Source organism: Ischnura elegans, chromosome 7, assembly GCF_921293095.1.
Source record: "Ischnura elegans chromosome 7, ioIscEleg1.1, whole genome shotgun sequence".
Taxonomy (NCBI): domain Eukaryota; kingdom Metazoa; phylum Arthropoda; class Insecta; order Odonata; family Coenagrionidae; genus Ischnura; species Ischnura elegans.
Window position 1 is genome coordinate 15,845,906 of NC_060252.1, and position 1,044,505 is coordinate 16,890,410.

Here is a 1,044,505-nt window from a genome sequence, read left to right on the forward strand (position 1 = left end):
TTCTTTCCCTCACAAAAGATCCCATCCCAAGAGAAGAAAGGAGTGGGGTGTATAGACTAAAATGTGAATGCAACGGCCAAACGGGGCGACAATTTCAAGAACGGGTGAAAGAACACCAAGCCTGCCTGAGAAATAAAAAGACTACTTCACAATTTGCCACACATTTGTTAGATAACAATCATCAAAGTGATTTTGTTTTTGAAGTGCTTCATAATAAACCTAAAGGATCTAGATTAGACGCTTAGGAACAGATGGAAATTTTGTAGCACGTACGTTCCAATGACAACATTGTAAATGAATTTTTGTATGACTCCAACTCCCCTCTTTTAAGCCTCCCACTCCTAAATTCCTGGGCTAATGACATGACGAATTCTTTGGCCTCTCTCTCACCTGAACCATCCCCCCTCCACCTGCCATGCCCTCCCTAAGGGAGCCTCCTCCCCCTAACTTCTTTCATACCATATGACCAAGTTTTTCCCCCTCCCTCCTCTATGTTGACCAATCCATTCAACCTAGTTACCTTCCTCCCTCCCCCTCCTGGCCTGGTATAAAAGGATGTGATGGACCTCTGTAGAGTTCACCTGATGATGACGTCTAACGTTGAAACCATGGTCGTGAATAAATATTAATGTGAAAGCACAAAGTTCTTCTTTTTAATTTAATGGTCCATAATTGATAAAAATATTTATTTTTAGTCAATCTGTCATGAGTTGTTGGTATCATTGGTCTAAGCTACTCAACTGAGAGAAAACCAAATAATTTCCCTTATTTCTTTATTGAACAGAAAAATATTACATTTGATAAGCCTAAAATTAAGAGAAATATGATAATAACTGCTATTAATTTTATGCTACTAGAGTACACAATACTGATAATTTTCAAGATATACCTCATGAATACCCAGAATGAAGCCTAAGATAATAAATTCGGTTTTCCATTTACAGACACACGTTTTTGAATGGTTAGCTTAAGTATTTTACAATTGACCCATCCATATTAAACCGAAATCACCACGCACATTTGCTATGTTATATAAATGGTAGAAAACTTATGTATATTCATACCAATTTATTCACAGAAATTCATCAACATCAAAATTTTAAGAACCTTACCCATTAACAAACAATAGTCTACCAATTCAGATCTTCCTCTGCAAGGCATTAATCAAATCATAGGGACTTGGATATCAGATCTTTTACCCTGGTGTAAACTACAAAAATCTAAGCATACAATACCGATATCCCTTTGGGTTAATATTCGTTTCACTACGTAGTAAAACTACAGCAACCACAAATTCAAGGCTTTATACATATCCGCACAGCAATTCACTAATGAAATTTTACACAAACTACTAATTTGATAGCCTTTATACTGAAACATTCCAAATTTTCAATTTAAAATTCAGTTCAAATGACACTTTGACCAATTAAAGCCAGAAATTTTTTTCTAGAAGCTCAAAAATTCCTGAGTCTGTACTTTGTACATGATTTTCAAAACATTAGCTTCAGCTTTAAATGATTTTTGCCACATTCATTTTACCGAAGAAAATCAACGAGCCAGCCCCTCTCCTTTGCCACTCTAGAAGGATGTCTTTGAGGGCTTTGAGGGAGGGATATAAATCCCATGAGTAGAATTAATAATTCCTCAAAATATAGAAATAGTAAGATTCCGGAAGACATACAGTCAAATGCCACCTAAATTATCAATTAAGTACCTACATATTCATTTAGGTCTGATTTTTTTAATACCAAGATAAAAATTAGGCACTCAAGTCAACAAGAAAATGCATGTATTTAACATTGGTGGATCCAGGACCAAATCCTTGGAAGGGGGAGTAAAATGTGTGGATATGCGCCAAAAATTGACATTTGGGACAGCGGAGTGCATTGCATTTTCCTCGACTTTCAGGCAAGTTGCCCCTTTATCTCACTCTTTAAATAGATCCAGGCACAGATGTAATTGCAGATAAAGCATTATCAAGTATGTACAAAACAGTTGAAAAATTAAAATAATAATGTTAGCTTCAATTTAAAAACAAAAGTTATTTAAGCCCTGGAATTAAAAAGTCATTGCTTGACTGCAGATCAAAGGGTAGGTACAGGGTTCAAATCCTGGGTGAGGTCTTCAGACACCCCCAGAGAAAATCCTCAAAGTGCAAGATGGCCCATGGAAAAGATCTGCCCTCCCTACCCTGAATGCGTGAAATTCATATGGCTGCGGCTGTCGGGGGTGAGCTCTACCCTCACCTATCCAAACCAACCTTAGGGTTGAATCCATGAGTGAGTGCACAAACAAATCACGAAATATCAATAAATTAAAAGTTTTCCATGCTAAAGCCAACACCAAACTGATTATGGTTTCTTAGATCAGACAGTATAAACCTTTTGGTTCACAAAATTTTACAACTGGAGCTAATAATTGAAATCTTCAAGTATGTTTTATGAAGGTGATTTCAAGTCCTAACAGACATAGGTAACAAGGTCATAGCGGGAGAAGCACTGGATTATTGATTGCCGAGTTCTGCTTAAACTGGAGACTTTCTCTACAAATAATACCTAATGTTCTCATACATGATTACATGTCTACAATGGCAATTATGCTGGAGACCACACAGCTCATGGGGAAAGGGATTTCCCCCATTTGTATGAGTGAATTAACAAACTAACAACTTTACTCAGAGTGCTAAGTTTTTGGAGTGATAAATTCACATATTCACACCAATAAAACTAACTTATGGTTAGAAACCATGAGTTAGGAAATACTTATCAATTCCTCTAGCTTCATTTTGATTCTAAACAATCAAGAAAGAAATAATAAGTGGAACTGTGCATGTTTCCAACTATACTGAAATAAATAGAAGAAATACATCACTATGAAAAGGCTAGTGGATAGGAGAAAGGAATGGAGAGCTGTGTCAAACCAATCAAAAGATGACTGAAATAAATATGGGTTCCCATCATTTGCCCCATATTTTATTTCTTAAACGGACAATGCAATATCGGAAGATCTCGGACGACATTCATATGGAAATTAATCTAATAAATCAAGTGTATGCTTGCATTGTAAGTTTAATGAAACAACACATGGTCTTTAACCGCTGGAAACCTATGAATGAGAATATTAATACACACATAATATTTCTTTTGTTGAACAATTGATGAATGATAAATTTTATTGATAATATTTGATCAATTTTATTTTTGATTAATAACTTTCATTTGAAGCCAAAATGTTGCCTTTAGTTGAATAATTTACGAAACTGTATGAACAGATGGCACACTCAATCATACTTGATGGAGAGGGCTGCATGAAATTAAGTTGTTCAATTATTTCCACTCAGAAACTTTCCTGAAGATGCTAGGTCAATGCACTGCTAAACATGCCATCATACAACAGTAAAAAAAGGAAGAGTATTTCTAATAAAGCCAGTGGCGGATACATATAGAGGGTGCAGGTGGCAGCCCCCCCCTTTCCCCAGGTTGCTGAACATTGCAGAACCAAAATTGTAACTTTTTTTATATTATAAGATATTATTGTCTTGTATATACTTATAATCAGTTGGAATAAAAATATCTTAAACTTTGCATGTAACTTTATTTTTATTACGATAAAAGTATAGGTAGCTCAAAATATCTTTTGCACCCCCTTCCCCCCATTAGTTTTTCTGTATCCACTACTGAATAACGCTAGATTTTGTATTTCTTTGTAATTATGTACTAAGTAATTGCACAACAAATAACCCTCTCCAAGTGAAACCCTACATCAATTTTGTTCAGGCAATAGCTTTAATGAGCTTGATAAATTCGACTTTTAATTTACAGTTTAGGAAATTTCAAATCACTTAGATGCAGAGCTTCAATTGTCCATTGCTCACTGTACCACTCTTAGGATTAGCCACCTTTCACTTCTCGAGTCTCTAAACCACCTCAAAAAATTAGTTTTTCAATGGAATGGGTGCAAGTGATTGCAGAGAAATTATGACACAAACAGTAAAATTTACCAAGAGTATGGTCATGATCATATATTTTGCATCTTTTTAATTGTATGTTTAGGTTTTCCCCTATTCTCACATAGATAATTTAAAATTAAGCTTGGTAAATGAAAAAAAAACTAAAGAACATTCCACACAGTTTTATCTATTTAATCAATTTCGATAGCTTAGCATCATTTATATGGAGCCAACTGGAAACTGCTGGCTCCCCCACCAAAATGGAAACATGTAATATGTACTAATTTGAGCTAAACCATAAAATATTTCCAACTCACCAAAATCAATCCCTAAATAGCAATTATTTTATGCAGCCATTACTTTCTTCCAAGTAGTCATATGAAAGCATGTACTTTTTTTCAAACCAAAATTTACTTTTCACAGCAAGCTACAGGGGTGATGAGCCCATTTCCCACTTGCCCTGTTAATTATGACCTTAGCATGCATTCAGCAGATTTTTGGCATAAAAATAACAGAACACAATAGGAAAAATATCCTAAGTGACCTCAGTAATAAAGCTTAACGAGGGCAACTGTGGGCATTGAAAGGCTTTTCATGATACTTGGTTCAGGTTGGTCTTCACCCATCTCATTTCACTATGCAGCAGTTTTGTTCAATTTTCATTGACTGAGATCCGAGACAGTAGAACTGAAATGGTTTGTGTAACTCAAAAGAGACACACTGTTAAGACATACCTAATTGATAAGAATAATTTACGCCTGGAATTCGAGCCTTATTATCATATACCATGACATCTTTGGGTTATACATTAGGCATTCAACATATTCAAGTCTCACATGGATTAACCAGAACAGTGCCTTATCCAGATGAAATAAGTTTTCATAATATTACATGACAACCATGTTTCATTGCTGTCATCATTACTTGGTTTTATAAACACAAATGAGACAGAAAAGACACCGAACTATGAAAATCCCTGGGGAAGGATTACAATGAGACAAGAAGATTCTTGAAGGAGCATTCCACTAAGAAGAGCTGTTGCAAAGGCTATATTTTTCTTACATTGACGGCAAGTACATATTACCAACTAAGAAAAGAGATGAGTAAATATTTAAAATCAAGTTCAACCAATCTTGGCATTACATAGTTCCACAAGTTTCACTCACATTGAACCAACCTATTCTGAATGCATCTACTACTCATCCTTGAAAATACTAGATTAATTTAGAGACCTAAATAGTTTTTGTTTTAATTTCATAATAATTTACCAAACATACTGGAAAATTTCCATACATCATTTATAAGAAAAATATCATCCATATACATATAGTACACAAAATACATTCTCCCCTTGCCATTCATTCTTTCTGAGAACACAGCATTGAGGATTTGTGATAAAAATAAAGGTGAACATGAGAATTCATACCGAATAATTATGAGATTTTGTACAAAATTATGCATGAATAGTGAAAATGTGAGAAAGACACTCCTCATGCTAACAGATAGTTAATACAACATGATTACATGACAACATGATCAAGCATATCAAATGATTTGTCTGAATTTAAATTATGACCAGTCTGACAAAACTTACCTGATTATATTAGTCAAGAGTTCTTTTTGTCCACTATCCCAGTACATGGCTATGGCTACAGCCGTCAGAGAGGGCACTCAAAATGCTCTGACAACATCTATTTACTGTTTTGGAAAGTAAATTGATGTACTCCACAGAATCTTTCACATATTCAGACTTTTAATTTATTTCGACAGTGATCTATTTTTTCCCTTTTGCATGGCATCATTGTGATGCCACCTGCCTCCGAACGCATGCACGGTCCACCACTGTGCAACACACTCTCTGACAATCTAACAAAAGAGATCCTTTTTAATAATGAATACTTTAAAGCCGCACAAATGAACAATGACCCAGTAACATTCCAAACAAGTTTAAGCATATGAGATGGATAAACTGACAAAAGCAAGAACATTTGATGCCCGATGGAAAGACAAAACAACTGGAAAAATTGAAAAGGTTGAAAGTGGTTAATGAAGTGCTTATGCTCAGCAAGAGTTTTAGAATGCTCACGACCCCTGATATGTAAGTGACTACAGGAAGCCTTCACTAGTGTTCACCAAAAAATATAAAAAATTACAAACACAGTTTCTAGATAAAATGCTATTTCAGCAAAAAATCTAAAATTAAAAATGATTTAGATTTTCATTTAAGAAATAAGTTTAACATTGTACGGAGCATTTGATAAACATTGTTTTCTTGAGTGAAATATATTGCAACTAAGTATTACTAAAGAAGTGTGATCAACCTTTTCAAAATCTTTTACTGCACAACACATCTTTATGTTTAAACATTATAATCATTTGGCAAAGGCACCACATTTTCGTGAGAGTTCAGTTTCATTTCTGTTTACATGATTGTGACACAGTCTACAAGGAGATGTTAATTACACTCTGATAACAGTTTGTACAATTAACTACAACTACAAGTATGAATATTGTTGAAATAAACTGTAGTTATGAATGCTATTCATGAAAATTCAGTGCCTCTGTCAATTTGCACCACATAATGATATGTAAACATGAAATCCAGTAAGCAATAAAAGTTTTGGAATCAATTACCATGCATTCTTAAGATCTTAGAAGTACTTAAAAATTCATTTATTTCGACATATATGTACTTCTTTCCTTTAGAATGGCATCAAAGCCATGCCAACTGCATCGGAATCCATTCTTGTTTACACTCTCTGAAAATGTAACGAATAAGACCCCTTTTTAAATAACTAAGATTTTTATGCCTCAATAATGAAAACCCACCTTGCAATTGTAAATCACAAACAAAGCAAGTTAAATTACGAGAGGGCTAATAAGTCAGAAACAAAAACAATTGATGTTTCCCGGAAGGACAAGGCAATTGGATAAACTGCAACAATTAAAAGTGGTCCATGAAAAACAAAATAATCACATGCGAACAAAAAGCAACAACTTGGGCAAACTGTAATTTTGAAAGTTTTGAGTATTTTTGATGTAATGAGCCAAAAAAATGGACAAGAATTAATGATGAAGTACATATTTATCAATGGTCATCTCATTGGGGAACATGAGAAATACATGCATCTGTTAGTCTTACAAGCTAGCATCAAAAATCTTTAATCCGATATGCCAAGGCAATCAACTTTTCATGCCATGCCACCAGAAAAAAGATAATCCATGCAAGACTGGGATGACATACCATAATACACAAGTATTTCCAAATAAGCAGAGTCAACAACACCAAAAATACAGTATTCAAAGGATTATGAATATATTAACACACACCCAACAGAAAAGATAACATTGCATTAAAGTGCGGGAAAATAAATGACAATCATTATAAGAAATCTAGATTCGAGAATGTCCTTCAACACAGCTGCACAGAATTGAACTCCATAATTACCATCAAATTTATCGTTACACAGAAATTAAATTGACACTAAATACTACATCTTCTTATGACGGTAATGAATCAGGTACATAAAACCACTTACACATGGAAATTCAAGCATTTAAATGTAAAAAAAATGTTTTATGTAACATCTTTAGAAGCATTCAATGTTTGACATCATCAAAGTGCATCACAGAGAAACAATTGGCAGTTGATATAAAATATAATGGCAAAGGGAAAATTGAAATACTATAATCTTGAAATCTCTTGATTACATTAGCTCATAATAAGAAGGCATGCTAACTGATGGAGACCACCATGAATAATATATGATAAAAATGGAACTAAAAAAAATGATCAACAAATAACATAACTTCAATCAAAGCACTGGACTTTTTGTTCTCAGATAATAAGATTAGTAATGCTCTACCAATTCATTATGTAAACTTAAATAAATTTATATACATCCATCAATAATTTAGCATAAAAATACAGCATCATCTGATTGGATCATGTGCTTCATTTTAATGGGTATATTTTCAAAAACACCTATAAAATTATATCACAGGTTGCAATGGCATTAAAAGGGTTAGATAAAATAGGTAGGTACCAGGCCATAGCATAACACAAAATAGGTCAATATACTTGTTTTCTTTAGCTTAACATTTATAAAATTTTAGCATAGTCAAATAACTATTACCTTCGCATAGACTGGAGAAGTACTACACAAGCTTTTTATCTTACATATCTTTGAAAAATCTATGTATACATATATCCTTTGTATAAATTATTATATAATAAGCTTTTTTTAGTTGACCAGATTATATCGTCTACAAGTAATAATACAGGGTAAGCACTACATACCACCACATTTTAACTGTTGGTTGCCAATCACCAAATCTAATACAGAAATGCAGACTCCATATTAAAAGTAATAGGGCTCTGTATAAAAGAAAAACAATAAATACTTTTGAGCTACATGATACTGAACTGCTAATTACCCCTCTATTTAATCTACTCTTTCTTCATAGTCTCCCTTTGACAAATGTGCAAAACATGAAAAAATCAGTTTACACACCTTCGATTTTATAAGTGATCTTCCCCAGAATGTTCTTGATATTACAACTTAAAACATGGTTATCATACTCACTTTTATCCTTGAAACGTTGGCCACATTCCTTACACTTTGATATGCTTCCCTTCATATGGTACTTCCATATGTGCAACTTAAGGGGATACTTTCGCATGTAGGGTGAATTACATGCATTGCATATAAAAACATTTTTACTGCATTTCAAAATATGTTTCTTGTACTGTACTTTTTTCAAATAAGCTTTATCACAGCCATCACACTTATAAGTGCGGTTACCATGCTGATTAGAAACATGGAGAATTAGCTCATTTCTCCCCTCAAACCGTTCAAAACAAAAGTTACATGCATATCTCCGGTTGGGAAAATGTGAACGAACGTGATCACGTGTTGCTTCCTTCCCTTTGAAGACATTCTTGCAAACAGGACACTGGTAAATGCCACACCAAGTGAGGTGCTTCTGAAAGCGTTTTAAGCCCGATATGTTTTTCTTGCACTTAATACAATAAATTACTTTTACTTCACATTCACCACTGCTGAGATGACTGGTCAATGATGCTTCATCTGCAAATTCCTTGCCACACTCATCACACTTGGGCACGGTCTCGACACCAACAGAGAAGTTATTCACTGGCGCCGCCGCTGGCACTGTGGATGACATTCTGGAGGCAAAGTTCACCTGGCTAATTCCGTCAGGAGTCAGCACCTTCAGAAATGGGAAAACAGCTCTAGAAATGAATTATTTTCTTTTGAAATCACAAAATAAATGATGTAAGCTTCAGCCAAAAAGAATTCCATAGGATTTAACGCAGCAACTACACAGGCTCAGTTGCTACAAGACATGAAGATGTATGGCCAGTGGTGGCAGGTAGTGATATTCTTGCATTATTTAGAGAGCACATTAGAACGGCAACATGAGGAAATTAATAATTTGAAAACTTAAAGGTCAATGCATAAACTGCATCACAGGCATTTCAATTTCACAAACATTTTGGATTCCAGTAACATTGAAGACAGGGTCAACATTGAAAAATATTATCTCTGATGGAATCTGAATTAATTAACAATTACATACGTCATCTAAAACTATTAAGAGAGCAGAGTTAATACATATCATGATAATGACATGCTATCTAGTCACATCATCATTGGGAGGAAAAAAAAGAATTAATTCAATAACGATAATGAACTATGTATACATTTTAATCTAAATGATTGCATTTATATGTATGGGGCATTCTTATTGAATTTACTATTGGTTTCTCACTGAAGGTGGTAAAGAGGAAATGAGGAATTACTGAGTACGCATATGCCTTATCAAAACAAAAGAAAAAAATACATAAAAACCATAATCAAAACTAAAACTTAAGCATGGTAAAATTGAGTTTGAGATAAATAACAAAAAACAGCAAAAACCATTACTGTAAAAGAAAGAGAAAAAACTCGCATTGAAAGTCGCATTTAAACTTGCATTCCTGATAAATTAAGTTCAGTTCATCTAAATTTCCATCATGTATTTCTATTTACCTGACTATAAATAAACCCTTGAGTTCCCACAAATGGCTTGGCAGCCACCTTTTCCTGATCGACAGCAGTGCTGATACTTTTTACCAAACTGATCTGTTCTGCTTGTATTCTTGGAATTGCCAACTGCTCTGTGCAAGTGGCTAATAATGTCGAATCCACCGGTTCATATTTGTAAATCAATTCACCAATATTCAAATTACTTCTTGCACTCCCATCTAACTTGATGCATGGCTGTAGGGCATTAGCAGAAGACTGAAATTAAATAAACAATATTTATTAATTATACTATTTCTTTCATAACTATACACTATGTAATGCTGAAATTTTATACAAAAGAAAAAATCAAAAAGACTGATGAAGAAGGTTTCACAATTACGAGGTGATCACATTTTTATGAAGTACATATGAACACCCAAAATCAAGCAACAGTAAGGCTATGTATGTATTCAGTATCACTGTATTAGATCCCAATCCTTGATATTATGTGATAATAAATGACAAACATTACACTCCCAATTTGATAACCAACTACTTAATATAGAGTCTCTAGAAAATTTTTTTGCTTGAAATGCATCAATTTAACCAAGATTTGAGGTATGATTATGCATGGGACATAAGCATATAAGGTGGTGGGGGAATTGCTTCCTCTAGAACCAGGCATTTGAGCATCAGTAATAAAAAGAATCATATGATGAGGAGTATAAATTAGAGATGTGCAAATAGTATCCGCAAATACTCGAATACCTCGATTACAATAAAGTATTCGATATTCAAGGTCTCGAATAATTATGCTAAAGGTACACTCTCGAATACTTTGAATTTTGCACTGTATACTGTCGCACACTGTTGTTGGTAGTTGACTCAGAAAATTGTAAAGAACTCTAGTCGTTTAGTGCATACAGCGCTTGAGGACTGTCCATTACTTACTTTAAGGATAAACAATACCCTGCCTGAGGTCTGATGTATATTGACAAGTGTCTTCAGGAGTTCATCGGTTATTTTAAAACACTCTTTGTTAAGATGGTGAAATAAAAACTTACAATGGTAAGCTACTTTAAAAAATTACTATTTTTTCAGAAATTACAGATCCCCCCCCCCCCCCCTTCTTAATCTGCCACAGCACGTACCTGTCTGAGAGTGATACTATTTTAATGATGGCAGCTAAATGCTGAAACATATGGGTAATTTTTAATCAAATTTATTGTATCAGTCAATATTTTCAATAATTCATTAAATTATTTTAGCTTGTAATAAATTAAAGTTTCTTAGAGTATATATTGAACAAAATATAAAGTGGGATGTTCATGTGTCATATTTATGTAAAAAATTGAACTCAGTATTTTATATATTGTCTGTTTTAAAACATACTGTAAGCCTTGACGAACTGAAAACATTGTACTATGGTCTTTTCTATTCTAGAATTTCATACGGGATTATATTGTGGGGAACTCCCTCCTCATTAAATACTGTATTTTTAATACAAAAGAAGCTATTATAAGAATGATTTGTCGTAAACCTTTTCGTGCTCACTGTCGGCCTCTTTTTCAGTCACAAAAAATTTTAACTCTGCCTTCATTATTTATTTATTATTCCGTACTGTATGTAAGAAAGCATGAAGCTGATTTTATCTCAAATAAGAACTTCCATAACTATGAGACAAAAAGGTGTAATGATGATGTGCTGTCATCTACTCTTGCCATGTATTCTAAAGGACCTCGTCATACGTATGTAAAATTGTACAACCACCTACCACAATTTATAAAAAAAAGAAAAAACAATGGCTGTATTCAAGAATTTAGTCTATAATTATCTATTGTGTTACTGTTTTTATAATGTAAATGACTACTTAAAACATCAGCAATGATTGTGTATGTCTTGCTAGTATTGATATGTTTTTTTTTTTTTTTTTTGACGTGCCTTATATACTTGGAGCTTGCCTACAATGCATCCCTTGGGCGAATAAAAGTTAATATTGTTATTATTAATTTAAACATGGGCTATTTAATTTTTTAATCACTATGATACATTTTTTAAGGTACAAAAGCTTTGTCAAACAAATTGTGATGGATTTTCTGACATCAGCGCATGTGGTTTTCAATTAATGCTAAAATTATAAAAACTAAAAAAAATGTACTATTTTCTCAAACAAATATCCTGACTTCAATACGAAAATATCAACATATATATGTCAAGGTGGGTGTATGTAAATGGATATATTAAATAAACCACCTAAACTAAATTAAATAGAAGACAAATCTCCTTGACTTGATTATTTTTGGAAGATAAAATGTGCCTAACAACTGCTTTTGGGAGTAGAAGGACACCACAAATAGATAAAATAAATTCTTACCACATACTCCACAATACAGGAATCGTTGGAATTCACGTCGGTCTCATTGCCACCAGTTTTTGGTGGAACAGATTCATTTTTCACCAAAGTAATCTTAGGAACTTCAATTTCTGGTTTTGGTATCCGCTCAAGGACATACATTGGGGCCTTGGAATTCTGGCCATGCGCCTGGAAAACTGCTATGTCCTCCGTCTCTGCATTGCACACTGCCTCCCCCTTAATCTCAGCTCCCATCAATACTTCAACTTGGGGAATAATATTTCCTCTGGTAGCATTAAATACACTGGATCCATCGTTAGTCCAGAAGACTTGTGTGCTTGGTGAAGCTTTTAAGTTTGCTAAACCTTCTACACAAATCTCCTCCGCCTGGGAATTAGTACCAACTTCCGCAGTAGCAAGTCCAAATACCTTTTCTTTATCACTTGTTTCTTGGATATTATAGGAATAACACCAGTTGGAAGTCCAGTATTTTGGCTGCAAATTGAATTAGCGCAAAGAAGTTAAACTTTTCACAAAGTTATGCATTTTGAAACATATATGCATGAAATTTGCAATAAAGTAAACTATTCATTTACAACGGCATACTTCAGAAGTTGTAAGAAACTATTGTGACAAAACTTGGGTACAGAATACACCAATTTTTGTAATATCAATAATAACTTAAGTAATAAATAAATAGTAAAAAAGTGATAACTTAAGAGACAGAATGCAAATGCACTCTGCAAAAATTTCAACTGACCTTAGATATATCATTACAATAATTACCAAAAATTGCATTTATAATTAGATTATTACAGTAAAGATACTTAAAAAAAATGTTTCTTCAGTAAAATCATTAATGTAAAAGTCAAAGTTGATAACCCAGCCAGCACAAGAGACATGTTCGCTTGGAGAAAGTATGATGATTTTAGGGATAGTGAGTCTTCTTCAAGCTTTCTTTGTGGCATCATCAAAGACAGAGGTGAGAGTAGAAAAGGAAATGATTAAAAAACAGTAATGGAATTGATTAAATGAAATGTTGTGAGGAGTGTTCCCGTTGCCTTAGCTATGCAATGGAGTTTGCAGTAGCCAGTCATGCTTAAGGTATTGTGCGAGTTTCATTCACTGAACGCATTGATCACTGCAATATTATCGCCTCCATATTATTAAGACAGACAAATCTATCACTGGTTATACAGAAAATTCTTCAATTTTTGTTATGTTTCCACTATCGCCCAATCGTGTCCATTTCAAAGATATATTTGCTGAGGAATCATGCAGCATGGCAAATATACCTTCCATTTCTTGAAAGAATCAGTAAAAAAATGGCACATATGTCACACCATGTGCTGGCTGGGTAGCTTTAATAAGAGAATTACTGAATTAAAAATACACAAAAAACTCAGAATAAAGATCAATTTAAATGAAATAAGTAGCACTCACATTGATTCCATTCTTTTGAGCGATTGCATACTGCAGTTTATGCTTTGATTCTAAGCAAATGCATTTAAAACGCTTGAATTCAATAACTTTATTCAAACACTGACTACAAATAATTTCTGGGAAGCCATCATCCTTAAAAACCTGAAAGAAACAAAGTAGGTGAACGGTTGCATGCCATGTCAAATAATAAAATTTTTTTCTGTAATTTAACACACTTCACTGAAGAGGAAGAAAGAGGGTTTCAAGGCTAAAAAAGTGTACTTTTCCAAGGCAAGGTTTTACAGCTGCTATTAATCTATACAGATGTGGGATGCTTCTGTTTTAGTCATGTAATTGTCACTATTCAAGCAATTCTAAGCTAACCAAGCAACCTCCTCATATATGTGGCTTACTTGGACCACAGTGAACATGATTAGGGCACATTTGGCTGAAAAAATATTATCATCGATAATTAATGACCAAAAGATATACAGTGGTATGCAAGGGTGAGTTGTTTTAGTCCTTTTAAGAGCCATGAAGCCACATTTAGCCGCAAAAAAAGTTACATTTATTTGTTTGGTAATCCAGGCTACACCCTGTGACATACCAAACTTTTATTTAAAAAAGACTTATTTTAAAACCACCCCTAATACACACCTTCATACATTGTAAGAGATAATGGATCATCAGCTACTAAACGATGATCTTCGACACTGGAGGCAGTTATACATTTTCTGATGATGCTATGATTTTTCATTGTTCTGTATGTGTATTTTAATAATTGACTTTCAAAAATGTTTATTACTTCTTTTACAACAATTTCGTGTAGCTTAGTCAATGAACGTAGAAAAAGGCCAAACAGTAGAAAAAATTCATGTAGTTATGCAATATTTGTGAAGTGGTAGGTCCTTATGAGCCAACTATGAAAAGCCCTGATGGGTAGGAAGAGAGGGGAGAGGGAACATCAACATAACTGATTGGTCCAACACCCACAGCATTTCACTTATTTTCCTGACAATCCCAAGAGAAAATAACAAGTCAGAATTACTAGGATTTTTAAGATGCTTTTTTTTAAGGTCTCACTTGATGAATAAATCCAAAACCCTTATCTCCAACAAAACAAGGTTACAGTTTAACTTGATATAATTTGCTACATTAAAGGCCACTTACATTTTTCCTGCAGGAATGATAGTTTAAATGTTAGAGAGGATGTAGAGTTTGTAAAAAATCATATTTCTATAAGACTCAACATTTAATGTTAAATTAGCAGAAAAATAATTCAACTAGAGTAATTATTGCAAAAGAAACCAGTACAGGTGGCTAAAGAGCGTACTTTCCGTTAATGCAAGGGGTGTTACACAGGAGAAAACAAAATATTTGTCTAAAAGCAACACAAGCAGGTGAAATATAGTGGAATGACATCCTGTACGTATGAAAAGAATAGAGAGATGGCACTTTTCCAGAGCTTTATTGAGAGTACGACGCGCTTCGACCGTTAGGTCATTATCAAGTACAATGAGGATTAGTTGGTCACGGAGCTGTATTTATACAGAACGGACGGATGGCAGGTGGAAGGGGAAGTTTAGGAAGGGTATGTGTCATTGGGTGGTGCGCTTTCGGAAATGTACGGCAAGGAGTGGGGAATGTCCAAAAAATATCTCTATTCTTTTGATACTTATAAAATATTTGTCCTCAGTGGAATTAGTTTACTTCTTTATAGTGAGCAGTTCACAGTGACTCATTAAAGGTTTACTCCCACCTAGTCCATGATTTTCTCCTACATTTGGTATTTATTGAATATCATTGTTTAAAGTTGCCTTTATACTTGGAACTGCGGTGCTATTAGCTTGAAAATTCTGCCTTGTGGCATTTTATTTTGGATTGCATGGGCCAACTTGATCTTATTGAGGTAAGATAGCTAACTCTGTGTGAGCATGACTTCTCAAATTCAGCAATCTTATATTATTAAGCAAGCCATTCTTTTGATTTCTCAATGTCTGGACCAGTAATGAAATTCTCATGGCTTGATCTCATGGAGAAGGGGCCCCTGTGGCAAAATACTAATCCAACTAAGTATACACCTTTTCAGGCAAAAGAGTATTACCAATGCCAAAGATCTTGCAATATACTACAACTACTAAGGTAATGATCATCTTTCAAGCTTCTTTGTTGGTGATATATCAAAGTAAACTTTGAAAGAAAGAATGTTTTTGAGCCCCTATTTGCGCAGGTCTTTAACCTATATCTGATTGGTCTAACAACTACAGAATTTCACTTATTTTCCTGACAATCCCAAGAGAAAATAACAAGTCAGCATTATTTGGATCAGTAGATATAAGGTGATTCCCATACTTGGGATCAGTGGCGTAACTAGGATTATGGTTAGGGGGAATAGGGGACTTAAGGGGGACCCCCCTCCCAGGCAACAGGGGAGATTCAGGGAAATTTTTTGACAAAAATGACATGCCTGGAAATACATTTAACATCATTTTGGCACTTAAAAATGTGGGTGTCATTCATAATTCTGTGGGAAATCATCATAACAGGGAAAAAATTAGTATACCATAAAATTCTCTGATGTTTTGGGGGACTCTATCCCCTCCCTCCTCCCCCCATATGGGGGGGGGGAGAAGAGGGGAGAGGGGGAAAGGGAGGGGATAGAGTCCCCCAACTATATATATATAGTTACTTCACTGCTTGGGAAAATTCAGCTGGAACAACGATTGGAAAGTGACAGAGAGGTTGTATCTCAAGGAGTAAGTTTGTTATTGACTATACAGAATTATAAAGAAAGAGGAAAAAGCATTAAAAGAATAATGTCAATAGACCTACAAGCATTCGAATGATTTGGCTCACATATATGGAGTTATATACTCATATTGGGCTTCTTCATCCAATTTTTAAGAAGTCAATCTGACTCCATGCACTGAACTAACATTCATAATATTTCCCATTTTTACTCTTACTTTAATTACTTCAGTTGACCTGCTGCAACTTCCCAATTTAAAATAAAATGCTAAATAATACGCTGCACGATTCGAGTAGATGGAAGTGTAACTTATACATTAATTTCAGGAGCTTAGTGTCCCTGGGTGAAGGGTACTTCCCCTGCAAAAGGTCTATCAATAAACCAAAGGCTTCAATAGACGTTATCACACGAATTGCAATTACAATATGCTGTTAATCAAGAGAATAACAACGGAATATCTTCTATCGCTGATCTTTATGTAACACCCTGATTAAATACTGATTGTGTTCAATAAGCCAATGTAATTATCCATAAACTATATTGTAAATAGGCTAATGAAATTGTACAATTTCACCGATGAAATATGGGATATAATATACAATTATGTATTCAACATAATTCCCTGAAATAAGATCTCAAACGACATTTACATTAAGGAAAAGAAAGATGATTCCACACATATCAACTTTCACATTTTAATCACATGCAATTGATACACTTTTTAGAGCGAAAATACATGTACGCACATCCAGTTGCAGTATCTCATTGATGACTTCTGCTGCACGAAATCCGTGAACTCCATTCGCTTCGAAAATATCTACGTAAGAATTGCTCTTCCCCAAACACAATCGACATGAATTGAACATCTCAGTGACATTCATGCTTAACAATGACCAACTTTAAACTTCATTACAAATACAACACACGCATACTCCAAAAAACGCAAAACAATCACAACACTTTCCACTTTCTTTCATTGACAATACGTGCGCTGCATGCGTTTGCTTTTTTTCTGTTGCGGGTGTTGCCATGTAATAAGTGCGGGAATTTGATTTGCCGAAATGGGAAATCATTACGCTGTTCCAATATCAATACGGATGGATCATGTGATTTAGCCGACAAACTTCAGTGAGGATACTTTAACTATTATTTTTCGAACATGAAAACCTAATTACAGTGCGAAATCATAATCCTTCGCTATGTCTAGAGATCGTAAGAATTAACCTTGAAGTCACCTTCAAATGACAGGAAAAACTCTCCTAAAATTTTTCGAAGACAACCGTGTTATAAAACGTAATGGAGAGATAGATTAGTTTTCATGTATTGGAAAATCTATACTTTGCATATTCTTCCCCTAAGGTATCGAAACGAAGGCTAAATAAAATATACAGTACATATAGGGAAATACATGGAAAAACAGCCTGTATCTTTCAGTAGATTCTTTTGGTGACTGGATATGTGGATAGAAAAATGGAAAAGACAAGCATCAGGTGAACATGCATCAGTGGAAGCGATAATATGAGTCAGTGGCGCAGCGAGGGTGGTGTTCCACATCCTCTGCAGACACCCCAGTGTTTTGCACCTGAAACCCCCCCTAGCCTTAAGTCCTCATCTCTGCGCCCCTGACATGAATAGCATGTGAAAATCATTCCCACGAGTGAAAACTGTGGAATGTTCTTATAGAAATATAATACCCATTGATACTTGGACACATAAAGCTCTGAGCCCTTGGATATTAGGGTGAGGATTCCAGAATTTGACGTTGAGGGGTAGGGCACACCTATATGTATTCAGAATAAAAGTGAAGTTTTGACAAACTTAAGTTACTATTTTATTCCAAATAGACTGATAATAACTTCCAGGAAAAGGTGAACTTGGGTCCATTGTAGCACTAGACGATAACAATCAGAAGGTATAGTCAACATAGACTTCATTGAGAATGAATCCTTCCCTTAAAAGTACCCCCGCTACAAATGAACCCCCTCATTATTTTTTCCAGCCAACAGCCTTGCATCCTAGCAACATAAAGAGACATAAAACATACATTAACCCTTTCCTGCCGGAGCCTACAAGAGGAAAACATTTTCCGTGCTATGTGTAGCATAATAATATTTTAAACCTCTCTATGGGGAGCTCTTATTTGGGGAGGAGTTGCTCTGGTATTTTTCTTCCTTCGATTTGGGACCCAACTCACAATCAGTGGGATGCCTGGCCCAGACTAGACCCTTCAGGATTAAATTTAACCCTATCTCAGCACAAGTCTTCTATAATATTTTTATATCTTATTTTAACTCTGCATTCCCGCCCCGAAAAATCATGCTAAAGCAAGCAAATTATCAATCGAAAATCTACTCACCTGAGCTCAAAGCAATGTCACAGCATGTTCGCACTCTCCACTCTCAATACAAATTCAACAATCCTAATCTACGCCAAACGTATCTTATGGCCAGAAAAGAGTTTAAAACCCTCCTTTCTCATCATAGAAGATTGCATGTGGAAAATTACATCAACAACTCTTCAAATGTAGTTAAATCATCTTGGAAAGTAATTAGTAACTTAACGAATGCCTCCTCCCATAAAACCCACCCCTCATCCATGAACTTCAATGGCCAGACTTTCACCAACCCTGAAAAAATTGCAGACATGTTCAACTCTTATTTCTGCAACATTGCTTCACAACTTGATGCAAATACCCCCTCTCCCAGTGAATTTCATTGTCACCCCTCACTTCACACAATGTTCCTCTCTCCAACTGTTCCTTCCGAGATTGTACAGACTATAAATTCTTTTAATAACTCTTATTCTGCAGGGCTTGATGATATCCCTATGCCCATACTAAAAGCGGCATCTAATGTCATTGCTACACCATTGGCTGAGATAGTAAACTCTTCCTTTTCTTCAGGCCAGTTCCCATCTACCATCAAACATTCGCGCGTAATCCCTGTGTACAAAAAAGGCTCAAACAGCAAAGCAGATAACTATAGACCCATATCAATCTTATCTGTTTTCTCAAAGCTGTTTGAAAAAGTGTTCCTCAAGCGATTGCACAACTATTTAACTACTTGTAACTTACTTCATGAAAACCAGCATGGCTTTAGGGCTGGAAAATCTACTAACTCGGCCTCGTTTGAGCTGATAAATAATATCCTACAGGGCCTCAATGATAAACTAGTCACAGTGGGAATCTTCTTTGATCTCACCAAGGCCTTTGACTTGATCGACCACAACATTCTGCAAAATAAGGTAAATGCTCTTGGTATCACTGGTCCAGTCCAGGATTGGATTATGTCATACCTAAGAGATAGGCATCAAACAGTATGCTATCAATGCAGTAGCACCAACTCAAGTATCAAATCAATCCCCATGAAATCCACAAGGGGAGTGCCTCAAGGATCCCTCCTTGGCCCTATACTTTTCCTGCTCTACATCAACGATCTCCCTACTCATTTGTCTCATTCTAAAATCACTCTCTACGCGGATGACACCTCGACCATCATTACTGCAAATAATGCTCAAAATATTGTTGACCGGACTAACCTCACAATCAATGAAATGCATCAATGGTGTAAAAGGAACAAACTGATAGTTAACAACCAGAAAACTGTCTTCCTCCAATTCCTACATAAAAACTCCTTCAAAAAGGATCTTATCCCTCACATAGACAAAATCTCACAATCCTCTGATGTTGACACCACAAAGTTCCTTGGACTTCAAATCTCCACCAATCTGGATTGGGCACCTCACGTACAGGTCGTACTAAAAAAAATCTCCGTGGGTATATTTATGATTAGAAGGTTGTATCCGATTGTATCAATGGATACTTTAAAAATGGTATACTTCGCGAAAATTCATTCCCATATCTCTTATGGCATTCTGTTTTGGGGAAACTCACCTGCAGCAAAAAGAGCCTTTTCAGCCCAAAAACAAGCCATTAAAGCTATGTACCATGTCCCTATTTGCACTCCCGGTAAAATCTTCTTTGCTAAATCTAAAATCCTCACCCTCCCTTCTTTATATATCCTTACATGTGCCTGTTTTGTCAAAGCTAACCCTTCCCATTTTCTTCAAAACTCTACCTACCATGATCACCTCACCCGTTCTAGAAATAACATCCATTCCAACCAATATTCCAGCTCTCTCTGCCTAAAAGGTCCCTACCACTCTGCCTCGATCCTATACAATAAAGTTCCCGATGAAATAAAAAATTGCAAATCACCTTCCGAATTCAAAAGGAGACTAAAGAGCCTCCTAGCTGAAAAATGCTATTACAGTATTAATGAATACCTGGAGGATGCATTATAAAGGAAATTTTCTAGATGGCAACTTGAATGCCTATAATTTTCCATACTTTCTGTTAGTATGTTTATAACCCTCTCAGCTCTGTTTCTAATGTTTTGTACATATAGTGAAATGATTATCTTGAGAATTCCCAAGAACCTGGAAAATTTTCAATCATGTACATATGTATGTTGGTATCTCATATTCAATCATGTATGTATGCTGATATCTCATATTGACTTTAGCCTTGCAGATGTATAATTTGCCAATGGTGAAATAAATTTATTATTATTATTATTATTAAGTCCACAATCAACTTATTGCATTACCTGCGTTTTTTTCAAGCCAAATACATATTGCTTTTGTTTTTCTATAATTTACTCTTCTATACACAAGGGTGGATCCAGGATTTTTTTCAAGGGGACACAATGGTTTGACAGGTCTTCTCATATTTGAGATTAAAAACAAAGTATAATAATTACTGTAGTAGAAAATTTTCCCTTTATTTTGATATAAAAGTTATCAATATTAAATTAAATGATTGAGGCTCCGTAATCCACAAAATAAAACGAGCATAATGAAATGAAATATTTAAAATCTTGTCCATTTTTTAAACGTCTGGGGGGGCACTTGCCCTCGTGCCCCCCTAACCACCTGAATCCACCTATGTCTATAAGAATACATAACATTCTTTTAAGCACTGGAGTTTTAAACGGATTTATAGTGTTGATAATAACAAAGTTAGTGAGTACGAGGTACGATTACCAAATATTTTTAATGAAATACCTTATAACTTTTCCCCTACAAATGGAAAGTTTTCATTCATACAAGTACTAAACTAAGGATAAAGCATACCCAAATTATTTTGGACACCATCCCCTGCGTAACTCCGGCCAGATCGCCGCAAAATAACTGCAAATGGGATTTGATAATGTATTTCATGATAAACGCGACAAAATGCATATTATAAATCTTACATAAAAATATACCACATACCTGAAATGATCCGTTGGGGTAAAACCTCAAAGCAATCAGCAGCTTTAAAATATCCAGAATCGGCAAACCACGGTTGCTTAAACGATCACTCATCACAGAGGGTAATATCACGTCAGTCACGGTTCACTTAGAAAAACGATACCTCTGGAGGATTTCCGCTTCTGATTAATACTCAGTGGGATTCTGCCTATCCCTTATGTGCATTCTTCCAACATAAATATACGGCTCTTCCATCACGTACCTAGCAAATTCCGCATCCATGTTATTGCAATGGTTGTTTACATCATTGTTACTACAGACTTCACTTTTTTTGTTCTTTTTATACATTTCCTTATTAGAGGCATATATGATGAAATGAATAAACATTGCCAGGTTGAAAAAGCGTAATTTTAATTACATTTTGATCGCATACTGTGAGATGTGTCTAAAAAAATGCCAAAATCCGGAGGTGATCGATGGATTCCACCATATTTGGCCTTGGAACCATTCCTACAATTTAGCAGGGTGGTCTGGACTATGCTCAAAATAGTAGGGAGAGAATGAGTATGCTCATAGATAGAGTTGGTCCTACAAAGGAAGAGGAACTTTTCAAAAACACTTAAATGGTTGACTTCCCCTAGCAACGTGTCACACATGAAGAGTCGTTCCTCTAGGAACGTCTTAGAATACGGCCCTAAGACTCTAAATCCAGATATCCATTGTTAGCAATACTAAAATTTTGTTTAAAAATTGCTTATGCATAGAACAGAATGAAGAATTCATTTCAAAGTATTAAAAATTGGAATATGCAACCAAATGTTTCTTTGCAAAAACCATTGACTATGTAACAACTTCACTATTGATTCCTGCAGTGAGGAGAATCAGAAAGGAGTGGGAGGGTCGGGCCCTATTGCCAAGGAGTGGCCCCAAGTTCTTGATAAGCTGGGTCTCAGGCTTGGGCCTCAATGCATCTGACCATTGCTAACTCAGCAGTCACTTCCCTTCCCCACAGCCAGCTACAGCAGACATTTGCACTGAAAAATCCATACCAGCTATACCCAATATTACGTCTTCTGCATATGAAAATGCTCATCAGCTCTACCCAACATTCAGCGTGAAAGCGATAAGGAGGAAAGAGTCAGTATTATTATTTTTTAATTACATGGAGGATGAGAGAGGCAGGGGATTTGTAACAGCACAGTGGCAGATCCAGGATAGGGACAAGGGCGGGGGCTAAGTATAGGGTAACCTCCCAGCAGTAGTGGGGGTCCGAACAAAATTTCCATTCTATCTAGTGTGAATTGGATACCCAAGGGGGGCGGGGGCTAGAGCTCCCTTAGCCTACACCATAGATCCGCCTCTGTAACAGCATACAATTTATCTATGAGAAAGTGGCAACTCAGGCTGTGTAGGCAACTACTTTTGGGAATATTTCATGAGTAAGCATTTGATTTCTGCTTCCAAGGAATTTAGCTGTGAAATGCCTGCTTATTGACAGCATATGCTACAAAATCACACTGTTATACCTTACTTCTGGTAGTACGAATGGTTTGAACATTTTGCCATCTCACCCGCAGGCTTCATCACCTCAGCACTCAATGGATGTCATGTTAGCTCCTGCCAATGACGGACTCCAGACCGAAGTGTGACAATTTACAATTGGTACAAGGGGGTAAGAAAGACTAGATCCCTGCAAGTGGTTGTGAAAACAAACACATCGTGTTCGCACCTGTGAGAAGTTGAGGAAGAGAGAGACCATAATCCGAATGCTCTGTGCCGTATTTCAAAGTTCTCCGACTGCCACGAATAGCTCAGAGAGTTGAATGCCGGTAGCAGGTTTTAGTGGTATGCAACCCGCATTTACCCACCCACGATTCTTTCCCTGGCGAAAATTTTTGAGTAAAATCATGTAATAAGTTACATATACCAGGATTAAGTTTTGGAAGGTAAGAACTACGCCTTTTTTGTTGTACAAAGTTGAGGGTATCCCTATTCATTGGGGGATTAGGGGTCTAAGCCGCCTCAGAAGTAGCCCTTGCTGCCTCTTCCATGCAGGGTTCATCGCAGCTTTCAAAGTCACTTTTTCCTGAGTCAACAAAATGTTGAAAATATCCACAAATCTCAAAGAAAAATGTTGGCGAGCACAAACACTTTTTGAAAGTATTCAAAAAGTAATATCCGATAATACAAATCCCAAATAGCACAAAAATGGTGCCACAATGATCAATGGTGAACCTTGAAAAATCTAAAAAAAAAACAAAATGTAATTTCAAAAATTACAGAAAAACATATTAAGTTGAAATCAGAAACGGAGCTCATTACATGATGGCTAGAAACCAACTGCAGAGTGGAAAAAAGGAAGCAAGTCTAAAGGGATGTATTTACATTATGAACATTCATATTCAAAAATACTTTTATTTTCTAGAAAGCGATATCAGTTACCTATTGTCCGCTTGCATTACTGTTATGTTGCCCAGAGAGACAGACGTTATGCAATTTAAAAATGCTATTGTCACCAAGGCTCAAATGGGCAAGAAACTCTACCTTAGGGGTTTCATTGATACTTTTGGGCTTTACATTGGGCTTTGAGCTATCACTTAAAGAGAATAAATATGGTGGGCAATTTGCTGACAATGGGCCAAAGTTCATATCTTAGTACAAACATAAAAGAATTTGTAGCTATTGTGAAGACTCATGCACATCGGAGGCAGAAAGTTATGTAAGCACTCACTTAGTCTCTCCACACACACAGTGATTCAGCCCATAAGGTGATATGGATAAGTAAGAGTAGACCTCACCCCAGACTAAGCCATAGGCATGCGAATATCACACATTTGGGCCATTTCCTTTCCCTGGGTCACATTTCACTTCGAGGGTTTTTGTTCTGAAGGCTTTACCCACGACTTGAAACCAGGGCCTTCCAGTCAGAAGTAAAGCTCTCTACCCACTAGGCTACCTACTAAAGAGTCCATCATGGACCAATTAAAGATGATAAATATTGGGGAAGGTGTTCAATCTACATACATATAAACAAAAGTGCACACAAGAGTTTCTATACTTAATTATCTGCTCGTCCTTCCCTCTTAACAAAACTTGGGTAATGAAATCAGTTTAGGATGCTTTTAACCGACTATTCTGCAAATGCCGAAATAAATTGCATTATTCGGTTATAAATATGTACATACATAGTTGTTTCTGAGTAAGCAAGTATTGATGGCAATAAAGGTTATTATACCAGTGTAAACTATTCCAAAGCTGTTAATTAGAAATTCCAAATAGGCCTAGAGGCCCCTCGCTCAAAATTAAATGATGTACCAGGACCCTAACCTGGTAGACACACCTCTACATATAACCACTCCATAAAAAACCAGAATGACGAGCAAAAATACCAAGGAATTAATAACTAAATATGGGGCTACCAAGCTATTTCATTCTGAAAACACAAATAATTCTAAAACAGCACACAGGTTTTTATTTTTCCAAGGTAAACATTCCAGAACTTCCACAAATGCTACAACACTGTCAGATTTCTTGCCAAAAAGTAAATTATCAAGACAAATTTTCACTGACAATATAACCTAATGTTGATTAACATTTATAGAAATAAAAAGAGAAAATTCATATCTCACAAATAAAATTTTTTGATGTAGGCATTGGTAGCTTTTCGTTATACATACTATATGCAAAGAAACCTAAATTGAGGAAAAACTCCTCAAATGGCTCAATACAATAAGAAACAATAATTTAAAGCTCATTCCGTCTTTACAAAAAACCAAACTGGTTTCAGAGTGCTAATAATAAAAATGATAATAACAGAAATGTGAAAAACCATAACAACCTTAAAACAAGGGTATAATACTTAATTAAAGTTGATGCTATTCATTATCTTTTAAGGGGCTGATATGTTTACATTTAGGAAGCAGGCCATGTATTCATTTTCTTTTCAAGATAAATGTAATAAACACAGTGAATTACCACCATGGTAATCTCAGATAAAAACAAATGCATTCTATACAGCAGTGAAATAATTTAAATCTATGATGCATGTTCCCTTTTCAAGCCCTAACATATGAAATTAATTCTGCATTTTTGCAAAAAAAAATTTATAAAATATTAATTCATAATTAACAATCAAATCCTTATGTACACTGTTAAAACAAGCAAAAATATTCTTCGGAATACACAAGAACAATGCTAATACAGAGAGCAATGAATGGTTTCTTCAATCTAAAAGAAATAATAAGCACATGGAGATGATGGCTTGTCTCACTTCACAGAAAGAATATGGCACAAAATTTTTCACACTTCAGCTCACGGAACAATCAACTTCACCTTCACGAGGAAAGCAATCTTTGAGACACGTAGCCACAGCTCTCATCAAGTACGTCATCGTCCCAAAGCTGCCACTGGGTGCACTGTCATAGAAATGTTGACAAATGTACGCCGCTCCACCACATAGCAGCCCTCCTGATGGAGTTGTTTCCCGCTGAGGCTTGGCACAGCATAAAGTAGCATCTCCATCTACCCGCACCTGATATTATTCCGTAAATCAAAGCAAATTATAATAACTACTAGTGAAAAAGTTATTTGAAGTCCATCATCATAAAAAAATTGCACTCTCTGTTATTACCAATTTGTTAACTAATTTTACTTCATTGTCAATTTTGAGAGAGATTGAACAATCAAGGGACATGTATTTTTCTATCTTTCAACCTGCTGCCTAGTTTTCAAGCTATTGCTAGTGAAAAATTGATGGACTTAATCCTTTCATAGATAGGATGATGATGTCACAAGCCAATGCTGCACAGTTAACCATTTCTCAGTTTCTCCTCAGCTTTGCGCATGGGCCATGCATGGTTTGTTGTTGCCTATATTCTTGTAGGCAATTCCCTCCCTTAATGAAAAGTTCTCCCTGAATGAGCAAATGAAACGGTATGAAACAAACTCTAATGACGTCACAAAGTCATGAAAAGTGGGCAGCAACTTTCACATTTTCTTATTTTATTATTGCAAAAGAATAGCCTAATAGGGAAGACTGTTTTTTCTTTCTGAATTTTCTTTCCCATCTATCAACCAAATGAATGAAATGCATTAAGATTCAATCTCTCAAACTTTTAAGAGGGGCTTGAAACCTTCATCACACCTTGCCTTGATCTTTTGGACTGAAAATTTCAATCTACTTAAAAGCACATTTATTTCTCTACCAATGATAGTTCTGATTTTCCTCACATTTCCCTGATAACCATGCATTTTGCCATATAAAAATTGAAAGCTCAACTATGCATGCATTTATTTCATAAAATTTAAGAAGAATTAGTTTTTAATAGCAATGCGTGAGGTGAATGTGATACATATTAGCGTGGTGAATTTTGTGATAGTTTATTTCGAAAGGCACTTCCCTCGGATGTGACCCCATGGTGGGCCATGCCTAGGTTCATCTCCTATCCACTCCCTAGTGGTGGTACTGCACTCGGTGGCCTTCAACCAATGAGAACAGGTAGGGGGAAGTCAAATAACGTGGAGCAGCCACCGTTCCAGCCAATTGCAGTGTGGGAGTATCCTTGAAACCAATCACTGCAAGGTTCTCCCAGCACAGTGCCGCTAGAATGTGATGCATGCCCACTGCCGAGTCTACGTCAACGCTAATTTCTGATAAATCTTTCAGACTGAGGCCAGTATCGGATGGAGCCACCTGGTGGAACCAATCCCAATTTTTTTCAACTTAAAATGCCAAACTCCATTCTTGATTGACCTCAGCAGCGGGATCATGTAACACACTGCCAGGCAGATTCCTTCCATTTAACCGATGAGCTGAGTAGTGGATGGTCAGCCATTTTGCCTGGTGCCATCCAGTCTAGCCAGAGAGTGACACAATAGTGAGTCACCACTAAGTTGCCGTAGCTCCACCTTAGTTACCATCTATGTATATAATGGGCACGCTAAGCTCTAAGGCTAAAGTTACTCGTTTTTCCATGTGACAAAATCAGCAAGTCAAAGAAAAATAGGAAAGTTGCAGTCGCACGGAGTGTAAGTGGGATAAGACCAATCAGTGGGTAATATCGTCGCAAGCATGACAATAAAGAAATTATCAAAGTATATGTTCAGCAAAAGTGAACAGATACCTAAACATTTTATAAATTAAGGCAAACAGACCAGAGAGAGTAACTTAAATCACATTAAGAAATACATACCTGATCATCAAGGAATATACGGTTGGCATGATGAACCAATTGCTCCACAGGCAGTATTCCACTTCCAAGCTGTGAGGCTGCATTATGTTCATCCACAATAGTCAACACCATCAAAGCTTCAACAATGAGCTGTCTATACTCTGGCTGTGGGATGGTATTGAGGACTGCTTCAACAGCAAGAGCAAACTTCAACTCACCCGGAGTCATCTGAAGATGCATTACAGATCAATGAATCACTCTCATAACATAACAGGGAGTAACTAATTAATGTGAAACTACTTTTTACTAACATATCTGCAGTAAGAAAACCTTTGAATTTCAATTCTTGCATAATTTTGGCATCGTTATTAATCAATCAAATCTCAGTAACATGCAGTGATACATTATGTCATAAAAGACAACTTGATTACAAGGAAAGTGTACCACTGATCAGATTCAAGTATCTGTTAACATATGTCAACTCCATAAACACAAAATGGAAACATACTTACCTCTTGTATGAGATTCTGAGGCAAAAGTCTACCTTCTATGGCTAATCCTTGGCACTGAAAACCATCAAAAAATGATAATTTATTGCAATTACAAATTCTAAACTACTTAAGCAGTGAACAGGTAAGATTCCCATGCCCTTTGGCAAGAAATAGATTTTACCATCTACATAAATCTATCCTTCCAAAAAAAAATCTATTCAACTTTAACAGAGAACAGTGCCATTGAGGAGAAACTATGTCAAAGAATTGGACATTGGATTCGACTTCAAAATGAGAAAAATATCACTCGTTTCAAACCGAACACAAGAATTTCGCGAGAAAAAGTAGCTAAGTATGCAGAGCAATAAAAATGAAAATAATATCCACTTCTAATTTAAAGTTGTGAATCTTCATTTTTACCAAGCAACAGAAGTGCAATATTGACCACTTAACCCAGTGTTCTTTGATACCCAAAAATGAGCCACTGAGGGCCCTTCACCATCTACTCTTGGAGCACACTGAAGTGATTTACAAGGCCACATCCCATTCAGAGCATATGGGGTAGACCTTTGTCAAAATTTTCCTGTTTCTTAAGAATAAAAAAATATTTTCCTGTAAAAATATTAAAACTGCATGTCTACTGGTGACCAAATCTTGAGACTTGATCTTGAGATTTATCTCAGAATGTATCCATTTGAGACTAGCCTAAGCCACCAAAAGGTCTCCGAGACTCCAGTCTCGGGTATTTATCTCAACAACGTGCATAGTGAAGAAAAATTACTGAAAATTATGCTGCTAAAAGTATTCTTAAGGCCAATTTACATGGTACATTAGCCCGTGCAAGTTGATGCCTAAATGTATTACATAATATGTGAATGAACGCAAAAATGCAATGTGTAACCACCCAACTTTTGCACATGAATGAAAAGAAAATAGAAACTGTTCTAGTTTGATCATGTATTTTTACATGTTCTGTTCTGGCCCACAGGCATTACTCATGCATTCACAAATTAACTTGTACATGTTAATATATCATGTAAATGGCCTTAAGACCCAAGACTAGTTTCAGAAAAACAAAATTCACTCAATCTTGAGACTTTTAGTTTCCAGTAGACACATAGCTTAAGGGAAAAGTTTTAAATATGAAAGAGAGGCAATGTTGACCAGGGTCTACTTCATTTAATCAGAAACTTTCAAGATGATAGCATAAGTCTTAATACAGTAATCTGCTCCAAAAAGGACTGGTCAAGCAGGTACGCATACTCTTACGATAAGATTTCCTGTATGGCTCTGAGGCCATTAAGATCACTTCCTACCTTAAATTGAACTTGTTTTGATAAAACCAGCAACTAAAGCTATTAATCCTGCTATCCAAAAATATTTCAGCTTCATGAACTATGGAAGGGTCACTATGTTCACAGAAAAAAAATTTGAAAAGAACTGATAAAATATTCCTCGTAAGAATGCACCAGAAAGCGGATTGCAGCAGTGAGAGATGAAATGAAGCATAAATAAATCCCACCTTGATTGGGATGATACAAAATGCAAAACTGAATGAAATATACTCAAATGAACCAGCCTCAAATACATGAATTATGGTCTTCAATTATCCGTCACAAGCCAGGATTTAATGTTGCAGAGAGCTCTGCTGGCTTAGACAGTTATAAAATAAAAAGTAATAGTTTTCACTTAAGTATTCACTGCTAGATATTTTCACTACATTAAAAACTGCAATACAGCTAACAGATTGAACAAAATTTCAATGTATCAGTCAGCATTTTCACATAATATTTTCTAATTTTTTGCTGCCTAAAACAGTTACACATGGAATATGTGAAGAAGGATTTGAAAGAGAAGACACATAGGTGTGAAAATATTAGCTGATTGGAGAATTGAGTGGAGAGCTGGGTCAAACCCATCTTAGGAATTGTTGACCAGTGATGATGATGAAAACACTTATATAGTTTTGACTGCTGAACTCAGATCTTTTGGGGTTAATCCATTGACACCATCACAACTGATAAAAATATCTGTATTATGTAATAGCACATTGTAGGAACAGAGCTACGTAGAATCCCATGATGATATCCCAGTATGTATTTAACTAGGGATGAGTCGATTCCACTTTTTTTCGATTCCGATTCCAATTTCGATTCCTTCAAATCGATTCCCGATTCTCGATTCCGATTCCATCGATTCTTATTCCTTCTAACAGGTGGGAATTTGATATATCTGTAGCATTGCTGTCATTAAAATTTAAGAATTGAATAGAATAAAATAACTAGGAATGGACGGATCCAGGATTTTTGGAGCCAGATCTTTCGAAACGGATATTTTCGAATCCAAATGCATTTTCAAATTCCTACCATTAAACAAAGTCATTATTCAAGTTTATTGTGGGTGCATACAATCAATGGAATGCTTTTTAGATTTTCATACACATTTTAATATTTTTATAAATTAAAAATTATTTTATGGGCTTTCAAGTTGTTTTTTAAAAACATCTTTACATACTCAGGGCCTAAACTGATACGCTTGGGTTTGGAAATGAAAATAGGAAAATTCTTAGGATGAACCACTGACCAGTGGCGTAGCGTGAGGACCCCCCAAAATATAAAAACACAATTACTTTCCTTCATAAAAGGAAACAAAATATTTAAAAATCATGAATTTACAAATGAAAAAAAGAATCTTTGAAAAGTGAAGTATTTTCCATTATTGAGGGCGTTAAAATTAGTTTGAAACCCTCTCCTTTGTACCCTGTTGTTTAAAAATTTCCCCCCCTGGTTTTGGATCCCCCCTCAACAAAATTCTTGGCTACCCCCCTGCCATCGACTGAATTCAAATTTTCCTCACTCACGTTTCCCACGAATTTTACTTTCTCATCGCATACGGACTTGTGTTTCATCCGAAAATGCTTCAGTATTGTGAGGTGGATTTAGCACATCCTCGCGATAATTTACGCCACAGTGCGTAATTTTATAAAAAAAACCGGGCACTAAATAATGGGTTTTAAACTAATTTTAACACTTTTTATGATCGAAAAACTTAATTTGTTAAAGAAAATTTTTGTTAATTCCTGATTTTTCGTTATTTTGTTTTCTTTTGCGAAGGACAATAACTGTGTTTTTATATTTCGGGGGGTGGGGTCCGGACCCTCCCCATGGCTACGCCACTGGGAAGGAGCGTGTAAAGGAGAGGTGGAGAGAAAGAAGCACGCTCCCTCCGTATTTCAAACAACGAGGCTACAAATGAGGGAGTTGGACGAAGAAGTTAGATCTTGCTTCAGTGACGTCGTTGCCTTCAAAGCGAAGTGCGCTACGTGGTATATGTAGTTGGCGTTTCCAATCCGTCTCTAATTGTTTGAGGGGTTAATGCTGCGCTCGTTTCATTGAAAATTATGCTGTTTTGAAAATGTTGCATATCAGTGAAGTGTAATTGTAGATAGAAAACTGAGTGGCAATCAATTAGAGCTGAAAAATAAACATAAATATCGTCAGGAATGCGTCTCGTTTGGTCTCATTCTTTTTTAAATCTCGTGCATATCATCTAATTGTCGAAGCTATCAAGATATCTTCGGGCCCAGAAAGTCGCTCTCCTAGCATTTGTCGTCTAGAAACGGAGAATTGAAGCTGGAAGGCCAAAAAAGGTCAGTTGGTGAGACGAGTTAGGGATGAAACACGCTTCAATTGTTTTCATGTGATTTGATATTCTCCTTAGAGGACAATGATTTTTGGTCCGTGTGATTTCGGATACGAGCAAAAACAACAGAGGCACGGGCTGGTGGACGGCCGAGGCTGGTTTTCTGAAATCTGCGACGTAGTTACTTTTGACGTGGTTATTATCCTACGGCGCTGAGATTCCTCCGATGATTGTTCAATCTCTTGGGAAGAGTCACACTATGTGCCAGACGTATTTTGCCTTTTTTATTTTCTGGCTTGAAAATCCTGACCACGGCTGAAATTCTACTCGCAACCTCTGCGAGAGCTTTCAAACAAAACGGTTCATGAGTAGGACAAGAATCGCATGCAACGACGCATTCGGAGAGAGAATCGGAACTCTTTCCACCCTGATGGGGCGTTGCATTCACTGAAGCTATTATTTAAAATTTCGGATCCAGATCCGATGTCTTCCGCGACTTTGGATCCGATGTATCCGATGAAGGGCAATATCCGCGGATATTTGGATCCGAGGTATCCGATCCGACCATCCCTAAAAATAACAATAGCCGCGGTGGCTACATTCTCGTTTGGCCGCGGTGGTAAACAAATAATGTAGCGTTCATTGCGTCCATACATACCAGAGCAGCCTGGCGGGTGCGCCGTGGCGGCCGAACGCAACCTGTCGAGTCCGCCCGGAGGCCGCGGCGGCTTATGCCAAGCAAGTATCAACTTCCTCAAGGGTTGCATTGATGAAACTGGGCTATACAAACGCGAATGTGTCTAATTTTTTATTATTGACGCAGACGCGTGCTAGTCTCAAAAAGTTACGTATATAAAAAACCCGCTCTCAGCGCGTATTTATAAGAAACTTTTTTCACAGGAAAACTCGCTCTCTGCACGTTTTTATTATCATCAGACTTCAAATATCATTCGAAAATAAAAAAAATATATTTCGATCTATTATACTTTAAAATTGGTGGTCGAGATGAATTCTCCGAATGTGATTCATCGCAATACTTTGATTTGCCGTGACCAGCGGCTAATAAAAGAACGGAAAACGCATGCATTGCTTCCCGATCCCGAGGTTTCCAATTTTTTTTCTCTTAGAGTTGCTCATGATCATGCACCATTTCAGGGTTCGTCGGTTTGTCGCTCTTGCCGACATTTTCACGTTTCCGAGGCCGCTTAGGTATGTTCGTCGCAGCACCCGCGAGCCGGGCGTATTCTCCGCGCGGGCAAGGCTGACACCGCGGCCGCTTGGGTGTGTAGCGGCCTTTATGCCCCAAACTTATAGTCTATGCTCAAAACATTTATCTTCCTGGAATCGATGGAATCGGAATCGACTTTAGGCGATCGATTCTCGATTCCGATTCCGTGCCCGAGAATCGGTGGAATCGAGAATCGACATTTGGAATCGACTCATCCCTATATTTAACCCTTCACCACAGCAAGCACTATAAGTGACAAAATCAGGAAGCTCAATCTGACATGCTCAAACAACAATATTGAAAGAGGGAAACATGATTCCAACAGAGCTTCACTAATACCACCTATTTGAACTTATTTAGATGGAAATATAACTTGCTAAACAACCATAAGAAACTTAGCTGTCAAAGCAAAGTTGATTTCTATATGAATTCATACTGATAAAATATGGATACTACTTAAAAAAAAGAAAAAAGTATTTTTTTCCAGCACACACTAATCTTAATCCCCTTATTTGCATCGAGGTGTATTACATTTTACAAGGAAGTAGCTCTACTAAACTTGATAAGATACAATAGGCTTTAGTCGAGAAGTAGAGCAAGCTTTTGCAGCATAACTGACATGCTTTCACAATCTCATTACTCACCTTTTCAAGAACATTCCAGACTCTGGGATAAAATCCCCTGGGCACCCTATTAAGGGCCCCATCCAACCGTCTCCTCCGCAACCACTGCCCTTGCCTCTCACCACCTTCACCAATAGTCTCCGTTTCTTCAGTGCCTTTATTTACTCCTAATAGGCTGCCAATTTGGCTTCTCTGGAAATTAATATCAGAAATATGAATGGAAAATTCAAAAAAAGAGATTAAATGGATATTTAATGTATATCAAACAGCTGACGATGCCCACCACTTGGCATATTACCAGAATCAGAGTAAAAAATTAATTTCAACACACAAGGACAATAAATTGAAATTAGAAGATATTTAAAGCAATCCACCAATTTCCTTTTTGATGCAAGATAAATATGTATACCAATTAAAATTTGATGGTAAAAAGGAATTGCCAATATTGATTTGAGTAAATTTTGAATAATTTACGAAGTTCATGAGTTCAATACAGGAGAGAAGCAATGAAATTTAGTCTAAAATAATTATTGGGTAAGTACCAAGGTGTCATGTTTTTCCATTATTTTCTTGGAGTGAATTTAAATATCAAGAAAATGATGCCACTGGTTATCAATTTATTCTAGTCAGTTCTTATAATCTGTCCGAATCTTTGCCTCAAAGTTTAAAATTTAAACTAGAAAAATTATTTTTTTTCTTCATTTTTTTGGCCAAAGTGACCTTATTTCTATATGATGGGCATCAATATCAATGAATAATAGCATTTAAACCCCAATTCAATACATAATTAAATAAAAATAAACATCAATTAAATATATGCATACTTTCATCCATTTGAAGACTCACAATGCTACTCCAATGTTATTATCGTAGGCATTAAGCAACACAACATATTTGACATTAATTGATATTAACACATAGATATCAACTGATTTGGATAAAAATAACATCTATAATATCAATATCGGTAGGAAACCCTTCACGGTTGTGCATTGCAATCCACTTTGAGAAAAAAGGTGAAAATGTTGCACTCTGCTCATCGCATAACTCAGGGTCTAAACCAATAAGATACTTTAACAACCTAAAAACTAGTACTTGAATAAAAGCATTACTTACCTTACTCACTTTACTTGATTTACTACTTATGATTGAGAAATTTCCACGGCCAACTGAAAAGGCATGAAGAAGCCATCAATATCCACCATAAGAACTTAAAAATGAAGCCCAATATAAGTACAATGGCATGTACACCCCATTCTGGCCATTCCAGCGAGATTGCCATACACCTCTTCAACTCAAAAGTCATATTATAACCCAGGAAACTTTTAACAACACAAAAGTAGTTATAGAAGGCATATCAGATTGTGTTTATGTAAATTTCAAAATAACAACAACTACAGATAGTTCTAAATTGACCAACGAATACTTTACCACTGCTAAGAGCAAATTCCTTTCCACTCATTATGTGATGCAGGAGATTCTTCATTTCAAAGGGTGAGAGATTAAGCAGATGCTCTGACGCCTCCTCCCCAGTGCATTTCAATGATCGTGACAACTCAGTTGCCATAACCTAAATAAATAAAACCAAAAACTCAAATGTTTTTATGCCAAGTAGCATCATATCAGAAAAATCTATTGCAGATGATTTCTCTGGCTAAGAAGCTGATATAATCATCGAGAGACAAGTAACAAGAAGATTCCTCACTTCTAAGGATAGATCTTCAATAAACAAAATAAATCATATAAATCCATGATATATTTTCCACACTATGCTAAATGAAAGAGAAAAAATACAGGTATTTTTAGAACTTGATGTTACCTGAATAATTAATCCAACCCTTAAACGTAACATTTCATGGAAGAGTTGTGGTTCAGTACGAATGAACATCGCTAAGTAGACAAGCAACTCCTGTAAAAAGGATAAAAGATGATCAGACAGGTAAAACAAACCAGAGACCATTCACTGATACCTAAATCCACAATTGGCTTCAATAAATATGTGCATTTTCAAAGGAATAACAGGCTTGTCCCTGGCTGAAATCAGTAGTGGCCTAGTTAAAAATATGTAATGTAATGAAGTCAAACTACATTAGCCTGCACGAATTCCCCTATATTCTTAAGGTTAGATAAATATGTGCACACAATAAAGGTGAGAGTTAAGCAGTTTAGCTTCAACTCTAGCAGATAAGGAGAGGGGCATACCTGAGTTAACATGGCAGTACTTTCATCATCACCATATGCACCATGAATCAAAGTTCGCAAATCAGCTTCCGGTAAAGGAGCAGTGATTGCATGTTCATGCATAGGAGGCATACCCACAGTCACTTGTTTCTGACGAACTAACAAATCTGTAACAGCTTTGGCTAAATCTTCAACCCGCTTGCCAAGCGTACCTGTAATAAGAATTTGAATATCAGGGCTATTAAAACTGAATCATTCACCAGTCACCTGTAGCATTTTTCCCACACATGAGTTCCCAAAAAATCTTAGCCAAATTGGTGCATTCTATACTTCATACCTTATACCTAGAATAACACATGAACATAGATGAATTGTTACAGTATTTACATACCTTGAGGCCTTAAATTATCCCTGCTATTGCCAACTGAGTTTTCATACTTTGCTCACACTGCTTCATTTACTTAGAATAACATAATGAAACTTTTTCCAAGTTTTCACATACATCAAAGCTAAATGGCTGGCTATTAAGAGTCCTTTTAGATCGATCATAGAAATGATTTATGCAGTCTAAATTTAAGAAGAGGTTAAGTTATGCATAACAAAACTTGATTTAATCTAACACCATAGACCGTATCCTTAAAATCAACTCAATGATTTCAATTATTCCACACCTTCCGATGCTAACAATTTTTAATCGTCAAGCAGAGATTAGAAGACTGACTATTGAAGGACAATCTTTATTTTTGAAAATTATGCCAATGATAGCGGTCATTAACTCAAGCATATATCCTAAAATTTAAACTGTATAAAAATGATTAGTAATAAAGCTATCCACCCAAACGCATTTATTGCTATGCTGCTATATAGATAGCGTATCAAGTTTTACTTCAGCACACAAGGTCATGACAATAGTCCTAACAAAACAGGGTCTGAAAAACCAGGTCTCAGTTTTTAATCAAATTTTGCAGTGTTGTAGCCCATTCGGAGCTATCCACGAATCACTCCCTCATATGAGATTATGAAACCAATAGCTTAAACAAAAAATGCAGTTAAACATTTTCAGGTCAAACATATTCCGTCAGAAATGATCCCCTTTCAAGTGGGAGCGGTAGTCCTGTGGTTACAGTGTTTGCCTCTTATCTGGAGGCCCTAGGTTTGATTTTCGCATGTGGCACTTTTTTTCATAATTCGTCTTTTCTTTTCATTTTACAAAACCCTGCTGATCATCATTCGCAAATGCTTTGTTGTGCGACTCAGAAATAACGTAGTTGAAACTTGGCTTCCGTGCAAAAAAATGGGAAAACATCTGATGCTGCTGCATTGCAGAAAAAGATTTCCGCAGAAAAATAAAATTTTCAGAGGAAAATCATGGAAATAATGATGAGTAGCTGGCTTTTGTAAAATGAAAAGTAGACACAAATTATGAAAAAAAGTGCCACATGCGAGAATCAAACCTAGGACCTCCGGATTGTAGGTGGACACCGTAACCACCAGACTACCTCTCCCACTTGAAGGCAGTCTATTTCTATGGGAATACATATATTAGACCTGTAAATGCTTAACTGCGTTTTTTGTTAAAACTATTGGTTATATAACCCCATATTGGGGGTGATTTGTGGACAGCTCCTGATGGACTACAGCACTACAAAGTTTGATTAAAATCTAAGACCCAGTTTCGGACACTCTCCTAATAAGAGATTAAAACTGAAAGCTGAAGTATGAAGATGAACTATAGATTACAATCATTGGCTCCCTGCATTTACTCATGATCAAGCAGAGTAAGTTACCAAGCATTGGATGGACCAAAAATGGTTTCCTTCTCAGACATACTCATATGATACTTTCAGATAGGCAACAAGCATAAACAAGAGTAAATTTTAAGAACCAACTAAGTAAAATACACAATATTTATTTTCCCTAAAACAATGAAGGACTTGAATAAATACTAGGCTTTACTTCTTTCGAGAATTTCCTTTTTTATTGAAAACGACAGGTGTCCTAACGCCCCTGCCACACACCTATTGAGGTGGCTTGTGTTGTAAAATGTAGATTTAGTTTTATTCACACTGAACACTGTTTTTTCACACTGAACTACATATTTCCAAACAACATTTGCACAATGGTAATATCATTATGCAACACATTTTTAATTTGGCAGGCTTTAACATGGAAAACAATTATTATTCAACAACAGAATCAGAGATTTGAAAAGTTTTTAACTCCTTGTGAGACAAGGCACTTGCACTTTAATTACCTGCAGTGTGCCTGACAAGTCCCCAAAGCTTTTGCTGGCATGCCTTCTCGTAGAGCACCTTGAGCAGTTCCTTCACTGTTACTGGCTTCCCTCCTTCCCCAACAATTCCTTAAATAAAATAAAAAATGACATAAATAATGAATACCAACGCACAGTACAAACCATTAGACCCTTTCAATTATGCATCCATGGAAAACTGTGTAATGAATAAGGATGTTGGTCCTAATTTATTGCCAGTTCTGATTTCAGTTCAGTTCCTATCAACAGTTCCTAGACCTTGTTTATAATCAACTGCTTCATATTCAATGCTTAATCTTCAACTCGATGATTTTTATTGGGATATAAGAAAATGCAAGAAAGAACATGTTAAGTTTTGTCACACGGGATTTAATTCATGAGATATGTACCCTAGAAAAATTTTATAGTTGGGTTATGTCCAAATTATTTCAGTACTGATTCTTTTTGGCTTCAGTTCTGATTGACAAGTTCAGGTGGAGTTGGGAATCAGAAGATTCTCATGAATCCACAGAGAAACAGAGAAATCCAATCCTTTAATAGAGAATTAACCAATTCTTATTTTGAGATGGGGCCTGGAATAAAATACTCAATTTAAACAATGGATTAAAAATTAACTCATCACTAAAAATGGCAAAGATGAGGATTAAAAGAAAAAGTTTTGATGATTTTTCATACCAGTAATGTCAATATAGGTTTTTTTTCAACTATAATATAATTCCATAATTTCTAGTGTAATTCCAATGGACATGTTAAATGAAATTGAGAGGTGACATTATTTTTTTCAGATTTAAATCTGAGCAGGTATTCAGATTATGTGTAAAAAAGAGAAATGCGCATGCTGATGTGTGATGCAATCTGGAACAGCAGTAAGCATATCATTCAAAACTGATTATGAGAGAACTGAATTCTTGAAACTAATTGAAATCACTAATGTACACATGCATTTGGTTTGGTTGCAAATTTTGTGCTTATGGAGAACCTTTAATTGAGGACAGGAATGATTCACAATGGAATAAACAACAATGAACAATACATGGCCAATAAACAGTAGAGAAATGGTGACATGCTCAGCATGAGTTGTAACATCAACTTTTTTTTACAGAAGTGTTAAAGCCATCGATTTTTAGCAATGAAGAACTCTGCGAAAGATTGTTGCGGGGAAAACTATGGGTCTCTTAACACTTTCAAACTCTAAAAATCATCATTAAAATTAAATCAAAGAAGTGCCCATTCCCAGGCTTTTCAAAAAATAAGCAAAAATATTAACGAGATGCTTCTCTTCACCCATCCAATCCTTTGCGACAGATCCAACTACATAATGCATTCATAAGTATCACAGGAAAATCTAAATAATGTAGAACATACCAGTGTCAAAGCTGAGCCCTTGTGTGTCAACAAGGTACTGAAGAATATCTCCTTGCTCTTCCAGATTCTCTGTTTCTCTCAGCATCGTCAATAGCTCCTCTACTTCTGTATCAGCATATTGTGTTTCAGAGTGGCTTCTACAATACCAAAATTAAAAATATAAATTAATATCAAAACACACCAATTTGAAAAACATCTGGTTAGACAATAGAAATAAGCCGTCCAGTTAGCAAAGTTATCACAAGGCCATTATTGACAAAGTGAAATGGTCACTAATTTGAGAAACAACTGCCGAATAACCGATGGTAATTCTTTGTTAAAACTTTCGCAGGTGCTCGTCATGTTGAATAAAAACTTTTGGGCTATGTGGCCGCGTCAATTCTTGGATGGCCCCAACAAGGCCAAGGGATTCTGATGGATCCCTTGAGAAAGCGACCAGCATCGGTCGGGAAATGTCGGGGGCACCCAAGAATTGACACGACGACATTGCCCAAAAGTTTTTATTCAAAATAACCGATGGTAAACTGAGACACTTGTAAGTGCACTCAAAGAACAAAAACTCAGCAAAGGAAAAATTATGTCTCTTGACCTGGGCTTGAACCAAAATCCCCAGAATTTGAGCTTAGTGCCTAGTGACCTTAGCTTTTGAGTTTCATGTCCGCATCTAGGCAAATGATTTTTCTTCTGCAGAATTTTTAGCTTAAAAATGGTTAATTTTGTCAATGATTGAACATTTAATAATTCACAGATTTAATCATAAACAAATATATTAGCCACTTAAAATGGAAAATTTCATTTGATTTCCTTGAGAAAAAACATGTTATATACTCATATATAAATATGTAACACAAAAAATAAAGAAAAACATACATAAATGAACATGAAAATGAAATCCCTTGAGTGAATGTTAAAAATATGTAAATGAGTTTTTTTCTGTCCATGCAACAAAAATACTGTGATTCATTGAACTACAAAGAGTGGACATGCCGGGATTATTGCATATGAGTTCACACAGATTTGGATACAGGCTTGCACATTCAGTTCCCTTTCAACAGTACAACCACAAAACACATAATCACATAGATTAATAGTTAATAACATCTCTGTATTGCACATCTAAAACCACATTGATGAATGAAATAGTGCTAGTATTTATACAGGGAAAAATTGGTGATATATAACTATGAGGGCTGACTAAAAATTTCAGCTTCGAGACAAAAACACCACAAAAAAATACAGAGATATGTTGGGGATAAAAATTGACAACAATTAGAAGAACCCTTCTCGCTGAATTTTTGTTACTGATCTGAATGTGTTTTAGCAAAGACTGAATGTTTTACATAACAACAGGCCACAGGAGAGCATTGGAAATACGATGAATCAGGCTTGATGCTTCAGTTTAACATCAACTCTATAGTCAAGTAATATGAAATATGTAGTGACATGGTTTAGAGAGAGGACTTCTGATCTATTTACTAGAGATTACTATTAAATATTCAGAGTAGTCAACGTATGCCAACACAAGCATTTTAGATGAAATATGGACTTTCTAAGATAGAGAATTTTAAAAGCTTCCAAGTAGGTAAATAAAAAGAGATGGAAATTAAAGTCTACAGTGGGGTCGATTTATGATGGCCAAACACAAGGCCTAAAAGACTATGTAAACAAAAGATGACATGAATCTATTGAAGAATGGATTGTAGGGAATTATATGGAGGACAAACAGTGAAGGTCGTACGTTACTGGTTTCACCACTTAATGTTATTTGGTTAGACAGTTCCAACTTTAAACTCTCTGAATCTAAGTTCTCAATAGTACTTTAAAACCTGAATTTTAGACGAGGTAGCCTGCCACAAAAAATTTAACTGAAAGTACCCTTGTTCGTGACTATCAGCAGATTATTGGCTCAAGTATCAAACGAAAAGAAGAAATTTAGCAGTCAGTAAATTAATGCTTGACAAAAAAGAGAATACATTTAGTCCACTAACAATGACAGGTTTCTCCTCTGCTATCTTGAGGTTGACCACTAGAAGTGATCAAATCCAAAAATTGATGGAGATTTTTTCCAAACTGTATAACTAAAGTGCTTCATGAGAACAATCATTATAACTTCAGGGTAAGGTCAGATAAACTTCAAATAGCTCTGCTCATCCATTTGTAACAAAACTCATGAGGACTCTTAAGTCACATACATATTAGATACTGAATACAAATGAAATAACTGATGAGCCAGGATGACTATCAAAATAGAACAAAGTCAATGCCATTAAAGATTCAATAAATGCTCTCATTCCTAGGTGAGAAATGAAGAGATGAAACAAAATAGAACTAAACCAGAGAAGTTAAACATGGAGTTCAAATAAATTCAGAGTAAAGACTATGCACTGTGGTTCAAAGCTAAATTAAGGTCCCAAAAGTAAACTAAACACAGTTAAAGTTTTGCACCACTGGAATCATAAAATTTATCTTCAAATGGTTTAGTTTCCACCCAAAACATAAGTTGGTTGCTTAGCTAGCAGTTGCATTGACTATTAAGGTTTACCATATCTTGGTCTTGGGGTCAAAACAATTGTATTTTTTCCCATCCACACTTTATTTAGGGCTTAAAATTAACTGTAGACTGAGGAGAGTTTTAGAGAGTTACATTCTGGGACTGTCGATTCATTCTGAAGCACAAATTAACTACCTGATGAATAGAATGTTTTGTCAGGTTGAAACCATAAGTTCATTTAATATTTTTGTTTTGCTTTGGGATGAAGGGAATGAAGGGAAGGGAAAAGAATTTCATTTGGAGTGTCATCCCTGCCAAGGAGGGATAGGGCAAGAAAAAAGTGTATCATTAGCCCTTGGTACCTGGCCAATCCCAATACAGAAAAACCTCTTTACATAATAAACCTCCATACTTCATATCACCTCTACGGTCCCGTCAGATTTACATGTAAACTTATAGGCAAACCTCTTTGTAGTGAACCTCTTTATCTTGTAAAACCTCCACTTATCATACCAAGGAGACACCCCTGAGACGGCCTAACTACCTCCACAAATCATACCGAGACAACTAGAGACCATTAATGCAGCCGCGATTACGTACATGGAATGACATTTTCGGCAATAAATGTTTCACGCCTATTTTTTTTCTTTTACACCTATAATATGCCCTAATTTTCACATTAATCATTAGTTGAGGCCATTATGCTCCATATGAGAGCATGCCTAAAAATAAATAAGAAAAAAGGTATCCAACTATCATAATCATTTTAAGTGACTGTCGAATTAAGAGAGATCTCATTGTTTTCTCTCGTATCATGGTAAAAATCATGCGATAGTGCTCGCTTTCTGTAATTATTAAATTATAAATACATGTTTACTAATGCATGCATGATTGTATAAACACATAAATATAATGGTTTATAATTTATTATCAGTAATGCATATCATTTCCAAATGATATGAAAAAATGGTGCCTATCACTAAAACCTCTCTATAGTGAACCTCCATACACCAAATTGTCCAAATTTTGGTCCCGTCCATTACGATGTAAAGAGGTTTTAAGGTATTTCCTTTCCTCCCCCAATTGTGTCAACTACATGATATGTTAAATATTTAAATTTATTAAAAATACTCCCAGAAAATAAGCTCTCAAGTTTCCAAGCCAGTTCAAAGAAAAGAGAGTGAATTTTACTCCTATCAGTAACAGGAAAAGGAGAAAGAATCTTTTAACAGAAAAGCTTTAAAGAGCTTCTCTAATTGTTTTCCAACCGACTCTATATAAAGGCTTTAAACCATGTGATATGTGCCATAAAAAGTTTTGGTTAGAGGACAATGAAAGCGATTTATAATTAACAACCAAAACCCACATAATAATTAAACATATTTAAATTTTAATTAAACTGAATTGCAGAGCTATTGAAAAGGGGCAATGGCAGATAAATGAAAGAATATATCATAAATTAATAGCAACAATAAAATACATTTACTATGGCCAAAATAACATAATTAGGTGCATGAATCACTTTCACTGGCATAGCAAAGCTCGCTAAATAAATAAAAATGAAGTGTAACTTCGCATTACACTACTATCAGGCTTCAAGGATAAAAAATAAATATGAAGAAATTGGTGAAATAGGTAGCTATTTCCCATTAAAATACAGATTAAAACTTGTTACTTTAAAAATATTTTGTTAAGCATTTCCTCGATGTTTTCTTAATGGGACCGTGTAAATTTGCAGCGGTTGACATTTTTTTATTTAAAAAAATCTTAATATCTCATAAAAAACACTTTTGCAGGATACCTCTTACATGTAGAAAGCCCAATATACACATGCATTAATAATGTGATATCAATTAATACAAAATTAATCACAAAATCCCATTAAAATAGTCATTCTCACACTGTTAGCGAGGAACATATAAGGGCAAATATTCTACTAATGCTGCTTTGCAAGCAGATATCAGGGATGGTTCCTTAAATAGCTACTAGTTAAGAACATCTAATCAGAACAATGAGAATAAGTGTTGGTAGAGCTCAGGTGCAACAGGTCAGCGATAAGAATTTAAAACACAGATGGCCTTGAGTGACCAAAAAAATGCTAATGGCCACATGTGGAAATTTGGTGTTGAAGAGAAACTAAATGGCTATCTTTGATGTTCTAAGCCACTTACAGACATTCAAATACCAAAAGCCTTCAGTGACTGCTACATATCATCATGGATATTCTACGACTACAAAATAAAGTATCCTCTTTTTCATTCTTTCAGACCAAAAAAATACGAAAATTAAAAGAAAATGAAATTATAAATCCTAGTACTTTCTAATACAACACATTTCTTGGGCACTAAAAATTCAGAGATGTTGGGTAAAAATAAATGGCAATGTTTCTCTTCAGTGCATACATGTAGCAAAATGACGGGACTCTCATTATCATTGCAACCATCTATGGAAAAATCTTTGGATCATTCTCCTCGTAGAATAGTCTACCATTCCCTCGAGAACAATACATTTGGTTTTGCGGGTGGTAGCCGATGTTGACTAAAAGATGGTGTCGGGGGTTCTCCGTCCTTCCATCCCCTTCCACTCCTACCTCTATCCCTGCTGGGCATCGGTGGGCTCTTTATTACTGCGCTTCCTACTTTTTTCCATCCTCTGTCCTCCTTTTCTCAAGGTTCGGCAAATTTGACTTATGGACCTGGCCTCAGGAGTGTATCCCCACCGGCCCAACCTGAATTTGTGTTGCCAATGGCATTGAAGCTGTATTTCATACCTCACAGTATGTAAAATACATATATAGGCTTAAATAAAACTTAAAAAGGAGATATTTTGGTACTAACTTGGATTCTGTAGTACAAAAAGACAAATATGATGAGGATAGTGAAAAAAATGATCATAAGAGTACAACACCTACGATTCCCATAACACTTCCCTACTATCGCAGCTGGAGCACCAGCTCTCTGGCTCTCCAAGAGCATCCATTCTTGCTTCTCATCCCACGACCTCCATAGCTTGAGGCCATCAGCAGACCACTTTTCAAGTTCACGGAAATGTATCCCACCAGTCCACTCATTTTCCATACCTACCAGCTTAACTACATCCAACTTCCACTACATATTACCAAGACCATCCCCCAACCCTCTCATTCTTATTATACGGAGGAGTAAAATGTATGTAACTGATGCTATCTCAACAATTAAAAAAATCATGACCATGAGTTGAAATTAGATTTTGTTGAAAAAATGCCATTAAGGCAACTCATACCTCCCACTCTGGTGTATTTTTTTGAGATGGAGTATCTGATAAAACTATGTCCTGGACTCAAAATTTGAATCTCAGAGTTCTTTCACCCTCACCTAAAATGTTTGCTGGCATAAAACAGTCTAAGAGTATGAATATGAATACCATTGGAAATATGTGAAACTGAATAAAAGGTTATAAGCATTAATGGTACTTTTTAAATACCATTAATTCAAACAGTGCTATATGTGAGATAGTTGAAAAATATAATGTTGAAAACTAAGTTCCTTGAGTGTAAAAATATATACATCTCTCTGTTGTACACTTTGGCTAAAATATTTTCATGATGCACAGTTAATTAGGCCATGATGAAATGAAAATCACTAGCTATCAATCATATTTCTGAGGCTAATGCAATTTTTAGTGGAATAAAAACAAGAAGACGATTAATGTGATTTAGGCAGCCTACAAAGGGATAAACCACATATTGAAGAATAACATTTGAAATGGGATTAAAAGGCTTCAAAAATTGATCAATAAGTATTTTAAATTGATTGGTAAATATAACCCTGAAGAGCAGGAGAAGAAAATAAAGAGAAACGCTGGCCTCGAAGAGAGGTTGTGGTAAATGACCAGTTTTCGCTCAAAATGACCCATAGGCAATATCCATCCTTAAAGGTATGTATAACATCCATTTGAAAACTACCAGCAATGACAAAATTTTCTTTCTATATTAGCATTGTATGAGTAAGTACACATAAAGTTACTACAGAAAAAACAAACATTCAATCATAAATTAAAAGTTAAATTTGATTTTGAACATGACATACGGGTGAGAATGACCCATCCCATCTTCCTAGTGTTACGGATAGGAGAGGTAATGTTTGAACTTAAAGGTTTCCTTTAACTTTAACAGTTTACCACAGAATCCAATGAAGGCAATTAATAAAAGTTAAGCCATGTGCCATCAGAAAAAAAAGTTCATCCAAGAACTGTGATAGTTAACCCTGTTACCCAAATTTTGATCACTGAAGGCCAGTTTATAGAAAAAAGTTAATGATAAATTATCCATAAAGGGCACTTGGCATGAGATTCCAGTATTGATACAAAAATGGTGGCATACATAAAAATCAAGAGTGAAACCTGATGAAATTATCACAAAAGTTAGCATGGGGTTTGGTTGATTTTTATTGAATAGGAAAATTAGTGTTAAAACTTTGGAAAGTGCAGTGTTGTGTTCATCCTTTTTGTGTACTTAGCAACCATGTTTTGAAAGTTCAAACCATGAATTTTACAATAGTGGATTCTCAAGTGGGCCTTTAAATGTGTTGTCAATCACCGCGCATTAAAATGGGTTCACAAAAATTGCCACTTGCATCACTGATGGACTAATTGATCAGAGTTTCATGGGGAAAAAAGGTTAAACCAGCAGTTCTAACATATTCCCTGCCATGGACTTTTAGATGCCATTGCGCCAACATTTTTTTCATTTTTCTTTTGTTTTAATACTTGAATCCTATCCATTTGAGTTTTCGTGTGCATTCGGCTACGCACGCCGCGCTGTTCATGTCAAATAAGCGTCGCCAAAGTAGCTGTGACCAATGGCGTGCTATGAGCGGCCAAAATAAAGGCTCATTCTTTGGTCACAATGACCGAAGCGGCGTGAAGACGAGGCACATGTTTTGGTCATTATGACCGAAGCGGCGCTGAACGTGTTAACCGAAATTTACATGCATGCTGATGTGATCTATCAAATTCATGAAAGCTCAATGCTATTCCTTGCAATTACAAACCTGAGACCGCAAAATATTGAAAAAAAGTGTTTCGCATTGCACTCATCACCATGCCACAGACATTTTTGAAAATGTATCATAATGCGACTGAAGTGGCAACAGAAATCAACCTTCTGTGGCATGGAATTGGGCCTCCTCTATGCAGTCTCCTTGGTTCAAACCATGAATCATGGAAGAAGACACACTTCTGAATGAAAAATAATGCAGATATATGTAATACAGAAATGAGAAGTAAACTCCGGTAAATAAATTGATAAGGCTAAGAAACAGCTCAACTCAATTTCAACACCTTGTGTGCAGCAGTTTGCTCTCATAGTTCTGCAGAGGAATGATAGATGACATCTGGTCCATGCTAATTTTTTCTAAGAACACCCCAAAGTTCAGAAGCCGATTATTGGTTGATCCTACTTCATATTGCTAATTTATTCTATAAACTGGCCTTAAGCTGATTACATGAACGTTTTCATACTTTATCTGGCTGCATCTTGCTACTAGACACAAAAAAAACCAGCCGATTTTCAGCTGATTTCCGATTTCATAATATATTTATTGCTCTTCATACAACAGTTCCAATATGTTTTTGACTTTAATGAGAGAAGCTGAACATTGCTCATATCTTCTACTACATAAGCTCACCTGGAAACTGAAGAATCCATCCCAAAATGTAATGATGTCATGGTTATTCAGATGACCGTGATAGTGTTCCATCTGAGATGGCATCAAGCAGTGGGGGGGGGGGTTTGGGGAATAAAACCCCCCCAGAGCTCAGAGAAATTTAATCCATTTCACATAATTGGATTAATATTACTTACAGAATGGTGTAAATATTAATAAAATATCCCTCAGAAGGCCGCAAAACTCACCATTTTGAACCATTTATATGAAATTTTTTCTAGGGGAGGCTTCCGCACCTCCCGCTTACTCTGGCGGGTATTCCTCACCCTCAGATATCCCAGTGTTTTTCACCTAAAACCCCCCCCTAGCCTTAATTCCTAGCTGCGCCCCTGGCATCAAGGATCCTGAACCTCAAAGCAAACATTCACAACACCAAGTATGTCTGAGGGCACAACCTAAATCTGTTTATCCTAATTCATTGACAATCTCAAGTTTTTCTATGGATGAAAACTTTTAAGTCAGCCCTTGCATCAATCCTAACTCACAGAGCCACTGATGAATACCAAGGATAAAAAATGCTATCAATGTCAGGTGAATGGTAAATTATCAATTATTAAGCAATGCATTTGCAGTATATTTCCCAACATATGGCCACCCTGATCCCAAGGTCATGAGATACCAACAATAAAATATTACAATCGGCAATCACTACATTTTAGGTTGAAGCACTACAATTAATGTACAAGGCATGTTTGGACTTCACTGCAACCACCCAACCTCAGCACAACAACCAGGAGCTTGGCTTAGTAAGAACATGGGCACTCTTTACTATTAATCCCAATTATATACGCTACAGAAGAGAAGAACAATGCATTCTAGGCAGTGGAGTGTACTTAATGACAAGCTTGGCAGTTATAAGACACATGCTTGGCTTTGAGACATATCCCAACAGTGTAAGCCCAAGGTTCCACTGAAGTCCAACATGAGTAATCCTGACCTGTGTCTTATACTATGCATTCCGTGAATCTGCTTCCAGATGGCTGGGAGGTCATCTGGGGAGGGACTGCGAGGGACACTTTGCCCTTTAACGCTGGGTCTTTGGTGCGTGGGGGATTGTCCTCGGGAAGAGGGAGGGATGGGGGAGAGAGGGGAGGGGGTGAGGGAGGCACTCGAGCTGCCGGGAATGAGTAAAGGGCCAACCACAGAAACTCGCCTCTCCTCTCCTTGGAGTCCGAGCGTGTCCGCTGCAACAAATGAGAGAGAATGGGGGAATTAGGCAACAATAGAAGGCACACTGGAACAGCATGAGATACAGAAGAATTCACTGGAGTCTGGCTCAACCTACGCCATTATTATGGGAATGATAATGACTAAGTAATTTTCCACACAATGCTATTTTCACCCAGACAGTTTTGACACTGACAGTAGCATTATCAAGGTACAACTACTTGGTCACGGTTATTACAAGAGAGTTAAACCCTTAATAATGACAGAGTATGCATCTAAACAGGTTGGTTTAAATAAAAGTGGTGTGGAAAATAATTATGTCAACATTACTCCCATCATCACTACAAAATATGAAATGCAAGAGAAACCACAGGGAATACCAAGCGTCAACTTCTTTGCCCTGAATTAAATGGCTTCAGAAAAATTCTTTTTGAGAGGAAGATACAATAGAAAAAATTGAATTGTGAGAAATGGGATTGACGTGTGTATACTGCACACCAAGAAATCAAGTACTGTTTTAAGGAGAAAGGATTAGAGAAGTTGGTAGAATACTTTGACAAGTGTTTAAAAAAAACTCAAAACTATGCAGAAAAGTAGTAGAAGATATGCTCTTCCATTGGCTAACAGAATTTTGTTTCTAAAAAATTATTTACCATGTTTTTAATTCAAAACTGTACTTACTTTCTCGATATGCCTTGTACAAATGTTGTCAACAAAATAGCAAACAAGGAAAAACTGTGCACTGAGTGGATCTTCCAAGATAATTCAATGACTTGTAAGACTTTCAGCGATGAAGGCTAAATACTTATTCAAGAAACAGTATTCTATGAATGTGACATTTATATTTTGGTGGTAATTTATTACCTCAATGATTGGAAAATCTGAATAAGAACAAATTTATGCATGCTAATTAAATTGAAGCACAAAAGAATTTAACACATTTATTGACCTTTGAAATATAAACAGAAGGCTAGCTTTAAATTCAAATTAGTAAAAAAAAAACTGAAAATCAAACTTCAAGACCTAGTAAGCAAACCACATCTCCAGGGATGATAACATCATGTAATTTCCATAACAAGGCCAAGGACATATATCTATATAAATAAGATAACCATATCAAAACATTCATATATGTAATAAGACATCTTATGAGGTTAAATTAAACCACAAGCCATACCCTCGGAAAAATCTTTCTAAAGGCCTGTTTACACGGTACATTAACACGTACGGGTTAATGTCTAAATGTATGAATGCGAGAATGAACGCCAAAATGCACCGTGTAACCACCCAGCTTGTGCGAATGCATGCACAGAAAATAGAACCTGTTCTAATTTGGTTCATGCATTCGCCCATGTTCCGTTCTGGTCCACAAAAATCATTCACACAAACGTAAATTAACTCGTACATGTTAATGTATCGTGTAAACAGGCCTTAAGGAACTGCAAATAGAACGGTATTGGCAGAAAATCGAGTGAACAGACAATGGCATGAATGCTTGATAATTTCATGACAGATATTAACTCATTTAAAACTTTAATAAGTTCCCAAATAAGATGAAAAATAGTATCATGCAAAGAGTTCCTTCTAAAATGCCAGGAAATAATGAAAGAGAGAAAAAAATGGAAGATTAATGATGGTGTAACTAGATAATACATAAGAGAAAAAAATAGAGCATACAAAAATACTGACTATATACGTGGAAACAAAAATTTCAGAGGGGGAATGAATTTTAAGTTATTCATAGAAAAATTTCGAATAAGAATTTTATTGGTTGATTGCTGCACCAACATTAAAACAATTTATCTAGAAAAATATATGAAATCTTTGATTCTTTTGCAATCCTGAATTGCATTATTATCATTTTGAAAGCCAATACCCAACTGCAAGGCAATATATATAGGCATGCAATGAATCATAGGTTTAAGAAACTAAGTTAAGAAAGTCAAAATACAAAGGGTGGTATTTAGAGGAGCCACGCAGAAAAGATGAAATACATATATGAAACACAGCAATCATGTAAATCTGCCAGCCACAGAACAGAGCGACTTTGAGAAGCATGGAATGAATAAATATTCAACCAACATGGATTGGCCATTTTAACGGAAATAATGACATCATTTTCTTCTGATAATAATCAGGGTACTCCTTGAATCTGTTACTCAACCAAAACTTGGACAAAATTGACTGATTCTGGTGCAAATGGATTTATTTAAAGCCAAACATACCACACCTGTCCACACTCAATTAAAAGGAAATCAAGGAATAAAAGACGTCAAGTAAATATTTGACGTAAATAAGTTTCTGGATTCAAAAAATGAAATCAGAGATTGCATGTCCTTTTCTCAGCTAATATAAGGAGAAATTTTCCATGTTATTGAAGTCTTATTTTTCACGACTTTCCCCTGGATTGATTTCACTGTTAATGTCAATGGACTGGTAAAGTCATGACGTCACAGATCACTAGTCATCTGTTTATTATACAAACAATCCTTTATGACCTATTTGAAAGCTTAAAGAGACAGATTCGTCATTCTTCCTATCTCACCAGCAGAGTTCTTGGCATAATAGTTGACTGAAATGGTAACAACTTTCAGTTGTGATAAGTTAGAATTTATTTTTTTTAAATTGCTTAGGGCAGAAACTTCTGTAATTCAAATTTGTATGGAAAAAAGTAGGCCACCTCCTAAGCAACTGGCTGTCATGACGGCAGTCTTTAACAGTAGCTTGCAAAGGATCTGTGAAAGTGGCTGTTTCTCACAAGTTTTCTCATATTATCTACATTACAAAAATACTTTATGGTGGCATGACAGAAAATTAAGTGATGCTATTAAAGTTGGAAAATTTTTGTCACATTCCAGGGTGACTTTGAGGTATTACACACATTTGAAATGGAAGAAAAAAAGTCAAATTATTGCTATCATTTGAATCATAATCAAGTATAAAAAAATAAGTGAAATATGGTAAAAATACGGATAAAATAGATTTTGGTGCATGGATTCATTTTCAAAAGAGAAGTTTAAAAATTTTTCGATTAATTTATAAATTCCTTCAAAACCGTATACTTAGGCCCGTATTCTTAGTCGACTACGTATCTGTCCCTACATGCATTTTTCAGTCGACCCTACATAATTCCATTATCAAGTTCTCAGAAATGACGTGGATGATGGCACAGCACCAGTTTTCCACTCTGGTTGCGTAATGAGACCTAACTATGAAACTAAGAAAAGATGTCTGATAACTTTCAGGCATATTGTTAGGGCAATGGCTCAAGGTAAATAAACAATTAGTGTCGTCTGCTAGGTCGTGTTGGTTTATTAATTATTGCTACAAAAACTCTCATATGAAGCCAAAAGTAGAATAATATTGTCTTTAAATTCCTTCAAAAGCGGCATGTATAAGATAGTGATAAGTACGGGCAAATATGATCATTGACGTGAGAACTTACGTTGCATCATCAAGGTTCGTCATTTGCTTTTACCTCCCGTAATTAAGTTTATTATGAGGCAAATAGTGGCATGAAAATATGTTTTCTATGACTGTACGTAAACGATATAGGTTTCTCAAAAGCGTACCAAGTGTCAAATGTGAAAAATATTAATGTATATCCGTAGAAACAAGGTGATGTATACCACTATATTGTACTTATTATACTTCAGCCAATTTTTTATTTATTTCACTTGATGGGTATAATGTGGTAGTATTATTACCTATCTGCTGTGTTAATGTACATTTTAAAGTGGTTCACGTGAGCTCATCTTCCTTAATATCCATTGTAACATAGAGTCTTTAATCGAAGTGATCAGCAGATGAAATTTGGTCACCATGTTTTTGTAGGGTGTAGGGCTGGTTCGGGTACCCTACAATAAGTAGGGCCTGTTTAGTTCCAAAAATGGCCATATGTAGGGCTTGATGTGGCATATGTAGGGCAAGATAGGTTTATGTAGGAGCTGATGACGTATCCAGAGTCGGTTGGCCCTACAGGCTCGACTAAATATACAGGCCTTAGCATTCTTTCCAATTTTTGCCACATAATTTTTCTTATTTCACATTATCGTACGACCCAGATTACAGGGTTATTTACTAATTGGATATTTTTATTGAAGTAAAAAAGCAACGAAATGTGGAAAGTGGCTTTTTTAATACTAATTCAACTTCAGCTACTTTATTTGGAGAAGAGATGGCTTGGAAAAAATAATTCCCTTTTTGTTCAAAAACTATCAGACTCACATAATATTATCCAATTTAAGAATGGACAATTTTTAAAAGACAGCACCAAATGTCACTGATGTACAGAGTAAGAGATTCAAGAGCAAATAAATATGGCAAAAACCTTGAGATTGTGAACCTCAACACACTTAATTGACAAAATTGTGGTGGTCCCTTTCATTGCAACGTAAATAGGTTTTACTGAAATAATAAAGAGATTCCTATAAAACCCACTTACAATAAAAAAAACAGAAATGCTTAAAGAAAATTAATAAGATAGGATAATTTTCTTGTGAAATAACTGCATTCAGCGTGCAATATAATCAATCAGTCTAATAATAAAATGAACTAAAAGAATCAATACCATTCATTGATTTAACAGCATAAAATGGTATTAGGAAAAATATAAATACATACATCCTGGATTACAAATGTGAAATAATCCTTTTGCATGCATGTACAAACAAATTACTTATGCCATGGCACTATATAACATCTATTAAATACATTTATGAACCCAGGATTGGAGTATATGAATGGAGGTTCAAAGAACAATGTTTACCCTGATTATTGAAAAATATCAAAAAGTCAAAGATTAATAAACAGAAGATAATCATCAGAAGCATCCCTGGGTTTGGTATCACCAAGAGTTGTAAATCATGATGCCATGATTAGGGAGGAATTATTATATGTGCACACCAAAATACAGTACCATTTTGTGTTCAACACAATCTAAGACAGTGTTCATACCACCTTCCCATTTTTAATTTTCCAGACATTTACATAATTTCCAATCTGAATTTTTAAAATTTTCCCGACTTTTATATCAATTGCAAAGCATTCATATGCAGGGATTTAATGATAAAAATATGGTGTCGTGAAATTTGGTCAATCGGCAGCAGTGGTAGCAGAAATAAAGTTGAGCAACCTTAGGTCAGTGCTACCCTGAGATATCCACCCAGCAAGGCAACAAAATGCCCACCTTGCCTCTAAAATGCAGCAATGCCTCTGGAGTTTTCCCCTCACCATAACCTAATTTCCTTGACTCTTCCAGGATTTTCCTGATCCATATGAACCTTGAGAGATAACTACTTTACTACCCCAACAATAAATTGCCATCACAGGGCTGAAGAAATACAAAATTCATAGACTGAAATTGAACTATAGATATGTATATTTTGGATGTTGGTGTGACCCACGGCTACCCACAACCCTAAGCACCTCAGTGCCATTACTAAAGGTGACAACGATGTTACCTTTACTCCAAAAAATACATATTAATTATAGCAAAATCATATCATTAAAAACCACCTACATACTTAAGTCACTACCTGAGATTTGACACCATTCAGAAATGTTCCCACACACAGGAATCGTTTTATGTGAAGCTATTTCAGACTTCATTAATAATTGCATACAATAACATATATAGTTATGTACAAAAATTTTCACTTTTCTACAGTATCAAAAATGAAACCGTAATCTTTTTACACCTCATGCAATACCAAGTATGAGGCTAGACAATTTTTTAAGAAAAAAGACACATGAATCACATGAGGGTCTCCTTTACAAGTTGTGGCATCAACATTGGCAACGCAAATTGTATGAACTGAATTAGTGACGAAAAATTACTTGCCAAAATAAGTTAGAAATAGAATCCACAGCACATATTAAGTTCTCCCTGGATGGAATTATAATTGATAATTATTGCATTCCAAAAATTAAGACATATGTATACCCTTTCAATCTCAGAAGCCCTTTTGCAAAGGGTAGGTAAAGCCACAGCAACAAATTTTAAGCATTATAGAAAATTGATAGAAATGAAAATCAATTCCTCACGTTCCACGGCAATGGAGCGAGTCTTCTTGATGGCTCCTTTGACGGACATCCTACGGCGAGGGGCATTAGATCCACGAATGGATGGCTTTCCCAGGAGATGAGTCTTTGGTGCTAGCGACTTCAAGAGGTGCTCCTCCAAATACTTAGACACTTGAGGATTCAACTCTGAAGAAAAAGAGACGAAAACACACAATTATAGATTTCAAACACAAAGGAACAACATGCATCTTCAACTGAAATACAATTTCTAATTCAAATTGTTAAAGGACAGAGTGAGTTCATGCAGTGTATGGCCGAATTTCTAACGGAAATATAAACAAAATGCATCTTTTGAGTAATAAATAAAATATGCACCTCAATATTAGATATTGATTCAATATCACAAACAAAAATGGGACAGCCATGATTAAAATTCATAACTTTGACAGCATAATAATAAATGCCTAGTACAGCTGAAGGTGATTAAAACACCATAAAAAGTGCATCCCCATAAAGTGAATCCTTGAACACACCAGGTAGATCACTCACTGAGTTGGATAGAACACAATTCAGAAGACGCATTCCACAGATTTTCAGGAATAAAAAATTATAAAATATTTTTCAAACAAGTTTCTAAATCCATCTTACCCATTCCTATCTTACCAAAACTGACCCTGCCCACTTAATGCTGGCATTAGTACAAATGTAAGAAAAAGATAAATGTACAACCATGAAATACGATTTTGGCTTACCACTTGCTCAGTTGCAAGTCAAGACTAAAGGCTGGTTTAAAAGTTATGGCCACTAATTATCTAAGTAATTAAATTATCTAAGTAATAAAAAGGTATAAACATTCACAAAATTTACCTTTTCAGTATTCTAGATATAAAGCCATTCTAACAACTAAAATTAATCAAAGGCTAACTCCAGAGAACAAAGATTCATAGTCTACAAGCTGAATAACACCGAAACATTTTGAGGTGAATAAAAAGAAGTTTCAGTGCTCATAGGTTTGAAATATATAAGTTTAAAAATAATAGTTTAAACGTCCTAAATGCTTTTATTAACATCTATTCTGGAAAGTTTTATGAATATCTCTTACTCAGCTTAATTATTGACTGCCACAATTTCTTCCTTTAGGAGATTGCAATCACCACCATCAAATTATAAGTTGCTAGATTAATTCCACAAAACAACAAAAGGAAAATAAAAAAAATGCAGATCTCGAGTTGTATTAGCATATTAGGTGTTGAAATTCCTCTCCCATATCCAAGTGGCTCATGTCCTCAGTTATGGCATACACCTCAAAGCACCGGTTGAACATTGAAGTATTAGTCAAAAATGAGAACCTGACCTGGGATAGGAGAAACTTCCAGAGAAATTTCTGCAAAAAGATACCACTAAAATTACAGATGCAAACCTTTTGCCATGCAGCCATTCTTGAACTTAAAGTACCTAAAAGCAGCTAAACTAAACATAAGCAAAATATAAAAATATGCAAATGCTTCAACAGTAATTTTCATTACCTATTACTTATATTAATTCAGTGGAAGCCCAGTAAAGCGAGTATGGCATAATGCGAGAACCACGTTATAGCAAGGCCAAAAAGTTCCCTTCAAAGTACATGCTTGGTAATATGACAGATGTCTCTCAAGAGCTATGAACCGCTGAGCAAACATTAACTAAAGTGGAAACTCATTTCAGTGAATATAGATTGTAGCAGGAATCGCGTGATAACGAGTGTACCTTCAAAAGGCCCATGACTAACTGAAAAAGTATGGATAGAGTTAAGCCAAGGAGTCCATGCCATGCAATGTACTCCGTAATGCGAGGCATATCTGTTTAGAGCAGTGCACAGATATTAATGTAGAAAGTCGTCGAGGTCACTCATTTTACCGCTGACGGCAGAAAAAAGAACTCTGAAAAGAGGTTTATTTAGCCAGCCAATAAAGGTTTTACGCAGGAAATAAATGTCAAAATATGACGGAGACATAGCATTCTGGTGAAACTCAATATCCTCACAGCTGAGTTTCTCGGAAGTTGATGCAGTATTTTTTTCCTAAAACATACATCAAATTACAATTTATTAGTTAGGCTAAAAATCTCTATTATCACAGTCACAGACGAAGGGATATATTTTCTCAGGATATTTGGTTTCTCCCTGCTAGCAATTCAAATTCATCTGCTCATCTCGTGAGAAATTCCAAAGATGGACTGAAAATAATTGAAGAAGAAAATCCGGTGGAGAAGCACGTGTATTTTGCAAAACGCCTCGGATTGTCCACTAGCACTTGACAGTAGGAGTGGGGGTAAAGCGAGCTACCTGCTGAAAATAAGAAGTTGCATGAAGCCGAGTTCAGATGGGCGTGCCGCTGAAATGGCGTTTGGTAGATAAGAATGTATACATCTGAGAGAAATCCATCTTAGCAATGTAAATGCCGAGATGGCATGCAATCATTTTTGTGCAGTATGGTGTGTCCCCTTAGGATATATGAAAGAGATGTTAGTTGAATCAACTATATGCCCAAACTGTTACCATTAAATAAAATATTCCATTTATCGGCTAAATTCCTGTTTGAATCCTTTAAAGGAAATCACAATTACTTGCAAAAATCCTGGGTTTCCTGCTGTGTAGGCAACCTAGTCAAACATTCCCGCATTCATCGTTTTTTTCGTCCATCCCCTTGAAAAACAATAGATCGAGGTTCCACTGTATACCTTTTTATGTATACATTTATCAAGGGAAATAGAAGAAGAAACGTAGGTTTGATATGCTTTGCGCAGTTCTAGTATTCGAGGTATTCAAATATTCAAGCAATGATTTAATATTCGAATTCGATATTCGAGTTCGAGAAATCTGCTATTCGACCCATCTCTACAAATGAGCACCCGAAATAGTTTTGGGGATTTTGTGCACTCGTTAAACCAAGCTCTCACTGTTATTACTACTAAATTATTTACTAATTCACTAAGTGTGAACAAATTTTTCTGGATTTCGAACATTATATGTAGTGCATGTAAGAGGATGTGATAACCCACATAAAAGAGAACAATCTACACATTGAGAAGCAGCATTACAAAGGTCTAAGAATATTACACTAACAGAGGAATATTGTAGGCATACACTTATGTATATGATATATATTGTACCAGATATGACATGCAGTACACAAGTTTATATATGAAGCAATGCACCAACGAAGTACATATTGGAATCACTTATACTATGGGCTACTTGCTTATTTCATCTTTGGACTGTTTCGTGACTTTCCACCAGTGTAGCAGTTCTCCCACATACAGACCACCTGATATAGGTTGTAAATTAAAGGACAAAAAAAGGGATTCTATTACTGAGCCAAAGAAATTCACAAAAGCTTTAGACCATGGCAATTTTATCCCACTCTTTGGCTTTTGTGCATGAAATATGAACTTCCTGAAAGGTATGACTAATAAATGAAGGGACGATTAGTTGTGAATGATGGAGGAATGACCTGTGAATGATGAAGTTTTACACCAATGATGAGGTAGAAAGGTTTGGTCAACATCAAGCACCCCGGATTGAAATACCCCAAAGAGCTCAGAGAAGACTGCCTAGGTGCCTTAAATCTAATTCTAACAAGATGCTGTTCTAGGTATGCTTTCTGCCACTCCCCATGTTACAAGTTTTCCAAAAACAAAACATCTTGGAATTTCAAAGTTAGGGCATGGAAATATTTGAAATTTTAAAGAACTAGTGTGAAGGAAACAAATCCCATAAAATGGGTTCTAGGAATTATTCTACAAAATTATACTGAGAGAGATCTTCCTAACCCATCAACTATATATCCGTTAGAGTCAAGAACAGTAAGTCTCTCCGGCTAATACAAGTAGCCCGTGTTATAGAAGCATAAATGGAATAAGTTATTCAATAAGTACTCACTGTCAGGAAGTCCTTCTTCTTGACTACCAAGAAAGCTAAGATTTGTAATACAGGAAGTGTTGAGAAAATCCCCCAGGTTACCAAGAGTTACCCTGAAAAAAATGAAATAATTTTGTTACTGACAGAAAGTGGTAACCCTCATTAAACTTAAACCAAGGAATTTTAAACCAATGGTAACTCAACAGAAATGATACACAGCAGAGCTGCAACATTCATGCAAACATGGACATAATAAAATATTGTAATTATGAACTGTTTTCTGCTTTCCAATCAAAATTTATACGCAAAAGAATCAGGAAGCTTTATTAACATGAAATTTTACACATAAGAAGAAGTCAGTAGTCAGTTTTCACAACAATCATGGATTGTTACATTTGCTGTAAATTTTCTTTAACTGTCATCCCAAATTCAATCGAATTTTGTAATTCAATGTCTTGAAAAGTACAATTAAAGAGCACTGTTGGCAATTAATGGATTACATGAAGTCAATCCACCAATATTGCCATTGAACTTTGGTACATCTATGGTTTTGAGGACCCTTGAGCATCAACAAAGGAAGGGATTGGGCTGTAGAAGAAGCAGAGAGCATGGTCATTTATAACACCTGCATTTCAAAGGAAAGTTGGTAAGAATTATCTCATAAAATATTGGTATGGCAGTCTAGGGAAACTCTTTTCCTCTAATGTATATCTCATATGTAAGTTCAAGAAACAAGAATGCAGAGAATGGCAACGACTGGAGAGGAGGGTGTGCTGGGGAAGAAACTTGGAATGCTAAATTTCACCTGCACACCACAGGCAGAAGGTCCAAGCAATGATGGCAAGTCCATTTTTAATAATATCAACTATCTCCAAAAGCTTCCTCAGTCAAGAATGCATTTTTTAATCTTTGTTTTGCACTTCATAGGGGCAGGAACTTGATTTTAGTCAATGTCAAAGTTTTTTCAATGCCTGTCAGAGATCAATAGGGTGGTTTCCTATTATTTTTTTATCGCCTATGTCGAAAGATTATTACTCCTAGTATTAGTATTTCACGCTTTTACATTTTTATATGACGATATCTATTTTTTGCGATTAAATGAAAAGTGAAAATTTTCGAATAGCGAAAACGCGACGGGTAAGTATGAATGCCTGGAAAAACTCCGTGTGACGTTGTTCTGGTTCCCGCTGCCGCAACTGAGGTGACTTTGGGGCGAAGCTCTGAGCGCTGATACGACACAGGATGCTAGCAGGTAGCTGAGTACCATGCTCGCTGGTAGCGCTTGGCTTAAATAAGGATTATTAATTCCTTATCAAATGAAGAACTTTCCGACCTTAGCCAGTTTTAATAGGTGATTATTAAGACATGTTTCCCTGAGCTCTGTGCCTCATGCATGCATTGATAATCTCAGACAATGTAAATCTCCTGACTACTCGTATAGCATCTAGGTCCCCGTGATGTCACGTGGAGTGGCATTGCATGGGCGCCAATCTGGCCTTTTTCAAATGAGGCTAAAATTGACCCTTGCTAATTGTCTAAACCAGTATTTCTAAAAACAAATAATTTGTATATTATGAATACACTAATGGTGGGTAACGAATCGCAATCGATGCCTTTCGTTTTCTTTGATGAAGGAAACTACCCTATTAGCGACACTCCGGATGGAAGTCAGCAAGCTGCCACCATTGAAATCTACAGTGATCTACACAGACGTATAGTGCCTGTGGGTGCTCTGGATAGGAAGGTAAAGGGGAGGGAGCAACCTCTAGTGAGATGTTTGCAGAAATTCACTCGAAGATGCCAAAAAAAAGAATTCTGAGCTTCAGACATGAGTTTAGTAATCAGATACAGTTGATGACTTTTCTGACAAAAAATCTCATTCAATCCTTGAGCCATCCCAGGGTTTGTAACCACAGAAACCTAATAAAGGAAGAAGACTGCCTGCCTGCCAGGCTGTCTCGCAACGCAATGAAGTAGTGACCTAGCCGCTTGCGAGGTAGGACATCTGGCATCGCAAGCACGGGTTCACCATAAAAATAGACAAGTTTTCTGAATTTATTGTCACAAAGTTTGAAGCACAGAAACGGAAAAAGTAATGGAATTATCCAGAGGGCATAAGCGTGTCCAAACGATCTTAAGGGGGAGCAAAAGTAGCCTTGAAAACCAAAGCAATCCAGTATAAATTTTAATCTATAATCCTAAAAAATTAGGAGATAAGAAATAGGAAGGCATAAACTATAACTTATTAAGTGTAGGTGGTTAACTGTCACACCCTCAATTCTGTAAGTTCTACCAAAGTATAGGCTTCTATACTATACAAGTAAAACCTGAAAATACCAAGGCCCAATGAACCAAGAGACTTCATTTATAAAGGAGGTACTCCTAAGCACTCTAGGATACCATAGAAAAAATAGCAAGCACGGCTATGCGAATGAATAGGCTCTTTTAACTATCTGCACTCTGCTTGCTCAGGAGCTAGAATAGGAGTTACAGCCTTCTCTACCCACTCACAGTTGGTGTTGCTTATCAGCCCAATTACTTTGAGTCTGAATAAATGGAAATGGCAAACAAGCAGGGCTCAACACAAGAGGAATGTACGGAGAGTAAATGGTGATTTAGGAGCCAAGAACAAAGTTAATCCAGTTAGAAACAGGTAGTGATCATCTCCATTGTTCTGAGCCCACAATTATAGCAGTTGAAAACATCTAAAAAGGATTGGCTGTTTCAGCAGACTATAAGGCAAGTGTTCTGATTAGAATGTTTAAACAAGGACATTTTTCAGAATCTATAATTCATTTCTATGCAGATTCAAGCATTCGTTTACCACAGTGAAGTTGAAGAATGTGATCGCACTTCCTTCATGCCCGATGAATTCAACAATAAAGACAATTAAAAAAGCGTACAAGCCTACGCAAGAGGAAATTTAGAATGTGCTTGGTGTTCTAAGCCTAATAACAGTGAATTACGCAGTGACTCTTATCGCTCTAATACATATAATATAATAAGGAAAACAGATGTGTAGGAAGGCGGCTATAAATGTCATTAAAAATACAATCGCATCCCAAATACAATTGGGTATCACCAATGAATACAAAGGCTGGTAAGCAACTATCTTTGATAAAAATAGCATTTTTATGCATTATGGTAGGACGATGAGGGACGATGATGAGGTAGGAGGGTGATGGGACATCTTTATCTTCGAAATCGATAAAACGTGTTCTCAAAGAGCAATTGATAACTTCAAAACATTTCAATCACAATTAATTAGTTAATGAGAGGAATGCATTCAACCCTAATGCGTTCCATGGACTTCATGGAAACAATTATACAGCCTAACTTGAACTGAAAATTCAGTACCAACAGAATTTCATGTGAATCAGAGTTAGTTTTCACGTGAATCACTATAGGCTAAATTGAAGACACAGAAGAAATCCATTTCTGTTAGATAAGTTACACAAAAAGCCAATTACAATAAGTTACGAAGGAATATGAATCACAACCAACTAACATATGCAACACTTACATCCTTTAATAAAATTTAAAAGATACATACTAACCATTAAACACAAGTGACCTTAACCATAGAATGCTTGTTATAATAATTTACCAATTGGTAAACACCATTAAAAAAAAAACTTGGTTGATTTTTGTTAGCTTAATGAAATGAACTTCACAATTTATGTGAACTACATATAATCCTAATTTTATGACAAATATTGAAATGTAAATGCAACAGAGCGCAGTTCATTTAACATGCATTTTCCATCTTTAGAATATTAAATTTCAAACAGGAATTGCGTTACAAAATAACAGCATGAACAAGGATATCATCAAAATTTGGTGTAATTATACCTAACAAATTCCAATAATAACCCCCCTCAGAAGTACAAATTTCCATGCACTACCTCATGATTATCTCAGTGGACAATCATTAATCATACATCCTTCAATTCAAGCATTCACCAAACTGTTCATACACCTCTGAACAGTGAAATGGGAAATGAAGGGCCACATGCAAGCATTGTATCATGCTATACCAATAATCCTGAATGTTGATCAATTACATAATAATAAGCAATACAAATTGTCTCTGACAAGAGCTACCATGTTTTTCATAATACCATGCAGGAAGTTACTATTCTCAGCCATTTTAATAATACTTTAAGGATGGAGAGGGCTATTTTCAATTAGACATGGCCACCAGCATAGCAAAAACTTGACGGCGGCAGTGTATGGGTGAATTCATAGGGGTGAGTGGCACGAGCTGGTGTTCATGCCAATTGTCTCTATGGTGCGAATTGGTCAACAACGGTTAAAAATTGTGTTACAAGGATTAATAAATGGAGAGCACGTATCAAATATTGAGTACATATTTATTTTAGTACTGAGTATAATCTAGAATATATATAATCTATTTTCAACTGTCTACGTGGTGGTGCTGTGACATGGACTGGTTTTCAGTGTTGGCGACAAGGAAGCGCCCATCTCTATTTTCTATACACCTTGTCCAAAATCAAATTTAACTACCCATTTTTTATCCTATTTTTTAGAAATTTTGTGACTTTCCATGTCTTTACTGATATTATACAAATGTAGAAAGAAAATTTTTGAGATCTTAATAGGATATAAAAGTTAATTAAGATTTGGCAAAAACCTCACGGGAAACACAAGCCTACCTCCTCGCTTCACCCTGTCTAAATCCTTGAATATCATTATACCCATACTGCAGATTTTGAGAACCCTTTTAACTTCATGAAATAAAATGATTTATACATGAATATGCAACTCAATTTTTAGACAATGATCATTAGTTTTCAGCTGTAAGGCCTGTGGAGAAATTGGAAGTGGGCTGGCTAAGGTATTCCAATGGAATACCATTAATTAATAACAGTTAATTTATATAAAATGAATACCTTTCTTTACTGAGAATATATAGATTAAGCCTTTTTGGTAGTTTATACTGAAAAAACTTGAGATACAAAGAAAAAAATAAGCCATTTAAAGCTAGAAAACCTTGTGAAAATGACATACACTCATCCTCATAGTTAGTGAAAAACTCCCATACTCCTAATTTTATATACGCAGTAAACTCACTCGAGGGTCAGAAATCATGCAAGCAGCTAGAGTTATAACACTTTATATCTACCTGGTTCCATTAATATAACCACTTTTAAGTTTCTTCATTGTGGTTATCATCGCAGCTGGTATATTGCCCTGGTCTGAAATAGGAGATTAACATAAAAAATGTTAGCAATGAATACGATAAATGAAAAGTTTTTCAAAAAATTCCATGATAACATGCATAAAATTAACCAGCAAGATTTTTAGGCTGTAAAATGTGAACTGTATAAAGATGCTAGCAAAAGCATTCTTGGTGTGAAAAATCATGATCCCAGTCTTACCTAGCATTTGATCTGAATGGATTGCGATGGTGACAGTTGGTCGCCCAAGCATTTGATGCCAGTTGATAGTAAGAAACGCCAGGTCATCCATGAAATTGTTTGCCAGAAGTTCCTCATCATTAACAGTGTAGTTACCCGTCATATCAAAACTCTAAAAGGATGTGAGGTTAGTAGGGAGAAAGGTAGCAGACATAGGTTGAGAACCCATTAAGGAATCTTTTCCTCCAAACACACTCGTGAAAATTAAAACATGCACTTCCAGTGAAACCATTGCTCTGAATACCAAGCATTTAATTTACCACCTTGGTACCATTGTAATCCATGTTAGCATATTAAAGCTCAATTGTCTTCCTTTGTTCTACTTTTTTCTTATTTATCATAATAATGACCAACTAAGAACAGTCTAACAGCACCCAATGAATTCTTATTTCAAACACACTACTCGAGTGGTCCTCTTATTCTCCAGTGGGCCCATTCATGCCAAAATTGACATCCTGAATAGCCCATAAGCCTTAAACCCAGTATTTGTTAAGATACCACTCCAGATTTTATGAGTGTGACTACATATATGTTGAGCTTTCACATATTATAAAGCCCATCTTCCACTGGAACTATGACTACAAGCAGGATGGTTATCAGGGAATGAGGAAGTTCAAATTTGGAAATTTGATTTGAATGGATTTATCACATTTTGTATTGACATTAGCCCTTCTTTTCATCACAACCTTCAAGTTTCTATAAAATGCAAACAAAGAATTTCATATTTCATCACTCATTCCTCATTGGATGGTCATTTTGGAGTGACCATTTAATTAGGGCGTGTGGCTAACATGATGAAAAAAATGACACGAGTCTTCCCAGACCTAAATGAAACAAACAAAACATCCCAAATCCATTGAATACAAGGGTGAGAAAAACAGAGGTTTGAGAAGATCTCATCCACAGAAGTTTGCTCTCAAATACGAAAAATGGAGTTAAAAAAAAGGGTCTAGAGTTCCATGCACAGGGAGCATACAAGCTATCTAATTTTGAAAAAGATAGGGTGATGCAAATGAGTTTAAAGTGATATGAATAAAAATTGGCTTTCAAGGATCAATGCTAAGGCTATTCGACATTGGATAGGATGAGCAGAATGAATAGGCACTTAGAAAAAGGGTGAATGGTGAAAGCAAATAACCTGATTTATCAGTCTCATTTCTTAAAATGTCTTACATCTTAACATGTGAAATTTTCACACAGAGAGGACAAAATACCACATGTGAAAACTAGCATAGCATTACCAATTCATCGAACAATTACATTCATCAACTAATGGCCCATCATAATGGATCTGGAATGGGTATGTCCATGACACTTCAACAAAAAGGTCAACGATTTTGAAATGCATAGATGCTAAGAATTCATAAAACTTGAAAGATAAATCCAATACAAGTAGAGCAAAGGAAGCTTGTTTCTTGTCTATTAATTTCCCAAATACATCCAAATAATATGTAACCATTAATAAAATTCAAGTTTGACCAAAGGTTTCACAAATATTCAAGAGATTCATTTATTTAGACAGAAATATTAGAACAATCACAATCAATCCTCACGTTGTGACAAAAATACAATTACTCAGTAACCAGGAAATCAAAGAACTTCCAAAATTTAAAACAGCAATAACATGGAAATAATAATAGTACGAGCTAGTGACAATAAAATATCGTACAAGTAAAACACAGAAAAACTCATTTTTAATGTGACAATAGTAGTATCACATTCAAGTTTGAGGAAAGAAGGCCAAGAAAAAATTAAATCAACAATTTTTTTAAGAATTATTAATTGACATGAAACAATGACATTTTAAAATGAACACATGTAAACATAGAGGTTAACAAAGCTTCATTAAGTTGATAGCTCCATCCAATTATCAGTCTGGTAGACATTGCTCCATAATAATAAGCTTAATTAGCAGCTATCAACTCAATGTAGACTGCAGTTCCATCACTTAAAAATATCATTAAAAAAATTGAACGGGCATCATAAAATTAGTCATGACAAAGTTTCCAAGAATTTTAATTCAAGTGTTTGCATGAAGCAATTGAGAGGAAACAGAAAAGAAATTAGAGTAATCGCAACCTGATATAATGATGTTACGTACAGGTTGATTTTTCATCTTGGGTATAGAAATTGAACCAAATCTTCTTACCTTGGAGAAATTTCTGGTGCATGGATATAGAGCCACAGCAGAATTCATTCTTACATATTAAAATGCTGTATCAAAATGAATTGGTTTTATTCAAAAGTTATGCAATTAAATAGAATTAATTTTTTAAAAGCCCATATTGAAACAAATGTATTATTAGATATTGTAAACTGCAATGCAACATAAAACATTCCATAGTCATTAAGCTTTAGTGAGATCATTTATATATTCGCATTAAAAAACATGAAGACTCAATGAAAACCAAAAGCTGAAAAATGCCATAAATCTGAATACAAAGGTTTAAAGAAAGATATTGAAATATATTTTTGCCACAAAATGAGAACTGATGTTATTACTTGCCACATTTCATGACTTGTATGCTTGTTAATGAACTAGTAACGTCATGCATTAATCACCCATAATAATGGCAGATTAACCTTAATTCCAGCCATAACCAAGCAGAAAATACAGAGAAATTTCATCTGATACACCGTCACTAATCTCTAATATCCCAATAAGCAAATGTATATACATTGAATAGAACTTATGGGACAAGCAAGAAGATTTGACAGCAAAGAGAATCTTCTGCCCTAATTTACTACTAAATACAACAGGTATATTTAGAGATGATAAAATTTTAGTAAATTTAATGATCAAATACTAACAATCAGCACATGTTCTCCGTCAAATCAAACTCAGATACTACATAAGTTTGCAGAAAATGGTTCAACAACCACTCTACCTTTATTTCAACCATTTAAAAAAAATCAGTCGGACTTTAAAAAATTATAACCATCTATTGCTTTAAACCCTGGGAAAATGGACATGAACTCTCATTCTCAACAATGCTAAGCATAAAAACTGGAAATTTTTGCAAAGAACTAGTGCATACCTAAGTCCAATGGATTTATATTACCTTTCGATAAAAAAAAATAATTTCAGGGATTGGGACAGCAAATCCTACAGAGGTTAAATTCCTAACAAATTAAAAAAAAATCAATAAGAAGATATTTCATTGAAATCAAATGTATTTACAATAACAATAAATAAAGGGTTTGAAATAAATTTGAGTTACCGGACGAGGTAATCTTCCACAACTTTTTTGATTGCTCGAGCTAAGCATAAGGCCCAAGTGAGTGATTAAAAGAAATTACCATGGATATTTAAAAAACCTTAGAAAAACTCAGCCAGCATTTTTTTGTATAAAATTAGCTGTCACGAGACATCTTGGTTTTTAATAAGAAATTAGGAACACCACAGAGTATTTCTATATGTAAATACTACAAAAAACTACATCTGTATCTATAGATACCAAAGGGAAAAAAGCACCATACCAAAACAGCTATGCAAATATTAAACATAAATTTCTATATACACAGTACTTCAACCCAAAGGTTGGTTTGGACAGCTGAGGATAAAGCTCACCCCAGACCAAATCACAGGCATGATAATTTCATGCAGTCAGGGAAGGGGGGCCAGTTCTCATTCAGGGGACACCATCCACTTAGAGAATATTGGTTGAGGGAGTCCGAATGCAAATCAGCATTTTGCTTGGCCCCAAGTTATTCTTTTAAACTGGTTTTAAGATTTTAAAGGAACACTACTATGGAATTGCAGATGAGGGCATCAACACCTTTGAAACTGTGTTGAAAGGGTTCTGCGGAAATACCATACACCGTATACAGGCATCCCCTGAGTTACGCATGTCTCGACTTACGTAAATCCGTACTTACGTAAGTGATAACCGTATTTCAAATGATTACGTTAATTTTCGAATGCGAGTGCGAAGAAGTAGATATTCGCTCGTACAACCTATTGTAGAAAAAATATCGAATAATTATCGAGTTTTTTACGTGCTAAAAATAACAAAGTGACCCATTTATGTCATTTCTCGAAGGAATTTTCATTAATTTCTGTAGAAAAATCGCTTATAAATCCCATGTCAGCAATCAACGTGAAAATATGCAGTTCCAGCGATGGATGTGGTAGTGCTCATTCCTGTACGATACAACTTGTTATACAGCATGCACACCCGAACTCAGACTTTCGACTATTTAAAAATTGTATCCAAAGTTTGGACATTTCTATCTGTGGAATTAAAAGAAAATGAAGTTCAAGCAGAAATCTTTATTGCGGAAAAGAATTGTTTAGTACCCACGTAACGGCATTGAAATTTTGAGTGTTGGCAATGAACGCCGCGAAAAAGTTAAGAAAAATTTGACACACGATATTAATTGCGTAATTGTTTACATGTTTCTGGCAGAAAATTTTATTAAGCTGCATTTTCTCGTTCTCTCATATTGTGTGCAACTGTAAATCAATATTGCGTCATTGAAAGCTTTTCCCCCCTAACTTAGTTGCACGCTAATGACGGAGTTGGCTGAATAAAAGCTCACTTTTAATTAGCTTTGTGCTTTGGAAATACTCCTCGATGTTTCCAGCGAAGTAAATATTCAAATGATGATATTTTCACGTTATTTTATTGAGATATGAGATAATGAAAGTATGTATCCATGCGTGAAAGATTGAGTGTATGTGCGTGTGAATGTATCTAAGAATATAGTAATTTACTGGTATTTTTTTGTATGTTATTTGCTCGTAATCCTAGACACTCCTCCTACGTGTATTAACTGTGACAGTGAAACCACCACATTCATAAATCAACGTAATACATAAAAGGCAGAAGATATAATGATTATAGGTAAGTAGACGATGCATTATTTGGGCCCTTAGATCGCAGTAAAACATAATGAATCAATTTAAGTATTCAGTATATTAATGTAGCGTTGAGATACCGTACTTTCCCGAATCCACGCGATCAGTCAACTCTGGGAATAATATTACGCATTTTGATTGGCAATGCTCGAGATGCAACTCTCAGACTATATTAACGTTTATCGATTTTGTACCTAATGACGTGAGAATACGCGGTAGAGTTCATGAATATCGCAGTGAATTGAATGAAACTTCACTGAGAATTTACCGCGCATTTCTCCGCTGATAATTTCGCTGCGCCGATTGCAATCTCTGAAGCACTAACGCAAAGGTTCGACTTACGTAAATTTCGACTTACACAGAGTCTGCCGGAACGCATCTCTTACGTAACTCGGGGGATGCCTGTATGTCCCTTTTTTTCCAAAAATGCCCAATGTAAAAGTAAAGGGGGGGGGGACAATATTCAAACACATTTTTTTTTAATTTTCCCGAAACTGAAGCCTCAAAATCAGGGGGAGGGGGGGACTATACTCAGAGGGGAACTATATTTGGAGAAATACGGTAATTATCGTGATCGCGAAGTAACTACATAATTGAAGCATTGGTACTTATCTAGGGTGTTAAGGATATTTGTAGGAAAAATTTTATTCAAAAACCATAATTAAACAATATTGATGAATTACGAACTATAATCATAATATAATGATGAAAATAAAGAATGAGACCAATATCACACTGGGATCACAACATTTTTTTTGTAAAAGCCACAAATCTATGTGATTTAGATTAGCATATGTAATTATGAACTTATTCTTTGGCATGCTGTAGTGTTATAACACAGAAACTTTCAAAATTTAATGTTTAAAGTGTAAGCAATTAGATAAAAAAGTGACTAACCACATATATAAGTCAGTCTTTTAGCAGAAGATGCAATAAGCATGCTATAGGTATACCTTTCAATAGCCTCAACCAAGAACTGCACCCTTCATGGCATTCAACGTAGCTGAACGAGCAACAAGGAAAATAAAGCACAACACAATAGCCAAAAGTAAAGTCAGAAAAAAGCTCAGACAACTCATTGCTTTGTAGCAAAAGCTGTTATGCATATTCATTTTATACAAAAATACCGACACCAGCAACTCACGTGAATATGAGCACAAAGAAAAATTATGATATCCTAAATTATAAGAAAATTTCACTGTTGCCTAGATACTAATTTTATCATAATTTCCCATCAGCTGGCATTATAAATGATATACACAATAAAAATATTTAAGTCACAGCTATATTTGGCTTTAAGAAAAATAATTAATTTGTCTCCTAACCCTCATAACAGGAGGTGGGCAGGCTAAAGCATGTTGTACTAAACAGCAGTAATTATTACTATATAGTAGCAGTCCATTATAATGATAGAAATATGGACCATGGAAAATTGATCATGTAAAGAGTACTGCATTTTGACTTTGAAAAATAAACATAGAGGGAATGAAAAACTGCCTAAACATTCACTTATTTTAATGCACTGTGAAAACAGACTCATAAAATAGACAATAATAAGATATTCCACTAAGACAATATGCACAACCAAATTAGGTTGAAATTTTCACTATCCACCGCAAAAGTAACTGAAATTTCAATAAGCGAGTTGTTACAAAGAAAAAAAATTATGAAGGAGGGCAACTTCATTTATGAGATATCCACACTGCTAAGATTAAGGAAGAATTCGCACCTTCCTATTCAATCATTATGTACCACTCCCTATCATGCAAATTATATCAGTGCAAGTGAAGCAGTGCACCACCTATAATTCAGCAATACTATCATAAATAATTTTGCACAATTAACCTCACTTAAAAGTGTACTCCATACCAAAATAGGCTTCAACCTGACAAAACAAGTCAAAAATACGAAGTTGAGTGCACCGGTAATTAGTTTCAATTCATATAGAAATCATCACTTAGAAATATCAAGTTCCACTGATATTTCTACGAGCTTAGATTTCATTAGGTATGAAAATTAGTGAAAATCAGATAATACATAATCTACAATATAATTTGATAGTAGCATTAAAAGAAAATAAGAGCTGAAATAGTTTTTCCATTCAAAAACCAGAAGTTGTTATGGTGTTTTCAGTGATCAGGTCATAGCAAATACCTCGAAGTCCCAAAAACATAAAAGATCAGTGATTACATATTAATAAAGAGAAAGTTTTAGAATTCATTGGAATAACACAGGAGAAATGTTTTTAAGGCAGATAGTGATGTTCTATTAAAGCAAAAAGTACTAAATAGAATCAAATTACACAATGTGAAATTATGAAACCCTTCCATAAATGATATTAGTCCAATGTAAAGAAAATTATACCTAGATGAATACTCTTCACTGCCATTACAACCAGGGGCCTTCCTAACATGTTCTGCCAGCTTGATTTCAGAAAATTAATTTCACTCTTGAATATGTCTATCATCAGCTCATAGTCAGAAGCAATGTAGAATCGTTGCAAGTCGGTTAGCTAAAGAAAAAGATGGCATAATAACATCCAAGCAACAGCAAACAATGGCAGGCAAAAAATTAAATCAAAGATAATAACAAAAGTAATCCTCTCCTGTTGAATGGTAATTATTTTCAAATGAATGAAAAGGAAACACATGAAATCATAGCAGTATGCAAACCAAAATGGCAATTTTTACAAAAGGATGATGCTTTGATTTATCAATTCAAATATGTAATCATGAATTGGTAGCACATGTTCAGTCATAACAAGACTTTTATAAAATTCATCAGCACACTCTTTCTTCGCACTACTTTCCATTTAATAAGCCCAAATTAAAGGAGAGAATAAAGCTATAATCTGAGCATAAATTACATTAAAAAACAGCTGCCTGAATAATGAAGAAACTAAAAATTCAAATCCCAACTCCAAACACAAAAGAGAACTTGAACACTACAAAATAAACAACTAGAAGCCCACAGTCATTTTGCTTTTCCAAGGATCAAAGTCACTATTGCATTCCATCCATTGAAATAAAAATGTCAACAGAAGCTACATATATGTGCTAGAAGGTGAACTTTGTAATGGCCACATTAATGTAAGACTGTCATGGACATAATTGAGTCGAAAACCTAATGCTTTAGCTTCATTACAACCCTTTAATTCTCTGACCATGTGATGAGTACAGTGAGTCCTCGTTCTACGTCACCCCGTTTAACGTCATTTCGCGATAACGTCACGAAAATTTTGAGACCGTCATTCGTTTATCGCACCTTCGCTTCGCGGTAACATCAAGGCCTTTAAATTTCGCGCGAGAAAAAAAACGCGAAGCGGTGTTGAATTGTTCGTTTTGTGGGCGGTAATACAGTCAGTCTAAACGAAGTGTAAGACGGTGTGTTTATTGTTAATTGCGATTACGGTTTTAGCAAATTTTCTGCAAAACAAATTCTTAGGTAGGTGCGCAAGGTTTTACTTGACATAATGGTTTTCAGGAACCTAAAAAGTGATTTCAAGGAATTTTTCCGTGTAGAACTCTCGAGTTTTTGTCGTCACTTTTTTGCCGTGTTCACAATAATTTTGGTTCCTGTTAACTGCGACGATGTTTCAGCGATGATGATGCCCAGGCGATGCTCGCCCGGGCGACCACCATAGCGAAGCCGAAAAGCAAATGCAGGAAGATACAAAAATGGAGAAGGATTTACGTCAGTGCTGCTATTGTCGTCGATGAAGACAGGATCTCGTATTTATGCCATAGCTTGGCATTCCCATCGTAAAAAATTATGATACGCTAAAATTTTTTCGCGTAGGAATTGTGAGGTCTAGGAGCCGATATTCACTTTTTACATTGTTTCTTATGGGATATTATGTTTCGATTAACATCATTTCGTTTATCGTCACATTATTCAGGTACGGTAAGTGACGTTAAACGAGGACTCACTGTATTTATTAAAAGAGGTAAATAAGGAAAAGTGGACAAAAAGCTCGAAAATTTTACTATATTAATTCTCAGACAAAAAGCAAAGCCACTCGGAGTCCTCCTTATCAGTAAGTTTCTCCCACTTAAAATAGGCATAGCTGAAGGAAGCAGAGAAGCAAAAAATATACAGTGAAACCTCTATTTTACACTTTTGAATGGACCACTTACAAAAAGTGCAAAATTGAGGAAATTGTAAAATAGAGTATCATTGTTTACAGACGGTATTGTTTGGGACCTGATAAAAAGTGTGCAAAATCAGGGAAAATGTAAAATGGGGGAATGTGAAATCGAGGTTTCACTGTATGTACCTCCCTTCTTAATATATGTACATACTTGATATTTTGATGAAAATTAAGAGTGAATAAAGCACATTGGGCTCATATAAAATTTACCTTGACAATACTAATACAAATAAATTACTATGACAGTCGTGCATATTCATCTTTTGCCTTCATCTTATTCATCCTTGCCTTTGATGGTTGATAACCATTATTTGTTTCCCTTGAGAGGACTGGCAGGAAGCAAAAGGTTTAGGGGATTCAGAGCAATACTATTACATATGTACTTTCAAAAATTGGACATGGTTCGAATAAGTTTACCTGCCAATCATTTCAGCATCATTTCTTTTGGGAATTGGTTATGGTACAGGTTACAATCTTACGAACCTGAGGATCTGAGAAGTGAACTGACCTATTGATTAGGGATGATGACAGAATTTTGATATAAATACTATCTAATTTGCGAGAGAACTCTTCATGCAAGCCATGCATGTATGTGCCCTTCACAAATGGTGATGTTCACAAACAATACTTTCAACAGGAGAGGATTGGAAATGAAACCCATTCCATTCAAATATTACAAAAATTGGCCTCATTAGTGCTGCCAAGAAAATACGTAAAGACAAACAAACAGGCCTACAACCAAAACAATGGGCTACTCATCCACTCTTCGCTAGGCTAACTCAATTATCACACCACTAATGCAGCATAGTCTGAAATTTCTTTTTGAATATACTGGCACCTCAATCTTTAGATAAAATATCGCAATTATTTAATAATTTTCAAAGGGTGAAATTACCACTGATAAAATTCTTGGAAAAATGGTGGCAAACACAAAGCAGACCTCTTCAAAGGGCAAGTAAGCAGTCAGAAACACAAACTGACAAAATCTGTTTTACATTATCATTTTGTGGCTTCTCTCATTTGTAAGTATGTATCACCACATATGAATACAATTATCTTTTACTCTTCTAAAATCTATTGGTTAGGACATTCCTTGCTAGAGTCCATAGAATTTTGGCAATCAGATGGTTCTCTACTAACACACATAACACTCTCCTGAAAATGTGTTCAAGAATTGAAATCTACCATGAAGTGACATGTTCATTCGGATATTTCTTACCAAGAAATCAAATATGCCGAGTCTAACCTTGTTTCTCATTAACATAACCAAAATTAAGAAACTAAAAGTGAGGACCCAAATTGTTGTCTTAATATTCGACCTGAACAGCCTTCACTACCAGCATATGCTGGGAAAGCATCAGATCTTACTGTTAAGTTAATACTCTACTAAAGACATACAGCTTACTTCTGATTATCCGGGCTAATGATGGTGGCAGGTGGCACGAATACCTAACCTGAAAACACGAGTAATCCAAACTTTCACTGTAATTTCTTGTAATTTTCATTATTTAGGCAAATCAAGCTATCAATATTAACTACGCACATTGTTATTTTAGATCGCTTTCCGTAATAATTTACAGCTTCCTTTTCCCGACAGCGATTTTACTTGAGTTCCTTTTGCTTCATAAAATACCTGGTTTACGAAAAACCGCGCACCCGCCTCTGAAAGATCATGGATTCAGAAAATTGGTTGGCATGAATGCTTCAAAATTGCTGTGCGATATCGGAAACTAAACTCTCGGGCACCACGCTACGTAGTCGTATTCTGTGCAAGTTGCCCAGTATGCAACTGCTGTGGGACACGGTTTCGTGATCACTGAATGCAATCATGCACCATGATGTTTATATAACATGAGCACGGAGCTTCCGTGAAGGTAAATGTCACGCGATCATCCCATTGCAAAAATTTGAAGTCCATATTAATGCCACGGATATCATAAGTTAATTGCAAAGGGACAAACTTCAAATCTTCCAAATATTTTCAATATTTGATAATTTGGACTAAAGCATTAAAACAAACTTTGAAATTATGGAAAACCTACCCCATATGTAGAAAAATTAAATAAGTGGGAATGGTAGATGTGGGATTTTAAACAAAGAAAATATGTATATATTTTTGGGAAACCTAGTGACCAACAACATAAGCAAAGAAATATTATATCAAATGCATTTTATAAATTCGAATACCCTACAGCAACGTTTTGCTCTACTCATTCATTTATAAGCAACTTCCACTTGGTGAAGCCTGAAATGATCAACTTTGCTTCCCTCTTATCCTCTACCCTGGCCACAGACCAGTGCATAACCACACAAAAATATTAGCAACATTTTTACAGATTGAAGCATAATTTAAGTGCTTTCTTAGAAAATAGAGGTTTAGCTTATAGAGTAATGAAACTTGTCTTTCATATTCAAGAATTTTAAGTGTGCTGATTGTACGCAGACAATGCCCAAGGGCTGAGGTATGGTTGGTGTTTGCAACACAAAATTCTTCTCTCACTTGAATGAAATTAAATAAAAAAAGACAGCATACTGATGGAAATAGAAAAATAAAAAATTATTTATTGTAAAACTAAATGCTACAATTATTCTGCAGTCCACTTCAAGAGTGATGGATATTCCATTCAGAGGAAAAATTAGAAAAAAACATTAAAAACTTAAATATTTACCACAGTACACCCATGTCTCGTATAGCGCAATTTCGATTAGCGCAATTTCGATATAGCGCAAATACGTTCCTCGGGGAAACATTGCAACGCAGTGTAGCCTAATAAAAACTCTTAAACGCTCTCGTGATACAAACAAAATTTCTATCATTTTACGCATATTAATATTATTGCTTGCCTCAAAGCATCTTTTTTGTTTATATATTAATCGAAATCTATTGCTGTGCAATGGCCAAAAGTATTCCTCGTCATTGGGTCCAGATAGCCGGCTTACCGAAGTAATTTATCTTGTCTCCTTAACAGAATGATAATAAATAATTTAGATCGTTAATTAAGCGTGAGGCTAGTGGAAATGATTTTTTTTCAGCAATACGGTTTGAGACGTATTTTTGCCGTCATAGGTTATCGGGCGATTGACTTCCAGGTAGAGCGTCTACGCCGTCTACGCTGAAGCCTTCAAGGTCATCGGTATTCACGGGGGAGAAATGGAGCGGTGGCCGAGTTGCGCATGAATAGCATCAACACATAAAAGGGTCCGCTATAGAGTCTCAAACACAATGGCTTCGTTCCCTCCCCGCAGTCTTAGGCCTTCTGCGTCTCAGGAATACAGTTCAGCAGTGGAAGGTGATTTAGATAGAGCCATACAGAGTAAAAACCAAGAGAATATGGCAAAAAATAGGAATGCGTGTAGAAAAATCAAGAATTTATCAATAAAAACTATAAACCTAGAAGAGGAATTGAAAGAGGTCAATTGCTTTGAAAATGGAGAGCGTCAAAGCAATATTGCGCGGAAGTTTAAACGTACGATGCCTTATTAAGAACAAAGACGAAGTTAAAACATCAGTGACCTCAGCCGCACCAACTTCAACCAAGCGGTCTACACATACGGAAAGTTCATAGAGAATCAGTACAAAAAGACTGGAGTGGTAATCGCTCAGAGACATTTAGTGAAAACTCCGGTTGGTTCCAGCATTTAAACGGCAAGCAGGTATTTTCAGTGCGGCGATATCAGGTGAATATGCAAATGTTGATAGCGCAGTCACCGCAACATTTTCTGATGAACTCCAAGCTGTGATTGAAAGTGGCTCCTTTCCCCCTCAACCAGTTTTTAGTGTTGACGAGACGATATTGTTTTGGAAAAGAATGCAATCTCGTTCATTCATTTTCAGGGAAGGAAAACCTGGGTCAGGTTTCAAGGCATTTAAAGACTGTTTCACGTAGCTGCTAATGACTCGGAGGACTTCAAATTAAAATGATTTATCATTCATAAACTCCGCTAGCTATGAAATGGCATTCGAAGTAGCATTTTCCTGTCATTTTGATGAGCGACAAAAGGGCCTGGGTGACACAATAGTTGTTTTTAGACTAGTTTGAAAAATCGTCAATTGCCGGCAACGCATTACGATCCCCTGAGATAGCAGATGTTAGCCCACCCGCACGACAGGAGGGAATTTCAAAAGCACGTAAGAATTTTTTTTAACGTGAATAAAAGTCTTTGAATGCGTGCATACTATCTTTAAAGATGTTTTAAACTATAAATATTTATAGAAATAATGTTTTCTAAGGCTTTTTATGGGAATATAGATGTTTTAGAGGAAATTCAATACCCAAGACCTATCCTACCAGGAACGCATCCCTATCTTCCCAATGATAAAACGCTCTCGTATAACGCAAATTCGTATAGCGCAAAGACCCCGAGGAACGCATCCCTTGCGCTATACGAGACATGGGTGTATTGGAAAAAGATAATTACTACACGATGAATGTAAATTTATGAACAATTAACCTTCCCACTCATATTTAAGGCTAGATTTTCTCATTTTCCTTTGTGGATCCGCATAATCACAAAAAGTTAAACTATGACAAAACAAATGCCAAATGAAATCCATTTTTTGGAATTTTAAGATTTATACACATCTAATGCAATTGGAATGCATTTCCATTAAATTTTAAAAAATGAAAAAAAATTATGTTGCTTTTCTGTCTTGTCTTTCACTATTTAGATTTTAGAAGCCAGAAACTTAATGACTTTGTTTCGTTTATCTCTCCTTATACCTTAAATCAACAAATTTCACCAGCTAGGAATAAAAATATCATCATATAAGCATTGAAAGAAATGTCAGTAAACCTTACCTGAGGAGTAAAGGCAAAGATTCGATCTTGTAAAGAATAGAGTTTACTAGTGCTGAGAATACCAACGTCTTTTGATCTTCTCCCAGTCAAACCAAGCTTTTCATTACGACCTGAAATAAAATCACAAATAAACAAGTAAAAATTTTTAAAATGCAATAAAAACATGTTCAGTTCAAAAAAGTTCTAGGCACTAGGAAAGACTTCACATAGAGAAGACTCCAGACATATACTCCAGGCTATTCTATATTTCATCTCATTTTTACCAACAAAATTTTCCATTGCAATAAAAGTTTCTTGAAACAAGGGATGGGACAATTACCAAAAGCATGAGTGACAATGTACACACTTACCCTGTCCATAAACATAAATTTCATTTTCTAAATTGACCTGGAGGCAATTAGTATTTCATTTTAACAATGAATTATAATACATAAAGAATATACGAGTAAGATTATTTCCAAAAATATAACTTAAATTAGGCACTCAAAAATTTATGGTGAGTATACTGCCAAAAATAGTTTCTTGGCACCAGAAGAATAATAAGAAGCCCATATACAACTTCAAAGGAAGCAATTAAATAAAATATTGAAAGCAAGCATTGGTACAAGATAAGTAACGTCTCTATTCTAATTAGGTGAGAGAATAACTAATATCATTAATTGTAGGATTTAATCATTGTTTATAAGCATCAATATACTCTTACCTAAGTATGTATACAAATGACTCAAAACGCGTGCTGGTTGGACTTCTATTGGGGCAACTTCTGCAATAGTTTGAACCTAGAAATAATAATTGAAATAAAAACAGTTTAAATTTTTTCTCAATTCAGTTCAAGACGGACAAAGTCTCACTAGAACAAAACACAGAGTGATAAGAATCAAATGCACATAGAAAAACCAATTAGAAATGAATGTTGGAAAATACATAGTGATAATTTTATGGGAAATAACTCCCAGTGGAAACAACATGAGAAATTTAAAAAAAAATGTAAACCTAGCTTAACATGAGAGATAAGCCCCAAAAAATTTGAGTAAAGTAAATTTCATGTTATGTGAGTGGTATACTGTGGGTGGTATACTTTACACTTAGGACCCCCTTGGACTTAGACTGACATATCTGGGGTTGCCCAATGGTAAAGGAAACACATAATCAATTTTTCACCTCCTTTCAAGGATAGCTCAAATATCACAATAAAAAAAAGTCTTGAATATTTTCTGATATTCCAGGAAAATAATTTTGAAGCATGCTGATTATATATTTTTTAATAAATGTGAGCTCTTACCCAGTTATGAAGTAAACTGACAAGATAAGTGAATGAGATGGAGAAGTTACAGGGTTTATCTGGCTAATTTTCCACTGTTTCCATCTTTATTTAGTTTCAGGACCAGCAATGGAAATATAATCAGCACAAATATTAGAACAGAAGATTCTCCAGTCTTCTAGATGTGTCATCACCCTCCATTAATTTACATACGTTTACAAAATCCAACACTCGTACTGACGACAGGGTGATTCGAATTTTTTTGGGGGAAATAAGCTTCACTTGCGGCATAAAAACAAAATTTTAACTCATGATGACATAATCTATAAAATTCACTAATTTTCTAAGCTATTTCAATAGCATTTACTACATTGCAAATACTGAGACTTATTGGAATGCACTGCAGTCATCCCCATGCAGTGAACTTATTGAAACCCAATTTAAACACACCCAAAGCGGCAACATAAATCAAGCTCCTATGGGATGCACTGGGGCCTGCTTCATGTCCCTTGATCGATAGAATACTCCATCTCGCGGAATTAGCTTACAAAGCAAGAACTAAAGAAAGAACCTTAAAAACTAAAGAAAGAAGTGATCTATAGTTACATGGAAATCATGCTGCTGAAGTTTCTCCCTAACATAGTTGTCTTCAGCTAATATGACCACTTGAACAACAACATCAGGTTTTTTCTCAGAGCAAAGACGCCTGTTTAATGGATCAAGTTCTCCAGCTGCTAAAAATCCCTGAAAAGAGAAGGAAATAAACATTAAGGAAAGAGGATATATAAACACAACAGTTATAAAATAAATGTGTACAGTAGGTATCTTTATTAAAAAGATACGAGCGGGCTTCCCCCTCTCTTTTCAATACAGGTCCACAGAGGGATAGGCGCATTTCTAATTTTAAAATGTAGAAAAAAAAGGCAGGGTCTTATGTATAAATTTAATTGGAATGTTCATGTACAAATTGAGGTCAGAGGACCTCTTTAAACACAACATTGGAAGTAATTACAATATCCTCTGTTAAGCGCACATGATGACTCATACTTACGTATCAACAGGAGACTTGAATGTGGAATCAGCCACATTTTGATAAAAGTTATTTAAAGAATGCGAGTTATTGTTGCAAATGAACAAATGTATCAGTTTGTGCGCCGCTAACGTCAGGAATATTTACCGGTTTTTGTTTTTTGTTTTGTTTTTTTTTTAATTATTTAAAAACCAATTCTAGGAAACAATAGCAATATTTAGGAAGTAAGATATGCCGTCACATGTTCTCTGATAAATTCTGTGCATTTTGGTACCTCATTTGTAGAGTTTGGTTGCGTATAAGTTGAGAAAAAGGTATCTATACAGTAGAAATAATATAGGAGATTCATTCATTGCAAATGGTCCAAGACAAGCAAACATTAACTAAAATATATTACGTGACAGAATTCCAAAAGTAAATGCACCAACAAGCATGGTTTAAGGTAATGAGCAAAATAAAAAATACATTAATTTACCTCTTGCAATAATTTTCCGATTATATATAAGGATTGGGCCCATAAAAATGGACAACGGCCAACGACATGTCTATCCTGGCTTCCTGGTTCCGCTTTCTCAGCATTGGCTTTAGCAATTGGCACAGCATACAATTCAGGTACTAATCTCATTCCACCATCTTCTTGGCGCACCATTATCTAACAGAGTTAGAGAAAAAAATCAAGAAACACGAATACCAAGTCCAGTGGTGCACAAACTTTTGTAAAATTGAAATAAACAATCTATATTGCATGAAGAACCTCAACTTGCACAATAAGAGTTCACTTATGAAGTTTTCTCAGGCCTTACGCCAGGTCAATGAGTTTATAAACACCAATATTTCTGGGCTCAGTTTGCCATCACCTTGAGGGCACAAAATGACATTTTTCTAACACTTCAATTCAGTTTTTTAATCAATGCTGTTGTATTTGCTGACTGTTACTACCCGTGTATAGCAAGTAAGAGACGACTTTATTAATTAGATAAGGAAATTATAAAATAATAACTGTGTGAGACAGTTTCATTGAAGAGGGGTTTTCTACAATACCATTACAACTGAAAGGCATAACAATACACCAAAACAGGATTACTTTAAGGTACAGATTGAGGCATAAGGCTGTTATGACGGAGCCATGCAGCTCCCTTAAGAAAAGAAAAAAATAAATACAGCACAATACCAAAGTTCACTTCCCTCACATTTCACACCATCTACTCTGTTCATTGAAGGAATACGCTTTTATAAGGACCTCACAAAATGAATGAAACGAATAAAAGAGTTCACAAAGCCAGCAAAGCTAAGGTGGCATGTCAGAGAGGTTGAGTTAGCATATTTGAAATTGGAGAAATAAAGCCCAGCAGTAAAATGGAAAATTCAGTAGTCCACTGGCCTGAAATCAAGTTCCAGAAGTTTGACTGAAGACTTCAACAAAGTTTCCACAAATAATGAGCAATGCCACACTATAAACCATGCAATTTAGAAAGGAAATGGTTGAGCAATTAATCTTAAAGAAATATCACATATGTCTTAAATAAATCCCATGGCAAGGCTGGACACAACATTCATAGAGAAGCAATCATCACCAATCACACATTTCTAAACACAATAATTTTCGACTGATACTTTCTCACATTTCTAACATTTTTCGAAAAACTTTGAACACATGACATCCCACAAAATAATGAGCCAATTACATAGCAGCAAATTATATAGCAATAAAAAATAAAAAATTATAAAAAATACACATTACCTCTTCTAAACTTTCCGTGTATTCTTCCACAGCTTCCTTATTTCCACTAAAACAATAATCAAGTATCAAGTAGCAGAAAAAGAGGGGCCATTCACATTCAATATTTTCAAACATTCGCAACTCCCATGGTTCATAGTAAAGGCGATTAGGATCCTAGAAACACACAAAAAGAATAGATTAGTCGAGTCAATTTCATGAGCACAAACCCCAATCAATTACACGGCATTGTAGATAGTGCATAAGACGGAATGAGAAAATACAAACCTCTTTGGGAGTTTTATAGCCATCTCTTAAGAAACGCTTGCATCCATAACGACCCTGAAGCCTGTCCACTATAGAGGCTCGGGTCAATCGGATTAATTCTGGATCATCAACAGCAAATGCTGGAAAGCTTATCACAGATAGTAAACCACTGTCTAATTCCTTGGAATTCGATTCTCGAGGAAGCATTGACTAGAATAAAAGATAGAGGTGAGAAATTTGAAATTAGCATTTAAGTATAAATACATCAAATAACAATAAGTATTCACCTTAAAGGGTAATATGTGAGATGCTTTGATTGGAATTTACTATACATGCTATATCAATGAGCACTACCAACATTAATTATTTCCAAATGGCTTATTTATCTAATTTTTAAAAAATTACAACAGTGATTGGGTTTGAAAAATAAGGAGACCCATCTTGTTGAGTTTTTCTTTACACCACCGACTTCCTTGGCCATTTGCAATGAAAAATCAACGGCCTTGGCCTATTTTCAGATAATACCTCACATATACATGCCAAGTGGTTCACTGGTTCTCAACTATTCATCTGCCTTGCATGATTCATTGTTTTTCATACTCCTGTGAGAAATTCCTTCCCTCAATGAAAGGTTCTCCCTGAATGGGTACATGAACCAAAACTCTAATGATGCCTCCAACTCAGAAATTTGGGTGGTCACTTTTGGGTTTTTCCTTTTTAACTTGCAATAGAATGGCTCATTACTAGTGATGGGTCGGTTCGATTCCTCGATTCTTCGATTCTCGGCCAAGAACCGGAATCGAAAACGAGTACTTGCCAAGGCGAAAAATCGATTCCGATTCCAGTAGTACTTCAAACAACAAAATAAACGACCGCGTTTCCAACAGTCATTTGAATTTTCGCGCCACGTAATCGTAATAACAAAACACATATCTTCTTGGGATGTGCGAGTACTCAAAAATTCAGGTCGATCGAGTAGTTAGTACTCGACTCGAGCGTTTCGAGTCGCATTACGAATGTTGAGTCGAGTAGTTAAGGTTACAGTGCTTTCGAGGCTAGTAAGTCCAGCAATCTGCCGACAGGAAGCGCTATCATGAAACTCATGTGATAATGCAGTTTTTAAGGTGGTTTGAGCGAGATAGTTCCGAAGTCAAAAAAGCGATTAAATTTTAATAAAATTTACAATTATAAACAGTTATTAAGGCGTTTGACACAATTTCACAATATTTTATGCGGAAAATCTTCGTTTGCGTTACTTATTTTTCTCAGTTATGAACGAACTTTACGTAATTTAAACTTAATCTTGACTTATTTTCAAAGGTACCAACGGTAAATTTAGTAATATCTTACTAAGTTTTCCTAGTATAGTTTTGCCTTAACTCCGACTTGGGGTACGGATTACTGGAATTTTAAATGTTAAAACGTAAAGATGTAATGATTACTCATATTAGAAAACAATTTCGAAGCATTTTATCGAAAGAAATTACATATGCCCAAGAGACGCTCGACTTGGCAACAACGTGAAATTTCTTAGGTTGGTGACACCAGTGACACTTTCAACTAGCCTGGGAACCCGGGAATTCAGAAAAACACGTGACTAGCTGGAAGTAGCTTGAATCGTAGGAAGGGTGCAGAGATTTCGGTGTTGAAATATTTTTGAGAGTCGAGTATTTCTCTAATTTTTTAGTGAGATACGCAAGTATTTCAGCCTTCTCTGCTTTTACGATGAAGCCATCCAGGAGTAAAGACGGAAGGTTTGTGCGGAAGAAGGAGTTTGAGAAGAGGCAGAAAGCTTCTTCCCGGGCGAAGGTGAAGAGGGAATCGTCGCCCAAAATTGAAGCGAATCCACGTTTCACGTTGGAGGGTCGGCGAATCGTGGACGTAAATCTGTTGGCTAAGCAGATGAACTGCGATTCCTGCCTAAAACCTCTTTCCTTTGCAAATATTGAAGGCGAGTTGCGGCGTGGATTAGCTTCCATTTGGACGGTGCGCTGCTCTTTTTGTGAGCAATTGAAAAAAGTTGCTACATCTACGGCAGTGCATTGTGCAAAGTCCTCGTACGCTCAGTACGCAGTGAATTGTAAGGCCGCCATAGGTAAGTGCTCGAGTAAATACCTTAATTCATATTTGGGAATAGAAGAAGTTGATTAGCTGAAAATATATTTTTGTTCCATTTTCAGCTTGCGTCGTGTCAGGTGTTGGGCACGAGCAAATGAATAGGGTTTTGGCAACCCTAAATATTCCGCCTGTCGCTAATTCCACTTGGAAAAGGTACGAGCGATCTGTGGGGCCTGCGGTTGAAGAGACGGCGCGAGAGTCGTGCCAGAAGGCTGTGGAGGAGGAGAAGCTTCTCACTTTGACCTCAACACCGTAAGTTTCATCGTATCAGTTTATTTATGATTATGCTGTTCATATTAGTGTTTTTAGTCCAGCGAAACCAAAATAGAATGTTCATTTTTCAAAAATGTGCCTCTTGTGGTCTCATTTGGTTCTGTCATAGTACTTGGGAATATTTCGGCGGTGTGATTTTTATTTCAATGTACATTACCTTCCAAGAACATTACCAGTAGTGGTCACGTCCAATATATGAACTACAATTGAGGAACTTCAGTGGCTTCTTTTATGATTACTATGTTCAAGTGTAATTTTACCTTTGCTTCACATTATTATTATCACTGTCCTTCGGTATTACTTGTTATCGGTTACTAAGGATGAGGCCATAGTTGAATAAGTGGCTGTTGACTGGAGGGGCTTTTCATCTCAAATCAGGCAGATAGTGCAAAAATCATGTCAGGTGACCATCACTGATTTTCCTAAAAGTTATGTGTGTGAAAGCAGTATCCTTATGATGAAAAATGATCACTTTCTAAGATCTGAACTGAACCATTATAAAGTTATTAACCTTTGAACAATGCAGGGTCAGGCCTCAGGGTAATAAATAAAGAAATACATACCTGCTGAATACAAAGGAACCATGGTTAATGAAATCGTGGTAAATCTTTAATTTTAAATAAAATGCATTCATGCACATTCTGGCATAACTTACAAGTGCCACTGCTTGATTGATCATGGTGATATGCTATCAGGTGATTTGGTTAGAAGTCTATATAACATACATTTTCAATTATAGTATCCATGTCTTAAGCATTTCAGCAATTAAAGACAAACTAATTTCTTCCTGCTTATTATTCCTTAGTCATTGTTCGTTAAAGAGGTCAAAGTAATCAGCACAGCCAATTTACTGGTATGGAACATTGGGTACTTTCAACTGGAAACCTAGGTTAGTTTCCTCTAATGCTCATGCTCAGTGTCTCAACTATTGTTCTATGTAATACTTATTCATTCAAGACTTTCAATGCTTTTAGCGGATCAAAAACTTTCTTGATTACTTAAAGGCATTAACTGACTCCTCCAACAGCTGGGATGGAAAACAGCAGAAAAGGAATGTTTTTCCTATTGTCAATTTTTTTAAAGTCAAGGCTGGATATCCCAAGCACAAACCCTTCTTCATTTCAAATTCCTTATTAAACATTATTGCAAGAAAATGTTCCTATTTGTCGGCATCATCTCCCTGTTGTTCTTGATGCTGCAGTCCTGATTGTGATTGCTTTCTTGAATTTATTATAATTACAACCTGTTTCACTATGGTGATTAATGCTTTTGTTAGACTAACGAGTTCCAAAGTAGCAGAATGTATTTTGGTGTTATAATAACCAATGATAGAGTATAAAAGTCTTACACATAACCAATATTCCTTTCTAATGTTGAATCAGTAACATCATAAGTGAAGTAGATTACCTTCATTGTCATTATACTATTTCCATTCCTTAGTAACAATTCTACCCAGTCACAGAATTCTGAATGTAGTTCTTTGGCTAATATGTGGCATCTCATTCAGTCTACATAATTTATTTCAGTGCCACGACTCTGAGTGAAGAGTCTCCTATGCATGGCAGTGATGGGGCTGAGGTAGATATCATTGCCTCTTATGACTATGGGTGGCAGAAGAGAGGCAATGGGCGGTCATATGACAGTAAATCTGGTTGGTTTCATTATATTTTCTGAGAAATAAATTATGTATTATTTGTCCCTCTATATTAACGATTAAAATTTCTTTTTGCATTTGCAGGGCATGGATCTGTCATTGGATACCGCTCCAAAAAAGTTCTTGCATTTGACGTGTGTACCACTACCTGTGCAATGTGTAGTCAGGGGCATGACAAGAACGATCACGACTGCCGAAAAAATTGGAGTGGCAGCTCCAAAGCTATGGAGCCATATACTGCAGCAAAATTAATATCCTGCAATGAAGATTTTTTGACTGCTGGTGTTCGAGTGACAACTCTCATAGGAGATGGTGACTCCTCAACGCTGGCAGCTGTACAAAGGGAGTCGCAGCACTCTGTACAGAAATGGGCTGATATCAACCATACTAAGAAGCGTTTCTCTTCTTGGCTATATCGAGCTTCTGCAAGTCATCGGCAGCTCTTGGGCAGAAATGTTATACCATATTTGAAGAGATGTTTCTCATATGCTGTGGACCAAAACAGGGGAGATGAAGAGGGAACAAGAAGGGCAATCATTAATATTGCCAATCATGCTTTTGGGGATCACCAAGGGTGTGGAGAGTGGTGTAAAGGGGACACTGACAATTACTCTCACAAAAGTTTGCCCCGTGGGAAACCACTTGAAGGGCGTGCCCTTAAATCAGCCCTAGAAAAGATATTGGAAAGCTTTGCAGCAGAATCTAGTAAAATTGCTCCTGGTGGTTCTTCACAGGCAAATGAGTCTTTCAACCAAATGGTAGCAATAAGGGCTCCTAAGAACCGCCACTATGGTTCATCTGCTGCCTTGAATATAAGAGTGGCTGCTGCTGCCTGCCAGAAGAATTTAGGCCCCAAACATGTTATTGGCATAAACAGGAAGCTGGACCTCTCCCCTGGTAGTCTCACTAAGTCCTATTCCAGCAGAATGGAAGAGAAAATAAAGGCCAAAGTAAGGAGGCAAGTAACAGTCCCTGTGAAGCGACGTAGGTTGTTTCTGAAATCATTGCAGAAGCAAAAGATATCATCACATGAAAGTAGAGAGGGAATATGTTACCAATCTGCTATGGAAGCTGATCTAGGCTGTGCTTTATTAGAGGAGACGACAAGAGAATTGCCACCACCTCTAAATGAGGTGACATTTGTAATTGTGGACATTGAGACCACTGGATTTGCCTCCACTGCAGATATTGTGCAGCTTGCATGTAAAAGTGGGCAATGTGAATTTAATTATTACATGATGCCCAGCAAAACATTTCATCCAATTGCAGCAGAGAAGACAGGGTTAAGGGTTGTTAATGGAGAACTTTTCCTATACAACCAGAGAGTTGAAACAACCCCTCCAAGGGTTGTTGGTGAGAAATTCATCAGTTTCTTATCCAGTTTTGAGTCAAGGGTGGTGTTAGTTGGGCACAACATTGTCCGATTTGATGCTCCTCGCATTTTATCATGCCTGCAGAAGTTGGACCTGAGCGACGATCTTTTGAAAAGTGTGTATGGGGTTACTGACTCATTGAAGCTCATTAGTCAGGGTAGTTGCAGAAAACTTGAAGAGCTTGCATCAGTATACCTGCAAGGGGAGGAATGGCAACGAATAAAGAGTGGAACCCATAATGCAATGATTGATTGCCAATTACTAGATGGACTCATAAGACATTTTGAGATAAGTAATGAAGTACTCCTTACTAATTCTTTATCTTTACAGGAACTGAATAACAGGAAATTGCAAGCTGTAAGGAAGGCGCAGAAGGTGGCAACATTACAAACCCTAGGGAGAGTTATTTCAAGCTCAATGATTTCCAAAATGGCCACAGCTGGTATTGATTTGGAGAAGCTGGTGGAAATATTCAATATATCTGGTACTGAGGGAATTAGATTACTCTTAGGTGAGAGTATCAATGGGAAGCCACGAGTTACGACCAGAAGGAGAATAATTCAGGCTATTAGTGAACACCTAGAGGAGTTGAGAAAGCTTGAATAAAAAGGGTAAGACTGGCATTATCTTATGCTTAATGTGTAGCATAATTTAAATGTATATGGTAGAAATGGTTGTAACATAAAGTCTAATAGAGATTTTTAAAAACTTTTTTCAGATTCCCCCCACATCGTCTGGTTTGTGATGACAGATGTCTCCCCAGTGTTTAAACCAGTATCTTCAGGTTTACTGTATGGGTATTAAGGTTTGCCTGATATAACATTGGGCAATCTATCCATGTATTTCTTTTGGGTGATTCTCTTTTATTCTGGTTAATGCATCAACGCCTTTGGGTAAGATTGACTCTAGATATTTCCTCCTGAATTGTTAGTGGGATTTTGTCCATAGGTCTGATCAATGTCTTTGCACACTTTGATGGGCAAGAAAATTATGCTATTCCATTGTTACAAGGGTAGCAAGGATTTCATTGGTAATTCATGGTACCCTGACATTACCATTGCTCAATTTTGAGCATTTCTCCCGGAGTTTAGCCCACGGAGTAAGTTTTGTGAGTGATTGTGTGTTTGAGTGATTGTGTGGGTGAGTGATGTGTGTTGTTATTACTATGAGTGATTGTGTGTTGTTATTACAATGAGTGGTTGTGTGTTTGTTTACTCAACGGAAGCAGCCTTAGTTAGGCCCCCAAACCCTTACAAAGGTTCCTTCAGAGTTGAGCGAGTGATTGTGAAGGGTTTCCGGTGGAGAGGCTGGGGTTTGGTCACTGCTGAGAATCTTCCCATTCCAGCATACCAACACAGTATTTTGTTTGTACCTGCGATGAGGTCCCCTCCTGTGAGAGCTGTCACTCAAAAAATCTTCATCGCAGGATATTAATTTTGCTGCAGTATGTGGCTCCATAGCTTTTGAGCTGCCACTCCAATGTTTTTGACAGCCAGGATGGCCCTTTTTTGCTTCTGTCTACACATGGCATAGGTAGGGCTGAATACTAACAAAGAAATTATTCTTTGTCTTATTAACCTCTGCCCATTTCTGCAGAATGTACTGTGTCACCCTGAACAGAATTTTTGTAACTGAATTAATGGACAAAATCCCACTAGGCTGGAATTCTGAGGAAACAGTCATCACAAACTAGATTGAAACTTGGAGCACATACGTGGTGGGAGGACTCCATATTAATAATGAAAGACACTTAGTTTCTTCCACAGGTTAAATTTTTTTCTATTTTATTACCAGTTTCATCTATAATATCATTATCAAATACTAATGGTGTAGTAGCTGAAACCGGTAATAAAATAGAAAAAAGATTTTTATTAGCCTGTTGAAGAAACAAAGTATCTTTCATTATTAAATATTATTTTTTTCTGTTTCTTGACCTTATTTAATATATAATATGGTTTTTCCTGGAGTATAGGTCATATATACAAAAGTTAGCAGCCAACGTTTCGATTTATTTTCTTAAATCATCTTCAGGGCTATGTTAGAAAAATTGTGAAACAGTATAAAATACAGAGAGTAAGACTAATAAGACTTATTCTCTGTATTTTATACTGCTTCACAATTTTTCTAACATAGCCCTGAAGATGATTTAAGAAAATAAATCGAAACGTTGTTGGCTGCTAACTTTTGTATAAATGACCTATACTCCAGGAAAAATCATATTTCATTATTAATCACATGCTAGCTTGAATAATAAAATTGTTGAAAAATATCTCATGGAGAGAAGCAAAGTATGTAGTAGCCAATTTAATGTATCTTGTGAGCCCTGGCTATCCTATCTTATGTTCTTGGCCAACACTTTGTGAAAATGAAATGTATATTGCTAAATTTATGTGACATTGTATGTAGAGTGGTTTTCTAAAAAATATTTTGTAATTTTTGTTATGTAATAATAATGAATATGTATACCAAGAGTGTAGTCATATTTCACTTTCTGTCTACTTCCTTCCTACGCACCCAAAATTGGTAACTAAGTGCATACATTTCCAAAATAGGGCCTTGAGATGAAAAGCAGAACGTTGAAATCGTATCCAGTTTAACTAAAGGTAAGGGGGCACTACAATAGGCATAGAGATGAATGGCAAGCTTAATTTAGAATAGTTTTATGATCATGGTGGATATTTTAGCTTTGACTTAGTATTTTTGTAATGATGTAAGCAAAAGTATATTTGGTGTGAAGTTCTTGTTCCTAAGGGATTGTTGTAAGGAAATTGCAAGATGAACATCCTTTGAGACCCCATAATACTATTAATGGTAGATTAATTTATACGTCGGTTATGCGTTATCTAAAGATTGGATTCATTGAATTGTTGGTAGTGAATTCAGCATTCATGACGTGAAAGTCTACAGTTATTGGAGCAAGAACTTCCCATCGGGGCAAGTCTTGTAATTTTGCACTACGTGGAAGGAAAGTTATTTAAAGTCGATGCCAAGCAATGCTAATATTTCGGAGGGCTGGTTATACATTAATTTTTTAGAAAGGTTCCTCAATTTCGGTTAAGGCAACAAGTTTAGTAGGTTTTATGCATTGTAAGATGAATTCTGATTTCCCTGGGGGAGATGATTCAAAAACATTTTTCCGTATACGTAATGTGCTGTTGTTTAACTTGCGTGTAAACGCATGACTACATTCGTATCTCGCTAATAATTATGTCCGTTCATTTTCATGTAAGGTTCGGACTGCGTTGGCTTAAATATATGAAAATTACCTGAAGATAACAACCTGCTCACGGTGTTCAATAGGTTTCCCGCACGGCTCATACCTGTAAGATGGTTTGAACCACTCGCTTTCGTCACAGATGGCAAGTTCATTAATGCGGATGGAGAATCTTACTTTGACAATTAAATACGCAGAAAACTGAAGTGTGCGTCAAATCGGTTACATCCTTCCACCAAATCATATTTATATACACATAAGAAATCTCTTCACTCGAAGTTTACAGCAACCCAAATAGTATCAGGAATCGCGAATCTCATGATTCACTTCCAAATGTCCACCACGAAGTAGTTTTTGTACATGGAATTTACTGCGACAATATGGAAAATCAGTAAACTAAACTCGTACGCAATCAATTATCTCCATTTATGTTTATTTCTGGTATGCTGTCGTCTGCGATCATGTTTGCTTACATTTAATCTTATGCGGCGTTGCCAAACCGAATCTTTCGGCATCCGGTCGTCTGCAGGAAATGCCTGTTCGACGAAAAGTTTTTTTCAAATATTTTAATTATACTACCGGTGACCTATGAATTTAATGTGACCAAAAATTCATAAATGAAGTTAACTACACTCAGTTAGTTTTTTGTCGATTTCTATGTACGAGAAATAATTCTATTTAAATAAATTCTGCCGTCGAAGCGCATGCCTCCCATCTATGCCATGTAAATCAGCTTCTCTTTACTCACAAATATCTCTGAATTTAGCCCGGTAAGGGGTGTATATTATGATATCATTGGAAAGAGCAAGACTTTTTCTTTGCATTGAGATAGAAATCTCAGAATTCTATAATGATTGATTTTTCGCTCAAACTACCTTAAAGCCGATAAGTCATTCTAATGCCTTGGCCTGGTAGTTTCAGCTTGCCGAATACACTATAGTTGTCGACGTGGGCGCCGAATACCTTTACGCCAGCCGCGGCGGCCGATCGTCTTCCTACCCGGAGCACACTGGTCTGAAATCGGAAAAAGCTGGAATAAAGTCCAAAATGACCTTTTTGGGGATAGAGACTTGAAACTCAGCATAAATACTCATACATCATTACCAAATATTGCTTTATATGCCATTTCACATAAATACGAACCTTTAGTGAGATACAGAGGCCCAAGCATGACCAATTTTTCAATGCCACGCGAGATATCGTTTTTCCTCAAAAAATCTTTGAATTTATCCAAGTGGTTTTGCGTTGGTGTGAGTTTTATGGAATATAAAACGCAATATTCCTTTGATCTGGTGCTTTGCCTATACTTTCAATGACTTTCGAAGATTTTGGCTCTCATCTGTCGGGTTTTACAACGCAAAATGGCCGACCCGTTTTTCACGTGAAATTTGACATAAAGTAGACATTATCTTTCGTTTACGAAAAATATAACTCGGAAAATTTGTACCACAATATAAAGTAGAGATTTATAAAGAGTACTAATAAGAAATCTTGAAAAAAAAGTTTGCGACGAAGGAAATAAGAGCGATTTTTCAATCGCGCGTCAAGGCTGAGCTACACGTTGCGGAACTTTAAGGCTCGGTAACTGAGGCCGATTTTTCAAGTTTTTTAAAACATTAGTCTTGAAAATCGTCATTTAAAGCATAGATAATCGTCTTTATAGACTTAAAACACTAAACTGAGGATGTTAAAAAGGATTATATATAGATCGACTTGACAATTTAGCGCATTACTCGAGTGAAAATACTAAGGATTGGGTATTTTTTGGAACCATCCCACGCATAAGAAATATGCCTCGGGTATTGAAGTAAAGTGAAGAGATTAAGTCAGCATGCTTAAGAGAGAGAAAAAAGAACTATTTCCGTGAAAGGCAACAACCGATACCCTTTTTCCTTTTCCACCTTCGCCGAGGTGAGTCGCGCGGTAGGGGGAGTTTTCACACCACAAGGCTCTTTTAGCCTTTTTTATTACTGCGACCGTCCGATGTGATATTCATTTGTAGCGTTTAGTTTCTTTATTGAACTTAAAAAAAGCAAGAGATTTTAAGGTTGATTAAATGACGTGAGAAGTATAGCATTTTTTTTGGCTCTACAAAACTAAAGTTTAGTTCTATAGTTGTTCGCTTCGACCACTTGAATTCCATGAAGATTCAAGATCCAAAAAATCGTTGATATAATTTTTAATAAAAATTCCAAAGTCTCCGAAATCTTGCAATTTTGGTGGGAAAGTACTTGCCCAATAACACACATGTGTAGCAAAAGGCAATTTTCAGGCAGGCAGTAATACTGTAACATGGAGACGTCAAAACCTGCTGGCTGAGCATGTAGAATAATTGGTTTTTCTGCTTGAGAATTTGAAAGGGCCAAATATTACATGATTCATATACGTAGTATGTAATCTTTATTACAGCTATGAAAATTTCTGTACTCAGGTATGTTCTGTTTTGAAATTAAGCTATTAAATTTTAATTACATAGTGATTATTTGAAAGATGCTTTTGTCAACTGACTCTTTCACAGAGTAATATTTTTAGAAGTGGTTTTCTTGTTGCCTGGAATTAAGTGATATTTTTCTTGGAGCCTATGGCATCAGAATCGATGGAATCGGTATCGGTAGAACCGGAATCGAAATGTCAGAATCGGAATCGATAAAATTTTGGAATCGACCCATCACTACTCATTACTTATCTCTTTCTTCGTCCAATTTCTTTTAATATACATATTACATTGCAGAGCTGATTGAAATACCCCATTATCCACATACGTAGGATAGGTGTGCTATATAAGATGAATGGGATTTAAACGAAAAGTTAGTTTACATCACCAGTCCATACTGTTGCACAGAACATACTCAAAAGACCTGAGGGGAACTATTTACCTCCAAAACAGCTTGACACTTCTGAGCTTCATCGGCAAGAACATGTATGACAGAGGACGGTCCACCCCGAGCACCAAAGAGATCAAGCTCATTCATTGCTTCCAGAGCAGCCTTAGCCATTCCAATGGAGCTTGCATTCAGTTCTGGAAGACCATGGTTTGTTTTATCTCCACGTTCCCATATACCATAATCCTGCAGAGGAAGCCAAACAAATCCTATAATTTCCAATGGGTATGATACATACAACAAGTAGAGTTATGGATGCAAAATAATTACTTACAGGGGTACAATAAGCTGATTCAATATAGAAAACGAGGTTCTGGACAAATGACACCTCATCCAAGCTAAAAATGATTTGCAGACCTAAAAGATAAGAGAATAATGAATCATTTCAATGGCATTATGAGATGTCATTATAAGATATGCATAAAATTATTATTTAAAAGGGAAAATAGAAACAGAAAATAAACTTAGAATATGTCCACGAATCTCCTGAACTATACCCAATCTAGGATTTTTATTAAACCTGGCTGACCAAAATCTTCTTGACCTTGTGATTTGAATGATTAATATGTATATGTATTTGACATTTTTCACTCTTCCAAAAGAATGGCAATTAGAAGTTCCCTAATATAGCTTTTTTAAGATTTATTTTCCAGTAGAAATCAATAACTACATTCTAACCTGCTCATTTCCCTAACAATGATATATAAAATAAATAAGCATGAAAACTTGTCTGAATAATTTAACTCGATCCATTTCCTGTTATTTCAAATAGGCATCCTTAAATGACTAACGAAAAACGATGCATGTATTATCAAATAACATAATCTAACAAAACCATACATCTAGTATTTTTGCTTACACTTCTACAGATATGGTTATAACATGAAACAAATATTCCAGTATTTTAAGGAAATGCACACGATAAAAATATTGACCCCAAAAAAACATTGACAATTTTACAAGAATTATTGGCCTATTCCCTGCCTCAGGGAATCTAGTCCAATGATGGATCCGGGGAAAAGAGAAATTTACCCCTAAAGCCAAAATAATAAGTTTTTTGCCAGAGATAATAATTAAACACTTTGAAACCAAATGCCTTCTGCTGATAAGACGCTGTATTTACTACCATGTGGATGCCTTCTATAAGGAACAAAAAAATAATAGAAACACATATTTAGTCATACAGTGCAGAAATAAAACTACATTTAACACCAATATGCCGCAGAGGATTTATGGAGGCTGGAATGGCTATAGCCCCCCTAATTGGATGGAAGCTAACACTAGAAAATAATGGAAACTTTTGAAGAGAAACACTGCACTAACTTCCAAAACTCTAAGTCCCACATTTAATCAATACAGTGAGTAATAATTTGAAGAGAGTTCTATTTGGTAAAAATAAAAGGCATTTGGTTAAATCATCAGAAACATTCAAGAGCCTTGGTGCTAACCTGTGGCCATGACTGTAGCCAGAAAATTCTTTTGGGAGGAGTTCATGTGGAAGAGGAATGCATTTTGAGGGTGGGAGGTTCATTTGGGGAGAGTGTAGCTTAGGCCATATGTATATGCCAAATATTTCGATGGTTTGAATCCCAGGCTCGCTTAGGCTTTGCCTCTCTTTTAGAAGGGGACTAAAATTGGAAAGGATTGAGGCAAGGGTCAGACCCTTTTTTGTTTTTTTACATATTTTGTCGAGGAATAACTATAAATAAGATTTAAGTCATCACGAATTTTTCCATTGGGATTATAATTTGTATCTTAGTATTTATTTTTTTTCATTTGTCAATGCAATAACCATGACAAATCCACTTGGGTCACCATGGGTCAGAAAAATTTGGAATGGGAGAATCTCGTAGTGTAATTGGGGTAGTGCCAGATACCACTGCCAAAAACTAGGATTTACCATTGCTATAGAATGGGAGAACCAGAAACATAGACTTTGGCAGTAAAAATCATTAGCATCAGAGGCTTTCGGGAGCAGCTGGGTATTACTCTTAGTCCAGCAAGCTTTTGCAGCCATTGCAGGTCGCATAATCAGGTGATGAATAGCATCATCTATTCATCGCCTGATGACACAACCTGCAATGGGAAAGCTTCCTTGATAAATTGTGATAAACAGCTTCCCGAAAGCCAATGATACTAAAAGGAGAACCAACCAAGGACAAGGAATCAAGGGGTGGAGAAGAAATGATCGCAGATGATATTACAATCACCACAAGCAATGATGAAGGCTTAGGGGTCTCAATGACCAAAATTGAAAAAGGGTTTTTAGCAATACAACATGTGAGTAAATAGGAAGAATACCAAGATGTTTATTTACAGAAGAGAAAAAACTGTGGCTGACATTTGCCTCAAAGATGACAGATCGGAGCAAGTGGAGTCATTTGCCCATCTTGAAAGTGCCATTACCTGCGAGAGTACAAGCACGACAGATATCAAGCATTGCATAGCCCAAGCTAAGGTGGCATTCATGGCAAAGAGGCTGCTACTATGCTCGAAGAGAAGCAGTAGCGGATACAGAAAAAACTCGAGGGGTGCAAAAGATATCTTGAGTTACCTTTACTTTTAACCTAATAAAAAAATAATCAAGTTTGATTGAAATCCTAATTCAATATAATCAAAATTTTAATTAAATTTATTACACACACATACACGACGATGCCATCGTATGAAATAAAAAAGTTTATAATTGTGGTACTGCAATGGCAATATGGGCCGGCCCACCAGGGGGGGGGGGGGGGCACGCGCCCCCCATCTGTATTCGCCACTCTTCAGAAGCTGGGGGCCATAGGGAAAAATATATCAGCAAAGAATATATGCTCTCAAGACATGGTGCTACAGAAGGACGCTGAACATGAAATGGACTCTCAGGGAGATAAATGAGGAGGTATAGAGAAGAAATGGAGGAGAAAGGACTCTATGGACCACTGAATGCAAAAGATGAACACCGTGCATTGGCCATGTAAAGAGACAAGGTAGTTAGGTGGGAAACGTAATAAAAGGAAAATTTGACGGAAAAGTCCCAATGTGAAGAACAAGGGCCACATACCTTGGACAGCTGAAGAAGGATATGGGGAAAAAGAGCCTCTGGGAGGTATAAGAACTAGATGGAGGGCTGCAGTATTCTGAACTTAGGATTTCATTGCTATGTAAAGCAGTAGCTTAACTATTTGGGGAGGGATGAGGGGATAGATCCCCCCCCCCCAAAGCCACAGAGAATATAATAGTATACTAATGTTTTCCCTGCTTCAATGATTTCCCGGAGAATTATGAGTAAAACCCAAATTTCAAAAGCCAAAATGATGTAAAATACACTTCCAGGCATGTCATTTTTCAAATATTTTCCTGTTGCCTGGGAGGAGGGATCGCCCCCTCAGACCCCTCCATCCCACCAAAGCATATAAGGTAAATGCACCAATGCCTGACCCATTAAGGTTTTTTCCTTGCATTTATATCCCTACAGGAACAATTTCAATTCATGTTCAATTCATTTTAAAATTAGTAATAGGTTTGATACTTCTTCTTTAAGACTGCGTTTTTGTTGAACGTGTAAATTTAAAAAATATATTATTTTTACTTTTTACAAAATGGGCTTGAAATGCTCCTATTCCTGACCCTCAAAATTCTCGGTGCTCTTAAACCTGACCCCTGATGTTCTTGTAGCTGACCCTTTGGTTATTTTCCTGGAAAGCTATTGCTAAAAAAATGTAATTCACTTTACACTTAGGTTACAGGTATTAAAAATAATTAACACACATTATCAAAGGTAAAGATATATATATTTTGACTCTCTAAGCTTCAAAGTTATATATGAGTGATGATATTTACTTAAAGTTCTTTATTAGACAGTTTAGCTTTGAATTGCTTCACTTCAGGGACTAAACAAACACCCCTAGAATTTACAGCTGAGGGAGGGTTTATCTTACCTAAAACACTATTATTATCATACCAAATCACATCCTTTTTCTCTGGCCAACGCCAACCTGATGGCCCACTCATAGTCATTACTGAGATGAGGCATTCTTGGCCATATTTTGTTTTCCTTTTCTCTAGTATCTGTCCCGGGAAAAGTTCTTCTTCATACTCAGTAATTACATAATCATTAATGTTTAATGAATTGTTTGAGTCGTTGTTGATGTCACTTGATGTGTCATTCCTGTGATCTGCACTCGCAGGCATATCATGATTTGACGAACTAGCATTAGCACTGATAGAATCAAAAATCACCTTTGACTTTGAGCTTTGATTTGACTTGCATTTTACACTCTTTTCTTTTTGTAGCACTTTTTCGTTTGCTTTCACCTGTTTGAGTTTTTTTCTTTCTTCTTTCAAATTGGCTCTCTTCTCATTTTCTTCTCTCTTCTTTTTATGGTAGTCTTGCCACTGTAGAGATGTCACGACTGAAGGGATCTTTTCAGTTTTTCTTTTTTTCGTCACCTGTACTTTTGGTTCTGGCCAAAAAAGAGCTCTTTTGAAGGGCGAAGGAATACATTCTTTATCTTTATCAGGAGTAGAATGTATATTAGTTCCTCCTGGAATAGCAGAACATGTGTCAACATTTTGACCTGGAGTCAGAACTGGGTCATTGTCAAGTACCAGTGTTATCCTGGAGACTTGGGTAGTTGTTGACTGTGACGGCTCATTATTATCAGGCTCAGAGACAGCATCTTGAAGGTCAATTAGTTTCACTGGTTCTTCAAAGGGTTGAATTTCAAGATAGCACTTCCCTGGCTGCAGTTTATTACCCACTTCTTTAACTGATGACCCAATATTTCTTATAGATATATCGGAAAAATACTGTTCTTCAGTCCTTTCTGTGTGATTTAATTGACTATGAACCTGAAGATTCATTTCCTTCCAAACCTGGAAAAGAGAGGTATCACATAAAGGTCCAGTCCATTGTTTTCCTTCTGGGACAGACTTGAATAGTTCCAGTGTAGGTTTCTCAATGAATCTCTCTAAAAACAGAAAATGTTCTTCATTTTTTTTTCTGAAGACTGTGATTATCAGGATTTGTATATGCCTTAGGTGGAGAAATGTTCTTCTCAGTGATGCTGTCAGCAAAGGTTGAATCCCAAGGGTATAGTCCACATTTACGGAAGCCACTTTGTAAAACATTGGGCAGTACTTTCTCCATTATTGCTTTGTTCAAAAGAGGAGCGAAATTTTGTCTTTTCAATACCTGGGATTGATTTTCCAATCTCCACGACAAAACATGCTCCTTCCAACCAGCTTTGAGTGTCCTAAAAACTGCCACATCCATTGGTTGTAATAAATGAGTGGCATTTGCTAGAAGTGCCACCAAAATTATGCCTACACTCTTGCAAAATTCACTCAGATGATAGGACAAGTGGGAGCTGTGCCCATCAACAAATATAATTATCGGGAACTCCACATTGTCTTTGGCCCATGGGTAGAACACGTTTGCAATGTAACTGTAAAAAGTGTCACTAGTCATCCATCCACTGTCAGAGCAACCAACACCCCAGTCCTTTGGAATACTGCTGGAAATTTCTGCAGGGATTCGTTTATATTGGTATAGCACCATTGGAGGTGCAAGAAATCCAGCTGCATTTCCAGCTAATAAAACCGTTAGGCATTCTTTCTCATCATTATTTACAATGTTATATATGGTCTTGTCACCTCTTTTTGCCAGAACTTTAGCACCTTTAGGATTCAAAAAAAAGGCAGATTCATCCATATTAAAAATTCTGTCCGGATGTTTCAGTATGTCTTCATTGCCTGATTTTTCCAGGTAATCCCTAACCTCCCCGAACCAACTTTTAACTTTCACCGCTGTAACATCACTTCGGCTCCTTGTAAGATTTTGTGAAACACGAAGGCTAATATTTGGGTGGCGTTTTAAAAACCCCTCATACCACTTACGACCAGGGTGTTCATTTTTAAATTCCTTTCTCAATTCACGAGCAAGTCTGGCCACACTGGCTAAAAAATTTTCTTTTGAAACTGGGAATCCAGCTTTGGCCATGTCAAGGACCCACGTAACCAGCACCTTCTCCTCTTCTTTTGAAAGTAAAGTATTTGGCCCCATCCTCCTTTTTTCTGGGTAAACACCCTTTACTTTGTAGAGCAAGGTTGTTTTAGGCACTTTGAATTGCCTTGCTGCTGTCTTGATGCCCATTCCTCCTTTCACTGCCGAGATTGCTGCTACCATGTCATCCTCAGGATATTTTAAAATTTTGGATTTAGGAGTAGCCATTTCTCTACCAAATAAGGTTGAAAAGGTGTCAAGACTTTATATTTAACCTTACTTAAAATTAAACCTATTAATACTGGTCAATTATTTATCACAAAGCTAAACTCAACTCAAGGGTCAGGTAAAGGTGCAGCAAAATACCACCATGTCCCAATGGTTGACCCGGGGGGTCAGCCATTAGTTCTCATTGAGTAATCAATTTCATATTAATTTTGAAGGCTTAATTGCCTTTTTAGGCTTCATTGCACACAAAAACAGAAAAATTTGGATTGCACCTAATCCTGACATTGGGGTCAGCTACTAGTGCATGCAGTTTAGTTTTGGTACATAAAGCTGACACCCCCTAAGTAAGAGGTAAATTAGCTCTTTGAAGTTAAAAAGTGATCTAACTCCATTACAAAAACTCCCAAAAATCTATTGAAACAATAAACTTGCAAATAGTACACAAATAATCTCAGTAAAATTCTTATAAAGACTAGCTTACCTCTTATCAGAATTCTTTACAAATGGCCTCAAATTTCATAGAAGTTGTAGTCACCACTGAAAATGAGCAACTGCCAAGGAACTATTGACTCTGTTGCCAAATCAACTGTGTTTGCAACAAAGTAACATCTTTATGATTAGTTATGTGGGTGAAGGTTACAATGTAAGTGCCCTAGGTTCTTCTTATTACTAAGTAAGGAAATGGGGGTCAGCTACTGGTTCAGGGTCAGGCATTGGTACATTTACCTTATGTACCTAGTTACGCCACTGATGTAAAGTAATGCTTGGGTAAATTTTTCCATTTTTTCCGACACTTTTGGATACATCCTCTTAACACGAACTATATGGAGGAAGTCATACCATAACAAAAAAAAACTGGCGACACTAGGACAGAATGGGTAGGTCGTACTTAAGACGTACTTACCAGAAGCTGTCATCTGCGCCAGGATCAGAAGATACAACGACACTGCATCGAGCTGAAGATGACCCCATTCGGCATCGCCAACAACAGTCTGGCCAGTAATTGAACTGAATTTTGCATGAATGGCATCGAGAGGATGCTGGCTGACTTTGAACCGTTCAACTTTGTCACGCTGCTGCATCATGGCCATCAGGAGTCCGCGCATAAGTTTGACACAACTCTGAAAAGTTAATTAAATTGAAGCTACTGAATTACTAACAAAATTCCTAATTCTAAATAGATAACCTACTCAGGATCGATTCGGGAATTACTTCGACAACACTTAAGACCTCTTGTTCGCTGCTGCTAAGAACTAAATAATTACCTGCTCCAGTTCATACATCTTAGCTCTATCTTCATCCATATCGGCAATCTTTTTGTAGGCCATTGAGAGACCCCAAACTGCCAGAATACAGTAAACATTGTCTCGCACCCAAGCATGATTGTTTTCTGGACTAGCAGGAAACAGCCCCGTAACGGGATGCTAAAACAAACGCAGAATGGGCTTGAAGCTATTGAAACTCATGAAATTGAATTTCAGAAACATAAAAAAACAACCCTTACCTGGTGGCTCATAATTAACCTATGGACAATCCGTTGATAATAATCCAGGCGAACGCCTGAATTACTTCTGCTCCTCATCTTTAGTGCTGTATCACTTCACTTCACGGAAATATATCATCAAATCTCATATGCACTGATTGAATATTTACACATATCGGTATAAGAAACAGCTCCAGCTCACACTCAAGTCTCCGCAAGGACAAACATCGCAGACAGAGGTTAAACAGCTCCCTCCCAGGACATCATCAAGGAGACTGGAGAAAATTTTATGCGCAGTCGCTTTTCGAATGTCAATCGGTCGATCCTTAGACCATTTAAGTAAGTAGACCTGCCACTCGGGCGGAGCGCTGTGGCCAACATCGCACGGCGTGGAAGTGAGTGGGATGAGGGAGCGTGACGTCACGGTTGGGACCGCAGACGATATTCCGTATGCGCGCTTGAGATATTTTAACGCTCATCCGCTGCAAAGTCGCTGAAAAGCGACGATATTGGGCACGCAAAATGATTGTACTCTTAATAAATATATTTTTACGATGAACCAAGGCATTATAGCCTTGACTGTGCGCAAAAAGCTAAATAAATCAAGATAAAGGGAGAAGCGATCGTATTAAATAAATTGATTAAGAATGTCATATGTATCTAAACATGGGCGTACCCAGGGAAGGGCAGGGGGAGCAGCTGTCCCCCCTAGAAGCAAAAATCGCAAAAGTCTTTAAGAAAAATCAGTACTGAATTGAAACGAAAGTATTCAACAAATTTTCTTCAAACCAACGAAAAATGATATGTATTAGTATAAGTTAAGTAACTGAAATAAAACTATTTTTTCAATGAAATAATCTCATAAACTAATAAAGCGCTGTTATAATGTTCTTTTAATGTTGTTTTCATTCATCTTTTCCATGCTTAAATGTCTCAACTTTGCTTGCCCCCCCCCTCCTAGATCATGGCTTCCCCCCTGGACCATGGCTTTCCTCCCCCTAGACCATGGCTTCACCCCCTCTAGGTAAAAAACAGGGGTTCTGGAAAGTATCACGTAATTTTTTCCGCAAAAACCAGTTTATTGCGACCTCGGTAATCTTCAATAAAAATAATTAAACAAATCGTTTTATTTATGAACCCAATACAATGAAGCCTAGATCAACGTATTTACACTGAAAATACGCATTTTGAAAAATCCTACGTGAGATTAGAAAGAAGGCGTGGAGCAAAATCCCACGATATCTCACATAGGATGAAGGGAGGGGTCCATAAAAAGGCAAAATTATTTTAGAAATAATACTTATTACAAGAAGATTAACCTAACGGTGACATTCCTAGAAAATGAATATTAAGACTGTCCCAACGGTCGTGTGTCATTTTTGACCTGTAATTTTAGTAACTTTGCATCGAGCAATATTCATGAAAATTGGCACACTTATGGGGAAAGGTCCTAAGTTTTGTTGAGTTAAAATTTTAATTTGCCTTATGTGGTTTTAATGTAAAAAATCGAGATTGAAAAATGTCTGAATTTCATTGACCAAAATGTCAATTCTTGGGTTTTCGGACACAAGAAACCCGAAAAAAAAACACTTTCATTTACGAAAATTCAACCGTTGACCCAGTAAGGTCACCGTTAAGGTCATAAGGGTGGCAAAAAGAATAGCATACCAACAAAGGTGTCGATCCATGGATTTTATAGGGCACCCAAGTCATTGGTATTGTCCAAATACCCGTATTATTCACTAATTGACCTCCAAGGTAAATACGGAGGTCAAAGGCCATAGAGGTAAACGTCCGGCCATCGTGACACCCAGGTTTCGAACCATATGTTTTGAAGGGTGCCAAAGTCGATTTTTCAGTTAATAGATCCGTATTGTTGATTTTTTGACCACCGAGGTCTCAATGGGGGTCAAAGGTCATAGAGTTAAATGTCTGGCCATCATGACAACCAACGTGTCAAACCATAGGTTTTGAAGGGTGCCAAAGTCGGTTACGCAGTTCATTCATCCGTACAACAATTTATTTTGACCTCCGAAAGTCATAATGGGTCCAAAGTCATAGAGATTTTAGTCGACCGCTTTGACTTTCTGACCGCTTTTGATTCAGATATTTTAAACTTCATTCGCTACTTCGATTACCAAAATTTTATCACCCTCAATAACTTCAATTTTAAAAAAAGGTGATTGATTGTTTTTAAACTCTAGCTAAATTTGAGGATTCTTTTTCAAAACTCTATTCTACAATTCTAGGACATTAAGCCTGATATAGAAAGTAGGAATTCATGGTGTGGTATAATTTAAAAATTCTATCTACAGCTGACGAAAGAGGTAACTAGCGCGTTTTACAGTAACCAAGTATTTTCTTATACATGCGACTTTCTCAGTTTCAAAAAATTCTTTCAACATTTGAAGACGCACAGTGTAATGTAGAAATAGAAATATATTTTAATTCTTCGTTAAAACTTTCGCGGGTGCTCGTCATGTTGAATTAAAACTTTTGGGCTATGTCGCCGCGTCAGATTTTGGGTGGCCCCAACGTTTCCCGACCGATGCTGGTCGCTTTCTCAAGGGAATCTGAAAGGGATTCCCTTGAGAAAGCGACCAGCATCGGTCGGGAAACGTTGGGGCCACCCAAAATCTGACGCGGCGACATAGCCCAAAAGTTTTAATTCAACATATATTTTAATGACAATATTTTCCACATCTGCGGGCAACAAAACAGCAGCTGTTTGAACGGCGTTGTGTATCATGTACGCTGCAAAACCGATTTAAAACTTGTGATGTACAGGCCTTAGATCTGAAGGAATGACCATGAAAAATGGCATGGAAAGACATCCTTCTGCTGATGCAAGTTTTTTTTCTTCGTTTTTATTATAAATTTCTGTATTTTGGAGGAAGATGCAGAAGTATTTAAATATCTTTTATGCTCTTGCGTCTCCAAGTGCTTCGAAATATCATTCCTACTGCCGTGAAAAATAGAAAATTACCCGTTACATTTCACACATTAGACAAAGTAATCGCTCCTGGATTTTTTTTAATAAAATGAGATTCACTTCTTATATGATCTTTGAATTTGCATCCTCTTTTGTTACGCATTATGACAAAAATCTAAAAAATAAAATCATGTCATAAATAGTTTAAAAAAATTTCATTGAAAACTCGGTAAGTACATACGTACAAAATTGCAAGAATATATTTATTAAGTTATTCAATGAAATAAATATAATTGATTGTTTTAAAGCAAATTTATCTTTAAAATTATTTTAATCCAATCCTCTCTTTCTTTCTTATTATAAATATGTTAATAGGTATTATTTATTCCCAGAATTTTCCGTAGCGTACGTAAATCGTAGGTGTCACTTGCAAAGCCGGCGCTTGACCTTTTTCCACCATCACAAAATATAAATAACACGAGAGCTGTCTGCTAAGTAAAAAATTATGCATTTATGAAATATCTAAATTACTTACCTAAATAATATGAATTCTGATGCGAAGGCGTTGCCGCGTTACTTCGTGGACGACCGGAAAATTCTTTACACTATGACCCTTTTCCTCTCTAAAATTCCCCCCGTTTACAACTTTTGTGCAAGATTTCATGTTTTTATAACGATGTTCCGAATGATGCTAGATCGCTAACGAGATAAGAAAAAAATCTGCGTAAGTTTACAAAGGGCTTTGTCTTCATTTTACTGCCACAATATTTTTTCGTCGCTGCCAATGCCGAAAAATGCCACTGTTCATTAATTGTAAGTTCACCAATCCAACCATGGCTGAGAGAATACTTCTCGTACATAGCGCAATATATATTAGTACTTTTAATTGAAAAATCGCGAAGAAAATGGTCAGAATACCGCAGTGATACAATGAATCCCCATTCGTAGCCATGCGCTACGACCATGAGCGTCCCAACCGTGACGTCACGTCGCTTTAAAAGTGGGTGGGGAAGGAAGGGAGCGGAGGGGAGATGTTGGCCACACGGCGAGACATGGGTAGGGGTGGGGAATGGCGGGTCTAGTTCTTATATGGTCTAAGGGTCGATCGGTCTTAAATAACAAATCACGATTGAAATTGCGTAAAGGCGGCATTCAATGCATGTAAATAATTCAAAATGTTACAGTTACACGAGTTGTTTATGGAATGCGCTGAAAAGTATTCGGATAGATGTGCAATTGCATGGGATGATAGTTCATCAATTACGATTTTTAAGTACTGTGAACTCCGAAGTGCTATTGAAAACGTTCTTCATGAACTTCTCTCATTAAACGCGGAGTATGAATATGTTGGTTTACAACTGGACTCGCTCTTACTTTTCCCAGCATTAGTATTGGGGTACTGAGCAAATTTTTTAAATTATCTTCTTTTCATGGATTTAAGCTTTGTTTTACTCATTTTCCTTCGTGATAGGCGTCTCCAGGGTTATTAATAATTCACACTTCTATTGCAGAATCATGTGTTCGAAATGTGCATATGTTGTGCTGAATATGAAAAACGGTTCCGAATCGCATATGCAGTTATTGGACAAATTAAAAGTACGGATCCTATTAACTGATAATATTAGGCAAAATCTGAAGGATTGGATTGTGCTGAGACAGTTACTTATTCAAAATAAATACGTCTCGGTCTTGCGCCGTAATGTGCCTGACGTTGACTCCTTCTGCAAAGACAATTATTCCATGGCTTATGCTATTCAAACATCTGGGACCACTGGGACACCAAAAGTCGTTCGAGTGCCTCACTGTTGCATTGTGCCAAATATTCTCCAGCTCAGGTTTTTTTTCTATTTCTTCTTTAACAGTTAAAACATAAGTGGGTAGGAGAACTGACCCTGTATTACATTAGCACTCTTAATATATAACGAATTCTTTTTGCAAGTTAGAAATATATCTCAGAACATTAATGAAAATAGCTTAATTATTTGTGAAATACATAGTTACCTTGAAGATGTTTTCACATGCATACATTCTCAATTGTTTTCTTTGCAAACAATTGAGAATGTCTGCACTTTCTCTGTCATTTTGTGTTGTCCTTTTTTGATGTCCATTTTTTATCCACAAGTGCTACTTCAAGCTATTTATAGTTTTAATGATTAACATTTTCTTTGGATTCACTCATTTTCTTTCTATTCCTTTCAATTTTCAGTATGCATTACAGTGATAATTTAAACTTAATCTAATATCATATGTATACACTTGTACTAAAACTTATATTACTTTACATAACTTCATATGTTTACAGAGTCTTGCCTGACATGTCTATGTGATTCATGAATTTTTTAATAGTCATTTTCTTGCAGGTAGTGGAATATTTGTAGTGTTTATGTAATTATCGTACAATATGGTGACTTGAGATGTAACCTCTCTGCTGGTCTTATCACCTGGGGTCATAAGGTGTCATCTACTCTGAAAGCATTACAATTCAGGGGGTTTGCTTGGCCATTTGCCAATTCCTTATGGAACGTTAAGATTAATTCAAGGATACGCAGTTGGTGACAAAGAGCAAAATTTATAAAATGTAGAGTTAGATTGTGAGTATAACTCTTCATACTAACGATCAGATTGATTTCGTAGCAAGACCAGCCCCTTGAACATAATATTAAAGCCCTACTATATTTTCTGGTCCGACAGAAGTGATAAATTAAGAGAGATATTTTTTCAAATGGATAGATGTGCGAATTCCTTTTTCCCCTAACCATAAAGGACTTTAATAAAGGACATTCGTACAGTCCGGCTGCTGAGAGTTGTCCGTAGACAGCTAGAAGGGGTAGGGGGCAAGGTTGCCAGGTAAGAAAGGGAAACGCCCACATCACATGTAAACAAAAGAGTTCCGCCAACAAAGCAGCCAGAAGGGACGACGAGCATGAAGGATCCGAAGGAAGAATCCTTTGTTTTGGCGATTCGCAGAAAGGGCTTGTTTTGGTGGTTCAGGCTTGTTTCAGTGCTTCATATGCATGTGACAAAGTTGCATGACTAGGCAAGGGTGTGAGGTGCATTTGGGGACAGCGATTGGTTGCAAACCATGTTGGCGTAGGGTTCTCCACCCCTCCTTTTAAAGTGCCATCGGACAACTCTCGCCGGCTGGACTGTAATTTCGTTGGAGCGTTTCCTTTTAATGTGCAAATGGCTGGTGTCCTATCACCCCCTGCCACACACCTCTTACGCAGATTGCGGTGTAGTGTAGATGTAGATTTATAGCAAGGAATGCATTTATCTTTTAATCAGGATTTCTCATGAAATCATAGCCCTCTGGAAATTTTCATTTTCTGTCAGCGATGGCATCAGACTTGCCTCTGCAGACATCAGTTAATGAACTTATCTTCATTCTTATGCTGGTTGATATCAGCCTAAATACATCTTTATGTCGTGAGTTTAGTGTATAACTTTGTCTGATTCCTGCTCTGAAATGCTGAGTGAATTCTTAAACTGTTTTACTTGCTGACAATTAGGCTGGTATCTGATGACTTAAAAATGTCTGTGCTGGTATTTAATTTTATTTCCTCAATTTTTTCTTCTTTCAAATATTTATACTTCCCTAGTACCGAATGGAAGAATGCCATGCACCAAATCCATTGAATTTTATTATTATCCTGCTTCTTATACCACATGTTATGCAGGTAGTTCTGATTAATTCCTGCTCATAAAGAAATGTGTATATATTAATGAAGAAAATGGCAATTATATGAAAGAAAAGAAAAGAAATACTTTCATAGGAACAGTGGTGACAATAGGAATATGCTTTAGGGAGGGATGGTGGCCTGGGGGAGCGACCCCCCCAGCGGGAAACGGGAAAAATTCTGAAAAATGACATGCCTGGAAATACATTGTTCATCATTTTGGGACTTCAAATTTAGGTATCACTCGTAATTCCACGGTAAATCATCACAACAGGGAAAACATTAACATTATAATATATAAAATATGTCTTAGGCTTTGGGGGGATATAACCCCCTCATAGTTACGCCACTGCATAGGACTAGAGGGAAAATGCAATGGATGAAAAATTTATTGGATGCTCAATGTCTATCTAATGGAAAAAAGAGCAACGAATAATAGCAATGTGGTTTATTCACAATGATTAGTTTGCATGATTTTATACTAGTTATGTAATGTGGTGCTGCATTTTATCATTTTCCATGCGCTTTCTTCATAATGATGAGAGAGTACATCATGGTGATGCTGCTTTAATTAGAATTTTAACAGTTGATTTTGGTACTAAATCATTAATACATTGATTTTATCTTTGTATGTTTGCTTTATAATGAAAAACTGCTGGACTTTTCTTTTGACGTGTTCAGAAAATGCTGTTACCTTATTTTTAAGAAGTACATTTTTCATTTTCCAGGAAGTAATGCTTTCTTAAAACGAATTGTCCAAAACATAGATGCTCATCAGGTGGAGGAATGCAAGCAAATAATAGATGTAGCATCCTTTTTCTATCATAAATATGACTAGAATTTTGTACATGTTTTCTTGATTTTCTACGTCTTGAATCACTGGTTATTATGATTGCAATTTCTTGCACATTTCCTGTTTGTTTGGGGAGTGACATTCCCCTGAGCCACTCCACATTTCACCATTTTGTCACTTTGTACATGATGATGCATGTGTTGATCTTAAATAATTAAAGAAAATCTTAGATGACAAACTTTTCCGGAATCATATTTTTGATTTGTATTACTATTTCAGGAATACTCTTGGAATGGGACCCAGTGATACAGTGTTTTTATCATCACCCATTACTTTTGATCCCAGTGTTGTGGAAACTTTCATTACTCTTACATCTGGTGCATGCCTGCTTATTACTCCAGAATGCATTCGGACAGCTCCTGGACCACACCTCTTTCAGTTTCTGTTCAGGAGGCCGAGACCCTGTGCTCCAGTATCTGTACTTTCTCTCACTCCGTCGTACGCTGCTTGCCTTCTCGGTAGTGATCAGTCAACTGCAAATACCATCAGTGAAGGGAATCAACTCTTGAAAGTTTTATGTCTTGGTGGAGAGCCATGCCCTTCAATCGAGATCTTGGAAAAGTGGACGGCCAAGTTTGGGAGAGGAACAAAAGTGTTTTCCCTTTATGGAATCACTGAAGTGTCCTGTTGGGCCTCCATTGCAGAGGTCTTGTTAGATAAAGAGTCTAAAAATCTGGTTAAGCGCAGAGCTTCTCATGAAACTGATTTAGCCTTGGAAACGGAATCGAAGAAAAAGATGTTAAAATTAGATGAGTATAAAGTGATGAGTTTAGGCACAGTTAATGAGTCACTATTAACTGAAAATATTTGTGAAAGAGGAGTCTTATCGAGTGATCCAGTGGATAGTGTTTTGAAAAGTAATGTGCAATCTGATAACCAGCCCGTAAAGGTTAAGGAAAAGTCAAAGCCAATTACTGTTGATTTCATCCCTAAGGTTTCTTTGGGTACACCAATGGAGCAAACGATTTTGGAAGTCAGGAATTGTAGTGGTCACGCTATTCATGATGGTGAAGGGGAACTTTATATTGGTATGCATTATGTCTGTATGAACATAATTTTAGTTCTTTCTTTGATCTGTGATGTCCTCTTTACCACCTTGATTACTTCACATACAGTTACAACAGTTGCTGCTCATTTTGGATCTTTATGATGCAACTACATACCATAGATTTTCTTATAGTACATCTTAAAGGAATGAGAATACATAGAAATTAAAGATGTGCTGGTTGCCCTTTTTTGTTGATTCTGATTGCAATTGAGCTCCTGAAATCTGTTCTTGGTTCTGTTTGTTTGTCAATTTTTTATTTTCAATGCTTAATTTTCAGAAACTATTAAGGCCGTTATGCATGGTGAATGATCATAAGATCATTCACAGGATCATGCAAGCAAAATAGAACATGTTCTAATTTTCACTGCATGATCATGTGCATGACGGTTCATTCATAAATTTTTCCATTATACATGGTGAATGATTTCATTCTCATGATCATGCAGCATGATCATTGGCCGTGTGTAGCGGCATTTATGATTCTTGTTGCCTAGTTATAAAAGCCGCCTAATACAAGTTATCTCTTGAGGGACTTATTCCATGATTTCACTCTCGTGTAAATTATGCTTGAGAAACTTTTTCACTCTAAAAGATTTTTTTCTTCTTTTATTTCTACCAATTATTTTGGTAATGATTTCTTTTAGCTTTCGTTCTGACTCTGGTTATTAGTTGAAGAACCAAGAAGCCAAACCAACCCATTCCTATTAGAAATTCCAGTGTGTGGGAAGTGCCTAGCTTGATGCTTTACATGTATACTTGTAGAAAATATGTTGTTTGTTTTAAATTTCTGTTGGGCTAAAATAATTTTACGTATTTTATAAATACCCTTTTATTTTTTTTTTTACATTCTAGGGAGTGACTCACGAGTGTGTTTGCTGGACAATGAAGCAGTTGGTACTTTAAGGAAAGGTGGTTTGACTTACAGAGCAACAGGGGACATTGTTTACGTACAGAGTCGTGGCAGTGATTCAAACTCATCTTTGAAAATTTTTTATAAAAGGCGCAAGGACGGAGCTGTCAAAAGATTTGGGCAGTGGATCTTAATTCGATCCGTTGAATCGTCGGCAGTTGCATTTGTGTGGAAATATGGTGCAGAATCAATATCTGTTGAATCTGCCTGCTGCGTTTGGTGTTGCAAGGAAGATCTCAGGTAAATCCAATAGGAATCATGTATAATAAACCCTGTGTGTGAGGAAATCATGAGAACAATAAAAATGGTGACTTTGACTGCTTTCCATTCGCCTTAGGTGCACTATGCACTTTGTAAGAGAGCAGCGCACATGCCTTCCATTCATGTCAGAGCTAGTGCAGTAGGTAGGGCAGTAGCGCAGCCATGATTTTGAAATGTGGGGTTTACGGTAGAACTTGGCGCTCTTCCATGGTGCATGGAAAACTCCCCAGGGCACAGGGGAGTCCAGGAAATTTTTGGGAATTTTGATATTGAAAACGTTAGCTTTAGGACTCAAAAGCAGTAATTTTGTACGAGTATTTATTAAAATATATTTTTGGTACCTCTTTCAAAGGCTCAATTGGGATTGTAACCCCATGGCTACACCACTGGGGTAGGGCACTTCAAATAATTTTGACTTTTCATACATAAGCAATTCAATACACAAAAGCTTTTCAGGTCTTTAAACACCACACCTACCATTTCACCACTATCCATAATTTCCTTCCATTAGAGTAGCACTTACTGACGAGCACTTTCGCAGCTATAGCCTATTTGCCAACCAGATTGATATACTGTTAAGATATTATGTTTAACAATGAACTCCATCAATTGAACATACTATTTTTTCCACAAGTCTAGCACTTAACTTATTTATGATATGAAATTCCTCCATATTCTTATTCCCTGGTACTTTTATAATTGGAATTATATTAGATGTTTTCCCTTTACTTGGAGCTATCCCTGTTTCCAATGATGTATTTACTGTGTTAATTAAATAATATCCAATAACATCAAAATGTAATTTCAAAAAGCTATCATGTACCTCATCAAGACTTCCTTTGTCGAGCATAGCGTCAATTATTTTATTGAAATAACTCCTATCTGATAGTATGAAGTTAAAAAATTTTTTATGTTAAGTATTTAATTTTAAAAAGTTTTATGTTTTAGTAGTGCTCAAAGTATACTAATTCTTTAATGATCTCTTTAATTGTTGTATTCCGAAATAATTAAATGCCTTGGGGTAATTCATTACTGAAAAATATATTCGCATATAAACACATATGAATTGCTGAAAGGGTTATGACATCTGTCAAAAACAGATGTTTTCTGGAAACTGGATTGTGAGCATCTGAGAATGCTGACACTCAAGCTCCAAACATTTTTTTAATCAATTAGTAAGGAAGTGTTCTTTGCATTAACTCTTTTTTGACCACAAAAATTGATGAATTACTCCTTTTCTTTTTACAAGTAAAAAGTGTTTCTTAAAAGTATATATTTTAATCAGATTTTCATGAACTTTCATTTCCTCTTTCCATTTCAAACTACTATTTAAGTTTATTCTTCATAGTACTAATTTATTATTCCTTGAACGAGTGACGTTAGGGCAAAATTATCAGTGCCAGAACGCACCTCCCTTATCTTTTTTTAAGAAGTGAAATATTACTGTGTTTGTTCTTTTATTACAAGTTATTATTTAAATTTTATTACAATTTTTTTGTTTTTGTTACCAATGTATATATATTAGTAAATTTGAGGCAGCAAAATTGTTAAAAATGTTATTTGACTATTATGTCTTTTGTTAACCAGTGCCAGAATGGCATTCTGGCACAATGACACCTCTGCGTTGGACATATAACAGTATTGCATATCATCAAGTTGTAAAATAATGGAGCTGAAGATGTTTACATATTCACTTTGCAAAAAATGCCTATGGTATTTACAATTTTCCAAGTTTAATCTTGTTAAAGTTAATGAGAAAAAGGTCCCTTAACACAGGTCCCTATCGTGAAATTTGCCGTTTCTTCCCAGTGGGCGTCAATTTTCGTAAAAATTAAATCGATCCAATCATGTTAAAATTAATGCACACTTCTTTGGTATAGTTGAAAATGATGAATTGCTATAAATTTTGTAAAACCTATGCACCGATATTTAGTAATTAATTAATTAATCCCCTTTTGCGTATGCAACCACACATTACACATTTTATTTTCTTCTGTATTTATTTATTGTCACCTAAAATACCTTCAAAATGTGCAAAATGGATACAATGAAATAATTTATACACTTACTCTTATTATAAGCCCAGAATGCAATTTTTAGCTATTAATTAATCCCCTTTTGCATATGCAACAACGTATTACACGTTTTATTTTCTTCGATATTTATTTACTGTCACGTAAATACCTTCAAAGTGAACAAATAAGACGTGCTTTTAGATATGAAAACGATGAAATAATTTATTTACTCTTCTTATAAGCCCAGAATGAAAGCATTCAGTTACAAGAAACGGAAAAAATTCGGTATTTCATAGTTTTTTTGCAACTGTTTCGAATTTATCTTCTGAGCCTTCATTACACTCTTTCTATTTCGCTGTGATGCCTTGCTTCGGTTTTATTGCTTTGGGAACAAAATGCAGCGGGAGGAAATCATACATCTCGTTCATGCTGTCATTGTTAGAGGTTCTATGCTTTCAGAAAGTCGCGAAAATGATTATCTCCAAAAGAACCGGGAAAACCTCTACCTTTGTGACGCTGGCGACCGACCGCTCAGTCCGTAGCACCCGATACAAAACAATGGCTTTCCCCTTCTCTCGCCTTTCGGGGTGGACGTTCCATGGGATTTCGTAGAGACTCAAGACGGGCCTAACCGCACTTGTCCGGCGCTTAGAAAAGGCTAGGGCTGACGATATTCCGCACCCAACACAATGGTAGGGTATTTAGTTTGAGGTGAACATACCTCCGTACATATTTTTAAGCTGTCAGTTTTTAAGTGGTGCTCATAGGGAATGAAAAGTAAGAGAGAAGTAAAATACATGAGCTTCACTGATCACCATCTTCTTTGAGGTGGGGTCTACTTTTTTGAGATTGGGCATGACTTTGAGTTGCCACCTACGCATGATATTTAAGGGGTTTAAAAGTAGCTGTAAAAACCCAAATGATGTGCAGTGCAATTTTAACTGTAATCCTCATAACCCAAGATAATGACTAGGCAAAAGATATAACTTATGTATCATAGGTGGTAAATGCTCATGCCTCCAATACCTCAGCTCTGTAATCATTCATTTAATTCTCTTAGTGTTCTCCTTCTTCCCTGGGTATTGGGGAGAAATGCGGAGGGTATTTACATAAAATGTAGCAACTAGGAAGAAAAACAATACAAAGCTATTTTATTACATATTGTAACCCCACGGCGCGGGGCACATTCGGGGGAAGGGGAGATTGGAGGGCAAAAGGGGAGGTCAGAGGTGTAGCGGGGATATTCTGTGCACCTGGGGCGAGGGAATGGGATTTTGGGAAAGGGTAGGAGGGGAAGTTTAGGGGTGATGAGACCTGAGACAGGAGCTTTCGGATAAAGAAAGCCGTTCGACTGCGTAGTTCGCTCAACATAAATTTAATGAGTTTAAATATGATCATTTACAAATACAAGCAAATCAATGGCAAAAGTAACAATTAACTTCTTCTCCTTGAATTCAATGAAATACAACGCATAATTCACTATGCTGCACAACAGAAAAATTTCAGTCTTTAACCTAAACCCAAAAAAAAAATCACGCTACACGTTTTCACATTCATAACCCATACAAAAACCACAAGAAAAGGGGACCAATAAATAAAAAACAAAAAGAAACGGGGGAATGGAAATATGAAACAACGAAATAGATATTGCACTGAAATTCACACGGTAATGGGGTAGTACTGTCCTCTTCTCTATTTGTGCGGGGGGGAAATTTTACAAACGTTTATAATGAATTCTCTTCTTGACTTGGTGAAGTGGGAATTTTCTTCTGTTCCTTGAGGGGGGGGGGGAAGAATGGGATTTCGTGGCTTTTTCTCTTACAGTTTGTTGAATTTTCGGGGCTCTCGATCTGCTGATCGTGGCGATTCCGTTCCGCGGCGTAGGCTGCTCTGCGTCAACTCCGGCAGGTTCACGAGTGGGATATGGCCTCTCTGCGACAGTTGGGAGATCCTTTCATCAGCACCACGAGTCTACCTTGCAACTCCTACTCGTATTGGGCACCCTCTCTCTCTCTCGGGATCTCTCCACCAACTTTTTTCTCTGCCTCCCCAAACTCCGCCTACTCTTGGGAGCGTTTTTTGTTGCTTGGAATCGCCAAAAAAGAAAATCATCTAAGCCCTTTTTCCTCCGGTGCACCACGTTATATAGCCAATGAGGGGAGGAAACACCAGGGAGGGAGGGGTCAGGGGAAAAAAAAGGATGATGCACTTGGGGCTGGACGGTCACTTCACCAAGGACACGAGGGGGGGGGGGGGAAACCACGCTCTTCTTCTTCTTCGTCTTAAGAGTTCGACTTGCACACACTTTAGGGGGGGGGGGGGGAAAGCATTACACATTGTGGGGAGGAAAATAGGGAAACATCAAATGGGGACTCAATGATTCATGACACTCACGCACACATTCACACGGACACATATCAAAAGAAAAAAAAAAACGGCCTTCCTTTACCTCGCACTCCCGTCTCATGCGCCACTATGTAAGCGGGCAGAATGCACCGGTTACAATATCCATAGGCATTTTTTAATTATTGAGGTTAAACTGATTAATATTGACAAAATATTTTTAAGTTTACTGAAATAAAATATATCAATGTAATAAGTTATAGCAAATTAAATAATAGAGATGTTTTGCCGAACGGATAGATATGGTAATTCGTTTTTCCCCCGAACCATAAAGGGCATAAATGCTAGTCCTAATTTTCTTTGAGTACTTCCTGTTTATGTAAGAACGGCTGGTGTCGCAACAACCCCTGCTACACCTTTTAGGTGGCTTGCGGGGTATTATGTAGATGTAGATGAAATAACGTACTATGTAAGAGCCCGGGCTATTGGCCCGCCGCACTTTTTGCCCGATTTGCAAAAGCTGATATATCGGCCTGCTGCTCTAAAAGGATTAAGGGACAAGTTAATCAGGGAGCACTCATTATCAGTTTTCAAACTCATGCAAAAAATTACTTAACACACCCATGGTAGCCAATGTGATGTGTAGCTAGTAACAGTGATATAAGGTGGTTGTCTTGCAAGTGGTGTGTTGACCCCAGTTAGTAATTTTTTTTGCTCAGAATGAAGAATCCCTTTCTGGGTTGTGGCTTTTGTCCTGATATATCCATGGATCTCTCAACTGCTCCAATCAGTAATCCTTCAGTGCAGTTTCTGTCTTCTAAATTTCCTTTGCCCTCATGATTGCCTGCCATATCTGCCTTAGCATTTTTCTCTAGCAAGAGCTATTCACTGCGTTGACCTTCTCAGTTAGAAATTGTTGGGAAAAGCTACTGCCTTTTAAGTAGATTTGCAGCTGATACAGGAAAGTATTGCTTATATATGTCGATATAAAAGGGTCGCATTGGCCATAAAATATGTTTTTGGAAGTTGGAAGTGCAGATGAATTATTTTGCTGTAGTTGAATTAGTTAAGAATCCACAGGCTAACTCAGCTTCATTATATAATATTTGAACCTTGTCAATCTCATTATTTTTTTTTTAGCTTGAAAGAGAATTGCCTACTTTACTGTTGCTTATTATTATATTGGGTTTCTTCGTGTTTCTATGTCAGGCATTGCAGTTGACTACGGCAAAAACAACTGTTAGTGACTAAGGTTATCTTTCCCTGTTATAGTTTGATTTTGAATGGGCTATAAACTGTGTGGCAGTGGCTGTAGCCTCATATCAAACACGACAAAATCTCAATTTTCCTTAATCTTATACATTTCCTTATTTTTTTATGAATTATAAAAAGTATTCATCTTGGGGATTGTTCCAGGATGGAATAGAAATGAAAAGAAGGCTAGAAAGGTTGTAATAGGTATCAAGATACCTCAATGTGTTGTACTTAGCCTCCATTGTCATGCACCCAGCATTTACTGAAGATGTAAGGGTTAAATTGCTAAAATTCCAAAGGCAGATGATAGTTTATGAAGAGATGTGAATCTGGAGGTTGTAATTAAAATTCAAGTTTTGCCCTGTGAGGATTTTGTAAGTAAAAATATGTATTAAAAACAACAGATTAATTTTCAAGTAACACAAGATTTTTGGTCACAATAGAGAATTCATCCTGTATTGTTAGAAAATCTGAGATACGCAGAGCAAGTTCTCTCGGCAAAAGCCAAAACTCAGGCATATACAGTGCAACCTCGATATAACGACACCCCACGGTTCACTAATAAACATTCGCTATAGCGAATTGTCGCTTTACCGGAGGTGGAGCAAATAATAGCCAATATACCTGTTGCGAACAGATATACAGGAACAGGAGTAGTGCGGCGACAGATAAACATCTATGCGATAAACGTAAGCATAAATCCAGACGAAAGGCGATGTTTTTCTGCATCCCTAAATTTCCTTACTCAAATGACGACTAACTATTCAAACAATTTATATGCGCCGCACTGAATAAAAATCATGCAAAGCATTGTTTCGTCAATCATTATATTTATCGAACGACAGTTTACCACATAAATTTGAGACTGAGCACTCCATTAACTTCATTTCTAACAGATCGCTAGCAATTATTGAGGTTAAGGAGTCTTGATGAAAGTCTTTCGGCGGTGAAACCCTCGCTATTGCGAGAGCCAACACCGAAAGGGTCTCGTAAAAACGAATTTTTTAACACGCTCATTATAGGGTCAATTGACGGTGCATCGGCTATATCTCGTAATAGCGGGGGTGTCGCTATAGCCCGCACTCGCTTTAACGAGGTTCCACTGTATGTATTAATACCCTGTAGAGTGGCCTCATAAGGTCAGGGCTTTTTGCGAGTGTACTATGGCCATTCTTCTGAAAAATGCCAAAGGAACCTCAAATATATTGGTAGATGATACGAAAAAAATTTGAGAATCATAGTCTATTGTTGAAGTTGGCTAATATGTTCAGAATTATGCAAAGGAATTGATGAATCATGACTCATGATTACTTTTCAGGGGGAAACTGGGACTCTTTGTCAAACCTTCGAACAAAAAAGTTTTTCTTGAAGATGAACATGTTAAGAAGAAATTTATTGAAAATTTAGCATCTCAGCTTACCAGGGTGTTACCATCTAACTCATGGCCTGATGTCATTCTTCTACTTGATGACCTTCCTCTGACTGACCATGGTAATATTTCATGATATGTTATAAACTGATTATATTTTGCTATGAATGTGTTGGGATGCTCAAATTTAATGTAGGTTTGCCTGTGATGTTGTTTATGAAATGGTTACATTTCAGTGAGATTTTGGTAAGTGAAAAAAATTTTTACTCCTGAGGGGCATTATTTTTCCTGGGTTTAGAAATGTGGAGAGAGAATAAAGAGAGGGTATGATCTATGATATGAGAACTGAGTGAAATCATAGATGAGACCAGCCGAAGCCATCAGCCATATTATATCTTGCTTCAGAAAATAATTCATTCTAATGAAATAGCCAATGTACTTCTTCCTGAAATATTTCTAATCAAAGATGCAAAACCCAACTGAATTTTGCCCTGTAGTGGTGGATTAAGGGCAGGGGGTGGCTGCCCCTCTGTATTTTCTGGAAATATTGAAAAAAATGGCAAGAGAGAGGCGAACTGTCTTTAAAACTTTTTTAAGATGGCTCTCCAATGAAAGTTTCTTCACCAGGTTAACAAACTATGCTTAATAATAATAAATGAGTATTGAAAGGCTACTTGCCAGAAATTTGTAAGCATAACAGACCTCAAACACATTTTTGCCAAGAGATATTGCATGCCACCAAGCCATTTGGAAAGTAGTGAACTACCCACCTCCCAAAAACCTACCTAAATTTACCACTGTTGCCATGTTACTTATGATTGAGTGATGCCAGTAAATTGTACATCTAACTCTTTGAAAATTCTGTGATATTGTTGCGTACCTGAGTAGCGACAACAATTAAGGGTATGATGCGTAGCTCAAATAGACGGGAATCTCATACTGCAGGGGCAGTCATCATAAAGAAATACACACCCATTCTTAAGTAAAGTCCATTTAATGACAATTATTGGAAATACATATTGAATGAGGTTTGGCTCACTCGTCAAAATACATCTTGAGAAGGTTACTAGACGGAGATTGGCGTAGGCGAAGGTGTTTCAGGGGTGGCTTGCTGATGATGGCTTATATGACAATATGTGTCATTATCTTTTCCAGTACGGTTGATAGGCTGCAGCTAGCCCTGTCTGTGGTATAATTTGAATGTCATACCATACATAGTACTGTTGTGATTCTTTAGTAATGCTATGAATGTCCATAAAAATATCATTTTTTAAATGTTCTCATTTAAGTTTGTATCTAAATAATGTGTATTATTTTTTCAGGAAAGGTTGATAGGAGACATTTATTAGGGAGGCTAAGGAATTTTTATAACGAAGTTATAACCAGCGGCAGAAAAATTTCAAAGGAACCTGATGAGTTGCTGGTTAATTTTAAAACTTTATGGATGAAGTATTTGATGATGACATGTGAACCATCCCCATCCGATAAGTTTCTCTTGAGTGGTGGTGATTCATTACTAGCTCTTCGGCTCATTGCAGAACTTGAAGAATGTATGAATTGTGTCATGCCACCCATGCTTCTTGTAAAATTAATAAATGGGACTTTCGAAGAAGCCTGTTGTTGCATTGAAATGTCAGAATTAAGTGAAGAGGTACAGGGAGCTGCTAGCAGTTCATTCACTGAAGCTGAAATAGTTCACGCCGTAAGTCTTACCTGCAGATTTTTAGTCATAACAGCTTAAACCAATTTGGTAAACTAGGTATTTTATTTTGGTGATTTCAATTCTTTGGTTCTGACGTCCAGTGCTTCCGGAGGTTTTAACTCGAATCGGAACTATAGAAAATGAGATTCATAACCAAAATAGTGTGTGGGAAATCCACTTGAGAACTTCTTTACATTTCATTTACATTTATCCAACTACTTGTGATTTACTTTGAAATGTAATATAAAGTCATCAAAGGATATTGAGAATCAAGCAATGAAAATAAAACATTTAGAACTGGAGCTGTAACTGGGCCAGAGGACCGATCCTAGGAACTAAACCTCAATGGGAATCAATGAGTAAATGGAACTGACCCATCCTTAATTTTGTTATTATTATAATTATTAATTAATGATTTTGAATTTTATGTTTTACTATTTTATTATAATTTTTATGATAATGGCATTGAGTGTAGAGCTGCATCAAAACTATTTTAAGATTTTAAACCAGTGTTGACATTGATTGCCAGTGATGACACATGTAGTGGTGACGTCGTCTAGGGTGGACTTCAAAATCATGAACATCACCACCATAAGTTGTAATTTTAGTGCCATGGTAGCCTTATGTAAAAATTAATAATGGACTGATCCCGCCTCACAATGAGCATATGGGATGGGAGCTTATCCACCCCCACCCTGCAATGAGGATCTATATCGATGGCTAAGTTCTAACAACACGTAGGTATCTCAAATTCGGCCAGTTTGAGACATAAATTTTATCTTAAAGAAAGTGTAATAACATTAAAAAAATAAAACACAAGCAAAAAACAACAGTTAGCAAATGAATGCCTCTTTTTCAGTTTTATGAACTTTTCGTTTTTAATTTCATTGCACAAGTAAAAAAAATAATAGTATTTTTGCACTCCTGAAAAGTTGCTATTTTTGAGATACCTGTTGTTAGAACTTAGCCATTGATATGCAGTGCTGAAATGACCCGTACCCATCCTTCTAGGTGGTGCATAATGCATATCCTCCTAGAGTTAAAAAAAAAAAAACATTCAACTATTATTTTTTCCTGAATAGTTTATAGAATTGTTATGACTTAATTTTTTTTGGTCATTTATAGGTAGATACAGTTGACAGTGGTGGTTATGAAGAGGAAAATGTAAAATCCAAAGAAAATATTTATCATTGCTCTGAATATACACGTGGCAAAGTGCTGAGAGTAAAGCCATCTCTCAGGAAAGTTCCCACTCTCCTCAAAGCGGGAGAGACTCCTGTGGTAGCCGAGAGGTGGAAGTATGATTTATTGAAGTGTGTGGATGCCTCTCCTGTTGTGCTACAGTATGCAGAGTGAGTTTGATTGATTTGCATACTTTAGCTTGTTAAATCTGCTCGCATAATATGCATCATAAATTTATTTTAAATTAAGTTAAAATTCGAAATTTTTTCTGAGCCATTCCCTTAAAAATGTTGCAGACCATGAAATTGTTATCAAGGATTTCTAGCAACTTAATTATTTTCTTTAACTGGAGGGGAAATGTGGAAAAATTTTTGCAGTTTTCAACCCCACAATTTATGGCTTTGTGAGAAAATGGTTGTATAAAAAGTATAGGTAGCTCAAAATATCTTTTACTGGCTGAATGTCTCACATAGAAGTTTTTTATGGCCATTAGCACATTGAATGCTGATCAGGTGGCTGTCATTTATCATCTGCTAGTGGCTATCCTGCAGTGAATATCAATTTCCATCAATGCTGGCTTTTTTTCTTAATGCAATGGGCAATGTGTTATAGCTCGTCCTTCATCAAACTAATTTCAACAGAGGGTTGGTTCTTGGAAATGATCAATTTGTACATGACCATGGAATAAAATGTTCAGTAGGCCTCCATGCCTTACAGTGTGTACTTGAAGGATACAAAGTGGAGATAAAATCTCCACTGATATTAATACAACATATTAGCATTCTCTCAAAAGCGGTGAATAGCATAAATATGTATATGAGTTTATTTCCAGAGTGAAGGATCTCATTTACCCATGGCCAGTCATAAATTGGTTTGACTGGGAGTTATCTGAAGTTTGGCTGATCAAACTTTAAGGAGCTTTGGTTGAGGGCATCAAACACCAAAGTCAAAGAAGAGAGAAAGATGGAATGCACGTCTGTATTTCTGGTATTTAAGTGTATTTTGACGGTTTAAGGTCTGTACCTATTTTTTGGCCAAAAAGCCAAACTCTTTGACAAAGTGATGATAAAAATTTTTGTTGCAACACGAGTCGGTCAGAGAATCAGGATAGATAACAAAGCACTTCCTAAGTGTGAGAAGAGAGTGGTGGTGCCTTTGGCTTTTTTTTCACTCATTATTGTCTTTATTCACCCACATCTTCGGTCCCCTCTTTGGTGCCGTTTCTCCAGCAAGGAGAAAGTTTTCATGAATCTTATATGTATATATAAAATGTACGAAAAAGGCTACTTGGGCTTCCAGCCGGGTGGTCTCCCTCCATTCCGCCGACGTTTCGGAACTAGTCTGTGTTCCGAAACGTCGGCAGAATGGAGAGAGACCACCCGGCTGGAAGCCTGAATAGCCTTTTTCGAATATATTCACCGGGAAAGCATCAGATCTTATATAATATGTACTTCCAATTCACTTCCACGTTGGATGTAGTATACTTTATGTGCAGAATAATAATAATGATAATGCTTTATTTGCCATGATAGATCAGATACATAATTAAACATAACCGATATATGGCACGTCAGAAAAAAGAGGAATTTAGATACATATTACATGGATTAAAAAAAATAAATGTTAAAAACACAGGCAAGTTTACATATGTGGTAAAAACTGTACATGGAAATAGAAATACTTTAAGACTCGATAGAGTCATCACTCATAAATTCATTTACAGAGTAATTCATTTTTTCCAGTAAAAAGTCTTTACCTCGAGGAGACTGGCACTTTGCATATTTTTCAATTTCTTAGGTAATTTACTGTAAATTCTGATTCCCATTTCATTTGGGCCACATTTCAACCTTTCGGTTCTTATACAGAAACAATGCAGGTCATTTTTCCTTCTTGTGTTATAAGAATGGATATCAGAATTAGTGGAGAACTGAATCAGGTTTTTTATAACATGTAAAATAAGCTGGAATAAGTATATGCAGGGGAGTGGGAGGATTTTTAAGAAATGGAAAATGGGCTTGGAGGGCTATTTAATTTGATGGAAAGTAATGATTCTTATAATTCGTTTTTACAATTTGAAAATTTCACCAAGGTGATGGGATGCACCCCAGAACAGTATGCTTTGTAGCGCCCTAGTGTGAAATTCTGCATAATAGAGTTGTAAAAGAACTTCAATGCCTAATTGGCTCTCTGAGTATATAGTGAGGCCTAATTTGAACTCAGTGAAGAGGCAGATATGGGCCATCACTCACTCCACAGTGCAGCTATGACGCTGATAATTTGGATCTCAGGTATTTTTTTCACACACTTATGTTGTTTGTATACTATTTCAGTTCAAAATGCATAGTTGTGGTCGGGTCTCATTCTGGTATTGTGGCAGCTGTCAACCTTGAAAATGGAGAGGAAATTTTTCGCTGTGTGCTGCCAGATAGAATTGAATCTTCTGTGTGCTCTACTCCATGTGGAAAGTTTCTTTTTGTGGGTAAGTTGGTTTCACCCGCTTATCCATCTGTGGCTGTTCACAAATTCAACCTTATTCCTACTAGCTATCATCAAGTTTTTTGTAAAAAGTTGAATTGGAAAATAAGAAATGATAATGAATGAAAACCTCTGTCAACAAAATTTTTTATCCGTAAATCTAATCATCAAATTCATTTTAATCATTTGCTTAGGAAAGAGTAATCAAGTAAAGATGCATGTGAATTACAGCTTGTGTGTATTTTCTTTTGGAGAAAACATGTCCCTCTTTCTTAACTGGTCGCACAGTGTCTGTTTTAGTGATGTAAAACTCCTTTAAAACATAAACTCTGATCTTCAAATGTTCGGAGTAACAATTGAGAAACTACTGAGGTAAGATTTTCATATTTGAGATGCAGTCAAATGTTGAATATGGTCTACTGAAAATACACTGGTAAGTTCAAGATGATAGCTTAAGTCTTGAGCGACTACGGAAAAGATCAGACAAATGTAAGGTATGAGTCTTCTTAAAAATGTAATTGGAATAACTTTGTATCAAATGAACAAATAACTAAATTACCATGTATGTCTGAATATAGTCCCCCTTTTTTTCCAAAAATGCCTGTGGTAAAAGTAAAGGGGGGGGGGGGCTATATTCAAACGCATTTTTTTAATTTTTCCCGAAACTGAAGCCTCAAAATTAGGGGGGGGGGACTATATTCGGAGAAATACGGTATTTGTCATGTGTACAATTTTCCTAATAGTGGCTTATTTGCAGGGACGCCGACTTACAAAAAATATTGGGGGGGCCCAAACCGGGGATCTTTCCCCAGGAAATTTTATAAGTAGTGAGTTTTAAGTTTTTTAAGCATTTTAGAAGAGTTATATGATCAGCATAATAACACTGAGAACTCGAATCGCGATATCTGGACACTCCGGGGAAAATCGACAAGCCTGACACTTCTTTCCTTACACCCATAGCAAATTTTTGAGGGGGCTCGGGCCCCCCCAGGCCCCATGGAGTCGGCGCCACTGCTTATTTGTGAGTAAAATTCTGGAGTAACAGAAGGTATTCTTTAAATAATTTCCAGGCTGTTATGATCACAATTTATACTGCATTGGCATGCCAGAAGGAAAAGTTTTGTGGTCATTTGGAGCTGAAGAAATGGTGAAGAGTTCTCCTTTAATAGTGAATGCTGGCACATGTGTAGCGTTTGGTTCATACAGTGGCTCTATGTACTGTATTAATTTCAAGGTATTATAATTAGTATCTCAAAATGTCTTTAAAATGTGCATTTGCAATACATTTAGTTGATAAATACATGTATCATATGATGAATATATATAATCTTATAATTTCTCTTTTAGGGTCATTTGATTTGGAAAGTTAAACTCCATTCTGGTTCCATATATTCATCTCCTACTTTATACCAAGGCTCCCCTGATTTATCTGAAGGAGATGAAAATAGAAAATATTCATTGGAAGACTCCTCATCATCAACTACCTCCCAAGGAATTGTACTTTGTGCCTCACTCAGTGGAATGTGTGCTGGTCTTACTGAAAGAGATGGCAGAATTTTGTGGAAGAATAGCCTAGACGCACCTATCTTTGCATCACCTTTGGTTTATGGTCATTATGCTGTGTTTTCTTCTGTAAAGGGAATGGTGATCTGCTTTTCAGCAAAATTTGGGGAAAAGGTTTGTGATCTTTGCTTTTTAGGTTCACTAGGAAAGGCTATTTTCCTATGTGTGAGTGTGCACTGTTGAGTTGCTTGAAAGCCAGAATAACTGTTTCCGAGAAAACTCTAGTTTAATCCACGTTAATGTCCTAAGCTTCAGAATTTTCAGAGGAAGGCCTATTTGGGTGTAGTCAGTGGCGTAACTGTGGGGGAGATATGAGGGGATAGACCCCCCCCCCCCCCAAAGCCTCAGACAAATTTAAAAAATTTTTAAAACCATAGTCTTGTGTTGACTTATAATAACTGCATCTGCGTAATGTTAACTTTTAAGCGCCAAAATGATGATGAACTCTCATCCAGGCATGTCATTTTTCAAATATTTTCCGGGACCCCTTTTGCCTCAGGGGGGGAGGGATCACCACCCCAGGCCATGCCATCCCCCCCATAGCATATGTCTAGTTAGGTCAGTGTGTGCAGTAATGCAAAATACACCAAAATGCCATGTTTAAAATGGCTTTAATTTCTGAAAAAAAAGAGATCAATCCATCCTTGAGAATAGGCATTAAAAGACTGCTGTATGTATTTACTTTTTAGGTTTGGAGTTTTCAAGCTGGTGGGAATGTGTTTTCATCTTTTACGACTGTAGTAGTTGGCAGTGAGAGGCTGATAGTATTTGGTTGCCATGACCATTACGTGTACTGTTTAAGCAGTGATGGAGTTCCGGTATGGAAAAAGGAAGTGCACTCGCCTGTGTTTGCGACCCCATTTGAGTTTCCTGTGAAGTTTCAAGTTGCTTCAAATGAAGAAGGTGGTGCGGTGGCTGACGTTATGACTCAGTTACTGGCAGTTTGTTCTACTGCCGGTCACCTCTACATCCTTGACTGTCGAAATGGGACTATGATAGCTGATGTGAAAGTTCATGGTGAGATATTCTCTTCCCCAGCTGTTTTATGCAATCAAATTGTATTTGGATGTCGCAATAACTTTTTATATTGCTTCACAATATCGTAAATTCTGTGTTTATCATTAGCGTATCTGCAAAGAGGATCTCATCATATCATCATGACAATAATGATATTTCTCTGTGATTGTTTGTTGTATTATTTTTTGTTAATACTATTGTTCTCATTGTTATTGTTTAAATTCAATTTTTGCATTTGTTTTAAAAGACTATTGTTACAGGTCATCTACCAGTGAAGGAGAGTTTTTGATGCCACTCAATTCTATTGTTCAGCTCGGTATGACTTACAAATTAGTAATTAGTAATTGTTAGTAATTTTATTAATGAGGCTACAAAGGATCTCTTTTGCAACTTTTCCATTTCATCTCACTTCATCTGGTTCAATGAAATGAAAATTTTGGCTCAATTATCAAAATAATACAAGAATTTTTGTGTTTCCGTGCTCCCCGCCTTGTGGTCTCCCCCTAGTGCACTCCATCTCCCGGCGGTCCCTAGTGCCCTGCCCCAGGGACTCGCGTGGCGTCCCTGGTGATTCTGGGTTTCTCTTTGGGCAACTACGTTTATTTCTGCGCTTGTGTTCCTTGTGGAAGCACTTAGCTTTCCTCATCCTTCTTGCTGGTGATGTTAATATTAATCCAGGTCCGGTGTGCAATATGTACTACCAGAACACGAGGAGCATTCTAAACAAACTCTTGGACCTCGCCGCTCACATCAGTGAACTCTCCTCTTTCCAAGTGATTGCACTTACCGAAACATGGCTAAGTGAAAAAGTTTCTGACTATGAGTTGAACTTCGCTTCCTCTCATCAAATTTTCCGACGAGATTGACCCTCTCGTGGTGGGGGCATGCTTTTGGCTATTGATGCAAATTTACCTGCAATTCGGCAGATGGATCTAGAACTAAACTGTGAAATAGTGTGGACAGAAATTCAATTTAATCGTGCAAAAAACTGTGGTCGGAAATTATTCATTGGTTGCTTTTATCGCCCACCCAATAGTGCCCTATCCGTCCTTGAGGAGTGCTTTGCCTTGGTTCTCCATGTCCGCTCGCTTTGTGATGTGCTCTTATTTGGGGACTTCAATCTATCTATTCAGTGGACATCCCGCACCGATGGTCGCACCGCCACCCCCGCTGATGACTTTTTCATTCATCATTTTATCCATGGGCTAGGGCTTGAGCAGTGCAACTCCTTTCCCACCAGAAATCTGGCAACACTGGATATAGTGCTATCGTCCTTCCAACTTCCCTCAATTACTGTTGGGAGAAACCATAGAGCTAGAGCTCTATGGGAGAAACATTTTTACATCTGACCACGAGTCGCTCGAGTGCTCCCTTGTTCTCCCCCTCCCCCCACTGTCGCATTCATCCCAGCCCCCCAGGGTCCTCAGAGCATGGAACAAAGCCGCTTGGCCAGAGCTTAACCATGCACTTTCACTTCTTCCTTGGGCCCTCCTGGAGGAAGGGTCTCTCGAAGACGGCACGGAAGTCTTTTATGACCTTCTCCATGCTGCCATTGAGGATTTTGTCCCTGTTCGCCGTCTATCCAAAAAAAGACCCATCTGGCATTCCCCGGAGACAACACTTGCCCTGAGAAATAAACTCAAGGCTTGGAAGTATTGGAAGAAACACCCTAGCCCCCTGTCCCGCGCCTTGTTCATTACGCTACGGCGCCATGCAAGCTTCCTCATTCGACGAGACTACAAAAACCCACATACAAGAAATTTCTGTCGGAATTCGTGACAATCCGAAACGATTCTGGACCCTCATTAATGCTAGAAGAAAGTCACACAGAATCCCTGCCTCTGTGTCTTGCAATGGAATGATTTCTTATCGTGATGAGCGCGTAGGGGTGTTCAATGAGTATTTTTGTGCAAACTTTAACTCTGCCACTCCAACACTCCCTCTCCCGAAGCTTCAACCCGTATGCCACCAGTCCCTTTCATCCATCTCCACCGATCCTAAAGAAATTCTGTCCTTTCTAACTGCACTGCCCTCCTCGAAGGCCACGGGTTCCAACAATATCTCCCTCCCTCTTTCTCTCTTGCACCGCCAACACCCTTTGCATCCCTATATCCATCTTCTTCCATAGGTTCTTCTCCGTTGGTGCGTTCCCTGAACAATGGAAGAGCACAAATGTCACACCAATTTTAAAATCTGGCCCCAAAGGATTCGTTGAAAATTATCGTCCGATTTCCATTCTACCTGTTCTGTCCATTATTTTTGAGAGAATCATACATAGTCGTCTTCTTCACTTCTCCCTCCCCTACATTTCCCCCCATCAGCATGGTTTCCTTCCCGGCAGGTCGTGTCTCTCTAACCTTGCGGTACTGCACCACCATATAACCAACTCTTCCGAGTCTAACTCACAGCTCGATGTTTGCTACGTTGACTTCTCCAAAGCCTTTGACACCGTTAACCATACATTACTGATACATAAACTTAAACACCGTTACAATATACATTCAAAGTTTCTATCTCTGATCAACAGCTTCCTCAGTTCACGTTACCAATGGGTATTGATTGACGACATCTCATCCTCATACTTACGAGTTAAATCTGGTGTACCGCAGGGTAGCGTCCTCGGTCCCCTCCCTTTCGCACTCTTCATAGACGATATTACTGATAGTATTAGCCCTTTTGGATGCAATGTTCTGCTGTACGCGGACGATTGCAAGATTTTCAAAAAGGTGGATTGCCCCACCGACTCACATTCCCTTCAATCTGCACTCAATTTTATCTCCGAATGGTGCTCTACTTGGCTGATGCGGGTCAATCCCTCTATATCGGCGATCATGACATTCACTTTAAAAAACAATCCCCTGAAACACTCTTACAGCCTTTTAAATAAGCATATCCCTCTTGTAACCTCCCACTGCGACCTAGGTGTGATCTTTGGTGATAAGTTAAAATTTCAGGATCATATTTCAGCGATTGTGAAGAGAGCAATGGCCGTTGTTGGTATGCTATATCGACTAACAGACCTTCACAACCCTACCGCTTTAAGAACAGTTTTTTTCAGATGTATTCTCCCCATACTAGAATACTGTTCACCAGTTTGGTCTACCGCCTGCCCCACTACTCTAAACTTGCTCAACCGTCCTGTAAACTTCTTTCTTGCAGTAGCCCGCCATCGAATCCCCACACTCAGACATTACGCCCGTGACGCTATCCTTTCCACTCTCAGGATATCTAACATAACAAGCCGCTGTGTCTTATCTGACCTCATGTTTCTGCATAGAATCTTTAGCGGTTCTCTACGGACAAACGAAATTCCCCCTCTTTTCCGTTTTCATATTCCTCCTCGCCCCTTACGAAATAACTCTCTGCTTCACATTCCGCGATTCCATCTCTCCATCTCTCAACGCTCTCTGTTCTACCGAATCCCCTCCTTGTTTAATTCCTTAGCTTCAAAAATCCCTTCCCTGAACCTATTTTCCTCTGCCCCTAATTACAAAGCCACCTTAAAATGCCATCTGAATAATTCACCATTGTCTAATCCAGCGTTTCCCTAACTTTTTCTTTCCACGACCCATTTTAGCCCATTCATTTTAGCCGCGACCCCTTAAAAATGGTTGTCTAAGTTTAAGTACATAGTTCACCATATTATTTGTATACATCTCGCGACCCCTTTCCTAACGGCTCGCGACCCCGCTGGGGGTCGCAACCCCCATTTTGGGAACCGCTGGTCTAATCAATAGTTCCCTTTCCTCGGTTTAAAAATTTTGTTTTCTGTTAGTTTTTATTTATTGTGCTATTGTATGTTATCTTTAGGTATTATTTATTTAAGGAACAGCCAATGTGCCAGCCTTTGTGCCGTTTTTGGTGATGAAATAAAAAAATAAATAAAAAATGGGATTGTGTTGTGAAGGAAGTCATCATAATTGGGGCACAAAAGAAACATTTCTATTTTTACTTAGCCTTCCACAGTTAATGATTGATTTGATAATGTTTTCTGAGCTGTCATCATGTTTTTCATTTGTCTTCAGACAGCAAAAAACTTAGTGATAACCAGGAAAACATGATCCCAAAATTTCCATGGAGACAAAGGTTTTTCAATCATCAACCCATTTTAAAATAATGAAAAGTCAATGGAGTGCTCCTGATTCTAGATTGAGAGACTGCCTAAAAGCCATTCCACCTTGGAGACCAATCGCATGGCACCTGTCCTGCAGGTGAGGTGTGGCATTTTTTAGTGTACCCCCTCTCCAGAAATTCCTCCGAATTCCTCCGAACTTATCCGCAGAACTTCTCCCGCTAAGGACTTTTCGCACTAAGGTTTTTCACGCAAAGGATTTGCGACTCAAAGGCTCGGAGACTCTAAGTCTCGGAACTCTTGTCTCCGAACTCTGCCCTCCAAAATCTGCCAACCGAATCTGCCAACCAAATCAGCCAACCGAACCAGCCATATGTGGAGATCAAGACTTATATAGGTATTACGGCGGAGGAACACCTACTCCTTGGCAATCAAGGGGAAGTGGGTGCTGAGGCATAAGAATGCAGTGTGGAGTGAGAAGTATTCCACTTGTCCTATCACGATTCTCTCTCCCTCCAACACGTCATCCCACTATGTCTCTCCCCTCCATGAATTCCAATGACTTGCCTCTACCAGCAATCACCCCACTTGGTTATGTCTCCAACCCAGAAGATAGAGGAGGGAAAATCCGGCAGTACGTGGTTCTCCCCCAACCCCGGCTTGTGCGGATGATCTATTACCCCATTGAAGAGCCGCATTTTTATATTGATCTCTTCAGGCTTCAAGAAATTGAATCCTACTGAAGGTTAAAAAACCTTGACTCAGTCAAAGTTAGATATGCACTTTTCAATCATGATTTGAATGATCAATCATTTAAATTTTGGACGTTCAAATCACTGTTAGGGTGGTTTCCTATTATTTTTTTATTGCCTCAATCAAAAGATTATTACTTCTGGAGTACGCATTTCACACTTTTAGATTTTTAAATGACGATATCTATTTTTCACGATAAAATGAAAAGTGAAAAATTTAAAGCGCAGGAAAATGCGACAGGTAGTATGAATGCTGGGAAAAGCCCGTGTGACATCATTCTGGTTCCTGCTGCCGCAAAGTGAGGTGACTTTGGGGCTAGGACATGTGCGCCGCTGCGATGCAGGCTGCTAGCAGGTAGCGCTTGGCTTAAATAAGGATTATTAATACCTAATCAAACGAAGGAAACTTTCCGATCATAGGCAATTTTAATAGGTGATTATGAAGAAATGTTTCCCTGAGCTCTGTGCCTCTTGCATGCATTGGTAATCTTAGACGATGTAAAACTCCTATCTACTCATTTAGAAACTAGGTCCCTGTGACGTCACCTGGAGTGGCATCGCATGGGCGCCAATCTGGCCTTTTTCAAATGCGGTTAAAATTGTCCATTGCCATTCGTCTAAACTGGGATTTCAAAAGCCAAATAATTTGTATATTATGAATACACTAATGGTGGGTAACGAATCGCAATCAATGCCTTTCGATTTCTTTGATGAAATAAACTACCCTATTGTATTTTGTAGTTACTTTTATTAAAAAGTGGGTTTGTATTATTTCAGTTATAAAGGATAATGGTTCATGAAATTCTTTACTCCACAAGATGCACGCTAAAATAAACCACCAGCGAAATACTCAGCCTCATTCCTTATATGATATTATGTGAAGAAAGTGAATTAATGAGCTATGAAATTAGTGGGAGAGCGTGCAGACAATTACCCATATGTGAGGATATCTTAAGCATATTGAAGAGTATCATTCTGATCAAATGATACAAAGATGAGTTGAGGGGTGACTCAATGCTTGATTATTTTAACCTTTGCATTTTCCTGCCATCATTTGGTTGGCTATGAGTGGATTATGAGTGGAAAAATAAAAAAATAAATCTCTTTAAAACAAAGTAAACTTGTTCCAGTTCTACCTCCCAGACGAAATTCTTATTTAGTGCAAATTTCAATCAGAGTTCTGGAGTAATTTCTAACCTAGCTCATAGCACACTTTAGGAACTCTCTTTCAATTCAATCCTCACAATTGTTTTATAAGAAATGGTCATCGGAAGATTTTGGATTTGAAGACAAATGTTGCTGAAAAAACCATAGACTTGCAATAATCATGAGCATTCTTGTGGAAACCGTGGAGAAAGAAAACAGTTTTGTACATAATAACTAACGGAAAATAATGCATGCCTGTACTTAGAATTTAAATTATGAATTGTATTTATTACCTTTGTATTGCTACTAGAATTTGTTTAAATGATTTGAATTTTTGTTAAACCTAAAGGAATTAATTTCTATTGAAATGTATAAAAGTTAATATTTTAACAATAAACCATGCATTTAGAAATAGCTGATGGTGGCCATGGGCCATGATGGGGACTTACGAGGCGATAATTCTAAACCAGTAGCCAAGGAAATGATTGGCAACCCCACTGGCAATGAGTCAGTTCCAAAGCTGAAGAAAAGTTTACCTGTGCAAAAAGAAGACTTGAAGAGAGCTCTGTGCAGGAGGAGGAAAAAATTTGTTGCAGATCCTGTGTTTAGGCAGTTTTTCACGTTTTATGACACTGACATGAAAGGATTGAATGCTCTAGCTTGCAGTGGCATGAGGAAGCTATAAGGAAGAGGTTAGGCAAAGGAAGAATTGCTTAATAACCAAATTTTTTGGACATATATTTACGGGAATACACATGTGGAATATTACAATACTGAGATATGCAAATAAGTTTGAATAGACAAAATAATTATCTATCCTGTTTTATTCATTCAAGTTACTAGGTCTCTGAAACTGACATAATAGGAGGCCAACTGAAGAAGAAGTGAAAATGATTCATCCAGGCCTTTTGAGATGTCCCTAATACTGGAATATGTCTCTGAGGTCCTCTGCCTACCAGTGGTGCAGCGAGGGGGATTCTGGGGGATAAACCCAGATAAACCCCCCCCCCCAGAGCTCAGAGATATTTTTAAGTTTAATCCGTTTTACTTAATTGGATTGATATTACTAATTGAATAGTGTAAGGATTAATAAAATATCCCTCAGAAAGCCATAAAACTCACCATTTATCTTAAAACTCCGCAATTTATTAATCTCGCACCTACCACTTATCCTGGTGGGTATTCCATACCTCCACACACACCGGTATTAGTTGCTCCTAAATCCCCCCACCCCCGGCCCAGCTTTAATTCCTAGCTGCGTCCCTGCTGCATACATCCTCAAACTTGGTAGGAAGGTGAAACTGGCTATAGTTGTATCAAGTATGCTTTGCCTCTTATCTCCTGCAAGAATATATTGGTGAGCTGCACATTGATAGCTTTTTGTTACCTATTTCTTCTTATGAGATCATGTCTATTACATATATATTTGTGTGAGCTGAGATCATTATTTTGCTTGTATTAACTGATGCACATGACCCTTCAAAGAAGCTGCTGGCCACACTTGACCAAGATTCCCTCATTCTACCTGTGTGCCTGATTTATTTCCTCAGAGTTCTAACACCAACCCAGGGTTCATTCAGAAGTTCGTACATTCCAATCTTTTTTGAAAACTGCTCTGGAGCCACATGGCCCAAAATCAATTGGATGAGTGTTACACATGGGTTCAAAAAAGTGCTGAGTCTTTCCTCGTTCAATATCTTCAAACTTAATTGGCTACGATTACTCTCTAAAAGTCTACACTGCTTTTACATCTCCCTACATAATAAAATATACGAGGAATTAAATGTAATGCAAAAATCACTTGTGGACTAACTGTAAAACTAAGAATACATTATCTTCCCACAAAACATCCTTAAAATTATATTTGAATTTTTCAGCTAATAGTTAGTACACCAAAAGAAATTCTCAGTTTACCCTCTTCCTCCTTATCCCAGCCCTTTTCTCTTAACTCCATCATCCCTTCCCCCACCCTCTCACCTCAATCCCAGCTCAACAGTGTGCTTCTACTTTGCCCATGACGGTATACCAGGGGAGGAGAGTATCTATGTTTTTATGATTGTAGCCATTTAAATTTTCAAGTTGGATCTCCATGGTGTTTCTCCATTTGAGTCACCGCTTTTGGGCATTCTTCTGTGTTGTGTTGTCCATAGGTGACGACAGTTTCTCCAGCCATCCTGCTGGCGTTTTCAGGTCAGACTCCATCCGGAAAGAAAAAGAACATCTTGCCAAGGTGCTTCATCAAAATAAATGTCTACAAGAAAGAGACGGTCCTAAGAAGGACCTTATGGAGTGACAACAAAGGAAATATATCTACAGAAGATTCATCATGAGAGAAACCCGCAGCATATGCTGCCGTTCCCTATGTGGCAGGAACCATGGAGAGAATCACCAGAATTCTGGGCAAAATAATGTGAACAAGTGACCCTCTGCCTAAGCCTAAGGACAAGATCTCACGCATACTGTACGAGTGAGTGCATCCACTGCAATGCTCATGTGGTTAATATTACGTTAGACGGACTGGACGATTATCAAAACCAGGATAAGGGGACATGAATGTGCCACAGAGAAGAAGCACTTCTGCCTTTCTGCCGTCTCAGAGCATGTGTGGTCGGAACCTGGCCACTCGTGCCTTCGGTAAGGCTAAAGTCTTGTGTAATGAAATAACTAAGCATCCTGAGAACTGCAACAGAGAAGATGGCTACAGAGTAGCCAACACAAAGGGTCTTCAAAATCAATGACTAATCAGAGCCCACCTGAGAATCAACCAATCAGAACCGACCTCAGATTCCCAGAGACGGCCAAATTTATGCATTGCTATGTCTGACCTGAAGATGTCAGCAGGATTGCTGGAGAAACTGTTATCATCTATGGACAACACGGTGGAAGAATGCCCAAAAGCCGTGACTCATATAGCCATTTAAATATTCCTTTCCTGAGACACATTTTCTGGAGCAATTAAGGTAAAATGTGGTGCATTACATCACATCAATGCACATTGACAGTAAGTGTCACTGCCTAACCTGAGTTTTGTGTGCTGGATTTTTTTTGTTTGATTCTGGTACTGAATAATCCCAAGAACTAATTTCTTTATTAGAGGGTGAGTTGTTCGTTTTGTACCGGAATGGAAACTCTCCTCCTCTGTGTTGTACAGCTGCTTGCATGGAGCCATATGTATGCCTCTACAGAGCCTCAGAGCATTACTCAACTTCAAAGTTTTGGGTACAAGAGACCGCGTGGTCATATATAAGACTCAACTTAGGCAGTCATGAGGAGCAATCTAGGCAGCTATAAGGCCGTGTGTGAGTTTACATAAGAGCAGCTACACAAAATCATGAAAGATCCAATTTGAAGACTCCTCACCCAGCTATGTCGGTAGTTACTCAGGTAAGTGGAGTCCATGCCGGCAGGCATGGCAATATTGGAGATCAACAGGGAAGTTAATTGGATCATTCATGTCTGTAATATTCATATTCAGTGTTCCGAGGGAAAAATCGAATAAAAATTATTATTCACTATATATAATTTCTTGAAAGATTACATATTGTAGAATATATTGTGAAATGAAATTAAAGGCTTCAAATCGTGAAAAGTTGACATAGAAGCAAAAGGCATTATATTTGGTATTTCGAATTTCCCTCCGAGGAAGCAAAGAACAGTCAATATTTAAAAAAGATAAATGCATCAGGATTAAGTGCTAAATAAAACTATAAATCTTGAAAGAGGGTATAAGACAGTGCATATGTATTCCATTCTTTTATTCGAACTTTTCCGGAATATTTCTTGGTGAAATACTTTCGGAGTTTATTTGTTTTCACCTCGCGCAAGTGCAAGAGTTCTCCGCCAGAGGTATCAGCATCGACTGTTGTTGGTAAAGTCGACAGTTGTCGTTCAGTTACGTTCGGGGAAACGTGTGTCTGGCGAGTATTCGTGGAGTTTTTATATTATCGTGTTTTGTTTATGAATACTCTGTGTTTGTGAAAAGTATTAATGGCGAAGACGTTAAATGTTGCGTCTTTAGTTCTTTGTGTGAGTAATGAAGAAGGTGAGTGAAGTTGAATTATAAACATGCATCATGTCCGTTGACTTCAATGTTTTGACTGTGAAAGTATTGTTTTTATTTTGTTTCGGGACTGAAATACATTTTCATGTAATAATATAACAATTAAAACTATGTAAACGTTACTTGCATCTAATTTAAAAGACTCACATAACTCAAGTACTTCTTCAATTTCCATTTTTACGGCGGGAAAACTTCAAACCTGACTTTCAAGTTTTGATATTTTGTTCGAAAGACGTGCGTATTGACTTTCATTTACTATTAGCGCTATATGTTCACCATTTTCTTTGAAGTGGAGTTTATGGAACTCTACTTTCGGAAGAGCCAGTGGAGTCCGCCTTCGGTGGTGTGGCGGAAATGCTGCTCCTGTTTTTACCTGCCAATTGTATGATTGCATTTATGTCTTACATGTGATAATGTATTGCATTTATGTGTTACAGATGATCAATGATGATGTCAGGGAGTGGAGAGAAGACATCCGAGTGTGCCACCTACTTGTTTCCTGTGACCACGGTCGCAAATCCTCCCGGGGATGGAACTGTTTCAAGTCCTCCGGATACTGTTCGGAAATGCGATGCTATCATGGTGGCATCGTCTTCGCACGAAGCCCTCCCTGTGTCCGCTCGTTCGTTGGATGGTCCAGCATCGGTTACAGAGGTGGCACATACCCCCATTCGCCCTCACACTGCTGCCTTACCAGTGTCGACAAGCAACAGCCTTCCCCGAAACATTCCTCACGGTCGGGGACACATTCGAAGTGCAAGTCACGGATCTCAGTCATCTTCGGCGGCAAGCAGCCTTCTTACCTACGGTGACCAAAGTATTACTGTGCCGGTGATACCTTCCTCGTCACTCCCTTCAGCTAGCAGCCTCAGCAGGCCGTCGTCGGCCCTTAAAAAAGGGCATCAGAGAGCCCTCTCCCATGGCAGTAGTAGTACTTGTACCGGTGGAATTCTCCAGCGAGGACGCCTGGCTGGATCCCGCACGGATTTCATCCTTCCCCCTGGTCATCGAGATGACCTCCCGCCATCCGCAACGTCGTCAGGCAGGCAATTCCCTCGTCATCTCCGACAGCCATCCCGTGGATCCGAGTCGTTGTTTCCCCACGGTGGAGGACACTCGAGGCAAGCCTCGCGTTCCGAGTCGATTTACACCCTCAGACAGACAAGCAATGCGGGACTTTTCGCGTCCGTGCCTTTCTTGACCACCCTGTGGAATGGTGGTAGCATCCTCTTCTGGCGGAGGTGGCGAGGAAGTCAGGCACCTACGTCTGCCGATGCTACCATCGCTTCGGTGGAGACTGGCGCTTTGCCTCCCGCCTCCAGTGGTGTGCCTTCTGGTCTAGCCGGAGCCTCAGGGAGTTCTCAGGATGCTGGCTCTGCGAATACTGGAAAGAGATCTTCGCGGCGCCGCACGGTGGTGCCGAACCACCTCGTCTCGCCGGACACCCCCGTCAAAAGACATCCCAATCGTGCTTTCCCGACGAACAGGATCAGGACCACTAAATATACTCTTCTGTCGTTCCTGCCGAAGAATCTCTTCGAGCAGTTTCATAGGATGGCCAATTTATATTTTCTGTTCATTGTGCTTCTCAACTGGTTTCCCGCTATTAACGCATTCGGCAAGGAAGTGGCCATGATCCCTGTTGCGTTCGTTCTTGGTGTCACTGCGATCAAGGATATGTTTGAGGACCGCCGTCGACACGCTAGTGACAAGAGGATCAACAATTCAACTTGCAGGGTGTACAAAAGGTAAGATTCCTCTCATGTGATACTTCTTATTGTACTGCGTTCGATTCTAACGCTGTCCAAGGCACGTTTTAATTGATTTTCCCAAGGACTTACCTATTCATTACTTAGAGAGAAACGCTGACATTAAAGTATCCCAACGCCACTGCGATCCGAATGTTGTGAATTTTTTTCTGTAATTTCAGGGGGCTATGCATCACATTTATTCCCCCCTCTCCGGTTTCTCCTTCTCAAACTCCTGAGAATTTTGTTGGAGCGTTTTTTTTTATATTATTTCGAGTAAAGTGAGTTGATATGTCGTACCTATATTCGTTTTGACATATTTTATTTTAGATTCCCCAAACTCCTTCATCTAATGAGCACTTTTCTGCGTGCTTTCTCTATAACGAATCGACCTTATGAAGGAATACTCCGTAAGTATTGTTCGTAATAATGGCTATCGCTCTCACTTACCCCAGTACCTTCACGTCCTCTGAGAAGTAGTTCAAATTTCTGCGCTGTCTTATTTGAATATCCGTGAGATGGCTGGTTACAGTTATTATCATACAATCACTTCGCCGCCGTGGGTCAGCCGTGTCTTTTCTTTCCGACCGTTATCCTCCACCTCCTGCACTCACGGAGAGAATTTTTAATGAGCTCAAAGAGAAGGGTCGTCCACTGACGTAATAAGTGCTCCCTAATTCCTTTTTTTTGCTGCGAATCATCTTTCCATAGGCGTACACGTTTCTTGTGCGTTAGTTTACTACTTCCCTAGGCTTCTTCAGATTTACGATCTCATCTTGTTTGAAAATAATGACGGGAAAATTTTGATGTTTCCGGGTATAAATTACCAATTCCTACAGGCACCTGTTGGAATTCTCAGTTTCGGATTCTCGAAAAGTTAAGGCGTTGTATAATGTGTTGGAATTTTTGGAGTTCCAATGAGACGATAAATTGTTCCCAACATTACGGACATTACTTATATCTCTACTTGAAGTTTGTTCGATTATGACTCTAAAAATTGTCATCTAACTCAATCCTGTGGGACCATTCTCTCAATATTTCAAACATTGGTCATAGTTTGTCTTATACTTAAAATGTCGTATGCCCGTTAAGTGATGATACATTTGAAGAGATCATGAAACGAATGCATGTAGTGTTTTTCTGATGGAAAGGGCTTCTTATGCATTAAAAATGTATTTTCACAGTGGCCACAGGCGGTTTTTTGTTTAAGTATCCTCCGTTTTATTTACTGAGTAGAATTGAATTCCATGTGGGACTATGATGATGGACGCAACCATTTGCTAGACCATTTGTCCAATTCCCATTTTGATTTCCTATTAACTAACTTCTGACGAGTAGAGAATTTCATCGTGAGAACTTCGTAGCTCTAGGCACTCACCCGGAGATTTTAACTATGGATCCTTCGGTCGCTGGGTCCTACTTGATGCCGCCTACTCAGTTGATGTTTGGTGCGCGAATCTTCTGCTGTCGTGGCTTCGCATCCGATTTCCGGGTAGTATAAAGCATGCATTTATTTTCTATTAATTCCGATTGACTTTTTCAATTTCCTTCTTTGTTCCCGAATTTCCTTGATTAAATTAGTATTATTCCCTATTTGTCAGGCATTTTCCTCCACCCTTTTGAGAATAACATTTACTTCCTTGCAAAAAATGACTGCGAGGAAAATGCTCGAATTATTGAGGAATCCGACATGAGTATATCTCGTGAGCGCTTGTCTGCAAGATATCTGATTTCCATTTTTCGTTAGCTTGCGTCTTACTACCTTTCTCCTCCTCAAAATTCCTCACGAAATACTTTTGAGCTCTCTTTAGGGGCACCCGTGAAAGAATTCCATTCCGAGATACGTGTCGTCGCGTCTCGATCGACGAATTTATGGGATGAACTTGCAAGACGATCAGTCATCATCTTCTCCTAACAACCTCAAAGGTGTTTGACGAGTGTATGGATTTTCAGCAATAGCAATACGCCACATGTTTACTTCACCTTCTCATGTGATAAAAAAACAGGTCAGCCGATGCGTGTCTCCTGAAAATGCTGATTTAGAATCCCTCTCTTCTTATGCGGCGAATTTATATGTTAAAGAATCCCACTAACCTGTGTTTCGTTTTTTTTATGTTAACGGTTTCCCGGACGCAAGTATTGCGAGCCTCGCACAATTCTTTTGACGTGGCGGAGAAAGAGGTCAACGTCGGCCTCACTTCACTCTCCGTTGAAATTATGGTAACGGTCTGATGCAAATGATGCTGATATTCCAAGTGAGCGTATTCCAAACGAATCTCCAGTGACCCAGTTTGTTATATTATTGCATGATCGAACAGCATGTAGGCCATTTGTTGGGGGAATGCTTAGAGCATCTAAGAGATCTCCTAGTTACTCTAAGCATTCCCATACGTTCTGGAGATACCATGTGGTTCATGATCATCCAGTTCGGTGAAGCAGAAATTTATGTGATTAACTATGATTTCCTGCTCTGATCTAGTTTACACAAGAAACTGTTGTGTAATCTTCAGTTCAGCGAAAAAATTATTTCCCGCAAAAAATTGTCAAATGAAAGCATATAACTTATGATATAAGCATTGGCGCTAGTGTTGTATAAAACTATTAGCGTGACACTGAATTTTCTCCTCCACTGGCGTTATATTCGATTCGCTTCTCTGCCGCCTACGAGATTATGTAAAGCAGCGCTCATGGCCGAGAACACGGTGAAGATCACTATGTCGATTTCTAAATGTAGTGACATAATCTCTTGTAAAGTCACGGCTTCGCATTTTAGTGGTTGTTTATGTTTTCCTCTATTCAAATAGCTTCTTACTTATCCCTCGGGGCCCAAGCATCTTGGGGATTTTAATGGTGGGAATCTTCAGGGTTGCCTTATAGCGAATACAATGCCTATTTGGAGGAAGTGGGATTTTGCAAATGGATAAATTTTACGCTTTTAATGATCTCCAATGAGCCAGGTAAAGTTATTTTTCCTTTCATGCACATGATACGCTGCGATTTACCTCTAGGGTGTATGTCGGGGGGTTTGTATTTCTCCTCAGCTGTGTGCTATCACTATTGCACGTACAATTCCGCGGCTCAGGTTTGTCATCAAGCAGCATTTCACAATTATTCCGCTCCCTATTACCGTACTTAGTCCCAGATTATGGCGATCATGAATAGCGAAGTCCAAAAACAAACAACTAAGTAATTAGACTGTGATACGAAATGCCATTTTTATGTCGTTGTGGATTCTGTGGACGTATTTTATTACTCTCAGGAAGAAGGAGTTGTTGAATCTCGGTTCTTAACAGCCTCGCGTTGTTCTCGGCGTTTTATTTCCTCGCGTTGTGTCGGCAGATTTCGAGGAGGAATAAGTTCTAAATTTTGATTCTCCAATCCGATTCCGCGGGGCAGTCGTGGATTGTTGTGTTTGGCTGCGGCGCGGTGGACTACCAGTCGCCTCGTAAATGGACCTCGGTTGCCTCACCCGTCTCGGACTGCGAAGAAACCGGTTTGGGGCCACGATAGCTGACGCTGCCGTTTCTTCCGGCTGCTCTCTTGATTCTCGAAACCTGCCAACCCATCTGCCTCCCTCGCCTCTATCTTTCCCGAAGTTGGATTGCGACTCTGCTCGAGAGACTACTGTTCAATTCCTCCTAATATGTAGATGAGGAGTTTTTCGCTAATCATTGACACCAGCGTTCAGTGTGTGCTGTTACGTTCTGCGTTTGATTCCATCTTGTCTTACTCCCGGGAAATATAATTTTATTATTGAACTTTCGGATTATATTATGCCAGCTGTATCCAACGTCATGGTCGTTGCCAGAGAAGAAATGCGGGGGGGGGGGGGGGGGGGTTTGAGGAGGAAGTGTTCTCTTGATGGGGTTCATTTGTAGGTGGTACATCGAAGACCATTTCACTACGAAATTTCAGGAGGAAGGGGGAACCAATATGAACCCTTAGATCCCATTGGAAAACTTTTGATCGAAGCTTTTCTAATCTTTTTGCCTGGTTGTGGCGTCACAACTTTTTTCATCTATTTGGGGTCGATGACTTTGCTCAGTTCTTTTGGTAGTAATTTGGGTGTTTGCCGGAAGTAGGGAGGAAAATTTAGTGTGTATGAAGTCCTCTCATTCTTTGTTTTTCAGTACAAGTTCTGATGATATTTTTGTCTCCAAGACGTCCACACGATAGTCCTCATGGGTTTAATGGATGAAAGCGTTTGCTTTGCAGCGCGTCAAAAAAGGCTATGTGATCTACTATAAATTTGTGAGAATTTTCCGAATGAAAATAATTTTTTTTTGAAAATGGTGAATATTATATTCAAGTTTCATTTTATCGTGTTAATTCATTGGGACGTGTGGTATTTCTCCTGAATTTAATATTGCCGCATGCGATAATGTGAGTATTTTCCTTTCTTCCGTTGTACTTAGGTTTTATTATTGAACTCCACGAAGGATTATACCAAATGGCGGGAGGTCTCCTTCCGCGGTGCCATTTGTAGACGATCACTGGGAGAAGTTTCACGGTAAATCCCGGGGTGCGAAGGAAGTTTGTTAGGTCTTCGGGAGCGACTGTGATTCGGTTTCTCCGGTTGCCTCATCCACGAAGTCCCGCCGACGCGTTGTTGCTACGATCAGAGGGTTGGAAAGTCTGGGAGGAATTTTGATTTTACTATCACAATTGGATTCGACGTGACCCCATGTGTTTTTCCTCGTGGAGTTTTTGCTATGTTATAATGAGTCGGCTCGCTTCTTGCGATTCCCAGAGGGCGCAGTAGTGCTTTTGCGTTGAAAACTTTGGCTTATGTAAAGAATGAGAGTTCCTTATTAATGTTCTGATGGTGACAGAAGTTTTAATTTTGATTTCATTTTATATTTTTAATGGCGAATGCCTTTTTGACTTTTTTGGCGAAGAAAGCCAAATGCGTGAGTGTTTGCGAAAATAGGGCGAATACGTTATTATTCGCGAATCCAAGTTTTTAACTGAGAAGTAAAATAATTATATCGTCGTAAAACTAATTTAATAATATGAGTTAGAGATTAACACATCGTTTTTAATGTTATTCATGTAATCCATTTGTACGTAATTAAGAAAATTTATCGTTGCTATAAATATTAAAGCGGAAAGAAACTGCGTGATGCGGTATGCACACCCACTCATTCATCCAATGTGTCCAAGCCTGTATCCCCCTCCTTCTTGCTCATTTTTTCGTGTGATAGACGTACGGTCAATTTAGACTGCACGCTTATTTATTCATTTAATTATGTAGTTGTTTTATGGCCGGTTAATTAATGTTTTTTTAACGTGCAAAAGCTTGAAAAAATCGTCTTGGTTTAATGTAATCTCCGAAATTTAAGATTTTAATTTTAATGTTATGTCATTCATTAAAATGGCAGTTGGACACCGTGACATACGGTTATATCGAAACTCTCTCTGTTAGTGGTTTTTATTTGAAGGAAACTTTGTGGATGTGTAGTGGATGTACGCACGATTTTCACCGAAAAAAAAACAGGTTTGCGATTTTTTCCTCCTCCCGTTTCCATGCCGTTTAATTTGAAGCGGGCGAGAGAGGGGGTTGTTGATAAGGACGCGTGTGTCCCCCCCACGCTGGTGCAGGGGCATCCCCTCCAGTCGTGACTCGCCTCCCCCCTTAGTGGTTGAGAGTCCCTTGATTTTTCTCCACTCCGTTTCTGCATCCTCAGTGCCGTTTCTCCCTCTCGGCCGTGGTTGCTATGCCGTCCGTAGAAGGAAGTCTCACGATCGATGGTACGCGCGAGCACAAAAGGGTTGAATGGAAAGAGTGGAGGGTTGGTTGCAAGAGTCGGTTGGCTACATGAGCGCGCGGCGGGGAGGTTGGAGACTGCTCGTTGAGGGGGATGGGTGGGTGGCAGGTGATGCGGGGGTGAGGTGAGCATTGTTGAAGAGTGGTGCTCGAAACGTCCGCAAGGGGGAGGTGTTTTTTATCCGCACCCAGCAACACCCACGGGTGGTTTTTCGTGTGCTCGTGAAAACGCACGATTTTTACTCCATTCATCGTCTTTAACTGTCAACAATCCTTACATTCAATAGAAATTTCTGGTGTAACTTGGTGGAATTTATACTTTCTGTGTTGAACCAAGGAGAAAAACTTTGTACCCTTTCACAGGATTATTAAATTTTCATTGGTTTCGTCGAACAATCGACATCTGATGAAGCCATGGTCGTGAGATAAAGTAATCCTGCGAGAGTGTGCAAAGTCTTTTCTTGTAGTTTCAAAATGAATCCTGAGAATTTTATTACACAGAATCCACTCAATTCTCCAATCAGCTATCAATTCCCAATTATTCTAGCCTTTCACCCGAAGGTATTTTTTATAATACACATCCTTCATTACCTGTTCTATCTATTTTACACGAGTTCTTCCTTACGTTGTTTCCATGTATCTGTCCCTCGACGATCGCCTTCGTTTGTCCGTCACGCTTCAAAATGTGGACCATTAAGTCTCCCGCCTTTCTACTGTTATTGTTTATAATGCCCTTGGAACCACCTATGGGGTGTGAAAACGTGAGTATATAAGTTCGATAACGGGAAGGTTCAGAAATTTATTCTTCCCGTGAATGATAAAACACCATTACAGACTTCTCTGCGAAGTAAAAATTGGTCTTCTGTTTTACAGTTTAGAACTAAGTTATTTCTTTGCTATTATCGTGAAATAATATGCCATATAGGACTAAATAATCGATGGGTATATAGCATTATTGCAGGCCCTAAGTGTGTGATTTATGCTCCTCGGGGCCAAAATGCTTTCTTAGGCAGCAGAATAATTAGTGTTTCCTTGGTGAAAGCTAACCCATGCCACGTAGTTGCACGTCCATTTTTGGGAGCTACCCACATGTTGGTGGGTGCATGTTGGGGAAAAGTACCCCCTGCCCTACACCCTAAAGGTGGCTCGCTGTGCTTCATCTAGATGTAGAGAGTTCCCATTATTTCCCCTCGAAATCCAAATACGGGCGTCGTGATTCTTTTCTCTCCCAATTCTTTCTTTCCTCTTTCCTTTATTTTTTTTCTCTCCGGGAGACGCATTAGCGTAATTGGGTGCTGTTCACGATGTCTCGCTGACGTCCGAGATGTTGCTATTTGAGCTTTAGTTGCCTTATCGTGTCTAAGACTATTGAAGGTTTGTGAGGGATGGACCGCTTGTCTCATGGTTTAGAAAATTGTCTTTGGCGAAATGTTCTCATATTTTAATACTGAGGTGTCATATGAGTCTTGAATACATTTCTTAGCTACTGGTTAGGTCTTTCCTCCTTCCGTCGACGATCGTAAGATTTTCCTACTTTGAAGTATTAAGTTTTCTGTGGGGATCTTTCTGCGGACGAGCTCAAGCATGTGGTCTAGTTTTGGACTTCATGGAGTATTTCGTTTTTGATTGTCCCGAACGGACATTCTCCGATTCATCGCATATGCTTACAATAAGTTCCCGAAAACATGCATTTTTCGACCTGTCTTACTGCGTAGGGTTTTATTTGGTATGGCTTATCAGTCGGTGTGTAGTAATAAATATCATGTATTGTGGAATCAAGGGTAACCCGTTTTCAGATCTTTGCCGTACTCACTATCTTTTGGTTTTCTTATACTCTTCATATTCCTTATTCATGGCATGGGTGCTGCGCAATATACGGGCAGCATATCGTTCCAGCATTTAAGCAGGTGGTGAATCTTGTGTTTTGGAATAACGTATTCACTAAGCGGCTCGGATTGCTGTGAGCCATTTTTCACGGCGTAGTCCCAGAATTCGGCTTTTGAATTGTCTTCTGGGCCGATGTCAGATCCAACTGCCTGGATTCGTATCTGTGCATTTTCGCTCCCGACTGTGTCAGCTGCCCCTCTTCTTCCCCTCACTTTGAATGTGAATCCGTCGTGCAACAGGTCACCAGTCGATGGAAGGTTATTTTTAGCATTGCTCTTGTGGATAAAGGTTTCGACGTGCTCCTATATCCCGTGTCGGAGTGTAGGCATTCTGAGAGCATGTCAGATTTTAAGGCCGTAGGCCAGCCGCATTGCTCAATGAATTTTTCATATGTTCAACTTAAATTTTCGCAATTAATTAAGTGGCGGTCAGCGCGTAGTCGCTAAACTTTGCGTATCCCGCAATAGGATAGTTTCCTTCATCAAAGAAAACGAAAGGCATTGATGGTGATTTGTTACCCACCATTAGTGTATTCATAATATACAAATTATTTGGTTTTAGAAAACCCAGTTTAGGCGAATGGCAATGATCAATTTTTCTCCTCATTTGAATAAGGCCAGATTGGCGCCCATGCGATGCCACTCGACGTGACGTCACAGGGACCTAGTTTCTATACGAGTAGATAGGAGTTTTATATCGTCTGAGATTACCAATGCATGCATGAGGCACAATGCTAAGGGAAACATGTCTTAATTATCACCTATTAAAACTGGCTATGGTCGGAAAGTTTCCTTCGTTTGATAAGGTATTAATAATTGTTTTTTAAGCCAAGCGCTACCTACTAGCAGGGTACTCTACCTCACTTTGCGACAGCGGGAACCAGAATGACGTCACACGGGCTTTTCCCGGCATTCATACTTTGCCGTCGCGTTTTCGCGCGCTTGAAAATTTTCACTTTTCATTTAATTGCGAAAAATAGATATCATCATTTAAAAATCTAAAAGTGTGAAATGCGAACTCCAGGAGTAATAATCTTTCGATTTAGGCAATAAAAAAATGAAAGGAAACCACCCTATTATAAGCAACGCGCCGCATTCTCCCTGTGATACGCGATTTTTTTACTCAAGAGTGGGCCTCTCGCTGCAGTTTATGGTTAGTTTAACGAAAAGTCTTGTGGTTGCAATATTGGTACGTGTCGATTGTGCTTGAGCATTATTTTGTTTACATTTTCAGTAAAATATATAATTTTGTCTGCTTTATAAAATACCTATTTGGACAGTCGCTGTTCACAATTACTTCCTTCGAATTAATGTTTTGCATTTTTTTTAATGCTGTTCAATCGTAGTGCCACTTTAATTTTTCCGTACAGTCCTCTGGTTTTCCATATTTCCTGGTCTTTGTTATACCTTTTATAATTTCCCTGTTTTTGTTTTTTTTCTTGGAATTCATTTCCATCCCATTTCCTTACCTTTTCAGCTGCGATTCGTTAATTGTTTCTAAACTTAAGTCTTTATTTTTGACGACATTTTTCCTTGTTCTGATTATGCGTTACGTTGTATAGGATTCCTCAAGCATAAATATCCCTTCATAGTGGAGTCGATGATGCCAAGGTTCACGCTGTGGTTATCGTGGGAGAGAGAGGGATGCTTCCTTCCACATCCGTCGTCGCCTCTCGTGAACTTTTGGCTCGTGCTTTTTCTTGCTCATTCAGACGTGAACGACTCCCGTTACCCGGAGAGCTTGCATCGCGGCAGTCCCTCACCTCCAAGTAGCTTGAACTCGGTCCGTTACAGGTGGCTGCCAGTGAGGATAAGTCATGTGTCTTCACGTACTTCCTTTAAATGCATATTTTCCCTACCTGGGGGAAACAAAATCTTTATAGCTTATGGTCTGCCCAGAATCTTTATCTGCGTATGTAAAAAATGAATTGAATAGGTTACTCGTGACTATTAAATTCACCAATGTTCTACCTTACACTACGAAAATTAATATACTTGCCTCCCGGTGCGAAATATTGCCTTTATTAATTGAGTCTTTATTTTGATTTTGTTGTATTTGTGGCATTAGTGGAGGTACTTCTTACCAATTGAGGGAATGACAGTGGCCCTAATCTAAGCAGCTGCTTTCTGCAGTCTACGTTTAACGGAGCTTTATTTGGTACAAAGGAGGATAAATAAAATGGCTATTGCGATCGGATTTTTAGGGGTTTGACATTTTATGAGCAAGTAATCAATGTCTTTATTTCATGCAGTCTTTGAGGTACGCGTGCGTTTCCGCTCTCATCGTTGCCTTAGAATAATTAAGGGCAAAATAGTCTCAAGAGTGATTCAACGGTGCTGTTCGTGGAGCCGTCATGTTCGTGCGGTGGCGATTAAGGTGATGAGGTGTCCCGTTTGCGACGCGCTGATCCACTTCCACTCTGTGCTACTATAATAATCTCTCCGGAAATGGGTATGGCTTGTCAGTTTCATGGCGACAAACCTCGGCCACCCTCCCACTTCTGCCGATCCCTTCTCTTTGCCCTCGTTTTCCATTTCTCTTCCCATTCGCTTTCATCTTGCGCTCTGCGAATGTGATGAAGTGTCAATGAGCGATTGGCCTGCTTTCGACGTTCATCTCCATTCACCTTCGTCTCTTTGGTAATCTGAGATGCAAGGGTTGCTCCGTTAACATATAATGCGGTCAGTAATTTTTACTTCTTAGTTGGTACCACTTTTCGATTTTATTGTTTCTACTGGCATGAAAATTTCTGGAAGAGCGGGTGTTTTATTTTTATTTGTCATTGTGTCTGTATTTAGACTTATTTTATGAGATAAAAACTTTTATAATTTGTATCCCTCCGAGTAATTTTTTGTGCTTGCCTTGCCTAATCTTCGCAAGTTTGGGTTCAGGTTGTTCGTCCCCCATGTTTGCGTTCGATTTAGCATTTTCAAAAAAAATAAATACCCCCGCATCAACGGAAGTGGAATCAAATTAAGTCCGAAAGCGTTTTATTGTCCTGTAGTCTAATTTTCCTTCTCGCTGCTGGCGTTTTATGAGGGGGAATGTGTTCGATTAAAAAATAAATATCTAAATATGCAGTTCTCCCCTTTCCGTATTAATTTATGGCCGTGATATTTTTAAAATGGCGTTTTTTTCTAATTAAATTTTCACTCTACTTCTTTTGGTCTTTTTGGCCCGTGCGGAGAGGAGCTAATTAGTCTCCTTTTTATGCCCTCTGCAATCTTGGAATGCATTGCGATGGCATCAAGCGAGGGAAAGTAGTGCTCATTTGTTTGAAATTAGCGCTTGGCGGCGGCCTTCCTCTCGCTTCCCTGCCTTGGCGCACGCCGCCCGTCGCTATGGCGACCGCGTGAGAGGGCGCGAATTGTTAGCGCCCACCTCGATTGGGGTCAATGGGTTGTCATTCGTCTCTGGCCCTCGTTTATCCTCTAACTCCCATTTGCCGAAGACCTCATCATCGATGGATGAGAGGGGAGAATTCTGCTCCAGGGATCGCCTCTTACTCTCCCCGAGTGTGTTTTCATCCTCGGGAGACGTTTTGACATCTCCATGTATCACAATCTTGGAATTTTGTCTAAGTGGCTCAAAATAGTTCGCATAAGAACTAGAGAAATGGATTTGGTCGTGTTGGTCGAGACTTGTGTGGCATCTTGAAGGGATGATGTGTTTAATTTATGGGTGGCATGGGATCTTTCCTTTGAATTTCGGATTCAACTGTCGAGAACGGGGTAGTTGATAGATGCCATAAGTAATTTACGACTTTTATTTTATAGAGGCGTGAACAATCCCGTCTTTCTTTATTTGGGTTGTGCCGTAGTTTGGTTGAAATGTAGAACAGCTCTGTTCCCGAAACCTCAATATTTGCTCGGTGAATTTGTTCCTAAAAATATTGATATAAGATCCCAGCAAGTACAGTGTCAGTGTTGGCATACCTACCGTTTTAATATCATAGTCAAGTGATAGCATTTCATGATTGTTGTTTCCTATGGTCGTTTTTGTGCGTTGCTTAAAATTTTTTATTTTCTTTCCAAAATTAATTCGAATGCAGTTTCATATCACTTACTCATGTGGCTTGCCGTCTCACTCGTTTAATTTGTTGCCTCTCTCTTTTGTTACGCTTCCATTTCATTCGTGGAGTACTATTCTCAGAGTCACGAATGGTGTGACCCAATTCTTTTAAAAAATAATCCAACTATTTTGCTGTTTCCCTTCACGATTTAAGCGGCAGTAATCGTGCTGAGAAACAATTAGTGCTTGATTATGAATGACTATGGTGCTAATATCTTCCATCGAGCATTTGAAAAATAGGTAATTGTGCTCGCCACCATTCCTGTCAGAAGTAAATTTAAAAAATCACTCGCTGTGATTCAATCTTGCGGTAGCCTTTTTCTCGCGTTACTCAGCGGGCTGTTATTGCGAATACGTGCATAGTGTGATGATAACATTGCATCTGCCATTGTCAACCTGTTATCGATGGATTACAATGGAGTTACTACAGTTAAACGACATGCCTTTGTCGCATGGTGATCGATTGAGCCACGATGAACTCCTCAGGTGTCGAGTATGATTTGTATGCAGGTGGTGATTGATGACGTCTAATTTCCCCGTACCATTAAAAGGCCCTTCTAAGACTCACCACAGTTCGTTTACGGCATGGATCTCTTGTCTTTATTCTTCTCGCCTGTTGTGAGAATGCAGGTCACGATCGTTTTTCTGTATCGCGTTGAGAGACATTGTGTGTCGATTATCAATTTTTAATTGTGTCTGTGCGTTATGGGTGCGCCGTTGTATAAAATTTTTGCTCTCCGTGCTGCTTTTCAGTGGCGTGCACTACTTGATTTTTCAGTGCTGTAATGTTAGCCAAAACATTAAGACACAGCCGGAGGCAATTCACGCCGTGAATGGCTTGAGGCTATTTTAATCATCGATATAGTTGTTTTGGCGGTTGTTTTCTCCAAGGATAGTCCCATTACCTATATCTAGGTGCCATTAGGCTTTAGAATCCTAGCCATATGAGATTTAGATGACAGGTCCGGAAACTCGTCGAAGAGACTGCTTCTGCGGCGTATTTATGGAGATGTAGTTTTTTTTGGCAGAATTATCGACGGCAATATTGCAAAATATTCAGAGAACGTAGTATGCGCTTTTCCGTTACATGACCTTGCATTGTTCGCTTTCTATTTTATAACTAGTCAATGAGTAGTTCATAATGCCGAAATGGAGCCGATTAATTTCGCTGTCGTATGTCCGGAGGTATTTCGCGACCCGTCTACCTTAAGTAAAATTATACTAGATGTTCTTAGGGAAATAATTAAGCATCTGATGATTGTCTACCTCGAAAGTTGGAGGGTATTTGAATTGAAGCCCGTTAAAGTTCTTTCCGTCGGGCGCCGGGGAGCATATGCAATCGCCAAACATCTACATGCTATCCTGCGAACTACCGCAAGGGCGCAAATAGGAGAGAGAGGGATACATACCTACCAAATGAAGGAAAGGATTTGGAAGATAAGAAATGACGAGAAGAACATTTTTGACTTTTATTTATTTATGGGTGCCTTTTTATGTAGCATAGTTTGAGTGGTAGGGGTTAGGGTTTAGTTACGGGTTTGGGGGTACGATAGTGTATGTTTTTATTTTGTTTCAAGAACCTTTTCCATGGGAGTATTTTATTGTTGCGAGAGTAACTGTTATACGTGTTCCCCTGAAAATTGCTTTGCGTAAGAAGTTCGAAAATAAATATTGGCAAATGTCTTGCGTCTTCACTTCTCATTTCATAAATATCCTCGTGATAAAATCATTCGTGATAAAAACATTCGATTGAATTATAATATTTTTTCGCTTTCTAAATCCTGTTTATCTTCCGGGCTACTGCAGTTGAAATTAATACAGCTTAGCATCTTTTACAGAATTTTTACTGTCGTGCATGTGGCTTGCTTTTTCATTATGAAAACCATGTAGTGATTACAGCGATACTTAGTGGAAATCCATTGTCACAGAAAAGTGAATTAACTTTGCAAATTTTATGTCCTTACAATGATATTTATAATAACAATAAAAGTACATTTTTTCGTGTTTTCTCGGTACAATACGTGTAGAAAGTTTCATTGCCTGGAATTCATCTGGGTCTACAAATTTACTTTCGGGAAACGGTGAGCATTCGTTATTATAATTACTTAATTGAGTGTAATTTTGAGAATTTTAATTTCTTTTTTGTACTTGCCTATTAAGGTGTCAACTTAAATAGTCAACTGAAATTCTTCGTCTCGACTCCTGCCTTTCTTCGCCTAGGTCGGAAGCATTTAATTATTCTGTGTATGCTTTAAGTTTTATTTTCTTCAAAATTGGAGTTCCCCAAGGACAAGAGTGGCACCATCAAGTTTGTTTGTGTTATACGTAGGAATTTTAGTTTCGCACCTGCAGTCCTAGATGTGATTCCCTTTGCTGGACTCGCGTGGATTTTCCCCTGGAGGGGGTCCCCTCCACAGATGAGCAGTGCGCGCGCGGCATCGACCCTCCCGGCCGTGATTGGGCCGTGCATTCGCGCGCGCGTGTCCTGCCACCTGTTGTGCCCCCCCCCCTTTTCCATTCTCCCCGATGTCCCGGAATGGCCGCTTACGTCACGCCCCGCAATGACCTCATATCTTGCCTTTCTCTCGCCCTCTCAACCTCCCCGCTGCGTTTTTATTCATCGAACTTTTATCCTCTTCTTTAGGAGCAGCATTTTATTAAGCTCAAAATACGGAGTTTCCACAGCTTCTCGAATAAATTAAATAATACTTGTGTTTGGGGTAATGGATTCAATTGCTCACCACACTGGGTAGTAATGCACGAAATTTTGCTTTCTGTAGGGTATTATAATCATAGAAACCTGAGAATTCGATAATTATACGAACAAATTATTAATTTTAATAAATTAGAGATCCCAATGATTATATCTTTATATAATTGTATTAAAATAGTTGATGACTCTGTTTCAAACTAGTAGGATTGCTGCAATTCCATTATTTTTTAAATATTTTTATGGTTCTGTAGGGGTTTTTTTATCCCCCTTATCCTCTCCATTCTTACGCCACTGACTGAAAGTATAATGTAGATTTTGAGGACTCCCTGACTTCCCCTCCCCCCCTCCGCCCCGCTCTCCTTTTGTGATGGACGCGTGGCCGCAGATATCCGTTGCCCACGCCCTCCGCGACCTCGCGATTCGTCACCGCCCGGGGCCAGTTGCCACGCGAACACTGCTTTTGCCGACGCCCGCCATTCCGCCTTCGATTCCCTTTTGGGTGGTGCACCGCGGTGCCCACCTTCACATTTTTGGCATTTGATTACACTGGACAGCCAAAACTTTTCGCCTGAAATCAAAACAAAATAGACCAATTTTTACGTATTTTTTTTAGCGCGAAATCGAACAGTTGCCATGAAAAATCTGTGCCACGCGCAATTTTCCAATCTTTTGAAACGCCCAACGCTCACTGTCCACTCTCCATGTTGTCACTTTTGCACCTCGACGAGCGTTACGTCACTGCTAGGCCGTACGGAAAGCGTCACGCGGATGTTAAACAAATGAAGCTGGTGTCTGGCACGTACTCGGAGGCAGCGCGTTTGGCTAAGATTGCTTGAGCAATTGAGAACATCATATCAGTACCCCAATATACTTCCAGGAAACGATAAATTAAGAGAGATATTTTGCCGAACGGATAAGTAGAGGATTTCCTTTTTCTCGCGGACAAAAACGGCCTTAACTAAATGCTAGGCGTAAATTCCTTAGAACATTTAATTTTTGTTCGTTAAGGGCTAGTGTCATAACACCTCTGCCTACTGAGGCGGCTTGCGGGGTAGTGTGAAGGCGTAGATTCGCTGTTTGGCCATGTCACTACATAATCTGATTGGCGTCTGGGACGAAGTTGCCCCTCCAGTGGCCGTGAACCACAACGGAAACTGAGCTCTTAGCCGTTTTTACGGTTTTAATTACGCTGGACGGCCAAAAAGTTTCGTCTGAAATCAAAATGAAATAGATCAATTTTAATGTATTTTTTGGCGCTGAATCAAAAAGTGGCCTTGAATAAGCTCTGCCACGTGAAGTTTTCAAAATTTTGAAACATCCTCTGTTTTAAAAGGAATGCTCGAAGTGGGCATCAATTACCGCAATGTAGATTTAAATAGATCTGTTTTCCTTAGTTTTCTGTATCCTCCGTACCGTGATATTTAAAAATGGGTGTAGTAAAGTATTGGAGTGATGAATCTATTTTATTCAATTAGCCTCGGTTATACCCCATCGTAGAAATGTCACTACATCCTAGATGTCTAAAATCAATAGATGAAAAACCTAGATAATGTACCTTGGTGGCATCCCTGTTCATGCTTAGCTCTTACTTCCCCACCTTCCGTGATTTGGAGATGTTCACGCGCGTGGCAAATTTTAAGTTTTTTTTTATACAGAGATGGATGCCGTGATGGCAGCCTATGTCGTTTGTGGGATGGCAGGTGCCTGCCGATTTACTGTATTTTTATTCGTGTTGCAAAATCTCCGTCGACCAATGTTTTCATCGTTCGAGCGAAGGAATCATGTTGATGGTTTCAATGGTGGAACGGTTTAATTTCAATGACAATTACTAAGCTGCACTCTCGCTTACATTTGACGTAATGGCGGCTTCCTATCCGTCTGTGGTTACCAATGATGCGCGGCTGTTGCGTCTCGAGCGGGATGAGTGAGGGGTTATCGGCAAAAATTATGGCGTGATTCCCAGTCCGGTTCAGACACTTGTTTTCTCTCTTGCAAGGTCGGTCACTTTATTTTCGCTGCAGTCAGTATGACAAGAATTCATTGGCGCGTGCTACTCCCTCTCCTCGACGTTTGATCATGCCTGACTTCGCAAGCAACTGTCGTCGATTCGTAATTCATTTGGCCCTTCCCCCAACGTACCGTCAGCGTTTAACTACCATTCCTAACACAGTTCTTCTATGATTTCTTTTCATTTTTGGTCGTGTATACTACCTACGACAATATATATTCTCTTGGCATTGATTTCGCTACTAGTATTTTCGTCTGCATTAGCGATAGCGACGGACATTCAAAGCTTTTGAATTATAATTGATGTTTTCTATTGAGATTTTTTTCCTTCGTGTGGTTTTACGCGTCAGAATTGATAGGTTATTATTCATCTTGGATATTCATAATTGGCAACAGTAGATTCCTGTTGATATAATTTGTCTCCGTAATGGTGCGAAGTTGTTTTTCGGTATGATATAATTCTTATCCTTTACTATTTATGAGCTTAACTTTGGTACAGTTCTTATTTCTATTTTTCTGGTGTTTATGAAGGTTTTGCAACTCCCAATAATTCAGAAGTTCTACGTTGCGTAAGGTAAAGGACGGTGATGCGAGCAGTCATTAAATAATATTCTATTTACGTCTTACTTTAAGAGGCTTTATGTTGAAGAGGTCATCTTGGGTCGTCCGCTATAATACGTATTTCCTTTCTCTACTAAGCTTTTGGCGCGCGAGTCGTGCTCTATTATCAGCATGGATCGCCTTTAAATCAAATCGACTCGATGAGAGAGTATTAGAGGGAATACTCTTCGTATCTAGCGCTAGTGTGTGAATCATGCCTAATGCGGTTTTTGGGTCGTGCATATGCATTGAATTATTGTTCTCTGTGGCGAGGAGCGCTTTCTATTAAAATAAGAGCGGTTCTTTCTACACCTTGCCCTCCGAGTGTGGCCGTTCCCCTCGCTTGCTGGGTTTCTGAAGCGTAATCTGTGAAACCCGTGGCGCCAACGCCTTACTCTCGAAAAGAGGCTACATTTTAAACCCTGTCGCTCTTATTGTGAGATTTTTTTACGGCCGGAAGGAGGCACGAGAGCGGATGACAGAAGGAGACAAATTTCGTGGCCTCAAACTTGGAGGCCGTTGCCCCTCGGGATATTCATAATTCTAATAGCGTGTATTATAACGTCCGTTACCTCTGCTGCATTATATATTACGCAAGCCCAGTTTAAGCTACTTGGGAAATTCCTCTGCCGAATTTCTCCACACCGTTACGACTGTATTCTTTGTGCGAGCATTCCACAGAGGAAAAATCATTCGCCTTGACCGGGATTCGAACCCGGATCCCTCGATTTCCGGCCGAGTGCTTTAGCCAGTTAAGCTACCGAGGCGTCATCCTCCCCTGTGGAAATTTTTGGACTGTGCCAGAGAAGGTTGTATGGACTGCTGAGCATATTATGCGACTAGCAGTCCCAAGTCGTGCGCATGGTGCCACAGCCATTTTTCGCACAATTTGTGCATTGCGGATGACACCGTAGAAATGATCACCGTGGCTAGTCCCGGTATACTTAAAAATGACTGTAATCTTCGCATAAATGAAACGATGTCGGATCAGTAATGTATGTATCAAGATTTAAATGTCATTACGAGGAATCCAAGCAGAACTTGGCGATAAACAGACGAGTGAGCGCTTGAGCGAATTAATTATTTTGTATCGCAAGTGCGGATGCAATATGAGTTATATCCATGTTCTATGTAATTTGAGAATAAAGTCTTTTTTTTATTAATACCGTGTACTCTCGTTTGAAATACATTCTCTACCCTACTCTAACGCTCTTGATAACAATGCACTCACTTTCTTGATTTCTCTATCGCTCGAAGAAGTGCGTACGTGAATAAATAATATAAATGACTCACAGGCAGGGGATCGCACCAGGGTAAATATTGCACGAGGGCGTAATAAAATCTATCTAATCTAACAAATCATCATATTCATCTGGTAAATTTCAGGAGAAATATTTTTTGCAAAATATTTTTCAAATTATGCAAGTAGTTAGTTTCTTTGCATTAGGACCCTCGGTGAGTTGGAAAGCTTATTACAAATGTCTTTTATGACCGTAGCTGGTGATGATTTTTACTTTCGAAGTTCGGTTACTCTGTGTCTCTCGTTCTTTCCATATTCTTTCCCCCCTAATTTTTTTCTAACCCTTAATAGCCTTGTCGTTTCACTCTCTGTCGCAATTTTTTTGTCTCGCCTTAAGGCCCCTACTACGAGCCACTTATGTTTGCCTTTTCCTAAGTGTATTACATTCTTCATTGTGCGGAAGAGGAGCGTTCCCTATATTTGCGAGAGCCAGGGCCATGTAGAATCATGCTTTTTGTTTTTTTTGCCACTCCCATGGCTGTATCTCATCATGCAGTATGTTGAATGTCCTTTCAAGGAAGTATTCCATTGTTAACCCTATCCTAAATATTTATGACCCATACATGGGCCCGTGTCGTGCGTGAGTCGGCATGGTGGAAGGTGTTTAGTGGTGCGGGTGAATCCCATCTTCCGTGATGGACACCTGTTGCGTGCGCCTCCTGCGATACTACTTCTTTTCGTCGCCAAGCGGCGGCACGGCACGGGAGGGGAATTGCTGGTGGGAGGGGAAGAAGGGAAACCCCCACCCCCCCTCCGTCGCCGTCAAAATGCAAACACCTTTCTCGTGCCGGAAGTCGTTTTGCTCTTGTTTTCGCTTCTCCACCCCCGCATTCCACCTCGGTCGACCGCAGCCACTTCCGCCGTGTCTGCCAAGGGTCGCTGTCGTCTGACCAGCTGAGATTCTCCCTCATGAATTAAAAGTGGAGAAATTCATGCCATCGTAAACACCAGACTCGGATGTTTCGTTTACACCTTCCGGCGAAGTTTAGGCAATGGGAGAATACGAAATGACTGCTTCTTGACTTGTCTATCGGAGTGAAAATGTCAGGGCCATTTTCCAGAACCTGACTCAACCTCTCAGTCTTCACTCTACTTCGGTGGTTCAGGTATCGTACTCAACGGAGTTTGAGTTCTATTTTAGATACTAAAGTTCGACTCAACTCCCTTTTAGTCACCAAGGGGACTGCATTAAAGGAGGCGTTTCGCGCGCATTTTATTCGGCGGTGCTACGAGGCAGCCGTATCTCGTTCAATGTGACTTTCGCCAGTAACCGTAGTGGAAGAGGTATTTTTTAGTTGACAGTCGTCGCACATGCGTGAAATGTGTAGTTTTTAAAATGATTTATTGGCTCACGTGCCGTGTATTTCCTACTGAAAAGTGGGTACAGATGACTGATTTCGCCGCGAGTGGCGATTTGAAATTGATTTAATGCGTGTGAAGCGACAATTTCAGCGGCGGACTACCTCTAATGTAATTTTAGTGGTGACAACGTTCAGTTAGCATTACTGGAGTGCAACTTCACACTTGGGAATATTTTTACGATGAATGTTTCATTTCAAAAGCGTGAGACGACGGCAGCGGACATTTTAGAATTTTTCAATTTTTAGTTGAGTTTGGACTAGACTTAATCAGTCGTTAAGTATGAAATCTGACCGAGCTTTCGGAATTGAGTAAGTTTTCCTGTCACTAATTTGCAAACGAGTCGAGTTTGATTGATGATCAGGACTTGAGTTCATCTCTGGAAGACAGCCCTTAGTCTATGTGTAACCTATGCCGGCCACGCGTGGCATTTGTTATGGGTTGAGGTGCTTCTTTAATCGATTGCAATTCACTTACACTTACTGGTTAAGAAAACAAATCATCGCTCGTTTTACCGGATTTGCGTTACTTCGTCGAATGATAATGTTTAGGAAGAATGGGTGATTTGTTATTCCTCACGTTTCCCTCATGGGAGTTATTATTTTTACCCATCATATATTGATACTTGCACTCAGGTGCCTGTGGGGTCCCAATTGCCACTAAAGTTAACCCTAAATTAAGTAAGTATATCCCAAAAGAATCCATGAATGCCGCGATAGAAAAACTATTTACGGATTATTACTAATTGGCTTATTATTTCGTAATAAGGGTATGAAATCAAATAAGCTGTCACTCTGCCACACGTTGGACGAGGTTTTAAATTGCATTGAAGTCATTTCTATTTTATAACGTCTGGAAATGACGTAAAATTCAGATGTAAAAACGAAACGTTTCTGTGGAAAATTTCTATTTTACTCATCTATTGGAAAATTACATGTTCACTTATCCACGATATTTAGAGAGTAAAAGTTCCAACCTCTCGACCGTGATGTTTTGTTTTATTTACTTTGGCTTCGTCGACCATACGTTTGTGGTAAATTAGCTTTCCACCCTCGATTCGCTCGTTGATTTGGACTCCGCTCCGTTCGCCACAATCGAGTTCGCATCGTGTCGCTTAGGCGTGGTGCGGATGTTGTAGTTATCGGCGCTGGCACCTGGTGTCGCGGTATCCGTGACGTTGCCCTGCACGCTTCCCCGCCCTCAGTCACGCTGCACGGCCCGGGCCCACAACCCGATATCCACCTGGTGACAGTTTCTGGAGCGTAAACTACGCTCGCAGGTCTGGGGCGGTGATCTTTATGGCCACCTGCCCAATCTGAATGCTTTCCCGTAAACACCTCCAGCTGAGTGGACTGGAGTGCGCCATGGACTGGAAGGTTTGCTCGTCTTCTCCTCCAATGGAATCTGACCTTTATTGTGGAGCATGGATGATTTGGTTGAGGACCTTTGATACTTGATGAGCTTCATTGGGCTCGATGGAGGACCTCCCTCCACCCATGCCGTTCTAATCCATCGACTGTGGTTATGGCCTCAGAGTAAATGTAAACAAGAAAGATATTTTCCTTTTGTGCGTACGACCAAGATTGAAATTGAAAAATCCCAGATCTCGTGATGTCACTCCTATCCCTAGGACCCTTCAGTGACGAAAGAAATCGCTGTTTGTCTGATTCCGACTATAGATCTAGTTTAAATGTTGTTTATTTTGATATACATTTTTATTACCTGTAAATTGTACTCCCACGATGAAATTGAGTGATCAGAATTTTAATTTAATCTACTCAAAGGTGTCTAACTTACTCCATTTTCTGTTATAACATGCATGCTAGAGGTTTTCAATTTATCCTTAGGTTTTGCCCTCTACGCAGCCACCGTGAGAAGTGCGCTTACATATTAATCATGAGTTGAGATGAATAATTGCCTGAGTAGGTCGAAAAATAGTTCATTACTGACTGAGCTATTAATTGCGAATATAGTTCACTCCTGAATATTGTAAGTTTTCAGTGTACAAGCGATACTTGGCTATGTTACTCTTCAAAACATTGCTCCGATCTAGAACTTTCACCGATTTTTAATGCATTAATTGCAAGAACCTTGTAAATCTAGGGAAATTTTAAAGTAAGTCAATATAATAACTTTATTTGAAAATAAAATAATTTGTTCTTGAACATTAATAAATGTAAATTTCGCGTAAATGATATTTTTTAGGAAAGAAAATAATTTATGTACCGATCCTGCGCCTCACCTCTATTGTGTCAATATGTATATGAAGATTTTGTATAGTGCATCGATACATTAAGTGTCTGCTCCCGCACCTATATCTCCGAGGTTAACTTTTACGTATTGGTAACTGGAATCATTCAATCAACATTATTGGGGCGCACCGTTTCGGAGTAGGCTTTCGGCTTTGATTCGTCATCACAGTGGGAATCTCCTCGGTCGAAATTGACTCGGTGCTAAGCCCGCCACGATCTTCGCATGGCAATCACTCATTTATTCCTCGGCCATATATATATCCTCATCGCACTATTAATACGCTTGCGGGCGTGAGATGTGAAAGGATGCCGAAAACATACTCCCTACAAGAGCGCCCATCTACCCCAGACGTACACCTGGCCCTCTCGGCAGCGAGTCTTCATCTCTACGGATAGCAGCATGTACTCGTTTGGCATTCCAACTTCGTCCCCTCTGCTCCACCCGCGCCCGACCCCCATCCGGGCGATTTAATTGGTGCGACGCGTGAGTTACGGCCTATAAAAAAGTAATTTGTTTTCGGTCGGTGCTGGTCCACTTAACTGGGGCCATCATTTCGCTTTCATCCTCCCTGCCTCTGGGTCTTTATCGCCAGAAACCAGACGTACTACGGCACTCCGTGCGATGTGCTACCCCTCACCTAATGCACCCTCTTTTTTTTCCCTCTCGGCAGTTTATCGGAAGTAGTGAGGCTGGAATTCCTCGTGTGGGGATAGGAGGGGACTGGATTTATTGAGCATGATGGGATCGTAGGGCCGTGAGGGAGCATTGCTGTTTCCTGTGGTCCAAATGGTTGAATGTCGTGATTGAGCGTGGGATCCTCTCGGGCCCTGGATTTTGCTATTTTCTCGCATGTACGATAGTATTGTTTAATCTAGCTACTTTAGGCCAATGAAGAAATTGAATTGAGATATGAAGGGGTATACTCACCGTTTTGCAATTGTTTCCCGTTATCCTGAAGTTTGAGCGAACACGTCAATAATTTTATTTTTATCTACATTAAAAGCTGGCAGTGTTTCATCATATCATAAAATCTAGGGGCTCCAAAATCTTCGGCTCTAGAGCCATGGCGGGAAGTCGCCATGATATTATTCTTATGCTTACCTCTGCATGTGGCGAATTCATCTTTTTATTTGAGTTCCCAATTTAAAAAGTTTCGCGGTGAGTCACCGTTGTCCTCTTACTTGTTCCCGTGACCCACTCTGCCACTTTGCTGAGTCGTGTGCCCTCTTCTCTTTTCCGGCCTTGCTTGAGGACAGTCAGCAAAACTATCGAATGTCCAGTGAAAGTTTCAAGGAAGTGCCGTGTTCGTGAAGGGACCCATTGGTGCCTTGGATTACATTTGCGCGTCGCGAGCGTTGTTCGAATTCTCAGGTGACGTTTCTGGAGCGTCGCGCAGGCTTTCATAATTATATATGTCATGCTGTGTTGGAGACTCTATTAAAGGCATTGCAGCTTCATGGTGCTAGTTAAATGATAGCAGTATTCATTTTTGTATTGTAAATAAGGAAAAACTCTTCATAAGGTTTTTTTCCTTGGTGTAAATTTATTTTTAGTCGTTGGAATACGGACTTGGTCAACGGATGCAGATGTGTCGCTTACAGCGGCACTTTGAAGAATTGACTGCGATAAAATGTACTTTTAAAAATGACTTCTCCGTTTGTGTGATCGTTATTTGATGAGGCATCTGGCTATTACCTTCTTCAGAATTTTCTTTTATCGCCGTGTCATCTATGTCCACTCGAATTTTTCGAATGGCTTTCCTTGGCGAAGCCAGACATTATCGTAACGTGCTGTGGGACAAACATTTATCACCGGAGAGTTCGTTTTTGTAGCTCTACCAGTCCGCCTAAATATCATTAGCCAACTTCCGTGCGGCCACAATAGACTAGATACGCTGTCGTTTCCCGTTCTGCTTTTATGAAGCAGGAAATTGGTTCTGATGTAACTCGCCGGGAGAAATCTGCTGCGGCGACAGTCGAGCATTTCTTTCTCCAAATCGAAATGAGTCGCTCCATTTCCTTTGCCAAACCTCATGCGTGTCTGCTTGTATTTGCCACATTTGCGTAGCACAGTATCTTTCTTTCTAAGTCGGAGTGCTCACATTCGATTCTACGCTTCACAGTCACAGATCAATGCTCTATTTCTGGAACTACTCTAAAATATTTTTTTTATTATTTAGTGTTTTAAATCCTATGAGTTATAACTTTAAATATGGAAGGGTAATTTGAGTGAGTTTCTATTAAAGCGATTGCTTGCTTGTCTGTGGAATTTTTTCACTTATGTAAGATGAGATACGTATGAGATGTATACTTTGTGCTGTGAATATTGCTGAGCAGCACCACGATTAAATTAAATACTTGGCACATAAATGTGGATACTTAGGAAATTTTGCAATTAAAATGTCCACTAGTTCATCCTAGGATTAAAAATAATTCAATGTCGGTCATATGTTGGTCTCGATGGGGTTTTTCAACCCCCACTCCCCCAATCCTGGCTATGTCCTTGTTTTAAACCTGGCGAAGTGAACCATGAAATTTCAAGTATTTTACGTTACTGAAAAGAAGCAATTAGGTAAATGTTCATTTTGAAATCAGTCGAAGCCTTAGACTTGAAGAAGACGTATTTTGTGTTAAAACACTACCTTTTGACCTCAAGTCCATACAACATTAGAGAATATGGAGGCTATGCATTAGGATGGTCCTTGAAGTTTTCTAATTTCTTTTAGGATGGCCCCTAGAATTGCTCCATTTGGTGAATGATATAACAACTACTTCAGGAACTAGCCTTGTAGTCGAATGAAATGGTATAATGAAGTCGATACTGATATAAAATGGTCGGGCATAAACCCCGGCCTTATAGATTATGTTCATGTGTCAGGCCTTAGGAAGATTGCACGAGGTTATATGGTTGGGTTTAGACATCATTTCACCTCCCCTCTTCATGGGAAAAGGTTTGAGGACACTATCCCTCTGGTTCAATATTGGATTCGTGATTTTCCCATCTGAGAGATAGCCGTTGCTTTCCACTCCTTTTTGTTCCTTAGACGACTCCCGATTTCCCCAGCCGTTGCTCTAATTACCCGCTTAGCCAAAGGTGGAGCCATGGAGGGAGAAAGAGGCCTGCTCTCAGTGCCACTAAATTGCTTCTCTCCGCGGCTCAGTTGCCGAAAAGTTCCGCTGAATGAGCCGCGTTGTCGCCGCTCCTCGGGGAAGCAATCATTCCTGGCGAATCCATCGTGGGATGGGCGGTGTGGAGATTGCTGCCCACGATTAGTCCACACAACTCCCGCTCTACTGATCTTTTTTTCGGAACGTCTTGCGTGGGCCAGTACATAGATCTACTGACAGCGGGAAATTTAACCGTTGAAGTTAAGAGAATATACACTTGGAGCAGTGGCGAAAACTATGGGGGGACGAGGGGAATAGATCCCCCCCCCCCAAAGCCTCAGAGGAATAAAAAAGTTATTTAAAACTATTGTTTAGTTTTGACGCTTAATAACTACGTCTGCTTAAAGTTAGAGATCATTTATTAATATCATGGCAGTGATACGGGTCACTGAATACCGACCGGTGACTAAGGAGCCAGGTACATTTAGGACCCCACGTTGCATGGGGGGTCGCCCCTGCCCAGACCACTCTATCCCCCCAAAGCATATTCCTAGTTACGCCGCTGACTTGGAGTATGCTTCCCTAAGGGTGTGAGGCTTGGACAATTACAGCAGCGGAGAAATCAAGGATAGAGGCTTTCGAATATTGATGAGGATCAAATAGACCGACCGAATCAGTAGTGAGAAAGTCCTAAAAATTGGGAGAGAAGAGAAGTCTCGTGAAAACCATGATTATAAGTATGAACCGCCTAATCATCCATATCTTGAGACATGATTTAAAGGTCGGGGGTGGAGGGGGTAGACTCTCCCCCTTAATGTGTGGAAAAATTGAAAATATGGTAATTTTAAAGATGCCTTTCCATTGGCAGTGTTTATAAGAATGAACCACCTAATCGGTCATATCTTGAGACATGATTTAAAGGTCGGGGGTGAAGGGGGGTAGACTCTCCCCCCTAATATGTGGAAAAATTGAAAGTATAGTAATTTTTAATATGCTTTGCCAATGGAAGTTTGTATTTCACAAGCTTAGCAAACGGTGCAGAAAAATAATTTATGAATATCCTAAAGCCACTAGTCGACGCTCATCAGACCTTAGGCTTATTATCGCTGATAGGTATTGCATACGACCAAGGGTCCGCGGAAAGTAAAGAACCGCTCCCTTTCCCCAAAACAACGACAAGTGTAACCTTGCCCGCAAGTGTACATGAAGTGGTGAAATTCCTCCGGTCACACCGGTGAAGGTAACTGGTTCTTCATCTGTGTGACTTACCATTCTCATTTCATTTGATCAATCAGTCATATGAATCATAATTTAATGGATCTAGGATAGATTAGCCCATCGTCCAGTGTCTTACGATGTTAATTATTGGACACAATATCACGTTTTACTCTAACCAGGGGCTTCGTTAAATACCCTATACTCTTCAAGATAGCAGTCTTATCTTCACTCCGTCACTGATATTCATTATGAGGCAATCTTGAGGACTCTGCCTTCAAGTGAATAAAAGAAAGAAAGACTGTGCGTATCACTATCGATTCAACCTCTTAATTCCGTACTCTCTCCCTTGTTTACTCCTTTCTTTCAAAATTTTAAGCACTTAATCTTTTGGTACTTTTATCCCTTGGTAAGTGCATTCTTGAAACACCGTGCATTCCTCTCCCGTAGTCTGGTACAGCATCTATTCCAGTCGTGCTTATTTTCGGTTCGACTCCCTCCATCGTACGGAAGACTGAGGGGTGCTCACCGGTTTACTTTTTATTTCCCGTTTCCTTCGAGGAGTCCTGTGAGAGTGGATATTTATTTTCAATGGCCCTCCTCCGCGATGTAGTTGCGGCGATGCCATTGAGATTGCTTACCGCCAGAGGCCCTTCCTTCGCCGCATTTGATTCGCCATGCTCCGTGGCTCCAAAGTTTACATCCGCCCGGACTTCTCGGCGCGAGAGAAGATTATTAATATCTAGGGGAGCGGAAACTGGAGCTGTGAGCGTTGCTTGCTGAAACTTCTCAGTGTTCTCTATTGTGAGAATAGCTTTCGTCTGTTATTTGCATTTCGTGTGCATCCGGTCGTCACAGAGAAAGTTGCGCACGTGCCGTTGAGCTTTTCTATGTGGTACGCGAGATTCTGCACATCAAGAGACTCAGGAAGACCGGCCGCGATAAAGGATCTTTATTAATAATGTGCGCACTAATAAGAATTGTGAATAAATATACTTTTCTCACCCTCGAAATTTTTCTCGAATATAAAGTGATGATAGTAAATAAAATTCATGTGATTCAATGATTATATTTTCAGTTGTCTATACTCATTCTACGAATTTGAATAAAATGTATTGCCATTTTCTATGAGCTGTCTTGTCTTGATTTTAACGAATTGCAACATTTTGCTACAATTCTGAAGTAATATAGTTGTGGTTTTATGTGTTATTTGAACGTCATTAATCACCTTGAACTGTTTCTGAAACGAATCATGAACTGTTTCTTTGTGGCGATAATATTTTGATTCTAGCTGTCATCCTACATTTTTTCTGTACGCAAAAAGTGGTGTCATGAATACCTGTTTAAAGTTTGGATTTTAAGTAGATTTCCAAAAATATTTAGCTGGAAATGCATATTTTTTTAATCTTTAGTAGATTATGTACAGAGTGAATAGTTTCTATTCAATGTCTCTTGAAAATGACATTAACTTCGTTTGCAGGTGGAACGCTATCAATTCAAAGGTTAAAACGGCAAGAAAAGCTGATCATAAGCTCTCAGGTGGCGAGGATAGTCACCCGTAAAACTTGTGCTTTTAATTATGACTCTTGGTAATACGATGTTATGAACGAACTCCGGGAACACTTGGATGTAAAAAATTTTCGCGTGAAATGGCGTGCTATTAGTCTTTGGAAATTTTTAGGCTGATGGATTGGTTGATCTACAAGCGCTATATGGCGTGCTTATTCGAAAATCAAAGTTAGTGTAATGAATTTTGACTTGGCATTTGCATGGACCGCGATGCAATGCTCAGTTCCGCTTGGAATAGAGAAATATCTGGTCACATTTTGCTATTTTTCGAGGCTACCTACTTTATTTCTCTGTTTAGATCGCGCTCTCTTATGGCTGTCGTGGAGATAGCGTCAACGGGTTATATTTTTCCCAGAAGGTTGAGCGACTAATGCAGGTGCTATTAAGTCCTTGATACGCAGTGCTCGCCTTTTACGTGTCAAATGTTTTTAATGAGGGACACTCGTTTTTCCTGTTCCTTGCTGTACTCTTTTAATTTGGAAATCATAAAGGAGCGTGTGCGTTTATGGGAAAGTGCTCGAATTTTGTCTTAAATGTAAACAGAGTATGGTGCAGGTTGTTTGATAGGCAAAATCGAATGTCCTCTATAGCCAAACATATATTTCCATTTAAAATACCGAATTGGTGTTTGTAATCTTACAGAACTCAAATAGGAGTGATAGCAGTTATAATATAGCCTTCTAAAGTGGAGGCTTACTTAGCTGCGCCCTTGCAATACAACGGCAGTCTCGAGTGCACTCTCAGGCTGGCCTAAGCCGACTGGTGCATTCCCTGTCCCTGTCACTGTTATTAATGTTAGCATCAGGAATCTTACCTCACCCTTGCAATTGTTCGGAAAAGAATTCATTTTTTTGATCTATGCCCTATTTCCGGGGTCCTTGGACTTCTGTGCGTCGTTGCCTGCCCTTGACCCATGTCGGTGCGTCTATCGATTGATTTACGCGTGCTACTCATCGTCGGTTTCTGTGAAAAATTGATGCGAGCGGGCGAAGGTTTGGGCCCTGGAAATGACGGTCGCGATCAGTGTATTCCCCCATGTGTATACAGGCGGAGGGCCTCTTGGTGTATTGTGGAATCCGCGTCGCACAGTGGTGACTATGCACTCGTGCTTTCTCCACTCACGGCACTACTCCTACTGTTTTCCCGCCGTGAAAGAATTAAGCAACCAGGTCGCGTCCCTTAGCCTAACTGTAACGGCAAGTTATTGCGAAAAAAGGTGCCTATTAAATTTTTTACTGGATTTTCCATGGTTGAAAACTGTATGGTGGACTTTGCCTTGAAAGAGTAAGTCAGAATATAAAATTATATTTAATACTTCAGTGCGGAGCGAATATTACATAGCGGAAAAATACCTTGTTTTCTATGATTGCAGTCATTTTGCCGATGCTTTTTCCTCTCTGGAATTTTTGCAGATTGTGTTTGCTTGCAGGTGAAGACAGGCCCCATGTGAGTTCGATATTATTTAATTAACATCACTATCATTGAAGTAAGACAATAATCGTATGGTGTATATAACCCAGTTTGAGTGAAAAATCGATTTATTTTGACGAAATGACCTGCCGGTCGCACTTCTGCATGGGTATTGTCGGGTTTTATGGAGACTGTTTCAAGTTTGCTCTCTCGTGTGACAGACTGGCAAATAGACGTGAGGTGGGAAATTCTCTCTCATCTGTTGCAGATGTCTGTTGAGAAATGTAGTGCTCAATCTAAGATCTGTAGTGTGTTACACTACCTTTTTGACCTGTGCTTTCTCTGTTCCGCATTGCGTTTTGTGTTTGTTTTCTTCCTTCCCTACTTTTCCAGGTGTCGGAGTGATTTGGAGGACGGGGGTTGACTTAAAACTTCGTATTCTAGTTTACCAAGAACTCTCCGATGATTTTGATTTCCCTTGTAACTTCTTTGCTTTGATTCTTTCGATAGATTAAACTCACTTCACGTGACGAGATTATTCGCCAACCTGTTGATTTGGCCATTTCCTTCTAAATCGTGGAACATAACATCGTTTTTCCCTCAAAAGACTCTTTGTCACATGTTTAATTTTCGTTGTCACTCCTTTCGCGTAAGTATTTTCTCTGTAGATGAGGATGTTGTTTACCTTAATCAAAGCAATCTTCTCAATAACACTTTACTCAGATATTATATTATCTCAGGAGTGGCATAATAGGTCGAGATTAATTCTCTCTCAAGTTTAATTGGCTTATTATATTCTCGTACTTCGTTTTTATATTTTATTATGTCCGAGATGTAGTCTCGTCATTTCTGATGATCTGGAGGTTTATCTTGATTGAAGTGCTCGCTTTCTTGGGGTGGTCCAGTTGCAGCTGATAATTTCCCGAGAGTTCCCACGAACTCTCCTGTCATCTCTCTCAGGTATCTCTTGTGTTTCAATTAAACGTATTCAGGTCTGAGATTGCAAGAGATGCTTTGTGCTTCTTAGTCGTCTTTTCATTGCCTTGGTTTAACTCGGGAATATCTTGATCGATTCGTTTTGGTGATAAGTGCTTTTATATTGCTAAAGAAAATGAAAGACTCAAAGTAATCTTTCCGCGTGATATTGACTATTTTTAAGCTTCTCTTTGAACGATGGATAAGAGATTTAGTTCCTTACAAATTGCGTTTGTTTCGTTAAAATGTGTGTTGTGCCTGTGTCCTATTCACATGTATTGGAAAAATACAGAGATGTGAAATCGCCTTTTTTTTTGGTGCCGCCATACCTGTCTTTTTGTGGCTCTTGCTTTTTGTACTTCACACCGCGTAGACTGCTTTCGTTCCATTCATGTCAGGATCTATTTTTTTCGATATACATTGATGCTTATTTGTGTAGTAACATGCTATCTTGGAATGGGTCAGGCCAATCCTGCCGCTATTTAAGTGTTTCCCTAATATTTTATACACTTGCAACTCTTTTAAGTTGTTATACCCACGTTTAATTTGTGCTCGATAATTTAGTTGGGTCATTCTTCCACAATCGTACAAAATTATGTCCATGAAAAAACCAAAACTGGCTAATCAAAAATAAATTGGCATATTATTTGATGTACCCTTTTATTAATTTTAGTGACAAATTAGCAAATAAAAAAATTATATTCCCCAAATTTAATGCCCATATACCATGATTCGTCATGTCCGTGGACAGTCTCCCACATAAATTTTCGAAGAGGTGTTTATTGTATTAACGACTTTTACTAAATAATTTATTATTAAATCTACGATTGAAAAAGCTACAACTATATAAATATTCCAAAATAGTATTTTTGGGGTGCTTTTATCTCATAATATTTATCATAGAATAAAGGAAAACATTTGTTCTACCGAAAAAAGCAATGTCCGTGGACACACCGGAAAAAGGGGGAATTATTCATAGGATATGGTGGCAGCCCTGAACAACCAGTGTGTAGAGAAAGATATTGTCAATTATTGGGTTGTTTGAGTGGATACTTGCTTTAGTGAATGTTTTAACGCTGGAAGAAAAATTTTGGTTCCGTTTTTTTTAAAGAGCCAAAATCATCAATCATGTCCGTGGACAGGAAAAAATTAGTAAAAGTAAATTCTAATTACAATTGAGATATCTTTTGCAGCTATAAAATGCGAGTTCAATGTAGTAAGGACAGTGCCCTGACTTATTGTAAGTCCCAACTATAGCTTAATTTAGAGGAAATCGTCCTGTCCGTGGACATCATGTCCGTGAACATTATGTCCGTGGACGTCATGTCCGTGGACATTGTGGTCGTGAAATCTGCAGTCCATGGACATGACAAATGGTAACGGACATGATGATACCTACACTATGACTAGTTGTAGAATGTCCTATGACAAATTAAAAAAATATTCTCATGAGTAAACACACAATTCCATTTCTGCTATGTCCATGGACATATATATCATGTCCGTAGACAGTACAAAAGTAAAAATAAAAAGTGTTAATATTACTAACGATCTCTGCCACATGCGTCATAAGATTGTATGATAGACAAACTGTTATTACATAATTTTGGTTCTCAATAAACATATTTTTTTCCAAATTTTGCCTGTAGAAAATGTACGTTTTTTTTTGGTGATTGACCCCGTTATAGGGTCATCGAGTTTACCGTTTCAATACCCTTATAAATCTTCAAGGTTTCTTTTGACTGCCTATTAAGAAGGGAAATACACGACCGTCGGGTGGCCAATCGAGCTCCAATTTTCCGATTCGGTAGTTCATGGCTATTAATTCTATATGACGAAGCGAGACGACGCACCTCCCGTAAATTTTTTGAGAAAAAAGCAACCAAATATCATAGAACTGCAGGAACAAGTGACTTAGTACGCAGTCATACGTACGGGTGCAAACTTGGCCCGGGTGGAAGTTCGCTCTGAGAAAATGGCTTGGTGGTGTAACTGACTAACACACCTGACCGGCAATCGGGAGATCCGGGTTCGCATCCCGGCTAAGTCAAATATTTTTTCATGGCGAACTTCATCCGTTGGTGTATTTAAATATCATAGAAATTACGTTGCAATACATGGCCTCTGTTGAATGCCATTTCCAATATGTGAGCGTGTAATTATTATAAATTATTATGTTATCTCTTCCTTTGTGGACCTTGTTAAATTTTTCACTCGCTTATGAACTCGAAAGAATTCTTGTATGCCCTGGGAAGACCGACAAGAATTTGGACGGATGCTTGGTTTGTTCTGGCTTTTCAGGACGTGAGTCTTATTTCTTGATATTATTGTACAATGCACTGCTGTTGGAAAGGTCAAGTAGTGGATCTCCTGTTACGTGCATATTCTACTTGGTCTCGTGATCGTTCTTATTATGTAAGTATGCTTCCTTCTTTGGATTGTTACGTAATACGAAACATTAAAAACCAGCGTTTGTATGGTGGAATGTTCTAAAGGTCTTCCAAAAGTGACATTGCCGTAATGCTGGATAAAATGTCAGGATCCGTGCCAGGATATCGCCAGAGTGACCTTAACGGGTGGGGCTATTCCTGCTGTCGTTTACGCCGAGCGGACTTTTTGGCCCTTCGTAGTGCACCGTAGTGTGGATCGTGTGTGATGGCATTTGATACGCTGGCGTCATCGAGTACCCAATGGCCATTATTCACTTTTAAATCTTTATCTCATTTGCGCTTGCTGATACCATGTGACTTGGGAGGGTGGTGCGCTATCACACCCCTGATTCAAAATAAAACAAAATTAGGAAATGATCATACCTACCACTTTTGTTATTTGAATATGGAAAATTGTATTTAGAAAAGGAAAGCATTGCACATATAAGCAACTTAAGAGTACTTTTGAACAAAACTACCATCATTCTACTGTTTAAACATATCTTCATCGGCACACCTGGCAAGATAATGCCCAAGGGGCGACTGTGTAAGTACGCCCCTGACAATTTTTCTACCTGCGCGTATGACCTATGCCCAGGTTGATTTACATTGTTTTTATGTGGTGGCCACGAATTTAAGCGGGAATATTTTTTTATTTGTAATCGCTGATGCGCATTTCTGAAGATCGAAGTAAGCTGTTCATTCGTTCTCCGGAATTAACGAGCTCTCCATAAAGTCTAATCCGTTTCCTGTGGTGTGGTTGAGGTATTAGGATTTAAAAAAAATTCCGTTCAGAAATTAACTTTATTGAAAATTTATCTTCAACCAATTCCCGGCCTCGGTGGCGGCGGGGTAACGTCTGCCTGCCTGCCAACCTTAATTAATCTCAACCTGCCAAACAAGAGATCGTGGGTTCGAGTCCCGCCTGGGTAGGTTTCTCCTGTCCAGGGCATGGTTGTTCTTGTACGTCTACTTGTTAAATTTGTTAAATACCCCGATGTAAAATGGCCAATATGAGCTGTATTCGGTGGTAGGAGAATAAAAAAAAAAAATTCTGCTTCAACAATTATGCGAGCATCCGGGAATGAGTTCGATTTACAATAAAGGATTCTTCTCTCTCGATTTATTGCCAACCACTGCGCATTTAAATGAGTTTACAAAAGTCGTCACTCGCATCGCTTACGGGTAGAGCCATCCGAATTTCACGGAGAAAGAAGCTATTACTGCAGGCTAACCAAGATCTATATTCGTGGCGATATAATCTGTCAAGTTCATGACTTATCAATGTAACAACCCACGGTTGTAAATATTGAGAATTAATGGACTCATCGCCGCGCTGCGGGGACATTTGAAAACCGATTAAAAGGTAATTCACCGTGTCCGGCGATATCGGGTGGAAATAATTTATATCCATGAGAAAAAACTAAAATGGTAACCTTCCACACAATTTTATTTACTAAAGTACCGACCCGGTTTCGACACGTAGTGTCATTATCAAGGTGCCAATTTGGATTTCCAAGTTCTATATATACCGTCCAGCAAGAAAAAGGTGGGGTGGGAAGGATAGCAAGGGAGGGGGGAGACAGTTTGACTAAAAAGATGCGTAATAGGGAAGGTCTTTGAAGGAGGGGGGGGGGGCTAGGGAATACGTAAAGGCAGTGAATCGGGGATGTAGGACAGACTGGGAGGAGATTTAAAGATCGAGTGATTGAACACAGGAACAGTTTTATCAATAATATCATCTTTTTAGTCAAAATGTCTCCCCCCTCCCTTGCTATCCTTCCCACCCCACCTTTCTCTTGCTGGACGGTATATAAAAAACTTGGAAAGCCAAATTGGTACCTTGATAATGACATTACGTGTCGAAACTGGGTCGGTACTTTAGTAAATGAAATTGTGTGGAAGGTTACCATTTTAATTTTTTGTTCTCATCGATTAAAAGGTGCCCAAATTTGCAACATATATCTATGTTCTGCGGGGCGGAGTGGGGCCTCCTCTGAGAAGTCCTCATGTATATTTCGCCTTCGCTCGCACTCACTTTCCCTCGTCCGATTCCTCGGAAGGATGAACGCCGCTCGGTCGGCCGCGGACCTCAGACTCATCATCCCGTATCCAATTAAAAGCCCACTGCTCACCCACCCCTCCCCTCCCTCTCCGCTTCCCCCTTCCACTCCCTTCAAACCCATCGCCGCTACCATAGTGCCCGCTGGAAGTACGAGTGTGCCAAATGTACCCAAGGCCAGAACCCTGATAGGCACACGGGTACACGTTCTGGAATATCCATGTAATCCTATAGGTACCAAGTAACCAGTCGAATACATGAGGAAGCCGCGGTATTCTCCTAGACTCCCGTTTTATATTTTTTAGTAATCTTTGGATTAACGAATAAAAAATCATCGGTTAAAATAAGTCGTTTTAATGCAGCCTATTCAGCCTTTAATCTTAGAAGCGCTAATGTTTGACTGTTAACGAATTTGGATTCGAAAGAGTACCCTTTACTGGAAAGCTCGAATGATTTCTTTACTGTCGCATAATTTTCAGTTGTCTTCCTAGAATGGGAACTAAGACTAGGGAAGTAAGTCATAGAGGTGATGTGGCTATCCCTGAAAACTATCCTAGAGAAAGTCTACCGATAACTAACTAAAAAACGTAGCTATATCGTGAAAACTACCTCGTGTTTTAACATTTAATTTACTCAGTTTCTTATTCAAAAAGTAATTTATATTCACGAGTTTATTTCTTCACTGTTCAGCTTTAATCGTTTGTTTTTCTGTTTTTTTTCCCCAACTACCTATGTCACGAAGGTATTTTAGTATTAACCACAGGTCTGGGGATATATGTCTGCTCATCTGGGTATTATTATCTGGGTATTATTATCTATGCGAATACGTGGTTACTATTGCACTTGCCTATCATTCAAGTAACCAATACACTTACCGTGGAATTTGTATGCTCGTATAGTATTTATACCCTGATACATTTGTGGGCACGCTCGCACTCATCGGAGGAACACAATAGTGCCATCGGCATACAGACGAGTGCATGATTACCCCTGTACTTTCCTGTCATTCAAGTATCCTTTAAAGTTCTGTAGGAATTTCTATGCTCGCATAGGTATTTGCACCCTGATAAATACTTGGGTTCTCTGGTACTTCACAGGGAGCCTGGCTCACTCAACCTTTGAGATCGAATTACAAAAATGGTTTATTTTCAATTAAATGTTTTTAGTCACGTACGATACGGTACGAGTCCTCGAATACAATAAAAATTTATAATCTAGATATCTTGCAAAATTAAAAAAAAAATGCAGAAATACCTCCAGAACTGTATTGGATGCTTGAATGAAAGACAAATACAAGAGTAACCACGTTTCGTTTTGGTAGGAATGCCGAGACGAGCAGACAAATATCTCCAGACCTGTTCTTAATAGTAAAAGACCTCCGTGACATACTTGTACTTTATGAGTACTTGAGTACCATCGGAAGCGCACGAGCACCTATACTCGAGTACATGAGTACGTTCCGCTTTATCTTCGTTCTCCTCCGAAGCACCCGTCGCCGCAGTGTCTCGCTCGAAGCCCTCCAAGCGCTCGTGACCCGCTGGCTCGCGCAATTCCCGGCGCCTTCCCCCTCCTTCACCCCCCCCTCTCGGCCCCATCCCTTCCCCTACCCTCCTTCTTCCTCCCCCTACTCACTTGTTTCCTTCGCTCTCACTCCGCCAGAGATCTTCAGGTTGTGAGTCCTGTAATGCAACAGCCGCGAGGAAGAGAATCCGCAGTGACCTGCGGAAATGGAGGATGGTTTGAATGCAATGAAAATGTAGAAAGGGCATCAAGACTCGAGATTGATTGAACTTTTTAAAAGCATAATTAAATTTGGAGTTGAATTAAACAGTTATTAAGCATAGTTAAATTTAAAATGCTTATATTAGCGCTTTAAGGGAGGACGCAAACGTCAATGACGTTTAAAGGGTTGAAGAAGCATGGGGGAAGTGAAATTGTTCGTCTGTTCTCCCGCTGCAATTTTAGGACGCATGAGATGTATCCTTTTTGAATCTCTGGGGTATCCCTATTAATCAAGCTGTATGTAGATTAGCCGATCGCAGTTGTAATCTCCAAGGAGCCCCAGCGGAAAAAGGCATTTTGTGAATTATGCAAGATGTCTAGATTGCCGAATAGTTCTTAACGAATTCGAGCACTGGTACCATATCGTATGTGACTAAAAAAATAATAGAAAATAAATCAATTTTGCAAATTGATCTCAAATGATGAATGAGCCAGACTCTCTGTACTAGTGTAACCAATTTATGTAGGATTGTGTGTTCCTGCTCGGTAGTGGAAGGGGTATCGCAAGTTCTCACTTATTGATTCACTTTTCAGAGGTTAGGCTTGAAATACAAAGAGGGAGATATGTAGGACAAATCGCTTCCAACGAACAGTCAGCCAGAGGTTTAGCTGAAATAAGTGGTAGCTAAATCGATACCTGCATAAACGCTCAACAATCGCCCATCGAATAAAATCCGCTCATCTAGTAGCCCTAGTAGTAATAGATGAGCGGATTTCAATCGGTGGGCGATTGCTGAGCGTTTATGCAGTGGAGGTATCGAAATGCAAGATTTTGTTGATGGCTGTCATTATTTTTTCTCGTTGTGATTGCCGAACTATGCTTTGATTTATTGACGTTTGGAATCGAAAATAGGATGAAAAGAACTTGATATTGTTGATTTGTGCTAGTTGTTTTTCTTATCAAAATTCCTTCGTTCGTCATTTTCATGCCCAATCATATTCCGTGTTCTTCAGTGATTCGGGATTCTCGGAAGAATGGTAGCGTATTAGTTATTTCCACCGAATTAGCGACTAGGACTCCGGAAAATGATAAATGTGTAATATCGTGAGCATTTCCAAAAATTCTCTTCTTATAGTATTTCATAAATGACAACCAATTGCATAAACCTTTTATGCTCTATTTTCTTGAGGATACTCTAAATATCCGTATGCGTACACATCCTCTAAGGACTGTAAATTTTTACGTACAATGTTTATTAATTCTATAATATGTGTGTTTATGACAGAAAAAACTAGGTGCAACTTGACGTAGATAAAGTGATAAAAATGAAACTTAGGCTTCTCTCTGGACTTATTTTTGAGATGTGAATGGCGTGATTGAAGTTAAATCACGCAAGTTAGATGAAAATGGCGCGGCGATCGGCTCGGAGAGGCCAGAGGAAGTATTAAATTGAAGATATAAGGATTGGATTGTCTTCGTTATGTGCGTCTTAACCCATTATAACCCAGTGTTGCTTCTTAGTAACATTAAAAGTATGTACATTTTCAGATGTATAGACGAAAGACTTTCTTTCGTCTATACAGCTGAAGAGAAAGAGGTTCTTTTGTGCAGTAAAGTTTAATGGCGAAATATGTAGCTGCGACAATAATTATGAATGAGTAGAAAATTTTTGTATTTAGAAAATGAGAAGTATTGAAATTTAATTTCTCCCAGAAACAGTTGTGGGTTAGAAATGGTTAATTATACTCGGAGATCAATGGAGTTCGCCTCTGATAGCAAAATTTCTTAAATAACCTAGGCGATTATTAATTGTCTTGAATGGCATAGTCGCCATCGTACCTCCTTAATAACCGGTGATGCAAACCTGAGGATGTTTTTGTGATGCTGGGAACTGTGTGGTTTCCCTCGCATTTCGCTGAACAATGAAGCTGGCGCCCTTGCCCGAGGGCGGATGGGTTCGCCAATCCGCCTCCCTGACGAACAAAGGGTCGCCCAACCCCTCCTCAGCTTCAGCTCCACGGTCTGGCAGGCCTTGCTCCCTCATCTCATAGGCGGAAGGGAGGGAGATGACGGAGCGCAAAGGGAGAGCTTCATCTTCGGAATCATCCTTTCCTTCCTCGTGACGATGATACGCCGTCGTGAGCACCATCTTACTCCATCCCTCTCTCCATCCGAATCATCATGCTGGTCCCCGACTCAATCGCCCTATACGAGTCGCGCATGCGCTTCACGTAAAAATACCGTTTATATAGTTCACTTTTCTCTTCTGCTAATCCTTACTGTACTGTGATAAGCACGCTTTCAATTTATATTGGAACGTAGCCCAGATCGAACTCTCGTGCTCACGTTCAATTTTTGTGGACGTATTCCAGACATGTGATGGAAATTTATAGATTCGCCATGTATTCCTCATGACTGCGGAATTCGTCTGCTACAAACGTTGGATTTCCTTTGCTGAAAATAAATAATTTATAGACTATTCTTCTAGCTTCATGGAAAATTTAAGGATATCCCGTCCATATTAGCCTCCAATTATTGCGTTGGGTTGACGGAGATAGTGCTGATAGTGTTCAAACGGAGAATATGATCGCAGTCCTGCGTCGCGAACCGAGGGAATGGTCCGCAATATACGGATTCTTTCGTAGTGGTTTCTATTTTCCTCCTTGCTTTCATTTCTCTACGTAAGAAATTCACTTAAATTCAAAGGCTGCGTTAGCTTCTAATAAGAACTAATCGGATTATTCGGGGCAAGATGAATATTAACCTGTTTCCTTTGCCATCAATTCCGTCCTGAGATGAAAATCAACGTGTATTAGCATGTGCTCTTTTTTCATTGCAATTTTTGCCTTTGAAAAAGAGTTAATAATTACATTTTGTTGATGGTATGCGAAAAAAATGACCACAGTTGTAACTATTCCACGGTTTTATTCTTGGAAATGGGAAAATATAACCTCTGAGGAAACCTAGCTTTTAACTAATTTGGCAAATCGCCATCATTTTTCAGCAAAATAAACCCAAGAGGAATATACGAATGCGTGGAATATACGAATGCGTGGAATATACGAATGCGTGGAATATACGAATGCGTGGAATATACGAATGCGTGGAATATACGAATGCGTGGAATATACGAAGTGATTTTTGCCATGACGACAAAAATCACTTCGTATATTCCACGCAATGAAAACTTAACTTCTAAACCAGATTTTGTTCGATTGCGGAGCTATCATTTTCAGGGTGCCTTGCAATCGAAACAGGTGGAAGAATTAATGTTTTTATTGTATGGAATATACTTTTAAATGTTTCCGCCATGTTTGAAACAAAAGGAAGATATTTCAGAGTTGTAAAAGTAGAATTTGCTCAAGGCCTTAGCAAAACACCGAGGCGAAAGTTGGGTGAAGGGTGTTGCGATCGAACAGAAAGTGGTGGCTCCACATTTGAGGTGAAGCCTTACACTGCCTGAATTCCCCCCCCCCACCTGTGTTACCCCCACAACAACAACTCCCGGCTCTAGGTACACGCATTGTTTTCTCTCAAGCTGGGGTTTCGAAAAATATTCTTGGATGTGATTTTTTATTACCTTTTTTTACTGCTCCATATGGGCCATGAATTGGTGGCATTATGACGCTGATTACGTTTTAACAAATATAATGACGTGAATCTTTTATTCTGTTCGAGAAATTGAAATTTAGGGTAAGAATATTTTTTCTATTCTCTCGTCTCTTGTCAGTCCTCGCTGTCTCACCAAGTGATTGATGGCGCCCTATCCGATCGGCGCCGCTTAATCACCGTACCTCACTCAGTCCGCCTCTCCTGTATCGCATGTTACCCGTCTGGGCTTAATGCATCAAACATTCTGCCGGCTACCTTTCTCCTTCATAATTTCCTTATGGATATGCGAGGAAACCTTCCTTCTCGAACACCGCCTCCATTAATTCCTTAAAAATTGAAGCTTCCCAGCTTAAGGAAAGTAGTGGTTCATGTACTCACTGTAATTGTTATTGCAATTTAAGAATAGAGTAGGCATGATAAGGAGGCTTAAGGTGTATTTGAAAAGAATAGGAATGACAAGGGGATCGTTGTGTTAGAGTTCAAAGAAAAGATTCGGATCTGGAGCCTAGAATCGGTCCTACAGGCCGATTTGGAAGGAGTGTGCGAACAGAATGGAGATTTTTAAAAGAATTAGAGGTGAAATGTACGGAGAGGACTAGAAACGAGGACGTTCGTCTTATTTATGAAAAAAATAAAATTAATTTTGGTCTACCATTGACCCCCTTGTTTCAAATAAATCGAAAAAAGAGCAATTTGTAATTAAATCCTCTGCTTCAGTATTTCAATCAACATTTTCTGATTTAACCATAGCAATTTATTCTTACTGCGTTCAGAGTTTAACTGCTTCAACTTTGCTCATATCTCGAATCAAGACCTTAATCGATTCGTATTCTTTTCGTAGTAGCTGTCTACTGGGACGTGTCACGCTTAACAGTTGACCGCTGTGGCAGTCAGCCCCTACGCGTAAACCCAGCTTCGTACGCCGGCGTTAGTGTCAACTTTCGCCACTGTTCTGCGATCATCCATCTATCTTTTCATTCCATCCTCTTTTTTGCACCTCCTTCCTTTTATTCTCCTCTTCCCATCCCCACTCCCTTTGGTTTTCCGCTCCGCCTTCCATTATCCTGCCTTCTCCAGGTGGTTGTGGTGGCCTTTCTTACGTCATTCCCTCTTTTGGTGATGCCGCCATGTTTTCCCGTGGTTTGCTATCCTCCCTTCATTCCCTCTCCCCATGGAGGCTGCGGTCCACTCTTTTCAAGTCGCTCGAAAGTTCCTCAATATTTCCCCTACTATTTGTTATGCGAGTAATCCGAAGTTTCGAATGCAATTTGTGCTTGGTAAATGCTGAAGATGCAATTTTACACAAGTTGAAACCAAAATTACTTCACTTTGCATTAAAAGCCGTCGTGGTATTTCGTAAAAGAATAAAAAGACGCTCAGCGCTGTCACTAAGTATATATTTGAGAGGATGTGGGGAATGCAATTACGGAGAAGGACGCAGGTAGTTGTTTCAGGGTTAATCCAGCGGAATTCAATTCATTAAAGGTTAATGCCGATTTTTCACAAATACTAAAAATTTCACTTCACTACCGATTAAAATATTTTCTTCTTGAGGGTAGAGACCGTCTGTTTTTGTAAATGGGCTTGATGTGTAACTTTTGAACGTCACAATGGATAGGGTGAATATATTTAATGATTTTGCCACATTTAAACCATGTGTGCCCGATAATAATTACTGTATAACTGGTTTTGCTGGAGCACTAAGTGATGGAGTAAAGAAAATTCTTTCTGCAGGTATTCGTGAGTTAGTGAAAAAGTTCAATCCGGGAATCTGCTCCTACGTACTGAGAAGTACCTGATCATGGTGGGTCTTTAGGGTCGTTGTAATTTGCTGAGGCTAACTTATTTGCGGACATCTATAATAACCCATGATTAAATTGACATCGTAGCTATGCATGATGCGACGAATGCTGAAATTATGTGGTTAACAGTTTTAAACTTTTCCCTTGTACCAATTAGGCTGGATGCTTATTTCATGAGCTCCTGGAATGTCGTCTCTCGTCAGCCAAATTTTTTGTAGCGTTCACAAAGTTATTTGTGTCGAGGAAATGGTGAAGGAAGAAGGAATTTTTAACTGGCTCTAATCGATGGCAGAAAATCGTTTTCTATTTTTAAAACCGAACTTCTCGTTTCCTTGTTATCCCTCTGTGAATAAAAAAGCAGAAGTCAATTTTAGATCGCGTATTGATTATTGATGGAACGCTTTCATCGATATCCCATTCTCCAGACCATTTTTCTCTTATCGCTCGACGTATCCTCGGAACTAGTGTAAAAGTAACATTATTTCTCAGAAAAATGTCTGGCACACGTCGGTGAGTTGCAGTCTGGCTAGAAGATTTTCATTTTTTCTTTCTCTCAGGTGTTAATTGAGGGAAATTGGTGGAAATTTGTGTCGTATGGCATGGTTTGAGTCGCCGATATGGCTCTGCTTTCTCCTTGTGAGACCCACCCGACCCAAGCCGTAACCTATCCCAACTTCGTCGCCGTCCGCCCTGCGTCATCCAAACGTCAACACCCTCAACTCGATTCCGGCCTGCGCTGTAATAATAACCGCCGCCGCGCCTTTGTCTTGATTCCGATCTTGCGTGTTCCAGTCTTCAGGTTTGTCATCTTTCATCCAATCTGTGTTGCGTTCCCTGGTTTATTTCCGTCTTGTACCCAGGAGCTAAAAATGTCTACCGTACAGATCAGTACGATTTTAGAAACTGTGTTTTAGACAGTAAAACCACTGTCCCTGTCTTTTCATCTATGGTATATGGTAGCCGATTTGAAAAATTATCCATACCCCTCAATTGTTTTCATAATGTCCCCATACTGTATGGCTTACTACAGGGACACGGGGTTTTACTAATTTATATTCTTTGAAAACTTGACTGATGGTTGTTAATTTTTATCAAATTCGTGTACTTACCTGGTTCCCTGATTCGGTAGATCACATATTTGGCGCAGGATATTCCCATTAGTAAACATTTCCTGTAGCCACTCGTTTATCGGCTTGAAAGATGTATGCTCGGCATTCATGTATTAATTACACCTCTATCAGTATTTCTAGGTTATTTAATTATCTCGGAAGGAGTTTGAGCTAGGCTCAATAATCCGGGAAAGGAGCTCTTTGCCTTTTTTATGATCTAGAGTTATTCGATACTGTTGTGGTTCTTCTCATTGAGTTATGTTCATGCGCTTGTATGTTTTATGTTCTCATGTGTTAAAATTATAGTTTGAAACTATATTGCCATGCTTGGAAAACCAATTATTGCCAAAATTCACGACTGCCATGCTGGTTTACTCGCTTATTGTTAGATGCTTAAATTACTTATTCAAAATAGTTGCGCGTTACAGTCTTCCAGTCAAGGCATAAAATTGTACTATTATAAATGACTAAAAATAGTATTGTCGTCATCATGAGCCTCTTACAATTCTTATATGGATATCGCGGAGTTGATGCAAAGACGGATTGATGCTAGAGTCTACCTCGAAGACAACTTGATTGATCAAAGTCTGTGATACAGATGTCAAACTGCCGAAGTTTTTGAGGGTACTGCCGACGCGTCAAATGTTATTGTGAAACATATAGTTTAAAATAATCAACATGTATCAGTAGTGAAGTATTCTCCTTTTCAAAAATATTAATTAAAAGAAAGAGATGTTCTCGTAACACAGCGCCACGAATTGATTTGGATTTTATTAAGTAGCCACTAATTTCTTCAAATGAAAGGCGCGGATCAGTTTTTTGGCAAAATATTATTAAATCCATGTTTAGGAGCCCTTAGAATAACATTTGGCAAGATTTCGCTGCTCTTTGTGTAAAATATAGAAATACGATTTTTATCCGCTGTTTTATTTCGATTTCAGTCCACTCTGCGACGCATTGGTGCTCTATGCCAGTTTCGTATTGCCCAATTGCAGTCGTCTCTTTCGTCTCTCGACTCTTCTTTCGGCGATCTAGCCCCGTTCTTCGTCCGATCCGCCCCCCCTCGTGCTGTTTGCGAGGTTTCGCCGTCCCAGAAAGGCACGGTCGCCCTGTATCACTACCTCGCTGAAGCCTTTGATGGGCGCGCGTGGGTGACATCCTCGTGACCGCGTTCTTCGATACCTTGGTGCCGGTCACTCCGCCTGGAGCGCGGGCGGAGAGACGGAAGATCGCCTCTCGCGTGACTCCCGACGCTCTCGAGTGAAACAAACCGCTGCCTGCTGCCACCCCTCCGTCCATTACCCTCTCCGACTGAGATCAGGTCCATCCCAAGGTCGCGGCGGCGTGGGAGGGTGGTCTCCCCAACTCTCCAACCCGCTCTCTTCCCGGCCTCTCTTCCCCGTCCACGTGTTCTCTTTCCTCCCTTCGTGAGGAGGCATCCATCGCTTCACTCGGCGACATCCATATCTGCCCCTTCCTACCTGTTTGTCCTCTTCTTCCTTATCGTCCCTCTCCTCCCTCGTCCTCATCTCGCGCCGGCCGCAGTTATGGCACTCGTATTTCACGCCGGACGGCATGGATTCGAGCCGTCAGCAGACCTTGGCTTTGCCATGTCAATCCGTTTCCCGGGACTACTCGTGAAGTGAGCCAGTGTATTTCAGGAAGAGGATATGGTTGAACTGCATCCATGATGTTATTTTTACATATTTTCATGGATAATAACATTATTTCGTGACAAATGAAGTTATGAACAGTTAAAGAAAGATATGAAAGAGATTAAATGCATAGGTGTGGAAAGATTAGGTGATAGGAGAATTGAGTGTAGAGCTGCGTCAAACCAATCTTAGGATTGTTCTCCAGTGATGATGATGATTAGACCGTATTTAAACCGTCCACGAATAGACCAAGCATCTAAATCAAATTGGTGAAATCGAATGATTTTTTTTGTTTCTCTATTGTCTACTCGTTATAAGAATAGAACCTGGTAGAACTTGTCTGGGATCTCATAATTATTGTTAGCAAACGTTGCTAGTTTGGTGGATTTTTTCTAGCCCTAAACGGTTGGCTCATGTCGTCTATGTTACGTGTATGGCGATCGCTTTGGCTGGTTTCCTGTCGTTGCGTGATGGCCGCGTGGAGCCAAGATGGACGGACGGCGCACTTTAAGGAGATGAATGCCCCGCCATCGTCTATTGCACCCGCCGTCGGGCGTTTCTTGAACCGTGGACGCGCGAGGGACGGGAGAAGAGAGGCAGTCTTGCTTGCTCCGCTGCTTTCCTCAATTGCCATTGCAGCAGCCATGAGGCCTCTCTTGTGCCGTCGCCGTTAACGCAGCAGTTAAATTTGAAAGGGAGGCATTAAGGTGGGGAAACAGCTATAAACCTTCAATTGTGAGAGGGTTTCTTGCTTCGAATATTTCCGATGAGAATGGCCTTTCTCCTTAGCTTTTTTCTTAGCTGTCTTCTCAAATCAGGAATATTCGGTGGGAAGCATTCGTAAATTTCCTCCCTCCTGTATTGTAGAATCGCGTAAAGTATTTTTTTTCTTCCAAATTTTGTATTATAGCTTATGCGTAATGATTTAATGTAATTTTACTTTTATTCCATTACTCGGGTAGTGGAACGGAGGCTATTTACATAAGTTTGAGGGAAGGCCGTTTTTCGGTCTTTATCAATTAACTTCCTTTTCAAATGACGGAAAAGTTATTCGGTGAATTCTGAAGGAGGGACTGAAAATAAGGTTTTACGAAATTCCATACGCGCAAATGGATACGGGGTAGAAGTAAGGAGGGCTTCTAACGGAATTGAAGTATCTATCTCTAACTTCGGTGTCAATGGCTTACCACCAAATTCCCTCTCTTCCGCAGAGCCACAGACTTCGGGGTTTGGATGTGCACTCCGACCCGAGGTGCATAGTCCCACCGGATGACTCCGTTCTCATATGAGTGTAGATATTTGAGTTGGCAAGGTTTGATTTTCTAAAATTCCTCAGTTTATTTCCGTTTTCCTAGGAATACCAATCGCTCCTCCTCTACCGGTGTTATTTAGTTTTTTCCTGACTTCTTACTAATTTTAAACCTATCCTTCATCTTGAAATAAACATTGAATCACAACTGACTCACAGCGTCGATATTTTCTTGAAATGAAGAGTTCACTCTTTTCAACATTTGCTTATATCGAGTACTTATTAAAGTTTCAATTTATAAAATATGGAGGTGAAATAACGAACACTACTAACACACATGGGTCTAATTTACATAATTTGAAAGTTACAATTTTATACAATAAGTTTTAAGCCAGTAGCGCGTCAGGAAATTAGACCAGTCGAGCGGGAATGATTCATATCTTAAATTGTGATTTTGAAATTCGTGATAAATTAGGAATTTAATTGAATTGAATATTATGACGGTGTTTGGGGACTCTTCTTTAACTTTCTCTCTCACTTTTTACCGTCTTCAGCACATTTTATTTGTCGAGAAACATGCGATATTGGTTTTGTGTTGTTTTAACTCCAATATTCTATTTTATCCAATGTAATGGCTTCACTTCGTCTGATGGTTATGTTCGATAGCGGCAGATTTCGTTTGGGAAACGATCTGAATGAGACCAAATTGTTTCTGGCCCTCTCTCTCTCTCTCACTCGGGTCAATTTCGATAAGTCTTGAAATGTCGGAGAACGGATGCTCTCAGTAAAGCAGTTGTTTTTCTTTTGACTTTATCAGCTCTTAGGAAAGCCTTGTCGATTGTTAGCCTTGACAGCCGACAACGGATGCGATTGTATGAAATCATTCACATTCCATGTCGTGGAGTAGCGAGAATGAGCGAATGACAAGTTTTCAATTTTGTGGCGGAAGTAATTGTCGGCTGGAACTGGAAAATATCTCGCGTTAAAACATGGATGATTAGTTATAAGAGAAATCAAATCGAACTCTTTCAGATTAACCCGTATTCGGAAATATTGAAAAAATAATGAATTAATAGGGTTTTCATGGAGTTTTGTGTGCCGATTTAGACAAGTGATTGCATATCCCGGTTAATTTCTTAATTTTGTCCTTACCCACTGAAGAAATTGCTGATAGACTTAGCGAGGAAGTAATTTTTCTATATTTTGGTTTTAACTTTTGAAATCGCCTCCTTTTTGAATCCCAAACGGTACAAAAAATTAAGTCCGGCTCAACTCAACAGTAGAAATTGATTGAAAGAAAAAAAGTGAAGGATAAGTTTTTGGAGGAACGCCAAGGGATACGTACTTGAGGCAGATTAGGGAGAACGTGAAGAAGAGAAACATGAGAAACTGAAGGAACTGTCTTGGGATAGGTAGAAATGGAGGACTTATGTATAACAATCTTAGGATGGCAATCAACATTAATGGCTCACTCGAAAAGCATTGCATTCGGTGCGTGGTGGCCTTCAAACGTGCGAAGTGAAAATAGGTGAGGGTAAAGGAGTCGAGGCTGTGCATTGCGCATTTCTCATGACACTCAGTATTGCACTACATACAATTAATTAATGAACTTCATTAATGAACATTCCCATTGTGTATCGACGATGTCTGAAAGTAACTTAATCGTCCGCTTGTCTCAGGTTGAAGGCCGGGTCCCGCGGAATAATTTTTTCTCATCAGTGTGATTGAAAGCGGGTCTTTCCATACCTTTCCTTCGTATACAGTTTTCTCTGGTTCTCTAATTACCTTAATCTGATCTCATTGAGCGTAATGCGTTACTTTTGCCCCGGAAGAGGTGGAATACGAGATACCGCATGGATGAAACTGTTTTACACGAAATGTCCTGAAACAAACTTATTATAATAAAATAGATCCTCTTTGAAATGACCCACCTATTCATTTTATGTAGTTCGAGTTCGACGGCGTAGTTTGCCGCTATTGAAATTTATTTGCATTTTAGTCGCCACGTCGTGCTAACTTCTCGACTCCTCACACTGAGGTGGTACTCTTTTAATGTCTACCTTCTAGTGTCACCCCTTGAGGATTAAACAGGAGTACCTTTCAGTTGGATTCTCCTAGATTGGTGGGCCAACCCCTAGTCTCTACTCAGAGGGCAAGGAAGCATTGAGCCAATACTTTTAACGGCATTCTGTGACGTCCCAATAATTTCATCGCAACTTATTTTCTTTTAGCTATTTTTTAAATAAAAATTTCCTCAAATAAAAACTCCTATTTTCTTTATGTCCCCTTTGGAACTAGCAGAACCTCCCTCGCTGCGCCACTGGATTGTCCTACTCTCCTCCGAACCCCTCGCACTTTTTTTTCCTCCGTACTTCATTTTTGCTCACTCCCCCAACGTTACCAATACTCCCGTTGCTAAATGAAATTATGTGTGTTATGGAAAACAAAACTTGGAGGCATGGCTAATCGGATTCTCTGTGTGCACGAAGCGTGCTCTCGTCCCGTGGCTTGCAGTCGTCTGCAACAGTCCACTTGCACTTGCTCTTGGCTGTCACTTCACGTGGGGGTGCATCACGCAGGGGTTTGCGCCGCGGCCATCCACGTGATGCGCCACCCGTTCGATCCCTTGGCCTTGGGCTATTACTCCGTCCGAATGAACTGATGAAATGAAGGGATATTGCGGCTGAAAGGAAACGGATCCTAGATATCCGGCCAAGGTTTCTTCGCGCCTAGCCTTCATGGGAGAGTTTCTCATTGTGCGAGCTACATTTGAAGTTTCAAGTGAATTTTTCACGCTGCCGTGGGGAAATTGAATGTAATCCATGCCTCATGATCGCCTGTAGGTTACTTGCGGTCCCACTTTTTTGTCAATGTAGCCGGCGATCGGGAAGTGGCGATTTATTTGGGTTAAGTTAGCTTGCGCTTTTAATATGAACTGCCTTAGGTATTAAAGGAAGTTTCAGAGATTTCTTTTACGAATCGAACGGGAATGGTGTGGTTTATGTTGCTCTTTCAGATTACACTAAAAATTGTCTCGTGGCTAAGATTGAGAAAAGCAATTTTGAAAAGTAGTTTCATTTTTTTTGAACGATAATCTCTTTTAGGGTTTCAGGATCAGTTACTCGCCGGGGAATAAATTACGTATCTGTTCGAAATTAATAGTTCCTAAACAAAATGTATGAGAGGGATTTTCTTGCAGAAATTTGCTTATTCTTTGCTTGCTTGCTTGCAGAAATGTTCTTACCACAAGACGTGATTTTGGCTAAGTAATCTATTTTGTCGATACTAGCGGACTATTCTCGTATCTTCTTGGTATGCTTTAGTGGTGATATCCTAGAGATGTTGGAATATCGTGGAAGGCTTATTTCTTTTGTCTCCGATAGATTTCGCATGAACAACAATGTCAATATTGTCTTTAATACCAAATAAGTTTAACAGATTCAGGCTTCAATTGGTGGAAGTTAGACATATTTAAATAAATAAAAGATCGTAGCACTTTTCCACAAATTTTTTACTGCGTACAACACGTTTCGGCTTACTGAGCCATCATCTTGTACCATATACCATTTTAATGGCATTTAAATCTACTGTTTATTTTAATAAACGATGAGAAAAGTAACGACTTTCATTTTGGATTTATCCCGAAGCTAATCTGGTACCAAGTCCTCTTGTGGAAAACTAGCCGAGTCATTTTTAGGCACGAGAACGTGCGATTGATTAGGGACGCTGAAAGAAATTCTGTATGTCTTGCTATGATATACTATCTTGGGTGCGTGCACTGTTTGTGAGCACACGTGTAACACTAACAGCCGCTATCCCGTGTGACACTAACGTCACCTGCTCCAGTTCATCAAAAAACCTCTCCCACTTCTTAGATATCGAGAAGCTTCTCTTGCGTGCCTTTGTTTGCCATTTCCTCTCTCAATTCTCGCCCACTTAAATGCATTTCTATGGAATTAAGAGTCCCCACCTTCCCCCTCCTGCGATCTCTATTTACCTTCCGTTGTGGTTGTGCTGGTGGTTCCTCGTAGATTATGCTTTTAGCGCATATTATGACGGTCTGTTTAAGTTCTGTGGTGTCTGTGAAAGAAACATGTCTGCTAGGCCTGTGTTTAAGTTCACAAGTTCTATTTTAAGTGGTGTTGCCGTATGAACTTTTGGTACACCGGAATGCTTTTAAGGCTCACACCACAGTTTTTGTGGCAAGAAGCGTTTCCTGAGGAGAGGCGCTATCATCAAAGGCCTCGAATTCTCATCTCAAGTTCTTGGAAACTCATTTCCATCGACATTTCTAAGTGGTTGGTATTTCAACAATGTCTCTTAAGTTATATGTGGTGGATTTAATGCATTTCAAATGTACAAGTTGTTCACTCTCTCGTGAGCGATTCCGTTCCTTAATGAGTGGTTCTCCCTGAACGAGTTAATGAACCGGTACTCGCAAGTGACGTCACCAACTCGTGGAAAGTGGGCGGCCGCTAACCCGCTTTCTTATTGTAAACCTTCGGGATATTGGCTGAGTGATTAAGATATTTTTCATCGTAACTTATCATTCCCTTCCAGCTATCGAGCTCTTAATGAACATCTACATAACACCCTGCGAGCCCCCTGTACAGTGTTTGGCAGGGGGTGATTGATCACCAGCATGCAGCATGCAAGAGGATTCCCACATGCACAACTCACTGTCATAAAAATCTTACTTATACTAAGAAATTATACTTCCACATTCATGCAAAGTCAAAACGTACCAACTAATCGTGAAGGCAATATGTCTATGAATTTAGATCACTCATAACATGTTAGAAGTGCGATTTCGGATCTCAGTGAACGACCCCCTCAAGGTGGCGATGGATTTCCGGGGAATTTCTTACAATTGGAAGCCTGTAGCCTACGGGGAACTGCAGAGCTGGGCGTTGAGAAGGGATCCCTTGTTCCGCGGCGGAAGGCCTCTCGCCTTGCCCACGTGGTGCGTGTCCACTTCCTGTGCTTACCCCTCCCAGCTCCTCGTAGAGATCTACCATGGATCTACTATCTGATATTTTCTAGTAAGGTGGTTCTATCGGCCGTCCTCCACCTCTGCTGAATTCCGTACAGATAAAATCTTGGCCAAAAATTTTAGCCATGGTGGAGGGACCTTGCGATATGCAGTTTAGGATAATGTTCTCGCAGGAAATTGTTATCATGTCATCAATGATTATCGACGCGACTACTATTTCATGGTTATTTTCATTGGAATTACCGCCAGAAAAAAATCAGCTGAAGATACCGTTAGATATTCAAACATAAAAGTCCGCCTAATCAAAGTATATTCTCATGTCATGAAACCTCATCAATACCCATCGACATCCTAGTCATTTGTATCCACGTTCTTCAAGGTGTACATGTCATTCGAGAAGGATATCAGCCCGATGGATTTTAATTAGGGTACGTGTTACAAGTAGGGATGGCAATCAAACTAAACAAAAGTCAAAACCAGAAAATTTCAATAGTTTCGTTCCCAGAAGCGAATGTAGAAACTAAACGAAAAATATTAATCCCGTGGAGCTAAACTCTGGGTCGAAACGAAATCGGAGTCAAAACTCGAACAGTTTAGTTCCGATCCACAAACCGAGTGAGAAGTATGGTTGAAGTAGAGGTTCGGCCTTCCGCCTTTAGATCCAAGGGGATATTTTTACCACGTACAGGAGAACGGTGAACGCAAACTGGCCATTCTATCTTTGAGCTCAATGTGTTAACCTCTCTATATTCTTTCATGAAATTGCTCGAAACTATTCCCTAATATACCCTTCCACTCAACTTCTGGGATCGAAACTTAACTATGTGCTGCGGAGTTTCGATTAATTCAGTTTCGTTCCTGGGAGTAAAGTTTCGTCCCAGGTCGAAAGTACACTCCTTGGTGATTTTAATTTCGTTTGAGAACGAAACTAAACCTAGGCCTCGTATTTTCGTTTCCCTACGGGTCGAAACGAAACATTTTCGTTTCGTTTCACTTGCCATCCCAGGTTTCAAGCGGTTATTATCGATCGCATTTCACAAATTCACCAAGAAGTGTTCTTCGGGTACATGTAGTATTTTTTATGATTGAAGACGCAGTATAATCTACAAAAATTGATGTTCTATTTCGTGTGAATTTAATTTATTTACTGTGCTTCGTGTTGGCGATGATGCCTGGTTGCATAGAGTAGGCCAAATTCCATCCCATAGAAGGTTAATTTCTGTTGCCACTTCCGTCGCATTTTATTCGGTTTTCAATAGTGTCAGCGGAGCGGTGATGAGTGCAATGGGATCCTCTTTTTCCCAATATTTTGCATTATAATGTTTGTAATTGCGAGTAATAGCATTGAAAACTTATGGATCTGATATATCACATCATCATGTATATAAATTTCTGGTTATACCTTACTAACACTAGTTATACCTTATTTCCCCGTGAAACTCTGATCGCTTCGTCAGCGACGCGAGTGGCGACTTTAGTAAACCTGTTTAAATGCGCGGTGGGTTGCAGCACATCTTATTTTGCAACATTCGTGATGTCGACTCTGGCGCCAGTGAATTTTGGGTTTTCCGGGCGTGATTGATTGCTCCACGATTGGTTTTAAGGGGGGCGGGGTTGTGGCCCATCCGGGTCTCGGCTCGACAGCCGCCGGCCGCTGCTTTGACCGCCAAACCGCTTCGCCTCGTCCTTTCGGGTGTCCCTGGCGTTGACCCACTTGTCGCCGTCCTCTCTGCTGCACTCTTTGCCTGGTTTGTATCGCTTGGGTCTGCTTTCAATGCCACCACGCCCCTCCTTCGCACTCCGCGCCTAGCTGTGTCGACGTGATCCTCACCTGAGTTCCACTCACCTGATGTGACGGCTTTTCTCTTAGTATTCACTAGCCCGTTTATATTCTTGGTGCAACTGAATTTCCGTCTTATGTCATCAGTATCTCCTGCACTCGGATTATCACTCAAACGGCTTGAAGCAAATGATCAAGGCCATACTGAAAAATGACTTATGTAACGTTAAACTCGTTACGTCAACGCTTTTTACGTCCAATATACGTAAAGAATAAGCGGTGTATGCCCTACAACAGGAACACTGATGGCATTTGTTGTCTGGGAGTAACTCAATTCTTTCTAACAATGGAAGTGAGAATGGTACTTGTAAAAATGGTACTTTATAATTGGATTATGCTTTCCATGCGTGGCAAAATGTTTTATCAAGACAAAATGACGTAAGTAGTTTCGTTTGTTTTTCACTGAGAAAGATCTCACGTAAGCACTACCGTTTATTTTGTGGCAAACGGCATATTAAATTTCCCTCCAATTCACCAGCACCAATTTTGGACTGGTTGTAATTTATAGTTAGTTTTGCGGAGTGTGAAATTCGCAGTTAACCAGTGCTTACATGTAAGGTCGCAAGTTAAAGTAACTTTTATTCTGGGCTACTTTGCTATTATATACCTTTGAAATATTTTCAATTTACGGTTACGGCTGAATCAATATCCGGTTATCGCCAACCAGACAATAAAACTGGCCCTTACTATACGCTACGCATAGACTATTCGTCAGCTATAAGAGACTCTACTCTATAGAGTTGGCCTCTTTTCTAGGAACGAAAATTGGAAGTTAATATGTTTTCAAGGTGTAACGCATCGGTCGCCACATCATTACACTGGACGTAACTTTTTGTTACTTCGCAGTTGAGAAGTTGAGAAATTCACTTCGTAGTTCAGAACAGAATTTTTGAATCCGCGAAACTCGACTGGGCGTATTTATGCATTGAGCATTGGCTTACATTATCTGAATTCTAGCCAATTGCCAATAACATATCATGCAATGCTTGTCTAAAGTTGAGAAAACTTTAGAAAGCCCTGTAAAATAGATTTTATGATCATTGGGCGATCTAAACTGTGATGGTCATGGTTACACTAAGCGAAGTTAAGAAGTTTACGAGGATAACGGCTGTATGTCGATGGTTTATTTGGTGAATAGAAAAATTTTTTTCTTGCGAATCTCACAACACGCTAGAGGCGTGCTTAGGAGACCACCTCGTCGAAACACTCGAACCTGGGACATCTGGTTTGGATGGCGAATGTTTCGTGCGGCCGCGTGGGCGGGCTGGGGCGACGGGGCAGGCAGGAGGAGATGGAGAGGACGGCTCCCCCTTCCACCCCTCTATTCAGACCTCACGATTTCCCTTCCTCCAGTTCCCCCAACACTCTCCGACCTCCCCCTCTTGAGGCCCGCATGTGTGCTCCGCGCGCCGCGGGGAGAAAGGGGAGTGTTTCGCAACGTTCTTTCGTCCAGCCGAGGGAAAGTGAAGCCGCCGAGCGCTCTTCGCTTTTTTTCCTCAAATCCGTCGTGTTCATTTTTTCCGTCGGCCGTGCTCGCCGTGCTCGGCCGCGCGTTCGCGGATCTTCGCGTAGCGGAGGGTGAAGGCGAAGGAGAGCGAAAAAAAACGCGGTATTATTCTGAAGAAAGGTTTGCCTGGAGCTAGTTGGAGTTGTACTCTCCCGTACTCACCGTAGGAGACACCACTTGTTGGGTGGCAGGCAGCACTTCTTCTCGAGAAAGAGCAGAGTCATTTAGTCAAAAGGAACTCGTGACAAAAGGGTGCTTCGAGAGTTATTTTTTACTTACTTACGTATCTGCGGATTTCGCGTCGGGGGAAAGCCTTCGTATCCTCTGGTGTGATCCTCTTTATGAGCGGTTCCGTGAAGAGATGATCCATCTCCCGCTCTTTCTCAGGGTTTGAAATAAATATAGTTACGTATTCGTCAGGTTCTCGCATTCCGTGTTTAGTGTCAAGGTCAAACTAGTTCTTGCGGTTGGTTCGTAAATCCACCTTTCAGAATAAATTAAAATGGGGATAAATCGAGGATTATTGCATCCAAATTGAAAATAAACTTATGATTACTATTAGCATAATTGCTGTTGTAATTTTAAGAATGCTTTCATTTTTCATGGCGAGAATTCGCACGATTTTTGATAGGACTGTGCAAGTAACGTAAATATTACTTTGCATACTTGATTTTTTTAACTCGCTACTATCTATATTAGTTAATCTGTGCAATTATTCATGAATTCCTTTACTTGTCCGCAATGGTTTCAAAGTTGCATTTTTTGGATTTTAGGAAAAATCTTGCATATTTTTTAAAAGTAGTATGAACGCTTAGTATGTGAAGTCGCTGCTGGTCTTTTTATCTTACACAGCTTGCGTTGCTCGCTTGTGAGATTTTTCTTATCGCTGCTGTGACATTGTTATCAAGTATGGGTGGGATGTCATGTCGAGAGGGGCGCGGCGCCCGTAAGTGTGGCTATGCGTGGTGGGTGGCGTGCTTCCTTGTGAAATGCAGCCGACCCTCGTTCCGAGCACGCGTCCCTCTTGGGCGCGTGTGCGGGCCCGAAATGCGCCGCAGAAATCTCTCCATCTCTCCTTTGGTGGTCCTCTTCCTTCATCTCCACACACTTCCGCGTCGACCGCCCTGCAGCACGCACCTGACCTTGTGTCCTCACCGCTCGCTGAACGTCGTACTAAAGGCGTCAGACCGTTTATTTTTAATAGTCCATTTTGTGAACGTCGCATGTACGACACAAATTAATGACATGCCGTTTAAGTGTCCACTTTAATACTGACCATATTTTCAACTGATTTCAGTCATGATCAAGGTCTGAAATGAAATTATTGTGAACCGTGATCGATATTTGGTAAATGTAATCAGAATAATTGATGTGCCAGTCCCGATGGCGGCGGTATTAAGTCCTCGCCTGCCATACCGATTGTCTCTCTTCAATGGCTTAGAGAACTTTGTTTGTAACAAGATATCTTCGGGCACAGAACATGAGTATATATGCAGCACGAAATGCCCTAAATTCATCGCCACGAATGATTGCCGCCGCGCCGCTGCTTCGTTATATCATACACACATGTAAATGTGACAGCGTTTTTCGCGTATTTTATTTGTATATAACTTTGAAATTCGACATGAAAGCAAAGAAATGTGTATTACGAGCCAGTCGTCCTGTGGAAGAGAGATAGAAAGATAACTTCAACCACTGACACGCCAAAAAATCCTTTCTATACGAATGTAATTGGTCGCCCCCTGCCAAACACCCTAGTGGTGGCTCGCACGATATTATGTAGATGTAGATTAATGTATTCCAAGAATTTGGTTTTATAACTCAACTTTCATTATGATACCCCTTCTTGCCTTCTTTTCTCCTCAATACTGCATCTATCCACTTAACCTCAAAGCGTACTATCGTTAAATAATAAGGCTAGCTTATAAATTTTGTCTCCTGACTGGCCGCACCGTCCTGATCTGCACTCTCGGCGCAATGGGCAGCAAACTTCAAACGAAACGTCATGGAAGCAGGGCGTAGGTATGAGAGAATCAGCGATCAACTGAACGCACCCACTTCATGAAGGGATAGTTTGCTTTGGTTATAGGAACGTTCGTGACCACGAATAGCAGGTTGAGTGACAAAGCTCACTCTTCTTACTCCGGCGTAGAAGATGAATGAGAGTATTGTTTAAAAATACGACCGTCAGCGTTGAAGACGTCGTCATGAGAATTTTAACCGTAGGTACCGTATACTTGCGCGTGACTCCATCGCGAATGCATTCGAAGAGTCCATCAATGGTGGAGTATTGCTTCGTTGATACTAAAAAGGCACTAAAGCGACACTAGAGGGGCTATGCTAATTTCTGTAATTGGTCGAGTGTGAGTGTTGCAAGTACCCGTCTCAAGTGCTCCCATTATACGAAAAGCGAAACTTCGCGCGCCTGGTTTCGCCATTAGCCAATGTAAATGTGCGGGAATAATGGAAAGTTGTTGCTAGTTACCATTGAGTGGACCCTCAATATGTGGTCACTGTGGGACAGAATTTCTTAGGAAGAAATCGATGCGAAGGTGACAGTTTAAATCATTTACATAGAGACACGGAAAAATTAATGCAATATTCGTTTCTTTGGACGTATCTTCCTTTTCTTCGCATACGCATGGTGTGACGAAGATTTCATCAGCGTTATCTTCTGGAAGTACTTAATCTACTCAAAGAACTCAATCAAATTTTAAATTTTCTGATTCCACTAAATTCTGTTTTAATGTTCTGCTCGAAACTCTTCTGCTTTCCGTTTCAATCCTTTCTCTTTTACTCATTCCTTTCTGTCCAAAATGTTTTTTTAATGCTCCGTTGCTCATAAGATATTAATAAGTTGAAAATTATCAAAGAGTTTTGAAATTTAAATTTTCAAAACTTTGAGTGTGTTCTTACTCAAGACAAATGCAAACGAAAACTTATGAATTCAATAGAATGTTTAATTTTAAATGAAAATTTCGGTTAAAGCGCAGAAAAGTTTATTACCCTGTGCGATTCGGATTGCTCTACTGTTAGCGACGCGAGTGGCGGCTTTTATAAACACGTTCAAGTGTGCGTTGGGTGACAGGATACTTAATGGCCTACTGGGGAATCCTCCATTGTAATAATCGTGGTGTTGAGTTCAGTGGTCGCTTCTCCCTTCGTTTTGCATCCATTGGCGATGGATCGAATGTCGTCGACTCTGCGGTATATCGATCATCGGCAGTGACCGTCGTGGACGTCCTGGGCGGGTGCCTTATCAGACCCCGACGTCCTTTCATTATCACGTTACGCAGCTCACCGGGATGGATGTAACTGTCTTGCGGTCGTGGCGTGGGTTACTTTCGCTTCCTCCTTATTCGTCTTTCCTTGTCTCCCTCAACATCAAGTGGTACATATACATCTATATATTGCGCCGCAGGCTGCCTCAATAGGCGTGTGTCGTTGACCAATAAGAAGGAAATTCGCTTACGAAGTTCCGCCTAGCATTTACTGAAGTCTTCGGGGGAAAATCCATTACCTATCCATTCGGTAAAATATCTCTCTTAATTTATCATTCTTTCAGACCTGGAAATGTAGTGGGCTTCTAATTTGATGTTCTCCGTGTCGCTTTAAAAGATAAATTCCCAGCCCTAATTCGTTTAACATCTATGAATGCTTTCTATGCGGCCGTAGCAGTTATTGACGAATTTCCTTGGTATTTTATTTACTTAACGGATAAGTCTTTCTGCGCTGGATGCCACTGTGCTTTCTGCATATTCAACGTCTTGCCGGACGAGTGCGAAAAAGCACCTCTCTTTTTTTTCATTCGAAAATCTTCACAACACGCTTGACAAATCCGAGCTTCTTCAGGAATCTGCCGCTAACATTTCTTATTTGAGTTTCCTACGATAAATTCGAAGTAATCCTAACTCCCAGAGGTGCAGATGCGCGTATGTTACGGTGTGGCCGCCTGCAAAAAAAAAAACTAATAACTGTCGTGGTTTTACAAGTGCGGCCGGCAGTCCTCGCATCATTCCTTCTCTCTCTGTATGGGAATCTGTCAACCCCCGCTTTGATATATGAACGGAAAAATGCAGAGAACCGTTGATATATCTACCCGGAACTCGTCAAGGCTTGACCCAGGCGTATCTTTAACGGTTTCGGCCGGTAACATTAATCTGCTCTCCTCGACCTTTTCATGCACGACCAGTCTCTATAATGGAGGTCGTGGAATATCATCATGACTTCATTCAGTCTTTCGGAGAGGCAAAGTTCTCATCCTTGGTTTTCTTTTTATTCATCCATCCATTTTATTAAGCATTTTAACTGCTGCTCCAAGAATTTTTCTCTTACGTAATTATTCCCCGTCTCTCATCTTCCTGCCAGAATTGACCTTTTCCCGATTTGACTCCATTAGCTGGATTATCGTCGTTCACCATTATGGGATCTCCTCCCATCCTTTCTTGCGATTGGTTACATAATTGGCAATGAAGTAATGGTTTTCTTCATAAATTGATACTGCCATTCATTTAGAGTTGTTCTCGGATGGAATTTTATTAATTTCACATGGGATATGCATTTTCTCCGAATAAACTGGTGGTCTCCGGGGTGTTTTGCATTTTATTTTTTATGTTATCATCCCGATGGAGAAAAATCGCTCTAATTCTATATTTGGTAGTTATTAGTGGTGGAAATTTAGTCGTCCATTTGACCTGGATTGACAATATCGGTAATCCATAATCCTCTTCTTCTGACTGTGGTCGAGGTGGACCTCCTTATACCGTGGATTACTTTTCGATATTAGGTTATTTATTATGAATCTGGTTTAGGAGGTGTTAACTATCATTAAGTAGCAGTTGTGGTGACTTCTAGATCCTATTTTCGTGCGGTGGATTTTTTCTGTGAAAAAATGTTCTCACTATATTCGCTCTCTTCTCGTCTGTCCCGATAACACTACCTGAATCTCAATAATGTGGACCATAGCTTAAATCAGTGAGTTATGATGAATCGATGATTTGGAGATTTTAATAGGCTTTTAGTTATTGCAGGTGGCATTTATTTATATGATGCATCAGATTAGATCTTGCAGTCGTACCGGCTAGGGAAACTTAGTCGTATGAATAAGGTTTTTGTAGATGTAATAATATTCACTAAGCATGGAGAGTATTTTATATAATTAGACAATGTTAAGAAGCATGAATGAAAAACTTCAAGATTTTGTGTTCACTTTTGAAACTACTAAGCGGAGTGTCCAGTACTGGACGTATTTTTATCCAGCCAAACTACCCTGGAGCCGGTATCTTCAGTGCTTGAACCATAGATGAACACATTGCCTATTAACGTAGGAGGGATTTGAGTATTATGCGTCGGGATTTTTCTGTAGGGCCGTGATGAGTTCATATTTGCTCCCCGATTCAGTTTGGAGCCAATACTGGCTCTTAGGCAAATGATAATAATGAGTTGCATATGAGGTCATACGGAAGGCACTCTTTGGTTTCCTTCAGTGTTGGCTAAAACAATCTCACTAATTCATTGTTGTGTGTCAACAGTCTTTTGCCATCCGCTTGTGACAAACACGTGCACATTCTTTGCAGAGGCCGGTGGGGGATGAGTCATGCTGTATATCTTTATTGCTTTCTTGCGTCAGTCCGTTGACAGTTAGATCACGTGCCCGGCAACCTTTTCCTTTCCATCTCATTATCTTAGGAATCGGGGACATAGAGGAGACGGCGGGGAATAGCTATCTCCTTATCCAAACATAGTCGTGGACTTTCCCGTCCTCTGAGATTCCCGTAGCACACTCCAGCTGATGTTTCCTACCTTCGCTAATGAACTCTCTTTGCGTAGGCGTGCATGAGTAAAAATGAAGCGGTTTTCAAGGTCAGCAGAGGTATGTCGAAACTTTTAATGCGAAAGCGTGGGGCTCGGGTTGTTGTGGTGGCTGGAGAGTTGGCTTCCCACCCCGTGGACCCGGGTTCGAATGGTGGAGATTTATCAGAGACTGCCCGATCTCTGCTTGAGTGTTAAGCAGAGGGCATTTCAGGTTCAGTGCCACGTCTTTAGCATGGAACGTCAAGCCTTGGCCCCCGTGGAACCTTTCGTTAAGACTAATGCCGGCGCCGGGTTTCTCCCCACCCAACCTTCCTTACCCTTGCGTCATGGCGTAAATGACATGAGCTGTCGGTCGCATTCTCCAAGTACCCTACCACGAATATCATGAAATAGGGTCCTCAAGTCAGCGTCTAAATGTGTTGTCACTTGTCACCCACCGCGCATTTAAATGGGTTTACAAAAGTCGCCACTCGCGTCGCTGATGGACAAATTGATCCGAGTTTCACGGGGAATTAAGATATAATTGGAGGTGATAACCGAAATTGATATACATGATGATGCGATCAATTAAATTCATAACTTTTTCACTTATATTCGTCGCAATCGCAAAAATTATAACGCAAATGTCGCAAAAAGGGGATCGCATTGCACTCATCACCGCGCCGCGGACTTTTTTGAAAACCGATTAAAATGCGACCCAAGTGGCAACAGAAATCAGCCTCCTATGCGATGGCATTGAGCCTCCTCTATGCAGTCCCCTTGCACCCTACCTTACTGAGTGCGCACGGCTCAAACGAAGCCCATGCACTGGTTATCCCGTCGAGAAGGATAGTTCGCCGTAGAAGCCTACAGTATATCTCTGAATGATTGTCGTCGCTCGCCGGAAGACAAAAAAATATGTGTACGACAAATGGTTGAGCTCAATGAGTCTAAGGGGTGGACGGATTTGTTTTTTTTTTTTAGGGTAATTGATGCTTAAGTTTGTTTGCTATCAAAATGTTTTACTGTATGAGTTAACTGATTAACTCTGTATTTTTCTGCTACATCCGAGAGTAATATTGATTGAGGTCTCTTTGCTTACTTAGCGAATTAATTTTTTGCGACGCGTCCTTGGCGTGTGTGCCTTTCATCTTGTCCGTAAAACATTTAGGAAATGTCCAAATTTTGATTCCTCATAAGTGGATAGGAATATTTGTCGGCCTTGGGGATTAAGTCTTCGCCTGCCAAGCTGAAGGTCGTGGGTTATAGCTCCACCTGGGTAAAATCCACCTATCCTGGTGTGGTTGATTTAAAATATGTTGTCCAAATATATTATAATAATGGTAATTGAGGGCACCTATGATCTTCATATACATTATTATTTAATATGATACCTTTGACTCATGAGGTTTGTGTGTTTCAAATGACATTTTGGACCGCAAGGTTTCTGAAATAAAGTTACGTTTATTGAATTCATAGTTTTTTAATATTCTATTTTTTATGTGTATTTTCTTATCTCTCGGTGTTGTTATTCATCAAATGTTTTTTCTACTACTCTTGAGTTTGACCATAATATTTACTTTTCTCTCTTCTTTACCTCTTTTTTATTATAAAATCATGTGAGGCCAACGTGTCGTAGCTTCATTGTTCCATTGTCAAGGATTTCAGTAAAAGCTTTGTGTATGGTTCCAGTTGAACAATTTACTTAGTGCGGGGTATGTTATATGAGATTATAAATGTTATTTCGAGCAGACTCTGCGGCTTTGAATAGTTTTCGTTGTCGGCGAAGGTACGGTGAACTCCTCTAGTTTCAAGTTCCGTTCACGACAACTTGGCATGACTGAGGAGTTGGACAATTGAAGAGAGCGGCTAGTGGTTCCAAGCAACTTGAGTGGACGTAACTCGAATTATATTGGTTGCTAGTTGGACAAAGGGGCCTATACATCTCTTGTAAGTAGGTACCGAGTAGCAAAGAAAATAATGGATACCTATCGGCAGCCATGAACTATACTAAGTTATCTAAATTTATTTCCACGATTTATACGTGGTCTAAGGTTTGATTGATGGAATATTTCATTTATTGGTCTGGTAGGTGATATAAGTAAAGTTACGCCGAGTTAAGTTATCACGGCGTCGCGTGCTGAGTTGCTCGCGTTCTATCGCTCCCGGGACATGTCACGCGGCACGTGCACTATAATGCTTGTCAGTGATAATTATCTTGCTCCTCTTGGGAGGAGAGTGTTTTGGGTGAATATTTTGGGCTGCTGTGAACTTGAGACTTGTTTTCGCTCTTCGACGTTCGCCAGTTGATCACCACACGTTCCGGTCGCGTCGCTATCTCGGCCTTGAAGTCGCTGATTGTATGCGGGGTTGCCCTCGGTTGTCGTTCCTATCCGTGGAGGAATGATTGCGGGAGCACAGGTGCTAGCTAGCCCCGCTGAAAGCCTTTGTTAATAAAAAAATAATCGTTCTCACATAATATCTCCCAGGTCCGATAGAAGCGATAAATTAAGAGAGATGTTTTGCCGAACGAATAGGCATGGGAATTCGCTTTCCCCCCGAACCATAAAGGACTTTAATAAACGCTAGTCCCAACTTCGTTAGAGCACTTCATTTTTTTTCTTTTTTAGCTGTAAACGGCTGGTGTCCTAACACCCCCAGCCACATGCCTTTTAGGCGGCTTGCGGGGTATTATGTAGATGTAGATGTAGAATATGTGATATTTGGAGATATTAAGCCATGAAGCAAGTTTCTCTCTTGGTTTTCCTGCGAAAGTTGTATTAATAGTGAGGTATAATCGTAAATCTAGTGAGTTCTAGGTAGCCTAGTGAGTAGAGCCTTAGGCTGCTGTTCATGAGGTCCCTGGTTGTAATCCCGGTTGAAGCCCTTGGACAGCCTGAAACAAAATCCTCGAAGTGCTAGGTGGTCCAGGGGAAGGAAATGGCCCCCCGACTCTCAGTGTGAAATTTACTCCTCTATGGTTTTTGTCCCCATAGGTGAGCCACATTTGCCTGTGTGTCCGGGTCGAGCTATTTCCTCACCTATTGAAATCAACCTTAGGGTTAAATGACTGAGTGTTTTTTTTTAATGTCATATTAGTCTGTTTTTATCAATCGCACTTGGATCGAGATGCATTTACTTTTCGTTTATCTTCCCCTGTCCCGGGACATATATACCGGTATTTTTGGCCTAAATTTAATGTTTTCTGGCTAATTAGATCTTAAAACACAACATTGGCGATTTCTGTGAATCATACTTCTGTATGATCATACTTCTGTATGATTCACATCGGTCAGGAACCACCAACTAGTTGCAATGACGACATTTCACTTATGAGTGGAGCGTGAAAATATTCAAACGTCGATGTATTGTATACCATAAGCCAGGACCGAGGAGGTTATTTTTATGTTTGATTCCTTTTGGCAGTAAGTATTTCAAGTGTCCTATCGTAACCTTAGGTGCCGATTTCAAAAGGCTTGGCTCATTTTAATATTTTATTTTATTGAAAATTTCCACGCACAGCATAATTGCCAATTTACCGTGGCCCAGTAGCAAAACACATGCATAAAATATAACAAAAATAGTCGGAGCAATCGGTGAGAAAATATATAAGAGGTGATGCTGTTTATTATTAGCGAGGTGAAATAGAGCTAGGTTTGTCAAGACGTTCTATAGGATAGGGTCAACATTAGAAGAAAGGAAAATGAGAGGTGAGGGTAGGCGGAAAAATAGTGAGCGTTGAATGAGTAATTATTTGGGGGTTATTGATTATGTGGAAGAGCGAGTGGGTGTGCCTAGGGCGGGGGGAGGGGTGCTCAAAATTTTTGACGAGGAAGAAATTCAGGACTTCATTCAGAGTATGATAGATTAGAGTATATTTCAGATTAATTTTAAGTCACTCTTTAGGCGTAGAAAAGGAATATTGTGAGTGGAGAGAAGTGAGATTGGTGTTCTTGTGTTAGACACTCCATATTTCACTACACTTGTAAAGAAGTTGGTTATAGATTTAAAGGCAGCGAGATTTGGCGGAACTGATATCGCCCAAATATGAGATCATTGTGTTTTCACGGGAAGGAGAGTTGTTGAAAAATGACTACGAAGAGCATGTGAATCTTTAATGTATGAGTATCAGTGTAGCAGGCCTAAGAGGGACCTGGCTTTAGATTTAACCGTTTGGATGTGCTCGGAGCAAATAGTACCTGCGTATTTTCCCAAAACTTACGTCATTGCATCATTTCCATGATGGAAAGAGTGAGGTAGGGATTTTGGATATGGCGACTCGTAGGATTGAGTTTTTCGAAGTGCTCTGTCGTATTTGATGTGGGAAGGAAGAAAAAGGCCTTAGGATAGAGCCGTGATATCCTTGAAATGTTTTTCCCTGGCAACAGGAGTGGCAGGCGAAGGAAGGGATTCGCGAATTGTAGTCCCTCGGAGAATTCGTTTCCTCATCCGCGTTTTATGGTTTCGGCGCGTTGATCGCATGGAAATTTCCGATACTCTCTCGAGAGTCGTTGGAGAGAAAGAGAAATCGAAACCGGTGGTTTGTCCCACTTTGCATTATAAGATTGCGTCCCTCACTCAATCCTCTTGAATGGAATTATGTGAGCGCTTCCTCATTTTTTCGGAGCGAAGTGTTTTATCACTACCGTGGCGCGTTAATTACGCATTTTTTATTTGAAATATGCAATTTTATGCAATGCGAGCTGTAACTGTGAAGTTTCAGAATAAATGTGGAATGGAGAGAAAGGAGCAACCTACTTTGAAGTAAAAAATGAATATCCCGGATAAATTCATGAAGCATAGTAACGAGCCTTGCGGCTGCTCAGTAATTATATTCTACTGATATGCATTTTTGCGATTCAGCTCATTCTATTGATTCAGTGAAATTCGATTTTACCTATTAGTGTATATTATATTTATTATATGTATTTTATTATTTATTGTATATTATATGTCTTATATATTTCACCTATTAGTGTGCATTACTGTATATTGCTGAAAAAGCTTTAAACGCTCATTGGCGCTAATAATGGCTTTTTCTTCGCGTAGTAATTGGAAATTTTGACTGGGGCGTCGAGGACGAACAAAGTAATGAGGGTATTGAAGTTAGTTTTTCTCTTGATGAGTCGAGCATGATATTCTCCCCTCCATATTTAATTTCGCCTCTGTATGATGCTTTGATTTCAATTTAAGTTACCATGTTGTAAATGTCTTATAATGGCTTGACGAGTTCCCACTTACTTAATGGTCTGAGTGTTGCGTACAATATATCATATTTTTAATTTGGTAATTTCAATGCCATTGGCCATGTCAATAATGTTCTTTCATTTTCTTTTCAGGTAAGAGTGATGTCTCTCTAGTGGTTGAGAATTCCCTCTTCTGGGAAGTTGGCAAAATCTGTGAGTATTAACTAAGGGTTTCCTCAAGATTGAAGTCGGGTTTTTGTATTGCGATGAAGAAAAAAATTAAGAAATCCATTTCCACCGCTGAAATATTTTTTTTACGAGCAGAAACCGTGAAGGTGATCCTCTGCAGTTTTTTAATACTCGCTGTTGCAAACTTATAGGTGCGATTTCACATGTTGAGTGTCACTCAACATTTTGCGTTAGCTGTATTCAATTTCCTGCGGGAAAATTAGTTCGAATGCAATGAAAAATTGTTTTAGCAGTTTTATTTGTGCACGTGTAAATCTTCTGTTTTGATTCAGTAAGTAAGTAAGAGCCCGTGATATTGTCTTCTAGCCCCGTTCGAGTGATATCTAGTATTTCGTGAAGAAAATATACAAAGCAATTTTAGGCACTTTCCATGAAAATTGCGCCTCAAGTTGCCATTTTTAAAATTGCCATTAGGATATTCAATTTATCTATCCTTCAATGAATGCGGAAAAAATGTTCGTCTGGTCAAGACTCCTTGTAGGTACCTCTGAAAAATGGAGAAGTTTTTTCCCAGTAAATCATATGGTTGTGACAGATGCTGTGCTCGGCTAATACTGACTGTCCTCATCGAAGGCGTCTGTTATGTTCTCTTAACCTGCAATGCGGTTCGCCTCTCTAAGATAAGATTGGCCGAATTAACATAGTATGGTGTGTATTCCTGGAGTTGCAGTCCAATGTATTCCTTCGCCTTCATTAAAATCTTACTCGGTGTAAGACCCGAGAAATCTTCACTTTCATGTCCGCATCTCCGCAAAATAAAAAAAACGGCGATACCGCTGCGTGGAAAGAATTGGAAGGGGGGTGGGAGGGTTGGGTCCGCAGCCGATGTGCCGAGTTGACGAGCCGCGCTTCAATAACACGGCTGCTCCTCGAAATGGATATTGACACTCGCCGAGATATTGAAAATGTCGCGACCATTGATATGCCGTCAAAATCTCCTGCATGTGGCATTTTATTCGGGTTGCGCCCCCGCCGTTATTTTGATGGCTCTGGCGGTGGGAAGGGATGTGGCCTCATCACTCACAGCTATGGTGCCGCGCCTTGGGCGCGGCGCCGGTATCTTGGTGTGCGGTCATGTGGAAGCTCCCCCGCCCCTCTTCAGTATACCTATTCGCCCATCCTCCCAAATATCTGCCTGAATTGGTCTCGAGCTTTTTGTCGAGGCGTTTAGGCATGAAAAGAGGTCTCTCATGTACCTTAAAGTATGTTAGTGCCATAGTTATTGATAGTAAAATCTAAAAAAATGTACCAACCTCTCGCCAGTTTTACCTTTTATATCTTTGAAGGAAGAGTTCTTAAAAATTCCTATCAATATCTGCGCGATTCACTGTGAATCACCTGTTTAGTGTTTGGCAGAGTGTGAATATTTCTCGTCAACATAACATTTCTTAGTTACTTGGTTTTCGGTTGGTAAAATACTCGGCTGCTTGATGTGAAAGTTTCGAGAATTAACTTTCTCAACCATGCTTTTCAAACTTTTCTCGTATCATAAATACTCTTGAAAAACACCTTTTTCTTTTTGAGGGTGTTCAGGTTTTATCTATGTTGAAGTGTTTAAGCGCGTGGTGGAATACTTGTATAGAGAGAGTTTAGTTACTCATTACGCTCATGATGATAGGTCGAATTTTTTCCGTTTTGTGAACCCATCTTACTTTCCGCTTGACCTCCAGGGCAAACAGGTTTATTTCAGTGGTGGCAAGTGCCATGAGGGAACTTCAGTGATATACGGTGAAAGTTTTTGGAGAAGGTTTTGTTCCGCACTAGGAGATATGCATGCACGGTGATCTTGCAATGCTTTTAGAGGTTTCGTTTCAGTCATCAGTCAGAGTCTCTCATTTGTAAACTTTCGCATTTGATTTGCAAGGGACGTGCATTAAATGTTTATCCGATAATTTTATCGAGCTGTAATCACGAGCGATGAAATGAAATATTTGCCCCAGTCTCAGAGAAAATATATAAAAAAATTGCTACGAGCGAACAGAAAGCGTCACTCAGCTTTTAGGCGAATGGGAGCCCTAGAGATTCGAAGGCTACGGCTTGTGGGGTAGTGTGTTGATGGATATATGAGCAAGAGAGTCGGTATCAGCTGTCCAGTTGCTGAGAACTGAGGAGTATTGATACCATGGAACTTCGAAGTAATGCCAGTATTAATGTGAAAACATTTTCGCATTCAAAGTATGATAGAAATCCGTGAGTATTGTGATATTTAGTGATTTTTCCCCGTATTCTTCCGCGTTTATCCATTTTGTAGGACAATATTTCGCCAACGTTCCAGTTGGCTTCCTCAGGTCCATCTTCAGTGGACTGAAGGGGTGAAATCACTAGGACAATATTTCGCCAACGTTCCAGTTGGCTTCCTCAGGTCCATCTTCAGTGGACTGAAGTGGTGAAATCACTGAAGATGGACCTGAGGAAGCCAACTGGAACGTTGGCGAAATATTGTCCTACAAAATGGATAAACGCTGAAGAATACCCGGAAAAATCACTAAATATCATCATAATCTCCGCGGAAGCCTACTTGAAAAATCCGTGAGTATTGAATGTTATGGGACAAAATAATTTTCGCTTGAAACATTCAAACTCCCTGCTCCAATGAAAATAATTTTATTTGGGGAATCAGCCAATCAGGGTTCTCCGCGTCACGTAAAGGTCGGAAGGGGAGTGAGTGATCACGTGACTTCGGGGCCTTTCTTATTCAATCTTGGTTGCGTGAGCAGAAGCCAAAAAACGATCTTTTCTCTCCTCTCTCTCGGGTACGCCCTCGCAGATCCCAGTCGAGCTGCATTCACCCTGCGAATGGCCTACATATGGTTTTTTCATCCTGTTTTCTAGAAATGGCATGAATATTTTTTTTTCGTGTGGAGATTTTCACAGCTTCTTTTATCAATGTTGGTGGTTGTTTTCGGGAATTGCTGCGTAGGTAATATTTTCACACTCAACGTTTCACTCCTTCTACTGGGAGCGTTATCAAGAGAATGGACGGGAAACCGTTCTAGTCCCGAGCTTACGTATGTTTCTTGAACCCGCGGCGAGTTTATGCGGCTGAGGTTGGGCTGTACGCCTCCAGCCCTGGGCATAAAATAATGTTCAACGCTACACGGGTATTGGCGAAGACGGAAGAATATCACCCGCGTCTTATACGTGAATCCGTCGAGATAGCGAAAAGGCCAAACAACTTCAATAGGGAGGATAGATATAAACTCAGCCGCATATGGAGAGGGTTCCTGGCCCAATATAATGACCAACGGCTATCGCCTTCCGTGAAAATTCAAAATCGGGTCAACAATGGGTTAACGAAACATATATAAGCTCGGGACGAGAACGGTTTCCCTCCCATTCTCTTGATAACGCTCCCAGTAGGAGGAGTGAATTCCCGAAAACAACCACCAACATTGGCCTGAATCTTCTTAGATAGGTGTGAAGGAGGTGTAGCTCTGATGCCGAATATGCGTCGCACATTGTCTCACTTATGACTGCGAATCTCTGCTCGTTTGGTGTAGCTAATCGAAGATTTCGTGCAACGGCCACCCAATATAGTTACATACCCAGCAGAACTTTCGGGGGAGAGAGGGCTACATTTTGGGGGGTTCATTCGGAGGTGATGCTGCGGCCTTGGTTTCGTGATCTTCTGTTGCCAGTATTGCAGTTATATGTCAATTTAGAACAATCATTATTTACATTTCTCCTAGGTGGTTCAATAGATCTGTAAATCGGAAAATAGACACTGGTATTATCATCGTGTTTTTTTATGCTAGCTAAAATACGTGCTTTATGTCTCCTTCATTATTGAATAAGACTTGGTGTATGGGAGGTAGCTCCGAGGGAATAGCGAATTTTCTTCTGGCGTTCTCATTTTACAATTTCTCTGTATGCTCCATTATTTATTTTATTGTAGGCCGTGCTTGCTCGGAGTAGATTGTTGTTTAGGTTTCCCACGACCAACAATCACGTGAACCACTTTTCGTCTGTGAAATGGGTGCCCCTACAGTGAGTAATTGATAATTATTCCCGTCAATACACCTCTTAGGGTCATTGGGACTCGTAATGCTTTCTACCTCCAGAAGTTTGTTGCCTCAAGGAGAGGTAAATAAGTATCTATTTTAAAATTACTTTGGAATTCAACAGACCACCTGCGAAAATGCGTCTATGAGACCATGTTGACCATCCGTAAACATAAGTAGATGGGGTAACCAACAACGTGACTCTGGAGTAGTTGTACTATGGATCGTGAAAGTATCGCAGCAAATGGTGTAGCAATCCAATCGCTATCGTTGAAAATCCAACGTCTTCTCTCGTAATGTTATTACTCCTAGGTCTCGTTGCGACAACGGGAGTAACGCGCAAGAATGTTAACGGTAGGATTATTGAATGTAGTCAATCGACTTACCAGTGCTTTAATAAAGATGAAGCAATTTGTTTGTCACCAAAATACTCTCTCCAGCTCACTTATGAATATCCCACGACGGGTTTTCAAGAAGTTTTTTTTACAAAGCATGGTAACATAGTAAGGAGGACATTACATTACTTTTCAATCAAAGAATGGGGCATGGCACTCCTAATAAATATTTAATTTTTACATAATTTTTATTCCTTATCGAGTCGAGACAAACACGGCATTAGGATGTTTATGTAGTACAAGTATCATTATTTTCTCTTACGGTTGTATTTAAAGTACCTCTCAATGTTAGTTCTGAATCTAAAATAATGTAGATTTACTCTGACTTCTTCATCAGTCCCATTAACCGAGGGAAATATAAATAACATTTCTCCCTTGTGAAAGTACACTACACTCCTTGGCTACCAAGCCGTTGATACACCTGTTGATACAAGATTGTAAGTACCCTGAAATGAAGTTGCCATTAGATGCGCAGCTACCTATCTTGTGTTACGAGTACCATGATTTAGGGTACTGAGAGCTTATTTTTTCATGTTTTATTTAAACTTTATTTCTTATTTTCTTTTTCTTTAGCTGTGGACGTCAGGGATCTAGGTCATGTGGAATTAAGGCGTTCGAATTTCGATTTCTTCATACTATTGGACTTGGAATAACGTACAGCAATTGAGGAAATAATAAATGGTCCACAGGATTAAGTGGCCCAACTCCATTTGTAAGGAAATTGCTTTGATCTATTATTATTTGGAGGCGTCCATTTATCACGTGAGGTGATTTTGGCGATTTTTAGACCCTTTGTGAGATATCGTGAGATTTGGCTCAACCCCCTTTCTCTAATCTCACGAGAGATAGTTCAAAATGCGTATTATAAGTGTAAATCCGTAAATCTATGCTTCATTTCGTTAGATTTGTTAAAAGAAAAACAATTTAATTGTTTTTATTCAAGATTACTTAAGGCTAGTATTCAAGATTACTAATATCGTAGCCGAGAATCGTATTTTACACTGTTTCTGGCTGAAAAAATAACGTTATACTTGGCAGGACCCCCATTTCACCCTCATGAGATTAGGTGAGAATCGGTTTGACCCCCCTTCCCTTCCTTAACGCCTCACGTAATTAATAGATGCCCCCTCAATTGAGTTTCGGTCAGCGGTCGGCATTTAATGTGCACCTTAGCCTGTTTGTTGTCCCGGCTTGCGGGTACGTGACTAAATTGCGCGGTGGATATACGAGAATTGTCGCGTTAGTGGCGAGTTGGTACGCATCCGAAAAGGAGACGGGGGCAGCCCACTTGGTCATCACATGAACATCACAGGCGCGCTCTCCTCCTCTGTAGGGCTTCTTCCTTTAGGGCTCTCACAGTGGGACACCCACTGATTCCCTCCCTGCAAGTGTTCACGTGCTCCTCATACAACGCATGGCGCCTCTGTTATCATGTTGACGTCAACGAACTGTTTTTTAAAGATCCGATTAGCGTTAAGTCGAGAGCGAATTTGCGGGTGAACGGGTCGAAAAAGCAGCATGTTGAGTTTCCACCGTTCCGTATTCTTCCTGTGGGGTGAGGGGTGCCTTGTTTTTCGCCGATGGGCCCCCTGTGTTTTAGTCTATCTCTCTTGCGTCACATCCATGATGCTCGCCTCTTTCGTCACTCTCAGCTGTCCCTTACGCGTCCTACGCACACCCCTGCCCTGTGATGAGGACACCGAGGCCCTGTTGTAGACCTTTGAATGTGGACACCCTTAGGAAAAACATGGAGCGTTTGGTACATTTTTTTCAGTGCTAACTTTTCGTTTTTATGTTACTAACTAGTAGTTTCATTTGCATTTTAGCATATTGGCACCTATATGGCATAACTATTTTGCGTGTTGGCGATGTAGGTTAAAAAGTGCACGTTTTTTTACTGAAATTAATACAGAATATTTGGTTGTAAACCTTTTCGGAATCATCCACGCATGCGCACAACTAACAAAAGGTCACTGGGGAAAATTTGCTTTGTGCGAGATTTGATCTTGGATCTCTCGAACTCCCGCCGAATGCTCTTATTGCTAAGTCTCCATGCCTTGCGTATTCTAAAAATATGGATTCACTTGAAAGTAGGCACTTCATTTTTGCGCTGCGATTTTCGTAAGGAGGGGTTAGTCTATATTTCCGAATGATAACGACCATATTCCGAGAACTAGGGAAGCTTCAAACGAACATTTAGATGAGTTAACCATTTACTACCATTTGCTATTTGCTCCAGGCAAACTTAATTAGAGAAAATTCCCGGTGGTACATTTCTTGAGTCGGTCGTCCAACTATCCTCATGTAGGTATATGTTGTGGATGGCGTCAACATAAAGGCGACAGATGAAGTGAACTATCTGGGAGTTTCGATAACTTCGAACTTATTGCGGAGAATATATTTGTGGCAGAGCCCTGAAGCAGCTAGAATTCGTCAAGCGTGCTTTTCGGATGAAATGGTGATAGAGAAGGTACTATTTCGTGCTTTTTCCTCCGGCGACACCTTGAATATGCTGCAAGCATATGAGATCCAGCAAGGAGAGGCATAATCCGTGAAATTGATAAAATACAAACAAAAGATGCGAGATTCATCAAAAAACTGCTACGGGCTTACATGAAGCGCTACACAGAAGTCAAACGAATTAGGCTGGGAACCGCTAGTGACACGGAAGCTGCGCGTTAGACTTAAATGGCATGAGCAACTAAGAGTTACACGGAGAACATTATATTTGAGCCCTACTTTATTTCTAGGTCCGGCAGAAACAAAAAATTAAGAGAGATATTTTTCAGAAGAAATTGGTATAAGAATTCATTTTCCCCCAACCATTAAAGGACTTAAATAAATGCTAAGCGTCATTTCCTTTTCTTTTTGTAAACGGCTGGCGTCCTAACACTCCCCGCCACGTCTATTGAGCCGGCTTGCGGGGTAGTCCGTAGATGTAGGTATCTCTAGCGGTGAAAATTGCCAATCGGGCCTCGCGCCTCCCCAATTCATACTTTTGCACGTCCCCCACTTTGCCTCCGCCTTCCTGGGGAAGTCTTTTTTCCGTCACCCTCCCAATACGTGGGTGAGCCTTTGAAATTCGCGAGCGTTGATCAATGGCTGCTGTTTTTAGAGGGGGGTAGTGCTTGGCTTTTTGCGAGTGGCCCTTTTGGAAACGGGGCCACCGCCGTCCGCCCAAGGTGGCGCTGTCGCGAGGAGGGGATGGGAACACCTGCGCCCCCGCGATCCCCCCCCCTCTACCCCTTCACCGCAACACGTGCTCTCGGAGCCTTGCGGACGCATGATCGAAAATTCCTCTCCCCATCGGCTCCAAATTCAGCCTATATACTCTTGGAGAGTTGGCTCGGCTGTCCACGTACTTCGAGGAAAGTCTTTTGCCATTTGCGGGAAGATTGCGCAATCGATGCCTCATGCCCTCTCGTTACGTTCTCGGTGAAGTCGGCGGATTGCATCGGTTTGCTCCCACTTCCCTTGAATGGCAGTAGGACGATTTCATACCATGGATCTTGTATTCACTATTACCGGTATCGCAAATTTTATAAACGTTTGAGAGGAGTCTTTGAGGATATCCCCTGGAATAATCAAGGATTTGGTATTAGCCTCGTAGATCACAAGTAAATGTTTTTCAACATAATTTATTTCGTTTTATTTATACTACGGAATTTTTTCCAAATGATTATCTTTCCATATCTCTCCTACAAGTCCCCTCATAACTCCTTGGCAGCCCAGCGTACACGAGTTGCGTGTCTTCAAATACAATCCCATTAGCACATCAAACACTCCAATATAGGAAGAGCTTCTGTTCAGATGCCATATAGATATTATAAATACCCGATTGTGGCATACTTGGATGAATTTGCCATTCCAGCAAATACTTAGCGTTTCCCTTAAATAAGACTTCTTGTACATTTATGATTGGCGTTGGAGCAAGCTCAACTTCTCATTTAGTCATTTAGATATTCGCTCCTTAGCCATGGCTGAATTCGCCGATTCTCATGGTAAAACTCCCCTCTTGCGAGCTTTCAAGAGAGTGCGCAAAAAATGTATGCACCGTGTAAAATTGCCGGACTGTGCGATATCCTTCCTTTTCATGCTTGACGGGTCCCGGTGGCAGTTGCACAGTTTCCGCGAAGGACGCTCGCGAATGTCCGCCCGCTTCGGCGATATTGTCGATGTCCCCTGTGGATGTAACTGAGGAATGAAAGTTTTCTCGCGTGACCTTACACGTGCCTCTGAGTTAATATAAACGGAGCTCTCAAGGTGGCTGAGCATTTGCGTAAGAAGAGGGCTTACATTCAAATCTCCAACCTCGGTGTTATTATGTTTACGTAGTGTAAATTAAAACTACTATCAGTTTTCCATTTACGCCTTTATTCACACCACCGGTTTCAATGCATGTATTTTGTATTATCGTCAGCATTTCAACGAAACCGGTCGTGTGATTAAAAGTATTTATGGAAAATTGCCAGTTATTTTTAGTTTACAGTATATTTGAACTTCACCAGATTAAGTCTGAAGCCATTGTCCAAGCTAAATGTCAATAAATTAAATAGTAAATAAATTAGTCAATAAATTAAACGCTTATATAGTTATATTAAAATCATGGTACCTTTCCATATTTGTAAGTGTTAAATTTTGTCGAAATGAAATGTTTAAATCAGAATACCGAAACAATAATTAAGCAAACGCTATCTTCGTAAGGAGCCTGTAAGCGGTCTCTCTACACTTGGAGCGGTCGTATGGTTAGGGGTTGGGTTCATGTGATCTGGCTTATTTCCATTTCAATCTTGGTCGCCATGAGACTACGTAGAGGAGACACGAGTCTGTCCCGGTGAAGCTTGATTTTTGTCGCCACTTTATGTTAGTCGGTTTTCAAAGATATTCACTGCGCGGCGATGGTTACAAAGCGACCCATTTAATATTAATAATTGAAATCGCGAGAAACATCATAGAAGTTGATGAATTTCATCGATCTCATCATGGAAAATATAAATTTTGGTTAACAACCCTAATCATACCTTATTTTTTCATGGAATACGTGGACACCTTGCCTGACAGCGACGCGAGTGGCGGCTTTTGTAAACCCCTGTAATGCGCATTAGGGGCCAGCACATTCAGTGTCCAACTGTAGAATCATCTATTTTAATATTCGTTCTTGGACATAAGTATAAAAGGATAAAGCCGCTGATGATTAGATGTATTCTGAGACCCCTTCTTCGTCCATTCACAGTCTTAACTACTCCATGCATGGCGGCTGTCTTGCACTCGTGTCTCTCGTCACAAGCTGCTTTTCTGCAATGCTCTTTAGCAAGACCTTACCCTCCTATTCGCTTCTTTGCGATGAGGTAGATTTGGCTCTCTTTTAGTGTAATTCTTTTGAAGGCTTCCGTAGGATAATGTAAATGAAGATGTACCTCTTCCTGACTTTACTCAGTGACCTGAAGAAGCCCATTTCAATGTCGGCGAAACTGTCGTATGGAAGAAATATGGACCGACGCGGAGTCAAGCCCGGAAAAGATGGATCTTCATGCTTTAAGCTCCTTCATCGATTCACCAATGGTCGCATTCAGGCAGGACTTGCAGTGGCTAAGTCTCCGAATTTTTCCTAAACGTTTCGTCTCAATTTAGACGAATCACTACACTGTAACTGAAATTTTATATGTTTTTCGAGTTCCTGGCCCAGATTGTATTAGTTCTTCCTGGATTATAAAATTCTAGGCAATTCCGGGTAGGGCCTCAGATCTCTGTGTTTAATATATTAGACAAATATTGGGGATGAAATATTTTGGAATCAATTCCTTCACCTGATTAATAATGAAAGACACTTTGTTTATTCCACAAGCTTATAAAAATTTATATTTTATGACCGGTTTCGGCTATTACACCATTATCAAATACTGTGTATCAAATACCGGTGTAATAGCCGAAACCGATCATAAAATATAAATTTTTAGAAACTTGTGGAAGAAACAAAGTGTCTTTCATTATTAATATGAAGCCCTTCCACCACGTACGTGCTTCAAGTTTCGATTTAATTTTTTCCCTTCGCCCGAATTTTTAAGGTTATGTTAAGATTTAAAAAAAATGGTAATGGGCTCTGTAAACGGCACATATTATCGTAATAATGATTACTTTTGATTATAGTTGTGTGTTTATGGATAGGCTTCACGTTTTCACTTACTGCGACTAACGCAAGGATTCAGTTTCGTCCCTGGCGAAAGGGAACGAATTATTTGCAAAAATTATTCTTGGCACACACACGCTAATTCGTTCGCGTTCCGCGCCTGAATTGACCTCATTCGCTGGTGACGGTCGTTTATTCCTTAATTTTCTAATCTACGCGAGCCTCCGCTAAGTTGACATTATCTGATAAGTGTTCTGAGTCGGTCCGCTTTCCTTGGAGCGCTCTTCCGTCGAGAAAACGACAGATTATGGGCGATAGAGTGTTCTGAAATAGCAAAAAGTTGGCCAGGAATTATCATTACCTCAACTAACGTGGAGCGTTTTCATCGTGGTTTTTTTGAGCCGCTGGTTATGCCATGAATATGAAGTTGAAAATGTTTATTTTAAAAATCTCCGATGAAAATTAGTAAAATATTTATATGAAAGAAAGTCATTCGCCAGATTTAGGGATTATTTATTTGAAAAGTAAAGTTTTTTTAAATATTGTGTGTGTGAAATTCGCGTTAAATTCATTAATCTTCGATTACTTCATTAATATTTATATCTAATTTGTCTCCTGAAGTGCGGCGGATGTAATGGTAGCGTCTTTAATAGCATATTATTGGCGAAAGGTTGTATTTCCTAGCATATTTCTCGCGATGCGCCCATGGCTCCACGGTGATGCTTTATTGGTGAAGGTAGTTAGTTATTTGTAAGGGACAACCAACAGCTTAGGTCATTTGTGTCGTGAGGGAAAGGTAAGGGCAGAAAGGTGGAGAGAAAGCCAACGTCGGCATTAGCGTACTCTTGACGGTAGGCGCCAACATGTCCACCGTTTTATGCCCCATGCGACAGGCGCAGCGCTGAACTTGAAGTGTCTTCCACAAAACACTTGAGCAGGGATCGGGGGAGAGGAGGGGTGTTTCCTGAAAAATCTATGCCACTGCCATGGTGTAAAATCTTGTCTGCGGGTGTAGACCAACACTTCTGACCTTTCTGACATAACATGATGTGTCAAAGAATCACGTTTTTTTTTTCAAACGCCTGAAACACTTTTTTTTTCACTTTTTTCTTGCTAAGGTATACGTATGAATGTTGAGTTTAAAAAAATATATTAACAATTAGGTGCAATAAAAACGATAATTTTACTAGTGAAATCCATGCTCTGAATTTTGATTACGATTCCTAAATGAAACAATGTCATTAATATAATAAAACCAGAAATGCCAAATGATAAGTTATTTAAAAATAATGCACTTCATTCTTGAAATAAATTCTAACTATACTTGCATCTTTTACACACTAGAAATTGCATCAGCTCTCAAAAATTTAATCTTTGCTGATCTATTTATTTCTTATAACTTCACACAAATTTTACTTTTATGGTATAAGAAAAAAACCTTGACACAAATTTTGACATTTTTTGCGTGGTAATATTTAGTGTTATTTATTTAGAATTAAATTCAAAGGTAGTCTTCTATATATAAGCGAGAAAATAAACCCCCTCGTTGTTCGCTGAACATTTGTGAGGTGAAACCAAAGTCTGTTACGAGAATAGAATGTGACATTTTCGGTGTGGGATTTGCACCAATCGTTTTGCCGTGGTCTTTTAGGAGAGGAACGTGCCGTTTTGCGTGGAAAATAGCCGTGGATGATTACGGAAACACCGGAAGCACGCAGTGATGCGGACTATTGGCTGTATGTCCCAATGTTAAGCATGTCACGCAGAAAAGGTAGGCTTAGTAACCCAGCCCATTGTGTGATGATTAACGGTTTAAAACGTAACCGTGCAAGTCAGTATTGGTGATATTTACGCGCCATAGTTTTTGCAATTACTAAATAAATGTACTCTAAGCTTTTGACTTCTCTGGTGTGCCTCACTCATTCAGCGTTTTATCCTGAAGGTTGGTTTGGATAGGAGAGGATTAAACTCACCTCGCTCTAAGTTACAGGTATGTTAATTTCACTGATTCAGGATAGAAGGGTCTCAAATGAAAAGGAAAGTCCTCAAACTCCAGTGATCCCGCACCACGCCAGTGGATGGCATTGAAATTCTCCGTCAAAAATGTCGAATGGAAATATTTTTTCTAGTTATTATTGTCATTGAATTGAGGACTAAAAGACACAGGTATTAGATTTATAGTATAATCTATTTTAAGGCTTTCGTTTAATCCTTGCCTCGCTTAGGCAATGATAACATCGACATTATTGGAAATCCTAGTGTTTCTAACCAGCCACAGGTATCAGCTTCGTATAAGCCACGTTGAGAGCACTCTGTTTATATTAATCCTGCGGTGTGTATGGGAACGTTTTACTTGCTGTTGCTGATTCCGGGCGTTTTCGCGAATGTTAATGATATGCGCAAAAAGCGGCTCCCCCATTAGGGAGGTGGTGGTTTTTGTGGGGGAGGGGAGGGTGGGACGGGAGCATTTGGGGGTGGTGTGCGCCAGCTGGAAGTGATGTCGGTGTGCTCCATTCGGGCGGGCCTCTTTTCACGAGATATCGATCTTTCGATACAGTAAAACCCGTTTGTTCCTCTCCGTTGGCACACGGTATCGCCCACCTCCTTGCGTCGTCCACTCGCTTCGTCATGGAAACCGTGTCAAGGTCCGAAGCGTGCGCGCGACACCCCTCCGCCCCTTGTGTATTTGCAATTGATGGAGTCTCTCGCCCTTTCACTTTCTACACACCCCCTCTTGCTTCAACCGAGGAGGTTGCTCGGCGAAAAGATGTGGACAACGTATTCGTGAGAAATTCAAAATGCCTCCTCATCATTATTATCCACAGAATGTCGCATGCAAAAATGGAAATTCCTTAATATCTATTGCAAATTGCTCTTAAAATCCCCAAAAATTCTACCGGATATTATTTTTATACGCTTGTTAGTGCGTTGAGAAAATGTTGGTTGAAACTATTTTGCAAACATTGTTTCAACGCAAAACTGATACTCGGTGTGTATCGTAGCGTGACGTTCATATAAAAAATGCGACTTGGATACCAAAGTAGTGGTAAATATTACGGCCAGTCGAGCTATTAGTGAATAAATGCCCGAACGAAAGTGAATAAAAAACCTTTTATTTGAATGTAAATGACCCTGATTTGAAAATTGTTGAAAAATAGCGTTAGAGACAAAATTTCAATAGCTAATCTTCTTTGATGTCATAATTATTGTAGTTTTCAACATCTATTGGCATTACAATCGAGATTAGTTGTTTTGAAATACTAATCACGAAAACATGGAAGTAATTGTTTCGAATCTCCCTCCAAAAGGAGAATGGGGAGATTTTCGGATGAAAAATTAAATCGTAGGTGCTATTTCGCGCTCGTCCGGGAACATCTTGAATTTGCAGCGAACGTATGGGATCCGATACAGAAAGACGTCAACTTAATTAAATACCAAGGAAAGCTGCGTGATTCGTCAAAAAACTGCTTCGGACGTACAGAAAACGTTACTCAGACGTTGAACGAGTTAGGCTGGGAACCGCTGGAGAGTCGGAGTTTGTGCGCTAGGCTAAGATTGCTTGAGAAATTGAGAATAGATATCTTTCGGAGCGATACGGAGAACATCATATGAGAACATCACCATATATTCAGGTCCGATGGAAACAATAAATTAAGAGAGATTTTTCAGAACGGATTGGTATAGGAATTCGTTTTCCCCAAGAACAACAAAGGATTTCAGTAAATGCTAGGCTTAATTTCGTTAGAGAATTTCCATCTTATTTCCTAACATTCCCCGCCACGCGCCTTCGAAAAGCCTTCTCATAATTATGCATTATTGGAACGGCTTGCGGGGTGATATGTAGATGTAGGAGTGATTGAAGGAAAGACTAACTCCCCTTCTCCACACTCGAATTAGCCGTCGAAGCTTCGCCACCCACCCTCGTGAGGTGAACCCTCGTGTTCATTAATCATCCCACCTTCTCACCATATGCTCTCCTATTCTAAGGCTCGTGGTTGTATCATTTTTCACCCGCTCTCGTCCATTGGTCTTCCCGACACAGGCACGAATTCCCCGTGGCCTTGGCTCCCCTTTCGAAGTCGGCGCCAAATCTCCCGTCGACGCACGCCGTCTCTCTCTCTCTCTCTTTGAATGTGCCTCTTGGGACGTCTTATCCCTCGCATTGAAGCCGTCGAGTGCAGTAATGGAAGAAGTAGGACGCCGCCGCCGACTGCATCGCGAGATGTGAGCCAGCTGATCGCGGAGATGGCTTCAATTGTTCTCCTCGTCACGACCTTGTAAACTCGCTCGCATTGGCGTCGAAATGCTTGCTCTTTTGCGGTATACCGGTTGGTTATTTATAACTGTCTCTCAGAAAGAGTCGGCGATGTTATTATTCGTCTTGCAATTGGGACAAGGGGCAGAATTGATTCCACGAACTAATAGACGTGGATGTTCGAAACAAAATGTCTTCGGCACTGTAGTAACTGGATGAAAAACTGAATTCATATATGTATGGATTCCCAAAAAAACGCAGTTTAATTGATCGATTTTAAATACTAACACGCTTCATACTTTTGACACGCTTCTTTTTTATATCGCAATATTACTTCAATAACTATTGTCAACAGACCGTGTACATCTAATTTTAATCATCAGTATCACGTTGGAGAATTAAGCATGGCAGTTAAGGTTTGTAAACTTTGTGCTTTGTAGATTCTTTGAACAGAAAATTATGCTTATAAGTCAGTGCCGACTCCTTAATTACCAACTACCGCAGTGGGCGTTAAGTGAAAAAAATTGTATCGAAATAAATAGTATTCTTTATTCGACCCTGTACACTGGTATATCTTATTAATTAATGCTGCCGCTTTTACTCGAACCATCTTCATTATTTCTCATCACGCTCAAAACTCATGGTTTTCACTTTATCTTCAATCAAAATATTCGAACGTAATTTGTTTTTTTTTTCTCCATTTATATCGGCTATATCTATTCCCTATGGAACTACTGTCTATCCACTTTCAACCACAAAATTTTTCATTATATCTTAACTTTTACCTGTATGCCTGTGTTTCCGATGCCGGGAGCCCAAACAAAGAGTCCAAATTTGGATGAAATACGTGGCCGCTTACGATTAGCCCAGTCAGTTTGCGTCTGAGTGTGAAGGAGGAGATCCATTCGAACTCGCTTGCTGGGATTCGGTTGCGTGTCGCTTCCGCGTTGCGTAGGGTTCGTGATGTAACAGTTATCTCAAAAGGATTCCCCGACGCTCCTTTGGCTTCTCCCGCTTTGGTGACTCTAGCCGGGTAATCTCCCTCCACTGGTACACAAAGGCGGGCGCTTGGAAATGATTCTCACGTTATGGAGTTTTTTATCATGCGTATTACTGTAAATTTCATTCCTGGTGCACGGGAGAATATGTCATAGACCATTGTGAATGAGTGGATGACTTCCGGTGATCGCGTCGCGGAATTTAGGAGGACTTGAGTCATTTCCCAAAAGAAAAGAAATGGTCAGCTGTGGCCTTCACTTCCTACGTGGCAGTGAACTTAAAAAGATATTTCAAAACGGAAATTTGGCCCTAAACTTGGTATGCTCGATTTTTGAAAATAGAGGGCGTTTAATATTGTAGCTGTACATCCACATCTGGTTATAAGAAACACTTCAATACTCGTCTGTGACTTTTGGAAAAGTGTTACCTTCCGTACTGAGGTGGCCCTGGGAATTAATCAAACCCCTTGTAATGACGTTATAATTTAAGGGTGAAAGAAGAAATGGTAATGCAAAAGGCAGAGAAGTAGCGAAGAAACGATGACCCGCTTGGCAATGGAGTTTGTGACGTCATCAACTTATCTGCGAAAGGGAAGAAACCCGATCTAAAGCATAAACTACCAGCAATAGGTCCTAAAAATTTCTTATGGGACTTCAAAGTTACCAATTAGTGTCGCATCACAAGTTACATGGCAAAGTACATAGGGGTCCCCGGCTCTTACCTTGCGAGCTCAACGCCAATATCTTTGTACATTTTAACTCTGTACTTATCGATCAGTGTAATCTTCGCGGTGAGAATTCTGAGTGAATATAGTTATGGGATGCCAATTTTAAAAGTTCGTTTTCCGCTCTCTGCGCGTGGTAATCAGCTTTCCGCCCACTGCTCTTGAGGAAGTGAAGCAGCGGAATTTGGCTTTAGAAAAGAAACATTATGTGATCCGTGGTTGATATATCCCTTGAGGAATGTGCGTAATTGTGCAATTTTTCCAAGCGCCCATGGGCCACGGTTAAGGGCGATAAGGAAGAACCGTGGAGAGGGAAAGAAAACAGGACAGAAACACGCAAAAAGAATTTTCTCTCGAAAACAGGTTTTTCGCACTACCAGGCATTTATGTTTAAGAGGGATTGGCATGAAATCATGGCGCGTCATTCATGGAGGGTAGAGGAAAAAAAGGGAATTTCGTAAAAAAAGGAAATTTCATAAAAATTGCCGTATTGAATTTTTTCGAAATTTAGCATATGAAAAATAATGTATGAAATAACCTCTTGTAGTAACGTAATGAAATTAAAAATTCACAATGTTACTAAACATTGTGAATTTGTTATTGCTAATGCTCATCAACTTTCACGGCTAAAGTCTTGAATTTGTGACCGTTAACGATACAAAATGTCGCAAGAGCCCTACGACGCCTACAGGGTAAGGAGAGGGTAGGAAGGGAAGGGGATTGGACGCCGTCATCAACGTGACGCGTGCTACTACTAGTGAAATTGCTGAACCTAAAGATATAGGAGATAATTATACGAGGAAGAATAATCTACTGTCTGTAAAAAAAGCAAGATACCCTAGTTTGAATCTGAACGAAGCAATCAATTTCAGTGCAAAAAAGCACACGAAAGAAAATTTGTTTCTACGTTGGATTATTTAGTTAAAAAAATCTTCGGCTCCGTAGTATTTCCTGTAATTAATTTTTCTCAAAAAAATACCCATTTTTGTACGTAAAATCAAGTTGCTTGACTTTGAGCGCTTGATATTCCCGCAGTTTTCGTTCCAGTAACTTTTATAATTTTATAGGAAGCCAGATCTAGTATTAATTATTGGACATTTTTCTCTAGATTTTGCTCCCAGGGATGGTTGGCTGGCCATAACAACCGGGAAAAACCCTTGTGTTTTTTCCTGCTTCGCGGTCCTTGACCTCTGCATCCTTTCCCTTCGCCCTGACGGCATGGATGGCTCCCGTTATTGCTTATAATTGCGCGCTCTCATTCAAATGTCCGTTTCCCATTTGCCCCCTCGGGCCACGCCCCCCTGCGGGGCCCCCATCGCTCGGGGCCCACCTGCTCTCCCCCTCCTCCATTCCCCATTGAGCACCTTACCACTCTTCTTCCTCTTCTGCGTGCCCGTTTGCCGCCTTGGAATTTTCCATCGCTCTCGAGAACACCGTCGCTGCACAACTGCCTCGTTAGCGCGGGTTAGCTTGTGGTCATGCACTCCCTACGTGCCTACGAGCTTAGGTGATCAAATATAGGCATTGAGAGGATGGGGCAATGCCGATGCATTGGTTATGAATATCTGTGAAAGCTGGATGCTTAATTTCTAAGGTAGCTTTGGCAGGTTGCCTTTATGAGGACTTGGCAAGTTTTGTCTTTTCATGAATGTGGGAGTATATTTTGTTAGTAATCGTAACATTTTTATGACCGTGTAGTGTGCATGTGGGAATCCTCTTACATGGTGCATACTGGTGATTTATCACCCTCTGCCAAACACCCTAGAAAGGGCTTGCAGGATATTATGTGGATAGTTTATCTGTTCAATGAGATGATAAGTTGAAATATCCCATTAGGAACCGCACACGTCTTAATATCTTACTTACCTTCTTTGCTAAACACTCTCAGGGACACATGTCGATTTGGTGGAATAGTTCAACCATCAGCGCATTAAAGGACTTTTTCCTTATTTATAATATCTTCCGTTTTACAATCCGAGGCTAACTTCTGAAGCTATTAGCGGCGAACAATCAGCGGCAACCCTTTCGCAGATGTTGATGACGTAACCCACTCATGCCAAGTGGGACACCGTTTCTTCACTACTCCTCCGCCTTTTGGATGCCCCTCGTGCCGATCGTTGTTGCCCAATGCTCTTGCAAGCGATTCCAGTCATCCATGAAATGTTCTCCCTTTACGAAAAATGAATAAGGATCGATGAAGATTTTTTTCGTTGTTACTTCTATTTTCCTTCTATTTACCATTCAGTCTTGCGATTTGGGGTCTGAGCGAACGACCCCATTATTGGGTCGATAAAATAATGTCCTCATTCCCTCCTGAATAAACGGCAACGAATTGAATTTTTTTAATGTCTTGTAGTTTGGTATCAAAAGTACATTCGGCTTACGCATAATTCCTCGCATAGGTGCTATTCTTTTGCCTATATTTTTGTGACTTTTGTCCTGAGTGCTGGAGAACTGTTCACAGTGTGCTATTGAGAGAGCGACTCAAGAGAGTCGGCCCAGATGGTGTGTCTTTTGGTGAGCGAAGGGTGCTTAATGAAAACAGCGCTGGGGCCTCTCGAAGCGTGCCTCCTCGGCTGTCTTTCACGCGTGCGATGAGGAGGCCCAAATCGCAGCTGCGGCGCCCTCTCCATTCCTTCCGACTCTTTCCGCCAGTCGATACGAAGAATTGCGCACTTAGGGGTGCTTTGAAGAGTTGGTATGCGCGCGCGCCTGGACCATTGTAGTGGCGTCATCTCCCTCAGGGTGCCGAACTCGCACCCTCGCTCCTCCACCCCCTTGCTGCGCTGTTCGAACGTAAAAGTGCGTGTCAATGTCAAGGACCTATCGGCAGAAGATAGCTTAGTGTTGCATTAATAGTAAAATGCGTGAAGGCGCATTGATGCTGCGATCTTGGTATTCCTTAATGTTTTGGTCGTGTTACGTGTGTAAGAATTCCGCTGTCATCTTGAAAATTTAAGGGTGTATGCCTCAGAAGTAAACTGCCCTCATATATACTCATTTGTGTTATAAAATATTCCGTCGACCATTTATTTCATTTTCTCTCAAGTCATTTGTATTGTGGCATGAAATTAATTAAATGCAGTTTTTAATTTGATTCACTATATTGATTGTTGTGGTTTTTCTGATTGTAGATTTAATCTATGTAATTTTTGATTGGTACAAATTTGTTAGGCTTAGGATTTCTTTAGGCTGAATTGTGGCCTCAGAGATTTTCGGGGAATCAGTACCGAAACCTCAAAATAATGCCTATCGCTTTAAGAAAAGGTGTTTCCTAAGAAAAGTGGTCGTTTAATAAAACATTTTCTTCATATAAAGAGAAGTCACGTTGCTGTTTTTATTAAAAAAGGTTCTTCCCCTCTTAATTCATCTCTTATCTAAAGAAAGGTTTCCCGTCTGATTGGATCTTACACTCTTCAACGAACAGCTTTAAGGTACTTAATGTACAGACCTCACATTTTTAGGATATTATCCTCGTGCGATAAACCCACGGAAAAAATCATTCGCCTTGAAATCATTGGCCTTCCCTGTGGATTTTTCGCACAATATGTTTATTGCGGGTGACACCCGTAAAAGTTATTACCGTGGCTAGTCCTGGTATGCTTAAAATCATATTATCCTCGTCCCTAGTATAGATACCCCTGTGGTAAAATTTTTGCCAGAAATAATTGTTGTTGGTTTAAACACCAATTGCATTAATTTTTCGATACCCATCAGATAAGCATTGAACTCTAAAGAAATTTTTATTGTGCCATTCACACCCAACTTATTGGTTAAAAGTTTCTGTCATTAGACACAAAAAGGAGTTGATTAATAACTCCTCTGTTAAAATCTGAATTTGCGTCGTTATATTTATGTATCCATAATTTTAGTTCCATATTTATCGATTTTATACCATTGCAGCGATAGAATGTGTAACAACCAAGCCTAAGTATGAATTCATAGCAAATACAAAAGCGAATTTATTACATTTAAAGAAACTGTACGTAGTGACCCACTGCTTTAATATTTTTTCTTTATAACCCGTTAAAATTCAACTGATACTTTTTTTTCTGGTCCGTAATATTTTTTTCTCCTCCTCATCTCTTCTCCTTCTTTATCATTAGAAGTGTTAGCGTTTGGATAGACGCTGGTCAATTTTCATTCCGTTCGTCTCCGACTGAGGCATGGCTGTGGCCATTGTCACCTTTGCGTTGTTGAATCGGAGGGTTGGAAATGCAATCTCTCTCTCTTTCGTTCCATCTTAACGTGTAATCCCATCCTTCCCCCTCCACCGTTTCCCGGGGCTCTTGCCCAAATTGATGTGCGTGATGAAAAAGGGGAGGGAATGTCATCATGGGGCTGATCGGCATAATAAGGGCCGCACACATTACGACCCTCTCGCCTCCATTGCTGGTGCGTCTGGCGGTGTGGTTTGCTCACTGACTGCGTCGCACGAGTGTTCCGGAATAAGGAGTTGAATATGTACGAGGAGCATTTCTGAAAAGTCACATTGGTTTTGGCTATTTTATTCCTATGCGAAAAGTGAGTGCCTTTTGGGTTTTTTGGGTGCTTTAGCGAACATCACTAATTCATTGATCGATTCAGACGTCGATTCCGCGGGATGGGTTTGAATTGGTGAAGATAAGAAGCTCATCCTAGACTAAGCCACAAATGTGTTAACTATTTATTCGGCTGGAAACCCGTGAATATTCGTAGTCACTACGCATGTTGGGAAGTGGAATCACGATGTATAGAAAGTTATAGGTGAGGATAATGCTCTTGCCAGACGAAACCTCAGGTATGTTAACTTCTTTATTCGGCAGTAAACCCCTGGAAAGTTGTCACTATACATATTTTGGGAGTGGTGTCACGATGCATGAAAAGTGTCGAAAAAAACATGGAAATACATTTCCGAACTTGTTATGTATTTTCTGGTCATTTCTTCTTACCCCTAAGTTGTTCCGTAGCTTCTTCGGTAATTATAAAATATTGAATGTGGTTTTGGATTATGCGACCATTTTTTGAATGAAAGAGCGTGAGTTTCACGCTGCATGGCTGTTTTTCCTTCAGGCTTATTCAATCTCTCTCGCTTTATATTTACATTAATTCAATATGTTCAACTTTGTGGAACTGTCACAGTTTAATTTTAAAATTACGTCAGAATGTTAATATTTTACAGAAATGTCTTGGGAAATTTTTAGACAAAATTGTAACAGTCGAGGGAAAAGACTCAATGACGACGTAATCGGGCTGGATATAACTGCTGTGTTTTTCGGCGATGAAATTTATTTCCCTAGTCTGTGATTGCCTTTCCTTTACTCTCTTTTTATATACTTTGGAAAATGGTAGAGCAGGGTTGATGGATTCCAAGTATTTTGAATAGAAGGATCAGCCGAGTGTTTTTCATTTTGGTGCTGTAAATAAGTTGTAGAAAAGAACTGTTGAGTTAAGAAAAAGAAACGGGGGACATACGGGATTATACATTATTTGTTTCACTTATATTTCATATTTTTCACTTCTTTTCACGTTTTTTAAATTAAATGACAATTTCTGCTGCCGAATAATTTTTTCAATGTAATACAAAGTCTTTGGTTATGTAAGAATATTTATTATTATTATTTAAGAAAGGGTATGAATCTAGTTAAGGGTAGATTTGATGAGTTGCATTGCGGAAAGAATTATTGGGAAATATTTAAATCGAAAAAAAATCTGATTCAAATTAAGAGAAAACATTCAATTAAAAAATTCAATTTAAATAAAAAATCATTTATAAATTTAAAATATATTGAAATAAAAAGTCCGTTTTAAGTAAAAATTCCGATGTAAATTATTAAATCTAAGGATTTGATTTCGTTGTGGAAAAAATACAAAAATGTGTTTTATTTTTAAATCACTATGTTTATCAAACCTGGGATGGAGCCACCCTCAGCGTGTCAGGTGACCGACAAAACTGGAAAAATCGGGAATTGTGTGTGAATTTTTAGCCTCTGGAATTATATTTGAATTTTATGCTCTAACCTGGAATTTTAAAAACCTTTATTTCAAATCCATTTCACTTAAAATTTTGCTGATTCAACACCCATTTTTTGGCCTAAAATGTTTTTGTCGTAATTTAAAGTGCAAAAGCTTAGTTCAATTTTTACAGCCGCGCTGAAACGTGGAATGCCAGATAAGACAACAGAATCGAAATGTGGAGCAATCTTGTCTGCAGTAAGATTCATTTAATTTTTTTATTGAAGGCGATTTTATGTAAATGTATGCTTTACTATGTATTGACTACATTCTTATTTGCACTTCATAAAAAACATAAATTTATCTATATAACTCTTATAATTACGACGAATATCTTGAGGTACCAAGTTAGACATTCATAAATAGATGATTCAAGTGTGATATTTCTTTTACTAAGTGTGAGTCGTTGAATTACGGTCGGTTAATAATACATAAATATAATATTACTTTAAATTATTACGGAGGCTTCCGCGGTTAGTTGATTGGTGATGGTTTTCCGGGTCCAGATCTGCAAATCATTTGGACCCGAAGACGGGAGCTGGAACGCGCCCGAAAATGTCGTCCGCAAAACATATATCAACGCGGTGTAAACCCGGAAAACCATCACCAATAATATTATTTTATTTATGTACATTTTATTTAGTATTAAAGTAATGTTGGTTGTTTAAATTTTTATCTATCGCAGTAATCACGTAAGATTAACTTGAAATTTTGTGAAATTTCCCAGGAAAACTTGGAATTATGCATGAATTTTTCTGCTTTGATTAGCGGGACACCCTCTTTCCGCACTCTCTGCCTCTAGCGAGCGTGTGTTTGTAGATGGGGAAGGATGGTGTTACGAAATCGCTGACTCGATGGCTGTGAGGCGAGGATGAATGGAGGGTGGGAATTGGAGGGAACGTCGAGACGTCGGCTGGCGGCTTTTCCACATCGCAGGAATGTGTGGCCGGCTGAGTGCGTGGCCCGGCGACAATATCGTGGCGAAAAAAATAAAACAAAATTCCGCTCGTCGTCGTTAAAAATCGCGCTTGCGCTCGTCGCGCTAAGTGTGCGTGGGGCTGAACGATGAGTCAGCGCTGCTGGGGCGAAGTCCCTTGATGCCCAACCCTCCCCTCCCCTCTTCCATGCGATGTTACGTTGGCGTTTTCCATTTCAAAGTGATTCACTTGTATCTCTTCTCCATATTTTTTGTCGACTTAGTTATCAACGCAATTGCGTCAATTTTAATATAACATCTGTTAAGTGCTAAGTTCTCATGATAGGAAGTTATATTATCTTTAAAGTGCAGATATAACGACGTTATGATGACCGCTCCGAAGGCGCGTATGCAAATGCTGTCCCGGTGAGCCCAGTGACTCATCCCATCCAGCCAGTTTATTTAGCAAATGATCGTCGCGCATTTGCTTGCGTTGTCGGTGTTTTTTGTGGTTTGTGTGAAAAAGGAAACCTACATTTAACAACTTGACATTTTAACCACAGATTTTTTACATGAATTAAAAAAATTGCAAAAATCATAGTTATTGTTATTATTTTTGAATTACGAGTACGAAAAAGCAATGAAAAAGTATTTTCTCTTTTGTATACATTAAATTTTCTTTTTTTGCTATTCAATTAGAAATCATATTATCAGTAAATTTTTTGTGCCATTTTTAATACAACAAACGTATGATAAGGAGGTAAACACTGAAGGACAGACTCATAGAAAAGTGCGCATGAATTCACCAGTTTTACCGGAAGTTAGTGATCCTGGAGAAATTAGAGGTGTGGACAGAAGTCTTAAGAGGAGGAATGGTGCAAAGATTTTTCTAGAGCTATAAAGTTTTGCATCGGTAGCCAGCACCCTGACCATCACCTTACGCGATCCCTGTTTTTTTGCTTTTGCTCAAATCCATTTTCTCCGGTGGAATTCATATTCAATTTAAGTTCGAACGTGTAAAGGGTGAAAAGGACGGAATGGTGGAACCTTCTCTTTCGTTATAGGTTTAGCGCCCACCTCGACGCAGACCGCCTGAGCTTCGACTGCGGGGAGGGTTTAATTCGGCAGCGTCAGCCCCTTCTTTCGGAGACAAACAGTACAAGTGTTTTCCTCTCAGTTTGTGGTTGTGGGGTGGGATGGAGTGGGAGGAGGCTGTACAGTGTGGAGCATTCATTCATGAGGCGTGTGAGGGTCCTTGGTCATGGGAAGAGGGAATGAAGGGGAGTGGGGGATAATCGTAGCCCGGATGTTGTGTTGCAGCGGTTGAGACGTCGACGATGAGAGCCATTGCGATAATGGTGTTGTTGATAGTGCATCGAGGAGAAGCAAGTTACTTAGGTAAATTATATTACCAGTGCTCCTATTACACCACGCTGAAATTCCCTTTTCAGTGGTCGAATTTGGAATTGCGTTTTATTTTAATCTGCCGCTTGAACGGCAGTGAAATCCCAATTAATTCCAAATGCGAAAATTTTTATATACATCTACATCTACACAATACCCTGCGAGCCACCTCTAGGGTGTTTGGCAGGGGGTGATCAATCACCAGCATGCAGCATGCATTTGGACTCCTACATGCACACCACACCGTCCAAAAAACGTCCCGTATACTAACAAACTATACTACTATATGGTGTTAGAAACAATAATTGAATTAAGAAACATGCATTAATTTTTACTTATGTTAGTAGGCTACACTACAAGTCCTGCAATCTATTTACGAGTTCTATTGCTGCCGTTATAATCTCTTATTGATCGTGGAAAAAATGACATTCGGAATCTGTCTGTTCTACAATCTATCTCTCTTATTTTATTTATATGATCTGATCTTCCGTAGTATGTTGGCGTCCGTAAGATATGGTCAGTCAAGACACTTCGTCAGAAAAGACACTGCTCTTGAATTTATCTAAAAGGTTAAGTCTATTTTTCAATCTACGGTCCGACAGAGATTCCCATCCGAGTTTATCTAAGAGATCAGTTACACTAACAAGACTATCGTAACGACCTTTCACATACCTGGCAGCTCTTCTTTGCACGCGTTCTAACTCTGTTATAAAGCCTTTTTCATGAGGGTCCCAAACACTGGCAGCGTCGTATATACGAGGTGTCTTAGTATTTCTAACAGCATGTTTGGGGTGTTCTAACTTTATTGGCAGATTGCCATCATGAGTTGAAGGTAATTTTTTCCTTCGCAAGGATGTGGAAGTGTAAATTGTTTGTATGCATACCATTTTTATGTCCGTGTGGTGTGCATGTGGTAATCGTTGGGCATGCTGGTGATTAATCATCCCTGCCAAACACTCGAGAGGTGGCTCGCAGGGCATTATGTAAATGTGTTTTTGAATCGTTCGATTTCGGTTCGGGTACGGAATAATTCCGAACACTCATTATTTTATTGTTGGGTAGGGCCTTGGTGACTTTGATCTCAATCGATTGAAGAACCCCAATGAATAAGGACTATTTCCTAAAACACTTCGTAGACCTCTCTACGAGATTCTGATTCTTTAATTTTCCTGTTAATTTAATGATGGTGAATAAAATTCGAGCAATAAACTCATATAAACTAAAGATAAATTGAAAAAAATATTCACCTCCATGACATGTGCATGCTAAAATAAAATACTTGGGATAGTTTAGTGATCTGCGCAATGATCCTGTGAGACATCGGTTCTTTATTTGTTTCCTTCTTCAGGGGAGTTTTGTTCCTGTGGAAATCAAAGTAAAAGTGATGGGTATTGGGACGAAGAGCTGGGGTGGATAAAGGGTTGGCGGCCACGTGATTAAGCGAGAAATAGAAAACATAGTAGTACTTTAAATGGGCCTCCAATACTGGTTTTTATTTCACCGCCTCAGAAACAATGCTTAAGGTAGTTTGAGCGAAAAATCAATCATCATAGAATTCTATGATTTTTATCTCATTGTAAAGAAAAAGTCTTGATCTTTCCAGTGATATCATAATATACACCCCTTACCGGGCTAAATTCAGAGATATTTGTGAGCAAAGAGAAGCTGATTTACATGGCATAGATAGGAGCCATGCGCTTTGGCGACAGAATTTATTTAAAAAGAATTATTTCCCGTTTATAGAAATCGACAAAAAACTAACTGAGTGTAGTAAACTTTATTTATGAATTTTTGGTTGCATTAAAATTATAGGTCACCGGTAGTATAATTAAAATATAAAAGAAAAACTTTTCGTCGAACAGGCATTTCCTGCAGACGACCGGATGCCGGAAGATTCGGCTTGGCAACGCTGCTTTAGAATTAAACGTAAACAAACATGATCGCATACGACAGCATACAAGGAATAAGCATTACTGGATATAATTGATTGCGTAAGAGTTTAGTGTACTGACTTTCCATATTGTCGCAGTAAATTCCAAGTACAAAAATTACTTCGTGGTGGACATTGGGAAGTGAAATATGAGATTCGCGATTCCTAATACTATTTGGGTTTCTGTAAACTTCGAATAAAGAGATTTCTTATGTGTACGTAAATATTATTTGGCATGCTTTGGGAGGAAAGATATTACCGATTTTACGCATACTAAAGGTGTCTGCATATTTACTTTCACAAGTACGATTCTCCATCCGCATTAATGAACTTGCTATTTGTGGTGAAATCGAGTGGCTCAAACCATCTTTTAGGTATGAGCCGTGCGTGAAACCTATTGAACAACGTTAACAGGTAGTTATTGACAGGTACTTTTCATATTTAAGTCAACGCAGTCCGAACCTTACATAAACGAAGGATTCAAAGCGAGATATTATGAGTGTAGTCATGCGTTTACACTTAAGTCAAACAACACATTTCGTTTATGGTAAAATTCTGTCGAATCATCTCCCTTTTGGAAATCAGAATTCATCCCACAATGCATAAAACCTACTAAATCTTGTTGCCTAAACCGAATTTGAGGAAACCTTTCGAAAAAATGAATGTAGAACCAGCCCTCCGAATATATTAACATTGGCCGACATCGATTTTAAATTACCTATCTTTTCTTCCACGTAATGCAAAATTACAAGATTGCTCTGTTGGAAAGTTCTTGCTCCAGTAACTGTAGATTTCCACGTCATGAATGCAGAGCTGACTACTAACCACGAAGCAATCAAATGAATCTAATCTTTAGATAGAACGTAACCGAAGTATAAATTAATCTTCCAATAATAGTCATATTGAGTCTAAAAGGAAGTGCATCTTGCCATTTCCTTACAACAATCCCTTAGGAACAAGAAATTCACACCAAATGGACTTCTGCTTACATCATTACAGAGATACTAAAAGCTAAAGAATCGCAATATTGAGCTTCAACTACTAAAATCTCCATAACACTATTCTAAATGAAGCTTGCCATTCACCTTTATGCCTACTGCAATACCCCCTTACCTTTAGTTAAACTGGATACAATTTCAATATTCTGCTTTTCATCTCAAGGCCCTATTCTGGAAATATATGCACATAGCTACCAACTTAGGGTTTGTAGGAAGGAATCAGACAAAAAAATGATATATTACTACACTTCTGGTATGCATATTTCTTATTAATACATAACAAAAATTACAAAATATTTACAGAAAAGCACTCTACAATGTTACATAAATGCAGCAATACACATTTCAGTTTCACTCAGTGTTGGCTAAGAACATAAAAAGGAGAGCCAGGGCTCCCAAGAGACATTAAATTGGCTACTATATACTTTATTTGTTTGTATATGAGGTATTTCTCTGCTGTCTTATCACTCTAACTTGCTTGTGATAATGTTCCCTCATATTTCCAACATAGTAGTGGGATTTTTTCCTTAAAATCAGTGTTAAAAAAATACACTTCAGGCATTCACAGTAAATTTTGAAGAAATGGGCAGAGGCTAGTCTTAAAAAGAAACATTTCTTTGCTAGCATTCAACACTGCATATGCCCCACTCCAGCAGAATAGAAGAAAAAATGAAGGCTACAGTAAGGAGGCAAGTTACAGTCCCTGTGAACCAACTTTGGTTGTTCCCGAAGTCATTGTAAGAGCAAAAGATATAATACGAAAGGGAATATGTTACCAATGTTAGCTATGTAAGCTGATCTTGATTGTGATTAACTTCAGGAGCCAATAGCATTGTACATGGAGACCACCAGATTTGCCTTAACCTTATTTCTACATAATATGGAAAAGCTGGTGGACATTTTCAGGTTAATTTTATATATAAAGATATTTATATACATAGAGTGGAACACAATGTCCTTCAGTAATTAGATGGCAATTAGTTAAACAGTACTTTAAAATAACTTTCACCGATGCAAATATAATAAAATCCTTGCTACCCTTGTAACAACAATCCCTTGGGAGGGACAGCATAATTTTCTTGCCAATCAAGGTGCGCAAAGAAATTGATCAGCCCTATTGACAAAATCCCACTAACAATACAGGAGGGAGTTTCTAAAGAGTCATTCTCACTCAAAGGCGTTGACGCATTAACCAGTATACAAGATAATCACCCAAAAGAAAAAATGGAAAAATTGCCCAATATTATGTCACGCAAACCTTTAGACCCTTGCAGCAAACCTGAAGATACTAGTTAAAATACTCAGGAGACACCTGTTACCACAAGCCAGAGGACGTGGGGAGAATCTTAAAGAAGCTAAAAAATCTCTAATAGACTTTACAGTATGACCATTTCTACTATGTACATTTACAACCATGCTATACATAAGGCATAAGATAATTTATCAGTCTACTCTTTAAGTTTTCTCAACTCCTCAAAATATTTACTAATAGCCTCAATAGACTTGTGAAACTCTATTCTCCTTTGGATGGTAACATGGGGCTTACCATTGATACTCTCTCACATGTGTACTTAATCTTATTCCCTCAGTTCCACATTTACTGAGCCAGCTGTAGCCACCACCAGTATTTCCACCAGCTTCTCCATATTAATGCCAGCTGTAGCCATTTGGGAAATCATTAAGCTTGAAATAACACTCCACAGGGTTTGTAACATTGCCACCTTCTGTGTCTTCTACACATTGCACAGATAGTGCTGCATACATAATACGCAAGTAATTTTTTGGAGTGGTAATCAATGACAGACCAATGCCCTGTAAATGTAAAAAGAAAGACATTTTAACTGTTAACATAATAAAGAGGAACAATTTATACATAATTTATTTCCCAGAAAATATGATGGAATTTACCAGGTTTACTGTCATATGATTACCCATTGCCTTTCTTCTGCCATCCATAATCATAAGAGGCAATGATATCTACCTCAGCTCCATCATTGCATTGCATAGGAGACTCTTCACTGGGAGTCATGCCACTGAAATAAATTATGTACACTGAATGAGGGGCCACATATTAATTAGCCAATGCACTGCACTTAGATTTCTGTGACTGGGTGGAATTAAAACTAAGGAATAGAAATAGTATGATAACATTGGAGGTAATCTACCGCTTAACTTATGATATTCTTGATTCAACATTAGGGAGGACATTGTATATGTGTCAGACACTTATACCCTGTCATTGGTTAATGTGACACAAATACATTTTGCCACTTTGGAACTCATTAGCATAACAAAAACATTAATCAGTATGTATAATGAAGTCTTACTAAAATTATAAATTGCAATATTTCCACTGAGTTTTATTATGACAAAACGCATTTCATTGCTACAAACAACATTATCAAGTGTTGTTGTCATAATAAAACTCAGTGGAAATGTTGCAATGTCTTTTAAATTGTACTAATATTAAAAACTTCCACCATATTGTGCCCAACATCATACCAGATATAGTGAAGTAGGTTGTAATTATGATAAATGTAGGAAAGCAACCACAATCAGGACAGAACCATCAAGAACAACAGGGAGATGATGTCGATGGATAGGAACATTTTCCTGCAATATTATTTCCACTAGTAAAATATGATTATATGCAATTCTTTTAGAAATATAAGTTCAATGTGATCATTAACATTCACTCAATGCAACATTAGGAATTTGAAATGAATAAGGGTTTGCAAATAGTATGTCCAGCCTTGACTTTTAAAAAATTAACGACAGAGAAAACATTTCTTCACATTGCATAAAAAAATAAGTTGAGAGAGAAGGATGAGCATCATAAGTGGAAAGGGTATGGCCACGGAAACAAAGCTGATTGAATTATAACTAATACTCCTCTTCTGGCAAGCACATGCAAATAGCTGTTAGAGGAGACAGGTAATCCCTTTAAGAAATCAAGAAAAGTTATTGATCCACGAAGAATATTGAAAGTCTTAGATAAATAAGTAGCATGTAAAATTATGGCATAGAATAATAGTTGCAACACTGAGCACACCAGTAAAAGGGCTGTGCTGAGTACTTTACCTCTTTAAGAAACAATGACTAAGGAATGATAATCAAGGAGAAATTAGATTGTCTTCAATTGCTGAATAAATACTTAAGATAAGTATACTGTAGTTGAAAATATATGTTAGATAGACTTCTAATCCTATGACCTGATAACAGATCACCATAATTAATCAACTTATAATCCACATTAACACAATCCAGCAGTTATTGATTTTCTATGTTAAAAACAGTAAATCTGTGGTAATTCTCTGGTTCTAAATATCAAACACTTTATATAGCTCACATCACCAAATTCCAGTCAACAGTCACTTAATCAATTATGGTTTCATCCAAAGGAACCAATAACAAATTACATTGAAGGACAATAAAAAATTAAATGAAACTTAATTTAAAATTACACTTGAACAAAGTAATCATCAAAAAAATTAAAGCCTCTGCATTTACTAAATTTTAGTTTATATATTGGACCTACTACTGGTAATGTTCATGGAATGCAATGTACATGGAAATAAAAAGCACACCGACTGAATATTTCCAAGAGATATGAAAGAACGTAATGCAACCACAAAGCACATTAAAAAAAATGAATTAACATTCACATTGGGTTTCGGGGGACCAATAACGCTACTACTTATAGTCTCATTTTTTTACTGATGCGGTGAAACTTACGGTGTTAAGGCCAAAGTGAGAAGCTTCTCCACCTCCACAGCTTCCGTACTCGATTGCATCTTCAACCTTTGACCCCACAGATCGCTCCTACCTTTTCCAAGTGGAATTGGCGACAGACGGAATAATTAGGGTTGCCAAAACCCGATTCATTTGCTCATTCCCAACACATGACAGGACGCACACTATAAATGAAACAAAAATTTATTTTCAGCTAATAACATACTTCCATTCTTAAATTCGCAATGAGGTATTTACTAGAACACTTACCTATATTCACTGAACGTTCGAGAAGAACTCTTCTGTCCCTTCGTAAATTCCTTCTTCCGCACAAACCGCCCCGCTTTACTAGTGGATGGCTTCATCGTTGAAGCAGAGAAGGCTGAAAAACTGGCATATTTCACTAAAAAGTTAGAGAAATACTCGACTTTCTAAAGTATATTTCAACACCGAAATCTCTGCACTCCTGTAACGCTTCAAGCCATTCACTTGTTTCTCTGAGAGTCGCACCAACCTAAGAAATTTGACGTTGTTGCCAAGTCGAACGTCTCTAGACATATGTCATTTCTTGCGATACAATGCTTTAAAATTGCTTTCTAATATAAGTAACTCTTATAGTTTTATATTTGAACATTTCAGATGCCAGGATATCGTACTCCAAGTCGGGATTAAGTCCATACTATATTAAGGAAACTTATTATTATATTACTAAAAGTACGGTTGGTACCTTTGGTAATAAGTCAAGATAGAGTTTAAAATACGTATATTTTGTTCATTACCGAGAAAAATAAGCAACTGAAGCAAATATTTTCCCAACAAAAAATTATAAAATTGTATCAAAAACCTTAACAACTCTTGATATTTGTAAATTTTGAGAAGATTCAGTCGCTGTTGTGACTACGGATCTATCTCGCTCAAACTACCTTAAAGAAAATTGGAGGATATTCACAAGCCACGTGTCCAAGCAGACACATCGTCGCGGAAAAGTATTGAGGTATTGTATGCCACCAAGGCGCTGAGGAAAGGAGTGAATTGCCGCCCCCCATCAAACTCGACCTTAATCCGCCCCTGTGGTTTACGAGTCATCGAGAGGTCATTGGTGTGTGGATTTAGCAGAAAGGAGTCTCCTCAAGGGTCTCCGTGGATGGGGGTGGCGAAGGGGCGGTCTTTTAATAGTCCCTCCGAGGAGAGGTGGTTGATTTCTCGAGTGTGGAAGATTCTCTCGATGAGGAAGACTCGCGCGCGAGTGCTTTGTAAAATGTTCTCGGGTTAGGACGCCAAGTGAAGTGACGCTGTTGAAGACCGGGGGGCAACAACCCCCACTCGATACGTCCCTGCTCACCCTCTATTTTGAGGAATAAAACGAATGACCTTTGACTCACTGAACCAATGCACCAATCACTTAACCATCCCACGTACATATTTTATTTTATCACGCTGATTTCGCGTAGGTAATCTTTTTTCATAATGTTGTTGTCGTGTTGGCCCTCAGCAGACTCACCCGATACCAATCCAGAGAACGTTTTACAAATATTGTTCGCCTGGAAAGCGGACGATCTTTTACGAGGGAGCTTGTTGGCTGCTCTTCGTCGGCTGTTTCCGCTCTCGGCAGAGCACCGAGAGCCGCCTTCCATCCTTCCTTCCCGTGGCGGTGGCCTCCCTCTCCTCCTGAGATTGATCGGCGCAATGCCCCCTCTTCTAGCTTCCGCATCGTGATCTTCGAGTGGTCGCTCTCTCGGCTTGATGCCACATGGTGCCTCTACGCTGATGCCTCGCTCGGATCTCAGACTTTAGGTCGCTCCGAGGCGGAGATTTTGTAAACTCACCCTCATGGCTAATTTCTTTTCCCTTGTGATCGGAATACATCGATACTTCCACTGTACAAACGCTCAACAATCGTCCACTGAATCAAATACGCTCATCTAGTAGACCTTGTAGTACTAGATGAGCGGATTCGATTCGGTGGGCGATTTTTGAGCGTTTGTGCTGTGCAGGTATCGACATATTTAGTTCTACTAAAGCGATGTTTTATACGGCGACATTTTTCTTATTTCTGGGTTTCATGATTTTGTATCAAAGTATTCTACCGGTTAAGGTAGGTTGATATTGAATATTGAGACTACCCTCCAAAATTGAAGTTCCTTCTTCAATTCACTATTAGGCCTACTTCCTATCATTACATCTATAAATCCTATCCTCTTCCTCCATCTCCTCTGCTTGCATAACATTCTACCCTCGAACGCGGTTTTCAGCAGCCCATCCCTGCTCACTGCTCGATCCACCCAAATCCTCTCTCTCCTCCGTATCTGGTCTAGAAGTTTTCTCTCTTCGCCCAGAATGTCTACAAAAGATGCTTCCTAGCACTTGATCATTCCATTTCCTCGCAGAGTACGTGGGCCCCTCCATTCTTCTCCATATCTCGAACGCTTCCAGCCTATTCTTGACCTCCTCCTTCAGTGTCTACGTTTCCTCACCGTGGAGCTCCACACTCCAGATTTGTCTTCACAGCTATTTCTCTAACTCTTACGTAACAATTCTCCCATCAATTTTATCGTAGGGTTAAACTTAAGTTAGATTTTGATCGGAAAGGTTTTGAAAGATTCCAGTTCTGAAACAATAATATGTATACGTATTTGAAAATATTCTAAAATATCCATGATTTGTTTTACTTTTTTTTCTAAAGACGTTCTTTGACAATTCATGGTTTCATGTCATCAATTGTGTCATCATCGTTCATCAAATCCACGATGTTCATACAGGTAGAACTTTAAACGAATGAGTTTACATCCGTTCTGGATTTCAATAGTGCCTCGCAAAGTATTAAATGCTCTTACGTGTCTAATATTCATCGTCAAATCTGAAGTAATGTGATACTTTTGTCAGAAGGTGTGTTATATTCTTATGAAACAGTTAGAGGTATCGAATTTTCGAAAATTGCGAAAGTAAATAAAGTTTTTTTTCTGTAGCTAATGGTGATCTGGACTGAATAGAATTGTAATACATACACTTCAGGCATAGGATGTGGGCAGAATTTCAACTTTGGATGCGAATATTGTTGAAATGAACTGTAATTTTTATTGCTATGATTCGGTATCTCTGCAAAGTGTGTGAAGTAAGCCCCTCGTAGTAGGCACCTTGACCCCGAGACCACTGTGTAATTTTCTTATTGTCTGGAGTCGCTTATGGCCGCTGCGGTTATAAAATCGGGAGATATAAGAGAATTAGCTGACAGTGCATGGGTGGTTGGAATCTGTCGATGAGGGCATTTTTAATTCAGTCGCCGGAAAAATGTACCGTGGAAATTTCTCATTTTTCGATTCACTTCCTGCCTTAGAGACAAAAGCACGCAAAAAATAGCATGCCTTTAGGAGGAATAGGAAATAATGTCGGCGGAGAGACGTTCTGCCCGCTTTTTCGATTCTTATGATTTTGCCTCCATTCTTTTGAGATAATTTTCACCATCTACGTTCGATGCGTTGGGATCATTCGTTAGTCTATTCCGATGCTAATTAAATTGAGCATATTGATCTGGGAGCTAACATTTTTGGCGATTTCCCTATTTTGAAGATGTTTTGGAAAATGGCTAATCCCGGTAACTTTCATTTTTGCTATGGTAAATATAATTAACTTTTAATTTTTTCGGCTCGTTAACATTATGACACCTATTTTCGGCTTTTGAACATTGTTTATCACAAAATACTGTAGCCTTCAGCAAAATGCTGAAAATAACAATTGCAGGCCTGTTGGATCACCTTACCTGTGTTGATTTCGAAGATGCACGACAATCGGCGAAGTAATATAAATATTTGTTTCAAGTTGGTTTTGGGTGATACCTTTAAATCGGTATGATTATCCTTCGCGATTAATTAGGTCTTGGTGCAATTATGTACGTACTAATATTTCAGTGGAAGTAAGAATTCCCATCAATTTTTACTCCCTGTGTTCAGTATCTCATTATGATATCATAAATTTTGTTGTTATTGTCTATCTTTCAAAGCATGTTTTCTTGTGTTGATGTTAACTAGTTTAAACTCACAAATATAAGCTGTAATATTCATCCTGGTTCTTTTTTTCTTGCAGGTTAGTATGCTGTTCAACTGCAATCGATCGACAATCTGTGAGTTATATAACTGGTGGCTTTGCATCAATGGCAATCAATTGGCAAGTACTCCGTGACTAATTTAGAAACTGAAATTTTTGAATAGTGCATGCTATTATTTGTTAAAAATGAAATTATTTTATTTCCATTAGTTTTTTAACTGAGGTATTACTTTTATTTTCTTCGAATTCAGAGCCTTTATTTTACATGTTTTTTTTTTGCTCGGTTTATATTTACGGTGGTCTATGCAAAGTTTTTACTGCCACTATTTCATGAGGTGAAAATCAGCGATTATGTAAAGGTCGTACTTATATTCTTAGCCCTTAATCTGTGCCGAAGGAATTATCACGAAAATTACCACGATCTTAGTTTCTGAAGCCTTACGAAGTATGTCAGTGTTTTGAAAATAATCCTCGCGTTTATCTCTTTAGTTTGTGATATTTGTAGCGCTTGCTGTTCGCATCTTTGTACAAATTCAATTTGTGTGTGGTGTATCGTCACTTTGTTTTGTTGTCAACAGCGACACAAATCAACCGTTGGAATTGTGTGCTTTTGACGTCCAAAGGTTGGGGATATATTCTCTTTGGTGGTGGAAATAGAGCCAATAGTCTCTTGATGTACCAACCTATATCCTGGACGGCTGTTGGACTTCGGACTCTCTCATCTTTCCTAGATGCGTTTTCAAAAGATCTGTAAACACACATTCGTATTATACGTATTATTAGACCATGGTAGTTTTTGACGTTGTCGATAATACAGAACGTGTATTATTAAGCCTTAATTGACGTATTACATAAAAATCTTACTCTATTACGTTTTTAGTTTTTACCGAATGAATGTTGTGGCCTCATTATGTGTGTATTAAGCCTCAGTGTAGTATAATAGAGGGAATGGTGGTAGCCTAGACAGTGGAGCGTTAGGCTGCTGATCGAAGAATGCGGATTTCAATTCCGTGTGGAGTCCCGGCCCTCCCAAAAAAGTCCTTCCAGTGCAAGATTGGCTACGGGTTGAACTTGCCCCCCCCTCCCCTACCCTTAATGTTTGAAATTTACATCCCTGCCTCCAAGTTGGTAATTTCTATCCTCACATATTCTAACCAGCCTTCGAGTTGAATCACTGTTCGGTGGGTTTTTTTCTAGCAAGGACGAAACTCAATATCCTCGTTTATTCACATGTTTTTACACTTACACTTTTTTACACTACACTGAGGTAAATTTAGCTTTGTTTACTGTGTTTTTTTTGTTTTTATTATTTTTAAATCGTACCTATATGCCTATATTGTTATAGTTTGACTGCATTTAATTTCATGATGAACTTGCCGTCCTCGGTGGCGGCGGGGTTAAGTCCTCGCCGGTCAAACCGAAGGATGCGGGTTTGAGTCCCGCCTGGGTAGGCTGTCCCTACCCTAGCTGTGTGTATTAGTCTTTGTTTCATGCTTTTTCCTCCGATGTAAAAGGCCTTAAACGAGCTGTTTTCGGGGCGATGAAAATAAATAAATAAATTGACAGTGTACACATAATTCGCCGGGAAAGCATCAAATCATATTATGCCCTCATTACTTTAAGTATCGACTAATAATGAAAAAATAGCCTATCCTCTCATTAATATTTTAGGGATTGTTTTTCTAAATGCGTAAAAATAATCTCATGGCAACGCTCGGTTGTGTGTCTAGGTAAGTAAGCAATGATGACGATATTAGTGTTGTTTTCATAAAACTGAAACAATTTGGATTATAATAATATAAGGTCATGAAGAAAATAGAAATCTTTTTGGTACGCCTTCCTAATTTTTAAGTTCGTACATGAAAATAGCGCTTTAATTACCTCAAACTTGTGAAAAATGTTAACTATCGGGCTTTTGCTGGAAAATCTGCGATGTGTGCGCTGTAGTGTTTATATTTTTTTTGACTCGAATAGTCTTATGTGTGAGAGAATTCTATTTTTATTAATTCACGCGAAAATTAAGAATTGTTTATTTCTCCGTCTTTTAGTGGTCTTCATGTCTGGCAATCTAGGTTCAGTGTGAGGTTCTGTTTTGGCTTTATTATTGCTTGATGAAAGGAATTGGGAGCATATAATCAAGTGCTCATGACTAGTTTTTTTTTTCAATTTTAGTTCTTAAAAAGATGTCGTAGAATGTATTATCGGTAGCAATGTAAACTTAAGACATATGTTAAATTTTACATCTAAGACAGTTGTGTAAGGCCTGTAAATTAGAAACTTTAAAAGTTGATTTATTTATTTGCCTTTATTTGAGGCATTTATTTACATTCTTCTTTAATTCGCTCTGGAATGCGCTTTCCATCATGGTGCTGTTGTAAGATTAATAATTTTTATTGGATTTGTTTATTGCTGCCTTGCGTCGCGAAGCGTCGTTATCTATTGATGCGCATGTACTTATGTTTTCTTGATAATATTTTATCCTTTTTTAAAATCAGTCCTCCTTGTTTGGTGAGTGCGTCCAATCGTTGGATTTGTATTGAAAAACCTGTCTCCTTTAAGGTTGGTTCTTTTTCGCCCGAAATGTCGTGCCCTTTTGCCCATTCCCCTTTGTCATATCACGGAAATTCCGCCTCACCTTTGCCGTGAAGACCCGCTATTACCTTTGGCCGGGAGCCTCATTTAAAGACATTTTGCAGGGGTGGGTGTTCTCATGTTCCACTCGGTATACTCTTCCGGTATTATTTTATTCCATAAGAACCCTCCTTTTCCATGAAATTGAGAACCGTGATCAAAGGTCACTTGCCTCCCGCATATTCACACCGTGCAGCACGTAACAATGGGCGGCTTTTTCTCATTCAAGGATGAAGAATACAGCATTTATTTATGCCTGTGAATTATTTATACTCAACCTAGGTTTATACGTGGATTTATTTCATCATCTGACCACCGGACATCTGATGATGACGCGAAGCCACGTCGCAACTCCGGTTAGGTGTAATTAATTCAGTCGTATCATCGTTGTCATTAAATAGTACGAAAATTTCCTTCCTCAGCGACGTGTTTTACTGATTCCCCTTTAACTGTGCAACCTTCACAATTATGCGCGTGAATTCAGAACAAACCTGTCAGTAGCCATTCACAAAATTTTTTTTGCATCCTCTAAGGCTGGAAATTATTTCGTTAACTTCGCAAAAGGAATTGTTATTCATTTTCGCCAGGAGTTGAGCGGAAAACTAAAGCTAAAACCACATTCTGCGGGTTTACAGTTGTCTTAACTTTTTATTCGGGTAAAATATAATGCCCCATAAGGATACTGTAAGGCATGTTAGTTTTTTCACTGTTTTCTGACGTTTACTCAGGGTGTAGATATATTATCGATTACTTCAATTGTGCTTATCGTGGAGTTGAGAGCGTCATGGCTTGCCTAATTGATCTTCAATATCTCACCATAAGGAAGTAACTCTCGGAATTGCTAGAGAAAAATGTGGCTGGGTGAAAGTACGACTGGTATTAATTTTGACAGGTTAATTTAATGCGTTAGTTGTCTGCTGCTATTTTCGCGCTCTTACTCGGATATTAGTTTATCGGTGAAGGTCAGACTTTCGGAAATGCGTTTAATTGCATATAATTGCAGTTTTCCGAATTAAAAACCGTAACAGAATTTGTAGTAACCATCGTAGTAACATATTTGATGAAATCTTTCTTATGATGCTTGTTTAACTTTTTATGGTGACTCAATGCATAGTAGTACTTTAAGATAATATCTTTCGCTGGTTTCACAGTCAGTGTCGTCCTGAGGATTGGCATTAGAATTTCATGGGACACATCTTTTCTTATCTATCCAGCAGAGTCGGACGGATATCATTTGAGAGAAATGGTCACTGCTCTTACAAAACCTTGTGGCCATTCACCTGTATTGTGCTTAATACCAACAAAATCCATTGTTAAGTGATGGTAGATACCCTCTCCTCTTTTACCCCATGGAACCATGGCGACACCCGTATTAAATTATGCATCTTAATGATTACATGTAGAAGTTATAAAGTTATTTTACTTATCATGGCAGCCTTAAAATAAGCATGATGAAGCTTTGGAGATGATTTAAAAAGCTTCTATATTCTCTATTTGTCCTTTGCCTAATCGCTATCTTCTAGTCCGTGTGGATCTTTGTTGTCGCTTCCTGCAGAGTAAGGCGAGCATGTGACAGACTTTGGATGCGATCTTTGTGATTCACGTCGAGCACTCGCAAACACCGTGTTATTTCTCGTGTGGAGGGAGCCAGCAGACCGAGGCGGCGCGTTGTTTTCTTTCGATAAGCGAAGCCTCTGTCCCTCATCGATTGCGGCCACCGGTCCTCGCTTGTTTTCCTCATATCACTCGCTACAGTCTCGACTCCTGTCCACCCGATCATCTCATCCCTTTCCCTATCATCCAACGTTGCCGTCTGGGCAACTGGCTCGGTAGCATTTATCCTAACAGGTGATACAGATTTTGAATCCATTAAATTAATTTTCTGCCTCCTCGCGTCTGATTATTATTTTTATTAGTACAAGTGGTCCACTGATAAGGTTTACATGACTCTGCATACTAGAAGTCTTAGCAATTTATTCCTCAGCAGAGCCAGCAATAAATTGCCTCGAGAATCTAAGAACCTGGATAGTATAAGTGGTCTGCGCAGTGTACCGGAAATCCATAAGTCCAAGGCTGAATTCCCGGTCCGTGGGAATTTTATCCCACGGCACTTCTTGTGAATCGGCACAGTAATTTTTAATAAAAATCCATTCGTCCCTATTACGACGTTGAGTTGTAAAAAAAGTCCTTCAGTTCGGCATAAAGACTTAACCCTCCTTGAGTACCATTCTTTCCATCAAGGTTTTCTTCATCTTCTCTCCCCGCATTACACCCTCTATCCACACCCTCTGCCTGCTATTTATCTCCTCTACCAGTCCTCTTTGGTCACCTACCATGTCTAGAGCTTCGTCATTCCCTTTTTGTCCCTCTCCATCCCCTCTCTTTCAATCTCTTTCGTTCTATAATCTGGATCATTGAGGAATAGTAGAGCATCTTTTTCCCAAGTTACACGTCTCCAAAGGTTGTAGCCGCTAGCGATTCCTTGTGTTACTTCGGGTTTGGACCGTCCATCATAGCGTGCTTCACTGCTTGCATCCGATTAGGCTTGTTCATCGCCCTCTCTTAACCCTTAGGCTGCGGGAACGTTTTTAAAATTCATGGGAATATTTATGCGTATAATAATACAGAGACCTCGTCAAAGGACCGAATAATTTCTACAAGGAAGATCGGTATCCGCTTGTCAGCGGGTGTTAAAGAATAATCCCGCGAAAATTTGAGGAAGTTTCCTGATTGGCCGAGGGAAGTAATCATGGTTGGATCCCTAAAATACCCTGTTTAAAAGAAGGGCCACGAAGCTTCTTGCCATCTTTTACGCGCTAGCAGGAATGGTGATGAAAATTTGGTGAATTTTTGGCTACAAAATTGGATGGAGCCCGAAAATGTTGACGTCATCCATTCAAGGCCGCGGATACCTGTGAACGAATAAAATTATGCCACCGCCTCTATTCTCTCCATTACCACCGCCCCTCTGCCTTTACCCTGCACTCGGTCATGTCTATTTGAAAGGAATCCTTTCTTTGCACGTCTCAGAAGAAGTGAAAACACGTACCAACTCCTGAGTGTAATCAGTGAGCCCCCATATGTAGGTATATTCTACCTTGACTTTTATGAAGAGCTGGAAAGCGTTTGTTTACGCCTCGGAAGCAATATAGGTGTGGTGCGGGAGGAGGTTTATACGCCGCGGTTGCTCGCTTTCATAATCGTGAACCTTCTGTCGTCGTCGACGCTCTTCTCATTTAATAGGAATTCTTCCCCTCAAATTTCATTCCTCTCTTTTCCTTGAAAGTTATAGCTATCGCTTTAGTTTTGTAATAGCCGACTGTACTAGAAAGATCTCTGACGTTGATCGCCGACTATAAGCCACTGGTTCTTGCTATATTATCCAAAATCTATTAATTTCGGTTCATTTTTTCATGTCACACTACATTATTCGCCCTCTCTGCTTTAAAGGAAAATAATAGAATTTGTATGGCGACATCTAAGCCTCGTTTAATTTGCTATACCGCCCGAGCCGATGTTGGAGTGCCGTTATTTAAACTCATTTTAATTCCCTCCCCCAACAATTTATGCCTACACGAAACTGTTTTTAGCTATTAAGCGGAAATTGATGAATTCTTAGTTTGCGTATCTTCACATAAACTGGCCTTGGTTGATCTAATATGTATTACTTGATCTTTAACGCCTTCTCTTGCGGTAAGGATTGAATATTCTAATGAATAATGCGTATTAAACTTTATATTAGTTGTCTTCGTATTGATCCAGCTACACACATACAACGTATCCAGTCCTTGCCTAGATTCCTTACTTGTACTACATTGCTTTCACGCCATTCGTAATCTTCTGGGCTAAGTGTGTTCGTCATCAGAGAAGCGTCGATAAAAGTTATCAGCCGGCAGTCTCCCGGAAAGAAAAATGTAACTCTCAATGATGATGGCTTTCTCTCTTATCTTGTATGTTACACACTGCCTACTTTGAGACCATTAAGGCCATTATGGACCTTTGTTAGTTTTAAAAATTTTATCCAAGCAAAGCTCGGTATCCCTCGTAATATTTTCACTATCCTTAGAAGATAGGATTAGTCTAACTGAAGGCTTGTTTGGTTTGGTGGGGGTAGAGCTAATGTCGGACTTAGTCGCTGAAGTTAAATTCACATACTCAGGGAAAGGGAAGGGGGAATTCCTTTCCGTGGGCCTACTGCACTTCGAGGATTTTTGTTTGGGCTTTTACTACTACGCTCCCAAAATATAGGAGTGTGTCGTGAAAAAACTTACATTTTGAAATAAATTTAAATCAGTTACTAGACGATAATAAACGGCTATAACAGTTGTATTTTTTTGTAAAATGTGTATAAAATTTTACGAATGATGAGAAAGTTTGAGTATTAGTTGTTTTGCCAGTTGATTGGATGTACTAAAGTGTTGCATTCATTTGGTGAAAACAAATGGAAGATATTGGCTATCTACATCAGGTAGACCATGGACTGAAGTTATTCGTCTCAGCGGTTTTTAGCTTCGTTTCGGCTGGACCAAGTTGAAGAATTGGCTATGCGTCGAAGGACTCAGTTTCTATGTTTTTTTTCCATATCAACCTAAAACCACCCTCCTGAATATTAATTTGGCTTCTCATAACCTTTCTTTAGACTCTGATTGTAATTCCTCTTTGATTTTTTGTATTGTGTAATCTTACCGCTTGTGGCGAGGCCGAATGTCGAGGTATCTGCGCCCCTAATTAGCGAACTGCTACTTATATCAACCAAATAAAAATTATTATGGTAAGGTAATCGAAAGGGAAACGTAAGCCTTACTTGAACGGTATACGAGGCCAAAATGATAAGGCAAGGATGTGTAGTCAACATATGGCGGCTTGGCTTATAATTTGTTTGAAAATTCAGAGTTCAAATTCATGAGTTGCAGTTCGTTTACGCATTAAAAATTATTTCAGCATTCAAAAATAATTTCTTCTTCAGTTAAGTGAAAAGTTGAAGGATCCAGAAATATTGTGATGATAGTATTTTTTGGGCGGGACATTGAGGTATATTGTTTATCAATTGATATTCCAATGCATGACGAATAATTTAACTCGTTTTTTATCTTCAATGCTGCGATTTGAATCTTAAATTAAGTAGTGACTTTATGAAAAAAACATTGTAAGTAAGAATTTTTTTTGGACAATGAGCTGTGACTACCCATTAAAGTCGAGTAGTTTGTTATGAAAATGTAAAATACATGCTACTCTCGTTGTTAACGCAAAACTCATGTGACGTCCTTGACTTAAAAAACAATTGGTGCATATTGCAACCTAGGGAACGATATTATTAGTAGGCAGCCTCAATTACCATTTCTGTGCTGCAGTGTCTTTCCAGGAGTTGCAATTATATCTCGGGTAATCCAATTTACGGGGACAAAGTAAGAACGGACGCATTAACTTTGAAACGAGCAGAAGTTGGCCATTGACGACAAGGGCGCATCGTATCGCTTGTTCGTCGCACCGGGATGCTTGCGTGGGGATAGGCTGAAGTCATAGCTTATTATTGGCTCCAGATTATTTTCCCCTCTTTGATCGCTTCGAAAATTCCCTTCCGTAGTTCCCATTTTGACGTGGATGGTGACGTCACGCTTTATTTTGCTCCCGGCAGAACCCTTAAGTTTGGACTGTTTGTTTAGAACGAATCCAAATTGACATAACGTTAGTGATCCGCCGCTCTTATGGGGTCCGAAATCCAAGTACCCGAATTCGTAATTCAGTACAGGTAATAGGTTTATGAAAGGGAAAGATAAGTGAAGACGAGGAAAATCTTCCACTTTCAGCCACTTTCTCGTAAGTTTAAAGGAACCAAAGAACGCTAAAGTTACTGCCCACTTTTCATGAGTTGGTGACGTCATTACAGTTCTGGTTCATGGACTCATTCTTGGAGAAATATTTATAGAGGAAATTAAATGGATGGATCACTTGAGTATATGTGACAGCGAACCTTGCTAGGCCCATAAACAAGGGCGAAATTGGCAAAGCCTTTTTTATGCCACGAATAATTAGAGATGTAGATGACCGATTGAAAGAAAGAAAAAAAATACGAGTCTATTTGATTCACGACGTTTGTTTGGAAATATTTGGATTCAAGTATTTCACTTGCGTAAGGTTGTTAGCGCTTTGTTTTATCGAGTGGTATGGCTAATAATAAAAGTTGGTTGGCGAGCCCTTTCCGGTTACGAACGCGAATGTATTCCATTCAGTGCCCGAGATCCTAGCTTCAACATGTCAACATGTTTGGCTGGAGTTCACTCTTCAAGTCGCTCGAGTGGAAATGTTTGGTAAACTATGGAGAACCATATCATGGAGGGAAATCTTTCGAGGATACAGTTTTGACTTTACGTCTCGCTTCGCCTGACTCCTTCATAGTTTTGCTACGGGAAATAGAGTCTTAAGAGAGCATGTTATGATAGGAATGACTCTTTTGGGCCCGTATCTTGTACTTTTTCTTCAAATAGGATCAGGAACTGATTTTTGTTGCGAGAGGAAGTCCTCTCTCTGATTTCGATTTTGGTTAAAAAATTCTGGAATATCTTCTGGCTCTTTTGGAAATTTTTCTTCTGCATAGGAAAATAGTACACTTACTATTGGATTTTAAGCATTCGTTCATGCGATAATGATACAAGGTGCGCCATGGAATGAGCCTCGATTAAAAATACGTATATATCCACCGAAGTGTATTATATTCTGAGATACAATTAGTTAATTAATTCGCTAAAATAAGTCAGAATAAGCTATGTGATGCAATGGGCGCTTCTATTGTATCTGGTACAAAAGTTCCAATCACAATATCCACTTACTAAATTGCGTTCTCCCTAATTTTTATTTTTAGCATAGAAGGAAAATGTGTGTGAGAGTAGCCTTTTTTTAATCAGTTCACCCAAAAAGTTTGAAATCGCTGCTTATTTTGAATTGCCTAGTCACCGAGGATCAGCGGTGGTTGGTTGTTTTCTGAACTTGAGCTATCAGCAGTCTAATCTAACAAAATGCTGTTATCGTTAACACCTCATAACACCTTGCTTAATATTTATTGTTTTTTTTGACAACTCGGGCCTATTCCAGTTTGCTTTGCTTTCAGATATCTCATCACGTAAACTATTTTCAGCTTTTTCCCCAGGCAATTGAATTTAACCTTCATAACTCGCGCTCCTCGCTTACCGCCAAGAAAACATTCTAATCGTATGGATTTCCCGTCCTCTTGGCTTCTGCATTAATAAAATTATTAGATACTACTCATGAGGTGTAGGTCTAATGTCATAAAATTCAGTTTGACTACGTTTTGGTTATATACTGCTATTCCTCAGGTCTTGAAATGAAATAATGTGTGCTTATGAAAAACGATTCATGTTAATTCTGATTTTGTAATATCACTTTTTTCGCCTTCCATTTCATAATATTTCATTTTAAGTCCAGAGGACGAACAATAAATGTTCGAAACGTTGGCGAACTGAAGTTTTTAATTGCTGACTTACACCTGAAGAGTAATATCCAAAAATGTATTCAAAGCGCAGTTGAAGCGTGCATTAATTTATTTAGCAGGACATTAATACGTTGTGCATTTAAAAAAACTTGACCATGGGATTCGACTTATATCTGAAGGAAAGCCTTTACTGAATCCTGTTTTGAAGTCGTTTGGTTCGCGCGAATTACTGGCTTAGTGTGTCATTTGTTATAGTTTCTTTTGTCCTCCGATCGAGTGGGTGGCTTATCTTTTGCTTTGACTTTTATCGTGCCGTTTCGTTCTTCAGTGACAAGTGTGACCTTCTGAGAGATACGGGTTAATTAACTCTGCTTCCTGGAGGTCGTGCTTGTTCGTAAATGCGAAGTTCAAAGAGTATGCGTGGCTGTATATGGCGATGTGGCAGTTGTGTTACCTGAAAGGGCATTAGGAATTTTTCGGATAGGAGCTTGGTGATCTCTCAGAAGGGTGAATGCGTATCCTCGATCATGTGGTCATTAGAGTTTAGCTAGTAGTTGTTCTATTCATAGGTATAAATTTATTTACCTCTTTATAATATCAAGATAGAGGGCGATACATAATTTCAGAGATATCTTGTATTCTAATTTTTCATACGATGATAGAATACCCATATTGATATCAGTCGCACGTCTGTGTTTTTAAAGCCATTGTTTAACGGAAGAGATACGAACATAGGCGCTACTTTAGTAGTCGTTTCTGTGTCATAATTTTTAAAATACTGAAAACTTCATGAAATTCTCGTTAAAATGTATCTGAGACAAAAAATATCTCATCTGGTACCTCAATTATTATAATTTTGGTTTAGTCGTAGATAAGGTTGGACCTTAACGGCGGAATAACCCTTCTGCGTGTGAGTGGCACATATTCTGGCCAGCTCCCTTCCCTGTGTCAATTAAGCCCTGGAATCCATAAAAGCTATTTGGATTGTTTTCCGGTTTCTCGGGGGCTAATACTATCAGGTGGTCATAATTACCCACACATCTTAGCTTAAATGTATTTGCAGAAATATCTCCTGAATTTTTTTGCGTCCCTCGTAGCCATGCCAATTCGAACGTCTGGGCCGCAGGTGTGAAAAGTTACTGGTTTTTGTGTCCCCTCGGAATCCGTAAGGTAATCGGGACTTGAACCCGGAACTGTCGAATGAGTGTCAGCCACTCAAGTCCGTGCGTGAACAGCATTCTTTTGTTACCTGCCTCTATAAAGGTTTTGAGAGGAACGGGAAAAAATGAAACTTCGTAAGGTCGTTAAATGTCCTGGAGTGTGAAATCACGTAACTGTCTTCGCATTTCTGTTACTTCGGCCGTAGCAGTAGGCTGGTGATGAAGTTCTGTTATGAAGGTGACAGGAAAAAGTACTTGATAGGTGAAGGACTTAAGGTTTTTCTGTTGTGTTGATGTAAGAAAAAATTCTTGGATTTTCTACCGTCTACCATAAATGCAGAGAATCGGCGTTTCGAGAGTTAATTCTGCCATCGTCGTAACTGTTTAATGTGCAGTCAAGCTAAGTCAGTAAATGTTTATTTCCGAATGTGCCAGTGTACATCAATAGTAAGGTAGAATTTTATACTTATACGCAGGACAGTACCCCTTTATTAGAACCATTTATCTTCAGGGCTTCTCATGAAGTTGTGATTGAGTGATACATTTTGTTTTTGAGCATAAAGCAGACGTAGTATAAATTATTATAATCTTGAACACTTTTCTTCTGAGTTGGCTTATGATCTGGCATGCGCGCGAGAAGTTAGGGAAGCCGGTAACACCCCGCGTTAACTAGTTTTAGCCAGCATAAGTGGCTTTGAAAGTATACGTATAAATCAGCGATAGCTTGGCATTTCCTGGTGCTCCTCTCAGTTTTAACCTCTATATATTCATTGAAGATCCTTCCGTAGTAATTTTTGGTGCGTCGTAGTATCTTCGTTTATTTTAAGTCGATCTAATGTCCAAGATTCAGACAAGTTTCTGCTAAGGCGGATTTAATTAGAAAGCATGTGGGCTATGGACTTGAGCCGTGGAAATACCATTGCCCTACGTGAGTTTGACCGGGCGGGAAGCCCGAGAACTCTTCTTACATGGCTGGATGTTTTCTCATGTGATTTTACTCGTGAATGGAATGAGTGGGCGGTCAGTGCGATGTGCCTACGAGATAACGCCGTTGTTGTGTTAGTGTCGCTCTTCCCCTTGTCTCCCCACCCATCAAGTACCTTTCCTCGTATATAATTTCTCATCTCTTCCTCAACCGTTACTCGTCGTACAGTGCGTATTTTCACTCGTGCATATTTTTTTAAAATTCCGCATCTGCGTTCCACGCACAGTAACGCTGACATTCTCTTCTTGGACTTCCTGCTTTGCAGTGGATCCGTTGAGTAGTATTTCTTGATTGAAACTTTCGCGGCTTATGATGACAAAATTGACCTGCTCAAATTACATTCCAACTTAACGTTGAAACATTGTTGAGCAACTATCTACAGATGAAATTGGCATCCGGATGTATGCCGTGTCATGCACTAAGAGATTTGGTCCTGACCCCCCTACTGGTCACTTTATTCGTGGGAAATGATATTACTTGGTGATGCTGGATTTTATTTATTTCATGTACGCTGCCATTTATTTATGATATTAATCGAAGTGAGAATCCCCAAGTGACATCATTTTCCTTGAATGAGTGACTAGCATTGGGTCTCGAAACATAAGACCTCAATAGAACAATATAAACAAGAAGCTCAATAATTTTCGAAGGTTAAGTTGGACGGTAATATGATTTTTCGATTTTCAATAATGGGAAAATTATGGCTGAAGGTATCATTCAGTAGACCACGCGGTCGTGTGTGACGTCTTGGCATCGTCATTTACGGGGCTGCGATTCAATTTTTTTCTCTTATAAAATACTGGCGGCAATACCCGGGGTACATATTATCCCAATTTCAATTGCTAAAATCAATCATTTTATATCTTTTAGTTCTTCCGTATAGCCTTGGAATGTAAAATCATTTTAACACAAACCACAAAACACAATTTAACAAAAATAATTTTCAGCATTGCTTATGTTCTGCTTATGCTTTGAACTGAGGCATGAAACGATATCAGTGTCCTTCTTACCGTTAGTGCTTTTAATGGAAAAATGAATCGAGTTTATGAGTTTCTTGCAATTGTTTAGCATATTTAGTTGACACTATAAATATTGCTTATAAAGTGAATGTGTTATTTCCACATGTTCATCTATTAATTGTCGATTTACCAGAGTTTCGTTGCCAAGTCTGAAATAACGTCGTGAACTCGTCGCCATTTCGTCGCTTGAACTTCTTTTACCCGTAATCGCACCTTGGCGTGCATCACCGCTGTGCAGATGTTGCAGCAGCTGCCTCCCGTGATCTCTCCGAGGGGTTGGTTCGGAATGTGGCCTCATCTCGCCTCCATGGTGTCAACCTTCACGCGTTCGGCCGTGCCGGGCGGCGGAAGGGCTCGTTCTTTGAATCACATGCCATTCATCTATATAAAAAGCAATCAGTCACTTATCATTGGGAATTTCTCTTTGGCTGCATAGCGTCTCTGGAGAGATCATGAAATTTTTTTTCTTACAACAGCTTTTTCCGTGTAAGAGCTAGTTCCGATAGTTAAAATTGATGTATGCTATTTAGGGGTCGTACTTACCCTACCTTATCTTACAACTATAATCCTTGCCTACGTAAATGGCAAGTTCAATTAAGTATCGCTTTTGATTTTCAAACCAAAGTTCCCAGCTTAAAAGCTGTCTCAAGGATTTTCACGAAAAATTTATTTCAGGAACATAAATTCACTGTGAGAGTGTAGAGACTGTAAGTGATCACTTTTAATTGCACACGAGTCATGGCATTTTGAATTTGATGAATAATGCTGAGCAATGGGGATGTGGGATGGGTTTAAAGCACATTTCGGTCGGCGGTGCTTGGGTTTATGTGGAGGTTGATGATCTCAGAGGTTAAGCAGTAGTTCATTATCCCTATTTGCCAATGAGTCCGGAAATGTTCATAGGGCTGTTTTTAATTTAGTCAGTATTTGTGCTATCCTTAAATCTTTTCTATTATTTTGGTTTCGGATGAACCGCGGCGCGCCGTTTATCTACATAGGTGCTGGGCTGGGCAGCATTTCAAATACAAGTATTTTAAAATATGTATTTGAAATACATATGTAATTCGTATTGGGTATTTCAAGTACACGACCTGCATGTATCTTGTATTTTCTCTTTCAAATACAGATTTTGATATTTTCCCATTCTAAAATAAAAAATACATTTACAAAATACTTTTTAAGTAGCTCTGATAACACCTGTGTAACATTATACTTCAGAGATTACTTCGTTTATGTTAGAATCGTTTTCTTCATGTTTGCAACCATCCATAACATGCCAATGCAGGTTGTATTTTTTTGAAAGATCTCTTAGTTTCCGTACAAATGTATTTTGTATTTTAAAAGATATTAAAAATACTATTTTCTGTTCGATTTTCAAATATTCAAGTAAAAGGTATTCTGCATTTCAAATGCATTTTGAACGGTATTGTGTATTTTTAAAAATAGTCCCCGGCCTCTATTGTGCCCATGCATAGGTGTGATTTATGGTCCTCCCGTTAACTCTTATTTACATGTTTTCCTCCGATATTGCATGTAGATGTCTCGTTGATGAGCACAAATTCTGAGTATAACCAGGCAAGTGTCGTTGGTTAGTACACATTTGACCTTCATGAGCTGCCGGGCTAATAAGGATCAGTAAATAATCGTTCAAGCATCTGAGTTGTTTTCGTTATGTGGGACCTTCTTAAAACGCATCATAAAATGAAGCTAACTGATAATAATTTTACAGCCTTGCTTGAGCCTGTGACCATATGCATATTGAATAATACCGCTGTTTATTGTTGTTAGGCGTCGGGTTCAGTTTTATTGGGTCATCATATAAAGTAATCAACTTGAATAGACGATGAATTTCGGTTAGCATATGGATTAAATTTTAATCCGGTCAGTTTATTTTGCGTTATGTCTCTCTTTTTGATATAAAATTGCGAATGATCGTGTATTAATGTTGGCTTGCGTTGACTTTTGGAATCGTATGAGATGATAGCATTCCTTTAATTGGCTTTATAATTTTATATATCCTCAAAAGTTAAATTTTTTGTTTGGCATTGGATATCTTATCTTCTTTCTAAGTCCTTAGGTTCACAAAGGAATCAGTTTAGCTGTCATTCATAGAAATTTTTTCAATTTGTATTTTTTTCTAAAGATTGTTGACCTTATCATGTACCAACCGTTCTGTGATGTTCATCTTCGCAGAAATGTCACAGACACGAAAGACTGAAGGCTTTCCGGGTGAGTTAGTTGGAAGCCTGACAGTTTCATACAAGTCACGGATATGGTTCAAAGATTTGTTATTCCCCGCCATTGAGTATAGAATGAAAAAAAAATATTTCCCCCATAAAACGGGAATTTACTAATTACTTAATTATCTAAAATCATTAATATTCTTATTAAATTGTCTAATTAAAATTAAAAAGTGATATAGTGGGATTTAACTGCCTCTAATATCAGAACACAGTATTAATAATGAAAAACACTTTGTTACTTCCACAAAATTCACAGTTTACAGCCGAAACCGGTAATAAAATATAAACTGTGAATTTTGTGGAAGTAACAAAGTGTTTTTCATTATTAATATGGAGCCCTTCCACCACGTAAAAGCTTCAAGTTTCGATTTAATCAGAATACAGCTTTAGAGGCAGAATAGGCGCATGCAATATCATGGTTAAGTTAGTGAACCAGTGTTTCAGAGGGAGCCTTTTTCACTGAGGAGGAAAGAATCCGTATTTAATTTATTTTCTGAATTTGAGGAATTTATGGAATCGATATTCATTTCCCCGCCTTTACATACTTCTCTGAACCATTTTTACGCCAGCAATCTGAGTAAGGAAAATTGCCATTTTTGTCTTCTGCGAACGCGGACAAGCTCATAATGGAAATCCCCGAACTCACGTGTTCCCCCGCCGCTGTCCCATTCGATAGCAATGCTTTTTAGAAGGGGTGAGTTATTTGGCGTGAAAATTTTTATTACGACTGTGATTAACATAAAGTAAAGATCTCTGACTTTGAATGAATTCTATTTCGTCAGGTTTCTCTTAAATGTATTTAATATTTTCCTTTAAAGCCAGCGTTTAACTATTTATTGATACTCTTACTAGAGCTATTAGAAATAACGCAACGCATCATTATAAATGAAAGGAATCTTGCAAGTTCCACTACAAAACTTCATGCACTAAAGAGCGTGTTTCGATGATTTCACACCATTTGAAGAAAAAAATGAAAGTGATGTAAAAGCTTCGAAACGCGTCCTGCAGTGATTAAAGTTTTGCAGTGGAACTTGCAAGACCCCTTTCATCTATGATGGATCGGTTCCGCCGAATCTCTCACCTGAAACTACCAGTTTCATTACTCTTTCCACCTAAGAAAAATTAAGGTGGTCACATTAGAAAGCACGTACTCATACAAATTTATATACATGAGTACATAAATATCGTTTTGAACGAGCCTTGTACGTAAAATGTAGGGTTGCATTTAATATGAGCTAAAATAATTAAATTTTTGTGATTAAAATATTAGACCAAACCTTTGATAGGATTATGAGAAGATTCATCATCATCTTTAGTCAACAATCCGAAGATTGGTTTAACGCAGCTCTCCATTCCTCTCTGCTATCTTCTAGCCTTTTCATAGCGACGTATTTCTTCTATTTTACATCCTTTATAATCTGTTCTATGTAACTCATTCGGGACCGTCCCTTGCCCTTCTTCCTATCCACTAGTCCTTTTGCCATTGTTTTCATCAGGCCATTAATATGAGTAATATTTTTAACTCAGCTGGTTTCAATGTTATCGTCAGCTTTTGCCTACTTCTTAAACTCGCTATGTTTATGCATACTGTTCGAGACTTCCCACCGCCGAGTGGGACGGATAGGACGACCTCTTCTCGAAGCCGAGGAATCCCGCCTCCCTTTGCTTGTCCACTCCTCGTGAAATGTTAATTCGTCGCTCCTCCCAGCGCCCCTTCTCGTGATGGTGCCTTTTTGCCTTCCCACCGCAGCAACGGGGGACAAACAATGAATTTGTTTTGCCCGCCCGCATACCCATCTCCCTGTCGGCGCCCTTCTTCTTCAAGGAGTCCCTTCGGCGGGGGCGTGGCTGCTCCCTCGTGGCTGCCTCTTGAATATTTCAGCGAGTCCGTCCTGAGACACGCTCTCTTTCTCCAAACAGTGAAATCATCAGCCGCCTCCCATGTTTCTTTAATCAGGGATACCCCTGCCCGTTAGTGTTGATCACTGGAATTGTTGGCTTGACCCAATTGTTTCCCCTTAATTTTTTGGCGAAATAATTATTATTTTCTTTGCCGAAATTAGGCGCTTAGTCAACAGCAATTCAGTTGGATTATCCTGATTTCATGCCCCACCCATGTTGTTATTTCTCGCCGCTGACGATTGTTTGCAGGCCACCGATTTCACCTGTTCATTTGATGGTTTGTAGTATTCCTCGTCGGTTATTATGGGATTCATCCAATTTTAACCGAAATTGTTATTGTTGTTTATTTTCTGAACGTAATTGCAATTTAGGAAGTACTTAAGTTTTCATGTGCATAATGTTTTTCCTTGCATCTTTTTTTTCTCGCAATTGCATTAGGAAAATGTGAATGAGACGAAATTCTTCATGTTGCGTAGTGATAGGCTTAAAAATAACTTTTTTCTGCTTGTTTGTAGTATTCTTGTGTTATTCCTCTCTGCATTTGATTGCCTTTAACGAGATGGCTAATTGTCTTCTCCGCGAGTAGTATTTCGTGTGGGCGTCGTGCATGCTGGCTTGTCTTTTGATTAGTGAACTGTCTCGTTAATGCGGAGGATTGCGGTTCCCGCATGTGTTTTATGACGTTTGCACGACTGCTTTTTATTGGTTATGTGGGCGAAATATGAAGCAGTCTATTTAATCCTTTGGATCGAGTGAGAGTCGTATAAAATATGAATTAGGTAATGCATACTTAATCATTGTGATCTTATCTTTATTCGTGACATACACTTTTAATTTTTATGTATTAGTCCAGTCACGTAGGTTCGTGCGATATTGACCTTTTTTACTTATTTTTCATCCAAATGGTTTTCGTGATTTGTGTGGCAGCTGTCGAACTTGGGTATGTGGGCTGGGCGGGTGAATGGCATTAGGACTTAAATTCGTTTAATGATAAATTTCCATTCATGACTGTGAGATAAGCAACGAGGAGCATGCCATCGGGAGTTGTTTTCGGTTTTCTGAGAAAGTATTAATTTTTCTCTAATTCTCGATTTCCCGCTTTTGATGGTTCCCTTTTACCTTTATCAAATATGAATATCCAGCTGATTTCTTCGCCTTTCTGTCTGCGCCGTTAATCGATTGGCTTGGTAAGTGTTGGTCATAATTCACCCTAATTCACATGCGACGCCCGGGTTCCTGCATTGTTATTTCTTTGACCGTCTGGCTCTTTCATTTTCGAGCCGCTTGCACTCAGTTCTGTACAGGGCCTGCACGACTGCGTAAAATTCGTTGAGATCGTTTTCTGTGTTCATGGACCGTTCGCAGTCGTTGTCCTTTTAGAACCAAATACACACCGACAAATATGTCTGGATGGTGCATGTGATGATGGGCATACAATATTTTCTTCATGCAATATTTGAATGTGAAGTGGTCACTGAGCGTGCTCTTTTATATAGTGCGGGGGAAAGAGTTTATCGATCAATGGTATTAAGGAAGCGACTGAAAGGCCGTGTCTGTTCATGCTTGCCGAATCTAGAATCGCGTGGACAGTTTTCTCAATCTTATTTGTATGGCTTCTAGTTTTTAAAATGGTTATTTTTCGCAGTTTTATGCTTACGTTAGCATAACGAAGAACGTACGAGATCGTTCTTAGCTTGACGTGATGGAACTTCGATATCCTTGATCAAATATAAAAAACAAATGGTAATTTCCACACTTTGACAAATAATTCCACTACCAGCCATGCTTTCGCAACTGTCATTTTCAAGGTCAAAATGACATAAGAGTGTCGAAGCCATGGTCAGTAGTGGAGTTATTTATTGAAGTGTGGTAATAACCGGTGTTTTAAAATCGATCAACGAAGATAGCTATAGGTCTGATTTATTCGGAAAAATCTCTGAAATGATCGATTTTTTAATTTTTTAAATGTGGTGTGGGCTTTTTGATCATTAAAAGAAATGCGCCAGTGTTTTTTTACTTTGATTTTTTATATACTCCTTTTGCCTGCTAAACGTACTTAAGTGCTAGTGAGAGAGTGAATTTGATTAGTCTTTCTTGAGGTGAATTCTGAGAGGCAACTTACCGATCCGTCACGGAGTACGGCAGTTTAATCAATACGAAAGGAGTAAGTGAGCTACATTTGAATGTCACTGGGTAAATGGAGACGAACAGAGATTCGATCGAAGGGAATACTTTTGCCGCACTTAATAGGGTGGTTTCCTATTATTTTTTTATTGCCTTAATCGAAAGATTATTACTCCTGAAGTGCGCATTTCACGCTCTTAGATTTTCGAATAACGATATCTATTGTTCGCGATTAAATGAAAAGTGAAAAATTTCAAGCGCGCGAAAACGCGACGGCTAAGTAGGAATGATGGGAAAAGTCCGTGTGACGTATTTCTGGTTCCAGCTGTCGGCGTGTGAGGTGACCTTGGGGCGAGGCTTGAGCGCTGATACGACGTAGGCTGCTAGCAGGTAGCTGACATGAGTACCCTGCTAGCAGGTAGCGCTTGGTTTAAATAAGGATTATTATTCCCCGATCAAACGAATGAAACTTTCCGAACTTAGGTATTTTTAATGTGTGATTATTATGAGATGTTTCCCTGAGCTCTGTGCCTCAGGCATGCATTGGTAATCTCAGACCATGTAAAACTCCTATCTACTCGTATAGAAATTAGGTCCCTGTGACGTCACGTGGAATGGAGTCGCATGGGCGCCAATCTGGCCTTTTTCAAATGAGGTTAAAATTGACCATTGCCATTCGTCTAAACTGGGATTTCTAAAACCAAATAATTTGTATATTATGAATACACTAATGGTGGGTAACGGATCACAATCAATGCATTTCGTTTTCTTTGATGAAGGAAACTACCCTATTCATATGCGCGGAAGGTAAATGGAGCCGAAGTGTCGTAGATATTGATGTCAAGTTGTGACCCAACGTTTTTTCGTAACTTTAATTGTTGCGTGTCTGTCTGCCACGGTGGAATTTTGCAATCGCTTTTAAACTAACCTCCGGGTAAGGTAGAACTCAAAGATCAATTATCGAAGACAAATCTTGTTTTAAATGGGTTGCGCTCAATCTGATCAATATTTATCAAATTTTCAACGAAATAAAATGAAAATTCTAGTTGGCGGATTAGTTACAAATAATTGACTCTAAATTAATAGTGACGCTGCTGTCGGAAAACTCCGCAGAAATTCGGAAACCTAGAATGTGGTACATGCACGTACATATGTTATTTTAAGTTTGCAAAATAATTAAGATTGTTTTATTACATCGTATATTTTTGATAATTAATAAAATTTGTTTTTTATAGTTACATCATGCACTTTGTCTTCAGAAAATATTTATAAATCGTTTGAAAATTCACTCACTTAAAAATGAAAGAAAACCTGTATCATGTAAAAAATATAGTTGAAGTACTTGCATTTGAAAACGTATTTTATGATATCATTTCACTTGTTGACTTGTTTCTTTGCATTCGAAATCGATCGACTTTGAATCAAAGTGATTAGACAACTTTTTATGGTAAAATATTGGTTTTTAACTGATTTATTCCTATTTACTATGAAAGTAAGTTTTTTCAAAGATAATTTTCTCTATTCATTGTCATGATTAAAATCGGAATTAAAAAATCTGGTTCATCGTTTTGCCGTTAGTATCTATTAGCATGGATCAGATTTGGTCCAATCAGAATTCTTGTCGAGAAATCGTATGAAGTTACTTATTCATGGTCGATCAATTTTTGTGATTAGGAGGGCTAGCCGGGCTTGAGGTATTTTTTTCCGGTGAGCGTTGGATTTTCATGCAGTGGAATATTTTCCGAGCGTTAGAGGATTATTTGCTCTACTCAAGACGTATCTACTCTAGGTATACATCATCCATTTCGGAATCGCGACTTCGCTTGCCATTCTCGTAAGTACTCGGGATGGAATGTAAGTGATAACGACGATTGCTGGCGGTGGTTATAGAGAATTTGTATAATGTCATAGTTAAGATTCAATAAATTTTCTCGGGTCGTCCACCGGGTCTGGGCGTCCATTTTGGCGGACGTTTCGATCGTCGATTTGACAAGAGTCACTTGACCCGCGGGGGCAACTGTGCTGTATAAGACGGATGATTTCCGGGTACTAAATTCATCTCGCCTTGAAAATGATTCTCGAGTCGAGCATCGAAACGTCGGGCCAAATGGAAGCCTTATTCCGGTAGACGAACTGAGAAAACTTCTTGAAGTAGATGCTCTGGGAAAGCAACAAATCCTACTTGGGTGAAATAAGGTTCGCGGAGATAAACGAGAGCTAAATTTGGGATGCCGTCCTACTCTCTACCCAAACCGTCCGATTGGTCCTATATATGACAATAATTGTGATTGGGGTACCCAGACTCTACCGATGAATTTTCTGAATGAAATGTGCGTGAAACCTCTTCATGAAAAAAGTAACTTATTAAGCAGTCACGCGAACGGGTGCAAAGTATATACACCTAGGACTGAAGTCACCATGAGCAATTCGTTTGGCTTTGCCGGAATTCCAGCCAAGCCGCGTCCAACACGTTATCGTCATCAGAGAATGAACATAATAACGAGGAATATGTCGGACCCCGAAACGTTGGAGGAAATTGACACTCTAAACCGGCGGGAAACCGTAGAAAATCTAAATCAGTCTATTCTCCGGAAAAACACCAGACCTTTCTTCTACGGTGACGCTCTCCGCGACACTTGAAAAATGTTTTCTCTTAATTGCTCAAGCAGTTTAAACCTAGCTCGTAGCCCTGCGAGTCTCTTGCAGCTCCCAGTCTAAATCGTGTAAGATCTTTGTGACGCTTTCTGCTCGCTCATAGCAGTTTTTGATGAACCACGCAGCCTCCCACTGTATTTTATTCTTCTTTTTTTATTCTGCGTCAAAATTTCACGATTTGATTCGGCCCTTTTATGCCTTCCACTATAGTGATTCATGAGGCCGTAGAGCTCCGGCCCCGGTGCGTGTGATTAGGGACAGGGGCAGCCGTGACGCATTTCTCACTAAACAAAACACCCCCGCCCCCCCCTGTCGTCCTCAGCCGTGTCCTCGCGGGCCGCTCACTCGATCAATCACTCGGACGCCTCGGAAGAGGATGGGGCGGAATGTCACCCCCTACTCTCCGCGAGGTCATCCTTTGAGAGGCATGAGTGATCTCCATCTTTTAGCATTATTACTATCAACTAGACTGCCTCATTACATTTTTCTGCAGTCTTTATGATCTTTATGTTGAAATTAAAGGAAAGGGCTAATAAAGAGCCTGATCTGGATTGGAGCTCTTTGTGTGGAAGTTGAAGAAGGATGAATAGGGAAAACTCGTTCGAAATGTGGGTTTGGAGGAGGATGGAGAAGAGGAAGTGGACAGAGGGTAAGAGGAATGACTAAGTGTTAGAAGTAGTGGGCGAGGAGAGAAAGCTTCTAGATAAGATACGGGGTAAACAGGTTTGGTTTGATGAAAATTTTCTCGGGTTTGAAGTTTGAGCTAGTACTGTGCGGAGAGGGGATGTTGAAAACGTAATGGGGGTGAAGTAAAGATGGAGGATCATCATGAGAAGGGAGACGACCGGAGAAATTCCCAAATACTTCAACGGGAGAATGCCGTAACAATTATAAATTATATATTTTGTGCTTGGGCATGTTTTTATTGTAATTGAATTCCGTTTTTTGCAAACAAATTTTGTGTTGTTGTGCGTTTGGGTTTGTGGTGGCACAAAGGGTTGGGTGTTCCTCTGCTCATCGAATGATCCCGCGTTTAAGCGCCGGGTGAAGTCTGTGGACATCCGCACATGAAAACATTCTGTGTACTAAGTGGCCCAGGTAAAGCGAGCGAAGTGATCTTGATCGATTTAAATGTAAACCTCCCTAAACTCTTCGTACCATTGGCTGCGTCGTTGGTGGATACGTGAGATGAGTGAAGTGCCAAAATATTGACTGCGATAAAGTTGTTCCTCCAAATGTTTAATTAATTACTTGCACCAATCAAAATATTTTACCGGGAAGACGAGTAGTTACTTGCAATTTATAATTACTACGAAATCATCAAATCTCTGGTTATTTAAAATTTGAAAATCGATAATTTAGTGTTCCTGGAAAAATGTTCTGGTATTTTTCACATAGTGATAGATTCGCCGCGTTTAATTGGACCTCAAAACGTAACTTAAATATATTGAGCACCAAGCGCGAATTAGGGATTCCAGGTTCGTTATCATGGGTGAAGCAAATGATTTAAATTTTTAAAATGTTAACTATTTGCCTGAATTGCTGGTGGAAACGCTTCGCTGGCTAGTCCACGGTTTATTCCTTACAATGGAGGTATGGCTTAAATTACTTAACCTATGGCTTGATTAGTAAACCACTGGCACCAATCAAAATGTTTTACCTGGGAGACACGTAGTTAAAGTTACCTGTAACAAATAATTACCACGTATTAATGAAATCGATAATATCTTAAATTTGAAAAATAATTGTTATAATTTTTAAACGAAAGTATGATTTGAGGTACTTATAAAATTGATAGATGTACATAAAGTGGTAACTACCTTCAGATAACACCTAATGGCAAGCAACAGCTACATTTTTAGTTCTAACCACCGAAATGGAAAAAAACGTATGTAGTATTTTTTAACGGGAAGCTAACTAATAATTGCATAACAGTCGATTTCCCTTAAATTTTTTTCGCTTTAATTTTCCCCATCCTTGGGTGTTCCGCTTTCCAACATTCGGGTTTCCGAGCGCACCACCATTCGCTGTGGTGGCGAAGCCGGACGCCAATCGTCGTGGTTAGTTCCCAAATTACCTTCGCGAGCGCTGGCATCGCGGGAGGAAGCAATAGGGTATGAGATGGGAACTTGAAATTAGCCCAGTTAATGAAAAAGGGTGGAGGGTCATATTCGGGAATGGGCTCCAGCCAATGTCATTTCCTCTGCCTCCGAATTGCAGAGCGTCATTGGGTCGCAGGAATCCTAATTTCGTCTGAAATTAGCCGCTTGCCTATCTCGAGCCGCTCACAATTAGTGGAAAGGCTGGTGACTAGAAAATTCTAGTAGTATGTTAATACGCGTGGCCTACCTTCGTGCGTCGCTTTTTTTTTAACGTGCTGGACAGATTGCATTACCGGTTTGCTACCATTGCATATTTTATGGATCAGTTCTCGAAACGAACAATTCTTATTATGGTTCGAAAATAGTTCTACCTTTCCTCATGCCCCGCACTGTTTGTGAAGGAGGGTTAAGAGGGGCGTGGGCCGCCTTCCCCCCTAATTTCTGTAACTATTTGAAGAAATGTTTTTGGTGGCTCTCCAATAAATGAATATTTTCATTCCAACAGCTTGACAAACATTGACGAACATCTAATTAAAAATAATTGACGAATATCTAAATGCCACTTGCCACATGTCAGACATCAGGCGCGTTATAGCTGAGGATTATTTCATACCTCCAAGGCGTCGCAGAAAGTAATGAATCGCGAGTGCGAAGGTTATTTGGGAAATGTTGGTTTTAAAATATGAAACTAATGCGGACTTAGAATATTGTGCCGCCTATACGAACCGTGAAATCCGAATGTAGTACTGGGAGTGAACTCTCATCGAGGCAGCGATTCGAATGGAAGAAGACTAATGGCCGCACACTCGGATGCCTTTGACGCAATCAGTGTACTCATTCTGTCACGCGTGATCTTAAATAAACTTGGACTAAAAGATCTTCGCTCTAACAAAAATGTTTACCCTTCTTACCAGTTGTAAGTGACGTCGCTTTTTGTTTGTAGCCCGAAAGCGCGGAGTAATATAGCCCTAAGCTTCCTTATCGTTGCACCATATGTAGTATCTCAATTAATCTGTGTTATGAGTCACGGTAGGTGTGCGTTTGTCGTGAATACGATTTATGTGAAGCCACGTTTGCTTTCTTGCTCACCACCGCCATGATTTGGTGCTGTCTATTCCGGCCAGTGGAATTAGCCGTAATGGTAGGCAGTCGTTATTAGGCGTGGACAGGGTTTTCAACAGCTATTTCGCTCATCATCTCGGTAAGGCGCCAGATGAAATGGACGCCATGTCATGGAACGGTGGTTTTATAGCCGTTGGCTCGGACAGCCTCTGATGCGAATTATAAGTTTGGAATCAACAAGTCGGCTTGAAACTACCGAGCTTGACTTCTAGTTCTTCCAGATGTTTCTGGTGTTGGGTACCAGGGCCGGACTGGCCCGCCGGCCCATCGGCCGTGGGCCGGTGCGCCCTTAGAACAACGTGGTCTAAGGGTGCGCCCTTAGAAAAATGTGTTCCTGCGCCCGCAAGGCGCAAGTACGTCTTTTCTAAAAGGTGCTCCAGTCAAAAAAAAACCCAACACTTGTATACAAAAACAACTTATACTGATAATACAGTAACTAAGACGACAGCGACATGCTATGATTGCAATGACACGCTGCGCCATTGCTAAGGTTTGCGCGTTACGAGACAACGTTGACAGCTGTGGCGGCGCTGAATGCAGACCTATGATGCAGAAGACATGGCGCCAAACGAGAGGCGAGTGTTCTTCGAGTTTTTCCAGCGGCTATTAGGGATTGCTCGGTAGGGTGTTGCCTATTTTTTATATTTTCTCTGATTTTTAATTTCTACCTCTTAAAATATGCTCTGGGGTGCAGAATGGATATCCTAAAAATTTCAGCTCAATTTTTTAACATTTAGAGGTCGCTCAAAGAGCATAAATGCAATAACATTAAATTTTCCCGATTTTTTGAAGTAACATCATTTACAGGGGTAACGCACGATTTTGCAGATCTTTAGAGACAAAATTCGCTCCATTTTAACGTCCGCTCAACAGTTTCCCAGGAATACAATACTTTTCCGCGAGCTACAGCAGCGCGTTACACCCCTGACCAACAAGTTTCAACAGGTGATGCGGCCTGCGAGCTGGTCGCTCGCAGGCCGCATCACCTGTTGAAAATAAGTAGTTGGATGAAGCAGAGTATCAAATGGGCGTACCGCTGAAATGGCGTTTGGTAGATAAGAATGGATACATCAGACAGAAATCCATCGTTGCAGTGTAAATGCTTGACGGCATGAAATCTTTTTTCGCGAGGTGGTGTGTCCCCTTAGAATATTTGAAAGAGATGTTAGTTGAATGGACTATATGCCCAATTGTTTCTATAAAATTAAAATATTCTATTAATCAGCTTAATTCCTGTTCGAATCCTTTAAAGGAAATTAAAATCACTCCCCAAAATCTAGAGTTTCCTGCTGCATAGGCAACTGAGTAAAAAATTCTCGCATTCTTCGTTTAGTATTCGAGATATTCGAAATTCGAGGTATTCGAGCAATGATTTAATATTAGAATTCGATATTCGAGTTTGAGAAATCTGCTTTTCGACCCATCTCTATATTTTGATTTACTTGATTTTGGTAATATCCATTAATTTGTTTTAAGATTACTTCTGACTACACAAGAAACTTCAATAATTATGTATTGCCGATATTTGGCCTTAGACCTTCACTCCCACATTCGTGTCACCGTCAATAATTTATGGAGGACTGATCCACAAAACTAGACATATTTCTTAAAAGCGATTATTGAGGACATTTTCGCATACATACATTTCTTTTTTAGGGCACAATGGAAGGAGAAAGGCCAAAGAAATAAAGAAAATCAGGAAATGAATACAGAAAAGAAAAATACGATAGACAAAGGGAAAAATTTGCTCAAAATTTGCCAAAGATAACCACTTTTTATGGTCATGGTTTACAGCCAAGTTATTCTTCCAACGCTGATGAAGAATCTGGGAGGACTATCGAAAACTTAAAAAAAATCTCATGTTCAGAACATTCCGTGGCGGAGGATGACCCGGGGAGTGATATTCAAGTGGATTTGTTAGTTTCCGAAGTGAAAGTAGTACAGCCAAGTGAACCGGCAGCAGCGACAGACAAAACAGACAATGAAGTTTCACTGACAGTACAAAGTCAAACAAATGAAGAGTTAATGTTGGACAATGAAAATGACAAGTACTATAAAAAGCCAAATCGGACAGACTTGGACATTGCTTCGTTTTTCCAGTTTCATCCTGTTTAGTGTGACAGAAACGCCAAACGACTGCCTTTTAGTGAAAGCATTTTCACGGTAGATATTGATGGCGAAAAATTTAAACGCAGCTGGCTTACTTACAACACTAGTTCAAAAAAGTTGTTTTGCAGTATATGCTTAGTTTTTACAGATTATTCATCAGTTTTCTGCCAGGGGTTTGACCGTTACAGACATTTGACACAAACTGTACTTGAACATGAGGCTTCAATATCGCACAAAGAATCAGTTAAGGCTAAGGTGGCGCATGACAGGGGATCGACCATCGACAAGCAAATTTTTGAAAAACAGCTTGCAAAAAGACAAAAAGAAGTATTTGATCGAAGGCAAGTGGTGTCTGCTATTATAGATGTTATAAAACTTATTGGAAAACAAGGCCTTGCTTATAGGGCATCAGAAGAAAGTGCCCATTCCCTTGATAACCATTCATTGAACCATGGAAATTTTTTAGATATAATCCTTCTTCTCTGCAATTATGACAGAAACTTAGAAAATCACGTGCAAAAAATCATTCAAACGAGTAAAGCTGCGTTAAAATCAGCAGACGATGATATTTCTAAAGCCAGAGGAAGGGGAGGCCAGGTGACATTTCTGAGTAAAACCACCGTTAATAAAATAATGAGCATTATAAAATGTTTGATCAAATCAATTATCACTCATGAAGTAAAGCAAGCTATGGCGTACTCTGTTTTAATGGACTCAACTACAGATGTCTCTGGTTTTGACCAATGTGTCATTGTTTTACGATACGTGTTGGGAACGGAAGTAGAAGAAAGAATTATTGGCTTACAGAACGTGCAGTCGTCGTCAACAGGAGAAAGTTTATTCAAGACATTTACCGAAGTAATCAGGGAAGCAGGACTTGATATCAACAACTGCATTGCCAACTCATTTGATGGAGCTGCAAAGATGAGTGGTCAATATAAGGGCGTTTCAGCCAGGCTGCAAGAGCAGATCCCACACCACATTCATACGTGGTGTTATTCCCATTCCCTAAACTTGGTTATGGTAGACACATCACAAGTTGTGACGGCTTCGATTTCGTTTTTTGGTTTACTGCAGCAAACTCAAGTGTTTGTAAGGGAATCTCACAAGAGACTAGATATTTATTTGGAGCAACATCCAAGTTATAGGTTGGGTGCTATTGGTGCAACTAGATGGAGATCAAAGAGTGACGCCACTTCCAAGATCTTTGGCTATTTCCATAACTGGATGAAATTGGCGGAAGATGAAGGAAAACAACCTAAAACTGTGTACATAGAGTTGATCATTTCTCTTTCTATCGTGGCAAATACCCAAGAATTCAGTTCCAAAACAAGAAATGAAGCAGTCTTCTTCAAAAGTTTTTGTCGTTTGAAAGAATCCTAACTGCTATGATGTTCTTGATTATTTTCAAATCAACAACTTTGTCGGACTATCTTCAAACAAAACATTTAGATTATGCACAGGCTTGGAATTTGATTTCATCAGCTCAAGACAGTCTTAAGAGAATAAGAGAAGAGTTTTCAGGCATTGTCCATGCTGCAAAAAACTTTGTCAAGTTCATGTCAAAAAGTCTGATTAATAAAATCGAAGAAAATCCAATTTTGGATCAATATTCCAACAACATCAGCATAGAGAGTGAATTGCCAGCCAGAAGACAGAAAAAACGGAAAAAAATGCCAGATGAAACAAGTGATGAGGTCGTAGAAACTCCATTCAGCAGTGAAGAGAGTTTTAAAGTTAATGTGTTCTATGTGGTTGTTGACCAAATCAACGCCAGTATGGAAGCAAGGTTTTCTGATCAAAATCGGGTTTATCAAGATCTTTCATGCTTTGATCCTGTAAGATTCTCTGAGTTAAGAACAAATGGAATACCAGAACATGCATTGGAAAAAATATGCTCTGTGATCCCCAACATTGACAAAGGCAAGCTCCAGGAAGAACTGGAATCATTTATTGAGCAATGGCCAATCTTTAATATGAATTTACAAGATCACTTTCAGAAAGACTCCAGTGACATTGATGTGAATTTAAGTTCTAAATCAGAAGATGAAGATGAAGAAATAATTTGGTTTAAAAGCAACAACAAATGCCACTCCTGTATTAAATGTGCATACAAGATATTTTATCAGTACAATATGTACTCATTAATGTATCCGCAACTCCATAAGGCTTACAAGTTCCTTTTAACAATACCGATGACCCAAGTGAGCTGCGAACGTGCATTTTCAAAGCTCAAGCTCATAAAATCGAGAATTCGTTCATCCATGAGCAATGAGAATTTGGAAGCTCTCCTCTTGATGCAGTCGGAACGAGAATTAGTCACAAAGATAAGCAGTGAAAAAATTATAGATGAACTCTGTTTCCGAAGCAAGGAAATGAAGCGCCTACTCTCCTTCTGATAATTAAAGTGGGCTCCAAAAAAGTGGCCTTCACAATAATTAGTGATAACTTCAGTTTTCAGAGGCTGTTTTGTATTTATACAAAGATATGTTTCATTTTGTATTAGTTTTATTTCATAAAACAGTTGAATACGTCTCTTGTTTCATGTACGATTTGGATTGCATAAATGTATACATAAATAAAACCCATTTATAGCCTTAATCTTACTTACAAGTTTTATCTTTTCCATTATTCAAACATTGTAAATAGTGGCTGTAGTGTAATTTGTAATATTAATAATGAATATCTTTGAAAATATTAAAATATAAAATATTTAGAATATATCCATGTTAAGTAGAAGCCAATTACACATGATCATTTGGAGTATTCGCTTGTTAAATTAGCGTACCTTCTATCGCATACGTTGCTGTAATAGTTAAATAACTTTTTTGAAACCATTGCAAAAAAATACCCTATTTTTTCAAAGCAATATCCCACAGCCCTACCCTCGGACTGCGCCCTTTCTTAAGTTGAAGGCAGCGCCCTTTTAGAGGTCCCAGTCCGGCCCTGTTGGGTACTTCCGCTATATTGCGTTAGATACCGAAATAGAGAGGCTTCTTTCAGTCAAATACTATGTTCTTTGCGAATAATAATTTACTTTTGCAATTGTGTGCTAACATGCCACGCATAAATAGGTGCAAGTATTTAATGAGGGAACAACGGCTGTCATCTAGCGCTTACGTTGAGATGGCAAATTTGTGGATATATCTAGCTTTTATTTTTTTCTGAATGAGATGGTCTTTATAATAATAATGTAAGCAAGTTAAAATATTATTTCATAGCCTGTATTTATTACATTGTGTGTGCTGTAAATTTTTTTATCCCTGTTGATATTTATGCAGTGAATCTGGGGTGGTGGTTTTCCATGCGATATCGGAATTGTTGGCATTGTTTTGAATGCGGAGTTGAAATCTCATGTGTTCTTCTATTGAGTATGTTGGAAGATATAGCATTAGTAGTTGATATATCTGTTTACATACGCTTTTGCGCGTCTAGCTTAAGAATTTACTCTCTCTTTTGGCGCGTGAATTGAAGGACAACGATAGTTAAGAACTGCAGTCAGCTGTGATGTTAGTCTTCATAGAGATGGCGAAGTACCTACTACTGATTATTTCCATCACTTCAACTCCATATTGTGGTAAAAATCTTTATTTTCATGGGAAGGTCCTCCTGGAGGTCAAAATAGCGGTATTTACTCTTCACTTGGCTTAGTTTGTATCTTGACCTGCTCCATAAAATGAAAAACTTATTGTACTTTCATCTGGTTTATTAATATTCGTATCAATGCGTTTCGACGCTTAGCGTCATCATCAGGTCAAATAAAAATATGCAACAAGTGAGTACCGCCGTAGCTGCTACGCTGTTATATCAGGTCCAGAGGAGTATCAGGCCTCAGTGGGTTAAAGTCCTCACCTGCGATATCGAAGGTCGCGGGTTCGAGTTCCACCTTGTCCCTATCCAGGACATGGATGCTAGTGATAGTCCTACGTTGGTATTCGGTAGATTACCCTGCCATAAAGGCCTTAAATGCCCTGTTTTTGGGGCGATGAAGATAAATAAAAAGAAATAAAATATCTTTAGCGTCATTCTCTTTTGTGGTTGTGCGTGTTGGTTTCCATCGCGGCGGTTTCTCGATTATTTCAACCGCAGTAGTTTCCTCTTCTCGAGCGTGAGGCAGGGTCCTCAAACTTGTCCGCCTGTCCTTTACCTTAGTTGAAGGCTACATTTCCGTGACAGTGATGTCATCCGCACTACACCGCCCTGGAATATGTACTCCGCCTACTCGTGTCGGCTTCTCCACGCCAACGGCGCGTGGAAATTAGGTGTACGAGTTTTGTCAGAGATGGCAGAATTTTTTCCTGCGCCGAAATATTTTTGATGCTTTTAGAAGTTATGATAGTGAATTGACTTGTCGTTTATTATGCTCTTTCTGTTTATGATACCCAATCCATTAATTTTATATCTAGGTTTTAAATAACACGAGAATCCAATTTTTAGAATGCAAGCAGCAAGTGAAGTCGAATTAAGCATCTTACAATTTCATCACTTCAGTTCATAAGGATTCACGATTTTGCCTGTTGAGCCTCAGAAAGACCCTCCTATCACTAATGAAAAACTTAATTTTTTTTTGCATTGCCCTATCACATTGTCTACTAAACGTTATCGTCTACAGTTTTGTCCTGTGGTTACTTCGATGGTTAATTACACTACTTTAATGACAGTGAGGTGGTTTGTTTTAAGTCTTCAAGAAGATAACAGTGGATTTTGCTTGAAATGCAAGCAGCTTATTCGGGATCAAATAAAAGAACATGATACAGGATCAAAGACATTCAGCAGCCATGTGTGCGGAGTAATTAATTTCGATCTATAAGGCTAATAAAGATGTCACTTGGAAATGATGTAGCAATAATTGTTTTTGCATTCATGATACCATTGGTATTAAGTTATTGTGGCTCTTAAGTCAGATTTAAAAGTTATATAGTTTATTCAGCCCTTTATGGCTACGAGGTACACAATTATTGAAAAAATTGGTGCATGCTTATAAAATAGATTTTGTGTTGATAAAGGCGTGATACGAAAAGCGTGATTGCATACCAATCCTGATTAAAATAATATGATTATACATCATGCTACCATCGCGGTTAGTAGTAAGTTTTATTTATTTATTTTAATTTTGCGTTTTCCCAATAACCCAGGGAAAGCATTAAAAAAAACTTATTACAAAACAATTTACTAAAGATATACCAAAAAAACGTAAAAATAAGTTATTAACACACTGTTACATTGAACTATTACAATAATCTTCAAAGAAAATATTAAATAAAATTTAGCAATGCATGCTTTGCAGGTTACAAAGACATATTATTCTTAATTATGATATTTATCTGAGATGCAAATACATTTTTATCCCATGATAAATTAACTGTTTACATATAGTATTGTAATCCCTACATATTCTTATTTGGGGATAGTTGCAACAATATTTTGATTTCGTAAACGGAATGAGGAAAGTTTGCTGGTGTCTTTGGTTGTATTGCGGAGCATAAAAATTTAATTTCTGGAGAATATCTCCGTCTTTTCCATATTTTACTATTCCATATAAAAAAATTAAGTCCTATACTCTTCCACCTTGCATTAATTGACACAATTCCATAAAAATTTAACAAATTTTTATATGATATATGATTTTTGTTTATTGGGTATACTTTATACTCCCTATAGAAAATAACTCTAAAAAATCACTTTTGTATCCGTTCCATCAAGTCCATGTATTTCTTTACAAAAGGTTACCACACTGTAGCCCCATATTCATAATTTGATCTTATTAGGGTATTATATAATATAAACATTGCTTTTCTATTTTGAAAACCAATTGTACTTCCGATGATAAAGCCTAATGTCCTATATACAGTTTTCACGAAGTTTTCAACTTGCGGTATGGAAGTGAATTTTTCATCCAAAGTTACTCCTAAGTCTTTACTCTTACTTTCTTTCTTTAACATAGTTCCACCCATAGTATAGCAATGATCATAATGTCTTTTCTTCCTAGTATACATAATCTTATAGCACTTATCCGTATTTAATGTTAATTGATTCAATTTTCTCCATTTATACAAATTACCAATGTCTTTCTGTAGAAGAATACAGTCCTGTATTTGGTTTATCTTCATGAATATCTTTACATCATCAGCGTACATTAAACAATTGGCATGCATTATATATTCAGGTAAATCATTTATAAAAATTGGAACAACAATGGTCCTAGATTTGATCCTTGTGGTACACTTGAAGTGGCCTCATACATTTCAGATCTACTCCCTTTAAAGACAACTTAATGTTTTCTATTGTTGCTGCAATTGAAGTCAAATAAGATTACGGAAAGTTTATAACACCGCGGTTTAGTGAAGCAGCGAGAAAAGTAGCGATGTAAAAATTGTTAGTATTTTACGCTCCCTTAGGCCGCTTTCTGTAATACGATTTTTCGATGTGACTGGTCCACGGATCACGGCGAACAATAGGCACTACCTGGAGGCGGTCTTTCGACGCTTTTTTTTACATCAGGCGAAAAATGTTGGAGTACAGGATTTGTTTTAGTAGAGGCTTCACGAGCTTCCAAGAGGAGAATGGTAAGTGTGAGCTCCAACGTTTCGATGGCGTTGTCTGCCATTCACATCGGGGTTGATCTTAGCAGATTTCGCCGTTGAAGCGTTGGTGCCCGCAAACACCTCCCAGTTGGCAAGCTTTGAAGGCACACTCAACACAATATGCCGGAAAAACGTAATTTTTCAGCTTTTTTTTTACACAATACGCCGAAAAAACTTATAATTTTTAGTTTTTTTTTCAATGCCCTATCTCATTGCTCAATTAACGTTATCGCCCACAAACGCAATTGACCGGATTGAAATCCGTGAATACTTCATTCTCTCACTGCTCGGAGAAAAATTACGATGATTCAAGATTTGTACTTCCCATTGCGCAGTCACAGGAGGCCTTACGGGGCGCATCTCCTCCGGGTCTCAGCTTTGGCTTCTGAGGATGCGGAGGGAGTAGGGTTACCCCGTTGGCGTTCCGGCCGTTTCCCTTCAGCTCTACTCCCCCCCCCCTCTATGCGATTTCAGGGTTTGCGGCGTGCCTAGTTTCAAGGCGAGGGTCGAGGGTGACGCCCACTCACCGAGGAGGGTTGTTGCTGCTTGGCGTTTGCACTTGAGGGTTGGTGAAGTCATACGACGCGCTCGTATGTGGTATATACCCCGTGCAAAGGGATTATTGAAACCATGAGGATGCTCTCCCCTTTTGAATGGAATTTATTCTCTTCTACTTGTCGGTGGTAATTTTTGGGTTTTCGCGGAATGGCGATGGTTAACCTTTGGATAGAAAGCGCATTCCTCAAGAGCTAACGGTGTAAGTATTGCAGGAAATTGGGCCGTTCTTTTCCCTCATTTAAGTGTTGATGTAGAGTGTTTGTCCCTCCTTATTCAAATTCTTTTCCAATATCACTAGTTTTGCCATGCTTGTTTGCATCTCAAATATATTAATAATAGACTATTTTTCATATAAATCCTTTTAAACCAGATATCCTATTTCATATTTTACCCCAAACAGTTATCTGTGACATAAAGCTAGTTAGTGCATAAAGAGGAAATAAATACTTTTGTTGTAATGCTACTTAATTGCCGTAATGATTTAGGATAAGCAACTTATTTCTTAGAGTAGTAGTTTCTTTTTAGAGAATTTCTTAGTAGAATTTTATTTGACTCGTGGAAATATCATTCCTGGAAGCTTAGGTCCTGCCTAAACTCTTATTTACAAATGTTCTTAAAATGGAGGCCAATTAATTCCAGTTGTTTGCATAGAAGCAGGCTTTTTCCGAGGCTGTCACGTTGTGTGTTTTGAAAGAAAATAAATAATTGTTTTTCACCGTGTGTGTGTGTGTGTGTGTGCATGAACTATGAATGCCAAGTATAATGATTTTTTATATTTATTTCAGGTAAGGGGTGGTCGAACCTGCTTTCTTCGGCTACGGGAAGAATGAGTAAGCTCATAATGTGTCCATTTTTAGTTTGCAATTACTCTCTTATCGTGTCGTGAGACGGAGTGGTATTGAAGGACAGCATGTGCTACTTTTCAGTTGTACCATTGCCCTTACGCAATCCTCGGATACTTTCAATATTACGCCGCCAACTGCGTCTACCCCTCCCGTTAGTGCGTATTTGCGTGGGTATTTCAAGGGCAGTTGGATCATCCGACTCGCTATGACTTTCTAGGCAACACTCGAGTGGAGGAAATTACGTGAGATCAAGGTGATTGAGGTTCTGTGCAGGAATAGGTACAGCAGGAGGTAGAACCGATTACATTCCTAGCGGATAAGTTGAAGTGTTATAAATAAAATCCTATTTTACCTATGTTAAAGTCAGCAATGGCTGTTAAAATGGTTCATGTGTGATGAATATTTAAATTCCTGGGTGTCGAAATTCTATAAAATATAGTGACCCAGGCGTAATGAACAGAAAAAGTTTCTCGTCAAAGACAATTGACCGTCAAAATTACCTTCGCAGCGTCGGAAAACTTCGGATACGTTGTGGTTTGATCGATATGGACGTACGTAGCGATAAATCTTGCTTAATACCGTGCATTATTCGTATTTTCATATCACGCCTTTATATTTGTGTGTTTCTTGTTTTATACTTCTGTATTGGCAGAGTTTCTTTTGTATTTCATAACTGCTGATTCCCGGTGTAAATACTTTTTATTACTTGCAGTGTATTAGTGTCCTGAAGTTCCTCAATTATTCCTCGAGGTACTCCGTAGTCACTGAGAAAGTAGTTTACTTCGAAGTTCAAGTCAAAGTGACCCATCCCATAAATGCACCTACATCATTCGTTTCATTTCTTAGGGTGGTAATGCAATGGATTCAATTTGCATCACTCATTAAATTACACCTCACTATATCTTACGTTGATTCGGACGAAATCAACGAGACAACATCATGGTTTTCGAATGACTTTCTTTTATTATCACTGCAATCAGCGTTATCGTAAATACTTATAAATGGGGGCCCAATGAGTTCGTGATATATCTGCATATGAGTCGCTATCCACCGTCGGTAGTTAAGTCCTCTGCAGGTGTTTGGAGGACTCGGTGAGGTAGCAATTGAAATTCATGGATTTCCAACACGATTTGCTCTTGGAGCACGGAGGCAGTGGGAGGGTGTACGTGGCGATAACTCGATTCGTGCGTAATCAATCTCTTCCCACGCCCCAAGGCCCCTTTTTCACACGCTTTCTCGCCACGGTGTCGTGGCTTCACATCGAAGTCTACCGATGATTTTCGGGCGAATATTCAATTGTTTTCGTGTATGTCTATTCCGTCTCCCTGCAGGACCAGTCCCATAATATGCCATTTTGGTTCGCTCTGTGGTTCTCCTCGATATTTTCCAAAAATGGGATCGCGAAAGGGATTTTCGAGTACATTGTTTTACACCTGTGCTATGAAAAGGAAACTTTTCAATTTACGGCGTTTCGTCTGCCATCCAAAACTCCGCACTACCACTATTTCTCGCGCCACCATGGATATGTATGCACCATTATCTAGTACGATATGAGGTTTATCCCTAAACTTCTGCTGACTACTGCGTTATGTTACACGCATACCTTCATATCTCCGTGCTGTGGTCATAACGAGGTCCAATTTTTCTAGCTACTGATTTTTCTTCTCATAATATACTGGCCTAAGCTCCAATTGAGGCACTAAAGAGAATGGCCGTGATGGAGTTTGGAATTAAATGATGCTATGTCCTTTGTTTTAAAACTTTTATTTGTGTTTCTGATTGCTTTATCGATAGAAGATATTCAAAGATATAAGTTTTTGCGGCATATTGTACAATGTATGAGTGCTAACATTCCTTTGAATATCGGTAATCCTCGGTTTTCGGTGGACTGTTTATTTCTCTGAGGAAGAACTGCGGTAATTCCTTTCGTCTTTGTAATCATAATTTTCGCTTCATTATCTTTCCCCACCTAGATTAGCAAAACGAATCGTAACCAATCGGGAATTTAACTCATTTATATTATGGTGTTGTAAAGCTATTGTTGCAAATGAACCTACTACGGGGTTTGTGCATCGTTTAGCGGGGTAGGGTATGTCCTATCTTTCAACATATCCAGCTCTTACAATCCGGGTAAGAAGATGATTAGCCTTCGAAAATATACGGCAAATATGTGTATTTTGTCACTATTTTCACCCACTATGTTTCCAAATCTGGGAATATTTGAGATTGCGTATATTTCGTGGTGAAGAGTGCTAGTAATCAGCTTGAAAATACTTTGCGGATGAAGTTTTCAGCCGGTGAGAGAATCCATCTTGTCTGTCAGGTTCAGTAATCATCCTCTTGTTGGTGCTCTAAATACCTGTTTCATTCGATGTACATCCGATATTTTCATTCCCTATAGACGAGGAACGTGACGAATCTCGAAAAGGTGGCCCAGATGGATGGTGTCACCCGGCTGGTAAGCCGAGAGAACAGCCATTTATTTCGCCGTGAAAACACCAGATCTTTCATCACAATTTTTTCTTACTGTTCATGAATTCATTTCGAAAGGTGCGCTCCGTGACCCTTGACTGTGACTTCAGCCCCAGTTGTAATAGTCTTGGCATTCCTCTTTCATAATCCTGGGGCATTGTTGACACCGCTACGTGGTTGTAAGGACCTGCTACCCCCCTCCTATTGTGTGGATCGACGGGTCTCTTGTTTCACGGTCCCTTGGGCCGTCTTGGAGCGGGTCGCGGCCCCTCGTGCATTGCGCTGAAATGCGCGGGCGACCACTCTTTATTTAGGGGAGCGTCCGGCGCGGAACGGGGCAGAATAATTTGCAAAGCGCCGCGATGTGGGTCAAGCGTGGCGGGGAGAAAAAAATGTATGGGCGACGCAGTGCGTCGTATCAGAGAGGAGTATGCACGTACTTACTATAGGTTGGGGAGTAATGTGTGCCTGTGGGCCTCTTTCATTGCTGTGCGCACCTGACGGAACGTAACCGTTTGTTTGGTCGCGGCTTAAGATCTTTCCTAGGGCGAAGGCCGTTCCGCGCTTAGTGGGCCACAGTGCAACACCCTGCCTTGCTCTTTCAGGTTGGCTCCTGGCAGTTCAGAGCGCTCGTGGCCCATAATAAATTGTAAAAGATACGAATCACCTGCAGCTTCCGTAAAAATATGATTTGTGAATGTAAAACGGTGAGCGTTAGCGAAAGAAAACGGCCCAATTTTGTATGGTGTGCAGATCGGAAAGTAAATACTTATTACATTTCCATCGATTACTAAAATACTGCGTTGTTGCAAAAAAAAACGTGTAGCAACCAGAAAAATAACCTAACATTCAGTTTCTGAGCGCATAGTGAAGTAGTTTTAATACAAAAATAGTTTGCATCCCATCACCATCAGGCTTGAATGAAAGAAAATTCACTAACTCTTGGTTAACTATGTGGTATTCCATTATTTCCTGGATATAGACAGTTACTTATACCACTTATTTTATAAGAGCGCGACCCGGAAAAGCGCGCTCTTATAAAATAAGTGGTATAAGTAACTGTCTATATCCAGGAAATTGAATAAAAGAGCTTCAACATGAGGTACTTTTTTAAAGTCGAATGTGTGGTATTTGAGATATCGAGATGTGGTCTTCAAATTCGGGTGTCAGAATTTTGCACCGCCAATTCCAAAGCATGAATAAAAGCCTTATCATGTGACCGAGGCATGTGCGTCCTAACATTTGAATAAATTCACATAAATTGAATCTCCCGCCTCCCACTCCTTCCAACTTGGAGTTCCCTCTTCAATTCACCAATTGGCCCTCCCCCTTCATTCAATTCACCCCATTTCTGCACTGTAAAGCAGTGCCCTCCAGATCAGATTTTAACATCAAAATTATGAAATTTAAAATGATTTGACTCCTATTGATTACGGTTCTATCTATTTTACTGAATTTAATTCATGCCCAGTTGTTTGCATAACTGTCAGACGTCTTTTTTCTCATGTTGAAATTGGCCTCGATATTTTCGAAGTTAATCACTTTTTCCGAAATGATTTTATTCATATTAGTTTGCAGAAATGGCAGAATTGTTTGTTGTACGTGGTTCGATTTAACTTTGCGGTATCTTTTTCTAGGATTACGGGTTTTCGTGTTTTCATTTTTTTTGCATTGTTAAACCGTATCATTTTTTGGTTATATTTTGGTCAAAGCTTTACGTCGCCCGTTCTCGAATTCAATTTCCAGTCATTCATGAAGAATTTATTTGCATTAACAAATATTTTTGTTATGTAAACCGGCCTGAAATATGCTGCGCATGCGGAATATAATGCTTTATTGCAGGGCGTCTTCCGTGCACTTGACTTCCCTGTGCGTGAGAGCATCCAACTCCCTCTCTGCTTCCCCTCTCCTCGCGGTCGCTCAAAATGCACGTCGCGGATCCCTCGCCCTCTTCGAGTGCAGTCGAATGGGGACCGGGATCGTGACCTCGGAGTCGAATGGAAGGAGTTGGCGAAGGAGCTCGTTCAATGTCCTCGGCAGCCATGAGGACGTGTTTAGGAATTCCTCTCGTGGCGAAGTGAGGCAACCCTCATGGACGTAGATGCCAACGTCCAACCACCCACCCACCCATCTGGCGGCCATCAAGGTGTCAGTGTTGAAGAACCTGAAGAATTTCCGCCGCCGCAACCCCTCACTATATAAACCTGGACATTTTGTGCAAATATGGCCTTGAAAAATTAAATTCTCTTAAAATGTTAAAGTTTTAGGGGCTGAAATTTCATATCTTCTTCGATCATTTCCAAAATAGCTGAAATTCAGCAAATATCTCTAAATTCGTGAATTCTCAATTTCCTATGAAAATCAGCAAGTCTCTGAACTTGCTAAAATTCAGAAGAATGTTCATCAAGCCCTCGTCGTGAAAGTTTTCGGTTTTATTGATTCCATTGCACACCCGAAAGATATGAGTAGGAAGTTGCAGACACCGAAAATTAGTCCACGCCACGCATTTATTCTCATTATTTACCATATTATACTTTCAATTGTGAGGAATATATATATGTATATATTGAAAAATTGTGAGTTCATTGGAACGCATTATCACGAATAAAAGTTTCGGTTAAAATACTGAAATATAGGTAATTTCTCCGTGACATTCGGTTCGCTTTGGCTGTCAGCAACACGAGTGGCGACTTTTTTTACAGACTGTAATGCGTGTTAGGTGTCAACATATCTAGAGGCCGACTGGAGATTCCTCTATTGTTATATCAGTGGCCACAGTTGTGGACCACTCATATTTTTCCTTCCCAGACTATTATAAAATAGCGGTGACGACGAAGGCTTGTTTACGAACTATTCCCTACCGATGCGAGCCTCTCACCCATGTGGCGGCTGCCAGGATGGTTGAGTGCGTCTGTCCCTCCCTCGTGTATCAATGCGAGGGCGAGCAGATAGTGGCTTGTTTTGTTGCGATGCCAGTGAGGCCTCGGGGCGCCCATTTCAAACATGCGCGCAATTGCGACCGCGAATCGTATCGATCCTCGATCGGAAGCCGAGCGGATGGCGCGTTTCATTTTTTTGACTGGTCGAGCGAAAAAACGGGGCGTTTTGTTTGTCCTCTGGGAGCATCATTACTGCGTAAGAGGGAAGGTCGATTTCACGAAGATATCACTTTGAGTGCTGATGCGTATAGGTATCTTCCGGAATATTTTCTCTTAAAAGAACGTATCATTCCCGCAGGACGGGTCGTATTTTTTATTCTTAATTTATTATATTCTTATTCATAATTATAGTCATATTCCTATTAAATTAATCGTTTAAAACAGACGCTATCACCTTGAAATGTTAATGGGTATGAAGAAGGGACCCCTGGCGTTTTTCGTCAAGATCAGGCCAATACCGACGCTGGGTTTACCTTCTCCCTGCTTTTTGTTTCCTACCCGAATTCGCGTATGACTTAATGGTGCCCATCACCCCAAGTTGAGCGGTTGTTTTTCTTGGCGGAAAACTCGCCTAAAAATCCTGTCATCCGGAAATTTCTAAGGATTTTATGGTAAATCCTTATCATAATGTCACCCCGCAATTTTTGCGTGGATAACTTTTTTTATGTTTTATATGCCGCTAAATATTGCCGAAGGTCAACTATATGTAAAGTTTGAATATATTGCATAAGTTTTCAACAAGAATACGCCTCAGAAAAATCGAAAAATATGATGAATGATGCACTCTCACCTGATCTGTAAATCACCACCTTGAAATGGATCCCTAATAGAGCTGTGTCGTTCATAAATAAATCGTTCAGAATTAGCAATTCAATGGAATTAACCGAGTGTATTGAATCTGAAGAAATCGTTCATAATGAACATTATCGTTCATAGTGAAGGATGAATGTGTTGGTGGGGTAAAGTCCTCGCATGCCTATCCGCCGGTCGCGGGTTCGAATCCCGCCTGGGTAGGTGATCCCTAACCAGGGCATGGATGTTTGTGTTGTGCGTTGTTGATGTTGAAAAACCCGTTATAAAGGCCGCAATGTGCTGTTTACGGGGAAATGGGAAATAAATATATAGAAATAAAAAAAATAAAAAATAAGAATCCAAATCCAGTTGAGTTGGTTGCAGTTGTTAGCCGAATGAGCCTAGCATTACTCGTTCATAATGAACGATTCGGATTCAAAATGTAGCAGATATGGGTTTTGTGAGAACCTGGGACTACTCTGGGAACTAGAGGCCTGTTTTCTTCATTGAAAAGCCGTTGGGATTTTGGATGCCAATCGCTTTGTTCATAATGATCGATTAGAAGAATCGAGTAATCGTTATGAATCAAAGCACGTGAACCGAGTCATAAACATGACCGTAACTCATAGCCATAATCCCTGACACGCGATCGTGACGGTGGATTCAACCAAGAAATCCCTCCAAAGTGCCCAAGTGCCACATGTCATGCGTCGCCTTTTCCTACATGCCCGAGTCCTTGAATCGCGGTTTGTCACACCCTCCCTGTGGTAGATAAGACACTCCCCTCGCCGCCGCCTCGCAAGTGCACTTGCCCTCAAGCACACTACGTCTCCCTTTCTCGCGCCCTTCTATTTGTTATGCTCTCCTCCCCATTCCCGTGACTCAGCCGTGATTCACGAGCGTGTATTCGTGCGATTGAGTGGCGCTCAGTGGGCTTAAATCGAAAAATGTTGGCCAAAAATCATATCGTCCATATTTGTGTAAGTAGCTCGATGAAATCTTTCCTACTCGGCCGGCCTCGGCGGCGGCGGTGTAAGTCCTCCTCTGCCAAGCAAGAGGTCTTGGGATTTTAAAAATAATAATAAACTATTCTTTTTTAGGCTATATAACATGAATCTATTGACAATTTTCTCACAAATTGTCCGAGGGAGTTTTTTGAAACAAATTCGCGGAGACTGAAAAATATGAAAAAAATCAACTATTCGAACCGCCTGAGTAGAGAGGGAAAATTTTACTTAAATTATTAGTTTGCAATAAAAAAGTAAGTAGTTTATCATACAATTTAATTATTCAAACACAAAGGTAATATATGGAATGCATGCAATTATTTTCAAACGTTATTAATTACATAGTTAATTAATAATTAAACGTTGTGTCAACATTTTTTTCTATTAGAACACACATAAGAAATCACCTCGCAAACATTTCATATTTTGAAAAATGCACTTGAAAACATAGACCATAAAATTATTTATGAACCATAATAAATTAACATAAATGTTTGAACCATAAGAAAGCATAAAGAATAAATTCACCAGCCCTCTATTACTATCATCATATTCCCAATCGTCGCTGTCCTCATCTGAAGGTGGCCCCTCCTATTCAAGTAAGTTTCGTATTTCCTTTGAAAGTGCCCACTTTTCGTTAGTGCCCTGAAAATTTCAACATGATATGGTAAGTTATAAAAAAGCTGTGCATCGCGGAATAAATTGAAATACCTCGGATTGAGAAGGAGTGAATCGTTGTTGTCAAATGAGATGAGTTGCTGATATTTTATCTTAAGATCATAATAATTATTATCAATCGTCAGATTTTACCACCAATATTTCACTCTTTCATTGAAGCGTCCTCGGGGATAAGTATAGCTACATTGCAATGAAACCAAATTAATTAAAATTTATACTTAATTCCAGTATTGAAATAAAAATAAGAATTTTTATAAATGCTTTACGTAATATTTTTCATGAGTATTATTTTATTATGCAATTACTTGTGTTATTTAATTAATTTTGTTTCATTACAGTATTGTTGCACTTGGCCCCGCGGATGCTTCAATGAAATAGGGAAACGTCGGTCGTATAGGTTGACGAATAATTTATAATCTAAAGACCAAGCCGCAATAGCTCATCCCCAACGTTAATGAAGACAAATTTGGCGAAAAGCTGTAGTATAGTTATCTTGCAATGATAATGTTTTTGGAAACTTACGTGTGAGCAATTAAAATCATTTGAAATCCAATGGAGGACTTGTTACCCCGTTCAGTCCTCGGAAGAGTTTCATTGCATTCGCTGCTTAAACTCCTTCGCGGAATGGCGCCCGCCTCCCAGTTATAGTCTAGTGTTTGTTTTGGACCCGCGCCCACCAGGAACCGATTCGGAGCGCCTCTCTTCTTTTGTTCTTTCTCTCGCACTTCGCCCCGCCCCTCGGCCTTGTCTCCTCTCTCCCCCCTCCCTCCCTCAGATCTCGACGAGAGTCGTGTCGAAATGCAACATCTGTTGCATTCGCTTTGGGAGGCTTCCCCGCTTCTCTCACTCGAGTTGCTCCTCTGTCGTCGCGAGGCGGGAGAAAGAGAGAAATGGATCGAGTGCCGAAATGTCACATTTCTTCGCTGTCCCGCTCCTTCCCTATCCTTCCCGGCACATCCTCCTTCCGCGCATCTGCCGGAGATCGCTATGAGGAAATCCCTCGGGAGACTCCCAAGGCATTCACCTCCGAAAAGGGAAGGGACTGGCAAATGCTACGCAGGGCTCTTGATGTTTCTGGACGAGAGTGCGTGACGCCATACATTTCCCTTTCTTTTTAAGGTTGAAAAGTTACGATGTTTCTCTATCGATATTGGGAACACTATAGACAACGGTACGAAACATGGGAATAAGCAGTCTAAAAATGTTTAATATATAGCGAAAGTCAATATTACGTGATAAAAACTTTCGTTGTACACACTAACCTATCTTCTCTTTTCGCGACACGTATTATCCGTTTACCTCTTGTGTGTGGTTTCAGCAATTTAGATTTCGGTGAAGCGAATTGGAAAAGTCGGGAGTTGGAGATTGAGGATTTCTATAAGCATTTTCATTCAGAGAACATATCTTTCGTTGTGTCTAGGTGTAACTAAATCATGGTCGCCGTGTTCCTTGTTTCAGTCCTCCTCCAGCGTGTACATTTTTCTGTGCGGTCGCTTGTCCAACACTCGAGGAGCAGTGAGCTCATTACCATAATAAATCTTCCTTCAATTTTTCTATTTAATTTCCCTTAAATTTCCGTCCAAGGCAGCTTATGAAGCAATCGTCTCTCTGAATCTGGGACAGTGACTGCGGCCATGTATCTATCTGTGGTGCTTGTTGAGTATACCAATGATTCTACGATATGCCTATAATGAGGTTCAATAATTGATCAAACATTTTAAAGCATTTTACTGTGACTTAAAAATGCTTACGAGGATGTATATTGTATAATTAGTTCCTTGTCATTTTTGTTTACAGTCAAATATGAAATAGAAGTTTTCTATGATTCACCATCGTTCATTCGCTTCCTTAGTGCAACCCGGAAATTGCAATTCCGGAAGTGAACTCATGAGGGCGGTCGGGATGTCTGAGGCGGGGTTAGAGCAACGCTTATGACGAAAAGTGAACTGTGGCGATGTTTTTGGATGGATCGCAGTTGTGGGTGGATGCGCTTGGGGTTGGGGGCGTTTAGGGGTTGAGAAACGGGATGAGCGCTGCCAAACCCAATTCATCCTTTCCCGCCGAACGGGCGATAAAACCGTCGCTGCGTGGTGTGCCAACATTCTGCTCGCGTGGAAATAAACTTCATTTTTACTAAGAGGCCAGTGTATCCGTGGGAGGAAGTTGAAGCGAATCTCGCGTTAGGTTCTTTTCCTGCTGTCGAGGTGATGTGTGCCAAAGTCTCCTGGAAGGCCTTCTCCCTCTTTCTCCACCCAGGCTCGCTCGCTTGCATTCTCGCCTTTGATTCCATTCTGAATGAGGTGTTGACGCATGCTAATTAGACTCAATGGATCTGCGCTTGCTTTCTGTGTAGGCCAATGAAATTTAGTTACCTTTTGAGAATTGTATTTATATCATGCATATTTTGGATGCCATTGCATTGTCGTGGATTACCGCAGCTCAGCAGAGAATAAGGAATCATCCCTTGATTCCATTCCAGATGAGGCGTTTACTAATTGGAATAAAAATCATTGAATTGAGCGCTTTATTTTTTAGCTGATTGAAATTAAATTGCATTTTGAGAAAAACGTCCCCGTGACCAAAATGATACCCATTTAGCGCATGACGTCTCTGGAGTGCAATTCGATACGAATGGTTAACGAAAATATAAATATATAAACAAATACATATGGGCGTCTTGAAAATTGGCACTGAAGTTGCTGATGAAAACTCAGACAATTTAGTTTGTAAAAGTTAGAATGGCGTCTAGGGCCATGTGTACAATATTAAGGACGACTGTATGATATGTATTTAATTGGGTAACGTTGTTAGTTATTTGAAAACGAACCGTGGAACTGAAGTCAAAATCTGTTATTTGAACGAGATTAAAGCTACTGGGGCTCGAACTTACAGTAAAAATATGGTTGGAAAAATGTTTTCATTGACAAGGGATTTCGGGTCGAATTTTGATTTTTGGCGTCCAAAAACATTATAAGTATATTTACGATAAGTTTTCATGGAATTAACATAAGTTTATTTGTTTTGAATCGCTAATTCGCTGCGGATAGGTCATAAGTGTTAGGGGTTAGATGGAAGATGGGACTTTCTAGTCCCAATCTCGCCCAATAAAGACGTTCATTATTATTATTATAAGTAAAATAATATTGTTTCTCTTGATACTGCATATTGGATTGGATCATCTCCCTCCGATCGGCTCTATCGCAACAGCCTGCGGATGTCTTGCAGCATTGCTTACTTTCGGCCCAGCCGGAGGGCCCTCGTCGCTTGGATCCAAATATTGCTGTTTCTTTGGGGCCGTAATTGGGGTGGAAGCGTGGTGGGGTGAAGCAAGTGGGGCAGCTCTTTCCTTTCACTCACTCCCGCCCACGGCGGAAGTGTGTTTGTGCATTGAGGATCTTCTATAATCTTCCACGTCAAACTACTACTCTAATTACGTGCTGATGATGCTGTATTTTATCCTCTCCGCGTTCACAATCAACATGATAACGTTCTTCTAATACTTTTATTTTCCTACCAATTGTATGTACGTTTTGTTAACTTTATACTATGCGAACAAAATTTCGGGTTTAATCACGGAGTGAGTGTTTTAGTTTATTAGCGTCGTCAAGATTCACTTTTTCGCTTTAATTATAATGGACCGATAATAGCATATATGAGCGAAATATGTTTTAACCAACCGTGGCAAAAATTACTCGAATTACCAAAAATCGTAAACAAATACAAGCAATTGATTATATAATCAGAATTGCTATCTTTTTGAAGCTCTCTTCGGAGTTACCCGGAAGCGTATGGTGTGCACTCTTGGAGTTTTTATCATGCAGACCTCATTTCATCGTTGTTATGAGTAAAAAATTACTTTAAGAATTGAAGGCAAAAATAACCCCAAATTTGGCCTTTGATGTCAAAGTCTCACTTTTATCTTGTCCGTTCCTTTCATATGGGGTCGCTGTTATAATTAGCACGGAGTCGCACCTTGAGGCATGCCATTTAGGGGTGTACCTAGTCTTCTCTTACATTAGGCCCGTGGACCTTTTGCTTAAAAGCCAAATTCTCTCCCAATAAAACATTAGTCAGAGGGAGGGAAGAGTAAACAGCACGCCTCATTGGCGATTCAGACTATCATTAAGGATCTCAAATTCCATAAAAGTCAACCGCTAAAGCGATAGATTTAATCTCATCACATCGGTGTGGCTTATTGGGAGAGAATTTGGCTTTTTTCAAAATTAAATTTATCGGTTGAGCGGTTGACTTTTATGGAATTTGAGATCCTTAATGATAGTCTGAATCGCCAATGAGGCGTGCTGTTTATGTGTTATGTCTTCGCACGGATACACCCTCAGAGTTCCCTATACTCCCCTGGAATTTCAGAGTATTGGCCATCATCATCAACTGGTTCTCTGCCTACTGACAGGTCCCAAACACCAATGTCGTCTACACCTCCTCCTCTCCAAGGTCTCCTCTTTGTTTTGAGACTCAACTTATAGGTTTAATCTCATCACATTGGTGTGGCTTATTAGGAGAGAATTTGACTTTTAAGCGAAAGGTCCACGGACTTCATCTCAGAAGAAGAAGGCTGAAGCTGGCAGACGCTGTGAGGTTAGAAAGAAGGATTAAGAAAAACTAAGAGGGGGAAGAATATTGGTATACAGTGGAATTATTTGCTACCGATCCTTTGTTAATAGAAAAAGAAGTTTCGGTGCATGTACTCATTTAGAGTGTCATTCTGGGTTCATAGTTAAGTTTATCGAGTTTTAAAATTCATACAGTTGGTGACTCGAACCATGTCTTACGTATAAATACCGGGTATAGGTCCAAATGATTTTCAAGGCATTTGACTCCAAAGTTCTGATTTTAGTAACCTTGCTGAATAACTTATAGAGTATGAAGCATTACCATGTATCCTCTTTGGCATTAGTAGTTTCAGTAGCATTAGTATTAGTGGCTTTCTAGTTTGTTCATTCTCGGATATTGTCGAGAAGTCGGCAGTGCTTCAATTTTTATGTGTGACTTATGTGGACAAAAGAGACGAGGATACGAACTTCGTACGGTGGCGTACAGTTTTTTTTTCAATGTACGTGACCAATACCATTGATGAATCGCTATTAATTCATCCGACTGTATCTGCAGCCTCGCGAGGGCATTGAATTGATCGTATTCTCCTCCCGTTTCGCGTGCGATCGTATTTACAGAAGAGCTAAGAGATAATCCGTCGCGTTCCTATCGTCGGAGCGTGAGAAGACCCTTAGTAAATCACTCTCAAGCCGGCCGCACTGCGTGACCTGGTTCGCTAATTGCTCGCTGCGTGCACTTTTTCATTCGCTTTCATTCCGCGCGGCCTTTTATAGACGGGCGTTTATGTCTTCCCTCTGAGCGACAATCGGCGAAAGTGCCGCCGCTCTTCCCGCCCCGAGGTTTGGTTAATTTTATCCCTTGGGTGGGACGGACTCGGGGGAAATCCCTCGGACCCTTGCATCCGTGCCGCGTCCAGCGTGGTCAGAATCATGTCCTGCTCTCGTTTCCACGATCAATCGATCGGTATCGATTTTCAATTTTTGCTCGTAGGAGACCAGGGTCAGGTACATTTAACTCTCCGGCAGTAATTTGCACCCAATATCTACCGCATGCTCGCATGTTCTTCTCCTCTGTAAAACGGTTATTTAAATTTGCCGATGATTTTATGCGTCATGGGAGGCATCAGAGGGCTTTTCATAGATTTATAATAATAACATAAAAAATAATATGAATGTATGCTAGATTAAGTCGACAAAATACGATTTTAATTTGAATAATTCTATACTTACTGGAATATATATATTCCCTTTGGGTAGTAGTTCCGATTTGGAGATTAACTAAAACTCAATACACTGAAGACCTTTTATTTCGTTGATCACAAAAATCACCACGTGTGCGTACAATTTTTTCGTAATTACCCTAATGCTTCGGCAATTATCAAAATTAATAGTACTCTATGCTTTCTTGAGTTCTGTGTTTATTCGTGTCTCACCAGGCCATGGACGTCGTCGCTCGCGAAGTACTGCGCTTTGAACTATTTTTTATTTGGAGGGCAATTAGAAAATTCTTGAAGCTAAATCAAAGCTGCAATTTGGATGGCCGAAAACATCCTTACTAAAATTGTCCTACCTGCCTAAACTAGTCATGAGACCCTGAGAGATATCTTTGAGGGCATTGTGCGATCATTGAGGGATGAATTCTATCATTTGTTTATATGAAGATCATCGATTATTTAGGTTTTGGCTAAATTCATGAGTTATTTGAAAGAATATTAACGCTATTGCTGATAATAATTATGCAAAAAAGTCTTAAGTTCAATCGATTCAGGCATAAAATAGTGGAATTTCGTCGTATTAAAATAAAGAATAATTTCACTCTTCCGCAATTATTTTAATGTGCAACAAAAAGTCTGTATAGACATTCCGTACTTTTTATTCGTTTAGCATGACGTACTTCCCCAACAGCCTCTCGGCAGAGACACCGTGAATTGCACCCTATGCCGTAACTCTTCGGACTTGGAGGACAAAGATTTTATGATTCCCTGCGTAAAATTGTGTTATGGTCCTCCACTAGCTAGAGTAGTTAGAGAAGAAAAACCGTTTGTTTTTATTGGGCTAATAATATTTCCTAAACCAAGAGTTTTACGGCGGATTTAAAGTTCTTCCTAGGAAACTTTTTCATGACTTGAAAGAGGTAGATTACGCGTAACGTTGAAATTCATTGCCAATTTACCGAATATTTTACTTCTTGAAATACCATAGGAACTAGTTGCGTTTGTCGGACCTTTTAATACTGCTGATTATTTATTTAATGTTTAACTTCTTAATTTCTTAGATATTGGCAATACCATGAACACTGTTTTATAATGTTCTGTGGAGCATGGAGTTACGACATTACGATGAAATTACAGTACAATTGATGAATCGATATATGAAAGATCGGATGAAGGAAAAACTGCAATTCCGTAACGTCGTCTGATTGAAATTTTTTTCTCTAATAGACTCGAGCCCAGTGATATTTATGCACTACCACAACATAGAGGCCAAGAGAGGGCTATTGATTTCATTTCAGTTAGTGTGCTATGGAACTCACTGGATTCAACATTCACTCAAAGTTCAAAGTTCGCATCCATTTACACGCATTTGTCATGGGTCATTTCTATGCTTGACCCATGCCATGAGGCCCCTTTTTGGCTTTTTTATCCCTGTAGCGAACGCCTTTTTTCTGACTGGGATGCGTGAATTTAGAAGGTGCGTCTCTTTTCATGCTTCATTTCTCACGAGCTTTTGATGCGCGCATTTTCTCCGTCTTAGCATCAAATTCAGCTGCATCTCTATAAATTGGCAAAATTCATAAAAAAGTCAATTTTTCTGCTAATTCAATCTCCAGTTTACCCCATCCGTTGAAGTCACTTACGCCCGACGTCATTCCAAGCTTTAACTGCAACAAGTCCTAGTGAAAGCTGGATAAATATGTCTTTTTCGACAAGCTATCTATGGTCAACCAGACCCCTATTCTGATAAATTTATTTCTAATTCAAGCTATAAACTATCGTATTGGATGATTTGTATGCTTGACTTTTGCTGTGTGGCCCCTATACTTATTTTTGGCGCTACATCGTGGGCCTCTTTGTCTCTATAGTGGAGTGGTATGCGTGCGTTCAGAAGGTCCATTTCTGTACGTCCAAATCCTCTCTCTCGAGTGGATTTCATTCGTGGCTGCTATTTATGTGTTTCCGCTCAATCTGCTCCTCGCTTTCTAGCGTCCGAAGCATCGCACTTGACTATTTTAAGATCAGGGGCGTTGAGGTCTTTGTGGAGAAAGTCTTTCGGAAGCATCTCTGACGCGGAAGAATGCACCCGCCGCCGCCGCCAGTGGACATGGCGCCTCTGCTCTTCGCGAAGCGGGGACCAATCGGGCTGGTGGCGCCACCGTGGTTTCTCCGCTCGACGAAGCGACACAACACCGAAATGGGAGCGGTTCGCATCTCTCCGAATGCCATCGTCCACGCTGGATGACGCCGTTGTAGCAGCAACCTAATCGTTTGAAACTGCGCGCCTGAGTAGTGCGTTTAGCGATGCGAGGAAGCGTTCGATCTTAGCCTGCAATCTGACCATTGATTGCACTCATTGTGGGGAAAGTTTGATCGTTGTTTGATGTACCGCTATTAATAAGTCAGGCAATGCTCACCTAGGAGGGCATTAAATATTTCTCTATTACTTATTCTGAATGCTGCGTATTTTTTCTATTTTTAGCATCGAAGTCACGTGCAATTTTCAGTAAATTGGGATTGTAGAAATTTTCCTGCGTTGGTAATGTCCGATTAACTCTATTAAGTAAAGTCAATTAGAGTTTAATTTATTCCTATCTTGAACTTAAGCCAGTCATAGTGAAAGTTAATAGCAAAAAGTTTCGACCACACCTACGGTCAGTTAGACGCCGATTCTAATAATTTTATTTTTTTCGTTAGACTAATTTTTTCGGTGAAATCCGACCAGATTTATACCGCTAGTCGTTAAACTCGATGTCAATCTGTTTTCTGTAAAAAACGCGGGAATTTTCACGAATTAAAAATAGAAAAGCTTGGAGTTTCTTGAATCACATGTAGCCGAGAAATCGTGTGGCGTTCAGCTTGGCCAGGACATCTATATCTGAAGTATATTTATAGAGATGGAAGTGACGATTCGCCAAGTTAAGTAAATATTAAGCGCTAAGTGATTCAGTATGAAATTTCAGGTTACGTCATGTAATAATTGTATTTGAATGTCAGGTGAATTTTTCATCAAAATTGAAAGAAACTGCAGCTGACTTATATCGAAAAAAAAAATTCTAATCGTGTTGATTAATCTGTGGGGTTTGAAAATCTTGTCTGGTGCCGAAGGAGGTAACGCAGGGTGACTTTGTTTGGGCCATTGACGGAGAGGACAACCCAGTTTATGAGATGTGAGTTAGGAAGTCACATGCTTGCTAATATCTGAAAAAAATTACCATACCCTTTTTTTGTTATTCTATGTGCAAATAATGCTTTAGTACCATTGTGTAAAACTAACTAGCCTTAGGTATTTCAGTTGGGTAATGAGTAGTTTTTATAGTATCTTTTGCTTAGTCCGTGGCGAAATATTGGAATTTCGCTGGCTAGTAATGAAATGAGTTAGGAATTATTAATCAAACTGTCAAGATTGTACCTTCCAGTAGTTTTCATAGCGGATTCAGTAATGGTTTCCCCGAAGCAGTTTGTTTATCCACCGTAGTCATCACCCGAGGATATGAAGTCTTATCTTATCTGAATTCTATACTGTAAAGCGGCTGCAGGTGTTAAATTAATACAAATGGCAAGCGACACTTAAAAGTTGATTGAGTATTCGTGACTTGTTATCGCTCCATCACCGCAGGCATATGGTAATCAAACGGAATGCTCAATCGTGATTGTGTGGCATTTTATGCCACATTCACTGTATTGGGGATGAGATTCCACTGAAGGTAATGCAATGGATCCGAGGAGTTACAAGGTGCAGAAAATTCCAAAACATAGCGCTTGTTATGGCCATCTCCATCGGGGTATGGATAGTGTGCCAGATTCTAACTCGATTTGGTGTGTAATTGACTCTTTTTAGACCTTAAGTCAACTTTTAATGAGCTGGACCATTTCAGCGGAGGGCAGGAAAACCTGGACTGGGTCTTAAGACCCCTCATTTTTGTGAAATACTAGCGGGAAGTTGTATCTTTTACCGGCCTGTGCCTTCCTCTTTAATCATTTTCGTTTAGTAATTTTACAATCCTTGGTCTTTGCATTTTGGCGAGCTATCCTTTGGATTTCCCTTCTGTTTAAATTTTATTTGCAGTATAGCTGTATCTCTTCGGATTTCAAAAAGTAGGCCAATTGAGTAAAAAATGTTTGCAGTTACCCATGGCCGTTAGTAGCAGCTGCTTCCCATGACCTCTCATTACTCGGTAATATTCACGCAGTTACGTTCAAGTTTATGATCCTTTTACGACACCAGACTGCATGCTTTACGTCAATTCTGACCCTTTCGGGGATCTCGTTTGGTTTCCTCGTAATTTGATTCACATAGTAACTCTTAGAGGATCAACATATATATCACAGAGAAAAATAATTATCTTAATAATAATAAATCTTAGTGGATCAATATATACTCAGAGAAAAATAATTATCAGCGATATTTATTATTTTCTGCCATAAAATACTTTTATGAGAAAGATATTTGCTTTCAAGACAGGTGAAGTAGCCATGACCGCATCATTAGGCCATATTTCTTAATGCGTAATAACAGATTATGTTTGTGTGATTGTCAATATCCATGCTCTTTATCTTCTTCTGTCATGAAAAGCAAATAATATCATAGTTTTTCTGTCCTTGCTCACTTGGAAAGCTTAGTATGCTAGAGATTTATTTCGCGTTATTTTATGTAGTCGATCATCAATATTGAATCGCATTAGCCTAACTGTCGAATAAATTTATATCTACCTCTAGTAGCCATCCCTGAAGAGTGTATTTTATAGCCATCAAAGCTGCAATTAACTGTCTTTCTATGTGTGTATTTATTGTATTTTTATCGCGACTTATGGTCAGGGGAAACTTACAGAAAAAGTCGAGGTTGTCCACCCACTGATGGCGGTTAAAATTGTTTCTTGTAGTTCAACTCCTTGATTACCCTTCGTTTCCTATATAATCTCGGCGAACTCAGATAGCAGTCCTCTTATTAAATGGGTAGAGATCCTCAATTTCTTACCCCAGGGCTAAATTAAAGGACATATTTGTTATGGCCTCGGGAAAACATCCATAGTCTTGGTTTCTATGTATTCCTTGGGCGTGTCTTTGCCTCCGAAGCTTCGTGAATAATTCAGAAGATGCTTTCCTCATCCGTCCCGGTTGATACTGGAATATACTGCTTCGCTAAGTTAATCAGTGGCGGTCGGCATGGCTTCGCTATAATCTCTTGCTCCTCTCCGAGTCTTGGGGGGGACCTCACTTAATTCTGAAATTTGTCTCAATTCTGGGGGTGTTGGCGGATTTTCGCAGTCGCTTCTATCTTTCTCGGGGGCCACTATGTATCTTCCTCCTTCGCCACTCGCTTTGAGTGCGGCCAGAATTCCTCGTCGTAAATAACCGAGCCGTCTCTCTTGAGAGCCCCTCTGCTTGCTCTCCGCATGATTTACCGCCGCGTGCTTCGACCGGGGACGCGTCGCGGGGGCGTGGCATTATCACGCGCGTACATTTAAACGTGACCCATATCGAAATTTGTTCGTTGAAACTTCGTTGATGAAAGTTGGTCGTCATGTGCTCGGTGTCATTGTTGCCGCGAAATAATTTGCGGCCGTGTTCAGTCAGGGGTCGGCCACCTGCGGGCCGCTCACGTCCTCAATCAAGTTAACATGTTAATGTTTAGTGCATTTCTTTATGCTGTTAGTGTGTTGTTATAGTTGTGTTTGTGGGAAACTTAACTCTAAACATACTTCATTTTAATACAATATTAGTACCAGTTAATACAATTTTTTTCCATTACATTTACTAGTTCATTTTAATTTTATTTCTCATTTGTTGTGTTGTAGGCATATCTCTTCATTTTAAAGTCTTTATTTCTTTTTTTACCTGTTTTATTTTTTCTTTTGATTGTTTAATAATTTTTTCCTCATTTGCTGACTATTATTGAACAATTTTAATCACTAAAACTAGAAGGAGATTCTAGGTCTGAAAGGCATAGGATAGGCTCCTAAGTATGAGTGTAACTCAATAGGGCAGTTCTCATGCTGTGGGAACACTTAAATCGTATTATCATAAATCTCTAATTACAGATAGTTTTAATTGACCCCCGAGCCAGGACTTAAGTTCTCTAGGTCTGATGAAATCATTCATTTAATGGATTTTATTGGCAACAAGGACATCTGATACGTATTATGATTTATTTTGGATTTCGGAGGAGGATACAGTGTGAGTTTTTCTCAAAGTTTTATAGTTTTTTGGCGTATTTTTTTGGCATGGGCAAATATCTGCGGCCATAAAGGAGTTTTGGCATTATTATATTGGAATATTGTCGAGATGGCCTCATAGGAGTCCATTCGAGCAATTTTCCAAAAATCCTTTACATGAACATCGCTTTCCAGGGATATTCCGTCCGGCAGGCACTGTGGGCATGTTTAGTGGAATGATGCAATGGGCACAGTTCAGTGCGTGAGGTGTTTCTTTCACGTTTCCTTAATGGTCAGTGTTCCCCTTGAATACCAATTATTTGCGTACCTTGAATTCCAACTATATGTGTAACCTTTTGTACGCTGACGATTCTCGTTGATTTCGTTAATAATTATCTAACGATGTCTTGCATTGCACGTGATACGTGTAGCAGTCGGTTGCTTTTTTTACATTAAGAAATTCACCGTCTCCTGAGGATTTGCGAGCGCTCTAATCCCGCGGTGTGGCCTGCGAGCAAATAGATTTTCTCGTCAAGCGGCGGACATCGATCAAAGGCTGCACCGGGGTTAAAAAATTTATAAGTCCACCGGAGAGACTGCCAATCGGACTCCTTCCCATTCCTCCATCGACCGGATCAGTAGACTTCCAGTTCCCACAACGGATGACCCAAGAGGTTAGCTATGGTGTATGCAGTACGTGATTACGTGATTCCTGCAAACTAGTCGGAATATTGAAGTATTAGTTACATGAAGGCTCATTCATGAATTCGTTATTCATTATCTATGAACGTGTTAGAAACCCACTTTACAAGATACAATAGGTAGTGTAATCGAGTAACTCAGTTACATGGAACAAATTAAATTCAATTATTCGTTCAATTATTGTACCTTTCATGGTCGTTTATGCGGTCGGTTAGGCAGAATCACAGCTGTAGAATGCGTCTTGCATTTACTTCCCTAACATCAATTACGTCGTAATTTTAAAGAACATCGAATCCAAGGGTACGAAATACCCTGCTGTTGTCAATCCTTCCTCGATGTATAAATGCATTATTTTCCTCGTAATGTTTGAAGGGTACTGACATCAAATTATGTTAATTCTTTCACATTTTTTACCCCTCCAATCATTTTCCGATGGTACCTCATTCATCTTTAAAACTTTGGTTCTCGAAGTAATGAAAACACTTAAAATGAGTGACGAAAGCCATAATGTTATTTGTTGACCCTTCAACCTGGAGCCCGTGCGGCGTACTCATCTGGCATCATTTTTCTTCTTCATGGCTGTGGATGTGTCACTCGTTGGCGGTGGACAAATAAGAACTCTTATGGGAATGTTTCCGTGTCTCCAAAGATGGTGAAACGTCGAGATGGTTTTTCAGTGTGAACTAACTATCATTGTCTGTAGTCGGTCGTGCTGAGAATATATGCTCACACTTATTGAGGTAAAGGTCACATCAATGCCGGTGACGCAATTGTGCTCCAGAGAAGTGCAAATGTTTGCCTTTACTTTTCTCCATCGGCCGGTATATCATCTTGCCAGGTCTTTGTAGAGCGACGGCGAGGCTATAAAGGAGGAGGAACCAGTCCGTCCCGTCGAAGCTTCACTGTGTTTGGCACTTTGCGTGTTCAGAAATGTCCGCAATGAGGTAGAGTCAGAGTCCTCTAGTATTACCTTATGAAAAGTTAAAAGCGTAAGAGTAGTGTTTAGAGAGCGATCCATTTATCCACAATATTTACTACAGGATATTTAATGTCGAGGGGAATAGTATTGAAAAGTCATAAATTATATGTGTCACATCATCACGAATATGATTTTCGGTTCATTGCCTAATTTATTTATAGCTTATGTCTCCGTGAATATAATCTACATTTACTTAATATCCTGGAAGCAACAAAAAAGGCGTGTGGCAGGGGGTGTTCGGAGCTGTTTACATAAAAAAGAAAAGGCTCAAACAAATTACAACTTTGTATTCGTGATCTACATCTACATAATACCCTGCCAGCCAGCTCTAGGGTGTTTTGCGGGGGGTGACCAATCACCAACATGCAACATGCAAGAGGACCGCCACATTCTTGCACACCGCACGGTCATAGAAAATTTTGCACCTACTCGCAAAATATACACGCACATTCATAAGAAAAAAAGCATGTGAATGGTTAATAATTCCTACAGCGAATACATGATACATGGTGATAACTATGGAAAAATAACATGCAATGAGTTATCCTAGCGAGTGACGCCATTAATCCTATAAATTGAAGCTAGGTTGCTATCCTTAACAGTACGAGGGAATAATGAAATTTCAAATCTCTTTGTTTTGCATTCTGTTTATTTTATTTTCTTCTCATTATCACGTCTACCATAGTACGACGTTAAACGATAGATATGATTCACGTCGTCGGAGAAAATATCTTCTTCGAATTTACTAAGTAAATTAAGCCTATACTTCGATTTAATGATGTGATCTATCAAGTTAAAAGCTTTTCAGAAATATTGCTCACGATTGCAAGTGCTGTATTACGAAATAATGAGAGTAAATGGATCGCTATGCACTTATCGCACCGCTGCGGACATCTTTGAAACTGATGATCAACAAAGTTCGAGCTTCAACTGGACGGACTAGTGCCTCCTTTATGCAGTCCCCTTGATTCTTACTCACAAGTTCTGCTTAGAAGGGAGCCGCGCCGCGAATGTAGTTTGCCGAATGGCTCTCGTGTCGAGAAGTGAGTCGTGGGCCGAGCGAACGGTACTCGCTGAAGTCACGACCGCGTTCGTTCCTCCCTCGGACTTCGCAAGGCAGGAGGGTACGGGAGAGAGAGAGAGAGGCCGGCGGGTTGGCACCCCTCCCCTCCCCCGGATGCTGCGCCCCCTTGTCGTTCTACTCCTTTGGGTCCCTTTCGAGCGCTGCTGACCTTCGTAACACTACGCCTCCCCTTTTCCAGTAGCCTCCATTCTCCTTGAGAGGTTGTTTAGAGCCGTTTCAGGCTTAATCTGGTAGAATGCTTAAAGATTACTAGCTTACAAGTTTTTGCGGTAATTTTCCACGAATATTTTTAATTTATCTCACCTGTTTCAATACATTTTGACTTATCATCAGGTGACTTCTTCTCAAAACGTTTTGTTTAAATACTCTGGAGGGGGAAAAAGGGGAGGGGAGAGACTGAGGGGAAAAGGGGGGGTGGTAGAAGGAGGGGGAGGTATGTGGGGGGTGAGTAAAGGACGACCAATGTGTCTGGGATGAATAAGAAGGGTGGAGATATCATTATAGGGTTCAAAACAGACTCAGTGTAAACTAACTCAGGGAACGAAGAGTTGGAAGAAGTCACCCGGAGATAATACAAAATTTATTGAAGCCGTTCGTGAAGTAAAATTGAAGTACTTACGGAAAATTGAGTGTAATTAAGTAAGACTCTGTTAATAACTCTAATCATACTAATACTCGTATAAATAATGTGCTGTTTGAGTGAGAGAGTAGATGCTGGTTCTCCTCAGAAAGAAATTGAAGTTTTTCTACCTTAGAGCTGTTTTAGTTTTCTCGAGAAGATTATTATGATTTTCAAATAGACTACGGTGAAGTTATTGCATCGATAATTCGGCTTACATCCTTGTTGAAAAAAAGTTGACTTACGATACTTATCATTTACGAAACGAACAATTTTTCGTGAAGTTTTTCAGTTGTAAGGATGATAGTATTGTCTATCGATAGATTATAAAAAAATATTTCTACTGTCACACTCTAAATTGATTTCGTTGTTGATGCGCGAATTTTGCTTTGAGTGAAGCAATTGTTATCATTAGTTTGTTTCATAATAAGGCGAATTATGTATAATTAACTTCTAGTTAACGGAGTTTAAATATGTCGTTGTATTCGGGGTGAATTTTCGTTTTTTGCATGATCTTAGGTTTTCCCGGCGTATCAGGTGCAGAAAAGTTTCTCGGGTTTTCCACCGGTTGATGTTTTCCATTGGATTCTTAAGGCCTGTTTACACGATACATTAACACGTACGAGTTAATGTACGTTTGCGTGAATGATTTTGGTGGACCGGAACGGAGCATGTACGAATGCATGAACCAAATTAGAACAGGTTCTATTATCTGTGCATGCATTCGCACAAGTTGGGTGGTTACACGGTGCATTTTGGCGTTCATTCTCGCGTTCATACATTTAGACATTAACCCGTACGTGTTAATGTACCGTGTAAACAGGCCTTTACTTATTTTTCGCTCGGTCTTCACCAAATCATTCACCTTTTTGGTGTAGTATACTTTCTGTTGCATTTAAAATTGGTGCTAACGTGAACTGTATGGCAGTCGCCAGTATTGTCATTAGAACAATTTATGTGTTGTCTTGTGTTGCCGATACGGAGGTACACGTATCAACAGTTTTCGTTCGACATTGGGACGGCAGATGCCGCCCTCATAAATTTAAGAGACCATTCATTGATTTCTCGCAATGGGAGGTATTTCATTCTTTTTTTACTCATTCTCATTCATTTTTTGCCATTCGATGTTTGGGCGCGTATGTCAACTTACTTTGTTTCTGTCTGCGTGATGGGAAATTACAGAATTTGAAGTACACTATCTACTAAGTCTTGGACGTCCCACTTAGAAAGAATGCGGTGGATTATGACGGAATGGGTGAATTATTTTCAAGGCTCTTCCTTACTTGATGCGCTATGTACAAGCGTGTGTGTTCTTGCTTCGTTGATGATACCTTTAGGATATTCTTTCTGTAAACATACACACTCATATCGCGAATATTCATCCTTGTGCAACTCCAGGGTCGCTTCTTTGAGAGCCGAGAATATCTATTATTGACTATGACTCCTATGACTATGACTATGACCTTATTGACTATGACTCCTATGCCTCCAAATATTTACCAACTTGCACAGTCGTTTCTCAATTTTTATTTTAAGCATGTGACGTGCTTTTATAATGAAAGTCGTGAATATTAACGGAAGATTGTTTTTTTCGAAGACCTTTCTTCTATTTGACTATGTTTTTACAACGTGATATGTTTAAAATGCTGCGATAATTATTTAATTTATAAAATTGCATCAATTATCTGCCTTATCCTCTATCCTGGTATCTATGTAGTAAATATCTGCCTTGGCGTCTTGAAATTCGTAAATATTTAATTTACTGCTGTTAATACATAAATGTTCCCTTTACCTCGGGCCTTTTAGTTTGTGGCAGCGATGCTCGAATTCGAGTGATGAGAATGCAGGGTGTCTAGTTTGCCTGATTCATTGTGCTATTTGTTCTTATCTTTGTGTTGCTACCATAATTGACGCTCGGAAAAAGCAATCCATTAATCTTAAGTCCTTTCAGTCCTCTGAATGTTGGGGCTGATTAACCATTGGTGGCGGGACGGGTATTGATTTATTACCTCAATATCCTAGCAAGAATTGCTCCGTTAGCGTATCTCACGTTGTGCATCTCTGGACGCCGCCGCGACAGTCCTTCAAGCAAGTTATAATTACAATTTTTAGAGCAGTTTTTTCCTCACCAAAATATTTTTTCCCAGGTCGAACTACCATTTTCGTGGTTTATTCGTCAATTCTTGAATAAGCGTTGTCTCTATTGAGTCACATTTTTTTCTAGGAATTTGAATATATTTCCAAGTTGTGCTCATCATTGTTTCAGCTTTAATTTTTCTTTTTTTTTTCTTTATCTTATCTTTCTGTTAGCGTAATATTTTTTAATGTGTGTGATCGGCAACGCCAGAGTAGGTATTCGCATAGTAATGACAGAATCGATAGTTTGAATGGTATAATTCCTGAAACCTTTCCACAAGTTTCAATGACCACGCTAACGTTTGTGGAAGAGTGCCACCAGTGTTTCATAAATGAGTTCTAATGAATTTCTCTCTCCTCATAGCGTCATCGTATTATGGATTGTAGTGATGACTTGGTTAGGGACTTTAACGTTGGGCCAGGAAGAAACTATCAATTACGCTGATGTAACATCCAGTTTTTAATAACGTTTAAAAGGCGAGACCGTCTTCATTTTGCTAAGGACTCAAGGAAAATAACACTTAATGCTTGATGGCGTTGGACCTGCTAATTGTGGTGTTGCAAACGTGACGAAGTTAACGAGAATTTTCCACTGTATAAGGCCCGTTGATAAGTGCAGCATAATTCATTTTAGCTCTCGAGGGAGATTCTATTCTGAATGATAATAATGCAGCCTCCGTTAGAGTGTCGGGGTTCTGAATCCGCTGCGTGTGCCATCTGCGCGTCTCCCCAGGCATTCGTCGCTCCGAGCAGATCTCGCACAGTTTGGGTTACACCGGGTCATGTCCGTTAGCTCGACTACTTTTTGAAGAACCGCTGCTGCCGTTGGCGGCGCCCCCACCCTACTTTGCCCCCCTCCACCCAACCTCACACCCAATGACTCTCGGGGCTCGCGAATGCCTTCATTTTTTTTCTTGTCCGCCTTCGCGCGTTGAAATTTTCATGCAATCGCCAATGGCCACGATGTCTCGCGGACCCCGTTACATTAGCGCTACGCTACAGTATGGATGAGTCACGCGTTCGATCCAGTCCTACCTTGTTTCTCACTTCGGTGACTCGTGGAGGATCACATTTTTCTTTTTAAGTTTCAAAAGGCTTGCGGGCGACGGGTGCTGGGCCTAAAGTGGACCTTAATTCTTCTTCCGTCTTCCTTTTCTGTTCTTTTCCATTTGCAGGTTGAATACATTATAATGCGTGAAACGAGGACGTAGAAAGATGAAAAATGTAACGGTATTTGTGCGCAAATAACATTTTGCGGGAAATGCGAATCCTTCGTAAATCAGTAGCTGTAGCGCTTGATCGTTTGTTTTTGCTAAATCCTTTTATTGGATAATGGTTTTTCTAAAAAAGCCAACGTTGGTTAGGACGTAAGTTTTAATGTTTACGCAGGAAATGGGGCCACTTAACTTTTTGAGGGGAATGGTAATCCCTGTTACTTATCTACTTTGCCTATGTTTCAATATTTGAAGTCCTGTATTGATCTTTGACGCAATTTATATATACTGATAAAATGAGTAAAGGTTTGAATGCAGGAGCCAATATTTATTATATTTTTGTTATTTCCGTATGGATATTCTAGCAGGGATATTTGGATATTATTCTAGAGAGTGGCTGTAAGCCGTACATTTCCTACCTTCGTAAACTTATGGTCATTTAAGCCACGTATTTCCATTGATATTGCCATAAATTATATTAATTTGTTATGTTCATTCCAACTGTTCCTCCGTGCTTACACTCTAACCAACACCAGATGTGGTTGAAAATTTTGTAGCTCTCAGCTCCTGTCCTTGAGTAATGGCCTTCCCGGATGCTCATATCCCACTCTTAATGCCAAATTTCGCGCTCCAATGCTAAGGGTGACTTGAGATGGTTTACCACAAGGAATTACCGTCTAGAGTTCTGAGTTGGTGAGTGTCATCGTTTTTCGGCGATTGAACTAGACTTTCCCGTGCCTGTAGCTCGAGACGCGACTGCCCGATGTTTCCCCGAGCTAACCTTTTGGCCTGTCCTAATTTGGTGTTTTGTTTCCGTCGCTCGTCGATGGCTGCAGAGGGCGTGGAGGCTGCTGCCATGGCGGAGGGCGAGTCAAACTACCGTTGCGTGAGGGATCCCGGGGGGGCGTGTGCTTTTTTGCGGACGACTCTAGTTTCTTTTCCTTTCCGTTCTCACCGGAAGCACTCTTCTTCTTCGTCTCTGTCGCACGGAAAGGTAATCGCGGCAGAGATATCATCTTGCCAGAATTGCTTGCTTATGGAATCCCACGACACATGTAGCTGCTAGTAACTTATTTGCTTGAAAAAATATTATTTTCCTTAAAGACATTTGCGATTTTTGCTTCTAGGGGGGTCAGCTTCCCCCTTCTGCCCCTCGCTGGGTACGCCCATGATTAGTTATATAAAGCAAACTTTAAGTGGCTGCAAACCCTAAACCTAAAAAGTTATGTGTTTTTCTCATTTTTTCTATGGTGGGAGGAATTGAGTTTGTTTGGATATTGTGTATTTCGTTTGAAAACTTTATTTCCGCTAGGTTAACCTCTCATATTGAAGAAGACGCGGTAGGATTTTAATTAAAATTGTATGTAAGTATATAATGTATTACTTCCGCAGAAATAACCCATTCAGTCATAACGTCCTTTAAATGTATATCAACTTTAGGGTACTCTTACTGCCTAAGTGTGCCTGCCTAAGTGTAGCCGTCCATATTAATGGGCCTAGAAAACGGGATTTACCGTGCGAAAAAATAAAAAAAAACGAATTATGTACACTCAGCAATGTGTGAGGTAAAATTGCAAAAAAAAGAATTTTTACTAACGGGGAGAAAGAAATGTCTGGCTGAAAGGGTTGAGCTTTGGGTTTCAATGTTTCGCTCAGAATTTGTCTACTGCGCTGCCATCTTGAGCGCGCTGTTTATATTCGCTCTGAGCATGCATGGGCGGTGACCTTTGAATAAGATCATTAGGAGTTCGCATCCGGGAATGGCGTACGGCACTCGTGCTAGCGGATCGTTCCTCCTTGCGTAGTCCCCACGTGGTGAACCGTTATTCTCTCCAGCCCGATGCTCCGCTCGTGTGCGGATGGCAGACGCTCGAATTGAGAATATCGAGACTATGCCACGCTCCCTATTGACCCTTAATTAAAAAAAAAGCCCCCCATCCCGGCCGGAATCCACTTATGATATTATCCGAAATACATTTCCTGGATGGTAACTAAGTGAATTTATCTGGTTATGGGTTAGTTTTTTTGCCACCGCGGATCTGGTCATATGGTCCAGTTCGGTTGCAGGGATTTCTTCCGCGTTGCTTTAAAGTTAAACGGCAGTTTCGTCGGTGTTATAGCGGGCGTCTTAAGGTTTGGACTTTTGTCCTTTATTAAGAAAAACTGGCGTCTGAAAATGAAACGAATCGGAAGAAATCCCGGGGTCCAGGCTGCACTATTCTCTGGCTATGTTTTGCTGAAAACACGATTGTCGACGGTTTATGCCGGATATATCGTGATTTTTCCCTGATGTTTCCTCGGCGTTTTGGACATAAGTCAAAACATGCGCTCTTATATTCTATGCTGTGCACTTATTGGTATGTATGTAGTCTTGTAAAGAGTTTTCAAACTAAAATAGAGGTTCAATCGCTGATAGTATTGCTTTTCGAACGTTGCAATTTACGCAGAGGTAGTGTGCACACTTAATGCAACTGAGGCATTCGTATTTTCTTCAATGGCATATAGTTATAGGTAAGGGCCGTTTTACACAGGGCACGCCGTTTAGCAATCTGACGTATGAACGAAGGCGCAATAAAAATTGCATCGTGTTAAGCGGGGTATTGCGTGAACACACGCGAGAATGCGTGGATGCGAGACGGCAAGTAGCCCCTGCTCTAATTCCGAGCTCGCAGTCTCGCAATTTCAACGAATGTTTTCACTGCTAACATGCGTAATGACGTGCCCCGTGTAAAACGGCCTTAAGGGTTAATTGGAGGAATAAAATATCCACCCCCGAGGGTGGCAGCGTCGATTGTAATGCTTGTTGACGTGCACTCTAAGTATGTACAATATTTCGCGTCAATGGTTTGATTTTCTAAGAATTCGGAGGTGAAAAGCTTCAATGACTCGACTGATACTTGGCATTCATTCTCTGGTATCTGTATACGGCATATCGCGGACACTTGCCCTCGACGGCCGTGCTGTTTTTAGCGCTGGTCGAGCGCGCGCGACGTCTGTCACTTGACCCGTCGCCGACCTGCTCGCTGCATTGGCAGCTGCGTAGACCAATCCATTTCAATCTGCGTCCCTGACGGAGTGTCCAGCTGCGAATACTGAAAAATCCCATCGACCTGCATATCCTCTCCTTTTCTCTGCTTCAATATCGTGTTGATTGGATTCCACAGCTGGTTCCTGTCTCATGGAATGTTACTATCCTTTTTTATTTTGTGTCTTAATTTTTCACTGGCGAAGAAATCGATATTATTTCTGAAAAAAAACTGAAGGTACAGCATGTTTGGGCATTAAGAACGGTTGTGTGTTAATATCTGCCTTCAAAATATTTTTCCTGTAAAATTTTTATTTATTTATTTAAATTTTACGGTCTTTAATGTGATGCTTGCATACGTCTCAACCATTAATAATGTGGGTTGTCATTAGTCACTTTTAATTTAATAGTGACCGTGTCCCTCCTTTATCTCCATTGGCGTTATTAATTCAAAAGTTATACGTACTCCTGATATAATGCCATTCTGACTCTTGTATGTGGAGGTTTGTTCCTGCATCGCATTCAATCGTTTCGAGTGAAATAAATAAGCATTTTAAGGGGCAGAACATGATTTTCTCTTCTACTTGTAAGTGGAGTTCTCTTTTTAGGGTTAGAGAGTGAATACCTACCTCTCGGAATTTAGGTCGTTTTACGGTCCTTCACGAATGAGAAATGCGTTGGCTAAGGGAGGCGAAGTGGAGGAAGTTGAAGCAATACGAAATATCCATTTGATAAATTGTCTCTGAAATTTTGAATGAACCGGTATGAATGAGAAGGTATGGGACCGGAAGGTATGGGAAGGTAAGTTAAGGAACCGGTATGTGTGTTGAATTAAGCGCTTCACCGAACGGAATTTGATTGAATCTTTCCTAGCTACGATGCGAGGACTCCCAGCTGGGAAAACAACAGGTTCTTCCGGTACCCATCTGGGTCGGTTCTCCTGTCTTTCGCTTCCTTTGTGAGGCCTGGTACAAAACGGCATTCTTTGTTGGTGAGATTCCGAGATACCTTAGATACGAGGAGGAAGTTTCCACGACAATTATCAATGCGTTCTTAATGTTTGGAAGACTGTTTTTAACGTTCATTTTTTTTAAAGTCACCGTGGAAAGTCATTTGAAAATTTAAGTTGATTATTCTCCTGGGTATAATTAGATGAGGCGGACTTTTGCGAATAGTTAACTAACCATTGGCTTATGTTAATTGTTTGCGAGCGGAAGTGAAGTTGGATGAAATTGTGGCTGCATGCTAATGTCCAACCTTTCATGTATTAATGGATCCATCCCAATTCATCACTATATGTGTATAATGCATGAGTTCCACTGAAAGGTAGTTTAATTTCGTCATTTATATTTCGTACGGATAGTGTATATTATTTTCTATTGAAATAAGACTGCGTATATCAATTACAAAAGGCGATTTTGGCAAATTTTCGACCCCCGTCCTGTTGGTGTGATGTCGTTAGGTTTGGCCGGAACACCTTCCCCCTCTACTTCGCTTGAGGATTTTCTAAATGAGTGTAAATACGTTGTGGTAGCTGTTATTGAGTGCGTTGGATTTGTTTAAAGTGCGCAATTTATTACTACTATTATTATTACTTATTTTTATTTAAGACTAATTAACACAATTAAGAACGATTAGTCTCGCATTTAAGGCTATGGAGATCATAGATTAGAATCATAGTGCGAAAGCGAGCAATAAAATACTTTGAAAAAATTCTGGAAATATAAAACTTTCTTGCGAATAAAACGTGATAGTTTAGACATTCCCGCTCCCCTGTACAGGATTGGATGATATTTCGTAAACGCCTCACGTAATTAATTGACGCCCTTTAAGTTCGTAATCAACTATTGATCATTTTATCAAATTACCTGCGGTTAGAAGAAAGCTATATAATGTTTAAAAAAAAAAGAGTTCGGTTCATTTGGTTTAAAAAACGGATTTCAATGTGAAAGAAGATTACTGTAGCCGTAAATATTTTCATTTGACACTACAATATAATTATTTACTCATATAAACTGCGCTATGGATACTACGCGAATCGTGTCATATGATTCTCTTTCGCTTGCACGTTGTATTTTACATGTTTATTAGTGGATTGTTTTTGAGTGAATCATGTTTTATCTATCTAGAATTATGTAACTTTGTGATGGAGCATACAGTTTGAGGCAAGATGTTTATCGCTATTCGTGGGAAATTCAAATTGCTTAAGTTCCGTGTGGGAAACAAATTATGCCCGTGTGAACAGTTACGCATGCTTAATTAAAAAACGTTACGTGAAGTAATTAACTCTTCCTAATGCTTTTAATCGGTCCGCGTAGTGAATTAATTCTCAAGTTGACCTGGTTAGCGTTGCCTTAGCAATAGCGTCCCAAATGTTATGCAACATTTATTGGGAAAATCAGTGCCCCGTGAATATTTTGGCGTTACAGTCCAAATATGTGAAGGAGGGTGGTCACAAAAAAATCAATGCTCAATTTTTTCCTGAGCACCTCCCTAAAAGTTGCCAAATGACCTAAAAATGGTATTGACAAAGTTTAAACTCGGTATGATAGCGGTGTAAGGTTAGCACTTGCCTCATTAATGGTAAAGTTTGAAAAATACATTTTTCTGCGAATTTCTGCGCAAATTGAAGTTTTTCATCCGTAAAACAAAAGCATTTGTCGTTGAAACTTAACTCGTATCCCATTAAATATTAAAATATATTGTTTTTAAGTTTCGTTCAGTGCATGTTTTAGATAAAACTGGCAGCATTGTGCCGAAAGAGGCTCTTGGATACGAAAAGTGCCTATTTTTATTGCGTATTGACATTTCGGTTCATTATTTCATAGCATTCATCTCCACGAATAATTATTTGAGCGTGGCTCTGTCAGCGTGGGATATTGGAAAATTCGACTCCTTCGATTACTTTCATCAATCTAGAACCTTAATTAAATCTCAAATCGTCGGAAACATTGATCCTTCAGCATTTGGGGAATTTCAAATCAAGGGACACGAAGCGTTATAATTATTTCAGTTTAATAATAAATTCGTTGGCGTACGTCCCACTCTGAGCCGCGAAATATTAAAGAGAGTAAATTCAATTTCTTCGAAATATTGTGATATTGTTTTGTAACTGAAGTTTATCGACCGTGAATGTGCCATACTTGGCATAATTATATGGCCATCGTCGAGGTAATTGAGAAGTAGAGTGGTCATAAATTAATAAACTTATCATCTCGATATAAATAAAGCTTAATTTTTTTAAATGCTGGATATGTGATATGTAATGCTGGATTTTTAGTAATAAGAAATCGTAGTTAATAGTTTAGAATTAGGCGATAATTATCGTACCAGCGTTCGCATAATTATTGCAGCCCAGAATGCGAAAACATATGTGCGAAACGTTGGTGAGGATCGATTTATTTTAATTTTTACCTGGTCTCAAGTTAACAACAAAGATACATTATTAATTATAATTTCCTCTGTTAAATGTTTTTAGTAAGCCATGCTGAGAATGCTTTGTTCTAATCCTTCATTTTTTCTGCTTGTATGTTCAGAATTGTTCTCTTAGAACACAGCCGCTGTCGGTTTTTCTCGATATTTCTCTTGACGGATGGGAGTTTTTTTTTTTAACTCCTCTGGCTGGTCATTTCGGCCAAAACGCGTATTATGAAAAAGTCCACTCTTGTTAATGCCTGCTCTCGGCTTTTATGCGACGAGAGTGAGTTTTTTTTTATTCCGTCGCGTGTCGCTCCCTTTCATCCCGCACGCCCCTCCAGCGGATCCTGGTTGTCGAGTGAATCACGGGGCATTTGCCTCGCACGCGTCATCCCCGCCGAGGTCACTCGCAGAGGGCGTGGATAAAAGGCCCCCTTCCCCAGCACCCCCCAACCCACGCTACATTTTTGGATGCATACCTGCATGATCAGTGAATTTTCTTTATCTTTGTATTTATTTCTGCTGCTTTTCCTCTAGTTATTCAGCGTGACCATTTTACCGCTGGAGACTTGCGGAGGCTGCGTGTTAGGCTTGGATAGCATGAGCAATTACTAGCAGATTTCTTTCAGAGCAACATAGATCGTACGTAATCTTAGAGCCACGTTATATTTTCAAGGAAATATGGAATTGTAGAAATACTTTGCGGAACGGATGGGTGTAGGAATTCGTTTTGCCACCGAACGATGAACGACTTAAATAAATGCTAGTTCGAATTTAGCTGAGGCAATTATATTATTCATAGCCAAATTTTTTCTTTGTTTCCTTTTAATAGTTCATAATATAGGCGGCTTGGGGAGTAACATGAAGATACGTAAATGTAGACGAACGGATGGGATGTAATAATGTTTGCGTTTTTTATGGTTGCCAATCATTTGTCATACAGACTTGATTCTGCCTATTTTCAGTGCTAATTATTGTAGTTTCTCCGTTAAGGCTGTTATTGTTGAATTATGGAAAATAATGTTATTGTAATACAAAAGCCTGCTGTGTTACCATAATTACCATAATGGTCATTAATATCCTTACTGTACGCTGTAGAACTTTCATCCCAACTCTCTGACCCACCCCTCCCTCCATTGAAAATGTGTTCGAGGACATGCATTCCTACATAATATACGTAAGGGTGTGCATTTGAAATGTGCGCGCACATCTTACAATCAGATATGCCGTGGAATGTTGGTCTGGGGGATATGTATCGCCTGTGTTTGTCCTCGCGTATCCATGGAGATGGCCACTCTTCACCTTCAGCTGTTTCCTCCCCCACCTCCTCCACCCCATTATGTTCTAGGTTTTTTCGCCGCCGCCTCCGTTTTCGGGGGCCTCATCATTCTTCCACGTCGTCCGTGTTATTTTATTCATCGCGATGAGGCCTTCTGCTGTTTTCTTTCGTTCCCTCGTGCCGATTCTCACGAACCGACGCGATCATTCCGTTGCATAATTGCTTCCGCTGGTTGATGCAGTTCATATTGTCTTTGGCATTGCGTTCTCCTTCATGACCTGGTGGACTCTTTCTGCTGCACGTACGTGTGTTTAAAGTCTGTGCATTATTAGTTTTGATTTATCTCCTTTTCCGGATTCCTGCATGGAGAAAGAAAAGTATACGTAAGTGAGTGTGGAGGAAGCTTTCAAGAGGGATCAATCAGGAAAAAGAAGTGAATGAAATGCTTCTAGGAGCTGTCGAAACTTACCCGTCGTCCTGCGAGCTTTTTTAATCGTCCTATGCCCAAGTGGTGTTGGAGAGATTATTGTTTTATGTCCATCTCGGCTGATGGTCTGAAGTATATGATATTTAGGACTCTATCTTCGTGTGTGCCTGTCGTCATGTAAAGTGCTCGATCGAGACCTGAGGTTGACATTTGGCTGAAGTGCCATCGTAAGAATTTATGTCAACTTGTCTCCATAATAATAATAGTCTATCATTATCAGAGATGATTTTTCGCTTTTTATTAATCGATTTTTTAATAACGAAATTATGGGCACAACTTTTTCACTTCGTGATTAATATTGACAGACTTAGGTCTAAGTAATAAATATTTAGTAAATGGCGTGGATGGATTAATGAATTTTCCAATCATTTGACTAAAATGTCACCTGCGGCTTCAGAAAGATAATTATGAAGTGATGGGCATCAAATGTCAGTCAGCCTCGAGTTCTAAGAACTCACAAATATGAATAGAAAAATTTATTTATTTAAATCTAATTATATTTTCCCTCTCATGTGGTCTTGCTACGCATTTTCCATGTAGTTATCTGTATGGAAATTTCCAAATATTGTCGTATTCTTCTTTTAAGGCTCGATTGCCTTAGCATTGAAATAATTACTCACCCCTCCATCCACTGCAGTGGCGTGCAGACGAAGGAAGGAGTGATGTGGAGATGAACGCACTTACTAATTTATTTTAAGTCTCGCGCACCCAAGCTTTAGCGTCAAGGAACATCTCACTAGTGTTACCTATCATTTATCCTGATTTATTCAGACGTTATACCCTTTTTGGGTGTACTTTTTTGTCTAACTAGTAGTACTGTGAGTGATATTTCGTGGTGGAATTGTAGCAACTGGCGCATCTCCGAATTTTCTTTCTGTGAGTCATTTTCTTTCCATTTTTTAGTGACGTGAGTTGATTTATCTTGAGAGGGAGGTGAGCTGCATGTTCAGTGTGGTTCGAGCATTGTACTTCCCGTAATAGTGCACGTAGGTCGTCTAACAACTCATGCATTTTCCACGACAGACCATTTCTCTCCGTCCTTGTGTTTTTTTCCTCTTCCAAAATTTATCTCAATGGATGCGCGTGTCGATTTGAAATTCCCTCGATCACGGCGTGCTCACCACGACTTGTGTGAATTACCCCCGCGCGGGGAAACACTCATATCCTTCAGCCATCGAAGTAAACGCGATCGACCTTCAGAACGAAGAAATTTATGATCTTAAATTGTCAAGTTCCGCGCGCCGGGCGTTGAAAGAGCCTGTTCACTGAGATGCCCCCGGAGAGGGGCTTGGGCTTGATAGTGTTCCATCCTGGAAGGACTCCTGGAATTGTTTTCTTTTGCGGGTTTTCTGGCTGAAAAGTAAATGCGATCGGAATTGGATGAGGTCATTGTAGATCAAGTGCAAAGAGGCGTAGTATCGGTAGTCCTACTGACCTTTCTGCGGATCCCTGGCTTCGTTTTTTAAGCTGGCTACTTGGGAATAATTGATGGGCTCAGAACAGGTCGCTCTTCGGGAAATTAGATCGGGTTTGCTCTCACGAGGTCGTCTCAAAGGGCACCCTTCATGGCCACCGTCAGTGTCGCTCTCTGGTGGCTCGCTGCTGCACTCTAAATCTTATTTTCTTTCGTATGTTCGTTTCCTCCTTAAATTTTTAGTTAGTTCTAGTAGTCACGATTTATCAGCAATAATTTCGTTTACAGGACCCCTAAAATTGATGGTTGAAGTTAAGCATTGTAATTTATTATAAAATAAAAACTTGAATACTTTCAGGAAAAATATCATTATTTGAAGGTTTAGCAGAGTGACAAAACTGGGCAAACAAAATCCAAGTTTTTAATTGTATGTGAAAAGGCTAAGATTTACTTCGGCCATCGTTCAACGATGTTACACGAATCGTTTCACGAAGTTACGTCGCTAACCATTAGTTATTACCCTCAAAAATATTGGCGACAGTGATTAGGACTTGAAGGTAACGCCTATATTTAGCTATTATTGCAGGTACTTACTTCGCTATTGGCCTCCTCTAGTGAACTTTTAAATATATTTCTTTAGCGAATCTTTCTTCGTTGAACTAGCGTATTAAACCACGTTTCGCTATAACTTCTGCTACCTTCGTCGTTTTCTTTTCAAATTCAGTTGGTTTAAATGTCGTTTTCGTTGTCCTCGTTGCCTTGTTAATAAGAGTCAGCTTCCTTTGTTTCCGGAATACATATTTTAAATTTGCATAACGGATTCACTCTAATTGAACACGGAATGGATCCCGAATATTCAATTTATGGCGTTGCTTTCATTACTGGAGCATTAAGAAGATCTTTCATCATTACGAATTCCGCGTTCCCCTTTCTTCTCCTCGTGTATGTAAATGAACGTACAAAAGGAAAAAGTAATATTTTCCCCATTCATTCCCGATCTGAGCCATGAGTCAGTGGGAAGGCGCTCCCATTAATCCCAAAGTAATAAAGTTACACGATTTACGCAATAAATTTGATTTTTAATGTGAAATGAAATTTTCATGTGTGTTTTTCTTTATTTAATTGATGTGGAAAATCCTATAGATGAGAGAATACTGTACAAAGTAGGATTATTTTTCGGCCAACTTAGTCGTAAATTAGTTATTCCGAATGATGCAGGGAAATGCTTTCCGTTATTAGTATAGTCCTGTGTATTTCGTTTCTCGTTTGCCAATCGCCTTTGTACAGAAGTCACAGGGAGCCTTGCTCTAATGACCTAATGGGTCAAAATTGGCTAATTAGTTTTTTCTTCTTATCTTGACCTCGTTTAAACATGGATGATTGATGATTACATTTGACGTATATTCCAAGAATTGTTTTATCATCAAAATTTGTTGCAGTTATCAAGTTTTGCACCTTTTTATTAATAGAAAAATTATTTTAGTGCTGTGAAATGGGGATAATTTTTAATCCGTGAATGCGAATCTGGTGGCGAAATTCCTTATTCATGCCTGACGCAGAAGGTCACCTATGGAAATATTGTCTCAATGGGCTGATTCGCGAGCTCTGCAGGTGCGTGATTACTACCTCGGTCCCCCTTCTGTATGTTAACCAGACTGGCATGCTCCTCTGCTCTGGAAAAATAGTCTTCGTCGAAGCTTCATTTTTTCATTCCACGGGAAAGCCTTATTAGAAACCTGGATTGTTAGTGACTCGCCTGAAGCTTAATGTCACTTTTTATCGCATCAAACTCTTCTTTTATTTTGCGATGTGCATTGGTTAACTCTTTAAGTATTTCTATAACCTTGTGAGATTAATAGGTGAATCTGAGTTTAGATATGTCCCTGGTTGAGCTGACCTGAGAAATGTGGTGACCTAATGGTTGGAGCGTGTAGCTTCTGACTGAAAGTTACCGGGTTCAAATCCCGGGTGAAGCCTTCGAACCCTACCAGCAAAATTTCTTGGTGTGCGAGTTGGTTCAAGAAAGAAACTGCCCACCCTACCCCGTACGTGGGTTATTCTCATGAAGAGGCTTTACATTCCGATATCTATATGAACCCTGGTATTGATTCATAGATTCGGTGAAATTGCCCCGAATTTTCAAATTTCACTGGTGAGCACGTAAATAATAATCGTCAAGGAGAGCTTATCCGTTCAACTTTCCTTAATTTTGAAACCTTAGGGGTTAAAATTGATTCAGTTCTCTATTGAAAATCGTTTCATTGCACGTGAGCGCAGCGTGATGGCGGAAGATGATATTCTAGGCTGTGCGGCGGACGAGAGAATTAAGGGATCAAAGTCTCACGTGACGTGCTCACGTCTATCCGGTGCATTAGCCCCATGCATCCCATAGATAGGGGAGCTTATCTTCTACGTGGGAGGAGGCTTTGATCGGGGATCGTCGCTGCCCGTTTATCTCGTGCTAATAATTTACGCCTTCGCCGCTGTCACCACCGCCCGCTGCCACCATCGCAGCCATGCGCTTCTACCGTCGTCTTTTGTTTTGACCCTTTGCCGCCGTCATCTAGGGGACTCCCATTCTCGGCCTTTGTCATGCTGTACCCACTCGCCCCTTAGTCCCCTTTCATTGGCTTCCTCTGCAACTGGTGGTGCGCGCATTTTATGCCAAACTTGAACCTTTTCAACTGTCAGTAGCTGATTTTACTCTTACCTATGTCTACGAAGAATTTAATGCAGGGTCATCATTTTTTTCTTTCATCGCAAAATTGTGCACGGATTGAAATGCAAGATTTCTTATCTTCTATAATTTTTTTATTGTTTCAAAATTGTGAAATGATAGTTTTGCTAGTCGTCATATTTTCTTCGTAAATAATAGGTCATTGAAATATTTATCTGATATTTGATACCCAGCCGTATATAGTCGAGTGCACTTTGCGGCAGTTCTTAATAGCGTCTGCAATTTTTATTTTTCCCATTTTTCTATAGATGTGGCATCTTAATTCTTTGGGAAGTTTTATTGTTTTAGGTGCTATTATTGAATTTGTAGTTAATACGCAGTGTTGTGATAGAGGCTTCTAAGTGTTTCATTTCTGCAATGTCTCTCATAATTATTGGTGGTTTTCTCCCAAAAGCGAATAAAATGTCCCACGGAAAGAAATTTTGGAATCAATAAGGGACGTAAGACCTTGAAGAGACTATATTCCTATGTGACTGTTACAGACTGGTTTTCAATGAGAGAGTTGGAAAACACCTTTTCCATTGCTTGATGCCAAGCACTACATTTAACACCCCCACTCACTCGCATGGGGCCGTGAATGTTGTCAGTATTGATGGCTTAGTTCAGCAATTTTTCGCGACCATTACCGACGAATATTATGGAAATTGGAAATATATTTGAGTGTCATCGAACATTTGTCAGTCTAGCTTGAAATTTCGGCGGCTATTAGATGAAAAGAGTTCCGTTGTACTTTTGTGATTCTGCCTTTTGGGTGCTATAATCAATCAATACTTATCGGTAATCCAGTCATGAGGAGAGTTGAAAAAGTAATGACGTGAGGGTAGTATTGGATAAAAGGTATAGAAATTGAAGGAGGCGAACTAGTTTTCTGAATCTGTTCCTCTACGGATTCGAAGGAATTTCACCCTTTAATGATTGAGTTAACGACCTGCTTCTAAATCGCAGTATCGTTTCAAAATGATAAATGGAGTGAGCGAAGGAAGGGTGCTAGAATTGGTGCATGTGGTTTGTGGGGGGATGTTTCGGGGCGAATGGGACTGTAATGGGCTGAGTGATTTTCGTTTTCTTTGCATATGAAAAGCATTGGATTTAATGGTTACAGCCCTGAGTGGTTTAGATAAATAAACATTGATATGTTATACATATCATTTTAAAGTGAATTCGTATAAAAATATTCACCTTTTTGGTTATGTTGTCTGTACGGTTTTGTTCCTCCTTACACAAAGGGTATTTACGTTGTATGATTTGTCGACAGTTTTACTTCCCTAATGTATCTAGCGTGGTCCATTGTTAGATTTCGTGCTTCTACACAGCAAGTCGACACGCTCTGTACATTATAAACTTCTGTTTAACAAGAAAGCCAAAAAGAAAATTTGCGTCAAAAAATTTCGTCCCGTATTTATGAAAGGTGTCCTTGGTGATGAGGAGGGAGTATTAAAATCACGCATTCTAGAAAAAACAAGATGGATAGATTTTTAACTGATGTAAAATTATTTTGTTCGATTTTCATGCGACGTGCAAGTTGAACAAAAGAAGTTCGCACTGCAGGTGCATAGAAAGATCCGCTTAGATATTTTATTAGAGAATTAAATATAAAGATTTAAATGAACGATTAAAAAAGAAGAAAACAAAAATGAAGTTCTTAACAAAAGAATGCTCTATTGCTATATAAATAATTTTTAATATCTATATGCATCATCAACTGCCACCTTTCACCATCAAAATATAGCATAAAGTCCACCATTTTTAGTGTCACAATACCCGGCTAGGGAGATGCGTATGCAAATGAGAGAAATGGGTTCCCGCCCCTTCGTGGTAATTGAATACATAGTCTGTATTTACCCCTTGGTATTTGGAGCCGCACCTCGCGTGGTCGCCGGGGGCCTCTTTGTCTTTGTCCACATTTAGAAGCCGCCCTCATCGCAGCCCCATTCCGCACCACCGACCGTCTTTTTTTTCTTCTCTCGCGCTCAATCGCGCCCATTTCCCTCTCCCTTTTGCCACGCCGACACACTCTGAGGATGTACTTTTTTACTGCAGCGGCATCTTTTGGTGTGTAGGGGTTGGTTTTCACGGACTCAACTCTGAAGTAAATTGCCGGCAAAAGAATGATGCAAATGAGTTTTCCGCGAGGAGTGGAATCCTTTATCTGTATCTTGAATCTGTGGATAGGGATGTGATTTCGTAAACTTGTATCGTGTCTCCCTCCGAGTGAGTAACTCCGTCTCCGTCGACGTTTCGACCACCGACTTGGTAATATGGCGGTCTATCGATGCCTTCCTGAAGTAATTTTTCTGGAAGATGGTAATGCAAAGGCGTTTTCCGCGCTCACAAGAATAGCATAAATAGGGATTAAGGTTGGTAGCTAAGCAGTATCTGGAAACAGATACCTCAAGAAGATCCAGGAGGGATGGAAAGTTCGACCCACCGACCAAGCAGAAGGCACGTGATTCCCGACAGAGATATATAAGACGGAAAAGTCAGCAAATCGGGCTACGGAAGTCCTGAGGATCATTATCTAGTTGGTAATCGAAACGTTTACGTAGATGAAGTTTCTCACGCGGTGAGAGACCGGAGAATGTTCTTAAATTATTCTATTCATTCTTTGCCTACCATACTCGTTTCTCCACCGAGCTTTCAATGGATCACGGCATTTTTTCAGAAACTGATTGGTGATATATTCGCTAAACTGGACCGTATAAAGAATTTATTTTTAGTTTTGTCTACCATTCTGAAGATGGCGTTTGGATACAATACTTAACTGACTCCACTTCCACGATTTCAAATGGTTTAGCTTAATATTCTTATGCCGCGTCGAAATCACGGAAGCTTTGAGACTTAAAATACTCGTTCGTGTCAGTGCAAACGTGTGTGAATCATATCGTGGTGTTGGCTAAGCATATGGAAGATGAAAGGGCGGTTCCTTTGCGCTTAAAAGAGTCCATAACGTTTGAACTCCCGTGGCCTCCTAAGATCCAATCTCGTTTGCTTTTAGCGTCCTATTTTGATCGTCTCTCGGTTGCCTTAGTTCGCGAATATTGAGATTGCGTGTTCATTTGGGACGAAAAGGTTGCCGTAGGATTGTGGGCGTCTCTTTGATGAAGCAGGCATAGGAGCAACGATAACATTCGTATGTATGTAGAGAGCGTAACTTTCTTAACATTGTGCTTCTGCGGCTAATCTGCTTTAATTACGTTTTGTACGTCTTAGCTTGAATGGTCGAAATCCAGAAACTGCTCGTTATATGTTCTTTCGAATTCATCTTCGTCTGTGCAGTTTTATTGACGTTACTTATTTCCTCCTCGATTGATTAATGCCGCCAATTATCTGTTAAGTATTTTAGCGTGATGTTTTTTTAGCGTGCCCTCCATTGGCTTGATAGTATTTTTGCGCTGCTTCCAACATCAAATGACATTGGTGGATTTAATATTCATCTTACTCGGTGTACTTTGCTTATAGATACAAGAAATGGTTGAATTCATAATTCATGTAGCTATTTCAAAGTAGCTTTCAATTTGACCTATCCATAGGCTGTTTGTGCTCCTCTCTGGATTTGACTTTTTAAGTACATTTCATCCTTGAGTGATTTGTGTTGAGCCATTCTCAAGGGCCATCTGTTTACTCAAACCTGGAACACAATTCATTGATAGAACGCGGTAGATGGAAGGGAAAGAGGAGTAACGACGAGAAAAAAATCTTCCCCTCTAGCCTTCATTCTCTCGTAAGTTTAAATTAAGGAAACGCCATGGCTTCCGCCCTTATTGTCATGAGTTGGGGACGCCTTTCCAGTTCAGATTCATAAACTCGTCTCGGGAGAACTTTCATTGTTGGAAGGAATCGTTAGAAGAGTATAAACAATAGTGAACCATGCGAGACCTGCATAAGACCGAGTAGTAGCGAAGAAGCGGCGTCCTGCTGCGAAGTTGTTAAGGCTGTCGATTTTTATATCGCGAATAGCTCGCGACGGTGGCGAGGAATCGAGAAACGGTTAAATCTGAATTCATCTCCTTCTCTGCGGTGTAATTGCCATTGTTTATTTCTTCGATTTTTCTATGCCGTGAATTATCTGTTGAATATATAGTGTGTGATTTTTAAAGTGTGCCCTCCATTGCCTTGATAATTAATGTTTCCTTTTTGGGTTCATTACCCTGAGATTGGTTCTTAAAATCTTTTTTCGCTGCTTTTAATGTCGAGTGACTTTGTTGCATTTATGGTGGAATTTATTCTCATCTTTCTTGTTGTGTTTCGCTTCTGAATGCAAGAAGTGATTGGCCTCAATATTCATGTAGATTTCCAACGGTCTTTTTTTTTTGAATTTTTGACGGGCCGAATGCGCATCATGAACGAAATCGAACGTGGCTGTCGGGCATTGGCCCATTGTGTAGGTGATGCAACGGCATTCCCGACCATTTAACGGGAAAATCGTGTCCTCGCAACGTGCTACAATTTCGTTCCGGCCTTCCTGAATCGCTAACCGTGATAATGGCTCCAATTGACGCTCTCGTGGAGAAATACCCCTTTCGTCGAGGGCCGTGACGTAATGTCCTCACTTCAGCCTGTAAGATGGCCGGGTGACGAATCGGCTCTTTCCAAGCACTGCAGAAAATTGTCAATTTAATTCCCAAGACTGGCTTTGTACACGGTTTGCTCTGCGTACCCATGATAAAAGAATTTTCCTTTGCGTTTGAGGCTCATGCACTAAAATTTTTCCTAGAAGAAAGATAAGTTTAATTTCTTTTGGCATCGTTGGATATGTGAATGTTATTTTTTAATGATTATAATGAAAATGTAAAATAAAGTATTTCATCAGTATACTGTAATTCTCCAACCCGTTGAATAAGTACTTGTCTGTACATCTTGAGATTTTTGATGCAATGAAAGGCCATTGAAGCTTGCGCTAGCAAAATGGATTTGCTTATTTTATACAATGACGTTTATTTTCTACTTCCTCTGAGAATTACCATCCCTTGAAGCTTAGCTTGCGTATAACTGAAGTTCTTGCTTTTGTTTTGTATTATGGTGATTTTTAAACGCTTGAACTAAATGTGTATTAATGTAATTGCCATTTTCAGTTTATATGTATTTATTTAATAACCTATCCTCAACCCATTGATAGCTTTTGATTTGTAGTGCAAGAGATATATTTTTTTAGGGTGTCCTTGACGTCGCTTTGAAAGCTCATTCATTTTTATTGGCTCGAAATCGGTCTTCTAAAAATAATAAGTTGCGAAATATTTTTTTCTATGAGGGGCTTTTTTACGTTATAAATTCTGAAATGCTGTCAATTTTCCCAAAGTATTATTTTATTCAGGATACACTACCCTGTTCAATCACAACCAGCATCGTAAGTATCACTTTGGAACTCTTGAGAATGTTCCTTCTTTATCCTCAGTCCGCTAGATGGCTCTCAGTGGGTAAGACCGAGAGAACTTGCGTCACTTTTTCTCTTCATTATCCGCATTCACATACATTTTCCCAACCTACCGTTCTTCCACTTTCCCACCATTTCTCACGTGTCTAACGTAATGCATGTGAAGTATGGCGACCGAGAAAACTTAACTCCCGCTTTTCTCATTGCCAGCCCGCATATGTAGGTCAAGAATTGTCACATTCATTGGCTGTAAGTTTATTTGTTCATTTGAGGATCTAAGCAGGCCATTTATTGCGAAATTCTCCGCAAATTTGATGCTAAATTTGAGTAAAATTTAAATGTTGTTGTAAATGCATATTTTTCTCTCGCGATATAATGTGCTCAGTTTCTAGAGTCGATGGTCTGAATACAGCGAAGTTAGAGGAGGAAATTTGGATTTATTGATGGAGTGCTAGAGAATAAGTCTTATTGTGAATTGAAGAGACAAGGAACAAGCTGAGATGATTCGCAAAATTATCCATGTGAACCGGCCGTTTCGGGAAGAACTTTTGGGGATTTTTCAAAGCATAGAAATAATTTTGGTTGTAACTTTTGGTGTTCCTAAGTTGGACGGTCGTAAGTCGTGTCTTTATGTAACTTGCCTGTTACAAGAAGGAATGATTTCGATGAATCTAACCAGAGTCTTTCTGAGCTCTGACGTCCGCGCACATCACTACTTAACTTAGGTAACTTTTCGGTGCATGTAGTGGAGTATAATTTATTACTTTTTTTAAATTTATTATTAATTACTTTTTTTTACTTCACAGATGAGAATTATCCGCTGGCTCGCATATTCGTCGCGAGTGTTATCAATCTTTCTCCGTCCTCATCGATTGTTGCTCCCCCCTGGTGTCGACTGCGTCGCGAGTAATGGCTCGGATGGGTGCATGTTGGAATTAATTGGTGCGCCCGTCCGCGGGAACACGTCTGCTGCCTCGATGACGGCCTCGCAGATTGAGTTGACTCAGGATCCCACGAGAGTGCCCTTGGGGGCTTATCGCGTCACGTGACCCACTGCACGTTGATCCCCTCTCCCCCCCACCATCGAACAGGACCGCTGACGCCGAGGATGTCCATGGGGATTCCATCAATCTGTTTCCCGCTTCAATATCCCAATCGTCCCCATCACAGCCCTCCACTCTGCAAACACACATACGAGGAATCCCTGAAAACAATCTCTTATCCCCCACATCCTCTCCTCGAAGAATGTTGGTGAACATCCCCCTCACCATCTCCTCGATACTACGGCAAAGGTAGATGTGCCTTTCAGTAATTTCGGGCTCAACTATTTGGAAGTTGAATTTCACAAACTTGGTTTATTTTCCAAGTACGACTGGTTCGACACATAGGTGTTATGACCAAATCCTGAGATTATTCATATTGTTTATTAATTCATACCATTGACAAAATGTGCAATCCATCTACTATCATAAGAAAAAATGCATGGAAAAATGTGTAATCTTTGTGGATGATGATAACACCTATATTTCGGAGTATATTTTGTAGAGGAAATAAATTTGTGGGAGGAAATCGCGTTAACGTTTCATTTGTCACCTCTTTTTCCCGTTCCCGAAAAATCAATGTTTTTCATGTAAAAATAAGGAAATATTTCCAAATATGAAAAGGCTAGTTAGAGGAATATTTGCGAGTTTTTAGAACAAAAGATAGAGTTATTTTTCTTATTTTTTTTCTTTATAATCAAGCATAACGGTAATCGTTACACTTAATTTAATATTGACAGGCCTAGCATTCGGCAGTCCAGTGCCTTTTTTTTAGGGTTTGCTGCTGTGTTTCATCATGAGGAATAACGACTTTTATAGAGTTCCTCCTGAGACGATGTATTATGTATGTTTTTGAAAATTGCAATGAGATGATTGAGCAAATTCTGGCCATCTCTTTCTTACGTCCGGGAGAGATGGCCATATGGTTTGGAGATAGTGAATAGGGATACGTTAACACATGTTGAGCTTATAAGAAATAAGCCTTGCTCGCAAATTTAACATAATGATTTATTCTTATGTGAATGAAACTTCCTTTCCCCATTATCCATCACTCAAATATAAAAGGAAAATTAGTCTCGAGCGTGTGGTCTTGTCAAACTGTTGCACTATTGTTGTTACGATCTATATTTTAATGTCCCTCTCTCTTTAACGCATATGTATTTTGGCACACACTGTCTTGAAATAATCCACATACTTTTGCATGACGTCTTTACTGATAATTTTTGTTATTTAACGGAGTTCCAATTTATCCTGGCCCATTTAACGCCAAGATTCATGCACTTCAACGTCAGTTTTTCCATGAGGAATGAAAATTTGTTGAAAGAGGTCACTGTAAATTTATGCGTGGGTCCATGGTGTATTTATATGGAATAATCGGTAAAAAAAGGAAGGAAATGCATAGCGTCAATTAAGTGAATGTACACCGCGCCTGTAACTTTAAAAGTCCATGGAATTAGTTTACACATTTAAAAAAAAAGTTTTATTCATCTCAGCATTTGAGTGGTAATTACTTAGTTCATTATTATATTAGTTCCATTTCCAATCCCTGGCATATGCTACTTCTTTATCTTTTAGGTGCTTTTATTTTTACAGGCTCTTTTTATCTTTACTTTTTTCTTATTTCGACAGTCTTTAACGATGCTACTCAATTTACTTTGTGTTGTGACAATACGTCTGCTTGTAGTAATCAGTGGATTCCATCAGAGCGTCATCGAATTATCGCGATGCTTTTTCGGTTAAACTGTGTGCCAAATTGAAATCGAGTGGGCAACCTGCGGAATGAACCCGCCGGGGGTAATGCGCTCAGTTTCCGCCGTCCTGGGCTCCCCCGCGACCTCCTGACCTCCTCCTCCTCTCCCTTCCCTCCTCTCCCCCTCGCCCCCCTCGCTGCGGGGGCCTCATTTACGTGGGGGTGGGGTGATTGGTCCGAATGAGCGGGGGCGGGAGGAAAGGTCGATAATCCACTCTCGAGAACGGCGCGCAGGAGTGGTCGGGAAACGCGATCTATGCTGGACGAAAAGAAGTCAAGTTTCCAAACAAAAGTTTCACTCTGTAGCGGAGCGTACATCCGGACGCACTAAAGCCAGAGTATAACGTTGCGGATAGGAAAATATATATTCAATTTGCATATCATCCAATTAGCGAAACTCAGAACTATTCATATATACATACGGTGGTGCGTGGTGAATATGAGTTTTTGTAATTCGTTGTTTCGTGCGTGACGTGGCGTGCCACTTCGAAACCTAGGTCGTTCAGCCTAAAGTTTTGTGGAATTATAAAGTTGTTTTTTTTGCATTTCATTACGAGTTCTCTCGTATTGACATTTGCTATTAAATATTTGCTCGTATGTTGTTAAATGTACATCTTTTTGCACTTTCGTTTGCATGAATCATTCGATATGTATTAAATATGGAATACGATGAAATATCCATATGTTTGTATATCTATGAATACGTGTATTGATATTTTACCCTCCTTGTGATGTAAACAAAAATGACTGGAAACGAGACCGCGTTGGAAGTAGTATTGGTGGATAATCCATATCTTTATACTCTGCGTCGGATTTGATCGAATGTCAGTGGTAAATGACATTCGATCATGACATATTTTCGAAAAATGTCTATAAATATATCATAATGTTGATTCAAAGGATAATTTATAATATTTACAAGTTAACACAAACCTTCAACAGGAAAAACCAATAACACATTCAGTGCTCGAGAAAAGATACACGACCTTCTTTTAGAATGTAGTTATGAAAATATATGTACAATTAACCTTTTCTTGTATTGTTATTACTTAACCGCTGTTCCTTGTATTTTTATACATAAATGTCCAATAATTTCTTTCAATATCATTGAGATTTTTGGTTTTAATAATAAACTATGTTGAGCATGCTGTATATTGGAATTATGTAAAGCCAGTGGGCTACTTTTGAAATTTTTGATTCCTGTTTGATGGAAAATATCCATTATAACAATTGAGTATTTTCTTTCTTCGCTTAAGGATGATGGGTATTCAATTCCAGTACAACTACGGCACCATGAAAGAATTATTCTCTCTGATGGTAATCAAATTGTATTTTATAAAACGTGCAAATGATGCGTGGGTAACTAATTTTTATCTTGTTTGTTTGGTCCTGAATTTGAAGCACGACGAGCGTTCACCCTCCGCGGGTGATTGGACAAACATTCCTCAATCTCCCTCTTCATCTTTCGGGATAATAAGAAGCGGGGAATGGGGCAAAGTGAGCTCCCCTATCTTCATTTGTTCACTCCCCCGCAAGGAGTGCTTCTCTGGAATAACGGCGGCGGCGCTCCGTCTCCGTGTTGATATTCATCCGCGTCAGCATCAATGTGGTTAAGCATTCGTTTTTTTCCCCTCTATTATCTCTGACGCGGCTATTTTCTTCGCCGAACGCCTCGCTCCATGATTGGCCCTTCTCTCCTGGAATAACTTGATACTCGTGTTTTGTCATTAATTGGGATTAGATGGTATTGAGTTGGAGGTTTTTCTTCTCTTGACTTCGATGATTCAAAGTGTTTTTCAGGTGGTGATATTCTCGATTGCGTTTGAGTCCCATTGAAGGCGGAAGAAATATTCATCTTTTGGGGCAACACGTTTTATCTCGGCCGTTCCATCCGCCTCTAATTAATTGGAATATTAATGAGCCCCGTTTGTGAAGAGGATGCTTTGATCGTGCCATGTAATCTGGGATTTCTACTCGATATGACTGGGAGCAGTAGTCTAAATTGTGCGATAAAATAGGCAGCTTATTGAATGACCGCGCTCGGAATTCAATAATGTTCTCGTGAATTAGCTTTCAAATGACGTTGTGGCACTGTTCTCATTGTGGTTTCCTTTGGTCGTGGAGAGAGTCAGTCGTCTTATGACCTGAATATGCATAAGCTAGCCTGCATCAAAAGCAAAATCCTCCTCATTACTTTTTTAGTATTAAATGAAGCAGGTTATAAAAATTTCAATTGTCACACCAGGCTTGCGAATATTAATGGAGATATTAAAATATATATGGGGGTCACAAGGGCATGGAGTTTATTCAAATTTCATTCATGCGTATTTTGGGCCGTTAATGCCAACAGGTTGTCATATTTTTTGGTGAATGCTTTTTCGATTTCAGGCGCTAAGTGAGGTTGGAGACTTTTAAAGGGGATGTGTTGCTTAAAAGTCTCAAACAAATAAAATTTGATGGAATTTGTCCGAATCATCTGCGAAGGTAGTGGCCAACTTGCGTATTCATGTTTTAACCGTCGTTGGAGAGCTCAAATTAGCGATTGTTTGTTATGAACATGAGAGGCTAAATATAGTTAATAGTATTTACGCATGAAAATTTATTTTGCTGGAGTTGGCTTCTCGTTCAATCACGATTTTATTCCCGTACATGGAACTGGGTTGATGCGGTTTTTCCATCGCATTGGCTTGTATGGGTTTCGCTTAATTCGTCAATGATTGATTGAGAACATTCTGCTGCAGGACGCTGTTCGTCGAATGGGACATTTAGAGACGCTCCATCCCGCTCAACCGGTCTGTCATCCTGACGCATTGCTTGTTTAAAAATTACGCTGTCGTATATAAATACCCAGATTATGTGAAAAACACCTATGTGAGCATTTGGTTGTGTCCCAAATGCGAAAGTTATGACCCATTGTTTTATCATTTGTGAAGCGAAAGACTGGACATTTTTGACAAAGGTACACCCTTACATAGCTTGGACTTCTCGTTATGATAGCTTGAGTTTTAAGCAATGAAAGCGTCAAGAAAACAAAATATAAAAATTAATTTAAAAAACAATGTTTTCATTGCGAACTAAAAAGAATTCATGTAAATTTTTGTTCTTTCAATTTTTCAATGAACTTTGATGCAAACAAATTTATTGTTATGACTCTCTATCATTCTGTTTCTTTAGATTATCGCAGCGCCGCCATCGGATTTTGGTGGCCTTTTTGTGAACTAATCTCCATATAAGTCTGAATAACAATCTAGATACAGTTAAAAACGTAATAAAAGTGCTAGAATATTGCATTGCCATCTGCTTCTGAGTTATCCTGAAAATTTCAGCTTGTTTGCTAATCAGAAAGTGGGTTTATATTGAGTGGTAAGATTTGGCCCAGACAAGAAACAAAAAAGCGAGTTTATAAAAATGTGCAAAATCCATTCAATTGAGCCGGAGTGATGCGTCTTCTTAAGCTGTATTACCTATTGGAGATTACATTTGAGAGCAGGTGAACTACGGCACCGGGTTTCCCTCCATTTGCCCTCATTGGGGCACAAATGGCAGCAGCTGCCGTTCGCCTCCTTCAAATGACCAACTAAACCGCCCGAACATCCGAGAAGCTGTTAAAAGTTCTTGCCGCCCTTCTCAGTATAGGCCAATAAAATGTATTGGTCGAGTGCTCATCGCCTGTCTTCTACGGCGTTAACCCTTCTCAAGCGAGTTATGATGCTCCACTAAAAAATTCCGGGTCGCTCTCGCAACGGATTGATCTTCTTATTTCATCCAATAGAAAAGAGATGGGGGCGTTAATGGTGTGCATATGATGGCGACGCAGTCGTGGGTTAACTTCCGCCCTGCATCTCTCCGTAGCGTATGCATTGAGGCCTGTTTACAGAATAAATAGCTGTAACTTTACCGCACAGAGCACTGAGATTCGAGTACGCGCACTTCAATGGCGGCGTCCGTAGCAAACGTGGGCGCGAAGCCGGGTGAAATCACTGCGAAAGTCAGCGTGGGGTTTTTTTCCATTTCGAATTGCGACGGGGAAACTAGCGTGAATATTTGGGACGCGCTTTGTCGTTCACAATTTTTGCATGCGCTTTGCAGCAGTGTTATGTTAGTTCCAACCAGTCGTAACCGTGAATTGTGGAAGGAGACACCTAGGAATTAAAAAATGTGGACTTAATATGGAACAGGGGACTGCATAGAGGTGGCCCAATTTCATCCCATAGAAGGCTGATTTCTGTTGCCGCTACGGTCGCATTTTATTCGGTTTTCAAAAATGTCCGCGGCGCGGTGCAATTCGATCCAATTTTTTCCAATATTTCGCGGTAAAATAATTGTAATAGTGAGGAGTAGAATTAAAAAGTTATGAATTTGATAGATGACAATCATCATGCTCAAAAATTTCGGTAAGCACTCCTAGTTATACCTTATATCCACGTGAAACTAGGATCAATTTGTCCGTCAGCGACGCGAGTGGCGACTTCAGTAAACCCGTTTAAATGCGCGGTGGCTGACAACACATTTAGAGGCTATCGTGATGATCCTCTTTTGTAGTATTTTTGAATATGGAACTGAAGATGTAAGCTTCGAAAAGAACACGATGCGGCTGAGAAACTGCTCAACTCAATTTCAATGCGTCATGCACGAAACTTGAAAATTTGTTTTTAATTTTCTCGACTTACGTCGCACAGTGGGCTGAAATCGAAAAAAGCTGGCCAAAAATCATATCTTCCATATTTTTATAATTAGCTCGACGAAATTTTTCCTACTATTCATATTTGGGTTATATAACATGAATATAAAGACTTTTTGCCGAAAAATTGATCCTGGGAAATTTTTTAAACAAATTCGCGGAGACGAAAAAAAAGCAAAAATCGACTATTTGGACGGCTTCAGTTAAGAGGGAACTTTTAATTGAAATTAATAGTTAGGAATAAAAAAGTAAGTAGTTTACCATGAAATTTAGTAATTTAAATAAAAATGTTCATACAAAATACATAAATTATTTTTTTAAACATTATTAATGATTTAGTCAACTAATTTTGCGTTAACACTTTGAAAGGACACACATAAGAAATCACCTAGCAAAAAATTTATACCATAAACCAAAATGCCACATAAAATTATTTATGAACCATAATATATTAACATAAATATATAAAACATAGGAAAACATTAGGGATAAATTTACCAGCCCACTACCAGTTTCACCGGATTCCCAGCCGTCACTGTCCTCATCAGAAGTTGGCTCCTCTAATACAAGTAAGTTTCGTATATCGTTTGAAACATTTCTTTTAGCATATGTACCTACATACATAACTATTGGATATTAGATAATCCGAAGTAAGGAGGAGCCTTCGGAAAAGATCTCCCATTTCTTCTAACTGCAAAATTTTTCGCGTGTGGTGCGCTCCGAATCTTTTGATATCTTTGTGGACAGATTCCAAAGCCCTCCTAAGAAAATTGGCCAATTGGAAGCACTGCTACCTTGGCAAGTGATGCTGCATGAAACTGCATTTTGTGCACCGTGGGAGACATGTAGTATCACGGATACATATCCACAAAAAGGGATGCAGTTTCTGAGCAGTACTCGCTGAAATTGGCGTAATCTATCTCAAGTCCAGATGTCAGAGCTTTTAAAATAAAGGCAAACCTTGAGATGAGTTCCTCGCTAATGCCTATTTAAAAAGGAAAAAAAGTCCTCACCAAATCCTTCTTCCAAAAAATTTTAAATATTCATAACAAATTTTGGAATTAATAAATAAAAATCTATATAATATGACTTTTTGATGGTAAACATACCGGTAATTTCTGATGTTAGCTTAGGTTCAGAAAATACGTCGGGCTGTGTTCCCATCATTAGTCGTGCCTTGACCATGCTTTGACAAGGAGTCTCAAGAAGAGATTCATGCATATCTGTTGGGAGCGGTATATCCTTCTCTAAACAACATCGAAATTTTACTACAAACCTGACACTGGTTCTCTTGCATTCTTTCCATATCTGGATATACCCATTGAAAACGTATTTATCCATGACATTCTTCAACATTTCCTTTGTCTTCTCGTCTTTCCCCAATTTTAACTTATCTGAAAGATATTGAAGGGCCAATTCACGTTTTGAAGACAACGAATTTCCACTTTAATTAACAATAACGTCATGTATTTCTTTGCAGGTTACTTTCATGCGCTCCATTTTCTCTCATCCGAAATATTAACAATCTAAATCACCGCGTAAGGAATGCGAAATTAGAACATATTTCCCTAAACAATACACACGATCACAGAGATATTTTACTTGGAAAACGTACCTTTTTATCGTTCCGAGATATCCTTCACTAGTGGTACTTAGTTCGGCCTCAACGCTGAAATGTCACGATATAGGGGAAAAAATCCTCGCTCTTCGCTTCCATAGCACAAGCACACACATTCTTTCGCACTCACGAAGACAAAATGACTAATTTTCTCGGTAAAATTGTGGAAGAGAATAGTTTTCAACCAATTGGAGAGAAGCATTTGTGGAAAACCCCGTGCGAAGGGAAGCGATCCTCAACAGTGCAATAACTCTTTCATAGATCGAGGCAATAAAGCAATAAGCGGCATTTCTACAAAGGGACAGTTATGAAACGAGTACAGAACTTCTTTAACGCCAGATAAGAATCATAACACGGTGGTTGGGTTTTCAGGCACAATAGGGATTAACGTGGTCGGCAGGGTAGTGCCCGCCGCCACTGTGCGGGCGGCGCTCCGCCACACGTGTGCCCTTTCCAGTGTCTGAGCTGATGGGAGTTATAAAAGGTCTAGAAGAGTACGGATAGCAGAATATGCAAGTGTGTAGTGTTAAGAACTGGGCTTTCCAAGAATTAATATATAATTCTTTGCAGCCGCCCGCTTCCCGGGACAAGAATCTGACTTGCCGGCGCAATCGTTGAGTCCATTATATGACTTATGAAGGAAATCGTAATGTGCCCTTGGAAAAATTGGAACAATAAGACTAACATGGCATGCTAAATGTATACAGAGTATATAAGAGTAGACAACTCTAATTTCGCCTCACTTTTGGCGAATTATCGTCGACTACAGCTAAGTCTGAACAAAGGTTAGCATCTAACCACCGCGTCGGGCGGTTGGACATTCATGCACGGAACTTGATGGGAGAGGCGGGGTGGCAAATTGGGGCAGGATTTTTCAATTGATAACTAAAGTTGACACTTCATTTTATAACATGGTGCTAAACACTTCGTGAAGCAAAGTGAAAAACATCAAGTTTTTCTCTACATTATGCTAAGAATACGTGAAAAATAGGACATTTTAATTGTTTAAATAAAACTTATAAATATTATCGCTAGAATTAAAACTTTCACTACAATGGATTGTAAAAATGTCAATTTCTATTATGTAATGATTTAAATTTAGGCATTTTTAAACATAACGCAACAGTAGAAAAAAACTTCCGTCAATTTTTTCAAAAAATGGGGAAAAAATTTTGCGATCATTTTTCATTAAATTGACAGATGTCTCCTGCTTTAAAAAAATTAGTTATAAATAAAATTATTTCAGTAATGTGGTCAATGATCATTCTATAATTTGAAAATATATTAGTTTTTTCCAAATTAAAAAGTGAAAAAAATCATTTTTGGCCAGCTTTTTTCGATTTCAGCCCACTGTGCGTCGTTAGTTAATTCTAGAACTTATGGCACTAACGGTTGTCGGAGGAAACGAGTTCAAGCTCAAACCATGTATTCAGAATGAAAATTAGAAATCGAAGAATTTAATCCGTATTAGCTTTTTGGCAGAGATATCCTCAAGGGCCCACCCACTTTGTATCATGATTAACCACTAAAAAGTTAGAAATAAAAATAAAATAAGAACGGGTTGTAAAAAAAACACGCTTTTCCTTAAAATATTATAAAATGGTCTTAAAGGTTAAAAAAGCAGCTTTTCATGCTGTAATAATGCTTAGGTGCCAATCCTTACTCAACTATAAGGCTTTTCCACACTCCTTTATAATAATCCTAAATAAGTACCCGCGCTTTCTTCTCCGAGCGACGAAAAGCGTATTTTTTAATTCTTGTGCATTTTATACTCTTTATGGAAAAAGCGTGTTTTTTCCAAATCTTTTTTATGCCATTTTTTCTAAGAAGACCCAAAGCTGTGAACTTAATTTTTTCAGGAATCCTTATTTATATATTTTTTGCCATTAGTTGACGCAGGAACCTTTAATCAGACCATTCGGGAGTGGAAGTAGAATGGAGGGCGTGTGTCGCTGATACCATGGGGATGAGTTGCCTCCGCTCTTTTGCGAGAATGCTTCCTGGAAAGAAAGTCTTCCATCTCGTCTCGTTCTTTACGGCGTCTTTACGTCGGGACCGTAAAGACGATCTCCTCGAGGGTTGAAATTCGCCTCGTGTTTACATTCCGCCAAGGAAATGGCTCTGTCGAAGATTTGGACTGTTCCCATGTTTGCTGTTGAAGGGGTAAGCTTCAGGTCCATCTCAGATGTAATTTTGCCGTGCACTCAACCAAGCACACTCATTATAGATGACGAGAGTTCGTAACTTCTGGTTAATTTGGCGGAAAAGTTTTGGCAACATAAACTTCTGTCCATTATCATGGTAAGCGAAATTAATATTTGTACTGTGGATATTTTTCATTTGTTACTATATTTCTCTTTATATTCCTCGGAATTCCTTAATTATAATTTATACCGTTGGATTCAATTCATCGTAAGTGGTAGCAAAATGAATTTGAGAACAAAAAGTGATTTTACGTAAAATATTTCGGGTGTTAAATTGAATTTTATTTTCCACCATTGGTAAATGTTGTTGAAACTTAAAAGGTCATGATTTAATTGCTATACCTGCGTGTTATTTGAAATTTTGCGATGTTTGTCCCTTTCCGCCCCATCACCTTTCATTATCCATCTAATTTTCTTAATGGGTACTTGAGAAATTTTCTTTCATATTTAACTGCAAAGGCCTCACATTATTTTTCCTGGAAATGTTCCTTTCATTTTAAAAGGTGAGGATTTTAATGAAGAAGAATTAATGGTCCTGAGAAAGGATTTTTCGAACGTTTTCCGCTTGTTTTTTAACTGGCGTCGCTAAAAGGAAGCTACGCCAGGATACATGCACACAACAAATTTTCCTAGTGGCTGAATGTAATTAGTGGAAAAGCAATGGGACAAGGCGAATAGTTGAGTGATAATTGGATGATTACGTTGCCCTATTTCGCTTGTAAATTTTAGGGCGTTAAATTGATGTTACAACGGGATATTTTTGGTGTTTGTTCTAAATCCATGGAATTACGGCATTCTATTTGTCAGAAAAATTTGTGTAGGTGATTGACACGTTTAAAAACGATATAATGGAAATATTTTAAAACATATAGCCTTTAGGATGATGTGTAAAATATTTGCTGTAAACTTTTGAGACATTTAGGTTTTGAATATGCATCAAAAGTTAAAATATATATGTGGAAATTGTGAAAAATATTTAATTCAATTACCTCAATGGAAATCCACAAAGCATCAGCCTCCACTATAGATTTCGCTATAGTTGGGTCTCGTCCTGAGGGCAGAGGTGAGGACTGCTCTGAAATGGACTTATGAAACGTCGGCATTATGGATGTTGGGGATGTTATACGCGAAGACCTGTGGACTCACAGTCCTAAATCTTTGGTGTAAAACGATACTTTAAAAAAATTCATCTCTTCACCTTGAGCATATTATTTCACTGCAGGAGTATGAGGGAGTGGAGGAAATCTCTAATTGGAATAAGTTTTAGACTCCACGACTGATTCCACATTCACTGCGCAATTAATGTGTCTAAAAATCTCTCATTTATCTTGAACGTATCCACTTGAAGCGCACCTTCGAGGAGATATTTAGATTTCGAATGAATTCAATCGATTCGGCTTTTACTTTGTGAAAATCCATGTTGAAATGAAATTAGGTACACAACCCTGGTAACTTCTCACTGGAAAATTATTTATTGGTACGACGCGTTTCGGCGCTAAGGCGTCATTCTCAAGTACCTCCAACGCGTCGTACCAATAAATAATTTTCCAGTGAAAAGTTACCGGGTTTGTGTATTTTCATTTCTAGATTTCGAATCTTTATCAGGGTGATAAAACGCACCTCCATTGTCGCAACAATACCTGCTGTCTCCCTAAAGTTTGTCCTTATCCGCCCTCATTGTTTCATTTTGCCTCCCTTAGAACCCCTATAATGTTACCCAGTGGAATTCTCTCGTGGGTGCTTCCCGAATATGAAATATTTTGCATCCGCTGCACTTGCCATCTATGCAGATCGTTGTGCTGCCTTCAGACTGCTGATCTTTATTCGCCGAGAGTCCTTTGTGTTGTGCTTTTGCGCGGGTAAGCTTTTCTTGTGAAAGCGACGTGCATAATCCCGTCCGCCCCTTGCAATTGGTTCGTTCACCTCTCCTTTCGCTCGCTCCTCTATAACTCTTTAATTTTTGCCTCTCCCTTCATTTTTTTTACTTTTCCCGCGTCAGCCCTTTCGAAGCCTCTCTTCCCGAATCTCCTGAATTCATTATGTGCTGCGAACGGCGCGGCGTGCGCTAAGTGACTCTGCGGCCTGAGACTCCGTTTTCCCGGCGTGAAATTTTTACGCGTCCTTTTCTTCCCGTGTCCTCGCACTTTTTCATTTTACCATGTAAGCAATTCATGCGGAGGAAAGGATGAGCGTTCGATTTAACTATAACGCTTGGTACTTTTTAGTCTTTCATCTACGTCTACGTACTACTCCTCGTGCCGCCTCAAGTGGCGGGGCACGTTAAGACACCAGCCGTTTACAAACGAAAAAGAAATACTCTTACGAAGCTCCGCATAGCATTTATCAAAGTACTTTATTGTTCTTGGGGAAAACGAATTCCTATACCTATTCGTGGGGCAAAACATTTCTCTTAATTTATTGTTTCTCTTGGACCGGGAAATATAATGGGGTTTTAATATTACGTTATCCGTTCTCTTTACTGCTGACGGCTTTTGTTCAGGTTCAGTCGGTGAAAGGATGTTAGTTGCGGTGATGCTAAACGAATTGTGTCCTCAGCTGCAAAGTAGACTTGGCAACCTTTTCCCAGTGCTATTCGTTGTATGCCGAAATCGTTGTTTGATTCGAAAAATATATATAACGAGCGTGCTGCGCCCGCTCCCAATGGGGTTCCCCCACTCTTTTCAATGCAGGTCTACAGAGGGATAGGCGCGTTTCTAATTTTAAAATGTAGAAAAAAAAGGCAGGGTCTTATGTACAAATTTAATTGGAATGTTCCTGTACAAATTGAACTCAGAGGACCTCTTAAAACACAACATTGGAAGTAATTACACTATCCTCTGTTAAACACACATGATGACTCATACTTACGTAGCAACAGGAGACTTGAATGTGGAATAAGCCACATTTTGGTAAAAGTTATTTAAAGAATGCGAGATATTGTTGCAAATGAAAAAATGTATCAGTTTGTGCGCCTTTAACGTCAGGAATATTTACCGTTTTTTTTAAATTATTTGAAAACAAATTTTAGGAAACAATAGCAATATTTAGGAAGTAAGATATGAATTATTTTACTCCGTTACGTTGGCCATTTATTTCAAAAGGATAACGGATAAAAGAAAGGATAAGGATAAAGGCTTTTTTTTATAAGGATAAGGTCGTATTTTGTTCAAATAATTCATCATCATCATTAATCCTAATGACTTAGAGGTCCATTTAAAAATTGCGTTGTTAATATTTTAGTTGTTTTCTTCCCGTGAGGTAAACAGCTATTAGCATTTAAAAAAATTTATGCGACCCTGACCGTGAGAGTTAATTTCACTGGACTGTAATTTCTTGAAAAATCTAATTCTAATCTTATGTTGTTCCATGAGTTAACTAAAACATTGCCTCTATTTTTATCGTAGCTCACCATTATTATGCAGAAAATTACAAATGTATTCTTAAGTGGAAGATGAGGTCAGTACCATACTAAACTCTTTATGTTTAATATCTGTAGCTTCAGATGTGGGACTTTATTTACTTTAATCTTGTATGCCAAGCCATATGTATGAAGCGGCCCATTTAAATTACTCAAAGGTACAGCTGCTGCCGTTCGTACATTCCTGTTCTGCTTTGATTTTAGCGTATTTCATTTTCACGAGTTTTGTAAAAAGCTCATTTTTAGCGGAGTCCCTAAAGCAATTTCCCCCTCTGCTATGAAATCAACATTACGAGGACAAGTGGATGGCATAGTTACGGTAATTCAAAACATAGTTTTTGTCGGTAGATAACCAAGTTGGAAGTTCAGGCACGCGTTGGATTTGCAGAGAGCTTTTTAACGCGATTTCGTGATGGCAGTTGAATTCACTTTGCCGTGACATTTTTGTTATATTACCTTGGGGATTTCTCGTTCCCAGTTGTTTACCCTCACTGAATTCTATGTCCTCTCAGTCGAGAGCGAGTGAATCAAACGGTCATTAAACGAATGCTTTCCGTGATACTTTCATGATGGGCGCGTGCCTCCTTTTCGTGTCGCCCTCTCCAAAGTAGTTCATAATTGATTCGCCATGACTACGACCGTGGCCTCAACTCGTGCATTTTTCATCCGCATGCACCGCATTATGATCACGCCATCCGGTTCCTAGTGATTTCCTTACCCGCACTGCGATTTTAAGTCCCCCGTGTTGCGTCGCAGGTTATCGCGTTTTCCATTCTCATCGTCGGGACTCTTTCGATTGCTATTTAGTATCCCTTCAATCTCTTCAGCGTCTGAGAACGGTGTTAACTTATCCTTAAGGGGTTACTCGACAGCGGCTGAAGCATAACGGTGGGAAAGAAACAACAACGATTTGTCCTATATTTTTAAATGAATTTTTTTTTTAATTGGCGTATTTATACGCATATAAGTGTACAATGTTGAATAGTTTTAATCTTATTCTGTCTAATGTCTATAAAGTCAGTAGTCAACATAAACATCAATGAAAAATTTCGAAACATCTTTAAGAATTTTAAATGAAGTAGCTCTACAATTATAAATGACCTTATAAATGCTGTTTCCATTCGACGATAAAGGAGTAATATTTGCATCTATTAGTTATTCTAAGTATGGGAATGGAAAATCTTGATGGTCTGTAGCAATGCTTATTGGCGTGGCAGTGGGCTCTCTTAACTATCCAACGTTGGCGATTTATCTGCGGTGAATTAAATATGATATCCTTGGGTATTTGAAGCTCTTATTGAATTTATTTCCGGAACTTAATATTTTACTGCTGTAAGTGTTTCGGTGCAAGAAAAGAAATTTCTTTAACGCTGTATGGCCTTTGGCATATTAGGCACCCGTTTTCGAATTCTCGGTAAGTCACGATTTACACGTTGTAAAAGCGTATTTTAGGTTTCCCTTCGTCAGTAATGTGACTGGCTAACGTTGTTTATTGAGACAATGGACGAAATATTAATGACGCGTGGCTTCCAGTAATTTATAGAAAAAGAACACTATCCCGAATGCTTAAGGTCCACCCTTCCATAATCTGGCTTTGCGACCTGAGCGAGATTTTCATTACTGATGAGGTCTTCGTCGAAGGAGGAGGAACTTAGGCCAGTTTTATAATTTACGCGCGGAAACCTAAAAATTACTCTTTAGCATGTGGACAACAACTGCGAAAGTTTTAATGCTATTCACACTTTGCTTTTTCCTTTCCGGTGACGCGTTCTACTCGTGCGTGGAAGATTGTAATGGAAAGGAAACTGGGAGGCAATGGGAATGATTAATACTTTGCATCCGGCTGTCGAGCAACGGTTGTCCGAGTTTGATTTTCAAATCAGCGATGGGCGATTGGGATTGATCAATCGCGTGAATAGTCTTATAAAGGTTTTAAAAGGAATATTTGCATATTTGTTACGGAGCTTAGTTCGGAGCGATGATGTTTACTATTCGAATAAGCCTCGTAAATGTACTCCAATAAGTTTTTCGATGGAAGTTTCTTTAGCTGTATTCAGTTTTGGTGTAGTAAGTTAGAGTAAAGTAAGAGTAAGTAAGTTAAGAGTATTACTCATGCGTTTTCGAATTCTCGGTAAGTCACGATTCACACATTGTAAAAGAGTATTTTTAGGTTTCCCCTCGCCCGTTACAAAACTGGCCGACGTTTTTATTGTGAGACTGGAGAAAAGATTAGTGGCACGTGGCTTCCAGTGTTACCTATAATGATAAAGAACACTATCCGTAACACTTTGGCTATTCAAAGTTTTTTCTCTCACTCAGCAATTCAACCTTAACGTTGATATGGATGTGTTAGGGTAGAGCTCACCGCGGACTAAGCCACATACATGTAATATGAATAGATTCAGGGTAGTGGAGGCCAGTTCAATTCCCTGGGCCACCTCACACTCGGAGGATTTTTGTTTTGGGAGTGTCCGAAGGCTTCGTTTTTTGGACACGAGACCCTTCGATCGGCAAACGAGCGAGTTTTTTTTAATGACAATTGTGATATTCCGCGAAGTTGGGCTGGAAATAGTTTAACTTGTTGTTTTATTTCATTTGGAAGTGTGATTATGTATCCGATTGGCTCTGTTGCCGCCCGAAGGATAGTAATCGATGAGCGATGTTAAGTGGGGCGAATTCATGGAAAACAAGCACGCGGGGTTTCCCTTGACTCATCCGTTCTGTGAGCAAAGGTGTGAGTGCGAATGCTCTTAGGGAACTCCCCCGCCCCGTGTTGGGAATCCTTGGAAAATCTCCCTGAACTTCGTAAACATCTAAATCAACTTCGCAGACCTACCATTACATTGTTTTCGAAGTTGCTTGCACAATAGTGTATACTTTTGGAGAAATACGATTTGCTTAACCCTGTAATGACCCTAATGTACAAAAATGGTGATTTAGTGCGGTTATTTATTGCTGGTATATATATTTTTTCCTCAACAACTAACGGTGCAATCGTGAAGCACGGTTTTTTCCTATTCTCCCTTTCGAACACCGGGAAACGATTATTTTTCATCGTGACATAGTTAAAAGAAGTTATTTGGGTCCTACGAAAGTAAATACATTCAGCTCTCTGTGGTCTCCTGGTTTTAAATATTTTCTCCTCTCTTGTTGAGAATTGTAAAATTAGGGTTAAATGGATCAAAAAGAGACCGTGTTAATAATCCAAATCACGGATAAAATGGAATATGACAATAATTTGTGGGTTAGACAACATATTCGACTTCCGTATTTTAGTTTTATGGTCAGTAATTTTTGCGATGAAATTTTCGTGTTGAAATTTCCTGTAGCTCTCACGACTTTAAAGAATATAAATTATTCTTTCTCGGATCTAAGAGTAACTCTTTATCATAACGTCGTGGCGTATATTCTAGTCTGTGGCATAAGCCTTGCGGATAAGGAAGAACTTATTTTTTCTCGGCGCTTGCATCATTGCTGTTTTAACTCCGTGTGTATAGTTTGATGCAGCAGTATAGAGATAAGAAGCTGCCTCCTCAGCCGCTGTGCGTCGTGGAAACGGAAATTCGTGATTTTATGAGGCGCGAGAGTGTTTATCTGGGCGTGACTCGTGAGGCAGTGGAGGGTGGTCGCGTCACAGAGCGCGTGCAGTTCTCTGTACGCCTTGGTGTGCGTAGGAAACCGCGAGTGATGCTCGCTTTCGGGAGATAGCGCGTTCGCTTTACGCTCCCTTCAGCCAAAGTTCCCTAGATTCCCACGCGCGGCGCTGCTGAAGCCTTGTTCGCAACGGCGCGGAACTTTGCGGAACTATGGAGTTGAAAACTCAATAAGAGCTTCTTCTATTTAAAAAAAAACTTTAACCGACTTAATTAGACTCAAGGTGGTTGTTAGTTGAGGAAAGCTGAAAATTCTTCTGAAATTATTTAGTAGCAAAGATGATATTTATGTCTATTAAGAGGTAACGAACTTTGTTAGTCCTCTGAAATCATTTCCCGATTGATGGGACATTTTTGTTGTGATCGAAAAAAATTGTCATTATTGGTCTGGTTCTTAACAAGTCAAGTTACGCCAAGTTAATTTGTTTTGAGGGGGATATAACGGTGTCTTTTTATTCCCACATGCTGTTGACGTGGTCTGGGGGAAAGAGATAGAAGAGACCCATAGAAGCTTTGGACTTAAGACTCGTCTTAATCGGCTTTCAAAAATATCCGCAGCACAGCGATGATTGGAGAGCGATGCATTATATACCGGGTGTCCCATTTATCTTGACCACCCGAAATAACTTTTTGTCCGGATGCAAATTCAAAAATGTGTCAAGCAAATGTTCATTAGCCGTCAGGGGTGAACAGTTATGAATCTATAGTTATATACCGGGTGTCCCATTTATCTTGACCACCCGAAATAATTTTTGTCCGGATGCAAATTCAAAAATGTGTCAAGCAAATGTTCATTAGCCGTCAGGGGGACATTAATCAGCATGACTGTCTTCCTTCAACGGACGATGGTTGACTGAATGGCTGGTGTGCATTTTACTATGTTTTCATTTGTTCGCTGTCAACGTCAGCAAGTGGAGTAGTTCCAATACCCGCCAACCTGCACTAAGCGCTAGTGAGACAGTCATTTTTCATAACACTGTGCTTATGTTAATCGTCCACTGTGCTACATTTTTGAGTAAGTCTTTAGGAGAGGAAATGAATTGCCGAATAAAAAATATGGGGTGCCATTAAAAAAAGACATATCGCCGTTCATATCTTTGTAAATAACAAATCTACAAGAAAGGCAATCATGGTGATTTATGTCTCCCTGACGGCTAATGGACATTTTTTTGACACATTTTTGAATTTAAATCTGGACAAAAAGTTATTTCGGGTGGTCCAGATAAATGGGACACCCTGTATATTCCATATCTCTCCTGATCTTGAAATTATCCATAGTTGGTAATTCCAGGATTATTTAATATTTTTTCATTGCTGTGATGATGATGCTACGATGAATTATTTCATAACATCGTGTTATCTTAAGAATTCAGTAGTTGAGAAATGTTTGACGTAATCACTGCCTGCCTTGCCATGTTTAAATAACATATGTATATTTGTGTACTTTGTTGCAAGTAAATAATGCACTTTCTTTCTATTTTCAGGTGAGGTAAACCACGAGCCATCGCTAGCGATTAAGAGATTACTTTGCAGATGAGTTATCAAAATCCGTGAGTAAAATCTGGCATATTTGCTTCAATGGAGAGGTAAGAATTAAGATGTTGCTATATATTAAAATTATTCTTTTTTCTGCTCTTTAATATCAGTGATATTTAAAAAGTATTGTATAAGCTTATAAGATTTTCCTAAGCGTAATTTTTATTTCTCTTCTTTTTTACTTTTTAAACTTGTTTTTCAATCGTGAAGAAGCTTAGTAAATACAAATTTTCGCGGAGACTAGGATTATTTAGACGTCTGATAGCCGAAGTTGGCCAATAGCAAAGATTATATTTGTCTACGGCATTGTGCTTTCGTGGATTAGCGAATTCTCCTCAGTCATATGTAGACGAGAGTATAGTGTGCATGGAACACATTTTCCACTTCTCATCTTTTGAGGAGTGTCCTTTTTCAATAATATAATTGCAGGTAGAGGCACTAGGATAAGTGAAAGCCCCAGATGTCCTACGGACTGCTACAGAAGAGAGGAGGAGGAGAGGATCATTTTTGACTCCAATTGTTTAACTAAAATTAAAGCGAGGTTTCTTTTGACGGACGTTTTGTTTTCTTGCAATTTCCTGCAATTATTTTTTTCTGTGATTAAAGCTTCAAACTTGAGTGGCTTTCATTTTGAAACGAGCAGGCGCATGTTAAGTCATATAGGAGTCGTTATAAAAGTGAAGGAAAATAATCATTTAAACTATATCGCAGTAGACTGACCGTATTTGATGACATTTTCCCGTATAAAAAAAACATTTTTAACCATCTGTTTCAAACTAGTTAGCTAGTGTAACTTTCTAATTTCATCAATGAACACAGACGATCACCATATACAAGGCACTTTTGGCAGATCTATATATGTCTGTTATACTAGTTCGAAAACGATCCTTGCAAGGCCTCCTTTCTTACTTCATCGAATCCTATTTACGGTTTATTGCTCATGAGAAAAGTTCCAATTTCTCCGATATATTGGTGAAATGACTACTGGTGTAAATTGTCTTGATGTTATGTTTACGTGGTAAAAATATTTCCCGCACTAAGTGTCATTATGTGTTATTATTATAAGTCACCGGAGAGCTTTATTTAATATGGGGGCCTATAAGGTCGATTAGCGTTCAATTTTTAAGTGAGAATCCTATCTTTCATTGTCGTTTTATAATACTTGCGGGGTAAAAATCGTTAGTAATTACAAATAATGCCAAAACGTATGTGAAACAATCGGCTAATTTATTAAGACATCGAAGAGGACGCATTCATTGCTTTGAGTCGGTGTGGTGAAGGGATCCCATGGCGTCTTTAATGCGACCATAGCATCAAGTTTTTACGCAGGGTAGGTACGTGCGCATCTTATTCGCCTTCTTTTCCTTCCACCATATCCAGGTTTCGAGGCCTTCTATTCTTCTTATCCTCATCTCCTCCTCTTGGTCATTGTCTGTTAGCCTTTATAAGAGTCACGCACCGTACATAAAACGCAAATGCGTAACTCCCCGTCTGTCTCACCCTTGCTTACCAATGGACCCTGGATGGAAGTGCTCGTGATCCCGTGGATGTTAATGACCAAGCCCGTGACTGAGACCTTTATCGTGTCGTATTCAACTTAGAGAAACAATAGGAGGGAAGCGATCCCATTATCCTGGTCTCGCCATTGTCTTTCTAACCAGCATCTGTTTGGTGAACGTTGTGCCTCTCCTTTGAGCTTTCTGGACTTCCCTGGGTGACGATCCGAATCTTACTTATAGTAATCTGAGGCTAGTTTTTCTCGACTGCGTATTTGAAGAGGAGCTACTATAACACTTATTCCGTTGCAATTACAACTTTAAAATCCTCGGTATGAAACTAGAACAATGTGTAAAGCATTCAAGGAGGCTCTTAGGTGATAGAGAATCTCTTTTCGCCTGCGGTTTGTGGGTTACTGGTTAATTGTTTTTATATTTCTTATCGGAATAAATATCATTATTAGTTTTTATGAAGAATGCCAATAAAGTTGTAAACGAATCCCCTATTTTATTAAGACATCAAAGAACATGCATTTATTGCTTTGAGTGGGAAAGGGTCAGGGGACCCGGTATTTAATGCTACCATAGCATTAACTTTTTACGCAAGGGGCCTCCCCCTCAGTGTGCCTTCCATTCCGTTTATTAAGTCATCTGTGATTTATGGAGACTACTGCGACCTACTGAGGCAGCGCTTCGCTCACGAGAGAAGGCCTGCTTTTTTCTATCTCACGGCTGAAAGGGCGCTTTATTCAATCTCAATGCAAAAACGTTAACTGAGGGGTTGAGAAGCCAAGGGGTACAACTTGTGGAGCTATGTACAGAAATTGATGGAATAAATATCCAAAAACGTGGTGGCCATGGGATACGAGTGAGTCTATGTTCTATGCCTACATCGAGTGGAAAATCAAATGCACTGATAAATTTCGAGTCCATCTCGTTTGTTTCCTTTACTAATTTCATTTCCTCACTCTGTTTATGAAAAATATCACATGTACCTCCTCAACTGAGGTTGCGATTATAATTTTTGACTCCCAACTATTTGACTAAAAATGCAAGATTTCCGTTGATGCATGTATTAAATGCAATTCGTACAATTATTCTTGAATGTGGTGCAAGCTTCAAACTCGAGTCGCTGTCATTTTGAAACGGGCAGACTCTCGCCAAGTCAGATAGATAGAAGTCGTTAAATAAGTACAGGAAATACATTTTTCGGGACAGCTTCGTGACACTCGAATTAAATGAGGCACAAGCCAATCTGTACCAATACAGATATTTAATTCAACTATTTTACTGCGGATTAAAACTATGTTGCACAGGATAAATAGTAGGAGTGTCCATACGTAATTAGTTCAAATTTAGGCGAGTATTCCTCCAGTTGAGTGGAATTGAGCATCTGGATTTTCATCTTTGGGGCGGAAAACATTTGTTATGGTTAATTTTTTCATGATGGGGATTTGGTTTAGTTAATAAATACTTAGTGGGGTGATGCGCAGTACGTTCTGATCCATACCCTTCCAGTTCTTGCGTGAGCAATGCATTATTAATAATGTTTGAAAACAAGGCCATTTGCATGATTAATGTTGCATTGCTCTAAGTAATGAAATTAAAATTTTATAGCCGGTTGTTTTGGCGATAAATACTGTGGTAGTATCAGCAAGATAACAAAAAGGTCTCTCATTCACCGTGGTCACTCTTTTGGGCGTTCTTCCTCCCTTGTTGGTCTGCTTTGGCGTTGCGTCCGTGTTCACTGAGTAATGAAAATGTACATTTCATGTGTACAGCACAGGAAAACCAAAAATGTTTACCGCTATAGGTGCTCAGAGCATATGTTTTTTTTCGTTTATTATCTCTGGAATTGATCAGGCGGTTTTCTTCTGTTTCTAATTGAACGGGCTATTTCTACCAATACGCTACAGCTTCCACATCTCATCTGCCAATTTGAATCTGTCCTTTTTATTGGCTGATTTTCAGGCTCTCTTATCTGTGTTAACCTTTCACGGTATTATCCTAGATTTTTTTTCCTGAAAATCCAGCCCGTTTCATATTTCGCTCGTTGTATTATTTGTTTGGGCAGTGGTAATCCTTGCTAAGCCATCGGGGCGGCGTCGGTATCTCTCTAACGGAGATGGTAATCTGGAAAATACGATTTTTTTTCCTTTTTCACTGTGAGCGGAAGGGAAGCATTAGGTGTATATATAGTTATGTTTCGATATGGAACTTCATTCACTCATCATCATCATATTAGAGGTATTATTTGAACGTCATAGTAAGAAATACATAAAGATAAAATAGGAAGCGCTGTATTGAAGAATTATCGCAGGCTTTCCCGGCGTATAGAATCGAAGGCCGTGGAAGGTTACTCGGGAATTCCACCGGTAGAACCTGACCTGGTGGAATCTGGAGAAACCATCCAGCGCTGTGTTGGTTTCGCGGCCGTGGACAAATTCAAAAATCTTATCAATTACAGCAATTTTTTTACTCCCACAGAAATTGCTGTGAGAACAAAACCAGTTGGACGTTTAGTGCTAGTACGGGGAACCTTATACTTTAATACCGCCTATCTACATGTACGTACCAGCCCGCCAGTCGCCTCATTAGGCGTGTAGTGCAGGGTGTTAGGACACCAGCCGTTGACAAAAAGAAAGGAAATCACGCGAACAAAATTACGACTAGCATTTATTGAAGTCTTTTATGGTTCGGGGGAAAAACGAAAGCCTACACCTATCCGTTCGGCAAATTATCTCTTGATTTATCGTTTCTGTCGGACCTGGAAATTGAGTGGGGCTCTAATATGATGTTCTATTGTTGTACTTTAGTAAAATATGCTATTGAAGTACGAAAGCGTCCGGGGCGTCCATTAATTACGTGAGGTGATTTTGGCGATATTTGGACCCGCCCTCCCCCGTAGCGAGATATCGTGAGATTTGGCTTGACCCCCTCCTCCTCCCTATAATCTCACGTAAGATTGTTCAAAATTCGTATTTTCAGTTTGAATACCTTAATCTTTACTCCATTGCGTTAGATTTATTAAAATAACCAATTTGTGTAATTATTGTTGTTAAAATTAGCGAAGACTAGTGTATTAGATTATTAATATCCTTGTCTGAAGTCACATTTTACACTGTTTATGTGGAAAAATTGCGTGATACTTGCCAGGACCCCCGGTCTCCCCCACGTGAGATTGGGTGAGAGTCGGCTTGACTCTCTCATCGCGTAATTAATGGAGGCCCCAAAAAATGATTGTTTTGCATTGAAGACGGAAACAGTATCTCAAAAGGTCCTTAGTAAATACTATATAGTGCGAGTGCGACGGTTGGGCCATGGTTTTGTATTTCCCCCGCGTGCTAATCGGACTGCAGCGGGTGGTAGGGCTGTGGGGCTTCGTCACGGGGGGCGGTCGTCGTGCTTTGTGGCTGCGCGTGCCCGTGGCACTTGGTCGCAGGAAATATGGGGCCCGCATTTCTCTTCAACTTCCTTCCTTCCTGTTAGGGCGTTGTCCAGAATGGGTGTCATTGTGCAAACGATATTGTATCTCATTTTTCTCTGGCTAGCTCATTTAATCACCGCACATGTGGGATGGAATAAGCTTTAAAATTTATTCTCCTCAGAGGAAAAAGAATATTTAGAAGTGGAAATGAATTACTTGTGGAAATTAACCATTGTTTAATAATTCACCAATTCGTTAGGATTCCTGTAGATTAAGGCCGACACAAATCTTTTTGGAGTAAATGTTTCAATGACCAGTTTTAAGAACGATACGTATGTATTCAATGTAGTTGAGACATTCACGTGCTGCAGTAAACACAAAAAATGTGTTGCAATAACTCATTAAGTTTGTAAACTGTCACAAAACTTATCGTTCCGCGTGCGCGTGGTTAAATAAGTTATGTTTTCCACAATTTTGTGGGACTCATAGCTATTGAACCAACGGCGGAAGTTTCTTACCACCAATTATGAGTCGTATCGGTATTTTTATGTACGTACCGCAAATTATTCTACCCACGCTATCACTGCACATGTATTATAATAAATGAGGATAACCCATAAACGTGGCTCTTGCTGCTATTTCACCTTTTGCTATAAAAAAAATAGAATGCCATTGCTAATTCTGCGACGTATTCTGCTTCGTCTCTATCGGAAACGTTGAAGTCCACTCATGCCTGCCTGCATGACGTGTATCGTATTGTAGCAGATGAGAAGTATTGCGTTACTTTCCTCCCTCGAGGCGCAGCTACTTGTATCGCAAGAGTACACTTCCGGCTTCCCCTCTCCCTGTTTGTGTCACGCTCTCGGGCAGGGTATTTCGACCTCGGGAGGTTAATCTCCAGCAATCCGGTGTACTGGCCACGGAATTTTTTACCCTGCATACTCTGAATGTACTGAGTTTTGGGGAGGATAAAGGGATTGGGTGTTCCGTGATATGGACGAGGAATCCTCCGAAGGGATAGGAGAGGTTAGGAAGACTCGGGAAGTAATCTTCGGAGCAGAGCGAGTGAGATATCCTCTTTCCGGAAGAGGGAAAGGACGAACACGGCCGCCTTCTCGGATGGCACGTATTCGCTTCCCACGCACGCGCATACGGATATAGTGGTGATGTGAAAAATAAACCAAGAACCCCAGAGTTCTGCATGAAATTCGCCTTGGAAAAAGATGGGTTGATAGTGAGTCTGGTTACATGCCTGACCGGCAATTGGTAGATTCGGGTTCGGATCCCGGGGAAGCCAAATGATATTTTTGTTGGTGAAAATTCTTCGTCAGGGGAAAGAGGTGTATAAAAACTTACAGTTATTACAAAAAAATGTGGATTGAGAAGGAAAGAAATGATCCTCCTCGTTGCCTTCCAGTTTCGTAGTGTGCTCTGCTTGAAACCTTCCCTCGGGTATTTTTTTTATAAAGCGTGTTACCACTGATACGGATGTGAAGACATTTTTTAAATGATGTCGGTCCCTTTCGGAGGTTTCCATCTCTTTCCGAATGCCGCCTCGCTCTCTCGCCAGGATCGCAATCTTGAGCGAGCATGTGTCGGCAAGGGGTGCCGTTTTGATTGAGATAGCGCGTTCCTCGCTGGGGAATTGATCGCAGGGCAGAGGAGCAGTTTCTTCGCCCGTTATCCTATCGATTCCACGGGGATGGAAATCACGGAAATCGTGGCACTGCCTCGCTCACTAGCATGGAGTCCCAATTCGTTGGACCGCGGAAACGGACCTGAAGCACGCGAGACAACTGATCGACGTCCGCTCAAGATTATGGCCTGGCTCTTGTGCTTGTAAAGTTACATTTTTGGGCAGAGGTGCAGAGTTACCGAAGTTTTAATGGATGAAATGATTACTTTAACGCTGTGCAGGTAATAATATAGCAGGGAATAACGCTATCACATTCGTTTCGTATTTTAAGGTCCCTATGTCGTTCAAATGTCAGAGTTCAAGCGTAGAATAAGTCTTACTCTGTGGTTCAAGCATCTTATAAGCGAGGAAGGAGGGAGTACTACATGTTCACGATCTTGGATTTTCTGTGCTTCTTGAATGTAGTTCGTTTCATAAAAGTCGTTTCGTGCAACTGGTAGAAATATGGTACGTTACTGGGCCAATGCTATCGATTGAAATGATTATTAAAATGTCTATTTTAAGTTAAGGGAAACACGATTGCTCTGACCAAACTTGAACTTGAATCTAAAAATAATATCTTACTAAAATTTCGAAAGATATTTCAAGAAACCATCATAGGTTTGAAAGGAGTGTATGATGGATCCTCGGAATGCACAACGGAAATGTCAATTTTTATAAAATAAAAACCGCCCTAGTACTCGATACATTGGTGTGGTTGCGTAAAGCAATAAATCTGCTGGAAGCTTCTTCCATTTCCGACAGGAAGCTGTATTATATCACTTAAACGTAGGAGTTTTAGTTCGCTTTTGAATTGAGTGTGATATATTATGTTTGATCATGAGAGTACTATTTAAGAATGATATGCTGACACGTTATTTATTCTTATTGGGTTTTATCACTTTGTGACTCACCGGATTCTGTGGTAGGTGCTAGTACGTGCAAAGTCTGTTACTTTTTTTTACACGCGTGAAAAAATGTTTTTTCAATACAATTAAAAAATTTAAATAGCCTTTTTTGATGTGGTTAATCTTGTAAAGACTCAGTGCACAAAATTTTTCGCTGACGCATAAGATAATTGTGCCCAACTGGAGAGTCTCATCTTTGAATGAACTATCTGCTTGTCTTGTTTCTTTCATGTATAAACTGTAAAAATCGTTTTCCTTTAAGGAAAAAATAGATTTACTTCGTGCCATTATCTTCAGTGATTCCTTTCCTCCGTACATTTTAGCCATGTTCCTTTTTCAGATCTATGCAGAATAAATTTTAAAAAGCCCGGGATGCTATTTAGACCAAGTTAAACTCTGGAGTAAATGGATTTTTCACGATGAATGATCCAATGAATTGAATTAATCGCCCTCTTGGATGAAAAATTCTCATTAGTATCCTGAGGAAAATGAAGTGTTTGAATGAAAATGCTCGACTGTAGTCTCTTCGCTATTTTGGATTAGATTTTTCTCTTCTTTCTGTGATGAAGGCTTCTCTGTTATGGCGCAGCTATGATTTTAAGTAATCGTTATCGTCGTTCTTAGCGGATGTTATTTTGCACCATGATGCTGCGGAAGGAAGAAGAGGAAATACTCCATACGCTCGAGATGTTGGACTGGAGGAGAAGTAAGAAGAGACAGACAGAACAAGGAATAAGGGAGAGCCCAATGTGATAGTTGAGGAGAGGATCATTTTGGATGAATTGCGGAGAAGCAGCTGGTGGAAAGAACTAATGCTAGAAGGGCAGGCGATTGTGAAATTAATGTAGGGAAGAATATTATGTAGGCGAAATGGGGAGGAAGAAAGTAGAATTAATGGATATATTTAAATGGAATAGGCGTTATTGTAAATTAGAGAAGGAAGTTAAATGTAGAACGTGGGACAAGCGGATGTGTTTTGCAAAATTTTACATGTAAACTTATCTCTACCGGTGTAATACTTAATTAAATAGTTAATAGTGTGTTGGGTGCAGCAACAATGGGATAGAGAGCTCAAATCTTCTTGTGCTTCTAATTTTCTCCTCCAAATGTTTCTCAATGATTGTTTGAAAAATGTTCTTAAAATATAACTGTGATGCTCATTTTCTTGAAAGAAATGAGAATTTAAATCTTCATTCTGCTGCTAATATTCTCTTTCGGTTGAAAATCAGTGATTGTTTTTAAATTTTGCTTAAACTATAACTGTGATGTACATTTTCTTTAAAGAAAGGGACGAAAAATCAGTTGCTTGCGGCTGACCGTGCTGTGAGATTACTTTTTCCCTCCAAATGGTGAGACGATGATTGGTCCTCGTTGATTGTCATCGTGAAAATAATGTATATTGTAATATAAACCATTTTAATTACGTTGTTTCATGGCACTGACCGAGTGATGTTAAGTTACTCTCTAGCTCGGAAGAGGGAATTTCTTGCATTGCCTCTCCGTCTCTTCCTTCTTTCATTTATGTCTTCTTATTGATCCTCGGGGAGCAAAGTTGACGGCGAGGGAAACCTTCCTCCAGCCCTGGCGCCGAACGGTGCGAGAAACAAATCAAGTTGATTGAATAAGAAAGCTTGACCCGGGCGCATATCAATCAGGGGTGCTTTGTTTACCAATCTTTTCTGTTGACTGCTATCAGCCTTCTTTGGGTATAAATCGGGCTTATAGTTGATTCATCAGGAGAATAAATGTTTGCTTTTGGCTTCCCAGCATCTTAGACCCAGAATTTTGGACCATTTCAACTACGGTGTTCTCATAATGTCCGAGCACGGTATCTTCTTGCACTGCGGGTTTCAAAATTATCCAGTCCTCTTTTGGGTTTTGGTTTCCGTCAAGCTGTGGGAGCAATTGATTTCTGTGAATAGAATGTATGAAAGCTGATACCTTTGGTAATAATTTTCTCACAGTTGTTTTGGCCAAACGCTGACTTAGAATAAAACATCATTTTTCCTAATTGTTTTAATTAAAATATAACTTGTCTGCTGTTATTTCTATTGCAATGCAATGTGAAAATTGAAATTTAGCTTCAAGTGCACATTATGCCCTTCCGGTTTTATAGGTGACTTGACCTGCTGCTACCGGTTGTTTTGTTGTACTGTTCAGTGCTCTGAAAGTGATCTATTTGAATGCATGGCAGAATCTGAGGTCTTACTTTTTCGTCTATCGTATAACCTATTGTTTATCTTTTGAGGATGGACAGGAGTTACGTTATTGTAGTGTTTCCTTGCACTCTTAAGAGGAGTGTGTGGAGGACCATATTTTTACATTGATATGTACCTTTTTATGTATATTTTTAATTATGCTCGTAAGCGATGGACTCATACTTATATTGGTAGTACCCGGAAATGTTATTTTCTTCTACCATTTACTCAATGTGCTTCAGAAATACCTGCAAGCTCTCAAAACGTGATCCCATTGTAAGTGTTAACGATTGAGATCCATAAGTTATGAAGGCCGCCAGAAATTGCTTCGAGGTTCGCATGCAGTTGGCTGCCCGCCTCTGACTCCTGAAGGACTCCGTGCCACAATCCTCCTACGCGATAGTGTTAACCTTTGACTGCGTGAAGTAAGCATCCAGTCAGGGGATATGGGGGCTATAGCTCCCCCCTGAGGTGTCCAAACTACACTAGATAAAATGGTCATCTTGTTCGGACCCTCACTACTGCTGGGAAGTCACCCCCATGCCCTCCGCTTGTTCCTATCCTAGATCCTTGGCGAAGCGAGAGGGAGGGGGTCCGAACCCCCCCCCTCCCCCCGAAATATCAATCATAACACAAGTGACTTTGATTTATAAAAGAAGACAAAATATTTAAAACATCACGAATTTACAGAAGTTTTTTCGATTATGAAAAGTGTTAAAATTGGTTTAAAACCCTCTTCTTAGTACCCTGTTTTTAAAAAATTTCCCCCTCTGATTTTGGACCCTCCCCGAACAAAAATCCTGGCTACGCCACTACCTGGATCCTCCACTGCATCAGGCTAATGGTTACATGTTCTCCACTTTTGGTAAAGACACTTTTTCAAGATTGCATGCGTCTTCTTTCCTCATCATGGACCTTAGATATTTTTGTTATGGTTCATTCCCCTACGCTTAAGGCGACACTTGGCGTTTTGGTGGCGGTCCTTCCCTTGCCCATCAGCCACGTTCCATCTCCGTCTATCTCCTCCTCCTTATCTCCGACTCCTTCTTGCCTTCTCCATCTTCCTCCGTCTTTGCCTCCATTGTTCGCCTGCCCTCTGGAGGTCATCGTGCTCAATCGATTGTCTCCTCCTGTTCGTGGCGATGCATCGTGTGCGACTGTGATTTTTCCGAGCCTGGGTGTTTGTTTATACAGTGGAACCTCAGTTGAACGACCTTCAGCCGTAGGACTCTCGATTGTACGACGTAAGTGGGTTTTCCCGGCGTAAATGCATGCATTTCTATGGGAAGTCACTCTCAATTGCACGACCTTCAGTCGTAAAATTTTCCCAATTGTACGACGCAAAAAGCCTAACCTCTCTAATCTATTTACCAGTGAATCAATCTTAGTTGTACGACGCCGCGAATTTGCTGACTGAAATTCCGCCCGTCCGATGGAGTAGGCCTACGCTGAGCTGTCTCAAGTATCATTTCAAATCAGCAGTCTTTAATCGTCTGTTATTTTAAGGAACCTAGTCTCACCTTTATGTTTTAATTAAATCCATAATGTTATGTAATTATATTTAACACTTACTGATTTAGACTGGAAGATACTAATTTTGCGAATAGATATGGTTGGTATATTTTATGAATTGCGCGGAAAAATCACACGAACTATGCTTCTTTTATTTAAGTGTTATTTATGCTCACATGACGAAGGGACACAGAAAAGACTCTTAACTATCTTGCATTGACGTATCTCGTTTAGATTCCTTGCCTCCTTCGAAATCGCGATGGTTTTTGATACTCCACTAATTTCTTCTTTCTTCTTCACGTTGCTATTGCAGTAGGTGAGAGATGAAAGGAGGAACCTCTTCTACGAGCGTGGAAAAATCGAATTCAGTCGACGAGTTTTATTTTGAGTATTTTAAGGTATACCGCGGATACGATATGGTTATGTGTTTGGCCGTCTAGATTTGGGTCGGAAGAGGGGAGGTAAGATGAACGTAGAGTGAATAAAGAGGTCGGATGCAGAAAATTCAAAGGCTCAAGGGAAGCAATATTGGCTCTTAGGGTGCTCATAGAAAAGAGAATCGAAAAGAATAAGCCCACATTCGTTGCGTTAGCGGACTTATCACTACTTTGTGTCTATAGATTACCTCCATCATCATCAGCTGTCAACAATCCTAATATTTTTGTTGGATGCGGTTTCCACGCAGTTGCCGTTAATCTTTTCACACATACTTAGTTATTATCACGCCCTTCAGTACCTGTTCTATGCATTGTTTTTGAGACCTTTCTTTGCTGTTCTTACCATCTCTTTGTCCCTCGACGATTGTATTTATAATGCCAGTGAGTCTCACGATGTAGCAGATTTAGTTTTCCCGTCTTTGACGCGAGGTTTTCCTGAGACTTTTATCCCTCTATTCTAAGCACTTCCTCATTAGACTTGTTTGTGGCAGGTTTTAACTTTATGAAACTCCATACTAGGCGAAAATTTCAACTTTGTGGCGGCAAAAGATTTTTAATGGCCAGATCAAGGAAATGGCCGGAAATCGTTTGAAACCAGTGTCGGTAAGTAAACATCTGTGAAACGTCACAACGTTGACATTTTAATCCTTCTCATTACTAGTTTATTTCTTTTGCTTTTCATCATTCTTCTTCTCCTTTTATGTTGTTGAAATAAAGTTTTTCTTGGCTCCTGCGGTGGTCATTCTTTATCTTGCACGATCTAAGCAGGGTGGCAGCCGCGACCACTGGTCACTTGATTGAGGCAATTTGCGCCCCTCTTTCTATCGCTCGTTGGGCTCTATCGCCTCTCCCTTGCTCCCTCCAACATCCTCTTGCCCTGTAGTCTTCTTTTATGGCCTCTTTTCTCCAGAAGACCGCTTGCGGCAGACGTCTTCAGCCAGAATCGCACGACCGTTTTATCGTCCTTTTTTTTTGGGATATCTCCGATCGTAATAAAAATGATCGGCTGCTTGAGGCGTATCATTTCAGAGTTGACTTCAGTTATGAGGAACCCTATCCCTTTTTTCAGCAATGAGCGCGTCCTTTTCTCTGCCTTAGAAAATGCCATGTAGCCAACCGAAAACAGCGTTTGTGACGCTACTTTTGCTATGGAGGGCTGAGAGTCGTAAGCATCGGACGTATGATCTAGGGATATCTTATTATATTAAAAGAAATTGTGGATGATCTTCATAAGATATGACAAGGTCGTGCCAAATGTATTACGGTTGCATTATGAAGTGGTGGAATGTAGGTATACTCGTGATGGAGAACCACTTTTAAGATGGCCATTATTCATTTTTCTCTGAATGAGTATTTTGGGACGGTGGTCGTATTTCGCCCCTTATAACCAATAATTTATCTAAAAAAAAGGGTATTTGAATTTCTTTTTACGAAAGTAGAGTTAGAGAAGAGATTCAAATATTATTTCGAATCCGCATGGATCCAAATCGAAATCATGGAATAGAGATTTGAATGCCAGTCACGTAGATTGAGTGTACCTTTTGTTGGTGGAGAATTTATGATTGATATTGAAATATCAGACTCGGCTCCTGCCGAATTGATATTTGTATATCTGTCATGGGGAAGGACTTAAATATCAGACTCTTGTCTGTATCTTTTTTCTACCTCCCAAAAATGCCAGCGGAAGTGACTTGGCAAATCTATCTATATCCTTCCCTTCTGCTATTTCATTGATCTCCATGTTCATTCTAATTCGCCATCTCTCTCCATCTCTAATGGGGTCGTAGATTCTCCTCATGATCTTTTCATTCCTCAAAATACACATGTTGTATTCTTTTTCTCGGGTATCCTTGGCCCATTTTAGCCCGCCTTTGTATGCACTCACGCAAGCAGGCGCACAATTTTCGCTCGCGGTGTAGGACTTGCCTTTTTTCGGGAACCCACCCTCTCCATCCCAATGTGCCCCACTTTGCGACCCCGTGGCCTAAATCCTGGCGGCGAGGGTCCCTCTCCCTCCCCCCTAGTACCTTTCGCCCCCTACGCACCCCTTTTGGGGGGGTGGAGGGGTCAGCGCAGTGCGTCGTGCGCATCCAATGCCCCCTTTTCCGCCAGCTGCGCGTGTTATCGTTACCCTGGAGAGGCGAATCCCTTTTCCCCTCCCCTTTCCGCGAATCCACAGGTCTCCATGGCAACGCCTAAGTTACAGCATCCGCCGACAGGGATCCGAATTGTGATCCCCGAAGAGGAGGTGGATTTGGCGCGCGAAATCGTGGGCGGCGTTGCCCCTGCTAATGTTTGGCCGAGTTTTCTTTTTTTTTATTATCGAGTTCTCATCCCTCTCGCGCAGACGTCATCACCTTGGAAGTCGCCTCTGAGCCTTTTGTTGGAGAGAGAAATGACCAAGTATTGACTTTATGCCAGGGATGTGGCTTTTCGAATGCGAGTGAGTTATTTTCGACCTGTTGTGCATGTGCTCTCACCGTATGGTTACCATGGGCATCTCCATCGGGGTAAATAAATATAGTGATGGCTTTGTCTATTCCACGCAGCTCCATTTGGCACAACCTCAATCGGTTTCAAGAGTATCATGCCAATGTTTCAATGTGTTAAGGCTGCTGGTTCTAATTCCAACTTCGTGTTGCGTGGATTTTTGTTATTTTATTTATATTTTATGAAAAAAAATGGGCTGCACTATCACAGTGCCATTAAAAATAAAGTCAGACCTATTTTTACTTTACCAGAGATTACCGAGGGATGTAAAGACTTCAGATTCTATCGAGTGTATATGATTGAGATGCAATCGAAATCAGGAATATAATCAGGGATATACTGATATGAAAATACCAGTCGTGAGAGATCTGTATACCTACGAGTGATGGAGAATGCACCATATATTGTAAAATACAAGATTCTGTTCTTGCTGGATCGAATTGAGTAATTTATGGAAAAGTGGATCGAAGGGTTTCTCAGCGGGTTTTCCACGTTTTGCCCCCGGTAAGGGGCTGAGGTTGCTTACTATAGTTTCGGGTGATCTTATAGGCCGGTGAACCCCCGAAAATCTCCTGTTGCATGGTTAAGGAAGCTGCTGCGATTGATTACTTTAGTTAACGTTTCAGGCGATCTTATAGCCCGGTGCATCACCCAAAATTTTTCTGATGCATGATTAATTTTTATTTGAAATGATGGTGTTTAAAGCAAGATTTATTCTGGATGAAAAATTGTTGGATCAGTATCTCTTAATACAGATTTGATGGTAGAAAAGGGTTGTAATTCGAAATAGATGCCCATTTCCATCATCAAAGGCCAGTTAATATAGTTTTAGCCATCCAAAGACAGTAAAGATTCGTTTGAAATCGAAGATAAAGTTTTTCAAGATAATTTTGAAACATTTTCCGAGGATGATGGCTGCAAATGTTAATAATTATTTGACAGATATTATAAAATCTGATCGTATGCTGTCAATTTCATAATTTTGAAATTCAATCGAATCATTTGAAAAGTTCGGCTCTCTTTTAACCTTTACTACTTCTTTTTCAATAACGGAGCAGTAACAATTTTCGATGTACCTTGAAAGCACTGGCTGCTCCGAAACAAAGCTTTCTATGATCAGATACTAAGTACACTACATATTTGGGCATTGTTTTGCTTGTATGCGGATATTGCATATATGCATGTATTCGCATTTGAAGTGAATATTGTATTTCATTTCTTTTTAGCGCCCTTTCACGTTGAAGAATACTCATTTGAATTTAACCCTTAGCTACACGAGCCCGCGAGGATAGCGCCAGTGCTCGCCTGTGGCTTTTTTGCCGCGCTTTAATATTCTTGGTTTTCCTAAATATAAATTAAAATTTTAGGGTATTTCAACGATTTTGGATAAATTCTAATCATTAAAATCACTTCAAGTATTTTTATCCTTCATTTATAAACAAAAATAAAGCCTATTAATATGCAAATTTCTTTATAAATACTTTGAATGATTTTTCTTATGGAATTGCAGTCAATAATGTTCTTGGTCGAGGAAAAAGTACAGAAATAGGATGCCAAAGTGTGCCGCCAGTGATCTATATGCAGTAAACGCACTATTTCGAATTTTCGAAAATCCCCAATTAGCGTGTAACTAAGAGTTAAAGTTGTTCTCTGTGGAGACAAATCGAATTAAAAAAATTTTCTCACTCTATGTCACTTTAATCATTGTAATTTCACAATTAATGTTGCAAATCTTTTCCTTAAAAGCCAGATGACTTATATGGTATCCACTTTTTGCGTGCTCTAATTTTCTTACGTAGTGGTTGTTGTAAACAAACTCTAAATTGGATTGAACAAATGGCAGATGTAGCTTACTTATAACTTTAGCTCATAAGGAATATTTTTTCTTGCTTCCTAATATATGAGGATGGCTTTATTATTAATAATTGTTGATTTTCGCTTGTATTTCTCGCTTTGTTTTCTCGCTGGTAGGAACGAATTTTCATCTTTTCGCTCCAAACTCTGCCCGAGTGGAGTCCAGTTTTCTGGAATTTTGACAACCGACTTTCCATGAATCACGTGATTTATGTTCGCGCATCTTTGCATAGAGATATAAAGCATCATTGGCGCTTAAAATCGCCGTTTCGCGCGAGGCGTAAGGCGTAATACAATACGTAATCGATTTTCCTACCATTATTCACTTCTTGTCAGGATATGAATGGACCGTAATTCTCAAATGACTTGTCATTTCCGTCTTCCATCTTTCATTCTGCGGCCCCCTTCTCCCGGAATGAATGCGACTTCCATCGTCCCTCGTCGTGCTGCTCCAAATCGTAATCCATTCCAATTTGCCTCTTTCACTCTCTTTGAAAACCACGAGAGAACGATTCGCATGTTTTCACTGCAAAGGTACTGGGCAGAACAATACAAGTTTCTGATGATGCTTAGCTCAATTTCAACCAATCTCTGTTTGACCATGTAAAATCATAGCCGAAAATAATGCAAAAAGTTCTAATAATTGTATGGTAATGTATGAACCAATCAGCAGCAAGTGTCCCAGCTACATGTATAATAAAATAATCTATGATGTTAATAAAAAGAAAAGAGATTGACAAGGAACACAGAGGTTCTCTTACTCCCGCATTTCTGCATATTTGTGTATGTCATTTCGGTATCTATTAATTCTTGTTGGATGTGCAATTCATAAGTGGAGGAAAGAACGTCTTCTGTAAATTTAAATCCGTTGAAGAAGTAGATAAACAGTCGCTTTTTGTAATACACACAATGTTCTTATACTAAGCACTATTTTTGTGTTTGTACTCAGGCCTTACAGTGAATTAAAGAAGGCAGTGCTGGAAGGAAATGGAGGCTCCCAGATCACTTCTTGAATACTCCATGCAAACCTACCTTAATCGGTAGAATACTATATAATAACTCATTCAGACTATTCTCATTAATGTTGCTATTCTTCTGTTTATTTCACCATTTAAACTTTTCAAGGGACGGCATTTACAAGAACTGTAATAAATATATATCCATATGTGTATTAACCTGGAAATATTATTGTTATAAATACTATTTTTGTGTTTGTGTTAATTTAAAATGAGAATGTCGATGTGTGTCTTTTTACGTTAGTATGTAAGCGTTCCAAGGGTCCCCATGTCCTCAAACTGAAATAAATGTATTATTCTGTTCTATAATATTCATATAGTTGTGTGTGTATTTGGTGGAGGTAGACGAACTTCATTTGATGGATATGTAAAGGTGACTTCAAGCTAGGCGCAGCTGTCCACTTTTCATTATCAGTGACACCAATAGCTTCCCATTGATTTGCCTTCTTGTCAGCCTGCGTGACGCCAACGGGTGGACGTCCTTTAAGTGGCGTAACATAGCACGGAAGGGAACCCTTTAAAGGCTGAGTGCCCTAAATAAATGCGAGTGGGGTACGGGAAAGAGAAGAATACAGCGAGAATGTGTGCTTGCCGTCAATATTGTATGTGCTTCTCACGAGGAAAAGCAGATTCATCAGCTTAGGCAAAATATTATCTCGGTAGGTTAAAGAGAGTGGTGCGTTCTGTCCTGAAATCAATTCAACCATTTCTTTGTTAAATCGTTGTTTTTCTTTAAATACTTCGATGGAAACCTGTGTAATGTACCCCTTGGTCAGATACTTCACCAGAACTATGCTTCGGGGTAGCTTGGGTGTTGTGCGTGTTTGTACTATGCTAAAATAATTTGTTGTCGATTCGCTCACACGAAAAGTATGCTAACTTTGTTTCCTAGCTCGAATTGGCTTAAGATTTGGAGGAAAAATCTTTCTGTTTATAGCTTAAGCATTTGCGTTTGTGGCTTAACTGTGCCGATTGAAGCCGTGGCTCGTCCGTATTTAATGTCTGTAAACCTATTTTGGAGCATTATTCTATTTTTTTCTGAGCTCATGGGTCTCGCTCTATTTTCTTGATAATGCCATATTTGAAGAGGAAAATTAATCAACTCTTTGTAATTTTCCACTTCGGTGGGGAAATGAAATAAGAGTGTGGAAAATTGCTAAGTGCTGCTTCATTAACTTCTTCCTTGAAGTAAACCCACATACCATTGGTCTTAATACCATCGTTTGCAATGTGGCCTTGGCGGCATATTTGGCATATCTTTCCCGGGCGGCTAAAACCTGCCTGTATTTATTGTTTGACTAAATATAAATAATTTATAACGATTTACACCCTGTCACTCTTTTATTAAAGAGTGTTAATTTTTAAAGTTAGAATTAGCGAACACTTTTTATATATTCTCATTTTAAAATTAGCAAGGGTTGTTGTATGTTTCCTGATCGGCAACGGTAAATTTCGAAACCAAACTCCTTAACATTTGAAGAAAGATTTGCTGCTTTCCCGGCGAATAAATTGCGCGAAGAATTCTCGGAATCGCCACCGGGTCAGGGGCTGCATTAGTACCGACGTTTCGATGTCCAACTCGACCATAGCCTAAAGTCTTATAGCCCTAAGTAAGATGGCCGAGTCGGACATCGGAACCTCGGCAGCAGTACAATTCCTGCCGCGGTGGCGATCCCGAGAACTCTTCACGAAATCCTTAACATTTGCTAAAATGTTAAGGATTTATTTTCTAAAAATAGAAGAAGTTAATTAGGCCTACCTAAAAATTGATGGAAGGTTATTTTACGCAGAAATCTGAAAAATAAAGCACTATTGTGAGCACTATGCGTTTTTTAATGATGAGGACTCGAGTTTCAGAGCTCAACATAATTTTCAAGGTTTTTTCCCCGAAGTATGCAATTTAAAATTGCGTTTTTATATGAAGATTAACAAATTCCACAGAATATCGCCTGAAAAGATTTCTGAAACTCGGAAAACGTTTAAATTTTGCTTCTCTCTTTTTCGCAATCGAGACCTCTATGCTCCGCTACGCTGGTCAACCACTTCATTATTGTGCTTTATATTCCCATCCCCTCTCGTTTTCGGAAGCTTTCACTCGGTTCGCCAGCGTCAGTTTCCAAGTCCCACCTCAGTGTGCACTTGGGTGTCATCATTTGAAGGGCCGGCACTTGTCATTCGGGCATCCGTTGCACAAATGCCCTTTGGCACACGCTGAGTGATTCGTCGCGTTGGCTCGAAGAGAATTCCTGCCGTCAATATTTTATTAACTCTCGTAACTTGGATCAATGATTGCGTTCCAATTATTGTGGAGTAGTAATAAGAAAGCATCCAATCGACTAAAATGGTCGAATGTTACTGGAACTTATTTTGCTATTCTATTCTGGATAGCAATTCCGGATAGGTCCTTTAACGAAGTTACTATGCTTTGTCAACGTTTAGGACTTCAACCTCAGGGCTTAGAATCAATGGAAGGATACTTAATTCATTTTTTTTATTTTGACAACCAAGTTGTTGTCATTATTATTTTCAGAATTAACACCATTAAAGTCTTCGCAATTTTTAGAAGCATGTCTTGAAGGGCCAGGAAAAATGCATTATGTACCCATCCATTAACTCTAAGCCATGAGGATGGAACATTAAATTGAAGTTCGAAACCCTGGCAAAGAATAATACTTCATAAGAGGACCGATACTCACCATCCGGATTGATGTTTTATGCAAGAGGACAAAATCAAGAAGGGCAGATTTTTCCAGTCCGTTAAATTTTATTTACGTGTATTATTTCTGTCATAACCTTGCTTATCCTTTTTTTTAAAGTTTTATTGCCCAAATGAGACCGTGAATATTCCGAATGCCAATTTTAATGAACGGAATTGAATGCAAATATTTTAAACCTTTAAAATGTAGGTGTGCTATAGGTGGTCCATATATATCATAAATGTGTGGGAATAACCACGTTACTCTGGCAAAATTAATGTAACAAAATATTTCAGTTTAACACCTGAGACAGCGCTAATTTCCGCGCTATTTTTTTTAAATATCGCCGTCATTGACGTATGGGTACCGGTATTCACGCAAATTACTTCCTATGAATATTTAATTGCTATTTTTTTCTAGAAACCTGCTTCAAGTGGGTGAAAGTTTAGCCGCGGTGGTTTGTTAGTCGTTGGTAATCGAGCTTCGTCAATCATACCGTCTTTTCCGTACGTTGAGAACATTGTTTCAAGGAGGTCACTGCAGTATTCTCTCTAGGACACTGTGTGTGCTTTCCCAGTATTTTATTTTCCCACGCTAAACTTTCCTTCCGCTTGAAACTGCGGAACTCCCTGGGACCTTTGTTGTGCGGCGCGAAGTGTTTCCCCCCGGCCACCCGCCTTGCCCCCGATTCGCACTTGTCTACCCCTCCCCCACCTGCCCTTGTCCTTGTCCACCTGCGCCCTCTCCGGAGAGGGGTCCATATTGCTTTCCCTCGTGGAAAAGGGTCAACGCCTCACCACGCCGAATCGTCTCCTCTCTTCTCTATGCTGCCGACGAAATGCAACGACCATTCGCAGCATGACTTTCGCTTGTCATGTTTATATACGTCCTGGTCAAGGGGACTGCATACAGGAGGCAACTGACCCTCTAGTTGATGCTTGATTTTTTTGCTTCTTTGGGCACATTTTAATCGGTTTTCAAACATTTCAATTTCAATTCATTTATTATCGTTGGTCCACGAGGTCTTTTACGGTAATATTACTGTACAGGAAAAAATATGACAATAATTTTGCCGAGGAAAGTGATTGCGAGGAAGTGCTGCTATGTCAACAGGAAACTCTTGTTACCCAACGGATAAGTGTATAATAACAAGAAAAAAGAAAAAAACAAAGAAAAAACACTTTTATGTGCACATATACACATTTGTTCCCCGAATGTGTATACCTGGGAGTTTAGTTGTTCAAAATGCCCACACATATGAAACATGTTGGTGACAATATTTTTATTTTTTTAAACGATATGTTTATGGTTTACAGTAAAACGTAATACTAGCAGAAAATGCCCACAGCGCGGCGTTGAGTTGAGAGCGATACATTCATTCTCAAGAAAAACTATATAATACTCGCTATATAATATTTTCAATCGTGAGAATCGCTTTGAAGAGATGTGAATTCAATAGCTTTCCTATAAATTTCGGTTGGAGTCCGTGAAAAATTAAATTTCATTCACACGATTGGTCTCAATTTATTTTGTATTGTCGCCAGGACCCGACCATTTATCACCAGGCGTTAATACAAAAGTATTAAAACCGATAGTGTAAAGAAATTTATGTGTTTTGGAAAAATGCTTTGTAAGTTTTAACTTACCAATAATTTAGAATTCCACCAGATCAAACCTAAATCAACTCTCTATGTCAGTGAACACATCGAGAATGTGAGGGACTCATTAAAAACTTACATTATCTTCTTGAAAATATTGCAGTTTATTGAGCAGAACTTGGTTAGCATTTGCTTGCTCCTTATGTATAAAAAAGTGCATGGGAGAATATATCTTTGCAAAATTTTCAAATTTGGCACCTGGATTTCTAAAGTTTCGACTTCCAATCAATATTTATATTTGCACATTTTCTCTTCCATTGAATACGATTTAGCTAAGTTACCGTGAAGTCACCGAAACAGACTGTTCGTGGAGGAGGACCGCATCCTCGGCATAATACCAGGACTCCTTAACTTTCGCAAATAAAAATGCTCGTTGCCTCATATATTTTGCATTTTTGCACGAGTTTTTGTGTTCGTCGCCTTATGGAAAAATTTCCGCGATATTGAATGGTGACTAGACCTTACTACCATTACCAAATACTGGCGATAATGAGATCGTGAAACTTTGCGTTCACGAAAATCAAGGGGCCCTTCCCTATTACTCGTAAGGAGCACTCGAATTTTCAAATTCCTCCCATTTTTATTAATTTTTACTATTCAAAAAGAGCTGTTACGGCCTTTAATTGACTATAAAACGTATGATATGAAGACTTAACGAATATAGTCTAAAAAATAACTTGAAAAGATAAAAACAAAGATTCAGTAGAAGATGGCTTTTCTAAGCTGCCTCTTGAATGATCCTAAGGGCATGGAGAGTCCCGGGAAGGGTAGGTAGACGAAATGCTGTTGAAAAAGGTTGGAAATCTGAAAAAAGCGACCTCTGGGGGAGAGAGAGACGCAATTCGGGCAATTGTTGTAGTCGAAGTGGTTCTAGGAACGGCGGCAGTGGCTTAGCGAGGGAAGGGGTCCGGATCCCCCCGAAATATAAAAGCACACTTACTTTGCATCACAAAAGAAAACCAAATAATGAAAAATCGTGAATTTACGAAAGATTTATTTGAAAAATGAAGTGTTTTCGATTGTGAAAAGTGTTAAAATTACTTTAAAACCTTCTACTTTGTACCCTGTTTCTCAAAAAATGTCCCCCCTGGTTTCCCCCCCCCCCCCCCGAACAAAATTCCTGGCTACGCTACTGAACGGCGGGGATGGGAATGTAGAGTGAAAAGAACGGGAGTATTTCTGAGGATCGGCACTTACCATTTGAGGCAGTGAAAATGAAATAAATTTTACCAAATATTCCTGCGAGTGCATAGTGGGGCCAATTGTAGGGCAGACGTTTTTTCGGAGTGAGAAGAATTACGGAGGTGTGGAACGCGATGTCCGACATCTGAAATGAAAAAAATAATAGGGCATTCAAAAATGTTGAGATTGGAGTGATAGGCAGAGGAGTAGATAGTGGAGCAGTATTCCAGGATTAATCACAAGAAGAGTAAGGTAATACGGTTTTTGTAAACCATCGCGAGCGAGGAATGTGAGACTCCAGATAAAAGTAGGTGGGGAAAAACTTGAGCTGGTAGAGCAATTCAACTATTTAGGCAGTACGTTAGAGGAAAACGGACACAGTAGCAAGGACATCAGGAAGCGAATTGCACTAGCAAAGGAGGCGTTCATGAACAGGAAGGAGCTTCTGAGAGGTTCGCTATGTAAGAGTTTAAAGAAAATGTTAGTGAAGAGTTTGATCTGGGGTAGTAGCTCTCTACGGTGCGGAAACGTAGACACTGAGGAAAGAAGACTAGAGAAGATTGGGGGCATTCGAGATGTGGGTATGGAGAAGAATGGAGAAGGTGAAACGGACGGAGAGGAAAAGGAACGACGAAGTGCTGGATATGGTTGGCGAGGAGAGGCAGCTTTTAGATGAGATACGGAGGAGACAGAAGGTATGGACGGGAGGAGTACTTAGCGGGAAGGGGATGTTGGAAATGGCGTTAGAGGGTAGAATGTTTGGGAAACGAGGGAGGGGAAGGAAAGGAATAGGGTTTTTAGATAGGCTGAAAGGGAGTATGCCTTACAGTGAATTGAAGAAGGCAGTGCTGGAAGAAAAGGGAGGCTCCCAGATCACTTCTTGAATACTCCACGGAAACCTACCTTAATCGGTAGAATACTATAATAATAATAACTCCAGGATTGGGAGGTCGCCGGTGAAAATAGCTTTCATGGCAACAGAGCGGCGACAGTAGTGAATCTATAAAGAACTCCCACGACTGACATGGCATCTGATTTTATTTTATTGAGGTGCGGAACGAAAGAGAGTTAAGTGAGAAACATGAATTTCCGCGGCCATTCTTCTTGAAAAAGAATTCTAAAGCATTTTTTGTGTGGGTGAGTGATGCATCGGAATCGCAGCAGAAAGAACAATCGGTCGATGCATAGTCGGACAGCCGTACCTTCGACGCCTCAGCAAGTCGGAAGTGCCACCTGCTTTTCTTATGCAATCCCTCACGCATTTTTTCCCACGCGATTCCTTTTTCTGCACAATTGCCGATACATATACCGGTTCTGCGTCGTGCGAATCGCGGTGGATTTTCACTTATGGCAGCGTGCTCAGGCATTAATTTTGCCGAGGAAAGTGATTGTGAGGAAGTGCTGCTCTGTCGACAGGAAATTCTTGTTACCAACCGGATTGTCGCACGTAGTGTGTCTCTCTGTGAAGGGTGCTATCTTCCATAATGACGGAATTCTGCGGTTTATGACTCGGGGGTTGCTCTTTCTTATATGATCAGGCACGTAGCCTGGGGGGGCTTCAGCACCCAAATTATTTTCCTTTGTGGCAACTGCCCGCGATACATCTCCTTAGGAGACAACGCGCACAGTGACGTCTGTCTTTCTCTGAACTACTAAAAGTCGGAGGCTGGCGTGTGGATCTTAGATATGAAATGTGCTCAAAATGTTTAATATTAACTTCTGTTGTTAGAACCCTAAAGTTCAAAAGTTTTCGAAGAATCAAGCGGGCTTCGGAGACAAGTGCCAAAGGAGAGCAAGCCACATTAGCTAAGACCGTTTCGGTAAAAAATAAATGATGACTTTGAATGCCAGCTTTATAAAAACGAAATGCATGATTATTTTCTGAAATTTATGGTTTTCCAATAAGTGGTAATTGACTGTAATCTATAGAAATATGCCTATTACAGAAGGATATACATTTATACATGAGGGAATACTCGGGTAAAACTCGGGTAGACGAGCCACGGAGGCCATGGTGAAGAAAGAAAAGAAACATCTTTACATAGTTTTGAATTGTGGACGTTTAGAATCATGGGAAAAAAGAGTCGGAAACGAAGAAGTGTTTATCAATATTAGGAGCAGTGATGACTGTTGAGAAAAATTACTATGTATTAGGAAAGATGTATGGTCAGGGTATCGATTAAGACGGAATTGTTCCCAAGCGAGTCTCATCGAAGGAAAAATCATTAAGTGGAAGCAAATCGAGTAGAATGATTTCAGGCGTGGTGGTAGGAAAACTCTATGAGCAGATGAAAAATGGTGTTGAGAGGATGAGGAAGGCTGGAGAACCAGTTGTCTCCTTGGGACAATTATATTTCGTCGAAATCGAGGCAAAATATTTTCGCGCAATCGAATGTTTATTTTCGTGTTATATTATGCACGTACTTCGATCACGCCCTTTTAGCGAGAAAATAGGCAGTCACTGATATGGCCCAAATTAGGTAAATCGTCATTATTTGCTTGCAAAATGAATTCTTTGAATCCGCAGTGTGGTAGTGCATGCAACCAATTTAGAGATATTTCAACCTATGTGAAAATAGAATTCCACTAATACGTTCTCGCATTTGACGGCACATCTGAGTGAATACAGCGGATAAAAACACGCGAAATAGATAGTTTTTTTTAAAGCATTAGGAGAGTAAAATAATAAGGCATTTATATAATTGAAATGGAAAGAATAGGCATGGACGGTAATTGTCCCGATGTCCTTCGAGGGTGATATTTCCGCCCCCGTTGTCTTTTGCTTTGATGTTTTTTTTTCGTTTCGTGTAGAAATATTTTCTCACCGTCGACTATTCTTCTCACGGTCTTCGCCTTCGCGTGTACAGTCGTTTTTTTTCATGGGTTCGGGGGTGCACTTCCGCTCATATCAAGGGTCATAATGCACGGGGCCCTCTCGCCACCGTGCATTCTCACGCCTTCACATTTTTACGCAATCCTGTTACGAAATGGCGTAGTAGGCGCTTTACGGAGTGAACCGCGTGACGTCCCTGATCGGACACTTCATTTGCACGCATTGTTGTGGAGCCCGAGGGGATTGGGGAACAGTCCCTGCTAGTGGCTCACTTAATTTTCGCACTACATTGCTACGGGTAATATAAACAAGCATATTTTTCTTCCGAGCATTGCCAGAAATTTGTTTCGAGGGATGCTTGGGTGGTATGCGAGTTGTCTGTACTGTTATTTTATTTTCAATTCGAAAAAAATTTCATTAAATCACTTTTATGTTTCGTTTGAATTGTGCTGAAAGTTGTGATTGGCCTTCCCTACTTTGCCCTTGGGTGTCCAGGGATGGATTACGGTCGTATTTTGGGAATTAAATATTTGCTCCCACGGATATACCGCTTCTGCGTATACATATGTATTTTGTTACAACCCTTAATACTTAATTATGATTTTATGAAATATTTAGTCCGAATACTGCATGTGACTCATTTAAGTAGACCCCCTCTGTAACAGACTTGCCCTAATAGAAGCTTCTCATGGCCGCATATATTTCATTACTTTCCGCGTCGCCTTGGTGGTAATTGGTATTCAATGATTCTGAGCGAAAATGCATCTGTGGTCTGATATGCGTAGTAAGCTTCTTTTCGATACTCATCATATTTTTTAACATTGTTTTTTAAGCTGGGTAAATAAAAACTTTCTAAGGAGAGCTACCTTGAAGATTGCCATATTTTATTTTTCTAGAAATTTCGGGTGACTATCAACCAACCCCCTCCTATTAATCCGTCACTGCTGGTTTTGAAGATATGAGAAGCTTTTTTTTTAATAAATAAAACAGTGTAGCACTTTTCCGCAATTTTGTTTGCTGCGTACAACGCGTCACGGCTCACAGAGCCATCATCTGGTACAAGACACTGAAAAAGATTTGAAAATCACATTCATACCTTTGAGAATGGGGGTTGGGTAGGATTTGACAAGTTTGAAGAAGGGGGTGGGAATAGACCTACAGAGTGGAGACAGTAGGAGGGGTAGGTTAGAAAGAGAGGCCGCGTGTCGTTCGAATTGCTCTAAAACATCAAGTCTTCTGCCCTTACTTTCGAAGTTTAGAACTTCAGGATGAAAATGACAACAATGAAAAGTCTGTAGTAAGTGTTTGGCGAGAAGTGACGTTTCATTTCCATTTTTCCAGCAATTGTGAACTTTCCACAATTAAATGAACTGCAGTTTCAAATGGCTATAGTGTAAATACTGTTACAAAATCCTTCAGATAAAGTTGTAAACGCGATCCCCTTCCCGAAAACAAATGGCCGAATTCTCTTTTAACCCACGCCTTAACCCCAATATCCACAGGGTTTTTCCGTCCGCCCACCCTCTTTCCGCATTATGTTGACCATTTTCTTCTGCTGGCAATCCCTTCCCGGTACCCCTGCTAATTCTCACTCCTCAGCTACCCTAAAGGGACTCCCCCCCCCCCCGCCTCCTTTGCTACTTACTCCTGCCTCTCCAATTCGAACGACGCGCGGCATCTCTTTTTACCCTACCCCTCCGTTTTTACTCTTCTCCTCCCCCCCCCCGTTTTCTGTGGTTCTTCCCACGTGTCGTTATTCTACAGTCATGACTAGAGTCATCCTTCCACCATGGGTTCCCCAAACCCCTTAGTTGTATCATTTCCAACTGCCTCCACTCTGAATGCCTGTTCCCACTCCCTTCTTCAAACTTGTCATACTTTCCCCAACCCCCCTTTCTCAAAGGTATAAAAGTGATTTTCAAATGTTTTGCAGTGTGTTGTACCAGATGATGGCTCTGTGAGCCGAAACGCGTTGTACACAGTAAAAAAATATGTGGAAAAATGCTACAATCTTTTATTTATTTAAATGTGTCTAACTTCCACCAATTGAAGCCTGAATATGTAACTTATATAAGAGGCTCTTTTGTTGGTTGCCTCAGGGAAAGAAATTCGAAATTAAACTAATATATCTTTTAAAGTGATTGATTGTTAATGAATATGTATCAAATGGGATAATGTTTTTAAATGCTTAAATCATTTTCTCTTCGATTTTTGCAGTGACCAACAACAGTATAAACGGGTGCTGTGGAAAGATGTGAGAGTTGGGGACCTGGTCCATCTTTCCAACAATGAAATGGTCCCTGCGGACATCCTCCTGCTTCGGTCTAGTGATCCCCAAGGTGCCTGCTTCCTGGACACTTGCAACCTGGATGGCGAAACAAATCTTAAGCAGAGGGTGGTTGTTCGTGGATTTGCAGAGAAGGTATAGCTCCCCATCTACTCTGTCACACTTATGTATTTTTAGGGGACTTTTTGCTCTGGATATTATTACTCATTTTATTGTTCCCACTTTTTCATGTACCAATTGTACTCCACGCTCCTATTTACATTTGCCATCAGTCATTTTAACGTTTTTGTGTTACCAGCACAATTATTTATGCTCATCCTCTGCAATTGAAGGCAAATTGATTACCTTAGAGACCTGATGACAACCTAGTCGAGGGGCCCCTGAAGGCAAAATCACCCCTTAAAAATGTGAAAGAATAAGACTTCTACTTGAGTGTTTTTTTTTTTAGAATTCAAACTAAGCAATTCAATAAAAAAGTTTAAGTTGTAGTGTTTTCACTTCGTCTGATGTCTCTGTAAACATGTCCACAGCTGTATTCATGTAAACCTTAAAAACTGAGTCTTTCAATGCCTAAAAATATCTGTAAATTTTCTTGAGACAAAGAGCTGCAACTGGGCTGTTAGTATCTTCTGTTTAAAGAACGCGTGCTCACAAGATACTCAGGTGCACAGGATGTTCAGCAAAACTGCATCATACAGGTACAGACCTAGGGCCCTTGGAGGGTGGGGGGGGGGCCTTGTCAGGGATTCGTACCTGCCTGCCCTGAGCAGTCTGCCCCTGATTGTACATTTATTTAGTACCTCTTCTGATTTTCTGGTTAAAATTTCTGTTCCTGGAGTTCTTATCCCTTATAGGAATGGATAATTAATTTTAAAAAATATTTTGAAATATCCATAACCCTCAAGTTGGAAAAAAATTCTTTGAAAAAACCGGAAAAACAAAAAATCCATAAAAAATCATAATATGAATGTAATATTGTTGATTTTTAGGAAAAAATCTATTCTAATTAAGTCTAATTCACCTAGAATGATGCTCAAAAAGCCACATGAAGGATTAGATACCAAAATGTCACTAATTGTATGCTATGTATATTTATTTTATTGCTTTAGTGATAATTGGTTGAGTTTCCTGTTTTAAACCCTGAAAGTAAATATGTACATAAGAAACCTCATAATTCAGTGATAATTTTGTGCAATATTTAGACTGAATAATGCATTAGACTTATTTAAGTAAACCACTCTGTAATATTCATGCTCTGATGTAAGTTTCTTATGACAACATTGAAAGGCGTGGGGGGGGACTTGATAGTACCTACATATGTATTCATTGTTAGAAATTGTGTTGTTATAGTCATAGAATTATGCATTCTTTATTTTACTGTATCCTCATAAAGTGAACCAGTATTAGCTTTGTCCACTCAGACATCCAGTGACACTTGGCATTGCCTAGCTTATTAGCAACTTGCATGTCTAGTGAAATTTGACCGTTGCAATTTTCCATTGAAGGTATTTAAAAATTTAATTCGGAGTGGACTACTGGTATATGGGCAGCCTAATTCTGAGAGAAATGGGTTAATGTATTTGGATTTTTATGTTTCCTGTCATCACTTATTGTTAGTTTAGTTGTATTTTTTACACTTTTAAATATTTCATGATGATTTTTACTGGCCTTAGATCTATACAGTACTAATACATAGTTCCAATATACATAGTTATTATTGTTTTCATTACAGCAAAGTAGTTTCCAACCGGACAAATTTCAGAGTGTTGTTGAGGTGGATGGCCCAACGACACGGATATACCGCTTCCATGGAGAAATAGTTCACCCGTCTGGGGAGCGGGTTGCTGTTTCAACAGAGAACCTTTTGCTGCGGGAATGTTGCCTCAAGAATACTGATTTTGTGGAGGGCATTGTGGTTTATGCTGGTAAATATTTCATTTCAATTGTAAGCCTAGCATTTTTACCCACTATTTTTTTCATGGATAGGTAATTATTCATTATAAACAATTAAAAAGGTATAGTACTTTTTCAAACAATTTAATTTAGATGACCAGTTTCGTCGCAGAGGTGACATATTCAGGTACAGAAATCGTTATTTTTGTTCTTATTTTGTTGTTTATTTGGTTGCTATTACGCATTGGTAGGGGAGGGTTGCGTTGGGGTTGGAGCTTTACTCAACTTCAGGGTAATTTCACCAGTGGTTTACAAAAATATTCTCATTTGCTAAAATTCCATTCCGGATGTGCTTTCTTATCTCCAACTCCTCCAAGCAGTACATCCTTCTTCCCTTTTTCTCAACGTGGAGAATATCCGGAACAAAATCGCTCCTGTGGTCACTCTCCCATAGGTGCTCCACGAAATGCGATTTGTCTATCTCCCAGTTTCTTAAATGTCTTTTGTGTTCCTCTGTTCTTACTCAAAACGAACGTCCGGTCTGGCCTATGTAACAGGTCTCACAGTCACTGCACTTGAGTCTGTAAATGCCACCTCTATCATTAATGTCAATAATGCGTAATAGCAACCAAATAAACAACAAAATAACTATAGAAATAACGATTTCTGTACCTGAAGATGTCGCCTCTGCAATGAAACCGGTCGTCTTAATTGAATTGTGTGAAAAAGTGCCATACCTTGATAATTGTTTACAATGGATTTTCATAAAGTTAAGCCTGAAACAATCGAGTTTAATTATTCATTAGTTTCACACAGTATGGAGTGAGCAGAATGGGCTTGGTCACCAAATTTCCTTATATGTGCTGTTGGTTGTGATAGAGCTGGAAAAATGAAGAGACTTATTTTTACGTTTTTCAATCTGACCCTTGCTTCAGGAGCTACTTGGAGCAAAGTAGCATTGTGCAGATTGCATGGAATCCTGGAGGCTAAATTAGAATTTTGAGCATTTTAGCCAAATGTTACAAAATAACCACGAATTATAGTCCGCTCTGTATCTTTTCATTGTCACCTGAAAGTGCTTAAAGAGTGCAAAAATTATCAAGGATTATTCATTTGCCTTGCCCTGGACTGTAAACTCTTGAAGTTAGTATTTTTTTCTGGAAACAGATGGCAGTCCCATCTTTTTTGGAGAATAAAGGAGTTTTGGCTGTTTTTAATCACCGCGTTTATGTACTTTATCAATGGAAGGCACATTGTGAGGTACCCCTTTTATTTTTGGAATGTTTTTTCATCATACTTTTCCTTATTTGGTATTTTTGAAAAAAATTCAATGAAAGTTATTGCTTCTTTATCTCATGCATAAATGTATGAAGACTTTTATGAATATGTAAAACTCTTATGGTTTTTTATGTAAGCAAGCATGAGATTTTAATGTTGCTATTGATGTATCTATATGTACATCGAACATAATGTGGTAGAATTCATTGGATTTTTGAGCTTGGGATACTAAAGTATATCTAAAGTGTATCTACATAGTCCTGATCTTAGATAATACTGATCAAGAGATGGAATCTCTTGCGTTGTAAATTGATGTTTATATTAGGCGGAAAAAAATTGTTAGAAGTAGTAATATCCTTGTGATTCTTTGTGATTTGAAATACCTCGCCTTTGGCAAGAAAAATAAATTCTGCTTGTTGGGTTGAACATCACCTAAAACTGTGCCAATCTGTATATTTGCCCATAATAGAAAGAGAGTTCATTGTTTACCCAAAGTAGAAAGAACATTCACTAGGTACATATAGAGAATGAACAAAGTTGAGGAAATGTATTCTTTAACAACATCAAACCAAATTTCATGAGTGTAAACTAGTCAGTTGTGCTAAATCCATGTGTGTTCTATTTATCGTGCAGGTCATGAATCCAAGGCAATGCTCAACAATGGAGGGCCTCGTTATAAGAGGTCTTCGTTAGAGAGGCAAATGAACGTGGATGTTGTGTGGTGTGTCGTCATACTTTTGGTGCTGTGCATTGTTGGTGCTGTTGGGTGCAAGTTGTGGCTTAGTTCGTACGATGACCAGCCATTCTCGGTACCTTTCATACCCTATACTAGTAATCCAGCCATTGAGGGAGTATTGGCCTTTTGGACTTTTATTATCATATTGCAGGTGAGGATTACTTCCGCATTACATCTATTCTCACTGTTCACATTTGTTGACGAGCATCATATGCATTGCCTTTAATTTTAAAAACTTATTTCATGCATTGTGTTAATTATTTTTTTCTTCTTATCATGACCTCGTTTTATACATGTTAAAATATTTCCTATTGTAACATTTATTTATGTTAAATATTGTACATATCTTTGTTATCTTTGTATTTTATATTGTTATTATATTTTTTCTTTCATAGCCCTGATGATGGTTTTAAATAAATGGAAACGTTGGCTATAACTTGTTTGTGCATAACATACATTGACCTAAACTCCAGGAAATGTTTTAACATGCATTGTGTTCTGAAAATTATCGATTTCTTTGTGTTGAAAACCTAATCCAGATGCGTGCATGATTTATTTCAATGTTACTTGTCATTATCTCCTGAAAAGTATCTGTAACTCTGTTGTGGTTTAAACTAGACACTGTATGCAATTGTAAATAGAATTCATACTTCTGGAGCATGGTCATGTTTAATAAAAGACTTAATGAATAAGTTTCAGTTCAAATAATTTGAATACGCAATACCTTTATTTATTATTATTTAATCGCTACTGTGGGGTCAAGGAGTAAATAATTCATAATAAGATGCATTTTTGTTTTTGATGTAAACTTTGAGCTACTTAATTGTAGATCTATGTCACTCTTATTCTGTACTAGAAAATTCTTTGTTTGTGGTGAACTTTCCTGTGATTAATTCTCCCTATCTTCCAGGTGATGATACCTCTCTCCCTTTATGTGACTCTGGAAATGACTAAACTAATCCAAGTCTACCATATTCACCATGATGTTGAACTTTATGATCGGAAGACCAATAAAAGAATTGAATGCAGGGCATTGAACATCCCGGAAGAATTGGGGCAGGTCAGGACAATTGAAAATATTTTCATCCTTCGGAATTGATGCAACTAAGTTTCATGGAACTATAATTAACTCCATGGTCAAACTAACTGGCTATTGTGCTATTATTCTTGTTTGTGTCGTATGCCATGTGCCACTGACATTTACAAATGCACTTCATTGTATTTCTGAGGCAGTTGGTAAAAGAAACATTTTGTGTTACAGTCTTCATGTAACTGCTTCAGTTAGTGGATTTGGATTGATGAGATCTTATCTTGCAATAGATAACAGCAATTCGATGAATTAAGTATACCGGGTGATCACTTTTACGGGAGTCACCCACAATGCACAAATTATGCGAAATATCCACAGGGAAAAAATCATTCCCGGTCAAGGCGAATGATTTTTTCTCTTTGGATATTTCACACTGCAATTCTATGGTTTAAAATTTCATTTTTGTATCCAAGCCTCTTTCTCTTCCTTTCTAACTCACTCTTTGAATATGGTGCTGAGAGTCATGCTTTACTTTTTTTCAGATACAATACTTGTTCTCTGATAAAACTGGAACCTTGACCGAGAACAAGATGATATTTCAGAGGTGTACTGTGGGGGGTGTGGACTACAGTCACACATCTACAAATAGTTCGGAAGTAAGTTTTCCACAAATCCTCTGCTTAATAGTTAGTAAATGTTACCTTCTGGTTTAAAAAGTAATATCAAGTACATATCTGATTTATAAAAAAAACAAGAACCTCTTGTCCTGCTTTCCTCAAATTACACTTATTGTCAACTTATAAAATATTTTTCTGCTCTGCAGTTATAGTATTCAATTATTCTGTAGAATATGTGCTAGACTTATAAAAGTTATGCTTTTGAAAATGGCCTCTTTATTCTGTCACTTTTTTTTCCTCGCATTTAAGCATTTTTTATCATACTAATACATAGGTAAATTATATTGTATCATATTTGTGAAAAAACAGCTACAGTGGAACCTCTTTAAAGCGAGTACGGGCTATAGCGACACCCCCGCTATTACGAGAGATAGCCGATGCACCGTCATTTGACCATATAATAAGCATGTCAAAAATTCGTCATAACGAGCCCCTTTTGGTGTTGGCTCTCGCCATAGCGAGGGTTTCACCGCCGGAAAAACTTACATCAAGACTCCTTTATCTCTGGAATTGCTAGCGATCTGTTAGAAATGAAGTTAATGGAGTGCTCAGTCTCAAATTTATGTGGTAAACTTTCGTTTGATAAATAAGTAGTTAATTTTGGTGAAAATATTGTTGCATTAGCATTCGCGAATACTTGATCTTCTTTCGTTCCTCGGGCGGCAGAAAGCAGTCGGCAACATACCCGCACGTCCGTGAGTTGCGTGAATAGAAAGCATTTGATGGCAGACACCATGGCCAAAAAAACACCAAACACATCTAAGCGAGAAAATAAAAAAAGGAGTACCTAATATGATAGTGTCGAAATTAATTTATCTTCCTATTCGCTCTTCACAATTAAAAAAAAACAAAAGTGCCCAAGGAATGCAGACTATGTAGAGTTATAAGGAGCTTTGTTCGGGTGGTTTTGCCCACTCAAATCTGCGTGAACTTCTGAGAAAGGGGCTACGCCTAAGCCTAAAGCTGAGTATTTCAGGGATAGATTGCCAATCGAGAATTTCAAGAGTGGGGAAGGTTGATTATACTAATGCAAAGCACCAAAGCCTTATCTCCCCTCATAATTGCTGGTGATGCCTGCGGTGTAAACTCGGAGTCGGGGAAGAAAGGACTCCGATCATAAGTTGCGGTTTCACAAGGGTGAACTATTCGCGTCAGTGGTCGGAGTCGTACTGGTGCTCTCTTCTGTCACGTGGGTAGCCGAGCATCCCCTGGTGGCCGCTGGAAGAACTCACAGAACAACTGTCTCTCGTTTGCAGTGCTGTGGTAAACTAGGTGTATTATTTTAAATACGTGGCGAGCGTAACACTCAAAAAGGAACTTTTTTTAACAACGGCAATTTTAATCACATCATTTTTCAAGCTTAGCAAACTTTTTACCGTAGATAATGAAGATATTACATTATCTGATAGAAAAAGTCTTCCAAGGCAGGAACGTTATACAACCTTCCACCGTTTTCGACTGCAGTAACAAATGCAATACGTTATTTCACTTCACTGCCGCTTAACGTACAGGAACAATAAATGTACACCAATAGAAACATATGAGGCATTAAATAACAGCGATATGGTTTTACCATTAAATTTTTGAATTTTCAGTGGAAATTACCAAAATAATAGAATGATTACGTAAATGCACTAATTAAGTGCATAGAAAAATGGCTTCGTCGGTTGTGCATTGGCATAATGATCAACAAAACAATCCTTTGCATGATTTTTATTCAGTGCGGCGCTTATAAATGGTTTGAATAGTTAGTCGTTGTTTGAGTGAAAAATGGAATTAAAGGAAAGGAAATTAAGTGATGCAAAAAAAAATTGCCTTTCGTCTGGATTTATGATTACGTTTATCGGATAGAAATGTATCTGTCGCTGCACGACTCCTGTTCCTGTGTAACTGCTCGCAACAGGTATATTGGCTATTATTTGCTCCACCTCCGGTAAAGCGACAATTCGCTATAGCAAGTGTTTATTAGTGCACCGTGGGGTGTCGTTTTATCGAGGTTGTACTGTAATTGTTTCATGTTTATATGTGATGGAGCATAGTTTTTAAATTCTAGAACTCAAATGAAATACTTAAGATAAAGTCAGGATTAAAGTAGAATGATTGTTGGTTTCTATGATCAGATGAGGGCAAAAGCCTCCATATGTAGAGGTAATTCTTGAGGCCAGGGCTGAATTGGTTGGTTACCTATGGGGACTAGGGGCAATATGGTCAAAGGGCCCGAAGTTACAAGTGCCTCCCTTAAAATAATTGAAAGGAAATATTTAGGCGAGAATTTTTCAATTTTAACTAACCATTTCAATTTACAATCGACAGTGAAAGTGCGTTCAGTTCTTATGATGCCTGTTGAAACATGTCCACAATTATATTCTTGTGTTGCCTATCATGAAAGCTAACAGACTTTCTACGAATGAAAATTTCTCAAAATCTTCTCGAGACATATGCAACTGGGAATTTACTATTTTGAATTTAAAAAAAACTCCCTCTCTCAAGATAGTCTAATTCACGAGATGGTCAGCACAAAAGCATTTTACAAGTTGCCGGCCTCGGTGGCGGCGGGGTAAAGTCCTCGCCTGCCAAACCATAGGTCGTGGGTTTGAGTCCCACCTGGGTAAGTTGCCCTTATCCAGGGCATGGATGATTGTGAACGCTTGATAGTTAAATGTTATCAACCCCAATGTAAAGGCCGAACAGTGCTGTTTTCGGTGGTGTGTGAAATAGATAAAAATAAATAAATAAAAATTACGTCCCTGGATTCTTGAGGGATGGGAGGCCTTGGCGAGTATTCGTACTCACCCACCCTGGCTAATCTGCCCCTGCTTGTGCCATACCACCACCATCGATAGTATCATAAGTCAGAAATCCTAAGATTGGTTTGATGAAGCTCTTTATTCTGATCTCCTAACTGCTAGCAATTTCATACTTATATCTTCTCTTTTACATCTTAATAACCTGACGTATGTAATTCATTCGGGGCCATCCCTTTCTTCCCTTCCCCACCTCCATCTACGATTTTTCTCATTTGGCCATCATGCCTCATAATGTGGCCAACTGAGGTTTCCCCCTTTCTCCTTAAGGTTACCGAAAGGAGTAGAGGCATACCACCATCTTTAATTAGTCAGCCCTCCCATTTAAATTCAATTTTTTTTTCATTTTCACCTCACAGAAAAGGAGACCTGGGAGTCCCACTCCAATTGTTGCCAACACAAAGCTGAAGGAGGAGTTGGCGTGGGAGGCATGGCAAGCTGGTGCCGGGGCATTTCCCTCGGATGTGCGCGGAGGTCGCTTGGCACCACCACCGACTCGTGTTCGGGAGTTCCTTACTCTCATGGCTGTTTGCAACACCGTTGTTGTCACTCACCACCCTCATGTTGATGAGGTATGCATTGATCTCTGTCATAATGCCTTAGTGCTTTTTTGATGCTTTTACTCCTCAACTTGTATTCACTGAAAAATATTTGACCTCGGTTGGTACATATTTGTTTTCCCTGTATTTAAGCATGTGTGCTGTTTTTAAGTCAAGGACTCGCCCTTTAGTAGAAATCCCCAAAGCAGATTCGTTTTTGGACGCAAAAATATTCATGGAAAGTGCTTAAAATATTGTATTGTATGATATTGTTTATTCCTTGAATGTTCAGATTTTCAAAGAGGCTATTCAAGATTACAATTATTTACCTTTTAAGCAGTTTTAGCATCATCATTGCTTTGGAGGGTTTAGTAATGTGCTAGTGGTTGCTTACTTATTGCCAGATTTGCCATAAGCTTTATTTATGCCCTCCTACAGTGGTGTCATTGGAAAAAACTTATGTGTAAACTTGATGATTGTCAAGTACATACACAATATTAGTAAAATGCTTCCAGTTTGAGTTTTTACTTGGTCATTTTATGTGTTCATGTTTTAAGATCATTTGCAGAAGCCTTCTTTTCCTCTTTGCTCATGCACAGCTGGGATATAAGTTTAGTCATTGGACTACGTTTATTCTAGCAATTTTTTTATTATTTATAGTAGAAGGCAAAAATTCTTATTGACCTCAAAGAGCATAGTTTTAAAATGAATATACCATTGCAGTTAAAGTTAAGCTATTCTAAGAAATTCTATGATCGGGTGCTAATTCATTAAAATTCTTCCCATCCCTTAGTTTTTAATTCTATATCCTCTTTTTTAATTCTTGTATTGTGGGGCAAATGTGCTTGCTCTCTCTCAAAAATTACAATTATGAAATGGGCATTCATTGCTTCTTTTTTAAAACGTTGTTTATTTCTCTCTTTCTTTTAGATGAATGCCAGTGGTGTCATTGAGCCAAAACCTAAAGAAAGTGCTGTGAAAGATCAGATGGAAAAATCCAAATTTTTTTGGTGGCGACAAGGAAATGTCCCTCGAGTGAGGAAGCGAAGTACATCTGCATCTGGCCATGGTCGAAGCACCCCTCACGATGCAACGCTTGAAGGGAAATTGCCCCTCTCGTCACCAACTCCATCTGGGGCGGCGTCCACGCCATCGCCCTCTTCGGTATCGGCCAACACTCTCTCCGACAGCAAATACTCGCGTCTGGACGAGTCGCGCTCGGTGACCCCTTCCCCTCCCCCTGGAAGTGGCGCCAGGCCCAGGCACCTGGAATTCTTGCCTCCCTCCACCAATGTATCCAGGCCCTTGTCCCCCATCCAGTCGTCGAGTGAAACTGCCACTCCTGAAGAGTCACCAGCACCTCCGAGGCTGTCACGGAGTGGAGGCTCAGACTCGGTGACCCTCCTGCGTGTGCCTGGGAAGCGCAGCGGTGCATCGAAAGAAGTTGAGGATGGGAGGGAGGATGACACAGATGAGTCTGAAGATCAAAGCAGGGTGCTATCCAAGGTAATGCTCTCAACAGCACTCAAATAACTGAAGGCTAACTGGCAAGTTCATTCGCTCCTAATTAAATGATGTATATCAAAGGCACATCTGCACAGGCCTGGCATTAGAGCGGGGCAGAGAGGGCATGCGTCTTTGGCGGCAGATTTCAGGGGGTTGCAAAATTTGAAAAGTTTATTTTTTTTAAGTTATTTAATGTTTATTAAGGCCTGGTTACACGGTACATGAGAATGTACAAGAAAATGTGAGAATGTCTGAATCTCAGAATGAACGCGAAAATGCACCGTGTAACCACGCAAAATGTAAGAATGTATGAATTTCTGAACGCCTGCTCTAATTTCATTCAGACAATCATACAATTTGAACTCAGAGTCACCTGGTGGCAGACTACGAAAACGACACATTCATTTCATCTGGCTTGTATAGGCGACTTCTTTGTTTACGTATGGCCCCGATAGTTATTTCGATTTGATATGATCTTGCTTGACTTGGATATCTCACTGATTGGATATGGGTAGCGAAAGAATGGAACACAAGAAAAGGGGATGGGTAAAAGGAAGGATCAGATGGAAAGGCGCTGAATGTATGAACCGCGAGAATTGTCCAAGATTGAGATCCAAATGATCGTTAAAAGGTCATAAAAAAAGCATGTGATAGGCAAAGAAATAAGATTCAAGTTCTATTTACGCTGTATTTACTCAAGTTCCTGTTTTTGAATCGAGGCCGACTGCAAAACGAGTCGAAATTTTAGGTGTTGCGTTGACATGCTGCGAACGTTATGGGCATCGCAGTAATAAGTATTGAATTTACCTTGCCATAAGCCTCATATTTCTCGTGTATTCCTGTAGCGTGCGCCGATTCACAGGAGAAGGATGGAGAGAAATCACGACACACTCGCTTTCAAGTCTAAAATTCAACTGCCTTTATTATGTCCTGTTAATTATATCACACGGCTTAAGGGCACGAGAAATTTTGAAAATGTGCTCACTGCAATCAAAAACTCAAGCAAAAAAAATATGGTTTTCACACGTTTTTCTATTGAAGGTCCATGCTGCAATATACTTACTGCATTAAGCAAATGATATAGGTGTGTAACGTAGATCACAATCTGCAATCAACTTATTTAAATTTAATTTTTCCAAAGCCCCCCAAACAATCGCCTTTATTTATTTCAACAACGCCTTGGCAACCCAATATATTCACAATCCGAAGTTTGACGTTAAAGCAGCAATTAAATTCACCAAATTTGCGTTTGAGTCCCTACATAGACAGTTTTTCTATCCACTTCCTCAGTCTGTCATCAGTGGATTCCAGGCCGTGATGTAACGCACGCATGCTCCATCACGTGTTTTCAAACAGTCGATGAAGATTATTTTTAAAGACTCATATCTCAGCTATAAAGCATTATTCATCCGCGAAATTTTCGGCAAGTACATTTGAGGTAAGGATCTTATTATTCTAGTACTTTTAAAAAAGTTTGCATGTTCCCCATCGGTTTATATTTGAAGTTGAAATAATTTGTTGCGCATTTAAAAATGTACGAAAAAATGTACCGTGTAACCACCTACTCGTGGATCTTGTCCATGAGAATGTACAAGAATCTGTTCAGAAAACCATTCAGAAAAATGTACAGAATCTTGTACATTCTAATGTACCGTGTAACCAGGCCTTTAGTGACAGTTATTTATTTTTCTAATTAAATGATTTAACAATAATTAATAATTTATAGATTACTTTACTCTTTTTGGCTGTTGAAGGTTGTGATACTGATTTTATTATGGTTTTCATTGCATGTGGTACATAATATTAGATTAACATAATTATCACATACCGTCTAAATTTACATATATTTTAAATTTTGTGTGGTGTTTTATTGTTGTGAACACCCAATTAATTTTTTTATTTAACTCTATTTATCTCTTTTATCTAAAAGGGATGGCCAGGGAATGGAGATAATTTAGCTGCTGGTTTGGGCATAAGAGGCAAATCTGCTCCAGTTGCTAGTTCACCTTCACATTCAGTCTATGAAGACGTTCGACCCATTTATGAGGCTGAGAGTCCAGATGAGCTGGCCTTAGTCAATGCAGCATATGCCTATGGCTGCAGACTCTTGCATAGGACAATCAAAACAGCCACTATATCTCTGCCAGGTATTTCTTTTTTTTTTACCGGTCGTGCTGAGAGAAATTCTTCTTCTACATTTCTAAATTTTCTTGTGGATGACCCTTTTCCATGCTTTTTTGTTTATTTCCAGGTGAGGGAGTGCTGGAATTGGAAGTGTTGAAAGTCCTTCCTTTTGACTCTTCCCGGAAGTGTATGTCTGTTGTCCTGAGGCATCCAAATACGAGAGAGATATTTCTGTACTGCAAAGGCGCTGATTCTGCCATCATTAGTCAATTAGCTCGCACTGGTAAGTTAACTGCCATTGTTGGAAAGTAGTGAAACTTTTTGTGCATTACCGCATTCAGCTAAGTCCTACTAATATATATTTTTTAAACAAAATAGTACAGTTGAGCTCATCTAATCCAGAATTTCCTAATCTAGGAACCAACCCGTACTCTGGCAATATTTCCAAGGTGTGCTTCTGGGAAGCATGATTTTGCTGAATAATTGCATCCGTCTTGTCCTGCTGAAACTGTTTACCATAATCAAAAACAATTCTCCCTGTTGCATCTGTCGACTTTGGGACTCACGGTTATGTGTATAACACTTAATTGCCTAGTCAGAAACTGCCACATGTGCCTCTAATGCAATACAGAGATGACTTGACTTATCCAGGCGGGACTTGGCCCCACCGTGCGGGCTGTAAGCTTTGCATGCTGCAAAGTAGACGGGAGACTGAAATGAGCATCAGAATACTTTTTAAATATGTTCTCGTTATTACGTCTTGTAAAATTGATCGTAGGATTGTTATAAAGTACTCTACAACAAATATCTGTACTGGTATAGTTGAAGATGCAGCAACGCGTGGCATATTTTGGGTTGATATCTCAGTGCCGAGATGTGAGTGTCATGTTATAGAAATGGGGGGTAGGAGATGGAGCAGTAGAAGTGGTGAGAGTCTGTTTGAGACCCTTGCAAAGAAACACTTTTTCCAGTGGCGAGAATCTCCCCAATCAGCTCTAGATGAATCGATGGGTTTTGATTGCAGTTGAAGCACCTACGCGGTGACGAGCATTGATGGAGTTGGTGATGCAGATAGCAGACAGCTCATTGAATTATATTAAACTCAGCATGTATGGATTGCAAGGACTTTTAACACTCTAAAATGTGTTTTTTACTCTATTTTTTGGCTTATGACATTTCATATTTGATATCTTGGGATACATTCATATATGCATGTTATTTGCATTCTATTCACTCTGCTGTTTTGCATTAATACCGAATGATTGAATGTGGCTGATTGTAAGTATAGAAAAAATTACTTTGTTATTCATTGTAAATTCTGCAAGGTGAAGATATTTAAATTTCATCTCATGTTGTTCTAACTTATCGAATTCCCTCGTAAAAACATCGCAGATTCCGTAATTGTACTGGTTACTGCCACAGTAATCCAAAATCCCAAATCGGGCATCACTCAAGTCCCGACTGCCGGATTGGGGCTGCTCAACTGTAGTTAAAATATCTATTAATATATCCGATTCTGTTTTTTTTATTAACTATGTGTTATTTTTGTGTCTGATTAATTTGGGATGCATAAATTTTGTCCTGTTTAGTTTTGATAATTGAGAAATTATTAATTAGTTTAATTTTATATTAATTACTTATAATTAATTTTAGTTTCATTGGTTGAACTTGCTACCGCTTTATACATAATATAGATAAGATGTGAATGTGTAGCTTGATTACTAGAAACTCTCATGTTTGTTTAATGTTACAGATAACCCATGGATGCAGCAGACAATAATGAAAACACAGCAGCACTTGAATGGCTATGCAAGAAATGGGCTCCGAGTTTTGATGATGGGAAGGAGGTCACTCTCCGAAGTCGAGTACAACGAATGGCTGAAGGCACACCATGAGGTGGAACGTGAGACTGAAAACAGGGAACGTAAGATCCGAGACTCTTACAGCAGGCTGGAGTGCAATCTTACTCTCTTAGGTATGATTTTAATCACCTGATCAGTAAATGTATGCAACAAAAGTCTTGAGTGCGTTTCTTATGAGGAGTAGAGTTTCTAGATGTGCCGAATGCAATTGAAAACTCCTTATCTAGAGTAATAGAGTTTCTTCAGAAGGAGTTTCCAATTGCATTTGACATAATAATTAATTGTATGAAACTTTTATATGCCTATTTCGGAGAAACAAGGTATAAAGCTATGGAAATTAGTTCACTATGCAATGTATGTGTTGGCTACTGCAAAAAAATGGAGCCACTTGGAGCAATTGATAGAGCAGATGCAAAACTTAATGAGCATACCTATGTTACTGTTTAAATATGATTTTTATATGAATGTCGTAAGCATGAAGTATTTTCATGTGCAACTCAGTCTTATTACAGGTACTTTTTAAATTGCTCTTAGAATATTTTCTATTCATGTACATATTTTCAGTTGTACATGATCATCGTGTTTTTATCCACTTCACTGATTTTTTTCATCCAGTTTCATGGTATTGCTTTTTTTTTTACTCTTAGAGGGATTTTCAAAGTCTTGTATAATTCTCTACTGTTGCAGGTGCTACTGGTATAGAAGATAGATTACAAGATGGTGTTCCAGAAACAATATCAGCCCTTATTCGAGCTGGAATTGTTGTGTGGGTCTTGACTGGTGATAAACCAGAGACGGCTGTGAACGTCGCCTACTCTGCTCGTCTCTTCTCTCCACAAATGCGGATTTTGAAGCTAACGGCTCACTCGAGGGAAGGGGCATCGGCGATGATTGCAGTGTACCTGGCGGAGATCCAGAGGGAAGCCTCTGGTGGAGTTCTGCTCGATGGCATGTCGGTAGATGATGTCACAGGCAACTCCGAAGGCCTCACTAGGCCGACTGCTGTCCACTTACAGCAGAGGGCCCTGGTAGTGGATGGAAAGACTCTCACGTGAGTAAACTTTTTGAGCCATTTAGTTAAAAGCATCAAGTAGCAGGTCTTTCACATAATAAAATTAAGTTTCTTATTAGCTGACTTCGCATTGTCATTGGGGAATTCGTGAATTCTGAAAGAATCAGATGTTTCATTAACTATATGATTTCTACCATTGGTGATTGATTTCTTTCTAGAGATAATGTCAGTTCCCTTCTTTATTACAACTTGTATGAGGTACTGTTATTTTCTGAATAACTTTTGCTTGGGGCATGTGAAAACAAGGCTTCTCCACATTAATAATAATAATTAATTTATTTTTATGAGACCCTGACCCATGAGAAATTAACTGTGCATAGCTCTTAACTATTCAGAATTGATCCATGCATAAAAACGAAGGAAAAGAATACAAATTGAAACAAATGCACTCTGTGCGGACCGACGATACAGTGGAGACTACCCAATATAACAATTATCGATACCTCCACTGTACCAGCACTCAACAATCGCCCACTGAATCAAATCCACTCTTCTGGGAGCCCAACAATACCCATGCGCTCAGTTGGCAGTAGCCAGAGCACAAATGCTCACCTCTGAAGATAGGATAATTGGAGGTGAGCGTTTATACTCTGATTACTGCCGGCTGAGCACATGAGTATTGTCGGGCTCCTAGAAGAGCGGATTTGATTCAGTGGATGATTATTGAGCACTTGTGCAGTTGAGGTATTGTTATGTCACTATGACACTTTCCTTTGTTAGTAGTTTATTCTTTAGTCTGTATTCATGCCCTAACTCTTGACCTGATTAAAGATGTTCATTAGTGCATGATAACAGAGATTGAGTTATTTTAAATCATTCTTTTTTTAATGATAGCAATCTTTTAAAATCACATATGTATATAGTTGCTTTACATGATTTTGAAAATTTTATTGAGTGCTTGAAAAATAAAATGGAGAAATTATCATGAATTTGAATTCTTGATAGGTTGAATTTTGAAATGTTGCTTACAATATGTTTTTTTTTTGTTGATCAGTTAATTTACTTTTGGCACCTTTTTTCACTATAGCTTGTCAATGCTATATCATGACTCTCTATATTTTCAGGTATATATTGCCTAAACATTGCAATTTAGTTCGACCTTTCCTGGAACTCACCCGATATTGTTCGTCTGTGCTCTGCTGCCGAGTTACGCCACTTCAGAAGTCTTATATTGTTAGGGTTGTTAAAGAAGAACTGAATATGCGTACTCTTGCAATTGGTAAGCTTGTATCATAGTATTTATTTGGCTTATTTATCATGAAATGGCTTAACAATACCAATCTACACATCTAAATTTGATAATCACTGTGTATTTTATTCTTTATTCCTGTACGTTACTTATACTTCTCGTGCTTCTCTGTAGGAAGTCTTTTTTATGAAGTATTTACATAAACATGAACAGTACATGTACCATAATATTTTACTTATTGATCACATTTGGTGGACTTTTTTATCTCTTGAGTTTTGGACCAAAATGGCCAGTTTGGTCAATTTGTTCGTCTGCTGACATTTTGACAAACTTATTTCTTCTTTGAGGGTATTTGTCGAACCAAAAATTTGTGTGGAAAATTTTAATATTTTATGATGAAATTAAAATTTAAATGTTAAATTATTATTATTAATTAAAATTATTATTTTTTTAAATTAAAATATGCGTAAATGACAGAGCTAAGTAAAGTTAATTTTTTGTTGCACAAAATATTTACTAATAACAATAAGCCTTGAAAATTTAAACTATATTAACGAACAGGACAAAGCAACCTTTGAACCCTCAAGCATGTTAAAGTAAAAGATTAGAATGTACTCAAAAGAGCATAGCAATTAGGTATAAATTCATGGAAATCAATGTAGAAAGAATAGTAACCATGCTAAATATTTTAACCAAGATGATGATAGCTATGACACCTATTAAAAATGTTTGTCATATTTTACCTGTAACTAAGGTAATTTAAATTTTAAAGGTTTTTTTGTTACTTGCTTATTTTTTTGCTTCAAAAAATCATTCCAAAACCGTTTTACTTGGTGTTATTATTTCAATTGCTGAATCATGTTTTTTTTTCTTAATACACATATTTATGCTGTTATTTGTAATTTTTGGTCATGATAATTAGCGCTGAAAAAGGAAATAAATTTGCTTTAAAGTTGGCAGAAGAATAAATGGACTACATAAATATTCATTTTGAACCAAATCATGAGAGAAAGACAAGAATAAGTATACATACCTTTTATCCTCCACTATTCTTTTCTTACCAAGTTTATCTAGGTAGATGTAGCTAGTATCATCTTATAAACCATCTAGTTTTTGATGATGGCATTTTTTTTCTCTAGGTGATGGAGCAAATGATGTTTCTATGATTCAGGCGGCTGATGTTGGGATAGGGATCTCTGGGCAGGAGGGAATGCAGGCCGTGATGGCCTCGGACTTTGCCATCTCTAGGTTTCGTTTCCTAGAACGTGCTCTTTTGGTGCATGGACACTGGTGCTACGATCGTCTTTCAAGAATGGTTCTTTACTTCTTTTACAAGAACGCTGTAAGTTCACACATTGTCTATAATCATAAATCCCTCCTTTTTAATGACCTTGTTGGTTGCATGGATGTATCTGTATTTACTTGGATTGTCATAAATTTTCTTATTTTTTCAGACTTTCGTCTTTCTCATTTTTTGGTTTCAACTTTACTGTGGATTTTCTGGATCTGTTATGATTGATCAGATGTACCTGCTATTGTACAATTTACTCTTCACCTCTCTTCCACCAATTGCTGTTGGTAAGTGGATTGTCTTTTTATTTCACAGGCATGGTGGTGTTTGGAGTGATTGAGAGGATGAAGTCTCTTTTGTAGTTTCCGACTCACCCTTGAAATCTGTACATAATCCTAAGAACCCAATATCACTTGCCTTAAGGGGGGAAACATTTTCCAGGGAGAAACTCTCCCACCTCAAGCACGGATTCCCCCAGAACTCCTAGAGGACGAGTGGTCCTGGGGTGGTCCCTATCTATTAAATTCCCTGGCTACATCCATTGTTGTGCAATGAAGTTTTTTTATGTGGAATAACTAATCATCAGTGATTGTCATTTCCTTCATGCTATTTATATGCTTTCTCCGTATTTTTTTGACTTAAATATTTGTTTTGCTTGGGAATAATATCGTCCAATTCTTCCTTTGCTGTGATATTTTAGGTGCATATGATCGGGATGCACCTGACGACCTTCTGTTAAGCCATAAAGCGTTGTATCGTCAAGGGCGGTTGGGATTGGTTTACCAGACTCACTCTTTCTGGGCAACCATGGCTGATTCCTTGTACCAGAGCATTGTGATTTTCTTTGTTACGGAGGCAGTAAGTATCCATTTACACTTCACTCTGTGAAATTTTTCCTAGCGAATTTTTTTATTAGAACCTTTTTTATCTGTTGTTCTATTATCATTTCATTTGATACATTAAATAAGTATGACTTCCCTAGCCGGCTCCCCAAAAATCTCCCATACCCCGCCTTTTCTTTATGAACCAAAGTAAAAGTCTTCACTAAAATGTTTATGAATTTCTGTCTATTTTGATTATCTCTTAGGGTATTCCCCTTATGTGGAAAGAGAATCAAAGCTTTGCTCTATTTTAATTCTGAGAAGAGGTCCATTCATCTTTTCACTAAATGATGGTGGGAGTTATTTTTTATGTGTTTATGCATAGCAAGTGCTCAGATCTTAATGAGAATGAAATTTATTATATGTTTCATTCGGTGATCGTGTAATAAACAAATCATTTAAATAAGGCCTCTGGCTACAACCTCATTTCCTTTTGAATTATCAGCGTCAGGCATTAAATCATTTAAGTTTCATATCCACTATTGGATTAATAGCATTATCTGAAATTTTTTATTTTAAGGTTTGATATCTTACTTTCCTATGTGTGTAAAGTTTATTGTGAGTGCTATGTCAACTTTTAGAATGTGCATTTGATATAATGGAAAATTAAAGTTTTAAGATATCATTTTGATTTTATTACAGTGGTTAAATGGTGTAATTTTATTGCTACAAGTGATTTGGCTTTGATCTTTTAGGCTTATCATGACACAGATGTTGGCATCTGGGAATTTGGGACCACTATAACTACCTCGTGCATGTTTGTAATGCTATTGCATGTAGCAGTTGAAACCAGGTCATGGGTAAGTAAATATTTTAAATGTATGATAATATGTTAGAAATATTATTGCAGTAGTATATATTCACCTCAAAATAAATACCTGAAAACAGTTGTGAGGAAAAATATTGAAAGTCTGGTCAAGCTTTTGTTAAATTTAGATGGCATGATCTGTATGAGTGCAGGCTTTTAAGACTATTTAAAGATAAATTGTGTGCATAGAATTTCATGACACTTTATAAACCTAAGGATGAAGATTATAAATGATAATTTGTGTTTTATAATTTATTGTTTTCCTGAGCTTGGAGTAAATTTATGTTTCTCTTTCAGACTGTGATCCACTTCTTATTCATCATGGCCTCAATTATTGCCTTCTACATATTTTCAATCATTTATAACACCCTTTGTATTCAGTGTTTTGGACTGCCGAGCAATTATTGGGTCATTGTTAAAACAATGGGATCTGTAGTTTATTGGGCAGTGATAATTTTGTCATCTGTCCTTGCATTGCTTCCAAGGTAAAGTTGTAATCATTGTTTTTATAAGTTAAGTATCTTGTTAGCTATCTAGATTTTGGGTGTGGTCTTATCTGGGCCATATAGGTGAACAAGTTGTGTAGTTTTTTTGTCTCAAAATTTAAAAGAAAAAATGTTCAATTCATTAAGGCCATCAAATCCATTGATTATGACTTGAAAATTGGAGTTGAAAGAATTAGGTATGTTTGTTTCAAGAATAATGTTTGTGTTCTGAAATGAATTTAGCAAATGCTTTCACCCGTTGGGCAAGCTAAAGATGATGGTGGCTAAATTTTGTGCTGTTGTTGTACTAGTTCAACTAGATAAAAAAATTGAGGAAGATTGATACTTTTTAGTTAATATTTACTATTAATTGTAGTTACTTGCAATGAATCATGTGTGGGTAGAGGCACTGAATTTTTATGAACAGTAATTATGAGTACAATTTATTGAAATATTATTCATTCCCATAATTGTTAGAAAATGTACAAACCATGCCTTCAGAGTAAGCATAGCCTTTCCAAGTAGTCTATAGTATGACCATGTAAACGCAGTTTGTTTAACTGAACTGTGAAGTTTTTTTCTAATTGCAAAGTTCGGTGTCTCTATTTATGGGTCTTCCCTTGTTCTTTTCCTGTATTCACAAATGGAAATGCATGATAAAAGGGCATGTGTTGGCAATGGAATCCAGTTTGGATTGCTCGTATCGAGATGAGCATGGTGCATAATTTCTCTTCTCAGGTTTGTGGTGAAAGGTTTGAAGGGGACGCTGTTTCCGAGTGATGTGATGGTGGCGCTGCAGGAGAGGAGACGCGAGGAAGAGCTTTTGCTGGCCGGGCGGGATCGTTTGGGCGACGACGGGGAGCGTACGTTCACGGGAGACAGCTCGGGGGAGACTGTTGGCAGAGGTGAGAGGAGCTTGTTTGTGTCGTGGACTCGGGGCTCCACTGCTCCCTCTGTGTTCAGGTGAGTTGGCAGCAAAACTTCAGATCTCCATCTCCAGGTTGTTGGCCTTCTTACTTCTCATTACATTCCTCACTCATCCTTAATCTAAAGACTACTGCTTCGAGGTTCAGGCTTCCTGACCGTCATTCAGAGAAAGAAACTCATGAAGTGTATGTAAATAGGATTTTATGGGATTAGTTCGGTTCTTGAAACATGGTTTTTCACTTCTAGCCATGCTAATGATGGAGACGAAATATGGATTTATGCTAGAATAGCAAATACAGCTCTATAGAGACTGGCAAATTGGTTATCCTCTCTGATCTCTGGTGGAACCTTGCTGACTACTTTTCCGTCATCATAATTTACTGGGGAATCTACAAAAGCCTGCCTCTTCAGGCACTATTATTTTTATTTGATTTCCATACACGATGTGAGTGTAACTAAATTGCCTAATTTCTATTTTTTTATGCATCACTCATGGGTTAAAGTTCATGGAAGTTATACAGAGGCAGTTTGAACTGTAGCATCAATGGAAATTTTTATGAGGGCATTAAATCTGGTTTTGATGTTTCTGAGTCAACTTCATTCTGTGGAATCTTGTTAACTGTGGAGGTCTATTGAAGGAAGCACATATTTTATGTTGCATTTAGATGGTGTAAGAATGAAGATTCAACTCTCAATCAACCAAAGAAGGTTTTTTTTTTTAATATTAAGCCTTGCCATGTAGACTTTTAATGAATTTCTTAAGCTTTAATGACCTCATTTTTAAGCTATTCTTAGCCTTATTAAAAATCCATATTTATTTCCAATATAGATGAATCTTTGATGGTATTTAGAGGAAGATAGTTTCTATAGTTATGGACTGGCCCTATATTGTACATGATATCTTTTTAAAATGCTTCTTTAAAGAGCTACTTTACATGATGTTTTAGCCCTCATAATACCCAAAATCTGGACGGAGAACTTGAAGACTGCTGTTAGCTTCCTGATGGAAAAAAACTGGCTGTAATTGGGTGAATTGAGATGATTTATGTGTAGCTTGCTGGGGCGCTTTGTGATGGCATGACTTGCTTTGTAATGCAACTCCTTTGAGTACATATGGGAAACACTGTACATTCCAGGGATATATTTATGTTGGTGATGGACAGCGGCTATGGTAGTCTAGAATTTCACTATGAAATGGAATTATGTGTGCACTTATCTTGTGCATTGTATCATTTTCTGAATGCTTATCAAGCCTTTACGAATGATAGAGGGGAGTCTGTGATCAGAAAATATATTTCTGACAGATTTCATTTTTTAATCGGTGAATATTAATTTAACTCTCTTCATTATTGGTATTTGCATGAATGTGCATGCTTAGCTCAGACTTGATTCATATTTTTTATGAAAATGGTCACTGTATATTAGCTTTCTTCTATATTTTTGTCTTTTTCTTTATTTAGCATTTTCTTCTACATTCCACTCTATGTATTTTGGATAAACTTTCATTCAAATATGTTTTATTCTTAATAGTCATCTAGTTTTGAGGAATAGTGTGTATTTCTTTCTCTTCATCTCTGAAAAATTTTGCTTTACCTTAAAATATATTACTGGATGAATTTGCCCTAATCTTTTATATGTTGTCTGATGAATTGCCTTTTGCATAGTTCTTTCATTTCATTATGACAGCTGTGTGGTTGGTAAGAACCCAAGAATAATGGCTGCTCTCTCTTAACTTTGACATTTAAATTTTTTACTCTGCTGAGATATCAGCTGAACCGTTATGAAAATTGTCCACAGAAATTGATTCTTGCTTCCAATTTGGAGGGTATATTAATATATTTTTTATTCTTGGGAGACTTACTTCGTAAGTTAAATATTTATTCATGAAGGTTTTTACAATAATACACTTTCTTGGCTGCCAGCAAAGCCATGCTTTGTGTTGAAGTTGTTTCATTTCATCTGCTCCTAACAGTCAGAAAAAAATTTATCTCACGTCTCAAGAGCCCTAAAAATTCCAAATTTATTGTGAAGGCAGAAATATTTTTTTCATCGTCTTGTATTATGGTGTATGGTAGTGGTATTATTTGTGATGAAAATATTTGGAATGTTTATTTTATGCATTGACAAATTTGTCATTGCTTTCAGTAGATTTATTGAAGTTCCATTTTTATATTCTCCCTATTTATTTATTCATCATTCATCCTCCATGATTTACATAATATATATTACTACATAGTTTGAAAAAAAAGGATTTCTTTTCAAGTGAGCAGTTACAGTGTCTCGATGTTTTCATTTAAGTTGGCCCTTTCTCTCTCTGTGGAACTGCTTGTAATGGAGAATCGAGTCAGGTTAACAGCAACTTCAGTCAGTGAAACTTGGTATGAAATTCGAGGAATCAAGCGAGATGGAGTGGAATTGATTCATAATGAAAGATGATTTGCAATTTTCCACAAAAATAAATTTAATCCGACCCGAGTTTCAATGTCACTACATCATTTTCAAGGTACAAATGGTGGTAAGTGCAGTTAATTTATACATAGGCTATTCTGCACTTCTTTCTTTCTTCATTTTTCATTACGAATCAATTCCACTCCATCTCGCTTGATTCCTCGAATTTTATACGTAACGCTAGCATAGCAGTACCAGCGAAACTCTATCTCAAATTGAGTGTTAAGTGCAGAATGCATCAAAGAAAATTCAATGCATTGGCAGCTGAAGAAGTGTGTTACTTATCTTTACAAGGAAAATAACTTTTATTTGAAGGTGTTTTATCCCAGTTTCAGATGTAAATATGTCTATTTTACTGCATTAGTTATTTTGCAGTAGTTTATTTTTTATCATATTTATAGCATTTAATTTTGTCCATGAAATTCATTTCTTTTGAGCATATTTTTACCCACAGTTTTACATATAAACCGTTATGTGTACTCATGCATGTTTTATATGAAAGGGTTATTTTCATAATAAAAGGAGCATTATTTCTTATCTAATTTTCTCTTTACCTTTGAAGAGCTGGGGATAAGCATCTCGATCATAATTTCATTAATTTTGCTACATACTTAGGCATCAAAGAAGTGAATAATCATGAAAACCATGTATTGAGAGATGAGTTCTATGGATATTCCACTGTGGAAAAATCATATTTTTTTGCTACAAATCCAATCTGAATCTTTCAAATATGCACCAGTTGTTCTGCATATTAAAGCAGCGAGGCATCATCTTCTTTTGGGGAGTTTGGATGGCTTTAGACGACAAGATGGCTTATGCTGCCAGTCAAACAATGCCACAAGGCATCCTGTTGGTGCATGTAGTGCTACAGTCGTGAGACTAAAGCCAGAACTCTGAATGCTAGGGTGCCCGTTGTAGGCATTATTCAAGGAAAATCGGTGGTGTAGCCAGCAGTGTTCCTTTGCTGAGTTGCCTGCAGGTGTTCTCAGTGTGGGAAAATTCCACACAGGAATGTTGAACTCTTGGAGTGAATATGGAAGATTTGAGGTCGAATCCCACTCAAGGAAAATTATTTTTCCTCTGTGGAGTATTTGTAAAGACACATATCAATGTCATGCTTGGATTTCAGTTATTTAGACATTGATGGTAGACATTATTCAAGGAATAACCATGGATTAGCCAGTGTTGTCCCTTAACGTATGTAGTTGCCTACAAATGCACTAGTCCGAAAATTCCTCAGAGGAAAAAATTAATGCCTGGTATGCATATAGGAGATCTCAGTTCTAATCTCTGTCAATTTGTTTCCTTCAAACAGTGAGGAATAGATCTAGTGTCCCCTTATCAAAACTGCAGGTTATTGGAACTGAAATTATGGAAAAATCAATCACTCAAATGTTGGGCGACATTATTTTATGCTCACAAATTTGGTGCTCTTTTTTTTTAGAGAAAAGTTTTAGTACAGAAAATTCTATTGGGCAGAGGATTTTTTAAAAGTGTATGATCCAATGTAGAAATAAATGGTCTCTTGAATGCTTTATATGGCACTGGAATTGGTTGCTTCATTTGGACAACATAGCTACTCAAACTCATTGTCAGATTATTAGCTTTAATTAACCAGGAAGGACTTTATTAACTTCGGAACCAGGAAGTTAGATCTTGAAGTTAAATAACACTCACTCATAAGATACTTAGATTCAAGGGATGGTCAGCACAAATGTATTCAACAGGCAGAGGCCCTGGACCCTCACGAGGCCTAGGGCTGTGGTAGGGATTCCCACATTCCTTCCCTGACCAGTCCGCCCCCCGAGTCTACGAGATCACAGAATCCCATTTCATAGAGTCCTGATAGTATATGTATGTGTTTTTTGCATGTTGATAATCGCTGATGCTAATGCCTCAGCAGCTCCTTTATTTCCATGTCTGTTGTGTGTTGCTTTGTGGACTGGGAAAATTTCATTTGGAGTTAGTCCAATGTTTGTTTGGCTTAAAGGTTGTCTTCCGCATGCTGATATGCTTTGTTTTATGTGTAGTATTGTACTTACTCATTCCCGTACGTTTTTTGAACATGAATCTTTTTCTCTCTCTGGATGACATCTAGGACTGGGGGAAGGGTCCTTGGAGGAAAGAGCGTAGCAGAGGGAGAAGTTCCAGTGGGTGATGGCGGAGCAATGGCCCTAACAGCAGTTGGTTGAGCAACAGCCATGCGTCCAAGGAAGTGTCTCAAACATATCATTTCCATTCACTGTGAATTTGATGACCAGTCAATGGCATGATTCATAGTTCAATGTCTGGAGGAAGTTGCAACAATAAGCAATTATGTACGCCGATGTGCCAAGATTTTCAAAATTACAGAAAAAAAACTGTTGTCGAAAGAAAATTTGATCTAAGCAAAAGGGCTGAAAGGTAAAGGAGCAAAGGTCATAAGGGTTGTAATGATAGTAGTACTTGTTAATTTGTACATATGAAATTCTCTCGCCCTTTGCCCCTCTCCTTGGAGGTAGTTGCCATTCTGTGCCTAATTGGGAGGAAGGAGGAGGAAGATATTGGCTGTGATTAGAGCTCTTTTGTGGTTGTAGTTCCTCCCTGGACATCCCAAGAAATGGTTGGCCGGGAATGTTTGCTGTATAGTTTTAATTTATTTTAATCCAGCCATCACGCACAAGCTGCTGGGTTTCTTGTGGAGAGAATATGGTCACAGTGCGCTGAAGTGGCTTCATCGGGAGTGAAAATATATGTGTGTGTGATAGAAGTATATTTTCGTAAACAGTCAAGAGTAAGTGTTTGTGTGGACGTTAGTTATGCTTGTCTGCGTGTTTGCATGTATGTGTTTAGTGGACTAGATTTTTGGACCAAGGAAGGCATCCACTCTGTGTGTCCATGTTCATTACTTTAACCCAGTGCATTTTTTAGGCACATCTAATCCTCCATTTGACTTTTCATGCTGGTTGCGTCATATTAAATTATGCTTCGTCTGTTTCGTGGCTACTTGATATTCAGGATATCCTCTCAAACTAAACCCTGTTCATATTAAATTAAATTTGAATTTGTTCCCTGTTTTAAATTGGAAGAGGTGTGTAGTAATCTGAAGGTGTACTTAAATGATTATCTTCTACAGTTTGTGTTCCAATGCTTTATGAGTGCTTCAGGAATCCCATAGTCTCTTCTAATTTCATGGAATTGGGACAGAAATGTATTTTTTGAAAATAGTTAATTTCAGCTCGACAGTTTCATCCAAATTCATGTAGTGAAGGCTCTCTGAATTTTTAAGAACATCTCTTGCACTGTTAATTATATTTAAACCCATGTTTGGAATATCACTACCATGTGTTCAAAATGGTTGATGCTGTGAATAATTGAATACTTCTTTAGGTCACTATAATTTTTTGTGGAATGAAAATGCTTTGTGTTCAATTCGGGAACAGCTTTGATTGCCTCAAATTATCACATTTGTTTCATTATTTTCAAGCTATCTATTCTAAATTTTATCAAAAATTGCTTTAAATGTGTGCTTGAATTTTTACTAATCAGTAATTATCTAAACCATTCCATTTATTTTTGATAGCTTTAGTTTCAAGATTTACCAATAGTGTTTACATAATTATGTGCTATTCGTTCTTAATGCATTCCATCAGAAAAAAATTCAATTCTGAAAATTTCCGAGAAAATGTAGCTTTAAGTAAATCCAAAGAGTGTGGTCAAAGTTATTAGCATAAATCTGCCATCTTTTCACATTCATTTTCCAGTATGTACATATCTCTGTTTTAGCCATTGTGCAATTGGCAGACTGTAATCGTTATTAAATGATCCAGATAGGAAGCTGTGATGTACATCATGCAGTTACCTTCGGTGAAGATGAAATATTTTTCTTGTTGTCATATTTCCAGTTGGGAAGTAATTCTGATTCAATGAATTAATAAACCATGTGGAGTCAAAGGGTGATGACAAACAAAGTTTGATTTTGATGGATGGTGATGTGGATATTTGGCAGATTTTTATGAGTCCGCAATTTAATCCGCTTGAAACAAGATATCATTTTTTACTAGCATATTTATTTACTGTAGAATGTGAGTATGCTAGACTAATCCATGTTGATAGTAAGAAATAACTTATGAACAAAGTGTCATATAAAATGTATCTTTCTGGAATTTAACCATGCATGTCTGTGCCATTTTGTTTTCTTATACTGGTACTATCCAGGTAAAGGTGATCCTGGGAAAAATGACCTAATTTTTATGTTTGTTTTTGCTTTCACATTGTGTGAGACGATGTGGAAGAGGGGCTTTTAATTACTGACAATATTCACCAAAGATTCAGAGAAGAAATGAGAGTTCTCAAGTTTTTTAGTTACATGCATACAGAATGTCAACATGGTACGAATATTTTAGCCATGGATGCTGGTCTGAATTATCATTGTGAAAGCATTCATGGGCTAAAATTTTCCACTACTAATATTTATTTACCCCTAAGAAGTGAACATCTTCAGTATTGAGTACCATTTGGAAATATTAAGTTTTGAAATAGACTATGTATTTGAAATTTTTAGAGTTGTTTTTAAAGGAGATTACCAGTCTTTTGTTGATCACTGACATGAATGCTGCAATATTGTTGTCGGAAAGTGATTCATCGTATTGTTATGTGAAAGTTATCGATTCGAAAGTTAGCTTCCTGCAATGAAGCCATCTGACTTTTTTTTTAAGTTTTCGCTATCTGATTTTTAAATTTCTCTCTCAGAAATATTTCAGAATGTGGTATTCCTTTATAAAATAGGGTGTGTGCATATTGCTTATGTATCTTGTATCAGGATTCATCAGTAATTGTTACATGCATTTTTTCACTTCACAGTATATAGTCCTCTTAATTTGAATATTATCTTGTTATAGCATCAGGTTTTCAGGAATCATATTTCCTTGAGTCAAGCTGTACTCAATTGTTTTTCAGCATGGTTTTCATGATTTGATTGATGGTGATGTGCATTTGAAAGGCATCCTATTGATGTAAAAAGTGCTTAATGTATATTCGCTGGATTGTGGAATCAAGATGGAGGAAAGTGCCTCCACAGTGTGCATTTGCCTAAACCTCATTGACAAAATGAGTGCTTCAGGGATCAAAGCGTGTGAGACCAATGGTGGTTGATTGGTCAAACATGCCAAGTGATTGGGGCCACAGTGTCTTGCCCATTAAAAAGTTGCCTTATGAACTCTAATGAAAATGTTTAGGAATGTCATTTATTTATAATAAAGTGGTTTTCAGAGAATGAAGTATTTTATTGCACTAATGAAAAATTTAACTATGCCCAAATTTTTTTATGAGGCACCGGCTATCATGAAGTTGTAGTATATTATCTCTGAAGTTATTATTATTATACTTAAGAGAAAGGAATAAAAGGAGTTCTGGGTTAAGAGTTGATCAGGTTATGGAGAGAGTAAGTGTCCTATACGGACATATGAGCAGTGGCTGCTGGTGCAGAAAATGAGCACTGTGCTAACCTCTTCTTCTTTTCACCTTGATCCCCAAAATGAAATATGGGAAAATGTGAAATTTACTCACTCCATTACAAGCAGCAGAACACACTCAATGCTCACATCTTTAACATAATCGATTACACAAAAAATAATGCAGCACTTGCTCCATAGTGTGATCATTTGTACTAGATACCAGAGTAGAGATAGCAGAGCAATTAACTGGCTGCACATAAACTTCCGGTGTAACCAAGTTTGGCAAATGCTGTTATTCTGTAGTCAAAGGGAAAAATGGTTTCTTCTGGTGATACTGGAGGGGTAGCACAAAGGGCGGATTTAGAATTTTTTCCGGAGGGTGGGGGAGCTCCAGGGTCTGACTGCCGAATGGTCTTCTAATATTTAGGATTAAAAAATACATGCAACAATTACTATATATACTCAACTATATTTTTCTGAGGCTTTAGGGGGATGCATCCCCTCACTCCCCCCCCACCCCCATAGTTACGCCACTGGTGGGGTGTATTTAAGGGGTTCCAGCCCCCCTCCCACAATGAGGATATTAACAGTTAAATAACTAACATAGCAGTGGCATAGCCAAGAATTTCATTTGGGGGGGGGGGGGGTCCAAAACCAGGGCAGGAAATTTTTGGAAAACAGGGTACTAACTAATGGGTTTTGAACTAATGTTAACACTTTTCAGAATCGAAAAAACTTACCATGTTAAAGAAATATTATGTAAATTCATGATTTTTCAATATTTGATTTTATTTTATGAAGGAAAATAATTGTGTTTCTATATTTCGGGGGAATACATGTTACAGTGGCGTAGCCAGGGGGGTCCGGACCCCACGGACCCCCCTAGCTACGCCACTGTAACATAGCAGTCTTAATTGTTTAATTAATCATGCGCGAGGAAATGACCGCGATATGCAATGATACTCCGCCCCCCTAACATAAGACTAAACTCCGCCCATCCATGGCAGTACTCATAGGCGGATCCAGGGGGGGGCACGGGGGCACGTGCCCCCCCCAGACCCTCAAAAATATGCAAGATTTTTAATACGGTCCCATTATCATTGCATTCGTTTTGTATTGCGAGGTATCCTTGTGCCCCACCCAGAACAAAATCCTGGATACGGCCTTGCTTGTGCCCCTCCCAGAAAAAAATCCTGGATCCGCCCCTGGCAGTACTCACCCATTACTTCCGAGGGAGACGTTTTGACACCCATCGTCGTGGGACCCATTCGACTTCTCCTGCTGACGTCGCTCGGAAGCCTTACTCGGAGCAGACGACGATTCCCTGCGCGCTTTCCGTCGCTCTCTTGTCCATCCGCTCGGCTACCAAACAATCTGCCACGCAACGCGAGGAGCAGTGAACTCTCACGTAGACATAATAGGAGAGGAACTCGAGGCTCGAGAGGAACGTCGTTTTCATTGCGAGCCCGAGATGCAGCGGAGTATCTAGGAAGTCGCATCGCGTGGAATCACTCAGAGCGGTGACGAAGAAAATCACCACGGAAGCAAGTTCAGATCAACCAAAACTCCGGCATAACTGCTCAAATTCATCTGAGCGAAAAACCCAGGGAATTTTACAACACCATCAATATCTACTTGGATTTGGAGCTCAGTTTCATCGGCGACTTGTAAGCCACTTCACGAGCACCTCAAGGATAGCACGGAAAACATCCGTGAGCCAATTCTGCGTTTTTCGCTTCACCCAACTCGAGACCACCTATCGTCTTCGCGAGCTGATTGACCGAGACGGCCCTGCTAAACCGACTTACGCTCGCCGGCGAACGTCAAATGCAATTGGCGGGGTGACGACATCGCAAGGCGAACTTCAGGGAACCGTGACGTCTGATGCGGAGGCCTTTACCTGGCCGAAGGCTGAGCTCCTCCCGCCGAAGGCAGCTGGGCGCTTTCTGAATGGGGCGAGACTGCATACATTGTACTCAGAGTGGCGCGAACAGAAATTGCGCCTGAGGAGCTGCTTGTATTCAAGGTAACCCCACGCATAGGCGACAGATAAGAGGGTAACCATTTTGTGGCAAAATAGTAATAGCAAGAAAAATGTAACTTTGGAATTATCAAAAATTGGGATGAGTCGATTCCACGTATTTTTCGATTCCGATTACGATTCCGATTCTTTAAAATCAACTCCCAATTCTCGATTTCGATTCTATCGATTCTTATTCATACTGGCAGGTAGAATATTGATTTGTCTGTATTATTGCTGTCATTAAAGTAGAAGAATTTAACGGAATAAAATAACAAAGACAGTTAAGTGACCCAAAACGTATATTTATTAAAAATAGCATATTGTTAGTAAATATAACAAAAAATAGAATTCGTTTCTAACAATATATATGCTCAGCCGTAGTAAAGTAACAAGCACAAACTATTTCAGGCATAAATAGTTAACTTTAGTATGTACAATGCACAATGGTTAAGATGTGTGGTGGCCTTTATACCCCAAACTTAAAGTCTATGTTCAAATTATTCATCTTCCTGGAATCGGAATCGACTTTAGGCGATCAACTATCGATTGCGACAATCGGTGGAAGCGAAAATTGACATTGGGAATCGACTCATCCCTTGTTAAAGATTTATTTGATGTAGCCTAAATCAGCATACTATTGATGAGTTATACTCTAGTTACACGCGATCACCACAGATGTACTGGGCTAAGGACATTGCAAGTCGGTATGGGGAAAAATTACGTAAGATGTCGTAGACTTGAGTACCACTTCGAGAGCAAAACATTTACCGAAAGTTTTGTGATGCAAATGGATAGATGGGGAAAGATACACTCGATTAGACTGTTAAATTATTCTCGGAAAATTGTCAAGATCTACGGATATCGAAGGGAGTATTAAGTCTGAAAAGTTTAAAATTCCTCAACATGCTTTTTCAATTGAATTGCATAACTCTTTGATTGTTTTTTTTCAGGAGTCTTGGGTTTATTGAAGTGACAGGATGACTCTTTAACATTCTTAGATTAATCATGAGCACTCAAACTTCTGATCTAAGCGATGGTTATCGAATATTGTAACAACTTTGTGTTGTCAATATCCGAATGAAAATTTCTACATTAATTGTAGTGTGTATTACTACAACTCTTGGGTAGGATAAAAACCAATGAAGGATAGTTGACTAAATAACAGTCCAAACTTATTGCACCGAGGACTTCCGAGAAATTCCCAAAAGGAGCATTGCATTAATATGAAACCTGAATATCTTATTAAGAGGATGCACCACCTCTTCTCAAAAGGTTGTATTTTGTCATTTTTATTGAAGTTATACTTGCTTAAAAAAGTATGCTATTGACACGATTTATCAGGGCTGAATGGATCCTTGTCAGAGTTAGCGTGTGCCTCAAATATAAATATTTAAATCTGAGATGGTACCTTGGTAAAATCTTCAATTTTGAGTTGCAGGATAACGTTAACTAGGGTCTACTTTGTATAAAAATTTCTTTGAAAATCTTTACTAGTTATGCTATTCGAAAAAAAGACCAGTCGATCGGGAATTATGCGTCATCTTGAGCTATTACAAGGGAATTAAGTAACTTTATTTATGCAGGTTTTCTCGTTTCTCTTCAAACCAAAAGAAGATCTTTCGCTTGATGTTCCATTTCATAATTTTAAAGTCCTTCCGTAAACCGAAAGCGATTATCTTCCTTATTATTTCTTCACGAATGTTGATTTTTCCAATCATCCTTGCAAGGCTTGGATACATTTTCGTTTGACGGGATCTCCTTGGGTAAGGAATATGCGGTAAAATAAATACCTTTTTTCGCAGTAGCATTTTTATTATCATCATTGAGTTGTTTTTACAATATATTTTTCAAGAAAAACTTGATATCAATTACGTACACTGGTCAGATTTTAATAGTACATTCTCTGGGCAAACAGCATTGCATTTTTTCGTTACATTAATGAAAAGTGATGTGTACAAGATATCTCAGGAGATTTCAAGATAGATTTTTACGTGGAGAGACATTACTCACGAAGGCAACTCATCGGTGTTTCTTAGAAGTCAAACATTGCATGTCTTAAGACCTCCACATATTGTTTTTAAGGAGAATTAGCTACATAGAAAAATTATTTACAAATGTACTTTTTCCTGGTAATTGCCATTATTCAAAGATTGGAGGACACATGTTATGGAGAGGGGTCTACTTAATAAAGTCTACACGTTCCGTTGAATATATCTTGATTCAAAAAGGCTTCGTCTTTTTTTCAAAATTAGAACGGATGTTTAATCACCTGGGTTTTTTTCACGAGTGAAAAATCCCTGCCAGAGAAGGATTGTTGGAAGGTTACTTCATTATAAATTGATCTCAAGAAGGGGATACCCATATTAAAAAGTAATAATTGCCTATTGTTATTGTCTTTTTATTAATAAACTACAAGGTTCTACACCCTTATCCTCTTTTTAACACCTCAGTCTTAGCAAACACAAAAATATAAGTCATTTTTTGTGTGTGAGAATATATATCATCCACGAGCAACAAGGGAGTTTCATATACTTTGTAATTGGTAATAATGGTTTTAGAGCCTGAAAAAACGTATACAAAAAATTGACGTCTTCATGGTCACTGAATTTGGCGATGGACTGTGTAAAAACACTTAAAACAATCGGAATGTATATATATTATGTAAATCATCAGTTCACAGGAAAGAGAGTAATCTTGTATTTGTGCCAGCGTCAATGGGCTATCGTCATAGAGTCGGTGGAAGAGCACCATTTGAGTTGCCAACGGAGGATAAAAGCTTTACTTCTTCAAAATATGTGCGTATGCGTTTGATTGTCTGGCGAGAGAACTCATCTCGAGCCAGGGATTATCTCTTTTCGTAATTCATAAATTTGACAGGCTGGATCTTCGAACAGAAATTGGCGGTCTTTATAACGACACTGTCTTATTCTAGGATTGGCGTAAAACAATAAAGCCTGAGAAATAAAAATGTCGATAACTCTAATTTAACGTTGAATTTAAGAGGTAGGAATAGTGACTGTAAATTATAATTTTACTCAAATCCTAGAATCCATGTAATTTCCCATCTGGAAGTAAAATTTGCTAGGTGTGATATCATTGAATCCATATTCGTGCATAATAAATTAGTTAATAGGAACATTTTTCGGTTTGCTGACTATACTGTCGGAATTTAAAAATAGAATTTAAGTTTAGAATAAATTAGGATTTTTACTGCTTATGAAGGAAAAAAATGATGCTGCAAAAAAGTCATATCTTTTCCATTTAACAGAAACTCCCTAAATTTTATTCCGAGGGTTGTAGTGCCAGAAATAAGTTACAACGTGGAAACTATGTAACTTATAGTGCAATTGAACATTTTGTTACGCCAAAATAATCTTCTTATAAAACCATTTGGGTCCTTAATGATGCATATCATTGGAAGACTCATGTTGTAAACTTTATCTTTTGGCTGCTGCTTTGCTGTTTCACTGCGTATAAAATATAATCGTGAAATCTAACTTATCTAACTTACTTATCTAACTCTTAAACAAGAATTCATCAAACAAATATTTGAATCTCAATTGATGAGTTGAAAAAAATTGTTTATTCTCCTCATATGAAAACATAGGTTTCATTGTTACTCAGTTTATGATCTGGAATATACATATTTTTAAGAACCGACGGATAAATTGGGATATATTTGTACATAGCGAATTAAAAATGTCGAATCATCGATAACTAACGTTTTATTAGCTTTGAAAATAGAGGAAACAGCATAGGTATAGCATCCGTTTAGGTAATTGTATCCGTGTAATAGGTAATTATCCGTTTAGGTAATTTAGCAGTCGCGAAGTTAAAGTTCTCCCAATTTAACTCTCAAAACTTGAGAAACCTTTTCCTTCTGAAAAGAAAGTCATGAAATTAGTTGAAGAAATTGCTTCCGGCTAAAATACTAGAAGACATCACCCTCAATTCATTTGATTACAAAATATTACATGAACGACGAAGTGAGCCATTTAAATATGGCATTTAAGCTATAAAATTAACAACAAAAAATCAATCTGAAAAATTTCGGTTGCCAATTTAATTTAGTATTGATACCTGATTGTAATTGATAGATGTCGTACTTCAGCGTTATAACAATCAAGTTGGATATGGATTACTGAAAGTGCCATTAACTCCAGTATCAAATATTTTGTCATAGTACAGTATATTAAAGTTTTAATTGAAAGGGAAAATTTTTGGAGGGAATCCGAAGGAGTCATATTTAAATAATAATTGAGTAATACCGAAGGATAGAGGGGAAGAAATGCTATTTAAAATATACAAAAACAGCTTCCAAAGAGGGAGAAATTTTTTCAGAGTAACCTATAGGGTCCCCTGAGGTAAATGCAGTACCCTGTGGCTGCTTAGTTTGCACCTTGAGTGAAAGTCACATAGACCTCGGCTGCAGTGGTGACATCTAGCGACTGACACGCGAGACCCCCCTTTTTAGACGACGCTCGGCGAAAAAGTTTCGACATTCATGCCCCCTCCGAAATGAGAGAATAAAGAAAGATATTTGGATACTGAATGGATCACATTTGTTTTTTTTAGGTATTATGTATGTACACATAAGTTTAACATTTCACGTGTAAATATGTTTTGTTTATATGTAAGTATAACATGTATGCGGGAACAAGCGAGCAACACGACACGCTTTTACACGTTTTCCATTTATTTTGGTCCTCGAGAAATAGATTTAGAGCTTTTAATCCTCCGTCCGCCCCCCAGATACTTGATATAACTTGGCAGTGCGACGCTGCGCGCAACCGTTCCCATTTGATCCGCCCGATTCACTTTTCCGAAAGTTCGCAATCCGCTCCCCCAACAAATAGGAGACCTCTTATGTATGTATGTATTTATATATATGCTTTCATGTGTATACACATCTTTTAAACCCTTTTAAATCCATTTGCCTAACTACTTGCGCAGCGCGTGCCACATGGCTATCGGTTTCCTTAGGGAGGACAGCATTTGCGACCAATGGGATAGCGCCTTCCCAGTCGCCTGGGAACCGACGATCACGTGACCCACGGACCGCGCTGCACCGCGACCCACGCCTCCCTCAACCGCGATGTCGCTGCTGTCGGCCACCGTCACCCTCAGTTGGATGGTCTGCAGGTAGATGGAAGAAGCAGCGGCGACAGCAAATCCATCGACGTAACGGGAAGAAAAAGAGAGGAAAAAAAACATGAGACAAAGTGACACACTAATAATATAAGAGATGAAAGCAGACCAGCGATATCTCTGATGTGCAAGCGATATGGAATTTTGCTACTCCACAGAAATATATGTCTTTAATGTGGTTTTATAGATAAATTTTTGTCATACGCTGCCACTGATGATTCATGATATTTTATCCGAGTTTTTAATTTATTAAAATGTGTCAATTCCGTGTTTCATGATGGATGCCATGTGTATTTTTCATACTGTTTATTATTTCTTAGAATGCAAACATAATGTGCCACCTGAAAATAGTCAATTTGCACGGAGCCAAGTAATAATAAAATCGTGATATATTATATTTTAAAAGGAATTGAATCAGCTTTTTTGAAATCATATCGAGGCTAGCTACGATATCATCGTATTACTGTTACACGAAATTTAAGGCGATATTTCAATAAAAGCAATGGTGGCGAGCGTGACTTCGTGGAACTCCATTATCGTAGGAGTTGAAGGAATAAAAACTTTTACTTTTTCCACATGGTGATTTCTTTTGTTCGACCATGGTTTCGGTCGTGCGTAAAATTTTCAAGGCGTCACTTCGAAAATATTACGTTGTGACGAAACCATGGTCGCAAAAGAAAAATTTCACGTGGAAAAAGCAAAGTTTTTATTCCTTCAACTCCTACGATTATTCAATCTTCCGAGGCATGTTAAGGATGCTCACTCAAATCATTCTAATCTAGTAAATGAGACGAGTTCAGCTTTAACAGGTACCGACAAAGTTTCAATCCAATTGAACGAATTGAGCCTCACTCGAGCACGTGGGCCGACGGAAGCCACAACAATGGACGCGTTCGCAGCGTTCCGAGAGCACGTGCGCCGAATGTCCGCGACAAAAAGGCGAAGCGAAAACAGCGGACTTTCCCCTTCTCTCCTCCGGGAGATGCAAATGAAGGAGCAGCCGCTCCTCTTGTGTCGCTTCGATACGAATCCGAGCAACCACTCGGAGCGAAGGAACCCTCGAGTTTGCCTCTCACTCCCAACTGACCGCGCGCCCGTTGGCCACCATTTTGTCGACGGAAACATGACGCGCATTTTATATTTACGACTGTGACACGAACGATAAATATTATATTGCTCAGTCACTCAGTGATTCAAACCGAAGGTTGGTTAAGATAGGTGATGGTAGAGCTCACCCCAGACTTAGTCACAGGAGTGTATATATCGCGCATTCAAGATAGTGGGGGGACAGTTTCCTCATTCACTCATTCGGTCATTCAGTGATTCAAACGGAATTTTGGTTTAAAAACGTGAGGTTAGAGCTCACCGCAGACGTAGCCACAGGCATGGGCCTACCCAGCAAGGGGCAGTGGGAGCAAAAATCGACCTCGATCGAAAAACCCCCCTAGAAGCAAAAATCGCAAAAGTCTTTAAGCAAAATCAGTACTGAATTGAAACGAAAGTATTCAAAAAATTGTCTTTAAACCCACGAAAAATGATATGCATTAGCATAAGATATGTAACAAAAAAAAAACTATTTTTTCAAGGAAAGACTCTCATAAACTAATGCCACAACTTGGTTTGCCCATCCCCCCCCCCCTTAGACCATGGCCTGCCCCTCCCTAGTTATGATCCTGGGTTCGCCCTTGGCCACAGGCGTAAATATCACAAATATTTTTTCTACAACTGTGACCCAAACGATACGAACGATAAATATACTAATGCTCAGTCACTCGGCGATTCAAAACTAAGGATGGCTTTGGTAGGTGAGGGAAGAGCTCTGTGAAGAAATCCTCTGGAACAACTTCCTGGTTGCTTAGAGGAGAAAAAAAGTCAGGACATAAACATGACCGCTGTATTCTTGTTTTGGTCTCTTCGCACCAGGGGGCAGTCGCGGCGTGCTTTGAGCCTCTCACTCGTCCATCTCTTCTTCCCCTCGAGAGAGACGTGATTGTCAAAGAAGGAAAAATCGATTCGATTCGATCTGCGGCGGCCATTGTCTCCACCTCCAATGATGAGGATGCCTGCAGGGGGCTCTGACTGAGTGCAGCTACGCCCTCCCGTCGCGTCGTCGTGGGCAGAAATATCGGCCGATAGCGGGGCAGAGGGAGGCGAAAAGAGTGGAGTAGCGTACTGCACACGTCTCGAATGCTCTCCAGTTCGAGTGCGAACGCATACAGGGAAACCTCCCGTACTCATTGAGTATGTGAAGATTTAAATAATTCAATCGATGCATATTGAAGTTGTTGAGGCCTTTTGCCTTTTTGGAATTCCATTTTATGTTAGGGAGAATAAAAAAAAACTTTGCTTTCTACAATTTAACCTTGATCGTCGACTATTTTCGATACAATATATCACTTTCAAGACTAGTCTCTAGTCACAGTTTCGACGCACTGTATTATTTTCAAGACTAGTGATGAGAGACTAGTCTTGAAAATAAAAAGAGATACAGTGTATCGAAACTAGTTGATGATTGATGGTCAAGTTGTAGAAACCAAAGTTTATTCGTTTACTAACTTAATTTAACCGATGCAATTTCAATCAACTTGAGTAGCTACTCACCTGACGGGAAACCTTCTCTTAAAGAAGTTCAGCTACATCGGGCTACATAGAAGCAATTGTTACGGCCTATACTTTGTGAAATTATTATCGTTCATAGTCCGAGAAATACTTTTGCATAGTATCCACCGGAAACCCCAATTTTTTCTGAAGTTCTCCATCATTATTCGAATCACGACTTAATTCTCCTTGTGCAACTGAAGCTCTGTTACACGAGCGAATTTTCTCTGCAAGAGGGATATGGCGGACGGTTACCGCAGGATGTTCCATGAAGGTGTTTGGTGGGTTCTCAGGAAGTTTAGGGGGGGGCGAGTGGAATCGAATGAGGGGTCAGTGAGGGACTGATCCGGAATGCGTCATTTAGGGGGATGCCTCGACATCCCTTTCCCTCTCATCCAAAGGGCCTCTTATCTCTCTGTCGGTTGGCATTACCTCTCCTCGATGGCATCTACATATAATGGCGTGGAATCATAAGAGAGCGCATCAGCGACAAGTGGATTCATTCACAAAGACGCGAAGTCGCAGTTCTTAAAAAAGAATTTGTTTAATGGAAGGGGAAGATGAACTGCGACGAAAAATTATTTTAATTTTTTAAAAATCACTTAGGGTGGAGAAAAATTATGTCCCGAAGTTTTAACCCTGGATGGCTGATGCCAGTAGAAACCAAAACTACCAATGCTGTTCCGGTAAAAAACGGACAATTTTTAAACTACAGAAACTTTGAGCCAAGCACTCCAATTGGCTGCGAGTTTGCCCTGTTGATGGATGCTCTGTACAACTCATTTCGAAGACTTCATTGGACTTCGAAGGCTCTACCTGCGTTTGCCTTTGCCTTCGTCCAAAGCACTCGTCATCAGGGCAAACTCGCAGCCAATCGGAGCGCTTGGCTTAAAGTTTCTGTAATTTAAAATGGAGCGTTTTCTACTTGAACAGCACTGGTGATTTTGGTTCCTACTGGCATCAGCTATCCATACAGCTTTCGTGGCATAATATTTCTCCGCCCTGTATTTATTTTTCCACTGCTTCGAAAAGAGCTCTTGACGGTCTTAGCAAGGGGTTTAAATGCTAATAATAAAGAATAGAGACACCAATGCACTAGATAGGAGCCACCTAACCAGGCGGCAATCGAATACGCGACCTTCGGATTGGCAGGGGCAGTGGCGTAGCGAGGGTGGGGGTGTCCGGACCCTCCCCCCCCCCCCCCAAATATTGATGCCTCCTCTGCACCAACACTCAACAATCGCCCACCGAATCAAATCCAGTCATCTAATACTACTAGGGATACTAGATGAGCGGATTTGATTTGGTGGGCGATTGTTGAGCGTTTGTGAAGAGGAGGTATCGATATAAAAGCGCACTTACTTTGCATCAAAAAAGAAAACCATATATTGAAAAATCATGAATTTAGAAAAGATTTATTTGGAATATGAAGTTTTTTTTTCGATTATGAAAAGTGTTAAAATTAGTTTAAAACCCTCTACTAAGTACCCTGTTTTTCAAAAATTTTCCTTCCTGGTTTTGGATCCCGCTGAACAAAATTCCTGGCTACGCTACTGGACAGGGGTGGATTTAACCCCACTGCCTCCGTGGCGATGTGCGGCTAGTTAACGTAAAAGAGTATATGTTATGTACTCATGTATACTCTTTTATGTTGCGACGTTTGTCATTGCTCACGCGGTAGCGACCGCTGTTTCTGTTCACTATGTTTTCTTCCACCAATGTTAGAGAACAGAACTCTCGCGGAATTGAGTTGGTGACGAGCTGGAGGAGGCGGGGAGTCAGTCTGTCGCCGCGAGGCCAAGTGAGTACCTCCTGATCAGTGCATTCTTCGGTTCGGTGGAAAGTATCCGATTTTTGGTTATTTTATGTTTCTCCCCACGTGTCCCGATGATGAGGATAGCCGTCGGGAGGTTGTGAGGACGATCCCGGCCTAACCTGAGAGAACTCCTACTTCCTTTAAGAATTGATTACCAAAAAAAGAATCCACATTCCCTCCTTTCCCTAGTATGGGCGGAAACTTATCCCTTTTACATTTACTGGGGCCCAACCAATTCTCATTCTCGTTCGACATGGACCCAACTCCGTTGAGCATAAAGCAAACGTTATACAATGTCTGTCAGCCATTCTATGCTATTGTTGCCGCCCACTTTTGATGAGTTGGTGACGCCATCGGAGTTCTGGTTCATTTACTAAACAGGGACTAGCCTTTCATTGAAGGAAGGAATTACTCATAAGAATGCAGGCAATCACGAATGACGGGAGGCGCATTCCGAGGAGTAAGTGAGAAGTGGTAACGCTCACGGAATAAGGTCGTGACGTCATCAACTCGCCTGCAAATGGGTTTAGTAGACCGTCGATTTTTCACCGCAAAAGGCTCCAATAGAAAGTGACGGATATAAAATCGGAAATATAAGGATCTCTTTATTTTTACCACTCTATCCCAATGGCCAGAAACAAAAAAATTAGAACGGTCCCATCCATATGCGGAGTTAGGAGGACGAGGGGGGCACGTGTCCCCCCAGACGCTTAAAAAAATAGACAAGACTTTTAATACGGTTATCACTACGTTCGTTTCGAGAAATCGATTCATCCAAAAAACGATTTCTCGAAAAATCGATTTTGATCGTCATTTTTCCATCGCTAAACCCGACCTGACGAGTGAATGTGGCCCTTGATCGCTCATTGCATGATGGGATCCCTTGGTTGGTGCCCACGAAGCACAAAGAGTGGTGCTCGGGTGGTGGTGCCAGGGAGGGGAATGGGAGTTGGTCGCGGTTCCCTTGAAACGCCTTTTCAAATCTTTCTCCCTTCTTCTCCGTCCTCCAATCCATCCGTTTCACAATACCACTCCAGCTCACCCTTCCCACTCCCTCTGCCACTCTCATCCAACTTCATCACACTGCCACTCAAACTTATAGGAGAGTTCACACCAAACAAAGTGCACCACTCTAAATTAATTAGTATTTTAGCCTTTCACTGTTTAAACAGTTTTTATTATTTCAAATACTGCTTTCTCCTCATGAGAATTTGAACTCTACCAGAAATATACATTTTATCGAGTAATTAAGTTACTAGTATTTAACTCTTTTAACATAAAATATTCTCTTCATACAGCCTTCTTAAAATTCTGTTATTACTATATACTATCACGTCCGGAAAAATCATATTTCGTACAATTAAATTGCAAGCTCTGCAAATAGATTAGATACAATAAAAATATCTTGCGTTCTCGCATTTAGTGTTGTTGGTTGTGTTGACTGTGCACATTGCTTAAATTTTTTCCTAAAATGGATAGTGTTTAAAGGGTCATGGATGCCTATACTGGCCTCAGTAGGGAATCCACTGGGTGGCATATTATTCTTGCAGGCGGAAATGGAGATAGCAGGTTCGATTTCCGCTTTTGTAGAACGGAATCAAGGCATGGTGTATGTGATTAACATCTAGGTATTGAGTTCCCATTAATTTGCGTATCCTGTAAGCGGCATTATTATATTGCGTACAATAAGTTTCAATTTTCGCATCCTTATTACTACTACAAGCCAGTGTTCTCATACCTACAAATTTATTAGAAATACGAAGGTCAATTTTTAAATGAAAGCAAGGTCCTACCAGATGCAAAATCGAGATGGGGTTTGGTAGGCAGCCGGCTGAGCCTGAATTTAATCGGTGATTAGTCGTTGAGAATAGCTGTACCGGCCGTATTAGCTCACTGGTTTCCGATGACTCCGTCAGAGCGCGGGCTCATTTCCTACCGCTCCGCAAAAAGGCAGTGTGCGGTATGACTCGTAATCAGCCGATCGACTATGTTCAGGTACGGAAGCAATTTCACGGGACTGTAATTAAGGTAATGACTCGATTGAAAGAGGTACAGGAAGGATGATGACGACTCAGATTACGAACTATAATACCGTATATTACTGAAATACTGATAATAAAAATAAAACTTATAGACTGAATCAGTCATAGCGCCAGCGCCGTAGCGACGGAATTGACAGTAATATCAGGGTATCCGGAGTATCGGTGTCCGAGTTTGCAGGACTTTAGTGTGACGAGTGTGCTGCGCCCGCTCTCAGCGGGCTTCTCCCGCTATTTTCAATGCAGGTCCACAGAGGGATAGGCGCGTTTCTAATTTTAAAATGTAGAAAATAAGGCAGGGTCTTATGTACAAATTTAATTGGAATGTTCATGTACAAATTGAGGTCAGAGGACCTCTTTAAACACAGCATTGGAAGTAATTACACTATCCTCTGCTAAACGCACATGATGACTCATACTTACGTATCAACAGGAGACTTGAATGTGGAATCAGCCGCATTTTGATAAAACTTATTTAAAGAATGCGAGATATTGTTGCAAATGAAAAAATGTATCAGTTTGTGCGCCGTTAACGTCAGGAATATTTACAGGTTTTTTTTTGTTTTTTAATTATTTAAAAACCAATTTTAGGAAACAATAGCAATATTTAGGAAGTAAGATATGCCGTTGCATGTTCTCTGACAAATTCTGTGCATTTTGGTACCTCATTAGTAGAGTTTGGTTGCGTATAAGTTGAGAAAAAGGTATCTATACAGTAGAAATAATATAGAAGATAGTGGGTGTCTCACCTGGAGTGCGTGCGCCGGCACGCTGAAGATCATGGCTTCATTGAAGATGGGACTCCGCTCTCCTTTTCTCGCCGTCGTCCGCTTTTTGTGCACTTTCTTGCCGCGCTGCAGCAGGTACACCTGCCGAGGAAGGACCATCAATATCAGTCGGAGCTCTTTACCGAAAGTTCCCATAAAAGAAATACATTTTTGACTATTTAAACGAGGGCTTATGTCATTCAATACGTCTTTGCATTGGTATTATAGAAGTGTCTATAGTATTCTAGAAGATTCTACTACTAGGAAGGGTGTGTCAGGAATTAAAGGAAATCGATCATTTAATATATTTGCTCGTCCTTTAGGGTATGAGTTTGGCTTTGTAAGCAAGGAGTTTGAGGCAGTAAGCAAAAGCCATAGTGTGGCGTATAGTATATAAATTTGACTGTTAAATAAGAATGAAATCCTGAAAAGGATAAAGGATACGAATAATATTTTCATCTAATCATTTGATGAAGTGCTGAGTTTTTAAACGAGGGCTCCGGGTTGAAATCCACGGTGAAACCTTCGTTAACCCACAAATGATAATCCTTGAAGGGCCAGGGGGGCACAGGGAAAGAAACTATCCCACCCTACCTTTCCCCAGAAGGGCCAGACCCGTAATTTTGACGAGTAACATCTACTAACTTAATCATATTGCCTGGAGTTTTTTCTATCGTCTTCATTTTTTCTGGCTTTTATTTATTTTTTATGGTACGTAATCTGTTGAAAAACAGTTTAACTTTTTCTCATAGAAATAGATTTATACTACATGTCTACTTTAAAAGACAGCAAAACCAGTCAAAATAACGGGGTGAGCGTTTCTCTTTTGTTAGTAACGGCAACGCATGTCTTATTCAGAAAATCACTACACTGTGTTACGTCTGACCATTTTGAGACTTTAATGCAGCTTTACATTCCTAATTACATTTTTAATGGAAATAAGCAGCATGTCTACCGTAATGAGTGGCGTGAGGTAGGCCAGGACAGGGGAGCGAAGTGACCTCGATTGATTTAAAACTTAAACTGTAAGATGATTTGAAAAAAGTATTCAGTTGTACAGATATGTAAAGGAAATGTTTATATTTAGTGAAGTTACGCATTAATTTTAACGCAGACTTAGAAATATTTAAAATAATAATTACCAGTCAATATCAGGGGTAATGGTCCTTCTAAGTAACCATACGACGCCGGTCCTTCTAGTATTAACACTGAACGGTGTGACATTACGCTAATTAGTCTGGGATGAGTTTTATCCTCAGCTATCCCAACGATACATATAGTTTTATCAATATATGATTTACATGCACTGTGTAATCTCCTAAAGAGGGTACATCACTCTCACTCCACTGTTTTTTTCATGACGTACTTTAAAACTAATGCGAATATATTGGAATTTACATAACATACGTAGATGATCCCCATAATCATTGGCCAGTATATTAATTATGAAATTTTTATCCCCTTTTTTCTCGTGGGAAATATTTTTGCATTTCAGTTACTGGATATTATTGACCAGGATTCGCCCTGTACGCTCTGACAATATGAAGATGATAGCTGATATTTTAACCATGTTAATGCCGCGGGCAGGTATGTCGGTTTTTTCTTCGAAAAGTGCCGCGAGCCTAAATACCGTCTTTGGGGTTGTAAATTATTCAAAATTGTTCTGATTAACTCTTCAATAAAATCAAGATTCATTATATCCTAAAAATGACAAAGCTGAAATTTTTTCTTGAAGGTGCTACCCTGAATTTAAATATCGTCATTTATCGCCAGTGTCATTCCATGTTTTTGGCACTGAGATGGTTTAACAAGTTATACACAACGAAAATGAAAGAATACAACCAGTCAAGCGTTAGTGATGCGTTTTCATAATTCCTCTGATTGAGTGAGAAGGGCGGGCCCACCTTGACGAAGGGGTCTCCGGCGTGTGGCGTGGAGAAGCGGAGGTTCCTGGCCTTGACGACGACCACGGTCAGCCGCTCGGCCGTTGGCAGGTAACTCAACGAGAACATCACCTCGCCGAACTCGGTGCCTCGCTGTTGATTAGATCACCATGGAACGAGAAATAAAGAGAAAAATTAAAGAGTTTGCTTAGAAATACCTTACACTGTGAAAAAATGGATAATAAAACCGGGTGAAACGAAATCATAAACCAAGAAGTGAAGAAGATGCTGTATATTTATTATTATATATTATTTAGAAACATCATAATTCAACCATAGTTACACGAAGAGAGAAATAAAAATTTTATTTGATATATTTGAAGTTACTCTTGGTTAAATTTTTTTTCTATTATAGTATCCTATTTTTTGAGGAGAAAGCCAAGATAAAGAGTAGTTTAAAGTTTATAAAAACTGAGGTGAAGATGCGTTTTATCTTTTGGCGTTGGTATGGGGAAAAAGATAATTTAGGTATGGCTTTTATTTTGATTATCAAAGGTCAATAGAAAGCTTCAGGTACCTTAATGTAAGCTCTTAGAATTCCTCAAATGTGACTGCTATTTTAGGTCGTTAATAGATATGTCAGAGAGAGCGTTCTTTCTTTATGTTCATTTATTTGGATATCCTCGATAAAGACTGGTAATTTATAAATGGATTGCCTCTCGTTCATGGGAGACTTCATGTGGAGGTATTTTTAGCTTGTGTGGTAGCTCAGTAGCAGTTAATTAAATCCGTAAATGGAAGAAGAAAAATTGTTTGAATGAGTATGCATGGAGAAAAAGTGCGGCAACTGAGGCCAGTCGTATGGTTTAGGTCACACAGGACCACTTCCAAATATACAGCGTTTCCCCGAAAAATATATCGTTCTTTCAAATATAAAAATTTTTTTATCGAAAAAATAAAAAAGTTATTTTTTTAGTTAAATAATGCTGTGGCAATCTGTGAGAAGTAATTTCAATGTAAAACAAGTTTGAATTCCAATTTTAATAACTTATGGATTTAAAGACTAAAAAAAATGAAATTGAAATCAATCATTCCCTGCTGAAAAGAATATGGTTGTTATATCATGAATGATAGTCATTTATTTAATGGAGAGAATTCATTTTCTGAATTAAATTAGAGCTTAAAATAAATATTTTAATACGATGGAAGGATATTTTTGTAAAAAATATTCACCAAAAGATATACATTTTGTATAATTTATAATACATGTTGTTTTATGTTCACCAGACGACAATACAAAATGTAGCATTATCTTATAGATATTTACCTGAATGTAATGAAAAATCTATCGAAACCCGTCGTGAATTAAAACTAAATTTGTTTAGGAATATTTTCTATTACCTACCTTTTAATTTTATCTTATATACTTAAGTTCCTTCAGGTTAAGTCTAAAGTAAGTCCTTATAATAAGGGTAAAGGGTGACTTTGATAGCGATCTTGCCTACCATGGCAAAGTGAATCGGTAAGCTACTCTAATTACCGAGAGACTTCAATGAGTTGTGGCCTCAAAGTATTTACCTCATCACCTCCCTCTCATCTGTGTTAGAATGGCTCTGAGATCCAGCGGACGATTCTGCGTAGAGATGAGATATGATAGAGTTTGCGTGGGGATGAGATTGGCAGTGGCGTGCCCTCTATTGAATCTGCGTCCGTCGTCCGCACCTGCTTCGCTACGCACTTGTCTCTCGCCGGTCGATATCCTCGCTCACTATATTTCATCCACCTCCCGCCCCATTCGACCGATCAATTAACGTGTGCCGGCGCCATTCAATCCGTGATGCGTCACGATGCCCGATAGACGCTGACTTCGCGTGCAGGGTTGAGGTCAGCCGTGATCACACCCACCACTTTGATCACCGTTGGTCATATCACCCCCTCATAATTTTAGCAAAATATTTGATCAAAATGTGATTCCATTGATGAAATAATGGTGCAATGTCAGAAGTTTTTACATGACGAATCTTTCGAAGAGTGTTTTTTATTGCTATTATGCTACGTTTACGCTAACTTCGCCTGTTTATTGTTTCGTGAATGAAATATCGTGCTAAAGGAAATATAACCCGCATAATATTAATGTCCAGCTAAGAAAAGATTTACTGTACTTCCTCCCATTGAAATTTTGTATATCAGTCATTGAATTAACTGGTAACCGAGGTAGTATTTCGGAATCAAGTGGCTGGGAAGTCGCAATCTAAATTATCATAATTTGTTTTGTATCCTACAGTATATGCAGCACACAGAGTGCTTTTGTAAACCGGGTTGCAGATATTTCAAGGTTTAAAGTCGGGTGAAGGAATTATGAGCTCGGGAAAGACAAGTAGATCCAGAGAAACGGAGCTGTAGAGTGATGGAATACCATCAAAGTGCCCCTATTTCACATCTCGGGAAAATATCTTGGATACTCTTAAAAACAATCCTACAAAAACTAGGTGGCCCTGAGAAGGGATTTGTTACCCCTACCCTGATTATGTGAATTTCACGCGCCTGTGTTCTACCTAGGTGTGAACTCTTTCCTCCTATATCCAAACCAACACTTGCTATGAATCACTGAGAGAAAGAATGTTTTTCATCGTAACATATCTGTTTAAGAAAAAAAATATATAATCGTGCAAACGCGGTAGTTCGCCTAGGTATTTCGTCATTTAATAAATATATTCACTCAGCGTTTTGTGTGTGCGTTATTTTTTTATTTTCGCTAACATTTAAATATAACGTTCCAGCTGCGTTTTGGTCTGATATTCCTTCAATGCTTACATAGCGACGTGAGGGGGCGTGAAATGAAATTTCATTATGGTGATATTGACGAAGAAAACACTTTACTCTAATAGGTTCTACATACTGAAACACCTGGGAATTTATATTACGATTTTCAAACACTTGCCAATGCACACGAAAAAAATATAAGAAGAAATGAGAAACTTGTGATAACTCTCTGCCGGACAGTCAATCTCAATAAATAATTCATTGCTGTCACATGCCGCGAATAGAATTATGCTGATGGAACGCTACCTACTCCACCCTTACTCACTTCTTTCCAAAGAAAACTACACATTAAATACTTATCGAAGCACAACAGCCATGTAAAATCTAATTTGATCCAGCCTTGATTCCTTAAATACCTCCTTTTGTTCTGTTACTCATTGCTGATATACTCGAGGTATTTGTTCTATTTTGTGTATATTTTCTTACACGTTAGCTCGTTTTCAGTAGGTTTCTGTAGGTTTTTTGCAACTTTCCTCCGTAGTTCAGTTGATTTCCTGCAATGATTCTTTCCGGAAAGAATGCTTAAATCAAATCCTATGGTTAAAAAAAACATTTTCGTATTTTTCCACTCATCATTTTTATTCTATAAATAAAACTATACCAGTCGATTTCTTTCTTTTTTATTCTCTACATCAGATTATTTATTTCACAATTGATAATTTCAATTTTACTAAACAGTGTTTGATATTTTTTCCAAGCACAAGCTTAATTGACGATGGCAATCTGTTTGAATATTTATTATTCCTTTAATAACGAGGGGTTAGATGGGAGAAAGGATTTCATCGTCTAATTCCCGCCCGAATAAAGGCATTTCATTATTACTGTTATCATCTATTTACGTGCATGGCATGAGGTCGTTCTAGCAGTGCCTGCCAGGAAAGGGGATTTAGGCGTAGGGTAGGGTGGGCGTTATGGCCTGTGGATTTATTGCCCTCCCCCCTACCTCCCTCCCTGCCAAACGCGCACTCTCCGGAATCCAAATCCGGCCTCGTGCAGAGCGGAGAAATTAAGTCGGCCTGCCCACCACTTTTGCCCCCTGTGGGACGCTGGCGGGGGAGAAATTTAATCATCCCGTGACTCGATGGGAGCGGCTTCATCAAAGGCGCTCGTCATCTAGTGTGGTGGGTGATGCTTAACTTTAATATGACGAACAATCATTAATACTTGTTATTATTACGTTGTATCTCTTTAGTTGGAATATTTAATGAAATAGGGGACCGAATTGGTGTGGTGGCTAGAGTGTTGGCTTCCCACCCGGCGTTCTCGGGTTCAAATCCCGGCAGTAGCAGAGAATTTTCAGAGACTGCCCGATCCCTGCTTGAATGTTGTGTGGAGGACATTTCAAGCGCAACACTCCGTCCGTCGGATGGGACGTTAAGCCGTGGTCCCCTTGTTGCCTTTCGTTAAGAGCAGGCTAATGCCGACGCCGGGTTTCTCTCCACCCTTCCTTCCATACCCTTCCCTCATGGTGCAAATGACCTCAGCTGTCGGTCGCCTCCTCCAAATACCATACCGTACCTTTAATGAAATGAAGAAAGATACGTTGCTTTCTCTTAGATTGGACTGCACAAATTTATCTCAGGTTTCCAACCAGGTGGGAGACCAATGGCTGGGTGAGACAAATTAACTCTACGTTTCCATGCAGGCTTCTGCGGAGATTTAGTAGGCGTTAGGACGGCTATCTCCTCGCCGGCGCGTGGAAACGGGTCTTCAAGGTTTTCGACCAATCAGAGAACACCTCCACGAAAAAGGCGCCAAACAGGGTGGATAAATAGGAGACCAAATTCTGCATCGGAACTTCAGTGGACCTGAGGAAGCCAACTGATAAATTTGCGAAATATTGTCCAGAAAAATGGAAAACCGCGGAAAGAAACCCGAAAGAATCGCTACCTACAAATTAATCGGACTTTTTGAGGTACGTCACATTGCTCGTCCTCGGAAAATGATATTGTTCTCATTACGTTAAAATAAATTCCTCTCGGGTTTTCATCCGAGTTAGAGAATGCTCCTTCAGGTTCTTTAACCTGATAATATCATCGGCCGTGGATAAGGAATGTAGCGGACCTCAAAACGTTGGACCAGATGGATTATCTTATACGGCTGGTAACCTGAGGGACCTCCCTTTTTATGTAAAATGGAATTGATGCTTTCTCATAATTACAATGTAACTTGAGAGGGTGGATTTTGCATATGCTTTGATTCCAAACTATCTTGCCTGTATAAGATTTTCTTCATGAAAATTCAAATAATTAAAGAAAAATGGATTGATTTTGTCGGCTTCGGTGACGGCGGGGATAAGTCCTCACCTACCATACCGAAGGTCGCGGGTTCGAGACCCACCTGGATAAGTTGCCCATTCCAGGACATGGGCATGTGTGATCGTCTGTTGTCGATTGTTTAAACTCCTGATGTAAAGGCCATTTTGCTGTTTTCGGGGGTAATTGAAATAAATAAGAAATAAATAATGGAAATAATGAAATGTAAACGGTTTGTAATAAAGTTATATTTGTTTCCAGAATCTTTTATGATAAATTCACAAAATAAAAAAAAACTATATTCCTCCTGAAAAAATGTTTCTCTAACACTTCATCTCAAATTTTTTTTCGATGTCGATTGGACTAAAATACTTAAAAGGACTCTTTATTGGCTCAAATACTGCATTTTAATCCGTTCAGCTTGTTGACCATGATTCTGCTAATCTCTTACGCTAATAATTTTGTAGTTTACACAAACGATATGGAAAACCTTGCATGCAAAAAAGGAACATTCTTCATGATAGTATTTCACTATCAGAAATATTTTTTTTGTTGCATAGGTATACTGAGGTACTATGTTGCCCTGAAGAGTTAATCTGGTGGATTTATTCAGTCAAGATTTCCTTAATAGAAGAGGTAGAAGGCAGAATTTCAACCAGGGATCGGCTTAAGGTTTAATCACGCTTGCCAAGGTCAGTGTGTTCGAGGATTTCCCTCCAATCGCAAGGAAAAGGTGACAGTCGGAGCAAATATCTTCCATTTAAGATCCGCAGAGTTTACAAGCCTGAATAGGTATAAAATGCAGGGAGTAGGATATATGCTGCGTGGTAGGGTAAATAAAAGTTGTTTCCAGTTTCAAGAATTAAAAAGTCTTATCTTATCCGCGTGACATTTTATAAAATTTTAAATCATAGAATTTTACTTGGATTGGCCATTTTGGAACATTGGAAGATTCTATGGGTATAACGGTAACTGTGAATATAACCGAAAAATATTCTCAAACGGAAGTGATTCATCCAATTCAATGCATTCTATAATAAAAATACCATTAATAAATTCTTTGAGTTCAGTGTAAAATTTTCCATCGAGTTCAAGAAAGTCTGTGAAACCTGAAAAAATCGGTCGTCGTGCGGTGGAGAATTGCAATTCTTATGATATGAAAAACATCAAAATCTGTTATTTTTGGCATCAAGTTCTTACTAAATCTCAATTTATTACTCAAAACCAGCATTAAAAAGTAAGAATTCTTCAATAGCGATTGAATTTTTACTTTCAAAGTGATTTACATATCTGTCAAAACTGAGAGTAAGATTTGATATCAGTCGCTAAAAATAAGCCAAAATGAGGTGGTTTATTCGGACTCGAAATCGCTATTCATTGAAAGAAACCATGACATCAGGAAAAGACATGTTAAGACGGGAAAATGTCTTCCCAATTACTAGATCATTCCTCTAAATTTTTAATTATAAACTGTGACAGTTGCCACCCACTACTCACGAGTTGGTGACGTCAATAGAATTTAGTTTTCTTGTCTCTATCGTGAAGAGCCTATCTGTAAAGGACAGAAACAATTTACAAGAGCGTAAAGGACCATCAACCAAGCCAAGTCCATGCAAAGGGCTGACGAGTAGTTTTTGAGAAGCGACGTCGCTTTCAGAATGAGTTTTTGACGTAATCAACTAATATGCGAGAGGGTTAAGGCCGTCAAAAAGCTGGAGAAGTAGGCCACGGATTGACAAGCAAAAAAATACTTGTGTTGTTATTTTTCAAACACTGCTACAATCGTAAAATAAAAAATAAAAAGCAAATCCATTATGGTAAACATTATTTCATCAACTTCAAATTGTACCCTGTGGCATTAAGTCGGCAAATCAAGAAACGTAGTAATAGCTCCAGCGAAGGAACCTTGTGGAAAAGTCTGTGGTTGTAATCAGGTAGGAGATGCTTCCTATTAAAAAAAAAAGAAAAAGTCCCTTTTAGATGAACCCCTGTGACTTGACTTTCTATTAGCGGCGGGCCTCCGTGAAATGGGGGACGTGGGCAGCGTCAAATAGGGCAGTGCGAGAGTGCGCTGCTGGAGGGATGGCCAAGTGTGGGCGAAAGCGATAAATTCCAGAAGGGCCACCCTGGTCGAACTTGGGATTAAAAATACCTTTCCTCCACCAGGCGGCGTGGGCGTCTAGCTGGAGGCCGTCTCAAGCAGTCCCTCACTTTTTCTCTCCCTACTAAGACGTTCCTTCGGAGATGAGGAGGTTTTTTTTCTTGCCCGACTCGTCAATCAGGAGCGTACTTAAGGCCCATACTGCGAGCAGTTTCCCTTCATTTTTCTCTTCATCATAATCCGTCTCTCAGTCTTATTGCCTTGGCATGTAACTCCGGTAGGAGGGAGTTAAACACCTTGTATGAATGCATACCTCTCTCCTGGAATTAATTCAAAATATGATACCATAATTGCTCTCTTTTGACTTCCAATCACAGCATTGTGATTTTAATTCTTTATTTTGGAATTATCATCTAGAAACCCCTCTATTAGACAGAATCCTCTGTGGATACTTTTCCTGCTCACATTGAAAATTTTAAGGCAGGGTTGTAGTGGGGCTACGTTAAGCTAAAAATACAGAAGAAAACATCGTTTACGTTGTCGTAGACAGGAACCTAGGTTCCTTAAATTTTCATTTATTACTTTCACTTGGTATTCTTGTTTTGTGGAAGTTTTTGAAAGGAATATATTTGTAGCCAGCTTGCTACCTTTGGGTAGGTCAATAAAAGATCGTCTTAGTTCCCTGAAATATCTAAAAAGTCATTTTTTAATTACGAAATATATAAACAGAGAATTTCCTCAATTGAACTGATTGAATATTTCTATGAAATAAGGCCATCCATAATGATTATCATAGTTTGTTGGCCGTGAATAAAATTGATAAGGTAAGTACCCTCGGAAACTTGGAAATGTTAGTTATACTTGTTGAAGTTGGAGCTGCTCTATAACCAGGGAATCCTCTGTGTTCATATCATTTGCTCCGTATGTAATTAAACTTACATGATAAAATATTTTTAGAATAATGGTATTTAAATCGTAGAAAATAATTATGGCCCTAAAAATTCACCCGATAATTGATCGTAAACATACTTTTAGCAAAATAAAACGTTGCTCAAAACATAAACTTAGTTGGAATGGCGAATTGCATATTCTGACTGAAATATATCAGCCGACCATCTCATCGGTATAACCATTTAATATGGTCTTGCTGTCTTTAAATGCTTTAAGCACTCACTCTCTGCAGGAAACCAAAGATTTTTGTTCAGGTAACGGCCGAGCTAAATAATTTTTCATATTCTCGCATTTCATCTGTCATTCCTCCTTGGTAATTAATTCTATGTAACCGATTCAAGGTATTCCTTTGCCTTTTCTTCCGATTCATTTGCTCACCGATAGTTTTTTTCACCGAGCAATTTATCCTAATGATGGAACTTATTTAGCTGTCCCGTTAACTTCTTAGAAAATTACTATTTCCTGCTACTTTTATGCTAGTACTTTCTCTTTATTCACTAGATATATGTCCATTATTTTTTAATAGAACCTTATTTCGAATTCCTGAACTCTTCTCTGCTGACGTCAGTGCCCATGAATCGATTACATAATATGATGAAATGACATAACAAGATGATGGAATATTTCCTAGATGCAAGATACGGAGAACTGTTTTCTTACCTCTATACTCATATTCCCAACCGTAAGTAGAAATTCCTCTTGCAGGATATACAATTTTTTTCACTGTGCACTTCTATAGGTTTATTTTTTCTTGCTCCGTCAATCGCTTCCTAGTACTGCGCGGGAAAATGTCTGATGTGGATGTTTTCTTGCCATTTCAATTGGAGATGGATATTGAAACGGAATCGATGAACATTCCCGCCGAGAGAGTATGCAAATAGCGCAGCGTATTTCGAAACGTGGCCCTGAAATTGGGTTATATCAGAATTGGATATTTTTTTCCGGCAGTGGAAGGAAGCAGTCACTTGTCTCCGCATCTCGTTTGCCGGGATTTTCAGCGGTTGACGTAGAGATTCTCGCCGTCAATCATCCGGCGGAACATTTTAGGAACACGGGAGTTTCCGATAAAAACTTATGCTGTAACCGACTCCCGAAATTCCCAAAATTTAATGGGTAGGAGGAACAATTTCGCTCACAGAGGTCTATTTAACTCACAGTTGACTATTTCCCTTCGAAATAATTTGTTAGGATAGGTAATCCTACTGAGCTTTATGAGTACAGAAGTAATGGGGTCCGACTGTATTTCGTGATATGACTTTTTAAAGAAACGAGAAAAGTTTTTAGGTTACTAAAAAATACTCATTTTAACACAACCTATCTGAATTTAGAGCTAAGCAGTCATTTTGATCGTTAACCTTGGAAATGACTTCTTGATATTAAGCACATATTGGTCCTTTTAATAAAAGCTGCTTTTTAAGTAAGAAAGGCAGTAGCAGTGAATCATAAAAAGAATTCATCGCAACATTTCGTAAGCACACATATAATTTATAAAACTTTTCACTGCTTACGGAAATCGAATTTCATTACAATAATACAGATATGTGGGTTTATGCGGGTGGAATATGTCTTTTATTTAAGAAAAAAAAATTTGAATAGGTAATATGATACCCAAAGTGTTTCGCAAATTATGATGATGAGATGTAGAGACACCCGCTTTCAAATATATAAATAAAAAATACCGCATATTATTTTAATTGAAAATACAAAGGTTTTTTTATCAGGTGAAAATTCGCCCGCTTCAAAGATCGACTTCAACCTTGTCAGTAGGTTAAAGACATTCATCAATCATCATCACCATGGGTCAACAATCTCAAGATTAGAATTTTTCCTCTAAAATCTATTTTTAGCCTTTTTAAAAATGTTTTTGTATTTCTTTTCATCGTAGAATTTCCCTTCACGATTATTGGAGGCATTTATTTGTCGTTCTTCATTTCCTCTTATGCTCTCGGATGATTGTCCGCGTGAGAAATCCCTTGTGAAGACGCGTTACTCCGACCGTAGCGAGCGTATTTTCTGGTTGCGACACGTATTAAGAGTTTCAAACGTAAGTTATCACATTGAAAATTTTCAGGCTTTAAAGAGTAGACTCTTTCCTACATTTTTACCTTTCACCAATGCATAAATATTCCTGATTATGAAATACTGAAGAGTAATTTTAAAGGTGAGAAATTTGACAATACTGGAAAATGGACATATAATCACTCTGAATATTTCAATATGATAGCTCAAGTTTTACTAAAGTAAAACATCTCGTGCATGAAGAGGCTAGAGCAGGAGTGATACGTTGTTCCGTCAACTTGTCAGAATTTTCAGAAGTAAATCAGGTATCGCACTCGCTAGATCCATCTATTCAATCTCTTATGTTCTTATGGAGCACTATGTTTTCATAGCTTCCACCAGTAACCTCTCTGCTGCTATCAACATCAATACCTCACTTCCATAAGGAAACATGTTGCATGTATGTAATTACATGCTTTGTCGATGAAGAATAAATTGATCTTCGAAACATAAGTCATGATGGAACTTCTGAATCGTTTGGCATCCCGAGATTATTATCAAGTTATTTCTCCGGAGAAGTAAGAGATATTTGTTGCAAGAAATAAAGAATTTTGAAAAAAAATAATGTTTTCCAATTGCGGTATTTAATTCTGCAAAATATAGGCGAAAATGACAGCAAGGTATTCAAGAACTCAGATGGAACATAGCCTGAAAGAACTATTCTGTGGCATAAAATGCGTAGATCTAAAAGTGATGGACTGCAATTTTTCCAGACTAAAGTTTATTGAAAAACTGAAAAAATCGACCTAGATTTAGATTTTATTGCGTCATTTTCAAGCCTCGAAAGAAGAAATAAATGCTTTTTCAAAATTCAACATGTACCAATCACTTGAGCTATCGAATTCTTAGGCTTAATCGCAAAATGTCGTTGAAAATGAGTCCAGAAAAAACTAGGTTTCTATGTTAATACATCATCTTCAAGCCTTGATGTATCCCAAGTCTTCAAGATTTCGATGTAGTAACAGCGACACCTAGGTCGGAATAAATAATATTATTTATTTTACAATTGTGGAAAAATGCAAGTGTATCCCTCAATATTCTTTGGAAAAATCGCACATTGTAAGAGCATTCAGTGGAGTAAGTATTTATTTCTCGTGATGATTGATATTGAGTGCAAAATACGCAATGGGGACGCATTGGTTTCATGAACGGCCACCAGGGTCGATAGGGACGTAGTGTCATTAAAGACGACGGCTTAGCGCTCGGACGTGACCGAGTTTACGGGAGACACGCGCGCACGCAGCCACGGGTGAGGGCGCCACTTTTCGCACGTTCCTACGGCCGCCATTGGAACCAGCGGTGTAGGTGAGTCGCATTTCGAAGGACCCGAACCAAGCCAAAACAGTCTCCAATGGCGTTTGTACCCTTCAACGTGGATGTCTCACTACTCCCACCTTCAGAACTGTTGGATCGCTCGTAGGTTTCTCCAGTTATCTTTTTATATGCATCAAAAGTGAAATTCGCTATGAAAAATATCATTTATTTTCATATTCAAGTATACCGGGACTAGCCACGGTGATAACTTTTACGAAGTCACCCGCAATGCACAAATTGTGCGAAAAATCCGCAGAGGAAATATCATTTGCCTTGACCGGGATTCGAACCCGGATCCATTGATTTCCGCCCGAGTGCTTTATCCAGTTAAGTTACCGAGTATAGCTGTGCTTGTCCGTCAGAGCCCACAAATTCAGTAGTTTAACTGGCTAAAGAACACGGACGGAAATTGAGGGATCCGTGTTCGAATCCCAGTCAAGGCGAATGATTCTTCCTCTGCGGATTTTTCGCATTTATTTTCGCCGAGATTCGATTCTGAATTTCCTTATTGCGGGTCAGCTATGCTAACAGTTACAACACCAAGCCATTTTCTCCCAAGGTCAGATTAGGTTACCCTAAAAAGGTGTCAGCGTCTCAAGTACACGTTTTTGGCTTAAGGGACAGATGTTTTTCCTCAGCCAAAATCGAAGAAAAAATTTTCATGCTGTCTTAGGTCATATACTTGATCCTAGAGCTATGATTGCATTGAGAATGAATATATTTTTAATTTTATTAAACTTTTTTGCGCAGTGATCCTCATAAATTAGTCTGGAGACAGTAAAAAAACATAACGGTGTTGTTGTCATTAGGAATGTAGTGTTATTCATGTTTTCATTCCGTATAAACAACGAGGGGACAATTTGTATGCGTGTCGTCACAACAAACTGCATTGCTATGAGGTGCTATCAATTATTCAAGAAATTGAAACACTATTAATCATGTGACCAATGGCTAATGAGTTAATTTCATAGAAGCGTGGCATGGTGATCGAAAAATCTCGGCAAATTAGTTGATTGGTTGGATCTAGTTGTTGACTTAATGATTATTGTAGCGCAAGTTATGAGTGAAAATAAACTTGATTTTTTTTCCGAACTTTTTTCGACACAGTCGGTGTCTATCGTTACTGATCATTACCACCTAAAACATTTTATGAAGTGAATCCTCAAGGAAAGTAAAAAAAATCTCTCTGTACCAGATATCCATGCTTACAAAAAATTCTGCGCATTCAAATCAAAACATTTGGTCCTATTAACACGGATGTGCAGTAAGGGTCTCGTCATAGAGACCAGCAATGTTTGAAATGAATGGTTTTCATATTGTGACAAAAATATTTTAAGTGCGATCGTAATCTACATTTTATTTACTGACAGTTAATTAAGTTAAGACAACATGTAAGTTTTTCGTTAATGAAGGTGGCATTCGTCACCATCATTCGGTGGAGTTAGCTGCGTGTTGTTGTTTGGATAAAGTTTTGGGTGGGAAAGATTTTGGTTAATGAAAAAGGTACGTGTTAAATATTTAATTGATGTGATGATTAGTCACTCTTTTATAATCTCTCATGTGACTACAGCTGTGGCCTGATTTGATCCTTGAACCTGACCTGTCTGTGAAAAATTTCATTATCTCCTGGCAACTAATGAGGTTGAGATCTCAGAGGAAGTATAAACAAGGGCAGTTTAAAGGATTTTGTGTATGCAGCAGAGATTGAGAAGAGAGGTGTTATATCTTTGAGGCACGTGTAAAAAAATCTTTCTTTAAAATCAGGATGACGTCATATAAGTAATAATATCATTTGGCAAATTCCTGATATTTCTCTAAAACATAGAAATGAGATTTTTCAGAAGCTTTGTTCCGGTTTTTAGATCGAATTTTGAAAATAAAATAATGATTGAAATATAGCTTGTATTAGAGTGTATTAGAATTTTTGGTATCGATAGATATTTTATTTCTTATCGATAGAATCAATTATAGTGAGTTATTTTTTAAGCAATATCCTTACCTCTTAGCATTTTCGCCGCGGAAGTTACCGACCTTAAGGTACCTAACCATATCAATTTTCGGTAACGGTCGAGTGTTATCGAATGACCAATTTTTGTCGGATTTTCACCAAATTTAGGAATATCCCTTATTTAACATTCTAAGCAATAAGATATTTAAGTAAGCGCTGTGAGTTCATTAAGTTAAGTACATATGCACCATTAATTTAATTGTAGGGGAAGCGCTTTCGTCCATTTCTACTTACTATTGCTGAGAAAGTGAAGTAGGTGGAAGATCCTAAAATTTGCGAAAATCGGACAAAAATTGGCCATTAGATAAAACTCGACTATTACCGAAAATTGATTAGGTTACCTTAAGGCAGTACTGTTGTTGGGCCGGTACGACGTACCCCCTAAAATCAAAACTCGTTATAATCCTACCGGTTGAAATACCTCCGCGGCCGGATGTATAATGCATGTTCAGCTGTTGGAATTTTTGGTGAGTACCGCCTAAATTGTTTATCCAACTACAACACTACCTTAGGGTCGGTAAATTCCGCGGCGAAAATGCTGAAAGGTAATGATATTGATTAAAAATTAACCCATTATTATCGATTCTATTAAATAAAATAGGTATCTATTGATATAAAAAATTCTAAAACACTTTAGCTTTAGCTATATTTCATTTATTATATCATTCATATTAGTAATCCAATTTTATAGAGACGAGCGTGCTGCGCCCGCTCCCAGCGTGCTGCGCCCGCTCCCAGCGGGCTTCCCCCGCTCTTTTCAATGAAGGTCCACAGAGGGTAGAGGCGCGTTTCTAATTTTAAAATGTAGAAAAAAAGGCAGGGTCTTATGTACAAATTTAATTGGAATGTTTATGTACAAATTGAGGTGAGAAGACCTCTTTAAACACAACATTGGAAGTAATTACACTATCCTCTGTTAAACGCACATGATGACTCATACTTACGTATCAACAGGAGACTTGAATGTGGAATCAGCCGCATTTTGATAAAAGTTATTTAAAGAATGCGAGATATTGTTGAAAATGAACAAATGTATCAGCTTGTGCGCCGTTAACGTCAGGAATATTTACAGTTTTTTTTGTTTTTGTTTTTTTAAATTATTTAAAAACAAATTTTTGGAAACAATAGCAATATTTAAGAAGTAAGATATGCCGTCGCATGTTCTCTGATAAAGTCTGTGCATTTTGGTATCTCATTTGTAGAGTTTGGTTGCGTATAAGTTGAGAAAAAGGTATCTATGCAGTAGAAATAATATAGAAGATGGAGGTAATCGGGTGCTCAAAGTCACATGTCGTCATGCATTTATTCGCGTTTATGAGATACTTCAATGAAACTTTTTGTGATGGCTGATGTTTCGCAAGGGTTTCCTACTGACGCTGAAGCTATCAGAACTGCCCTTGCTATCACTGCTATCTTGTTTGTCGACCGGCCATGACTACCGATGGTCATCATGGGGAGTAGTCGGAGTAAGAGGCGCTTTTAGAACGGCAACTGTTTTACGGGCCATTCCCAGGAGATGCCTTCTGGACTACGGACCTCTCGATCTAATAATGTTCCAACACCTTCGAACATTACCGTGAAAAAAACAGTGACCCTTTTTACTCATTAGGTCAGTAGAATAAAAACTTTGTCGTAACTTTGTTCAAAATTAGCGCTATACAAAACGCTTGCTATCCTCCTGGAAAATAGTTGACCCAGAAATGTAGAGGAAGCCGAGGATTGGTTCTCTCTGAGAGGTGCAAATTAAGGTTTTGTTAAGACGCTGCTTTTAAATTGACTCCAAGAGTATCGTATTATCAAAGCGAAAAATAGTACGGAAAGAATTGAGAGGAAAAATAAATTGATAACATATGCGTTCCCGTCTTTTGCTATTGAAACGTTGATTCCCCTGGGAGTTTGTTTTGAAATGTCCTATTAGCTTTTTGTATCCGATCTAACAGTTACTTCCGTCATTTATGAGTGCGAGCAATAATAAGTTATGGAGATAAAACGCTACAAAAACTCGTTTTCAATTGCAATAAATCTCGAAGTATCTGCCGTGAAAAGGCTGTACATAGCGTTTTTAAAGAATATTGCATTCAGTTTATTGCATTAAAAGACTAACCGGAAACATTTCATACTTTTTATACACCAACTTAGTTGGAAAAGGACTATTATCTTGACGCTCTTGTATCGAATGTGTTCAGTTATTTCAGGTCTACCGATGTTATTTTCAGGGAGAATATTATATTTTAATTTTGATGGGCTATCATTGAGTGATTTATTTATCGTCTCATCTATTACCACTTCATCTAGCAATAAATTTGAAATTGTATCAAAAATTTCAAACAGTAGTTTCAATGCTTCTATTTTATTCTGTGTTTCCAAATTTATGAATTTTAATTGCATATCTACATGCAAAATTTTTAAAGGAGATCAACCCTGAAAAGATGTCCTCTCAAGATGCACTGAATGTTATAATCACTAATTCAAAACCAACACACGGTGTTATTCTGCAAGAAAGCGCCTGCTGGTTAGGAAAAAATAACATGTTAGACACATATTACTTCTGCAGGTGTAGGTTGCTATCGTTACTGAAGTCCAAATCACAAGATGTTTGACTTTGTATCAATCCGAATATACTAGCAAGTATCTTTGGACTAGTATAAGACGAATTATCGTGCAATTCAGAATTAACGTGCTGGAAATTTCGAATTATTGATAGAATTCTAGCGAGTTCTCATCATTGGTGCGGTCATGGAGCGTTTTCGAAGACGACAATAATCAGGCTAACTACTCAAGAACGGCCTCTAACGGAGAAGATAATTAGCGCTCATAGTCGCGTGAATGCCTTTGGTACTATCGGTACAATTGAAAAAAACGATGTTCATTTTATTTTTACGCGGAGATGACCGTTGGAGGTACGTCGTAAAATGTCATCACTTGTAATCAAGTTAACTTGATTATTGGCGCTTTCCAACATGGCCTTACTTTTATACTTGCTCTCAGTGGGACCAAGAGTGGGGACTCGAACTTAATCTGAGCAAATGCACGGCGGTACATTTCTTGTGAAGGTCGTGGGTCATCGATAGTCGTCGGAAGTTTCTGAGAGAGACTCGGAGGCTACGCGCTAGGCTTAGATTGCTTGATCAATTGAAAATAGATATCTTTCATAGTGACATGGAGAACATCATATTAGAAACCCACTATATTTACAGGTCTGATAGAAACAGTGGCGCCGCCTCCATGGCGCCTGAGGGGGTCAATGCCCCCTCAAAAATTCGTAATGGGTGTGAGGAAATAATGTGCCAGGCTTATCGATTTTCTTTGAAATGTCCAGATATCGAGATCCGAGTTATCAGGGTTCTAATGTTGATCATATGACTCTTCTAAAATGCTTAAAAAACTTAAAACTCACTACTTACAAAATTTCCCGAGGCAAGATCCCCGGTTTGGGCCCCACCAATATTTTTTTGTGAGTCGGCATCCCTGGATAGAAACCATAGATTAAGGTACATATTTTACCGAACAAATAGGAAAGAGAATTCGTCTTTCCCCCGCACGATAAATGACGTTAATAAATTCTAGGAGTTATTTCGTTTGAGCATTTCCTTTTTATGTGTAACTGCTGGTGTCCCAACACCCCCCACCATACTACCCTATTGAGGTAGCTTACGGGGTAGTATGTAGATGTAGGTGTACCTGAATCGCAAGATATTTTGACAAGGTTTCTTTGGGTTAGCTGTTACATTACCTAGGAAGCATTAAGATTTGTTTGACGCAGTACTCCATTCCGCTCTCCCGTCTGCTAACCTCTTCATAGTGACGTATTTCTTCTCTTTTGCATCCTTTATAAGCTGTCTTACGTTACTTGGTGCCGTCCCTTGCCCTTCTTCCCTTCCACCTGTCCTGAAATTGTCTTCATCAGGCCATCATACCTCATAAATACGGCCAACTTAGTTGTCCCGTATTCTTCTCAAGGTCATAAGAAGAAAATAAAAACATTAAAATTGCCTTCAATATGTTCTGTATGAAAAAGCTTTTTATACGACATAACAGCTACGATAAAGAAACCTTTTTGGAGTATCATGCGGTTCAGGTACATCTACGTGCTATCCAAAAAGGCGTCTCCATAGGGGTTTCAAGGCGGGGATGTTGGAACGCCGGACGTTAGCAAAAAAAAAGAAGGCGAAAAAATGGATGACTGGGTCCCACCTCGCATGTACTAAAGTCCCTCTTATTGTTCGGCGGAAAAAAGAATTCCTATATTTCACACCTGACCGTACGGTAAAATATCTCTCAACTACTATCGCTTCTGTCGGGCATGGACATTTAGGGGGGATCTATTATGGTGTTTCCCGTGTCTCTATGAAAAATATCCATTCTCAATTGCTCAAGCAATAGGAGTCTGACTCGTAGCCTCCGAGTCTCTTATGGCTTCCGACCTATTTCGTATGAAAGCTGTGTAACACTTTTGTTTGTAACGTAGCAGTTTTTGAGGGAACGCGCGGCGTTCCTCAAGTGTTTCAGTGACGCATTCCAAATGTCGCTGCGTATTCAAGATGTGGTCTGACGAGTGCTCTTTCTTCATCCGAAAACCTTCCCACTAACGCCTGCGGAATCCTCTGGTCCTGGAAATCCTTCACTCGTTAGATCTTCATAATCGTCTGAGGTCAAGTTTCGAGTGATGTTCATGCTCTAGTCGGCAGCCACGATGGGCGTTCCAATCTGGGGGGAAATGATAGGGAGAAATGGCCTTCTGAGCATGAGAAGACACGAAAGTGAATGCTTGGTGCGAACGTGATGGAAGAGAGAGATAGGAATCCGGGGAAGACGGGTTTGGGGATGAAAGGTCTGTCCATTAATGCGGTGAAAGGATGAACTAAAAGGGGCTATATTAGTTAGGGAAGCCTTCGATAGAGGGCGGGCCGAAGAGAGGACGAGGAGAAAGGTTGATAATAAAGGAGGGGGGCGTGGACGGAAGCGGAATGCTGGGAAGGAAGATGGCGTGTGTGGGGGTACGGGGAGAATTGGCCCTTTGCGAGTGGAGAGATTGGGAGACGATGAAAATTCCATTCATCTGGTGGTCAGCGTTACAGCCAGGTGCGGCATTGAAGGGGAAGAAGCAAATTTAATCGGCAGAGAATGCTTTGTGCCAGATAAAGACTTTTAGGATCGAGTGCTCAACGGCGAAATACTGACATATCACGTCCGGTATAGTAGAGACTGAAGGAAGTCTTCACTGTAGCAAAGTGGATTAATATGGTCCGTGATTTTGCAAATCATTTGAATGTGGGAATACTTCTCGGGTTTCTCACCGGGTTAGGTTTTCGATAACCGGCGTTTTGATGCTCGACTCGCTCTTCCACATTAGGGCAAATGAGTTCGAGAGGCGAGCGTAGAAACGTCGGCTATAGAAAATCTGAACCGGTGGAGAACACGATAAGAATTCGTGCCACTAGTGTTATTAGTGCCGCATCGAGGAAGTCTAAGGACCTTGACAACGACCTCCGACTCATGTAGTGATGTAAATTAGAACATATTCTGCATTGATGTGAATTTCATTTATTTTCTCCATTTTCCAAAACTAGACTCCTGCATACCTTTGCGAATTATTCATCCCCCACAAGAGAGTTTCTGCGATGTCCTCCGGATCTAATTCTGACCCCCTTCCTCCAGCCCGCAACAATATATATTTCTACTGGTGCGAAGGCTTCCGCGGTGCACTGGTGATGTAGGCTGCATTTTCCGGGTTTCACCGCTTCGTAGTTGCGTTGGGGACAACAGTTTCTCCTGCATTCCAGCAGGCGTCTTCAGGTCGAAGTCGAAGTCACCTGAAGACGCCTGCTGGAATGCAGGAGAAACTGTTGTCACCAACGCAACCACGACGCGGTGAAACCTGGAAAATGCAGCCTACAGATATTTCTACTCCCTTCAACTTACCGTCTCAAGATTCTGGAATTCCCTACCGATAAACATAAATTCATCATAATCCCTTCAGTTTTAAAGAAAGATCATTCTATCATTTGAGGCCTGACATCGCTATTTTTCTTTTTTGGTGTTGTCAAAACTTTCTATTTTTATGAGTGTTCGCTACGATGTCGTAAACCTTAAAACTTATCTATTTTGTTAAACTGACATTGAATATTTTGTTGTTCTGTCATCAAAACATTTTATTCTTGTAAGAGCTCGTTATGATTTCTTTAAAACTTAAAAAATATATTTTTTGTATCACTGATATTGAATATTTTCTTAAGTTAATATTTTTTCTGAGCGGAACACGGTACGTAATTTCTTTTCTTTACTCTTACAGGTTATACTAGAGCATTAATAAACATCCATTCATTCATTCAATTTAATTTATTTGCGTCTTTGGAAAAGTATCAATTACATTCATCACTAATGTTACTAAGTGGGGGAGCATGGTTGTCCAGCTTATAAGGCGTTGGGATACTGAGCGAAGGGGCCCATTTTAATCCCAATTCAGGCCTTTGGACCAAGCCAATTGAGACCAAATATAATGAATCATGATAGCGATGCAATCAGCCTATAGTGCTTGAAAAAGTCATATAAAAGATGACGTTATTAACTAATGCTAATAATTTGCTACATTCTTCAATCTTCCGTATATATGATTTTTACATATTATGATTTACATATTTTCTTAGACTAGCATTTTTTAAATACCATGTGATGGAACAGTTTCAATTAAATATTTGCCGTGAATTACGAACTCTTTCAGATCCCTTCCTCGAAAATTTGTCGAGAATTATGCTTTTAACGAAGCCTATTTCTGGCCTGAGTAACACATACAAGGGCATTTTGGCTGAACTTTTTCGCTAATAGAGCCATTTTTCAGTAAATGAGCTTTTCATCGACATTGTTTCATAAAAATAAAATTTAAGGAGGAATTTCATTAGTTACCTGACATATTGATGTATTATAATATAGTCATATTTTGTACTAGTAATAAGCAGAGTGGGCAAAATTGTTAATTTTCAGCGCCAGAATGACGTGGTTGAAAGAGGAACGATAGTGAAGGTGTAGACTCAACAAATATTTCCGTGAGAATCCATGGACCTGAATAGCACAATTCTGTAGTAATATCACAGCCTCTGTCGCTGGTTAAGGCAAAATTTATTCCTGTTAAATATGTTAAGGTTGACTTATCGTCATTATTTTCGCTTCAATAGTGTATAGATCGCAATAGTTGCCAAAATTCTACCCCAAATCCCATTCATAATGTTGTTGCCTAAAGCTGTTTTCATGACAATTTAACTAGAGATCACTTGGCGTAAATATGGTATCGAAATATCAAAAGAGCTTCCGTCTGTTCACAACAGCTCAAAATGGCACACTTGCACATTGGTACTAATGATAGTCTATTGTTAGTCTCTCAAAATCAATTTCAAAATTGCTGCACAGTATGTGATGTGATTGACGAAACATATCATCGATTTGTGTGGAGTTTTGTTAAGTTGCGGAGAAGTTAAGTTGCGCCAAATTACGCCGTTATGAGCGGTTATAATTAGAAATTAACTTTTCAAATTTTCATACCAAATACCTCAAATTGAAATTTCAGTGATAAGATACTCCCATTTTTTACTCCAGCAGTCATGGGGAAAAACATAGGCGATGTAATTTCAAGGTGCTTTCCCGGAAATACGTTGCAAAAAAGAGAAGGATGAATCCACCGCTGGAATAAGCCCACTCGTATGCCGTAGCCCGCAGTTTTTCGTCTCATCGAGCGAGCTGAATGCCGCTCGTTTAAGTGCTTTCCGGCTGCCCCCTGAGTGGAGACTAGTGTTCCCCTGGAAACCCGCACCACCAGCATACGAAAATGAGACCCTTCAGTCTCCGGACAGCGTCCCTTGAGGTCAACGCTTTTAACTCCGAGCAGGGAGGGTGAAGTCACTGCGGTGAAGGATTCGCCAGAAAAAATTACAATTTCCTCGTGAGTTATGACGCGGAAGTTAATAGAAAATCAAATAACACGAGCGTATTGCTATGACTAATTCACTTGCTGCTCAAGTCATCTACTCTATCTTTATGTACATACTACCTCGCAAACCTCTTTAATAGGCGTATGGCGGGTGATGTGAGAACGCTAACCGTTAAAAATTTAAATGGAAATGGCCATTACGATGTTTCACCAAGAAATTATTAAAGTCCATTATTATCCGGGGGAAAAAAGAATTATTATAAATATTCGTTCGGCAAAATATCTATCGTTTCTGTCGGTCCTCGAAAAATAGTGGCGTACTAATATGACGTTCTCCCCGTCTCTCTGAAAGACATCTATTCTTAATAGGGTAGTTTCCTTCATCAAAGAAAACGAAAGGCATTGATTGCGATTCGTTACCCACCATTAGTATATTCATAATATACAAATTATTTCGTTTTAGGAATCCCAGTTCAGACGAATGGCAATGGTCAATTTTAACCGCATTTGAAAAAGGCCAAATTGGCGCCCATGCGATGCCAATCCACGTGACGTAACAGAGACGTAGTTTCTATGCGAGTAGATAGGAGATTTACATTGACTGAGATTACCAATGCATGAGGCACAGAACTCGGGGGAACATGTCTTTATAATCATCTATTAAAACTGGCTAAGGTCGGGAAGTTTCCTTCGATTGATAGGGTAATAATAATCCTTATTTAAGCCAAGCGCTACCTGCTAGCAGGGTACTCTGCTACCTGCTAGCATCCTGCATCATATCAGCGCTCAAAGCCTCGCCCCAAGGTCACCTCACACGCCGACCGCGGGAATCAGAATGACGTCACACGGAGTTTTCCCAGCATTCATACTTAGCCGTCGCGTTTTCGCGCGCTTGAAATTTTTCATTTTTCATTTAATCGCTAAAGATAGATATCGCAATTTAAAAATCTAAAAGCGTGAAATACGTACTCCAGGAGTAATGCCTTTAATGAATATTGCCAATTTTCTTCCGTGCTGTATGGGGTGAGGCATGTTTGATGGGCATCTTTTCCATGTATACCCTATTACTCCTTTTACTGAATCAGTTTTAAATAACCGTTAAGTTCACATATATTTTATGTTGGCGAATGCTTTGCCACTGGCAAATATCCTTCACTCGTTGTGTACCGGGGTATTAGAGCGCAGAGAAACGACGTACCGAGGTGCATGTATTGAGATTGATGATATGAGCCAATTTGGGCGAATTGCATTTGGTATAAAAATGGTTAAAAAGCTAATGCTTAAAATATAAATTTACCTAATCAAACATTACGATTCCCCCATTCATAATAAGTAACGAACAACAACCGGAAACGTACTGCCAAATAACTATGGTATGCTTTAAAATCCGTGCGCAGCGTGTTAAGGTGACACGATGGGTACTATGAAGCTGATAACTTAGTTTCTTGAAGCATTGGCTATTTTGCTAGATTGTAAAATTTTTATGCTTATTTCAAAACTGCTGTCAGTTTCCTAAAATCAATTCAAGCTTTGTTTACACAGCTTATCTGAAGGCGACCCCGTTTTCTATTCACTCAATGAAGGTACCATGGCTCTCTTACTATTCGAGTGAGCCTCCTTTGACTGCTTAGAGATTCCACAGGGTAGAAGTAATAGGTCAAGTGACGCGGACTTTGCTATTCATTTGAATATGAGTTTGCGTGTTCAGGCAATGAATGCAGCTTCTTACAGAGAAAATGTTTCGTAAGTAGGTTTCCCGTTCATGTCTGTAAGCAAGTAGTGGAAAGTTTTATTTTTTATTCACATACGTAATTATTTTCTTCCTTGCAGATCATCCCAATGAGGAGTACGTCGCATCGTAAGTTATTTGGTGGAACTGATTATTTTTGGAATGCATATGGCAAATCCTTCATTTCTAGTCAAAGCCTATTCAATCCAATAAGTGCATGAGTCAGACAATTATATTTTACGTGCCTTAATGTGAAAATCGCTGACAAAAAAAACCTTTCGGCTCCTCACTAGGCATGGAGGGATGGATAAACCATGTTATGATTTTAATTGAGTTATTATTAATTAAATATTTAGTTAATTTGAAATATTCTCAGAGAATTCTCGTCGATGTAGAGTCGCTTTCCTTTGTGTGACTCGGAGATTTTGTGGCTGTAAATAGAGGCAGGAGGTGGGGTGTTGTAGAGTAGACCTGATTAATTTTGGAATACAAATGGAAAATCCATCATTCCCAGTCAAAAGCTTGTTTAATATATAATAATTAAATTAGTCCGAAAAATCTATTTCACATGCTTTCCTGAGAAAATTGCCGAAAAAATCTTGGGATCGTCATTTTGCATGCAAGGATGGTGACTCCAAATTTTAGCTTTATTCGAGTTTTTATTATAAATATAGTTAAACATTCGAAGAGAGTTGATGTTGACTCGCTTTCGCACGAGTGAAGCGGAGATTTCGCGGCTCTGTGTGAAGGTAGGGGGGTGTTGTAGATAGTGTGGTGTTAGCCTCCTGAATGAGATGACATTCCCGCCTTATTGCCTTCTTCTTTACGACTGGTGCTTGGGACGAGGGGCGCATGAAACAGGCAAGAGTGACGCGAGGCTGCCGAGGGCTTTATGTGAGACACGTGTGGCGTGGGCACTCCCGGGTAACTTGTTGCCAAAGGGTTTAAGTGTTGATCTCATGGGGTTTAAAGGGTGTTGGATGTGACGTCGGGGATGTGGATTTTCCTTCTATTCTGATAACTAGGGGACTGAGAGGTTGCCTTTCCAACACTTACTCCGTGAGGCCACAACGATGTTCAACGTGCTGAAGCATCCACTTTATTTAACTCATTCTCCAGCTCAATTTTATGCAACCACATTACGATCTTTGGAAATTATTTAACTCAGCGATGTTTCAAGGAAGCGTTTTTTATTTATTGGCTTAGATTTTTAACCCTTACGAGCCATTATTAAAATCTGGATAACCTAGGCCGGTAGAAAAAAACTTTCTGTGGAGCATTACTAAGTGAATTTGTTTCCAAATATCCATTTTACTTCCTAAGTTACGACTTTGTTGGGGAGTGAAACCATTAGTATGGACAGGCATAAGTGCCCAAACCTGTTTTTCGGATAAAATTATTTGAAAAATAGCAAAGTCATTGTTGATTCCATCATCACAGCTGAATTCCTCGATGCTGAGCCAGAAACGGTTAAATATTCGTTTCTTTCTTTGAAGGAATATAAAATTACTCTAGCTTTATTTGAGGGGGCGAACTGTAAACTAGCAGATATTTTAAAGATAAAATTCATGATTAAAAAATGAAGACGGAGTAGCTCCAGAAATGTTTCAAAACCATCGACATCGTCACTCTGCTATCATTAATTTTTATCGTTTTTATCCTATTTATGCCGTTTTATCTCTCTAAGACAAGTAATTTTAATGAATAATTCAATCGCAGGTGGTTAAACGAGGCGTGGCTTACGTCGCTTAAGTACATATTATCCTGTGCTTCGAACTTCCGTAAGACCCATATTTTATTCCATAATTAGTCATCACATACAGACCGTTTTTTCAGGATATGATCTCTATTTTAGACCTTTTTCCCGAGAGATGAAGTTCCCGTGTTTCCATATCTATTACGTAAATTAAAAAAGCATAGAATAAAAAGAAAAATAATAGATGAAGTGCTTCAGTTGGGGTAATGAGAGTGAAGTTTTGAGTAAAACTCTGGGAACTCACCTATCTCCCTTATTTCCGTAGCGAATGTGCAATCTGTACATTATTTTTAACCTGGAATACCTTCATATTTATTGTAAAAATTAACCGACCTATCTATCATTTGACCGTAACATTTCAAAAGAAATACACGAACGGTAACAAAGAAGAAAATGCAATAAAAAATGCATTGATTTTTTTAAAATTGCGAAGCAGTGTTGGCCGTATGATCTAGAATGAGAATAGGTGTAATTGATGAAATTAATCAATCATTTTGAAAAATGTCCTTTGGGGGCAAAAAGTCGAAGGAGCTTGGTGCGCTTCAAAATGGATGGGAAGATGGAAGGTGTCCCCGGGTGGCGGTGTGAGGAAATTGGATAGCCTCGTAATAGATGGGCTCGGAGAGCTAATGGAGCTGACAAATGGCCTATTAATTAAACTACCAGCTCCTCATTTGAGGAAGGTCGATCTCAGGACGGACGAAGAAAGAATGCTCCATTTGCTAGTTCATTCATCAGTTTTAAAGGTGTATGTATGTATGTAAGTAGGTACCCGGAAATTGTGTGACCCATGGAGACAATGTATCGTTATTTCTTCTCAAAAATCGTAACTCGTGCGTCGCTAAGTGCAAAAGTGGATCCCGGATTTATTTCTGGAGGGGGTACAAAGGTCTGACAGGCAAATAGTCCTCTCATATTAGGGATTATGAGCAAAATATAGCAATTAATCTACGAAGTATACCTTATATTTTAATGTAAAAGTTATTAATAAGAAAACATTAATAAGTTGTATATATATGAAGGACATTTTTCTTTTTCTTATGTTTCCTTTGTAAACCTTATTGTTTTATTATTATTAACTAGCGATCAATAACGGATAAATCAGTAAAGATTATTTTCATCCTTGCATTCATCATTATAATTGATTGAATACTAGCAGAAATTAAGATTTCTGCTAGTCTCTTAATGATTTTCTGACTTTCGTGTCATACCATCCCTGATCGCTACCTTATTTTTTCACTTTACTAGAGACATAACTTTTGATATCTGAATTTATATGCGAAAGAAAAGCTTTTCAGGTACCCTTTACATATAGCTCTACTTTCGATTACAAAAAACAAAACGAATGTAGTGATAACCGGACCGTATTAAAAATATTGTTTTTTTAAGCATCTGGGGAGTGACGTGCTTCCTTGCCCCCCCCCCTAAATTCGCCTATGGCTGAATGTATGATTTCTCGATTTTTTTAGACCATAGGCTATTCTATTTGGTGGATGAAACACATTACTTAGCTCGAATATTACGTAAATTTGAACTTCACATGAGATATTAGACAGTTAGGACGGAATACCTTCAGAATGATAAAATCTTGAAATATCTTGCTTTGAATTAATCGGTTATTTTTTGTAAAATATTGGCAGATTCACAAAGATTCACCGCTGGCTTTGTTAGACTTACTTGTTTGAACTCAGATTTAGATGTTTTACAGTGAATCAAATACCTTAATTGTTACATCAGTTAGGCTGGCAAATCCAGTAGCAAAGCTGCGCCTGTAAATGCCGCTATTCATAAAAAATAATCGCAGAATCAAATAAAAATGTTCAAGATTTTATAGAACTCTAAGATAGGAGGTCAAAGTGAGATTTAATTCTCTCTCAAGAATATTGAAGTAATCCCAAGCATTTATATCTCCCATTAATGCTTTTTTTGCTCAACGTGATTAGTAATTTGGCCCACATTCTGCAGCTAAAGAGAAAATTGGACCATTACTTGTCATATTAATGGATTGTGTAAATTTTTGTCCGAACGCGTGAAGAAATCAGTCTCATTTGAAAGAACCACTCGGTGAATTTTGTCTCCGAGAAAACAGTCTGCAAGCGACATTGTCTGTTTCTATCCAATTAGAATAAAATAGTATGAAAATATTTGTTAGTAAAGTGCCAATGGCACTAATAAATTTTTCGAAATGCGTGATGAAATAATGTTTACTGACGTGAATTCTTTCTTTCAGGCAGGTGTCACCATCAGCCGCTGCGTGTGTCTTTGATTATTTTTTTCATTCACGTCGCTCGAAGAATGGTAGTGGGAATGACACATTAGCCCGCTGTGAAGTAGATGTGACGTCACAATGCAGCTCCAAGTAAGTAAACCAGTGTTTTCTCAATTAATTTCACATGCCTGTGTTTTTCTCTGACGGATGTTTTTTCAATCCATAAAAAGTAGACATTTGAAAATGGTGATACCTACTTCATTATGTTATTAAAAATTCCTATATAATTCACACCTTTCAGCTGTTTAAAAATACCTGTAGCCTTCTTGTTCGTTTAATGCAGTCTTAGTTTCTCTCGTTGCATATTCCAATTCATTAAATATTTTGCTATTCCTGCTTTTTTATCATCCTTTTCTCTTCGATTGTTCAATAATGATGGATTTGTCTTTAAGGGATCAATGAACAGTCTCACATAAGCCGTATTTTTAATTTAAGAGGAGATTTTACGTATTCTTCAATAAAAACTGTTGTTGTAATGTTTTATAAATTAAAATTTTATTTATGAGTGTCATTACAAAATTATTTTTCTCACTTAAATTACTTCTATGGAATTTTCAAGTAAGAACTTATTTAAGAATTAATTTTTGACTCATTCCAGTGAGATGGGTCGGAGTGGTTCGATATTCACGGTCATCACAGAAGCAACTTAAATTAGTATAATATTTAAACTGACCTTGTATCAAATTCTGGATGATTGTTTTTAGAGAGAAAATGACGAATATTTTAGCTCCAACAACTTCCTCTCTCGGAACATTTTGGTGGCAGTGTGAAAAAAGACAAAATAATCGGAGCTATCTTATAATTGGCTAACGCATGGTGATCTTCATTTACACAGCATCCTTTGTATGAAACTAATGAGGTTTAATTTATTTTGTGGGTTATTTCATTTGTTCTTTGATGTTTGTAACGTCATATATTTAATATAAATTTTTAAGTATCCTATTTTTCCATTTGTTCTTTGATGTTTGTAACGTAATCTATTTAATATAAATTTTTAACTATTCTATTTATTTATTTAAATGGATTAATATTCGTTAAATTAAATAAATGAAATTCTCTGAACTTCGTCATTTTTGCTATCAATCTAATGAAAGGCTCTTTTATTAAGATTGAGCCAGCCACTACCAGAGTGATAGCTTCGGGCATTGAATACACACTTATCGCGAGTTTCACATATTTATAAATGATTGTGTTCGTGTTTATCTCTGTAAATACAGGTGACATGTGTAGTGGACCTATTTCACTAAGTCCCTAAGTAGGAATGTACTATAGGATTAATTCACCCACTCACTCACAACTCGCGCTCAAATAGAAGTGTTATGGGCAGGGTTATAATTGCTCCAGACGCTTAAGTGTGTCTAAACTAAAAAGATGAAGAGCTAGTTTGTGAGGCGATGGGGATTCGACTAAGCCTTTATTAAATCACTTGATTGTTCCAGAGGGAATAACGAATAGGGTAGTTTCCTTCATCAAAGAAAACGAAATGCATTGATTGCGATTCCTTACCCACCATTAGTGTATTAATAATAAACAAATTATTTGGTTTGAGAAATCCCAGTTTTAACGAATGGTAATGATCAATTTTAACACCATTTGAAAAAGGCCAAATTGCAGCCCATGCGATGCCACTCCACGTGGCATCACAGGGACCTAGTTTCTTTACGAGTAGATAGGAGTTTTACATTGTCTGAGATTACCAATGCTTGCATGAGGCACAGAGCTCAGGGGAACATCTCATGATAATCTCCCATTAAAATTACCTAAGTTCGGAAAGTTTCCTTCGTTTGATAGGGTAATAATAATCCTTATTTAAGCCAAGCGCTACCTGCTAGCAGGGTACTCTGCTACCTGCTGGCAGCCTGCGTCGTATCAGCGCTCAAAGCCTCGCTCTAAGGTCACCTCTCACGCCGACAGAAATACGTCACATGAACTTTCCCCAGCATTCCTACTTAGCCGTCGCGTTTTCGCGCTCTTGAAAATTTTCACTTTTCGTTTAATCGCAAAAAATATATATTGTCATTCGAAAATCTAAGGGCGTGAAATGCGTACTCCAGGAATAATAATCTTTCGATTCAGGCAATAAAAAAATAATAGGAAGCCACCCTATTCCTCCACCCATCATTTCGTCAGTCTCTCTCTTCCCCTCTTATTCTTCATCGTATTTTTGTGAATGTTAACGTATATATTAGGTTAAATAAATAAGATGATAAATAAGTGATTGGACTTCAGTCCAGCATTTATTAAAGCCTTAATAATTCGAAGGAAGAATGAATTCTCACACCTAATTACTCTGAAAATAATCTCTCTCACCTTTTATTCTTCTCCATAATGCTGCAATGAGAGGAAGCGTCGAAACTTCGCAAAATAAAAGCAGAATCTCAGAGTCCAGTTGATCTATTTATGCTTACATGAATTAAAGACTTCATGGAAATGATAATCATACTCTGAAGGCATAGTTTTTACGTTTTATTACAATTATGGGTACAATAAAAAAAATAAATTGTGGTTCAAATCACTATTTGCAAAAATTCGGTACCCCTAGAGTGGGAACTAAGGACGCAACGTTCCTCCATCTTTTTTGAGAGCGGAAAGTGGAGGAGGTAGGTGTGCTCTAGGAAGTGATGAGCGGAAGGCCGAAATGACACCATTCCGACGAGAGCCTCAAATAATTTCATTCCGCATTGTTAGACCTCTTCCCTCGAGTCTGGAGCACACAAGGGCTTTCAGTGCAGTCCACTTTTCTGCTTCTCACCCGCTACCAACCCCCTGCCTCACAATTCCTCCCCCATTCTCCACCCCCTGCCTCTCATATTCCTCCCCCCTTACACCCTCCCCCCTCAGCCCCATCGCTGCATTTTTCGATCCACTCAAGGGTCCAACCGCCTCATATCATCTCTCGGGCCACAGAGGGGGGTGGGATGCCTTCCAACTTCCCAACCCCTCCTCCCTCATTCCGATCTCTCGGCCGATTCCTCCTCCTTGCTGCTCCGAGAGAGCCTTTAAGATCCCACGGGAAGAACCTCTCTCTCTCTCTCTCTTTCTCACCATTCAATTTGAAATCTCCTTGCCCACGTCATCGCCTTCACACAATCTCTCTCTCTTTTTTTCTATCTTCACGTCTTTCTCCACCCGCCATTCCTTGCTCTCACTATAATTTTTTATAGCTTCATGTGATTCCGTATCCCCTGTCAAGCACTCTAAATAAATTTGTTCTTATTTATCGGTTGGATTGTTGGTTATTTTAATGCTACGACATTGTTGAATGTTTTTCTTTGAAGATTGCAGTTTTATTACGTTTCCTCTGTCACTTAGTTTTAAATTTCTGGTTCCATTAGAACCATGGAAAATGAAACTTAAGTGCACAGCTGCTTCATTTGACGATTCTATTTATCCTAGAATTGTACCTCAGGAATGAAAAGATTAATTGCGTCTGCTTTCATTTCTTGCTTTACGTAGAAACGTTACTCCTGTGCATATTGCAACAACGAATCATTGAATTATTTTTTTAAGACTTGATATTTTATTTTCGGTTAAAGGAAGATCTTAAGGCAATCTAAAGGTCAATTGTTTTTGATGAAACGTTTCAATAATTTTTTTTCTGATATTAGGTGATTATTTAAAATTTTCAGTATTGTAAAAGTGTCTCTATTGACAATAGATAATCAGATAATTGTTTATTGCAGGTAATATATTTCCATTCGTAGTCATAAATAATTTTAATAAGGTAATTTAAAATATAGCCTTTTGGTAAAAAAAATTATGCAAAATACAGTTGATATATAATTTGAAGTTTTTATTAATAAAAAATATAGCCTTTTGGTACAAATACTTAAATGTAAAATACAGTTGATATATAATTTGAAGTTTTTAGTTATAAAAGACTTCAAATTATAATATTCATTATAATTTGTTATTTTCTTGTAATTATGGAAAAACTATTCGTGATAGAAGAAACTTCTGTTTGCTGCGTTATCACCGTGTGATTTAATTCAGAATGTAACAGAAAACTGTGGAGTAAAAGATAATAGTTCCCATATAAAAATTGTTTAGTAAAATAGGATCATCGTGTATCCCTTAGGTAGTATTGGCAAACGACTCGTGCAGTAGAAGAATCGTAGGAAGTTACAGAATATTCTGGTTGAAGATTGTTCAATTTAACTACAGGTAAAAGTTTATCCGCCATCACTTAAAATTCCTGAATTTCCCTTTGCCAAGGAGCGATGAAATCTTCTGGAAGCTCTCTTGTTAGCCTATTGGTGAATTAATTTAACTTTCTATCTCATCTTTGCAATTCAAAGGGAGCGAACTTTTGCCTTTTTTTATTTTTGCTTATTTTCTGCTGATATTTTCTCATTATATTAGCTAATTTTTGGCTTATTCAGATTTGCTGTTGAATGCAAGAAGAATGCATGCTAATTTTTACTTCTTTTATAAATTGTGACGTTCAACAGCCATATGAAGTAAGAGTAATACGAGCACAAAATCGTAGATAAATGTGGGCATATACATGCATGGATATGTCGGTGAGATCATTCGTGTGTTCTGTTCTTGCGCCACCCCTGGAAAAGCTCCTCTGCTGTACAGTCGCCACTTCTCCCTCGGCCGCCCCTGTTCCATTTTTCACTTGCCGGCGACGGCATGTGCTCCTCCTCCTCCTCGTGGAGAGAAGAGAGAGAGAGAGTCCTCCTCATAGCATCCATCTCTTCGGCCTTTACTCTCTTGCGCATAAAGGGGAAAGCACGGCTGTTCCTCCCCACACTCTTCCTCTCCCTCCCCGAGACATCCTTTATATGTATGAATGCCCCCTTCCTTACCTCCTACCGCCCGTGTGTCTTCCCTTCAGAGCAGTCGAATGGAGAAGGCCCTTTCCCTCGACGTAACGTCATTTGACTCGGGTGAACGATAGTGCCAGCTAGGGGGAAGAAGAGATGATGTAGAGAGGAAGGAAAGAATTGGCCGAGGGGGATGATGCAAGTATGAGCCATTTTCATAAATACTACATTACATTAGGCTCTAAATTTAAGCTCTGATCTCCCTTCATTTGCACTCGTCTCACAAAGAGTAGTCTATTACCCTGGAAAATGCTGCGTGGTAGTCTACAAGTATTTTATATAGCATTACTAGAGTAAGCAATCCCTGGCCCTTTGAAACTTGCAAAACCTCTGGTTGGCGAACTTAAGTGATTTTTCTAAGAAAACCACGTTCTTTCTAACCTATGTGATTGTGTCTATGTCTATGGTCCGCAGTGGAGTTACATATTTAAGTGTAGTAAATTACCATTTGCTATTTATATTTTATCATGGAAAAAACGAATTGCAACCTATGCATGAATGGCGCGATATAGGTGATTATGACTTCGACTTTCCAAGTTGAATGAAATTCAAGAACACAAATAAGGGGAAAAGAAGATAAATATTCATATTTAGGCGCTGGTACCCAAAACTGCTGAGGGTGGAATACATTTCCAGAAACCTTTCTCAGATAAAGTCCACTGATAATCAGTTGACAATGGATGAATGAAAAGGAATGAAATTATATTTCATGAGATGATAGCCCTTAATGCATATTGAACTGAAGCTGAAAAGTTAATATTGCTGTATAGAAATATGCTGGAAAGAGAAAAAAAAACAGTATCATATAAGCCATGTCATCTGCCGAATCATGATGCTTAGCGTTTCCTTCTTAGATTTGAATCAAACGTCTTCATGACCAACAGATAATCTACGTCTACACACTACTCCTCACGCCTGCAAAAAAGGCGTGAGGCAGCGGGTGTTAGGACACCAGCCGTTTACTTATAATAAGCAAATGCTCAAACAAAATTACGACTAGTAATTAATAAAGTCCTTTATGGTTCGGGATAAAAACGAATTCCCATATCTGTCCGTTCGGCAAAATATCTCTCTCTTAATTTATCCATTCTGTCGGACCTGGAAAAATAGTGGGGTTCCGATCTCCGTGTCGCTCTGAAAGACATCTATTCTCAATAGGGTGGTTTCCTATTATTTTTTATTGCCTAAATCGAAAGATTATTACTCCTGGAGTACGTATTTCACGCTTTTAGATTTTTATATGACGATATTTATTTTTCGCGATTAAATGAAAAGTGAAAAATTTCAAGAGCGCGAAAACGCGACGCGTAAGTAGGAATGTCGGGAAAAACTCCGCGTGACGTCGTTCTGCTTCCCGCTGCCACAAGTGAGGTGACCTTAGGGCGAGGCTCTGAGCGCTGATACGACGCAGGATGCTAGCAGGTAGCTGAGTACCATGCTAGCTGGTAGCGCTTGGCTTAAATAAGGATTATTAATACCACATCAAACGAAGAAAACTTTCCGACCTTAGCCAGTTTTAATAGGTGATTATTAAGACATGTTTCCCTGAGCTCTGTGCTCATGCATGCATTGGTAACCTCAGACGATGTAAAACTCCTATCCTATTGTGTAAACTAGGTCCCTGTGACGTCACGTGGAGTGGCATCGCATGGGAGCCAATCTGGCCTTTTCAAATGAGGATAAAATTGGCCCTTGCCATTCGTCTAAACCGGTATTTCTAAAACCAAATAATTTGTATATTATGAATGCACTAATGGTGGGTAAGGAATCGAAATCACTGCATTTCGTTTTCTTTGATGAAGGAAACTACCCTATTATCGTGAACTTGAATTATTGACACCTAGTCTTCTGTACTTGGCCAAAAATAAAAAAAAGATTTACATTTGACTAAATCCCACAACATTGCCGTGCACTCTCCATTCCCCTACTCTCGAGTCCCCCAGTCCGCGATTCACTTTGTCGCTCATTATTGGCTTAGCAACCGTCAACAATGAAAGTGATGATCCCCGTTCCCGCCAAGTGTGAGGATTGAGCAGTAATCCGATTTTTCCTTGCAAGGAAGTTACCGCCATTGGAGATTTATCAGCAACTGACTGAACTTTATGGTGAAGAGTGTATGTCCTCCCAGCTCGTCCGCAAATGTTGCAGGGCTTTTGCTGAGGGTCGCACGGAAGTTCACGATGACGAACGGAGTGGAAGACCGCCGGTTTTGGATTGTCCAGAAGATCAACAGTGAGCTGCTCAAAGATCGGAAGGTCACTGTCCATCAACTTGTTGAACGCATTCCTGAAGCTTGCCACGGCACAATTGAAAGAATTTTAACAGAAACGTTAGGTTATTGCAAGATGTGTGCTTGCTGAGTCCCCCGTATGCTGACTGACGGACACATGCAGCAACGCCTTGACTGTGCTCGCAAATTTCTTCAACAATTTTAGGGGGGGGGGGGGAGTTGTTGGTCTCTATCGTCACCGTAGATGATGCGTGGGTATTTCATTATACCCCTGAATATTCTTAGGTGGCAAACGCTTCAAGAGGGACGATGAAGTCCGAGCAGAGGTCGCACACTTCCTCAACGGGTTGGCGGGAGACTTCTTAAACTTAGGGATAGAAAAGCTGTACCACTGTCTTTAAAAGTGCGTCGAAAAAATGGAGACTACGTTGAAAAATAATCAAAAGTGTAAGCTTTTCAACGATGTGAAAATTTATATAAATAAACAAAGTTTTGCATTTGTAAAAAATATGGGAACCTTACTTTTGGTACAACCCTCGTATTTGAAGAGGTAAAGTTTTCCCCTAATGAGGACAGTTAAATTAGGTCGCATTTTAGAATTTACTACGCATTGAATAATTATACTTCGGAGTTAGAGTTTATATAAAAGGCAAAAACCTAAATTTTAGTTTAGGACTGTCACGCCGTCAAATGGAAACTAAAGCGAGAAAATATCTGCGAAGAAACAGGTTGCGCTTTGTTGCCGTTCATTAGCTAAAAATTTAATGAGCCAAGAGCATACAAAAATACCCTGAATGGCAAAGAACTGCTTTTGGCCGAGAATTGGTTGAATCTGGGTGAAACGGAGCACACCGACTCTGTGTGAGAGAGAGAAAAAGACAAAATCCCCTGGGTAACTTTCTCCGCCTTCGCTTTCATTTGAAATGTACCCACGGAGACTTCGTTGTCTTTTTTTTTCATCGGCATCGCTGCGTCTGCGGCACATTCCCATCTCAAAATGCGGAATCATCCATTCTCTTTTTTTCGTCACCACGCGAACTCATCGTGCAACCTAACTACCGTCGCTACAGAGTAAAGATACGCTTCTCTCTTTTTTCATATTTTTTCCAGTCATTGTCCTCTTGTTATTCCTGTTGACTTGTTTTTGGCTGCTCCGAATCGCCTGCTAAGTTTAGTGAGCTAACCGCTTTATAATTTAACTGATAACTTCAGGCTTTACTTTGTGAAACCTCTCCATACTGGAAATAAAGAAATAAAACTTTGTAAGGTTCACCATTATTTTAATATGGGCACGACCCGGGTTTCGTAACGTGGTGATAACCTGAAGATGTAACCACGCACAGTGGACTAGAATCGAAAAAAGCTGGCCAAAACCTCAAAATCGATTTTTTTGAGCTAGGAAGTTGAAACTTCGCATACATATTCTCAAATAAATTGTGCATGACTTTCCAGATTATTTCTTTCCCGTGTATTCACGTTAACAATATATGTGAGGTCAAAGTTGAACAAATTTAGCGAAAAACGACCATCCTCGATTTTTTCTTAAAATTGCCGACTTTATCTTCGTGCAGTGGTTTCATGAACAGTTCTATCGGCAAAACTGTTATATGTACCATCTTAATTGACACTTCTTCTTCTTTCATTTGAAGGGTTTTTAATGATTTTATTTAATCAATAACCATAGATATATAATAAAATGGCGGTTATGTACAATTTATTTGAGAACATGAATGCGAAGTTTCAACTTCCTTGCTAAAAAAAAAAATCGATTTTGAGGTTTTGGCCAGTTTTTTTAGATTCTAGCCCACTGTGCCACGTTACGAAACCCGGGTCGTGCCCATATTAAAATGATAGTGAACCTTACAAAGTTTTATTTCCAAAAGAAAAAGAAGAAAGATTATTGCTGGTTGATTGCAATTAACCTTTGCAATGTACTGAATGATTTTCCATTCCTTATTGTAATTCTGTACACTGACCTGAAGATGTAACCACGTTACAAAACCCGGGTCGTGCCCATATTAAAATAATAGTGAACATTACAAAGTTTTATTTCTTTATTTCCGCTTTATAATTATAAGATAGATGAGATAAGCAGCTTACAGAATAAGAAATTCTCTCACCGCTTTTATGTTTTCTTTATTAATTGTCCTCTTCCTATGCCTGTTGATATTTATAGTTCTGAAGAATCATTTATTTATTTTGGGAAGGCAATCAATTTCAATTTTTAGATGGATATAACAAACTGCTAACAATATTTTAGTGGTCTCTTGATTTTATGGTATCTCTATCGCATTTTTATCCAAGAATGGAATTTTTGAGTGGAAATCATCTATCAAATACTAGCATTAAACCTAAGCCTCATTTCATAGGGCTTTCCAATCGAGATGATGGAGATGTTAAGAAAATATTCCAAAAATATATTTATTAGCTCACATTTTGGGGCAATATTTTCTTCGTCGTATGGAATGTGACAATTTGTATACCTGAAGATTACGAAAACGACGATCTTATTTGAACTCTTCGCCCACTTTCTAATACGTCCTGCACTTCTTGAAAAATGGACTGTGTTTGGTTACCTCACTTTTGATCACCCAGCAACCACAATTTTAACAAACTTAAAACATGTGAACACGTTCTCAAAGTTCATCTATTTTAACGATATATTGGTTTATTTAAACTTTATCAACATTTTCACATAATGAATGTAACCTATTAGATGATAGCGGAAAGAAATTCATGAAAAATTCTTTAAAATGCAATTGGTGAGATTTCCCTTTAAACCCTTGTATATGGAAGTCTTTTTTTATGTTCTAAAGTGATGTGTACACGAAAATTTTCCAGTCCATTCTCATTTTTGGATGTTTACATTTATCAATTTGAAATCTTATTTTCATTTGGAAATAATCTTACACACGAAAGTGATCTGTATACAATTCACCGATGCAGCCAACCTTGGAGATACTTGGTTTGCACTCGCCGGGGTTATTATGCCTTTTCTCTAGCAGTTGTTTCTGATGAGTTGTGGAAGGCACGGTAGCACTGGAACTTAAGAAGGTTGTAAGTTTGATGAAATCAGGTTGAGCCATAGAATTGATTAAACTTTTCCATTATCTGTATCATCATCAGCCGACAATCCTAAGATTGGTTTGACGCAGCTCTCCATTCTTCTTTCGTATTCCCTATTCTTGTTTTAGCGATGTATTTCTACTTTTTCATTCTTTATAACTCATCCTATGTAACTTATTTGGGGCCGTCCTATGCCCATCTTCCCTTCCACCTGTCCTTCTGCGATCTTTTTCATTAGACCATAATGTGGCCAACTAAGGGCCGGTTTTATAATGTCTGGTTAAACTGGAGTTTAAGCTAAGCGTCGGTTAAGTCCCAAAATTCTGTTTTATAATCGATGGTTAAGTCAAATCTGAGCGTTAAAGTGGTAGTCAAGCTAAACCATGGATTTCCCTTGGGTAAAAGGTTAACGTGAAGTTTAAATTGTTGAAAATGGCGGATGTTTTGAAATGCTTAAGTACCCTACGATAATATACGGAAGAAATAATCGACCAAGCGCAGCATCCTCCGTTTTTATCCGTGTCTACGATATCAGCATTCAATTTCCAATATTTTTAGCACCATACTAGCAATTTAATAAGTGAAATATTTCCATAAGACCGGTGATATATCCGGAACGGACCACTGTTTTCATGCTATTAGACGTATTCTACGGTATACGCTACGAAATCCTTACAAACATCTCAAGTTTGATAATAATCACCATCCAATAAATAATATTGTCTATTCTATGGACTGCAGTCGGAGATCGTGTGCGAAACCCCTGAAAATGTTGAAGTTATGCAATATTTGTGCCGGTGTAGGAGTTTGTTATGATTTGTGCCAGCCAAGTGAGTTGATGAAAAATATTAGAATTACATATCGGAGAGAAAGAAGAAGGTGTTACAGGAGTGTAGGTATAGAAATCTGTTATTACCTGGTTTTGCTGACTTCATCAACGAATTTAAAATGTGTCGGTGTTTACAAAGACAGTTTGAATTAGAAGAACAGCCAAGTTTCGTATTTGGCAATCGAAAGAGAGAAAAAGATCGTACTTACTGATTGTATTCTGATTTACTAGCATGTGATATCACTATAGAATTTATAATTAATTGTGAGGATATATGTTATGAGGTGAAAGTATTTTCGTATTTCCTTTTCCAAAAGATATGTTTGTCAAAGTACTACAAAAAAAATTGTAGGTAAGTCCATTAACAATATCTGGTGTACGGCTTGGTATTTCTTGGAGATAAATATGTAGGAATAAGTGAGGCAAGTGAAAGATTGCGTGTAAAAGAAAGGATTTTGCACGTTTCGTACGTAATGTATACAAGATACTGTTTGAGTTTTCTTTGGAAGCGGAGAAAGGCAAATTGATGAAACCAATACAGCTCGTGTGGGTAAAAAAGTAAGAATGACTGATTTGCTCATAAGATGGTATGACATATTAATGAATTTGTTAGGCAAATGAGCCTTCAGAGTGTGGAGTTTACTAATTATTGTACTTTTTGTGACTAAAGTAATGACCTCTCATCCTTTTGATAGAAAAAGATTTGGAAAGGCACCTTAAACAAGAAAAGTCTTCTCCTCTAATGTGTAGCCTTCAACGAAAAAAAATGCGACTTAATTGCCTAAGTGCAGTTCGTAGCCAAACATAGGTTATGTACTATTACAACCTCCTAGCAAATTATCTACCATCAAAAGTAGCTTCAGAGCTATAGAATCAGTGGTGCATCTGCCATCAAAAGTAGCTTCAGAGCCATAGTGGTGCCCATCTAGATACCTCATGTTAAAATATAAGAGTGCCAATTTGGTTACCAATACTTATCTTATTTCAGGTTTGAATATTTTAATATAGTGAAAGTAAAGAATTCGATACTTTATCCTGAAAAGGTTTGATTTTATTCCACACATTTGAGCCTTAATTCAAGGAGAGAATTTGGACCCTTGCACCTGAAGACTCATGGAACATCAAAGCCAGATTAATCAAAGAAATATTATTTTAAGGTTCTTAAGCATTGACTGCTAAGGGAATATATTTATTGAGGTTCTCAAGCATAGTCTGCTAAGGGAATGTTTGAAACAATCAGAGTCAGTTTTATTACAATATTGAGCCAGCTGGGCTACTCTTGCTTGCAATTGGGGAAAGCTGTTGTCTGTGTACATATGTATTTGCTCATGAGGTTGAATTTACAGGAAATGACTGCATTCACCACCATTACATTCATTATTTTCCATGCTTATCAGTAACTACTGAAATTTTTTCATCGATAAGCTCTTTCAAAGTATCTTGTATGATATTGAGCAAGATATGGTGAAGTTCTGCATATTAGTAAAATTAGACATTGCAGTATTTCCACTGAGTTTTATTATAATAAAATCAGTGGAAATATTGCAATGTCTAATTTTACCAATAACTCTTTCAAAGTCTTAAGTGGGATCCTTGGTATGGTTTCTTCCTAAAATATTAACCCTTACTACTACTTGTCAACGTTTAACTAACTAATATGTTTAATAAGTCTTCAAAGGATAAGTGAAGACATATTCCTATAACAGCCAATTTATATCACATATCTGGTACACTTGTTAGTTTCTTGGGATGTCAATCCCATATGTAGCTTTTATTAATTTTTTCATGCTCCATCCATTGAACTGTCACTAATGAGTACATACGTTCAAAAAATCTATTAGGTATAATATCATCAACACTTATAATAATGCATGACTAGATATCTCATTCCATTACTTACTGTTAGAAGTGATCTACTCATTAAGGTTGACATAGTTTTTTTGTAACATACATGGTTATTCCATTTATTCCAGAACCATTGTCTCCCTGCCCTTGCTTGTTACTCAAAATCCTTACCTTAATCACTGTTGTCAGCATTTCAAGCTTGATATACACTTCATCTACATCATTTATATCTAATTCATCTCCTGCAATTATTCCCTCACCTCACTTATCAGGTCTAGCTAGCACTTCCTTTTCCTGTCAATATTATCTATACATTCCTGTATACCTCTATTCTTATCCTCCTTCTGGGTCAAAAATACCAGTTCCATAGCAAACCTTACTCCATATATCTTAACCGGACTTCTATTTGCACTTTGGTACTGTGATTTTCCCTTTAATTCTCCTCTTTTTATTTATTCCAAGGATTATCTCTGTCTCATCTGTCTCGCTCCGATCTGCATCACTAGAGATATGTTTTAACATGCATAGCTGCAAACATATGTAATGAGAAACAGTATGTTCATGTCACAAAGGCAAATTTTCTTAATAGATTTGTGAAAGTGGAGTGGATGTAAGGGAAATTGCTTATATAATCACTTCATAAATAGAACATGGTACGATAAAAGTCGGTGAGGAAGTCATATTATTGCATTTATGATAATGGAAGCACATACATTAATTATAAGTGAGTGATGTCAGTGTGGTGCATTCAGAGATTACTTGGTACAGCATTCAAAAGGATTACCCCAGAAGTAGGTAGTAAAAAAAATTACTTACTGTGACAACATGTAACAACATAATTCCATTGAAAACCCATATCCCAAAAAGACAGTTGCAATGAAGGAGTCATCATGATGGAATCCTTATGCTTTGCATTTGATACAAATAAATTCTTTAAATGCTATATAAATAACAGTATATTTGTACAGTGACGGATACATGGGGGGGGGGGGGGGGGGCTAAGGAGGGTTTCCAATTTGCTCCCCTTGGGTATCATCCACTTTACACTAGATAGAATGGTGGTTTATTTCCAACCTCCACTACAGCTGGAATTTTAACTTCACCTAGCCCAACCCCCTTGTCCCTATCCTGGATCCACTACTGTCTTTGTATAATTTAGTACTCTGCTAAATATTTAAAACATGTTCAATGAAAGCTTCATATTTTGTGGGCTGAGAATAAAAGAAAATATCTATCACATGTATAGTATGTATAGTATTCATAAACACCACTGAGAGTTGAAATTTAATGATTTCATTCTGATTAGATATGTTTTTTGACAGATTTTATATAAATTGAACCCAGCAACTTTAATATCTTTGCACCCCATCTCTTTTCCTTAAATCTTAAATACAATACAAGCCTTTGCTGTTGATTAGATATGAAGTTAGTTATGTTAGCACTTAAAACTTATTCTTACACAAGGTTTGCAAAAATAGTATTAACATAAAGAATAGATCCCCCATCCCAAGCTATGAGCCAAAAAGAGTTGCAATATTTGTTACAGATGCATATTTTTATAACAACATGCAGCCTACTTGTAAAGTATGAAAGGTTTGCTGCAAACTGTACATTTATTTAATAATTGGATAGCAGGAGCCCTTGAAGTAACTGTGGTAGGGTTATGCATAAGTTATTCAAACTTTATTCATTCTTCTCTAATTATAATTTTTGACTGTGAAGCTATGTTCATAATCAGTGATTTCTGAACATCCATTCAATTTAAAATGGCAACGAATACATTCTCAATGGCATTACCATAAAGACTCACAGTCATCCCTATTACAATATCAACTACACTATTGACAGCCAGTATCAAAATATGTTTCACTTTATACTTCAATGGTAAGGGCTACTTGGTGTCATGCAATAGATTTTGGTATCTCTAATGAAGAAATTTAAACTTAGTTCTGTCCCTTATTGAAAATTTATTTGCCAGAGATTATGGATTTCATGAAACATATTGCTTCTTAACAATATATGTATATATATAATCATAAAAAAGATGAGATCATTTAAAGTTATGAAATATCTGCTGCTAGCTGACAATTATATGGCTCAATTCTTTTCGTGTCTGAAACACGAGTGGCACATGGCTCCTCATTGTGAAAATTTTAATAAAACTGAAAATGCTCTATAAAAACACAAAAATCATCAAAGGAATTACCATGAATTGATCATAACAATGACATCATTGTGACAGAAGCCTCGTTATCGTTTTAATGAACACTGATGAATTTTTCTATTAGACGGTGGTTGGTTATAAATTCTGTTATTTAAATTATGGCCATGGTGAGTACTTTGAAAACGGGAAAGGCTTTGATTATTCACAACTTGCAGGCTGTTCCTAATTCCGTAGGGAACGCAGAGATGATAATAAATTAGCGTAGGGGCCATACTAACGCTAAGAAGATATATCTTACTGCAAAAGTATGATTAAAATTTATCGTCATTATGATTAAATTGTAGCCTCAAAATGTTCCTAAAATCGCTCTGGTGGCGTACTCAATAGAAAACCATTTCAATTGGTTTCACAAATGAGAATCTTCGTTCTCGAATAATAAGCACAAACAAGGTTAATCTACCACTATTTCTTGCAGAGGGACTCCACCTTGATTCAATCCATTAACAAATAATAATTCATTATCTCCGTGTAATTTATGGTTTACACAATTAACACTTGTACTTGCCAAATATTCACAGATCGAGGCGAGTATTTTTATTTTAACGACACACTGATGATTGACCATAAGATCGTCAACGATTAAAACCGAAAATATTGGCGTCATCTTCGTTTTCAAAGCTAACCATCACTTCAAAACAAACGTAAACCACTCTCCAACTCGATTTTTTTCAATTTTGACTTTCGTCTGTTTCACTTTTCGCGATCAATTGTTGGCATGAGAATTACAGTAGCTGCGCTTTCCTCTCGTTAAAGTTCCCATCAGCCAACCGGCGGTAGGATTTGCTTTATAAAACACAACCTCTCGTTAAACTCCACGTTACCGTAATCTCCACGTCAACTTAACGTGAGGTTTAACCAGACATTATAAAACCGGCCCTAAGTTTTCTACTTTTCTCATTAAGGTTTTTAGAAGAGTTCAATTTTCTCTCACTCCTCTCTTTCTCATTATTAACTCGCTCAATCCATATAATTTTCATCATTATTCGGTAGCTCTAACTTTTTCATAGGTATTAAATAAGTAGTATTCTTGGAAAACAATTACGATTTTAATATGATTCTTTGGTCACTGATTTTCTAGTATAATTAAACAGGGCTCTCTACTATAGAAGGAATCAAAATAATAATGGAAGTAATACTTTCGGGGAAGTTTTAAACGATAAGTTGACGCAATTTTCTTGAAGGCAAGTAATTAGGTAGGTTTGGAATGTGGTGCCAGGGAACCTCTCAGATTAAATCCTATCATTCCTCCTCGGAGCGTTTTTAATTCTGAAAAATTCAATATCGCGGAAAATTCCGTTCTTAGGTTCTGGGAATGCAATTTTCCTGTCTTCAAAGGTATGTTGTCTCCAAACTTTTCGATTTTCGAAGAGTTTCATCGCCGTTCCTCAACCACAGAACAAAACTTCTCCATCGATTGTGCGATGAGCTTGGATATACTGGATACGTTATGAGATTTATAGGAAGCCAACGTAAGATTTGGAAACTTGTCACCAGTGCATAACATGAAATAAAGTTTTAAATAACTACATGTTTTTATGAAATTCTGTTCAATCCTCATTCACGTTGGCATTGAGTAGCATGTATCAGAAACGCTTTAAAAATAACTTTCATGAGTAAAATACATTTTTTAAATATATTTATCAAAATCACTGTATAAGATACATTTTCATCCCGAATATAAATTTTCTAATAATAATTTGTGGCATACCACAAATGTGATAGTTTAGAATTGAATTGATATCATATTGTGAGGTGTGTATTTAAGTGTTTCTCTACATCATTTTGTGAATAATCCTTTTATTGCCCTCTAGGCGATAGGAATTGCTTAAAATCTTTGGCATTGACTTTGTTAGGCGATCAGATACAACTTACTCCTAAATGCTAGACCGTCTAAATCCCGGAGTTTATCATGAATAATACATTAATATTACCCGAAGTGCAAAGGATTGAATAACTTCAAACATATATATAATTTAAAATCCGAGAATAATTCACATTTTACTTAAACGGGCTAAGAAGTATATTGCATCAGTTTTGTCTTGAATTTAAAGCCAAAGTTTTGAAATGTATACATGGAAAAAATATACTGGCAAGTTTTTGAGAATCATGAAAATCACGAGGGCATTTTACAGGAAAGAAATAAAGCAGAAATAAATAGAATAAATAAAAATTAAACCTCTTTAGCTCACAAGATTCTTCAGCTAAACCATGTAGAAATTAATCATTGCCTTGCAGAATAAATGAGATCATACTTTTCACTAGAAATTTTTGAATACTTTGTGAAAATTTCGTGAATTATGCTTAAATTGAATTAAAAATGAAAAAAAAATATTGACGATCAATGGAATATATTATATGCTCATTGTTTTTTATTTCTACCAGGGGGAGGAGTTATTGATAGTTGGATAGTTTATAATTTTAATTAAAAATGGCGATAATGATAATTTTTAATAAAAAAATTGCTAGGCTAATATTTCCCAATGGTAATCATAATCTTTATGGAATGCACAATTTAGAGTTTTTCCTTACACTTGGCCATAATAATGCTTAACAGACATAAATGTTTTTTTTATCAAATCTTCTCGGATTTGGCACCAGGTAATGCTGTTAAAGGCCAAGGTTTCGATGAGAAACTCCCTCATCGTCATCAGGACTGAGACTGTCTCACTGACATTTAATTCAATTAAAAATGTGTTTCCCTTGGGCAGGTTTCCAATTAGATCACTAACTGATGATCTCAAGACTGGCTACCAAAGAGTTGCCTCAAGAATGGAAGCACCCGTATTTTTGCATGAGCCAAAACTCTTAAAAAAATAAAACCACTGCATTAGTCCAAGTGGAGGCAGAAAACGGATGACATAGTTTCCCGTAAGTTTTTATTCGCGACGGATTCGTGCGGAAGCCCCTGACTGTATTCCCATTTTCCTTCCTTTTTTTTGTTCTCTCTTTTCGCGTGCCGCCGCCGCCTGCCGTGACACCCTTTCCTTGGGGGGAATTCCTCCTTCGATCCGCCATAGCGGTTGACCTTTGCCCGGAATTAATGAGAGAAGGGTCGCTCTCGACACGAGAACTGTCCCCCTTACGTCCAACTGTGTCACTCCTGCACTCACACACATACAAACGCCCTCTCACTCTAATTAAAAACAAAACATCGCCGCTAACCTACAGCGTCCAGCTGTGAGAAAAGTAGGTAAAAAAATAGTATTGTCTTTCCTTATCCTCTATATTATTTCTACGGCATAGATACCTTTTTCTCAACTTATACGCAACCAAACTCTACAAATGAAGTACCAAAATGCACAGAATTTATCAGAGAACATGCGACGGCATATCTTACTTTCTAAATATTGCTATTGTTTCCTAAAATTGGTTTTTAAATAAAAAAATAAAAATAAAATATAAAACAAAAAACCGGTAAATATTCCTGACGTTAACGGCGCACAAACTGATACATTTGTTCATTTGCAACAATATCTCGCATTATTTAAATAACGTTTATCAAAATGCGGCTGATTCCACATTCAAGTCTCCTGTTGATAAGTAAGTATGACTCATCATGTGCGTTTAACAGAGGATAGCGTAATTACTTCCAATGTTGTGTTTAAAGAGGTCCTCTGACCTCAATTTGTACATGAACATTCCAATTAAATTTGTACATAAGACCCTGCCTTTTTTTCTACATTTTAAAATTAGAAACGCGCCTATCCCTCTGTGGACCTGCATTGAAAAGAGCGGCGGAAGCCCTCTGGGAGCGGGCGCAGCACGCGCGTAGCCATTTAATTTTGCATCGCATCAATGAGCTACTGCTTTAGAGAAGTACGTGGTAGGAGTAACTCATAAAGTTTACGAGATTAATTAGATAGTTAACTTAAATAGTACTTAGGAAATGAAATACCTAATCTGAATTTGATTTAGAGAAAGAGTATATAGAGGGTATAGGAAGCGTGAATCTTTCCAGAGATTTTTTCAAATAATAATGATTGCCTTTATTTGCATATACAACTTGGTCCTTCAGAGCCATAAGGCATGTCAGAAAGTTCCATTTATATTTAAGGTATATTAAAAACCAAACTAGGAGAAATTAACATTATACTTATAAATACGGCCAAACGTTCTGTTCTGTTGGCCGCTACAACCCTCTCATTTCCTGAGATTGTCATACCCATATAGTTTGAGGTGTGGGGCACACAAAAATGGGGGATCGCAATTTACGAAAGCCCTTAGGATATGTACCGATAGGCAATGTTTATCGGGCTTCATCAAAACTACAGTCTCGCTATACATAACTCCTGAAATTAACTGGAATATAGGAGGCGTGGTTAGGACCGTTGATTACAATGCTTGGCTGCCTTCATCGGCGGTCTTTTGCGCCTCGTTCGCCGCTGAGCCCCACTTTGTTTTCATTTGGCGTGTCACCCTCGTCTTCCTCTCAAGCCAGCACGTCCTGGTCTTGTGTCCCATGGGATTTATTCCCAACGCGATCCTTCTCCTTCCATGTGTGATGCAATCAAGAATGGCCGAGGCATGAATAGGAGGAATATGTCTAAAAAGAAATGAATAATTTATTGGTCGGCGATCAGTGTAGCATGGGGACAAACTTCTCTGCAAATGAATCGATGAATCGCAAGCGATAGTAAGAGCATTTATTGTTATTTAGTTCCTTTAAATGGCTGTTGGAATAATATTTATAAATTATTTTCATTTACGAATTATTCAATAATTTTTCACTCTCCTTCAATGTCATGTCTATTTCAGTAACGGTTTCATAACACGGTTTTTCATCTTGGGGCATAATTAGGCATCCAAAAATTTGTCAACGTCACAGACTGCTTAAAAATTTCCGACATATACAAAAAATGCTAGAAGTATCATAACTGAATTATGCATTTAAAGATATAAAACATAATAGTGAAATAAATAAAGATAATATTTGTAAATTAGAAGTTACGTGCAATGCTAATAAAATACTTTATAAATTGACAAAGATTTTAATTAGCAACCAGTTTTTATGCGTCTTGGATTAAATCCAGGTTTGAAGTAATGTGAAGATAATGCAAAATGCGTTGAAACCGAGTCATCAATTAAAAATTAAAGTATTCGTGGAAAATTACAAGTTACCTTTAATTTACTTACGCTTTAGAATTCCACTTGAATAGTACTGAATAAAACTATCTTTATGAATAAAGAGATTTATAGAGTATATAAAATACGCGTGCATACATCGCTGGAAAAGGATGCTCTGTTGATCCTTTCGTCGCGTGAGAATCCCTTCCAACGCGACACATCTCCTTCAAGGACGTCCATCGACCCTTTCCCGCTCCTGCATTCTCCCTGGCTCGTAATCACGCCAGAATCCCCGCCGGAAGTTGCTGTGCCGCCCTCCGATCTCCTATTTTACGACGAGCGTCGAAAGGCATTGGCAGTTAATAACCCAGATTGTCGCATCAATTCGGTGCATCGCGATGATCGCTGTCGTTCGCGCTCAGAATGAAATCCATCTCCTATTCTCGGAAATTAATCCGACGCCGCGCCGGGACGCATCGCTGCATATCGTTCCAATCATGCTACAAGCATACGAGAAAGCATTTGCATCTAATTCAAACGTCAGGTATGCACAAATAAAGATGTTTCTGGTCAAACTATATTATGTTGGCACTATTAAGTAAAAGCCTTACGAATCTGTTGGCAACATTTACTATACCACGATGTTTCTTCGAAGAACCCTGACATGTTAATGTGGACTTTAAGGAGAGGTTAGACGCACAATAGTTTTTATCTATTGTTTGGAAAGTTCTTCTCAAAAATATCGGATATAAAATTTAAACACGGCCTGCTGCCCGACTGGCAATAGGTGGAGTGGCTGAGTAAGTGGTTACTTATGTGAAAATATTCGTTATTTTTCAGAAACTCTGTCAGTCATTATTTCCAAGCTTAATATGTTGCATAAATTTTATTAAAATATGATTACTTGAAGCAATATTTATTGCATATTGGAGAGCACATTGTTGATATCAACTAAAATTTTTATTTAGCTGTTTCTCTGCCTTCCCTGCTGCTAATTCTTACATACCGTAAAGTAGGATTTGGCATGGAAAAATTATCATTTGAGAGAGAAAATTAATTGCAATGTGGGTAAATTAGATTTCATTTAATTAAATTTAATAAAACGGGGAAAACATTGTTACGCATGAAAAGATTGATGATTTGCAATAATTTTCTTTGGGATGCCGATAAATCATTCTATTAAAAAATTCCATATAATCATTACTATAGAAATCAAAGATTTCGATTTAAGGGCAAATTTTGCCCTCTCACTCAAGGGAAGTCGCTTAAAAAGATATGAAATGGGATGAGGGATTATTAAAAAATAGACCTCCCCTTTGAAGTGCCTTATAGCCACCTTATCTTGATGACGATAGGTCGTATCCAAGCCTTATCTTATTCAACAGAAGTTCCTTCTGCGGCCAATATCTGACTCCACCCCTTTGATTACCTTCATCAAGGAGTTTCGACGAACTGCTCAAGATTATCCCTTTAGTTTAAGATCGTCCTTCTCGTTAATCTAATTCTACACTTTCGCGGTAACCCTTCTTTTCTTCATTCTGTACACTTAGGAAAACATTTTTCCTGCCGTTTGAGCATTTCTTAAGTGAAAAAATGAGTTTTTAGCAATAATATATCTTTTATCAAGGTCATTTAAGGGTGCCTAAACCCGCATTAATTATCAAAAATGAAATATAAAATGGTGAATTTTATTCAGAATTTTATCGAGAGGATTTTGGTGTTAAAGTTTGACCATCTAAAAGTATAAATACGGTTATATTTTTACTAAATACGTTATCAAGTTTCAATGCATGATTCGCCTCAATTGTGTGATTAAATTTGCAGTCCTCCAAGTCATTTCTCATTTTTTTTACCATTTTCAAAATTCACAAGTCTCCAACTATTTTCTCTCTCAAGGCTTGCATTGTTCGATGGCCTTCAATTAATTTTTGTTTTAGGAATTCGACTTTCGTACTTTAACAGGTATCCCATCCGATCTTTTGTATTTAATCATTGTATTTGACAGGAATTCATTCTTTGACGGCGGTACCATACTTGGTAGCTGAGAAACATTCATATATTACGTCGATAGTGAACGAATATACCTTATTATTTCCAAATAATTGCTAAAACTTCTCGCGCCTGAACTTAAAGCCACCGAGTGCGTCCACCGGGTTGCGGATGGTGGGTCGACCTTTTTATATAGTGGTTAGCTGCGAGATAAGCGAGTTCTCTCGTCGAATAAGCAGTCGTGGGAAAAAGGCGGCCATGTTTTGAGGGGGTATTGGGCTACCCCTGGGTAAAGTAGACCATTTAAATGATACCGAAACCAGTGAAGATACCGTGACTTGGCGACTGGGGGCCGCCAATAATTATGCCTCTCATCACCCGGGGGAGAGGGCAGCAGCTCTTCTTCATATGTACGAAGGTGGAGACCATACCGGTCGGTACAGCGAAACACATCTCACTACGGGTGTGGTAACATTTACTTTAACGGCTGTAGTACTGCGACGTGGAAGGCAAGGGGAAACCACCACATTATCATCCCGAGGAGTCGCAGCTACTCCACTCAATTTATATTATGACATAATGGAATTCTCTCACGTAAAATATTCTGGAGGTAAACTAGTCCCCTATTCGGATCTCCGGGCGGGGACTACTACAACGGGGAGAGGGTACATGGTCAAAAATGCTAAAACTTAGAGATAGCTCAGGTTCATTCACGTTAAAAATGTTGCTTTGGATTCAAAGTGGGTAGGAGCGTGAAGGAGAGGGCATTCACGGCGTCGGTGTGCCTGACTTCAATGGAGAGATGGGAAAAAGCGCGTCGCTCGTGAGCCCACGTCTTCTCTCGGAGATTCCCCGAAGAACGGCTGCATTACTTATGTATGAGAGGAGGACTTGTAGCGCTCTGCTATTTCGGATCGCATGCTGAGACCATTAAAAGGCCACTCCCACGCTTGACGTCACTCACTCGCGGCTATGCGCGCGCTCGAGGTAACATTCGGTTGCGATCCTAGGGTAATATTTATCTTTGCAGAGACCAGTACGAAACTGCGGCATCTATGAGCATCTATCTTACAATTTCAATACAAGTATAGTTATTGAAGTTGTAAATCATCTACGAAATCTTTGAAACTAGAAAAATTAACAATTTTATTTCCTGTTAAAATATTTCTTGGAGTGTAGGTCAACGTATGTTATGCAAAAACGTTATAGCCAACGTATCTGTTTATTTTAAACCATCATCAGGGCTTAACTTTGTACATATTTATTGAATATCAAATATGAATTCGAATATGAAATTGAATATCAATAAATATGTACAAAGGTAAGCCCTGATGATGGTTTAAAATAGACAGAAACGTTGGCTATAACTTTTTTGCATAACATACGTACGACCTACACTCCAAGAAATATTTAACGTGAATTAAACGAGGTCAAGATAAGGCAAAAAAATAATTTTATTTCCATTATGTCACGAAAGAGTTAAAATCTTGATTATCAGTTCCTGATTATACGCTCAGAACTCTTCATAAAATCCTTGAAATATCCTCGTCATCATTGGGGCCATCTCGTCCTTTTCCATCAAGGACCGGAAGATAGGGTTAATGCTGAAAGGACCCTCAGCTTCCTTAGACCTTGGGAACTTATGTGTTTACGTTGGGCAGTGTAGATAAGATATCTTGTGCGTATCGAGGCCATTGCGCGTGTGACGGCTGGCAGTGAATATGCATTCAGAAATGATATATTTATTATTCACTTTACGCAACCTTACATAAGGAGATCAGAGGATTACCGACAAACGGTTTTTATATTAGCACGGACTGAAAAAAACCATTCCGTTGTAGTTCTTCCTTATTAGCTAAACAAATTATGCATCATGATTTCAGAACACTGGAGATATTACATATATGCTGCATTGGAAAAAGTAATATTTAATAGTTTTTAATTAACACGGTGCGACTTAGTGAACTTAAATTCATACTTACTATAAACTCTATATAAAAATGAATTACGTTCACTTAAAAATACTTAGAATTTCGAAATTTGAAAGGTATGAAATTAATATAAATCGTTGAAAGGACATCCTCAAATATATCAGAAGCAAATGGGGACCTTCATAATAAATATTAAAAGAAGCGGAATAAATATTGTTATCAAATGAGAAAACACCGAGATCTCCGTGGTCGGTCCACAATGTGTTAAAGCGTGAAAAATAAGTTTATAAATAAAATCCATTTACATTTAATTGAGGCTGCCATTAATAAGGCCAAGGGCCACACGATGTGTGCGAGTGAAGAAGAAATAATTGAAAGAAAGAGAAATACCCAAGAAGTCGTCTATATACTCGCGAGTCTTCATCGCCGTTCTCACTTCAACTGTTTCATATGTCTTCACTTCTCCCTCATCCCTTCCGTGATACCCCTCCACTCAAATCCCCCCTCCACAAAATCCTCTTCCTCGCCATTCCTCCCAACCATCCCATCAATTCATGGCCGTCATGGGAGAGAAAAATCCTCCACCATACTCCTGAAACCCTTTTCATATCCCCTCCTCACACCCCCCACTCTCCTCCTCCTCCTTCCGTATCCCTTAAACTGACTATACCATTCATTGTCTTCTCTCCTGCGCTTGTCGCGAAACTTTTAAGGCGGCCGTCTTACTACGAAACCATATTTCTTGGGCGCAAATGGTAGAGAACTGTCAAGCAGAAAACGGAAATTTTGAAGGAATCCTTCCTGCACAAAGGAGTGAAATGGCCTACGTGAAGAAATTCCTAAGATCTTCCCTGCTAATATTAGTAATTTCAAGTATAAGTGTTCCTCGATTTATAAAAATATAATGGTTTACAAAAACATTAAAATAAAATCCAATTCCACTTTTACACAACTATATTAATATTCATATTCTCATGCACCCTGATGTCTTGTACTCCGTGAGCTGAAACGCATCGTACGCATGTAAAAAATTGTGGAATAGTGCAATTACATATTATTTCAATACGTCGAACTTCCACTGAATGACGCCTCAATCGGTTGAATTTACTCTGGAGACATTAATTCACCGAACACGACGAAATATTAATTTCGATAACTTCCGAACTGAGGTAATTCACGTGCCAGTTTCTTTGAAAAAGCAATTATTTCAAAGTTGCGTTTTTTCCATTCTCTTGACCGCAATTTTAAATGTTGTTTTGCGTCTTGGAGTGTAGGCCTTAGAGAATAAGATGTAAAACATTTGGACCACGTTTCGGTATATTTTTATGGCTTCTTCAGGACAATGAATGAATATGATTACCTTAATTTTTTTAACACATTGCATTTTTCAATTCACTACTAGCTGGTAAATATACATGACACTGAACAGCGCCTACGACAAAGTGATATGTATCACTGAATGCTTTTATATATATGCTATATTTTATATCTTAATTGCATGTGTTATATTTGTGTATACTTTGTACCTCATTGACTATGTTGTATTTTACAAATAACACGACTTTAGCTTTCACTCAGTAGGTTTTCGCAGGTTTTTCACGCCCCCCCTTCTTGTGTGGGCGTTTTCCTGCAGTGGGTTTTTTTGCTGAAGGATACTACACCCTCATCCTCATGTTTTTCCCACAAACAGAAATCTTTTTTCCATAAAATTTTCACATACAGTTGTTCATATTTTTGACATTTCACAAATATTGTATATCCTTTGTATTGTAAACGTTTGTCTGTTGTTTTTTTAATATGTTTGCGCTGACGCTCTCGAGGGGTTCGGTGGAAAAGGGGACCACTTAGTCTCAACCTCGCCCGAATAAAGGCATTTTATTATTATTATTATGATACATTAAGGCCTGAAATATTATTTTAACGATTTATGTGCAAAAATCAAAAAAATAAAAAGAATGCAATAATACTTGCATTAATTAAAAAGAAGAGAGAAGAATTTTGAAATAACTTTTTTGTAATACTGTGATAAAATTTCATGCCTTTTTGTTACAAATTGATGTAAGTTGTCATATTCATTGATAGCCCTTAATAAGTTATAAAAATATGCCGAATCGTCGACCAAAAATTCTGCATTTAATTCTAAAAGACTCTTCTGTACTCTAAGACACAATGATTTCATTCACTGGATTGAGGGTTGATTTCGCGCATTCCACCATTTTCGAGCAGGGGCGAGGGGGGATGTTCTAAGGATTCTGAGGAAGCCCTTTCGGATGCTCTCTTCCCACCTCGCCCTGCAGGACCTTTCCGCTCCAATTTCCCGAGAGTTTTTTCCCTCTCTAATCAGTCACTCACTCCTCCTCCGCCCCCCCAATCTCTTTCGTTCTCGCCTCCTCCAGCACCCGCGGGACGCCAATCCCTTTCTAAGCTCCACACCCTCTTCAACAATATCCTCTCTCTCTCTCTCTCTCTCTCCCAACTCTTGCGAATCTCCTTTTCTTTTATCGCCGCGAGGGCTTCTCTCTCGCATCTACGTGCCTAACGCACATACTCCACTAACGCACGCATTTACCACTAAGGAATAGAGTTGAATACATATTTTTACAATGGTGACAACTTTTCGATTGATGCTTTGCCTAACCGAAGTTATTGCATCGGTGGAGGTGCCGAATAAATTTAACCTAATTTTTGGATTATCGTTGTATGATCTCTCAGATACGTTTTTTTCATTTTTAGAATTTAACCCCTCCCAAGCTGACGTATTTGCAATATATATAGTATGTAGTGTGTTCGCGTAAAAACTACTTTGAATGGTATACAATATTTTAAATGGAAAAAACCATGCTTTTCAGCGGATCCTAATGCTAGGTTGCACTATACCTTTGCATAAATAAGTTAAAAAAAAACTAAATGCTATATTTAGTCGTGCATGTTATCAAAAATAAACTTTTAATTCAGTCCTACATTATATCATTCCATTCATCGTATGAACATAATTGAAAACGTATGCGCCCAAAACTCATGCGTAAGAAAATGGTTACCATGATTATTTTTTGCTTAACATTAACTGATTCCAAAATGCCTCAAATTCTCTCGATTATACGTAGGAAAAAATTGTATTCAGCATTAAAGTACCCACGCATTGAACGATGAATTAAAATATTAAGCTTTTGTAGCTTACATCAGGACATACAACTTCGGAAGCCGTAATCTAATTAACTTTTGATCAATGGTCGTTTTAGAGGGCGCTGATATAGCTTTTTTTATACATAAATACTACTGATTTGGTTTCCAAGAATAGTTGTACATCTATGCCTCTTGCTTAATATAACCCGTGAAGGACCTAGTATGTATTTGGCCTAGACATTGTTGACGTAGGTACCTAAGGTTTTTTTCCAGAATTAAGCTATAATCTTGAACATTTGTTGGTATATACTGTAAACCCTTCTAGGAAATCAATTGTATCCCAACGTGAAAAATTTCTTATCAAAGTGGCTGTGAAAAATGGCTTCATTTTCTCCGGCAAGCATTTGCTATTAAAAAACATTTTATGGCATGATTTATAAGCATTTATGAAAATCGCTGAGCTACTGCTTACTTACATCTGAATTGATTCTTTATATTTCTTGTATTAGTACTCATTTTTTACTGCAGAAACAGATTCACGCCTGAAGCCTTTGCAAACCTCCAAACACAACCCTCACACTTCAACGTGGCCCAAGGAAAGGAAATGGACCCCTGCCGTGAGTAAGTGGGGTCCTTACAGCAGTGGATTAGTCTAGTTAGAGCCTTACCCTAAACAATCCTTAATAACAATCGAAATGAATCGCTGGGTTAGTGATGCGATGTAAAGAATGAAATTTTACGATGCAGTTAATATTAAACTAGAGAAAAATATGAGGAATATGAATGAATAGAGGAGAAAATTTCAATTTTCTCCCCTCCGTGGATAAACTTCTCCAATTTAGGCAACACAGAATTCATGAATCCGAAACGATAATCAGTTTGAAGATTTATTGCAACCTAATCCTTAATTAAAAATCGTAATTACTCACTTTGTAAAACTTATTTCCATTTATTATATCCAAATTATTTTACACTTGTCTTAAATATTTTATTTTCTTCAGTTTAGGTTTTACGATACAGTTCACCAATTGAGGTATCTTTAGGCATGCACAAAATTTATTTGTGTCGGAAATTGATGCCATTGTTCATGATAAATCGCAAACTTTTCAGACATTTTTTGCGATCAAAAGTCATTCCAGTGAGAAAGAAAAGAAACTCATGAATATATCATTATCTGTGTAAATTAACGCTGAAAAAAATGCGACAGTTTTCTGTATATATTTAGATTAAATCTTTTTGATCAGAGATTTATACATTCACATTGATCTTTATCATAAAATTATTACTACATATTTATATTTAAGGGGATATTTAATTTAAAATATTTCTGTAATTTACTGTCCCTGAGCTACGGTAGTAATTAATAATGATTAGTTAATTGTTGCTCGTAATCGAATCAGCAAGTTGTTGAAACTCAAGGTGCTCATGTAATAAGCTATTAGCAACGTAGAAAAGCGTAAAATTAAATAAAAGTTGGGGATTTCTCATAGATATATTAGGGAAATATTTTTTAAGAAATTTTGCGTTAAAATATAGTGTCCATTTGCGCTATTATCTACGTAAGTAATGTTTTTAGAATTATATTTTAGTTAATTGCCGTTGAAGAATCATTTTTAATTTTTTGGTTCGTATAGCGTGCACTACGCAAGTTTGAGTTGCAGCTAGCCAATTCTTATCTATTCACCTTATTAAGAACTTATTGAAGAAATTGGATCTCATGAGTACTTTTTATCACTGAAAAATAGTAAAATCCCCCATAAAATTTCTATATGATATATATTTGGGAACTTAAGCATTTACTGCATAAAACCTTAGCGTCTATTTGCGCTATTATCGACCGCAAGAAATATTTTTAGAAATGTATGCCAACTGCCATTGAATAATCATTTTTAATCGTTTGGCTGGGATGGCATGCATTACGCAAGATTGTGTTATAGCTAGAATGTTTGAGTGAATATAAAAGTAATGCTATTTAACGATTTTTATCCTGGTTTCACCATATTTGTTACATTATCCAATGTCCTCGCCTCTCCCGTTTCACTTCTCTCCTGTGCTTTCTGCCTCTTTTCCATTCTCCAATCCGCTCTCCTCCTCTTCGACCTTTTCCCTCTCCCTTGATCTTCTTTCCCTGGCCCCCACGGCACTAACTCCCCCAACCCTTCTGGGGAAGGTGGAGGAAAATGGAGAAGAGATATCTGCACCCCCTACGAGGAAAAACTTATTTAAAAAGGAAACACCCTTTCGCACGAAATCGAGAATTTCCCGAGAAATTGGATGGCAAAATATTTCGTGATCACGAAGGTGGTCTATTAAAGCCGAAAGATCCGTTTAAAACAACCTAACATGGTGTTGCTGGGCTTATTACGCTGAAAAGAAAAATATAAAAACTCCAGCTTATTTAAAATTGAATTTAAAGAAGTTGGATAATATTTCTCACTATCGATAGGAATTGCTTATTCATCTTCCCGGCTGTTACCTAGAATCAAGAGAAAACTGACATTTGCGCGATGAAATAATACACCATATCGAGAAATTTTTTTTTTAATTTATTTAAATTTTGTTTGTAAAAGCAGTTGGTCTTCATATGAAATTAATTAAGCCTATAGCTTTGCAAAGTCAATCTGCTGTTATAATCGTGGTATCAATATGTAGATGAAAGGAGAGAGCATTATATAGCCTATAATATCATTGATGTGATGAAATGAAAGGACCCCACTCCTGATCGCAATTTTTGACACCGACTACAAACGATAACGATCGCCTCGGAAACGTACGCACGAATTTCACCGACTACAAAGATACTAATCAATGTAATACTTATCTCTTAGGTGAATATTGTATTTTAAGTTGTATTTTTATTCTACAGGGTAGAACAAAACATTTAAAGTATACTTCAGCAAACGTCTAATATGGATGTGAAGAAATCATCTACCTCTATTTAATCGATTCGGTTAGAATAGTGTAATACTTGAAAGTTTTTGGGATGAGAATCGTCTTTTAAGGAAAACTAATGAGTGGATTCACAGCTTCTACTATGAGCATAGTGGCCGTTTCTGTAAGCTTGTTGTCTGTTTCTAGTTTGTAATGTGTATGTACGTATTTGTTTACATGAACCCTTGTTGCCAGACTGCCAGAGTTACGACAGTTTTTGGTTGACTTTCAGGGAACTAATTTGCTCCCTCTCAAGATCTCTCTGGGTAGCTACAAATAAATGTGTATATGTATGTGTGTGTTCATTATTGTCTAAGTTAAAACTTACATTTTTGTGTAATTAGTAATGAATATTTTACATTTTTATATATATATCTACTACTTGTTAGCCTAGCAATAATCTCCATAATGCCTTATTTTTGTTAAAATGCCTTTTATTAAGATGTATAACATTTCCTGTATTTTCCATTTTTTGCTCTCATAGGTTTTACCTAGAGCATAATAAAAATATTCTATTGTACCCTGCCGCCGGGCAGTCGTTGTGTTTCTCTCACATAACGCAGTTCTCTCTCTCTTATTTTATGAACCGATTCCCCAATGCCACATGCGTTGAAGTTTTGGTGATAAAAATCGTAAGTACAACGAATGAGTGGATAGAGACAAAATCCTCCGTGAAACGCTGCGCGAAAAAATTGAGATAACTACTCACCAAGAAAACATATGTTCCTAAAATTAAGATTCCGATTTCTGAAACAATCTGGAAACTTCGGAATTAGCCTCTCCAGTATGAGTGTCTCCACTATAATATAATAATAAACATTCGGCTCTAAAATGTATAAGCCCCTAAAATTATGATTGCGATATCTGAAACCAAAGGCGGATCTGGAGGGAGAGGGCACAAGGACCAGAAAAGCAAACCGTCTCCTCATATTTGTGAAAAAAACCATACAACATTATACGAAATATTCTCTTTATGTAGTAGTGGTATTTTTGTTTTAGGGTTCCTCGACAACTAAGGTCCTTTGCACCACCGGCAAATCTATAAAATCAAAATTTTAAAAGATACATTAAAAAGGAATTTAACATTCATAAAAATAAAAGGGGTAGTCAGATGATAAAAAGGTTGGAATTTAAACACTATTAATTAGCCCAGTCTCCATTAAAAACTTGATGACTCGGCTGATACTATCAGGGTCGTCTCCTAGGATGTGCCCTAGGTCTCCCCCGATGTTCAGCCGATGGCGCACAGAACGGTATTTCTCACACTCCGTCAGGAGATGTCTCACAGTAATGGGAGAGTCGCAATCATCACATATTCTCTTTATTTTAATGTGAAAGTTATTAATATGAAATTAAGTGATTGAGGCCCCTTAATACGCGGAAAACTAACGTAATATTATCGCCTGATGATGGGACCTGCAATGGCCGCGAAAGCTTGCGCATGACAACGCGCAATATGCAGCTGCAGACGAAATATGCAGACAAAAGTCGTCGACAACAATTAACGCAATATTAACCGTATTAAAAATCTTCTCTATTAGTTAAGCGCTGCGGGGTCGAGGGGGCACATACCCCCGTTGCCCCTCAGATGCAAGTTGGGCCCGGGAAAGAACCCTGGGGTTATACACAAGTCGATTCATAACCCTGATCAAGGTATAAAAATACACCGAAACACTGGCCAACATTTTTATATTTAAATTTTAAAGACTCCAAGTTACTGATCAACGAGAAGAAATTGAGGTCAATATAAGGGAGAAAAAACTCAAATTATCTAATAGATGCAGTTAATGTTAAACAAGAGAAAAACACGAGGAATATATCTCGATAGAAGGATAATTTTCTACTGATATGCGCTCAGAAGAATGGAGGGATAATCTTTTCCAATTTAGAATATACAGAAATATTTGATGAATCCGATACCATAGTCAGTTTGAAGATTTACGTCTTTCCCCGAGGCAGTGGTTTAAACGTGTAAATCTTCACCGTGTTTAGTGGCCTAAGCATTATTAGCAAGTGGATAGGAGCGTACTGCAGCACACGCGATTAGGTAGCAATAAAGATTACCCGGATAGTTAATTATAAGGTTTAAAACACACGGAAAAAAAAGTTTAGTTAGAACAATCGAATTCTGATGAAATTTATCAAACTTTTGGGTTCATATGGCACATTAAAAAATTCAGTAATTATTACCAAACCAGTTTGATAAATTCTATCAAACTGATTTGGTAATTGTTACCGAAATGGCTACAGCAGTTCGATAAAAACTATCAAAATCGAAAGGGTAATAAAATCGACGTAGCGTGCACACGTGAAAGATTTTCAACCCAGAAAACACTATTATGATTGAAAATAATAAAATTAGGAGTTTGGAGTAAGTTTCTGCAAAAAATATACAAAAAAAAAGTGGAAAAATAACAAGCCTGCATGTAGCATTGAACGTAGGCCTTCCGCGTGGTAGCAACGGACTCTAACAACTAGTCTAAATCGGTTGTCATAATAATTGCTAACTTAAACGCTATAATATATTATTATTGTAACTATTTAACCTTTGTTTTGAAATGTGAATAAGGTGTGACTACAGTTTCGCTTTGTATACTTATGAGGATTACTTGATGCACACAATTGCATTACGTAGTTACTCCATATGAATATCTAGTGCAGATGCGCAAGAAAACTTTATTTGCAGGCTTATTACATCGATGTAGAGATGGCTCTAACGTGTTGGGTGATATCCTTAGCATGGATTGGGTCTAGTATCACGGCTTTTATCACATGTTATTAAACATGATCGCGAATGATTATACCTCAGGAATACCTCTAATTAAAGTTTTAATGTGTCGAAATACACAAACATCTCCTTACAGCTTTAATATCTATGATAACATGCGATTCAATCAATGTCTTTGATTCACCAGCTAACGGGTAGTATTGCAATTTAAAGCAGGAAAAAACAGAAAAATGAACGTAAGCAAAATTAAAACGTTATCGCCATCACAAATAATGAAAACAAAATCATTTCTACCAACTTATCTTTTATGTAAGGCCTGTTTAAGAATCTTTCAACTGCAAATGTGCATTGGTATAAACATAAGAGGAACGATAGACCGTTCGATAGATTACGAAACACTTGGTAAATTCTATCAAACAAAATTTGCATAGCAATGTAGAGTTTGATAATTTTTACCAAACAAGCAATCACCTTCGTAAAATTAATCATAACTTCGATACAAGTTATCAAACTCAGAATCGTATTGAATTAATTCGGTTATTTTTACGAAACTCTTCCGTACAATTGACCAAATTATGCAATACCAAAATGTTTGATGAAATATATCAAGAGCTCACGCTAGCGTTTGGTAAAATAAATCAAGTGCTTAATAATTTGCATCAAAGTTTAAGTATATTTAACAAAAATACTCCCTATCACGCCAGTTCGATAGTTTTAATCAAATCTTTTTTTTCCGTGCAGACAAGCTCGCACTATAGGACTACTTCATAGGAATATAAATTGAATGGTTAGGACATAAAATGACTAATGTTTTCCATGAGACAGCAGTGACATAAATATCTCATTATCAGTAACATCTGTAAGAGTAAGAACTTATTTCTGACGGCATAAATACCATACGTAGAGGATGTATCCACCTTGTACCGCTCCTTGCTTTGGAATAATTCCTATCGCAAATTCCCTATTTCGTTTAGCCTAATTTTACCAAACCCGCATATGTCTGAGAAAATCTGGATGCTGCGGAATTCACCTCTCCCGTATGAGTGACTCCACTTTATGATGAGGCTGTTTTGTGTGTGTGTGCGCTTTTAACGACAGAGCATTACATTCGTAAATTATGTCTGCCGAGCGGGCCAGTGGTTGGTGGCCGCGTTCACCCATGTTTCTTCTCTTTTGACATGAAATCCCGACTCGCTCTCTCTCTCTCTCACGTGGGGGGGGGATGTTGGACGTCGCGTCAGCCTCGTTGACACTTCATTTCCCCTTTCCGCTCTTGACAAAGCGGACTCGAGCGCAGCGCCTCTGCCGGACGTTTGCCTCCTCTCTACCTTGTTGTTGCCTCTTCCCATCATCTCATCTCATGCGGGCGGGCGGTTGCTTCCTCCTCCCTACAGTAATTCCTCTCGAGAACAAATTGATCTTTCCCCTACTAGAGGCCGAAATTACCGAAATAAAAAACTCGTGTGCTACAAATGCAGGGGTAAGTCGAATTCCAGAATATGTAAGTTAGCTCCTTAAGGCCGCTACACACGGTGAATGATCATGCGAATGGAATCATTCGCGCTGTCATCATTCACGGGATCATGCGAGCAAAAATAGGACAATGTAATAATTTTCATGGAATGATCACGCGCATGACAGTTCATTCGCGAATTTTTCCGTTATACCCAGCGAAGCATTCCATTCGCATGATCATTCACCGTGTTTAGCGGCCTTTAGAGTAAGCATCATTAGCGAGCGGATAGTCACGTACTGCAGCATACGGGATTAGGTAGCAATAAAGATTATCCGGATCGTTAATTATGAGGTTTTAAAAAGACAAGATCGCTCTGAAGGACTACTACATAGGACGTAAATGGAATGGATAGGACATAAAATGATTACTATTTTCCATGAGACAGGAGTGGCATAAATATCTTATTATCAGTAACATCTGTTAGACTAAGATCCTATGTCTGACGGTATGTATAATTCATCGGGTCTAATTCGGCCCATTTTAAAAATCCACGCGCTTGACATTAATAACCCTCTTCAGTAAAACGACGACCCATCATGTACATTACGTGGCGTGGGGAAATACAATATCAATCAGCCCTGGAGGAAAGATCATGCACATACCAAAATGAAATGCAATGTATGTATATTATAATATTTTAGAAAAAAGTTGCAATAAATGAGAAATTGAAGGTAACTAATATCTATCGTAATATTTGTAGCCAATATTTGTTGTAAAATTAGTGGGTTTGTAAGATATACCATGTATATTTTGAACCTTTGGTGTCATTATACCACCGGTGATTATCGGGAAATTATCGTAATCAAATTAATTTCATTTGGCCATCTTTACCTCTCACCGCTGTATAAATTTTTCCACTCCAATAGAACTGTAAGTTATAACTTCGAAGTATACATTGAACTAAGTTTCTTATTAAAAAATTTTCGTTCCCTTGTATAGACCAGACGATTGTAAGAGCTAGTGGTTGGCTTTTAATGAAATCCATTCTTGTATCTTAACCGTTTATCTAGCTTACAAAATTTTATTTGCGATGAATTTATCTAATGCATACAGCCCCTCTAAATTGATTAGATATTATTGTTAAGCGTGCAAATATAAAGAAAACGGGCCCGAATGAGATCCGATCAAAGATAAATACCGTCAAAAATCGGATATCACTCTTACAGATGCTACTACTGTGCAAATTGTTTATTACGGCCTCAGCCAAAACGTCAGCACGGATGTAACGCCATTCGCTCCCTATTACCGCCAAACTTGATGTGCTTGATAAAACAAACCGAGATAAACAACAGAAAGGTTTTGGTTTAAACAAAATTTTTAAGCCAAAACCTCGCATCTAACGTCAACAAAATCCGGCTCCAAGCAACAAAGTCACCATGGTAAAAATTGCTAAAATGGTTGACGTTGCAGAAAAATACTTCGTTTTGATGACTTTTTTTGCATAAAATTTAAATAGCACAAGGTCATTACTCATAATTTTTTTGTATTTACACCAAAAATCTCATTAAAGTATGTTATTTCATGAAAAATCGTCACTTTTTATTTCTCCTGTGCTATTGATTAATTAGTTAAATAACCGTATTATAGCGTCACTCTGATTTAGCGTCAATAATTTAGTGGTCCCTTAAATGACGTCATAACAAGTTGTACTGTAATCATTAATTATGATACCATTGCAGTCTCATGCAAATAAATAATAATTATTATGTTCAAGCCATTAATTTTATGCCGTATGTAATAGTCCTTCAGTGCGACTTTTAAAACCTTAAATTTGATTCTCCGGATAAGATTTATTGCTACCTAGTCATGCATGCTTTAGTACTTATTTTTCTGCATGAAAGGAGAATAGCGCATTGATAAAAAAAATACGATTTCACTCAATGAGGCTTAAAACGAAGAATACCAATGTATTTGCTTATTTTGGAATGATTTATGCGTGTTCATTTTTCATGAAACTGTGGATTAAAAAGTGACCATGACAATCTGCATTGATTTATCGAGCGTCTACATTTTTTAGAGCTAAATTATTCATTCGATGGAATTTGATTAGACGTGACATTTTTGATTCTCATCAGCTGAAGATATGAGAGATGTTGGGAACTCACGAAGCGATTGGGAATTGGGTTGTTTCAGCCGAAGCCAATTCTTATTTATTAACCGTAAAAATAGTTCTTCAAGAAATTGGATCTCACAAGTACTTACATTTTATCAATGAAAAATAATAAAACCCCAATAAAATGTCTGAATAATCTATATTTGCGAAATTTGTGAATTATCTGAAAAAAAGTCTGTCAATGCCTGTAGTTGCGTTTGCTTCCGTTGAGGCATATATATATTTATAAAGTCCTACGATGTTTTTATGCTAGAAGTGGCAACTCTAAAATATTTCAGTCCCTGCCTTCTTCCTTTACCCAGCGTAAAATAAGTGTGCCCTCACCACAACCAAATTTGACTTTGTTTAAAAAATGTTTTTTGTACGTAGGAACAAAGGTTTTTAATTTGTTACCCCAATCATGCTTTAATTCAAAGTCTTTGAAAAGTTTTTGCAAAGTGCACATTCTTGGCTTCTCACTAAAGAAAGTGTAGAACAAATATTGTTATAAAATATTGAAGTAAATGAAATATAAATACTACTTTAGTTGATTTTTTCATGTACGCACTTAAGCTTTGTTAGTATAGATTATCAAGGTAATACAAAATGAGCTACGTTATATGTAAAGCATAATGTATTATTATTTTGGATAGTAGCCTCAAACAGGTTATCCTTCGCGGCTACGTAACATTACTCAATTTTGCTATTGTCATGTAATATATGTGTGGAGTAATAAAATTATTTATTATTATTATTATTAATGCCTCGAGGTGCCCAATAAATGGCGTCTTATATGACATTAAACCGTTGAAATGAATGGAAAATTCGGCCGTAATGAATTTCTAACGGACGTTATAGTCAATTATTTATTTTATATTTCAGCTAATAGTAGAATAGAATGGTGCTGGATTGATTTTGTGATGTTGCTGTCTATCCGTTAAAGTGAGGAAGGACGATGAATGTCGATGACAGCGGGGATAGGCGTTGTCTGTCGGCGATGGAACGGGTATCGGTGCCTTTTCTGGGGGTTTGAAGGGTTGCTTCTAGTCCCCATTCCCCCATCTCCCCTTTCGGTCCTCAATGGTAGCTTTTATTCGGACGGCTGGCGAGGGGAGATTGGTTGCCATGCGACGCGGCACGTCAAGCTGTTTGGTGTTGAGTGTGGGTGACTTGGTTTGGGGTTGCACCTCCCACTCCCCCTCCCCCTCGTGACGTACGCAAATGGCGCCAATCAGCCATAAAACGAACGAAATTTCCGCGGGATGGGAATGTGTCCTCCGGGGTGAGTGAGGCCTCCATTACGGGCCGGCTTTTTACGTCCTCAACCCAGGTGGCGGCGTCAACCGCTTCTCCTCTCTCTGGGGATACTTAACTGCTGTGAACATTTTATGGCTTATATTACACCCCCGACACTCGCTTTCTTTTAAGGGTCAAAAAGAAGACGAGATTCTGTATCCTAACTGTCGGTTGATATGTGAGTAGAAAAAAATAAGAAATTGGTTTATAAATCATTTATTGCCATAAACGTGAGCAAAAGAAGCGATTTAAATTTGAGAGATTCTGTATCCTAACTGCCGATTTATGTGAGAAGAGAAATAAGAAATTGGTTTGTATATCATTTATTGCCAATTAACAATAAAAGAAACGATTTAAATTTGATACACTCGATTAAAGGCGATTGGTTTTGCATCAAAACTGAATTCCTTTCAGAGGTTTAATTGCAGTAGTTTTTCATCTTTCATTTGGAAGAGGCTATCAAAATTTTGGGCCAATTATACCACGAGGAAAAGGGTAGAGAAACAGAGGGAATAGAAACTCGGCGTCGACATTAGCATGCTCTTTACGACCCGCACCAAGGGGACTATGGCTCAACGTCCCATCCGACGGACAGGGTGTTGTGCTTGAAATGCTCTCCACATAGGACTCATGCTGGAATCAAGCATTCTATAAAGTAATCTTTGCCACCGCCGGTATTTGAACGCGGAACCACAGTGTGGGATGCTAACAATGAGGCCGCCACCCAAATTCGATCCTTTCTAATCTTTCAAATTGAGAAACTACTGATAAGGAGAATTCGATGTAACGTATAGTCTTAGTGTCTTTCCTAACAATAAATGCAGCACTAAATGGTGGGAAATAATTCATTTATCAATTAAACATTTTCACAGAGCTTAGCTGAAAGGAATTTGGTGTCCGAAACTTCGAGGAGGAAGACGCTCTGAGGGGGTGGGCGAGGGCCTTATTTATTGGAGTCCGACCCGTCCAGCATGGCGGTATAGCGGTAGAGAACCCTGAACGGCACGCCCTCATAAAAGAGGAAGACCCTCTTGCATTTGGTATGCGATCTCACTAAAATCCCTTCATCCAAGTCAAGGAGAAATGACCAATCGATGTTTTAGTTATTTTATGGAATTTCGTGCTGTATTGCTTGATGGGAGGCTCGCTAAGACTACAGTATCTATCCTTAGCTGTGGTGTCACAATTGGAAAGATAATACGATATCTTTTAAATTAACCAATAAATAACGCGAAACCAATCACTTGTGAGTGCATTTTTTCTTTGCTTTTGCTTCAGCTCTGCCAATATTAATATGAACCAATTTCCCAATTTTCTACTCTCTTCAACCGACGGTAAGGATACAAATCTTGTCATGCATAACCTTTTAAAAGGTGACCGTAGTAATGGATAATCTTCAAAATACTATCAACTTAAACTATGATGGATGTGAAGCGACATATTACTTGTAAATGTAGGGGGGATTCTATACTACCTTTGACCAAGTAGAAAAATGGGATTATGGGATTTTATGTGGTTTATTATCGAGTGATTTGACGATAAATTGCTTAAATGTTCAAAAAAATCATTTAAAAAGTTATTCCTGCTTAGTTTTCATATTTTAAGAGGTTTCCTTCAGAATTTCTTCCTTTCTAATATGTTCTTCCTGTTTTATTAGAGGCATTTGGATGAGGGCTCTTCACAGGCTGTCATTATCTTACGCGCTTCCTATCCAGGAATGCGATAATCATTCTAGGTTACTAGTTGAGCAGAAATTTGGCCATTAATACCTAGCACCTACATATGAAACCACATGTAGCGCGTCATCTTATGGAGTGAGAATATTGAGTTAGTGAATTGGGATTGCCAGTTTAATTTATCTGCTATAATATATGCTAATTTATTATGCTATCCAAATTTATATTTGTAACACTTAGAGGATCTTAGTTTTACATCGAAATATGATCGAGGTCGTGTGTGGACGTAAGGGCAAATAACGCTCTTAGTAGAGAATCTAAACTTGATTGAACTGATTTGAGTCCCGTCTTATCTATACATATATGCTTGTAATATGATTTTCACATTGAAAAGCACCAGCTTCTTTAGCCTTTTTTTTTTAGCCCAAAAATGATTTTTTACTAACATCTTACTGATTGACAAAATATTATTTTTCCAAATCGCGGGTAGAAACCATAATTTTGACAATTTTGAACCAACGTCCTTCGGTTTTACGTTTAAATTTATCGAATAGCATTTTTTTAAAATCTCATTTGAAGCCGTGGCAGACATTTTACAGAATTTGGAATGACTTCATTTTCAATTTCAGAGTAAGGCCGCAGACTAATCGCAGCTTTCAGTTTCGATTTCATTTAGCTCTTTGCGCTTTGAGATGTAAATTTTCTAAAGTTGCTAACGGCTTCCGGGTGCAGCTGCGTGTGATGAGACATTCATCGCCCGATGATGCGCCCTGTAATGGACGTGGAAGCTTGCACGACAGAGCGCAACACGCAGCTGCGCCCGGAAGCCGTTTGCAACGATGCCTCTCGCTGCGAAAACCTACGTTCAAAGCTAAATTTTCTAAAGATTTAACTTCGCATTTTTCTGGAAAATGATGCTAAATTTATGCCTGAGTGGAAGTCGAAGTTTTCTTTCACCAAATACCTCTTAGTTTAAAGACTCTCACCTTATACCATCAGCCTCGGTATAATTGCCCTAGGAATCAAAGAACATGGATAGCGTAGTGGTCTGCGCAGTGGCCCGGTAAGACAAAGGTCCGTGGTTCGATTCCCAGTCCAGAGAAACTTTTTCTCATGGCAATTCTTGTTAAGCTCTCACCTAATTTCAATCAATTGGCTATGCACAGTAACCTCACGCCATTTGCAGCGAATTTGGGATTTTATAAAATTCAAGGAATTGTAACAACAGTAGCAGTTGCATCGAATTTTGAACAAATTGAGATGGGTATTAAAAACAGCGCTTAGAGAAATCAGTCATCAATCATTTCGCTAATCATTTTGCCATGCATGTGCGCATTAATTTCGTAACTTGGATCTAAAATGAAATTCAAAGAGCGCATAGAGGTAGGGTAACAGCAAATGCACGTGTACTAAATCACTGCAATGAGTTTGTTGCTGCACGTGCGCAGAGTGAGTTCAAGTTTGCCCTGGGGTGATTGAGTGACCTACGGCTGGTGGCGCGGCGTTGTCTGTTGCGGCGGCCTCCCTCGGCGATGCTGCTATTTGCCCTCCGACGCGCTCTACTTTGGCTCCCAAAAGGTGAGAATGGAGCTGCCATTAATTATCTGAGATGTGGAGAGCTATTATCTTGGAGATCCAATACCGTAATTGGTGCGCGGAGGGTAGTTCAACAGCAATTATCTGCGCACAAAACAAAGCATTAAAGGTTATCGATTATTCGTGTTGCATGGTATTTCATCACCTTTTGAAAATATAGTATCTCAGTAAGGTTTCCCAGTCAGTTCTCTAATTAAGGAATTAAATGGTTATCGGAAAATGCATATCAAGCATTAGACCTTTATCAGTTTCAAGGTAAATTGTGACATCACGGCGAACCTGAAATAAATACAATTTCAAAGGCTGTGAATCCGCATTTTGTCGGGAAATGATGCCAGATTTCTCCTTGTGAGGATAATACAGAGAATGAAAGATGTAAACATAACTCGAAGTTCGTTTTCAACAAAAACCTTTCCATTAAAGCAACTAACTAATTTTAATATTTAAGCTACAGAAATTTATTTTAAAAATTCCTAAACTCGATGTTTGAGAAATGTTTGGCATTAAAAACAATTTGTCAGGTTGAACAGTTGAGAATGGGGTGCTCTCATAAAATTAAAAAGGTATTTTTTTTACATATCTAGATAAGTAAATCAAATTTATTAACGTATGCGAAATATGACTTCATAATTCTCAATACTCTTGTTGCTAGAGAGCTTCAAAGTTCGCAAAAATTACTAAATTCTTCCGCGCTACAAGAACGCCCTGTGACGTCAGAATGCGAGTAAGCAGACTCGCTCCTTGGTTATAACAAAACAGTAACGACGATAACAAACATCTACGATGATACTGATTCATAACTTAAACGGTGTGTGTAAACAGTTGTGAATAGTTAAATATTTTTACAGTGCGTGTATTGCGCAATGGTTGACTCCGACTTCGAAAAGACGCATTTTGGGAACATTCTGAAGGTAGATTAATTTAGTAATTTTCTAATACTGTGGAAATCGCCGTAGATAAGGATGATGAAAAAGTAATAAGCGCTATTTGTCAAGACTGTGCTGCATCTTCCAGTATGCATACATTCTTTAAACCTGTCAATTATTCGGGATAAATATTTCACATGGCTGATGATAAAATTGACATATAAAAAAATAAATTGTACAGAGAGATACAAATAGTCTACTCTCTACTGACATCACGTAAACGTATTGTTTACTGGGCTCTGACGTCAGGATCAGCCAACATGGCGATGGGTCGTTTGAAGCGCAAGATTAATATACAATTTTCAAATTGGAATTTTACGAACAATACACAGGTTAGAGAAGAACTGCTTTCATTATAATTTTCAGCACGAAGGATATTTTTTTATCGCATAATCATCCATTTTCAGTGGAATTCCCCATTGGCAACATAGGAGAGTTGAAGTTACTGACATCACGTCTGTATAAAAACTTTTGTAGTTAGTACTTGTTTGACCTGCAGGGGAGCCTGCGAAACTTAATAAATAGTGTACACCTTTAATAGCCTAATTTTTAAAATTAATTTGGCCTGAAGTTATTTAAAACTCCGACAAGAAAATATTTTCCCTTTGCTCATTGATTCGAATGATGTATTTTAATTTTACCCTCTTTTTCCCTTGCTTGAACTTTCACCTGCTTGTGTAACCAAACAAATTCTCACACAATCGCATTACAATCTTAAGCTTCTATCAAACTCTCACAGAGTTTTCTTCATATAAGGCTAACTTAAACACAAAATATGGAAAAATATGTATTTAAACATTAAAATTCGTGATATCTCAGATATAAAATAACTGCCCCCGAGAAAAACGAGGATAAATATTAAAAGCTAAGAAAAATACATGTGTACGAGAGTATACTCCGGATAGCCCGAAAAATTCAAGATGTATGCCTCTTAAGTAATATGCCGCAATGAAAAACTGGTATAGCGGGAATGATGCGACCTATTAAATGTTATCAATGAGCGAACTAGACCATCGAAATTAATGAACACATACCATCACAATTATGCCTGAATGACGCGATCATTTTTCATATAAGTTCATGAATGGATATTATAGATCAAATAGGGTGGTTTCCTATTATTTTTTTGCCTAAATCGAAAGGTTATTACTCCTGGAGTGCGAATTTCACGTTCTTAGATTTTCGAATGACTTATCTATTTTTCGCGATTAAACGAAAAGTGAAAATTTTCAAGCGCGCTAAAACGCGACGGCAAAGTAGGAATGATGGGAAAAATCCGTGTGACGTATTTCTGGTTCCAGTTGTTGGCGTGTGAGGTGACCTTGGTGCGAGGCTTGAGCGCTGATATGACGCAGGCTGCTAGCAGGTAGCTTAGTACCCTTCTAGCAGGTAGCGCTTGGCTTAAATAAGGGTTTTTATTACCCTATCAAACGAAGGAAACTTTCCGAACTTAGGTATATTTAATGTGTGGTTATTAAGAGATGCTTCCTTGAGCTCTGTGCCTCATGCATGCATTAGTAATCTCAGGCAATGTAAAACTCCTCGTACAGAAATGTAAATCTACTCGTACAGAAACATTAGGTCCCTGTGACGTCACGTGGAGTGGAATCGCATGGACGCCAATCTGGCCTTTTTCAAATGAGGTTAAAATTGACCGTTGCCATTCGTCTAAACTGGGATTTCTAGAACCAAATAATTAGTATATTATGAATAGGTACACTAATGGTGGGTAAGGAATCACAATCAATGCATTTCGTTTTCTTTGATGAAGGAAACTACCCTATTATGGCTCTCTGGCGTTATCATTTTCAGGGATGGCAGCAATCATGGGGGTTATCATCCCTATTTACATTACTTCTCGTCGTCCCTTTTTCCATCCCTGACAACGCACGTAAAATAATGAAGCTGTCAATTAGAACCCAAAACCGAACGCATATTGTGGCGGTGCCATCGAACTTTATGATAACGACCGTAGTATATGTTTGGGATGAATCGATCTCCTGAAGTCGATTCATCGATTCCAGGAAGATAAATATTTTGAAAAAAGGCTTTAAGCGTGGGGCATAAAGGCCGCCGCACACCTGACCTATTGTGTACTGTACCTACATCATAAAGTTGTCAAGGTAAATTTAGGTCAGAAACAGTTGACGTGTTTATTATTTTATTACAGCTGAGGATGTGTTACGTTAAAACTAATTCGCTATATTTTATGAATATGTTAAACTTTTTCGGCCACTTTGTTTTCTTAGATATTCTATTCCATTCAATTCTTAAATTTTAATGACAGCCATGCTACCGACAAATAAATATCCCACCTGTTAGTATAAATAAGAATCGATGGAATCGAGAATATATTTGAAAGAATCGGAATTGGAATCGAAAAAGTGGAATCGACTAAACGTCGCCTAAAATGAACGTGCGATATAAAATATGATGGCGAAAGCAATCACTTTCCCTGTCATTTAAAAAGCATGGCTGAAATGATTTCTAGACTTTTACGTGAAAAATGATAGCGTGATTAGGATTTACGTTAAGGGTGGACTTCGTTGTCAGTTCCACTCGAGATGTGACGAATAAGTTTGCCTTCTACAACCGGCTCTACTGGACTCGCTTTTCTATCTTCCCGATTCCAAGTACCTATAAGTTGGCTCTCTGTTCAAAACCTTCAGTCTCTCCAAATCAGATCCCCCCAATCCTTCCCTTTCAACCTCACCACCTCTAGGCAGGTACATATATATATATATATATATAAATAGTTCAAGTATATATATATAGTATAGGTAGTATGTTTTTTTTATCCCGTCTCAATCCCTCGCGAAGTCATCCAACTCGGGATCAGACTTAATTATTGGGCCAAATTATTCACCAATCTTTGCCCCTTTCATTCATCGCCTCTGACCCCACTTCTTATATTCTGCCTCAATTTTCCCTTCTTTTTCAACCCCCACCCCTACCACCCCTCCTCTCTCCTCCCTCGCCCCTCTTCCAATCTTCCTCTCCACGCCCAACCGCTCCCCTCACAATTTCCATCTCGGCATCCAATATACACAACCATCCAACGCCACCGCACCCCATTTCGCGACCGTCCGCTCCTCTCCCGCTGTCGCTTTTTATTTCAGTCTTTGCCAGAAGCAGTGGTTTAACGTGGAGGGAGCATCCGCTGCTTCCTTGAGGCAGCAAAATTCCCGTCGAAAATTCCCTATTTTGGTTGGCATAATTTAACAAAAAATTTACAGATAATTTCTTTTCGTTGCACCGAAGCAGGCATTTTAAGAAAATATTAACGATAATTTAAGAATAATCTTGGGTAAGAAAACTGCTAATTGTTCATAAATCTAATTATTTTAATTATTTTTATATTTCAAAACATGTTAATATCTATGTATAATATTTTAACACTTAATAAACTTTAAAACGTGGTGCACATGTAAGATTACATTCGCTTTCGGTAGGAGACAAATGTGATACATATTGGCCATCAATTTTTAATATTATAATCTCACATGAGCACCACTTTTTTCGCTTTTGACATCTGAAATGTTCGTCTAAAATTTATTTTACTCTCTCATCTATCATATTTGAAATTCTCAATAATTCAAAAGACCGTAGGCAGTTCTTTTCTTCTTGTTATAAACGTGGTTTTTATAGAAATTTTATTTTTATTCTTAAATATTATTATAAACTCGATTTGTTGTTTGTCATCTTGTACGGGTCAAGTCTTGCAATTCAATTATAATCAACTTTCCGATTTGCTAACAAGTGGAAATTCTCACGATAACTCAGAACCAGATGAGAATGCAGCATTTAAAGAGTTATATTATAATGTACTGCAGCTCAGTTGTTATCAAGAAATTGAAATTAAGCATGAAGACTAGATAAAAAAAATTACCACCAAAATCCGATGGCGGCGCTGCAATCATTTAAAGGGACGAGAATGATATTGAGTCATGATAATAAAGTTGTTTAAAACGAAGTTCATTGAAAAATTGATCGAAGAAAAACTTTTAAGTTTGCCATTAAACTTTTTTGTAAAAATTTATTTATATTTTGTATTATTACATTCCTACCCTCCAGTTGGCTCTGCCTCCTTAACTCTTTGTGTCGCCTCTCGTCAAAAAGTCCTCGCGGAAAGGAGTGGAAATGTATTCGAGGAAATAAAATGGACTCTGATGGCACACCGCTCTTCTCAATCTGCGTGAGCCTTCCTCCTCTTCTTGGTCCCATATTCATCACACCCACTCCTTCGCCTCCCCTCCCCTTGGCCCCTTTCATCTCTAACCCCCACCACTCTTTATTCCCGACGCCACTCCGTAATTAAGAGGCGAGGGATGAGAGAATTGGATACCAACGAAGGAGAGAGAGAGAGAGAATCTCTAGACGCGGGCACGTCGTTTCCCTCGACCGACGACTGGAGATCCCGAAAAACCTGTCGCACACATAGAGGTTAAAGTTTCCGGAGGCGCAAGCGGCACCGTCTTTTTTTTTTTTAAGCAATCAAAGTAAAAGACATTTTGATTGCGTCATGCCGCGAAGCATTTCTGAAATTTGCGAGCATTTGCGGTTGGAAACTGAAAAAAATAGGTTTCTCCCTCACTCCACCTCGAAGTCATTCGACCCTTTTGCAAACTATTTCCATGTAGCTATTACTCATATCATTTTACATATATATTTAATAAATTTCTTGAATAATTTAATTTCTGTAAGGTGAAAGTTTAAAAAAAATTACATCTATCATGACATGATGGAGTTTAAATTCCTTATACAGTAGCTTCTAATTTGAAGACTGTGACAATATATTTTTCGAAAAAGAGAAATAATTCAATGCAAGGGTTAAAAAAATTGAAACGTAAGACATAAGTAAATTCAACGATGCATTTTATATTTGATGTAAATTGTATGTCTAAATAATGTTATGATTTGGTCATCTACGTTGCTATTTTAAGGTAGGCGTATCTACAAGTTCGCTTCCAGGAAAATGCTTTGCAAACAGCTAGAACTTGATCATTCATTTCTGTTACTTAGAGGTTTTGGATTGTTATTTCGATCACATACATTTTTCACCAAATATGATCGTTAGAAATTCAAACATAGTATTTTTACGGTATTGCACACTATAGTGTGTGTTGATGGAAAGACTGAAAAACAGTGGCGAAGACAATTACAGATGCGCGAAAATCAAGGTATTTCCGATTTCTTTTTTGAAGATCTGTTTTTATGATACGTAGGTGAGATAGTTTTCTGGTACTTTTTAATACATACAACTTGCCGAAGGGAAGAGTTAGTTCATGGAATGAGTTCTTTTATCCGATTGTCTTAATTTTTCCACGTTACGAACGTGTATTTTAATCCTTAAAATTTCGGATCACAGCCCCTAGTATAAGTCAGTTGGCCTCGGTGGCTGCGGGTCCCGCCGTGGTAGGTTTCCCGGGTCCAGGGCATGGTTGTTTGTGCACGTTTACTTGTTACATTTGTTGAACACCCCGGTGTAAAATGGTCAATAAGAGCTGTATCCGGTGGTTCAAGAATAAAATAAAAATGAAATAAATAAAATTTTATGCAAATGCTTGAAGTTCAGCTGTCTACCTTTTTTTGCGGCGATAGTAAGCTATTGGGCTTGTTGCCGGATTATCTGGACAACTCATGAATTTATTGACGAAGTTTAAAGTTTATCTAGAAGAATTATATATATGGTTTTACGATGGGTGACAATGATCAACAAATATTGAGCGTATGCAACCCGCGTGCCTCCCAAAATGTCTGCCTGGGGTGGAGCGCGCTCGTTCCTGGTGCGATATCCCGGGAACCAAAGGACAGAAATGAAAGACATTTGAGGCGATGCGCTAAAAATGTCTAAAGAGTCGTTGTATGAAACAGAAAAGTGATTGAATAATCCTAGAGTGACGTCACCTTCAGTTATGTCCGATAATACCCCAACAAATACCAGAATATAAAAGCTTTAAGTGCGACGCGTCACATTTTCCCGGTATCCGATTGCAAAAATAATTTGCAAGATTTATTTTCTCACCAAATGGAACTGAACTGGGGGGCGCCCCAAAAGAAATTCGAAAACTTTAAAAATAAGGACCACCCTAATATTACAATCCTCAAAATAAATTCATAAAAACGATTGTCTCGGCATCAACTTCTATCGGAGAGACACTTTTTAGGTAGTTAGTGGTAGAGAATAGACAAACGCTTAGTGCTAAACAATTTGTGGGGCTTCTATAAAGTATTGGATGCTTTGTTTTAGTCATAATCAGTACTTATTGATTTTGAGTCTTTACTAATGAGGAACGACACGTAGATGACCTTAGTATGAATTACGGAGTATTTAAGTGAACCCACCGAAGTATTGTATTATTTTCTGGCACAGATACTTTTGCATCTCGTCTTAATTTTCTTAGGTAAGAAATTAATAATTTATCTCAATTATATTGTGCCGCTTGGTGCAGATTGCTGCTAACGTCTTTTTGTTTCAGCATCAGGTGTATTACAGAGTCGCTCTGCAGCTTGTAATAATGCTAATGAGGAGACTTACACCTTAAGATGCGCGTATGGGCTACACCATGTGCCACATGTCAATATCAAAATAATTATCAACTTCCCTGATTCAACTCTAATCATAACATTGTTTAAATACCCAACGGTGAATTGGGCATCTTGTAATTTATGTAGTTTTGTCAAAGTACTTACCAAACGGCAAATATATATGCCGGCATTTATAAATTTTCTTTGTTATTTTCAATGTTTATAAGTAATAAGTAGGACATTTAGTTACAATATGTTGGTCATTTGTGCAAATCCAGGAAAACGTCTTTTGTATTGGCATCAGTCGTATCGCCGAGTCGCTTTCCAGCTCTTCAGAGTGCTAAAAGAGTCTTAGATTACTCAGCAGCAGGGAGTATTTTTTTCCGCGGCGCCATCTCGTTTCAACGTGGGCGGTTACTGACCCACCGCAGTAGGTACCAACTCTCATTCACCGCGGAAGCTGCCCCTTCCCTCGGCGCGACTTTGACGTAATAGCCTGACGACCTCTTCTCCTGAGAGACTCTCATATTTTTATATTGCCTCAGCTTTCGGGCAGGTCTCCACTTCTCCTCGACATCTTGTGGGTCAATTCACTTCCACTCCGCCTCTGCTTTTAACGCCTGCGACTTTTTTAAGGCGACGACACACGCCTTCTTTCCCTTGAGTGAGCGCTCGCGATGCATTGGCTTCACAAGTCTCCGCAGAGTGCTTATCATTAAAGACCTAAAAAAAAACAACCTTTCGAGAAGACTATACGTCTACTCTGAGGTGATTTAAAATCATAAGAACCTCTTGAATTCATATTCAGTGACACCTTTCTTTTCTCCACGATTACCGTAAAGATATTGCCATCATTCTGAATAAATATTGTTTTATTCATAGCTGATCACTTCCGAACGTAAATTTTGTAATTGAGGGACTGAGAAGCCAAGGGGGGCAAGTGATTTTTTTCTAAGCAGGGTAAGGTATAGAAATTAGGAAAAGAAAATCAACGAGATCAACTGGATTTTTAGTAGTGTCTTTGATTTTCCACTCGATGTCAACTCAGGACAAAGACTCACTCTTATCCCTTGGAAACAAAGTTTTTCTATATATCTTCTATCAATTTCTGTATCTAACTATGTTTTTAGGTGAAATTACTTGTACCCCTTCGCTTCTCACCCTTCTCATATGTTTTAAGTGGTCCGTAATGATTTTGAGCAATGGAATATACTGTTTCCAACAATGGATTGAGCCACGACACAATGTTGAGCCTTGCGGGCTTTCGCCATTCACCAGGCGCGGACCCATTCCGCCTTATGACTTTGTTTTAACTGTGAGGTTTCCATGTCTTCAACACCACGTTCCGAGGAAGACTCACGAAGACAAAACTTCACTCCCGTCTACGGAGTAATAACTAGTAATGAGTTGGTTCTACTTTTTTTAATTCCGATTCTTATTTCGAATCTTTTAATCAATTCCGATTCGATAGGTTCTTATTCACACTAACAGGTGGGGTATTGGTTTATCTGCATCATTTGTGTCATTAAATTTTAAGAACTGAATGGAATGAAATAAAAAAGGCAGTTAAGTGGCCGAAAAATATATTGATTAATAATAGCGAATTAGTATCACAGTAATATATTCTCAGCTCTAGTAAAATAATAAACAGCTGTTTCATTCATAAATTGTTCACTTAACAATGTACAGAACACAATGGCTCAAGTGCGTGGCAGCCTTTATGCCCCAAGTTTTTAGTCGACTTATATTCAACATAATTATCTTCCTGAAATCGATAGAATTGAGAATCGACTTTAGACTATCGATTCTCGATTCAAATTCCGTGCTAGAGAATCGGTAGAATCGACAATTGGCAATTGGAATCAACTCATCCTGTGGCGCCGACTCCATGGGGCCTGAGGGGGCCCGAGCCCTCTCAAAAATTCGTTATGGGTAAGAGGAAAAAATGTGTCAGGCTAGCCGATTTTCCCCTGAGTGTCCAGACATCGATATTCGATTTATCAGGGCTCTAATGTTTATCATATGACTCTTCTAAAATGCTTAAAAAACTTAAAACTCACTACTTATAAAATTTCCCGGGGAATGATCCCCGGTTAGGGCCCCCCCAATATTTTTGTAAGTCGGCATCCCTGAACTCATTCCTAGATAAAATTAAAGAAAACCCAAAACCGAAAGTACTGTGGCACCGCCAACAGTTGGCGTGGTTCAACTTGGCCAATTCAAAAAAGGCAGCCTAACAATAGATCCTAATGTTCATATGCTGCAGCCCACTATTTTTCCTTATCTTAAGCTAGTTATTTACCTCCCTGAGGCACATCTTCCCCGTATCCTTCTTGCTCTGCCCTACGTACTTGTTCTTCCCCTGAGGAATTTTCCATTCCATTATGTTTCCCACGTAACTGCTGTGTCTCATAAAGTGGTCAGTCCACCGTGATCTTATTTGACATTCAGTGATACGTTACTTAATACATACTTACATTATTATGTACAAATTATTTGATCTGTTTTTTTTTAAATATTTATCACGTGGAAAAAAATTGGGGAGTGTAGGTGGCTCGCTTGTGTGCGTATCGTAGGGTCTTGAGTTCCAACCCCCGAAGAAGCTTTTGGGCACTGCAGAACGAATTTCTCAAAGTTCGGGGTTGCTCAGAGAAAGAAGTTACGTACCCTAGGGTAAAGTGAAAGTAAAAAAAATTCGTCATATCGTTGCTGATGACATACTTACTGTCGTCACGATCACATACACTGCTAAATATTCTCATTATTCTAACAAAACGTACACACAGTCATTTCTATAAATTAATCTAATTGAACAGTTTAGCTCCTTCAGTCAGATATATTTTCTCCTTTTTGGCGAATGTTATTCTGTCGCTATTGAACTTTAATGCCGGTCTCATGAACATTTATGCTAAGAGGTTTGGCTATTTCTCACATAATAAATTTCCCCTATAGATAGTGTACATTCTAATAGGCATAGGTAGATTTCGGGGGTGGGGGTCACGGGGGCAACTTGCCCCCCCCAGACCCTTAAAAAATATGCAAGATTTTTAATACCATTTTCATAATTTCATTATCATTGCGTTCGTTTTGTAATATGAGGTATGCTTGTGCCCCCCCAGAACAAAACCCTGGATACAGCCTTGCTTGTGTCCCCACCCCAGAAAGAAATCCTGGATCCGCCCCTGCTAATGGACATTGTGACTTAAAGAGTTAGAAATATTTCCCACGTGATGAAACATAGGGGAGTGTGCTAGGGATGTAGGCATAGCGCTTACGTGCTGACAGAAGGATCCTGGGTTAACATCGCGGATGAAGCTTTCGGGCAATCTCAAGCAAAGTGCGGTGTGACTCAGGAAAAGGAACTTGCCCCATATCCTAAACACGTGATAAGGTGGCCTCGAAGAGTCTCATCGAGATGGCGACTGTAATGTTTCGATGACTAGGCTTTATTTGCTGAGAATTATTCTCACCAACGAATTTTCTTATCACAATTTATATTGAACTAATTTTTATTCGAAAGAAGTTTATGCAAAAATCAAACGTTGTTGTTTGCAGTCGAGCAGTCTCGATAAAAGACTATTGTATTTTGGTCGAAAATGTGCATCTGTTCTCGGAAATCTTGAGTATTTTATTAACATCTCTTTAAAGGCTGAATTCCACCTGCTCATCCGTAATCTCTTCCATTGATTTGGGCTTCTATTTGTGGATGTGGACAAAATCAGTGAAAAAATGGCTGTTTTCCTCGTTGATGCGGGTTATAGAGTTTTGAAAAGATTGGGGGAATATCGTACCGGTAACATCTGATGAAGAAGGAAATTGCCAATACCATTACAATAGTGCAAGCGCTGGTTTAGAATTGCATACGAATCCGTGGCGTAACTAGGAATACGCTTTGGGGGGGGGGATGAGTTGGCCTCGGGGGGAGGGGGATAAGATGTCCTGGGGCGGAAAACTTTTTGAAAAATAACATGAAGTACATTTCTGAATTAAACTAATCAAAACTTAATCATAAAGACACGTTAAAATATTTGAAATATGTATTATAAAGTGCGATAGCATTGATTTGTCGGTGAGTATATGGAAATTCTACAAATCGAGAACTGAACAAGTATATGTTATTGCTGTTTGACCTTTTCAGTTTTCAATGAAATTGGATTCAATCCGCCATTCTGAATAAACATACTCATTCATATTGGTCATGTGACTTATATCCACATATTATAACTCCGCCGTTACCACAATCTCAGGCTAAATTAGTCAACTCACCCCCTGAGCATAGATGATAACTGTATAATAGTTTGTATGGTGAATAAATATTATTCTATATTTATTATATGCTATTCATTGTTTGAAGCTTACAGTTACCACTTGGAAATTTTTACTGTGCGTAGAGTTCTTTACCATAAAAATATTAAAGGTAAAAGTTAATTTGAGCATATAGCATGCACCTTGAATATTTAATGTCATCTTGAATTTTTTTAGCTTTATGTATTAAATATTAAACTAGGAATCCGTCGGGACTGATCAAGCGGGAGTGATGTCTCCTCTCAAGTATTATCGATCGATCATTCTCTTTGTGTCAGCTTATCCGTCCGTTCTTGCTTTCTCGTCCACTCTGGCCCACTGAAGATTCTGCCCTGAGGCCCTGTGCCATGTTCGAGAAAGGGCTTTTATTTTGATCCCTTCTTACCACTTCTAGTAGGTCGATGCCTTATAAAAATGTATACCGAATCATCGGAAACCGATAAGTTTAAAGTATCACGATTATGTGTAAAGTATGTTTCTAAAAATATACCGGTTTAGTGGTATATTTGAACTGATGGCATGGTATATATTTTATAGACCACTAGTTTTTCAGGGATTCACTATCTCCACGTATCTGCTATTGTTTCCTTCGTCATATAATTCCAAATATGCTAGAAACCAAATCAAAACGCATTGAGGGAAGAGTCGGAACAAACTGATTTAATTTCCGTCAGTTGGGAGAGTACGTAGGCTTCTTTATTCTTTTTGAATTAGGCGAGTGACATATTTAATACAACTGAATATTATCGTAACTCTCCGTCTTGGAGGCATGGGTGTCGTATAGATGCAAGGGAGTATGGATAAGGGCATTTTCGATTTGTATTCAGATTATGATAATTGCTCTTTTCGCAGCCAATGGAACGAGCAACTAAATACCAAACGACTGTTTGGTGCTTGTAAATATTTTGGTTTTTCTTTGCCAGCTAATTCTATCACGAAATGATACTAAGGACTAAATAATTTGACTCTGTGAAATATTTCTTGACATACTTTTTGTTTCTTGATTAAATTCATGTCACAACTCAGAACGATTGAAATTTTGTGCATTTTATTTGTGAATTTTCACTAAATATGATGTGGTATGTTTTTGTACGTATAACAGTGAGCTATTTGTTAAATTTTAATAATAATAAAATTTAATATAATTATCCACGAACTGTAACTTCTGTTAATTTGTTTGCATTTTTTGTTTATGGCTTATGTGTTCCTACAGTGACCATAAAAAATTTCTGGATGCCGAGGAATTGATGAAATTGTCAAAATTATCACGGCCCATAAGTTGTCAATTGATAAAACTTTTGGATTAACTCACGTAAATAAAATTGGGTCGATCCGCTCTAACTACCTCTCACCTGAAGAATTCCCCGGTAGAGAGGTAGAAACGTTGACTTATCATCCACCAGACGCGGGGTAACCCAAAATGTTTATCAATTATCGTAGTATTCTTCTTAAATGACTCTTCCTCAGAACATAGATGAATTATCATCATTAAAGTGAGGTAAACATCATCATCGCACTGATAGAATACCACCTTGGAAGTCGCATAAAGAATTATGACTAGAAGGAGCGTTTGGAATATGAAATATCAGCCCGGGGAAAGTAGAAACCTTCACCAAACCTCTCAGGGGGCGCGGTGCTTTGGACGGGGGGAGTAGGGAAGGGTGAGGGGTGAGGGAACGGATGACCTTTTAGGGATGGGGCCTCTCCTCTCCATGCGAGGGGGTTATCAAATGGGGAGAAGGGTGGAAGGGGTAGATGGTCTGAATGGATGGGTTCGGGATCCGGAATTGGCAATTGCCTTTTATATCCGCCTCCTGTAATTGTTCCCCGCGCCTATAAATAGCCGGTCGGTTCGTCGACAGGCGGCGGGCACTCGCGGGGTAAAGTTCGGGGAGTGGGATATGTCAGTTTGGCTGAGCCGCCTCTCATGAATAGCGCCCAATAGTCGTTCGACGAAAGGGTCTGTAGGAAAAAAGTACAAGCCAAGATACAACCTGATTTCAGTGCGCGCATAGTGTTTGCCCTTTCTACATCACCTCTCCATGGCGTGGTGACTAATGGCTTCCTTAACTGGAGTTGTAATACTTTATTTTGCTGCATAAGTAATAAAAATCCTCGGTCGAACATTCGTGAAGGTTAGAAACCTCATTAGAAAAAACATGAAACTAGTGTATCTGTAATAATTGAACGAGTCGGTTCAAAATTGTGCCATCATTTCCAGTGTTCTGAGATATTCACATTTTAAAGTTTGTTAGAATCTATAAATTTTTGTTATTATTCAACAATCAATGTCAACACATCGGTATTTAACCTATGAATTTAAATGTTAAATCATATAATGAATTTAATTCTAGGTAAACTAATATGGCTCCTGTCTTTTTAATGTCAATCCAGTACGGCCAAAATGATGGGTGGCACTATTTTAACCCGACTACTTCAATTGAATATTTTCGGTAAATTTCGAGGGTAAATATGAGAAAAGTGTGCCTCTAAAATTTAAACTTTTGGGGCACATTATGGTGTGGTAAGGTTAAATACCAATTACTCATTCAAATTTTGGCGACAGCCGTTATGGAAGCATCATATACTTTTTATATGTGTTCTCTTTATTTTTACGTCCTTTGGCGATTAAAAAAATGTTTGTTTGCCAGAATAAGAGCAATATTCTGTTACAATTTATTCTGCGATTATCAACTGCATTGAGGCAGCTGAACGATCTTTTATGTCGTTATGATGCTGATAAGGAAGGTCGATAAACAATGCTCCGTCTCGATATTTGATTACGCTTTGCAATACATATTAGCTGGTAATGATAGGAAAATATGATTCTACTATCAAACATATATGTTATCTCACGCGTAGCGTGGCAGAGTTGCAGTTGATATCACCGAAAATGACAGTGTCATTTATATTTTATCGTAACTGACTTCATTGATTAACCCGACGAAGGCTAGTTATAATGAAGTGTGCGATCAAACGTACGACAATCGATGACTAATACTTCACTAGCTATTCGCTTGCAAATGTTCTTTCTTTGAATTGAGTGCGAGAAAAAATGTAAAAATTCTCACATTGAAAATGCACATTCGAAAAGTTGTAATTTGAAATTCAAATACATGAAAATCAAAGAAACAGTAGAGATTGAGGAGAAGTTAATTTCGGTTAGAGGAAAAGCCCAAGTAAGGCAATATAGTGGATTCACCAGTAAATCAATATTTGCAGCTGTGTCTTCAGTTTTTCCTCAGTTGCAAAAAAATCTCACTCCCTTGTTTGGGAATGAAGCAAAATTTGAGTAAATCTCCGAAGTAAGGAGAAGAAAAAGGGGAGACGTGGCACTAATTTTCGGACGCAATCAAATCCAGCTGCGCTTAATCCTTCAAAGAGATGCCCGCCTCAATCCCTCCGTATCCTGTTTTATTTCCCCTAAATCCGTCGTATTTTTATTCCTCTCTCGCCTCTATTTCTTCCACTGTATCTGCCTCCTTCTCGTATTCCTAAATATCGTTTCACGCTCTTTATGCATCCACCTGGATTCTCCAGCATATCAGGAACAGATAGGAAGATCATAAAAAACGGTGAATTGCAGACGGAAATGCTTGACCACATAATTATGACTGAATTCCACTAATATACTATAATAATGAGTCAGGAGGATAAATTTATGACAAAATCAATGCACCACGATGCCCTTACATACTTTTATCTGTAAATGTAAAAGTTTGAACAGCGTACTAAAGTGAAAAAGTGGGGGATATAATACTAATAATGCGGAAAGAGCATTTGGGAAACAAACCAATAAATACGTGAAAGAGAAATATGGAAATAAGTTTTTAAATAATAAAACCTGAAGCACCTAATCTTGAAAAAATCTCCCTCTAAATGCAAACTCTCTTGTTCGTGCGTAACAAAAGCTTTTGGGTTTCATCCTTTGCCAATCCATCCGTTTCCCGTCCTCCAATTCTATATCATTGTTCCTGGTTTTTACTCAAGCTGTCTCGACTTCTTTGAAGGGCCGTAATCGGTTATTTGACCGTACTGAAGTGGGACATTTTTGACCAACCTCGACCGCAACCTTTTCATGATAACCTGAAGTATTGAGTTTTTCTCTACCATCGTTTTTTCCATTAGCGAAGGTGCAAACTGTGAACGTCATACATCCATGAGTATTTATATTTTTTCATGGCGGTATTTAAACGTTCTTCGATGTCCTAACAAGAACATATTTTTATTTAATTACAACGCTCAGCATATAATTTTAGTTGCTTCAAATTGGAAACCTTTTCTTCCACAACTTTTTGCATAATACCTATTCGTATGCATCATAATATAATTTATTTCACTATTTCATTCACAATCGGCGTGTGTGTCCATAAATATGTGGATGTCTATACCAAGTTTACACTCTTGCATCACTAGAAAGTTAAGCCGAAACACATTCATCTCCAATGAAAAACCTTTGTCTGAGGGATTTGATTTCGGAATGGTAAGCCTAAACTTTTCAAGATGCCAATTTGTCGCCGTGTATATTTTAGTAGTATCCATGAGCTCGATTTCTATAGATCCGGTTTCCGTAAATATTTAAACCCTAGTATCCCCATCAAAGTCGTGGATGACGTTTCCGCTTGGGTATCGACCATCCTCGAGCTACTTGATGTGATCATGGCATTTGACAGAGCCATTTATATCATCGCAATAAAAAGGAGGGACACTTTATTACTAGGTTTTCGGTAAACCGAATAATTTCCCATGCTCATCGTGGTTAATATGATGTGAAAGATTTTCTAGAAAACTTTAAAATTGCTGACAATAACTTAATTTATAGTAATCATATAAACGTGAAAGAGTTAATGCTTGTTTAAAATTATTTAAGCGCCGTAATTCGATTTAACAATGCCATAAACTCATAAATATATCTAAGAATTGGCCCATAGCAAGATATGCAGTTTCAGATTCATTTAAAATAACGGAAGTCCTCTAGAATGTATATTAAAAGTAATACGCGATATGAGCTGTAATTGATAGAATATTATTACATCAGCCTGGATCATAGTAAATAAAGTTAGATTAAACGGGGCTTAATAGTCATGGTCAGCGATGAAACAAGACTTCCCGCAAGGGTACGTTTTCATCCTATCTGTTCCCTTTGATCATACTGGTGAGAGAAAAGAACAATGCAAATATATGTTACACGTGGACAAATGAGAATGCATCTTTACCGATGAGTGAAAGATCTGAGTGAAGCCGTCAAAGGAGCCCAATGAGATTGCATCATCTCGCCCATGCAATCTTGGACTCCTTTCAAAGTCTTTCCCTGGAACTCCCTCCCATAAACTATCCTATTCCTTCTTCTCCTTCCATCCCAAAGGCTCCCTCGGCGGCGCAGGGGAGCAACCAACGAGGGAAGGATAATGGGGATCGCAGAAACCTTTTTTCAGGTGCTTGCTCTCGTTATCGATTGCACGGTGGAGGTTTCCGAGGAGCAAAGGGTTCCCTCCTCGGCGACGAACGGCCGACGACGGGTTGAAGGTCCAGCCCCACCCTCCCTCTCGAAAGCATTTGGGCAAAGTGAAGGAGACGAATAATAGGTGTACATATATATATGTATGTACACGTTGTTGCTCGCCAAATTGCCCCTGGGGCCTTACGAAAGAGGTACAAAAGGACAGCGTCAAAGCGAAAAGGGCAGAGAGAAAGAGAGGAGAGGAGGGAGACAGAGCGAAGATCGTGGAATGTTGGTTGATGGATTATTGTATTTCATTTTATCAGAGATTTTGCTCCGAAAGAAAAAGCTCTGAAGCTCTCCTCCCCAGTCCGGTAGCTTTCATTCTATCTGAACTAGGAGGTTTTAGAGTGTACCTTAAGCTGTAGTGAAACTCGAAAGATTCTTATTATGGGGCGATATAAACTCCCGACCTGTACACGCATTTGCGCGCAGAATTTTCTCTGGGGTCGTGTAAGAGGTTAGGAGGTACAAAAGGATAGCGTGAAAAGGCAACGGTGCAGGAAAAGAAAGGAGAAGAGGGATATTGAGCAGAGATTGCGGAATGTAAATCGATGGATTATTTCATTATTTTTGGCAGATATTGCTTCAGAAGAAGGTAAGCAGAATTTTTTGTCTCCTTCTTCCTTCTATCACTTTTATACACTCCTTCCTAAAACATTTTCATTATAAATCGTTATTTGTTTCCTCATTGGCCGTTATCTTAGGTCATTCATCACAAAGGTTTCTAATTAGAGAGATAAGGCCAAAAAGGTAAGAAACCTGTGCATTTTATGGTACAAAAATGTACGTAATGTTGCGCACAGAATTTCCCTCTGGGCCATATGAACAGAAAGGTACACAGGGATCAAGTGGAAAAGAGGAAGGGAGGAGGAAGAGGGAGCTGGGAAGCATTTGAGGAATGTGGATTGATACCAGGGGTGTGTCCAGAACATAACGGGAATTTTTTAATTTCGTGGGATAGGAGTTTGCAGTGTCCGATTTCCAAATTTTTTATTATGTTAGCATAGATGCCCCTGAGGTATGATAAAATTTTCAGCTATACTCATTTTTCATTATGTACGTACGTATTACGTACATACGTGGCAGCCTTTAAGGTTAATCATATTTTAGATTTTTCATGGTATAATCATCGAAAACACGCCCACATCAGAGAGGGAGGGAACTAGAGCATAGATTACGGAGAGTAGATAGATGGATTTTTACATCTTTTTTTATTACAATCACAGACTGTGCTGAGAATTACTTCCTATAGACACCTTTTTATCTTTCCTATCATTAGGTCACTTTAATTCTTGCCTTTAGGTCGCCGCCTGAGTTTGTAACTCAATCATCACACAGTTCTGTAATTTAGAGATATGAGAATCACGAAGAAATGAAACCTGTGCACGTGGCTGCACAAAAAATGTACGTCATTGCCCGCACCATTGCCCCCTGGATATTATAAAGAGGGGATTTGACAAAGAATAGGGTGAAAAGGAATGGAAAAACGAAAAGAAATTGGAAGATGCAGTTTGACCGAAGATAGAAGAATGTGGATTGATGGATTTTTCCCAAAATAATTTTTGTCACAGTCAGAGATTGCGCTGCGTAAGAATAAGTTCTTAATCGAATCATTCTGATACCCCTCTTCATTTGATCACTTTTTTCTATCCAATTATAAAGCTGTCCTAATATTTATATAATGAGAAATGCCTGCTAAAAGAGGCCATTTAAGAAAGGTGAGGTCAGTGTAAGTGCGGGAGTTTTAATCAAAATATTCTCAAGTGGAAAGGAAAGCTTGGGAATATATTCATAGGAAAGCTTGGGAATAAAATCTAGAGTAACCGTAACTTAATCTTAACATTCAGGCTTCTGTCCTATCAAAGTAGGAAATTTGATTGTGGTGGAACTCCTGACTTTGCACTTGCTGCTACTCATAAAGATATAGATAATGTTAAAGTATTTCATAAAGTGCCAAAGAAAGTTATAATGAAGATATATCCCGGTTGCCGCCATCCAACACATACTTCTGATGAGAAGAGTAATTTAAAGCAGTATATTTGTGATCAAGGAGGAAAACGAATGATACCTGAACAATATTTTGGGTGTTTGAGAGGTGATTCAAGTGATTATGATAATCCTTACTCAGCTGTAATTGTACAAATCAGATATCGTAAAACATTGTATACTCGTTATACCTTGAGTTCACGTGTACAAACTAATCCATCTCCTGTAAAACCCCCAGGTGCAAATAAAATTCCTGCATAATGAATAGTGTTCATTATTCACCCATGGCTGTACATCAACTTACAAGAGAAGAAATGCAGCGGTGTTTAGATTTATTAAGATACCTCACCAGTAAGTACGTCACGGAAAATAAAATTGAGGAGTTTTTTTTCCCTTTGCGGTGGTGGCCACAGTACATTAAAAATATTATTTTTTGTAAAAGAATGAATTATTATGAAAGAATGTTAGTTGTTGCATTTTTTGTTGGCAATGGATTGTCTTTGCCAGTTTTCGTAATCATAACAGGCACACAGTATTAGAAGATTAAGAAGTTTGCTTTTCTCAGAATCCAAAGGAAGCTTAGTGCACTATCTGACATCATTTTGAGGAAAACATATAGAGGCGCATGACCTTTTAGGCATATTCCGAGCTGCCACGGGTAAATACAATGAAGTTCACTGGAGCATGAGTGAAAAAAAAACTTTAAAGAATTGAGAAAGTCTAATAAAAACTGACGATGCTTATTATCAGTGATATATGTACTGAAAACTTGTTTCTTCGTTTTTACCAGAAAAATAACTACCAGCTCAAGCGCTACCGCCTTCCCTCTCACTAGAAACTGAGAGATATTACTATGTATAAATTTATCTTTCCTCTGCGAAACTCACTTCAAGAAATTCTGATGAATTCCGTTACGGGCGTTATTTTAACCCTAATTTCTTCTTTGAAATTCTTTGAAAAGTTATGTTTGAATTGCTCTTACTTACAAAACGCACACTTAAAATAAATAATTGAAAGTTCAAGTATTATATTTCTGAATGTGTAATTTGTCATTTCTTATTTCACCGAAAAAAGTTACTCGAATATTTTTTGCCTTTTTCTTGGCTAATTTGTGGTGGGTTTCTAATGAATAAAACATAATAACCTCAGAAAAGTGGTAGGGTTGGCTTTAAATGCTGTTGGGCGTCGTGGGTACTCAAGCCATGGGTTTTGCAGTTACTTCACCTATTCAGATATGAAAATAAAGGGCTAAGAAAATAATAATAATAAAAATCGAAATATCTGGTAATGCGAAACGAGAGCATGGGATATCAATTTAAAATATATATTTATGCGTGAAACTGATACCGGGAGAGGCTATATGCATAATAGCAGGGGATAAGTCATAGAAAGATTAATTGGACGGCAGTAAAAAAGAAGGATATCTATTGGAATGAGAAATTAATCTAGTGAAAAGGAAAATGTGTCTAATATGCTGGGTAGAAATTAATGCAGGAAAAAAACGATATAGAATATCCCTTCTGTATATAGCTATCTCAATAGGCGGGGTGCGAGGAGTCTCATGTTCTATGTCCTTCATTGGTCGGGGGAAAACCTATTCCTTTGCCAATACGATCAGCAAAGTTATTTTATCGTTTCTGTCAGGCCGAGGGAAATAGTAGGTTATGAAATGATATTCTCCGTTTCTCTATGAAACATTACGTACTTATTCGCTCAAGCAGTACCAGAATAGCACGCAGCTGTGGTAAGATTTGGTGGAAATGGGCTTTTATGTCTGCATTTAATTAGTAAGTGCATACTTTGAAAATTTTGACACGGTAATGTGCGGTAAAGTCTGCACAGCGAACATTTTTTTCTCGATTTTTAAGGGACAGACAAAGAAACACGAGTATATATTTGGGTTTGTTCTATTTGAGAGAAATAGTTCTCCATTAGTATTCGGGATTAAGCATGGCCATCCACGCTGCGTGCATCCTTGTCACCACCCTGAATATTGATGGAGAGTCACCGCCTCTCCGATGACCTGCTTCACGTGCACATCGCTTTTATTGATCGACTTCTCGCGACAAGCCGTTAACCGCTCAATCCGCCAAACCACCGTGATTGCTTGTTATGTTTTGAGTGTAAACACTCGCGATCAGAAACGAGAGTCGCGTGATGCGCAAGGGAGGGGGAGGGGGAATTATCGGAGGAGGGGAAGGCATCCGTAACCAGTGAGTAGACGACCGCTTTACTTGCCGCGCTATCCATCGGCCGATTTGAGAACCAACCGACTGCCACCATCCTTAAGAATATCTCCACAAAAAGTGTTCGACATTGTATTTCATGCAGAATATATATCTCCTGATTTTGAATGCATTTTAAGTTAAAAAGTATAATGATATAATACTTGGCTGTGGGTCAGGAATGTTTTGAACGACATGAAGCTTTTTTACAATCGCTAATTATTCAATTTTATCGATGGATGAAGTATCTCTTTCATTTCACCCTTTTAATATTATGATGGAGTTCAAAAATAATATCCATAGTGTTAGCATTTAAAAATGGAATCGAAACATACCACTAATACACACCAAACTAAATAACAAACAACAAAGCATGAGAACCATATTAAAAGCGGCGTCCAATTCGACTTAATACGAAGGATTTTCAGCTTTCTTTTAATTACAATTGCTTATTTATTTTCCACTGGATTTCGTTCCTAAAAAATTTTCTTTTAACTTCATGTGTTAACTCTACAAAATTTATTCGAGCTGAGTGTGGAATATTTTCTTGGTCCAGAGGGTAACTGTTCACATCGCCCGAATATTGCTCTTTAATTATCAGGAGTTGTATTTCTTTGTCTAAGAAAATGTGATAGAAAAAATCTCTTTTGAAGGAAAAACACAAAGTTATACCTGTCTTTGGAATCAGTTAGTGTGAAACACTGTGTACTCAGCTGTCTAACTTATCAATGGCAACTAAATAAATGCGTAGTTAATTTAATGTGAACTTCGTCATGAATTATTGAAAAATTTATCTACATTCTGTTTGAATGTATGGATACATGTATTTTAAATATTTTAGTTCCACATGTTTTATATTTTGCTTAAGAACGCTTTTTATTGGAATGAGCAGTACGTCGTGGCACATGAATCAGCGGATGCAGCGAAAGCATTTTAAGGTGAAAGAGATTGAATTTATGCCTTTCCATGGAGACGAAGTTATCCAATACGTAAATCACTTATTTAACTAATGAAAATAACTTGAAGAGTCAAAACTACCCTTATAGTCTATAATTATGTCGACAAAAGGAAATTAAGTCTCCAGATAGAGAAAAGCCGGATTTTTTTCTAGTCTTTGGGCAAAATTTGATGCTTACCTTTCCTGATTAACCAAACAAATATTGTTGAGTTTAAAAATGAGTACCTGATATAAGCTTAGTCTTGTGGGTAAAGTGCTTGTCCAATGATCTTAGGGTCCCGAGCTCGAGCTTTGGATGAAACCTACGGATAACTGAAAAATTCCAGTCATGTGTGATAACGGAGATTCGTAGTGGCTGATGACCTTTTTTTGAGATTGGGAAACAATACCCCCAGTATGAGCTCAAAATATGTCTCTATCTAGGATAATAGCTGCAAATAATGAGTATATAGACGGGAAGTAATGTTGTGACAATTATATATGGTACTATGGAAAACTCATAATAATTGTGGACCATAATCAAATGAAAATGGTCCATACATCATTCGTAGCTTTCGTGCGTTTATAAATATTGGAAGGGAATTGTAATAAAATTTCGGTCCCTTTGTATTTGCGAAAGTGGGATTGAATCTTCCTTCAAATCTTACTCTATCGGGAAAGGCAAGGGTGCATTCACCTAAATGCATGCAGACTCACGTTTTGGAATGATTTTGACGCATGATAACGACAAAAATTAATTCTCGATAGGGTCCCTTTTCAAAGTAAGCATTTAAAATATCTTGCCCATGCATTTCCATGAATGCCAAAGCAGACAGTTTTCGATTGACATTCAATTCCTGATTTATTAAAAAGGCTCACTGAGACCCGTCGCACGTTCTCATTTCACGGGCACGATTTCCAGGAATAAGCACGTTCGTTCGTATTTCCCATATTGTATGCGTATTTCGTTGATGGGGAAAAGAAAAATTGGTATCATGAGTGAAGGATATTTCATATACATATATTTAATATATGATACTAAAGATGAAAGAAAAAGCAGTCATTGAAATACAGGGAATTCTATGAAAAGAAGAATCTAGTTAAAGTTGATAGTCAAGCATAGATGTACGGAAAAAAATCATCAGATCTACGTATTAAGTATCTCTACGGCAGCTAGGCGGAGAATTAGCTGTGAATATTGTGAGTAGTGCCAATCATTTTCTGTGCAGACATTTATAAGGAAACAATAATGCACATGAATTACAAAATATATTTTAAAAAATAAGGGAGCAGTATTGTGTGAATTTCAAAGTGAAATTTTATAGTAGGTACTTGACCTTTTTTCATACAAAAAACTCCATGCCGCAAATTTCTTCAAATCTTTATTTATTCTATTTTCAACAAATATATTCTTAAATTCTCTCATCATGCGTCATTTAAAGTCCTATGATTGGTTTGATCTCTCCACTCAATATCCTCTTCGACTCTTTAAATTATCTCAATTCTCCTACCTTTAAGCAACTACATAATTCTTGGGTCTTACATTTTTCACCACCAATCTATGCACCTCATCGTTGATCTACCCCTGGTTTTCTTCTCTTCCACCTATCCACCTGCGATAATGTTCAATACTACGATAATACTATTTAAAGTAAAGGGGACTAATATTTAAAAATAGTTGATCTCCGTGTCTTATGATGTGGCCTATTAAATTGCCCGTCTTCTGTCCAAGGATTACGAAAGATTTCTTTACTCTCTCACTCTTCTAATAACTTCCGCATTTCCCACGCGATCTATCCGTTTTATCTCCATAATTTCTCTTTGCTAACTACTGAAAAAAATCTATTTACGGAGGTTTCAAAAATAGACAAGAAATTTATAGAACTTAAAAAAGAAGACAAGTTGACAAAATTCGTAAATTTTGCAATCTGTAAACAAACGACAATAACTCTACTTTTATATAAACAGGGAAAATTGAAGATAAGTAGTTGCTCTTTGCTAAGTTTTAATAAATTTGTTATAAACTACTGTAAAGCTCCGTGAATTGGCAAGCTCCCAGCATCTCTTCATGCGTATGCCAACTTGAAAGACCTCGAAGTTGGGTTGAATGGTGTGTTGCCATACATATTTTATCAATATATATTTCGTATTTTAAAGCCGTATGCATTTAAGGATGTTAGTGAGGTTAGCTACAGGGTTGCATAGGATGTACGTGAGCAAGATGTTCTAAGTTGAGTTAGCTTTCGGGGACCGAGGGGAACACGACACACGCTACTGATATGGCTTATGCACCTGCTGATACGGGGGCCGTCGTGGACTTTAGTATCTCTGTTTGATAAGCCAGATGTCGCTTCCGTACACGTGTATTAATCCTCCAGGCATTGGAGAAACCTTAGTTATTAATATCTTCCTCGCAACTAGGCTTTTGTTGAATTATTGATCTCTTGAACACATCTATCTACTTTAGCGAGCGGCATTGAATGTTATGATGGTGACGTACACTGAAACCCAAGATTTCATTTCATGAAAATAATTTGTAAATGGAAAAGTAAGTTGCGACGAAAGAAATTTTGAAGATTTACCGATCCCCGCTTGAGTGCTTTTTGCAGGGCACTTTAAAGTACAGCACTAAGTCCGTCAAATGGGACGCTAAAACGTGTTCTATTGGCGCCTTGCATTAAGAGCAGGCTAATGCCTACGCCGGGTTTTTCTCCTCTCATTCCTCATTGCCAAAATGACCTCAGTTTTCGGCCACCGCCTTCAAATACTATGCCGTACTATACAGGAATGTTTTGTCGCGTGTATCTCAAAACGTAGGCGGCGGATAAAAATCGGAATAATATGAGTCTCTTCTCTATCACAGTGTAAAATAAAACTTAAAATAAGGCCCTTGAAACCTCTTGTTTACCCTTGATCTTCAGAACATGACCTTTTATGGGGTGGGGGTTGAAAAGTTAAAAAATGAATAAATATTTATCTATTTTCAATAGATTTTTCCGAATAACGAGCGTTAAATTCGAAACTCTTTTTCCTTACTTGAAGCATGAAACCACAAGGTAGTTTCTACTAAGTTGGGACGATTTGAGAAATTTTAATTGGTTAAAACGCTATCCTGGTTGGAACGTCCTCCCGAATACATTGTGGGCCAAAAATGTGGATGTTTGCTATTTTTATTACCTAGCGGCAATATTTAGCCTAAAAGTGATTTTGGCGGCCGATACGTTATCGAACGCCATTATAACAGAAAATTTATCATACTTTACAAAATTCTACTCAATATATTTCCAAATACCTCTTTCTAATCCACTGCAATGCAACATTATCAAGACAGAACACATAGTTACTGTTTTAGGAGGTCTTTTTTTTTTATTATTCGTGAGAGGTCGAGTGGAGAATTTAAGAGGGTAATTTCACCCTAACTCACCAGTTAATTACTTTAATAAAATAAAATAAATTAAAAACATTAAAGCTCGTCGGGGTTAAAGGCGGAGCCTCTGTTTATTCAATTCAGCTTCTACCACTATTTTGTGGTTGAATAACAGCAGTGGTTTTAATGTGAGGTATTTTCTTCAAGTTCATCTCCGTTTGCCGGCAGGATGATCGTCTGCTGCACGGCGGATGGAGAATTGACGCACACTGGAAGTGGAACTAGGGAGAGGGAGTATAGGACGAATGATTTGCTCCATCCATCGATAGTTCATCCGGAATATCTACGCTCGCTGTGAAAAGAGTGAACTTGGATTGAAATATAGCGGTCGATGTTTGGTACTGGAAATAATTACGCCTTCCTAGTTACAAACAGTGCGTGCGTAGATTGAAGTATTTCTATAGCTTTCTTTACAGGTGGCTATCCGTCTTTGCTTCATTTTTAAGGGTTTCGTTAGCAAAAAACATTCTTATCCCTCATAATTTTTGTTTCATGTTTCTTTCTGTTTCATAGATACGGGAAAAGGAAAGCATAGGTAGTTTTTGCAGAGAGTTGGCCCTGAAAAAATGAAAGGGTTTGCAAGTTTGATTTTTGGCCAAATTTTTGGTATCTTGCAAATATATTGGCTATGATCTATATAATACGCTAAATCTAGTAAAATTTTCGGGTAATTTTTCCGTGGCAACTGTAAAAAAACTGTAGTGTTGTAGTAATGTAATAGTGATGTAATTAAATTTTTCGTGCCCACTTTTTTTTTTGCTCTTTTTTGAATGAAACTGCACCTAACATATGTACCTAAGGTTGATCTCTTCCCAGCTATCGGAAATCCTTCATTCACAAGGTGATCCTCGGGATAAGTGTTCGGGATATGGGGTTCCTGATTGCTTTCCGGAGAGACATCTATTATCAACTTAAGGCTGGATGGCGATATTTGGTGGAAGTTGGTGACAGGAAACATGCTAAAAGATACACTGAGTATGTTCAAAAAAAGTTTAATTGACCGACCTAGGTCTCGACATGTCCTTTGAAAATGACATGGTCTATATGTCAAAACCTGGGTCGGTCAATTAAAATTTTGTGGAACATACAACTCAGTGTATCTTTAGTATGTTTAATCTGCAAAAGAATGACTGATGCCGAAGGTGAGAGTTTGTTTTGTTAAATGGTTTTGCCACAAATGAAAAATATTTTACAGTAGCAATGGATATTATTCTCTCCATAAAAGGTACATACTTATTTCTTGATAGCTTAGAAGGAAAGTTTTTTATTATTACCTTAGTGTATACGGTATGCATTAGAATGGTGCTTTGTAATGAATTGGTAGGGCTTTCAGGGCTTAGAGTTCTGGCTTGGTGAACAAGGCAGCTGTCTGCATTCGTAAAGCCGTTCACAATAATCAATGTATTGAATCACTCTTGCATACCACGAGTTAATGGGGAAGCGTGTACGGACTGTATAACTCCGTCGATTTTTTTATTAATATTTTAAACAGCTTTGCGCTCTTAAAAAAATAAAGGACATGAATATTTATTATGGGATTAATTTCTTTCGTGGAATTTTTTAGACGCACGTTAAAATGTATTATTTCGCTTCGGGACGCCTGTTCGGACAGAATAAATAATTATTTTAATGGAGTATTCTTTGAGGGATTCAAGAGTCAGAGGAGGGTACCAGATACTCTTAAGAGTGGCTGTTGACGTGTGAACAAGGCCATATATTTAAAGGTACCTTAAGATGCATGATAATCATTCTCCACCCTCAAATGAGTTTAAATGAACATTTACTTCCACACTAGCATAATCTCCTGCGAGCCTCTTCAAGTACGTTTTGTAGATGGTGAGTTCTCGTTAGTATGGCATTCCCCAGATACACTCTTCATGGTTTAAAAAAGGTATCACACGATTCATGCGGATAATGCAAGCTTTGAATAAGAATTCATTGCTCCAGACCTGAACGTTAAAAAATAACCCTGTTTTTCAAATAGGGGGTTGTTGTTGAATGTAAGGATATTGATTTTTGAAGAGCTTTAACTTTCTTGTAGGTTTTCAGTATTTTAAAATTGAAATTAGAAGTACATCGAAATAACATTATCTGAGAATAAATTTAAAACATCCTATATGATTTTCCACATGCTACAGAAGAGTGATATGGATCAAATGAATCGACCGAGTAAGTAATGAGGAAGTCCTCAGAAGAGTAGGAGAGAAGAAAAGCCTCATGAAAACCTTGCCAAGAACACGGAATAATCTTATTGGTTATATCTTGAGACATAATGACCTGATGAAGACAATCGTCGAGGGGAGATGGCAAGAACGGAAAAGGAAGACCTCGAACAAAATATATGGAAGAGGTGGAGAATGATGTGGGAGAGAAAAAATACACAGGTGTGAAAAGATTAGCTGATAGAAGAATTGAGTGGAAAGCTGTGTCAAACCAATCCAAGGATTATTTTCCAGTGATGATGATGATGATTTCCCAAGCATTAAATTTAAGTGGAGTGCAATGCTCTAAGGTTTTTTTTCTGATCTACCGGCTTGACGACGATGATATTCACAATAATTGCAGTTGGAAAAAACCTAACGAATCTCAGGACATTGAAACGGAAATTAAAGTACCTGGATAGCTTAGTAGCCTGCGCAGTGGCCCGTAGAAAGCCATAGGCCCGTGGTTCGATTCACGGTCCAGGGCTAATATATTATTTCCGAAGACGATCAGGGGTGTGAACTCTTTCAATCGGTGAGAAGGTATTGTATACAATATGTTGCACGATGTCGGGGAAGTTCTTAATATTATTTAAATTAGACATTGCAACATTCCCATAGGATTTATTCGAACACGACGAGTTTCGTTGTCACAACACTTGTTGCACTTGATGATGTTGTTATTACTGTTGGGACACGAGATTGTATCTTATAAAATGAAGTAACTCAATCCCGATGTAAGTAAATATATTAGATACAGATTGACATGTGGGCGGTATGGTGGCAATCGGACAAGTAACAAACCACAGCAACACACAGCAACACCTCGTTCAAGTCTTTGTGCAAACAACGCCACTCAGTGGCAGACCAATCAATCAGCGGCCCGCCACGGCGCCCATTGTGAACCTACTTAACAATAACTACGAAATAATTTTGCTGTAACAACCGTTTCATCGTTACAACAGCGAAGTGCAACAACAAGTGTTGCAACTTCGAAACGCGTCATTCTCGAATAAATCGTGAGGAAATATTGCAATTTCTAATTTAACTAATACGGTGGGAGGGTGTGGTCAATCCATTGTATTGAGCTCAGTGCCTACGGTCTGTAATCTAGTTTCTCCAGTCTGTCGTGGAAAAGAGCGTCTCCTTGCGTATCAACGCATCCTTGGCTGCAGCGGGCACGCAGTGCAGAGGTTTGTCGAGCAACAGGAGAGAGGGGAGGGAGCGGAGGAGAATTTTCGAGGGGGGTGGGGTGTGCGATAGATAAGCGCGATAGAGCGGAGTGTTTTCGGGGAGGGGGGCGGCGGGGGGTAAGGAGCCGAAAACGACGTCGTCGCCGCGTCTACTCGACACGATGTCGTCTGGCGCCTCCGCATGTTTTGGAGGGGGCTTGGCCGATCGGGGAAAGTGGAAAGGATACAAGGGGATAGAGGTCATGGACACAAGATATCAGTGGCGGATCCAGGATGGGGACAACGGGGTATCGGTGGGGAGCCTGAGGGGTAACCTCCCAGCAGTAGCGGGGGTCCAGGAGGTTACGAAAATTTTGAGAATTTCGGGGCTTGTGACAGAACTTTGTGAATAAATGTTTGTTTGAAAAGCTTAATTCTTGGGAAAATTAGAAATGGGACAACTATAGGTGCGTTTACACTGAGTAGCATGCTATTTAAAACAAGTTACATGTCAAATGCTTTACGTAATAGTTACAAATCCAACGACAAGTTTTCGTTTCCCACACGAAGCGAGTAACCAAAAACTTGTTGCATAACACGATATTTTGCTTTATAACACAATGCTACATGTAACATATCACACGAATTTGTAACTTTTTCGAAAAACATATTATATTTAACTTGTTTTATATAACAAGTTACATAGTGTAAACGCACCTATAGTTGTCCCATTTCTAATTTTACCAAGAATTAAGCTTTTCAAACAAACCTTTATTCACATTTTTTAGTAATTCTGTAACCGATGTTAAGTATCTGTAATGCATTAAACTGCGTTTACACCGAGTAAAATGTTATACAAACGTGTAAGAGTTACGAAGTTACAAATCCGTGTTGGGGGCAAAAGTGTCTGACAGGTCTTCTCGTATTTGAGATCAAAATACAGCTATTACTAAAACAGCGATTACTGTAGAAAATATTCTCTTTATTTTGATATGAAAGTTATTGTATTAAATTAAATGATCGAGGATCCGTAATACACAAAATAAACGAACGTAATGATAACCGCATTAAAAATCTTGTCTATTTTGTAAGCGTCTTGGGCGGGGGGACATTCCCCTTAAATCCGCCCTACGGTATAGTCACTGATTCTGATGTCTTCAGGTCGAAGGTACTTTCTGGGTTTCTCTTGGTCTCATTCAGTCCTCCTTAACGACTTTATTCGTTATTCTGATCGCTTGTTGGTTGCCTCTTTAATCGCCCTCTTGGTGGAATGGTATTTGGAGGAGGCGGCAGACTGCTGAGGACATTCACGCCGTATGAAAGGAAGGGTGGAGAGAAACCCGGCGTCTGCATTATACTCTGTTCATTTTATCTCTGCGGGTGATCTGGTGTGGCCAAAGCAATAGGAGATGAGGGGAGGGAAAGTTTCTCGACATGTGACTTTGCCTTTGCCAATCAGCAAACAGTAGGCGTGGCCTCAGTGAGCCGCTCTCAGACCTCCGCCGAGTGAACGTCGTGAATCTGCTCGCGGAGCAGTGTTGCCAAACCTCACGCGTTCTCCATGTATGTGACTAAGTATGCCTTCCACCAAACGGTGCCTCATTCAACGCGGTAGCTGACAATGTCATGGGCTTCTTTGAAAGGATTAACCCCAATGCCTTCCGAATGAGTAGGTATATTGTCTCGGCGCCGGGGACAAAATACCTGTGGCCACAAATTACTCACACGTTTTCAATGACAAAGTAGGGAGGCTATGTGCATTTGGCAACGGGATGTTCGCTCCTTCTCTCTTTCTCGGTACTAACCCTCTATTATAAGCGAAAACATCCGATAGTGTCCGGAATCTCACGAAAGCTCACTCGCAGATATAAGTGAACAGACTAAAGCCTCCTCTTCACGAAAGGCGCCAAGGGTAACACGGCTTAATGTCCCATCCAACGGACGAATCGCCCACACTAACATACCAGTAATCCGAAGCCCTTGTTCACGCATGTAGTCGCAACATTGCAATTCTTTAAAAAATCCATGCATACGTCTCAATTATTGATAACTTATTTTCAGAGAAAACATTAATTCTTGAGTGTTGCGCTTGAATTCCCTTCACCCAGCATTCTAACAGGGATCGGGCAGTCTGAAAATTTTATGACACCGCCTTGATTTGAACCCAAGCCCACGGGGTGGGAAGACAACACTCCCTAGCGCCCTCTTAACGATTGATGGAGATGATACCCCTATACTCAGTATGGTTTATTTTGTATTTTGGCGATCTCATTTGCTTAATTTTCCCCAGATTAATTTAGGTAAATAAAACAAATAACTGAGACCGTGAATAAAAAAATAAAAAAGAACATAAAATGGATTGTCTGTGACTATTTTTTCCTGTTGATGTAATGTTTTACATGCTCATGTAATTCACAGAAATTTTCCATTAAGAAAAACTAAAGAGCTACTACGACATGTCCCTCCAAAACATTAAATTTATCTTGCATAGAGGAGTTTGCTTGATGAATGAGGTCGAGAATGTTCCGGAATCCATTTAAAAGAGTAAATAAAGGCTTTTCCTTTCCACTCTTTGCTCGCTTAATCCTCATCTTCTCTTTTTTTCCACTCCAGAATTAGAAGGAAAAACTGACGTGTTTATTCACTCCCACGAGATTGGAATTAAAGGAAATATAAAAATCTAACAACTACGTCTGCTACAAAAGTTATTAATTTCAAAGCCTGAGGTATAGATTTTAACGTTGGTCCCTAGCATTTTGAATAAACGATTACTCCGTTGTTAAACGTTTTCCGTTTGTTATGCGTCTAATTAAAAAATATAAATTGATAGGTATTTAAAAAAATTACCGATCGAATATATTTTTATTCAAAGGTAAATTTAAGTTTTTGAAATCTACAATAGGTTGGTAATTTCGCTAAGCAGGAAGCAATGGTGCCAAAGAAAAGATTGTGTGCATTCATTTTTAAGTAAATTGCTTGAAATTTCTCAAAGCATGGACTTCAATGCAAAATAAAATTGATGGTATTGTCCTCAGAAATTTCAATGAACTGAGTTGGTTATTGCATACTATTAAGACATTTTCAGGGCCATTGAACATGCCTAAATAGCGGGATATATCCAATTTGGTTAATTAAAATTTGTATTCGGGTTCTGCCAAGTAATTAAAGTTCATATTAAACCGTTCCACCTTTGTATTTCGCAATTATACTATTAGTTATGAGAGTTCCTATATTATAATACTGAATCCTCACACGTTTTGCTCATGATTATTCACCGCTCCACGTCGTAACTCATATTTCCGTTCGCTTCCCCACGTGAGCCAAGTTAATCGGTGAGAAACGGTGGAGTTGAAATATTGGTAGAAGATGTGACTTCAGCAATAGAGCCTGCGAGTTATAGAAATAGAAAATTAAGCTTGGTGGGCCGCGTAACTATTTTATATCATCATCGTCACCCGGACTTGTGTCTCCGTTCTCGTGTAAACCTGAGCATAAAATTTCATTCAAGAATAACCGAAGAAAACACCTATAACGACCGTGAAAATCGTAAGAATAAGCGTGGCGTAAAATGCAGCGCAGTATAAATCACGAAAAATATGTGTTCACCACATATTAATGCCAGAGTATACGGACTCAGTTAAAAATCTCTGAAATTAAGTTTAAATAAATGACAAATATCATATAACTAGGTGATAGCATTTTTATCCCATCGAAATACGTACTACCCCGCAAGCCGACTAAAGAGGCGTGTAACAGTGAGGAGTGTTTGGGCACCAGCCGTTTACAAATAAAAAGGATATTCTGAAACGAAATTACGACTATCATTCATTAAATTTCGTAATTGTGGAGGGGAAAAACAAATTCTCAAACCTACTCATTCGGTAAAGTATCTCTATTCATTTATGGCTTCTGTCGGACCTGGGAATATAGTGTGGCTCTAATATGATCTTCTCCGTGTCGCTCTGAAGGATATCTATTCTCGATTTCTCAAGCAGTCTAAGCCTAGCGCGCAGCCTCCGAGTCTCCAGCGACTCCCAATATTCCTATAGCGTTAGCATGAAGGTAAATTAACTTTAAGTTGTATTTTCCAAGAGAAATGAAAAACGTCGACCTTTAGAACCCCTTTCTCCTGTCATGTTTGCAAGCTTGTATCTCTGTAATGACTTATTGATATGACAATTGAAATTCGTGTCATTAATTGTCAACTATGTCTGAATTTTATTACGAAGTTTCAGGGTCATACCTCGAAAATGTCATTTAATAATCTTTTCCTCTTTTTTTCGATTTCGGCCCACTGTGTGACGCCATGAAATGATTTTTCTTACGTGTTTTTCCTCCCTTTTCAAATTTCAGCACCCTCACATTCCCTTTAAGTCACCCTTTTCACGAGACCCCTCCCATTCCTCACCCCGTGCACAAACCCCTCCTTGCTCCCGTCCTATATTTTTCCACCGCGCTGCCTGTCCTAATAGTTCCATCTCTCCACCCGAGTCCTTCTCCTCTCCCTTTACCCTGATGAGACAAGTTCTGCTTTGATGGACAAGTGGGTCGCGTAGGATGGGTGCGAAGGGAGGGAGGGGGTTGGAAAGAGGGTGGGGAGGAGAGATGCGTGAGGCCTGCTGCGCACTCTTGGGACCCCACCGAACGAAAAGGGTGGTTTCCTATTTTTTTTATTGCCTAAATCGAAAAATTATTACTACTCCTGGAGTACGCATTTCACGCTCTTAGATTTTTAAATGACGATATCTATTTTTCGCGATTAAACGAAAAGTGAAAATTTTCAAGCGCGCGAAAACGTGACGGCTAATTAGGAATGTTAGGAAAAGCCCGTGTGACGTATTTATGGTTCCAGCTGTCGCCGTGTGAGGTGACCTTGGAGCGAGGCTTTGAGCGCTGATACGATGCAGGCTGCTAGCAGGTAGCAGAGTACCCTTCTAGCAGGTAGCGCTTGAGTTAAGTAAGGATTATTATTACCCTATCAAACGAAGGAAACTTTCCGACCTTGGGCAATCTTAATAGGTCATAATTAAGAGATGTTTTCCTAAGCTCTGTGCCTCATGCGTGCATTGGTAATCTCAGACGACGTAAAACTGCTATCTACTCTTATAGAAACTAGGTCCCTGTGACGTCACGTGGAGTGGAATCGCATGGGCGCCAATCTGGCCTTTTTCAAATGAGATTAAAATTGACCATTAAAATTCGTTTTAACTGAGATTTCTAAAACCAAATAATTTGTATTAAAAATAACTCATATTCGGGTGTATGCCGCGTGTCGTAGTGGAGATTGCCCCGACGTTTCGCGACCAACTTCTGGTCACTTTTTCAAGGGAATAATGTTGGGATTGGTTTTTGCTGCCTTTTTATATATTTCAGGTGGGAGGGACCAGCAGTCGGTCGCGATACGTCGGGGCAATCTCCACTACGACACGCGGCATACGCCCGAATGTAAGTTATTTTTAATCATCATGAGCCGCGAAAGCTTCAATTAACAAATAATTTGTATATTATGAATACACTAATGGTGGGTAAGGAATCGCAATCAATGCATTTTGTTTTCTTTGATGAAGGAAACTACCCTATTGGAGTCACCCCGCCCGCCCCTCGGCGTAAAGTGGCCGGAGGGGTCACTCCCACAGAATTTCGAAGCTACAGAAGCTCACCTGCATGAAAAAAAGGTAGGGCATACAAGTAACTAGTTCCCACCTGGGTATATGTTCGCAGATATTTTTTTAAGGGGGAAAAACTTATTTTATTGTCATTGGCTTTCATAGAAGGTCACCGTATTGACTTTATTTATTTAACACACTGTATACGGGTCCTTTCAATTCAAAGCTTCGGTCCCCTTCTGTTTCTAAGCCCGCCATCTGTCTCCGCGTCTTCTGCTAGACCCTGCAATTGTGCCCAAGGTCTCAGTGTGTCTTTCGCCGTGATCGGATACGCGTCGTTTGCTAGTAGAAGATTTTTTTCCTCGAAACTGCATGCGATATTATTACAAAAAAAGTAGTGCCGCATGTCGGTGTGTTTTGATAATTTTTTCAGCATTGAGTGTGTTAGTGAATTATTCTACCGTTTAAGGTAAGTTTCCATGAGTACTTATGAAGTACTCAGGCAGTATCCTCTGGACTTCATTGACTTCACTCTTCAATTCATAAAGAGGTCTACTCCCTTTCATTCTACCTAAAATCCTATTCTCTTTCTCCCTCTTTCTCGTTAACCAAATATTCTCCCAACTAACACTGTTTTCAACATCCCCTCCTCGCTAAGTACTCGCTCCATCCATACCATCTGTCTTCTCCGTATCTTATCCAGAAGCTGCATCTCCTCACCATCCATGTCCAGCACTTCGTCGTTCTCTTCCTTTCCGTCGTCCATTCTTCTCCACACTTCGTTTTAACAGTTTCGATTAAAACTTCGACTTAAAGTATAATCATCAAAAACAAAACGTCCAAGTTTTAGCATTAAGCTGCTGAAAAAGCGCTTTGTATTTTCCAATTATTGAAACCGTACTCAACACACAGCCGAGAGCTGACATAAATTTGATTTTTTGAGTGGATTTTAATTGGACTCCAAATTTCACTAATACATTACGGAATGAGACACTCTATAGGCAAATCGGTTTCTTCATTGATTTTGTAGGATCTTTATAATTCCCTGTGACAAATATTGTACCTCGGAAGCCATTTTGACTACATAAAAGTATGTACATCCATGCTATTCCCTGAGAGTAAAAAAAGAGCTTACCTAGTTGCACAGATAGGATACATGCTAACATATGATTAAGTGGTATATAAATTACTTCAGCTTAAATAATTTGCGTGGAATTCTGAATGAGGAAGTATTAGATTATTAACTGATGTCGGATGCAGATGCCAATAATGTGAAATGCCACTCTGGGATATCCGCACGTTCATAGTGCGTAACTCAGCAGGGCCGGTTATTCCCGTCTCCCAGGGCGACGGGCGCTTAAAACTGTTCTTCGGATTGCGGCTGAGGAAACGGCGTGGGGTTAAGTGGCTGGATGATCGTTTGGCAGCCATTGTGAGAGAGAAAAAGGGCGATGATGAACACCCGGGATAAAATCCAGCGATGTCTCTGGAGCGCCGATGTGAGTAAGGCCGGCGTATCGATTTGGTGCAGCCCAAGATCAGCGGAATACTCAACAACTAAGGACAAAACTATCGTGTAAAGAAGCATCGCATTAAACTATATCAGAATTAAAAAAGTTGACGGGACGTGATATGACTAAATAACTAACACTTCCATAAATTTTAATCGTCATTTTGAAACTCAATACCGGTTTGAAACGTAAACTCATTTTCAAGGTCAGTAAATATTGTGAAGAATATGAAAAAGTGTGTTTTTTACTCGGCTGGGTATGGTTTCACTCAGTGCAATGACATCGCAGTGGATTGTTACCCTCGTACGGGGAAGCTTCAGTCTAGAAAAATCTTTGTAGATATAAGTACACTGATTTGGTATGTAGAGACGAGACGGGACGAGCTAACATACTTCAAAACAGGACAAATTTTGTAAATTTATTATATTCTTCGTTATTTTGGGGGATGAAATTTTTGAGTGGTTTTTGAGAAAAATATCTTTATGATAACAAGTTAGCGCAAATAAATATATGCCAATTGAAATGTGAACCTGAAAACAAACTCCTTCTAAATTTTGGCAATAAATTCGCAAATAAGGTTTCAATATGCCACCCCCACATTTTCTTCATGCTTTCAAACATTTGACGATGAGAAGCCACGCTTGTGATTTCACTCGAGATACATATCCGAGTCTTGAGCGAAAACCTACAACATCCGAGATTAAGGATTTCATGTAACAACGGGAAATTTCTGAAATCTCGCCTCTACAAAACAGTGTATGCAAGCTACCTTTATTTCAAATTGTTTTCCTCCGCGCCAGTTCATTGTTCTGCGAGCGTTTTCACTCATAATTTCCTTCGAGTCGTTGGCTCTTACCGGAAGGGAGGTAGCTGGGAGCACGGCTGAGCTTCCCCAGCCACAGGAACTGCTCTCCAGCACGAAATAAATACGGGAAAATACGCTAAAATATCCATTGTGTTGATATTTTTTCTCTCCAGTAATCTCTGCATTAATCCAAGACGTTTCTGGTCTTGAGTTTTGGTCTTATTCAACAAAATCGAAGTCTCAGTGTCAGTAATTTGAAATAAAGAGCGCATAACATGTAACATATGTTTGTTAAATTTGATCTTTTCATGAGTAATCGCATGTTAATACTCACAAGGTACTTTATTCATTTGAGGGTTCGTTTGAAAAAAAAATCCACGTTAGTTTGTACATTTAATACAGAAAAAGTGTTTTCTAATGAGATGAATTATGCTCGGGCTTCCAACCCTGTCAAGTCTTAAGTTTAAGATATATCCAGTTAAAGTTAAAGATTTATAGTTGAAGGGGGGTGGGGTGAAGAATATGATGAAATAATAGAGGGGAAGAGAGCGGAGGATGAAGCACGAAAAATAATTAGGCAAGAATCAATTGTACAGATAAATAAATTGCCGGGTTTACGTCACGTTACAAGAAATTAAAGCGAGGAAGGGGGAGACGTGGGGTGCGGTATACATTTTTGGGGAAAGGGTGGGACATTTATGATGCAGTTAAGGGGTTTTTTACGTATTTGAAATTTTAAGTATTTTTAAACATTTTAAACATTTTCTTATGACCAGCTAATGTAAGCTGCAGCGAACGCTAAGCATAGAAAGAACTGGGACAAAAGCCTTGGCTGTTTTGAAAATATCTTGTAAGAGGGATGAAAAAAGGACAACCGAGTACGTGCCGTAGAAGCTTGATTCATGCTGCCAATTCGTAAATATAAGTTTTCAAAAATTTCCCGACCACAGCATTGGGGGCAGGACGATTAATTTATTTTCACTATTTTCATGAAAGTATTTTAACTCGCAAGGAAAAAAATTGAAAATTTATGAATTCGATGCATTGAATCTTCACTTACAGAATTTTAGCTTTACAGCACTAACTATAGATTACATCCCAGTGAAATTTAGATCGTCAGCCGTCTGAGCCGTGAGGGGTGACTTTAGTGAACCTAACCTCAAAATATGGCTAAAAATATTTTCCACTAAGAGATTAGTTTAAGGTGCAAACGTAGATGTGCTATATTTAAATCTTCATTTAAAAAAACACAGTTGAAACATGAAAGATAGGTATTCCATGGTCAATTTAGTAACTTTGCTTGAAAATCACACCGCTTTTTTAAAAACACTTTTGATAAAATTTTCTCCTTTGAGCGACTTTTGGGATAAAATTTTGAAAAAGTCATTATTATTAGTTTTCTTTATCCAATTACCTGCTGTTATCCTACTCGTATATGTGAATGATTTTATTACAATAGGTACAATATAAAAAAAAATTAAACGAGATATTCGCTGCTTATCTAGAGAAAAGTTAACTTCAGCAAATGGAGAATGACATTTGTTGATATTGTGGTCAATTTAAGAATTGGATTAAGCGAAGTAAAGTTTTTAAGATTCATTAAAAATAATGAAAATATTTTTTTCGGGAAATAAAATCAATTATTTACTTCTTTGTGTGCTTATAGAAATTACTGAAGCAATTAATTAACACCCAAAATTGTTAATATGCTATTCGTCTTCTTTTATCTTTTACCTTGAATTGAAATTTCTACAGTTTCGTAGTTCTTTTCAATATTGCTATGTGAGTGAATCAGAGGTGGCTACGGTAAAAGTAGGTATGTGAATAACTTCGAAAAAGGCTATTCGGGCTTCCAGCCGGGTGGTCTCCCTCCATTCTGCCGACGTTTCGGAACACGAGTCGGGTTCCATCATTAGGGCTATTATGATGGACAACGTCGGCAGAATGGAAGAACACCACCCGGCTGGAAGCCCGAATAGCCTTTTTCGAATATATTCGCCGGGAAAGCATCAGATTTTACTTCGTGTGATTAACTTCTTTTTATTTGACATTTCGCTGTTCATAATGATATGGATGTGAAGTCTCCACATGTTTATTGAGCATATCCTTATCGCTATAAATATACAAAACAACAGAAAAAATGATTATGAATTTGGAATTTTGGCCTGGTTTTGAGGTCGTTCACTTTGCGTTGTAGGTTACAGAGTATGTAGCTGTTTTCCGAAGAATTCATCTATTTTAATGTTCGTGTATGAAAATTTCCTTCTTGCTTTCCTGCCATTCCATCCCGTTCCGTTCCGCCGTCCACGTGGAGCGCCTGCAGCGCCGGCGCTTAACGACACATCCGGCATTTTTCAAGGTCACGGTTGGGGAATATCGAATTTTTCCGCCGGCCATCATAGGTTTAAACGCACTCGCGGCACCCTTGCCTCCGCGGGCGCCAGTTCGAATCAATGCCATGCGAAAGAGTTAATCGCTAAAAACGATATTTGTTGAAAATTTTCATACAAAGCAGCCAATGGGTACACGTGTTTAGTATCGTAAATTCGGCCTAAAACATTCATCGCATATTAAAGCGGGTTTCCGAAAAACTGGCCGAATCTGACCGCAAGTAAAACAATAAAAAATCGTGAAAAAACATTTCGACTCTCAAAAAGTACAGCGTTATTATTTTAGAGTATATTTTAATATTGCTGAATTAATTTTAATCCTAACAATATTATAATTTTTTAATTTATTAAATATTTTATCACCGGTAATAATTTTTGGTGTCATGAATAAGAGCAGGGGTTGAACGTAATATAATTTTACCGACTTTTTAATAGTGATTGACAGGCGTTATAGTATCGATTTCGTATAAATTGAGACAGACAATAAAGGTAATGAAATAGGTTTTGACATTAGCACTAAAATTTGATTAATATGCTAAAAATCGTCTTCATCTTGGTCTTAACTTTCTTTTGCTTCGTGGTTTTTACAATATTGCTACGAGAGTTAATCCCAAGTGACTACGGTAGAAATTGGATTTTCTTTCTACATGATTTACATTTTTCCATTTGAGATTAACTAAATCATGAGTCTGAGGAACAAATCCTTGCCACTACAAATGCTCAAAACATCAGAGAAAAACCTAAGAATTTGGAATTTTGGCCTGGTTTGAGGTAGCTCATTATATGCCGAGGGTTGAAGCATCTATTCGTGACATTACTTGTAAGGTAATGAAAATGATAGCTTAAATTCTAAGCAAAGAATACTATAAGAAAGCAGACTGTTCGAAGGGGCGTGATGCATCTTCTTATGTCCGACCTCTGGGTCGGGTGACCGACAGAACTAGCCGAAACGATAATGTAACACGCATTTCTATTGCAGTCACGGTGGCTACCAGAGATGAACTCATTTATAATGATTAAATGAAACTCACACAATTGTTTTTGAGAACGCCATGCTCTTTCGTAATTTCCCAGTTAAAAGTAAATTCTATAGAGAATTTCTTTGATGGAAAATTTAGAATGCCATTAGATATATGCAAAACAGAATATTAGATCTATTTGAAGATGGTTTTGCGAACAATTTGGCATTGTTGCCTAAAATTGTTCCCTCAACTCTAGCCGCGAAAGCAAAAGGGAGCATAAGGCGGCTTTTCGGTCGAGACGTGTGACCATATTACAGCTAAAATAATTTATTCCACGAAAACGGTGTCTAGGACAAAAAACAAAGTGAAATTTGTCCCTAAATCTTTATGTTTCATTATTATTTAATCGTATCACCGGTTTTTGTTTTCGATTTGAGATAGTTGATTGTTAGTGCGTTTACGGATCTCAAGCGGCCTCTAAGAGTTGAACAGTCGACCTGATTTTTTTTGGATATTTTTTCTGTGCATTGCTCGAAGGGATCCATGATCGGGATGAGGGGGGGGGATTTGGGGCACTCGTCTATATATATGTCTCGTCTCGTGTATATGTTCCACAACCGAGCAAAATTACCAATTGATCAAGTGTAAATTGGATACCCAATGGGGATTTTAGCTCCCCTTAGCCCTTCTCTGGATCCGCCACTGATAAATGGTACATTTTAATAGTTTGAAATCGATAATTACAGAGAAATAAATAGAAGCCACACCACAGAGAGCAGTACACAGAAACCATCCCACTGTCTTGGTATCTGGCATTGTAGCCCCGGTTCTTGAAAGCGGGGAATATTTTAAGGGAAAGTTTCGGGTGACGGAGAGTGAGCGGAGGGCCAGAAGAATAGGAGGGATGATTGCGATGCCTCCTCCCTCTTCCCACCCGCGGCTGGTCCATTATTCGCCCACGCGTCCGAATATGAAGCGAGGGACACCCACGCTTCCGCTATGCGGGGATCCGGACGAGATTTAATTAATCGACACCGGAGAGAGTAGTTAGGGACGGAATCTCGTCAAAATAACAATATGGACCGCATGGCCATCTCGGAATGCGCGCTCAATCGAAACGAATCGGCGTTTTAAAATGAATTCCATATGACAGTCCGATTTATATTCGTTCTCTTGACGTTCACAGCAACTTAAATTAGCGCAGCTTGACTCATTAGATCGGTGTATGAATTTCATATGACAATTGGATTTACAAGTGTTCTATTAAGCCCGGTTGACTACAACTTAACTTAGTGAAGATTGGCTTATGAGGTCGGTAAATGAAGATGTATATGCTTTCCCTTAAGCTCCGTTCACAACAACTTAACTTAGCGCAACTTAGCTTATTAGTACGGTAGATGAATTCCATATGACATTCGGATTTACATGCCTTCTCTTTAGCCCCATTCACGAAAGCTTTTCTTAGCTCAGCTTAACTTATAAGATCAGTAAATGAATTCCATATGATATTCGCTTTTAAATACGTCCTCTTCACACCAGTTTACAGCCATTCAAACTAGCGCAGCACGGCTTATCAGATCAGAAGATGATATAATCCTTAGATCACTGAAAAATTCGCTCATCAATAGTGAATTCCGTTTAAAAAGGCCAATCATAGTTGTTATGATTCTGGATAGACAGAACTATCTCCCTTACTATCGCTTGGTATTTGAAAAGAAGTCGAGCTTTTCTTAACTAATGATTTCCTAAAGTCGAGTTACGCCATTTTAAGTTGTTTTTCAACCAACATACGCTCAATTTCAGTTTTCAAATCCATATTTACGTCACGTAGAGTTGCTTTCAACAAGTCTTTAGACCTCCACAGGATAAATTTTCAGCATTATATTTCCAAATTTATTTTTCCCTGCACAAGATATTTTAATTCTGCTATATTCCATGGATGCGCTTCAATAGTTTTAAATTTATGACTAAAAGATTTCTTTAGAATTAAAAATGGCCTAAAATAGATTTTTTGTTTTATCCATGCAATAGAAATACATAATTCCGTATTTTTAAAGATTATTTTAGGAGGGGAGAAAAATGGTCTTAAACCAGCAATTTCAAATTATTGTACATAAGCATATTTTTCCTTTAATTGCACATATAATTCGTGTGCCTAACGCCTCTAATATTAACAATTTTTAAAGTATTTTAAGTTTTAAACAATAAAAAAAGGGTAATCTAAATTTCATCTGTGAGAAGACACAAATTTGGCATTTGCTTGTAGCATCTAAATGAAAAGAAGAATTAAATAGAGGTAAAATCGATTGGTTTCCTTGGAAAATGAATTTAAACTTCCGGTTAAGTTTGAAATTATCAATCAATTTCGAATCGCGTGTTTAGTCAGCCGCAAATGAGATCACACGATATCGTGTCCTTCATGTTACTTAGGATGCCAATGCCATCAAACTTCAACCACTCCATTCAGTCAACATTTTATCTCATGATCACATTCAACTGCGGAATCTGGCCATGGTTTTCAATATCACGATATCATAAAATCTTCAAATTTAGTTGGTATCTTTGCTCATAAGAATTTATGCTGGCCGTTTTATTTTTGTTGTTAAACTTTCGTCGAAGCACTTCACTAAGGAATGTGCGTAATATTGGATTCTTCTTTCAGGTAAATAGGGGAGGCATAAAACAGTTTTATGTCCGGAAGAAAAGCCGTAAATCTCAAAGCTTATTAAACCTAAAAAAAAGGCGAATAACCGCGAAAGAAAAGCCTAGGATTTACCTCAAATCGACTTTTATGGCCGGAATGAAATTTATCGCAACGCAAGATTATAATTGTAGGCAAAAAGGATTTTATAAACGAGGTTATACCGGAAAAATCTCAACTGCTATATTTTGAATTTTATGGAAGGCAAAAGAAGCCAGTTATATAGAGTGGTTACTTGAGTATAAGTGCTCACTGACTCACTCTGTGAATCAACGCAAAGTTTGGTTTGGATGGGTGAGGATACAGCCATCCTGGACTAAGCCATAGGTGCGTGAATTTCGCAGATTCAGAGTTTTTTCACCCCCAAATTGTATCCTCATAAAGCGAAGGAACTGGTCTCCCTATCCTCACCTACCAAAATTAAGCTCCGGGTTAATTACTTGGTGAGTAAAATATAACAACATTTACCCCTGGAAATATTCTGGCAATATCCTGAAAGCGTGATTTATTTACTTTATCTCAATTATCCCGAAAACAGCGCAGCGTTAACTGCCCTGGGCTATCAACTAGATTCCACGCTCCACTTAACCCATTATAACCCAATTTTGCTGGAAAGCAACATTAAAAATGTATAAATTTTCAGCACTATTCAGGAAAGATTTAAACTACGTGTTCTTTGGTGCTGTAAAGATTAATGGCGAAATATGTAGCTGCCACAATAATTATGATTTAGCAAAAATATTCGCATATTTAAAATGAGAAATCTTAAAAGTTAATTTCTCCCAGAGGCAGCTATGGGTTAGAAAGGGTTAAGAATTTTAGTGTGGTAGCCTAGCACTGGGCTGCTGATCGACCGTTTCTGGCGTCAAATCCCGGGTGCAGCCCTCAGACACCCGCAAATGATATCCTCGTAGTGCGAAGGAACTGGTCTGCATGCGTGAAATGCCTATGCTGCACGCCTATGGCTTAGTTCAGGGTGAGTTCTATCCCCACCTACAATAACTAAACTCCGGATTCATTACTCAGTGAGTAAAATCTAACAGTATTTACCCCTGGAAATATTCTGGCAATATCCTGAAAACCTGATTTATTTATTTATCGCAATTACCCCGAAAATGGCGCAATGAGGCCTTTACATCGGGAGTTAAAACGATCAACAACAGACGATCACACACACCCATGTCCTGGAATGGGCAACCTATCCAGGCGGGACTCGAATCCGCTAACTTCGGTATGGTAGACGAGGACTTATCCCCGCCGCCACCGAGGCCGACGTGAACATAATTAATTTACTGAAAAAGCGGTATCAAACTCCGCTTCTAGTGGATGTAAACGTTAAAATTCTCCTTCAATGGAGCATAACCTCATTCCCGCATGGTTTCTGTCAACTATTTTATTGGCATTTTCCGCATAAATATCAACGCTACCGTAGCGGACCACTTCTCCTGAACGTGTCGCTTCATCGGAATCTTTCCGAGACGTCACCTGCATTATCGGAAATCGACTATGCCTCTCAAGCGCGGATTCCGACGGAGAACCACGCCAATATATTGTGTATCGCATATTTGGGAGCATGCCGTATGAGTCCCAGAGACACGCCACTGAACTGGAAGCTCCTGTGTTGCGAGGCGGTTCGCATCTATCTGTGTACATTATCGACACATGCCATGCCTAGAATTTTATTCCGATGATCCGCAGTAGGGTAGATTTCCGTATTCCGCCCGCGTTGTCATTTTTATGGCAACGTTTCTCCTACTGTGTTCTACGCTTCTTCAGGCCAGGCGGAAGTAGAGAGCGCTTCTAGGTTGTCTGATATTTATGGGGTAACGCCAGACTGATTGTGAGAGACGCACGCTGGTTGTGATTGGTCACCTATCCGCTAACATGGGCTCGGGGGAAGTCTTTCTGGGATCTAGAAACACGCGTTGAGCTGGAAAGGGTGTAGCCATCTTCCCGATACATGTTGTTATTTCCATCGCTTAGCTGATTTAGCTTTAGCTGATTATTAGCTTGAGATATATCGTTTTTCACCGGCCAGGAAGTATCTTCAATGATTTCATGACCCGGCTCTGAAAAGATTTGTTGAGCAATTGCTGAGTTCTGTTCTTGTCTATTCTTAAAACGTATCACAAAAATGAAAACACGGCCGTATTCCGGAAATCTGCCCCACTGCGAACCTGAACGCAGCGAAAACTTACATTAAAAAATTTGTCCGATGATATTCGTGAGCGTGGTAGCCTAGTGGATAGAGCACTTGGCTGTTGACTGTAGGGTCCAAGGAAGGCATGATATAAATTATGGACGTGAGTCAACAGAGCAGACGGGAAATTAGTAGAAAATGAGGGCTATTAAGAGTAATCAAGAACGACAGAGCATGAGGCGTGCTTCAAAATGGGCACGGACAGCCATCCCGTTTCGGAAAAAACGACCATATACACAAAGTGAATTAAAACACAAAAACTACTATTATCAAAAGGTTCGCATTCCTAAAAAGGTGATAAATTAATAGGGAATTTTTTCGCTGAACGGAGAAGTATGTGGATTCATTTTTCACCTAGAAAAATAAATGAATGTATTAATGCTAGGCGTAAACTCGACAGAGAATTTCCTTCTTGTTTGAAAACGGCTGGTGTCGTAACACCCCTAGCTACACGCCTACGGAGACGGCTGGCGAGTTAGTGTGTAGATGTAGGTGTCAGGTGAACCGAAATACTGGTTTCGTAGTCAATTATTTCCTACTTTTATCGGCGTTCGGATATTCCTTCGGAAATCTCTGCCTGTCTGGTCCCGTACAACGTCGCCATGGATCCCGGAACAAGGAAATGCAGGCAACTTTCCCCGAGGCAATATCGCCACTTCCCCCTCCCCTCCTCACCTGTTGCTCCCTTCTCCCCCTCCCTCCATCCTCCCCCACCCCTTTCGGCTGCAAAACTCCGTAACCTGGTGACCAACGCGGAGCTGTCATTGATTCAATCTCGCATCACGCCCGTCGCCTCTCGCTACTCCCTCGCTCGATTCAAAGTGACTCGAAGCGGATGATAGAATCAGATCACGCTGCGTGGCTGTCAGATATATCGGGCCCGCCTATGTCCTCTGTGCGAGTTAAGGGTGGTTTCTCGTGAAAGAAATTATTTGCTAAAGTTTTTTAGCCGAATAGCCGAATAGAGATGACGCAACATACATATTTTTCAGCATTAAAACGATATACTACACGGATATACTACACCACAAGCCACCTCATCTGGCGTGTGGAGGGGATGTAAGTACACCAGCCGTTGAAAAATGAAAGGGAACCACTCTCGATTTAATTCATAGGTAAATATATCAATATAATACTTAATTTAACTTAACCCTTAGTTACACGATAAGCGAGGATTTTGCCGAATTTTTCGAAAATTCGAAATAGCATGTTTACGCATATGGATCACTGTTGGCACACTTTGGTATTCTATTTATGTACTTTTTCCTCGACCAAGAACATTATCGTTTGCAATTCCTTAAGAAAAATTATTCAAAGTATATATCAAGAAATTTGCATACAAATATGCTTTATTTTTGGTCATAAATGAAGGATAAAAATATTTCAAGTTATTTTAATTAATAGAACTTAACCAAATGCGTTAAAATACCCTAAAATTTTAATGTAAATTTAGGAAAACCAAAAATATTAAAGTGCGGCAGAGAAGCCGCAAGCGTGCACTGGCGCTATCCTCGCAAGCGCGTGTAGCGAAGGGTTAAAAGCGTGCAGCAGAAAATTCTTCCCGGGATTTCACCCGGGTAATCTCCTCAATGTCCATCGCCGCCAACTTTTCGATGAAATCCTTTTCCATCGACACTAGGGCCGATGATGCCAGTCTTGGTACCAGATTTGCATATCCTCGGTGATAATGTTGGGTCGATTCTGATTGATGGAGACCGACTTCTCTTACCCGCCATTTTCAAGATCAGGTTCCATGCCCTAATTAAGCTGAACCTTTCCTCTATTGAGTTGTTTCTGGGATGCCCATATTTGGATTGCCTCCTCGGTTAGACGACCCCAGTAACCCATGGAGTGGTCGAGAATTTTGGTTTCTTCCCAATGTGTGGCGTGTTCGAGGCTGATTGCATGCTCCGCGACTGCCGATTTTGATGGTTGGCAACGTCGGAGATTAAAGCGTGTTGGTTATGCTTTAAGGCATTAATATGTGTTTCAATTCAGAAGAAAAGCTTAGAAACCACATACTCTCTCGTCGCTTTTTAACTTTCACGTATTAAATGTGTTATTGTGGTAGAGTAATGGTTAGAGCGCTTGGTTTCTGAAAACTGAGTCTCTGGTACACGGGGATGCTTTTGGGAAATCCCAAAACATAAGAAGTCTCGAAGTGTAAGGTAGTATGGGAAAAAGAACCGGCACCATACCCTGGATTTCGTATTCCATACGCTTATGTCTTTTTCATCAGAATTGATGTTACCCATCCAAAGAACCCACGAGTTTAATCATAAAGCAAGGTAGTTATGGAAGTTTTACTCGGCTAGTTAGTGTTTGGAATACGAGCTATGTCAATTGTAACCTCACAACGGGAGTTTCAACATTAGCAATTTACAGCACACAATGCAAAAATTTTTAGTGAGTGTGGTAGATTTGACTATTATCATTATACAAACTAAATAAAGAATATCAATATGTCGAAATATTAATAATGATGCCTCTGATCTTGTGATCATTGCTGTATATTTACATTCAGTTTCATCGCAGTCACATATATTATGTTTGCCGGGGAGTGTAAGACACCATTGCTCAGAATGACAAAATGTCCAACGCATCCATGCCTTGGACCTACCGAGACGAAATCCCTGAACCTCGGTCTACCTACCAAGATGGGACTCGAACCCACGACCTCCACTTTGGCAGGAGAGGACTTAACCCCGACGCCGCCGAAGCAGGCAAGATAATAGTAGAAGTTAATGGATCCGAAGTTGTCGGGAAGCGTAGGTTATTTGCAGTTTTACATTTGTGTTTAGACTAAGCTAATATTGGCATAAGTATCTGCTTTAAATCCATAGATGTATTAGAATCCGAAGTCAATGGAAATCGAAAGACCTCGAACGGAAGTTATGTCAAACATGGTTAGTTCTTTATGAAATGAGTGAGGGTACAGTGCAATTGGTTGTTATAGCATTAAAGTGAATTTCGGCCTTTTCTGTTTGAAGGTGCGCAAATTTTACATATCTCCACGTAGGAAGTTGTGCTTGAAGCACTCACCGTGCTTCTGAAATGTAGGTCGCGCGATTTTAAGGTCGATCGATAAACATTTCACATTGTTACGCCCAAAGTAGAAGTTTTCCGTTAGAACCTGTGATTTTACTGTATCGCTTGATTTCCTAAAAGAAGTGTTAGGATGAAATGGTGAGGCTTCCCTAACAAATATTGCTATCTCGTCACCAATCGTTCAAAAATCATTGCAAGGACTAATGGCTATGACTTTAGCCGCCCTATCAAGCAAGGACACTATATGAATACCGAAACATTTTTCTTGAAAAAGTCCTTCGCCTTGATAGGGATTCGAACGAAAAAAAAACTCAAAGAAAATCTGCATATGCTTATTTTGTGATACTTTTGACTTAATGGAAAATTACTTAGACCGACTTCAAGTAATATACTGATTTTTTATTTAATAAGCAATCTGAACTGAAAATTAATTTTCTTTTCTGCAAATTGATTTTCTGTAAACAATTCACTCTTTATAGCCTATTATATATCTAAAAATTAAATTCATTCCTCTTATGATGGTAATGTTTATTTACTATGAGGATGAAAAGGAAAACGTACTCTCAGTTTTTTGTTTAGGTCAACCGTAGGCCATATGTAACTTAAACGTAAGCTCTTTGTCCCTATTTCAATTTTTATTGGATAACGCATCACCTATGCTTAGCTACGACATCGAACCTGGATATAATTTTGTTGTTTAAAAGAAGGTTTTTCCACATAAATTTTAAATTACTCTCGAAAATTCAGCATAGATTATTATTAAGCTATCATTGATCAAAGTTTGCATGTGTCGTATTGGAATGCACATGGAATTATTGGATCAGATTGTTCCCTAAATTTTTACGATAAATTAACCTTCTGGGTCATGGCATTTGGAATACAATACATTGAAGTTCTAATTTTGTATCACTTTCCTAAGTGAAATATCGTTATTGCAACTAGTTAAGTGCTTCCCGATAGAACACTGCATCATACATAAGTATGATTCAAAGAAATCGCTAATGTTGTTATTTAAAATTTAATTTACCAGAAAACATGGAATTCAGTCAACAAATAACGGTAGATTTGTCACGGAAATTGGGAGGTTAAAAATTTATATCGCCTTAGTTAATTTCTTTATTCCTAAGTTGTCCAAAAAACTTATTAGTAGTAGAGTATAATGAAAGCGAACCATTTCGTCCTAGCAGAAGGGCCATTAGTTTTATTCCAGGAACGTGGGTGCCTTCTTCTGCCCTCATATATTCGAACACTTGGGCTTTATTTGTACCTTACCTGAGAACCCGTGTCCGTGAGGGTCAGCCACGTCGTTACGGGCTGTCTCCTGGCGGTGACGTCACTCAGCCTAAGCTCTGCCTCGCCAATAAGCGTGTTGGAGTAGCGATCGCTGGCGTAGACGTAGAACTGTAGAGATCGCGTCTCGACAGCCGTACCGTCTACCACAAACAGGAACTTCTCCTTGTACGTTGGACAGCTCGATCGGCGATAAACCTGCGGATAGAGCGAAAGAGAAATCAATGACTGGGTACAAAGTGATTATCCATGAATAAAGTGACTTTAAATTCAGCAATGAAAAAGTGTTTTCCTGAAAAAGGGAGACCCCCACTTGATTTCGATGGTGATCCAGGTTCGATCCAAGGCAAATTATTTTCCCTCTGCGAATTTTTCATTATTCATGAGCCTTTGCGGATGACTCCTTTTAGATACGCCGATGGCAGTTTCGTAGCTACATCTTAAATAACAATATGTAACAGTCATTTCAAATTAGGAAAGAAGCAATGTCGTATAGTATTGGATGCAGCATCTATGGTCAGCCACTTCTAGGGCAGGGGAACATTTAAATCAGAGTTGAGTAGATTCCGTATGAATTATGCACATGAATATATGTTTGCTTAGTATGAATAAAAAGAACTAATTGTTGTAGTAACCAGCTACTACCTTGCAAGGTCATTTTAGACTTCAGACATGAACATTTTAGATTTATTTGAGATTAAATTGTATTTTTACGGCTTTTTATCGACTGAGAAGTCTCCCACTTTCCCGATGGATTCATGAGGATATCGATTATTTATGAACGCAAGGAGGAGTGTCCCGTCACGGCCTCAAGTCGAGGAGTAAATTATTTAATACCTCGTCTGACTTTCTCCGTCCGCATGACGACTTGAAACAGAGAAAGTGCCGAGCAGTCGGCACCTTCACCGCTTCAAGTAGTGCTGCTTGAAATTACTGCTTGCTCTCTGGTTGCATTCACCTAGCAAATTCCTCGTAAAGACTTTATGACCCAAGGGAGTCACTTCATTGCGTTACGCGACTTGAAATTTCATTTCTGGAATACCAACGCATCTAAGCTCGCGGAATATCTCCTTTCTCGAGGATAGTTTACATTTTAGTCCTTTCCCTCTTCATTCCTGAGCTATATATGCTTTTATATTCGATTAATTCAATGTGCTTGTTGACTTCTACATTTACATCTACATAATACCCTGCTAGCCACCTCTAGGGTGTTTGGCAGGGGGTGATCAATCACCAGCATGCAGCATGCATTTGGACTCCCACATGCACACCACACCGTCCAAGAAATGTCCCGTATAATAACAAACTATACTACTATGCTGTTATGCTGTTAGAAATAGAATATAGAATAGAAATTCAGAAACATGCATTAAGTTTTACATAGGTTAGTAGGCTACACTACAAGTCATGCAATCTATTTACGAGTTCTATTGCTGCCGTTATAATCTCTTATTGATCGTGGAAAAAATGACATTCGGAATCTGTCTGTTCTGCAATCTATCTCTCTTATTTTATTTATATGATCTGATCTTCCGTAGTACGTTGGCGTCCGCAAGATATGGTTAACTTCGTCAGAAAAGACACTGCTCTTGAATTTATCTAAAAGGTTTAGTATATTTTTCAATCTACGGTCCGACAGAGATTTCCATCCGAGTTTATCTAAGAGGCCAGTTACACTAACAAGACTATCGTAACGACCTTTCACATACCTGGCAGCTCTTCTTTGCACGCGTTCTAACTCTGTTATTAAGCCTTTTTCATGAGGGTCCCAAACACTGGCAGCGTATTCCAGATGTGGCCTAACGAGGGAAAAGTAGCTAATTTCTCTCACTTTGTCGTCGTACTTTCCTAATATTCTATTAACAAAACCCATTTTACGATTAGCTTGACCGGTTATTTCTCGAACATGTTTATTCCACGATAGATCATTATTGAGTCTAACCCCTAGATATTTCACGGATTCAACTGCCTTTAACTGAGTGCCCCCAATGATATAGTTACGCTGTAGGGAGTTATTCTTCTTCCAGAAATTCATTACGACGTATTTTTCCAAATTTAATTCCAACTGCCAAGCATCGCACCAAGCTTGGATAGCAGCAAGGTCATTCGTTAGTTCATCTATATCTTTGCTGGAACGGATTTCTCTGTAAACTACTGCGTCGTCTGCAAATAATCGTAACTTACTCTGCACTACTTCGCCAATGTCGTTTATATAAAGAAGGAATAGGAGTGGGCCAATGACACTACCCTGAGGAACGCCAGAAGTGACTCTAACCTCATTGGAGACTGCACCGTCTAATACTACTCTTTAGACGCGGTCGCTCAAAAATTCTCTAATCCAGGAAATGACATCTTCGTCTAGACCATAAGATTTCAGTTTTATTATTAACTTTCCGTGGGGTGCTTTATCAAATGCCTTTTTGAAATCAAGAAAAATCGCGTCTACTGGAATGTTGTCTTCCCCGGAGACTAAAATATCGTGGGCGAAAAGCGCTAACTGAGTTTCGCACGATCTGCTTTTCCTGAATCCATGTTGATTTCCCATTAATAAGTTTTGCGCGTCTAGATGTTTCATTACCGAGCTGACTACGATGTGTTCAAGGACTTTGCAAGAGATGGACGTTAAAGATATCGGCCTGTAATTAGATGGCTGTTCCTTGTCTCCACTTTAAAATATTGGCGTTACATTAGCGATTTTCCAGTCATTAGGTACTTCGTGTTGCTTGATGGATTTACTGAATATTAACTGCTTGTAGGGGGCAATTTCTGAGGCTAGTTCTTTATATACGCGAGAAGGGATTTCGTCTGGACCAGGTGATTTATTTGGACTAAGCGATTTCAATATATTTTCTATTCCGAGCGTACTAATGTCAATAGCTGGCATCTTATGTATACAGGGATTGTCATCGGTCTCGGGTGAGTTTTCGGAAGGCTCCGTGAACACGCTCTTAAAGTAGGAATTTAATAAATTGGCTTTATCGTAACTGCTTGTCAACACATCTCCATTGTCGTTTCTCAGCGAACATACGGTAGATCGTTTACCTTGAACTTCCCTAACATATGACCAAAATGCTTTTGGGTTATCCTGTAACTGCTCTACTAGTGTTTTCTTTTAAAATTCGTGAACGCATTCCTGAACGCTTCCTTCGTGGCGGCTTTAGTCATCCTATATTTTTTAATTATTAGCTCGCGTTCATTAGCGGATAAATCCGTGCTGACTTTTTTCATTTTAGCATGACACGCTCTCTGTCGCCTCAATGATTTTCTCACTTCCGCGTCGTACCATCTCGGTTCGCTGCCTTCTTTTACTATTTTACTAGGGATGTAGCTATTCATTCCCGAAGTTACGAGCGAAAGAAAAGCTTTCCAAGTATTCTCTACATTTAACTTTAATACTGATTCTTGAAACTCGGGGAAAGCATTTTTCAGATGACTCTTAAACCCATCAAAATCAGCTCTTTTAAATATGAAAACTTTACGCTCTTTTTTAAAGTTTACAGCGGTATTTAGAGAAAACTTTGCAGTTACTACCCTATGGTCACTTATTCCTTCGACAGTGCCAACGTTTATTACCTGATGTGGTATATTTGTCGCTAATAAATCAAGAATATTTTCTCCTCTGTTGGGTGCGGATGCTATTTGAAACAATGAATTAGATGTAAAAGTGTGTAATAAAGCCTCGCAGATCATTTTATCCCTCCCACCAGGAATGAAGCTATAAGTCTCCCAATCTATAGAAGGTACGTTGAAATCTCCACCCACAATCAAGTTTCTTTCAGGATACTTGGATGCTACGCTGTTTATTTGATTTTGAAAATCCAACATTGACGTTACATCTGAGTTAGGTGGTCTGTAATACGAACATAATAAAATAGTTTTGAATTTTGGACATTTAATTAAACACCACACAGATTCAACGCTGGTCTCAGTTACGGTTATCGCTTGGCTGGCGATTGAATTCTTTACAGCTATAAAAACTCCGCCCCCAACTCGATTAATTCTATCTATCCGATTAACAGTGAACGATTTTGGGAAGATCTCATTGTCTGAATCATCATCTGTTAGCCAACTTTCTGTTCCAAAAATGACCTTACACTTCGTACTATGAATTAAATGGTGGAATTCAGGAATCTTATTTCTTAAACTACGGTAATTAACCACAGCCACGATTAAAACTTCGGAAGTAGTATTATTGCGATTCGGGAATAATTCTGATTTGCTTTTGTCGAATAGACTTTCATTATCTGAGGCCATTGGAATTTGTCCCATGAAGTACAGGAAAGATTTTGACTTTAAAAGTTGCTAATATGCTTGTATCTACAGAATGATTTTATTGGCACTGCTAGTTTCGAATTTAAATTGTACACCTGTATTTACTGATGCCTTATCATCTACACTTTTTTTTACTTTTTTGCTTTAATTTTTGCATTTATCCTACTTTTAAACGCATCCAGTAGAGGACTTGCCATTGGCTCCTGCTCAATGATATTGCCGAAGTTAGGCCCGTTAAATGCCTTAAAATGTCTAATTATGTTTTCCCTCCATCTCTTTAGGGTTTTCGTGGAACTTCTGTGATTCCCTTCTATTTTCAGCGCTCATCATACGCTACATGTAATCAATAAACGTTACATCCTCCAGAAGTAAGAAAATTAAAGATTCCATTATTTTTTATTCTGCCGCAATTATTGCCATTTGTTACCAATCTGGATAGAGTTACTTAAGATGTACGTACCTTTTACGTACCGTACGTAAGAGAGACATTTTCTATTCCTTTAATGTAAACATTCCAAGAGCTGTGCGAAAACTCTAATTATGATCGCTATTTCTATGTATGCAAATTTATCCTGCTAGCAATATATCTAACTTTGAGAACTGCAAGTCACAACTTCTCTATTTTCCCTTGATATTATAAAGTATTTGACTATAATGAATTATGTCAGTGTTATGAAGTAACTTTTACCCATTTGTAGCGAATATAAAATTCGTATTACAGCATCAGGCTAAAATATTTTTGTATGATCATTGATTTTGATTTTTATAATTCATCAACTGTGGAAATATTTGAGTAGAAGCTATTCTAATAACTCAGAACTTATAAACCTAGAAAATTAACACAAAACTAAAAAATCGCAGGGTTCTTCCAAACAGCTTTTTAAGCTATGAATGCAAAGTTGATGGTCCTTGACATTATTCATGCTCAACGGTCTCCATTCCTGTGATATTTTTCGAAATAACGCAAAGTTTATATTTTATTCTCAATTATCATTCAGCACATGTTTTCATCTGAGGGCTCGAACTTTCATGCGGGCATCAAGTGTCACGCAGCGGGATGTTTCATGAGGGCTCACCCTGGTTTGCATGTGGCTGGTCTTGTCCGGGAGCAGGAGCACTCGGACGTATGTGTCGGAGGCGGGGCTGACGCCGTCCGTCCCCCGCAGGTCCTTGGCCTCCAGCACGCTCACGATCAGGTCCCCACCGCCCCCGGACTCCCCTCCGCCCCCCGTCCCGCCCCCGCCCGCGCTCGAGATGGTCCCTGCACTGCCTCCGCCGCCCCCAACATAGCACATGCCCCTACAGAGACAACAAGACAATTAATTCAATTCAATTAAATTATTATCGCGGGTCCATGAGATAATTTACAAGTGCAGAACAATTCAGTAAAAGTCATTTGACAAAGGTTCAAAGAAAAAAAAACACTACATCAAGACTCAATAAATGCAAAAAATAGAGAAAAAAACTAAAAACAAAATATAAACCTATACAAGCATATACATACAATTGCATCCCGAATGCGGATACCCGGGTGTCTAGCCACACAATATTTTCAAACATTTTAAATACATTTGGAACAGTATCATAATTTATTCAAATAAAAATATTCAGGTGTAACAGAAAAACGAAGGACCAATAGAAAATTATATCATGAATACGGAATATATTCTCCCCTCATCACATCCGTACTCAATCACGCACATATATAACACGAACATACATATAAGACACAATCGAATATAAAACATGTAACTTCTCTACCCCGCATGAGCCAAAGGTTGAACCAAGGTTTGAACTAGGAATGAATCGATGTGAAATGTGGATTCTCGATGCCAACGATTCTCGGGCACGGAATCGGAATCGAGAATCGATCGCCTAAAGTTGATTCCAGGAAGATAAATATCTTGAAAATAGACTACAAGCTTTTGGCGTAAAGGCCGCCACACCTGAGCCAATGTGCATTGTACATCATTCTGTTAACAATTTATGCCTTAAAACGTTAAAATGTAAATAATATAAAAAATCTGAGGATATATTACTATAATACTAATTCTCTATTTTTAATAAACATGCTTTTTTGGCCACTAAATTGTCTTTGTTATTACATTCTATTTTAATAAATTCATAAAGGTTAATGGCTGCAATAATGCAGACGAACCAATATCTCAGCTGTTAGTATGAATAAGAATCGATGGAGTTGGAATTGAGAATCGATTTGAAGGAATCAAAATTAGAATCGGAATCGAACAAAGTGGAATCTAGTCATCCCTACTTTGAACTGAACAATTATAAAATCATATGCCTTGGTCTACAGGTTTAGGTCGGTTTACATAGAAAACTTTGTAGATCACCCGGCCTGTCTCTCCTCTCAATCTAGACTGCCATCTTCAATTTCCAGTCAGACTTACTTTCTTCAGTGTGAAATCGTTTCAGGCTTGACGTGGTGGAAATACGATATATGCATGATAAAATATGAGCACCATTAGTAATTTGTACTCTTCATTATATAACTGCGCTATCGACCATTGTTTCGGCACTCTATGTTACTCTATGTCGACCTTGAAATTGACATATAGTGACTAAACCATTGTCGCTAGAGTGGTAGTTACGTATTACAACGTGGAAATTACTATTGGTATTAATATTTTATCATGATTACTTCTTTTCGTTTTATCAATAAATTCTCTTCCTTATACTCCGAAGCTCACCGAACATTCTTCTTTCTAACACTGTTTTTAGTATCCTGTTGTCACTCATTACTCGCTCTGACCAAACCCTCTGTCTCCTCCGAAGTCTCATCCTAACTATGAGCAGTTTTACATTGTTCTCTTCCTCTCCGTTCACTTCACCCTGTCTATTATTCTATACACCCAAATCATGGGAAAATAAGACATTTTTCTTGGCTGTTTTCACCTTCGTTGAGCAGAGATAACAGCCAAGTGTTCTGTTCATTCAGGGAAACGGCAGAGGATTAGCTAGCGGCGTACGGAGTCATCTGTGTGTTCACAGCAGGTACAATCATTTTCCCTTATGTCAGGTTATTAGCGCATTCCGCCATCGTTTTCGATATATCGCTGTATTTTTTATAGACTCACTAATGTAAATCATTTTACTAACCAACGAAGAACATTGCCTAACTGAGACAGCTAGACGCACAGCAGATATCATGTGATAATCGTCCATTTTTGTTGACTTGAATCATTTTAGATATGCAGGGATTCCAACTTATGATTTTGCTTATTCAAGGAAATTACCAGTCAGTTACCTTTTACCGAGTCGTCTGCAAGTTCAAAGTAGATGCTTAAATTCTAAGCAGAAACAATATTTACTAATAGGTAAAATAAATAAATAGGCCCTAAGGTACAGTAACCTGGATAAAATTATGTTGGAATTGCAACTCGGCCCCAGTTGGCTTTTTTTCTACTGATTTAAAGTTATTGAAGATTCGCGATAAGCTGTTTGATATAAATGATGGAATGCAATCGGACATTCATCACGCCTCTTACAGAAGTGGAATGGAGTTTTTCACTGACAGCCGAATGTCAATTCATTAAAAGAAATCGGTAGATGCAAGGGAAAGATAAGTCACAGCTAGAAAAAAATCCTGATTTATCCATTCTCTCATAATTTGATACTTAAAAACTCAAAAGTTGACGCTCATTTTTCATGAGTTGGTGACGTCAATTGTTAGGATTCTTAAAATTGCTTAGGGAGAAAACCGCTCATTGAGGGATGAAATCACTCAGAAGATTGTGAGAAAAAAGCAAGCCACGTGACAACGACGCGCGAAGCCGAGGAGTAGCGGAGAAGCCACGAAGCGCTCGGCAGGAGTTAATGACGTCATCAACTGAAATATTTAAGGACGTTGAGTTTTCACTGCGAACAGCTCCGGATGTAGGCGGAGGTTCTAAAAACGTAAAATAGGAGTCTCTATATTTTTCAAACCCTATCAGAATCGTCATCAAAAGGAAATGGGCGAAGGAGCCCTTTGCTGCAGATTATGTGTCCCAGTACATACGGTCTCTCTCATATTCTCCCCGCGTGATCTTATGTGGCTGTTCCTCTTCAGAATACCAGGCCTCGATTAAAGTAATCTTATTCTCTTCTATATCTTCTTTCCCTCAGATTCTTGAAATATTTGATACCAAAGATACTTTATTTATTCTTTATGGCGCCGTATTCCATTGTGGATTCGAAAGAAAATGAAAATTCCAAGGTAAAGTTAGATTATCCAAGAAATTTCTCATATACCTTCACTGCTGAATGTGGAAAAATGCGAATAAAACAATGCGAGAGAAAAAAATATAGATTTTTAATTCCTGAGATTCTATCAACAGTATTCATGCGACGAATTCCAATTTTTTAAATTTTTTTTCAGACCTCTTTTGCTTTTTTCTGATGGATTCTTTTTATAAATAAAATTAAGCGTATAATTTATATTTTTTGGAAGCTGCATATCTTTCAATGAGGAACAGCGAGGTATTTTGATCAAAGACTTAAGTTCCAAATCATTTAACGAATAAAATATTTCGCTAAAATCAAAGCTCATTACTTACAATTATTGTGTCCTGTATATAAATTTTAAGTATTACAAAATAAAACTATTTATTTTACTATCACCCTTTATCTCGATGATTTTTTGACGGTGTATCGATGTGGTACCTCCAGACAGTGGCGTAGCGAGGAGGGGGACCAGGGGATCCGGACCCCCCCCCCGAAATATAAAAACACTGTTACAATACTACATAAAGGAAATCAAAATATTGATGAATTTACTGAAGATTTCTTTGGCAAATTAAGTTTTTTCGATTATTAAAAGTATTAAAATTAGTTTTAAACCCTCTACTTAGCACTCTGTAATTCCAAAATTTTCCCCTCTCGTTTTGGACCCCCCCCCCCCAACGGAACTTCTGGTTATGCCACTGCCTCCAGACACCATCATGTGGAATGTCTTAATTTCTAAGCCTTGGCAAAGTAAATCAAACGATTTATAGCCTTTAAGTATGATTATGGATCTGTTCAAAATAGGACTACCAAAATTAAGGTTTCAATATTTCAATCTACTCGGTAAATATAATTTGGAGAGCTAGGTTTCCTAGGGGTATAGCATTGGGTTAATAAACGAAGGGGGGCATGACGATAGGAATGAACCACTGCAATTCCACTAGTGAATTTAATGAAAGAACTTAACGAAAGCGAGGAACACCTAAATTTTGACTGGGTGCTTCAACACGATGAATCTGGATTGACTTACCGATCTAGGTATGTTGTGCTACCTCTTTGACATTTCGACCTGTTGACTATTACATTGGGTTATTTAGACAAGGTTTACCGATAGCCGGTGTACCGTTGTTTCTTAAAATTTTTATAAGAGAAAATATTTTATGGTTGAAATAATCTCGAAGTGAGCGTGTTATTAATTGCTGTCATAAATTATTATTGGGGTAGAGGTTCATCTTAGTTTTTTTTCCTATGGGGTCACTGAGTCGAAGGAATGTTATGCTTCAATTATTTCGTGTATTCCTGATATTTTATGGGCGCAGAAGATATTTTATTGCGGCGGAAGTTGATGAGGGCAATTCATTTCGAAGACGGGCAAGAAGAATTCCGTGAAAGGAATCAGAACTCATTGAACGATCCTGCAGATGATCTCACAGAGAACAAAAGGGAAGCGAAAAGACTAGCTCGTGATTGCACCGGGAGATGGCCTGCGCTCTCAGCCCTGCAGGCGATTAATTGGAACACCACACCCGAACGAGCAATGGAAAGAAAAAGCTGAGGGCCGACGGCCGTGAGTCACCAACTGTGTGACCACCTAGTTGGTGCAGTGCCAACTTGGGGACGCCTTCGTTTGGAAAAATAAATACTGAGAGCCAGATTGGAATGTTCCAGAAGTTTAAAGATTATATTATACTATTCCGAGTTAGCCGTTGTTTCAGATTTATTCTGTTTCATTAAATTTATTTCTCGCATTCATCAGTAGTATTTTTAAAATAATGGTAAATAAGATGTAAAAATAAAGGAGAAGGGAAGGCGGAGAATAATGGAAATTACAATTCCTGAATTCGTTTCGAAATTTATTAGCCTATATACAGCGACTTTATTTTTTGATTTTTCATATTTTGATAACAAACTTTTTCATTTATCATATACTAATTTAAATTATTTTGTGGTTAAATTTATCACAAAATATTTTTTTAACTTCTGTTATCATTTTATTTTTGGTTTAATTTTTTAACGTGCTCATCTGTATTTTTAACAGGGAGCGGATCTGGCGAGAAAAATGTCCATATATGCGTTCCAAATTATACTGTGTAATAATTTTGATTTCATAAAATTTTATTTTTTGGTGGAATGGGTTATTTACGGGCTATTGTTATTTTTTGCGCTATCATTAAATTACATGAACTCAATTTTATGATATTTTATTTTGCTTCTCAGATGGCTCAAACTGCATGAAAAATCGCGAAATTAACTCACTATTTAATTTGTTGTTAGTCGATATCTAATGATAGGAATACATATTAATTACTTTACAGCCATCCTTACAGCGAAATATCTCTATTAAATGCCCGGGGCAGGCTTATTCTACAGGTCGCTCCTATTTCGTTCATTTTGGCTACCCTCTCTGCAACCATTTGTTTCAAAAGATCATCAATATAATTTTGTCTTATAATTTACTCTGTTTATTCATAAAAATTTGCCAATCGCAATGAAAACTAGAAAATGAATTCCTAAAAATTACGCCACAATGTCTTTTAACGACCTATTATTACAAATAGAGTAAAAAGTTTTAAATCAATCTATTCACTACTTTTAGATTTACTTATCGTAATTCCAGTTATTTTAGGAGATTTTATTGTGACAATATCCTCAATCATAGAATAATTAATATGAGAAATGAATTGGGTTGATTGAGTACATCCGAGGGATGGAAATCTTGTTATCTACCCTCCATCAGCATGTTGAAGATAGCTAGAAAGTTCCCCCACCATAAAAATTCCATACTAATATCTGACGAAAACCTGTTTTGATGTTATAATTTATAAGACAGAGATGAGCATAATACCTCAAAAAGGAAGGGTTGTTTTTGGCTGTTATCAGCCTGCAGGGTTAAGTTATCAACTATTAACTAAGCTCTCTGCAAGTTAACAATTCTGATTTCAGTTCTCCAAATGAATGCCTGGTTTTATTTCTCAAAAAATATTGTTTCAACTTCTTTTTATTTTATTTTTCGCTAATTTTTTGAACGTACTCATCTGTATTTTTATTAGAGAGCGGATCAGGTGATATAATTGATCATACGTCCAATGTCCAATCGTCCGCTAGATGGCACAGGTCCAGTATCAAGTGAGAAATTTTCCAAGTGTAAGTGACCATTGTTAAATTTCCAGTGTCAGTGAAGGAGAAGATGAAAGACAGGTTAATAGAGAGTGCGTGCGACACACACTAAATCAAGGAATAACTAAACCTGACCGATGAATAACACTTGGGATAAGTCCGATTAGGCAAAAAAATAATAAATTCATTCATTATTTATTTATTTCTTGATATTTTTGGTTGTACATCTATTTTTTGAGTGTTAAATTAAAAAAAATTATTCTTTGATTTTTTCTTTTGCACATTTATTATAATTTTGCAGTATTTTCTATGCTTAGAACTTTCCGGCTACCTTCAATATCCCAATGTCGAGGATGCAAATTAAAGTTGTAATATCACAGCCGAATGATTTATTTTCATATCGTTTTATTTTACAGCTAGTTATTTTCTTGAATTTATCCTTTTATGTTGGAGGCTTGATGAGACTAGTGCATCTCAGACGTAAGTTAGAGTTATTCTTCAACATTCAACACCAGCGATTCTTTATTAAATATAATGAAAGACAGTTTTGCTGTGGTAACACTATGCTAATAGTTTTTTTTCAAAACGGGATTTGAACACTGGAAAACGTGAGATAATTGATTTATTCTATTGAGTCAATATATGTCACTTGCATTGCTTATTCTTAGACGACGTTTGAAAGACTTCGTGAAGAGTCCTCAGGTCTGTGAGGACGACGGCCTAGCCTCACAGCCCTGAGGACGATGGCCGAGTCGGACATCGAAACGTCGACATTTAAGCAGTTCCTGACCCGATCCCAAGAACTCTTCACGAAGTCTAGTCTAAGTCGAAGTCCAGGAAAGCAGTAAACCTTTCTTGATGTTTGAAAGAGCTAACCATTTTCGAACACTCTATTCGTCATTTATGAAGACACTTGACTTTTATGAGTTGCTAATTTCATGAAGGAATTTCATCCATTTTCGGGGAATGACGTAAAGTTTGGAACACCAAACGATTCTACCATTCTATGAATCCACCTGATGTGAGATTACTCCACTTTACATGCAAGGTCATTTAAAAGAGTTCGGGTTATTCGAGAAAGGAAGCCACGCCCTTACTAATACAGCTTACTCTTATTTTTCGATCTCTATTGGGCAGGATTTTATTTGAGAAATTAATATTATTATACCAAATCAGAATTATTGATTTGATCGTAAAATGTTTTTAATCAGCGGTTGTCACGATTACGTCTATAAATCCATACACATTGAAATGTGGCCAAAAATCGAGAACTCTTGTGTATGATAAATCTCATGGATTTGTCTGACCAAGCGTATTGATCTTTGGGATTAAATGAACAAAGTTATCGTCCTAGCGTCCGATGACCCTCCTCAGCTGCAAAAAACATCTGACGTTACCGTTTCTCATGGATTTTTAAAGCAAACATGGAGAAAAAATGCGGTAAAAGCTTGGATGCTGACTATAAGTAGGCTACAGATGTGACTTATTAAAACAATGGGGCACTTTTAGCTTGATAAGAGACAGTATCATTACCGGCAGGCTATTTTTCTTGGTTGAAAAATAAAAGGCTACCTCCCAGAGAGTAGTGCAATGATTAATGGGACGATAAAAGCCAGTTCTCCACCAGAAAGGGGGAAAAAAAGACGAAAATGGGCGGAGAAGGGACGATGCCATTTGTATGGTTTCGGAGAGACCAAAGACCTCTCTCCGAGACTAGCTTCTTGCATTCAAAGCTGCTGACGTAAGCTTTTTTATTAGTGTATTTTGATTTTAGCAAGGATACAGTCTCGATACATCTAAAGACTAAAGGGTCTCATCGGCCTTTCTTCTTGTAATTGATTTCAATGCCATTAGAATGATAAATGATAAAATGTTCCTGAAGTTTAGGCCAATTGATGCAAAAGTGTTTTGCCTACGTTTCCGTTTAATTTAAACCACCCTCAGGGCTTTGAATGAAAAAATTATTAAACATTAAATTAAATATTAATGATTATGCATTAATGATTAAAAAATGCCAGAAATTGAGAATCTAAGTAAAATTTATTTATATCTAATAAATGGAAATTGATGGTAACTAAGTAACTTAGTCACTATAAATGAACAATCCTGTGAAAATAAGGTATGTCATAATTCTTGTGCCTTCAATTTTTTATTTTTTGACTATATTATTGTAAACAAATATTGCCTGTAACCTTTTACTTATGTATCAATATTGTACAATAATGTTTTTCATTTAAGGCCCTGAGGATGGTTTAAAATAAACTGAAACGTAGGCAAATCTCTTTTGCATTATTTGGCCTAAACTCCAAGAACTTAAGATCATTTATAAATAAAGGCCAAGGCAAGAAGAAAAAAATAGAATGATAGTTTCTTCTAGATAGGTGACTTCATTATAATATGACATGATAAGGCATTAGTGAAAACGGCCGTAGCATCTGAGGTTATTATTCTGGGGATATAATTATCCTTTCTTTTTTCTATATTAATTAACAAAATTTTAAGCGTAATTTGACGAAATTGATATTTTGTAATGTTCCAATCAAAAGTTAATAAAAAGGTCCTTCAAATTTGAAAATTTTTCTTTGCAAATTTAAGTATTCCGGGATTAGCCACGGTGATAACTTCACGGAGTCAACCGAAATGCACAAATTGAGCCAACATTCCACAAATTCCATTTCATAAGTGGATTGTTCGTATTTTTGTGGAAATTATAGGTGAATTTTTAAGTAGTCAGTAATATGTGCTTTCCATGGTTAGCAATGAAAAGGTAGGAAATCACTTCAATATAATTGGCTCTAATATTTTCATGATTTTGCCTGATCATTTTGCTCTACAACTCGTATGTTGAGCAATGCACAACTTACGTTTAATATGAGGCACAAGCCATTTCAGCCTAATTACTAGCTATCTAAGGAGCTGGCCCTTTTTGGATCACGATTTCGAGTGCCATCAAGAGCCACTCTGAACTAGACTGTCGTCCGAAATCGTTAAGGAACTAGCGACGGAGTCCACGCAGGCGGAATACAAATTTTTATTCACCGTTTTTGAGGCATTCATGCCAAGAGTCAGCGACTGCAATGAATGGAGAAATTCAGGCCAAAAGCTTATTATATACAGGACGAATCTACATATTTGTGAAGGAATTTTATATTTTGGTTGAGAAAATATCCAATATGTGAGCCCAGTTGAAAACCATGTCCATCAACTAAATTAACACAGCGAAAACTACCTTTTCATTTTATGATGAAATCTTCAATTCCAAGGTTTTTAACGGATGCAAATCATACGCTATTGCAACAAATTCTCAGGATGTTAATTGTTCATAAATAAAATGTCAAATAAGTTTGTCTTTCCATCGTGATTCTGGAGATAGAGACGACGGAGTCTCGAGTCAGTTGCAATGCAAATGGCATGCATTCTTTGGATTTTGGAGATAGTTATTTTTTACCAAGTTTTATTATACTCGCTATGTTGTTTGTCCTTCCCGTAAAATTCTTGCGACTCAAATTTTGAACACTTCCTAGAACTAGAGCACTGAAATTTTCAGGATAGCTCATAACTGCATTACAATGCAATATTCTTACACTTTTGCCACGATTGGAACAGTGCCTAGAGTAATATTCAGAAATAAAAATTTAATATGGAGTTCTATAAAGGGCCACTTAAATCCAATGGAGGCGCTGCAATCGCAAGAGCTGCAATAAAGTATTGGTTTGTAAAGCGTTAAGTACCTGTATATTTTATCTGTGGTTTATCTTTAGCAGAAACCTGCAATTTATCATTCCTTTTATGCCTTGCTCTGAAAATTGTTCATTGCTACGTGGAATTTCCGACTTCGTATATAACTTCTGTCGTCTCTATGTTCCAATTTCAATCAACAATTGAATAAACAAACGTGTACCACAAACATTCTATTTCAAACATAAGGAAGAAGTTAACAAATTTAATTTAGAGATGAAAAGATGCTAAACAAAAGAGAAAGTGAGGAACTGCATAATAATATATTGAGTTAAGACATCGATGTCAAGACATTAGACAAGGTAGGTTGACACGATAAATAGTTTAATAAGAATATTTTGGTCAGATTAAAGCTCTCAATTCGATATGTTTTAATTAGTATTGAGATAACAAATGCAGCGTATGATGATTCTTTTACGATACAAAACTCTTGATAGCTCTTTATGAAACTGTTGCATTAGCTCCTTATTTCTTTTGTCGATTTAAACCAATGGAAAATTATAAAATAAACTTCTAATTTTAAAGTCAGATTCATGATTAATGATTGATTAATCATTAATAATTTTGATTAATCACGGTGAAAATAATTGACCAGGGATTAATTTTTTTCGAATTAAATGTATTCTTACAAAACATCGTGTAATCCTCTAGCTTTCCAATAGCAGTCTCATAAGCCGCAGGCAGTAATTTGTTGCTGCATATCTACTCCGTTTTATAATATTTTATCTAAAGCATGGCACGTTTGAATGAATAATGGCTGTATTAGCCTCAAGGAAAATAGCTATTATGGCATTACTATGTATGTATAACATTTCATACAAATTTTCACTCAGAGTCAAAATTTATTGGCGATGAAATGGTTAAATTAATGAAAATGATTTATAGTAATACTTAAGGAATTATTTATTTGATTTTTCTAAGCTAAAGTTATGTTAGTCATTGATTTACTTTTTTTAATTTCGTTCAACCTCTATCTGCATGTCCAGATAGAAACGATTTTCAAAACCATTTTTTAATGCCGCGCAATCTCTCAATGTCGCTACTAGCTATTCACTGAACATATCAAGGATAAGACCACTGAAAATAAAAATGAGAAAAATACTATTGCGGTTACTACTAGGCTACATATGGTCCAATGGTGCATGCATTGTATCCCATTGTTCAGGAGCTCCGTGGGTATACTTACTAGATTCAGCTTAACAAGGCCTTTGCCTGCTGATAGTGAGGAAACCATTTGTGAGGAAATGTATCGTATACCTGAGTTGGATCCTCTTTGTTTACCAATCGAATTTCATTGATTACATGAATGGAGTATACTCGTGAATGTAGACAGCGCCTGCAGAGTGGAGATTAGTGAACTAATGTAAAAGGTTAATGGATGGGCAGCAGAGTCGATGAGAAGCTATTCCGGGCGCCTGCCCTTGCTTTCCTCCCATTTACTGCGCAGAGTGGATAGCTCAACAATAGCCACACATGGCTACACGCACTGAATACCACCCTCGCGATTTGCATCGCTACCCACTCAGAGCTTGGAAGTGACCCGTTAACTGATGCCTGCTTACAACATAAATGAGGTCAAGGCTTAACAAAAAAAGGCATGAGAATTAGTGTCGCTATTTTTAAAGCTTAATATGGGATTGGAAAAATGGATGAATTCCAATGACAATAAATTTAATATGAATAAATTAAGACGACAAGTACATCAAAACTGTTTTTCTTCCCTCTAACATATTCCTCATTTGGTGGAATGTCGTGTGTCTGTTGATTTGAGCGTTTCGTGAACGGCTACGCTAAAAGTCACGGCCATAACTAAACTTCGAACGTACTACACTCGCACCGACTCTCGTGGATATTTACCTCGAGCGGTCTAAGTGTGCGGCTCGAGGGACCTTACGTGACACAACTTTTGATTGGATGGGTTGAAATCGGCAAATATGACTATACGATGGATATGTTTTGGATGGAGCGAGTACTGAGCTAGAAGAGAATGTTAAAAACAGTGTTAGAGGGAATAATTTAAGGTTAGCGAGGCACGGGAAGGAAAATAATTTATACAATAGTTTTTGTAGACAGAATGAAAGGGAGTAGATCTCATTGTGAACTGAAGAGGGAAGTTCAAGTTGGGAGAAGAGAATAATGGGATGATCGGAAAAATGCTCGATGAAAACCTCTCTGAACCGGTAGAATACTTTAATAGTATGTCAACGGTAATTTAATCGATCTCTTTAAGAATTATAATTTAATCGGTATAATTTAGAAACTGGAATGAGTTATTCATTATGTTTTTCATACTTCCATGAATAATTAGGTCGCTTTGAATAATATATAAGCAAATGCAACACAAAGTCTTATACCCATGCAAATGTCGTGTATCGAAAATAACCTAGCATTTTGCACAATGATGAGCTGTAATCTAATGTGCTTAACTTAATGAATTTCGCATGCATCAAATTACCCATAGCATACCCCATGTGTATCAAAACTTTATTTTCCTCATCACTAGAATGTAGGGGCATTTAATCATAAGTATTTTTATAAATTTCTATTTGTCAACCATAGTATAGTGTCTATACCTGTTAATATATTGAATAACGCGGAAAAAAATGCTTTATAGAATCCGCTACGAAATATTTAATTCGAAGTACATATCACATAATAGATAGTCCTTAATTACGTATGTCATTTCAAGTTGAATTAGGACAACCCGGTAACTTTCTGATATAAGGGTCATGCATTTATCATTTAATGCAGCGTAACTAATTTATAAAAACGAGAAAAAAACCGTGGAAGTTTAGGTATCGTATTAAGTAAATTGGGAATGCTTCAATTGAATCAATGCGAATTGAGGACGCTCGGCGCAAGTGGATGGCAGGCACAAACACTGACTGACTGGCCGAGAAGGAAGGGAAACGAGGAGCAGTTCCTTCCTTTCCGCACGTGATGCATCCTGGGAATTGTGGTCGAGCACGAGAAGGTCCCAGATGAGTACCAGAGAAGGGGGGAAGAGTAAAAGGATGGCGGCTTCATGAAGAGTTGGGGGTCCGAGAACGGAGCCTTGGGGTACCAATCGTTCCTAAGAGTTTGGAGGGGGGGGGAGTAAGGAGGGGGGACGAGGGGTACGGAGGGGCGTGGCTGTATGAAGAAAGCCTTGATCAAATGGAAAACGTCCCTCTTCAAAAGAACCGTTCTCTTCAGAACCCCTCAACTCATCCTCCGCCAAACCCTTGGAGAGCGGAATGGAGGCATACAAGAAGCATCTCTATTCCCTCCTCCTTTTCCCTTGAACCCCCCGTGGCGACGAAGGCGACCTATTACTTCCAGTCCACGGCAGAGGAGAAGGAGGAGGAAAAAAATAAGACGGTTGGGAACGATGTGGAGGAGGAAGAAAGAAAAAAAAGAAGGCATTCACGTGCGTCCGTAGGATGTGACCCAGTACGGTGAGGGGCTCTAATACACCGACCGATCGGAAATGACCGAGGGGCGTCAAAAGGAAGTGAGTGGTGCGCGATATGTGAAGAGGTGGAGCAAGTAGACTACATGGAAGAGGATCCAGTCCCTCCTGGAGAAGTTTTGTTTCGTTTATATATCTGATTTATTTGCCCTCTCAATGAATTATTTTGTAAATATGTGCAGAATCACTCAGTCAGTGATTCACCCGAAGGTTGGTTTGAATATACATACATTTCCTCATTGCTGGAATATAGGAAAATTTAATTGCAAGTATATATACAAATTTATATTTCTCAACCATAGTAATAGTGGCTTTTTCATGTGAAAATATTGTATAAAGCGGAAAAGATTGTTTTCAACAAGCCACAAGAATATATTTAATGCTTGATGCATGAGAAGGAATAAAAGGTACTGAATTAAGTATATCAATTCAAGTTGATTCAAGTATATCAATGAATGTATACTTATCCATTTGGTGAGGGTGGAGCTCACTTAGAACTAAGCTACAGGCGTGTAAATTTCACAAATTCGGCAAAGGGGGACTAACTGCATACCCTGGGCTATCTATTACTTTGAGCATTTTATATGGAGATGTCTGAAGACTTCAACTGGAATTTGAAACCGGGACTCCTCGATCAGCATCCAAACTCTCCCTGCTAGACTGCTATGCACCCATGGTTAGAATATATAGTTATTACTATCTATGAAGCTTCGTTTGGGTGAATTGAGCAGTGTCTGAGAAATCAGCGTGTAAATCAGTGGTACTGTTTTCCAAAATTTCTGTTTTTAAAATTTTTTGAACGAGATAATGAATTTTTGACAATAAATACAATACCTATGTAGAAATAAATTTCCTTTGTGACTTCTCTCCTAGCAATAGATGAATTAGTTACCGAGATAAAAGACTTGAAACTCAGCTATCTCGAAATTTTGTAGGGAAAACAGTTCAATCGATTTTCAAAAATGTCCGTAGCGCTGAGTGTAAACTGTAGAGCGATTAATTTACTCTCAATATTTGGTATACATACTATTTTCGATCACGACGATTAGTATTGAAAACATTGAATTTTATACATCACGCTATCGCAAACGAAAGTTGCGGTTAGGAGCCCTAATTATAACTTATTTCACCATGAAATTCGGGTCACTTTGCCCGTCAGCGACGCGAGTGCTGATTTTTGTAAACCCTTTTAAAAGCGCGATGGGTGACGACATATACACTAGCGAAGAGGAGAATCCTCTTTTGAAATATTCGTGGGGTAGAGTATAGTGTGGAGTAGGGTGGTAGCGGCTCATGTAACAGGATTTCCCGCGGCGATCCAATGATTGTGTAGTCGATCGGTGCAAGAGGGAGGTGATTCGATAATGGACGCGAGGGAATACGTGTTCGCGCTGTGTCGATCGACTTTGAAGGGAGATGAAAAAATGAGAGGCGCATGAGGCGTAAAAAAGTTCGCTCCGAGAGTTTCCTCCGACCCAGTTGAGAAGTATTTGCGGCGTTTCTGTTTTCTTTTACTCCAGGTGGCTATAACCCCTCACAATTCATAAGGGAGCTATTTTAGGTAGCCGAGAATGAAAGAGAATTAAAGGAAATACGGGACGGAGAAAAAAGTTAAACCTACTGGGGAGATAATGGAACTTTTTTTGGTGTAATTGGGAACAAAAAGGGAAGGAGTAATTATTACTAATATTTTTAGTGCTGGTGAAAATAAACTAAAGAAATAAATGTCAGGCAATAATGCTGGTTTGGGCTTACTGAGCGTTGTTAAAGGTGGTCATATCTGGTAAACATAAGTTGAATCTTGAATACAAACATCTATCAAATTGATCATTCATACAATTTCTTTTTGGAAGCAATGGGTAATACACATTTAGAGCACATGAAAATATTTCGAAATTTGAAAAATTTAAATTGTCCGTCTGTTAATAATCCATAACATAAAATCTTTGTGTAAACCTTGACCTCAAGAAGAATATAATGTTTATCTATCGTTATCTTACATATAGGGTGTTTATAAATGATTACCGGGGGTTTAACGCTTTATAATATTTATCACATTATACTTATAGTTATAAATTATGTGTCAAATGAAAGAGCAGCTCAAACAGTTTTGTGTTTTAGCAACAATGCACATGTACGTGAAATGTTTCCACCGTGATCCGCTAGAAAGCGGTAATAGCAAATATGGCGACTAGTGAACAGAAAGCGTTTTGTGTTTTAAAGTTTGCAAAGACTGAATCTGTGCAACGTGCGTTCCGCATTAAAAAATAAAAAAGTAATCACCTGGTCAATAAACTCTTTTTAGAACCAGTGATTCTAAGAAATGTTGGGCTTATCACGCTCAGAAAAGAAAGTAAAATTAATTAGTTCCGCAATTATTTTCACTATCAACGCTTTTGTCAAACAGAAATTACTCTTCAAAAAAGGCTATTCGGGCTTCCAGCCGGGTGGTCTCCCTCCATTCTGCCCAGAATGGAGGGAGACCACCCGGCTGGAAGCCCGAATAGCCTTTTTTGAACATATTCGCCGGGAAAGCATCAGATTTTACTTCAGAAATTACTCTTGTTTAAGTTGAAGCGTGCCATCATTAGTTCATTAAAACTTCGTACTTTCTCTTGTCTTAATTGTGAATTATGAAGCAGATTTAAGAACATAAAGTACGTATAATAAGCACCTATAATTTCCATGAAATTTTGGACCGTAAAAGGTGGCAAATTTTTAGTTTTAAATTTTATTTTAAAATGCTGCATCTCAACTCGCACGATTCAATTGAACTACCATGGACACTTTGCCTAACAACCAAAGATAGGAAAGAAGGGAGAAGAAACCAAGCCAAATATGGAAGTTGATGAAATTGTGTGGTGTGAGGGGAAATAGGGTATAATATCGAAAATTAGGTAAACTTATGTGAAATATTGGAGTGGGAACGGGCACTATATAGATCAGAAACGAAAACCATTGGCAAAAAATTGTCAGAAAATTATTTTCTTGGATTTTTGGGATATCCCACTAAAGTCAAGTGATTTCTCCTCTTTGGAATGTTCTCATCCTTAACGCTTGTCTCGGGATGATGTAGTGAATTTATTGAAAAAGGCGAGAAAAGGGAAAGAAATTTTTTTTTTGGAAATGGGTAGGAAATAATGATATTGGATGAAAACTAGCATAAGGATTTACAACTGGTCCAACATCGTCGATGAAGCCAAGGCTCCACATGGTTACCACCATAGATTATGACCATCCCTTTTTTACCAGCAGACCTTTATCCAAGCATCCTTAATGTTGATTCCAACGCTATAATCAATGGAAGTAATTGCGGAGGGTGAAGGAGTCAACGTGTACTATAACGGAGTCATCCGCATGTGCAAATGAAGTGCGAAGTATTGACTGGAGAAAAATCATTTTCCTGAACCGGTATGTGAACCTTCATCTCAAAAATTATCAAAAATTCTTCTTCCAAAAATTATATTATTCCTCTATGGAGCTAAATACGAAAAACCAAACTCTAATACCGAAAAGTTTATGTGGAGGAATAGTTTCTTTGGCAACTTAACCGGTAAAACACCTTGAGCTATTTCAGGATATGTATGTCAAGGAATATCATTTTTCCACCGTGGAATATCGATACCTCCACTGCGTAGACACTCAACAATCGCTCACCGAATCAAATCCGCTCACCTAGTACCATAAGGGCTATCTAGATGAGCGGATTTGATTCGTTGAGCGATTGTTGAGCGTTTACGCAGTGAAGGTATCGATATGTGCACTTTTAACGCCAGTATTTGCGAATCCAAACGAAGCGCATGACACCTGTCACCTAAACATCGAAGTTCTGGAAAGGTAATCACGTGGAAAAAGCGGTTTGATGGAGAGATTTTTTAACGGTGTTCGGGAATACTGCGTTCACTTTCTGTCAATTTTTATGAAAAGGTTTCCAAGAAATATGCTTTTGTCAAGTGATTTCGACTGAAAGAAATTACTATCGATAATCTTACATCTAAATGGCACTCGGTACGCGAGCACTTTCAAGGATCATCCATGGACATAAATAACATTTTTACAACATTCCGAACCAGATTTCCAGGTAATTTATCATTAGATATAGCATCGAAGATGGCATCCTTCGCTGACAAGGTGGGGAATTAAAGCGCATTAAGTTGCCTAACGAATTTAACTGTTTGTATCGCATACCCATCGAAAGGTACTCCTAGTGATTCTACGGCTACTGACCAACATTATTTATTTTAAAATTTCAATGACTCCCATTATCAAGTTCATCACTTACTTGTAATAAAATAAAACACCGGTCGTCTAAGCGTATGGCCTAAATAAGGCCGTTGGGGTGAGCGCTTAAGAACGAGACAAATAATGAGAGAGAGAGTAGCACGAGTGGTTGGGGATTGGAACACTCTCTCACCTGTCGTACTCGATGCCGACGCAGAGGAAGCCGGTGACCTGCGGCTCTCCCGGAGCGCCAACCTCGAGGTCCGAGAGGTCGACGGACGTATCGGAGCAGACAGAGTCGAAGGAGGCGGCGCGCAGGAGGGGCGGGGGCAGCTCCGGGGGCAGATCGGGGGCCTCCGACTGCATGCGAAGCACCTCCTGCATCAGTTCCCGCGGGGGCGGCTCCGGCACGGGCGGAGGCGGCGATTCCTCCTCTTCCATGCTCTGCTGCAGCAGTCTCGGGGGCGGAGGGATCGGGGGCGGGGTCGGGGGTGGAGGGCCCGTGGGGGGCGGAGGCAGTGGAGGGGCGGAGGGCGGCGGGGGCAGCGGAGGGGCGGATGGCGCCCAGGAGGCGAAGGTGAGCACGGAGGCGGTGGTGGTGAAGTTGGGGGCCGGTGGCCTCGGGGGCGGCGGTGGCGGCGGGGGCGAGGTCGGGGGCGGCGGAGAGGTGGAGGAGGCGGTGGAGGATGCGGAGGGCAGCTGGGAGCGCTTGGGGGCGGGGGCGGGCCTCAGCGGCTGTGGGGGGATGGAGGCGGGGGCGATGGAGGCGGGAGGCGGCGAGGCCCCCGGGGGCGGTGGAGACCACGGGTTGGGTCCTCCGCCGCCGCACGCGCTCGTCTCGGCCAGCACGACGCGGAAGTCACGGTCGACGGGGTCGAAGCGCTGGAAGCTACCCGCGGCCACGTCCAGCCGGATGTCCGAATCGGAGGTGATCTGTAGGAATAAGAGTGGAGAGTGTGTTTAGCAAGGTCTCACTGATAAGATGCCCTCATCTACGATCTAACGATTTGATCGTTGGATCATTCTTCCTCATAGAATAATCCTCCAAGATCGTTAGAATATTAATTGCGTATGCTTGGTTTCGCTAATAGTAGGACCCGCCCGCCTTTGTGACGGTGCGGGATTTCTCGTCCCTTCCCTATCCCCTCCCAGGAGGCGTCGTTGGGCTCCCATGGCGGCGGCGCCTCCTTCCTTGTTCCTTCCCGTCCTTCCCCTTCTGGGTGCAGAGGAAAAAAGCTCGCGCTTATAGTCCCTGCCCCAGGAGTGTAACCGGCGAGCCCGCCCTGGAGTCTCGTTTCCACTGCCCTCATCTACGGAAAATCGTAGGGTTTTTCTTCCCTCTAGGAAACTCTTTCCTTCCCGTAGAAAAATTAAATTATGGTTTCGCTAATAGTGGCCCACGTCGCCCTAATCACGGCGTGGGGTATCTCTATCCAACCCTACCCTTCCAACCCTATCATCAACCCGTAGGCGACGGTGGACTCCCTATCGCGGCGGTCCTTCTTTCCTATTGTTCCTTCCTCTCTAAACCCCTCACCAGGATGAATAGTGGTGAATAAGACTCGGACATCGTTCCTGGGTCTGTTGGTTGTACTCTTTCAAGGGCCCACCCCTGGTATGGTGTCCCGAGAAGGCGACATGATAGGCCTTTTACGCCTTGAAGCTAGAGTATATTATGAATGGTGGAAAGTAACCCGGTGTCAGTACTGGCCTGCTTTTAATGAAATTTTAATAATTTCATCATAAATAATTTAATGAGCGAGGAGACAACGACTTAGCGTCCCTTACGACGGACGGAGTGTTGAACTTGGGTTGTTCTTCGCACAGCACTCAATCTTAGATACTGTACCTATCTATTTGAATAATCTCTTCCAACGTGGGATTTGATCCATCCCTATGGGATGTCAAGCTAACAATCAAATCACCGCACAAACCTGATCCCCAGCAATTTATGGTGAAATATTCATACATACTCAGAAGTATTAATCCTGTACGCGAAATGGCTTTGAGGAAGGAAATTTGTCTCCTTTCTTGTACGTGTAATGTTCATAAGTTGATTAGTCAGGGTTTGCTCTACCATCACCCATTCATTCCAAAATTTAGATTGAATTTGTTACATTATACGTATTAGGGGTGAGTCAATAGCCGTTATTAAAGATCATACAGCTCCTAATGGGTTTTTTTACAACGGAGGATTATTATTTTCTCATTTCGACGAATTCCGGGCAAAAAAACGTCAAAATTAGCTGTATCGTTGCGTAAGCTAAAGAATAGAAGCAACTAATTCATTGGAGACTTCAATGTCTGACGATACGCCAAGACTGATAAGGTTGAAGTTTCGTATAAATGGTTAAATGAATGCATGCAGTTGATCGCTACCGTTCTTTGATGATCTTATCGCGGTGAAAATACTAAGTATTGGCTGCTACATAAATTAGTGAGTAAGAATCGATGACTATCCCGCTTTGTATTCACAAATAAATTCATTACAATATTTGTCAGCGCCGTTACAATTATGCGAATTAGATTTATTGGAATATCGATTTGAGCATTAAAAAAATACTCTTGCCAACTGAGGTGCTGATCCGGCGAATTTCAGTTTTCATTGAGTAGTTAAGTCTTCCCGTATCTTCCTTTATGGGTGTTATTCGCCATGAAATGTGATATCAGTCCAGATAGAAATTACCAGACATTAAAAAAGAACCTAGCGTAACAAAGCCGTCACGCGCTCCAATTATACCTGTGGCTTCCACAGCCGAATGTGATGCATTTATCGCATTATCACTCCGATTGCTTTTGTTCCTTTCAATGGAAAATGCCGAGTGACAAAGCACACCATCGTAAATTTTCCAATGATCAATATCGGGCAGAGAATTTTGCAGTGACCACAGTCCATATCATAAAAAAACTATCTCAGCATGAACAGTAAAGCCATTTTTAAAGACCCAAAAAATTCTTTACTCTTAATTTTATATTCTGCTGTTAAAAAAAAATGGTCAATTTATTTCATCAGGCTAATGCATTTGATCTATTTTCGATTCTTCCCGGTATTTTTGTTTTTCTAGTTTCGACTACTGAATAATAGAGTAATAAGTAAACATGCTCCTATAACAGCAATTATAATTGCGGATTTATTTGTGCACTAATTTCATACACAAAGAACTTGTGACGGATATATAGAGGAATTTCAGACTTTTTTTTCAGCGGATTTCTCCCTCTGATATCCGTATCAATTGGCAATTTTCAGAGTATCCTTTAATGGCATAATCGAGTGTATCTTTCCCTAATTTGAAATCCGTTTGAAACATTGAAATAATTTGAATTTGAAACACGAACCTTCAGATAAATGCACTGCTCTCGAAGTGATATCAGTCTATACAAAGACTGCCAGAACACTTCTTAAATACTTCATGAAAACCCTCCTTTGCCGGTAAAATAGTTAAATAATTAATTCCCATTACGCTTTGCAAATGTACCGTGGCAAAAGTTTTTCGCGAGGTATGGGACGTGGGCTATTTTTTATAACGTTTTTAAAACTCGCTTTGTTGTTAACCATCTTGTCCGGGTCAAATCTTGCAACTCAATTTTAAACCGCTCTCCGATTAGCTATCAATCTGAAGTTTTCAGGATAACTCAGAACTAGATGCCAATGAAACAGTCTATCATTTAAATTATGATTTAAATTGTATCTCGATTTTTATACAAAATTTATAATTAAATATAGAGGTTTGCTCAAAAAACGACCACCAAAAGCCGAAAGCGGCGCTTCGGTCATATGAAAAAACGAGAATGATAGGGTCATAACAACAAATTTTTCTAGGTGAAAACATACTGAAGATACAAAATACAGAAAAATGCAGTTACTTACATGTTAATTGACCAAGCATTACATGAAACAAGTACTTTGTACGCAATCAAGCACGCGGGTGCAAAGTTAAAAATGTTTTCATGGTGAACTTAATCCTTAAATGTGTTTAATTGTAAGTGTAAATATAAATTAAGCGTTACGAGCGTGCTAGGCCCGCTCCCAGCGGGCTTCCCCCGCTCTTTTTAATGCAGGCCCACAGAGGGATAGGCGCGTTTCTAATTTTAAAATGTAGAAAAAAAGGCAGGGCCTTATGTACAAATTTAATTGGAATGTTCATGTACAAATTTAGGTGAGAGGACCTCTTTAAATACAACATTGGAAGTAATTACACTATCCTCTGTTAATACTTGTTTAGCTTTTTCCTTAATATTTACAAAAATATTTGGAAAAGATCTTACCCTAGAGAATTCCACATAAAGTTGGCCATGAGAGAATACAGTGTCAGGCATGAATAAGCCAGCTCTTTGCAAAGTCTGACCCTGAGCCTTGTTAATAGTCATCGCATAGGAAACCTTAATGGGAAATTGTCTGCGAGTCAAATTAAAAGGCATGGTGGGATCCGACGGCGTTAACTGTATTCTTGGGATGAGGACAATCTTGCCGGAATCGATTATTATTTTTTTTAATCAATTATTTTTTTAAAATTTTTAAAAACCAATTTTAGGGAACAATAGTAATATTTAGAAAGTAAGACATGCCGTCGCATGTTCTCTGATAAATTCTGTGCATTTTGGTACCTCATTTGTAGAGTTTGGTTGCGTACAAGTTGAGAAAAAGATATCTATACAGTAGAAATAATAAAGAGGATAGAGGAAGATGCACCCAAAGTTTTTCATTGTATATGAAGCAATTAATTTGGAGACTCTGACAGGTTCATAGAAAATTTACTGCGTTCTTTTTGGTCGCTATAAAAAAGTTGTTTTTTATAATAATTAATTTTTATTTTGTATTATTACAATGGTTGAAAAAGGCGTCAGAGGGTAGAATGCTAGGTAAACGAGGGAGAGGAAGGAAGAGAATAGGATTTTTAGATAGATTGAAAGGTAGTAGGTCTTACAGTGAATTGAAGAGGGAAGTGCTTGAAGGAAAGGGAGATCCCCAGAATGCTTCTCAAGGTAGTTAGAGTGCCTCGATAAAAGTGACAAGAATTTGATGAAACTCTGGTCAAACATTCTTCGAAAGATGCAATTTCAATGATCCAAAGAAAAAAGGATTTCCATGTGCCGTTTTTGAGATATTTGACGGTAAAATTTGGATAATGTAACATGGGCTATTATGGAGAAATATGGTTTTTTGGTTCTATCGAAGCATTTTTTTTTTAGACGGCTCTCATTAAAAGCAAAATGCTGTGGAAAATCTAAATATGAACGAGAAAGCAAAAGCTGATGATAAAATAAGCAGGATATTTGTGAAAAAATGCCTTAAACTGGCAAGATCGCATGATACCAACGTCAACAGTAAACAAATATAGTTTCCTGACTTACACATACGTTTTACATATTAACTCTTGTTTATAAATAAAAAAATTATTTCGGATTCACTTCTTAGGTTGTGAATATTTAGTCAAGGCGTGTCGTCAGCCGTTTAGAGAGATAAGGTTCGAAGCAGTGTTGGAACTAATGAAGTTAACTACTGTAAATACATTTAAAAAATCATTCTTGACGTTTGAATCATGGTGAGGTGCAAAATTGCACTCACAATGCATTCCCAATTGTTTTCTTTTGTTTAATTTCTTTTGGCGACTCTTTTGCGTGAATAATAGGTAGCCAGAGTACATCACTTGACTTCAGCCGATGTAGCTCTAAGTCCATGTACTCCATGGAAGCCTACCTTAAACGGTTGAATACAAGGAGGTTGTGAATATCTGGAGGGGGCACCACTGGTTTTGAGCGTGGAGCGAAGTGTGGCCGGAATAGGGGTGCTTGGGTAGAACAAGCCACGCCCATTTTGACCAAAACATTGACAATCACAAAAGGGTATTATAAGGGTAATCTTGTGAAATTTTTTATCATACCTCGTTAATACATTAAAATAACCGATGGAACACACAATGCAAACCTTATTTATTACTTCATTGGTAGGCTTCGCGAATTTATGACTCAAACATCTTTTCCCAAGGGAAAAATTATTATCAACCACAACGGTTACGTTATACAACCAGCTCAGCTGAAAATAAAAGTTAAAGAGAGTAAACTAGTCATTCATCTATACACCGATGGCTAAGTTCTAACCTCACGTATCTAAAAAATATAAACTTTTCGGCAGAGCTAAAAACGATTAATTGTTTTTTTAATTTTATATAATTTTAATTGAAATTAAAAACCAAAAATACATATAACTGAAAAAGAATAATACGTTTGCAAACAAAGAGTTTTTTTTTGCTTGAAGTGAATTTTATTGTTTATTAACAGTATTAGCGGTATTGACTCGGAGCGGCTAAATTTTGAGAGGCGTGTTGTTAGAACTTATCCATCGATATATATGTAGGCATTGAATTTTATTGTAGCCAACGAAAATTAGCAATTACAGGTATAAAGTATATCCCCACCAGCAGAGTGGCTAACAGACACAGACTTCGTACATTAATAGAAGTATGGCGAATGATGGGAAAAATCGGATTGCAATCACCGGCAAAATACTATACTCTGTTTATTTTATCTCTGCGGGTGAGCTCGTGTGGCCAAAGTAAATAGAGGTGATGGGAAGGAAAGTTTCTCAGCATGCGACTTTACCTTTGCCAATCAAAAAACAGTAAGCGTGGCCTCAGTGAGTCCCTCTCAGACTTCCGCCGAGTGAACATCGTGAAACTGCTCTTGGAGCAGGGTTGCCACACCTCACGCGTTCTCCTTGCATGTGACTAAGTAAGCCTTCCACGGGCTTCTGTGAGAGGATTATCCCCAATGCCTTCCAAATGAGTAGGTATATTGTCTCGGGGCAAAATACCTGTGGCCGCCTTTGACTCACGTTTTCAGTAACAAAGTAAGACGGCTATGTACATTTGGCAACGTTATGTTCGCTCCTCCTCTCTCTCTCTCGGTACTACCCCTCCTCTATCAGCGAAGCCATCCGAGAGGCTCTCACGAAAGCTCACCCGCAGACATAAAGTGAATAGACTATAATGATTATGGTAACATTTTTCACTTAATGTTGTTCATTTTCAAACTTAGCCTCCTCAAAATAACAGTCGGAAACTAAGTCCAAAAATTGTCAAACGAGGATGGCGGAACTTTGACCACGCCAAAAACTCGTAAGCAGCGCCTCCAGATATTCACATTTTCCTTGGTTGAATACTTTAATAAAACAACATTACAAGGCGCAATTGGGAGCGTTGGACTCACCAGGTAGCCGTTGGCGCTGTAGTGTCCGGCGCCGGCGCGCGTCAATCCGACCTTCTCCTCGCGGGAGGAGAGCAGCCAGGCGGTGGAGTGGGGCCAGATGAGCCAGAGGCATCGGCAGCAGGCGACGGCCGCGATGAGCGCCACGGCGACGCACAGGGCCCCCAGGGCCAGGCCCACCGCCACCTGGGCGCCCATCTCGCTGGGGCCCCAGCCCTCCTCCTCCTCCACCGCCCCCCGAACACCTATCTCGCCCCCGGCCGGGGGCTGCTCCGAAGCCGCCCACCTCACTTCGCCCCCACCGCCTCTCCTGCACAGGCAAAAAAAGACAGGAAAGGATTATCATTATAGTCTAAGATTTTAGCTTCAATAAGGAGCACAACATGAAACCAGTGGTTTTGTATGCAGTTCACCAATATTACAAAAGAGGATCCTCAAGTCGGACTCACTTTCTTTTTTTAACCACCTGAGATTAGCACAAATGATAAAAAAATATAAATAAAGTTACACGGATAGTAAAACTTATCTATAGTCTACACTAAAACTCATGAACCCCATTATTGTAGTCAGTAAGGTAAAGTAAGTGCGCGAGAGATCCTACATTTTGTGCTTCGAAATTGATAGGCGTTTTTTTCCACCTGAAACATAATACTAATGGGAATTAAGTGGATAGCATTTGGTTTGTGATCCACAAATTAGGCTGATCTCACTTTCAAACTGAACAACCTGTCATCAAACTTAGTTAGCAAAATTCTTATCAAAATAAGATGCCATTAAATTTAATTCTTCAAAGTAGTTTGATAAAATCAGGTATTACAGGCTTTACCGAAGATTTAATCTTATTTTCAGATATGCGCCACGTTCTTTCAGCTTTTAAAAGCAATTTATCGAGCGCACATGGACATTTTGAAAGCAATTAGAACTCACTAGGGGCTAAAATTTCGACGTGATTTTTTTTTAATGATGGGAGAGTCATGAAGGTTGCAAATGGCTGTGTATTTTAGCGAATAGCCCCAGTATACGGATTGACATGGAGGTAGAAGTCGTTATCGGAAATGAAAGTCTCGAGAGACTGGGAAATCCTCTTTCCTTTCTTAAGTGAGGGATTAAGGGAAAAATCGGTCTCCCGAAAGTTAAAAGGCTTATATAAAGGCCTCTTTTTCCCTCCCACACTCATTTCAAAATTCTCTCGCTCATATTTTCGAGAATATCTCCTTGTCCCCCTATCTCTCTGCGTAACACGCGAAGTCCCTTTCACAGACGGCTTCATTAGGCATCTTTTTCTACTCAATTCAAGGCAATTCTCTCTATTTGCCCGATTTCGACTTCTTTGAATCTGCTTGTCTTTATTCCAATACCATTATTGCCTTTGCTACTTGTTTGAGTCCTGATCGATGTTATTGGGGGTAGTGACAATAAAATATTTTTATCTCTGTTTCCTCTGACAAATGGGATAATGATTCTTTAAATACAAATTTTTAAGAGTCTAAGGTATTCATATTTATTCGGAATCTAATTATTGTAATTTCTTTTTATTTGTCATGTGCATCATTTTAGGATAAAAAGTAAATTACTTAGAATATCACGGCTAGCATCATAATTTCCAAAACCCTCATATGGAGACGTCATTCAAATGAAAAACCTTATGCACACTCACTAAAATATTGATTTTTGTCGTAGGAATGAATGGTTTATCATATTTTTAAAATCCTAGATTGAGGTTTTTCCCCTCTTCTGTCTTATTTCTGGGAGGTAATTGGATACAGTGGTCGTAAGCTTGATGATATGTGTGAAATGTATGATGAGAACTAAAACGGGAATGGAGGTTACTACGAGTTATGGAGTTACTACTCGTGTAGGGTTAATGATGAAGGAATTCATTGTTAAGTGTCCAATTTTATCACCATTTCCCATGCCAACCATGTTTGACCAGATTTCAACAGTGAATGTTCTTTTACAAGGCCATGGAAGGAAAAAGCCAGTATTTTTGTTTTTATCTTCGATTTTCTTTGAGTATTACTTTTGGAACAATATATTGTTAGCTAGCTATCATTACTCTGTACCAAAATTTCCAGCCCTCGAAATTCAAATTATCATTGATTTTAACCTGACTCTGTTCATTTTTTTTTACAAATTAACCATTAATTTTTATATTTCGACTGTAGTACCCTCATGAAAACGATATCGAATTATATTAAAGTTATCAGTCATGCCTTATCCACGTATTTCCTAATCAAAATCATGCTCAATTAACTTATTATGATTGGAATCTGATAGGTACTCATTAATGCCGGCGATTTTACATATATTTCCAATATTCCATACTTTGGGATCATTTCTCTCAGTCCAAACCCGGTTCTGAGATTCAGCGTATTTTACTTAATAGAATGAATAATATTCTTGTAATTTTGTTGATTTCGACTGATTTGGTAGGGTCAAATGCGCATATGAATTTATTAATGCTCTAGGAGCCAGCGGAATTGAAAACTTAAGTAAAATATACCCATTGCATAATACTAATATCAGGATTACATGCTGTTTATTGGGATCGTAAGGAATAGCAATGTATTTAAGATTGCAGGGGGAAAACTTGTTGAGCAGTGTAGGTTACCTGATTTAGCAGCGGAAGCTAAGAAGAAGAAATACCCCCTGAGTTGAGAAATATTTCCCTAGTAGCTCTACGGGGAAAGGATATCTATTCACGTCGTAAGAAAATGTGAGGTTGTCACTTTTTACAGCGAACCCACGATTTCGTCGGTTTTCCAAATTCACGATTTTCCTGGGAAGAACTCCCTCATGCGCAGTCGGTTTTGTACGCCACCACATACCATGTTCTTGCTCACTGTCTAGTGGATACAATTCTATTTCCTTCGGGGGAAAATGCGAGGAAAGGATACCTGTAGTGGCGCAAAAAAGAATATCCTTGGCCGCGGCAGGGAAGCTTTTAAAGGCGATATCTCCGGACTTCCATTTGCGAGGAGAACCTCCCAACTCACTCATCAATAACGGAAGATTTGCAGAGGAGAGGCAGGGAAAGGATATTAATTCCTTCATTGTGAAAGAGGCAGAAGATTCGCTCTTTGAAAGTCATCGGATTGAATAATGAAATGGTCCTTTTGCCATGACTAATTTGACGCATTTTATGCAAATTCGATTCTTCTAATTTTCAAATCTTCCCTATCTCGCAATACAGTTGGTAGTCCTTCATTACATTTCAGTGACGTTTAAATGTTTGTAGAGTAAGGTATGTACAACTTGAAGGAATTCCGGGTCATTTAAAAGCATTGTATGTTTCGGATGAGTAACTTCATGTAGATTTAAAATGTGGCATATTGATTTTGGCTTGCACATGATTCTGCCTAGACAAGTTATACATCAACGTGACACCCAGATTTTTAACGCAATTTGAATATGATATTTCGGTGTCACCAACTGTTATTTTTGGTATAGCGTCTATATTTACATTTCTGAGTAGATTTGAGGTACCAAGTACAATTGATTTAGTTTTGTTAGAGTTAAGAACGAAGTCGTTACCAACAGCCCATGAGCTGATGGCTTTAACATAGCCGTGACACAGTGAAGATGAGCCTAATCCGATGTATTAGCAATAGAGTCCTTGACTGCTTGTTTTTGCCCGCTTAGGTATGAGTGGAAACAATTAAGCGCTGCGCAAGAAAAAATAAGGTTTTTTCATATTGTGGAGAATTCGGGCATGATTCAAAAGACCGAAAGCATTTGTCAAGGCAATTTGGATTATAATAGTGTTAATTTGTTGATCAATTGCATTATGGATGTCTTCCGTGGCTTTTAGTAGGGCTGAATCCGTGGAGAAATTTTTCCGGAAGCCAGATTGGTAAGTGAGTGGGTTACAGGATATAAAGAAGAAGATTTTCCTCCACATGAAGAGAAATTGGATGTAAAGTCATGAAATAATATTAGAGCGCCTGCTGTCAAAATCAAGTGCTCAAAGGAGATGTTTAGATGCATGGTGAAAAGGGATTAATTTTTGGTCACCACTAATGGCCTAATTACTGCTTATTTTAAATTAACAATGAAAGTAATTATCAGTGTTTTATGTTCCTCAAATATTCTCTCGAATTTTTTCGGAATTAAATTTACGGCTAAGACTGTTTCTGTGGTGAATATCGACGCCACTGCAAAAAAATGTGGAGGACGAGCATTTAACTTTGCGGACAAGAACTATGTTATTGATAGAAATAAATATTAGATTGAAATATGCAAGGATTTTTGGGGATTTAGTTAGTATAATTATAATAAAATTATATAATTGGTATAATTTCTTTAATTTTGGAATAAAAAACTGATGTGGCTATATAATATAAAAATAGAATATAGAAGATTTTTTGGAAGAATTTTTAATTTTAACATTATTCCATAATATCCCTTCGTTTACACGTTCTGCTGGCAGAAAATAAATGAAAGTACTATAAGCGGTTTTGAAAGAGTTTATATTAAAATACCTATGGGGAAAAACTGCATCTATACCCCGAAAACATTTGAAGAATTAACAAAAACGAAAACAGGGTAAAATTTATTTATTAAAATTTGCCAGCAGTCCAATTTTGTGTATTGGAGCAGGAGATCATTTTTCTGCAGTTATCTTTGCATATATCATTGCAGTATTGGTGACATTTTACTGCGCCTGAAAGTAAGCTAGTAAAAAACCACTCAATGGTTTTAATAAAAGTTACGATCGCGTCGTCCGATTTTTTCACTAAAACATATGTAGATAACCGTAATGCCGCCAATTAGAAAATAATTCTCGAACTAAGTCTGATTTGTCATTTAATGATCTAGTTCTATTTTTACCTATCATGAATTAAAAAAATTAAATTACCACTATAAGCGGACAGAGTTTGTTTTTTCATCACTATTTATAGGGAAAATTGAAGAAACTGAAAGAAACCGTAGTAACTGATAAATCGGGGTCAAAGTAATTTTATATTATAGTCACAGGCTGACTTATTGAATACCAGCAGGGTATAATTTTTTGCTTTTAAATTTTGCAAGCATAAGTGCAGTATCGGTGGCAATTTATTCTGCCTGGATTTTTAACAGTTCATCCATGAATCCGAATGCGACTTGCGAGGCAACCCTTCAATCTCCTTTCATCTCGAATATAACACAAGGAGGAAGACAAAAAAACATAGGACCTGCAAAACTGGAAGCATTGCTTGCTAATAATCATGATTAAAGTGAACGAAATTAGAAATTAAAATTTTCTTTTGAGCCTGATTTATTGATAAAGAGCGGGAGACAATTTTAATGCAGTCGTTTGTGCATAAATTAGTGCTGTCTCAGCGAAATTATACCGTGCCCGGGAATATTTCCGTGCAAAAAATTACTCGATGAGTTTATTGTATTGCATTGCATCTCGATTGCATCCTTCAGCTAGTGGTCTAAGCTAATGAACATATTCCTATAACAAATAACATATTCGTAACTATTGAATTTCAAAACTCCTCTCAAAATTGCTCATAAAGCGTTTTTTCTGATTTTCCTTCGAGAAAAATCCAAACATTTGCTTAGGTAAGCGGACAAAACATGGCATGCAGTCCTTACCTTCTTATTTATCCTATTCTTTTGGCCAAAGAAGAAGTTTCTACACACAGTAATTCGTTAGTTTTCAATAAATAATTAAACGTTAAAAATATCAACGTAAAAATGGAAAAATGAAGATTATAAGAATATCTCATAAAACTCAAAAGTCGGAAAAGGAGGCAGATTATATTTTGTTTGAGTCTTAGTTTATCGAATTTGCGCTGGAAATAATTTTTTATGCAGTCATACTTGCAAGCATCTCTCATTCTCGGAATAATTTTACTTTTCTTGGCACACAGACGATATTCTAAGAAATTAGATATATGTATGTATGGTAAACCTAAACAATTTTTAAGGTTTTCATACGTTTTTCAGGATGGGAAGGGGAATTTCGAAAATTACTAGTTTTTGTTTTCGTTAAAAATTATTATATAGGTAACTGATATTAATAAATATATTTTTGTAAATTACAGGTTATAGTGAGTTTTATTCTTGCTGAATAATCATTTTATTTTATATACCATTTTTGCTTTCCTAAAAGGAAAATTTTGTAGTATAAGATATTGTTTGTTAAGTTAGCTTAGATACAGTAAATTATATAGATTCGGTTTAATTCGTGCCAGCATCAGCGGTTATACGATTGAGTCAAAAGTTAATTCATTCACCCATGAATTCGATCTTTCGAGGTACCTCTCCTCTTAAAATTGGCCGGAGGAGCGGCGGCAGTTTGCGAGTTTGAAATATCGTCCGCGCGATCGACCCGTTGGATTTCCATTAAATACAAAACATCCGCGGCGCGGAGCAGGAGGAGAAGACGGCTTTAAGAGAGAGGAGGCATTTTGTTGGCAGGGCCCTCTCTCCGTCGTACTGCACTGCAGTGAATTCCTGGGTCATGACCACGGCGACACACACGCGCCCGAGCCAACGCCGCGGGATCCGGGCTAGCCCCACGGCCGATGCAAGACCCACTGACACAATGCCACATGGAACGCGGATTTCCGATTCATTTATTCAACGTTCGCACACGAACGGTGGAAAAGTTTTCGACTGAAACGTCGGGGCAGAAGTGGAGAGCATGGCCCGGACGGAAACCCGGGAAGAATTGAAGCAGTTATTAAAAGCTCGATTAAGAAGGAAAATCCTCAAAAATAAGCATAAAATAAAACATAAAATCCTCATAAGAAACCTTCCGAAGCCCGAGGAGAATTAGAAATCGCATCGGTTCACCTGGATAACAACCTCCCGTAACCGGAGCTCTCCGTACGAAACATCTCCGAGTTCGATGGAAATGTAGTCGATGGAAAGGTAGGAATAAATTTTATCTATAATTATGAGAGGAAAAAAAATTAAGAATCGACCCAAAAAACAAAAAATCAGGGTAAACTGGTGTTTATTTTTCAGATTTCTTGGATGAATATCTATTAATATACCACTTATTTTTTTAATGAAGCCAAAATGGTTTTGATGAAGTAATAACCGTATTCAGGTGTAAATTATTAGCCTTGATACAGGAAAATGGAATATCTTAAAGGAGCAGGATTGATGAATCTGGTCATTGATCAGCTAATAATTTACACCTGAATACGATGATTATTCATTGAAATCCAGGCTATTTTATTTAAAAGAGAAGGGATACAAGAATTAGATGCTCATCCTAAAATAGAAATCCAAATATTTCCTAAAATAGAATCCCATACAAACCTTAAAATGGTATACCACATTGTTACAAACTGCATTATTGATGTGGAGAATTAGCTTTCATGCATTCATTTGTGCATTGTCAATGCAATCGCGGTGAAAGTTTAGTTCTACGATTATTGACCGCTAAGACCGCATGTGGACGATTTTTGACCGTTCATCCATGAATTCAAACGTACGAGGTAATTCTCCATTACCTTTTCTTCTAAAAATTTCCCCAAGGAGAACGAAATTGCGTTAAGGCCCTGAAAATTTTGAAGCATTGCCTGTAAAAATTGTGGTGCAAGTAAATTAATAATTAGTGTACAGCCGGACTTATTGAATCGGACCTGGAGATATTAGAGGAGTATTTTGCAGGCTGATCCGATCGCTATCTCGAGAAATATTCATCGCCTTAGTGCACCGGGTAAACATAAAATCCTTCTTGCCGTGAGTTAATTATTGGCGTATTATTTACTTAATTGAGCTTCTAATTGCCTCCTTCCGTAGTGCGCATGATCGGAGTATGTCTCTTCCCTGTATAGGATGCAAGGATTTGCATCATGGTAACGAATTCCCTGTGATCTTACAACGTAATTGTCTGTTTCGATATAGCACTGCCGTATTTCTTTCGAGCATCAACTCACAGCTGAAGTAGATAACATTACGGCGCCAACGATGTGCTGACGTTAAGATTAGCTCAAAAATATTCTATATTGAATGCAGATCTACAACATGCATAGGAAACATACATATCTTCAATTCTCTGGAGTATACATTTTCTACAAGGCACGAATAAAATCAATAAAGGAATTCATTTTAATAAATGTTGGGCGGAACTTCGTGAGAGCATTTCTTTTTTATTTGTAAACGGCTGGTGTATCTACACTTCCCACCACACGCATATAGAGGCGGCTTGCGGGGTAGTAAGTAGTTGTTGATGAAACATGAATTGCAGAAAATGGTTGAGCAATTTTCTTCCATCGTCGTCCTTATCAATATATCATAAAACAACTAAATAAAAAATTTAATGACAATATCTCCCATTTTTGTCTGTTTGCATTCAAATAAATGTATTTGAAAGTAATTCTTAACTTTCACCATGTGGTATTCGCCGGAATATTAGATCTTTATGATGTAAGCTGTTACCCAATAGGATTCCGTAAGCGAGGGTGTAAATATGACAGTGCCCTAATCCCCTGAAGTAATTTCTTGAAAAAGCTTCCCTCGTCCGATCCAAGTGTCGGATTGGAAAGTAATGTAAAGTATGGTAAAGTAAATAAAAGTAAATATCAAAGTAATGTAAAGTAAAATATGGTCATCCCGCTTCGCGCACTTGAGCGCGACATTTAGGTTGTGCTGAGGCTTTAGTATATTTTCACGCGTTAGGGTCTCGCCGATTCCGCACGAATATTTCATCGAGATTTATGGCCATATATTCTTAAACTAAGTTTCAACGATATCTCTCGCGGAGACTCCTGAATGTAAATTGAATAAAATATTTTACGCTAAGTGGTTATGTTAATTTCTTTCTGCAAATCGTCAACATTAGGAGAGAAAAGCCAAGGGAGTAGGGACGTCATGGTACCCCCTAAAAATCAGAATTTGTGGCGCAATTTGTAATGGACCTTACCCGATTGGCAAATCCCTCGCCTTGCATTACCAGTTTATACACATTTTTCAAGTAAATTTTTCCCATGATTTTGCTGGACACCTGCTGTTTATAACCAGAATTATCATTCACTACCGACAACTATTCAAAATTCTGGAATTATTTTGATTTGGGTTTCTGCAGAATTCAGTATATAGGTTATTTTTTCATGCATACTTGATGACTACTTAATAACTCAACTCATGGCTCTTATTTAGGCTAATTCAGATATTGTATGTATTCGTATTCATCATCACCGATTAAAATTGCTCAGATTGGTTTGACGCAGCTCTCCATTATCCTATCAGCTAATATTTTATTTTCCCTTTTTATTCCCCTTTCACCCTTTATCACTTCATTTTTAGATATTACAGTCGATGATATCTATATTTACTCTTCAAAACGTGAGCTGGTACCAATGGTAATCGGCAAAAATTGCTAGCAATGTAACTATGAATGGTCTTTACCTTTGGAGATCAGATAAAATATAATTCTATTCATCGATTTGGCAGAATTCTTTGCTCCTCATTATGAAAAGAAATCGTTCCTTCACACGCTAATTGAAAGTTCAGCGAGGATAATAATGATGGGGTTATTCGTGCTTGGAGGTATTTGTGAAAGAGAATGCTTGGAGTAGTAAACCTGTTCTATAAAATACTTAGAATTTCTCAGCTGGCAGAAAATATGGCCACTTGGGGCCATTGGGCGACAGCGGCTCCAGTAAAATTAATGCGGTGTTATTGATTATTGGGGCGGTAAATGCTTGAGAGTGAAGAGCATCGAGGCAACAGATAAAATATAACTGTTCGATGAAAAGGGAGGAGGCCGCATTCCATGAGGCTGAACGGCCATAAAGATTCGACAAATTTACGATCAATACGGTCGGGAATAGGGACTTTTTTCCCTTTTTATTGCGAAATTGTTTTTTTTTCCTCCCTCCAAATTTCACAGATGCGATTATTTCGGTTTCATTCACCGCAAATAATTTGCATTGAGTTTTTTTAAACTTAATAACTCAACTCATGGCTCTTATTTAGGCTAATTCAGATATTGTATGTACTCGTATTCATCATCACCGATTAAAATTGCTCAGATTGGTTTGACGCAGCTCTCCATTATCCTATCAGCTAATATTTTCACGCCCACCTATTTTACCATGTTTTCTCTTTCACATCCTTTTTTAACTGTTCCACGTATTTTATTCGAGGTCTTCCTTTTCCATTCTTGCCATCCACTTGTCCCTCGACGAATGTCTTCATCAGACCATCATGTCTCAAAATGTGGCCTAAAAGATTGTTCCATCTTCTTATCAAGGTGAGTAATGAGGCACACGTTTTCACCTTTCGGAAGCATCTTGATTTCTTTGATTGATCACCTTTGATTTCTCCGCTGCTGTCATTGTCTATGTCTCACTTCCGCAGAGAAGTATGGTATGTACTAGTAATAACTTTTGTTGCTTATACCTTTTAATTGAGAATATTTTCAATCCCTACTTAATACACTTGACCTTCATGGAAACCCCTTTTTAGTATCCCTTTTTTCTCACTTTAAATTCACATTAGCAATTAGTGAAGTAAACCAACAACCTTTGCATTAAATGAAAAATCATACACACTGAAGTAAAGAAGGGAAGAATTGAGATACATAAAAATCAATATTTGTTTAGAAGTGCCTGGTAGACAAATTATTTTCTAGCCCTTTAAGCACCAGCCGAGGAGAGGGGTATGTGTGAAGAATGCTTCGGGACGATATATCGGTTGGGTTTTAAAACAAATTTCGAAATTAAATATTACTCCCACGTAGTATAGAACACATAAAAACATCGGTGAACTCTTATTGGCAACGCAGGTATGTGAAGGGAAATTAAAAAATAGCTTCATCACTTCAATTATAAAATTTTAATGAAATTCTGATTCAGTCTTTATCACTTCATCTAAATAATTTCAAAAGGCTTGCACTCTTGACATCTTTGCACTCTTGATAAAAAGACAGTGAGTGAAATACTTCTTGAGGTTACAGTTTGATTAGATGCAAAGACAAAAGCCTCGAAGGCCTTTTAGTTACGCAAAATCCACGCTGTGGAGATTTTAGATTTTATGATTGAACTTCAATGGAAAGAAATATCTTTATCGCTAGCCAAGTAAACCAGTCTCACCAATTATAATCTAGAATTAGCAATTCTATTTGAATTGGCATATTTACCACCCTATTACCTGCTGTGACTTCTTGGCTCAAAACAGACAAAATGAAACTGTCGGCAAACGTGGCTTTCCAAGAAGCAAAACTTGAGGCAGTTTTGGGGTAAAAAACCCAAAATATCAATGAAAAATGGATTATATTCCAGTAAATGTAATGTCAGTGATGGAAATTTCAACGAGTAATTTTTCCGTTGTCTGTAAGCACGTGAACATAATATTAATATTGCAGGGTAAATGTGCGCGCTTACTTGCATTCTCATACTCGTATGCTTCGTAGGAAGCGGACACCTAAGGCCTTTCTTGCCTCCCGCCCCCTGCATATGGTGGCGCCGTGCAATTTAGTGACGACGACGTGAGTGGGGGTAAATCTGAATGCAATGGAGCTAGAGATGACGGGTGGTATGGCCGAGGGAGAGGGATCTTTTGCATGAATATCCGTTGAATAAACGTGATATGTGGAAAGGAGATAAGTGTGAACGATTCCTTAACTCCCCTCCTTGCGTTCTCTCTTGTCGAACCCCGCAGTCAACTATTGCAGTTCTAACCATAATTTCATCATTTATTCTTCAATAACCACACACTACTCATATTTCTTATTCCTCTGTGAATATTGTAACATCACAACGAAACTAACAGGGGAATAAGCATTAAATACCAGCATTTTCAATATAAATTTGTTTATACTTGATTATTCAATTCGTAACAAGTGTTTATTCCAATAGCTATGGCAGCTTATAGCATCCACAGAGCTTCCCCATCTCTAACGTGGTACAAGAGATCATGTAAGGGAAACCACCGTCATTGAACTATTTGAATACCTATGGGATAGCTATAGCTATTGTAATAGCAGTTTTTACTATTTGGGTAAGGTACTCACCATCTCTGCTTTATATTACAAAGATGAATACCAAGGAAAAAGGTAAAACATTATGTATGTTGACTTTATACTTAACATACTTCTAAAAATTTGACATCGCTTGTTATTATGTCCTAAAAATCGTACAGAATGCGCGTGAGAGCGGGAAAGATAAAGTGGAGGTAGGCATTAACATACAGTGGCCAATCATAATATCATTTCATCTTTTTTTCCTTATCATTATCAAATTTCAGGTTACGATAAAAAAAATAATAAGGCTTCATAATTAAAAGCGAGTTCATTTTTCATTAATAACTTAAGCTCGCATTATTATTTTGCCGTGAGCAGCTTAACGTCAACAAAATATTCATTAAGGGGATAATTTTTCTTCCTTCTTTGAAGGCTTTAGATTAACACCTTTAAATTAATTTCAGCCTCTATAATAGAATTAAATTTGGGTGTAAAATATTTTTCGACTCAAAAATTAGTCATTCGATTAGTTGTTTTTTCCACTCTTGTGCTCTTTTAAATTATTAAACTCGTATTACGAATTAAATTCGGTTATATGGTTGAAAATCGATAAAAGTATATTCATTAATGGGTAAAGTAAACACGAAAATATCTCCGTTTTTTGTGTACGCATCAATGGGCAATTGAAGTACAATAGGTTTTTAATGGTGGACTGCATGAAGAACTTCCAAGGCCAAGGGTTACCGACCGCTGACAATGAAACGCTGAACTTCTTATACCTTACATTAGTAGCAACTGAGTGAGTATAAGTGTAGGTACAAAAATAAAATGAATGCCTGGGAGATGCTAGCCGCAGTTCAACTAACTAATCGGCCAACTATTGTGCTATTCCCCTTGCATCGCTCTGGAGCTGAAATTAGTAGCTGTATCATAAATGAGTGAATGCATAAGTTTTTCCAAGCCGTAGTCACTGTGTAGCAAAGAATGTATTTTTTAATGCACCTATATCGTGTTTATCATGTGAAAGAGTTAATTACGATTTATTTTTATTGGGTTGTATTATCCAATCTCTTTTGTCAGACCTTTTTTGTCGAAGAAGATCTTTGTTGGTTAGATTGGCACACGTTACTAAATTGTATGGTAAAAAGTGAGCATATTTTAAGATTAAACGGTTTTTATGCATTTTTTTGTCCTAAGTTTCAATGTAAGTTGACTCTAGAAAAATTCTTGTTATGCAATGATTATTCATGATTCTCATTCAAAACAGGAAAGTAATTAAGAGATATTGGCAACACCTGGAGTGGGAATCGTGCCTGAAAATTTCGGCTTTACGTGGTATATATGAGTCTATAATTGCTGCAGAAAGAACTTGAGAACCACTTAGCCTGTGCATTGTTTTTTTCCTCAATTGAACCGGCCGAACGATACTAACGGCACCACTGAATCCATGGAGCTCAAGTATTGGTAAGCAGAGAGTTTCATATTTTTGTCTGTAACCATGTAATTAGGTATTAGTATTATAGGTCACAAATTCGCAGTAAAAAGGAACTTAAATTGCTTCCAGGCCTTCATGCTTCGGTACTTTTTACATTGCTCCACCAATTCTTTTCTTGGGGTCCCAGGACTGTGTCATCTTCAAGTGACAGCAAACAGGGGGTTTAATTTGAAAAAAATCTGGCCTAAACATAAAAAACCTTTTAACCAGCTAGAAAGTTGAAACTTCGAGAAAAATTCTCGAATAATTTTGTAAAGTTTCTATACTACATTTATTTATTCTATGCATGCATCTTAAGAATTCATTTTGAACATAGTTGAACAAATTTCGCGCAAATCCTTCGATATTTTCCGTAAATTTTCAATTGTAATCTGTTGATGAAGTATGTTCATGAAAAATATATCATTGTATTTCTATATAGAGTGATTTCTTTATCTTCCATTTGGTGGTTTTTAAAATGTTTTGAATCAATATTCACCATAGATATATATAAAAATCGGGAGGCTTGTTTTCACCCAATTACTTTAAAAATACTTACAGAAAAATTAGATAGGGCCGCCAAGTGACTTATATTACGACATTTTTAATAAGCATCTAGATTGCTCCAGCGCAGCGGCTTAACTGTGGTGCTCCAGTGGATAATAGAAATCAGCAAGTTTCGCAATGGTGTCAGTAACTCTTTTAATACAATATGCTATTTTCACTAATAGGATTCACTGAGAAAGTGATTCTGAATTATCTATTGGCCCAAAGTATGCAAATCGGTGGTTTTTCGCGTTTTCTTTCCTCTTCCAGCGAATTATTCCAAAGTGGACTTGCTGGGAACCACGTCTTACAACTTATGCGATATGCATGTGCACCATGATTTTTGCTAACTATCGTGCGGATGTTCTTGAGAACGATAGTAATGGGAACGTGGTTTCCTCTTACGATCACACGAATGATTGTGACCACAATAGAAATGGCATTGGTGCGTAAATATTTCCGATGGAGTTCGTAGGAATGATCGTAGGCACGATAGTAATGCGAATTTGTCGTCGTAAGTCCTTGCGCCTTGTACGTCTTCTCATCCTCCTCCGTGGCGCCGTTAGCATCTTTGGAGAGGCTGATGTCACCTTCTTTTGTTTACTTTCGTCGTCTCGCTTCGCGTCGCTCCGTTCAATTACACCACCCTGTGCAAATACCCACTCTGGCCTCGATTCCTATCACGATTTCGCGTCTCAGTGTCGCTCGAGTTAATTTGCTACAAAACACGCCGCTTTCACGCGGGTTAGTGAAGAGAAAAAAACGGTAACCTCTTAGCTCATGATCTATAAATCTATGCATGTAAAAGAGGATGTCTGTTTGTCTGTCCGCTATGCGTTTTCATACGGCTGCTCGGATTGCGACCAAAGTTGACACATAGGTGCATTTCATGCTCGCAAACCCCGTGGTGATACTTTCGGTTGCGTCCAACGCGTCCTTCATGACGTTTTCTCCTTACCATTTGTTACGTCACATCATACAGCTTCTGTGGTTTGACATCCTGCCGAGTAGGCACACCCCTTGACACTATCAAAGGGATGGCATAACTCAAAGGATTCTACACTTAACTATTAATCCTCTTTGTGCGGACCAATTTGATTGAGTCCACTCCACAACTGGTACGCTTTTTCTCCATTTTCACCATTGCGTCAATCCTCTCATAATTCTTTGGAAGGTTGGCTGGGGGACACGGGTGGCACTCGGTGGTAGCCACTTCCTCGTGGTGAGTTCTGGGTAGTTTCTTCACGAAACTAGCAGAGAGCTTCTTAGTGAAATGCTTGGTGTTCAGGTTCTGTTCTTTCTCAGCCTTGGCTAATTTCTTGTTGAAAATAGCTCCACAGGTACGTTATTCGTCATTATGATTGATGTTAATTTAAAATAGTTTACTTTATTATTACTTTTTGTGGGATTATTTACTACCATATGGTGACTTATTTACTAAAAACTTAAATTCAATGGAAATAAATATTAGTTTACCTGCGATTTCGCTCCCAAAATGGAATTTTCGAAACGTAGGCAAAAATGAGTTGTGTTGTGCGGGTGGTCTATACTCTAACTTTGTTGTTAATTCATAGACATTGTTTGAACCATAGATTTTGTCAAATAAACTTCCAATTTCATTTCTATAAACTATAAACATGTATGCACTCTTTAATATACATTATCCTGTACTTTCATAAAATTCGTCTTCAGAGCCGTTTGATTCTGAAATCAGCCTGATTTTTCGCAAAATTTTAAACTTTAGAGCTCGGGCGGCAGTGGTTAATATCAACCGATTTGAAAAAAAAATTGTATGCGACATCCTTATATCATTTCGCAACTTTCCCGCACGGGGAAAATTTGATCAGGAAAAAAAACCTTTTTTCGACCCACCCTAATGATCAATGCTGTGGAGCGGGGTATAAGCTGATTCCGTGGTGCGCGGTATACGGGAATCGTTTATACCATTGTTTGCAGTTACATATGTTTCTTGGTTTGTTCTTGGACCTAAAAATCCATCTATGTGACCATGAATTCCAAGTTCCAAGTTTCGTCCTTCTCTGGGTACCGTCCTTCCCGAGCAACGCCGGATGGCTTATTAGGTATTAGATAGATAAAAAAATATATATTGCTCAGGAAATATTCCATAAGAACAAAAATAACATTAATTTGCATAAATAAATTACATTTTGCCAGCAAATTACATTAAATACAATATAAATTATTACAATGATAAATGACTACAATGATATTCCATTTCATGACATAACCGACCATAGCAAATGCATGAAATATAGAAAAAATCGGCAAATTGAGCTATTTTCCAAGCCGGATTTTATACAAATACAAACAAAAAGTCACATATTCTTAACTAAGAAAAGAAAAACAAAAAATACGCCACAGCAAAAAATGAACCATAATAACCAGAACGGAAATTACAAAAAATTAGAGATTGAAGAAAATTTTCACATCAGTTGGTATCTCATTCAAAATCCGACAAGTGGCAATGAGAAAAGATTTACTGTAAACAGTAGTGCGATGCCCAGGGAAATAGCCGAAGTCCCCTTGGCGCCTTTCGTTAAGAGCAGGCTGATGCCGACGCCGGGTTTCTCTCCACCCTTCCATCCATACCCTACCCTCATGGCGCAAATGACCTCAGCTGTCGGTAGCCTCCTCCAAATACCATACCAATCTATTAATGCCCTACGAGCCTACGGAATTGAAAGCCTTAGTTAAAAATTACCTATTGTATAATAGCACTAATATCAGACTTACATGCTGTTTATTGGGTTCGTAAGAAATAGCACTGTATTCAAGATTCTGTGGGAAAAGCTTGTTGAGCAGTGTAAGTTATCTGGTTTAGCGGCGGAAGCTAAGAAGAAGAAATACCCCCTAAGTTGAGAAATATTTCCCCAGTGGCTCTGCGGGGAAAGGATATCTATTCCCGTCGTAAGAAAATTTGAGGTTGTCACTTTTTACAGCGAACCCACGATTGTATTTTCGCCGGTTTTCCAAATTCATGATTTTCCTGGGAAGAACTCCCTCATGCGCAGTCGGTTTTGTACGCCACCTCATACCATGTTCTTGCTCACTGTCTAGTGGATACAATTCTATTTCCTTCGGGGGAAAATGTGAGGAAAGGATACCTGTAGCGGCGCAAAAAAGAATATTAATAAGAATTTATGATCTTTCCTTCCTATGTGGCAGGATGAGTCCGGCTTTTGACCGATTTCTTTCCAACCCCGTACTTTAGTAAAGGCTTTGTACACCCCTCATAACATATTTATGGCTCTTCTCACTTTTAGAGGTTTCCATCCTAAACACCTTAGCATAGCTGTTTCACACTTTCCCCCTTCTATGCTTCCCTAGAGTATACCTGTCTGCCTTTCACTGAACTTTTTCAAGCTTTAAAGATTCATGTTTACTATGGGGATCCCATACCGAAGTAGTATATTCTAGTGCAGGCCGAACCATTGTCATGCAGGCCATTTCTTTGGTTTCTTTTTTACTCTCTCATTTATTTCTCATGACCCAATGCAGAGTTTTAAATGAGAGCACGTACTATTTCGGCTGATTGTTATAAATAATGTCATCCAGTGTTGATATTTATTAAATTAAAAGGCAAGATTTAATAAACCTTGTAAATTACAATATAGAACTTCTCAAAGGGATTCGCTTGATATATTTAGTATGGACTCAGTCTCAATCCAATTCGCTGTTTGCATAGCAGCAGTGTTCTTTGCGTTTTATTTTTATACTGTTGTAACAGTAATGGCATGTAAAAGCTTTAATTAGTTTCCAGACGTATCCTTTTAGAGATGATTTACTTTGAAGTCCTCGAAAGTTATGAGCTCTTTTGAAGTCTACTTTTTCACCCACCCAAACAGAGGCACCACTCGAATGAAATCGGAAAGGGAGGAATCTCATGACGATAGAATAAGATTGTTGAAGCTCTCTTTATACGCCGTCAAATTATTTTTTTTCTTAGTGCTCTCACCGTTTTTGCCCTGCCTTTAGTGATCCTCTTGGATTGTTTGCGCAAGCCCTAAAAAAGATTCCCTCCAGTTTCCTTTACACCTCCTTTGATGCTCAAAATGGAAAATGAGCGTGTTTCTTTGTGTGGATATGTGTTTTCCTATTTTTTAGGCTTTGTTGTAACGATGTAAAGATACGAGAAGGTCAACAATGTCGTCACCAAGTAAAGAAAGGTAAATTATGTAAACTTACGGAGGAGCACATGTATATTCGATTGGCCCCCAAAGACTCAAACAAAAGCACACCCTTCAAAGAAGATCTGGTAGGAATCGAATATTAGATATTGGTAGGAATTGGATATTACAATTTATAAATTGGCGTTACTACTGGCTAAAGAAGAAATTAATTTTTGTAAAGTTTTGGGAAGTCGGTTATGAATCTTTGCAAATAAATTCGCACTGATGAGGTCTACGCATCAAAGCACATTTGCTGGGAATTGGTTGAAGATTTAAGACTTATGTGTTTATTTTTGGCATTAAAGTTTCAACATCGGTGTTTCCATTGGATATAAATTGAAATGATTTCGTAAGTGTCGGAAATCGGTAGGAAACTTTTCAAATAAATAGTTATTAGTGATTAATATTATAATTATTTACCTTACCTTCGTAACTTAACTTCCACGTATGTGATTATTCTTGAATTTAAATTCAGAGATTTCATAGTGTCTATTTTTAAGCAAGTCTTAATTTGCGTTTTTTGCATCGCTACATACAGGTGCGACATTAAGATATTGAAAAAAGGAATAAAAACACCCAGCGGTGGTCTATTCGCCGACGTACCAGTAAAATGAATTTCCCTCCTACACTGAGAGTTTTTTACATTTACAGATGCGGCTTATAATGTGGTGAGCATTACCTTCACATATCCAGTCGGGGCTTTGTGTTAAAGAATAATGTTGACAAATAATGGTATACACGGAGAAAAATTGAGGTTAAAAGTAATTAGAATTCCTGTATTTGCTTCCAAAACCAGCAATAAAGTTTTTTTAACGGAGTACATGGTTGAATGGAAATATTATTTCGAAGATGTGTTATTCCGGAGGCAATTTTGGGTTGCTGTGTAACTTTAAGGCTCATAATTTGATTTCCCTGGTAATTTCGGTAATACTCGGCGCTACGTGTTCTTGGTCCCTTGTGTACTTCGTAGAGGGATCGCAATTGTGCTGATTGGAGCGCGCGGCTGGCTAAAGTGCTGTGAAATGCGGGTGGCGCGAATCTGAAACAAGAGCGGTCTTATGCGAGAGTCACCGCGAGTATGAGAAAAAAAATAATTGAGATTTTATTTATTAAGAGCTTAGTGTAGTAGTAACACTTATGTGAGTAAACTTTTTTTCTTGGTGAAGGAGAAAATGTGAAAAAGGAACTTATAAAAAGCCCTAATGATCAAGTTAGCTTTATTTCATTAATTAATTCAAGTTATCAAGTGATGGCGTATAACAGCGATCTCAAATAGCAATTTACGAATTAACTCAGGTGGGGGAGACATCTAACGGTCATCGACTAATTAATGATTTCATTGCTATGGATACCTTTGGAAATTCGATGATCGAATTTTTAACCAGACGATGGCCGCCAGATATCTCCCCCGTTGGAGCAAATACGTAAATTGTCAAATGAGATCATTGTACATCATGGGAACTCGAAGTGAAGTTAATTGATTACTGTCGCTCTTGAACACGCCCTAAATATTAAACGTAATATTAATTGTTCAATAGTGTGGCAAAGTTAAGTGCTTGGTCTCTTCCATTACAGGAAAACGTTAATGGGAATATAGGGTTTTTCTCGTCATTTATGCATAGGATGACAAGCATATTTCATTATAATAACTCCTTCACAAATGAGGACTTGCTTATATTTTCTCCTTTGATGTTGACAATCATATTTCATTCAGATTGAGACTCGTACAGAATCAAAACTTGGAAATCATTATTTCCATTGCTCGCAATTACCCGAATCTTCCATTCCATTCATGTAAATGCATTCTTTTCCACAGGTTTCAACCTTTCCCCAGCACCGCTTTTCCGCTTTCCACACTCTCTCTTTCATTTCCCTGATGATTACCCAGCATTCCATTTCGCGCACTTTCCATTATTTCCACCCCAAATGGGTCTCTCCTCTCCTCTCTTTTTTTGCACTCTCTCTCACACACTATACTTCGTTTCACTTTCCTCCCATGTTTTCCCGTTTTTTTTTCGTCTCTTTCACCTTCCTCTTCCTCCACACATATGCCTCCTCCTCAGCCCTGCATCCCACACTCTCATCTTTTATTCATTTCCCTTTTTTCGCGGACCTTAAATCTTCCTCTTCCTCTCTGTCTGTCTCTCTCTCCGTCCCTTCAACGTTCGCCTCCGTCCTGCCCTCATTGCTTTTTTCCTCTCCAACTACCAACGCGCCCACCTCCCGTTCCGACGCAACCGCGCTCATACTTCTCTCTTTGGCTCAAAATAATCTCTCCCAGGCTCTGGGCCAAACGCGGAATCTCCAGCGGTCATGAGCGGAAGATTAAACTAATAAAAATAATGCGATTTAATTGGTAACGCGGAAGAATACCTCGAGGTTGAAAGTGGGACGGAAATTGCCGGCGAAAATAATTATTAGCGCTCTGTTTTCGGAGCGTTTTTACGCCAGAATTAAGACCATTAAATGAATTTTAAGGGTTTAAATCATAAAATAATGCAACAATGTAGGGTATAGGATTAGTAAATTAATTGAAAAATTCGGAGAAATCACAAATACTAAACGTAATTCTCTGACGTGTTAGTCATGAGTCCTTGCGTCATTATATTTAGAGGGCAGAAAGCCGGAGGTATATTTTCCGGTGAATACCAAGCAAAAATTCTAATAATATGTCAAATCATATTTGATACGAATCACAAAGTATCTTTCCTCTAATGTCCCATGAAGTATACGAACGGGCAATTGAATTTTAAGAGGAGATGAGTATTTAATTTAGTAACCTTAGATTAAACAGAACACAAATTAAAAAATCAAAATCAGTGATTAGTAATCAGTATGAATGGCAAATACTTATATCTGGTGACGAATAGCGATTAATGAGGTCTGTCTATACAATAATGGTTTATCTTGGGTTTGACGGTAGAAAGATTTGCCGAATGGAAGTAGCTTCGGTTCAGATATGAGCGGAAAGAGAAAATATCATGCGATTGCTATGACATTGAGACAAATAAGTGAATGGAAAAGTGATATTCTGCACTAGGATTTTCCCTTGTTTTGGAGTAAAAGCGTCTCGCAAGAAGTATGCAATTCTCCTTTAACGACGCATGACTACTGCCCGACTGGGTCGTGTTATGTCTCACTTTTATGTCGTATTTCTCGCTTGAAACTTAAACTATCGTCTTTAAATTTTATGCTACATATAAAGTTAACTTTTTTCAACATTGAACCCTATCTTAAGTATTAAAAAATTGCCTGCGAGAAAATGGGCAGTCAAAATGTTCACATTATGTCATGAGGAAAATTTGACATGAAGCAACTTCATATATTACCCTGAAACTTTCCAATATGATAGCCCTATTTTTCATCAATTAATAAGTTTAAAGAAATTACCAATCGAGGTCGAGTGATGCATTATCTTTACGCCGAAAATATCTAAGTCATTACCTAGATACTAGGAATTCTTCCTTGCTGATTGCAAATAAGCATTTCAACTAGCTATGGCTATGCATGCCGGTGAACGTACTTCAAACTGTAACATGAAGGAGTAGGGTGGTCACAAGCAAAATGGTAAAATATTTTCTTTGTAATATCTCATCTGGATCCCCCAAAAATTGCCTAATTGTTTAAACATTGTATTGACAAAGTTTCAAATAAATATGTGAACGTCAACCCCTTGCCTCATTCAGGGTAATTGTTTGGAAAAATTATGATTTTTAGCAAAAATATTAAGTTTTTCCTTCTCAAAATTCATTCACAGTTACTTCACAGAGTCTCTACTTCTTTAAATAATTTGATGATTTGTAAATAGTAAACTAACTGGCGCTTTAAAATGATTTTCGCCACGCAATTTTGTAAATATCAAGTAGTGTCAAGTGTTTTCTATAAGTACGACGCGGCGCCTCGTGGTCTCTGCATAGCCTCTCCATAGCCTCTGCATGCTTTGCTTACATGGCTAGGTACCAAATCCATCAACAAATATTTTTCGAACAAAGGTATGGCAAATTGTTTGAGTAACCTCCTCGAAAAATGCGTGAGATGAGATCGAATTCTTAGTCCCCCGGAAGAGTAAGAGAAAGGCCGCGTTCTTGTCAATCCATTCCCACGGTCCTTATCACTTTCACTTTCGACGTCGCACTCTTTATAAGCAGAAGAGTGGAAAAAAACTTCTGTCCTTGATATATATCCACCCTGTCTCTGTTTTCACGGAAAAAGTTATTTTTCCTCTGCATTCATTCGCACTGGTTAATAAAAGCTCTTTTTCTCCTTTAATCAAAGTAAACAATGTTTTTGTTATTAGAGCTGGTGCATATGATTATCAAATTCAGCTGTTAACAAAAAAATTCAATGCTAAATATCATTACGATGTTTGAGCTCCAGGGAAACTAAACACGTAAGGTCATTCTCGCTGGTAAAAAATTGATTAATTGAAGCAGAGGGAAGGATTGTTATTGAGAAAGCGAGATGGGGAAGTAGGAGAGATAACTTCTCTGAAATGAAGAGCAATAACCTCTGAGGCGAACTTAAGGGAGATATAGAACCCCGTAAGAAATGACCCAGGAGAGGTGGAGGATCGCCTACTATGTGAAACTGCTTCATTATGGTTGACAATCCCTAATGTGAATTATAGTGCGAGCATTATTTTTATTAGATATTTTGGTGCAATTTTAGAAGTGGAATTCATTTTGAGGCAAATGGAATATCTGAATTAACCCTTTTGAGTATGAGCTACTGCGTCCAGTTATGTTTATATTATTTTTTTACATTATCATTTCCATGCAAATCAATTCAAAAAATTATCGGTTATCTCGTTAACTTTATCCTATCCTGTTGATTGCTTTTTGAATTAGAGCAAATTATTTATTTTTTATGCTAAAAATTTTATTGATAAAATAGGGAATTGTGCAATATTTCCGAAAATTTATTGTGTGGAAATATTTACCAGTGTTTATTTTAATCAAAGTCGAAAATTTCCGTCACATTTTGCCTCAAATGAAAAAAATTGAGTCATATTTAAAAAAATATATATGAACAAATACATTTATTTGTAGAAGGCTTTGCTTCTTCATGAAATAAAGAATTGTGGATGCATTAATACTGCTGTTATTTTTAAATAGCAAATGACCGAGTGAAGAGATGACTTTGCCAGTTCACTTGAGGGCTTCATTAAGAATATAACGCTTTTTAAAGCATGAAATATTTTCCTGAATTATGAAAGTTATATGCTTCGAACATTAATATGTGTTCCTCTTCTATTTTCTCTTACGTCACGTTTATTAAAAGGAGAATGATATCATCGTGAAAACTTAACTACTCCTGGTTCGTTCTGGCTGCACCTACTTCTTTATATTGCCCCGGAAATAGCAATTGGGAGATTTCATAGTAATGATACAAACAGCTACAGTAATTTTCCTCAGTATTTTATTTGCTCAACTGATTTATATGTTTGCACAACATTATCAAGAACTAGTCAACGATCGATCTGATCCGAGTTCAAATTCCGGTTGCGCCAAATGACTTTTTTCGTGGTAAATTTTGATAGGTGGTGATCATGCACCATTCGTCAATATGCAAAAGCACCTCGAAAGATGTGCAAAATCGATATGGACGTTACGGTACGGCAGTTCCCACAAAATATATCCCTCGCATTGGACACATTAGCGGCTACAAAAGCACCTATTCAGGTAGCTTAAATACCCACAGAAGGCAATTAATGGAATAAAGATCACTCATGTAAATTTCTATCAAAAGAAGAGGAAAGCTCTGGGATTAAAGCAATGTAAATTACACAAAGATATTTGAAATATACATTTTCAGTTATAATAACGAGTGTAGCAGCCAATTCAGTTTATTGCGAAATAGTCCGTATCGCTGATCAGTCACTCACTTTGAAACAATTATTTTAAGTTTTTTTTTTCTTTTCTTGAAGTCTATATTTAATATTAAATCAGTTTCTTGATATGTAGGTATTGAAAGATTGAAATACGATTTTGCCAACATTTCTGTTTTTAATCCTTCAACAGAGCTTGAAATGAAAATGGATATATAATTTTGATCTATAAGCAAAACAAAAAGAGGGTTCTAGCAAATACTATCGGCGAGTGCAGTAGGACAAAAATTGTTTGCGCTAATAATTTAGCCTGTTCATTTTATTGAAATTTGCAAAAAATCCTCATTTTCCAGATGTTTGAAGTAAAGTATGCCGGAATTGAGTCAACTGTATATAGTCTTAAAGCATTTGTTCATTTTTGGTTTTACAATGCAACTGTTAATTTTAGACAAATATATTGATACGTCTTATATAAGCAAGTATTATAGTTGGATTAATAGAAATGGTGATGTGCTAGTGATGGTGGGCGAGGCGGGAAAAATTCTAGATTTGATACGGAAGAGAGAGCGACTACCGAGTGGAGAGAGGATGTTAAAAACCGTGATGGAGCCAAGAGTGTAAGGTGAGCGAGGGAGGGGGAGGAAGAGAATAGGATTTAAGAGGGAATAAAAGGCGGTCGGCCGTGTTGTGATTTTGAAGAGGAAAGTCCATGATGGGAAGGGAGACGGCTGCCATAATTCTCACCGCTCCATGCTAACTTCCCTTAACCGTAAAATACTTCAATGATAGCAATTGATATGGTTTCAGGGGTAATGATAAGGATTTTTTCCTTTATGAAAATTAATAACAATTGTGAATTTCACATTATGGATTTTAATTAAAATATTACGAGGTGAAATAAATGAATTTTAATTGCCACACCGCGAGGGTGAAAATAAAAGTTAAACGGTGACAGGCGTAATGCCAAAAGATTTTTTTCTTTGTGAAATTAAATAAAACTTGTAAATTTCATGTAATGAATCTTAATTGCAACACAATGAGGGTTGAAACACCTTGAATCATCGTCAATTTGAATGAAGATGAGCAGGTATCCTGAAGTTAACACCTACTAAGTATTGGAAGCCGGATTGGCTTATAACTAAAATTTATGAAGTGAAATTCGCATGTTTTATTTATTTCCACCGGCATCAATAATAATTTTAATCAGAATTGAAATTGAAAAACGCATTAGTAAAAGGCAAAATACAACTCCATAATTATTTTCAATGGGAGACGAGATGCTGCGTTGTCATTGGTGAAGCATCATTTTTGAAAAGCATCCGGTAGTTTTCTCCGCTGGGATCTATAATTTCCGCTCTTGATGATGATTTATAGGGGGGGCAAGTGGTCCGATGCTCCAGGGTGAGGCAGTTGGCTAACAATTCCTTCGCACTCTGCAAGTTCCTCCCTCAGCTGCCCTCGTTCCCGCGTACACAGGCCCACATCTCTCCAGTGAAACTTCCGCTGTGCCTCCCGGATCGAATGCGAATTTCGCTTTAGTCACGCAACCTCTATATCTCCGGATCGGACGTGACTCTAACCCTGTCCTTAAGAGAAGATCATGGCCTATTTCACCCAACAGCTACATCATTTTCTTTTTTGGAAACTAATTACATTTCGCCACCGTTATCGTGGTGATATGCGTTAAAGTTTGAAGTAACCACAGCGCCAAGTTTGAAATAAACCCATCTTTTCACCAGTGAAGTTATCAACGGACAATTATTCTCTTATAGTTCTCTTACGTGGATGCTAGCTGTGAAGTAATTTTATGCCATCTCAAGTCCAGCATTCCTTGTTGCACAAAATCGTTTGAAATCTATCAGCCCGTATAAGTCTCTAAGACATGAAAAATTTCTATTCTTTTATTCGGAGACCTAGCTACTTGAAACTTATTTCTGTATATATTAAACTACTTTTTATTACCTTTTAACGATCATTTGGATCTCAACTCCGGCCGAATGGAGAAAAAATCTAAGTTCTGCTAGGCAGTTTACTAAGTAAATGCATAAGATAGAATTTCAGCTAGCAATGGATCTATTTAATTTTACTGGGTGAAAAATAAATAAATAAATATTGAAAGTCGTTCATAATATAATTTTTATTTATGGCATAATTATTTGCCTGTTTGCTCCCACTACACGCATCGCGGTAATGACGAAGCATTCACTGTTTTTCAGGAAATCAGCCGCCGCAAGGCAGTCGAACAAAGGTAAACTGTCGTTTTGTGCCTTCTTATATTTCTTTTAGGGCAATTTTGTTATTATTTCTTACTCCCAAATCATCGAACCTTGCTTCTATTGGCCATTTTATCTCGGGTTATTCAACAAATTTAACAATTAAACGTACACGAACAACCATGGCCGGGAAGGGGAAACCTACCCAGGCGGGACTCGAAGCCGCGACCTCTCGTTTGGCGGGCGAGGACTTTACCCCGCCGTCACGGAGGCTGGCATTGGTTTTTAGACGAAGTACTACAAAGCTCGACGCTGATTGTTTACTTCGATCCCTTCCGATCGAGGATCTAATCCCTTATCAGAGTAAATGGTGTAACCTGCGATGACGTCAGAAGGCATTTCAGGCCACGTGGCTTCAAGCGATATTCCAGAACTTTTAATTAGCATCAAATGACGTTTATGGAGTACTAGGAAAGTTATGGTTTTTATATTTGGACTCTTGAGAAAATTTCCAATTCACTAAGACTTAGTAGTATGAGGAGCAAATTTCATGCATGTTCTCCGTTGCTTTTCAATCAGTACTTTTCAAGTAGGTATGCGATATTTAAGACCACTCTAACTGTGCTTCGGGTGCTATTGCTACCTATGGCATCTTTTTTTTCGGCAGAGCGCTGGATGGAAAGGGTACATCGGCGAGATTCGAACCCGGCCCATCAAGTGCTGGGGCAACGACTCCTACATCATGAAAATACATGTATTACGTATTGCAATATATATTGGACCCAACTCACGAGCCTCACGTATTAACGATTCGGATGTGTACACGTAAGCATGTATTTCCCAGCTGACTGCCTCTACCTTGTGGGGTCTTTTACCCCTTCCCTCTCCTCTCTCTTGCACCCCCTCATTCCCCCACTCCACTCCCACTCTCCCCTCCTCCAATTCCTCCCTACCTCCCGAACAACTATCTTTCCGAAGGCTGTTTGCGACTCCTCCCATCAGAGCTACTGCAGTTCGAAACTACACATTCATTCTGCTAGCATCGCCATGCCATCGCCATGTACGAGATGGAGGGGTAATTTCAGTCGGTTTCAAACTTAGCACAGCGCGATGGCGTAGTGGTTAGCGCATATGTAAGACCACGAATGTTCCGAAAGAGGATCCTTAGGTCGGCCTCTAAAAGTGCTGTCTAAAAGTACATTACTTCAAGGTGCAAATTCTTTAACGAAAAAAGACACAAATGCTCAACAGCAACCATTTCTGGAAACCTAGATGGGCAGAATAGGGAAAAGGTAATCAGGACGAGAAACTTCATGACAGCTATCATTCAATGTTTGTCTTAGCTGAGAGGACATTTGCAATGACAAGCAGCTGAAGATTTTTAATAAATCACAAATAAAGTTGCAAGATGAAGTGTGATTGGGGTAATACTCTATAAATTTAGTGAAAAATTGAATGTTTTTTTTTGTGCCAAAAATCCCCAGAGAAAACATCATTCGCCTTGACTGAGATTCGAACCCGGATTCCTTGATCTCCGGCCGAGGCTTTGGCCAGTTAAGTTTCCGAGGCGTCATTCTCCCCTGTGGAATTCTCCGTTCTCCCCTCCGATTCGGGTTCGAATCCCGGTCAAGGCGAATGGTTTTTTTCTGAGGATTTCGCGCACAATAGGGTGGTTTCCTGTTATTTTTTATTTTCTAAATCGAAAGATTATTATCCCTGGAGTAAGCATTTAACGCTTTTAGATTTTAGAATGCCGATATCTATTTTTCGCGATTAAACGAAAAGTGAAAATTTTCAAGCGCGCGAAAATGCGACGGCTAAGTAGGAATGATGGGAAAAGTTCGTGTGACGTATTTCTGGTTCCAGCTATCGGCGTGTGAGGTGACCTTGAGGCGAGACTTGAGCGCTGATATGACGCAGGCTGCTAGCAGGTAGCTGAGTACCCTGCTAGCAGGTAGCGTTGGCTTAAATAAGGATTATTATTCCCCTATCAAACGAAGGAAACTTTCCGAACTTAGGCAGTTTTAATAGGTGATAATTAAGAAATGTTTCCCTGAGCTCTGTGCCTCATGCATGCATTAGTAATCTCATACAATGTAAAATGCCTATCTAGTCGTATAGAAACTAGGACCCTGTGACGTCACGTGGAGTGGCATCGCATGAGCGCCAATGTGGCCTTTTTCAAATGAGGTTAAAATTGACCGTTGCCATTCGTCTAAACTGGGATTTCTAAAACCAAATGATATGTCCATTATGAATACACAAACGGTGGGTAAGGAATCGCAATCAATGCCTTTCATTTTCTTTGATGAAGGAAACTACCCTATTGTGCATTGCGAGTGACTCCCGTAAAGTTGTCACTGTGTCTTGTCCTGGTATACTTAAATTTGAATGGTTTTTGTTGTCATTTTCATTGGTAACGCTACAGGATGAATGATTGGAACAGCGACTGGTATATGACAGTTAATACATTGGAATTATTAATGCATCAATAGCGCATTAGTGCGCATTACTACAAACCTACACAAAAAAAAGCTGCTAGCTTCACTTCAACTGATTTCGGCACCTTTCGACCGCCCTCCCAGCTGAAGTAGCCCACTTTCAGACAAACTGAGTCGTTAATTCGGGAATGCTCTCAGGCCATTCGGCGCCTAACTTCATCTGGCGTCTGCATTAGCGCGAGCTGTACTTTGGGCGGGAGAGTGGTCAATAACAGACAGCCTCCGATCCTCATCACAGATTGAAGCCTCACTCAGCAATCAATCTCTGCGGCACGGCGGACAGTGAGCCGCGCTGACAAACCTACCAAAATTCACTCCCGCGACTACGGCATGAATTTAAATCAGTGAATGTGATTCCACTCTAACTCTATGATTATGAAGTTGCATGCCTTCCTCTCGAACAGTCTTTTTTGATGACGGATTATTATAGCATACAACTTATGCCTTCAAAGCACAAGTAGTTTCAGTTGATGTTGTAGGTTCCTATGAAACACTTTATTCCCTACACGACGCTTCTCGATGCTTGTAGTGTATTATACTGTAGTGTATCATGTATACGAGGTGTGTTCAAAAAGTATCGCGAATTTTGCATTTTTCGCGGGTTACGTATAATCGAATTTCGATTTTTTTGTGGCGTTATGTTGGTACTCATGTCTGTCACTTATGCCGACAAGCTCGGCCATTTTGAATGTTTACTTAATTGTTGACAGCTGCTTTGCTTGCACGTGTTTTGGATCGTCTTCGATTTTTACCATGGATCAAAGAACCTGTATCAAAGTTTGTGTGAAAAACGAAATTAAGTGCGCGGATGCATTCCGAATGTTGACTGTGGCATACGGAGAAGCTACCTTGGACCGAAGCAACGTTTATCGGTGGTAAAAAATGTTCTCAGAAGGCCGAGAAGATGTGAACGACGAAGAGCGTGCCGGACGCCCGAGCACTTCAACAACAGACGAAAAAATTAATGAAGTGGAGAAAATGGTATTGGCCAATCGTCGAATCACCGTTAGAGAAGTTGCTGAGGACCTAAACATATCGATTGGCTCGTGCCGTTCGATTTTTATCAATGATTTGGGCATGAGACGGGTCGGTTTGGGTTGGGTTGGGTTGGGTTTGGGTCCGCGACGACCCAAATTTGCTGCAGAGGGTCATAACTGGTGACGAATCGTGGGTTTATGGTTATGACGTGGAAACCAAAGCTCAATCATCTCAATGGAAGCTGCCGCACGAACCAAGACCGAAAAAAGCGCGCCAAGTTCGGTCGAATGTGAAAGTTTTGCTGACAGTTTTCTTCGATTGCAGGGGCGTGGTGCATCATGAGTTCTTGCCACAGGGTAGAACGGTCAATAAGGAATATTACCTGCAAGTTATGCGCAATTTGCGCGAAGCAATCCGCCAGAAACGCCCGGATTTTTGGAAGAACAAAAATTGGCTTTGGCACCACGATAACGCCCCTGCTCACACATCGTTGCTTGTGCGCGACTTTTTGGCCAAAAACAACACACTAATGATGCCGCAGCCACCGTATTCCCCAGATCTGGCCCCCTGTGACTTTTTCTTGTTCCCTAAACTGAAGAGACCCATGAAAGGACGACATTACGCTACGATTGACGAGATAAAGACGGCATCGAAGGAGGAGCTGAACAAGATAAAAAAAATGATTTTTTGAAGTGCTTCGAAGATTGGAAAAACCGTTGGCATAAGTGTATAATATCTCATGGGGATTACTTTGAAGGGGACAAAATAGATATTCATGAATATATAAATAATTTTTGAAAAAACACAAAAGTCGCGATATTTTTTGAACACACCTCGTAAATATTTAGGGCAAGCAAGGTTAACCCTGTTCAACGTTTGATTGCATCTCAAATATTAAATAATTACACCAGAGAAAATATTTTATATAGGATATTTCTTTATTTATTGTTCCTGTAGCCATATGAAATTATGTTCTTAAAAACTTTTACAAATGTCTAAATGATGAATCCAAAGTTATTTTTTAAATTCAATTTTTTCTAAGTTCTGATAGTTCTAAAGTTCTGAAGACTAATGATTCATGAATGGGTTGTTTCCATTTTTCCAAAAGTTTTTGCTTGTGAACTACTTCAATATGAAATTCATAAACAGTATACTTCAATATTAAGAGTATGAAGGGCAAGAGCTAATTTTCATTTCAACGATGAACTGCTAAAACATCATTTCCCCAGAAATGCACGTCATTTCATTCGCGCATTCCCAGGAATCGGTTTTTCTTTGCAAACGGCATTAAAGAATTCAAAGGCGTCCGCCGTGTTTCCGCTTTAAGAAGGCATGAAACAGCCTCTCCAGAAGTTATTTCATTCATCCACGTGCATTTTTTCTCCTCCTTGTCGCGTTGAAGTGTGCCGTGACGAAAATTCTCCCCGGCCTCTCGTCTCGTGCCGCCGGCGGAGTCGAGTGCGCCGCGCGGCCATCTTTAAATCTGGCCGACAACACTAGACGGACCCTTGAAGGATCTCGAGTCAAGTGAAGTGGATGGGAGGAGGTAGTGGACCAACACTCTCTCACCATCGCAGCGGAAGGAAAGTGCGACTGCTTGTGTCACCGGAATGTTTTTCAGAACAAGACAAGTTTAAACATAGCCAAGCACACACAAGTATAGTATTTCCGGATACAGAGTAAGTTTTGACGAAATATATGTTAGTATCTGCTCATCTCACACTTCGATAATTTTATTAATAAGGTCAACTGTTTTGGCTACACGTTAGAGGAAAATGAAAGCAGCAAGGAAGAGAAGAGTATGGGAAAAAATAGGCGTTTATAAATAGAAAAGAGCTAATGAAAGCATCTTTACATGATAAAGTTAAGAAAGCACTAGGTTATTCTGGAGTGTAGTGGTTGACGACGTATAAACGTGTAACATGGAGAAAAAAATCAAAATGTTTCTACATACTTCTCATTCTTGTATTTACATCCAGAAATTCTCCGCATTGAAAATAAAGGCACAAGGCTAGACATTTTAGGGCAATTTGAAATTATAAAAACTTATATGAATATGCTCATCAACGAACATGTTTTTGTCACTCACTCTCCTCTCCTGAAGATCCTCTTCCCGAAAAAAATGGTCAAATTCCTACTTCTCCACTGTTTAAACCACTCCAATCTCCACGGGTGCTTTTTCCGGTCCATCCATCCAATTCCTCCGTCTTGTATCGACCATTTTATTTCGTCTGTAATTCCTTCCCCGAATTCCTTCTCATTCCATCCTCACTCCTTTCTAAGCTACCCTTTCGAGGACTCCTCTCCCCCACCTCCTCGCCTTCTACTCCCACCTTTCCATACCTATTGACATTCGTGCCTTTCTTTCACCCTGCCATTCCATTCCTCTCTCTTCCTTGGGCGTTCCCGTTTCCATGGTTTTTTTCCCCGGTGTCGTTCTTCTACTGCTATCACTAGAGTCCCCTTCTCCTGATTTTTCCATATCTCTTAATTTGTCTGTTTTCTCACCGTCTTTCCACTGTTGTAGATCATGAGAATATCATACTTTTGCCTTAGATACAGACGTACAACTGGGAAAAGTGAGAAAACGTACCGCTATAGAGATACGGAAAAACTGTAAACAGTCACTTTGATTTTTTCTGTATCTGTTTAGCTGTATGTTTTGTTACAGTCTCCTATATATTTCTGTGACCCATTTTCTTCCTCAAACTCATCATATCCTGCCCAAACTCTTCCTCAAATGAAATGTGGCTTTCTCGTGTGCTGTGATGTCTTGTACCAAATGACGGCTCTGATAGCCGAAACGCGTCGTATGCATTAAAATAGTTGTGAAATGGTGCAACTACTTTTATTTCAATATGGAGGAAAATATAAAGTCGGCGCAATGGAAGAGGAACGACGAAGTTATTGGCATGGTGGGGAGAAGAGGAAACATGTAAAGGAGATACCGAGGAGACAAAGGATTAGGATGGAGAGACAACTAAGAGGGGAGAAGATGTTTGGGGGAAGAATGATAGGTAGGGATTGAAGGGGAAGGAAGAGAATGGGGTTTATTGGTTGGTTGATAGGGTGTAAATCTTACTAGGTATTGAAGAGGGAAGTTAAATTTGGGGATGGGGGTGTATCGGTCCTGGGACAAGCGGCTTGATTCCCAAAATGCTACATGTAAACGCACTTTAATCGATATAATACGTATAATAAACTAATCTAACCGAGGGAAATGCTTATAAAACTACTTTTACGCGAAATTTTCCTAGTGATAAACATTTTCAATTAAGCGACCTGGGTTTCAATTTGTAATGTGTCATTTAAAGTCCAGTCTAGCAGGTGAAAGCGGGTGAATTGGCTGATAATTACTTGTAGAATGTTACAGAGCATCATTTTATGCAGAGACATACTCTACCTCTGCGGTGTCTGCTGAAATATGTGAACGCCGATGATGGCATTATATTACACTTCTATTACAATCTCGAGTAGAAAAATTAAAGTGCAAACGAGAAATGGGATAATACTCTTTTAATGTTTTAATGGAAATAAGTACCCTTTATTTTTACAAATTATTCGATGAAAATACAAAGAACTGTACCAGCTGTAAAGGATCTTTGAATAAATTATGGAGGAAAAACACCTAGTGCATGAGAAAATTGAGACATAACCTGACAAATTCTCCTTTGTGAGATTTGGAAGCTCATTACTTTTACTATTTGTTATATTTCAAAATTGAGGAGTACCTTTAAAATTGGAACATTCAAAGGTGCATGAATAGTTTCTAAATAGATCTAATGATAAAATATTCTCTCTTTGATAAATAAATTTTATTCGGAAGCATACATTTCAGTTTTGAAGCCTGGTTTTATTTCATACACTTATAGTAGAGAGTCATCAGAGAGGTTATTCTTTCCTTCGATATATATGACTACAGTGAATGCGAGACATTTTCAGTGTGCCATGACTTTAGATTTGTTACCATACACCCCTTGTCAAAACAGCGCGCATAAAGCACGTAAAAATGCAAGTCTATTCTCGAGCTGAATACTCGTGATTGAGAAAAAGTTGGGCTTTAGAAATGAAGTCTCTCTAGCCTTTGATCAAATTAATGAATTTTGTTCTCTCGGCTCGCCGGACTTAAAGGCATTTATTAGACTCCCACGTGGGAAGCATGTCAAGTGCCTTTGGAAACTGAGGTAAAAAAGAAAATATAATAAGCTGTTTGTTTACATTGACATAAAACGAGAAAACTCAATTCCTGTGAAAACAGCTTTAGTGGAGTGTATATTTGAATTAATTCTCATTTATTTCCCAAATGATTCATTACAAATTGCAAGCTTCTCTTTCTAATAAATATTTATAACTCATCAAGCCATCAATGAATCATTCTTTTGTTTCCCGTCCGAGTTTTATAATTCCTAATTCCATTATATCTCAAATATTAAATTAATTTTTCTTTACGTTCCATGCCAACATTCAAAGGTGCTTTAAATTATGAGATTCTGGCAGAAACACTGCTACGAATGACAATTAAACTGATATTATTGGTCAAAAATCGAAAGCGAGAGATTAACTCAGTGTTTTTCTTTCAAAAGATGTTAATAGCCTGAGTAAATATGACATATTTATTGAGAGTGCACCCTTGCTGGAGCACGTGGTAGAATATGAAATGAATTTTAGAAAACAACAAAGGGTCACTTCGATGATATCTTCTTCTTCACTCTATGATATTATTTTATGTTTTTTTTATTTAAAATTAAACATTTTGGCACTGCCTTTGTGACTCGCAGAAATATACACGAACAGGAAAAGCGTTGTCAACAGCGGATCGTATGTATTTTGCACGCACGTAGATGTTCACTTCGTTTTTTCCATCAATACTGCAGCCGATCGTAGACCAAGATATTTTATATAATCTCACGATGAAAGAATTATATTTTTCTTCTCATTTAATTGAAGAAGTTCCTTAAAAATGCCCCGCATTTGTAGTAAAACAGCTATTTTTATGATAAATGGTACATGTTGCTTATCTTAAGTTCAAATGTAGCCTATATTTTAAAGAGACTTCAGACAGTCTCTAGAGAAGACAGTCTATGTTCATGCTTAGAAGTTACATCCACTACAGCAATTATATCATAAAATAAAAAATTAGAAATTATGGCCAAAGCAAATTGAGAGGTTGTCTTGATATACTTGAAAAAGCACCCCGGGTTTCATAGCATCGTTGCATCGTAAGGTGACAAAGTTAACATGTAACCATGTTATTAAAACCCGATCGTGCTCTTTAAATTATGCTAGGGAACTTCTCAAAGTTGTTCTTTCAATTTCCACAGTGGAAAATTGAGAGATTACCTTCATCAAAATTTGAATGTCCTTTCGCTGCGTGAGAGTGCGCTGCCAACATAATCACTAAGGGCTCCCTTTCAGATCGTCTGTTTAAAGTGCCCTCGGGATATTTGGAGGGCTGAGAGGGACATCAGACGCATATCGTCCCTCGAGAGACTCAGCCCTTCCGCCTCCCCTGTCGTCTGGGGACGGATTTCCTCAGGATATGGGTGCATTCAAAGGGGCCGTTTGGGCCGTGTCCACCAACGGAGGGAGGTAATCGATGTAAGGGAACGAGACGGCTGCTGCCCAAAGCGATCATATGTCTATGGATAGAGTATCAAAAGGCGAGGCAATATTCTGTGCCGGTTTGACTGAGATATCTATACGAAATGGGTAAAAATTACTAGCCAAATGCCTTAAATCATTAAAAAAATTGTGCATCATGCTGCCTAGTTCTTGAAAAAAAATGCATTTAACCTAACTTCCTATTGAAACATCTTTGAAGTATGAATTTACAGAGTATTTGTAGTTACTTAAGGTATTTTGTGTAAAGAAATTTTTATTGGAATATTTCAGTTAAATATATTCGTCTCTCTTCTCTATGTACCTACTGTATTAGCCGAGAAATGAACTTTCAGATATATTTCTGGCAGTATCTTTCCTCCTCCTTATTTATTTTTACGTAGGTTTCTACGGAGAAGTTCACGATGGCTGTAAGATTCTAGGTTCTTCAGTTGCGATTGTTGTTTATGATTTACAACAGTCTCGAAAGCCATCCTGCTTTCGTCTCCAGGTCGAAGGTTAGAAGTTTTGATATCATTACATAATTAGAGACCATGGCTACCCAATCAGCAACATGTGAAAGAGAGTGCTGACCAATCAACGCTCAGCGGAAGGACGGTCAGTGAAAAATCAGCGCTGAATAATCAAGTCTTCTCTCCTGCGACCTGAAGACAAGAGATGGCTTACGAAACTGATGTCACTCACAGCATTCGCGGATGGAGAACCCGGAATATAAAAGTCATCGCCTTCTATTTTTTTTACACTATGTACTTCGTCGTCACTGGAAACTTTTTTAAATCTAAAATATTTTCAGAGGGAAAAATATATGAACTCAAAAGACCAGGGCTAGAAACAAAGTGATTCAGGATGTGCAAAGCAAATATATCCAAAGACTTTTTTTTTGCTGCAGCAACATTATGGAGACACATTTCTTCAAGTTACAAATGCAGCATGTTCCGCAATGTTCACTGATATGTTCTAAAAGCGGCGAAAAAATTAACCCGGCACTAACGTAGTCAAATAGCCCTTAAAGGTGAAACATCTCCCTTAAAAAGTATAAAAAACATGATTTAAATGAGTTTTCTATCGAACCAAATTCGAACAAAAAACTTCAATTTACAATTTAAACGAACGGTGTTTTCAGTGGATAATGATCTGCTGCTTTCTCGGTGAATATACTGAATAAGGCTTTCTCGACTTTCCAGCTGAGTGTGAGTGACTATTTTCTTCAACGCTTCGAGATCCAACACGTTCCTCGTCATCAGGGAATGAATCCCATGACCGTAAAGAGAGAGTTTGGTGCAAAAATTTACCAAAAAAAATCCTCAAACTTGTAATTCGTTGCGATTACGTCCAGCAAATTTCATGCTAACTTTATACATCTTGCTTTCGAACTACAGTGTTCTTGCTATAATATTAAATATTACTTTTCCCTTGCTCTTTTCTCGACCCAAACTCTCGACTGTCTTTTTATCTTTCACTCTTTGCTTGCTGCCATCACTGTTAACCTCTCGGCCCACCCCTGAATACCTTGCCATGACTATCCGCCTTGGGGAGTCCCCTAATGAATAAATTTGTGACTTATAAAGTGACTGCTTTCGGTAAAGAAAAATAAAAAAATTATAACTCGAGTAAAGAGTGTCATTATTTGATTCCAAAATTTTCCACTTCAATGTTGTCCTTGTAAGTACATTTCTTGCGTTGTCTGACACCTTTTGGTCTATTAAATGCGGAATACCTACCAAATTAACAGATGCAGGTAGTATTTGCTTCTTAGTTGTTCTTCTAACGGTATATCTTCTGCTTTTCTTCTTATGGAATATCGTGGGAAAACAGGAGCCTTCCACAACTCATAACCTTTAATATGTCACCTACAAAACCTACGACCAAATTGTCACGCGCTTACCAAATAATATAGCAAAAACTCGGGTCGGAAAACAGAGAGATTCGAGAAATTCAGACATCAGCCATGGAAAAGTTAAAACCAGATTGTAAAGAAACATCGGTAAGTTCATTATTTCTTCTTCTGCTCCCATTGAATTTGATTCTGATTATCAAGGTAGTACATTTAACATTATGAGGTGGCAATCAATCTTTGAAACCGTTGCCGTATATCTGATAATATGTCTAAAAAATTAAAGGTCTTTGTGATGACCTGGGTCTAAAAATTGAGACCTGGATAAATTACTGCTGTACTGAAAGTAGATGTATACCTATCTTTGAACAATATCGTTGTGTCGTTTTTTCAAAAAGAAAATATTTTTAGTACGTTTGCCGGACATGATGTATCGTCAGTGTATACCATAGTCTTGTATTCAAGTAGGTGTAACATATTTTGCAAGAATTTTTATGGCGTACATACAATTCATTTCGTTATTCATTTTTTCCGGTGTGTGCTATTTTCTCTTTAATACGCGGTCACCTTTAAAGAGTAACAAAGGTAAGGAAATATTTTAAATCCCCCGCGGGGCTTTTTCTAAATGAGCCCGAGCAGCTACTTGGGACGACGCCGCTTGATCGCACTCTGTGTTCGGGTAATTTGGGCTTTTTGTCGATGTAGCGGTAGTGAAAAAGCACGCTTAATTGTGCGTGTTTTGAAGACCTAATTTACGTATTCACTGAGGAAAACAGTGGCCTATGTGCAGCCAAATGAAGGTTTTTATTCGGCATAATATCGTGGAAAGACTATAATTAAGACATAAGAGATGAAATTTTTTTAATGAGACGGCGATATCGCACTTTTTACGATTTTCGAGAATTTTGGCATCAATTAATATTGGTAGTGTTTTATTCCACGACAAAGTTCTTCATATGAGCGTGTCAACATATGAAAAGCCTCATTCCTAGCAGGTATTTTGTTGCATTGAAAGTATTTGTGAGAAAAAGTGTAATATTTTTAAAATGGCTTTCAAAGTGTTTAAATCTAAAGTGTTCTACATCGATAAAGAACTTAATGGCATTTCTGATACATTGAAATATCTAGGGAATGAAAATAACCATTACAAAATAGATGCGCATCCATCGTCGTAGATATGCGCTGAAAGAGCTGCTTCGTCTGGGCTAGTTCATTTCCTCGCAAACATTCCCGTACCCGGGACTCGAATATTTCTATCATCCTACGTGACGCAATGGAAAATCCGAATACGTTTATTTGCTTTCATACTATTTCAGCTACACTTAATACAACCTTAAAGTAGTGATAACAGTGGAAGTAGCGTAGTAAAATATAATTATGCTACCCTCTAATTAAATCAGTGCAAATTCATTTGTTGCATTAAAATGTTAAGAATTCATCTTTATTTCTTATACATGCAAAATAATTGGAATAAATTAGTTAACAATCAGTTGATATTGCTCAGCCTGCCTATTGAAATCAGAGTGAAATTTCACTCGCTATCAGAAGCCTAGATGTCAATCCACTAAGCTGTCACGTACATCCAATTTGAGATAAAATAGTACAATATTTTCATTGAGGAATTATTCATAGTGTTTCCCACCTACTTGTTTGTCCTTTTATAAGATTTGCCTAGTAATCGTGGAGGCTATTGTGTAGCAATTCTTGGAAGCTGCTACAAATTTTTATTAGAGCGTCATAAACAATCATGCATTTTATTTAAAAAAGTGATAATGTCAAAGCAGGCGTCATGAAACCTTTATGATCCCTTAGTTTTTAAAATACAGATTGTAATATAACTCGGGTCTCCGATGAGGGTGATGGTGATGATCGTGTTTTACAATACACCGTCTACACACTACATTTTTATGTATTTTCTTCGTATTTTAAGTGCGTGTTTATAAGAACTAAGCAGGTCGTGGTCAAATATGTGATAATAACTCATTAGTGTTTCTAGTATTCGAAGCAAAAAATTAAAGAGAACAATAAAAACCATATATCTACGAAAAATTCAAGAAATATGTCGTGCGAAAAATGAAAATAAAGTTTTTCAAAATTCTATCAGCATCGGTGTCAAACTGGGTTATGAAATAATCTTCGAACAAATATGATGCTCACCTCTGCAATTCATGTTTAATGCAAATGATTTTTTTATTTAGTTACGGCAAGGAGTTTGAAATTGTATTCGAAGTATGCTGAATAAGTAGGGAAAAAGGAGGAAGATTATATAATTTTCAAATAAAATTACACGGGCATAGGAATTATTGTGAATTGAAGAGGGAAATTCGATGTGGAAGAAATCACTGTAGAGACTAAATCTCTAACCAAAAGTTTTGGGGACGATATAATTCCCTGAATTAAGCCTTGATATTGTTGAAATAAGCAAAGATTATAATTATATATATTATTTTGCATTCATAGCATACATTTTGATCGCTTCTCATCGCAGAGGGAAACATTTCCTGCATTTAAGGAACCAGTTCCGTCGCAGTGGACTAACTTTTAAGCAATAAGTTTTTTGAGCATAAATTCATTCGTCTTGAATATTCGTAGAATAAATGAAATGAAAATATTCTAATTTTTTCAGTAAATTAATGAAAATTCCTAAATAATTTTAGATGATAGTTGATGACAATAGTTATGCTTTAAGTATTGTTATATTCATAAATAAACTCTTTAAACACTCTAAGTTAATTGAGATAGGGATATGAAATATTTGTATAGAACCTTAAAGTGAGGAGTTCCGTGGGTGGTGACTTTTAAATTTGTCATCAGCTCGCCCTCTAGGTTAGATAGTTGATTGCATTCAATCGCTGAAATGTTTGAAAAATTGAATTAAAGCCGTTGGCCTTCCTAATCAATACCGTTTCACGCAGGCTTTCTGAGCGAGTGACTTCAATCCTGAAGTTGATTGGTTTGATGGAGAAGGGGGATGAAAAAACAATATGCATCAGATTTGAAAAGCATAGGTACAGCGGATGTATTAAAATTTTTATCTATCAGGAAAAATTACATTCTTCTTCAATTTAGTTTCATTTCAATATCACGACATATAGGAGTTTTTATAGATGCTTATTGGATGGCATATCGCGATATTTTCCACGCAACGATTTGTTCTGTTTAATATACAGCAATTTATTATCGTGATTTTTTTGGAATTATATTTAGATATTTTCATCAGGCTGCTCAATATCGTCAATACTCAAAACTCAGTATCGGATTCCCAATATATTAAAATACCGCGACATTTTTCGAAATTTCGAAGTCTCTACGAAGCCCACAATTCCCCAACTGCCACTTCATCTCCTCACTCCCTTAGCTAACCTCTAGCCACTTGAACACCTTCAAAGCCCCTATAACCTGTCACTACATCCACAACCGCGTCACCTCCCTGAATATGTATATAGCGTATCGTCGGTAATGCGTACCAATCTTTCAATTATTTGCTTCTTTCAATTCGTCATAAGAAATCGGATTAAATCATTTTCTTCGGCGATCCACTTGGAAAAAAACTCGAACACACCAAATAAAACGCAACATACATAACTATCATGAAAATAATTAATGAAATTAATACATGAAAACAATTGCAGCATGTCTTTCTTATAATACTTTTTGGAATTTTCTTATCAATTACCTTGATTCATCATCTCATGGCGGAACCATGGTCCATTTGAAAAAAATATTTTTTAGAAAAAATTCAAATTTTACAGAATGATTCCGACATCTCTTTCCATTATGGATTTTCACAATGTCATGCGCGGAACATTTACTTATGTTCGCCGTAATCACAGGCGAAAAAATGGCAACCCAGCATGCATTTATATAAACACAACAATGCCGTAAATATATTAACGTAAATTAATATGCCTTACGTACCATTATTGCTGTCGTTCACCGTGATTTTTTCCCTTTGACACAACCATGATATATTTTAAAAATAGATCTTCATTAGTTACAAACAATATTTGCAGCATGATTTGAAAAGTTCCAATGATTACGGATTTCCATGGAGTCACGCCCGCAACAATTACTAACGTGCATTTGCCTTCATAAGATAAAATAGAAAAGGAATGGGAAAATGACAAAGATCCCGTGTGAGGAATTTTCGTGTTGGGAGACGCGTAGGATTTAAAAGCGGCTTCAATTCCAGCGGTGTTTGGTGGCAATTTGTTTTCCACGATCTGCTCCACAGATCGCCGCTGTCAAATTGTACGATTAATAGAGAGTCATTCGCGTTATTACCTGCGTCCTCATCGCATCGGGCTTCATTTTCAACCGATTTCTAGTTTTTCGTCAGGTTCCGACACGCAAGCACTGAATAATGATGATTTAACGTGGCCACGATTCAGGGAATTGCAAAATCAATGGACTGTGAATGCAAAAGATAGATGAGGTGATTCATCTGAAAGGTTTTATCAAGTGCTCTGAAAGATTACCCTGAAAGATGTTTGCATTGTGCATGAGATACCATTGGACGTTTAATGCAGACGGGAAGGAGGTTAAAAATTTGAATAAAAAATTATCATGAAATCTTTAATGAGTACATTTTACTTTTTTCTAAAGCCCGCTAACATGCGTAAAAACATAGATCATTCAGTCAAGTTAACGATTTCAATTTAGCACAGTAGTGGCTAAGATATAAACATAAGTCTCCTAATTTAGATTATGTTTTATGCTCACCTTTAGTCCAGCAAAATGACTAATGAAGTTCCTTATTCGTTATAAAAAGTGCTATACGTCTCCTTCCATCTTCAATTGCCGAACACAAAAAAATTGATAATTGGACATTTTTTCGTACGATATATTCTCTTCAATTTTTTTCATGTGATTGTCAAGAAGTGACAACTTGCGATGCAATAACCATGTCATTTTTTTCGATATTTGCATGAAAGCACTGACCCAAAGGTTCTATAAAAAATGGTAAACTGGAAAAGAAAGATGAATTGAGGTAAACAAAAACACTTTCCTCATTCATCTACTTTCATTATAGTTAAAAACATAAAAACGCGAAAGTTACCGTCCGCTTTTCATAAGCTAGTGGTGACATTAGAGCTTCGGTTCAATAGCTTGCAGAGAGAACCGTCTGTGAAAGGAGGGAATCGTTCGCAAAAGTTAAAACAACAACGGACCACGTGAGGACGATGCGCGAGGTCATGGAGTTGTTAAGACGCCGCAAATAATTGATGTCTTTTATCTCGATCACGAGGAGAAGATTAGGGAATTAGATTGCAAAACCGATAGATTTAAGATGCCGTTTTTTCCGCGTATGATAAGGAACCATAATACTTTTGATAGTTTAGCTCAAGGATAGCTTAATAACTTAATATGTATATTTATAGGTAAAAACTAATTATCTGCGTGATTTTTTTTGTCATGTTGTAACTCGTATATGAATCACTTAAAACTTTAAAGTTGTGTTTTTCTAATATTAAACAATCATTTTATTTATATGTTGTAAGCGCAACACTCGGTCCGTCGGATGGGACGTTAAGCCGTGGTCCCCTTGGCGCCTTTCGTAAAGATCAGGCTAATGCCGGCGCCGGGTTTCTCTCCACCCTTCCTTCCATAGCCTTCCCTCATGGCGCAAAAGACCTCAGCTCAAATGGCGCAAAAGGCCTCCTCCAAATACCATACGTATGTTGTATGCTTGCGTCTTGCGCTCTCCTATAGTCTATTCACTTTATGTCTGCGGGTGAGATTTCGTGAGAGCCCGAACACTCTCGGATGGTTTCGCTGATAGGGGAGGGGTAGTACCGAGAGAGAGAGGAGGAGCGAACATAACGTTGCCAAATGTACATTGCCGCTCTACTTTGTCACTGAAAACGTGTGAGTCATAGGTGGCCACAGGTATTTTGACCCCGGCGCGCCGAGGTCAAAATACCATTTGGAAGGCATTGGGGACAATCCTTTCACAGAAGCCCATGACATTATCACTACCGCGCTGAATAAGGCACCGTTGGTGAAAGGCATACTTAGTCACATACAAGGAGAACGCATAAGGTTTGGCAACACTGCTCCACGAGCAGATTCACGATGTTCACTCGGCGGAGGTCTGAGAGCGACTCACTGAGGCCACGCATACTGTTTGCTGATTGGCTAAGGCAAAGTCACGTGTCGAGAAATATTCCCTCCCCTCATATAAACCTGATTAAGCCACACCAGCTCACCCGCAGAGATAAAAATTAACAGAGTATAGTTTCTGGTTTGACCGCGTGTCCATGCCCTGAGTGTTTGGTCTGTGCGCGGCAAGCGCGTTTCTGATTAAAGCTAGGTGCATACTTGGAAAGCAACGCGTGCCTGGGGTGGAAATACCCCGTGCCACTCCCCCTGGTGGTGGCTCGAATAATACCCCTTAGATGCAGATTTAGATCTGTGCTATCTGCAGGTATAACAGCTTCTGGGGGCGGAATGAGGTCCGAGATTTGCCCACTCTTTACATAAAGCCACACCAATCCAGAACTGCCGGGCGTTTCCATTCAAAAACGTTCATGGACCTGTGAAAATTGCGGGGTCACCATCATGGATTTCTTTAAAAAATATGTATGTTATAAACCTATAGTTAAGATTTATAAATTCGCCATTTGTATTTTCTAAGATAATATTTCACAAAAGTTACGGTCATTTAAAATAACACCTAAAATGGCCGTTTTGAGATCCCGAGGAAAACTGTCAGTTTTCAAACGTTTATAATTTGGACAATAATTAGACTAGAACGCTAATAACTTTTTTTGTAGCCGAAAATCAATTTGTTATCTCTTTTAGGTAATATTATTGAAAATTTTTTAACTTAAATTAGATTCGTAACATGAAAGCTCCAGTTTTTTAAAGATCAGAGTGTTGTTCCAACTTTGCCATTTTATTTTGCAGTAATGAAGTGTGGTACGAAAACAAAAAAATCCTTTTATGAAATATTTAGATAGAAAATGGTCATAATGTAGCCAATATAATGATGTAATATGTATTTATTTTTGTATTGTATTATAGTATATATAATAGTTCTTAATTTGTGAAATGTTATTGCATCGTGATGATATAGGTATGTCCTTGAAATATGAAAAACCATCATATCCGCACAAATAAAAGGAGCCATATCTAAAAATAAAAATCTTTAAAATGTACTAAAACTGGCTAATATATACCAACAATTGTGGACATTCATCAAGGAATTCAGTGGGCAATATTTTTGTCGTTAATATTTTTTGTGATTTTCTGTTTGCATGCAACACGCGTCAGTCCACTCAGCACATTGCGACTTATTAGTATGGTATTTGGAACTTTACTCAAAAGTTTAATCTGAAACTCTATGAAATCACTCTTATAATAGGTCTATAACATATATTTTTTGGACAGAAATCTAATATGGTACCCAGAACCGCTTGCATGATTTTGAATGGAAACACCCTCATATGCCTGTGACAGTCCACTCATGTCCTAGCAGAATCTCTTCATCTCCCTCTAATTCTCACGGTGCCAAAAAAAACACAGTCGTTAGGCGCACTCGTACGCGCTGGTTTGGAGTATCGTACGTGCGGGTAGAGACGTGACGGTGGCGCTCTCAGCGGGAAGAGTATGAGGTGCAACAGCGGGAGCGGGAGGCAGCTATTGGGGCCCCGCCACATGGGAGGATTGAAAGCGAAAAAAAAGCTGTGGAGGTGTTGGTCATGATATTTCATTGTTGCACAGATATTCTCTGTTGGTAAGTCTACCTTCTACCTTTAACATCTTTCACCTTTCCCATCAGCTCAAATCTTGGCGGTGGCAGAGGGTTTTCATGGGCATGCCCCATTCCTGATCTTTAAAGGAAACTTCCAGAACAGCACAGCGGACGTTGGGTCGTGGTCTCCTTGGCATCATTCGTTATGAACCGGGTAGTACCGACAGTGGCGCAATGAGGGGGGGGGTTTGGGGGATAAAACTCCCCCCCCCAGAACTCGGAGAAATTTTAAAATTCAATCCAATTTACTTAATTGGATAAATATTACTTATAGAATAGTAATATATCTATCTATATATATAAAAGAAAGTCAAAATCGTGTTAGTTAGAACACTTATAACTCGAGCACGGCTGCACCGATTTTAATGGTATTAGGTTCTTTGGATTCGTCTCAGCCCCGGATAACATATAGGATATTAAAAAAGGATAATATCACAAAAAAATTCATCTCTTTCTTAGTGATATGCTTTTAGGAGTTGGTAATGCAACAACAATTGATAAGTCGGTCAAAACTACAAATTAAATTATTTGTTTTGTTTGTACCAATTCAATAACTGAACTTCGTAGCAATATAACGTTATAATTACTGAATATATTCAAAATATTGAAATTGCATTAAAAAAATTAAATTCGAGCTAATTGTAAGCCCAGCTCGAGTTGACTCTTCACTACCGTGTTTGTAAACAAATTTCCAAGCAATTGTTGACAAACGGTAATGCCCGTGTTCCTGTCAAGGAATTGAGCAGTTTGATGTCACTTCATCGGAATGTTTGCAAATTAGTTCCATCGGAAGGTGAGCTCATCAACAAAGTGTTCCAGAGTATGATTGATCACCACAAAAACCAAAAATGGTTGATTGAGCGAACAATTTCGACGGCCTAGAACGAAGATGTGGATTACTCAAACTAGGTAAATCAGGATCAAATAGTTGGTACTCTGCATGAATTCAAATCTTTTGACTGTGTAACAAACGAAGACGAAATCACTAACTATCTATCTGAATATTTTAAGTCCTTGGACGTACCTGGCTTAGCAAGGCACGATTTACAGCTATATATAGGCTCTGTGTTAATGATCTTTCGAAACCTAAACCAACCATAACTATCCAACTGAACGCGTTTGGTGATTTAAAAAAGATGATAATGAATGTGATTCACGCGACTTTACTCAAAGGAAAACTCAGAGATGAGAAGGTTCTCATTCCGAAGATTCCATGATCCCAACTTATATGCCCTTTTGATTAAGTATTCAATTTCCAATTCGTGTTGCATTCGTGATAACGATTAACAAATCGCATGGTCAGTCTTTCAGTTTTTGTGATGTTTGTGCTCAAGTGCTAATGAAAACCATGATTTTCTCATGGTCAATGAAACGTGGTATCTTAACGAGTCGGTAAACCATCCGCTGTATTTCTTCCTTCACTTCAAGAGCGCAGCTAGGAATTAAGGATAGGGGGGTTTTAGGCGCAGCTAATGCTACGGGTCTGTAGGGTATAGAAAACTCGCTAAGGTAAGCGAGAGGTGTGGAGGCCATCCAGACATTTTTTAAGATAAATGGTTCAAAATAGAGGGTTTTGCGGCTGTGTGAATAGTTAAATATGTTTTGTTTGTTACTCATCCGTCCCCCTAATATTAGGAGCAAAAGTTTTAATAAAAATTTCTCTGAGCTCTGAAGTTTTGACCCCCAAAAACGTCCCCCTCGCTGCGTCACTGCTTCGCTTCGCTATATTTATTTAGCTTCATCCGCTTTATCTTGCGCCTAATAACAAAATAAAAACTGTTGTTTATCATAAGGTGCTTGACGCAAGACATTAAATCCGAATGTGTAGGGCACACCGTGGTGCGTTTACGCATGCAGCACGTTTACGCAGTGCATTTTTTCCAAACAGAGATACTATAACTGGCGCGCCTAAAGTCATTTGATACGAATGCTGCTTCATAGGGGCTTTTCTTAGACGATTTTTAGCATCAGTCAAGCGTCGGTCTAGCGTTGTGTTAACCTACCCCATGAACGGGCCGAGTTTACGCAACGAACTTGGACCTAAAAACATTTTTTTACGGTTAAAAACACAAATAGCCAACAACTGAATCCGTATAATTTTTATTTCATTAACTGCTTTATAAAACCACAATGCCCAAAATTTCTTAAGCTAAAACGTAAGAAAATTCATTGAAAAAAATCCGCGTAAATGTGCACCGATCACCCCTAAGTAGATTCAATAAAGAAAATGTCTTTCTGACAAGCAATTTTGATACTCATTTACGTAGTTTTATTGAATTTGTATCCTTATTTTATTATAATAAATCAAACATGATCATAAACGATACAGCCGCTCTTGATTTATAAATGGTGTAACTAAACTGCAAGTTCATAGATTGTTAGGCGGTACGAAGTTCACCGGGTCAGGCAGTAATTAGTAAAATATCCCTCAGAAAGCCGTAAAACTCACCCTTTTGAACCATTTATCTTAAAACTTTTCTGGGGTAGGGCACCCACACCTCCCGTATTCCATACCTCCCAATGTTAATCACACTAAAACCCCCCCTAACCTTAATTCCTAGATACGCGCCTGAGTACCGACCCCAGTTTTCTCTCTGGTCATCCTTCCCTAATCGTATAAATGGACTCAGTTATCGGTCACCTCCATCAAATACCATATCTACCTTAGCTTTACTCTCAGTTCCTTACCCTTATCATACATTTCGCCTCCCCTAGTCTGCAGATCTTCCGTATTTGAGGCAGGCGAATGCAACAGATCCCATGACGCGATTTGCGTTGCATGCGCACACTCTCTATCGAATCCACACAAAGCTCAAATGTCGCTTGCCGTGGGCGAGACAGTATTACGATGTTATTTTTTGGATCACCCGTGCACAACAGCGTGTCGATGGTCGTTTCGTATGAGCGCTTAGCTGAATGAAACCGCTTTCGGTGGACGACTAGAATGCATCAGCATGAGTTCTCAATAATTTGGTTTGATCCAAGCCTCCATTTCGTTCCTTTATCCGTTAACCATTTAATATTAGCGTATTTCTTCACGTTTACATCCTTGATAACCTTTCTCCTTCTCTTTCTCATCCTTTGTAACTCATTCTGAGCTTTCCTTACCTATTTTCGTTTCCACTTGTCTTTCAACGATTGCCTTCATCAGACCATCGTGTCACATGGAGTAGGCAATTAAGTTGTCGCGTCTCAATCTTACGAAATTTATTACGAAATTCTTTTCTCATACACTCTTACAGCTCCCTTATCACTCATTCGGACAATCCATTTTATCTTCATAATTCTTCCGTAGCACCACATTTCTAGCGATTACAATATTTATACAATTCACCGTGATATAAAAATAGTCTTCCGTTTGACAGTGTCGTTAGTTATTTTAGTAATTAAAGTCACCAAAAAATATGTCCAGTCGAAATAAATGGTCAAATTGTAGGTTGCTTATATAGCGTACCCTAAGTTTATCATGTATATAAGTCTTGGTAGAAGTAGTAGCGCGCCATGGCGTAAATAGTTGAATGAAACGCATATGCTTGGTTAGAGCTATTTCCTGCCATGCAATTTCACGTGCAATTGAGGTAGCGCCTGCATGTAGTTGAGTGCGTATTGTGGAGAAACACTTAACCCCTGCCATACATCCTTGAGGTCGCTCTTCGGGCATCATGTAGATGTTGATGTAGATCAATATGGCTGAGCGGTAATGGCTCCATTTGGAAACTGCGGCACATTTTTTAAATGTTTTTTTTAACCACGTGCGCGCGGCTCGTCTTCCTCGGACTGCGATTCCGAGCGCTCCTTCCCAGCTCACCTTTCTCTTGTGCCGTCAGCTGGCATCCAGAGTAACATTTGGGACGAGGGAGAACTCTAGCGGAAAGAGATAGAGGCGGGGCTAAGGACTGGCTTTTTTTTAAGGGACTGGGTCCGTATCATAGGATTATCTGACCTTTTATGTGCGATTTGAGCGAGAAATAAGAGTGTATCGTAGTTTTTGTCATCTCAGTCCGCCGACCCCCGTGGCGGCTCGGTAAACGCTTCTCCATCCTAACCAAAGGTCGCGGGTTCGAGTTACATCTGGGTAGGTTGCTTTATAAAGGGCATGGATATGCCTTTACATGATCCTCCATATTTAGCTTGCTATACTCCAATGTATAAGGCTAATGTATTTCTCTTTTCGCTGGAATTGAATTAACTGCGTACTGAGTGCAGATTAAAGCACCTTAATGACATGAAGCGTATCGACGTCCACGTCCTCTATGGGTTCGATTCCTATATGAGGCCATCAAACACCCTGAACAAAATGCCTCGCGACGTGAGATGGTACAGCACAGGGGTTTCCAAACTGCAGCCCGCGAGGCCATCTCATTTAGCGCATGGCGAGCAAATTATCTAAGAAAAAAGTTTCGGAAGTTTACCAGACCTTCCTCGCTTACGTAGCCGATACGTTTTTTTTAGAATTTGATTAAATTAATTAATTTATTGAACACATGATCAAAAACTACATCAATGTTTTGATTCTTTCTCATCTGTATCTCTAATGTGTGTATTTGGCTGTCTAACTTCTGTCTGATATCTTTTATGTGTGCAATTAATTGATTTTTTAGGCTTGATTTGAAGAATGAGGAAATAAATTTTTTTCAATTCATTATTTATGGTCCTCAGGCTGAAAAGTTTGGAAGTTCTATGTAAAAGAACTGGCTCTTGTACTATAGTGCGTCCATCCAAACCAATCTCCGAGTTGAAACGCTGAGCGAGTGGGTGAGGTTTGAAGAAGCAAAGAAGCTCGGACCGTGGATTGAAAAATAGACTAAACCTTTAAAGATAAATTCAAGAGAAGTGTCTTTTCTAACGAAGTTAACCATATCTTACGGACGCAAACATACTAAGGAAGATCAGGTCATATAAATAAAATAAGAGAGATAGATTGTAGAACAGACAGATTCAGAATGTCGTTTTTTCCACGATCAATAAGAGATTATCACGGCAGCGATAGAACTCATAAATAGATTGCATGACTTATAGTGTAGCCAACTAACCTATGTCAAACTAATTGCATGTTTCTTAATTTTATTATCATTTCTAACAGCATTTGGTAGTATAATTTGTTAGTATACGTGACGTTTTTTGGACGGTGTGGTGTGCATGTGGGAGTCCAATTGCATGCTGCATGCTGGTGATTGATCACTCCCTGCCAAACACCCTAGAGGTGGCTCGCAGGGTATTATATAGATGTAGATGTAGATATGGCAAGTCACCGTCATATCGCTCTTCTGCATTCATAGGGCTTATTTTATCAGGTCGTGAGTGGCGCAATTTACGAGGTACGAAATGGCAAAAAAATTTGCATTAGGTCTTTTAAAACTGAAAGCAAAATCATTTCACAGCATTGAAATACTTTGAATTCGAGATGAATATCTTATGAATATTTCGAGTATACTCAACACCAAAGCACTCTATACAATCCCATAATATGAGTATGCATGAGATTCCAAAAACGGCCTCCTCCAATGAAAGCAGAAAAAATAAGTCTTCAGCAAGATACAATTGTGTGAAGTAATATATTCTCTAACCTCTACCTCATGCGTGGGATAATATAAAAAGTTGAGGGTAAATAATGTTCACTCGTCTTAACATTCCATGAGCTGTTATTATGCGGCGCTTAAAATCTTAAAAAAAACTGAAACAAGAATTCCTTCAAGTCTAATGGAGTCATAATTCTTTTTTCCAACTTGTTTACTTGCATCGCTACTTATCCTTTTGTAGAATCTCAATGATTGATGAACGTCTGTAGTACACGAAATAAAATACGTACGGCCTGATTTGAGGAAGTAATAGTTCAGAGCCGCCTTGTATCGGGATGCATGACGCAAGTTCCGAAATTGAGAAAAAATGGGAAAATGGCAATTGCTTTTGAGATTTGAAGTAGAAGGAATCAATATTATTAATATCCTAACAAATTTACCCGTTTAAATGAGCTATATATGCATTGTAAGCAAATGGTGATAAATTGATGAAAAATGTATGTTTTTTTCGCCTAATATTTTACAGTTAACGATACGAAAGGTCCGCCAGGCAAGGTTTTCCTCACGGCGCGGCGCTTCAAGAGGCGGTGGAGTTCTGCAGCACTGTGGGAAGTTTTCCGTGAGAGCAGCAGAATACTGGAGGTGAGCCAAGGTTGGGGCGGGAGGCAATGTTAAATAGTGAGTTCTTTTTATCTTTGCAAGTGTGTGCGGTTGAGAGAAGAAGTAATTTTGCATGAATGATCTACTTTCCATTAAATCTTACTTTGTATGCTTGTTAATACCATAATATTTGCAGCTTCTCGATACTTTTTATGCATCGAAAACATTCTACCGAGGATCGTTTTCAAATTTTCGTTTAATACAGGTCATTTATACGTAATATAATCTCCATCAGGACTCGAAATCAAATGTTAATTCTGAGTAAATGCACTATAATCATTAGGGATTGCCAGGCTTGGCAATAAACTTTCTTTTTATTCAATATAGCATATTAAAATTCCTCGTTGTAGCTTTGCGCTCGTTTGGGAAATTGGAGAGGCCTTTTTGCATAAATTACGCATTTCTTATGTACTAATGTTAATTGAATGTGCCTGTCGACAACATTTTTTACTGTTATTTGTCCAAAGCAAACGATCAATTGAACACTAAATTTAAAAAGTAAAGTTCAATATACCTAACTCCGTCTCCAGCTGGATATAATGTGAAAATTTAGTTCTAACTTAGTCGATTTTGGAAGGAATGCGTCATCATTATTGGAAATGATCACCTTGGCATTAGCAAAAAAATAAAAAATATATTTCAAAAATATTTTTGCAAGCAACTTTTCGAACTAGTGTTAATCCGTTGCTTCCTGTCCATAGAACTGATGTTTCCTCCGTATATACAAAGGAGTGACCTCATTTAAAATTTCAGCACGCGTTCGCTGTGATCGTTCCACTAAATACAGAGCCCTATTTATCTATTCGCTCATCGACGATGAATAGCTAATGCGACACCATCGAGGTGGCTAAAGTATAACTTTAATTCATCGTAGCAGGTACTCAATGCTGTTGAAATAATCTACTTTCATGAGGTAAAAATACCATCGCTGTACAACGAGGCAACAAAACCTTTTGCTAAGCTACCGAGAGAACTAATGAATCTCTGATGACCTGTTCGTGACAGTGATTATCGCCAAGGGCTGCATTTTGCGTCCTTCACGAAATTGCCCTTCGTCCCCTCGTGAAGCGGTCGGTGAGTAACGCTAATCCACAGAGATCACTTGCTTTTGATGGTAATTGACTCCAACGCTGCTTCATCACAGTAATTAAATGCAACCTTAAATTAAGTGTGCTATAACGGTCAATAGACAGCATTGACTTCAATTTTTTTATATTGAAACAGCAATGATTTTTTTAAAGTCATGCAACTCACTAAAATGACGCATAATAAATGGAGAGGTGAAGCAAAATAAAATAAAATGCTATAATTTTCTTCTGCACTCTTTCTATAAATATCTTATGCAGTTACTTTTCAGTTTTGGCCGCTTAAAAAAATCATGTTTTCGGACAAAACTTGGCAATTTTAATTCGCACAATGAGTACTGTTAGTTCGTTTATTATAAGAATAGGAAATGTTTGACCTATCGGTCAACTAAAAATAAATTAAGCCAAATGTTTGTTTTTTTGTGGGATAACTTTAAAAGCATTTGTTCATATTTCATATTGTTTCCTTATGTCATGGCATTGCTGTTGAAAATTAAAAATTAAATCTCACTCTGGAAATGAAAAATGAATTTATATATTGTTAACAAAAACTCAGAAATGTCTTTATTGAAGTTAAACACTTAATCTTCTATATTATTTCTACTGCATAGATACCATTTTCTCAACTTTTACGCAACAAACTCTACGAATGAGGTGCCAAAATGCTCAGAATTTATCAGAGAACATGTGACGGCATATCTTACTTCCTAAATATTGCTATTGTTTCTTAAAATTGGTTTTTAAATAATAAAAAAAAAACAAAAAAAAACAAAAACCGGTAAATATTCCTGACGTTAACGGCGCACAAACTGATACATTAGTTCATTTGCAACAATATCTCGCATTTTTTAAACAACTTTTATCAAAATGCGGCTGATTCCACGTTCAAGTCTCCTATTGATACGTAAGTATGAGTCATCATGTGCATTTAACAGAGGATAGTGTAATTACTTCCAATGTCGTGTTTAAAGAGGTTCTCTGACCTCAATTTGTACATGAAAATTCAAATTAAATTTGTACATAAGACCCTGCCTTTTTTTTCTACATTTCACAATTAGAAACGCGCCTATCCCTCTGTGGACCTGCATTGAAAAGAGCGGGGGAAGCCCGCTGGGAGCGGGCGCAGCACGCTCGTAATTAATTAATATGGTTGACGTATATATCAATAAACAATTAATGCGAGAAATCGATGAAGAGCGCCCTAAAATGAGGAGGATGCAGGGAAAATGATGCATTATATTTCAAAGAAAATATTTTAGAAAGCCAAATATCACATTTTAATTATTTCCAAAAATAGGATATTTTATATGAGCCTTGAGAATGTGTTTAGTAGCAATTATGTGGTAGAACAGTATTAACCACATATACTCCTGCAAGAGTATAAATATTCAAATTTTCAAGAAATTATACTGTAAATCCAAGCAGGAACGGATGCAACAAATGAAATCGAACTATCCCCAATCCTAAGATCTTGCAAACGCATGGGCTCTCTCTGATGTTTGAAAAAAGAAGTTATCTACATATTTTAATGACATCTTTGCCAAAAATATATGTTGAATATGGAGCCCGAAGATTCATTCAATACGATAAGAGATCTCCCTCCATTCATATTTGACCTTTTAATGGACATTTGCATAGTACAGGCATTAAATGTGGAAAATGTAAAATAAATGAAAGATCAATATGAAGATGCTGATTCGTCTTAATTTTTCAAATTACTATTTTTGGGAAAATAATCTCATAAATATAGTCAAACGCGTCTTTTAAAAAACATGTATTCCCGAAACAGGCAGCTTGAAAATGAAGGAAGTGATCAAAGATGCATTACCCAATAGCTCTGCTCTTAAGTCCTACGAATGTGGCCTCTTCTTCTCCAAGTACGTGATTTGGCTATATGTAATGCACTTACTTTTTTTTAAGTCCCTGACTGTTGTAGCAGAGTCAGCGGTGCGGGCGAGGATGCTTTAAAATATTGCCGAGTCGGGGTTCAAAGAAACTCGGAATGGGCCATTTAGCAGAGAGGGATGGTTTTATGTGATGCGAGCGAGAGGGAAGTCCTAAAACTTAACATCAGATAGTCGTAAAAATTGTTGGGTCTATACATTCAAGGCGTGCTCCTTGGTGCTATTTTCACCTCAGTAAAAGGAAAGAAATGGATCGCTCTCTTCGAAAAAGGTATTTCCACCACGTCTCGCGACGTGGTCACACAGTGGAATTCCTTTTGCCGTTCCGTAATGGCTCGTTTGCAGTTTTCGCTGCTACTAAGAGATTCAAAAATATACGTTATGTACACATTTTGTGTACGCATATCGGTTATCACTTGTGAAGCTCTTCCATCACGAATTTTAATTATATATAGAAAAAAAATAGAAATATAAAGGGTACATTACGCAACTTTTTCGTAGAAAATGATTCCAAAATTGCGCTTTTTCAACTTAAATTCAGCATTATTCTTCAATCTAGCATTATTGTTTGCCGTCAGCAGCGAAATTATTATCATTTACCTAGAGCACTGATTTTCCAATAACTAAGGCTACTTATATCTAACTAACTATCTTATATCTCTCGAAAATACTTTCCAAGGCCTTGGTTGCTTTGTTCAGGTTGTTATATACTCACACATTACATCATATTTTTGCCTTGACGAAATTTATTCAATTGTTGTGAGTGGAAAGCTGCTCACGCAAAAATGAGTGTCTCCTTAAAAACCCGTTGAAAATTTTCTGATTTCTTAGTGCAATACCTATCCCTCATATAATGCCGTATGAAATAGTTTCAGGGTTGAAGTGGTAGAAATACGATATTTCCATTGTAAGGTAAAACAAAAATTAGTAACTCCCATAATTTTATGTACAACTCCACAACCGACCATGGTTTGGACATTCCATGTCAATGGAGGTATTTCATCTTCATTTACTGCATCAAAATCCCGCCTTTTTATCAAAAATTAGTAGATCACAATGAGATTAGCATCCTCTGTCATTTTTATGTGCCAGTAGCCGTGCAAGCAATGGGTGATGGCACGGTTTTCAAGGCATGTGGGGCAAATTGCCTTAAAGGGTGAGGAAATTCATAAATAAAAATTTGGTTAACATCAAATTGAATTTAAAAATTGTTAAAACATTAGCTTTTGAAATCAGGGGATTTTTTGGAACCCCACATAGCATCAATTACTTCTAGGGTGACTAGGGTGCGGAAGGCTTTGGAGATTGTTGCCTACCCCCGAAATGTATTGTGGCCTTTTTGTACGACTGCCCTTGATACATCTGCCGAGGAGGCCACTAATCAAGGGGCACCTCTCCTCAGACTGTCAATTTTTCGATACAGTAGAACTTCATAATGTCCGAAACCGAGCCACTTTTAAGTAACGTATCGATAATTCTAGCCAAAACGTTGAAAGTTTTTGCAAAAAAATCATGTGGATATCGGGAGTATCCGCTGTGGAACTGAGCCATATTAGATAATGCCGTTTAGTTAAAAACTGAAAAAGACTAGGCTTCGGCACTATGCAAAGGAAATGTATACATTATTTAATTATGGATATCCGATGCAGAGCATTGAGAGCCAGGATAGATAACCCACATACCACCAAAATCTAGCCACCAGCCTGATTTGCATCAAAATAGTCGCACTTTCACGACGTGATCATCAGCTCAATGTTCAACTCAGCGTGCGATAAACGGATTGAACGTTATTCTATCGACTATGCAGTGCGACCACGTCCCGGTGAGTGTGTTCGGAGCAGTCGTAGGAATTCTCATATTCCTTCACGGCTCGCACAAAGTCGGCTCAAGAGACGACTGGAAGGCGTCCGTGACTGCTTCGTGGACCAAAGCTATTATTCCGGGAACCAGTGATGCGTGGCGGCGAACGCCTTCTTGCTCTTTGGGGATCATGAAAACCTTTCTCCTTGATATAAATGGAAACGGTTCCCAACTCACTTCACTCCATCCCAACCGAATACTTTCTCTCTCTCTCTTTCCTTCGCTACATCCTCTCTCTATCTCAACTCCTATCATCTTTCTTCCCTCAAACCCGCGAGCAAAATATACGAATCAAGCTAGAGACAGGAGCAGGAGCCGCTGGAGACTCGGAGCCTATGCGTTAGGCTAAGATTGCGGAATACATCAAAACCCTTTTTCAACCGGTTGAGTTTTTTAAACAATGGTAAATAAACTAAAAATAAACTGGTGGAATGGCTGGATAAAAAATGGATAATAAACTGGTGGAATATAAAAAAACCTCTTGATAATGACCTGAAAAGGTTGAAACCGTTTGACTTTTTCAAATAAATACTTTGTGGAATAAAAAAAACTCTTGAAAATGTCCCGATGCCGGTTGAATTTTTAGTAGATACTGTGTAGAATGCTACAAAGTTTACTTTTTAATCTATTTTGGGAGGTATTTTGCCGTCCTTGAAACAGTGTCTGCTCAACGTCCCTCCTCCTCCCTTGTCTCTTTCGTTGGCGTCCTACTTCTTCTCCTCCACCTCATCCCCAACTTCCTCTGTCCGGATTCCGGGCGCCGGCGCCACCTTTCTTGTGCAGACAACACACGCACCCCCTTTAACCGCCGATTGTAACCCTCCGAGGGCCTTTCCACGAACCCTTTTCCCACTTCACACACCCTCTCTGCCTTTCGAGAACACCCCCTGCCACTCATTCCTTCTCTCTTCCATTCCTCTTCCATTCCAGCACGTACATTTTCTCCCTGCCTTTTCATCGCCTTTCTTTTCCTCCTCCTCTTCCTTCCATCTCTTTTTTCCCCCTATTCTCGCGTTTCACCACTTTGTTACAGGTATGCTCTTTCTCCTACACACTCACTTGCTAGAAACGAGCACTACGGATTCTAAAGGGGGGGGATTCTAAGGGATAAAAGGGGGAGAACTTCATTCACTGTAATGACGTGTCGCAGCTCTCGTAAAACAAATTTGTTGTGCTGCTTAAGAGGGGAAGTAAACCTCACAACTTTCAACCTTGTGTTGGAGGTGTTTTTTCCCTTCAATTCGCTAAAGTGGGCCACGTTGTGGCCGAAACATACGTCTTCGACGCATATCCTCGTCTACGCTCTTACCTGAGTCAAGATTATCCGAGAGGTTGGGCCTTTGAGTGTGTTGTTTGAGTGCTAGTGTGAGTGACTGGTCTGTGTTCGTCCTTAGTGGAAGATGTGGTTGGTAATATCCTGAAATATTTACCGGGGATTCCTTTAAAACCTCGTGAGGGATACCGTTTATCTTGGAATCTTTTTTGGGATTCGTACATCCTCGCGAAGGATTGCTGTTAGGATTGTATGTGTGTGTGGCTGATTGTGGTCTCTGGCGTGGATTAATTTCCCGTTAACCACCGCAGAGGGTGTTCTGGTTGAGAGGTTGCGGTAGGTCCCTGACGTGGTTCCCGTTAAACTAACGAAACAAATTTGTTTGACGAGAGTTGCGACACATTTTTACGTCTAGTGGAGTCTCCCCCTTTATCTTATGAAACATGGCGTTGACATTGATCGGAGAATCTCTATTTCCGTTCGCGAGCGAGAGTCTTTGTAGTCTGTTCCTTTAAACATTTTAAAATACCGTGGATTAGTACGTAGCCATCCGCTAGCGTATTCGGGCGAGTGTTGCATGCGGTATATTCTCGGTGGAATATTTCGTTTTTCCAGATAAAACTTGAAACAAATGGTCTTCAGACCATAAGCAAAATTGGTCTTTCTAAAAAATCTTGAAACTGAGAAGTTACCCTCTTTTTACTCATATATTCTTTGTGGCCCTAAAGATTAACTTTATCATCTAAAGATTAACTTTATCATCATCTTTTATTCTCAATCGTATTATGTCTACGTATGTTGTGAAATATTCCAGGCAATAATATGATGCAAATGCGGTAAATATTTGCTAAATAATTTATCAATATAAGCTATAACTACTGTTCAATGATTACAGTTTTTTGTATATTTATTATCCTCTTGCTCAACTTGCTCGCAACTTGCTCAATCCCCTTATATCATGCGAAATAAAAAAAAGATTTTGAAAATTACGCACTTTTTCCTGAAACAGTATACAATGGACTAAAAAGTATAAAATAAGCTTTTCCTTACTCGGAGAGCATAGCGTTGGTGCTGAGAAAGTTTATTAGCAATGATCACAGAAGATTTTTTGTACGTAAGTAACGACGAGATTCAGCAAATTTATTCGCGGTATTTTCCCCACGCACAAGTCCAGCAGTTGGTGTGTAAGTACTCCATCTCAAAAGCGGGAGTGATTGTGAGTTGAAGACGCGCGAAGGGGACTATTAGCACATCATACTAGAGAGAGCGTGCGATGAACACTAATTTTCGTAAAATGATGGACGATTAACGATCGACACGCGTTATTAATATTGACACCTAATCACCACCCAGATGGGTATATTCTCCAAGGGATTAAAAGCTCGTTTTTTACATTTCCGTGAATGTCATACTGTATTTGGAAAAAGCCTGTTTTTCACTTTATAATTTTATTTTCATTTCTACTTTTTAGTGGTAAATCATATAAACGAATAAACCAGAACTGTCAAAGATGAAGTTAAAATTTATAATTATTACCATTTATCGAGAAAGTTTAAAACTAATTTTCTACATAGAAATGATAGATTAGAAGGAACTATGGAGTAAAATTTCAAATGCCTCCTCATTGAATACTACATTGTAATAAGGAGCAAGCAAATGTGCAAAATGTAAACAGTGGAAAGTGGATTAAAAATCAATCATAAGATTTCATTGATGGAACAGACAAACAGACACACAAAGCAAGCTAAGAAAAAAAGCGCGTAAAAAATATAACATAGGCAATCCAACTTAACATTATTTCTTTATATTATTAGTTGACATAATTCACAGTGTCCGGCGATATCTGGTGGAAATGTTTCATATCCATAAGAATAAAATAAGATGATAAACTTCCACACAATTTTATTTACAAAGTACCGACCCGGTTTCGACACTTGATAATGACACTACGTGTCGAAACCGGGTCGGTACTTTGTAAATATAATTGTGTGGAAGTTTACCATCTTATTTTATTATTAGTTGAGTTTTTTAAATATACCTTCAGGCAGGATCTTGAAGTTGAATAAGACCGAAACTTGCATAAATATAATTTAATATTGATAATTTAAGGCTCACTCCTCTTTTTGTATCTGCTTTATCGTTTAAAATGTAATTTAACTTGTTTTATCTATGAATGTCCTTCATACTTTTCATAATCTTAAACTTGAGTCAAACTTATTTCAAAGTCAAATAAAGAGCCAAAAAAAATCTTCTTCCAAGGATTCAAAGGACTTTTCCGTGCTCTAGTTACAAGGAGAAAACTTGGGTCAAGTAACTCGTCCTTCGGATGGGACGTTGATCTCTCCCACTCCCAGTCGATTGTGAAGGGTCTACCGGCACCTTCATTCCTGAATGCGATGTGGAAATGGTTATGATTTTTTTTGCATGGTCCTCCGGATTCGTCAACTATAGAGTGCATCTACTGCCCCTAGAGACCCACGGCACTCCATTTTGATAAATGATTTTCAATATTTTGTGAACGACTTAATGAAAAAATGAAATTTATGCTGGGGTAAAATAGACCTCAGCATAATTTTCAAGTCATCCAAATTAGCTTGAAGGTTTCTAAAATAAGAATTCATTTTGGGATTAATGCTTCTTTAACGGTTGCAATTTTTTTATCTTTTTTTGAGCGCAAAGATTAATTAATGTATTGACGGCTACCTCATTTACCATTACAGTTAAGTAAAAATGATTTGCCTTGTTATTGGCGTTTATTTCAATACTTTCCAGGCTATTGCTTTATGCTTACGCCGTGATTATTGCGCTATTTATTTTTCTTTCAACTAATCCTCGGAGTCACATGCAGCAATGACCATACACAATGCCCAGTATTCAATTATTAATATTCTGGAATCTATTTTTTATTATTCACTTGTTTTCGTTTTCAGCGACCAGTCTTCCATAAGCCCCTGAATGGAGGCGCTTCAGTCGTACCACCTTGTGCTCGACACCTGACCGAGGCGTTAGTTTTGATCTGACGTCTTATCGATGTACTTATCTCCATGTGGACAATTAACGTTGACTTCGCTCCTAGTAACCACACCGCTCATCTGGCAGCCATGTGAAAACAGCTCTATCACCGCCGCTGCACCGGCTTTGTCCGGCTGCTAGCTGCCCCTACGAGAATCTTATTGTGTCCTGAAAGTGCTCTGAGTTTCTCTATTGTTGTATTGTGATATTACCCTCAATTGAATGTGGTATCATAACGAACCACATCCCGTCCACTTAATTCTCTAAATGCCCCACACATATACAGGCCGTAGTTAATTTATTAAAATCTGAGTATTTTAATACATTTTAAAGCATCAATAGATAGTGATATCAGAACCAACTGTGACGTTATCACGTCTGCGTGACGATTTCATTCAATCGATTCTTTTCTCGCTAAAGCGCAGCCATTCAGAATAGGGGAATTGAAAAAAAAATGTAAAATCGATAAAAGGTCACGGCGGAATGGGCTGAACGACTGCTCGCAGGAGTAGTAACGTGAGATTGAAGACATGGATACCGAGACGTAGTACACAGATAAAACCCGTGTGGAAAGAAAAAAAAGGAAAATAGGATGGCTTTTAACTCTTAGGAGACTAAAAATTTTGGAGGAAGAGAATAGAAATGGAAGAAGTACGTGCGGTGTTGAAATTAAACTAACCACAGATAAAAGTCAGGAATCGAGTGGTTGGGTGAAATTAAAAAAAGAAATATTAAAAATGTTCACATTAATGTGTCCCTGAAATGCCCTTACTAGGTTATCAATTACACAGCAGAAATCGCCAGCGCAAAGAATTGTGGTGATTTTGACATCTTTTAACAATTTACCTCTATTTTTACTACACTTAGGCGGGCAATGCAGTTCAAAGTGACAGGTTAACAGTGTTTAACCTTGTATTAACGCTCTTAATGGGTAGTACGCAAATCATTAAATATTTTCATTCTATAAATCCATTTTCAATGCGTAGGAAAATAGATCATCCTTCTTTTTTTATGAACTATGTCTAACAAGATTTTTTTGCCGAAAAATGTACTTGCCTGAAATTATTTTGCCCTAGGAACCCGACTTAATCGGCAATTAACTTACACATGGGAAGTGTTTATTGCTTCAGCTCAAATTTGTGTTCATCGCACGCGCTGTAAACAACTAAAAGATCAAGTATCAATAAGGGAAGGACGTTAAAAATTAAACAAATTTCAATTATGTCACCATGATATTCATTAAGAGCTCATCCATCTTTGTATATATCATGAAAAATGAGAAATAGCGCGTCTGTCAAGCTTCCTTCATTATAGATGTCTGAATTAAGCTTGTAAAAATAAATCCTTACTTAAGATATGACTCATTTTGTGAGTCCTCTCAAACCAGAAAATTTGACCCTAAGGCAATATTTGGTGGATAAAAGATATTGAAAGATTAAAATCTTTTCGTATATTCTCCCCAAACAGCCTTACCTACTCCTTATTTTTTTATTTCATTCTTACGCTTCTCTTTCTCAAGGAATGCCGATAACATGAGGAAACAGCCAATGAAAAAGAAATATATTTGTTAATAGCCCTGTTTATTTCCAGAAGCGTTTATCTTCCTGGGGTATCAAATGAAGATGCTAAATCTGGATCGATGGGTCAGTAAATACGGAAACAGCAATATATTCATGTTTTTTTTCGTAAAAGTGGAAATTTCGTGGTAAAGGTGGCAGTAATCTAGATTCAGGTTGGTTGTGATATCAAACGGTAGAGTAATGCAATGAAAGTAGGATTTCGTTGCTTAGTTGTGTTTTGTTAGATTCTCCCGCTATGAAGTCCTTAAATGCGCTGTTTTAGGGGCGGTAAATATGAAGTAGTAGTAGGTTTGGGGTTACGGGTGCGTCGACAGCTAAGGTCATTTGCACCACACGCAATGTAATTGCATAATAATAATATATTATACCCAATTATATACGGCAGCAGTTGAGGGTAATGAAAATAAAAGTTCTACTAATTAAATGCATTTATAAGGCTAGTTTTTTAAAGGAATTGTGCGACATGGCATAGGCGACCAGCGTGATCGCCCAGAATGAATTATAGGATGTCCCTGACGCCTAGCCTGTCGCGCGTGTGCCGGCACTCGTCACATTCAGTCAGGAGGTGCCTTACAGTGAGAGGGCAGTCGCAAAAGCCACATCGAGGTGGGCTCTTCTCTTCAGTGAATACAAGTATGAAAGGCTCAGGGCGCAATGCCCAATTCTCAGTCTTGAAATGATCACCGCCTCCCTACGACTCCACCCGATAGAAGAATGAATAAAATAAAAATAAATATTAAAATTCGATCTTCTTCTTCCATCAAGGATTAGGCTACTAAGCCTGTTCCGGCTCCACATTACCATATTTTCCTTGGTCTTCCTATACTTCTCTTGCCAAATGGTTGATATTCCATTGCTTGTTTTTGGAATTCTTTCATTTGGCATTCGAAGTAAATGTTCCTTCCATCTATGTTTGTAGTCTTGTAGTTTGTCAGTGACTGCCTGGATACCCAGTTCATCTCTTATTTGAGTGTTTCTTATTTTATCCAATCTTGTGCAGCCTTTTACTGATCTTAAAAATTTCATTTCCGATGATTCTATCTGCCTTAATTCATTCTTTCAAAATTCGATATTGTTCGAATTTAACTCAAGTGGCAAACTATGACGCCCTAAATGTCACTCCGTTTTTACCCTTCGTCAATCCGGCTGTGCGATCATGAGGGTGGCGGTGGGGGATGAGCGGTTGCCGCTGTTGATCACGGAGAAACGGAGCGAGTTGGAGGAGAATAAGCCTACGCGAGATTTGATTAAAAGCGACAGGAAGTGAGAGGCCACGTCTCGATGGCAGATGTATATTAGAAGCGCGAATCTAGAGAGGAGATCGCGAAGAAAACCCTGGTGCGGTTGTGTGCTACACTGCAAGGCCTGAGGCGGGGCCCGAAAGATTTTCCGCTTTTATAAAGGGGAAAGATTAATGCTGCGCGCAGGATGTTATCGTAAATATACTTTAAATGTGAGTAAATGGAGCATTTCGTCATGGAAGAGAAGGAAAGATGTTATGGTTTGGTGACGGCGTGAAGCGGATAATTTTATTATGAGGAAAGGGAGCAGCACAGTGGAACACGTTTTCTTTGGTTTTCAATCTCCCAGAACCATCTTTTTAAAGGTTGCATAAGTCCCTCTTAGCCGGTCCTTTTTTCTATTTTTTTAACGCATATTAAAATCAGGAAATATTCAGAACAAAAGGTATGCATACGCTTGATTGTTGATGGTGGGAATAGACTCCCTGTAAAACTGTTCCAGCCCTTTCATAGCAACATAAAGATTTTTAAGTATGGATGCATAAACTTCGTCTTGGAAAACTAATTTCAATTTTAATTTTAAATGTTTGATTTCACTGATATATTTATATTTAGGGAATGTATTTTCATCAGATACCATTTTCATTAACTCTTAAGTGTTGATTAACTATATTAACTCTTACCACCTAGCAAATAGCCAACTTTTGACTTGAATAATATAATAACAACACTCTGAAAATATCCCCGACAGCATTTACCTGTATCTCAAATAGAAACATGTATCTCAGGGTTAGGAAGCTCTACACATGCCAGTGATATCGTCGAGCATTGGAACCACAGAAGACCTAAGATCCATATTGTTAGTAATGAGTACAGGGCAGGAATCATGAATAGAAGTTAATAAAAACAAACGTTGGGCTGTGATATCTATAGTATCAGCGAGGCCCTCCTTTATACGCATTATCTGGAGAAGTCGCAGTCTCTCGCCTGAGAAAAGGCACGCTGCCCTGACCCAGTCTTACCTCTCCACGGAAGAGAGGGAATCACCTTGGATTCATGATTGATCTCTGAGCGCGCGACACGTCATTACGATGTACGAAATTACTTGAAGATGCGGCTTAGATACAATGTAAATGTGGTACTGGAAACCGTCTAAGGCGATTCAGTGGATCATCTACCCTATAGTAATCTCCTTTTTACCCTCCGTCCACCAGACGCCAGCCCATTTTCATTTCTTTGTCCGCATCGTATTTTCATTATTAGGAAACTCATGTTCCTTTTATCTTATTGTTTTATGATTCTGACATAGTCACCAAAATGAATATATGTTTTGCCACATTTATGGAATAAATTTTGATATTTTGTTGTTTTTGGAGTCTGTTAGACGCCATGCGACAACTTGAGTTATAATACGTTGCATTCTAATAGCTTGGTGATGTTCATCGGAAAGTTTTTAAGTACTTACGTTTATAATTTTAAAAAACTAACAACCATTTAAAGCATTAAATTTTGGATATCCGTCATATTACTACGAATTTTTTTTGTGATCAATCTAACTCCTAAATAAAACTATTATTGCGAAGAATTTACTACTATTTTCACATAATTCGAGTGAAATTTAGCGTATAATACACCGTTTTCCCCTGCGTAACATTGTGGTGTGGCTGCCCTCGTCGATGGTTCAATTTCAAAGGAAAAGACTTTTACAAGGTAACGAAACCGCTCGTGGTGAGCGTTTCTTTTATTGCGGAAGACAACTACAATCGATCACGTCTTTACACCAGATAGTAGCCTTGACCACGTTTACTGCTAGGCGGTAGGCGTAGAACTCTCTGTCTCGTTGCTCCGACCGACCGGCCAGCTCCGCTCCACTGGCGGTGGCGTGCGGAACTACCAAACAGCTGACGATCGTATTTTGCGCGTCGTCTGCACCGACTCCACACCACCCCCCTTCACAGTAATGCGGCCTGGGAGGAGGATGATGAATTAGAGGAAAAAAAAAATAATTAATGCGAAGAAGAAAATCAAAATAAGGGCGCACAAAAAAAATGTACTGCATGATATCAATGATTTCAAAAGAATGAATGGTTATAATCAAGTAAGTGGCGAGGGAAATGGACACGGCGGCCACTGCGGGTTGTCCGTTCCAAGTTCTGGGCTGGTAGGTGTGGCTTCTCGATCACGACAGGCACAGCTGAGGCAGTATTATCTCTCGGTGGTGGGATGCTTTCGTCCATATAGTAGGCCGGTTTCAACCTGTCAATGGACACTTTAGTTTCCTTCCCACGGATGCGTATCGTGTAGTGCTTGGGTGAGCGGTGGAGAACTTCGTATGGTCCCTCGTATGGAGGCTGAAGAGGCTTCCGGACTGCATCATTGCGGAGAAACACATGGGAGGACAGGGCCAAATCCGGATGCTGGAAAATAGCCTTGCTTCCATGCCGTGAGGTGGGTTGGGGGCGCAGGCTCTCCATAAAGGTCCTCAGCAGCACAGCAAAAGCGCTCTGCCCAACCTTAGTACCTGTGGGAAGAGAAAAGAAATCTCCTGGGAGGCGAAGGGTTTCGCCGTATACCATAATGGCTGGCGTCGCTTTTAGGTCTTCCTTCCAGGCGGATCGGATCCCCAGGAGAACCCAAGGCAGGATGTCGGACCATCTTTGATGATTGTGACACATTATCGCCGCCTTTAAATGGCGGTGAAAACGTTCCACGAGCCCGTTTGCAGCTGGGTGATACGCCGTGGTGCGGAGATGGTCGGCGCCGGCAGTTCGTGTGAGTTCCTGAAACAAATGAGAGGTAAACTGCGGGCCTCGGTCAGTGGTGATTTTCGCCGGTATGCCGAAGCGAGCAAACCATCCGGACACCAGTGTCTTGGCGACAATCTCTGCAGTGATCTCAGCAACAGGAAAAACCTCAGGCCACCGCGTAAAACGGTCCACTACGGTGATGCAGTAGCGGAAGCCGTTGGAATGGGGCAGCGGTCCAATGATGTCCAAGTGGATGTGCTGGAATCTGCCGGATGGCAGCGGGAAACATCCTATGGGTGATGCGGTGTGTCGCTGGACCTTGGACTGCTGGCATTGAAGGCAGCTGCGGGACCAGTTGCGGCAGTCCTTGCGGAGGGAAGGCCACACAAAGCGCTCCGCGACCAACTTGGTGGACGCGCGGATACCAGGGTGTGACAGGGAATGGAGGGTGTCGAAGGCCGGCTTCCTGAAGGGTAGTGTCAAGTAGGGTCTCACTGCAGAGGTGGACGTATCACAGAACACTTCACTATCACACCCAGGAATTTTAACTTTTTTTAAAGACAAGGAAGAGCTGGGGGATAAATATGATTTGAGCTCCTCATCGTCTGCTTGGGAGAGAGACAAATCATTAAAATTAATAGGAGAGCGGATTGATTCCACACGACTTAGGGCGTCTGCAACGATGTTGGTCGAACCGCTCACGTGTCGAATGTCCGATGTATATTGAGAAATGAAACTCAATTGGTTGAGCTGCACAGGTGGTAGCTTTTCCCGTCGTTGGAGGAATGCGTAGGTTAACGGTTTGTGGTCGGTAAATATTGTGCAGTGCTGAGCTTCAAGGATATGTCGAAAGTGTTGAATGGCTGAGTAGATGGCATGAAGTTCTCTGTAGTAAGCCGGCCACTGCGTCTGGCGTGGAGTAAGCTTCATGGAGAAAAATGCCAACGGCTGCCAAGAATTTTTCACGAGTTGTTGTAATGCAGCACCGACGGAGGAGCTCGAAGCGTCGGTGAATAGGCCAAGCGGGGCGTCGTTCTCCGGGTGTGCTAGTAGTGTGCAAATGTCTTCGGTGGTTGGCCTTGGTTCTTGTGAAGGGGATCTATGCCGAAAGACATTTTCTTTGGGAGGACGACTTCGACTCCTAAATCTTGATCGCTCGTGGCCTAGCTTTTCAATTTTGGCAGTTAGGGCATTCACTTGTTGAGACAGTTCATCAAGGCGCTTATTTATATCAGTGGTACAGGTACTTACAGTAGCTACTTGTGGGGCAGGGATCACTTCGAAAACCTTATCTGCCAGGTCGGCGATGACATCCAGGGGAAGATTTTGCTGCGTAGCAATTATCGTCTGGATGGTGCTGGGCAGGCGTCCGCTCCATAAGGTCCTTAGAAGGGTGTCCGGTATGGTCTCCGTTCCAACCAAACCACGCATGTAGCGCAGGAACTGCGATGGTTTGCGATCACCTATTTCCGCTTGCGTGAGTAGCTGGCGTATTCGCTCCTCCCGTGATGCAGATATGCGAGAAACTAACTCTGTTTTAAGTTTCTCGAACTTGCCTTCAGCCGGAGGATTTGTAATTATGTCGGATATTTCAGCCGCGTACCGAGGTTCAAGTTGAGAAATAATAATATTAAATTTGCTAACGTCTGACGTGATACGGTGAAGTGCGAATTGACTTTCCACTTGCGCGATCCAAAGACTTGGATTATCCGACCAAAAGGGCGGAAGGCGAACGACCACGCGATCTACATGACCGAAGCTTTGTTCTGGAAACGGTTGTTGCTGCTGTATATGAAGTTGCAACTGCTGTTGGAGGGCTTCGCACTGTTGTTGCAGGAGTAGATTTTTTGTGCGGATATCTTCCTCGTCAGCCATCGTGCGCTTCGTCGGGGTCACCAATGTGGTGTGGCTGCCCTCGTCGATGGTTCAATTTCAAAGGAAAAGACTTTTACAAGGTAACGAAACCGCTCGTGGTGAGCGTTTCTTTTATTGCGGAAGACAACTACAATCGATCACGTCTTTACACCAGATAGTAGCCTTGACCACGTTTACTGCTAGGCGGTAGGCGTAGAACTCTCTGTCTCGTTGCTCCGACCGACCGGCCAGCTCCGCTCCACTGGCGGTGGCGTGCGGAACTACCAAACAGCTGACGATCGTATTTTGCGCGTCGTCTGCACCGACTCCACAACATAAACCGTAAACATACAATATTGTGGTTGCATCGAATAATTACTTTCCAATCTGATTGGAGATACTTTGGTTCAAGCTCAACTGAACGCGCTATCAATATAAAATGTCTCCAAAATCAATGATTTCCCCTTTAGTCAAAATTATGAGTTAGTTTATTAGCAAAATCCGTACTTTAGGACTGTGGAAAATATGTTTGCATTTACCGTCCAAATTAAACATGTTGATATAATTTCGATGAAAGAAATTTGTGCTGGGGGTAATTGATCACCCCCAGCCAAACACCCTTGAGGTGGATCACATGGTATTATGTAGATGCACATACTTAGGCCAGTACGGCAAGTACTGTTATTCAGAATCGGAGAGCACAATCTATTAGATTCAAGGTGTGTGGTATCGCAAAGGGAGGGCGTGGAAGGATAAGAAGAAAGTTTGGGAGAGAGGATGGTGATGTGGAGAAGTTGGAAGTAGCAACGTCGTTCGTTTTCGACAAAGTTCCCAGGGTAGCGATGCCGATCCACCCCGTCCCCACCCACAGAATCCCATTTCCAAATGCTTTCTCCTCCGTCCCCACCCCATCAAGCCTTTCCAGTCGGGCGCTTTCGAAGCCCTCGTCTCCCCCATTCCCTTCACCACTCTCTGAATCCGATTCATCCCATACTCTCAGGGTCGTATTATAGAACGATACTCTAGTCTTTCCTCTGATTCAACCCAAGAAGGTTGGTCTGGACAGGTGAGGGTAGGGCTAACCCGGTGTGGGCCATAGACGTGTGACTAGGTTGCCACCTCGGTAATACGAGACCACACTTGATCCAACTATAACAAGATCGCTCCAACTATACTCCGCAGTCGATGAGTTAAAATACCGCTGAAATGGAGTCGTTACAAGATTTCCGCCACCGTCGAGTCACGTTTGTCAAACGAAATATCCCTCGTAAAAGTATCCTCTGGTATTGTTACTACAGTAATGCTAGTTGTTGATGGGAAGGAGTGGCAAGAGCTTAGGTAAATCTATTATTTTGCAAATTTTACGTTACCATAACTGCCTTAAGTTATTGGAGTAGTTAACACTCTTCGGTATAATAATGTGGTGGTTTTCCCTTGCCTTCCACATCGCAGTACTACAGCCGTTTAAGTAAATGTTAAGAAGAAGGAACAACCTTTTAGGCCATAATTTGAGACACGATGGCCTAATGAAGGCAATCGTCGAGGGACAAGTTGATGTCAAGAACGGAAAAGGAAGACCAAGTAAAGAAGGATGTGAGAGAGAAGAAATATGTATGTGTGAAAAGTTTCTCTGATAGGAGAATTGAGTAGAGCAGTGGCGGATCTATGGAATAGAGTGCTAAGGGGGCTATAGCCACCCCTTGGGTATCCAATTTACATTAGATAAAATGGTATTTTTTTCGACCCCCTATACTGCTGGAATTTTAGCTCCCACTTAGCTCTTCCCTTGCCCCTATCATGGACCCGCCGCTGGAGTAGAGTACTGCATCAAACCAATTTAAGGATTGTTTACCAGTGATGATGATGACGGCCATAATTACTCTAGTTCAAGTGAGTTGAGAAGAAGTTAGTTTCTAAAATATGAACTCTAACTCAACTGGGGTCTGAAAGGCGATGCACCGAGGTGGAGTGGGGACTGCGAGGTAGAGTTCTGTAACACGGCACTCACCCTTCCTCCATCTTTCTGCCTCTCATCTACACCCAAAACCCTCCGGGGATTTTGCCAGGGCAATCTGTTATAACACATTTTCGCCCAGAAAACTTTCTGCCAGCGAATGTGAAGATAATTAGGTACATTTCTCGTATGGTCGTCTATAGTAACCCAGTGAAATGTTTTGGTGATACATCAACTTGTTTATTCAGACTGACCCGTGGCCATATAGCTACTCTGTATGGTAACCAGGTAAGAATTTAATGTTGCTCAATTTCTACGTGTAACCTCGATAGAGAAGATGAATCTTCAGTGCAAGCATAATTTTGATCAAATAAACTCAAGATAATCTTTAAAATGCCATTTCTTGCTTACTTTAATGATGCATGCATTTTACAGAAGGAAGGTGCTCATTTGAATTTCCATTTTGACCCGACTCTTTCCGTTGGTTACCACAGGTTTTAAAGAGCGATTATGATTCTAAAAATTATCAAAAGGTTCAAAAACATATTTGTGACGGTTTGGCTGATGAAGGACTCCTGGTTTCCTTCAAAAGCCTCGTGTGCTTGGAATGGAAGGATGTAGCCACATGGCTACGGTGGACGGAAATGAGTTAGTGTATTCCTCGTGGGTCAATTTTTCTGGTGCACAGAATATATATATCATGCGGCATTACGCACTGAAACCCTGTATAGTTTGATGTAGGATTCGTGAAGTTTATTTCTTACTTATTTCCATACCATTCATCTGGTCATAAACTAAATCCTTAAAATAGCCCATCTTTTTGTACTTATAAGTGGTGCATAAATGCTGTCCCAGAGCATATAGAACCTAGCTAATTAAGTATCTAGTAGTTTTTACGTATGCTTATTTACTACCTTCTCTGTTTTGAATCTCAATTAAGGTGCTGAATGAGCCAGAGAGATGGACGCAGGAATGACCGATGACAAACAATTCTCTTTCATGTCTTGAAATCCAATTTCTTTACGCAAATAGAAGCTTAATGATGTGCATATGTGAGGCCTTTAGAGATAACATTAACTATTGGTACATCTAATTATTAGCTTCTTATCGAAAGCATGCATTAAATTCTACCCGTGGGAGTGGAATTTCCCTTAAACTTGTATTTGCCGTAAAACATCGACTTTCTGTGATTCTTAATGCTATGTGCGAGGAAAAATATTTACTCTTACTAGCTGAGATAAAAATATGGAACTGTGGAACCATTATAATTTTAAATTCTTGGGTCGCTATTGCAACTTCTATAAAAAATTTATGATGCTAAAAATTGCATGGGTAAAAATTTTCTGAAGCTTCGTAAATAGTACATATTTCCACGAGAAAAAATTCCCTTGGAACGGGAATAGAACCATAGACCTCTGGTTCTCTAGATCATTGAGCAGACAACTAAATTATCCATGTTACTGATTTTCCATGGCAGATTTACAAATACTCAATGTAGATAATAGGCCATAGGTGCGTGGTTAGATTCCCAGTTCGGAGGAAATTTTTCCCTTAGCACTTTATGTGAATTTCACCTTCGTTCGCGAAATGGTAAGGCAGTGAAATTTTTCACATTAGCCACATGCGCAGCTTTAGCGCAGGTTTTAGGCTCTCAACAGGTTGTGACTTTATGGAAGTACGCTGCCATCATGGGTGGATTAATATCTAGTAGCACTAGCCTCGGTATATTTGACTTGGTAAATCAGGAACCTAGATAGCGTAGTGATATGCGCAGTGCCCCGGAAAAGCAAAGGTTTGCGGATCGATTCCCGTTCTAATAGAAAATTTTCAAGTGGCTAATCATGTAAATTTCACCGCCGTTCCTTCGGCAGGCTTCGAAATATTTCACAATTCTTAAATCGTACATTATACATTATATGTTTCCTTGAAGTATATCAGTGCGTGCGTAATTGAATTGCACTGCTAAATCTGCTGCGCTACGTCATCTACATCTGCATATTACCCCGCAACTCCCGTACCCCATAATGCCGCTTGTTAAAATTACTCTGAATGTCACAAAGGTTTGATGGTTTCGTGAACGGTTCTTTTCAATTGCACTGCTTTTTAATACGTTTATCATTGCATTCGTTTTATTTTGTGCATTACGGACCCTCAATCATTTAATTTAATATAAATAACTTTCATGTCAAAATAAAGAAAATATTATCTGAAGTAATTGTTGCATTTTGTTATTAATCTCAAATATGAGAAGACATGTCGAACCCCCCAGAAAAAATCCTGGATCCGCTCTTGTTGGCGTATCACCAAAATATTTCACTGGATTACTAATGGCGACCATAGGAGCAATTCCCACCCTTTCATTAGGACATTTTCTTCTCCGCGAGTCACCTACTAGTGCAGTTTTATCCTCTTTATCCGTCCCTTGTTTATCCCTTCTCCGACTTCAATCAGACATCAAATTCATTTATAATACCCTTAACTCCCACTTCGACAGTCCTGACATTGTTTCCTTCCTCAACATTAGAGTACCTTCCCGCCACACCCGATCTACTTCTTTACTCCACATTCCTACACCCAGGCTATCTGTAATTAAGCGCTCTCTTTTCCATAGGCTTTCCCTTTTAATAAATACTCTGCCCAGTGATATTGATCCGTTTGGTCTGACACTTAAAAATTTTACTCATCGGGCATTAACATATTTATCGCATAAATGACTAGATAGCCGGATAAATGTTTGTTTTTCTTTTTTATTCTATTTAAATTTGTAATCAAATCATTGTTATTTAATTATTTAATATGTGTTGTTATAAGTGCACTTTAAATTGGCAGTATTGCTGTATGTGTATCTCTTTATTAAAATAAAAAAAAATAAATAAAAATAAATTATATTTTCGCTATTTTAATCAATATGTGGTCTCATGAAGACTTACATGCCAAAAAGTTTCGCTATCTTTCATACCGTAACTTTTGTGGTCTTCGTTCGTTGGACAGATGTACCAATGAGGAAGTAAGAATCCCGTTTTTTACATCTACCGGGAATAGCCACGGTGATGACTATAACAAAGTCACCCACAGTGCACAAGTAAAAATCCCGTAAAGGTCATGTTCATTTTTATGAGCATTGTGACCGAAAGGGTTAACATCTTCGCGACCTTAAGTAAACGTTTCCTTGGCGGAAATGCTTTAACCCCCGTGAAGGTGTATCCGCTATGTTTCCGAAGAGAGTGGGTTGGGATTTCTTCGAAAAAGGCTCCGCAATGGACTCCCACGTGTGCGCTAGCATCGAATACCTCTATGGCGGGCGTCACTTCCAAATGGAGGGGTGGGTAATGTCTGTTTATGAGAGAGGGCTGGCAGGGGGTGGAGGGGTGGACGCGTCCTTCCTTCTTTCTCCTGACCTACTCAAACTCCCCCCTCCCTTCCACTACCGCTCTGTTTGCCTTCACCACCCCCACTTTCCGCACTCATTATCGATCGCCCTGCCGCCTTCATTTGTTCTCCTTTCCTCCTCCTTTCCCGCGACTATCACCTCATATACCTTCCCTTCTTCGTGTTTCTTCCAAAACGGTCGATGGAAAAAAATAAAACACGCGTCTTATACAAATTTCTACCCGCTCTTCCTTTTTTTCTTTTGCTCCGCGAATCTTCGGCTGTTTATCCTCCGTTTCACCTCGCATCGGCTCGAGGGAATGGTCTCTTCGATCCGATTGTCGCCGTTCCTTCCTTCCTACGTATAAAAAAGTGAAATTCTGAGAACGACAACTGAGGTAAAATCATCGAAATGCAGGGACTGCAATTTCCCTTACCTTCCGGAATACTCGCTTTACACAAAACGTGGGTGGTATTCAACATTCCCATGGCCACCCGTCCATTGATTTGTTTCTGCTTATCCAATTAAGGTCCAAGGGACATGTATGTCCCAAAATGTTTGATATTCTCTCAAAGTTAAATGAGAAGGTGTATGATGGTAAGAATTGATTCTATTGAAGAATGGGCTATTGGATTCTCGTTTGAAATTCTTTTCGTGATATCCTTTAGATGTTGTAGTTTCCACATTGTTAAGAACTTTCATATGAAATGCTGTTTAAGAAGTTTGAATTTGACATTTTATAACAAATCAGTGAAAAGGCCGATGATAACAGGACTTTCGTTCATCCTTTATGTGTACCTACCCTGTGGAATTAGAGTGAAAAACTCCGCATTTATGCTTTAATTTTCACTGAGTTACTGTTTTCATGTCATGAGACACATGTGTTCATATGGGAGCGAGAATTAGTATAAAGATAAAAATAAAAACATAAGGGATCGAGAATTAGTATTGTTTCACGTCTCAGACTGTATTTCAGAAGCAATTGGAGATATCGATTCCATTTAAATATTTTTGGAATTAACGCATCAATGTCAGCCTGAAAACGTATTTAGTTTTGAAATCTAACGGCTGCAATCCTTATGGAGCTTAAAGGGTTAGAGGGAAACACATTCTACTCTCTGAAACGCAAAATCTCACATGTGATGAAAGACGCTGCCCATATATTATTTTTGGCAGAAAAGGAAAATATGGTCAGACTGTCCTTGTTACGTGGAAATTCAGTGTTTGTTCTTGTGCCAAATGATATGTGCGGCCATGCCAACGAGAATTTTTGGTATAAAGTAGGTGACTGGAGTAGCTGGGACTCCTCGTGATAATAATGTGGTTTCCCTTTGCCTTCTACGTTGCAAAGCTACAGCAAAAATAAGTAAGTTACATCATTTATGTAGTGATATGAGTGTGGCCATAATGATCATTGTGATCTCCTTTTTCACGTCTAAGAAATAAAGCTGCTGCCATGTCTTTCGAGTGATTGGAAGCATTATTTTTGGAAGCCTTTCCTCGTCAAATTACGGCATTGAATTTCAGTGTGATTTAAATGGATCTGTCTAGAAAGGATAGACCTATACCACCATGGGTGTTAAAGGATAATTATAATGTGGCTTGCTGATTTAACAGCCTTGTCAAACCAATCTTTGGATTGTTGACTCATGATAACGATGCCAAAGGGTCGAAACGGAATAGGCGATGGAAGATTAGATGTAATGTCACTTGGTTTATTTGACAAAATAAATTATTATTGGAAGTATATCTCTTGAGACGCCACTAAATGTTAAATACCCGAATTAATTGTTATGCCTTATAGATTCTATTCCCCTAAGTACATCTTAAGAGGTTGAAATCATGAATCCGAGAAAAACGAAAAATTTAGCCACACGCTAACGGAAACTCAAGAACCAATTTTACCGACTTATTTTCATTGAAAATTGCATTGCGATTATTTTTTCGGGGGATTTTGTTGAAGTTTTTTACCTTGAATCGAACCTGAAACCTTTCGTTCGGTATTTCAAAAGTCTATGCACTAGGTCATTACGCTCTCTTGTGGTTACTGTGGTATTAAAAATTTATCAAATTATCAATAATAGGTTTTTTCAAAATATGTTCGCTCTTTTACACTACATATGGTAGCTATGTGTAAATTCGTTTGTTTTTATGTTTATCTTTATTCTTCCAAACCTTGCGAAATAAGCGGTTTTACGACGTATTACGAGCAATACAAACGATTTTAATAAACAGCGAGGAAATTTGTAAGAAGGTGAATGGAAGAAATAATTTTGTCGCAGATGTGAACGGTGTGCCGTATTTGGGGCACATTACACTCTTGCCTCTATATTTTTTTCCTTTAATTAAACCCTAGCAATTGGTTATTAGAATTTATCTCAAAAAACATTTTGTTTCGTACGGCGGTTGACTGCATGCTGGGTTAGTTTACGAATTTTTGAGCTATTTGATGATTATCTTTCAAATAGTTCTTAAATATTAAAATATTGACCGTGATATCATACCAGAAAGAAATTTACCACGCAGGTGTAAGTAGAGATATTACCTCTCAAAATGTTTAATAAAAGGTATTTGTAAATCTTTTCATTTAAAGCAGAGTTTTAAGTCACAATCCATTTATTAACCTAGAGTGTACGATCCAAACTCCAAGCCTAATCATTCCCAATTTAGTTGAATTATTATGATAATGTTGTGAGCATTAGTTTGGGTCTCTCCTGAATATAATTTTTTCGCAATAAATATGCTAGACATTGCATGCAAAGTGCTAGAAACAGTGGTAGAAAGGAAAAGCCTTCTAATAACCCTGAGGAGAAGACAGGACAATATATTTTCAAAATCTGTGTCATTTATTCTAATTCTCTACTCTTCCTTTACATATTAGAGCCTAAAGATGATTTTATGCTAGCAAAAATTATCATCTCTCATAAAATATCTCCATGAGGCGTACCATAATTGGGTCAGCTGTTTCATGAATGCAGAAAATAATATGTTTGACAAAAAAGTTTGCATGAGCTAAACTTTCTGGTATAAATTTTTACGTCATTTAGTTTGGGAATACTTTTTTCTTCCTCGAGATATTAAAAACTCGAGGTACTTTTTTTACTTCCCTAACAATTATCATCTTTCATTAATTCCAGGAACTTTGGAAACAGTAAGCATTTTTATAACTTGCACCGAGGATTCTCGACTCTAAATAGTCAGGTGCGTTTATTATCCCTCTAAATTTTACCTTCTCTCATCGCATCCCGGGGCATTGGAGACACTAATCACCACCATGAAGCAGCGCATGCAAATTGAAACTATATTTTCAGTTAAAGAGAGAGCGGGTGCAATAAACGGCGGGTGAAGGGACTGCGTCCACCTGCGTCTGGGTCACTGGGTCAAGCGACAAAGGGACACCGAGGGCACTCCGCGAGGCATTGCCTTATCTGCCATCTCATCTCGCCGACGAAGACATCATACTCGCAAGTGCTCCGCTCGAGAACAGGAAGTAATTAGAGCGTCATTGTTTATCGAAATCACAATCTCCTCCTCAAATCTGCATTGTCTCTGAGTCGCTAATGATGTTGCCGTCCTGCTTAAGGAAAGGACCATCTTAAAGTACTACATTGCACAAGCAGTATGAGGCAAGTGTTCCTCTTGACACTTCATAAGTTAAAGATATATATATATATATCACCTATCCTCATGAGCGTCTCTTTCGTAGTCTTTGAGAAATGTTTCATTGAGCTCTTCAATGAAAAATATAGAGTGATTTAGCTCAACATATCATGGAAAAATGTCTCCGCTCTAGGAAAAGTTTAGATAATTGTCCTGCTTAAGGAAAGGACCATCTTAAGAACTACATTACTCTATCAGAATGAGTAAAGTGTTCCTCTTGACAGTTCATAAGTGAAATACATCTATCATCTATCCTCATAAGTGTGTCTGTCATAACCTTTGAAAAATGTTTAATTGAGCTCTTTATTGAAAAGTAACAGGGATTTAGCTCAGTTTTCATAGAAAATTCTCTACGCGCAAGGAAACGTTTGGATAATTGTCTTATTCAGAGAAGCTCTATTACTAATAGAATTTTCAAGCCTATTTCAATGATCTCAGTGATGAGGATACTTTGCAATTATTAATATTTCTACTTAAAGCACCATGTAAGTGAGTATTTTTTTTACCAACTGCTTCTGTAGCTTAATTATGCATCTCCTAACCATGAAAATTATAATCTCAAGAAAACATTTGTATCTATTTAGCGGTTTTAAGTGATGTCATTGTTTTCTTGATGCTACCAATACAAATAAATTCCGTTGTTCCTACTGTTAGAATTCCTCTCTTAGGTTCACCTACCTATAATACAATGCGTAGTTGGAAAAGAGAAATTAAAGACTCTACTCAAGAAAAGCACTAAATTCCTCTCAATGACGGAAATTATAGCCCTCTAATCTCAGGTTTACGATACATCTAGATAAGGGGAACACTTGGTTTTAGAGCCATGTGAAAATATCGGCATCGATATAATTCAAATAAGGCATACTCTGATACCTACATTTAAATAGAAAATATGCAACACAATGTTCTCTTACAAATATTCCATCATTGGAAACAATTCCTGAAATCAGATTCTTCTTTTAAAATCTTCTCTTTCTCCGATTCGCTAATGATGATGCTGTTCTACTTAAGGAAAGAGACATCTCTGAGAACTATATGACAATAGCAGCATGTTGCAAGTGTTCCTCCTGACACTTCCAAAGCTATGGAATGCATCTCGTGCCGATTATCTTGAAACTTATCTCTTTTTCTAATCTAAAAGTAACCAAGTGACATCATATCTAAGGCTAACATGAAGAGTTGCCGCTCTTTATAGCCACAATAGGGTGGTTTCCAATTATTTTTTTACTGCCTAAATCGAAAGATTATTAATCCGGGAGTACGTATTTCACGCTTTTATTATTACACTGTACACTTTTATATTTTTATACACTTAATTAAATTACGATTTATATTTTTCGCGATTAAATGAAAAGCGAAAATTTTCAAGCGCGCGAAAACGCGACGGCTAACTATGAATGCTGGGAAAACTCCGTGTGACGTCGTTCTGGTTCCCGCCGCCGCAACTGAGGTGACCTTGGGGCGAGGCTTCGAGCGCTGATACGACGCAGGATGCTAGCAGGTAGCAGAGTACCCTGGTAGCTGGTAGCGCTTGGCTTAAATAAGGATTATTAATACCTTATCAAACAAAGAAAACTTTCCGACCTTAGCCAGTTTTAATAGGTGATTATTAAGACATGTTTCCCTGAGCTCTGTGCCTCATGCACTCATTAGTAATCTCAGACGATGTAAAACTCCTGTCTACTCGTTTAGAAACTAGGTCCCTGTGACGTCACGTGGAGTGGCATCGCATGGGCGCCAATCTGGCCTTTTTCAAATGAGGTAAAAAATGACCATTGCCAGTCGTCTAAACCGGTATTTCTAAAACCAAATAATTTGTATATTATGAATACACTAATGGTGGGTAACGAATAGCAATCAATTCCTTTCGTTTTCTTTGATGAAAGGAACTACCCTATTCACTCCATTTTTGCGTCCGAGGAACATTTTTAGGAATAAAATATTTTAGCGCCAACGCGGCCGCGCGCTTTCCTCTAAACGCTGCGCCTTGTGTCATCGAGCCACTCTCGCGGTCATCTGATTGGTTCTGCGCTTCCAATTGTCTTATACCCCCCTCATGACCTTCCTGGCTACGGCCAAGGAAGAATTTTCAAGTAGGAAACACAGTGAAATTTTAATTATTCACATTTCACTGGAAAACCTACCATCTGTACCCCATCTACCTTGCTGACCTTAGTACTGAAGATCTGTACCCCAGGGCTGACCATTTTGATATTTTGTGTCATTTCATTACAACGAACTTTTGACGCTGGGAATGGATGTTTGGTATCTTTTGGTATTTTAAGGAATGAATTTTGCTTTTGTGTTTTCGTTTGTAGCACCTTTTTGTTGAAAAATGTTATTATCACTTAGTAAAAACATGGCAATCTACGATTTTTCAGAAGACGAATGGCGTAATATTACGCCCATGGTATGCAAAGTGTTACTGAAGAGTACGTTTCAAAAATAATCAAAAATAAGCCCCACCCTAGTTTACATGCATAATTTGTGATATTCATAGACTTTTTCTTGGTTAGACAATCCAAAAACAAATTTTGGTCGAAGAACAGAAGCGATTGAGAGAAACCAACGTTCTGCTGATCTAATTCTCGCGAAGAAACGAATTTTTTAAAAATCTCTCTTCACCGTATGAGAAATGGCTTCCTAATCATCCGCTTCAGGTACTCGGAAATTCTACGGGTTGCGTGATCTATGTCACGTGATCGCATAGATGCCGACCGGCCGCCGTCGCATGTACACCGCTCACGGAAGCCATACATTCATATGGCCTGCAAAATCATCGAGTCCATCGCCAGCTGCCTCGTTACCTCGTTATTCTTCAGCAAAACTTGTTCGTCACGCTTCATTTGATTACGCCATTTAGATCGCATCGCACTCCGTCAGAGAGTGTGAGATATCTGAGTCTACCAGAGTCAAAATCGTTTTTATACATCTTGTTTTTCATATAGATCAAGTGTTCAGGCTTCACTTAGTGAAACCACATATGTCTAGTGCGAAATAACTCACTTGCTTATGTTCCAGAAAACTTAATTATATCGATAATGACTATATAGTAGTTGAAACTCATAGCCGGAATAATAAAGTTTTGTGAAACGCTACTAAGTGATTTATTTCGCTTATATCTTGTTTTTTTTTTCAAATTCCACTTGCAAGAATTCAATAACGTAATAACATAAAATATCATTTCAATAACGTAAAATATGTTTGGCCTAATTTTAATAAAATCTTTCAACATTATTCTTCATTAAACTCCATTATAAATAAAGAGATAATGATGAAGAACTATTTATACCTTAATGCTTTAAACCAGAGGCAGTAGCGTAGCGAGGGGGGAGTTTTAGGGGTTAAAGTTCCCAGAGCTCAGAGAAACATTTAAGTTAAAACCATTTTACTTAATCGAATTATTATTACTTATAAAAAAGTGTTATAATTAATAAAATAGCCCTCAGATCCCGTAAAACTCAACATTTTAACCATTCATGTTAAAATTTTTCTGGGGGAGGGCTCCCACACCTCCCCCTTACCCTGGCGGGTATTCCACGTTCCCAGACCCCCAGAATTAGTTATGTTAGATATTAGTTATTAAGTTATGCCTGAAACCCCCCTAGCCTTATTTCCTAGCTGTACCCCTGACCGGAGGTATCCAATCTATGGCTCAAAGCCCTTGGTGAGGTCCATGAAAAAATATAAAATTAAATACGTTAATTCTTTCTTTATGAAAACATCTAAAAAATGTACAGGTAGTGACATGAAACCCAATCAGGAGAAGTTGGGCATGCAGTCTGTTGATGCGGAAAGGTTAGCGACTGCTCAGGCACCAGTCTTCGCAAAAGCTCAAAACGTTTTACTTCGGCCTAAATAAATACTTCTTGATTTCATGGTATGTCATGGTAGTAATATATCATTGGGCTCTTCGGAAAATTGTTTGGGTGTGGTTGGAAATATTGTTTTATTTATCACGCTCATACCTCCCATAATTATTCCTTGGCAGCGCTTAAGGCTTCTGACTGTAATGTCTAAGGAAAGCCAAAGCCTAGGAATTTTCCCTTTTATTTTTCGATTCAAATACTTGATAGGGCCAACGGTATTGATTACATACCTTGAAATAAATGTGTTATACGTTTTTTATAGCAATAGTTTGGTAGCATTATAGACAGGCAGGCCACTTAATAAGACTTTTAATGCTCATTACAAACAAAATTCACTTCAATTAGTTATGAAAACTCCCCTATAATTTAACTATGACTAATCTATCCCTGTAGTTGTGGGTTACTTGTGCGCTCACTTCATTAGTCTGAGAGGTGCGTCTTAAGGAAATTTTCCTCCTCGGTCTTTGCAATATCTCACACACCAATTGAGCAGATTCCTTCTTGGAAGAAAGAGGGGACGGAGTTCCCCTGGTTGGCTGGCACGGGGTTTTCCTTCCCCCCCCCTTCTCCTCCATAACCGCTGTCCTTGGGGGATGGGAAATCGGGGGTGGGGATTGTAACGGTGTGGAGCAGGTGCTATTGTCGCGATGGCGCCCAATGCGGGAAACCTCAGACTTCACGGGGAAATGGGTTGCTCGCTGTTTTATTGGGTGCTCAGGTGCTCCTGGATGTGCTCCTCAATCGGATGAACAGAGATCCGTAGGGATTATCATCTTTGGAGTGGAAAAGAGGCTGCGATTTTCGTAAAAATGTATTGGTGTTCCGATTTGGCCCGAGTAGCAGAGTCATTAGCTTAAAGCTTATCGATCATTTAAATCCTACCTGTGTAAATTCTGTCAAGGCTAAAGGGCCAATCGAGTTCATTAAATAGAAAAGAGGATCAGGTAATTTCACAGAGAATGGAATGAGAGGCTGGATAAGTGACATAGATATATGAAAAAGCCCTTCCGAGGAAGAGATAACAATGAAAAATCAATAGAGATTTGGTGAGTTTAATACTCCTGCCTCTACACATTTCCACTACCTGAATCGTAGCGTGCCCAAGCTTCCTTATGCTTTCATAACACTGAGGGAGTTCCTTTACGAATTAATCCCCTTCATGTTGAGGAAAAAGTTGTTTTTCAATGAGCAGATTTTAAAGAGAGCAATATGATTGGAACCCCCAAAAAACGATATTTTTCCGTACCTCGATTCATGTAAAAGTGATTCGCATCTTATCTTTCTAGTTGATAGCGAAAATCATTTACCTGACAGTGAAAATTTGCTGCTAAACTTCGATTTCGACAAAAAAAAACCGAAGCCTTGTAGCACATTTAACGTGTATTCCTGGCGTATGTTCTTATTTTGCTATACTACTAGTTTAGATACTACTTTAAGTTATATTCTTCTTCTAATACTTCGAAAGGTGTTTAATAACACATTTGAAATTTTTAAGACGCGTGAATCAGAAGAAGTGATTGTGCCTTTTATGAGTTAGCTAGATCCGGATCTCACTTTAAAAGGAGACCAATAGCATTTACTTTATATCGCCGAACTCTTGTTACGACCTAATTGTGCCTTCTCTGGATTAGCTCGATATGTATATGAAATATGAAGGATACCAATAACCGAATGATATGTATATGAAATATGAAGGATACCGATATTACTACAGCTACTTATATCATTTCTGTCGTAGTTAAAAGTGTATTTTATTAATACGATCTAATAAATAATTTATATATAAAAATATTTTAATAAGCGTTAACTGTGCCGTTTATGGGTTGGTTCGGAATAGAAATACAATCTTAAGAATAGAGTTAAAGTTAAGCGAACTTCATTTTCGTTCTTGTAAGCTCGGATAAACTTTCCGTCTCACCCCCCTTTCCATTAAAATCCGGTCTTCAATTAATTCTCCTATTTAAGTAGGTTCTCATAGTTGATAAATAGACTGGAATTAGTTTAGACTGGAATTGAGTTTTAATTACAAAGTCTAACCTAGCAAAAAAAAAAACGTTAAAAAAATCATGTATTTCTTTGCAGCTCATTTTTACTCGACTTTCAACGTTCAAAAAGTGTTATGTAGCAGAATTTGGTCAATTCCTCATCTGTCTCAAACCATTAATAATGCGTTCTAATTTATTTATCCGCGGTACAACAAGAAATATTATTAGTAAATTAAAAGTTTGAGATCAAAGAAATAGCTATTTTATATAACTTTTAAATAAGCGTGGATTAAAAGAGTGACTGTGCCTTTTATAAGTTGGCTCGGAATAGAAATGTGATCTTAAGGATGGAGTTAACTTTATCTCGCTGAACTTTATTTTCGTTCTTGTTAGCTGGGGTAAACTTTCCACCTCACCACCCTTGCTCATTGAAATCCGGTCTTGAGAAATCGGTCCAAACGTCTTTTATCGCGTCCTACCACTCATATTGGCTTCCCATCCCCGTAACTTGGACGTAACACCTTACGCTGCGCGATGGCTCCATGTCCCCACCCCCGTTTTGCTCCTCATTGTCGTCGTTCCTGCCACCGCCGCCGCCGCTCCAAGTTGAATCTCGCTTGATCTCCTCTTTTCTCGCACTTTGACCTCCCTCGGGGTTCTCCGTAAACTTTCCGATTGTGCTCGCGGCCCAATCAAAAGTTTCTCCTCTTAATTCGGCAGCCGAAGCCTCCGTATCTTCAGCCGTTTCATTCAGACGAGCCTCTTGGGAAACTCATTTCTCACCTCAACTCTCGAGACATCCATCTAGCTTGGGTGACTTTCTACAACAGGCACTGAGTACAAATGTAGCGAATTTGGAAGAGGTTAAAAATTTCGAATTTATCCGCTGAATAAGACGAAGGTTTTTTTACCAGAGCGATAGCTGACATCCATCGTAAAGTTTCATGATAATCAATCTTATTTTCTGCTACAGATATTTTCCATAAACTGAGAGCAATAAATTCCCCAACAATTGAAATACAATCGACATGTATTGCAGTGAGTGAGTACGTGATAATTTTTTTCTTTAAAAAAATCAATTTACGTGATGTGATCTTTTAATAGCTATTCAAGTGCATCACAGCTTTTAAAGATGTATACTACTTGACTCATGGCTTTTCTGTATCTAATTCTTCCGGTTCTCATATTAGTACATTAGATTGGAAATACTTGAAACTTTAATTTTAACACTCGAAAATAGTAAAAAGAAAAGAACAAATAGTATGAATATTTTTTGTTGTAATTCTTTTTTAGTCAACTATCAAAGTGCCCCAAAAAGTATAAAGTTGCACGTTTTGGCCAAATGCTCATATGCTCAAAGCGTAATACTTCATAATAATATGCGTAATACTCCATAAATCATGCATTATAAATAAATTGTTTTCACGTACTTTATCAAGACATAGTTTTAGTAAATTACTAGTGGGAAACCAAAGAAGTAGATATTTCTTTAACTTTTCGATCGTGTTGACGCATCGCATCATTGTAAAAACAATTTTAAAATATGCTGTTGACTCTTATTTAAACAATTTTTTATAATTTTACCAATTTTTATGCTTAACAACTCTATTCCTTCGTTTTGGTTGATGATTAACATGACGTTATCTAGAGATAACGTAGATTATGATGATAATTGTTATCTCTTTAATTTTCTCACTGCCAACCCATTACTCTTAGTTTTTGAACCTTTAAAAACCCAAGTACTGTTTTGTGCAATGTCAGAAAATCAATATCTATGTGGCAGAAAAAAAGTCAATTTTCAGAATAAAGCCATGAGTTACACTTAAGTGCATATGTCAAGGCATTGCGAAAATAAATTTCAGTCAAAAGTGCCACTAGTAACGCCAGGGGTTTCTATTTCCATACTAATTCTGCTTTTGCACGCAGCAGAAATTACCACACCTAAATCTGAGATAAACGTAATCTGAAAAATCTTCAATCTCTCCCCTTTTCCGTAACTAATCGAAATCTCCGAAAGAAATCAAGTCATCATTCCGATTTTCATTCTTGACTATCTTTGATTTTTTAAATTCTTTCTATTTTACCAGATTTTATGCTTAAAAACTCTATTTCTCAGTTTTAGTTGATGATTAACAACATTTTATCCAGAGGTCACGGAGATTCAGGTCATTTTCCCGGTTATTGTTAATCACTATTGGATGCCTTCCCAAAAATTTACATATTTTTAAAAAGCGGTTGAAGAGGTAGGAACCAAGGGTTTCGTTATGATGTTTTCAATTTCTTTTTGCATCGTACGTTCATGTTACCACCAGGACAATGGCCTATTTGTAACAATGTAATGATAATAATAATAATAATAATTGTTGTTGTTATTATTATTAATACGTTTTTATCCGTTTTATTCGTCGGCGATTTGTTTCAGTATTATTTATCTTCTTGAATTAATTATTTATTAATCTTAATTAATTTATTTATCTTATTAAGGAGCATACGTATTCAATAAAAAATTAAATATGCCCTTCTTTTCTTAACTTTGTTCATAAATGGAGAAGATTAGTCAATGAAGAGAATGAAACCATCATTTACCTCCTGATCGTGCGTACTCTTAATTTGGGCCCGAGGATTGACTGCGGAGAGCAAAGGAATGATTAGCAGTCTGGTGAAAGGCCGCTATTCCCCCGGAGTCTGTCTGCCGTAATGCTAATCAATTAAAGAAGAGGCCGGAAGTTTCCTTCCCAGCGAATCTCCACGCTACGTGGTCGAGGCTTATCTTCCCTCCCCACTAATCCTCCCCCGCCTGCGCCACCCAGCGTTTCCTGGAAGGCCGCCCGGCGCAAAGCCTTTACCCCCTCGCTCTTGCAATTCCTCCGGATTATGCTCTCATGAAAATGGCCCCCTTTCCTGCGCTGCAATTGTCGGATCGTGAGCGAGCCCCCCTTCCCATCGTCATGATTTGCGAAAGTTCAAGGTCGCGATTTCCTCCCCCTCTGACACCCCATCCCTCTTTTAAATAACCGTTTCGATTCCAGCTCTTTGCATCCCGACTGTACGGGATCCGGTCGGTGTGTTAACGAGACTGTTAACTTCCCAAATGGGTTATGGTATTTACTGCTGGCGACGTGACAAGTAAAGTTCATCAGATCCATGATGGCAGAGGGCTGTACTTTAAGCACCCTCCGTCCAACTTATCATTTTAGGCAATTTTTTCTCAAACAGTATATAATTTATGATTTATTCGGTGAAAGTAGTTCGTTAAAAGCAAATTAATTTCACCGAAAGTATTCATTGCTTTTAAGTATGGAAATGAATTTGTTTATTCCAAGCTCGATCAGTCATTATGCCATCATATAAGTTTGACCGGATTGTGTGGAAGAAGTAGGGGCGAAGAATTTTCAGAGGAAATCTTTTTTTAGTTCACCTCTGATTTGCTTTGAAATACAATATTTCCGTACATTAATGCATAGCGTTGTAATCTTAAAAATTGGTTTATTATCGCCCTCCACTTCTCACTATACCACACCAGTTTTTTCACTTCCATGAGTCTCTCATTCCCCGTATCCTTTTTGGTCTGTCCTAGGTAAATAATCAGTTAATCCTTCCATTTTTTCCTTCCAACATGTTACTCGCTTCACTGCTGTCTCTATATTTTAGCATAATGGGGTTGAAAACGTAAATATCCATGAAAATGATAAAGAATGCAAAAAAGTTGCATATTTTTTTACAGAAAGTGATTTTCAATACCATGAATACGCGTATAAAAAAGTAAACCGAATAGTTCATTTTGCCTGAACGTATTGCTCTCGAAGTATTGCGAGAGAGTTACTTTTGAGCGAACTCAGCCGTAACATTTGCATAGGATAGACTGCTAGCTGGTCGTCTGGCTGTGAATGGAATGCAGCGATTCTGAGCCCTCTTCCTTCGATGGGACTACTATTGAGCAAGAGCTCCCGAGCTCTCTAGCTGCGGAGAGTGCAATCAGAGAGAGGGAGGAGAGAGACCAAGGTAATTAATGAGGGCAAATGGAGTTTACCCTCGGAGTCTCTGTTAGCCAGCCATTGATTGGAGGAAGAGTGCTGAATCTGAGAGCCATACTCAACGCATACGGTGTTTCTGATGCACTTTTTTGAATTAAGGATAGAGAAAAGTCCGCTTGACATGCGTGAGGTAGAAATTATTATAATGATAGTCCGACATATTAAAGACTCTCTGAGCATGACAGAAATACTTGATGAACTATTTAAGAACAAACGAATAAACCGAATACGAATTATAAGTGGAATTTACATAGCTAAATCAGTGTTTGGGCGCATCTGAGCTATCTCATATCAGAATAATTGCAGCCATACCGATGCCAATATCTTTAGTTATGGTTCATGCTCTGCATTTACTATTTTATGATGATTTTATTCTACAGCTAGCAGGCCACCCGGCGTTTCTTGGGAAGGATAGTACCCACAGAAGTGGAAAACTTGGAAATGGGAATTGATCGTTGATTGTTGTGTTAGTACGCTCGCAGACCCTAAACCGTCGTTCTAACGCAACCCTGGTAAAAGTTTACACTGGACAGATTAATAGTTAAGTGTAGTACTCTTTGAGATAGGATTTGTCTTCAAGCTTGTAAAGAGGTGTCCCTACCTGGCAGGACGTCCAGCCATAAAAGCTGAATGACGTGACGTAACAAACGGTAAAAAGAAAACGACCCACAGGACGCGTCGGACGCAACCGAAAGTGGCACTACAGGATTCGGTACCACGAGATGCACCTACGCCCAGAATTTTGTTGCAATCCGTGCAGCCATATTGAAATGCATAGCGGACAGGCAAACAGACATCCTCTTTTATATAAATATTAATAGATATTACAGAGAGGAGGGTAAGGGACTATAGTTTGTTCACTTTATGTCTGCGGGTGAGCTTTCGTGAGAGCCCGAACACTCTCGGATGGTTTCGCTGATAGGAGAGGGGTAGTACCGAGAGAGAGAGAGAGAGAGGAGGAGCGAACATAACGTTGCCAAATGTACATAGCCGCCCTACTTTGTTACTGAAAACGTGTGAGTCATTTTGTGGCCACAGATTTTTTGAACCCGGCGCCGAGGTAATATACCTATTCATTTGGAAGGCATTGGGAATAATCCTTTCTCAGAAGCCCATGATATTGTCAGCTACCGCGTTGAATGAGGCACCGTTGGTGGAAAGCATACCTAGTCACATGCAAGAAGAACGCGTGAGTTTTGGCAACACTGCTCCACAGCCAGATTCACGATGGTCACTCGTCGGAGATCTGAGAGCGACTCACTGAGGCCACGCCTACTGTTTGCTGATTGGCAAAGATAAAGTCACATGTCGAGAACCTTTCCCTCCCCTCATCTCCACTTGCTTAGGCCACACCAGCTCACCGGCATAGATAAAATGAACGGAGTATAAATAGGCATAAACTTAGCCCCTGGAAAACCTGCTACCCGTTCTTCATTTCATAAATGAGATTGCATAAGTTTCAGGATACTTGATACTACTCGAGCGCACCGCGCCATATGAATTTTCCCTCGCGATGCCGGTATGCGGAGAGGGGCAGGGTCCAAAAAGGAGGTTAGGAACGAAGGCTGGAGTTTAGAGAGAAGCATCCTTTGCGGGGAAGGAAGGCAGAGGTGGCGCCAACGCGGCTAGTGGGAGGGGAGCGCAATCCCGCCAGGAGTTCGGGGCTCGATTGCAGCTCCACAAGTGGGAGAGGCGTGAGTTTTATTATCCGAGAGTTGGTATGGTGTGGGGTGGGCGGGGGAAGGAGCCCCAGCCCATCTCTCCAGGCAATCTGCGAAGGGAGGAGACGCCGCCCCCCCCGGGCTGGGAATAATTCCGTTTCCACCGCTGCAAGCGCGTTCCCTTTAGAGGTGAATTGAGCTGAAGCAGTGCACCTGTTTTGGGATTCTCCGGCGAATAAACATGTTCACCACTCCTCGCTAATGTGGAACACTCGAGTAAAGCGTGAACTCTCACTCCTCCAGAGGAGGACTGAGGCTATTGTACCGCATTCCAGTCAACCACTGGCCATGAGGCTTCGAGGCCGCTCATCATTTCCTCATACTATTACTCCCAATACTATATATATACTATACTATATACATAATATACTACTCCCAATTACGGTAATTATTACCATATTAATCCAAACCGTAGCATTGATATGGTGGTTATCCAAGCTAGACTCAAGGGTACAATTTCACGATAAACTTATTGAATATGGTTTAATGGAAAAGGTACTCGTACTTGAGGAAAGGGTGAAAAATCTTTCTGAAGAATTAGATGAGTTTAAATTGCAGGTTTTAAGCGGAAAAATTAAATCTTAATACCTTGACCTAAACTTACAATGATTAAATACATTTTATCCGTTGATGGAGGTGGTATTAGAGGCATCATACCAGCCATTATTCTAGCAGAAATAGAAAAGAGAGCAAGAAAACCGAAAAACTATACGGGAGTCGAGTAGTTGCACCCTTATGAAAACTATTATTCTCTGTTTGTTGGAAGAAAGTCGCAATATTCCTTTTTATAATTAAAAATTTATGCTGAGTGTCGTCTCAAAGGATAGGCCAAAGTGATATACAAAATTATTTGTCAAAGTTTCGACACATTTTTTACATCTTCTTCATGGTTATGTGTGAATGTGATTACATTAAATGAAGGTATGAAAGATTATTATAATGTTTTTACTAAAGTAAAATTCAAGAAAATAATTCAATTGTTCATAAATTAAAATAAGAGTTAAGGATTTTTACATACATTTTTGGCAAATATTTGTTTGCTGGTTGTAACTAAGCTGGTACGAAATCATAGTTACCATGCATTTGAATTTATTAAGTCAAAATAAATTTTAATTAGAGTTTCAACGTCTCATTGCAGATAGTTTTGTTTTTTAAAGGTAGGAATTATTTAAACTTGATTGTTTCTGGCTTTACTTTGTGAAAATCCATTCTTAATAATAAAACGTTATTGTACTTTTCCACACGATTTAATTAATACGACCGGTTTCGTCGCAGAGGCGACATCATCAGGTACAGAATCCGTTATAATAAAATAACTGTTATTATAACGGATTCTGTACCTGATGATGTCGCCTCTGCGACGAAACCGGTCGTATTAATTAAATCGTGTGGAAAAGTACAATAACGTTTTATTATTAAGTAGGAATTATTTCTTTAAAAAACCTTTTTTTACATTTCTATCACAATCTAAAATTCAGTGTTATCGAATTCAAAGGGAGTATGATTTTTGTTTATTTAATGGTTTAAAAGGGCACATATTTTTTAATTGAAATGCAATGAAAAATGTAATTTACCTCAATGCCGTTTACGGTAAAATTACATATTAGCTTTCAAAAGTACTTCCGGGATTGATTCCGTATATTTTACAACTAAACACCATTTATTCGATGATCCTAATTGCTTTAATGAACACAGAATATCTATTGTAAGAGGAATTACACGAGAATACATCCAAGGAAGTTTACCTTCGTGATTTTTAGAGAATTCGTCCTCCATCTCTTGCATTCCTTCAATTATAAGTGTCTCATTCCATTGGTTGTGAAGAAAACATTTTTGTAGCGATAAAAATATATAATGAATTGCTGACAATTAATGTATAAATGGGATGCATTTTTCCTCGACATTCGATTTAAATTTTAGAATATTAACTTTTTTTATCAAAAGTAAATTTTCACCCTTTGGCTGTTCATCTGAGACAATATTGTTAGAAGGAGAACATTTTAAAAGAGGAAGTAAGACAATTGTAATGTACATGAAATTAATTTTTTAATCTCTCACTCTTATCTAATATTATTTTATTTCATATACAAGGGGTGTAAGAAACAGCATTATTCTTCTGCATCATTAAAGCAAAAGTGAGAATCTATTTTTTGTTACATTTAAAACACCTTCTATATCTATAGTTGCATTTAATAGTTTCTTTTGTTTTTTTTTTATATTTTACTTTGGATCTCCTAACATGGTTACTGAAATAAACTCACTTCATCGATGAAATATATATAATTTCATTTTGGCTGTTTGTGCCCCTTGGAAGATGAATCTATTTTTTATATTAACTCTCACTTTATCGATTCATCTTGGACATTATTACTGAAAAAAGAAGAAATAAACAGTAAGATTTGAACTAATAAAAATCCTAAATTCTAATACATGCTGGGTAACTTGCATGTTAGTAAAGAAAAAAATTTGAATAGAGAAACTCATTTGCTTGAGCTTCATCGGCTACATCAAAGCCAAAACAAACGGCTAAAAAAATAATATCATGTAATACTTCTGACAAATATTTCTCGAATGCAGCATTAATTAAGACCATGCTATTAAATGGGACGACACCAAAATCCTTTGCCATGCTCAACGTTACTGGGACCGCGTAGTTAAGGAAGCAATAGAGATCCGCCTCAATCCCAAAAATTTCAATCGGGACACCGGCTATCATCTAAGCACTACATGGAGACCTGTAATCAGCTGTATGAAAAACATAAGGGTTAAACGTGAAGAATTTCAAAAGACCTACAGCCAATCGGACGACACCTGAGCCGTATTGTTGTCCTCGGTAAACGGTCGATCCAGTTCAGTGTGAAATTGAACTTCGATAGAGTAACACAGCCTTGAGGATGGAAGACAAGTCGTCTTCCGAAACGTCGGCTTACATAAAAGCTTTAACCTGGATGCAAACCCGAGAAATATTTGTCAGAAGTATTCACCAGGAAAAACTTAAATCGTTTATCATGTAATACTATTCCCAATTTCTCATCTCAGTTTTCTAAACATGATACAAGAGAAATTAATCTAGCTCTTGGCAATTCAGTGTTTTAAGCCATGATTTTAACGAATGTTTGAAGATCAGTGACTTCTTTTAATACTCTTAATTTACATTGTTACTTTTTATTCTTTTCACGTATTTGTAGATGAATCATTGCTAATTCACAGCACGTTTAGGTAATGGCTACGGTAATTTCGGCTTAGTGCTCAAAAAGAGTTGTCTGGAAATCTCAGGGTATATGTGCCGTTAAAAGGAATTGTAAATAAAATTCGCCCTCACAAATGTTATTTTCACGCGCATGAAGAGGCCAAGGGCTTCTTTTTCTTTCAAGAAGTGGGTTCATCGTATGAAGGGAAAGGGTGACGATACTGCATTTTTATTCGTTTGAGCGCTGACTAGTGTTTTGTTTTCTGTAGCATTCCCTTTCCCCTTAGATGAGCACTCAGATGTCACCGGAATCCACGGCACCTAGCACAAAGGCTCCATGGAAATTCTTTTATATTTTGTTAGTCTCACGAGAAAAGAGGCCTACGAGCATTTCCCCCATGCCACTCCATCCATTCCACACCCCACCGTCTTCTTCCCTCTTCTCTGATCCTTGTCCCTCTCCTTTATCTCGCGCAGTCATCGCAGCGAGAGGATGAGAGGATGTTTTATCTTGAGGATAACTCTTCGTCGCCATGAGTTTCTCGAGTCGAAAGACGATTTTAAGCCTAGCGTATGTGTTTTTTTTATCTTCAAATCAATTATACAACCTTGCTTTTAAGAAGAGGTTAAGTTAAACAAGAATTTTGTTCGGTATTTATTCATTACAAAATATAAATAGCAACAAAAATTTAAAAAATCGGAATTAAGTTTCATCTATTATTTTCTTACACAATTATTTTGCTTTCATACTCTAATAAAATCTATATTTGTAATACTTATTTTTGCGTTCGCTTTAAACGGATTTAGGCTCGTCTTAGTGGATAAAATAAGATTGAAAAATTTAAACATTTCCCAATTAACGGTTTACCAAGAATTTCGTATTGGCGTTATTAATCCAAATCGGTATTATTTTATTGCAACATGTTTTCAGCGATAAGAACCAAGTAGATGGATGATTAATCTGATAATTATCTTATTATTATGCGTAGCTTGAAATTGCATCTGCACGTTTCAATTTAGAAGTTATTCAGCTAAATGTCGCACTATACACGTGAAAACACCATTTTTCTCCTCATATAAAGACTATTCACCACCAGTTAAGGATAAATTATACTGCGGGAATTCCAATTTTATTAGAAGCAATGAGAAAGGTCTGAATTTCACGAAGGAATGGCTTTCAGAATAAAACCACGAGTAAATTTGTGTTGCTACAACGGCTTAAGTCGAATCTCAAAAAGGCAAGAGGACAACATCAGGTCTCCTGTCCAGGAAAATATCTTTTTTAGAATATGGAAAGGCTTTATTAGGAAAATCCTGGATACCACGAGAATTATTGTAAATATAAAACTTTTTTGTGGTGGTTAATAAAAAATGGATTTCTTATAATTCTGCTGATACATGGGTTACAGAATACTAGTAGCAAAGAACGTCAGAAATCGAACGGGGATGATGTTTATTTTCACAATTACAGTACAAAAATACAACGATTTCACAATAAAATACAGCGCCAATTAGGCAAAATTATTGAGGTTGAGAACTTTAGAAAATTTTCCATTTCCAATACTAGATTAATTAAGTAGAAGGACATATGTTCCGAATTAAATCAAATATACTGGGTCCACAGTAAGTACTTCAGGGAAAAAAAATAATATGCTAAATAAAACTCATTTGTCCTAGATTCGAACCACAATCACTCCAGTTACTCCCAATGGTCTTTCTTGAGACATTTGACATTAAATTAACTTTAATAAATGCATGTTTATGATGCCTTCGAAATTTTAGAAAAAAATATTCCATTACTTACATTAAATATATTTCGACAATAGAAATGAATTTGAAGATACCTATTCAAGTCCCATACGAGTGTTATTTCTACACTTCGAGGATACGTATAGATTGAAAATGTTAGACATTTGGTTTAGTTTTAGAATAAAAAATACGCTAAATACGTCGCTCACTGGGAGTTTAATTTAAAGTTGCCGTTTAATGGGATCACTTTGGCCCGGGGCACATATTTTACTCGGCTCCACTTCAACCCCTCTTGTAAGACCCGGAAGGGTTTGTTTACTTTCCCACCGGTCTGGTTTCTCTCCTCCTCGAGCGGCCCGCTCGCGTCATTTGTTTCCTCCCGTGCCGTGGATAGGCGGCGCCCCATCCCTCACCAATCGCATTCGCCCTCCCGCTTTCCCGCCCGCATCACTTTTAGGGGACGGTTCGCTTGGGTTCGTGGCGGGAGATGCGTCGCCCCTTGCCGAGCTCTTTGGCAGAGGCGGGCGGGCGCTCCGAACGCTGACCCAAATTCCTCCGCGCACGTCATCGATTCTGGTGGCGACCCCTACCTTCTCCATCGATCTCCCCCCTCCCTTCGAACCCCAACCCCCTTACTTCCCCTCCCATCCTTCACTCCTCCTTCCCTCTCCTCCCTTACCTTACTCACACACCCTCTCAAAGACCAACCACCTTACTTTCCCCGCACTATTCCATTTGTTTCATTCGGTAAATAACTAGGAATGGGACCCATTTAAATTCAACAGTTGGCGAAGGATGAAATATGGCTTCAACATTATAATAGCATTGGTCTATAGTGGATTTATGTAAACGCAGAGTTTTAGAGTAACACACCATTTACATCTATACACTAACCTGCAAGCCGGCTCACTAGGCGAGTGGCAGGGAGTGTTAGTTCACCAGCCGTTAACATATAAAAATGATACGCCCTCACGAAATCACATCTTGTATTTATTAAAGTCCTTTACTATTAGGTGGAAAAAGGAATTCCTAAACCTACCCGACCGACAAAATGCATATCTTAATTTATCGCTTCTGTCCGACGAAGAATGGTGTTCCCATATGAAGTTATCCGTGTTGCTCTTAAAGATATCGATTCTCATTTGTTCAAGTAGTCTAAGCCTAGCTGGCAGCCTCCGCGTATCCAGCGGCTCTCAGCTTAATTCGTTTAACATCTATTGAACGCTTTCTTTAGGCCTATGGCAATTTTGACGAAGCGCACAGCTTCTTACTGTTTTTTGCTTTTTCATTCATACATTTTCATAGCAAGTTCATTTATGTTATTTATACATTACGTATCTGAATTATCTGCTTACACATATTCTTTATCTCGGAAATTGTCTTGCCCTTCCCTAACCCACTCTTTGGCTTCCCTTCACCTATCATTAGTAACTGGTATCTTTCCGAGAAAGGTTTCATTAAAAATATACATCGCGGAGTGAATATCATTTCAAATGTATTAAACCGCATTTACATGATTTCTCATCTCCATACTTTTTCCACGCAGTGATATAAACTTCAACTGATTATCTCAATTTTAAGTGAATTAAAAAAGGAAAGGGTGTTGATTTGCGCCGATTATATGCTTTCCTAATGGATATTAAAAAGTTTACATTAAAGATGTAAAAACAACCGCTAAACCCACGCCTGATGGTACCGTAACATTTCAACACCCTGTCGCAATAAACAGTCTTACCGAGTGATATTCGCCTAGTTTTCCATTCTTTTCACCATAAAGAAATTTCGCTAAATAAACACTGAAACTGTTCGTTTTGTTACAAGCCTTAAAATTATTTCTTGAGGAAATTCTTTCTTAGCGTACCTATGAAAAAAATATATTCACAATTTCATGGCTTTAGCTGTAAGAGCTTGTGATGTACGTTAATGGGTGAGTATATCAGGCAGTCAAGACATGTTGCTTTGCATGAGAAATTTATTCCTTAACGGAGATGTTTGTTGTTGAAAAGTAAATGTAAATAAATTTAGGCTTAAACTTATGATACCATTCTATTATGGAAAATAAAAATACAGCACTTATTATGTAGCCGAACGGATACAATTCTGGTTTCGTAACTTGGATATATCTTTTGGAGGTCGTCTCAATTTAACTATGTTAGGAAACCAAATTCGGATCCATTTAACATATATGGTGAGCCCAATTAATTGTCATATTTTATTTCTCGTTGTATTCATAGTTTATCATTACTTTTTAATGCTCAATAAATTCCCAATTGAATATTTTACGTTTTAAAAAGTTAACACTTTTTGAAAATTGCCATGAATTAATATTTCCGGAAACATTTACTGCCTGTATCCTTATATAAGGTCTATCATCACAATTATTTGCACAACTTTTAGGAATTCATAGGAATGTTCTTGTTTTATTCACTGAAAATATGGTATATAGATTTAACAGAGAATAGTTTATAATTAGGAATTTGCAGAAGATAATCAAGTTACAACAAAAGCGTCTCATTTTATTTAAGGATATGCGTTTAAATAAAATGAATTTCGCGATAAGGTTTTAGAGAAAAGTAAATATTTTCAACTTTACCCACTAAAGGAAAACATAACATGATAATGCAAACCTGCAACTAGAGACATAATCGCTTCAGCCACCTTGAAAGGGTTCTCTGAATGATGAAAGGGACTATCGCATTTGCAAAAAGGGGAGAATCTCATCTCCCGAGAGCTCTTTCCATGAAAGACAGAGATATTTAAGGGCGGGAAGCCCGGTTTCCAAAGCTACCATCTGGAAAGTACTGACAAATTTCCTTGCCTCCATTAGCCAAGATACGGATTTGTATGTTATTAGTGCAACCTTTGAAAGTTTTTAGTGCAAACTTAGACATTTTTAGCCAAAATTTAATTATTTTAGGCTATTTTTCTGCATGTTTTTAAAATCCAGATAACCTTGATTGAAGTTCTAAAGGCATTGAAATTCATTGAAATATTTTTTGTTTATTTATTCGACCTTCCTTCGAGCGAGGATGGCGAATATTGACCAGAGATAGCCTTACAGGCACCTTTTCTTTAACGACTTCCAACATTTGAAAATAGTTTCATAACTATTTATGTGTGAATGAAAATGAAAAAGCAGGTTCATTTTCATTATGTCACGTTTCCACTCCATCTCGCCTGAAACCTCAGACTATATTTATGTGTGAATTTCGCAAGGTTTTCGACAGAACATTGGTATAACGATATGTAAAAGTAGGAAAGACTGAGCAATTACATGTAAACGGTGAACTACTCTCGAGGAGCATCATGCATAAATGTTTATCGAAAATAGGTAATTGATGACTAATTCGTATGTAAACTCAAACTTCTTAACATAGCAGTTGGCTCATCTTTTTCGATGTAATTTAACATCAGGTTAACCGGTCTCCATTAAATCTAGCGACTCAGCTAATCCGCAGTCGGACTACAAATGAATATGCTCAGAAAATTAGGCGTATTTAATTGCTTAATGTAATATGTAAAAATTTACGTAATCACGTTTAGGCTGGGAATAATTTGTAGCTATTTTTGTATCCTTAGGGAAGATCAGTAAATGAAATCATAAAAATTAATTCGAAATTTGACAAACAAACATAAATGGCTCCTCGATTGCAGCTTGGTACCTACTGATAATAAGCTGGCGGTGAAGATTAAATGAGAAAGAAGGAGCCAAACTCAGAGATGCGTAGTAGAAACCTACCCGTTAGGTCATATCCTGTCCCCTTTATACACCGATTATTGACAGAGTCCGTATCACGTTATCTTTTGCAATAAAAACATGTATGCAAATTGTGGCTCTAGTTTCTGTTTTCTTACTACCTTTTGACAATTTCTATCCAAATAATTCGAGTCACCTTCATGTCCATTGCATCTAATGCTGTGTTCCTGTAGTACAATTTTGGTTTTATTTTTCCAGTTCAGCCCTTACCGTCTTCCTCTTTCAGGTTGTTAATCACGGTAATAGCCAAGTCTAGCACACTTCAATTTGCCCAGGAAAATAGAATTACGGTTTCATATCAGTCCTCCTATTCTGTATTCCCATCTCCTTCGAGCACATTTTAATCCATTGTGAAGGTTTGATAATATTTTCTACTTTTATATCCCTTGATATTCAGACATTTCCAACATCTTCTCTCTCTCTCGCGGAGGATTTTCTTTTATCCGCGTTTTATTAATATCAAACAGAGAAATTCAAAGAGCTTCGAATCTTTTGCAGACTTCTGTACCTATAGATAGATTCACGATCTCATCTGAGTCTCTTTCAAATAACATACAATATATAGTATGCTAAACTCCTTAAAATGTATTGATATTCTGGTCTTATTGTATATATAATTTCCCTAATTTCTTTCTGTTCTCCTACAGCATGTTTTTCGGTTTGAATTATTTAAAAGTTCACGGTAAATATTTTTGATATCGATAATTGCTAATATTTCGACAACAAATAACTGTAAGAATTTATATTTATTTTAATGTGTTAATATTAATTCATGTAAAATAAATTGAAAGTTACCTATTTCATACTAAAGATTTTCGTGTTTAATTAATACGTTCAAGGATATTGTAATGGATTAAGCAATAGGCGATTGTAGACTATAATTATTATAAGCTCAAATAATTGAGATATCTTCTTTTAATAGGCGCTAGTATGATAACCCGAGGATAAGTTAACAATATTGAAGGTGGGCTTTTAGAAATACAACATAGGAAGAGGTTTTAGATTTTGAAAATTCAATAATATTTATATTATACATCCTCAGAAATGTGAAATAAATTTTAGGCATGATACCTTGAATGGACTCTTTTGCGTCGTAATGTGCTTCGTCTTTAAATATACATCGACTCCTCCTCAGCCACGCCCTTAGTACGAATCTCATCCTTAATATCTATTCTCTTTTGATTCACGCGAATTTAAATATATCTTGCCCAGTTATCATCTCCATATTTATCCACATCTGTCACGTCTCTCTCAGAAAATGACTCCAAATTTTTGCACAAAATTCCTTCTCAAATATATTCCACATTTTAATATCCTTAGCAATCCATTATCTGAAGATGGCATTCCTTTGTTCTTTATACATTTTTCCATCCCCAGCATAGCTGATTTCAGTGCCAGAAGCTGCCTCAAAAATTAATATTTTTATTCACAGAAATACATGTTTTTCGGTTGACGAAGTGACTGAAAGTTGAATCAACTACAAAGGTTTTGCATAGCACTAATCATCTGAGAAAATTGCGAGATATTACAAGAGAATTACAATTTACAATTTAATTATTCAGAATTACAATTTAACGGATGCAAGAGTGTAATATTATGTGCGTAACCATTGTAATAGAGTCCATAATTCATCAATATATTTAGATTGCGAGATATTTTATCAGTGTCTATACAAGCATGGTAATTTATTATTCCAAATTATTTTTCCAAATGAATGAATCTCCTTATTTGCGGTCTTTCTCCAAACTTTAAAGCGTTATTTAATTATAAGTTTTGGTTTTAATGTATTTAATTTGTCCTAGCACGAATAAAGTATGTTTTCTGAAAAAATATTTTCTGTACAGAATAGTCAGAATCTCGGGTTTTAATAGAGCACGTCAGCTTGAACGAATATGTTCATTTTCAAATTCATCATCGCTGTTCAAAATAAATGCAAAAGTGTGGAAATATACAGGCCTAACTTAGATAAAAATTTCCTAGTTGATGGAAATTTGCTATTATCCAAATCGTGGGTTCCCTAAAGACCAAAACAATATATTGATATATGTATACCAGGACTAGCCACGGTGATAACTTTACTATATATGTTTAATGGATACGAATTCGGTTTCCTAGCATAATTAAATCTTGATACGACTTCCTCAAGATACGGCTAAGTAATGAAACCTGGAATTTATCCGTTCAGCAACATGGTGATTGCTATATTTTTTTAGAAAAATATTCCGGTCAAGGCGAATGATTTTTTCACTGTGGAGTTTCCGCACAATGTTACATATGTAACCTATTCAAGCTTGTGCCCTCTATTAACATAAATTATTCATTCCCATCCCATCAGTAATTTAGTCTTCCCTCAGTATTACTTCAAAATATCTTCCTTTACACCATTCTCTTTTCTTTGAATCTTTTTTCCTTTACGTAGGTGTGTATGGCGGTGATATAGGATAAGTACTAGTATACACATATTCGGTATTTGAGGCAGCTGTATTACTGTCGTACAATGTTTTTTCTACTTTTCCAATGTATCCTTTCTCATCTCTTACCTAATGGCTCGGCCCTTATCACAGCACTGGCCGAGTCCAGCATCCTTCGATATTTTCCAGGCGAATCTAATTAACGCTTCCAATCAATCCTCAGAATCCAATTTACCATATCCTACCAACATATCAAAATAATTTATATCTAATATCATATGCCCATATGGAACATCTCAGCTCCATCTAATAATTTAGCTATAAAAAGTGTTACAAATTTTTACAGCAAAACAGTTAAGAGCTGAGTCCCTCATTTCCGCAATATGCCAGATGACACTGTTTTTCCTACATTTTCCATACCTTATATCTAAAATATAATTCTCAAATCCGATTTCAAACTAATACTAACTTTTCCATTGAGTGTCCTGAACTCATCTCCAATTTAAACTTTGAAAGTTTAAAAATTTAAACTTAAAGTTCCATGCAGACCCGCTCGCACGCATTCGCTCCTCCATATGCCCATTCTCAGACTGTCCCTGACCAAACGTTCCCTCCTCTTCCGCCTCTCTTCCGTCATATATTCTCTTCCAGAACACAATGACCCGTTCTCTATGCCGAACTACACTTTTACCAACCGGTCTCTTTCCCAACTGAGTGGCGATTCTTGAGGTCATTATCATTATAGTTATGCATTTTTATTATGAAAATTTAATATGTTTGAATGTGTTTTTATTATTTATGTCTGTTATATTGCTCCTTGTAAACTGGCAAGTAGTACGTGGGCAATTTATTAAATGAATAACCGGTCTCTTCTCTCTGATCTGATTGGAAATTCTTGAGGTCATAATCATTACAGTAAAGCATTTTTATTTATTAAAATTTATTATCTTTGAATGTGCTTTTATTATTTATGTTTTTTTATATTCTGCCCTGTAAACTGGCGAGTAGCACGTGGGCAATTTACAAAAGGAATAACCGGTCTCTTCTCCCATCGGTCTCCCATCTGATTTGAAATTCTTTAAGTCATAATCATTACAGTAAATGCATTTTATTAAAACTTATTATGTTTGAATGTGTTATTTACTATTTATGTTAGTTATATTGTGCCCCTTAAACTGGAAAGTGGAGTGTGGGCAATTTATAAATGAATAAATAAACACTGTCTTTTTCCGGGTATTCACAGTAATTCCAAACACGGCTTCTCTCTCTTGTGCAGGGTTTTATTCCAGTCGCATTATCTCCTGGTAAAGCAATGATATTCATCTGTGTAGCATCCCGTGGGGGATTAGTTCCTACATGTGCCATAAATATCCACTTGTAACGATATTGTTTGCCTTCTTTGCTCAGGCGCCAAGTGTTTGCGTGCTATTGATGTGTTATAAAACTGGCCGTAAAACGTGTGCAGGCATTTCATGGCAAAGAACACCATGGGTGAAATATTAATACCAAGAGCCTATGATATACAAAGGAAAAAGTGAGCGTAGCTTGTCAAAATTTGCCATTTCATCACTCCTGTACACAGCTTAAGGGCAAGTAATGCATCTTTTCAACTTTTAATGAGCATCAAAATATTGTTTAAATGGGAAACTCAATCATTTAATTTTAGAATACTTTACAGAACAATTTAAGAATTTCCATGAAACTCTTGAGATTATATTGAAAGCTGTAATTATCACAATTGGTGCCAATAAACAGACAAATCACGGGCTGATAAATCCGAAAATAATTTTTCAATAAAGTGCGCAATTAGGGGCAGACAACGCTATCTAGACAGGGACAGACAACGCTTCAGAGTAGGCAGTCCTCTGAGTCTTGTGGCATAAAGTCTAGACTTTTGACTGTGAGAAGTGAACTTCAGGAGAATTTAAGCAGTAGAAGTTTTGGTTATTTTAAAAATTTTAGGTTTTACAATTTAACAATTTTAATGAAACATTAACCAAGGTTCTAAGTTTTTTGCTTGCCATTACTAGTTATTTTTATCAAATTTTAAATTAATATTTAACCACTATTGCCAGTCATGTAATTTATTCAAGAAAACGATTGAAGAATAAAATGTTACAATTAAAAAACATCGTTAAATTTTTATGAAGTCTCTAGTTGCACTAAAAAAAATAATAAAGTGGGTTCACAAACTAGAGGATGGTGAAGTAAAATCTGATGCTTTCCCGGCGAATATATTCGAAAAAGGCTATTCGGGATTCCAACCGGGTGGTCTCCCTCCATTTTGCCTTCAATTTTGGAATGGAGGGAGACCACCCGGCTGGAAGCCCGAATAGTCTTTCTCAGAACTCAACCCTTATTACCTTCATTACTCATGAATAATCCTTTTCTTCAAATGAGAATTTGGCGCTTAGAAATGAGAACGGTATGGATTTCAAGGTTTTCATGCACGTAACTCACATCATTTTAATGGTGATAATTCGCTCGGTAAGTAAATGAAAATACAGCCGTTGGTCCAATCTTAAGTGCACCTCGTGCCGTCCCACGTATGCATGAACCCTGAGCATACAATAAGTTTTTAATTGGTCTTTAACTAATTATAATGCTCAATTTTAAATCCTTGTTTTAATTCAATCAACAATTGGATATCATCAGCCATGAGGAGAGACACAGCAAATAATTACATTGACAATGCAGACTAGCCCATAGAGACAGATTGATATTGATCGTGCTGCACATATAAATAAAGCACCTTTTTACTTACCCAATCCTTGGGCTAGTATGCGGCAGTGTACCAATACAATTACTTTTTTTACCCTTATTCGGTTCTCGATCGGTAGATTGTATTGATTCTTGAACAGACGTTGGTATAAAGAAACATTTAGCAGTAAATTAACCACAGAAAGCACCTTGTGTAAAATTTCAGTGCATAAATTCAATGGCAGCGCTATTAGAAAACATACGTGCAAACCTCAAGTAAATTAACGGAATGCGATGGTGGTTGGCGTAACATGGTGAAACTCCTTCATGATGCACAAAGGTTAAGAAAACACTTAGCTGTTTCACAAAATAAAATATATTGCGACCGGTTTCGATACAGCGTATCATCATCTGACCAGCTTATTTTATCTGACCATTTACATGACCATCTTATCTGACCATTTTATTTTGTGAAACAGCTAAGTGTTTTCTTAACCTTTGTGCATCATAAATTAACGGAATTTTCATCAAAATACTTATTCCATTTTGACTTCGAATATTCTCAAAGGAATTTTTTAGATTTCAACTATGTAATTCTGCCAGAGCTACGTCATGAATTAGCAGTAAAATACGTTTATTTGCTGACGACGCTGTAATATATCGCGAAATTAGCGATCACTCTGACTATGAAATTCTATCATCGGATTTAAACAACGTTTATTTGAGGAGCCAAGAGTGGGGACTCGAGCTTAATCTGAGCAAATGTATGTCGGTACATTTTTTGCAGGGTTCGTCCAACTTTAGCTATGTTAATGCTTTGGATGGTATTAACATAAAGGCAACAGACGAAGTGAAGTACCTAGGAGTTACGATAACCTCGAACCTATCGTGGGGAACACATACAAGAAATGTTTGCGGCATAGCACTGAAGAAATTAAGATTTGTAAAGCGTATTTTGGGAAGATTTTCGGATGAGAGTGTAAAAGAAAGGTGCTATTTCACACTCGTCCGACCGCACCTTGAATATGCAGCGAGCGTATGGGATCCGGTGATGAAGGACTTAATCCACGAACTGAATAAAATACAAAGGAAGGCTGCGGGGTTCGTAAAAAACCGCTACGGGCGTACAGACAGTGTTATCCAGATGTTAAGCGAATTAGGCTGTGAGCCGCTGGAGACTCGGAGGCTGCGCGCTAGGCTTAGATTGCTTGAACAATTGAGAATGGATATCTTTAAAAGCAACACGGAGAACATAATATAATATCCGCACTATATTTTCAGGTCCGACAGCAACGATAAATTGAAAGATGTTTTGCCGAACGGATAGACATGGGAATACGTTTTTCCCCCGAACCATAAAGGATTTCAATAATGCTGGTTGTAATTTCCTTAGAGCAATTCCTGTTCGTGTGTAAACGGCTGTTGTCCTAACACCCCGGCCACACGCCTTTTAGGCGGCTTGCGGGTTATTATGTAGATAAATACTTTTTATGGGAAAGGATATTCTATGCTATGATTGCTATAAAAGTATAGACCAAGTTAGGCTACTTAAGTAATTCAACCTATAACGTGCGTGACAAATAATAGCACAATGGCCATAAAAAAGGGATACAACTCTCAGCTTCTTGACTCTCGCTGACGCAACCCATTATCGTCTACAAGGTTTAAAAGGGGAATTAAGGGAGCGTTGTATTCGGCGTAATTATCGTCAAATGCGTCTGTCTCCCGTCTAAGAGGAACTGGGTCACTGTCTCGTTTGATTATAAATGAGTATATAGAAATAGAAGAAATATTTAAATTCTTACTTTGTACGAAGGTACCATAATGATTGACAAGTGAATTCCATATTCTTTGCAATTGATAAATGAATACCCATGTATCAGAGAAAATTAATGAGTAATTTATCGCCTACAACAAAATTCGATGATCAGAATGAGCCTTAATAGAGATAGATAAGTATTTGGAGAAAATAGCAGGAAAATTTATGGTTCAAGTATCGAGTCTAATGCAAGCATGTAGCCCATTTTGATCTTACAAGGCGTACAGAAATATTTGGTTCCAGAAATATTTGCAATCATATTTATTACGTCCTTCGATCCAGTCAAAAATATACCCGGATTGATGGTCGCGATGGTACGTATGTTACGCGTTCGAGTAGCAAGTGAGTGTCAGCAAGTAGCGAATAATTTCATGAGTACAATAGGTTTTATCAGTATTGTCATTGGTTGATTTAGCCATCAAATTATGAAGGCGATGATGTATCTTCCGCAATATTATGCTTAAATTTACCGTCTGTACAGAGGAGGACTTTTCAAAAAAATGAACTCCGTTTCAAAATTCCAATATCAAGGGTTCAATAAAGGCATAAAAATTTAAATTCTTACTTTGTATGAAGGCATCATAATGAACGGTAAGTGAATTTAGTATTTTTGCGATTGATAAAGGGATAACTGTGTATCAGGTAGAATGAATCAATAATTTATAACGTAGGATAAAATTCGCTAATCAAAATGAACTTTAATAGCTTTTATAAAAATTTCAGCTAGGATTTTAGTGCATTTTAATGTCAGGTGAAGAAGATCATGAGACCCATTTTTATTTGATTTAAAAAATTTTAAACCGGCCCTCATTCATTTTCGATTAATATCTCCTGCGCTCTTAATAAGCTCCATGCATCAAAAGTGATTAGTTTCCTTCACAGACGAAGTGAAGTACCTAGGAGTTACGATAACCTCGAACCTATCGTGGGGAACACATACAAGAAATGTTTGCGGCATAGCACTGAAGAAATTAAGATTTGTAAAGCGTATTTTGGGAAGAATTTCGGATGAGAGTGTAAAAGAAAGGTGCTATTTCACACTTGTCCGACCGCACCTTGAATATGCAGCGAGCGTATGGGATCCGGTGATGAAGGACTTAATCCACGAACTGAATAAAATAAGTGATTAGTTTCCTTTGCCATCTTTATGGGAAAATATTTTGAATGCTAGCTTCGACTCTTACCTTCCTACTCCTCGCATTAGAAGGCAAGACATCATCAATCGCTTCGATAAAGTCCATTACTTCCTATTAAATCATTTAGGTACCTTGATGTTTATACAAACTAAATTTAACATTTTGGTGACTCTGAAAGCACATAGATTGGATTCATAACAGTATAAATGGCTACCTGATCACCGTGAAAAGGCAAAATCTTCGGCAAGGTTTCCTACAAAATTTACCAGTGACAACGATACGTCATCCATCGATTTAATGTATTGAATAAGTTAGTATCACATTGCAGTGCCTTCTATGTTCCATATCCTCTGCTATCCTAAATAATGTAAAAATGTTGCGATTTATGGTTTTTAACTTCACAAATATATACTTATTGCAACGGGTACTGCTCATTGCTCTTTCCAAGAACTGCAAGGTACTTGTATCTAGTTCTGAGAAAAATATGACTCCTGAATTGCAGTTCACGACACTTGCACCGAATATTCCCCATTCATATTGTCACTTTTTACAGCATTTTATATCTATTCCTGTTTAATTTTAATTTCTAAATAATTTGACTCTTTAATTATATTTCCTTAGATAAAGTATTTAAAAGCACGTTTGTAGCATGCTCAACATTGATAAAAAGGAATATCATGGTGGACTTGTTTACTTATTCAGAAATCGAATGAATCTCATGAATTGCATTTAAAGTTGAAAAATACCTCATTTTAATGCCAAACTCCTTCAGCTCTTATATATAATTTGACATTCATGAAATAATAATGGATCTGCTACATGTAAATAATAAAATTCTTTTCCTGTGAAAACTTATGAAAAAAATTTTCGTGCTTGAAATGATCGGACTATCCAAAATATGCAATTAATTAAAAGTAGAGTACATATTTCAAATTATAAAAACTGAATGTGTGACCCGCTAGGATTACAGTTCAGATATTCAATTGGTGATATCAAAGTATACTCTGAACGTCAAATATTCAACTCTAAAGAACGCAATTCCATAGTTACTTAATAGTGATTCTTGGAGAGATTCAAATTTTATAAAATTTAAATCTTGTTATTTATATTTAGTACATGGGTATACCCAGCGAGGGGCAGCTACCCTCCCCCCCTAAAAGCAAAAATCGCAAATGTCTTTGAGGAAAATAATATTTTTTCAAGCAAATAAATTTAAAAACATAAAAGAGCTGTTACAGTTTCCTTAAAATGTTGATTTCATTCACCTTTTCCATGCTTAAATCTTACCTTTAACTTGAAAAACCATGGCATGCCCCCCCTAGTTTTTATCCTGGGTACGCCCTTGATTTGGTATCCGGAGACAATGTAAATCTGGAATTTACTTTTGAAATGTTATGTATATATTAAATTTGGAATATTTATTACATAGTTCAGTGTTAAATTAACAGCGGAAGAGAAACTAATCTCTGCCTCTTACTATCTTACTTCCTACTATCATTCGGAAGAAGTTTTATTTGCACAATTGATCGTGTTTATACTTTTTTGTAATGATTTCTTCGTAAAAATTACGGTTGCTTATCTAGTGGAAGGCATCACGTGGCTATTACTTTTCCATTTGAATCTCTAATGCGCTAAAGCAGCATCACGGCGCCAAACTTCCAACTCCTCGCATTAGAAGGCAAAGACACCATCAATATCTCATGAGATTCATGGTACGAGGGCATCGACACTGACGTAAGCGGCTTATAGTATTCCGTGGGAAAACCTTAAGAGTGCGTAGTGAAACTTCGCTCGTGGCGGCTCTCGAAGGAAGACTTCTTAAGAAGAAGAGTTACTCCGGAGAAGTGGGAGGGGGGCAGGGGATCTGCACGTGACCCATTCTCGCCCAATTGGGATCGTTGGCGGGGAGGAGCAAAAGGTTTGGAGGGGTTGGACAAAAGTTTTGACAGTCGACGGCGGGCATTGTCGAAATCCTAAGACCGCATTGCGGGAGCTGTTCGCGTTTGTCTGCACTATCGCGGAGGAGTCACGGAATGGCATCTTCCCTAGAATGAAGAAGAATGAAGACTACTAAAGCCCATAGACGCGTTCTTGACCGAAGCGAAGGCTGAAGAATACTCAAGACTTATGTCCACGGAAGATGACGCACTGGACTTTTCTAAGAAACCAGAAATTTAACTGTACAAGAATATAATCAGTATACCTTTCTCTTTAATATTTTAAAATGTATATTTAGAGCCAACACTGTACCATGTCAGTCGTTTTCCAATTTTTTATAGTTACATAATTTCCGGATCGAGATATTTTTTGAACACCACATTTAAGTAGAAGTATTCAACAGCCATTACGTGATCAGCTGAACCTACTAGAACGACGTTCAATATGTATCTTGCGCGCGTGTCTGATTCAAATGTCTCATCATTTCGCGGAACATTATACGTAACTAGTTGTTGACGCTACTGACGACTTCACAACCAACTAACGGCTATAACGAGCATATTATCCGACAGAATTACCCAATTCTGAAATGGCAGTATGAGGCAGAGTGCATTCTTTAATACGCGATTAAAGAGGAATGAATTGATCGGGGGCGGGGATTTGTCTTCGCGCAGCGGGGCCGAGCGATGCCATTCCCAATGCCACGGCGCGGTCGGACGTGAAGAGAGAGCGGGGATGAATAAATGATGTCCCACTCACGGAACACACCGTCCACGGAGAATGACGCACTGGACTTTTGATCCTTCGGTCTAAAAAACCTTGTAACCTTCCCTGGCAAATGCTGGCAGAGGATTCCTCCCAAGTAAAAATCTGAGCCGATTGCAACCGTTTCGCCCAAGATAGACCTATAGGTGATCGTTACAATAATGGATGTTTTCGGAAGGATTTCAAGCAGTAAGCGATTCAGTTTTTTCATAATCATTTGCAGATTCAGCATCAAAAAAGTTAATTAATCAGGGTACTTAATAATCGTACCAGAAAAAAATACTAGCGATCAACATCATCAGCGGCGTGTATCGGAGGGAATCAAGGAGAATGCTGTTTGGGGATTCTTCGTAAGTTTTCACCTGAATCAATGCACCCTTTTGGCGGCCGGAGGTCGACTAATGTGTACAATCCACCCATTGTCATTCACATCCCAGATACAAATGGATAACTTAGCCTAGTATTTAAAGCGCGCACAGTTTACCTTTCTAGCGTAATGCTGCTTAGAACACGTGCGGAAATGTTGTAGGTATTTAACGGGGTTAAGCTCTAACAGAAGTATCATGATTGTGGGAGCAACTTTTAGTGAAGGCACGTCAAGCTTAAATGCTTTACACTCTGAATGAATACCTTCAGAGAATTAAACACTCGACATTAACAATATCCACTTGCTGCTAATTTGATGCATCACCGAGCGTTAATTGGAGGCGGTAAATTCTCGACAAATGTTTGATAAACTCTTTCCAACCGATGAGTTTTTATTTGTAGTCAAGGCTAAGTTGCAACAATTGAACGTACATTATGAAGTTCCGAATTTTTACAGAGGAAAATTCCGTAATATTTTTTCCTCGCCGGCCAAGTATTTACGCTCAAGAGCCATAAGTTAGTCCATAGATGCCTATATAAGAAGGTTTTTCTAGATAACCAACAAGTTACACATGTGTATAGGGTAGTTGATCACTGACTGATCTCAACTTACAAGTTTCTCGGGCTTTCCTTTCAAATCTTCCGCTTTCCCCGGCCCCCTTCCCTCGATATCCTGCAGAAGGGGTATCCCTTGGGTGCAGCAAACTCCGGCGAAGCAGTCTCCTTTCCGGGGATGAATTTCCAGCCAAGGAAAGGACCTTTCCTTTTAATGAGATGTCGCAGAGCAGAACTGAGCCACAAGGCCGAGATCTGGAGAACGTGAGGACACTAAAAACGCGGATGTTCAACCAGAAAACAAAACACACGACAATCACACGACGCAATCACATGTGAATCACTTGTTCAGTGCACCGGGGGCGGCCCAGTCGACTGCCCCCTCGCGATGCCTTGACGACACTCCGTCGCCCAGGACGAACACGCTCTAGTTCCCGCGATGGGCGCTGGAGGCGCTCAGATCATTCGGCCTCATCCTCTCCCCCCTACCAACCCTACTTCACCGTGCGCCGGCGCATCTTATTGTTAGCGTGGACATTACGGTTGTCAGGAATCAAAAAATATCGATACAATCCAGTGATTCGATACTTGACGGTGCATGTGCATAACCATGCATGAACGATGACTTCACGGCCTTCAATCGATGTTCTGCGACGGATGCATTAATATTTATTGAACGCCTTTATTTAAGCTATATTGAGACTGCCGTCATCATCCCTTCCTTCATCTAAACCCTCGTCATAAAACTAATACTTAATATTTTCAGCGATGCGTAGGCCGGAACCAGGAGTTTTGTCAGAGGGGGCCCACATACCCCATTACTAAAATAAAATAAATCCATTATGTATTTTTTTAAATGCAGTATTCAAATTACTCCAAGTATATTTGCTATTAAGAAGTTTTATTAATATAATATATGAGAATTTATAAATTAATAATTGTTGTTAAATAATTTGATTAGAAAAATTAAATAACTTTTTATAAACTTTTCTAATTTCGCCCCCCTACAATATGCCGCCAGGGACACGAGCCCCCTCCGCCCCGCCCTAATTTCGGGCCTGGAGATGCGCATGGTCAATTGAAATAATGTATGAAAATTTTGAATACAGTCACACGGGAAAACTAGTGATAGTATTGAAGAACACGGTGGTACATAGAATTGCAAGCGGACGACATATGACAATATAATGATGTAGTACAAAATAGAGTTATAGTTTGTCAAATAAAAGGATTTTGTTAGATATATCTTTTTCGGAAAAATCCAATTCAGTTAAGAACCCATACTAAAAAGAGGTGTGAAAAACATGCGAAAATCTCCGAAGAAAGTGAAAATGTGTGAAAAAAAAGTGAAAAAAAATAACAAATGGAACAAAGGCACCCAGTACCTGGATATAGATATAAAAATGAGAGGTATTTCTATTTTTATATGTTTAGATAAAAATGAGGAATCCGGCCTAGCCATAGTTATCATATTGATTGTCGAAGAGTTCATTTTGTGGAAGTTCAACGATGGAAATAACACTAACAGCTGTATTAATTTTCCACACTTTCTCTATTTGCATGAACCGGTTTCAATGTTTTCACATCGTTATCAAGAGCTGTCTTAGACAGCTCCATCAGCAGAGAAAAGATGCCTTGAAAATATTGGAACAAGTCGAGCAAATTAAAAATTGTGGACATTTTCCACATCTGTTTGTATTATTACTAGCTATAGTAAGATTTAACATTTTCCCACCGTTAAAACTTTGAGACCGAGCGTCATCTATAGATTACGCGCCGGACTCCGCCCAGATCCGAGCGTCATCTATAGATGACGGCCGACTATGCTGCTAAAAATTTTCGAATCTGGGCGAAGTTAAAACTTTTATCTTCGGACTGAAAGTGTTAATCAGTCGGCAGCAGAAATTGCTAATGCCGAGTGATTTATGTTCCGAAAGTTTTTCACTTCGTTTGTAATGCATTTACGTTTTACGTGCTTTCACCGAATGTTGCTCCCACAGTCTCGATGCTTCTACTTGAAACTAGCCTCGTCATACACCTACAGCATTTTTGCACGCACCCTAAACAGAATTACATTGGAAAGGCAAACTCTATGCGAGTTAAAAACCTTGAATGAATGTTAAACAGTGAATGACGATAGCCTATCCAGCATGCATCAGCCAAAAGTTAGCATTGGCTCAACATTCAGTGGCCATTGGCCAGTGCCACTTTGCTCGCATTTTAATCGGTTATCAAAAATGTTTGTGGCATGATGAGAAGTGCAATGCAATCCACTTTTTTTCAAATATTTTGAAAGATAATGATTATAATTGCGAGGAATACCATTGAAAAGTTATGAATTTGAAGGGTCACATCATCTTGTATATAAATTTCGGTTGTAATGTAGATGCACATATATAATTAGGCATTGAAAGTTAGGTGTTAGCCGTTATCAGTTAGCAGTGAGCTTTCATAGTGGTTTGAAGCTGCTAATTGCTATCTTGAAGATGCATTAGCTATTAGCCAGCTCATTTATTAAAATTAGGTTGATAAGGGTTAACTTATGGTTATGTAACCTCAGGTTAACTAATTATACCCAGTTTCCTCGCGAAACGCGGATCACTTCGTCCGCCAGCGATGCGAGTGGCGACTTTTGTGAACCAATATAAATTTGCGCGGTGGATGACAACACATTTAGAGCCCGACTTGAGGGTCCGTTTTTGTAATATTCGTGGTCCCAGATATGAGATGCGCAAATTGCTTGGTTCAATCGAGGCGGTAGTTTCTCAACATCTCGCCTCCGTCCTTCGAATGACGCCTCTCCTCCCGCAGCACGAGTTAAGCGACGACGGCGAGCGCCTCTGAGAAATGTATGCGCGATCACACGAGTGTAAAGCAACACCCCCCTTTCCCCTTTTCCCGCCCCTCTTCAACCGCTCTCATACCCCATTTTCGGCCCATTTTTTTACGCCCCAAAACCACGAACAATACAAAAGAGAATCCTCAAGTCGGCGTCTAAATGTGTTGTCAATCACCGCGAATTTAAGTCGGTTTACTAAAGTTGCCACTCGCGTCGCTGACGGACGAAGTGATCCGCGTTTCGCGAGGAAACTGGGTATAATTAGTTAACCTGAGGTTATATAACCATAGTTAACCATTTTCAAGCTAATTTTAATAGATGAGCTGGCTAACAGCAAATGCATTTGCAAAATGTTTCATTACTAAGTGGCCTCAAACCACTTTGAAAGCTTAATTTAAATCGGTTTACCAAAGTCGCCACTCGCGTCTCTGACGGAAAAATTGACCCAAATTTCACGGGAAAATGGGATATGATTGGGGTTGTTCACAGAAATTTATAATCCTAATGATGTGATCCATCAAATGGATAGCTTTTCAAAGCTGTTCCTCGCAATTACAAACATTATACCGCAAAATATTGGAAAAAAGTGGATCGCATTGCACTCATCACCGCGCCTCGCGACATTTTTGAAAGCCGATTAAAATGCGACCGAAGTTGCAACAGAAATCATCCTTCTGTGGGATGGAATTGGGCCTCCTCTTTGCAGTTCCCTTTGCCCACAACAGCCAATATGGTTGTTTTTAGTGGGAAAAACTTCCACGTGAGAAAAAATTGTAAAAAACAGGGTTTTTCAAAAAGGACTTCACAACTTTGAAAAATCAAATGGAAGCGTTTTTTCAATACACACCAAATCGTTGTATGTGGGACTTGCAGCTCATGAGACGCACACCGGGTCGATTTCGTGGAGCTGTTGATAAACACTTGTCTCACTTGCTCAAAGAATTCGTCAGATGCGCTTGGACGACCTGACGATTTTTATATTTATTGACCTCTCCATTTTTGCAAAGTATTCATGCCACTCATAAATTGTAGGCCTACTAGGAGGGTCTTTAGCATACCTGGTACTGAAATTAACCTGAACTGTTTTCACCGAATATGATTTTTCAATCCGAAACACACAGCCAGCACGCTCGGGTCCGGTGAAGGCAGCCATCTTTATCCTTACTGCCGCTAGTACTTGTTACGGCCTCTATTTTGAACTAGCAAACTTCGCGAGTCATAACTTGGTGTGCTTCCCTTTAAAATGGCACCAAACCAGGGCTATACCTTTTTTGAATAAAATTTATTATGAATTTTTAAAGTTGTAAAGTCCTTTTTGAAAGACCTTATATATCAATGAAATTATGATATCAACTATGGTACAAGTAACATGGAAAATATATCTATACGTGCACTCAAATTTTTTCGCCTCCCAGCGGCTAATTTGGTGGATTTTAGTGGACAAAAGCTTGTGAGGAAAAAAGGGAAAAATATATAAATAAAATTATAATTACAACGATGCTAAAAATATATGAAATACTCGTATAAGTATAATAAATTTTTTTACGCCGCAGAGCTGTCAAAATGGTGGCTATAAGACTTGCATCAACTTGGCCCCAAAAGGTCATCCCAAGAATGATCTGCGCCTGGGATCACCAAAACACCAATCGTAATTGATTCATTTAAGTCACTCACAGATGGTTTCAAATTTATTATTGTAACTTTTATTCAGTATTTCCGCGATTAAGTTTTGATTGCACCCTGAAATTCATCACATGCCGATCCCATATGCATATCATTCTTAAGATGATCTGGATGCTAAATAAATGTTCCACAGACAAAACTTCCAGGTGAAAAAAATCGTAAAAAATTACATTGAAATGATAATTACAACGATTTTATCACTGCGTGAAATATGCATGTAAACTTAAAGTAAAACATAAAAAATATCTTCATTGACTGCAACCGCTAATTTTAAATATACTATTTTTCAATAGCTTCACAATACATGTAAGTACAGGGGTCGTGGAGTTATTCTCGATTCGGTTTAAAATTGCACCGTTATGATAATTAGGAAGTGTTGCATTGGATAAATTGCTCTCCTTACTTTAACCTTTAACTAAGAAAAATCAAATTAGAAGACCGAATAGAGATATTTTATAATATTTTTAAAAATTTAGGTGGATTAAAAACATCAAATCAGTTACCTCCACATCAATGTATGTTAGCTGTATAATTGAAGAAACTTTTTAGTTGTATAAACTATCTCAAGGAAAGGTTTGGGAATCAGCGACTTTTTCGGGGGTCGATAACACGCTCTACTCAGGACTACCTGGAACATTAGGCCGGCGCTTATTTTTTTTCAAAATTTAAGAATTCATGATCTCAAAATGAGCGAAATGGTGAGAAAAAAATAATAAAAAGTTTCAGGTTCATGCGACTTCGGATTGCCGTGCCTTAATGGGGCCTTAATGCAGTTATTTTGAATGTTGAGTTTATCGGCCCGCACAAACGTATTCTTAAGTAAACATGATATTTTTGAGCCCTCTGACCAAAAAATTCAACTGTTTAATCGTATCTCGATTCCTTCCTGCCGAAACGCTGCCTCAAAGATGCCCGCCGCTCGCCCCCTGCCGCGCGTTCTTTGATTCGTGAGACACTCCTTAATCGTTTGGATCTTCCCTCCTTCCCATTACAAGCTGCCAGAGTGGATATAGAGTGAGTGATTATAACAATCCAGGGGTAATATGATTCATTTGTCAATGTAATTTTATAAAAAGTACGCTTTAAGCGAAAAGAGGGAGGAAAACTAGGATTTTCACGAGGTAAATACGTTGAAACAACTGTATGAGATCTCGTTACTTTTCATTTCTAAAGGCCTGGTTACACGGTACATTAGAATGTACAAGAAAATGTGAGAATGTCTGAATCTCAGAATGAACGCGAAAATGCACCGTGTAACCACGCAAAATGTAAGAATGTATGAATTTCTGAACGCCTGCTCTAATTTCATTCAGACAATCATACAATTTGAACTCAGAGTCTCCTGGTGGTAGACTACGAAAACGACACATTCATTTCATCTGGCTTGTATAGGCGACTTCTTTGTTTACGTACGGCCCCGATAGTTATTTCGATATGATATGATCTAGCTTGACTTCGATATCTCACTGATTGGATATGGGTTGCGAAAGAATGGAACACAAGAAAAGGGGATGGGTAAAAGGAAGGATCAGATGGAAAGACGCTGAATGTATGAACCGCGAGAATTGTCCAAGATTGAGATCCAAATGATAGTTAAAAGGTCATAAAAAAGCATGTGATAGGCAAAGAAATAAGATTCAAGTACTATTTACTCAAGTTCCTGTTTTTGAATCGCGACCGACTGCAAAACGAGTCGAAATTTTAGGTGTTGCGTTGACATGCAGCGAACGTTATGGGCATCGCAGTAATAAATATAGAATTTACCTTGCCAAAAGCCTCATATTTCTCGTATATTTCTGTAGCGTGCGCCGATTCATAGGAGAAGGATGGAGAGAAATCACGACACACTCGCTTTCAAGTCTAAAATTCAACTGCCTTTATTATGTCCTGTTTATTATATCACAAGGCTTAAGGGCACGAGATATTTTGAAAATGTGATTTTATTATGGAACACTACTATCCAACAAAATTTTAACGATATCGGCGAAAGACACTTCGTTAATATTCCTTGTTAGGGGCTCCTTGTGACGAGAGGCCGGCCGCCCATTACATTCCTTATTTTTCACCGTGGTTTAATCGTAATCAGTATTTATTCTCGTAAACAGCCACTTTCCTTATAATTTGATCCTACAATGGGTAGAATGATAGGTACATTTATAGAGTTGTTTACAAAGTGAAATAAGTAACTTGATAAAATCCTGCTGTAACCCTGATTTAAGAGTGTACTTACGTTGAGAATATCTCGTTGACAATATAGATAATGTATTTGACTCCATTCTTCATCAACCACTTATTCCTCTTATTTTTGTCCCTTCAAACACAAGCAAAAAACTTCTCCGGCGAGTAAATAGAGGTACTAGACGTGGGGGCACTCTATATGGTTTTATGGGATGCACGATTTATATGGTTTTCACACGTTTTTCTATTGAAGGTCCATGCTGCAATATACTTACTGCATTAAGCAAATGATGTAGGTGTGTAACGTAGATCACAATCTGCAATCAACTTATTTGAATTTAATCTTTCCAAAGCCCCCCAAACAATCGCCTTTATTTATTTCAACAACGCCTTGGCAACCCAATATATTCACAATCCGAAGTTTGACATTAAAGCAGCAATTATATTCGCCAAATTTGCGTTTGAGTCCCTACATAGACAGTTTTTCTATCCACTTCCTCAGTCTGTCATCAGTGGATTCCAGGCCGTGATGTAACGCGCGCACGCTCCGTCACGTGTTTTCAAACAGTCGATGAAGATTATTTTTAAAGATTCATATCTCAGCTATAAAACATTATTCATCCGCGAAATTTCCGGCAAGTACATTTTAACTAAGGATCTTATTATTCTAGTACTTTTAAAAAAGTTTGCATGTTCCCCATTGGTTTATATTTGAAGTTAAAATAATTTGTTGCGCATTAAAAAATGTACGAAAAAATGTCCGAAAAAATGTACCGTGTAACCACCTACTCGTGGATCTTGTCCATGAGAATGTACAAGAATCTGTTCAGAAAACCATTCAGAAAAATGTACAGATTCTTGTACATTCTAATGTACCGTGTAACCAGGCCTTAACAATCAAAGTTGACATTTTTTCATCGGGAAAGCTTTTGCGGTAGTCCTCCCTTTCCCCTTTCATTCTACATAGTGGTAAGTACTGACGGCTTACCGCTAACGGCTAACTAACGGATTTTCTATCTCTGCTCATCCGACTCCGCACATTTTACCTGCTAAGTAGTGGCTAACTATAGGTTAAGCGATAATGTGAGCATGCCTCATGTCGACGAATAGCGCTCAGCAGCCGCTTAGCAGCTACCTGTTCCATATATTTCATTCGAGACATCCTTTTTCGTTCTGGCCCCCTTTTTTCCCTCAATGATTGTCTTTATTAGGCCATCATGTCTCAAAATATGAGCCATGAGGTTGTTCCGTCTTCTTGCTGATAAAATAGCACTCAGAAAAATTTTACCAGCATATAAAATCATAATCTAAATGACCAAAGCTCAATAACCCATCCCAATATTTATTAAAATATATGTGGAATTGAAATTATCTTTTTTATATCTCCAGGATGGCTCCATGGTATTCATTTAAATGAGAATACGTTAGCTTGTTCTATGGCAACATGAATTACTTTTCAAAATTTTATTTGCACTCGATAATGCTGTAAAAAAAATCATCGAAACTAGTAGTACCAAGGTATAAGTAACCGTTGAAATACTAAATCATTCACTCACGAAGTGATACTACCATAAGGTGGGATAGTTAAGGTAGAAGTTTGGATAGGCTAGGGCTCACCCCAGTCTTGTCCGGCGTGCAACAATTCCACGCTGTCCCACGCAAGGGGGGCAAGGGGATACTTTCCCTGACCCACCGCGCACGTTTTTATTTGAGGGTATCCAAAGGCTTCACGCGGGCAATGAACCCGGGATCCGTCGATTAGCAGCCAAGCTCTCTTCTGCCCACGAGGTACAAGCCCACCCCCAACACTAGTTATACCGAGGAATAACTAAATGTGGAAATACAAAGTCATTATTAAGAACTTACTATCTACATTCCACGAAGTGAAGCCTCAACTAATCCAGCGGGTTAGTATGGTTATTTCGTATAGGATACTTCTTTCGATCCCTTATTAGGACAAAGAATCCGAACAGGGACGGATTTTCGGGGGGGGACGTTTACAGAGGTCATGGACCCACTCCTAAATTTTATTAAAAAGTTTTAATTTTTATTTGTTTAATAGTTTTTGTATCCTTAAATGTCTAATATTGTTATACTGTTCAATTTCGTATATTGTCAAGAATTAAAATGAAATTTTAGTATCTAAAACTGTTTTAATAAAATGGGTATTTTAAATCCTTTTACACGGGAGAACGCCCCTATCTCCCGGGGGGGGGGGGTTTCCATACTCTCCCCGGACCCAAGCCATGACCGCCCCCCAAAAATTTGATACAGAATCCACCCCTAGTTCTTAAAAAGTCGGGCTGAGATTCTCTCTAATGAAGATGCAGGAGGCCTCGCTCGAAGGGTACTGAGCAGTCTGGCAATGAATCCGCTTCCCTTCAAGCGTGAGTGATCACGGATAAAGCGAGAAGGCTGCGTCGTGGGCTGCACAGTCTCCTTTGTGCGGGAGGCAGATTGCGGGCGGCTTGCGCTCAGGAAATGGTGAAGGAGGGAGTTGAAGTGGAGTGGTGTGGAGGGAAGTCCCGCGATTATCCGCGGGCACGTTCGGAGGAGCAGGAAGCGGGGCATGGGGGGATGGAAGGGGTGCACTTGAGTTTCATTCGGGACGACTTAAAGACCGCTTTACAATAGAAGAATTAGCAATAAACTAGCAGGCCACCCCGCGTTGCTCGGGAAGGATGAAGGACCCGGAGAAGTGGGAAACTTGGAATTCACGGTCACGTGGCAGGATTTTTAGGCAAAGGGACAAAGCAGGTATGATGATTGTATACATATGTGAACAATCGAAAAACGATTTCTGTATATCGCGTACGGGAGCAGCTTGTATCCTGCTCCACAACATTGATCGTTATGTGTGTGGTCATCAAAGCCGTCGTGTGAACGCATTCTCCTGCAAAATTGTTTGCACCGGAAATATTTATATTGAAGTGTAGAATCCTTTGAGTTATTTTTTCACTTCAAGGGTGTCATGATGTGTGTCTACCCGGCAGGATGTCTAAATTCAGAGTTGTATGACGTGACGTATTTATTTATTTATTTGATCCAGTCCAAAAATAGCACGAGGCCAATTACAGAGGACTCACAATAACAGGAGAAACAATTTAATAATATTAAGCAACGCAACCAATAATGACAAAAAAATATTCAACAGCATTTACAAATAAATAAGAAAGAATAGTAAATTTCAACGGGTGGTTCGAGGAATAGGGGAAAAATTACGATAGTTAGGGTGCAAGATGGATGAGGGATGAAAAAAGGGATCAAAATTTGGAAAACATTTGGCATAGGAGTTAATGGAAGAAGAAAGTCTGAATAGAAAAGAACGTTTAGAGATAGAAAGACGGGAGGTGAAACAATGAAATAGGTCACTCGACCTCGTCGTGTGCGAAGGAAAACGAAGCAGAAAAAAAGAAAGAAGGTCAGATGTTCTGTATTTGCCATTAATGATATTTAAGAAGAGTCTCCGGTCATACGGCGATCAGCTAGAGTTACAATGTCAAGAGAGGATCTAATCTTATTGAGGGAGAAGTTACGAAAAGGCAAGTGGCGGTAGCGGACAATAGAAAGGAAAAAAATCAACGGGCGTTCTAGGAGCTTTAATTAAGAAGGTGTGGCCGTAGACCAGATTTAGCTGCAGTAGTCTAGGACCGGAGAGACACAGGAAAGGAAGAAGGTGCGTAGAGCAATTAAACGGTTATGAGAAAACGGTTCAAACGGTTATGAGAAGACGACGCAAAGGATGCGTCGGAGACCACCAGATATAGCTAGACGGGCTTTGGGAGAATGAGATGCACGTATATACTAACTTTGGTTGCAATTCGTGCAGACGCGTGGAAATACATGTTGGACAGACATCCTCTTTTATAGTTGGTAGTTTTCGGCGATGATCTCTGGAATATGCTGAACATTTTGGTTGAATAAATTTAATGGTCGCGTTTTAATACAAGAATTCTGTGGAAAAACAAAGTTTAAATTTATTCAACCAAACAATCCTCTTTTATATGTATAAATAGAAAGGTAGATAGAAGATAACCGTAGGGAGCGCATATCATTATCACTTTTACTATAATAGGCGCTGAATGTCATCATTTTTATATTTGAAAAGTCACTAACTCCGTGGTTCAACCCGAACGTTGATTTGAATAGCTTTCCTGATTTTCATTTTATTTATCATTTTTTTCTTCCTCTTCCCAATGTCAAATCAACGCAAGCTACGCAAGCAATTTTGACTTCTGCTTTGTTCGGCGCGTGTTTGCGTGAACAGCTGTCGCAGGAATTCGCTGCTGTTGTTCAACGATCTAATTTACATCGTGTAGAACTTTTGTGTCTCGTTATTTGGCGTAGGGCGGGGTATTTTAATGCGTTTTTTGCTAATGTTTGGTTGGCTATGACCATGAATTGTGGAGGAAGTCATCTCGAAGTGAAAAATAATATACATATAATATGGATTTTTTTAAATAAATAAAAGATCAATACGGAGATAATGTTGACCAATAGAAGATGGTCAACATTATTTCCGTATTGTGTTGACCATAATCTTTTGTTGGCAATCCCCTCCCGCTACCCCTGCTAATTCTCACTCCTTCTCAGCTAACCTTAAGGGACTCCTTACCCCCGCCTCTTTTCCTACCTCCCTACTTACTCCTTCCTCTCCATTTCTAACGACACGCGGCCTCTCTTTTTACCCTACCCCCCTTTTTTACTCTTCTCCAACCCCCCCGTTTTCTGTGGTTCTTCCCACGTGTCGTTATTTTACAGTTATGACTAGAGTCCTCCTTCCAACGTTGGTTCCCCACATCCCGTAGTTGTATCTTTTCCCACTGTCTCCACTCTGTACGCCTGTTCCCACCCCCTTCTTCAAAGATGTCAAATCCTTCCCAACCCCCTTTCTCAAGGGTATAAAGGTGATTTTCAAATGTTTTGCACTTTCTTGTACCGGATGATGGTTCTGTGAAAAAAAAACGCGTTGTACGCAGAAAAAAAATTGTGGAAAAGTGCTACGATCTTTTATTTATTTAAATATGTCTAACTTTCGCCAATTGAAGCCTGAATCTTTTGAGCTTATATAACATGGAATTGAGATGTAAACTGCGGTCAGAAACAACTCGACTCGGTTGGTTACAATCCATTTTGCGCTGTAGTTATCTCTTATAGCCTTACAGAAGAGTAATAGATGGAGTCGATATCACGTCATTTTTTCACAACCCTAAGCTGTGAAGCTAATTTAATCGTTAAGTGCTGAATTTCAATTTATTGATAATTTTATATAAATCAGCCTCAACTTGGAATAACTTGGCGTGAATTCAGGACCATGTATTAAAATAGATACCCAGTAATTGCAAGAGAGGATTCTTTCGCCCGCTAAATATGCGATCACTCACCAATCGTTGAAATGGGTTCGCAATATTTGCCTATCGCTCACGGCAGGGCGATTCGAAGTCCACCAGGACATTGACAAAACGATACGTGTTATCTTAAATGTATACACTCTATCGAGTTCATTACTTTTGATTGCCAATGCTCTTGAGCGAATATTGTCCGTCGCAAAACAGAGGGAATAAATGGAGCTTAAAGTGACCATCTCCTGGAAGGACTGAGGGCTCCTCTATATAATCTTTTTGGTGAGCACACTTGTAACTTTCTTCGAAAAATAATGAATTATTATTCAACCGCACCTTATACATTCAGTGATTTATCCTGCAAGTTGTTTCGGATAGATGAGGCCAAGTAACTTCGGTATTAGTTTCAACCCTGACTAAGCCACAGAAGTGCGAATTTTATTCATTCAGGGTAGAGAGGATAGATCCTAATTTCTGAGCCTTTCAGAGTGGGGCGTCGGCTTGCCGATTAAGGGGTAAAGTAAGAGCTAGCGATTTAATAAGTTATTTCATGTCATGATTGATGCGTGATCTGAGCTCTGATCGCTGTAAATCCTCGTTCATTACAGCTTGGCAAACTTGGGTTAGTAGAACCGAATCACTAAGTAAAGTATTCTCCTAACCATATCAATGAAATCTCAAAATCAATTTTGTGGGACTTTTGATGAATGAAATCACTATTAATAGAATATTTACTCTCAAGATTTAAGTTGGTATATATTTTTTACTTAGGATCGCTTCAAGTTCAGCTTATACCCTAAAGTCGCTATGAGTGGTTATTTTCCTTCAATATCTCAACTCCGAAGGCATGGCAAATTATGTTGTTATGAACATGGCTTACTATTTCACTAATTGGCCGGGGCCATAATAAGCCGTGTTACGCCAAGTTAAACTGATGTGAATGCAGCTTTACTCAGCGTGGAAGGCAAGAAAGAAAGGCAAGGATCCGTTGGAGACTTACAAACCGCAATGGGAGATTCAATCCACGCAGCAGTCAATTATATCCGGAGTCCTAAGACGGGAGCTTCGCCCGCCCCTATTTGGAAGCTATTATTATTTTTTGGCAGAGTAGTATTGTTATTTCTCTGATACAATTTTGTAAAGGGAAAAAGCCACGATATTTCGATCATTAGCTCTCTCTAACGAGGTGTCCTAGGAGAGGATTTTTTTTTCAAGAAGTTAAGGGAAAAGAATAGCTTGAGATATAATAGTGACTCTTGAAGCTCGAGGATCCTCTAATGGTAGGATTTTTATTTGGATGACTACGAAATATTTTAATCTATTTTGGGAATAATTATTGCCACGCGGAAATTGTTTAAATTATATGTAATCAGCGTATTGATTTTGAAAAAGCTTCTATAGAGTGAAGCGCAGCTCATTTTTCGGGGTTTCTTCCGCGTGATTCTACCCTTTACAGCTGTTTTACTGGCTTTTCATCTCGCCTCTTCCTGAAGTACCGGTGCTCTTCAGGGGTGAAGTATCTGAAAATGCTAATTGAAATGCCAGCTTTACTCTTGTTTGGGATCATTCGACTTAGAGAAATCGCATTGAGCAAGTTGCACTTTTTCATTCTTCTTTTTTGTATCCATATAGCCTTTAAATAATTTTTTGCGTAATTATTTAAAGTGTTTGCCTTAATCAGTGGAAGGAAACGCGTTGTTACGGAAATGACCAAGGTTATTGGAGCCTAATCAGTGAGATATACATTCATTAGATGAGTGAATTACTCCCGTAGACATAATTTTGAATTGCTATTAAACAAATAGACTTTGACAAAATCCCATACCCCAGACCTCAAGCCTTTTCAATTTCACATTCCGTTAAGCTACGTGATTTCCATTCTTGATGATAGTAATATCCATATACCTTCCTTATGAAGAAAACAGGTGCGCCTGAAATACTTATGGCATATATGAATCTCTTCTCGCGAAATACATTAAAAGTAAAAAAGTATATGAACAGTGGGATTTGGGTATATTTTGAAAGAAAAAAGGAAAATAACGAGGTAGAAAATCACAATTTTGCTAATTTTACCAGCATTGTTGTCAAAACTTAAATATTTATACCAAAACTTGCGCTATAATCAATTATTTATAAGTAAGACGTATGAATAATATTTTATCTAGTGATTTTTGCGTGCAACAACGATCAAAAATAACGAAAGACAAATGTGGAAGTAGAAGAGAGAGATAATGTATAAATGTTCTGGTGGACTAATTCATGGGGTGCAAGTTAAGCTTCTCAAATAGGTACTCGGCCACTCCTCAGCAGCTGGAACTTGTCTACTGTACAGTCTCAGTTTTTATGAGATGCAAATTCATTTATCCCATCCATGAATGCGAGTTGTCATGGAAAACTTGTACGGTCGCACCTTAATTCATAGAATGTATCTGTATCGTGTTGGTGACATGCGGAAGGTAACTCAATCAACCAATTAACTTAAGTTAGGAAGAAACTTCTACGCTGTTGTCATCTAGGGTGTGCGACTCTAGAGAGGATAGATGTGTTCAGTCATCAAGTTAGCAATTGGAGTGTTAGGATATGCCATCCTATCATCGACATTCGCTGTGTTGCAAATGCTAACTGAACCGTACCGCCTCTGATTCCTTCAACGCCGAAGCACTCGCCCCGGTAAGAATAAGTACTAACACATTTTTTGTGTTTTGTTTGTATCTGACGAGCAACTAATTTTCTTATGCCACGTTTTTGACAAACGGGCAATGATATACTATCGACCACTGAATTTCATATAGTATCCGGTGTGAATACAAACCTACCAAACTCTAACTTTTTTTAATATGAAAGAATATTTAATAACCCATCAACTCCGGATGCCGTTGCTGAAGCACAAAGTCGATGATAATGCATTTGCTTCTTCTGTCAAAACTACGAAAAATCGGTTCTTAATCCTTTAATAAGAATGAAGTTATTATGAGAGAGGTAATTTGAAAAAACATAGACCAATATTATAATCATTAGCTCACTATTAAAAATTTAACATGGAGTTAACACTTAAGAAAAAAATGCAAGCTTCCGTGTAAAAACTTTAGAGGAAGCGAAACGATGACGTAGATAAAATTTATTTCTAATTATAGAACTTATTTAAATAATTTTTAAATATATTTGAGAAACAAAAGTGGTCAAATATAGTAAGAATTTTCAAATATGAACATTTATAATACTAAAATAGGTACCAATCATTCGAGGATATAAAATTTTCCTACGGTTACGAAAACCGTGGAGGATTATTCTCAAGGGAAAGGAAATTAGGTATCCAATAGTGGTTATTAAAAATGTCTGAACCAGTGAAAACGATAGTTATTTCAAATCCGACCGAAAGTACACGTAATTTGAATACTGGTTTTAAGGAGCTTCAACTTCAGAAATAGACATGTTTCAGTATAAAAAATATGAGCTGATTAAACAAGTTTATTTCTGGTAGATCAAAAGTAACACTGATCACACGAGGAATCAGCGGACGTGGTCTGAACAAAAAGTGAAAATGGATCGCAAAGGTTTCCTAGAAAAAAATCATTCTCCTTGATCCGGAATCGAACTTAGTCATTTTGATATTTAATGAATGTGTAAAAACCTGCACTCGTGCTCCATATCTAGTTTCAGCTTCGAGACAATGATTCCATTCGTGCGGCCAGGTTTCCTAGCGACATTACACATCCGACTGCATCCATCTTGTCCCGAAGAACCACCAACAATCCGTTAATAGAACATGCATGTACTATGATGACATTAGCAATGCATTTGGAATGAAAGCAAAAATAGCTATGAAACACTCAACATTATTTTATTAAGAATTAAATTTAATAACTCTAGGTGTCGAATGAAATAACCGAATCACAAATTTAATGGTTAAAGCAACTAAAATCGGTTCGTAAATTAAATAGATTCATATATTATCTTTCTTCCTATATGAGTGTCTATGGAACCAACAAATACATAATGTGGAGCGCAAAAATGTAATTCTCATTCGAAATACTACTATTAAAAAATGATATGAATGAAACGATGTTTTTACTTTAAAACAAATAATTCAAAAACGAAGAGAGTTCAATCTGGAAACGCATCTGGCATTCATAGATTTTGAAAAAGCATTCGATCGTGTAAATAGAGAAATGTTATGGTCAGTTATGCAGAAAAGAGGGTTTCCTAGACATCTGATAAAAGCTTCCCAGAGTCTATACAGAGACACCAGAATTGTAATTGACACAGGGAAACAGATCACCCAAGAAATTATCATTAACCGAGGAGTTAGACAGGGTTGCAGCCTATCCCCAACCTTGTTTAATCTATACATAGATGACGTTCTAAGAATGTGGAAAGAGAATAATGTATCACCAGGCATAGAAATAGGACCATCTCAATACTTAAATACGATGCTGTTTGCTGACGATCAGGTTATAATACAAGATAAAGAGGACAAACTCCAGATGGCAGTACACAGACTACACGAGTTGAGCAAACTATACAACCTGAGAATTTCAAAAAACAAAACAAAGACTATGGCATTTTTAGGAAGCAACCCGATAAGAACAAAAATTGTTATTGAGGATCAAGTCCTGGAGCAAGTGTCGCACTTCCAGTACTTAGGATGCGACATAACATATGACGAGGAAAAAGATATTATAAATAAGGTTAACACTTTCCAGAGAATATGTGGCACTATCAGAAGAACTCTAAAGAACAAAAAAAGAAAAGAAACACAAATAAAATTTTACAAAGTGATGGCAGTCCCTACTGTACTCTACGGATCAGAATGTTGGGTCACAAAAAAGAAGGAATTAAGGCAGATAGAATCGTCTGAAATGAAATTTTTAAGATCAGTTAAAGGTTGCATAATATTGGATAAAATAAGAAACACTCAAATAAGAGATGAACTGGGTGTCCAAGCAGTCACTGACAAATTAAAAGAATACAAACATAGATGGAAAGAACATTTACTTCGAATGCCAAATGAAAGAATTCCAAAGCAAGCAATGGAATATCAACCATTTGGCAAGAGAAGTATAGGAAGACCAAAGAAAAAATGGTCATGTGGAGCCGGAACAGGCTTAGTAGCCTAATCCTGGAAGGAAGAAGAAGAAGAAGAAGAAAAAATGATATTTTGAAATTTATTTTTCATGAAAATGGTATTTACCTCTGAATTTGGTGGAGTCTGTTTCCAGGACAGTTATTTGACTGAAAAGAAGGGAAATATATCAGTATCAATTTCCTCTCAGCCTTATCTTTTGACTTTGAAATCAGGGTTAGAGGATGTATCGGGGCTGCTTTTTTTATAATTTCTCGAGGGTTCGAGATGCTATTTTTAACGGTGAAAGGGGATTGAAATCTGACTCGAGAATGACTTCAATTTCGAATATGTCACATCTTTTAATTTAGCGTGGGAAATATATCATTAATAATGTTCCACAAAAATTTTTTTTATTTCCACCCTGGTATATATAGTCAGTGATATATAAGATATATACTCATTGATAGTGACAATATACATCGATGTTAAATTATTAATTATCAAATACTGTATGATTATGAATGAAACCCATAGTCCGAGAAAAAATGTTTTTGTGGAACATTACTCAGTGATTTATCTCGCAATATAGATATTTGGTTCCACCAAGCGAAGCCTGAGCACTTGATGTATATAATTTAATTTGTCTATTCACTCCTGAGGTACCAACACAAGGCGCGAGATTCATGTGACCGCCATTTGGGTGCAGGTCAAGGCAAGTGACTTTTACCTCCGAAGAAAGGATATTTGTGATGGGGAGAAAGGGTTTATCTGGAGTGAAAGGAAGGAGGCGGAGGTGTGGGGGAAGTGGGTCGAGGGAGGAGGGTTGGAGGGGGAGGGGGCGGGGAAGGAATGGGGTGAATCTTGTCTTGGCAGTTTTTCGCTAGCTCGGAAACGCCCGTTGGGGAGAAGTAGGGTGGGGGAAGGGGGGAGTGGGACGGGGTAGAGTTTGTAAACGCAGGTGGCGCCATAAGGAAAGGGGACGAGGGATTTATTCGAATCTGCAGAGAGTGTTCCTGGACCAAGTTTTCTGGAGAATAAAAGGAGAGAAAAAAGAGGCTTGAGAAGTTAAGAGGGCGAAATTTTAGAATTTTTGGAAGCATTGTTCTCCTTTAACTGAAAAATAAAAATGAACAAGGATAACCCGAGAGTATATATACCCTTTTCTCCGCATTCCAATCCTTTTTTTTCTTTTCCTTTTCCCAAAAATATTCTCGGAAAGAGAATGTTGCAAAGAGAGTGGAGGTATTGTGTACAAAGTAAGCGGAAGTGGACTGTTCCTAATCTAGTTCACTATGAATTGGTATGGGGGTTGCTATTTATTTATATCGCCTTGGCGACGATGAGTTTTCCTTGGCGAAATGTTATGTTTTTATCGGAAAGTTGACACATTTTAACATAAAGTTTAAAAAAATATTTTGTCATTTATGCGCTAATTGTGTTATATACAGTGACTTGAAAATTCATCTTAGGCAGCTAAAGAGAATAACACATTATAAGTAAACATTTTCGTGAGATTTATTTCATAACTTTCGGCATAGATTAATATGACAAGAGTGTATCGCTGAATTTAAATATTTATACGGGTAATCTGTCACACAGCCCTGCTTTGGCACTTAGTGATATGGAAATTTTGTGTCCTCACGAAAAAATATCACAAACACATCAAAAACAAATTACGTGGCCAATAATTTCCAACACCTGGTGAGTAGCTGCGATAAAAACGCATATTTTGGTCTTGTCTCAATTCGAATGGCCAAAACTGGTTTATGCGTATTTTTTCATTTATGTATCGCATCGTTACCCTCTGATTTCTGGCTTTTTCCATCTATTTCAGTACCATTATCCTAGTCCATTTTCTGTTATAGGTTCCGATACGATATATTTATTTGTAGGTTTGCGTAAATTGCGTCCTGTAAATCTATGAAGAAGTACTAGTTATAATTATGAGAGGTTTAGAGAGTTGTTTCAGGGTAACTCTGATAGATTAATAAAATATTTGTTAATTTTAATTCATTGGCTAATTTTCAAAAATTACTATGGTATTTTGAACAATTGTCCGTACATTTACCGATCATACAGTATTTATAAATTATAACACAATTACATTATCGTTATGATGATAAAATATGATTAAGTTTGAATTTGCCTTTAAGATAATATTGATTAATGGAAAAAATACTGCAAAAAGCTCGCTGCGACCTTTTAATTCACGGTTTTTGCCTGAAGTGTGAATGATTGCTTGAGTCTGGGGGATTCGCGGAAAGATTTGGGGAGGATCAGAGCCCTCTTGATTACCTTTTAGTAACTACAAAGAAGAGTCGTCCAAACCGATTATTGTTTGAGCCATCGCTATTGGCGAACTGTGTTGAGGCAAAGAAGAGTCGCTGGCGTCGTAAAGTGTAGAGTTTGTTAATTTTCAATTTTAATTTTGAAAATTAAAAATATATGAAGCATTCGTTCGCGGTAACCTAAGAGTAAGGTAACCTTAGGGCGAATTCCAATCCACTTTTTAGTACACTAGACTTGCTTAAATTTCCACATTTTTCCATAAATCACGTCATATTTTTTTACTCTTGAGAACTGCATGACCAAGACGTAGTACTAAAGCTGGTACAGCTGAAGACGTGTTATAGAGCCGCACCAGCCTTACTTTATAAACATGGCGGACATGGGCCGAACAAATGACCACATTATTTGTTTTTTTAATGTTATTTTATCGTCCTAAGCTACGATTTTAGGTATAAAATGACCTGTTAAATACCTATATTTAAAAGCCTCTCTTAAAAAACTTGTCTCCTTATTTTGGACCAGTAAGTTTACGGTGTGTGCGTGAGCTTCCAAATTTTCCACTAGAGGTATGACTTTTTATTGAATTCCATGCATTACTTTACGTTCACGAACAGCTGATAATTTAAAGTAGTACTTCATAAATGACAAAACGACTTCGTTTTCTTCCATGGATTTATTTTTTTGGTGCAAAATGTGTCAATCTCAAATGTTTCAAGAGGTAATTATCAAGTACAAGTAGTAGTAAAAAAAACAGAAAAAAATGCGTGAAAGAAAACGAAGTCGTATTGCCATTTGTGAATATGAACTTCCACAAAGTTGAGCCAGAAACCATTGAACGTAGAACCTCACAATTAAAGTGGGGATAGCCTCCTTTCGTATACCTGTTTTAATGCATTAATATTGTATTTGACGCAGCGTACTACATCAGAATTGCAGCTTTTGGACGACACGATTTATCCTCCATTCTGCATAAGTTCAACCGACTCGGGCGTGATGTTGTGGAAGTTCGACATATTGAAATGAAAGATAGTAGCATTTTTCCACAATTGTTTAATGTGTACAACGCGTTTTGGCTCACAGCGCCATCATCTGATCCAAGACATAGTTGTAGTACATGAGAAAATCTTAGAAAGAAACATTGTAATAGATTATAGCTCTGTGAGCCGGAACGCGTCACAGGCATTAAATATTTGTGGAAAAGTGCAACTCACTTTCATTTCAGTACTCCATTCGGAAGCTGAATTCATTCCTTCAACCTTCCTAAAGACGCATTGATTCTCTAAACAACGCTTAATTATAGTAAGACGGTCACTTGTATACAAATCACCGTTGTTATCCATAAATTATATGCATATCGTCGGCACAACGCAGCGCTAAGCGATTTCCTTTGATTTTGTGGTTCGTACACATTTGGGTGCATCGCTTGGACCGAACTCAGGTACGCTCCCAGGCTAGAATTCCAAGATGACGTTGGTACTTAATTTAACACACAGCATGTACTGAGGTGGTATCCTTGGATTGGAATTCGGCCCAAGTCCCGGATAGCGAGCGAAAGGGGTTGGCTCCGTGAGTGAATTGTTCTCAATTTTCTCCGTATGTCGCCCACTGGGTTTTGATCGAGCGTAATTCCTACTTCAGCCTGTAGCATTTTGCCTCCAGATGCAGCCCTTTTGTCCGCTATGATGGGGATTTTAAGACTTAGCAAGTACTCATGGAGTGCATGACGTTGAAGCGGTTATAATCGACGGTTTTTGCTGTTGACTCCAGGAGCGGACTGGCCAGGTCGGTTGGTGGGGCGGGAATTCCCTTCGGGGGATATTACGCCAGGAATTCATTTGTGCCGACGGCCCCGTGCACCCGAGTATCTTGTGAGGTAACGTTCTTTAAATTAAAGATGCTAACTCCCGGTTTGTACGGATATTTTTTTGAAATAATAAGTTCGTGAAATTTTCATGAGCTAGGAACATCTAGATTTTTAAGGCAGGCAATAAAGTGTGGAAATAAATTTAACCGACTCATTTTTAACCAAGTGGTATTCAATTTTAAGGTTTCTAAGGAAGTTCTAACTATTACTTATACCACTTATTTTAAAAGGAAGTGGTATAGCTAATAGTTAACAAACCAACAAACCTTAATTGTGGGAATGTTAACTAGGACATCAAAGAAATATACTTCTATAAATTATCAATTTAACTGTTTAGATTCAAAATTCAATATTTCTTACTTTTACCAATTCTAGAAGTTGTATAAGTAAGAAGTATTAGTCGAAGAATCCTTGCTTAGATTCAATTAAAAATAAGTTCACTTCAATGTTTTCTTTCACTTTTGAAAGGGGGGACTATAAATACAATGAATATGCGGGACCAATGACCTTCTCGCCGCAAGAGCCTTTGGGTAGCCACTTCGCCCCTGATTTTACCCTCTTATCTCATGAACGACGCAGCACCACATTGAACTGTCGTGAGATCATGCTCCAAATACGCTCATTCACCTGCATTGCTGTCAATAGGGTCATTCACTCTGACCCGAAATCGCGATTCATAATGATAATTACGTACATGGATGGGAAAGATAAGCTATAACAAAAAAAGGGGGGATCGGGTCGGTGTTATGGCTAGGGTGTTGGCTTTCCACCCCGTACGCTCGAGTTCAAATACCGTATCGTTCAAATATAAAGCCGTGGTCCCCTTGGCGCCCTTCGTTAAGAGCAGGCTAATGCCGGCGCCGGGTTTCTCTCCACCCATCCTTCCATACCTTTCCCTCGTGGGGAAAATAACCTTAGCTGCCTGTCGCATACTCCAAATACCTCACCGTATGAAAAAAGTCGCCTTCCTCATTCAAGAATTTTCTCATAACTTGAAAATGAAAAAATTTTAAATTTGCCACCAACTTTTCATAAGCTAGTGACGCCATTGAAGTCCTGGTTCATTAAGGGTGCCTTCACAGCTCGGCGTTGCGTCGACGCGACGAGAGCTCCGGCTCCATTTTAACTCCAAAAGTTTTCCCTTTACAGCTCTGCGTTGGGAAAACAAATGAAAGGCGAGAAGCGTCGCACAGTGGGCCAAAATCCAAAAAAGCTGGCCAAAAGTCGAAAAATGAAGTTAGCGCAAATCAACCAAAAACAGTTGATATTCATTATTAAGCATGTACTCTATAATATAGGATACCATACAGAGCATGGAATACGTTAATATAATTTTTACAGCTGTTTAAAGTAGAGCATGTCGGAGTGATTTTAGCGACCAAATTTTTTCCGTTGAAAATAGCTGAATTTTGTAGCTTCATTACAGTGTCGTTGTTACGAATATTGGTTTCAATGTATTTTTATCCATAAAACTGGTCTTAATTAAATGAATATAGACAGTGTTTGTTTGATTTTACTTGTTAATTCATATTTTTATAATTTTTCAAAAACTGTGTTGATTTTTCATTAAATTTCATTTTTAACGGCAATTATCGTTTGTTTATACATCAGAATACACGGAGTTATTTGCACTGTGAGATAGACAAAAGCATATAGAATAATGTTCAGAATGCAGTTTTTGCGATAACTTGCGATTCTAATTTTAACAACCATATTTCTGTGAATCCACCCCGGCCGCACGGTCCACTGTGGCGGCCACGAAACGGCGGCGGCACTAAGCGAAGAAAGGATATGATATCCGTGCATAAAGACTACGGAATACTAAAAGTCCAATGACATTTGTCACTTGAATATATATTTTATGAATAATTGTCATATTGTTTTTGCACATTATACTGTAAATGGCTAAACTCAACGAACATCTTGTCGCAAATAACAATTTCTTGCTATATTGGTGACTGGCAATTCTACGATTAGGTCATTGGAAGGTTCCTCGGCAGAGTTATGGCTAAAATATATTTGAAAGGATTTTCTCAGAATTTCGGATTTCCCAAAAGCATCATGGGCAGGCTGCGGTCGAGGGGTTTAGGAAGGTCATGCACGTGCAGCGACAGGCGCCCACGCCGAATGGTTGAGGATTTGCGACCCTCCGTACTTACTGGCCCGAAAATGCTGGTTTTACAACCTTACCAGTAATGACTCTTTTCTACTTCCCCTAATTCATCGGTAGCTATCCCATGTTATGCTTTTTACACTTTTTTGTCTCTTTTTTCCGACCCTTACCGCCACTTGTTCCGACAAATGGAATTCTTAGTTAGGGTTTTTCGCTTGCTTTTGCGTACCACATCCGTCATTTGTCCTAGATAGAGTGTCGAGTGAACATCCACTATAACACTGGATTGATCTGTTCAACGTCAGAAGCGCTTTAAAAGAGGATATAGTTGCCTACTTGTTCCTGGGAACCAAAGCCTCCTTGCACCCGCCTCCGTTTCGTTGTGACTTCAATAAGTGTTCGTCGCATCCATCGAAAAAGATTTTACTTTCCATTGTAGTGAGAAGCAGTTCGAAGTTAAGCAAAGTTTTTAAAATGATTCCTAGTTGTAGTCAGCAATTTTTTTTGCTACCCATGTAAGAATGATGATAGTTCGGTTTTCGATGGAACTGATTACCTGATATTTTTAATGTCTTTTTGATTCAAGTTTTTGACAGTGAAATTATTAGCTAGTATTTCTTCAATATTAAAATTATAAATTATTATGGTCTCTGCCACTGGTTTACATTTATGTTGCATTGCACTCAACTACTTATTATTTGCGGTGACTTTATGGTATGCACCCTTATCTGACGGTTTTACCCTTGGGTCTTCGCGCGGAGGCCGCGTGCGGACGGTAATAAACCTAACGGTTCGCGCGCTTTCCTAGCCCTTTTCACTCGGCGGCTGCCCACTTGTGTCCCCAGATTTGTTCTTTTACTTTGAACACGTGCAAATTTTTCCAATCTAGAAATTTAATTTTCCCAAAATAAGTCGTCTAAGCGATTGGCTCGCTCATTTCTAGCCGAGTCAGTTTCCTTTCAGTATTCCTTGTCGATTTGCCGAAGGACGTCCACAGAGTAGTTGCTCAGTTATGGATACAACGACAGTGACTAGTCAAGATTTACATAGTGTCGTCTTGGCAAATAGAGAGGGAACTATTCACAAAGTTTTTATACATGGAGCGGGAATCGTGAAATATGACATTCTTCCTATTGGGCAGCTTTCCGAAGAGGCATTGGAAGCCCGACACAAGGATTAGAACATTAGAAGATTAGAAAAAATCGGGTAAAACATACCAGAAAAGTGGACTTTTTGACTCAAAATTTACCTTATGCAAAACTATTTGATAGCTTTAACGTTATTAGCAGTAGAAAAAATTCTATTTTTCCCTTGATATTTCCTGAGCAGAAGATAGGCGTGCCCCTGTAGAGTTTTCTTCCCGCGTCACATTCGCCTATTTTAATTGTTATCGCCCTTCTAAACAACATTTTGGCCTACATAATCCTAAATAAGTTAAATTGCACATTTACAATACACAATTTGTAAAATGTTTCGTTAATTTACTGATAACTTAGACTCTAGCTACTTTTGGCCAGCTTTTTTCTATTCTAGCCCACTGTGCGTCGGCTCCTAAAAATTGACCCGGGAGTATGCCATATTATGATTTCGATCCCATTGGACAAGACGTATGCTGTTTTGGGCATTTTCGCGCAGATTTCATTTTAAAAATGTCCTTCTATTACTATTAAAATTAACTATTAATCGCATTTGAAGTAAATATGGCGGTCATAGAGGCGTTAATCATATACTTAGTGATGACTCTTGCCTAAGCATTTTTATGACCTTTCAAGTTTTCTTTCTCACTCGGAATATACGAGAGATAAGAAAATACGTACACTCAACGAACATGAGTTACGTGGAAAGTTATCTGGAACATTCATATAGGATAGCCGTTGTTCCAACAGCTTGGCCCAGCCATATTATCAAAATAACTTCAATTGAGCAGTTCATTATGGCACAAATATATATTATAAATTTGTATCTATATTATATATCTGTATTTTGCCATAATATGGCATACTACCGTAGCCAGCAACGAGTTCTCACGCTGTAATTAGCTTGTGATACAGATGAAAGGGTATCTATTATGCTAATCTACGCTCCTTCGTGATTGTAATCTAGGGCTATCATTTGTCTTATTTTTAGGAAAGAGTCGAAATATCGATTCTTACAACTTCAGAATAACAGTGAGTAATGAAATTATTAGCATTCTTCACTCCCACTTGAGCCGCTCCAGCAAACTTGAACACCTAAGCTTCCAATGCACAAACGCAAATTCGAAATCCGTTTCGTATTTTCGCATCCAAGCAGAGAAAATCCAACACGAACGGATTTTACTGCGACGACGCAGCGAGCTTGTGATCTGACGTCATCAATTCTCGAAGACGGCATTTGATAGGCTCGTGAGCCGCGACGTCAATGCCACGCTGAGCTGTGAAGGTCCTCTAAGGGCGCGATTCATAGACGGCACTTTCGGCTAAAGTATACTTTGGATGGGCTAAAGTCTGCTTTCTCCGTTTCATAAACGCCGCTTTAAAAATGGCTGAATCGTCACTTTACCGGAGAGGGCCCAAACGGAGCTCACTTTAGGGCTTAATTGTCCTTAACGGATGAATAAATATGGCCACACCTGCTGTTGTTGAAGTTGAAATATGAAGATATTTTGAGTTACGGAAATTAAAAGGAATTAATTTTTTTATGAGAACACAGCAGCAGACACGTTTTTCAAGAAAAAACCGGACCCGTAAACATGTTTCTATCCCCTGAAAATATACCGAGTTCGTATTGATGGAGATTGTAATATCGTTTGGACAGCCTGATACTAGTTTCAATACGTTGCATTGTATTTTAAACGTTTTCATTCCGTGATTTCATAACTTACTCTTTCCACATGCCTCCATATCACGTTTAACATTTTCCTGTTTCTGTTATTTTGAAACTAGCAGATTTTCTGTTCGTTTTTCGACTTCATAGTTGAATGTTTACAATGACCATATAGGATATCCTCATGAAGGGCAGCAATAAAAGAGTGAAACATTTTTTCCTTCATTGTCGTATGAACAGCAGCAATATTTTCTCGGGGATGGATCATTGCCATGAACTTTTCTTTACACATCATCACAGACTTCATTGAATTTTTTTACTGCAAAATTCGTGTATGGATAGGTAGCTGGGGTAAGGTATTGACGTATGTTGAGGCATCTTTTGGAGTAGACACAAAAAATTTGTTTATATAAATCCATTCACACGAATGAATGCATTGCGTGACCATGCATTCATTCGTTTTGTTGACAGGTATTCTTCGGTGTCCATTCCTCTAGCATATAGCCCCTTACATCAACATTCCAAGAATTGAAATATTGCTAAACATTACAGAATTCAATACACACGCATACCTTCTTCTAAATATGCATCTACCTGAAAGAGCCATTGCATTATAAACCTTCACGTTAATTGGTACAGTTACAAGTTAACGCGAGAGAATTAAACTATTTCACCCACCTTCGATGAACGTATACTATCAAACTTCGAATAAAATATAGTGTAAAAAACCGAGAGCAGTTAAACATACAAGATGGTGATGAAATGAACATGAAAATATTAGCATTTGAATTTTTACTTCGTTGGAAACATCGAAGAGCATTTACAATAAGCGAAGCTAATTGATAGGGAGCTTCGATTCAGCCAACACAGTCATTAACGTACAAAAAAGTTAGTAGGGAAAATCTAAAAAATACAGTAATCATTTGCGTTTGAAAACAATATGAGAGATCGAGAAAATGCAGCTTAATAAAACCTTAACACAACATAACACGGAAATCCGGTCGCCAGAAACCCGCAAGTAACTTCGCAAATAATATCGTGTGTCAACTTTTTGTTCATTTTTCCGCAGCGTTCATTGTAAAAAAATCAAGAAAATTCAATGGATGATCGAGACTTTAGCAGTTAAAGTTCCACTTTATAAAGTATGATCCTTTAGACAACTATGCAACGTACTTTAGCTTACGCCTCACCTTACCGTAAAGAGAGACTTTGTAAAGTGAGCCAATTCGGTGTCGTCTAAGAAACGCACCTTAAGTCGTTCGGAAGGAGCTCTTGTGATAAGCTACGGTGTATGCCATTCGGGGTGCGCAAAGCGGAACATGGCCGAAAATACTGGAATGTTGGAGCATTGTTTTTTAATTCAATATTAGAATAAATTACTGCAATTTGTTAGAATAGCACATGCTAGTCACTTTTATATGTTTATCTGATTTTACCTCAGCATGTCTATGTTTTGAATTTCAAAATATTTTATTTATTTATTTAGTTATCTATTAATATTTATTTATTTCTAATTTATTACATATTTAAACATAAAAACCAGCCTGAAATTACTGAAATGGTGGAGTACAGTGTAACTTCATCTGGGGCCCACCTGACTTGACGAACAAGCAAAGAACGAACTTCTCTGGCCTGCGCGCCAAAACTATTTGCTGAATTACCAAACGAAATGTAACTTTGAAATTACAACCAATGTAAAAGAGCCGAGGCCCAGGGGAAGAGGGGGCCGGTTTGTGGCATCACCTGGGCCTGGTTAAATGAAAACAAAGTCAAGTCAGGGTGCGAAAGACGAATTAAATTGGATGGGAGAGATGGACAGTTAAGGGCTGATTTTCGACAGCGCTTCAGCGGAGTGGCGCCCTCGCGTCGCTTGACGCCGAATGGCGGTGCTTGTCACTTGGAAGGCAGCGGGCTTTTGTCGACGTTTCGCTTTTTATTTTTCAATTTCCAGAGGAAATGAGAAAAAATAAATACGGAAGATGTCCCCCACCTTCGAAAACTGATTACACACCAGGGAATGCGTGGAAAGGGAGACGTAAACGAGATTTCGCGGTCGCATTCCTGTTCTTGTCTTCCTATCTCTCCGTGATTGAAAGCTTACTCGAATTAAAAAAGAACTGAATGAAACAAAATAATAAAAAATCTTATAAAAAACAATGTTCTTATCGCAAACTAAAAAGAACAAAAGTAAATTTTTATTCAATCAATTTTTCAATGAACTTCGATGCAAACAAATTCATTTTTATGACTCTATTATGTTCCTTTTTAATGATCGCAGCGCTGCCATTGGATTTTGGTGGCCTTTTTTAGGCTTATCTCCATATTTAATTTTAAATTCTGAATAAAAATCGAGTTATGGTTACAATCATGACAAAAGTGTTGGAATATTGCATTTTCATCTGGTTTCGAGTCATCTTGAAAAATTTCAGCTATTGATGGCTATTCGGAAAGTCGGTTAAAATTGGGTGGCAAGATTTGACCTGGACAAAATGATAAACAACAGAGATAATTTTTAAATACTTTATATTTATGATCATCATCAGTCAGCAATCACAAAATTTGTTCGACGCAGTTCTCCATTCCACTATCTCTTAACCCTTTGTAGTTACGTACTTATTCTCATTTATATTTCTGCCCTGCCCTATGTAACTCATGCAGAGCTACCTGTCCATCTGTCCTTCATGCGATTGTCCTCAGCAGGCAATCATATCTCATCTTATGGCAGACTAAGTTATTCCGTCTCCTCCTTAAGGTTTTTAGGAGACTTCTCTTTTCTCCCACTCTTCTTAACACTTCCTCATTATTCATTCGATTTATGCTCATCCTTAGGTAGTATCGCATGTCGAATGTTTTCGCTCTTGATTTCTCTGCTGCTGTTAATGTCCAAGCCTCGCTCCCATTCAGATACAGCAGACTCCCGATTATCTGGCTGCGGTTTATCCGGGTTGTGGATTATCCGTGCATGATTTTCACTTTCGCTCAATTTTTTCCGCGATCTTTATAAGAAAAATCGGACGCAAAATCATCGGAATTACGGCATTAATGTTAGGATACACGGGACTTATTATTTCCGTTAGAATCCCCTTCGTAAAACGGAAGTTATCACGCGCTAGCGCATTCATGGGAGCACCGTGTTCCTGTTTTCCAAGCCTCGTAGTGCGCGACCGCGCTCCTTGATCACGGATACACGTCGTGCAGCAGTTGCAACCCGGGCAACTTATGAAAGACGCGACTACGTGGCCAGGTGCCCGACAGTGTAGTTTCCGACGCCGAGCAGTGGTTTTGAAGCATTCGTGCAAACCCCTCATCTGTATCCGTGATCTCACAGCCACGGCAGTGTGGTTTTCGAAACCAGGCCTTACATGGACCATTGATAATACGAGTGCAACCATGTTATCGCCGCTAAAAATATCGCGAACTGACGAAGAAAGCTCTCAATGAGTCCGGGAAGCGCTCTGAAATAACATAATAACTGCATAAATAATAATAATATATTGTTTGTTTTACGTAAACTATGAGTATTACAAGACATTTATGTGAAAGTTTGGATTATCCGTGTTTTCCGATTATTCGTGCCGTCCCTCCCCATCATCAGCCCGGATAATCGGGAGTGTACTGTATATGCTCCATATGTAGCACCTAATGAATTGCCGCCTTACTTCCTCGCTAGCACTATTCTGAGGTGTAATTACCTACATTCATCTTTTAGTAGAATGCTCTATTCGGATGTGCTAATCTACTGACATTGTCTTTCTTGCTTCGACCATCGCAGGTAGTCATCCGCCCAGTGACCAAAACACTTTCACCTCTTCAATATTTTGTTTGCCTTGTTTAATGTTTTCCCTAGCTTCCTGTCTTTTGCTCCGTACAAAGATCTTGGTGATTCTTCCTCTTGATTTTCAGATCAAATCTGACCATTGTCCACTCAATATTTATCAGTCTTCATCAAATCATTCTCTCTTTCGGCTATGACTGCTATGGTAACTTCTTGATCAAGAGTGTGCCGTGGTTGTCGGCGATATGCTGCGCGCCAGTGTGGGATATTTTAATTTAATTTTAGTTAAGTGATTCTCTCAGAGTAGGTGGCGACGGAACTCTACTCGCTGGCTCGTGCACCTGTTCATCACTAAGAATCAGGGGAGGATAGGAATGAGGACGGGGCGATGAAAGAAAAAATGAAGGAAGTAGAACAAACAGAAAATACTCGGTCTCCCGCCGACCTCGAATGTAGCAAACCTAAACGACGAAGTCCAACTCCAAAAATCCCTACACCGACTGTCTACCTGACATCTACCGTCGGCCTCAATTAATTCAAACCCGAGGTAGTGTTGAAACCCAAAGTTGCGTTTCGTTGGCATTCCCAATTTCTAGTGACATTTTACAGCTTTTAGAAAAAAAGTCATCGTTTTCTACCAATGGGAAGACTCTGTGACTTCTAGATGAGAGGCAAAAATAGTGGAACAGCGGTAGGATTGGCAGTATGCACACTATTTACTAAAGCATACGAATGATTTCTTTGATAGCGGGTTCAGCGACGATTTATGAAAGGCTACCGCAACAATGAATGACGTACGAATCAAACCAGGACTGAAATGAATCGTAAAAGCTAGTCAATTTCTTTTGAGTAAAATTTACTTTGCACCCGATTCAATTGCTTGAAGATAAGTTTTAACCCTTCCAGACTAAAGAATAATATTATTAAACAGTACGTAGAAGTTAAAAAGTTTAACTTTTATCACGTGGTTTCAACTATAGCAGTCATAACCCCCGAAGAACTTAAATTGCGACCATAACTTTGAAAGAATACGTGCCGAATATGCTCTTTCGCGTAACAGTAAGAGATAATCAACCCCAAGAAGAGTTTACTAGCACTATTCACCGGGAAAGCATCAATTCATAGATACTCAATGTGTTACGTACTTAAATAAATGCAAATTTTATGGTGCATTTTTATAAATATCTTATTATTAAATTTATATTTTATAATTATATATTATTTATAAATGTATACGCATAAATTTTTCAGTGATCCAAATCAGTTATTTATTTAGTTTTATCCACTACAGGTATTAAATTTACATAATACTGCTTGCTTACATCACAGAATCTTTGAAAGTTACTTGTGAATTGAGTCCTTAAAATAGGTACAAGAGAAAGTATCACCCGCAAAAAGACTTAGCTTACGATAAGTTAATTGTGTGCGAATATTTACCTTAGTTATGATTCAGAATGCTCTTTACAAATATATTCGCTGATTTATGGAATTTATCCCTCGTTCGTTAATTGGTTTTGCATTAAATTTACTAAATAAATATTTTTATTACAAATTCTCTTGAAGTATTTGAATCTTTCTCACAACAAAAGCTATCATTTCCTAATTAATTCCTATTATGACTTTTTTAATATCTTTAAAATGAATAGGGTACTTATAATAAGCTCTAAAGATGCCAGGTACGTAAGACATTGTCGTCATCTAATTTGGACAAAATCTGCGCTGTGTGTTAGTAGATTCCAGGTGTGACAGATTTCAGGCCCCATGTTTTCGAGTTACCATGAGTGAATTCATACACTTTATACACACTTTTCAATGCATTAATGTCTGAATATGGCTGTACCAATCTCTAGTTGATACAAATTCAGCAATTGACGCAATTTTATTTGCAAATAATAATTTACAAATGCAAATTTAATCCATTTTCTTTAAAATCTATGTTTTGAAGTTTGCAGGCCAGTGACCATAGCATTATGGTTAACGCAAAAAAAGTGTCTCTTTATCTTCAGTGCTTCTTGCTTACTTCTATAAGTCTTGAAGTCTGCTTTGTCTTACTCACACTAATTCTAGTCTACGAGAATATTTATTTATCAAATGCAATTGACATCATTAGTACAATGCAACATATTAACTTAAAAAGACGGTAAAAATATTATTTGATGAGAGCCCAGAACTTCTGAAAATATTTCTAAAGAAAGACATTATTCGCAAGCCAAATAAAATGATTAATCTAAAAATGATTTTATCTGCTGATCATACCGCTAGAAGAGATCAATTTAGTGTAATCTCCACAAGAACCAGGCTTATAAATTAAATGTTTATGAACGTGACGTTGGTATAACATGATGGGCTCTCTTAATTTGAAGTTATCCCCAAAAACTGAAGGAAGGTTGAGGTTTCATGAGAGCTTTTCAGGTGGAAGTGAGATGATGGTGTGATGCCATCAGCTTTTTGAGTTGGACTCGCCAGAGGATACTTTCTTTTTAAGCCTCGATGAAGAAAATCGATGAAGTAAAAGGTGAATGGACTGAAGAGGGTTGCAAAACAAATAATGTGTTCAAGGGTGCTCGCGCTCAAAAGTGAGCTAGTCTGGACTCTTCTCGAGTGGTTGTTTCCCTCCACCAGGGGAAGGAGAGTACAAGGACCAAGCCGCAACGCCCCCCCAAGCCACGGCGTAGCAAAGAACCTCTTTCCTCTGCGGCGAGCGGCCGCGATTTCTGACGGCTATCGGAACCAGAAAACATTACTCTAGAGGATTATCCACCTGGCCAATATATAATAAATTTGTGGTGTCATGGTGATTTATTTTTACGGTTTTAGTTTACGTTATTGTTAGAAATTAGAATTTGTACCAATATCATGAGATAGAGTTAGAAATGAGCAAGTGTTAAATAGGATAGATGAGAAAAGAACGTTGATGGACAAAATAAATCAAAGGAAGGGTAACTGGCTGGGACATTTGATGAGAGGGAATGGAATTTTGAAAGTAGCTTTGGAGGGAACGGTGGAAGGGAACAGAAGAAGGGGACGGAGCAGGCTGAAGTTTATCGACAACGTAAAAATTGGAAGATATGGAGACTTCAAGGAGATGGCCGAAGACAGGAGAGAATAAAGACAGCATTGCCGCGGGGGACCTGCCGACGGGCAGAGCACCACAAGGTGATGATGATGATCATGGACGTTGGACTTTGAAGAATAATGAAGTTAAAATGGATTGACGGTGTAAGAAACGAGTAAGTGCTAAGAAGAGTGGGAGAAAAGAGAAGCCTCCTAAAAACCTTAAGCAGAAGACGGGATAACTTAGTTGGCCACATTTTGAGGCACGCTGGTCTGATGAAGGCTGTCGTAGAAGGACAGGTGGAAGGGAAGAAGGGCAAGGGACGGCCCCGAATGAGTTATATCGGACAGGTTATAAAGGATGTAAAAGAGAAGAAATATGTAGCTATGAAGAGATTAGCGGATAGGAGAGAGAAATGGAGAGCTGCATCAAGCCAATCATAGGATTGTTGACTAATGATGATAATGAGATTAATATGAAGTGAATGGAATAGTTTCATATTTCTGGTGGTTCGACGACGGCTCAGTGATTTCTCATTTCCGCCTGCAGGGGTTGAAGAAACCCAGGGAAAAGAGGATGCGTGTATCCTGGGAGTATACGTGATCACGCCATTCATAACTCCAACGCGTAATGCATAGTAATGCATAATTATTTCAAATCGGAACTGGCTACCCAGGCGACGACGGGCACGGTAATCGCCAGCGCAGAAATAAAGACAAAACTTGCCGAAATTATTTGCTTGCATTTTTTGTATTTTTATTGCAACGAAAGTAGTGAATCATGAAAAAAATCTATTGGGATCAAGAAACTATCGTCATTTTGTTTTTTTTTTATTATTAAACCCACCACTGCAGCAAAAGGCGTTGAAAATGGACAAAATCATGAAATATTTCAAATCAGAATTAGCAACAAAAATAGCGAAGTAGACTTTTTAATTTCTCCTGTGAAACGTTTAACAACAGCCGTAGAATTATCTCACGTTGCTGCTGCTCTGATGGGAAGCATATACGCCGCAGCAAAGTTGCAGTCTAAAACGAGAAAAACAGACAGAGCTCAAAATTGATTATTTTGAGATATAAAATCTATACGTGGTGCAAATATACATTTATCAGTTCCCCTAGCTTAACAAACACAATCTATTTCCATAATGGAACCAAATTTTAAAAACATTCACATATTAATGATTAACTGCGTGGAGTACGAAATAATTTACACGCTTGAAAACTTCTAACTTAAATACTACGTTTCGTTTTCAGTGAAAACTTTTGAAATTTCCAAAACCATAAGCCATACACTCTTCTAACTTATACTAAAGAGCTACAGTACATAAAATCATCACCATGCAGTAGGATGCACCCATCATCTACTTCCCTGGGTTTCTTTCTGCAATCCCTCGTGACGGAAATCAGAAATCACTGAGCCGTCATGGTTATTCATTCAGGAGGGGCACGTGCCATGTGTGCCCCTCCTGGATACGCCACTGTATCCTTTCCGTTTTTAATTTTACATCATTGTGATCTACAATATCTTGCCTGACACTGTTGATTTCATTTTGAAAATAAAATTATCAGTACAAAGCATTTAGCTTAGCGCGAGAGTCCAATATTAAATCGTCATTGGCGCCGCAATCCGGAGTACCCCTCGCTGTCGCGATGTTTGTTTGGACCTTAGGGTTGGGGTGAGTGGAGGTTGCGATGATGGATCTATGAGTGGAGGACTGGGTTAGGGGCCTTCGGTGGGGTCGGGGGTGGAGGCCCTAGGGTGACATGACTTAGTGCGAGGGCCGCAGGTTCAGAGACAGAGACAAGGGGGCAGTGTTCGGCGTGGCATCAGCCTAGAAGCATCTATTCTGTGATGTGAACTATTTCTATTTGTTAATACAGTCCACTAAGTATCTTTACGCGTTTTTCATTGCATTGAAGTTACCATCGTTGGACAAGTCGGTTTGAAGACGCGTACTTATTGTTAGTATCGAACAATGTTCTTAAACAGCAAATTGGAATAAGAAAGGAAATGTTGCATAAAATATGAATCATCATGCCAGGAACATTGCATTAACATTTTGTGTCCCATATTTGCCCTTGATGAACGATCTTTAAAACTTCGGAACAGAACTATGGCGAAAATCCTGACGGAGGAGCCATGCATTTCTTACACCTTTTAATGAAAGATTAGGTACACAAGGAAAGGGCATAGTTCTCCAGTATAATGATAATAAAACATACGGCTTGAGTGCTCCTGTTTTGATAACTACATAATTCCTTGATTTTATCACCCTAGTTGAGAATATTTAGTTCTATAAAAGCGACATAGCTGTGAATCTAATTTTTGCTCAATTTAAATGAACTGCTTTTTTCCGCTATAAATTGGCTTTATTGCGATTCGTATTTTGCCCCCACCAGAAATCGGCGCTTGTTGCAAGCAGATTCATAAAACGTCCAACCTTCGCAATGCAAAGCGGCGCCACCTCCAGCGTCTCGTTATAACTTTCCCGTCCGCTCAACATATCCCATCAAAACTTGGCAGAGGAACCTGGTTACCCGGAGAAGAAGTCAAAATGTTTCCCACATCGGAGAAACGGATTTTACAAGTGAAAATTTCTCCTTCCGGAATGGCGGTTCAAACTTTCAAGGGCATCGGCCCTGAAGTTTTCAGATCGAAAAACAGCTGTCAACTAGCGATGTGAAATAATTCAAGCTGCCAGAGGCCTTATTTATAGTGCTTAATTTCTAAAATATTATGTACCAGAAAGCATACCCAAATGCTTAATCCACACATGGCATTAAAATATAAACCTCCCCCTCCCCATAAATTTTCCGATTTTTTTAAAACTTGTAATAAAAGTTACAATGAGGAATTATGTTTCACAAAACATAAAGAAACGATGACATTTTTGTATAAAATTTACTTCAACCATTCACTTAACACTTTAAAGCCTGGGGTATTTTTATGTGCGGGTTGCGAGAAACTCACCGATTTTGTAGTTTTGTATTGGAAAATAATTTTCTAATCCGAAAAGGTACATTTATGAGTCGCTAAATGACAGCATCTTCCACACAAGAAGACCGGATAGCTAAAGAAAGAAACTAAATAGTTCGGGCCCGAGGAAAACGCACGGAATATTTTTACATGGAATCAATGAGACAGAAAATATACATCCCGTGATAGACTCTGAAGAGAGGAAATCCCCGCCACGGAGCCCGCAAGAAAACACCCCGAAGGCCCAACCTGTGCGTGGACGTGAGTTTCCTCAGTGTATTCTATCCGCCAGGGCAGGGGTCGGCAACCTGCGGCTCGCGAGCCACATGCGGCTCTTTGGATATGAAACTGCGGCTCTTTAGTTCCATACGCAAATATTACTTATAAAAAAAAATATTTAAAAACGATTTTGAATCGACTAACGAGGATTGGGCACCATTTCTCTCTCTCAGCCCATTGTACTCGCTTTTCACTCCACCTCTCCCCCCGTGACACGCGTTGTCACTGTCGTCAGTATGGTAGAAGCAAGCTCTCGAATGACGCCGTCGCCGCTGTGCTGTGGATGTGCGAAAGAAGTGGGGGCCAGCAGGGGCCAGTCCGGCGCGAACCACGGTTCACGACGTAAGCCAGCAATTGTCGCTCTCATCGTCCGTCACTACTCAAACCCAAGGTTCTTAGAAGAACCTTGACTCAAACCGACCTTCGCCTTCCTACCGACTTCGCTCCAACTCAGCAATACGGACCCGCGTATCGCCAACCGATCAGACACTCGCTACGCCCACGGATCAACGCTTTCGACAAAAGTCAAGACCTACGGACACCGTCCATTCGTCGACATCCGCCAGACACGTGCTCGCCGGCTGCCCGCATTTTGAGACAAATCACAAATCGCTCCTTGAAAAAAGTAAGGAAGAACCTACCTACCTTCGCTACCTACTTTAACCAAACACTACTATATATTGCTGTACCTGTAAAACACCGACCACTATTAAATTTTATTTACGAATGAACACATTTATAACTACAGTGTAAATTTAGAAATAGATCAATAGTCATATTTCCCAATTTATTAAATATATCTCTCTTCTTGAAATAGAAGTGTTTTTTTTCTTAATCAAGTGAATCAGTTATTTAATTATATTTTTTTCCAAATAAGATACCTAACTATTGTAATTTTTTGAAGTCAATGAGCATTGTCAAAAAAGAAACAAAGTGCTACTGTTTGATATTACCGCGAAAGTGTTTTTATTAAAATATGTAGGTATGTATTTAATAAATTACCAGTACCAAACCATTCACAGATGGTCAGTATATCAAAGATTGTTTCATACTTGCATCTGAAGAACTGTTTCGTGATTTCAAAAACTAGCCAGAAATCTTGAAAAAAATCAAAGATTTGCCACTATCTGCTAAAACAGTCCAAGATAGAATAGCTAAAATGTCTTCAAATGTGACATATTTGCCGGTGGAAGACATTCAACTGGTGTCTGCCTTATCACTTGCTATAGATGAGTCTTGCGACATAGAAGACATGCCACAAGTTGCCATTTTTGTCAGGTATATGTCTTCCCAAGGACCAAAAGAAGAACTTCTAGGATTGCTACCGCTCTCGGGACAAACTAGAGGGGAAGATATAGCAAATGCCGTGCAAAAATGCCTCGAAGATAATAAGATTGATTTAAATAAAATCGTTTCAATAGCAACTGATGGAGCCAAAAGTATGACAAGAAAAAATAAAGGGACAACAACGATTCTTCAGAGCAAAATAAATCACGAAATTCTTACGTTTCACTGCATAATACACCAAGAAGCGCTTTGTGTCCAAACATTTCCGGCCGAAATAGTTGAGATCATGAATTTGGTAATCAAGATTGTTAACAGCATCTTGTCAAAACCACTCTACCATGGTCAGTTTAAAGAATTCTTAAATTAAATGGAGACTCAGTATTCCGACCTCCTTCTTCACAATAAAGTGCGATGGCTTTCGAAAGGTGAGGTGTTGAAACGTTTTGCTTTGTGCTTAAATGAAATAAATACATTCCTCAATGAAAAAGGCATTAATTACCCTGAATTAGAGAACGGCAAATGGTTGCAAAAATTTTATTTCATGGTAGATTTCACGGCAAAATTAAACGAGCTGAATCTAAAACTGCAAGGAAAGGGAAACCCAATCTATGTTTTGGTAGAAGAATTGGTTTGTTTCGAAGAAAAATTTACTATTTTTGCAGAAGATATTCAGAGCGGTAAATTGCTTCATTTTCAATTTCTAAAGCAATATCGCGATAAAACCAGTGCAACTGTTGACACGATTTAGTTCACAACAGTTATAAAAAAAATTAAAGATGAATTTGCTGACAGATTTAAGCAATTTAAAACCAACAAAACCACTCTAGCATTCATAGTAAATCCTCTCAACACAAATAGTGACGAAATCCACATTGAACCATTTTGAGTTGATACTGGATCTTTAGAAATGCAATTGATCGATTTAAAAAATAAATCTTTGTGGAGTGGAATATTTACAGAGTTGAAAAGCAAGTTGGAAGAGTTAGAGGTCCAGAAATATATGTACGTAACGCAACAAAAATGGACAGCTTTAAAAGAATTGCCGCGAGTTGAGGCACTTATATTCGACGCATGGGATAGTCTTCCAGATTGCTACAGTGAGGTGAAGAAGTTGGCATTTGGAGTACTGACAATCTTCGGATCGACATATTCGTGCGAGCAAGCGTTCTCTTGCATGAATATAATTAAAAGTAAAGTAAGAAGCCAACTAACAAATGAAAATTTGGAGTCGTGTATGAAACTTAAAACAACAAGTTACGAGCCAAATTTATCCGAACTTTCTAAAACCATGCAAAGCCAACGCTCCAATTGAATTTGTTTGTTTTTATTTTTAAGTACAAGTTACATTGTTTAATAAAGTTTAAATTTTTGAAATGTATGTTATTGTTTGTTTTTATTTTCACATCGATAGGACATGTGCTTGGAGAGCAACACTTTGCCAATTTCAAAGAAGTTAAAAAATGGGTTAATTAATGGTTTAACTCACAAGAGTTACAATTCTTTTAGAATGTTAACCATAAATTACTTCAGAGATGGTAAGATGTATAGAATCGAATGGTCAATACTTTGATTAAATAAATTTTAAGCAAATACTTGAAATAACGTGTTTTATTTTGCGAAAAATCCGGTAAAGACTTTTACATACACCTGATATATTACCTAATTTGTTGTAAAAAACACTACTTATATAAGAATAAATAGATATTTTTCTTATGAATAAATAGATTCGTTTTTTTATTAAAAAAATATATTTATGCGAGTGCTATTTATAGTTGGCAAGAAAAAATTTTGTGGCTCTATAAAACTTTGAAATTTTGTAAATTGTAATTTTTGGCTCTTCCGACTCAAAAGGTTGCTGACCCCTGCGCTAGGGCATTTGAGCCTGTAGTTTGACTCCGGTCACGCTAGCCCGGTCGTCCCCGCGTCCGTCCTCGTCGGCCACTGCTGGCGTACTGGGGCCGTATTCTGTAACTCCAAACCGATCGGTGCGGCACCGATTCGTCGGGTGCGACGTCACACCGACTCCCGGTAAGAAGTCGTGCGATTCTGTACGAACCCGGTCGGTGCGGCACCGACGAGAGGACGGGAGATCGTCGGTAGCCGAACCGACAGCAAAGAGGTGTCGGTACGGCCACCGACTAGTGGGTTTCATGAATTCCCCGGTGCGCATTGTACGTTTTATTTTGTTTTTACCTCATCACCGAGTAAATAATGAGGTTTTCTCCAATGTTATCTTTTTCTGCCCCTTCGAATACGCCTCTATAATTCACTGTGTCATCATCTATATTAATTACCTTGACAGAAATATAAGATAATGGTTAATAAAAATGAGGTTTGCTAACATATAATGACTTTCTCTCATTTATGTTACCGCACTTTCACTCGCTTGTAATAGGCTTTATTTCTCTCTATCATCATTTATTTGCTCCTTTGACATAAAAAAGATATTTTTGATTAAATATGAGTTTTGCCGCAATGTTATCACTTTATATTACTCTGAATAGGCGACTGTTATTTCACTCAATCATCAATTTGGCGTTTCTCTCGGCATAGAAATAAGATCTTTTTATTTAAGTATGAAGTTTGCCACAACGGTATCAGTTTCTTTCATTTGTAACGGGCAACTATATTTCATTTCATCGTCAGCCATTGATTCCCTTGACGATAAAAGAAGACATTTGTTAATAAGTATGAGGTTTACCGCAATATTATCATTTTCTCTCACTTGGAATGCGCAACTTATACATATGTATTTCACCCAATCACAATTTATTTACTTCCTCGTCATTACACTTCTTTTAATTGCACCCAGATCCATATTTTTATAACAATTTCCTAACTTGTTCCTCTAATATTACATTTGCATTTGAATCCTACGTTCACGTTCCATGGTATGCTATTTTCGTCTGCTACGGTGCCAATGGCATAACCTTCCGTTGATAACATTTATACGGAACTTACTTAATGACAACTATATTAACAAATCATGAATAAATAGCATTATATGGAACCAATATTTAAAAAAAGAAACTACGATCTCAAGGATAGTTTCAATAATTCATTCCAGCAACAACAATCTCCATCACATACAAACTTTATTGTGATGTTGTAATATTGTTTCCTTCGATTCTGTAGGTACAGCATTACTACCACACATTATATAAGCATTGTTAACAACTTATCCAATATCGTTTATCTTAATCTAGCAATAAGTCGTAATTTCCGCAAATAAAAAGATTGAGAATGACGACAACAAACTGTGCCAATGAGTCTTCACTTGTTTTTACCCTTCTTTCATTGGTGGAGACACGTGAAACTTCGGATATATTCGGATTTTCCCTGTTTGGGAAGGAAGGGGAACCGTACCGACTGGTTTGAAACCGACGACCTTACAGAATCGCTGAAAGTGTCGTCGTCGGTGCGGTATCCGTTGTCGGTACGGTTTGATGTCCAGTCGGTGGGCTTGAAAGGGAAACCGACCGAGTGCGGCACCGACGAAATACAGAATACGGCCCCTGGTGAGAGATGCAGGCTACCTCATGTGCCTACCTTCCAAGTTTTTACCGACCCTACGAAATCAGTTAAGTGGGGCTCGTGGGTGTCTACATACTTTTGAAAACGATAGTACAAATTTACATACACACGCGTTCCCTGCAGTGAAAAGATATAAGAAGAAGCCAGATGGAACTAAATGAAGTATATCGGGACTAGCCACGGTGATAACTTTACGTAGTCACCCACAAGCAAAGTTATAACTGTGGCTAGTCCCAGTATACTTAAATTAGTCAAGAGCGAACACCTCTTAAGGTACGTGTACCTACACTGTAGAGTTTTTAGCTAGGTTTGCTCTAACGAGAGCAGACTATCAGAAAAGTCTATAATGTATACATCTCTAAAGGCCGTTTTACACGGGACAAGGAATTGCGCAGGTTAGAGCTGCATTAATTTATGAAATGCCGTGGAATTGCGCGAATGCATGAACGAAATTAGAACAGGGGCTATTTTGCCGTCTCGCATTCACGTAAGTGTTCTAGCAATTCACCGCTTTAAACGACGCAATTTTGATTGCGCCTTCGCGCGTACGTGTGATTACGCAGTTCCGTGTAAAACGGCCTTAAGAGCACTCTAGGTAGTGCGACACTCATCTCTAGTGGTGGAGCTGCTCCCACGCTCGAGCGGCAGTGTGAACAGAAAGGTAGAGTATCTTGCTACACTGCTCTCGTTCTACCAAGGTGGCCAGGTAGAGTATTTTCTCTTGCGAGAAGAAATCATTCCATTCTGCAAGAAATGGACGAAACGGGAGGAAAAACTAACCTCTGATTCAATTCAGCTGTTCGAAAGTTATGCAGAAACATGATCTGGTGCTTTTAGACGTTTCGAATCAGAGGTCATCAAAAATACTGCGAGTCGCTCGTCAAAACGTCTGTAGTACATTCATGGGCGGATCTAGGGGGAAGTGGGGGGGGGCACGGTGGGCACTTGCCATCCCCAGGCCCATAAAAATATGCAAGATTTTTAATGCGGTCCCATTCATTGCGTTTGTTTTGTACTACGAGGTATCCTTGTGCACCCCCCCCCCCAGAACAAAATCCTGGATATGGCCTTGCTTGTGTCCCCCCAGAAAGAAATCCTGGATCCGCCTCTGAGTACAGGAGAATCTCACCCGTTGAAAGACCCGAGATCATTTCATTCAGTTACGCTAAACTTTGGAATACAGCAAGTAAGGAATTTCGGGATAGGCTCAAAAAAACAAAACCATCGAAGGAGATTAGGGAAAAACTGAAAATGTAGGATAGAGAATGACGTCGATTGCAGTCTCGCGATAGCACCCTCGCGATAGAAAATTTCGTTTCGAATGCGTATAGTTTCTAGACTAAGTCTCGCTGGAGCTGTCATGCTGGTGATTGATCACCGCCTGCCAAACACCCTAGCGGTGGCTCGCAGGGTAATTTCATTATTATTTCTTACAGCGAGTGGTAGTATAATTTATTAGTATGCGTGACGTTTTTTGGACCGTGTGGTGTGCATGCGGGAATCCAATTGCGTGCTGGTGATTTATCACCGCCTGCCAAACTCCCTTGAGGTATATATATTTCGAATATATTCGCCGGAATATATCAGATTTTACTTTCCTAGAGGTGGCTCGTAGGGTTATTTATTATTATTTCTAATAGCGTATGGTAGTATAATTTGTTAGTACGCGTGACATTTTTTGGACCGTTGGAAATTCCTTTTTCTCCCGAACCATAAACGACTGTAATTTTCACGCGGCTTGCGGGGTAGTATGCACATGTAAAATTAATATCATTGATCCGCATCTTCATCGACATTCGCCCTTTGAAGCGTTTGTTGATAGATATTGGAAGCGCAGTTATTGACGATAGAACTCCCTTTGAAAATTACATTCTTCACCTCACATAGCTGTCCCATATAGGAGGGGGAGAGAGCATGGTCTCTTCTGCCGTAGGGCGGGGGAGGGTGCGATGGGTTGGATGCTGTGACCTACGGGCCTACGGCGTGGAGCGGGTTCCTTTAAACACGAGGGGTGGGGGAAGTGGTGGAGGGGGCCACGTGAGATCGGGATCGGGGCGTCACTTCCAAATTAGCAGTCGAGTAAAACGTTTTCACGGTTTTCACTGTGCGACTCTCTTCTATCCATTCAGTGAAGTGACCTTGCTCCCGAGTAGAAAACACCTCGTGAATCTTCCAGGGACGTCGAGCAGCTTCTTCCCCGTGAGAATGTCGTGTTTCGGGGGTCGAAATCACCACACTGAACCCGAGGCAAGCAGTATTAATATCATTTCCTCCTTCTTGTGCGTTTTTAAGGATATCTTTTAATGAGCTTCCACATTTTACAATTCTCAGCGTCCATATGCCATCAGGAAATAAGGCAATCGTCACTTCCTACATAATGTCTCATTTGCATCAACTTGAGGGCGCCAACTTCATATTTGCTTTAAAGGCGATTGTATTTCGCAACGACGTCAATTCGAATACTGCGTCTCTTATTTTCCACAACAGATCCTTGAGATAATTCCGTCCCAAACCAGTGGCGGATACAGAAAAAACTCAAGGGGAGGGCGCAACATATCTTGAGTTGTCTTTACTTTTATCGTAATAAAAGATGATCAAGTCACAGGCAAAGTATATGAAAAATTTTATTTAAAGTGATTATAAACATGTAAAAGACAATGCCATCTTATGATATAAAAAAGTTACAATTGTGGTTTTGCAATGTTCGGCAATACAAGCGGACCCGCAAGGGGGGGTGCGCGGGCCGCCTGCGCCCCCCATCTGTATCCGCCACTGTCCCAAACAGATTTCAACTGTACCACTGCAGCAATTAACCCATTTCTTCTCAATTCTGCGTGAACGCTACGCAAACTTTGCCATTTATTTTCTCTGTGTTTGTCCCATTTTTGGTTTTTCACGTTTTTCATCAAATACCTATAACACTTTTCGTAATACCTTTCATCTTATTTATTTTCCCGGAAATCATTCACTTCGCATTCTCCTCGATTGTCTCATTCGCGTAGGCTGATCTGTAAACTTTTTCACATCATAGCCGAATTTTCGCATTTTGTGATCGTCGATGTTGGGTATTATACCTTTATTTGCGTCATATGGCGCCTTTTTAGAGGTATACAGCATAAATATGGTAAATATATACGGTCATTGATGCCGTGCCCAAGGCCCCTATATAAATAGGGGCCTTGGCCGTGCCCGCCGTGCCTCAACATAGCAGATAGCAGCAGCACGAGCAGCAGCTTGCGGGGAGCGAGGATGTCTTTTTTTTAGTTAAGATTTAGGCCACCAGGCGAAAACGCGATGGATTGCAGGGACGCATTTCATTGGTTGTAGTAATTTCAGTTAGAATTTAAATGCATTAAATGTTTCAGTCGTATCCTGTGGTGCTGTGGTGTCCTGTGGTTCCCGTCTGGTGTTGTTTATAAAGTGTGTGAGGTTGTTTATCGTTGTGAAATCAATTAGTCGTTACGGTTTACTCCTCTCTAGGAGATTAATGTACATTTTTCGTTGGAGATTATTCCCGGGGCCTCGCATTATCAGGTTTGTGGACTATTACTGAAAAGCTTGTTTACGTTCTGAATTCATGAACTCCCTTTTTTTATTTGAACAAGTGTCGACCATGAACGAATTAAAAAGGGTTCTTATTTGGTATTGTTTTTGGTTAAGTTATGAATTGTTGTTTAGAAAAGTTTTCTCCATCACTGTAGCCCCATTTGAAGGTTAGTTGTCGAGCTTGATGGCAAACTGCGATTTCAAGAATTTAGAACGGTGTGACGTTTTGTTTGTGGTTGTTATTATTTTGCCGATACTAAAGGCAGCCCCAGGGCGGATGAATTGGAATATTTCAAATATCTTAGCTACTGACCGTTCTTGCATTCTCGATGTTTCGAGCGGCGTCAAGGAAGGTGGTGGCACCCGCGACACTAGGGATCATGGGGACCATGCTAGAGATGTAGGATAGGGAGAGAGAGGGGCGGGCGTTGCCATGTTTTCTCAAAAGACGTAGTCTGTGAATGGAAACGAAAGAATGTCTCATAAACCCACTTTCCACCAGCCACTACGTGTCTTATTACCTCATGGCTCATTACGACGGTCAGGAGCCGGGGCTACCTCCTCGGGCGAAGGGATTAACCCCTTACTGTCCCTTTAACCTCCTGCTCAGACTCCCTATATATTTTTTATTTTGCTTGATATTTTTAATGTTTTCTAGGTGTAGGTATAATTGTTCATTCTCAGTATCAAGCTTTCATTTTCTTGTTTAGGTTGTAACGGTGACCCATCAACGAATACCATGGCTGCAGTTGGAGGGAAGAAGACAGTGTCAGATGATGATGACGATTTTTATATTGCTCCTTTTATTGAGGAACCCTATGATCCTAACAAAATACCAACCTACTGCAAACGCCTGGTAATGTATCATTTTTCTATATTTTGTTGACGTATACATATTACCTTATATTCTTGAAACTAATAGTGCTGTAGTCAGGTAACTCTCACATGAAAAAGCAATCAAAATTGGAAGTACTGTTGGCCATAATATTAAATTTAAGAAGGTATATAGTTTTGAAATAATAATGGAATAGTTAGTTTGTAAATTTACTGTAAATCATAAGTTTTTCTACTGCTAATATAACGAAGTAGATATTACATAACTCCATTGCGTTCTTAATGGACAAGTCCAAGAACAGTAAATCACATTCTTATTAAATTAGAGACTCCTATTAGAAGTTTGGCAAGTTTAAAATGACATGTCTTTTTCGGCATGAATGCCCCAATTTGTTCCCCTCGCTGATAAAATGGCTTGCAAACTCACCCATATTTTAGTGTCTTACCAATGTGTGAGATTTAGGATTCTTGCGAGTTCACTCGGTGACTGTAACCGCGATGAATATCATTTCTGTCACATTATTTATGAAGAGATTTACTGAAATGCTGTGAGAAAAATCACATGCACAGGTATTCTAATCACAGATGATTGACTTTTTGGGCCAATACTCGGACCACTTTTCACTCCAAGATCTTGAGCTTTTACAGTTATTGACGTGAGGTTTTACTCTAATTTTGCAATTTTCAATTTGGTTGTTTAGTTATTTTTGTGATCAATTTTAGCCGTTGTCGAGTATTGCTTTCCATGAAATAAATTACCGATAAGCTAACAAAACAGGATATTTTCCACATACTACATGGTAATTTACTATATTATTCATCTGGTGTGTGTCATTGTAGGCAAGTTAATCTCAAAGAACCCTGTTTAAAGTGCATGTAGGAGAAGTGTTATGGATGGGCTGGAGGAGACAGGCTGTGGGGTATTGGAAATAGTGATGGTTAAGGGGCAGGAGGGAGAGATGGCATAGAATTGGATTGACAGGTTTAATACCAGTACATTTCAATCAAGATGTCTCTCAGGAAATTGTAGGTGGTGGATTTACATAGTACTTGTCGATAAGCAGCTTTAGAGAGACCACCCGAAAGGTGGTATGAGAAGACCTTCAGGATATTGATAGGAACAGAAATGGGAAAGTGCATCCAGTTGTGGTTCCAAGTTATGAGAATGGCTCAGTAAATTTACCTGATTCCAGAAGAATAAATATTTATACCTTCTCCTCTTCACATTAGTTAGTGGATTGGTTACCTTAAGAAGCCCAAAGTAAACCAAATTGTATACCACATACTGGTTGCGAACGTAGTTGCAAGTGTATAATTTGATGATTTATCAAGCCAGGGAGGGTGTAGGTGTTTTGTAACTATAAGTGAAGGCTTTAAGACCAGTGCAATATAAGCATAGTGTTGCTCAGGAAATCCCTGCTATTGAATACCTGAGATGTCACTAAGCAGCCCTGGGAAGTCCACTAAAGAAGGAGTTTGGCAGGCCTTCTTTTTATGTCAAGTGTCCCATTAAGAATGAATTCCTTCCAAGTATGTGGTATACAAGCTGGGTGGTGGGAGGAAAACGATTGCTCTGGGTGAGTGCCTGGTGCAAGGTAGATATTCATGTGGCAGAGGATGAAGGAGGTGATTTTTCCCTGTTAGACGGCCAATGTGGTGGGCTTCGAACTTACCGTATATGATGAGGTGGCAGGAAGGGTAGGTGCTGCACTGATCTTGAGGAGCATTTTCACTTTCCAAATGAGCACAGAGAAGCAGGTAATAGGGTTGTAGTGATGGCGTGGAAGCATGGTGGAATTATGATGGGAAACCAATATCGTTAAGAAAGTTCATATTCTTGACTCTTTGCTGTATCATTTTAAATGGGCTTGTTTGCCATTTTTTATTATTGTCGAATGTGATAGAGTTTGGAAAATAAAGAGACATGTATATTTCTTTGTTTTTCCATCCATCACCTACTTTTTGAGCTATTTGTGACAAAAATTGACGGCTTTACCCCTTTCACACAAAAGTGCATCAAGTCACTGACTCTAGCCAAGTGGATGATGGCAATGGCTAATGATGATTCGCAAGTGCAAGCACATTGCTCAGTTGAAGGGGTACTATGCATTTAAGCTCTCATTTGAATTAACAATCTGGCAGAGGGATACCGATGGCAGGGGGATGTTGGTGTTAAAGCTGGATAAGAAATGATAATTGGGGTTACTGAAGGGTAGTGGCGTAGCCAATATTTTTTGATGGGGGAAGGGGGTTTCACGAGAGATTTCAGGGCCGCTGCGGAGTGTATGGGAAACACCCCAGGGTGAAGGGGAACCTAGGAAAATTTTGGGATTTTTGATGTTGAAAACATTATTTTTAGGGCTTAAAAATAGTAATTTTGTACGAGTATTTATTTAAAAAAATTTATTGAGGCCATCTTACTCATTTTGGCACCTCTTTTAAAGCTCAAAGGGGGGTTGTAATGCAGAAACCCCACCCCCCGTGGCTACGCCACAGTCTAAGAGTATAATTTTATACGTGTAGTTTGGTTTAACAGTATGTATAAGGAAAATATGTTCGTTCTTGCTGAATTCAAAGCTGAGGTCCAGGGTATTGATTTTACTCTTCACACTTGGCTCCATAGTGAATGTAAGTAATTGATTGGTGGAAAGAGTTCAGTTCATTAAAATAATTTGGTGGATGGAAGGGAAAGATGAATTGCATTAATCAGGGAATGTTCCTTGTTCAGGAATTCTCAATGTGAGTTTGATGGAAATAACTTGGGCATTACCTCCCTTCCAATTTTCATGAGTTGGTGACTTCATTAGAGTGCCTATTCATTTACTCATTGAGGTAGTACCGTTCTTTGAAGAAATGAAGTGCTAATGAAAGTGTTAGCAAAAGCAAACTTGAGGCTGAGAAAGGCTGACCTTCTCAGAAGGAGAGCATGAAGGTATCAAATTATCTGCGAATGGGTTAAGACTGTCTATATTTCTCCATGAGTATTTGGCCCGGCCGGGAAGGCAGAAATAGCGGAGAAGTATGATTTCCTTAACAAGTTTCCTTAACAAAAGTATTATCTATGCTCTTACCTTCAAAGACTGTTGTAGACTTTATGCTGCATGAGGTATGAGAAATAGGCAGTTGATCTACGAAGTGGAAAAATATAGGTGCCTTCATTTTTAATCTCAGCCGCAATTGGTAATAATGAAATAGGGTGGTGTCCTATTTTTTATGATTTCCTAAATCGAAAGATTATTGCTCCTGGAGTACGTATTTCACGCTTCTAGATTTTTAAATGACAATATCTATTTTTCACGATTAAATGAAAAGTGAAAAATTTCATGCTCGCAAAAACACGACAGCAAAGTATGAATGCTGGGAAAAGCCCGTGTGATGTCATTCTGGTTCTGGCTTCCGCTGTGTAAGGCCACCTTGGTGCGAGGATATGAGCGCCACTACGATGCAGGCTGCTAGCAGGTAGCAGAGTACCCTGCCAGCAGGTAGCGCTTGGATTAAATAAGGATTATTAGTATCCCATCAAGCAAAGGAAACTTTCTGACCATAGGCAATTTTAGTAAGTGTTATTGAGAGATGTTTCCCTGAGCTCTATGCCACATGTATGCATTGGTAATCTGAGACGGTGTAAAACTCCTGACTACTTGTATAGCATCTTGGTCCCTGTGATGTCATGTGGAGTGGTATCGCATGGGTACCAATCTGGCCTTTTTCAAATGAGGTTAAAATTGGCCATAAACATTCGTCTAAACTGGGATTTCTAAAATCAAATAATTTGTATGTTATGAGTACACTATTGATGGGTAACGAATCACAGTCAATGCCTTGTAAACGTTTTCTATGATGAAGGAAACTACCCTATTGGAAACAAGCCCATTGTTGGCTGCCAGGAAAATGTTTTGGTAGGTACACCTGGGGAGGGAGTACATTTGAAATGGGGTCAGTTGGAGGGGGTTTATGTGCAGCTGTATCTCCCAAGTATTTTAGGAGGTCAATACACCTAGACCATCCTCCCTTGCAACGGCCTTGCTGCCAACCTAAGTAAATGCAGTGGAGGACTGATCTAGTCACTAACTGATGGGCTAAGTGGCTTGGGCATAACTTAATCCTAATTTATGCTGTTTACAAGCAGCTATTCAATGCATTTTTCAATCAAGGTTCACTAACCCATGTATTTACTTTTATGTGTAACTAGAATTATATATTTTTTGTGGACTTTAAGTGCATGATTTATTTTGAACCAATTAGAAAAAAACTTTGTTAGCATCTGTAGGATGATTACTATTTAATATGTATATTTATTTAGGATGATGATTATTTAATAGAACTACCATCAAGCTTATCATCATCCTGTAGAAGTTTTTTTTTCCTTGTTGGCTCAATATGATTAATAGATTTGTTTATGAATTTGTATTTCCCGCAACTGCTGTATTATGTGTTTTTGAGGTGTTGGCACCACACATCTTCAGCGATATCTGTGCCGCTGAAGTATTGCAGAATTTTTTATTGTATTCGTCCTCTCGGTCTTAGGCACTTACTGCCTGGCCGAGAGTGAGCACGTGAAGCAACCAGGAAAATAAACCAGCTGCGGGAGAATTACTTTGCTTATTCCTATATAGATTCCACAAAATTATACCATTTACCATCATTTGTATGATTTAAGTTTTTATACATTTTAATTAGATTTATCATTGACCATTTTATATTTTTTGGTGGGGTGAAGGTGTACGATAATGGAGAAGAATATAGTCTTGAGGAAATAAGAGCTCGGCGGTACCTGAGGGCCATTGAAAATGTGAGTAAGCTGCTGTAGTTGTAGTTAGCCCTGTTGCAGTTTTTGACACCTTCATTTCCCAAAAAATGAAATTAATACTATTTTTAGAGACACATTTCATCAACTATATGTATAGAATATTTCTTAATTGATATTCCCTGTGGCCCTGTCATAGGTGTTTTTCTTAATACTTTTTCCATAGTTTTCTATTGAATAATATTTACATAGTATAAGTGATGAGAGGCCATAGTATACATGGATGTAATAAGAAAGGATATTTGCAAGAGATGATTTGTATGGTAGTTTAATTCACATTACATTTCACCCTTACTAGTAATGAGTGAGGAGAAGTTACCATGCATTGTTGCACCTGTGTGCCCATATTCCATGAATTACAATGGATTTTATGGATAAATGTGTTGATTGTCTCGTTAAAGTCTGCCACAATTTGCATCCTGCCAGAGAATAATGTATGAGAAAATTTTTTGAGTTCTTTCATAGTTTGGTATAGAGCAATGGACACTAATCACCTGCCACATATTTGTTTACAAAAAAGTGTTTTGCCAAGTTTCATAATGTGTAAAAGTGCAAATGCCCTTTTGATAGATTAAATATGTTTCTTAATCAGAAAATTATATAATCTCACAAATGACAGTGCTTTAAAATCTTGGGCGTAAGTTTTTCCTCCCTTACCGTATGGAAGGAGTTTATTACTTCATAATTTACTTGCATTCTTATTCTAGTTTTCTGGTCTTTTATACACAATTCTCAAATATGGAACTTAAGTACACTTTTTAATATTAGTCTTGAGCTGGCTAATATGCAATTACATATCAATCCAAGTAGATATGAAAGCACACCTAATTTACCATGTACTTGGGTGTTCATTTCACCAGTCCAGGCTGTCATTCTTTCAATTTGGCAACTTTGCACTTTTCCTTAATACCTGCCTTATTGCCTTTGGTCAAAGTCATTATTGGTCCCTGCTTTGTGACAATGCTTTGTCTCTCCCCCAGGATATGAAGGGTAATGAAATTTGTGGTGAGAAACTGTCCACAGCAAAAGTCAGCAAGCTAGCGATAGAAGAAATATCATTGGGAGCGGGGCAGAAGGTTCCAGCTATATTGGAAGCCCTCACAGATAAAGAAAATTATCCAAATCGTGAAAAGCAAGCTAATGCGGTTCTGAAGATGGTTGCTGCTATTCATAGTCATGTAGATGTAAGTTCTTGTTCTCTTTTAAATCTTGATAATCTCAAAGTAAAATATTTTATAGGTAAAAGTTATTATCCAATATTAAGATGAATTGAGCACTTCTCTCTGAATCAAGATGAGGCAGTCCCATGCACTTAGGAATTTTTAAATATCTTGTATGCACAAGTCGATACCTAAGCATTGCATATTTAATGAATTTTGTACTGTAAGGTGTGTGGTGGCTCCTTATGAATTCCTTGCCCATGTTTTTTTACATTTGACGGGTGGAACCATTTCCTTGGTCGTGTACCATGCATCAAAAAAGTCACCGGACAAATGGAATGACACCACAGTTGCTATTGTTGAAATTTCAGCTTTATCTCTTGTGGTATATTATTCCTAGGTCCTGCTACGATTACTTAAATTCAAAACAGGTACGCTATGTTACGCTTATGGGTGTTATGCAGTAGACACGCAACTTGTAAATTGGTGTCTTCAATCCATATACTCACCAATACTTGTATAATATGAAGCAGTTTTTTTCTACCAAAATACTCTCTTCAGCTGGATTATGACCATTCAACAATGTGTTTTTGATATGTTAGTTTGAGTAGCAGGGTTCCCTAGTAACATGTTAAGTCATTCACTCCTCAGTAAACAGGGTGCTGAGAACGAGCATTTTCATGTTTTATGTAAATGGTATTTTTCCTCGCTTTTCATTAAGTGGTGAATGCCCGTGAACTCAGCTAAACAGGGCCATACAATATTATGATGTTCAAATTTCAATCTCCATGACTGTGGCCCTGGAGTGAGGGAAATCAAGAATCGTTCACATGCATATGTGGCACAGTTCCATTTGTTGGGAAACTTTTTTACTCGTAGTACATACTTGACCGAGAAGTACCAATACCTGGGGCAGTTTACACATTTCAATGATCATTCCATAGCTGTTATGAATATAGCATGTCTTTTTTCCTCTTGATTAACTAAGCTAATCATAGTTAATGTGTGTGTAGATTTCCAGATCTGGAGCTACTCAGAAGGGCAACAAAATATATGAGAGCCTGTCAATTCAGAAAATCACTGACCCTCAAAATGAAGGAAAAATGGATCGACGAGACGGTCCAAAAGATATTAGTAATGTGTTATTGAATGAGGAAAATAACCTGAGGATTCATATGGAAGGAATTGCAGGAAATGAGGATATTTCCTCAAATAAATGTCCCGTCAAGATCTCCTCTGTTTTGCAGGATGTAATCCCAGCACAAGGGATATCTAATAATTCTGCTGTGAGTGATATGACATTTTTTATATTATTATTGATTTGATTCTTGGATATAAAAAATTGATATTTACAATTTGGAAAATTTAATTTTAGGTTCATCCTCCTACCAAAAAACGGCCAATGGAAAAATTGTTAGAAAAGGAAAATGGTCAACAAGTTAAAAACTGTATTTCACCCTTGGATGATAGTATCCCTGCCCGCACCGTCCCAGAGCTACCAATCGTAAGTGAGATTATTTTATCCATAGCATTTGAAATTGCTGGTTCTTAATTATTTTGGCTGTTTATTTATGACTCGGTTACTCCAATGATCAAGTTGAAAAACCTCCAGCAATGTGCACTTTTTTTATTCATTTTTAATGTGTAGTACAATAAAACTCTTCAATTTGAAATTGAAGGGATTAAAAAAAATTGCAACTTCCCCTTAAAGCTATTTTCATTTATGCTTAAAATAAGGAAAATGCAAGACTTGATTTTGTGACGCCATCGAAACCCCATGGAAAAGGGTTGAGACCATTGATGTGTGAGAAGTTGGTAAGGGTCAAGGAATAGGAAATATGCCTATCTATATATGTACCTATTTCAAGCACAATTGCAATCAACAATGAAAGAAAATTGAACCAATTCCTCTCAAATTACGACTGAGAAAATAAAGTATTTGGTTCAAGTTCTAGTTCTTGTTTGCACCCATTTCCATTTGCTATTGGATAATTGGCGGAAGCCTTTGCTGATGATGAGAGGCCATTGGTTCACTGTGTTGAATTTATTTCCTTTGACTTTGCAGCCATTTATTCTCATGAAGGTGTGCTTTAGTGTTTGCCAACTCTATCGCCTCACAAAACTAATTTTTTTTACAAGTATTGTTTTACTTCTCAAGCTTTTCACCAAAAAATTTCACAATTACGATTTTTTGCCATAGATCAGTGTGTGCCAATTTGTTTAACCCTTTCGAGACGGCGGAGTTTTTGTCTTAGCATGACTGCTGTACTGAGCCCCAAGAGACTCTTCTTTCTCGTGGTAAGGAGCATTTTTGGAGGGCATTCGTTAAGAAGGGTCTCGCTGAACCTTTTTCGACCCCTCCACGCAGGAACTTTGCATTATCTCAGACTCCGAGAGTAGTTGTGCTCCCTCCTTTCCGGGTTTATGACCATACCTGCGGCATTGGTTAGCATTCAACTTATGTATTGTTCATATGTATTTGGCACATGGATAATTGTTGCTTGCACGTAAATTGCAGACTTTGAATTGAATTCCTCATTTTTATCTGAGCATTGTCAACTTTTAAACGAAGTTCTAAGGCCATTATTAACGCATTTAATGCAGCAACAATTTCCATGTCGATGTTTATACATAACTCGAGATATAAGTTAATATTTGTCGTAGAATTTCGTTTAAAAATTGTAAACGCTACTCAAAAGACAAATAATTCAATTCTTAGTGTATATTTCTTGAGAAATGAACAAATTTTTATTTCGAAAATCGACTGTATAAACAATTGAATGACCGCTGCCCCGTACCGCTGAGAGGGGGTCTAAAAGATGAAGGGTCCGGGTACCTTCTCCCGGATTCCGAGGGTTAATCCTAAACCCCGAAGCGTTGGGACCCGAGACAAAGACGTCGTAAACCCACGACCGTCCTAAAAGGGGGAGAGCTAGAAAACGTATACATATATACGGCTTTCGATAATCTGGCCGGGAAAATCTCACACGTATCTATACGCCCCTCGTCTCCCGGGTCAGGAAACGTCCACACGTATATATACGTGTACAGTAAGGAAAAGGTTAATGCATATTTAGTTTACTGGCATGTGAGCAATGAAAAACTAATTACGTATCTGCGTTTTTCCATAAATGGACTGAAACGAGCGACAAATTTCTTTACGGAGTATAATATATTTCCTCTCTCATCCTAATGGATGATTGGGTGGGAGTAAAGGTCAGAAAATTTCTAGCCTTGCCTTTTGTTTTCTGAAGAAAGAAGATTTGCGAATCCCGTGGGATATGTACAATTTTCGGGTGGCGCATAGAAGACATCGTAACGATCAATAACCCACCTAAAGTGTGTCAAACAATTACAGCCATTTGGTAAAATAACATAGATTATTTTTGTAGTGGGCCTCATAAATATTTAATTTGAGTGTCGTTCAAGAGTTATTTTGAGTTTTTCAAGTGGTGCATGAAATGAAACATTGGAAGATTGATTATAAATAGTGAAACCCTATCATTTTCAGGATTCTAGAACTTCAGTTAAAGAGGACAACTGCAGTATTAACGATACCCATTTGGAGGATGATGTTTTCACTAAGCCATGGTCTAATGTAGAATTAGATGTCACCAGCTATACGAAAGCATTCAGCATGCCTGCAGCAATTTCTACCCCAGGATTTGGAGGAGCAAAGTCAAGAAGTGTCAAGGGTCTGGGAAGGTATGAAAGTAACTTCATATTATTATTATAACTTATTTCCGGGATGTGAAAGGTCTGGGAAATCAGGTCAAGTTAGGGAATCTTGTCAATTGTTTCAAGAAAATTGTCATAATGCCTGAATCAAGTAACAGCTACTAATCTGTGGGCTGGCTGAGGGCTTCTGCTTTTGTGACTTTTATTTGTTCTATTATTCTGCCTGTTCATGTCCGCCTTCAAGTTCTCCAATTACCCACACACCCCTAATGATCTAATGATCATATCCCAAACCTACATCTGACTCCTTTGACTGGTGTATGATTGATCATAAGCAGTAGCCTGACCTTGATATACAATTGGGGCACTACATATTTACTTTTATAACTTGACTCTTGCCTGAAGCTTTGATATCAGAGTAAAACTCTGGATCTTCGTCATTAATTCATTCTACAAGTGAAACTATTGTCACTCACCAGTGGAGTCGAGTACATAGGGGCAGCTCACATAATTTCAGAAAATGTTTTCTTGAATTTTTTAAAGCATAAAGTTAAAAAGTAACTTTCTGAAGGCTCCAGGATTTGATCCCTTGATCTTAGGGTTGGCAGTTGAGCCTGTTAACTACTATGCCATGGTGATCTGCAGGAAAATAAAGTTTTACTCTTGATTTGACTGCCTGGAGATATAAATGTATGCTGATAAATTACTTATTACATAATGCTGACTCTTGCAAATATTCCAATGTCTAGATTTCATCTAGCATGGAGTTGACAAGTGCGAGCATTGGAAGAAAATATTTACTGCATGATAAATACATAAATACTCTAAATAATAATTATCAGTGTCACTACTTGGAGAAGCATGTATGAGTCACTGGGCAAAGTAATAATTTAGAATCAACATGAAATTAAACTGGAGTACACTTTCCAATACACCCATGTCTCGTATAGCGCAAGGCATGCGTTCCTTGGGGTCTTTGCGCTATACGAATTTGCGTTATACGAGAGCGTTTTAACATTGGGAAGATAGGCATGCGTTCCTGGTAGCATAGGTCTTGGGTATTGAATTTCCTCTAAAACATATATATTCCCATAAATAGCCTTAGAAAACATTACAGTGGAACTTGGTTAGTACGTTTCTGAAGGGACCACGAAAAATGAACGTACTAACCAGGAAAACGTACTAACGAGGAAAGTAAATAATAGCAGTCGGGGTTATAGCAATCAGTGAAAAAGTCGTCATAATTACAATTACTATCGGTAGTTCTCATAGGATCGCCTTCTTGAACTCTTTTCACATTTAAAATCAAGAAAATGAGCGCTACCATGAAAAACAATACCTTGTGAATAAAAATCGCAATTTTTCATGGACATCCCGGAGATTCCATGATTACGGCGTCTATCTCCCGTGATTTATCCTATATATATTTACAGAACGAGGACGAGTGAAGCTCAGACAAGCGAAGACAAGTCATTTTTCTTTCTCACAGCGTACTCGGAGAATATAACAACAACCCGGAGTAAGTCAACTGGTTTTTTAAACATCATAAAAATTGGGCAAAATTATATTGACTTTCAAATTACAGCAACAGCCGTAGACATTCGCTTCTGGAATTATACCATTTCGATTGTAAAATCGATCGATATATCGACTGATGACACGCAAGATTATTAGATTACGACGTAATTACAAGAAAATTATATATTAAACAGTTGAAATTTACTTTCAAAATTTGTCTAATGTCGTCTGCTTTCGTTCCGAGATCAAGTATTTTTAAGCTAAGCTTCGCGTGGAGATCCAGAGGATCGTCTGCTCCCGCAACAGTAGTCAAGTAAATACGCACGATGCCGAGTTTATGGAGCAGCACTGCTTTAGATAATGTGGGAATTGTCTAATACCGTTAAGACTCATTTCATCATCATGATAACTCGTGCAATAGCAACAATTGCCCACTCACGAACTTGGTGCGCAGCAGCGGGCACTCCCAAGCGCTCCAAAGGCAACAGAAGGTGAGGAGCTCGGGGTGGGGAAAATTGGGGCTTCTTATTGGCTGTAGTTTTTCATAGTCAGACATTCCCGAAAAATGGCCGCATTTTATTATTCAGCACGTCACAAGAATTCAGAAATGCATTTGGATAAATTACGGTAGAAGAAAGAGATGTGGAATGAATGGAAGAATGTTAATGGCTAATAATAATAAATTAAATCATGAATTCAGACGCTTGCGACCCTTAAGAAGACACTAGAGAACGAATTGCGGGTTGCGTCACGGCAAGCAATTGAGCGCACTAACCAGGAAAGCGCAATTTTTTCAAACGTACTAACAAAATTCTTTTACCTGTATTTTGTTCGGATGGTACCGGGACCGAGGGAAATCGCCGTACTAAAGAGGAAAACGTACTAAGGAGGAACGTACTAACCAAGTTCCACTGTATTTATATGAATGTTTATAGTTTAAAACATCTTTAATGATAGTATGCACGCATTTGAAGACTTTTATTCACGTTAAAAAAAATTCTTACGTGCTTTTGAAATTCCCTCCTGTCGTGCGGGTGGGCTAACATCTGCTATCTCAGGGGTTCGTAATGCATTGCCGGCAGTTGACGATTTTTCAAACCAGTCTATAAACAACTATTGTGTCACCCAGGCCTTTTTTTCGCTCATCGAAATGACAGGCAAATGCTACTTTGAATGCCATTTCATAGCTAGCGGGGTTTATGAATGATAAATCATTTTAATTTGAAGTCCGAGTCATTAGCAGCTACGTGAAACAGTCTTTAAATGCCTTGAAACCTGACCCAGGTTTTCCTTCCCTGAAAAGAATGCATTCTTTTTCAAAAGAATATCGTCTCGTCAGCACTAAAAACTATTTGAGGGGGAAAGGAGCCACTTGCAATCACAGCTTTGAGTTCATCAGAAAATGTTGTGGTGACTGCGCTATCAACACTTGCAGATTCACCTGATATCGCCGCACTGAAAATACCTGCTTGCCGTTTAAATTCTGGAACCAACCGGAGCTTTCACTAAATGTCTCGGAGCGATCACCACTCTTGTCTTTTTGTTCTGATTCACTATGAACTTTCCGTATGTGTAGACCGCTTGGTTGAAGTTGGTGCGGCTGAGGTTACTGATGTTTTAACTTCGTCTTTATTCAGAATAAGGCATCGTGCCTTTAAACTTCTGCGCAATATCGCTTTGACATTCTCCATTTTCAAAGCAATTGACCTATATCAATTTCTCTTCTAGGTTTATGGTTTTTCTTGATAAATTCTCGATTTTTCTACCCGCATTCCTATTTTTTGCCATTTTCTTTGGTTCTTACTCTGCATGGCTCTATCGAAATCACCTTCTACTGCTGAACTGTATTCTTGAGACGCAGAGGGCCTACGACTGCGGGGAGGGAACGAAGCTATTGTGTTTGAGACTCCATAGCGGACCCTCTTATATGTTAATGCTATTCATGCGCAACTCGGCCACCGCTCCATTTCTCCCCCGTGAATACCGATGACCTTGAAGGCTTTAGCGTAGACCCTCTACCTGGAAGTCAATGGCCCGATAACCTATGACGGCAAAAATTACGTCTCAACCAGTATTGCTTAAAAAAAACTCATTTCCACTAGCCCCACGCTTAATTAATGATCTAAATTAACTCATTCTGTTAAGGAGACGAGATAAATTACATCGGTAGGCCGGCTATCTGGACCCAATGACGAGTAATACTTTTGGCCATTGCACAGCAATGGATTTCGATTAATATATAAACAAAAAAGAAGATTTGAGGCAAGCAATAATATTAATATGCGTAAAATGATAGAAATTTCGTGTGTACTTAGCGCAAGTTCACGTTTTATCACGAGAGCGTTTAAGATTTTTGATTAGGCTACATTGCGTTGCAATGTTTCCCCGAGGAACGAATTTGCACTATATCGAAATTGCGCTATACGAGACATGGGTGTACTCAGAATCTGAAGTGATGCCATCTCAAGAAATTTTTGGTGTTTGCTGGCAAGGGTGTACCCAGGATGAAAAGGGGGGGGGCAAGCCATGGTTGTTCAATTTGTGGGTAAGATTTAAGCATGGAAAAGGTGATTGATATCAACATTTTAGGTAAACTGTAACAGCTCTTTTTTAGTTTTTAAAATTATTTGCTTGAAAAAATATTATTTTCCTTAAAGATATTTGCGATGTTTGCTTCTAGGGGGGAGCAGCTGCCCCTTGCCGGGTACGCCCACTGTTTGATACTAAATACGCGTCTTCAAACCAACTTGTCCAAGGGTGGTGACTTCAATGAAATGAAAATTGCGTAAAGATACTTAACACACTCAATGCAGATGCCTTGAATTCAAGGCATCCCGCGCTAGCCTAGGACGCGGATGCCTTGAATACAAGGCATCGGTCTCGTTAGGTTTCTCGGCCCGCCATCTGCCTCCGCATCTTCTACTAGACCCTGCAATTGTGCCCAGCGTCTCAGTGTGTCTTCTCCTGTGACTGGATACAAGTCGTTTGCTTGCAGCAGATTTTTTGCCTTTTTATTATAATATATTTATTATACTTTTATTATAATATTTAATATTTTCTTTATTAATAGTGCAAATTTTAATAATTTTGAACTATGTATGATTGTATTGGATTAAGTAAGACATAATATCTGATATTATTGCAAAATATTTTTTCCGCGTGGCGGTGTGTTGTGATAAATTTTCTCAGCATTGATTGTGTTAATGGACTGTATTAACCCTTTTGAGACAGCGGAGTTTTCGTCTTAGCATTACTGCTGTACTGAGCCCCAAGAGACTCTTCTTTCTCGTGGTACGGAGCATTTTTGGAGGACATTCGTTAAGAAGGGTCTCGCGGAACTTTTTTCGACCCCTCCCCGCTGGGACTCCGCATTATCTTGGACTCTGAGAGTAGTTGTGCTCCCTCCTTTCCGGGTTTACGACCATACCTGCGGCATAGGTTCGCGGTCACCTTATTTATTGCTTATATGTATTTAGCTCATGGATAATGGGGAACTTGAATGGGTCATCGATTGCTGTAAAAACTATTTTGAATAAGTAAAATGGATACATGAACTCGCAAAAATACCTTAAGTTTCTCCATTCATCATCAAAAGAAAAAAAAATTTACTTTGAAAATCAAGCAAAATTTCTCTGAGCCAATCACTGCGCAAAAACACCTGAGTGTCGCCGAGGCCAGGCGTGATGTCATAGGTGCCTAAACAACCGTAGGGACTTGTGAAATACGTTGAGCGCATGCGGTAAAATTAGTTTTGAGGGAGTATTTAGCCGCTCATCGTCACTTTAATTTGTTCTGTTATTCTTGGGCAAGTTTTCCTATTGCTATTGTGCCACGATTATTACTTGGGATATTAATAATGCAACATCGGGATGATGAAGCACAAACTTTTCACTTCGTATGTTTTAGTTACCAGAAAAATGGATGATAACGTTGCTGCTCGTTTGAATAGTACACCTGAAATTCATCTACATCTACATAATACCCCGTAAGCAGCCTGAAAGGTGTGTGAAAGGTGTTAGGACACCAGCCTTTTTTTAGGACACCAAAAATTGATGTCATGACCCTCGTGGAATTTGTTATGACAATCATTGCTATACGTCGGCGGCAAATTGAGATGTAAAAGAAAGTTGTAATACTGGAGGATAACGATCGTAAGCTTACGAGCTGTGCAGTTAAATTTGGTAACGCAGTATTAACGGAGAAGGTAGTCCTATCCATCCTGCGGTACGAATTCACAGCAAAACAGTCTGCACACAATCCACATGTGATATCGCGAATTGGTTCTGCTGCCAACACACATACACAAGCTACAACCTACAGTGGAACCTCGTTAAAGCGAGTACGGGCTATAGCGACACTCCCGCTATAACGAGAGATAGCCGATACACCGTCAATTGACCCTATAATAAGCGTGTTAAAAAATTCGTTTTTACGAGACCCTTTGCGTTTTGGCTCTCGTCATAGCGAGGGTTTCACCGCCGGAAGACTTTCATCAAGACTCCTTAACCTCTGTAAATGCTAGCGATCTGTTAGAAATGAAGTTAATGGAGTGCTCAGTCTCAAATTTATTTGGTAAACTGTCGTTCGATAAATAAGTAGTTAATTTTGGTGAAAATATTGTGGCATTAGCATTCGCGAATGCTTAATCTTCTTTTGTTCCTTGGGTGGCAGAAAGCAGTCGGCAGCATACCCGCACGTCCGTGAGTTGCGTGAATAGAAAGCATTTGATGGCAGTCACCATGGCCAAAAAACACCAAACACGTCTAAGCGAGAAAATAAAAATAAAGGAGTAATATGAGAGTGTCGAAATTAATTTATCTTCCTATTCGCTCTTCACGATAAAAAAAAACAAAAGCGCCCAAGGAATGCAGACGATGAAGAGTTATAAGGAGCTTTATTCGGGTGGTTTTGCCCATTCAAATCTGCGGGAACTTCCGAGAAAGGGGCTACGCCCAAGCCTGAAACGGAGTATTTTAGGGATAGATTGCGAATCGAGAATTTTAAGAGTGCGGAAGGTTGATTATACTAATGCGAAGCACCAAAGCGTTACCTCCCCTCACAATTGCTGGTGATGCCTGCGGTGTAAACCTGAAGTCGTGGAAGAAAGGACTCCGATCATAAGTATCTTTAGAAGTATTCCCCGAGTCATATAACATAGACGAAACGGAACTTTTTTTTACATACAACTCCCCGACAAAACCCTTGCAGTATGAGGTATTTCTTGCAATGATGCCTCTAAAGGTAGGTAGTGCGCCTTAGTGATGATGTAGGATGTACGAAGCAATGATACTCATCGTGAATTGTCCGGATGGACGTATTTATTCTCCGTTGCGGATTTACAAGGGTGAACTATTCGCGTCACTGGTCGGAGTCATACTGGCGCTCTCTTTTGTCACGTGGGTAGCCGAGAATCCCCTGGTGGCCGCTGGAAGAACTCACAGAACAACTAACTCTCGTTTGCAGTGCCGTGGTAAACTCGGTGTATCATTTCAAATACGTCGCGTGCGTAACACTCAAAAAGAAACTTTTTTTCAACAACGGCAATTTTAATCACGTCATTTTTCAAGCTTAGCAAACTTTTTACCGTAGATGATGAAGATATTACATTATCTGATAGAAAAAGTCTTCCAAGGCGGGAACGTTATACAACCTTCCACCGTTTTCGCCTGTAGAAACAAATGTAATGCGTTATTTCACTTCACTGCCGCTTAACGTACAGAAACAATAAACATACACCAATGGAAGGAGACCTTTGAGGCATTAAATAACCGCGATACTGTTTTATCAGTTAATTTTTGAATTTTCAGTGGAATATATCAAAATAATAGAATGATCACGTAAATGAACTAATTAAGTGCATAGAAAAATGGCTTCGTCGGTTGTGCATTGGCATAATGATTAACGAAACAATGCTTTCCATGATTTTTATTCAGTGCGGCGCTTATAAATTGTTTGAATAGTTAGTCGTTGTTTGAGTAAGGAAATTTAGAGATGCAAAAAAAACATCGCCTTTCGTCTGGATTTATGCTTACGTTTGCCGGATAGATGTTTATCTGTCGCCGCACCACTCCTGTTCCTGTATATCTGTTCGCAACAGGTATATCGACTATTATTTTTTCCACCTCCGGTAAAGCGACAATTCGCTATAGCGAGGGTTTATTAGTGCACCGTGGGGTGTCGCTATATCGAGGTTGCACTGTATTTCAATAGTATAGGTAAATCCATAAACAATATACTAGCATATACCATAAAAATATACTAGCATATACCATAAAAACATAGTGTGAAATAGGCAGATACAATTAATAACCCCTTGGTTGGGGGCAGAAATTTCCTTATTTTTCACCTGGTGGGGAGCAAATCCACCGATTTTCGGAGATGCCGTTTTCGAAAAAAATTTTATAGTAAAGCTATTGTACAAAAATGGCAATATACCTAAAATATATTGGTATAGAACCTCTGACAAAGCAAAAAACATGCAATGATGCATAAAGAATGAATATTCACGCCTTCTCCGCATAACATTGCGACGCGACATCACGTGCGACTATAGTCGCGCTCCCCAGTTAAGGGGTTAAGAACTAGAAGTCACTACCATTCTTATATTCATCACGTACACCTGTCAAATAAAAAAAATTCATGCAAGTTCCCCATTGTTGCTTGCAGGTAAATTGTAGACTTTGAATTGAATTCCTCATTTTTTTCTGAGCATTGTCAAATTTTAAATGAAGTTCTAAGGTCAATATTAGCGCATTTAATGCAGCAACAATTTCCACGTTGATTTTTATACAGAACTCGAGTTATAAGTTAACATTTATCATAGAATTTCGTTTAAAAATTGTAAACACAGCTCAAAAGGCAAAGAATTCAATTCTTAGTTTATATTTCTTGAGAAAAGAACAAATATTTATTTCGAAAACTGACTGGATAAACAATTGCATGGCCTTACCTTTACCCTTACTGCTAAGAGTGGTAATAAAAGAGAAGGGGTCAGCGTACCTGCTCCCGGATTCCGAGGGTAAAGCCTAAATGCCGCAGTGTTGGGTCCCGAAATAAAGACGTTGTACATCCGCAACCGTCGTAAAAGGGGGAGAGCTAGAAAACGTATATATATGGCTTTCGTTCTCTTGGTCTGGAAAATCTCAGACGGATATATACGGCTTTCGTCTCCCGGGTCAAGAAACATCCACACGTATATTTACGTCTTCAGTTGGGAAAAGGTGAAGAAATAGAAATGGTTCACATTACAGAATAGATGCTCCTCGGCTGATGCCACGCCGAGCACTGCCCCTTGTCTCTGTCTCTGAGCATGCGACCCTTGCACCATGTCAAGTCACCCCAGGGCCTCCCCCAAGGCCCCACCGAAGGCCCCCACCCCAGGCCTCCACTCATACATCCATCATCGCGATCTCCACTCACCCCAACCCTAAGGTCCAAACACCCATGTTTGCTGGTTTTAATTATCATCCCATTATTGTAGATCATATGTAAAATATTTCACTGTTTTATTTTTGAGGAAATACATGCATGCATTTTTACTTAGCTTTTAAGTGATATGTAGCAGCAATAAATAAAGGCCGTTTTACACAGGGCACGTTCTTGTACAATCTGACGTGTGTACGAAGGCGCAGTCAAAATTGCGTCGTGTAAAGCAGTGAATTGCTAGAACACATGCGTGAATGCGTGGACGTGAGATGGCAAAATAGCCCCTGTTCTAATTTCGTTCATGTATTTGCGCAATTCCACGCTATTTTAGAAATTATTGCAGTTCTACCCTGCACAATTCCGTGCGCCGGTAAAACGGCCTTAATACTTAACACTCAATAATGCACTCATGCCTCATGGTCTTGGTAAGGTAAGGTAAATTGACTGATCTCGTGACATATTTTTATTCATTGGTCTAATGAAAGTACATCTCATGAATGTGAATCCTAATACTTATGTATTTACTTTCAGTGAGGTGAATGGTGCTAAGGCTCTTAATAAATGCATAGGTGAAGGACTTCAGTCTGTGGTGAAGCCAGTGGTTGAACTAACTGCCATTGAAGAAAATTCTCAAGAGAGTGCCTCTGCTAGTAGTGGTGCAAACAGTGCTGCAACCTTACCGTCCCTAGCAAGTGATTTGCAAAATCCTGGTGGCTACTCCTCTCGAACAATAGCTGGTGCAGGGGGGGTGATGGCTGAAACTTCAAGGCCTCAGGTGTCACGTATTCCTTGTTTTGTTAATCACCGGACCAAATCGAGGAATGGTTGTGATCCATCTCTTGACGATACAAGTGCAGTTGTCAATGGCACCACTCAGAATGAAACTTACCGAACTGACTTAAGTTCTCAGGCCATGGCTGACATTTGTAGGAAAATGAAAGGAATGAATATCGCCCTTGATCCCTTCGAGCCGAACCAAATTCAGCATTTCCTTGATGAATTACCTGTTCCTGTGTCAAGCAGAATTGGCTATTATTGTGTTCAGCAAAAGTTTCCCATAATTAAGACAAACTCCGATTTTCACCTAAGAAAGGAAGCACGAGATGGAGGACATTTATTGAACACCCTGAAAGTCATAGGTCAGGGATCTTACGCTAAGATATACAAAGGATATAGTACCAAGTGGAAAAAAATGGTTGCTCTCAAGGTTCAAAAGCCAGCTTGTCCATGGGAATTTTACATAAGTAATGAAATAAACAGTCGAGTGACAGATCACCTAATGGTTAGTGTCATGTATTATTTTAATGCTCAATCTAACAAAACCTAGAATGATAATAGAAGTTTTTACTCATGCTTAGAGGCAATTTTATTTATTCCAAGAATGTCATGTATCTTATCACATCCTTTTTCTTTCAGAAAAATTCCTTTATGAATGTTAAGGAAGCATGTATATTTAATGATGGGAGTGTTTTGATTTCTGATTACATGGAGCATGGAACATTGCTGGATATCATCAACTTATTCAAGGTATGTCATGCATTTAGATGATTGCTTGAGCTTTATAATTACAAATCTTAAATTCCGTGGTGTTAATTGGGAGTTGAGGTTCACTTGCTACTGGATGGCAATTTTTATTATCACTAGTGTAATAGCATAATCACTCCTTTCCATGTGTACACAGTTTTATTTATGCCATGATCCTAATGGCATGCCAAATTTCATCAGGTTTTTATCCCAATGTTATAGTTTTAGTCAAGATTTTTCCTATACTGACTAGGTTCTAAAAGAACTAAGAAATGAAGAAATAGGATGTGAAGTACCAGTTCATTAGCCCTTCCCTAACATTGCAGGGTCTAGGTGGACCCCAAATTCAACACATTCTGTGCAAAATATTTTTTAACCATGCATGTTTCTTATTGCATGTGCTTATTAACATTTATTTTATGTATTGGCATTGAAAGGACTTCATTTTTTTTTTACTTTTTTTTGTGCAATAAAATTTGGCGTTCTAGGAAAATCTAAATGTATTTTAGAATATAGGAGAGGGTCATCTGGTGGAATTGTTACCAAGTGTAACCTCCTAGGAAATCAGTATTGAGAAAATTTTCATTTTGAAGTAAACATAGGAGCAGTTATGTCAGAAAACTGGGACAATATTTTCAAAACTTGTGTTCCAGAGAAAGAAGTTACATGTAATTGGCACTTCCAGTGAAAATCACTGACCTGATACACATACGCTTAGAAAAGATCCAACTGACTCTCAAGCTATGGAATATGATATTAACTCTGTAGCTACTTGCTGTAGGGTAAAAAACAAGCACACACAAATCAAGCATGTAGGTATTTCAATTGGCAGATGTGATCATAGGAAAAGAGAGCTGGCTTGAGGAGGATATACCGTATTTGTCTGAATATAGTCCCCCCTTTTTTTCCAAAAATGCCTGTGGCAAAATTAAAGGGGGGGACTATATTCAAACGCATTTTTTTTACTTTTCCCGAAAGTGAAGCCTCAAAATTAGGGGGGGGGGACTATATTCAGAGGGGGACTATATTCGGAGAAATACGGTAGGTGGCAGCTAAGTTTTCCATGGCGAGGCAGGTGGTGTTTTTCTAGTAGTTCAATCACAATTACACAGAGCTCCTCACAAAACAATAAAATAGAAAACGCATTTTATTATTTATTTTATTGAAAATGTCCACTTTCAGTTGAGGAATATTAGGTTTTTTGCATATATTTTATGATAATTGAATACAAAAATTGGGAATATTTGTATGGTCATTCATAGTGATGCTGGTCTAAGGATATGAAAAATCTTGATGGTTACTGCAATGTATGTACATATGGAGTTTCAAAAATCAGATAAAAGTTTTTTGTGCTGTTAGAACCATGAAAATGTCAGCATACTAGGCATGTTTATTGTTTCTTTAGAGGTTTTTGGTTAGGAATTCTGTAAAAATATCTATGTATCAACCTTCATTTCTATCATAATACGATTAATGCACACTTAATTTAAATCCTAGAGCATTAATGGCATGCATACTCTACTAGTCTTGATTGCACCTAGGTATTATGTCCAATGAATGCACTTATTTCAACTTTGATTTTTTTTTTTCATTTTTTTTCAACATTGAAGCTTAACATGCATGAAATATCATGGAATTTTAGCAGTCATGGCCTCATCTTTTTGGCAGATATTTGTGTAGATGGCCACTTTATATGGCACAATTTTTGCTTTGTCCAAATCTATGCTTTAGTGTACGCAGTCCAGACCCACATGTAGTACAGTCGTTACAAATTGGATAATAATATATGAATTCGTAAATTTCAGATCAGAAGAATTAGATTTCCTGAGTCTCTTGCGGTATACTTCACAATAGAGGTGCTGAGGATCATCAATTTGCTTCACTCCTGCAAAATTATCCACGCAGATATAAAACCTGATAACTTTCTTCTGAGAAGGCTGTGAGTACCTGCAATGAACTACATGTGATGTCATCCATGAATACTTTTCAGTATCATTGATTTCACTTCCATTCCATTATTTTTTTGCCTTTTTGGACTTTTTTTTGATAGTGAAATAATTCATGAGATCTTAGCATAAAAAATGTATGCATTTATATATGTAATCACTTGTTGCTGTAGAAAAGAATACTTAAGAATATGGATGGGTTGGATCCACAATTTTGTTGTTTCCAAATCTGGTTTGGTTCTTGGCATCAGTTCTCACTCCTGGTTACAGTAGGTGGCGGCTGGTGGTAATTTATCTAGGGTGTGCATCAGAGCAGATATAGGATGATTTAATTATATTATGTTAATCCTAATCCATGAGCATCATATTTCGTCGTAATAGAATACATAGCAAGCAAAACATATCACTGGTACACTCTACCCTTAAAATTGCATGAACAGAAATAATATTAGCATGTGTGAAAATAATTATTCTCAACACACCTTTACAAGTGACGGTAGTTGAAATTCATTCTCTTTTCCTTACACCCTATGAGGAAGTAGTGTAGAAAACGGCCATACAGATGGCTCTGTTGACGGACTAGGATCCTGGGCGCAGGTAGTGTAGGTGGCGGCTACACCACTACACTACCTGCTAGTCAGTCACCAAAAACATGCGCGTGCGCATTCGCATGGTTTTGAGTCTGCTCCCATCGCCCCTTTGAACAGCACATACCCCCCCGCTTACCTCGTCCCGCCAGAGCTCCTTCAAGCGATCGCACAGACCGAAAATGCGCCCGGCATGATGCCACGGGATTGCACACTTGTAGAGCGGTGAATTCGAAAAGGAGATAGCTGTAGCGTTCGGAGGCTCATGTTTCTTGCATATGCAGACAGTACTTTTATCCTTCGCGTTGCAAAGGAATAGTTTTCTTTTATAATTTATTCATCTTTGGGTGTGCACTTGCTAACATGCGTATACGCACGCGCCGCCACTGGTTACAGTTCTTAATCAATAGTTTCAATTTTATTAAAGAATAACTTTTAATAGCTATGCATGAATTTTGTTAGGATGCTATGTAAGCACTGTAAAAGTATACATCTCTGATTTGATTCATTACAATACTATATTATGTTATGTAAATAATGTCGAGATTAGTTTTGAAATTGTCATTGGAAAAATTATTTCAGTTGCAATCCTTTTTTACTTCAATTATGATATCAGATCTTAGCTACTGAGCCAGCTGAATGAGAAACAAGAAATGAAACGGACCTATCCCTACTGTATATATCTAGTTATTGTAATTTTATTACGTCTTTCCAAAAGTCCTTGCACCTATGCACCTCTGGTTGTATGAAGGGGGCAAAAAAAAAAAAAAAAAAAAAAAAAAAAACTGGAGGTTTGGCACACAATGCACGAGAACTTTCATTGCTGTTATAGCCTTACCTCACCGAAATTCAATTAAATTTTTGTTCTTTGATGAGTATGTGAGCATTGATGATTTTATTCCCTGCTCTTATACATTTTTTCGGAGTTATTTTCATGTAGTACTTCTTGATAATGGTTGGGACTCATATGTTGTGTTCCCCCAGTCAACACCTTGCATATTGGTGTCATACTTTCAATGTCTGATATATTTAGTTTACTGACTAGATGAATGCAAGTCTTTGGAAACGATAATACATGTTTAATGAATTTGGTGGAAAAATATATTTACTTATATAAATGTCCATTTTCAATGCCAGAATATGAGGCCAAGCTTTGGTGAATAGGCAGGCTAGACGGAAGGACCTTTGATAATTTTCAATTGGCATTTTCCTGAGCCACTTCCCAAGGCACCCAAAAAGACATGAGAGAAACAGTTGTTGTCCATTATGCAACAGTTTTTATTGGTGCTATCTGGGAGTAATTTGGTTGTATGAAGTAATACTCACTGTGGCTATAAAAAAAAGAAACAAGTGGAGCATGTATGATAGATTTTTCAAAGAATGTTGATTTAAAAAACTACACTGTCATCTGTAATAAGACAAACTACGTATTTTCTTTTTCAGCTCTTAATATTAGCATCTTATAATGCGTAAACCATAATATTTTGTCTGCGTGTATCATTTCATGCCAAAAGTTACTACTGCCATTGTGAAAGGTTTAAGTGTTGCAGATTTTTAACCATTCTTGATAAATTTCCTGGTGCTCAAATGTGCCTATAACGACTGGGAGAAGAGGGAAAGTGACCGTGGGGGACATTGTTTGGAGGGAAAGGCAAAAGGTCCCCTCCCCTTTAAGCTTCAAGAATGTGGTAGGGTTGTGAAGGTGGCCATATGGAAAGGGGTAGTGTTTAGCTGTTTATCTTGAGAAAGGGTGGATAGCAGTGAATGCATATGCTGTCTATGGAATCCTTACAGAGAATGCTCATGATCACCCAAACCCCATACATATATGCATATGGAAAAAGTGGACTTGCCCTGGCCGAAAACAAATTTTTGCTGAGGTTTCAAAATCTTAAACCAGAGCTTTCTAAACGATATCTAGTTCAAAGGTTCTCAAAAGTATCTACTGAAGATAATTGTTTCTGCCAAATCAGTCATCCTTCCCTATGAAATCTGGCCTTAATTTTGTCTGTTCCTCTTGGTTACTCATCATTTAGTATTACCGATGATGTCATCTTCATTTTCACATTATCATCTTTCAGCCTGTTGAGCATCGGTAATTTTTCATTCCTGTGTGTACTTTCACACTGAACTACAGTTCTACCTGCTACCAGGCACAGTAGATAAAACTGTTTAAATGGTATCCTTACTATGCATCCACTGAGTCCATCGTCTAACCTCATCATGTCTGATTTCCAGGCCACAAGTTAATGAAGATTTTTCATCATTTGGACAAACTGTTTTGCAGCTAATTGATCTTGGGCGTTGCATTGATATGTCCTTGTACCCGGAGAATACCTGCTTCAATACTATCTTTCAGAAAACATTTTTCCAGTGTGTAGAAATGAGATCAGGAAAGGAATGGTCTTATCAGGTAACTTTGTTTTTTTTTTGTATGTTTTTCCTTTATTTTTTTACAATTTATGTGCAAAGTGTACTTGGAATGGGAGTTGAGTTGATGGGCAACTCTACTTGAATAGATACATGATGTTAATATACTTTCAAAATTGCATTTGTGAAGACATGGCAAAGCTACAGTTAATCAAGTTACATTTCTGACCTACCAATTTTAACTCCTTGTTCACGTGCATGTATTTTTAGAGCTGAAAATATATATTAGACACGCCGAATCCAGATGTCAGTTTACCTGCATCACAATCTCTTCAAAGTCATAATCTGATGCTTAAATGGAAATTGTGGGTTATTGCGTATGATTATATCCCAATACAGTGGAACTTGGTTAGTACGTTCCTCCTTAGTACGTTTTCCTCCTTAGTACGACGATTTCTCTCGGTCCCGGTACCATCGGAACAAAATACAGGTAAAAGTATTTGGTTAGTACGTTTGAAAAAATTGCGCTTTGCTGGTTAGTACGCTCAATTGCTAGCCGTGACGCAACCCGCAATTCGTTCTCCAGTATCTTCCTAAGGGTCGTGAAGCTCCGAATTCATGATTTAATTTATTATTACTAGCCATTAAAATTCTTGCATTCATTCCACATATCTTTCTTCGACCGTGATTTATCCAAATGCATTTCTCAATTCTTATGACGCGATGAATAATAAAATATGGCCATTTATCAGGAATGTCTGACTATGCAAAACTGCAGCCAATGAGAAGCCCCAATTTTCCCCACCCCGAGCTCCTCACCTTCTGCTGCCTCTGGAGTGCCCACTGCGCACAAATTTCACGAGTGGGCAATTGTTGCTATTGCACGAGTTATCATGATGAAGAAATGAGTCTTATCAAATTCCCACTTTATCTAAAGCAGTACTGCACGACGTCAACGCTACGTAGTACGTGCGTATTTGACTACTGCTGCGGGAGCAGACGATGCTCAGAATCTCCACGCGAAGCTTAGCTTAAAAATACTTGATCTCGGCACGAAAGCAGACGACATTAAACAAATTTTAAAAGTAAATTTCGATTGTACAATATAAAAATCTTCTTGTAATTACCTCGTAATCTAATAATCTTGCGTGTTATTATTCGATATATCGATCGCTATAACAATCGATATGGCTTTATTCCAGAAGCGCGAATGTGTACGGCTGTTGCCGTAATTTAAGGTCAATATAATTTTGTCAAATTTTTATGATGTTTAAAAACAACCCGTTGACATACTCAGGGTTGTTTTTATATTCTCCGAGTATGCTGTGACAAAAAAGAAATGACTTAGCTATACTTGTCCTCTTTCTATAAATACATTTAGGATAAATCACGGGAGGAAGACGCCGTTTTCATGTAATTGTCTTCGGGAAATCTATGAAACATTGTGATTTTTTATTCACATGGTATTGTTTTTCAATGTAGCGCCCATTTTCTTTATTTTAAAGGCGAAAAGAGTTCAGGAAGGCGATCCTACGAGAACTACCGATAGTGATTGTAATTATGACGACTTTTCCACAGATTGCAATTACCCCAACTGCTATTATTTACTTTCCTCGTTAGCACGTTTTCCTGGTTAGTACGTTCATTTTTTGTGGTCCCTTCAGAAACGTACTAAACAGGTTCCACTGTATATGTATATTGTTAAATATCATATTAATTTTATTAAAGTATACCGGGACTAGCCACGGTGATAACTTTTACGGAGTCACCCGCAATGCACAAATAGTGCAAAAAATCCACAGAGGAAAAATCATTCGCCTTGACCAGGATTTGAACCCGGATCCCTTGATTTCCGGCCGAGTGCTTTAGACAGTTCAACTACCGAGGCGTCATTCTCCCCTGTGGAAATCATATTATTTCACATTTAAGGCGTTATAATATTTATGTATAGCAAAGATAGCTTTGACGTATGGTAGCCCAAATCTGTGATATCATTTTTATCACCTAAATAAAAGTGATAATTTCGTATTGAAATTTTTCTTTACCTTTGATATTCTTTTTTGCTTATCTTGTTGGTTAAGGGTAGTTAAAGCAAGAAACAATTTTCAAATCATCAAATTTTCTATTTCATTTTTGAGGCCATTGAGACCTTACCTGTTCTATTGAATGGTAATAGGTTTGCTTTTCTGTAACCATCTGTTACTTGCTATGCTATTATGACTTCATTATCTATAGCTTCTGTATATTGTTATTTCATTTCTCTTTATAAATCCCTTCCATTTTTGTGAAATTCTAGAAAAATCTTCATCCTCACACATCTCATTTTCGCAGGCAGGTCTAAATATGAATGTAACATCTCTTCTTTCATTCTGGTATTTGGACCTTAAATCGTGATAATTAACAATCTTGAAGTCCTCTGCATATTTGCCAGTACATAATTGGAGGCATGCTTGTATCTAGAAAGTTGATGAGGCATGCTGGTCATCTTGAATTATCCTTCAAACATGAAATCTTTAAAATTTATATCAGATAGGTGTTTCCTGATTTTACCACCTGTACTTGTCAGCACAAAACACACAGTAATAAGAACATGGGCTGCTCTGACTGCTTCACCATGACAATAGTTAACTGTTCCATTAAAAAAGGACGAATTGTATTTTACACATGTGACCAAAGACAAAATTTTCTCATGGGTAAGGTTTTAAGAGTATGATTTGTGATACTGCTTGAAGAATGATACATTGCAACCTTGATCTGTTAATCCTGCATTTATCGTTTGCTCTTCCTGATCCTAAATAAGGCCCCGTACAAACCATGTAATTTTCCCGTATCTAACTTACCCCAAATTTTCGTTTTCCCGCATTGGTCGTTTGCAGATCATGGTCCAAATGTTTTAATTTCCTGCATGCATCATTGACAGAAATGAAACCAAGTATTTACAGTGAGTCCTGTAAGGTAAATTACGACTGAGACCTCGAGTTCTAAAGAAGCTCAGTATCTTTGCAGTTGAGATTATCAACCATTGAGGGGTATTTTTTTTAACTAATCCGCTAATGTTCCTGTACAGAATGTGCTACCTTGTTTTCATCAAGAAAGGCATTTTTTTAAACTTGTTTGCAAGTATTATTTTTTATGCATATGCTGTATCTCTGTAAGGTCATTATGAATCCATCAGTTACTGTAACTAATTATCTTTTCATATTAATCTGTCATCATTTGCTGGTCTTTTTTAAATACAAAGAAATTAGAGCCATATCAAAATGAACTCACTTTTGCTCCTTGGGCCCTCCCGCAGAAGGCTTATGGCTTGTTATGGTCACTATAGAAGGTCTTACGCTTTTTGTCTATTGTTTGTTACTTACGGATCGTTTACTTTTCAATAGGCTAAATTAGATGTAAGCAATATTTCCACTTTCAAGTAAAACGAGCGCATGATTTGTCGGTTACGGTATGAAAATAATTTTTTATAGAAGAGCATTGTTTTTCTGAGGGACTAAAAAATAAAATAAATTTCTACGAGTCTGACAGGGTCTCTATATTATTCAATTGAAACAAAAAATAATAGTGGAGAGCATGTTCCATTGTAACACTCAATTTATACTTAATGTCGTAACATAATGACTTATATGACGAAACATATGACATAACATATGACGAAATATAATGAACTACAGTTAACTACATTTTAATTGATGAAGCATTGCATAAAGCGAATAAGTGCTGCAAAATATTTAGTTAGATGTACAAATTTCTGATCAAGCTCATCGAAATTTGGATTTATGTGGAGCATTGAACATTTCTGTTACTTAGACCTAACAAAGTTTGACAAACGTAGTTCGATAAAAAGTATAAAAATGGCACACATGAATTCGATAAAACAACTGAGATCAAATGAATAATAAACCCGTCGTAGGGTGAGCATATGATAGATTTTCCACCCAAATAAACGTTTGTTCTGGTTGAAAATCATAAAATTAGCAGTTCAATGTAGGTTTCCTCAAAATAAATACAAAAATAGGGAGAAGAAATTGGGTATTGAACACAGGCCCGCCATGTGCATTAACAGACACTATCGACAAGGCAAATCGTTTCCCATGATAAATATTAAAAATAAGTTTAAATGACATGTTTTTGAAGATGTTTACAGCTAAATAACTAAGTCACTGAATGAAACGTGATTTTCGTAAGACCAATAATCGAATAAGTAATAAATACATATCATACCTACAATTGCACTTATCCTACATATTCTATTATTCACTGCCTTTGATGCACCAGCTCACGGATAACATTGCACATTATAAAGGATATTAACAGAAAAAAGAATGTAAACAGAAATAAAATGTTATCGCATTCGCAAACAATGTAAATAAAATCATTTTTACCTACCTATTATTTAAAGAAGATTTGTTTAGAAATCATTCTAGGGCAATCATGTATTGGCAACAAGACGGGAACTGCAGTCAACAGCACAAATCAATTTTTGAAAATGGAATTTTATGCACTTGTTAACTATGAAATTAATAACAAGCTTACTTTTGATTTTAATAACACCAAAATTGTATATACAGAATGTAATTTATCAAAAGTAATAAGTAATATCCTACCTTATCTTTCTCCCCTTTTCGTTTGAGTATGCTTGGATGTAAACACATTTTTGTTCACATGGAAAGAAGCCATTAAGAAATTGACTTTTCAAAACTTGCATTGTGATTTTCCTACTTTATCTTTATCATATTTTCGTTATAATTCCTTTACCTTTATTTCCAATTTTGCTCCTTTTGTTTGCATAAACAAATAGGTTACTAAGATTATGTTTGTATCTTCCTTCCAATGATAGCCGCACCACCATTAGATTTTGGTGACCATTTTTTTAAACTAATCCCCATTCTCAATTTTAAATGAATGACAGATAAATCATGGGAAATTTAATGTTTTCACAAATTTTCCTGGGGTTTCGGGCAATTATAGAGGGGGGTCGTCGTAAGACATTTTGTCTTATCTCGTCTCATTCACCCAAAACATTAGTATGAGTGAGTGAGTGGTCAGAAGAGGACTTTATTGTATAATGATTACAGTAGTCAAGACTACCTACATAGTGTCAACGACGAAACATCAACAATGTCAAGAATTGCTTGCAATCATGAATTCCTCTTAAGTAACTTCCTGTTCTTTCACTGAATATTGTTGAAATAAAATAAAACTCAAGATTCTCGTTCTAAGGGAACAACATGGCTTGCATATGCTTCAAAATAACTTTTGTGGGAAAAGCGTGAGCAGAAGAAAATCATGTTTTTATTTTTGAAATGCAATGCTTTCCTGCTACATAGTCAACCTTGTCAAAGTTTCCCGCATTCATTGTTTTTTCGTCCATCCCCTTAAAAAAATGATACATCAAGGTTCCACTGTATTTTTGAAAGACATGATTTGATAGGTTTGATAGATAATAGATTACATAGTGTATTTTACCTGAAGACATGCTTTGCTCATTTAATTTTTTTCGAACAAGCTGGTCCAAAAATTTTGCAGGGCCAGTAAGTAAGTAACCTATATTCAGTGCTTTAATATTATTTTAGTACAATTAACCTAGTAAACTGGAATTAACACAGTAAAACTGGAAAAGAATAATTTCTTTTTCTAACAGAAAAACGGAAAGGAAATTTAGCTTAACAAATGAAACAAGAACCAGATTACTACTTCTAACACAACAATAGGTATTAATCACATCAATGAGGAGATGAATGATTATTAAATTACATTATCAGAGTTCATGGGTAGCAAGAAAGTAGGTGGGTGACAATCCTTTTCTTAAATATTTCCTGTGATGCACTGTCTTTTACATGTTTTGGCAAATCATTCCACAGCTTTGAGGCAACAACAGTAAATGACTTCCGAACAATAGCTGTGCAGAACTGTGGGGCATACAAAAAACAGGAGTCTTGACTTGTAACAATATTACTGATTTGTGACAATCAGAGAATTGATTTAGACTAATGGATATACATATGTAATTCTGTATTGAAAACAAAGCATTTTTAAGGCTTGCTATCTATGTAGCATGGTTATTTAATACTCTCTCTTCCCTAGGTTGACATGTTTCACATTGCCTCACTGGTGCACGTTATGATATTTGGTGATTTCATGGATGTAGTCTGTAAGGATGGTGTTTGGATCCCCACAAAGAAAGTTCCAAGGTACTGGAATAAAATTGAAGTTTGAAGTTATGATGATAATATGTATATAATGCAGAAGTGACAATGTGCCTTTGTCTCTTCCAGGAATCTCAATCAAGACCTTTGGAATTGGTTCTTCAACAGCATGCTGAACATTGAATCATGTTTAGAGTTACCCAGTCTGCTAAAAATAATAGAGAGATTTGAGAAAATTTACTTGGATTCAATGGTACATGATGTTATTATTGCATAAAAATGTCACCAGTTCATATTGATGATACGTCTACATTGAAATAGGATTACATATGTTTTTTTATTTGGCTGTTTCAGGTTCAAGATATGGGCGCTTCAGTGTCTTTGCTGAGGAAGTTTTTCAATGAAGATAAGGCCAAGGCCAAGTGAATTAATGTGCCTCAATCATGATTTATTCTCAAAACAAGATAAAAATAAAATGTTGTACTTATCTATCTAGTCTTAGTTATTAGTAATATCTTAGTTCTTTATCTAGTTATTGGATGATAGCATACATCAGGGTCAATGTTAATGTTCTTTTTATATTAAAAAAATGAAATGTTTTCGCAATAAGTGATATTTTGTAAAGAATTTTCATGTTGATTGTACATATTTAAGCTTCCATTAAAGCATCATGTTCTTTTACAAAGACATCTTGATTTCTAAACATTGGATACCTATGTTGATTGATTGTAATATATACATGACCTTGTACCCATCTGTTTGAAATTCTTAGGTGGTTTAAATCTTGTTATGGAAAAGAAGCGTATTTAACCTTGGTAAGATATCCATTGTATTTTAAAATTTTCAATTCTGTAACATTAATAGGTAAAATGGCTTATCATTATTTTCCCTTCTGTTGTTTCTACATTATATATAAGGCTCTTCATTTTGAAGCAAAAGTACCGTATTTCTCCGAATATAGTCCCCCTCTGAATATAGCCCCCCCCCCTAATTCTGAGTTTTGGGAAAAGTTAAAAAAAATGCGTTTGAATATAGTCCCCCCCCTTTACTTTTACCATGGGCATTTTTGGAAAAAAGGGGGGACTATATTCAACATATACGGTACTGTCCCTGGGATATTTTGAAAAGTTGTTATATTTCATGAAAGAACTTTGCATGAACCATTGAAGATACTTATTGGTCAATGCATTTATTGGTTTTCTACAGCTTTGAGAAGTCTTGGCACTCGTCAAGAGAGAGTATTGGTTGCCCTATGGGAAGGGGTATGAAGAATTCTCCCATAGTATCCCTGCTTGTCGTAAGAGGCGACTAAAAGGGTGTGTGAAGTGATAATATTAATAGGTCGTTATTGTTGGGGTTGGTTGGTTTGATGAGTGGACTGGAATTTGAACAAGCAACTTGCTGTAATTCAAGTACAAGTTTGACCTTCTTTGGCCGATCAACATCAAATACAGTAAAACCTCTGTACGACGAATTTGAGGGAACCGGGAGTTCGCTGTAGAGGGTTTCGTTGTATAGGGGTAACGAGTGGGTTGCGTCTTCGCAGGGGCACAAAGTGTTCCGTGTGCTTTACGATGCAAGTCAAGTAAATTTATCAATCTTGCTTCATTCGCCATTAAAACCTTCCCTAGAGTGTTGATAAACAATTTTTATTTTTTACCTTCTAATACCGTGGCTATCACCGCGTCATTTTCTATCTGCGTATTTCTTATTGAAATTACTATTTTCATCATCCATTCTGCTCTACGTCTCATCACTTACTTTAACTATGGCCTGAAATTTAAGGAGCGCCAAAATTAATGTCAAAGGATCACGTCTTAAAGAGTGATCAATAATTTTCCTGAGTATCTAGTCTGCATTATTCTTTGAGTGCAATAATTGAAGTCAATATCAAATGGCAGTTTTGTGCAGCAAATTTGCCTGAAAGAGCAATATTGCCCAAAGACTTACGAAATAAAGTGCATTGTTGGGATCCTATTGAAATTCCGGTAAATATCTATGTTCGTGACCGGTATGTACTAATATCTATGAACGACGATGGAAGTTAGGTGGGGAGTGTTAGTTACCACGAGTAAAATCGTGGAAGTCGGCAATCGAAGTAACAATGGCAATCTCAGATGATAATGCATTCAGTATGACCGATACTCCTCTCAGGTATGATTTAATAGAAGCTGGACACGATCGGTATTCTGCTGGTACACCCATTCCTCGGTGCCAAAACGCAGTACTATCCTCGAGTAAGCCAGGTAAAATTTGAATCCACGCTTTGTCGCCTTTCATCCAGTGTTTAGGAGAGACCAAAAATCTCCATACGGTTTCAACTTTAGCCCGAGAACCAAGTCCGAGACTTATATGCCTGAGTTACCCAAGGAGGGGGTGGTAAAAAGGTAGGGAAAAGGAGGGGGTCGTCGCGACAAAGGAGCCCGCCGACGCCCTCGGGAGAGGATAGAATTGGAAGGTAAGGAAGGAAATCCCGGAACCGTCATCAGTAGGCTGCCCCGGGCTACGCTCAGCGAAACCAAGCTTACGCAATTACTTTACCCACTGATAGACAAAAACAACAACAACAAAGTATTCCCCGAGTATAAGGACAGTTGGAATCGCTGGGAATTCATCCAGTTCACCTCTTCATACTTATTGTTAGTCAATTTTAAGCGAGGTTTGTGGTTTTTCAGTCCTTTACCGAACGTATCTCTCGTATGTGCCATTTGCTGGCCAAAACTATTAAACTGGAATAATTAGTCACTAAAGCACTATCTAACCAATTCAATACGACTTACGTTAGCAATCAGTTACGTTACGTTAGCAGAGAATAAAAACATGTGAAAGAACCTGATCCCATTCCTTTTCACGTCTTTTATGACACTTGAAGGACTTCTGCCCAAACCAGGCGAAGATTAATAATCTGAAAACTCTAGTTGCACTGGTAATATTTCATGCTAACAATTTGGTGTGGAGATGTTTCCAGTTGGACACAGCAAGAAGTCTAACCCCACGCACGCACTGAAATGAGGAGGAAAGGAGTGGATTTACAACTAACCACTCCCAAACATTTCATACCAAAATGTCTATTATTCAATAACATTTCCCCTCTGAAAGGAAGAAGAACTACGCACTTAGTCGACTGTTTCTCTACAATGCTGCTGTTATCTCCCCTCCCCTTCCACGTTTCTTCGGGGAGCCCTCCCTCCCCCATTCCTCTCCTCAGTGATTCCCCTTCCCCTAACCGAAATCTCATGCGTCTCCGACAGTGCGTGACCCTGTGGTCTGCCGCTCTTCAAGTAACCCAAACTTATTTGACACACACCCAGGAGGACAAAATTCATGTATTAGTAATCTGCCTTTCGATTTATCTCTCCTTCACTTACCTCCTCACAAATATAAATACAGCATCATCTACTGTACTCGCTGTATATACAGTCAGCTCTCTTGAGACTTACCTCAGCCAAAACATTCCATATTCTTTGCAAATGAGTACATTTCAGGAAGTTTAAACAAATTTCGAAAAAAAAATGGGTTTAAATAATATTTTTAATTAATAAGAGACGGTATCTGTTTTTAAGTTTTTTAATCCAAATTTATTCTATTTAAAATAGTTTTGCAAAGTTGTCTGTCTCATCCTTTTTCTCATTTCTTTACTGGCTGCTTGCTCAACCTGCTGCAGAATTTTAAATTTTCTATTCCATCTTCTGAAGTAATAAAAACTCGCTCCAAAACATCTACTGCGTCCACCACTTCCTTCCGACTGGGGCGCACTACGCAATTGCTGGATTCTTTGTCATAAATGTCATCCATAAATGTCAGTGCTGTTGGATTTTTTGAGACTAGTGATGGTTTTATAACAGGGTTTTTTACTATACATGTTGAGTTTATGGGAGACAATCCTGAAGTTTTTAGAAGCTCTAGTGTTTTAATCATGTACATCACCATTTATTCCGATCTGAAACATGCCTCTATATTGAAGGATAAAAACTATAGATGAAAAAATATATATACAAGGTAATGTAAGAATACCCAGAGATTTAAAATGCTCTCTGCAGCTAATTCTGCCAGAAATACCTTGAATGATCCTAATGGCCCATTTCTGGAGTCTAAAAAGCCTAATATTGTATTGAGAGTGGCCCCAGACCACAATTCCATACATATTTCAGCCTACTATGGATGTACCCATGGTAGACAGAAAGGGCCGTGTTGGTGTCGGTGAGCTCTTTGATCCTTCTAAGGAGATAACATCCAGATGCCACTTAGGTACAAAGAATGTCAATATGCATTTCCCAGGATAATGATTCAAGCACATGTAGTCCCAGGAATTTCGTTTCAGTGGAAGAACTTAAAATTTTGCCATTTACCCTCAGAAGTGGAGTAGAGGTTATTTTCTTTTGACGTGTATGAAACTGAATAAACTTAGATTTTTTTATCATTTATGACTACATTGTTGTCATCACACCATTTACTCATTGCATTAATGTTTCCTTGTACTACATCATAGTTAAAATTCTTTGAGGAAAATAAATAGGTTTTGTCATCCGCATACTTGTAAACAGTACCACCATTAAAATAGGAGGGAAGATTGTTAATATAGATGAGGAAAAGAAGAGGACCCAAAATAGACCCTTGGGGAACACCTTTAGTGACTGTTAAAGGGATAGATGTTGCATAATTACTTATAGTCGAGGGGAAGATACTCACTGATTGAGATCTACGTGCTAGGAAGGAAAATGAAAGGAATGAATATTGCCCTTGATCCCTTCGAGCCGAACCAAATTCAGCATTTCCTTGATGAATTACCTGTTCCTGTATCAAGCAGAATTGGCTATTATTGTGTTCAGCAAAAGTTTCCCATAATTAAGACAAACTCTGATTTTCACCTAAGAAAGGAAGCACGAGATGGAGGACATTTATTGAACACCCTGAAAGTCATAGGTCAGGGATCTTACGCTAAGATATACAAAGGATATAGTACCAAGTGGAAAAAAATGGTTGCTCTCAAGGTTCAAAAGCCAGCTTGTCCATGGGAATTTTACATAAGTAATGAAATAAACAGTCGAGTGACAGATCACCTAATGGTTAGTGTCATGTATTATTTTAATGCTCAATCTAACAAAACCTAGAATGATAATAGAAGTTTTTACTCATGCTTAGAGGCAATTTTATTTATTCTAAGAATCTCTATGTATCTTATCACATCCTTTTTCTTTCAGAAAAATTCCTTTATGAATGTTAAGGAAGCATGTATATTTAATGATGGGAGTGTTTTGAATTCTGATTACATGGAGCATGGAACATTGCTGGATATCATCAACTTATTCAAGGTATATCACTTCATTTAGATGATTGCTTGAGCTTTATAATTACATATCTTGGATGGACATACATGGCAATTTCGGTTGACCTATTTTCCATGAAGCCGAATTGTTTTTTTTAGAGAGAATATCAAATTTAGTTAAAAACGATAAGATTCTGTTAATGATGACTTGTTCAAAAACCTTTGAAAATACAGATGGAACAGAAATTGACTGGTAATTATTCATGTCTTGGGGGTCACCATTCTTGAAAATCAGGACAGATAAGATTTACGGGCTACTTTTAATTTCTCCGGAAAAATACCCAGTGACAGTGACTCACTAACTAAATACCGTATTTTCCGGCGTATAAGACGACTTTCTAGCACCTAAAATCTTTTTTAAAAAGTCGGGGTCGTCTTATACGCCGGGAATGTGGCAGCAAGGAGGAGGGGTGGCCGCACTGAACAAACACTTCACACATTTGCAGAACCCTAACCCTAACCCAGTGCTGAGATCTAATATACCAGGCTTTGTGAACTTCCATGTTAAAAGGAGGCCAAGGGAGAACCAAGCAAGACAATCAAACCAACGGTCGGAGGCACTTCAACACAATCAGCAGAGGACAGTTGTGAATGCAATGCATTAACAGGCGCGTGAGCACGGAATATAAATCAGACAACTGGCTTTAACACTGACATTTGAAGCAAAAGGCAGTACACTACCTCCCATTCGAAATATGGGCACCACACCCCGAAACACTACGATGGTGCTTCATTTTCACTTTATAAAATTAAAGACATCACACGGATCACGAGAGCTCCTGACTTGCCAAGACAACGAATTCAAAACGTGGTCACGTGGTAATAACGGCCGTGGGGCCACGTGAGCCACAGTTGGATGTTTTGTGCAAATTTGTTATAAAAGCCTGGAATGACATTGATGCAAAAACAGTAATCAAGTCTTTCAAAAAGTGTGGCATATCAAATTCGTTAGATGGTATGGAGGACGACTACTTGTGGCGAAATGAAGAGGAAGTCGAAGCTGAGACCACACCATCTGATACGGAATTTGATCCATATGATGATTGCCTTACAAATGTAGAACAAGACGTTATTGATGTACTGATGATATCAAATGACGAACAGGAGGATTTGAAAGGTTTTTAAATGGAAACTGCGTTGCTGACTCGCAGTGACTTGCGAGCTCTCTCTATCGTTTGTTAACTTCCTTGTATCAGACTGCTTTAGGAAAAGTTTAATCCACTTGCACTGTTTTAGTTTTATATGTTTTATGAGGAACTGACTTATGTTTATTAGTGACCGTTTTCATGCTATCATGTCATGCCATGATGTCATAAGCATATTAATTAAAAATTTCTATATTGAAATCAAATCTGATGTTTTTTATTTACCGGTAGTGTGCGTTGGAAAAGGGGTAGTCTTATACGGAGAGTATAGCACGAATTATATATTTTAACAAAAAAGTTGGGGGTCGTCTTATACGCCCAGTCGTCTTATACGCCGGAAAATACGGTATATAAGTGGAGACATAATAGCCATTTTTACATTTACTTTCAATATGGTTCCAGAAATTTTATCATAGCCAGCAGAGTGTTTACTACTTATTTTAGTCAGTATGCTATTAATTTATTTCTCATCTGTGGGGTAAAGGAAGATAGACTGAGAATAATGAATTCTGAGGTTAGGAGTGTTAACAGGATTCTTTGGTGGGTTAGAGAAAGTTTGCTGATCATTGATGGTATTCAGGAAGTTATTATTGAACAAGTTTGCTATGACAGTTTTGTCTGATATTAAAGAGCCATCATGAAAAACCATGTCAATGGAGGATTTAGATGCTTTTGAAGAAGTGGAATTTTTGATTAAAATCCAGGCAGCCTTGCTTCGGATATTTGAGGAATTAATGGTATGCATATTGAACTTTCTTTTTGTCTCATCTACTAAAACATGGTGTTCATGTTTTAAAGTTTTCTAACACTTTTTGAGGGACTGGGAGTCACTGGATTTTAATTCATAGAAGACCTGTTTTATCTTAGAAGATGAGGCCCTAATTTCATTGGTAACCCACTTATTCTTAGAGGTGACTGAATATTTGATTGCTTTTAGAGGGTATGCTACATCAAAACAGAACAAAAAATGTCTAAGAAGTTGTCAAATTTAATATCAAGTGCATCCTCTGTGCACACATAATCCTAGGATTGCTGATGAAGTAAACTATTGAACTGTGACTGTGCCGCAGGTGAGAAAGATCGTCTGTAATAAACTTTATTGGGCAGGAGGTTAGGATTGCAATGTGTAATAAGCTCAATCAGTTGGGCTTTGTGATCAGAGAAATAAGTATCTAGGATAATGCTTTCAGTTGAAGGCTTATCAGTGAAAATATCGTCAATAATCGTGGAAGAAGATCTGGTAACTCGAGTAGCTTGATTCACTGTTGGGGAAAAATTGAATGTCCTGAATGAATCAAGTAATTGCCTCACTTGTGAGGAGTTCGAGCTGAAGTCAGCATTGAAATCACCACAGACAATTGTGTTGGCTGCATTCTTCATAAAAGCTGGGATAGCATTATCTAGCAGATTCAAAAAAAGAGAATAATCACCACTTGGGGAACGATATACACATAACAACAGAGATAGCAGTATCAACAAGTGACAATTGAGTCCCACAACATTCTAAATCAAGTTCCTTACTAGGATTATTAAATGTAAAGTTTCGTGCACATATAGTATCTTTCACCAGAATCAACGCACCACCATTCTTATGCAGTGTTCTACAGAAAGAGGAGACAAGATTAAAGCCCTCAATTGAAGGAGTTTAACTAGTGTTCAGAGATACAAACAACATGAGGCTTATGCTCATTCAAGAATAATTCAAGAACATTAATTTTGGAACGTTAGCCCTGAATGTTTAGGTGTAATACCTTAAATTTTGTTAGGCATTGGGGTCACAGGCATAATTCCCGAGTCAAGACTTTACTTGGGGAACTTTGCGTATAGTATGGTTTTTACTTTGTATAAACTTTTCAATGCCAGCATTCTCTGGCCACAGGCTCACGTCAAGGACTTGACTTAACTTTGAAGAATCAACAGTAATTTTGAACGAGGCATAGGGACCCCTGGCATTTAAAGTTTCAACAGTCACGGGAGAATTCATTTTTTTTTCTTCAAAATAATCTTTAACCTCCTTATCTTTAATTTGTGGTTCGAGTCTCCAAACATGGATGAACGCCTTTCTCTCCAATGCCTTGAAAGGACAACCCGAACTAGCGTTCCCAGTTCCGAACATTCTTGACCTCCGCCGATTTCTCTTGCTCTCGAAAACTGTGAACCCCGAGTCACTTTTTTCCTCCTCGTTTTTGTCTTGCCGCAGAAAGGTTCCGTTAGCGGATGATGACTGTTACATCTGCGGGTTGAATGATACTTATTTCATCAGATGGCACAGGATTTATTTCCAACTTCACACAGTAGTACACTTAAGCCAGGGCTGCTTCCCGCGAGCCCGGAAGTTCGTTACCCACTGCTCCTACTTACTCCTGCTGGACAGACTGGTATTCATATATTAACAAATGAACATCAATAAACACTAAACGCACATACATAACAATGACGATTCCCCCGATTTTTCCAAAGTGGCCTTGTTTGACTCATCGGCAGACTGCATTGGGATCCTTCGCGAAGATGTCGGATGACAGATGCTTTTTCCCGTGATGAACTTGGGTAGGCCTTCTTTTTATGGGTGTCTTTCATGTGATAACAACTCTTTGCATAGTAGAGAACGTTTTCTTTGTGTCACCACTTTCTGGAGTCACAGTTGAGTAGCTACGATCGTCGAACGACACAGATTTCAGAGTTTTTTGCTTAGTGCCCAACTGAATATCACTATTGTTTTTTAGCACTCGAATCTCATTATTGAGTCGCTGTATTTGAGTAGCTTGAGCTGTTAGTATCACAGTACTGGGAAATCTTAGCCCTTCGATGAGTACTTGTTGTCCCGTCATTAGCTGAGACAATCTGCTCGTCGCCTTGTAGATTTGGCATGCAGGCAAAACTTGACAATTATTACACTGATATATCAGTTGTCGCAAAGAGGTAAATCGCATCTGAGGCATTTCCATGACGTTTCTATGCTCCGACCAGTTGGAGTTACTCCTATCTATTCACAGAAGAGAAAATCCCGCCTCATTGTGAGGAATGTGACTCTATAATCAGTGTGAGACATATCCTGACGGAATGTGACCTATATCGGGTATTGCGATATAGGATGAACCTTGTTGGAGGACTAAACGACATGCTTCGTGACGACCCTGAACGTCTTAGTCGGGTAATAAAATTTCTGAAAACTATTGGTCTGCTGAATGAAATCTAACCTCGTTACACAATTTGTATTCACGCACACACCTTTCTCACCTATTATTTTATATTCCGAGGAAATAAATATCCAGATTCCTTGAGGTTAAGGTTTATGACGTGATCCTCCCAAAATGAATTTTTACGAATGGAATGATGCGGTGCAAAATGACCTAAGATGTCGACGCACCCTAAAAAACAATGATAACTAACTAACCAGTAGGAGTTTTTCTTTTCTTCGAGCTGCATTAGGCACATACTTTTTTCTCCCCGCGATCTTCGCAAGAGTGTGTTGCTGTCTCTGAGAAAATGTGCTCATCAGAAGGATTATCTTACGTCCTATTACTTTACGGGAGGAGAATTTCCCCATCATCTGCCTGCAAAGTGCTAACCTAAAATTCTTTTGTTACTCCATGCCTAGTATTTGAGGGTGAATTGGTTTCTTTGCACAGAATAAAACGGTTCACTTAGCTGTGTTTACGACGAAGGAAAATAAATATTTCCACCACTTTTTAGTTTTCCTACCTAAGTCACAGTAGCGCCTTCTTTGATCAGCTCTATCAACACCACCCATGTATTTGGTGTACGATGCAACTGAATGTGGACAGGGGACCATAGTTTGTTCCCTTTTCCTGTTTTTCTTTGTACATACTTTGTTATTGGGATCGCAATTGGTTTGAAGGATACACATCCCGATTATCATGCCAAGCCTTTGCAGTAACTTTTCCGCTCTGTAAATTTCTACTATCTTCTTTTTGCGGATATTTTAATTCCGTAGGCCATTCTTTACTAGATAATCTTGTAGTAGCGCATGCGTATATGTTATTCATAAGTAGTATTATCATGAGCGTCACGCTCGAAAAAAGCTATCTAAGTACACATGATGATTTTTCCTTAAATAGTTTTCCAATAAATTCATTACAACTTGCGCCCCAAGAAGCATTTCACGGTTTCTTTAATATTTTTTCCGTAGGTACACATTTCCCTGCAGAACGTAGCCATGGGAGCTTTCTAAAACCCAAACTTGAAATCCCCACTTCGTTGGCTTTCCTTGGATGTATTATTTTATGTGATGACGTCCTTTAAAAGCAACCATCGCCTCATCAACACTTAATTCCCTACCTGGTTTATACTTTTTGATAAAAAGTTTCCATTACATCAAGAACCAGCCTAATTTTATCCAATACATCAAATTTAAGGAGTTATATTGCACTTCACAAATTAGGTCGCTCCAGTGGCTTTTGTTGCCTCCCACTCTTCCTGTACATCAAGGTTGGCTGCTGGGCTTGCGATAGGGGAGTCTCATTTGCACGGTTCGTTTGTTTGCCCAGTAGTGCACCTGACGTGCTCAAATTTGTAGTGGGTGTGGGATCTGGTTCAGTATAGGAGGTTGGGCACCAAAAGGGGTACGGGGTCCTTCACTGCTGGTGAAGCACCTTCTACAATAGGGTTTGTTTTCTTTTGCACTGTGCAATTCCTCATCTGGTTTACATGTACCGTCCTTTCCCCACTGGAGAGTTGGGCCCGGTATGTTGAGGTACTCAAGCACCCTTTTATTCAACCTTTCCCATGGCGTATTGGACCTGGTTTTGTATTTTGTATCACTCTTCTTCAATCATGGAATATTGCTGACTGCTTGGCATTTCTACTAAAATTTCATGCCCTTAAAAGTGACAGAATTCCAAATGGATGCGTTCCCAGAGGGGAGTTTGTCTCACTTTTTGCAATGATGCATCCTGTTTGGAAGATTCTTGAATGCCTAAACAGCTCAAGGGTGATTCGATCTGCGGTACACACTCAATGTCTCCTGTGGTCTCCGTAGGGAGGGGTAATCTAGATAGGATATCTGCATTACTTGCTTTCTATGACTATGATGTCCTATAAAGGATATCATAGTCATGAATGGTGGCCTATCTTTGCAGCCTTGAGGCAGCCAAAGTTGGGATCCCAACCTTTAGTCCCACAATTCTGTTTAGAACCCGTGCATCTGTTACTATAGAAAATTTTTGCCCTCACAAATATTTGTGGAATTTTCGGACCACCAAACACAATAGCAAGCGCTTCCCTCTCGACTTGAGCGTAGTTTCTTTCTGCCTGGCTTAAGGTGGCAGAGGCGCATATAATTGGTCTCTCTGACTCATTTATATCTTTCCATAACACTGCGCCCACCCCATATGGTTAGGCATCCGTAACAAGAATTAAGGCAACATCTGACTGATAATGTGTGAGGATGTTATTCCGCCCAAACAACTTCTTGCTTTTATAAAACACTGCTTCTTCAAGAGCCGTACTAGTAAACGGAACCTCCTTTTTGGTCAACCGGTGTAAAGGCCTCAAAACGGTGGATGCCTTGGGGATAAATTTCCCTTTGAAGTTAAACATCCCAGGTGTAGGACAACTCATTATTGCTTTCGGCTTCCCCTCCCTAGCATGATGCCCGACTCATCAATAGTGTGCCCCAGGTTGTCTATACTGGACTTGAAAAAGTGACGTTTCTCTTCATTTACCCCGAACCCATACTTAGACAGGCGAGACAACACTGTCTGTCTTATTATAATAGCCAACCAATTTTTCCCAGTTATCACCACATCATCGATGTAGCACTGTACCCCTTTAAGGCCCTGTGACACTGAGTCCATTAATGACTGAAATATGCCTGAAGCACTTGATACCTCATATGGCTATCTATGAAACCTATACTGACCAGATATAGTGTTCACCACCAATGCCCTGCTGAGGTCAAGAGCTACATACTTTTCCCCCGGAGAGCCCACTTAGCATGTCATCCAATCGTTGGAGTGTGTAGGGGAGGGTGGGGCACAGTGAAACAAAAATTATTATTTTGCCTATAAAAACATTGCTTTTGAAAATAAAATAACAATGAAAATATATAAATGGTGCTTGTCATTTTCTTCACTATTCCTACTTTAAAAAATGGAATTATTTAAAAAAGCAATGGATTTACATCAATTTTTGTAGTGATATGTCAATTGTTTCACTGTGCCCCATGTGTGGGGCACAGTGAAACAGGGCCTTTTTTACTTATGGGGCACAGTGAAACACATTTTTTCAGATTTTATAATACCATTTATTTTTACCTTTGGCAATATTTTCACTAGAATGAAACTCACAATGCATGAATACAGTAATGGATTAAAAAACATGAAACAAACTGCACCTTAGTCAGTGATAATTAGAAGCTTAACGAACATCTAAATTGGCAAATGAAATTTTAAATGAAATAAACCTTTTCATTCTTGCAGTTCCTTTGCGATAAGAAGGAGGTGGTAAAACTAATTTAATGTCTTTCATGCTGACAGATGCTATATCTTCAATATGTGGGAAAAAAAATGAATTTGGCACTTTGGAACTTTTTCGTAAATATGTAACTTCAGCGCCATTGTGTTTTCTTGCTTCTTTAATTATTCTACCTACATAGTAGAATTTTTTCTTCGATGAAAACTCAATCAAAACATAATCACCAACTTTTACTGTACCTACTTTATTTCCAAAACCTTCTAAAATATCCTCATTACCTTCCAAGGGGTTTGAAAGTCCTCCCTCTGACGTGGTGTCTGAATTTTGATGGGGCCCCTCACAGTTATCAATGGCAACATTGGCATTAAATAAACTTCTGCATGATTTAGTTGCCTCAGAAGTTTTTTTTCCTATAGCTGTATTTTTCTTTTCCATCATACGGATTTTTTCTGGTGTGTCTGTTATGATCATACTTTTGCCTGGTTCTCTTTTCCTGGTTGAATTTTTCCTTGGAGCGGCTTTAGGATAGCCCTTGAACTGAGCAGGACTTTGAAAAGTTCTTTTATCTTCACCTTGACCATTGTTTAAACTGGAAGTACTTGCAGTTGCTCTTAATTCTTGGCTCAATAAGTCACACTCTTCAGTTTCAGGAGAAGGCTGGTCTGTTACAGAACTACTCAAGAAATCTGCCTCGGTGAAAATGTGCCTATTATATGGATATATTCCAGTTTTTTTGAATCCATTAATAATAGTAGCTGGAGTCATAGCCTTTTGATGGGCAAAATTGACGCATCCTGCAATATGGTAGATGGAAAGAGCTTTACCTGGATTGCTTTTGTTCCAGGAATCAACTGCTGCGGCATAATAGGTCTTAAATGGAGCATAACAGGAAACATCCAAGGGCTGTAATTTGGCACTGCAATGAGGTGGAAGAGTCACAATCATTATGCCATACTCTTTTGCCAAATCTATTACTTGTATACTAATATGGCTTTGGTGATTATCCATTATTAGCAGTGTAGGGTCTTCTTTACTTGTTTTTGTATGTTTGATGAAGTGCTTAATAACTTCAGGAAATATTTCTGCTGTCATCCAACCACTTTTCGATGTCAGTCCAAGAGAGCCAGGAGGGGCATTGATCAACATATGATCACTGAACTTGACCCTTGGGAAAACAAATGCAGGGGGTATGGTGTTTCCGGATGCACTCACAAAACAGCATGTAGTAACTAGAGTTCCCCTTTCACCTGCTGTTACATTATTTACCCCTTTGGATCCCTTTTCTGCAATCACCTTGGCAGACTTATTTACGACTGTTGAGGTACCAGTTTCATCTAGATTCCATATTCTGGAACCATCACCAAAACATTCTGAACGTCTTAAGGCTGCACCAAGATTGTCAAAAAATGTTTTCACTGTGTGTGCATTAAATGATGTGCAACGAGAAAGAGAACAGTTTTCAGGCTGCCGAATGCTTAAATTTGGATTTCGCTTCAAGAACAATCGTAGCCAGTCTAAACCTGCAGCAGAGTCATCATGCCAGTTTTTTGGCACTTGTATAGAGTTCACCACTGCCATTTCATAAGCTAGCTCTCGAGTGTTACGAGTCGACTGACCATAACAGAGTTTTGAGCATGTTATCAAATAGTCAGCCAAGCACTTTTCTTGTTCAGCTGTAAAAATCAATCTGGATTGATATTTTGGTGTCATGCGAACATGTTCACCAGTCCCTTCATCACTAGCCTTTTTTTGCTTACTCACATACCTGAAAAGAATCTTTTCAAAATTATTATTTGGAAAATTTGAATGTCAGTTTACGTTTACTGTTTATTTGAAATTTAAAAAAATTTTCAGAAAACTTTCAATGTTACAAGATGTTCACATGCAAAAAACAAATAAACATACCGACTGAGTGTTACATAATTGACATTACATTCTTTGGCTGCTTTCCTGATTGAATAGTTTTCATGCAGAACAAGATGAACTGCAGCGCGCATTTCACCATCTGTGAAGGATCCAATATGGCTCTTTCTTATTCTATTCCTCATTTTTGGAATCTTTATTCTGAAAATAATGAAATTCCATCAGAATAACAATAATAATTACTATAGTAATCCACACTGCATATTTCAAGTCAAATAGTTCTTCCTAAATGAGACATGGGGCACAGTGAAACATGTTTCACTGTGCCCCATTTATCTTGTTTCAGTGTGCCCCACCAGGCCATCTTGAATAAATAAACTTACTGCATGAAAACAAATGAAGATATAGAAATATGTTTGGTGGTCTCCAAAACTTAAGAAATGGTAACAGTAAATACAATGATAAGTTAAGATTTCCCATGAAAAGGAAAAGTTTGTCAGTGTGAAATAATTCTTTGGAATTATTTACTTTTCTCACCTTAAAATAGGTTTTGATCCATCAACAGGAGACTAGAAGAGCACAAGCCATGAGACTGCAGCAGCTGTTGTGGTGTTAGTTCCTTAATATAACACAGAGAGCACTAATTCATAGAATTGTCAGGAGGAGGGAAATTTGAATTGTTTCACCCTGCCCCATGTTTCACTGTGCCCCACCCTCCCCTACTGATCCCTTTCGATCACAGTGTTAACGTTACCCTTGTAATCGATGTATAATCTCAGTTTCCAATTTTTCTTAGGGACAACAACTAAAGGCCTTGGCCATTGATAATGTCTTACGGGCTCAAAGATCCCACATTCTACCAGATTATCTAAGTCCTGCTTTACCCGATCCCTAATTTTGAAAGGCACTGAAGCATGTGAACATGGCGGGCGACCGAGGCGGGTGAGGAGGATTGGGAGGGGAGGGGGACGGCCTCAGCCATCCGTTAACGTCTGGTTACACGGTGCATTAACCCGTACGGGTTAATGTATAAATGTATGAACGCTAGAGTGAACGGAAAAATCACCGTGTAACCACCCCAAAATGTACAAATGCATGAACGCGTGAACGGAAAATAGAACCTGCTCTAATTTCGTTCATGCATTCGCACAAGTTGAACTCATAACAGAGCCACCTGGTGGCAACAAAAATTAAACGCCTCGCGTTACGAGAAGATGTGTGAAAACTTGTGCGAACGCATGTACCGTGTAACCGCTCATTCATGCTCCTCGTTCACGCAAACGTCAATGAATTCAGACATGCAAACAGACACGCATTCATACATTACCCCGTACGGGTTAATGCACCGTGTAACCAGTCCTTTACGCCGCGTCGCTCGAGCCGCATCGCTTAGCGCCACTCTTGGCGCCAAGCTGCGCGGATCGCAAAGCCTAAACGGTGAAGGATACGCAAAAACCGACGAAATTTTTGTCCTAAGGGTCATAACTTACTTGATTACCCTCAATTTGGCAGTTTTCAATCGTATGACAAATTACGGGTGTTGGTATTTGGGCGCCTCTCGCTAACTAATTTTTTTGAATTTTTTCGAATATCTTTTTTGCCTATCTTTGCATATCATCGTAATATATCTAGGGTCATCTAAATCTGATGGACGATTTTGAAATTTAATTTTTTTTGGGACTGCCTAGTACTCCAGTCTTGTGGATCTATGGTAACCCATATATCCTTGGCAGGCTGGTGCCTTCGGTCGCAGATTCCGTAATTCTTCGTCAGGAATGCCAGACTTTAAATCAGTTCAGTGGTCTTCCTGGAGATGGCCTCTGCAGGATCACGAGGAATAGCTCTGTACGCGTCGTCCGCTAGTATGCTCAAAAGATTACCACCAAAAGATTCTGGATATCCTCGCAGACGACGCGTACAGAGATATGCCTCCGCGATCCTACAGACGCCATCTCCGGGAAGACCATTGAACTGATCTAAAAGTCTGGTATTCCTGAGACAGAACTACGGAATCTGCGTCCGAAGGCACCATTTCAACTCCCTGAAATTTTCAACAACTTCGCTTTTACGTTTCATTAAGTAAACAAAAGTATTCCTTGTGAAGTCATCTGTGAAGGTGAGCATGTACACCACCCCAACTCTCCTCACTCATGGGACCACACACATCCGCATGCACTAGTTCTAGCTTCCGGACGTCCTAGCCTCATTATGCTGGAAAATTTCTCGAGAATGCTTCCATTTCGAAAATTGAGATTCAACGTGAAAAACTTATTTACCGCCGATGGCACCATGCGGTCTGCTTTCCACTCTTCGTCACGGAATGTATTTTCCGAGAAATCAAAATAATATTCTCGTCTTCAAGCGCTCTGGACTCATTACCTCTTAGGCCCCTATTAGCCGAGGCAACCAGACGCGCCACCAGTGGCGCGTCTGGTTGCCTCGGCTAATAGGGGCCTGAGCGACCCAAGGTAGAAGGCGCGGTTGCGGGGCTCAGGCGACTGATTTCGGTGGAAAGTCTGGTGGCGCGTCTGGTTGCCTCGGCTAATAGGACTCATTTGATTCTATGCCCCACGACTGACCAGTTCCACCGGACGCGCCACCGGAGCCCGCCGTCCGCCGGCAGTACCACGCCACAATTCGATTCCCGGCGACGGAGGAAGAGTTGAGAGCCACCGCAAACAGTTTCCTGTATAGATGGGCCTTCCCAGGAACCATCGGGGCCGTGGTTGGGTGTGCAACAGAGGAGGATGATGTTGATTTGACCCTCCTCACAGCTTCACCGTGAGCACTTAATTCAGTGCACAACGCAGGTCTGCGACTATGCACTGGGGCGTTTAGGACCAGCCCGATTCCCAGCATATATACCGACGCAGGCGAGCCTCCTCTATGCTACCGAAGGACCTGGCTTCTTTGTAGCTACGTTTCCAAAATTTTAGCAATGACGAGTCACCCATGTTATAGTTTACTTTTTAAACCCCGTTTATTAATGTTTTTAACCGAAGGACTAAAGCAACCAGACCAGTAAGCGTTCGTTTTAACGATTTTATTCGCGGATGCGAATTCACGCTACCTGAAGTGTATCCTGTTTCATTCTCGGAACACCCCCCTTGGATCACTCCCACTCCGGTGGTGAATATTCTTTCACGATCTCGACCGAAGTCTTCCACAACTCCCTCGGAGTACCAGCGTTTGTTTGCCATGTTCCGATGGAATCACCCCAACCTTACCCCCGTTTACACTGACGGTTCGAAAGATAACTCTGCTTGTGCATGTGCAGTGTTCTCCCCTATCCACGGGAACATCAGAGCAAAGCTTCACCCGATGTGCAGTGTGTACACGGCGGAGCTTTATGCCATAAGGACAGCTCTAGAAGCCCTAGGTGACCACGGCGGCTCCTTTGTCATATGCACTGACTCCAGGAGCTCGCTACAAGCCATCTCTGGCTTCTCACCCGTGCACCCGATCGTGCAAGAAATACACTCTCCTGCTGACCCTTTCGAGAAAGGGTTTGAATATCCATTTTCTGTGGGTACCGGGACATGAGGGGATAGCCGGGAATGAGATAGCAGACGCTATGGCCAAGGAAGCTCTGAATAACGAAGTTCTTGTCTCAACGCTGTTTCCCCACGAGGACTTACGAGCATCTCTAAGAAACGTGGTATTTGGAAAATGGAGGGAGTCATGGAGGATTCTAAATAATAACAAGCTCCGTGGCATCAAGGAATTGGTAGCAGCGTGGCCCTCCTCAGCTCGTAGTAATCGGAGAGAGGAAGTAGTACTTACACGATTGAGGATAGGGCACAGCCCCCTGACCCATGCGTATCTCTTTACTGAAGAGAAGGAACCTCCCCAATGTGGGGCTTGTAAATGTCCATTAAGTATTAGACACATCATGCTAGATTGTGTTAAGTACCGCGAAGCGCGAAGACGAAATAATCTAGGGGGAGACCTAAAAACCCTTTTAGGAGACCACCCTACCAACTTAATCTGTACATTTCGGTTTCTCAGAGAAATAAACATTTTTAATAAAGTCTAATTATGTACACTTTCAACGAAGACATCAGATGCAGTAGATTACTTTATACATAACTTTTGTAATTAAATAGCACAGTAGTTGTGCAAAATGACCTTGCCGTCGACGCACCCTAAATCCTTAAGAACTCTGCCCCAATGCTCACACAGAGTTCCCACAGCCTCTTGTTGATCCAGGAAATCCTGTCCCAAACTCAAGGGCCGCAGTCCTTCCGTGGAACAATGCTGCAGATAGACAGTCATATATCGACACCAGTGCCCCTCCGAACGCGTTCCACTTACGAGCTGAGATCCCTGAAGGAATTTAAGATCTCATCAGCTCTGCGTTCGGAGGCATCATTAGTGCCGACATGGGCCACCACCCGCAGTCTAGAACTGCCCGTGTCCTTCACCGCTCCTTTTACCGCCGCCGTAGTATGGGGTACAAGGCCTCCTGGTATGCACCAGGAAGAGACCCGTTGGTCCGCTCCGTCTCTCCTTGCCCTCTTCTCCAACTGGTGGAAAATACGCCGGACGTTGGAACTCCTTAACAATACGATCCCCGCCCTCCCTCCCCGGCTGCCTCTCGAAGCTGTATCCCTCGCGACAGGGGGTTCTTTCACGACCTCGCCAATTAGCTCCCCGGAATTGTCCTCCGACAAGGCTGCGAAGCTGTTGTGAACGGGGATGGGGTTAGCCTCCGCTTCCCCCACTCCCCGACTTGGCCGTGCCACCGCCCCCCGCCCTTGGGGTACAACCACCCACTTGGTCCTCAGGTTGTGAGTAATCCCCCGACCCGAAGACTGCACCGTCCTCTCCAAGGTCTCCGCGCAGGCTACCGCCCCCGAGCATGCTCGTGACACCACCGTGGTGTAGCGCAGGGCCGTAGAGGAGACGCTACGATCCCCAGATCCTGGGATTTCCCCAAAACCTGTTACCCGGGAGTGTATTTCTGCCACCAATTTATCGAGTTCGGTGACGCGTGCCTCTAGGAGGTCGCTCTTTGCCTTGCTCTTGATCTTGGTGACGGAAGATCGGCCAGCCATACTACTCTAGGGGCTTTATCGGCTTTATAAAAAACGCTTTGAAATTACACAAATCGATAATAATGATACAAATATTACGTAAGATGAGACTAGTTTTTCTTAATGAGTCAGTTAAGACAGTTAATAATTATGAAGAAGAAAGGGCCAGTGAAAGAGTTCGCACACAATTGAAGGATCAAGTAATTTTTATGAACTAACACTTATACCTTAAATATATCAATAAGTTCTAAGTACTATGCTACTTCTTAACAACTGAAACGAGACAAATAATATTATAACTAGGCAGTCACTACAAACAATTAAAGCAACTTGAAATAAGAAAGAGAAAAGAGAAATAAAAAGCAAATAAGTTGGTCAGCGACTATTTATCCGTTTCCCCGTCACGTGGCGGGCACAGAAGCTGCAGGTTGCTTCACAACACTACTACACTTTTACTACTCTAACTACTTCGCAAAATATGGTAAGTAGAATCACACTAAAATCACTACACTAAGAAAAAAAGAAGCAACGGCGTAAAAGCCCAAGGTGATCACTGTCGGTCAGTGAAGGAACCGGTTTTAGGAGCGCACGGCACACACAACCTCACCCTTCGAGAGCTAGTCAGAGAGTGAATATATTACCGGATATTGTAGGCTGACAAACGCCTCGCCTTACAAGAGATCGGGGGTCCAGGTGTGGTTCGTATGTGGTGCACAGTGGAGTGGATGTCTGCCTGGTGGCTCCACCAGCATGGACCACACTGGGGAGCTCGGCCAAGATACTATCCGAAGCCGAAGAGAGTATAGCCAATTTGAAGAAAGAGAAAGAGGGGTACCAAAGACAGTTCGTTAGACTTTCGAGTAATTTGGCATACATCTCCGATATAATTAAAGTGTGCCAACATTATCACCTCGCTGACAAGTGTCCATGGTTTCAAACTTTTCGAGTCTCATTTGGCACATAGAACGAAGCAGGGATACTTACCGCCATTCCCATAAAACTTCGTTTTAGCTGCATGCAATATGGCCTAGGAAGCTCTGAGTGACGAAAGTTTTGCGTCAACGCTGGTTCCCTACGAGGGCCTAAGAGCATCACTAAGAAATGCGGTATTGGAACGATGGAGGGAGTCGTGGAGGACTCTGAATAATAACAAGCTCCGTGGCATCAAGGAATTAATAGCAGCGTGGCCCTCCTCTTCCAGTAGCAATCGGAGAGAGGAGGTAGTACTCACACGATTGAGGATAGGGCACAGCCCTTTGACCCATGCGTATCTCTTTACTGAAGAGAGAGATCCTCCCCAATGTAATGATTGCAGGTGCCCGTTAAATATTAGGCATATCCTGATAGATTGTGTTAAGTACCGCACGCGGGGAGAGGGTGATCTCTTCCTTTGGGGAGCCGCGCCCCCACGGACCCGAGGCCACCAAGGAGACAACCTCGTTAATAAACCCCGTCGCTCGCTCAGATAGTGTCCAGACAGCATGTGACTCTGCTGTTCTGAGTAGCCGTAACATCTGGCGTCCAGGTTCACCCACGCGTTTGCCGTGCGTGGAGACCCGTACAAGGGGGAGAAAGGGATCCTGGTGGGTGAGTTCTCCGGCACCCAGCTGGGCGTCGGAAACCCGGTATGGGCCGGAGTTCAATACCCCACTTCGGCCCTGGATTCCCCGTAAAACGGGCGGCCGAGAAGAGCCCAGCTCGGTCAATCGGCTCCTGGCGGCTGGGGAGCTTGGCGGCTCCTTCCGAGCGTACGCCAGGACGGGTTAGTGCTGGAGATATGGGGGTCTTTGTAGGGCGGCCGAAGGCATGTGGGTTCGGAGGGCCCCAGCGCTGGAGGTTCTAACCCGAAAAAGACCCCCTTTCGAAGGTTCCTATGTCCATTGGGTAGCCCTAGCGACCACACCGGTTCTCGGTGTGGTTTCCCGAATATGTGGCTCCGTGGTGGGCGGGGAGCCCAGGGGATGAAATATATCATTGTATGGAGTCTTAAATTCTTCCTCCACCAAAGAGATCCCGCCCGGACACGGGCGGAGGAGAAAAGTTATTAAAGCCAAACGGTTTCTGTCATTGAAACGCGCCAAGGACGGTGAAAATTTGAAAAAGGTATCTCCCTTCTTTATTAAAAAAGCACTACAAGCCATTATTCCAGGAGAGCCAAACTCAGTCAAAAAACTCAGAGATGGTTCCTTATTAATTGAAACAGCTAATAACGTTCAAGCCGAAAAATTGTTAAAAACAGAAAAGCTGCACGATATACCTATCACTGTCGTGATCCACCGTACTTTAAATACTTCTAGGGGTGTGATCAGCCACTACGACCTTCGATATGTAGAACCAGATGAAATTAAGAAGGAGATGGCTTCCCAGAGTGTCATCGATTGTCGAAGACTTACAACAAAGCGTAACGGTGAAGTGATTAATACCACCTCGGTTATCATCACGTTCGCTTTGGATAAAATCCCAAGCAATGTCTACCTAGGCTGTGAATCGGTACCTGTGAGACCTTTCTTTCCCAACCCGATGCGTTGCTTTCAATGCCAAAAATTCGGCCACATCGCACCGCGATGTGAGGGCAAGAACACCTGCCCGCGTTGTGGCAAGGACAAGCATGACGGTGAGAAATATACCTCGGAGCCTTTCTGCGTCAACTGCGAGGGCAAGCATCCATCGTACTCCCTAGATTGCCCCGTCATGAAAGATGAAAGGAAGATAATGGAAATCAAGACCCTGGAAAGAATTCCCTATTCCGAGGCACGAATGAAATACCGATCACAGATGGCCCCAGCATTCTCAAAATCGTTTTCGTAAATAGTCGCAACCACTAAAAAATCTCTACGCAGACTGATAATAATTTTCATATTGAGAGCACGAAGATGCCCATAAGAGAACAAAAAAAAACGGAAAAGCAAATTATTGAAGTCCCAGGCAAGAAAAGTCATTTTAAGGCGGTTTACCCTAAGAAAACCCCAAAATCTACTTCTGAGGATGTTGGGAAAAAGCGGGATAAAACACCCCCATCCACATCCTCCAACGATGCACAATATGATGCCATGGAAGAAGACCTCTGTGTCTCGGACACAGAAGTGTTCCACGCCAGAATCAAGCAAAGGAAACAGCGGTTAGAACGCTGATCCTCCGTACACTGTGTACATACGTACATTTCCAGATTTTAACCTATTTATTTATTTTAACTATTTAAACCAGGTATTTTATACAACAATGGAATATAAATGGTTTTTATAGGCACAAGGAGGAGCTGGTTGTTTTAATTAGAGACTACAATCCCGTCTGCATCTGCCTGCAAGAGACGCATTTTAAGCTGACAGACAAGATCGTTTAAAAAGGTTTTACATTTTTTAGACTTGACGACACCAGTGGTCAGCGTGCCCAGGGTGGAGTGGCAATTGCTTTTCAGGTGGCCCTAAACACCTCACGAGTGCAATTGAACACTCCGCTGCAGGCAATTGCAGTGACAGTACACGCACCCGAGGCAATTACTCTCTGCAACGTATATCTTCCGGAAGGTGCACCTGTGAGTCGAGTTAATTTAGAATCCCTCGTTTCGCCAGCTACATCGGCCCTATAATTTAATGGGTGACTTCAACACACGTCACCCTATGGGGTAGCACAAGATCTCAGGGCAATCAAAGGGGACTCATAGTTACAAATTTTATCAATGACCTTAACTTGTTTTTACTAAAAGCATTAAAAACCGCTCTCGACGGTTCATAATACTGGACTGCGATTAGCAACCGGTGCCTTCAGGACCTCCCCTGTCTTGAGCATTTACGCCGATACAGGAGAGCCTCCCCTAATCAATCGTAGAGAGACGTTGATGTGCAATTATGCCACAAAAATTTTATCTGCGCCGAACCACCCCTGTTTTAACATTATTTCTCACCCACTGCTTTTAGACCTTTTTAACCGAAAGACAAGATTCACTAAACCTCTTAAGTGTTCGCTCTAGAAACCTAATCGCAGAACGCAATTTTACCTTGCCAGCCACGTACCCCAAGGGATACAGTAACGTGCCGCCGTGGTTAATTCCCCGGCCAGCTTTGAGACTTGATCTTACTCGCTGCTCTAAATCTACTACTATGCCGGGAGAATACCAACAACTTTTCAAGGAATTCCGCGCTGAAAACTCCGAATTTACGTTCGTATACACTGACGGTTCCAAATCGGATACCGCCTGTGGGTGCGCTGTGGTACCCCCATATCATGGAGTCCTTAAGGCAAAATTGCATCCGTACTGCTCCATTTTTACGGCTGAGCTCACTGCCATTAGGATTGCTCTCCGATCCATTAAAAACGGTGTTGTGTCATTTATGATCTGCACAGATTCATACAGTGCTCTCCAATTCATATCTCTTTATTCTCCCTGTCACCCCATTGTTCAGGACATACAAAGCACTCTGTTATCCCTGAGTAAGAAAGGGACCACTATAAGCTTCGCTTGGGTCCCTGGACATGTGGGAATACCAGGGAATGAGAAGGCAGATTCTGCAGCCAAAGATGCACTCAGGTCTCCGGATACAGATTTTCAATTAATGCCAGCGGAAGATTTAGGAAATGCCATGAGCGGTATAATTAGACAAAAATGGAAGACGCAATGGCTTGAAATTCAAAATAACAAACTTAGGGAAATTAAGCCCGTAATAACTGCGTGGCAGACCTCTATAAGAAATGTCTGCAGGGAGGAAGTGGTTTTAGCACGCTTGAGAATTGGTCACTGCTTATTAACCCAGTCATACCTCTTCACCGAAGAGAGAATACAGCCCCAATGCTTAAATTGCGATTGTCCACTAACAGTGCGACATATCCTGACGGACTGTGCAAGATATCGGACTGCACGGACGAATCATAGGCTCGGAGATAACCTAGCTGAGGTACAAGGAAACACTCCCGAAAACATTTCCCGACTGATAGCATTCCTACACTCAACTCGACTTTTCAATAAAATATAAATGATACCTCTTGTAAATTATTGACACGTTAATTTCAGAACGGGCCTAATCCCCTTTATCAATTCCAGTCAGTGAGTGGTGCAAAATGGCCTTGGCCGCCGACGTACCCTATAAAAGAAACACTGCTACTACTACGGATTAATCTAGGGGGAGACCTAGAAGCCGGTTTAGGAGACCACCCTACCAACTTAAATTATACATTTCAGTTCCTCAAAGAAAAATATTTTTATTAATATCTAATTATGCTCACTCTTTGTACGAAGACATCATATGCAGTGGCTTTCATTCTACATAAGTTTTGGAATTAAATGACACTGTACTAGTAGTAGCCGTCGACGCACCCTAAATTTAAATACTGCTGCTACTACTACTAATATTCCCATAAATCAGTTGACAAGTCTTCTCCATTGTCTGTTTATTGCCATTCCGCTGATATCAGATAGTATTTAAAACTTCTTTTGCAATGATGTGCTCCTCTTTACTTTTTAGGACGATTGTGACGTCGTTCGCATAAGCTACTACTGGCAAAATAAAATGTCCTATTTTTATGCCTATTTCTTTTTCTTCCAGCATCTCCATTAACTCTCGGTTAAGCTGTTTAGGGGTTTAGCTGCATGCAAAATAGCAATATGGACAATGGGCACCCCTACCTCAGGGATTTCCCTGCCAGTATCCAATCTGTTGTTAGATTGGCATTTATTTTGACGAGACATAAGCTTAATTATACAAGGTATGTGTCATTTTTAGTACTGCACTGGTCCCACCATACGATCCCTCCCGATATGCTGGATTTCCCGCGGATTTCTCATAGTATGAATGATCAGTTTTCTCGTACACAGCTGAGTTTGTTGGCCGCCTCGGCTTAAGGTGACCGGGCCGTCGAGTAAAAGGTGATGGCCCTGGAATCAGACTTTTAATTGAATCAAAAGGTCAAGAATTGGGTTGACCCGGGTTCCGCGATAATCGCGTTAACCCTTTCAGACCTGATTTATTTTTAACTGTCTAAAAAATATTTTTCAGCATATACTTCTTTTATATAGACTAATAAATTATTGTATGTAGTTTAAATAGTAAATGTACTTGTATTTGTTTAAATAATTTTATGTCCACTATAATGGACATTAGGACTATAAGGTTGTATGTGCCGGTTGTTCTTGAAGTTTTCCCCTTGATACTACTAGATGGCAGCACCCATGGCCATCAGGAATCATATAAATTACATCAAAATTAACTCAATATTTTCTGTTTGAGTTGCATATCTTTTGCAACGTAAAATTTGACATAATTACCTACCTGTTGAATTCCAGATTATACTAAGTGGACTAATTTTTCGTGATAAAAATACATACTTTTTCATTAATTTGAAACCTTTATTGTACATAGTTGTACATAGCAAAATATGTTACATCAACATAACTGAATAATCGATGGAATAACTCAAAACAGTTTCTTCCCTTTACAAAACACAAATGTACATTACAGTTTACGCGAAACACATGCGTTTTCCCCCTGCAACCAATTGCCTTACAACGAGTAGCCTCTTTAATATCGTCATATTCCGGGAAATGATCTTTCTGACTTTCCTGATATGGCCTACTCTCCACCTTATTCTTTTTTGTTACTGCCTCCTGCTTGGGACTATTGCTTGGTCAACCTCTTTTATTTTTTTCAGCGATCTTGTTTGCAAATATCAAGCTGTTTGCCAAGTAAAGGCGAAAATGAAGCAAATCTAAAACTTCCGTCCTCGGCTTGGCCATGGCTGCATTATCTTGCTTATATTCAATCCAACTGTTGACTACAGCTATATCAATTGCATGAAATAGCATACGCAAAGTCCACTTCTTTGACTTTATGTGTATTCTATAGAAGCTTATCAACTGGTGTAGTTTGTCAACACCTCCCATGGAATTATTATAGTATCTAACTACCCAGTGGGGAAAAGTTAGTTCAAAAGATATGCAAAGAATATTCTCCAGCGAAGCAACTTTAGTGCAAAGAATGTTCTTCATGAACGTCCAAAGAATCAACAAATGGCGCACTATCCGAGTTCAAAGAACATTCTCCTGCAGTAGTGCAAAGGATGTTCTTTGGTTATTCATCTTGCACTACCTATGGCCAGATCGTGCGATAAGAAGGTTCAAAGTTGCTTCTTAGGATATGTATCGTGAACTATCTCTTGCCAGAGGGTTCAAAGTTGCTTCATAAAACATGCATTTTGCACAACCTCTGGCTAGATGCTTCATTGGGAAGGTTCAAAGTTGCGTCATAGGACATGCATTTTGCACCACCCCTGGCTAGATGCTACATTGAGAATGTTCAAAGTTGCTTCATAGGACATGCATTTTGCACTACCCCTGGCTAGATGCTACATTGAGGAGGTTCAAAATTGCTTCATAGGATATGCATCGTGCACTACCCCTGGCTAGAAACTACATTGAGAAGGTTCAAAGCTGCTTCAGGACATGCATTTTGCACAACCCCTGGCTAGATGCTTCATTGGGAAGGCTCAAAGTTGCTGCATAGGCTATTCACCGTGCACTACCCCTTACCAGATCCTACATTGAGAAGGTTCATAGTTGCTTCTTAGGATACGCATCGTGCACTACACCCGGCGAAATTCTACAGCGAGAAGGAACAAAGATGATCCATAGAATAGGATATAATGGGATCCATAGGATAGGATGCATGATGCACTGCCTCTGGATATATGAATCCGCAAGAATGATCAAAGCTGCTTCAAGTTCAGTGCTATACCTATTGTAGGGACAGGCGAAGGAGGAATCTTATGTACATTCATTTTGGAAATAAATCCAAGAAGAAGGGAAGGAGGGTATAAAATAATAATGTAATATAGGTATATAATGTAAAAATTTATGTTCATAAAAAATGACATTCATATTAAATGGCAAATATTATAGAAACAATGTGAAAGCAAGCGAATAAAAGTAATTGAGGAATGATTGATGATGATGACACAAAGCATGAAAAGAATACACATACAGGTATATACTAATTGTTTCCACATAAAAATTATTCCACGGCAATAAGCAAAGCACGCATATGTTGAAGCTAAAAAATTAAATTTTTAAAGGGTTTCTTCATTGACCTCTTCCCCCATTGGCTCTGCCTGTCTGTACGTCCATGGAAATGCCAGTGGCGGGTCATTTTTGCCTTGCCGTGATGGTGCAAGTGTTAAAAATCTACCCGCACATTTCTTCACCTCCTTTCCCTGAATATAAGGTGTGCTCACTCTTTCCATGATCTCTGCAAGAAAAAATTTTATTGGTACATTGAAACGATTTTGGATTGCTAAGCAACTATAATTCAGCAGATAATTCAGAAATTCAATAACAAACCTTGGAGGCACTTCTCCAGCACGGGCAATGATGATTTCAGGGCTAATTTATCACCTTTCCCCCTTTTATGGACACCATCCCACACATAATGAGCAGCACAATAATTAGTCATTATTGTCCCCATCACAATGTTGGCGATATCAACAGGCCTTTTTTTCCTCCAGCTAGGGCTATCATGAATTTGATATGAAATTAAGTTCAAACTTCTTTATTAATGGAAATGCAGGGAAACAGATGCTCTCTCTGAACTGGCAGAAAAGAAAACTTACAAATTCAGTCTTGCCATTCACACTTGCTGCCAGGTGCTCCTCTACTGCCTTCAACTGATCCGGATTGCATGCCGGAAGCTGCACTGCAGGAATGATCGTATCCTTCGTCTTAACTGCTTCCCCTAGAATGGCAGCTTTTATTTCGGAACATTGCTCCCGTAGTGCTATATTGTCTCGCCTCAGCTGTTTCATTTCATCACGAGTCCTATACAGAAGCCGAAGCATGGTCATAAGTAGCTCTGCAAACCAAAGTAGAAAGTCTGTTAGGCCTGTATGTGCATTACAAATTAGAATACAAATGGAAAACTCACGAAAGGTGTAATTTTGAAGGTGCCGCTAGCGAAGCATACTTGACTCCCATACTGCGTCATAAAATCCAATCCTATAATACCATCATACTCCGTCTCACCCAAATCAACAATGAGAGCATCATGGGGGTAAAGGTATTCCTCCTATTACGCATGGAATGTTGCTTTGGCCAGAAGTTTTTAAACAATGACCCGAGGTGCTCTTAATTGGTCGATGTTAGGGTAGGACCTGGAGAGTATGAAACGGAAATTTTTTCTCATTTATGAGGGTAACTGCTGCTCCGTTGTCCACTAAAAAACGGTAAGGCTTTCCCAATATTTCAACTCTTACTGCCATACCCGATACTGGTGAGACTGCTAAAATTACTTCGCCCCCGACCTCGCGGTCGGGGTTATCCCATTTCCCGGTTTCTCGGAGGTCTTCTTGATGGGGCAATCGAGCGGGCGATGGCCGATTTCTTTACAAATTCCACAACACTGAAGTGGACATTCCTTGGAGAAGTGTGATTTTTCCCCGCAATTGTAACAGCGTTGAGGTTGCGAGCGACAGTATTTAGAAATATGACCTGTCTTTCCGCAAGAATAGCAGCTTCGGTTGGCATTTGGTGGGCGATCTTGAACGACAGGTTTATGAGCAGGAGAGGGTATAGGAGCAGGGTGTGGGCGAAGACCTTGTCTTTCAGGGATGTGGTTCACTTGAGGAGGGAAGGGAAAGTGAGGGTATTCGTAACTCTTCACATTTGCTTCCTCTTGCAGAGCATACTCTTCGGCCTCTAACATACTCTTTCGCTGTTTGACTTGTACAAAGCGCCCTATTTCCTCTCGTAATCCCGACAAAAATTGCAAAAGAAGCCTGTTTTCTATTATCGCCGCGGCTACTTCCGAGGACGGATCCGCGAGTGTTTCAAGCAATTGCCTTGCAATTTTCCGAAGCCTAGTTGCGTAGTTTGCTACTGTTTCCAGAGGCTGCTGAGTGCAGCTGGAAAATAAGCGCTCGAGAGACAGAGGTGAAATGCGGGCAGAAAATCTCTGTGTTAAGTACCTAAGAAAATCTCTGAAGTTTTTGACTACGTGTGGATTAGCCGACACATTCAGCAGCGGAACCTGCCAAGCGTAAGCGCGCGACACATAGCGTTTGATGTTCGGTCCAAGCACTTAAATTACGAATTTAATTTAATTTTTCGAAAAAGGTATCTATCGATACGTCATCATCTCCACTGAATAACGGAATAAAATATACTTGTCCCCCAAGAGTGTGAGGGATTGCGGAGTTAGGTGTAGGGAATGGCGGATGAGGTAAATTCTCTGAATCATTTGGGGTTATGGTATTAACGGATGGACAGAAATCAATTAAATCCGAGCAATGCTACTGCCGAAATAATGGATTCGAGTTTCGTTCGAAAGGAAAATTTTCCTGTGGCCAGGCCATACTGAAGTAATATCAAAATTAAAACACACACAAAAATAAAATAAAATAACGAAAATAACAAAAAAAATCGGAGTAAATGTCCTTTAGATTATTCACTGCAAAATAAGCCCCCGAAAAGTGAAATGAATTTTGGATAAATTAATTTTTCACCTGACACCAAAATGTCGCGACGGGACGACACTGCTACCTACTAGTAGGTCTTCTGCCTGGATAAGGTCCCGAAGGGAGAGCGAATCAAATGCTCATTGGGAGTAACTAACTCAGCTTTTATTGTTCGCTGTTATTCCGTTCGTACACTTTCACGGGGGGGATTTGAGGCTGGCGCGCACGGAGGTGGAATGCTTGGGTATAGAACTTACGTGGCGGCGAGTAGGGAGAGGCGGTGCTGATGGTCGTGGACTTAGTCGTACCCGGTTCGATTCCCACACGAGTTGTTATTCGAGAACTACCGCAGCTCCCGCGTCAAGGTCCCGAAGAGTCCCCGGATGGAGAAATGCAGAAGTCCTCGAACGACGAACTCGTCCAACCCAGGCACCAGCAAACGCACTCACTGTACTGCCAAGAAAAACTGTCCACGCGGGACCGAATTTCTGCCCTATATGTCCACTTCTCGGGGGGGCGCGTGAGGGGGAAGGGGTCGCAGCGGGAAAGGGTAGTGTACCCCAGTGCATGGTCCAAATTCTCGGAAATGCCCCTTGGACCCCCGCACCCTAGGGCGGGAAAAGTAGCGTCACGCCTCCTTTCCCGCCACGCAGAGTATCCTCCGATCACCACAAACCGAATATGCAAAAAGTGAGCTTATGTGTGGAGTCTCGCAAAATTCATACATCTAAACTGAGAACCAAAAATTCTAATAATAATAATATTAACTAATGAAACAAATTTAGTAATATGGTAAATACTATGTACTCACCTAGAATAAATCGGCGTTAGTGGTCGCAATTGATAGCTGCCTCTTCCACTCCAGTTTCTGGGATCCCTTGTCAGCTCACAACTGCATTCTCCACGAGTTCGCTGTTATTCCGTTCGTACACTTTCACGGGGGGGATTTGAGGCTTTGAGGGATTTGAGGAAGAAAAAAATGTTGTACTTGAACAGTGGAGGGAGTCGTGGAGGACTTTGAATAACAATAAACTGCGAAGCATCAAACATACAACGTCAGCTTGGCCTTCCTCTACCAGGATCAATCGAAGGGAGGAAGTAGTTATCACTCGTTTGAGGATAGGGCACTGCCCTCTGACTCATGCCTTTCTTTTTACCGAAGAGAAGCAAGCTCCTCAATATGACGAGTGTAGGTGCCCTTTAAGCATCCGACATATCTTGGCAGAGTGCGACAAATACCGTGATGCGCGGACACGGTTCAATCTGGATGGGGACCTAGAATCTATTCTAGGAGACCACCCCACCAATCTAAGTGGTACAATTTTGTTTCTCAAGGAAATAGGTCTTTTCAACAAAATTTAAAAGCTTCCCTCTATTTTATGTTAAAAATTGCGTAGTAAAGATCCATTTATAATGAGTCTTGAATCAAACGATTGAGTAGTGGTGCAAAATGACCTTGCCGTCGACGCACCCTTTATCTCAATTCTACTACTACTACTACTACTACACGAGTTCACGAAAGAGTGACGGAGTTGAAATTCAGAGTAGGTGGTGTCAGTTGAAGCCGCTAAAACAACTCCTTGGGTATGCTTCCGCGAAGATAGATCGTGCTTATGAAGATAGATCGTGCTTATGAAGATAGATCGTGCAAAGCATGCTGTTAGAAATACTAGGAAAACTCAGAAACATGCATTGACCCCTTCAGACCTGAATTAATTTGGGTGGACAAAATTTTTTTCTTTTCATATTTTAGATATATGAGCCCTCTCAAAGATTTTCAGCAAGTTTCATGCAATTTCGCCAGTAAATAATAAAGTTAGTGAATGTACAGTATACTGTACATTTGGAATCAAGTGCTGCATACTTTCAGGATACAAGAAAAGGGAAACAAAATATCAAAAATAAAAATAGCCTTGCACCATTCAACAGAAGGAATATTTATTTGAAAATTATATTCATTCACATTATATTCTATATATTAGCTTTATTATTCAGTTTTTAGTTTTTTAAACTCAGTTACTTGTGGAAATTCACAAAACAATTTCGCCCTCTGTTTATACAAAGGTGAACTTCACATTTTTTTTACAAAATATGTGGTACCTTTGGGTACAATTAACCTGCTTGCATCTTGTAGGTTCCTTCTTCCCATCATGCTCAGGCAAATGGTCCACTGAATCCAACTGGACTTCTCTAAAAGGTCTCTTTTAAAAATTCTGCCTTTTAGCAAATACTGGGGATGAGTCACTTGATGGCCTACCACGCTTATTTTCCTGTATCGGTTTGCCTGCCCTAACAAACCCTTCAGCTACTCTTAGCCTAAAGTCTAGTAGGTCCAGTATATTTGATTGTGGTGTGCCAGAACTTTTCCCATCTTCTCTATATTCTAGCCATCTATTGATTATAGCTAAATCAAGAGCATGAAAAATCATCCTCAACGTCCACTTTTTCGACCGAATGAAAATTCTGTAAAGGCTGACAAGCTGATCCAAAAGGTCCGACCCTCCCATACCATGGTTTTACCTTTTCGCTATTTCTGGTCGAGAAACTTCAATATACTTTGAGCTCTTTTTATCCCATCTCTTTACCTTGTCCTCTTCACCAATTCCTATATAATTAGATGATAACACAACACCCCGGTTATCAAGCCACTTCACCACAACAACATCACCATCAAGACTACTTACTTCTTGACTGTATCCCCTTTCTCTTTTTTTTCCTTCCTTGTCAGAAATAACAGGTGGATTTGAAAATCTGTTTATTCTAATCGTCCCTGCAGCAAATATTTTTTTTTGCCTTTAGAACCTGTAAGAGGTTTTATGAAGAAAATTAGTTGTCATAATACAACTCATGCCCAGTCAAGGAAACCCTCTTGCATAAATGTAAAATCACACTTGGGCCAAAACCATACATCTTTTGTACTGAAGGATTTTTCTCTGTAGTACTCCCTTGATATATCAAAAAATCATAGGCCAGCCCTGACTCACCGCATAAAAAATTTTTTTTAATGCCCCATGGACAAGGTTTTCCTTTCACTTATTGTTTCACATTCAGTTGTCCACGAAAAGGAATTATTTGCTCATCAATACAAAGCTTCTTTTCTAGGTCCAGCTCTAAGCATTCCTGTTAATACGAAGGTAGTGTTGGATTTGATGGCCGCGTATACTCTTCTAAACAAAGGATATTAATTGTATGTTGATAATTGGTATAATTTGCCAGATTTGTTTCACAAGTTACACACCTTAGGAACTAATGTACTGTACTTTGTGAGCTAAATGCAAAAATATGCCTAAAGATATAGACGAATTAAAACTCCAAAAAGGTGAAGCCATATCATATTGCAGTAATAATATTACTGCAAATGGAAGGACAAGAAGGATGTTACAATAATGAACACCAGGCATTCCTTGGAGTGTACAGATACCAAAAAAGTAAAGGTAAAAGGACGGCAAAACGTGTAGTGTGCTTGGAGAAAAAGATAAGAAGAGAATCCACATGGTAGTATGATGTGTGCAAAGTGCCACTATGTTTGGAACATTTCAAGCCCTAAAGAATTATCTCCAATTACGTAAAGTATTTAATTTAATTTTGAATGCTTTTATTTTTGCACACAGTAAACCATAGTTGGTAGTGTATACTTCAAGCATGAAAGAGCAAGTAACTATTAACAAAATATCAAAATTTGGACCGAATTGGTTAACAAATACCACTTTAAATATCTCATACAAACCAACATTACAATTGTGTTCAAATTCTTTCTAAGCTCGTGGTGTTTGGGGTCGATCAGGGGATTTATTTATTTACGGGATAACCCATTAACCATATTCTTACATATAGTTTTACATATGATAAACAATACAAAATACTGAACACACATGCAATAAACCCAGAAAAAGAAGAAAAAAAAATCTATACAGAATTGCACATCAATGAATAAAACATGTAGAGAGATACAACAAAATAAAATTTAAAGTATAAACATGTTCTCCAGTAAAAAAGTTCATCTTTGCCACAGGTGACATTTGAATCTGGAAAAGGACATAGAGAAATCGTAACTTTGGCCGAGTCTATTAAAATTCCTCATCATTCTAGATAGCGGGGAGTTAAAGGCATAATTTGTTCTATGGTAGTTAATAACAAATGGGTGCGGATTTATGGAATTATGTCGGGGTGCGTTAAAATTTACTAAAGAAAGAAGAAAGGAACAGTCAATATAAGAATTAATAATTTTGTAAAGGAATAGGGCATCAATGGAGGAACGCCTGTCAGATAAGGATTTCAGATTTAAAAGGGATAGAAGATATGAAGTATTGTAATCAGAATGAGGTATTCCTAATTTGAAATTAATAAATTTGAGAAATTTGTTTTGGACACGTTCAAGCCGTATTGAGTCTGTATTATAATAAGGTGACCAGTTAACAATAGAGTATTCTAATTTTGAGCGTACCAGAGCTATATAAATAGTCCTTAAAGCATGAAGATTGTTAAATTTTAGACAGGTTCTCTTTATGAAACCTAAATTCTTTAGGGCATCGCAGACAGTTCGGTCTAGATGTACCTTGAATGAGAGCTGGCTGTCAAACCAAACACCTAAATCGCAGACAGCAGTAGGTCTACCTAATACAGTGGAATTAATGGTATACTCATGAAAGTAGGGCGTGCAAGAGTGATGGAAAGTCATTACACTACATTTTGGTACATTGAGTGATAACTCATTTGCATCAGCCCACTGCACTAGTTGGTCAATGTTTTTCTGTAGCACAAGAGAATCCTGCAGGGAAGCAATATGCTTATAAATCTTTAAGTCATCAGCAAAGAGCAAGAAGTTAACGTCATCGAATATATTATGAATATCATTTATAAAAAGACAAAATAGTAAAGGTCCTAGATGACTACCCTGAGGTACACCAGATAGACAGGGAAACGGCTCAGAGAAAACATGATTAATACGGACCATCAGAGATCTGGATTTTAGGTAGTTCTCAAACCAGCTTAAGAGCTTGCCATGAATACCTAAGGAATTCAATTTGGATATCAGTAACTTGTGGTTCACTCGATCAAAAGCCTTACTGAAGTCAGTGTATATCACATCAGTTTGATAATTGGATTCCAAACCACTAACTATAAAATCTTGCAGCACCAATAGATTAGTTGAGGTTGATCGACCACGCATAAAGCTATGTTGCTGTGGTACTATAATATTTTTGAAATGAGGAGTAATTCGAGAAACCAGAATTTTCTCCATGATTTTAGGTACACAGGAGAGAGTTACTACAGGCCGGTAATTACTAATATCAGTTTTATCACCAGTCTTAAATATAGGTGTAATGTAGCTTAATTTCCAGTAAGAGGGGAAAAGACCATTATCTAATGAATGGTTGAAGAGCAGGGTGAGTGGAAATGTGAGTGATTGCGAGCAATTCTTAAGAAATATCGGTGGAATACCATCTGGCCCTGGTGATTTGTTGATGTCCAAATTTACTAACACATTCAACACTTCTGAAGAAGTAATTTTAAGAAATCCCAAATTAATAGATTGAGTGTCGCTAGGTACAGAGCTTGCACTATTTAGGGTAGTGTATACTTGGGAAAAATAGTCAGCAAAGAGGTTAGCAGAAGACTTTGGGTCAGAAGAATGAACATCTCCATGGTGCATTTGTTTAGGTAATTGATCCGACCCAGACAAGGTTTTGACATATTTCCAGTAATACTTCATGTTGCAGTTTATGGAATCCTCAATCATAACTATATGATCATGATGACACTTCTTAATAAGATTTTTACACTGAGATCGTAGATTGGAGTAAGATAAATAGTCAACCCTTGAATGTGATAATTTGTATATTTTATGGGCTTTCTTCTTGGCAATAATCTTTTCCTTCAGCTCCTTAGTAAACCAGGATGGAAATCTATTCTTACCTTTTTTTTAGATTAATTAGAGGCACAAACTGATTAACTGCACTGTTCAAAATTGAATAAAATTCCATCACAGCATTATCAACAGACATTGATATTAAGGGTAACCAGTTAACAGCAAAGAAATAGTCGTTGAGTAGAGCATAGTTGGCCTTCCTAAAGTTAAAAAATGAAATATCACAAGAATCAGGTACAACATTAGAATCAACATTAAAAGCACATTGAAGTGGTGGATGGTGCACATCAGCAGTTACAAGTGGATCATCACATTCAATAGAAATATCATTAATGTTTGAGAGACAAAGATCCAAAACCCCGCACGGGGGGAAGAGAGTAATCTCTTCCTTTGGGGAGCCGCGCCCCCACGGACCCGAGCCCACCGAGGAGACAAGCTCGTTAAAAAACCCCGTCGCTCGCTCGGAGAGTGTCCAGACAGCATGTGACTCTGCTGTTCTGAGTAGCCGTAACATCTGGCGTCCAGAATCACCCACGTGTTTGCCGTGCGTGGAGACCCGTACAAGGGGGAGAAGGGGATCCTGGTGGGTGAGTTCTCCGGCACCCAGCTGGGCGTCGGAAACCCGGTATGGGCCGGAGTTCAATACCCCACTTCGGCCCTGGATTCCCCGAAAACGGGCGGCCGAGAAGAGCCCAGCTCGGTCAATCGGCTACTGGCGGCTGGGGAGCTTGGCGGCTCCTTCCGAGCGTACGCCAGGACGGGTTAGTGCTGGAGATATGGGGGTCTCCGTAGGGCGGCCGAAGGCGTGTGGGTTCGGAGGGCCCCTGCGCTGGAGGTTCTAACCCGAAAGGGATCCCCTGTCAAAGGTTCATATATCCCTTGGGTAGCCCTGACGTCCATTCCGGCTTGCGGGTGGCGTCCCAAATGTGTGGCTCCGTGGTGGGTGGGGAGCCCAGGGGATGAATTCTATATACTTGGATGGCTGAAGAAACTCTACCTCCAACAAAAAGATCCCGTCCAGACGACGGGAGAGTTAAAGTTAACGGTGCTAGTCAGCGCTACCTAGTAATGAGGTGCCAGAAGGAAGGGGAGAACCTGAAAAAGGTGTCCCCCTTCCTTATTCGTAAAGTTTTGTCGGGTTTGGTTCCCGGGGAGCTGAAATCAGCTAAAAAGCTTCGCGATGGCACACTGCTCATTGAAACTGAAAATGAAGCCCAGAGCGAAAAGTTACTTAAGGTTAATAAGCTGCATGATATTCCCGTCAGGGTCGAGGTGCACTCCACCCTAAACACCTGTCGGGGAGTTATAAGCCACTTTGATCTGCTGTACGTTGAGATCGACGAGATCAAACGTGAGATGGCCTCCCAAGGAGTCTCTGATGCTCGTCGACTCACTACAAGGCGCAACGGAGAGAAAATCGACTCGACATCAGTCGTACTCACGTTCGCGCGTGACAAACTCCCTGACAGAGTGTTTATCGGATACGAATCGGTCCCAGTGCGACCATTCATACCGGCACCCCTGAGATGTTTCCAGTGCCAGCAGTTCGGTCATATGGCCACGAGGTGTCAAGGCAAAGCCACCTGCCCACGATGCGGCCTGGACAAGCATGAGGGTGAGTGCAATGGTGACCAGCGTTGCGTCAACTGCGAGGGTGCTCATCCCGTGTACTCCCGCAAATGCCCGAAGCTGATAGAAGAGCGGAAAATAATGGAGATCAAGACGGTAGAAAAGATCCCGTACTTTGAGGCGAGGAAAAAGTACAGAGCTCAAGTAGCTCCTACTTTTTCCAGATCTTTCGCCCAAATAGCTTCCGCTCCTATCGCCAAAATCACCATCTCGACTCAGACGGAAGAAAATTTGAACAAGAAGGCTGGAGAACAAAAATCGGCCGCGCCGGCTAAGGCCACAGATCCGGCAAACAAGGATAAAGTCGTGGGAACGAAATCTCCAAATAAGAAACCCAACAAAAACAACGCCGGGGCTACACATACCAAACGCGGGAACTCTCAGTCCCCCGGCCCCTCTGATAAGGCTCCAAAGAGCCAAACCAATTTAATGGAGTTGGAATACCTATCCGATACGGATATTTTAAAAATTGAGAGCAAAGGGAAGAAGAGTCACGTCAAGCGCCTCAAGCGCCCTTCGTGACTCAACTGCTCCTTTTAGTTTTAATCCTCTTTTATATTTTAATCATGGCTTTTATCGTGCAGTGGAACTGCAACGGTTTTTATAAGCATAAGGAGGAACTTGAAATTTTAATAAGAGATTTTAACCCTTCCTGTATATGTTTGCAGGAAACGCGTTTTAAAGATACAGACAAGGGATATTTAAAACATTTTAACGCTTTTAGACTGGACGATACTAGTGGCCAACGAGCCCATGGTGGAGTTTCGGTTTTTGTCCGGGAGGCTCTTTACACCTCCCGAATAAATCTTAACACACCGTTCCAAGCGGTAGCGGTGACGGTGCACGCTCCCGAGGCGATAACGGTGTGCAACGTTTACCTGCCGGAGGGTGCACCCGTCACCCGTTTTAATCTAGAATCCCTTGTTCACCAGCTACCTCAGCCTTTTATTTTACTCGGAGATTTTAATGCTCACGATCGTCTATGGGGAAGCACCCCGGAACAGTGCAACCGCAGGGGACGTATTTTATCAAGTTTTATTAGTGATTTTAACCTTTTTTTACTCAATAACGGCGAGAAAACCCGTTTTAAATCTTATAGCGGCGATTCTTCCTCCATTGACTTGAGTATTTTATCGACTAGTTTGGTCAATAAACTCAAACTCTCTGTGCATAAGGATCTTAGTGGGAGCGATCACTTTCCCCTTTTAATCAAAAGGGAGCAAAATTTAAACCCCGATTTTATAAGACCAGGCTGTTGGATTGTCCGGAAAGTTGATTGGCATCTTTTTAACTCAAATTTTAATTACGTGTGGGATAAAAACAACGACTGTGTAACAAACGTAAATCTTTTGACATCCAGCATCATTCAAGCCGCCGAAATTAGCATACCACGATCTCGAAGCATCCTTCCAAGAAATGCGGTGCCATGGTGGAATGAAACCTGCGCAGAAGCCATTAAAAAACGTAAGAAAGCTCTCCGAATTTTCAACAAGTATCCTACAGCAAATAATCTCTCCGCTTTTCGGCGACTAAGAGCGAAAGCGCGTCAGGTAATAAAGGACGCAAAGAGGATTTCTTGGATGAATTTTGTCTCCGGTGTCAACCACAGGACTCCACTTGCACAGGTATGGCGTAAGGTGAGGAGCATATCGGGTAGCAGCCAGCATCTAGGTATATCCTTCATAGAAGTCGAAGGAAAGGTTATCACTTCTCCAGCTGCGATAGGGAACGTATTCGCCCAATTACTCGCCAAAGTGAGCAGCGACGAATGCTATGAACCTTCTTTTGCGATCCTCAAGAAAAGGCTCGAGAACGTCCCTATATCCTTTATGGAGCCTAAAACAACGGCAGACTACAATATGCCATTTACCATTTGGGAGCTGAAATCTGCCATCCATGACTCCCACGACACGTCCCCAGGACCCGACGAGATCCACAATGCCTTCCTCCGAAATCTATCGGAATCGGCGTTGCTGGAAATCCTTGAAACATTTAATCAGCTCTGGGCCAATGGGGATTTTCCTCCGTCCTGGCGGGAGTCCGTCATTGTTCCCATCCCAAAACATGGAAAAGACCGAACTGATCCGAATTCTTACCGGCCGATTTCTCTCACCAGCTGCCTGTGCAAGTTAATGGAGCGAATGGTAAATCGACGTCTCATTTGGTGGCTGGAGCGTCGGAAACTCCTCTCTAGGATACAATGCGGATTCAGAGGGAACCGTTCCACAATGGACCACTTGGTTAGAATTGAAAATTTCATCCAAGAAGCCTTCCTTCTCCGCCAACACGTAGTCGGTGTATTTTTCGACTTAGAGAAGGCTTACGACCGGGTCTGGCGACGTAAGATTCTACGCGTATTACGCGAGTGGGGTTTTAGAGGCTGTTTGCCCATTTTTATACAAAATATTTTAACCAACCGTGTTTTTTTAGTAAGGACGGGACAGTTTTTGCCAAATTTTTACCCTCTTGACAACGGAGTTCCCCAAGGCTCCGTTCTGAGCGTGACGTTGTTCGCTATTGCGATCAACGACATAGCTCACTGCATCAAGGAGCCAGTGTTAGGGTCACTGTTTGTGGATGATCTCGCGATTTTCTACAGATCATCTAGGATCGTGAATGCATCGCGTATGGCGCAACTCACCATCAATAAACTTCACAAATGGACCCAAAATAACGGCTTCCTTTTCTCTTTGGAGAAAACAAAGTGCGTTCACTTTTCTCGCACTCGGGGCGTCCATGTAAATCCCACGTTACACCTAGGTGGTAGAAACCTCCCATTTGTGGAATCAGTCCGTTTTCTGGGGATGACCCTCGACCACAAACTCAACTGGAAGGAGCACATTAATTCTGTCAAGGTAAACTGTTTGAAGTCTTTGAACATTTTAAAGTTTTTAAGCCAAGCATCTTGGGGAGCAGACCGCACCACCTTAATTTTACTTTACCGCACACTGGTGCGGTCGAAATTAGACTAAGGCTCATTCGTGTATGCGTCCGCTCGCGAGACGTATTTGAAAGCACTTAATTCAGTGCACAACGCAGGTCTGCGACTATGCACTGGGGCGTTTAGGACCAGCCCGATTCCCAGTATATATACCGACGCAGGCGAGCCTCCTCTATGCTACCGAAGGACCTGGCTTCTTTGTAGCTACGTTTCCAAAATTTTAGCAATGACGAGTCACCCATGTTATAGTTTACTTTTTAAACCCCGTTTTATTAATGTTTTTAACCGAAGGACTAAAGCAACCAGACCAGTAAGCGTTCGTTTTAACGAGTTTATTCGCGGATGCGAATTCACGCTACCTGAAGTGTATCCTGTTTCATTCTCGGAACACCCCCCTTGGATCACTCCCACTCCGGTGGTGAATATTCTTTCACGATCTCGACCGAAGTCTTCCACAACTCCCTCGGAGTACCAGCGTTTGTTTGCCATGTTCCGATGGAATCACCCCAACCTCACCCCCCGTTTACACTGACGGTTCGAAAGATAACTCTGCTTGTGCATGTGCAGTGTTCTCCCCTATCCACGGGAATATCAGAGCAAAGCTTCACCCGATGTGCAGTGTGTACACGGCGGAGCTTTATGCCATAAGGACAGCTCTAGAAGCCCTAGATGACCACGGCGGCTCCTTTGTGATATGCACTGACTCCAGGAGCTCGCTACAAGCCATCTCTGGCTTCTCACTCGTGCACCCGATCGTGCAAGAAATACACTCTCTCCTGCTGACCCTTTCGAGAAAGGGTTTGAATATCCATTTTCTGTGGGTACCGGGACATGAGGGGATAGCCGGGAATGAGATAGCAGACGCTATGGCCAAGGAAGCTCTGAATAACGAAGTTCTTGTCTCAACGCTGGTTCCCCACGAGGACTTACGAGCATCTCTAAGAAACGTGGTATTTGGAAAATGGAGGGAGTCATGGAGGATTCTAAATAATAACAAGCTCCGTGGCATCAAGGACATGGTAGCAGCGTGGCCCTCCTCAGCTCGTAGTAATCGGAGAGAGGAAGTAGTACTTACACGATTGAGGATAGGGCACAGCCCCCTGACCCATGCGTATCTCTTTACTGAAGAGAAGGAACCTCCCCAATGTGGGGCTTGTAAATGTCCATTAAGTATTAGACACATCATGCTAGATTGTGTTAAGTACCGCGAAGCGCGAAGACGAAATAATCTAGGGGGAGACCTAAAAACCCTTTTAGGAGACAACCCTACCAACTTAATCTGTACATTTCGGTTTCTCAGAGAAATAAACATTTTTAATAAAGTCTAATTATGTACACTTTCAACGAAGACATCAGATGCAGTAGATTACTTTATTCATAACTTTTGTAATTAAATAGCACAGTAGTGGTGCAAAATGACCTTGCCGTCGACGCACCCTAAATCCAAATACTACTACTACTACCAAAGAGCCAAAATGCGTCCATTTACATTAATCACCGAGTTATGCTGAGACAAACCCAGAAACTGAAGCGATTCGTACGCGAGTTTCCCAGTGGACGAGTACCAGTCTGGGAAAATACCTAAATTACTTGAAGGTAAGATATTGTCCGGGAGGTTGTAATCACCAAATACTAATACAAAAGAATCCGGATATTTCTGCAAGTACCTGTCAATCTGCTCAAAATGCTCCTCGTAGTGTGCGAAAGGCGATGCCGGTGGGAAGTAAACACATCCAAGAATCAGTTTTCTATGCAGTAAAGGTAACATCACAAAAATATGTTCAATGTTGTCACTATCAGACGGCAGCGTATAAGCAGGCAATCCAAGTTTCACTGCAATCATAACACCACCCCCGCGAGTTTTTTCACCATTAACAAGGGGTCTATCTTTCCTAAATATATCGTAATCAGCAAATCCAAGCTCAGAGTCGTGGATATGAGGAACAAGCCAAGTTTCTGTTAAAAAAACCAAGTCCGAACTCAAGAGAGGAACATTCAGTCTTAATTCATCAAGTTTGGTCCGGAGACCTCGCACATTTTGGTAAAAGGCGAGGAAAGATCTTGTCGACCTTACTACTTTGTCATAATGTGAACAATACACCCCAGCCCTCAATCTAGGTAATTTTAACCTTAACCCTCGAACATTCTGGTGATAACAGTTAAGAACTGAGGTGTTTATACGTTTTTTGTGGATTTGTTTACAATTTTTGGGACACAGTTCACATACTTAATCGTGATGTCAGACTCACCAGAAGAAAGACGAGTACTCAGTTCTTCACGCACTTTGTTTATGTATTGCCTTTCCGAGATGGTCTTATCTCGCGAAATAGCAATATTTTTCAGTGGCCCCTCAGGGTTGCTTGATTTTAACGTGTTGAAAGCCTTAAATAGATCTGTTGGTTTGAGACCCTCATTTAATCGTAACTTCACCGGACGGTTTTTCCCGTTGACGACCTTACCTAATCTATGCATAACGACGTTTCCATTTGCGATTCTAGGGTCAATCGCAGAGATAACGGACAATATCTCCCGTTTGTCCTCCTTTTCATTAGCACCATTGTCCTTAATGCCGAAAAGAATTACATTCCTGCTACGATATTCCCTATCCCTAACCTCATTGATCACGGTTTCCATAAAATCAGATGCGTCCGTAGTGGGATTTGCGGGAACAGGATTAATCAGTCGTTCATTTTTCAATTGGGCCAACTCTGTTTTCAGTTCCATCACCAAGGCTTCCAGTTTGATGATAAAAGTGGCACAACCACAGTTCACTCCACTATCTGCCATCTTACTGCTATTAGGTGCCTTAGATCCTGGCGTGGTTGGAGCAGTTTTGGGGTTGCACCCAGAACAAAACCAATCGAGTTCAGGTTGACTCAAATATATCTTAAAGATGTTGTCTTTGATTTTAGAGCACCTTTTGTGTACATGAACGTCACACTTGCTGCATACAATATGTGCATTATTCGTATCAACGTTTTTGAGACACACCGGGCACTTATTAGCATCCGCCATCTTGACTCTCTGTGTGATTGATGTGAATGGTATGCGAGTATTATATAGGCTGACAGGGAATGAACAATCAATATCTTAGCTGGTAGCATTTGCATCCATCATCAGTCTGGATAGACATGTAAAGTATTATTTGCTACTTTTCAGTAGCTTCTTCCTTTGGTATTTAACCATGTCACAACTTTTGGTGGCAAATGCCTTTGTGATAACTTGCTGTAGTCTAGTTGGTATCTCCCTTTTCATGTTGTCATCCTGACTCCAGGCTCTCTCCATTGTCCCTGCAAATAAATATGAATGAATGAATGCTTTATTTGATGCTCTGGGAAACCCATAAGAGCAAAAAACCTAAATACAATTAAACATTCTGCTCAAAAATACAATAATTATGAAATAGCACAACATAAGCAAAAACAAAGTTAATTAACGCAAAGATTTTTGTACGACTCAAAACAATACATTTACGGTTTTAAATATTCATACAGTTTACTCTTGAAAGATTCCGGGGTGGAGGAGCGTTTTATTAAGGGGGGTAATGAATTCCAAAACTTAGAAGAAGTGATCTGGAAGGAATTTAGGTATAGGTTGGTACGGGCTTGGGGTATATGGAGAAGGTTAAGGTCTGACCGGGTTCTTCGGAGGGAAACACTAGTCCTGTAAGTGAATAAGTTATACAGGTATTCAGGCGTTTGAGTACGAAATAGGGAGAACAGAAGAGACCCCAGGAAGTACTTCCTTCGGGAGCGAATAGGCAGCCATTTCAAGGCAACAAAGTGCTCAGAAACATGATCGTCTCTGCGAAGGTCGAATATAAATCTAATGCAGCTATTAAATAGTCGCTGGACACGTATTTCTAGAACATTTGTTAAATCACAATACACTAGTATACAATAATCCATAATTGGAAAAATCAAAGAGGTTACAAGTGCTATTCTCGTGTGGACAGGTAAATTTTTCTTTTGAAGTTTCAATACATAGAGAATTTTATTTCTCTTATTGCACATTTCCAATACATGCTGATCCCAATTTAAAGTAGTGGAAAGAGTGATGCCAAGGTATCGAACAGTTTTTTTTTTTTTTTTTTTATAATTTAACAATGCTCGTGTGAACACGAATAGGTGGAAGACTATCATGATGGATGCTATTTAAAAGTCTTGAATTTCCGAAAATGATTGCTTGAGTTTTTAAGGGGTTTAATTGTAGGCAGTTGATATTGGCCCAAGAGATGATGGAGCTAATATCACTGTTAATTGTTTCGATAAAAAACGGAAGTTCGTCACGAGAGCAGTGAATATAGATTTGCAGATCATCTGCATAGAGCATATAGTTGGCGTGACTAATGGACTTAGCCAGGTCCAGGGTGTACAAAGTAAAGAGGAGAGGTCCAAGGACGGATCCTTGAGGTACGCCGCATGAAATCGGGAGCCATGGGGATAACTCGTCACCTGAGCCCTTGACAGCTTGACTTCTGCCCGTCAAGTAGGAGTTAAACCAGGTTAGGGCAGAGCTGGAAAAATCGAGGGACTTTAATTTGCGTAAGAGAACTACGTGACTAACTCGATCAAAGGCCTTACTAAAATCGAATAGAACCGTAATGGTTACCAATTTCTTGTCGGTGGCGAGACGAATATCGTTAGTGACTTTAAGCAGGGCAGTCTGTGTGCTAAAACCCTTGCGGAAGCCCCGCACGGGGGGAAGAGAGTAATCTCTTCCTTTGGAGAGTCGCGCCCCCACGGACCCGAGCCCACCGGGGAGACAACCTCGTCAAAAAACCCTTCGTACGCTAGGATAGTGTCCAGACAGCATGTGACTCTGCTGTTCTGAGTAGCCGTAACATCTGGCGTCCAGAATCACCCACGTGTTTGCCGTGCGTGGAGACCCGTACAAGGGGGAGAAGGGGATCCTGGTGGGTGAGTTCTCCGGCACCCAGCTGGGCGTCGGAAACCCGGTATGGGCCGGAGTTCAACACCCCACTTCGGCCCTGGATTCCCCGAAAAACGGGCGGCCGAGAAGAGCCCAGCTCGGTCAATCGGCTCCTGGCGGCTGGGGAGCTTGGCGGCTCCTTCCGAGCGTACGCCAGGACGGGTTAGTGCTGGAGATATGGGGGTCTCCGTAGGGCGGCCGAAGGCGTGTGGGATCGGAGGGCCCCCGCGCTGGAGGTTCTAACCCGAAAGAGGCCTCCTATCGAAGGTTCCTATATCCCTTGGGTAGCCCTGACGTCCATTCCGGCTTGCGGGTGGCGTCCCCAGGGGACGAATTTTGTACGAGCGTATGGATAATAACTTCTTACCTCCAACAAAAAGATCCCGTCCGGAAACGAATGGGGGAGAAATGAAAAACAATAAATTTCTTATAATGAAATGTCAGAAGGAAGGGGAAACACTAAAAAAAGTGTCCCTTTTCTTAATTCGTAAAGTCCTCTCTGCTACGGTCCCAGGTGATATAAAATCGGCCAAAAAGTTACGGGATGGATCCCTTTTGATCGAAACGGCAAACCAGGCGCAAAGTGAGAAGGTTCTCAACATGAAACTGATGCACGACATCCCAATGACAGTGGGGGTTCACCGAACCCTGAACACTTGTCGGGGAGTTATAAGCCATTTCGACCTACTACATGTGGACGTTGACGAAATCAAACAAGGGATGGCATCCCAGGGAGTGTGCGACCAGAGTCCTCTGGATGGCAGTTCTCTACACTACTACCTCATAGGGTCGTGTAATATCAACAATCCAGAGGACTCTGTGTGCGACGCTCGTCGGCTGACAACGAAACGGAATGGAGAAATAGTAAACACCACCTCTGTAGTGCTTACATTTACGTGTGACCGGCTCCCTGATAAAGTGTTCATAGGGTATGAATCAGTGCCCGTGCGACCATTCATACCAGCCTCGATGCGCTGTTTCCAGTGCCAAAAATTCGGCCACATCGCGCCGCGATGTGAGGGCAAGGCTACCTGCCCGCGCTGCGGCAAGGACAAGCACGATGGGGACAAATGTGCTGAAGCGGCCTGCTGCGTGAATTGCGAGGGTACGCACGCGGCTTATTCTCGCGATTGCCTGAAAATGAAAGAGGAACGGAAGATTATGGAAATTATAACTGTGGATAAAATATCTTACCTAGAGGCAAGGAAAAAGTTCAAAGCCCTTAGTGCCCCCTCTTTCTCGCGTTCCTTTGCCGCAATCGCCTCCGCTCCAGTTAAGAAGTGCACCATTTCTACACAGACGGAACCTGAAAAGCAGATAGATGTATTAAAAAAACGAATGCGAGTAACAGTAGCAACAATAAAAAAAACACCCCTAACACCTCCGTAGTGTCTCCCAAAAATACAGCAAAGAAAACCACCAGAAAACCTGACCAGCGAGAGAAAACTCCCTTTCCTGGTCCCTCCGGCAAAGGTATGGAACCGATGCAGGAGGACATAGACGAAGATCTCTGTATTTCGGACACAGATCGAAAAAGTCAGGAATAAGGGAAGGAAAAGTCGCTTGAAGCGATGATTCCACAGATTTCCGGGCTAATGCTGCTCCAAGTTTAAATATTTACATCTTTATTTTCTGTTTTTATCTTTCACCCTTTTTAAACCTTTTTATGACCTTTATATTACAATGGAATTGTAATGGATTTTATCGGCATAAGGAGGAGCTGGCTGTTTTAATAAATGATTTTAACCCTTTATGTATATGTCTACAAGAAACGCATTTTAAATCGACAGAAAAGGGAATTTTAAAGGGATATAGTGTGACTAGGTTGGATGACTTGAGTGGGCGAAGAGCCCAAGGTGGTGTAGCAATAGCGGTCCGGGATACCCTACACACCTCCCGTGTGCGGCTAACCACCCCATTCCAGGCTGTGGCCGTCACCGTCCATGCACCCGTGGAGGTAACGCTGTGCAACGTGTACCTCCCGGAAGATGCTCCGGTAAATGACAATAACCTTCAAGCCCTCATACGTCAATTGCCGCGACCCTATATTTTATTGGGTGACTTTAACGCTCATGATCCTCTGTGGGGCGGCCCTTCTGCCCAACGCAACAGAAGGGGACGGATTTTAAGCAGCTTTTTCCGATATTTTAACCTCTTTTTATTGAACAATGGCGAGAGGACACGCTTTAACTCCTTTAACGGAGAATATTCCTCCATTGATTTGTGCTTATGCACGAGCAGCATTTTTACAAGACTGAAACTGTCTGTCCATACGGATCTCTGTGGTAGTGACCACTTCCCGATTTTAATCAAATCTGACGAGATTAACAATACGAATTTTATCCGCGAGGGCAACTGGATTGTCCACAAAGCCGACTGGTCTGTTTTTAAAAATTCTTTTAATTTCACGTACGATGCTCTTCGGGGCGGAACAAAGAACGTTGAGGTGCTAACCGATAGCATAGTGGACGCAGCGAAACTTAGTGTCCCCTTATCTAAGGGCGCAATCCGTCGACCAGCGGTACCATGGTGGAATGAGGAATGCGCCGAAGCTATTAAGAAACGGAAGCGTGCCCTCCGTATTTTTAATAAGTTTCCAACTGCCTCTAATCTTGCCTCATTTCGACGACTCAGAGCAAAGGCTCGACTAGTTATAAAGGAGTCAAAGAAGGCCTCCTGGATAAATTATGTATCCTCCATCAACAACAGGACTCCACTAACTCAGGTCTGGAACAAGGTGAGGGCTATATCGGGAGCACGGCATGTTCACGGCGTTTCGTGCCTTGTATTTCAAGGTGTGACATTTCACACACCGAAGGAGATATGCGACGTTCTCGGGGAAGCGTTTGCCAAGACCAGCAGCGACGAGAACTACTCAGCAAACTTCCTGTCTATTAGGGAACGCTCCCCACACTTGAACTTCACCGAATCGCACGCAGCAGCCGGATACAATGATCTTTTTTCCTTATGGGAACTGAAGTCCGCCATAGCGGATTCCAAAGACACCGCGCCAGGAGTGGACGGTGTCCTAAATATATTTCTTCGGAATATACCGGAGAACGCGTTGATGGATATTCTCCATACCCTCAATCAAATTTGGGTTGAGGGAAGCTTCCCTACAGCGTGGCGGGAATCCGTAGTTGTCCCTATCCCCAAACAAGGAAAGGATAAAACAGACCCAAATAATTATAGGCCAATATCCTTGACCAGTTGTCTATGCAAGACCATGGAAAGAATGGTGAACCGTCGGCTCGTTTGGTGGTTGGAGCGTCGGAACCTTCTTTCCAATATCCAGTGCGGTTTCAGGCGAGGTAGATCCACCACAGACCACCTCGTGAGAAAATTTTATCCAGGAGGCTTTCCTTCCGGGCCAGCATGTCATAGCGTTCTTCGATCTGGAGAAGGCGTATGACCGAGTCTGGCGCCAGAAGATTCTGAATACGTTACACGAGTGGGGCCTAAGAGGAAATCTCCCAATTTTTATCAAAAATTGTTTAGCAGACCGTGTTTTTAAAGTAAGAATAGGTAATCATTTATCCGGACCTTTTACACAACATAATGGGGTACCACAAGGCTCTGTACTCAGCGTCACACTCTTCGCCATTGCGATAAATGACGTTACAGAATGCGTCAGAACACCAGTGATGGGCTCCTTATTCGTGGACGACTTGGCCATTTTCTGTCGATCGTCCACAATTGCCAGTGCTGCACGGGTCATCCAGCTGACCCTTAACAGACTTGGGGAATGGTCGAATCGAAGTGGATTTCGTTTTTCCGTTGAAAAAACGAAATGTGTCCACTTCCATCGTAAGCGGGCACAAGTTCCTCCACCAGAACTTCGCCTGAGCGGCCGAATGCTACCTAATACGGATTCAGCCCGCTTTCTGGGTTTGATTTTTGACCGCCGCCTTAATTGGCGTGAGCACATTGAGTTTTTAAAAAACAAATGTTTGAAAGTTTTAAATATCCTGCGATATCTATGTAATTACTCGTGGGGTGCCGATCGCTCCACGATGCTTTTATTGTATAGAGCATTGGTGCGCTCGAAATTAGACTATGGATGTTTTGTCTACTCCTCTGCCCGTGAAAGCTATTTGAGACCGTTGAACACGGTTCACAATGCGGGACTTCGATTGGCAACTGGAGCTTTCAGGACTTCTCCGGTCTTGAGTGTTTACTCAGATTCTGGGGAGCCCCCGTTGACAGCACGCCGAAACATCCTTATGTGCAACTATGTTGCTAAAATTCTAACAATGAGAGGGCACCCTAGTTTTAATATTATTTTTAACCCACGCTTTATTAATATTTTTAACAGGCGGCCTAGGGCAACTAGACCCCTAAGTATTACTTTTAATAATTTTATCCTGGACAGTGACTTTATACTCCCAGAAGTTTACCCCATTGGGCATTCGGAAAATGCACCTTGGCAGGTACCTTTTCCACAAGTCAGCTTTGTCCTCCACAAAAATAAAAAATCTTTGACAACTGCCGCGGAATACCAGCATAGCTTCAAGGAAGTAATGCACCGCCACCCCGACTTCATTCCTGTTTACACGGACGGATCGAAGTCGGAGCGTGCGTGCGGGTGTGCAGTGATCTCGTCTCACCATGGAACCCTCAAGGCCAAGCTCAGTCCACTGTGTAGCGGCTATACGGCAGAACTGTTCGCCATAAAGATGGCTCTGGATAGTATTAAGTGTAGCAACGCGTCCTTTATGGTCTGTAGCGACTCCATGAGCGCCCTACAGTCTATTTCCAGTTTTTCTCCCAGTCACCCAATCGTCCAGGAAATTCACAATAGACTACTTTCCCTTGCTCGGAAAAAAGTGAAAATCCGTTTTCTGTGGGTTCCTGGACATGTGGGTATTGCTGGAAATGAGAAGGCCGACTCGGCCGCGAAGGCAGCCAGCGAGGACGACGTTGCTGATTCTGTGCTGGTACCATATGAAGATTTGAAGGCGACCACAAAAAGGATAGCCTTAGAAAAGTGGAAAGAGACTTGGCGCTCTCTTACCGGAAATAAACTGCGCGCAATCAAGCCGGTAATTTCAGCGTGGCCCACGTCTGTCAGGAGGAACCGCAGGGAGGAGGTCGCAATCGCACGATTGAGAATTGGGCGCTGCGCTCTGACCCACTCGTACCTCTTCACCGAAGAGAGAATTCCACCCCTATGTGATGTTTGCGACTCTCCCATTACTGTGAGACATCTCCTGACTGAATGTGAGAAATAACGCTCTGTGCGCCATCGGCTGAACATAGGAGGAGACCTAGGGCACATCCTAGGAGACGACCCTGATAGTGTCAGCCGAGTGATTAAGTTTTTAATAGAGACCGGGCTAATTAACAGTGTTTAAATTCCAACCTTTTTATAATTTGACAACCCCTTCTATTTCAAAACTTTTATGAATGTTTAAATGTTTTTTTTAATGCATCTTTTAAAATTTTTGTTTTTATAGATTGTCTGTGGTGCAAATGACCTTAGTTGTCGAGGCACCCTAAACACAACTAATACTAATACTACTACCCCTTGCGGAAGCCAGATTGGAAAGGGTCTAGTTTACCAGATGATGATAGAAATTCCATGACTTGAGAGTGCACAATCCTCCCCTCAAAATATAGAATATTAGTAATAAAAACAAGGTTATATCATTTGCTATGCACCTATCCTGCAGGAAATCTACCTATTTATTACATTTACACATGGCATCTTTCATATTTATGTGCATGCATCAACGTGGCGAGCAAAATGCTAGGCTCAACTTCCTAACAAGTATCTATTCTGTGCTCGAAAAACAGGTTATTTTTTTATAAATATTTATACATACCCATTAACTGCGTAAGGAACACCGGGGTAAGTGAAACCCCTAACATAAATAGTTGACATTTCAATAGCATTGATTGGCATTCAATTTTAGTAACATTCTATAGCAATTGATAACAATATAACTCTTTAAGACTTTCATTGCAATTTAGGTATTTGTGAAAAATGTACTGAAGTACAAATCAATACCTAAATGATAATGATCGGACAGATTTAAATTGCGATGGCAATGTTTTGAATAGCTTATTAATTACTATAATTCTTCGACATAATATCTTCCCGATGGTTATTCATTTTCAAGAAAATACCCTTCGTTTACGAGCTAATTGAGATTGAGACTGATACTTTAATGCCATAACGAACTGGATCCCCGCACGGGGGGAGGAGAGTGATCTCTTCCTTTGTGGAGAAAGGGATCCTGGTGGGTGAGTTCTCCGGCACCCAGCTGGGCGTCGGAAACCCGGTATGGGCCGGAGTTCAATACCCCACTTCGGCCCTGGATTCCCCGAAAAACGGGCGGCCGAGAAGAGCCCAGCTCGGTCAATCGGCTCCTGGCGGCTGGGGAGCTTGGCGGCTCCTTCCGAGCGTACGCCAGGACGGGTTAGTGCTGGAGATATGGGGGTCTCCGTAGGGCGGCCGAAGGCGTGTGGGATCGGAGGGCCCCCGCGCTGGAGGTTCTAACCCAAAAGAGACCCCCTATCGAAGGTTCCTATATCCCTTGGATAGCCCTGACGTCCATTCCGGCTTGCGGGTGGCGTCCCAAATGTGTGGCTCCGTGGTGGGTGGGGAGCCCAGGGGATGAATAAAGGGTTAGTCTATGGATAACAATTTATCTCCACCTCCAAAAAGATCCCGTCCGGAAACGGGCGGGGGAGAAATGAAAAACAACAAGTTCTTGATAATGAAAAGCCAGAAGGAAGGGGAAACGCTGAAAAAAGTGTCCCCCTTCTTAAACCGTAAAGTCTGCAGCAGTAACGGGAGACATAAAGTCTGCAAAGAAGTTACGCGACGGGACCCTATTAATTGAAACATCGAACAAGGCGCAAAGCGAGATAATCCTTAAAATGAAGCTGTTGAATGATATCCCAGTGACAGTGGAGGTCCACCGAACCCTAAACACTTGTCGGGGCGTAATTAGTCACTACGATCTTCTGTATGTGGAAGTCGATGAAATAAAGCATGAGATGGCATCTCAGGGAGTGAGCGATGTTCGTCGACTAACCACAAAACGGAATGGAGAAATCACAAATACCACATCCGTAGTGCTTACGTTTTTGTGCGACCGGCTCCCCGACAAGGTGTTCGTAGGGTATGAATCAGTTCCCGTGCGACCATTCATACCAGCCCCGATGCGCTGCTTCCAGTGCTAGCGCTTCGGTCACATCGCAACGCGATGTGAGGGCAAGGCCACCTGCCCACGCTGCGGCCAGGATGCACACGGTGACTCCAGCTGTCCCAAGGGCCCGCAATGTGTGAACTGCGAGGGCGCACACCCGCAAATGTCCAAAAATGTTAGAAGAACGTAAAATAATGGAAATAAAGACAACAGAGAAAGTAACATATTTCGACGCTAGAAAGAAGTACAGATCAATAACTGCCCCAACCTTCTCGAAATCGTTTGCTAAGGTAGTCGAATCAACTGTCGCTAAGGCCTCAATTGGGACACAAACCGAGACTATTACCAAGAACGACAATAACACCGTAGAAGCTGCCAAACCGGATAAGGCATCTAAACCGGCTGCTAAACATAATTCCACCGGTGTGGGTTCCCCTAAAAGGAACCCACCCAACCAAACCACTGGCATAACGCAAAAGAAGCGTGAGGTTACGCCACCCCCAATTACCTCCGGCGTCACAAAATGTAAACTGAACCAACCGGAGTCAATGGAGGAAGACGAAAGTCTCTCAGAGACAGAGATCCTCCAAGCCAAGAAAAAGACAAAGAAGAATCGACTTCGGCGTTGAACACCCTTCACGCAGTTAAAGTTTTTATATACCTTTTACTTATTTATCTTTAATCATGGCTTTTATTTTGCAATGGAATTGCAATGGTTTTTATCGGCACAAGGAGGAGCAGGCCATTTTACTGGGTGATATTAATCCAACGTGCATTTGCCTGCAAGAAACACATTTTAAAGCAACGGACAAGGGTATTTTAAGTGGTTTTAACGTTTTTAGATTTGACGACACGAGTGGGCAACGGGCACACGGTGGTGTTATGATCGCCACTAGGGAGACCCTTCATGTCTCCCGGGTGGCACTTAACACGCCTTTTCAGGCGGTAGCGGTAACGCTGCATGGCCCCCAGTCGGTGACTCTATGTAAAGTATACCTTCCAGAGGGGGCACCGGTGACCCTTTTTTACCTAGACGCCCTTATCGGCCAACTGCCCAAACCCTTTATTATAGTAGGTGATTTTAATGCCCATGATACACTATGGGGTAGCTCCAGAGCACAGTGCAATCGGAGAGGACGCATTTTATCGCAGTTTTTAGCTGTCTCTAACCTGGTTTTATTAAATGACGGAAAGAAAACTAGGTTTAATAGTTTTAACGGCAATTATTCGACTATTGACCTTTGCTTTACTTTTAACCAGCCATAAATTGTCTTAGGACCCTAAATATTTTAAAGTTTTTAACCCACTCCTCATGGGGCGCCGACCGCAGCATGATGCTTTTACTATATCGCGCACTTGTTCGGTCCAGGCTGGACTATGGGAGTTTTATTTACTCGTCTGGCCGCGAGTCAATTTTAAGAGCCTTGACGACGCTGCACAACACAGGATTGCGGCTCTCAACTGGTGCCTTCCGCACCAGCCCGGTGCTCAGCATTTATGCAGACGCTGGAGAGCCGCCTTTGCAGAGCCGAAGAAACATCCTGATGTTGAACTACGCGGCGAAAATCTTAGCCTCAAGAGGTCACCCGTGTTTTAACATTGTTTTTAATCCAAAGTTTTTAAGAATTTTTATTGTAAGAACGAGAGCCACTAAGCCACTATGTATACGATTGAAAGAGTTCATCGAAGCATCCGGAATTCAACTCCCGGATGCAGCTCCAATCGTTTACCCCGATATCCCGCCATGAATAATTCCACATCCCAAAATTTATGATGGTTTTAAAGGACTCCAGAAAGAATACTCCACTACTTCAGAGTATCAGTATCATTTCATTGAATTCGTCTGTCGCCATAAGGGCAGTCGACTCGTGTATACAGACGGATCCAAGTCGGAAGCCGCCTGTGCCTGCGCAGTGTCCTCGGCATACCACGGCATCATGCAGACGAGACTCAGCCCGTTGTGTAGCATATACACAGCGGAGCTCATCGCCATTAAGATGGTGTTGGGGATGGTCGCCGACGATTGCAACCCTACCACCATAATATGCACCGACTCAAAGAGCTCGCTGCAATCTATCGCTACTATTTTCCCGACGCACCCTATTGTGCAAGATATCCAAATCGCCCTATATAATATCTGTAAACGAGGACTGGATTGACGTGTATATCAATAATGGCTTTGATTGATTGGCTTGACGTGTACATCAATAATGTCAATAGTGCCGCACTGAACTGAAATTATAGTACTATATTATATTATAGTCTATGCTTATGTCGGAATTCGTTTGCGCGTGGTGCTAATGACCTTAGCTGTCGACGCACCCGTAACGCCAAAACTACTGTAATGGCCCGAAATTCGGGGGCCATTTGCAAATTATTTCGCGGAGGACAGGGCTGTTTGCGAGGCAGAGGACGATGCACAAACAGCCCTGTTTTTCATAAAATGGGAGATCCGGGAGGAGGAGAAGGAAAGGCAATGACCGAAAGACTGGCAAATAGGAATAAACACCATTAATGGAACGCTCACGGGTTCTAACTTTTCGAAGGGGGGGGGGTCTAGCTTAAAAGATATGTTTTCGCGGAATACCCCCCACCTGGGCTTTTTGAACGTCTCTACGTCATTCGAGAGACACTATATAAAGGTAAACCGGGAGATACTTGAGGTCGTCTTCTACTTCGAGTCTTCGACTACTTCGGGGTGAAGTTTTGATCGCGAAAGGCGTGATTGTACACGCCTTGATTGTTGTAAACTCTTGTCTCGCGCCTGCTTGGCTCGTCGATACCCGCTTCCCGGGATTTGGTATTTTTGCTTTCACTCTCTTTGCTTTAAGGCCCTCTCTTGTGGGCCATTTTCGCCATCAGCTTCCGTTACTTGCGAAATTTAGACTTCATAATCCCTTCCCCCTCCGGGAACTTGGGAAATTCCTCGCGCCCTACCCATCGCTAGACCAGTATTTGCCAGTCTATCGCCTGTCGCCACAGCGTGCTGCCGCCTTCTCCAGCCTCCCAGGGTGATTCGTGGCGTTGCCGGAAATAAAGGTAGAGTTCCTTTTTCTTTTATTAAAATGCAATCCATGTACTATCATTGATACCCGACGCCAAGGGCAAGAGCCCACGTTAAAATAGTTCGGATTCGAGTCCCGGCTTATCCGGGGCCGGGTCGCGACAATGGTGGCAGCGGTGGGATTGTTTTGCCATAGCCCCCCTGTGGGAGGGAGTGGTAATTACATCCCAAAAGACTGTGGGATTATTGCCTAGGTAGTGTAAGGCTCATTTATGATCACCTTACACGCGTCGGAACGATAATCACACTCACTTTACATTCTTTGCGTCTCTAGAGTTAATTTTTGGGGTAATGAATTCCGCGTAATACTTTAAATTGCCAGAAAAACTATATTTGATGTGTCAGGAAACACTTTCTCGGGAAGTAGAGCTTGGTGGTAAACGGTGGATGCGAGTGGCAATTGCTCGCCCATCTATTTCACGAGTAACGGTAAAGTCCGGGAGCGCTGAAACCAAAATATCTGTCATAACAATGCGGTATTTCGGAGGAGGCACCTTTTCAGACGGACAACGACCGCTGACCAATGCCTTCAGAGCCGGAGGAATCGCAGAGACAAACTGTCGCCGGGATACTTTCACTTCGCTTCCAGAGCGGTGGTGTCACCAAGGAAGCAGTGCAAGTAGTTGGCGCAAAGAAGAAAGAAGATCATCACCGACAACGAAGGACAATGGTGATTACGACATTTAATAAGAACTTTGAATAGAAAATATCAAGGAAATGATTGCTATGCCTCTTTATGAATTTTCTTGGCCGGTAATTAGATATTAGTTTTCTGAATTTTCTTATTCGATAGCTAGTATTAATAATTTTGAAGCCCCTATTTGTCCCGAGGAGTATGGGAATCCTCCTCAAGTTGAGCAATTGGTCCCACTGGAACCCGTAAGAGATAGGGCTCGGGTAATGAGCGAAATCTGGGTAGTTGTTGCTCTAATAATTGTTTCCGATTAGAGTAATATTGAGAATTGAGCATATTGGAACTAAGGTTTGGAATTGAAATGGTCTATAGAAGCCGTCGCTGCGTTTGCGACATTGAGGGACTTCTAGAGTAATTGACCTGTACTTCGGTACCTCGATTTCATTGAACCTTTTTTGGCATTCAAAATCAGTCATGCTTTAGAAGCAAGTATTGGCTCATTAGAATGCCACATGCCATATGTAGTCACTTGCGCCAGCCGGCAATTAAACAATGCGGGGTGAGACTACGGCGCCACCTAAGGGAATGCCTCTTGCTAGTGTTCTAAATATAGTATCTCGTTACGTATTTAGTTTAAAGGCTTTAATGGGTTAGCTGATAATTGAAATTGGAATTGATATTTTCGCTGAAGTACCGATCCACAAGCGTGAGGCGCGGGTACCTTCCATTGAGCGAGTACAATTTTCCAAATCCCATACATGCCTGTAAAAACACTATAATGCAGACGCACTGTCTCGTAACCTTTCGGGAGTTGTTAACCTACGCTTGATTTTTGGGGGAATCAAACGTTGATATGGTACGAACAGGGAAACGATCCCGGGTGGAAAAATGAAAAGAGAGAGAGGATAGATAGTTGTGATTTTAAAGAGGGAATATGCTTAAAGTACAAAAGGGATATTAACAAGGGATGGGTCCCAAGAGTGTGAGGAATTTTACAAGTTGACCGGGATTATCATAAGGGGTAATTGAAACCATAAGTTTAATGACATAATATAGCATACGCCGGCTAGGGAAAAGATTAAGGCACTAGTAAAACATATCCTTGAAAATTTTATTGAGTGTAAAAGAGTGAAAAATAACACAAACAATTGGTGTTTAGCGTGTAATGAGTGAAAGAAAACAAAGTGAAGTGTGCCCATGTTGTCCTCATCTTATCCCCCCCTTAAATTCCTCAAGAAAACAGTGAACTGGTATTCGCTACGGCGACGAATAGTCACTTTGGATCTGTGTGAATAAACAATGGACTTAAAGCACAGCAAAGGAGGGTGATAAAAAGTGAACAAGTGAAGTGAACATGTGGAATAGAAGTGATATTGAAAATTTGTATGTATTAAGTTTTTTAAATCAATAGGACTTGACATATTTGTCATTTAAAAACTTTTTCTTTCCAATTTACTCTGAATTATTTCTTTTTGTGTTGTTTCGTTTTTAGTGATAATAAAAAAAAGGATTGAAAATATAGAAGTGAAACAGAATTAGGAATACGGACGATATAATGGTATTTCTTTGTTTCCTTGTGTATAAATACTTTTATTTTTTGTTGAATATTGCAATTTAACGTGTTTTAAATTTATTAGCAGTGAATTATTTTTGGTGCAACGGGAAATTTTAATGGTTAATTGTTTTTGTAATTAATTTTTTATATTTTGTTTAAATGTGATCGATCTCGTGAGAGATCAATCAATTTTAATAAAGAAGGGAGTATTGTAGTGATCCGGAAATGGAGGATTTCCATTTCCAAAATATGCATAAATATGTTGTTGTGTGACGTCTCAGAATAGCCAGCTGTGACAAACTATGCCTTGGGATTTGCACCTTTTCACTTTCAAGAACGCCTAACAGGTCCGTATAAAGTGACGGAACAGACTAGCCCAGTGAACTATAGGATTCACAGTACTATAGACCCTAGGGATATACAATTAGTGCATGTGAACCGTTTGAAGGTGTGTAGAGAGCCCGAGATTGGTGATACCCCTCTAAACACTCCCCTCCGACGACGGGAAATAGTGAAAGTGAAAGAAGACAACGCTAAGAAGTCTTCCCCTCCCGCCCCCCCTCCCTGTGTATTCCCCAGTGCAGTGACAAGAGTCCCGTCCCCTCAACCAGCACCGCACCCTCCCCCGGCACCGCCGTACGCACTACGCAGCCGAGGATCTCTTCCTCCGCAGTGGTGACATCAGTTCCGGCATGGGTGATGGAAATGACTAGAATTTTAATTTGTTTTCTCGTTATCCTCTAATTCAGAGGAAGTGATTATTGAAATATTTTAAATATTTGATTGTCCTTTTGTTTTATTTTCTGATTCATGGGTTTTTGTGATGTTTTGACAATCAAAAGACTTGCTTTATGGCATGACCAATTAAGATATCTTGTCGCTATGTCATCAAGCTATGAACAAAAACTGACAAAACAAGATATCATACACAATATTTTTTTTGGTGTTTGCTCTTTTGTATAACAACTTATTTTACTCCTTGTTATGATGGGTTTACAGTGTGTTTATTTCCAATTGTGGTTGATTCTCAATGCTTATCTTACAGAACTAAAAGTTTCTTTTCCTGATCAACCGCAGAGATAAACCTATGCCTTTCTCTTTCCGGTGTCACAGTCCAATCACATTTGTCTTCTCAGGGGGCATAACGAAAAAAAAAACTAAATCAACTAAGGCATCAATTACAGACTCATATTTGGTAATTAAAGGAAGAAGAGGATTAATTCAAATCACTCTGATATTTAGGTGTCGTTGCTCTCCCACACGTAAATTTAAAATATATATATCTGCAATGCAATGCCCTCGTATCAATTTAAATATAATGCTTTGAGTATATTGGTTTCGTAATGCTCAGATAAACTCTGCTTTGAAATTCCTTTTTTTTTGTTGCATTCATTTATGGGTACGATTAGAATATAGAAATTAATGACAAAATAATGGCAATGTTTTTTGAAAACATGTTTCAGCCAACACCAAGGATGACTACCTGGTGGATGGTGGTCCTGGCCGTTTGCGCGGTGACCAGCGCAAAACAGGAGGAGACGGAATATGTAGGGAAGGGCGTAGCCTTTTTGGAGGAAGGAGAGTTCCTCCTAGGGGGTGAAACCTGGGTATTGGGATTTAATATCGACATTGACCACTACATTGACGTGACAAGCCACCTCATGACGGAGGTGCAGACGTTATTAGCGAAGGGTAAGGGGACCACACCGACTGACGTTGGAAACCAAACCCTTTTGACAGCCGATTTCAAATCCATTGTCCAGGATATCCTCATAACGGAGGGTAGTCGATTAGAAACGGCCATAAATAAACTGTTAATTAAACTTTGGAAATTTGAGGATTCGTTGAAAAGACAAAGGAGAGGCCTTATTAACGTTGGCGGCGAAATTATGAAATTTTTATTCGGGACCGCGACAGAGGCAGATTTCGCAAAATTAATAAAGGAAGATGGCACTCTCCATTCCGCCATCAATAAAAACATTCACGTAATTCAACTACAGGCGTCACTTATAAATTCCACGTACACCATGGCCAAGAAAAATAAAGCAATCGTCGAGAAAATCGCGAGGGTAACAGAACGACTCGCAAAGGAAGTTAATCTCATTAACATTGATTTGGGCGAAGATTTGCGAGTTATGGCTCACCGCCTGGCGAGTACGTTCGCGATTTCGTCTTGCTTCCGTCAATTAGAAGCAGTACTGGCTGAAATCAGGGAAGACCTCATCCTCCTTGAACACGCCTGGGAGAGCACAATTCATAATCAGCTTAGCCCTTATTTTATTAACCCCGCTGACCTATTAAGCTCTTTAAAACAAATCCAGCCACACCTTGCGACTGGAATGAAATTCCCCTTCCCCCTCACTCCTTCAGAGATTTACAAATATTACGCGTTGGCACGCGTATCTTACGCCATCGTAGAAGGAAAAATCAGAATTATGGCGGAGATCCCGATGCAATCAGGGAACCAATTATTTCGGCTTTTCAAAGTAGTGCCACTCCCCGTCAGATTGCCAAAATTAAACGCATCAATTGAAATAGTCCCGGAGGCGCCTTATCTAGCCGTTTCAGAAAATAGGTTAAGACACATGCTGCTGTATGATGGAGACCTGTATGCATGTACTTATGGCCCCTTGACCATATGCCCCCTAGGCAACAAGTGACAGAGTATCCATACTCATCTTGCCTGTATGGAATTTACACGGGAGAGGACAAACCCCTTGACTGTGACACCCGGATTATCACCCACCCCAATCCCCGCTTCTTCCGAAGCAAAGGCACCAACCGCTGGGTCTTCAGCGTGCCGCACCGCAGCCGCCTCCTGCAGCGATGCCCCGCGGGAAAGGAGTCGCTCAACGTGACCGAGACCTTTCTCGCCGGGACGGGCGTCGTGGACCTAAACGAAGGTTGCTCGGCCTACAGCGAGGGGCAGGTGCTAACGGCATATCAGCACCGCAGCCAACGCGTCTCGCCAAGAGCAGAGGAGGTCGCTATGCCGGACATCCACCGGATTTTGCCGGCAAGACTGCGCGACTACATCAACACCCCCACCATCGAACGTCAGCAACGGCTCGCATACATCATCGCGGCAGCGGCAGCAGCGCCCGGCGGAGGAGCTGACATCCCGACGGCGCAGGTGGAGAGGATGCTGTCGGAGGCTGAGGACCTGGAGGAGACAACGGGGATAGGCGGCACCGCGTCATTTCTCCCTTACATTGGAGGGGCACTGCTGCTACTCGTCATCCTACTCATCGTAGGCGGCCTGATCATCCGCCGATGGAGGAGGAGGGCGACGAAGCCGGCACCAGTGCCAGCGGCGCGAGAAGAAACGGAATGGCTGCAACTCCATTCGGCGCCTACCCCAAGGCTCATCCCAGCGGCGACTGAGGAGACGGTGTGGCGACACACGCGCGCACCGCCCACCGCCCCCCCGGCCCCAGCGGAAGAAGAAGAGACGAAAACGCCCCCGGATCCAGAGAGCCCCCTTCTTCAACGGGGAAGAATACCCCGACCCCTATAGACTATTCTCATTTTTTTTTTAAATTTTTTTTTCTGTTTTCTCGTCGTTCGTTTTTATTTATTTTTTTGTGTGATCAGTGTCACAAACTTTTCACGGGATATGGACTAATGTGTGGTTATATATACAAACATTCTTTTTTTTTCTACTTTCCAAATTGACTAATATGTTTGGTACTCATTCCTCTTTTTTTTCTCATCTCCATTTATAGTCTAATAATATGCCAGTCCCCCAAGCGACCAATCAAGGGTGGAGGTCAGCAGAGCGATGGGGGGAGTTCTGGGTGGAAGTAGATGGGATCCCCTGGGCTGCTGACCCCTACCAGTGGAGGGAGGACCTGGTGTACGCGGCCCGCCCGTTGGAGAGCCGGGAGTGGGGCAACGACGACGGCCCCACCTTTTGGTTACGGTTCCAAACGCGGGAGGAGACGGAGGCGGTGCTCCTTTTTGGGCGAATACCCGTGGCAGGGGCACCCAACCTGGAAGTGCGCCTGTGCCACCCCCTCCATGTGCGGGGATTATGAACATTATAGTGAAGAGTGATGACACGAACATTTTATTTTTTTTTTGTTTTCTAATTCATGTATTAACCCTAGAGTGGTGACGCCCGGTCTCACAGACCGAAGATTATTTCTCATCGGTGTCTCAAGCGAAGTATATAATGTTGCAGTTTATGCTTTTCAGTAGCTTCCTATTTCACGCTGCTCTTCCGATATGTGACCGAAAAAATCACATCGTCAGAGTAATTTGATACTTATTGCTACTTTCGGTCTGCGAGACCGCGCGTCACCACTCATGTTCTGAAATTTTACTTTGTTGCCGGAGTGGTGACGCCCGGTCTCACAGACCGGAAGTGTAACATTGATGTATCATGAAAATAGATTACAATGATGCTGCTTTCACCATCCCTTGGATTCAAATTTCAAGTCTTGGAAGTTACATGTACCCTATATAAGGCCATGGAATCCTTTTTCCACGAGTCAGTCACTGTGTGCGCGCAGTTGTTAGACCTGCTTGTGGAACGACGCCGCTGTCTAGGAAAAACATCCAAGCACAACGACACTAACAGGTGCGTTATAAATTTTGGAGTGCATTCATTGGAAATTGCGTATTATATTCCCGCAAATAATTAATTTTAGAATATACGAGTACATAATTTCTTTTGGTTAGTACGTATCTCTGGTTCATAATAACTGAACGAGATGAATGGCATTATATGAAATAACTTATAGTTTTATCATTATCTCGACGGGATATAATCTGCCTATCTACTCTCTTTTGTGAATCTCCTTTTGCAACTCTTGCGATAGCTCAGAATGCACTTATGTAACTTGGTGAGTACGCTACGCAGCTATTTCATCTTTGAATTTTTATACCTTATGCCGTACATTACTGTTCCATATGTTGCATCCAATTTTCCTCTAAATATGTTTTTATTACTGAAATTTGTTGGAGTGATGAGTTATGAAGAGGAACAACAGAGGGTGTCACGGTTTCTGTCCGAAGTAGAGAGAGAACCGCAAGAATCCCTGCATTTTGATGACAACAACGATGACGAAGAAGATCTTTTGGAGGTGCGAGAAGAGAGCAGTGACTCGGAGCAAGACTGGGACATGGACGACGGAGAAGCAATGAAAGAGGATGATATCTTCACCGGGAAAGATGGGACCACCATATGGAGAAAGAAGACACCAAAACAAAGCGTAATAACGCGTTCAAAAAATATAATTACACAATTACCAGGGCCTAGAGGAAAAACGAAAGGAATAACAAGTGCTCTAGAATCATGGCGATGTTGTTTTTGACAGTTCAATAATAAATATGATTACCAATTGTACTAACAAAGTCATTGATAAGGTTTCTCCTAATTACGGGCGTAGCACGTACGCAAGACCTACTAATTTTCATGAAATTGAAGCACTAATGGGATTGCTGCTGCTTTATGGTATCAATAAAAGTAATCGCGAAAATGCCGAAAACCTTTTTAGTACCAAAAGCAATTCAATTGAAAGATTTCGTCTTGTCATGTCACTTCAGCGTTTCCGATTTCTGCTGCGTCATCTAACTTTTGATGACAAAGAAACTAGAGATGAAGGACATAAAGTTGATAAGCTTGTCCCCGTGCGAGAGGTATTTGATTTGTTTGTCGAAAACTGCAAAAATAATGTCAGCTTATCTGCCCAGGTTACCATAGACGAGAAGTTGGAGGCATTTTGAGGTCGCTGTGGGTTTTGTCAGTATATACCAAATAAACCTGCCAAATATGGAATAAAAGCATTTCCTTCTGCGATGCAAAAATGCATTACACGTCCAACTTAGAGATTTACGTTGGAAAACAACCCGAAGGACCGTATTCAATGGACAATAGAGCATTTGGCGTGGTTGAACGCTTGTGTAAGCCAATTTATTACACTAACCGTAATGTTACCATGGACAACTGGTTCACAAGCATTGAGCCTCTTGAGAGGCTGCTGAATATCTATCAGCTGACTTCAGTGGGCACAATCAGAAAAAATAAACGCGGCTTACCACCAGAATTCGTTCAAGAACAGGGAAGTAAAGTGAAATCATGTCTGTTTGGTTTTAGGAAAAATTGTACATTAGTTTCGTACGTCCCTAGAAAAGGAAAAAATGTTCTCTTGATTTCAAGCATGCACGACTATGACCAAGTGGATGCAATAACTACAAAACCTGATATCATTTTCACCTATTACAGCACAAAAGGTGGAGTAGATGTTGTGAATAGGTTGCGTGCTAACTACAACTGCGCTAGACCAACAAGGCTTTGGCAAATGGTCGCGTTTTATTCATTATTGAATATATCAACAATAAACTCTCAAGTAATATACACTATAAACAACAAGAAAGAAAGCCTTGTGCGGTGTAAATTTATTGAAGGAATTGCATTTTCCCTGATTGAAAAACATCTTAGGAATCGTGCATCCATGGGAAACATACTACGAATCGCTCGTTTACGGATAAATGAACTACTGACCATTAAGCCATCAGAATTACCTCCTAATCTTACTGAAGGGCAGATTGGGCGCTGTAAATATTGTGACAGTAAGAGGAATCGTAAAACGCGATACTCTTGTAAAATTGGTAACTCATTTCTCTGCCTTGAACACGTAACCTTGCTATGCGAAAGGTTTTATGTCAAAAATTCAGAAGCCTTCTTTTGACACTGATATTCCTGAAAAATTCCTGATTATGTATGATTGAATATGTTTTTAATGTATGGCATGTAATTTAAATTAACTCTATTGGTAATTATCAATACCGTGTATCGGATTTTTTGTGTACTAATGACAAGATGCCGATGTATAAATATATCTTCCAATTCTTCAGCATTTAAATGAATAAAAGTTGAAAAAATTGTGTATTTAATGAAAATATGAAATAAATATTTATAATTAGCAATACACTTTCGTATTATGAAGCTAATTCAAAGTAATTCAACTCAATTAATCTTCCAAACAGCATAAGAGACCACATCGGTCCAGGAGACCGACGTCACCACTCGTGAACCAAAAATTCACGTCACCACTCTAGGGTTAAATATAGATACCTAACTTCACGGACAGCTATGTGTGATTTTCTTTCTTGGCATTATTACTTCTTCTTTTGCTGTCCTTTTTACGGGAACCGATTGGTTCCCGCCTTTCTATTTGTGTGTATTTTTCTTTCTTCTTTCTCTGTGTTTGTACTGTCTAAAAAGAGGAATGAGTGTTAATAAAGTGAGAAAGAGGAAACCTACCTAAGAACTAAAACGGCATTTACAGGCACATAAAAATGCGAGTAGCCTCGTCGGAGGCTGCTCGATTTCGCGAAAGGAGGGAGTATTGTAATGGCCCGAAATTCGGGGGCCATTTGCAAATTATTTCGCGGAGGACAGGGCTGTTTGCGAGGCAGAGGACGATGCACAAACAGCCCTGTTTTTCATAAAATGGGAGATCCGGGAGGAGGAGAAGGAAAGGCAATGACCGAAAGACTGGCAAATAGGAATAAACACCATTAATGGAACGCTCACGGGTTCTAACTTTTCGAAGGGGGGGGGGTCTAGCTTAAAAGATATGTTTTCGCGGAATACCCCCCACCTGGGCTTTTTGAACGTCTCTACATCATTCGAGAGACACTATATAAAGGTAAACCGGGAGATACTTGAGGTCGTCTTCTACTTCGAGTCTTCGACTACTTCGGGGTGAAGTTTTGATCGCGAAAGGCGTGATTGTACACGCCTTGATTGTTGTAAACTCTTGTCTCGCGCCTGCTTGGCTCGTCGATACCCGCTTCCCGGGATTTGGTATTTTTGCTTTCACTCTCTTTGCTTTAAGGCCCTCTCTTGTGGGCCATTTTCGCCATCAGCTTCCGTTACTTGCGAAATTTAGACTTCATAATCCCTTCCCCCTCCGGGAACTTGGGAAATTCCTCGCGCCCTACCCATCGCTAGACCAGTATTTGCCAGTCTATCGCCTGTCGCCACAGCGTGCTGCCGCCTTCTCCAGCCTCCCAGGGTGATTCGTGCCGTTGCCGGAAATAAAGGTAGAGTTCCTTTTTCTTTTATTAAAATGCAATCCATGTACTATCATTGATACCCGACGCCAAGGGCAAGAGCCCACGTTAAAATAGTTCGGATTCGAGTCCCGGCTTATCCGGGGCCGGGTCGCGACACTACTACTACTACCAATATCCGACCTTTTTATAGTACAATAAATATGTACGAGCGTGATACGCCCGCTCCCAGCGGCCTTCCCCCGCTCTTTTCAATGCAGGTCCACAGAGGGATAGGCGCGTTTCTAATTTTAAAATGTAGAAAAAAAGGCAGGGTCTTATGTACAAATTTAATTGGAATGTTCATGTACAAATTGAGGTCAGAGGACCTCTTTAAACACAACATTGGAAGTAATTTACTATCCTCTGTTAAACGCACATGATGACTCATACTTACGTATCAACAAGAGACTTGAATGTGGAATCAGCCGCATTTTGATAAAAGTTATTTAAATAATGCGAGATATTGGTGCAAATGAACAAATGTATCAGTTTGTGCGCCGTTAACGTCAGGAATATATACAGGTTTTTGTCTTTTTTTTTTAAATTATTTAAAAACCTATTTTAGGAAGCAATAGCAATATTTAGGAAGTAAGATATGCCGTCGCATATTCTCTGATAAAATCTGTGCATTTTGGTACCTCATTTGTAGAGTTTGATTGCGTATAAGTTGAGAAAAAAGTATCCATACAGTAGAAATAATATAGAAGATACAATACTTTTGAATCCGGCTCTGGAAAACGAAGCGGGAAACGAAAAACTTGTTTTATTACACAATTTTACTTGTAGAATTCTACCCAGATTTGTAAATTTTTCGCAAAACATGTTATAGGTAACTTGTTTATATAACATGTTACTGTAAACGCAGGTGAAGGACAGGGCATTGCGCCCTAACACACTCATACCTATTTACGGAAGGAAAAATCCCACCCCGTTGTGAGGACTGCGACTTCATCCTCAGCTTATGTCTGAATGCGTTGAATATCGCGGTATACGTAATGTGTTGAATATATCTGGCGACATTAACATAATTCTTGGCAACATTAATGTGCATATTGAATTTATAATTAAGTTTAACGAACAACCGGAATTCTTAAGAAATTGTAACATCAATAAGTTGAATAGTATGAACATAAAAGTCGTTTTTCTTATTTTTTATAGGTGCAAAATGACCTAAACCGTGGTCGCACCAGATAAAATTCTAGCATATCCTTAAATACAACCCGTAGCCTGGCATCCAGACTTATCAAGAGAAATGACGACTTAAGCTGTCGTCTTCAAAAAGTATTTTAAAAAGTGAGAAAGTTGCCACGACATCCGTGACTGACAAAAACTCTGATAGTGTGAAATATGACTACATCTGTAACCATAATGTTTCTTCAAGCCTCAAGCATCCGGATTGCCACGATAAGAAAAATGATCACATTTTTAGGCGTTTGAAATTGATATTATTTCCTCTAGAAATGCGGCGTATTATCATAAATTCAACCAGTGGGGAAAAACCAGGGGGATTTTTTTTTTAATAGGGTAATGGGTTTTAAACTAATTTGAACACTTTTCACAATCAAAAAAACTTCATTTGTTAAAATATACTTGTAAATTCATGATTTTTCAATAAATTGATATCTTTTATTAAGGAAAATAATTGTGCTTTTATATTTCGGGGGGGCGTCCGGACCCCCCCCCTGGCTACGCCACTGCGTCAACATATTTCTACCACATAAGGAATGATAAGCCACTGGTCATGATTTAATACTAATTTCTCATTAGCAAACAGGTTCCCCAATTACTATAATTTTGATATTTATCAGACGGAACATAATTTAGAACTACCCATGCCTAGCAATCCCAGGCAGGATAGAAAGTATTGATACGCTTTGGCAGGCAAGGAGTTACCCCTGCCGCCACCTTGGCTGGCTTATCACCCTAACAGCGCATCGATATGAATTAAATCAATGAGGAAATCACCACAACTTCCGTGTTAGTGACAAAAGAAGCAGCACTATGATCTCTTCATGACACATGTGTCCGGTTAACTGTGATACGAAAGATGACCACTTTCTCCTCCCCTGAGGTGTTGTCTCCATTCTTCCGTCCCCTGCTCTTCCCGAAGGACGCTAGCTCTCACTCAATTACACCCTTTTAAATTGACTACGCCGCAGATACTCGACTCACGGTGTACACCGAATGGCCTGAGTTCTCCGCGGAGGAAGGCTTGTGGACATCAGCAATCAACGACAGAGGTATGTTATGCATAGGCATCTTTTAAGTTACAGTCGGATTTAAAAGTATTGCAAAGAAAGTAGCAGCGCCACTTTCGCCGCAGTTTGGAAATTGGAGTTACGATATTTTCTATAGTACCAGTAGGAAGTAAATTTTAACAACATCCCCATCTCCAGCAATGTTATTATTACTACATCTTTAAAGGCGATGTACGCGGGATACGTGCATTTTCAATACCACATGTATTGTGCAGCTCATGCTAGATAATAAATACACCTCCTGAACGTCAACTTATTTTCTCTCGTATATTGACCGATCCGCCGAAGTATATTTTCAGACAATTAACAAATGAGGTATATGATGCATACGCATCTTATAGGGTACGTTTTCCAAGGAGCGACGGTAGCGATGATCGCTGGATGATGCTTGCCGGACGATGATTGCTTGTTAAGCTGCCGCCTTGGTGTTTTCCCAATAGGCACTGCAATTTGTTTCTGAAGTGAGAAATTGAGCAGTCTCCAAACTCCAAAGAGGAGTATACAGCGCTGAATGTTCTCACACTTTTCCCATTAGCTGTTCATCCTTTTCCGATGTAAAATCCAATTTTGTTGAGCTGCACGCCGTGATTTCACTGTCTTCACCCGCAAAGAATCGCCGGCGACTGCGATTCCGACACCTCTCTGGGGAGCCTCCGATAATCGCTCGGCGATCAGAGAAAGCGACTTCGACAATCATCGCGTGTCGGAAAATGGTGACATTGTAGAACAGCGTATGCAGTCTTTTACGATCATCACTCAGCTATTATCGCTATGCGATCGCTCCTGGTCGCTCTTATGCCGTTTTACCCGGGGCACGGCATTGCGCAGGCGTAATTTCTAAAATGGCGTGGAACTGCGCGAATGCATGAACGAAATTAGAACGGGATATTTTGCCATCTCACGTCCACGCATTCTCGCATGTGTTCAAGCAATTCACCGATTCGCACGACGCAATTTTGACTGCGACTTCGTACACACGTCAGGTTGTGCAAGTACGTGCCCCGTGTAAAACGGCCTATAGGAAAACGTAACTTTACGTAGGCCTTCAATGCATTTAACAAGTTGTTTCGTTTCGTATATCGTTGAGTCGTTTCCTTTATAAAAGTTAATGGGTGCTGCGAAATAGGGACAACGATATAAAGGCCGTTTTACACGGGCTACGTTCTTGCACTATCTGACGTGTGTACGAAGGCGCAGTCAAATTGCGTCGTGTAAAGCGGTGAATTGCTAGAACACATGCGAGAATACGTGGACGTAAGATGGCAAAAAACCGATTTCGGGCGGCCAGCGCCGTTGGATTTGCACTAAAGCTAGTAAAATTGGTGGGGGACAGAGGAATCGCTGCGTACTGTGACCAAACTCCCCCCTTAAATAATAAGATTCCGGTTCTTCTCCTTTTACCATAAATCACTTTTAATGAACCGTTAACAAAATAACAACAAAAAATAACACAATAGACATCGAAATACCCCCCAAAAAACACAAAAAATACCTTTAAACACGAATATACCCTGACACACAAGAAACCCTTAGACACAATATTGATTAAACAATGAAATCCAGAAGTATTTAGTAATGCCTTCGAAAACATATGAAGTATTTTAGTCTTTAAGGCAATTTAAATAGCAACCCATTTCAGTGGCGCCGACTCCATGGGGGCTGAGGGGGCCTGAGCCCCCTCAAAAATTCGTTATAGGTGTTAGGAAAAAATGTGTCGGGCTTGTTAATTTTCTCCGGAGTGTCCAGATATCGAGATTCGAGTTATCAGGGTTCTAATGTTGATCATATGACTCTTCTAAAATGCTTAAAAAACTTAAAACTCACTACTTATAAAATTTCCCGGGGCAAGATCCCGGTTTGGCCCTCCCCAATATTTTTTGTAAGTCGGCGTCCCTGACCCATTTACAGTGGTGAAATCAACACTTAAGCAATGTCAGTTTTTGTTTGAGAAAGACGAATTATCGTCAATGCAACTTTGAGTAAACAGAGAACAATAAGGGATTGGCAGAAAAACAATGGTCCTTCCTCTTCTTCGGACGAGAGAGAGAGAGAGAGCACGAAACACGCACTTTTTGGGGGCACATCCAATCGAATAGACCGTCAGGAATAAGTAGTAGCCGATTCTTATTACTACTCTTCTCCTTTACTCCTAAGATCAACCATGGAACGTCCTACTTGAAAAACCATCCATAACCTATTTGAAATTTTCTCTCATATCAGTGTGGATCCAAACATTATCGACTCATGCAAGGAGATAAAACGCAATAACCTCGATGAAAACGAAACGATAATAAATGTTGTGTAATTATGTTAGTAAAATAAATCACTACCACCAGAATTATTTTTACCCAGCAAAATTTTAGGACGAGGTAAGTAAAGAACATTACTGATAACATTTAATACAAGTATTTTAACGCATTGCCTATAGACGCACCTATTAGGGCCTGTGCTCATGTTTTTTAATCTTAGTTCTCTTCTTCAATTTATTAGCTATCGTTCGGCCAGCGTTATGATCTAATTTATGACGCAGATAAATCATGAATAGCAATAATTTTTCAAATCTCAATAAATACTACTTGCCTGAGGATTAATAGTACACGAACGTCGTAATCAGCAGAAACACAAAAAATGTAATAAATGGTAACAGTCCCTCCATACCTTCTCGTTTAGGAGTCCGAGAGACTTTGCACTCCCTTCATGTAGCGGGATGTTCTCGGCTGTGGCCCTGGGTCCTGCGTTGAAGACCATGTCGACTGAGAGGATGTCAGACGAACAATCAACTCTATATCATCCTGCAAATTGTCTGCATGCGACATGTCATTTGATTTGATTTATGTTCCACTTTCTTGAGGTGCTCAACATAGTTTTTCCAGTTCTCCGACGTAATAGTATCAAAGCTTTCTGCTCTCAGTTTTCCACTTGTCTTTTTGAACGTTGAATTCTTCATGCTGACGTAATGTTTCACTTGGGCCCAAACCATCTCAATTGGATTTTATTCGCAATGATATGGTGGTAGTCTTAGGACTGTAGAGCCGTATTCCTTTGCTAATTCATCAATCTTTAATTTTTCAAAAATTTCCCGTACTTGATTTATTGTTGTTCAGGTTTCTTAGGTTAACAATTGAGTAAAAACTTAATAGATTTAATAATTAGGCTTTATTGCCAACAAAGAAATACATTACGGCACTTCACACCATTGCCCCCTGGGCCCATGGTAACACACATGCTCACATACCAACTTACTCGCTCAGAGTGACTGCGAGTGACTGGTTCTCCCGCCAACTATCATATGTACATGCGGTACATGCGCTCACCAACGTGCGCATGCGCAGCAACAGCAACAGTTCTGCGCAATATAAATGTACCACATATACCCAACAATTGTAAAAAAAGATCTTTTCAAGCCGACATCATGAAAGCTAATTTCTTTACAGCCAACCATTGCGTAATATTCTCTCTCCCCCTGCTTGTAGTAGACAAGGATTCCAATTTCCTTGAGTGATAAGAGGCATTATCTACCACCATTCGGGTAGGTTTGCAAGAAGTGAGTGCTCACACCATCTCTCGTAGCACTCGCCATCCACTTCTTCATGCTCATCCATTGAGTTGTTTTTGTACAGAAACACATGCGATGCTCCTTTTATGAATCATTTTTCTGTTCCTGCATGTATAATTGCAAATCGTCCTCCTCGGGAAGTGGGGGCCAAGCCCAGTACTTAGTCCAGCAAGGAAAGCTTGACACTGATTTCCTATTTGTTTGTCTCGCCAAGTCATGTTCACTGTTTGTCCAACATTAATCCAACTTTCGTCTGTGAATACACTCGTCCTGTGTTCGCAACGATATTTTTTTAGCTGCCTTAAATAATTAATTGTGCCGCCAACGAAATATATCATCCCTTTCAATAAGGATGCTTCTTTACCCCCTGCGTTAGTACACGAAGCCTATGTCCAAAAGAAAACGATATAGTGTTGTCCTTTTGTAATCTGGGAGAATAATATCCTTATTTACCGAGTTTAAGATGGATTTTAAAGTCGGAGTAATATTGTTCACGAAGGATTCATGTACCTTCCTTCTAATTCCCGATCTCACAAAATCGTCGAAAATCACTGCTCTCGAATTTTTGTAAGGCTGTCTAATTTCTTTAGTTTTTGAAGGAGTTACCAATGGACCACGGGAGCTTTCCTTTCTCACTCTGTAAACAGTGGACTCCGAGCACCCAGTAGCCTTCGAAGCTTCTCGGCAGGCCTCACTAATACTGAGAGATTTACTTAAGTACGAGAAGACTTAGAGCACCAACTGTCTGTAGTGGCTTATGAGCTTCTCACCTTTTCTTCTCTTCTTTGTATCGGTCATGTTGATTGTGCGCGTTACAGCAGAGATAAGTGTAAAACACACTTCACCTCAAATTCAGCAGACCACACAACACTTGTTCACTCCAAAAAATGCAACGACAAACTGAACGCCTTCGTAAATTCTTCCCACGGCCCCTTCAGCTAGGGTCGTTTCTGGTGCAGATGTTTTATGGTACCCTATGAAAGGAACTTGAGGAAAAACCCAAGCCCCTTTTTGTAAAAGGCGTACACTGGATAGGGTAGTTTGCACAGATTATGAGATATTCTCTTTCTTGGTTTCCGCGGTGGGACCGAAACACCCAAGGTGAAAGCGTCTCATTTCCAAGCCGCTTGCTTACTTTCGTGTATATCAACGTATTGAGATAAAAACACTGCTGTTACGATGTATGAGTATTCTCTTTTAGGATATCAAACGAATAGATACGTACATTTTATAGTATGCATTGACAAAAAACTCCTTTTCCGCCAGAGAATTTTCCCTCTGCGCGCAAGAAAAAGCAAGAAGCCCGGCCCAACGGCGCTGTAATATTTTTTCTTAAGATCAAAACCTTGTAACTCCCTTCAGAATTGATGTAAGTTAATGATTTTTTCACCAAAAATAACTTTGTAGTTTTCTTCCCAAGTTGATACGCAGCATATAGGGACCTGCGACGTAAGAAACGTAAGTTAGTAAGAGACTACTTTTTACCTTGCAAAAATAAAAATTTTCTTGTCCTAAAGGGTGTTACGTCGGTATAACAACATTTTAACTCAATCATTATACAATTGGCAAAGACCTTCAAAGAGAAAATAGTGTGAAGAATTTTGTGCAGAAGATTCAATTATATACAGACAACGGTCAGGCAGAAATTGCGAGAAGAAGATAAAGTAAAAAAATACACGTTTCTGACGGAAATTTAAGGAAATGTTTTTTACAGCTTTTGTTATAATATTTATTGGAAAACTATTAGAAACAATGGATGCAGCATCTCTTTTTACGTAGGAATGCAATTTTTAATCAGTGTGTAGCGCAACATTAATTTTCGTGCTGTCATTGACAACACTGCGCTCCCGGCCTTATGGAGATTAACATGGGAAACGATTCTCCATAAGAGCCCATACTGTCAACTAAAAGTGGAACGCTCTATAGTCGACTTGCTTGTTGGAATCCTAGGTATTTACAGGTATCTCCCTCATCCATGGCCTCTATTATTTGCCCATCGTGTAGTGGAATATCATTCCTTTGTACTTAACCTCGGTTTATTGTAATAGTTTTACATTTATCTATTCAAATTCCATGTTTATATCCTTATAAAATATTTCAGTTAAACAGACAAATTGATTTAGATTATTATTAGATCCTGCATACAGCTGAGATCATCCATATAGAAAAGATGTGATAATTGCATCTTGGTTCTTTTCCTTTTATTTTGACTCCATATTGAGTATTATTCAGATGGTTTGATAAAGGGTTTAGGGCAAGGCAGAACCATAACACACTCAAAGAGTCACCTTGAAATATTCCCCATTTGATTTTGATATTATTTGTCTGCAAAAGACCCTCGTCAGTTTTTATGTGCGAGATAGTGCTCCATTTATTATTATTATTATTATTATAACTCTCAAAGTATGGGAATTTTTAGTTTCCAAGCATCAAATCAAGGAAAATAATGATAAGCCTCCAATTACTCAAAATCCCATCTTAAAGAGCAATTTTTTTGCCTCTTTTACTATAAGTGAAATATAGTATATATCAGAGTATGCTGACTATCTGTTATTTGGAAATCACAATCAAAATAGTATATGAAATGATAATATGGATAGCAATCAGTGTCACCAATGCTCTTCGCAGATGCGTTAGTATTTATTCGATTCCCCGCACGGGGGGAAGAGGGTGATCTCTTCCTTTGGGGAGCCGCGCCCCCACAGACCCGAGCCCACTGAGGAGACAACCTCGTTAAAAAACCTCTGGTACGACTAGGGTAGCGTCCGGACAGTCTTGTGGGCCCGACTGTCCCTGTAAGGTGATGCCATCTTGCCATAGCCCACCCACGTGTTTGCCGTGCGTGGCGACCCGTGTCGCAGGGAATGGGGATCCTGGTGGCTGAGAGAGGGGAGAATCCCCAACACTCCACTTTGGCCCCTGACTCTCCTCGACGGGCAGCCGGGAACTAACCCATTCCCAGTCAATCGGCTCCTGGCAGCTGGGGAGCTTGGCGGCTCCTTTCAAGCGTACGCCAGGAAGGGTGAGCGTGATCCAAAGGGACACTGCCAAGAGCATTCTCGGAGGGGCACGTCTATATCTTCAGGGGAACCTGGTGCTCTGCACCGGCCAGCGGTGCATCGTCCCCTTGTTGGACTCCATGGTGGTTGGGGCCCCGGAGATGAATATAATCAATGTCTATGGATACCCAAAACCAAACACCCATTGCCTCTAGGGAGGCTAATCCCAGCAAACGGCTCTGTACGGAAAATTACAGAATGATTACCCTTCATATGTAGTAATGAGCAGCATAGAAGAAGGAGCTTTGAAAAAAGTGTCTCCGTTCGTAATCGCGAAAGTGATACAGGGATTGGTTGGGGATGTTAAAACGGCGAAGAGACTGCAGTCAGGTTTTCTCCTCATACAAGTCAACAATTAGAGACAGGCAAAGAGACTGCTGGAGCTGAAGGAGTTCTTTCAAGTCCTAGTGAAAGTTGATCCCCATCGATCACTAAACACTTGTGATGGCATCGTAACATGTTGGGACCTTTCAGACTGCACCGAGGAGGAAATTAAAGAAGGCCAAAAGGTAATATTGGTCCGCCGCTTGAAAAAGAGGCGAAGCGGTACTCTAAAAGACACAAACAGCTTTGTCCTAACCTTCGCCCTTCCGAAGCTTCCCTTGTCCATCTATGTATGCTACAGTGCTATCCAAGTTCGACCGTATATTCCTAAGCCTATTCGATGCTTCCATTGTCAAAGGTATGGACACACATCAGGCAACTGTAAGGGAGAGGAACTCTGTGGTAGATGCTCTCTGAAGAAGCACGAAGGGGACTGTAGTGAAAAGGAAAAATGTGTGAACTGCCATAAAGAACATCCAGCGTGGTCAGCATCCTGCCCAATTTTTGTAGATGAAAGGAAAATTCAAGAAATAAAAACCTCAAAGAAAATAACTTACGGAGAGGCCAAGAAAGAAATCAGAGCTCTGCACCCTGTATTCTCTGGACAATCCTATAGCCAGGTGACGGCCAAAAAATATGTGGACGCTGCCGTGCAGACACACACGCCTTCTGTATGTGTGCCATGCAAATGCCTGTTCCTGGCCGCCAATCCTAAGAACTTAGCAAGTATCAGCATCACGAAGGATAAAGCTAAAGCTACTGCGGAGAGTGACTCTTCGGGCGAAAACTCGTCCCCATTCAAGAAGGCCAAAACACTCTTACGCAAAACTCATTTTAAAAAATCGGACCTCGAGGATGACGCAGTATCAGACGATATGATGGACGCCGATCCCTCCGAGGTAGCTAAGCAATTCAAATGCTCGACTAATCCTCCAGGAAAGGAGAAGACAAGACTACGATGATCGTAGTCGACCGCATAAGGAGTTTTTAATATATTTATCTCTTTTTATTATTCATGAATTGTATGTTTAAAACCTTACAGTGGAACTGTAACGGTATTTACCGACACTAGGAGGAGCTGTATGTACTGTATTAAGGATTCTAACCCATCCTGCATATGTCTGCAGGAAACCCATCTGAAACCATCTGACAGAAGCGGCAATAGAGCCCAGGGAGGGGTTGCAATAGCTGTCCAGGAGAGCATTTACTCTTCCCAGATCACATTAAGAACCCCCCTACAGGCAATTGCAGTCTATGTAGCTACCCCAGAGTTAGTTACCTTTTGTAACGTTTACTTGCCCCGGTGGGCAGTAAACAAGAATGCCCTTGAGCCGCTTGTCGCTCAGCTTCCAAAACCACACGTGCTGTTGGGGGATTTTAACGCTCATGACTCCCTTTGGGTAAGCAACAGAGCACAAGCTTATAGTAGAGGAAAGCTAATAGCTATTTATTAATGATTTCTATTTTATTTTACTCAACAATGGCGAACACACTCATTTCAATAGTCATAATAGAGAGTTCTCGGTTATTGACTGGTGTTTTTATAGTTGTAGTTTAGGAGCTAGATTACAGCTGTTGGTACATAACGACCTCTGCGGGAGCGACCATTTCCCGATTTTTATTTCGAAACCGAGTAGACGAATTTCCTGTTTTAACGGACCCCGTACTTGGACGATTAAAAAAGGGGACTGGCCGCTTTTTAGAAATCTTTTCAATTTTACATTCACTAACGACCGCAATGGAGCTGAAAATGTTTTAACCCTTACCAAAGCTATGTTGGATGCTGGCGAAGCTAGCGTCCCAAGGGCATCGATAGCTGCAAGGCGTCCACCCGTCCCATGGTGGAACAATGAGTGCGCAGAAGCTATTGCCGCAAGGAAAGGAGTGCTTAAGATCTTTCAAAAATACCCAACAACAATGAACCTGGCAGCTTTCTGTTGACTCCAGGCCAAAGCTAGGCAGATAATCAAGGAAGCTAAAAAGGCTTCCTGGATTTCTTAAGCGTCCCAAATAAACTGTCAGACTCCTATATCGAAGGTATGGGAAAAGGTGAATAAAATCACAGGAAGCCGAACATCCACTGCTATCGCTGGCCTAAAAGTGGGACCCAAAATTGTAACTTCCAGACAGGAAGTCGCAGAAGCATTTGTGGAGCACTTTGCTGAAGTAAGCTCTTCCAAAAATTATGACCAGGCATTCATATCAATGAGAGGGATAGCTGAGGCAGCCCCTATGAATTTTGGCAATAAAGCAGACTTTCCATACAATGAGCCCTTTAGTGTGTGGGAACTCGAAGCTGCAATCGCATGCTCGAAGAATACTGCCTTGAAGAAATCTGCCTTGCTGGAAGTCCTGCAAACCTATAATTAGCTATGGGCAGAAAAAACCTTTCCTTCGTCCTGGTGGGAGAGTGTCATAATCCCCATACCCAAGCATGGGAAAGAGAAGTCCGACCCGAATTCTTACCGTCCAATTTCTCTCACCAGCTGCTTATGCAAATTAATGGAGAGAATGGTCAATCGGGGGCTCATTTGGTGGTTGGAAAGCCGAAACTCTCTCTGCAACATTCAATGTGGATTTCGGAGAGGCTGCTCCACCTTGGACCACTTGGTGAGGATCGAAAATTACATCCAAGAAGCCTTCCTCCTCCGCCAACACGTAGTTGGGGTGTTATTCGATCTAGAGAAAGCCTACAATCGGGTGTGGCGTAGAAAAATCTTGTGCACTATGCATGACTGGGGTTTTAGGGGCAGCCTACCGATTTTTATTCAACATTTTTTATCGCATCGTAGTTTTAAAATAAGGACGGGGTTGTATTTAATGCATTCCTAACCTCTTGACAACGGAGTTCCTCAGGGCTCCGTCTTGAGCATGACACTGTTCGCTATTGCGATCGATGACGTAGCCAAGTGCATCCAGACGCTGATAATGGCCACTCTGTTTGTAGATGACCTGGCGATTTTCTGCAGGTCATCCAGGGTGGCTAGTGCATCAAGATTGGTCCATCTCACGTTGAACAAACTAGACCAATGGACCCATAGGAACGGCTTTCGGTTTTCTATTGAGAAAACCAAATGCGTACACTTCCACAGTGCCAGAGGCATCCATGTAACGCCTACGCTTTGTCTTAGCAGAAGAAATCTCCCATTCGTGGAATCGATCCATTTTCTTGGGCTAATATTAGATCAAAACTGGCGAGACCAAATTAATAATCTGAATATAAGCTGCTTTAAGTCTGTTAATGTTTTAAAGTTTTTAAGCCACGTATCGTGGGGAGCAGACCGCACCACCTAGCTCCTACTGAACCGCACATTGGTGCAGTCTAAACTAGACTACAGCTCATTTGTTTATGCATCCGCTCGCTCATCGTATCTGTGAGTTTATTAAGGAAAAACACTTAGTTACTTCCACAAAATTCACAGAGTTTCTACTTTACTACCGGTTTCGGCTATTACATCATTTTCAAATATAGCGTGTACTTGAAAATGGTGTAATAGCCAAAACAGTTAATAAAATAGAAACTCTGTGAATTTTGTGGAAGTAACAAAGTGTTTTTCATTATTAATATGGAGCCCTTCCACCACGTAAAAGCTTCAAGTTTCGATTTAGTATCTACGAGCATTAAATTCTTTCCATGACACAGCACTATGAATCTGCACTGGGGCCTTCCAAACAAGCCCAGTTCCAAGCATCTATTCTGATGCAGGGGAAATTCCCTTGTGCTATCGTAGGACTTGGCTGCTGTGCAGTTATGCAACCAAAATTTTATCCATGACGAGTCACCCATGTTACGACATACTTTTTAAACCCTGGTTTATAAACGTTTTTAATCGAAGGACTAGGGCATCGAGACCTGTAAGTATTCATTTTAACAATTTTATTCTCGGATGTGATTTGCAATTACCCGACGTATTACCTGTTGAGTACTCTACCCATGCACCTTGGTTTACTCCCACTCCTATTGTTCATACGGTTTTTCGATCTCGACCAAAATCCGCCACTACTCCATCGTAGTATCAGCGTCAGTTTTTTATGTTTCGGTGGAACCACCCCAACTTCATCCCCATTTTCACTGACGGATTGAAGTGCAACTCAGCCTGTGCATGTGCAGCGTTCTCTACTCTCCATGGAGCTATGAAGGCGAAATTACATCCTGTGTGTAGTGTCTACACAGTGGGACTTTTCGCAATTAAGATGGCTTTGGAAGCTTTAAGTGATGTGGTGGCTCCTTCGTCATTTCCACCGACTCCCTTAGCCCCCTGCAACCTATTTCTGGCTTCTTGCCCATGCACTCAATTGCCCAAGATGTTCACTCAATGCTACTGTCCCTCAAGAGAAAGGGAATCATTGTATGCTTTCTCTGGGTTCTGGGACATGTGGGGATAGCGGGGAATGAAAAAGCAGACATCTTGGCCAAGGAAGCTCTAAGCTATGCTAAGTGTGCAAATCAATGCTAGTTCAATACGAAGAAGGACTCTGCACGATAATAAATTGCAAAGCATCAAGGTGACAACTTCAGCCTGGCCTTCCTCGGCCAAGAACAATCAAAGGGTGGAAGTGGTAATTACTCGGCTGAGGATTGGGCACTGCTGCTTGATTCATTCCTTTCTCTTTATGGAAGAGAAGGAAGTGCCTCAATGTGATGAGTGCGGATGTCTTTTAAGTATCCGACATATCCTGACAGAGTGCGACAAATACCGTGGCGCGTGGATTCGGCTCAATATAGGGGGGGACCTTGAATCCCTCCTCGGAGACAACCCGACTAATCTGAATGGAATAATTTTGTTTCTCAGGGAAACGGGTCTGTTTAATCAAATTCAAATTTTAATAAATAATGTCTGATTGTTTCCAATCTATATAAATAAATTATGCAGTGACCATCCTTCTAATGTATGACTTGAATCTAATGACTGAGTAATGGTGCAGAATGACCTAGCCGTCGACGCACCCTAACGATCAATATTACTACTAATAATTTACAACCTGATCGCAGTTGAATGCTACTCGTTCCAGGATCATAGGAGCAGTGCGTCTTGATCGATTTCACTGCATCTTGCTCGCTGTGTTTGATGTTCACGAACCCATTGCATTTTAAGTCTATCCGCTTCATTTTCAGTCACACCATAACGCAATTCTGCCATACCAGTTCTACTATCATTATTATTTGTCTATCGTTGGTCATCCTCACAATTGCGCACGACGATCATTTACGAGTGATCACTCGAAAATGGTGAAAACAATGATCGTGTGATTCAGACTTAAGCATCAATGAGTGCTATGCCACTAATATTTGTCTAAATTTTCTCTATGCACAGCATTTCATGTCAATTGGTTTACTCTCAAAGAATTCGCAGGTTACATCTGATGTTCAAGACATATGCCTGAAGTATTCCTGAAATATCTTAATGCTGGTAGAATAGAATTTTCCCTCTGATCCGGGTGTAAAGGAGTATTCATTGGTGTCTTAGTAGTGAGCCCTGACGTTCAAATTCCTACTTACTCCTTGCACCGTGGTGTAAATATTCGTACCTTTAGCTAATCACTTTGCTGTTTTTTTTTACCTATTTTCATTTTTCCAGGTTCAAAAGATGTTTGGAGCTCCAAAGTACAACAGCTGCAATGCAAGAACAGTACATAGAATCTTATATATATTCGTCACTGTCATTATGTTCATGTGTTGTCCTTGCGAAATATCGAGGATTGAAAGTGAAGAAGGAAGAACAAACCATATGGGCTACTATTGTAAAGATGAACCCAGGTGTCTCTGCTTCAGTTCTAGCGATGAGCTTTGCCCTGCCATAGTCTGTGAAGACAAAATTTTAATGCACCGAAGAGCGCTCATGAGTGACTCGGTAAAATATCGGATGGAGTGCAGGGGAGAAACGCAGGGAGACCCATACCATTACCTCTCCATGTTCCTATCCGCCAACTTTTCAGCAAAGTGGGCCAAAGTGGGCGTACTGATAGTGATCAATTGCACAGCTCCGCCTCATGGTCAATCACTCCTTGAAGCTGAAAGTAGAGGTAATGTTGGCGGCAGGCATGGCATTCCACTTGAAATTGTACATATAATCTGCGAGCAGGCGACCTTCCGTCTGGATAAGCAGCATTTAGCTGGCTTCGGAAATCTCAGAAGACTTAGGGTCCTCTGTCCAAAGTTGTCTGAGGTAGATGAGGACCTTCTCTCGGGGATATCTCGGGGAAGGCTGGAACTCCTTCAAATCTCAGAAACGCAGGTACAAAATTTACCAGAAAGATTTTTCATGGACATTACAAATATCAAACATGTAATTCTTAGCCGTAATAAGCTCAGAGCATTTGGGCGTAGTTTTCTGAGCAGCCTCCCGAATATAACAACCCTCATTCTTAGTGAAAATGAGATAGAAAGCATGGATGATGATATTTTTCTCCAAACGCACCTGATCACCACACTCGAGTTACAAAAAAACTTTCTCTCACAATTACCAACGAGTGTATGCAGCCTGCGGAACCTTCAATCTCTGAATGCTGAATATAATAGGATCTGTTTCATCCCTCAAGAGTGTTTATTCAGTCTCCCATCCCTCAATGAAGTTACTCTTTCCGGTAACAGACTCATAACCCTGGGACCTGCATCAAATTTATATCAAACGGAAAGGATAACACCCAGCAACAACTTAGAAGCCATCGTAGACGTATTGAGTGTGGATGAAATGCATCCCAACTCGTCTTCAATGCTTGAGCCATTTGGAAAATTTGGTGACACAGCGATCGGCACTTCTTTGATGAAGTCTCTTAATTTAAGCAATAACGCCTTAACATCCCTGCCAAATGAAGCCTTCTTCACGATGCAAAAACTTGATACCTTAGACATTTCCAAAAATAGAATTACGTACTTGCATCAGGATATCCTCTCCCGGAACGAAGTTTTAGATCACCTCGACGCTTCGAACAATTTCCTCACCCACATCCCGGCGACCTTGATGAGAAGCAACTCCAGATTAACTGTTCTGGAACTTTCCTACAATTTTATTGAGACTCTAGCATTGGATTTCTTCCAAAATTCCACTAGATTGTGCCAAATATACATCAACAACAACAGGTTTGATTACAATTACATTAATATTAATTCTTTACCTTATATATACCAGGGAAAGTCGAACATTCTTCTCCTTCAAACTGGGTGGTTAAATTATTCTTGCCTTACACATGCAACTCAAACCTAAGTTAATTGTTGCTGCTTGTCTTCATCTGTATTGGGATTGGGCAAGGGTGGATCCAGGATATTTTTCTGGGAGGGGCACATGGGTGTACAAGGCAAACAGTCTTCTCATATTTGAGATTTAAAGGGTAACAATATTCATAGAAAAATTACTGTACAATATATTTTCTTTATTTTAACAAGGTACTAATTATTGATATAAAATTACGTAAATGATGAGACTCCCAATTAAACAAAAAAAAACGAGCATAATGAAAGCCATATTAAAAACCTTGTCTATTTTTCAAGTGTCTGGGGGGGCACGTGCTCCCCCCCTAAATCAGCCTATGCATAAAGGAATGAAAGATTGTTACAATAAAAGAATATATATACTCTCCTTGACTGATGAAGCGGCTACAACCGCGAAAGTCTTTCAGTTTTATTTTTCGTGTGAGTGTTTTCTTCCTTTTTTTTCGTGTCTATGTTTAGTGACTGTGTTTTTGAACATTCATATATATATAAAGAATTCAATTTTACACACATAATATTCCAAAATTTTTGTCTTTTCTATTACATTTGTGTACAATTGAATTCTTTCTGTATTTCTTTGTGACCTACAATCCAAGACATTAATCATCATTGGTATAATTGTAAACCCTTCCTGTACAGTTAAAAGAATGCATCATGAACATCTGAAAACACCTCTTGATCAGCAGGGAAATACCCCATGAACAGCTTATTTGAACGGTTTGTGATACTTCAGTGGGCCAAAATTCACTCCAAGAACGGTTCCCCAACAGCTCATGAACACTTCTGCTACAGTTACTGAATACTTTGTGTCACACTTCTGGAATGGTTCTTGAACAATTTATTTTCACCAGGTATGCAACCTTTATCATTCATAACAATTGTATATCATTCTCAGACCTATACACCAAGACGTTAATTGTCATTAAATAATTGAGACCAAGAAAAAAATCCATTTAATAATACCAGTGCTGGATCAGGAAGCTTTGGAAGATATGTTTACAAACTGTAGCTAGGCTTAACTGAAGTTTTGCATACCAATGAAACTAAACTGTTCAGGAAGAGCTCTCAAGTCTTTGGGAATTAAGATTTTCAAGCTTCTGGGGTTATTTGCAGTACTTTTAGTTATTGCTCAAGAGCTGGATTGTATTTGAAAGCCACACATTCACCACTTTATTTACTTTGCTCACATTAGTGTTGTAAATGCATAGGAACCTCAAAACATTTGTACTTATATATTTACACTTTTATTAAAACTGTCAATGTGAATATATATTACCCTCATTATACCGATTTGGCAAATTTTGCACATTTCACCAATAACTCAGCATAAACATTCACACAGAGTTAAAGCACTTTAAAATTTTTGAACATTTTAGCCCTAATTTTAAATGTCTACCCTTATAATGCAATCATTCATGTTTCTTTTAATTCATGCTTATCATTTATGTAAAATAGTGAATTATGAATAGCATTAATTAAATTTTACATTTAGTAACTGTGGAAGAAATGAGCTGGGCTATTGAATTTAATAATCTGTTCAGGAAGCGTTCTTGGCCAACTGTGCTGAAGCCGTGCAGGGTCCGTGCACAAGACGTTCATGGGCTGTTCGTGGGTACCAGGTTAGTGTGTGCGAACAATTCCCAAACACTTCATGAACGGTCCAGGAAATTTGTGAACCTTATGTACAGTACGTGCACAGCTTACGAACAGTTAAGCGAACAGTTCATTTTCACCAGGGGAACAGTGCGAGAAGTAGGTGACTGATGGTACTATGGGGGATTATGGGATTCTAAATTTTAAACTCATTCACAATCGAAATAAAAAAATATGATCGAGCTCTTATATGGAGTAATGCAAGTAACAATCACCTTCAAAACGAATCTGACATGATAGCATGGCACCACGTATGGGAAACCTGAGATGAGGTTCTTGCATAGTTGGGCATTAAACAATTGTGTATGAGAGACAAATTTCAAATTACTTTCTTAAAATGCAAAATACCATCTACCCTTGTGTGCTTAGAAATTAGAGTAGTTTAATTCTTAATACAAAAAAAATTCTTCCCATAATGTAACATTTACATATTTAATCTCTTAAATAAGTATTTTAATGTTGTATTAGACAAAGTCATGGTTGAATCCTTAACTTCATCAAACATTGTGAGAACATACTTCTTCTTTGAACTGGGTGACTAAAATTTTCTTGCCTCGCGCTTTTCACCGAAATCTGAGTTAATAGTTAAAGGTTTGGCTTATTGTGTATCCAAAAATATATTTTATCATGGTAAAATTTGCACAAAAGTGAAATATGGAGACCATTTTTAAACCACTTCCTATGTACTTCGTGACACTTAATTAGCCAAAAAACTGTGGCTTCTATTATAGGATTTCTATCTAAATAACTAATAGGGGTGTAGATGAAGTATCTTGAGCTGGTTTTATTTGAACAATTCATACATAAATGTCATGCCAAAAAGTGTTGAGTGTGAAGTATTTCATATGAAGAGAGCAAAGAAATGCTATAGTTATGATAAAAAATTAGGAAAGTAAGAGTAAATTCTCTTAAAACATTAAATAAATCTACTGGAATGTGCCATATCCATGGAAGATACAATCATGTAAAAAGCTTTTATCGCCAATTAGTTCTGCCTAATTTTTATTGCGTTCAATACTCAAAACATTATCTCAAAAATTATCATCTACGGATGATGAAGTATGATAAGTATTTCTCTCATAAGCTGATGTGTGAAAATATAAAAATAGTAATGTTAATATTTCTTTACAGGATCCGCAATTTGCCGGACAAGATATTTAAGCCATTCCTAACACATACGACAGGTTGTGCATGGCCTGTTCTTGATATGAGCAGCAATCTTCTGGAGGACATACCAAATTTGACGATTCCACAGTTGACGTACCTTAGTCTATCTGAGAATAGGCTGACTTCGATCAAACCCGACATGCTAGAGCATTTACCACATCTATTGGAAGTTAACCTGTCACACAACCTGATACATTCCATACAAATGCCAATCATGCCATTAGTGCTCAATGAAACTGTACTCTTTGGCAAACATCTGACAAAGTTGGAAGTTATTGACCTATCATCTAACCAATTAACAACTTTTCCGGGCATAACGTTAGTCGTGTCAACCTTAAAACACCTTAACGTGAGCAGTAATGATATCACAGATTTTAAATTTACACCTGAAGAACCAAGGCTATCAAATCTTACTCTTGCATTGGAGACCTTTGATATGTCAAGAAACCGTGTAAAGTCTGTCGATTTTTTCTATTATCAGCTCTGGGACTACACTCTGACGACGAGACACGTGGACCTCTCCCACAACAGGATTGACCTGACGGAATGCCACGACTACATGCAATCCGTTAGGATGGTGTGGGGGTGTTTGTCACCCCTACATAGGCTTACAGGATTGGAGGTAAGCAAAAGCAGCAGTAATTTGGGACTCAAGTCACCACGAGCAGTGCTGGTGTTGGTGGCGTTACTTTGCAGTGTGGCCGACTAAAGTGGAATAAAAAACGAAGTTGCACAAGGTTAGTCGTTGTTGGGAAGTGCTGTGTTGCACATTTTTGAGGAAGAAAAAGGGGTAAAATGTCTGCGAGATTGGGCTTAAAGTTATTGTGGATAGTCAGGTGCATGGGAAGGAATGTAGGACCACTCTGTGTTATTGAGGGGGAATATGTGTACAATGCAGGTCTAGTGATGGAAGTGGGTTCGTAGAGAAGGAGAGAAAATGAAAAATTGGACATTTTGTCATTTTTTTTTGCATAAAAAGTGCACTTTCGAAAGAGAAAACGTAAAAAAAAGGAATGAAACTCGCAAAAATAGAGAACCACATGAACCTTGCAACTAATAACTTTATTATTAACTTAAAAGGGAATACTAATATAGCAACAACTATCTTATGATGTTAGTAATTATATCTGATATGACTGAGAATTAAAATAAGGAGATAAGGGGGCCTATTACGAACGAGCGGGCGGTACGCTACCGCCGGGCGGAGTTTTCGTTCGGTATACGGTATCATACCGTCCCTTGCGATTACGAATGGGATGGTCGGAAAGTCACCGCCGGGCGGAGAGTACGCGTCAGGGGGTCGGTAAGGAGCGATGCGGCGGAAGTGATGTTTGTATGAAAAATTCTGAGCTCCTTCAGCCCGAAAATGGTGTAGCCAATGGCAAGGGCGTGCGGTGTTCGAATTCCGCGGCAACTGTTCCTAGCAGACGAATATTTCGGCAAGAGTTGTTGGCAGTCGATAAAGACAATTAGTGGTATTTATGGATTAATAAGGATGTGTCCTTCGTTAATTCACCTTAAAAGTTTGACAAATGAACGAATTTTGCTCCTCAATTCTTACTTATAGGATAAAAAGTTGAATAAAACAATAATTAGCAGTGACTTGCGGAAGATATCATCAAAAATCACGTATGAGCAGACGCAGGTAGTGACAAATTGCATGGCAGACCATCAAAAAATTACGATAGAAGTACTTTTAGGGCCAACGGGCAAGGTGAACCACCAATTCCATTAGAGCTTTGACCGAAATGTCCATTATTAAAAAATATATGAAAATCCACCAAGAATACTTAGCTGGAGAGCCTTAATCACAGACAATATGACACTCAACATCTGTGCAATTACAAAATATCTGTTGCTCTGCATTCCTTTCGTGTTAGTAACGGGGTTTGGAAACCTAATGCAAATTCAGAGAACAAGAAAGGCACTTTTAAAAATAATGAAAAATAACTTTTTGGCTGTTATCTATGAAAAGCAATGGAGAATTAAAAAACACAAGATATGCACTATTGGTTACAAGAAAATTTTATTTCAATATAATGTCACAGAGTTTCACCATTTCTTTGGTTTAGTCACAGGTACACAACCACAGCAAAACAGTCTGCCCACAATAAACATGTGAGATCGCGAATCGGTTCCGCGGCAGTCACACACACAGGCTACAACTTACTTCAATATTTCAGGTAAAATCCACAATCGATACAAGCTCACACCATTATAAATAATGGTAAATAGGCAAATACGATCATCAAAAACTGGAAGTCACTACCATTCTTATAGTCATCACGTAAACATTACAATCAAGAGCTCGCTATGATGAAAACAACTATTTAATCACTGATTTTAAGCCTCACATTATCCTACGCAAGTGGCACAGGTGACTTTTCTCACTACAACTCCTTGGTACGAAATTGATACACTAGTATAAACAATTTCACACATGGCTTTGAACTTGATAGCTTGATCGTGAAATGTTATCTCTGCGGTGAATGACGAAGGTATAAACGCCACTGACAATCTTTACATTACTATCAGACACTTCTCGATGGCGTAAACCACTGTTTAAAAACCAACCACAATGGAACAGTGATAACTACAGCTCTTGGCAGATGTTTGTCAACCTCCTCAAACTTTGTGCATTACAACCACTGGTACTGTGATTAACGGTATTTGTCACATTGAAAATAACACTATTTTGAAACAAAATATGTTCGTAGAAATCTCCAAGCAGCGAGCTAAAGTTACATTCACCTCACAATTCAAGCAGTTATAACGTTGAAAATAACACTACTTTGGCACAGAAGATGTTCGTAGAAATCTCCAAGCAGCGAGCAAAAGTAGTATTCACTTTGTAATACAAGAAGTTGTCACGTTGAAAAAATAATATTTTGCCACAAAAGATGTTCGTAGAAATCTCCAAGCGGCGAGCAACAGCTGTATTCACCATACAATACAAGCACAGGCAGTCCTTAACGACGAATTTTCCGGCACCTATGAAGAAATGGAAGATGTTTTTGCATATAAAAACATAGCGGACATTAAAAAACATCCAAATTGTTCTAATTAAATAAATGAATGAGGGTCAACTTACCATCAAAGTATCCATCTCCTACGGCCGTGGCTCAGACTGCTACAACGTTGTTATATGGGTATTATAAATTTTTTGTTCAACTGCTCCAGTCGGCTCCAGTTTTATATTTTATACGCTTACTCAGACATTAATATTATAAATAACACAAAATATGATAGCTTCCGAGTTTCTATCGTCGGATATTTTGTTTTAAAAACGCCAGCTCGACCCGAAAAATGTCCGCCATTAGGGGTCGGTATCTCACCACCGGGGTAGCTGGCCGTGGTATCACACCGACCCCTAAGCCGTGGTGTGACACCGACCGGCGGCCACTCGTAATCGCTCGGGGGCGGTGAACGCGTTCCGGACGGTATGACACCGCCGGCGGAGTCTCACCGCATGCGGTGAGCCGTTCGTAATAGCCCTCAAGATCTATGAAAAAGATGTCAAATCTAAAAAAAACTGCTAGACGCCACTGAATCTCAAGGTGCTCTTGCTGAGTGCTATTAAGGGTATCCCTCAAACTCTACTTCCTAACTCAGCTGCTAGATAGCATCTATCTTGTCTGGAATCTTGAATAGAGTCAATCTATTCTTGGAGTTGATTTATAGCATGGTAAATGAAATACCCGAGTTTACTTCAGTCAAGTCGGTGGGGGCTTCTTTGGCTCTTCAACGGGTGAAATCGCCATCAAATTTGTCAATCTAGAATTCCCAGCAATCACCTCACATAAATTATTTTATGGTTAGGAGTATTTTGGCCAAGGAAGCTCTCGGTGATGATGAGTAAACGGTGGCGCTATTTCTCCTCGAGGACCTAAGAGCCTCACTTAGAAATGCTGTAATTGAACAGTGGAGGGAGTCTTGGAGGACTCAGAATAATAAACACAGTAGCATCAAAGCGACAAGGTCATCATGGCCCTCCTCTATCAGGAAAAATAAAAGAGAGGAAGTAGTCATCACTTGGCTGAGGATAGGACACTGCCATTTGACTATCACCTTTCTCTTTACCGAAGAGAAGCAAGCTCTTCAGTGTGATGAGTGTAGGTGTCAGTCAGCATATCTTGACAGATCGTTGTGAATACCGTGATGTGTGGAGACAGTTTAATATAGGGGAGATCTTGAATTCCTTTTAGGAGGCCACCGTAATAATAATACAAATAATACAATTATGTTTCTCAAGGAAAGAAATCTTTTGAATGAAATTTAAGCATACCTGCCAATTATGTTATTTAGTTAAAAAAATGTTATTTAGTTAAGGTGTACAACACCTCTTTTATTATTCTATTACCCTTGTATGATTTGAATTCAATGATTGGATAGTGGTGCAAAATGACCTAGCCATCAAGGCACCCTAATCCTCAATTCTACCGTTATAGGGGGGAGCATGGTACCTCTGTAGTTCATGTTTGGCTGCTTAACAGAGTCCCAGGTTCAAATTCCCAGTGAAGGCTTCCAACACCCCAATAAAGCCCAGAAAAATGAACTGGCCTCCCCTGTGTATAATATATGATATTGCCGCACCTGTGGATAAGTCAGGGGTGACCTACACTATCACCTATCCAAACCAACTTTCGGGTTGTGACCATACGGGTGCCATCTGTCCATTGGAATAAAATAATGCAAGGTTTGCGATGTCGTGTAAAGGCTATGAAATAGGTTCTGTTACTAAGCACACAACAGGTCAAGGGAAGTTGCATTTTATAGAATAGAATAGAATAATTTATTAGTCCAAAAGACACTGTACAAAATATAAGTATAGAGTAAGTGTATAGGACACGTCAAAAGAAAGAGTGAGGAAATCACAAAATCTCATAAGATATTCTTTCACTCTGTAAAAACACCTCGTGACAAGGAAGTTAAATAACTTTCTCGTAAACACATTGTATCTGTCCTCTTATTTTATGTCGGCTGGAAATTTGTTAAGTTTTATGCACATGTTTTCAGCACTCGGACTCCTTAGATGTTTAGTGGAGCAGGATGACATCACATGCATATCATATTTTAGCCTAGTGTCGTAGGAATGGATTTCATTATTCTTTACAAAATCTGATATGTGCTTTTTAACATAAATTACAGAGTGATAAACATAAATAGAAGGTACTGTTAATAGATTTAATCTCAGAAACAGTGGTCTGCAGTCAGCTCTATAGTGTACTTTACAGATTGTTCTCACAAACTTTTTTTTGGATGAACTATATGGATGAACAACAAATGGATGGAAACTATAACACAAAGGATCCAATCAACAGCATTTATTTATCTGAGTAATTGACACTGAACAACAAGGCTAAAAAAGAATCCCTTTATTAAAAAAAAAACAAAATGGAGCATGTTGCTGATGTAGAATTCTGGGTAGAAGAAGAAAGCAAAATGCAAATTATAGCTTACACAAAGTGAAGTCATTGACCAAAGAATTACAGGTGCGGCAAAAATCACATCCTCCCACCACTAATCTACTATTTTGATGAAGTGTGGGGAAGTTTAGCAGTATTTACAGAATGTGTCACTGAGGTGACCTAGACAAGGCAAGTGCTTTGGCTTCACACCGTTGTTCCGGGTCGATGGCTGCACATCTTTACTTTGTGGCTACTTCTTCTGCATCCTCAGAAGAAATAGCCACGTGATGATGAAGGAAGAGCTCTAGCATTCATATCTACATAATAATAATAATAATGATTTATTCTACGTTAAACACACTACAATGCAATAGTCTTCGTCAAAGTCAATGAAATACTAGAGCTTAATAATACAATTCTGAGTACTGCATTCAAGAAATTCATTCATATAGTAGAAAGCTTGGCTACATATCCATAGGTGGAGACAACGCTTAAACCTGGGTAATGAACAGTCTCTGGCCGCTCGGGGTAGGTGGTTGAATACCCCGCAAGCCACCTAAAAGGCGTGTGGCAGGGGGTGTTAGGACACCAGCTGCCTACGCTTAAAAATTGAAGTGGTCTACGAAGTAGGGACTAGCATTTATTAAAGTCCTTTATGGTTCGGGGAAAAAACGAATTCCCATATCTAGCCGTTTGGCAAAACATCTCCCTTAATTCATCCTTTCTGTCTGACCTAGAAATATAGTGTGTCTCTAATATTATGTTCTCCATGTTGCTCTTGAAGATATCCATTCTCAATTGTTCAAGCAACCTAAGCCTAGCGCGCAGCCTCCGAGTCTCCAGTGGCTCCCAGCCTAATTCGCTTAACATCTGGGTAACACTGTCTGTATGCCTGTAGCAGTTTTTGACGAAACACGCAGCCTTCCTTTGTATTTTATTCAGTTCACGGATAGTCTTTCAGTACCGGAGCCCATACACTCGCTGCATATTCAAGGTGCTGACGGACGAGTGTGAAATACCACCTCTCTTTCACGTTCTCATCCAAAAATCTTCCCACAATACGCTTGACAAATCCTAATAGCATTGTGCTCTTCTGAGCCGATTCAGGCTGATGGCATTGTTGGTTGATGTTCCTGGAAGGGATGGTCGTGTAATCTCAAGGGATAGTTCCTACTTCTTCCTTAGTTCGAGAGAATACCCTCGTTTTTTGTCTCTCTCACGTGACCACTGCTGACTTCCCCTCTCTCCCCTCTTCTCCCATGCAGCAATCTGACTCTCCCTCTGACTCTCTTTGTGGTCGGGTCCATTAATCTCTCCCACGCGTGAGTTCCCATACCGCTTTACACCCCTTAACCGCAATTGTGTTTGCTATCTTCCACACCCATTCACCCTGTGGAGTTAAAACTAAGTGAGTGAGAATTAGCAGAAGTATAATATGTTTCTTATTTAATTACAGGTCATCATACTCTCCCATAATAACATTACCTACATACCCATGGAGTTCCAACACTATCTGCCCAACCTGCGTTTTGTTGACCTCAGCCACAACAAAATTAAACAACTGTGGTATGGGGATCTTCTTTTCACTGAGGCCCAGAAAGACATGGATCTCGAGATGTTTCGGAGGCAAACTTTTTTGTGGGACCCAAGGAGTGAGGTGAAGGAACTCTTCTTCAATCAATTCCCAGGCTCAAACAATCTTACGATAGACCTCAGGCATAACTCCATCGATTCTGTGGAACTTCCAGATGAAAAGGTAATGGCTTATTTGAAAAGGTAAGCTTCGGTAGTTAAAATTACTCATTTCACTATCTCGGTCTTTGAGGAGAAGCCACGTTGAGTTATCACATCGCTCACATACTTTGCTGACGTTCCGGAGGCGATGCAGCACTCCATCTTCTGGGACCACCAAGCTTTTAACTGAGTTGATCACTTGGTGGGTCCAGACAGGGTTTCACCTGGGTGGACCTTGACCCCAAAAAGGTAATGCACCACTGGCGAGAAAAATTATGATACCTCACTGTAATGATATACGTAATGATAAAAGCATGATATGAATGGAGGCATGTAGTGAAAAGCTTAGAATGACATCAACAAAAAGAATGCTTGGATCAAGTATTCATACTTGAGCATGTGCATAATTTCGATTAAGTTCATAACAAAATAGCAGGGCAGCTGGATCTTCAAAGAAGTGCCTCGATTGGCAATTTTAATTTCTTTTGTGGTAGCAACCTCCAAAGCAATATATATCGGCCAAGAAAACAGAAAAAAGAGAGAGATGAGATGCTGCCTGTATGGGGAAATGAGAGTCAACTGTCATTAATCTCAGGAGACGAAAAAAAAATGCAGACAGATATTATGACTGAGGCATTTTTTGCGTAGCAGTCAGTGGGATTGGTACCCTGATGCAGAAAGGTTGGTTCGTCAGCATGCAGGACACAGTCAGTGGACACATTCACTAGTAGGTCATTGACCATGATCAAGAAAAGGAGGGGACCAAGTACTGACCCTTGAGGCATCCCATGCTTAATCTTGAGGAACCCCGATTGAGTACCATTCACTTGCACTAGTTGCATGCGATTACTCAGATAGGAAGGCATAAATTCGAGTTCAACCCCATGAAATCCATAATAGTTCAGCTTCTGCAGAAGCACTTTGTGATCCACAGAGTCAAATGAAGATGAAAGATCACGAGTCAGGGTAAGTGACAAACTTTATTTAATTTCAAATGCATTGATTATATGCTTCATTACACTGTGAACTGCTTGAGTTGTATTTTTACGAAACCCAAATTGGGATATTGTTATTAGATATAGAGATTCGAGATGGTTCACAATTTTAGTGCAAGCAACACTTTCAAAATTTTTAGCAAAGAATGGGATGATGGAAATTGGACGGTAGCTACTTGGCAGGTTTCTATCACCATGCTTATAAACTGGGATAAGCTTTGTGTATTTGAGTCTGCCTGGGAAATTTCCTGACTTTTAGCATGAATTTATTATTCTTGCCAAAGGATATGCTATACAGTGTATAATAGACTTAATGAAGTTGCTAGAAAGACCAAATATATCCTTATTGTTGGAGTTATTAAAGGCTTTTACAGTTGTAATTACTTTTAACTTGGAAGTTTTCCTCCACAAAGGGAGTACAGTTGTTATGGAAATTCTGAAGGAGTTGGATAGAAGTTGCAGTACCAGCCAGAATGTTTTCCACAGAATTTATAAATGATGCATTGAGAACATCAGCCTCGAGTAGGACATTCTTGTGGTCAGCCATCATACCAGTTTCCCTCTTAATGACTGACCAGGCTGCCTAGTGCATTTATTAGTAGCATTAGTTATGAAGTAATTATTGGATTGTTTAATTCATTGTAATATTCCTTTTTGAGTTTAATGTATGTATGTACTGATTTTTGAGAACAACAGTGCCCGTGGGAATTTCTTAAGTGGAATTTGAATTAATTTTTAGGGAAAAGCATGCTCAAAAAACAAGATAAAATGTTCATAAAAGCAGTGAAATATTTTATTAATTTCTTTGACTAACACCAGATTCAAGTAAAGAGTCCCAGTCAGTTGTACTCAGAAGAGCTTTGAACACTTCAAGTTGGTAAGGAGTAAATGGCCTGGTTAGCTTGGTTTTGGAGGTTTTCCTTGTGGGGTCACCCTCAACATTGATGCTGATCGACAATGATATTTCACAATGGTCTGACAGCATTGGCTCAAAGACACTTATTCTGAAATTACTTACATTTGGGCCAATACTTACATTATCAAGGCAAGAAAGCTTCCTTGTAGGCTCATAGTTGGCACAATACAAATTAAAAGACCTAAGAAGAACACTTAGATGTAGACTATTCTTTGATTGGCAGCTCATGTCAACATTTAAGTCAGTGCCAATGGAAATCTTTGTCTGGAATTTCTGAAAGTGGCACAGTACACTTTCCAGTTGTTCATGGAATACATCAAAGTCACCATTGGGTGAACGATAAATTGAGGCAATAATTATTCCCAGGTCATGGAGATACACAGCTGCCACTTTAAATGCAGTTCTGAACAAAATTTTACCACCTAAATCACTTTGCAATTAAGATTATGCCGGAGAAACGCACAGGCTCCACCATTTTTTCGCTCGCGCTGGCAGCAAATGGAAGCAAGGTCAAAGTCTTGCAGCTCGTACGGATGTGTTTCCTGTTCAAGTAACCAGTGCTCGTTGAAGCACAAGATGTCAAAATTTTCAGAGTTCAGAAACACATCAAGGTCCAGGGTTTTGTTATGCAGGCACTGCACGCTGAGAATTAGGAATTTAGCTAATCCAATGTCATGACACACTACGTTACGATTGTATTCCCCTCCTGTCATCTAAATTTCTGGATTCAACCCAGGTGTTTCCTCTTTGCAGCATAAATTCTCAACATTTATTTTTCACTTAGTATGTGTAAGAATAAGTTTGAAAAAAGTTGTTGAAATATGTATGTGCTTATAATTACCTTTTGTACTTGGCAAGGGATTATTACCTCGGTGTAAGCAAATGTAAATAAATCAGACTATTTGATTCAAGTGTCTTGAACATTACAAAGCAGAAAATGGGTACATTACACAATATGATGAGCATTTAACCCTTTCGCTGCTGTGAATGCACCTGGTACGTTCGCATGGTAGGCTGCTGTGAACATACCTTTTCTTTCTCCTGGCTATAAGCTCAGCACTTTCCCTGCGTGTGAAGGGTAGGTTTCCGGAGAGTGAGCAGCAGCAAAAGGGTTAATAATATGAATGACAATGCATGGCACATAGTTGCTATAAAAAAAAATGAAATGTGTGAGTAAGCCTTGAATATTAAAAAAAAAAAAAACAATTATTTCTGTGCCAAAATTTCTTTAAAAATGCCCAAATGAAGGTACATACTTCCATTGAAATCACCGCAACTATTTTTATTTATTAAATAAATGTCACTTCCCACAGTAAAAGTACCACCTATTTAGGGTATACATATAAAAATTCATCAAGTGACTAAAAACTAAAATTATATTTAAGGAATGCGTTTATATCAAGTGTGCCATTATCTCCCTCTCAGATTGGAATAGTAATCCCGGATTGCTACGTGGACCGCCAGTTCTCCCGCGTCTCCTTACTTCTCGGCCACAACCCTTTCCAGTGTGACTGCCGCGTTTTCAAGCTCCTGCAGTACTCTCTGAAGGAAATACGGCCCGTGTCAGCATTGGAGAGGCAGACTGGGCACAGGCTGGTGCTGCCAGCTGTCATTGACTTGCAGGACCTCCACTGCTCGTAAGCATCCTACTGGGAGTCTTTGAGGGTTGCTCTGATAAATTTGTACAATGTGAAATCAGCCATACACCCTTAGATCAGACAGGCTCTCAGTTTGGTACTCCATTTTCACCTTGCAGCCAAAGGAAAGGGGCAAACAATTGCTCTCATCAACAGCAAAGTCGTTATGGACCACAAAGGTTATTGGCATAGCAAGTCACTACAACAGTACATCTATATCTACATGATACCCCGCAAGCAGCCTAAAAGGCGTGTGGCAGGGGGTGTTAGGACACCAGCCATATACACATAAAACATGAAGTGCTCCAACAAAATTGGGACTAGCATTAATTATTAAAGTCCTTTATGGTTCGGGGGAAAAACGAATTCCTATATCTATCCGTTTGGCAAAACATCTCTCTTAATTTATCGCTTCTATCGGATCTGGAAATATAGTGTGGCTCTAATATTACGTTCTCTGTGTCGCTCTTAAAGACATCCATTCTCAATTGTTCAAGCAATCTAAGCCTAGCGCAGAGCCTCCAAGTCTCAAGCGGCTCCCAGCCTAATTCACTTAACATCTGAGTAACGCTGTCTGTATGCCTGTAGCGGTTTTTGACGACGTAGTTGGGGAGGAAAAGGTCGCTGAAAAAAAATGATCGATATGGGATTGGTTTTTCAGCTTTTGGTGCAGTAATACAAAGAGGTAATCTCGGTCAAATTTCTGGTGGAAAAAGATTCAGGGGTGTTTGCAGTTGTTTTTCAAAGAATTAAGACCTATGGGTGTTCTGAGGTAATTTATAAGGAGGCATTCTTACTTAGAACACATGGAGAAACAAGCAGGCCTATTTGGTGGGGTAACTGTACGTTGGGTTACAGTTTAGGAGAGTCTGTAGCTAAAGATAGCTAACAGGGCATGAGAAACCAATGTCTATTTGCATTGCAAGTCATTAAGATCACTGTCAACCTCTTATCTGAAAGTGCAAGACCTGTTTTGTCATGAGTATGTATTACATACGTAAATGTATATTTAAAATGTACTAATTTTTGCATATTTATTGAAATTCTCCGGTCTATTAAGGAATGGACAAAATTTTTCTAATAGTTCATAATTATTTTATTCGAGTGGCAAAATAAACCGTTAGATTGGGTAAGAAAGTGGGTGAAAAGTAATTTTTGTAATTTCATTCAACATTTTATTCATGCTTGATCTTGCACCATCTTATACTTCTTATCATCATCTTCTTATACTTCTCATCTTAAGTAAGTCTATCCTTACAAGGGTCTCATGCTGTATTCATCTGTGTTAAGTTGGCCAAGCACCCAAACTTAATTAAGTTTTTTAAAAGTGCAAGTGCTTGGTTATTATCTTTTGCTGTAGTCTTTTCTCAACAGATTTTCATCTGGTAGTCGAATCACCACCATATGATGAGTAGTACGTATGATAGTACACATTACCAATTTCTTTAAAATGGTTTGTTTTTCTGCATGTTTTTGCCTGCAACTTATGCATGTGAATTCACATTTTTCTGGATATGCTACGAAAGTAAATATATGTAAGCAATCATGATATAATTTTTTTCATCATCTTACCGTTCTTTTTTTCTACTTTTTAAAATCTAATCAAAAACTTTGTTAACTTTAATCTGTCACGATGTGTTTTCATTCTTTATTTTTAGTATTCAGTTTCTGAAATTTTTATTTTGAGGATGGGTGGGGTTATTAATTCCAGTTTAAAAAAACATTTTACAATGAGCACTTAACGAAAAATTGGCATAAGCCTCAGGACTTTGATAAAAAAAATAAGATGCACTAAAAGCCATCAATTATCATTCATATGGAAAACTAACCGCAAACTGCCGCATGCATTGATGAAACTGATTTAAGTTATTTATTAGCTGCCTTGATGTCTTTACTTCTCTGCTCCATTTCATATCGTGCACAAAAAACTCATTATAATACTGCGTGTTATAAAATTTCACATTGTTCTCCTTACGGTTTTAAAAATAATTTTTATCATAATTTCAGGAAGCCGGACTCAATCAATGGAAAAGCAGTTGCGGAAGTAGACACTTTGGGTTATCATTGGCTGCCCATGATTGGGCTTTGTTTGAATCACGCAGGTCCTCTGCCAAAGTTGGGGCGGCACAAGACAGCAGTCAACGCCACTGAAGGAAAAGCAATGGGTGCTAAATAATCATTTTTACTCAGAACCACTGATGCTTTAAGTATCCTTTCTGAAAGTTGTGTCCTCGGAGCCACGAATTTCAAAATGATAGCACTGCATTCAGTCTTGTAGTGGTCAAACTATAGGAAGTAATATAACTTGTAAAAATGGAAGTGTGGAAAAATAATGTATCGCACGTAATTGATGAGCAATCAGTAAAGCCTAAAAGATGAGCATGAAATTTATGAAGAGACCTTTATATTATTTTGAGTAGTTGAAAGTTATGCTTTTCTACTGTGTTCAGTCATAAAATTTATGTATACTTCTTAAAACAATTGACCTCCTTAAATATTTGCAAAGAAGAGTTTCACTTTACTCCCCTTTCATATACATATTATGAACAATGATTGTCTGAAGCTGGGGCTTCAATTTTTATATAGATGCCAGTAATAAGGTTTTACCTCTTAGGTTGATAAACATGAAAAGCAAAAAAAAAACGTTTCTAATGTTTTCAAAATCAATAGTTCTCATTAAAAGACCAAATTTTCCTGTACCATCGACAACTTTCTTGGCTGCTGAGGAGGAACAGAAAGGCAACTGAACATCTTCGCAACCTTCATAAACTCCTTATTCATTAACATCAAATTCACCATTGAACTGGAAAAGGATAGTAGTATCAACTATCTGGTTTTTTCAATCAAAAGGGAGGAGAAAAAACATCATTTCTCAATATGTACTAAGAAATCCCACAGAATGCACTTAAAAATTTGTTGTGGTAACGATACATGCTATGCAAAAATACATTTTCAAAATATCGCATTGTCTTCTTTAACTAATATTAATTGAGTTCAAATGATTAGGCCTCGATTTTTCTTGTTTGAACACAGGTAATCAAACAGGGAACTGCTATCGAGATCATGTAAGACTTGTGATAAAAAGCATATTACCCTGCTATACATTTATTGTTATTGTTCCTTTGTCGAAGGTGATGTTCAAAAGAAAGAGAAATGACAATCAAACTTTAGTAGCCAGAGATGTAGCCATTAGGTTTCTGCATTTGGAACGTAGATTACAGAGGGATGGTAATTACCGTGTTGCATACGTGACCTTCATGGATGATTATGAGAGACAGCATCACATAGAGATCATTCGAGCTACAGAGACAAAAAAATATTGTGTACGTAATGTTGCCACTCCTAGTCTTTGAAAGATAAATTGTGTTATTTTTGTTACTTCCTATTCTGGATAATCACAAAATGATGCCATCATTTTGGGACCTAGAGGTCAAGATGATATTGTTTCTATTTTGTCCAGGTTAAGACAATACTCTCTGGTGATGCCGCCTCATCCTGGGGCTACTTATTTCGATTACCCCTCATTTGCAGCTGACCACCACATGTGATGAATCATTCAATATCCACCACCTGCCATCCGCCCTGCACCTGAGGCTCAGATAGGGTGTTTGGCGGAGTATCATCCCCTCCCTTCAGTTTGGGATATTCAAATTCTATGTTAAGGGATAAACCTTTTTTTCTTCTTCTATTTAAAACTTTTTTGGAATAAATCATATTTTTATTCCTCGATTTAACTGGAAGCTTCCATCCCACTTTCCCAGCATTTGTACTCCTAATTAGTTGGTTGCATCCCCTAAATCTATTACTTTGAAATGGTTATTTAACGTATATCTCAGTTCCTTAATTTTATCTTTTTATTATGTACTACAACCATGTTATTTACACATTTGAGAACATACATTCTTTTGTCCTCTTCATTCTTTATACATATATAGCGTTGAGCATTTGTGCTGTGGAGGTATCGATATTCTTCCCTATGCATCACAAGAATCATGAATGTCTATCCATAAAAATTCACCCAACCGAATACCTTCAGTTTCTCCACTAATGTAAGCTCATGGCGGTATTGATTTCAGATAGCATGGAGATCCACTGGTAGAGATTCTATTCTGTCACCCTTGAGCTCTCACAGTTGCTGGAGAAAGATCTAGACCAGGGGCCTTGAACCCTTTTTAATGCAAGGGCCAGAAATCAATGTCACATCGTCCGGAGAGCCACAATGCTCCACATCACTTTACCAGCACATCAATTAAGTTAAAAAAAAACAATTTCAAAGTGCAATAATCTTTATTGGTTAAAAAGCTCAATCAATCAATGCAATTTTTGGCATTGTTTATTTTCTTTCTAGTGTGTCGATATTTGGATCGTGATGCAATATTTTCTTTAGTCTCTAGCGGCTGCAAGAAATTAGCCGGCGGGCTGTGGGTTGAAGACCCTTGATCTAGGCCTTGAGAATAATAGGTACTTTTAATTCTCATAGATCAAATATGCGTGATACATCCGATAGAACTATGCACCTGGTGACTGCTTAACTACAGGTTTAACAAAAAAAATAAATATTTTGTATTGGCTTCCAAATTTATCCTAAGTTCCTAACAGATAGTTCATAGTCTGAATGAACATTATAATACAGTAAAACCTCTACGTAGTGAACCTCTTTACATCGTAAACCTCCATACTTCATTCCACCCCTACGGTCCTATCAGATTTAAATGTAAATTTATAGGCAAACCTCTGTGTGGTGAACCTCTTTATCTCATAAAAACTCCATTTATCATACCAAGGAGATACCCCCGAGACAGCCTAATGACCTCCACAAATCATACCAAGGCAACTAGAGACCATTACTGCAGCTGCTATTATGTAGGTGGAATGACATTTTCAGCAATAAATGTTTCTCCCTTTTTTTCTTATACACCTTTAATATGCTGTAATTTTCACGTTTATCATTAGTTGTGACCGTTTCGTTCCATATGAGGGATTACCTATCAGTAAATAAGAAAAAAAGCTATCCGACTATCCTAATCATTTTAACCCATTTCTTCCCAACGTTGCGTGAACGCAACGCAAACTTTGCGATTTTTTTTCTCCGTATTTGTTATTGATAAGTAGTTAAAATTTTTAGTATAGGTAGTTCAATGCTTTCTAAAATGTTATGAATTTTTTCACGGAAGAAATTTAATAACTTTTCTTTTGACACTGACCTTTTCATTTATATGTAAGTCGTTATTTTAGGTTATCTTCTAAGTTTACATATTATGTTAAATCTGAGGCACTCGATGATTATATCTCTCTGCAAATACAATGATGCATTTGTATTCTAGGCAATTGCAACAAATGGGGTAATTTGACTGAGTGGTTTTCAAATTATCTAAGAATAAAGCAAGTGTTGCGTTCACGCAACGTTGGGAGGACCCCGGTAATCTAGGGAAACGGCGCGCCGCGGCGGTAGTCGTGTAGAGCGTTTGTTTTTGGACTGAAAAATGAAAAGCTTATCAAGAATATGTTACCTTCTTATGGTGAAACTTTAGTTTCAGGCAATTGTACAGTATTTTAGTCCTAAATATACATCTACATATGTGTTGAAGGGTCTTTACTAGGATGTTTGGCAGGTGGTGAGTTTGCACCGAGTTGTGACTGTTTGATATTTTTAACTTCACGTATCGAGCGAGATTAAATCAGCGTTTACTTGTGCTATTGTGGAAATTAACTGTGACCTAAACAAAGGATGCATAAAAACTTTGCTATAGAGTTGTCCAGAAAATATAATGATTTCTGTAGGCGTCTGCAATTTCAAGATATACTGGCATCCTAAGGTAAGAACGATCTGCTTACCACAGTTGACAAGTATGCAAAAAGCAAGTGAGTATGTGAGGGTTAGAAAATAGATCGTAAATTCGTATTTACGTGGTGTTGCTGACTAGGATCCAAAGGGAAGGTAGTGGGAAGGTAAAAAACATAGTTAGGCTGGGCACCAATGGGTCTCCGTGCACAGCAGGGGTTGGCGAGTGAGCAAAATGAATGGAGAGATAAGAGGGATCACATTATCGCAGTATTTTCTGAGAAATTCATGCCCACTGGCCGCTGACGATAATGAGCTGGTAAGGCTCCAAATGAGGGTGCAGGTCATTTCGAAAGAAATTTTTTGAGAACTATGAGAGATTATGAATGCACAGGGATTCCAAGAAAAATATTTCTTGGTATATTGACTCAGGTAAAGGGCTTTCGGGGTATTACGGTATATAGAAGGGGGGATGTTCCGTTCCATCCGCTTCTACCATATCTGTGGTTGTCTGTTGAACAATAGTTCCCTCCAAATAACCTGAACTCACATTTGCAGCCTAAGTTGTTCACTATCGCCAGTGATCATAGTGCGTGATATTCTCAGAAAATATTCCAATAACGTGGTAGTTCTTCCGTTCTGATGTTTAGTGGTTATTACACCTTAGCAAAAAATATTACTGGAGTAAGGACGCGTTCCTAATGTGCGTCAAACGATGTCCCGGAAGAGTTTTGTTGAACCTAAAATGTTCTTACGCCTGACTGGTAACAGAAGTTTGGACCAGGGGGATAAGTTTTCTAAGATATGTCCATACTTTGAGAGCTCAACCAAATATTTCTCCGGTTTGATGCAATTTCTCATAAATTATCTTTTGACGAGAAGATGATGCCATATTTTGGCGAAAGTGAAGGAGCAATTACTCATTATCAATAGCAGACACTTTGTTATTTCCGCGATGTAAAAATTCCTATTATTTGACCGGTTTCTTTATATTTTCTGTACTTTATAATGGTGTGATAGCCGAAACCGGTCAAATTTGACCGGTATAGTCAAGTATATACTTTGTGGAAGTAACAAAGTACCTGTTATTGATAATATGGACCGTCTACCACGTACAAGATTCAAGTTTCGATTTGAGCAACTACACTTTTAGTCATTAAACTCGACATAATATAGGACATAACTGAATAAATAGTTTGCGAAATACAGTAAGGAAAGACCAGGTTGGCCACAATTATGTTCGTGACGAAAAAATTCACGACGAAGATGCCGAGTTTGTAGCAGCTAGATGTTTAGTGATTACCAAAAGTGCAATATTCATTTACATACTGATTGGTCCTCTAAATTTCATGAACAATACCAAGTTTAATCAATATTTTGGGTTAATTAGGTATATATTTGGATTACAATAAAAGCGAATTACTTGCAAAAATAAAAGAGTTCCGAAAAAAACGCAAAACGGCTCATTTGACCCGGGGAACTCCCAACGTTGCGTATACGCAACGTTTCACCAACCGCAAACTAAAAACAATAAAAATATAAAAATCGATAATTTGCCTTATTTGAGTCTGTTTTATTGCTAATTCATCAAAATATTTGGAATTTTTAAGTTATTAACATGCTTGGGATTTAATGGGTTAAGTGACTGTTGAATTGAGACAGATCACATCGTTTTCTCTCGAATCATGGTAAAAATCATGCAATAGCGCTCGCTTTCTATAATTATTAAATAATAAATACATGTTCACTAATGCATGCATGTTTGTTTAAACACATAAACATAATGGTTTAAAAGACAGTAGTACCTTCATTTCCGAAGGATATCAAAAAATGGTGCCTATCACTGAATCCTCTCTATAGTAAACCTCCATGCATAAAATTGCCTAAATTTTGGTCCCCTCCATTACGATGTAAAGAGGTTTTTACTGTGTGTATCCCTCAGAGCCAATGGAATACTTGATAACAATGATAAATTATATGTATGTGCACTATTTCTTGATGTTAGACCCACCACATTTGAGCATATTAATCATTTGCAGGCAAATTTCTGAAGCCATATATTTGCTGTAAGACCCTGTTTTAATGTCATCCTCGTAGAAATCTATTGTGTACATAATCTACTTTATGTTTTTTGTGTTGGGACTCATGGCTTATCAGCTTGCCTTTGTTTTCTGGTGTCGACATTCTTTTTCTTGAATAAAAGGTGTGCAATGTCAGTCTTGGCGCTACAAAGGTACATGGAGCATTATCATTTCCAAAGCTACAGTAATTATCTTAACTCATCTAATCATGAACTGCAAAATATGATTTAACATCATTGTGCATTATTTTTATTCAATTTGTGATACAATTCGCACATAAATATCAATGAATAATAACAGCTATTGTGCTCAGCCATACATTACATATTTTCACACTTGCAAACGTGTTTCAACATATTAGAACATTAAATTTTTGTAATCCAAATGTGTATTCAAGTAATAAAATAGAAACAATTAAAGACATAAACAACAGATGAAGCAATTAATCACTCACAAGGGGAGACCACGTACCTTGCTCTGCCTTTTTCAGTGCCGTATTTTTTATGACATTCGGAATGGCAAACGCATCTCTGAACTGATAGTGGTTCCATGAATGGGCCTTAGTTTGGCTGTATACAATAATATTGTTTATAATTAGTTAATATCCAATCGGTATTTTTGTGTTTGCCTTCTCCTGGATTCTTTGATTGATAGCAAATTTTGAATAAAAAAATCATACATTTTAGGAAGGATTGAAAGCAAAAAGCCTTCAACAAATGTTTAAAATATCAAGAACTATGATGGAGCTCCATCACTGTCTTCATAAAGTTTTCCTGTATCAAGACGTCACATGGCCTTTTTGGAAAGCGGTATTTTGTTCCTTGTCAGGCTGCCTTGCATCATTCATTCTCTGTATTGATCTGAAAAGTAGGATGTTAAAAATTATGATTAACCTCTAGGAATATCTATGTAATGGTAAAAAAGCATAGAATCTGGATCTATAGTTCCCTAATCAATAAATTACTGAATGATGTGATGATGAAAGCATTGATCATACTTAAAACCTAGGTTTTTGCTGCGAGATTCATTAGTGTCGGAGGCTTTTGGGTGCAGCTGCGTATTGCCCTTTGTCATGCAAGCTTCCTTGGCCATTGCAGGTGCCTCGCGTACAGTCTCATCATCACCTGATGATGCAAGCTGCAATGCTATACCATTGATCAAGCTCTTCAGAAAATATTGTTTCTTTCATACAATGTATTATTGACTACATTCAGTGGGAATTGCAGAACTCCAGACAGACAGAATAGTATAAGCTTTCAACCAGGGATTTTCTGTTTGGAAATAAAATAAACTCCTGGCAGTAAATATTCAATTCTGATCGAGGATTGCAGAATTTTCAAAAGCATAAGAGTGGAACCGGAGACAATTAAACTGGGACAGGATCTCAAAAAATGAACATCCTTATTCTGGAAGTGAGTGTGATATTTTTAAAAGAATTTGAAGATTTTTTTAAAAAGTGATTTGTATTTATTTGACTCTTTCTCATAGAAAGTTTTGTGTAATAATGGCAAGGAGACAGTAAAAGATAACTTGGGGTGAAGTGAAGATTTTTGGTTCATGGTCCTAAGTCGAATGGAAGTCAGACCATTTGCATTCATTAGGGATGGTCGGATCGGATACCTCGGATCCAAATATCCACGGATATTGCCCTTCATCGGGCACATCGGATCTAAAGTCGTGGAAGACATCGGGTCTGGATCCGAAATTTTGAATAATAGCTTCAGTGAATCCATCGCCCCATAAGGGTGGAAGGAGAATGAAGATAAAGAAGGAATACATTCAAAAAATAAAGATGAAAAAATAATTAAACACCACTTTTAATTTCACTCAACCATAGCCATAACCGAAACTGCACACATTTTTTTCTCATCCTGAATTTTTTTCAGACTTTCCAATGGTAAAATTGGAAGGTATTACATAAGTTATCATAAGCAGTTACTTATTGAGGGTGACAAATATACCTAAAAGGATGATAAAAGTGCTGCATGAATTTTCATATGTATGCGAATGAAATAACTTCATTTCCAATAGGCTTCAATTGCTTCACTTGTAAATTTCTATGTACGTAACTTACGCTAGGTCCTCAGATTTTACTTGTACCTTGACTTCGTTCATTTCACTCAAGATTGATATCTTAAAGAATTGTCAAGGATGGAAATCCAAGTGTTCTCATCCGAATTAAAGTGCAAAGGATAAATGGAATTGGGTAATCGAGAGGTCTATGACCTTTCTAGGAGTGGAGAGATTGAGATCAATGATCTTTTTAAGACTGAGTATTGTCTGATATATGCAATATGTTAGCTTAAGTTTCAATTGAGTAATTCTCCACCAAAGAAAGAGGACACATGTATCCTCTTCAGGCTCTCAATGAATAGAAACAAGCAATTTCCCTGAGTAGAGACGTCACTTGAATCTGTGCAGCAATGACCAAATTAAACCTCCACAAGGATATGGAACAGCCATCTTGGAATGGTATAATGCTCCTCCTCTATAGCCCCACTCACAGCACGAAGCCATTTCTTCCCCAGTAGATATTCCTCGGCAGGAGGTTGTAGCGTTCTCTTAATTATAAAAACACCAACTCCAGGTTTACAATTTATTCTCTCCGAATTACATCGAGGGAAGACGTTGCGTTGTAGACTGCCTTGGCACCTGAATCCCAACACCCTCCCTTCTCTGCAAGAAAGAAGAGTGTTAGCCTCTTATCTCTCACATATGCCTATTGGTTTTCTCACCACCCGCCCGCTTCTTGTCATTATTTCACCCCGCTTGAATTCCCCCGCTCCGGACCCGCTGCTCTGCGCCGCCGATTTGGCCGCTACGAGGAACGCTCAATTTCGCCGAACAACGCTGCCGTCAACTTCCACATTGTATGACCTCGGCTCGTTGCGTCTGTTGACAATTTTCCCGTAGTGTTTCCTATCACTCACCCAAACTCGGTCTCGTGGTTTCGGCTCGGGCAGCGGTTGAGCTCGATGTCTTCTATTGTAATTCTCGGCGGCCTTTGATTTCTTTATTCCCATCTTGTCCCGGTGCTCCCTCAGGAATTACAATGAGGGAAGACGTTGCATTGTAGACTGCCTCGGCCGGCACCTGGATCCCAACAGAGGTGATATTTCCAAGTCTTCATAATCTTCCTTGATGGTGTCTAAGAAATCATGTGATGAATATAATGGTGATGGCGTTGCTATGTGGGCACCTTCCACCATAGTCCAGTCAATCATATGATGTTTTCGATGACTGCTAATTTCCGGGTTCTTCAGCCGCGTCTGTCGTTTACGAACGTGCCCATTGAAGAATCAGTGGAAATTGTGAAAAAGCTGACAAGCTCAGGAATTCCCAAGGACTTCCCCAAGCTTGTGGAGCACTGCCTGAGGAACAACTTCTTCCTGTGGAATGACAACTATTATGAACAATCAGACGGAGCAGCAATGGGTTCGCCCCCTTTCCCCTGTGTTGGCCAACCTCTTTATGGAAAAGTTTGAGGAGGAGGCCGTGAATACCTACCACAAGCAACCAAAGCTTTGGCTTCGGTATGTTGATGACACGTTCATCATATGGCCACACGGTGCAGAGGAATTGGACAAATTTTTAATACATCTCAACAACCAACACCGAAGGATCCGCTTCACAATGGAAAAGGAATGCGAAGGCCAGTTGCCCTTCTTGGACGTGATGATTAAGAGGAAAGACGATGGCAGTCTTGGACATGCGGTGTATAGAAAGGAAACGCACACGGACCGATACCTGAACGCAGAATCACACCACCATCCCGCCCAGAAGGCCTCGGTGGTAACATCTCTACTCCACCGAGCCTTCACCATTTCCGACGCCGAATCATTAGATTCAGAGAAGAAGCACCTGACCAAAGCACTAATCAGGAATGGCTATGACCGGAAAATGGTCCTCAAAAGGGCCGCTAAGGTCAAAAAGATGCACTCACGACCATCTGAAGAACGCCAGGTCACAGAGGAGGAGGAATTGACCAAACCTACGGCACGGCTTACAATTCCATTCATAGCAGGAGTGTCAGAATGCATTGCTAGGATACTAAGGAAGCATGACGTGGTCACAAGGTTCAATTGCGTGACCAAGATACAAAACATTGTACCTGGACCAAAAGATCGTATCCCGCAGGCACTATGCGAAGGCGTGTACACAGTGCCATGCTCCTGCGGAAAGTCATATGTTGGCGAAACATGCCGAGGAATGGCGACAAGGATGAAGGAGCATGTGAGAGCTACCAATAAAAAACAACTGCACTTGTCAGCCATTGCAGAGCATGTTTGGAGTGAGGCCGGCCATAACATTGAATTCGAAAAAGCGAAGATAGTGGCAAAAGAGAGTCGCTACTACCCAAGGCAAATCAGGGAAGCAATTGAAATTTACAAAAGACAAAATATTAACAGGGACAACGGCTACCCAATCAGCAACGTTTGGAAGAGAGTTCTGACCAATCAGCGCACAGGAGGAGATCGGCCAGTGCTATATAAGACGGCAAAAAATGAAAACTTCTCACCTTCGACCTGAAGACGGAAGCAGGATGGCTTCCGAAACTGTTGTCAACCAAAAACGACAGACCCGGCTGAAGAACCCGGAAATTAGCAGTCATCGTGAACAACGCCGCGGAAACCTACGCACGAATATGATGTTTTATGGACCCATGCAAGTCAGGATCATCATCTTTTGCGCCTCAGCAACAACTTGCACAAAATCAGAAAATAAATAAAGTGAAATTTATTAGTAATGGGCCAGATATACAGGTTGTTACTGTAATCTCTTTTCCCATTTTTGTAGAGTCTCTTCAAGGCCCCCGCACGGGGGGAAGAGGGTGATCTCTTCCTTTGGGGAGTCGCGCCCCCACGGACCCGAGCCCACCGGGGAGACAACCTCCTCAAAAAACCCTTCGTACGCTAGGATAGCATCCAGACAGCATGTGACTCTGCTGTGCTGAGTAGCCGAAACATCTGGCGTCCAGATTCACCCACGTGTTTGCCGTGCGTGGAGACCCGTACAAGGGGGAGAAGGGGATCCTGGTGGGTGAGTTCTCCGGCTCCCAGCTGGGCGTCGGAAACCCGGTATGGGCCGGAGTTCAATACCCCACTTCGGCCCTGGATTCCCCGAAAAACGGGCGGCCGAGAAGAGCCCAGCTCGGTCAATCGGCTCCTGGCGGCTGGGGAGCTTGGCGGCTCCTTCCGAGCGTACGCCAGGACGGGTTAGTGCTGGAGATATGGGGGTCTCCGTAGGGCGGCCGAAGGCGTGTGGGTTCGGAGGGCCCCCGCGCTGGAGGTTCTAACCCAAAAGAGACCCCCTATCGAAAGTTCCTATATCCCTTGGGTAGCCCTGGCGACCACACCGGATCTCGGTGTGGCGTCCCCAATGTGTGGCTCCGTGGTGGGTGGGGAGCCCAGGGGATGAATTTTTCTTTACGCATTCATGGAGACAATCAATCTTCCTCCAACCAAAAGATCCCGTCCGGAAACGGACGGGGGAGTAAATATAGCTTCCGCTTGCCGCAGATTTCTTGTGATGAAATGTGTAAACGAAGGGGAGACCCTTACTAAGGTGTCACCTTTCTTAATACGCAGAGTCCTTTCAGCAACAGTGACGGGTGACCTAAAATCCGCCAAAAAATTAAGAGACGGAACGCTCCTAATACAGACAACAAACGAAGCACAAAGTGAAAAATTACTCGCATTAGAGAAATTTAATAATATCCCTGTCAAGGTCCAAGTGCACCGCACCCTTAACACTTGCCGGGGTGTAATCAGCAACTATGACCTCCTCTACGTGTCCGATGATGAAATTAAGACGGAGATGGCTCCACAAGGCGTAATAGACTGTCGCCGATTAAAAATTAAAAGGAACGGCGAGCTGATAAATAGCACATCCGTAATCCTAACATTCTCATGCGACACACTTCCCGAAAAGGTATATGTGGGCTACGAATCTGTGTCAGTCCGACCATTCATCCCAAGTCCTATGAGATGCTTCCAATGCCAGCGTTTCGGCCACATTGCTACAAGATGCCAGGGCAAGGCCACCTGCCCACGCTGTGGCAAAGATAAACATGACGGCGATTCCTGCACCTCAGATCCATCCTGCATCAATTGCGAGGGTACACACCCAGTGTACGCCCGTGATTGTCCAAAAATGATGGAAGAGAAGAAAATCATGGAAATCAAGACTGTGGAGAAGTTACCCTATTTTGAAGCCCGCAAAAAATTCAGAACGTTAATGGCACCTACCTTTTCAAGATCGTACGCTGCAGTAGTGGACACCTCAGTTAACAATAATAATAACAATGTAAGCCAAGGAAACAAAAAGAACGTGAAAGAGAGCAAAGCAACGGACAACAGCAACAACCAAGCCAAACCGGATAAGGCCACTAAACTGGTAACAAAGAACATTCCAACAGGGAAAAATGACGCCGTGTTGGATTCTTCGAAGAAGAACGCCAACTCAGGCACCACCGGGACCACGCAAAACAAGCGTGGGAAGTCCCAGTCCCCCGGTCCATCTGGTAAGGCTATACATAGCCTACCAGAATCCATGGATGAAGATGATATCTCGGAGTCAGAGATAAACCGGGCGAAGGCTAAGGAGAAGAGACGCTTTAAGCGTTAAGTCTCCCTCTAGCCTAGTGATCGAGTTTTAGTTTATTTATTTAACTTATTCCCTATTTTAATGGCTTTTATCATACAGTGGAACTGTAATGGCTTTTACCGACACAGGGAGGAGCTTACCATTTTAATTCGTGATTTTAACCCTAGTTGTGTTTGTCTCCAAGAGACGCATTTTAAAGCTACAGATAAAGGAATTTTAAAGGGTTTTAATGTTTTTAGACACAACGACACCAGTGGTCAAAGAGCCCATGGTGGAGTGGCAATTGCTATTCGGGAGACCCTTTACACCTCCCAATTGCACTTGACCACTCCATTTCAAGCAGTAGCGGTGACAATCCATGCTCCGGAGACTATAACGTTATGCAACGTTTACCTACCGGAGGGTGCGCCGGTCACGCGGTTCAACTTGGAGAACCTTACCCGCCAACTACCTAAGCCCTTTATATTGCTTGGAGATTTCAACGCGCATGACGCCTTGTGGGGTAGCACAAGGACCCAGCAAAACCGGCGAGGAAGAATTTTATCTAATTTTATTATAGATTCTAACCTTATTTTATTGAACAGCAAGGAAAAGACACGTTTTAACAGTTTTAATGGTGAGTACTCCTCCATAGACCTTTGTATTTTATCAAGCAGTCTTATAACGAAGACTAGCGTGGCCGTGCACGACGACCTATGTGGGAGCGATCACTTCCCGCTTTTAATTACAAAAGACCACTGTGTAAATGGCAATTTTAATCGACCGGCTACCTGGCTTCCCCGTAAAGCCGACTGGGACCATTTTAAAGAATGTTTTAAATACTTGCACGATAATAATCGGGACGCTGTACAAAACATCGAGCTCTTAACTTCGGCCATCATAGAAGCTGCAAATGTAAGTGTACCGCGATCTCGATGTAAGGCAAAACGACCACGGGTACCATGGTGGACCGATGAATGTGCCAGAGCTATCAGTATTCGTAAGAAGGCGCTTCGAATATTTAATAAATACCCCACAGCAACAAACTTGGCCTCTTTCGGCCGCCTGCGATCCAAAGCTCGTCGTGTGGTGAAAGAGGCTAAAAGGATCTCATGGATGGAATTTATTGCAAGTGTTAACTATAAAACGCCACTTGCGCAGGTATGGCGCAAGGTCAAATCCATTTTAGCTTCGGGACAGCCTAACAACGTGTCCTACTTGAAAATTGACGGCAATTTATTGACAACAGCGCCCGCCATTTCGGAAGCTTTTGGGCAGGTCCTAGCCAACACAAGCAGTGACGATAACTTCCACGGCTCCTTTCTCCACCGTAAACGCCAACACGAAGCCTCTCGCCTTTCCTTCTTAGAAGGAGATACAGATGCTCCGTACAACGACCCGTTCACCCTGTGGGATTTTCCGTCGTCATGGCGGGAGTCAATAGTGGTACCTATCCCTAAACAAGGAAAAGAAAAAGCTGACCCGAATAATTACAGACCCATTTCCCTCACAAGCTGCCTATGTAAAGTCATGGAGAGAATGATAAATCGGAGACTCATGTGGTGGCTGGAAAAGCAAAAGCTTCTCTCAAACATTCATTGTGGCTTCCGCCGAGGTCGATCCACATTAGATCACCTCGTCCGTGCAGAAAATTTTATTCAGGAAGCCTTCCTCCTTCGACAGCATGTCGTAGCAGTCTTTTTCGACCTAGAAAAGGCGTATGACAGAGTCTGGCGGAGGAGAATTTTAGTCAGGCTTCATGCGTGGGGTTTTAGGGGGAACTTGCCGATTTTTATTCAAAACTTTTTAACCGACCGAGTTTTTAAGGTACGAACAGGAAGGCATCTGTCACAATTTTATTCACTTGACAATGGCATACCCCAGGGCTCAGTTTTAAGCGTGACTCTCTTCGCCATTGCTATTGACGACGTAGTCGACTGTATTCAGGAACCGGTGATGGGTTCTCTATTTGTAGACGACTTGGCAATATTTTGCCGTTCGTCTAGAGTTGCAACAGCAGGACGGCAGTTGCAAATTACTCTCAACAGGCTGAACGTGTGGTCCAAGCGAAACGGATTTCGATTCTCTGCGGAGAAAACTAAGTGCCTGCATTTCCACCGTATGCGTGGGATTCATTTCCCACCAAACCTTCGCCTGGGCAATGCTTTACTCCCTTTCGTTGAGTCATATCGCTTCTTGGGGATGATGTTTGACCGACGGCTAAACTGGCGTGAACACACGAAAGACTTGCGGGAGAGATGTCTGAAGATTTTAAATATTTTACGGTTTTTAACTGGAACGACTTGGGGAGCGGATCGCTCCTCAATGATTTTATTGTACCGCGCACTAGTACGCTCCAGATTAGATTACGGATCCATAGTCTATTCGTCTGGACGTGACTCCTACCTGAAACCACTATCAACCGTACACCATGCTGGCCTGCGCTTGGCAACTGGGGCTTTCAGGACGTCACCCATCCTGAGTTTGTGTGCTGAAGCTGGAGAACCACCTCTCGAAACGCGACGGAAGTTTCTAATGTGCAACTACGCTGCAAAAATTTTAGCGACGAGAAATCACCCAGCGCATAATTTCATTTTCAAACCACGATTTTTAGAAATATTTAACCGACGACGGAAAGCCACCATACCAGTAAGCGTACGACTAAGAAACATTTTAGACGAATGTCCGTTCAACGTTCCCGTATTATTCCCCGCTACTACTTCTAGACTACCTCCATGGGAGAAGACGAGACCGTTATGCGATACGCAACTCCACAGACGTCTCAAGAGTTCCACCTCGGCCGCCGAGTTCAAGCAGCTCTTCAACGAATTCTGAGCCCTCAATCCAGAGTTAATTCCCGTGTACACGGACGGGTCGAAAACTGATTCGGCGTGTGCATGTGCCGTGGTCTCAAATCACCACGGTGTCATCAAGCGGAAGCTCAGCCCTCTGTGTGGTATTTTCACGGCTGAATTGATTGCTCTGTGGATGGCCCTTCAGGGAATCCATCAAAACGGCACACCTTATGTCATCTGCACTGACTCAATGAGCTCTCTGCAAACCATACTCCGATTCTCTCCGTCGCATCCCATTGCAAACGAAATTCATGTTGCCCTCCACTCCCTCCAAATGAGGGGTGTGAAAATCAGTTTCATGTGGATACCAGGGCATATGGGAATACGCGGAAACGAAAAGGCAGACAGAGCGGCGAAGGAGGCTCTATCCGATATAGAATGCAATACACTTCCAGTACCTGCAGGTGATCTCCAGGTAGCGTGGAAGAGAATCGTTCTAAATCAGTGGAAAGAACGCTGGTGTTCCCAAACGGGGAACAAACTCCGTAGTGTGAAACCTGACGTGTTAGAGTGGGCCTCTTCAGTCAGGAATACTCGGAGAGAGGAGGTAGTCATCACACGACTGAGGATAGGGCACTGCGCCATGACTCACTCCTATCTATTCACAGAAGAGAAAATCCCGCCCCATTGTGAGGAATGTGACTCTATAATCAGTGTGAGACATATCCTGACGGAATGTGACCTATATCGGATATTGCGATATAGGATGAACCTTGTTGGAGGACTAAACGATATGCTTCGTGACGACCCTGAACGTCTTAGTCGGGTAATAAAATTTCTGAAAACTATTGGCCTGCTGAATGAAATCTAACCTCGTTACACAATTTGTATTCACGCACTCACCTTTCTCACATATTATTTTATATTCCGAGGAAGTAAATATCCAGATTCCTTCAGGTTAAGGTTTATGACGTGATCCTCCCAAAATGAATTTTTACGAATGGAATGATGCGGTGCAAAATGACCTAAGATGTCGACGCACCCTAAAAATAACAATAACTAACTAACTCTCTTCAAGGCCATCATGCATAAGTATTAAGTATATCCGGGGAATATTTTTGAATTATAAGACCTGAATCTTGTGTAAAATACTAATAGTGTACATATGTAGGGATTACTTAACATAATGTGCCCATGGACATAATTGGGCAATATTTTTGTCAGGGATTTTGAATTTTTTTTAAAGTACAAATTGTATAAAAGGAATTCCATCCCTATACTTTTTCAAGAGTTAATAAAAATCAGTAATTTTAGAATTAGGTCAAAAGCCAATTATTACCATCCAATCTATTACCTTCCAATGGTGTTTTTGTTAATTTGGCTCTTAAGATTAATAACTTACAAATGATGACATTCCCCATTTCACAGGACTTGAATTAGTCTTTCTATGGTGAGATATATGAATGGATTCCAAGAATCCACATGCTTTATCACAGATGAAGTGCACTTAAGTGTGTTTATATAGCTCAATCACAGGATTCATTCTTTGATACTAAGTCTCCCAGATCAATGTGACCAGTCGTCATGGCTGCACCAAAAATGGACCAATGGGCCTGAATCTAGCTTAATGATTTCTCAGCCATCCCACCCCTATTGTTGGACCTAATGTATATTTTCCAATCTTAATAAAATAGTAAACAGTATTATGCATTATCAGCACATGAATATACTTGAATAACAGCTGTGTGTAGCAAATATTCCCTTAATTTGTCTCTGGATTTGGAACGATCTCCATTTGATGCTCTCTCTGGTAATCATCCATGAAGGCTACATGTCCAGCACAGTAATTATCATCCTTAAGTTATGGTGGCGTAACTAGGAACGTGCTGAGGGGGGGGGATGGGATGGTGACCCCCCATACCTCCAGGCAATGGGGGAAACATTTTTGAAAAATGACATGACTGGAAATACTTTTTAAATAACTTCGGTACTAAAAATTTAACTTTAAGCAGATGTAGTTATTATATGTCTAAACTTGACAATACTTTTTAATAATTATTTTATTTCTCTGAGGCTTTGGGAGGGGATCTATCCCCTCATCCCCTCCCCCCATAGTTACACCTCTGCTAAGTTATGTATGTTCCAAAGCATAACCTCCTGATGGATTCATATCTGTATTTGCCTGTGAGACAGATGGCATAATGGGTAATGTCAAAATAAATCTGCCTTCTCGATCTCTAAATCTCTATTGAAATTAATGATGGTATGCTTCTCACATTCCGATTGCTGTGGTAAGTAATGCAACTCTGCAATTTATAGCATTCATCAAGATTCAAATATTGCTGCTAACGTTCATGAATAGAAATAGATGAGCAAATGCTTTTATGAGTTATCCTATAACTGCCAACCTATCTTCCTACTATCCAACCTAATCCTGCCCTTGGTAGGGTAAACCACCCAATTATTGGCTCTTTAACCCTTTTACTAATAACAGAGGAAATATTTGGGAAGACCTTTCTTAACCCAGGAGATGAAAGCTGAAAATTTTTGTAGGAGATTTTCCTACGCAAGCAAACGAATGCCGAAAATATCCTTTTCTTTGCTCTCCCCGTTTAATGACAGTCGCGGGTATGCGAAGTCGTAGTTAAGGGACCCAATGCAGTGGGGGTTTAGGCCTTACCCTCAAAATCTGGGAGCAGGTACCCCGACCCCTCATCTTATATTACTCCTCTTTGTGGTAAAGGACCATGGTCATACATCTGCTCATTCAGTCAGTTTGCAAAATCAAGATTTGTTCCTTTCACAAAAAATGTGAACCAAGTATTGAATTCTTTGTCTTTTGAGCAGCTTTTACAGTTTTTAAGAAAATTCTACCATTAATATTACCAAACTTATATCTCGATTTCAGTATAAACTTCAACATGGAAATTGTTGATGCATTAAATCTGCTAATATTGACGGTAGAGCTTCGTTCGAAATTTGACAATGCTCATATAAAGAAAATAAAAAGAGGAATTCAGTTCAAATTCTGCAGTTTACATGCAAGCAACAATTATGTATCCATGTAGCTAATTCATATGCATAATCAAATCATCAAGATAACTAGTGACGGGAGAAGTAAGAAAGAAATTATCAGCAGAATAGCCCAGGCGAAGAGAGCATTCCACCAAAAGAGAGACCTGCTTACAGCGGGAAACTTAAATATGGAAGTAAAGAAACAATTTATAAGAACCTACATTTGGAGTATGCTCCTATACGGAAGTGAGGCATGGACAATGACCGCGGCGGAGAAAGCAAGGGTAGAGGCCTTCGAAATGTGGTGCTACAGAAGGATGATGAAGATCAAACGGATCGACTGAGTTAGTAACGAGGAAGTCCTAAGAAGAGTGGGAGAGAAGAGAAGCCTCATGAAAACCTTAACAAGAAGACAGGACAACCTTATTGGCCACATCTTGAGACATGATGGCCTGATGAAGACAATCGTCGAAGGACAAGTGGAAGGCAAGAATGGAAAAGGAAGACCTCGAACAAAATATATGGAACAAGTGAAGAAGGATGTGAAAGAGAAGAAATACGTACATAGGTGTGAAAAGATTAGCTGATAGGAGAACTGAGTGGATAGCTGCGTTAAACCAATCCTAGGATTGTGGACCAGTGATGATGATGATGATGAATCAAATCATAAGTTGACCGCAAATCAATGCCACTGGTAGGGTTATGAACCCGAAAAGGAGGAAGCCCAACTACCGTCGGAGTCTGAGATAATGCAGAGTCGCCGCTGGGAGGGGTTGAAAAGGTTGGTTCTGAGAGTGTGCGATTATCCGCGAGACCCTTCTTAACACATGTCCTACAAAAACGCTCCGTACAGAGGGCACCGAAGAGTTTCTTGGGGCTCCATCCATCAGTCATGCTAAGGAGAGAACTTCACTGTCTCAAAAGGGTGAAGGAGCTTGAAGAAGAAAATTAACTCTTTTGACCGTTTTATCATCATTTCAGTTTGCTTAAAACTTGCCTTAGATCAGAGAGAAATATTGCTTTAATTTCCTCATGTAAGCTGAATTATGTTTTACATACAGCAATTTATTAATAATGTTATGTTATTAAAGTCCAATAATCCAGGTTATTGACACCCTTTCTCCACTTATTGACACAATTTTCCAATAATTAGCTTGCCAGATATTCATGAGCTACAAAACAGGTTCTTTTTAAACTTATAATAATAATAATATTTTATTTCCTGTTGGCTATACAAGTAAAACATAGGATTTTGTCAAAAAAGGAAGAAAAGTTTACACAAAAGTTACATAGAAATTACAAAGAAGAGATAAACAGTTAATTACATACATAATTATATTAATTTGTCATTAAGATACTCATCAATGCTATAATAGCATTTTTTAATTAGCAGTTCTTTTAGCTTATTTTTAAAAGTATTATCACTCACTGCACATTTTATTGGATTTGGAACTTTATCATAAACCATAGAGGCTGAGTGGTGAGGACCTTTTCTGCTTACATTTAAAGGCTGATATTCAGATGGACATTGTCTTTACCACGTGTCTCGTGGTTATGGACTGAGGAGTTGGGCATAAACAGGTGCCTATTGTTTCTCACAAAAGTACAGCAATTCAAGATATAAACACAGGGGAGAGTAAGTATTTTAAGTTCTTTGAATAGAGGTCTTCCTGGGATCCTAATTGAGACCCTTAGCATACTCTTGATAGCCCTCTTTTGTATTGAAAATGCCTTGAATGCAGCGCTATTATTACCCCAGAATACAATTCCATAAACTAAAAAAGAATGGATTTTAAATTGCTTAAAACTTAACTTGCTTGCTTATAGTATATTAAATAAAAATAACAATTTTTTAGATTTACTGAATTGACCATTATCTTACCTGTAATTATTTTAATTCAATGAGAAGTGGTAAACCACCATGAATTAAAAAATGATGGCGTAACTTTAAAATTTTAGGTGCTGTATTATTTATGCTCAAATAAAATTATTTTTTGACATAAAATAGGAAAACTTTACACCTTTAACAATTAATTAGTTCAATATTTGTTTTAATTATCCTTTTTAAATAAAGATTTGTGTATCATTTTCAGAGGTGCTGTCCCCTAGAACCTATAGTAACAAAATAACAAAAAAAACTCCATAGATCGATGTAGGAATCATCTGGAATATGCATTTGGTGTGTTTTTTGGGACAAAGTTTAGATGATACAACTTCTTGCAACTGCTGCATTCAATTCCTACTTTCTTATGCCCCACAGTGTGGGTACACTTGAAGCACCTATCATTGTTAAACTCCTTCCTCATATGGGTGTGGGTAGAAGCTTCTTCCAGTGTCAGTGAACAATTACATTCCATGCAAAAGACTTTAGATATTTTTTTTGTGGTAAAGATGTATTAAAAATTCTTTGGGATGATAACTGTTTCTGATCTTTTCCTAATATCAATGTTTTAGCTGCCTTTAAAATTCTCATTGGCTCTTTTGGGTGCAGAGCAATGAGAATAATTTGAAGTTCTTTGCATAGCAGACTTTGGTGGCATGTGAGATGGGTTTTGTGGCAATCTACTCACAGCACCACTGGTAATGGAGTTTTGTTTTCTGAAACAGGGATGAAAACCTTTCCCGATGAATTAAAAAAACTTACAACCTCGTCCACTGATTGTCACAGCACCCTACACCCAATTTTTAGGAATTTTTTGGACATTTCATTTGGAATCCTCAAAAGAGGGTAGATAACCATCATAGGACATAATTTTTCCAGAGGCTGAACAGGTACACCTAATAATTAACATTGTCTTCGCTTGACTGCATTCTACTTCATACACATTTATTCATCCAATGGGGCAAGCTCTAAGTATTCATACTATATGTATGTATATGGTTTCATACGGATGTTGCCCTTTTGAGCTGACTGGTTACATATTGGAATAAACTACCAATTTTCTCTGCCTACAGGAATTCATTGAAAGGTATGCTTACAAAGTATGATTATGTTACCATATGATTAAAAAGTTTATGATTTGCCAGTGATAAATTAGAATTAATTTAATATACATGGATTTCCTTTTATTTCCATTTTACAGTAGATTCCGGTTAATTGGGACACATCAGGACTTGTACACTTTGCCCCAATTAAGCGGCTACCCCTATTAGGCGAACTATCTTACGTATGGGCATGAAAAAACGTTGAAATGATAGAAAGAAGACTAAAGAGTGTTTATAATGCAACATAAGTTTATTAAACTATTAATTTCATTAATAAATCAGCGAGTTTAGTTAATTTATTTTAATTTTTAAGAATTATAACAATTTAGTTAAAAATATTTTTCACAGCCTCGGGCGATGCTGAATGAATGTCTTTTACTAAGTCCTATTAAAGAAAAGTTCTATCCTCTTGCGGATAGTATAACAACAAGAGCTTTCAAAATAGGGCAAGAATAGGAACATTTGTGAAAAATGAGAGTAAATCAAAGGAGGAAAATATAAAAAAGTAGTATTCTGAAAACAAAACATTTTCATTTCGTCGTGAGTATAGTGTCTACATCGCCGACTCATGGCCCAATAAAGCGGCATGCTGTCCCAATTAAGTAGAGAATACTCTGGGATATTCCTCTATTGGGTTCTGCTCTTCAAGATCTGCCCAAATTAAGCGGCTGCCCCAAGTAACCGGTGGACCCATTAAACGGAATCTACCGTATTTGTTAAATTTTAATTCCATGTGTAATCAATCATTACTCTTATTTTTTGTTGTAAGGAATATGTGAAATGTAATCTATTTTCGAAAAATAATATTCCCTCTCACAGCCAATGCCAGCATTTTGGAGCTTCAGGTGATTATAACAAATGGATGTTTGGAACTGTGGAAATACTTTTGCCATGTAAAGTGAGTTTTGTTACATTTGTAAAGTGAGAATACAAAAAACTGTAATTGTTTCGAAGACAGCTTTAGGCTGGTGCTATGGGGATAATGGTCCACTATTTTTCCCAGCTACTATAGGTATATACATGCCTTCTGGCATTAATTCGTCTGCTTATGGTAAAGCGGCTTCAACATAGTCTCCCAGGCATGAATTCAGAGATTTGCTGAAGCTATTATTATTGCTGATCAGCAAACTTTCAGCTCCTACCTAGATGTTGTTATTATTCCATAATTTCAGAGAATTCGTCAAAGTATTTATGTTTAAGCATTATTAAATTAAGAAAGAAGAACTTTGTACTTTCACATTAATTGAAAGTACAAAGTTCTTCTTTCTTAATTTAATTATGAATCGCTTTCACCAAGTTACGCCTCAAACAATTAATTTAAGCATTATGTTTCCATTGTAAGCAGTTGTATATTATACGCCACCTTTCAACTAACACAATCAATTTATCTACGTCAATAACACTCGCACCTACTTCAGAACTGTCTTCAGACGTCAGGGACAGTGGTGTAGCGAGGGGGGATTTCAGGAGGTCCGAACCCTTCCCAAAATATAAAAACACATTTACTTTGCTTCATGAAAGACAATAAAATACTAAAAAATCATGAACTTACAAATGATGTCTTTGAAAAATGAAGTTTTTTTGATAATGGAAAGTGTTGAAATTAGTTTAAAACCCTCTACTTAGGTACCCTGTTTTATTATTTTTTTAATTTTCCCCCTAGTTTTGGACCCCTTCCCCCCGAACTAAATTCCTGGCTATGCCACTAGCCAGGGATGATCTAGCTGGGCCTATATTCGAGTGCAAGGCAGTGACGGATACAGATGGGGGGTGCGCACCCCCCCCTTTACGGGGCCGCCCGTATTGCCAAACATTGCTGAACCACAATCATAACTTTTTTATATCATAAGATGGGATTGTCTTGTATATGTATCTAACGATTTGATCGTTGGATCATTCCTTCTCGTAGAATGATTCTCCAAAGTAGTTAGAACATTAATAGCTTTGCTTGGTTTCGCTTTTTAGTAGGGCCCTCTTCGCTTCTATAGCGTTGAGGTGTTTTTCCCTGTCCCGTTCCTTCCGCACCTTTCCTCTCATAGAGGCGTCGTCGGGCTCCTATCGCGGCGGCGCCTCTTTCCTTTTCCCTTCCTCTCCTCCCCCTCCCCGGGTGATCGGGCGTATAAGCCACGGGCTTGGTTCCCGGCCCCGGTGCGTTGTATCCTCGAAGGGTTCGCCCTGAACCCTCATACTCTTTGTCTTGTATATGTATCTAAGGATTTGATCGTTGGATTATTCTTCTTCATAGGATGATCCTCCAAAGTTGTTAGAATAGCAATGACTGATGCCTGGTTTCGCTGATGGTAGGACCCGCCCGCCTTTGTGACGGTGCGGGATTCCTCGTCCCTTCCCTTCCTTCCCTATCCCGTCCCAGGAGGCGTCGTCGGGCTCCTATCGCGGCGGCGCCTCCTTCCTTTCTCCTTCCTGTCCTCCCCCTTCTGGGTGCAGAGGTAAAAAGTTCGCGCTTATAGACCCTGCCCCGGGAGTGTATCCTCGCGAGCCCGCCCTAGGAGTCTCATTCCAGTTGTCTTGTATACATTTTACTTACATTTTAGTAAAATTGTCTTAAACTCTGCATGTGGCTTGATTTTTTTTTTATTACGATAAAAGTGAAGGTAATTCAAGATATCTTTTGCCCCCCTCCCCCCCACGAGATTTTTCTGTATCCGTTACTGGTGCAAGCTGTTCCGCCCTTCCTACCTCGAGCATGGGCAGATTTGTTTGTCTTCCCGCGTTTCTGCCACAGACGAAATATAGGAGGCGATCGCAGGGACACCAAAAGACGTCTTCAGGCAAAACATCGCGTCGGAAGCCTCTGTCTCATCAGTGTGTGAAGCATTCACTGCACGGTAAAAGGCCATCACGAGCTGTTGTCAGTGGTATGAAAAAAATAAAGAAAAAAAGGCTAGTCGCTTCCGATGTCTATCGACATAACGTTTTCTCAAAATAGTTTTGCCTAACCTGTGTGCGGCCGGCTTTACACACTGGTAGTCAAATTTCAAATATACACCTGATAGCCTGGCGTCATAAACCTGAGTCTTTTACTCACTTCATTTTGGTTTCACTTGTGTTCGAGCATTGGCAACCGCCACCTACTGAACCTTCAAGACTTGACTTGACTAGAGTTATATTTTACCTGGCTCCGGATTAGACCACAATCCGGTCCACTCTTCCCCCGGGCCATGGCTATACTTCTCGGGTGCGCCACGTCACTTCGTTGCTGGAAATCGCTTCGGTCCTTCCAGGCGGGCGTTGGAGTGCCTGCAGATGGAGTGGTGATATCGTCGATGCTCGCGAAGCATTTAATCACTGTTGCCATGGTTAACTCAGGTCCTCGCCTCATCCTGTTGTTGCTGCCGTTTTCCCTGCGCTACCATTGGAGCGGATTGTTAGCTGTGGGATTCGCTGGAGTTGTTGTTCAGGTACCGTGTTCAGCATAGTTTTTGACCGTATTATTTTATGGTTGACCGTGATAGAGCAAAAGTGTGAGTTATGAAACAGACAATGATTTAGGTCGGGGCCACGAGCCCTCCCCCCCCCCAGACGCTTAAAAAAGAGACAACATTTTTAATACGTTTATCATTACGTTTGTCTATTACGGAGCCTCGATCATTTAATTTAATATTAATAACTTACAAGTTAAAATAAAGAGGATATTTCGGATAGTAATTGTTTAGTCTTTCTTTTAATCTCAAGATTGTTTGCCTGTCAGACCCTTAAGTGTCTTGAAACGAAATTACGAACTTTAAGGCAAAAAAACGTGGAAAGAGTTTCCGATGAGAAAGTAAAATAAGGGTGCTATTTCGCACTCCCCCGACCGCACCTTAAATATGTAGCGAGCGTATGGGATCCCGTGCAGAAAGACTTAATCTGCGAACTGAGTAAAATACAAAGGAAGCCTACGCGTTTCGTCAAAAACTACTACGGACGTACAGACAGCGTTACCCTGGTGTTAAGCGAAATAGGCTGGGAGCCGGTGGAGACTCGGAGGCTGCCCGTTAGGCTTAGATTGCTTGAACAATTGAGAAAAGATATCCTTAAGAGCGACACGGGGAACATAATATTAGAGCCCCACTATATTTCTAGGTCAGACAGAAAGGATAAATTAAGGGAGATGTTTTGCCGAACGGCTAGATATGGGAATTCGTTTTTCCCCCGAACCATAAAGGACTTTAATAAATGCTAGCCGTAATTTCGTTAGAGAATTTCCGTTTTATGTGTAAATGGCTGGTGTCCTAAAAACCCCTCCCACACGATTTTTAGGTTGCTTGCGGGGCAGTATGTAGACGTGCCGAACCTTGCAAGTCCCCTCGGCGCCACCTTGCACCCATTCCCCACCCTCGCTTACTCTCCTCCCTTCCAATAACATCACCATTTACTATGTCATGTTTGTATATCTTTGTGCGAGCTGAAGGCCGATTTGGTGACTTCCAGTTCCAATACGGCATTTTTCGCAACCTCACCTTTCACAGGTGAATGGCTCACGAATATCCTTGCTGTCCTTTTAGCCGTGCATTCCGAGAAATCGTGTTCCTTCATCTTTCATTATTTCCCATTGAGAAGCCAATATGACCATGAATTCCAAGTTCTAAGTTTCCCCCTCTCCTGGTACTATCCTTCCCGAGAAACGCCGCGCCGGGTGGCCTGCTATTCTCTAACATTCATGGTAGCACCTCTACGGTGTGTACGGATGGTCGAATGGAAACTTAAGGGGTAAAATTGGAACCAGCTGCAAATGGGGGGAAGGGGAGTCGGTTGGTTCCGAGTTCTTGCGCTCGGCCACACGCGGCTCCCAGCGGGCCGACCGACGTGGAAGGGCTTTTCGGCTCTCAAGTTGGGCAAGAGTGGCCCAGGGCGGTCGTCCATCAAGCGGCAAGTGGCGCCTCCATCGCGCGAGGGGAGCGCCTCGGGGCGGCGCTAAAAGGTATCGGCCGTAAACCCAGGGACTCCCAAGGTGGTCGTTTGACGGACAACCGTCTCGGAGGCGTTGCACGAGCTCGATCGCTCGTTATCTTACTCGGCGTATTCTCATCGGCTTTTCCTATTTGCTTCCACACTGATTCCTAATGGATGTCATGACTATAGTCCACGGACTCAGTGGCGGATTAAGCCGGAGAAAGGAAGGGGGGCTCCCACTCTGCAATTTCCGGAATAAGAATACGTTTTGTGGCGGTTTTACGCTTGGTAAACAACGTTGATGGCCGACAGAAAATGTGATAGCTGTTATTCTATAGGATGATCGCGTGAATTGATATAGGAAAAATGATAGGAATAGAAAGAATATGTTGCTGAAGGATACTAGATTAACTAGTGAAAATTATGGACAGAATATGGAAGAAGTAGATTAAATACCAAGCAGAAAGGAAAAGGTAAATAAGGCATACCTATGGCGAGTTTTCTGGCTCTCTCTCCGCAGTGCACACTTAGCGAGAGAATCAATTGAGGTACTGTAGTAATGATATCTATCAAGCTATTTGAAAAAGTCAATTCTAGTTTGTGGTAAATTGTTATCTACAAGGGCAGTTTTTTTCAATCTCCGAGATGGGTCATGATCAGAAGACGAAGAAATTGATTAAAAATTATTTCATTGCTAAATGTTGAGCACACTTGTTGGTGTACTTTCGACATAATCGCCTCGGTGATTGAAGAATCGGTCATGTCTGTGGACAAGCTTTACTATAGGTACCTTCTTCATAGGATGTTGCCGCCAATGACTTCCAATGAAATTTGCCTTTGTCCTGAAGCTCAGCGCCCGTTTGAAAATGCTTCCCTCCTAGCCAAGTCTTCATTGCAGCGTAAAGATGGAAGTCACTCGGCACTAGTTCGACATTGCACGGTGGGTGATCGAAAATGTTCCATTGAAATTTGTGAAGGAGCAGTTGCGCTGCATCAGCGCTGACATGACGGGCGTTGTCATGGATCCGAACACTTCCAGAAGTCGGCATATCTCTTCTTTTGTTTTGAATGGGAATGGACGTAATGTTTCACACTGTTCACACTCTAGCCATATTACATTTAACTATTCTCTTTTATCGGCGTAAAGGTCAAGAAATGTCAACGCTGAAGCCATTTGGAGATTTTTCTGGCTGTCTCTCCCCAGTGCACACTTTGCGGGAGAATCAATCGAGGCAGTGTAGTTGATGAAATTGCTACTAATTAATCTAAGGTTAAACTAACAACTTACGGTCAGAAATGACTTGAGCGTGTGGTGCGGAGGACGCTCAATGTGCAGTACCTGTGCAGTACCCGCCAGTCGCTTGTATGGTGTTTTTGCTGCGATAAGGTTGAAAAGGAACCTCCCGCGTATTATGATAAATTATTAAATTCTAGTCGGGTGTGTCCCCAATCGCTGCGTTGTAATCACGCCACTCCTACAAGCACGAAATTTCAATGAGGAAAACGTAAAACTATTCTATCCACTATATGATAGCCTGAAACCGAAAGCCCGCCCCTGTAATTTCTGAAAAAAATGGAGAGATGGTAATTTTTCAAAGGTAGTTCTCCCACCCACTGAACTGTGGTGATCGGTAAGTTTTTATTTCACCGGTAAAAAAAAATTCTTAAAATTATTGATTTATATCTAAAAAGCCACTCGTTAACGCATATCACATCTCAGACGTATTAACGCTGCGAAGCAGCGAGGGGGGGGTATGGGGGATAACCCCCCCCCCCAAAGCTCACAGAAATTTTTAAGCTAAATCTATTTTTGGATTAATATTGCTTATAGAGTAGTGTAGGATTAATAAAATATCCCTCAAAAGACCGTAAAAATCACCATTTTGAACCATTTATCTTATTTTTTTCCGGCGGAAGGCCTCCGCACCTCCCGCTTACCCTGGCGGGTATGCAATACCCCCAAGCCCCCCAGTATTAGTTGCGCCTGAAGCCCCCCCTAGCCTTAATTCCTAGCTGCGCCCCTGCTGCGAAGTACAGCGTACCACCAGAGCGCCGCGATAAGTACACCACAATCAAAGATCTTATCCGGGCCCGAGCGAGTTGGATACGAATTAGAAAATTAGCTTAAAACATAGCCTATCGACTTTTTTATTCAAAACTTACCTCAGCGGCGGAATAAAGGGTGTTTTGGCGCCAAGATGTTGGCATAGAATTCCTTTGCCTGCCATTGGATGGAGCGAACTTTCCGTTTGTGTCGTGTTTTGTTTGTCTTTTGTTGGTGGTGACCAGGGAGTTCAGATGGTTGCGGAAGCTCATGTGCCTTTGTCGGTTGAGAGAACGACATAAGGCAATAAAAGCTTTTACTTCAAATCACATTCTCCCACGGGAAGGACTATTGATTATCGTTCTTACCATCACACTTCCCTAGGAAAGGGTAACAACTCAAATTTACTTAATATCTTGCCTGCGCTTTTAATTCGTGATTTGTTAGATCTAACCGTAAATCATGGATGGAGACATTTCGGGATAAAATATTAAGACAAAATTAAAAAAAATATATACCTACAGGTTTTTTTTTCAGGAGGAATCTGCAATACTTCAGGAGGTGGTAGGTGGGACAATTTTAAGCATTTTTTTCCATAAACATGGGGTCGCAACTCCATAGTTATTGAGCCATGGCAATGCAAACATTTTTTGAATGTGCTTTGCAGTTACCATGAAAACGGTTTTTCTTGGGTATCCAGCCTTTTGGACGTTTTTTTTAACGCTGAATTTTTAAGGAAATTGAATAATTAACATTTGACGAAAATGTGCGATTATAATTTTCTGAAACAATTAATATTTGAGGCAACTAAACTCAACTAAACTTTTTCGCAACCTCATCAATGTCGATAATAATATGTAACTATTACTAATTATTGGAAAGCTATTACCCATTAAAGAAAAAATGGATACGGTATCAGATTGATTGTTGGATAAGATGTGGATCAATTTTAACATACGAGGGCGTACTTATTCGGTGTGAACACTCGATATCACCATTGTTTGTCCTCAAATTACTGCAATATTTAGGTGACGTACTTTACTTTTTTTGGTCAAGGTATATTTGAATGATCTATTCCATCACATATGAGGGGTTGAGAAGCTTAGGGGTGCAAGTGATTATGTTCTCAACAGAGTTAGGTAAAGTTAATTGTTAGAATAAATACACGAAAACTTGGTAGGCAAGGGATACGAGTAAGTCGCTGTTCTGTGCTGACATCGAGTGGAAAATCAAATGCACTACTAAACATCTAATTGATCTCGTTTGTTTTCTGTTCCTAATTTCTGTACCTAACTCTGTTTAGAAAACAAAATCACTTGTACCCCTCGGCTTCTCACCCACTCATTTATCATTAATTATATTTAGCGAACTCACTTCCCTATAAAAGTGTAAACCTACTTATATTGAGAGAGCATTTTGAGGATCGTTCAAAAGTTATTAAAAAAATAATTTTGCTCTTAACTTGGGGTGGTCGCAAGTCCTGAATATTCCTGCTTAAAGGAGGAGGAAGCCCTTTCTCGTGGGGTGTGATGGGCAGGTAGCCTTGTAGACGAAGGGAGAGTTGGGGATGATAGTTACTAGTGGGCGTTAGTCTTTTGTTTGTGTGTGCGAGAGAATGCATGTCCGAGGAAGGTCCATCCCTCGAGGCGCCGTCCAAACTAACTCCATTCTCAAACGTTTGGCGCGTCCCAGAGGTGCAGTTCGTTGGCCGTTTGTCACGGATGCCGGATGGCTAACTTCTAGGCTGAGTTTCGGAATCCCCATGGCGCTCATCAGGGCGGGTCCTGGCGCATAGTTGGCAAGAAGGCGGTCGTCGTGGAGACGGCGACCAAGGGGATGAGTGGCGGGGTTGGCAAGGGAGGAGAGAGAGAGGGAACTCTACCGAAGAGGAAGATATTGCGGTACGAACTTAACAAAAACTATCCAAGGGACGGAGGAAAAATTAGCTGTGAATTATTTGCTAGAGACTCGGAGACTGCGCACTAGGCTTAGATTGCTTGAAGAATTGAGAATAGATATCTTTAAGAGCGACACAGAGAACATAATATTAGAGCCACACTATATTTCCAGGTCTGACAGAAGCGATAAACTAAGAGAGATATTTTTGTTAACGGATATTTATGCGAATTCATTTTTCCCCCGAACCATAATGGACTTATGTAAATGGCAGTCGTAATTTTGTTTGAGCACTGACTTTTACTTTTACTGACGTTTGCTTTTGACGGATTTGTCCTAACACCCCCCTGCCACACGCCTTTTAAGGCACTTTCTGGGTCGTATTTAGATTTGTAGGGAGAACTTAGCATATCATTCCAGTACTGTCACATAAATTTTCGCATTTTTCACGAAAAAATTCTCTATTTCACCTCACGAGGCAATGGACTTCCCGGATGGCCTGTGAGGAAACATTTATAACTAAAAGTGAAAAAGAACACGCGAAAACCCATGAGAACGGCGAAACGGTCGTGTTCTTCATCTCGTCACGGGCGAAATATTTGATTGGTACCCTTCATCGTTTTTTTACGGAGAGAACGATATTTCCGAGTCATAAATAGCTTTTTAAAATTAAATATTACCCATTCTTTGATTTTTTAAATGGCCAAAAGGTAGATTTTAATTTCCAAGGTGTGAAAAATTGCTTTTATATCAAAGTTACGTTTACTATAATGCTATATGGAGAAAATATTTCTAAACTTTTCATTTAAGGAAATGTAGATATTGTCCCTCTCGCTTAAACTAAACCACAAAGATAAAAATCGCCCCGCGGCAATGTACAATACCAAAATGGTTTGAGAGTTTTTAAAATTTTTGGGTTTTCGGGAAATACAGAGTGAAACCTTTTGGAATGCTGTTATCGAAGTTTTTTCGTTCGCTTTTCGTCCATGTTTCGTGGGCTCCAACCACGGTCTTCGAGCTCTAAACGTAAAGCCGTGTCCCAAATCGCTAGTTGGGTACCCTAATCCCAGGATTTGGGCAGGACGCTATCTTGGGAGTCCCAATTCCTTAGGCAGCGAATGAGGAAGTGGTTTTAGCATCGACGAGGGCATCCATTTCCCATGATTCAAAGCGTGGAAAGCGTCTTTAGGAAGAAATCAGCGGAAAGGCACCATGGCTGTCAACGAGGGGCAGTATTTTGTACTTTCGAAACAAAATGAGCGATTACCTACTTTAGAAACTTCAAAAAACTAAATATTGAACAGCCTACTGAACAATTATTAGGAAAATAAAGGGGATCAGCTAAACATCATCAATTATTATTTGTTGTAGGTCAAAGTTATTGCTTCGCAACTTTTCACAGAAGAAATTTTATCGGAAAACATCGAACTTCTCTACGGCCAGGACTTAGCAGATTGCTTATTTGAAGGGTTTAAATCCGGTACCCATTGTTCCCTGAGACTATAGCCTATCTTCTCTTTCTCATTCTTTCCTCCTTCTATCAATTTTTTCAATTCTCTGCCACGTATGCTAAGTACAGAATCTTATAAGTTATGAAGTTCTCCGGCGAATATAAAAACTGCAGAGAAATCAGGCGCCATTAAAATTTTTAAGTAAAAAATTTGCAGTCATTTCTTTGAATATGGCAATTTTTCACCGTAAAAAAAACTCTTCATTTGTATTAGTAACTCTCCATCCATCGATTATCCATTTTCACCCAAATGCGATCGATAAATGGTAACAATGCCAAACATAGCTGCGGATTAGTAACGTGATTATCTCCCGTGGAAGATTAACCATTTCAAATTCCTTTCGCCTGACAAAATAAAGTTAGTTAATACATGTGCATGAGAGTATGGCATTTTTTTAAGAGAGACTAATTGTTTTGGAGCGAATCTACTGAAAAACTTCCTCCAAGAAGTTCAAAGAGCTTGTAAAAATGTATGATGCAATAGAATTCTCAATTTTGAAAAAAAAATTCGCGAACTTCAAACAGTTCTCGAAATATGCCTCGTGTTCTGTTAATCCCCCGGAAGAAAACTGGAGATACCAATTTTTCTTCTGCGTTCGTTTGGCGGGAAACTTTTCGCACGTTGTTTGTTTTTTCCTGGAATCAAGTCGTTTCCATGACTGCTATAAATATTCGAGGGATTGATCTTTATGGCTCCGAAGAATCGCACTAAAAGGAGAAAAATGACTTATGAACCTCACTTCGAGTCCTAACTAGTCTCTCGAGTGCTATCAATAAATGAGATTGCCCTTTTCATTGGGTTATAGGTCACGTTTTCTTATCCAGAAGAAACGTCTAAGGTTGGGCTACATGGTGTGTCTGTTTGAATTATGCCTTGGTACTTTCACTTAAATCTTTTTACTCACTTTTTAATTAATGTCTATTTCCGACATAATAGCTGCTGATTTTCTCTTCTTATCCCAAAGTTTGTGCATGATGTTGGTTTTGTTAATATTCCTCCAGGAAGTATTATTCAATTTCATCCCAGCAGCCTTCATTATTATGGTAGAGCTTCTTAGTTTCGTGAGTAAAAGTGTTCGTGACTTCATAATTTCGTCTTTTTTTTACAAGGCTGTTTGTATTCGTGGCGCTGTATACGATTATTTTCCATAATGCTTGGATGGTTTTTGTACCTCACCACCACGTTCAAATACTGCAAGCAGTATGAAGTCGCGAAAATCCAGTGGCCATAGATTCTAAGTCAATATTATCAGACAAATAGGGTGACAGTCAAGGGCGTACCCAGGATCATAACTAGGGGTGGGGGCAAGCCATGGTCTAGGGTAGGGTAAGCCAAGTTGTGACATTTGAAAAAATAATTTTATTATAGTTACATATCTCCTACTAATACATATCATATTTCGTGGGTATAGAGAAAATTCATTGAGTACTTTCATTTCAATTCACTACTGATTTTGCGATTTTTGCTTGTAGGCTCCCCCTGCCGCTCGCTGGGAACGCCCATGGTGAGAGTACCTAATTAAAAATATGGTCTAAGAGGAGCTGTAGAACTCATGGGCAAAAAGAGCAATAGCGCACAACCAGCATTAATAAGCGTTTTGATCTTTTTTTTGTTTATTTTATCTTTGAAAGGTTCCCGCGTATTTAGGAATATTAGGCGTGAGCATGGAATAAAGCCCCGAAATAACTTCTTTAAAGAATCCAGTAATTGAATAAAATGTTTTATCCAGTAAAATTCAACCGTAAAATGTTTTTTTTTATTTACTTGTTCTCAACCCAAAAATTTCTCGCTCATTCTTTCGTCAGTGTCGGGAGGAAGATATTTCTGCAGTGATTATTTTTTTCCCATCATCATACTTGTCTTATTGCAAGCATATTCCTGAAACAAGGATTCTGATGACGTCATTCTTTATGCTTGTAGTATAATGGGTGATAAGTCAATTAGTTCATCCAAAATATTTTTATAATCTTATTTTTTTAAATTAAAAATTGATAGCATAGCGTATAGAGGTATCTGCTAGAACTCGCAAAGGCTAATAGCACTCGAAAGACGTCTCAGCGAGGAATATGTAAATTGAAATTTTCTCTTTCGATACCTGTGCAAACCAATTGGGGAAATCCTTGCTGATTATTTTGTGGGGAGATGGCTCTAATCTGTTAATAGGCTAATTTTATCGCTTTGTTTAATATCGTTAATTGCAGAACATGATATTTACTCTGCACCAATTCTACGCAACATTCATGTATACGGCTTCAACAGGGTAGTTTCCTTCAAAGGCATTGATTGCGATTCGTTACCCACCGTTAGTGTATTCATAATATACAAATTATTTTGTTTTAGAAATCCTAGTTTAGACCAATGTTAATGGTCAATTTTAACCTAATTTGAAAAAGGCCAGATTGGCGCCCATACGATGCCACTCCACGAGACGTCACAGGGACCTAGTTTCTATACGAGTAGATAGGAGTTTTAAATCGTCTGAGATTGCCAATGCATGCATGAGGCGCAGAGCTCATGGAAACATGTCTTAATAATTACCTATTAAAGCTGGCTAAGGTCCGAAAGTTTCCTTCGTTTGATAGGGTATTAATAATCCTTATTTAAGCCAATCGCTACCTGCTAGCAGGGTACTCTACGCTGCCGCCATGCTCGGCATCGTCATTTAAAAATCTAAAAGCGTGAAATACGTACACCAGGAGTAATAATATTTCAATTTAGGCAATAAAAAATAATAGGAAACCACCCTATTGTGCCAATATGATCCAGGTTTGGTAATGGTGGCCAGATGAATGTATTTCTACGTATGTGCTGATGGCGAATCAGTTGGTCAATGTTTCCTGGGAAGTGATGATAATAAAGTAAATTTGCCTGTGGTGTTCCATAATGCTCACCAAACTCCGTGAAAATGAATTATCCTTATCTTCATGTTAATTAAGCTAATATATAATGGCAAATCGATATGCCACTGACTGACTCATCAATATTCGCAGCCCAAACTGTGATAGGTGTGGGTATTTGGCTTATTGGACGCAAAAGTAAAAAAAAATTCATCGGGAGAAAAAATCTGAAAACTCGAAAAAGTCGATTAGTTTTCGAGATATATCGACTTGAATTAACATGGGAGCCTTATGGGACTAAAACTTTTTCGCTTTCATTCTATGTTTTTAAACGTCTGAGGAACATGATAATAAATGGACATAAAGTAGATTTTTTGGTCGATTTTTTGGTATAGTTGCCATAGCGACAAATTGGTATTCAGTATTTTTTATTATTTTTTGAACGTTTTCTATGCTTTTCTTATGGAAAAAGTTTAGGAATTTTTTTGACCAACTTTCAATAATCGTACGACAAATTCCTTGACTTATTTGGTAGAGAATGTTTTGGTTGATTTTTTGGCTATCTTGGAATTTTCATATGTCGAAACAATTCCGAGGAATAAACGATTTCGATTTTACATTGTCGTGATGGGCGAATATTCAAATTCGGATTTCGGCCTTGAGACATGTGCCATGTGAAAATTTGGAATCTCCTAGAAAAACCGTAAAGGGTACTTCGTACTCTTACGTTTGAGCTCACTTTCTCCGTATCCCTCTTGGTTAATTAATAATTAAATTCCGAAAAATGTCCTGCACGCGAAAAATCATTGTCGCCATTTTTTTGTGGAGCATACAACCTTAAATATCTTAGCAACCATTTCAGCTAGATGGATGAAATTTTCAGGGTAATAGCATCATTAAAATAGTCAACTTTTGCAATGGTGATGATTCCGCTCGATCGATTCATGTGCGAGTTATATCGATACCAATCTCCTTGGATACGCTTTAATCGCTAATAACTTTTTTGTTAATCAAGTTTTGAACATGGAAGTCATACACAATACAACTAATAATGTGTTTAATCCGACAAAAGTTAAATCAAGCGGATCGATTGATTAGACTCGAAGTTATGATCGATACAAGGTTGTATTCGATTGAGCCTTTTTTTGGGCTTATTTACATAGTTACGGGGATAAAAATTTTAACAATATGTAAGGAAAAGAATGAATTATGCGCACACATAAATTATTTAGATGAATTACGTTTCCTAATGAAGATACATCGATATGAATTTATACCTTTTTGTATTAGGCCCCCGTAAGAAATACACGCATCCCGTCTATCTACGTCACCAATATAAGAACATAGGCTAAATTTTGAAAGCGGGGATAGTAGAGAAGGTAGGGATAACGCATTGAGCAAAGAATGGAAGGGATATCAATAGGATTCCGGATTTTACAGTACAGATGTCACTATTGTCTAAAGTACGATTCGATTAGTATAGCAAATATGCAAATTGGCATAACTTGATTAGCGTATACGTTAGACCAATGAAACTTGGTGAACGGGTACATCTTGGTATTCCTCACAATACTCAATTGTAATATGTTTTGTATATGGTCTCACATGCGATATATATCGAATTTACTTTTTCTTAAAATATATCGAATTGCTATAACATGTAGGATTTAACATCCAAGGACATAGTTTACTAGGGATTAAATAGTAGATACCCATAGACTGGATTTCAAACCAATAGCATTGCGGATTTTACAGTACAGATGTCAGTATGATCGAAAAATCGATTCAATTATTATAGCAAATACACAAATTGGTATAACTTGAAAAGTATACCCGTTGGACCAATGAAATTTGGCGAATGTGCACATCTTGGTATTCCTCACAATTCCCAATAGAAATATGTTTTGTATGTAGTCTAACGTGCGATATATATCGAATCTACTTTTTCTTCAAATATATCGAACTGCTATAACATATAGGGTTTTACATCCAAGGGCATAGTTGACCAGGTATTACATAGTAGATACCCATAGACTGAAAGTTAAACCAATAGCATTGCGGATTTTACAGTACAGATGTCAGTATGATCGAAAAGTCGATTCGATTATTATAGCAAATACGTAAATTGGCATAACTTCAATAGTTTTTCCGTTGGACCAATGAAATTTGGTGAATGGGTACATATTGGTATTCCTCACAATGCCCAATGGAAATTTATTTTGTATGTAGTCTCACGTTCGATATATATCGAATCGACTTTCTCTTAAAATTTATCGAATTGCTATAACATATAGGATTTTACATCCAAGGACATAGTTGACGAGGAATCATATAGAAAATACCCGTAGACTGGAAGTTAAACCAATAGCATTGCGGATTTTACAGTACAGATGTCAGTATAATCGAAAGATCGATACGATCATTATAGCAAATTCGCAAATTGGCATAACTTGATTGCTATATAAGTTGGACCAAAGAAATTTTGGGAATGGGTATATCATGATATTTCTCACAATGCCCAATGGAAATATGTTTTGTATATGGTCTCACATGCGATATATATCGAATCTTCATTTTCCAAATTATATCGATTTGCCTTAACATTTGGGATATTACATCCACAGGCATTGTTGACCAGGAATTATAGAGTAGATGACTATTAACTGGAATTATAATATACAGCATTGCGGATTTTACAGTGCAGATGCATTTTAATCGAAAGATCGAATCGATTATTGTAGCAAATACGCATAACATGAGTAGTATATGCGTTGGACCAATGAAATTTGGTGAATGGGTACAACTTGGTATTCCTCACAATGCCCAATGGAAACAGTTTTTGTGTATAGTTTCTCATTCGATATATATCGAATCTGCTCTTTCTTAAAATATATGGAATTGTTATAACACATAGGAATTTACATCAACGGGCAAAGTTGACTAGGAATTATATGGTAAATGGCCATATACCGGAATTAAAATCAAAAGCATTGCGGATTTTATATTACAGATGCAGTATAGTCGAAATATCAATTCAATATTATAGAAAATACGCAAATTGGCATAACTTGATTCGTATATCCGTTGGACAAATGAAATTTGGTGAATGTGCACATCCTGGTATTCTTCACAAACCCCAATGAAAATATGTTTTGCATGTTTTGTCTCATTAGATATATATCGATTCAGCGTTTTCTTAAAATATGTCGAATTGCTATAACATGCAGGATTTTACATCCGCGGGCGTATTTGACCATGAATTATAGGGTAGATGACCAAACGGGAAGATAAATCAATAGGATTACGACATTTTAACTTCACGTGTCAGTATACTTGATAATTCGATGATTACGGTAGCAAATATGCAATTTTTCGTATCTGTCTAACTATTGATGTTAAACCGAAGAAATTTTATGAATATGTTTATTATAGCATTGTTCATGCTGCACCAATTAAATATATTTGCTTTCCAAGCTCCCATTCGACACATATCGAATCTACGTTTTTGTAAAATATATCGAACTGCTATTACTTACCGAATATAACATCAACGGGGACAGTTGAACATTCTTCGGTTCTTTCTCCAATTCAAGTTTCATAACCGTATTAATATATTTATTGTAATCAATGCGTTTTGTTGTTATAAACCTTCCTTAGATCCAAAAATTGACACCATTGAGAGACATACATCGTCAGAGAAATCCGAACATTACTTCATTATTCGAGACATAATTATTGGGATAATCATTTCATTAGTCTCTGTTCGTTTATTTTCTAAAAATGCTGTTTTTAATTTCATTAAGTTTGCTGTATGCAAACATTATAAATCAAAAATAGGTGAGTAAATCAAGAGGTGATACAATCCTAGGGTAATGGCTGAAATACGATAAATCGCTTAAGTTAATCTACCATACACTATATTTTTTTTATATTGCGTAAATCATTCATAATAAAACGGTTCCCCGAAGCATTGATCACCGTGGTTACTAAGATGGTCTTAAGTATTGTTGACAGTGAATGAGCGTATTGCCCGCATATTTCACTCATTTAAACGATATTTGGGGTGTTTCTTTCGCTTTTTGAACCACTTATGGGCACATGACTCGGAAACATGTGACACAACTATGTTCCCCCCCCCCCCCTATTTACCCGCTTGATGAATTCAAGCGCCCAATCGACTCGTTTTAGTCATATAAACCTACCATACGAGAACCATTTATTGAAAATATAAATCTACCTTAAAACCTGAAAAAAAAGCCTTTCGGTAGGAAAAAATCATGTTAAATAGAGTATTCCTTCTCTAAGAAGTGCTGAGTACTGTATGCTCCCATGTAGAAAGCATTTTATCTGAATACTGCGAGACTATTCACTTCCGTTAAAAAGCCTACACTTATATTTCCATTGGGGTCTTCAGTAGAGCTGTGCGAGAGTCTCGTCTCGACGGTCGAGACGAGAAATTCATTTCTCGGCATTGTCGGGACGAGACTCTCGGCGCGGCGAGAGTCTCGCCTGGGTCGAGAGTCTTGACAAGAGTCGAGAAGTCTCGCCCCTTCGAGATTTCTCGACATCCGTCGAGACTCCCGAGCAAGGCGAGAAATTCCGATGAATACCGCAATCAGTCGTTAATAGAGATTACTGGGGTATCCCTTACTACTTTTATGGATTTATTCACACTATAAAAATATTTTATTTAATTGACAATTTAATCATATTTTATTACTTAATCACCCAAAATTGAGTGGTAACCATGAACCTTAGTTACCATAAATAAACATTTCAAAAAGATATATAAAATTCCATTGAATTCAATAGAAAAAATAAAATATGCTTAAATTGTCAATGTCGATCTTATTTTATAACTAATTTTAGTTGTGGAAATATTTAATATAAAATTTGAATCATGGAGTGTAGGTCTTTAAATTGAAATGTAAATTGTGCCAACGTTTCCGTTTATTTACAATCCATTATCAGGGCTTGTAATGAAATTGAGCAAATAATTTTGATACACAGGCATGTTAAAGAGTTACATCAATGTTAAATATTATAGTAATATAATAGAAAAGAAACATTCACTTGATCATTAAAAAAAAAGAGTAGATCATCGTTTATTTCTATAAAATTTTATATATTTTTTGAAATGTTTATTTATGGTAACTAAGGTTCATGGTTACCAGTCAATTTTGCCTGATTAAATAATAAAATATGCTTAAATTGTCAATGTCGATCTTATATTACAACTATTTTTAGTTTTGGAGATATATATGATGTCTTAAAATAATCTTTTTGCTAAATTATTATCAATGTCTAAAATAGAAATAGTGTTATTTTTTCGAGGAAGCGGGAGTCTCGACGGGTGTCGAGAAATCTCGAAGGGGCGAGACTTCTCGACTCTCGTCAAGACTCTCGACCCAGGCGAGACTCTCGGCGCGGCGAGAGTCTCGTCCCGACAATGCCGAGAAATGAAATTCTCGTCTCGACCGTCGAGACTCTCGGGTGGTCGAGAGTCTCGCACAGCCCTAGTCTTCAGTCCCCCTCCGAAATTCACTCCTTTGTTGCGACTGCCCGCCATACTGGGTGCATTCAAGTTCTCTGTTTTGTTTTGTCTTCTCACCCGAAAACTATGAAACTGGTGTTACTTCTCGACGTATTCTCCCTGCAGGCGCTCACATTTTTCACAATTGACGACGCCATGATTCCATGGCCGCGGCGAAGGCTTCTTTAGGCGTCTGTTTTCACCATTGGAAACTCGCCTAAATAGTTTTGTCTTGTTGTCAATTAATGTCCTGCCCAAGGGCGTACCCAGGATCAAAACTGTGTGGGGGGGGGGGGGGGCATAGTCGTTAAACTTGTAACATTTTAGCATGGAAAATATTACCGAAACCAAAATTTTATGAAAATTATAACAGCGCTTTAATATTTTTAAAAATTATTAATATATTTATAATTTACTCAATAATTCTACAAGAGGGAAAGACGTAGACCATTTTAAAACAATACTTATGTTTCTATATGTTTCCAGTCTGGAGAAAGAAAAGGCCCTAGAACTTGAATGCACCTCGAACATCCCCTTAGGAGACAAGTGGCCCAGTAGCTATTTATATTCAGTTTCTCTTTGCTATTGAAAGTTGCGAACTGAGATCAGGGTATCAGATCCTCAAAATCCTCAAAATCGCACAATTACAACTACTAATGTCAGTGCCATGGGCGGAGTTTTGAGTTTTACGTTGGGAGGGGTAGCAAACCTTCCGGAAATTAGGGAATATGGAATACCCACCAGTAAAACGGGGGGGGGGGGGTCCCAGCGGCCCTCGCCTGGGAAATTAGTTTAAATTAGCCTCTGAAAACTGCAGTCTAATTCCTATCTTAGAAGAAACAACACAAAGATGTCTTTAACTTATTTAAGCTTTAGATGCTTTTGTATTCATTGTACTTGAATGTACAGGTTTTTAAAAACTTTTTTCGGAAAAATTACCATTAAAGTTTGGGGAGGGGGTAGGCTCCACCTGGTTACCCCCCCCCCCCAAAAACTCCGCCCATGGTTAATGCACTGATTGTGAGAATCTTCTCCAAAAATCAGGTGGATCTCGGAAACAAACACTTAAGTACGCCAAGCCATTATAACTATGGCCGTTTCATTGAAAAACTACGATGAATATGAATGCATAAGGAATAAATAGCGTATTCAATGAAATATATGATTTTTCGAGGTGTTTAAATTGATAAAAAAAATACTACAACAGGCAATACGCTTATCACAAAAGCTCCCCCCTCCCACGAGCAAATTTCTGGCCTCGTCCCTCGCTAAACTGGGCCAATCATTCCACAGTGTTGTTCCGTGTAAAAGTTTTCAATGAAAACAGGTCGAAATAGAAAATCGCGAGAGAAAGGCGCGATCATTTTTCGCGCCCAAGACCAGCGATCATTTCAGCTATGAATTTCAATGAAAGGGAAAATGATTTCTTAAGCCTTCATTTTCTGTATCACTAGATCATTTGAGGCGTGATGTTTACTGTGTTCGTTATCATTAAGCCCAATGGCGTCGCCACAATATCCGTTTGGTCTTGTTCGCTGATTGGCTGCTACTTTATTTCACTTACGTGTGCAGTGAGAGAAAACCCAACGGCCACAAATGATGGGTATAGGGATGGTTTGTCGTTGCTGCCATTCCTGAAAATGATGACGTCCGACAGTCATCATTTGAGCTGTCATTTCCGCCATCCGTGAACTTGTGCGGGAAAAATGATCATATTATTCCACCTCTAGAGAACTCTGCTAAGGACGTACGACGTCCTAACCTTATTATTATAAGTTTTATATTTATAACTTCATTACTCTATAATTTATAATATTATGCATAGTCATTTTGACATTGTTACTAAGCAAAGGATTTTTTTGTAAAAGATAAACATTCATTCTGGCTTTGACGACAATGCAGTGGGTATCGCCGTCAGATTTGTATTTCAAGTTAAGTTTTTGTGTTCTTATTTCGGGCTTATTCTTTTAATTAAGTTCTAAAAACTCTTAGACGCATTGGCGTTGTGTACACGATTTTCAATGAAGCATAAGCCCATCCACGAATTGAAAATGGCGGAAATAGCTTGCTTTGTCGGAGAGGGGAAGGAACTCGTATTGGACCCACCAAGAGAGTTTTGGCGTTCTTAACGTTGGCCGACTTTTGCGGCAAAAGGCGAAACTTCATTTCGTTCCATCCCAAAACACGTTCGCCTCGCGATTCCCAATTTCCAGCCTCGAGAAAACTCATCGCTTTTAGCCTCGCGGCGCCTCCTTCCGGTAATTTGTGGAAAAACTTCTTTCCGAGGTGGGCGTCGCTTCCGGCGATCGAGGCGCCGCCGCTGGCGAGGCGGGGGTCGAGGGAAATATCTCCCGGTAGCGGAACGGACCGAAGATGGAAGAGGAAGCCATCTCTCGTACCCAAAAGGGTTTAAGGACTTTCAAATGATAAGCGAAGTACGTGTCGTCTTCGTCATCATCAGTGTTGGCAATAAAGTTACAGAGCAATAGTAACTGGGCTCAATTATAGTTGTTTCGTAAAAAAGGAATCTATTATGAGCACAAACTACTGATTTAAAAAATTAATCAGTGAAATTACAATTAAGTACTATTACTTCTTGTAAGATTGTCCACTCTAGGGACCACCAGGCAACTGTCGAATAATGCAGAAAATGTGGAATATTTGAGTCGTAGAAACGGTTCAAGTTGTAATTTCACTTGCGATACATACAATTATAACTGCTGGAACAACACAAGGAGTGTCATATTTTGTACCATCATAAGAAGGCTGAAACATTGGAGTGGATGAACCTAAAGATGCAAATAATGGTACTCGATGATTCGAAGTTATCTGTAGGCCTTGGTAAATCAGTAAAGTCGTCGTCGATTACGAGCAAGTAAGGATTGCAACGAAAATAACGATGCCTCTTTCACCGTAAGGAGTAAATTACAAGTAAAAATCACATTTTTAAAAAAGTAATCGTTACAAGTAATCCGATTACTTTTTCTCGATTACTTACCAACAGTGGTCCTTTTAAGCCGACAGACCCGTCGTCGCCTGGGTAGCTTTATAGTTCCGATTTGAAATAATTATGCATTACGCGTTGGAGTTATGAATGACGTGATCACGTATATTCCCAGGATACACGCATCCTCTTTTCCCCGGGTTTCTTCAACCCCTGCCAGCGGAAATGGGAAATCACTGTGCCGTCGTCGAACCACCAGAAATATGAAACTATTCCATTCACTTCATATTAATCTCATCATCATCATAACTCAACAATCCTAAGATTAGCTTGACGCAGCTCTCCATTTCTCTCTCCTATCCGCTAACCCTTTCATAGCGACATATTTCTTCTATTTTACATCCTTTATAACCTGTACTATATAACTCGTTCGGGGCAGTCCCTTGCCCTCCTTCCCTACCATCTGTCCTTCCACAATTGTAATAACCAGGCGATAATTTCTCGTAATGTGGCCAACTAATGCTTCTTGTCTTTTCCTTAAGGTTCTTGGAAGACGTCTCTTATCTCCCACTCTTCTAAGCTCTTATTCATTACTTACTTGGTCGATCCATTTAATCTTCATCATTCCTCCTTCCGAAGCATCATATTATGGACACTCTTTGAATTATCTGCAGGAATCAGTGTCCAAGCCTCGCTCCCATAAAGAAACATGCTCCATATGTAGCATCCGATGAACTTTTTCCTCGCTTCTATACTTGTGTTTCCATTGGTAAGTAGATTCTTCTTTTTGCAGAAAGCCCTCCTCACGTGTTCTATTATACGTACTATTTCTTTCTCCATCGTTATAATTCACCTTCCTGGGGTACAAAACTCTTTCACCTCTTCAAGCTTTTGTTTACCGAGATTAATGTTTGTCCTAGCCTCCTCTCTTTTGCTGGATACTAATATCTAAGTCTTCTTTTTCTTGATTTTAAGCTGATACCATTGTCCTTTGCGTATTTGTCGAAGTCTTCTAAAAATTCATTCTCTGTTTCGGTTAGGAGTTCTATTCTGTGAGCAAATTGCAGTATGCTAATTCTTTCTCCGTGGATATTGACGCCCAAAACCTTATCCTTGATTTCAATGATGCCTTTCTCGATGTAAGAATAAAACAATAATGGGGGACAGAGCGCACCCGTGCGTGTGTCATCCGCATGGCATTTTGAAAAGATTCATTTCTAATAGGCTCGTTCGCCATTTTTGAAAATTGCCTACATCCGCACTTACATTATTCAAGAAATTTACTGCCGAGTAGCCATCGGCGTTCCTATGCGGAGTCACCCGCGAGAGCTCATGAAGTGCGAAAATAATAGGAAAAATCATCGACCTTTGTCGGGATTCGAAGCGGAATTAACAACTAAACAGATTTTAAAAAATCTCAGCGGGGGAGGAAGGAGATGCCTCGATGGTTCAAATGGTGGAACAATTAGCGCGAATCCGGAAGATATCGGTTCGAATCCCGGCCAAGACGAATGATTTTACTTCTGTGGAATTTTCGCGCTACAATTACGAAAGTAATATCCCACATATCGTCTCAATTGGCGCTTAGCGGGTGTTGGGACACTAGGTAACAAACAGAAACGGAAATGCAAACACCGAGATCAATCCAACATTAATGAAAGCCCTTTTTTGTTCGGGGAAAATCTAATTCCTATACCGGGCAGTGATAGATGAGCGGGATTTCAATACAAGGGACGCCGTTTCGTCTGCCGTTTCTTGCGGTAGTTATGCTTTTTTTAGGCGGGATTAGAAACTATGGGGGGTTCATACAGGTGGACCTTCATTACATACCCATGGACCTTTATTAGCTATCTCGCGTCTTAATTCACACCCTTCAGTATCGTGCTGGAATTTGTGACGATAGTTGCGAAATTACTGGAGAATTAGTGGTATTGTGTGGAAAAAATGGCGGTCATTTTCGCAGAAATGGATATAATTGGTGCATCATACTGGGAGATCCGTGACAATAATAGAACATAGTAGCTTCTCTCGACTAATTTTTGAGTCAGTAGCCAATATTTTTGTCATTGGAGTCAAAAAACGTTCGTCGCGTGAAAAAGTGACTTTTATTGGCTCGAAAGTCAGGACAATTTGTTAACCTAAATGTACTAGGACCTATTAATCCTCATTCTGCATATTCCAATTTTATTTTTCAACCTCCGTTAATTCACTTAAGATGGAAGTGCCATTTTTTTCGTGACGCGCGAAATCACTTTATTTCTATTCATGCTGGCGATTGAGAGTGAAGATAGAGTAATTGAAGGACGATTATAAGTTACCTATACCTACACAATTATTTTTCGTGTTGACGGTAGAAATTAGGCTGAGACCGGTGCACATGATCATAGGACTCTTGTATGTGCAGCCACAACAATTCATCAGCACCGATCCTGCAAAACGTGCCAGCACCAAGGATGATGACATTCGGCTTGAAAAACTCATTTGGTTTTGCTGGAATTCAAACCCGGGTCTCTCGTTACCGGTCCAGTATGTTACCTGTTACATCACCCTGGCATATATCTCCAAGGCAAATTTCAGACTGTGTTTACCGAACAAGTCGTAGGCGTGTCTGCATCACACTGTGGCGCTGGAGATAGAGCTCGTGCTTGTGAAGCCACTGTCAGAGAGAAAAATCCTACTCGACCGCAACCCCATTTCGCAATGGACGTTTTCGAAATCACACACACGGGTACAAATATACACCAAATTTAATTCACCCTGAATATAAATTGAACCTATGCGCTTGACTGCGGGTAAAATTAATTGTTTCTTGTAGTGCTTTGGAAAACGTGTAAGCTGTTGAGGGTGTTCCATCCTCGTGGACAATTTAAACAAAATAATTAGTTGTAGCTGAAAGAGTTAGAGCTTGGCTCATTCCACCTGACGGTTGGGACCTCATTGGAAATAGCAAAGTTGCACTCTCTTGAGCTAATCTTAGGAAGGATTTCTACATAGTCTCAGTCGCTGTCTTAATTTAAAATTACTTTTTCTTTATACTATGGTGCGCTGAGATAAGAGAACCCAATTCTAAATTTTTTGTCTCGTTGTCTTTGAAATCGTGACTAATTCTTTAGCTCGCCGTTGCCTTCTCATCCCGGTCCAACGCATTTCTCGATCATCAAATGCGACTTAACGATTTCCATTAAAAAAACCAACACCTTCAGATCATCCCGCAATTTTCTTTTATTTTACCATTTTTTCACATCCTTAATTTCGTATCATTTTCTCTTTTCTTTTACAATTCACGACGACTCTGCCATCTTGCGTCTCTCCAGCTGGAATCAAACCTCCATTTGCGTGGAAGGAAGTCGTCTTTTATCATTCTCTCTCCTCTCGAATGAGAAATTAGGGCGAAATGAGGCAGACGGAGAAAACCCCGTCTTTGCCCTCCCCAGAAACCATTACAGGGCCACCCCCTGCTCTCTCCTATAGGAGGGTGCATACGCTTTTGGAATCAACCCTAATCGCTAGCGCACCCCGCTTCTCTTCTATCTTTCTTTTTCTTTCTTTCCACCCCGCCACCCTCTCCTTCTCTACCCTCTTCGCACCTTCATTATTGCCATAAATAAAGCGGCCATCGGGAATCCATCCAATCTCCCCAATCTTCAGCCCATAATTGCTTTTTAAATTCTTTTTCCCGGAACGATTATCATGCGTTTCCCTCGCCAGATCCCCCAATAAAGTCGTGAGGAATTGGGCGTCGGAAAATCGTCTGCTTTCCACACAAGAATATTAATGGAATCGGAGATTGGTGAATTAGCGGTTCTGTTCATAATCGCACGATAATTATATTTGTTACAGTTGTCTGTTTAAAGATCTTTGATTTTCCAAAATTATTTTGAGTGCAAGGTGTTTGCAATCGTGGAAAACAGGGAAAGCGTGGAATACTCCGGGAATTTAAGCTCGTCTTGAAAAAGAAAAACTGTGCACACTCAGAGAAATTGGCGAATGTCCTGGAAAAATCTATTTTGAAGCATGCAGTATCCGGTGGGATGCAAATCACGGCACTGAACACATTCTATATCTGGGTAGCGGAATTCGGTTACTTTGTGAAAACCCATTTTATATATGCTTCGATTAGCTGTTGGAATAGATATTTCTAGGGAAAGGAAATTTATAAGAAATTGGGACTAGTTCTAAGGAACGCAATTTCCACTTTAATGAATTCAAATCAACAAAGCCGTGCGACGGATTTTTTCTCAAATATTGGCGTCACTATTAATGAAAGCAACTATTCTAGGTGAAAACGACAATGACGATAAATAATTCAAATGTGTAAACAAGGATTCATGAAATTATTTTCCAGTGAGTGTATTCAAAGGTTTTAGGGAATGAATACGGAATTGTATGGTTTCCTATCCTAAACAATCCTAAGATAGGTTTAATGCAGCTCTCCATTCCTGTCTCTTATCCGCTAGCCTTTTCATAGCGATGTATTTCTTCTCTTTTACACCCTTTATAACCTGTCACATGTAACTCATTCGGGGCCGACCCTTGCCTTTCTTCCATTCCAACTTTCCTTCTATGATTGCTTTCATCTGGCCATCATGCCACGAAATGTGGCCAACTAAGTTTTCCCGTTTTCTCTTTAAGGTTTTTACCGGACTTCTCTTTTCTCCCACTCTTCTCAGCACTTCCTCGTTACTTACACGGTCGATTCATTTTATCTTCTTCAATCTCCAGTAGCACTACAGTTCAACTGCTTCTACCCTTGCCTTCTCTTCTGCTGTCAACGACCAAGCCTCGCTTCCAAAGAGAAACATGCCTTGTGTGCAATGTGCCTTTCTGCAACTGTTTACTTGCTTCCATGCCTGCATTCTCAGCTGTAAGATAATCATTCTTTTTGTAGATAATCCTGTGCCATTCTACTGACTGTTTCTTTTTTGCTTTGTCCATTGTTGGTATTCCGGCTTCGTAGGTAAGAAAATTCTTCCACCCCTTAAAGCTTTTGTTTTCCTTACTTAATGTTTGAGTGAATGATCTTGTGTCTTTTTTTGATCACGTATTCTACAGTTTTTGTCCAGGAGAGTCGTTTCATAGTGCCCGTGGTGGTGTTTCCTGGTTTAGAGATCCACTTGATCCTTTATGGGAAAGATACCGAGAAACGTCTCAGCCCTCGAAGTGTCAACTGAACACCTTATCCCTCTGAAAACCCGAGAAAATGCTATCCAGGTTTGATGCACGTAACGGTGTCCATGGTTATCTATCTCGAATAAAATCCATGGAAAAAGGTATGGACAGATAGAGGATGTACAATTGCCCACCTTTCATAAAAGGTAATAAAAAATCACTTTGTTTCATTTTTGTTATAATCATATATTTATTTTAGTTTTTACTCATTCAGTCCCAAGTATTTTCTAAAATTCTAAAATGGTAAAACGAGCTATGGAATGGTGATTGGGACTTAATCTGACCGAATTGCACAACTTTCTTGGTATTTTTTGTATATTAATCCCTCCCTTAATCATATTTTAATCGATTGTCCTTGTGGAATATATTGGTGAAAATGGCCTAAAGAAAATATTCGTACTTTTTAACGTGTTCCACCATTTAGAAAAACGTGATAGATAATTAGGATTATGCTTCGATGTAACAATGTATATTTTTCCGGGGTGTCTATTGTTTCCCAAAATTTTTAATTTAATTTTGAAAATTTAAACTTACGTGAAATTTTAGTTTTCGGACAAAAAATTAAAATAAAAACAGGGTGGTAGAACGTAATAGCATGTACATTTAAAATCAAGAAAACATTTTTTCATGAGATCTGCTTAAAAAAAACGAAAAATCGTGTTTCAATTCTTTTTGTCATTTTCAATTTCTAAGGCGTGAAACTTATGGGAAAAACATAAATTTTGATGTAAATACATACTTAAAAAGCGTATTTTTATTTTTCAAAATATCTGGGGGCTTTTTTCACCATCTTAACCTGCTAGACCCTTTGGCAGTGTTGTCATGGTGCCGGAACACCATTCTGGTACTACTGGTTAACAAAAGACAAAGTAGTCAAATAACACTTTTATCAGTTATGGTGCCTCAAAATTTCTAGTATATACATTCGAGTGCAGAATTAAAATTTATTTTAAAATGTGCTGACGTAACTTGTGATAAAAAAACACAAGGGTAATATTTCACTTGCAAAAAAATTAAGGAAAGTGCGTTCCGGCACGGCTTATTTTACATTGACACCCTTTCGACCACTTTTACCCTGTACCTTCTAGATTTTTGAAAGGTCAAGCATCTGCCGTTAGAGGTCTTACATCTCTTCGGAGTCCATCCTTTTCCTCCTGAACTACTCCCCTCTCCACGCTCCGAAACCAAAGGAAAGAAAAAAAATCCCTCTCCTTACCTCCAAGGCGCTTATCGGAAACTCTCGAAAATTAATTTCATTAATTAAACCGAGGAATTAAGTGGCCGACTCCTTCCTTCACCGCCCTCTTCCCCTCCTCCCACCTTACCCCCTAACAACTAACCCACCCCCTCGGCGGCGAACATCTGCAACTTCTATTGTGAGCTTCGTTTTAATTTTGTGTGATGTGTTTATGATTGCCCGAGGTAAGAGAATTAAATTCCTGTGACCTCCCTCCCTCCAAACCCCTTACCTTTTTGTACCCCTCCGCCCCTTCTTCCTCGTACCCTGGGCGTCTTGGTCTCGGAGATCCACCCTTTCACCCCATTGTGTGCTATCTGGAGGGGTGCTGTCCTACCCTCGCCAAACCTGCGTTCCTCCCGTTCCTCATCCGCCCTCCCCCGACCCCTCTCCTCACCCCCGTCCGCTTATCCACTTTGTCTTCCCGATTCCCTTTTGTTCTTAGTTCTCGAGTGAGATGCCGTCCCGATGCTGACGGAGCGCGCGAGTGTTTTGTTCGATCCCATTCTCGTTTGGTGGTCTTATACCTCGAATATATGATACCTTCCTGGGTCCACATAGAGGAGGCCGCAGTCAGTCCGATAGAATCTTAATTCGTATTGAATAAATTGAAAAACTTATTGTACTGTCCACTGGTTTATTAATAATAAAAACACGTTTCGACGATTAGCATTATTTTTTTTAATTTGACCTGATGATGAAACGCGTTGTTATTATAAAAAAATTAGTGGACAAAACAATAAGTTTTGCATTATAATCAGCATGTTTTTCCACCATATCTCACCAAACACAGTTGAACTTATTTCGTATTGGGGATTATTTTGAGCTGTTTTCATAAATGACTGCAACGCTGCGACGAAATGAGAGTTATCAATTTTTTACACCAAATTTACTACAATAAAAACTCAATTATGGCGAACTTCAGGGAACCATCGTTCTACTTTGTTATAAATGGGATTTCGTTATATCCACATAAAAGGATTTTGCTCTATAGATCGCAGGATTGCCGGCTAATATTCAATAAATAGTCTTTATTTAGGCAATAGATCCGTTGTAATCAACCATCTGTTCCATCAAACGGCTGTAAAGGGAAGGATTTTAAGATAAACAGTGGGACTATGTGGTGGTGGCCACACGTGAGAACAACTGATGATGAGGTAAGGAACGGTTAAGTTGTGAAGGTGGGCGTAATTTCTTCATTAAAGAGGAAATAATTCCCCACGGGACCAAAGAATGGTTAGAATAGCGGGGATTTCGTATCGTAGGTACGCATTAAATGCGGGGAAATTAAAATTGGCAACCATAGGAATGCCCACGGGACCGTGAAGTCACCTCGTAATGGGTGGAATTTCATTGCAAGTGAGTTTTGCTGCATACATATAATACATATTTACATTCGAATGGAATAGCATTGAAAAGTTGTGAGTGTGGTTCATCACGTCATCACGAATATAAATTCCTTAACAGCTCTCGTGGCAACTTATTTCTCCATTAAGTTCGGATCGCTCTGCCCGTCAGCGTCTCAAGTGGTGACTTTCGTAAACCCATTTTATTGCTTGGTGGGTGAAAACACATCTGAAGGCTGATTGGAGAATCCTCAACTGTGATGTTCGTGCCAACATAGCTGGACGGTGAGGAAGATCCTACTTCCTTGGTCAATCGTATCAGCGGGGAAGTAATGATGCTTTCTAGGAGATAGGCACTCGCGACTTAACAATCCAAAACAAATACTTTTCGCGTATGCCATTGAAAAAAATCTTTCGTCATCTTAGGCGTCATTAATCGTAGATAAAAGGCAAAGTGAGGTCACACAGGATATTAATGATACATTTCTTATATTTTTAAGTTAACACTTAGCCCTACTATACGAGCCCTACCAACATTATACATTTTATTACTTGATTTATATTTCATTGTAGAGCTGCCAGAGAAATAAAGTCGATGGAACATGGATAGAGCTCGCGCAAAAAACGCCATATTTTTTGAAACGTCAAATTTTTGGGAAACCATTATGTAATGTCTAGTTACTTTTCCCGGAAAACATTGGCAGTGAAGTTTTCTTGGGTCTCACACCATATCTGCTTCCAAAGTTTCGATAACCCCGAATCCCTGAAGACGATGGGCGAGTGACTTATGAAAACGTTGGAAGGACATATGGAGGATCCTTAGCCGGTGTGAGATCCGAGAAAACTTCACTGCTGGGGGAAACCAGATAACTTTAGTCTTTTGATAATATTTCCAATAAACGGATTTCCGGAGATGAACTCACAAATTTGCCAGATAAACGTCCCTTTAAATTTTATTCAGCAAGGTTTCCTTATGATAACGATCGCGCGATTCTCGGGTAAATAAATTGAGGGAACATCCCGCGCGGGATCTGCTTCGTGTGCGTTTGTGAATAAGGAGCCTCGGAACAATTTGCTAATTGGTAACAGAAACTCAATGCTTTCAAAAGACCACAGTTTCCTCTGCAGTTTCCTTCCTGGTCCCGAAAAACATTTCCGAGTCACCGCTGAGTACTAATTTCCATAATGGACTCAATTTCCTCAAAGCTGCATTTTACTAATTGGCACATTTTTGGGCGGTGGCGGCATAATGGAAAAGAGAGAGGGGTGGGTAGTGGGGACTGCGCTTGATGACTCTTTTGTGTTTTCACGTGATTGTTTGTGACGTTGAAGGTGAGGTTGGGGGGGAGGAGGAGTCTTTTATTTCGGTGGAAGGGGAGAGGAGGGATACAAAGAGGGAATTGGAGGGGAGGGGACTTTGAATCAGGCGAGAGAAGGAAGAATGGGGTGGTGGGGGGACTTGGTGTGTCGGGACTCATTTTCGGAATCCCTTGATTGACATTCCGATCGAAAAAAATTGATGTGCCGATTGATGAACCGATGGCCGTATTCCCGAAGATGTCATGTTCTTCTCCCACGCACGGCACGTGGAATAAATAGAGAAATATCTTTCGCGCTTCAAAACTTAACGGCTAGGAATTGACAAAAGCTATTACTAATCACTATAAATATTAAAACCATCATTGGAAGTTAAACTCAGGCCAATAAAAAGGATTTAACGTAGTACCACAATTGAACTGAGATGAAGGAGTGCTCTACCGTTTACTGGTAGAACTTGGGGGAAACGTAAGTGAAGACGGTGGGCGAACTCATAATATGCGTTGGTATATTTTCTATGTCGTATATTTGTTAATTATATGATAGGAGACTTGAGTGGAGAGCTGCGTTAAACCAATTTTAGGATTTATGATCTTAGGTTTTCCCGGCGTATCAGTTGCAGAAAAGTTTCTCGGGTTTTCCACCGGTTTATGACGTCCATGTCTCCCGACGTTTCGATCCGCGACTTGCTGATCATCCTCAGGGGATCTTCCGAATGAGGATTCAGCAAGTCGCGGATCGAAACGTCGGGAGACATGGACGACATCAACCGGTGGAAAACCCGAGAAACATTTCTGCAATTTTAGGATTGTTGAACAGTGATAATGATAATTGTTAAATTAGAAAAAGTGTCGCAAATAGCTATCATGCAAAAATAGAGGACCATTCGCTGTTATTATTTTTCGAGCAAATTTATCAAAAAATTTAAATTAAGCCGATGAATTCTTTCCGGGTTCTCAGCCACGTTAATTCTGCCACATAAGCCGACGTTTCGAGAGACGACTTGTTCCCCATCTTCAAGGCCGTGTTACTCTTTGAAAGCTCAACTCAACAATACGGCTACGGCAGATGTCGTCGGTTAACGGTCGTATCGGCATATATCGGGAGTAGCGCCGCCATGGGCCTGATTCTGGTTCTTTCTGGCTATGCATTCGTATTCTCATTTTCATTCGCTAGCTATTTCGCCGGAAATGCTTCGCTTCGTGTCTCTGGCGACGAAAAAGTTATTCTCGTTCTGACTGGTGAGCATGCAGCGAACGTAAACATTCGCCAAGGGCGAATTTCGCTTGCGACGGCAATGAATTTGCTCTAGCGGTTTAGCGAAAGAATTGACGAGAGACCGACTCGTGATTTTACTGCCTCTTTACATAATTATTGTGTTATATTTTTGATCCCAATAAGTTTAATTGTTATTAAGATGTTTGGCATACAACCTGTGTGTTTTTTACTCTTCTTGTCGTTCTACTTAATTAAATACATGGGATTAAAAGTGGGTTTTCATTTGAATGAACCGCGAAGATTTTCTTTGATAAGCATATTGTGTTATCGTTTGAGTGATGTTATTCTGAGCATGTAAAGGTGTTGGATTTCTTGAGAAAACTTGTTCTTTCGGTTCCTATGTTCGTGAAAGTTTCATGGGAAACAATATGAAAGAGACTGACCGGAGCTTTGTCATATAACAGCATTTCATCTAATAATTGATGTAGTGGTGTAGTGGATAGCATAGCTATTTCTGAATTGTAAGGGTATACGGTCGATTCCTGTTGTAGTGCCTTTTTTCTCTCATTATAAGAAAAAAGGTCTCATACTATGTTTTTCATCTTTAGAGGCAAGTCACTTGAAGTTGTCAAAATAATTTCTGTGCAGGAAAATCTCTTATCAGTTGTTCAGCTCTTATATTGACACACTGGATTTTACTATTAGGCTTTAAATTCATTTTCGGCAGAGCTCTGGGCAGTATAGATTGTGTAGTACGCTGTTATACAGGCTTTGGTGTTCATCCAACATAAGCAAATTATGTTAAATTTTCTTCCGTAATAACACCATAAGAAACAGATAACTCTCTTGTTTTGCTCCATCTGGGTTAGGATAAAATTAAAAATATTAACCCACAAGTTTCACCGGAGTGACTTTTGGACCCATCGTTTACATATACGAAAAATATGAAAAACAAAGAGAACGGTTTTATGATCAACTGCCAAAGACGACTAATGAATTAGTAATATTATACAACAATACTAAATGTAGCAATTTAATTGTCTCACACAATAAAAAACATGGCATAATGTATTTTATAAATATGGTTTGAACTTACCGACATGCCTCGCCGTGTTCAATTGTTTCAGACTGTGGAGGCAGTGTGTTGATGGCTGAAAATATCTTATGCCCATTGACTTATGGGTAATTCCTCGTTGCTTACGTCAGTATTTCGCCCAGAAAACGAAGTTACCCAAACTGAAGCAAAAGGTGGGGTGAAGGGAACGAGAATAATCGCGGAGAAAATTTTCGCTTCGAGTTGCCTTGATGAAGCGAAGACCCGGGTGAAAGGAGAACGAGAATAAACGATTTTGATTGGCTGAAGATTCCGTTTTCGCATCTCTTCGCCTGAAACGCGTCCACGAAAACGTACCTTAACTGTGCAAGGCGGAACAGCGTACGTCTACGCGTTGTCCAGCTATAGCTTAAAAACATGAGTGCCATAATAAAAGTCCCGCCAAGTGTGAAGTGCGTGCTGTTATAGATTTTGTGCAAAAAACAATCAGTAGCCGAAATTCATCGTGAATCGTATGGACCAAACATTAGAAGAGGCGGTGCAGTGATTTGCGAGGCGTTATTACTCACTTTTAAATCAAATTCATTGTTTCAAATAGCATCCGTACCTAACACAAGAGTTTTTTTCCACGATCAATAAGAGATTATAACGGCAGCGTTAGAACTAACTAATAGATTAGATGACTTGTAGTGTATCCTACTAACTTAAGTATACCTTAATGCATGTTTCTGAATTTTATTATTATTTCTAACAGCATGTGGTAGTATAATTTGCTAGTATGCGTGGCGTTTTTTTTGGACCGTATGGTGTTCATGCGGGAGTCCAATTGCATGCTGCTCGCTGGTGATTGATCACCCCCTGCCAAGCACCCTAGAGGTGGCTCGCAGGTTATTATGTAGATGTGCAGTCCGTCAATGGGCACGATTTTTTTAAAAATGGAAGAACAAACATTATCGACGAAGAAAGGAGTGGTAGGCCTTCTTTTGTCAGTGATTTTATCTCAGCGGTTCAACTACGACGAAGAGCCTCAAAACGCCATGACAGGTTGGCTCCATTCACAGGCGGCAGATTTTTATGTAGACGGGATTTCAAAGACCGTTAAAGGATACGAGGAGTGCTTAAATCGACTTGGCGATCATGTAGAAAAATGAAATTAAGTTTTATTTTTAAGGTGTGTACAGTGAAATTTTTCTAACTCCTCTGGTTTAATTTTAATATCAAAACAGCAGATACTTCCTAGATTACCCTCGTCCGAGTGGTTGGCTTGGAGTGAAGAGGTCTCTTCATCAACGGTGGCCTCTTCTCATCTCGCCCTGCACTTCCTCCTCCACGCACTTTTATCCTTCCTACCCCGTTTTCCGGCCTCCAAAGACAAGTGAGCCGATGGAGAGGGCTTTTTGGGTCGGGACGCGCAGGTATTTCATTAACTCCCCGGCAACAAAGCCTCGACACGGCAGTGATATGTGATGGCTTTGGCCGCGGAGTGAGACGGAGGGATTTTGGAGGAGTTCGTATGATGCGACGAGCGAGAGAAGAACATAAGGATATGGGCTGCAGGACTCCCTTCAGATTATGGGTGTGCCACATGTACTCGAGTAAAGGTGTACTCGATGACCTTGATAGAAATTAAATGCAAATACATGTAGACAATTGTTTTTTGGGATAGTACCGCGTCGCCGTATTTTTGGTGGACGACAGTTTCGGGCGCATTCCATCTCCGTTGCTTCGGGTCCAATTGATATGCAGAACTTCTAGGATTGTGCCAAAAGTACTCGAGTACAGGTGCACTCGATTGTCTTGATATAACTTAAATGCAAATACATATGGATAATTATTTTTCGGATTAATGCCGCTTTGACTCATTTTTTTGAACGACAGTTTCGGGCGCATTCCAGCATCGGACGTCTTCGGGTCCAAATGGTTGTAAGAGCTGCTAGGAGTGTGCAAAATGTACTAGACTACATGTGTACTCGATGACCTTGATAGAAATTATATAAAAATACACGTAGAAAAACTGTTTTTCGGGTTAATATCGCGTTGACTCATTTTTATGGACGACAGTTCCGGACGCGTTCTAGCTCCCGTCTTCAGGTCCAAATGATCTGCAGAGCTTATACTCCTTATATATAAAGCAAGTCAGGCGTGCAGTGATTTGCTCGGTTTGGATCCCATAGTTTGAAAGCCGTCCGAAAGATGAAGATAGATGATAGCTGTCCTCTTTGTTGAAGTTCTGTTGATTCGCTATTTCTATTGCCTCCCTTAACAATCGAGGGAAATATTTATTTTATCTGGCGATGATTTTTGACTCTTTGAATGGTATTTCATGCTCAGATTTTGATCGTGAATGCTCCGCAACAGCAAGAAGGTGAAATTTTTTTCGGTTGCCTTACGATGTTCTTCTAGTCTACATTTGAGGGACCTAGATTTTTACCCCATGTAAGGTTGACCACATGTGCATGATATTTCATACACTCCTTCATTAATGTCAGATGAGTGACGAGATTTTTCGCTCCAAAGGATGTCATAGGTCTTCTTTAAGCTTTTGAATCTCGTCAAAACATCGTGTTTGGTGAGAATTCTTGCGATCCTGTCTGAAGCTCCTGCGACGTTCGGCAAGAGAGCATGTGCAAATACATGTACTCTAGTACCCATGCTATGGTACTCGAGTCTCCAACATTTTTAGGGTCCTATTTTCATTCGTACTCCTAGTAGGACGTAGTTGCCGTCGAGCATTGTAGTTAGTTTAGGTAACGTTTACATCGCCATATCCATTGGCCATCGAGGTGTTCAATGACCTTCATCAATTCGTTATATCTACGTGATGGGTCCATAAAGATCCTTATTTTTCCAATAATGGAAATATTATGGTTTCGGTATACAAAATCATTTCGAATATAATCTTCAGTCCCAAAATATTTGATTTATTTAGCATAGCTCCAAAAACAACGGAGAACACTATTTCATTAGATTTGGAAAAAAGGATAAGAATCAAATGGATTGACCGAGTTAGTAATGAGGAAGTCCTAAGGAGAGTAGGAGAGAAGAGAAGCCTCATGACAACCTCAACAAGAAGACGAAACGACCATAGAGGCCACATCTTGAGACATGATGGCCTGATGAAGACAATCGTCGAAGGAAGAGTGAATGGCAAGAACGGAAAAGGATGGCCTCGAACAAAATATAAGGAACAAGTGAAGATGGATGCAAAATAGAAGAAATATGTGGATGTGAAAACATAAGCTGATAAAAGAATTGAGTGGAGAGCTGCGTCAAACCAATCTTAGGATTGTTCGCCAGTGATGATGAAAGGGGAAAAAAACAATATATGATACATACCAGCTCAAATTATGAAGAAGATGCTATACAAGATATCCATTGACATGATACCCTCATATACAGTGGCAATTATGGAGGGAGGGGGAAAGGAAGAAGGGTGGTTTGGCGGGGAAGTCTGCTGATATCGGTGGTAAATGATTAAATGAATGTCGAAGGATAGGGTGTGGAGGAAATTGTAGACGAATATCGCACTGGAGGTTTCTCATCTAACGATTTGATCGTTGGATCATTCTTCCTCATAGAAGGGTCCTCCAAGATTGTTAGAACATAAATTGCGTAAGCTTGGTTTCGCTGATAGTAGGACCCGCCCGCCTTTGTGACGGTGCGGGATTCCTCGTCCCTTCCCTTCCTTCCCTATCCCCTCCCAGGAGGCGTCGTCGGGCTCCTATCGCGGGGGCGCCTCCTTCCTTGTTCCTTCCCGTCCTTCCCCTCTTGGGTGCAGAGGAAAAAAGCTAGCGCTTAGAATCCATGCCCCAGGAGTGTAACCCACGAGCCCGCCCCACGTGTCTCGTTTCCACTGGAGGTTTCTCAAGTCCGCCGCTAGAATTGTTGCCGTTCCGCGAGCATTAAAATCAGATTTTAAAATCACCGCTCGCGGTGCTACCAGTCACATTTATCCACTTTTCGCGAATAAATACACGGCAGTAATATGCAACTGAGTCAATAAATCATATAAACCACACAATTAACGCACGCGAGGTGATTTTTAACTAAAAAAAAGACCACTTCCACCGTGGTTGATGGAAAAAGTCACATTGAACGAGATACAGCAGCCTATAGTCGCTGCAGGAAAGCGCGCGAAATGGCAGCAGATATAACTCGTAACCACCATATTGTCAGGCCCCCTTTAGTGGAGTCCCCTTGGAACTGTATCCAAGAGGTATCCAATTGGTAAGGGTTCTTTGTGTAACAATTAAACGTTGTGTAAGGTAGATGGAAAATTAATCAGCTCCGTGCTTTACGGGAGGGTGCACTGAGGGAGAACTTTCTAGAACGTCCGTATAATTTCTGATGAATTGTATCTCATTTGTCCGAGAAAATTTTATCGTTCCTCCGTTAGCGACGCGGGTGGCGACTTTTGTGAACCTATTTAAACTTGCGGTGGGTTGCAGCACATTTAGTGACTGACTAAGGAACCCTCCATTATAATATTTGTTAAGTTAGTTTTTGCTAGGACTTCGCGACGGCGTAGTTCGAATGCTGATCCGAGGAGTTGCTGAATTTACCTAGGGCATTTGAACCAGTGGCGTAGCCTGAAGGGGTCCGGACCCCCCCCCCCCCCCGAAAAATAAAAACATAATTATTTTTCTTCATAAAAGAAAATGTAATATTGAAAAATCATGAATTTAAAAAATATTTTTTTAACAATTGAGTTTTTTGTATTATGAAAATTGTTACAATTAGTTAAAAAACCATTACACAGTACCCTGTTTTTCAAATATTTTCCCTTCTAGTTTTGGAACCCCCCTCTCCCCCCTGAACGAAATTTCTGGCTACGCCACTGATTTGAAAATTAGAAGGAATTCCTCTTTCCGAGAGGTTAAAAACGAGAATCAATCTTTGCATCCCAATTCTCCTTGTCATTGTCTTAGGCTTCACCAAGTCATAACTCTGCTCGGATTATATGCCCGGCATCGGAGACCACCTCCCAGCAAAATTCAACTATGCATCTACATCTACATAATACCCAGCGAGCCACCTCTAAGGTGTTTGGCAGGGGGTGATCAATCACCAGCATACAGCATGCAATTGGACTCCCACATGCACACCACGCGGTCCAAAAAACGTCACGCATACTAACAAATTATACTACCATATGCTGTTAGAAATAATAATAAAATTAAGAAATATGTAATAAGTTTTACATAGGTTAGTAGACTACACTACAAGTCATGCAATCTATTTATGAGTTCTTTTGCTGCCGTTATAATCTCTTATTGATCGTGGAAAAAATGGCATTCTGAACCTGTCTGTTCTACAATCTATCTCTCTTATTTTATTTATATGATCTGATCTTCCGTAGTACGTTGGCGTCCGCAAGATATGGTTAACTTCGTCAGAAAAGACACTGCTCTTGAATTTATCTAAAAGGTTTAGTCTATTTTTCAATTTACGGTCCAACAGCGATTCTCATCCGAGTTTATCTAAAAGGTCAGTTACACTAACAAGACTGACGTAACAACCTTTCACATACCTGGCAGCTCTTCTTTGCACGCGTTCTAATGCAATGGCAGCGTCTTCACACTCGTGAGTTAAACGGTCCGTTGGCCGAGTTCTGCCTTGCAGGTTGACCGAAATCATTGATAGTAGCCCTGTGTGAGTGAATATACAATCGGAACAGACATGCCATCGGAAAATTCTGAGTGTCATGCTCAAAATTTCCGGAAACGTTCCTCTTTAAATTTTTCGGGAAAACGTTTACGAGGATAAATTTTATTTTTGATTGTAAATATATGGCCACAAGCCAAGTAAATCTGAGAATCATGTTCATCAGTTTGTACGACAATATCGTTAGAAAATGTAGTTTTGGTTCATGTGTTACTTTTTAATTCGCAAAAAGAATTTCCCATTAGTTTGAATTTACATGAAACAGCGAAATATCTTTTGAAATGAAATGAAGTTTATTCGGAAAACTTTGGTATATCCATAAACGTTTTTTCTTGACATTGGTCTGACAGTTGCTTCGTTCTGTGTGTTGCGGGGCATGTATGTCGTTCTGTGATCCCTCATACAAGTTTTGTACGCCAGGGTCAATGTCTATGGTGTCTATATTCTAGTCTGGATAATGTTTGTCCTGAAATGAGAAGGCAGACGTCCCCGCCCGCTTTTGAAACTGCTGCTGTGGGCTGGTTGAATCTTTCCCTCCCACAAGACCTGCTAATATTTCAGTTTTATTTCTATAAATTCTAGTAGTATAGAATCGATTGACGGATAAAAAATAACTGGTTTTCCATACTATATCATCTGGATTTTGAGTCTAGCGCAGAGATTTTACACGATTTTTCGTTATCTGCTTCGTCTGTTTCATCGATGGAATGTTGTAACTGATTTTTATTCTCTGGTCTTTGTCGGATTGGTTTGAAATATTTCCAAAATTCCTTGCTTCTGAAGACAATAAAATATTCAGTAATCAGATACTTTGCTCTGATTACATAACTTAATTTCTATGTGGAAAATTGGTTTTAAAATTTCTCAATATATGGGGTTAGTTATTATGTTTTTGGCAGAAATTTCTTAAGTACCAATGGTCTAATCGATTACATGATTCGCCATTGAAAAGTAGAAAATAAAAATAAAGTAAAGCATATTAAAAACACGCCTTTTCTCAAAAACAGCATAAAATGCACTAAAAACTAAAAAATGAGCTTTTCATGACTAGGAGAATAAAGTGAGGGTACTGAATAGATTTAGATATTAATATTGCATGCCAATCATCGCTCTCCTATTACCTTACTCTTCTGCATTCATCCCAAAGAACCTATACAGATATAAATCTATAAATACCAATGTGGACTACAGGCTACACTGGAGCAGCCTACCGCCATATTGATTGGGGGGTAATGTTGCTTGGTAGTACAGCTGTCCCTGTTGCCTTAGTCTCCGTTTTGGGAGCTCGGAGAGAATGGCGGTAATCAGAATATTATAAAATTAATGCGAGCCAGAAAGCGTCGGAAAATTCTGTGAAGTAATCACACGTGAACTACAAATTTAACGCTTTGTTATTTTGGCTAAGCATTTAAAATTATAACTTGAGCATAATCTAAGAAAATTAGTAACCATGGTGTCTTCTTATTAACGAGAAAATTACCTATTTTCATCCCAAAAAGCCATCATAAAATTTAGATTTGATCTAGAATTTGACTAAACCTTCACTGAAATATGATGAAAGGCTTGGAAATGTTATATACGTTTAAGTATTGATATCAGTTTTTCCCTAATGCTCTTGCTTGTATTTTTTAGTTAAAAGTTTTAATAACTCAGAAAATTGAAGGAATTTCATTTGAATAATATTCAATGGGTTTATCAAAATATTTAATTGATGCAAATTGTTTTTACGTTTTTTACCGTTGTTGAATGAGTATCTAAACCAGCGGACATGCGGTTAATGGTAGCTGATAATCGTTCATTCGTTGGAATACTTTCGTTCGAAACGATACCTTTTTATTTTAAGAGGCGTTTATCCGCTATCCAGAGTAAATTTTGTTGTCCAATGATTGCCGGGTCGTATCAAACGCTCGTCCCAGCTGCCATTTCAAAAAGGCACGAGAGCGCTTTTTTTAATCCCGCTCATAGATTTCCGGGGCTATTCCGTTCGATCCCAAAAACATTCCCTTTTTTTTAATTCCAGGGATGACCGCAATCTCTTCCCTTGTAAGCCTATTCCCTAGGGCGGCCCGAGGGTGGTGATGGAATCCCAACCAAACCCTTTATCTCCCCATCCTCATGAACCCTGCGTCCAACCACAAACGCTTTTCATCCAGCATAAAAAGAGCCAAGGAGATGGAGAGAGATGGACCAGGGATGCTGGAGAGAAAGTACGTGATCCAGGCGAGGGGGAGGCTAGAGGTTTCATGTTTCCTTTGTATTTGCGGATACTAAACGTTCCAAAAGTTTAATTTTATTAAAAAAAGACAATGATCAGTTAGGTATCATAAAAGTGTCGCTGTTAAAAAAAATCGTTAAATTTGAAGGAAAAGTTTTTTTTAAATAGAGTTAAAAATAAAAGTAAAATGGCACGTTTTTACTTCCACTGAAAATATGGAAAAATACGATTAATTAAAAAAATTATTTAAAAACCCACGTTTTCATTCAAAGTAAAAAGGAAAAAAATAAATCACTCTGCTTGGGCCTGAGGTCCCACGCTTAAATTTTACAGAGAGAAGACTATATGCTCAAAGCATGTATTTACTTGGTGCGCATCGATTTCAAAATCTATTTATTACAGTCATGCGCGGTGGTTAAGTATTTAAAGACGTTGACTTTCCCAGAAGTATCTTTAAGGAATTACGTTTTCAAGTTTTTCATTCATGGTGAGGACTTAGTATTTTCGGATCGCAGTCTTTATGATCTGTGACCAAGTTAATTTAATGAAATGTCTGGTTTTCCGATTCGTGATAATTGACTAAAAGTCACCAGTGTAAGCAACCCGCATACCACCTAGGAAGCATCCCTAGTAATGTGCCTGGCAAGGGCTGAATAGTGAAGGGCCGTAGCTGCTGGTAATCGTTCGTCGGAGCTGTTGGATACGTTATGGGTCTAGGGCATGGAGCAAGAAGAGGGGACTTTGGTGAGGAAATACATATAATTCCAGGGATCGAGAGGAGTATCCGATGTCACTATGCGATTACGAAGGGACGCGCTGGATGTTTTTGGGGAGCCGAGCGACAAAAGGCCCGTCTGGATTTTATCCCTCAGTTCTTTTTATTTTTAAACTTCATCACGCTCTTAATTACATTCGCCTCGTCTCGATTACAAAGCTCATGGAGTATAAAACGTTTGATATGAGGCCATTGTCCGCCTCTTTTTCCTCCCACCTAACGTTTTGATGATAAAGGTGTTCGGTCAGGATGGGGTGGAAAAAATATATATATTTTTTAAAACGTGGAGTGAGGGATGGGAAGGGATTGTCGGAGGTGCGGATACCGGACCTTCGGACGCTTTGTTGGGGGAGGAGCTGGGCGCGTTGTTTGTGCCTCTGTCACCGAGGGAACCGGGGAGGGAGGCTAAATAAATACGATGCTTACGCATTTTTTCCCCCGAGGATTATTCTTTTACTTTTTTCGATGAAATAACAGGCCGCGAGAATAGAAAGATATCTGCCGTCCTGTTTTTTTTGCCGCACGAGGGGATTAAAAACACCGACCAAGCGATGCTTTTTGATTCTTAAACGAAAAAGCAAATATCCCGAAAACAGAAGATTATCATTTCGGATTTAGGAGATGAATTTCGGTGAACGTTTTAATGCCTTTTGACTTTTGCCATCCTTTGTGTATGTTGTTTTTTTTTGTAGCGGCTTCATTTTACGTGTAGATGAGCCTGTTTTCGGAAAAAAATGAAGTGTAAGCGAGCACTGAAATGTATTCTCCTGGGTTGGCTTACGGTGTAACTGGATCCCGAATGTTTGCCGGCTCACTCGGACAGTTTTAGACCGCGTAATTCATATGGCATCAAACGAAAACACGTTTATCCTCGTCAGTGAAGTGGAAAGGAGAATGGGTTTATTTATCCCAAGGATATTTGACGAGTTCAGCGAGTGGGTGATACGATTATTATTCCTTTATTTTATGAAATAAATACATTTTAACGCAAAGCAAGTATTTGCTGTTTGATTCTTAACAAAATTGATAGTTCAGGCGTCTCTTTTTGTAACTTAAAACTCATCTAGGATAATTTTAAATTTTATGTCTTCAAGCTGACTTCGAGGAATTTGCTCGTGAATAGTCAAATTAGTAATTAACTTTGTCTATTCAACGCACATTATTTTATACATCTTGATCTGTGTTCATAGCCCCCATGTCATTTTTTTTAGAGGAAATATAATCTTTTCCCTAGGAATAGTAGAGGGGAATGAGGGTTTCCCCTTTCCCCACCCCTTCAACATAGTTAAATTAATTATTCCCCATGAGTGAAAGGGTTGTATTTCCTCTATAAAATGAAAGAAGTTTTAAACCGGTCTATGTGCATCAAATGAAGTATGTGGAATAGACTAATTTGTTTACTTAATTACTTTAAACTTTATATTTTCCGCATGAATTTATTTCTCTAAGACCATGTTATCGACGTCAGGGCATTATCCACAGATCAGCCCCTTTCTCGAAACCATGGTTGTAGAGATAAAAATGTTTATGCTGAAAATGTAAATTTTAAAGTTATTCTGGACAGTTGTATACTGATTTAGAGTGCACAAATTTCGTATTTTTGGAATAAGTAAATCAGAAAAGTGCCAGGAAGTTTGGGTTTAAACATAGGTACTTAGGTATAATTGTGTTGAGGGACGGATCTAAAATGTAGATCTTACGTCGGCATTGCTCATAGAAATAGATTTTGAGTAAAGTATTTGACGTATAAAACTTTGAGCTGGTGTTAGATTCTGTTATTTTCGTGAGATTAGTACAGGTGATAGCTTCAGCAGTTTAGTAGCGGCGACTTGAACGTTATGAAGGCTAAATTAAGAGTTTTTTCCACATATTCTTTCATTTTACTCATCCTTAGGTTTCAATACATTTTTATAGTCTTCAGGAGATTGGTAACTAGAAAATTTCGAATAAATTTTAATTTACCAGTGTGTTTCAACTACACCAGATTAATTCTGAAACAACTTTTTGTATTATGTGTAAAAGCCATAGAGGTTCTGTATGCAATCAAAGTATGGCTGATGACGGATGGAGAGCACGTATTCAATTGATGCAATGAAAAATATTCCTTTATGTCGGCGCCTATTTTGTCGTGGGTTCAATCATTCATTACTGTCAATTTCTTTTTAACCTCCGGCTTTAAAGTGAACGTAAAAAATGCTTAGGGAAAATGAAATATTGCCGGTATATTAGTCTTAAATCTTTGAGAAATACCTCTGTGTTTATACTGAGCGTCAATAAGGTGGAAGTGATAAGTTAGGCCATTGCTAGGTAATTTGGCATGCCATTTGTGAGTGTGTGCAATGTCTCATTTTTTAGATAATGCAATTTCTCTTACCGATGGAGTAATAAGGCTGCCCTCTGGTGAGAAAGGAGTGCGGGAGATCATGAAATACTTAGAAGCAAGAAGTCTTTTGTATTTTGTGCATTGTGAATCAAGTACTTAGTAATGCGTTTTGTTGGTGTAAATAGCTCTCCCTTTTATTCCAAATATCCACACCTCACATTACCATTTATGTGCTTCTTCGTCCCTTGTTTCCCTGTAAGCTTTGTGAAGCTCTTTCCCAACGATGATACCCTGTTACATGACCCCGACAATTATCGCTGAAATTTATTACTTGCCCAACCCATCTTTAATCTCTGTGTCTCGAAGCATTGATCTGTCAAATAATTTTATTTCCGTGGAATTTAATATTGGATTCTAATTAGTGGCTTGGTACTTGGTTCATGCTTTAATAACATGCTTACACCTGGAAAGCGAGTAATTTTCCTGACCTCGTGGTGACTGAGTGTCATGGAACGATTGCTAGTCACACATTTCTTTTCAGGAATAAAAAAATCCCTACAAAGTGTGGAGTGAGGTAGTAATATGCGCAAACGTTGGCTAAAATTAGCCGCTGCTACAAACGCGTAAAAATGTGTATAATGCAAACCCGATTTGAAAGCGAAGTACAGCCGCCGTAATTTGGGAAACTGGGGATCCTTTTGCATATCCCGCTGTGTTCAACCCTCCCCAAGGTGGATGAATTCCACGCCGGGTCCAAAAGTTCGGCGTGTGGGAGATCATTCACCATCCATACGCCCACTTTCCAAACGTCGCATAATGGACTCAAATAGCAAATCGGAATAAAGTCCAAAATTGATTTTTTGCGATACATTGTTGAAACTTAAAAAAAAAACGCACAAGTAATTGAGTTGTATTAAATTTTATGTCATTTATTATAGATCTTACTCGTTACTTATATGCAGAAGTTCAAACACGACCAAATAAAATAAATCCATCTTAATTTTTTGACAGAAATCTCGAAAATTGAGCTGACGTAGGAATGAAGGAAATACTTTCATTAAATAAAAAACGCTGCCTTTTATAAATGAAATACGTTATTTGAACAATACGGGTGTTTCAGGCTTTTTTCTATATATTTAAGTACGTTACAAATTAGCAGACCCTTTTTTTAGGAAAAAATTACATAAAGTACATTATGTAAACCTTTTTAGGAAAATAGTCGCTGGGATACTTCATAAGGGTATTAATTTAAAACACTTCTTGATTGATTCAGGAAAATATTTGAAAAAGTTTTTAACGCCGATACGCTTTTGTCGTCACATGATATTCCATCGCGGCCGCGTTGTCATTTCCACGGAGACGCGATCGCTCTGCCATCTCGCGCCATATCTCTATTTTTTCCGACGCCTGTCGCGGTCGAGCGACAGTAGTTATCCCCGCGTCAGACACCGATCTTAATGGCTCGCCTAAGCCGCGAGTCGCCCTGAGAATGCTGAGTGACACCTCTGACCCCATCGCTGCTCACGTCACTTGCTCCACTTGGAAAGTCGCTCGACTGATATTATGTATTACACATCCACACCTCGCCCGAACACCATTTCAAATGCCATCGTTTCGCTCCAGCCAGCCGTCATCGTGCCAAGATTACGAGAGATTGAAGATATCGCTGTGAAATGTACGAGGCGGTATTCATTAGCTTTAAAGTTTATCCATATGTACGAGTTTCAACCAGGGATGGCAAGTGTAACGAAGCGAAAATGTTTCGTTTCGACCTGTAGGGAAACGAAAATGCGAGGCCTAGGTTTAGTTTCGTTCCCGCACGAAATTAAAATCACCAAGGAGGTGAGTTTCGACCTGGGACGAAACTTTACTCCCGGGAACGAAACTAACTAAACTAAATTAATCGAAACTCCGCTGCTCATTGTTAAGTTTCGATCCTAGAAGTTGAGTGGAGGGGGACCCTTGATCTTAGTGAAAAGTAAAGAGTAATGCTCTCTTCCGACGAAGTTCCCGGTCAACTATTCGTGGCTTTGCATTTTTAACGCATGCCGCGATGTGGTGTTTTCTTTCCTGTCGCAGTTTTTTTATTTCCTTCAGTTTCACCATGTGCAACGTCTGCCCAAGCAGAGAAGGCGGATAAGAGATTAAGACACCTCTCGAGAGGCCAGCAATAGCTGAGGTCTGGTCGACTGTGTGCGTCATAATGAGTCACGAATTTAACTCCACTCTGAAAAATCATCGCATAAAGTAAGCGTAATTTATAATCTTTGTATTAAAGTTTTGATTTCTGAGTGTAATTTCAAGAAAAAAGTTTAAATACGACCGAGTTATGTTAACTAGTTGTGCAACATTTAGTTTGAAGCATATAAAAAAAAGGAAAATACATTATTTCGCAACCATTTTGATGTCAGATAATTTTTCAGAGTGGAGTGCGATTCGTGGCTCTTTAGCGCACGCGGTCGACCGCAACCCGGCCATTGTTGGGCCTTCTATAGGTTTCTTAATCTCTTACCCGCCTTCCCTGTTTGGACAAACTATAAATAAAGTACGTTTTCTTTTATGACGTAAATCTACGTATCTTTTTACCAGCCCTCACAGAGTTTTCGATTCTCACAAGCTGCTCTAATTCAAGATGTTGCTGGTATGCATTTAACTCGTTACACGCTTTTTCTTAACTGACCTCGTCTGTCTATTTGTCTGTTTCATCGATGAAATCTTGCAATTGATTTTTAACCCCTTCTAGCCTGCCAGGTCGTATAGAAAGTTTGCTATTTTGCTTGCTATTAATGACAATACAATATTCAATAATCACACAATCGCAGTCAATCACCACCACCCCACCCTCTCCGTGCAACCGTCCCAGATGTTAAACTTGTAAGATATTCTCTCCACCCCCAGCCTCTTTCCTCCTCAAACTTAAATGCCTCCCGATATTTCCCTCTACCACCTGTACTTCCACCAATATCATTTACCTCCTTCATCGCAACTTCTGCCCCGCTTTCTATGTCGGCCAATGAACCACTCCCCTCAACCTCAGAATTAATAATCACCGCGCCTCCTGCTGTCCGTCATTCCCCCACGCATCTCTCCCAGTTCCTACACATTCTTTGTCTCACGACTCCCTCTTTAATTAATGTTTTAAAGTACATATTAGTTATTTCCTCCCTCCCCCCACTGACTCCGCCCTCAATCTCCACACCCTCGAATAAGCGTGCATTTGGCATCTGCAAGCCAATAGCTACCCTAGTTTGAACATCTCATGCTAACCCCTTACCCCCATTAACCTCCCCTCTCCCTTTTCCAACGTACTCCTTTCCTGTTCCCCATTTACTCTCAGGCTGAGAAAGAAGTCACTGCTTCGAAAGCTCCTAGTTTTATTTTTCCCGTGTGAGTTTTTCCATTTATGTGTCTGTGTTTTAACGATAGCGACTGGAAACATTAATATTATGTGCTACCTGCATCTCATTTTTCCACGACATCGTGTGTAAATAATTTTAAGAAACACGCTTTTCTAAAAACAGTATAGAATGCACTAAAATTAAATATAAGGTTTTTATCACTTGGAGAACAAATCGTGGGTTCTTATTGGGTTTAGTTATTAACATTGCATGTCAATATTTACTCAAGTATCAGGCCTTTTTACATCAATTTATAAAAAAACCTAATCAGCACTGAAGCTATATTCTTAGAGTAATGAAAAGCTTATTTTTAACTTATAGCGCATTTCGTACTGTTTTTGGAAAATGCGTGTTTTTATCTTGTTGTCATTTTGTTTATAATTTCCCGGTTTATTCTAACTTTCTTTACACAGTGATCATGAGCTATCCTCTGTGATCAGTGAGACTTGAAGCGCTGTTAAGGCTGCAGTCGAGATACGATCTCAGCGCGGAGGGAATCATCCGGCGACAGGAGTCGCTAGACCATTCTTTTCTGTTCACTTTCCTCTCCGGCTTTCGTTTACTTCGTAAGGAAATTATTCAGATTTTACTGCTGACATCGTGAATAAACAAGGTTCCACAAGCAGCCGTAAGCAATCAACCTGTCGTTTGACGCTGATAGACGAAGACTTGAAGTATATGATTTTATTTGAGTCTTTTTCCATCTGAAATATTTTGGAATGTTAGCTCTATTTCCACGTCTTTTTTCTAAAACTCAGGCGAATATTTTTAATTAACTGTATCCGCCATAACGATATATTTAGTCATTTTCAAAGTATTTTCATCCAAACATAGCTCCCACGTCAGTGGCGGATATAAATGGAGGTTGCAGGGGGCGTGCGCCCCCCATGCGGTGCCGCCCACACTAACGAGCATTGCAGAACCACAAATGTAACTTTTTTATATCATAAGATGGCATTGCCTTTCATACTTGTATAATCAGTTGAAATGAAACCTTCTTAAACTTTGCATGTGGATTTGCAACTTATTTTTTGTTACACTATAAGTAAAGGTAGCTCAAGATATCTTTTGCACCCCCCATGAGTATTTTCTATATCCGCAACTGTCTCATTCATTCTAAATTTATAGCTGAGAACCAGTTGTGATTGTAATTGAGGACAGCAGACATAATACCACAGTACCATACTATATTGATTACTCACGTATATTTTTGAAAATTTTAATTCATTTTACGCTCATTTATTTATGAAAAGAGGATTATTCATTCTCAAGATTTCAAATTTTGGAATGGTATTCTGGATTTAGCACTGTTTCATCAGTATGTTAATCGTTTTGTAAGCACCATAACTATATCCAGTCAGTGTCGTTTTGCTTCTGACAGATATTATATACCTGCAAATGGTTTATTAGCAATCACTTAGCAACTTCATCCCTTTTCTGCTTCACTCTCAAATAGAAAAAAATGAATAAAATGTAGATAGGACTTGTGAAAGGGCCGCGCGTGTTTCTACCTTCGGCTGTTTATGGAGATTCGTTTCTCTCCGCATCATGGCTTCGTGGCGCATCGGAGTTGTCCGCGGATTCGCACGCCGCCGGAAATAAACGATGGAATTCAAATCGCTTGGGGAAAAATGCAAACAGAATGAAAAAAGGGCTGCGGCATCGCTGTGGATATCTGGCGTAAAAAGGAAGTGGCCCATTCCGACGATGAATATTTATCCCGTGTTCGCTCCGTAATGTCATCATACGTCCCAAACTTGCGCCATTTACGCCAACACGTGCAAAAAGCCGGCCAACATTTGGGAGAGATTTCTGTCGGCAGAGGTGACTTAGAGTGCGCTATTCTGCCTTCGGTTGTTTTTTTTCTTTAGCCTTTGGCTTCATGAAACGTCACAGAGTACCCTCGGTGCTCATCCTCACATCCAGAGGTATAACTCTTTTGTGTGTTTTCCGTGGAATGAGGATAGGGAAGTACTATTTCGGCTTCTATGTATGTGGCCAAGATTAAAAAGAAAATTCAACGAGTCGAGCTTTCCATCCCAGATACACCATGACCTTTCTGCGACTGATAGAATTGCTGTTCGGCTGATTTCTTCGATATATACTTGTATCAAACGAGTTAATTCATTTTGTATGACATGTGGCACGGTAAGATGGAATATATGTTAGTTAAAATAAGACACAGCAATTTTTCCATTGAATTACAACATTATTGTAGCTATATCTTAATAAGACATTTCATTAGTTAAATAAGACATTGAAATAAAATAACAAATTAGTTAAAAAAGACGTGGCAGTACTTCCACTGATTTCTGCGGAAATATTGCAATTGCAACATTGCAAATTATTTAAATAATTTATTTTGGTTCTACTTTCGATATATTAGATAGCATATTAAAAATGTTGCTTTTATTTATAAATGAAGTAATGTATGCTACTAACATTTGATAATGAATGAACTGTATTTGCGGCTATTACGTAAAGTCTTTATTTTTCAGGTAGACACATCATGAATGTGTGTTGTATCGCTTGGGAAAATATTGGTTTTTAGAACATATTTTTCCAATTTCAACGCTAAAACGAGAAATGTCTCTAAATTCAGCCATAGCTTAAGATATATTCAAAACTTCAAGTGAACTCTAGTCCAAGCGAAGTTACAAAATAGAAATGCTTGAGGGTGTGCTGAGAAGTTTTTCGCCAACGTTTGGATCCCGTTAACGTTTTTGCGCGTATGCATTATCATTCCCAAAACAATCGCAAGGATGCTCCCTTACTGTATTACATTCATACTAGCAAGAATAACGCTATACATAAAAAAAAACTTTTTAAATTTCACATATGATTTTTTATTTAAACAAGTTCACCAAGCTACTCTTTTAACTATTAATTTTGTCATTTATTCATTTTTGGGGTCAAATTCATGACAAAATGCTGTAAAACCGGGCTTTTAATTCTATTTTTCAACTTAAACGCTAAAATTAATAATTTATCGTGATTACTGCACGAATCCGTTATTAGCTTTATGAATGCCGTATGCTTAGCAGCATTCAGAAAACTTTAAGTGCACCATGGCCAAGGTTTTAAGCTTTAATTTTTTAAGGTTTAGGTTACGGAAGGGAAAATCTGCAGCGACACTTTCGCCTAAGTATAGGCTTAAAGGGGTGCAATATTATAGCTCCATCAGTTTTGTCATTCATTATATTTAAACCTATAATATCATCCCATCATTTTTCGGGCATACAAAGCAGACAAATTTGTTTGAACATCTAATTCGAAATTTTTTGGTATTTATATCTCAGATGTAAAGTTTTTACATTTGAGATTCACGCAAATGTTAACAAAGAAGTCAAATTTTTCGGGAGAAGTAGAATAGTATAGTGAAAGGATGCGCAAATATATCGTACTGCCAGCGTATTTATTAAGAAAAAACTACGATATGTAATGGTAACCTAAATAAGGTGAACTATTATGCCCTGAATGTTTGTAGATGAAAGAAAAACGGTTCACGGAATTGCGCAGCCTGACGTACGTGTGAAGGCGCAATCAAAATTGCGTCGTGTAAAGCGGTGAATTGCTAGAACACATGCGAGAATGCGTGGATGCGAGACGGCAAAATAGCCCCTGTTCTAATTTCGTTCATGCATTCGCGAAATTCCACGCCATTTTAGAAATTAATGCAGCTCTAACCTGCGCAATTCCGTGTACCGTGTAAAACGGCCTTAAGTTACCCATAGTGTACAATATTCATACAAAACAATCTCTATAGCGCTAGCCGAGGCATAAATGACAAATAAATGGCAAAAAATGCCTCTTTTCTCACATAAATGTCTATTAAACAAGTGTTGATGCCATTTTAATGTCCCACCAAATCTGCATTTCGGGCTTCAGCTTCATTTTTATGGCGCTGACGTAAATAGAAGCGCTCACCATGCTCTTCTCCTTCGGATCGGAAACGTTTCTGGCTATCTTCTGCTCACTCTTCTGCCTAATCAGTGTTGGCGTTAGGAAATAATTGCGGATTATGTTTTGCGAGGTGAATTTTTTCCGCTCTCGTCACCTGTGATGTGCGGCGCTCGAGAATATCCGACTTGACATGTGCCACTTATTTTATGGCGACGAAAATTCCGAATTTATATGCACGTCAGAATGTCACTCGGCGGTTTTTGCTTCGCCAAAAGTTCATTTCATTCTGGTCTTGCGTGTTACAATTTTTTTTTATATTTTCGTCCCCGTCGTCATGAATTACAAAATAACTGGATCTCGGCAAGAGAATATTTAAGTATTTTGCGCGCATTAAAACGAATTCGGCCAATTAAGTATTCGTTTGAAATCATTCGTAATTGATTCCCCTCTAGTAATTGTCAATGGCGTTAATTGCTATGATGGAAACGCCGCGTGACATTTTTAGCATTAGTTTTAATTAGGCAAAACAGTCACGATCTGAAGAGAAATAGTCTTTTTACACACTTTTTTTTCCCGTAGAGGGGAATGACTGAGGAAAATTTTATGTCACTGTGCATTGAGCGTGTCACAATTTATTCTATTTTGTGTAAAAATGCTTGTTGGATAACGCGTATTAAGTTTCAGTCTGTACTCTCTCTTGGATTTATATTAGCCTAACGATTAATTTTTTAAATTATTGGTGGCAGGCTTGTTAAAATGCATAATTAGCCAATCATTCGTTCCTTCTATTACACGAGGTAATTACCACAGATTTACTGAAGTAAATTGACGTATAGTATTAAATAAGTTTAAAAGAATTTCCAGTATTTTATTATAAATAATAATCATTATTTAAAATTATGCAAAAGCCAATGGCCAATATTATAGATCCCGTTCGATGACATGACGTTTTGCCTGATGATGACCAAGAGAATGAAATTGGTCATGCTTATCGATAACAAATTATAAGTGGACTTAATATGGTCTCATTTTTTAACAGTTAACCATGAAATTCTTTTACCGGGTAGTGATTGAAGCAATCAATACAGTCAGCTTTTAGAACCAAGCACACTTTTCAAAAGATTGGTACCAGTGGTAATCCATCTGTTTGAATTAAGGTCGAGTTTGAAAATTGCTCAAACCATTTCCAGTTCATTCAACAGATACCAGATCGTTTAACAGATACTCCGAGGAAGTAGCAGTGGGTTACTTGTGTGAGCGATAAGACTTGCATTCGTTATTTCTGTGTAGACGAAGCCGTCAAATAAAGTGACGGTTTACTATAGGAGTAAACACAATAGGGTGGAGCTGCTAAGCGGTGAAATTAGTTTTAGAAGCCAATTGACACAGGATTAATTGTCTCTGAAACAGATTTTTCTGTTTGCTAGGCAACCGTTATCAGGGAGGAGAATGTGTCTTATCTATACGTCGGTCTGCGGTGTGATTGTGGTAGGTTGGTGGTTGTCTAGCCAGCCGAAAAATTTGTTTCACAGATATTAATTCCTATTTGGAATGGCTTGAGAACGTACACTTCTAAAGACCATTGGAACCATTCTCTCTTCTAATATTTTCTGTCAGGAATACTGTGAGAAAGGAGGTAGTCATCACACGATTGAAGATGGGACACTGCGCCACACCTCACTCTTTTATCTTCACGGGAGAGAAAATTCCGCCTCATTGCAATGAATGTGACTCCGTAATCATTGTGAGACATTTCCTGATGGAGTGTGACTTGAATCGGGTATGGCGCCATAGGGTGGACCTCGTAGGAGGATTAAGCGACATTCTCTTTGATGACCCTGAGCGACTTGGTCGAGTAATAACATTTTTGAAAATAACTGGCGTTCTAAACAAAATCTAAGTATACAGCTCGCTATGTATAAATTTTTCTTTGGCATATTTCGATTTTAAGAAAATCAAGAATGTCGAGATTTCTCGAGTTTATGAAGTGATATTCACAAAATTTCAACACAATATACGGTACGGTGCAAAATGACCTCTAATGTCGACGCACCCTTAAAATAAAGATTCTACTACGATAGGAATCATTCGGTTCCAAATCGTCGAGTGATGCTTATGACGCCTTTGACGTTTGCGGAAATGACGAACAGGTCCTCCTTGATACCAGAGGTGGAATGGCAAGGGCCGGCAGGCGGGAATATCCAGGGCCTTCAAGGACCCAGAGCCCATATCTGCATAAAGCATTTCAGCTGATCATCCCGAGTATGTTATCGGGGAACGCTATTTAAATTCAAGATTCTCACTTTCAGGTTAGATTGCTATACAATCTCAAAAAATATTGAGAAAGTTTTGCGTGTTGAAAGGTTGTTATCTTACTTACAAGAACACAATTGTGAGCTTGCTTAGGTACCAGAAGAACTGAAAAAGGTGTTATTTGCAATAGTGTATTTATCCGTTTAATTTGTATTATGAGTAAACGCTCACGTAATTGTTTTCTTTCAAATTTTAAAGTAGTGAATCTGTATTTTGAGATCCCTTGCCTACGTCACCTCCGGGGCAATTGATTATGCACTTCGCCCATTCTTAATACCTTCAGATATTCACATCATTTGAATTTCGGAGACTATTCCGTTTTTCCAGGCCTATTATCATGAGAATATTTATACAAGGGTGTGTATTTCAAGTGATGAGGATAAATTCATTTAGTGATATTTAGGTAAGATAGAAATAGAGATATCGCTATAAACCCCTGACGTATGCTCCTCCAGTATCAACCCACTTTTGCTGACAATTTATCTTCGCTTCCTACAGCCAAAGAAAGTGAACAATCAACGCATTCTTCAGAGTATGCATGCAGAGTGCTTTGGCAGCATTCATGGATTAAGGTCTCCGAGTACCTGACAAAAAATGCATCGAAATGATTGCTAGCCTACATACTGCGCAGATCTTGCCTCGGCAGACTTTTCCTCTTCCCCGAAGTGAAAACCGCCCTCAAAGGACAGCAAAATGGATTCTGTAAAAAGGGCTTGCTGTCATGCTATGAAGGATGTTTCAATTGTTTTCATCCAGGGAGCGTATGGAGCGTGGTAAACCCGCTTGCAGAACAGTATTGATGCTGAAGGAGCACTCTTTGAAGTCTACCATAGTTTTGCAGTGATATCACTAATAAATTTCTTTAAATGGATTCCTCTTCATCACTTATATTACACACCATGCGCGTTCGCTCCATTTGGGAGACGGGAAGAGGTGGGCAATAAGCGTCATGTGATGCAGTGGGGATTATTAAGTCGTTCTATGGCTCACTGCGTGGCTTAATCCTCACTTAATGCGCTGTCAACCACTCAGATTTACGTGCTAATCCCTGTCCTTTTCACCATTCCCAAAAAACATCCCTTAAATCGCCCTCCCAAATACACCATCTCGAAATATCACGCCCCTCAACTTCCCCTTTTTCCCCAAACCTACCCCACCCTATTCCAAAAACCTTTGTTTCGTTACCCACTCACTCGTTGATTGGAGCAGGAGGCAGGTTTGAGGGTAGAGTTTAGGGGCGATCTGAGGTGATTATTGGGGGTCCTCGGCTGGGGCTCATGATGTGGCATTCAGGAATACTCCCCCGGGATATTTTAGGATATTTCATGCCCATAAATAGATTTTGACGCTATTCTGGCTCTTGAAAACCAGATAAAATTTGATAAAAAATAACAATTGAAAAATACTATGAACAGTGAAAACTTCACAGATTATACAATTTAATAATGTATCATGGTTCTATTATCTATTATTTTGTGACTTTTTTCCTTAAAAATGCGCATAAATCTAAAATAAATCTCTAGTGCAACCTTTTCGAATAACTCTTTACAAAAAGCATTTGGTTCTCTTTTACATTTGGACTCTTTTATTTTATTAATTTTATAATTAATGCATACAGTGCAGACCAAATAATAAAAACGTAGAACTTCACATTGCAAAAAACTTTGGCTCAAGTAATCTGAGTCTTTTTCATTACACCCTTGATATACGCTTCACGATAGACGCGAGCGTTGTGGGGGGCCCCCTAAGCTCGGGGGCCTCGGCGATCGCCGACCAGCCGACCTGACCAGACCGCCCCTCTTAGATTTCACCCAGACAAGCGTATGAATATTACACGTTAAGAGAGGCCAGTTCCTTTCCCTGGGACCCTTAGCACTTCAAGGATTTTACATGAGGGCATCCGAAGGCTGTCACCCTTTGTTTCATGTGTCCATAGAATCATTTAATATTTGGTTTCCACCCCCAAGCAATTCTCTTACCCTTTATGATCAGACGATTTCTATCACCACCTCTCATTGCAATTGTCATGTTTCCTCGCTATCAACCCGATATTATTATTATTCTCTTTCCACTCACCCTATTCCTCTCCGACTCCACCCTTCTCCACTCCCTCGATCAAAAACGCGAACTGGTGATGTGTACGCACAATGTCAGCGTGTTTGCATCTGGACTCCAGCTCGCTGGGAAAGGGGGGGAGGCAGATATGGGCGAAAAAAATAAAAAAATGGCAACAGCGAAATGATATCAGGTTTGAATAAAGACCGAACGGGCATCACAGATTTCAATTATTATTTCGCTCGCATTTTTTTCCGTTCCGGTGTTGCTGTTAATCAAATGGTCATCGGACGAGTGAAGCCACGACTGCTAAACAAAAAAAAATGATTTTCGGAGGGTGAGCGAGGTATTATTTTTTTTGGATCGGGAGGCGGGGAAGTTGGGGGTTATTTGGGAGGGATGTCCATTGTGTGGGAGGAGGAGGGACAGCTCTCCGGGGAGATAAAGAGAGAGGCATTGGATAATGGAGTTGGGCGGAATCCCACGTTTACATTTCTCACTCCGCCGAGCGCTCGAAACATATGATTTTGCGACGAATAGCGGATTGCATTCCAAATGCTACGGAATTCAATAATAGACTTTTTTTTCGGTAAAACTTTTGTGGAGATAAGTCGTCTCTGCTCAATCAAACTTCCAGCGATAGAATGGGAATCTAAGGTATCAAACCAATGGTTCGCGAGTTAACGTCGTGAAATGGTGAAATGATAGATTCGAAAAAAACTTTTATATTCCACACAGTATTTATTAAAAATTCCGTCGGTTTCGACCTTTTTAGGTTATTATCTAGAGGTAAAAGAACCAAGTTTTATCCAGAAGTGGTTATGTTACCTCATGATAATGACCTGAAAAGATCAAAACCGGTAGATTTTTTAAAATAAATACTGTGAGGAATATGAAAAAGTTTATTAATGATTCTATCATGGAATATAAAGAAGTGAAAACTCGATCGCTTTTGTAATACGGTCAATTCCTTAGCATGAGTAAATAAGTGGGCGAGTCGAGCATCAAATCGTCGACCATGGAAAACCTGACCCTGTTGATAACCCGAGAAGAATTCCTGTCACCAGGTCCCCGGGAATGATCACCATCCTACCCCTTTGAGTGCCATCGGCTTTTTGGTGGGTACTCCCAGAAGTGCCATGGGTATTTTGCTAATTTTGTAGGCCTTTTTTTAAAAATTAATAATTTGCTTATTTATGGCTGTTTTTGCATAATTCTTTTTGTATTTATGAGTAAATTCTTTCTTAAAAATAAAAATTAAAAAATATTGCCCATTTTTTCTTGGTAAAACGCTATTGTTTTAGCTTAATCTTGATTTTACGAGATTGAATTATTTAATTTTTCACTTTTGACCCAAAAATCGAGACGTAAAATCCTTTCTACATCAACAAAACAAGAGTAGACATAAAATTTCATTGTTTTTCTAGAAAAATGTCACATAATCGCAAAGAAAATTGCATTAATTTTCAGTTTTTTTACATTTTATTCTTGCAATGACAGTTGCATAAAATTCAGGAGATATCAAGAAAATTATAATACGAATATTTTCTCACCCATGAGTCTTAAACGTGTGAAAACTGTATGACAGAGATATCTGGATAATAATGGCAAAACTTTGCGGTAATTATTACAAAAGAATTATTCTCAGTTACACTAAAAGTTATTAAACATATGTTAGTTGACATTCATACAAAAAATTTCAACATTTCAAACTTACTTCCAAATGAAATAAATGGATGTAACGTTATTCACAAATATGATAGGAAACACACAGTCCATGTAGACCTTTTCCACATTTAACACAAACTGTTCTAGATCTGTGGACGGGGCCGCCATCTTTCCTACTGCATACTACACAAACTTTTTCCCTCCTCCCTGGCAATTTCCTTATCCCGCATATTCCCGTTGACACTTTGCTGGGAGTTGACAGATTTGGATTATTCTTTGCGAGAAACCATTCACCCTCAATGCTGTCTATTATTTCAGACATAAATTGCAATCTTGAAATTTTTTTCCAGGATTGCTTGATTTATAGATGATATAGGCATTCAGTACCATTCTAGAAACTACATTGAAAACTGCTTTCTTCCAGTATTTCATTGATCTTATCTCATCTAAATAACCATAAAGCATCATATCCGGAGTATCCAATCCCACCCATATACCGATTGTACTGCTCAATGATTTAAGGCCTTTCCTTTGGCAATGTTTGACCCTTTCGAACAACGTAGTTGCTTTTGGCTATCGAGTTAGTTGAAAGTAATAACACTGGATTTTTCTGTGATTTTTTTTCTCGGTATCCAAGGAGGAGAAGCCCTTCCCATACTTTTTACATACTTTTTTACACCCACGCTGAATTTTTCTTTGAGGGGTTGAGGAATTCCTTTCCTATTACGTCTCAACGTACCAGTTAAAATGTTCTTTTTTTGAACAAATCACGAGCTAAATCTATACTTGTGAAAAAATTGTCCACTACAACATGATACCCTTTCAAAAAATAGTTTCCAGCAATCAGTAAATTGTTTGCTACTACATGCCCTAAGCCGTGTTTTTTTTATTTTTTTGCTGTCTTCTTTGGTTTTTGCCCCTTTATAACAATAAGTTGCCAGACAATAATTCACCACAGAATCGCAAAGCATCCAGAATTTTATTCCCCATTTATGATGGTGCTTGTTAGGCAAATACTGCAATAGCTGGGAGTGATTTTTAGTGCCTACTAATGACTCATCTATACTTAGGTACTGATGAGGGGTAAAATGGTGGCGAAAAATATAGTTAGCATGATCAACAATAGGAAGAAATTTAGCACAGGGATCGTAGAGTTTATGACCAGGTGGAAATAGTTTCGTATTGTCTGTCAAATGGAAAAATCAGAATCAGTTGAAACCTATTTCTGCAAAACATCTTTCCAAACCAAGGGATAAAGCGAGAGTTAGTAGACCAGTAGGAAAAAATGGATATTCTTCTCGTGATACCCATTTCCATGAACACCGCTATAAAAGCCCTCATTTCCTCCACTGTGACTGGACGCCATTTCTGCATTCTCGAATTTGGTGACAGTCCATCATGTGAAGCCAAAAACTGTTCAGCGTACCTGTTAGTCTCCTTCACAACCAAGTTCCAGAATGCTCTTGTAAAGAAGAGGTCGAAGTATGCGATTGGAGGAGAATTTTGAGGCGGAAGACGTTTGGGCCCAGGAGTTTCCAAGAATTCAAAACCTGGAGCCTGGGGTAAATCACAATTGTCCTGAACTGCAACAAATTCAGGAGAACGATCACTGCTTTCACTTCCACTTTCAAGTTCATCAGAACTGTCACTATCATCACTATAATCAATTCTTGCCGGTCTCTTCTTAGCAAATAATATCACACTTTCATCTGAGTCTGATGTCAGTTCCTCTTCACTCTTGTTTCGACGAGAATGGGCGCTGTCCTCACTTAGCACAGAGTTGTCGTCACCATCACTTAGCGAATTTATATATTCAACTAGTCGGTCATCTTCGACACCAAGCGTAAATTCATTTCTCGACGTTGACGCCATTTACTGAATGAATGGGCTACTTCAATTTCGAGGAGGCAAAATGCGATTAAAAACCCGCTCGTCGCAGAAGAATACTGGCTACGCAAACAGAACTGTGAGCTTTATATAGGTGGGGTAATGTCATTGTGTAGAAGATAGCAAAAGACGGCACACAATGTATTGTTTTATGCTCACCATCATCATATTTCAATTACTACTGTCTTAGATGCCATGAAAACGAGGTTGGAAATCGGAGTCACATTGTCGACTCAGCGCTCCAGCTGACCGATACCCATGCTGCGAGAGATAGCACGGTATCAATTACATAGTATCTTCTCTTCTCTCTTTCGGTGCTAAATATCAAAAACACGATTGAAATGGCACATTGATCTACAAATAACCTGTTTGGAAGTAACTGAGCAGAGATATAAACCTCGCGTCTTCCTGTAACGATCATATATCGTTCGCGCTCTGAAAAAGAATGCGAAGCGCTTCGCAGGGGAGAACATTTTTCAAATAAGTTAAAAAGAAATAGGTGCTCGCAAAAAATAATACAACTGGTATAACTACAAAAGAGGGTGTATAAGATGATAGTCAATTGATTATAGGTGACCATACAATGTGGCTTATGAAGTACAACATCAAGAAGCTGTTTCGTAAAGACCTAAAATGGTCCTCGGAAATTTCCATCCGTCATATGGTCATATAAATTTAAAAATATGTTGTTCGTTGCAATTAACAATTCAAATTATAATGCAACGCGATAAAAAAGAAACCATTCTGGTATTATACACAATAAAAAATATTGATTGTATGAAAAAAATATTGTTTTTGCGGGCTTCATAATAGACGACGATATATCGTCGTTGGCACTTCTGGCGCATTCTGCAAACGACGATATATCGTTGCGTGGCACTCAAAGGGTTAGGTATGTTCCGGTTGAATACACTATTAAATAATATGAGTATCCGCTTATTTGGGACTGATCCCCGAGAACAGTACCCAATTAGGGAATTACTTTGAGTATCATCCTGGTGATTAGGTCATAAAACCGTTAAAACGGACTATTCACCGGCGTTACGCGCTAAATACCAACTAGATGATTTGCAGTGTTTTAAGCTCTAAGGACCGATTTAGTCGGGGAGATCGGGGCACATGTACACGGAAGTAAGTTTTATAATCAAAATAAAAAGTACGCCAACTCTTACCTACCTTGATTGCATTTTCGTGCATTTAATATAATTCGTCAATGGTCTCTCAAAAAGATTTTTGTTTAGTCCTATCCAGGTGTGTAAACTTTTCCCATGTTTGGGACATGACTATGCTTATTCAAAATTTAGGCCTAAATATGAATTACATACAAAGTCTTAAGCATCAGTACCAACTGATTATAATTAAATATTAAATAGCAACTCAAGTAGTGATGCAACTCGTATGCAGGCCTAAAAATAATGAAGATGTTGACGTAATCTTTCGTAAATTACTTGAAAAATAATATTTTACCATGCAATTATATGCAGCCTCATGCTGCGCAATGTTATTATCTCTAATCATAATAAAATTGTAACATGCCGGCCTCGGTGGCGGTGGGGTTAAGTCCTCCCTACCAAACCGAAGGTCGCGGGTTCGAGTCCCGCCTGGGTAGGTTACCCCTACACAGGGAATGGTTGAGTGTGATAGCCGTTGTTGCATGTTATTTCCTAAGATGTAAAAGGCCTTAAATCAGCTGTTTTTTTAGATTTTAGATTTAGAGAAGATATTTATTGTTCTTGGACTCTTGTCCACTGAGAACAAATATAATTTACTTATATATAATTATAGAGTAGATTTAAGCATAGAATCAATGAAACATAAGATCATGAAACCTACTCAACTTACTCGGGGCGATGATAATAAATAAAATAAATATAAATAAAAATGCAAGTTTTCACGTACATCCGTGAAACATGTCTATAATGCCATATAAGCATTTCAGGACGTCAAACTGTGTAAACGTGCCCCATCGACATTTTCTCTGATCAACTTCAACTAGCACGATACTTGGTTTCAGGTATTGTAAAATTTTTTCTGCGAATTTTACTTATTTATTTACATTAAGTAAAAAAACAGTCTAGAAAACACCAAAAAGAAATATTCACTCTTTGAAATGAATGCACACTTTCGTATAGTGTCTGAGTAATAACTTAGCTATTAACTCCGACACGAGCAAGAAAATATTTACTCTCTTGGCTTAGCTCTCTTGAATATATTCTCCTCTAAGACCCTGAAGCAGGTGAAAATGGAATTTGAAAAGTTGGAAAAGAGTTTGACAGGAAATAGCATTAAATATTCTGATTTTTAATGCGATATATGTCACGGATTTTAACAATGACCATGACTGATTTAACCCTCTGCATTGAACTAATCCTGAGCTTATGATCTTTTTCATAGTCTCTCTTGCTTAAGTTATACAAGCACGTTCCCAAACGAGAAAGCGTAGAGAAATTTGTATAGTATTCAATCATCTCTCCGAATTTCATGTGATTGTTCAACCCATCCGGCGACCGAAGTACTGTCCATGAACTGCTCTCCACAAGCATCAAACAGGATTAGGGCAGTCACAGAAATATATACGCCAACACTGGGATTTGAACCCGAAGTACTCTTTCCACCTCACCAACCTGATCCCCATTGTTGTGGTATAGGGATGCAATGGTTGTAAGAAACTGAGACTTGAGATAGATGAACGATAACTCAAGGAACATAGGTTAAATATTAAACTGTTGACAAGTGTTGCAACAACAAGGTGCCTAATATCGCTTAAAGAAAGGTAGAACTCCGAATCAAAATGGCAATGTGCGTCTTTGTGGTTTATTTTAAGCAAAAGGAACGATATAAAAATTTCCTTACATGAAAAGTTTGGGAATATTTTTCGCATATAGTATACGCAACTTCCTTATTCATGTACCATTCTACACCTAGTAAATCTGTCTTTTGTCTGTTAACATTTGGGAACAGCCATTTTGTATTTTAGATCTGTGACTTGTTTTTGACTAATGCTTGGCCTCTAAATAACAAAATTATCTCAGTTTTTATCTATCACGTCAACTTTTTAAGCTGCAGAATACCATCTTTTTGTCTCATACGTCATGAAAAATTTGCAGATGAAGGAATGTAAAGGGAAGTCTTACCTTATATAATGTCCATACAGGAAATTTGTGGGTAATATATGAAAAGGGATGGTTTACCGATGCGCATGAGTTGAAAAAATACGTGTATGCCACCTGTCGCTGGTCTCCTACGGCGTCAGCCACTGGGCGCCAGTCTGATAAGGCTTATGCCAGCCAGTTGAAGAGCAAGGATGCCTCTCATTGAAACAAAGGGCCTTTAAACGACGGAAGTTCAAAAGTAACCAAAGAAATGGCCTAAATAATTACGGTTCGTCCTTTGTTCAAATATGCTACTTCGGTGTGGGACACTGGTAGTAATAAAGGTATTTCAAAGCGAGAAAAAGTTCAAAGAAAGGCAGTCAGGCATACTCTATGGTCCAAAAAGGGGGGCAATATCGCAACTATTGGAAATTGTAAATATCGTCGCAATGATTGCAAACGATTGGAGCGTTGGAAGTTGGGTTATTTCATCAAAATTTCATTTATTAATTGCAAAGTATTCGTATCGATGTATTTTTATATCCTATAAATGTATTTTATGTTCCTTTACTTTGCTCATAGGTTCTTAAATTATTTACTTTAGGGCCATTTAAATTCCAAAAATTCCTAGAAAAAATCATAAAGTAAACTGAAAAATATATATTTTTATAATTCGGTTATTATTTTGGCGAAGATATTCTTGCCCAAAGCAGAAAACCAAAAAAAGGAATATACTTCGGATGCAAAATAAAATGGAAAAAGGGGGTTGGATGACCGCGTGCCGACGTAGATAACTGTTCATTTTCTTAAATCCTCAGAGTACAATACCACGGTAACATTATTGCTGTGACTGAAATAGAGCTATTCGTGACGGGAAAACTTCTACTTTACGTTCCCTCCAATTTTATTTATTTACGTGATAAGACTAAGGGTTTAACTCTTCTTTTAATACTCTTTTATGAGAATCATCCCTTTAGAAAAAAAATACACCCTGAGTTTAGGAAAGTATATTAGTTATATTTAAATTTAATTCCGCTTGGGATTAAATTTAATCGCCTCAGTGTTGATAAGATTAAATATTAGTGATTAAAGCGAGAAACACATCGAATAACAATCGAACATTTTTTCGATATTACCGCCTAATTACGCTCATGAAAAAGTAATCTGCTAACTGAAATACTAATATCATTATTGAAAACTAATTAGACGTTTTTCCCTCTCTTCTTGCTTTCAGCGTTTGTTGGAATGAACAGACTACTCTTTTCCGCCTTTGAGGGGCAAATCAGCTTTTTCGCGAGTCTTCTGCGAAAATCTCTTCCGATATTCATCTGACTGTCTCTCTAGCTAATTATTTAGATTTCGACGTGGTCGCCCAAAGGGTTGGCAGTTTTGCAGCGATTTAATTCCCTTTCCGAGTGAATATTGTGTGCAGCAGAAAAATATATATTCCTCGTTACCATTTTTATGCGCCATAACCACTCTCCGTTAAATTGAACTTAGTTTTAAAAATTATTCTTTGCGGGTGCGCTTCGATGCAAGGGAGGCCTTTATGAACGGGATTTAAAATTAATTTCTATCAAACACCAATTTAGGAATTAATTAGCCGAGTTTGTTTCATTCCAGTCAAAATCCAATCATTTAAAAACAACTCCCTTTTTGTGCGTAACAGCTTTGTCGATTTCATTAAGGTAATTGAGTTTTTTGTGTCTCAATTTAATTAAATTTATTGTTTTCTGCCAATTCACGTTCAATTAATAAGCTCGATTCACAAAACGGGGGAACGTGCAGTGGTAGGTATATTTTTATAAATATTCCACTAATTGGAAGGAACTGAATCAGGAAATTGCGGTAGTATGAACCTAATTCTCGTAAAATATGGTGGTTTTTTTTCTCATATTGCGATATGAACTTTCTGAAACAACAGGACTCTTTGTGACAATAAAAAAAGATTTTCCGCCGAGTTTATGTGTAAATTCATTAATTAATTAGTATTTTCACGTGCTCTCTTTGGCGTTGCGAAAGTGCTTGGAAAACGTTGATGGACATTTTACTAAAACGTGCGAGTAAAGTAACGAAGCAGTGGCTGAAGCGAATATCATACTCCCGTTTTTTATGTACGCATGTATATATATTTCGATATTAATCAGCTAAATTGAGAGTTGGCGTATGAAAAAAGGGAATATCCGGATCACTGGTGTCATCACTCTTCCACTGTAGCTGAGCGTTGAGAATGGAACGAGGGAAAATTTCCCGAACCGATGATGAGACCGGTCTATTGTAGTGCGTGAGCGTGCCTAACCAAAGGATATGAGGAGGTATTTCGAAATGTAATATCGCTCTAAATAACTCCGTTCGCGCTGATAATGGGACGTTGCCAAGGGGGCGAGGGTTGACTGGGACGGCGTTGGATGGGGTGGGGAAAATTGAACGAATTAAAATTAAACGAAATGGGGTTTGATGTGGAGGTTGGGGTGGGGAGCGCCTCTTTTTGGTCGGACGAAATGAAAAAAAAAGGTAACGTAGGAAATGAAACCAATTGTAAATACGTATGATAAAACGCCCCCCTTTCCATTTACTGCATCGCTGTCTTTGCAATACATCTCCCTCCCCCACCCCCTGGGTGAAAATCTTCCCTCCTACTTTTACCCTGAATCCCTTCCCCATTCAAGCTCAGATATAACTATCCACTCGTCCCCTCTGCCAATTTTAAAGGGCACGAAAAATCCCCTTGTTACCTCTGCATCTACAATCAACAGAAAAGATCCCACAGCACTTGGATTTCGCAATTCCCTTGTTGACTATTACGTGAAGGCTTTCTGAGCAGTACTTCTGTGAGATAGGCTTTTCTGATAGTATATTGCAATTATTTTGTCAGGAGAAACTTCTTTTTAACCAGGCGCCTTTGATGTCAAATGTTATTTATTTAAAAAAATTTGGTTCCTTTAAATTCATAGATGGAGTAGGTCATTATTGCTTGGAGTTTTTAATGCGAGGTGCTCGTGCCACAATCAGGTTCATTTGTCTATAGCTCTTAATGGAATAAATAGGCATTTTATTTTCAACAAATAAATAAGCGCGTAAAAATTCAAAAGTCATGCAGCATCCTATGGACCTTGTGATAGGTATTGCGAAGTTTTAAGATCAGATATATGTTTACAGTGTGTCTACGTGTGTGCAGCATCAAGTCATCCGTCCCTGGGACTTGATCCGTGGAACCTCTGATTCGTAGCATGATACTTTACCCACTACACCACCGAAACGAATGCGTTCTAAGGCAGTCTCAATGCCGAATATGTCGGCTGTGTCCACTGATGTCCCGACGAGAGTAGATTCCATTCTAAGCGAGTCGAGGGCGAAGCATACTTCGGAGAATATGGCGAAGAATTCGTGGCTGGATCTTTTGCGCCTTGTCATAATGCGACGGGCATGATTATTTCCCCGGTATAAGAGATATATTGATTTTAAAACTTACGGTTGTATGCGAGTATTACGAGGGCAAAATTTTGGAAGCCAAGTAGTTCCAAAACTGGCCGCTCTCATACGCCAACGAGCTTTGCGTTAATTTTTTCCGCCACTATACATTGTAGGGAGAGGTGTACAACTTATTGGCCCTAGCCGGAGAATTTTATTTCAAATATTTACACTACGACTGCACCAATGATAATGGCAGACAGATTAATTAACTATGAAGCTTACAGTGATGCAGGATTTCCGGCATATCACCATTGTCACAAAGAGCATGCGAATCAAGATGTGGAGATGGGTAGAGTGAAAAGGGAAAGGGAGGAATACAGCAAAAGCTTTCCCAATGAAAAAAGTCAAATTTGATAGTTGGGCATGGAAAGTAACTAAAGATCTTATGCAGTTGTGTCAACGTCTTCACCTAGTGAAAATCCTAGTTTTCCTCCTTCTTTTTGCTTAAGGTATAGTTTTTATACAATTTTATTGACAACTTAATCATATTATCCCCTGCTTTTCATTATTAGATCCACTCTAAAAGCGCTTAAGGGGAAGGAGGGAGGATCAGCGAGACTGAGAACTGTGGCGCGAACCAAGAAACGTGCGGCGCGGCTGGCGGAAAGGAGCATGTGGCGGGCGCCTTTGAGCATGATGGAATCAAGGTGCGAAACGGTTGAAAATTATGCCCAAGTGACTCTAAAATATCATTTAAGCCTTAGAAAACATTTTATCCGGGTCGAAAAACTCAACATTCACAATAGCTGCATTTAGGCCCCTTAGGCGCCCTTAGACACCTCAGGCACGGCTATCCGGGGTCGCACGAATCTGATATTTTTTTAAAATGACTTTTCTTTCTCCAATTCGCACATTTTGAGACAGCGATTTTTTAAATCGGAACATAAACGCCGGCCTAAATTGGTATAAGCATGTGCAGGATTTTTGTTGTAGTGTTTTCCTTAAAGCTAGCATGCCGGAAATACTGCATCGTTATAAGCTTCATAGTTTATTAATTTGTCTGCTTTTATCATTGCTGCAGTGGTAGTGTAAATATTTGAAATAAAATTCTCCGACTAGGGCCAATAAGTTGCATACCTCTCCTCTACGACCTAGGTGTCAACTTATCAGGGTTTCTCATTCGTTTGCATTGCTGTTTTGAATAGTTATGGCAAAAGGTTGACCGCTAATCTATGAAACCGGGAAATGCTGGAATACTGCTGGAAATTTTCTTTTTCGGTGAAGCATGGGTAATTTGGCCAGTGTCCTGAAAATATCGGTTCCTGACGCATTCAGCATGCTCCAAAAATCAACTCAACGCGCTGAATTCTCGTGACGCACACGGAAAAAGCAAAAAATACATTACTTAGATTTTTGTTCCAATATTCTTTGAAATCTAAATCCCTACAATGTAAAATGCTCATTTTAGTGCACAGGAATTTTCTGTTAAGATAGTGCTTCATATGATTTTATTCACTTACGAACTTTCTTGCAGCTCATATTTGGAAACAGGTTGGTAGAAACATTTTTGTACTAGAATTATGTTCTAAGATATTGCGATTTCATTCCGGCTATTTCTTTGCCATGCTGGATCTTTTGGAGCACCCTTCACACCCTGCTCCACGTACTCTGTCACACTGTCCACCATAGTATTATTTTTAAAGATCAGGATAATGTGGTAATACCTGTGCTGTTATCTTTCAACTTATTTGTTTATAAGAGAACTGAAGTTTTATATTAGGTGCGCAACTAAGTTCCCGCTGTTTGTTAATAGATAGCTTTAGCAGTTACTACCGGTCGATTTTGACGTATCGGAAACGTCACGAATCAAGCTTAGACGCTTGGTAAACAAAACGCTTGACAAAAATGGCGAGTTTTTTTATCGTCATATCCTTATTATTGCGTGAGAATGTCCGCGTTTGTGCCTGGTAACCGTCATTTGCGGGGAGTGTTAATTTTCTTCTTTCATTCGAAGAAAACAGAGGCTGAAGTGCTTAGATAGCTCCAAAAAGTTTACGGAGATGCTGCTGCAAGTGAAACAACGTGCCGTGATTGCTTCAATCGCTTGAAAGACGGTCATTCCAATGATGACGTGAAGGAAGACCAAAAACGTTCGAAGACGCTGAATTTGAGGCATTGCTCGATGAAGATCAGTACCAAACACAAGAAAAGCTTGCTTATGCGTTAAGAGTTACACACCAATCCATTTTTATGCGATTGGATGCGTTGGGATTTATGCAAAAGCAAGGAACTTGGTTTACTTATTTATGATTCCAAGTGAGTGTACAGCATGGCAACGCTCGACCCCGCGTTGCAAAACCCATTAAAACCTACCTGTAAACGCTCAAATGGGAAGTTCTGATCCCCCTGCTGTATTCCCCAGATATTACGCCGTCCGTTTATCACTTGTTCTGTTCTATGGCACATGGTCTGGCTGATCTGCAGCTGCGCTCATACGAAGACAACAAAAAATGGCACGATTCGTGGGTATTCCCAAAAAATGAACAATTTTACCGTTACGGTATTGGCCTCTGCCATATTGATGGGGAAAGGTTGTAGCTAGCGATGGACAATACTTTGAATGATTCATTTTTAACCATTTTTTCTCGATAAAATTCTATTTTCGTTAAAAAAACAGCGGGAAATTAGTTGCGCACCAAATAGTATATGTTGAAGATTTATTGAACCTCATCTAATGTGTGTTATTTGCACGTGTGGATAGTTATCTATCATCTAAAAATGTTACAAATAGAATTAAAAATTCTCTACAACTATTATTATGGTCATCAATTTATGATCCATGAGCAATTTCTGACAAAAACGTCTTATTTTTAGGACTGGATAGGACTTTGAAAAATGAAGATATTCCCTTAGAAAACCTGGATATCCCAGAGAAATTTTTAATTCCTGCAAAGTGGACACCCAATTACTGTCAACCTTTCAATTCCTATCCAGAAATAACAAAGCTTTCAATGGTAGCGTAGCAGTAAACCTAAAAGAAACAAGTCCAAATATAGTGTGATATATAAACCGATTTCGAATTTTAGATTTGATCCTGAAAATCTTTCGCTCGCTACATTTCGCAAGCATGTACTACAAATTCAAGTATCCTGTGGTTCAGGCTTAGCCATTTCTTAGGAGCGATGCCACCCTCCTAGCTGCTCTTGGGTGCCTGTCGCGATATCCACCCTCCTCCGCCTGTGTATCACCTTCCTGCTGTCCTTGTAATATAATTATCACTGGTCAACAATCCTAACATTGGTTTAACCATAGAGTTATTTAAGCCCTATAAAGAACTACATGCTCTAAGGGTTTAACGCAGCTCTCCACTCAATACTCCTATCTGCTAATATTTTCACACCTACGTACTTCTTCTCTTTCACATATTTCTTTACCTGTTCCATATATTTTGTTCAAAGTCTTCCTTTTTCGTTCTTGCCATCCACTTGTCCCTCGATGATTGTCCTCATCATGCCATTATGTCTCAAGATGTGGCCAATGAGGTAGTTCCGTCTTCTTATTAAAAATCCTATTATGGTTGAATAAACCGAAATGCAGTTGGTTTATATATTTATTGTTTGTTGTTGGTTGTTTATGGTTTCTCCCATATATTACCCTGGTCCTTTATAAAAGCTGGAAAGTTATAATGGAACACGGTGGCGAGCATAAACCTAAGCAGTTGAGCTGAAGAGAGTTGAGGAATATTGAATTATTATTATTTTTATTGACGGGAGAGAGAGTTGAGGAAGCTGGAATGATTATTATGAACCCCACTCTAGTAACTAGTTGTATAAAATGGTATTTATTATTTCTAGTTCTGTAACGAGCTTGGTTTTGGAAAGCTTTTTACGCCTATGGCTGCATCTGTATAAACACCATTACGCCCGCTAAACATCATTTTCTTACCCTTAGTATCCTGAGGGCTTGTTAAGTACCATTTTGAAGCCATAATCCTTGTTGGAGGGTGACAAATTTTGCCTCTATTTTTTTTATGATTTACAAGTGAATTAGTGCTCACATACAAAATTCTTCAGAAGAATAAATCAGGAGAGTTTATTATTTTCGAAGAACACAGTTCGTTAATCCTTCATCAAACTTACGGAGTTATCTATGATTATATATTATCGATAATTAATTATTAATAATAACGATATCGATATCGTTATTTTAGCATGAAGCGGGAGTGAAGGAGGTTAAACTTGGCTAAGATTCTGGGAACATATTGCTTATAGTAAGGTCGCTATAAGGCGACACAAATGGACTCTCCAAGTGCTCTAAACATATCTTTGTATAGCTACCCGATCTAAATCGGGATCGAAAATGGTTCGTACTCTGAAGCTAAATACATCTCTTTCTCCGGTAAAAACGGCTCGTATCTATTGTACTCCTTCAGCTCATCCTCAAAGCTATTACTCTTCATTCTGGTCATGTATTCTCCTTTTTTCTTCCCCTACTATCTAACTCAACTTTCTTCCCTCAACCGCGGTTTGAAATATCCCCTCCCCTCTTTGTTTTTTCCCTATCTCGTCTTTATTCACTCTAGCAATTTCTTCTATTCATCTACCATCTTCAGTGCTCCTCTTTCGTTTACCTCCTACGTCTATCTTACCTTCATATGTTTTCCTGGATATCACACAATTACTTATTCCACTTATTTTTTACAGAGCGCAACCCGGGTTTCAATGAATTATCATCATCTTCAGGCGCAAATTATGATTGAATTATGGTGGCTGAAGATGATGATAATTCATTGAAACCCGGGTCGCGCTCTGTAAAAAATAAGTGGTATAAGTAATTGTGTGATATCCAGGAAAACATAATGGAATACCACAAAGTAAATCAAGAGTTAGTGAATTTTATCTTACCTTCTCCATGAATATTACTTAGCTTGAATATTATTCCCGCTACATGAGTACATATCATGGCTTGAAGTTAATTATTCGCTTCTCAACACGTGTCTGCGATGGCCGCGTATTCAATTGAGGATCCGGAACGCAACCCACTGCAGCAATTTGACGCGACCATTGCCCCAATGCTGTCGAAATCGTGGTTTCCATTACGGCAGCAGCGACAGTCATTTGCGTGAAATGTAATCCACTTTGGCAATGAAATGAAGTTTCCAAGGGCAGAGGAGGCCGGGTCGCCCTAATCTCTTGGAAGCAGTGCTCGCTAAGTGCGTATTGACACTGTCCACTGTCCACTGTCACTGCACTGCTCCCAAATGACGTGCGCAAACCGATGGAAAAATTTGTTTATGGCACGGGCCAGTTACAAAAAAAAATTAGCGCGTTCCGCTGCGATTTTAAATTCAAGCAAGTGGGTATTATGCCGCTGATTTTCTCAAAACGGTTGCACTATCAATACTTTCGATTTTCACATTCCTACAAGTTACAAGTAAAATTATATTTGGGCAAATTATTCACGAATATTAAAATGGAGGATTTTCAAGTCGGACACTAAATCTGTAGTCGCCCACCGCGCATTTAAATGGATTTACAGTAGTCACCACTTACGTCGCTCACGGGCAGAGTGATCAGAATTTGTCGGAGAAATTGGCTTTAGTTAAAGCTGTTAGCCGATACTGGTAATCGTGATGATTTTACTTATCATATTCATAGCTCTTTAATGCTATGCATGCGTTATGTGATAAATATTGAGAGGAACTGGATTGCTCAGCTCTCATCGCCGCCATGCGGGTATTTTTGAAAGCAGATTAAAAAATTGCTCATTTTGGCAACAAAAATCAAGCTTCAGGGTCTATTGCATCAAGGTATAATGTATGTATTTCCTTTGCAATTATCCTACGAAATAAACCTTTTAAACTCAGAAAACACGTTTTCCAGCATTTGCATGCACATTTTGCATTTTTTCGCGTAACTCACGAATGTTGAGTCTTTTTAATTTCTATTTCAAAGATGCCTTGAAAATGACTATGATTAGTTGCCGAAATATCATTTTTCAGAATTCATAGGAAATTGAAAAGTATGCTGCACTTAACTTGGGAAAAAAGGAATTATTTATCTTGTAGATAGCTTTTCTCATAAAGGCAAGTATAGTCAGTAGATCCCATGGCATGATACGAACTCTTTTATTCAATTGGTCGAATGATTTTGTGAGATATATAAAAATAAATAATTTTGTTGTAAAAATATGAAAAAACTTGATCCGTGGAGAAGTTAAAGGGTCAAAATTACTTATTAAAGGAAACGAAAGTATGAAAAAATATTAGGCCCACGACGAAGTGAAAAAAGCCAGATGGAGTCCATTGATTAACTATTCGATGCTTTACTATGCAATTATTTTAGGGTATAAGCTGCACTTGCTAACATCTATGATCGAGAATAAAAAAAGAACTGAACGAATAGAGGACTCGAAAGCTACAACGAGCAACCAAACTATTGAGAATTGAAGACGAAGGAAAACTGCAATGAGTTATAGTGAATAGAAGACTTGTGGGGTGAAAATACCAGCGATATTAACGGTAGTTGTAAAAGCAGTGAAACGAAAAGAGAAAATTTACAAATTTTTAAGTAAAATGACTCGGTTTTGCGGTGGAACGTGCTGAAGGCGCGCGTGATTTTCGCTCGTGCGTTCCCGTGACCCCATCCATCTTATTGCGAGTGACGCGTGCGCCGGTGGGCCTTCTCGGGCTGAATGATGGGCCTATCACGTGACGACCTTCCATTTGTCACTGTCCATTCCAGATTAGCAAATTAAACACACTTTTGCATAATCTGTTGCTCTCGGTCGAAACGCTTCATTGAATGTTATCAGATCTCGTGTTTCTTTTTAAATTTCCTTCATGGATAAATTCCTAAATATGCTGAGGAATCGACGAAAAATTGACCGAAAACTATGCACGACCACGACCAATTGTAATTAGACTGTTTCTATCCTAGATATAATCACGTATTCCCATCATTAGTTTACAAATATTCATCATCATCATTAGTCAACAATATTAAGATTGGCTTGACGCAGCTCTCCATTTCTCTCTCCTATCCGCTAGCATTTTCATGGCGACGTATTTCTTCTCTTTTACATCCTTTATAACCTGTACTATATAACTCGTTCGGGGCAGTCCCTTGCCCTCCTTCCCTTCCACCTGTCCTTCTACGATTGTCTTCATCAGGCCGTCATGCCTCAAAATGTGGCCAATTAAGTTGTCCCGTCTTCTGCTAAAGATTTTTAGAAGAATCCTCTTTTCTCCCACTCTTCTTAGCACTTCCTCGTTGCTAACACGGTCGATGCATTTTATCTTCATCATTCTTCGGTAGGGTTACATTTCGAATGCCTGCACATATTAACATATCTATTTTCCGTAAGATGGACATTTTTTAAATAACCTTTGCTGTATTTTGAATGAGGTGTAATGGGTCCGAATACAAGTATGGCTATCTGTTTTTCGATGCTGAATCCATTCGAGAAGAATATATGGTCACGTATTGAAATTAAGATTCACGGTTAAGTCCATGCCGTAGAGAATCTAGCACAATTCAGAGAAAAGGTGTCAAAGATGATATGAAATAAAAATCTCTTGCTTGTTCTCTCCTGAGAATGTTAATAACATAGAAAAATAAATGGTTCACAATTGATAAGGGTGCAAAACTAATGATGTATTATGGTGTCCGATGAAGAAGAATTCAATTTTTCAACGATATTTCCGAGCGATCACTCGAAAATGACGAAATAAATGATCATGTAATTAAGGCTTAAAATATGAAAGGTTAAAAACACGCTTTTTCCAGAAGTAGTATTAGATGCATTAAAAAGTAAAAATTAAGTTTTCCATAATTCGGAGACTAAAGCGTGGGTACTGATTAGATTTATTACATATGAGTAAGGCCCGTTTTACATGAACGCGGACGGTCTGCGATACGCGCGCGGATGAGGTTCCATTGACGTTGATGGAAGCTTACACCTGAGTGCGGACCGTCCGCAGGCGGAAGAGCCATCCGCGTGGCCATTCCGCCCCGCGGATCATCCGCGCGCGTACGGGTCACAGACACAGGTTTGTGCTTACTCATAAACGCGGACGGGTGATGCGGACCTAGCAGATTCGTCATTGGAAATAGAGCGAGCTTGGAGATAACAGAGCGAGTGCGTCTTTTCGATATGGATAGCCAGATTGACACTGGGAAAAATTATTGAAAAAATGATATTCATCAGCGCGTAGTTCAGTGAATATGGTCACTAAAGAGGCTATAAATGCTCTGCGTGCCACAATAGGGTGCACCCTAAACCTCCTTTGACGGGCACTATTCTTCCGTTTTTCTAACCTGGTATACAGCAATAGCTTGAATAGGGTGGTTTCAAATTTTTTTAATTGCTTAACTTGAAATATTATTACTCCTGGAGTACGTATTTCACGCTTTAAAATTTTTAAATGGCGATATCTATTTTTCGAAATTAAATGAAAAGAGAAAAATTTCAAGCAAGCGAAAACGCGACGGCTAAGTATGAGTGCTGGGAAAAGCCCGTGTGACGTCATTCTGGTTCCAGCTGCCGCCGTGTGAGGCCACCTTTGTGCGAGGCTATGAGTGCCAATACGATGCAGGATGCTGGCAGGTAGCTGAGTGCCCTGCTAGCAGGTAGCGCTTGGCTTAAATAAGGATTATTAATACCCTATCAAATGAAGGAAACTTTCCGAACATAGACAATTTTAATAGGAGATCATTAAGAGATGTTTCCCTGAGCTCCGTGCCACATGCATGCATTGGTAATCTCAGATGATCTAAAACTCCTGACTACTCGTATATTATCTAGGTCCGAATTACGTCACGTGGAGTGGCATCGTATGGGCGCCAATCTGGCCTTTTTCTAATGAGGTTGAAATTGACCATTAATATTCGTCTAAATTGGGATTTCTAAAACAAAATAATTTGTATATTATGAATACACTAATGGTGGGTAACTAATAGTACTGTGTGAGAGTCTCGTCTCGACGGTCAAGATGAGAATTTCATTTCTCGGCATTGTCGGTACGAGACTCTTGGCGCGGCGAGAGTCTCGCCTGTGTCGAGAGTCTTGACGAGACTCGAGAAGTCTCGACCCTTCAAGACTTCTATTCACTCGTCGAGATTGTCTGGAAAGGCGAGAATTCCAAATGAGGATCACTGCCAGTCGACAATAGAGTAGAGACCTCGATTATTTTATGGATCGGGAGCCGTAACTCTGTCCTTAGTCCCTCTGCTATCAATTTCGACAATTGTAACTCGTTTGGAGTCAATTTATATTTTATCGGAAGGCCACCCATGAGGATATCCTTATTACTTGACGGTGCTATTAAATAATGGGTGCGTAAGAAAACTCATCGAACGAAATATTTTGTTAACAAATCCGTAAAACATACTGTTCGCGCAATCCGGCCCGAAGGTGGCTCAGAAGAAGTGCGCGCGGGGACGTGTGCCCCGGGTTATGATGAAATGAAAGGCGAGGACACCTTTAATCGAATTTGGTTTATTCGCGCGCAACTCGCGGGGAAGCGCACGCCGAAAACTCCGCGTCCACACGCTCCCGGAATTTGTGAAACACTGACTTGAAACCCACGCCGTCGGCGAGGGCATGCTAGGGTCTCAGGGTTACTGACCCTCAGTAACGGCACTCCTTCACTCCAAAAGAGTGTGAGTTGAGTCCCCTAGGCGGAGACTATGAGAAAGGAGCCGAAAGGGACTTGGCCGGGCCTTGGAAAATCCCGAGGGCGACGACACTCGCCGAAGGGGGGGGGGGAATACCCAACAGATACCATTGTGAACTCTAATGTCGACTGTCGATGGTGATCCTCATTTGAAATTCCCACCTTTTCCGAGAGTCTCGATGGGTGTCGAGAAGTCTGATGGGTCGAGACTTCTCGAATCTCGTCCAGACTCTCGACCCAGGCGAGACTCCCGCCGCACCGAGAGTCTCGTACCGACAATGCCGAGAAATGAAATTCTCGTCTCGACTACCGATATTCTCGGGTGGAGAGTCTCGCAAAGCCCTAGTAACGAATCGCAGTCAATGCCCATTCGTTTTATTTGATGAAGGAAACTACCCTATTGCACTTGGCAGTCTGACACTCCTCCGCCTTGGCAAGCTACACAGCTGACATTGTGCCGGACGCGGGCGGATTTCGTCCGCGCCGATCTGAACAACGGCGACCGCTCTCTGCACCCCGGGCGAGAGTTGAATAGCTTATTTTTGGACCTCTTTGAGTTTTTGTACTGTTTTTAGAAAGAGCGTGTTTTTTTAAAGTTTTTAAAATATATTTTTATTTTCTACCGTAATTTGTTTCCTATCGGCGAATCATGTGTTTCATGGAACCAGAACTGTTGAATAAATTTCTGCAAATAAATATAACGAACGCCACCTATTGAGAAAATTTAAAACTATTTTCCCCTATGGAAATTTAGTTAATTATTAGAGCACAAAGGAACAAAGTTTCAAATGTCCGATCATGAAATATTGTATTGTCATCAGAATCGAGGGAGTGTGCGAATTTACAAAACGATTCGACAATTGGAAGTGGGTAAAAAATCAGTTGCAAGATTCTGTCGATGAAACAGAGCTGAAGCGATCTAAAAAAAACCTTCTATTTGCTCTGATATTCCTTCTTCGAATAGTTCTCTAGCTGTTTTAGGTATATTCAGTTTGGTTCCATTCCTGTTAATTTCGCCACAATTTCCCGTATCCGAGTGAAAATCACTCTCACTCTTTCCTCCAAACGTTCCCCCTCCCACTCCACCACAACCTTTCGCCCCTCCCCACCCCACCCCTCAAATGGGCCGCTCCGAAACCGCGCAACGTCCGCCACTGCTGGATCCTCCGAACTCGCTTTGTTTCCACGGGAACAAAGCGTCCGTTTAATAGCAGTCCCCCTTTTGCATTAATGCGATTGGCCAGATACCCCCTCCCATTATTCATAGGTTCGCGGCTCTGCTATCTCCGACCCATTCACTTTCCTTCGGCCTTGTTTGCGCAGAGGGGGAGGGGAATTTTTAAATTATTTTGACTGCACAGGACGGGGAAGCAAATTTTGTGGTGGGGTACTTGGCATGGGGTGCCAAAGACACAGTGTGGCCACTGTGCATCCAAAGGGTGGGGGTTAGGTGCGCGTTGAGTGAGGTTAGGGGGTCAAGGGGTGGGGTTTTGGAGGCACTGGAGTGGGAACGTGAATTTGTTTGGTCATTATGCATTTGCTTCATGTTACGTTGGGGTGGTTCCAACCGGGTGGTCTTCATAAGGAGTCCGTTCTTCGTGCCGAAGGGCTGCGGGTTGAGGTGGTTTTGTGGATGAAAGTGAGATGCCCGAGTTTGAGGAGCTCTAATGCCAAAACGAAGCAACCGATTAGTCGGCATCGGGGACGAAACTTTGGAACTTTAATATGTACTATCATTTTCAAAAACATGTTGTCACCCACGAGCTCCACTTAACTGATGGGCCGGAACAGTGAAAACTTGGGAGCTTGGCACTTGAAGCAACCTGCATCCTTTGCCTTTGCATCGCCTAGAGCCGACGAGGACGGTCGGCGATGGGTCCGGGCTAGTGGAATTGGAGTTATACTCCAGGGAAAAAAAGCCCTTTCGGGTGGAATGCATTGAGGAAACTCAATTTGGGTCGTAGGAGTGTTTTCTTTCGCGCTCCGTGGCGATGCATTTCCTCTCTTGGACTTACCGATTACATTTGTGAAGACGTGGCTCCATATCCGAGTAGGTTTGTTCGGTAACGAGGTAATTGCGGCAGAGTTTTGGGAGAATTTGAATCCTAAGTAATCTAATTTAATTTTCATTTTTATGAGAGGCATTCTTAACTTAAACATAATATATGGAGATGACTCAAGAAAAATTTAATGCTGATTTTTTTAAACTGCTGATGTTATTAAACTGCCAATGAAATAATATTAATTATGACTTGTGTCCAAAACAGATGTCTCCCATATCTTCAAACTTTTTAATCAGGTTCACCCGTGATTTTGGTCGAGTTAATGAATGAGCTAGCCATCATGTTTTCTTAAGTTGCGAGGGATGAAATAAGGCGAAGCCAATATTTCCAAATAGATATATTTTGCTATGAGTTACTCAAATTTTTTCAAAAACTAATTAAATAGATCATTTGTTCATTCGGTCATAAGTGTATAAAATTTCATAGTCGTTGAATTATTTATGATGAAAGAGTTTATGTAAAAGTTTTTTCCACTGGTCCATAAGGCTAATCCTGATTCGTAGACCCAATGGAAGGAAAGCGTTGATGCTTCAAATCACGTAATACCCCTCATTTTTTCATGACCAAGTACTAAATTAATGGCAACTCTGCTTATAGATTAAATTACAATTCTCTCACTCTAGGGTTATTAAAATGATTTCAACAACGACTGCTATCTTGTTATTAAGTGAGAATTGTAGTTACTATGAATAAAAATTTTATCCAACGGAGATTTGACAGTGATTAGCCGAAAGAACACGAGTATATAACCGCTGCTACTTCCCATGCTTATTTCCTCTCCGTGAATGAATATGTTTAGAAATAAATGTATTAACGTATATTGTCATTATTGTCATGAATAAAGTCGTTAAAAAATTCTGTTAACTTTTCCTCGATTCATCTGAATGGATTATTATTTATCTTATAGATTATGTTAATATTAAGAATTTCTTTTAAAAAATCAAAAAATATGAATAAATATGACTCGAACCAAACCAGAACTATCGCGCACAGAATAGACTCGGCTACGGAGCCACGTATTGGTAATGCTGAAACGGTAAGTCCAAATATGAATCTTAAGAGAGGAAAAACTTCGCCACGAAGCCCGTAAGAAAACACTGCTCAACGTGACGTGAGCTCATTCCATCCGTTAATCTTGATTTCGCTAGGGCAATTACCCCTGGTATTTGACTCTTCTTTTGTGTTTGAGCTTCGGAAGCCCGGTCGCATCCGCGTCCGTCCTCGTCGGCTCTTGGTGCCGTGAAGGCAAATGATGCGGGTTTCTTCATGTGCCAACCTGCCAAGTTTTCACCGATCCGGCCCCATTAGGTAATAGGGTGTTTTAGTTATTATTGAAAATTGTAGTACTTGACGCGGGAAATGACGCAAGAGGAACCTCGCCAGACATATGAGAGGCCGTTTCTTTCTACTTTGGATTACATACTTTAGAAAATCCTCTGTCCCCATTGTATTTCTTCTACTTAATTTTTCATAAAAAAGTACCCGATTTTTGCGCATAAAATCAAGTACTTCAGTTCCAAAATTGACCCGGAGGAATTGAGGCAGATTTTCTACAATTGCACTGTAGAACTTTCCTTCAAGAATATTTTATGTGAAGCAATGATCCGTTTCCAGTCACCGAGCACATGTGGAACATTAATCCGTCTCTTTTAACATTATGCTTCACTACAACGCACTGAGTAATATGTTTAGAAAATTACTGAAAAATGTCAAGCCCCCTCAATGTAACGGACACAAACAGGGTAGGAACTAATGTCTTTCACTAGGTCTTAACCCATATAAATCCACTTCATCCCGAATCTATCCTATATTATGGACGAAAAAATATGTAGATCTGTCTGTATTTACTGATGAAGTCTCTGCTATGTGTAAACTTCAAACTCAGTACCTTCTCTCTCCGGTAGGGCATCTCTGTCTTTTTTATCGCCCGTCTTTAATAATCGAGAGGTATGTCCGGGCCATGTGAACCAAATGAACCGCTGAGCGAATGTTGCTCGGATACTCAACTGGTTTTATTTGTTGATGCCAGTTACCTCAAAAGGGCGAAAATAGTAGTCGTAATGCTTGTGTTTTTCCCTCCAGACCATAGAGGTGCTAAATTTTGTAATTATTATTTATCTTTCACTTCTAACCGCTATCGGATATATCCCATACACTCAAAAGGAGGTACCACTCGCGAAAGATGTCCTCCACTAAGAATTCACCTCGAGCCAGTAACCTGGGCTCGAAAGACCCATGGCCGCCATCAACCAGGGGCTGAAGTAGGGGCTGGCGAAGTGCCCAAAGCCCTCACCACTGCCATCGTGGGATACAGGTTCTCTACTTCCCCAGATAGCCTCCCTGCCAGATTACGCTGTACGTGTTCAACGAGATCTCGTCCCCACCGTCCACGGCTGCCTCAGACAGAACCGTCTTCACCTCCTACATTTCTTTCTCTTTCTGGGTCGTCAATGGTTAATGCAGACCTTGTCTCACGTTTAGTAATAGCGAAATGACAATACGTCCACTGCTATGCAATTAAGGGACCAAGGAGTGGCCTCCATGGAAGTTGTCCCACTGTTGCTGTGTGCCAGAACCTAGAACATGGAATGCATGGTATTGAATGAAGGGCACTTGATTTCAATCGTTGCTTCAGACGTGATTAAGATCTATTGATAAGAGTAAAATTACACATCAGTTGGTAAAAATAACACTATAATGAATTCTTGGTATTTAAAAAAACTTTTAGTTTGCTGTTGAAATAATATTCTTGGTTTTTTATGTTTATTTTTATTATGTCTTGGGATTTATTTAGACCATCACTGATATTCCGCTTGGGACATTAATTTAAAACAGCATTTTTAAAATTACTTGAACTTGGACTTCTTAGTAATTTAACCTTACCAACCACTTTCCACAAATACTTTTTTTCTTTGCAGGACCGGTTTCAGCATATAGTTTTATTAAATTAATACTAATCACTTGACGATAATTCTGAATGTATTGAAACCAGTCGTATAAGAAAAAATAGGGCATTAAATTATAAAAGTTAAGGAAATCTTACAGAAAGATGTAATTACTAATATATTAGCATTCTACCTGAAACGAGTCTCTTGTTTGACGTCCTTGAAGCGGACGGCGTCAATACCCATTCCCGAACTTTATTTCCCGTGTGACTGCACTTCTATGGGCAGAAAAAGTCAATATGCACATCGGCGAGTCCCCGCTCGGAGGAAAAGCAAAGCGCCTTAAATTCGCACGAGAGGCTCTTCAGTTGGTGGTGCGTTTGAAAGCAGTCGCGGCGCTTGGAGCAGGAGTTGGATTGGGAAGTAGTGGTTTTTGATGGAAATTGGGAGTGGGATCGCGGGCTACGATCAAGTGGGACTTTCGTGGAAAATATTAGTGACTCAAACGAAGGAAGTGACAGTTTCTGCTTCGTGCGGACGTCATTGAGCTCAACTGCGATTCCTTCCTGCGATATCCTTCGGCCCTTGGCCGTCTCACCGGATTTTGAGCAGATTACCCAAGGTGACTACATACTGGAGTTCCCAGTCTATTCCGTTTAACCTTAATTTTTGCGGCCTTTTTTGGAGCATTTCAATCAATTGCCAAAATGAGGTGTGAGTGATCCATTTGTTCACAATATTTACAATGCTATGGTATTACGGAGTGTGAAAACACATGTAGAGGCCGACTGGGGAATGCTTTATTCTAATATTAGTGAGATTACCTCCGGAAAAATTAAGAATAGTTACCTTTCAAAACGACTCGGCTATAATATTAGAGCCCTACTTTATTTCCAGGTCCGACAGAAACGATAAATTAAGAGAGATATTTTGCGGAACGGATAGATATGGGAATTCGTTTTTCCCCGAACCATATAGGATAAATGCCAGTCGTAATTTTGTTTGTGCATTTGCTTTTAATAGCTTGTGTCTTAGCACCCCGTGCCTAACGTCTTTTTAGGCGGCTTGTGGGGTAGTATGTAGATGTTGATGCAGATTGTACTTACAATTGTGAGGAATATTATTGAAAAGTTACGAATGTAAATTCTGTCAACATCCCAAATTATAGCTTATTACTGCGAAATATTCGGATCACTCTGCCCGTTAGCGACGCGATTGGAGGCTTTTGTTTACACAATTAAATGCGCGGAGGATGACGACATATGTAGAGACCGAATGGACTGTACTTTATTCTAATATTAGTGAGATTACCTACGGGCGAGAAAAGCCGCAGCCTGTGAAGAAAATATTCTTCATGAATCATTCAAAGTATCCCTGGTTTACAAGAGGAAATAGACATTGCTTCGATTGCCTATTGGTATTTTCGCGATATCATCCACTAAATACTACTTCACGCATTGAAATTTTATTGGGATATTTCGCGGCTGAAAGTTCAACTTTCGTATTTCTACCTTGAAAGTTTATTCATACAAAATTTAAAAAAACTTGTTTTTTGTCTCAGTTTTTTAAAACTGCTCTCTTATCTTTGATGATTGATCTGTTAAAAACCCTAAAATCATGTCAATACTTTCGCTCATCTGGGCCTGCTCTTCTACTTAATATTTGGTACTGTCAAAGGCGGATTAAGGTCGTTTTTTTGGGGTGTTGTTACTTTTCTCGTTACTTTGGTGGTATACAATACCTCTCAACGAATAAGATACCTATATCTAGTCTGATATGCGAAGACAAGTGGCTTTCAGATATTCATAAATTATTTTTAATACTCTTTATTTAGCTGGTGAAATGTAATCTTACAATCGAGAGCCACTTTAAATATCATTTGATTTTTTTCATAATTACTGGTTGGGTTATACGCCGCAGACTACTGAAGGAACTAGGACCAAGGCGTGTTGTGAATTTCTTTCATCTTATGTAGGTAATGATTAATGTGCAAGGAGAGAGGAGGGTTTACTGATTCTACATAGTTTAAAATAACACCATATATTTGAATTTTCGCTCTTATATCAAGCAGTTCCTGATCTACATTTTTGTTTGCAATGGTGTGTTCGATAATATTACGCATTGAAATTGGAATGAGTCGAGTGGTATCACATGATGGGGCAAATAGCCATATAATTCGTCCCACTTCCTTCGTGTGTTGACTGTATTAACCGAAGGCCTTCGTTCGCCCAGCGTTTTTCTTCCCATATTCGAGCGAAGGGGAGGGCTCATTAATAATCATTGCCCTTTGAATACGTGGTTTCGGTTCGGGCGTTTTTGGGAGGCCGCATTCATGCCCTCGTCGAGTCTGAGTCAACACCAGTGGCTCTTCATTCTGCAGCAATTGTCAATGGTTGAAGTAATGCAGCAGCTCTTTTGAAAAAGGTCGATGAATAATTTGGAAGTCAAATTTGATTGTCGAGGATTGCCGACGCATATACTGACAGATGCCATTTTGATTCAGGCATTCTTTTCCCGTCAATAGGTAGAGTACATGTTATTTTTTTAATAATATTTAGGAAACCGACTATCCAATGCTAAAATACTAAGGGTATTTTAGTCAAAGTTTTTTACATCTCTGCTATATATCTTGACAGATCTATTTTGAAAGTGATGGTATTTTTTTGTTGAAACATTCGCACGCCTAATACGAGATACGTGTAAATAATATTTTTAATTGTTGTTTTTCCATTTCAACCTAAAAATTATTTCTCCTATCCCAGAATCGATTCTGATGATAAAGCATGACTCAATCTTACGGAAATTATTCTCAGCTATAGGATTATTGTGGCAAAAGTTAGGTGAAAGTTATCGTAAGCGTTTTTAAAATCGATTACTATTAGTAAAGTTAACATTTGTCACTGTGTTATAATTTTGTAGCCTAAAACCGATATGTCTGCCCGAGAAATAAGATGATAAAGTGAGTTTGTTATCAACCTGGTGGACAGATAGCTTGGCTGCTGATGGAAGAGCCAACGACTGCAAGGGGATGAGATAGTTGAGGCACCAGTCTGTCCCGTTGAAAATTGATTGTTGCTGCTTTGGGTGAATTTTGGTCGCTTTTCAAAAATTTCCTCAGCATGACGACGAGGGCAGAGAGACATTTATTCTCATTATTTACAGTATTATATTTACTACCGTGAGATGTTGTGTTGAAAAGTTGCGAAACAGATCAATTCATCATAAATATAATTGTCGGTCAAGAGCCCAAATTATATCTCATTTCTTTGTGAAATTCGGATCATTTTGCCCGTCAACGACGCGAGTGATAACTTTTGTAGACCCATTTTAGTCCGCGGTAGATGGCGTTACTTTACTGGAGAATCCTACACTCTACAGGCCTGGTTACGCGGTAAATTAACAAGTACGGGTTGATGTCTAAATGCATGAATGCGAGAATGAACGCCAAAATGCACCGTGTAACCACCCAGCTTGTGCGAATGCATGCACAGAAAATAGAACCTGTTCTAATTTGGTTCATTCATTCGTACATGTTCCGTTCCGGTACGCAAAAATCATTCATGAAAACAGACATTAACTCGTACGTGTAAATGTATCGTGTAAACAGGCCTTAACACTCGTGGTTTCCGGGCTCAATTCACGGGGGAAGCCTTTAGACAACCCCAATGCAGTCTTTGCTTTGGGAGATGACCCGTGAAAAGGAACTGGCCTCTGTACTCATGAGTATTCACACGCCAAATGCATTAGTCCGGGATGAGCTCTATCCGGCCTCACAATACTTAGATAATGATCGTAGCACTTTTCCACAGACTTTTTTTTTACTGCGAACAACGCATTTCGGCTCACTGTGCCATCATATGGTACAAGACACTGCAAAACATGTGAAAATCACCTTTATACCCTTGAGAAAGGGGTTTGGGGAGGATTTGACATCTTTGAAGAAGGGGGTGGGAACGCGTACAGAGTGGAGACAGTGGGAAAAGATACAACTACGGGATGTGGGGAACCCACTGTGGAAGGAGGACTCTACCTTTGGGGTTGGGAGGGAGGACCCAACCCCCTTTCTCATGGGTATAAAGGCGATTTTCAAATGTTTTGCAGTGTCTTGAACCAGATGATAGCCCAGTGAGCCGAAACGCGTTGTACGCAGTAAAAACATTGTGGGAAAGTGCTGCGATCTTTTATTTATTTAAATATGCCTAACTTCCACCAATTGAAGCCTGAATCTATTAAACTTAGATAATGAGTTTGAATCAGTTTTTTGGAAACTGTTTTATGTTTCCAAAGACGATTTGATGACCTCAGGCCACGTGATCTGTCACTGCCTTCGACTTCGAATCTTGTCTAAGCCGAGCGTGCGCTGATGCTCTCCTACTCGCGCTTAAAAACGCAAGGTATTCCTCGAACATTAGTTGCACAATCATCTCTTCATCAGTCTTGAATCGTAAAGATACCGTAAATGTTAGCGCCTTAAAGCAATTCCGCAACCAAGATCTCGTCATTTTTGGACAGATGTGGGGATCTTTGAGTCGAAAACTTTTCCCACTCGAATTCAACACAGCAAAGAGTTTCATAATTAAACGCCGTTTCCTCAAATGTTTGCTACACTCGTAACTCCCTAGAGCTTTATAATAGGACTCCACTCGAATCTAAATGAGTTGTGCTACGTTATTGAATTTTCGGAGCGAGCATTTCAAGAATTCAGTATACTTATTAATTAAGGCCGTCAAAAGCGGAGGGAATGTTGGCTTATTACATCCAGCACGGGCTCAAGTGGGGAAAGTGAAGGGTGTAGAGGAATGTTTTAATTGCGAAGCGCTCCGCTGCGGAGAGGTCTTAATCGTTGGCAGCAAAGTATTCGATAATCCATTAATGCGAATTGCATCCGCGCGAGTATTGACACAAGTTTAAATGAATTCAGGGTAAATGGAGACTCGGTCTTTCTCTCCTGAATGTTGCAAAGTTATTCAATCACAGTCTTATGAAGGAAGTTGTTCTCCTCTTGGTTACAACAACTGGATATTAAATTCCTGGACTCCTACGCCTTAGTATTTTTTCTTGCCCTATTCTTGGGAAGCTTTGTCATTGGTTGTTAATTATCGGGAAGCAGGAGAGCATTGGAATGATTTCATTTCCTCAAAGGAATTTTCACTCATTCCTAAATTGTATTAAAATCAAGAGGGAATTGTTTATATTTATTTCATGATTATCAGGTGATTTTTATGCTAAATAAAGGTTTTAAAACTAAATAGTTTCCAGATTTAAAAATAAAATTTAATTTAATTCAGCCAGCTTTTCTTATGTATGGTGTGTTTGGTTATTCGCTTTTACTACACTTTATGGCACAATTTATTTTATTTCATTGCCTTTTAATGAAAACTTTTACGTTTGTGGTCAATGGTAAATATTTTATTCGATAAATTATTATTTTCCATGATATCGTGCGTAGATTTAATTCAGCACCGCTTTGAAACTACTTGAAAATATAAAACGAAACTAGTTTTTCCTCCAGAGACGAAATTGTCAGAAGCATCTTAGTTAAATGTTTATCTTGGAGATAATTTCGCTTAAAGTGGATTTGTCGTTGGAGCTGTTCCGATCATTTGCACCCAGCCCATCATGAAGCGGTTCGTGGAACGTATTTTTTCTATGTGCTACATCCCTATATTTCATTATTACAATTTAAGTTTTTATTCTAGATTGGGTTGAAAATTATTTAAAAAGTTAAAATATTTTCTCTAGTTCAGCCAAAAATTATGCCTATTATTTGAGCGCACAATTTCATTGGTTAAAAGATAATTTAACCGTGTGATTGTGAATGCCGTGCAATGAGGAAACGTAGTATGTAGCCAGCGAATCTTATCGTTTGGAACCGTGTTTTATGATAGTTATACGCCTTTTAATATTTAACGTATTTTCCTTGAGTTATCACTGATCTGTTATCATTCTTAGTTTCTGATCAGTGATTCCTATATTCTAAACACATGGGGATCAGGTTGGTGAGGTGGTAAAAAAGCTTCACACACCTTAGGCCCGAATTCATATCCCGGTGTAGGCGGATATTTTTCTGAAACTGTTCTATCACTGCTTGAGCGATTTGTGGAGAGAGTACTCCTTCCGTCGAATGGGACGTTAAGCCGTGGACCCTTTAGTGCCTCTCATTAATAGTAGGCTAATGCCAACGTCATATTTCTCTCCATCCATCCTTCCCAATGGTAAAAATGGGCATCCTTCCTCTGGGCAAAAATGACCTCAGCTGTTGGCCGCCTCCTCCATGACCATCGTCAATCAAAATTACAGAAAGAGTATATATTTGGTAAAAATATCATTTATACAGCATGGAATAAAATACACCCTCGCTTATTGAGATGGCGTGTTCGAGATTCTTCTTGAAGTTTAGGTGCAATATTAACAATTTACCCTCGTGGGATCGTAGAAAAAAATATTCATTCCTCCTTTGCTATACTCGCTACTATGCGTGAGTGATAGTGAGCCATTGGAGATAGGTAATACAGTCCAGCTCTCCGTGGAATGCATTTTGAGGAGTGTGTGGAAACACCACCTCGGCTTAAAAAAAAACTCCAATTTTAGATTGCACCTAAGTCTCCCTAATCCCTACTCAGCTAGTCTAAAACTCCTCCAAGAGAGGGTGCTTGGCTGTTAATGTCGAAAAAATGCAAATCGCCCCTAAAACGCTTTCGGTGGAGGTTTCATTATATTCCTCATCGCCGCCAATCCCTACACGGAACAAACGCTAGTAGGTATGCGTATAATGCGTTCGGAGTGAACGAACGTCCTCCACAACGTCATCTCTCTACGAAATCCCCGTCGTCCCTCCAGCTATTTATCCCGAACCCTTCATAAACCGCCTCACCCACCCCACTCTGCTGTTTCCTCTACACCTTTACCCCTTCCCTCTTTCCCTGCATTGGAGGGGTACTCGTCCTTATCTCGCTGATGGGTAATCCTTCTCTACCCAACCCCTCCCGCAGCAGTCAAACCCTTAATGAGATTTCGCCCCTACCATACCGCCTCACCGCCCCCTGCCATACGCCTGGCCCACCCTCTCCAATGTTGACGGTACACCCTTCGCGAAACGACAATGCCCGTACCCCTGCAGCACGCGACTAGTTTCTTGCCGGGACCATACAGGACCTTATACTTTTACGGGCGGCTTATGTTTTTTCGGGCCAGTCCCACCTCGGGACTGATGGGAAAAATAACCCGCCCCTGGCATCGCCCGTCCCTGCCCCCCCCCCCTTTCACCCTGATTCGGGCACCCCTGCCGTGCTGAGGCACCGACGCGTTGATTTATTTCGCCTATAGACGGGAGCATCCCTCGAGCCGTTTGTTGTTTAAATCTTGCTCTGGTGTATACGGAATTAGTATGCCGCGTGTACATGCGTATTTAATCTCGCGGCAAAGTTTTCGGGACGAGTTTGTGGTATCGATGCAATCTCATTGGTGGGATCAATGGATGCTTCGCGTGAGACTCGAAGAGATATTGGAGCATCTTCTTCGCGAACGCTTGATTCTCTCGATGCGATATGAGAATTGCAGTCAGATGATTTGATACTTGAATGGACGAGCTATAGTTACTTTCATTGTATGAGCCACATTGGGATAACAAGATTTAACAAAAGAATAAAGTATGGTTCATCGCTGCGGCTTATGTCTTAGAATCTAGCGTGCCCGCAGCTATGCAGCATGCGATTCGCTTCTATCTTGGACTATAGAGGCGAGCACGGAACTTAATAATTCTACTCTACCTTATACTACCTCCTGTCCTGTCGTCGAATTTGACCCTTATGTATTTCCGGTACATAGATTTTCCTTGGTAAGGTTAGTATTATATATTCTTTTATTTAATGCATCTTTCGGTTGTTATATGCTGCAAGAAATATTCAAATGAAACTAACGGTCCAGGAGGCAGTGCAAGCAAGCGATAAATGAGTTTTACCGCAGTTAGAGGTATCCAAAGTTCATAAACTTCAAATAATGCCAGGAAATTGAATATTTCCAATAAGTTGCAGTTTTACGCAATCAGAAGAGCCTTCAAATGGAATTTTGGGACAACTATTTTTGCAATTACTCTCTAGGGAAAGTCAGTGGTGTGTGGCTGTTATTGAACGGTACCAGCGAATTTTCAAAATATGCATTTTTCATTTGCGGAAGATGTCCCGATCTCTTTGAATCTCCCGATCGCCATTAAGGTGCGCAATCAGTACCAAGATATCATTTTTGAGGCAATTTTAGACGGAAACAAAATGAAGAAGATGTTCATGATTCAATCCCACTTAAAAATTGATTTCTTGCGCGCAGAAATTCATTTATTGATGCCATTTGTGGAAACATTTCTAAAACCCGACCTTCCGGTTAAGTAAATTTATTTTGAGAATATTAGCTCGAAATCCATTGAGCTTGCATTGAAAAAAAATTGCGCATTAAACTTATCCCTCGTGAAGGTGATAGCAGGCGAGAGATTTATAGAAATCAATGCCATTCAATTTTACCAGTGGAATTCTAAAAGATGAATCATGAATAGGTCAAGTTTACCTTGCTAATAGTCAATTTATATTCCACGAATCGAAATTTGGATGGCGTAGATGACGACGTAGCTCATATTGCCATATCTCCTTTCCCTTCATCCAGCGAAAATGGCCGCACTTAGGGAAAATATCGTCTTGACTAACAATTTTGAGCAGTGATAGGGCCGAGCCTCATTCCACTAATAAAATCAGAAATTTTCCTGGTGCATGATGTTAAAAAAAAGGGGTCGGGTTCGAGCTGGATGACAGCCGACTGAGTCATCAAAACGTAGGCGACAATGGAGAGCCTTACCACCCAGCTGCAAACCACACAGCACTCGACCCACAAAAAAACAAATTATAGCTCGGTGTTGAATTTATGAACCAAGATCTCCCAAACTCGCGACATGTCGCGACTTTTTCGAACTCGGTATCGCATTGTCAGTAACAGGTTGTTAACGAAAGTCCTCTCTAGCATTGACACACTCTTATCGGAGTTGAGTTTCTGTAACTCTAATTAATGACAAAAGGGCGGTTTCCTATTATTTTTTAATGCCTAAATCGAAAAATTATTACTTCTGGAGTACGTATTTCACGCTTTTAGATTTTTAAATGACGATCTCTGTTTTTTTGCTATTAAATGAAAAGTGAAAAATTTCAAGCGCGCGAAAACGCGACGGCTAAGTATGAATTCTGGGAAAAGCCCATGTCACGTCGTTCTGGTTCCAGCCTCCGTCGTGTGAGGCCACCTTTGTGCGAAGCTATGAGCGCCGATCCGATGCAGCCTGCTGGCAGGTAGTTGGGTGCCCTGCTAGCAGGTAGCGCTCGGCTTAAATTAGGATTATTAATACCTTTTCCAACGAAGGAAACTTTCCGACCATAAGCAATTCTAATAGGTGATTATAAAGAAATATTTCCTTGAGCTCTGTGCCACATTCATGTATTGGTAATCTCAGACGATGTAAAACTCCTGACTACTCGTATAGAATCTAGGCCCCTGTGACGTCAAATGGAGTAGCATTGCATGGGCGCCAATCTGGCCTTTTTCAAATGTGGTTAAAATTGACCATTGCCATTCGTCTAAACTGGGATTTCTGAAACCAAATAATTTGTATATTATGAATACACTAATGGTGGGTAACGAATCGAAATCAATGACTGTCATTTTCTTTGATGAAGAAAACTACGCTATTCATCGATGCAAAACAAGACCACATCTCGTCAATGGCAAACAATACAGATTCGGCGCTTGCAAGTGAAGTTATAATTTCCAACCAATCGAAATCCCAAATTTTTCGGGTGATAGCTGAATCAAGAGCCAACGTATTAAATGGTCACTAATAAATAATAAATGGTCACCGTAAATAAGCAAGAAGCCGCTACAGAGCGCAAAGGTGGATTTTATAAAGAGCAATAGATGATGGAGAACACTGATGAGTATTATTTTAGCTGTGCATTATGAATCTTCAAAACGATGCGTGTGGCTAGATTATGGTTTAGTGTGTGCCACAAATTGTGTCAAGGAGTATTCTTCAGTCGGCCTCCAGAGATGTTGTCACCCACAGCGCATTTAAATGAGTATACAAGATTTGACCCTGCCGAATCTCTATTTTAAATATCGGCGGTTATTTTTTTAGCACAAATTGCTTGCTTTATAGAGACGACAATAGGATTTACATGTTTCCACGGTAGGCATTGCGGTTATCAATTACAAAATCAGCTGGTGATAAATGCCACCGTACCCTGTGATATTTTTGAATTTAAGATGCCTTAAAATTGTGTAGAGCAACTTTAACCTAACCTCAATCTCAATATTTCCATAGTTGTGAACATTGCCGCCAGAATTATACGGATTATATGATTGAATGAGGAGTGATTTAGCTCTTTTTAAAAACAAATAATTTAGTCGATATAACAGGCTGTATGAAAGGGAAAACTTAGTATTGAAAAATCTCAAGATTGGAAAATTATTGGTTCGTAAGGTGATGCATCCCTCCCTTAGATCCGTTGCATTTCGTCATTTGTGGTGACTTATTGCTCATTTAAAACTTGCGATATCGTAACGTAATTTTTTGAGCATGTAAAGTGGGCCAATGTAAATTTTACTGCATTTCAAATAGAAAATGTTTTCGTCTAGAGAAATACGGAGGTAAAAATTTACAAATTTTAGACCATAGCGAATTTTAACCAGCGTTTGATTTGTGTACCCTGAATATCAAGCGAGTAATCACTCACAAAAAATATTGATCGAGCTGGAAGCTCACGGCTTTTTACGAGAGAACACAGAAACGAAGATGCTGTGAGAAACGAAATCAAATGAATAAATTTATAGCCACGAATCTTTCTGATTTTGCGAATTTGGGCATTCTAAGTTTGTTAATTTGAATCAGCCGATTCTCATAAATATTCTTGTTCGAATCTACATCTTTATACTGCCGCGCAAGCTGCCTCCATGTGTGTGTGGCAGGGGATGTTAGGACACCAGCCGTTCTCAAATGAAAAAGAAAATGCTTTAACGAAGTTCCGTCTAGCATTTATTAATGTCCTTTTATTGTTCGGGAGAAAAACGAAGATTAAACGAACGGAGATGGAAGAAAGGTCATCTACATCTACATATTACCCTACGAGCCACCTCTAGGGCGTTTGGCTTGGGGTGATGGCATCAATCACCAGCATGCCGTATGAAATAGGATTCTCACACGATCCAAAAAAACGTTACGCATACTAATAAATTATAACACCAAATTCACTGAAAGGCAAAACTTGCCAACTACTCTCTACTTACAAGGTTTTCTGCCAATAAAGCTAGAACACACATATAAAAAATAAAAACGACCGCCAACAGGGAAATCTTAATGCATAAGATAAAATACTTTCCCAGAATATTGGGAGAGATTAAGGAAAACCATCAGCCACCAAATATTAGGCTCCCTTTAGCCCTTACAAACGAAACGTGGGTTGCGCTGTAAATGGGAATAGCTGTAGAGTTTTTACAAATTTGCTCGACAAATACTTTTTACAGATAAGTATCATGAGAGTACAACATCACACACCCAGGACTGTTAACATTCGATGTGATTCATATACACTTGAAAGAGAAAGACAGAGTCTACACACGATGAGCGGTGACGAAGTTTTAGAGTAAAGGTCTACCCCGCCCAAGCGAGTCACTCCAGCAATATCGCACACAAATAAAAAGATCAACGGAAACGCGTTGCTCACAGGTTTTACTGTATTGAGAAGTACGATTCCGAGAACCCTTTCAGCCCTTCTCTCTCAGTCGCATTTCGCCTAATTCTCCCCCTGTCCATTTGACCGCAGCCAGTCTGGATCAGCGGCGCGGGATAGATATTAATCTCTGGCGTAATTGTGTCTTTCTCTATCTCCAGGCTTTCGGTCTCTACCCTAACTGGCTTCGTTTCTCATTTTCCCCCCGCCGGCACTCCACCACAGGGGGAGGGGGTGCTGTAAATGGTGTAGGCCTTCCCCCCTCCCGAAGATTCTCCCATTATATTCTCCGCTGCGCCCCCTGCTTATTTGCGCGAGGGTCTCACTTTGTGATTGTGTGGGTGGTTCGTTTGTGCGAAGGATAGACAAACCCCGCACTGCATCGGATCATGTCATAAAAGGGTTGGCCCTGGCGAGCGATGGGATCGGAAGAGGAGTCGGGCGGTTGCTACTCGAGAGAGAAGCGCCCCTTCGCCTTCATTAAAAAGGACCGTTTTAATGAATCGTCGGCGGTGAGTCAGTCACTGCCTTGTCTGTCTCCGTCGACTGCCCGTGTTGCTGGTTAGGACGCTCAGCTGTGATTGCGTCCCAGAGGGTGAAGGGATCCGGGTTTCGGCAAGCTGGGACCCGATATTGGTTGATTCAAGGCTTATGTGAGCTGAGCGTATTTTTCGGTAACTGGGTCGCATTCACTCCGCTTTTAATTTGGGTTCATCGCCTGGAGATGCTGAAATTATATGGAAGTTTGAGTCATTAGCGAGGCCTTTGCATTAATTAAAATTATTGAATGTAATAGAAGCCTCCCTCAATCAAAGACATCTTTTTTATACTGATATGTGCACTTGCTTTAAATATTAAAGCAGCAAGGATTACAAGAATGACATAAAAAATACATATATCTTGTAGTGCATTCGTAGCTGACTATGCTTTAGAATAATTTTATTATATTTCTGTCAGCATCGAGTATGTAATATAAGTTTAGGTTAGCTATACAAAAGTCAACAATGTTGACCATGGTCTACTTTACACGAAATGATACATTCAAGGTGAAAAGGGATATTCGTTGCAGAAGAGAGAACGATCCTGCGATAGGTAAGAGTTAAATTGACGAAAAACAGTCACACTGATACAGTATTGATAAAGATCAGGTAAATGGCGGACTGCTCTCTTAAAAATATTTGGTTGTTCCACAGTGTTGCCCATAATATATACGGTGGAAGCTAGATAAGTGGCCACACTAGATTTTCTGAAACGCTACTGTATAGATGATCACCCGTTGCATTAATATTACTGACCGTTTTAAGAAAATAGGCGATAGTGAGTCAGTCACTGCTTTGTCTGTCTTCGATCCGTGTCGGTGGCGCCGACGCGACTCTCAGCTGTGGTTGCGTCTCAATGAGTGGAGATGTCGGTGTTGTAGCAAGCTGGGTCACGAAAGAGCCAAGGAGGTTGTAAATATCTAGAGGCGCTCTTTCCGAGTTTTTAGCGTGGTCAAAGTTCCCCCATTTTGGTTTGACAATTTTTGGGCTCAGACTGACATTTTGAGACACTTGACATTTTGAAGTTTTGTTCTGAAAATGAACTACGTTAAGTGAAAAATTCTACCGTAATCGTTAGTACTTCGCCGGTGATTGTCATCCCATCATTCGCGATACTTCTATTAATGTATAAACTCTATTTCTGTTAGCCACTCTACTGGTGGGGATATCCTTGAAAATATACTTTATTACTGTATTTGCTAGATTTCCGTAGGCTGTAATAAAATAAAAAACCAGTATAATAGCAGGTATACAACCAGTTAACTCTCGTAAAATTTTATTTCCAGCTGAGCTGGTTGTCGAACTTAACCGTGGTGATTGATAATAATTTTTCCCTGGGAACAGATGTTTGAGTCATAACTTCGCGAAGCCTACCAATGAAGTAAGAAAAAAAGGTTTACATTGTGCGTTTCATAGTTAATTTTAATGTATTAACGAGTCACGACCAAAAATATCACCAAATGCACTGACCCTTAGGGGATTGTCAATGTTTTGGTCAAAGTGGGCGTGGCTTGTCCTACCCAAGCACCCCCATTCCGGCCATACTTCGCTCCACGCTCGAAATCAGTGGTGCCCCCTCAGATATTTACAACCTCCTTGGAAAGGGCTCCAGTCAAAGGTGATGTAGGGAGGAAGTATTTTTCGGTGTCTTTCTGGTCTTACTCTTAATTTTGTTTCTTTGGGCGGAATGCATTTCCAATAGAGGAACCGGAGCGCCACGCGAGAGAAAAATGTAAATGATTAAATATTTTCTACAAATCCATGTGTAAGTTACCACAAAATTTTATTTTTAGGTAACTAAGGTGTTTAGATTTTAAAATTAAATTTTGGGCCATTTCTAAAATTTTAAATATTTAACATTGTGTGACAACTCGGATTTCACCTATTTTTGTAATGCAGTTTTATCAGCTGATTCTTGCATGGTATTTGGAGGAGTGGACCGACGGCTGAGGTCATTTACGCTGTAAGGAAGGGTGTGCAGGAAATGTGCAGAGATCCACCGGCTGTTGTTAACGAAAAGCTCCAAAGGGACCACGGTTTAACGTGCCATACGACGGAGGGAGTGCTGTATTTGAAATTCCCTCCACAGAACATTCGCGCAGGGATCGTGCAGGCTCTAAATAATCCTCGCCATCTCCGGGATTTGAACCCACCTCTTTGGAGTGGGAGGTCAACACTCTAGCCACCGCACCACACTGATACCGAAGATAATTCTTCTCCGCATGGCTGAATGTGTAATGCAATGCATTCAGTTCTTACGAAGGCTTCTGCGATGAGCAGCAGATGCTTTTATGGTTTCCATCGCGTTATTTCATATCTGACGACTACAGTTTCGCCGTCAATTCCGTCTACACCTTTCGGCAGTTACTGGAGTTTAATGCCTAGAAGGGCCTAAATACATACGCCGAAAAGGTCATAGTAGCGTTCTTTTTTCAATCAGGTTTGCTCTGATTGGCTGAAATCTTTCTTGGGTTTTGGGAGTGGGTTTCTTGACTTCCAAGATATGGTAGAGGGTAGCTATTTAGCTTTATTAAGTTTTGGTGAAGTGGTAAGTCAATTTAAAGAAGAATGTCTTATTTTGGCAACTCAAAACCATATGTTTCGGGTAAGCACGTGTTTGAATGACGAAGAAATGCGCGCTGAAAATATTTACGATTACTGCATTAAGTAAAATTCCTATGGAAGTTGAATGACACGTATTCTTAACCTAAGAACCACTATTTAACCAGGTTAAATACGCATTTGGATTATGTATCTAGCCCTGGAGAGAAAATATTAGCCATTATCAGGAAACTGCAGGGCGAAGAAAGTAAATCCTGATCAATGTTAAATTGTATGTCAACTAAAAATTATATTATCATCAGAAAAATATTATGATTAATTTTTCATATTATAGACAGGAAAATGCTGAGAAGGGTTTCCAGTCAGGGGTGGACTGGCCAATATGTGCAGGCGGGAATCACACACCGGAGCGCCAGGGCCTCCACTCGCTAGATGCACTCATGCTGATCGTCTCGCGTCCCCAAGTACCTAGTGAGAAAGTAGGTATTCTATAATCACCATACCAAGTTGTGCGAAACACAGGTTGCGAGGCTGTTTGTCTCACAAAAATGTTGGGCTCTTAGTTGTTATGAGTGTTGAAAGGCCGCAAGCCTATTAGGTGGACAAAAATTATACTGTGGAGATGTTTGTTCAAGCATTAGGAGAACTTAGAAAAGCTGTTACTCTATATTTAAAATGCAAATATTTTGCTTAAGCCATTAATACATGCTCAACTAAATATTTTAATTCAATTAATCAAGTAAGCAGGGGTTGAATTTTTGGGCCCATTTGACCACGTTGTCACTGAGGACCTTTTGTAACCACTTCGTCCCTGTCTCCATAACATGGACTCAAATTTTCAGGAAGAAAGCGCAGTTTTAAAAGAGGTATTGCGTAACGAAAAGTGGCAGATCAAGCGGGATAGACGAGTCCTTTTCAACCGGAGAGCATTTCAACAGCCATCAGAGACTGCAAAAACACGCACTTAACATTCGTATCCGTCCCTGCAAGGAGGAATGAACGGAGGGTGATCAGAAGGAGGAAATCTGGTGAATAGAAACGGGCTGGATTTTTCGACGGGGCAAGCCTCTGCAAGTGGTCATGTGGGCCTGGCAAGGGGTTGCATAAATGAGGCACCAGTCCGGCCTGTTAAAGTTTTGAATCGGTTCTCAAAAATGTCCGCAGGGCGGCGGTGAATAAATAGCGATCTATTCATTCTTAATATTTACACTTGAGTATTTTAAATAACGAGAAATATCCCTGAAAAGTTGTGAATTTGATATATTGCATCATTAGAATTATTAATTTGGATTGACAGACCGATTTCGAACTTATTTCCCGGTAAAATTCGGATAGCTCTCTCCGTCAGCAACGCAAGTGGCGACTTTAGTAATCCTATTCAAAAGCACAGTGAGTGATAACACATCTAAATTTTTCAATTCGAGGATGCTCTATTGTAATATTCGTGGTGTCCTATCTGAGTTTTCAAGGTGATAGTGCAATTGAAGACGTTAGTGCGAGAACCAGATTATATGCAAAAGTGAATTTTCGAGATAAATAAGTAAAAAGTGGTCCTTGCACTAGCAGAGTAGGACGTGAGTTTTCAACAATGTCTGATAACCTTATTTTGAATTTATTATTAAAAGATAATGATTTCAGTTGGTAAAGTGGTGGAGAGACTCCACATGTAATCTTATAATTGCTAAAATCGGTTGTTATCTGGTTGTTACTCTCAAGTCTTTAATTGCACTGTCCTCTTGAAATTTTTAGACTTGTAGTGGAGACCACGAATATCACAATAGAGCATCCTCTAATCGGCCTGTAGGTGTGATGTCAACCACCATGGATTTTAATGGGTTTAGAAAATTTGCCTCTTTTAAAGACGTACTGCTTTACGAAAATAAGGATAGGTGGACGGGAGCGATACGTCAGCAGTATCTCGACATCCAGACAACCTGAGTCAATGCGGTGTCTCAATTAATAGAATAAATTGCGTCATTCACTAAGTCGACTCATGGCATTTTTTTATTTTTTACGTTGTTCTTATCTTGCATGGATTTACTATAGTAATTACCAACCGTTGGCAAGTTTTGCCTTTTCAAGAATGTGCACGTATATTTTTGTTAAGAAAGATTTCGTGCTTTCCCGGCGAATAGAATTAGTGAAGAGTTGTGAAGACGGAAACAGCCCTGAGGATGACGGCCGAGTCGGGCATCGAAACTTCGGCAGTTACGCAGTTCCTGACCCGGTGGCGATCCCGAGAACTCTTTACTTAATATCTTTTTGTTATTTTGCGTAATATTTTAAGATCGTGCAAGCGGCGGTCCTCTTACATGCTGCATGTGGGTGATTGATCGCCCCCTGCCAAATATCCTGGAGATGTCTTGCAGTGTGCTATGTTAGCCTGTCACCAGCCAGGGATAGACTTACGCTTTTGCATTACGTAGCCGGCCCTTCGGGGAAGAATTAGCGGGGGGAGTGATAAGGACGAGGAGTTTTGGTGGATGGGGACGGGCTTGGGATTTCGACGGCCTTTGCCTCGGGAGAGTTGTGGGGTTGGGATAGGGGCCTTGCTTGGCGGGAAGTCCGACCCGCGGAGATGGCATCATCATTTCTGCGGAGAAAGCCGAAGAAGGATGGCGGGATTAAAAGTGCGTGCATGTGTGCGGGCGATAGCGGAAGGGAGAGGCCGAAGGTGGAAGACCCGTATCAGCGGAGAGGACTTTCGGGGGCCGCGTGCGCTCTCCGCCCAAATCCCTTGATGGCGGCTTAAGTCTTTGACCCTAATTTCCTCCCACTCCCTTTGACTCCCGGACTTAGTCGCTTATAGTCAGGGTTTTACGCGCTGCTTGCGGTTTATACTAATGGGGTTCCCAGGCGCGTCGCACTGCGCGTGCTTTTCTTTCTTAGATGAGGATAAAAATGTTTGCAAAATGACTGCAGTGTTGGGGCGATTTCAGTGGTAAAAAGTATAGTTGATTATCTATTCTTGGAACCAATTCGTCAGGCTAATGATAAGACTGACTCCTCACGAAAAAGTCAAATTTTTCGAGAAAGATATCGAATGACAACGTAGCGAAACTATACGAAAAGATCTCCTACTGTCTTCTTATTTTAATTTCAACACTCTGAAGCACGTGTTTCAACTGGCTGGCAGTTGAAACAGGAGATATTTCACTAACAGACTGAGATACAGAGATACTTCTCTGTCTGTTAATGAAATATCTTTGTGCTTGATGAGATCTGTAACTGTGAGTCAGTTGAAACACATGCTGTTGAGTTACGAAATCAAAATAAGTAGGCAGAACGATATCTTTGTGTGCTTCCTCACAAAAAAACGTTACTGGAACAACCCGGGTTTTAAAAATATTTCATACGGCGGCCATATGATTTTCTCCTCCCAATTACCTCTCCTGAAAGCCACTCTCTCGTTCTCTATCCAGCTGTCCCGTCACATAGACTTCGGCCATTCGTCGAATCTTGTCTCCCTCGTAGCATGCATGTACTTCCCCTCAAAAAAATTCTTAGTCAGTCACCATCTAAATCCATTTTTAGGCCAACCCAAATTCCTCCACTTCACTTTCTTTTACTTTTTGTCAACTCACAATATTCCGCATGTTTGCCTATATAAATACCCAACCGCCACAAGAAGAAGCACCCTTAAGTCACTGAGCGGCCAAAACCAGAGTCGTTAAATATTTAAATTAATTCGGAGCATATAATTGTGTTTGACTATGAAGACGGCTACATACATTTCCTCAGCAAATTTGTTTTTCACTTTCTAAGGAGGTGTTGGAAATGCGCGATTGATTCTGAATTCGCCTCTGCACATGTGGTGACCTCCGGCATAGATTAGCCATGATGGGCATAGATAAAAATAACACAGTGGAAGAAGTTGTGGTCGGATGTAATACTCGGTCCACTATCGGCCGATGAGCTGCTTAATTAGTGGCCAACAGCGGAAAGTGGTTGGCGAAAAAGGCGACCGCCGAGATTAATCACGGCTAAGATAACAAATGAGACGCTGCGGCTTGTCACCAAGGTCAGTCATCACAAGCTATTCCGGCGGGGGGGAATTTTCCGGACCCTCAAAGCGAGCTTACTTCTAGGAAGTTACGACTGATATATTGCCGATAGACCTTGGTGTTGTAACCTTGGTTCGAAGGGCACATGTTCTAGGACAATTCAAGTTTTGATTTCTATTTCCCTGTTTGTGACTCAATTCTTTCAATTCTTACTCAAGGGCCCTTCGTTAAACACCTATCTAGATCCAGCAGTGCGAAAATTCTACTAGAGCTAGACCGGATACCTCACATACCTCCTATTGCATTACTCTACTTTCCAGCCACTGGTTATATTTATATATTTTACCTGTATGTACTCAAGAAAACATAATATTGTTTTATTAAGCTTTCTTAGCTGATTTTCGCAGGTTTTTCACACCAACTTCCTGTAAGGGTGTTTAAACTGCAGTGGTTCTTTTCCACGAAAGATATCTCAGCAGAAGCTATGCATTCAGTTTAATATGTTATGGTATTCTAATAAAGATAATGATATGAAATAAGCGACAAAGAAAATATTAGGGGTGGACGGATCCAGGATTTTTTTCGGATCCGGATTCGGATCGGATCCTTGATTTTCGGAGCCGGATCTCTCGGACCGGATATTTTCGGATCCTAATACATTTTCAAATTCCTGCTATGAAACGAAGTAATTATTAAAGGTTATTCTCGATGCATACAATCAAAGGAATGCCTTTTAGATTTTCATACACATTTTAATATTTGTATGTATTAAAAATCATTTTAATAGGCTCTCAAGTTGATTTTTAAAAACATCTTTACATGCTCAGGACCTAAACTGTTACGCTTGGGTTTGGAAATGAAAATCTTTGGATAAACCACTGACCAGTGGCGTAGTGAGAGGGGGAGGTCCGCGGCAATGGCGCAGCGAGAGGATTTCAGAAAACCACCCTGGCGGAGGCCGAGGGCGGTTTTCTGAAATCTGCGACGTAGTTACTTTTGACGTGGTTATTATCCTTCGACGCTGAGATTACTCCGATGATTGTTCTTGGGAAGAGTCACGCTATGTGCCAGTCGTATATTGCCTTTTTTTATAATTTCCACGGCTGGAATTCTGCTAAGTAACCTCTGCGAGAGCTTTCAAACAAAACGGTTAATGAGTAAGACAAGAATCGCATGCGACGGCGCATTCGAAGAGAGAATCGGAACTCTTTCAACCCTTATGGGGCGTTGCATTCACTGAGGCTATTATTTAAAATTTCGGATCCAGATCCGATGTCTTCCGCGACTTTGGATCCGATGTATCCGACGAAGGGCAATATCCGCGGATATTTGGATCCGAAGTATCCGATTCGACCATCCCTAGAAAATATACAACAGCGATGCTTCGCATTCAGACATGATTATGTAGCGTAGAAATGGTAATTAGGTATGGCAACTAAAAATAAGTATATATTTTTATGAGTATGACCATATATAACTCAGCCCAAATACTAGCCCGTTTTGGAAATAAGCAGTGCTAAATATGGCGTTCAAGTTTATATTGACGAAGTTTAAAGTATATCTAAAGAATTTTATGGTTTTACGATGAGTGAGAGTGATCAACAAATATTGAGCGAATGCAACACGCGTGCCACTCAAAATATATGCCTGGGGTGACACGCGCTCACTCTTGGGTCCTAAGCTCGGAAATCACCGGTCACGATTGGAAAATATTTTAGGTACAACATATTAAATGTGGAATGTATCGTTTATAGTTATAATAGAAAATCAGTTGAAAAATTCCAGCGCCTTCCTATCGTCATTCATATCCGAAAAACAGCAAAAAATGCCAAAGTTTATCAACTTTGAGTGTGATGCGGCACGTCTTCCCTTTACTCAATTGTAATAATATATTACAGGATATGTTTTTACACCAACTGGCTCAAAATGTGGGGGTGTCCCGAAATAAATTCGAAAAATAAGGACCACCCTAATGACCTATGACTAACGGCTTCTAGGAAGTGGACTCCTACAGTCTCACAATCGTCAATAGGGTTCCTTCCTTTCCTTAATCAAAGAAAACGAAAGGCATTGATTGCGATTCGTTACCCACCATTTGTGCATTCATAATATACGAATTATTTGGTTTTAGAAATACCGGTTTAGACGAATGGCAACGGTCAATTTTATCCTCATTTGAAAAAGGCCAGATTCGCGTCCATGCGATGCCACTCCACGTGACGTCACAGGGACCTAGTTTCTTTACGAGTAGATAGGAGATTTACATCGTCTGAGATTATCAATGCATGCATGAGGCACAGAGCTCAGGGAAACATGTATTAATAATCACCCATTAAAACTGGCTAAGGTCGGAAAGTTTCCATCGTTTGATAGGGGAATAATAATCCTTATTTAAGCCAAGTGCTACGAGCTAGCATGGTACTCTGCTACCTGCTAGCATCTTGCATCGTATAAGCGCTCAGAGCCTCGCCCCAAGGTCACCTCACTTGCGGCAGCGGGAACCAGAACGACGTCACGCGGGAGTTTTCCCGGCATCCATACTTAGCCGTTGCGTTTTCGCGCGCTTGAAAATTTTAACTTTTCATTTAAACGCGAAAAATAGATATCGTCATTTAAAAATCTAAAAGCGTGAAATACGCACTCCAGGAGTAATAATCTTTCGATTTAGGCAATAAAAATATAATAGGAAACCACCCTATTGCGCAAAGCCATAAGCCCTTGCTAGCCCTTACAATAGTCGCGGAGTATTCCCTCTCCAGTATTCCACAACGTGGAAGGTGGGGGAGGTAGGTGAAGGGGGAGTAAGGGGCGGTCGCCCTTCGGCGCTGGATCATCATTTACACCACTGATGATGATTTATAATGGTCTCGATAGGAACAGACACAGATAACGCCGCAAATCCGGATGCTCTTTTTTTCCCGAAACTTAGGGAAATGTCGAAGACTTGCGAGTTCCCTGAGGCAAGGGATACGGCGATAAAAGAAAGAGGGGTATGAATTCACAAAGGCAGAGAAGGATCTAGGAAATTAGGGACTTGCTCAAATAGATGAAGTCAACACCTCTCTATTTGCTTAGTTGGCGCAAACACGGAAAATGGCATAACTAAATTCTTTTCATCTCGAGGTTAAAGCAACAAAAACAAGTTCACTAAATCTCACCTTTACTTTCGTACTCATCGTATGGTTGTTTCCAAAATATTTTTTTTTAATTATAGTAGTGAAATTTAAATAATAGCGGGTGAAACGGCTGGCCCTTATTGGTGGTACAAATTATTGAAATCACGGGTCATTTCGTAATTTAAGTTCAAAAGTGAAATTCCCAAATTTTGTTTTAATTCTGTCACGGAAAAAATTCACATAATTACCCCTGAGGCAGTTCAATTGTAAAAATAATAGCTCTGTATAATAAAATTACTCACTATAAATTTTATTTGATCGTTAGTTTCATAAATGGCGTAGATTAATCCCATGGAAATATAAGTAAATTCTTTACTTTTCCTTGGCGGAGTAAACAACATTACCTGGATACAAAGCTGTTGATGCCTTCTGTTTCGAAATAGACATAGTCCAGATTTAATCACAAATAAAGGAGCAATATATCACCTTATTTTAGTCGCTACAATGGCAAAAACAAGTTTACATAGTAAAAGCATGTTTAAATTTAATACTTATCATTTATCGGACACAGCCATGATATACGTCTTAGCTAGCCGTATTTTTCTTCCGTTGGAAGTTAGAATATTACGAAACTCCGTAAGTTTACACAGAATTCGTCTATTATTATCCTCGCATGAATTTGTGGCGCCTAAGAGGCTGATTGTGTCTGCTTAATGTTTAACATTCATGGATAAAACTATCAAACTTTTGAATTCTTCCTCTAACGCTTGAAATTGGCAGTTTACTTGAGGGAAATCGAATGGAGAGCATCCTTAAAAAAAACTCCTCGTACCTCCGCGAAAGTAAATCCTCTCGCTCTTCCTTCGCACTTGTCGTCGTATCAGCGCTTGTCATCTAAGCTTCGGCCACAGCCGTTTGCAGCCGAGTGTCCTGATAAGGAGACTCGGCGAACCGAGCGTGTGATTGTGTGGAAGGGAAGCAAATCGAATGAAGCGCTCCAACGACCTCGCGGCACATTTATCCACACTCATCTGTTCTCCCACCCTCGCTCGCAGATTCCCCCCCTCCCCCGTCGTTCCTTTGCATACTCCACTGGGCTGTCTCAGTCTCTCCCAGGGCCGGAATTACACAATTTTCTCCGAGAAAGTACACAATTCAATGGGATGAGACCGAAAGACTGTAGTGAATTTTCACACGATGGGCTTATGCACTAATTTCCTGAAACTGTACTGAAAAATTCTTTCCGTCAATTTGTGGTAAGTAATGGCTTTCGAAAACTGAATTGTATTTTTGGCGAAAAATAACCAAAAAAGAGTAGAAGAATTCGAACAGGTGCGAAAACAGCAGGAACGAGGAATTGTGGAAAAATGACGTCGCATGTCATACCGAGTAGCTGGTATATTGTTCACTACGGCATTCGTTGGTGTTGAACTGCTGAAAACGCAGTTAATGTTGACCGAGCCGGTTTCGACATTATCGGCCGTATTTATATATTTCCGCTAAAACACGCTAGTAGGGCGACTAAATTAGTCGGCTACTAAGACCTTTAAGTCGCCTACTAATATATGGTATTCATGGATTCTATTAAGTGAGCTACTAATTGTAAGAGATATTAACTTAGTATGCTACTAGCTAGCTCGGCAGCTGTTACTCGTTAGCGATTTTTGTTCACCCAACTAGGATATGCTTGGCAACACTGCACCCGTCTCCTCCGCGGCGCGGAAAATTCGTAAAACCATCAATCAAAAGAAATTGATTCAGCAAAATGCATCGAAATTTTTACTTGATAATGGATAATTCTATGTGATATTGCATCACAGATATATTTTTTGATTGCTGCACGAGTATACAAATAAAGCCGGAGTTCGATAATCCACAACAGTCCGCCATATTTAATGGCACTGCTAGACAAGGCCGGAGGGCGACTAAGAGCCAGCTACTAATTGTAAGATAGAAGCATAATAGGCTTAGTAGCCCTTAGTAACGATACATGAATACCATTGAACTAGTATGCTACTATTTAGAACGCTACTAAGGCGTTAGTAGCTTACTAAGGAAACTATGAATACGACCGTATGTCATTATCAAGGTCGTTATCGTTTATCATTATCATTATCGTTTTCAACAGAATATAGATGCCCCACATGTCCCATTTTAGTGATGGGGTCGGGCCGGTGAAAACTTGGAAGGTAAACCTAGAGGCAAGCTGTATCCTTACGCCTTTACGCCACCTAGGGCCGACGAGGACGGCAGCGGGTGTGTTCGCGCTTGCGAGGCAGTAGTCGAACCCAAGGGCAAATAGCAGTGGATGGAATGCACTAAGGAAACTCACGTTCAAGCATTCCTTGGGTCGTTGGAATGTTTTCTTAAAGTTTCCTTGGCGAGGTTTCTCCTCTCTTAATATTCATATTTGGACTCGCCGTCAGTAAAACGGAGCAAGTGGGTGTCTACATATTGTTGAAAAAGATTCCACAAAATTTCGCCAGATACTCTGACATAATTAAGGTTTGTTGATGTTACTATTTAAGTTTTAGTACCTGACACCAGCACCATTCATACTTCGGAGAAGTAAAGGCATGAATTGCTTCGCACGAATCTTGAGCGAATATCTGGTGTCGTGATTTTTAAATTCAATTTTACTTTAAATATCTAAACCTTTCGCGGGAAATTGCTAAATATAATTTTTTGGGAGAATTCTACGTAATTTTTCAAGGGAAAGCGATAAAAAAAATACTCGAAGTTCACGCAAACAAGAAGTTTAATTTTACAATATTTTTAATCTGCTTTCAGTATTATCAAGTAATGAATTTATTTCACTTCGTGTGTCTTCGAATTCATTTTTAAAGAGATAATATTGTATGTGTTATAACCGTTCGTGTTCACGCCTAAACGTGGTCTAAACGTGTTCGTTTAGCGATAGAACTCAGAGAAAAAATAAGTAAGTGGATTGAACTTACTGATTGTATTTACATTTCAGTAAATGCCGAAGTTTGAAGTAAGTGTTAACTTAAATGTAATCGTTAACGATAATAAAGTTACTTTTCCTTGAATACTCGCCAATATTGCCGATAACACTCTCTAACCCGCTTAAACTCATCCCACCTCATTCTCCCTTAAATATAAAGCTTCGCCTTTTCACCGCTAGGGGAACCTCCTCCCACCGTATAGAGTAGGTGGAAAAAACACCGAAAGATGGCGTTTTCTTCTCTGGAACGATTTTGGGTAATGGAGTAATCATTCTTCTTCTTCTTCGTTTTTTTACAGTTCCTCAGTAAGCTCGCGGCCTTTTGGCTTTTCTTCCGAGCGAGGGGAGTTCCTTAATCTTTCCCACAAGAACGTAAGAGAGAATTTGATTAAGCTTCCAATATTTTTTGCTTCTTTTTTTTCTCACCCCTTCCGTCTTCGGCGCCTCGGGATGTGAATCCATGAGCGTGCGAGTGCGTCCTCCGGGAAAGATTCTTTCCAGCACATTGGCAGTTTTCCGCGGCTGATCTTATTTTCTTTTTCGTCACGCGGATGGTCTTTATGCGTAAAGAACGAGAGGAAGCGATGTGAGTGCTTCGAAATTTCATTCTTTCGGCACCCTCAGCTGGATGAACAGCGAAAATATCGGTTGTCTGCATAGGTATATCTGGTGTTTAGCGTCATGAATGAAAAGCTGGGTGTGAAAAAGGTATAAAGATTAAATCTGCATCTACATGCTAGATCGCAAGCTGCCTCAATAGGCGTGTTGCTGAAGGTATTAGGACACCAGCCTTGGTGTTTGGTGTATATTTGGTGTTTAGCGTCATAAATGAAAAGCTGGGTGTGGAAAAGGGATAAAGATTAAATCTGTATCTACATGCTACATCGCAAGCCGCCTCAATAGGCGTGTAGCTAAGGGTATTAGGACACCAGCCTTTACTTTTTCTCTCCTATATCTTTGATCTAAGGCACGATTTTTTTGGGAGTAGATCTGAAGAGCATTCTATATTACGATCTAATTTAGGGAAAGAGTAAAGATAAATTTAAATGCAGCCAACACTTCATAAATTAATCGAAAACCGTTGTCAGAAACGGCGTAGACAATTGAAATTTTTCTCAATTGATGTTCAATAAATCGCGTAGTGACTCTTCAAAATGAATTCGTGTAAAATTACTACGGAAAAAGATATATTTCGTTTTTTACGATGTAAACACCTACAACTTATTGCATTGCAATATTGAAATTCTTTCTTGCAAACTCTTCCCGTGCATTATTTAAGTCTGGTTCGTGAGTTAAACGCCCAGGGATAGCTAATAGCTGCATGAGATAGCCATTAGGTTTCCGCTACGATAAGAGATTTACCGCTGACAAGGTGGTTGCTTAAGGGGCAGGCGGGTTGGAGCTGTGCTGACGAGCGACTATAATGACTGGTGCGGGTCGCCACCATCGGGCAGTTAAGGAATTTTCCCTTTTTGGTGAGGATAAGGATGGGTCACTGTCAGAGTGTATGCGGGCAGATGACACTACTGGGAGGAAAAAAAACAGGAAAGGAAGAAACAGACAGAACACCGATGCAAGTTGAAGGAGTCTAACGCTTTCCTAGCAAAACCTGTGGAAAGAATTAAGTTGGCGAAACATGCGGATCCTTGTAAGACCTGCGCAGAGGAACTCGAGCAATCAATTTCAACCAAATACGCACTCTACTAAATACGAAGTGGCCGAACTCGCAACATCGAGCCAAGAAAACAACTTAAAGAATGCATATAAACTAACGTCAGGCTTTACTTTTGTGGACATTCTGAATATCTATATTAAAATGAGAAAACTGGTAAAATTAAACTCAAAACGTTTATTAAACACCAACCGTGGTTGCAACACATAGTGCCATTATCACGGTAAATGCAGCTCACAAGTCCCAGGTATGCAGGGTGGAGAAATATTGTTACGAGAAATTTTAACCCTGAATAGCTGATGCCAGTTTAATATATTTATGACGAAAAGGAACCATTTTTAAAACTGCGAAAACTTAGAGCCAAGCGCTCCTATTGTCTGCGAGTTTGCCCTGTTGCCAGATGACTTGGTTACATCGCGATCTCCGGCAGGCGAAGAATTCGAATTCAAGAGTTGCCCAGAGCATCTGGCAACAAGGCAAACCGCGGTCAATCGGAGCGCTTGCCTCAAAGTATTTGTCGTTTAAAAATATTGTATTTTCGACCTAAACATCATCAATAATTCTGGTTCCTACTGGCATCAGCTACCATCCAACGATTTTATTTTTGGATTTTACTTATTTATAGCAAAATCTTCCAAAATCATTGGCACAATAAAGTATGGTTTCGCTAATAGTGGGCCCTGTTGACTTTCATGGTGGCGATGAGTATTTCCTAATCCTAAACCTTCCATTCCTATCCCTGCAATGGAGGCGTCGACAGTGTCCTTAATCGCGGCGGCGCACAGTGGTCCCAAATCGAAAAAAGCTGGTCAAAATTAATAACGTCGTAATTTTACCTAAATTAGAAACAAAAATGGAAATTTTGATCGCCTGAATCCGACTTTGACATTATTTTTCACGCTATCTCTTCATTTTAGCATTTTTTGAGCTGTTATTATTTAAACAATTATTAGAAAATCTCGATAAAGATGTCATTGCTATTGACGATAACGTGCTGTTAATGGAGAACTTAAAACAGTATAATTTTAAAGTAAAAGATATATTAGTTAAAAGAAATTGTAGTTAAAAGCATGATAGAACTTACGACATGACATTGTCGAGATTGGAACCCGCGACCATCAGCGTAGTCGGCGAGATACCGAAATCGGAAAAACTATTCACACTTACCTATACATTTTTGGCTTCCATGTATTTGAAAAGTCACATTAGATTTAATAAATTGACTGATATTAAGGAAATTGAGGATAATAATGTTTAAATTTCAATAAAATCACTTTCACGTATTAAAAAAAAACGAATTTTAAAAGAATCGTCGTCCGATGTCACCCCACCTGTCTCTGTCGCTCTGCGAATCACTTAGCAGATTTAGAAAAGTAGCAGATTTTCATCTCACCTGATAGGCTGACCTCGTTTTTGGAACTTCTGGTGCAATTAAAATGTATAGTCCAGATATTAAAAGGAGTCTTCTAAAGATATCTTTATTATTTAACACACTTGAGGATTTTCTTGTACGGTGCTCTAGGGATTTCCTCATATCTATGTTCATTGCCTCCAATGCTTCCTCCGTTAAAACTTCAATTGTAAGTAAGGATTATTTGGCAATTGCTGTTCCATGTATCAGTACTTAATGCATCACGGGCAGCATATAATGCAACCATGAAGCTCGATGTACAGCTCAGCTATTTCCATGCTATATTGGCTGAAGGCTTCATTATTCATCTCGTAGCCGCAGGATAGTGATTTAAATACCACTGAAAGTCGAAGGATAATTCCCTCATCGATACCTGTAATGAAAATTGCAAATCACATTAATAATTGCATTTCATGCGTCTAAAGCATCTGTTCGTAAATTTTTGAAATTTATGGAAATAGGTCTAATATTTCTTACTGATTTATTATAATTTTAAACTTAAACGTAATTTTTTATCTTGTCTGGAATTAAATCCTGAATTAAAACTCCACCGTTAAATGCATGATGATTGAGATTAATGAGTAATAATTTTTACTTACGGCATATATTCGCCGATTTTGCATGTATGCACGGTAATCATTTGCACTCAGTAGATGTGAGAGGGAGATTGATAAACTTCTGGAGGGAATTTAAATCTCTTCGGCAGCCAGCTTTTGAACGTCTCTTTGAAATGCCCATCTGTTCTCGAGCTTTGATTCCACTTTCTCAGGTATTCCGGGAAAAAATTCTTCGCATAAAGCGCGTCAGAATATTTTTGGCATGCTTGATTTCATTCAGTCGAAATCTTGTTTCCAAATATTCCACGACATATTCCTTCTTCTTCGCTTATGAATACTCTTTTCTATCTGTATTTTTATTTTACACCGCAAGGTACGAAAAATTTACGTCATCCATAATTCAAATTTAACAGGTGTATTTACGGCTGAAACAATGAATGTGATTTCAAAAAGTTGTCTTTTTTTAACCAATCAAAAACCGGAGATTATTATGAGTTGATATTGAATAAAATATATAAAAGCTTATATAGACTTGCCTCTGAGTTTCTGGCGTATCCTGAAATTTGAATGCCAAATATAGGCAAACCAAGAGTTTTAATTATCTGAACAGGAGAAATTTCTCGAGTTGGCAGTGTTAACACAGTTCGGAGCACAGCACTTGTTCACTAAGAAAATCATTAAGTAAAACTGAGTGGGAAAGCCAGCCGAAAAGCCAAGGAGGCCCAATTCTCTCCTACAGAACGTTGATTTCTGTTGTCACTTCTGTCGCATTTTAAACGGCTTTCAAAAATATCCGCAGCGTGGCGATGAGTGCAATGCGATCCACTTTTTTTCTATTTTTTCCAGTATTATGTTTGTAATTGCGATGAATAGCATTGAAAAGTAATGACTTTGATAAATAATATCATCATGAAGGTAAATTTCGAATTACGCCTCTAATGACACCTTATTTCTCCGTGAAACTTTTTTAAACCCATTTAAATGCGCGGTGGGTGACAACACATTTAGAGGCCAACTTCTTTTGTAATATTCGTGCGAAAAGCATTGAATCATATGGAGCAATGCACACTAGCGCTACTCTTTGGCGACACCAGTAGTTTTGTATGTTTTGTTTTTCTCCAATATAACTTGTGATCATGAATTTTGTTCTGGCGGTACACAACCTCGGAATCTGGTTGTGGCTCCTGAAATATTTTCTTTCAATCTTCTGAATAGTTCGTCAAAGTTGCCAAAAGTCACGCTCGCGTAAGTGCAAAACTTATTCGGGTCGTTTCTGAAGTCCTCATAATGAGTAAAAAAACAATCCTCTTGAACTTCAATCGCGTGAAAACTGGTGTATCTAGCATTTTCTCCTGGTTCTTTTTTTCCCTTTTATTTCGCAAGTAAGTAAACATAAGAGCGAACCCACAAACTTCTTCATCATTCATCGCGATCAATAACAAATAGTGAGCAAGTGTGATGGCTGACGAAGTGGCTCGCCACTCAAACGCGCTTCTGAAATGTCGCTTCCACGGTGGCCTAGGGTGCAAAAGCCCTGATGTTGATGATGATGCGTTTGGAGTATCGGGTTGGTGTGGTGGCAGAGTGTTGGCTCTCCACCCCGTGGGATCGGTTTCAAATCTCGGCGGTGGCAGAGAATTTTCATAGACTGCCCGATTCCTGCTTGAATGCTGTGTGGAGGGTATTTCAAGCGCAACACTCCGTCCGTCGGATAGGACGTTAAGCCGTGGTCTCTTTGGCGCCTTTCGTTTAGAGTAGGCTGATGCCGACGCTGGGTTTCTCTCCTCCCTTCCTTACCTATCCTTCCCTCATGGCGCAAAATTCAGTGGCGTAACTATGGGGGGGAGGGGGGGGAGGGGGATAGATCCCCCCCCAAAGCCTCAGAGAACTAAAAATAATGTTCAAAACCATTGTCTAGTTTTCACTTAATATAACTGCATCTGCTTAAAGTTAATTTTTTAGTGCCAAAATGATGTAAAATGTATTTCCTTGCATGTCATTTTAAAAATATTTTCCCGAACCCCCCAAGGGGAGAGGGGGGAGTCGCCAGCTGAGGCCATCTCATCCCCCTCCAAAGTATATTCCTAGTTACGCCACTGGCGCAAATGACCTCAGCTGTCGGTCGCATTCTCCAAATACCATACACTGTCTTCAGCCAGTCGAGTACAATATTTTTGGGAAAGGTGAAGAAATCCAAGAGGTGCTAAATCTTCTATGGCTCCCTCCCTGGCTACCTGTTTGTCTAGGGTGGAAACAATGTGGAAGTACCCGCAGATATAGGTCTGGGTGGAGATAACGGATAATTTCATGAATTGATGAAAAAAAGTAAGGGAAGGAAGGGGAACTCAGCGGGCCGATTCAAGATGGCTTGAGAGAATAAGTGATCTGGGAGGAACGTAATTGAAGATGGCGCAAAGTTATAACGAGGGCATTGATTGGAGCGAATCCATCGAATGGACGTTGGAATGTCACTTCCGCGTAATGAAGCGGAAGAATGCGATCAGAAAGCCTCTCTTCATCTCTCTCTCTCTCTCTCTCTCTTATCTGTCACACGTGTTTTTTTCCTCTCCCATTCCTGGATTCCGGTCTCTTAATTTCAAAAGGAGCGATTTCCCTCCACTCCACCCTTCTTTTCTCGATAAAGGGGTGTTTTTTTTTCTTCTCTCCATCTCATTGGACGGGAAAAACCTTCAATTTTTCTCCCCCGCTTGAGCGATTGCCCGGCTACAACTTCCGTAATGAAGTGCAAAAGGACGAAATTGGGGTGGGAGAGATTTGGGCAGTAATAAGGATACTGGGCTTAATTACTGAGATGAGACTTTTTGAAAGACTTCTTTCGAGAGACTTGGAAGTTTCAAGGAATTGATTATCGGAGGAGAGCGGGTCCTCTTTTAGTGTTGAACCCGTCCTTGAGCGTACAGACAGGAGTGATGCGTAGTAGCTTTGGACAGATTACTTTTGTTTGTCTTCGGACTCAGCTTGAGTCTCGAGGGTGAAGTCCTTTAAATTTTAGCCCATATTATTTTTTCCCGATGATGAACTATTCAGTAAAATCATAGTAAGATTTAGAGAGACGTATGTATGACATCTTTTAGGTTGAATTTAGAAAAAAAACCTCGCTGAAATTGATGATTTTCATCCTTTTGTAAAATCCAAGTCCGAAGAGACTCCGGAGTTGAACCCGTGACACTTTAGCCAGCAACCCAATCCTCTTACAAATATGCCATAATGCTATCAAAGATGATATTTGGTAATAGAATCCCAGCATGAATTTTAGATGAATTTAGTCATTAGGAAAACGACATGATGGTTATTTTCGACTATTACGCATCCAAATCAACCTAACTTCCTTAATGCATTGCTAACTTCTATACCTCCTGATTACCATTGAAAATAAAGCTCAGTTGGAAAACAGGAAATTCTGAGTTCCCATTTAGTCCCATCTTCAACTCAATTGATCCCAACTTCCGTAATGAATTTCAAAAGACTATATTGGGGTGGGAGAGATTTGGTTTTTTAATAAGGATACTGGGATTAATTATTGGGATGAGAATTTTTTAAAGATTTCTCGGACACTTTAAAGGAATTGATCATCGGAGTGGTGTTTCGTCTCTCATTGTCATTGAGCATGTCCTTGAGCTTAGAGAAACGGATGATGTGTATAATTCGACAGATTCATTTGGCTCATCTTTGGACTCCGCCTTAGTCCATAGGAGACAGTCTTTTAAATTTAAGGCCAGTTCAAGTAATACCCTGTTTTTTCCAACTGTAACCTTTACACTACATTGCACTAACGTTATAGGATAGAGAACCTTGTGTGTGATATTGGGTAGACTGAACTTAGAAAACAAAAGATTGACATTGCAGACCCCATGATGTGAGGATTGATGAATGTTGATAGATATTTACTCTTTTGCCAAGCTATTCAACGGAGGTTAATTCGGATAGACGATGGAACAACTCACCATTCGAAAGTCAAGTGTTGTAATCTTAGGTATAGGTTTCAGTTCCTTTCTCTTGATCACCAAGCACTTACAATATTTTTGTGTCGGTTGTACGAAGGATTTATCCGGGTTTCGAACCTGGAGCCCTTTGGTCAGCATCCAAATGCTCTGCTGTATCGGCCATAGCTGATACGATGTCAAGTAATATTAACATGCATTTTATATTAATGGAACCTTTAAGTATTGCGTAAGCACCTTTTAAGGAAAAATAAGCATGTGGCGAGCCTCAAAAGAAAGCAAATTATTAACTCTCTGTGATGTCAAGCTCTTTGTTCAGTTAATTAATTTAAGTATATTTACAACACAGTATGTATTTTAAATTATTTAGTCGGTTATTTGTTCAATTTAGACGAGTTTTTTATTTTTAAATGTTTTTTTTTTCGGTGAAAATTGTTCAAATAAGGAAAAACACGTTCAAATAATCTAACTAATGAAGTTGCAACTTCTGCTCTTCCCCGACTGAATGACGAAAATACTTGAATAGACGAATCGACAAAGGAGCCCCCTGCCAAATTGTACATTAAAAATTTACTGTATATTCTGGTAAGATTCTTTCATGTCAGTTCCATGAGCTAATGCTTTCGAGGGGAGTTCAATTCCATTATGTTAGAAAACAGCCTTTAAACTGACGTTTAAGGAATCAATGAACCTAGTCATCTGTGTTGTATTCAAAACTAAGAGTATTCATATCAGAGAGAACATCATTGCAAAAATTAAGATTGTTTTCATGAGAAAAAATTATTTAAATTCGTCATTGAGTGGACGATGCATAGAAATTTTTGTATTTGGATCCAGGAAATTCCAACCCTTCAATTGTGATCTTAAGATTTCTCTCTGCTTTTCAGACAAATTTAAATTGCGCAATAGATCACTTAAATCCTCTTGCGTCATAAAATGAGGTCTATCAGATATGTTTGGTCCGAGAATGGGGTCTTTCGAGTTTTCGAATCCATCATTCTCAGATACTTTCTGAATATTCGCTAAACTTTAACATTCTGTGTGGTTTCACCACTGGTAAATTTTTCAAGTGTGGGGCTGATTCTAGGTTGTTTGGATCTTTTACTATGTGTTTTGACTTCGGTGTTATTGCTTTAATTTCTGTTTCACAAAAATAGTAGTCAGAAATATGATCCTTAGCTTCTCACCGAATCATGAGGACGGAAAAATTCATATGACGTTTTCCATCAGTCCAACCAGTGAGAAGCCTTTCACACCTGCTACATATCACAGAAGACTCCGATCCTGTATCCTAGTCACCCAACGGACAGTCAAAATAAAGTCTAAAACACTGTCTCAAAGCGGTAATATTCCTCCTTTTAGTCTTAAAAGTAATTTCACCGCACACGTAACAAAAGTAATCGTGGTAGTTCACGCACTGTTTAGGCCCATTCGCCCTTTTAAAAATGTCTGCCAAAAAAAAGTATGGCTTGTAAATTTTTTTCAAATGGTGTTTTGTGATTGTCCACTTGTAGGAAACCAATGATAAAAAATTCAGGATAGTTAAAAAATGCTGAGCATCATTGCCTCGGTGATTTGAAATGGATTGACCCCACGATGAAAGCTAAGACACTTCACAACGATTAAAATGCAATAAGCTGACATTTCCTGCGAGCAACAAAATTCTCTAACCGTCTGCAGATGAAAACCACACGTCATTAAGCGCCGACAGTAGGCCAGCCCTTATTTTTCAGAATTGCGAAAAGTTATGTTTTCCTGGTCTCAAAATGATCCAAATGGTGTTCATATTCACGTGTTTAAATTTGGTTACTTTAAAATGACGGCAACCCGTGCCCCAAGGGCCCTAAGTACTAAGGACCCTCAATTGAGTTTTTTGGGGCCGAAAAAGCACTATTTCTATGTAAAACGTAAAAGTAAAGCCCTTTAGGGCCGATTTTCTGTTTGTTTTAACCTATCTCTAAGCGTTTAGGAGATATCGCCCGTCGTAATGCAATCTCCCCCCTAGGGCGCCACCCCGCACCGCGGCACCGCTGAGGTATGTCCCGCACCACTTACTAGAGACTTCCCCTCAACCCCCTCCGCTCCCTCGGCAAAGACTTTGCACCTGATGTCAAGATCTAGCCTCTGAAGAAATGTGCTTACCATAGAAAGAATTTAATAGCCATAACAATACTTCCAATCCAAGAGATCAATTTATTTTCACTCTGTCCATGAGAATCGGTACATTAACCAAAATAAAATAGATTTTCATTGTACTTCTAATTTTTCACTGACATCCTACATTTGGCAATGAAAGTGCCTTTCCGCACGTAAGGATTGTATTGCGATGAAAAGTCACTCTTAGTAATAAATTTTGAAAGCTCTCTTCCTTCAACGTGACTGCCCAAAAATCTTGAATTAGTTTCACTCCTCTCGCTGCACAATCATTTCCCACTTGATGACCCCGAATAATTTGAAAATCGTTCTTGTATGTTCATCCCATTCTCGTATGTTCACATCAAAGAATGCAATGCATATTTACAATGCATTAAATAGCTTTCTCGAATTAGTGGTGACAAAATTTGGTATAGATACCTTAGTCATGTCTTTACGTTTATATAATGCCTTCTTCGGTGGATCATATTTTCCTACACAAGACCACATACGGCGTATCACGTTTTTTTCACACCTAGAAATGGATCCGTCAAAGAAGGACAGGCCTACCAACTCCTCACTTATGTACCAAAAGTAGTTTGAAAACCTCTTTTGTGCTGCTTTCGCTATGTCTAGGTTAACACTTTCGTAATTAACAAGTCTTTGTAGGAACAACGGGTCACTGATGGGAGCTAATGCAACAAAAGGAGCGGAGAACCACATCTTTTCATTTGTTCTTGAATATATTGAAATCTATTCCACCAATAACTGCATTTCGTTCTCTTCTTTATTTGCGTACGAACTTTATTTCTTCAGCCCAAGCACATTTATCCCAGAGATTAACTGCACTTTCCTCCTCGCGCGTCAAAAATTCAATGGTACCGCTCCTTGTAATGTCAAGCAAGTCATCAAGATTTGTTACGAAAGATTCTCTTCTCTTCATATCCACCGTAGTTCGCGTTCTCTTTATGCCGTTGCACGTTCATCCATTCTTTGCGTAATTTTTCTAACTTTTCAATCGCCTTATTTTCCGTAAAAACAGGAATTCTAGTTTTATACTATGGATGAGACGCATTTCTCACGGTTTTTCTCGCACTAAGTCTTACAAATTTCGAACCCATTTGGAGATAGAGAAAACACATAGTACTTCTCTCACTGTCGGTAAATTTGAGCCGAGTATTTCTTCACTTTCTGTTCCAACCAGTTCAATGCCTGGATTTAGTCTTGATTACATGCCTTTCCTTGTTGGTCTATTCTTAAAATGAACGTCACGTTCATGATAAAGTATTTATTTCACCACTTTTCTCCTTACATCCTAAAAAACTTAGCTCTTCCTATCCTTTGCACACTATACACAAGAACTATCTCTATCTATCCACAGTGATCTACATCCGTGAACTTACTACCTCCTTTCTTCTCCTTGAATATTTCTATCTACTGTTGGAGCCCTGGAAGCCCTGCTCAATCCCTTCATTCCTTTATTATTCATAGACACATTTCTATCACATACTTATAATATTTTGTACATAAAAAGCACTTTGGAACAAAGCCTGCTGGAATGGTTCGCGGCCGTTTGGCGGCAAAAAATCAAGGTTTAAGTGGTGGGTACCCAATACATAGGACGGCGTTGAAGGGTTAAAATTGACATTATAGGCTTTAACAACATTAATCATGACACAAGAGGAACAACCTATTCAATACTGTACCACTAGCATGTAAATCTTGTCATCAGGAGCAAAGTCTTTGCCGAGGGAGGGGAGGGGGTTGAGGGGAAGTCTCTAGTAAGTGGTGCGGGACATACCTCAGCGGTGCCGCGGTGCGGGGTGGCGCCCTAGGGGGGAGATTGCATTACGACGGGCGATATCTCCTAAACGCTTAGAGATAGGTTAAAACAAACAGAAAATCGGCCCTAAAGGGCTTTACTTTTACGTTTTACATAGAAATAGTGCTTTTTCGGCCCCAAAAAACTCAATTGAGGGTCCTTAGTACTTAGGGCCCTTGGGGCACGGGTTGCCGTCATTTTAAAGTAACCAAATTTAAACACGTGAATATGAACACCATTTGGATCATTTTGAGACCAGGAAAACATAACTTTTCGCAATTCTGAAAAATAAGTGCCGGCCTAGCCGACAGTCACATATTTTTTTGGAGTTGAAGCTGATTATGCATTGCATCGAAAAAAACGATAGGCTATTGCAAGTGTAATTATATATTTTGTTGGGATAGGAAGGCATGCCATCGTGGGACAGCATGTTATAGGAGGAAATTATTATTTTTACCTGCTCATGCTATTATGATATATAAATGAAATAAATTACTACTTTTGTAAAATAAAAAACATACATTCAGCTGTCCCAATGAAACTAGACGTGATGGAAATGATCCAAGCCCAGATTCCGAATCAGCAAAAAATACGTCTAAGATCATCCAACGACGTCTCCAGGACAAAATCTTTGTTCACAAGTGTGGGAGGTTATGTAATTGAAAGCACCAACGCTTTGCTTCCAATAGGAGTGCAAAATACAAATATCTCCAAGGATTAAGTTGAAGTAAATTGGTACATGAAATCTTTCACCCTTAAAAAAGGGCGAAGGGGCGGCCTGGGGTGAATGTGTGACCTCGGCTGGGGCCCATGATAGGGAGTCCTCCACCCGAAGATTTTGGGAAATCGCCTGTCCAGAAATGGATTTTGACGCTATTCTGGCTCTTAAAATGTAGATTAAAGTTAATAAAAGGTAGCAATTTCGTAAATAAAAAATGCCAAGAGAAATGAAAATTACATAGCTAAAAAATTTAGATAGGTGTGATGGTTCTATTATCTATTTAGAATATTTGTACCTTAAAACCGCACTGAAATCTAAAAACCCTCCAAAATAACTTTCGAATAACCCTTTCAAAAAGCATAAGGTTCTCTTTTATCTTCTAAAACCTTTATTTCATTATTTTTTTATAAAATTTGTATGCGGATTAAGCTGCAAATAAGGCTGTAAATAAAAAATAATTAAAGATTGAATTTTGTAATTGTAAAAAATAATTTGGTTCAAGTAATCTGAGTTTTTTATTACACCATTCATATACACTTCGAGATAGACGCGAGCGTTGTGGGGGCCCTATGACCTCGGCACCCTCGGAGATAGCCAACCAACCAACCTGACCAGACCGCACTGATCGGAGAACAATAAATAATTATAAATTTATGACCGAATGGATATCATCCAATTCTTCAACGGAAATTTGACAGTAGCAAGGACAAATTACAACCTCTTCCACTTCCCCTGCTTATTTCCAATCTTTGAATAAGTTTGCTTAGTAGGTAATAAAACCGTGTTCACGATAAGTCCAATTATGAATCTAAAGAGAGGAACAACCTCGCCACGGAGCCCAAATGAAAACTCTCCAGACGGCCAAAACGTGTGCGTGGACGTGAGTTTCCTCAGTGTATTCCATCCGCTTGGGCTATTGCGCCTATAGTTTGACTCCTGTCTCGCTATCCCGATCGCCCCCGCGTCCGTCCTCGTCGGCTCTTATCGGCGTACTGGTGAGAGATGCAGGCTACCTCATGTGCCAACCTTCCAAGTTTTTACCGACCCTACCACATCAGCTAAGTGAAGCTCGTGGGTGTCTACAAACTTTTGAAAACGATAGTACCTCAAACATACAGGGTGGAGAAAAATTGCGTTGCGAAGCATTAACCCGGGGTAGCTGATTCTACTAGGAACCAAAATTGCCAATGATGTTTAAGTCAAAAACGAATCATTTTTGAACTATAGAAAATTTGACCCAAACGCTCCGACTGGCCGCGAGGATGTCGTGTATGTATCGCTATCTCCAGCAGACATCAGCATTCGAGGTCATGAGTTATCCGGAGGATTCCGCAACGGCAAACTCGCGGCCAATCAGAGCGCTTTACTAAAAGTTTGTTGTTAACACTAGAATGCCGGGAAATTGGCATACCCCAAGAATGCCGGATGGTGTCATTATGACACCCATGTTCTTATAATCGTGTTCTGTTACAGATTATATTTTTCTTAATTGCTAGTATTAAAGCGTCATCTTCATTGTAATATTTGTTTTTTGTTCCTATTTAAAAAAAAATGTTTTTCCTGTGTCGTCGTGTGTAGTGCATATGAAAGTGTGTAGGTCATAAGAAAATAAGTCTCGTCGCGGTAAAATTTGGCTGGTTTCAAGGAAAATCATTCGCAAATAGAGCGAAATATACTTATCTCACGAGATAATAAATTTTTGAAAAAATGATAAACAGCTGATATTTATTGAAATTATGTAAAATATAAACAATCATGAAGGTAATATACTATTCTAAAATACTAATTTGGCTTTTAATAATCAAACTGCATCCCACGAAGCACCTAAACCGAACGAAAAAATGATAAAATATACTGGGTGTCAAAATGACACCCTCCGACATTCAAGGTAAATTTGATTTTTTAGGCCGGAAAAAAGAGAGGGTGGTATCTCTAACACTGTCGTCTCATTGAGCCTTAAATATGATTAAAAGTCACGAAATATTTTATTCTACAACAATCTTTAAAGGCCAACTTCGAAAAAAATGTTCGCGTAGGGTGTCAAAAAATCCCTTCGGCATTCTAGTGTTAAAAAATTGTGCATTTTCGACTAAAACTTCATTCGTAAGTTTGGTTGCTACTGGAATCAGCTATCCAGGGTTAAAATTCATTCGAGGGCCATATTCAAGTCTGCAAGTTTACGGAAAATATATTAAGTTTTCAAGGAGTTTTATCTCAACAAAAGAAGTCAAAGTGCGACCGTTGGGTAAGGATGCGTTTTCTGAAATTTCGATTGGCAATTTAAGTTTAGGAGTGCATTTAATGATCTTCTATTCGCAATGTCGTCTTCGTGAATCGTCAGTATCGCTGGCTAGTAGGAAACCGTCTCTAAGTCAGAATTGAAGATTTTCGGGCCCTATGCTGAAAAGTATGCTGTAAAGAAAAATCCTTTAAATATATTATATATGAATTCTTTTTCGTAAAATATACCATCTTCATCTATCATGGGTGCCAAAATTATTTCCTCTGCTTTTAGGTATGACACAAAAAACAGTACCGCTGTTTAACTTTATGCTATGTTCCATAATTTTGAGAGAGACTCCTGTTTTTACAGCAGAAACTCGTAGCCCACTTTAAGACCCTCGCTTGAGTTACTGGTAACTGAAAATTTATGCGACCAACTCGTAACCGAAATGTAAATTATATTTATCCATGAAACAAGAGGCACAAGGAATTGAGCAAATAAGTCGAGGTGTTAGTAATAATTCAACAGCATACACTGAGACTGCTTTGCAGAGGGGCTCAGCCGTCAGTTTTTACTACAATGAGCAGACCTTGGGCAGTGAAACAAGAAATGCCCTGAAATATTAATAAATACAATTTCAACTGAGGCCTCTTCTCATCAATAATGCAAAATACTTGTTAAATATATTCGCCATATTCAGGGAGAAAGATTTATTACGAATTTTCCATTAATAAGGAAATATAGCAGCAAGAATGTTCATGATTACCTCTATTATTTAATTCAATGCCTTATTCCTCATCTACCGATATTTTTTTAACAGTTTCCTCATCGCATCTTAATTTCTTCCGTTTTAGACTTTGTGTGATCATGGTCTTTGGTTCTTGCCAAATTATTTTCTCATGCTTATTTCCAAGGTAATGTTGGGAATATTTTTTGTTCAATGACGCCTTCAATTATCTTTCCTAAAAATATTGATGCCAAATTTCATTTTTAAATAAGTATTGACATAGCATGTAGTTCTAGCAACTAACCTGGTGAGTCTCTTTAAATCGTGTACCTTATGTAATTGCCATTCGTCACGCTGTAAATTTTTTATGACTGTGCTCACTGTCCGTGAAAAAACCTTATATTTTTTATGTGTTTTGCGTGAAAAAGACCAAATATATTTTTTGATACAGAGAATCAATCAAAATCTGAATAATAGAGGCATGTTTCACACTGTTATATATTTTGTTACATTCTCTAACCACCCCATTTCGACTTCTGAGAAGAGGGAAATTTTCTTCCTTTGAGAATAAGATAGGAGCGCGAGGTTTCTCTTGTGTGAAATAAGATGGAAAAGGTCAAGAGATTAGAGAAACCGACGAGCTTTGAGGAAGCTGCTTCCAATGGCACTGTAAACGGTCAAGAAATCCATCTGTTTCGCCGCCTATCGCCGACTTTATCCATTGTCGGCCGCGCTGAGCTAGTCTTCTTTTCATCCATGGGTGGTGGCCTTCTCTCCAGCAGCGGAACCTATCGGAATTCTTTATTTTCGGTCGTCATGGGGTTCGGGTTCCGGTGAAAGGAATCGGGTAAGAGTCTTCGAGTCGGAAGAAAAAAAAAAGAAATAAATGAGGAAAAAGAGATTTTCCTCGTGTGCCATTGCGACACTGGGGTGAGGAGGGATAAGCACACCGTAGGAGAGTAAAAGAGGTGATCGAACGTCGGTAGGCCCGAGATAAGCCCCCTGATGGGCCTCTTTTGTCAACCGTGAGAATAGCAAAGCTTAGGTGATTATGCCCACCCACTCTCAAGGGCAAGGAATCGTTTTTCCTCCCCTCCTGAGAAGCGAGGAAGGAAAGAGGGTGGAGAGAGAGAGAGAGAGTATATAGTATTCCTACCCTCCCCGGGTCTCCACAGCCACCCCAACCAGGAAAGGCGCAGTGCTAAAGAGCCCCTATTTTTTCCCTCCGCTCTCCTGCTAAGCCCCGTTAATCAAGCGAAGAGGAAGGGTGGGGGGATGGCTTAAGATTCGCGCGGAGAAGGAGGGGAGGGGGTTGGATGATGGAGACTTAACGAGTTCCTCTTTATCTGAGAGCGGTGCCTTACGGCCGCGTTGACGGAAGTAAAATTATCGGTTCTTTGAAAACGAGAGAAAGAGTGGGCTGGGAAAAAAAGAAGAAAGTAAATAATGAGTTTGGTTTTTCTGCCGGATTAATGAGACTAATTCGGAGCGATAAATTTGGGCCTGATCCATGAGATTTAGAAGTTTATAAGGGCTTTAAAAGGGATGGGGTCATTTATGAGGACTTCTATTCATCGCTGCCTTTTTTTACTCTCCTTTTTTTATAAGTCGCGAAGAGAAGAGGCAGTTTGAAGAGAAGTGATTGAACGAGGAATCGGTGACATAGGTAACTTTTTCGTAGTTTTTTTACGGCATGCTGGAAATCTTTCTTATCTTTCTATCTTTTCCTTTCAAGGTACTAGCAGGATTGTAATATAAGATGAATACTCTTGAAGGTAATCGCCTTTTTCTCCTCATGTCCTCAAATATCAATCAAATAGCTGTTAATTTCATTCACAAATTTTATCTTTATGTACCGCGTGCTCTTGGATAACTATTTTCGGCTTTTTCCCTTCCCATCTTTGTCAATGCTTTGTTCATGAATCAAGAGGGGACGAATTTTCATTCGAGATAAGATGCATATTATATGACGCCCATATTACGCCGATTAAGTAAAATATTTTTATCATGTAAAAAACCGAAGTAGCAAGTGTGAATAATGTCACAAATTATCGGAAAAAGCAATTGTAAAAAGTGTGTATTAATTAAAATTAGGAAAAAAATAAATATGGTGAAAAACCTATACAATGAATTTTATGTTGCATAGAAATCTTTATGCAGAAATTAGCGTTTTTTTAACATTTTTTCTAAAACCATGTTAAAACAGTAAATGAAAGAAAACTTGCCTCGAGACTCTAAAAGGCGATTTTTGACCACCGCAGAAGGAAACTTTTTTCAACCTTGCAACAACTGGTTTCACAAGATTTCTAATGAATCTACTGACTTGATTTTTTGAAGCTTCGTGGATTCTAAAATAGATCCTTCAAAAAGCGGATACCATGATAGAAAAATGGTACCGCGTTTTATGCGTATTAATTTTTGACAAGGCTATTGTTGAACTCTAAAATTTAGGCCGACTGCAATTCATGGTCATAATTGCTTATTGAGTAGCATGAGACTCGTTTAAATGGTATTATTTACCCACATGTGATTATTTCAGTTTATCATAAATATTAATAATGGAAATATCAATGTTTATATTCATAAAAGAGAAATAGATGTATTTCTTCTTCGCGAATTTAGTAAACTCTTCTTTACATGTTCGTAGACATGTGGAGAATGAGGTTTATCATTATGGTAAAGGTAGCACCAAACTGAAGAAAGGAAAGTGACATCTCCGACATCGCCATGTGGTATTTCCATCTTACATTTGGAATATGACAATGGCAGAGGATGGTGGAGACACGGGACAAGTGATCAATAATGATACATAGACCTGTTGTGATCATGAATGATTTCATAGGTCAAGCGTGTCGTGGAATTAATTTCGGATGAAAAAGATAAGGAGAGGTACCATTTCGCACTAGATTGGTCATGCCTTGAATATGTAGCGTGCATATTGGCTTCGGAGCAAAAAGAATTTATCCGTGAACTTAATTTTAAAAAACCAAGCAAAGCTACGCAATTAGTAAAAAATTGCTACGGGCGTACAGAAAGCATTACACAGATATTAAACGAATTAGGCCGGGGGCCGCTAGAAATTCTAAGCCTGCGCGCCAGGCATTTATTGCTTCAGCAATTGAGAATAGATATCTTTAAGAGCGACACGGAGAACAAAATGCCCTAACACCCACCGCCACACACCTATTAAGGTGGCTCGCGGGGTAATGCGTAGATGATCAAACACTCCAATAAACGTGTCTCACTAATAACACGGATACAGTAAGGGTGGGCAGGTGCTATTTGGCTGTTAAAATATTTGTAATACCATCCGAACGCCTAATCCAAAACTACTCAATTAGAGTAATCCCATTCACCAACGTGTATTTAAGTTTTGTTTTGTATTCCTCGATTAGTTTCGGGGAAATTATTCCGTCGCAGCATGCATAGTACCGTTTTGGTATTATGTCATTCTGAAATGTAAGTGGTACTGCTGGGGGAAGATAGTATTCGTCATTATCGTAATGACGAATTTGACCGTGGTAATGTTCTTTCGTTTCCTCGAAAAAGCATTGGTATCAATGCTTCCATCGGCTTAATTCATGCCTATTTTATATGGTATAAAAGAGAAAAGGTTTATTTAAGATAGCTTTGTATTTTCTCACGTTTGTTTCAATATAATCTTAGAAGAACTAATCGTGATGGAGTGGATTTTTTCACATTTTAAAGAAACGCACGCAATGCTCCACGATTATAAACTTTTACTCCCGACCAACGTTTCGATGTTAATTCATAAAATTGTTAATGGCTGTTTTTATCCTTGAAGATGAAGTAGCAGCATCGAAACGTTGGTCGGGAATAAAATTTTATAATCGTGGAAAATTGCATGTGTTTCTTTCAATATCGACTTTAAATATGCAGTGACCGTTATTTTCATTTGTTCTTTCAATGTTTAGTAACGCCCCAATAAAGCTGTAAGTTGGCTTTTCTTATCAGTCACTTTCATTCCCTACGTTCGGTAGCCATCTTTTTCCTCCTCTTGCGCTTTCCTCGCCTCTTATCGTTCCTGTTTTGTCTCCGAAACTCTATTATGGCCCGTTCTATCGTATCACCTGCGTTTCTCCCCCATCTTTCCTCTCCTTTCTTTCTATTTCCACTTCTTCTCCTTCCCAGACTCCTTCATCTCGCTCTCTCCATCCCCATTCCCCTCCATCTTACCACCATTCTTCCCTTTTTTCACACCATTCTTCCTCCAGCCGTCGATAAGGCCATTGTTAAGCCCCAACAATGGTTTTCCGCCTCCAATGCGCCGCGACAATTGGTTCCGATCCCTTGTTTGTGCCCCGGGAGTGGAAGGCGAAGATGTTCCGTCCCGTCGAAAGGACTTCTGGGAAGGGAAACAGGGCCTTCAATTCAGCCGGCAGATAGCGGGGGAGGGTGGAGGACGTCTTGAGCGATCGAGCCCTTAAGATGGCGGAGTGAGATTGGGCGTATCTAAAACGGCGGCAAAGGTTTCTTTTTCTTACAATTCCTTTGCCTCAAGTGGCCGCTAACGTTTCCCTAAGGGCTGCGGACAAAGAGGTGAGAGTCTTCTAGAGAAAGAATAAAAACAGGAAATGGAGAGCAGTTTTCTTGAGCGCCAATAACTTTATACACTCTTGATCGATCTTTATTTCTCCGATTCGATTGGCCAAATTGATTGCTGTGATTCCCCTTTCTCCGTTAACTGTTATCGAACATGTGGACAATTTGTGTGTGGACAGCTTTTTTGTTGACACCGAAGGATGAAAGGTTTCGTCTTACAAAATTCTGGCTCTGCTATGGCACAGTAGAGTGTAATAAAAAAGAGGGTTGCAATAACTGATTTAAAAAATGAATTAAACTAATGGTGTGGAATTTGCGTTGCCGTGAAATGAATTGATTCAACCATGTCTTCGGTTCACATGACCAAAAGCAGCAGACATTTTCCAAATTTAATGGCTAGCCTAAGTAACTAGGGATATATTTTGCAATTGTTATCTGATACTAACTGAAGAATTTCATTTCTACAAAATCTTGAATCATTTTCTTACTCAACTTCCTTTCCTACGTCTGGCCGTATCATCATTATTTGACAACAAAATTTCGCTGATTGAACTATGAAATTCTCCTCCTGGTTGAATGAAGTTCATTCATTAGTTCAAAACAGTATCACGGGTTTTAGGCTTTCTGAGATATTGTAAAGACTTATTAGAGAAGACATTTATTGCAATGGAAGCCCTCAAAAAAGAAGTAAAGAGTTAAGTCTAAGCTTAAACCTTCAAATTCACTTCATGTCGCTTGAGGAGCAACCCCTTTGGTTTCCGGTGGGGCTAATACGATAACAGTTTTCCTTTAAATTTGCTCATCGAGTTCCCTTTAGTGCGATTAAATGGGAGGAAATCAGATCGAGAGGTATTAGGGAAAAGGAGGAGGCTTATGATATATAATTCGGAATCCTTTTTGGAGAGAGAATGGTAGCAGAATTCACATTTGCTTTCTGAAATGAATGTTTCGGCTTGGATATGACGACATCAAGGGAGTCAAAAGCTTTCTCTCGTAAGACCGGACAGTGATGGAGTCAAAGATTCATTTTTCAACCTGTACTATTCATTCAGTAAAGCAGAAATGAATGGCGTCAGCTAATGAAGGAAAGCAAAGCGTCAATTTATGCTCAAAAGAGCAAGAATATAAAGGTAAGATCCTATTGATATATTTTGCACCATTTTGACGTCATTAAGTCTCATAATCTACTCTCCTGTCCCTCAATACCATGAAACCATCACAGGGCCTTTAATCTCATCATATCCTCCCTCCTCTTTTCACAATGCAACCCTTTCTCTTGCTCTTACGCACCCCTTGCCATACATCCTGCATCTCCCACGCCTCCAATATTCCTCGCCAAAAATCTCTCGCCTCTTCCATCAGCCACCACCTAATCCAACCCCATCATAGGAGTAAACTGGCATGCATTCCCGTCGTTGCTTACCCTGACGTTCGAATAACTATTTATTTTGGGTGGTTTCTTATAATTGCAGGTATATTATTCTATCTGTGTGTAATATTTTTGGTAATTAGTAGTTCAGTTTCTGGATGTGAATGCGTTTATGTAGGATTGAGGGCATATATTTTTGGGTAACTTCTAGGGGAAGAGAATAAGCTGAGAAAAAAGATTGTTTAACATGAAACAAAAGTTGGTTTGCCTATGCCTCTATTAACACATCGTTTCAACCATATCCTGCAAAAAACATTGGGAAATTCAGGGCTGGAAAACTGAACCATGATGTGAGAGAATGGCAGTGGAAGGTAAGAAAGACAGCTTAGTATGAAGGTTTCATCTTTCATGGTTACGTGTGGAAACTGAATCAACTTAACCCTTTCTAACCCAGAGATGCTTATGGGAGAAATCAAATTTCAGGATTTTTCATTTCGAAAACATGAAAATTACTAACTCAATGATAATTATCGTGGCAGCTAAATATTTCGTCATTAAAATTTACACTACAAAATAATAGATAGTTTAGATATCTCCTAAATAGAGCTGAAAGTTTAAACATTTTTGATGTTGCTTAGAAGAGACATTGGGCTATAAAGAATTAAAAGGCAGTGAATATGGAGCAGGACCTTATTTTTGACAGATTTCGAGGCGCAAATCAATAATTAAAGGATTAATAATGTCTTGCCTCAAACGTTTTTAATCCATAAAAGCAGCCGATCAGACGCGTATTTTCATCTCTTGTGACGTTGCAGCGTTTATTGCCTTCCTGGCCTCTTTCAAAAGGTTCTCCAAAATAGTTCGACTGTCTTTCCCTCAACCGAGCCTCAACCCACTGCGAAAATTCTTCCTCCTCTGCAAATATGTCTCTTCTTGCATTGAATTCGCTCTCCTTAAACCAACACCTTCCGTCTTTAACGTTACGACTCTTCAATCCACTCGGATAAGCAAGACTTCCTTCAATTCATTCGCGTGGAATCGGTCTCCTCCGGCACCCCGTCTCCGTTCCCTCGTAATAATTCTTGCCACCTCTTACAGCCACCCCAGATGCCACGGCGCTCTCCAGCGTATTCTGAATTCAATTCAAAGGGTGAGCGGCAGGTGTATGAGGTACAGAACGAGATTAAATCAAGTCACCGGATTCTACATAAATACAGGGTAGAGAAAAATTGTGTGATGAGTTTATCCCTGGATAGCTGATACTGGCAGAAACCAAAATTACTGATAGGTCGAATATGCACCATTTTTAAGCTACAGAAACTTTTTGCCAAGCGCTCCAAATGGTCGCGAGTTTGCCCTGTTGCCGGATTCCCTGGACAATTCATGACTTCGAATACTCTGCCTACATTTGCCTTTTGCCTTTGCCAAGATGATTCGGCAGCAAGGAAAAATCGCGGCTAGTCGGAGCGTTTGGCTTAAAGTTTCTGTAGTTTAAAAATGGTGCGTTTCCGACCTAAACAACATTGGCAAGCAGGAAGTTTTATCGGCGGAAATCCAGCCCGTCAAAGTTCTAGAATGTATTATACAGCTCGAATCAGGAACACATATCTGGAGCATAAAACGATCTCATTGGTTGTTTGAGTTTTCATCGCCCCATTCAATAGAAAGAAGCACGCAAAATTACAACCGTTGAATGTAAAAAAAAGTACGAGACTGAAAATTATCTTTCTCCTGAAAATCCTAATTACTTTATGAATTATCTAATCTGAAGTCCACTTTACTGAATTACACTGTAATCGAGCCCGTCAAGGGATCAACATTTTTTGATACAGTTCGACTCAGGAACATAAATCTAGTCAAATATAGTTGAAAGGATCCATTGCAATAAAAGCTAAACGATTTGTCCTAATTCCATTCATTCTCCAATTTCAGTGAAAACAAATTCGCCTGACAATTATTCGCACCAAGCCTTCATTTTCCGTGAAAAGCAATTTCGGTGTTAACTGTCTGATCCTTTAGGAGGAAATTTTGACGCCCTTTTCAATGGAATTACACTGCAACTACACTGAAGTCGAGATCCAAGAAGTTGAGATTTCATCTTAGGCAACTCTAAATTCCTTATGAGATCATTAAATTCTGACTGAGTAATGATGTGAGGTTGTCGATTCAGCTGAATCAACAAAACACTCTTCATCATCAGTTGAAGTATCACTTTGTCCCTGCTGTCGTTCAAAGTTTTTCAAATCAATATACGGCTCTAGAGCATAGGTATTTGGGGGATCAGGGATTAGCAAAGACTCGTCAGGAGGAATTGATCTCATTGCTGAGGGTACATTAGGATACTGAATTGCATGCTTACTTCTGCTGTAAAACCCAACCATGGAAGTCATACAAATGTAACAATCCGTGAGATGACAGTGAGGTTCACGCCGAATCATGGGAATAGAAAATGGCATTGACTTACGCGTACCTACCGTTGAGCCATTTGGTCAAATTACTGTTACAATTAGTGCAGCGAACTCTTGCAAGCCCAATCCTTGTCCTGATCCTTTTCATGCCGTACAGTGTAATCAGAGTAATGAACTGTAAGAGAAGGCTGGGAAAATTTATGTAAACTCTACCGTCTAAGTACCTACAAGGAATTTTGCGCCAAACTTATCTTATCACCTTTTTTCACTAATCAAAATATCTTCCATAATTCATGCATGCATAATAAATTCAATGTTATTTTTGTTCGTTTCACTTCAAAAACCTCCGGGAAATATAGTTTCGAAGGGGTTTCTTGTTTGGAGGTCTGTAGTTTCTTTTGATTTAGGTATTGATGCAAAATACGCACGCAAAAGAAAGGAGTACAGCTTCCAAATTAAAGAGATTAACTTGTTTGATTTGGTGACAATAATTCAGAAGTTGATGCTTTATGCTTACGAATTAAAAAAACTCAGATGCTTACATTACTGGCGCAGATGCTTGATTGACGAAACAGTTAGGCACAAATTGACATAAACAGGAAATGGAATCCAGAAATAAGTCACAGATATATACATTTTTCATGAAAAACCGAAAAATAATAAGCCCTTGTAAGAATATTCATGATTTGAATTGCTATATTCCTTACTATCTTCATTCAGTTTAGTTTCATTAAATTGTTAACGGTTACTTTGCATTATAAGCCGGAAAAAATCAAAGACAAAGTGGCACAGGGGTTTATTTTTCTCACAAATTAGCAGTAAATACCTCAGTGGGAAGCCTATTCCAGAGAAAATTTTCACTTCAGCTCTATCTTTTCATCATTTCCGTAAGTTCATTTCATCACCCTCTCCCTCTGCCATGACTCATCAGCTGAACCCTTCCTGAAGGTGAACCTTCGCTATCGCTCGAAAATCAGCACTTGGATAATATGGACTCGCTTATCTGGTTATCCTCTTTGTATTCCAAATGCGGGGAGCGTGTATTTACAGTGAATCCTTCGAATGGCTGAATATAATGAGTGGAGCGGTTTTGGGGATGTATTCCCGTGGAGGAGGATCCGCTGTTGGAGTCAGGTGGGCTGAGATGGGGGAGATGAATTGTTGGCGAAAGGGAGGGGTAGAGGGGAGGGTGGGGGATGCTGGATAGGCCGTGTGTGGAGGGGGTAGGGAGGGAGGGGAGGTTATTGTGAGGGAGAAGAATGGGAGCGAAGGGAAGGAATTGAGAGTCCTTATTAATTATACGACTAAGATTTCGTTTACTCAATTAGCGCTCTTTAATTAATTTACCTTGTTGGAGAGGCACCCAATTTCTGCTCGCGGCTCCGACCCGACCCCGCACCCCCTGCCAACTCCCTCCGCCCCTCACCGCCCCTCTTACCCAACCCCTCTCCCGCGCCTTTGCCTTTCCCTTCCCCTCCAACCAGTCTCATCCCCATATCTTCCATGTTTTACTGACAGCACTCGCCTGTTTTGGATCTGGATAAGTCAAACCTTGGACGATGCAGCTACGGGTCACGGTGGCACAAATTTTGTAATAGAGGATTTTGCGTCGATAACTTTTTCTATTCTTCTTTGTTTTACTTGGAACAACATCAACCGGTTTCAACACTCCGTGTCATCATGAAGAAGAAAAAAAAACATGGTATTTTTTTACGATGTATTTAGAGGCACAGAATTTTCGCACGTAGCAATTTTAAGTGCAGTTTATTTTAAAAGAATTTGAACCGATAATCGTAACAAAGCGTACAAACTATCTGTAAATTTAACGGTCAGACAATTATTTTGACAAATTAGATGTTAATTCACCAGCAGTGTTATGTATTTAAAACAAACTTTCCATCTGCGGACATTTTCGGAGCACATCATTTCGGGCATATACCATGTAAAATAATTTCGAAATGAAACATTTCTTTGGCCTTGCATTGGGGATTATGTTCCCCAAGGCATCAATGAGACATTAAGAAAGGGATTGTATTTGTAAAGTAGTCGCTTTATCGCAAAACAGGCTTGGCAATGCTTTTCCTCTCGAGTGCAACTACTCAATTTCAAACTGAGGGAGTACATGGATTGCTCTGCGTCAATCTGATGACATATTTTGGAAAAAAATGATTTTAAAACCAAGCCAAGTGACAGCATGGATCAAGCCTCTTCGGTACGGACTTGGTTGATCTCTGTGATTAAGTCTTCTTGAGTAAAACCTTATGTCACGAACATTACAATGAAGGATTCTTCTGTCGTCCGCTGAATGTGTTGTCATGAACCGCGCGTTTAAATGGTTTACAAAAGCCGCCACTCGCGTCGCTGATGGACAGAACGATCCAAAATTAACGGATAAATAAGGTGTACGTAGGACTGTTAAGCAAAATTTATAGTCGTGATGATATAATCTATCGAAGCCATCACTTGTCAATTCTATTCATCACTGCCAACCCTTTAAATACCCGAAAAACTTACCAACTGATTTTTATTATTTTTTGCATATGCTATTTATTTTACCACTAATTAAGAGGCATTATGAAAGAAAACCCGAAATAAAAATTTAAATGCGTTTTCAAGCATGTACCCAAATGGGAGCACGCCACAAAAGTTTTGCTATTGCTGGAAAAATAAAAAATACACTTGACGAAAAAATTATGTTTGACAACGTAATATATATAGATCTTTTGAATAAATGAGCATTTGTTACTGGAGAGCGAGTTTAGAGAAAAATATCGAATAAACTACATAATCACTACAGAGGTGATGAAAATAACCAATTTTGAAAACGTATAATTAACGACCAATGTATACACAAGTTATGCGATTAACTTTAAAAAATACTTCCATACTTACATTACATAACAAAAGCTATAAAAGTAATCACAGATACGAAACATGATTTTCGTGAATTTTTTGTAAATCCGTTCCCAAATGGGAGCAATGGACTCTGAACGGTTTACTGCAATTTATAATCATGATAGTGTGGTCTATTAAATCAATGATTTTTCAAAGATATTGCCAGTACTAAATTGAAAATGCTGGGAATAAATGGATCGCTTTGCACCCATCGCCACGCTGCGGAAATTTTTGAAAACCGATTAAAATGCGCCAAAAGTTGCAGCGAATGTAAGGCTTCCAGGTGACGGGCTTGGGTTTCCCTTACACAGTCTTCTTGCCTTGGGTGATGCAACCATGAGCCATAGTAACGCGAGCATAGAGAAAATACGGGAAATCGTGAACGGGAGACGCCTCGAATATGTCCCCGTTAATACCGCATTTTAGGTGCTTTCATTTTTTATTTATTCTTACATCACCGACAACAACACTATGTGCCGTCATTTTTGTTTTGTGTGTTTTGATTGTCATGCATATTTTAATATTTCTATTGATTAAAAATCAAGCTTTCCAGTTATTTTTTTTAAAACACTTATATCTGTACTCACTCAGGATATAAACGTTTATGGTGGGGAGACTTGGAGAACATCAACCGGTGGAAAACCCGAGAAACTTTTCTGCACCTGATACGCAGGGAAAACCCAAGATCATACGGCACCATTTTTTACATCGGTATTTAAAGTTTAAACCAAAGAATCAAACGTGCAAGAATATTCATGCCCGAGACAGGGGCATGGGCAGGGCCTACCCAGGCGGGGCTGGAACCTGCGACCTCTTGTTTGGCCGGCAAGGGCTTTATCCCGCCGCCACCGAGGCCGGCGTCTTCGTTATTCGTACTGTCGTCTATGCGATCTAGCGATTTGATCGATGGATTATTCTTTCTCATAGGATAATCCTCTAAAATCGCTGGAACATTAATGGCTTTGCCTGGTTTCGCTATTTAGTGGGCCCTTTTCGCTTCTATAGCGTTAAGGTGTTTTTTCCCATCCCTTCCCTTCCTTCCCTATCCTACCCCAGAGGCGTCGTCGGGCTCCTATCGCGGCGGCGCCTCTTTCCTTTTTCCCTCCTCTCCTCCCCCTCCTCGGGTGATCGGGCGTATAAGTCACGGACTTGGTTCCTGGCCCCGGTGGTTGTATCCTCGAAGGGCTCCCCTTGACCCCTCATTCTCTGTCGTCTATGCGCTTTTTTTAAGAGAAGTCTTCACTCCAAGTTTTCACCGACCCGGCCCCATCATTAAAATGAGTGGGTGTCTACCAATTATCGAAACCTTCAATTTGTATCTCGCATATAAGTATATGCTTCATCAATGAACACAATCCTCTGCTTTTCATGTCATTTTACTCGCTCTATGCCTTCTGTCCACCTTTTTGCTATGGTCCCGGCTGCTTTTCCTCTCTTCTCCTTATTCCGTTCTCTACTCTTCCCCCCCCCCCCTCCTCTATCATCCCTCTCCATTCCTCCCCCTCCTCCCAAATCCCCCTCCCTCTCCGCTTCCCCACCCTCTTTTGTTTCGGCTTTAATCTCCTTAAACCCCCTCTCGACGCTTTCGCGGTTCTTTCCCTCTCCCGGGGAGAGCGGATCCCTGAAATTGCATCTCTTTGGCTTCGGGAGTTATTAAGTTTGAAGTTTGCTTTCAAGTCGTCATTTTTTTATTGTTTCGCTCGAATGTGTAGCCCTGGTGACGGAGGGGAACGCGTCCCCTTTCCACGGCTCCTATGAACTCCTCGAAGCGCCGAAACAAATTGGTATGTACTCGCGTCGACGGCACTTCAATCATCTCAATTACCTTAAGTACAGTGAGCGCATCCAAAGACAGCTGACTGTGAAAACGATAATAATCAAATGAAATAGCAAAACAGCCCCATTCAAGATGTATACCTCAAAATCTTATCTTCACTATTTAACCCATCCGTGATTGTGCCGAGAAAACTTACGGGAACTACTCTGTGGGGTATCTCAGGTAACCCATTTACAATTCATAAATTATATGTTGTATTTAAGTCTTTTATGTAATTCAACACCATGGCTCTCTTTTCTAATCATATCATTTCTTGTTTAGTATAATTTATGAATATATTGTAGACTACATTTAGGTTTTCACATTGATTTTGTGAGAAATGGCAAGAAACTTCCATATTTTGCTTTTGAAACTATACATTGACAAACATGCTATGAAAAAACAGTAACAAAAGGTGCCATCGTTTATAATATTGGCGTTCTTGAGCTTATAATATAATAGAATTTATTGCATTCAACTTTTATCCCTGCACTCATATAACAAGCACCCTTTGCTTTTCTTTCCGCCAACAAGTGTGCGGGGTAACTCAGTTACCCCACCAATAAAAGTTGAAGTTTTCAGAATCAATTTAAATGTAAAAAAATCATTCTTCGCCTAAATAACGGCAAAGTAATTGAGGTCAAATAGAAAAAATATCTACGGGACAAAATGAAAAATAAAAAAATTATACAACATTAACATAATTTGGGGTGACTGAGTTACCCCGCAGAGTTACGGAAGGGTTAATGCCTTATTCAATCTCCCACATGTATTTTTGCTGAGGAATATAATCCCCTAATTTCTTTGAAAAGTAAAGACTACCATGGAAATCTGAGATCAAGCGTGCATTTTGGATATAACTAGATTTGCTTCACTTTCAAATCATGTTATAAGCTAAATTATATTTCGTTGGAAAGTTGTCGCTTATGTCATCTTTTTACTTATTACTTACTACCAAATAGGATGCCCAGAAATACTAATATACTCCTAACTTATCTTTCATGCCATAATTTTTTTAGATGTGTTCATTTGAGCAATATAAAAAATTGTAGGTAGCGGAGTGAATAGCGTATGGTTGGTGAGAACTAGTCCCTATAACAGACTTAAGTTTATGATGAACTGATCATGAAACAGCATACTATAGCAGTACAGCGAGTATAACAATCGATCTCTATTAAATTTTTCTATTGCTAACAGTAATCAATCAATCTGAACGAAACTAGGCATAATGGCCCCTCAATATACAGGTCTAATGGATGTAGGCTTATTCGGGAGGGCAGGCCAAGAATATTATTTATTTATAGGCCAAAGTCGACCATGGTTATCGATTATACGCTTGATTATTTGGGATACGGAAGAGCTTAAGGCTTAAAAAATCGCAGTTAATCAATTAGGGCATAGCATTGAATCGACTCTTTGATCATGGAACTATATTTGGAACTCACTGATATTTTTGAAAATGAGTGAATGGGTGAGTTAGGAGTTATGGCTTGAGCATATGAGCTTTACGTCACGCTTCTAAGGAGTCAGGGGGTTATTGAGGTTTGAAAGCTGAAGGTGATGACAAAAGAGCAGTTAGATGTGAAAGATATGCTACTAATGCAGCATGCCTAATTGTGATGATATAAGCAATACGATGTGAGTTTTTACTCTACTTTTCGATAAGTTAATTGACGCTTACAGCATTATTCTATGGTAATGCTTAAAATATACTTTATTGAAAGTAGGGTAACTTCCTGAATAAATTTATGAACATAGAGGAACTTACCAATTAACTTGATGAAAAGTAGAGTAAAAACTCACGTTATAGCACTAATATCAGAATAATTAGGCATGTTGCACCGATAGCATACCTTTCTCATCTGGAAAAATGATATTTTAATCAATTTTTACAAACTATGAATTAAAACCAAAGGAGGAAATAATCCTCCGTTTCTTTGAGTGCTTCGCGCGCACGAGGAGAAACTTCGTTCATGTCCTGGCCATGGTGAATGATTATCCAAACCCGTGCTAATTCGTAAAAACGTTATCTCACAGGAAGTAGGTAATGTGAATTACCTACATTACTTTCGAGATTTTTACAGCCTCCAACCTAATTATGACGCAGGCATAAACATCAAAGGTGATCTTAGGGGTGCAATTCCAGCACCCTCGGTTATCATGTGACGGCCATCATAGTTTCCATAAGAGCATTCCTTTGCCTCCCCCTGTGGTCCCATGTGCGACATGGCCTTTCGTCTTCCCCGACTGCCACCCCTGATCTCTTACCGTGGCTAGCTCACCTCTTTACACCCCTTAACTCACCCGGTCCTCGGGAGAAGGATTCAAAGCCTCAGTCGCTAGCATAATGTTCCAAGGTAATTTGCATAAGAGCCTTCTCAGAATTGGGGAGAGAGGAGAATTTATTAAGTCGGAAGACTTTTCCCAAGCAATAATATGATTGCGGCTAGATAGAAGTGGTTTTTCTATTTTGGTACTTTTTTGGAGTGTCCTTATCATTAGTAATAGTAACATTATCGAACAGTAAATGATTTACATGGGAAAGTCTGGTAAGATGACGCACTCTGTTTTTCTATAACGCATTCATAGATAGCGGCATGCTTCCTTGGACTTTCCGGGCGAGCCAGATTGTTTCACGAGCAAGATGTGATTTATTCCCTCGCGATTGTAGTTTCTGCGGTTCTCAGAGGAAGGAATTCCTCGATTCCGGTAAGCTTTTTATTCACTCTTTTCTGAAGTGGTCTCAGAATATAACTCGTCATTTAAAGAACCATACCTGCCGTAGATTTTCAAGATAGGCTAGGGCATTGATAAATAACTTATAACCCAAAATAGCGACGTTGGGTAAAATGACGACAAGATGAGATGACGAAATACTGAATGTTCTGGCTGGAGTAATAGTGATGCGAAAGTCACGCCCGGGACATATGATTTTGATGTGTGAAGTCTTATATCTAGTTACTGATGTTCTACTAAATTTTTGCCGAGGCAAATTTTTTGCTTCATTGTAATCAATCGGTTCTTGGATTTTTTCGTTTGAACTATGACTTTTTTTTACCTCATACCTAGGAAAGCATAAGCTTGAAGAGGTGAACGAGTTCTCTTACCTGGGAAGCCGAATTACCAGCGATGGACGGAGCAAGAAAGAAATACACAGTAGAATAGCGCAGGCGAAGAGGGCTTTCTACAAAAAGAAGAATCTTCTTACAGCTGAAAATACCAGCATAGAAGTAAGGAAACAATTCATCAGATGCTACATATGGAGTATGTTTCTCTATGGAAGCGAGGCTTGGACGTTGACAACAGCAGAGAAGTCAAGAGTGGAAGCATTCGAAATGTGGTGCTACCGAAGAATGATGAAGATAAAATGGATTGACCGTGTGAGTAGCCAGGAAGTGCTAAGGAGAGTAGGAGAAAAGAGAAGCCTTCTAAAAACATTAAGCAGAAGGGACAACTTAGTTGGCCACATTTTGAGGCACGATGGTCTGATGAAGACAATCGTTGAAGGACAAGTGGAAGGGAAAAAGGGCAAGGGACGGCCTCGAATGAGTTATATCGGACAGGTTATAAAGGATGTAAAAGAGAATAAATATGTAGCTATGAAGAGATTAGCGGATAGGAGAGAGAAATGGAGAGCTGCGTCAAACCAATCTTAGGATTGTTGACTAATGATGATGATCATAGGTTAGCAATCTAAACGTTTTTCTGCATTTTAAAAATAAAATCTTTCTATCTATGCGTATTATTTTTATCTCTTCGTCATATTATGCACCCCCTTCGTCATCTTACCCCTCGGGTGGGGTACCAATGGATAAAAGGGTAACAGTATCCACCACATCAAATGCGCATTGCGCATACTAGAATGTTTTATCACAGTATCTTCCCTTTCGGCCTCTTCATTTACATATCCATCAAAATATCGAGTGCAGATCGTCAGTTTCGTGATTAAAAAATAATGACATTTCAATGATTCAACCTGCTGACCTATACTCAATATTTTTATGGATATATTTAATGTTGCTGTTCAAGTAAATAGAGAGTATTACCAGGGAAACAAATAAAATCTCTCCAATTCAACAATCGAAAAACTTTCATCGCGAATGCCCAATACATACTTGACCGTCATATTCCATCCTCATAATGTAAGGAGCATTAAGAAGCTTGAAAAATGGCATCAGATTACCTAGATTTCAATCGTAAATGAGTTACCATAAGGTTTTTCCAAATTTCTATTCGACAATACCAATATGGACTGACGTACATGATTTCCGTTTCTTTCTCACTTTGTGTGAAATTCAAAAGGGTTTGTGACACAGGTAAATATTATTCCATTTTCGTCCGGAAAACTTTCTCGTGGCGATTTTAAATACATTTAGCCACGTCCTTCCTACGGTCGTCTCCAGCAATGCAAGGAAATATTTTGGCGATACATGGAGTAGTTTTTCAGAATTACGCGTAGCATTACAGCTATATAGGGTGGTAACCAAGTCAAAATCTAATGTTGTTGAATTTCTACAAGCGACCATGATGAATAGGATGAATCTTCAGGGTAAGCATATTTTTGAACGAAGGAAAGTTGAAATAATCCATACAATTGCATTTACAGGTTACTTAATTATGATAGTTCCATGTAATTCTGTAGACAGCTGTCGTCCATGTTGAATTTCTGTTTCGCTCCCGTCTCTTTCCGCCAGTCGGTTTATTCCGCTCGGTTTCAAAAATAAAATAATGAGTGGATTAAGTCATTGCAAGCTTCAACAACATATTTGTGACAGTTCGATACCAAAAAGGGGAACGGGTTTTCATCGTGAGCCTCTTAACCTCAGCATAGTAGGATGTAGCCTTGGCCGGCCCTTATTTTTCAGAATTGCGAAAAGTTATGTTTTCCTAGTCTCAAAATGATTCAAATGAGGCTTATATTTACGTGTTAAAAATTGGTTACTTTAAAATAACGGCAACCCGTGCCCCAAAGGCCCTAAGTACCGAGGACCCTCAATTGAGTTTTTTGGCGCCGAAAAAGTGCTATTCTTATGTAAAACGTAAAAGTAAAGTCCATTAGGGTCGATTTTCTGTTTGTTTTGACCTATTAAGAGTTTACGAGATATCGTCCGTCGTAATGCGATCCATCGCCCAGGGCGCCACCTCACACCGCGCCGTATACATTGTAGCCGTATGGCTTTGGTGGGCGGAAATTAGTTAATATCCAGTAATATTCACTCACGGGTTACAAAAAACTCTTTGCCAAAAAATATTCTCCACAATATGATGATCATGAGAATAATATGAAAAATGTATATAATATTATAAACTTTATTCTAACGACACGAACCTACGATTCAAAGCATAATTACGGCCCGCAAGTTTCTTAAACCCATAACTGTTTGATTATTCGCGCAATATTTTCAAGGCGGTTCGATGCCCTCTCTGGGAAATACAATCTCCCGCAAGATGTTTACTTGCAGATATATTTACGCAAGTGAATTAAGTATGTTTTAATTTACGAACGGCTCTGTGATTTGAGAACGAAAATCCTTTTCTCGCAATGAAAATAAGATATCGTGATAATGAAAGGTTAAAGCTAGGCATTCATAAAATAAACCTTTTCACCAAAAAAAGTCTGATAATTCCTGTATACTTTCACCAAACATTCAATAGGGAGGAATGAACTCAGCCTACAGGTTTTTGAAAGATGGGTGCCGCTACAAGGTCTAGTACGGTAAGGTTATTACAAGGTTCATAAACATTTTTGAGGGTTAGACAGAGAAAGGACTCAGGGTTTTCGTCAAGAGTCTCATACGCTCAGAATAATAGTAGGATGTAGCCATATGGCCACGGTGAGCGGAAATGTGTTCATTGAATCATCTAGAAATTTAAAGTTAAGGTTTCTTTGTTGAAACGAAAGAAAAAGTTGCGACAGCAAACGCCAAAATTGCATATTAAAAGGACAGGGTAACCTAGAGTTGTGATGAGGTTGTTAGAATGGGTGCATTGCAGTCGTGATGTTGCAGGGAAATTGTGCCTGCGGCTTGTCACCTTGTCGGTAAAATTGCTGCGAACTCAAATTGCACCTTTCTTTATTCTGTCTTTCTTCTCTCCTCCCAATGCATTCATGATCTGCTCCGCTCCTTTTATTTCCCCAAGTTTTATTTCGAGGGAATAGCCGTAAAACGACGTTATGTTTTCGGAGGGAAAAAGCCCTTTTAAACTTGCACGATCACATGATTTATGAGGGTCATATCATTACGAAGTGTTATGGCTCCCTAAAAAAAGTGAATTATTCAAGACTACCCTTTCATACAACATTCAAAGTTCATCTACATCGATGTACATTTACATGCAACAATATTCTTCAAGAAACCTCAATAGGTGCTTGGCATGGGATGTTAGGGCACCAACCGTTTACTTCGTTGAGAGATTAAGCCGTGAGGAGTTAGTATTTTGGCGTCCTGATTGTCCACGCAGGAAACGAATTACTCTAATTAATTATCTGTGCGTCAAAGTTCCACTCTGAGCTGAAATGTGACTTTCCCAGCCACAACTGCTTCGTCTGCATATAGTATGTGAGTATATATATTAAACTACTTTTAATACTGTTTATTCTTAACTATGGCCGTTGCATCACCACTCGGGAACTTATACATGGCTTGAAAGATAGGGTAAACCATAATTTTGGAAATTTTTTGCATGTATTTTGATTGAAACGTGTGTAATACGATGTAGTGGTTTCAAATTAATTGTATTTTGAGGACGGTTAAAGTCAATAAAGGCAGGGGGGGGGGGGGTAAAAATAGATAAATTCAGGAAATTTAGAGCAACAATCGGAGTAATTTCTAGAAAGTTCTGGAGTTCTTTCAGCTATAGTCAATGTTAATAATGAAATAGGCTGAGTCCCGCGGTACACATTTCTATATCACGTAAGCCATTTATTACATTTAAAATTAGCAAAATTTAGTGCATTTAACTGCTTAGATGTTTTTATTTATCGAGCTATGTAGTGTAAGCCTAAAACCTCATTCACAATCACGTAACTCATTATGATTATGACCATTGCATGGCATATAACACCAATCGTGTATCAATTTTAAAATAATTTGCATTGACCACAATAAAAACTATAGAAAGGGCCAATTAATGTATCTCGATAGACAGAACTGTCCTCTTTGATTCTGGTTAATTTCAAAAGAAATTTGGGGTATTTCTCAGCTAAAGGCCATACTAAGCCGTCTTACTCCATAATAATTGGAGGTGAAACGACAGACGCTATTTCGAAGAGTTTCCAACTGCATACTTTTGCCAAGATAGGTATGCTTAAGGTGTTGTGAGCCAGTCGTCATTTCCAAGGGTGCCCATAATCACAATTACATACTGACTCACAGGCATTCTCAACAGGATTGAAGCGTTTTCTCACGAAATATAAGAATATATATGCATATTGTGACTCTACTTAGCACCTGGATTAGCGACTCCCAACCTTAGTCGTATGAAACCTGCGAAGGAGTTAAATTTGTCAAAAAAATCATTTCCTATTCTGCCAACGTATATGAATATTTGCGCATTAAGGAAGTGTTTTTTATTTACTTTATCATTAAACATCTTCTAAGCCACATGATATGCCGGATGGATTTATACAAATTTCATGCTCTATGGTGTATGACAATACCTCATGCTAAAAAACGTTTAAAACAAGTGCAGGAATCTTTTTACGTAATGTAAAATATATATGCAATAATCACTCCTAAATGTATCGGGCATAAATTTAATATTATTGATTTCCTCTAGTTTCTATTTCTCCAAATTTCTACCTCATTGAGATCAACAAGGCGGTATAAAAATATACAAGTGTGTGGTATGAAAAATTGTAACCTTTTTTTCCTAAGAGATTTTTATACATCAAAGTTATTTTATCGGAATGTCACGGTATAAGAAGCCAAACTGTCATTCCATAATTTGAAAATACTCGCGTTAGAAAAACAAATATTAATGAATGGATGTTTAATATCTATGGGCGAATAAATTTTATGCGAAACAATTCATAGTATTAATTGAGTCTATCAGTTCAAAAATTGAACAATTACAATTAAAGCAAGCTATACCTTTGCAATGAATGCAACTGTGAAGGTGGGATGGGTTTTACTTACCTCTCGACTCTTGCTGCTTATCGAAGTTTAGCCTTTATTTATCACTTCATTTTTACCATGAGACCATACATTTAATCAGAAAGATTATATTGCTTCCTCTAATGACCAGTTTTGAATTGCTGGTAAAACAATATCATCAAGATATATTATAATCTTAAAATGTTCAATAACTAAAACAATATTATTCAGTTTAGAGGTTAGAGGAGTTGCTCTAAAATTGAGCCTTGAGGAACAATCTCAATTAACAATCTTTGATGCATACATACAAGAGGGATCTCACTCTAGGAAAGGTTCCTCTTCATTACTTGACAATAAGGTGTTATTCATTCATCAATTTGTTGGTGGTCACGTAGCTGCCTCGGTAAAATCGAAATCATCTGAAACTATTCCCTTCTGTGGAGACTTATGCCTCAGTATTCGCCATACATTTGAGAGAAATCGGCAAATTCCATGTAAACAGCCGTGAGCTCCTTAGTACCGGTGTAGAGGTGAAATTAAGTGCCCGCCATAATGTCTTTCGATACTATCTCGGCATACTTTGCATTGATGGCGTAGCCCGCATTGTGATGATACTGTATGGTAAGTGCTGTAATGCAAGATATTGGAAGTAATATAGATTATAATAGGTTTTTATATTAGAAAAAGTCGTCTCTTTAGTAAAGATTAGTCAGAAAGAGGCAAATTTCTGAGATTGATAAATTTATATAATTTAAATAATTTAGATAATAAATTTGCTTTAAGCCAATGTAGAATTTTTCTGGGTCCAAAAGATTTTTTTATTTTACGCAACCACTGAAATCGACCCAACAAGTAATAATTCAGCATGCATTAAGAGATTTAATCATGATGCTTGCACCCAATTTATAAACTTATTAATTTGAGAGAGTGGACAAAATTTTCTTTGAGGTTGTAATAGGAGATAATAAAATGGTGCCTGTTGGGAGTAATATAAAACATATCAAAAGATATAAGAAGAATGACCCAATAAGAAATAATTTAGCTTGTATTAGGAGATACAAGAATAATTTTAATTAGGAGATAAAAGAAATTATGGAGTAAATTTTTTAGTACAAAAATGGAATTTTAAAAGCTTCATTTTCTTTTGCGTAAAAGGTGTAGAATTTTTTTCAGAAACGTGTGTCGGTATTAAACTTTGAAAATACAGTGAGAATGTGTATTAATTTTATTAAGTTACTTGGTATACTAAAATTGATGTTTTACCGGCTAGAAGAGTAAAATTGCATGCATTATATCGAATAATTCAAAACGAAACACAGCTAAAATCATGTGTGAAGAAATTAATTTCAATTTAAAAATTATAATGACGCAAGTGCTCAGATGGTATGGGCGCTGAAAGAAATAAATCTATAGGAGATCGGATGTTTGGCATTAGAAATTTTTGGTCATCCATCCATCTTCTCAATAGTCTACTGGTTCCAAGAGTACAACGGCTTCACGCAGTACTCCAAATCGTCTCGAGCCGCACGCTACAGGGCTCTTGGCACTCCTTCGCGTACCGGTTGGCCATCAGGAGATTGAGCCGATGCAGGTCCTCCTTGGTGAGCAGCGACTTAGATACTGGGCCTGAGGATAGGAAGATAATGGTGAGTGAGATACTTGTTGGCTAAAGTGAATCATTCCGGGCATGATAAATGTAAATAAAATAAGTAGTTGTCGTATGCTTAGCTCTAAAATGGGCTTAAATTTATCCTAACTCTCAAGTATTTGTGTGACACCGTAATGTTAAACCCATCGATACATTCACGTTCGGATAGTGAGGAGCCCTACGCCAAATATTTAATTCTATGAATAAGCTGAGATTCAGTTCTCGACCACACTGATTCCTCGCATCAACACCATTTTTGCTATTTGCGTTTAAAGTTAGCATTTGCATTCCCTTGGCTTCAAAATCTTTGCAATTGAAACGATTCCTCCGCACCGTAAAACTGGACTCGTATTCAATACAAGAGAAAACTCAAGATCTCTGATGGAAACCTGCGTTAGAATCGTGCTCCCTAAACAGCTAAAAGAAAAAAATGTGAAATTAATTTATTTTCATATGAAACTAGGGGTTTGAAAGGAAATACTCGTTCTAAATTTTTTACATAAATTTTCGTCATCTTCTTCTGAAGATTCGCCTTAAAATTTATAAACAGCCGAAGTACACGTAATAGAGCACAAAGCAGTCAATTTACTCAAAGCCAGCCAATTGTTATAAAGCTCGCTCGAAACTAAATTAATGGCGTTTAATGTGTAGAGGGTGGCGCCCTGAGTCACTTTCTCCACCCTCGTCTTCGCTGATACTATTTCGCTAACTCCCCTTAGCCACCAACTCCCTCCCTTGCTCACCCAACGACGCCGTGACCGAATATCACTCCTCAAACTTCGTGATGCACTTCGACTCGGAAATCATTCCAACACTTTTTGACTCTACCTTAGGCTATGCGTGCCAGGCTACGCCCCCTACATTCCTCGGCAATTCCTCATCCTCCAATAAATCTCACAGCGGTAAGTAAGGGGCGATACACTGCTTTCGGTTTTTCCCCCAGAATCCACAGCCTAGTGTGGTGAAGTACGAGTCTCACAGCTGTTCGATTAGTGGTGAGAGACGGATGGTGTGTTGCTGAAGAGTAGAGGTAAGTCTTATGCTAGTACCTATTATTCCACGTAATTTCTGCATATTAAGGCATTACGTTTTGCACGTTGGGTAAAAAATTGCGACGCTCACTTTTTCGATATGATGCATTAAAAAATTATACAGTTTTTTTGCAATCCGTATGTTTGGGATTCCACTCTCTGGATGGCTATGCAATACATAACATCGTACAAATTTATGTAAGAGTAGATACGCCGAAATTTTACGTGAAGATTTAAATCTTAGCAGCTAATATTTTACGAATGTATACAACAGAATTTGAATCTCTTACAATTTGGTTCGCCATATTGCACAAATTTTCGTTCCATTAAGTCTGTTCAAAAATCTACATGAACTTGCAATCGCTAACCTATCACGAGAACAAGTTTTAAAGAATGATTTAATTTTATTATCCATTGCATGAATTTCGTTGTCATAATTCCTTCTTTGCATATAAATGAAGGTATAGTGTCGTCTGTGTAATTTATTTTTTGTGCAATAGCTTTAGCAGCATTTCTTATTTTCCAGATTTTACGAGTTGCAGAGTGAATAATGCAATTAACCAACCTATTGGATGACAGTACGGGAAATCAAGCTTCAATCGCTCCCTTTTAAGCCGTCGGTCACAGCCATGGAGTATTCTAGTCGGCCATAGCATTAGCAGCATGCTTGTGTCAAGGAAATAATGTGAATACTTCTACTGTGCAAACCAATGGCAGGGGTGAATGCTCATCCAGTTGTAAAGTGAAGTGAAAGTGTCAACTTTTCATGGGGAAATTCATGGTCAGTAGTGCTTTGAATGTGAAGTGATAGTGAATGTGTGTCATTTGGGAAATCGCCGATAGAGAGCTGAGCTCAGCCGCCGATGGACATGCCATCGAAGGAAAGGTAGGCAGTCTTTTCCTCTTGATTTTTGCTTTAATGTGAAGCCTAAAAATCTTGGCAAATAATTATATACTTAAACCAAACTAGTTGTTGCACTCACTTTTTCTAACGAAGATGCGAAATATTTGACACTAGGCAGCGCCTTCTTGAAAATGCAAAAGTTTCTGTGATATGCGGCTTTAGTGTTTTGTTTTGTGTTATCATTGGATAGAATTGAAAAACTTTAAGATTATAAATTTATTTCAATAGATATAAAATGCAATATTTGCCCTTTTACTTCTTAGCTACCAAAAACATTCTTAGGTCTGAATAACGATGCCATGGGATAATTAATAATTACGAAATCTCCGAAATCATGTATGTTACGCTCTTAATGATTCTGTAGTTATGTGAAATTCTTAATAGCCAAATGGTTAGTTGAAAAAGAATATTTAATTCTCAATGTCTAAAGGTTTACGTGCATACCGAGTTGACATGGGTGGAGTGAAAATTGGTTGGCAGAGAAGAGAAATGAATCGCCACAAAAAGTCGGTAAACGTGAGGAACGTATGGAGAAGTAGATAAGCGTCTCCCCCCTTCCCACTGCGCTCTTATAACATCGACATCCTAGCCCATTTGATGTAGTTACCTCAGCCGTTAGGCACCTGCTTGACCGGGCCTTCATAAAATTTCACCGAAAACAGTGAGCGCTGATTGACTTTCAATGCTTTCGTACTTCTGTCCTCAATGATATGCCGAAGAGGATGTGAATTCTTCCACAAAATGGAGCGTCCTTTTGAAACTGCACATTTTCTGCCAAATACAACTCTATTGACTTAATTTGTGATACCGCGGAAAGTGAATTGAAAAAAAAATATGGTCATATTAGTTTCATTTTGTATTAATAACAATAGTACCCCGTATACTTCAATATGGCATTAAGATGAATTGTTACTGGCTCAACTTAATTGAATTACAATCCCATGGAATATGTATAACCTTCGCAACTTTTGATGTATATATTTACACACTCATTCATTCAGTACTTCTCAGTCATCATTCTTAACAGTTAAAACTCCATAAAAGTGTCTTTAAGTGCAAGTTAGTTGCATACCAAGATGACTTGGGTTGAGTGAGTGAGTTGAGTGAGCTTCCTCCCTTTTTTCACTGTGCCGTAGAGGCATGAACGCGGAAACGCATTTTATACGGTGATTTTGGCTACCAGGAACTTGTTGTACACACAGAAAAATATTGTGCATAGCTTGTACACAAGCCATGCACGCCATCTCAAAATCACTACTGTGTTCACTACTTTGATTTCTTTTTCAAAGATGAAACCCGAATCCTCTTCTTTCGTTTTCACGCACTCCACAGAAATCATAAATTTCGAACGCATTTCTCCACTGAAGCAAAATCTAAATGAAGATACTAAAGTATATTCTCATAATACGACGTGATTAATATTAGTGTATTCGACCAAAGTAAGCTCTTCGTCAGTTTGATACATGCTTAAATGTTTAAAGGACACCACAAAAGGTCTCTTGTCTACTCAGTTTTACGACATACTGATTTTTGTAATACTGATTAGCAAACCTTAGAGGGTCAGCCGCTATATTGTTACCTAAGAAAAATTGACAAAATTTTAAATCAAAAAGACGTTTATTGAAATGAATTAATTCGTTAAACGATAAGTAAGTATTGGATAATAGGTGCCGTGTGGTTAACTACGATATGAAAATGAGGAGGGGCTGAAGCTAAAATTATCAAAATAATATATAGACTACTTATACTAGCCGTCTGCACGCATTATAATGTCGAAAAATTGGTGAAAAGTGCCGTTTAAGGTCTCTACTATATTTTACGTCAATGCAGAAATTCCAAAGGGCATAGCTCATTATGGCTGCATAGACTGCACAACTGTCAAGTGTCCCTGACAGTGACTATATTTTCAGGGAAATGTAACAAAAAATTCTAATACTTACAGAAAAGATTTGCTATATCCATTCTGCGTGCCATTTTGGACAAGATCGGTGAATAATTAAGGCAGCTAAACGAATGTCAGCTTTAAATTTTTTCCATGAAAAATTGGTCAATACAATTGGTAAATTAATAACGAAATAACTTACCTCGAGAGAGAATCGACCGTGAAGACCAGGCAGCTAGATTGGCATCATGGTGAGAAATCGTATCCATCAGAAGCTCCTTATACTTGGTTTGATGCATTACCATCCGAAGGATAATTATATCTTCAGTTGGTACCAGAGGCTCCAGTTTCCACTTCCACTATAGATCGGAATCAATCAATTTGCTACCCATTTCGTACCATTGGTTGCCTTCAGCTTACTCAGCTCTGAAATGGCTCCGGTTTGTGGATGCTATCTAGGAAACGTATCTGCAAATGAAGAGAAAAAATTAACACCGGCGGATTTTTTTTATATGTCACCCATAAGTCTTAATTCCATCAACGCTCACATGAAAGGAGAATGGAATAATTATTCAGACGTAATGATAAAATTTTGAACTTAGCTGCCATCGAAAGTTCTGTACTGGCTTAGATGAGGTATTTATATTTATGCTTGAATAATCCACAGTGTAAGAGATAATTAACTTGTCTCATATGGAATTCGTATCTGCGATTGTATATAGGGTAACCATTGTGAGAATAACCAACAAACACACGAAGCCGGTATTAATTTAATCTTAATTGTAACTCTTCATCACCGACAGTCTACGTAGGTGCGAATATGATATAGTCGGTAAGGTCACTAAGCAAAGAATTGGAGCGGTTAATTGAATTTAAACTACTTTATGCTAAAATTCGCATCCCTGTAATTTTGAGGACTCTAAATTTAAATCCACACGGGTTTTTATACACAGATGGCAACACGAACAGATGCCGTGTTTGCAATTAAGTGCACTTTACAGGAAAGCATTTTCATGCATGAATGCGAACACAATTATTCTTTTCGTTCTTGTACTAACCGCATAATGTGATCGCTGATTTCCTTATTGTTTCCGAACTCCGCTGCATCTACCCGCAATCTCCGCTTTCCACTATTATAAGCAGTAATTTTACATAATAATTCATTTTAGAGATGGATATCCTTGCATTTGCACAGCCCCGAACAGACCGTAATTACATTTATACCTTCTGTAAACCATTACTCTGTAATGTCAATTACATGTTTACAAGTACCTTATTCAATACTGCTGCTTCTTGTCGTTGTATTTCTGTTTATAGCGTGTAGTTATCGTCTTCCATCCCCGTTCCTGCGGAATGAGACGGTGACTTCAATGAACGAATAAACGGCTGAAAGAATCCAGACATATTTCAAATTCACGCAAGTATGATTTCACCTAGAGGTCGGCTGGTGAGGGAATGGTGAGGGCTGGTGTTGCGGAGGAGGGGACGGAAGTGATGGATTGGATATGACAGTTGAATGCAGACGTTAAAAAGATCGTTTGACTGCTCCTTTTTCATAAAGAAACGCGATATCGTCTTCTGCAATCGTACTGACCTTCGGATATGACTAGAATATTCTAGAATATTGTTCCACGTGTACTGTGACCGCCGGCTGTTTGCGAAACTTATGTATGTATAACAGCGCCACCTTTCCAACAAATCTCTTTTTCCCTCGCAAAATTGATTTTGCACGCGTTATAGATTTTATAATTGTATAGTATACTAATTTATATTATTATTCTTTATTGTGTTAAATTTAAAATAACATCTTATGTACGATCTGCATTGGATTTAAGGCTTTTAATTGGCTCTTTAAGAAAACTGTTTGAATTTATCGTGACGTCACAGCTATACGTCATGTGGCTGAGTGTGTGTCAGAAGTCCCTCCCTCTGCACTTCACTTCGCGGCGAGCTGTCTTGGGGTAAAGAGGTGAGTACCTTACCTATTATTTTGTTGATACGTTTCATGGCATTATGCTTGCATTCTTGGCTTCCTTACATCGAGGAAAATTCGCTAATACGATGTATTCAAATTTAATAAGTCATCGTTATAATAGTGACCATTTTTATAATAGATTATTATTACGCCTTCCGTGTTCACATTTCAACATGTGGTACCGTGCGGGGAATGTGAGCCTGTTAAATTTAGCGTAGGTATTGTTTTAAGTTTAAGGCGGAGTGTTTCAAGGAAATGCTTTATTAGGGAAACATTTTCTCGATTTAAAATCCTCGTGTGCTTTTCTCGACACCGGTTTTCGTATCAAAATGTTTTATGCCGTAATAAGCATTTCGGTAACGAACCAGGTTTCTTTGAGTATTTGCTGCCAAAGTGATTTCATGTGACCGTTACTCTTTATTATTTACTCCTTGAATATCCACGCATGTAATAGTTTTACAGTGGATGACGTGTTTCTTATAATTAATTTCATTTCGATTTGGACTGTCTTGATTGGGAAAGTTTAGGAAAACAGTGAGTGGCGTTATCATTTCGTTTATCGTGTTTCAACCTTATTATCAAACCTAATGATTAATTTGATGGTTTCATATTCTTAATGGATATCAAGTGCCTTACTTTTTGTAATCCGGCAACTTGCAGTAACCTTTTTACTAAGGTCAAATAGATACGTGTAATCGTTTCGTGGTGCTAACAGATTTTGTTGAATAGTGTATCATACCTGCCGACCCATTTCGTTAGTGATCTTGAGCGCACTGATGTGTCAAAATTGTCGCAGAGATTGCTTCAGTTTCCAGTAATCAACCTTTATTCGACCTACATGCATTATTTTTAATGCTCAGTTGTGAGTTAATCCATTAATAGTATAGTGTCGAGACCAGTGGTTCCCAAAGTGGGCGCTACCGCCCCCTGGAGGGCGTTGCTGTACTCTATGGGGTGAAAAGTTCCAAGGGGGCGGAAGGGGGTCGCCGTAGTGTCCTGACAATGTGACAAATGTGAAGGTTCCGTAACCTTTTGTCTTCGTTTTTAAGCTTCGCTTGTAAAGTTTACTTTGTTTCCCGCATCTGGAAGTAATTTAAACCATGTGTTTTCTTACATTTTAAAGTAAGGACGGTTGAAAAATATTTCAAAGCCTTTCTTGCACAAGGGAAACGTTTGAAGGGGTTTAGTTTCATTTGGTCTATCGTTGGCACAACTTCACGATATAGAGAACTTAATTATTTATTAGTCATTAAATTAGTCATTGTTTTTTAATTTAATTATTACAATGTTCATCATTTGGTTAATTAGTATATGATTCTGATTATCATTTTAAAGATACCGATTAGGGGGGCGTGGAGTATAGGTTAATGGATCCTAAGGGGCGGTGGCTCGAAAAAGTTTGGGAAACACTGGTCTAGACTGTATTTAAAAGAAATATATTTAGGTCTAGGGAATCGCAATACCCCAATTCATTGCGATATTGCAAATTACATATTTCTATCCAATATCAATTTTGCGTCGAATTATCTTTATGAAACCACTCTATAATAATTGGTGCTCAAATTTGATGAACAATGCTCGCTCTATATGCGTACGTGTGAAAATATTGGCGCTCAACATTGGATACATAAAATTTCTTTCGGCATTTTATTTCTTCTAAAAGTTTGCCTTACGAGGTCGTTCGCATGAGATTCTATTGTAACCTCACATTATACCACCATCCTTCAGCAATGCTTAATGTTAACTGTAAACTTTTCGTGCTTTAATATTTCCATCCTCTAATTCCAATTTTGTTATAAATCTTTTCAGGTTTTCGAGTAATATTCGGGTAGCGGGATCAATTCCATGAAATGGGTGGGATTTCAAGGGGAATTACGAAGAGGTCGTACGGAAGGGGAAGCCTGGGAAAAAGATGGTAAGTCATTATGAAATATATTTTACATATCATTAAATATTCCCATGCACTGGTCTTCTGTTTCGTTGTGATCAACTTCTTTAGCTTCAGGCTTTCAGCAAAAGCATTGTGTGGTTCGAAAGCATGATTTATTCTCGGATGATTGTTATACAATGGTCGATATTTCATTATGTTTTAAATGCCAGTAAGGTATTATGTTGTCAATAATCCGGTATTTAACTAGCTTGTTACCATGTGACGATTTACCTTGCACAGCAATAATGAGGAATTCATAAGGAATGGTACTCTGGATAAGAATTGGCTGTTTTCGTAGGTTACGTTAAATTTTGAGTGATTACACTTTTGTATTATTTACTGATGTCACGCGAGGCCACATATTACTCCATCGTCCTTAAGCAATGCTATATATACATGTTGTATTATTTTATCAGTAACTGTATGTCATATATTTGTAAGCTTTTTCACATTCGAAAAATGTAGGTAGGCATATGTGAGTATTTTATGGTTTCGTTTATCGTGTTTCAACATTGGAGTATTAAATATAACGGTTGTTTTGCTAGAAGAATGTTCTCTACGGCTTTACGGCGGTACGGTATACTTTTAGTAAACCGGTAAGTTGCAGTTCCATTTTATGATGGTCAAAGAGATAAATGTATTCGCTGTGGTCGTTAATGCAGGTTGCTGATAGAATTGTTGAACAGTGTATTATATGCCTGCCACACTGTTCCTTTGGTGATTATGAGTCCAATGATGTGTTAAAACTGAATGATTTTACATCTAATTCTTGAAATGCATGGTTCGCTTTGTCTTTCTTGCAATTATGACTTCTACAAGTTACCCAATGCGTGTGCGAGCTCTCAAAATTAACGTTAAATGAATGTTTTTAGTTTTTTTCCCCAGACGGAATATTAGTAGGACTTGGTCATCTAGATTTGCGTTAATTTTTTCTGATGACAGGGTAAATTTTCTAGCAGGGAATTTTATTATTTTATCGTGCGTAATTAGGCCCGGTTCATTCAATCAATGCATGCTTCCATTCACTTCGGTTTTCATTAATTTATTATGACTCTCAAAGCGTACATGAGTACTAATTTATCGTCAAATTAAGGGGATTTGGGTATTTAAACATAGATGTTATTATTTGAAGCCAGTCGTCGAGATTTTTGACACTTAATATTTTTCCAGGTAGTACCTCTGTCTATGTTCACCACCATATGTCAAGAATACTAAATCACGCAGCCCAATACTCCACTCTTATATCTACAAGACTTTTCATAGTGACGTTTTTTTTCTTTTACATTTTTTAACTGTTTTATGTAGCTCACTCTGGGCCGTCCTTTGCCCATTTTTCCTTCCACCTGTTCTTTTACGATTTTCTTCAGGTCACCACGACCTATAATTTGGCCAACTAGTTTGTGCGACTTCTCCTTTCTTTAATGGCTTCCTTTGGCTGCACTTCCAACCCTTGTTTCATTAATTTTGTATTCTTGCTTCTTCACAGTAGATCCACATTTTATCATAGATACCTGATTTTTAAACAAACTTAGCCCAATTCTACGATCATTGTAGCACTCTTCAATTTTTTTCAGGATTCTAAGCATTGAATTCTTTTCCACCTTATCAAATTCTTTCTCCAGGTCGATAAACGCTGTGGAAGCTGGCTTATTCTTTTACATTCTCTTCACTCTGAGCTGCATAAGAGATTAAATTATTTCTCTTACGCCCTGGCCTTTCTTTAATCCGAATTACCCCTCATCCCAGAATTCTTTCACTCTTCGTTTCATTCCCATTCGGTTGGTTCTTAGACGCATATGTCCTCAGACAGATTGTCCTAAGATACTCACACTTCTCCCCTCTCTTTCTTTTGGGAATAGGATTCATGAAGCTCCTCTCGAAGTCATTTAGTATACCTCCTGTTAAATATATATTTTGCATATGGTTATGTACTGTTTAGTTAGTCTTTTCCCGTACAGTTATTATTCGGTCTGATAGAATATCATGTGTTCCTGGACTTAATTTTTTCGCAAGTCTCTTATTGCAGCGTCAAATTCCCATCTTAAGATGCTGGCTCCTATGTCATTCTTCTTTACTAAACTTTCTTGTTCGATTATTTTTTAATCGAGTTTGCTTACCTGGTGTAACTTCTCTAGATGTTATTCTTTCCATTTGTTTGATTTATCCTCATTTTCAATTAATATACTTCCACACTTGTCCCTCATGGTATTAAATGTTGTACCCCGTTCTTTGAAATGGTTCCTTACTATTCTATAGGGCGCTTCCACTTTCCCTTGTACGAGGTTATTTTGTACAAATCTTCTCATTAGTTCATCATCCACGTCTCTCTAACTTTCCTCGGTTTTGAAAAATTCCTTTACTTATTCTCTTGTAGCAAGCTTGTTTTTCATCAGCTTACGCATTCTTTTACGTTCTCCGTTCTTCAGTGAGGTCCAGGACTTAAATCCTTGATTCATGGCCTCTTCTTTAATAAATTTCTTCTCCCTATAACCTCTCTAGTAGCCTCATTTTTGATATTTTCCCAGTTATTATGATTTAATGTATGATACAATTATAATCAATCTGAATTTATCACGTCTTCATTTCCACTAATACCAGATTTCATGATTTCTTGGCTCCTTAGTTGATTATTATCATCATCAACCTAATAAATTACTCCTAAGATTGGTTTGACGCAGCTCTCCATTCCTCTCTCCTATCCACTACCCTTTCAAAGCGACGTATTTCTCCTCTTTTGTATAATTAATTATCTGTCCTTTGCAACTCATTTGGAGCCCTCCTTCTCTCCCACATGTCATTCTACGATCTACATTTACTTTCAACAGGCCATCATGAATTTTAATGTGGTTAACTAAGTCGTCCCGTCCTCTGCTTAAGGCTTTTGTTGTGATTTAATCTAATCCCCTTTAAATTAATATCAGACTTTCAATGAAGTTAAATTTATTGACTCTCAAGACGTACATTACACTGTGTCTTACAACGTACTGCCCAGCTGGCATAACCGATCACAGCTGACTTCTGCTCAGTCATTGATGGATTCAGATTCCGTGTGAAAACTCCGTCTTTCAACCGTAAGACAGAGTTAGAACTTATAGCACGTTTCTCTTTGGAACAAAGTGGCGATCATGTGATCCAATTACTCTCTCCAATTTTTCGATGTCCTCATAATCCGACAAATTGGAGGAGTTATATATCTCAAGACCTTTATTCCCAATGGAATGAAGTTGCAGGGATAGTAGCCTTTTTCTCTTCTTGACCATCGTAACCACTCTTTTTTTCGCAACTCGCAACCACGCTTTTAAATAAAGCTTAATTTTTTGCTTCCACTTTATCCAATTTCCAACCATGTCACCTTCAAAGAACAATTCGTGAATACCATTTAACTGTATTACGGTTTTCGCCTTTTCCGCCATCGTGCAAATGACTTATCTTTCCGATTTCTCTCGTGTCGTAACTAATAGTCGATCCTCGTACACTTCTGACACCATGTTTTGATTAAATCTAATCACATTTAAATTAATATCAGACTTTCAATGAAGTTAAATTTATTGACTCTTAAGACGTACATTACACTCTTTTACAACGTACTGCCCAGCTGACATAACCGATCACAGCTGACTTCTGCTCAGTGCATGTGCGCCACGGGCGCTGGTGACCAATAGATGAAACACAGCTTTTAGCCAACCTTAGTGTGAGGCATTCATAACAGCTTTTTAAAGACTTCTCTTTTCTCTTCTTAGCATTTCCTCAGTACTTACACGGTCGCTTCATTTTATCTTTATCATTCTTTGATAGCAGCGCATTTCGAATGCTTCCAATCTTGATTTCTCTGCTGCTGTCGGCATCCAAGCCTCGCCTCCATAGAGAAACTTGCTCCATTTGTACAGTGGCGGATGTAGAAAAAGCTCAAAGGGGGGGGGGACACAAAGAATGTCTCGAGCTACCTTTAGTTTTATAATAAGTAAAAATAATCAAGTAACATGCGAAGATTAAGAAAGTTTAATTTAAACTACTTGTACATAAATGCAAGACAATGCCATATTGTGATAAAAATGTTACAATTGTGGTTCTGCGATGTTTGGTAATGCGGGAGGCTCCGCAAGGGGGTTGCCCCCCATATGAATCCGCCACTGCATATATTGGAATTAGTTCTTCTTCGCTCCATGAATAACTATTAGACACTATTTATGTAAATAATGATCTTATTAATCTCAAATTAGACACGTCGTTGTTGTCTCTTTTACTGATGGATCTTATCTTATGAACTTATGAACAACTCTTGACCTTTGACAACCCTTTTCCTTATTTCTTTTAATGTAAATTAGTAATTGATTAATTCATTAACTTCAACAGCATATGTAGCATCTGACGAATTGTTTCCTTACTTCTATGCTTGTACTATCAGCTCAAAGGAGATTCTTCATTTGTAAAAATCACTCTTCGCCTTCGCTATTCTGCTGACTATTTTTTTTTGCTTCGTCCATCGTTGGTAAGGTTAGGCTTCCCAGGTAAGAAAACTCTTTCACCTCTTAAGCTAATGCTTTCCAAGGTTAATGCTTGTCCTAGCCTGCTCTCTTTTGCTGCATACCAATATCTTAGTATTTTTGTTGTTGATTTTAAGCTGATATCTGACGTTGGTCCTTTCCATGTTTGTCACAGTCTTCACATCCTTCTCTGACTCCCATGGCTCCTATGACTTCCATGTCGACAGCAAATCGCAGCGTTCTAATTTTTTATTCTAGGATATTGGCACCCAAGGGCTTCCCTTTGATTTCATCGATAGCTTTCTCGACGTAAACATTAAAAATTTCGGGAACAGTGGACACCTTTGCTTCACTCCTTTTCTTGTTATAGCTTCTGGACAGTTGGGTCCACATTTAATCAGAGCTACTTGGCTTTTATACAAACTATGAACAATTCTACGATCATGATTTCTTTCAGAATTCTAAGCATTGAATTCCATTTCACGTTATCAAATGCCTTCTCTAAATTGACAAATGCTATGAAATTCGGTTTGTTGTTCTATATTCCCTTCTCTATGAGCGGCGCTAGTGCCAACATTGCTTCTGTTGTGCCCTTGCCTTTACCTAAATCTGAATTGGTCCTCATCCAGGAATACTTCTGTATTTCGTTCTATTCTTCTGTAAATAATAATTCTTGTTAGAATCTTTGACGCATGTGTCGACAGGCTTATGGTTCTTAAATCTTTGCACTTCTCTCCTCTTTTATTTTTGAATTTGGGAATGATGTTGATCTTCTCGAAGTGACTAGAAAAATCTCCTGTTGACTACATATCGCAGATAGTTTTATACAGTTGAGTTAAGACCTTTTCTCCTGCATTTTTGATTAGCTCTGCTGGAATGTCATCCTTTCCTGGGGCCTTATTCTTTCGCAGGTGTCTCAATGCAGCGTCAAATTCCGATTTTAAGATTCTGGGTCCCAAGTCGTCCTTTTATAGTTCATAGTTCTATAGTTCCGTAATTTTAGAGCTGTTTTCTTCCGTTGTGCGCCTCCAGGTATTATTCTTTCCATCTATTCGATTTATCCTTATTTTCAGTCAAAATGATTTCATACTTGTCCCCAATGGTATTCAATTTTGTCATCTGTTCATTGAGATGGTTCCTCACTATTCTATAGGTCTCTTCATCTTTCCCTTGTACGTCTTATTTTGCACGTCCTCGCAAATGTTCATCATCGTAGCGCTCCTTGCTTTGCGATAAATCTCGTTCCTTTTCCTCTTGTAGCAAGCCTGTCCTTAGTGTATGCATACTTTTAATGTCTCCGTTCTTCAATGAGGTATATTATTTCATCCGCGATCCATGGGATTTTCTTGACAAATTTTCTCCTCCCTTGAACTTCTATTGCGGTATCCCGTAGCCCACTTTTGATGTTTTTCCAGCTATTCTTCACTATATTCTCTTTCTGTTCTAATCCTAACTTACTCTCCAATACTTATTGAAATATACAAGAATTGCCATGAGCAAAAATTCCCCTGGACCGGGAATCGAACCACGGACCTTTGGCTTTCCGGGCCACTGCGCAGACCACTACGCTATCCAGGTTATTTAATTCTTATGGCCACTATACCGAGACTCATGGTACTAGGTTTTCTCATGGCAATTCTTGTATATTTCACCGCCGTTCACGCGGCAGGGTTTGAAATATTTCACTTATTGAAAGACCTGTTGTCTTTTTGGCTCCTTTAGTTTCCCTAATTGCAGAGAGTTCTTTTCTGATATTTTGAATTCATCGAATTTCAGATGGCATTTCATCAGCACTAGATTATGATCGCTGTCGATATCTGCCCCCGGGTAGCTTTTGCAGTCCTTAATCTGGTTCCTTAACCTTTGCTTCTCTAGAATGTCGTTCCCTAGAATATTATAATTGAAATCTTCTCTTGTCTCCTGGCATTTTCCATGTACATCTTCTTCGCAGGTAATTCTTAAATAGTGTGTTTACAACCAGTAATTTGTGTTCCGTGCAGAATTATAGAAGCCTTTCTCCTCTTTCATTTCGATTTCCTTATCTATATTTTCCGGTAATTCTTCCATTTTGGCCTTTGTCGTCGACAGCGTCACAATCACTTAAAACATGGTTTTCTTCACCCCTTAATTATTTGGTTACTTCCGTTATATATTCGTAGACATCTTCAACTTCTTCGTCCTTGTAGACTGTTGTAGGTACCTATATAAATCTGTATCGCTACGGTATCAATCGGCTTAGTCTCTTTACTCTACCATAACTATCCTTTCGATGTACTGTAGGAAACTTTTCACACGCATTCCAGCGCTCTTTCTGAGCATTATCTTAACCCCAGAATTACCGTGTAGAGATTCTGTGTATAATCTTATAATTTCCACTCCAAAAGTCTCCCTTTTCAGGCTGATTCATTTCGCTGATTCCTAGTTCGCCGAGATTCAATCTTTGCATTTCAACATTAAGATTTTGTCGCTTAGCACGGTACTCAGTGATCTCACGTTCATATTCCTATCTTCACCACTTTATCATAGTTGACCGACATACCCTCTGGGGTAGTTTCCGCCATGAGATCCGACTGAGGGACTAGTTAACCTCCGGAATGTTTTACCTGAGAGAATTCCATCGTGTCTGATCGTTTAAAAGTTGGATTAGCTGCGACTCCGCGGGAAAATAATGCGGTGTTCCCCATAGCCTTCTATGTCGCAGTACTACAGCCGATAAAGTAAATGTTGGCACGCATGCAGTAAAATTAATGCCGATGTACTCAACACTTTCGTCTCCACCTTCACTCGTATGGAGAAGAGCTGCAGGTCTTTCTTCGGGTGATAGGAGGCATAATGGTTGGCGGCCTCCCGACGCCAAGTCAAGGCATCTTCACAGACTTACTGCATCATTTAGATTGCCTAACATACCAGAGGATAGACCCATTCCACCTCGGAATGACGTCGCTTTTTATTCATGACTGTTCATTCCACGAGTAAGCTCGCGTATGCTCCGCAGCTAACCCCTATATTTAGGTTTGCCCACCCTCTGCAACACAGTGGACGTTCTCGATGTCTATATTATTGCTTTATTATTGCTTGTCTCTATTATTGCTTGATTATCTCGATGCTTTATTTACAGTGTTCATTTAGCGATTTTTTGTGTTCGAAAACTGGTATTTTATAACAACACCAGCATTCGTTTTCTTAGTACATTGGGCCATTATGCAATTAGCACATGAGCGTCTGCTTAGCTTATTTTCTAACCTAAAAAACGCAACGAAGGTTGTAAAATAGAATGTGTTGAATGAGCTATTCACTCAGTTGGAGATTAGGGATGAAATGATGCATAAGTTTAAACATGGCATTTTCAAAATTTCCTAATTAAATCTCGTTTATCACTGAAGTTGGACTCATAATTTCTTCCATTCAACATTTTATGTATTTATAGTAATTGTACTCATATCAGGTCAGGACACTTTGAATGCAGTAAGGACTTGTATCATTGCTAATTTCGGTTGTTTCATTTACGATTAGATTACACGATTTTCCCTTTTTTCCAGAATGAATTAGAGGCATGTGGTTTTTATAATCGAAATAGAGGAAAATGATCATTAAGCCGCAGCAAAACCTAGTAGTGTATATTATTTTTCATGAGAATGTAAGCGATTTTGAATTAAAACCAAAACCCTCCGAGTGAGTAAATCAGATCACGCGTACTTAAAGCCAGCTGCTTTTTCGACAGTTTTTCTTAAGGGTGGCAGTTATTTTGTGTGCTGTTGTTTATTTCGCTGGTCCGAAAGAAATGATGATCAATGCATGGGTATATTTTAAGAAGCTTAAGTTTTTGTGAAAATGGTATTTTCCTATGAATTTATTTTCATGCGATTTGCATTTAGTATTTGTTATTAACCTGATATTTCCACGAAAAGTTAAAAATCCATTTTATGGGTTAAAAATTGGCGCCTAATGTCTGGTAGCACAGAATGAGGTAAATTTCTTTGACATATTCATGTTTTCATATATTTTGCACTTGCCTATCAATAACTTTCTTAATCTTTGGAGCTTAAGGTTTTGAAAGTTTGAATGTAATAAGATCTTGTTCTAATGAGCACTTCCGGACGAACGATCTAACTGGAATTTTCTTTCTTTCTTTTTTCCAGAATGAAAATTAGGGAAAGCGTGTCTTCGGAACAACGATTATTGAAATGAAGAATTTTAAGTCTTCGTCTATTAAGAAGAAACGAAGAAGTTAGGCTTCAATTGAAGGCTATTTAGCAGTGCATCGCTTGGTGTTTTCGTCCCTCTGAGTGTTATTTTTTGTAAAGTGCTCTAGGTTTAAGTTTATATGTCTTTTGCACATAATTTATACAATTACACACAAATAACACATGGTATTACTCTAGGTATTAAGGTGCACATGACGTCCATAAGTGACGAGGTTTTTAAACAATCTCTATGAGTCAAAATTGACTCCGAGGGTAAATAATGAGTACTCAATGGTGAAACAGTTGCAACAAATCAGAGGTTGAAATAACTGGTACCAAATCAAATAAAAAATGAAAAAATCCCAAAAATCCAAATTTCCCAAAAATCAGTAGCTACAAACAAGGTTGATGAATGATGGAAATAGCGCTAAAGAAATGATACGAAAATGAATACAAAAATGGCATGCCTATAAACCTTTAGTATGGTTTATTTAGATTACGAGATCTCAAGACGTAGGTAGGGGTGTGTGTGTGCGTGTGTGTGTGCGTTTGCATTTTGGTTTTGCTCTTGGGAGTGTTATGCATATTCTTGTATGTGCCCACTAATCCTACCTCTCCATAGAATCAAGTCATCGCTGGATTTGAAGAAGAGAAGACGGAAGACAACGGTCGAAGAGGACCAAGAAAAGAAGACAATGCGTGCGTTAGATTTGATTTGGGCTGTTTGGGCCGAAATATTTGCGTAACGTAAAGCTAGGCGATTGCGTGCGTGCGGTATTTTTAGTCTTTTGAACCAAGGTTAAGTATGCACGCTAATCCATTGCAGCGTACAGGAATGGGACTTTCACTTGGTTTAAGTGCAAAGATACCCCCTGTATGTTGTCGTGGAGTGTATGCGAGGCTTTGGGGATTTTTAGTGCAAGGGTATTTCATTTTTGTATGTGCTACTAATACTACCTCTCCACAGGATCAAGTCATCGCTGGATTTGAAGAAAAGAAGACGGAAGACAGCGAAGTCATCGCTGGATTTCAAGATCTGAAGTCAACAGTGGAAGAGGACCAAGATAAGAAGATAATGCGTGCGTTAGCTTTGATTTGGGCTGTTTGGGCCGAAATATTTGCGTAACGTAAGGCTAGGCGATTGCGTGCGTGCGGTATTTTTAGTTTTTTGAACCAAGGTTAAGTATGCACACTAATCCATTGCAGCGTACAGGAATGGGACTTTCACTTGGTTTAAGTGCAAAGATACCCCCTGTATGTTGTCGTGGAGTGTATGCGAGGCTTTGGGGATTTTTAGTGCAAGGGTATTTTATTTTTGCATGTGCTACTAATCCTACCTCTCCGCAGGATCAAGTCATCGCTGGATTTGAAGAAAAGAAGACTGAAGACAGCGAAGTCATCGCTGGATTTCAAGATCTGAAGACAACGGTGGAAGAGGATGACATCGTGAGGACTGCGATAGCGTTAGCTTTGATTTGGGTCACTAGGACCGAAATATTAGCGTAACGTAAGGCTAGGGATTTTTAGTGCGAGGGTATTTTATATTTGTATGTGCTACTAATCCTACCTCTCCACAGGATCAAGTCATCGCTGGATTTGGAGAAAAGAAGACAGCGAAGTCATCGCTGGATTTGAAGAAAAGAAGACAGAAGACAGCGAAGTCATTGCTGGATTTCAAGATCTGAAGACAACGGTAGAAGAGGATGACATCATGAGGACTGTGATAGCGTTAGCTTTGATTTGGGTCACTAGGACCGAAATATTAGCGTAACGTAAGGCTAGGCATTTTTAGTGCGAGGGTATTTTAATTTTGTATGTGCTACTAATCCTACCTCTCCACAGGATCAAGTCATCGCTGGATTTGGAGAAAAGAAGACAGCGAAGTCATCGCTGGATTTGAAGAAAAGAAGACAGAAGACAGCGAAGTCATTGCTGGATTTCAAGATCTGAAGACAACGGTGGAAGAGGATGACATCATGAGGACTGTGATAGCGTTAGCTTTGATTTGGGTCACTAGGACCGAATTATTAGTGTAACGTAAGGCTAGGCATTTTTAGTGCGAGGGTATTTTATTTTTGCATGTGCTACTAATCCTACCTCTCCACAGGATCAAGTCATCGCCGGATTTGAAGAGGAGAAATAGGGAAAGATAAAGCATGCATCTCCGATTGCTGAAAATATAATTATTGGCGCCATCCCCTTACAGTAAGATTATATTCCATTTTCATTTATATTCATACATGACTTAACTTTCAAATTTAAAATTAAACTCAATTGGCAAAAATTAGGGATAATGCAATGAGTTTTAATGTTCTACTGATTTTTAATGGCACCTAATTTTGAGCTTACATTTTTGTTTCATTTTTAACGTCATATTATTAATTTCCTGTAAGGTGTTGAAGCAGACGAGAAAATGGTAGACATTCTTTCCATTGTTTTATGCAGTGAATGCAATTATTAAATTATTAATAACAGTAAAATTTTGGAATATTTGGACAATAGAGAGTTAGTAATATTACTTTTAAGTAAAACAATATCTGTTCAGTCTTTAAAGCGTTGCAATTCACGGTGTTTGTCATAATTCTCATGTTTCTCTTCACAGCTGCGACTCATCTTCGGAAGTAGAGTAAAAGCTGGGTTAAAAGAATGTACTGCTGTGGACTATGAAGACATCAAGAACTGGACACAACTACCTCATGGTAGGTATGAATTTTTTTTCGTTTCTACTGAACCATAAGGCCTTCACATGAATCTTAAAGACATAATTTGATATATTAAGGAAGAGCAAACCAAATTTGTAGAATTTCCTCACTATTATTCCTTCATCACATTGCGCTAAGTTATTCTAATTCAAAATTTGCTTGTAATGTATTTATGTAGCCAGTAATAGTAAAATATTCTTATTAAATAAAAAATTGAGTTTGAGAAGTCCTACTTACACTCACTGTCTTCCTCTCATAAGTATGTATATTATTTGATGATGTACATTTCCAAAAATGTAACACGAAAGGAACTTTTTCCTTATTGTTTCATAACCAAATTTAATTTGTATCTCATCATCTCTGTAAAACAGCACTAAGAATGTTTCGACGCAGCTCTCCAATCAATTCTCCTGATGGCTTATCTTTTCTCAAATAAGTTTTTTCTCTTATATATCCTTCTTTACCAACTAATTACTCTGGCATGATAAATTGTTCATTTGCTTCTATGCTTAAATTTTCCGCTGTGAGAAGCTCAACGTTTTGGTAAAATGTCCTATATATTGGCAGTGCTATTCTAATGACGATTTCTTCCTTGCTTCTTCCATCGCTAGTTATTCTTCATCCCTCAAGTTATTCTCCTCTCTCAAAATTCTTTCACCTTTTCCATTTTTTCTTTACTCATTTCATTGCTCGCCTTCATTTAAAACATTGAACTCGAAAGTAAATTTGGTTAATAATAATCCTTAATTATCGTTTACCGATAGTATTTTTTCTTATTTCTTCAAATAGTAATCAGACTTGGATTAAAATATAGTTAGTACTGTTTTTCCTTCTCATAGTGGAGTTTTACGTATGTTTTAATTTAGTGATGTGATTTGGAAAATTGCTTTAGTGTTACATACATATGGTAATCTTTCTTTCTCTTGGAGTAATTTTTACGCTGTAGGAAACAAAATTTTGTAATGCTACAGTAATACACTTAATAGTAATACAGTAATACACTAAAACTACGTTTTATGAAAGCACTAGATTGTCAAAGTAAATTTTAAATGTAATTAATATAATAAGTGGTAATGAAAGTCATTTTGCTTGATCTTAATGCAAACAAAATATATTTTTACTTAATTTAAGAAAAAAAACCCTACTCCATTACATTAAATATATCTTATTCCGCATAATTCTATAAATGAATTTGAATTACACCGTTCAGTCCTAACTAGTCCTGTTTCCCGTAAGATATTTCTGTGTTAAATTGTACCTGAGAGCAAACAGCGATGCGATAGTTAATTTCATCGTGAATACAATTGATGCTTTCTATTTTAACAGGCGACACTGCTGGAAACTACATTTTCCTGGACAAGAGATGCATCGAATTGTACCCCAAGATTGAAGAAATGAAGAAGGCCTGGAGTCCTGCTCGTGATACATCAGTGAACTATTTGTGTGTGCTTTTATTGTTGTGTGCTTTGTTGTTTATTTATTGTATTGTGTTGTTTTTTCCAGCATTTAGTGGGAATTAGGCAGGAGAGTAGGAATCGATCTATTAGGCCATTAGTTAATACCTACTTAGGTCTTGGGTCGTCGCCATGCGTAGGTTATTTACCAGGTCGTTGGGTACCCAGTACTCAGGTCGTCGGCAAACGTATCTTAGCTGGGCGTATTATTTTTAGAAAAGGTATTTTTAGACCTTAGGGGGCTGCTGCGATAGGCACTTATTAGTATGGGTTGAATCGTAGTTGTGTGAATGTGTGTGCTGCATTTTGAATGAATTGAGTGAGTGCGTGAGTGACTTTGTGTGCTTGCTGTAGTAGTAGTAGTGTTAGTAGTAATACTAACACTAACTGTCCCTTCCTTTCATAACTATCCCTCCCCACCCTCCCCCCCCCTCAAATCCATGCTGCTCCCTCTTCGTGGGGAGGGGGAGTAACAGAGGAAAGTCTCCTTTATGCCATGTGATTTATAATGTTGTAATAATAAATAACTGCAAATTCCTGATGATATGGAGACTTCCCTCTGGCGAAAGCAGTGTGGTAACCTAATGCATTATCGAATAATATGGATATTCCATGTATTTGTAAAATGTAAGGTGATAGAAATTAATCAATTTTTTTAGTGGTTTTTTCTATTTGCAATTGTCATCTTATGTACTTCTAAACATATTTGAAAATGATACGTTCAAAGATATTATTGATGATGTTTGTGATTGGTATTTGTTATACCTGTATATTGAGCTGAAGAGTGCTTTTCATGTATTCCTATGCAGAAAATTTTGGCATTAAATTAATAATTTTTTAAATATTTTTGTCATTAATATTTGTCATGTGCATGTTAATCCTTTCATTTTTACTATTGTATTTTTAACGAATTAGACGGATTTGTAGTGCGCCCGTATTATTTATTTTCTGTTGCCAAATAGATTGTAAATTATTGATATCAGTACATCCATTATTTCCATTGATCTAAACGATACGCTCTAATAATTTGCAGTTACACGTTTTTCTTCTCGATTTTTTGTTCATGGTGGATTTTTTTATTGATGTCCCTGCGTTGTATATTATTGAAATAAAGATAACTTTCATATTTCCAATAATTTTTGTATCGACTTGTGGCATTAATTAAAGATATGAAGTACTGTGTTTTTTCTATTTATCTCAACTGATGACTTACTTCCATATGCCATTGTTGAACCATTGTTTGTTTCTCTAAAATAACCAACCTGAGATGACCTTAGTTTTTTGATGCATGGAATAGTTCTACCCATATCCTGTGTATTCACGCTGGTAAAAAATATTAGTGTGGTATGTAAATTGAAGGCAGATAATTGGTGAGGAATATATAAATATATTTTGGCATGTGTGATATATAAATAAGAATTTGTATTGACAGAAATGCATATGAGAAGAAATTATTTTACTATGTTAAAAGCTGTGTATATTAAATATACTTACGCGGTAAAACTAAGAATTAAACCGAACTATCCATATTAACCCCCAGGTTGTATCACTGCATTGGTGATATAGACCTCATAACGCAATAGAAGTAAAGCTGTTTTTGACCAATCACCGAGGGCTAGACAAAAATTTCCCTTCCTCACGATAATGACCGTGCACGGCACGTTTCTAATTAGTTGTATCGATGAGAACAACTCACCCCATCTAGCCAGTTAACTAAGATATTAAAAATTAGCACGCATGTTTCCGTTGTCAGTGTAATAAGATTTGTGGGTGAAAAGGAAACTTAAATTATTAAAGTGATAACACCCAAATTAAATTAAAGTTGCCAAATCTGGCAACTTTAATTTAATTTTTAATGCTTTACATTGTAATTTGTCTTTCAAGGGCGTCACTGAATGTACAGACAATTTATACGTCACCGTCTGTTTTAATGTTTGCATCTCTGACAGCCAATGGAAGAAAGCGGAATGAGTAGGTTGCTCTCTGCATTTGTTTTTTTGCATCTTGTAGCGCGATCGTTATCCGGCGAGAGGGAAATACGAAGCTTTCGGATGGACGTGTCTGATTGGCAGCTTATCCCTCTTCATCAGTCTCCGCCGTCTAACCTGCCACTAGTGCGTCCGGCCAGGATTATTCCTTCTTCGGCGTTACAAGTTAATTCACTCGATTGCCGCCTTTGTAACGTCTCTAATCCATGGACAAGTCACCCGAGTAGTTGAAGGGCTCCTAATTGCAATTTTGAGAGCGTGCGAAAGGCTTTGTTTCCAATTGATTTCGCGGTATTCGTTAGCAGAACCTGATGATAGAACATGAGTGAATGACTTTCTGGGGCGCATTCAGAGACAACCCCCGCGTAGGCCAGGCCCCTGCGCGAGTTTCGCCATCCGACCCTAATTTATTAAGTGATTGCACTCACTGTGTAAAGCAGTGACATTGGCGAAGAATATTTTTCTAGTATTAGGACAGGCACTTGAATGATCATTAAAACACTGTGACTAGTGGACAAATAGCAATTAATAATCAAATGCATGAGGTAGCTTGTTAGAAAAATCATGTTAGAATTGTTTTCTAATGACTGATACCACTAAGTCTCGATTGCTAAGTTATTTCAATATTATTTATTAGATTTTATACAATTATTGCATCAACTTTTATTCAATTTCTCACTTCACAATTTAATAATTTCCGTAGTAGACAGTAGGTATTTTCATTCTTTCGTAATTGGCCATACTTCACAGCTCTAGGTCCCTATTCCCTTCACTATTGTAGATTCTCGATTTAAAATTATTTTTATGTTACCTTGTTGCATAATGTGCTCGTTAATCGCTTTCATACTGTTTTTCCTAAAATACCTCTATCCTTATAGGCTACGTCCGTGGTTTTTTCCTAAAATTTGCTCCCATTGCTTAGTATTTATAATTTTGACGGTGTTAGATTTCCTATCCGCCTTCCATAGCACAATGCCGTTGTATTCATGCACATATTTTGTTTTGTCGATACTAATATCTAGACTCCAATACCTTATATTATAAGTGAATTTAGCGTAATGGTTGAAAATTCCTGTCATAAGAGATTTTTTTGTAAGACCGCAACGTATCAATAACAAAGGTTTTTAGGGGTGTTTCTTATCAAAGTTAAGAATTAATTTATTTGAAACATGTTGATGAAACACACTTTCTAAGGTAATGTCTTATTTTTCAGAACCTCGAAATTTTTACATTTATCTCGATTTCATATTTACGTTTAAATATTTTCTCTCCTACGATATATAGGCCGTTTCATCATTATAAGAGTCTTGATGCTGATTGTCATGAGGATCAATTTTTACTTGTGATTTTGTCTTTTGGTAAAACAGCTACCATAAGGATAATTTTTCCTGCATTTAATGAAAATGAAGGCATCATTCATTTGTATTATTTTGTAAGCTGATGAACTTGTGGAGCAATATATTACTATGATTTCTTTTAAAGCAAGCATAGTTTATTTTCTCTATTGAGTTCGTATCCTCGATAAAATTAAGGCAACGTTTTGCTGGATATTGCTAAATATTGTTGCTATGTTATTATATTTTTATTTCACTAAACCGTGATAACCTTGGGTGTTTCGGAACACTATATACCTGTATTTTACATTATTTTCAGCCACTTCTCCACAGTATTTGTGGTGATATTCTGTTTTAATTTTAATTTGAAAAATATCACTCAATTTTTCCCAGATTTTAACTCATGTTTATATTGTGTGGCATTAGAAATTAAATTAGAACGAACTAATCACGCCAATGATGTTCTATGAGAAAATATTAACTAAATTAAAATAAAAGTCAGTATGATTAAGTGTCTCGTTTAATATGCTTGTCTATCCCTTCTTCTCGATTATTACTCACGCAAATCATTAATTTTAAGGAAAAATTCAATGTTGAGTATACCTAAAAGTACTTCAGAGTTGTGAAATTTACTTCGCTTCGCTAACATACCATTGGTCTCAAAGTAACGATTTCATCACTATCACGCTGAAAGCACCCCGCTAGTTTCTTTGGGAAACACATTCGAGTGAACTCAAAGGAATTTTTCCTCGAAATCTTCTCTCTGTCGGCGGTCGGAATCGCTCTTGATTCCATTTGGCAACGAGAAGATTCGAAAAATTGAGGAAAAAATGTCATTTGCTGAGGGAAAGCGATTTCAATGCGACAGAAGCGGCCCAATCGTTTTGAGTGGTATCTTTATAGAGGTGGCTAAAACCAGTTTCATTACTTGCATTTGAATCTATATCCACTATTATAAAATTGTTAATCCAAAATTCTGTTTATCTATATCTTCCGATAAGTCATATCCGATACAAGGAATAAAATTAATTTTCCTCATAAAAAACATGAATTAACGTAAATAATGCATGAAGTGAAATGATGGTATCGTAGGAGTGAGTATATTGTTATTTTTTTTAAATTTCACACTACCCAAACGAGAAATAGAGTTAGAAAGTACAAAACGAACCAGGAAATTAATACTGTGTAAGTCACATCCAATTCATAACTTACCATGGTAACCGCATGTTACCAAAGTAAATCAAACTTAGAGAGTATTTAGGGAAGGGGTGTGTTATACATTTGAATATAGTTACTACTTATATAATCTTTTTCTAGCAGATGTATTTGCTAATAAAAAGCATATACATCACATCCGATGCAAAAGGAATGGTTGATATCATAGTGTGATTATTATTAGTTGATATTATAGTGTCTTATTGCTATCCGAAGAAAAAGAGATGTAAAGTGGTAGTATCTTTTTGTTTATCTGTTATAATCGATTTCGAAAAATAAACTCGAAAGAGAATCCTTTCATCATAATCTCTTTTTCGACTCTTTTTAAATCGTCCTGAGGAGAGAATATTTTCTCACAATCACCTCATTCTTACAGAAGTAAAGCACCCGCTTCTCAGTCAATATTTCGAAGGAATCATGCATAAATGCTCATTTTTTTCTTTTCCATCCGCGCGTTTTCCACCCGGGAAATAAATCATTCAGAAGATCAGTAGTAATTGAATTTTTGCCGGATTAGAGACTGGCGGATGATTTTTTTATTTTCGTTCATTGCGCACGCCCTCCATAGCATTATTTCGCGCAGGGGGAAGTTGCTCAGCGGTGGAAGGGGGGTGTACGGCAAGTGAACAAAAGAATCGAAATGATGTGATTGAGGAAGGAGCGGCTGCGACATGAATACCGGGGAACATTCTTGATCGAACCAGCCTCATTTTCGCTGATAGATTAAAAAATTGATTTGGGGACAAAAGGGAGTCCGCAACAATTGGTTTAATAATGGAGGAGACGAAGGGCGGTGAGGGATGAGAAAAGAGTCGCTCGTCGCTAGGAAACCCCAGGGATGGGAACAAAAGACGGACGATTTCGACAGCCGCGCGCTCTCCTTCGATTGTTTTATTATTCTCAGAGTAAGAAGATTGTGGAGGGGCTGCGAGGAGGTAGGGCCTCTCCCGAAAAACCCCGGCACTTAAGCGAAACAGTTATTTCCTCCGCCTCTTTTTTTAAAGGCCCTGAATAAGTAAGTTGGAAACTAATAAATGAAAGAGCTCTCCGACAAAGAGTGTCTCGTGTTGCTCCGCGGGATGGGAATGCGGTCGAATTTCTAAATATCTCCACTAAATATTGATTGGTTTTCCCTCGACGCGACGAGAAAAAGAAATCAAGGGAAAGCGGATTATGGGGAAGAGGGAGTAAACTAGTAGATGGAGATGAGAAGAATGGATTCCGATTTTAATCAGCGACCAGTTAAAAGCCCTTCCCATGATGCATTGCAAGGGAGTCTCTCTCTCTCTCTATCAATGAGACCGCGCCTTTGGCAGCGCTCAACAAAGGAATAAAACTGGTTCGAACGCAGAGATAGGGAATAAATCAAGGACGCAATAATCCCTCTAGGAAGAGGCCAATTCATCCTCAGACTTTTTGTTTAATAAAAAGGGGATATTAGAAATTACATTATAAGATTGCATGAAAGGTGTTTGATTATGAAACACTCTTGAGGCAAGGGACATCAGCCGATTTTAACAAACACATTTCGGGGGAAAAATTCTATTTTGAGGTTCTCGTCCTGCCAATAATAATTTGTTAACATTTCGTTTGATTAAGTATCTTAAAGTCATACAATGCTAAATTCTTCCACGACTTCTCGCCGTCTTGGAAAAAATGATTAAATTGACGTAAGAATACACGGCCACAGAGCCTAAAAATCGTTGATGTAATAAAGAAAGAATAATAAGGATTTTAGGACTTAACTTTGAATCACTTACGAGTGGCCTCAGTGTTTCTTCGGTGAAGGCTATCTTACTCAATTACAAAACTTTAATCATTGACAATTCCATGTGAACGGACAAGTTTGGAACAATATAATGGAAATACAGGTCATTTTTGATGAAAAAATAAAGGACACAAATCAATCGATTTGGTTATTAATTACTTTCTTTGTCTGCGTTGCTATAATTTTGTAGTGCTAAGAGGCGTTTTGCCATGAAATTAAATCTTATTCCCATAATTGTGAGGGACTATACTGCATTTCATGATTCTCTAATATAGTCGTGTAAAATTTTTAGTTTGTAATGTTCCAAAAAGTCACCCCTGAAACACTTAAATTTTCTTCCTATCTAAAGCGTAGCAAAGACTTATGAATCGTGCTCCTTGCCTTTGACTAGCATCCAAATAGATTGGCGTAAAGTTAACTACGCTTTCTTGATTCGCACTTTTCTTGTTTATAAAAATTGAAAATAATCACACGTTTAGCCCTTCCGTGTGCATTATTAGCGATTACATGGTAAAAGTAATCACCTTCGCGTAATTATGATGCTTTCTTGTTCCTAAAGCAACGGTGATTTCATTTCGGAGTAAAAACTTGGCTCTCGACGGGGAAGTTTCCAATTCCCCAGAAATAATCACTTGATTGCCTTCTGAATCACCAGTGCGACTTTTACCACTCTCCGCGGTCAGGTTTCGGGGGGAGAGAATAAAATGTGACAGTGTTCCAGAGGTTATTCCCACCATAACCGACTTGGGACATTGTGGTCAAAGTTTTTATGCCATCATAGGCGTCCGCACTTCCCGTGGAAATGCAACCATTAAGCCGCGTGGAGGATGCCAGACCACGAATATACGTTTTAAACTGGAGATGACCTCCGTTATGGCGAGGCATTCATCCTCTGGCAAATAAGCCGTAAACTTTCGAGAAATTTGCAGCTTCGTTCATAGTGTGTGCACCACTATTCATTTTGAGGAACATCTTCGAATGGGTCGGAAAAACCCCAAGGAAGGAAAGGCAACCGGAGGAATGCCGGGTTCGTATCCCGGTCAATGCGAATGGAAAAAATTCCTCTGGAAACCCATTACAAGTCCCTCCACTCTGGATTAGGGCAACGTGCGTGTCGCGAGGGTCTTGATTGTTCGTCCTGCGAGTCTCCATGGGAACCAAACAATGTGTGCGGCTGCACAGGAGCGAAATTAGCGCTAGATTCAACCCGTGACGCGTGATGGAAGCATATGCGTGCCATGGATAAGTTGAGATGCATAGGAGTGCCGTGAATGGAAGCATATTCGTGCCAGAGAGATGAGCAATTCCTTGCAATAATGTTGTTGGGAAAACTATCAAACCAAATCAATAAATAAATCGATAATAGTTTAAATGGATACCCGAAATGCAAAAATGTTCAACGATCGTCCACCGAATCAAATCCGCCCATCTGGTACCCCAACAATACGAATGCGCTCAGCTGGCAGTAGCCGGAGCATAAACGCTCACTTCCAACTCTCTAAACTTCGGAGGTGAGCGTTAATGCTACTGTTACTGCCAGCTGAGCGGATTCATATTGTTGGGCTAAAAGATGAGTGTATTTGATTCGGTGGGCGATTGCTGATCGTTTTTGCAGCGGAATGGCACTTTCACAGTGCTGAGGCATATGCGGCTGGTGAAATATACATTATACTGTGTGGAATTTTGCAAGAAATATTAACGAGTAAATGACTTGAATCGACGGGGTTCACTCCAAAACAAGCATGTTTTTGGATCAAGGAAAGTTGAAAATTGCATACAATGCCATTTCCTGATTACTTTTATGTTAGTTGCATGTAAATTACGGAAAGATGGCGTCCATATTGCGTTTTCTTTTCACGCCCGACTCTTTATGTCATTAGGCTGATGACGACTGGATTCATAGAATAACTGCTAGGTGGATTGCAGGCTTCGACAACATATCTGTGCCAATTCGACAGAAAAAAGAAGAGAGGGATTTCTCCATGAGCCTCATGCGCTCAGAATGATAGGTAGTGGATATGTGGCTACGGTGGGCGGAAATGTGTTAACCTGCTCCATGAACTTAATTCAAGATTTGCAGTGCATAACCGTGTATTCTCTGATAATTTGTGAAATTAATTTCTTTCTTTCTCATTACTTGTCGCACCTCAGGCGCGTTCAGAAGCTGTCTCGATAAACTATATACACCCCTACTAGCCAGATGACAAAAAATGTTTTTATTCGCATTTGTCTGCGTTGCTTTGGTTAGCAGAACTTAAAAATTAAACTTTAAGAACATCAAACGAAGAATTATATAATAAAAATAATTGCATGCAAAATGTTATTTATAGTGTAAATAATTCTGTTATTTCTACTATTCTATTAATATTAATTTTTCCTAGCATTTTTGACTTTTTTTACGGATTCTAATGTTTTGGGAAAACTGTTTCAAATATTGATCAACGGACACCAGCTCACTCATTTTGCCAAACCATTCAGGCTTCCCGATTCCACTCAATGTGCGTGGTAAAATAGTGAAAAATTGTATTGCTGCTTGGGAACATGTGAATATGTGGCGGTGACGTGAAATATTTTCGGTGTGAAAACAACTGAGAATTGGTGCATTCCAGAAAAGTTACCATACCATCGCGTGAACCCCGCAATTGAATTTGGCACCAGTGCGAAAATAGTTCGCCTTGAGTATCGAGCTTTGTCGGGAATTTGGAACATTTTGTCTTTTATGCATCCCTGCTGTCGCTTTATTACAATCATCTTTACCAGATTGCCTTTTATGATAACATTATTGGTTCATGGGAGATATCAAGCATGTTGCTATGAAAGCTTTTTAAATGAATTATTGAATGCCTGTTTTCGTAAAAAAAGCAAATAACTTGGCTTTCATAACTCAAAAAAGTACAATTGCTGGCCCAAAGTCTTTATTCGGAAAAGTCTCCAAGTTCTAAATACTCTTAATATTCGATATTCCTACTTGCTTTTGAAGCATGGTATACAAAAATTTCAGGAGGTATTTCAAGGCGCGATTTTAAAATCTTTTATGTCATTGGGTTAGTGACGACTGGATTCATGAAATAACTGGTTAGTGGATTAAGATATTGCAGGCTTCGACAACATATCTGGCATACATAATTCAAGTCTAGGAACACAAAGCCGTAGAAATTCACCTCCAAGCCACTGGATGTCGTTCAATTCACCTCCATGTTTCGATGGAGCAGCGATATAATTAGGATCAATACATGTAATCACCCTACATTGCTGATCTGTCAATGCGTTCACATTGTAAGGACTAGAGTAAAGGATACCCGTCATCTTGACCTCTACTTACTTAATCATATTGCCTAGAATTTTTTTCTGTCGTCTTAATTTTTTCTGACTGTTATTTATTTTTTTGCTACCTATTGTGTTAAAATATGTTTTAATTGTTAAAAAAAAATATAAATGGAGTTATATTCCCTGGCTACCTAATATAAGAAGATCAATACCCGTCAGCATGACTGGTTCAGAATTTCTATTTTATTTTTTACGACAATTCAGAAAATCACTACTCCGTATTACGTCTGGCCACTTTGATGGTTTAGTTATCGCAATCATGCATTTACATTCTTCATTACATTTGAAACTGAAATATGCAGCATATCTGCCATTCCGAGTGGCGCGTGGTAGGCCAGGGCAGGGGAAACAGAAGAGACGTTATCGCTGTTCATTTTAAAATTTTTTAGTGTAACATGATTTGTAAAAATATACTCTGTTGTATTGATAAACAAAGAAAAATGTTATATTTAAAGAAGTTATCAAAATATTTTAATATAAACGAAGAAATATTTTAAGTAATTACTACCCGTCTAAATGCGGGTTGTACAACTAGGCCGGCCTCAGTGGCGCCGGGGTAAAGTCCTCGCCTGCTAAATAGGGGGTCGCGGGTTCGAGTCCCGCCTGGGTAAGTTACCCCTATCCAGGGTATGGTTGTTTGTGTACGTTAAACTGTTAAAATGTTTATATTACCGATGTAAAAGGCCGTTTAGAGCTATTTTCGGTGGTATAGAAATAAATAAATAAACTCCGATACGTCTAGTGTTACGTGCTAAATTCTGTGTTTTCAGAATGGAAAGATGGTTTTTGGTTTTAAAACTTTCCTCGCGTCCATATGAGTCACACCTAGACCTTCCCCACTAATCAGTGAGAAACGAGGACTCGAGTGGTGAGCGGCAGAAGGTGTAAGGCTCCTTCCCTCCCCCCGGATAAACTCTTTCCTCCCGACTGCGGACCGATTCACAAGTGACACCTCCCCGCTGTAAATCATCCCTCTCATTATCCTCGGATTGCCGACCCAAATTATACCCCCGGGCCATCCTGGAGGAGGACGAACTAATGCGCGTGAGAACTGCCAAGGGATGACGGGAAAAGGGAGGCTGGATGATGATGGGTCGGGAGGAATTTCGCGGCATGGGCGAAAGGTGCGGTGGGGAGGGAGATAGGGTTTGGACGGGCTAAGAGACATCCGAGAAGGTTCGCGGGGAGTTTAGGAGCGGAGGGAGGAATTTCAGAGGGCGGGGGGAATAAGACTAAGGAACCCTTTCCCTCTCCGTACCAATGTCCCCTTTTCTCCTCCCCCTCGACAGAGTCAGTCGTCTTAGAAACCATATGCCACGCTTCTCATGCTGGCAAATCCTTGAAAGGATTGCGTCAACTGTGTGTGAGAAGGGGCGGCGGCTGTCGCTATTCAACTGTCTCCTGCGATGCCTCGCGTAATGGTCGGGGGCGTTAGTGTATATAGGGATCTTATGATATACATACAGCATGTATTTACTCCTTCAACTCATCCCCCTAATATTCACGCTCGCTTTCGTCTTCATCCCCGTTCCTCGCTTTTCTTTTTCTCGCCTTCCTCCTGCCAATTTCGCCCTTCCTTCTCTCCCCCGTCCGACAACCTTCTCATTCTGCCCGTAAAGGATTCTCTTTTATTAGTCGTTTCCCTTGCCACTTTCACTGCCTCCATGCAAGAGGGTATATAACTTTAGATGAACAAGGGAATATACGAGGAAATGACCCTACCGTCATTCTTTTACCTTTCTGACTAACTCCTTGTAAAGCACTGTATTGCAGGTGCTCATCAACTGCGGTGTCGTGCTTACATGCAGGAAATGTGAATATCAACTCAATAAGCCATTTTTAAAATGATGGATCTATTTATCGTTAATTGCGGAAAAATGAATGAGGTGACTTTCGTGTATATCACCCTGCATGAGACTCAACAGGACAGTAGATGTAACTGTGCATTAGTAATTTCATATGAGTCTACCTTAGTTATTGGAAATGTTTTATCAAAGAATGACTAAATTTTGATTTTCTAACTCAAATGCTTTATTGCGGCCGTTGAAATTGCGGAATTTCATTTTATGTAAGACACGAATGGAGCTGAGGAGTATTCATGCTCAACAGTGATCAGTGCACCCATGCACTATCACAGTTTCGTTTGATTTCAGAACTGAGGCGTTGGTCAATCTCTAAAGACAATTTTTGGGGCTGATATTCGTATAAAAATAAAGTTAACTGCCCATAAAATTCTCTCCCAGCATCTGCAGTGATATGGGTTGATCTATCAAAAATTCATCGGAAAAGTCATTAATAAATAAAAAGACGGCGCTGGGGAAGGCGCCCCAAAAGCCGTTAAGAGAAAGTTTATATGCTTCGGGTGGAATCGTCTGCAAGCACCTTAGCTTTGCGGCTGTATGCATTGGTAAAAGCACGTATCGTGTGAAAAGATGATGCGCATATTTAACCGTGACGCACTCGTCTGATATGTGCGGCAGCTTTTTTATTATGTGAGCTCGACTTTTCTGTGGAGTGAATTAAAAAGAAGGTGAGATGGGCCTGCATTAGCTATCGTGACCAAAATCTCCGGACGTGTGCAAATCCGCCGCTGACGCATCTGTTCCACCTGGCTTCAGCCTTTAGGCCTCAGCGCATATTTCCTGAGCGTCTCATACCTGATTTAACATCTTTTCTCCTCTAGAGTGCCCCCGTTATAATTCTAGCGAGCGACGAGGATGGAACTTACGGCTATTCGATACCTATTATTTCCGCTCATCCCAAGGCTGGCTGCTCCTTTAGCACCCCTTGCACTTGTCTTTCGAGGACACGGCGGTAACAAAACCCTGTCCCTTGCCATTTCTCCCTTCACACCTCACAAACACAATATGTTCTCAGCTCTTCCCCTAAACTTGCCTGCCAACAATGCTTCACCCCTCTCTCGCCACCCCTAGCACCCCCCTACCCAACACCCTACTACTACCCCCTTCATCTTCTAAACTAACCCCCTTCCTCCCTATCCAGGGCAGCACCTGACTGCCGTTTTTTACTACCTCTCCTGTTCCCATCTTTTGCACCCTTGATTTCTTCCCGATGCTCATCTTTCCCTTCATTTCGCTCGGGATAAAATGTCTCTCTCATTTCTACCCCTTCTCCTAATTCCTCATTATTTCCTCCCTCCCCCCACAACTTACCATCTTTTAACTCTTCAACCCTTCTCTGCGTCTCGTTATCCTGTCATTCCCCATTCGAAAAATGTTTCTCGTCTCACTACTTCGCTCCCTTTTCCCGGTTGCGATTTGATCCAACGACCACGCATATTCTCCTTTGTAAAATCTTAATGTATATAGTGTAATAATTTATGGAATTCTTTAAGGATTCTCCAATTCATGCTAAGAGGAGAACGAATTTGTTATCATGCTACTTAGGGATAAAACAACCAACGTTTATTATGCGATTAAGTGTGCAAAGAAAATACGTTTTGATTTTATGATGGAGCGCACACAGATTAACGCCAGACACAGTATATTACTCTCTGTACATTTAATAGTATTTAAAGAAAATGAAACGTTTCTCTATTTGATGAAAATTTTATCAAATTTAATATAATTTTCTTCTTCCTACGAATTGCAGGTCTTTATTTCGCTGATTTACTTTCAATTTTACGTGTCAATGTTCAGTGAAAATGATGAATATCCTCTTTATATAATTCATCTCAGATGTTTTAAAGATTGTACCTTACCCATAGCTAAGCCAATGCAGCGTAGTGTTTGGCTACGGCGCTTCTTGAAGTTCATAATTAGTACCATTAATTAGGAGAGACAGTGCGAGTCGGGGAATTGTTTCTGACCCAGTGAAGTAGCACAATAGTGTTGAAGCCAGTCGTGGTCAATAGTGATGTGAAGAATACAAAGCTCACACGTAATATTTTTGTACTGAAAGTTGCAAAAATAAGTCTCTGATATACAGTTTAAAATTATACTGTATTTAGCCCAAAAAATATTTGATTCGTACAAATTAGTGTTTCAAATGCTTTTGATTTTGGATGATGAATGGATATAAGCAATAAGAATAACGTATCTTTTCCGGATTCTTTTAATGAGTATATCTTATTGATAATTAACGCCTTTTGTGACCTAAGTTCTGTTGATTTATCATATTGTTATCTTTTGAGATCGTCCCCAAACCAGATTTGATGAGCTGGAATAACAGCTTCACCATCTTGAACCAGACAGTCGCTCAAAAGAGACCGAAAAAAGGATGGAACGATTATTTTTGCTTCCGCAGAGAAAGAAGGAGCCATTACACTGATTGTGTAAACTTAATGGCTTGAGGTGGAACCGTCAGAATACGGGAGGCAACAATTGCCTCTTCTTGGGGTCAACAATTGGGAGTGAGTGAGGAGGGACACCCTTGATGAGTAGCCTTGTTCCCTTTTCCGGAGTCGCCCTCCTCGACAACAATGGTGTTTCGATGACGACTGAAAGCATCCCTCCTTCCATCCTACCCATCCCACCCTGAGGCAGAGGAAGAGCCTCGTACATGGCGAACACAATTTTACGCGGCACATGTGATAACATCCAACTATATGATGCATTCTAATGCTCTCTTTGAATAATATGCGGAGTATTTTCGATCGGCACAGCTTCATGGAGTAGTAATTGATAAATGCAGTGCAATCTCAGTAATTCGGCCTTGCGGTAATCCGACACGTCCAGTAATGCAGGGCTGGCGACCTTACTTCGGCTAACATAATTTTGTCAGTTTTAAATAAAATATTTTTCAATTCCATAGTAAGTATTTGCTTTATTATTATGCATATAGGTGTTATTTGCACGATCACAGTGGTGTTTACGGTTTATTCTGCAATTATCGACCATATTCGTTATTGTTAAACACATTTTTACCTCAGTAGGAGATGCAGAACCCGGATGAAGGATGCGGGGTTATAAGGTTCAGACTCGGGCATAGAGAATTTTTGTGCCATCATCTGATTTTGTCCCCCAGAAACGTTTTTCTGCCCCCTCTCAACACTCCTCCATTGCTTCCCCATTCCCACCCAACATTTCTGACCCTCCTGAGCTCTGAATGGGCCTTCTCCCAAATCTTCTGTGCTACCAAGCAAGCATTTACCCTAAGTAGTCCTCTTTCAATGGATGTATGGCAATAAGCGGATTTTATGATTAAATACGCCATCATTCGAGGACTCTTTTCCGTTTCCAAATGTTTGCGACATTTACTGATCGAAAGCCGTGAGCGCTTCGATAGTTTTTGCCAGTCCGACTCAAGATATCTTTACAGGGGTCATCATCACTGGTCAACAATCCTAGGATTGGTTTCACGCAGCTCTCCACTCAGTTCTCCTATCAGCTAATCTTTTCACTCCTACGTATTTCTTCTCTTTCACATCTCTCTTTACTTTTTCCATATGTTTTGTTCGAGGTCTTCCTTTTCCATTCTTGCCTTCCACCTGTCCTTCGACGATTGTCTTCATCAGGCCATCATGTCTCAAGATGTGGCCTATAAGGTTGTTCCGTCTTCTTATTAAGGTTTTCATGAGGCTTCTCTTCTCTCCTACCCTTCTTAGGACTTCCTCGTTACTAACTCGGTCGATCCATTTGATTTTCATCATTCTTCTGTAGCACCACATTTCAAAGGCCTCTATCCTTGCTTTCTCCGCTTCGGTCATTGTCCATGCCTCACTCCCGTGTAGGAGCATACTCCAAACGTAGGTTCTTATAAATTATTTCTTTACTTCCATATTTAAGTTTCCCGCTGTAAGCAGGTCTCTCTTTTGGTGGAATGTTCTCTTCGCCTGAGCTATTCTGCTGATACATTCTTTCTTACTTCTCCCGTCACTAGTTATCTTGCTTCCCAAATAACCGAATTCATCTATCTCTATCAGTCTTTGTTTCCCTATTTTAATGTTAGACTTGACTTCTTCTCTTCTGCTGCATACTAATATCTTGGTTTTCTTCGTTTTTTCTACTTCTTCTACTTATTTTCAGTCGATATTCACCCATTACCCTACCCATGTTTACCAGAATATTTTTCAAATCCTTCTCTGTTTCTGCTATAACGGCTATGTCATCGGCAAATCTTAGCATGCTAATTATTTCTTCATGGATGTTCACTACCAATGCCTTTTCTTTGATTTCATTTACATATTGTTTCAAATACTGGTAATATTCACATCATAATTTTCTTAGCGATAGGATTGGTTTCAGAGCACGCATTGATTTATTCGTATTCTGTGATAATTCCTTTACTTTACCGCGGTTCTCATTCGCCATATTTCAATAAATTTTTCTTGATATCGTGTAATTGCGGATTAAGTCGGTATGTCTGTTTTACTGAGGAGTAAGTATACCATGCAAAAAGATATCTTCTTTGAGAAATGGTATTTTACCGAGCCCTTCCCTCTCTCAATGATCATACTTCATCGTTTATTTACTTTCGCAATAAAACAGACTATTTTCATCTTAATACATGGTGGCCTGATAAAGACAATCATCGGGGGACGAGAACGGAAAAGGAAGACCTCGAATGAAATATATGGAAGAGGCAAAGAAGGATGAGAAATAAAATAAATACGTGGGTGTGAAATGATTAGCTGATAGGAGAATTGAGTGGAGAGCTGCGTCAAACCATTCTTAGCAGTGTTGACCAGTGATGATGATGAAATAAAGCATCTATGGGGCTTGCGCTGCGACCTCTTCGATGCAGTCCCCTTGACCCAGTCCCTCTTTTTTTTTACCGCTACCGGGGTGAGAGATTGCGAGTATCACCCCACACTTTCTTCCTTCCGCTGCGT

General features: G+C 39.0%; 9 protein-coding genes and 3 long non-coding RNA genes across 23 annotated transcripts; 6 read left to right on the top strand and 6 right to left on the bottom strand.

The window, feature by feature from the left end:
- Positions 1-756: 756 nt before the first annotated feature.
- On the bottom strand, positions 757-17,487 carry LOC124161992. Its single transcript, XM_046538299.1, has 5 exons — positions 17,249-17,487; positions 13,775-13,915; positions 12,353-12,826; positions 10,003-10,254; positions 757-9,181 (listed from the first exon to the last, which is right to left on the bottom strand). The coding sequence occupies exons 1-5, from the start codon at positions 17,381-17,383 to the stop codon at positions 8,456-8,458; spliced, it is 1,728 nt and encodes a 575-aa protein (XP_046394255.1). The 5' UTR covers positions 17,384-17,487; the 3' UTR covers positions 757-8,455.
- Positions 17,488-25,204: 7,717 nt separating this feature from the next.
- On the bottom strand, positions 25,205-102,039 carry LOC124162210 (probable phosphorylase b kinase regulatory subunit alpha). 7 transcript variants are annotated; one of them, XM_046538665.1, is made up of 28 exons: positions 101,774-102,038; positions 101,535-101,693; positions 101,174-101,390; positions 94,327-94,409; positions 94,047-94,238; positions 82,560-82,748; positions 82,296-82,448; positions 81,030-81,206; positions 80,131-80,268; positions 78,967-79,042; positions 78,264-78,373; positions 71,679-71,826; positions 64,415-64,426; positions 64,159-64,231; positions 59,034-59,125; positions 58,354-58,419; positions 55,136-55,300; positions 49,077-49,107; positions 39,728-39,864; positions 38,345-38,452; positions 36,112-36,302; positions 35,729-35,818; positions 35,341-35,479; positions 35,026-35,078; positions 33,931-34,101; positions 28,438-28,491; positions 27,947-28,153; positions 25,205-26,286 (listed from the first exon to the last, which is right to left on the bottom strand). In XM_046538665.1, the coding sequence occupies exons 1-28, from the start codon at positions 101,849-101,851 to the stop codon at positions 26,062-26,064; spliced, it is 3,534 nt and encodes a 1,177-aa protein (XP_046394621.1). In that variant the 5' UTR covers positions 101,852-102,038; the 3' UTR covers positions 25,205-26,061. The 7 variants fall into 7 exon arrangements, with proteins under 7 accessions (XP_046394621.1, XP_046394614.1, XP_046394615.1 ...); XM_046538658.1 differs by having other exon boundaries at positions 48,861-49,107; XM_046538659.1 differs by lacking the exon at positions 71,679-71,826 and having other exon boundaries at positions 48,861-49,107; positions 64,415-64,565; positions 101,774-102,039.
- Positions 83,979-89,355, top strand: LOC124162211. 2 transcript variants are annotated; one of them, XM_046538667.1, is made up of 5 exons: positions 83,979-84,633; positions 84,719-84,908; positions 86,456-86,580; positions 86,668-88,567; positions 88,652-89,355. In XM_046538667.1, exons 1-4 carry the CDS (start codon positions 84,264-84,266, stop codon positions 88,560-88,562), a joined length of 2,580 nt encoding a protein of 859 aa, XP_046394623.1. In that variant the 5' UTR covers positions 83,979-84,263; the 3' UTR covers positions 88,563-88,567; positions 88,652-89,355. The 2 variants fall into 2 exon arrangements, with proteins under 2 accessions (XP_046394623.1, XP_046394622.1); XM_046538666.1 differs by having other exon boundaries at positions 88,675-89,355.
- A 4,385-nt stretch (positions 102,040-106,424) lies between the features above and the next one.
- LOC124162652 (beta-alanine-activating enzyme) lies at positions 106,425-126,579 on the top strand. The gene is made up of 10 exons (XM_046539247.1): positions 106,425-106,519; positions 109,434-110,242; positions 111,115-111,412; positions 118,364-118,536; positions 119,737-120,116; positions 121,242-121,468; positions 123,629-123,777; positions 124,844-125,007; positions 125,121-125,450; positions 126,026-126,579. The coding sequence occupies exons 1-10, from the start codon at positions 106,425-106,427 to the stop codon at positions 126,440-126,442; spliced, it is 3,042 nt and encodes a 1,013-aa protein (XP_046395203.1). The 3' UTR covers positions 126,443-126,579.
- Positions 126,580-136,208: 9,629 nt separating this feature from the next.
- Positions 136,209-395,240, top strand: LOC124162881 (phospholipid-transporting ATPase VD). 2 transcript variants are annotated; one of them, XM_046539574.1, is made up of 21 exons: positions 136,209-136,365; positions 136,821-138,131; positions 366,367-366,571; positions 368,169-368,361; positions 370,241-370,494; positions 371,254-371,403; positions 371,916-372,029; positions 375,214-375,426; positions 376,324-376,899; positions 378,830-379,046; positions 379,151-379,306; positions 380,777-380,998; positions 381,573-381,936; positions 383,022-383,176; positions 384,286-384,488; positions 384,601-384,724; positions 385,138-385,295; positions 386,014-386,118; positions 386,424-386,611; positions 387,350-387,574; positions 392,085-395,240. In XM_046539574.1, the coding sequence occupies exons 2-21, from the start codon at positions 136,828-136,830 to the stop codon at positions 392,176-392,178; spliced, it is 5,220 nt and encodes a 1,739-aa protein (XP_046395530.1). In that variant the 5' UTR covers positions 136,209-136,365; positions 136,821-136,827; the 3' UTR covers positions 392,179-395,240. The 2 variants fall into 2 exon arrangements, with proteins under 2 accessions (XP_046395530.1, XP_046395531.1); XM_046539575.1 differs by having other exon boundaries at positions 387,350-387,516.
- LOC124162882 lies at positions 231,565-235,560 on the bottom strand. The gene is made up of 4 exons (XR_006865699.1): positions 235,319-235,560; positions 235,052-235,233; positions 233,225-233,349; positions 231,565-233,128 (listed from the first exon to the last, which is right to left on the bottom strand). It is a non-coding gene; the product is annotated as an uncharacterized LOC124162882 (long non-coding RNA).
- A 4,006-nt stretch (positions 395,241-399,246) lies between the features above and the next one.
- On the bottom strand, positions 399,247-668,756 carry LOC124162539 (synaptotagmin-3-like). The gene is made up of 8 exons (XM_046539114.1): positions 668,422-668,756; positions 559,801-560,107; positions 552,788-553,527; positions 534,920-535,142; positions 529,554-529,769; positions 411,717-411,848; positions 409,795-409,914; positions 399,247-402,580 (listed from the first exon to the last, which is right to left on the bottom strand). Exons 2-8 carry the CDS (start codon positions 559,993-559,995, stop codon positions 402,386-402,388), a joined length of 1,821 nt encoding a protein of 606 aa, XP_046395070.1. The 5' UTR covers positions 559,996-560,107; positions 668,422-668,756; the 3' UTR covers positions 399,247-402,385.
- A 42,754-nt stretch (positions 668,757-711,510) lies between these two features.
- LOC124162323 lies at positions 711,511-745,704 on the top strand. Of its 3 annotated transcripts, none has more exons than XM_046538827.1 (14): positions 711,511-711,697; positions 713,707-713,852; positions 718,551-718,622; positions 719,618-719,821; positions 720,811-721,083; positions 721,173-721,301; positions 723,309-723,502; positions 732,950-733,700; positions 733,835-733,945; positions 735,748-735,881; positions 738,714-738,888; positions 744,933-745,039; positions 745,124-745,247; positions 745,349-745,704. In XM_046538827.1, the coding sequence occupies exons 2-14, from the start codon at positions 713,736-713,738 to the stop codon at positions 745,418-745,420; spliced, it is 2,463 nt and encodes an 820-aa protein (XP_046394783.1). In that variant the 5' UTR covers positions 711,511-711,697; positions 713,707-713,735; the 3' UTR covers positions 745,421-745,704. The 3 variants fall into 3 exon arrangements, with proteins under 3 accessions (XP_046394783.1, XP_046394781.1, XP_046394784.1); XM_046538825.1 differs by lacking the exon at positions 711,511-711,697 and adding an exon at positions 712,810-712,984; XM_046538828.1 differs by lacking the exon at positions 711,511-711,697 and adding an exon at positions 712,814-712,870.
- A 12,020-nt stretch (positions 745,705-757,724) lies between these two features.
- On the bottom strand, positions 757,725-760,481 carry LOC124162588. Of its 2 annotated transcripts, XM_046539167.1 has the most exons (3): positions 760,301-760,481; positions 759,806-759,964; positions 757,725-759,665 (listed from the first exon to the last, which is right to left on the bottom strand). In XM_046539167.1, the coding sequence occupies exons 2-3, from the start codon at positions 759,946-759,948 to the stop codon at positions 757,844-757,846; spliced, it is 1,965 nt and encodes a 654-aa protein (XP_046395123.1). In that variant the 5' UTR covers positions 759,949-759,964; positions 760,301-760,481; the 3' UTR covers positions 757,725-757,843. The 2 variants fall into 2 exon arrangements, with proteins under 2 accessions (XP_046395123.1, XP_046395124.1); XM_046539168.1 differs by lacking the exon at positions 760,301-760,481 and having other exon boundaries at positions 757,725-759,676; positions 759,806-759,896.
- Positions 760,482-813,179: 52,698 nt separating this feature from the next.
- On the top strand, positions 813,180-843,956 carry LOC124162713 (toll-like receptor 6). The gene is made up of 7 exons (XM_046539323.1): positions 813,180-813,318; positions 825,855-827,356; positions 830,270-830,654; positions 830,787-830,927; positions 837,170-837,469; positions 840,784-840,995; positions 843,003-843,956. The coding sequence occupies exons 2-7, from the start codon at positions 825,864-825,866 to the stop codon at positions 843,169-843,171; spliced, it is 2,700 nt and encodes an 899-aa protein (XP_046395279.1). The 5' UTR covers positions 813,180-813,318; positions 825,855-825,863; the 3' UTR covers positions 843,172-843,956.
- Positions 843,957-1,007,022: 163,066 nt separating this feature from the next.
- On the bottom strand, positions 1,007,023-1,012,951 carry LOC124162263. Its single transcript, XR_006865522.1, has 4 exons — positions 1,012,624-1,012,951; positions 1,012,410-1,012,481; positions 1,011,554-1,011,819; positions 1,007,023-1,007,512 (listed from the first exon to the last, which is right to left on the bottom strand). It is a non-coding gene; the product is annotated as an uncharacterized LOC124162263 (long non-coding RNA).
- On the top strand, positions 1,008,365-1,024,805 carry LOC124162264. Its single transcript, XR_006865523.1, has 4 exons — positions 1,008,365-1,008,564; positions 1,009,092-1,009,451; positions 1,015,136-1,015,241; positions 1,023,880-1,024,805. It is a non-coding gene; the product is annotated as an uncharacterized LOC124162264 (long non-coding RNA).
- Positions 1,024,806-1,044,505: the final 19,700 nt, after the last annotated feature.

Excerpts from the sequence above, each read along its gene's own strand:
- LOC124161992 (XM_046538299.1), bottom strand. The coding sequence starts at position 17,383 with ATGAATGTCACTGAGATGTTCAATTCATGTCGATTGTGTTTGGGGAAG. Across the intron at positions 10,255-12,352 it reads CCTGTATTGTGGAGTATGTG|TCTTCTGCTAATGCCCTACA; the intron begins GTAAGAATTTAT and ends ATTTAATTTCAG. Across the intron at positions 9,182-10,002 it reads AAGGGTTTATTTATAGTCAG|GTGCTGACTCCTGACGGAAT; the intron begins GTAAATAGAAAT and ends CCATTTCTGAAG.
- LOC124162211 (XM_046538667.1), top strand. The coding sequence starts at position 84,264 with ATGAAGCCATCCAGGAGTAAAGACGGAAGGTTTGTGCGGAAGAAGGAG. Across the intron at positions 84,634-84,718 it reads GAATTGTAAGGCCGCCATAG|CTTGCGTCGTGTCAGGTGTT; the intron begins GTAAGTGCTCGA and ends TTCCATTTTCAG. Across the intron at positions 84,909-86,455 it reads CTCACTTTGACCTCAACACC|TGCCACGACTCTGAGTGAAG; the intron begins GTAAGTTTCATC and ends AATTTATTTCAG.
- LOC124162210 (XM_046538658.1), bottom strand. The coding sequence starts at position 101,851 with ATGAGGAGCAGAAGTAATTCAGGCGTTCGCCTGGATTATTATCAACGG. Across the intron at positions 58,420-59,033 it reads AGAAGAAGGACTTCCTGACA|GTGGTCTGTATGTGGGAGAA; the intron begins GTGAGTACTTAT and ends AACCTATATCAG. Across the intron at positions 35,819-36,111 it reads GTACTGCCATGTTAACTCAG|GAGTTGCTTGTCTACTTAGC; the intron begins GTATGCCCCTCT and ends TCCTTTTTACAG.
- LOC124162652 (XM_046539247.1), top strand. The coding sequence starts at position 106,425 with ATGGCTTATGCTATTCAAACATCTGGGACCACTGGGACACCAAAAGTC. Across the intron at positions 110,243-111,114 it reads TGAAGGGGAACTTTATATTG|GGAGTGACTCACGAGTGTGT; the intron begins GTATGCATTATG and ends TTTACATTCTAG. Across the intron at positions 118,537-119,736 it reads CCTTCCTCTGACTGACCATG|GAAAGGTTGATAGGAGACAT; the intron begins GTAATATTTCAT and ends TTATTTTTTCAG.
- LOC124162881 (XM_046539574.1), top strand. The coding sequence starts at position 136,828 with ATGATGATGTCAGGGAGTGGAGAGAAGACATCCGAGTGTGCCACCTAC. Across the intron at positions 375,427-376,323 it reads ACCACCCTCATGTTGATGAG|ATGAATGCCAGTGGTGTCAT; the intron begins GTATGCATTGAT and ends TCTTTCTTTTAG. Across the intron at positions 384,489-384,600 it reads ACTTCTTTTACAAGAACGCT|ACTTTCGTCTTTCTCATTTT; the intron begins GTAAGTTCACAC and ends TTATTTTTTCAG.
- LOC124162539 (XM_046539114.1), bottom strand. The coding sequence starts at position 559,995 with ATGGGCGCCCAGGTGGCGGTGGGCCTGGCCCTGGGGGCCCTGTGCGTC. Across the intron at positions 529,770-534,919 it reads CCAGCCACATGCAAACCAGG|GTTTATCGCCGATCGAGCTG; the intron begins GTGAGCCCTCAT and ends CTCTATCCGCAG. Across the intron at positions 409,915-411,716 it reads CCGGAGACCCCTTCGTCAAG|GTGTACCTGCTGCAGCGCGG; the intron begins GTGGGCCCGCCC and ends CTTCCTCGGCAG.
- LOC124162323 (XM_046538827.1), top strand. The coding sequence starts at position 713,736 with ATGGCTGCAGTTGGAGGGAAGAAGACAGTGTCAGATGATGATGACGAT. Across the intron at positions 713,853-718,550 it reads CAACCTACTGCAAACGCCTG|GTGTACGATAATGGAGAAGA; the intron begins GTAATGTATCAT and ends GGTGGGGTGAAG. Across the intron at positions 733,701-733,834 it reads GAGTGACAGATCACCTAATG|AAAAATTCCTTTATGAATGT; the intron begins GTTAGTGTCATG and ends TTTTTCTTTCAG.
- LOC124162588 (XM_046539167.1), bottom strand. The coding sequence starts at position 759,948 with ATGAGGAATAGAATAAGAAAGAGCCATATTGGATCCTTCACAGATGGT. Across the intron at positions 759,666-759,805 it reads AATTATGTAACACTCAGTCG|GTATGTGAGTAAGCAAAAAA; the intron begins GTATGTTTATTT and ends GATTCTTTTCAG.
- LOC124162713 (XM_046539323.1), top strand. The coding sequence starts at position 825,864 with ATGTTTGGAGCTCCAAAGTACAACAGCTGCAATGCAAGAACAGTACAT. Across the intron at positions 827,357-830,269 it reads ATATACATCAACAACAACAG|GATCCGCAATTTGCCGGACA; the intron begins GTTTGATTACAA and ends ATTTCTTTACAG. Across the intron at positions 840,996-843,002 it reads TTGCAGGACCTCCACTGCTC|GAAGCCGGACTCAATCAATG; the intron begins GTAAGCATCCTA and ends TCATAATTTCAG.